At 39.2% G+C, this 1,013,321-nt stretch overlaps 1 protein-coding gene and 1 long non-coding RNA gene across 2 annotated transcripts; both read right to left on the bottom strand.

The window, feature by feature from the left end:
• Positions 1-49,609: 49,609 nt before the first annotated feature.
• Positions 49,610-692,942, bottom strand: DPYD (dihydropyrimidine dehydrogenase). The gene is made up of 23 exons (XM_063298272.1): positions 692,875-692,942; positions 659,549-659,659; positions 609,428-609,510; positions 540,876-540,963; positions 518,991-519,152; positions 503,631-503,827; positions 500,585-500,666; positions 494,220-494,307; positions 374,891-374,998; positions 369,059-369,228; positions 362,920-363,130; positions 347,432-347,616; positions 327,164-327,379; positions 274,128-274,292; positions 236,179-236,247; positions 230,342-230,425; positions 193,018-193,138; positions 190,233-190,352; positions 148,581-148,723; positions 126,605-126,784; positions 70,309-70,452; positions 56,757-56,897; positions 49,610-51,973 (listed from the first exon to the last, which is right to left on the bottom strand). Exons 1-23 carry the CDS (start codon positions 692,911-692,913, stop codon positions 51,782-51,784), a joined length of 3,099 nt encoding a protein of 1,032 aa, XP_063154342.1. The 5' UTR covers positions 692,914-692,942; the 3' UTR covers positions 49,610-51,781.
• A 97,231-nt stretch (positions 692,943-790,173) lies between these two features.
• LOC134494900 (uncharacterized) lies at positions 790,174-870,378 on the bottom strand. The gene is made up of 3 exons (XR_010067720.1): positions 870,274-870,378; positions 791,963-792,019; positions 790,174-790,419 (listed from the first exon to the last, which is right to left on the bottom strand). It is a non-coding gene; the product is annotated as an uncharacterized LOC134494900 (long non-coding RNA).
• Positions 870,379-1,013,321: the final 142,943 nt, after the last annotated feature.

The raw sequence follows: 1,013,321 nt of genomic DNA, 5'->3' as shown, positions 1-1,013,321 counted from the left end.
TTAAACTTTGTAGGAAAACACAATACCTCAGTTTAAAACACTACTTCAAAAACAGTAAAATCAATTCCAGTTCCCACAAGGAATCTGGGTGCAGCAGCAGGGCGTCTTCAAAGAAAGCCGGGGTATGCAAACAAATTGAAAAGAGGACGGTGTTAGGGAAAGGACGTCAGAAGCTTTGATTCATGCACAAAAGTCTGGTTAAACCGTGAGCTCTTCACTACACCTTCGCTTCCAATGTCTCTCACCAGCAGACAATTAAGTAGAGAGTAACTGAGTAGGGGATGCGGTGGCGCTGCAGGTTAAACCGCTGAGCTGCCGAGCTTGCCGATCGGAAGGTTGGCGGTTCGAATCTGCATGACGGGGTGAGCTCCCGTTGCTAGTCCCAGCTCCTGCCAACCTAGCAGCTCGAAAACATGCAAATGTGAGTAGATTAATAGGTACCACTTCGGCGGGCAGGTAACGGCGTTCCGTGTAGTCATGCCGGCCACATGACCATGGAAGTGTCTACGGACAAACGCCAGCTCTTCGGCTTTGAAATGGAGATGAGCACCGCCCCCTAGAGTCGGACACAACTGGACTTCATGTCAAGGGAAACCTTTACCTTTACCTTTTTAACTGAAAAGTAGTTGGACTTTTCTCCCCACAGAGGCTCAAATGGTGCCAGGCAAAGACACCATAAGATCTTGGATGAGTTTTTTGCATTCTGATTTGCTGTTGATGTTGATTTTGCTGCTATTTGTTTGGGGTTTTGATTCAATTTTTTAAATGCCTGTTTAGTTCTCTATATACTCTGATAAGTCTTCTAAAGACTGAAAATAGCTGTGTGTATGTGTAAAAGTGGTGGACTTTTTCTCAAAATACATGGAATATGGCAAAAGAGATCCTTGGAAATTTAGCTCACTTCAAACCCCCAGGGCTGAGAACAAGTTCTTAAGCTTAACAAAGTCAACAGTTACATAAAGTAGCAAGAAAGAATCAAGAAAATTGACCAGTGGAAAACATATGCTCGACAAACCACAGCCAATACGGGGAGTTGACCTGGTCTTACAGTTCACAGCAATCAATGTGAGTTTCATCAAAAGCATGGAATCAGCATTAAGGAACTCTGGATTCTTTTCAATAGCTCATTTGAGGCGCAAACTAAATGTGAGGTTAGTTATATGAATCTTATGAATACGGCTGCTTTAAAAAAGTGTAAATAGCAGTGGGTGGGGAATAAGACTGACCCCACTATGCTCACCTTGGCCTTGCTGAAAATTGCACCCCAAAGCTCCTATTGGAAGAGAAATCTCTCTTTGGCATTTCATCCCCTGGGGTGCTGTTCCTGCATGGACTGCCCTGGGATTGTTATCTACATTTGACATTCATGTCATATTAGATTTTTATATTCCAAGACAAAGAGATGTCTAACAGGAAAAAAGATGGTCCATTCATAAATTTTACCCAGGGTTACATGCTGATAAATTCAGGTACTGAAACAAATATAATATTGGCATTACTAGTGGTGTATTTTGGTGGCCAAGTTCAAACTAAAGTGATTTGAGGGTATGCAATAATTGAATGACATGCTGATACTCATTTCTGAAGAATAAAAGTCATAATTTGCTCATTCTTACCTAATAGAATTGAAAGTGTCTTTCCCAACTTTGTTTCATCAATAACTCATCTAAGCATTTTTCAACCATCTCTTAGTTTGCTGCTCACTCTGAGCCAAATGGTTATCTTCCTATTAAATAGACAATTTTGGGGAAGGAGGAAATTTTGGTCAAAAAGACATGGCGTGTGTTGATATATGGGTGTGTGCAAGTTTTCACACACCATACTGGATCAAGGAAAGTGAAGATTTCAAAGTAATGAACATTTTCTCACAATTAAAATAAAGCTGGATGGACTATTTTGCTGGAATCCTATATAGCACAGTTAAAGTAATCTACCTATGCCATTAAAACAAACAAACATTTTCTTCTCCAATTTTAAAAATCTGTATTAATTACAGTTCTATCATCCTCTCCTTTTCAATGTCTCTGGTATTATTCCCTTCCCCTTTTGGTCCACAACGAAGCCTTTCAAATGTATATAGAGAAAGAAAATTGTGTCATCTTTTGGAAACACCAGTTCCAATATTCTTGACTAGACAATTTACTGAATAACTCAGAAGAGGGCTGTTACTTCACATGCTTTTCTAAACTTGTGGAGATATGACATGGAAAGTAAGCACTCTCTTTCATGTCATTGTGGATGGATATCAACCCTAGAAATTCCTGCATTTCTAAGCAATGAGTTCAGCATTACTAATACAGATTAAAAATTCTATTTTGTTAAGGCTCTGTCAAATTTCTTGTCAATTCCTGGGCTCAAATCAAGCACCAGCATATACCACTGGAGGCCTGACACATTCCTTGGATTTGGAAGGATGCAGGGGGAGAAAGGCTCTTAAGCAAAAGTATGAAATTGGGGAGAAGAAGTAGAAGAAGTAGGATGTGAATTATACAAAATAAAGCAAACTGGCTTGACACAGTGGATTGATTTGTTTTTGGTCTTCAAGAGAACTTAAAATCGACGCAGTGAGTCAGCAGGAAAAATCCCTACATGAACTGGAAACCTGAGAATAGTTGGTGTGGTTGCACATTTAGAACTTGTGATAGAATCCTAGCATCCGAAGGGACCCTTTAAAATATCAACTCCAACCTTCTACTCAGTGTAAGAATCCAAATTAAAGCATCTCTGAAGCAGCTCTGTCCAACCATTTGTAACATTGCCACAGTTTATTAAGGACTTTACCCAATCAAAAAATGAGGTAGAGTTAGTTTGGCAAGACTTATTCTTGAAAAACCTATGCTATCTTTTGATAATGCTGATTTCTGAGATATCAAAATTCCCAGGCAATGATGTCCTAGACTGACTGGTTCTTCTTTCTCTGGATCTTCTTTTTCACCTTCTCAGAAATGGGAACAACATCTGCCCACCTCCAATCCTTTAATATATAAAGCTTCCACTTGCTGGATCATCAGCAAGTTCCTTCAATACTCCAGCATATAACTCTTCTGGTCCTGGAGATTTAAATTCACTCAAAATTACATAGATACTCCATAACCATAATTCTATCAGTTACAGACTTCATCCTGCTCTCCACAGTTCCCTGGTGGAACCCACAGTATATCCTGTTCTTGGAGAAGACAGAGGCAAACTAACAGTTGAATAGTTTCCTTGTTTGTTACTTGTCAGCATGTTGCCGTCTTCCCTGAGCTGTGGTGATGATTCTTTCCTCTTCCTTTTATTGCAAACATATTTGAAGAATCCCTTTTCACAGTTCTTAGAATCTTTTACTTACTTCAAAAAATGTAAAGCTCAGAACAAGCTGATTCTATCTCTATGATTCCAAGCTATCCTTATGCATTCTTCCTTGATAGCCTGTCTCTCTTGTCCAGCTTATGTGTGTCTACTACCACACATACCTCTGTAGCATTCAGATCTTCAACCAGTTTTTTTGGCCAGACACTTTGCTGCTTTTTCTGTCTTCCATGTTTTCCCTCATTGGAATGTCTTATATATTTATTTAAACATGTTATGCCACCCTACTTCAAGGCAGTTTACATGCAGCGCTCATTTCTGCTTTTAATATTTTCTTTTTTTAGGAACTCCATTCATCTTAAGTCATTTTTCCCATCAGGTTCTCCTTTTGTAGAATACTATTATTCTGAGTTTATTAAAATATGTTTTCTTGTCCAGGATAGATGTTTGACTACCTTCAGCTTTACTTCCTTACAGTCAAGCATTCCAGCACCACACAACCCCAATGTTCCTACTTCTGCTTCCTTGCTGGTCCTCTGATCCCACAGGGTCATTGGACAACTGACTGCAGAAATTCCATGGGCATAAAAGAAGGTATTCTCAACCCCACCTGCCCCCACTTCTGGTATGGACAGCACCTGTATTCTGCTTCATTGCCAAGGCAGTATAGGGATTGGAATTGCAGCCAGCACTTCTTTAATCTGGCACAGTTTTCTGCTGACTCCCACACTGGATAGCAGCATGTTACTCCTGCCATGGAGTGTTGCTATGTTATAACATGCCATGTTATACCTACTGGTTGATATTAAAGAAAGGATCATTGATCCCCTTGTGTCTTCTTTTACTATCTAAAGGGGAACATATGAATTTCATGGAAGGACTGTGCTTAGTAACATTTGTCTTCTAGAAGATGTTGGGGTAATCAAGTCAAAGGTGGATGGGCCACCTTTTGGTGTCTGAGGGCCATGCTTAATATATGACTTCTTGCATTTGGGGGGAGAATTTTTTTTTGAAAGTCACATTAAAGCTATTTTAGATCTTACACTTCCATTTTCATGAGTTTCCTGCCTAAAAATAGTAAAAAAAATCAGTCCTTCAGCTTTTAGCAATAATTGGCAGAGAAGACACGAGGATAATACAAAAGAGGAAGGGGCATGTATTGGGGGACAAAAATGCATTGCAATGTAGTAATGCAAACCATGTTGTATCAGACATTGGGATACAAGTACAAATGGCTGGGGTTTGAACTGCAACATCACAACATACTTTTCCTTATTTTCACATTATTACAGTTTATAATGGTTGCCAATGGGCAATGGGGCACCAAGGCTGCAAGTTACCTCCCGGCTTCTTGTCAATATTAAATGCATATAATAATTCTTCTGTTATACAGTATATAATAAACTACAACTGAACAGAGCTCTTCATGTTATCTCTTTGGGACAAATCACACATAAGAAAGCTTTGCAATAAGACTGCTGTGTGTTGAAAGAAGTGGTCCAGAGGAGCACTATTCATTGACAGGAAGGTGTTCAGACCTCATAAATATATACACACCTGCTAATTTTCCTATACTATAACAAATAGAATAATAATAAAATAAAGTAATAAATACTGTACAGCAAGCTTTCTGCATTCTACTTCTACACACTAGAGCCTGTAAGGATTCAGCATATGGTTGAAAGTTTGCCACAGGGTGAAATTGCTTTGTGGGGACTATAAAGCTAAGAAGTGGGAAGGGGTAGAAGGATGATTCATCTCCTCCTTCGGATTACTTGATGAGGTCACAGATGGATCCAAGGGGACTGGTAGAGAAAGTTGGAAGTGATTGTAACCATACCCAAGGGATATGCCTACTGAACACTTTGGTTGCATATTATTAATCACAGCTTTTCTCTCTGTTTGAAAGATCATTTCCCTTCTGAACTTTAAGGGACTATGCAGATAGGTTACTGACATAAATAACAACACATTTGTATGATTTTTTTTTAATCTGTGCAGTAAGGTAATTTTATGCACCTAGCTATTTTGAAGCATCAAGCTGTTGTTTGGGTCTAAATCAAGAAAGCTGCCCAAACCACAAACATATCCACCCTCAGCTTCATCAACCTTGACATTTCTGTAGAAGTAGAGATAGATTCACAAGACCTTTGTCAGCTGAAATTTCTGCAGCGTGCCAGCTCTCGTCACTCACAAGCAACGCCTGCCAATCAATAGTGAAACTTGCATGTGACCCTCGCATTGGGAAGTGCTCATGTGAATCCAGCCTTAGTAAAATAGCCTACATGTTGTCGGTTGCATTAATGCAATTGCTCGCTTGTCCAACATTTAATGTTCTGGCGATGTGTGAAGGACATCTCTCAGCAAATCAGAACTTAACTCCAGAGCATGTTGTGTCCATCCTGACCTTCCAGAACTTCTTCTGGTTTGTGTTTTTAACTTGGACAACTGCCCACATTATATTCACATTGCAGATATGAGAGTTAGCATGACAACGTAAGTTGTTCACAAAATATTGTGGCCTACTTAGATAGTAAAACAAAAAATAACATTAAACTCCGACATATATTTTACTATCTATTTTTTTCCCTCTTGTCACTCCCCTACTTAGTTTTCCTTTTGACCTGTGGAAGGGATCTAAAAATGTATTTTTAATTAAAACATCACCATTATGGTTTTCACAGTGCTAGCTCTCACCTATATTTAACATCATATATTTGGCTGCAGGTGCTAATAAGTAAAGATCATTTATAGCTGCCAGTGCATTTAGGAAAGTTACAGGAAAGCTTCTTTCACCTACTGTAAATGGCCATACACCCAGTAACTTGCATAATAATGGTAGCAGCACAGAACCAAACTTCTGGTCACTTCCCTCTAATTGTTATTAGTCCCCTTTTAATTCTAAAGAACTTCCTTAATCAATGGAATTCCTCTATGAAACCATCTTGAATTTCCAATATATTGTTTCAGAACATCACTGACCTGATTTTAGATGGAAGGAAATTCTGTTCTGGGGTCAAAGCATTTTTTCCTCTATGGCACTTTTTTTAGGCTCTAATTCTATGCCATGTGATTTACTTGGTGAGTCTTACAGAGAACAACATCTATTGTTTTCATAGGTGTTCCTGGATGCCTTTTAAGGAAATTATTCACAATATTAATAAGCCTGTTCCAAAGCTCATATTTTTGGTTTGATAGAAATATTATCTGCAAAAATATAGCATTATATGGACTGAAATTTAATGGGCTAAACTGAACAATTCTGCATTTCTAATTTGTTCCTGGACATGGTTGTATAGTTTTTTGGGGGCGGGGATGGAATTATAACACATGAATGACATGACTATATATTCATGGCATTTTTATGATGATGTCATCCCATATGTGCCATCATTTTGACATCATTATGATTTGTCACAGAAGCTGCTACAAAACTTTTGGAGCTTCCTAGTTTCCCTTATCTACAAATGTGTCATAATAAATAAATTATTTATTTTTATTTATTATTATTCAAATTCACATTTGAATAATAATTATGATGGGGGGATTATGGTAGAATACATTATGATGGGGGCGTTATGGTAGAATAGCTTACTTATTAAATAGTCTCTGTCTGGTTAACCATATGGTTAATATGATATTATGAACCACTGACTCCCTTATGGCAAATCCAAATCTAATATATGGATGGGCAGTATGGAATATATATATATGCAACCTTTGACAATTTGTCCACTCAACTCCCAAGATCTGGATGCACTTTTCTCCATTGTAGCTATAGTTGTGCATGGACAACGGATTGTTGGATCAGCTCAAAGACAGAAATGGTCCATAGTTCTGTTGTCAAAAGGGTCCAACCATGTGCTGCCAGGAATTGTGCAGGACATGTACTGCATTGGACAGCAATGTGTGTGTTGGGAGGGAGGTTGTTACTAAATGGAGACTTTTTTTTACATACAAAAGCTTTTTTTCCCCAGGTGATATTTTATTGGGTATCTGCTGATTTTTAATCTTTTATCTCTTTTTTTTTCAGTGTGCTGCTTTCGCTTTAAAATGTAAAATGTGTTTTTATATATTTTAATGTTTATATACTTCCTCTATAAGTTGCCTTGTACATTGTATGGAAAGGGATAAAAAAGCTATTAAACAAATGTAACCAGATTCTGCTGAAGCCAGTAGAGCAAGTCAGATTGTCAATAACTTAAGCCTCTTTCTTTCATCATGATACGCAGAGCAATTCAATGGATGTTTACTTAGAAGTAGATCCCACTGTGTTCATTAACACTCCTGAGCCATAGAGAAGTGTGCACAAGAGTGCAGCCTTAACTCTTAGTTGAAGCTAGAATGAAAGCCATGAGTTTCAATATGTTATTTTATTTAAAGGAATGGATGGTCAGCTTCCACAGAGCCATCCCTAAAAATCTTAACCATTAGCATAACTATTTTCTATATATATTTAAGAATAAATAACAACAAATGAATAAATAGGTGGAATATACAGTCTTTGGCTCTTAGGACTAGCACTCTCACACTAAAAATCTAGTAAGTGTCAATTTTATTTTGCAGTTTGCTCCTTGCAAGCCAATAATTCTTCCTTTGCTAATCTGCTGTAAAATGTGGGTCGGGCTATCTGTATTCACTTCTGGGATCCTGAAATCCTGATTTGTATCAAGGACTGGATCTGCTACAACCATCACACAATATAGTTTTGCTTTGCCATCTGTTCTGCAGCATAGCTAGGAATGTTTCTCTGCATCCTCTGCCTCAGGCCATTGGTACACCGCTGGCTTTGACTTAGAAACATAGGTGTCACCTACGGCCATTGATGGTGAAGGATGATCTTTCCATAGAGCAGGAATGGGCAAGAAGCAGCTACGTGCTTCCCAGCCCTATTTTTGTGGCCTCCAGGGCTTCCTAGAAACCCAGCAATGGCAAATGCACAATTTCAACTCGCCTCTGCCTCTGCCTTCCATCATCTCCATCTCCATCTCCATCTCTCTATTATCTCTCTGTCTCTATCTCTCCATCTCTATCTCTCCATCTATCTGATTTATATCCTACAATTTGTCCAGGATTCAAAATAGCATATACCTTTCCCCTAGCAATAACCTAGTGAATAGGTTGAACTGAGAGTGACTAGTCCAAAGTCACCTGATATCCTCTGTGGCTGAGGGTGGACCTGAACTTGGGTCTCCCCAGTGCCACTCCAACAGCTTAATCATTGGCATAACTATTTTTTCTAATGCCTCCTCATAAACTCCTAATTTTTTGTAATGCAAAAACCTTTGCCCCTCTTTCTATGATGATTGTATTATGTCACTGCTATAATTAGAAGCCTATGCCTACAGATACTATTCATCACTACCACAGAAGTCAGGAGCCAGACATTAAAGCTGGTTCCAACAAAGCTCTTGATTAGAGGAATAGCTGGTTTTTATTATGTGATGTCAGCAGACCAATCCAGTGCTTCTATTACATACAAGATTCCCAGATCTGTTGTCCTCCACCAGGTAATTTATTTATTTCCTTAGGCTTTTCAGCCATGTCATTCGCAAAGAACTCTAAGCCATATATACTCCATCACCACCATGATCATCATCATCATGATCATCATGATCATCATCTCCACCATGTTGAAGAATACCACTGCCTACGTAACAATCCCATAATGCAAATGGGAGAGACTACCTCTCATCTCATTACCCAAAGGTGTTTTGAAAGAGTCTGGTCTTGATGTTTTTAGGCTAGTGGTAATTGATAAAGTATCAAGGTCACTATTCTTAAGCTTGCAGACCTGAATTTGTATGAGTACAAGATCTTTGCTTCTTTTAGTTGGAGAACCAGAGAAAACTTGAATTCATGAAGTTGTTTATTAAAGACTTCACTTGAGAAAAAAAAAGCCTTTCTGATGTAATTTGCAGGAATGCCTCTCCTTGAGAGTATCTGCCTGTCTTACTAGGTTAGATAGGGTGGATGCACTCCAGGTCTCCTCCCTTAAATGTTGCCACCTGATGGCAACTTGGAAACATGCCTTCTTGGTGGCCGCCCCAGACCTTTGGAACAGCCTCCCACCTGAGATCCGAGGGATCCCTACCTTTTTAGCCTTCCAGAGGAGCATGAAGACCTGGCTCTTCCCCCAAGCACTGGGTTAGGATGGGGGTTGAGCTGCAAGGATGTTTGGTCTGGAACCTGGGGGAAAGGGTACCTTTGTTTTTAACCATGTTTTTAATGGACTGTTGTGAGCTACCTAGAGTCATTGTATGAGATAGGTGGTCATATAAGTCCTGTAATTAAAAATAAATAAATAGATGATGATGATTCCTGCAAAGACTTTTTAAAAATTAGTATTCATAATAGCCTATGTTTTGGTGGAAGTATCTCTGTTTAGAGGTCATTAAAAAAAAGGACCAGTTGGAGATCCTATCCTTTTTTGTCCCATTTTCACCACGTTGCCTTGTTCTCAAGATGTATATCTGGGTTAATTAAGCTAGTGGGAATATTTGGGGTTTTGAAAGCATTTTTGGACCCTTTCAAAAAGGTTGTGTGGTGGGCACAGCCAGTAGCAAACATTCTGCTTGCTCTTTTCCACCTTATACTGCTTTCCCTACAGCACCTTTGCTCCATCTTTTCAAGATAAGGCCCTTAACTGCAAACTATGTTTTCTAAGAATGCACCCTGGCCCTGCGTGGAACATAGATGCTTTCCTGAAAATCAGAGTGGGTTTAGAGGCATTTATAGCTGAAAAACATAAAAGAAAAATAACTTTAAAAAAAAGACATGTAAAGAAAAGAACCTGATGGTGCCGAAGGAATGATCCAGAGCACGTTGGCATTCACTGGCAGCAGCTGATACATGGATCTAGGGGGAAAAAATATCCCTAATTTGTATAAAGATTCCTGATATATATGGACATTTTTTCTCTGAAAAATGATAAAGCATATATTTTTATTTTAATAATTGCTGCCATTAATGTTCTGGAGCACAAGAGAGGCAAACTAACTGAAGCAATATGATATATCAGATCTCTTTCTGATAATGAAATAGAAAATGGAATATAAGCCTCACTTGACTTTCCTTAGGCGTGTCATCTATTTTTATTCCATGTGAGAAAAACTATCCACCTGTCCACCTTATCTGAAATAGCTGGTAGTGATAGAAGCCATTTTTAAACATTAGAGCTTCTCTCTCTTGCTTTCTCTCTCTCTCTCCCCCCCCCCCCCCTTCTTTTCTCCTCTTGAGTCTCAGGTGAAGTTTACAATTTGGGAAATAATGTGGGAGGTTTTCAACCTGGGCTTTCTGACAAGGGCAGAGGCGTATAGATTTATCCAGACCTTTGAAGCTGCCAATAAGAACATTTAGAGTTTATCACAGAAAACTCTTGTCTCATGAAAAGGATTAAATAAGGGCATAATGCTAGGAGCCAAAGTAGACTTTCCAATTCTGACAGGTCTTCTTATGTAATCTAACAGCACACTGGAGGTGTGCCAAAAAGGCCATTGCAGCTATTATAATGGGGACAAGGACAGGGGTGAGGGAGAGCAGGATAAAAGTTGGAACAGACATGAAGGAAGGCAGTGTGGGCTGATTGAGATGTTTAAGGAAAAGGCACATGCTTGTACAATTGTGCCTTGACTGGTAGTATAGAGCATTGTTTCTCAGCCTCAGCAAGTTCAAGATGTGTGGACTTCACCTCCCAGAATTCCCCAGCCAGCACTGGCTGGGGAATTCTGGGAGGTGAAGTCCACACATCTTAAAGCTGTTGAGGTTGAGAAAGACCGGTGTGGAGGATGGAAGAATTATGGAGAGTACGAATCTTTTATGATCTGTGGCAGAGCTACAGAACCTTTCAGTTATTGTACCAATTACCAGAGTTTCCACTGCCCTGCATGCTTAAGGAGGAGACCCCAGGGATCACCATGTAAGCCATTCTTAACAAAATAAGTACTTGTTTGGTGCTAGCATAGGTCTAAAGGGAAGAGCATCTGTCGCCCCAAGTCTGGTCTCTTTTTGCTTCCCACAAGGTCCAGGATTAAAAGTCTTCAAAGAATGGTTTCCCAAATGAGTTAGGATGTCAGAGAAGAATTAGATTGTTCATCTCCATATTTTGTTTGTTGTTTATTCGTTTAGTCGCTTCCGACTCTTCGTGACTTCATGGACCAGCCCACGCCAGAGCTTTCTGTCGGTCAACACCCCCAGCTCCCCCAGGGACGAGTCCGTCACCTCTAGAATATCATCCATCCATCTTGCCCTTGGTCGGCCCCTCTTCCTTTTGCCTTCCACTCTCCCCAGCATCAGCATCTTCTCCAGGGTGTCCTGTCTTCTCATTATGTGGCCAAAGTATTTCAGTTTTGCCTTTAATATCATTCCCTCAAGTGAGCAGTCTGGCTTTATTTCCTGGAGGATGGACTGGTTGGATCTTCTTGCAGTCCAAGGCACTCTCAGAATTTTCCTCCAACACCACAGTTCAAAAGCATCGATCTTCCTTCGCTCAGCCTTCCTTATGGTCCAGCTCTCGCAGCCATATGTTACTACAGGGAACACCATTGCTTTAACTATGCGGGCCTTTGTTGTCAGTGTGATGTCTCTGCTCTTAACTATTTTATCGAGATTTGTCATTGCTCTTCTTCCAAGGATTAAGCGTCTTCTGATTTCCTGACTGCAGTCAGCATCTGCAGTAATCTTTGCACTTAGGAATACAAAGTCTTTCACTGCTTCTACATTTTCTCCCTCTATTTGCCAGTTATCAATCAAGCTGGTTGCCATAATCTTGGTTTTTTTGAGGTTTAGCTGCAAAGCAGCTTTTGCACTTTCTTCTTTCACCTTCATCATAAGGCTCCTCAGTTCCTCTTCGCTTTCAGCCATCAAAGTGGTATCATCTGCATATCTGAGATTGTTAATGTTTCTCCCAGAGATTTTAACTCCAGCCTTGGATTCCTCAAGGCCAGCTTGTCGCATGATGTGTTCTGCATACAAGTTGAATAGGTAGGGTGAGAGTATACAGCCCTGCCGTACTCCTTTCCCAATCTTAAACCAGTCTGTTGTTCCGTGGTCTGTTCTTACTGTTGCTACTTGGTCGTTATACAGATTCTTCAGGAGGCATACAAGATGACTTGGTATCCCCATACCACTAAGAACTTGCCACAATTTGTTATGGTCCACACAGTCAAAGGCTTTAGAATAGTCAATAAAACAGAAATAGATGTTTTTCTGAAATTCCCTGGCTTTTTCCATTATCCAGCGGATATTGGCAATTTGGTCTCTAGTTCCTCTGCCTTTTCTAAAGCCAGCTTGTACATCTGGCAATTCTCGCTCCATGAACTGCTGAAGTCTACCTTGCAGGATCTTGAGCATTACCTTACTGGCATGTGAAATGAGTGCCACTGTTCGATAGTTTGAACATTCTTTAGTGTTTCCCTTTTTTGGTATGGGGATATAAGTTGATTTTTTCCAGTCTGATGGCCATTCTTGTGTTTTCCAAATTTGCTGGCATATAGCATGCATTACCTTGACAGCATCATCTTGCAAGATTTTGAACAGTTCAGCTGGGATGCCGTCGTCTCCTGTTGCCTTGTTATTAGCAATGCTTCTTAAGGCCCACTCAACCTCACTCTTCAGGATGTCTGGCTCTAGCTCACTGACCACACCATCAAAGCTATCCCCGATATTGTTATCCTTCCTATACAGGTCTTCTGTATATTCTTGCCACCTTTTCTTCATCTCTTCTTCTTCTGTTAGGTCCTTGCCATCTTTGTTTTTGATCATACCCATTTTTGCCTGGAATTTACCTCCAATGTTTCTAATTTTCTGGAAGAGGTCTCTTGTCCTTCCTATTCTATTGTCTTCTTCCACTTCCACGCATTGCTTGTTTAAAAATAATTCCTTATCTCTTCTGGCTAACCTCTGGAATTTTGCATTTAATTGGGCATATCTCCCCCTATCACTGTTGCCTTTTGCTTTCCTTCTTTCTTGGGCTACTTCTAGTGTCTCAGCAGACAGCCATTTTGCCTTCTTGGTTTTCTCTTTCTTTGGGATGTATTTTGTTGCCGCCTCCTGAACAATGCTGCCAACTTCTGTCCAGAGTTCTTCCGGGACCCTATCTACTAAGTCCAGTCCCTTAAATCTATTCTTCACCTCCACTGCATATTCCTTAGGAATATTAGTGAGCTCATATCTAGCTGATCTGTGGGTCTTCCCTAATCTCTTGAGTCTGATCCTAAATTGTGCAAGAAGAAGTTCGTGATCTGAACTACAGTCAGCTCCAGGCCTTGTTTTTACCGACTGTACAGATGTCCGCCACCTTTGGCTGCAAAGGATGTAATCAATCTGATTTCGGTGTTGTCCATCTGGTGAAGTCCATGTATAAAGCCGTCTCTTAGGTTGTTGGAAGAGAGTGTTTGTTATGCAGAGTGAATTGTCTTGGCAAAATTCTATCAGCCTGTGTCCTGCTTCGTTTTGTTCTCCCAGGCCATACTTACCTGTAATTCGAGGTGTCATTTGACTGCCCACCTTAGCATTCCAGTCTCCTGTGATGAAAATAACATCTCTTTTAGGCGTGTTGTCCAGTAGGTGCTGCAGATCCTCATAGAACTGCTCTACTTCAGCTTCTTCAGCATTTGTGGTTGGGGCGTATATTTGGATCACTGTGATGTTAGATGGCTTGCCCTGAATTCGAATTGAGATCATTCTGTCGTTTTTTGGGTTGTATCCAAGCACTGCTTTAGCCACTTTACTATTAATTATGAAGGCTACTCCATTTCTTCTGTGGTCCTCTTGTCCACAGTAGTAGATCTGGTGGTCATTTGATGTGAAGTGGCCCATTCCAGTCCATTTCAGTTCACTGACGCCCAGAATGTCTATCTTTAATCTTGACATCTCACCAATAACCACATCCAATTTGCCCTGGCTCATAGATCTTACATTCCAGGTTCCGATGGTGTGTTGATCCTTAGAACATCGGATTCGCCGTTCACCACCAGCACCGTCGGCCGCTAGCCGTCCTTTTGGCTTTGAGCTAGCTGCGTCAACACGTCTGGGGCTAGTTGAGCTCATCCTCTGTTCCTCCCCAGTAGCATTTTGACCATCTTCCGACCTGGGGGTCTCATCTTCCGATGGTATACCGACATATCTCTGGTTGTACTGATCCATTTAGTTTTCACGGCAAGAATACTGAGGTGGGTTGCCATTACCTTCCCCAGGGATCACATTTAGTCTGACCTCTCTGTCATGACCTTCCCGTCTTGGGTGGCCCTTCACGGTTTAGCTCATGGCATCATTGAGGTGCTCAAGCTCCAGCACCACGACAAGGTAACGATCCTTTGCTGAAGATCTCCATATTTATATCTCCATAATCAGTACTCATTGCATTTGCTTTGGGATAAATGACAATTGAACCCAGTGGCCAACATCCAGATATCATTTATTCCAGAGCATATCTTAGACCTGATAACCATAACACAATGCCTGGTAGGGTAATTTTGCCCTTCCCTAAAACTGCACAGAATTCTATTTTATATAGGGAAATGTTGACCTCAACAGGTCAGTGGTTCAAATGAACTGAGTATGTTGCTAGAATCTGGCACCTTCCAAATGGATTTCAGCTCATCTCAGCTAGCTAAAGACAAAGGATTGTCATAATTGTAGCCCCAAACAACTGGAAGATTATTAGCACCCCTGCCTTCGAGTATTCCCCTGAAGATTTTGTAGTATACATTGCAGAAATGAAGAGTACCTTGATGGAAAAGAATCCCAGAAGACAGAAAGCTTAAAAACAATGCAAGTACGTGTTACAAAATCAGTCTTTACATATGTGGTTGCACACAGGAATAAACTCTAGAAATTACATGCCATTTTTCAGGGATCTCAATATCAGTAATAAATTAGGTGTTGTTTGGCAAAAGCACTGTTACAGAGTGTAACTGAACAAGGCACCAAAAGGAGTGACTGATATCTTAAATCCCACCAGTTCTTATTATTAAATTAATATTATAATTACTGTGAATATTTTGTGATACTTTCTACTTCATGTGATAGTTTCTACTTCATCTTCTCTAACATAAAATAAGTGGGAAGAATTGTAGCATGCTCTTCAATCAATAAGAAACATAAGAAGTGGTTATTAAAGAGGAAACATGTTGTGAAGTTTTTCATAAGCTCTGCCAGAAAGACCAAATCTATATCTTAGGTAAGAATCAAAGATAATCCTGTGAGACTACATCATGTTCTATTTGTTGTAGGACTCAAGACAAAATCTTTGTTTGAATTGTGTTCTTCCCTGTACATGAAATAATTCAATTTAGTTTAGTTGAAATGCAAAATTGAGTCATACGGAAACCATGTTATTCTGAAGATCTGCTTTCCTCCTCATCTCTTTCCACCTCCCCAAGGTCAGGCAGAGCCCCATAATAAAAGAAAAGCTGGAGCTAGTCAGCACTGACAATTAGGAAATATTTTTGAAGGTCTCAGATTATTTTTCATACTAAACTTGTGTTAATAAAACGATATACTGCTGCATTTTTTCCCTGTATTTTCTTGGCCCTTGAAGAATATCACTATATCATTTTGCAAGATGCTTAAGCAAAGAAAGAGTCTGGAACAGCAGTCTGGAATAGGCAGACTGGAATATGCACCTGCTTTGTGAGATATGAGCTTCACACTAAGACATCCAACCCTGATGCTCATGAGCTATATTGGTTTGATTCACTTGAAAACATATTCAAAGAAACATAATGTACAACAGCAACTGTAGTCAGCAATCTGGTTGAGTCATCTTCAGACATAAAAGCATGGAAATGATTGTAACTAAAAAAAGAAATATAAAGAAGTTAACCAGTTCTTTCAGAGGACATTACTGAGTCACCCCATGTTATTTGTTTGTTTATTTACTATAGCTTGTACACTGCTCAGTTCCAAATGGCTTTGAGTGGCTTATATCAAGCAACAAAAACATTAAAATAAAACCTTAATAATCTAATAAACAACAAACTCCTGTAACTGTGTTACTCAAGAGAATTAGGTCAATCCTTGCTGTCCCAAATGTTTTCCTGAAGACCCATGTCTTCAAGGTTTTCCAGAAGCCCCAAAAGTAGGGAGCAGTCCAGATATCAGGGGTCAAGCTCTTCCACAGAAGGCAACCATCACTGAGAAAGCTTAACCATGAGATTCTTATAGATTTTAGGGTTTGAACAAAGGAAGTCATACGTTGGAAACTTCTGAAGGACTTCCAGTGAATGCCATGGTGAACTAGACATCCCTGCAGAAGTGAGATGGCACTCACAGTGGAGACTGGCATCTCGATGCTGGAACCTGGTCAGCAAAATCTCTCCAGAGAAAGGAAAGATCATGAGATTGCCTACATGCACTCCAGACAGCCACTCCTTGTGAGTAGACCACAGGAACTGAGGTTTTGTGGTCGGCTTATGAATCGAGCAGCTGAGAGTTGAGCAATGCCATCTAAGTTTACAGTCGTAATGCAGCCCTTTATAAACAAAAAGCTCAGCTGAACCTCATTGCTTTATCACCTTTGGAATTATTTTTTACTGCTTTGGAAATATTAAGACCCTTCAGAACAGCAAGTTTTTATTGAATTCACTGGGTGAGTCTCCTCCTTAGCAAAATAAGTTTTAAATATAATTTTAAGGACTTGGAAAAGTATTATTTTTTGGAATAAACAGCAAAAGGGTGTTTAGAGTGTTGATTCTGGGAAGTTATAAATGGACTAAGAGTCCAGATGGATTTGGAACGAACATTTGAAATTAATTATAAAAATCCTTCCCATGGGAAACAGTGGTTGTTTGGGCTTTTGGGGGGGAAAAATGATAGGATGGGACTTTGAAGTTTCGACACTAGAGGGAACTATAAGAAAATAAATATTACAATTAAAGACAAATAGTTAAATTCAACTTGCTAGCAAAGAATGTAGCAAAATACTTTAGCAGTGGATGTTTTGAAGGATATTTTTGAACAACAGATTCAGAAATTAATTTTAAGAATGTCTGATACCATAGATAGATGGTATGTTAATCCATCTATAGATGGATTAACGAGCTTATCAGATAAGACTGAAATTGATTTGAATGTGGATTTAAATATGATAAGTTACAAGAACGCTATGGAAAAGATGATATACTGGACATACAAATGAAATTGGTTGATGTCTTTGTCAGAGTGTGCTGGAAAGCGTTTGGCCCGAGAGATCAGAAAAATCACATACACCAGGCATTTCTATAAAAATAAATGTATTTACAGAAAGCACAAAAACATATTTTCAAGCTGTGCATTCACATGTGCTCAGAGAGGACTGGGAGGAGGCTGTGTGTAGAAAAGAAAAACAAAACTAGTAGCAAGCCCAGGCAAGCCGCCCTCCAGGCAAATCAGGAGCTTTACCTAATATGGTAATGCCTTTTCACACCCAAAACTAAGGATACTTAAGTTTGATCTTCTGACTCTGCCAGAGTGATTTGTTACCATAGTAACTTAATGGCTTGCTCCTTGCAAAAAACAAGGAAATGCCAACAGTCTTAACACTTACAGGGGACATAAAAGTATCAAACCAGAAGAGTGATTTGGATAACCTTTTCTTACTGGTTGTACAAAAGAGATCTATTAAAGTCTTGAAAGGTTCTCTGAGAAGGGACAAAATAATTGAAAAGAAATCGAGTTCTAAGACATTATTTGAAGGAATTAAAAAAAAAGATTGTTAAAAGTACAGGGAAGGAATATAGGGTTGGCTTATGTGATCAAGGTTAAAATAGGTATGTAGTTATTTCTGGTAACCCTTAATTTTTGCTGATAAGGAATGAATGACGAGGCTTTTGGGTTCTGTTTATAGTTAAGAAATGAGATAAGGGGATATGGGATGAAGAGAGTATTTGTTGTATTTTAAGAGATGGTGATAAATTACTAAAATTGTTTATACTTGTGATGAAGGGGGAAGTTGCTTCTTTAATACTTTTTTTTTCTTTTTAAATTTTTTCTTCTTTTTTCTTTTCTATACTTTTTTCTTTTTATTATATTTTTTGTAGCTTGTATTAGTTTTTATTTTTTTTCTCATTGTAATCTTAATAAAAATTATTACAAAAAAGTAAAAAGAAACTTCTGAAAAAGCAGGTAGTATATCCATGGTTGTTGGCTATGAATCTGGTCTTGGGTAGTAGATGAGAGAGGGAGCCTCAAGCTGGGAATTTGCTGCCCAAGCCATGGATTATCATGGCCAGCAGTTCCCTGAATTTCTAATTTTATCCCTCCTCTTCCACTTGCAATCTGAAAGATCATAATAAAAGGATAAAGCTCTATATAAGTTACCATATAAAGGCAAACCATTTACTAGCTACATCCATAGTAAACAACATTAAGTTCCACTGATTTTAGTGATAGTATTACTTGAATACCATCACTAAGTATCGACAATATTCATCCAGTTTGATCAGTTACTGGAGAGTTTTTGGACATATCAAACTACATTGAAAAATAACATTTTGAAATGAAGTGCACAGGTTTCATTTGCCTTAAGAAAGTTCCTGAAAATACCAATACTATGACAAAGTCTTAGCCTTCTTCAAAATGCTGAAAAACTTTGATAATATGGCTCTGTTGCATTTCTTAAAGAACATCTGTTCCTTCCAACAGTCACCAGTGATACAGACCTAGGAAGAAGAAAGTTTCCGCTTGATAGGGAGAAAGTCCTTTTATAGGAGCCTTTAAATCAGGCTTTGGAGAATTTGCCTAGGAATGCTTGGTTGTAACATGTAGCCTGGTTTTACATTTCAGGAGCTTGGAGTGGGTATTGGTTACATGAGAACTGGGACAGCACAGTAATTAATGATGAATCAGGAAGTATCTAGTTCATATTTTATCTTTACCTTTATCCTTGGCAGGTTACCAACAGAAAAGCCCCAGTACAATATATATTAAATTATAAGTCCTAAAAAAGTTAAAGCCATAAAATAGAAATCATAAGAACAGCTAACCGACCAAATATCAGAGAGAAAAGATGGAATCATTGATGTGTCAATAATTAAACAATTATCTTAAGCAATTTTCTGAAGCTAATAAGGTAACAGCTGATTGAAGTTCATGAGCAAAGAGTTCTATAATCCTGGTGCTTTGACAGAAAAATATCTGCAGGCCTTTATCCTCCTTACCTTACAGAAATTGGGAACTGCTTGCAGGTTCTCCTGGGAGCTGCACATTGAGTGAGTTGAAGTCGGATGGAGAAGGTGAATTCAGAGATACCTCAGAGCTAAGCCACATAGGTATTTAAATATCAAAACTAGTCCTTTGACTTGCACCTCAAAATTCAGAGGAAGTCAACGCAAACCCTGGAACACGGCTGTGACATGCTTGTGTTAGCCAGTACCTGCCAAAAGCCAAGCCACTGCATTCTGGACTAATTGTAGCTCCTGTGTAGTCCTCAGAGGCAGCCCCATGTAGCTTGCATTAGAGTAGTCTAGATGGGTGATGATAAGCACTTGAGTCACTGTTGCAAGATCCACCTGTTCCAGTTAATGCTACAACTGGGGCACTAGCTGAAGGCTGGCCAAAGCTCTCCCTGGCCACAGCTTCCATTTGCCCATCTAGCAGTAGCTGTGAGTACAGGAGGACCTCTAAATTATAAACCTGCTCCTTTACCATCCAATCAAGGGATACAGTTGGAGATGTCAGGAATCTGCAGTGGACAAGCAATAATTTCATTTTGCTATAATTCAACTTCAGACTCTTTTGTCTTATCCAGACCCTCATAGCTTGCAGACATTGAGTCAAGACTTTGGCAGCATCTCCTGCTGCAGACAAGCCATTTCGTCTCAGTCACAATGCCCAGTCTCCCAAATCTCACATGCAAGGTTCTTGGAAGGATTTCACAAACAAGGTTCTTGGAAGGATTTCAGCTGCTGTAGATCATGCATATTATTTTCTTCACAACCTGATAATGACATATATTGTAAGGGTAAAGAGAGCTGAAACAGGATTATGATCTCATCTTTGCCAAGAAGGTTCCCATAGAGAAGCTTGCTCTGACTGTCTTCTAGAGGTGTTAGACGAAAAGTATCATCAGTGCCAACCAGTAATTTTCAGGCTGATTGGCGACGATGGGAGCTGTGCCCAATGCATCTAGAGGGCACTAGGTTAGGAAAATCTATCAGAGAGGAATGCAATCTGCAGGCATGTACTGCATTTTCAGTATGAGTCTTTGTAACAGGCATATCTTCTCTAACACATGGGACTCAGCTGCCATAGAAATAAGAACTGGCTCTCCCTCACAAACTTAATGTATGGGCCTTCTTCATCATAACTCATCTGAGGACTGCAGTCCTTTCAGTTCTATGAAAAAATACTCCTAGCTATGAGCAGCTTATGTCCAGTGAGCGACTGCTGAGAATACATCATATTTAGCATAGATGTTTCATAAGACTTTTGACAAGTGTGTATTTCCACAAATAACACCCTGGTGTTTTAACAACTCTTAGAAGTGCCTATAGAAGCTTAATACGTGTCTTCAGTATCAGACTGCTGGGCATATATTTAACTGAAACTTATCTTAAGGCGCTACCCTTCTAATGATGAATTAGAAAGGAAAAGGTAAATAATACATTATTAGCCATTAATTTACGAAAAAGCATGTCCACTAAACAACATTTCTATAACAAGGTTAGCATCAGACAAAATGTAAATCACATCTTTATGATTACACTGGGATTGGAAGCAATTCTGACATTCTTACTGAATGAGGTGGTCAGTCATAATGATGAACTCCAACAAAAACTCTGACTAAACCGTCATCCGCTTTCCCTTGTGACAAAATGTGGACAGAAAGGTCTGCCTTATCCTGAGTCAGACTGTGAGTCAATCTTGCCTAGCTGCATTGGTCCTGTTTCTCTCAAGAACAAAGAATGTTTATTAAATACTCTTCCTTTCTCTTTAGAAAACCACCTTAAGCAATTTAAAAAATGCAATCATGAAAACAAGCCAAGGACAAATGAAAACTCTCCTCCAGCAGCAGGAATTGCACAAACAGCCACTGACTTATCTTTTCTGAAATGAAAGAAAAATTGCCACACCCACACACATATGTGTATTATCAGCACAAATCAGACGCCTGAGGGAGGAATAGAATATGGGACTCCCCACTCCTTGTCCAGCTCTTTAATCACTACACCACACTGGGTCTCTTACACACATGCACACAGGATCAGGTTTGTTTGTGTGTGTAAATCCTGCTGATGGGGAGCTTTTCATTTCTTATTGACATCACTTGGGTTCATTGTGCGTAAGGGCTGTACCCGTTCAGATTAGCGTATCTCTTCATTTATTTTATTTAAATATCTAGAGAGAGAGAGAGAGAGAGAGAAAGAGGAGATTTAGCTAATATCACCACAAAATGAAATCTAATAATAAAATAGCCATCAAAAACCAGTTCAATGGACTAACTGACCAAAGCTGGGAAAACAAAATTATTTTAGCCTTGCATCAAAATGATCGCTATCCTTTTTTATCACTTCCTTAATGAGGGAAGTGTTCCAGACAACCCCTCTTAAGATCCTCTTCCCCAGATCATACAGCAAAAAAAAAAAAAAAGGCTAGGGCAATGAGAGGTCTTCCTTCAGATATTTGTGCTTTAAAGCAGGTGTGTCCAACCTGTGGCCCACGGGTTGCATGTGACCCTGAACAGCTAGTAATGCAGGCCCCCCCCCCAAATTGTAAACTTTTAACATTATTTTGCAATTTTTTTCATGACTCAATCTCGCAGTGCTTGAGTGCAGACTGCGTAGGTAGAAACAATGCAACGCTGTGTAGGGGAGGAGGCACTGCAGTGCTGACACCGCAGCTGCCTGCTACACACATCAGCTTGTGGCGACTTGGCATTATATATAATATTTCAACCTACCTACACGTGTTCTGTGATGACAGGCATTTATTGTTATCATTATTAAGTAGACATGTAAGTTTCCTTATTTGATTATTAAACTTTGCTTTGTTTATTGGCCTACCTAACAATTTACGATGGGCTTGTTGTGTTATTTCTTTAAAAATATATTTATTCCTAAATAAATTTGTTCCAGAATGGCTTCAATGCCATTTCAACAGAAAACAGAACCCAAAAAAGAAAAGAAAAAAAGAAAAATCGCTGATAAAGGAAGAATATTCAATGAAAAATTGACAGTTGAGTACTTTTTTGTCGAGACAAATACTAAGGCACTATGCTTAATTTGTAGGGAAAATGTGTCAGTTTTCAAAGACTACAATTTGAAAAGGCATTATACGGAAAAACATGCTGCCAAATTCGATGCGTATCAAGGAATTTGTCATAAAGGCAAATTATCGAACTGAAAAAATTCTGTCGTCTCAACAATTTTTTTTTTTAAAAGTCACAACGCAAAAGGACTCCATTATAAAAGTTAGCTATTTGGTAGCAAATCTGATTGCAAAAAAATCAAAACCATTTACCGATGGTGAGTTTATTAAGCAATGTATGTAAAGCATGGCAGATATAATTTGTCCTGATAAAACAAGCGATTTTTCTAAAATCAGTTTGTCTCTTATAGCCAGGCAAATTGAAGAAATAGGAAAATCTATCAAAAGAGGTTTAAGGAGTAAAGCTGCTAATTTCAAATTTTATGCTTTGGCGATGGATGAAAGTACTGACGCTACAGGTACGGCAACTTGCCATTTTTATTAGCGGTATTGATAATGAATATAATGTCACTGAAGAAATGGCTTCCTTGGTGCCATTAAAAGACACAACTAAATCTCTTGATTTGTACAAAGCAGTAAAAATGACATTAAAGTGATTTTCTTCAACCACTGTCAACATATCTGGTATATCTACTGATGGCGCCCCGGTGAATATTGGTAAAAGTGAGGAACTTACAAAATTGATAGAAAACAGTGCAAATGCCGCCGGCAACTCACGTTTGATGAAGTATCACTGCATTCTACATCAAGAAAATTTATGTGTGGAAGCTTTAAAAATGGATAATGTCATGCAAATTGTCATCAAAGCAGTGAATTTCATGAGGGCCAACAGATTGAATCATCACCAATTCCAGGAATTCCTTAAAAGTATGGATGCTGATTATGGGGACACCATTTACTTTTCTGAAGTAGGGTGGCTAAGTCAGGGTAAAAGATTTTATGATTTGCAAATGAAATCAAGTCATTTATGGAATCAAAAAGAAAATTTGTGCCAGAACTTGAAGATGAAAAATGGCTCACAGATTTAGCATTTTTGCTGGATTTGACCGCTCATTTAAATGAGTTAAACATGCGTCTTCAAGGTGAAAACCAACTTATCACTGCAGTGTTTCAAACCATAACAGCATTTGAAATGAAACTTCAAGTATGGCAAGCTCAAGTTATGGAAAATAATTTTATACATTTTAATACGTTGGCTAAACACAGTCCTGTGAACAGCAAGAAATATACAGCCTTGCTTTTCTGTTTGATACAGGAGTTTGAGAACAGATTTCAAGATTTCTGGAAAAATCATCAATATTTTGGTATATTTTCGACTCCATCTTCAGTTGACATAACTAAATGACCTCCAAATTTTCAAATGGAATGCGCAGAGTTGCAATCAGACATTCAACTCAATGAAAAATTTGGTCATGTCTCTCTACTGGACTTTTATAAGACCTATCTTCCCAGAGAAAAATATCCCTCACTTCACAATCACACCTTATTCCTGACATCGCTTTTTGGCAGCACGTACATTTGTGAGCAACTATTTTCAAGGATGAAGCACACGAAGAGTAAAATTAGAATTAAAATTTCTGATGAGCACCTTGAGAACTCACTGAGAATTGCAACCACTTTCATTGAATCAGACATTGATGTATTAGTTTCACAAAAACAAGGTCAAATATCCCACTAGTTTTATGTTGCCCTCTTTTTTAATTTTATAATAAAAATACTAAAAATATAAATGAAGTTTTATTACTTATATACATTAACTATATTATATATTTTACATGTGGCCCAAGACCATTCCTCTTCACTCAGTGTGGCCCAGGGAAGCCAAAAGATTGGACACCCATGCTTTAAAGCATTAGAACCTGGTCAGAACTAAACAGGCCACTAGTAAAATCATAGGATTCCATTAGCTCTACCAGCTAAATGTTGCAGTATTTGGTGTTTCTAAGTTACCTACAGGAAGCACTGCACACAAAGCAAAGCCTGAGATGTTCAGAGCAAGACTTCCTCTCCTCCAGGAATGACCATAGCTGGTGAACGTGTTTAAGTCAGCAAAAGGCCTTCTGAGCCCCTGAGGTCATCTTGGGGCCACCTCATCACATGAAGAGGCCATATGATTCAGATGTTTCCATCATTACACCTTGAACATTATATTGGAATTAGGGAGTGTGTGCTGGAAAGAGCTGAGTGTTGCTTGGTTTTTACAGCAACCTAATCCTGATTTTTCACTTCAGCCTTCGGCTTGATGGTTGGCAGTACTGCCTTCAGATGCCATAATGACAGAAAGGAACCGTTCACCCTTAACTAATTAGCAGGGCAATTTTGGCATTCACTGTTCATATCACATCTAGTGTTCGTACACACCGTTAGGCACAGGAATCCAGCTGGCACTTCTGAAGTTTGAGAGCTGTTGAAGGAATGTATTTTTGTCTCTGAATATATCAGCCATAAAACTCTAGTCAAGTTTTCATCTCTTGAATGGAGGCATTCCCAAACCCAAAGGAAGATCTATTTTTGGCCCACATGTGCAAAAATGGAATTCGCCATGGAAATGTATGTAAGAGGACTGGCGTGGTGGTTACTCCTTTTTATTTTTGCATAAAGAAGACAATTAAATGGTCAAGTTTCATGCCTGCTAAATAAAACCCATGTAACAGAATGAATCACTACTGCGGAAAGGCAAATGAACAAACAGTGCTTGATTTAAATTTGTAGCTACACTGCTTTAAGTGCTGTAATGATGGAGAACTGTGCTATACAACTCATTAACCCATTTGTAAATAGAAGAGTCTTATTGGGCTTGTGTCTGGAATTGTAATGAAAAGCAGAGAAGTGCTCTCTGGTAAGAGGGACTTGGCAAATGCAATCCTTTATGGAAGCATGAGGGTATATTCTGAGTCCATAACCGAATGATTAAAGAACTATGGTGAACAGCTCTACAATATTAATGCATAAGTCTTGTTTCGCTGCTCAGAAAACTCCCTGCCTCCCATGCCTATTTGGTATGCTGCATGTTCATCTGCTTTTTTTGTCTATATCAGCTTTCTGCAATGTGATGCTTTCCAGGTACATTGGACCTCAACTCCCATAATACCCAGCCAGCATGGTTATAATGACTGCAAGGTAGTTCTGCATGCTGCTCTTTATTGTTCTCTGTTCCCTACTTTCCTAGCACTTTAAATGGCCCCCCTCAATAGCATGGTATTGTAACTTTATGTCTTCCCACCTCACCAATCAACAGTGTCCATTATAAAGGTTGTATAATGCTGCAGTTATTTATTGGACCCATGTCTCACTAAATTGGTTCACTTTACTGCTTGAAATGGGTCCAAATCCAAGCAGAATTTTAACCCAGCTTTTATATTTGCCCCAAATCCCAGTACAAAATTCTATCCATCATCTCATATAGTCCAGCATTTTGGCAGAATATCCCCATGAAATCTTGTCATCAAAAATATAGCATCCTTGAATCCTTGAATTTTTCAATAGGGATGTTGAATTCTGTAACCAATGAGACTCGGTAGTTAAGGGGTTGGACTGGGACCAAGGATTTCAGAGGACAAATCTCAACTTGACTATGGAATTGCCAGGGTGTCCTTGGGGTAGCCACACTCTCTCAGCAAAAGCCAACCCACAGATTGTTGTTGTGGGGATAAAATTAGAGAGCTGACATTAGTAGCCATGAGGAGGTCAAGGGTAGAAATGACAAATGTATGTTGAGATGTCACAGTACAAACCCTTTATTTATTTGCATGTGACCATTTGCCTTTTGAATCATGACATGTTTCATCATTTTGGCATCATCATGGTTAGGAAAGGTCATCTATGAGGGATGACCATAACTTTTCTGCCTTCACATTATTGTAATTAATTACTTTTTCTAAACAATTCTTTAAAGCTGTTACACATTAGCAGGTAGCACTGCCATTTAATGTAACAATGATTCCATCATTCTTCCTCCTAGCTATGAAACTGTTACATGGAGCTCAGTGCTGATGCCATTTTGCTGAATTTCTATCAAGGCCCACCCACTTGTAGGGAGCCCACTTTCATACACTGCTGCTTGTCATTGCCAATTCACCAGCCCCTGCTAAACACACAAGCAACTTTTTTCCACTCTCTTTGCATCTTCCTTCTGGACATACAGTATATATAGATTGGGCCTAGATGGACGAGGCAAGAGAATGGGAGGTGGAAACTGATTATTTGTAACCCTTCAGTGGGTTCTTCTTCCTTTTGCTAGGAAGGGAAAGACTATTTCAGCACTAGAGACCTCTCTCTTTGAATGCAGTATATACAACTATAAAAAAAATTATCTTCATTCCCTAGCAGTTGGAAAAGTTAAAAAATATAATTCATGCAATTGTTTAGGAAGGAGATACATTTTCTCTATGTTTTAAGAGTGTCATTGGTGAGTCTAAGCTTGAAGTTGAAATGTATAAAATGCTTACCTGTTCTTTGACATGAAACTCAGTAATGTATTGTTGTTGTTATGCCAGATCAATCCACTGCTGGTTGAAAATCTCTTAACTGATGGTTATGGACCATAGTCTACCACGCTGGTCCAATGTGGGTTGATAGATAGAAGTTTTTGGACTTTCAGTCAAGGGCTGAGAGAGAATGAGTGGCACAAAGTCACCCAGCTAAGCTTTCATGTCTAAGGGTAGTCTAGAACCTGGGTCTTCCTACAATTAGTCCAGTAGCTTAATCACAACACCACACTAGCTCCTGTGAATATACAGTGCATGGTGTTTTAGTGTTCTACCATTGTAAATTACCCAGAGTCTGACAAGTGGATAGCGTACAAATTATTGTAATAAATACATAAATAAATGCAATAAAATAAATATATGCTTAGCTGACCAGATAATTTTTACAGTGGAATCTGTTTTTTAAGTGTTAAGTTATGCAAGCTGATTATTATAGTGCAGCTTGGTATATAAAAATGCCACCCAGATCTGATGAGAAATGCTTGCTTTTCAAAAGATAGTACATCCCTAACAAAGCATTTTACATTTTTCTCCATTACCAGAAACTAAGATGTTTTACAGCTACAGCCAGATGTTCTAGCTTTCCAAAAATATAAATTCTATTATGAACAGGAAGAGTACATTTGTGAATTGACTTCTAGGTAATGCCACGTGAGACAATGAATATGTGCTGATGTTTCAGCCTCTACATGTATTTATTTTATTTTATTTATTATTCACGTGTGTATGCTGCCTGACTCCCAACATCTCTGAGTGGCTCCCAATTTTTCTTTCTCCTCCATGCTTAAGAGCTGAGTGAGTATAGGTATTCCTAACTGAGCTACTGCATATGCATATATGATTTTAATTGGGGCAATATAGATGAATTAAAGAAATTTGACTGTTGAATGTTTTCAGCTAGAAAGGAACTTTAGGAGCAGGGAACGTCTTAGCATTATACCCCAATTTTTTGCTGGCACTTCCAGATAAACACCACACTGTTCCAGCCGTCTGCATGAAAGCAACAAAATGTCTCTTTCACTGATTTCATTTTGCTTTGCAGTGTAATTAGGCAGCTACCTGATGAAGGGACATCAGGGCACCACATGGAGTGTTTAATAGCACTAACTTACGAGTTGCTGTAGCATTAAGCTGAGTTGTAATTGTCATACTTTACTTTTGGCAGTGCGATAACTCCCACCAGATTTCTAATTCCCAGAAGGTTTCTGATTGCCAAGGTAGGCCATCTGTAAACACTTACAGTTGGTTAAGTAACCAAATACAGTTTATCTTTATAGATTTGTGCATGGAGTGTGTGTGTCTGTGTGTCTGTGTGTGTGTGGAGGGGAGGGATGGAAAGAGACAGGAAGGACACAGTCCAGCCACAGTTTAAATGCTGAACAAAATCCGATTGGTTTCAATGAGAATAAATTAAACACATATTTAATCCTCCTATTGAATTCACTGTATGCAAGAGTGCAGGTATTTGCACTGTTACTCAGAAACAAATCCTACTGTACGGTATAAAATGACACTTGCTCTCAAACTCCCCAGTAAGCATCAGACAGGATTACAGTCTCAGCTCTAAATCCTAAGCAAAATTAGCAATAGTCTTCCTGAAGTTAGTCTGTGCCTCTTCCTTTCAGTCAAGGATATTGAGAGGGATTGGATCGCCATCTTATTGAAATTTGTTAACACTGTTTTTCTTAGTTAAATCCCAAACATTACAGTCCTAAAGAATATAAAATGAACTTGTTTTAGGACAAGGGTTTTTTTTAGTGCTGATAATTTTAACTGAGGTCTGTCTATCACAGTAGGCTCCTTCGGGACGAAGAATGGTATAAAACATAAAAGAAATCATCATCATTTTCAGTTGAGATATACTTCACAGAACCCCCTCCCTTTTAAATATTATGTGTCTCCATGGTGATGTCATCCTGAACTAAGCTATATATGTGGCAATATGACCATCTCTGCTTAGACATACCATGGCTGCCAATTTAAATAGGAGAGAATTCCCACACATAAGAGGAAGAACAGAGTTTGATATTATTCAGTTTGCCTGGGAATTCTGGAAGTTGCAGTCTATCACATATGGAGGATGTCAGGGTCACAATAACTGCTTATAGACGATCATACTACATAGTGTATGCTGATGGCAAACAAAAAGCACCTTGACAAGGAAAAAGAGATGCTTCTCCAATGATTATTTGATACATAAACACATACTAAACATTTATAGTAAAGGGACGACCATGCACACACACACAAAATTTAAGACAAATATATTCCAGAGAACCTTTGGTGCCTACTAGTCATTTTGTGAGTTTATTGGAGGAAAAAACATCAACAATCTGTGTTATGCTGATGACACAACCCTGATAGCTGAAGACCCAAAGGACCTGCAAGCTCTAGTAATAAAAGTCATGGAGCACAGTGAAAAAATGGGCTAAAATTAAAAGATCAAACTAATGACAACAGGTAGAACAACCAGCCTTAGAATGAAGATATTAAAGAGATGGATAGTTTCTGCCTTTTAGGATCAACCATCAACTGTAAAGGAACAGGCAGTTAAGAAATAAGCCATAGACTAGCACTTGGTAGAGCACCCATGAAGTGCCTTGGAAAAGATATTCAAATGCCATGATGTGTCTATACCTGCAAAGATCAGAATAGTGTAAGCCATGATATTCCCCGTGACACTCTATAGAAACAAAAGTTGTTATTTGAAGAAGAAGAATAGGAAGAGTATTGGCACTTTTGAACTTTGGCATTGGAGAAGACTCCTATGAATACTGTGGACAGCCAAGAAAACAAAGAAATGGATCACTGAATAAATCAACTCAGAGTTCTCACTCAAGGCACAAAGGCTCAAATTATCCTACTTTGGACATATTATGTGAAGACCCAGCTCTCTGGAGAAGGCTGTAATGCTGAGAAAGGTGGAAGGAAAGATGAGAAGAGGATGACCACCAGCAAGGTGGGTGGATTCAGTTGCAGTGGCAATGAATGCACCATGGGAAGACCTGAAAGACCAGGGTAGGGACAGATCACCATGGAGAAAATCTGTCTATATGGTTGCTAGGAGCTGACAAGGACTTGATGGCATGTAATCAATCAATCAACTGTCATGAATTCTGAGATTGGTTAAGATTATTTATGCATGATTATGGGGTTATGATTAACCAGTGACTCATTTATTGGAATTTCAATATGGAAGTTTATTCTTTGTTTATCATGAGCATTCTATTGTTTATATTCTATTGTGGTCATTTTATTATTTTACATGGTTTGTCATGGACATTTTAGCAGTTGATATTATGTAGGCAGCCATCAGCCTGTATGGAGTCAGCACCATCCAAAATACATACATACATACATACATACATACATACATCTTATTGCCAAATTGAAACTGAAATATTGAATACCTCATTGGAAAAAGGCAAAACATGTCCATCCACATTTTTTGTTTTGTTTTGTTTTTGCTCTTCTTTCTTTTTCTGCAAGCTTTTTTCTCAAATTTATACACAGTTTCTTAAAATGGTTTAAATGATTGTCAACACCTGTCCATGTGTAAAATCTTTTTTTTTTCCCCTAGAGCAGGTGTCAGATTGGGGGTCTTTGGGGAGTTGGCCAGAGGAGGACTGAATTTGTGAAAAGCTTTGTTTCATGGCTGGTGCTAGGAATAGCATATTGGCTTAGTACCATTGGTATTTGTATGCCAACGTTACAACCCAGGAGAGAACCGTAGGAAACAGATGCATCCAAATGTTCATAGGAAATGTGTAAATATTGAGCCAGCTCTGATATGAGCCAAGGAAAATCTTTCCATTGCACAACAAATAAGAAATAATGCCTATTTATTGTTAAAAACAAACACTGTGCTATTGTGTGGAAAAACATATAGCATTTTGGGGAATAGAATCAGCCCTAGACGTTTTGTTACTTGTAGCCTGGCAGTAAATTCACTCTTCTCGCATCTCTTGAAGTACTTAGTTTCCAAAGTCAGCCAAGTTATTTTGCATCTGAGACAGAAAATCCTCAAGAAAATTTCCCTCTCCCTACCAATAAACACTCAATAATAATCAACAAAATGACCCACCTTTTTCTGCATTTTCATGACAAAAACTGTTCCCTCAGGAAACCATCTTGTTCCATTCATAATAGGGCCAGCCCTGTTGATGATAGCGGCATCAATGGCACTGCTGTGGTGCTTTAGTCATTTGAGCAGTGTTTTCTGTCAATTTCAGAATTATTTTTTCGTAATTACAGAGAAGAATCAGTTGGGTGAAACATATTTTTCTTGTTCTTGGCCAAATGTGCCTAGTTTCTTTTTTCTTTTTTAATAAGAATTTCATTAAGTTTCAAGACAAAGATAAAAGCTACAAAAAAACAAACAACCACAAAAAAGAAAAAAGAACTAAAAAGATGTGAAAACACAAGAAAAAATTTTCAACATTACAGAAGAATGTGACTTCTGACTTTTAACAGCAAGGATATACAAAAATTTTCCATAATCAATCTCTTATTCTATATTAAACCAAAAGCACATTATAAAAATCATTAAGTACAGTTACTCCCTCCCCTTATATTAAAATAAAGGGAAAAAAATCATATAAACCTCCTAAACAACTATTCCCCCCCAAAAGATAACAGTTATTTAATTATTCCCTTCCTACTACTATTCTATACATTTCTGTCTACTATAATAAAAATCAAACTAAAAAGCACATAAATTGTCTGCCATTATACTTAATAGTACAATTTTAATAATCTTAATCTTAATAAACCCAAAACCATCCAAATAACCATTTTTACCCTAATAATTTTAATCCAAATCCTTAAAAACAAATAACATCAGCCAAACCCTAAAAGCGATCCAGATAATCATTCTTCAACCCTTATCCCACTTCAAAATAAGCCAGAGCATTTACATATCCCCACAATGTGCACAGCGCTTTTTTCTTTAAAAAAATCAAACAGCTCAGCTGCCCCCCTCAAAAACTCTGACTTCTCTTCAGGAGACCTCCTGTACACAATAACCCCTTCTTTTTCATGGCATTCCACCAGAGAGTCAACTTCTCTTATTGCTTGCAGATCTCTCTCTCCCTTAAATTTCTCCAACTCCATTATTCAATCTTCATCCAGCATCTCAATAGAAATCCTGATCTCACTCTCAGAAAAAACATTTCTATCACTGTTAAGTCCTCAGTTTCATCCACTACATCCCCAACCAGATGACACATTTTAGACGTCATATTTTCCATGATGTCCTGAATGTCTTGCATAAAAGATTGATAGGAGTCAGAAAGAATCTGTTTAAAATCTTCTGTGTCTCATGCAGTAGATTATGGTGTTGCCTAGGAGCTTAACCAGTGAAAGTCAAAGATATAGAAAAGTTAGGAAATGTATTTACACAAGCAAAAGTGAGATAAGCAGACTTTCCCAAGGGAAAGTAGAAGCAGAAAGCTGAAAGTTCAAATCAGCCAATTCAACACGTAGGTAAATGCTAATATCTTCAAATTTAGTACAAAAATAATAACAGGAAGACAATTATTTACTCTCAATCCTCCTTAATATTTGGAAGGAAAATGAAGTCCCAAACTTAAAAAAAAAATTTTTTTAAGTAATCCCAAAAATAACAATAAGCACCAAGAGAGCCAGCTTCTCCTCACTATAGAAAGCCTCTCTTAGGGTATGCATACTTAAATATATGTGTGTGTGTGTGTGTGTGTGTGTATGTATGTGTGTGTGTATACACACACACACACACAGACACTGTACATAAAAATTTGGTGATTTAGAAATGGGGTGGCCAGTCTTAATGTCCCTTTAAGGCTACAGCATGGCTTGGAAAATGGTGACCTCCCAGCCTTCCAGCTAGCTCTTACCAGTCGAAGGTGAAACACTGTTTGTGATCTTCTGGCTGCAAGCAGCCATCTGGAGGAGAGATGGGGTGATTCCAGGTGTTTTCCTTTATCCAGAGAACACTCCTGGGCTTCAGGAAAACCTGCCTGAGCCCCAAAAAATTGCCACATTGTCAGCTCCACCCACTAAGCCCGCGGGCACAGCTGTTCAGTCTGCCATGTCTCCACCGGAAGTCGCCAAATGTGCCTAGTTTCAATGCATTTCTGTTGAGAACCATCTGAGGGAATGCTGGAGGAAACAGCAGGGTTAAGCTCAGAAAATCATGGACATTAATTTACAGTGAAAATGATTAATACAGGTTTACATTCCTTGTTCTGAAAACAAGCATCCTAGGAATATGGGGCTAAAAACACTATTTGATATAAGAGACCTCATTTTTAATTTGGGGGGGTGGGATAGTGGGTACTGCACAGTATTATGCATGGCTTTTTATTATGACCACTGTGTGGAAAAATGATCTGTACGCCCCTCTTCAGATGATGGCTTTTGTTACTTTCATGGACTAACATGGGCTGAAAAATAGATTAGTCACCAATTCTGGGGGTTTTGTTGTTGTTGTTGTTGTTGTCATTGCCAATTAATATGTGCTTCCTTTAATTACCATTCTCAATTTAGGGTGCTGCATGGAAAAAAACAACAACTTTCAAATGTTGCTTTTTCTTCATAATTCTCTTTCCCTCCATAGTGTTTTTGAAAAATACTTATCTCAAGCAAATAATGATTGAAAAACTCTGCCTACCTCCCCTAATCTACATTTCACTGTATTTTTTTAAGTCAACATACAAGTATATCCACCTCATTGTTTGCTCAGCACTTTTTAAATGCATTAATATCTTGATTAATTAATAGAATAATAGCTTCTAGGGAGTTAGATTCACTGCTTTACAACCTGCTGAAATGGTACAGCCCACTTCCATTCCACCCATGAAGAATATTTTTTTTCTGACTGCATGACTTTACTGGATAGACTGATCTCCCCAATTTCTTGTTATCATGTGCTGATATAGGAACTTTGGCCTGAAAAGGAGAGAAGCTAAATGGTAGCAGCAAGTTATTTGCCCACACTTTTCGCTTTCTAAGTTAGCTTTCAAAAGGCAGTAGAGACCCTGTTGGTGGTAACAGAGCCATTGTTTCCACTGGAATACAATTTTGCCACTTACAATGTACACCAGGCACACTTAAGCCCCCCTCGCAAAAGATGAAAAAGATTAAGTCTCAGCAGATACCTCCACTGGGGGGGGGGGGTGCAATGTGTGTCATGATGTTATGACACAAACCACATGACACACATGTCCACTGTTGGAGTACAAAGGAGCAAGGTTTGACTTGTGGCATCACCATCAGCATGTCCCCCATTTTCCCATCATTATGGCAGGCCACCAAAGGCTGTGAACCTTGGCCAACAAATAAGCTGGAAGTGCTTGTATGCTCCACCATAAACATCTGCTATCACCCTCCTGAAAGTTCAGATGAGAACTTCTCAGATAAGAAGTTCAGTTGGTTGGTTCTGATGCACAAACAAGACGTAAAAGGTCTATGTCTACAATGGCTTTGCTAGATAAGGTCAGGATACTTGTGAATTTTCAGTTGTGCCTTTGGTTACATTTGCCATTTGTACTGAAATGACTGGCCATTTAACAACAACAGCAACAAAAAAACCCTACAAGAAGGAACAGCCATCTTTTTTTCCTATTACATTTAGATCCCAGATGAAAAATAGTTTAGAAAAATAAATAAGCATGCCCTTGCTTATTAGCCTCATCAATTAAACCTACCTTCACTGATCAAACTTGGCACCAACCAATTAATTGCCTAAAGCTTTATACCTGATTAAGGCCTCCAGGTGAAAAGGTTGAAGAGGAAGTGGAGCAGCAATGTGCCTAGGCTATATTAGAAAGCGCTTGCATTGAAGGAAAATGCTCCTCACATCTGGCAGTTCATGAATTGGTGAGGCAGAACTTACAACCATAGTCTAGAATTTCTGGCAGCTGCCATTACCTTTTCCTAAAACCCCTAGACATGAGACATCCTACTGCAATATCATGCAGTTCCTCAAAAGATAGAAAACTACTAGCAAGAGTAATCATAATACCCAAGTTAACATTTTACCTTTCTCTCCACATACTTTCAGTCTCCCCTCCTCCTATATATGTGCCTTTTCAAAGCACACACACATGTACAGAGGTTTGGGCACAAAAAATACAGGGGGCATTTCCGTACTTGGATTTCCCCTTACTGGCTTCATCTTTCCCCAAACTTTCCACTTTTGCCCACAAATGCCCTCAGAGGTTCCCCACTGAACTGGCTGAACTTTCTTTGCTGACCATTGGGAAGTGCAAAACAAAAACAAAACAGAAAAAACAAATACAGGCAGACTGCACTCCAGCCCCCTCCTTGAGCTTTACCTCACCAAGTTTGCTGCCCATGGAAAATGAAAAAGAAAGCAACTTTGGAGAAAGTAATAAAGATGGGTCCGCTGGGCCCTGCCACTCCAGAAGTGAAGTGCAATATTTTCTCTGGAGCAGGGATCCAGCCAGTTAATATACAGAATTTCCAAAGTATTCCCTGAGATAGTCTATTATGTGGACAGGTTCAACAATTGTATGGTTTTGGGGGAATGCAGCAAGCCCTGAGAAGCTGAACATGACTTCTTCTCTTCATGGTAACCAATCAGCCTTGCTGATAAAATGCATTTTTGACACATCTTGTGAATGTGGCATGGCTATTGCTTTCATGCTAGCATACATAGTTTGACAGCTTATCTCTAGACTTGGCAGGGGGAAAGAGAGGCTTGCAGCAGGTGGGGTGGGAGCCTAGTGTTCCAGATGCCTACATAGTCTGGAAAGGTGCACATTCACGCATATCATGAGTCAGGAGGGGACCAAAACCTCTTCATTTTTAAAGGCTGCCAAGGAAGATCACTGAATATTTCAGATTTTACAGTGCATGGCCACTGCTTTGCTGGCAAAAAAGTGCCACACACTGAGAGAGGCATGCCAAGTTGCACATTGCTACAAATCCAGCTTCCCCATGTAATGGAAAGCATTCATTTCTGATAACATATATGGATATTCTGTTACCCTTGGTTCTCTTTCAACATGTTGGGCAAAGAACCCCATAATTCCTAATCTGCAAGGTCACAACTGGAAGGGATCAGATTTGGGATGGTGGCTTTGGTGCTACCGTTAACCCTTATGTTTTGTCAACCTGGCCTTGCATTTTGAAATTGTATTTTAAAAAGGAGGAAGGTATCAGAATGGGACATCAACCATGAGGCAACTTTCACAATTCTATTAAAAAAAAAAGACTATCATATTAACATGAGGAACCGTGTAAATCCAAAAAGTGAGGCTTTCTTTTCAGCAAAAAGGTTTGGGATTGCACTATACATCTCTTACTCAAATTTCATTAACACAGATGTTCCTTTCCTTTGCATAAAGTCACACACTTAACCATCTGAAACTCACTTTGTAAGTCCTGGAAGCTGAAATGATTTTGATAGCCTTGGTAGTGCCCATAGAAAGAAATTAGTTCTCTTTAAAATCTGCATAGGATGAGGAAATTGCTATGATCGGCCCGTAACAATGAGAAGGGTATATTTGTTTATAGCCATTATTCTTTCTTTTCAATAAATGGGCAGGAGATACTCAACCTCCTGTTACAAACAGCTGATTTTTAATGCCATAATTTTCTAGGTGTAAGATTTAAAATCGATATTTCTGATAACCAGCAGAAAATGAGGGCCATGAATGCAGAACAGCTCCTCATGGGGTTTTGTGACTTAACAGCATGTATACTATCATAACCTACCTTCCCTTCATTATTGAAAGACAGCTCTGGAGCACCGAGGCATCAGGTATTCAAACATTTATGTAACATTGGAGATAAAATGTCACTTGCAATATAAACAGTTGACTTTCAGCCTACGCCATATATAAAACCTTGGGCGCAGAAGGAAGGAGTTAGCAAGGCCTGGAATTCCTGACAGCTTGGGGTAATGGTACTTTCTTTAGAGAGCTGCTTAATAGCTGTGAGCTGAGCAGGCGTTTACCTCATGCATTAAATTACTGGCGGCTGAGGCAATTAGAAAATCCAAACAATTACTAAGATATCACATGCCTGCAGTGTTATTGTAAACTGACAAAAGCTCTTCCTAAGTGCCATGTGCCCTGGATTTAAGGAAACGCTGCCCTCTTGTGCAGGAAAATAAAGCAACTGCGTCACTTAAAAAAAAAAGTCCATTTTCCACCAGCCAACTCAGCTCAGAGGTTCAACCCTTGGGAAGTCTTGTTTATAGTTCGAAGGGGTAACATCTTTTCCCTCCTTTTCCTGTGATCTAACTGAGATTTCTGAATGGACAAAACACTATTTAACTATGCAACAAGATCTAAGATGTATATATCTTATTTGCTATACTAGTTACATCCTAAAACATGGATCAAGATTCAAACATTGTCTGGATCCACATGTAGCACTAAACCATGATGTGATTGTTTTTGGCTTAGTGTGCTGGGTGAACTAAGCTGGGGTTTATTCAATTAACGATGAGTATGCAAACTACACTATAACATCAAGTATGAACCAGTCCTTACAGAAAAACCATTCCCCACTTCCGTTACTGAGATCATACTACAAACTATACTACTATACTATACACTACTATACACTGCACTACGCTACGCTACGCTTCACTACAGTACTATGCTATGCTATACTAGTAGTTCAAATGGGACTGGAGAAAGGCTGTAGCTCAGTAGTAGAACATCTGTCTTGGAAACAAAAAGTCCTAATTCAATCTTTAATATCTCTAAGGGACTTCCGGTGGGGACATGGCTGACTGAACAGCTGTGTCTGAGAGCTCCATGGACACATCTAACAGCAGCATTTTTTTTTCTGGAGCATGGGCAGGTTTCTTCCCAAAGCTCAGAGTGTTTTCACGGACAAAGAAAATGCTCAGAATCATCCCATCTGTCCTCTGGAATGGTGATTTGCAGCCTGAGAATTGCAAACAGTGTTTGTGCCAATTGGGTAAGAGTTGCCAGAAGGCTGGGACATCATTTCCAACCTGCACTGCAGCCTTAAGGGACACTAGTCGAGCCACCCCATTTCTAAATCACCCAATTTATATATATATTTAAGTTATGTACCCTAAGAGAGACTTTCTACAGCAAGGAGAAATAATCTCTCTTGGTGCTTGTCGTTATTTCTGGGATTAATTTTCAAAAATCTTTTAAAGCTTTGGCTTGTTTTCCCATTTGGATATTGAGGAGGATTGAGAATAAATAATTGTCTCCCTGTTATAATTTTTGTATTGAAGGATTTAACATTTTCCTACATGTTGAATCTGCTGTTTTGAATCTTCAGTTTTCTGTTTACTTTCTCTGAGAGCTGCTTGTTAGCATACTTTCTCCTGTGTCAACAACTTTCAGAGATCTTCTATTAACTCATTAACTCCTACACTCACTTGGTGCAAGTATCTAGGAGGCACCATAATCTACTGCCTGAAAGATGGAGGATTTCAAGGAGACTGTCTCAGAGTTCCATTGTGAGCTTCACTGTGAGTTTAAACAGATCTTTCATGATACCTGTCAAACTACTCTGCAAGATATTTGGGACATTGAAGAAAATATCAGCTTTAAAATGTTTCATCTGGCTGAGGAGCTTGTGGAAGAAGTTGATTCTAATGAAGGAGATGTTTCTACCAACAGTGAAATTGAAGCTCTTGTTGTGCCAGATGACCAGATTTTAGTAATGAAGGAGTTAAAGAACAGACTGAATTGCAAATAGTTGTTTTTTGGTGGAATGTTATGGGAAAGAAGAGGCTTTGTTCTGTGGGAGGTTTTTTTCTTTTACTGAGAAGTCTGAGTTTCCAAGGGGGGCAGTTGGGCTGTTTGATTTCTGTATGAAAAATGCCTTGTGTGTAATGTGGAGATATATAAATGTTTTGGTTTATTTTGAGGCGCGGTAGAGAAATAAGAATGTTTATTTGGATTGATATTAAGGCTTGTGTGATTTCATCTTTCTTTAATGATTTGGATTAAGATTTAATGGATTGTTCTTAAGGTTTCTTTGATTTTTAAGATTTATAAGATATAATAATATTTGATTTGTTTTAGATTTAATAGGGTTAAGATTGTTACAGTATTATTGATTATAAAAGTAAACAATTTAAATGTTTTTATAATTTGATTTTTATTATAGTGGACAGAAATATATAGAATACTGGTAGGAAGGAAAAAAATTAAATAAATGCTATTTTTGGGGGGGAAGGTTGATTTGAAGGTTTATATATTTATTTTTCTTTTAATATAAGGGGAAGGAGCAATTATGTTTAGTAAGTTTTATAATGTGCTAATGGAATGATTTATAGAAATAATGTGATCTTGGCTTGATATAAAATAAGGGATTGATTATGGAAATTGCTGCATATTCTTGTTGTTGAAAGTCGGAAGTCACCTCTTTATGTAATCTTCAAAATTCTTTTTTCTTGTGTTTTACACTTAGTTTTTTTTTCTTTTTGTAGTTTTTATCTTTGTTTCAAACTTAATAAAATTCTTATAAAAACAATCCTTAACTTCTGTAAATATATTTAGCAAAGACCCTGCCTGAAACTGGATAGCTATTGCCAATCCTTGATAAATCTGAACCAGCTTTCTGATCTGGTGTATAGCAGCTTTCTTTTGTGTCATAAATATGTGCTTTTCAGCAGTTGATCAAAATGGATTTAGGCTTGGATCCAGTTTTTAAACTGCTTGTTATGTTTTAATCCCACTAACTTGTCCTATTGAACAAATGTGATCATACCGAACTCAGCATTCCCTATATAGCTTGGTTGCTGGAACAATAGAGTTTATTATTTATTAGATTTGTATTCCACCTTTTCTCCAGCAGTGCAATGTGGCTTACACTGGGATTTCCCTTACTTTTATTCCCACAACTGCAACTTTGTGACCTAAGTTGTGCTGAGAGAGAGTGACTTTCCCAAAGTCACCCCATAAGTTTCATGGTTTGTAGGTGTACTTGAACCTAGGTCTCCCCAGCCTCAGCACAACACTTTCACAACTACACCACACTGTTTTTCTACTGTACTTGTAGTTTATGCATTTGCAAGGCAGACTAAATCATGGCTGAGTTTAGATTTATTCCAGAGAATTGTTTTACCATTCTATGCTAAGAAATACAGTATCTTAATTATTGTTGTTCAGCATGCTTTTCTTATACTATAACTCTTCAGCTGATGAACTATAGACAGGTAAGCACCAGGCAGTTACTAAAGCTGTGTTGTACTTGTGAAGCAGAGTAATACTCCCAGTAATACTCCCAGTAAGAGTTCAATGCCCTCACCAAACCATGTAACAAGCACAACTCATAGATGAATAACATAAATGAAAACCAGGACCACACTTGTGCAGCGAGAGGATGCAAAACAGATATCAATTCAACTTCTGAGTTTCTGTAGCTGTTGAAGTTGGTTGTTACTTATGCCTTCTTATCAGTCAGTCATGAAATGCCTTTTGCAAAGGTATTCTATGGTTAAACTATACTACTACTTATTTCCAAGAATACAAGTATTAAGCAATATATTATAGAGATGGGCAGCATCACCTATTAGCATCATGTATTACTGGACTAAGCCTCCCAGTATCATTGGCCATCAGACATTTTAGCTGGAATGTAACTTACAGACGCAAAAGAAATCTGCCATAGATCTCTGTGGGAGTGGGTCTGCAGGATTCCTCCCCAAATGAATTTAGCTGCAACACGAAGAACAATTCTTAACAGTATCTGTTAGCATCCATTTCCCCTAATCTAAATATGCAGAGAAACCTACATTAAAATGCACGCACTGGGGAAATTTATTTAACAACGATTGCCCTGAAAGGACAAAAGATACTGGAAGCACTTTGAAGGTCTGTAGCATGAAATACTTTGATTTGTGCAGTTCAGCTAATATTAGTATAATACGTGCTCTATGGCTCCCTTTTCCTCAAAAGCCACACAACAGCATTCTACTCCAACTGCAATTTCTGGCTGATTTTCAAAAAGTGAATAAGAGGTTAAGAGGAGATATTCTGTGACTAGATTATTCTCTGCAGCTCCTTCAAATACAAAAGTTGGGCAAACACAATCCTTGTCATGGGACAAAGCTGGGTTAAGAAAAATCTACTTACTCTATATAATCGCAGATAAGCCAACCCTCAAAATTTCAACCAAAATACCATGAAAAATGTGTCACCCAAAGATAAGCCAAACCTTGGATTTTTAACTGCAGCGACAGGTGGGAAACTGCAAACTGTTTTGTCATCATTTATAAAAACACAATTTTAAGGCTGTGATGGTCTTTAAAAGTCTGAGCTCTGACAAGCTGAATCCAATTTGGGGAGTATATTTTGGAACCCAAAATTCTTGGCTGGTCTGCGAGTATATACGGTATGGTAGGCTGAAGAAATGCTCTTTCAAAGAGGTGCTTTGAAGAAAAGAGGTGCATTTTTAGAAAAGACAAAAATCACTGTTCCTAAGTCAAAGTGGCCTCAGATAGGCTGAAGCAAGGCATACGCAAATTCAAATGGATTATGGTTTTGTTTTGTTTTGTTTTGTTCTGTTTTTTGCTTTAGAATGGCCAAAGTCTATTTATAGTCCCTACACCTGTCCAGAAATACAGGTACTTCAGGTGAATAGATACATTTGCCATCAGAAGAGTACCTAAGGCAGGGCTCATGCCAGGGACATATGGAGCACGAGGAAGCCTGCTTCCAGAAACTGAGGTTTCCTGCCCCTTGGTCCTCTACCTATTCCCCTGCCTACACATAAACTGGCCAGGCATTTTTGTAATGACCAGTCCGCTCAAGCATTCACTCAATGACAGTCTGAGACACTATCATGTAGATATTAAATGTGGTCCCAATACTTCTCCTCCAACCCATGATATATCAGAAACATTTTGTGGAATTACCCAATTCATTTTATGCTGGACTATATTTATTTTTCCTACAAAAGTTTCAAATTTAGAGCAGGAGTCTAAATTCACTGGGATAAAGAATACCTTTGTGGAGGCAAGGATGGAGAATCTGTGAAATATTATGCATAATAATAACATGGTATCAAAGGGAGCCATTGATTTCAAGGATTTGGATCTAGACTTATAAGAGTAAACTCACTGAAATCCATGGGACAAATTAGTCATTACTAACACGAGCTTCATTTACTCCAATGGATCTCTCTATGTAAGAATAAATCTGGATTCAATATACTTAAAACCGCTATCCCAGGGCTTCCCAAACTTTTTCCTACATTACCCAAAACCGCTCAACAAAAAGTCCTTTTTACCCAATGTAGGTAAAACACTTTAATGGGTTCATGTGTCATTACCTAAAGGAAAACCACTTTTACCCAAGTTTGGATAATTTACCCAGGTTTGGGAAGCACTGCTCTACCCTACAGACACTGCTAGATTTTCAAATTTCTCCCTCCCTCCCATGGAGGCTGGAATTACAAAAATTGGAATACTGGAAAACCTGAAACACTGTGGGAAAAAACTGGCATGTAACAGATGACCATAGTGTTAACCCCACTTGCTCTTTCACACTCCAATCTCGTTACCCCTCCTTGCTGGCGACTCTCAGTCTGCTGAAAGGGGTTTCTGGATATCTTCAAAATGGCAGCGAGTTCAATCAGATATTAGATTGACATTTAGGCGAGGAGTCTGACAATTTTATTTTACAGCTTATTCCTTGGTTTGAAGAACTATCATGAGAAGACAGCTCTCTGTGTGATGGCCTTCTGTTGAAAGAACTATCCACTCTTAAATATTAAATCCAATATTAAATCCAATCCAATCCAAAAAATAAAATCTTTAAAAATCTTAAGGAGAAGGACTGTGTACACTGAGTTGGCTTACAAGGTCCCTGTAGTCTCTTCTGTGATAAGATAATCCTGGGTATGTGTATGTATGCATATAGACTAACACAGGTCTGTTTGTGCAAGTCTGGATGCTCTTCTTTCTGACAATGCAGAAATGACCACCTTGTCCTGCACAAGGGTGCAAATTGGGTTCCAAAGACATGACACCATAGCAGCAGTGTCACAATAAATAATGTGGTTGTGGGGATAACTGAGAAGAAGGCCTGCTAACAGCATTTCCTCCCTCAAATGTGGAGCCCGTGCTGGCTTTGTGAACTTGGGCAGTTAGATAACACACTACCCATCCTCCTCCTCCTCCTTTCTTGCTTGCTTGCTTAATTAAAACCCAAAGCCGCTGCTGTCCTTGTCTCATTTCTAAGCTAACTGGCAACTCTCTGTCTCTCTGATACACACACAGAGAACACAGTTCATTTCCGTACATGCATTTCCTAACTATTTCTCTATCCATTGTTATCTGGAAAAGAAGTATTAACTAGGAACGCTTGTACTGGCGTTGAGACTATTTGAGAGCTTTTCCATTTGTGTATGTGCTTGGGTGTGTGTATGTTCCTTTATGAGGTTGTTAAATGACTGTATTCTCACTTCCAATGGTCACTGTTTCTGTAGTCTACTTGTTTTCTCATGGGGACACTTAGCAAAAGGCAGTCAGTGAAGGCAAGGGGAAGTGTAATGATAAAATGTACAGCTGTGCCCTCTCTCATTCTGTCTCTCCTTTTAAGCTTTTCGAGGCATTGAGATAATAACCTGGGTTTGGGATTAAAAGAAAAAGAAAAAAAAAGCCCTGAGAATTTGAGCTTGTCAAATATTCTGAAATCTAAGTAAGGTTTTCCATGAGGACAAAGAAGTTTACAGTGCAGTTTATTCTATTATGTTAATGGCATGGTTAATTCTATTGCCATAGCAACAAAGAACAGTCATGGTAAAAAGCAAAAGGTCTCCCCATAATGTCTGGTACAAGGTCTCTCTGTAAAGCTGATTTTAGTAGTTATAATGGAAGTGATCTGTGTTCTCGGTATCATCTTAAGCTTTCTTATCAACATCGCTTGCTTAGTCCGCTGAATATACCTGTAAGATAAAAGTGGTATATATATATTTGCACCTTTAATGCCTGGACAAAGGAGCTTTCCCATTGTCCGGTCTTCCCAGAGGATCTCACATGATAGGAACTGGACTTGGAAGGAGTAAAGCTGAAAATCAGACATTGCAAAGTTGGGACAGCTCTCAGCCGCTGACTCATATTAAGTGTCTCAAAAGAGAGAAGATAGATACAGATAGAGATTCAGTGTTTCTCAACCTTTGCAACTGTAAGATGTATGGACTTCAACTCCCAGAATTCCCCAGCCAGCTAATGCTGGCTAGGGAATTCTGGGAGTTGAAGTCCACACATCTTAAAGTTGCGAAGGTTGAGAAACACTAATATTAATTTACATACATACATACATACATACAATCAGCTCAGATTCATTTTGGTGTGGTTGGTGGTCTAGAAATCACTGCGTCATGGCTGCAGGTTTATTTGGCATGGGAATAATTGGAGGAAAGCAGGTCAGATGATATAAACTAGATTTTAAGATCAAAGTCTGACTTAGAACTATAGAAAAATGTAGGAGTATTTATAGTTTTATAGTTTTGGGCCTGGTGGTGGGAAACCTGTGGCCATTAATTTCGATAGCCATAGCCACCATAAGCCCTTGCATGGAATGCTGGGAAGAAGAATTCAGCAGCTCAGGGTGGGCTACAAGATCTGCTTCATTATCCATTTGGATTACATCCTTTTTCTTTCTTTTAAGCCAAGCTCAAATGCTGAATCAGGGAGTCTATGCAGGACATCTTCGAGATTGTTTTGTAAAAATGCTTTTTATATACCTCAGAATCTGTCAGTGATGCAATCTCTATAATATTGGTATTTTTATGTAACAGACAGTGGCACCGCAAACCTAGATATCACTTGTCAGAAGTAAGCCATATTTAATTTATTGGGACTTGAGTTTTCTGTATAATATTTGTGCTTAAGTGTATGGTCTGCATCATTTGTGTTGAGTTTGCAACAGTCAGATTTGGACTGCTTGGAATCAGCAGTATTGCAGTGCAACAGGACTTGACATTTTCAAGCATTTCAGCCATAGAAAACAAGGGGTACTTGCTTCCTTGTTTTTCAGCCCAGGTCACAAGAATAGGTGGAATAGTAGTGCATCCTGATTGCTATCAGCTATTCAACTTACAAAAATAATGGAATTATTTTTTCAAAAAAACTTTTGAAAATATTAAAAAATCTCCCTAGGAAACAAAAGTGGTTGCTATTCTGAGGATAAAATGGAGAGAACTCTCTATATAAGCTGCCTTGCACTCTTGGGGAAAAGGTAGGATAGAAATCTATCAAACAAACAAACAAAGAAATAAATATTTCCATTGCTTCCTGTGAGGTTTTTTTTTAAAAAAAAAGAACGTTCCCTTGGTGAATTTTATGTAAGATGAGTGGCAATCAGTGTGGATTATGAACCTACTTTTCAAGATTTGTTTTGTTTTTGAAACTTGCCTGCCTTTCCAAACACAAGCCCAGCAAAAAAGCACGCTTTTTGCATTTTGCAGCTGCAAAAACATACAAACGAAAAAATATTAGTATCACAGCATGAGCAGTTGATTGGTTGGTTATCATAGTCCTTGTTCTCTACAGCAGTACAGGAGTATCCAGGTTGACTCTTTAGTCCTGAGCCAAGATGCTTTGCACCAGTAGCATCCCTTTCCTAATCACTTCCCCTCCAATCTAAGCCATGCTATCCTAGCTAGATTGAAATAAATAATAACGAAACAACAACAATCACAAGCCACAGAAATCTAATTGCAGTGTTAGAAGAGGCTGGAATTCTCAAACCAACACCACATAAAAGGGCCAAGTTTTGCATACTTCCACTTAAGTATTTATTTTTAATGTAATATAAATAAACATGTGAATTGTATTTCTTATTCAAAGAAGCAAGAAGCACATCGTTCATATTTATTATTCAAAGACAGTATTTTTATAACTGATTCTTTAAAGATGGATGTGATATTATGGATTATTCCACTTACATGGGGTTTTTTATGAAGCCAAGTAAGTCTAAATGGGAGCTACTCTTCAGTTGCCAAAAAAAGTCAAATTCCCAATTTAAATTATTGAATTATACATATAAGTAGCCTCCTAGCCTAAAAGCATAACTTGATTGGTACAGAACACTTTGAGAAATTATAGAGTGGGTCCCCAATCCTTTATTATTAGGAAGTGCAAGCCGTTGGAATGTGGTATTGAAGATGATCCTATTTCTCAAACAAAAGTTGAGAACACATCACTGGTTTATTTATTTATTTATATTTCAAATTTCCATCACCGCCCATCTCCCCCAGAAAGGGGACTCTTTTAAAATAAGCCTTTTAAGGATGGGCTTTAAAAAACGCACACGAATTACTGGTAATTAAAGAGAGATTGCCAGATAAAGGTGAAAATGGGAAAAGAGGTGAAAAAAATGTCATATTTAGTTGTTTTTTTTAATTACTTGTGAAAACGAATACTGCTTGAAGGATGCAAAATCCCCATGAAGCCAGTTACCAGCAAGAATTTTGACAGGTAATAAGAGCATTTATAATTGCCAAAACATGGCATTCAGGTGAATTAATTCTATCAATTTTTATCAATTATTACCAATAACTCAACTAATACTAGAATTTGATTGAATCCAATTTAAGAATTTTATAATTTATATATCCTGGTAATTATTATCTGGTTTCTATGCTTTTGTCATTTTGATTTTCTGCTGGTTAGAAGTTGGCATTATTTCCAAGGAAACTTTGGTAGGTGAGAGAAATCTGCAATTTTCTAGCAATGTAACTCTAGTATTTTCTATATAGTACATATGAATAAGTAGAGTGGATGGTGCCTAGGAAGGCGCAGAAGTCCTATAGTGTTTAGGGCATTTTCAGATAGCTGTATGCCACTTACTGATGTTCTTATGACAACTTAGCAGACCCTTCTGTTAACTGGCCTATATTGCTTCACAGTGAACATTAACACCATTTTATATTTGGCTCTGCAGTTTAGCTCACTTAAAGAAAAGATCTGCATATCAACAAGCACAGAACTGCCATACAGTTTTATAGCTAAACCATAAGCATAGAAGATTTCGCCCAACCAACTTATGCAAATGTGACTCATGTGAATTTCATACTTCAAGTTTGGATAAGATAGATTATTTCTGCATTTATGCTGATTGACAAGGCTAATATTCCATTATTTATTTGCTGGTTTATTTTATTATATATATTTCACTCACCACCTAGAAAGAGAGAATAGAATATAAGTTCATAAACAATTCTTGCTTTTCCATGCTTACAATTTAAAAAGACAAGGCAGAAGGAAAAGGGCTGGACGGGGGAACAGAAAGCATCATATGGCTTATAGAAATTGCCAATCTTTGCTGGAAAAAATGCTCACAATGTGTCTTTTAAAAGTTTTAACTGTAAAATAAAGGTTATGTGTAAAAGTACATTGCCTGTCTGTTTTTGAAATGATATAAATGAAAAGAAAAAGGCAGAATTTTTTTTAGCCATCATCAAAACTTGAATAACTGATTTAACAATAGAAAATAAATTGTTTTTTTAGGATTTTGAGTTTTCTTTGGAGTCTACCAAATATTCAACCATTCCCTTCAGAAATCACAGCAAACTGAAATTTTGTACTCATTTATGTACAAGTAGGCACAATTGAATTCAATAGCACTTCATTCTGTTATAGGATCATATCATTGCGACTTAATAAAAAAGTGCTGAATTCTTAAGATTCATTCATAATTGGCAACGTTGGTAATTGTTGCATCATGCATCCTGTATTTTAAAAAAATACAGTGATCAAATCTAGAGGGTTTTTTTTAAAAGTTAAAGACTAAGTTCAGTTGTGAATTAAGAACTCTTCGCGTTCTGGCAAAGATGTTCATATGACAGAGCACTTTGGACAGAGCACAAAGATGTTCACATGACAGAGCAATTATAGCACTTTGGAACGAGATAATGACACACAGCAGGTAGCCTGTTTAATGGTGTCTCCTGAGGTCCTCAAGGAAGGCTGAAGTAGTGAAACAACTTTTTGATACAGTCTGGATATATAGCTACTGGTTGTGGTCATGATTGGCCTCTATTTTTGTTGAGGATATAAGAGAAAAAGAATGTACCTTATTATAAAACAACCTTATAATAATGTTTGTGGTTGAGGCTTTATTGCTTGTCCAGTAAATCCCTGAAAAAGATTTTTTAAAATGTACATACGTATCTTTTTAAAGTATTTACATTCAGCTGGAAAACATACACATACCCAGAACATCCCTATGGAAGCAATGGGATTTCAAGCCGAAAAATTTCATCTGAAATACAAGATGTGAATATGGAGCATGAGACTATGGCAGAACTCCCTTGCTGCTTTACAATAGAGATAGGTTCATTTCCATCATAGTCTGTGAAAATACTCAAAATTATTATAGAAAAAAAAAATAAAAGACTTTTCTAGATGAGTTATTCAAATGTGATGGGCAAAGACTGAATACAAAGAATAAAACCTTGCTGTTGGGTTTTAGACACTCTAGAAACTGCATGTTCCAATCTTCATAATTTGAGGGCCATGTAAATTACAGAACATATTTATATAAACAGTGGCAGTATGTCATCTAGAAGTGACCACTCTTGGACACAATATATATTTTTTGAGCAAAGAAGGGAAGGCAGTTTTCTTCATTAACAGTTTTGCTAGGGATAAAGGTGTTGCTAGCAGTAAGATAGCATGCAAGCTGAGCAGTGAAACCAGCCAAGTTATGAATCAAGTCAGTTTGGGAAAATACTATTTTTGCCTCCTTTAGTTTACTTACCAGATCAAAGATTATGCAGAGGTGATGTGAATTAAAAATCCCCCCTCTCTCACACACGCAAACATTGTTTTTAGGACTATTTCTTTTTAATAAGGAAATTATGCATAGTGTTATCACAGAAAACAAGAAGATACTTTTTATTGCATTATATATCTAGTCACAGTGATTTAATATTTAAATATTGAGGGAAATTTCCTTTTCTAGCAAGAAGTTACTTGAGGAGCGTATAACTAGTTGCCTGGCAGAGTGAATTAGTATGTCATTTGTTAAAACAGTAATGACATAGTCTTTGTTACTTCTTTGTAACATTTAGTGTTATGTGTCAGGATTTCATTTCTTAAGAAAAAATAACCGATAGCAAAAATATAAAAGAAGTTTCAAATTATTATGAACCAAGCTCTATAAACATGAGCAATTCAGAAACTTGATTTTTATTAACAACCAACAGTTCTTTGCAGCTCTCTGACATGCACAACCCCCACAAATAAATGTATAGCAACATTAGTTTTATTTGAGATAAATGAAGAACAATACATAGCATAGTGGCTTCATTTGGTATGGAGAGATGTGAATAACACTGCCATAAAACAGTCCAGGGACAATCCTGCTTTTTCTGCATAATAGTAAAGCTTTGAATTGGGTGTAGGTGCACAGCAAACCCTCTATCAAGTTTTTAAAAATCCGTAGAGCTCTTTCTGATAGTGGGTTAATGAAAAACGTTTTCTTTATTATTATTAACTTCATTCAATGCCACAAGCCCAGCTTCACCAATATAAAATGATTGGATTATATATGACTGTTTTGCTAGCAAGTGATCAAAAAGGAGAGACCTAATTCTGGAGAACTGGAAGCCTATAATATATAAAATGCAGATTGACTTGCTTTTTAAAAAAGCACACAAAATGCCAAGAAAAACACATTTTAAAATGTTGTATAATATTCTTTAATTTTGATTTATTTGTAACTATGTAAATATACAGAAATTTGAACACAAGCATTATTTAATATGCACAATCAAAGTTTTGCATTTTTAGTTGATGGCAGAGAGTACAGTGAAATGGATACAATGTTTGCTATTTTAAATATTGAACAACATATGGTTTTCTTGCAGCTTCTTTGGGATAAAATAGCTAGCAAAGTATTAGTACAAGAAAACACCCAACTGAGAATGAGAAATAAGTCGATGATAACACGCTGTTTCAGAATGGTGGAAAATCCTTATCTCAGTTTTATGGTAAACAAACATGTTCTATTTTTGAATATTTATTATACAAAATAACATTTTTGGAACATATGGCACTGATATGCTAACAATTATTTACCTCAGATTTTGCAATTTAAAATGATTGTGTACTTATAGTAGAATATGTAGCTGGTAATCTTTTCATGTAATCAGAAAGTTATTAAAGCACTGATATGGCTTTGAGTAAATATGGTTTCAGAACGTTTGCACATTTCTACTGTATTGCTTCTTGTGTGGGAATATACAGAATTTTATCCAACATCATATACATGATCTCTGACTTAGAAGATAGGATTTTTCGTTGCTTTCACACCCACTCCTGCTGTAGCAGAAGCACAGGAGGAGGAGGAGAAATCCCTTCTACTAGTGATTTCTGTTTAGTTGGTGGGTAGCCAGTATTTCATAACTTCTTTTGCGAACTGCACTGATATTTCTGCTACTGAGGCTTTGTGTATTTCCCACTAGTGGCTTCCCCTCAGATGAACTCCTATTTTGAGGGTTCACAATAACATGTCTGGTCATCCCTAAAAGGGTGAGGACAGCTTTTACCTTGTTTATACTAATCCAATCGGCTGCTTCTCTCTGTGTAGTAAGTCAAGAGAGTTTGCATGCCAGAATCATGGGGAGGAATGGATCTCATAGTAAGAAACAGTAATGGGTTCCTTTTAGAGGTCCTACCTTGTGCATCTATTAGACATCCTGCCTTGACAGAACTTCACCGTGTCTTTACTGGACCATCTTTCTCCAAAGATTTGTGGAGCTTCAGTTTAGGCCCAGTGGAGCTCAATCATGAAATGGACTTTGCAGTTGGGAAATATTCAGTAGATGCCATTTGTTGTCAGGTGCCATCTGTGGTGATCAGAAAGGCCATGTCTTCTGAGCCTCACTGGTCCGTCTAGGTTGATAGCACAACATTATTGTGTCCAGCACTGTGCGTATGAATTGCAGAAAACCTTGCTTAAGGAAACTTTGAAGCAATTACTTTTGGTCCTCTGCTAGTGCCTCAAGAATAACCTCATTCTGCCAACACACAGTGATGCAACAAAAATGTCCTATATTTACATTTGAAAGACTAGAGTTAATAGACAGGGACTGGAAGTTCATTAACAGAACAACAACAACAAAATTGTGCTACCAACTGAAAACATCCAGTCACAAAAGTGCACTGTATTTGCACATTCGATTTTTAATGCCTAGTCAGAGTAGCATTTAGGGAGAACTAGAATTTAGGGAGAACTACAGTAATAGAGCACCAGATGCTGCCACTATCAAAACTGATTAATTGTTCAGAAATAGCAGCTTAACCCTCTTTTTATATCTTTCTGTAAAAGTATACCCCCCATGATATACAATGCTTTGTTTGTGTGTTATATAGTTAATTACATCTTCTAAAACCCAGTTTTAAAAGGAAATGAAATGTGTAATTACCCAATGTTTCCATGGTAACAAAGTTTGTCCATGTGTTAGGGTTTACATGATTACAAAAAGTTCCCTGAATTTCATCTGTTGTCAGAGGGAAGAAAAATCACCCAAATCATCAGAACGTGTAAAAATTTGTGAAAGGGAGAGAGAGAGAAAAAAAAGTTATGCATCTTAGGAAAAGCAAAGCCAAGTTACATCGAGCAAACTAACTGTTATCTGTCTGAAGATCAGAAAGAGAAAGAGAGGGGAAATAAATTGGAAAATTCAGCCAGCTTTATATGGCCTCTCATTAGTGCATTAGGTTTCTCTCTCTCTCTCTCTCTCTCTACCTTTCCTTCTCTTTCCATCTTTGCTTCTGCTTGCTAAAATGTGCTGGACTGGCTGGTACTAATTAGAAAGCAAATCAATAGAATCAAGCAAATAGAAGTTTCCCTTTAACTGTTGGTCTGATCTCCACAGCACACGGGGATCACAGCTAAGGGCAGGCCTCTCTTTACTTCATAAGGGGTTGTCCTGGAAACCATTCGGATGCAGTCAATAATAGGGCAGATACTGAGACACAGAGCGCAGCCTGTACAACTGTCAGTAACAGTGGGCAGGTGGGTTTCTGGATCAAATTGTATAGCCTGGAAAGCAGAAATAAACAACATTGATGTCACTCACAGAAAAGGTCAAAAACCACCCCATTTTTAGCATCTGCATTTCCTGTAGTTGAGGTGCCGGGAGAAGTCTTTGTTCGGTACCGCATTGCAGCTACAGTAACAGTTTCAATGGCTAGGAAAATACATTTTCCAAAAAAGTATTTGAAATACTGGGGCAAACTGGGCTCCGGTAGAAATCTCTTTCCTCCCTTTGGTCCTCATTCTCTTTCTTATGTGCTCAGTGCATCCCAGTGCAGCTACGAACAAAATCAAGCCTCAGCACAAGCTGCACAACTTCCACAAAAATATGTGTCGCTTTGAAAAGTTACTCCTTCACAACATACTGATTTACTGGCATTATTATAGCACAAAAGTTTCACAGTGGTGTCCAGTTATGGTGGGGACAGTGGGAAAAATCATTCCTCCCCTTCCCTCATTACTGTTGCTGTTATTATTTTACATGCATGATAAATAAAGGCATCTACAAAATAAGTAAGTAAGAAGGGGATGAGTTTCATTGATGAGAGGGTTGAGCTATGCAAATCTTTTGAAAGAGTTGCTTCAGAATGTGTGCAATGCAGTGGGAAGGGGCTGTGCAAACACAGGGGTGGGCAGACAGCTGGGCATCTTGAAGAAGACACAGCTGCTTTAACAAGTGAAAAAAGTGTTCTGCATGTGCTGCTGCACATGCTGAAGAATCTCTTTCAAAGGGTTGGTGTAGACTATTATTTTTGTATGTGTCTTTGAGGAAGGGTTGACTCCTGGTGACTGCCTGGACTAGTCCTTGTATTTTTCTTGGCAAGATTTCGGAAGTGGCTTGCCATTGCCTCCTTCCCAGGGCTGAGAGAAAGCGACTGGCCCATGGTCACCCAGCTGGCTTTGTGCCTAAGGCAGGGCTAGAACTCACAGTCTCCCAGTTTCTAGCCTGGTGCCTTATCCACTACACCAAATTGACTCTCTGTGTAGCCTATTGTGAAAGGTGGAAAGGTCCCCTGTGCAAGCACTGAGTCATGTCTGACCCTTTGGGGGGATGCCGCTTTTGTGACGTTTTCGTGGCAGACTATAGTAGGGTGGTTTGCCATTGCCTTCCCCAGTTGTCACCTTCCCCAGCAAGCTGGGTACTCATTTTACCAACCTCAGAAAGATGGAAGGCTGAGACAACCTGAGCCGGCTACCCAAGAATCCAGCTTCTGCTGGGATCGAACTCGGGTCGTGGGGAGAGTTTTGGTTGCAATACTGCTGCCTACCATTCTGCTCCCTAAGGTTTGTAACTCTGCAAGCTGTAAACTGGAGCCAGTCTTACCACTGATGAATTTCTTACATAATGTACCTCTTTTCAAAGTACCTACTGAAACCCTTGAAAAATCTTTAATGTACACCTCAAGCCATGCCATGTCATTTTTTTGTGGCTCTGCTTCTGTAACTCCAGAGACAGCAGATGTTCAGACAGTTTACTTTTTAAAAGGTTTATTTACTTCATGTATTTGTGTAGGCCAAAGGGATGCACTTCCCAGATGCAGGAGTTTTTATTCTTCTTACAAGGGGTTGGAACTGCTCCAGGGGTCTAGCTGCCTAGTTTGCTCCAGTCAAAGGTGTGGTGCAAGTAGGGCATAGATCTTCCTTAAAGATGGAAACTATAATTTAAATGCTTCCTATGGTAGTTTCCTGCTAAACTAACCAGGCTGTCTGTTGCCTCATGGACCACAAACTGGCTCCAGAAAACTGCAGGTAAATCCAGAAACAGCACAAACAGTTTGAACATAAGGCTGGGTATTCAGGCGTATAACTTGTCTTTTTACCACGAGCACAAAAAATTAAGAAAATACAAAGCAACCTTCATGAACAGCCTTTGTAATGAAGAATCCTCAAGGCTCACCAGTTATTGGGTGAATGGTGTAGAGGGTGAATGGTGCTGTAGTTTCTACAGCAACTATAGTAGAAAGCACACTTAAAATGGACCAGTGAGTCTTCCATTGCAGCTAGTAGATTGAACACCCTTGTTAATCAACAAATTATTCTTTTCCAGCAATCCATGCTCAAAGCACAGGGCCTTGGCTGGAAAATGGTGCAACTAATGGCCACACTTTCATGATAGCACTATTCCACTGCTAAAAATAAAACACCATCAGAACATTATTCCTGTTGCAAGCAAACTAAATTATTTCAGCACTGTCACTATAACATATTATAGTACATTTTATTAGGCTATGACATCTTTGATAACAGCTCTCTATCAGACAAACTCAGTGCTGGTAGTTTTTTAATCTTTGATTCCTATAGGGTTGTTTGGTTTGTTTTTTTACCATGTGCATCAATTTTTTTTAGTTTCTGTTTATTTGCATAAACTTTTCTCTGCCAATATCTATGTGGACTTAGGCTGTTCTGCTCCAGTTCCCTGCTCTTCAATAACCTCTGCTAATCTAAAAATGAACTTTACTAAAAACTTGGTTGGTGCTTGGGGACATTGTGGAATATTTGCTTTGCAAAGGCATTGCAAAAATGATGCCACAGCTATCAGCTCTTGAGGTTGTGCCAGTGCAAACAGAATCATAAGAGGGAGGAAGGGAGGGAGGAAGACATCCTTGCTTCCTAGAGAAGTTTCAGGACAACTTCTGAAACTTGGGAGTTAACTCATATCCAAGTCAGAATTAAAACTTGTTTGCTGATAACAATGCTGAATTCTAGTAATATTTTTTTTACTTTAAAAATTATATGAATATCTAGTACACTTCTGCTAAATTAATCTTTTCTATCTAAAACAAGAAAAATGTCCTCTAAGTGTTTTGGACTTTTAGTGACACAATTCCTGGGTAACAGCTCTGGGACCCTCGCAGGTTGCAGTTCTACACCAGGTTGTCTGGACTACTAAGTGCAGGAAATAAAGATAAGATGCGATGAAGGGGAGGGGGGACGAGAGAACTTGTTCTGTGCCCATTAGTTTATTTTCACTAAACATTCTAGATTGAAATAGATTGCTACCCATCCAAATCTTCTTAATGTGATAATTTCTTAAAACACTGCCCCTCCCCCTTGTCAAAGCACGCAGCCCTTATCAGTCTGGCTCTAAACATGATACACTTTAATCGAGTTGAATAGATCAAGGAGAACAATTTGTTAAATGCCCAAAATGTGAATGTGGATCTTCTTTATTAATTTAGCTTCCCCTCCCCCACAGCCTTGCTTCTCTCAGCATCCTCTGTCTTGCTCCTTAGTATATTTGCTTAATTTGTAATGGATGCATGACTGTCTTGCAACAGTATAACCTATCTAAACCAATAGAGTGTGGATCCCAGAAGAAATCTGAAATATTTGTGAACCATTTTTCAACAATACCAAACCAACTCATATTTCATGTGTTTCCCAATGACAATTGGGAAACCTATTCTCTGGTGTTTCATCTCCATTGTTTTATTAAGAATCACTTTAAGCTTACAAAGTTATAGGGATCCAGTAACTCCTATTGAAATGAACAAAAATGGAGCATTATTGAATGCTGTGTTACCAGACTCAATTGTGTCCTCCAGAAATTTCTCAAACGGGCTAGATATATAACATAGTGTGTTTGCATCATTTTTGTTGTTGTGACATGTAAAGGAGGCAGAATATACTTTTGTGTGGGCAAAACAAGCCTTGGGTATTCACTATGTTCAACAACAGCACCATCAAATTATAAACAGTGCCATCTATTGGACAAACAGTGCCTTCTCTGTTGTGGTGTCTGCCCTTTGGAATGAGATCCCCCCTGAAATCCATGTGGTCTCCACCCTGTTGGCATTCTATAACATCTTGAAGACCTGGTTGTTCTCCCAGGCATTGGGTTGAGATGGATGGGATGCCTTGCTGAGTGGGTCATTGCTATTTTTGTTTTGCTTGTACATAGTGACCAGACCCCATCTTGTTTAACTCACTAAATAAAATTAACTCCTTGCATTATTTCATTAAATGAACTCTTTGCATTATTATGCTTCTAATTATTTTACCTCCACACCATATCATTTGGGCTTCCTGATAAGTCCAAGGGAAATTTTAGTTTCTACTGTGGGGTCTAATATTAAATTATAACTTTGAATCTAACATTGGATTCCATTATGTTAAGTTACTTTTTGTACATCTATATGTTTATGTGTCTATATGGGTCTCTATATTTGTATGCACACATATGTACATGTGTGTATGTGTAAATTATAATTAATATATTTTACATTAAACTGGAGTTATCCTATCATCAGCCAGGATTTTAAAGAGATTTCTTAGATTCCAATACCAGATCAATACTATTAAAAACAAGAAAATAATTTCCTGCTCTAATAGAGATTCTGATGTTGTCACTGAAACAATTAAATTTACTTGAGTTTTACTTATTTAAATACTCTCTAGTCCGCACCCACCAAAATAATTACTTTTTCTCCAACATGTTCTGAATGCATCTTGTCTTCAACAGCATTCTGCAGCATGTAATGCTGGGAGAAACATGGCAGCTTAGCAATAGATGATATGCAGAAAGAAAAATGAAGGGGGGAGGGAGAGGGAGACAAGAGCGTGCACTGTGTATCCCAAGTCTCTAAGAAACCCGCTTTATTGACAACCTCTGCAAATGGATCAGACATGGTTCATGCAGTCTATACCTGGGAGTGTGCCAATGTTAATTTCCAGTATCTTGTAAATCTACTTTTCCCACCTGCCCATCAAGAGACAGTGGAATCCTTCTGCCTCAGCAGCAGAAAGACAACTCACAGTGCCTTTTTGCTAATTACAGCTGTGTTCTTACCTGGTAGCCAGAATCATTACAGGTCATGTAGCATTTGCCACAGTTGATACACATTTCCTCATCAATCACAGCCACAACTTGTTCGGTATTACTGAGTTCTTCATATGTTCCAGTATACTGCAGTGCTTTTCCAATTACATCCTAGGGGGAGGGGAGAGGAGAGAGGGAAAGAAACAAAACGAAACAAAATGAAATGAAACAAAACAAAGAAAAGAAAAGAAAAGAAAAGAAAAGATGACTGAAACACTTAGGAAATATCCAAGGCTGTTTTATGGCCAAAGAGGAGCACTTGACAGCATGTTTCCATGGGATGTTGTTTGTCACCACTATGGCAATGCTGGGAATGATGGCACAAGTCAAAAGCATTTCATACCCAGGACACTGCAAAATGTGGCTAGCAGGTATTGATGTATAAGCAATTCAAATAATGGAGCTGCTAAAAACAAACAAACAAAAAACATAAAAACACCAACCAAACCACAAGAGAAAAAAGAATCAGATCTGTGTGCATAAATTAAGTTATTCTCAATGACCATTGTTCAGTGCAACAGGAAGAAAAATGGGGGCAAAAAAGAGATGTGTTATGACACACACACTCAGTTTGCCTATCCGTAGCTAGTGTTCATTAGCACACCTCTGAGAACTCATTATGAGACAAGGAAAAGGGTCCATTAAACAACAGGGAACAAAAATGCAACCATTGGAAAGAATATGCAAATGGATTGATAAACTAACACATATTATTGCAATCATCATTTGTTTTTAAATCAGTTGACCCAATTGTGCAGTTCCTGTTTCAAGAGGGTATCCTGCACTTTAGTGCTGGAAAAATTATTTATTGATTGTAGAATTGGTCCAAGAATCTGCTTAGAAGAAATGTTTTTTTTTTTTTGAAAGAGCTTATCCATTAGTTCTTAAAGGATAAATCTTTAAAAGATTGGGGTAATTAGTCAGTCACAAACTTGCTCAAGTGGAGTGGCATCTGCCTTATTTTTCACAGGTAATCAGACATAATGAGGCTCTGTTAGGGAAAGGGATGTAGCTCAGGGCTAAAGCACATGTTTTGTATGGAGAAGGTCTCAGGTTCAACATCATATAGGACTGGCACTGCCACTCTCTGAAACTGCAAAAAGCATTAGTTTCCTTTGAAAGAGCAAGTGGGGTTAACACTATGGTCATCTGTTACATGCCAGTTTTTTCCCACAGTGTTTCAGGTTTTCCAGTATTCCAATTTTTGTAATTCCAGCCTCCATGGGAGGGAGGGAGAAATTTGAAAATCTAGCAGTGTCTGTAGGGTAGAGCAGTGCTTCCCAAACCTGGGTAAATTATCCAAACTTGGGTAAAAGTGGTTTTCCTTTAGGTAATGACACATGAACCCATTAAAGTGTTTTACCTACATTGGGTAAAAAGGACTTTCTGTTGAGCGGTTTTGGGTAATGTAGGAAAAAGTTTGGGAAGCCCTGGGATAGTGGTTTTAAGTATATTGAATCCAGATTTACTCTTACATAGAGAGATCCATTGGAGTAAATGAAGCTCGTGTTAGTAATGACTAATTTGTCCCATGGATTTCAGTGAGTTTACTCTTATAAGTCTAGATCCAAATCCTTGAAATCAATGGCTCCCTTTGATACCATGTTATTATTATGCATAATATTTCACAGATTCTCCATCCTTGCCTCCACAAAGGTATTCTTTATCCCAGTGAATTTAGACTCCTGCTCTAAATTTGAAACTTTTGTAGGAAAAATAAATATAGTCCAGCATAAAATGAATTGGGTAATTCCACAAAATGTTTCTGATATATCATGGGTTGGAGGAGAAGTATTGGGACCACATTTAATATCTACATGATAGTGTCTCAGACAGAACAAGCCTTGCATCGAAGATATTTTAACATGCTAGTAGTTTTGTATTATTATCTTATGCATACTGCTCAGAAATAAACCCCCATAATTAAATGGGATAGAAACTCAGTTAGATGGGTATAGAACTGTAGCTTAAAGAAGCCATTAAACCTGACATTTCACAAAAGACCAATTTTGAGGATTCCAGGAAAGTTACTTTGGGACAATAAGGTGGCCCTGAATTGAATATTGGGGGGGGGGATAGATTCAAGCTTATAATGCACTGTTATGCTTTACCTTAGTATAAAAAGTCATAAGTAGCTTGAAATATTAACTAGGGTTGAGGGTTCTGTAAGGAGTATAATGTATTTGTGAGAGTACATGGAGACTACCAATACAATCTACAATGTCTGCAAATCCAGAGAACTTCTCTGCTGCATCCCAAACTGTTTATGAAAGTTCCTTGAAGAAATGCAGGGAACAGGGAGCACAAATCTTTGGGTTGCCTGTTTCCTCCACATTTCATCTGCTTTAGCACATCATACTGGATTTAGTTTATGTGAAAATAAAATAATGTTTCTCCAAAGTGTATGTGCTGAATGGAACTGGAATTTAAGTATAATAAAATGTCTTCCTACTATTCTACAAATAAATCTATTTATAGATCAACAAATAGTGCTCTTTAATATGTTGACGAGCATTCCACTTTATTTTTATGTGCTTTCAAGTCTGTTCTCAGGGGGAAAACAAAGTCAGACATTCTTAAATCTCATGGAAATCAGTGGTACCTAATATGCACTTAAATCCTTATGGATTTCATTAGAGGGAAGTCCACTTAAGACCTTTTTTCTGGACGTTGGCCATAAGGTACCATGACTCAGTTGTAATTAGTTCTATTTTTCAAAAAGAGGTAAAAAGATAACATTTGAGGAGCTGGGTCAGCAATTTTAATTTACTGTCCATTTCAGGGGTTGGCACCTAAGGTTTTTCAGAAGTTTTAGCCTGAAATCCGCACTATCCTTTGCCAGTATTATGCTGGATGGAATTGATGGGAACTGGGGTCCAAAACATCTGGTGAGGAGGCACCAGGCTATATTAATTTGTTGTGTAATTTGATCTGCTAGAGCAGTTACTGCCATTCACCATCACTGTTGAGCAAGAGGCAGATATATAGCTTTTGTTCCATGCATTATTTATTTCTACAATTTCTGCCACTTTATTTAATGCTTGCAGATCTACAGCTTTCTTTGGTTTTAAAAAAGGTTTGACGAGACTTTCTTTGTATGAAAAGTAGCAGGTAAACAAGTTATGTAGCTATAATAACAACAAAAGGAACAGAAAATGCTTTGTAGGTGCACCGTTTTATGGCCTTCTAATCCCCCTTAGAGTTTTCTCCTTGGATTAGTAAAGAAGCTCTAGGAATAATATAGTCTATGTATTGAGATTAATTTGCTGGATCTTTTTTGCTTTCTGTCTTTCTCTCTTCTAAAATCTCTCTTTTGGGGCTTCTCCTCAAAGGCAGATATTGTAAGATAGCATTGTGGAACTTTATATTTGCCTTATCTTGTTTTCCTCTGGATTACAGTGGTTGAATTTACAAGTGTAATGATATTTTTCCTAACTGCCAACTCACTATGAGGGTAATCCAGTTCTTCTGATAGTCAAGCTGTGTTCTTTCTGACTGGTGCATTAAGTTCAGTAATGAGAATTCCACCAGCCAAATCCTGCCCTTAATTAGACCTCTGTTATCCTGTTGCTTCCTAATTCTGCCCTTGGTGACATCTGTGTGGCTCATCTTTTGTCAGTAGGGCTACCAGGTGTGTGAACAAAACCAGAGGCAGTGGATAATTCTGATGGTAATGACCTAATTCCATAGTCAAAACAGTTTAGCTGCTGGGAAAACAGAAGCAGAACAGAAAATAGAACTTGAATAGATTCTTAATTTGTCAGTGCTCTACAGATTGGGGTGGTGGTGGTTAATTAGTAGATTCAAATCAGGGAACGGAATCATTCTACTTCAGCCATGGTTGTCATGTTCTGCTGGGCAGTGTCCAATTCTCAAGCTCAGGACAAAGTATATGTTAAGATAAACACAAGGCTGCTTCCAAAAAAGGGCAATTTTATACCAACTCTCCCATTTGAAGTGTACAATAAAACTGTACACTTCACAAAAAGTACACTGTACACAAAAACTGTACAATAAAACTTAATATCATGACATTACTCATTTTCCCCAATGGCATTCTACATTGGTGACTGATTATCAGGATAAGGAAGCACTTGTTAAATTGTACTACATCTTAGGAGAGAAGAATGAGGAAGGATATGACAACAGGCTGATATGATTGGTCTGAACTCAAATTTCTCATGTAAGCAGAATCTCAGAAAAAAAATCCAACTCTACCCACATTGTTAGAAAATTTCAAGTTCCCTCTTTGAAGCATACTCCATCATGGTGAACTGATGTAAATTTTAATTGGAACTGTGGATTCAACTCACATATTTTAAGACAATAAAGTGGGCTTTGCCTGTATTGTTTCCAAAGCCCAAGTTTTCTTATGTTAAGAGGAAGAGCTAAGAATATAGATTTAATTTGGACAAAGTGGTATAAATATCTTTGAAGAGAATGACCTGAGAAATTTCTGGCAAATTTTACTATCTATTTTCCTGAGTTGTTGTCAGATTCTGCCTCTCCAGAGAATATTGCCCTACAGCACACTGAACTCTTTTAAAAGTGAAAAGAAGAAAAAGAAATGATGCTGGTTCCATTGACTGAAAATAGGGGAGGATGAGGGGATTAATAATTTACGCTTATGTAGATTTATATCACATGCTAGTGGAAGATCTTGCCAATCTATGCCTTGCAGGTCACATAGAAAGTGTATTGTAAATTAACAGTGAACCAGATGTTTGGCTCGCAAGGTGTCTGTGTTGAAACAGGGAATGAAAAAAGAGATGTTCATGATGGTTAGAATAATATAGAAATGGGAGGAGGAGAGCTTACTGGATGAGTGATGACACTTGCTTTTGTTCTTTTAACTGCCACAGCTTAGAGTTGCAGCCAAATTAACTAGCAACATAATTTAGCATCATTTCAGGAATATTTTTGTGGGTAAAAGACCAGCCCTACTGGGATTTCTCCTTTTTTCCCCCCAACAATGCCTCTGGATTATCCTCCCCAAATATCTTTTTTGTTTCACCTCATAACTGAAGACATTAGTGAAAACAAAACAAGCCCCCAAAAGAAAATTTCTTTCTGAAAAAAATAAATAAAAACCTGGGCCCATAACCCAATGAAATGTACCAACAACTTGAGAAGGATGCTATGGGAGCAGAGAGAAGAATATGATTGTAAAGCATTTTAGAAATTAGAAGGGTTCCACAAGCAAAAAAGACTAAAAGAAATAGGTGAAGTAACCCCAAGATACTAACTTTTAAATGCAGAGCTAAAATTCAATTCCCAGACAAGACTTCCTCCCCCATTCCCCCATTATTCTGATGTGGTTTACTAGCAAGGTTATTGTCTTGTTTTGTGACAATGTCAAATACTGTGAACCCAGGAGACCAGAGCATAAATTAAGAGGAATCCTTTTATCCAAGGCTACAACAGAATACTTGTATTATATCTCCCCAAAGACATACTCAAAGGGAGCACACGTGTGCCTGAAAAGTCGTATTGTTCATTTTAAAATGAAAAGAGCTATTTTGGTGTGTAGCACAATATCTGGGAAAATGAAAGATTTGCAGATTAGATATGTCATGCAGTTATTAATCAACAGCAATACAGAAATGGGGGAAGGCAAATTAGAAAAAAAAGAGGGGAGGGGATAAATGCCTGACTGTAAGAAAGATGGATGGCACCTAAGTTACCAAAGAAGAGGAAAAAGGGGACCTGATTCTTCTGAAGAATAACATACTTTGTGAAGAAGCCATATAGAATCTGACACCTTTGAGAACATGGAGATACATTAATGTTGTACCATTTGCAAACAATAAAATAAAAAGTTCTTTTTTAATGCCCTTGTCTATCTGGGAAGCACCATGTTGGAAAGGATGATATAAAGAGAAAGAAGAAAAAACAAGTACAAAATATTCAAAAGCCATTTCATAGGAACAATGCAAAGCAATAAAACATCCATAAACAAATAAATAAAGGATACAAATAGTGATTAGAAAACCATAAAATAATATGGCAATTATTGCAAAAAATAAGCTATGAAAATTGCACTAAAACAAAAGCACAAGATCCAAAATTATTTTTCTTGCTTTCTCCCACTCTCCCAAATTCACCCCCACCCCCATCCCCATCCCTGTGGTAATGTAACTCAACTTAACTAAGAAGATCAGTATGGAAACCAGTCTTCCTTCTATGTATCAATTGCTGGATCAGGAATTTATATCCTAAATTCAACATGTATCCAAAATTGGATTCAACTGTATATGCAGTTTTATCCAATAGAATTGCTTTTAATACAGCATACATATGAGACCATGAAAATGCCAATCCTAAAGTGGTATCATCATTATCATCATCCTCAACCTCATCTAAATTTAATATAGTTGCCCACTCCAGTGGACACTGGGCAGCTGACAGAATATAATACTATATTAAAACAATTAAAAACATAAACAAAACCAAACAAGACAGCCAGGACTAAAAACTACCATTTAAACAAAGTATGACAAGGATCCCTCCCCCCTCAACACAGGCCTGGGATCAAAGCCAGGCTTTAAGGGGTTTTGGGAAGCCCAGGAGAAAAGGTACTGTCCGTATCTCTGGAGGGATGCTGTTCCAGAAGATGGGGCTAAGGCTGATTCTGAGAAGAATCAGGCATGAAGAGAGGTGGAAAGAGATAATGTGTGAGACAGAGAAAGACAGAGGGAGGTATAGAATAATTGAAATTATCCAGTGTGAGTATTTTTATGTCAGATGACAATTGTGAATGTCCTTTAGTCCAAAGGTAGACAAATATTAGCCTTGTGGGTCTACTTGGCTGTTTACTAGAAAACAAGATTTAGTAATGAAAGGCAGCAGCAAAATAGTGTGTACATGGAGGCAGTGAGACTGGAATCTATTATCTACAGCACCTATGAGCTACTGGAAATACATAAACCCTGTCTATCTTGATCTATCTTCCACCTGCTTCCTGCTCTAGTCAAATGAGGAAGAAAATGTGTGATGTAGCAAAAGGAATAACTTACTGAATGTTGTATCCCAGCAACCCTTTCCAAAATACTCTATTGCTTTATGCAAGCAAGTGCCTGACCGTATGTCTTGACATTTCCTTAGGGTGAAACTTTGCATTAGTTTCAGAGCCTGCAGACATACAGTACTTCCCATTCTGATAAGACTTACGTTTACTTCCTCCAATGTCAAGTTGACCAAAACTTTAAGTATTTCTGCTCTCATTTTCTTTTTGTGAGATCCTACTAAGGAATTTCTAAAATTTACCTCACACAGCAGCCACACACAATATTCAAGGTTCTTTATGTAGAACTAAATGTAACTTCATATGGTCAACTGTGAGCATCTTTCTTTTCATATCCTAAAATGAATTAAATTTGAACCAAGATAAAAAATAGGGTGCAGAGCTGAAAAGAAGCTGAGACTGAAGCAAGTGGCAGGAAGGGAGGGACCTAGATTAGTAGGGGCACATAATATTGTGCTTGCTAAAATGAACAGACCTGGGTCAAATGATTCAACCAGTGAACTGGTTATCTTGACAAAGAGGCTAGCAGAGGAAAAGAACCAAAGAACATTTTAGTGGATGGAATGACAACATCATTAAACTGGCAAAGCAAGTTACACTGATCCTCAAGAGGGTTAAATGAAGTTATAAGAGAAACAGCTTGGAAAACACAGAAAGGGGTGAAAAAAGGAAATGAGTAAGTAGTATGGGGAGACAGGGAGGAAAAACACAAATAGGAGCTTATGAAAATAAGAAAACAGAAGTACACTCCAGATGTCATGAGAAATCAGATAATAAGGTAATAATATGAAGCATGGTGACAAAGAACACTCCAGTGGAGAGTTTAATGTTGGCTAAGTGTTTATTGTACACCAGTCGGGAATACAGAAAAAAGTGAAAAAGCACTTGCTGCTGCTTAAGTAGAATGTTCCAATGTTTACCACCTTACAGCAACTCACTAGTAATTCTGAGATAAATATTCAAGAGGAATAAGAATATAAACAAAAACCTGAAATCATTCCATTACTTAGAACTATTTGGAGATGGCATAAAGAAAAAAAAAAGGTTTGGGTTGATCAATGGAAATATTACCTGCCTGAAACTCAAATTAATCTTGTTCATAGCTGAAAAGAATGCATATTTCTAAATACATTCCTATTTTTCAGTCTCACTGAATGCGTGGCCATGTCTGAAGGCAGGCCAGGATCAAGTTTGGACCCCCTTCAGTATGAGAACATTCCAAATCACAGTGATAATGGAACTGGCACATGAGAAATAGTCCCTCCCTCCCTCTATGTGCACACTTTGTAACATAAAAGAATTAGGTGGTGACAGAAAGGCCATGTGATCTTGGCAACTAGTTATACAGCAACTGCAGACTAGAGTCACTTTTTAGTCTAGTTTTTCTGTCTGCGAATGTGCACCATTATATATGAGAGAAACGTCTACTTTCCTGTCTACCAGCCATTTGGCAGAAGTAGAAATCCCCTCCCCTTCCCTCCTCCCCTTGGCAATCTCCCTTTGGCAAGATGCTTGCTCTTTAGTCCATTCCATAAGTCAATCTTAACAGTGAATCTGATCTTGATCCCTTTTAGTCACATTCAATCCTTCTATCAGTTTCATAATGCCAATAGAAAACTGTCCAGCTTGATTTTGCTTGCTTATCTAGGCAGGGTGTAACTTTCACTAGCCCCATTTCATATCTGAAGCTGATAATCCTGCACCTTTGAAATAGATTGTATTTGGCAGAACAACAGCCATGATGGCCCAAAAGACCAATATTAAAGGCAGCGGAGAAAAGTACAGATTATTTGGGGGAAAATAAAGTCATGAGGATAGTTTGGAATGTTTGCAATATGTTCCATGAGTGAGGCAATATACACACTGACAGAATGTAATAGCTGTATATGAATCAGCCGTATACATTTTCCATGTATTTGCCCAGAAAACAGAATTCAAAGTCAAACCAAATTCATTCCTAAAAAATACAGTATTTTCTCTAAAATGATGCTTTTTTCTAAACATGTACTCTATTCAATACACTTTTAAAAAGTATTTTCTTTCTTTTCTTTTTTCCTTTTAGATGAGACCTATGTTAGATCCATGGCCAGTTGACATGTATATTTTCAGGTTAGTTTGGGAGGCACTGGAATTTGTAAAACTTGACTTCTTCAAGCATGCCTAACAGAGATATGCCTAATAATAATAATAATAACAACAACAACAACAACAACAACTTCCTTTGCAGTCCATTATATTAGGAACAATTTTGTGCTAGTATTTCTAAGCAGAATCCTCCAGTATTATTCATCTAGATTCTTTGCAACTGATGGCAGCTTATTTAGTGTATTTACTGCATTTATAAATTGCTCCCCCACCTATCAGGTGCCCAGGGCTATGTACAATAAAAATAACAATTAAAGCTCACAATAAATCCAGGAAATAAGGGAGCCAAAATAATTTAACATGCCTTGAAAGCAACATTAAAATAAAAGAGTTTTGCTTATTCTTTAGTTCTAGTTACCACATTTGCAAAACAATATTGTAGAGGGAGTTTGGATTGGCTCCATTTTTATTCTGGAGGAGCACTATAATCAGGATGCTGTTAATGAAAAGGCCCTGTTTTGAATATCCACCAATCTAGCTCTCTAGCTGGTGGGGCACACATAGGAGTATGGGTCTCAGTGGGGGGGGGGGCGGAATACAGTGGGCATGTCTAAGATATGCATAAATAAGTTCTCTTTTTGGCTTCAAGGCCCAGTTCAAAGTATTTTTGATATTATTTATGGTACATCATGGTCTATAGCAGCCTTTCTCAACCTTCTGACCCTGGAGGAACCCTTGAAATATTTTTCAGACCTCAGGGAACCCCTGCACATTCAGGCTCAAATATAGGCCAGAAGTCACAAAATTATTCTATTTGTTTCATGTGTAGGCCTGTATATATGCATTTACAGTGTTCTTAAACTAAAAATAAAGAAAGAAACTTACCTCTTTAATGTGAAGTTGCCCAAATTTGAAATAATTTTTTAAATAGATCATCATCTCCCAGGGAAGCCCTACTGACCTCTTGTGGAACCCTAGGTTGAGAAACTCTGGTCTAGAGTTCTTAGAATGATTATGAAGGGAACAGAAAATAAAACAGCGGGTACAACAATGCCTTTACATAAATTCCCAGGTTTCTAATGATTCCAAGTATGGCATTATACATAAATATAAGGTGATACCACCTTTGGAGTACTTGTGTACTTCTGGTCACTACACTTGCAAAACAGTATTGAAGTAGGAGTTTGGATTGATTCTTTTTTTATCCTGAGCACTACAATCAGCACTTGTGTAATTTTGGTCATTGCATTTGCAAAACAATATTATAGAGCTGGAAGGGCAACCAAATGGGCTACAGAAACTACCATATGAGGAAATATTATAATATCTGGGACTTTTTAGTTTGAAATGAAGATGGGTAATAGATGAGTTCATATCAGTATATCAAAATTATACAAGTAGGGAAAATGTTGATAGAGAGAATCCATCTAGAGTGACAAGAAAAATGGAGTAAATGATTGCAAATTATACATGAATGGGGAAAAATTAGAGCAAGTAGATGACTTCATGTTTACAAAACATTTGTTGAGAAAAGCAAAAATAGCTGTGGAAAGAGTGTTGTCCTGCCCATTATGACATATGGAAGTGGAGTGTGTCAGGAAAAACATAAAAAAACAAGCTGAATATAGTAGAAATGGACTACTTAAGAAGTGAAAAACAAGAAGAAACAGGGTTTAGAATGACTGAATGTGAATTGAATACAAAAGTGAGTGATCAGTGTGAAAAAATACATTGAACTAGTTTGGTCATACAGAGAGAATGAATGAAAACTGCACTGTAAACAATTTTTTTAAAGGAAAAGTGCATTGTCTAAGGGGAAGGGGAAAGAGGAGAAACAGAACCAACAAGAAAAAATGTGGTTGGATGGAGTTGTTGGACTCTTCAAAAATGGAGAGTTGAGAAGTTTAAAGAAAAAAAGGCAACGTATGACTCAGTGTAGGGATGTGGTTAAAACAAGGACAGTTTTGGTGTTTTGCTTCTTATAGGATTAGTGCTTGTTGTCATTCACTAAAACTAAATATGTTGAAATTTGGGACTGATAAAAGGATGTACTTCTTTACACAATATACAGTTAAATTGTGGAATTGGCTACAATTAGTTGTGATGATAGTACCCAATTTAGATGGCTTAAAATCAGGACAGAAATTTGATGTAGTGGCTAAATGCACCAAGTTGGAAACCAGGAGACCATGAGTTAGAACATAAGTCCTGCCTTAATACAGCCACTCTGGTGTAGTGGTTAAGGCATTAGTCTAGAAACTGGGAGACTGTGAGTTCTAGTCCTGCTTTAGGCATGAAGCCAGCAGTGGATGGTCTTGGGCCAGTCACTCTCTTTCAGCCCAAGGAAGCAGACAATGGCAAACCACTTCCAAAATCTTGCCAAGAAAACTGCAGGGACTAGTTCAGGCAGTCGCCAAGAGTCAAGACTGACTTGAGGGCACAGAAATAAATAAAGCGCAACTAGGCACATTAGGGGAGAGATTTATGAATAGTTACTAGTATTGAGGGTTGTAGTCTCCTTCCTGAATGACAGTGGTATAGATTAAATTCCAGCTGCTGGGGACCCAAAGTGGAGAAGGACTATCATCCTTTTGTTCATATTTGTCAGCTTCTTGAATGTTTCTGGTTGACCACTGTATGATATAGAATGCTGGACTACGTAGGTTGTTGGCCTCATCCAACAGGACTCTTCTTACATATTTAAAAATGCTATTGCACAAGAGGTCCAAGTGGGGAATAAGGTTGGGATCACTTAACACAGAAGCATAGTTTTTAAAATAATTCTTCACATGGAACAACCTTAATGAATAGGTGTTAACAATAACTCCTCTGCCTGCCCCACCTCAATTTTTAAGTGGTGATGGTGATACAAGGCATATTTACTCAGAAGGATATTGAGCATTATAAAAGTCAGCGAGCTGTAGAAGTTAAGGTGTCCGATTAGGACTGGGAGAACTATGTTCACATTTACCTTTAGCCATGGAAATTTACTGGGTGACTTTGGGCCACTTTCTCTCAATCTAACTTATTTCACAGGAATTGTTGTGTGGATAAAATAAAATACATAAAATAGAGACAAGTGCAAATAAGCCACCTGGGGCTCCTGAAGGAAAGGGGGAATATAAATGTAACAGACAGATATGTTGTTGGAATGCTGGTGTTTTGAAGATATTTTCCTTGCTGTTTCATGAATTTGTTCTTTGATTTTGAGTTGGTTGTAATTTTATTGGGCTGATATTTGATTACAAATCAGCTCTTATCCTTTTAAAAGTGATTATTTCTATTTTTTTCTTTATTTGTAATCTGTCTCTGCCCAACCTTTCCCATTTAATCATTATTTCGGGTGGCTATCTCTGCTCTATTCAAATTCTGGTTTACATTTTCATCTAATTGTTCAGTTCTTTTTCTAGCAAAATGTCTACTATAAACCTAGTTGATTCTCTGTGTGTGTGTCTTCATCTGCTCTTTCACTTCTCCTCAACATCTTTTCTCAATTCTCAGTTTCATCTGCCATAGCAAAGTTAGCCCTCAATGAAACTGCAGGTGTTTTCTCCCTGATGATTTCATCAATATTTTTCCTGCAAGGAAAATAAAACTGTAAAACCCCTAAGGCGACAGTGTCTTTGAAAGCACCAAGCCCTCTCAAAATAAATAAAGAACAATATTTGTTTGGTGTTTTCATGTTCACTGAATGTTTTCATGTACACAAAGAAAAGGCATGAAGCTACAATGGTATCAGAAGACTATTGTTTGGAATAGCAATATTATGTAAATTACTAGCAGCTGAGAGAGGAAGTATCAAGATATACATCCAGACATTGGCCATATGTCGCTAACCTTTTACAACATTGTAAAGTGTGTAAGGGAAAAATGTCAAGGATCATACAATATGAAAAACCCAAGACTCACTTTCACTGGTCATCTTCTGTTCCATCTGAGGCCAACACGCAATGCCTGTATAAATTAATCTAGCTTCCTTGTAAATCACAAAACCACTCCATGGTGATATAGTCCATTTTAGAGTAGCTTGGTTTTGGGTATTTAACTCACGTCAGGTATAAATAGCCTAATACAAATACCAATTTCTAGTTATCTGAATAGTGGCCTAAACACAAAAACAATGAATTTTGGTAACTTGACAACACACACAATCTTTATTTTTCAAAATTCAAATGTAGACTAGGGTTCCACCTCCTAGGGAGCATCTGTTAGCTAAAAAATGTATGTTCTTCCTCATACTGAGGAAAGTTTGCTCAAAGCTTGTAGGGTCCCTTCTTTTTCTAATCCAATACATATCTATAAGGCTATTGATAAACTAGCCACACAACCACAGAACTGAAGTACAATCATCTATGCAAAAGTGTTGTTTTGAGGAGGCTGCTCTTCATTTATACAGAACTTTATTATTCTTACCTTCACTGCTGGGATGGGCTTCTTTGGAACAAAACATTTTCTCTCAAGCTGGGAAAGGAGGTTGCTCTGTCTCTTTAGTTTCAGCTTATTTTCAGCTATTATCTTCTTTCGTTGTTCAAGGTAGGGCCCAAAACTGGGAAGTTTCTAAAAGAAACAGGAGGTATGTAATCACTGCTATATTCATGGCATCATTTTACACACAGGGGTAAGGAACCTCTTCCCAGGTTTTTAGTTCTAATGTCAGGCATATTGTATTGATGATCTGAAAGCTAAACCAAACTCCTCTCCTCCTTGTGCTTCAGGATCTTCTTTTAAATTTATTTTTAAAGTGCCACATGTATATTTAACTAATTAACCAAACATTTACATTCATTTTTAAAGTATGTTCTGTTTTTAAAAAAAATTGTAAATGCTACATATGGAGCTGGGTTTGATGGAAAGGTGAGATGACCTTGTTACATCTCACAAAAGCCTAGCTGATTGCAGAGAGCTGTGCTATGAACACACAGGGCCAGTCTCCCCACTCCACAAATTTAGCACTTAGGATAAAGGACTGTGCACTGAACAAGGTATTATGAGCAAGTTTATGCAATACCAAGTTATATATTTTGCATGGACATTATGCATGCTTATTTTGCATGGACATTATGCATACTTAATATACTGTACATAGCCAAATCTTGTATTGCAATTCTTCCCTATTGTTGTCTGTCATTTTTATAGCTCTTAATTGACAAGCAGACATCCCTCATGGTCTTAAGCGGAGACCTCAGAAGTATTAGGATGTACTATTGCAACTACAAGTACTGTGGAAAATTATGTGGTCCACAGAAGATGAAATCCAGCTTGAGTGAGAAAAAGGAAAGACAAATCTTAGAAAGGAACATGAAAGGGACACTGCTTTTATCCATGACTAAACTGTTAAATGGGATGGTATTATGATGTATTGGTGCTTTGGGCTTGTTCCACTAAGGGAAAGGGAATCTTTTGAGCTGAAGAAATACCACCAACATTTGATGCTAGTTAGAATGAAGTCAGAAGAATGTATGGTTGCTAAATCTAAACACTGCAGAATAGAGAGTCAGATGTATTCATCTGGACCTTTCTAAAATAGCTTTTATTCTTAAATATCACAAGCTACAAAATGATGAGCTGGAGAACATTCTTTTATAGCTCATTATGATACCAACATCAACAACACAGCAAGTAAAGGATACTCTAGGTAATTATTTCCAAAACTACTATAATTTTAGGTGAATGACTGCAATTTAATTTTACTTGGTTTAAATTTTTCTCAGAGTGAAGCATTCAAGGCACCTAACAAAATATAAAAATAAAAACAGAATATAGAACATTCAAAATGCAGTAATGATAAATACTGAAATTGTGTAACAGATAAAAGCCTGCTGAAAGAGATGTTTTTTATAGATTCCCTAAATGCTGAAAGAGTGGGGCCAATCACAACTCCAAAGGGGATGAATTCCCAGGGAGTGCCCAGGAATAAAGGAAGAAAAAAACCTTCTCTCATGTGCCAGTAAGATGAGCCTCTGATAAAAGGGACACTTTCAAAAGGGTCTCTTCTGATCTTAACAACTGGACAGGTTCATAATGGGAAAAGCAGTACCTTAAATTGTCAGGTCTTAAGCCGCTTAGGATTTTTGATTCAATACCATCATCTTAAATTGTCCTTGGGAAGCAACTGGCAACCCGTGCAGATCTTTTAGCAGAGGCATCTTAAGATCCTATACCTTGCACTAATCAGCAGACTAGTAGCGTTTTAGACTAACTGCAACATCCAGACATTTTCCAAAGTTAGCCCCAGATGAAGCATGTTGCAGTAATAAAGTTGGGATGTAACCAAAGCTTGAATAATTATTGCTAACTTTGTCCAGGGATATGGCTGGTGTGCTGGACAGAACTGTGTTCCTAATGACAAGAGCCAATTGCAAATCCTGCAGTCAGCTGATGATCAAGGAGCTCTCCCAGACCATGAATATGATTTTCGAGAAAGAGTGAAACAGTGCTCAAAACAGGGTGAAACTGTACTCCAATCCAGTTTCTTACTTAGTAACAACATCTTAATCTTGTTTGGATTTCATTTCAGCATATTTTTCCTCATTTACATTATTATTGAACTTAGGCAATGTTCAGGTTGCCTCCTTGGAATTAGATGTCAAGAGAAAGCAGAGTTGAGTATCATCAGCATATTGATGCCACCCAACTCCAAAACCTCATATGACCTTCCCAGTCAATTTCTTATAAGTATTGACCAATATAGAGAATAACATGGAACTCTGTAAAACACCATAGGTCAAAGGCCTAGCTGTCAAACAGTATTTCCCCAGCACCATTTTGCTGACATAGTCTGGTGAGATTAGAACCACCGTAAAACTGTGATAAGGGGTAATCTTGCCAGGCAGTCCACTAAGATTCCATGGCTAATGGAGTTAAAAATGGTCAAAAGAAACAAAAACAGAAATGGAAACAGAAACGGAAATGGAAACGGAAACGGAAGCAAAAAAAAAACTAGGAGACCACACCCAACACCATTTTGTTGACATGGGATTAGGTTATCCATGAAGATGATCAAAATAGCTTCAGTGCTACATCTTGCCAAAAGATCAAATGAAATGGATGCATAACATCAATATAATTTAGATATGTGTGGATCTATAAGGCCATTTATTCCTCCTGTAGGGAAGTATTGATCATCAGCCTCAACCATATGGTTAATTCAATCAGTCAGGAGAACTGATAGATAAGTAAGCAGGTGGTAGCTTTCATCTGCCATATACTTGTCCACATATCTACAAGCACCCTCAATCCAAAATAACAGAAACAAGTACTTGCTAAGGCTGCATCCCTATGAGTTGCCTCAATGTATTCACAGCATGCTGCTATTTTGGCTCATTTCCTCCAAAATCATGGACAAGATCCCAGACAGAACAGAAGAATAACAGAACCTGCTTTGGGCAGATACAATGGAGATAGAGAAGTAAATAGTAGAAGTCCAGATAAGCCTTCGGATAGGATTCCCTCTATAGATCAGTAGAGTTGATCTATCACAAGAGCCCCTCCACTTTTGCTCCACCTGATAATCATCCTCTTCATACTTTGTAAACCAAGGAGATGATGTGACTTCCTGAGAAAGAAGATGCTTAGGATAAAATATCAACTCTCTGGGCCATCCATAGTCTACAGATTAGCCAGGGCAGCAACAGCATTACCAACAACTGAGAAGAACATTCCACAAATACTTTCAGGAAAACATCCAGATCCAGCAGATGCCTGAGTCAGAACATTTTAACCAGTGCTTTGGTTTATACTGGTCTCTGGTTTATAGTGGAAATCATGGCTCCTGTACTTTCATAATGCAAGTTTCACTTGAACAAAAACCAGTATATGCCCTGCTGCATGTGTCAGGCTAGATATCTTCTGGATTAAGTCCATGGTTATCATGAAGGACATGAGGTTCTGTCTAGCTGTTGATTGGGCAATCTCAGCATTGATACTGAAATCCCCAAGGATATGGAATACAGAGTAGTACATTGTCATGTTCAAGATCACCTTGGTTAGCTTAGGAAGAAAGGCTGTTAGGTAGCAGGGTAGATGGTACATAACAGTATACTTATATTGTTCTGGCTAACTAATGAAGGAACACATACTTAAAAGTGGCAAACTGCTGTATGGAGCCTCTGGTCAGCAAAATGGAATTTCTATAGAACATGGCTAATCCATCTTTCTGCTCTACAATACTAGCCTACTTACCACTGAGTTGCTTGATAGAAAAAGTAGGGAGAGATGAATTCCTCCCTCTTCTGTCAGCCAGGTCTCCATGTTACATATCAAATCAGCATTTTATTCTGGATTAAATCCTTGATAATGGATGTTTTACCAGAAACTGATCCGGCATTAAAGAGAGCCACCATCATTGTCACCTTGACATCCTTCATTATGTTGCAATCTGAAATATAGGCAAGCCAGCTGCTGGCCTGCTATCCTTTCCCTTTAATCACTAGGTTGTAGCTTCCCAGCCAGAGGCATCTGCAAGGTGGTTAAGTGACAGCTTTTCAAGGTAGACCATACTAGGAAACCAAATTTATGAATGCTAATGATACTTTTATTATAAAGTTACAGGAACAGAATCTTGCAAGTCTGAATGCCCCTCTCCCTCCCTTTATCTTTTATCTTTGTAAGAACTAGGGAGGGTCCTGTCTGAGATGCTTTCTCAAATTACTTTTCTGCTCTGGACTCAGCTTTCTTTTATCTGACCATTGTCTTGGGTGTGGCTCCTCCTCCTGTTCCTCAAGATTATTCCATCAATTGATGAAACATGAAGTGCAATATTGTGATACAATTTCCATCCTTTCCATACTTCCATGCAATGTTGTGACACAAATATGAAAGAATGGAGCATGACATCGTGACATCACAAGATACATTTTGTGATTAGGCATCCTTTTGGTTAGGAACCTATGCCTCCAGCAAATGAGCCCCACTGTTTACAACTTTAACATTCAGATACACTTCCCTGACCATTTCTGTATTCCTTTTTTTTTGGGTACCATACTTCATCATAATTCTGAGAAGTTCTTCAATCTGTTATCCTTCCCTATATTCCTCTGGAGATACACATTGCTACTTCACTGCTGTTAATGTCAAAATAAATGATATAAGCATTATGTTTTAATTACGGAAACGGGTGCTGAAGCCTACCATGAAAAGGGGCTAGGAGCAACTTTCTTGAGTAGTGACCAGCAAATTCCTTCTGGCTTCATTTCAAACTGGGATAATGAACTGAGTTATTTTCCAGAAAATGAAAGCAAAGCAAAAGAGGGCAATTTCCCAATCCCACTTCTAATCCTGTGTTTAATAACATCATTGGAAGAATGACAGAAACAGAATTCCTTCCCTATGGGTACCCTACACAGTGAGCTTCCAAACTATCTTAACAAACACTGCATCTCTCTTCATTTCCAATATAAAGCATGCTGAAAAAATGGACCTATATTTCCTAGAGAACCTATATTTGTGTAAAGGGAAACCTAAATAACTCAATTCTGGGATGATGACATAGCAGTGTTCCAAGTATATGAAAGAAGAGAACTTACTTCCCAAAACTACCACAGAAATCCAGTAAAGGAGTGAAGAAGAGAAATTTTCCTCCAGATTACATTTTATCGGAAAGGCACTATGTGGAACCTAGAGCATCAAGTACTGGAATACATTAGAGATTTGGCACATTTTTTTTAAATTACAAACTGAAGTATTACTGATATTTTGCATTATCCCTACTCATGGTGCAAGAATACTATAATATAGAATGCAATATTTGGGGTAGCAGCAGGAAACTGGAAAGTGTAATGGTGCAAAATCGATCCCCACAGAACAATATGTTTGTATACTATACACTGTAGAAGCGTAGGACTTCTGTATCACTGAAGTCCTACATTTCTAAAATCCTGGTGTATATAAATAAATTCTTGTACAATGAAAAATGGCATACGTTTATTTTCATATTAGCAGGAAAATGAATGCAATGAATAGACAAAGAACTTGGGGAAGCAAACCCATTTACTTAATATTTTGCTTTTACTTCCCCTTACAGCAAATTGATTTGCCACAAAACTTTATAAAGCACGCTCTCAGATTATTTTGACATGGCAGTTAGAGGGATATTGGATCTGTTAATATAATAGCAGTAAGTTCTAAGCAAACTCCAGAAAGTGCTAATTTTATTCATTTCACTGTTTGACCTCATTGAGCTTAATCTTTAGCCTGTGGGCTTGCTTTCACATAATGCAGTAACGGGGAAGAATGCTAAATTTCAAATGCTGCCAGCTAGAAACCTCAGTATGCTGGTTCCAATTTCTGAACATGCCAGTGCCCACAGATAATGACAATATGTCAGCTGGATAAAACCAGCTTCAACTCAGGAAGGTAATCATGATCTCTGACCTACCAAATGGTGCTATGAATCAAAACAAGTTGATAGTGTTGGCTTCTTCTTTGAAAATGGAACATGCTGTGGGACAACCCCACCTCCCTTTTCATTACCTGGAAACATTTAATCAAACTAAGCAAGCCAAGTTAAATAAGAACTTCATAGTCATTCAATGCAACACACTTTCAGGATAAAACTTGGTGTATCATATTAAATGTAGATTTCCTGCACTGACAGGAAGCCTATGTCTAATTCCTCTCCTCTCCTCTCGCCTAGCAGTTCACACTGAAATTTACATTTATCGTTTGTTATTAATGATTTTGTGACAATCCAAACAAGCTAGAACTGTATTTTGCCCACAGAACGGGAAGTAGAAGTGAATTTATGCAAAATAATTCACACATCAATGATTTTATTGAACTAGAATCAGGTGTTTTGAAACAAACTGCCTACTGCTACCTGAATTCCTACTTAGGTTTAAACACTTAAAATCTCATCAATCTCTTAAGAAAAAAGAAAAGAAAACAAAGATTACTTAAATGGCAAAATCTCAAAGAATGAAGAATTCTATAAAATGTCCAAGTATTAACTGTGCATCATGCACCAGACCACTATGTAATCTACGAGTCATGAATTAGATGAATGTTGACAAAAAAGAAGCTGTTTAGGAATTGCTTTTTCCAACAGCTGAAGATGATGATAGGCAAGCAGCCTCCTGTTATAGCTGAAAAATATTTGAATCAGAGAAGGCTTAACAAGAACCATTATTGTATCTAAGAACAGCTGAGCAGAATACCAGCTGGCCTTTGCCAGTGAGCTGGAACAATCTGGAACACCTACAGGCCCATGAGAGTGAAAGTATCAGACTTCCCAAAAATACTGAAAATAGGACAAATGGGAATGGAGTAGGGGTAAGACAAGCATCAGCTATAAAAATATCTCCAAAAATTCAGTGAGGCTGCTGGAATTCTACCATTATAAATCCTTGCTCCTTGAATTTCTCTTATCTAGTCACCTTGGCATTCTGGCTGTTTTATAGCTTACTGATTTATGCTGTGGCTCCAGTTTCTCTCACTTCATTCGTCTGATCTTCTAGCTTTGATCTTCAGACAGTTTACTGACCATTATATGCCTTTTCTGCCTTTGTTTGTATTACTTCAGCAGGCATTAAGTAAAATGCAAAGCAAAACAGGGGATAGCCTTACTTTTGAAATTCTATGATGGAATTTCTGTCACCTATTGCCATTCTTCCAAATATTTATTTTATTTTATTTTATTATTTATCAGATTTTTATCACTGCCCACCTCCCCTACCCGGGGGACCCTGGGTGGTTCACAATAAGAACAATTTAAAATTCAATAAAATAATAAATACTACCAATAATCAACAAATATAAATCCAAGCCACAGCAGATCTAATTCAACCCATAAGGGGATAAAACCAGTCCTGGCATAACTAGGGAACCAACCAGCCTCAAGAATGGCTCTTCCCTTCCCCACTCCAGGCAAGGCAGCAAAACCAGGCCTTCAGCTGTTTTCTGAAGTCTAGGAGGGAGGGGGACAACCTCACTTCCGGGGGAAGGATGTTCCAAACGGCAGGAGCTGTTGCAGAGAAGGCCCGCCTCCTGGACCCTGCCAGATGGAATTCTCTTGCAGACGGGGTTCGTAACATGCCCTCTCTGCATGATCGGGTGGGAAGGGTTGATGTAACAGGGGTGAGACGGTCCCTTAGGTAACCTGGTCCCATGCCATGTAGGGCTTTAAAGGTGATAACCAACACCTCAAATTGGCCCCAGAAGCAAACTGGCACCCAATGCAGCTTGCGGAGCAGAGGAGTTATAAGTGCTGATCTTGAAACACCTAAAATCGCCTGCACGGCTGCATTTTGGACCAGCTGTAGCTTCCTGATACTCTTCAAGGGTAGCCTCATGTAGAGTCCATTATAGTAGTCTATATGGAGATGACCAGGGCATGGTTATTGCCCTTAGACTTCAAAAAATTACTTTTGGATGTTTCATTATGCTGCATTCCTCAACAGCTGCAGCCTAAATAAATAGGATAAATATCTTCAAAGACCATTTGATGTACTGGCAGCTATCAAAACAATTCAATTATATCTTATTTTCAAAATGGATTAAGCATATTTTCAAGAAGGTACATGAAAAGCTAAGTGCCAGCCTGCTTGGAACTTTATTGAAAAAAGTGCTTGGACAGAGTGGTACCCTCAAAACCTCTTAATTATGCAATGTTATGTAATGTTGTAAAACATCAATTTAATATTTTTGTTGACAGACAAAATATAAGACATATGAAGCTGGGGCATGCTGATCACAGGAGCAGACAGTATGTAAAAAGAGTGCTTAGGATGTTTTAATGCTCATTTTGTTTTATAGCAAACAGTAGTGCAAAGTAGATGAATACTATTGTTCCCTTTTGCATATAGTGAAATTGAGGCTGTGAGACAGACAGTGGCTTGCATAAGGCCATCTAATGAGGACATGGCAGAAGCAAGATTCACATCGTGAATTCAGTGGTTCATAGTTCAGATTTGTTAACCAATATAGTATGTATGTGTAGCTATATATCTATGTTATTCATAATAGCTTTTGAGGAGAAGCTACCTGAGCAGAGAAAGGTCAAATTTCAACAGCAAGTATTGCATCCTTCAAAGGTCATTCTTAGGATGACCCAAGGCTGCTGCTTGAAAACAAGGCATTTCTAGAATTGGAAGCCTTTCCATTTATAACACTAACAGAAGACTTCATATCATGTGAAACTCCCCAACATCAAAAATGTGGTAGGCCTCTTTATCACTTTGGTTTAAGGACCATAGTATAACGTGATACACACTCTTTCTTTTAATCCAAAGGCAAATCTCTTGCACTAGGCTTCCAAAACAACCCTGTAACTGATGAACTGTGCAAATCTCCTGCAACCATCTGATTTTTGTTTCAGTATTTCTCAAGGGATTCATTCACTGATGAATTTGTTCTCACTGGATAAGCTAAATCCTATTCATTTAAAGATAGCTGTATCTATCAGTAGAGCTGTTTCTATCAAGATATAAAAAGCATTAGACTGTCAATAGAGAACTCACAACATAATGAATCAACAATGAAACATTAAGCCAGCAAAGCTTTAAGGTGAATAAGCCAGTTCTGGTTATAATTTATTCACAGATCAATCTAAATTCAACTGACCATATTATGAACTAGGGGCTGGTTACCTAATAGAGATAGTTGAGTGATACTTCCATTTTCAAATTACTGTAATTTCTTAAATGCCTGCCCTCTAAATTTTGCTGTATTAGAAGAAGAAGAAAATAATATGGACAGTACCATAGTCTGCTACTATTCTGATAAAAAATAAAGAACTAAAGAAACCTTGCTCTGAATACACAAATGCTAAATTTTATTAACATTATTATTAACATTTATCAATTATCTCCACTATGACAAATATATACACATAAATATATCTGTGCAGTAGCCTGCATAGATATATTTGTATATAAAAGTATGTGTGGAGAAATAAAGGGAAGGGAGAAATGCAATGTGTACTATATCAAGGGCTACTGCAGGTTCTAAAAGGAAGGAAAATAGTATTTTAGAAAGCAAGATCCAAAATCTCCATCTCAAATATATTCATGACACAATTCTAAGCAGAAGCATATATTAAAAATATTTGTAATGGTTTTCTTTTCTTTACCTCATAATAGTAACTTCAATGTTTTGAACACATGCCAGATAACCTTTTGAAAAAAGAATGCCATTGGCATCTTAAAACATTTGCCCTTTTTGTTGTTTTAAATAATAGCCATTCAGTGTGTAAAAACAGCTCTTCTGTCTGATCTTCTGAAATGTCACAGCTTAAAGAAACAGGTGTCCCCACAGTGCTTTCTTGTTTTGTTTTTTTTCTTTTTCTTTCAGGGAATATTGTTATAAAAATACTTTCCTGAGTATGAAAATTAAAGCCAAATCAAAACAAAAATCCCATGTTCTCTTCACTCAATCTTTTATTGATAACTTCTCTGTCTTTTCCCTGCTCTCTTCTATCCCTAATGGGAAAAACATTTTTTGACTTTTGCCTTCCAAACATATTTCATACCATGTGTATCCTGTTTGGGAATTAAAAAGAATTCCACTATGAATCTACCATGGTGAAAAGAACTTCACCAATTCATTTTACTCCCAGAGGATGAACATTAATCAGAATCAAGTTGTTGTTGTTTATTCGTTTAGTCGCTTCCGACTCTTCGTGACTTCATGGACCAGCCCACGCCAGAGCTTCCTGTCAGTCGTCGACACCCCCAGCTCCCCCAGGGACGAGTCCGTCACCTCTAGAATATCATCCACCCATCTTGCCTTTGGTCGGCCCCTCTTCCTTTTGCCTTCCACTCTCCCTAGCATCAGCATCTTCTCCAGGGTGTCCTGTCTTCTCATTATGTGGCCAAAGTATTTCAGTTTTGCCTTTAATATCATTCCCTCAAGTGAGCAGTCTGGCTTGATTTCCTGGAGGATGGACTGGTTTGATCTTCTTGCAGTCCAAGGCACTCTCAGAATTTTCCTCCAACACCACAGTTCAAAAGCATTGATCTTCCTTCTCTCAGCCTTCCTTATGGGCCAGCTCTCGCAGCCATATGTTACTACAGGGAACACCATTGCTTTAACTATGCGGGCCTTTGTTGTCAGTGTGATGTCTCTGCTCTTAACTATTTTATCGAGATTTGTCATTGCTCTTCTCCCAAGGATTAAGCGTCTTCTGATTTCCTGACTGCAGTCAGCATCTGCAGTAATCTTTGCACCTAGGAATACAAAGTCTTTCACTGCTTCTAAATTTTCTCCCTCTATTTGCCAGTTATCAATCAAGCTAGTTGCCATAATCTTGGTTTTTTTGAGGTTTAGCTGCAAGCCAGCTTTTGCACTTTCTTCTTTCACCTTCATCATAAGGCTCCTCAGTTCCTCTTCACTTTCAGCCATCAAAGTGGTATCATCTGCATATCTGAGATTGTTAATGTTTCTTCCAGAGATTTTAACTCCAGCCTTGGATTCCTCAAGCCCAGCTTGTCACATGATGTGTTCTGCATACAAGTTGAATAGGTAGGGTGAGAGTATACAGCCCTGCTGTACTCCTTTCCCAATCTTAAACCAGTCGGTTGTTCCATGGTCTGTTCTTACTGTTGCTACTTGGTCGTTATACAGATTCTTCAGGAGGCATACAAGATGACTTGGTGTCCCCATACCACTAAGAACTTGCCACAATTTGTTATGGTCCACACAGTCAAAGGCTTTAGAATAGTCAATAAAACAGAAATAGATGTTTTTCTGAAACTCCCTGGCTTTTTCCATTATCCAGCGGATATTGGCAATTTGGTCTCTACTTCCTCTGCCTTTTCTAAACCCAGCTTGTACATCTGCAATTCTCGCTCCATGAGCTGCTGAGGTCTACCTTGAAGGATCTTGAGCATTACCTTACTGGCATGTGAAATGAGTGTCACTGTTCGATAGTTTGAACATTCTTTAGTGTTTCCCTTTTTTGGTATGGGGATATAAGTTGATTTTTTCCAATCTGATGGCCATTCTTGTTTTTTCCAAATTTGCTGGCATATAGCATGCATTACCTTGACAGCATCATCTTGTAAGATTTTGAACAGTTCAGCTGGGATGCCATCATCTCCTGCTGCCTTCTTATTAGCAATGCTTCTTAAGGCCCACTCAACCTCACTCTTCAGGATGTCTGGCTCTAGCTCACCGACCACACCGTCAAAGCTATCCCCGATATTGTTATCCTTCCTATACAGGTCTTCTGTATATTCTTGCCACCTTTTCTTGATCTCTTCTTCTTCTGTTAGGTCCTTGCCATCTTTGTTTTTGATCATACCCATTTTGGCCTGGAATTTGCCTCCGATGTTTCTAATTTTCTGGAAGAGGTTTCTTGTCCTTCCTATTCTATTGTCTTCTTCTACTTCCGCGCATTGCTTGTTTAAAAATAATTCCTTATCTCTTCTGGCTAACCTCTGGAATTTTGCATTTAATTGGGCATATCTCCCCCTATCACTGTTGCCTTTTGCTTTCCTTCTTTCTTGGGCTACTTCTAGTGTCTCAGCAGACAGCCATTTTGCCTTCTTGGTTTTCTCTTTCTTTGGGATGTATTTTGTTGCCGCCTCCTGAACAATGCTGCCAACTTCTGTCCAGAGTTCTTCCAGGACCCTATCTACTAAGTCCAGTCCCTTAAATCGATTCTTCACCTCCACTGCATATTCCTTAGGAATATTAGTGAGCTCATATCTAGCTGATCTGTGGGTCTTCCCTAATCTTTTTAGTCTGATCCTAAATTGTGCAAGAAGAAGTTCGTGATCTGAACTACAGTCAGCTCCAGGTCTTGTTTTTACCGACTGTACAGATGTCCGCCACCTTTGGCTGCAAAGGATGTAGTCAATCTGATTTCGGTGTTGTCCATCTGGTGAAGTCCATGGATAAAGCCGTCTCTTAGGTTGTTGGAAGAGAGTGTTTGTTATGCAGAGTGAGTTGTCTTGGCAAAATTCTATCAGCCTATGTCCTGCTTCGTTTTGTTCTCCCAGGCCATACTTACCTGTAATTCCAGGTGTCATTTGACTGCCCACCTTAGCATTCCAGTCTCCTGTGATGAAAATAACATCTCTTTTAGGTGTGTTGTCCAGTAGGTGCTGCAGATCCTCATAGAACTGCTCTACTTCAGCTTCTTCCACATTTGTGGTTGGGGCGTATATTTGGATCACTGTGATGTTAGATGGCTTGCCCTGAATTCGAATTGAGATCATTCTGTCGTTTTTTGGATTGTATCCAAGCACTGCTTTAGCCACTTGACTATTAATTATGAAGGCTACTCCATTTCTTCTGTGGTCCTCTTGTCCACAGTAGTAGATCTGGTGGTCATTTGATGTGAAGTGGCCCATTCCAGTCCATTTCAGTTCACTGACGCCCAAAATGTCTATCTTTAATCTTGACATCTCACCAATAACCACATCCAATTTGCCCTGGCTCATAGATCTTACATTCCAGGTTCCAATGGTGTGTTGATCCTTAGAACATCAGATTCGCCGTTCACCACCAGCACCGTCGGCTGCTAGCCGTCCTTTCGGCTTTGAGCTAGCTGCGTCATCATGTCTGGGGCTAGTTGAACTCATCCTCTGTTCCTCCCCAGTAGCATTTTGACCATCTTCTGTGGAGAGCATTGTATGCTATGCTGTTGGTTGGCAAACCACGACAGCTGTGCGAGATGCTTATTTACATTGAACCTTCCTTGAACTTCCATAGTGGATAAGGTTCCAGCATGCATGGATGCTTCAAACCCAGTTCTAACAGCTCCTTTGTACATCGCTTCCTCTTGTGATTCTACAAGTGCCACAACAGGCTGAATTGAAGAAGCAGGCAGTGTCACTTGAGGACCCGGGGTTGTTAATTGGGGTCCCTGAGTTGGTTTTAAAAGATATGGCGGGGGGGCGCTTGGTGGCGGCAACAAAGAAGCGGTGGTATTAGCATTAAATGCCTGAGCATGATACTCAGTTGCCTCCTTAATCTTCTTCCACAATACTAACAGAGACATAAGAGCTCGAGCACCCTCATGCAATTTCTTCCCTATTCTTATCCAATCTTCAAGTTCTAATGATCCCTGTTCTGGATACCAGGGACATCTACTATATACAATTTTTAAAAGTCCCTCAATTGTCTTTAAGTCTGTATCATAAGGCTTTCCTGTTGCTTTAATAAACGTATTCCTTAGCAGACATTTCAGTTCTTTGGCATGAACTTTCTGCCCTACTGAAAGTTTACTCCCCATACTCACGAAAGGGAACTGAAGTCATCCTGCGATTCAGTTGAGGTGCACCGTAGCTATTCCAGCTGGTGAGTAAAGGGTTGCAAGGAATCACGTCGGGGGGGTAACCACTTGTAGTGGTCTCTCATGAAGGATACACAGGCTGCAAGTTTTCTTGGGATGAGAGCTTGTGGTCTCTCATGAAGAATGTAGGAAGAATGCACAGACACAACTTCCTCGGGATGAGAGCCCCGATTCAAGCCGTAAGCTCTCTTTTATTATTCCCCCAGCTAAGCAAGTACACTAAAACAGTAATTCACATAGCAGAAGGCTGATTGGTCTAAATAGCAATGCATACCTCATGTAACCCCCGATAGCCTCCTGGCACAGCTCAGGTTACAGCTCGTGTTGTGAGGAAAGTTTTTGCTACAACCTTATCCACTATGGAAGTTCAAGGAAGGTTCAATGTAAATAAGCATCTCGCACAGCTGTCGTGGTTTGCCAACCAACAGCATAGCATACAATGCTCTCCACAATCTTCCGACCTGGGGGTCTCATCTTCCGATGGTATACCGACATATCTCTGGTTGTACTGATCCATTTAGTTTTCATGGCAAGAATACTGGGATGGGTTGCCATTACCTTCCCCAGGGATCGCATTTAGTCTGACCTCTCTGTCATGACCTTCCCGTCTTGGGTGGCCCTTCACGGTTTAGCTCATGGCATCATTGAGGTGCTCAAGCTCCAGCACCACGACAAGGGAGTGATCCTTTGCTAGCTATTCAGCTCTCTGGTCATCCCAGAGATGCTAAGGAAGAAGCATTTCACCTGAAGTCAACACATGGGCTTTTAAAAGGTTAGAGTGACAAGAAGTACACCTCCACCCAAATAATCATTTATTACATTTTAGAAAGAAAGGGCAACAGCTTACTGCCTCCCTGATCCACATAGGGAAAATTTTTCTACATTTTTCTTAAAATAAATAATTTGTTTAAAAAAATCCAAATTTACCAGACAAAAATCTATTTGCAAAAAAAGAAAAGCAGAGCAGGCCTTATTCTGGTCCACTTATCTCTAATCCCATTTTATACCTCAGCTTTTAAAGTAACTATGAATAAAAATATGGTCATGATACAATATAGGCAATGTATTTATTAAGATACCATTTGACTAGTTCAAGGAACTGATCAATGTCACTGAATTTTGCGGATAGGAACATTCAAAGCAAAAATGGAAAGCCCTGCCCCAATGTAGTATCTGTAGGCATTTTGTCTGAACATCAGTGAAATTCCCCTAGAGGGTGTGCATGCATTATATTTTGCCTACAGAACATCTGTGGAAACTCAAAATAAAATAAAAACCAAAACCAAATCCCACACATCCTGAAATTTGGTAATATAATGAGATTTAATGGGAAGGATCTTGCATATACTCACTTTATAGGTGAACAAGAGGGAATGTGCTTTTCCTCCATCAATAAATTTTGTACATATTATTGATGTTCTTGCATCCATTCCTTGGTTGTTTTACTTGAATGGGAATCTCTAAATTTGGCTTCAAATGATAGTTTGAGTGAAAGTCAGTAGCAACTTTATTAACCACAACACCTGCCTCTTTTCCTTTGTTTTCTTATTAATAGCAATTCTCTTTTTTGTTGCTGAAGCTTTATGCGGTATTCTTGATCTAGATTGTCATTTTTGAAACATGAAAAATATGAGTGAATATTTTTTCTGGCAATACACTAGCATTTGGGGTTCTAAAGATGACTTGTTTGGTCGCCTGATTATGAAATATTTATCAAACACATGTATACCTCATACATACACATACAAGAACAGGAACTAAACACAGTTGTGTTCATTGAATACTTGATTAACAAGAGTGCCAAAGTGAATGATTCCTTCGTAAGATGACGTTGGGGAGTGCAAGCAATGTAAAGAGTTCTACTTCATGAACATCTGGCCACCTGTCATTTTTTAGACAATAACATTTTATATGAACAGAGAAGACTTGAATTTATCAGGAATTCCTTCAGTAAAGAATGTGCTTAATTTAGATTGCAAACCTGTGGAATGTACATGAAAGTAAGTCCCTACTGAATTCAATGGGATTTACTTCTGAGTAAACATGTCTGGGATTTTCAATGCACATTACCTTCTTTCCGTGATTTCCATATATTATCATATTCATGACACTATGAGATGAAAGGCATTCTACTTACTCTCTAACTGGAACATAAGAAACAAATTAAAACATTGGCAAGCACTTTGTCTTCAGTTTGTTGGGCATATATGAGAAAGAGCTTCCCGCACATTTATGTAAAAGAAATTCTGACAGTTTAGCAGACTAAGTTGTAGGAAAGATGACAGCAGCCTGTCTATTAATAAATACCTAACATACTAACAAATGCTACTACTTTCTGCTTTCTCTAAACCCACAATCTAGGAAAAAAAACATGCAATGCTGGCAAAGCTTGTATAAATAGCATCTAGGTTCTTAAGGTATTTTAACAAGTACTGCTTGCAATGCTTTTCTTATACAGTATTAAACAAAAGGAAAAAGCTGTATACAGATTTGACCTCATGGATTTGATTACATAAATGACCCATCTTTCACTTAGGTACTAAAGGTAGTACACATAAGAGTTCCCCTTCAGTTTATCCTCAGAACAACAACCCTGTTCGGTTGACAGATCCTTAATTGGCCCAGAGTCACCCACTGAGCCCCATTGTAAAATTGTGAATTCATGCTGGGCCTCCCTACTTCATCATCTTAACTATGTCCTTTAAAAGGCTACTTTCTATATGCTGTTTCATATCAGAAATGATTTATTCTGGACTTTACATTGGATTGTTTATTTATTTACTGATGCTTATATGATGCTCCCATAGAAATCTATTTTAAGGCACCCTTGATGCCTTTTCTTTTTAAAAAAATCACTGATCATTCCTGTTACTGAAAAGTAATTAATTACTTGAATTATAATTAATAGTGAATTGAAGGGTGTATGTATAAACAAGGGCTAGGTAGGGTTCCATTACAAGTTTATTTTATTTATTTATTTATTTATTAAATTTCTCTGCTGCCCATCTAATATACAATGACTCTGTGTGGCTTACAAAGAATAAAAGTAAACATAAAAGCATATAAACACAAATATAGATATCGAATATAAAATATAAAATTCAAATTCGGAAATAAGATCTTATCCTGGCACCCTCAAGGGGCCAACCTCCCCCATGAATAGCTGTCACCCCTCCCATCCCAGGCCAGGCGGCATAACCATGTTTTTGCTCCCTTTCAAAAGGCCGGGAGAGGGGAGGCCCGTCTTACCCCAGCGGGTAGCTTGTTCCAGAGGGCGGGTGCCACAGCAGAGAAGGCCCTCCTCCTGGATGCTGCCAACTGGCAATCCCTCATGGGCAGGGTCTGTAACATGCCCTCTCTGCCTGACCGGGTAGGACGGTCAATGTAGCGGGGGTGAGGCGGTTCCTCAGGTAACCTGGACCTTGTTTGTGAAGGCTCATGATTTTGTCACTGATTGATTTTCTCTTGACACATCCACTGGGCTGGTTTGTAGCAGCGCAACAACAGCAGCAAAATGCAGACTACCTTGTGAAAATGAGATTGATTTGGAAGATGTGTGATTCATTGCTAGGATGCCATGCCTCAACCTTGCTTCAGCCAGCAATTATGCTAGAAGTTGGAAGAGTGCTGTATTTAGAGAGGAAGATCCCTTAGGAGAATGAATGAGAAGACAAGCCTCCCTAGACAGAATAGCCATAGCAACAGGAAGGAGGCAGCAGTGAAAGGATGTCCTAGCATTGGGCTTTTCAAATTGTGTTCTCTGGAACCCTAATGGTTCACCGGAATGCAGCCAATTTTCTGCCACTAGAGCTTTGCCTCTTAGTTTGCATGTTCAGAGAATTTTTTAAAAAAAACTAACAGGTTCCATGGCCTGACAAAGTTTGAAAACCCCTGGTCTGGAATAAGCACACATAGTAGAAGGGATGAGGAAGGAGAGGAGTTGGAGGAAGGCAAGAAATACTCTTCTTCCATCCTGAGATCACACCTAACAGAGTCCATGAGATAGGTGAGACATAGCCTTAGAAGGGTAGAGGAAGGCCATAAAAGGCTGGCTGGTGGAGCTGTCATAGCCTCAGCTTAGTGACATACACCCTATTCTATCAGAAGTAGTTCTTTCACAGGAATGAGTGAAGGGAGATCCTGTTGCTATTAATGTTCAGTGTCCATGAGAGAATGATCACATTAGACTGTGTAATTAATGTTCTGGTTTTAGAACATTGCAGCCAGGTAGATTCCAGGAGCAATGAGATGGGGCAGGTTAAATTAGGTTAAGTATTTCTAATTTTTTCTTTAAGAGCATGTGTTGAGTTTAAGCTGCTGTTGTGTATTCTCATTCAGTTTAGAGCACAGAAGAAAACTTATTTCTTTGGTGTCCAACCACTTAGCTTTTGACCTTAATTTGAGATGTAAATACGCTGATCTTTCTCAGTTATCTACCCAGGGAGGTGGGTGGAGTTTTTGCTTTTTGCTTCTCTTGATTTGTGGCACAGAATGTGCACTCTAATTATGAAGATTATTCTGCATTTCTATTTTGCATGCTACTTAACAAAAATGTTGGAGAAAAGTAGCAAGTTAACCTACTGCAGCAAAAGCAGCAATAAATCTTGCAGCACTGTAAACATATTTACTAATCTTTATTCTCTGTTCTCTCAGTGTAGAGTTCAATCTGGGGCAACTCTACTCAGTGGTGGCCTCTGCCCAAGCTTTGGGCTCTGCTGTTCCTTTAAGCTACAGTCCAAAGCATCATAAATATGTTGATTTTAGACATTTCGTCTGGGCAAACTGGATTTCTCACCTAATATTTTAAAATTTTTATTTCTTCTCTTTCTTCCTTCTCCTGTCAGACTTTGCTGTGATTTGCCAAGCGTGGCAGCACAAACTAGCCTTTGCAGATCCTGTGCATCTCAGATTTTCAATATAGGCCCAAGACATTTTGCTGCCCAAAATGAAGGACAAGGTGATTGTCCAGATACAGAATCTGACAGGACAGCGTAAAACTAGGTACACAAAACCCAATCCCAGAAAGGAATGGGTTGATTGAAGTGTTTTCCACTTATTCAAGGCAGAACACATTTCTCTAACACATCCTGTCCCTCAGTCCTAGACTCTCTGCTGAGAGAGTCCATTTTCGATATACCATTTGGGCAGCCAGGAATAGAAAGCATTGTGTGAGACAAGGATTTTTTTTTAAAAAATGTGACCTTTTGGTACTTCCTAGTCTTCCAAAATGCCCCACTACTAAGAGGGGAGGGAGAGAAACTATTTGATTCTGTGATGGACTGGTCCAGCCTCCAGTAAGAGTGATCTCTGTGATCAGAATATCCTTTTTTGCCCAATCACAGCATCTAGGGGCAGGGAAGAAGGAATTTGAGAACCATTTGTTCACCTCATTATTTTCCATCTCCCATGTTAAGAAGTTGGAAGAAGATTTGTAGCTGTATTGTTTACCTCAGTGGCCTTATAGAAAATTTACCCTCTGCTATTTCTCTACACACTCTGACCCAGTGTTTTTCAAACTTGGCAACTTTAAAATGTGTGGACTTCAACTCCCAGAATTCCCCAGCCTGGTGGCTGGGGAATTCTGAGAGTTGAAGCCCACAGATCTTAAAGTTGCAAGTTTGAAAAACACTGCTTTAACCCCAGCAATTAGCTGCAATTTGTTGATGAAGAGACATTATTAGTCTATGTCAGTATCCCTTCCCTTTGCACAACTCACCTCCAAATATTTGCTTTAAATTTTGCCTCTAAAAGTTAAATGTTCACTGCAAATTTCATTACTTCCTGTCTGAGAAGACAGGTTATGAATACTTAAAAAAATAATTTTCAAGATAATTTCAGGGCTGTCTTTTCCCAACTATTATTCTATTTCTGAAGAAAAATATGTGGGGTTTTTTGTCTTGCTTGTTCTTTATTTTTTTTTCTTTTTCAGTATAATTCTTTATTAAGAATTTTGATTACAATAGTGAAAACCAATACAAACTGAACTTAGAGAAAGAATAGAGAATAGATAAAATAATAAAAAGTGCAGGAAAAAAAAAAGAAAAAGAAAAGAAAGTATATAATTAAAAAAAAGAAAATATATATATATATATATATATATATATATATATATATATATAAATAAAGAAGTGACTTCCAATCTTCATCACAAGTATAAACAAATTTACTAACTCTTCCCCCTATAAGGTTACAAACAGATATCTTTTCATCACATATCCCATCCCTATCTATAAGCAAATCCATAAAACATCAACTTTACAATCCTAGTGTCAGCAAAAAGTCCATAAAGGGTTGCCAGAACTTTGCAAAGAATGTTTTATTTTAACCGTCATCAAATAAACATACTTTATATTCCTTCCTTTTTACTTCTAACAGTCTTTAATTCAAACAAATATTGTCACAGGATTTGATTTCTGTTCAATTCTTCTTTATCTCATCACACAAATTTCTTCAAGGCTTTAACAAGCTTCTTTTGTAGATCCAGTAAGAAAACATTCTCCAGGTCATTGTGTTGGCCTGTCATTCGTAGTTCCACATTCAATACTTTCTCTGTCTTGTCAAATAAAATTTGTTCCACAACTGTTATTCCTTCATTAACATCTTTTGGACATTGTCAGTAATGATGTTTGTTTTGGATGGACTATGTTGATATTGTAGTTGCTAATTTCTGGCTCCATTCTTCAAAGATCTCCTTTCATGTTTCCAATATTATAAGGTTTTGTGTCATTTTATAAGTCCCAATATTAACTGACATCAAGAACAGGGTTGCATTTTTCCCCTTCTGCTTAGAATCTTTAGTTCCCTCTAGTGTCCAGTTTTTAAAATCATAAAGTAACTTATCTTTGTTATGACTTACAAAAGCCAGGATAGCCAAAACAAGTCTGTTTCCCACAAGAAACTATTTTTTATAGTTAATTCCAAAATCTTATAGTAAAAGTCAATATTCCCAATTTATCTGGATTCTTAATATGTTTATAACTTTCTTAGATCAAAATCTTATTTAGCTTTTTGCTGTTCATTTCAATTTTTTAAAGCTCTTAAGCCTGTAATTAATTTTTCTTTTGTTCAGAGTTGAAGATAAACTCACCCAATGACTTTTCAAACTTGATGCTCTGAAGTCTTTAACAGCTTTAAGATGGTTAATAGGCAATTTCTAAAAGTGATTAGAAAGTGAGGTTTGCAAACGTAAGTGTCCTTTAAAAGGCTCCACTGCGGTTGTGAGCAAGGTACCTTCATCTTCTGGCACTCAAACCCATAGAAAACCACTGTCCTGTGGTCTTCTCGTCAGGAGCAGCCATTGGAGCACATATGAGTGACCTCCTATCTTCTCCTTATCCAGAGAAGTTCCAAGGAACCAGTGAGTAGACTGGTTCCTTGGTCTTTGTCACGATCATTGGTTCTGCTTTTGCAGAGACATCTTCAGTTTGTCATACCTCCCCTGGAAGTCCTTTTATTTTTCTTCTTAATTCTGTATTATCATCATTATAATATATATTTTTAGTTTTAGCACATTTTTTCATTTTATAAAAATAATAAAGATAATTTAAAAGCCTCACACCAATTTCTATGAATGTTGGCCTATCTCTTCCACCTAAAATATTCTAAATTTCCGAAATATTTCATCACATTTTGATAAAAAGTGTGTGTGTGTACGTGTATATATGTATTTAGCCATGCTAGATAATAGAAAGGCACAAATCCAGAATTCAGCATGTAGTCCACTTCAGTACCCCAAGGTAACATAGGACAGATTGTGCTATATTTCAAGATACAAAAATCAGAAAGTTTTTATATAGCCCTGATTGAAATGTTCTTCAGCACTGGGAACAGGAGAGCACCCTTCAAAACACAGATGAAAACTGACCAGGGAGATTAGAGGTGACAGGGCACAGTACTTTAAATAGATTAGAGGCAATGCAAGGGGTTATTGCCCTCCATAACCAGCATCATCTCCTGACTCACTTTGCCTGAACTTTAGGCTTTAAAGGTACAAAGAATCAAACTTAGAGATAACTTGAACTCATTCATCTGTGGGCTTCCTTGGATACTGCCTTTCCAAGGAAGCCTTGAAGTTGTTCAAACTGCATCACTCACAGTGACTTTCTAGGTAATAGAGATAAATAAATCAAGAATGCCACTGTTTCCATTCTTTGTTTCCTAAAACCTGTACTAACCATTCAAAGGCCTTCTTTCCAGTTCTGTTGGCAGATTACTTTGGCAGAGAAAAGTCTGTTGCAGATGCAGTGCAAGTTAATTTATTGGAGGGTTTAGTATTCCTTTTGGTTCTGATCCCAAGTTATAAAGAAAATAATTTAGTTTCATAAGATGTCCTTCATGCTCAGTGCTCACCAAACCCCTTACATTACAGAAATGATTTAAATTCTTATAAAGAAAAAAAAAAAACAAGTACTGCTGGCCAACTTAAAAGATAGTGAAAACAATTAACTTTATCCAGCAATGTAAATTTCAGATGTTCTGAACAAAACACCAACATCTAAACATAAATTCAACTACACTTTCAGTTTTTATTGTGCCACGATTTAGCTTTTGCCAGTGAAATTAGACTTATTATGACACCAAACTCTGACTGCAAAAAGGTGCTTGGAACTAAATAGAGGAAGCTAACCTCCAGGCTTTCTGAGAAGAAGCAATTCAGAGTGGCTTTTGAATTATTTTAAATGTGAATATTTTTTTCCTGATGTATGATTATTTCCTGTTAATATATTTTTAGACTATTTTGATATTTTCAATTGTATACTGTCTTAGAACCCTTTGGAATGGTGAAATATTTGATAATTAAACATATTTAAACAGGACGTTTTGATTTTTAAAACCTTGGGGAACAGGATCTGGATGCTTTACAGAAGTCTATGGAAATACATTATGAAGGGAAATCTTATGAAGATCTACTCATTAATAAGTCTACTGTACTCAATGGACTGTATTCTCAAGTAAATGAGTGCAGGATTGTAGCCTGAGAAGTTCTCAAAATACAATATATTGCATTACTGAATGGTGTCTCCACTGATCTCATATTCTATAGATCACATACTCTGTAGTGCATTAGAAATACAGTTTTTCTTTGTTTTGTTTCTTTCTTTGCTTTCTTTCTAGAAAAACAAAGAAAAGCGTACTTCTAATGCACCTGCTACTAAGGTATGGACCTACCAAAATAAAAAGTTAGTAAACAAAAGCAAAATTTGCCATGTTAAAAACTTGTATTAAAATTACACAAAAGGAATAAAATCAATATATACCATTAATATGAAAATAATACTGTACAATTATAAAAACCTAACCTATCTACCATCTAATTTTATTAATAAGATTTACCGAATAATATTGAGATCTCTATCCAAAGCTCAGCAGATGGACTGCTCTTTTTTACATCTAGACGTTGGGTTTGTAGAATGCATTAAGTGTTGTTAAAATCTTGAAGTGTCTATAGATCTGAACACTTCAACTCAAATGCAATTTGAAAATGTAAAAAAAAAAACTAATAATCAGACACAAATTTTAAACTCATATCACTGTAAGAAAAGACCAGCATTATGACATTACAGATGTCTACTCTGATCTTTTCTTCAGACTATCTGCTGAGGTCTTCTCATACATTTATTTGGGGTGCTGTGATGTTAGACCAACTTTTGCAAATCTAGTAATCTTCAGATGTGCTGAATTAATTCCAAAATTACCTAATTAGCATTAGGGCACCAAACTGGGAAAGGTTATACTAGGTGTCATTCATAATGGTTCTTCACTTGTTTTGATCGTTACTTATTAGTACAGCTGAATTACAGTTCCTGGCCCTTGATAATTGCCTCTTTAAGAGAAAGAATTTGTGAATTCTTACACACTTTTTGAGCTAAATGCTTTGTAAATTTTACCGTACTATCAAAAAATACCAACTTGAATTTGGCACTGGTGATTTATCATCATTATGTGCTATTTACATATGTGCATACATTCTGCACAAGATCAGATTATATATGATTGTCACAACGCTAAGAAAAGAATTCTACACATTTCTGTTTTTCCCACACAGGATTCCTTTGTTTTTTAATGTTTCTGCTCTGCATATATTAGGCTTTGAATTGCATTATAAATAGCAAATCTCTCGGATAACTTCAGAAGTAAACTCCCCCTTCTCTTCTCCCTGTGTTTTACTAATAGATTACATAAATGCAAGCCATTGCTAATAATCCCTAAATAAACCTTCTTCTACTTCAGATTCACTGTAATCCATCTCTTATGTCAGATGAACTATGGTGCTTATCCTCCTTGCTGCAAAAGCTGTAATGCTTTTCCTTATTCATCTCTCATACACAGTAATCCTTTCACCTCAACTTTACAGATTTCTAATTTAAATGTAAAATATTCATGGCAGAGAAAGGAACCCTAAACAACAGCTCTTGTGGCTAATATGAAGGATTTTGACATTATCTTTACCTAATCTTTTTAATAAAATAAAAATAAAAAACCAACAGGCTACTTAGTGTTTTTAGTCAAGATAATTATCTGGATTCTCATGTAGAAATAACTTTAATAACACCTAGTTACTATCAGGAAGGTGTCTCTGCAAATTATTTTAAAGAAATCTTTATGTTTGTTGTTTTATTGTTACAACATCTTATGTTGCATTAAAAGCTTCCTTTCCATCAGGGTTTGTATTCCATTTTATTACTTTCACGTATGGAGTTTAGATTATGTAACAGCCTTGATCTGGGACTGCCTTTCAAGAGGGTTTCAAAAGGCAGGACATAGCCTATTCAGTGGAGTCAGCCTGATTATTGATCCTCCTCCTCCCCCTCCTCTTTTTTTTTTTTTAAAAAAAAGCTTAATTTTTGAGTTACTGTAAATGTGGCCCATCCCATTTTTGTAAAATTATTTTTCCCCAATTATAATTTTTTTTAATTTTTACAGACTTGCTATTTCAAGTTTGTAAATGGTAAACCATTTCTGGGCCAAAAAGCTACTAACAATGATTTTTAAATAAATGGATTTAGGCAGGGCAGGGGGTGACTTCAAGTCAGTATTGACCCCTGGGAACTGTTTGGACTAGTCCCTGCAGATCTCTTGGCAAGAGTTTTGGAAGTGGTTTGCCACTGCCAGCTTCTTCCTAGGGCTGAGAGCAAGTGGAACGCATGGTCTCCCGCTTTCTGGTCTGGTGTCTTTAACCACTGCACCGAACTGGTTCTCAAACTGAATTTAAGATTACCACAAAAAGGAAAGTAGAAAACTTATTGTCTATCCAAAACTATTATAATAAAGTACAGCTATTTTTTCATAATTAAGAATGTTTAAAAGGAAATAATTATTTGGTGTATAGTTTCTGAGGAAAGTGCAAACAGTTGGTGAAGTGAGTTTTAAAACAAGTTTCTACAAAAAGGTAGGAATGGGATGCTGGCCACAGTTACTGTGGCTCAACCTTCTACTCTCCAAATGTGTCTATAACATGGGAAAGAATAATTGTATTCATCATAGGCACACATTAAAATTTGGGGGAATCAACATCTTTAAAGAAATAACAAATGCTGAGAGAACATAAGGACGCAGGAAAAAATAAGACTGCTTCTTGAATGGGTAGGATGTGCTAGTTTGAAGCTGACAAAATAATTTTCTCTGGTGAATGCTATATATGTAGACATTTAGTTTCAAATCTTGGAATACAGCAGTTATTTTTAAAAGACATTATATTGTAAGCCCCTAGTCTGATTCACTAATTTTTTGCTGACCAAGTTTTCTAGGTTAGAAACCATATTGAATATAGTTACTTTCACTCCAAAATTAAAACTCAATTCCTTCTGTACCCCACTAGAGTTGTACGGAATTCAGAGTTAAGAAAAAGAAGAATTCAAAATAGATTTCAGCAGATTTAGTCATGACTTGTATTTAAGCACTCTGGTTCTAAAGAAAAAGTCTGTATAAAAGTATTTTAGATCAACATATTTGGGAATTTCAGGCTAAAACCACCTTGTAATGATAAATTCCAATTTATCATACCAAACAGTTAACTTAGGACAACTCTTTCACGTTTGTTCATAGCTTATGCTTGCTTTCATCAGATCTAGAACATCAAATGCTTTGAAAACTGGAAAAAATATCCCAACCCAATAAGATCTGATCTGTTCAATTAGAAATTATCATCTTTGCTGATATATCCCCATCCACCAGATTGTTTTTTAATAGTACAGAATAGAAGAGGGATCATCTGGTGTCCTACTTTCTACCTCTGTTCTGCCACTGTTCTGTACTGTACATAAAAGGGTTAAAGCTAGAATAACCAACAGCCTCTCCCTTTGGGACTGCCCTTGCTAACTACACACAGGATTGTTTCCAGGGGCTCGGGAAAGTTCTGCGCCTGTTGATAGGGATACATATTATAAAATTCTTGCCTGCTGTTCATGTCTCTTGCTCTCCCGGTTTTTGTCTGCCTTTTGCCTCATTTCTGTCAGTTAAACGTTTTTGATATTTGCTGATGTTTCAAAAATAAACATCAAGCTATATTTTTTCCTAGTTGAATTGAACTATATCCTCTGAGCTGGATATAGAGATGGACTAGGACTGTGCTAGGTGCAAACTAAACGGGACATTATCCACAGTAATTTTTCAACAATCTTTTTGGAGCCATGCAAGCATGTCACTTCAGTCATCACCAGCCCTTCTCTGAACAGAACTCTGCCCAATGTGTGATCTGCTTCTTTCCTTCTACTTTTTATAAGCTAGTGGAAACTGGTTCTCCCATCAAGCCAGGGAGGCTGGCTTGTTATAATTGCCTCTTGATTGGGAAAGATTGATTATGTGGAATCAAGCTGGTGCCAAGTCTTAGTGACCACATAGATAGATAGATTTTCTCCATGTGATACATAGATTTCTCCATGAGACCAGGAGAGAGGGACTCTATTGTTGTTAAGTCTGATGATTCCCAGTTCCATAGAAATATTTCTAATGATTGTTTTAATTGTTTGCATGACTTTATTCCCAATTATCTATTGGGGAGTTGTATGAGTCTCATAACTGGCAGATCAAGCAGCCTATAAGGCCCCCAAATAATAAAATAAAATAAAATATCTAGAGGAAAAATCATTTAAATAATATAATGTACATCATTACAGTATTATGAATTATTAAAAGATTATATAAACCCATGTCATGAATACAGTAATGATCCTGGTGCCTAAATAAGAGTAGATGTTCTCATAGGCAATATAGCAGTGTCAATACCTACCTTTTAACATGATACAGTGATGTCATATAATAAATAGTACAGAGAGTTTAAAGATATGTACTATAATATCAAATAACAAAATGCTTTCCTTATCTCATGATCACTACCTTTAACTATCTTGGTTTCCCATGGAGAGTTATTTTCTAGAAATGGAGTCACACTAGTTATATTTCCAAAATATGAATCAGATAAATAATGGCATTTTTACTTGTAAGTGATTTGTTTACTTACTTGGAGTAAATTGCTATTGAACTTAATTGGACTTGAGTAAACAGGTCTATGACTGGGCAGACAACTGCACATAATTAATTATTTTTAAAAAAAAATCTATCTAGATTTCATGCTAGAAAAAATGCATAGCTTACCTAGATTTGATCCAAAATATATTTATTTTCAATAACATTATGTACTGTAGAATGGCATAACAATTTTATATAGGATTGTTTTTGTACTTCACTATATTCAAAGTTTATAATCTAATTATACCTTTTAAACATAAATATTTTCCAGGTCAGAGGATATTTTACCAACAATTAACTTTTTATCCTTAAGAAATGTTGAACCCTTCTTAAGTTACCATTTTCTACTTTTGAAATTCAGAGGCCAAATTGGGTTCTGTACTACAAATGAGGCATTGTCAGTGCTTAGCAGAACAATTGTATGGCCTCCTAATTTTAGATATGTTTCTTGTTATGTGCACTAAAAAGACATTAACCTTCTTTTACCCAACATTATTGTCCTAACAGTGAGAATCACACTGAGACGAGGAGTAGTTCTCTAGTGTTTATTACTGCTACATAAACAGAATCCTAACAAACTGAATAAGCGTGGGAAAAACCCAGACATATAAACCCCAAAAGCTAAGGCGGGCCTGATCTGTGTCTCTTTGAATGGCTGCTTAATTCCTCAGTACTATGCATGCGTTTTCCACCCTGGATGGGAGCCCCTTCCTGCTCGCCATCATTACTCATGACAATTATCCTGTTCTTGTGTTCAGCTCACCATCCACTTCTCTTAGAGGCAATGCTGCTTAACTGACTATCTTTCATCTTCCAAATCTTCTTCTCTGTATATAATACATTTTACTTCTTGTCAAATTTCATTTAGCTACTATCTATCATACTCTCTGGACTATTCATATTGATTCAGCCCATCCTCTAAAGTACAGTTCCTCCTGGTTTAAAGTTATATCTGAATTTGGTGGATGGAAAACCAACTCCTTCACCCAATTCGTTTCAAAGGACATTGAATGATTCTGTAGTCCCACATACTGCTTGTGTTTAAATCTGATGTCCCTGTTTATTGATTCCTATCATTTGCATATGGATTACCAATGAGTTTATAAACTGATATTATTTTGTCTTTTTAAATTTTCCTATGAGGATACCAGAAACAGTCTAAGAGAGTTAGAAATATTATCTGACATGAGCAACTTATATTACATCAATATGTGTATATTTTTTCTAATGAATTATACCATGCATGGCTTGATATTGTTAATTATCAAATGCTACATCAAGGTATTAATGTAATACATTTTTTTAAATATTAAGAATATCATTCATTTTCAATTGTAGGCAAACATTTTAAGCCTAAGAGTACCAATCATAATTTGGTCTCCTATATTTGGAATTAAATACTCAGACAAATGAATCCAAGAAAAGTGCCTTTGAATTTAACTGCAAATTATTATACACTAGCCTACTTGTCAGTCTTTACCTGGAGAGAAAATGAGATTTTTGCAACAGCAGAAGCTCTGCTTAAAATGACCATCTCATCTTCATCTTGACTGCATTTAAATAGCTTCCAAATAATACATTTTTTCTTCAGATGAGTCATTATGGAGATCCTGCAGGGCTCGTGTATTCAGACACATGATGCTCCATTCAAAGCTTCATCTTGATCGAAAATGCAGAAAACTATATATATATATATATAACTGTGTGTGTGTGCGCACACACGTGCGCACATGCATGTGTACATGCCATTTTTTCTTAAGTTTTGAGAATGACTTATACATGCTTTTTTAAAGCTTTCCTTTTTATAAGCAAACATTCTTTAAGTTTTTGTCACTTTCTTGATTAGATTTCTTATTTTGAATCACTGTGCTGTAGTACTTTCTGTTTTGCACATGGAGTTTGCTTTCCCATGCCCTTTTAAAACAATGCTAGGCTTTCCAGCATTTTGATTCAATCGCTGAAAGATCCTTTGGAGTGCATGGGAGTGCAAATTTAGTCCCTGGTTGCAACACTTTAAAGCAGCTGCATCTTTTCCTGGAATTGTATGATTGTAATCCCTAAAAAAAAGCTAAGCACATTGTACATGTAAGTGCATGGTATGTTATTACAACTGAAGTGATAGGCATTTAGCTGAAAAAACAGGAACATTCTGTGGCACCTACAAAACATTTCCAGCCTTGCTTTCATAAAAGAATACAAATGGCAACTGATTTCTAAATAACAGGGGCTTGCTCTGCATCTTAAATCACCCTCACATTATGGCTGGTAAGCTCCTAAGGGAAGGAAAAAGAGAAGTCCACTATACCACTCGATGAAAAGCTCCATGGATTTTTCAGTGGTTACTAGTTTCTCTATGCTTCTAGTTTGCACCCTATAAGATCACTCCAGTTTATTTACTTACCATATTTATAAGCTGCCCCAATTAACTCGGACTTTGAGAGGCAAACAACACAACTGGTATATATAATTAAAACCATTTTAAAAATCCAAGCAAAGAAACCTAAAAGGTGGGCTCTGGTTTATCCCATTTCAAATAGATGGCCTTGAATGTGCTAGCTTTCAGTGAACCTCAAAAGCTAGCTTGTTTCATGGGCTACATCTTAGCAGTACAGCACAAACTCTGCATGTTGATGGTTTCTCCAAGTAATTCTCTAGGAGCCAATATACAAACAGTTTCCCTCACATATGAACAAATTCCACAATAAAGAGTCTAACGTAAGGAGAAATAATGGGCAAACAGCTTAAGCAGTAAGAGTTACATTTTAATCAGGGTTGGATCTGGCCCACAAGCTATCACCTGATCTCAAAATAAAACATATTCTTCCTTACATGAACTGGATCTACTGGATTTCATCTAATTCTAGTAGTCTAATTGGCTACTGTTCCTATTTCCTAACAGAAGGTGTAAAAAAAGACAAACAATAAATCTTTCATTATAAATGCATACTGGGCTGAGCTAAAAGGGAAATCAGCATTGCCATTTTAATTTACCATTTCACTGTGTATATTTATATGCAAGCCTTGTGCAATAAAGTTTTCTTCTGCATATTAACCAATTTCTGTCTAATGTTCTGAACAGAGATACTGCATTTTGAGTTTGCATTCTTTTCTACATCTGAACTCCTTTGACAGAGAAGCAGGTCTGGGCAAAACCAACTAAACACATTATAACTAGTTAATTTGAGAAATATCAATTCCATGACCATTGTGATGACAAGAACATTATTTAAAGAGTCCATCAAATAAAACATGAAGTTTTATTGCCTCCATAAAAGCTATTTTGGATTGAGTATATAAGAACCAGCATAAACACAAAGTCAAATATAGCTGCATAGCCAAACTCATTTTGGCTATGAGTCAAACTCATGCATTGTCTCTGCTAAAGGGTTCCTGAAGTAATTGTATAAACCATAAAACTACTGTTCAACCTATATGGTTGCAATTTTTAAACTGAGTTTTGGAAAAACCTTGAATTTCCTTGGATGCCTTTGAAGGATCCCTGAAGGAAGTTTCATCTGGCGTGGATCTCTCCAGGAGTGAATTTGCAATCTACGAAAATGATCTTCACACATGGCAATGAGAGAACATGAATAACGTCACTTTCTGTCAATCCAGCCTATCTCACAGAGCAGTTATTTATAGGGAAAAATGGCAGGAGTAATTTTAGTTAATTTTTATTTAAATTTTAGTTTTATTTAAATTTTAGTTTATTAAAATTTTAATTTTAATAGAAATTTAGTGAATGTTCAAATTTAATAAATAATAAACAACTAGTATACCACCTTAAGCTCTTGAACAAAAGACAAGGTAAAAACTGAATGAATAAAAAATATACTGAAATGTTTCAGTATTATTATCTTATTAGGTTACATTTGTTTTTATTCCACAAATTGAAATAAGTTATATTTTCTTTTTCTTGTAATTCTGCATATCTCTGCTAATGTATTTATTAATTAAATTTCTATGATGCTAGAGTCAAAAGTTTGTCAGTAGTATACAACATAATTCAACATAAAAGATTCATAGTAAGAATAATAAAACATTCAGCGGGGCAAAATACTGTGAGATTCCAGCCAGCCTCTGACTCAGAAAACAGAACTCTTTCTGAGTCAGAGGAGCAAATAGAATTTTACCAGGCTGAAACTGGGAAAGCGAAACCCAGAGATGAGTCAGCAGCACAGGAAGAGTCACAGGCCAATCTTCGGAGGAGGATTTGAATCCTTCAATCAGCATGTGCCAACAATGGGCAGAAAAGTGCGTGAAGGAGAAGGCAGCCCGATTGGCTGCAGAAGGGTCCAGGCACATGAAGGATTGGTATAAAAGGCAGACGCGTGAAGAGCAATGTGTGAAAGCTTCCACAGAAGAGTCCTTACCCATGTCGGAGACAGTGTCTGTTAGTGAAGAGAGATCAGCACCAGCGTTTTCCACCAAAAAGGACTTGAATCCTGCTTTTGCTGCCATCTAGGATCTTCTCCTTGCTGGACCCAGCAATCTCAGTCTTGCGTCCAGCCTCGGACCTCCGAAATTACCTTGTGCGCATTCCAGGCACGCTTCCAGTCTTGTTTCAAGGTTCCAGCTGTGTCCAGAGTCTTCAGTCCAGCCTTGTCATGCCTCAAGTCCGCAGCCTTGTCCCGAGTCTTCAGAGCAGGCTTGCAATGTTTCTACCTCGCAGCTTAGTTCCAGGTCTTCAGTACAGATTCGGGGTGCCTCTGATCTCCAGTCTCACCATGGATCTCCAGCCCAGTTTAGCCATACCTCGGGTGCTCAACATTGTTCTGGAGTTTTGCATCTATCTTGTTGTGAACCAGGTTTGCAACCTTGTCTAGATCCTGCCATGTCTCAAGTTTCTTGCCTAGTCCAGAACTTCCAGTCCAGCTGTGTCTTGCACCTAGTTTCCAACCTTGTCAGGAATCTTCAGCCGAGCCCAGCCTTACTCCGACTTCTTAGTCCAGAGTATTCAGCCTAGCCCAGTGCCTCCAGCCGAGTCTAACCTTGCTCCAAGTTCTCAGCCTTGCTCTGAGTTCCTAGTCCAGAGTATTCAGCCTAGCCCAGTGCCTCCAGCCGAGTCTAACCTTGCTCCAAGTTCTCAGCCTTGCTCTGAGTTCCTAGTCCAGAGTATTCAGCCTAGCCCAGTGCCTCCAGCCGAGTCTAACCTTGCTCCAAGTTCTCAGCCTTGCTCTGAGTTCCTAGTCCAGAGTATTCAGCCTAGCCCAGTGCCTCCAGCCGAGTCTAACCTTGCTCCAAGTTCTCAGCCTTGTTCCGAGTCTCCAGTTCCAAGTCTCCAGACCAGCCCAAGTCGAGTCCAGTCCAGTCCGGTCAATAGAACCAAGACATATCCAGAGGGTTCCGCCCAGCCTTGCCCAGCATTCTGGTGCCAGCCTAGTATGAGTGGTGTTCCAGTCTGATATCAGTTGATTACAGTTCCAGTAGCACCACATGCTCCAGCTTCTCTCAGACTTCCAGTCTCCATCAGAGAATCCTGCTCTGCCGCCTTGCTGCCATCTCCTCCTGCAATCTTGCCAGTTTCCTTGTTGCTGCCCAGTTGGTCCTGATTGAAACCGGTTCCTTCTTGTTTTAAGGACTTATTTACTGTAAATAGTTATTTAATAAAGAGTATTTTTGATATTTAATCTGCCTGGCCGTCTCTAAGGCTGATCAGGACGCATACAAACTGATTCATCTAAATATGTCATCCCATTAAATTAAATTAAAAAACCTTCTGGAACAGCTTCCAGATTCCAGTCAGTGTCAGGGCAAGTCTAACCTCTAAGGGCAGACTGTTCCACAATACAAAGGACATAACGGGACAACTCCACTTCCTGGTCTCACCCCCTTGATGGTGTCTCCCTGAAGTGAGGGACCACCAGCAATTTTCCTGGGTTGTTTATGTCATATGGGTAGATTCAGATTGGAAGAGGCAGTCTTGATGATAGCTATGGACCAAGTGTCATGACCTCGTTGCAAGGCACAAAGAGCCTCACAACGTAGATCATGATCATCAAGGAAAAGAGGAAGAAGATAATCAGAACAGGGATTAAAACAAGCACCCAAAGCACCCACACCCATGGACCCATATTGCAGCTGAAAAGAAGGACATCGGATGAACAGAGATAAGCCGCACCTGGTGCCCTGGAGGACACACCAGAATCGAGAAGACAAGAGAAGACACCGGGAAAACGCCAAGGCAGCAATCAAGGGTCCCATCAAGAAGGACTGGGACAATGGAGGGTGGAGGAGCCCGGGGTCATACAAGAGGGTATAAAATGGGCACCCCCACACCACATTCCCATTTTTCGTTCTGTCAGCCATCATTCCAATAAACCAGAAATCCTTAATACCCATTAAGTGAGTCTGTGTCTTATTGCGAAGCGAGACTGACCCTGACACCAAGCCATATAAGATTTTATAAGTGAAAACCAGCAATTAAAAATTACAACTTATTCACGTTCCATAGGATAGATGTAATGTGTTCCTAGCATCTACTGTAGTGCTAATTAATATGCATAGCTTCTGCATTTTATTCCAACTTCAGTTTTTAAGTAGTCTTTAAAAGCAGCCCTACACAGAGCACAATGCAGAACTCCATCCAGGTAATGATGAGAGCATAAGTCACCAATGCAAGACTCTGCTGCTCTAGCTAGGGCCACAACTGGCACATCAGCTAAAGCTGTGCAAAGGCCAGTCTGCCTATCCAGGTAGAGCTGTGAATCCAGGAGAACCCCAAATTATGGGCTTCCTCTGTCAGAGGCAGTGCTGGAGAAGACAGAGAGCCTCAATGAACAAACAGCAACTCCCTCTTGCTCGAATTCAGTTTCAGCAGTTCTTTCTTTTTCCCCAGACCCCATTACCCTCTAAACACCAGGACAAGCCTTCAACAGTATCATGGGCATGGCTCAGGATAGTCGTGTACAATTGGATATCATCAGCATGTGGATGATACCACTTCCTAAATGATGAATAATTGTCATGGTGGCTTCATGTACATACATCTCTGAGAGGGCAACATTGCCACCCTTGCCCAATCAAATTACTGCAATACATGCCATGTCTGCCCATTCATCCACTACAAGTCATGGTTGAGCAAGGTTTTATTATAAATGGACCAGGATCTCAATAAATTTAGATCAAGTTTGCCAACAACCTGGATATGAGACCAGGATTGGTACTACCAGGCAGGAAGCAGAGATTACCAGGAGACTGCCAGGAAGGGTCAGCCCTGGGTCCCCTCCCCTATATTTCCCTCACCTGCCGGATTAATCCACTCTTCCCTACCTATGGGGCACACCTATCTAGTCATGGATCTCTGATCAACAATTCACCTAACACCCATCCAAATAAAATGCATAATTTTTTTGAGGCCAGCAGTCTGGCAGTGTCATGAGGGCACTCCACTCTCTCAACCACTTTCTCCCACCAGTCACTACTAAGCTAATCCCTCCAACACTGCTAGGGGACCTCCACATCTCAATAGCACACTCCCAGTCTTGCCCCCAGATTAGAAGAGCTTTTTCTATACTTTAATTTCACATCGGCATTGTCTTCCATCGTATTGCCTTCTACCCAGATAAACCTCCCAGTCCCAGTGGAGTTGGTAAATTTCTGTTGAGACACAAGCTCCCTCCTGAGACTCACTGTGGTTGTAACCACAGACTTAACTGTAATGCCAAGTCAGGGATATGGCAGCCTCAGATTTTTGAATGACAGATCTCTCCTCATCTCATTACCCAGTTCTCACTGTTTACAGAATTCAGCATTCTCCACTGTGACTCCCTACACTGACCTGGATGAGAAGCAGCATGCTGGCAACCTTCATTCTTAGCTCCCTCACTCTGTCTAGCCCAGGGAACTATGTATCATTATCCCTGTCCCATTCTGGGCCTCTCTCTTCTAGTCAACTCATCTGACGGGATGATGAAAAGTTCTCATAATCTACCCTGCCATCCTACTTGTTGGGGCATTCATCGATCCAACCTCCAAGAACATTTTCAGCAAGTCCAGTTTCATTGCTGCTGCTGTTCTTAGCCATTCCTGTCAAGAATGAGATCAGCCGGTATCAATGGTGACTGCTGCATCATACACACTGCATTTTTCAGATGAAATTGTCACTGCTTTCAGTGTGTCAACTGTTTACACATTCATTGCATGGCCAATACCTCCATTCCACCGCAGCACAAGAGCAAAGCAACTCACTAGGAAACTTCCATAGTATCCAATGGGCCCAGAAGATCTCTAAACTTGGTAGTAACTCTAAAATAACCTCCAGACATAAATCGTTTTCTCTTTCAATTTCATTTTCTCCATGAAACATAGTGGCATTTTTACCACCTTCCCTTCCATTCTCTCCCTCCCTCCTAATATCCTGAGTCTATGCTGACAAACTTTCTCATTTATCCCTTTCCAATTATCATTCAAAAAAGGTAACAAAACCAACCCACAACTAACCAGACAACTAAAACAGTTACCTATTAGAGGCATCATCTTGAAAAACAATCACGTAATGAAGTAGAAGATAAGTTCTGGTTTTCTGGTACTATATTTTCTACATAAGAATGATTCAACAATTAGACTAATTGTTAGAGATGGCAAAGTGAACTCAAGCAGATGGTGTACCCACCATTATTTATTAGACAACAATAAATGAATGGATGTATAAATAAACAGCATAGGACTAAGCCATTCAGCAAATGTGCATATATTTTTACGTTTTAGTATTTGTATACTTTTATTTACAAAAAATAAGTCCAATAGACACTGATTTTAGAGTAAGTAATATGGAACTCAATGAGATGTACTTTTGAATATTCATAGGATGTGGCAGTATTTGGAATTAGTCCCTAAAATAAATCAACCAAAGTTTTCCACACAGATTAGTTAAACTAACCATCTAGATACAGCATATTCCTCTCCCTTACAGGGATGTAAAAAACCTCTGCCACAAATTACTTTGGAAGATGATTTGGGAGCTCAAGTTCTGTTGAGATCTAAATGCTTCCCAGAAGTGAAGTCTGGCTAGTAGTTGTTCTCACCTCAATAAAATATAATAAAATTTAAACATTTTATGGAGTATCTAGGGGATTCCACTTTTAAAAAAATATATGAAGTAGATGATGGAGTTCTTCTAGCTTTTTTTTTAAAGTATCCAGCACACTTAAAGCAATACAGCTTTGCATAATCACATAGTCAGTCCAGTGTATGTATGTAACAGTACGTAAGACCCAGTTAGGTTAACCTTGAAAAGAAGATTCACTGCTGCAGTGAAAGACATTTTGCACTGCTTTAGAAATAACAAAAGGTTTAAAAGATTTCAGTAAAGTGCAGTGGGGAATTTCCACCAGGAATGATTCATCACTAAGATCCAGGATCCCATTCAAAAAGAGATTATTCTTGACATGACTTTCCAGTCAACAAATTACAGGGCCTTTTGTCACAAAACAACTGCACAGCGAGGAATAATATAGGCAAAAACTTGTAGCATAATACCTTCTGTCTCTTCTCAATCACAGTGGGATTTAGGAAATCTATTGCAAGTTATTGTATGTTTAAACTCTCTTTAAAGAAAATGTTACCTTTAATGGTATGACATAAGGAATTGGGCTTTGAAAATTCCAGAGCAGTTGGATAAAGAACAACATATTTCAAAATAATTTGAAGCTCCTTGCAGAAATCAGCAAAGGTAATCACTTATACAGATACTAATTGCCTTTCACACTTCCTGATTAATCCTGGTAAAAATTTCCTCAGCAGGACTAGTGGAGAAATTTAACCTGATCTGAATTTTGCATTATTTTGATAAGATCAAGAGTAGATCCTAAATACAAATGCTAACCACACTGCAGTTTTTGAAGTAAAATAATTGCAAAAGGCTTGTGGATGGCACTATCTAAGAAATAATGTTGAATACTTCATTAGCAAATTGATATAGCCTTTTATATCTTCACGAATCATATTGAAATTACTCTGTTTAAGTTATTATCAGACTGATATAAAATAGACAAATTAACAGTTTCTACTCACTGAAAACCAAACTATCCTAATATCAAAATTTGTTGTAAAAATAAAGCACCAAAGCTGATCCAGCTTCATGTCAATGTCCGTATGCTGACCACTGTCAATCTCATACTTTACAAAATAATCCATCCTGGGATATGAAGAATAACTAATTTAGCAGCTCCCTTTCTCAGTTGCATGATTAAGGTGAGTGTTGTGATCCTATGTATAATTCTGAAGATGAAGCTTATGCACAAATTTAGTGAGGCTTAAATTGCCAAGCATGGGCAATTCTTTTAAATAATATCTGTCTGTCTGTCTATCTATCTGCCATGCCATGGTTGGTGTGTATTCATATATATATATATATATATGGACACACACAGACAAATACACACACACACTTACATACAGAAATCCGTGAAAGCAAAATTTTAAAGAAAGATGGGCTCATGTTCTATTATGGTTACAACCAATTGTTGCAATTGACACAGTATATTTTCTCATTTTCTCTTTTGAGGGTTTTTGTTTTGTTTTCTTTGTTTTTGTAGAGAACTAATATATGCATTCCTTTATATTATTTTCCTTTCTTTAAACATATGCCTTGGATCTATGGAATTTTTACCACACTTTTAGTCATCCCCCCATTAAAGAGAAATGTATCTGTTGTAAAATGCTTAATTATTATAATCAAAATAAACCCCAAGTACCTTACAATAACAGGAATTTTGATTCCTATGGTGTAGGCTTATCAAAAAAGAATTTTTTATTTGCTATGTAAATATTCCTTGAATAAATACCTCACACAATCTTCTTGTAAGCCCTTCCAAAGTAGTAGGGTACTACTACTTTGGAAGAGCTTACAATAAGTTATTCAAGGAATATTTACATATGAATAAAAATTCTTTTTCGATAAGAAAAAATGTTTAAGTACATAGTTCTTAACTTCGCTAAAATTAAATATACTTACTTACATTTCCTACTATTTAAGAAGTTCCCTGATAATAAGATATCAGTACTTTGTTTTCCTTCCTTGCCTGCATTCACCTTGCCTGCATTCATTTACTCACAAACAGGAGCATCTGTACAGTAATATTTCTGTGCTTCAAACTTTTTACTTTTACGATGCTCAAAGTTCTGTTTGAAAATGAGTAGCGCTGGGCTCTGCTCTCCACTCGAAGAATCAATTCATCTTCACAGCTTGGTGTTTTGCTTTCTTCAGCCGATAGCTCTAATCTTAACAGAAAGACCTGGGGATATCCCTGGGGCAGAGGAAGTGTTTTCCCCACATCTGGTGAGTCTTTTTCTCATGAAAAGTTTCCATTTTTATGGAAAGCACACTTTGTTTTATAAATTAGAGTGTATAACTTGACACTAACCAGTTTCTGAAGAATAATGTATTGTTCTTTTTAGCCAATGATTGTACAAATATTAGGAAGGTACAAAGCAAAATAGTCCTTTCTGCCTGAAAATATAAAATTGTTAGCTACACTGAAGTGGCTGGTAAACACACTTAGCATGTGTGGGATAGGCAAGGGCCACCACAGATAATACAAAGCAGGTGGGAATGTGTTACATATCACGATGTGTGGAGATTTTCTCTTTTCTCCTGGATTTTTGGGGTGATAATTGGGAAGTTTTTTGTTGCTTTCATCCCTGTGAAGACTTTTTTAGGGCTGACACTACCATTTTAATGTATTTCTCATCTCAAAATGGTATGGATTTGGACCAAATAATAGCTGGAGTGTGCAAAATGATAGATAGGGAGCACTGGGGCTCTACATTGCCTAGCCCTATTAATTCTGTAACGAGGAGGAGGAGATTGGGAAACAAAAGAACCACCACCAATTTCATGTATAACCTTATTTAATTACAAATAGTCCTCATTTAATGACCACTCATTTAGTGACCATTCAAAGTTACAATGGCGCTGAATGAGTGGTACTTATGACTGGTCCTCAAAGTTCTGACTGTCCCAGCACCCCCATCATCACGTGATCACAATCTGGCGCTTGGCAACCAGCTCACACTTATGACACGTGCAGTGTCCCACAGTCACATAATCACTGTTTGCGACCTTCCCTGCCAGCTTCCCACAAACAAAGCCAATGGGGAAGCTGGCAGGGAAGATCTCAAGTTGCCCTGACAAGTTGCTTGCACTCTCCCCACCAAGCAGCAGCCATCCCTGGCCCCGCTATGCTTGTGCCATACCGGCCACCTGTGCACCCAACCCCACCCGGCAGCAGCCACTTACCTGCCTGCCAGCCTGCTTGAGACCCCCTTTGGACTTGCTTAATGACCCATGATCCTTGCTTAATGATAGCAACAGGGAGTGCCGGGTTTTCAGTTGCTAAGTGATGCAGTCATATGAAATCACATCACATGACTTCATGCTTTACAACTCCGTCGCTTAGTGATGGAAATTCCAGTCTCAGCTGCTGACCAAGTAGAATAGCTATTCTAGGAGAAAAGGAGTTGTATCTAAGGAGAATCCTGTTTTCCCATCTCTCCCATAGCACCATTCAGGGAACGGCTAAGCAATGCCGAGCTGCAGTGAAGTGGACCTGAAAGGGCTCTTAATAGATGACAGCAAAAGGAATGTAAGGACCAAATGGTCTCAGGTGCGTTGATGGATAGTTAAAAAAAGAAAAAAGGAAACAATAAGGTGATACAAAAGTAGAGGGGATTAGTAATCAAGTCTTCTCTGAGGAATGCTGCCCTTGCAACACTATTGTAAGCAATTCAGACAAATAAGCCAATGTAGTACAGGCAGTCTTTGTTTAGCGACCACAATTGGGAACAGCAACTCAGTCGTTAAGTGAAGTGGCTGCTAAGTGAAACAGTGACCGTATGATCTTGCTTTGGCTTTCCTTTGCTTTACGGATCTGCAAAGGTAATAAATGTGAGGATTGGTTGCATAGTTACTCTTTCATCATCATCGTAACTGTGAACAGTCACTGTATGAGGCAGTCACTAAATGAGGACTACCTATATAGTGCTTAGAGTCTAGGATTAGGTTCAAGTTCCTTCTCAGCCATGAAATTTACTTACTGATATCAGATTATTCACTGTCTTTAATCTAAACTGAACAGAGCTATCGGGAGGAGAAAACAGGTGAGGGGATGCTGTCTGTGCTGCCTTGAGCAACTGGAGGAAAGGTAGGAAAAAATTGCAATGATAAATAAATGCATTTATCTGTGAGCGGGTTAAAAACTCTTGCAATAGAATGCTATTGCTCAATAAAAATTAATATTATGATTATATAAAACTGATGTTAAGCCTCTGTCATCTGTGAGTGTTCCAAAGCTCCCTAAACAAGGCCAAGAAAATATCAATGCATCCCAGGGATTCCTCCCCCATCACTTCCACCCCCATGGTCGTATACTTAAGCAGTCCATGAGGCCACAGTCACTTCCATAAGCTCGGAGGGAAAAATGGGGAGAAAAAGCTCCATACTGCTACCTCTGAACCCTCTGAGCAACTCAATAGTCAAGTACAGTAAATGCAAACATGAATATTTATGTCTGAAAGCTTCGTTGTTTTTCCGTTTGTTTTTCTTGCTACTTGGATCATTTCTCCAGACAAGATAAGATAAGGCAAGTTCAGGCTCTCTTTACTTCCTTATTCCACCTATTAATCTAGTTCTATAGGTCACAGATGAAGGAAAAAATATATATGCAGAGGGGAAATGCATGGTAGGAAGGGTGTTGGAACATACAGGTGTTATGTATGGCAAGGGGGTAAGAGTTGGTAGTTAATAGGAAAAGATGTCAAAAAATTGAAACATAATAATAGTGCAATTTATCCTTGCTAAACGTACAGCAGTGTGCTATAATTAAATATGAAAACCTAAATTTATCTCTGTGTTCGGCTGTCATTAATTTAACAGGGAATGCACATGTTGTAATCTAATGGCTGGTTCTTCCTGCTCCCCCCGCCCACCCCCATGCAGCATATTAAAATGTATATTAGCCTCAAGGTGCATAAACACAAAATAATAGGCCAAAGGTTTTGGCACGTGGAAGGGGAAAAATCCACGCTCAAAGGCCGTCAAGTAGCTGGTGATTCAGGGGAGCCACTCACTTAGCCTCATTAAGCCAAAGCTCTTTTTTGCTTGTCTTTTGTTCTGCATGACAGCAGCCTCTTTGTTGTATAATAATTCATTCCAAGTTCGTTCCAAGCTACCGAAACTGGTGAACTGTGGCCATTTTAATGAGAAGTATTGGTGGTATGCATAATCTGGAAGCCACGTGCACCAGGCAATCACAGAGCACTGCAGCCAGCAAAATGAGACACTGTTGAAATCACAAATTTGTCAAGTTGTTTTTGGACAGGGTATTATAATAAGCACTAAAATATGCATCCCATTACTTTGCATCTGCCAGTCAAAGATCACTGTAATGAATGCATGCTGCAGGGTATGACCAGGCCGTTGTTGTAAGTAAAACAAACTGGAGAGTACAAAAAGGAATTATGTATTTTTGGCAGCGCTTGACTTATTTTTAAATCCTATTGCATTGGGAGCTACATTTTTCTAGCACAGTAGTCCAATGTCAGCAGTGAGCTGACTACAACTGCCAGAGTTAAAGAGGTATCTGGAATAAATTATTTTTTAGATTCTTTTTATGGCTGTTTGCTAACTGAAAAAAGATTTCTCAAAATCAGTGCTTATATATGGTAGAAATCTTTAATTCATTGGAAAAAGTTTCCACAGAAAACCCCTAAAGGCTCCTAGATGGGACAATTCATGCAGACTTTCTGCATGAAGGTCCCACATACCAAGCAACATCAACACAAGCTTTAGGCTCATCATGAGCCAGAGTCTTCATATGATACCTACATCCTTATGAATTATTTCAGTTTATAAGGCTGTTCCAACTCCAGCCAAGTCTGGGCAGTATACAATTAAAAGCAAATGCAATACCTAATAAAGCAGCCAAAACAAACAAATAAACAAATAAAAAAGGAAACTTCACATAATGGGGGAAACACGTATCACAAGCAAAATAAATAATATACATCATATGAGCACACAACTGATGCATCCCAGAGCTTGGGAGAAAAGCCATTTTTTAAAAGATCATCTGAATGCTTGTGGTGTTGCGGAGAACCTGAGAGAGAATTCTTCCAAAGGGCAGATACTTCAAGAGAAGGCACACCTCCTATGTCCCTTCAGATGACATTTCTTAATGCCTACTCCGTCAGATCTTAGAGAGTGGGCAGAAATGATTGGAAAGAGGCAGTCCTCAGATAGCCAGGCCCTGTGCCATGAAGGACTCTACAGGTGATAGCCAGTACCTTAAATTGCATCTGGAAGTAACCAATGCAGTTCACTTGATAGAAGTGTTACATGGGCGTAATGAGATACATCCATAAGCGCTTGCACCACTGCATTCTGGACAAGCTGTAGCTTCCAAGTGGTCTTCAGGCAGAGCCCCACGGAGAACACATTTATTTATTTAATTTATATCACCGCCCATATCCCCAAATGGGGGACTCTGGGCGGTTTACAATAAAATAACACTAAAAACATAACCACCTAAAAATTACCATTAAAATATACATAAAAACAAATGTAAAATCCAAGTGGAGATGGAACACAATCACTAAGAGGTGCTATGGCACCAGCCATCCCCAGGTGGAGCTATCACTCTCCCCCTCCCAAGCAAGGCGGCAGAACCAGGTCTTCAGTTTCTTCCGGAAGTCCGAGAGCGAGGAAACCTGTCTCAACTTTGGGGGCAAGATGTTCCAAAGGGGGGGCGCCACTGCAGAGAAGGCTCGCCTCCTGGACCCCGCTAGATGAAATTCCTTTGCTGATGGGGTCCGTAGCATGCCCTCCCTGCCTGACCAGGTGGGACGGATCAATGTTATGGGGACGAGACGGTCCCTCAGGTACCCTGGTCCCATGCCATGTAGGGCTTTAAAGGTGATAACCAACACCTTGAATTGGACCTGGAAGCAAACTGGTACCCAATGTACTTGCGTAACAGTGGTGTCACATGGGCTGATTTTACAGCCCCGATAACTGTCCGCGCAGCTGCATTCTGGATCAGCTGAAGCTTCCGAATGCTTTTCAAGGGTATCCCCATGTAGAGCGCATTGCAGTAGTCTGTATGGGGGATGACAAGGGCATGAGTGACTGTTCGGAGGGCATCTCGGTCCAGGAATGGGCGTAGCTGGTGCACCACCCGAAGATGTGCAAAGGCCCTCCTGGTCACGACTGCTACCTGCTCTTCGAGCAGAAGTCGCGAGTCCAGGAGGACCCCCAGGTTCTGCACTGGCTCCGAATGGGGAAGTGCCACCCCATCCAGAACCAAAGAAGACAACTTCCTGGAACCCAACGGGCCATCAATCCACAGCCACTCTGTCTTACCAGGGTTCAGTTGAAGCCTGTTGTTGACTACATTGCCATAGTCCACATCTGAGGTGACCCAGGCTTGAGTGAAAAGGAATTCCTGGTTCAGGAAAGGACACAATTTGTGTACCAGATGAATTTGTGCAAAGACTCTTCTGGCCACAGCTGCCACCTGCTCTTTGAGCAGGAGCTGTGAGTAAAGGAGAAACCCCCAAATTCCATACCAGCTCTAAACAATGAGGTACAATCCTTTCAGAACCAAGGATGGAAAATCACCAGGACCAGAAGAACCACACACACACAGTTGCTAAATCTTGTCAGAGTTATTCTGAACCTGTTCCTCCCCATCTAGAACCAAATAGCTTCCAGGCACTGAGGCATAACCTCAGTAGCATCACTTGGTTGACCAAGGGTTGAGATCACAACTGAGTATACTGTTGGTACCTAACCCAATGCCTCACTGAAAGCTGCTGAGAGATCAAGAAGAACCAGGATGGTCGCACCAGAGATCATCAACAAGTGTGATAAGCATTGTTACCATTCTGGGCCCCAGCTTGAAATTTGACTGCAATGGCTCCAGATAATCTATTTCCTCCAGGGTGTTCTGCAGCTCTAGTCCAACCATATTCTCAACAACATTATGTAAATTCAATTAAAAGCCAACTCAAATCAAAGAAAGCACAGTATCTAATGCACTGCACTTGGACCTGGGAAACTCAGATTCAAGTCCTCACCTCACTACAAAGCTCCTTGAATGACTTTGGGCTAACCACCCTCTCTTTTGTAGGGATAAAATTAAGGGATACCTCCATGTAAAATTCCTTCAGCTCATAGAGAAAAGGTGAGATATTGAGGCATGCTTTTTGATATTGTTAACTTTTAAAAAAAGAAATCATGAATAGTTATAATTCTGAAAAGCAGAGTGGTTAAGAGGGGTAAAGAATTTCCTGCTGTTTTCTCATTGTGAGGTTGCAGATGGAGTTTGATAGAACTACACATCTGGAATATCAGAGCGAGAAAAACAGCTGCATGTTGGGCATGCTACTGAGAGGAAGCTAAAGTTCCTCCTATAGTTCTTCCACTCAAAAATCACACTCCCTTAACAATTCTTAGTTTTTTTTTAAAAAAGGATTTTCACTGAATATTACATTATGTCTTTCCCCTTAGAAAGTTTTTCATAGCATAACAAATGTATCTTGCTCAAAACTGATAAAATAAGGATTCTTCTTTTAATCATCAACAAAAGGGAATAATACTTTAGCACAACACAATGACAACATTCTCTTCAAGTAAAGAGATGTCTGAATTCTCTTAACAATGACTAGCTTTTTAATTCTAATACTTACATTTATTTAGAAGGCCAAATGTATTATTTTTAACAACAATTAATGCATAGGATATAAGATCTGAAGAAGTATACTGAACAGTGTTGGGATAAACTAGTTTTACCTATGTTTCCCTTTCTTTTCTTAATTCATGGTTTTCATTTTTTTGGGGGCTTCACTTGCTACCATGAAAGAGAATAGTTGGCTAAATATGCTAAGTATGTACATACATACGGGAGATGAAAAAGACTTCCTGAGTGGGAACAAATTAATTAAATAAATTAAATGTTGTTTATGTTCCTGCTTGTCTATGAGCTACCAAATTTATCTTATATATGGAACTACTTTAAAAGCTTATACATTAGAACATTTTGTTACTACCAGTAGATTCAAGTCAAAATAATTGCAGGAAGTATTTAAAGAAGAATCAAGTAAGCAATAAATGAAAAATTTGTCAAAGAAATAGATTAAGATTAGTCAATTATCAAATTTGCATGAGAAAAATGATGTTTTTGGGACATATTGAGAAAACACACATACATGCCTTTTATCAGGTTATTTCTAAAAAATCCTTGAAAAGTTTATTTGAGAGTAAAAATTGTATAGTCAGGGTTTGAATTCTGCTTCATAGTATCATTTAGGTTGTAAAGGCTAATTGCTTACCTTATTTGTCTTGCAAAATGAAACAAGATATCACTGATGTTTAATGTGCTATAGTTACTCTGAAGTTTTTTGTTTAATTTTTTCAGAAAAAAAGTGGGTTCCTGTCCCCTTGAAAATTCATAGTGAAAGCCCAGAGATAACATAATTTTATGTTCCTGCGTTCTCCTCCCTCAACCCAATTATTTTTCTAGATCAAATTACATAAACATCAAGAAAAAACAGGAGAACTAAAGCTATAAAGCTTCAGTGAGAAATACTTATTTTTAATAGGTTCGATCCTAAGTAAAAGTTAATTTGTGCTGGTGTTAGAGGGTTCAGGGGCCAACTTCATGATGTCCACTGTGCCTTCTGAAAACCTCCTCTCAGAAACAGCATGAGAGATTTCAGAGAGGCAAAGGCTGTCTTCCCACATTCTGTCCTCTAGAGCGGTGTTTCTCAACCTCAGTGTCAGGGTAGCCCTTACCTCAAGTAAGACACGGACTCACTTAGAGGGTCTAAGGATTTCCGAGTTTATTGAGGTAGAATGCATACGGAGAAAAAAGACGGGAATGGGGGTGTGGTGGCAGGGTGCCCCATTTATACTTTAGTGGCAGACCTTGCTCTCCTCCACCCCCCATTGTCCCAAAGCCGGGTCTGGATGGTGCTTAGCGCCGGTATCGCTCTCTGATGGGCTTTCCAGGCTATCTCCGATGTCTTCTCTTTGTTTCCTTGCCTCCGTCTGGTGCAGGTGCATCCCCCGGGGTAATGGGTGGGAGTTCCCTCGATCCGTTGATGGTTTCCATGTCCTGTTTGAGTTGCTCTTCTATTATGCGTTGATGGGTTTTGGATTATGTGTGCTTAAGGGATTATGTGTGTGGTTGATGGGACAATGGTTATCCCTTTCTCTTTCCTGATGTGCATGTTCCCCGTTGTGATGCACTTATGCCTTGCAACGGGGAACATGACACTCAGCAACTTTAAGATATGTGGACTCCAACTCCCAGAATTTCATACATCTTAAAGTTGCTGAGGTTGAGAAACACCGCTGTAGAAGGAAGCCTCCCCGATCCTAGCACTTTCCCTGGAGAGAAGGAACCTTATTTTTATGGACAGGCCAGTCTCGATCCAACCCAATATTTATATCTATCTGAGTTCATCCAAAAGGTTGGTTTATAAATAAAAAATAGAAATAACCAATAAATGTCTGATAAAAAGAAACAATATTCGTGATCAACTAAAACTAAGTGAGGATCACCTGCTAAAAATGTGGTTAAAAGCAATACATATCAGCAATTCAGAAGACGTATTAGGAGCAGGTTTTTCTTTTTAACCCTGTATGTGATGCTGGGTAATGGGAGAGAGGCTGCACATGAAAGTGGACACATACATATTCACATACACATGCATGTCACCTGACCCCTGCAGTGTAAGACAGTGTGCTTGGATATCCTAGTCACCCATAAAATCCAGAGTTTGTGTCCTTTTACAGTGTCCCATTTGGGTTCAACAAAAAATTGTAAATATAGAAAGCCTGTGCTGGATCTAGTCCAGCAATGGCGAACCTAGGACACACATGTGAAAGGAGACATGACATTTTGGATGACACACCAGTGTTCACCAACCCCCGACAACAACTATTCTCCCTGTTTGAGGTACTAAAGAAACGGAATGAACAAAAGGCACTGCAATTCCCTCCTGCCTATCTTCCCCCACCTCTGCCCTTTTGGCTGTCCTTGTAGAGTGGCAAGCAGCCCCAGAATCGCACGGCTCTAGGGCTGCTTGCCACACCCTGGGAAGCTGCAGCTGCCCCCACCCAGTCCTAGATGTAGTCACCCTCGCCACCCTGCACTCCTGCTGCCCTACCCTTCCCCGCCCCAACTGACCTTGCTGTCTTCTTGCTCCCTCTTGCGTGAAGCTAGTTCCTGCATAAGCTGCTTGCAAGCGGCTTCTCCAGCAACCAGCTTTGCGCGTGGGGGCAGTACTGCTACTACTACTAATAATTGCTATTGCTCCTTCGTGCAAAGCCAGTTCCTGGAGAAGCTGCTTGTAATCTGTGCGAAGGGGTGCAAAGGGGTATGCCTTGGCACGAAGGGGCGTGTTTGGGGGAGGTTACATGCCAGCAGAGTCAAGTTAGGCATTTTCTGAATTTTTGACACACTGAGCCCAAAAGGTTCGCCATCACTGATCTAGCCTAACATTAATATATAGCATTACCTCATACCAGAAGGAAAAAGGTCTTCCTTTCGGTCCCACCTCCATCAGACAGATTTTTCTCTTCTGACAAGCAGAAAAGATAGGCAAGAGATTCTTCCTTTTACTGAACTAGCACTTTATACAAAGTTAACTCATTCAACATGTGAACCAATGGAAGGACTTGAGAACATAAGAATGATACCTGATAACTATCAGGAGGCAAGCATATTAATTTAATATTAGAAATCAAAACTTTAAGCAAAAGATTCATATTTTAGCAGTGAGGTTTTCATAAAAACCTATTTGAGTCTTTTATTTAAGGGCAACACATATTTATCTGTACAAGGATTATTGTAAGAAAGCCACAATAGATAATTGAAGAATTCATTCTTGTGGAAAATTGACACTGCCGCTTTTGAAGAATTTTTTTTTTTAAATTCATATGGGCACCAAAAGCCCTCTTGTCCCTCCCTCACAATCTATGTGGAACACATGGATGGCTGTCTATGCAGTTTGCATGGTAGGCTGGCAAGAGAGAAGAAAGGTCAGTGCATGCTTACTATATTCCCATCCAGCCCTCCTGTTCTGTGCCTGTAAGTTCTTTATCAGTCAAAAAATTAATGTTCCTTTAAAAAAATAAAACAATTGAACGGCATTGGAAGAAGGAACTTTTGTAAGTCACAAACTCAACAAAGCAAATTGAGTAAGTAAAATATCGTAATTTCAATTTTAAATAAGAATTGCATCGTATGCTGTTATGGCTTGGAAGTCCCTGGATTTAGAAGGCAAAGAAAGGTCAGCAACCGTTCGTTCTCTCATTCCCCCTTCTTAAATGAGCATTATAAATCAGCAATTTATAATGTATTTCTCACTTGGACATATTTTTGACACTGACATTCAGGATCCTCCATAACCAAAATATCTAATCTATGTAATACGTAGCAGGTGGCTATCCGCAAACAGGAAATGAAAGAAAAAGTCACTATCAGATTTAAAAGGTACCACAAGCATTAAAAAAAGAATCAAACCCTTGCTGTTGTTTTTTTAAAAAAAACGTATTATAGCCCTTTAAAAGGGCTCTCAGAATCATGATGTTTTCTAAGTGGTTTTAAATCAGTAATTCCAGCCATTTGTAATCTTACCCTCGAATGTGAAATAAAGTTAGAAGTTCAAAAAAGATGAGTAAGATAATTATCTTTTATGATTAGGCATAACTACTCTGATACGTTTTTGCACCTCTGTAGGTTTGGAAGTTTTATCAATATACTTGTTCAGTCTTAAATACCACAGGCAATGAATAATGTGTTATATGAATATGGGAGGGAAACTGGCATAGCACCTTTAATATATTTACATTAGGTGGAGTGTGGCAAAGTAATCCAAATTCACTGGGTGCTCTCCAAAGTTTAGCAAATCATCAGTACTTAATTCTATAGTATACTTAAAGTCCATGGATTTCATTGATGGATTATATTTCAAAGTGTGATAAAACTTTCATTCACCCAATGTACAACTAATCCTAGAAGTATTTTTTAAAAAAACAATTAAGGAATTTAAAAAAGAGCAGCATGTAACAACTTCTTCAAACAGAACTTGACTTTTGACGACATCATAAATAAATCCATGTAGTTTTCTGGGAAACAGAAGTTATTTTTGTTCCCTTTTTTTAAAACATCCTAATCTACCCTACTGACTTGGGGTTTCCTGGTAGTTTCCAAGTACTAATTAGGTCCAGTGCTTCTTATTTTGAAATAAACCAGGTGCTGCCAACTGATGTGACCTATTAAGACCTTACTTTTGGATAAATATAGTTAAGTATGCACTGAAAGAGACAATCCATTGGTGGAATCACCGATCAAAAAGCATTCAAGTCAAGTCCATTAAAGTTCTGCACTAGCATGATCCGTTTTGAATTATGTTACCTCTTAGATGCTGTTTTTCATTTGCCAATTTTTAAGGTCATACTCAGGGGTGGGTTTTGCTACCTATCTGCTGAATCAGACTTGTTCCTACTGTGGAATGGACATGGAGCTGTGTCTGTTTTCACTCTGTTAAAGTAGTAATTTTCTTCTATTGCAAGTGTTCACAGCTTCAGTGGTTTAGATAAAGTTTGTGTGACATTCAAAATCCAATACTGATTAAGGTAAAATGATTTATTCCCAAAATAATACACAGTCATGGTTAGTTTGCAAGAGTTTCAAGGAGAGCTAGTTACAAGAGGCTAGAAAATGGAACAGATGTTCTTTCTAGGATGAGGGATAGCATATTTCTGAATTACCAGTTGCCAGGGGAAAATGGTTAAGGAAGGCTATTGCCTTCACTTCCAGTTTATGGGCTTCTCAATTGGGATTTGGCTAGCCACTATCAGAAATAGGATATTTGTTTAGATAGTTACTGGTATGATCCAGCATATATCACACTGAGCCATGGTTTGGTGACAAAGAAAGTATGACAAAGTAAGCCAGGACCAAACAAATCACAGTATGAACTGGAGTTATGTGTGAACTTAGTGAACAAATGGTGAGACAGGAAAAGAGAGAGGCACAGGGGGAAGAACGGACAACTCTCCCAATCCTATACAGTGGATGTTGCACTGACCTCAGTAGGGTGCAGAAGATCATTGTGTCCTCAATGGAGGGAGAGAGAGTAGCTTCTTGATGGAGGAAGGAATAAAAACATAGCAAATATGGTAAAAATAGAACAATACAGTATCTATGAACACACAACCAAAATGTTCTTTTCATGGATTCAGCCATCTCTGTTAAATACACGGTGTTTGCATTCACGTGCCTTTAAAACAAAATTGCAGTACTGACAAAGCCAGCTGAAGCAATCTCAATGACAAGATTTCTACCACAACCACCCACCACTTTCTTCATTCTTTTGTGACATCAATTTCAGGTTTAAGATTCTTTTGGCTTATTAATATTTCTTTTAAGTAGTTTTTCACACATTACCTTTGTAAAGAGTGAATTATTGATATACTGACAAGCTAAGAACACTATGAATTGCAGTGTCTCCTCCCAACTCATTCAGAATACTGTGAAAAATATTCTCTATCAATGGCTATTTTGCATATTATAAAAGAGGAAAGTCCTGAAGTTTCTTTGGATTAAATGAGTTGTACATTTCTATGAAGGAAAGTTAATGGGGTGGAGCAAGGGCCAAAGGAGTTTGGTACTAATCCAGGTTTAACTACATAATATTATTTGTTGAAAGAAAAACTGCTTAATTAAATGTAAAGAGTCAGGAATGTTGTATCCTCCAGGGCGTAGCGATAGGCTTGTCTTTGCAACCAAAAGGTAATGTTATAATTTTCAGAGCTTCACGAAGAACAAAGAACCTCTTCTAGCCTTTCCCTGAAAAGAACTTCAGTCTTCAGCAATGATAAGCAGAGATTTGGAGGTATCTGACATGCCAAATCCCATTCTTTTGTAAATCTTGGCTTTATACAACATTTTCAACCATGTTATATTAGATTTTTTGAAGGATAATCAATAGGCATGATGTATATCTGAAAACACCATTCAAAGTGAATCTCTTCCAGAAGCCAGAAACAAAAGCACAGTTTTTCTGCTTAAAATCTACTCTGAGCAGTGGGGGAGGCAAAAGCCGCTGGGGAGCAAATTAAAATCTGGGTCTGACCACGGCTCTCCTCACTGAAAGCAAAAGTCACCCTGAGCCTGCTGTAACTTATTCCAGCTGGCAAGAGTCCCTTAGGAGACCTACTGCAAATTGGGAATGTTTAAGGATGGCAGCTACGTGGAGAGAATTCTTACATATGGCTATGGAGAATTACTTTCTAGGTTCTTGGTTTCATTGGTAAGTGAACAGAAAAGAGGAGATAGGACTCAGTGTCTAAATCGTAAGGATATCCACCACTCTTAGTCTCTGGAGCCAATATGGTATTTCAAAGACATTAATAAGTTTAAGGATTCTGATAGAAAACAAGATCTACTTTATACAAAGTTAAATCCATGTCTGAACTGGAGATGGATGTCTAAATATAAGTTTGACCTCTGTTCTTCTGTCCTAGCATGGTTTTAAACAATGACTGGAAATGCCTCTTAAGTGTCAGGTTGTGGTCGATAGGTTCAATTCTCCACCAATACTGAAAATCCTGGTTTAGGGCAATCTATACAACCTAGAAGAATAAGGTGGCAGAATTTTTTTACTATAAACCACTTCACTCTGCATCATATCCTTGAATGTGTTAAAAAAGGAAAGAAAAGAAAATTGAAATCTCTGTAAGTAGAAACTTAAAGCCTCTGGGCAAGAGCCAGGTTAGTACTTCTCACTGATAGGCTGGTGAAGATAAGAGTATATACAGTGTTTCCAGGTCGGAGCTATATAGTCACTTCACCTCACAATTCTATGTATGTACGGAAGCATCAGAAAGGCCAAAAGCTCTGGATGCAGAAGGTGACTTTGTCCAACGTGAAACAGATGTGGTAGGACAGGATGGAATTTAATGAATGGCATGGAAATCTTCTGAGACTTTGACATCTCAAAAATAATAGATAATTTAAAAATATGTTTCTTCTACTCTTAATGACCAGATTCATGGACTATGATAGGTAATAAATGTTTGGTTTTGGCTTAGCATATTGTATAAACTCTACCACTGTAGTCTGTAAACCAGGATTTCGGTGAGGGGAAGGTTTACTGTGTTGTGTAAACCCAATCAATTGTGTATGAGCTGAGCTATGCTGCTTACCGTGATTTGCAATAGCAGAGGCAAAGATATTTTTCAATCCTGTTTTGTTAAATGGGTTTAAATAGATAAGAAAATGAATCTGATCCTTAATTTAACATTAAACGTTTTTCTATATACAGTTGAATGCTACTATATTCTTGTCAAATCCATTCCTGGTACTTGGAATCATGAAATACTAGGCAATTTCTGGAGAAAGTCAGAGATCTGAGCATGAAACACTTCTCACATGGTCAGAGCACTGTCAAAGTACTTCCAGGGAGGAGTGGCTGTTTTGACCTGGAAGCAGTGCTTTGAGTTCAGAATGTTTTGCACGCCATTACACTAGTAGATTAGCTTGACAAGATTGGCAACTGTCAAGTCAATTTCTTGTTTAAATATCTTTTCATCAAAGAGCAGTATTCCATCTCCTGAGCACCTTGGATTGATCTGAGGTTGGAGGAAAAAAAGTTTAAGAATTTTATCATGCATCTGAAGGTTTCCTTACAAAGCTCTCTACTGAAATGAACAAGAGAAAGTGTTGCATCCCCTGCCCCTATGTTTTAATGTGGGACTTCCTGAAATTGTTAATCTTCAGCCTTCATCTGATTCTTGTCTAATGAAAGCCTCTATCACCTATTGGAAAGCCCTGCAATTTTGAATGTCGTTTACAAAGAATACATTCAACACAACCTAAATTTTTTCACTCCCTTCCATGGTTAAGAAGGGAGAAACAACAACATTGTTCTTTCTTGTGAACTGGAATTTGCTATTCAAGAATCACCTTCTTCCAGAGGTGCTAATTTTTTCTAGGTTGAGGACCTTATCTGACCTTTGACTTATACTTAATTAAAATGATATATGATGAATGCAATAACTCCAATATGTATATAGTAATTCTCCCTTTTATCACACTAAAAGTCACAACTACTTTTATACTGAAAGTCCCAATAGAAAAGAATACTGAGAGTCTTCAGACAAGGCACTGGGAGCTTTAAAGCCACATCGTCTCAGGCTTTGTATCTCTGCTTTTCTGACTTCTGGTTTTGCTCTATAAAACCTTAAATGGCTTTGTATGTAGCTGTCTCCAGGATGGCTGAATCCAATTAGAATTGATCCAGCCAACAGAGTTGCCCCAGGAAAAATTCCTGGCAGTTGCACAGTTCAGGAAGGTGAGGGGGACAAACTTAGGTTGTCACTGAGGTTGAACATGTCAGCTGACTACTGGGTTGACTTGATTGAAATTGGCTATGTGTTTTTAATTGGTTTATTATGGCTACGTTTTCAATCACTTTAACATGGATGTGTTATTTCTATAGTTACCATAGATGTTTTAATTGCTGTTAACTGCTGGAAGCCTTAGAGGAATTATGGATTTATATATATGAAATGAATGAATGAATACATACATACATTGTTCCTCCCCGTTTCCCTTCTAAAATGCAGGCACTTTCCTCATGTTATTATTACCCAGGTTCTGGAATTTACTAGTGCAACTTGAGGCTGAGCTAAGAATGTGAACTTACAGTACCTCCCCGTAAAGGTACAGTGGCAGGAGGAGAAAACACCACAAATTTATCCCACCCTGGTACTAGGATAGAACCATGGCAACTTAAGGGACCCAAGTGTAAAACTGTGATGGCCAGACCATTCATCACTAGGGAGGAAAGGTTCATGACTTCCTAAACTCAGTACCTTCTCCCTGAATATTCCATGTTTCCTATTTTTTCCCTCCTGTTAGTCATTCTGAAATTCTTTAAATACCCCCTGCCAAGGGATTCCAAGGGAGATCTTGTTGACTTAAACTCATCTTGACTTACTCAATCTTTCACTTTCCTTTTTCATTAGACACTGCCTCACAACGCTTTACCCACAAGTCAAGAAAGTCACTTTTAAAAAAAAAATCTTGTGGGATTTACACTGATACTAAGTATTTCCTTAGCCCTTCCTGTCAGCCCCACCAGGAAGACCAGATCAGAAAATCAACTCCACAGAAAGGCAAAAGCTATTTTAATTGAGATTGGCTATCTTGCAAGTCTGATTGTGCTGTATCTTCCTCTCCTTCTTATAGTTTAGTGAATTCGGGAGGCATCTGCCTGAGCTACTTCTGAATATTATCTTGCTGTTCTGGGTTGAAAATGCTTTGTCCCTTTTGCCTAAGCAATGGAGCCTGCATATCTCCATCAAGGTCATCATCCTTATTCTCCATACCTCCCTATATTTTAAATACAACTTAGGGAGGGTATATTAGTTCTGTTGTATCTTACTGAGATTTTCAGTAATCACAGCTGAAATGGTATGGGATGGTATAATGCTTTATGTCCGTTCAGATACTTTTTGCGGCAATCGAAATCAGTTCTGTACACTTCCCTTTCAAGTCTGCAACAGTGGCTTCATCTTATCTCAAAGTCTTGGGAGGAAAGTTAAAAAAATAAGAGTTTGATTATTTTATATTGAACCAGACTAAACCTCAGCTAGATGTTTTTATTTTATTCTTTTTATTTTGTTAACAAATAAGAGTTCCTAATTAAGGCTGGAGGTAGTTACAATGCTGTGGACTTGCCTCTCTGCTGTTCACTGGCAAAAGTATATGTATTTAACCTGGAGGGACCATTTATGATCATAGAACAACACAGATAAAAATCTACCACTGACAATGTTTCTGTCAGGGGAAGCAAAATGTCCATTCTGGAACAGGCCTGTATTCCTCTATCCCCTGCCTCTACCCACTGTCAGGATTAGGCTGGTATAGCTATCCCCTTTCATCTCACCATAAACACAGGGACCATATTCAAAACATATTAGACCAGAGCTTTCCAAATTTTTCATGTTGGTGACACACTTTTTAGACATGCATCATTTCGTGACACAGTAATTCAGTTTTACTAGCAAACTGGAGGTTAAACTAACACCTTATAAGAGATACGGACACATACATAAATTAGTGGTTAGAAGCCAATCGGGCCTCCCATTGTTCAGCCCTCCTTCCTGCTCGTTGATCTCTCACACTGGTTGGTGGCAGTGACAGCAACTCATGCCCCTGGCCTATCAGCTGCTTTTCTTCTTCCCGCGCTAGGCTCTTCTCAATTTTCGCGCCTTCTCCATTGTTTCCCGCCAACTGATCTAACAGTCCTAACAGACCTTCTTCGTCTTCCTTCCACTCAGCCTCCATCCTAACACACTGCAGGTGTGGAAGTCACGCAGAATCAGCTGTTTTGACCCAATTATGCATACTGTGCATGTGCAGTACCTGTATGATCCCTCGACTGCACGACACACCTACACACTGCAGCTGACACACTAATGTATCGCAACACACAGTTTGGCAAGCTCTGTATTTCTGCATGCTGGCAATCATTTCACACAAACAATATTTCCTGCCCCTGTTCTAAAGGTCTGAATATTTACACAAATGAATAATTCACAATTAATTACTCAATTAAATTAAGAGTCTGTGCAAAATACTAGCAAAATCCATGATATCACAACAGTAAACAAATTTATTTTTCAGTAATCAGTAAGGCTGTAATGGGATTAGACAATCATGTTTCTCACATACCAGCACAAGAGATGTGTATAACTGACCCTTCAGCAGCAGCCTTTTTGCTACTACTGTCATTTTTTTAAAGTCTAAGTTGGCAATAGAGGAGATAAAGAATGTGACATGGCTAAAATTCTGAGCCTGACAATTGCATTTTCTTCCCCCAGAAAGACAAAAGAGATTTCTATACCATAATATAAAATAGTATAAAACATTTTGCAGCTAAATAATAAGAAACAAAGCAAGGTAACAAAGGCAACCATTTTCCTACCTTTCCAATCAGCTCAGCAATTTTGGGCACTGGTTTTCCTTTCTGATGCTGTATGGATGGTGGGCTCTGTCCTTCCCAGTCCTGAAGTTCCTCAAGGCTTTTCAGATAAAGCAGAGCCTTCAGCCCTGTGCAGTAATCTTCAATTACAGTATAGTCTTGATTCTGAATTGCACTGCACACCTATAATAAATAGAAATCCAATTTTATTATGGAAATATGTGCTTATTGATGTTATGGCCAGAAGGCTTGATACCTAACTATCATAGACAACAGCTACCCAGAATCTCTGACTTTATAAGACATCGACTGATTCTGGATTGGTTCACCTGCTAATCTATTATGCAAGTAACAAGTAGATTGAAAGAAATGAACAAACCATTCTGCATTCTCCCTCTCTCTTACTCTTCTTAACTTGTTAAGTATACCAGTCATTAACATTTCTTAGGTCCTGATCTGTCATTTCTGTTCTTTCAAATATTCTATATTTTTAATTATTGATGTATAGTACAGTAAAACTTATTTTGATACTCACAATTATTAGTAGGTTCCATTAAAGTTAATGAGGGTTTTATAAAAAAATTTAGAACCGGAGGATCAAATTACTTTTCTTGAGTAGAGCAACTGGAAAGCTATCACATGGCAGCAGAAGTCATTGCGTAATGGACAGATATATTATTTTTGGCTACCTTACTATCTGAATTGGGAATAAACTATTAGATACAATCCCTGTATCTAGGATATAAGATGGATGTTCGGCAAGAATGTAGTATATAGCTCTTGAGTTTTAGATGTAAAGCATATGTTCAGCATGCGAAGTCCCAGGCTCAGTCCCCAGTATGTCCAGATAGGGATGAAAAAACTGAAACGCTGGGAAGATGCTACTAAGTCAGCAATATAGGACTCTGACTCAGCCTAAGGCAGCCTCCTAATGTTCTTATGAGTGAACCGTATTACTAACAAAGAATTTTATTATTCCTAAATAAGCCGAGTACCCTTGCATGTGTCAAAAAATATCAAATGGTCAACTATCTCAAGGAGAAGAAAGATATTAAACATACATATGTGTGTGCGTGCACACACACACACACACACACACACACACACAGAGGCCATCTATAATTAACTCGTACAACTTTCAAGGCCACAGCTAATAACATCCTAGCTAACATTATCAAACTTTCATTTCTGGTATCAAGTGCTATATTACAAGTTTTTGTTCGGGAAGGGAGGAATATACAGTATGCTACCCTTTAAAATAATGTGCATACAGCTGTGCAGGAAGAAACAAGGAATAAGTACAAAATATGCACAAGAACATTTCTTATGCAGCCCAGTTACATTTACTTATAATCGGTTTCTCTGGAGGAACACTGAAAGCATTAATTAGGTCTGCTATGCTTTCCATAGATTTAAGCACGCTCTCTCTCTCTTTCTCTCTCTCTCCCCCCTCCCTCTTTCGATTCCTTCAGAACAATTATTGAGATTATCTTTATAATTTCCTCCACAGGTTATTTAACTGTAAAACTCAACCAATGGTTTATTTAAATTTCTTTGTTTGCTAAGGGCTTCTAATTTTTAAATGTATGAGGAACACTTTTCTTACTTCTTTGGAAAAAGCAAGGGAGCACTGACTATGCAGGTAAAAAGTATGATGTCCTGTACACTTCAAATAAGTCAGACTGCCCTGTTGAAACCTTGTTCTCTTTTGAGATATGTAAGAGCTCTGATTTCTAATTGTTATCATTTATTTATGAGATAAACTGAAATAACAGCATAATTACTCTGAATTAGGAAGCTATCTGGTCCAACTACTAGCTAGTAGATAGTAGTGATACCACCCTATAAAGATGAGATTCCTGTAACAACAAGTTATAGAATGCAGATAAGAAGCATGTTCGGATAACAAAACAGCTACTCACTCAAACATGTTTTGGTGGATCTGAAACAGCTACAATTTCTGTAAAATTAAGTCTGTTTGCCCTTCAAAACAATACGCAGTAGTGTTACGTGGGTTGTATTCTGATTTGAAAACAAGCATTAGGGTAAGTACCACTGAATGGCTTCGCTCTGAACTTACTGCCTTTTGAAATGCATCATTTAGGAGAGATTGATTGCTATATCTTACAAAAATAGTGGTTCTATTATGTTTTCTCATCCAAAGAATCTGTATTACTATTCCCAAAGTTGGAAGCAGGTAACCAATTCTATGTCTGGAAGGTTCATGTGCTATAAGAAGGCAGGAGAACCCAGCTTATGGTTTTCATGAGATACATGGTTTATTAGGTGGTTAGCAAATGTCACTATACCATTGACTGCTGGCTGTGGGGAATAATGCAAGTTGGTTCAACACATTTGAGGAGCATCAGTTTGGGGACAGCTGCTAGAGATTAACCCACTTACCTGTTAAAGCTGGACGTTCTCCTCCAATGAATTGCTCCCTTGGTGTAATGTTCAAAATAGTGATATTGTCAGTTTGTACACATTCTCCATACATTTGTTGTCAATTACTAGAAATACTTACATGGGCATTGTCCATAGTTTCCATTCTTTATACCATCTCTCTGGGACTTCAGGATAATAAGTAAATTGCAAAGGCAGACTATTCTGCTACATTAATTGTCGTACGCTGTATTCATACTACCAAAACTGAGTTATCTCCATGTACTGTATTTAAAAGTAATGTTAACAATCCAAGAACAGCAAAGTGAGTTTTGGAGACATTTCCAGGCAATGGAAACAGCAGCCTCTTTCATCTGTGCTGTAGCGATGGCAGCACATTCTTGAGAGATCACAAATGTTTCACTCTGCCATCATTTCTTCTACATCTTTGTTGAAGTGATAAAATTCCAGCATTTACAAGAATGCCATTTTGCTTTCTCCAAAAGATGGAGACTTAGTTCAGCTTTGGAACTGAACGGCAGAAGATTGCTACGTAAAAGAGCTTTCCAAATGCCACCCTATTAAGAAGTCATCCTTTGACCTTGCAATTTCATACTGATGGGATAAGCAATGAAAATTCTTCACTCAGTATCTTTGTATCTTTGAACGGTCCTAGAATAGACAAGCTATTTTGTATTTTTACCTTTAATCTGTTTGACTTTTCTTTGAAATGTAATGGTAAAGCACCAAAAGTATGCATGCACTATTTTTATCATGTATTGTGTAGGTACCAAATTGGTCACTGTTTTTATTTTATGTATTTTTTTTACTTTAAAAAGTTAAAACAATTTTCCTAGTTTTACAAAAGCATTAATGGAAGATCTATCTTGATTTTTTTAATTAAATAGAGACCATTTCCATAAGCTAAGGTAATATTTTGGGAAGTATAGAAAACTACATTAAAATATTTTAGGCGAGAGGCATTGATCCTCATTAGAGATAAGGTTCTTATTAAAGGAGAAAAGGGCCAACTAAAATCTGAAACTTGTTCTGAATATTATATATCATACTTTAGTCAAATGCAGCTAATAACTGTGAGGCTACAAATTCCAGTCCTACAACGATATTCAGAATCTTTTAAATGGGGTTATTAGTGAAAAAAGAAATATTTTGAAGTCCTGCACAGAACAACATTTTATAATGTTTTTTGCTCTTTGCTGACACAAAGCTTTCTTCAGATTTGAGGTTCATTTGCTGCATTTTAAACTATGCAAACTGCATTGCATAATTGCTGAATGGAAGATAACTGCACTCTAATATACAATTTAAGGGTTGTGAGTAAGCTCATACTGTTTTCAAATGCAGAAGTAATTATATAATTGAATGTTCTTAATGTTTTTTAACCATCTGATAATAGTGATGCCCTTACAATGCAGTTTAGGTCTGGTTATGATGTGGTAGAAGATCCCTGACCCTCAAATCCTGAACACTAAGAATCTAATGAATGTAAAATTTGCCCATAAGCTGGAAGATGATACATTTAGTACCACTAAATGTTTATATTATTATTAATAATAATTTCAAAGGAGTTAAATCCATAAATACAATCTTCTAAATCTACCTACCCACCCTAGATTTGGCATGTATTAGGTGCCGCAGAAATAAATGACAAAGCGGCCAAGATTAAATCCTCAATATACAAAGAAATCTACAGAGCTTTTATTGAAGTGGCACCTACCAACTTGTTTATGAAATTAATCACAATCTTTTATACCAGTATGAAGCGCAGCAGTGTGCTATATGAACACCTTCTCATATATCAGATTAACTGGGCTGTATGTTCCAGTTAATCCTCACTCAACCAGAGCTACAGAAAACAAGGCTTTCTTTAGCTCTGGTTCTTTGTTCCTGGCTCTCTGTGTGTTTTTTTTTTTAGTCGTGAACTCTAGCTTGCATCTTAATCTTACATATTATTTAGATGATGGTTTTGGCTTATGCCTTGGTTCTGATTAGGCTTACTTCCAGGACTTTAGTTCTTATCTTTCATTGTTGCCCAAGGTCCAGTCCCCAAAATAATATCCTTCAACCTTTATGTCCATTTGTTTGTATGTGTTTGGGCCACACTGTGAGATATTATTTACATATGTATGTTAATCCCTGATATTTCTCCCTGTACAGTCTTACTACGTGGCTGTAAGTTTAATATCCTAACAGGACTGATAAAGTGGAGTATATATTTTCTTTTAATAAACAAATAATAATGATAAAATCCCTACTATCCTCCACTGACCTTACATGATTTGGAAAGCCCACAGATATGACAGTAATTCACTCAAATTGTTGTTTGTTGATACAATGAGTTGAGAAATGTTTTAGATTGTCATATGCTTTGTCTATAATAGTAGAAACTAAGGTGGACATAGGTTATTTGCATATACTTTAGCATAAAGAGTGGAAATACTCCATATTAAGAAATCAGTGGTTAAGAATTTTAAAGTATATTGAATACTTGTGATCTTGAAATGAGATTAATACAACTTTTTTCATGTTTAATGCACCACTTAGATAATGTTTAGAAAGGGCTGGTTATCAGCTTCATAAAGTTGAAAGTGTAAAATGATTGAGGGAACACAGATATGTACAATATGGGCTTGTTCCAATTTTGTCTATTTTTTATTTAATATTAATAAGTTTCTTAATATGGTGTGAGGGTTCTTTACTTTGCAAGGACTGGACACACTACAGCATAGCTGAGCTATACACAATGCTTTATTATGACAAACACCTTCCACAACAGGCTATTGCTCTGGGTTAACTCCACTCTTTTTGAATTTGCAAGTTTCTGTTGCCATGTAAATATGTCTTTAATACTTAGTCCTTTATACTCAGTCTTTTAATACTCATTCCAGCAAAAATCTCAAAGTCTATAAAGTAGCATGCAACCTTTGACTTTCTCCAAAAGTTCTTGCGTTAGCTGGGATGAGGTGCTGTCTCAGTGTGGTTGTTCCTTTTCTAGTTGCTGCCAAGCTCCAAGCTCTGCTCTTAAGCAGTGTTGCTTTTGAGCACTCCAGCTGAGCTCCCAAGCTAAGCTCCAGGCCGGAATCCCACCAGGATATTCTGCTTGTGGTTCTGGCAGTTGACTGATAGTCCTCTTGCCTGCCTGTAATATCTGTCAATCTCCAGATGTCACCTCCGCTTCCCTGTCTGCTTACTGTTTTCTTATCTCTTCTACACACCCACGCACACTCTGTCTTAGCATTTGCTTTTGTAAGCTAAGGGCCTGGGTGGGTGAGGCTGCATGTCCTTGAAAATACCAGGGTGTGGCTCCATTAGCCAGGCAGCTGGAATGCCAGTGTGGATGCTTGTGAGTAAAGTTGTGAGTAAATGAATGAATGTCTGAGGGAAATAGGGTGGGAAGTGTTTCTGCCTGACTGCAGCTGCCTTTCCCAAGTGCCAACAGCAATCCCAACTTCATTCCTTCACATATGGGGTTGACAAGATGAATATAAAGACACTAAGCTGAGCTGCATATTAAAAATTTGGAATATATCAGTATATGAAGAACTTTGGATTTGTGGAACAAGAAGTGTAGGAAAGTGTTACAATGGAAAGACAATGTTATTTCAGATTTAGAAAGCTGGACTGATGGTACACGTTTGCTCTCCACTTATGAATTGGTTCTCTATGTAATAGAAAGACTACCCAATATTACTCTGCATGATGCATAATGCTGTCTTTACAAATTTAGGGGTTTTTTCTCTATGATAATGTTATATCCTTTCCCCTCTTTTATATTTTGGGTTTCTTTAATCTGAATTTTTGTCTCCTGTTCATTTTTTGTATATTAAAGCAAATAAAACCTGTGTTTTTTTAAAAAAAGCCCACAGTGACAACTCTGTATGAACTGAGATAGGAACACTCATTTTAAGACAATGAGTCAGACATCCTTGTTTTAACTACAAAACCCATTCATATTTCAACTGGGCTTTAAATGATGATTAAATACAGAACTGGTCTGAATAAATCTTGGCCATTGTTGGGTTCTACAGTAGTTTGGAAGACAAAATTAATCCCAATTCATGCACCACCAGTTTAGTTGTGGCATTCCTTCTTTCTTGCTCAAGGCATCATGAGACAAATTAAATACTATTAACTGCTCCACCAGTAATTTCCAAATTTTATTGCAAGAAACAATTAAAAGCTCCAGTAAGCCCAAAGTATGCACTCATAGGAGCAGTTTCCATTGGATGAGGAAGCTATATGATTCACTGCTCTGGCCTTTTCTCTTTCTAATCAGTCTCTGTTGGAGCTGGACAATTATCCCCTGCCTGTGCGTGAGAATCATTGAATGAAATTTGCTTTTGACACAGAGACATATCAAAATTATATGGCTGCAGAGAAGGCTGTTGATGACATCACTTGATTGATGCCCTGGCTTTCTTCTTCCTTACTGCCTTCAAATAAGGAAGTCCACCCAAATGTTAAAAAAAAAAAAAAATCAACGAATTAGCTCATGCTAATGATAATTTTACATATTTTTTAAAATAAACTGTTCTGTATCTTTGTCTGAAAACTGTTGCCAGTCACAATACACAGTAAGAACAAATAATCTGATAGAAAACAATTCCCTAAGTTATTTTCTAAGATATTGGAGTCCAACATATGCAGGGGCTACTGCCATTTTTTTTTTTTTGCCTTTCTATTATATATTTTTATTGTTCTTCTTATTTGTTGTTTCTGTTTTTTTACAATTAAGTTTGCTGCTTATGGTTGCCTCAGTGAGACGGGCAGCTATACAAATCAAAACAAATCAAATCATAAAAATACATAATATTGCCCGGGTTTGAGATTCCTGGAAGCGCCTGCTTTGCTTCTGTGGGAAACAGGACGTTGGTCGGATGGATGGCCTTTTGATCTGACCCAGCCAAACTCTTTTTATGTCTTTATATAAATGAAGCATGTTTCCCATTTCAGTTTGAAAACTGTCTCAATCCTATTAAGAGTCCAAATAAAAGTAATATATTTATCTAGCTTAATGTCAACTTGTGTATTGCTTATTCTACTCATGCTAACCTTGGTGTGAGCAGAAAAATGCACGTCTGCCACCTTCCTTTTAATCTGTGTTTCCTTTATGGCACTAAAACATGGTAAACTATCCCCTTTAAATTCTCATCTTCAAATTTTCCCACATTACTTTATGCATTGTGAAATTAAGCAATTGCATTTTTGGTAACCAGACAGTGTATGTTGTTGTTGTTTATTCGTTTAGTCGCTTCCGACTCTTCGTGACTTCATGGACCAGCCCACGCCAGAGCTTCCTGTCGGTCGTCAACACCCCCAGCTCCCCCAGGGACGAGTCCGTCACCTCTAGAATATCATCCATCCATCTTGCCCTTGGTCGGCCCCTCTTCCTTTTGCCTTCCACTCTCCCTAGCATCAGCATCTTCTCCAGGGTGTCCTGTCTTCTCATGATGTGGCCAAAGTATTTCAGTTTTGCCTTTAATATCATTCCCTCAAGTGAGCAGTCTGGCTTTATTTCCTGGAGGATGGACTGGTTGGATCTTCTTGCAGTCCAAGGCACTCTCAGAATTTTCCTCCAACACCACAGTTCAAAAGCATCGATCTTCCTTCGCTCAGCCTTCCTTGTGGTCCAGCTCTCGCAGCCATATGTTACTACAGGGAACACCATTGCTTTAACTATGCGGGCCTTTGTTGTCAGTGTGATGTCTCTGCTCTTAACTATTTTATCGAGATTTGTCATTGCTCTTCTTCCAAGGATTAAGCGTCTTCTGATTTCCTGACTGCAGTCAGCATCTGCAGTAATCTTTGCACCTAGGAATACAAAGTCTTTCACTGCTTCTACATTTTCTCCCTCTATTTGCCAGTTATCAATCAAGCTGGTTGCCATAATCTTGGTTTTTTTGATGTTTAGCTGCAAACCAGCTTTTGCACTTTCTTCTTTCACCTTCATCATAAGGCTCCTCAGTTCCTCTTCACTTTCAGCCATCAAAGTGGTATCATCTGCATATCTGAGATTGTTAATGTTTCTTCCAGAGATTTTAACTCCAGCCTTGGATTCCTCAAGACCAGCTTGTCGCATGATGTGTTCTGCATACAAGTTGAATAGGTAGGGTGAGAGTATACAGCCCTGCCGTACTCCTTTCCCAATCTTAAACCAGTCTGTTGTTCCGTGGTCTGTTCTTACTGTTGCTATTTGGTCGTTATACAGATTCTTCAGGAGGCATACAAGATGACTTGGTATCCCCATACCACTAAGAACTTGCCACAATTTGTTATGGTCCACACAGTCAAAGGCTTTAGAATAGTCAATAAAACAGAAATAGATGTTTTTCTGAAACTCCCTGGCTTTTTCCATTATCCAGCGGATATTGGCAATTTGGTCTCTAGTTCCTCTGCCTTTTCTAAACCCAGCTTGTACGTCTGGCAATTCTCGCTCCATGAACTGCTGAAGTCTACCTTGCAGGATCTTGAGCATTACCTTACTGGCATGTGAAATGAGTGCCACTGTTCGATAGTTTGAACATTCTTTAGTGTTTCCCTTTTTTGGTATGGGGATATAAGTTGATTTTTTCCAGTCTGATGGCCATTCTTGTGTTTTCCAAATTTGCTGGCATATAGCATGCATTACCTTGACAGCATCATCTTGCAAGATTTTGAACAGTTCAGCTGGGATGCCGTCGTCTCCTGTTGCCTTGTTATTAGCAATGCTTCTTAAGGCCCACTCAACCTCACTCTTCAGGATGTCTGGCTCTAGCTCACCGACCACACTGTCAAAGCTATCCCCGATATTGTTATCCTTCCTATACAGGTCTTCTGTATATTCTTGCCACCTTTTCTTGATCTCTTCTTCTTCTGTTAGGTCCTTGCCATCTTTGTTTTTGATCATACCCATTTTTGCCTGGAATTTACCTCCAATGTTTCTAATTTTCTGGAAGAGGTCTCTTGTCCTTCCTATTCTATTGTCTTCTTCCACTTCCGCGCATTGCTTGTTTAAAAATAATTCCTTATCTCTTCTGGCTAACCTCTGGAATTTTGCATTTAATTGGGCATATCTCCCCCTATCACTGTTGCCTTTTGCTTTCCTTCTTTCTTGGGCTACTTCTAGTGTCTCAGCAGACAGCCATTTTGCCTTCTTGGTTTTCTCTTTCTTTGGGATGTATTTTGTTGCCGCCTCCTGAACAATGCTGCCAACTTCTGTCCAGAGTTCTTCCGGGACCCTATCTACTAAGTCCAGTCCCTTAAATCTATTCTTCACCTCCACTGCATATTCCTTAGGAATATTAGTGAGCTCATATCTAGCTGATCTGTGGGTCTTCCCTAATCTCTTGAGTCTGATCCTAAATTGTGCAAGAAGAAGTTCGTGATCTGAACTACAGTCAGCTCCAGGCCTTGTTTTTACCGACTGTACAGATGTCCGCCACCTTTGGCTGCAAAGGATGTAATCAATCTGATTTCGGTGTTGTCCATCTGGTGAAGTCCATGTATAAAGCCGTCTCCTAGGTTGTTGGAAGAGAGTGTTTGTTATGCAGAATGAATTGTCTTGGCAAAATTCTATCAGCCTGTGTCCTGCTTCGTTTTGTTCTCCCAGGCCATACTTACCTGTAATTCCAGGTGTCATTTGACTGCCCACCTTAGCATTCCAGTCTCCTCTGATGAAAATAACATCTCTTTTAGGCGTGTTGTCCAGTAGGTGCTGCAGATCCTCATAGAACTGCTCTACTTCAGCTTCTTCAGCATTTGTGGTTGGGGCGTATATTTGGATCACTGTGATGTTAGATGGCTTGCCCTGAATTCGAATTGAGATCATTCTATCATTTTTTGGGTTGTATCCAAGCACTGCTTTAGCCACTTTACTATTAATTATGAAGGCTACTCCATTTCTTCTGTGGTCCTCTTGTCCGCAGTAGTAGATCTGGTGGTCATTTGATGTGAAGTGGCCCATTCCAGTCCATTTCAGTTCACTGACGCCCAGAATGTCTATCTTTAATCTTAACATCTCACCAATAACCACATCCAATTTGCCCTGGCTCATAGATCTTACATTCCAGGTTCCGATGGTGTGTTGATCCTTAGAACATCGGATTCGCCGTTCACCACCAGCACCGTCGGCCGCTAGCCGTCCTTTCGGCTTTGAGCTAGCTGCGTCATCACGTCTGGGGCTAGTTGAGCTCATCCTCTGTTCCTCCCCAGTAGCATTTTGACCATCTTCCGACCTGGGGGTCTCATCTTCCGATGGTATACCGACATATCTCTGGTTGTACTGATCCATTTAGTTTTCACGGCAAGAATACTGAGGTGGGTTGCCATTACCTTCCCCAGGGATCGCATTTAGTCTGACCTCTCTGTCATGACCTTCCCGTCTTGGGTGGCCCTTCACGGTTTAGCTCATGGCATCATTGAGGTGCTCAAGCTCCAGCACCACGACAAGGTAACGATCCTTTGCTGAAGAGACAGTGTATATGTATATTATAAATGTCTTTAAATTCTTTCTCTTGGGAAGAGGGAAACCACTCTGCATGGTAGATTAAAGAAAGCCAAGAACTGAACTTGTCTTTTTAAAAGCCAGCTAATCTCTTTTTAAAACTAGATTTAGTCATTTTTAAGTGGAATCATTGAAATAACTTAGACTGAAGAAAGTTTTCTTTCTTTTTTCAAATACAGAGCAGCCTTAAAATACAGAGCAGCATTGCAAGTGTAACTTTACCCCTGCAGCTCCTATGGAAGACTTTGTTTTCTGCTTCTGCTGAATGGAGAAAGATGCCAGGACTGAAAGATGGCTGTCAGGAGGCCCAGGCTACCTAGACATCAGCAGGTCTATACATCCGGAAACTGTCTTAAAACACCGAGACTGAAAACACTAAGGAGAAGGGTACGGAGGGAGCTAAAATGCAAGGAATTCTCTTTGTGGAGTACATTGTGGATGGACTTTTCTTGGCCTATAGAGATGGCACTTTGGACAGACAGAGATCTGTAATGAACAATACTATTAAAGCAAGAATCTTGAGGCCCATACCCCAGGGGCCATATTTTTGTAAGCAGCAAGTCTATCAAAACTAGCCAGCAAAACAATTTTTCTGTCTTGGGACCTCAATTTAGTCCTGGAGTGATTAACCTCTCATCCTTTTGAGCCTACTCCTTCAAAACTGCTATATTTTCTTTCTGTTAAAATTGCTTTTGGGCTCCATCAGCTTGGCTGTAAGAATTTGTGAACTCAATTTTGTGTCCATGAAAGAAACGTATTTGTGATCTATGAAAGAAGAAAACTTCTCTGACCCCTAAAGTCCTATAGGAATAAAGCAACACCCTCCCCCTTTCATACACACAAGACACTGTTCCTTCTGCTTGTCTTTTTGCCCAGATAATTTTCAAGTTTTTTAAGAACAAAATGGATGGTGTTAGAACACTACAGAAATCTCAGTTTCATATAAGCATATGAAGAAATGACTTCTGAAGAAATGCCTTCTTGGCAAGGTAGTCCAGGAGCTGTTGTTGGCTTGAAGGATTGTCTTGGAAAATGCATCAGTTTTCTAATTTTACAATATAACACTGATTTGTATAGCAGTACCTACAGAGCTAAGGATGAATCTATAAAATGTAGATGCTTTCTCCTACATAAGATTTTTTCCCTTCAGCTTCCTCAACTGCAAAGCCAGTGTTGAAAAATACATATTATTTAACATTGCCTTAGTAAAGGAATGGGATAAAACTGAGACTGAAATGAACATAAAGCAAGTATGTTTAACTCTCACATTGAAGTTTCCTATTGCTCCCTTCCTCCTCTCCTCCGTATGCCTGAAGTCTAGTCTAGTCTAGTCTAGTCTCCAAATCTATGGACAAGATCTGGGATTGTAAGGCTATTAATAATTCATTCCCCTGGCATACATAATAGCTCTCAGTAGAAGGACACTAGTAGATCCAACTTTACAGGTCTAACACTTTCAGCTTCACCATTATCAGTGGGAACTGCTTAAAAGCAGCAAGATTTATGATGAATTGTTCAACAAAGTTTTCATTCAGTGCTGATCAAAAATCCAGCATAGATGAAAGAATACATCATTAGAACCTCATTCATTTTGCAATATCCTGGCAAAAAGGTGAATATATTTTCTCCAATCGAACAAGTAAATATTCAAAGAATTCTAAGGCTAAAACAGACCAAATTCCATTTTCAAATGATATCTATCTGTCTGTCTGTCTGTCTATCACAGGATCTCTCTCCCTCTCTCACACACACACACAAAATGTGTGCACGAATGTGTGTTTATATGTGTGCGTGTGAGAGAGAAATCAAAAGTGACTCATTCTATTTCTTTTCTCGTTAGAGCTGCTAGAAATAATGCCTGCAGAATCCTTTTCAACAAAAGGTCATTTATGTCAATGGACAGCACATAGAGGATCAGATCACCTGCGGTAATTGCAAATTAATGCTCTACTGCTAATGCATTAACTACACACTATTGATCTACAATTGAATCATACAGGCTGCTCTGAAGTGATTTTACTTTAATATTTTTTGTGCTTTTATGGCATTTTTCATAATGCAATTTCTCTTTCAACTGGAGTTTTCTATAATTGTCTCCATTTTTAATTTCCCATAGTAAGATGACTTTTAAAAATGCATGTCTCTGCCTCAAAAGCCTTTTAAGAAAAAACATACACCAAAGGGAAAGGTGTAACTTGGTGGAGCACATGCATATGGGAAGAGGAGATACATGAAAAGAGATGAAAGTCTTATTTGTCAAACCAAAGATTTAAGAAAAAGAGCTCACTTAAAAGGAAAAAAGGTATGTTGAACTGGGGTGCAAAATTTTGTTAAGCATAAATAAATCTAAATATTAATCTCCTTTTTGTCACAGAAATACCACTAATTTGGAAATCTAAAGTATCTAAAGTCGTAGGAGTCTGACACTGCTACCCTTGTGTTTCTTTCATCTTTACACAGCAATGGTTTTAATTTTTCATAGCTTTAAGGCAAAACAAATATCCATCCCATTTAACTACTGTAAAAAAAACTGTGTAAGTTAAAAACTTTAAGGAAGAATCACAATATGTTTTGTCCATGTTTCATCCGCGATTTATTCCACCACATCAAAATATGTTCCGATTCACTGCTGGCTAATTTTAAATTAAGTGTTCTTTTGTTTGTCCAAGTGTCAACCGCCTGGTTATATCAGATAGAGGAAAAATACCACAATACTTTTTAGTAAGCAAACTCAAAAGAAAGCCACCAGTAAATAACAAAGTCAAAAGAATGTGATTAAACACTGTCAGAGAAAGTAAACTTGTTTCCTCAAAAAAAGAATCTAATTAATTATTTAGTACTTCTCTAAGCTCAAATCATACGATTTCTAGAGCACTTCCCAGAGGCTGTAGATTTGCTGGATCTCCATTTCCTACAGTGACATTCACTCTTGGAGAGGAAGATATGCCCTGGAAAAGTTCTTCTAGAAGTGATATTCTTTAAAGGAAGAAAAACATATCCAATCATCAAACAAACAACAACAAGGAGCTGCCATGCCTTAGAACCATTGAATCACAGAGCTAGAAGGGATCAGGGAAGCTATCTGGTTAAACCTCCTGTTCAGTGTAGGACTTTCTCTGGAGCTATCAGGATTAAACTTAGAATCTTCTGAAGGATGCCAGCTTTGCCAAATCCTGAATCTAATGTGGGAATCCTGAATCCTCTGAGGGCAAAATTCTGGGTCTACCTTCTTGTGGCCAGGAGAACCTTGCCAACACCAGAGGAAGGGTCCAAACCGGAAAATACTATACCAAAAATAGTAACAGCTATTTCAGCAGTGGGGCATAGGGATGTGCAAAATGTTTCAAATTGTTTCATGCCTGAAACACTCCATTTTGAGTTTGAAAAGTTTCAGGTTAACATGTTTTGTACATCCTTACAAGGCTGCATTTACACTGAGGTATTTTTCTAAATTGCTTGATGACTCGTTATAGCTGGCTGGCTGTAGTTTTGGAAGCTCTGGCCTTATAAACCATTGGACTAGTTAAGAATGAAGTTGGCAAGGACTTCCACGAACAGAACTGACAGTGGAGGCTTTTGGGGCAGGGGGGCTTGGGCAGGCTTTTTCCTGGAGCCCAGAGCTTTTCCATGAATAAAGAAAAAGCTCAGAATCATCCCATCTGCCCTCCAGCAACGTCATTTTGTAGCCAGAGAATCACAAATAGCATTCACGATGATCCGGTAAGAGATGACGGGAGGCAGGGACGTCACCATTTCCACGCCGCACTGTAGCCTTCAAGGGACATTAGGTCAAGCCACCCCATTTCTAAACTACCCAATTTATTTTTTTAAGTTTATGTACCCCAGGAGAGGCTTTCTACAGCAAGAAGAGGACTCTCTTGGCGCTTGTTATTTCTGATTAAATTTAAAAAAATCTTTTTGAGTTTTGGCTTGTTTTCCCATTTAAAGAATAAGGAGGACTGCGAGTGAATAATTGCCTCCCTGTATTATTTTTGTACTGAATTTAAAGGAACTAATATTTCCTGCACGTTGAATTTGCTGTTTTGAATCTCCAGCCTTCTGTTCACTTTCCTTGAGAGCTGCTTATTAGCACACTTTCCCTTGTTTCAATTTCATTTGGAAACGTCTTATTAACTCATTAACTCCTATCTGCGAGAGTCAAGTCTCTAGGGGGCGTCATAATCTACTGCCTGAAACATGGAGTTTATTTATTTATCAATCAAATTTTGCCACCGCCTATCTCCCCCAAGACAGGGACTCTGGGCGGTTTACAATAAAGCTAAAAAATTAAAATACAATAAATCCACATAAAATACATAAAATATAAACCTTTGTTAAACCTTAGTAACATTATTTCTATCAGATCAAACCATTTAATCATTAAAACCCAAAATCAAAACTTTCTTTTTTTTCTGACACAACCAAATAGTCTAAAAGTGGTTGCCAAATAGAAACAAATCCACACACAGTATTTTCTCTTATCAACGCTGTTAACAGTTCAAGGAGATTCTCTCAGAATTCCATTGTGAGCTTAAGCAGACCTACAAACAGATTTTGTCTGATTCCTGTCAAGCTATTCTGCAAGATATTCAGGACATTAAGGAAAATATTTGCTTTAAAATGTGTCGACTGGCTGAAGATGTTATGGAAGAAGTTCAAGATTCCAGCAAAGACAGAGATGTCTTTGACAGTGAGACTGAAGTTTTTATTGAAAGGCCAGATGAAGATTACACTTCGGTGAAGGGGTTGAAGGGACAGTCTGGGTTCCAGATTGTAAACTGAGTTGTTTTTCTGAGGGAATATTATGGGAAAGAAGAGGTTGTATTCTATGGGAGGTTTTCTGCTGAGAACTCTGAGTTTTTAAGGGGGGCAGTTGGGCTGCTTGATTTCTGTATGAAAAATGCCTTGTGTATAAAATGGAGATATATAAAATGTCTTGGTATATTTTGAAGTGGGGTAAAAAAAATTTGAGAATGTTTAATTGGATTGAAACTGAGGTTTTTATGATTTCATTTTTTTTTAATGATTTGGATTAAGAGTTTTTGGATTCTTTTTAAGGTCTATTTGATTCTTAAGATTTATAAGGTATCTATAAGGTATAATAATAAATGATTTTTTTTAGGTTTTATAGGTTTAAATTTGCTGTAGTATTATTAATTATAAAAGTAGGCAATTTATATGTTTTTAAGGTTTGTTTGATTTGTAAGATTTATAAAGTATCTATAAGGTATAATAATAATTGTTTGGTTTTTTAGGTTTAATAGGATTAATAGGGCTAAGATTGTAGTATTATTAATTATAAAAGTAGACAATTTATATGCTTTTATAATTTGATTTTTATTATAGTGGACAGAAGTATATAGAATAGTGGTAGGAAGGAAATAATTAAATAAATGTCTTTTGGGGGAGGGATTTAGAGATTTATATATTTCTTTTTTTTTTTCCTAAGGAGAAGGAGCAATTGCATTAGTGATTTGTATATGTGCTAATGAAAGGATTTATAGAAATAATGTGATCTTGGTTTGATACAGAGTAAGGGATTGATTATGGAAATTGCTGTATATTCTTGTTGTTGAAAGTTGGAAGTCACTTCTTTATGTAATCTTCAAAATTCTTTTTCTTATGTTTCACACTTTTCCCTTTTTTGCTTTTTTGTAGTTTTTATCTTTGTTCTCAAACTTAATAAAATTATTATAAAAATAAAAAGAATGAAGTTGGCAAGACAGGAAGCAGCAGTTCCTAGCCTCATGATAATTGTTGTGTGAACACATCCCAACTGCTTTCCATGGCCTTGAAGAAAGCAGGGAAATATCCACTAACTTGGAAAGGTAGGAGGAAAAAACTAGGATACACATACATACATACTTTGATTGCTCTGAACTGTAGCAGGCAGATCAGATGTATACGCCTTGATTTATAAATTATAACAGAGTAACTAATCTAGCTGAGTTATTATTCATGAACCTTCTTTCAAGGGGTCACTTCCTAAATAAAATCTGAGTGTCTGAATTCTCAGTAACTGTTGTTGTGGGGAAAACAGGAGGAGGAAGGAGTATTAGGTATGTTCACTGCCTTGAGTTGTTTATAACAATAATAAAGGCGGGATAGAAAACAAACAAACAAACAAACAAACAAGCGTTAGACCAACTGCACACTTCTCTTGTAGGAGCCAGAACAGTCTAATGTTTATCTGCAAGAAGGATAAAGATACAGCACAAAAATTCCAGTGACTACTCTACTTTCAAATGAGAAACCTATACATAGGCAATTTAAAGCAGCAACTTTCGTATTTGTTTTCTTGCACTTTTTTTGGTTATAGGAGAATAGGACTTTTTTTTTTTTTTGTGAAGGCAGAGCAAACAGCATTTCTTGATTGTTTTGGAAACAGCTACTAGATTTCCTCTCAATACGTGAATCAGCTTTCACAGTCGTATTACTCTATTGGTCTCTGAGTTCCCTTCATTTACTGAAGCTTTGATGTTCTGTCATACCCCTGGCACAGAAATCAGCATGGGAGGAAGAGAGGGATCAGGAAGAGGCACCTAACAGACTTCGTTCTGATGGAATGAGCCTCAGAGAAATCAAGCTGAATTATGCCCCACTGATTCTGATTTTGCATCTATATACTCAAGTTGCCTTTGAAATAAATTGTCTTTTCAAAGAAAAAATTCTTGCTCCCAAGTAGACAATCTTCTGCTATCAGAGTTGACCAGTGCCTAATATGTTTGGGTAGAGGCTGGCAACTTTCATTGTATAAAGAATCTTCCTATGAATAACCGAGCCTTGGAACAATTTTTGTGACAGCCTAACTTTGTGCACCTTGACTCCAATGAACAAAAGAGCCTAATCTTCTGTGCCTTCATTACTAGTGGCATCTTACTTTTGGGAAACCTTGACCCTTTGCTTGTTCATGCTTGGTCAACAGATGCTTAGCTGCCAGCATGAACTGTTACTTAGGATAGGACTGTAATAAAAACTATTGACCTCAGTAATTGACCTCTGCTAATATCAACCCCAGACTGTTAACAATTTTGCTACAACCTTGTGGGCCAGAAGACTCCTTACCCTACTTTTGTGAAATATATTCTCAGCTAACTCAGTGGTGGACTCTTTTAATGTGTGCTTGTGAGATACCCACATTCTGCATTCCTAAACAACTGCTTAACCATACATAAGATGCTCTCTTTGAGATGAGTCTACAGTACTCCTTCACTTGAGATTCTTCTCTCATTCCACGTACAATATTGCTCTGTTTGTTAAAAAGTAACCAGGATATAGCTAAAGTTAAGCACGTTTATACCTTGTTTGCTATAAGTGGGATAACTAATTATTTGCTTAACTTTCTGTTCTTGAAAACAATGGAACATAAAGATGCTCAAACTGGATTGATCTGTGTATTTGTCTGTATGCAGAAAATGGATATTCCTGCACAAATGGCATTGAAAGGAACAGGAGCTGTAAAAGAAATCCTTATATTAATTTTATTGGAGCTGTAATAAGAAGCCAGAAATGTGATCATCTTAAGAAAAACATTTCTGTTATTATACTCTACATAAAATTATCCTGCCTTGAAGTTTTTGGTAATAATTTTGCAAAAAGAAAATGGTTGATCTTCTCTCATGCACTAGAGTGATTTGGTCTTGCCTCACTAATTCCAATACTTGTGATTCTCCAAAGATATAAGAATGCCAATCCATTATATAGGTTCCTTTGGCTCTTGATTCTGTCACATTTTAAAAATGTATAATTATAAGCAAGTTTTGGATAAATTAATAATAAACCCGTTCACCCATCTAATCATTCTGCCAAGTTATACATTAATAAACTAATCAAGATATCAATTTTTGAAGTCAAATCAAAATCCTTAAGCAAGTTGGAAGGAACACTATAATACATTTCAGCTAATCTAACATTTTAATGGAAACCTTCAGAGGCCGTGTGACAACTTGTAGGAAGTTATATACTCCTTTGGTTGAGGTTCAGTTCTAATTAGTAGTCATAAATGAAACCAATGGAACATTCCCCTGCTGATCATACGTCTTTCTCCTTTTCTTTTCATATATAAATACTGCTCTAGATCAGGAGTACAAAATGGGGGGAGGGGAGAAGTTTTGTTTATAATACTTTCAGAACTGAAGTTTCTGACAACATTAGCAACTTTTATTTAAATGTAAGAATCTGTACCATAATGTAATTTTATCTGTGGCTAGAGAATTATATATTTAAAACATTAATTTAAAATTTGAATGGAAGCTATATATGTTTGGCTCAAGAACAGCCTTACCTTTTAATTTCAATCTGTTGTACCCTAAACAATGTCTGCAGCTGTCGAAACTGATGTTTTTACAGATGAACTTTCAGATGTTTGCCAAATGTTACGCAGTGTTGTTGTGAGAGTTTTCATGACATTTCCAAAATCTTGCAAGATTTGTGGAATTTTTTTCTTGTTGCCAGAAAAAAATGCCACCCCCTGATTTAAGGCAACTGATACAACTTTACATCTAGCCTTAAACAAACAGATTTCATCACTTTGTTTTCTGAGCTTTGAAAAGAAAAAGAAGTATTGTTAAAGCATTGGCAATCCCACGTCTTCATATTTGAATCTGTTTTTCTGCCATTCCTATATGACCCAAGTGTCTGTATTTCACTAATTGAAATAATGATTTAATTTCCTGGTGAAAGTTGCAAGAAGGAGGTGTTAAATGTTCCTTTCTGACCATTTCTCCTTCCAACTTTTTTTTTAAACCAGTGCCAATCATTAGCCTTTTAGGTATCAGACAAAATGTGTGTTGTGACATAAGATTTGTTTCGTCATTTGCCCCCCCCCCCATTTCTACCACATGATAGGCATCCTGCATTCCTTTAATATTAAAATTTGCTCAATACAACTGAATGGAAGCAGAGTGGTCTCCTCCAAGTCTGATATTCTGCCCCAGTCTTCAGCTCCCTATCTCAGCCTTAGGCTAGTTGTTCTCTCAAGTAATGAAATTATGGAGGATAAGAGTCTTTAATGAGACCACAACCTTCTGTTTTGCTGTAGTCTAGCCAGATGGCACCTTGTCCATAAACTCTAAGAATCATAGAATTTGAAAGGGGCTTCAAAAATTATATAGATCTATCCCCTGCTAATGCAGGGAATTTATTGTCCCTAAAGATTATCATTTAATCTGCTTTACCAACTTGAACATAGGAGATTTGACCTCCCCTCAAAATATACTGTTCTACTAGCTTCTACCACCAGGAAATTCTTTTTATTTTACAACTGTTTCCTTTTCCTTTCAATTTATGTTGTTGAGATCCTACTCACCGAGCCACAGAAAACAAGTTAGCTTCCTCATCTACATGATGGTCCTGCTAATATTTGAAGTTAAGTGTAAATTCTGTACATCAAAACAGTATCATTACTTCATTTAATCTAGAAATTATGCTTCTTTTTAGCATGTGATCTGGTAAAACCACCAGTTTCTTTTAATTTGTACTATTATCAAGTCATTCAGTGTGAGTTTGTACATCTGAGTTTTTTTTAAATTTAAATGTAGAACTTTATCTTTGTGGATATTAATTTTCTTAGTTTTGCCTTATCCCGCCTTCAAGCAAGCTCTGTTTTGTTTTTTAATTCTACAGTATTAGGTATCATACCATCTGTAGGGCTACCAAACATGGGCTGCAAAATCTGATGACTGATAGAAGGATTCTGGTAACATGTTTCCTGAGTAACACATTTTATTAAAAGGCATAAACTTTTGTGTTGGTTGGAGATTTGTTAGTTGGAAAAGGTGCTAGCAGATGCCTGACTTTTACCATCATAGACTACTCTAGCTCTCCTCCTACTGTGCTAGACAGAAGGTTAAGAGTTATTTTCCATATACCTCTTTGCTACAATCCAGTGGTCATCCAGATTTTTTCAGCCCAGATCAAGAAGCCCTATTATTTGCAGAGACAATTAACACCTTCTTTTTTATTGTCACCCAACTAATTTATGACAGTGTTAACCATTTTGGAAATTAGAACTCTATTAACACCCATTTGGGACTGGGACTGATGAAAAACAATTGATGAACACCCTTTTTATATGTTCCAAATCCATCTAACTGTAACATTGCTAGTCTATATTTTATCAGCTTTCCAAGAAGATTACCATGAAATAACTTGAAAGATAATTGTCTGAAATCAAAATAAAATAAGAACATTGTTGAATTAGACCCAAGGCCTATCAAGTTCAGCATGCCTATGGGAAGCCTCAGGCAGGATATGAATATAAGAGCAAGATTCCTATTATGTAGTCTTGCAACTGATATTAAGAGCAATACTATTTCTAATACTAGAGGTACTATATAGCTATAATTATTATTACCCATTGATAATTTTATTTTCAATAAATGTCTCTAATCTCCTTTTAAAGCTGTCCAAGGTTTGGCCAGACCATTACTAATTAAATGGGTTAATAACATAGTACTTTTTTATCTATCTTCATTCTCTTTTTATCATTATATACACTGTATAAACACAGATGCTATTATGAAAGAGAGGAAAACCTCAATTCACTTTTTCTACATCATCCATGATTTGAATAACCTCCCTCATAAACCTATTTACCTGTTTTTTAAACTGAAATAAGTTATACATTTTATAATTTCTGCATAGGATAATTGCCGTCGGCACATTATTTTTCTATTTTGATTGCCTTTTTCTGTGCTTTTTTCCAGTTCTATAACATCCTCGTCAGTGTGCAATAACCAAAATGTACATAATACTTCCTTTATAGAGCCACCAGATATTTACAAAAAGTCTTTATAATATTGGCATTGTGAGATTGTTTTAGGTTTCATGTTTGCAGTTATTAACTTATCCTAATTATGCTTTACAATTATTACATTTTAGGTAATTTGTTTCATATTTTATTCTTATCTATTGCTAGGCCAACTGTAGCAGAAAGATAGAATATAAATTAAATAGACAAAGGACAACAATGGCTCAGAAAAGGAGAAGAAATGAAGGAAAACAATGTGGTCCAGATTTAGGCATCTTTCTCATCTCACTTTAAAGCAAAATCTGTCATTGTTTTTTTTCTTTAAAAAAGGACAAAAATAATACCTGTAAAACAGTAGCACCACTATGAAGAAATTGCAATCCGCTTTCAGCTGAGTCAATGCCTCCTGTTGCTAAGATAGGAAAACCAGGAAGAGCCCCAGCAATTGCAGAAACTGCTCGAAGAACTATTGGTCCGATGGCATTTCCTGTATAAATAAAGAGAGTTCATTAGTGAAGGGCACTGAGACTCAGACAAGACTGTCTCTGTCTCTTGCTCTGCTCCTAGTCTACCAATCATGGTAGACTCTTTTTTAAACCTTGAACTGCTTATCTGTACAACTACTTTGCTGTCTTTCTTCAAGACTCTTCCTTAGTACAGCATCTCCTGGTCTCACCTCCAATTTTCAAACTCACTAATGCATGTTCGTATACAAACACACATGCATGCATGCCTTCATATTAAATTTACTATTCATGGTCAGAACATCATTTAACACAAAAAGTGAACCCAGGAGATGTCTACTCAATGCTAAACCAAGAGTGGGATCCTCCAGAAAATGCTAAACTACAATGTCTGTCATTCCTGGCTATGGGTTGTATCTGAAGGCCCATAGCATCTCTACCTCCAAGTTAAACCTTATCACAGAACAGTGATATGCCATGCTTACCTCTGAGTACAGTGCAGGGTAAAGTGATGGATCAGAACAAAAATTAAATCAGTTGATTTAATTAATATTACTCCCTGTGAATCTAATACTTCTTCCTTCTATCTCATTTAAAATAGTAATTCAGAAGCAACCCTTGGAGGAGCTTGGGAACCACATTCAAGGCTTGCAGTCCTGGAGCATTGGGGAAGTGGTGGGGGCAGGTCTAATATAAGTAAATGACTAAGTGGATATTTGAATGCAGGGTCCCTCAGCTTGTAACTCTAACTGCTACTTGGGTTATCCTTAACTGTACTGTACACCCAATAAAGATTAGTAAAATATAATAGTAACTGCCAAAATCATTAACTGCCTCTTAAGAACGTATCTATCAGATCAAGCTTTCCAAGCATGTAAATGTTGGGAAAGCAAAAGCAGTCAGCAAGTTTGACTTGGAGGATTCTTATTGTCCAAAAATAGTATTCTATACTTTGGTGGATATAACCTGATAGACACACACTATTTTTATCCCATAGGAAACCTCCACAACAGGTACATCCATGCACAACACGGCTCCTACTTGTGGGAGGCTCCTGTAGCACTTGAGTGTGTTGGTAGACTCTACCCCTAGAATGCATTTGCAAAAGCCTCACTGTTGCATTTTGGCATGATGAGTAAGCAAATGGCCACACTGAGATGCCTCAAGTATTTGGAGAATATTTCACTGTCTTTAAAAAACAAACAAACACAAAACAAAAATCTGTTTGCTGATAGGATTTCTCAAAAGAACACTGAAAAATCTGTTATGTTGTCATTTTTGAAAGATGTTTCTTCTGTGCTTATTGCCTCCAGGAAAATGTCACCTCCTTCTAACAACCCACCATTTGTACAGTCAACATTGGTCTTTACAAACAGGATGTCTGACAAGCCCATCCCATCAATGCAACTTGCTACTGAATCAGCATCCAAATACTCAGACAAGCTGTCTCTATTGACATCTGCTCCTGATTCAGCATATGAATTATCCTCTAGGGTTATGCCACCTTCAGCTGCTTCAGCACAGATTCCTTCTCATTATTCACCTACCTGGCATATCCCCCATTTCCAAGACTGAACTTGCACCCAATCAGCATCTGCTCCAGAACCAGTATTCAGGCTGTCTTATAGGGACACATGTCTTAAAGGGACAGAGAAACATGAGCTACAAAGAAAGCTGAGATGATTTGCTTTGCATAGGTAGGATTGTGCAGAGAAATTATACCTCTTAGACAATCAGAATCATTGCTGAAGCCAAAATGTGTAGGGGTGGGAGGAAGAGAAAGGATGAAGCCTAATTAGGCACTTAAGTCCAAACAGCAGGTGGAAAATTATCATCAGCATAAGGCTCTTAAGGAACAGTGACCAATGTTTGACCAAAACTGGGGATTTTTTTTTTAAAGTAACCTTAAAGAGCAAAAGTAAAGATCATAGCAAAACAGAAGATCAAACGAGGAAAAGAGAGAGGGCAAAGAATTCCCAACGGGCCTTAATGGATGGCTTGATATTTGCAGTCAGCTTAACAAAATCAATCTTAATGAGAAAAGGAAGAACACAAAGAGGCTTCCAGAATTCATACTGCTCTTTCGCACTGTAGAGGATGCCTTTTTTTTTTAGATTTTCTTGCAGCTACTGAAAAATGACTAAAATCATGGTATGTTAGTGCAAGATTCTTTTTTCTCCTCCCCTAATGTTGTACAAGAAGCAGTGTTTAAAAATGGAACCAGTAATAAGCAGTATATCAATAATTCAGTGACTACCTAATTGGATGTCAGGAGGACTACAGACTTGCTTGGGCATTACTTGTGTGAAAGAGCAATGATATTACAAAGAAGTACAGGACTGTATGTTTCATCCCCGTCCCACAGCCAAATTCATTATTCTACTCCCTCAAGGGTTCATAAAGAGCTTCTGCAACAGAAAGGCTTTCATATACATGGAGGTGCCCTGCATGATCTCCAAATGATAATTCAGAAGTGATCCTGAAACATATGAATGGATGGGAGGAACTGCCAGTTCTTGAAGCTTGAATGCATAGCCACCTGACCACTTTTATCTGCAACACTCTTGCGTCCAAATTACATCTGAACAGATTCTGTGTGGCTAATAGAATGGGCTTATAACATATGAGGGAATTAGGTTCAGCCCTGAAGTTTTTCTTGAGTCCTACAAATGGCTGAGCAGTTTGGAAATTAACAGGATATAGAAGAGACCTCCCATTTCTAAAAATAATTCAGAAGCATCCCATCTGTTTAAAAAGAAAACAAAATCAGTTGAATCCAATAGCTGCTTTGGGCCAGCCCTTTAAATGCAAATCGGCTCATTTAAATTGAATGCTTTGATGCTTCAGAGCAGAAATCATGGAGAAGGTCATTATCTTATGCATACACATTGACATCTGCATCGTAAGTATGAAACAACTGATTCTAAGTACGTACAAAGTTCTAGAACTTAAAATACTGTACAGCACAGCCGTGCTCTCCAGAAGCTAAGGGCCTCTTTACACCTAAAATTTTGGTAAAGAGGCTTTAAAATGCTAGCATTAACATGATCACTGTATGACATAATCTGATTTGCATGCTTTACTTCTGCTTGCTTTCTTTGATTAGTTTTTTTTGGGGGGGTGGGGTATGTGGCTAATGGCAGCACAATCCTATCCACACTTCCATAAAAGTAAATCCCACTGAAGCTCTTACTTTAAGCCTTATGTGCCCAGGACTGAGAGCTAACTATGATAAGCATAACAGAAGACAGTAGGTGAGATCATAACACAATCCATTCTCATCTTGGATATTCTAGTAATCCTCCTGTTGGGAAGAAACAGGGGAGGCTGCTGTCCTCCTGTCGTGTTTGTGGGCTCTTGTGACTGTCCCACTGGCCAGTAATGGGCTAGGACCCTGTTCTTCCATTTGAATCTCTTCAGATTTGTCGGCTCGCAAGTCCCACCAGACCCAGCCTCTTGATCAACAGCAGTAAGATCGTTATCCTGCACATCTCAAGGGACAAGACCTGGGGAAGGTTGGGCCACTAGTCTGGCAGAACTCTTCTTATGTTCTTAATCCAGAAAACAGAGCTGTTTCATCTCTTACACATCACTATTTCCCCAAATTCTGCTCTGTCTCATAATTTTTATACCCATTCACAGATAAGTGAAAATACTTCACTTCCCCTTTCTCTCATTATAATAAAATTCACAGGCATTAGTAATTTTGCCATTAATTTCCTGTTTCCAAAATGTGTAACATGACAGCATAACAACAGAGGAAATAATATATCCTGATTTCCAGAGCCTTAACATGCTTCTGCTTTATACTAAATGAAGCAGGAATAAAAAGCAACAGCAACAACAAAAGTAGCTCATTATTACTCATTTACAAAACACGACTGTCCCTGCCCAATGATAATGGGCTTCAAAGGTAGCTGTTAATTGAAATAAGGATGAACTCTACTGTCAATGAACCACCAACAGACCATTGACTCCATAGTTTCTGCTACATATATGATTCAGAAAGTGAGTAAATTAACTGGTGCCCGGAACAAGTGGTCAGAAGTTTCAAAGCAGATGTGGTTCGCTAGAGCAGATGCAATGTTGCTTAGTGGGTGAAGGCTGCGACATAAATTGGAACCTAGTATGATTATGGTGCCTTGAGCTTAATGTTCATTGCACCATGTCTGGATGATTGCTTTCATCCAAAGAATGACAAATTCTCTTATTCATAGCCCATATACACATCACCCCATTTCTTCTCCCTCTATATCATGCTCTTTTCACCATTAATTTTGGAATTTAAAACTCTGTTTGGTTCTTCTAACCTATCAAAAGAAACAAAACATATACTGGAAAAACAAAAACAATATATTTCCCGCAATATCTATTGTCTAGAGTTCCTGGCATAAAAATGAAATTGGATCATAATTCTCAGTAGCATACTGCACACCACATAGCAAAACTTAGCTTTAATTTATTTATGTTATAGTAATTACAGCATGGATCTTCTTTGCAAAATTAAATTTAAGATTCATTCAACATTATATTAAACATGAACTAAGAATAAACTAAGGAGGCTAACAGAATATTAAATATACAATTTATTTTTCATGAACTGTGTGTAATTTTGGTTACTGTGCTGTTATTAAAAGAAAAATGAGTAACAGTACTATAACTGAGTATAGGGTTTATTTGTGTAGTTAAAGTGTGTGTCTGTGCATGAATATGTGTGCAAGCACTGATGGAATAATTGCTAGTACATTATACTTGTGTTTTAACATGTGTGCCAGTTGCTTATTGTCTACAAGTTAATTATTGCCTTTGACATAATTCAAAGTACTGATTATATTATGCTGAGTTTCAATGTATGCAATGGTTCCTTATTTTTGAGACAAAATGTAAGGTATTGATTACATTTGAAACTAGCTCTAAACTGCTTAGTCTCTGTATAACCTCTGGATGATATGATAGCATTGTGAGCTGAACCTTGACGTAGCAAAGGAATGCTCATCACCTGACGTAATTTCTTGTCAAGCCCCACAGCTACAATTCTTGCTCAATTACAGGCTTCTTTACCTTATGGGGCTGTTTCATCTGGATTTTGCACAAGTACCTAATTTACTCCTATACTACAAAGTAGTTTCTATGATGGATCCAATTGCAATCTGCAGTATCATTCAAGAGCACCCACTTCATGATATCACATACGTGCCAAATTCAAACAGAAAGACATACAGAGGATAATTCATAATATGCCTTCCCTATTAGGGTTTCATCAGAATTCTAGCTTTTTAGGAAGGAACCTCAGTGCAAGTTGGTTGCAAGGGATTGAGTGCTACAGTCCTATTTTTTCAACAAAATATGTGGGTTTTTAAATCAGTACCTGTGTCAAGCAATTACAATGGGAAATGCCCTGGTTTAAAAGGTGCATATTTTCATATCGATCATTAAAAAGAAGACAAGAGGAGCTAGACCACAGTGATAGATACCATTTACCAGTTAGTGGAACTAATTTACAATTATGCATATTTGGGATCATACCCATCTTCCAGCAAGATATGCTGGGCACAGCATGCAGTTATTTTGTTTGTACTAATGTTAATTGCTTAATATAAGTAATAAAATATAATTTTTATTAAATAAATGAAAATATCAGCATTCAAAATGGGAATTAATCTGAAAACATTTGCCATTCACATATTGTAAAATGTAAATGTAAATACTAATTAAGGCAGACCTTTTAAGGATTAGGGCAAACAAGCAAATAAACCAAACTCAATAGAGACCATTTCCATAAACTTGCAGTATACAACATGACATTTGGGAAGTGCTCACACAGGCCAATGTAAATATTTTAAACAAGATATTTGCATTCACCGTCTTATTTGGGATAATAATTCAATATTGCTTTTGCTCCTTTCCACCTGTAGGTGGCCTTCAAAAGCTGCACTTATCACATAACTCATTAGCAAGGTTTTCAGTACTGTCATACCCAGATAATTAGCAATTTATTTAAATAACCAATTTCTGTGGAAATAATTGCTATGGAATGCCCTGAACCTTCTTTTTATAAACTATAATAAAAGTGTTAAGATAATCCCTGACATTTGCAAATGCCATTAGTTCACCTTTCCTTTTGATAGTGCTATGGCTTTATGTTTAAACAATTACCCGATAAAGCATCAGCTTAATGAAACAGTGCAGCAAGCATATCTTTCAAAATGGCCAATGAATGCATTTATATGCAGAAGAAAACCAGTATACAGAAATTTGTTATTGGGGAAAAGAAAAAAACCTGGAAAGAGAGACTACTACCATGTTATGAAATGAAATCTAATATTACAGCCTAAAAATTAATCTCTTATTTAAGAATAACTTTCAGAATACGGAATTCACTATAGAAGTTAACAAAATGGGTATTTTTAAGGTATTTTGGAGATTCCCTAAGAGTAGAGTTACTTCTTAGTTACTTTTGTCACTATTATTGCATTAGGTTTAGTTTAAGAATTGTGTTTTCCCTGAAAGGATTTTGAAAGTTATAATTTGATAAGATTGAGAAGTCTTTATAAGAAGTAAACCCACTTCTATAGAACAAAACTTATCTAATTCTTGGGCAAATGGAATTATGGTCAAATCAGTTTTAAGTGACATGTGAAGTTTGGAGTGAACAGGATCAACAATAGTTCATGAAAAATCTGAACTCAACTTTTCTTTAGGCATATCATATTTAAGGAGAACTGTTCTGAACCATCCATCACACATATGGCATTTGTTTTGTATTCTTCTTATCACATGACAGTCTTCTACTATTAGCATAATATTTTGTTGACTTCAACTTTGGGGCATATAAAATGACTTCAGGATGTCTATAACTGGATGGAAAATGGTCTATGCATAATGTTAGACCATGCTGTGGGGGTGAAATTTGCCAAGCAGCCATAACCAATCAGAAATATACTGTGTCAGAAACATGTTACAACAAGCGTCATCATATATCTTTCTATTTTCAATGGCTGGCTGACTCTTTTCCTCTTCACTGTAACTGGAAGCTCCAGCATGATGTACTTCTTTCAGCAATTAGGCCTGGGCAAAGAATTCAGTGGGGCACTTTGCAAAAGTGTATTTGTATAAACAAAATGCCCTCCTCCAAGTACTGAAGCCATCACATCTGCTGAAAGGCTTAGCACAGCTTACGAAGCTGAGATTTGTCCACATATGCAGGCATACCCGCTTTGCTTCTCCGGCAATCCAGGGAAAGCATAGTCTGTACATGCACACATAGGAGACAACCTGGAAAAGCCCTCAAAGCAACCACAGTGAATCTTCCAGGAGACATTCCTGCCACAGTGGTTTGGGGAGGAGCACTTCATTAACTGTTCTTCCAAATGGTCTGCACGGACGTATTAACAACAGTTTTAATAAATTTAACATGCCGTTCTCTATATTATTCTTTATTTTCTGTAGATGGTTTCAATATGTCAATAAACAATCTCTTATGGTTTGGATGATGGATCTTTTATTTATTTAGATTTATTTAGTTATTTATTTCAAAGACTGATAACCTATCCACTACCCAAAATATCTTTTTAGACTTTGAACCGAACTAGCTTATGATCCCTCAGCAAAGGATCGTTACCTTGTCGTGGTGCTGGAGCTTGAGCACCTCAGTGATGCCATGAGCTAAACCGTGAAGGGCCACCCAAGACGGGAAGGTCATGACAGAGAGGTCAGACTAAATGCGATCCCTGGGGAAGGTAATGCCAACCCACCCCAGTATTCTTGCCGTGAAAACTAAATGGATCAGTACAACCAGAGATAAGTTGGTATACCATCGGAAGATGAGACCCCCAGGTCGGAAGATGGTCAAAATGCTACTGGGGAGGAACAGAGGATGAGTTCAACTAGCCCCAGACGTGATGACGCAGCTAGCTCAAAGCCGAAAGGACGGCTAGCGGCCGATGGTGCTGGTGGTGAACGGCGAATCCGATGTTCTAAGGATCAACACACCATTGGAACCTGGAATGTAAGATCTATGAGCCAGGGCAAATTGGATGTGGTTATTGGTGAGATGTCAAGATTAAAGATAGACATTTTGGGCATCAGTGAACTGAAATGGACTGGAATGGGCCACTTCACATCAGATGACCACCAGATCTACTACTGTGGACAAGAGGACCACAGAAGAAATGGAGTAGCTTTCATAATTAATAGTCAAGTGGCTAAAGCAGTCCCTGGATACAATCCAAAAAATGATAGAATGATCTCAATTCGAATTCAGGGCAAGCCATCTAACATCACAGTGATCCAAATATACGCCCCAACCACAGATGCTGAAGAAGCTGAAGTAGAGCAGTTCTATGAGGATCTGCAGCACCTACTGGACAACACGCCTAAAAGAGATGTTATTTTCATCACAGGAGACTGGAATGCTAAGGTGGGCAGTCAATTGACACATGGAATTACAGGTAAGCATAGCCTGGGAGAACAAAACGAAGCAGGACATAGGCTGATAGAATTTTGCCAAGACAACTCACTCTGCATAACAAACACTCTCTTCCAACAACCTAAGAGATGGCTTTATACATGGACTTCACCAGATGGACAACACTGAAATCAGATTGACTACATCATTTGCAGCCAAAGGTGGCAGACATCTATACAGTAGGCAAAAACAAGACCTGGAGCTGACTGTAGTTCAGATCACGAACTTCTTCTTGCACAATTTAGGATCAGACTAAAGGGATTAGGGAAGACCCACAGATCAGCTAGATATGAGCTCACTAATATTCCTAAGGAATATGCAGTGGAGGTGAAGAATCGATTTAAGGGACTGGACTTAGTAGATAGGGTCCCGGAAGAACTATGGACAGAAGTTCGCAACATTGTTCAGGAGGCGGCAACAAAATACATCCCAAAGAAAGAGAAAACCAAGAAGGCAAAATGGCTGTCTGCTGAGACACTAGAAGTAGCCCAAGAAAGAAGGAAAGCAAAAGGCAACAGTGATAGGGGGAGATATGCCCAATTAAATGCAAAATTCCAGAGGTTAGCCAGAAGAGATAAGGAATTATTTTTAAACAAACAATGCATGGAAGTGGAAGAAGACAATAGATTAGGAAGGACAAGAGACCTCTTCCAGAAAATTAGAAACATCCAGGAAATAAAGCCAGACTGCTCACTTGAGGGAATGATATTAAAGGCAAAACTGAAATACTTTGGCCACATAATGAGAAGACAGGACACCCTGGAGAAGATGCTGATGCTAGGGAGAGCGGAGGGCAAAAGGAAGAGGGGCCGCAAGGGCAAGGTGGATGGATGATATTCTAGAGGTGACGGACTCGTCCCTGGGGGAGCTGGGGATGTTGACGACCGACAGGAAGCTCTGGCGTGGGCTGGTCCATGAAGTCACGAAGAGTCAGAAGCGACTAAACGAATAAACAACAAAGCTTATGATCAAATCTAATTAGTAGATACCTTATTAAGGATTGTTTCTCCAATGGAAAAATAAATAAATAAAAGGCCATAAAAACAGTAATAGTCTTCAACTGGGAATTGTCACCAATACAGAACTTTTTCAAAAAAAGAATTAGTATAGTTCAAAATCTGAAGGCTATAAAAGCCTGCCACAATTTATATGAACATACACACTGATATATAGTGAGACAACAAAATGCTTTGCATTTTTGGACTCCCTTCTGGGTCATGGCTATGGTGACTGTCATGATGAATTTCTGGGTTGGGGAACACATTGCCTTGGAGATGCCAGGATTACATTTGAGACCATTTATACACAGTACTTATGCTTTGTCAAGAAGCCACAACATTTCTCTATACTTCTTGTAACAGATGTTGGTCAGTCTCAAGAGTTTATTAAATATTACATGTAATTTCCTTGCTTCCTACTTTTCTTCCTTCCAGTAACTGCATTTGATGCACAAATATTCTGTGTTGTTTTGTTACAAAAGTTTTTTTGTTATGTGGAAATCTCTTTAAAAAGTAATTAGGATCTAGAATTAATAAGCTAGGTTACCAAGGTCACATTATTTCCTTTTTTAATTTTGTGGCACAAACATTCCTTTCTCTTAATTTCTTATATGGTTATTTTTAAACTGAATGACCATGAAATCTGAAAGACATATTCCAGCCCATTCGTGTACTGCATGTTCTACATTATATGGAGGATACATGAATAGAAATGTTTCTTTGTGTTCATCAGATATGTGTACAACATGCCTAGCTGATGTGTGAAAGCTGGGCTATCACACTGCTTAACATTCCTCATGGGAATGTTGGGAGAGTAATACAAAATGAATGTATATTAATTAAGACTGCCAACTGATAATATAATAATAAAAGATTTTAATTGATTGCCTTTTAACTAATTCATTGATTATACTGAGATAAATATGCATATAACCAGAACCTTAATTGGTGCCTTCTAGATATATTAAAAGAAGTATGCAATAATAATTTAATACAAAGTGCTACAATTCTTTGTTATAAACCTGCCTGCCTGCCTGCCTGCCCACCTTCCTTCCTTCCTTTTCATGTATTATCTGCAACTTCTAATATTAATATAATTAGAATCCAGGATTGTAACTGGAAGAAATGAAAACGAATATAGACATAAAACTTGTAAAATTTAGCATTTTTAAAAGTGGCAGTTTTAAAAAATACAATAGGCCTTGGTTATATTTACTTGATTATGCTTTCTCTGTGGAAACTCCCAATTTCAAGAACTGATATGGTAGAGGCTAACACTCAGCTATTTTTTAATTATTTATACAAATGTGTATTTTTATATACATATAAGCACACACACACACACCCCTACCTCTTGAACTGTACTGGGAAATATATTGTAGCAGAGATTTATTTCCATTTTCAGACACACACACACACATATATATATAAAGATTGACATATCTCTTTATAAAACTTGTTACTTCAATACTTGAATAGACAAATGGTAAAACAAATGGATCATCATATTACACAGTGTTAAAAAAAATTATTTAAACACGTGTGAGTCAGATATATTTATTTCCATTTCTCAAAACACACACAAACACAATAAAAACAGCCCTACTCATAGCAGATTTGACTGGATGGAACGAAAAATAGTTTTATGAATGCAGACTAAATACAAAAATAAATTATGCCTTACAAAGAGTAAATGGAACTAGGCTAGAAGCTTAAAGAAAGAATAAATGTCAAAGAAAAACATAGAATACAAGTCTTATGTTCCTTTTATTCTTCATTATTCTTCATTATTAAGTTGTCCTATATGTGACCCTGGTAGGACAAAGTATAAATGTCTTGTCTCACATTAGTCTGCTTTTACATCAAGAGGCCCTGCTCTGCATATTCCATCAACTGAGGTGAGACCAGGAAGACAGAACAACTGCTACAATAGCCATAAGAACAACAGTAGCAAAAATGGATTTAAATTGTTTCATGAGCTAGTAAAGAATGCTACAAAGCTGAGCTCCCTCCAAAATGTGTTTCTTCCAATGGGGAAACCATGCCACAGGATCTCTAACAAACAAACAAACAAACAAAAAAGGTTCATCTACACAGCCTGCTTACTATTGAGGACATGTCCTCACAAAAGAGGGTCCATCTCACTGGCCTGCTGCTGTGGCAGACTGAATATGGTCCAAATTGTTCTGGCATGAAAGTAGTGTTTTTCCTGAGAAACCAGATGATCTCCCATCTGGACAATCCATAGCACATGGAGGAGGGGGCTTGAAGTGACACAGTGGAGGGTGGCAATTTGCTCAGCTACAGTTGTGTGTTCACATGCCTTTTGTACAGGACTGTTTAGCTGGAACAGCAAACTGGAACCCCAGCTTCCACAGCCACTTACTTTTTTGTTTTGTTTTTCAAACAGGTAGCTCAACTAGTTGACCTAGAGAATTTGAAGCCCTGAAATCGCACAGTCTTTCCATGGCTAAAAATGTATAATTGAGAATTTAATGATAAGGACTTGTTCTGTAGTCTGCACAGTAGGAAATTCCATCTCCAGTGGCACCTGTCTTCTCACTTCATCCCCTTATGGGATAATCTTCCTGTGGATTTATGTCTTCCCAACCAAAGGACAGCATTCAACATTTTTTTGTCAATTGCTGTTGCTAATAAATAGGATATTATATTATCTGCTCTATTCAATATCACATAAATAAATCGGTAACAAATAAATAAAAATGCTATTACATCTCATTCAGAGAATCAGAGTAATCAGAGTAATCTTATTTCATTTTTTAATAGGTAACTTTTATTATAAATTGTAGGAATTCTACAGAGTATGTATTGGACACAGTATGTAAGGATTTAAGCAAAGCATTTGACAAAGTTCTCATGATATTCTGATTAGCAAGGTAGTGAAGTATGGTGGATTCCACAAAGAAACATAAAGAATAATAGGAGTACTAAGAATGGGGCATATCTTCAATCTGTGAGGATATTCATTAATTCAGAATCTTTGTACTGATGAGATCTGATGACACAGTATCTCCAAATCAGTCATAAGCATAGCTTGAACCACTGAAAATGTAAAAACATGGTATAATTTACAGTTACAGTATTTACAGATACATAATGGGCCAACTAAACAACCATTCCAAAACTTACCCCCCTCTGTTTGGACAAGGTCAGCCAAACAACAGTTTAAATGAAGATCTCAAAATAAGAACATGTGCTAAAAAGCTATCCTTAAGGTATAAAGGATTTTACACTGAGATGGGGAACATGTGAAGTTGCTGGACTACAATTCCCTATTGTTCCATTATTGCTAGCATGCTGTTTTCCAAGTTCAAAAAGACAGTGGTTGCAATGTGCTTTGATTGTCCTCTCCAAGGTTTGCACAAAGTTTCTACTTCCCACAAAAAAAAATATTTGGATCTAATATTGTAAATGCAGTCTTCATTACAAAGATACATTTAGCTAGCATTGCAGAAAGTGGGTGGTGAGACGTTTTTCTTATTTTATCGTACTACGATTTGACATCAGTCATAAAATGGGCTTCCTGGATTGATCTTCATCCAAGGAAGAAGAAAAGAAGGGCTGCATGAAGCACTAAGAAGGCCAGACTCTGAACAGCAAGTAGAACCTAGCTCTAGACCAATTCTGTACCCATAGATTTCAACCCCAAGACAGAGACCTACCCATCCAAGCTGCAACAAATGCCTCTTGAATAATCTGATCATTCTGTAAACCCTGCTGAGCAGGAAAGTACTTTTTTAAAGCACACTAATACTTAAGTAATATTAAAAACTCTCTGCTGAAAGATGTGGTAATGTCCACAAGATTAGATAATTTTAAAAGATCAATTGGATAATTTTCACATAGTACAGATTCTGGAACTTGTTTTCAGGCAGCCTAATTCTGAATACAAGTTCCTGAAGGACAATGGTAGAAAGGGGCAAATGTTTTCTTGATCTGCTGGAGGCTTCCTAAGAAACATCTTGCCAAGCCCCTATTGGTTGCTCACAACTGAGAAAGCTAGATTCTAAGTCTTGTTGGCCTGAATTCTTGCAAGGAAAAAGTGGTTAGGTAGAGAAACTGTAAACTGGGTATGTGTTCTTCAATCCCCATTAATCAGCAAGTATGTTAAGGCAAGGCTTTCTTGATGAGGCTGATACTCTTCATAACTGCTTTTTGATGCAGGAGAGATATCATTTGCCTGATAAAGAGGAAGAAATGTACATCTGTTCTGGTCCTGAAATATTTTCTAAATGGTCATTCCTGTTCCCAGGCTCAGAGAATTCATTTCCACATCAATTTATTCACTGAGGGGAGCCAAGTGAAAACTAGATAGACTGGGGGTGGGGGGAGATCCAGCAGGGAATGTGTTATACATTAATGTTCATTTTGAAGGAATATAACCCATCCTTTGCTTTTTTTTTTCTAGGCAGTGCACAAATGTAAATTTAAAACAGAACCAATCAAGCCAAAAAACAGCAACTACCAAAGGTATTAAACAATCCTCAGCAGACCAAAGCTTTGCATACCTCTAAACATGAGATGGGATGCAAAACATTTTGAATTTGAAAAAAACCACACTTGAGTCACTGAGTTTCTGAGATCAAAACACAGAATGTCTTCTGACCTTTCTGAAAGTGTCAGAAAGGAACCCATGTCAAGCTCAAAATCCCAGTTTCAAATTTACTTGTAGCCGTTTTTGGTTTAAAATTCTAGCAAGATTGGAAAAGCATCTTTCAAGCTTGAAATATTTTGTACACTGCTTGAAAAAGTAACTTCTTTCTTGGATACTAAAATATAATTGCCAAGCAACACATATAGTTCATTCACCCAGCCCAGTAAAAGATACTCCAATACCACATATATTCATTTCCAAAAACAGCTTCTCCATAGCATAAATTCCTTATATAGCCAAGTGCAAAATTATTTCCTATAGCAGCATAAAGATATTTTCTATTGATGCTACCTTTGACAGATAAAAATAACATATCATTATGCAGCTCAGTGGTCAGACAATGCGATGGAAGTTCTTTGGGGGTGGGGGTGGGGGTGGGTAAAGTGAATTGGTGGTGTTTTCACCCTCTTAACTCTCTCTGCGGTGATTAGTTCCAGAAAGATAAGGTGTCATCATTTCTATGGAGGAATTCTGGTTTACACAATTGGCTCTTAGGAACCGGCAACATATAATAAATGTTCTTTATTTGTAAACATCAATCAATTTCAAGAATGGTGCTTACTTGCAGAATGGTAATAATAGGAATCTTCAGCTAATAACTACGATGAACATTAAAAACACTGGATGACAGATGTGAAGTCTTCTTGTGTAACAAGCACACTTGCTTGTATTTATGGCTTTATAACGATTTCTAAATATTTCTTTCTTAATACCTGTACAGTCTGAAGCCATCTTTTTAAAAAAAATCACAGAAGCCATTGAAGCTTGTGTTGGAATACAGTTTCTTTTTCATTTGAATGTTTTTTAGATTGCAGGGATATTTTTGGTTTAATGAAACTTTCATTTAAAAGAAAATCATTGAGGAAAGCTGTCTAAAATAAATGAGATATAGAATATTTCATTTAAATATACAAATGTATAAATATCTTGGACTTCCAGTGGGGTCATGGCGGACTGAACAGCTGTGCCCGCAGGCTTCACTGGCACAACTGATAATGCAGCATTTTTGGGGGGCTCAGGCAGGTTTTCCTGAAGCCCAGAAGTGTTTTTCCAGGAAAGGAAAACACTTGGAATCACCCCATCTGTCCTCCGGACGGTGGTTTGCTGCCAGAAGATTGCAGAGTTCGCACTTGACTGGTAAGAGTAGCTGGGAGGCTGGGACCTCACCATTTTCCAAGCCATGCTGTAGTCTTAAAGGGGCATTAAGACTGGCCACCCCATTTCTAAATCTCTCTCTCTATATATATATATGTGTGTGTGTGTGTGTGTGTATGTGTGTGTGTGTACATGTACCCTAAGAGAGGCTTTCTACAGCAAGGAAAAGCAGGTTTTCTTTGTGCTTATCATTATTTTTTGGATTAATTTTTTTGGCTTGTTTTCCATCCAAATATTAAGAAGGATTGAAAGTAAATTATTATCTCCCTGTTATTATTTTTGTACTAAATTTGAAGATATTAGCATTTTCCTACACATTGAATCGGCTGTTTTGAACTTTCAGTTTTCTGCTTCTACTTTCCCTGGGGAACAGTCTGCTTATCACCTTCACTTGTGTAAACATATTCTGTAATGCCTTCATATCCTCGGTTTTCGCTGGTTAAACTCCTAGAGGATGCCATAATCTACTGCTTGAGGCATGGAGGATCTTAAACACACTTTCTCTGATTTCCAATGAGATTTCAGATTCTTTCTGAGTCTTACCAAATTTTTATGCAAGGCATTCAGGGCATTGTGGAAAATATGAGCTTTAAAATGTGTCACTTGGATGGGGATGTCGTGGATGGAATTGATGAATTTAACAGCGACAGAAATGTCTCTTCAGCTTCTGTTGAAATGCTGGATGAAGATTGGATAGTCGAGTTGAAGAAATTAAAGGGAGAGATCAAGTTGCAAGCCATAAGAGAAAGTCATCTTCTGATGGAATATGGGAAAGAAGGGGTTATTATGTTTGGAAGGTTTCCTGAAGAGAAGTCAGAGTTTTTGAGGGGGGGAGTTGGGCTGTTTGATTCTGTAAGAAAAACGCTCTGTGTGCATTGTGGGGACACGTAAATGCTTTGGTCTATTTTGAAGTGGGATAAGAGTTTAAGAATATCCAGATAGATTGCTTTTAGGGTCTGGCTGATATCATTTATCTTTAATGACTTGGATTAAGATTACTAATGTATTAAAAAATATTTGGCTTGGGGTTTAACATGATTAAGATTATTAAAATTGTTGTATTATTAAGTATAATGGTAGACAATTTATATGCTTTTTAGTTTAATCTTTATTATAGTAGACAGGATAGTATAGAATAGTAGTAGGAAGGAAATAATTAAATAAATGTTATCCTTGAGGGGGTAGTTGATTAGGAAAGGGGTGTGTACGTATTCCTTCTTTTTATTTTAATATAAGGGGATGGAGCAACTGTATTTAGTGATTTTTATAATGTGCCAATGGAATGATTTGTAGAAATAATGTGATTTTGGTTTAATATAAAGGATTGATTATGGAAAATTGTTGCTGTTAAAAGTCAGAAGTCAACTCTTTTTGTAACTCTAAAATTTTTTTTTTCTCTCTTGTGTTTTCACACGTTTTTAGTTTTTTTCTTTTTCTTTGTAGTTTTTTGTTTTTCTGTAGCTTTTATTTTTGTCTGAAACTTAATAAAATTGTTATAAAAATGTATAAACATTTCATTTACACACACACAGAGTGCAGACCTTGAGAATCATTAAAAGGTTATAGGTGGTGTGAAATGCAGCTGCCTGGTTGGTAATGGCAGCCATATATGTCCAGTAAATTAATAAATATCCAATACAGTCTGTACTGCTACCACCGTGAAAGCTGCTTCTGGATTTAATTCAAGGTGCTAGTTATCATTTATCAACTCTCTATGGCTTGGGACCTGGTTATTTCTGAGATTGCCTGCTCTGAAGGGAACCTGCTTATCTGGTACAAGCCAACCAAGAGGGCATGTTACAGATTTTAAGGGTTTTTCTGCCTCAGGAGCTTCTGTGGGAGGGGGTCTAGAAGCAAGTATTTCTTTGTTTTGACCCCCTCCCTTGGAATAGCTTCCCCCATCTCTGGAAGCAAAAATGGTCTTGTCCTTGTTGTCATTTCAGAAGGTGGTTAAAATCTGGCTGTTCTGCAGGGGCCTTCAAGAATGGAACATGACAGGTTGTATATAAATCATGCTTTGTTATGTGATTTACAGTATATTTACTGGACTGTTAGTCCCTTAGAGGTTGTGGATGGAAGTGACATGTAAAAATCAATCAATCAATCAATAAAGTTGCTGTTTTGTTATAGGATTCTGGAAATAGTGCCAGAAATCAGAGTGAAATAAGTTCAACTAAGTTCCATTGGGTTTGGCTTTACTCTCTTAGATGTAAGACTTCAGCACTGATTCTAAATTGAGTTACTGCTATACCTTGCACAGAGTCATTCATGCCTTAGTCGCCACCCATTTCGATTATTGTAAGGCATTCGACATGGGGTTGCCCTTGAAGACCATCTGGAAGCTGCAACAGGTTCAGAATGCAGCTGCATTCTGAGCAGTGTTGGGTACCCCATGGTTCACTCAAGTAACACCACTACTGTGTGAGCTGCACTGGTTCCCAGTTGCTTTCCGGGTGCAATTCAAGGTGGTGGTTTCCACTTTTAACCCTTAGATGGCACAGGGCCAGGTTACTTGCAGGACCACCTCTCCCTGAGGGTACCTGCCTGTCCTACTAGGTTAGAAAGGGTGAGTGCACTTCAGGTCTTCCCCCTTAAATGTTGCCACCCGATGGGACCTTGGAGACATGCCTTCTTGGTGACTGCACCAGACCTTTGGACAGCCTCCCACCTGAGATCCGAGGGATCCCTACCCTTTTAGCCTTCTAGAGGGCCATGAAGACCTGGCTGTTCCCCCAAGCACTGGGCTAGGATGGGGCTTGACCTGAGAGGCTATTTGGCTGGCACCTCAGGAGGGGGGAAGGGTAGCGGGGGTTTAGCTATGTTTTTATGGATTTCTTTGAGCTGCCTCGAATCAACATATGAGATAGGCAGCCATATATGTCCAGTAAATTAATAAATACAACTTTAATGCACATCTTGTTACTACTGTACAAGGTCCAGTTCACAGAATTGTTTCTAGCTGAGAGGAGAGAGCAAATCTGGCTGCATTCCAACCACTCACATATACATTCATCTCTATCTCTGCCTCTAGCACTGCCACACCTATACACGTCTATGTGATCCCATGCACCCTAAGGCAACCAATAGAAAATATAGTATGCTGACTACTCACTATTTTTTTTTAGATTACCACTAGGGTTGGACAAGGTTGTATCTTGTCCCCACTCCTCTTCCTTGTGGCCCTTGATTATGTCATGCAGCGAGCTGGAGCACGGACTGGAACAGGCATCCACTGGACTGACCAAAGTCACCTTGGTGACTTGGATTTCGCCGATGATATAGCCTTGCTTGAGGAAGATGAGTCAAAATTACAACATGCCACAACTGTCTTGGATGGCAAGGCAAACAAAGTCGGCCTCAGGATAAGCGCCGAGAAATTGAAGATTGTGCACGTGAGCTCCATGGCCCCAGTACGAAGAATTGTACTTGGACTGCAGCAGTTAGAGGAAGTAGAGAGGTTCACCTATCTAGGTAGTGTGATTGTCCGGAATGGTGATGCAGAGGCAGATGTTAAGTACCGCACTGGGAAGGCGATAGCCATTTTTCAGAGGATGAACAAGTTCTGGTCCTCGCCATCCATATTGCCAAAGGTTAAACTTCATCTGTTCACTTCTATTGTGATCCCGACAGCTACTTATGCCAGTGAGACTTGGAAGGCATCAGCAAGTATCAACAAGAGGCCTGACGTCTTCCAACAGAGGTGCCTCTGCCGAATCTTAAAGATCTGATATTTTGACCACATCACCAACGAGGACGTGCTCCGAAGGAGTGGCTCATGTAAACTTCATAACATTGTCACATGTAGAAGATTCCAACTGGCTGGTCACATCTTTCACGTGGAGAACAACTGGATGTCTAAAGTGGTAATGAGTTGGACCCTCCTGATGTTAAACAACGAGGATGCCCTCGAATAACATGGCAAAGAACACTGATACAAGACCTGAGAGCACTGAATATCGCATGGAAGGATGCCAAAGCACTCGCCCAAGACCGAAAGGGTTGGAGAACCCTTACTGCCCAATATGCCATGCAGCACTGATCCGGGACAAGAGAGAGACTATTCACAATACATAATTTACCAGAAGGGGAAGGATATACACACTTCCCCAAGACAGTTGATATAACAGGGAGGCTATAGGATCAGTTTTTAAAAAATAAACGTATCCTGGTAGGTTCTGGACAGAACAGTCCTGACAGAACTGCTGCATTAAAAAAAAAATCTAGAGTGCTAATGAAGTATTGTAGCCATTTTTCTTCAGAAGGAAGCAGTTACTAGCTGTTTGCCATTATCTACTTTAATTAGCACAATACACTTCCTCTTTATGCTGGCTTCAGCTTTTCCAGGCTGGCTAAGTTAAGCAGGATTAGCAAAAGTGTTTGATTTATTCAGAAGCAATGCAAAGGGAGGCAAGAAAATTCTAGTATGCTGTCCATCTGGTTGTATGTTATCAAAAAGGGCATCTGAGAAGATGAGGCTAATCCTCCATATTTGTACCCAGTGGATCCCTGGCCTGTATGATGGAGGAGGAGGAGGAGATGGAGGATATGAATGTGTGCCTATTCCTGCTTAATGGAGTAATGAACATTGAGCAAAACTGAGTTAAATTAAATATTCCATGCACCCACAAAGAACTTGTCTGTGTAACCTAAAAACATTTAGCATGAGACATTTCCATTACTTAGAAAGTAATATTGGAATCCATGGAATAATAATAATAATAATAATAATAATAATAATAATAATAATAATAAAATTACAGAATCTCATATGAAAAGAAAATCAGAAGAATCAATACTTCATGCAATGTATGTGCCTCCTTGTGTCCTCCTCACCGATATATAAAAAGTGTACATTTAAAATGACACTTCTCAACCACTTTGAACACTCAATATTTTGTTTCAATTCATATTCTGCTCCAGATTAATAACCCATTACTGAACATTTACAAATAGAGTTTTAATCTACTTGCAAACTTGGTTGACAAAATTTATATATTTCCTTCTTAACATATACTACACTTCATCATGGATGGAAAGAGCAGAGGATGACCAGCAGCAAGGTGGATGGATTCAGTTGCAGCGGCAACTGGAAGACCTGAAGAATCAGACTAGGGGCAGATCCTCTTGGAGAAAACCTATTTATGTAGCTGCTAAGAGTTGATACTGACCTGATGGCACATAATCAATCAACACTTTATGAACTAGTGCCTTTTGTCAGGAAACTGACCACAAATATATAAGCAAACATACATTTATTCTTAATATGTGGTATCAAAGAAAACCTTAAGAATATTTTAAGTATCTACTTTTTAGTGTTGGCAACTTTCTTAAGATACAAACAATTTTCTTCAGTTTCCTGATGCGGTTAATCTGCAGGCTTTAGCATATAAAGTACAATAATCTGCAAGCTACAGTGTAGAGTAATCCCAAATTCAACGGGACAGCATTAACTATAATACCAAGACAAATGGAGTAGAATAATAGTTTTCAGACTCAGGTTACTGTGTCAGTGTAGAACCTGAGCTGTATTAATTCTCCAAGCTTGATCCTGCTTGCTGGAGCATGCTTGTCAATATTTAGCACCTAGGGAGCACGTCATGAGACTTTACAAAAACTCACTTATAGACACAGCTCTGGAGTGGCTGGTGTGATCCTTTTTCTAACACTGAGATTAAATTGCTGAAGTTGTTTGATCTTGTAAAAATAGTGATATAGTTTTGTAGAAATGTGTGTTTTCCTTGCCTATACCATTTATTATCAAAAGGGGAGAAACAGTATTAAAGAGTTGAAAATGCTGCTCTTATTAAATACCAGATGCTTTGCACAAACTCTTTGTAATATTTATTTTCTGTCAAGCACTGAAATTCTTTATCTCCCCTTCCTCTTCTTTTTCCTCTGCTGTAAGATTAGAAATTGTGCTAAATTCAATCAGATGCTTTAGTGCTTACATAAAGCAATGGCAATGTAGACCATTCACTTGCTTTTTCAAATGTTTCCAAAACACAAACATCCTTCCTTCCCCATGTTGCTAAAACACGAGTCTATCTCAGTTGTCAATTGTCTTATTCAGCTTCTAAATATCAGTGGTTGTTTAAAGTAGATCTGTAATATTTGATCTATGCATGACTATACTGCAAGCATGAAAAACAGGGTTATGTTCCTGAGATTACTACTGCCTCCTGCAAGGCCCAGAAACGTACCCAGGGGACAGGAAAAAGGCAGACAGCAGTGATGCTCCAGTTGGGCATCTTTTCCTGCTGGAGATGGGAGAATGACATCTCTTCCAGAAAGGATAAACACTTAACTCAAGCCTTTGTAATCTTGCACAGATGTTCAGTTATACTTTATACAATTTTCATATCCTTATTGTTTTTGTAAGCTCCAATTCTATTTCACATCAGTAAAATCAGGTTAATAAGAGAACAATCATAACAATCTGTCAGTTATATCGCATTAGTTTATATTCTATCTTTATGAAATTAACTAACCAATCCTTTTGAAAACATCTAGATTAGAAGGTTTGATACTATGATTCTCAATATTTTATTCAACTTCTGCGTGCTTTTGAATATGTTCTACCTTCTGCCACTACAATCACTGTTTCTGTGGGGAAGCATCCTCAGACTCACATTAGTAGCCCTATTCTAATGGCAAGAATGGATATAAAATACAACATCTGCTGCTTTCCAGACATCAAGTATTTAGAATTATCATGAGACTGAATCAACATATCTTCCTGGACTCTTCCCCAAATTGGTTTGAAATGAGAGAACAGCCTAGATTTTAAGATTATACCCTTCAGAACATCCCAGCCTGTAAGAATATTCTATCTAACTAGGGAAAGATGTTTTTCCTTGGACGTTTTCAGAGGTATCCCATGTTACCTAAAGGAGTCCTGCCTCAAAGTTTTGGAATGACAGGTCAAGTAATTCAATGCATATGTGTCTACAGGTGTGCACAAAATGGATAATACTTTGCTTTGCTCAGTGCATGGAACCAACACATTGTAGCTCTGGGGTCCGACCACATCAGTTTCAGGTGAATTGTGGTATGCCTAAACTGAAACCTGGAACCTCTTGGTTGTTCCAGATTTCAACCAAGGCCAAATTTTAAATGGGTATTGTGTGGCAAGTAGGGCAAGATGGCTTCAAGTGACCTCTCTTTCCCATCCTCCTCCACATGGCTTATCTGCCAGCCCATAAAACTATCACATGCATTTTCCTTCCCTTCCTGTTTGCTGCTGCTGCCACTTTTAAATTCAAGTATGGTATAACCAAACAGCCCATGTACTCTCATCTCTTCCCCCATCATCCCAATGCCTTCGTTATTCTTCCCTGATCTCCCAACTGTTGCAATTTAATTTGATTCAATACCATGGTGTAAACCAACCAGCCCAACTGCTTTTCCCCCAATTGTCTCAATGACTTCATTCCCCTACTTTCTTTTTGCTGTGTGCTGCCAGTTCTCCACTGTCTCCTACTGAGGGACATCTTTGCCTAGATGAAACACAAACAGTCTGAACCTGGATGGAAAACATGTGCTTTGCCTGAATTTGGTTGTTCTGTGCAAGAAACAATCTATGTGCAGAATGTCTTGTACTACCCTAGTACTATAGTATAGCAAGTGATTTGGCCCATATGCTATTATCATGGGGAACTACTTGGTTATATCCACTGTTATGTGGTATGTGTACATATATCACATGGAATAGAATTTAGTCCTTTTGTGGTGCTACCTGCTTGGCTGGTATGTCCAAATCTTGATCTCCTACCTCTGTCCATTCAAATAATGGCACCCACAAATCATTCCTATTCTACATTCCAAAGATGAACACAATTTCTAGTGATCTATCTGACTGTTCAGTCCTCTCATTCATTTCCTGACTTGTCAACTGAGTGTTTATGCTCATTGACTGACCCTTTTACAGTTGTATAAAATGTTCACTCTGTAATAATGATCTCAAACACTCAGATGCATTTCATGGGAAAATCCATTGCAAAATGCTTCCCTAATCAGAGGCATCAATTCCCATGACACCAATACCATTAAATGAGTACACTATGACACTGTGCATGAAAGGGTCAAAAGCAAAATAAATAAATAAAATACAATTAAAATTGGAAGAGCTGTCTCCACAGCAACAGGAAATCACAGAAAATTGTGAATTAGTCATAGGGTTCTGTCAACTATTTATTGGTGAATTAGGCTCCTAGACTCTGGAGTCCTTCTTAAGGGACCAAATCTACTGTATATTAGAACACAACGTAACTCCAATATTATATTAATTGTCTTGATTTCCTATCCATTTCTGAGCCCTGCTGATTACAGCCTGGAAGACATTATGAAAACTGAGACATAGTCATATCTATGGTAGAGGCTATTTTTCATAACTTGCCAAAACCGAAGTTACATTTGGGAAGAAGGAAACCTGGAAATTCCTTCTTAGGAATTCTACGTAGCCTTCTATCAAACTATTAATACCATTTTTTCAGGCAGATCTCTGGCCTACCAAACCCTTACTTAACCCTATGTTCTCCAGATATCTTGAGACTAAAGCCCTCAAATTCTCCTCCGACTATAAATTTTGCAGCATGTGGCCTTGGCAGATTACCTGTTCTAATTTTTCTTTGGTTAGTGCTGCAAATAATGTGTGTTGCTATGTTATTGTTTTATTGTGCAATAAATGCAGTTATTCTACTGACTGCACATTTCCCCAAATTCTGCAATTAAAATTTCAGCCTAAAAACCTTTCCCAAATACATACAAATTCCATTCTTTACATTAACACGTGTAAACAATGTTTATCTTACATTCAAATGTGCATAGTCATATATGGCTTACTACAATAGTTGTATAAAATGCATATAATGCCTCAACAGATGAAAGCAGCAGAACATGGTGAACGAACAGAGGTAATCCTGATAATAGGCTAAAAATAATTTGATCTATTCGTGAAGGTAGCCAGCTTAACTAAAACCTGCACAGTGCACTTCCTTTCTTTCTTTTTAAAAAAGCTGTTCTTCAAGGACTCATGGCAGGAGCTGGTGATTTATGCATACTCCAAAGGCTTAGAACAAAACACTTTGACTGTTAGGCTGAAAGCAAAGCTGGACATTTCTGTCTGATACTTGGGAGATACAAGTCAACTCACAGATAAATTTTGTGAGGACTCTTATTCCAGTCATGCCTTCCTTTCCTAATTTTCCTTTTCACTGTTTTGTCTTCTTCGCATTTTCCTTGGGGAACAGCGTGATTGATAGCCTAATCCAATGACTGTATTACAGCTGCCTCAAGTTGGATTCTTTTCCTTATCATTAGCAGTTAGCCTATGGTTAAATTCACAGTGCACTGCTTGGTACAACCCCTGAGATTTAAGGTTCTGGCCTTTTAGGAAATATTTAACATAAAATTGAGATCTTGACATACTCAGAACTCAGTTCTCTGTAAGGATTCTTTAATTAGTCCGATGTACTGTGCCATTGCTCTGTGTAATACTGTACAACAGTGAGCTACATCCAAGACTTGGAAAGACGCGTGTCACTAAATTAGGCAGACCCTGGCAATATCTACACCCAAAGGCATATTTTCCCCATTTTTGAATACAGTATATTAATTTAAATATTTAAATTAACTTGTAAGCAATGTACACGAGGGAAAAATACTCTACTGGAAACAATGGAATTACTCTTGTGAAGTCAATCAAAGAGTAAGGGCACTAGTAAACAAAGACAAAGTTCATTTGAGCTCTGCATGCTTAAAAATGATGTGGAAGAGTTCCTTTGGATGATACATGCACACAATACTTCACTGCTATTCATTAATGTAGCTGGTCTTTCCCCCCCCCCCCCCCCAGGCTTTTGCATAAGGTTGAAAAAAGGTGCAGCTGCTTGACGAAGTCAACTTGTTACAGTTTCACATGACTCTTAAAGCAGCTACGGCTTCCCCCCCCCCCCCCCCCCCAAGCTGGCATGACAGCCTGAAAAAAAAAAAAAAGAGGCTGCTTTAGTGAATAGCAAAGACGTGCTGTGCTGGCACAAGCTTTGAAGCACTTCTCTTAAATTATCTTCACACAGCTATAGTATCCTGGATCATATATCAGATCAAGGATTAACCTGGTGTGTATGACAGAGACTTGCCAGATAAAAAAACAGCATTATATGGGCTCCGCTGCACACCTAGTAGTTGGAGAGGTAAAATTAAAGTCTCCTTAGGTTGGGATCAGCTCCTAACAACTTCATGGACACATCATTGTACTGCTTTTGGCAGTGTTACAGAAGGGGTTTGCCACTGCCTTTTCCAGGGTTTTTTTGTATATCTCAGTCTAGCCTACAGCCTTAGTATTTCCTGGAGGTCTCCCATCCAAGTCCTAATCAAGCTGAACTATGCTTAGCTTCCTAGTTCAGACAAGGACTCCATCTCCATTCTTAGACCTTTGGAACTTTGCTACTTGTTCTGAATAGTCAAAGACAGGGATGCTAGCGGTGCATCCCGGTGGAATCCCTGACTTAGACAATCTAAGAGATGGTGTTGTAGATGCCAAGGTGTTTGGTCTTGGAATACTTCAATATTCTCGTTGAGACTGCCTTAACAGGAGATGCTCAGGATTTCATTGCCTCCACAAATTTCACTCAGACCATTTTAAAGAGGTCTTAAAAAGGTCCATGGGGCAGATCATATCCTCCATCTGTTTTATCATGGAGGGGTGTGATCCTTAAGGTAGTTCCAAAAGTAGCACTCTTCCCATGGGCAGAATCACTGTTGGTAAAGGTTAGGCTATCATAACTAACTCTACTGTAGAAGGTATGGTCCTGCCCCTGAAAGCTGATGACCCCAGTTGAATTCCAGCAGTTCTGTGGGATACTTAAACCTGGCCTACTAAAGGCCTAAATAATGATGTGGGATAACAAAGTTTTCCAGATGCTTGATATGATCGTTGCTAAGATGGTACCACTTGTGATGGCTTCACTCTTTATTTCTTTGAGTATGATCAGCATATAGCACTAGGAAAACTCAACTTAAACCTTTAGGAACTGTTCTGGGAAAGATAATCCCACATGGTACCACCTAATTTCCCAATATATTTTAAAATCTATGCAAATATTAGCGGAAAGGATCATGTATTGACCATGTATTAGTAGTAGGAAAGGTAATTTATAAATTTGGAGCTTTCTGTCACTAGGATGCTAATGGCACAGAGTGGTTCTTCTCTTTTGCTATAAACTCAGGATTAGATATCTCAGGAGCATTTGCACTTCTCTGAGTGGTAAACGATCAGATGTGGGAACCAATCTGAATCTGTATAAAAATTGGTGCTAATTCCAGAGTCTGGATTTCAGAGATTGGGGATGGAGTTACATTTCCTGTACAGGACAAGCATGCAGCTTGGAAGTTGTCCTAGATGCTGGATAGCCACATTACATCAATAGCACATGTTCTGGTAATCTTAATGTTGGTTTATGCCATACGGCGACCTTTGAGAACAGTTTGAAAACCGCAACTGGCCAAAATTTGGCAACACAGGTACCGAATCTTCCAGGCGGTGCCAATCACCCTTTGTGGAAATCACTGCACTATTGCATATACTGCATTCGAAGCTCAATTCAATGTGCTTAATATGGTTTAGAAATAATTGTATGGTTTTAGCCCATATTACTTGAGGGACCACATGTCTATCTTGCTCTCTTAGATTTTCAATAGGGCCCTTTTGTAGGTCTTCCCAGAGAAGTGTTTATCAGCTTCTAATTCTGCCTTTTCTGTGGTGGACCTAAATTATGGAACTAAGGCTGGCTCCTTCCTTGATACTGTTTGAGGGTAGGCTCAAAATATTTCTTTTTACTCAGGTCTTTTAGAAAGTTTTTTAAAAGCATTTTTAGCTGGGTTTTAATAATAATAATAATTGCATATAAATGTGAGTTGCCTGGAGCCACTAACAAGAGTGTGCAGCATGTAATTTTTAGAAATAAAATGAAATGAAATGAAATGAAATATAAAATAAAATAAAATAAAATAAAATAAAATAAAATAAAATATTGATGGAAGTACAAAACCTTCAGAGAAGCTAGTTATTCATATGATGAAGCTAGTATATTGTAGTGGGTGTGAGGCAGAATATCCCCATCTCAAATCAAGCTTCAGCAAAGAATTCACTGGTGGTCTTAATCTCAGCTCTCCTTCTGCAAAATGGTGGTAAGACTATCAGCCTACCTTACAAGAATATTGTAAAAAAACAAACTCAGCAATTAATATAGTGCTGTGCTTGAATATCAGAACTGCACAGATTAGTAAATACTAGTAATACTTTTATGCAAAGCCCCAAATCACATTCTAATGTGTTAAATTGAAGTCTTGAAACAAGACAGGAAACAAGAAAACTACAGGAAAGGCTCCCTGAACTTCCCAACATTGGTAGGCAAACAAAATAAATGAATTAAACAACAGTTAATGGACGTATGACAAAGATTGCATGCATCACAGGAAGGAAAGATACTGTGGTGTGGTTACAGTATTTAGCCCCACCCATGTTATAAAAAAAATCTTTAAGGACTTATTTTATTTTAAAAAACCAAGAACGGAAGGATTGGTTCTGCAAACCTTTGCCCTAGTTCTCAGTCAGTCGATGAGCTGCAAGCTTCTATGAAAATAGCAGCTGAGTCCCAGATGAAAAATTATGCATCTCATAAACTGCTATTCTGCTGAAATGTCAAGCTATGGCAGGGCTGTACCTCAAACTCCAGCACTTGGCATTTTCTTTCTGTCTGCTTTGTTGCCATGAAGCAAACATGAACAGTGAGGATTAGTGTAGGGCAGGTAGCAGGCAAGCTCACTGTCAAAAATCTATTATTAAGGCTCTGGTCTCTTTTCGCCCAGACCAGTGCAGAGCAGGGTGGGGGTGGAATGGAAGGAATGAGCCAGCAGGCAGGACTACTGTAAGAGAATAAAGCAAATTCTTTGTAAGTCTGTGTACATAATGCATGTAAATGAGCCACTCTAATGAGTGAGCACCACTTAAGAGAAATAATAGCCCCAAATTAAAATCATATCAGATTTGTGTTGCAGCCCTGCTCTCTGAGTAGGCTTTTTGTGGCCCTGCGCTCTAAAATAGGCTTTCATGTGGTCTCTTCTATTCTCTCTGATTTTCTCTCCAGGTGCAATTTACCTCCCACTAAAATAAATTGTATGAGCCCCATTGATTTTAACAGAGCTGAATTGTACCCTCTGCTCTTACACGCATGCATATCACATACATTTCCTGTCTCACAATAGCTAAATTTCGATTCATGTCTAATGACTACAGCTGACATCCCATAATCAATAAACAACTTGTGAGTTGGAAAATGTAAGCTCCTTCTCCTCCCTCCCCTCTCACTGCACCCCACTAAGTCTTCACCAAGTGCTATATCAGAGGACCAAACAGCTGTGACTTATCAAATCCATTCAGTCAATTTCCAGGAGGTTGACATATATGTTACCTATTAATAAAAAGACCGTGAGGGTGTGTGTGGAGAATGTGTGTTTAGGTATATCTATGGGTATGGGTGTACATATATATCTAACAAATCACTTTTATGGCATACTTATCAAGATTTCCTGGAGACAGTTTAATTACATTATTTGAAAAAGAATTAAAGCAAAATGCGGTGTGTGTTTTTAAATGATTCATTTTCCATATGAAATCGTAACAGGGATGTTTCAGCTGCAATCTTTTATTTGAGATGATGGACAAAACAATTGTGTTTTATGTATCTTCTGTCACATCATTCAAACATGGAAATTGTTACTGAATTAGACAATTTCTTTTCCCTTTCAGCTTTACTTTATTTAAATAATTCCTTATAGAAAAATACTACAAACTGGACAGAATTAAGCATTTTTTAAATTCTACTGATTTCAATGTAAGGAAACTAAAGTACTTAACTGAAATCAGTGGTATTTAAATATTATTAAACTTGGGCTGAATTACTTTTTCATAGATACAAAGGGAAATGCATTGGAATTAAATGCATTGGAGAAAGTGTGGCTATCCCCATTCAGTTTCAGTCTGAACCTGGAGACCCATGGGGAACCTCTATATATCTAAAGCTCTGGGGCACTGTGATATCCGTACTCTTAGGATTTTTTTTTTTTATCCAGGTAACTGGTTGAGTGGGAAGGAGGGAGGCAAAGGCAAGAATATTAGTTGGACTTCAAGGACCTAAAGATGTCCCTTCAGTTCAGAATATGCTTAGGAATTAGGAAAGCAGGATAAGGCAGTAACAGCATCACATGGATAGTATGTCACCATTGTTATTATTTGTTCCATGTGACTATACAGTTTTGCTTTTTCTCTTTTTCCACAAAACTTGCTTATTTCGTATAAGATTTTTTTTTTTTTTTTTGCTTAGTACACAACCACTAAGTTCCTGAATGATTTCTCCAGATCCTCTTGATACTGTTCATACTTAAAGGATATGATTTTTTGTTGGATAAAATGAATGCCACCTCCCTCTACAGTTTTATCCACGTTTTGCCATCTGTATATGACATAGCTCAATTGCCCCAAAATAATAATTTGGACATTCTGATTCTTGTTGGCTTATGAACTTTGCCACTTGTTCTGAATTAGCTTCCCCACTCACAAGAAGGGATATCATAATTTACTACCTGCTAGAAATTTCATCAATTCTTCCTCCGATTCTCTCAAAAGAACATGAAAAAGGTTTAGAAACACAATCAAGTTTCAAAGCGCTGAAGTTTTTATGGATTTTGATGAAAATTAATTGATGAAAATCATCTAGTTTGGTAAAAAAATGTATTTCACTGAGCTTAAAACAAAATGTTTCAGTTATTTGTGTTTCTCCAATGCTAGAAAGCAGGACACACAAACATCTATTTTAATGGAATCAAATCAGACTATTTGTGAAACATCTGTTTTCAAGAAATTAAATTAGACTCTGTTTTGAGTATTTCAGAAGCTCTAGGTTGATCCTCTGAACTTAATCCTCCAGTCTGTGCACACACTGGTCCAAAGATTAAGTATGGAAAATATAGTCGTCTTCTCCCCATTAACTTAGCCGCTAGCATTATTCCTAAATAAGGAAATTTAGACTATATTCTAATCCATATTGATCTAGGAATAAATCTTATTTAACACAATGGGACTTACTTCAGAGCCAATTTTGTAGAATTATATTGTTAATCAGATGATTTTGTCAAATCACAAATTTGTGATAGAGAATCTGGACTGAAAGGGCCAATATATTGTAACACCTGATTTCCCCACTTGGGAAAGCAGAGTTGGTTGAACTCTCCATTCACACATTAAGTTCACTAGGTTTAGTCACTTCTTTTACCCAATCTTATTGACAAAGTTTGTGTGAAGGCAAAATTGAGGTGGTTCACATAAGATGCAGGACATACATAGAATTAACCCTTATTTTAAGGATTGCTTTTTCTGTTTGCAAATGTAAGATATTCTCCTATAGTGCAGTATATACATGGCCCAGACCAGTGCAGTAGGACTTCTTGGATCTACTTTAACAATTAACACCAAACATGACCCAGGGCATTAGAAGCACCTTTTATCATCTTAGGCTAATGTACCAGCTGCAGTGCTAACTTACAGGAGTGGCTGGCTGTTAGTTACACATTTTAAACTAAACCTTTGGTTTGTTTATTTATATATAAAATTTATGCTGACCTAAGCTGCGGTACTACTGAAAGGACTAGAGACAAAATGTACATGTAGCAAAGGCTGAAAAACAGGGAAAATATATTTTATTTCAAGTTAGATAGGGCAAAACAGTTCCTTTTGAAATGTTCTATCAGAACATTTTGAGTTGGCTATGTCCTAAGAGAACAAAACTCAGAATACCTTCAGTATGCTTTCTAGAATGGAACTGTAAGTGTACTGACCATAGGAAACAGTGAAAAGTCAGAACAAGCCCTTTGCTCACTTATTTTTCTCTCCAACCTATGCAGAATTTCTTAGGCGATGAATTAAAAACAATTGAAAAGATTTTAAATAACTGCATAACATGCAATGGATGCAAAGCTTTAGCCTGAGCAATTTTTGTAGCCTGCTTAACAGGCATAGTTTTCCACAGCAAAGAAAAACACATTTCCTGGATTGATGTGATTATTTCTACTAGGAGTAGCTGCAAAAAAAAAAAAGTGCTTAAGCTAGTGCATGAATAACAGCATCAACAGCACTAAAAACAATGTTCTATATTAACACTACCGCGTTTGCTAGTCAGCAGTGTTCAACAAATCAGCAAAAACAACAGTCTTTTCATTTTCACATACACCCTAGAAGCTCAACATCACAAAACCCAAGTTCATACCCATAGTGCATACTGCCCACACACTCAATTGCCACAAACAAAAACACAATTTTTACATTTATATCTTACAACCTGGGAACTTCAACTACATTAACACTTGCATAAAGCACACCGTGTGCACAAATGCATCTCTTTCCCTTTTCCCTTTGTGCAAAAGAAAGCAGAAAGCATAACATAATATGCCCATGGAAACCCACGAACACTATCTTCTCTATAGCAAAGAATTATTAGTAGGAAACCAGGTGGGAAGGCAGGCAGGCAGGCAACTGAAAGGTTTTTTATCAATGATCATCTTTTGAACAAGCCACACAATATTTTCTCTGCATGGAGATGCAGCAGCAGCATCCTGTCTAACCTGGGTGAACCAGGAACTGCGCCTCATCACCAGCAACATCTGTTCTAAGCATGTATTTAGATAATTGCTGCTTTGCCCTGAACTCTCCTCCATGATAGATTATTTAGTCATACCCAACAGCAAAAGAGAAGGAATCAGCCCCTCCTACTGTAATGGTGAGGTTTCAAACTTTTTGGAAATAACAGATAAATAACTGAATCACAGCTTTCAAAACAGCACATCAATTGCAGCAGTCAGAACAGCTGGAATACTTAAAACAGTGCTTCTCATAAACAAGACCAAACCAGCATGTTTCGTTTCAAGTCTGGAATAAAACCTATGGAGTTTGAGTGTTTTTTTCAAGTCTGGAACATTTTGCACAACTCCTCCTGGAAGGCATTATACAAATGCTTAAATATTTTTATTACTACTCATGAGAACAAAGCAGTTCCTCTGAAATTAAGTGATGCAAGTAAGGAGTATGATTAACCTTTAAAATATGACTCTTCCTTAGTTAACTGTATCATAAATTTCCGCAAAGAGTGAAAAACATAAATCCTTGATTAATAGGCTATTAAAAACCAAAGCAGATATTAATCCAACACAGGCTTTTAAGATATTGGGCAACCAAAATAGTTGAAAAACATGCCCACTAGTAGTTGAAAGTGTGACTAGAGATTAATGAATCCTAACTGACACACCACCTAGTAAAGCTCTGTTAAGGTGAGATGCGTTCTTACCTAACGATTTATGGTTTTTTTTCAGTGTTCTTATAGAAGAGTGTACAGATGCTATGGGAGGATATGAACATAATTTTCATGTTTCATTATACATGTACATTTTCTGACATTTAAAGTAATGGGTCTTTGAAAAAGTTGATTTAACATATAATTTCTATATTAGTTTTACACATCCTCTCAACTAAAGACAACTGCCTTTTTATTTTTATTATCTAGCGGTAAGATAGTCTCCAAACTCCATGACAGATTTTTCCCAAGACAAAAGAGTTGGTCTTCCTCTCTCTCTCTCATTATATGCAGACAATGTGATTTTAATATCTTATCCATTTATTGGATTAAATACACTGCTACCAAAGGCTCTTTTGTAAAATGATAGCTAATGGTTAAATATTCAAAAAAGTAAAAATTGGTGAATGATAATATTACTTTGTTTGTTTGAAATAATAATACAATGTAAAATAATGTCTGTCTGTCTGTGTATGTTTTAGTGCTGTACAAAATATTGCTGGGTGCTCCATTAACCAATGGAAGGTATTATCCTTCAGTTCCTATCATGCTGAAGATAATCAGTTTTATTTCATTATCCTGGGGTGAATGGAGGTGTTGAAGGTGAACCCTAGCAAGACAGAGCTGTTTGCATTAAATATCCTGATGCCATTCCAGCTTCTATATTGGCTCTGAATGGGGTCACAGGCTCCCTGAGGAGTGGGTCCAGAACTTGGGGGCCCTCCTGGATGCATGGCTCTGATTGACCAGCAGTGGCCCAAGAACATTTTTCCAGCTTTAGCTGGTGGCCAGCTGCAGTCCTTTTTGAAATGGGAAGCCTGATTTAACTCTAATTTAGACTTCTATAATACACAGTACTTGGAGCTGTTTTTGATTCAAAATGTGCTACTATAGCAGAATAACATAGGTTCTAAGGGCTCTGCTTTGTTGCCTATAGAAGGGCAGCCCCTGAGTTACAGATTTTTAGGAAGGTAGTCAAAGTACTTTTGTTCTGCTAAGCCTTGGGAATTAAGACTGTTGGGCTGCCTGGACTGGGTTCTGGATTTGTATGTGGTGTTATGTATATATTTATTTTGGGATGTTTAAATCAGGAATATGAATTTTATTGATTATTGGTTGTTTTCATTGTATTTTCATGGGTTTAAACCACCCAGTCTCTTGGGAAGACCGAGTATATAAATTGTTTTAACAACTAAAAACTGAAATAAATAATTCATGAATGGCTGTTAATTTTAACCACAGAAGAGTTACCAAACAAACAAAAGATACCCACCCAGAAGTCATTATCAATCTGTGAAAGACCATCAAACTAACTGGAAAAAAACCCAGAAATTTCTAATCTCTAGGTCTTACACATTAGGAACTTAGCTGTCAAAATTCTTAGCATGTGTGTATGTATGTGTTTGTCCACTCTGGATCAATGCACTTTTAAAATAACTTTTCATTAAATGTTTTTTTCAAACAGTCAATCCAGTCTTTATATGTGGGCACCCATGCATGTATATTCAGCCAACTTTTTCATGACCAGGACAGTTTTGCTCATGTAGGTTACATGAAGGAGGTATCATACTTGGTAGAACAGCAAACAAAATGACACTGCAGTACAAGTTGCTGACACAAAGTTAAAGTGAAGTTCTGTTTAGTTTTGACAACATATAAGCTTCATGGACACCTTCCCGAGATGAAATAAATAAAGCTCTTACCTCTGACAGAGCTTGAAATATAAATTGCTGGGAAACCAATGTAGGCTACCCTATCTGTGCTTCCAAATCGAAGTACATATGTCTAAGGAATAAGGATTTACAGTAGCTGGCACTAGTTCATGCTTTACATTTTTTATGCAAAAAGTCTGTATCACCTGAAATGGAAGAATGAAGTTGCTAGAATGTGGTCCCTACAGATCAGTTTATTTATTCGATGCATACCCCTACTCAGGCAAACACTTAAGGAGGTTAACAAATTACAAAAGAAACCAGAATCCAAAAAGGCAAAATGTGAATTAAAGCCCATGCTAAGCATTAATTAACAATTAAAAACCTGGCAAAAGAGATGCATTTTTACCGAATTGAAAATGCTGAGACCGTGGGGAACAAACACAACTCCAAACAGATTGCATTGTTTAAAATGAGTTATTCCATACACTGAAACATATATCCTTTTATGTTTAGCAGATCTTGCTTTCAATATACATACCAGCATGGACAATTCATAATGTCCATGTTTTATATTATGAACTAAAATAAACTTTATGTTAAATAATATGAATAAAGCTCCGATTTCTACCAAAGCTTTTAGAAGTAAAATAATCATCTTACTGTATATGTTTTGAGGAAGAAGATCTATGATCCTATTATAAAATATGACCTAAAGTCATAATATAGGATGAGTAAACCTGAATAAATATTTTAATTATTTACTGATATTACTTCGCTGTCATTGATTGTGGAATATAGGTTTTTCTATTAAACCCTCCCCCCCACTGTAATGCACACTATATTACTTTTACAAATCTATAATTTAGAAATAATCCTATTAGAATAATTTATTTCAGTAATACAAAAATAGCATAGTAAAACGCAAACAGTGGGCTCTCCACCTATTGAACAATTTGTAGTTACAATTGCATAGCATGGAAAGAACTGCAGTGAGACAGTTTGAGCAATAAATCCTTCTAAATGGAAATCTTCCAAAAAAAAAGTGGCTATGTTCTACTTGATATTCTTAGGGCAAAATGGGAGACAAATTTAATTGGTGCTTTTTAAAAAATCCATCCACATACACAACCATGTATGATAAAACACAGAGAGTCCTGAAATAATGTGCTTTGGTGACAGGGAATATTGAAGGAAGGGCTTGTGTATATGGCAGACCTGTCTTCTTTAAGGATTTACTTTGAAGTCATGAACAGAGTTCTGCCGTGTTTTGAAAATCATATAGCAATACCTTTAGTCCTCTAATAATCAGAAATAACTGGACAGATAAGTTATACCAGCTCTTTCAGAAAACTGATCTGCTGATCCAGAAACAGTGACACTTTTAAGAATCACTAGAAAAGTTGAGAGCCAATTTGGTGTAATGGTTAAGGCTTCAGGCTAGAAATTGGGACGTCGTGAGTCCTGCCTTAGGCACAAAGCCACCTGGGTGACCTTGGGCCAGTCACTCCCTGTCAGCCCTAGGAAGCAGGAAATCGCAAACCACTTCTGAAATCTTGCCAAGAAAACTGCTGGGACTTGTCCTGGTAGTCAGTAGGAGTCAACACTGACTCAAGGGCAACAACGAAAGATGTGTGTGTTCTGATGGATTGTGTGCTCAAGCTATGTAGTGTGAGTAGGTCATATCCTGAATACTGCTGATCTCAACTGTCTGTTCCAAGAGCTCCCAGTTCCCATTATGGTGGGCTGGATACTGCTATCTGTTGAGGAAGCAGAGACAAGTGAAGAGACTATATGAGGTATATAAAGCAGCCAGTTTTTACAGAATTAGCAAAGTGGATGAACTAACAAAAATTTGGTTGAGTTGTTCAAGGGAAATTCTTAACAATTCTTTCCATGAATGTGGACAATAGGAACTCAGGTAACCTGAAGCCCTGGAAAATGAAATATTTTGGTAATAGCTTAAGAAAGAGATAGTAAAGATGAATGGGCAGGATTTTGTGGAAGTGGCCTTTACTGCTTGTGATATATTTGTGTTCCTTCCATGCCTTTGCAGCAAATTCAAGCTTGTTGTGGTCCTTAAAGAAAAAGTCAAAACATAGAAGTGGCACATGGCCAAACTACAGCTGAAGATACACACATACATACCCCCCCCCCCCAAATCAAACAAAGGACAGGAACTGAAAGAGGGAACAAATATCCATATGAAATAGAGTAAAACAAAGGAGTAAGTTCAGACAAAAGGAATAACCAGAAGCAAGAGTTATAGAAGATAATCTGCACCTTTGGAACTTTGAAATCAACTTCCAGGCTGTCAAAGAAGAAACAGGCTTTGAGGAGATAGACTGACTGTGTTCTGCAAAAAGACTGAGAAGAGTCCTAGTATTATGAGACACTGACACAACATTCTGATTGGACTGATATACTCATGAAGTGCATGTTACCTGCTAGGAGGAAGGATGTGGCTGTATAACTTCTAAGTCTATGGACAATTATCACTTCATGCTAACTACTCTGAGAAGAAATTATATTGCAAAGAACAACTAAGAACATCACCATATGTTTTGAAGGTTAAGCAAGCAAATTCAGGATCTTGGGGAATCAGCTGACTCATCCATACTTTCCTATGGAAATATAGAAAAGAAAATAGAATATTGCTAGTGAATGACTGGCTAAGCAAATGGTGGTAAAAAATATGTTTAGTCCAATCATGGCAAGCTTGATCAGGAGAGCTTTAAAGTGAATGTTGTAGAGATTAGAGACAAAAAACCCTGAAGAAAGGACCACAGATAAAAAACTGTGCTGTGGAAAGAAGTGAGAATGTTGCTGTAATGGTATCTATTAAACATTCAATAAAAATTCAGGAAGAACATTGGCTTATAAAGTTCATGGTCTTTGTTGTCTATAGGTGAGCTTGAATTCTTGGTACAAGTCAAATACATTTGAATAGATGTAACAGAAGCCTAGAGTAATTGTCATGAGTACTGATGGCGAGCAGGAGGGGGCCTCTATCCAGGGGGGGAAAACACATGCGTAATACTGAGGAATTAAGCAGCCATTCAAAGAGACACAGATCAGACCCGCCTTGACTTTTGGGATTTATCTGTCTGGGTTTTTCCCACGCTTCTTCAGTTTGTTAGGATTCTGTCTTATGTAGCAGTAATAAACACTAGAGACCTACTCCTCGTCTCAGCGTGATTTCTGACTGTTAGGACAGTAATGACCTGATGGAATGTAACAACTCAAGTTAAAGTGTCCTTCCAGTCAATTTTTTGGTGACTTATAGACAAAATCAAGTATTTTTACTGGTAGCACTACAGAAGTATTTTGCCACTGGGAATTTTTTTGTAACTTCTAAGTCTAGTCTCCCATCCACATACTAACCATGCCCAACACTACTTAGCTTTTGATCTCAGACCAACATTGGCTGAGTCAATAGAGCAAATAAAGATACAAGCTGCTCAAAAGGAACAGGAGTATGTTGAAAATAACCACACTGCCTCTGATATCCAAGTTAATTAATCTGGCAATATCATAGGGGACATCGTGTTGAAATATGTGAGGAACAAATACAAACAATATTCTTATTTCTGTCTACTATCTTTCTCAAAGGAGAATATGCTGATCTTTGAAGTAGGAGTGATCATCTCAGCATCTCTTGGGAGATGAACTATGGGAAGCATGGTCTTTTCAGGAAATTCCTGATTTATTTTGCTGATAAAATAAATCAGAGCATGGAAGCACAAGACAATTAGCCATCCTTTACTTGTTGAGGTAGGTGGTAACAGGAGTATTGGGTGACCATGAGAGCTCATAATTTTAAGGAAAAGTGAAGCAGTGCACAGTCAAACATGTGATATGAACTTCAAAAGATGGATTTTAGCAATAAAAATCCAAATACATAAGCATGTTGAGAAAACCTAATGGGAAAAGGAGCCCAAAATGCATGAAAGTTCTCAAGAAAGGGGATATAAAAATAGAATTTCAAAAAAATTAAGTGAGGAAATTATATTAGGAAAACTAAAACTCAGATTGACTGGAGGCTGGTGAAAGATGTTAAGAAAAACTTGCTGATGGTTTGGCCCACTGCTCAAGCATTATGTTGCAAAATCCTGGAGAACGGGTAAATGTAAATGCAATGTTAGGACGCAGCAATACAAGTATCGTTTCTAAATCATGCTGTTTCACTTTATTCTGTGATGGTTAGACATTACTTTAAATTTTGAATCCAGTTTTAGGCACCACACTTTTAAGAAGGATTCAGACAAAGTAGATCAGAGAAGGCTAGTAAGGATGATCAGCAGAGACTAGAAATAAGTCTTATGAAAAGGTACTGGAGGAACTGGAAACATTTAGACTTGAGAAAGGTAGTCTGATAAGATAGCATTCTTGAAACACCTCAAAGCATGTTGCACTGGGGGAAATGCACTGCACAGGTCAGGCCATGGAATAAATGATATTACGAAGAAAACTCCTAACAGTAATAGCTGTTTGAACCAATTCAGAGCGCTAGTGGACTTTCCTCCATGGGCATATTTAAGCAGAGGTTGGAAGCCATATATTGTCAGTGCTTTAATTTGGATTTAATTTCCATGATTAACATAGGCTTAAGTTATCATTGCACTATGATCTACCATGCATTCAACAGATCAGGGAGGCTCACTGGATGTAGATGCACCTACAATATGATAGTATGAGTGGTAGGAACCAGAATTACAAAATGTTAACCAGATTTCCTTCAGACCAGAATATACATCTTACTACTTGGCTGATATTAGAGGTACAACTATGCTTGGGTCAAAGTTGTTTCTGGCTCTAATTTCTGAAAACATCAAGTTAACCTTTTGAGGAAAATATAAAAGAGCTCAGAGTAAAAGGCTGAATACTTATGTCCATATGTACTATTTGCAATACTCTAGTCAGATGTGACTGACCAAAGCATTGTTCCCTGAGAAAATCAACACCCATCCACATAAGTTGGCAGAATTATGGATGACCCATTCAGTCTTGCAGAGCTCATATTTGAAGTATTGCCAGCTACTGCAGGAAAATGAAAATGCCTAAAGAAGTTCAGTTTTTTGTGGCCCTTCTAGGTTTTGGTCTCTGTTTGGAAGCAGGAAGAAAGGGCTGAAATTCCTTTAAACCACTCAATTCTGTTTGTACAACATAAATGACAGGTTTATCCCAACCATCCAGGAGGCTGACACTAACATTGGAAAACAGGGACTTTATTTTGGGACTTTAACCTCCCCTTGACATCCTAGCCAACTCGTTACCAATTTAATAGAGCAACAACGTATGCCCTTCTGTTTGCAAAGGATGTAAAGTAGTATGGCTATGCTTGAAATTGTTTTACCATTATCCTAACTGTGCATGCTTTTAATGAAATGTTGGGAACTTCATTCATTTATTTAGTTTACTAAATCTACCAATTTTTAGAGCTGAATCGAAGCATTTATCTGGGAATCTATCTACCACTGAAACCAATGGGACTTCATAATGATTTGGCTAGATACTGGTGTTTTGTTAATTTTATCCTCCCAACCACCCTTCATTTGTTAATATTGTAAATGCTAAAACCTTAAACCTACATTGCAAAAATGCTATTATTCTGAAATTTGGAGGAGAAATTTCCCTTACTTCTCACATACTGGAACTTTTCAAATGGAAATCATATATATCGCCCCTGTAAATAAATGAAATGAATTTTCAAATATGAAAATAGAGCTTTACTATGGAAATGGGGACAGGCATGGAAAAGGGTAAAGGGTTCAGGTGCCACTATAATCAGTACTATAAACATGCTTTAAATTTGTGGCACAGAGGACGTGCTTTTCATAATACAGCAATTTTATAGTTTTATTGGACGGACAAGCGATAAAGAAATATTCAGAAATGGCAGTTTGAAATGAATGAAAGTAGGAAAAAAACACATGCCACCAAATCACGTTACTTATATAAAATACTACTGCAATAGTTCTTTTATTAATTTTTAATGCTCAGCACCCTTGGTGACCTCTTTTATTCTTTTGCTGTCAACATGGCAGCCTGGAAAAAATTGAAATGGGATAATAAAGCGTAGGAAGTACTTAAACCCCAAGAGTATGCAAGTGCATTCCCTTAGCCTTCCCTGTCAGTCTTTTTGTATCTCTGCCTGCCTAGCCCTCCCCCCCAACCCCATACCTGACACCCCACAGGGATGGAAGAGGAACTGGTTGAAGTAACCCAATGTCTTTCTTTATATTCTTTAAGTATTTATTTTAAATGCTTCTTTTAAAATAGGAAGAGTTTATCTGAATAATAGACCTGCAGGAAAGAAGGCTGTTTTCTTTGTCTGTCTAGCTTCTACCACATATATTTGGCCTGATTCAGCTGCATTTTGCTCAAACAGTGGGATACCATTATGCTATGAATATTTACCACTGTTTATATCTCCAAGGAGACTAATCTCCATACCACTACAGTCCAGAAGCAACCGGCATTGTCTCTGCAGGCCCAGGTTCATGGTGTCACAGCAGCTGAGGCCATGGGGTCAAACAGATTAATCCATCAGTGAAAATAAAGCTCTGCACTATTGTCCACCAACTTTTCCCCCCTCCCCCACCAGAGGACTTAAAATAACAACCTATGCAGGAATCCACTGTATGGAGCTGTTGGGTGTATGTATCACAAAGGGATGAAAATGAGGAAATATTAGATCACTGAAGTCTGGGGAATATAGCAGAGGAAACATGATTATGGAAATGTGTTAAGAAGGCAGATTACAGCAGGGAGGAGGATATGGAGTGCAGCACGTTAAAAATCCCACAAAACTACACGTTTGGGAATGTTTATATTTTTCTTCTTCCAATGCCCTTTGATTAGCCTCTGTATAACATGTGCCCTGACAACTGTGACAGAACGAAAAATCCCAGGAAAAATGTGGGTCATAAGAGAAAAGAGACTTCCCCTGTTCCTCAGGGGTGACCCTATCAGTACATTTTGTTGCAGTGTTTCACTATTAAGGAAAGGGCAGCCCATGAGTGTTCACAGTCAATCTGTTCCATCTGTCATGACTATTAGGAAACACTGACCAGCAAGAAACTTAAAAATACAACAGATACAATATTCTAGTCATATTAAAAGTATCTCTTGGTGGTTTCAGGCCGCAAAGAAGGCATTTTTAATAAGAAAGAGCAATACCTACCTGATACTCCACCATACGTGGTCTTTTTCCTGAGTCCTACAGAAGGCCAAGGCGTGCCATCTGCTTTCAGTCCCATCAACCCTGACACAGTGTTGGTGGCTGTAACACCATCTGCACCACCTACAACAAATTTAGAGATAGCTTTAATAAGCATGTTAATACAGCAAGTTACAGAAATTGTTTCATGGTAGTACTAATTAGATGATGAAGCTTTCTAGCTATTAAAAAAAGTGTCAAGTCCACAATTCATAGCGTTAATATAACATAACATTCACAGAGAAAATTTAAATAATGCAATGTAAATCCTGATGTACATTGTTCACAGGGCGTGGATTAGCTGAAGTGCATGTACAGTGTCATACTCACATGTCCTTATATGTAATGAATGAAATGGCCTAGAGAATGTTTATAGTTGACAAGGTGAAGACAGACAGAGAGATGCAACACTTTTTTCTTTCCTATGAATGACCCTAACGACTAAGTAAGGAAACTGTACTTCCCCTCCTCCCCCGATAGCTTCTAAGGATGATCACAGGCAAAATATTATCGTTAGCTGTTAAGATCACTAATTTAGTAATTTACATTAATGGTTGCTAATTTTTAAAAATGCCAAAGGCGTCATCTCTATTTTCAATCAACTCACTGCAGATTCTTTTTTTCTATAGACGTGTGAATACCAATGGCTTTATCAGGCCCTAATTGGGAGGGTGAAGAGCTGGCAATTTTTCTCCAGTCTTCTCCTGGAGAAAGCATTCTTTTGGTCCCTTTCAAGCAGTTAAGCCTAATGGCATCTTGGTGCAATGGGCAAGGCAGTCCTATTCTTATGCAGCCTATCCTAATGCCATAGTCTCTATTTCCCCTAACTAACCTTTTTCAGAGAGTACATTCCCTCTCAATACTTGCAGCTTGCTCTCCTGTCAGTCCACAGGCAGCTTAGGTTCTATCCCTAAGCTTTTTCCTTCTGTTCCTATTCTTTCCTCCTTCCTATCAACTCCCTTGTCAACTTTTTCCCCTCCCATCTAAATATAATGGCATCTAGCTTCAAGTCTACCCCCTCCTCACTGTGCCTTCGCTCTGCCCTATCCTCAGTTTTGCATCAATAATGACCTCCCACTAAAGCTTTTATGTTCTTTCCTTAATAATCAGGGTCACAGTGAGACTGATAGCAATTCAGTGAAACAGAAACAGTTCCTCAGAACTCTCATCAGGTTGATGGTGATAATAGGAACAGAGAATTTTAATAAGATTCACTTCTGGAATAACTATTAGTGAACACAGACTCCACTAACAGGGTTTTTCAATTTTTAGACAGCTCTTTAAGCTGGTGAATCCTATAGGGAAGTTTTACTTATGTCTACATATGTACTAAGTGATACATGAAACCTGAAATCACATATTTTTGGATAAAATCGAAAAGATAGAAAACTGACTGCATGTACAAAAGCCCCAATCAGATATTTTCATGAAGGTAAGAAATAGGGAAGTGTACTGGCCATGCTCCAAATTTACAGACTGCTTCCAGCTTTTTCAGGCTACAGAACCTGAGGGAGGGAGGGATCGAGGGAGGGAGGGATCTCAGAATCCCTGATGAAGAGGCAAAGAAAAAGTGGTAGAAAATTGGCAGCATTCAAGGGAGCTTTTTTAAAGAAAAAAAAAAACACACCTGAATCTCACACATAGCCCCATCAAGTTCTTATGGAACCTTAGAGTTCCATGGAATAGTTCGAAAAACAATTCAATATTGCCATTTTGTGGGATGGAGGAAGTGTGCCTTCTCTGTCATGGCCCCTGCCCTCTGGAACAGCATCCCCCCAAAGATACAGATGGCACCCATTCTCCTGGGGTCCCAAAAAGCCTTTAAGACCGGGTTCTCTTCCCAGGCCTGGGGTTAACTGTGGTTGTTATGTATTGGTGGGCCCCTGTTGTATTTTTGTACTGTTTATTGTTTTAGCTGTTTTAGTCCAGGATGCCTGTTTATGAGGGTTTAAACTGTTTTAATAATTTTTACTGCTTTTGGGGGCACTACTCCACCCTGAGTCTTCTGGAATAGATGGCCATACCAAATCAATTAAAGTGAAGTGAAGTGAAGTGAAGTGAAGTAAGCATATTGATATAAAAATACCTGTACTAAATAGAACAACAGCTGCATGATAAAGGGGGCAAATGATATAAAAACTGAGAACAGCTGGACACTTGCCGAGGCCCATGTCCCAGGTTAAAGACCACTATCAGGAGCCCCTGGAAATGTTTTCCTCATCCTCACTACCTCTCTCTGGGTTGCCTGCCCACATACTGTGGCCCCAAAAGAGAAAATTGCAAGCTTGGAAGTAGCAAGGAGGAACAAGGCAATCCAGACCACTTATTTGCTTGCCAATACTCTTTGGGACAAGTAATAGTAAGGAATAAAAGAAACACACCACATGGCAAATACAAAGGAGGTGACCCCCCGGAGAGGTTGGGGTCTGTATAGAAAGTGAGTGCACTGAGGACTTCTGGGGAACCTCCCCAAAAGCTTCCAAACCCTTTTCAACATTGAAAGGGGAAAAAAGCATAATTTGTAGATGACGGTCCAGGTAACATATGGCTCAGGTTGTAGTTTGACCCATGTTTTTCCACATTAATTTTCATGCTCAGAAAATGGGGAAAAAAGAAAAAGGAAAATTACTTTAATTTAATTTAAAACTTATTATGCTCCCTATTTCTTAGAATAGCATTTTACTTTTGAACCCATCAAGTTACAAATTAAAAAAAAACAGTGAAATGGGGATATATCTGAATTTGTTACCTTCTTGGGAAGCCCTTGCAATGTTCACAATGCTTGTGACATTTGAAGTCAGCTTGGCAAAGAAAGGAATCTGAACAGCTTGTCTCACCCAACGACAGATGTTGCGCACCAGTTCTGGATCCTGTTCAAATAGGTCAGATCAATACAGTGCATAATTAAAAGTAATGTGATCAAAACTTTCCAACAATCTGCTTTCCTGTAGTTTTCAGAAATTATATTTTAATACTCTGCTTTGCCTCATTAATTTAAGCTATGTCAATGTTCTAAGTAGTATGGAAAAACTATACTAAAATATAATAGATTTTTAAAGCATAGTACAACCGTAGAGGATGGCTATGTGATGTAGAATTAGATAGGCTCCAGTTTGGAATCTTAAAAGGATGTGAATCAGCAGAAGAAAACCATTCTAAGAGACTAGACTTTTCTTAGAAAAAGATATTTTAAAAATGTAATCCCCGCCCTAGGAGGGAACCATTGACCATTTTTTTAAATAAACAGGAACCATATGTGCTTTGAAATTGAAACTGCTTGCCATTTACAAACACATACCTTCACCTGTCAGCCTCTCCCAACCCTATTTTAGGGGAGGGGAGGGGAGGAGGGGGAGGAAGGAGAAAGCAGAAGCAAAACATGTATCACTTAAAAGAGACAAGAAAAATGCAGAAAGAACCCTGCCTCACCAGTAGCCATCTCTACAATCTAAAATAACTGTTCTGAACACACTGGGATCAACTATAAATGCCATGATTCCTGATGAAAATTGCCAAAATTCAGTACGTATAGGTCAGTGGATAGCATACCAATCATGAACGCACTGGAACACTTAGTACTTGGACCTGATCTTTGAAATAGATTTTATTTTGTCAAAACGTTGTAATAAGAACTTTGTTAATTCAATTAATGTTACTTAAGTTTTTGCTGCTTTACATAAAGAAATTACAATGAATTACATATATAATCTCTGAAGGTGGTACTACCTGGATAGCCTTTTTTGGTTGGGATGGTGAGCAGGTTGGATTTTGTTAATATTTGGACAGGACAGCTCCAGGACATACCAGGGTTGTAGGCTAATTTTGAGCAGTATTAAATTAATTTTCTTCCTTGCTATTTTTTTGGTAACATATATGTAATTTATAAATTAATCTAATGAGGGAATGCTATAGTATATTTTAATGCAGATTCTTTGTAGCAGAGAACTTGTTATCGGCTTGGCATCAGCACCTTGATCCCTGATCTCTCCTAGGGCCTTCGCACCAACAGTGATTAGCTATCAATTGCCATTTTAAATTTTCCCCAATGCTGTATTTTGTGACAGTGTAGAAATTAAGTCACAATGATGGGGATTCCACCAAAATGGACATGATCCATGAAGGGCATCTCGTCTGAGAGCCCCTCAATCCCTTAGCTAGTTTTGTTTATTACAGAACCTGTCTAGCATAAAAGAGTCAATTGTGTGATTAAAAAAAAACAAAAAACTGATCCAGGAATCACTGTATGGAAAATTCAAACATGCCTGTCCCTGATGTAAATCGGAAGTTCTGATATATACATTAGCCTTTTCCTAAATTAGCTGGCAGGGTGATATTTAACTACTCTTCCACCCACCTGTCCACCAAATAACCTCCCAGCAATTATTTGACAGGGTCAAAGCTTTTCTGAATACTCATATCCTTTGATGAAAAGTTCAGGATGACAAAAAGCTAAATGGGAAAAAAAGAGATCAACTTATACTCTTTAAAGACAGAAATAGAAATCTTGAAGCACTTCCTTCCTTCATGGGACAGCCTTCAGAGGATAATCAGCTGCCTGTTCAGTTGATAATGGCTCTGTATGGTAATGCTCTTTAATTACATCAATTTTATTATTTTTTATTTATTTTATAATTTGGTAATGAGGCTCTCTCTCTTACGGCAACTACTGATAAGCTATGTTTAAATCTTCAAAATCTATTTTATTACTAACATGATCTTAATAAGAAAGTTCTCAGAAACCCCAAAATAAAATAGAAATGTTTCCCCATTCAACTAAACATTCAGGCCCGGTTATAGGACGGAAATGGCATTGGTCGCACTTATGGATGATCTCTGGCGGGAGCGGGATGGAGGCAGTGCATCCATCCTCGCTCTCCTTGATCTCTCAGTGGCTTTCGATACCAACGACCATGGTATTCTTCTGGGATGACTCAGGGAGTTGGGGGTGGGCGGCGTAGTTCTGCGCTGGTTCACCTCCTTCCTCCAGGGCCGATCCCAGTCGGTGTTGATAGGGGAAGAGAGATCGGCCCCGTGGCCCCTTCTTTGTGGGGTGCCACAGGGATCAGTACTCTCCCCTCTCCTTTTTAACATCTACATGAAACCGCTGGGTGAGATCATCCGACACCATGGGATGAGGTATTATCAGTATGCTGATGATACTCAGTTGTATATCTCCATCCCGGGTGAAATAAGTGATGCCATGACCACCCTCTCCGAGTGTCTGTGGGCTGTGGGGGCCTGGATGGGGAACAACAAGCTTCAGCTGAACCCTGGTAAGACCGAGTGGCTGTGGGTTAATGGTTCTTCAGTATCTGGGACATTAACATCTCTGGTTCTGGATGGGGTTGCACTGCCCCAGACAGACCCGGTGCGTAACTTGGGGGCCCTCCTGGACTCACGGCTCCTGCTCGAAGAGCAGGTGGCAGCAGCAGCCAGGAGAGCCTTTGTGCAGCTATGTACTGTGCACCAGTTACACCCCTTCCTGGATCGGGAGGCTCTTCGAACAGTCACTCATGCCCTTGTTATCTCTCAGTTAAACTATTGCAATGCGCTCTACATGGGGCTACCCTTGAAAAGTATCTGGAAGCTTCAGCTGGTCCAGAATGCAGCTGCGCGAGCTGTTTTTGGTGCCCCCAGAAGGGCACATGTAACACCACTGCTGTGCGAGCTGCATTGGGTACCAGTTTGCTTCCAGGTCCAATTCAAGGTGTTGGTTATTACCGTTAAAGCCCTACATGGCATGGGACCAGGGTACCTGAGGGACCGCCTCTTCCCCATTACATCAACCCGTCCCAGCCGATCGTGCAGAGAGGGCATGCTACGGACCCTGTCTGTAAAAGAATTTCATCTGGCGGGGTCCAGGAAGCGGGCCTTCTCCGCAGTAGCTCCCGCCCTGTGGAACATGCTGCCCCCGGAGGTGAGATTGGCCCCATCACTCCTGGCCTTTGGGCGGAGTCTGAAGACCTGGTTCTGCCGCCTCGCTTGGGGTGGAGAGGGGAATAGAGTTACATGGGGATGGTTGTTATAGACCACTCCTCCCACACTTGGACTGTTTTAGATCTCTCATCGCTTAGATTTTTATTCTTTATTTCTATTTATAGTATTTTTATTGTATTTTATTATTCTGATGGTTTTAATCATTTGTTGTAAACCGCCCAGAGGCCTCCGACAGGAGGAGATGGGCAGGGATAAATTAGATAGATAGATAGATAGATAGATAGATAGATAGATAGATAGATAGATAGATAGATAGATAGATAGATAGATAAACAAAGCAACAGGAAGTAATGGCATTGTCAGATTTAACATACCTGGGGAAAGGATGGTTATGGAGTCCTTGGTGCTCTCTGAGCCCAGAGAACACCAAGGACTCCACAGTTCAACCATGAGCTACATATGTTCTCTTCTATAGGATGGTCTATGTTGGGATGTCCAAATTCTATGAAGCCCCCAACAAAGTTAATAAGTCCCAAACAAGTGCATCCTAAACATCTCCTTCTCCAGAATACAGGTTCTAGGCCTGAGGATTGGGCCACTAGTATGCAAACCTGCCAGTATACTTGTGAGAGAAATCTTAGATGTCTTTTCTACATGTGCTGTTGACTCCTACAGGTGCAAAACTATTTTGCTTTCATTGCTAGCCAACAATGCAGTAAGAAAAACAAGTTCTATTTTTCGGTCCTGCCTTACCACTACACTTTTTATTTTTCCCTCACACATGCACAGCCTAGTATGAAAAGGAAAAATTTATAGAAGAGATGGTAACTGTCCAATTCCCCATCCCTTGACACTTCTCTTTTTAGAAATTAAACACTGTCTCAAATTCCTTTTCAATTTTTCTACACAAGTAAAAACAGTATTGGCAAGTTTGGTTTCTGCAGGAGGAAAAAGTTTAAAAGGTACAAAAAGTGCATCTGCACCAGTAAAAATGTCAATTTTTATATTCTAATTTTTATATTTTATACATATTCTAATAGTTCTAATACGGTTGTGGAAATATTCAGACTGATCTGACTTTTCAGTTTGAATGGTCAAATGGAATCAATTTTCTGAATAAATTCAAATCATAAAATTGAAGCATATTATTTTCCAATTTATATTAGTTTTTGTCTGATTTACACAGGCCTAATTTGACACATTGACATATATTTGGTGTGAATGTGTACAGTTTCAGAAATTTTGAATTAAGATCACAGACACATGCGACAAAATTATATATTATAGAATTCTGAGTAAAAACCAAAATAATATTATTAGATATATTAAAGACAACTTCATGGATAAATGAAGTAGAATTGTGTGTGTGTGTGTGTGTGAGAGAGAGAGAGAGAGCGAGCGAGAGAGAGGGAGAGAGAGAGAGAGAGAGAATGTTGTTAGCAAAATCAGTCTTCTTTATCCAGTTTTGAAGAATGAAAATATAGAATGGACAAGATAATAAGCATTGGTCTAAAGGTGGAAAATAACTCAATAACAAGTTTTCTTCAAGAAACTAGACCATCAGTTTGGGCAGTGCTACAGGCCATGTCATTTGGCATTAAATTAATAATGATTGTTTTTATATATTTGGTTCATTTCATTGTTGTATACCGCCCAGAATCACTTTTTATGAGATGGGCAGCCAAATAAATTTGATAAATAAATGTGATAATTAATTAATTAATGTATAAAATTGTGATGAGGCATTTCCCCCCTTTAAACATGTTCTCTTTGTTTAACTTGTACAGGTAGTCCTTGGTTAATGACCACTCATTCAGCAACCATTCAAAGTTGTGACAGTGTTGAACAAGTGGTACCGTCAACTGTTCCTTGAAGTTCCGGCCGTTGCAGCACCCCCACAGTCACATGATCGGGACACTTGGCAACTGGTTCACACTTAATGACAGTTGCAGCGTCTTGCAGTCACGTAATCACCATTTGCAACCTTCCCTGCCAGCTTCCCACAAGCAAACTCAATGGGGAAGCTGGCAGGGAAGCTTGCAAGTCACTCCCACTGCTTTTTTTTCCCAAGGACCCCTGCTTGGGAGTCTTTGTAGAATGGGCCCTGCTTATTATGTCCCAAGTCAGCATTGACTCCTGGTGACTGCCAGGACAAGTCCTGCAGTTTTCTTCACAAGATTTTGAAAATGGTTTGCCATTGCCCTCTTCCTAGGGTGTGAGAGAGTGACTGGCCCAATGTCACCCAGCTGGCTTCTTGCCTAAGGTGGGATTAGAGCTCATGGTCTCCCAGTTTCTAGCCTGATGCCTCGACCACTACACCAGACTGGCTAACACCACAGAAAATGCCACATGAAGCAATTAGTGCTCCTTCCCAGTGGCCAATAATAGGCAGGAAGGCATTTAACTAATAGTCTGCCCCTATCTATGGCATGTGTGTGTAAAGCATCTGAGAGTTTGCAATCAGGATTGTCAGGTCACCACGGTGACATACCACCAAAACACCATTCTTCTACTCATTTTTTTTAAACAGCAGAAAGGAAGCCTGCAGCTACAGTGTCCTGATCTCTGCAGGGAGAGGGAAAAGTCCAGGAGCTGTGTGTCAGCTTTTCAAAGTAGGCAAGCTCAGGAAACGAACTCCACAAGAATGAGTGGAATCCTATTTTATTGATATAGGCTCAAGTAACAGAACCTTGAAGCCTGACATTTTCCTTCCCTCTTTCTTATATTCAGGACCATTAAGGCAGAGCTAGTCTGAGCCTCTTTCTAATGTTTTTCTTTCCTGTCCTGGAATTCAGTCATGTTTCTCTAACTGCCACTGCAGTTTCTCCAAGGTCATCTCTGTGGTTCTCTACACTGGGAGGCAGGATGACTGGGTGAAGCAAGGTGTCCCACTAATAGGAAATTGGTTCACCCTCAAACTTCAGAGTACTGTAGCACTGCCACTGGAAAAACGGATTCAGTGTGTTTCCTGGTTGAACCACTGCTGAATAGGAAATGTTGGCTCAGCTGATGAATAGATGGATATTATGTGATTGTGTAGGCAGAGAGTTGTTTAGAAGCATCACAAATACAGCATGAGAAAGTGTCCCAAGCAAGGTAGAGGATGGGAAGAGGTCTGTCTAGAAATATTTGTGCTATTCATCTCTTTCTTATCGTTCCTTATACCTTCCATGTCTTTACAGCTGCTAATTAAGTACCTTAAAAAGAAAAGATCCCTGCTTAAAAACCTTTAGCAACTTGGCACACCTCACTTGAATATGTTAGTGAACTCATTTCCTCTTTATCACACTTTTTCCCATTAAGATTTCAGTAGGAAGGAGGTTGTAGTGTCACTGAAGCAGGGCAGTGCACTAAATTCAGTAGTGGACTGAAGAACCCAAGATTAAATTTCTGATCTACCATGAAATTTTCAGGTTAACTCATCATATACTCTTTCTCTCCTCTGATTATGAGGACAAAATAAGACAGAATTCCTTGCAGGAACATTAGTGGGATAGTAACGTTACTGATGACAACAAAGACACAGCAACAGCAACAATAACAACAACTACACCACCATTTCTTTGAGATACAGAAGTATCAATGACCTTGAGTTTATCATCTGTATTATCAATTTAACATAAATCTTTATACATACAGTAATAATTTGCAGAAATAATCCACTTTCTGAATAAGGCAATGTGTGACACCCACTCAAAAACAGCATTGGCTAACCTTAGTGCTTAAGTTAACAATCTTTTATGCAGTGCTTTAGATCTGAGTCTTCTATTTAGCAAAACTTCAGTGTTTTTTATTCTGGCATTTTCAATGCTTTAATAATTAATCACAAACATTCAAAGACACATACTGTGTGCATCTACAGGGCATACGGTGTATTTACATGAATAATAAACCTCCAACAACTTAGGTCTGCAAATTTCCAGCTAATAAAAATGGAGATCTCTCTTGCACATGCAGCTTTCATGAAATATTCATTGCAGCTGCATTGGCGTTCTGAAAGCAGTTGCATCCTTGCGATTTTCATTGCTCACTTATGAATATCCGGACAGGGGCCACTTTAGAAAGGAAAGAACCTCTCTAACTATAAGCCATGCAGATGGTGTGACCGTTTGCTCATTTTAACTCAATTAGACATTTTAATAATAATGTGTGGCATATATGTATTATAAACAGCATGTGCTATGCAATATGAAAATATGATATTGCAACCCCACCACCCTTTTGAAATACATTATTGTGCATCTTCCATTCACAAGCACAGCCAAACTGATATAGGAACAAGTGGCTTTTCCCACAATTGTGGTGTGTTTAAACAAGTGGGAAATACCAACTTACAATGGGGGAATACTTTGCTCAAACATTTACCTCTAAAGTTACGGCTCCTACACACAAATTGATATAATGTTTGTACTACTATTAACTGTGCTACAGAGATAGAAAAAATAAAGTTGGAGAAGTTAGTGTTTGCCAAATAAAAAGGCACTACGGAAATAGCAGAGGACGGGTTGCTCTAAAATGGGAAAGTTCAAGAGTTGGGGTGAGCGGCAGGCCATGAGAGCAAATGTATAAATTGTATTATACATTATACAGGATTACTGAACTAGAGTAAGGCAACTAGAAAGATATAACTCTTGGATTAACCAAAAATATATATTAAAAGTGTTTAGGTTTTTAGAAGATTCAGTATGTTTCTTTTAGGTAACTGTAATAATGGTGCTGAACAGAAGGAACCAACTGAGTGATATAACTACGTATAACTGGATGATTGGTGCAACAGGTGCTCATAGGGATGATAGGGAGACCAATAATAGCAAAAAAAAAGCAGGGCGGCACACAACAGTTTGGTAGAAAAGCAGATTCGAAAGATAACTAAATATGGTTAAGAATTTGTGTAGTAATTTCCCAAAGTGCCTTACATTTTTCCTTCAACTCAAATACAGTATTGTTCTCAAAACAGGGACATCTGCAGGGGGGGATAAAAAGTAAAAAAGGCAGCTCCAACCATGATATCAAAGCCCTATCCTGTTTTTTCATATGTCACACACAGAATGCATGTAATGCATAGTGCCTCAGTTGTGAGGTTGGGGCCACCATGTTGACTTTTTTTAACCCTTCCAGCCTGCAGATATTCCTGCCTTAAAACTAGCAGCATGATGTGGTTTCTTAGCATACATTAAAATGATTAATAACAGAGCTGGCAAATACTTTATACTTCCTACAGAACCAAATTTTGAAGTTAGTGTATGCATCTTCAGGAGGTAAAGTTTTCTTTTGAAATATACAGGTCTACTGTACTATATGTCTCTAGGCTACCATGGCAACAAGGAGATTTTAAAAAGGTGCAGAAGATTCTGGCCTTGGAAATGGCTGGGTGGGTAGGATCATGAGGAGCATTCTTAGAATGAAGAATATTCAAGATCACCATTGAGCTAAAACCTGCAACATGCTGTGAGCTAAGGTAAGAAGCCAAAAACATAAACAAATGACATCAGTTATCTCAGAACTTTGTTATGTGCCATCAAGTCAAGCCTGATTCCTATTTACTGCATGGACAAAGACTCACCATTTTGACCAGTCTCTAGCAACAACATGCAGCTCTTCCAAGGACATATCAGTAATTTCTTTGATCCCATCCACCTCCTCATGACAGTTGAATATTCTTTTGCAGTAACAAAAGCAGTGCCTTCCTAACAAGGGGATCTCATAGTCTGGCACTCAAATCTTACAGCAATGTCCATACATGTGTCCTTGGGAACAATACTGAAGTGATTTGCCATTGCTTTCTACTGAGTTTGTTTTTGGAGTTCCTTCTCCTAGTTAAGCTGCCTTCTCTTATGTCTGCAGAGCTCCATCATGACTTGTCCCCATTGTGGATTATAATAATAATTATAATAATTATAATTATAATTATAACCATCCTACATGATGGTTGAAGAGATCATAGCCATCTGGATTTTATGAGCTGGGGTAGTTAAGAAATTGTTTTGGTTTTTAATGGGATTTTATTGGAATTTTACTGTGTTTTTATTTGAGTTTTTATTGTATATTATTCTGTGTTGTAAACCGCCCAGAGTCCCTCTGGTCAGAGGAGATGGGCAGTGACAAATTCGATAGATAGATAGATAGATAGATAGATAGATAGATAGATAGATAGATAGATAGATAGATAAAGCTTTGATCTAATGGATCTTCATTTGCTGGACTTTGGATGCAAGGCACAAAATTCAAGTCTGGAAATCCCTCTGAAATTGACAGTCTATTAAATCAGGATTGTACTGATGTTTTTAAGGAGCTGATTGGCCAGTAGGAAGGTCAGTGGCAGGAAGATCAAGAGTGACATTGGAGGCAGCAGCAATGGGAAGATCAGAAAGTCAAGAAGGAAAGGGACAGGTTGCATTCTTGTGGTCACTGAGCTCCTACTACAGGACTGAGTGGCATGAAAGAAGGTGGATTGGTGCCCTCAGCTGTGAGCTGCAAGAACGGTTGAAAAAAATATAATTCCCACACCACTAGGGGGTAGTACTGGGACAAGATGGTGGCTATATCAACAAACCAGCTTAAAAGAACCAAGGAAGCCCAGTGGATGCCTTTGCATGTGTGCAAAGTTATTTTTCAGTATTTCAAGTAAGTATCAGTTTGCAGACAAAAACATACAATGATGAATGCCCAGGTGGTTTTTCTTGGAGATAAGAAAGATGAACACTTTCTATCAAAACTGGACTGGCCAATTTACAGATATCCTGGCAATCAAGTATAGCATTGCTTTCAGATACAGCAAATTCTTGCACCAAGGTAGGTAACATCAGTGAAAAATATAAGACATAGTCACAAGTGAATAGACAGATGGCATTCCTGAGTTCTTTTGTAATGAATGGGAGTCTAGAAGATGCTTCACTATTAACACCAGTCTTTTAATCCACTTTACAGAAAATGTCAATGTAGTTATCCAAAATAAATAAGAAAGGGAAACATTTTCAGGCCTTGGGGATTGCCTAAAGTGGTTATTTGGAATCTGGCATGCATATTTATGTGCTCATCAACCTGCTGAAGTAAGAAAAGAGTGACATAATAGCAGGAAGGAAAATATTGCTCCACAGATATAATAAACTGTAATAACCTAGAAGACTGAAAAAAGATAACCTAGAAAACTGAGAAAGGAAATTGCTGCCACTTCTACTCAGGCTATTCACAACCAAAATATCAATAGAGAGTTCTTCTCATTCTTATTCAGTTCCTTAGCAAGTGTCATGTATTAGCCCTCATAACCGAGACAACAGAATATCATTAGTCTGCAAAAATGTCAGTGATGACAGAAAATGGATGAAAATTGATATTCCTTATCAAATGCTGATTTATCCTACTTCTCTAATGCACTGCCCATACTTAATGTAGCTGAAAGGAGATTACTATATATATATATACACATATACATATATATACACATACACACATACACACACTGTATGTATGTGTATGTGTGTGTATGAATGTTTATAATTTTATATATGCCTTTGTGTACTGTATGTATCATATAGAATGTCAGCTGAAAAAATTACCGGTGTAAAGATGTACATTCTCTGGGAAACACTGGTACACATTATGTGAAGATTTTTTAAATGTGTGAATTGGTCTTACATTTCCCAATAAAAGGAAATGCCACCTTTTCATAGCCATATAACATTCAAACTGAATTAATTAAGATCAAGAGACTAGCACCAAGTATTATATATCGAAAACAAATATGCCTTTTGTGCTTCAAAGTAACCCTTTTTGCTGACATTTATTATTTCATACGGTTTTCATTTCCATAGCCACTAGTATTTTGTCATTCATCCATTCATAAATTCATCCATTCATTTAGACTTATATCTTGTCTCTTGTCTTTCCTTCAGGTGCCAAAGGGAATATTTTCATTTTCCCTCACAACACCTGTGTAAAGTAGATTGGGCTCAGAGTGAATGACTAGCCTAACTTTATGTAGTAGACTTCCATGGCTGAGGATAGACGTGAACCTGGGTTTCCCCACTGCCAATCCAGCACCTTATCTATTACACCACATGGGTCACTATTGGTTTGAGGTTTATAACAACAACAACAACAACAATAACAATGATATACCAGGAATGGATGGAATCTTGGAACTGGAGGAAAACTGTTTTTTGGAATTCTTATGATCTGCATGATCAGCTCGTGGATCAAAATTGAGAGCTTATCATGAAGACACTTGTCTGGGTGAACACTACCTGAACTGTGTATAATGTGTGTCAATGTACCTCAGCAGTAGAGATGGAAAAACAAGAGCTCTTAAAAACTCTTATCAGAAGAACAATTGAAAGATAAACCTTAATCATCACAAGTTATCACCTGGATGCTTTTACAGTTCCTGTTTCACTTACTCACCCACCACTATTGTTATTGTTATTGTTAATAATAATAATAATAATAATAATAGACAGACCAATAGAAAATGAAGAAGCTAAAATGCTCTGGGACTTTAGCATTCAAGCAGACAAGCACCTGCCACATAACACCCCAGACTTAACAATTGTTGATAAGAAAGACAAAGAAGTCTGGATAGTGGACATTGCAATACTTGGAGACAGCAGAATAGAAGAGAGAGAATTGGAGAAAATCACAAAATACAAAGACCTGCAAATAGAAGTAGTACAACTGTGGCAAAAGAAAGCAAAGATAGTACCAATAGTAATAGGCACTTTGGGCGCAATTCCAAAACATCTGGAGCACCACTTAAATACCATTGGCATTGACAAAATTAACATCAGTCAATTGCAAAAGGCAGCTTTACTTGGAACAGCTTATATCCTGTGATGATACCTTTACTATTATTAATCAACAACATGTTCCTATCCCAGGTCCTTGGGAAGGACTCCATAGGTAGATAAAAATGCCAAATCCAGTCTAAACATCTGGCTGACTGTGCGACCAACCAAGATAGTAGTTCAGTTTATATCCTGCTGTACTATTCTGTAGTCCTTAGGACAGCTTCATATGATTTAAATTTGTGTGAAAGGTATCAGATTATACATTTTATAGCACCTAAACTAGGTTCTACAATGAAGGAGAATGCCAAAAAAGTCTCTTAAAAGTTTTTAAAACACTGCAGACTGAGCTGAAGAATCAGGAAGTAGGTGACTATCATGAAGAAGGAAGTATGTGAAGCCAGTAATGTATATTTTTTAACAAAAATGTTATTCAACTGGATAAAAGTGGGGCTGAAAGACACTGACTGCATATTCTGACTGTTCCATTTCTTTAAATAAAGAAATTAAAAACTACATGGAGGCATGGAGGTTGTCCCAAAGCTATATCTGATCCATCAATTTAGAGAATTGCTATGTGATTTACAGGATTTAAACACAGCATGGTTGCCTTGGATGAGGCTTCCCAGAGCTCATTTCACCTGTATAATAAACAATGCTTTGCTACCTTTGTCATTCACGGTTAAGTAGTTAATCAGCATCAATGTGGTTAAGGCTTATTTCAACTCTCCATAAACCAGGACTTGCAACTTCTTAAACCAGAGTGTGAAACTCCTTAAAATCCTGCATCAGATTAAAATAAACTGCCCTTGTGCTTGTAGAAGTATGGAAGCTATTTCCACTTGAAGAAGCCCCATGCTGCAATAACATACACATGAAAAGAATAGTTACATAAAATAGAGCATTCTTAGCAATAGCACCTGGATTACTTTACTTTCAGGGAGATCATTTACCTCAGTCACCACTGCAGTTCAGCTGATCACTTAAGGTCTTGCTGTTTTAGAACCCATTTTCTTCAGTAGAAGGAAATTGCTTTACTGTATCTCCTTTCGGAGCTTCTTGTTTGGCTGCTGGATGCTTTAATTGTACTGTTATGATTTTATGGATTTTGTTTCTATACCAAGAAGCAGATGTAACATTGGACTAGAACTGTGGAAATCAGGATTAAAATGTCATGAAATATACTTGGTTACTTTGGGCCAGTCTCTTAACCTAACCTATCTTAGAGGGTTACTGTGAGAATAAACATATAATTATGTATAAAATGTGTATAAAATATATATCCTTGCAGATATCGAGAACTGTGGATGTCTATCTTCCCCAAATGATCTGCACCTCACAGGAATGATATCAATTGGGTTGAAATTCACAGCTCTGCATAGGTTACAGATTTTCAAAAGATGCTGATCGAAGAGAATTTTACTGAATTACCTAAACTGGTTCATATTTTTGGTATAAACTTTGGGAAGCCAAGGTTTTATCATGCAAATCTAGCATTATGAAGCACTGAAGATAGGAATGTAGACCATAAAGACTATACATTGGGGCACTCAAATTAAATTAAAGAAGGAGTGCACGACTAGTAGTGTAATACAAGGCTGTCCTTTAACTAAAACTCCACTTTATGAGAGACTATTATGCTTTCTCTGCTGATAAAAAATGGTTTATGAGCTTTGTATGGAGATTTCTTTTAAATTGGTATGCAAACTTATTAACTGCAAGAACAGATGGACATCTACATTTGCAAAATCAACAAATGCAAGCCACCACCAAAATGGCTTTGCTTAATCTGGTTAACAAACTTCATTTGAGGTAATACAACAAACAAACAATATTATAATAATTATAGTATAATTTATGCTTTGCTATATTGAAAATGTTTCCTTACCTTTTTTAAACTAATAACTGTTTATTGTAGTCATAATTTAAAAACTGTTACATAGTTTTAATCCAGTGAAATGAGCATATGACCTCAAGGGCCAGGAGAGATTTATTATACCACAATCTGTTCAATTGGCTTCTATTACCTATGTATTATTTTTAGTATCCTATATCGAAATGTCTCTCACTTGTGGATACTTATATTTTGCTAATCAGCAACTGGCAGAAATAAAAAAGACTACAGAATTAGGCTGTATACAGCAAGAATCTGTTTTTCATTCTTTATTTCCCCTACTCCTTTCTGCAACCCTAATATTTACTGGCTGGCCAAATGTCACATATTAAATAATGCCCTATTCTGACACACAGAATATATACATGAAAATAGAATATATTATAAAAGATCTAGAAATGACCTGCTGAGAATCTCACCCCTTATAGAAGGCTTTCTTTGCCATAGATCAGGGTTTCCCAAACTGTGAGGTGTACCTCCCTTAGGGAGGTGCAGACAGAGTCCAGGGTAGATGTGAAGAATCTTTTAGTTACATTGTTATAATAAATGCACCTTTCCCAAAGTTCCATTACATTCTTTTCATCGTTCATTTGTACTCATTTTGGTCTTTGGATTTTTAGGGGAGGTATGTACATTAAGATTGCACTATAGGGAGGTATGATGGCAAAAAGTTTAGGAACCCCTGCCACAGACCTTATGCTTTGGAACATGCTTCTCCCATGTCTGTTTGGCTTGAATATATATATTATGGATGCTCATCTTGGGTATAAATAATATTGTTGCTTTTATTCTGGGGATTATTGTCTCACTCTGCTTTGGTGTGTGTGTTTTTTTTTTTGCTTCCCAGAGTTACAATTGATAGGGCAAATTTTTTTAAGTAAATATATAAATGCATTTAAACTACTTTTGTTCACCAATCTTTTCCTCTTTTAATCCAGTCCTCATCAGTGCAAGAAATATCCCACTTATTACCTAATTCTCCATAGCTTTTAGCAAGACTTCATTTAGACTTTTCACCCATTGTTATTCCTGAGCAACAAATGTCATGTTTATTTTAAAAATATTATTTATTTATTTGATTGATTGATTGATTGATTGATTCATATTACTGCCCCTCTCCCCCAATGGGGGACTCTGGGTGGTTTACAATAAAAAAAATATAGTAGAGAGGCAATATGATTTCATGATGTAGGTGAAATGATATTCCACTCAAAATACTGTCTAAAGTGATTGGCCAAGTATTATCTAATGGTCTCTATTGTGAGAATAAAGCTTCAGATAGTTCCACTCTTATGGCTTCCATTAACACACACTTATAGGGTGAATGGTTACATCTTTCCAACTTCCAAAAATAAAGAAATGCATCACTGAAATAAGAGTCTAAAAAAAATCTCAATTTGCACAAGTTAACCAAGTTCAAATGTTTATCGCTAACTCTTCAGGAAATAAGGCATCTATGTCAAATATAAACGCAAACTTATAAATAAAAAGACACTTCTACTCATGTGCAGGCATTGTACGTAAACAGAAAAATGCCTACAATTGAATTAAAGTACTTTCAGGCATTCAGATGCCTCCCCGACTTGTAGTTTAAATGATGCCCTAGCCTCCTCCATATTTGATACAAAATATATAAAATCTCCCTCATGCCTCACTCTTGTGTACCACTTAACCATTCATAGTTAATGAGAACAGAAAGAGCAGTTCCAATCAGCTCCTACTGTCTTGGGGGTTACGTAAACCTCCTTCTGCCAGTTTAGTAACATGCCTCTATGGTCACTGCCATTCACAGTAGGACTGAAATACAGCCATGCTACTATGCATATACTCAGTCAGGACTTACCTATCCAGTGTTGCTCCAAGGACATCTGTTTGCATTATTTACAAACAAATGGATTATGGGGGAGAATAGATAATAAGGAGTTAATTTATTTTATTTTGTGGAGGAGGTGAAAGGATTTATTGCATTACAGTCAGTGGAAGCTCAGGGCATGAAAACTTAGCAGAAGCTGTCTTGAAGGCATTGGTGAAAAGCATCTATTAGTTGACATTTTCTGTTAAAAGCAACAGATTCACGCAACGCAACGCAACGCAATGCAACGCAACGCAATGGCAGAACGGGGTTAGTTAAACTGGCCTCCAGACTACACCTCATTTAAATGGTTTTATGATATAAATAGGTAAGTTAGTAGGTCTTTTATCAACAGGAGAAGGTAGAACCTTAGAAAACTGCTTCTTAGGACTGAATCAATCAATCAATCAATCTTTGTTGCTAAATCAACAAAGGCTATTCCCAAATAGCTCATATATTTCTTGGCTACATGACACAAAGTCAGACAATGATCAAATGCTAGCCAACGCCTTCTGAATCCTACTTGTTCATGTCCCAATTCTCTTTAAGATTCAGTTCAAGAGATAAATGTTTGCATTAAGTAACTATCATAACTTTTACAATTTACTAATGGCAAACAAATAAGGTTAGAGTTGGAATGCTCTTTCCCATTTATTCACTTATTTGAGATTATAACATCTTCAAACCATGATGAAGTTGTCTAGTCTGTTTCTTTGTGTAAACAGGTTTCAATAAAAGTGACGATCAACAACTATTAGCCTTTAAAAATTCAGATATTACTGAATCTAATCTCAGAGCTATCTTAATATTTCATGGGAGATAAAGGATTTCATTTCCTCAAAATCTGGAGAATTAGTCAAAATAAAGTATTCACATGTTAATTTAGTGACAGACTAAATTCCATCTAAATAAACACTATTGTTAGTCTCAAACAAATGCCAATTGACATATGTGCTAAAGCAAGGTAGCATGTAGTTCTGGAAATGGTTTTGATCTCTTTAAAGATATCAGCAGCACATTTTGTAGTCAGTCGATTTTGGAGGTTAATTGTCTATTGAGAGCTTTAAAAAACATTTCTGTTTTACACTTTTGAAAACAGAACCTTATGAGATTCATTACACCTGTTCTGGAAAAATTAAACTGTTTTTAAAACCAAGTTATATATTCTATACTGATGATTCTGGAAAAGAAGTGTTGCTGGTATATGCCTAATCAGAAATGCACAATGCAATGTATTTAATAGTGGAGGGGGAAGCATACTGTTTGTGTGCAAGTGTTCCTGTGAGCAATAATCTGAGCAATGACTTGTGCGGCAGGTTTTATAACAGAAAGAAGATTTCCTTACAGGACATACATTATAGGGATGGATAAAGCTAAGCATCTAATTAGCTACATTTTATCAGAAGGAGAGTCCAAGAGCATGTGCTCTGTGCATGTGTGCCTGGGAAGAAAGGCAGAAGAAAGCGACCTTGGACTAGCAACCACTCAGACAAATTGAAGGTGATGATTGACAAAGATGTGGCAAAGAATGAGTCCGTAACTCTCTATCTACACCCTTGTAGTCAGTAGGTCATGAACTGCTGAAGAGTCACTACCACTGGATTTGCACTTCCAACATTTAAAATATACAGAAATCATAGTGTTCTAGATTTAACACCTAACATTTGAAAGATGGAATAACAGAATCTCATTCTTTTTACAGCTGGTCAAACTAAGAACCAAACATGAAATTATGAAAGCATTCTCAAACTTCTGGAAATAAAGAAAAAACATAAATAAATCTAACAGATCTCTGAAAGGCACAATGAACAAGAGATGAAATTGTAACTTCCCCCTTCGTTCTACTAGCAAATTTATGCCAAAGCAAGACAACTTTGAATTTAAAAGGGAGGATTCCCCAAAAGAGAAGATTAGTCAGAAAAAAAATTGTCCACCTCCATTAAGATAACAAATTGTGGCAAGTTCTTAGTGGTATGGGGATACCAAGTCATCTTGTCTGCCTCCTGAAGAATCTGTATAACGACCAAGTAGCAACAGTAAGAACAGACCACGGAACAACAGACTGGTTTAAGATTGGGAAAGGAGTACGGCAGGGCTGTATACTCTCACCCTACCTATTCAACTTGTATGCAGAACACATCATGCGACAAGCTGGCCTTGAGGAATCCAAGGCTGGAGTTAAAATCTCTGGAAGAAACATTAACAATCTCAGATATGCAGATGATACCACTTTGATGGCTGAAAGTGAAGAGGAACTGAGGAGCCTTATGATGAAGGTGAAAGAAGAAAGTGCAAAAGCTGGTTTGCAGCTAAACCTCAAAAAAACCAAGATTATGGCAACCAGCTTGATTGATAACTGGCAAATAGAGGGAGAAAATGTAGAAGCAGTGAAAGACTTTGTATTTCTAGGTGCGAAGATTACTGCAGATGCTGACTGCAGTCAGGAAATCAGAAGACGCTTAATCCTTGGGAGAAGAGCAATGACCAATCTCGATAAAATAGTTAAGAGCAGAGACATCACACTGACAACAAAGGCCCTCATAGTTAAAGCAATGGTGTTCCCCGTAGTAACATATGGCTGCGAGAGCTGGACCATAAGGAAGGCTGAGAGAAGGAAGATTGATGCTTTTGAACTGTGGTGTTGGAGGAAAATTCTGAGAGTGCCTTGGACTGCAAGAAGATCAAACCAGTCCATCCTCCAGGAAATAAAGCCAGACTGCTCACTTGAGGGAACGATATTAAAGGCAAAACTGAAATACTTTGGCCACATAATGAGAAGACAGGACACCCTGGAGAAGATGCTGATGCTAGGGAGAGTGGAGGGCAAAAGGAAGAGGGGCCGACCAAGGGCAAGATGGATGGATGATATTCTAGAGGTGACGGATTCGTCCCTGGGGGAGCTGGGGGTGTTGACGACCGACAGAAAGCTCTGGCGTGGGCTGGTCCATGAAGTCACGAAGAGTCGGAAACGACTAAATGAATAAACAACAACAAAACCTCCATTAAGACATTTTCAAGAAATCTAAAGGCATTTCCAGACAGTTGTCAGGGTAGCCTTACTCCCAATAAGACACGGACTCACTTAGAGGGTCTAAGGATTTCCGGTTTATTGAAAGCAGATTGCATACGTAGAAAAAAGACGGGAATGCGGGCGTGGTAGCGGGGTACCCCGTTTATACCCGTGTGGCGGACCTTGTCTTCCTCCACCCTCCATTGTCCCATAAGCTGGATCCGGATGGGTGATCTGAAGCGGTATGGGTCTTTCGATGGGCGATTTGGGTGATCTCCGCTGGTCTCCTTTGTCTTCTCATCCTTGTTCGGTGCAGGTGCGTCCCCCGGGGTAATGTGTGGAAGTTCCCCCGATCTGTTAATGGTTCTTAGGTCCAGGCAGAGGTGTGCTTCTATTGTCCTGGTGATTGTTTTAGGTGTTTGTGTGCTTAAAGGATAATGGTTATCCCTTCCTCCTTCCTGATAGGCATGTTCCCCGTTGTGATGCACATATGCCTTGCAACAGGGAACATGACAACAGTACAGAATCCTCTCTCTGTATCATAAGCTTTTAGTTTAAAATCCATAGTTTCTGTCTATGTTATAATGTTCCCCTTTTTCTGTGCATCAGTGTAAAGAAAGTAGGTGAAAGAACTGAATATTTGAAAGTGTCCAATCTTTCTTTCCTAGCTACACTATTCCTCCTCCTAATCTCCTGTTACAAAGTACAGTACAAACCACCTTTTGGAGCACCTTAACAGCTTAAGGTTTGGGGGAAAAAATCTGAGGAGACTTATCAACATAATTAATGTTTACATCCCATTGATTTTAATGAAGATGGGAAACTTTAAAAGCTTTAAAAGCAGCTAAATCAAAAGTGACCCACACACCAATTTATTTCACACCAACCTATTTCAATACAGCTGAGATTTTTTTCAAGGGGCAGAGTTGTTGTCTAAAGGAAAACAAGAGTGCGTGTGGCTATTTGTGTGCACATGGGCAGAGAAAATGGTTGGCATTTTTGCTACATTATGCTTCACTAGTGAAACAGTTTCCATAATCAACTCTAACTATTGTCCCTGCTGGATCCCATGGTGAAATGTTTGTTAATATGCTAACATGACATTACGCTTGCAATAGTCATTACACAGAGGGGATGTTAAAGGCATTAACATCTTTAGAGTCATAGAATCCAAGGCTTGGAAGAATCTTGGAGATCAACTAGTCTGACCTCCTATTGAGTACAGAAATCCGTTACTACAAGGATCCCCATCCAGCTCCCGTTTAAATATCTGCAGCCAAGGAGAGTCCACCATCTCCTGAGACAGTCTGTTTCATGATTAAAGAGCTCTTGCCATTAGAATTTCCCCCCCTGATATCTGTCTTAAATATGCTTGTAATTTAAACCCTTTGTTTCTTGTGCTGTCTTCTGGAATAACTCTGAAAATTTTGCTGAATTTTTTTTACATGACAGCCTTTCAGATGCTTGAAGACATCTATTCTGTCTCTTTATAATTTCTTCTTCTCCTGACCAATGCCTTCGATCAATGAAAGTTTTTCCCTTATCTTGGTTGCTCTCCTCTGGCATGTTCCAGTTGCTTTTAGTACCATTGCTCATAGTATCTTTGTGGACCATCTTCAAACATTGGGAGGGGGGACACTTTTTGTAGTGGTTGTCCTCCTTCCTAAGTGAGCAGTTCTAGTCAGAGGTGATGGTATGTAGCAATCAGGCCCTCTGGTACTCCACAGGGCTTGATCCTTCCTCTCCTGCAGTTTAACACCTACATGAAGCTGCCAGGAGAAGTCATCTGCTGCCATGACTGATTTGCAGGTAATATCAACCTATAGATTTCCACCATGGGCCAGGCAGGAGATGTGGTGGAGATCCTGACCTGAAGCCAGAGGCTGTTAGGGTCTAGATGAGAAAAAAAAAATAGGCCTAGACTGAATCTCAGCAAGACAGAGGGGCTGTGGATTCAAAGCTGAATTAGTTTGGAGATAATCCATATTTGACTCTGATGGGGTTATGTTCCTGTGGATGGAGCTGGCTCATAATACTGGAGTCCTCCTGGACTCACAGCTCCTTTCTGAACAGGAGGTGGAGGTTGTGGCTAGGAGGGCTTTTACACAATTGCATCTGGAGTGCCAGTTGTGACCATTTCTGGAATAGGAGGTTTTGCTTTTAGTCACTTATACCTTTGGATTACTGCAATCTGCATAGATCTGGCCTTGAACATCATTCAGAAGCTTCAGTTGGTTCAGCATCCAGTGGCCCAGCTAATTATGTGTACACTGAGATTTGCTTATATAACTTCATCACTATGAGAGATGCACTGCATGCCAGTTAGATTCTAAGTGCAATTCAAGGCCTATATAGTTCATGCCCTGCATACCTCTGAGATTGATTTCTCTAAATTGAATTTGCCTATCTGATCAGATCAGGGAGAGAGGGCAAGTTGAGGTCCCACTACTGACAGAAGGCTGCTTATAGGGACCTTCTAGTTGAGTCCTCTCACTGATCCCCCCTCCTCCTTTAGAACTGCATATCTGAGAATATCCAGACCACCTTTTCCCTATTATGTTTAAAGAGTTGTGAAAACATGGATCTTTAGGTGAAGATCATGCTACTCCCAGATGGTGGTGGATCAGGTTAGTTGGATTTTTTTGTAGTTTATAAATTTTATTGTATTAATTTTGATCATACCTGAGTCAGCATGTTGTAAGCTGCTCAGTCTTTGGAAATACAGCAGTATATAAAAATAAATAAATAAATAAATACCCCGCCCCCCCGGGAGGACTTACATTCCATCTTAAGTTTAAAACTGACTATCCAGCTTTGCAGGTCTGAGTAAAAATTAATTTTGTATTGCATTGGTTTTGCTAGCTATACTTTTTGAATTGGAAATGAATTCCTTTTGGCTACATAATTGTTCCCAGTTCTTAATGGGCTGGAATGTATGTTTTATTTTAAATACTGTTGTCATGCTAATTTCCAGATAAACTTTTCTGAGTGAATGACCTTTGAAAAAGGGGATTTGCCAAGTTCCTGAAGAAAAAGGGCGATCAATGGCTATTTGTCATACTATGCAGCATGGAACTTCTATAATCAGACATTGCATGCCTCTGAATGCCAAATGCTAAGAAACAAAAGTGAGGAAGTCCTCTTGCTCTCATGCCATGCTTGCAGGAGGACACTGGGAATAAAATATAATAGAACAAGGTAGACCGAGATCCAGAAAATCTGTGTTCTTAACAGTTCAATAATACCTGCATTGGAAACTACATAGAGTTTCCGTTAGTAGTGATAGTAATGATTTATACTTATACCCTACTTTCTTACTAAAAAAATAATCAAACTCTTGTGAAATAATGGATAAATATCGCAAGAACAATTCTTAGTATAATAATGATAGAACATTTACAGTCAATATTTTAAAGCAAAAGATTAAATCAACACCTTAATCAGTATAGGACCTTTCAGTGATGTTGGACCAGACATGGGATACAGGTACTCTGTCAGTCGCTTCCACTGTTCTGCAAGCAGTGCAGAAAAGCAAATGGGTTCATTTTCAATTATTGCAGATCAATGCCTTCTAAGTGCCTTTCCACTATCTGAATTTTACCACTTAGATTACTCTTTGTCTTGTTCATGATGATACACCGAGAACATAATCACTTCCTACTCCTCCTGTGGGATGTCCAAAATTACCTCCAGAAAATTGAATCTGTCTTAATCCTACCCAAAATTTCACAGTACCTAATTACAGAATTGCAATCAATCATTAAAGCAAAAGAGATGCCATTTGTGAATTTCACAGCTAATCTTATTTCAGACTCACATCCTAGCATAGGGCTTTTTAGTGTATGTGCTTGTCCCATTTCAAACTTAATTAAAGCAAACAATTTGCTTAAAGCCTGTCAAATTAAGGGGAAAAAATTTCCCTGGGTAGAAAAAGAAAGAACTCTTGGCTTAAGGTCTAGAGAATGTATTTCCTTAGAAAACCTGACAGTAAGAGCTCAGCCAACGTCGCCTGCCATTGACAGCTGTCAGAAGAGACAGACAAGAGGTGCTCCTAATGCCAGAACAATAATTTCCCTAGTTAAGTGTGCAGTCACACATCTGCCACTGGTAAGAGTCTACTTTTATTTTTTTTTATAACAACTTTATTAAATTTCAAAACAAAAAGATAAAATCTAACAGAAACTAATAAAGAAAGAGGAAGAGAACAGAAGTGCAAAAACAAAGAAAAAGAAGAGACTAGAAATAAAGGAATAACTCCCAACTTTTTTTACAACACATATAGGTAAAACTTATACTAAACTCTTAGTCTAAGGTTACAACATAACATCCATTTTTTCTACTGTCAACTAATATTAATCATCAAATCTGTATATCAGCAAGTCTACTTTTATGTTGGATATTTTCCTTCCTTCCACAACGAAGCCTCTTGCTTTTGATCAGCCATGCAGAATATGGTCAGCTATCAATAGAGTGCACACTAATCATGGCAGGTGTGCAGATTCCCTATATAAATGTGGTAAGATACCATCTCCAAGGTGTGACTGTGGGGCTGACAGGCAATCTGTTGAACACATGATACAAGAATTTAAGACTAGAGCCTGCGACGGGAACTTTGCTGATTTCCTGATGGCAACTGATGCTGCAAAAGATTTTATTTGTAATCTTAATGTTTGTTTTTAAGTTATAACTGCCCTATGGCCAATGTATATTTTCTATATACCTTTTTATATTCCCAATTTTTAAAAATATATTTGTAATATGTATGATGTGTGCCATACGACCCTCACTCCCTCCCGCCATCTATGCAAATATAGAAAAGGTCCTTTTCTTTCATGACAGTATTTGATGGACCAACAATCAGCTTTTAAATAACTTGCCAATCACTAAATTTGCGGTGGTAAATTTTAGTCACCTAGTTTGGTTTGGTTTCTGGGATCACCATCTGAAAAGAGAAAATGGGAACAGATATGCTTCTTTTTCTATCTTCTTTCTCTATACTCTGCAGAATTGTATAGATCTATGATACATTCTCAGTTTAAGGTGGGAACTATATTCATTGTAGTACTATTTCAAGATTCCTGCTTCAGGCACAGATATACAAACCAGCTAATGTGAGAAGTAACACATCCTTCTGTTAAAGATCTGCTCCCTATGGTCATCCTTTTTTTTTTTTTTTTTTGTGATAGGAAGAAATGGGATCCATTGCTCATGGCTCATCATGATAGCTCACCCTGTGGTTTGTCCAGCACATGAATTTCCCCATAAGCAAAGTCACATGCCTTACACTTACACATTTTCTAAAGCTGCCAGACCCTGCCATTGGAGATAGTTCTGGGAATCACTGAGATCATCCAATCTGGGGAAAACCAGCTTGGGAAAGGTTCTACTAAGGAAGAGGTCTACAATACCTGCAATATAGCACCTAGGTGTCCTTGGCATCTACAGCACATTGTGTCCATATTAACTCCAATTGTTGGGTGGAGATCTGTCTGTCTGTCTGTCTATCTACAGTATCTATCTATTATAGACTTACATACATACATACATATATATAGTAGTAACTAGTAATGGGGAGTTATGGGTTAAGTCCTCCCTTAAGCATAGAACCTTTAGCCAGTCATCCACTCTCACCCCTAGATTGGGAACTTGTATAAACACCTATCTACCAACCTGCTCTAGACCAGCATGTCAGATTACAATCCATAACCTTCAGTGAAGAGGCAGGCAGGGGGTTGATTTAGAATAACAGCAGCAGCAGCCGCCAAAACCTTGCACAATCACATAGGGTTTTAATATTCTTACCTAAAATAACAGATTTGGGTGAGGAGGGCCTGTATCAGCTTTCTTCATCCTAAATGCCCTCTAGAAGTAAGTTTCACTCCCCAGAACTTCTCAGGCAGCATGGGCTTTGCTGGAAGGCCCAGGTGGGGAGGACTGAGCTAAATTGCATGAGATCTCAAGGGTGAAATCCTGGGTATCTGGCATTCTTGTAAGATCTCAGCCATGAAAACAATAATAATTCTAAAAAAATTGCACCATTATGGTTTCTTTCATTAGTACATTTTGCCAAGGAAAAAGCACTAAAAAGAAATAACTTCCTTGCATCACTTATATTGTAATTTCAGATATTGATGTCCATTTGACTGTAAATTGTGCCAGAAAGATAAAAAGGCCACAGAAAAATGTGAGCTTGGTATCACCACATTAGCTCCCAAAATATTTGGTATAAGCACTTCTGACTGTTAGGAAAGTGGACCAGTAGTGTCCACACTTTCCCATGTTGCAATGACTGAGAGTTGGTGTGCCAGCTCCTCTTGGCTCAGTGGCCTTCCAGAGTTAGTGTGGAGCCTTTTTCTTAACCTGAATGGAGAATCAATAAAAATGAATGTCTTATTGCTTTCTGACAACCTATTACAGTTTAAAAGTACAAGCTCAATCCTCAGTGTGAAGTAGAAAGGCTTTTATTGCACTTAAGTAAAACTGTAAGCAGAGTGTCACGCCTCACGCAGGTGTTCTACAGATCACTCACTTCGAGTTCCACTCTGTGGTGCCTCATTGGAGACAAATTCCTCCCTTTTCCAGTCATATCAACTGCTCTGAGACAGAATCAAGTAACTCTGAATTAGGTAGGTCTGTGCTTTCTGTCATGGCTGAACTGAGATGTCAGAGCTCAAATCATTGCCTCAAAATAGTGACAACTGATTGAGAAAAATGCTGAGCACTGAACTGTGAACAAGTGGGTGTTCTCAAAGCTTTGGAGAGTTTTGCCTGCAACTGGGAGCTTTACAAACACTTTATAGCTAGGAAACCAGTTTAAAAACCTGTGCAGTAGCCAACTCAGTGAGATAACATGAGCAGATGTATTATAGTCTCTGGAGGTTTTTCTATGCTATTCAAACCTTCATCTGTATGGTGTTTGTTTCCATTGCCCTTTTATTATGCTATCTATTTTAAAATCTGCAATGAATTAGCATAGTGCTACCAGAGCTAGGCGGCAAGAATCTGGACAGCCACTAGATGACAACTTGACATTAAAACAAGCAGCAGTAAATGTTCTCCTATATTTAGATATTTTTATGTCTGGAGATACTTAGTTTGCTGATCAAACCTGATATAATACATTTCCAAAAAGAGAGGTGAGCATGTTTTATTAACTACTGAAGGAAGATTCTAGAAACCAATATCCTTAATATAAATAATACTGTTTAGTTTTAGATACAGTAACAACTCTGAAGAATACCTACAACTTGTGGCTTAAAATGCAGTTTTCATCCATATAAAGCATATGGGTCCTGGAATGTAATGTAATGATTTCTTTGTTAATACTATACAAAGCCAGAATTTTATTGCCAGATTTCAACATTTAACTTAACAGAAACTTCCTACAGTCTTAAAACTGTATCTGATATACAGTGGGGAACCCCAAAGATAGATCCAAGTAAAATTAATTTTCTAAGAGCTACATTAAAACTCATAATACAACATTATTTATCATATAGAAGCTGAATAAATATCTTGACCATAAAAACCATTTGAATGCAGTGACTTTACTGGATAGCTAAAATAAATAGCTAAAATAAAATAAATTGCTGTCACTGTGCTTATTACCTGGGTCAGTGGGATAGAGGAATAATGCATACAGAAATATGACTAATTGATTGATTGCTGGAATGAAACAGTCCCTACTTATATTCTCTACAACTAATTTATATTTGGCAAAGAATAGGGCATAGATTCAGTAATGTTTTGCCATCATTCAACCTAGGAGTGAAAGAACTCTTTACTGAAATGAAATGTATCTGGTCCAATGCCTACTACACCAATCTGTAAAGTTGTAACAAGACATAACATTAAGGCATGTAACATCCTAAAATTCTGCTCCAAGAAAGGCAACAGCTCCCAACGTCTTGGAGTAGACTTTGATGGGCAAAAATTTCCTTCTGGCTCAATCAATCAATGACTAATTCTTTTCTGCAATAATGTCTTAATTATTGGGGAGAAGGAGGTAAGTGCAGAAGATAGGTCTTCAATTTATCTGGAAGCTAGATAAATTAGACAGCTGATGGTCAACCAGTACCCACCTGAACCTCCAGGGTCTGGCCATACCACTGGAGAAGCAGCTAACTTTTCTCATCACTTCCCACCACTGTGGAACAAACAAGGCCTCTGAATGAGTCAAAGTCTCTTCCATGCTCAAGGGAACATTTTCTCTGAGATACCCAACCAAGGAAAGTGTGATATACATACATAATACTTTATAAGTATTTATATCTAAATATTTACTTTATTCCATCCAAAAATATTTGTTTTTCTGTACCTTTTAGGGGAAAAGATCTCCACTGATTTTATCATAATTGATCAAAAGGGCTTCATGCTCCATATGAAAACTTCTGCACATGGAGAAAGGAGTGAACTTATGAAACTCAGCAAATGGAAAACAAAGGCAGCAAAAGAGTTTTAAATCATTGGGTAGCTGCAAATATGGTGATAAATTCCTGCTTGTTAGATCAATCATTACTATACAATAAAAACTTAAGTTGTGATATAATTTGTTTGGATTTGGCTTTATACATTATGTGAAGTCAACTAATGTGATTTGTTATCCATGGTTTATGGCTTAGTGTGTTCTGTTAATCTAATTATGATTTCTTCAATAACCCATAATTAAGCAAGCCATGGTTCTGCAACATGTGTGAAATCAGTTCTAAATATCACATCCAGAAAAATCTGCCCCTCCGACTAGTATGCAAAATCTGTTACCAATGTCCTTGTCCCAAATTCAACAAAATAAAACACAAAACAGAAAAGTTTTGTACTGATTGGTGGGTACTCACTTTAAATACAAATTTTTGCTATGAGTTACCAATTGTTGACAGCAAACAGTCCCTTCGGCATGAACTAAACACTTTTATCTGGTATCCTTTGCTACTTCCTTTCCAAGATCATATGAAGATTTCCCCCCTTCCTCCTTTAAATGTAAAATTTGATTTAATTTTATGGTTTGGTCTTGTACTCTTTCTTTATCCAAACACTGTCTTCTCTGTTCACTGAAAGCATTTCCTGACATTATAAACTCCCTTTTTAAAGATAAAAAATAGGTTTCTGTAGCAAAGTATAAGTCAGGACATGCAAATAGTGATCTTAAAAATTGCGACAGAGCAGTTAAAACAAGAGCAACTGCCATTTACACTATTGATTTTGGAGTGACATTAAAGACCAAATTCAATCACTATTCTCCTTGGTTGTCAAAGGTTAATAATAGTTGAATTTTGAACCAAAAAGTCAGACAAGCATTGCCAGGTGAAAACAGCAAATTGTTTTCTTGTGAAGCAAAGTCAATATATAATTTTTATTTTTTCTTTCTTTCCTTTTTAGTGGCAGGTTTAAGAACAGGCCCACTGAAAAGGCAAGAGATGGGGAATTCCCAACAATACCTCCACACGTTTGGTAGACTAATGTGCAGTACAGTGTGAGGAATCTAGGATGTGGAGACAGGCACCAAAACGACACAGACCTATTTCATATAGCTGTGGGGTCCAGTGCAAAATTAATGCAAGTCCAGTTTCTGTCTCCATACTCATTGCCTTTTGAAGTTCACTGCATTACCCCTCATGTACAACTACTGCACCATAACTTACAAATGTATTAGGGATTCAAATGATTCTGATCTCAGTTAAGCCATTGATAAATGCAAAAGAATTAAGCAGTGTTAAAAGGCACCTTTAGGATGAAAGGCAATGATAACAATAAAAAGACAACTGAATTGCCCACTTCATATACAATAAAATATTTCATCCTGCCTTTGTCTATATGAGCAAAATAGTACTTCTCCTATCACTCTAGAAAAAGGTGCCATGCAGTATGATTAAACAATATTTCAGTTCTTTAGTTCATACAGAGGTTATATGCCAGAGGGCATAAAGGTTTGATTAGGTTTACGTCGGACATGAGAAATTTCAAAGAAAACCATACTCCTTCTCTAATATATGAGTGCAACACCTGCAAATGACTTTTTCCCTGTGACCAGGCATAGCAAGCTTTTAGTCCCTTCCCGATTACAAATAGGAAGAAAAGAGCAGGCACTGCAGGAAAACATCAATCTCTGAAATGATCAAGCGTTCTATTAAAAAGCTGAAAGATTATGCATTGGCTAGATCTTTCATTTCTATTTGGTTCTGAAGTAGTATAAATAGTTGCCAATATTTGACTATTTCCAGTAGATATGAAGATAAAATAGAAGATTTTAAAGCCATAAAACTGCTCTGTGTACTAATTTCAGTAGTCTAACCAAGTTCCTTGAATTTAATAATGGCTTTTCCTATGTCTAAAGAATTCATGAGAGGTACTACATTCCTTCAAAGAAAGGGGCACATTTAGACATGTGGTTGGCATCAGTCCATTACATATTAAAGTTCCTGAGTTTCCATTTTTATGTATGCATCTGTGTTAATATTCTGAGCAAGGCTGTACTTGGATTACAGAAATTTAGGTTCAAACCATTTAGAAATGGTTTTATATATACTGATTCAACTAGTTCAGTACTGTCTACACTGACTGGCAGACTCTTTCCAGGATTTCATATACCTGAAAAAATCTGATGATGGAACCTGGAATTTTTGTATGGAAAGCATATCTTGTATCAATGAACCACAGAGATCCTAACAGTTTCAAAGGAAACTGGGTGATCTTAAGCAGCCACTAATGCTTCTCTAATTGTTCACATGATAAAAGTGGATGGAGTCTGATGCACAATTTGCAGTATGATAGAAGACACACGAGATGGTTAGATAGCATCACCGATGCAATGGACATGAATTTGAGTAAACTCCAGGAGACATTGGAGGACAGGAAGGCCTGGCGCGCTATGGCCCATGGGGTCACAAAGGCTCAGGCATGACTTAACGACTGAACAACAACAACAAAGAAGACACTGATGTAAACAGTGAATATTGCAAGGCAGTAAAAGAATAGCAGCTTTTCTTGCATTCTAATGTGAGATTGTCAGAAAATCATTTTTATTGGATGATTTAAGAGTAAGAATTCAAAGAAACAAGAGTAAAAACGTAGGAATAAAATAGATTTGGAAAGAAGCCGGTATCAAAAGGAAGGCATGGGACTAAATAAATTATTGGTATATTCCAGTAACAGGACTACTTTTTTTTCCAACAGTAGGAGAGGAAATTAAAGAAAGCAACAGGGAAGAATGGAAAACAGATGCCCAGGAGGCAAAGGGAAAGAAAAGCAGTTAAGCTGCTAAATTCAATAAAACTGGAATAATGATCTAGTAAAATAACATAAACAACAAAAATATTAAAAAGAAATGGAAAAAAGGCTGAGAACTGATTCAAACAACCCCCTTTTTTGTACTTGTTTCAAACGGGTTTATTATTTTGTTAATCCAAATTGAATTAGCTTATGAATATGTGAATACTTACAGTTAATCTAAATCAGTCTATCAAAACATTTAATAGTTTGGCCATGTAGGTCACAACAGGACTGTGGGTTCAGGACAAAAAAAGAGCAAATAGTATATATGCACGTGCACGCACACACTTCAGAAGTTTATGTGAATTGGCTCAGGAGAATGAACTAATTGTACCATAAAGAAATAACTGATACCTATCTTAAAATCATTCCCCCCATCTTGAGAATAGTTTAAGTAAAATAAGATTTTAAAAGATAAAATTTTTTTTCTGTGGCTTTGTAATAAAATGCATAACTAATTCGAAGTAGGAAGGCACCAAATGTACGGGTGGAGCGGAGTTTGATGAGCAAAACATGTATTAAGGTAACAAAAGCTGTGTTCTTCTATACAAGAAAATGAATAGTAGTGAGTTCTTAAATGTCAGATGTCTTTTACCTAGAGATCTCTGAGTGTTGAATTGGAACTAATAAGTATTTCTTATTTTTAGCCTAAATGCTTCTCAGAAGTCAGTCATACTGAGTTCAGTGGTATCTATGTTTAAGTAAGCAGTCTGTAGATTTCAGTGTTTGAAAGTTCATCTCTTTTTCCATTTGTGGAGACAACACATAGTTGTATTTCTCTGGTAGTACCCTTTAACTTTTTGAGACTATTAGCATATTCATTTCCCCTTTATACTAAACATACCATGGGTATATCCTCAAGTTGATTCTAGTACTTACTTTTACGACCCAGTTATACCTGCCCATGCTTGAGGTCATTATTACATGATGACACTAAAAGCCAAGCTAGGCATGGTGTTAACTGTGCATTCGTATTATATAAACAACAACCATGCCACTTTCAGGACTGTGAAAACTGGGGGAAGGGAGTTTAATACTTTTTCTCCCAGGCAGCGTCCCAACAGAAATAGGCTCTCTGAAGCTCCTGTTTTAATTTTAAGAAAAATCTCAATTAGAACTGATGGAAATGTCCTTTGAAATGTAACTAGTAGTAATTAGGCATTTTTATTTTTATTATTAAGATGATACTGTAGAAATAAACTGCCTAAATGCCATGAGATAGCTTAAACTGTCCAGTGGTTGTTATTTACCTAAGAAATAAGTACTAGCTAAATATTTATTTGTTTGTTTGTTTATTCATTTATTTATTACATTTATATGGCTACCCATTTCTCAAAAAGTGACTCTGGGCAAGTGTACAATATATTTATGCAATGACTATAAATATAGTTTGACTTTAAGAAGCATACATAAATCTTTCTCTCATACTTGCCATGTTATGTTTGAATGCTGTAAATGCAGCAAACAATTTCAAATAACAGTTTAAAAGCAAAGCCCAGTGTGTCACCAATGGAGGATATGATTAAAAACAGTTTATGCATGACTTGAACCCCTTCTCCAACTAGGCACCAAAATCGTTATCCATAGCTCTTAATATACCCTTAAAAAGGGTTTTACCCTGCATAATTGCATTAATTCAGTTGGTGTTATGGGAAAACATACAGAATAGGGGAGATCGTTGCTCATTTCTCACCAGATATTCAAAGAATGTGAGGCAAGACGTTCAGCAAAAGATCAATTGTGGAGACAAAACAAGAAACAAATATAAAAACCCAACACGGTGACAGTTCCTTCAGTTACCTTAACACTGTATAGACAGAGATTGATGTCATGGTGGACAGCCCTACATGACAATGAAATTAATGCAACGAACAGTCACTATATGATCAGCAATGGAGTCAAGTTTATCTGCTTCACTCTGTGTGGATGTGTCTGTGTGTGTGTAATTTCTTTCATAGTTGCTTTTTCAATGATCACAGAGTTAAACCACCCATGTGTCATGAGTACTGATGGTGAGCAGGAGGGGACCCCCATCCAGGGGGGAAAACGCATGCGTATTACTGAGGAATTAAGCAGCCATTCAAAGAGACACAGATCAGACCCACCTTAACTTTTGGGGTTTATCTGTCTGGGTTTTCCCACGATTCTTCAGTTTGTTAGGATTTTCTGTCTTATGTAGCAGTAATAAACACTAGAGACCTACTCCCCCTCTCAGCGTGATTCCTGACTGTTAGGACACCATGCTTCTTTTTAATTTTCCTGATTTCCCCAAGTGAGGCACCAGTCTGGGGCCCATTAACAATACCTCTTGACACTTAAACTACACAGGTATGTAGCTTTGCCTTGTGGCTTATAAATTTAATCTGGTCAATTTTATTTTTAACCCTTGACCTTATCTAACAATAAATTCTTCAGTAGAACCATCAATCTTCAATCTTGCTAGACTGCAATTATAGTTAATTCCAACATAAAATACAGAGAAAATCTGGATTTCTCCCATCGAAGGAATATAATTTCACTGGAACAGCCAGCTATCTTTACTATTTTTGCAATAGCATGCATCTCAATCTCCATATTTGTCTTTATTCAATCTCGTACCTATTCCTAGATGTGCTACAAATAGCCCAATTAATATTAAGTGTTTTTAAAAAGCTATTGTGCATGGCTTCTTTCAAAGTGCAGATTCTGGGGGGATGAAGAATAAAAACAGCAACCAATTGGGATTAATTTTTTCATGCAAATTCTGTAGTAAAATCTGAAGTTCATTGTTGGCAGCAGACTGGCTTTCAAACTTCAGATTTAAAATAAACTGATAATGTTGCAATCTTTGGCAGAAATGGATACAGATGACAGATGGATGCATTGTGATACAGGATAGAATAGTTTTCCTCAGAGGATCTGTATTACAGGTCAGGTGTTCTTGAAATAAAGAGATAGATAGATAGATAGATAGATAGATAGATAGATAGATAGATAGATAGATAGATAGATAGATAGATATTCAAGTATTAACACCCCACCCACTCTTATCTTTCTTTTGCATAAACCATTTCCAACCTGCACCAGCAGGAATAATATATGCAAGCAGTGGAAGCTTCTTAGATATGCAGTCAGTAGGAACAACCTGGCTACAAGCATTTTTACATATCTTCCAGCAACAGGAGAATTAAAGAGCCAATTGCTCAATGATAGAGCCAAGGCTATCCTGTGGATTTATAAGACCCCTGGAAGAAACCACAAACCAATAATACACCAAAATTATTATTCCATAAACATACATATATAATGGTAGTAGGTTTTGCATTCCTCTCATATGGATTTTCTTTTAATATTTTACACATTTCTGTTATATGTTGAACAAATGATTTATACAGGTATTTCACTGGCCCAGAGTTCCATATTAGGGGAATTAATCTGGTGTTAACTCAGTTTTCATCAGAACACTTCTTGATTGTTTTTATTTGAATACCTAAACAGCACATCTCTTAGCTTACTGTACCTTAACATTTAAATTTCATACCCTTCCTACCCTCATACTTCTAATTCTCTCCCTTCATTTCTTTTCAACCATCTTTATTCCTAACCTTTCTACCAATACATTTTGAAGAGGGACAGAGAACACACAGCCAAATCAACTCCTAAATAATAAACAGATCTATAATAAATATAAAGGCATTTATTTATGTGGATAACACATATGTTTACATAAAGCCCAGATAGTGCAGTGATGCATATAATACAATTTAAGATAGGGATATGTGCTGAGTACGTGATTTGATTTGAACCTGATTAAGCACTTCAGAAAAAAGAGTGATTCAACTCCTACCGCACTGGGTTTGTGGCCCAAGTTTAAAGCTACTTTTGACTATCATGGGAAAATAATAGACCATTGCACTTTCTATTTTTTAACAGTAGGGGATTTGATTAGCAGGCACAACAGAATCTTCTGATGGGATGAAGCCTGCCCAAATTCATGGAAACAGATCCAGAGGTTTTGGAGCTAGATTATTTGGTTATTATAAAAAGGAAAGCGCCTATAGCTTTGTTGGTTTTGGAAATAATTAAATTACATTTACAGACACTGTAGCCTTTTCTGTGGCAATAAATCATACCAAATTTGAGACAAAAAGGTAAAGTGGTATTCATGCGAAGGAGAAAGAACAGTCATTATCCCCCCTTCCAGTATTTGTTGCCAATGTCTAAGAAACCTGCCAAATTACAGAAGGATAGGGGGAAATTTTTGGAGATAGGCTCCTTTAAATTCTGATTTTTAAATTAGGACAGTGCCTGTAATTTCTGATTTTAGCTGTAAGCAAGGGTTTCCCAAAGCACTGTAACTGGTGAGCTCCCTGTGATTAGATCTGTCAGTCAGTTGAATCTACTCTTCTCCCTCTTTCTATTCCCCAACCTGATATTGTATGGAGAAATGAAACCTGAATTCAGGATCCTTTGCAGATACAATTGTGCTTTCCAGAGCACCAACTCCATCTGTTCCCCAAGCCTTTGCAAGGGATGTTTAAAGGAAATTAGAGTATGTGTACATTCTTTATTTTTGCAGTTCTGTCCCAATATCCCTAGAATTTCTGTTATGAGGTTGTCTTTATTTTTGCACTTCTGTTCTGGCCTCCTCAACTTGCACAATATGTAACCCAACCTGGCTGGTCTAAACTTGCAAACAGACAGTGTTGTTTGGTGGTCCTGTCTTCTCCTACACATGAGTCAGAGTGGTTCACAAAGTAATAATAGCCCCTTAATCTCTGCTTTCTTCAGAATTGAGTGAAATAATTCACTACGGTGCCCGCACCCACCCATTCACCATGTTTTTATTTACATCCATTTGTCTTAAAGTTTCTAGCAGTTCCCAGAGGAAGGAAGGAAGGAAGGAAGGAAGGAAGGAAGGAAGGAAGATAAAAGTGTATGAACAACTCACATTGAATGTTTCTGTTTAAGGATACAACAGCAAAATGTTCTGCTTATTTATAGAATAATTTACTTTGTTATGAGAGCCACAGTGTTTCTCTCTTAACAATTGTTGATTATACATCCACTAATTATCCCCTTCCCTTCCCTTCTTTTTCTCTGTTCAGTTCTCTACTGTTTTTCTCTTCATGTGTCTCCCCTTGGTCTCTTAACCTCCTCCTGCCTTCCTTATGAGGAAGTGTCCTGTTCCCCATAAGGATGGGGAGGGAGTGGGGCTAGAGGGATGAACAAAGATCAAAATACCCCAAAACCAGGATAACTCCATGAATATAGGGCAAATACTTCAAGGAGAGGGTTAGAGAAAATGACTGCAGATGTTGTAACCCTTGGTTATACTGTAGATAGAATGAAATGCTGAAATGGAACATGGTGCAAAGAGACAGGGACTAACGAAGGCAAGAAATCCCTTTTATAGAAAAATGACCATCTCAATAGATGCAGAAATACAACTGAAGATTCCAGTGGAAGAACACTGTCAATTATAAATGGAAAAAGAAAGGCTTTTCATCATTTGGGAAAATGTCAAGGAACTCAGGAAGGTAGGTAGGTAGGTTATGCATGGAAATACACATAGGGAGGCAGTTTTTTTTAAAAAAAGGATGTCTCAATATGTACCTTTCTGCAGTACCTCAAAGTTCCAAATCAAAGGAATCTCCTGTAGGTTCCAGTTTGATTGTTTCATAGTGATCCCATACAGATGATTTAAGATTTGTGCAAATCCAGTGCACATCCCTAGTCTAACGTAAACCAAATCAGCCCAAGCTATTATTGTATGTTGTATTATTTTATTGCTTATTCATAAAAGTATTTTGCTTACTATGTGTCTATAAATATATCCCTGAATCTGTGCCAGCCTTGCCCAATATATTTTCCTGGCTGGATATTATGAGATGTGTAATACAACACATCTGGTAAGCACCAAGTTGGGAAAAGCTGATTTAGACAAAATCAGATAATTTGGTTGTGGAAGACAGCACAATCTAAAAAGAAAATAAGCATCTTTTGAAATGTAGAAAAATAATACACACACACATTCACATTATAGGTTGCATTCTGTATTAATCAGATCTATGAAATGCAACAAATTGTTGTTTTATACTGTATGGGGATTACAAGTTTAATTATTTTTAGTGAAATATGTAATCTGAGTCTACTGAAACATTTAAAGCAATACATGCTAAAATAAAATCAACTCTGGTGCAATGGTCTCTTTACATAAGAAAGTCATAATCAGTTGTTGCAGTGAAAGAGTGAGAGAGAGGTTTTATTATTTTTTTTACCCACCTTTACAGTTTGCCTCTTCCTTGTAAACAAATTCCGTGCCCTTAAAGATGGATATGGTTTCCTTATCTCTGTATTTACTTTATGCTATTAGGTCTTTAAATAAAGCATCCCTGTTTATTTACTTAAATATAAAGCAGGTGTTTTAAATTTGTTAAGCTTAGCAATTCAACCCTACCCTTGCTTGACTAGTGAAAATAACCTGTCACAGTATATCCCTAACTGTTCCATATGCTGATTTTATTTATTTATCATATTTTTATCAGGTTATATTCTATCTATCTATCTATCTATCTATCTATCTATCTATCTATCTATCTATCTATCATATTTTTATCAGGTTATATTCTATCTATCTATCTATCTATCTATCAATCATATTTTTATCAGGTTATATTTCAGAGATTTGGGGGAAGAGTTCCTTTTTTAAATAAAGTTGGGCACTGAAGGCAACTAAAAAGATTCTTTCCTCTGTTTCAGCTAATCGGGTTTCTGACACTCAGGTGTTTGGAGCAAGGCCTCCAATTATTATTCCATGGGAGAGAAATTTTTGTGCTTCTAGCTGGACAAATACGTGATTGCACTTAAGGAACAGAAAACTGCAATGACAAAACCAATGGCTTAGAGGTCACCAGTCCACTCTGTGTTCCCAAACAGATTCCCTATCACTCCTTAGCGTAGTTTCTACTAACCATAAAATGCCACCACTGTCGCTAACCTTCTGTAAAATGCCTATGAGCATAACACTCCTTGTACGGCATTTCCCCAGAGAGGCTGGTCAGCATTAAGAATGTATAAAGTACAATCCTGTCTGAGCATTTTGGCAACTATTTGTTATGATATTGCTTTCTGTCAAGTGCATAATGCAATTTTGTCTTCCATAAAAATAAACACTGTGTGTAATCTCAGACTCTTGTCATTTCCCACATTTTTGGCACTAAATATTTAAACAGGGGGAGGCCAGAGAATTCCAAGCTAGCAATCCACTCCCTGTGTTCTAGCCCTGAGCTAGAACTATCAATGAAACGGAGCTGTTCTGCTGCAGAGAAATGAAACAGACTTAAAAAACCCTACCTGTCCACAAGCCAGGCCCATGCCTCTTTCTCCCATACCATGCGGGCATGATAAATTTAACTCCAGGGCATCAGCTCCAGAAGCCTACATGACACACGGAAAAGAAAAAAAAAATCAAATATTAACTGCCAAATGCTGGACCACTTTAGTGCAGGTCATTTCCCAAATGACAACCTGATATGTAACTCACAGCGCATGCAATATTTCCTCCCCCTACATCAATATTTATTTTAGTTCATTACTAATTCAAAACAAAATATTTCAGAGCAAAGAAAAATCAAATAAAAACAAAGGGGACATTCGCAAGAAGGCATCATTTTATATTAACAGTGATAGTTAACTTTCCACTTTTCCTAAATTAATTCTGAATTAAATTAAAACAGTTCTGGAAATATTGTTGAATGAGTTGTCGAATAAGCCTGAACAATTCAGACAAAGGTTTAAAAAATGTGTTTGCATCAAACTATCAAAAGTAGCATTTTAAACTGTGGTCAAGATTAAAACATTCTCCCCAGTAGGTTGGTTTTCCGCACAGGAAGAATTGCTCACAATTGGTATTAGTAACAGTTTGCTGGTGGTGATCTATTCCCATTGTTGAATGTATTCATTTGATGACCTTTGTCTATAACACAGAAACAGTTTTAGAGAATATAATATTAATTAGATAGCTACATTAGAAGTCTGCAGGGAATGGAAATCTTGGAGGGCGTGCACAAATTTAGTACAGTGGTGTTATGCCTGGAACTGAACATTAAAAAACAAGGCGGCTTCCAATGGACAAGGCAGGCTCAGCTAACCTGAACTGTGAGGCAAAGCCTTTGCCAGACAAAGGTATTCCTACCTTAAGCCTGCTTGGCTTAACTGTAAGTTTTAGTAATTAGTTTTAGTCATTAGTCATTAGTTAAAATTTAGTAATTAGTAATTGGTTTTAGTAAGGTTTGGCATTTTTTATTCTGATGCCTTTTACATTTTTATTTTATTCTATTCTACTTATTAAAATAATTTTAATTTAATATTATATCTGTATTTTATGTATTATATCTGTTACATTTGTATTAATATTGTTAGACATGTTGAATTCCATCAAAAAGAAAGGTAGAATGTAACATTTAACAAATTAAGGTTTTGGTTTTTTTAATAAACTTCAATTGTATATTCTATCAAGAACCTTACGATGCAGGATAGGCTAACAGAACAATGAAATGTCTTATGGATGAAATACATCTTATGGAGATAAGACTATAAAGAGAAAGGAAGTTGGAAATTATGATTTCTGATTCACTTGTGCAGTATGCTGTTTCACTCTGTCTTCTTATCTTCTCCAATGAAGGAAGCAGCATCCATGCTTTCAGTTAAAAAACAGGCTAAAAGAGCAATAGAGGACAATGGGGTGAAACCAGGATCTGAGACATTATCTAGTTCAGTGTCCTGCTTTATACAGTGAACTGCCTCATTGTATAAAGAGTGATTCAGTCTGCAGAAGTCTAATTCCTGACCCATAAATAGAGTAACTGTTTTCTGCTTGCCTTTTGCAGAGACCCACTGTGGGTAGTGCTTAAGGGGCTGGACTAGGAGTGGGGAGACACAAGTTCTACTCCCACCTCAGCCATGAAAGCTCAGTAAGTGACTTGGGGTTGGGTTAATCATTCTTTCTCAACCCAATCTCCCTTGCAGGATTGTTGTGGGGGCAAAATAGGAAGAAGTGCTATGCATGCTACTTGAGCTCCTGTCTGGAATGTGGGCATTTAGGGCATATAAATATAATAACTAAATATGTAGTGTTGCTGTCAATGTGGGACATCCATCAGACCAAACCAAATTAGACCCTGGTTCTAATTAAATATGCACTGCTTATGTCAGTTTTGACTACTAACACCAAGTTCCATTTTCTTCTTATTCATTGATTGATTTGCTTTGCTCGTATGCCACCCATTCCCAAAGGCTCTGGGCACCTAACAATGTCAGCATATTAAATTATGACCCCCAAATCTCCAATACATATAAAAATAAAAAGAACAAAAGAGATAAAAATCAAGGACAGGTGGTATTTTTCACAGGCTTCACAGGTATGAGGAAAAATAATTAAGAAGTCAGTATGAATGCACAGCCTTTTGAGACTCCTGATTAAACTGAAAATCTGAGGAACAGTTTGGGAAGCAGTTCTTCCCAAACTAAATTCAAACAGACCACAATGAGAAAATGGGAAGGAGAGGAAGGGGAAAAAATAGCGAGAGAAAGAGAAGTTAACTAAACTTCTTCAGAGGTTTGCAAAGATTAGATTTCCCTTAGAGATATGATTAAGTTCAGGAAAAAGTTCTTATTTTATCTCAACAGATTTCCTATCATTATGAATTATAAAGGTTCTACCTATCATGATTAAATTAGTTTTGCCCTGAAGATCTTTATTCAATGGTCAGCAAGATAAATGTCTAGATTTCTAGAGAATTATGATGCAGACGTCAGGAAATGTGTACTTGAAATGAAATCCATTATATCCATGTGAAGAGACCATTAAAATAGGTTCAGGCTGGCCTGCAAAGCACTTCTGCTCAGGGGCTGATATCTGCAGAGGAAGGGGAAGGGCAGATGCCAAACACTGCCCTCCTCATCCCAATTAAGTAGCCTGAGGTCATTCACTGGAAGCTCTCAGTTCATCAAGCATGTTTTTAAAAAATGCTTTAAACCAGGGTTCCCCAAAGTGGTTAGTATTGACCCCCAAGGGTCGATGGGACTATCCATTATTGTTGTTGTTGCTGATGGTAGTGGTGGTATTCATAGTACTATGACCTCCCACCAGCACTTCCAAAGTTGCCTATTTGAATGGGAGCTTCTCTTCCCTGATTTATTATACTGTTGGTTTGAGATTGTTGGGGGACAGCATTTGCAGAAGATCTTTAGGCCCAGTAAGGGCTTCATCATTTACTTCCACACAGCTCTCCCATTCATGTTCTTATTAATAAAGAGGGAAGTTTCTATTAACAGCAACTTTGGGGGACAGAAACATAGTATTTGTGGGAAAGGTTAAACTCTCTTCCAAAGTTCCTAACCAATCTTATGTGGGAGTCTCGCCCTGACTATTTAAATGCTTTAAATTGTGCATTAAGTGCTTACAGCAAAGGTTACAGTTGGAGAGTAGAGAACTCCCAGATCCAATCCTGGGATTTTCCAATACAATGCAACTAAATAAATATTAACTAGCAAGCATCGTGACAGAGTTGTGCCTGAATCTTGGAAAGCTGATGCCAGAGGGACAAATATTTGACTAGGTATAAGACAGATTCCTATGCCTATATTGTTCCTATACCTAAACAACTAGAGGAGTCATGTCCTTTCCAGTCAAACTGTTACAGTCAACATACAGTAGGTGCATGCATCCTTGACAAGCATTGAGAAAAGGTTCTTTGAAATGAGACTACTCACAGAAGATGCAGCAACTTCCATAGAAGAGAATTCCTTCAGACTATTACATCTTTCTTACAGGCAGTGCCTCTATGTTTTTCTTGAGTACTTGGTGTATTTTCTGATGATGACTTAATTACTGAATTCAAGCCAAATGAAGAGAGGGAACAAGGAGTTTGGAGATGACCCACTAGTATTCCCCTGTGCAAATATCAGGAATGTATGTATCTGTATGTATGTATGTGTATATGTGTATATATGTCTGTGTGTGTGCGCGTGTGTTCTCCTACCGGTCCCACTTTTTATATTGAAGATTATGTGCCATCGTTGGTGTCAACTCTTAGTGACCATATAGATTTTATATTAACTGTTTTAATTATTATAATTGTATTGCTTTGTTTTAATAATATATGTCATTTGTATACTAATTAACAATGACTACATAAAAATATGTATTAAATATTTTAATTCTGCTAAATAACCAAATAATAAACAAATAACACATTAGCTTACCTAAAGCAACCTAGGGTATGGACCTTTGGATTGTCTGCAGGAGGTCTAGGCTTAGCAAAATCAATGGTATCAAAAGTGATTTAAGGGTCAAGTTTAAAAAAATAAAAGTAATTTGGCTGAACTCCACCCCCCACTTGCATGTTCATTTTGACTAAGCCAGAATGCTTGCTTGATTAAAAAAAATAACAACATTAGAACTTGACTTGCAATTTGTACTTCTGAGTAACAGGAATGATTTTTGCCTGCTGTGTAGTGGTGGTTCAAAAATTCCAAAGAGACCAATCATGAAAAATGCTATCCATAATTTTCCTAAAGGCTTCCCTGTCCTCTTGGACGTCTCAACCTAAGCATGTGCAGTTGTTATTTTTGTTCTCCACTTCTGTGACAAGTTGACCTTTTGTGTACACAGGCTGGCTTCCTGTGGAGACCAGACTACCTACCCTCTAGAGCTTACGTACCTGGAAGGTCACAATTATTTGGCAGTGAAATGTTTAACATTTTTAAAAAGGTTCTTTTTATAGGCCCATAACATAGGAGGCAATAGTGACAGTTTGTAAAACCGTGATGGTTTTCTTGCTTCTAGGATACTAGTTAGATTAGGAGGTCAAGACAGACAGAGCACAATTATATATTAAAGCAAAATCAAGTTTCAACTTCTAAAAGTACAAAGACCAAATACTACCCATTTGTTTCAGAAGAGAAAGTTGTACAGCTGCAATATATATGGAGTCTAAATACTAGTGTTTGTTCATACATGTATCTGCAATTATCACATTTTCATTACACAGTTGCGCGTGCCCTTCTGCCACGGAGACATTGTCTGTCTGTCTGTCTGTCTGTCTGCCTGTCTGTCTGTTCCTGGATGTCTTTCTCCTGAACATCATCACAACAGATTAGTTTTTCAGAAATTGGCAAGTTTGATTCCTCCCATCTGTCCCACCATAGTCATGGAGTGGCACATAATTGCTCAACAATTATGTATGTTATGCTGCATAATGGTATAAATAACATCTCTGGCAACTTTATATTTGGTGTAGCTCTTTTTCGATAGAAAACAAAAGAAAGATAACATTTGCTTACAGATTTATACATACATTTTAATTACTCCTTTCTAAAATGAATGAAAGCAAGATGTTAGACTATAACCCATGAAAACTGTTATCACTTGAATCTACATACTATGTTCAGGTACTTTTTGATCTTGGTTATGTGGGTACTGCAGTCTCCTTTATACTTGAAATACACAAAAATACTTTCTATCAGCCAGAATATTACTATCTTAAGTATATATTTTTCAACCTAAACAAATCTGCATTTTTAAAGGTTGCCTTTTAAAAAGGGGGCTACAAATTTCAAGTGTTTGACCAAGTTACTTTCATTTGTGCAAGATGGTATTTAAATTATAGAAAAACCAACAAAATGCTATTATGTACAGAGACTTTTATGGGTTTTTTTCCTCCCTTATTGTAAATCTGTATTAGAACCAGTACAGTATTAAACGAGCCTTTTATACTTTAAATATTCAAGAGTTTTATATTCAAAATTTCTTCCACTGCTGTCAAACTGGAGCGCCTGAAGGCAAGGTAAGATCAAGTTAGGTTCTCAAAGGTAGAATTAAATTTTATCAGGGCATCTGTTATAATATGCATGTTGCTTAAAATGCAAATAAAAAGCACAGAAATTCAAAGGCTACAGAATTTTCAGGTAGCATGCAAAGTCCAGGGGACCATTTCTATGGAATAGATTCATTTAATTTACATTTCTATCATTTTAATGAAAACACAGAACAAACAAGCAATCACTGATACATTTTAAACCCTCGTTTTTCATTTGAATTTCTTCTTTTACAGAATTTACAAAGTAAAGGGAAAAGAAAGAAAAGAGGAAAGAGGGAGAAAAGAGGAAGCATATTAGTAAGTTATTACCTCAGCCATTTTTGAAAGCTCAGTCCAATCGTTCTTATTATAGCTGCACATGATGCTGGCAATGACAATCTGAAAAGATAAGTATGGAATTCAGTTGTCTGGATAATAAACTAGAGTTAGGAAAATCTGTTTGAAAACCTTCTGTCTCTACTGTTTAACTACAATTGCATTTTTCTGGTGTGCATGTCTACTGAAGAACAAGTCCTATTAAATTCAATTGATCTTAGTCTCACGTAAATGTATAAAATGGATTACATCAAAGCTTTCTTAACATGTATCTCTAAAATAGTTTGAAGATAGTACATGGAAGTTACATGAGAAACAGGCAGTAACCTAGAAAGAGATAATATTTGAGTAATGAATGGACAATACACCCTTAAGCTGACTACAGGTATTTTGAAATCTGTATTAAAAGAAATGGACAGATTGAAAACTTTTAAATGTCTTTCAATCATACTGATTATAACTTCATTCCATTCATAGAAACCTTGTGGGTATCAGGTCCATCCCAGGTTGTGGATGTATGTAATAGTTATTAGATATAATGGATAGCTGTGATATAAGCTTGTCAAATAACAGCTGTGAACAAATATGAGCAGTCCTAGCAGAACGTAGTAACCCTAACATGGGAGAAATATATTGACAACAATATATCCAAAGACAGTGTGGTAACTTGATAGGTAATAAGATTAACCCTGATAGAAAGCAGCTGTTCTACCAACAGTAACTACAAGTGGAAGCATGTGGTCTAGAACAGCTGTAGCAAACATATATTGGCAATGGTATAGTACATCCATACAAAAAATAAACAGGAATGCAGAAGACAATGGAAAAGCACTGCACTGTAGTTTCCCAAGAAAATCACCAGTTGCTGAAAACAAATACCATTAACAACAGAAGAGCTAATCGAATTGATGGTCTTCAAACTCTGGAGGAGACGATTTTAAATGAATAAGAATATCCTGGTATTAGGGAAAGTCTCTGTGCAAGCCAGGGGTGAACAACTCTACCCTTGACCTTGCCAAAAGGCATCCTTTGTATCCACAGCTGTACACACTGAAATCTCCATATGATCTAGAAGTTTTGCATGTAAAAGCCTATGTGCAAAAGCTCCCTCCCTCTAGACAATGAACTATATGCCTCCAATAGTAAATACTTTGCATGTATGATTTATTTATTTTATTTTATTTGTCTAATTTTATTTATCTAATTCATCCCCGCCCATCTCCTCCCGTTGGAGGCCTCTGGGCGGTTTACAACAATCAATTAAAACCATCACAATAATACAAAAAGTAAAATACAGTAAAAAATACTATAAATAGAAATAAAAAATAAATATTTATTTGCAATAATTACTTGTAATCTTTATAGAGATCCCAATCAACTGAGTCTCTGGATACTTTACAAGAAAGAAAGAGAAGATAGGGTTACTCATCCCCCAGCTTCCATTATTTTACATGTTTCCATAATGCCTGATGGAGCCTAGTTGCATTTGTATAAAAAGACCTACATTCAAACTTAGGGCCAGGCAATTCAGGTATAAGTCTGGGGTGTTGGAGGATCTATCACTGATAGCCATTCAACTGTCCATTCAGCAACTCAATTTAATAATACATGAAGTTCATCTTGACTTTAAAACTTTCAGTATCTGGCCCACATATTGTGAATTTCTTCTAAAATTATCTGTAGGGTAACTTCTATCAGTGTACCGTAACAAACCAAGTTTGTGGGTGACTGATCAAATTTATAATTTTACATGTGGAGCTTGTGACAATAATGTTGCATTATATTGAAAATCTCCTGTTACACTAGTGAAACTGTTGGGTGGCAGAAAAGGGAGATGCCATCCTTAGAAAAACCTGGACAAGGATTTTGGCCAGAAATAAGATGAAAAAAGTATGCATGCTGGCATCAGTGCTTTGATACAGTGGAATGTTCAAATAAACAGGCTGTGAAAAATTTCCTTCGATTTTGGGGTGTTTTCATTAAAAAATTGTTTTAATTTATAAATTTATTATACTGACTTGCCAAGGCATCTTATTTTTTTTTCCTTGAGTCATCCTTTATTTTTAAAAAATAATGCTGATGTCACACTGTTCTCTGAAGACCACAATCAAAGTAAATGTTTCTTTTTTTCCTTAAAAAAATTCCTTGCATGGATATGTGGCATATTTGTTTTCTAAATGGTTTGATTCTGGACATTCCTACATACTGTATAACTGCCCATGTGTGAACACTGTAGCTGCAGATATACACTAAGATTATTCAGTGTTTATCTTTGGTTAACGTTTACTACAATACTCACTTTATTGAAAATTATTTTCTCTGCGTTGATTAAAGACTAATGCATCTGAAGGAATTAGATTTAATCTTCAAAGTAAAATGTGGGTCCCAGTTGCTTCTCCTGTAAGTATCTTAATTTCTATACTATTTGTTAATCTATTGTTTGAATTTATATTTCTTAGAAATATTACATTTGAGGGAATACATTTAAAAGTTGAGTTCATGTTGACTAGTCCTGTGTTCTAATCAACTGAAAATTCTATAATTAATAGAATTTCTATAAATTTCTATAAAGTTATTCTAATTTCATAAATTCTGTAAATTTATTCAATTCTATATTGCTCACTAAATGAAGGGTTTACTTGGAGACTCCACTTTGGTGCAAGTAATGTAGTTGATTGTGGCATAGCATTCTTACTTTAGAAACATGACTGAAGTGCAAGGATTCTTCTCAGCAGTTGGTATTTTTTCCCCTTCTACTCACATTCTCTTCTACCTATTGTGTTTTGCAACCTTCTCTCCTCTGAATATTCCAAGCAAATAACTAGAGGATAAGAGCCCCTGTTCAGAACCTTCTTTAAAAAAGTTTCATCTGCTTATTTTGTTTTGTGTTGTTGTTTTAGAAGGAGGCCTGCATCCACGTAGCTCCCAACTAACAACCTGAGATCCTAGCAGCACACTAAAAGCTTCTTGTCTCTTAACAGGAATTCTGTGGAGGCCCCAAGACTATCCACATTCCGTTTGCCAACATATAGAAAGACAGACAGACATGACAGGAATAAATCCTGCAGGCCTGCTGTGTATTCCTAAGATAAAATTGAATTCAGTTGAGCATAAGGTGTTGAAAAGGGCAAGACACTAAATATATCCTTCATCTTGGATGTTTTTGATGATGCATAAATGCTTATTCTCAACTGACAGATGTGTATGTCTTTAGAAATCTCCCTCACACAGTTCATTGTATCACAGAACTATGCAGTTACGCCATAGTAAAGCTAAACCTTCAGATGCTATAGGGCTTAGTTCTTTTTTGCAGTGAATTCTTCAAGTATCCAACCATTGCACCCCAGCATTTGTCTCAAATTGTGAAAGGTACAATAACTAATATATCTTTCACCTATTCCACTGTCTTTGTTGGAACAAATTGGGATTTCACTGAAATGTACTATTAACTATTATCTGACAGCAACAATAGCCCTTGTCTTTATAGCTTAATAATGGGTAGATGAATGAGGGTTAGACTGTGTTTTATCAAAATTATTTCAAAGATTTGATTTAAAACCTTCCCTGTGGGATAGTATTGATTGACAATTCTGTCCAAAAGCCTTTATTTTAAATGAAGGAATGCAAGAAGAAAAATGACTAATTGGATTACTGCCATATGTATGATTAGGAGTGGTTTAATCTTAACATAGCTTGACTGTAAATGTACTATTAGGCATTCTTTTTCATTTATTTTTAAAGAGATACTCAGAAGTATTTATGCCATTTAATGCCTCACGATTGCACTTAAACAGTTTTAGATCCAAATTAGTCAATATCAAAAGTCCGTTTGAGTAAAAACAAGTTGGATTAAATGGTTTGCAGGGACTGCATTATAATTATTGCAACATAAAACATTTTCAGATTCCCTTCCCTGCAATTATACTGGGTCAAAGTTAATGTGCTTTCTGAAGGTAGTTGAATCTCCCAAGGTCCTTCAGCTATCTTTTAAATATGTCAGTCTTCATGATCTCTTCACATTACCAACATATTAAGAATCAGTATTTTAAGAATCTGGCTACATTCTAAGACAGGAAACCCTACTCTGAAAATGTAACAGTGAATTATTAAAGTAGAGGAATATCTTAAAGTAGAGGAATATCTTAGACTCATTGTCTTTTGTTCTTTAAACTTCTCACTTCTGTCATCTTGAATATCTCATCAACTCCATTCATCCATGACTTTCCCACTCCTCTCCTTCATCTTGACCTGTGCAGTATTCTGTCATATATTTGTCTTGCAATTCAATCTTCATTCATTCTCTGTGATCAAACCATCTCAACATATTTCTTTTGTACTGACCACTCACTTTTCTATTCAGTCCACATTCATTCAGTACCCATTCAGTTTTGATCTTAATCTCTTTTTCTTTTACCATGCATACTTCTTAAGAACTCCATTCCCACTGCATTCAACTTCCTTTTATTTTTCTCCTGAGAAGCCACTTATAACTAAGTGGACAGAAGGACACTTATACACATTCATTTTCACCTCTATTGACAAATGTTCATTCCTCACAACAGACATTTCTACCTGAATTTGCACATTTTAACATTTCTCTATCCACATTCTGTCAGAAATGCAAATTCATCCACTTGCTCTTGTTTTTTACCACTTATGTATGACTTGCAATTATTTGCTCCATTTTTTCTGTCAAGGATTACTACCACGGTCTTTGATCGATTAATTTTCAGGTCTATAATGCTCATTGCATCACACAGTTACTGCAGAATATTTGGGTATTCAACGAACAACATGACATCATCTGCATACAAAAATACATATAAACACACCTCAAATATATAGCTTTATTCATACAAAACACACAAGCATTTCTTATAGAGTTATCCATAAATACCAAGACATCACACATCCCTGTCTTATTGCCTATTCAAGGTTTAACCATTGCTATGAATTCCATTTATTCTCAGACATGCTTTACTTCTATTATATATTGTTCTTACAGAATTCAGCAACCAACCTCCAATTCCACATGCATGCAAAACATCCATAATCCAAGCTTATTCACTTTATTATAATTTCTAAATCAATAAATGTACAATAAACTTTCTCATATTCTTGTATTTCTCATTGATCAGCTGAAGAAAACAAATTGATCTGTAGATCTGCACTGCACTTCCCAAATTTTGTTCATTTTCACCTCTCATTACCCTTTCAGTTAAAATACTGCCAAACATATTTCCCAGGCACATTGTTCCCTATATAGTTTTTACATTCACTACTTTCCCTTTATCTGAGGGAACAGATGCAGTTTTCACATAGACTTTTAAAAGGTTGCTTGCCTACTTCATAAGCAAAGCAAATCCATATGATAACACTTATCCACTTATACCATCTACACCTGCAGCTCTATAATTTTTCAACATTATCATAGCATTTACAACTTCCTTTTTTATCATTTTTCCCTTGGGCAACAACATTTATAGCATTTATTTCAGTTCTATTCTTTCATCACTGTCATTTCCCTACAAATCTCTAAAATATTCAGCATTCCTTTATTCCATTTCCATCCCAAACTAATTTCATGTTATTTTTATGTGCATTCACATTCTTCGAAATTTCTTTCTTTTCACCCACTTCTAAAACAACCTTGTATTTCCAGCAAAATTACCCCACATTTTCTCTGCCTTTTTAAGTCTTAACTGTTCCTTACTCTCTTTGACTACATTCTTTGTACCCATCTTTTTCTCTCTATACACATTATATGAACATTTTCTTCTCATCCTCATTTTTTGTAGCACTCATTCTTTTATATGCATGATTCCCTTCATCCTCCAACTCTTTCATTTTCCAGCAAGCATTCTTTTTTATACTTCCTAGTAGCTTAATTCCACATACTGATTATGACATTCTGTTCCAAGCAGCTTTCACATCATCTTTCTTTATGTCCACTTACGTCTTCAAATATGCTTTCTCTTTCTGTGGCCACTTTACCTTTTCATAAGATAGAAAAGGTCTAGGCAAGGTTAACAACCTTAGTTGTACCTGTGTCATATGTAGTATTCCCTGCTAATGATAAAGAAAATACCAGTCAGTTTGGGAACATTTTGGTGAGTATACAAGTACAACGTAAGCCCAGTTTCATCTCAAATAGGCTCACACTGTTCTGTGCAAACTAGGATCTCTAATCTAGAAACTAACTTGCAAGGCAGTACAGGTAGTCCTTGGTTTATGACCATTTGTTCAGTGACTGTTAAAAGTTATGATGGCATTAAACAAGGACTTATGATGGCTCTGCACAATTCCGGCCACCGCAGCATCCCTGCAGTCACATGATTGTGATTTCCAATGTTCCCTACCAGCTTCCCACAAGCAAAGGGTGGGGAAGCTGGCAAGAAGTCAGAAGTCATAATCATGTGAGGTCCTCATTTAACAACTTGCATGGTCCTCATTTCATGATGGCAACCAGGACTGCTGGAATTGCCATCGCTACATTCATGGTGAGAATTACATTAACTGTGCTGTAACAGTCTGTGGGTTCATTTCATTACCTTCAGTTCCTTAGTAAGCCAAGAGGCATTCCAGATTCCCCACAGCCAGAGAAGATGCTCAGGAATGAGTGTTTCAATGGCTCTTTAATTTTACCATTTCACAATGAGGTCAGAGCCTCAACAGATTTATTAGTCATATTGCCTGGAAAATATTCCACAGCGTTTTCCTTTCTGCAGAGGCAAGATTGTCCCTTCTCTCATAATGTTGTCAAAGTTGGTGAAGATGTGATTGTTTCAAAGAGCCCCAGAGAAGGGCGATATTATTCTTGTTAGAGTGTTTGTCTTAGGAATAGAGAGGTAATGGATTTATACTTGATTATAGTTTACTAATTACATTGTATTATTATTTTGAGTTCTGTTCTATGGTTGATATTTTCATGAAGCTGAAATGGCATAAAACTTATAGTAATAAAGAAACAAACAAAATCTCCTTGGGCAGACTGTATCAATGGCCTCTTTATTCTCAAAGGGGAGGTCAATGACAGCTAGTTCCAAGCTCTCCAGGAAGTGATCCATCCCAGACAAATGAATTGGCTCTATCCCTTACCAGCTCACTTTCAGTCCATCATATATTAAACACCAGACTGAGAATAGAGTATGCCATGGAATATATGATGGGACTACGTTGTTCTGACACAGGCCCATGTTTGTCATTCCTGCAGTAAAGTCCTGAGCTAGACCTGATGGACAGCCTCAACATGGACACTGAAGTCTCACAAAGCAACTATCCTGGTATTTTCCCAAATTATGTGAGAAGCTACTTCCATCAGCTCAGGCAAAGAGAATTTTGGGCAATGGGGTGGATGATACACCAAGTTCCCTGTTCCATCTTTGTAGCCCAACACCAGGAACACTTGCAGCCAGCTCCTGGATTAATTCGTTTCCTAGAGAGACTGACAGAATTCCAATAGGTGACTGCTACCTCTCCACATGGCCCTCTGAGCTGTGTTGGTGCAATCTTTAGCATCCAGCTGGTCAGTGGTAGGTCAGGTCTGCGTCCCTCTCCACCTTCTATAACCTGGTCTTAATGACAGAAACCATGGAAGTGTTATTATTCTCAGCTGACTAGCATCAATTAGCAATGCCATGAAGTGAGAAGTGTGGCCAGCAAGGTAACCTACCATTTGTTGATGGGCAGGGGCCAGGGCTGGGCAAAGTGGGAACAGGAAATCTTATCTTCTTAATTTTATGGCCCATTATATTTGCAAAGAAAAACTTAACACATTAACAGTCAGTATAGGTGAATTATCCCAAGTTTAACCTTATTTATGCCGGTGCTTCTATATGATCTGAAAAAAGAATTTTTTAACTGTAAAGCACACAAGATTCTTTACTGGCAGATATTGGTTTTAGGTGACAGGTTCTGTATTGTTTACTTTCTTTGATAATCATCGTTTAGAAAATAGATGTGAGCTTCTTTTACACTTGTATATGTGGAAAAGTTTATAAATTATAAGTTACTTTGGGGGTGCTTATTATAGGCATACAAATGCTATTTTGCTTAAAAATCATAAATATTTAAATTCAATCAACAGATTCTTTTAAATAAAAAAAAACACAGAGATACTGGAACTTCCCTTTCCCAATATTATTGTCCTACAGACCTTTAAAAATGTATTATGATTTTTTTTCTTGAAATTTTGATTTGTCACTGGATTGAAATAAAAATAAGCTTCTTATTAAAACGCTCTTGCAGCATCAAATCCCATGCAATAAGAGAGTTAACAGTTGTAAACCCTGTCATGCCTGTGAGAAGCAGAGGAATTATCTTGTTATCAATTTAATAATGGAGTATTGAAGTAAATGATGCCATCCACTGACACCAGTAACACTGTGTTCCCCTGGGAAATTCAAGTCTGTAGAAACTGTCAATCTAGATGGATATGGACATATGAAACAATGTACTTTCAGTCCATAAATCTATTCTTTCAATGCTGCCTTACTAAAAAAGATTCTGCATAGTGATAAAGACAAGTAATGTAGGATATCTTGACATTACTGACTTATAATCCTCTTCACTTTCAGATAGGACAATAACAAATTCAGAGCAAGGCCAGCACACAATTTAACCCTTTCTACAGCAGGGACAATAAGTAGTTTAACTCTTGCTAGCCTTATTTTCTTTATAACTTGCATTAAAACTTAACATTTCAAAAGGGAACCTGTACACGAGTAAATCTTTAATAATTGGATGATAAAATGATTGGCAGATACCCTTTGTGAGCAATTACTCATGTCTTTGTGCACAGGTATCTTCTTGTTGGGATTTTTTTTAAAAAAAATTACAAAGTAACCTGAGAAAGAAGCAAGAAAAAAATAGAAAAAGCAAGTTGTAAATAAAAATGTTTACAAGAACTTAAAATGACAAAAAAATCACACTGACATTGATATAAATTTACATATTAGAATATTTTGCATCAGTTTGAAAACTGGAATCAGTATTAAAATAAATCAATATTAGATTCAGATTACTGTACAGTAATTGACAACTAAAGCCAGTATAATTGAATTTATAAATTAGAAACCAAGAAAAAAATTACATTAAGTTCTATCTGGTCTTAAAAAAAATTAATGAATTCAGCTAATCAGAAAAAAGGAAAAGAGAAAAGAAGAACTTAAATGTCATTATTTACTTGTAAATAATGTAATGTAATATAATATGTAAATAATGTAATTATTTACTAAATAATTACATTATTTACATTATTACACTGATATGGCTTCCCAACTCAAACAATGTATCTCTGGGAAGGGTACAAAATAATTAAACAAAAATACAAAAGAAAATAACACATACCACTAAAGCAAGCTAAAAAAATTAAATGGCAATCAAGACTAAAATATAATCTATCTCACCAATTGGGAACTCTACTCATCCTGACCCAAGTGCCCAAGGGAAGAGTCATGTCTTAAGTGCCTTTTTAAAAACCTGAAGGGTTGAGGCCAAACAAATGTAACATTATATTAGAGGAAATCCAGACTTTGGATGTGGTACAAATGCACTTGTAAGATTAGAATCCAAAAATGATTTCTACTTGAGTTTTTTTAAATATGAAATTAGTTTTGATATTAATGCATACTTCCATAACTTAATTTGCCATTCATCTGCAGAAAGGATTATTCGTGCTTTTCAATAAGAAGTACTGTATAAACTATCCTAGATGCTGTTGCCATACTAGTTGAGTGTATTTTAGGAATATAAAGTTTACTAATGTTTAGTAAAAAGATAAGTCTAAAATGAAAAATCCACTTTTAAAATCTGTTTCATTCTATTATAAATTATTTTGCAGAATTGTTGGACCTTACAACATTGCCAACAAATGTAAAAGGAATGATTTAACCTGATTATTGTATTGCCCAAAATTTTTAGAAATTGAATTGTCAATTTTGGCAACCAGTACTGAAGGTATATACCATTGGTAGAACATCTTCTACAAGTCTTCTCTAAGTGTAATATTAACTGTAAATTATTTTTCTTCTATTGATGTTCCCATTGCTGCATATTGATTATTTTGTTCAAATTCTGCATCCATTTGATCATATAATCCTAAACTTGTTCACTTTCTGAAATCATACTTCACCAGCAACTTACAGATATATAAATGATAAAAATTTTGCATGGTAAGTTTCAAATTCAGTCAAATTTCTAAGGGTTCCAACTTGTTTTTGTCATTCCTTTAGGAGTGCTTATTTATAGATATTGTAGGGAGATGATTGAGAACGTTCTGAAGAGAGAATTTCAAAGGATGTCATCCTTGTTTTTTTTAATAATTAAGACTTGCAAACTGTATGAATTATTAACCCTCCACCGGTCAAATTTCCTTGTATGTTCTCCTCCATAGAGATTTTTATATTGAAGGAAGAAGTAAACAATCTGGACTAATTATTTTCTTATTTTTATCCCATACTTTTAGAATGCTATTTCTTATTGAATAATCCTTTATAGGTTGTATTTTTCTATTTGTATCAGGCCAAATATATTTGTGCAACCCATCTGGAAGTTCTGCTGCTTCCAAAGAGGCAATCCTAAAGCAATCCAACCATAAAGTGCTGTAATCCAATCATTACCCAAGCCAAGCAACTGACATGGTAGTAGAGTTTAAAATTTGGTACTGTAGGTATGCCTCGATCTTTCAACTAGTGCAAGATTTTGAGCTTTATCCTAGATCTTTTATTAGATCTTATAGAATTAGTTGATTGTTCCTGTCAGTTATTTAATGTTTTGTCTTCAACTCTCATTGGAATCATTTGAAACAAAAATATAAGCCTTCGTAAAATGTTCATTTTATCAGTACAAATCTTCCAAATTAGGATAGTTTCAACTTTCTCCATTTTAAAATATCTAGCATTATACTTTTTCAAGTCTGGAAATAATTATTAATTATTACTCTGGAATAAATCTTTATTATTTTTTGTTAAATAAGTTCCCAAATGCCTAAGCTTTTTGAAAGTAATGTTAAAACCTGTTATTTGTTGTAAGTAATGTTCTTCTCCTTCAAGTAAGTTCCATGCCATTATCTGAGCCTTGTTCCTATTAATCTGATATCCAATAATGCAGTGTACAACAATATATATTCCATTACCGTTTCTAAAGTGTTCTTTGGGTGGATGCCTGTATCATCTGCATATAATTTTAATTTATATTCTTGATTGGATTTTGAAATTCAATTTGCTTGTCATATCTTCTTTGCCAGTGGTTCAAATAAAGCAAAAGAGAGGAAACAAGTTTGTCTATAGCACATTATTATGATAAGAGTCCATTTACTATTATCCTGGCCAACTCTTCATGCCACAGTTCGTGAAGGGCCATTCCAAATTATCAAAAGCATTCTCATATAGGAAAACCATGGCTTCCTTCTTCCTTTTCCAGTTTATATTGTCAATAGCATTCAAAGTATATCTAATATTAACCACTACATATCTCTTTAGGATAAATACAGTCTGATCAGGATGTATCAATTCAGTTAACAGTCCATTTAGTCTTTTTGCAAGTATTGCCATGGGAAGCTTGTAGTCTAAATTAAATAATGAAATAGGACTATATGACTTTGGATGGATTGGGTTGTTACTTTCTTTATGAACCAGAGAATTTAAAGTGTATTTCCAAAAGGAAGGAAGTGCTTGATGTTGTTGAATCTTATTCGTTATCTGAATTAATGGTTCAATCCAAATTTCATGGAAAGTCTTATATATACTGGACAAAATCTGGCCCTGGAGTTGTATTCAATTTTATTTTTTGTACTGTTTCTTTTGTTCCTCTGCAGTAATTTACTGAGATACATTTATTTTGTTCTGTAAATTTTGTAAGCTATATTGTGGCTAGTCACTCTTTAATATGTTCCAAATTTAATATCTCTTGAGATGGGGGGTGGCTAAATTTGAGTAATAAATAAATAAATAAAATCCAGCTCTTTTGTCTTGATCCTTTTGTAAGTGATCAGCCAACAGTTTTATCTGATTTATTTACCTTTTCCAAAATATTTCTTTTTAGCAAAATTAATCTTCTAAGCATCATTTACTTTCATTAAATCCCATTGTCTACAAATGGTTTTCATTTTTTGTTATGTCTGAAAGAGGATTCTGCTTAAGTTTTTTTATTTTTTAGTTCTAATTGCTTTAGTTCATTTTTCAGTATGTTGGTTTGTTTGGATGTCCTCGTGCTAAAGACAGTAAATGCCACCACTTGTCATCTAGACCCATGTCCCTCCTGGCTGGTGAAAGTGGCCTGGGAGGTGACATGTGGTTGGGTCCAAGCGATGGTTTATACATCCTTGAGGGAGAGAGAGTTTCCAACTGCCTTTAAAGAGGCACTGGTAAACCCCTTCCTCAAGAACCCATCACTGGACCTTACCGTACTGGATAATTTTCATCCAGTTTCTCACCTCCCCTTTTTGGGGAAAGTGGTTAAGAAAGTGGTGGTGTTGCAGCTCCAGAGGGTTCTGGAGGAAACAGATTATGTAGACCCCTTTCAGCCAGGTTTCAGGCGCGGATATGGGACAGAAACGGCATTGGTTGCACATATGGATGATCTCTGGCGGGAGCGGGATGGTGGCAATGCATCCATCTTTGACCTTCTTGACCTCTCAGTGCCTTTTGATACCATCAACCATGGTATCCTTTTGGGACGGCTGAGGGAGTTGGGGGTGGGTGGCGTGGTTTTATGCTGGTTCACCACCTTCCTGCAGGGCTGGTCCCAATCGGTGGTGATAGGGAGCGAGAGATCCCACCCTCGACCCCTCCTTTGTGGTGTGCCGCAGAGTTTGGTTCTCTCTCTGCTCCTTTTTAACATCTACATGAAACTGCTGGGTAAGATCATTAGTCACCATGGAATGAAGTATCATCAATCCGCTGATGATACTCAACTGTACATCTCCATCCTGGGTGAGGTAAATGATGCTGTGACCACCCTTTCTTGGTGTCTGGGGGCTGTAGGGATCTGGATGGGGAACAACAGGCTTCAGCCGAACTCTGGTAAGATGGAGTGGCTGTTGGTTAATGGCTCTTCCGTACCCAGGACATTGTCATCTTTGATTCTGAATGGGGTTGCACTGCCCCAGACAGACCCGGTGTGTAACCTGGGGGTCCTGGATTCATGGCTCCTGCTTGAAGAGCAGGTGGCAGCCGTGGCCAGGAGGGCCTTTGCACAGCTTCGTGTTGTGTACCAGTTACGCCCTTTCCTGGATCGGGAAGCCCTTTGAATGGTCACTCATGCCCTTGTTATCTCCGATATAGACTATTGCAATGCACTCGACATGGGGCTACCCTTGAAGAGTATCTGGAAGCTACAGCCAGTCCAGAATGCAACCACACGAGCTGTTTTTGGCGCCCCTAGAAGGGCATGTATAACACCTCTACTACATGAGCTGCACTCGGTACAAGTTTGCTTCCAGGTCCAATTCAAGGTGTTGGTTATCACCTTTAAAGCCCTACATGGTATGGGGCCAGGCTACCTGAGGGACCACTTCTTCTCTGTTACATCAACTCATCCCACCTGATCATGCAGAGAGGGCATGTTGCAGACCCTGTTGGTAACAGAATTCTGTCTGGCCGGGTCCAGGAGGTGGGCCTTCTCTGCAGTAGCTCCCACCCTTTGAAACATCTTGCCCTGGAGGTGAGATTAGCTCCATCGCCCCTGGCCTTCCGGAGGAAACTGAAGACCTGGCTCTGCCACCTGGCTTGGGGCAGGGAGGGGAATAGTCATGCCTGGGGATGGCTAGTGCCCTAAAGTGCTTGTCTCACCCAAGGACTGAATTAGATCATTGCCATCTGGACTTTATTTTTCCCTATATTTATTTTTTTATATTGTAATTTATAGTATGTTTATTGTTTTATTGATTACTTTGTTGTAAACCACCCAGAGTCCCTTTGGTGGGAGGAGATGGGCAGTGACAAATTTGATAAATAAAATAAATAAATAAAAATAAACTGTCCTCTAATAAATGCTTTGTTTGAACCCCTTACTGTGAATAAAGAGCCATCAGGAGTTAAATATAGTTAGTACAGTATATTCCTTTTCTGAAGGGTATTTTTATTTCCATTCATCTTAAGGAGAAAGTTACGATATATGGTCTAGAATGTCTTTTAAGCTGCCAGAATTTCTTCTGGATGATCCAGATTTATCTAAAATTAAGGGGGAAAAAACTTTGCATCTCTCCAAAAAATCTCTTCCTGCAATTTCAAGGAGTGATTGGACATTTTTTTTCATAGAATTTGTTTTGTAATCATTTGGGGCATATACTGAAGCAACTATTGTTCTTTGTTCAGTCTGGAATCATAATATTACAATTTGGGGAGGGAGGAGAAGAATGACTTAGTCATTTTGTAGCACTTTCTACTGCTTGTCCAGATTGAGAGGTAACAGATCTTTATCACCACTGTTTGTTTTTAATAAAGCAAATATCCGTCCAGCAGGCAAATAACCCCAAAAAGCAACAGCTCTGAATACAAGCACATTGGCTCTTGTTTACAGTGGGATGAGAAAAGGCAAACAACAAAGGGTAAACAGAGATGTTTCACTTAAGTGCAAGAAATGAGGAAGCTAATAATCCCACAGTACTGTCGTTCTTCTTGTGCTATGTGTCTCAGGTATGCCAAACTAGAAGAAACTAAAGGATACCAACTGTAATTTTGCTGAATAAGATTAGGTAGAGCTGCCTCCCCGATCAATATTAATAGTTCAATGGAAAAAAAAACCCTGAAAGCAACTACTGTACATTATGCATATAGTTTAAATTAGTTGCTTTATTTTATTAAAAATATAAAATCTTATCTGCTTTCATTGGAATGAAAGGACCCAACAGTGGATTAAAATGTAACCTGACCAACTGGATCAACAGCCACAAAAAAACAGACACCTGCCTTAAGGTTTTTTCCTTCCTCTTTGTGCAAAAGCAAGAGAAAGAAAAATGGGTAATTAGACTCTCTGATAATACATTTAGGAATCAAGATGATTGGTGCATAATGTCCCATTTGTGACCACTGAATGCTACTTTTACACTAGTTTCCAACTTTAGATTTATCATGGGTTCTACAGTGAATGCCCTTCATTTTAAAAAATACATATACACTGAAACTGACATATCAGATCTGGTCCATCTCACTATGTTGTTCTGGATAGGCAGGAAGTGCCTACATATTACGGGATACAAATAAAGAAGGCAACACTGTTCTTACACATAATTGTTCCTATTCACACATATTAAAATACACTATAGATTAATACACACTTTCATAAATAAGGACTGTGCAGTGATTCAGATATAAAGGCAGTAAGATACTTCAGAGCATGCAGGGATGCAAACATAACAACTCCTTAAAGCAACTGAGTCTTTTCCTGGGATTATGTGACTGTCCTCTGCAGCTGCCGGATGATCCTAGGAAAAGATGTGTTTGGCTTACGGAGTTGCAGAGACTGTAATGACTGCCGCTCAATTTACCATTAAATCCCATTCATACATGCTAAGTAGTAATCTCTTTAATGATATTGAAATGTGCAGTACAGAGAAAAAGTTGCAAATAGGAGTTCCCGTGCTTTCCTCAAGTTAAACAGTCCAATGACTTCCAACGCCTCCCCCTTCTTCGGTATGCAGCCCACCTTTTCATGCCAGTCCATTCAGTTCTGTGCAGATGTCTCTGCCGGTTGACCTTGGCTGCCAGAGATAGTCCAAACAAGATGCTTTCACGCTCCTGGCTTGTCTCCTCCTCCCATTTCTACTGACTCACAAGTCTCAACCCAGGTTGACTCCATTCATGCATGCAAGTTGGATCAGTTGTTCTTGGAACTTTTGATCTGGGAGCATGACAGACAGGCATAATATGTATGAACTCCAGAGCCTTTCAGCATGAAACATTGCACAGCCCTAACACTGAACCTAATCTTAATGTATTACATAAAAAGTGTAGGATGATACTGAAGTGAATACCCAGAATTCTGTTCTTTAAATAAGGCAGGACCTCCCACCTGATTATCATCCTATTGATTGAAATACCTGACTGTAATTTCCCCTTCAAATGAACTGAGAATCCTAGAGGTTCACATACTTTTGCCACACAAAAGTATGTAGCTTTGGATCATTTTCCTCAATAAATAAATGAACAAGTATAATGGTTTTTATTCATTTGTTTAATTAGGTTCTCTTTATATACCTTTAGGACTTGTCTGGAGAACAGATTGTGTTTTAGGTTGTAGTTATGCAGAAATATTGAAGATTCAAAAGGGTTCACAAACTTTAAACACCACTGTATGTATGTATGTGTATATGTATTTATTTTTATTATTATTATTAAATTTAGCCACCACCCATTTCCCCACAAAGGGGAGATGTATGTACACACATATTTATATACACCCAAAGGGTGTGTGTGTGTATGTTTGTGTGCACACACACGCACATTCATTTCATGGAAAACTGTACATAAGTCTGTATATTATGGAAAGATGCATAGTAAAGGTAAAGGTTTCCCTTGACGTAAAGTCCAGTCGTGTCCGACTCTAGGGGGCGGTGCTCATCTCCGTTTCTAAGCCTTAGAGCCGGCGTTGTCCGTAGACACTTCCGGGTCATGTGGCCAGCATGACGACATGGAACGCCGTTACCTTCCCGCTGAAGCGGTGCCTATTGATCTACTCACATTTGCATGTTTTCGAACTGCTAGGTGAGCAGGAGCTGGGACTAGCAACGGGAGCTCACCCCGCCGCGCGGTTTCGAACCGCCGACCTTCCGATCGGCAGCTCAGCGGTTTAACCCGCAGCGCCAAAGAAACAGAAGTTTTCTGTAAAAAAATTCGTATTTGACAGAATGGACTTATTACTGAGTTCAAGCACAAGTGAAACAGACTCAATTGAGGTTCATTTTTACATCACAAACTGTATCCCTCCAGTCACCGCTAGCAATTCCTTTAAACAAACCAAAATCAATGCATTAGCCAAGGCAAGAAGCAAAGGAAGGAAGATGGAAACATAAATTCTGGAAATTTGTGCTTGGTTTGCTAAATGATGGTTTGACAACTCAAGAGTTTATACTCAAACTTGCACTTCCTTTTGCTATTTCAGATGAATGTCCTTTTGTGTCCAAATACTGCTAGATAAAAAAATGAAAGAGAAAAAGATATTGTAAGAGGCCAAAAGGAAAAAAAAAATGATAACATCGTGGATGGTAACTTTGAAACCATTTGCAGTTAACCATCATCACCCAATAAACTATAAGAAATTCAAATGGCTTCCTGCTAATAATTGCCAGCCCGATACCCTGTTTTCCAATTTTAGCAGGAGCAACAGCTTACTTTTTAAAGATATTGTCTTGGTATCATGGGAGCAGAAGAGGCCAAGGGACAATAAAAAAAGCTAATGGAAAGTGCTTATATCTAGTTTTACAAATTTCAAACACATAAACTATAACCTGCAGCAAAACCTTAACAACAGGGTGCTGACATCTCATTGATTCTTAACACCATGAGTTGAAAAACAAGATAGGGAAAGGGAAAAACAATCCCTTGGGTTTTACCCCTAGACCACAGAGTTTTCCAGCATTTTAATGTTAAAAAAAGACAGACCAAAATCCTGTTAAACACACAAACAGACAAACAAACCCAAAAAACTTTTACCATTTAAACTTCTGATTTCTATAAATCATCCCATTTCCAGTACTGTTATAGATTTGTAAGCAGCCCAGAAAGTTTCTAGGTAAATCTGGAGAATCCCAGGCATGTGTTCAGTGTAGCACTACATTGCTTGCTCCTAACACTTTACCATCCTCTAATCTTTCACCAGGAGACTGAAACAAAATTAATGGCATGGGAAATGGTATTGTCTCTGAAGGGAGCAAAGGGTATAAATATCAGAGACAAATGGGCAGTGCAGCATTTTTACAAGTGTTTCCACAAATCCCTCAACAGATAAATTTAGCCCTAGTCTGTTTGTTCAAACATCTGTGGATTTTTAAACCACATTTCAAAATCCAAGAAGTTGCCTAAATTCAAGTCCTTTTGTATCAGGTGGGAAATAACAACTACAGTATTCTTTAACTTCATTTTCTCCTGAGGCAGGACAACGGGCAGTTATTTTCTCACTTTGAGGCAACAAATGGAATAGACCAATGTAACCATATTTGCACAGGAGGTTTATATTCCCAGCATTTCTCTACTTGTTAGAATACCATTTTTTTTCTTCTTCTTCTTTTGGCCCAAACTGATAGGCCAAAACATCAGGGCTTTAGAACTCAACACTGATACCCCCTACTGCCATCACCAAAGGTTGTGCTTAAACTAAGTTCAACATCAGGAACTCCTGTAGTGTAAAGATACAACTCAGAATATATCAGGTCTATGTATCAGCACCTCTGAGCACAGTCGTTCCTCCTAAGGAACTTGATTTACATGGGAGAAAAACAATAAGGAAACTAACAAGTCTCTTGGAGTGCTGCCCAAGGCCAACACAGAGCTGGGGAATTCCCCTTTTTTATTCAATTCACACCCATTTCCAGTGAAGCTTTGGTGCTAAAGCTGGACATTCTTCTTCTCTTGCCCTCCATGGATTAACCTGAGGAAAGCCTTGGTAGTATCTGTCAGTCCATGAACATGAAGAACTGTACTGCATCAGAGAGTAGGCATTGTTATCTACTGTCATAAATAAGTAAACTGACTTTAGGAATGGAAAACACACACACACACACACACAACTGCCCTACGTATAGTAAACTGGCTTGGCCCAATCTGGCGATATCCAAAGGCCATGCTTACTGAAAATTCTGAAAATTTACAATCTAATGCATCTGAAAAGAGTCAGGCTGGGGAAGACTGGAATAAATTATATACAGAAGTGGTGTCCATGATGAAATAAACAGGATCTTACATTCAATAATTAGCAGCTAGGGAGCAAGCTAAATTCAAGCAATACTTGCCACAGAACTCAGACAGAACTCATTTTCATCAACACTACCTACTGGTACTATTTCTCTGTTTGTTCACCTACTTTATGTCCGCATTCCATACACTTTAGCTGAACTACCCCAGTGAGGGCTCATCCTCATCTCCTGCTAACTGCAGCTCGAACACCCCTCAGTAACCATTTTTGAATAATCTTGGACTCATTCCCAGCCTGCTGCTGAGACAGCCTAAATTGATATATCGAGTTGTTCCAGTTTTAAAGTTCTGCTTTCCCTCTTCTCCTGACCCTCAGTTTGCCATGCAAGCATTCTATGATGCTCCCTGATGATACTGTGGCTAGTACGGTCAGGGCTGGGATCTGCCTGGATTCTGTTGGACAATTGAGGCTGCTGTGGACATACAGTAGCCCCTCTCCTCTGGTCACTGAGCATGGCTGTCCATGGCTGTTTTGCTTTGGGCTGTTGGAGAGACCAAACACCTTAGTTCTGCGGAGGCATCTGTCTGCATAATGCCTGACCAGCACTTTCTGAAGCCCTGGTTGGGTGTTATCCATAATAGTGACTAGGGAAAGGAGGGTGGCCTGAATAAATAAAGCCAATAATAAACATGCTTCCCTTTTCCATGAATGCCAATTAATTCCAATTCAACAAGCTTCAAAGTCACTTGGACCACAGAATACAGTGATTTAAAAAAAAAAAAAAAACTTAGAAGACACCCGAAATGTCTCCCCTGTCCCCCATCCCCAGCATTACCTGTGTCTCTTTTTAGAATCACAGAAGGTGCCTTTCAAGGCAGCAATATGTGGAATTGGGTGGCACCTCATTCCACACTAGTGCTGCTTTGTATAACTACATAATAGTACTATTATGGTATTTTTCTGGATTAGACATATTTCAGAAAAATACCATAATAGTACTATTCAGGAATGGTGTTAAAATAGTTGGCTAACAGGAGCCCAATTATAAGCTGATATCTGGGCTCCCAAACTAACACTTGTGAAAAATCAAAATAAGTCCTGTCCCGCTGATCTCGTCATCTATCAAAACTTGCCTCCATCCCAGCCCCAGTAAAGGAGAACGATTGGTGCAGCTTTCCTCCATGTTTCATGGGAGGGGAAGTAAAGCCAGAGGAATTTACCTATCTGTCTTCTCACCCTGAGGATAACTCCAGCTGTTGTAAAGGCAAAAGAGGGCTCAATAATGAAGATACTGCAAAGGATTCTGGCATACCTTTCTGGTGCCTCGAGGTCAGCTAGAAAGCATTTCAACAGAATCATGAGGAAGATAGGCCTCTTATCAATCCTCCCGCCCCACTGCCTACTCTCTGAGATCTACTGCACTATGAAGGAATTGTGATCAAAAACATCCCAGGGAGTCAGAACACACTTCTCTTCCTTCATAGAAAATGAACAACCACCACTTGGATAGATTTCCCCACCTCATTTGCACTTGGTGGCTATTTTATGTCATAACATAACTACAGCCTATCAGCATCCAGGGTCCTCCATATGCCAAATAGATGTCTTTCTTTGTTTATCTCAACTTCTAAGCCCTGTCTCTATTATTTCAGGGTATCCCATATGCCATTATCTCATGAGCACTGGCAGCCTGAATGTTATCTATTGTCATATAGTTAACACATTAGTCCATCACAGATGTGTTTTAAAGTACATCATAAGCTACAAACTATAGCAGCTTTGGTTTTTGTCCTAAGAAGCTGGTGCTGTGATTTTAAAATTAAAATGGATAGTTACTAGATTAATAGGATCCTGCAACTCGTAGCCAAAATGGGCAAATGGGAGGAGCAGCACTTTTGGGAAGGTTTACATGAGACTGTAAAAAACAGTAGAGAATAAAGCTACAGAAAACAAGATCTGAGTGAATATAATTGTGTATGCTTTTTGTAGTTAGGGATGGCTTCAGTCCCAATAGGCTACCTTATGCCACAATAAGGTGGAATTGTTCTGAATCCCAGCTTATCAGGATCAAACAAGCATGCAGGTGCACCCTGCCTAAACCACGAGCATGCACCCAAAAATGCTGGCGTGTAATATGTAATTATTATTTGCTCATGTAGTGTCTACATTGCCACAACACACCTGTTCTTTATCCTTGAAGGTGTGCTTTGTTACTTAGTATCACATTTCATAACAAACACCATATACAACACACTGGGAGGAAAACAGTCTCATATTCTAAAATAGGGACATATGCAGTCCGACCATTCATTCATCTTGCCAGTATTGTCTATACTGTCTATACTGACTGGTAGCTGCTTTTAGAAGTTTGAGGTAGAGTTTTATCCAGTCCTACCAGGAGAGGCTCAATGGACTATAGTCCTTTCCTTCCTTTTTCAATGAGTAAATCTTGGATCAAGAAACTATGTGAATAAAATCATCAAGAATTGAAATCTAAATGTTAATAAAACAAAAAAAGCTCACAATATATAATCAAGGTGACTTAATCTCAGAGGAATATAATACCCACAACTTCATAAATAACGCCTTATTTTCCTTACACCTTGTTCAATTTGTAGGGAGGACTAGCCACTGAATTACTGTTTTGACTTCCCTTGTGCCTAGTCCATGAGATTCATCTGTAAAGAAAAACAGGGACAGATATGTTTTGGAGAAGCATGCCTTCTTTGTTCAATAAACAACCACTTGGGCTCAGTGGTTTGGCATCTGGCAAGTTGTAACACGCTCATTTATGTTATTTAAATTCTGCTTGAAAAATGGAATTGTGCAGATGGGCCTCAAAACTGGAGGAGTGAAAAAACGCCTTAATGCCAGTTCCAAAGCTTCACCAATTGCTCCTGGTTACAGCAGTGTAACTGTGATGCAATATTGTCCCCCAATCTGCTACTAGATTCTCAGGCCACTGCTTCTGTCCTTAATGTACTTACACACTACAGACAGATTTGTTGAGACGTAAAAAATATGAGCAGGCTGGCTTTATTTAATACTTCTGTCATTAAACAAAAGGCATTCCATGACAAGACCTGAGACACACGGAAATACTTGAAAAGTTAATAGTTTTAAGTATAAAACCGTAAGATGACCTTTTGCTATAAAACATAAACATCTAAAGCAATTTCTACTTCAGGAAATACTGTAAGTGAAAACGACCTGCCTCATACTGCAGTAAGGGTAATAGGGAAAGTTTTACCATTGTCCATAATCACTGATTTCTTGAGTATTAAAAAAGAATGTTTTGTTTTCCAACTGTATTTAACTTTACAAAAGCTGTTATGTGTGAATCCAAATGTGTGTGTGTGTCTGAGATGACTACGAACACTAAGTATAACATAAGTATTTGATTTAATTTAAGCAACAGCAGGTAAAAAATTAGAACTATGAACTTACTTCTAAAATGCTTAAAAGGTATACATTTGGTTTAAATTGAGCAAGTTCCAGAGCACCACTGGTTCTGCCATTTCTACTCTCTGTGGCTCTCTGGACTTAGCTTAAAGAAATCAGTATAATTTTAGCCATGTTACTATGTTATAGTCTCAGTCCAGAGCTAACAGAAGAGGGGACAGTCCATAGATAACCTGGATCCATTTTATGGGTCTGATTATCAATTCTATTATTTCACTAGAAGTCTAATAAAATAGCCTAGCATACTCAGACCCCTGCTGTACCAGAAACTCTAATGTTTGCTGATTGCATCAAACATTCTGGTGAACATGAAAAAAAAAATCATGGGATGTATAAGTTATTTTCTTGCCCTATTAATTAGAATAATAAATTTTTGCATGACATGTGAAGAAACCCAGAGATTTATATTTTTTTCAAATGAGACTTGTTATTCATTCTCCATGACTGGATATAACAATAAGCCAGAATTATACAGAAATCTGGTTTATGGGTCACAAGCTATGTGCTTGCGCATGTTACCTAAACGTTTGTGCTTGGCTCTTCCCAGCATGAAACTATTATGATTTTTCAGGTGGATTGAAAAGAAGAGAAATGAGAAAGATGGAATTCAAGAAGAGGCTACCTTCTATGGAAAAGTATTTTAGTTTCTGTTTTATCATGGCTAGTGGTCTTAATTTCATCCTCTGCACAGCAGAAGCTGCTAAATTAACCAAAACAAACAGATCTTCCTGTAATGCTGAAAGCTGACTCCTGGTTTATCGTTCCCTAATAAACTAGAAATGAAAAAGGAAGAGTTTACATTAAGGTTTCAGATATTCATTTGTTAGGTGAGTGACAAACCAGGGCTCTTCAACGGGTTATAACTGGAAGGTTTTGCTTCCTCATTAGTTTATGATTAGTTTAGGCATTCCTTCTTGGAGAGGAGCCAAATAGGGAAGACCAGGCAAGGCATACAGGAATGCAACCTGGGAACCATAAACCCAGGATTACTAGTAATTCTGGTAAGCCAGAGTTATCAGCAATCCTTTGTTGTTTATTGGTTTAGTCACTTCCGACTCTTCGTGACTTCATGGACCAGCCCACGCCTGAGCTTCCTGTTGGTCGTCAACACCCCCAGCTCCCCCAGGGACGAGTCCGTCACCTCTAGAATATCATCCATCCATCTTGCCCTTGGTCGGCCCCTCTTCCTTTTGCCTTCCACTCTCCCTAGCATCAGCATCTTCTCCAGGGTGTCCTGTCTTCTCATTATGTGGCCAAAGTATTTCAGTTTTGCCTTTAATATCATTCCCTCAAGTGAGCAGTCTGGCTTTATTTCCTGGAGGATGGACTGGTTGGATCTTCTTGCAGTCCAAGGCACTCTCAGAATTTTCCTCCAACACCACAATTCAAAAGCATCTATCTTCCTTCTCTCAGCCTTCCTTATGGTCCAGCTCTCGCAGCCATATGTTATTACGGGGAACACCATTGCTTTAACTATGCGGACCTTTGTTGTCAGTGTGATGTCTCTGCTCTTAACTATTTTATCGAGATTGGTCATTGCTCTTCTCCCAGGGATTAAGCGTCTTCTGATTTCCTGACTGCAGTCAGCATCTGCAGTAATCTTCGCACCTAGAAATACAAAGTCTTTCACTGCTTCTACATTTTCTCCCTCTATCTGCCAGTTATCAATCAAGCTGGTTGCCATAATCTTGGTGTTTTTGAGCTTTAGTTCCAGCCAGCTTTTGCACTTTCTTCTTTCACCTTCATCATAAGGCTCCTCAGTTCCTCTTCGCTTTCAGCCATCAAAGTGGTATCATCTGCATATCTGAGACTGTTAATGTTTCTTCCAGTGATTTTAACTCCAGCCTTGGATTCCTCAAGCCCAGCATGTCGCATGATGTGTTCTGTGTACAAGTTGAATAGGTAGGGTGAGAGTATACAGCCCTGCCATACTCCTTTCCCAATCTTAAACCAGTCCGTTGTTCCGTGGTCTGTTCTTACTGTTGCTACTTGGTCGTTATACAGAGTCTTCAGGAGGCAGACAAGATGACTTGGTATCCCCATACCACTAAGAACTTGCCACAATTTGTTATGGTCCACACATTCAAAGGCTTTAGAATAGTCAATAAAACAGAAATAGATGTTTTTCTGAAACTCCCTGGCTTTTTCCATTATCCAGAGGATATTGGCAATTTGGTCCCTAGTTCCTCTGCCTTTTCTAAACCCAGCTTGTACATCTGGCAATTCTCGCTCCATGAATTGCTGAAGTTTACCTTGCAGGATCTTGAGCATTACCTTACTGGAATGTGAAATGAGTGCCACTGTTCAATAGTATGGGGATAAGTTGATTTTTTCCAGTCTGATGGCCATTCTTGTGTTTTCCAAATTTGCTGGCATATAGCATGCATTACCTTGACAGCATCATCTTGCAAGATTTTGAACAGTTCAGCTGGGATGCCGTCGTCTCCTGCTGCCTTGTTATTAGCTATGCTTCTTAAGGCCCATTCAACCTCACTCTTCAGGATCTCTGGCTCTAGCTCACTGACCACACCGTCAAAGCTATCCCCGATATTGTTATCCTTCCTATATAGGTCTTCTGTATATTCTTGCCACCTTTTCTTGATCCCTTCTTCTTCTGTTAGGTCCTTGCCATCTTTGTTTTTGATCATACTCATTTTGGCCTGGAATTTACCTCCAATGTTTCTAATTTTCTGGAAGAGGTCTCTTGTCCTTCCTATTCTATTGTCTTCTTCCACTTCCACGCATTGCTTGTTTAAAAATAATTCCTTATCTCTTCTGGCTAACCTCTGGAATTTTGCATTTAATTGGGCATATCTCTCCCTATCACTGTTGCCTTTTGCTTTCCTTCTTTCTTGGGCTACGTCTAGTGTCTCAGCTGACAGCCATTTTGCCTTCTTGGTTTTCTTTTTCTTTGGGATGTATTTTGTTGCTGCCTCCTGAACAATGTTGCGAACTTCTGTCCAGAGTTCTTCCGGGACCCTATCTACTAAGTCCAGTCCCTTAAATCTACTCTTCACCTCCACTGCATATTCCTTAGGAATATTAGTGAGCTCATATCTAGCTGATCTGTGGGTCTTCCCTAATGTCATGCGCTGCCTACCTCCGAGTAATACACAGACGCTGATTCCGATGAAGCAGGCTCTGGTTTATTCGCAGTGTAGATACAGTGATAGAAAAAAGCTGAGAGTGACAGGAGCGCACTGGTGCGGGGTTTAAATACCCCGCGCCGGTCAGCGCCCCCTCACTCGCGGTTACGTCACCCCCCTTTGTCCAACACACTGTCTTGCTGGTAGGTGAGGGGTTGTGAGGCCCCGCTGGCGCTCCGGGATCGCCCATCATCGGTTTCCCTATTCCTCCGGTGATTGCTGTCAGCTGGGCGATCTCCGTTGCGCTAGCGCTAACAGCTTGGGTGTGCCTCGCGATCCGCTTAGCCATTGTCTCTTGTCCTTTAGTCTTTGTAAGTTGATGGCTACTTATCTTGAGCCCCTTCCTCTGTTTCCTTGTTATTGTCATGTGTGCCATTGCGCTGATGTCTTCAGCTCAACGGCACTCATGACATACTGCCCCCTGTCCGAATAGTGCCCCCCCCTGGTTTTCCGGTTTTTTACCAGGAGAGCTGTCAAAATGGTTTTTTTTTTTTTTTTTTTTGAATTTCCCGCCGGAGTGTTTTTGCCCCTCCCTTTGTTCCGCCCTCTACCACGTGTCCCTCTAGGGTGTGTTCTTAGTGCGCATGCCCCGGTCACACCCTGGGCGTGCGCATGGTCCGGCCATACCTTGTTTGTTTGGCTCAGTTCGACGAGGAGAGAGGCGTGGCTGGTCGGGTGCTTATCAGCTCCAGGTAGGGCCCTTATTTTTTGTTCTAAGTGCGTCGCCTTTGTTATGTGTGCTCCTGGGCGTTGCCCCCAGGATGCACTGTTGACTTGCTTGCCACTCCCCCGTGGGCCCGGGGCGGGGGGAGGGTGCTGGCGACCGCTTGTTACTGCCTCGTGGGCCCAGGGCGGGGGGGTGAGTCCCGGCGGGGGGAGGTCCACCCAAGTCGCGGGCTTGGGGGGGCCCTTTCCCTTGGGGCACGGTAGGCGGGGGGCCCACGGGGGAGGGGTTATGCCGGTGTCGGTTTGCTAGTCTTGTTTTAGGCTTGTCGGGGTACGCCCGGTGAAAAGCCCGGGTCAGGTCAGGCGCGTTAACGTTGTGCGCCGCCACCCATTCTGGGTGAGGGAAGTGTTTCCACCTGACCAAATAGTGTAAAGTTCCCCGTTGCCTGCGAGAGTCGAGTATGTCCCTTACGTCAAAGTGATGTTGCCCGTCGATCATCACCGGTGAGGGCAGTGGCGTGCTTGGGTGCCATCGAGAGGTGGTTGCCGGTTTCAGGAGGCTGGTGTGGAACACCGGGTGGAGTCTACGTAGGTTGTGTGGCAGGTCCAAGCGTATTGCCACCGGGTTCACTATCTGCGTGACTCGGAACGGCCCGATGTACTTAGGCCCCAGTTTTTTCGAGGGTTGGGGTGACTTTAGGAATTTGGTGGATAGGTAGACCATATCCCCCGCCTGGAACGTCGGCTGTTGGCGCCGGTGCTTGTCGGCCTGCTCTTTGTAGGCCGCCTGTGCATCCTTCAGCGCTGCCGTGATTATTGGCCACGATTCCGCAATCTTCCGTCCCCAGTCGCTAGCGTCCACCTGGGGTTCCGGGGGTTGTGGTAGCTCCGGTATGGGGACGAAGTCGCGCCCCGAGACTACCTCGAACGGAGTTTTCCCCGTGCTCGTGTGAACGGCGTTGTTGTATGCGACTTCGGCGAACGGGAGCAGTTCGGCCCAGTCGTCTTGATGATAGTTGGTGTATGAGCGTATGAATTGCTCTAGGGTGGCATTGAGGACCTCTGTGGCTCCGTCCGTCTGGGGGTGCCAGGCAGTGGATAGGGCCTGTTGGGTCCCCGTCAGCTTTAGGAAGGCCCGCCAGAATTTAGAAGTGAATTGTGTGCCCCTGTCGGTCACCACACGTGCGGGACATCCGTGTAACCTGTACACGTGGATGAGGAAGAATTTGGCTAGTTGTTGTGCGGACGGGACCGACGTGCAGGGGATGAAGTGGGCCTGTTTCGAGAAATAGTCCTTCACCACCCAAATGGCCGTTTTCTTCTGGCTGGGTGGGAGGTCCACTATAAAATCCATGGAGATTTCCTCCCATGGGCGGGAGGGTTCTGCCACCTGTTGTAAAAGCCCCGCGGGTTTGCCTGGTGCCCGTTTGGCTCTGGCGCACGTTGGGCAGGACGCTACGTAAGCTTTCACGTCCCGTCTTAGCGCGGGCCACCAGAATTGACGCCTTGTTAGGTGCAGGGTCTTAAGGAACCCAAAGTGTCCCGCTTGCTTGGCGTCGTGGGATCTATGCAAGATCGCTTGGCATTGCAAGTCCGGGACATAGATTCTGCCTTCCCCACATGCCAGGTCCTGTGCCATCGTTACCTTGTCGGGGTTTGCCAGGAACCAGGGGTCGGTTTTGAGGGCGGCGGCGAGGTCCGTGCGTATCCCCCCTGGTAGTTGCGGTTGGCGTCGTCTGGTCACAGGTTGTCCCGCCATCGGTTGCGCCGTAGAGTCGAGCTGCCTCCGGGCGCCGCTCCGGGTGGTCACGGCCATCCCCAGTTGAGAAGCGGATAGGACCGTCCCAATGGTGTCTGGGGTGGGCTCTTCGTCTTGGGGCAGTCGGGAAAGGGTGTCGGCCAGGAAGTTCTTTTTACCCGGCATGAACTTCAGCTGGAAGTTGAAGCGGCTGAAGAATTGGGCCCATCGGACCTGTTTTGGGCTGAGGCGTCTGGGCGTTCGGAGGGCCTCGAGGTTCCGGTGGTCGGTCCAGACCTCGAATGGTTGGGTGGCTCCCTCGAGTAGGTGTCTCCATGTTTCTAGCGCCGATTTTACCGCGAAGGCTTCTTTCTCCCAGACGTGCCATTGCCTTTCTGTCTCGGAGAATTTCCTCGACAGGTAGGCGCATGGTTTCAGGAGTCCTGTGGGGTCCTTTTGGAGTAGGATGGCCCCCAGGGAGAAGTCTGAGGCGTCGGCTTGGACCACGAATGGCCGTTCTGGGTGCGCGAGGATTGGCTCCGTGGTGAACAGCGCTTTCAACTTGTTGAATGCGGTCTGGCATGCGGGAGTCCAATTCAATACTGTGCCCGGGTTCTTGGCGCGTCGGGTGTCCCCCACCCCTTTGGTTTTGAGGAGGTCCGTTAGGGGGAGGGCTATCTCTGCGAACCCCCGGGCGAATGACCTGTAAAAATTCGCGAAGCCGAGGAAGCTCTGGAGTTGGCGTCTGTTGCAGGGGCGTTCCCAGTTCAGCACCGCCTCGACTTTTGCGGGGTCCATTTCTATGCCGTCTCCGGAAATTCGGTACCCCAGGTAGTCTAGGTGCGCTTTATGGAATTCGCACTTTGTGGGTTTGGCATAGAGCTGCGCCCTTCTGAGCTTATTGAGGACTTGCCTGACTAGGGTCACATGTTCCTCATGCGTTTTAGTGTAGATAAGGACGTCGTCTATGTAGACGAGGACCCCTTTGAACAGGTGTTCATGCAGGAGCTCATTGATGAGCTGCATAAACACCCCCGGGGCCCCCGCGAGTCCAAACGGCAGCACTTTGTACTGGAAGGCGCCTAGGGGGCAGTTGAACGCAGTCTTCCATTCGTCCCCCTCCCTGATTCGGATGCGGTAGTACGCCTCGCGCAGGTCCAGTTTGGAGAAGACCTTGCCCGTGGACAGGTGGGCGAGCATGTCTTTCACCAGTGGTAAGGGGTATTTGTTGGACAGGGAAGCCGCGTTTAGGCCCCGGTAGTCGGTGCAGAGCCGTAGGGTGCCGTCTTTCTTCTCCCGGAATAAGACGGGGGCTCCGACCGGTGAGCATGCTGGCTCTATGAATCCCCTCTCTAGGTTTTTATCGATGAACTCCCGGAGGGTTGCCATCTCCTTCGGGGTCATCGAGTAGATCTTCGGTCTAGGTAAGGGGACGTCGGGCAGCAGGTCGATCCGACAGTCCGTCTTGCGGTGGGGGGGTAGTTGGTCAGCTTCCGCCTCTCCGAAGACCTCGGAGAAGTCGGCATATTGTTCCGGTAGGTCTGCTGTGGTAGCTGCGTTGTCCTGTGTGGTCGCCTCTGCTCGTCCCACAGTGGGGTTGGTTTTGCCCGCTGGAACTGGTGCCCGATACTCGCCGTCGCCAAATGTGAAGGTGCGGGTCTCCCAGTCGATGCGCGGGTTGTTTGTCGCGAGCCATGGCATTCCCAGGACTGCAATGGGTCGTCCGATGTGGGTGACGACGAACGATGTGCGTTCGGTGTGAGTGCCCATTTGCAGGGTGACCGGCTTGGTTTGCATCGTGGCTGGTTTCCCTCCCGCTGTTGAGCCATCCAGCTGGTGGAATGCCAGCGGCGTGGGGAGGGGGGAGCAGCGGAGGTCGAGTTTGGCGACTAAGTCGGGGTGGATGAGGTTTTTTGAGCACCCCGAGTCCACTAGTGCCGCGGCCGTGGTGGCTCCGTTGCCGGCAGAGAGTTTGATTGCCGCCATTATAACGGAGCTTTCGCCGTTCCGTCGAGGTGGTCCGTGCTGCTGTCCCACCGCCTGCCTCGCAACGCGTTTCAGGGCAGGCGGGGAGTGTTTCCCGCCGGCTGGTCTGGGTCTACGGCGTCCTCTTCCCCCCAGTAGGCGTCCCAGCCTTCCTCTGGTGTCGCTGTGGCTCCGGTCATTCGGCGGTGAGGGGGCGGCGGCGGGTTAGGTGGTTTGGGGCTAGTTTTCGGGGCGGGTTTAGGCACACTGGTCGGCGGTCGGTTGGCGAAGCAATCTGCCGTCTTGTGCCCCAGTTTCCCGCATCTCCCGCAGGGCCCACGATTAAATTTCTTCCTTGGGTATGTGGGGCCGGCCGTCCCCATGTGTGGTGCGGGTACCTTTGTGCAGGTGTTGGTCGTGTCTTCCGTAGTTGTCATGAGGAAGGTGCGGTGCGCGTGTTCTGCTTTCCCCGCGAGGTGGATCCACCCGTGTAGAGTCTCTGGGTCGTCGCGGTAGAGGGCCCATTGAAGTATGTCGTGGTTGAGCCCCCTTTTGAACATTTCCAGCAGGGTGGTCTCGGACCAGTCGTTGACCTTCCCCGCGAGGGCTTTGAACTCGAGGGCGTAGTCCGGGACAGTGCGTGCGCCCTGTTTAAGTCTTTGGAGTGCGCTTTTCGCCCTCACTTTGGCTAGTGGGTCCTCAAAGTAGCTCTTCATCTCGTTGATGAAGGCGGGGAAGTTGGCGAGGGCGGGGGAGCGGGACTCGTACAGTTGGACGTACCAGTGCGCCGCCCGGTCTTGTAGTCTGATCACCACGGCTGCGATCTTGTCCGCTTCGGAGTCATAGGAGTGTCCGTGCCTCCCCATGAACTCCCTGGCGTTCGTGATGAAGAACGACAGTTTCGCGGGGTTCCCATCAAAGAAGATGGGGAAGTCCTTTGGGGCCCGGGCGTTTTGTGAGCCCCTTCCTCTCACTTCCCGGCCTGTGGCGTCATCCGCCTGGGCCGTTTGTTGACCTTCATCTGGCCCGTGGGAGTTCGGCGCTTCGCTCGAGGTGTGGACCTGTGCGGGGACGTCGTTGGGCGGCGCGGGGGGCATCAACGACTGAAGCATGGTCCGGAGTTCCTTCAGTTGGGTCTCCATGGCCGCGAGTCTAGCTTGTGCGTCCTCGTCCGCGATCCGTGCCGCCGCTGGGGCCGGTTCCGTCGGTGTGTCGGCGGGGGTGGGTCGCCGGTGGGGTTCAGGCCTTCCCGACCGTTGGTCCGCTTCCTCCGCCGTCGGCTGGGTTGCTTCTTCGTCCTCCCCCGTGCTTACCGCCGTTGGGCTGCCGCTCCACGCCCGTGGCTGGGGTGCGATGTGGGGCGCGGGGTTCTCCGCTGGTTTCGGGACGTATGTTGCTCCCTCCCGAGGCCGGGTTGCCTCCGTCGCCATCTCCCCTTGGGGTTGGAGCTGAGGCTCGGGTTGGGCCGGGTGGGCGTCCATGGCTCCGGGAGTCCGCGGTGCCTCTGGCTTCGATCGGTCCTCCTCTGCTTCTTGCCGTGCGGCTCGCCCCCCTTGTCCGCGTCGCGCCGGCCTCATCGTTCCTGGTCTTCTCGCCGTCTACTCCTCCCGCGGATCGTTGTCGTCCGGTGGGGCTCGGCGAGGCTGAGTTTATGACTCTCAGCTTTATGTCATGCGCTGCCTACCTCCGAGTAATACACAGATGCTGATTCCGATGAAGCAGGCTCTGGTTTATTCGCAGTGTAGATACAGTGATAGAAAAAAGCTGAGAGTGACAGGAGCGCGCCGGTGCGGGGTTTAAATACCCCGCGCTGGTCAGCGCCCCCTCACTCGCGGTTACGTCACCCCCCTTTGTCCAACACACTGTCTTGCCGGTAGGTGAGGGGTTGCGAGGCCCCGCTGGCGCTCCGGGATCGCCCATCATCGGTTTCCCTATTCCTCCGGTGATTGCTGTCAGCTGGGCGATCTCCGTTGCGCTAGCGCTAACAGCTTGGGTGTGCCTCGCGATCCGCTTAGCCATTGTCTCTTGTCCTTTAGTCTTTGTAAGTTGATGGCTACTTATCTTGAGCCCCTTCCTCTGTTTCCTTGTTATTGTCATGTGTGCCATTGCGCTGATGTCTTCAGCTCAACGGCACTCATGACACCTAATCTCTTTAGTTTGATTCTAAATTGTGCAATAAGAAGTTCGTGATCGGAACTACAGTCAGCTCCAGGTCTTGTTTTTACCGACTGCATAGATGTCCGCCACCTTTGGCTGCAAAGGATGTCGTCAATCTGATTTCGGTGTTGTCCATCTGGTTAAGTCCATGTATAAAGCCGTCTCTTAGGTTGTTGGAAGAGAGTGTTTGTTATGCAGATTTAGTTTTCTTGGCAAAATTCTATCAGCCTATGTCCTGTTTCGTTTTGTTTTCCCAGGCCATGCTTATCTGTAATTCCAGGTGTCAACTGACTGCCCACGTTAGCATTCCAGTCTCCCGTGATAAAAATAACATCTCTTTTAGGTGTGTTGTCCAGTAGGTGCTGCAGATCCTCATAGAACTGCTCTACTTCAGCTTCTTCAGCATCTGTGGCTGGGGCGTATATTTGGATCACTGTGATGTTAGATGGCTTGCCCTGAATTCGAATTGAGATCATTCTATCATTTTTTGGATTGTACCCTAGCACTGCTTTAGCCACTTGACTATTAATTATGAAGGCTATTCCATTTCTTCTGTGGTCCTCTTGTCCACAGTAGTAGATCTGGTGGTCATTTGATGTGAAGTGGCCCATTCCAGTCCATTTCAGTTCACCGATGCCCAAAATGTCTATCTTTAATCTTGACATCTCACCAATAACCACATCCAATTTGCCCTGGCTCATAGATCTTACATTCCAGGTTCCGATGGTGTGTTGATCCTTAGAACATCGGATTCGCCATTCACCACCAGCACCGTCGGCCGCTAGCCGTCCTTTCGGCTTTGAGCTAGCTGCGTCATCACGTCTGGGGCTAGTTGAACTCATCCTCTGTTCCTCCCCAGTAGCATTTTGACCATCTTCCGACCTGGGGGTCTCATCTTCCGATGGTATACCAACATATCTTTGGTTGTACTGATCCATTTAGTTTTCACGGCAAGAATACTGGGGTGGGTTGCCATTACCTTTCCCAGGGATCGCATTTAGTCTGACCTCTCTGTCATGACCTTCCCGTCTTGGGTGGCCCTTCACAGTTTAGCTCATGGCATCATTGAGGTGCTCAAGCTCCAGCACCACAACAAGGTAACGATCCTTTGCTGAAGATCAGCAATCCTAGCTAATCCTAAAACAGCCACAAAGAACTATTACATGGTTTTATGTTTTTCTCCCATCACTGTTAGGTGAACAAACACTTACTTTAGCACAAACAACACTTACAGGTTTTTCTCTTGTATTGTTTTTTTTTATTGCTAACTCTACAAGATGCTAATTCTTCACTGAAACTTTCTGTAAACATTCTGATACCTATTTTGGATTAATGACCAGCTAGGAAGATTTGATCACCTAAGGCACAACGATGAGCTGTTAACCTCAACATGTCTTTGATTCCTAGGAAATGTACCTAGGTTGTCATTGCTGTTTCAAAATGAAATAAAAAAGTGATGGAAGGAAACTTTTGCTGAAATGAGTAATTTTAATTCATTAAAATTTTATATTGCTTATATTTTAGGGCAATGAATGTTCCATTTCTTTTTTTTTTCTTTTAAAGAGCTGAAACTGCATACTCGTTTATTTAGGAGGAAGTCCCAAGAATGAAATGGACCATTTCAGAGCAAATGTGCATTAGATTGTGCTTTTAATGTTCAAAATTATCTCTTAGGCTATAATCCTATATCCATATAATTGAGGCTATATGGATTCCATTGAACTCAATTGGACTTACTTCAGAACAGCCATGAATGAGAAAACACTAAGCAGAATGGAAGTCTGTATGAAAGTTAAGCCAAAAAAAAAAATCTACCAAAATCAGTAGGATGGAAATGTATTCATGTTCTCAGGACACAGATGCACAAAAGACCACAGGCACATCTATCACTTTTACATAATAGGTAATGCAATCATGCATTACATTTCAGGAGAAAAAAATTGCTGAGCTGTAATGTAGTACACATTCTTTCTCACAAGCAGCTCTCCTTATGTTCCTTCATATAGGAATTTCAGCACAGGCATTAGCCTAATTGTTAAGACCTTGCGATGTGAGTACTAAAGCTATTTCTAGCCATTAAGGATTTGTTTTTCCCAATAATCAAGAGAAGCTCTCAATTCATTTTCCAGAAGAGGCCTGGCAGAGTGTTTCAGAAATGGCTTTAATTTTCTCCTTCTTTACACCTTGAGGCAATGTTTTCAAGATGTGCTTATAGTCCTCATAAAACTGTGAAATGTGTTCGCATCTAACAGGACCAATGTCTTGTGCTCTAAGTAAACAGTACTTTTCACTGAAGATACAAATCTCCAATATGCTTTACTATTCTTTTCATAAAAGCTCTTTGAACATAAAAATACCCAGAAAGATTTGGGTCCTGCAATTTGAGGTAAATCCATAGGAACTTTGTGGAATGGACCTCTTGAACCAACTCCCCCCCCCTTCTTTTTTTTTTCTCTCTCAAGACCTTGATGTACATATATATTTTCTAAGGAAAAAAGCTGTGGCACATTCTACTGTATGCATTTCTCTAGCAGTTTGTGCACTGTGAAAAAGAATGCTTCCCTTTCTGAGAGGTCAAAACATAATGCTTCAGATCTCTAACAAAGAAAATTGTCCAAATAAACAAACCACGGCCAAGTCATAAATTGGCTTGTTTACAGGTATAAACTGAACTTCAGAAAGACAGTTTGTAATGTTTCTAATTTATAAAAATATAATTTCAGGAATCCAAACATATGCCTGTTCATTTGCCATTTTATGACTGTGCACACTCTCACCTCAAATTGCAAAGTTCAGTTTTCATACATGTAATGTACAGTGTATGTTTAAAGATCTGCATAAAATATTTATCTTATTTAAATGTTTGTACTTCTAAATGCATTTCCCCCAAAATACTTATTTTAAATGCATGTTGGCATATTTTCTGAGGCAAGAACCAAATTATAAAAAATGAAAGACGAAAACTGAAAAATGATATTCTGATTTGTATTTTAGCTTTGGAGACTAACTATCATGCCAACCTTAAATATCTGTAGCTGTAACAAACATCAAATCTATACTTCTTTTTTAAAATGGTTCCTGTAGCGTAGGTCTGTTTATTTGCTTAGAACAAAATTAGCCATTATTCACAGTTGATAATTATATTTCCTGAAACAATAGTGAAACTATTTCTCACTTGCACCCACTCTCTGTGGACACCACTATCAACCAACTCAACTTTAATTGTCAGTCAAATATCGTTAATATATTTTACTCAGAGAACTGTTTGGCTAAGGAAATTCCTATTTCCAGGATAGTTTAAGTTATCCAATGTTCCATTACTTGATATATACTTTCAAGTACTGAATTAAAGTCACAAGGTGCTTATATACATCCATGGAAATCTGTCACTTTCAGTCATTCAATGCTACCATATTTACTTGAAAGCTAAATTAGGATAGGATGTTGAAAATACAAATCTGTAGTTCTTGCAATTTTATGTGAAAACAAATTAATAAATCTTTTAATGTGTAATTATCTCTTGGGTTTATCTGAAGAAATGTGACTCATACATTTTAGGCATGAGAAGTTCCTCCCTCCATTCCCTTTCCTTATTGTTTCTCTGGCTCATTCTGCCCTGAACTGAATTCTTCCTAAAGTCTTTCATTAAAGTAGAATGTTTCCCCCATGGAAAAAAAAACAAAAAAACAAGTATTTGGGATGAGCAAAACTAACAGTTTTCAATCTTCCACATTTGAATTTGTTTAATTTCAATGCTTTCATTCTGTGTAAGAAAAAAAAAATCTGCAAACTGGTAAATTATTTTTTTTTAAAAGGTTACTCATTCCTACCAGTCAAATTCAAGAAGTATTAGGATTCCCAACATGGAGACAACCTCATATTCCACCTGCCTCCCATATTTAGTAGCTGTCTCTTAAGAAAAATAATTCACAATCAGCATCACACATTACAAAGCCACTCAGCTAAACTGGCCAAAGTCCTGAACTAGAACAAATGTATCAGTTCAATTTTCTCTCATGTGGTGGCATCTGTAAGTTTTTGCTGTTTTTGTCAAGCTCTGCCCTTTTGTACACATGTGTGATCTTATGACACACCTATGAAAGGAAGTGGCTTGCACTGTGATGCCAGAACATGCCTTTTATCAGTCGGATCTCACATGCACCCACTCTTTATGGACAGCACTATCAACCAGCTCAACTTTTTCTCATTCTGTTAGGAACAAATTAATGAATACCTGGAAAAAATCCAACCAAATAAATTCACAATTCCAAATGACTATATGGGTCAAAATTCTTGTTAAATTGGTTTTGCCTATCTTATTATTTTTCCTTTTATTAACACACACACACACACACACACACAATCTCCATTATATAACGGAGACTTCAGTACTACGTAACTAGCTCAAGATCAAAATCTTCATTGTACAACAAATCCTTTGATGAAACCTGCAGCAGTTTCTTTTTTTTCTATAGTTATACACAGTTTTGTATGGCGTCAAATAATTTTATGCTTGCAAATATCCTAAATTGTAATTAATACTGATATTTCTCTTTTCTTTATTTCTAATAGTCTTAGTTATCTAAACAATAGAATGTCAATAATTTTAACTAATACTGTCCAAATATCATTGTACCAAAACGATATAATGCATTAAGATTTACAACAATATAATAAAAAGAAAAAAATATTTGCACTGCCTTTTACCCATTTATACATGAAGGTGATCTTTCACACTAGTAATCAGATGATTTTCCCCTTTTTGCAATATTTATCAATGCTTACCTGCATATCAATTCAACAGTGCAAAAAACAAAACAAACCATCCTGATGGAGCCATATATATAATTACATTAAAAATAATTTTTTTCAGTGCTTTATCCATGTATACCTAAATATTTACGTAGGAGAAGAAAAGAAAGAATCGGACATTTAAAACACAAAATGAAATAAATTCAGGACTCAGCCACCAAAGAAAATTCAGGACTCAGCCGCCACAGAAAATAAATTGATGAATTTTTGATCATTTATTGTTGTTCAGCTCAATTTCTGTCATGGTTCACTGAAACTGAAACATAATGTAGCTAAAATTTTAATACAAATCCCTTTGATTCCAAAGTTCAGCCAAAAGAACTGTCAACTGTCAACAACTGAAGTAACAAAGACTTTAATCCCTAGCATATTAATTTTTGGACTCAGTGTTTAAACTGCTTCCTTACAATGCAAAAACAATTATATATCAATTTTCTCCTTTTTAATATTTACAATAATGCAATAATTTACTTTACTGTAATCACTAGCTAATAATTCTCTTTTCAACCCAGTTTGCCTCTTGTTTCTGCCAAGAATGTCATTCTTCATTCATTATGTTCACTCAGTCAGGGTTTAAAAAGGACATTTTGTTTTTGTTGTTGAAAATAGCATACCATATCTGGTACTATGGACCTTCCCAAAGGAGGGCACCCAAAAAATGGGGATTTGGACAAAAACTATTTCTGCAAATCCTAATTGCCCACAGCATTTTATAACACAGAACAAAAAATCTACCCTATTTTAGAGACAAATTTATCTCTCTAATAATGAAAGTTTCAAGATGAATTCATGGCTAAACTGAAATACAGTACATATATAAGTATTTACCTCATGGTAAGCACTGCATCTGTGAAGAAAGGGTAGAGAATGGGGCAGTTTTGTGCTACTGTCAAAGTAATTTGAGTAGAGGCTTTGTTTCTTACAGTATATAAACATTTTCTTTATTCCCCCTTCATGTCTGGTCAAAATATTTGCAGGATTTTAAAAACAGAACATGCTGAAGGGCCTGTGTATCAGAAGAGCAAACAGAATGAATATATACTCTAAGGGCAGCAATTGTTCTTTCAACCGACTTCCAATTTTCTGAAAAATTTATTGATGTTCTCCACCTGACACGGGAACTTTCTTTGCAGTTCAATCTGACTTACTTTGTCTGGGAAGTCTGACTTCAGCTCAGTAATACTCCTGCACCAATAGGCTGCTGTTTTCTCACTGATGAGCTCAATGTTCAAGAAGGAACTTTGGCCCGGTCCATACATGGCACCTGTGGTGTTTCCACGTACTATTCTTGGAGAAACATTTGTTACAATGTCCTGTGAAAACAGTAAATAAAATAAATAAATAAAAATTAATAATTCAATCAAGCAAAGAAAAGGTTTTTCAACCTCTTATTTCTGAAATGCTGCCCTCTAGGGATGCATACAGGTAGTCCTCCCTTAACAATAATTCATTCAGCAACCAAAGTTACAATGCACCGAACGAATGGTGCTTATGCCCAGTCCTCAAAGTTATGGCAATGTTTCGCCTAAGGACCACATAACTTAGCAAAGGAAATTCTGGTCCCAATTAGGGTCATTAAGAAGGACTACCTGTAATCTATTGGCCATTTGGAACAGGCCACACCATCTTGTGGTTTATTTAAGTTTGTTTGTTTAGAACATTTATATTCTACTTGTCTTTTACAGTAGGGATGAAAAATATATGTGCCCCATATTGCCATCCCCCCCTTTTTTTTTGCTCCTTGAAGCCCATTCAAAGTCAGAAGTTGTTGTCTGGCGTATATTAATGGGCAAACCGGTTACCTTAAGCCTTCAACAGGCTTAAGACATCTCATTTACAAATATGTGAAACGCCTGTGCTTCAGTTTGGGAACTGAGGTCCAATTTGGAAAGCAGTCCTCAGTATGCCCTTAATATGCCAGTAGCAACCTCAAGCCAACAAAATTGCATAACTTCTGTAGCCCCAGAACTATTTTAGTGCCATTTTAATGCTTGGGGGGGGGGGGTTGTGTGGCACTTTTTTTTGCTTTTTGCAGATTCTAAAACACTTTATTTTATTATTTTCCTGGCCCTGCCCAAGCTTTCTGCTATCACCCACCTACTTTCTAGGGTGTCATGAGTGAGGATGGCAAGCAGGGGGCTCCCAGCCAGGCTGTAAAGCGCATGCGTAGTACTGAGGAATTAGGTATCCATTCTAAGAGACGCAGATCGGGCCCGCCTTAGTCTTTGGGGTTTATATGTCTGGGTTTTTCCCACGCTTCTTCAGTTTGTTAGGATTCTCTGTTATGTAGCAGTAAATAAACACTAGAGACCTACTCCTCGTCTCAGTGTGGTTCCTGGCTGTTAGGACATAGGGTGTGGTTAAAATCCTCCACCTGAAATATATTATTAGTCCAGTTATTAGTAATACTAATATCTCTCCCATTAATAGTATTGCACTATCAGTATGCATTGTGCTTTTCGAAGTATAAGAGGATAAGTCCCTGCTCTGAGAATCTTACAATAATATATTTGGCACAGAGGAGATAGCAGAAAAGGAAAGAGAACAGAGAAAGAATTGACTAAGATATAGGATGGCATAGATAAGAAGCAAACACACATGGATAGAAGATAATTTTGCCACCCTTGGCATGGCAAAATTATCTTCTATCCATGTGTGTTTGCTTCTTATCTGTGCCATCCTGTAACATATACAAGATAGACATCATCTGACTAAATATAGCATTGAAATGAAATTAATCTGTATTTACCCTGAAATATGAAAAACTCTTAGTCCTTTGCAATAGTAACAAATGCCCACCTGTTTCTCACTATGGGTCTGGGAAACTTCCCCACCCCAAATAAAAACAATAAAAGCCACAGATAATAAACCAAAACTACAATTACTGTAGAAGAAAAGGTAATTTCTCACACTATTTGTACTAATACATATGAATTTTAGGGAAAACCAATGATGCTCATTTATTTCTCCTATGCAAAGACTCAGAGGATAATTAGTAGGAACAATTTACTCTTGTTGAGCTTATGCCGTCTCTGAGAGTTATTGTATGGAAAACTTTCTGGACATCTTGGGGCAAGAAACATAGAATGTAAATGTAAATTAATACAACAGAATAATTATTTTCTAAATGGTTCCAGAGTATAACCCACAAAAATTACTTGTGTTTTCATTAATAGGGTAGAGTAGGAATGCTTCTGGAATACTGAAACTGAAGATGGTCCACTTTATTTTTTCATTTTATACTAATATTGCATAAATAATTGTTGTTATCAATTGGTTTTCAGGACATGGGAATAAAAAATGAAAATCAATTTAAATATGAACATTCAGATGATATTCTGAGCGAATCAATTTTTCCAAGGTATAAAGTTAGCTTTTAGGCAAGAATGGAGAACCTGAGGTCATCTAACTCAGAAATATTGCTATCTGATGCCTTCTGAATATTAAATGTCTGTCATTCCCAGGCATCATGGTTTATGGGAAAGGAGTGTGAGATCTGTAACATACAACATCCAAGGGTAAAAGGTTGCCTACTTATTCTATAAATATCATTGGACCACAACACCCACCAACACTTACACTAATTATCAGCAATAAACAACATTAGTGCTAAGAATAACAGAAATCCCCTAGCATAAAAGTGATTTGGTTTCTGCATTTTATAGTTGGTTCTTTTATTATTTTTATGAATGATAACTATGTCTGCATGTATAACTACTATTGTGTTTTACATTAATCAACAAGCACATACTAATGTGCTGAAATACCTATACCACCTCTTAGCAGAGATCAAGCTTTCAGGGAGGGAGAAGTGGTTTATTTCCTGCTCTTGGACTAGAACCCTGCTATAACAAAAGGAGTTCTTATTAGCTTACTATTGTCATAAGAAGGCTTAAGAAGGCTGTTCTAATATGCAATGATGTCATGAGGAAGTCTTTTTATTCTGTTATCTTGATTTTATTTTATATATTTTGTTTAGCTTTGTTTCATTTGATTCTCTTTTGTTTACTTCTTACGTGTTTAAATTTTAATTGGTGGGTCTATATAGTGGTTTTAAAGCTCTTACTGTATTTTAATCTGCTTTTATGTGTTGTTTTAGTTTGTTAATGGTTATTAACCATAAACAAACAAATACATTCAGGCAGAATTCTCTCAGTAGATAAATTCACATGTACAAGCGCAAACTTTCAATCTGATGGCAAACCATAATTCCTGTACCATTCAATAAATATAGTCTGGAATTAAGGAGCAGGGTTTGTAGACAATAGACATGTCTTTTAGGCAAAATTCAGTCCTTCTATTTCTTTAAACTGTATATTTTAGTGAATTTATCCTTAAACAGAAAGATATTCCATTTGCATTCAGATTAATTTATTCATGTTATTTATTGAACAATGAAAATGATGTATGATCAAATAATTTCATTCAAAAATAGGAAAGGTTCAAAGAATATTTCAGATTTAGACTTGTAAGTAATCATTAACATTATTTTGTTGTTTGGAAACATCACCTACACTGAAAATCTTTTATAGAATTATGCTAGTTTACAGATTTAAAATAAAAACAATTTTAGGTAAAGGCCATTTAGTTAAGGATTTCATAGAGGTATTCGGTTAAGTATCCCTACTTATAATCTTGTCACTTCTGGAGAGATAACATGAACCCCCATTAGTATATGGCAATTAAGATCAATTTACATATTTTAATTAAGATCCATCCCACATAAAACAATTAGGGTAATAGGCATACTAACTGATTTCATAACATTTGGACGTTTTTCCAACTAGATAGACAGGAAACGTTAATTAGCATTAATTAGTGCTGATCTGCATATGTTTGATAAGGCATACCCTCACTACAAATAATTATTTATTCCTGAATCTGCCAAGTGCTACCATAGCAGAAAATAAAGGAACTTCCTTTATATTGTATGTAAATGTCTGGTAATTTTTACTTGTTTTTCTGTTTGGACTATTTATTATAAAATAAATGAGTAGAAATGAATATACAAATATATACATTCACATATAGATAAAACATACTAATTAATGTGCAGCAGTTAATAGGCACTGCTGACATTTCCATAATAACTGTGAAAATGATGGTGTTTAGAACCTTTTCCATTAAATTTTGTCTTTATAGCCTGATACTGCAAGCCAGTATAATTTTCAGATAATGTTTTGGCACTCTTTAAAAATGAGGACACTGCAATATATTTAGAAGTGTACAGCATGTCACAGTAAGTGTCTTCCTCTAATAACAACAACAACAACAACAATAATAATAATAATCTGGCAGTTATACCATTCTTAGGTTGTAATCTCCATCTCCATATACAAGTATGTAAGCCCTATTGAATTAAGTAGATCTCCTATTTGTGGAAAAAGCCTTCTTCCAATTTAGATCCATGTGTGTATATGCATGTGTGCATGTATTTAAAACAAAGCTAATGAATTTCCTGTACTCCTGAAAATCTTCCCTAAGATTCCTTCCAAACCAAGGCTTCAAAACCCTTTCCGTTTAGCTCACAGGTGCCTTCACCGCAGGCATAGCAACCCTAAAATGAGGAGAATACACATAAGCCAATTAATGTTCCCCCTGGATAACCAATGAAAGAGCATTAAACAACAACAACAAACCCCCCCACCCAATTAGAACTCTTTCCTGCAGTATGTTCAATTTGCTTGGTGACTTGGTGTTGCTATGATAGGAAAAGCTACCGTGACACTACCCTGCACTTGCAAGTTAAAAGAACAATGATAGCATCTTGGCATAATGCTATCATTGTTTAACTTCTATGGGGAAAACAAAAAAGTCTGTAAGGTGGGAGTTTCACCAATATGAAAACAGCCCAACCTCAGTGTCAGCCCTTCAAGGTAGTCCAGACAAGAAGCACAAACCATGGGTACGAACACTACCTTTAAGTAAGGTTACAATAACAGAACCTTGCAAGTCTGAAAGCATTTACCCCCTCCCTTGCCTTTACTTTCCAAAAAACTAGGGAGTGTCCCTTCTGAGATGCTTCCCACACCCCTTTTCCCTCTGTGGGCTGAGATACCTTTTGCATGGCAGTTGTCTAGGCTGCAGTTCTTCTTCCTGTGTCCCAAGGTCATTCCCACATACCATTACATCCTGTGAAATTTCAACATCTCAGGAAAGCTGGACTTACAGCAATTTTGAACACCCCCATAACTGAGCCAGGAATAAAATGGTTCAGCTGCCAAGCAAAAGTGATACTGTGGGAGCACATAGGTACAATACCACCAATTTTGGGTAATACAAAGTATACATTCTGTATGGAGTTGCCTGACAGGCAACATTTTGGAGGATTTTAGTGTTGTTGCTAAATATAGCATGTGTAAAATATATACATGGCCATAACTTTGATTATTAGGCAGATTAGAAATACAATTTAAAAGTTATCAGAGACATTCTTGTTTTCAAAGTGTAAAAGATGCTACATTTTTGGTTGCATACATTAATGCATTCAGTTGATCTGTTTTACTAATAAAATAATAATCACAAAAATATTAATCTGCTTGTTATTTTTTAATAATGGACTACCGAGTACAGTCCCTTATTTACCCAAGGAAGTTTGCTACAGTTTATGAATGACATCATGGGGGGAAAGCAGACAGAAGACATTTTCAATAGATTTCAAAGGCAGTGATTAGTTTTAACCACTGATCTTTGTCCCCACCCCCCCATCCCCCAACGGGATGAAGAACTGGGATTTGAAGGATGATGTAGATAGTAAGGGAAATGACCTTGAAAGAAATATGCAAGAGCCATTAGATAAGCAAAGAAGGTTGAAATATTCTTTAAGTGGGGGCAAACAAGACCATATTTGGAAGCAATTTAGGCAGGCTCTTCCCTGATTTGCTGGGGTATAAGAAGGAGGGAAGAAAAGGATAAACAGCTTTAATTTGGTTATTACAGCCTATCTCAATAAAGTATGCAGTACAAAAAAGTAGAAGTAAGATAACTCTCTAATTCTAACTATATCTCAGAAACATACCATATCTGCAGATACTTTGAGCCTGTATAGTATGTTAACTTTCTATTTACTTTGTCCTCAGAAAAAAAGTTTTCAGCTGTTCAGATTTATTTTTTAATGATCTGAGAATGAAGATCTTTTCCACCATCATTATCTATTTTATATGTTTAAGTTTTAAGTCTTCTCATGCAAGATAGAAGCCCTGTCTTAAGTGCTGACTGAATATAGCCATTACAAATATAACTTAATGTAAGGACCTGAGCTTCAATACTGAGGCATCATAATGCTTTTCAATCTATGCCACTTTTCAAATAAAGGGATATGCCCAGGTCAGATATAATCTCATTTTAATCCTTCACATGCAGTGAAATACTAACTATTAATATGCTTTTTGGTACCTATGAGATTTCAAAATTAATACAATCAGGAAAACTGATCTGAAATTTCTCTTAATTTTTTCCCCCCATGAATCTCTTTATTTTCCTCCCTTGCAGAGAGCTTTCAATTTCTTTTGTTGTGTTCTTGAACTTACTTTTTGTGACAAGGTAGTAAGCGGGGGGTGGGTTTGCTGGTAATTGCAGATTTGTGTGTGGGGGTGTGCATGCACATTCAAGAGGATTCTTATATCTCTATCACTTATCAGCCTTTCTGCCTCTCCTTTCTTCCTTTTCTTAAAAAGCCCCATGAGTGAAAGTTCTTTCATAAGACCTTTCTTAGAATTTTAAGAGGCAAGGGGAATTGTAGATTGCTAAAGGCATAGGCATCCACAGTGAACCAAGATTACACTGAAATGATGGCCCGATATGATGCTGTCATGATATTAATCCTTCCCTTATTTGCTTATGTCCCAAGTATGTAAACTGTAGGTTTTTAGCCATGCATTACAACACACATTTCATCACTTTTCCCCCGTAGATGCCTGGAGTCAAAGGGGCACTTGTGTAATTAGACTGGTCACATGTGCATACTAGAATATTCCATTCTTTTGGAATATAAAGAATGGGGAGGGATTCTTTGCATAGAATAGTGTTGTGCTGAGATTTTTGGTAAAATTCTCATGAGCTGTGTATGAGGTTCTTGTATTTACCTTAGTTGCAAGTGGTCCTGCAACTGCCTTGAAAAAATTTTCAGGGTAAATTCAAAGCACTATATAACTGATTAGTTTAGACCAGTGTCTCTCAGCCTTGGGAACTTTAAGATGTCTGGACTTCAACTCCCAGAATTCTCCAGCCAGCACAGGTTGAGAGACCCTGGTTTAGATATCTGTCCTGTCCCCAGAAATTCACTGGTGAAGGAGAAAGACAAAAAAGAGAGGCGGAAATAAATGGGATGGGGTAGAAAAAGACAAAAGGGAGTCCACCACTGTCTTCAGTTTATCCTAGAGATGGGAGATCAATGATCCATGAGGTCTTATTAAATTCACATCCTCAAATAAGCCTCCACCAAGCCCCTTTCCCCATTGGAGACAATAGAAGCCACAAGGTCCTGTCAAATTTACAGTTTGATATAGATCTACTATGATTTTTGAGTCAGCTACGTTATGTTTGTATAACTATCACGTAATCCGTCCCACACCTAAATAGATTGCTAATGAGCATGTCATGGCCCGCATGACATAATTTCTGAAAAATAAAAACACATGTAACAATATAAATTACAGGCCCAAATTATTTAGAAAACATTTTGTTGTTCTTGTAATTCAGCCACTTGTCCTACAAAACGTGCTATAGCACTGAAGACTGGTTAATACACTAATTAATATACATACAGTATTTTATATGTATATTAATTACATACAGAATTTTTCCCCATAATTTATGTTACACTAGATAGGATAAAACACTTTAATAGTCATTTCACAAACACACCAAGTGGATTCCTCAAAGAACATATGCTTTTTAAAATCTTTCTGAGTTTCTAATCTGATTTTGCTGGTAAGATAATTAAATCGGTGGGAAAAAAATTCTGGCAAGATCGATTAAACCAGTGGAAAAATAATTTCAGTCTTTATCTACAGGTGGGGCCAGCAGTCCTAAAATTTTAAAATAGCCACAAAATGTTGGAATTAGTCTTCCACATAGTTTTCAGCCATGACGGGTTGAGAATTCCCATGAGATATTCTGTGGGTGAGGTTCTTAATAATGTGAAAATCAATGATTTTATTCTTAGGGCTTTTCAGCTCAGTTCTACCTTTATTAGAATGACTGAGGCAGGCTGAAAGTATCCATGAAAGGGACCAAATGTCTCACCAAAGCAGATGTCTAGGTCTAAAGCAAGCCCCAATCAAGGACACTTACTTACTATGCCTTATATTGAGAATGCATCCAACACTTTGGGTCAAACTATCTCTGACATCTTTTAAAACCATCAATAAAGTTCTTCAATTGGATAATAAATGCCAAACTAACAAAGTGAAAAACAAGGCTTTATCTCTATTCCCACTTTATGAGGCATATTTAAAAAGACATTCTTGTTCCACAACATGTTTAATAAGGTTGGGGGTGGGGGAGTATGTCATAGAAACACAAAAAAGAGATAACTGACCCAATCACAATCAACAGCTTAGATTAACCCTAAAACAGACCCAATATTACATATGATTAACTATTTCCATCCTGTCAGCTGCATTGCAGGAACCCCAAAATCTATTTAACCATCACATTTGGCCTATCTGGTCTTTCAAGAAAAAGAACTAGGGAGATAAAGCAGCTGAAAAAGCTCTGATGACTATTCTGAATTCCACATCTGGGCTCCTGGTAATCACATATCTCTAATACTCAGTGGCTATAAGTAAAACTAAAGCTAACATATACTCTCAGTCAGGCACTTTGCAGAGATATTTCCAGCAAGTACAGGTAGTCCTTGTTTAGCGACTGCCACAGACAGTGATCATTCACAGTTGACAGTGATGAGCAAGTAACTTTACAACCAATGCCCGCATTAACAACCTTTGCAGCATTTCTCTCAGTCATGTGTTTGACATTATAGTCAGTCAGTACATGGTGTCCTATGCCTGACCTATCCCCCCCTGCTTTGCAGAGTAGAGAGTGAAGTGGATTGCTTAAACATGCCATCTCTTCCTGAGCTGCTTTTCTCAGCAGTGCAGCAGGTCCCTAAAAAGTAGTTGGTACAAAAAGTACTAAGGGCAAGTTAACAAGCTCAACTTTGTGACCTTAATTAAGGCTTCCAGCTGCTGCCTGAAATTGACAAGACACTAATCAGTTTCACCCTAAAGGCTTTTGTTTACCTCCTAAGTAGCTCCTGGTGGGCACTAGCACATTCCTTTCAACGTGTATACCCCATCACATGCCTGCTTACTCTCTTGTAATCCCTCCCTCACCAATGAATGTAAATAGAAACAGTAATTCTCTTCTTCCTAATTATCCCAGCACCCAGGTGAGCAGGTAGTGGGGAAAAAGAGCTGCAAGATTTGCTGTTTTTATCCAGCTTCCTTGTGAGTTGAGTTCCAGAAACCTTCCTGGCCTTTTGGTCTCACCTGGCTATTTGGGGTTGTATCCTTCCGACACTGTAAAGCAAAGGAAAGCTGAAGTAAAATTATAAGCACAGTTGCAGTCACATGATTTTTACTTAGTGACTGCTTTGCTTAACAACCAATTGTGGTTGCTAAACAAGGCCTACCTGTACTTACAACCAATGTTCCCTCTAATTTCTGACATGCAGTATGTAGAAAAAAAATGTTTTATGTAGCTCTTTTCAAACTAAGTGCAAATTTGTATGCCACTATGCGAGTATATGAATAAATTGCAAAAGCATATAATAGCAACATGTTAAAATGTTTACATATTTCTTGGTTAAAATACAGAAACTATAATAGTATGTCACATACATCTTTCAAGTTATTTTTTACTCCTGGTGACTGCCCCTTGCAATTTTCTTGGCAGCAATTTTCAGAAATGGCTTGCCAGTTCCTTCTTCCTGAGAGAAGTGACTGGCCCAAGGTCACCCAGATAGATTTGTGCCTAAGGCAGGATTCCTTAGACTTACCCACTTAGACTTATTGGAGACTCACAATCTCCTGGTTTCTAGCCTGATGACTTAACCACTGACTGACTCTCCATCCATCCATCCGGATTATAATATACATTTGCTAGTCACTGATAACTTATAATTGTAATCAATATTTTGTAAGCATTTAAAACTGTTTCTTTTGGGGAAATTTGAGAAGGAAGGAAGGAAGGAAGGAAGGAAGGAAGGAAGGAAGGAAGGTTGGTTTAGACAGCCCCCCCTCTTTCATTCCCCCTCTTTTTTTTCCTTCTTCTCTGGATGTTTTCTGGACTTACTTAAACTTTAATTATTATTAACTTGAAAATTGAAATTTTTACAAAGTTAGCGATCATGGATCTTGTGTGGCTTAAAACTTAACAGATATTAATTTAACCTTTTGGGGAGGGAAGAGGGAGGTGCTCCTTTGTGCACAGGAGGCTCTGGGCTGGTGCCTGGCATGTCTCTAGCTGGCCCAGTCCAGAGCAGGTCAGCTGCAACTGCAAGGCCAGGAAAGGACCCCCTGCCTGCCTCCCCTAGGAACTCCTGCTCAGTCCATGCTGTGGCAGTGCCAAGCGGCCCTTGCTGCTTAAATTAAGCCGAGGTGGCAAGCTTATACCGTACTCCTCGCAAGACGTGAGCACAGTTTTATGGTGCTTAAATATATTATTATGATTTTGGGTAATTTAATTTTGCGTGTCCTTAACTTTTTATTGTGTACTTCAGCACATGCACACACCACAGGTGTGATCAGTAGCATGCATGTGCGCATACACAAACCTTAGAGGGAACATAGCTTACTACCACCACCATCTCTTTATTATGGCCTTTAGGCCAGAGAATGCTACAATAAAAATACATCAACCTGTAATTATTAATAAACTAAAAAGTAGACATAAAATACAATAAAATTACATCAAAATAAATTAATATACTAACAATAATACAGACAACAGTGGCAATCACCAACATTTGAACTAAACTTCAGTTGTAGGTAGGACTGATAGAACAAATGTGGCACAAAATCAGGCAATCTGGAAAGACATGTCAGAAATATATCAATCCCATTTTAAAGAACTACCCTGGTAGAGAGCACAATGCTTATCTGTCACTTCTTCTACTGGACCAGGACCCTGACACAGCTCACAACCAGTAATGAAATCAAATAGGAAATAACTCTCTGTGTGTCTCTCATGTTTATGCCCCAAATACATTTCCACATGTTCGCAAATTAAATAACAGTGCTCCAGGATTATTAATGAACATGACATACATGATGAGAGAAGACTCTGGTATCTGCTACTCAGATGTGTCTTGGATTATTTATGCGTTTTCTCTTCAAGCTCCTTTCTTCCTCTCATGAATTGTTTTATGCCGTCATGGGACATATTTTTTTATTTATTTAAATTTAGAGGCCACTTGACTTGAGACAACTCTGGGGGGCTTACAAATTAAGCAAAGACCAAGAAACCAAGCAAAAGGAACCATGCACGTTGGGTGGGTGGGAGGACACAACAGTACAGGACAGCCACCAGTGCTCAACATTCACTCTAGCCCCAGGATAGGAGAAGAGCTGAGTCTTCAAAGACTTTCAGAATTTCATCAGGATGGCAGCTGGAGCTATCTCTGGGGGATGGTGTGACCAATAAGGCCTATCTTGTGGTGGGGACAGTCTTTTCTTGTCTGCTTTTCTTCCTCATTAAAGACTTTGTGTTCTTGAAATGACTGTGAACGTGTTTTATTTCACATGGGCCATTTTGTCTGGATCGGCCAGAGAGTTGGGGAAAGGTGGAGAGGTAGTCAGAAGCTTTCCAGGGCTGCTCTCACCGTAAGCCTTCTGCTTCCTGGGACAGTATTGGGGGAGAGGGCAGGAGTAATGTTTGACAAGATCCGATGAGACAGATGCTGTGTGGCAGGGACGGGGGGAGGAGTTTGTGGAAGACAGGACAATAGTAATCTTTGTTAAGCTTTGTCACATTTTTGTTTCATTGAAGGTGAACTGTGATACACGAAGCATTTTATTTATTTATTTTATCAAATTTATACACCACCCATCTCACTATGCAAGTGCCCTATTTTCCATGCAGAAAGACATATAAAAGAAAAGGTATCAGGAAGCTGAACTAGACCAGCAGGCTGTTCCATTTGAGAAAACAGAGAATAGACAAAAAGTTCAGTAAGTCATGTGATTGTCAATGCTTTCACATGGAAGTGTTGCAGCTCAGGGGGTGGGGGGACATTAATGAGATGGTATTAAATTCTTAAATCAGAGTTTTTGTTAATTTTGGCATATAAAATAGTTGTGTATAGTGAACAGTGTGACCTTTGTACGTTTCCCTTTATTATAAATGATGTAAAAGTTTAAACAAAATGATCATACAACTTCTTTCCAGGAGTTAATTTATATGACCTTTCTGCATCCAGAGTACTTTGGTGCTTTAATGGTATGTTCGTTAAGTGAAGTAACTTTCAGATTGTAACTGTGGTTACTACTTATTAAATGTCAGTGCTGGAAGAAAGACAGTCACAATAGCCTCTTATGAACAATTCTTATGAACCATTCTGAGGGGGGTGAGAGACCCTCAATTCAGTAAAACATAATTGTAGTAAAGTTTGAACAAGGATTCAGTTGCATTATGCAAGAGAAGATTTCATGTTTCTAATGCGTTTAGTACACTACTACATTTTTGTTCTAAATGTGCAATCCACAAATCATATTTAAAATACTGCTATAGGTTGAAATGAGTTGGATCTAAACTAAATTCTTTATAATCTAGTTCTTGCTTGCATCAGTGGGGTTCTAAGTTAAATAAATCAAGACTAATTTTTTTACATTTATTACAATGAGAACTATGTGCAGCTAACTTAATTTTTATTTATCCCAGTGCCTTTTTGCTCAGGTAACACTGAAATGTGTGCTTGCTAACCGTATCCTAAAGCAGGAGTAGGCAGAATAAAGGACAGAATTTACTGATACATCTCTGGATGACAACCATCAGGTTGGCAAGAATTTCTGGCTCTCCCCTAAATTACTTAAATTACAATGAGGAAATGAAAGTTTAGGTAACCAGAAGTAGATTTGGAAGAAAGTATGTATGTCATAATGACTAATTTGATACAAAAAATTAAATGTTATACCAATGTCTGTAGAAACTCCAATGAGGATATGTTGGTCTATGTCCCCTCTAAATTTCTGACTTGGGTTTTGTTTTTGTTTTTGTTTTGAATCTATCTATAGTTCTGACATTTTTAGTCATCTCTTGATATAAAATAGTCTGCTCACTTAAAGTCTGTCTTGCTACTATAATTATTTCTAGACTATAGAGATAAACACTAGTAGCTGCTGTTTCAGAGAAAAATGCAGCATCCATATCCCTTACTCGCTGTCAAGAAGCTTGGTTAAGGATTTGCAGCATTAGAATGAATGTTCAACTTGCTAGAGGCATGCAATCCCACAACTATGTTTATATATTTAATGGTGGAGGCTACAGATCTAGAGAACGGGTACGAAACAGACTGGCAGCAGACATGCAACACTAAACATTTAAGAAAAGAAATAAGAAAAGGCCAAGCATATTATGTGAATAAAAAATGTAATAGAGTCAGGTAATCTTGTGAATTTCAAATCAATTTTTCCATTCCCTGAATATGACTTCTTTTATGCCCTTCCAGAGACAACAGCAGTTAAAGAAAGCACTTAATCAATATTTTAGTATCTTCCTAGGATTGCTCACATATTTTTGTGGGAGAAACTAAATCCACTATTCTGTGGGGAGCATTACAACTATTCATGATAATTTGCTCATTCCTTCAGTGGGCTTCCCTAGAGCTTGTGTCATAATTAAAAACAAAGTCCCAGTGTCTGAATAAAATAGTGTAAGGCTTTTATTCATTGCTGTTTTCATATTACAAAACAAACTTTAATGAAAATGTGGCTTCCCAGTTCAGCACATATTGGGGAGTTTTGATCTAACAGAACAAACTCTTACAAAACAGAAATAACAGCAAATTCTTGTTATCCTCATGAGTACATTAGGAACAGTACGGTAGCATGCAGATAGTAGAACCGGCACCATTTTGATGATAAGGTTAAGACGACTAACAATGATTAAAATACATGCCTGCGCTTTGGTAATCCCAAAGACAATACATGGGAAGGGCCCACAGGCTGTGATATTTCAGATGGAATGAAAACTCCTTTCATCTTATGTATACATGAGGCGAAATGAACAGCACTTTATAACGGAATATGTCTAGGGAATTCCAACCTTTGAAAATAATATAAAGTTGATATCTGTGACATTTATTTATTTGAAGTTGTAAACTATCCCAGTCCTGTAACATTGAAAAAGGAAACAATGACTTGAAGCAAACCATATATAGTGGATCTATTACAACCACATCAGATATGACATTTAAAAGGATATATAACATATTTTAAGACTACAGATGAACAAGTACATTTGGAACACATAGTATAATGGGGATGATACTGCGTACCACACAGATTATGCACTGAAGGGTAACAGCATACTTGAAGAGAACTAAAGTTCCAATGAACCAATTAAATAACCCTTTGAACTAAGTCAGATCACTGATCTTTTTGACACAATTCATTTTTCTCTGACCAGCATAGATTTTCTAAAGTCTCAAAGACAAGTTTTATTCTCCTCTACCTTGCTGAGGTAATTTTCTCTGTAGATTCCAGGGATTAAGCTCTACCTATAAAGAAATGCTCAATACATTTTCAGTAACCAAATAATATTCAACCAATCTAAACAACAGTCTTCAGCAAAGGATCATTACCTTGTCGTGGTGCTGGAGCTTGAGCATCTCAATGATGCCATGAGCTAAACCGTGAAGGGCCACCCAAGACGGGAAGGTCATGACAGAGAGGTCAGACTAAATGCGATCCCTGAGGAAGGTAATGGCAACCCACCTCAGTATTCTTGCCGTGAAAACTAAATGGATCAGTACAACCAGAGATATGTCGGTATACCATTGGAAGATGAGACCCCCAGGTCGGAAGATGGTCAAAATGCTACTGGGGAGGAACAGAGGATGAGCTCAACTAGCCCCAGACGTGATGACGCAGCTAGCTCAAAGCCGAAAGGACGGCTAGCGGCCGACGGTGCTGGTGGTGAACGGCGAATCCGATGTTCTAAGGATCAACACACCATTGGAACCTGGAATGTAAGATCTATGAGCCAGGGCAAATTGGATGTGGTTATTGGTGAGATGTCAAGATTAAAGATAGACATTCTGGGCGTCAGTGAACTGAAATGGACTGGAATGGGCCACTTCACATCAAATGACCACCAGATCTACTACTGTGAACAAGAGGACCACAGAAGAAATGGAGTAGCCTTCATAATTAATAGTAAAGTGGCTAAAGCAGTGCTTGGATACAACCCCAAAAATGAAAGAATGATCTCAATTCGAATTCAGGGCAAGCCATCTAACATCACAGTGATCCAAATATACGCCCCAACCACAAATGCTGAAGAAGCTGAAGTAGAGCAGTTCTATGAGGATCTGCAGCACCTACTGGACAACACGCCTAAAAGAGATGTTATTTTCATCACAGGAGACTGGAATGCTAAGGTGGGCAGTCAAATGACACCTGGAATTACAGGTAAGTATGGCCTGGGAGAACAAAACGAAGCAGGACACAGGCTGATAGAATTTTGCCAAGACAATTCACTCTGCATAACAAACACTCTCTTCCAACAACCTAAGAGACGGCTTTATACATGGACTTCACCAGATGGACAACACCGAAATCAGATTGATTACATCCTTTGCAGCCAAAGGTGGTGGACATCTGTACAGTCGGTAAAAACAAGGCCTGGAGCTGACTGTAGTTTAGATCACGAACTTCTTCTTGCACAATTTAGGATCAGGTTAAAGAGATTAGGGAAGACCCACAGATCAGCTAGATATGAGCTCACTAATATTCCTAAGGAATATGCAGTGGAGGTGAAGAATAGATTTAAGGGACTGGACTTAGTAGATAGGGTCCCGGAAGAACTCTGGACAGAAGTTGGCAGCATTGTTCAGGAGGCGGCAACAAAATACATCCCAAAGAAAGAGAAAACCAAGAAGGCAAAATGGCTGTCTGCTGAGACACTAGAAGTAGCCCAAGAAAGAAGGAAAGCAAAAGGCAACAGTGATAGGGGGAGATATGCCCAATTAAATGCAAAATTCCAGAGGTTAGCCAGAAGAGATAAGGAATTATTTTTAAACAAGCAATGCGCGGAAGTGGAAGAAGACAATAGAATAGGAAGGACAAGAGACCTCTTCCAGAAAATTAGAAACATTGGAGGTAAATTCCAGGCAAAAATGGGTATGATCAAAAACAAAGATGGCAAGGACCTAACAGAAGAAGAAGAGATCAAGAAAAGGTGGCAAGAATATACAGAAAACCTGTATAGGAAGGATAACAATATCGGGGATAGCTTTGACGGTGTGGTCGGTGAGCTAGAGCCAGACATCCTGAAGAGTGAGGTTGAGTGGGCCTTAAGAAGCATTGCTAATAACAAGGCAACAGGAGACGACGGCATCCCAGCTGAACTGTTCAAAATCTTGCAAGATGATGCTGTCAAGGTAATGCATGCTATATGCCAGCAAATTTGGAAAACACAAGAATGGCCATCAGACTGGAAAAAATCAACTTATATCCCCATACCAAAAAAGGGAAACACTAAAGAATGTTCAAACTATCGAACAGTGGCACTCATTTCACATGCCAGTAAGGTAATGCTCAAGATCCTGCAAGGTAGACTTCAGCAGTTCATGGAGCGAGAATTGCCAGATGTACAAGCTGGGTTTAGAAAAGGCAGAGGAACTAGAGACCAAATTGCCAATATCTGCTGGATAATGGAAAAAGCCAGGGAGTTTCAGAAAAAGATCTATTTCTGTTTTATTGACTATTCTAAAGCCTTTGACTGTGTGGACCATAACAAATTGTGGCAAGTTCTTAGCGGTATGGGGATACCAAGTCATCTTGTCTGCCTCCTGAAGAATCTGTATAACGACCAAGTAGCAACAGTAAGAACAGACCACGGAACAACAGACTGGTTTAAGATTGGGAAAGGAGTACGGCAGGGCTGTATACTCTCACCCTACCTATTCAACTTGTATGCAGAACACATCATGCGACAAGCTGGCCTTGAGGAATCCAAGGCTGGAGTTAAAATCTCTGGAAGAAACATTAACAATCTCAGATATGCAGATGATACCACTTTGATGGCTGAAAGTGAAGAGGAACTGAGGAGCCTTATGATGAAGGTGAAAGAAGAAAGTGCAAAAGCTGGTTTGCAGCTAAACCTCAAAAAAACCAAGATTATGGCAACCAGCTTGATTGATAACTGGCAAATAGAGGGAGAAAATGTAGAAGCAGTGAAAGACTTTGTATTCCTAGGTGCAAAGATTACTGCAGATGCTGACTGCAGTCAGGAAATCAGAAGACACTTAATCCTTGGGAGAAGAGCAATGACAAATCTCGATAAAATAGTTAAGAGCAGAGACATCACACTGACAACAAAGGCCCGCATAGTTAAAGCAATGGTGTTCCCTGTAGTAACATATGGCTGTGAGAGCTGGACCATAAGGAAGGCTGAGCGAAGGAAGATCGATGCTTTTGAACTGTGGTGTTGGAGGAAAATTCTGAGAGTGCCTTGGACTGCAAGAAGATCCAACCAGTCCATCCTCCAGGAAATAAAGCCAGACTGCTCACTTGAGGGAATGATATTAAAGGCAAAACTGAAATACTTTGGCCACATAATGAGAAGACAGGACACCCTGGAGAAGATGCTGATGCTAGGGAGAGTGGAAGGCAAAAGGAAGAGGGGTCGACCAAGGGCAAGATGGATGGATGATATTCTAGAGGTGACGGACTCGTCCCTGGGGGAGCTGGGGGTGTTGACGACCGACAGGAAGCTCTGGCGTGGGCTGGTCCATGAAGTCACGAAGAGTCGGAAGCGACTAAACGAATAAACAACAACAACAAACAACAGTGTCATCATCTGCTCTTTAGTAAGGGTGCATGGAACACTGAAAGGCAGGACACATAAACTGAACCCAGAACACTGAAATCTACCATTCCGTATAATAATGGTGTTATTGAGAGCTAATGGTTATACAGAAAGAATTACATTTTCCATAAAGGGGAAAATATTTTCATACTCAGATGCTCCCCACCTCCCAATGTAGAAGTAGTAAATGCTGGAGAAAACTCATAGAAAGGGGAATATCCTATCACGCTGAAATTATGCATGTGTGCTCCACATGACCCATTCAACCTGTCCTATTGCTTGATCAGGATTTATACAATAGCCACTGTTCAAAAAGCTTCTATGAAGGCTCTTGACCGTGTGTGGTGACAGGACTCAGATAGATGAATAATGGCAACATCAGAAAATTGGGCTGCGGAGAGAGGCAACAGGCATACTGAAGAAGAATAGCTGGGAAGAAGAATCAGGAACTGAGAAGGAAAGAAGGGGGACTATGAAGGCAGAAATTGCAACCAGCAAGAGAGGAAGTGAGAGGTGAAGAAAAGCTGGGATGCTAAAAGGCAGCGGAAAGATGGGAAACAGCAAGACAAACAACATGAGAAGACGGACAAATGGAAAATATTCAACAGGGAGGGAGGGAAGGGGAACCAGCAGAAGAATGACATGCGGGAGAAGAATGTGGAGGCAGGGGAGGGAGCGGGAGGGTTGAGGAGTTGCACAGAGCAAAAAGCCTGCTTTAATAATTCATGCAGCATTGCATACCATCCCCCCTTCCAACTAGCTTTTCTATGTTCAGTAATAGGGAAGCTTCTATCATTGATTATTTGCTGTTTTGTGGATCCAATACTGCCTATTATGTTGTATACCTGGAGATGCAGCATAGTGGGGGGTTTGGGGATGTGTTGTTTTGCCTCAGCAATTCCTACTCCCAAATAGCCACTTCTCAAAATGAACCAGGTTTGATTCCTCTGTAGTTGCACTACTGCACTACAGAAAAATGACAATCTGGTTGTCCATACGGCTCTCCCTTGAATAGATATCTATAGCTCAGGTCTGGGAATCTAATTTCTATAATTCGGGAGGGAGCACAATGCATCGTAGAGCACATTTCTCCATATAAAGCTTCCCCATTTTTTTAAACATTCCCCATTTAAAACAAATTTAAAAGAAAAACAGAAATCCCCTTCCCTGAAAGCATTTATTATTTTGAGAATCAAAGCTACCTTTTGTTTCTCCTACTCTTGGAGGAAAGTAGCAGATTCCAAGGGTGAGTGGGATTGAAAATGGAGGAAAGGATATCTTTAACTACTTTTAAAAAGAAAGATGATACATTATATTTACATGCATCTTTAGAAAACATCAAGTTTGGCCCTCAAGGTTTGGAAAGACCTCTTCCTGAGAACCTGCAGAGGTGCTACCAGGCAAAGTAGATAATACCAGTCTGGCTAAAACAGTCATATACAACTGATCTCAAAATAAAAGAGAATTAAAGAAAATAATTTTCCCTTTGACTATTCTGCTACATGAAGTTTTAAAGAAAAAACCTACTTATATATTTTTTTTATTCGAAGTCAGCCTCCTAGTAGCTTTAAAAAGCATTTAATTGAAAAGGTTTTTTTAAAGGATACAATAAAAATTAGAACCATATTCACTGTCTGACATTTTTATTCAGCAGCATTTTCTAGACCTCTAGAATGCTTCTTCACAATTACAAAAACATTATTTTAAGAAAGTATTTTGTCCTATAGCACTTAGCCTTGACAAACAATTACTGCCTATCACATTTAGCAGAATATAAAAAGTAATCTTTACAACAAGGTTAAAATCAGATTTCAAACAATAGGCGCTTGCAGAGCAATTCTAAACTCTATGCTATTTTGTGCCATTTCCACTGAAGGGGAACACAGGAGAAAGGCATGAGAGAGTGAAGAAAGTGAAGGCCATCTGAAACGCTTCCCGACAACATATTATACAAACATACAGTTTATCGTATTCATGACAAAACTCAAAGCTTCATAAAGAAGATTCAACCTTTATCAGTGAGTTGACAATGGACCCAAAGAGAGAGCAGATTCATATATAATTCTTTTTTTGTGTCTGGCCTTGCCAAATATAAGCCAATTAATATTTTCAGAAATTTGTTCTCAACTTCCCTGCAGACAGGGCTAGATCTTTCAGGGTCATGTTATAGTTAAATGTTAACAGAAAATTCTTCTTAGAAGATATTTGACTATGGTCTTTCTCCTTAATGTTTTACACTTACAGGTAGACCTCACTTAATGACTGCCCTGTTTAGCAACTGTAATTTTATGACCAGTCCTCACATTTATGACCATTACAGCATCCCAGAGGTCACACGATCACCATTTAGGTGCTCCGCAACCAGCAGCTGTTAGCTTCCCACAGTCACGCAATCACCATTTGCGTGCTTCATAGCCATCTTCCAACAAGCAGAATCAATGGAGAAGCCAGCAGTAAAATCGCAAGACATGGTCACATGATGTCTCCCTTAATGACCATGGGTGATTCACTTAACAACTGCAGTGGAGCTCACACTGTAAGTCCAGTGGGGTAGTGTGATGTTTCACTTAACAACCCTGTTGCTGGTCCCAATTGTGGTCATTAATCAAGGACTACCTGTATTGGGCTCTTCATTGTTAGAGGTTAGAGGTTCCACAGATTCCACGGAGAGGCATTTGTTGGGAATAACCTTTCTCTGGATGTATTGCATTGGACAGGGGCATTAGATACCCTCACTATCCAATTCCAGCATGAAACATAATGTTCCAACCAGAATGCTGTTTGCTTTATATAAACATATTAAAATTGTCCAGTCTGATAAAAGGAGAACGTATCATATCTATTCTGGTAAAAGGCTTCCTTGGAGGAAAAGACAAAGTAATGATAGATCTATAGGATATTCTAGATTCTCAGCTATCAGATGAAGTTTTGCAATTATGAGTGGTAGATAAAACATGGGTTTCATTTGTCCCATGAAGCAGAGTCACAGCCACAGATAATTTCAGCAATGAGAAACTGAAAGGTATTGCCTTAAGTTCAAGAGTATAAATCTTACATAGGCAGAATGATGGCAGAAAGGAAAGCAGTCTAGCAGGCTCTCAACTATTCTTCAACTACTATACATAACCTGTCTTCACTGTCACAGCTCCCCATTCCACCCCAAAACCTTTATTTATATGAAGGAATCTGTGCAAGTTTTGTCTTTATATTTTACCAATTTCCTCTCATGTTTTGCAACTTTTCTAAAGAAATTATGAAGACATAAACATTCTTACACTGACCTTGCATAAATACAGCTTGTAATTTTTCCACAGAAATTGGACTAATCGAACAATCTGGCAAACAAATGAGCTATTAATACAGAATTGGTATACCTGATTATGGTGGGTCATCTATGGCACAGTCAACCGTACCCAGGGATACCAGAGGTGGCCTTTCCCAACCTGTCATCTTCCAGTTCCCCAAATACCTGACCCAGAAGGGCCTCCTGCCAGCTAAATATTTTTAAAATCTCAGTTCCAGCACAACTGGAGGGTACTAGATTGGAAAAAGGTACCAGGGTCCACTGCAGTTTTATTCTTGTTACAGATTTTAAATATCATTAATCACAATTGGCCTTAAACAGTATTTTTCTCTTTTGTGCATATTTCCTACTTATTGCTTGAGTGTGGAAGGTAAATTTGACTATATAAGAGAACTGCTGCCAACTCTATTCACACCCAAACTTCTTTTCTTAGCTCTGCGTTTCTAACTTGTTTCAGAGAACATCAGCATTGCTAGAGAATGCTTGCTTGCTCTAATTTTTAGCAGTTCAGCTAGTGTTATTTATTTTCAGCAGCAAGAAGGCTGGCTGTTGCTTTAAGATGCCACTAGAATCTATAATGCAGATTAAAAAGAAAGAAAATAACTGAAAAATCATGGATAGAATACTGGTAGGTATAATGCTATATATAAAGCTGCATAAAGTTAAATACCCAGAAATTCAAAGAGGTAAGAAGGATTTGCAACATTTACAGTATAATCCTGGCAGGATGTCCATTTGTACAAAACAGGGTAGTAGTTAAAGGGAAATCATTATGACTCTGATTTACAGTAATTTACATTACACAGAAAAAAAAAAACATTTGAAATGTGGATATGACTCATTTGATAGGGGTTAAATCATTCTCACAGGAAGTTTAACGTGGGGAAAAGAAAAAGAGGAAAAAAGTATCTCCTTTTCCAAACATGAAAACCAGTAAAAAAGACTAATAAGAATGGCCTTTGTTTTAGTTTGCTGTTTAAACCAGGACAGATTGCAATAAGCCAATTATTATTAATAGTAACAAATGTCAGATGGAGAAAACATAGAACACTGAAAAACTACCTACAATATATTGACAGTATTATATATTCACATTAAAACTAGGTGCTATAAATATAATGACTGCTTTTGAAATCCTCTGACAACTCCTCAATCTTAATCATAAAAACTATAGCCTAGTTACCAATCACTAAAAATTGTTAGCGCAAATGTTCTCTTGGCATTAAAGGAAGAATCCTGTTAACCAATGTAACCCATGCTTGTTCAAATAATTTTAAAAGTAATAGAAGTTGTTCTGATTATGGCAAATATGAGAACTCCTTGCTCTCTATCAGGATTATTATCCTGGGACTGAAAGCAATGCCCAAGGTTGAAAATAGAGCATATATCATACATCTGGTTCTACATACATGTCAAAGCCTTGAGTTTTTCAAAGAGCAGCTCTACCTTTCAAATCATTTTGGTGAATTGCTTTTGAATCTGAGAACATTTCTAAAAATCGTTTGGAAAACTATGACTACTGACATGGGCCATGGGAGATATACGGTATGAGAGAAAAAATGTGAATGTGGGTAAGGACAATTGGAACAACTTCATCCTTACTAGCATTCATCTGGAGACTTGACCTATATCAAGGTAGTGTACCTCTGGAATAGAACTCAGTTTATGTAGGAATTCTACTTAGATGTTGGTCACCTTAGTCTGGCAGAACAGAGCTGGCCTGAACTAGTGGTAGAATCCCCTTGACTATTGCTGCTGAGTAATTTCAATATCCACTTTTGGTCTATTCCAGCTGACCTCAGAGTCAATATGTCATACTTTCAGTTTGTTTTTTTCACTACTGTATATATCAGGTTCAGTCTGACTTGGTTGTTGTTTCCAACCTTACATCAGTAATGGAGATATACAGGCTATACTTTTATGTCATTAAACTGAATCAGTTTCAACAGTTGGCTATTGAAGAAGCATAGCTAAAATTCAGCACTTGTCCTCTTGACCACTGTCCAACATAGCTTATAATTTGCTGTAAGATTCTTGATGGTAGTCTGGTAAATATTATTAATGCCTCTACTGTATAATGGAGAATGGTTGCTTTCTTGCTTAAAGGAGGCACTTATTAGACCATTGCTTAAGAAGCCCATTCTGGCTCTTTCAGACTTTGGCAACTACAGACTAGTTTTGAATCTTCTGTGGCTGGCAAGGCAGTTGAGAAGGTGGTGGCTTCTTGTCTTAAAGTAGTCAATTAAATGGATTGTCTAGACTCAGTTCAAACACGTTTCATATGGGTTATAGGACTGAAACTATCTTAGCCTAATAGATGAGCTGCACTTGAAGAGGGAAGGGGAAACATGACTCTAGGGAGTCTCCTAGCACTCTCTGTGGCTTTTCACACCATTGATCATGGCATTTTTCTGGACCACATGGAAGATCTGGAAATTGGGAATACTTCTGTATAGCGGCTCCATTGCTAGCTGTCAAGGCAGTTCCAAATGATATTACTTGGGGACTACACCTCCACAAAGTAGAATTGGTATCTGGAGCTCCAGTTTGTCCTCAATGCTTTTAATATATACATAAAATGTCTGGGAGAGAACATCAAGAGATCTGGAACAAAATATCATCAGTATACTGATGACATTCAAATCAATTTTTCCATGCTAGTGTCATCAGGCATGACTCCCTTGTATGGTTGCCTTAGAAACATAATGGGCTACATGACAGAAAATAAAATGGAACTGAAGTCAGATAAGATAGAATTCTTTGCGAAAGATCATCATTCTAAGTTTATAATAGATCTGCCTGCTCTGGGTGGAATCACACACTCCCAGAAAAAGTAGATATGCTGCATACCATGATTCTGGATCAGGACCTTTCTCAAGTTCCTCAGGTGATGGCCATGGCTAGAAGCACTTTTCATGATGTTTAACTAATATTCCAGCTGCATCCATTCATCAATAATAATAGTAATAGTAATAATCTCAAAACAGTGCACTACTAATAACCTCCAGGCTTGAGCTTTGAAATATACTTTATATAGAATTGACTATTATTTATTTAATACTTTGAATTTAGTCACTGCCCATCTCACTCAGAGAGCTTTTGTATTTGACTCAGAAGCTTCAATTAATACTAATTCTGTAATATAAATTTAATTTGAATTTTTAATACCTTAGTGATTTAGTAATTTGATTTTATGGTAATTTCATTTTATATTCTGTTGTTTTAATATGGTTGATTTTTGTATACCACTCAAAGATTGGATTCTGATTGCACCCTACTGATAATAATTTATTCTATTTGTATTAGTCAAATGATATTCATTGATTATGATGGATAATTATCTTCAACCCTAATATAATACTGGAATATAAGCAGAAATGATCACCCAAAATGACAAAGAACTCGACTTCTAAATTCTTCTAATTTAGCTTTTTAATTTCATTGTTAAACCAGTACCTGACAATAGAGACAGAATGAATGAGGATCAATAAGCTGAAGTCCAGTTCAGACAAGACAGCAATGCCGTGTGCTTCATCTGCTCAGATGAACACTGTTTGATTTCTTTTGGAGGTTTGTGTTCCCTTAAATGATCCTGTTCACAATTTAAAATTTAGAAGCCCTCAGATGCTTAGAGTACAGAAGCTTTCATCAAGGTAATACACCAGTTTTGCCTACGTCATGGTAATCTGTCATTAGAATTTTTGCAATATGTTGTAAACAGGGATGTCTTTGAAAAGACCAACACTGCAGTCTTTACTGCCTCCCAGACAATTTCAAAATCCCTAGCAAATAGTTGTTTTTGACTTTTAAAGCCTTTGAAAAATAGGGACGGGGACTTTATAAACCATTTCTTCCTACATGTACTGACCAGTGTCCTGATGTCACACTACCCAAGCCATTAATCTCAGCAAAACATCCTTTCATGTCCCCTTTATGAAAGGGTTTTTCACCAGTGGTCCCTTTGGTATGGATCTCCACAGAGAAGTCCACCTGCCACCTTCTATACGCTCTTTATAAAGTCAGAAGAGATTCTGTTAGGCATTCCAACCTGAGCTACATAAGTAACATAAAACCATTTGAACCTTATTAATTTTTCTCCCGCTGTGTGCTTTTACTCAATTTAACGTTGTAATGTGATTCTTCCCTTTCCAAATAGCTTTTTGATTCTACAATTGTGTGTTCTATGCTGCTTTTTATTCCTTATTATAATTTTAATTATTTTAAGATGTAATTGCTCTTATCTTGTAAATCATTCCAAATTTTTTCTATAAATTTTATAAATAAAACAAATACATTGGATGTTCATGGCCAGAAATATTAATATTTAATTTGAACTGTTTTTTTTGCTAAGGTTCCTGGCCTTTACATGATGGAAATTCACAGAAGACAAGTATATTATGACAGTACTGTATCATTGAATTAAGCACAGAGCACAGCACATACAAAATACGTTCAAAAATTATGGCTATAATGCTTGGTAATTAAACATCAAATTCACACTTATACACAATCAAAGAGGCAACTATATGCTTAAGGCAGAATTTACTCACACACTGGTAAAGCCCTTAAAAACAATGGACACCTGTTCAAGACTCATTTATAGCCTAATTAAATATTAACATGTCTTGATCCAATCTGTGGCATAATTTTAATTACTGTTGTCTCTTAGGATAGCCACATAATCAATGTATTTAGAGCTGCTCCTAGAGGCTATTTTGTAATTCAAATTGTGATCCATCATTACAATATTTTCCTCTGGACTGCCGTTAGAAAATCAGCCCCATTAACTCCCCTAAAAGGGGGGGGCAGTGTCTCTTTAAATAAAATGAAAACAAGATTTATTTATTTATTTTGTAACTTACCCAAAACCAATCCTAGAAATCAGTCTATTATTAGTTGTTTTTCTTAATACTGTTTGTATAGATTAATCTATGACATGCCCAACCTAGGATGAAATTATTTAATATAATGTACAAACAATATTAGTTTGATTATGTTGTTTTTAAAAAGAAACAGTCTTGATTTTCTGAAAAAAAGGACAGACCTCCTAGAAAGTAGGACTAAAGACTCAAATAAGCAAGTCTAGGTTAACTGGTACCCTAAACCCCAAGAGGATCAATATGTAGCAGCAGTATGTTTTCACACAAGCATCCATAGGTGAAAGAAAAATTGTATATTCAAATGAGTGCTGAGAGTTGATTCCTTTCCATGGTCCATCTGCTGAATCTGCATATTCAAATCCCCTATAGAAAAGCAATAATTATGCCTATCTGGGGTTGGGTTGGGGTTGGATGGGGAACTGAATTTAGACCCCCTATCATCTTTTCCTTTCCATCAAAAAGCCAAATTGTCTCCATAAAATGGGGCTGCCATTAGAATTCTGAATTTATACCACCAAACAAATTTCAATTTATACTTTCAAAATATAATGAACATTTAAAGGTTTCTTTGTTTCAACTGAATTATTTCAGATTCACTAAATAGCCTCTTTCATATATGTAAGACACATAATACAGAATGTACTTCAGAAATAAGTTCTTTAGGAACGAGCTTTTCAGAAATTAACATCTTTTGTTTTATTCCATAATATGCAATTTCACTTCATATTCCTGCATATGATTCCTGCAAAGATTCTGGCCTCTTCATTACTGTTAAGAGTAAGAGCTGAAATCTGCATGCTTTTCAGAGTGAAGTTAGTCAATACATTAAATACCTACATATATTTACTTGTTGTTGTTTATTTGTTTAGTCGCTTCCGACTCTTCGTGACTTCATGGACCAGCCCACGCCAGAACTTCCTGTCGGTCGTCAACACTCCCAGCTCCCCCAGGGATGAATCCATCACCTCTAGAATATCATCTATCCATCTTGCCGTTGGTCGGCCCCTCTTCCTTTTGCCTTCCACTCTCCCTAGCATCAGCATCTTCTCCAGGGTGTCCTGTCTTCTCATTATGTGGCCAAAGTATTTCAGTTTTGCCTTTAATATCATTCCCTCAAGTGAGCAGTCTGGCTTGATTTCCTGGAGGATGGACTGGTTTGATCTTCTTGAATTTTCCTCCAACACCACAGTTCAAAAGCATTGATCTTCCTTCTCTCAGCCTTCCTCATGGTCCAGCTCTCGCAGCCATATGTTATTACGGGGAACACCATTGCTTTAACTATGCGGACCTTTGTTGTCAGTGTGATGTCTCTGCTCTTAACTATTTTATCGAGATTTGTCATTGCTCTTCTCCCAAGGATTAAGTGTCTTCTGATTTCCTGACCGCAGTCAGCATCTGCAGTAATCTTTGCACCTAGAAATTCTCCCTCTATTTGCCAGTTATCAATCAAGCTGGTTGCCATAATCTTGGTTTTTTTGAGGTTTAGCTGCAAGCCAGCTTTTGCACTTTCTTCTTTCACCTTCATCATAAGGCTCCTCAGTTCCTCTTCGCTTTCAGCCATCAAAGTGGTATCATCTGCATATCTGAGATTGTTAATGTTTCTTCCAGCGATTTTAACTCCAGCCTTAGATTCCTCAAGCACAGCATGTCGCATGATGTGTTCTGCGTACAAGTTGAATAGGTAGGGTGAGAGTATACAGCCCTGCCATACTCCTTTCCCAATCTTAAACCAGTCCATTGTTCCGTGGTCTGTTCTTACTGTTGCTACTTGGTTATACAGATTCTTCAGGAGGCAGACAAGATGACTTGTTATCCCCATACCACTAAGAACTTGCCACAATTTGTTATGGTCCACACAGTCAAAGGCTTTAGAATAGTCAATAAAACAGAAATAGGTGTTTTTCTGAAACTCCCTGGCTTTTTCCATTATCCAGCGGATATTGGCAATTTGGTCCCTAGTTCCTCTGCCTTTTCTAAACCCAGCTTGTACATCTGGCAATTCTCGCTCCATGAATTGCTGAAGTCTACCTTGCCGGGACTTGAGCATTGCCTTACTGGCATGTGAAATGAGTGCCGCTGTTCGATAGTTTGAACATTCGTTAGTGTTTCCCTTTTTTGGTATGGGGATATAAGTTGATTTTTTCCAGTCTGATGGCCATTCTTGTGTTTTCCAAATTTCCTGGCATATAGCATGCATTACCTTGACAGCACCATCTTGCAAGATTCTGAACAGTTCAGCTGGGATGCCGTTGTCTCCTGCTGCCTTGTTATTAGCAACGCTTCTTAAGGCCCATTCAACCTCACTCTTCAGGATGTCTGGCTCTAGCTCACTGACCACACCGTCAAAGCTATCTCCGATATTGTTATCCTTCCTATACAGGTCTTCTGTATATTCTTGCCACCTTTTCTTGATCTCTTCTTCTTCTGTTAGGTCCTTGCCATCTTTGTTTTTGATCATACCCATTTTGGCCTGGAATTTACCTCCAATGTTCCTAATTTTCTGGAAGAGGTCTCTTGTCCTTCCTATTCTATTGTCTTCTTCCACTTCCGCGCATTGCTTGTTTAAAAATAATTCCTTATCTCTTCTGGCTAACCTCTGGAATTTTGCATTTAATTGGGCATATCTCCCCCTATCACTGTTGCCTTTTGCTTTCCTTCTTTCTTGGGCTACTTCTAGTGTCTCAGCAGACAGCCATTTTGCCTTCTTGGTTTTCTCTTTCTTTGGGATGTATTTTGTTGCCGCCTCCTGAACAATGCTGCCAACTTCTGTCCATAGTTCTTCCGGGACCCTATCTACTAAGTCCAGTCCCTTAAATCTATTCTTCACCTCCACTGCATATTCTTTAGGAATATTAGTGAGCTCATATCTAGCTGATCTGTGGGTCTTCCCTAATCTCTTTAGTCTGATCCTAAATTGTGCAAGAAGAAGTTCGTGATCTGAACTACAGTCAGCTCCAGGTCTTGTTTTTACCGACTGTATAGATGTCCGCCACCTTTGTAGTCAATCTGATTTCGGTGTTGTCCATCTGGTGAAGTCCACGTATAAAGCCGTCTCTTAGGTTGTTGGAAGAGAATGTTTGTTATGCAGAGTTGTCTTGGCAAAATTCTATCAGCCTATGTCCTGCTTCGTTTTGTTCTCCCAGGCCATGCTTACCTGTAATTCCAGGTGTCATTTGACTGCCCACCTTAGCATTCCAGTCTCTTGTGATGAAAATAACATTTCTTTTAGGCGTGTTGTCCAGTGGGTGCTGCATATCCTCATAGAACTGCTCTACTTCAGCTTCTTCAGCATCTGTGGTTGGGGCGTATATTTGGATCATTGTGATGTTAGATGGCTTGCCCTGAATTCGAATTGAGATCATTCTGTCATTTTTGGGATTGTATCCAAGCACTGCTTTAGCCACTTGACTATTAATTATGAAGGCTACTCCATTTCTTCTGTGGTCCTCTTGTTCACAGTAGTAGATCTGGTGGTCATTTGATGTGAAGTGGCCCATTCCAGTCCATTTCAGTTCACTGACGCCCAAAATGTCTATCTTTAATCTTGACATCTCACCAATAACCACATCCAGTTTGCCCTGGCTCATAGATCTTACATTCCAGGTTCCAATGGTGTGTTGATCCTTAGAACATCAGATTTGCCATTCATCACCAGCACCGTCGGCCGCTAGCCGTCCTTTCGGCTTTGAGCTAGCTGCGTCATCACGTCTGGGGCTAGTTGAACTCATCCTCTGTCCCTCCCCAGCAGCATTTTGACCATCTTCCGACCTGGGGGTCTCATCTTCCAATGGTATACCAACATATCTGTGGTTGTACTGATCCATTTAGTTTTCACGGCAAGAATACTGGGGTGGGTTGCCATTACCTTCCCCAGGGATCGCATTTAATCTGACCTCTCTGTCATGACCTTCCCGTCTTGGGTGGCCCTTCACAGTTTAGCTCATGGCATCATTGAGGTGCTCAAGCTCCAGCACCACGACAAGGTAACGATCCTTTGCTGAAGCATATATTTAATACATGTATTAAATATATGTATATATGTTGTTACTTAACTAGAGGTCCCAAGTTCCTAAAACGATCAAGACTGTGGAAAGGAGAAGGGTTAATAATCCTTTTACTCTACATCACATCTGAATGGGAAAAAATCCCAAATTGTAATTTACCCCACATTGAAAATTCAAAAGTAATGTACATTAAATGCATACATGGATTTAGCGCATAATCTAGTTTGCCTTTCATCAAGGCTTGAACCATCCTCTGAGCAGACTCATCATTACTGCATAAATCAAGGACTAACAAGTGCAGTCAAACAGAATAAGAAAAATAAGAAGAATCTTCCAACTTTTTTTTTTTTTTTAGAACTGAATTATCAGTGGTTTACCACATGGCAATACAAATAACCAATAATCTGCCATGGATAAATCTATCCATTTCTATTTTTATTAGCTTTGCATTTTTTCCAAGCTAAAATTCATTCTGTAAATTATATTAATTTACATCTTTTTAAAAAAAATATCAGCACGAAAAATTGTACTCCCTTCCAAGCCTATTTCTCCTAACACTAAATTTTGTATGCAAAATTGCTTAACGTACACATTCTTGATAGCAATTTCTCCTGTTCCAATTTTCTGTATGCTATTTTCACAAATATATGCAGTTTATGTGCATTCTCTTTAATATATGCATCATAAAATTGGAAGAATATGAAAATTGAAGGGTAATTGTGTTTTGGTTTGCATATACTTGGAAAATATAAATTAGATAAATTGGCATTAAAGTATAATCCAAGCAAATGTCTCCTGTCCCTAAGCTGAAATGCTGCAAAAGCAAATGATTAGTTTGAGGAAAATAACATGAATTGAATACTGGGCTTGATCCATCTGCTCACTATATGCATGTTTAGTTTCAGCATGGACTGTCACATAGTTCTAGTGAACTGAAGACAAGTTCCAGAGATTCCCAAGTTTTTTCCATCTTACCAGTAGTTCACATATATATCTTGTTCTCAACTGCTGAGAACACGATATATATGTGAACTAGTAGTAAGATCTTTGTGACTCTAATATACTGGTAGTTGCTTGGGGAAAAAAAAGCAAGTACTTTGTTGCATATATAAAATTCACCTAGAAGAAAGTTTATAGATTATATTGTATTTCAAAAGATTAATTTAGGATCAGGGCATTAGACAAATGACCCCCCTTCCCCGCATGGTTTTGCTACCTCTTTTTGATTGTATCTCTCTGTGTGTATCTGTATCTCTATCTCTCTATCTCTATGACTGTTTATGTATATGTGCATGTGTATGCATAACTGGGTAATTGTCAGCAGAGCACAGGAAATAAACCATGGAAATGTCAATGTACCTAATTCAATTGTTGATGCTAATCCAGCACTTCTAAAGTGTACAAGGGATTCAAACTATTTTAAGTCAATACTGCCTTTACTGGGATCTTTATTATAGATTTTGATTGTGACTTGAGGCCTTATCTACTTGAAAAATCCATGAAAATAAACCAAATGTTTTCCCTTAAGTACTGGTAGCAGTACTTAATATGACCATGGTCTCCTTTTCTCCACATATGCTTTGGTTTTGCACATATAGAAATCTAGGGTAAATGATTAAACCAAACACAAAAGTTGAGGGGGGAGGAAGTTTAAATGAAGGACAAGATATATATTCTTCAAATCAAAAACAAAATATTTGTATATATTTTAGAACTGTAATTAGGATTATATAGAATGAACGATAAGAACAGCAAAGATTTTTGTGGCATTTTAAAGATTAATTTTTTATTGCACCACATTTTGTAAGCAATGAAGTTTTGTTTTATTATACATTCACTAGTTGTTTGTATGTTGTTGTTTATTCGTTTAGTCGCTTCCTACTCTTCGTGACTTCATGGACCAGCCCACGCCAGAGCTTCCTGTCGGTCGTCAACACCCCCAGCCCCCCCAGGGACGAGTCCATCACCTCTAGAATGTCATCCATCCATAGTTGTTTGTATATTTATGTATTATTACAATTTACTCTATATAACAGCCTTTCTTCTCCTTAGAGCTACTCAGAGGATAGCTGTTGGGTGAAAGAAAACATTCTTACACTACAAGAAAAAGAGAAACCTTAATCCATTAGTTGAAATGATCCAAGGAAGTTTAGTTTATAATAAACTAATCAGGTTTTAAGGAGGCATACCCTTTTGATTGTTCTTGCTGCAACAGAGAAGCACAGCTATAATTCGATAAATTAATAAATTCTCAGAATGCTCTCTGCATATTATTTTTTGGTTTAACAAACAGGAAAACCTGAGACTGCAGTTGTGCCACAGTGCTGAGTTTACAACAACTTTGCATGCAAAAGGAGGATAATGAATTGGGGCACAATAGACATATACCCTAAAACTCTTTGGGAAGAAACACTGGTATACATTTTGTAAAGTGTGAGTGAATAAGCCCTAACTGAGTATCTACTAGTGGGGGAGGGAGATTGTTCATGACTAAGATTTCTGGGAAATTTCAATGAATGATGTGTAACACACAGGACATTCTACACCGCTTAATACTTTTACGTAATGAAATTCCTTCAAAAGCAACTTATTTCTTCTCATACTTCCATTTCATCCTTTTATGAGAAACGCGACTAGGCTCAATGCCAACTAGTCAAGAGATGCACCCTTGAGATTCATTCTTCAGTATGCTAGCCCTTTGAGAAAGGCAAAAGCTCTCATCAGCAGAATATCTGAACTGCCTCACCCAACTGTAGTTCCAGCAGGCCTTCTCCAAAGCCTGTTTCAATGCCTCACTTTCAGTACTCTTGGAGAACAAGTATAATAAAGTCCCCATGTGCATTTGGAGAAAATGTGCATTTGAAGAAATGTCACCAGAGTGTGGCTTTTTATGATATAAATTTTATTGAGATTTGCATTCTAGATTGCTTCTGCCTTTATCAAAGAAATAATCAGGCCAACAGACTGATTTTGTATAAAATATATCTTAGCCCACAGAAACCCTGAAATTACCTGTTTAACTGCAGAATTTGCTTTTTAGAAATTCAGGTGCACTGTATTAATATTTACCTTTACTAGGATAAGAAAGGTCTAGGCCTGATACTGGCAATATTGTCTTCTGTCTATTTGTAAGGATTATTTTACTGTTCCTTTATTATATTTTTTTGCTTGGTCTGATTTCTGGTCCCTGACCATAATAAAGTTTTGTTGATGTTCCTTAAGCTGAATAATTATAAAAAACAAGTATATCTTGTACCATTAAAAAAATTATGTTACAAAAAACATAAAATAAAATATATCTAGGCCTTTTAAAGGGAGAAGAGATACAACATTAAGACAAACATCAGCTATAGCTACTGGTCATTTAGGAGCATGTTTTGTGACAGAGACAACTGGTTTATTACCTTTGTGCTATGACATTTCTTCACATCTTTATGCACCACACATTCCAAACTCCAATTAACTTCCATATACATTTGAGCCATGAACTGATTGCAAGACTCACTGTGAAGCAATGCAATTTCTCTTTAAGTAGCTCCTGTTCTCAAGTAGATGCATGCTGAGAATAGCAAAGTACCTTCACACTGGATGTTCAGCCAACACTATGCTTCCTGTCACAATATTTCCTGTACAAATGGAATGATGGCTATGGCAAATATTCTAAGATTACCTGCTCTCATTTACCGGCTGCACAACAGCACAGCACAATTAGATTAGGAGCATATGCATTCCCATTAAAAAAAAATATTGTTATTTTAATTCTTAAGTCAACTCCAACCATATAGCTCCACTTTATTAGACTACCTCAAGGATTATTGTATTATTCATAAAAATAGCTCTTCAAGGTATGGAAAAATTAAGTTTGTTGAAGGATGGCCTTGGGTGATGCAAGATGTGGTGACAAAGGAAGCAGAAATGATTCTAGTGTTTTCTTCTTGCACTTAATTGACATTTACTGTATGTAGCACCATAAATGTTCAGAACAAAATATGGGAAGGACAGACCTCTGGTCTGAAGAACTGAAAATCTAAACATCTGTACATGGAAGGTGGAGGTGGGATGAAGAGGCTTAGAAGGTGACAGTGAGCCAAGCAAGGGACAAATCACTGCAGCAAGAGCTACCTGCAGCGACATGCTGAAAAAGATGAAACTGCATTATTTCAGTATCAGAACACTAGTTCACACAGTACAGTACTCTGTACTGCAGAAGTAGGAAACTGGTGCTTCTTCCCTGCAGGATTAAGTTGATGGGCTAGAGCCAAAGTCAAATCACTGGAGCCAAGCAATACCCCCCCTGCAAAAAAAACCAGTCACTACTCATAACCATCTCATTCACATCTATAAGATGGATTCATGCATCATGTTAGACATGGCAATATAATTTTCTTGAACAAGCTACAGGGCCTAGTTCCTATACTATGCTAAACCATAAAGCATGGTGTATAAACCACAATGGATGGATTCTTACTTCCCCTATCCATTCATACAGCCATGTAAATACAACATCATCATACAATAGCCAACAGAGACAGTCAGACATACTGTATCTATAACACACTAACATGCACATAGATACTGTGGTAAAGGGGAAGAAATTGCATGGGGGAGAGAGCTTTCTTTTTATTGCTGGGCCATATAGAGAGGTTTCACAGACCAAAAATAGCCTGTTGGCCCTCTTGTTGGCAGTAGCAAAATTTGAATAAATAAATAAATAAATATTTGGTCTACACGTATTTGCACTGACTTTCCAGGATTTCAGACAGGAGTCCTTTTCAGTCTTCTCTGGAAATGCCACAATGAACATGTGCTCTACAGCCCAGACATTTTAGAGGAAGAAACAACCACACATGGTTCCTCTCTAGTTGCTTGTTTTAAATGTTCATAATTCCCTCCTACAAGAACATAAGGACAGCCTGTTCAGTTGGTAGATGTCTGGAATTGGTATGAGAATACAATATGGGATAAAATTTCAAAGGCCAAAACAATGCTTTAATATCTTTAAAGGAAGATGTTAAGATTATCCAAGTCTATCCAAAACCTGCCAAGACCATGGAAGAAAGTACATCTTATGCATCCACTAAAATTTAATGAAGATAACTCAACTAGATAAAAAATAAACATGAAAGGAAATTGTGTCTATTGTATCATTTAAGCTTGATGGAAGAAACTGTGATCTCTCAAACGAATGAGTCCTGTCTTGGCCACAGTGCCTCAGCACATTGTATTTGAAACTCCATTGTTATGGTTCACATGTGAGCACAAAAAAAATATCAGAGAAGAAGAGGACAACCAGCAGCAAGGATGAACTCAGTCACAGTGATGAAGAATACACTATTGGAAGACCTGAAGGACCAGGTTCGGGACAGATCATCATGGAGAAAATCAGCGTGGTCACTAACGGTTGACAACAACTTGATGGCACATAATCAATCGTTTGCATACTAGGATTTTACTATGAAAGAGAGACTTCACCAAGCATATTCATGTGGTGGGAAATTGCCACTGAGCCATTGATTTAGCATATCAATACTTTACTAATAGGCTCCAGCAGGAGACTGGGACACTGCTACTTTGCCTCATTCCTATCCCAGCTGGGTTATTCTGACTGAGATCATCATAAACCAGAGCCCAGGAAAAGCCTGAAACAGCACAGCTCCCAACAATAACAGCTTCTGTTGTCTACCTGGGAGAAGGCAACTTCACACAAGTTAGAATTATGGGACTACCTCCCTTATAGGAACGTCAGGATATTTTGCATATAATCCAAATAGTTTGATCAGATTGGTTAAGAAAAAAATATTTTATCGGCTGTTCACTTGAATTTCATAGTTCAAAATAAATTGCTATGATGCAAATTCATATAAAATATCATGTTAAACTTGTGCTTATTGTAAAGGAAAGAATAAATTATACCAAGTAATCTAGGGAAAGGGACGCGGTGGCGCTGCGGGTTAAACCGCTGAGCTGCTGAGCTTGCTGATCGGAAGGTCGGCGGTTCGAATCCGCGTGACGGGGTGAGCTCCCGTTGCTAGTCCCAGCTCCTGCCAACCTAGCAGTTCGAAAACATGCAAATGTGAGTAGATTGATAGGTACTGCTTCGGTGGGCAGGTAATGGCATTCCGTTTAGTCATGCCGGCCACATGACCATGGAAGTGTCTACGGACAAATGCTGGCTCTTCGGCTTTGAAACGGAGATGAGCACCACCCCTAGAGTTGGACACGATTGGACTTAATGTCAAGGGAAACCTTTACCATTACCTATTCTAGGGAACACTTGGGAAGATCTTAAATAAATTCATATTCTCTGAAACACACAATCATTACAGTCCAAAATTACCTCTAAACTGTTTTCACCTTCTAAATTCATGAAGAAAACTTCAGTATTTTTAGAAAATCATCAATTTACAATGTACCCAGAAAAGATGAATGAAAATTCAGATGCACAAGGCAGATTAGTTTGATTTCAGTGTTCTCCCTTCCTTGGATCCTTACTCATCTGACTAAATAACTTACAAGATCTTTATAGTAAACATAAATACACAATGTGGGCAACACATTTTAATTAGTATTATTTATTAATAAGCTGCATTCCTTCTGGCATAATCTTCAATGTTAACATAATAATGCCTAGAACATAACAATACCTGGACCACAAAAGAGCACTTTACAGGCAAAAGCTAAGTTTTGCAACCTGAAAAAAGAAAGTCAACCAAGATATGTGGCATATCTTCTCCACTATTCAGTGCCTGGTTCTGACCTAAAAATCTCAAATGATGCCAAGTACATTTGTCCATGAATCAAACTAGAAATGTGGCACTTCTGTGCAAGCATCTGCACAAACGGTTAGCAAAGAGGTCATTCTCAATCTTATTTTAACCAAGGTTGTGAGACAGTGATTTGCCTAAGGCTAGCCAGTATCTTCAACCTAGCTTAAGTTCAACAGATGAGAAAAGATGTATTTAAAGAATACACTCAAAGCAGAGAAACAGTCAGCAATGGCTCAGTAATTATAAGGAGAAATAATCTCTTCTAGAATGATACTATGAACTGTTGATATTTTGATGAGTGACTTTCCTAAAAGAAGATCAAGTCAGAAACTGGCAAATAATGGATACCTTATATTAAATATATATGGATTTATAACTATATATGTATATTCCATGTTAGAAATATGTTTAAGATCAGAGGCGAAATATGTTTAAGATCAGAGGCGAAATATGTTTAAGATCAGAGGCGAAATATGTTTAAGATCAGAGGCTTATTTTTTAAAATAATATATTCTGTTTGTATCTTCCCAACTCTCTGCACCAAGATCAGAATTGTGCAACCCATGGTATTTCCTGTGATACTCTATGGAAGCTTAAGTTAGATTCTGAAGAAGCAGGATAGGAAGAGTATTAATGCTTTTGAACTTTGGTGTTGGAGAAGACTCCTGGGAATACCAAGGAAGGCCAAGAAAACAAGTAAATGGATCATAGAGCAAATCAATGCAGAGTTCTTATTCATGACCGTGCTCAAATTATCATGCTTTGGACACATTATGCAAAGACCTAGCTCTCTGGAGAAGGCTCTGATGCTGAGAAAGGTGGAAGGAAAGAGAAGAAGAGGACAACCAGCAGCAAGGATGAACTCAGTCACAGTGATGAAGAATACACTATTGGAAGACCTGAAGGACCAGGTTCGGGACAGATCATCATGGAGAAAATCAGCGTGGTCACTAACGGTTGACAACAACTTGATGGCACATAATCAATCGTTTGCATACTAGGATTTTACTATGAAAGAGAGACTTCACCAAGCATATTAGCTCAAAACTCAAGTGGCTGCTTCAGAGGCTTTCCCCAGGTATTCTTCTCTATGTGTGCATGCACACCTGCTTTGTTTTTCTGCTGGTCCCAGAGGAGAAATGTCTGCATACACATGCACATGTGCAAACCACAGGGGTCTTCCTTTCCTTTAACAAACTTTGCTTGTGCTAACAGTTTTATGAAGTACTTATTTTATATGCACAGAATTGTGCATTAAGAAAATGTATTTGTAAAAGCTTATTAGGAAATGCATTATTCTTAACATGCATTATAATAGGAAGAAATTGCTTGCTAAAAATGTAGATATACCACAGGAAATGTGCATTCATTAGAAATTTTTGTGCCAATTCTTTTTTCATTCTCTTTCCTGTTGGATTTATTCTTATACTTGTAGTAGAAATGAGTCCAAGCTTACTTAAAGTTTGAAAAGTGAGAAACTAAGAGAAAACAAAATTGATAGCCTTTATGTATCACTAGTCATGTTTGTAAATTTCATTCAGTGTGCCCTGAATCATATTCCTGAGAGTTCCACAAACTAATGTAAAAATCCTTAATTCAGTCAGGACAACAAACAATATAACAGACTTGTTTATTATTATTATTATTAAAATTTATATGCTGCCCAACTCCCATTGACTCTGGATGGTTAAAAATAAAAAGGTTAAAAGCAAGCAAAAAAACATGTTAGACATCATGCAAAACTTCATTTTGCAAGGTTCCATTTGGTAATTTGCATAATGTAAAATTATTATACTTTTAAAATCATATCGATACAAATGTATTCAGGAGGTAGTTGCAGTTTTTCAAAGAATATCCAAGTGGTTAAACAACGTGAAAATCACATCACAAGAAACGAAAACACAAGATATAAAAACAATAGGTAATCCAGGCATACATGCCATCATACTAAAAAGGAAAACAAACCCAATAGGCCACACCACAAACCACAAAAAAGAACCAACTGTTGATGCTTAATAAGACTGAAAGGCAGTTTTTCAACTGTGATAAAGCAGGCAGAATTTAAGAAGCCTCTGCTCGGAATAAGTCAGTCTTTACTTCCTATGCCTTTAAGCTAAATCAATAAACACAATAAAAGACAGTTCATAAAATTATTTAGCCAAATAATGGTGAGGCATTCCAAAAATCAAAGGTATAATAGCAAATTAAATAAAAATAGCAAAGCCACTGGAATCTTTGATATTTGGAACTCCAAAAGTAAATTACATGGATCTCCATCTGAGATAATACGTAGCACAGAATGTAGACATTTACCAGATTTTATCATCCCTAATATATTTACACAATTCTTGGCACAATGACATTATAAATACACATAATTGTAATTTTTTAAAAAATACATGCATTTTGAAAGAAAATTTATTATTTCTTTTTACATTTAAATTTATTTTTTTCCTATAGAGCATATTTTGAAACAAAATTTAAATTATTTAAGAATATAAAGAAAATCAAGATTAATGTAGAAATGGGATTGACTATAGGGTAGGGATTTACTGATTTATCTGTATCTCACACAATAAAGCCTGGTATTGAATTTAGGTACACCTGGAGTATAAACATGCTTTATTTGGTGTAAAAAATGCTAGAAAGGAGGGTTTCAGTCCACCTCTTTTGCTACAGTGGGGAACTTTAAATAACATAGAATATCAAAGTCACACTCTGTAAAGGACAAGTTATCCCAAACCAGATGCTTCTAGCACCTGCTTGCTTTCTCTAGAAAGTTAGTTTTAAAGATATTGGTCTTGTTGATATTCTATACTAGTATGATTTTAATAGTATTATCTTAATAGTATTATTTAATAGTATTATCTTAATAGTATTATCTTAATAGTATTACTATTAGTATTACTATTAATAATAGTAATAATAATAATAAAGAGCCAGTTTGGTGTAGTGCTTAAGGCAATAGGCTAGAAACTGGGAGACTGAGTTCTAGTCCTGTCTTAGGTACAAAATCAGCTGGGTGACCTGGGGCCAGTCACTCTCTTTTCCTTTTTTCTTTGTTTGTATTATCTATTATTCTATCTAAAACTTTTAATAAAATTATTGACAAAAAAATATACACAAGACAAGACTTATTTTAAAGATATCATTCTGTCATCTGCTGGCAGTGTGCTTTCTAGTCATGTTTTCTGCCAGTCTTTACCAGTTTGCCAATTATACAAGCTGCTTCCTAGACATCAGACAAAAATTCCACAAGACTGCTGTGCAAGCGCACCCTAATTAACCATCAGCTTAATTAGACAATTTACTGTGTAATTAGCAGGCAATTAGTCAACACCTCTCAGATCTTATTGACTGCTGTGACAGGCTTCTCTACTCTGTGCATTCTAACACACAACCACTACTACGTTTCTAGTACTCTCAAATCCCTGTACTACACAGTTCTGGGCAAAGAGCAACGTATGATATTATATAACAAATGGAGAAGGGGGAAGCCATGTGTGTGGTCTATCTGGAGATTGAACTTTTTGCCAGCCTAAACTGTTTGCTGCTGTTTTAGCAGCTGCTGGTGTGTGTGTGTGTGTGTGTGTGTGTGTGTATGTATGTGTGTGTGTGTATGTGTACGTGTGTATATATATATATATATATATATATATATATATATATATATATTCTTTTCTACTGAGTCAGTTTTATTTAAGGAGGCTTGCTCATAGTATTTTATAGTGAATCAGTCCATCAGTCTAACTTCATACAAATTACTAGAATTAGGCAACTGGTGCAAGTCCCACCCCCCTTGACCATGCTGGTTGGGTCTAACAGGCATAGTTTTCCAACATCTGAAGGGTACTTCTGTTTATATTAACTGGTAGAAAGTCTCTGGACTATCAGATAGGAATCTTACCTCACCCTATGGGAGATGCTAGAGAAGGGTTCCCCACTTTTTGGGCTAGTGGTACATTTGGAAGTTTGAGGACAAGTTATGGATGCTATCACAAGATGGCTATTTGCAGAGTGCTTGCCCAGTCACAAAATGGATTTAACAGTTTATCAGATTACTACTTGACATCTCTGCTCACCCATTTCTTTAGGATACTTCCTGGGACTATGATGACCGTTGTCCTTGAACTGGGCATCTGGATACACTTCAGCTGCCCATTATTTTTATTTCTTAGAAAGTTTATGAGACCCATTTGGTGTCCCAAAGAGCCTGGTAAGGGCCAAAACAAATCCTTGTAGGCACATTTAACTGTAATTTTTTAAAAACATGATTGGTATTTTACTATGTATGAAAACCAAGTTGCTAAATATATTTTTCCTCAAAATAGATATTACTTATAGATATTACTTAATGTATTTTATTTTAAGTTGTCCATTCTTAAACAGTTTGATGTTGAGTTTTTGAACTTAGAACCTTATTAGGATATTTGGGAAATTTTCTTTCTCACATTAATCCAAATGACAGTAATATTTATCTGTATTGGAGTTTATAAAGATTTATTTCTTTGAGCCATCTTAAATTTATTGTACTTCCTTAGATATTTTTGCCCATGAAATATCCCTCACCACATATTGTAAGCCTTTGGAATCTTCAGTATGGAAGGATTCTTTTTTATTAAAAAAATGGTATTTTTTCAAAATATTCTAACCATTGTCTGTTTTATAGAAAATCCTGTTTTTCTGAAATTGCTGCAATAAACACCAACTCATCCAAATGAACTGCAGCAGTTTGGGCTAAACTATTCAATGAAAATAACTTTTTATAAATAAACATTATTTAGCCACATAAGCTGTATAATAATGAAGCAGAAGTGTACTATCACTTCTGTAATACAAAAGAGCTGAAAGATATCCCTTTTTTGAGATATTAATCACACTCTGAGGAAATGGTAGGAGTCAGAAGTTTTGCTTCATCTTTACCAACAAGTAATATTCATATTTCCTTCCTGTCAATGCAAATATAGAGGTAAATTTTGCAAACAAAATCTTGATGGTTAACTGCATAAAGAAGATTCTAAGTCTGTGTACTCATACAATTTTAGTTAAATATAGAATGCTGAAAATATGGAAGATTCATAAGAAACAGTGCTTTGAATAGCAAATGCTAAGCAACTGTAAGAATATCTGCAGAGATGTTTTTAGACGCCTATGTTATTTTCGCACTTGAATAAAGATTTGCTAAATGTACAATATCCTAATGCAGTCTTCTCCAAACTGTTGCTTTCTAGTTGTGTTGGACTTCAACTCCCCTAAATCCTGAAGCTATGCTGGCTAGAGATTGTGGAAACTGAAATACAAGACCTCTAAAGAATGCAAGGGCAGGGAAAGCTGCCCTAAGACATCCATCTACCTATCCTGACATTACTTTGCATACATTCTATACTAATTTTTAAAATTTCTTCTGGTGGTCAGTGCCATTTCTATTTAATTGGGTAAGTTTAGCTGGTGGGGAAGATGAAGGCTAGAATCCAACAATAATCACAGAAATGTTTGACATAAACAAATACTGATTTTGATGAAATGCTGTTTTAAATAACAACAGTTACCTTAACTTAATGACCTTGTTTTTTAAAATTCACATATTGAGTAAGATTGTACAATAAAGGATGCTATGGAACCTCTCAAGCTTATTGGGTCTTCTAAAGCCATTTCCCACAATTAATTTGTCATGAAACTGACAGGTGCTTTGGGATTCATAATAAAGATTTTGTAGAACTTCACTATAGTGCCTATAGACTAATTAAAGCAATACAAAACAGCCTCTCTCTCTCACACACACACAAATTAATAAGTATTAATGGTAATTAACTCATTTTAAAAAAGGCAAGAGGGAAATAAATGTCATTTGGCTAATTTTTAAACCTGTTTTTTTGTGTACATAGCCCTTTCCAAATTAGAGTAAAGAAAGAAGAAAACTGTATAGTACTCATTCCTCAAGAAACTGGGAAATTTAGTGCAAACTATTCCTGTTTGTTTAGAAACAATTCGCACCGAATTCCATGAGATTGCTGTCTGAGTAGACATCTCTAGGAGTGGTATGATTTGTTCTCCAGCAAGTATGCCTGCAGAGCAACTTAGATTTCACTTAAAACAGGGGTTGCCAAATGGTAAGCAATTTAACTCTAAACTGATCAGCTTTATTTCTTTCATAAATAATTATATTTGCTTTCTCTTGTACTGGTCCTGTGAAATTTAAATACCCACAGTTTGACACATAAAAAATCAAAATTGATTGCAGAGGTTTGAAGGAACCATCAGGATTTGGAAATGGATGAAGTTACTGAAGAATAAATTGGTAAGATGTCTTGATACAATAATGCACAGAAATCACAATCAACAGAAGTAATTAGCATTTCCTGGAAAAAAAACTTGATGTACACTTTTCTTTAAGAAATATGAAGCAGGAAGAAACTGATCTCTTTACACCTTACGCATTTAGCAATTTTCAAATTTGCATCTCAAATTGAGGAGGACACTTCTGGAGGAAGAAATGGTGGACTGAAGGTGGCTCCTTGAAAAGAAGAGCCGATAACCATGGCAAAGAACAAACAGCCTGCAAGTAGACCAGCTCTTCAAACTTCTCCAGACAAGGAGAGGACTTGAGATTGCCCACAAGTGCTCCAGACAGCTGCTCCTCATGAAGAGACTGTTAATATGTTTTCTACTACAGATTAAGGTTACGATGGTAACTAATCATTTTGGCCGGGTGAAGAGGTTGAATTTAATTGTCCCCTTTTCAGTTGTTAATTTTTGCACCTGGGGAGAAGAACTTGCCTGGACTTGTTTTTAGTTTGTTTCCCTTCTGTGTAGGCTTGCAGAGAATATGCAGCTGAGAGAAATCTCTCCTCTCAGCAAACAGCCTTTAAATGTGTTTGTTTTCTGTAAATATAATTATTTTTATAGAAATGCCTGGTGTGTGACTTTTCTGATTTCTCCTGGGCCAAAGGCTTTCCTAGCAATCTGCTAACAGAGACCACAAAACAGTGGTCTCCAGCAGGTTTTGAGCTCTTGGAGACAAGGGAATATCCATCTTGCTCAAACCATGGTTGGTGCTTTTAAAAGGACACTAAGTTTGCATACTTCCTTGTCTAATGACATTCAGAAATTACATATTAACTACTTTTCAGCTATTAGAAACCTTTGGATCAACAAGTCTGAAAACACCTGGTGAGTCTGCCTTCCATACTTAATGAAATAAAATTTTAATTACAAGCTTAATAAGTTAAAAATAATTGAAATAAACAGCAAAAAGCTAAGTCTTTGATTTTAGAAAGTTATAAATGGATTAACATGTCCAAGAGATAAATTTGAAATAAGATTTTGGAATTAATTATAAAGAATCCTTCCCATGGGAAAATGCTTTTGTTTTTAATTTTTTTTAAAAAAACATAAGTTTTTAAAAATTGGACACTAGAGGGAACTAAAGATTACAATTAAAGGAGAAGACATAAATGGGACCTACACTCACAGAATGGAGCAAAATATTCTAATATTGGACATACTGAATTATATTTTTGAAAAATGGACTGAGAAATTAATATTAATAGTGTCCACAGAGGCATCTGCCTCTATGGGGAGACTGTGTGTAAAAGATGTTATGGAAGAGGAACAAGTTTCACTTGACAAGACAGAGACTGAGTTGAAAGGCTACAAATGACAGGCTACAAGAATGACATGGAAAAAGATGTTGCACTGGACCTATAAAAGAAATTGGCTAATGTTTTAATAACTAAAAGGCATATTACAAGCAATAAACCAAGATACATAATTTTCCTATATTGGGTTTACAAAAGAGGCTTGTTATAGTTTAGAAAAATCTCATGAGAAGGACAAAGAAAAAATGAAAAGAAATCAAGTTCTATGATACTATTTGAATGGACTAAAGATTAAGATTGTTAGAAGTAAAAGGAAGGAATAGAAAGTTGGTTTATTTGATCAAGGTTAACACAGCTATATTGTTATTTCTGACAACCCTTAATGGACTTTTGCTGACACCAGGACTGAAATGATGATGCTTTGTGGATTTTTTTTTATAGATAGGATATGGGAAGAAAAGATCATTTATTTTATTTTAAGAGTAGGTGATAAGTTACCAAAATTATACTTGTTGTGATGAAGGTTGGAAGTCACTTCTTTATATATTTCTTTACTATATTCTTTTCTTTCTTTTCTCTTTCTCTTTTTTCCTTTTCTGCACCTTCTACTCTTCCTCTATTCTTTTTTTAAGTTTGTACTAGTTTTTACTACTGTAATTATAATCTTTAATAAAATTACTATAAAAAATCAAATTGAGGAGAACAGTGGAATATTTATTTTTAAAACAACAAATAATTTAAGTCACCAGGAAACAACATGCTAAGGATACCCTACAAAATACACCCCCTCCCCATCTCTGCCTTCCCTTCTCCCACAAATGCAGCGGTATTACTATTTCTTTTTCTTTGATGACACTTAATGGAAAGGCAAATAGCTCTTTTTTCCACTTGACATTAACTATCTGATTATTTGTCTCTCCAAAGAAAAGCTATGTTGTTTTCATAGGAGCTACACAATAAAGCACAGGATATTTCTGTTTACTGAGATATCAACTGGCATTTCATTGTAAGTAAGTGGTCTGGCTACTGAAAACTAGACTTCTTTTTAGTATCTCAAATCTCTCTCTCCCTCTCTAACTACAACAATAATAAACCAATTCTAAATCTTGCTTCAGTTTATTTCTTAAAGAAAACAAAGGTTTTTTTAAAAAGATATTCTAAAAATAAATAAATAAATAAATAAATACATAATCAGTGCAATATTCAGCTGTCAGTCTAGAAAAATAACAAGGGAAACACTGTCAGTAGTGCGGGATAATAAAATTTCAAGCTGATGTTCAGGCTCAGGCTTTAATTCTCATGCAACTCCCACGGTAAGCATATACTTACTTTATCACATGCAAGCTAGGCAAATTGAACTTCATCATTACAACTGAATTGTAAATATTAATATTTCATATTCTAACAAAACTCAGAACAAACTTAGCATACTAAAGGCATCAAGAATTCTTCATTTTAATATTGTTTTAAATTCAGTTTTGGAGAGGTAGGGGACAGGCTGGCTTGAAATCTTAAACTGTATCAAGTATTTTGTAAATTACTGTGCTGGATAGCAGACAAAGAAAATGGGCTTTTTATTCTGTGAGTTCAGTTCAACAAAAGCACTGACATTACAGATGATAGTGCAAGCCATTGTGCTCCAGATCTTAGCATTTACAAAAGAGAGACATGTGTCACCCACATTAGTCCCTATGGAAACACTACTAGTTGTAACATGAATCTGAGTATATTATGGAGAAATGCTATTTCTTAGCATAATTAGTTTGTTCATACAGGCAATGGTTCTAATTGCAAGCAACCTTTACAGGTATGTCACACCTTTCTTCTTACAAGTTACTCTGCATAATGCTTGTTACACACACACAGTGTTTCTTCAGGCTGAATTGGGCCTTAATCGTTTTCTGAGATTGTTAGATAAAATATTGCACCAGGCAAAGGCTACATTTGGAGGCAACAATTTTCAGCAATTTAACTTTATTGGAATGAGTTTCAAACAATTACAAATGCTACTTGGTCTCCTGCCTTTCCCTCCTCCAGAACTGCTTAGATTAACTGTGGTTTGTCTTTACCTGAAACTAGAACCTTTACTATGATTAGCTGAAGCAAATCAGCTTCATAAATTTTAGCTTCAGGTTGGCTTGTTTTAACCTTGATCAAGGTTCAGACTGCATTGCTAATAGTAGTTAATTTAAAACAGAGTTTCTAGTTTTGAACTTTTCCTCCTAGCAACCCTAAAATGGAATACCCAAGTTTCAAAATCACTCTGGCTCATTTTTGTATAAATAAACTATAGTTTATTGTCATGTGAACCAGGCCAATATATGTGTGGGGGTGAGAGAGACTAAGAGAATGCTTGGAGATTTCAGCTGAAATTGTTCCACGTATTTATTTCAACTGGGGAGATTTAATAAAAGCAACTGCTTCTCTGAGTTATTAAAAGTGACAGCATCACAAATCAAAGCATGTCACCAATAGAGTGAAGACAGATTTCTCCGATTAATCAGAATTACATTTTTACCGATGAAAGAAACAGCTAAAATCAAAGAAAATATTTCTGGCATCGTCCCTATGCATTTAATCTTCCTACTCCGTTCAAACTATTATATAATGAAATAGTCATTGTTTATCTAAAATTAGAATGACATTTTTGCATTTCTTATTACTTTATCATATAGGAAAAAAAATAAAAACAAAAATAATTTTGCCCAATCTCTTATGGCTGCAATGTATAGTCTAATAATAATAATAAAAAAACCCAACTCTCTGTTGAATTGTGTGATTCGTGTCCATTAATTTGTTTATCAGACAAGACATTTTTTATAGTAATTCCTGGGACCGAAGTGCATTGTTTTCCAATATCAAACCCAGGAAATACAGGAAAATGTTCATTATATTTTTCACTACCAGGCAGAGGAAACCTACTTTCTCTTGGACATAGCTTTTATTCCCCTGACCACCAGGGGAATTAGGAGTAGAGAGAGCAAGCAAGGGAGTTCCTGTTTGTTCCTCTTTTTGTCTCTGTTCAGATTGGAATACTGATATTGCTAGTTATTCCCCTTCAGACTGCTTCCTATTAGAATGATGAATACCTCTTCCTTTTCTTTACCCATATAAAGGCAAAAAGCTCCAATATACAGGTTTTCCACTGCAGCACATACCTTCTTTAATAAACTTTACTTGTCCTTTTCAGCATCAAGCGTCTGTCCCTAGGTACTCTTAATGGGCTTGGTTCTACTAATATGTGTATCCCCTGCTAAATATACGCCATAGTAAATGGGTGGAGGATTCTAACCTGGGTTACCTCAACATTTTCCTTACACTTTCAAACATGGAATAAAGTATCTAAGCAATGCCAGATTCCTGTTCATTGGTAGAAGAGCAACATCTGCTGCTGTTTTTCACGCATAGTCGTTCCCCATCCCAACAAACCGTGAGAGAGTAAGAATCTATGCCAGCTTCAGAGCTGGGGTAGATTCTGGACTGGTTTGGAACCACAGGGGCTTAGAATCCAGCAGATCTATGTCTCTCTCAGCCTTCCTCCATGCTAATTCCACCATCTCTACTGTTTTTTGCCCTCCTGATATTGCAAAGAGCCTTTCTCAGATGAATGAAGGGCTAGGAGGGAGTTTCCAGGGATAGAATGGAAGCCTTTGAAGTCTTTCATTAATAGCTAGACCTTTGACCAGTGTTACAATCAGCAATTTGTGAAATAGCAGTATCTTTGCCTCTATTTGGTGACATCTGGCTTCCCTACAATGCTGGAGAAACCTGATTGAGGAGCCATACATTATCAGCACTTAATAGGAATAGTGGAGCACATTTTAAATCTAGTGGTGAATCTGCCCAAACGATTCAAAATCCAGAGGTGGGCAGTATCTTTACTAAAACCACATAATGTTGCAAAATGATGTCAAAGTTTCATATTTTTTCACTCATGCTAGCTGCTTCTGCTGCTGCTGTTATTATTATATCTTCCATCAGGTCTTCACATCTAGTTGTGAGCAGAGCTGCTGTTTTACTCTGCAAGAAATAGCTGACAATCACTTCTCCACATCCCCAGCGCTTCTCGTAAATGTATGTGAGGTGTTTATCTGAAATCATTGTTGACATTCACTTAGGTAGGTGCTCCTTTGCACTCAGACAAGCTTTGAAGGCTAAAGCAGAAAGTGAAGTCCAATACTAGATATTTTGGAGGGGAACATGCAAAATAGATCCAAAATTTGCTGGTTCTTAAACTAGCATTTTACTCTTCATTTGTTGTGTGTCTTTATCAGAAATAATTAAAGAGACAAGGAAATGTATTTATGGCTGCTGTCATTATTAAAAACTATAAATCCTTTTATAGACAAATGAGAAAATGAATGTAATGAATTTAAATGTATATATCTGTATTTAATTTAATCATGTTTGATTATTTTTCCCTAGAGCCTTGCCACCTTTTGAGGTGGTGCCCCTAATTCCTCAAATTCTAGAAGTGCCTAGGAGGCTACAACCAATGTCTATCCTCTGAAGATTCACAAAACTTGTTGTGGACTGCAAGCACTGGCATGTGTGTGCCAACCACCACCAAAATTTTGAATGGCAAACTTGCTTAAAAAGATGACACATTTAAAAAGTTGATTCTAGAAATGTTTCAGAAATATTAATTTAAGAAAAATAACATTTCATCTAGCAATGCAAAAAAAAAAGGAGGGGGTGCCTTTTTTCAAGTAATTCCTCAGATTCAGAATTAAATTAGGTGATTATTAAGACAAATTATATTAAATTCTCAGTATTTTCTCCCATTCATGTACAAATCAGATCCTTGCTATCAATATAGGCTTATTGATGATTAATCCTAAGGAAGAAAAGAAGGATAGGTGCAAAGGCATCTGGAGGGAAGGTGAAAGGGGGAAAATCATGAAAGCAGCATTGTACCATAAGCTCTGCCCATATTGTAACTTTGTGAGATTGCACACCTGTATGAAATGGGCAGAGCTTGCAGCATATTGCTGTTCTAGCATTTGTTGAAAGCATAAAATTGCCTGGATGGGTGATGGGAGTATAGGTCTGTAGCTTTCCCCCTTTCATATAATAATCTAGGCCCATGCCTCAGATCTTTTAGTCATCTATCTTTCTCCATGGAAATGTCTCCCACTATTCTTCCAGATTCCCAAGGATATATCCCTATGGGGTTGTTTGGAGCTTCTTTCTCAGTGCATATAGCAATTCAAGGGAAACGGATTTGTACTGGGACCATGAGGAGAAGGGACTCAAGGCCCCACTTCAGGGCTCACTATAGTCAAAGGAAACCATATTATATCCAAATTATTGGTCCATCTAGTTTAGTATTGTCTATATCATTGTTTCTCAACCTTGGCCATTTTAAGATGTGTGGACTTCAACTCCCCAGAATTCCCCAGCCAACATGCTGGCTGGGGAATTCTGGGAGTTGAAGTCCACACATCTTAAAATGACTAAGGTTGAGAAACACTGGTCTATATTAACTGGCTACAGTTCCCTAGAGTAATATCTTCCCTGTGACCTCTATTAATGATTTGGAAGCCATTATGATGTTGGAGGGTTGGCAACAGCAAGAAAATCACATATCACAGGCTCCTCCAATATACAGTGTCGACAGTCATCCCCTTTTAGGAATAGAGGTTAGGTTTAGGTTTCAGTGTATTCCTATGTCCTAAATGCAGCATTTTCTTTTTTTTCTAGAATAGTGGATGATAGTGGAATTTTTACAAATGACAGAACTGGGGAAAGAATTAGGATACCTTCTCCAGCATTCGGTAACCTTGCTCTAGGGCAGGGATCTTAAATTCAAACCATCACGACTGCCACATGAAGACTAGTTCTTTGCCCAAGGACCACAACACTAAAGCTTTTTTCATATATTGATACACAATTCTCTAGGGTAAAGTAAATGTAGAAGGACTGCTGCATATTTTTATGTATAATGTAATTTGCCTCTTAGAATATTCTGTTGAAGAGCAACAGAAGGCTGAGAATTTCATTTTTTTCACATATGACATTTCAAACAATTATACAATGGCAGGGAAAGTCTTATGCAGACATTCCCAACCTGGTGTTGAAGTCTATCTTGAGAATATCAGACTGGAGGAAACTGGTCATATGGCTGAAATCCAGGTTTTTGTTTCATGGAATAATACAAATGTTCTTTTTAAATCTAATAAACTAGGATAAGACAATAAACAATCATAGGTCTTGGGAGAGGCAGCACTGCAAATGTACATGTGATTTCTATGAATGGCAAAGGAGGATCCACATGATACAAGGCACTGCACTGGTGAAACAGTATCAGTGGAAACTAAAGAGAGCATAGTGGTAGAACAGAAGCAAACCTATTGGAAGATGGCTAATGGAACATGGATCAGCAGCTTTGCAAATATGATGAATAGCAGGAAACACAGTAGTTCTGGCTGCTCTTACAATGTCTTAATTAAAGAATTGACTGCTTCAGTGACACAGAAATAATTCTGGCTAGACTACAATTATAATACAACCTTCTGGGCAACCCCATGCTTGAAAAGTCAGGGCTGACCTAGCTGAACATTAAAAAATATTGTATGTAACAGGGAAGGGAACATCAAGAAAATGTATTTTGATTTCAAGCCATCTTGGCATTTTTTTCTGGCTTCATCTCAGTCCTGTGTGTAACATGGATGATCATTGTTTTGAGAGTATTCTAGACAAGAATATACAAGGGACATTAAGAAAACACAATATGATTGTGCTACAGAGCAATGAAATTATTTCAATCAGTTGTACAATAGCTCATGATCATGTTTACATGCCATGTTAAACCTTTTAGAGCAGAAGTGGGCTACCCATTGTCTTCCATATGTCTTCAACCGCAGTATAGCCAATGGCTATGGAAGTTATAGTACAAAACATCTGGAGGGCATCAGGCTACATCCTTGCAGCCACAATGGCTTATGACAAGGTACAAACTCTTCTCTCCCCCTTCCCCTCCAAAATACCTTCTTGAACTGCCATAGTGTCTCCAGAATGTGCAGTGCCAAGTTTGTTTTTTTGCATTTGGGTGAGTTTGGAGGGATTTTTAAGGGGAAAATAAATGATTTTAAAGCACCAATTTTACTTCTTAATAAACCCAACATCCAGAGTATCAGGCCTACTTTAGATCCCATTCCTACCCACTTTTAGAATATCGTTCTTTACTATAGCAAGTCCCAGTTTACACACTTTTGCTCTCTTGTCCTCCATCCATATTGACAGTAAGAGGATTTTTAAAGCAATTACTTTCATTTAAATTAACTATGGTTTATCATGATTAATTTTGTATTAATTTTATATTAATTGTGGATTGTTTTAAGCAAACCAACTTCACCTAGCCATTGATACAATAAACACATGCTTTCCAATATAACTTAAATGGAATACATGTAATACACATTGTCCAGTCATTCTGAGTGACTGGCCTATAAATGTGATCAATAGATAAGGCTTAAAGTCACAGTCAGTGGACATCCTTAATAAAATCCATCTGCTTTTACACTATTTTAATCATTTCTGTGGGTTGCTGGGTTATCATGCTAAAATTTGTTATTGAGAACTGGGTTCATCTTTGTCTAGAAAGGGGAAGGCTCCTGCAACCCAGAAGAGCTGACTGTTAGAGCATAGTTAGTGATTGGAAAAATCCAATCTAACCTATTTAAACATCTGAAGCATAGTTAAGAGAGAATCCCATGAAAATCTATACCATTATACCTGTGGCTGGCATCACAAATTCCAGGGATATCAAACAGATGAATTGGGAAAAGGGAAGGACATCTGAATTTAATTTCCTGACCTTTGACCAAAGGCTGATCTTAATCAACTTAAAAGATAGACATATATACACTACATTATACAGTGTCTTGTACATAGTAAATAGGAAGTTTGCCTACTGCAGGCCACAGGACCTAGATCTTGCATAATCTAAAAAAGTTAAGTATGATTGGATCTTGTTTGTAGTTGGATGGGAGACCACTGGCTATCTCTGTATTGTTGGCCAGAAAATGATATGGACATGTCTATGAAAGTAGACCTCATAATGAAGGAAACTTCAGCATTTTATTTTTAGGGAAGATTTTTGATTCCCAAAGAACATATAATTGCCAGTAGTGCCCAATGTAAATGACAGCTTGTTCTTGAATGTATGATCACTCATTCACAAATAACTAGCTTGAGAGTCGGTTGGGACCCTGCATCCCCTGCATGGGAATAATAAAGTTTTACATCATTCTCCTCTGATGCTCTCCTATCTAAAATGGGGAAAACAATTCAGTGGCTCTAACAGATTGGCACTAACTATTAAGTGTTCAACAGAGAAGTGCAAAAGCTGAAGTTCTTTTTGAGCCTATCTTGGAAAACTGTTATTCATGAATAAGAGAAATGCAAGCTGTACATTCTCAGAGGGGATAAAAAGGTATTCTGCACGTGTACAGAAGCATAATTATTTCATATTTCTGATATAACTCCTGCAAATTTGAAAATGGATCACTATTCTTATTTTCATATTAACTCTCTATTAAAAATAAATGGAAAGTTATTTTCAATGTGGACAAAAGACCACAAGATTCATTACCTTGTCCAGAGAAAAAGTTTTGGTGAGTGTAAATGCCCATCCTGCTTCAAAAGCTCTGCGGATCATTGATGAACTTGTAGTTGGAGTTGCACTGGCAAGGCCAAAAGGATTTGAAAACCTGAGACCAGCCATTTCTATGCTGATGTCTACCAAGTCCATCGGTGTATAGAAAAGAGGCAGCTGTGGTACAGCAGGTACTGAGGCACCATATAAAGACTGTAGGAATAAACAACAGAACAATTTAGCCACTTTATTCAAATCTACCCTTCCCCACATGAGTGTATATGAGGGGTTTACTTATTTAAGTTTACAACAACTCTACAGTAGGCTAAGAATCAGTCTTTGTCACTTCATGACTGATTTAATCAGAATCAAGAAAATCAGCCATGTGTTTATTCTTAAAAAATTGGCATCTCATTAATAAAATAAACCTCCCAAATAAATCCTTTTAAGTAGTTAATAAAGTGGCCTTGGCACATTGAATCTTTACTCTCAATGGGAGTATCAGGGTAACCCAATGACCAAGCCTGTTTGGCACTTTAAAATCTTGCCCAATATAAATGGAAAATTGGAGCTATAAAGCAGATTTTGCTATGGCACATATTTCCTGCCTTTAAGCTCTAGAAGGGAGACATTTTAAAACTATTTGGCAGCCCAATAGCCAGCCAGAATGCTGGCATGGAAGGGACTTGGAGATCATCAAGTTCATCTTAATTTATATAAGGAATGGTTTATGCTACTTCACTCTTTCACAAAACATTCCATTCCACTTTAATCAGGAAATAGTTTATTTTTCTCTTAAAGAACTGTATACTTGTTGTTTTTTTAAGAATAATATATTTTGCGTCATCTTTTACCTTTTAGAAAAAATAAGTGCACATAGAAATTTTAAAAATAGACAAACATTTCCAAGTATTCTGTAAAATACTTCAATGGAATTAAGCTTCTCCAGAGGCTCCTAAAATAAATAATCTCTAGGATGAAAGATTACAATGAAGGATCCAAATTTCTGGATTTTTACTTACATATAAAACCAGCAAAAACTGCAAAAGAAAAAAAAAACTGCACAAAGATATAAACCTAATATTTATGGGCAAAATTTTGCATCTAGTAATTTGTACAATTATTTCATAATGGTAAACAAAATGGTACCGCTAACTAACTAAAACACAAACCCAAGTATTTTTCTACTTGGTGGTTAATCTGTAATCCAATCTGGGGCTAATCAACCAAATCTCTATTGCTGCAGGAATGAAGTTTTTGCTCATGTGGTTAACCTCTATGAGATACATGTTTAGCCTGTGGTGCAGAAGAGCCATCATCACAATGTAATTTAAGGTTTATGCTTTCATATTGTAGTACTATTCCAAATTCTGCATTTTCTACTTTTATGATACGGAATTCATGGATAATTTGCAATTGCCTTTTCCAGTTGTGTTCTACTGTTGGTATCAACAGCAATCTGTCTATCACCCTGAAGAATAATTCCTAAAAAAAACCCTTCAAATATTATATTATACATATATAGAACTCCCATCCATCACACATTGTATTGGTATAACAGGGGTCAAATGACAGCATACATTAGGGCTTTTCCTCATAGCCACGTTAAAATGCAATCCACAGTTCCTGAGGTGGCACAAAAGTACGCTGGTATAAAACCTGTGGCCTTGACAGCCAAGCGCTATTCTGCTTCACTAATGAGGTGAGCAAGTGGTGCCGTCCCTAAAGATTTAATGTGGAATGAGTAAAGTGATTGATGGATTCCTCATCTTAGTTTTCTCTCCCACCAAATGTCACCAACCAGCAGGAAAACATCTACCAGTCTCTCAATAACTTGGAGTTGAGGTGGGCATACGTCTGAGGAGGCAAATCTTAACAGATTCCTCTGGTTTTGCACAAGAGTTCTGCATAGATGCGTTTAAAAGGAGGCTTTCAGACATTCGTTTGATTCTGTTATAGAACAGCGCTATTCTGGAGTAGTGTTAAACCTTTGTTTAAACGTAACCCCAAACTGGCTGACAGGATGATAATCTCCCTCTGTACTAAGCAAAAGTCACCTAGATCTGTCAGCTGGGAGCCACAACAGTCCAGAAGCCTAATGGGAGCATTAGCTGAACTTGGGAGGAGATGATTCTTTACCTACTAGGTTTCTGTTCCCACAGAGCAGATCTCTCAGATTCTCCCATAAAAGGACTAATGGAAGAATTTACTCACTCCCTATCAAATTAGCTTAGGCTCGATCCATGAGGTCTAAATCCAACACTTACCATATTAGGAGTATATAGTTTGTATAATAAAAGCATTCAGCTTCCTGGTCCATGGTTTGTGCCATACCCTAATTGTAACCTCGCCATAGGTAGTATCCACAGCCAAAATTGTGTTTGGAGAAGAGGGAAAATGCTACTTGAAAACTGGAACAGCTAAGTATGAATTTAAGCTGCCTCTTCTGAAGGAGGCAACATCAGGAAGACAAATTCTTTTTAAATGTTTAGTGGGCCATCTTCATGCCACAGTTAGAGGGACATGAACTTTTCATTTTTAGACAGATAGGATTCCTTCTGAAACATTCAGGCATATCCTGGTTCAACAAAGCAACAGTGAGATTCAGAAACTATAATTGATATATCACAACTTGCAATGAGCTAAACAGAGAAGAACAGTATTCCTCCATAGCTATAATTTCTTCTAGAGGTCCTTCTAGAGATAGTAGCTTTAGCTTAGCCATTTACGCTCAATCAAATCATCTCCTGCTTTTAAATATTCATTACTTACTAAACTTTGAAGCAAGATGTTAGTGACCTGAAAAGGAATGAAGGTCTGAACCACTTATTTTCATATTTCTTCCATATTTTTAATGAAAATAATATCAGTTGTAAACACTAATTAAAACAGAACAATAATAAAATAGTAAACATCTAAAAGCAAATCACAATATGCACTATAAAGCAGCAGCAGCATAGCAAGCCAAATCCTTTTAAAAACATTATTAAAATTCAGTGAAAGGACACTTTCATGGTTTGTTGAAAAATAAGCAGTGATGGTTCCCAGGGACCTATCCCAGGCTTCGATGCCACAGCCAAAGAAACTGTGACATCTAATAAAAACGATGAATATAAAAACGTAGCAGAAGTGACGTGGTGTGCTCTAGATGGTCTGTATGAGAGAGGGAGGAGTTACTGCCTTTTTAATGGGGAACACTACTCTCTGATCGCATAAGATCAGCAAATGAATACTGACAGTAGCAAGAAAGAGAATGAGTAACTGTTTCCATCTGATTAATTACTAGGAGTCTTGACTGGCAAATGAATAGCAGACAAAAATAACTGTAATGAGAGCCCACTGAAAGAGAAGGCTATACATTGAAACCTATGGTTCTCTGAGACCTAAAGTTTGTGCATCTTCTCTACTAGGTCAGTTTTCTGTATGCAGATTACAAAATTCAAGAAACTCAATTTATAACAGATTGCTGGAGAATAGAAAGTCGCAACACATGCCCCTCACTTTTTTTCATCATCTCACTTTCTCCATTATAGTGATAATTCTTTATCAGCTGAACACATTTACATTGCAACTGGCTTTGGGGAACTGCTTCCCCTTTTAGGTTCCCCATCTCCAACAGAAAAATTAATTGCTGCATTCTTGAAAATGGAGAGAATGGATTCCCTTGAACAGGGTTACTTGAGGGACCACCTTTCCACAATCACATCTTCCTATCCCATCAGATCTGACCGGAAGGGCATGCTGAGGGGCCTGTCCATGAAGGAATGTCATCTGACGGGACCCAGGAGGAGAGCCTTTTCTACAGCAGCACCAGCCGTCTGGAACGTTATCCCCCCTGAGGTGAGATTGGCCTCAACCTTGCTGGCTGCCTGAAGACATAGTTTTGCCAGGTGGCCTGGGGATCCGGTAATGTGGGATTGGAGCCTGCAAAGTGGCTATATTACAAGGGAAACTAAGTGTACTCTCCCACAGATTATGGGTTTTTAAATGGTTTTTATAGTTTTTAATGATTTTTGTTATGTTTTTTGTTATGTTTTGTATTGTTTTTGTTTTTAACTTTGTACACTGCTCAGTCACATATACGAGATGGGTGGCTATATAAATTTACCAAATAAATAATGAAATAAAGAAATAAATCTTTAATGCCTTCCTCTTATGTGTGAGTAATGCAATTTTGGTACATATACACAGAGGCTTACACTCTGAACATCAGAAATAAAAGGAATACCACTTTATAATTCTCACCTAAATGCCTGGCATATACAAATGCTGTATACTCTCACCCTACCTATTCAACTTGTACGCAGAACAAGTTGTACACAGCATGTCATGCAACATGCTGGGCTTGCGGAATCCAAGGCTGGAGTTAAAATCACTGGAAGAAACATTAACAATCTCAGATATGCAGATGATACCACTTTGATGGCTGAAAGCGAAGAGGAACTGAGGAGCCTTATGATGAAGGTGAAAGAAGGAAGTGCAAAAGCTGGCTTGCAGCTAAACCTCAAAAAAAAAACCAAGATTATGGCAACCAGCTTGATTGATAACTGGCAAACAGAGGGAGAAAATGTAGAAGCAGTGAAAGACTTTGTATTTCTAGGTGCGAAGATTACTGCAGATGCTGACTGCAGTCAGGAAATCAGAAGACGCTTAATCCTTGGGAGAAGAGCAATGACAAATCTCAATAAAATAGTCAAGAGCAGAGACCTCACACTGACAACAAAGGTCCGCATAGTTAAAGCAATGGTGTTCCCCGTAGTAACATACGGCTGCGAGAGCTGGACCATAAGGAAGGCTGAGAGAAGGAAGATTGATGCTTTTGAACTGTTGTGTTGGAGGAAAATTCTGAGAGTGCCTTGGACTGCAAGAAGATCAAACCAGGAAATAAAGCCAGACTGCTCACTTGAGGGAATGATATTAAAGGCAAAACTGAAATACTTTGGCCACGTAATGAGAAGGCAGGACACCCTGGAGAAGATGCTGATGCTAGGGAGAGTGGAGGGCAAAAGGAAGAGGGGCCGACCAAGGGCAAGATGGATAGCTGATATTCTAGAGGTGACGGATTTGTCCCTGGGGGAGCTGGGGTGTTGACGACTGACAGGAAGCTCTGGCGTGGGCTGGTCCATGAAGTCATGAAGAGTCGGAAGTGACTAAACGAATAAACAACAACAAAATGCCTGACAACACATTTGAGTGAACACATTCATACCTTATCTACACTTGCTCATTGTTATCTGAAACATCCTAAATGGTATGATGAGCAAATGCATTTACCTCCTACATCTTCTATAAATGACATGTTCCATCAATATCCCATTTTTCTGTACAAGCTTCCAGCACCCGTAACAATATTTCTCTGAACCTCTGCACCTAGCTAACTAACTTCTTTTTAAAAGTATCATCCCAAAATATTTGTTCTTCCTTCTTTGTACCTTCACAGCTTTCCTTATTCTATTATTTATTATTTAATTCTGTAATTGCATTATTTACAGTCAGTCACGGAGGCATATTGTATGAAAGTCCTATTCAAATTAAAATTGTATTACACTGCAATACATTATGCTGTGGCTCTGGATTCCCCAAATGACTGAAGAATATGTTCTAAGAGATGCACATATTCACCTTACAGAAGCAAAATAAACAAACTGGGGTGTCTAAGGGAAGTGAATTATTACTATTTCCTTTCTCCCCCTACAATAACTTATGTTCAAATTATCTCTGAAAAACTTGAAAGAGACAACTTCTGGCAAACCATACAAAAAAAGTTCACCTATTATTTGCCAAACAAGAAAAAGAAATGATATTATATGTAATTTAATACTAATAAACTGCCATTAAAGCTATGCTAAGATGCAGCTTGAATGGGAATTTCAGTGTCTGACCTATCAGTTACTTAAGTACTCAAGATCTATCTTAAAAGGGCAGAAATATCATACATTTTGCAGTTTCCTCATTATAGTCTTTAGATTTTATTTTATTCTATTTTATTTGCCAAATCAAATCTCGAAGTACTTCGGACTGGGTTCCCCCCAAATCTTACATCACAAACTCGAATTAAATCATGTCTTCTTTGAATATAAAACCTCCAATTCAAATTGAATCAGGACTGATTTGCATAAACCTAGTTGAAATGGGTTGGCCAAAAGCTTTTGCTACTTTGCAGACTGAAGAATATATAAGTACCAGTCTTCTTTGAATACGTTTTTATTTTACACAGAAGATAATTCAATACAGAGAAATATATACATGCATATGAAAAAGAAAAGCTGAGATGTTATCCCTACTCAAAATAAAATATAAATTACCACTCCATGATGACCTGCCTTTAAATTACAGCTGTCCCAAAATAATACCCTCAGTTCCAATAACTAAAATTGCAAGTGGCCCAAATACTGAAAAGCAATTGCCAAATTATAGTAATTGCCACCCCAGCAACCAGATTTACTGAAACCACACACCCAAATAAATGCCTTGTGGCTACCCATTCATCTAGCAGCTGGAAAGATGACACTTGACATTTGGAAACTTTCCTGTGAAGATTGCAGCAAGGCTTTTCCCATTAGCTTCATGGTGAGATGGTAAGGTCGAATAAGCTCCCTCAAAATCTGCAAAGGCCAACGGAAACACTCTAATATTAAGCATGCTTGATCTAAAATTCCAATTGACAAGCTATATGAGATTTCCTCCAATGCTTTTAGTATATTCCAGTTCCAGGGGAAATATGTGCTTTATTGTGCAGATCAAGATCCAACAAGGCATTTACCAAAAAAAAAAAAAAAAAAAAGCCACTTCAAATGAAAGGTCTGATTCATTCTTCACCCTGCACTGGCATTACCACGTGTTTACAATAGCAAACATTATAAAGTGTGAAGGGGATATGTCTAATAAATGTTCTGAAGGCTGATTATGCAATTTGATTGCTGGTGTAGCCCAGTCACATACTAGGATAAGAGAGTGCCTGAAACATTCAGCTTTTAAAGGAAGTGTTGGTTATATGCGTAATAAATGAAATTACTGAAAACATATTGTGGACATATGCTAGATGACAACAGCCAACTGTATCTCCATTGCATGTCCACACATGTCCTATTTGTGTGCTGCACACATTAAGATGTTCATTGGGGAAATATTTGTTTATTTGGCAAAAAAGCTTGCCAGATACTGTCTAAATCATCCTAGAGCTGCCTATTACAAAAGGATTTAAATAGTACTTTGTCTTTATTTGAATATCCCAAAGTACCTGTGGGCATCCCTTGAAATAGCAGGTGTATAAATGTTGAAAATGTTGTATATATGTGAGGTCTCTCCACCACATTCAGGACAATTTTGGCAGCTACTTATTTTATAAAACTCTGGTCTTAAATTTCTGATTTGAATCTATACATCTATTCAGTCAAGTGTGTTGTTCTAAATTAGAATTCCCTTTTTTAAAAAAATTGGCTCTTACTTTAACAGATAAAGTACACATGTATGTTCCTGATTAAGTTATTTTATTTGTTTTATCAGTTTCACAGTATTAATAGGAAGGATACCCCATACTTGAGTGGGGCACTATCAGAAACCTTTTCTCTTGTGGCTGTTAATATGTTTTCTACTACAGATTAAGGTTACTATGGTAACTAATCATTTTGGCCAGGTGAAGAGGTTGAATTTAGTTGTCCTCTTTTCGGATGTTAATTTTTGCACCTGGGGAGAAGAACTTGCCTGGACTTGTTTTAGTTTCAGTTTCCCTTCTGTGTAGGCATGTAGAGAGTTAAGCAGCTCTCACTGAGAGCCTGTAAATATGTTTGCTTTCTGTAAATAAAATTATTTTTATAGAAATGCCTGGTGTGTGACTTTTCTGATCTCTCCTGAGCCAAATGCTTTCTAGCACTCTGCCAACAGTGGCCACTGCTTACATGTTAACTTGTCGGGGCCGTTAGTGGAAAATGTTTAATGAATTACAGAATCAAAGATTTGGAAGGTGACATTTAAGACATTAAGTTCAACTCTACTCAACAGAGGAATCCAAATTAATGTGTCCCCAGTAATAGCTGTATATCCTCTGCTTGAAGAGGGTCACTAAAGGAGAGCCCACTATCGATGACTGGTTCCATGGGTTAACTATTCTTACTATTAGGGAGCTCACCCTATCCTTCAACTGGAATCTTGTTTCCAATAATTTAAGTTAAATTAAGTTATTTATGCCATACTCATGATGGTACCATTTTTTCTATGTGACATTCCTTCAAAGAGCAGAAGAATATAATCAAAATCATTTTAATCTTCTCAAGGTAAACATTCCCAATTTCCTTAATGTTTCTCTTCATATGACTTATTTTCAGGTCACCTTATCATATTGGTAACTTTCTCTGATTTTTTTCTCAAATGTTAATGCCCAGAACTTGTCAGGGCAGAGGGGAACTATTATTTCTCATGATCTAGAAATCATGGTTCTATTGATTCAGCCTAAAATTGTGCTTAATTTTATTGCAAACACATTGCTGACTCATATTCAGCTCATTGACCAGTTAAAGGAAGATATGATGGTTTAGGTTCTACTGTTAATCCTGGTAACTTCTCCACTGCTATTATTATGCTTTCAAAATGAATTGTAGAATAATACTTCAAGCTTTCAGCATTTGAAATCTGTGATATTTGCAATAATAAACCCTAGCTGCAATACTAACAGATCCCCCACCCCAAAAACTGTACTCTTATTTCAGTTGAGACTCATTTTAAAGATATTCATATCTACTGCCAGCTCACTTTCTATAATGTAAAACGATGGATTTTAATTATTGTTGTTGTTATTTGAAGCAAAGTCTAGCATGTATATAACAATGTTCTCATCTTAGAAGAAACCTACAGCATCTATTTTCTCCTTTTTTTAATCCATTTTCTTCTAAAGCTTCTGAATCAAAGTACTACAGATAGAGACTCTTACAAAGAATTCTAAACAAAAACAAAAAAACTTACAGAGACTGATAGCATATAGACAATCGATCTAATTCCACCTAAGTATTTTGCCTCAAAGCAGTTGGTACAATCCCCAATGAAAGGAGTACAGCTAGAGTCGGTGGAGAAATTTGAAGATCACAATCTAAATGCTGTAAATTACCCTATGAGCGATAAGCAAGGCTGCACCATCTTAAACATTTTAACCAAATAACAAATTACAGACTTCCTGGTATACAGTAACCAGTTTCTTCTTTAATACAATTGTTTAACTATGCATAAAAAGTTAAAACCTAACTATCTTTCTATGCCCAAAGATTCAATACAACTAGATTACAGTTTCATCAGAAATACATGCAAAACATACAGACTACTAATATTCAGGTGAAAATATTATACACAATAATTAAATTCAACTACGCATTTTGGAAAAGTATGCCCTCATTTTGGCTATTAGATGACATATTGGAGGCCACAAAAAACTGAACTGATGCCTGATATCACAGTTGTAGCAACACCCAACTGACTGTGGCTTATGTTGGGAAAGATAAGTAGGGTTAGACTTGGTTAGTACCAGAATGGGAGACTGCTAGAGAATACCAGGGTTGTAATCTTTATCTATCTATCTATCTATCTATCTATCTATCTATCTATCTATCTATCTATCTATCTATCTATCTATCTATCAAATCTAGTTACCACCCATCTCATTCAAAGAGTGACTCTTGATGAGAAGTTGAAAAAAAAATCCTAAAAGGAAACAATGGCAAACCAGTTCCATACTGTTTTCTTGGCAAACTACAAGGATACTTTGAGTTACTGAGAGCTCAGCCTAAAAGGAAAGTTTATCTACCCACAAGCTAATGGCAACAGCTATATATCTAGGAAATGCTATACATTTCCTTTATTAGCTTTTGGCTTGGCTTGCTATAATTTTCAGTTACAGCAGGTATAAAGTTCCTGAATATTTTAATTAATCTTAAAACCTCTTTTCCATTTTCCTTTTGTTTCTGTTTCCTGCTCATTTATGCCACTTGAATCATTTTGAACTCAGAGAATTGATATAACTTCATTATCCTTGTTTTCTTTTTACAAATGAAAATCATTCACCTACTCCTACAAACACCACAACTACCCTTTTCCATATCGCTCTGTCTTCAGTACGACTCCAACCTTCTCATCACATCATAAGCTCCTCCTATTGTTTTTCTCTCTTCTATTTGTGTTGTAGTGACACTTGATAATGAGAAGAAAGAGTCTGGCGCTATCTTAAAAATTATTTAAGGAACTGTATGGCTCTTATTTTTGCCACAACAATTTATTATCACACTCCTTAAAATAGTGAATCCCTGAATATATTACTATGCCATCTTTGCAAACTGGACACACACACACAAAATAAAACATATGTGTTGATACTGCTTCATCACAGCCCAAATAAATTATCCTGACTGACACAGAAATATGATTATCATGCTGTATCAAATAGTTCTGTAAAGGACCAATGATTTTTGTCATTATAATAATGATGATTTGGAAAGAAACAGACGTATCATTCTTTCCCATGAGGGCCAGATCTGAGATTAAAATGGAAGCAATATGGTAGCATGATCTAATGTCCAAAGAAAAGAAAATCACAAATCCCAATGAAAATACAGGGACTATAACCATATCAGCCCACTTATTACAATCTGGTGCTTCTAGATGTACAGGGACTGGTGTGGAATTCTGGAAGTTGTTGTCCAAGCACATCTAAGAGGCATCAGGGTGGAGATCAGTGAGCAACCCAATGGTTACTGTGACATCCTCCCCCCAAAAAACTTTAGGAAGATAAATAAGTGTTCTTGTAAATCACAGCATACATACAAATATAACTGCTAAAGCACTGCAGTAATTAGTGTCTTTTATACTCATATAAGATAAGCCCCATTCAGGCAATAGTAATAAGTGTAGCATTCACATGTGAGCAGCCTTTTCCACCTTTAAGTCATGCTATGTTAAATCCTGGGAGGCTGGCAAAGTCAGGAAACAAGAACCACTTGGATTTCTGGAAAAATATTTATTACTAGTAAGTTAATGTAACAGAATCTTGAAAGCCTCCCAAAGTAATTCTCCCCTACAATGTATACCTATACCTAATCTTGAAAATTAATAAAGCTTTATGAAAAAAAAAGATAAGACACTGTAATCTTTGTCACCCATGACCACCAGAAATGTCTTAAGTAAGAGATGCAATGTCTTAAAAACTCACCCATGTGGCAAAGTTTCTTGGACAGGAAGAGGAACAAATGGCCGTTGTGAGAAACTTGTCGTTCAATCACGCAAAATGGCAGCGTAGATGTTGGGAGGAAAAAGTGAGTTTCGAGCCCTGAAAGACTGCTTGTTCTATGAGTAGACCACAAACTGGTGAGCTTTTTTCAGAAACCGAGTTAGTAGTCTTGTGCATGCAAATAAATCAGGAATGAAATTTATGTAAATTTGGCAAATCCCCAAATTTATATTGGGCATCTTCAACATTTCTAGGTGCCTGCCATATAAGAATGGATTACACCTCTGCAAGATACAGTACACCTGTTCCCCTTTTCTAGAGATCTGATAACCTATGTAGTTATCGGTTATCAAGGCAGGAAGATCAAACACACATTTTTCCAACTTAGCAGACATCTTGTGTTGAGTAGGTGTTTGTGTAGGTGCTCTAACACATATCTGACCTGAGTAGAATGAAGAGAAGGATCTTCTGAAAAAAACTAACACTAGAAGGTACTCTACCACATATTTGTCCAAGGTATCTAAGGCCATCTCATTCACCAATCTGGAAAAGACCACAGGCAATTAATTAGACCAAAAGCACTACTGTGCATTCAAACTTGCCATAACAAGTTTCAAAGGCTGTTAAATTAAACATTCATGGTCTTCCTTCATCCAAATTAAATGGTAAGCTATTCTCAAGTTCAATTTGTGAAAATGCATGCCTTCTGAAGGTAATCCAACAGTCCTGAAATTAGAGACAGTAGATAATGATTTTTAATGGTTACAGAATTGAGAAGTCTATAGCCATGAACCCGTCTCAAAAAAGAATTATCTTTCATTTTATATATACACACACGCACACACACACACAGTATACAGCACAAACCTTTCTTCAGATTGTCATCTAGAAATTCCTTTAAAGTTGTTAACTCTTGAATAGACATCAGGTATTGCCATTTAGCTGGGATCTGGGCTCCAGGTAGCAAATTAATACTACAGTCATATGGCTGATGTGGAGACAAGGGGGCAGCTTCCACTTCCCCCAAAACATAGCAAAATCTGTATAGTTTTCTGGCAAAGGAGGAGGTTCAGACAGTGATACAGGTAGTCCTCAACTTACAAACATTTAACGATAGTCCACAGTTTCAACAGCCTCAGAATGTGTGGTTTATGGACCATAAAGCACTTCCAAGCATCGCAAAACATTGCACCACCACCCACCATGGTCACATGATCACAATTTGGGCACTTGGTGGTCACATGATCTTGTTTTGCGATGTCTTTTGCCATTTTCCATCAAAATATGCCCAATGGGGAGCTGGATTTGCTTAACAACCACTGTAAAAATCATCATAAAATCAGGTCTGGTCAGATGGTGACTTGACTTACAACCACGACGACTTAACATGTCCTGTTCAGACTATGAAGCAGCAAGACAGGGTTATTATCAAAAACACTCTTTATTAATGTAACTATTTACAGTAGTAAGTCTTCAGTGACCAAGAGGTAGGCTGGTTCTGATCAAGACCACCAGGGCAACAACGGGACAACCGGCAAGGTTTCAGGAGAAGGCTGTGACAAGGCAGCTAGGCAGGATTCACTGACTGTTGCTATGGAACTAGAAGTCACTAGGACACACAATGAAACTGCAGCTGGAAGTAAATGTCCGTGATCTGAAATGCCACCGAAACTAGGCTGGCACCTGGAAGTTAAGCGAGCCTGAACTGGAACCATGGGGCTAGGCTTGGCTCTGGAGGCTAGGTTGGGCTTGGCTGGATATTCTAGGCAAGGCTGAGAACTGGAAGCAAGGCTGGACTGAAGACTCGAGGCAAGGCTGCAGGCTTGAAGCAAGACTGGACTGGACTGGAGATCCTAGGCAAGGCTGGGAGCTTGAAGCACGACTGGACTGGACTGGAGATCCTAGGCAAGACTGGGAGCTTGGAGCAAGACTGGACTGGACTGGACTGGAGATCCTAGGCAAGGCTGGGACTTGGAAGCAGGACTGGACTGGACTGGACTGGAGATCCTGGGTGAGACTGAAGATCAGAAGCATGACAAAGCTGGACTGGAGATTCTGGACAAGGCTGGGACTTGGAAGCATGGCTGGAAGCACGCCTGGAACATGCAGAATGGTGACAGCGAGGTCCGAAGCTGGATGCGAGGCTGAGGTTGCTGGAATTGGCAAGAAGAAGATCCTCTGTGGCAGTGGGTGCAGGATACAGGTCTTGTTTGTTAGGAAATGTTGGCAGAGTGCTAGAAAGCATTTGGCCCAGGAGAGATCAGAAAAGTCACACACCAGGCATTTCTATAAAAATAATTTTATTTACAGAAAACAAACATATTTAAAGGCTGTTTGCTGAGAGGAGAGATTTTTCTCAGCTGCATATTCTCTGCAAGCCTACACAGAAGGGAAACTGAAACTAAAACAAGTCCAGGCAAGTTCTTCCCCTTAGGCAATGCAACCATTAACACGTGAAAAGGGGACAATTAAATTCAACCTCTTCACCAGGCCAAAATGATTAGTTACCATAGTAACCTTAATCTGTAGTAGAAAACAATATATTAACAGGAAACGCAAGTGCTGATTCCCCTCCCCCTACAGACGAGGTTTCCAACACAGGTAAGGACTCTTCTGCTGGGGCTGCAAGCTTGAAGGATTGGTTCTCTCCAGCAGCTTGCTCTTCGTGCATCTGCCTTTTATGCTGATCCCTTGCACGCCTATTCCCTTCTGCAGCCAATCGAGCTGCCTTCTTCTTTGCGCGCTTTTCTGTATGTCTTTCGTGCACGCTGATTGGAGGATTCAAATCCTCCTCCAAAGACTGGGCAATCAGCATCTGTGACTTTACCCGTGCTGCTGAGTCATTTCTGGGTTTTGCTTTCCCGGTTTCTGCCTGGTAAGTTTCTGTTTCCCCTTCTGACTCAGAAAGAGTTTCATTTTCTGAGTCAGAGGTTGGCTGAAACCTCACACAACAGTGGAAATTCTGGTCTCAGTTGTGGTTGTAAGTTGAGAACTACCTGTATGGGAAAGAAAGAAAAGAATCCAATGCCTGTAAATAGACAGGCATTACAATTGGTGCTGTTGACATGGCTAAGAGAGAAACCTTTGCTCCAAGTGAGTATCAGGATAATATGTTTATAGCTGTTCTAAATCCCAGTTGGGACTTGTAAGGAAGCATGTATGCAAGAATTCTTCATGGACATTTATTCTTAGCTGCAAAGGAGTTGTAGATTGCAGGACTTGAGAGGACTGCCATTGATTGTCTCCATTTGTATGGGCTTTTCCAGCAGTTATTTGTTCAAGCCCAACTGCAGCACAATTGCCACATTTATGAAATCAGCAGTCTCTGCAGAGTCAAAAAAAAAAAAAGATAGCTGGACTTCTGAGCCTGTGGAGGTGCAAAGACTAATGGGAATTATAAAATGCAATTGTCTGGTGTTCGATGTCAGAGCTCTCTTTAATTATCTGAGGCCCTCCTACTAAAGTCAAAGCTTTGGAGCAATTCAGGTATTAACTCATGAGGTGTCATAAATCTACACAGGAGCCACACTTTTTAGCCAATTCAAAGCAAGGAAGAATAGTGGGGCAAGCTGCTGCTAAATGATCAGTTCCACTGTCAGAATGGAGTCTGACTCTGAATTGGAGGAGGGGGAGTTGGAGTTGAATGTTGGTAATAATGATAAAGGTGGGAATTTTGAAATAGAGCATGATTCAGCAAGGTGGGAAAGTCCAGAACTGTGGATTGGTGAGAGCCAGGAGGCAGATTCGCCTCCGCCTATGAGTGCATGAGAAAGGCAAGCTGAAAAGTGCACCAAGCAGAACGAAGCCCAATTGGCCAGTGATGAGAAATGGCGAGAAGACAACAGAATAAAAGGGTGCCAGTGCCAGGAACGGGTTGCTGGAGACAACCATTCACTAGAAGCTCCGTTGAAGCCTGCATCTGTTGATCTCCAGTCCGATCCTGCACCTTTAACTGCCAAGTTAATGAACTCTGAGCTGGTCCGTACCTGTGAAGACTCAGAAGCTGCAACTGAGTCCTGCCTTCCAAAACCAGACCATATGATTAGCGCCGCTTAGCTGTGTTCTTCAGTCAAGCTTTGCCCTGCCTCTTCACTGCTTCCTTCAGCCAAGTCTTGTCCTGCCATTTCGCTGAGTTCTTCAGCCAAGCCTTGTCCTGCTGTTCCACTGCATTCTTCAGCCAAGTCCTGCTCTGCTGCTCCACTGCATTTTTCAGCCGTGCCTTGCCCTGCTACCTTGCTGCATTCCTCAGCCAAGTCTTGCCCTGCCACTTCGAGGTATTCTTCAGCCGAGCCTTGTCCTGTCACTTCATTGTGCTCTCCAGCCAAGTCTTGCCTGGCTGCCTTGCCTCGTTCCACAGCCGAGCCGAGCCTTGCCATCTCATCATGATCTCCAGCAGTGTCTTGCCTCATCAGCTTGCCACATTCTACAACTGAACCTAGCCTTGCCCAGTTACTGCATGCTACACCAGAACTTTATCCAACAAGGCTCCAGAGATCCACAGCCCAGATCTGTTCTACCTCCTTGTCGGGATGGGACTGAGAGACAACTAATACTGTTGCCACTTGAATTAAGTTCTAACTGGTGTAAACAATTGTGAATTTGTAAATAAAAAACACTATTCTACCTCCTCCTGGTCAATTCATACTCAGAACAGAACATCCACCACAGTAAAAACATAATCTGAGGTCTCAAACTTGTTGTTTATCTGCTCCAGACAGGGATCTTTTCATTGTCCCTATTTGCATGGCTGCGTACCATTGGAGTCTGAGGAGAAAACTGGGGAGGGAGAAAGGGTAAGGAAAGACTATGAAATCATCTCCCTCTCTTATTTTTTCCATGCCTTAAGTCCTCTAGCCTACCATCAATCACCACACAATGTTAAAATAACTCTTCCAAGGGCTCTGGTGTGCTTTGTCTAATTCATTCCTCAGTTTCTTGGAAAAGTCTCCTTGAAACTGGTCAATCAGAGCCACTGGTCAATCATTCCAGGTCACATTGCTGATATACAACCAAAAATCTGCTATATATTCCTGTGTTTGGCATTCTCCTTGCCACAATTTACAAGTCTCCCGATTAGCAGTTAATCACCTGTTGGGGTAAACAAATGCAACTTTGAACTTCTGCATAAAATCTTAATAGATTCTATTATTGCTTTCCATTCATAGAAACTGCCCATCTGCCTACTTTAAAAGGCTGAGAACGAATGCCACCTTGGTTCAATTTGTATGGAACTCTCCTAGCCTGCCCAACATATTTATTTATTTATTTCCCAAATTTATATAGCTACCCATCTCACATATTTGGGTGACTTATAAGCAATTAAAAGAAATATAAAAACTGCAAAAAAGAACAATGCAATGATTAAAAAACAAGGAAAAGAACAAGCCCAGTCTGAAATGATCAGGACAGCCACTGCACCAACTCTACCACATCACATGAACCTTATGTCTTACACGCATCACAAGTACGTTAAACTCGGATTGCCCTATCATGCCCACTATTTGACCACCCACTACAGACACACCTTACTGGCTTACTACCACAAGGTACTGGTAAGCAACTCTTTGGTTTTAATTTATTATTTTACTATACAAAAAAGAGAGAAAAAATGAAAAATAAAGAAATAAAGAACGAAAAATTAAAAGAGGGAAAAAAGGAAAAGAAAAGAATAAAAACACATTACACTGTATATTACATACGAAAAATAATTTAGCTGAATTTTATATACGTCATGAAACGTTGCTCAGTCAGTATAATATTAACTGGCCTTTCTATATTATCAATAAAAAGCTGGTTCATAAAGATAAAGTAAACATATACTATTTCAACAGTCCAAAATTTAAAATCTGATACTGCACTGTCTTATAAAACTAAAGAGTAATCTTTGTTGCTGCCCTCAATACTTGCTAAATCCATAATTCATTATATACTTCCAGGTTTTTGGCATCTAATTCAAGGGCACACATCTTTATATCATATTGATGTTTGTAGCATCATATTAACTACAATATGGATATTAAACAAAATAGTGTATATACAAGACCATATCTTATGAGCAAGTATCCCTTTATTAAGTTTATACTTCTAACATAGTGAAGTTGATAGCCAACTCTTCTAAACCATACTCTGAAGTTTCAAATAAACATGACAAAAATATTTTGTTAGATTAATCTCCTCTTAAGTTCATAGAAATAAGCTTAATATTCTTTAAAACCCTAAGCCATTTATTAATTAATATGGGATATTCCAACTTTTTATTATAGATTATTTGCAAATAATGAATAGCTACCTTAGTAATATTCCTGAATTATTTATTTTTTTAAAAAAGTACTATAGGCTTAGAATCATCCAAAACACATTTCAATATTGACAAAAATTTGAGAGCTGTAAACACTCCTAATATATCTGGACCAAATCATGAAATCCAAAGATGTTTTAATTGAATATTCTCCCATTTTGCAACTTTAAATAATCCAAATTTCTCTTGCAATAATTCAAATGACTTAAAAACTGGGTTGTTAATAAGCTGATCAAAAGAATTAATACTCTTATTTGGCCATGGTTTCAAAAAAAGTCATAAGCAAATTTTAAAACAAGGATTGTCCCAGAGTGTCTGTTTGTGATATCAAAGGGAAGAATGTATGAGCCTTTCAGAACCAGTCAGTGAAATCTGCTTGATTACATTCCTTTTTCAGCAAGGCTCTCTTGCCTAACTCATGTTGATCTCTTGTGTGACTGTCAGATGTATCTGACAAATAGACAGGTTTCTCTTTTCAGGTGCCTATGTTTTATATTTTATGGATTTTAGAAACTCCTGGTGTGATAACATCCCATACATAATAATTTCTGTTCCAGAAGATAATGCCAAGAATTTTTTTAAAACATATATGTATTTATTTATTTAGAGAGAGAGAGAGAGAGAGATTTCATGCTGTTCAGTGCTATTCTTCATTAATATATGTAAGTTGTCACCCCACCACCAATTACCTGCATAAGGTGTTGTAATGAATGGGCAAACCACCTTTCCCTCTTCACATTCAACCAGACAGCTGTCAAGACCCACAGAGGTGGGCAAGACCAAGGAAGCGAGAAACACACAGATTTCAGTAAGGTAGCTCTAATGCTCAATTAGAGTAAATACAGAATCTTGGACTTGATAATAGAAATGTCCCAGCCTTGTTACAGTATGTTAATTAAGGTGGAGCCTCTCTGAATATTTTGAGATGCTTTTTACAAGATTTCTACCCACATGGGATGAGTGGCTGTCAACTAACTTGGCCATTGCTATTACTTTCATTCCTCTCCCCACAATCTCTCATTCCACCAATACAGATATGACCGATGCCTAGGCAAACAGTTGGGAGAATCCATAATAACATCAAATGCAGTAACATATACTGAACATGACCCACATCATTTTCTTTTTGGCTAGAAAGAATGACAGCTTTGGTGTTTTTCGAATCCTGGCCCTCAGAAAGGGATGAAGAAAAGAGTTTCCCCTGAGCAAATCCAGGAGGAGATTTTTCAGGCCCTCCTCTTTTGTTTTTTGTTTTTTTTTAATTGTCTTGAGACAAAGGGAAGGGAGATAGCTGGGAGATATGAAAGGAGACAGATCACCTGGGAAAGGTTAAAAAAAAAAAGAACATCCAGGAGAGAAAGAAAGAGAGGGCGAGGAACAATATAAGCAAGAGGGATACTGGAAAGAGCTACATGGTTTTTGGTGAGCTATTTCGCAGGGGAACAAAAGAGATAAGCAAAACTCAAGTGGGAAGAACTGTGGTACAGTAGGAGTAGGGCTGACCTCTTCTGGTTCTAAAGATGAGGAAGGTTGTTGAAACTTATGCCAAAAATCTATACGGTTAGGGTAAGATAATCCAACAGGAGCCAAGATGTACTCCTAAAATTTGGATTGAAGATTGCAATCTGTGAGAATCAGGTATTAGTCAGGATTAGTTAGCTGAAAAAGTAAGCTGAGGAAAATCTCACCTCTTCTCTGAGAGAAGGTAAAAGTTATAGGCAAGCATTTGTAATCTGATTCTCTGTTTTAGATATGCTTGTCTACTGCATTGTCTCTGATATTCTGAATGAGTTTGCTAATTCTTTTTTAAAAGTTTGCCTCTGTTTCTTGTAACACATTTCACTGTCTTTTGTACTAATTCAAGTGTTGTAAATTTTGTATCATCTTACATTTTTTGAACCTTAGACCCTACCCATCTGGATTTGTGTCCAATCTCCTCATGCTATTTTATGGGAGACACGTGTCTGTGATGCTGATTGCATTTTTATCAGTGCTAAATGGCTTATTCTATCTAATTCAAATTGTTTGGGCATTTAGCTATGCAAGCTAAAAGAAAGCTTTCCTTTTTCTTATGATTAATAAAAATGATATTTAAATCATAAGATAGTTGCTTTTGTTTCCATCTTCTCAAAAGAAGATAGTGCCACTGGCCACACAGCTCAAAGCAATGAGGGCTGGAGGTGATGCTACAGAATTTAATTTTCCATCATTATTATTACTACTACCATCATTGTCATTAATGGGAAGGAGCCTAGTTAAAGTACTTCCTTGTTCCAGAAAGATGGGAGATGGAAGTGGAAAAGTACTACATAACCCATAAATAGAAACAGCATCATGCACCTTGGCAGTGGGACAGAAGGGGACATGAGCTAAAGTGCACACCCTACTGGTAATTTTTTACAGGCATATTATGTATTAAATGTATTCCCTTTGGATAGAAAAAATAAAACTGATAAGTAAAAGTAAATCTCATTGGTTAAGTGGAAAAACAAATTAAAGCAATTACCTCTACCACTTAAGCAGGCAGAAAGATACACAACCAATAAATATACTTTTAGCTTAGCAAAGCTTTAAGTTCTCATAGTTTTAAAATATCTAATCTTTCAAATAATAACTCTTCTGTTGACTTGTGCACTACTTGCAAATGATCTTGGAATCAATTATATTTTAGCAGTTCTTTAATTAAACACTCTACTGAGATTGAAAAATAGGAATCTGAATTAAATCGATAAAATCAGAGAAAACTCCACTCAACGCTCACCTGTATGTATTTGTGCATGAACCAGGAAGCTTGTTTTCCATCATTCACTGATTCTACTGTAGTGTTGGCCAGGCCACTGATGTCTCCACCTGCAAAAATCCCTGGTTCACTTGTCTGCATGGTTTCCCGATCAACTTCAGGGAGACCCCAACTGTTAAACTTGAGAGGATGCAGAGCTTCTTTTACTGTAATGAAAGGAAAGATGATGAGGAAGTTCAAAGAAACTTAAGCAAAACAATCCTTGAGTAGTGCATTTTATCAGGGACTGGCAGGCTTGCAGCATAATACCCAGGGTTTAAGTCTGAGAGCTAGTCTAGAAAGTTACTGTAGATTGCGTGACCACATGTCAGAGCTTTCACATAAGGGAACATATGTAATAACATTCATTCCCATTGTTCTCCTATAGCATGAAATGTATGGACTAACCTATTCTTTTATAATTCCTATGAAGAGGATCTCCTATCTATACCAATCAGAGACAAGGGTGTTCCTTTAGAGATACTGCTCAAGCTCAGAACTGGCTTCATAAGATGCACCTAACTACTGCCATCTGCTTCTCTTCCATCAAAGTCTACCTTTCAGAAGCTGGGCAATAAGAAGAGGTTTCTTGCAAATGTCTGTAATGTTGCAGTTGTGAATCACAGCATCCATGTATGATAGTTTAGGAAACTGAATTCTCTAGGGTATCTGAACCCTCAATATGGACATTACATGGCCTCAGAAAGCTATCTTTCCTGGATGCCAATACCCATTGTGGTGCCATTTCAATATTTAAGAATCTAGAGAAGACCGCAGAAAGGTTTCTAACAAAGCTTTCTCAGTGTTACAAACTCTTAGGTCAATGTTGAAGTAAGATAAGAGAATTATGGCAGGACTCCAGAAGTTTGAGGGAAGCTGTTTGTACCCGGTTGTGCATCTGATGGTTTCAGGGAAAAGAAAATGAGTTACTTTGACTTACTGTACTTCACATTCAGATCCTCTGAATCTGAAAACCCTCCATCGGGTTTGGATTAGGTGGTCTCATATACATATGGATAAAAGTGTAGATACAATATGGGGTGTGTTTGCTTTCAAAACATTAGCTATGCAAAAATAGTAATTGAATGCTAGCTCTCCTTCCTCTCACCTCCATTCCCAATTTCAGAAAGTCCACTAGAAAATGTGGGCAATGCACTGAGCGTGAGGGGAATGCTAATTTTTTTTTATTTTCTTCACCCAGTACTTGTGTGTTCCTGGTATAAGTTGTAGCAAAAAGGAAGTTGCCATAGCAATCAATCAAGCATTATTATGTAGGCTATGGCTTAGTTTTCATAAACAACAGATGAGGTGCTAAAAACTGTCTTTGGACTGTACCATATAAATCTGTAAGTAAAGGAATCACATGATAAAATGCTATTCTGGACATTTATCTTTTTTTAAGTACATGTATTAACTAGCAGCTGAGCCAAAAAAAAAAAAAAAGTAGGCCAAAGAATCTTTCTTCCTGAGGTGCTAGCTTTCTAAAAGAGTGATTGATTTATGCATGCATGCGTGCCTTTGAGTCAGTACTGACTCCTGGCAACTGCCTGGACAAGTCCCTGCAGTTTTCTTGGCAAGATTTCAGAAATGGTTTGCCATTGCCTTCTTCCTAGGACTGAGAGAGAATGACTGGCCAAAGGTCAACCAGCTGGCTTTGTGCCTAAAGTGGGACTAGAACTCACGGTCTCCTGGTTCCTAGCCTAGTGCCTTAACCACTACACCAAACTGGCTCTCATCTACCTACCTACCTACCTACCTGTCAATGACATGTATATAGCTACCCATCTCATGTAGTGACTCTGGGCAGTGTACATAAAATACAACCAAAATAAATTAGAAAGATAAAAAACAAAATGGCGAAAAAAACATGCAGAGTGCATTCCAGTTAACCATCATGTAACCATTTAGCATGCTCCACTCTGTCCATCGTTGGTCCTGGATGGGGTTGCACTGCCCCAGATGGACCCAATGTGCAATTTGAGGGTCCTTGTAGACTCACGGCTATTCTGATGGAGTGTTATGGAAAGGAAGGGGCTGACATCTATGGGGGGCTCTCTGCTGGGGAATTGGAGTATTTAAAGAGGGTGGAGTTGGACTGTAGGTGGCAGCTGTGGCTAGGAGGGCCTTAGCACACCTTTGGGTTATGTGCTAGTTGTGCCCATTCCTGGACCAAGAGGCTCTGCTCACAGTCACTCATGCCATCATGGCCTCCCGTCTGGATTACTACAATGCACTCTACATGGGGCTGCCCTTGAAGAGCATTCGGAAGCTTCAACTGGTGTAGAATGTGGCTGCACAGGTAGTAAATGGAGTCGGATATCCGACACATGTAACACCACTGCTACGGGGGCTGCATTGGTTGCCAGTATGCTTCCAGGTGCGATTCAAGGTGCTGGTTGTCACCTTTAAAGCTCTTCATGGCTTGGGACCAGTTTACCAAAGGGACCATCTTCTCCCAGTTATTTCTGCCTGTCAAATTCAATCTGATAGGTTGGGTATGCTGCGGGTCCCGTCAGCCAGGGAGTGTCGGTTGGCGAGGACTAGAAGGCGTGCCTTCTTGGCTGTAGCACTTGCCCTCAGGAACATTCTCTCTACAGAGATCAGGATGTCCCCTTCATAAGGCTGTGAAGACCTGGTTATGTGCCCGGGTCTGGGGCCCCAAGTGTGTGAATGGTCCCATTTCTTGCTTATATTAACATCCATGCATTGCTTACTTGGTGGCCATGTATATTTATTTTGTTTTAATTGTTTTATAGTTTTATTGTTGTTAAGTTGCTCAGAGTCACTTGCTCAGATGGGCGGCTATAGAAATCAAATAAATAAATAAGTAAATAAGGGATCTCCAAGCCAGTTGACAAAACCATGTTTTAAGGGACTTCCTGAAGGCCAACAAAAGATGCTTGTTTTTCCTTCATAGGAACTGAGATCAAAAATATGACAACCTGAACCATCCAATTTTTGTATTTTTAAGTTTATGTACCCTAAGACAGGCTTTTTATGGCAAGAAGAGGACTCTCTTGGCGCTTATCATTATTTCTGGGATTAATTTTTAAAAAAAATATTTTTAAGTTTTGGCTTGTTTCCATCCAAATATTGAGGATTAAAAGTAAGTGTTTGTCTCCTTGTTATTATTTCTGTACTGAATTTTAAGATTTTTTCTTTCCGACTCTTGTCAAGCTATTATGCAAGATGTCTGGGACACTGTAGAAAATATCGGCTTTGAAATGTGGCATCTGGCTGGGGATGTTGTGGAAGGAATTGAAGATCTTAACAATACAAATGTTTCTACTAACAGCAAGATCAAGGCTTTTGCTGAAATGCCGGATGACAGTTGGATGGTTGACCTGAAGAAATTAAAGGGACAGTTCAAATTGCAAACTATGAGTGGAATTGCTATTCTGATGGAGTGTTATGGAAAGGAAGGGGCTGACATCTATGGGGGGCTCTCTGCTGGGGAATTGGAGTATTTAAAGAGGGTGGAGTTGGACTGTTTGATTTTTTTATGAAAAATGCCCTGTGTGCATTGTGGAAATATGTGAATGCTTTGGTTTGTTTCAAAGTAGGGTAAGGGTCTGAGAATGTTTATTTGGATTGCTTTTAAGGCTTGTTTGATGTTATTCTTCTTTAATGATTTGGATTAAGAGTAATAAGGTAAATAAGAAATGTTTGGGTTTAGGTTTAATATGATTAAGATTGCAATAACTGTAGTATTACTAATTATAAGAGCAGAAAATTTATATGCTTTTTTAATTTGATCTTTATTATAGTAGAAAGAAATGTATAGAAGAGTGGTAGGAAGGAAGTAATTAAATAAGTGTTGGTATTGTGGGGGAGGTTGTTTAGGAGGTTTACATGAATTTTGTTTTCTTTTAATATAAGGGGAAGGAGCAATTGTATTTAGTGATTTTTATAATGTGCTAATGGAATGATTTATAGAAATAATGTGATTTTGGTTTAATATAAAGAAGGGATTGATTATGGGAAGTTGTTGTATATTCTTGCTGCAAAGAGTCGGAAGTCACCTCTATGTAATCTTTAACAAATCTTTTTTCATCTTGTGTTTTCTCACCTTTTTAGTTTTTCTTTTTCTTTTTGTAGTTTTTTGCTTTTTTGTAGTTTTTAACTTTGTTCCAAACTTAATATTCTTACTAAAAAATGGGGGGAAAAAATGAAATCCTAGATCAGATTTCTCTCTCTTTCTGTCTTGCTCTTTTTAAAAATTAGAACTATTTGAATAGTTTACAGGGCAAGTTGACCCCATCTCGTTCTTATTATAGCTTGGTGACAATGTATTGAATCAGCCTTATTTGTAAGTAATCTAATCAGATATCAGTTTCAAACCTCCTTCAGCCATGGTATTCCCTCAGTAGCTTGGATCAGCCATTCCCTCACCCTAATTACCTCACAGGAAAGCTCTGAGGATGGAAGGTAAGTGGGAGCCCTTGTATTTTGCCTTTCAAAACTAGCAAAAGAGTAGACAAACATAATAAATAATACATGGCTATAGTAAAAGAAATAAAGAAACAAGACATAAATATAAAGTGGTAGTTGACTGAATATTTTTCTCTTGCTGTTTTATGACAAAAATCATCTTGATTTCAAACTAAAGTCACCTCTGCCATAAAAGGCTATACATTAATAATCTGGGATTGGGTATGATTGGGTTTTAAGATAGTTCCTTTGTGCAACTCCCTAATATAGTACATTTTAAGGACAGGATTGTGTTACCATATCTTGAAGAAATTTTACCAGACATTACCATATCATGGTGCCCAGTTTTGTTTTGTTTGTTTCCAAAAGATCTCTCTCTCTCTCTCTCTCTCATATTCCTTGGGGACATACCACATACAGATGTAGATTGCTAAGGTCAATTAAACTGATGTAGCTGTGCTGTTATATATATGTAAAAGAGAAACCTGCTAGCATTCTTCTCAGTTGTCACAGAACAGTGTCAAATATGTGTTCCGTTTTTGCATAAAAGGAGCCCACATAGCTGGATTTTGTCTTGGGAAACCTTCCTTAAACTCAAAGCCCTAATTATGGAAAGGAACTAGATTTTTCTTACAAGATTAGCCATTCCTAATGGGCTAAATAATAGATAGATGAAAAGAAATGGAAGAGAGAGTAACAATAGGGGAAGCCCTTCTCCCCACAGTAATCCTACTACAAATAACTATTTCTCTTTTCCAGTTGGATCTAGGGATCTGTCCCTTGCTACTTGGTTTCAGTGGTAAAGAAAATAGGCAGGAATCCAGAGTGAGGACAAAAGCCATATAAAACCACAGGTTACCTATACGTGTATTAGTGATTTGTTAGTGATACCATGTGAAACAGTTTGGAGAATTTTAAGTAATGCTAATCTGCTAGCATATTGTTGAACCAGAAGTATTTTTTTTTCCTATGGTAATTCTGAAGTAGAAAAGAGTTTCACAAAGTTTTCTGTGAATTTTAAGCAGCTGGACCCAAGATGGTCAACCTTGTGACAAAGGAAGCAAAAAAAATTAATTTGGATGAGAGTATCAGTGAAACAAATATAGAAAATCTCCAAGGAAAAAGAAACATTGGGTCATAGGCCAATGAAATAAAAAGGATTCTGGGAAGATGAAGATGACAGCAAATTTGATAGAAAACAACCCACATTGCTTGCCCTAATTCTGACCCTGGTATCTACTAACATCCGATCAGAAGAACTCAGAGCCAAGAAAGACCATAAAATGAGGGTCATTAGAATCACAAATTCCTTGCTTGATTCTTAGATAGGCAGATCTGAAAAAAGAGACAGAAAAGTTTTCACAGACATAGCACAGTTATTCCAGATATTGGAAGTTTATTTTTCCAATGTAAATCTAATGTGAGAAAATACAGATTCATTCAAATGCATGACCCAAGAATATTTCATCATTTGTGGCAGAAGATTGTACTACCTGAGGTCATCTACCAATAAATACCTGACAAACATGAGATATGAACAATTAAGTATTAGATTAGGAAGAGCATAAAAGAGACTCCTGCTGAAGCCAGTGGAGCTATCCGAAATAGAAAGCTTAGTTCTTTCTTGTGTATGGTGCAGACAGACCTGTTAAGTAAATACTTTACCAACCTTCCTATGGAAATCAGCCAGCTATTGGGAGAAGGGAAGGCTGTGCTATGCAAACTAAATTTGCACACTTGTGAGGCAATTTTACCTGTTTTATAATAGAATTTTAGTAAAAAGAGAGAAATACACTTTTGCCTCAGAGAATGACCGAAGGATAAATTTGTTGTTTATTTGTTCAGTCGCTTCCGACTCTTCGTGACTTCATGGACCAGCCCACGCCAGAGCTTCCTGTCGGTCATCAACACCCCAGCTCCCACAGGGATGGGTCTATCACCTCTAGAATATCATCTATCCATCTTGCCCTTGGTTGGCCCCTCTTCCTTTTGCCTTCCACTCTCCCTAGCAGAAGGGTAAATACTTTGTGTTTAATGCCCCAAGACACTGGTCTTAATTTGATGGTATACTTAAAAAAACAACAACAACCCTCCCTTAAGCATGCATTTGTGATTAAGAGTTATGCTAATGTTATAACAAAAAACTGAAACAAATGGAAGGATTTTTATTACACAGCCATTGCCAAGAGCCATGCTTAAGATTTGGGTGGGACTTCCTCCTATATGGAGGCAGGACTCAGTTTGGGGTAGGAAGTTGGGAGGTTTTCTTTTTTTTTTCTTTAACTAAAATATACTGGTCTTTAGGTGTTACACTATAGTTTTGATGTGTTTCTCTTATCAGATTGGTGGAAACCATTTACTTTTAATTTGTTTAAATTAATTTGAGAACCTGGGGACTACATGTAGCTCTAGACCTGCTGGCTGTCTTCCCCAAGCTAAACAGTTGATCTTTCAGATACTACAGTGAAAATGCAAAAGAAAATACTAGATAAAGTAGAGCTCTGTTCAATGACTAAATACATTGGAAAAGGATGGTTGGGGTCAATGAAAAGGAGAAAAAAGAACAGGTTTGATATTAGATGTTCACATACTGTAGGCACTATCTCAAAATGCATTGGGAGAAAGTAATAATTAGGCTCTGTATCTCATTTTTGGTACAGTCAAAAAAACACCTCTACTATTATGACAAACTAATATAAATACCACACAGGGCTGTTAATACTGATAATGCCAAGCCCTTCCTCCCATTTTTTTAAAAAATTCCTGAATGTCAAGATAAGATACTGATGATTTAGACAATATACCAAGAAAGGAAATCATTCCACACTTGATTTTAAAACTGGAAATATTTTCATGATCATAAGTGATTAGTTTCCTTTAAAGTCCCAGGACTTGCAAAAAAGTAGACTAAAATAAAATAAAAACAACATAAGCATTTGGTTATCTCTACCAAAATTATTTGCAAGCTGCAAAGATTAGCTTTGCTTTCTCCTGAGTCTAGAACAGCTGATTTATTTCAATAGTCATAAGATAACCACTTGGTCTAACTGTAATAACGCCATCTTAATCCACAATGTAATCATGGATGAAAAGGGAGATGTGGCATACATCATAAAAACTTAGGTCGCAAGGTGTCCCTTATTGAGATATGCCAGCCTGGTTTGGGTTGCTGCATCAGCCTTAACAACTATTTAATGGGGGATGAGTGGCATTTCTGATGGCCACCAGATGTTCTGTTCTGCAGATTGGTGGATGGGAGTTCCTCTATGTGTCCAGGTGGACAAGCTAGGCCTACTGCTATTGTATCATCCTTCCAGCTGCACAGCAGCAATCCTGCTTGGAATCAGAGGCTGGTTGAACAGAATCTGAAGAACTGACTGGGATAACAGCTTATGTTGTTGTCCGGGAAAAATCTGAACCTCTTACTGCTGAGAAAGTAGACAGAGTACTGTGGTTAGGCCTCTACCCTACCTGGCTTGTTCAAACCACCAAAGAGGGGACAAGGAGCTGGAATTTGGCTGTGCAGAACAAAGAGGACATAATGGAAACCTGACGAGGGTTGTGGTGTGCTTCCTCCTTAAGAGGATACTTCAGCTCCAGCCATTCCGGATAATTACGGGCAAGTCTCCAACCTCCCCTTGTTAGGGAAGGTTGTAAAGAAGGCAGTGGGAAGGCAGCTACAAAGAACTTTGAAGGAAATGGATTATCTGAACCCTTTTCAGAGTTCATGACTCTGCATAGGACAGAAACTATTTTCATTGTCCTTGTCAGTGACCTACTGATCAGTGCCTACTGATCCTGCTAGATCTCTTGGTGGCTTTTAATATCATCAGCCACGATATCTTTCTGGACCATCTATAAGGGTTAGGAGTTGGAGGCACCATTCTGTAGTGGTTTTTCTCCTTCCAAGCAGGTGGTTCCAGTCAGTTTATGAGGAGGATGAGAAATAAGACACTTTGGTAATATGGGATGCCTTGGGGTTCAACCCTGTCTCCCATTTTATGTAACATTTACATAAGACCTCAGAAAAGTTTATTCAATGGTTTGGAGCATGGTAACATTAATAAGCAGATGATAACCAGTTACACATCACTGTTCCAAACTGAATGGAAGGTATGGTAGAAGTCTTGGCCCAGTGATTGGAAGCTGCAAAGATCTGGGTGGAAAAGAACAGGTTGAGACACATATAAACAAAATGGAGTGGCTGTTAATCCAGAAACCAACCAATGCTGAGATAATTCCAACAATAGCTTTGAATGGGGTTCTGCTCCCCCAGCAGAAGATGGGCCACAATCAGAGGCTCCTGCTAGTACAGGAAATTGTGGCTAGAAGGATGTTTGCTCAGCTTTGGCTGGTGTACTAATTACAGCTGTTCTTGGAACAGGAGATACCGGCAACATTCATGCTCTCATTACTTCTCAAATTACTATAATGCATTCACTTGGGACTGTCCCTGAAAAAACCTAGAAACTTCAGTTGGTGCACAATGCAACTACCCATGTGCTAGTGGGAACATCCTAATGTCGTCATGTAACACCAGTACTTCAGGAGCTACACTGGCTACCAGCTTGTTTCCAAAAGTCCTACATGACTTGGGGCCTGGATATCTGCAAGAATGCTTACTCTAAGTAGAATTTGCCCATCCAAGGTGTACCAGTAGACAAATTATATTAAGAGTCCCCAGTCTTGTCAGAGGCATCCAGTGGAATCAGATTGCCCAGAAGTAAGATCAGCACCCTCAACTGTTAATATTTAGAAGATTACCAAAAACCTGACTACCTAAGTGACAAATTGAGATTTAGAAACAGCAGATCAGTGTACCTATGATGTATATGGGCACTGTTGTTGTCACTGTCATTTTATTCTTATGTTTATTATTAATATTATATGTACTGAACACTTTATTGCATATTGCTTTTATAAACTGCTTAGATTTGTTTTGTTTTTTTAATTGAAGTGACATGAAAAGCACTTGTAATAAATAAATGAACTGTAAATAATTTTCTTCTATCTTGAATGGGTACTTCATTCTGGCCTGATGACTGTAGTTCAGAGTTGGAAGACAAGAGGAAATTTTAATCAATTACAATTTATTAACTATGTTTTTTTTTTAATTATGCCTTTTTCAAAGAAAATGACATACATGGGAGTTTTACTCCACCAATGCTATGGGAAAAACTTGGCTTTATGACTCCTGAAGAGAACTACACCAATGACATGACCGATGTATTACTTGGTTAAGTAGCCATAGCTGGAGTACAGAACATTTATCACTGAAATATGCAAATCTCTACTCAGCCAAAAGGCTTATTCAGTAGTGATCTTGGCCAAGTTATCATTTTTTTTTCCTCTCCAAATCTACTTCACAGGACCCTTAGTGCTCTTTGTCTTCCTCTAGGCTTTGAAAACTTGATACAGAATCTTGGGTTGGCATAATTGTATTTTCTCAAATTGGTGGGAGACCACTGAACTGCTCTGCCTAAGAAATAAATACTGTGAGTTCAAGGTAAACATAATTAGTTATTATTTCTGTCCGTGTCACAGACAGAGAAATGTCCTGGATCTTATGGAGCAAAAAGAGATTTTTTTAAAAATAAGCACAAAAATCTTTACATGCAATTAATGTACTGACAGTAGGATTGATAGGTAAGTACATGCATGGATTTTCTTTTAATATATCAATGGATATTGAACTGAATTATCAGGACTTTGGATCCAAACTTTTGTGCCTATGTGATTATTCCCATATATTACATTACATCTTCCATATTACCAGGGTATTCTGGAGGAAAGTCAGGAGAGATCTGGTGACTAACATCACATGCTATGAATTCTACTGAGATCCCAACAATTAATTTATGACAGGTTTCAAATATTCCATGGAGACAGTGGTACAGAATCTGCAGAGGTCATTCAGAATGGACAGCAGCATATAAATATTACCAAGTGATGTGACATCAAGACAGAAATCAAAATTGTTTTGTATACTACATTATAGTTCAAACTGCTATATTCATTGAGTAAACAAACACAAATGGAAACACATCAACCAATCATAGGCCACTTTGGGTGGGTGGGGGGAAAACTCCAGTAATATTAAGATATATTGGTAAGCCAGAAAATATTTTAATTATCAAAACAAATCAAATGGAAAATATTCCTCAAATAAAGCTTTAAAAGTGATACAGTGTGTGCTTGACTGCCACGACTAATTATGTATCCATGTAATGTGTGTTCAATTTGGGCTTATTTAAATAGCAGAAATGCTCATTAGCTGCAGTGTATCTGTGAAGCCTCAGTAAACAGTTTAATGGTATTTTATGTTTAACCAATTTCATAAGTTCCTGTAATTTTGGCGTTTGCAGCTCATTAATGTTATTTTTGATATGTATCTTATAGCCTGCTTTCCTTGAAAGCTGGCAGTATACTTCTGAGTATATTTAGAAAAAAACAGTGATTTTCAGCTTAAACCTTTGCTTGAGAGTGACAATGACGACAGTAACAAAAGCAATAGTAGGAATAGTATTAACAACAAGAATTCCACAAAATGAACCAGTTTGGTTCTTCTCCTTTAAAGACATAAAGAAAAAGGGGTTTGGGGGGGAGGGGAGTTAAGACTCTAAACTGTCCTGGTTTGCTTATTAGGGAATTACATCATGTGAAAAAGCATACTCAAGAGCCTTTCCTATAACATTTGATTTTTCTCAGCATCATTTTGGTGTATTATAGAGCAAGGACAAGTTGATCAAAACTGTCTCATCAAAAACTGTAATAAGAGTACTTTCCATTGTCTTACTGATGGAATACTTCGATGAGAAATTTCAGTACACTTATCATTCTTCCTACAAAATAATACATACATTTATCCTGAGAACAGCCACCCTTTGATTTCATTTTTACATGATAAACTATAGGACTGGTAACTCTGAAATGCTGTTGAGCTTTTTTGCTTTATGATATCTTAATTAGCAGAATAACATACTGTTTTTCTACTCGTATGACGTTGCAATCATCAGGGTCCATCTAATCTAAATAAAGTCCAGGTTATTTATATTGGTTTGCTTATTTAGGGATGGTTTGGCCCCTTACAAAAGACTAAGCACTTCTGTATCCTGAAATCAGTGTGGAAGGTATTTCTCTATTTGGTTCTTTATCATAAGTAAAGTGGAAATAAAATACATTATTCTGCCTCAGGTCTGGTACCAAACTTAAGATTTATCAATGGTTTCTTAGCACGAGCATATGTGATATCAACTCCTAGTGAAACCTGGCAAATAACGATAAGCAGGAACTCTGAGCATAGCTATTCACGAGGGAGAAAAAACTATTCTTCAACAGCTATTTGGGAAAGAAAAATAATTACAGAATGATCACATTGTGCTTCAAAGTAACAGTCTAACGTAATTCTCACCAATGTGATGCAGACTGAAAAAAATAGTCATTTTAAGTAAGTTTTTTTTTCCAGTTCCATCATCCTTTAAAGTAACTTCAGTGATAATTATGCACATTCTGTCATTTCTAATGGGAGTTTATCATAAAAGATATTACATGCAATGCACATTTTCCATATCAACCTGCTTCCTCTTCTTGTTATTTCAAAGGAAGCAAAGCAAAGCAACATTTAATAATTAGGATAATTTTGGTTTGGACTGAAATCCTAAATATACATATTAAACATATAACAATTATATGAACTTTAATAAAGGAAATAGGAACATCTGGACCATAGAAGTATTAAGTTAATAGTACATTTCTGTATGATCTGTATTCTCTGCCCCATTTCACTGCAACAGCAAAAGGGGAAAAAAGCTTCCATTGACTTCAACTTGGGTAATTTTTGCAGCACTGATTTTGTGTGTAATTACACATTATACACACTTGCTGGCAACTTTTGGTGAGTCTTTGGAGAGTGCCTGCAAGGCTTTCAGTCAATCTTAGAGACACCCTACAAGTTAATGTATATAATATTGAACTAAATAGATAGGCCAGTAGTTCAGGAGAGGAGAATTACTATACAGTATATGTTATATAAATAACAACTATTGCTAAAGCAATGAAGGGCATTTTAGTAGCAAATGCAGTCCCCATGGCAATCAGTAGAAAATTGAAATGCAGAGGAAAGAAGAAAATGAATTCTTACAATTCAGAAATATATATTGACCAAAGTGGTAGGCTATTTGTATTGTGAATATTATTTCATTTGTTTCATCTTTTTAAAGCTACTGTATATTATTCATTTTAAAGCTACTAATAAATACATATTTATCATTGACAATGACTATGTTTTCTGTTGTGACTGATTGGACCATTGTGAAAAGAAACCAAGTACAGTAACCAGGAAAATTAGATCATGTAACACAATTATGACAGGCAACTATTTCAGAATCACCAGTTCAAGAGGAGTGAGTCCTTGGGAGGGAAATCGTCTTTGGGATGTCCTGGGAAAAGGCTGTGATGTTCTACATCAAGTCAAAATATCTGTGGTTATTAAATACTATAGAAGAATCACAACACACCCTCTTTAAATTATTTATCTTGTATTAGCCTAATATTTAAACTTGGCTTAGAATTTGTCTCCCACCTTGGTTTACAGCCAGAAATATTATTTCTGAATGTTTCAGTCAAGAAAACTACATCTTTTATTGCCATAGCAAAGTACATCAGAATATCAAAGATCATTGTACCAAATGATATACTGGAAAACTGGCATATGGCAGAGAGCAGTATTTTCTGGTGGGCTGTGCACAGAGGCCCCCCATAAAGTCGTAATATTTCTCAGACCCAAATCTCTGCATTCCTCTCAACACTCTGAAATTGGTGGTGCTTGCTACCTTCCAGTCACATTTTTTCTATTGATTATGGTTAGCCACAGCATCAATTTGATCCTCTGCAACATCTCACAAACTTTTTTTTTAATGAAAGCTGAGATTTAATCATGCTGCTGGATCCAGCATTAGTTGCTGTGTTCACCCCAGGGCTACAATAAAAGAGGATAAACAGAGGAAGACTACTAAACTGATTGATATTGCATTACTGCTGGACGAGACTATAGATACTAGCAAAGTGATATGGTGAACTTTCTAAGGAGTAGTCAACCTTTTCAAATATGCTCTTATAAGATCTAATTAAACTTCAGCACTTAGAACTTCTATTAAGATTCAGATGTAGTTGCTCATATCTTTTCAGACATCAGCCACAAATAAATACATCAAATCCTCTCTGAAACAAAATGCTGGGGCATCTGGAAACAAAACTTAAGAAAAGAAAGGAAAGGAAAAAGAGCCATATTAAATCACTCCAAAGGTCCATCATGTTCAGCATTAGAATTGTGCATTCATTTCGTGATAAAAGAATAATAAAACCAAATGAGAAGCCCATTTGGTTTAATTTTCATTTATTCTGAAAAAACACAGGAAAAAATGATTGCAGATGAGAATACTGTTTAGGACTCCTAAAGCATTTCCACTTGTATGTGGTATTCAGGTTTATCCTCCTCTTTGTTGACAGACAGCATTTCTCTAGTTATTCCAAGCAGCTGCCATTGTATACACAGGTTAATAAGGCAGCAATCACAGGCTGCAGGGTTTTTTTTTTGTCCCTCCTTTTCTGGATTCAGCTTCTAGAATTAGAACATCTCTTGCAGGGGCCTTTGTGAACAGATACCATACCACTGTGATATTCAGAAAGACAGGGAGGCTACATGCGGCACTCCAGATGTGTTTGGAATGCAATTTATTTATTTATTATTCAAATTTATATCACCGCCCATCTCCCCCAATGGAGGACTCTGGGCAGTTTACAATTAAATGGTAATAAAAACATCCAAAACTAAGTTACAGTCTAAAAGTCATGAGCACTGATGGTGAGCAGGAGGGGGCCCCTATCCAGGGGGGAAAACGCATGCGTAGTACTGAGGAGTTGAGCAGTCATTCAAAGAGACACAGAACAGACCCGCCTTGACTTTTGGGGTTTATCTGTATGGGTTTTCTCAAGCTTCTTCAGTTTGTTAGGATTTTCTATCTAATGTAGCAGTAATAAAACACTAGAGACTTATTCCTCGTCTCAGCATGGTTCCTGACAGTTAGGACAAAAAATATGAATACGATAATAAATATAAAATCCAAGAGAAGATGGAATCCCGATCAATAAGGGGTGCTATGGCACCAACCACTCCCAGGTGGAGCTGGTACCCTCCCCATCCCAAGCAATTCCCATCATTCGTCATCACTAACTGTTCTGACCATGACCGATGGGAATTAGAAGTCAAATACATAGAAAGAACATTATCATATCATATATATCATATCATATCATATCATATCATATCATATCATATCATATATCATATCATATTTCCTATTCTTGATTAAAGAAGCTTATGACAGTTTGAGCCACTGCAAATCAAGTAGACACAGGCAGAGACAATACAGTATAATATAGTGCAATATAATGGCTGAGGTCTTGGTTTTCATTTAGCAATACTGATGTTCAAATCAGCCTTTGAGTAAAGAACTCACTGAGAGACTCTGGGACTGTTATCTCATAGGACTGTTGTTGTGTGGGTAAAATTAAAGGATAAATTATTCCACCTCAAGTTCCCAGAAAAAAGGCAGGATACAAATGTAATAAAAATAATAAGAATAAAAAAGCTGCTGGTATCTACCAAAAAGTTTTTTTCTACCCATCTAGGTTTGGAGCAAAGTTGGATGAGACAAGATGGATTTCTTGGTCTTCCATATAAGGTTGTTGATGGGGGTAACACAGCAAGTATGATATCCATGAATAAAGTAACTAAAGGGCTATGTATTTATTTTTAAACAGCTAATAGTCTTTCACATATGTTTTTCAGCTATTTGAAATGTGTTCATTTCAGATGTCACAACGTTTGGCCTTAATAAATGAAATACACGTCAGGGGACAATCCAGCTAATTAAATATCTTTTAAGCAATAAGGAAAGGTAGGCATAAGCTTAACTTTCCCTCTGGAATGTTAAGTGTTTGACTGTGGCTAGGTCATAACCCTTGTGACTGAGAAATACCTTTAGGATCATTTAGGGTTGAACCGAAGGCACTAATCACTATATCTGCTCTCAGACGGACAGTCTGCTCCCTGTCTTCATTCCAATTTCCATCCTCATCTTGTTCAGTCCGGAGAAATTCCATAGCAACAATCTTTCCTCCTTTTATTATAACCTTCCGGGGAGAAAGGAAAGGCAGAAATTCACACTTTTCTTCCCTTGCAAGCTCCATCTGGAGAAGAAAAATAAAATTATGTGTAGATTTACAGGGAAGTGTTTAATATATAACTGTTAGTTTTATAATTTTTCTATAGATTCCAGTACTTGGAAGTGACCAATGCAGTAATAATATTATATTTTGATTAAATGAAAACAGGATCAAATAATATGTGCCACCTAGTTTTCTGGAAGGATTGTTTTTATTTATCAACATCTGTTAAGAGACTTTTTTATTTTAAATCACAAACAAAAATTAATTTGATTTTATGAAAAATTATTACATTACTCTTCATTACTATAATAATGATTTCAGAGAAAACTATCCAATCTATGCTGTAAAAATCAAGTAGACATACATAAATTGCATTATGAGTTACTGTCATGAGTGCCGTTGAGCTGAAGTCATCAGCGCAATGGCACACATGACAATAGCAAGGAAATAGGTGAAGGGGCTCAAGATAAGTAGCCATCAACCCACAACGACTAACGGCCAACAAACAATAACTAAACGGATCACGGAGCACACCCAAGCCATCAGCGCCAATACAACGGAGATCGCCCAGCTGACAGCAATCACCAGAGGAATAGAAAACCTGATGATGGGCGATCCCGGAACCCCTCACCCACCGGCAGGGCAACGTATTGGACAAAGGGGGGTGACGTGACCGCGAGTGAGGGGGCGCTGACCGGCGCGGGGTATTTAAACCCCGCACTGGCGCGCTCCTGTCACTCTCAGCTTTTTTCTTCCGACGCTGTAACTGCGCTGTGAATAAATCAGAGCCTGATCCACGAACCAGTGTCTGAGTATTATTCAGAGGCAGGCAGCACATGACAGTTACTGGCTCAGGTGCCCAAATCTTAAAAAAAACTACAACAATTTCAGTGCCTGAATATGGGAAAGCCTATAATGAAAAATGGACATATTTTGTTCATTCATTTTCTCTCTGTATTTGAAAGATAACTTGTAACTACTTTTGCTAATTTGTATTCTTACAAAATATTCTATATTAATAAAGTTACATCCTCTATGACAAATAGTTATAATTCTACCCATTCCTATTTCAGATAGCCATAATTTCTTTGACTTTCCCTTAAAAAGTATATTTAAAGAAATTAAACGCAGGGTTTTTGTTTTGTTGTTGAGAATGGCAAATTGGCATGATCTATTTTCAACTCTTCTTTCTGCCAAATATCTATTGCTGTACTGTGAACTATTCCTCACTAATTAAGAGAAAAATGGGGAACTATTAAAGGCTTTTCTCAGCTAGAGGACAGTATCTTTACAGACCAACATGATATTTGAACATACCTGTAAGGAACTGAAGCTAAAGGGGGCCATTCCCAGCTGGTGGGGAATGGGGACTATTTCTTCAGAAAACCTTAAATAATGACTTCTCCCTTTAAAATGTATACATAGGTGTCATTAGAAGTCTTCAAACAGCGGCTGGATGGCCATCTGTCAGACATGTTCTAGTAGATCAGATGACCTCTAAGGTTCCTTGCAACTCTATGATTCTATTATTAGTAGTGATGTCATAAAAATAGTAGTGGTTACAAACATAAGCAGTGAAGCTTAACTTCTAATTTCCCACTTCTGTTGGATTTCTGGAGACCTTAGCTCAGCAACACTGCTGATAGATAGAAAGAAACATAAAGCTACACATAGAGCTACCCACAGAAGTAGAAATTAATATTCAAACTCTACATAGAACCACTCTTGCAAGGAAGGACAACAGCCGGGCAAACTTGATTAATTCCTTTGGGTAAGAGAGTACAGAGCTGTGATTGCCCTGAATTTCAGTATCCATTCTTTCTGTACAGCATCTCTGGAAGTACTTGACAGCTACCATTCCCCCCAAGGAAAGAAAACAATTGAGGGTTTGTTTTTTACTAAAAGGAAATCTTTAAGGAAGTATATTTATTTCTTGCCAGCTTAACAGCAATGCCTAATTTGGGGTAAAACAAGAGGATTTGTGATATATGAGGCCACAATTTGAAATAGCTCCAGAAGGATGACATCACATAAGATCAATTCCTAAACTTGGAAGGAGTAACATTCTAGTAGCTGCATTTCTTGAAATTGCTACAATGAGGTAATAACTGTAGGAGGGGGGAAAATCTGAAATAATTAAGGGTAATTCACACCTGATGGCACTATGTAGCCAACCTTGGCTGATCTCACAAAGGCTAGGCAAGGACAGATCTCTGGTTAGTACTTAAATGGGAGACCACCAGAGCTGTCAGGACTGTAAACTAGATTGATATGGGGGGAAAAAGGAACATAATTACCCCTGAGTTGAGATTGGCCCTGACCTTCCAGAAGAGCCTGAAGACATGGCTTTGTCATCTGACCTGGGGATCCAGTGAGGTTGATGGACAAACTGTTAGGAAAATGAATGGTACTGTCCTACTGATTATGTGTTTATGGTTTTTAATAGTTTTTTATTGTTTTGAATTATTTTTGTGGTTGTATTTTTCTGGTGTTCTTGTATTTGTAAGCTGCCCAAAGTCATGGTAGTGAGATGGGCGGCTTTATTTATTTATTTATGTAATAAATAAATAAATAGGAAGGGATAGACATAGAAATAGTGATTGGATCAGCCACTAAAGAAGCTTTCATGATTGCACTTGAACCTGATCCTCTCTAGTTTAACACTTTAACCACTGCACCACTATTCTCAACTGGCAGTGAGGTAAGATTTGAATACTAATCAATTGGCTTCATCAAGTGAAACATGGCGGGAACACAATCTTCACCTCCACTTAAGGAAGTAATATTATTTTGGCCAGCTGGGATTATAATTCTTAAATAGGGACAAGGAAACTGCTGTTAGCATTTTCCTACCCAGTTACTTCCAGCAGCTGCCTGGCCAGCTACTACTATTTCTCCACTCTTCGTATTAATGAAGAAGAAGGGGGAATAGCAAGGAGGATGACCCTTGCCAAGCAACACAGATAAGATAAAGAAACAAAGTCCCCCCTTCCCTCCATCTCTCTAAGCAACCAATTATTTTTCTTCCATAATGTTTTCTCATCTGGCTTGCTGTGAAAGGCTTGGCAACTGGGAAAGCATTTTGTTGCAAACATACAAGTTGCTAATTATTTCAGTGTTAACACAGTATAGAAAATTTTTCAGGAAAAAATGGGCATCTCACAAAAAGATGATGACAAATTGGGCATGGAACTTAAAATCTTTTAATAGAATAAAACATTATGGCTCATTGTGTTCTGTTTCTTTTCACTTATGATGTGGAAATTATAACTGTGCTAATAAAAAGGGTGATATATAATCACAATAGCAATTAGGATACTTAAAGGTGTCATGATCTAATGATTTTGTCCATGAGACACACAAAAGTTGTGTTCAGTCATATTCCATGTTTGGAATTTTTTGATTTTGCTGACTGAATTGTTTGTAGAGGACTAGGGTATTTGTTGTAATACATATTGGAAACTAAAGTTAGTTAATATTTTAGGGGGGAAAGCTTGTCATTTGTAAACAATATTTATTCTCCTGTGAGAGGAAAGTTATACAGACAAAGACCAGTGGGATGTAATTAGAGTGGTGCTGAATAAATTAATGTATTTATTATACTTGTTCCAAATAATCTTCCCCTAAATTTTAATACTATGACAAACACTTCAAAATATGAACTGTGTATCTTGAAATCTTTCTTTCTTTCTTTAAGTTACTTCTGTCTCCCTTGTGTATCCATTACTGAAGGGAGTGGGATATTTCCCCATATTTTCTAGCTGGGGCATATTCAGTGTCTCATTAATGTAAATTATGCAGTAATTCATGGTATGTAGCACATAAATTACAGCAAAGACACTCTATCACATTGCAATAATTAAAAATGAAACTAAAAAGCTTTCATAATAAAACAAATGATTATAAACTGCCAATCATCAGCTCTGTATATGCAGATATTTACTGGAACTGCGAATTTAATTCCAAATTAAGTTATAGTTTGAAATATTTGCATTTTACTCCTAAATTCAACATTTTAATTTCTAAAGATATTATTTCACACATACATCTATAATTTCTGGCTGTTCTTCAGATACACCTGGAAGTTGTACATTTTATTGCATCAGATACAGTATATATACATATACATATACCCCTCTCACCCCAATGGGTGGTATGAGTCTTCCTCAATCTCGGGTTCTCTACCAGAGGTCTGGGAGTTTGAGAGTTCTGCACAGTATCTTGGCTGTTCCTAGCACTGCATTCTTCTGGTCAGAGAGCTCTGAAGTTATTCCTGGGATCTGCTGAAGACACTACACCAGTTTAGGAGACACAGCCTTGAGTGCTCCTACACCACTGGGACTACTTTGGCCTTCACTTTCCACATCCTCTCTAGTTCCTCCTTCAGGCCTTTGTAGTTCTCCAGTTTCTCATACTCCTTCCTGATGTTGCTATCACTTGGCACCGCTACATCTATCACTACCGCTGTCTTCTGGTCCTTGTCTACTACTACAATGTCTGGTTAACTGTCCAGTACCTGACTGTCCATCTGGATCTGGAAGTCCCACAGAATCTTAGCCCTGTCATTCTCCACAACTTTCTGTGGAATCCCCCATCTGGACTTGGGAGGGTCTAGCCCATACACTGTGCAGATGTTCCTGTACAATGCCAGCTACATTACTTGTTTGTGCCATTTGGTCTATGCTGTTCCTGCCTGCATCTTACACCCTGCCACTTTGTGTTGGACTGTCTCTGAGGCCTCTCTGCACAGTCTGCACCTCGGGTCCTGTCTAGTGTGGTAGATCCCCACTTTTATGGATCTGGTGCTTACACTGTATATGTTTGAGCTGTATCAGTATCACCTATCTTCCTTTATAACCTTCTTCTACATTTTTTCCTAATGTATATTTTTATGCACTTCAGGAAGTTTCCAAAGCTAAGAAATTTTGGGGAAAAAAAAGCTGAATTACAAATGTGCTTAAGTCCACAGTTTAAATTATTGTAGTACTGTTCAGTTCAAAATCCTTCAAAATTCACACTGACAAAAAATTCTGAACAATCTTACCAGGATAGTCCATAAATTACAAGGTGAGAAAAGTATGATGATGGACTTGAATATTCAGCTCTACTCAATTTCAATATTTGTGTGTGTCTCTCTCTGTATGTATGTATACACACACAAATTTGTGGAGTCCTTGGTGCTCTCTGAGCCTTGTTGTTTTCTTGCAGACGTTTCATTCTTAGTGTGAACCACTGAAGATGTTGCCTAGTCTGGCAATGAAATGTCTGCAAGAAAACAACATGGCTCAGAGAGCACCAAGGACTCCACAGTTCAACCCTGAGCTACAAATATTCACTTCAATTGGTACATACATTTGTCAAATATGTTGTTTATTCTATATATTCATCATACACACACACACAATATATATACTCTCTCTGTGTGTGTGTATATATATATACTGTATATATAAATCTATGCTATGCTATACTATGCTATGCTATGCTATGCTATGCTATACTATATGACAAATGCTATAATTTATTTTGCTACTGACAGTGGAAGAATCAATACAACCAACACTTTCTGAACTTGGTTTTCCAGGGCTACATGTAAAAAAGGTGAAGTGAGATATTTTCCAGGGGTTTAAGACTGGATTGTTTCCAACCCTCTCAACTTCTTTTTATTTCTACCCAGTCACATAAAAGAACAATCAGGACAGAGAACAAACACTGATGGTGCTTCGCTTGTAGGCCAGCCCTCATTCTGCTGTGTGATATGGCCTTTCTTTGTCTGCAACAGCTGCTATTTGGTTTTTTGCTTTTTCTGTTCTATTTTTAAAACTGCAGAGATGTTGCACAAGATTGTGCAATATGTAGTTTGGCCTGAGCAAAATAATAATAAACAGCATTTTATACTTTAAAGTATTTTTATTAATATTTCCCTTACTCCAATTTTGTGAAATTTACCTCCTCGGGGACAGCCTGTATATTAGTAAATCCTTTTCTGAAGACCACAAGAACACGACGAGCTCCACAGCGCAAAGCTGATGTTGCACAATCAAAGGCAGTATCGCCTGCCCCAAGAATAATCGCTGTTCCCTGTATTGATGGCAATGAAGAGCGACAGCCGCATATTCCTGAATGATGAAAGGAAAACCCCATTTTCAAGGAGAAAAAACTATTTCTGCATGACAGCTCAAACGACACTTGTACTCGAAGCAGTGTAAAATTGCATCTTGCAGTTTCTAAGCATGGAGAGTCACTATCAAATTATTCTGCTTCATTGAGAGTTTTATTCCCACTTTTAAGATATGCTCATACATGTAATTTCATAGTCAGTACCTTTAGTAGCGTTGCCTTCCTGTCTTGGCAGGAAATAAAGTATAATGCACTTGAAAAAGAGAGAAGAAATTGGAGGGCCTGGTCAGATTGAATGCAACTGATTCAAGATCTTTAAAAAATTAAGTCTTTGATTCCTCTCTTGTCAGCATCAAAATTATTTGAAAAATGAAAAAGAAGGGGAAAAAATCCATTCATATTACAAGACGTGCTGTCTACCTTTTATCAACACTGAGTTTTACTCTAGATTTTATCTAAAAAAAGTCCCACAAGTATTTGTTTGTTTGTTTACATGTCAAATTTAGTCACTGCCCATCTCACTCAAAGAGCGACTCATGTTGTTTCAGCACCAATGTAGACCACATTTAAAAGGTACTTAGAGAAATTCAAGGAGGAAAAGGCTATTCAGTGTTCAGTATTCGTGATATCGCTTTCAGCCTCAAAATCATTTTGCAGGAATATTTAAAACTGTATGTCTATTCCTAGAATTAACGTTCCCCATTCCAGGGTCAGATTGTGCTGGAACACCATGTACCACTTCCTGTTCTGGAAGATAAACTTCTGGAAACAGAGGAATCACCCCAAAATGTTCGGATTAGTCAGTTCAAGGGAAATACCACATGGTTTAGCACACATTATGAAATCTCTTATAGTAATTGTTGGGGGTATACAGAATTAATCTATCTGTGGGCTTCTGAAAGACATCTGGTTGCTCACTGTGGAAACAGAATACTGGCTTACACAGACTTTTTCTTCTGATCACTGGATTCTTTTAACACACATCTGGGATTCCTTCCTTATACTTCAGTTTTATGATACATTTCACTCAACTACTTTATTCATGTTGATAGTGTTCTGAACAGAAGGTCAAAGAGATATAAACCCTTAAGTCCGTAAAAATGTGCTTCCATGTACAATCAAGATAAACCTTAGTCTAAATGTGCAGGGTCACAGCCTGAATTTTAGCCATTATATAGCAATCTATGAGTCTTGATGTTTACAACTGGATAGAAATTTAAGATTATTACGGTCTTTGGAATAATTCTGAATGTCTCCACATTCATTTCTCACTTCTGTTATTTTAAAAAAGAGTTATGTGGAGAAATATAAAAGTTTACATGGTACAGGTAAGCCGGTGTCTAGCACTGCACAGAAAATTAAGGAACACTGGAAAAAAAGTTAAAATCATTCCAATGTTGTTTTACTTTCTAAATGATTAAACAAATTACTGTAATTTTTGAAATGATACCATAAATAACATAAACCTATAATCTGAAGAGGCCTCTGATATTTTCCTTCAGAAGAGTATGTTTTTACCATATCATCAATGGTCTATAATTCTTCACTTCATGCTCTGCCAGTCGTGAATTTTCACAGCAAGAGTATAGAACCTCAAATACCATTTTTAAGAACAACAACAACAAAGAAACATTAAGCTGAGTCTATATAAAGCAAAAATAAAGTAAAATTTATTCACAAAAACATGTACAGAAAACATCCTCTAATACTCTCATTTTATAGCCACGTTTCTCTATATGGACAAAACGTGGGATTTTAGGGGGCTATGCCAAATATTTACTAACTTTAACTGGGAGGCACTTAAAACTTTTTCCTTTTTGAACAGGGGAAGTATTTCTAGAACCTCTCATGCTATGAGATCCTAGAGCCAATTAAAACAATATATACTATACATGTAATTACTCAGCATTTTGGAACTGGTGTAGTGAACCAGAATATATCTATGCTAGCATTCACTTTGGCTCATCACTGCAACCGGTATGGTAGAGATTTTCCATGTAGTCTATCCATGAACTATTTACATATGTGAAAGGTGAAAGGTATTACCATGTAAAATCACTACCAAATGGATGAAGCTTTTGGCAACTTCCATAAGGATGAATATAATGCTTAAATCAGATTTAATCCTTCTGGATTAACATGTATAAGATAGATGGCCATATAAGTTTTTAAAATAAATACATTAAAATATTTGTTTGAAAAGCTGGCAAAAATCTGTCTATGTACATCTATTTTAAGACCAGAGCTATAACAAACCTGGATTCATATACTGGTTCCAAGGAAATCTTAGAACATCCTGAATGGCCTTTATTTTTGATATATTAGTTCTATATGATAGTTACTAACATGTCTTCTTTAATCATATTGGTGTTTAAAATGGGAAATTTGTATGATACCTAATGGACATCTATCTTTCCTATGATTGTCCCTGTTGATACGTACTGGAGCCTTTTAGTATACTGAGCTTCTATAGGGTCATGAGAAAGCCTCTGCTGAGCTATGAAAGGTGAAAGGCTGTCTCTTGAATAGGCGCTGATTGTAAGAGATGTGTTAAGAGCTGATTGCCCATTGTGGGTGATGGGATGATTGCTTCTTGCTGAGTAAACAGAGACTGTAAGAGGAATATAAGGCAGCCTAGTCCCAGGCAACAAGCTCACTGAGTGAGTGGATACAAAAAGGTAACAGGAGTTTTAAGGAGAGTCCCTAACAAATGTTGTAAGTCAGGACTCAAGTATTTGGCTAATATGAGATCCTGAGGAAGGAAAAAGAAGACAAAAGTTTGCAAGTGTGACTTTCAATACTTCTGACATTGTCTTCCTGCCAGAAAACAAATGCATGTTTGTTTGTTGGAAATATAAGCTTTTAGTAATGCTTAAAGAGAAAGGGAAATGGACAGTGGAAGCAAACCTCCACAAGGAAGACATGAATAAAGAAACAAGCCTAAAGGGTGAGAGGAACAAACAGGAGCAGGAAAGAGAAAATATTGTGCATTGCTGGAACTGAGAAACAGTTTTCAGATTCTTGTAGATGAAAGAGTCTATGAGTGCTCAGTGGAATTGATACTGCAGAACCAGAACCAGAACCAGAATGGTGGATCCTGCCCAAAGGGCAGAAAGGATGCAGCTGTGCCTTTAAGAAGGCAAAGAAAAGAGTTGTGATATTTAGTGACTTGCTTTTATGAGGACCTGAAACAAAGATACGTCAGCTAGACAGTGGCTTGTAAAGCGTGTTTGTGTGTGTTTATTTGCTTTTCTTAAATAAATACATAAATACATAAATGTATGTGTGTCTGCTAAAAGCAAGGCCATGATAGAACATCTTCCAAAACTTAACAAATCCTCTGACAATTAGCTGCAAACCACAGCTACAACTATATCACAGCAGACTTTGAAAAATTGAAAGCTCAAGACCCTGGGAGCTCAGGAGGACTCACCCATCCTTGCAGTCCATGGAAGAGACCAGAGAGGGAAAGAAAATTGCAAGTAAAGACTGGCCACACAAATAGCGCAGATGGGAGGGATTCTGTTTCTGGAACTATGCCCTGAGATATCTAAATGATGGGACTGTTGGTATGAATTGAGAACAGGACACCCTGGAGAAGATGCTGATGCTAGGGAGAGTGGAAGGCAAAAGGAAGAGGGGCCGACCAAAGGCAAGATGGATGGATGATATTCTAGAGGTGATGGACTTGTCCCTGGGGGAGCTGGGGGTGTTGACGACCGACAGGAAGCTCTGGCGTGGGCTGGTCCATGAAGTCACGAAGAGTCGGAAGCGACTAAACAAATAAACAACAACAAAAAAATATGTTTTGGTTAGGAGGCTTTCGTCTGAATCCTGTAAGGGGTGGGAATGAAAACCCTTAAGTAACAATCTTAGATGAAGATTTGCACACTTTATAAATGGAGAATGTGCACCCTCTTATATCAAAGAAAAATCAGAATCAGAGGGTGGAAAAAGGCACAAGTACAATCCTTGGTAACAGGAAGAGGAGCTTAGAGATGAGTGGGAGTTCCCAAAGAAGGTACTAAAAGCACAATTGCAAATGATTCCAGTGAGGAGAAAAAAATGGAGGGCAGCAAAAAAATCAATGTAGCTCACAAAAAGCAGTGAGGAGAAAGTGGTGAACTGGTAATGAGTGGTGTGAGAAGACATTTGTCTTCTCTCAAAAGCAAAATGGACCAATTTATTCTACTACTGGTCCTCTTATTATTGCCATCCTTATTCAGAGGATGCTTCAGAATTTAAACTGGAAGTTTTCCAGTTTACTGTTTTGTGAGAGGTAGCAGAAGGTACTACTGTTAAGATCATTGGAACATAAGAATAGTCCTGTTAGATCACACCCATTTTAGCACTTTTTTTCTCACTGTGGCCAATTAGATTGCTCTGCAGTGTTAGCAAGCAGGAAACAGAGACCTACCTGTTTCCTACTGTTATTCCCCTGCAACTATTATTTGGAGACATGCTGCCCCCAACCCAGAGGGCCCACCTTCAAGGCTAAAAGACCCCAAGAGGCCTATTCCTCATGAATTTAAGCAATTCCATTTTAAAATAATCCCAACTATCAATATTCACCACATCTTCTAGTAAATACTTTCACAATTATGTGCTCTATGAAGTTTTGTGTTTTGACTGTTCTAGAACCCCTAATCAGTTTGATTGGATGATTCGTAGTTCTAGTCTATTTTAGAGATAGGGGGGGAAAAAAACCCAACCTTCTGTCTGTTTATTTTTCCCATGCCATGCATGATTTTATATGCTTCAGTCATGTTTCCTCGGTCATCCTTTTTCTAAACTAAAAAAATCCCAAATAATCTAACCTTTTCTCTGATCATTTTGGTTGTGTTTTTCTACTTTTTCCAATGCGATGACCAGAACTGTACACAGCATGCAGCTCTGTATAATGGGCATTAAAGCATTGGCACTTTTATGTTCAATGCTTTCCCAATGATCCCCAATGGTCTCTTGTTTTCTTTCACACATCTTTTTATTATTTGGCAGCCACTTTGGCTGTTCAAACTTCCCACTCTGAAAACGACCAATAAGAGGAATCCCTTCATGATGTCTTCCTCTTCTTCTTCCAGACTTAACTGAAGCATAAACAACCAGAGATGCTGCAGACTGGTGGAAAAAGAACTACAGGATGAAAGACAAGACATTCATTCTCACCCCTTGGCCACTTAACTGAGTAAGTGCAAGGAACCACATTGTATCTAAGAAAACATCATCAAAATTATTTTCTCCTCTGAAATACATTTCAATGACAAATTCTTTTTCATCAAATTGAATTGAAACTGATAAAAATATATGGTTCTTTTTTTCTGCACAGGAACTAACTGGGGATGATGTTAGTTAATAATCCAATACATTTGGCAAGCATGAAATTGGAGAAAGGTGTGCTATATGCTATTGAACTAGAATGAAGTCTGATTCTTTGCCTTGCTTATTTTGTATTTCTTTCAAATACTCATTCTTTTAATTGTTTTGGAATTAGAATGGATCTTAGTGCATTATGCAATGTGTCATATCAATAATATCACAAGATGACATATACATATTGCATAAAGTAAAGTAAAGTAAAGTAAAGTAAAGTAAAGTAAAGTAAAGTAAAGTAAAGTAAAGTAAAGTAAAGTAAAGTAAAGTAAAGTAAAGTAAAATGAATACCTGGTTTACTTGCCATAGACACCAGTGGCAGGAAATCTTTTGATGTATAAAATCCTTCTTCCATTCCCAGTCCCTGAAATACAGATTCTTTCTTTGGCTCTGGTAGACCTAAGACAGGAGGGAGATCAGTATTCAGTAAACATTCAATAATGAAATGAAAAAGAAAGAAAGGAAGAACAGGAAATATGTTTTCTATCTTAAATGAAAAGTGCATATGAATCTTCGAAAGTTTTATGTTTTGGCAACAAGTTCTCTCTCTCTCTGGTAATTTTTAGTGACTTTATGGCAGAGGCAGGATTTAAACTGTAAACTTCTAAATTTGTAGCCCAGTGAAATCTAGATAAATAAGTTTGCTCCTGAATTGATTTGTTTAAATGTCTGACAAAAAAGGTTCCAATTTACACATTTTTGTACACAAATAAGCAACTTTATACATGTTGGGATGATTTTCATTTTTAAAAGTTCCTTTCAGCTATAAAATATCACATACAAAAATATCACATTTAAAAAAAATTCTGTACATACACATCAGGAAATGAGTTGGATCTTCTGGTTGGTTTTCTTGCTTAGTCTAATAACTGTTGATATGTTACTACCTGAGAAGGATTTATATGACCCATTTGAACAGAAGTGTAAAAAAAAGATGACACATTAATCCCAATAGTGTCAAAACAGTGTCTTCTTGGTTTCTCAAGCCTCTTATACAACTTGCAGGACAATGTCAGATGCCATTTTATTTTGGCTAGAAGTCTCAATCAGCAGACAAGACAAGTAACAATGAAAGAACCTGGATTTTTTCCAATGGAAGACATGTGGCATCTCAAACAATTGGGATAAACACGTTGGGATGACTGCATAAAGATTTCAGGTTCACTGGCATTTATATGGTTAATGATTGTAAGGCTATTTTCTCTGAATTCTTTGTGAGGCAATTGACAAGATTGTAATTCAAGCGTCAATCAAAAGGGAAAAATGATGCTGTGGGCAGAATGTGCTAGCTGAGGTGTTTTGTACACAGCTCTAAGTGTAAATTCAGAGGAATGAAAACCTGAGCATATTTCATCCCATAGGAAGATGTCCAAGAAAATAAAGACTGAAGGGGCACTTGACTTAGAGTAAGCATAAAAGGCCAATGAAATGGGGCCTGGTGAAACCAAAATTGTGCCTCCAACCAGATAAGGAGGGAGAAGAGAATATAAAGAAAGAGCAGCAACTGAGGAGTTGTGGACCAAGAGATTTAGAACACAGAACATACAAGTTGGAAGCCATAAATAGACCAAGCACCCACCCCACCCCCCTGTCCTCGGGTCTGCCACCTCTGAGCTAGGCTGTGCAGGGGCTAGCAGAGAAAAGTAGTTGGGGATTGAAAATTCCCCCAACATCCATTTCTCTTGCAATCTCTCTCTCTCTCTCAAATTGGGACAGAAATCCAAGAAAATCAGGGTCTGCTTGCTTTCGGGCCCATCCAGCTATGTTCCAGGATGGGGCAATCGTTAGCAGGATGTGGTGGTCAATTTGCTGATTCTCTCAAAGTGCTGTCTCTGGATAATTGTTCAGGAGGAGCAACACTTGGGTTGAACAAATTGATGATTGGGGAGAAGATGGAGAGCAGAACTCCTGTTGCCAATTAGGGTGGATGGTGTCCTGAGTCTGGGGTAGTTTCATTGGAGATGTTTCAAGGATGGATCAGATAAGGACAGATGGGGAGTCAGAGTCAAAGGGTTGACCATGTTCAGGGCTCCTATGGAGAGAGTTCACTTGCAAGGAGGAATAGCAAGTTGTAGATTTTTAAGCCATTGGATGAATAGAATCAAGATCCATACTGGGGGGATGTCAGGGTAGCCTTACTCCCAATAAGACACGGACTCACTTAGAGGGTCTAAGGATTTCCTGTTTATTGGAAGCAGATTGCATACGGAGAAAAAGACGGGAATGCGGGCGTGGTAGCGGGGTACCCCGTTTATACCTGCGTGGCGGACCTTGTCCCCCTCCACCCTCCATTGTCCCATAAGCTGGATCCGGATGGGCGATCTGCAGCGATATGGGTTCATTGATGGGCGATTTAGGCGATCTCCGCTGGTCTCCTTTGTCTCTTCACTCTTGTCTGGTGCAGGTGCGTCCCCCGGGGTAATGGGTGGAAGTTCCCCCGATCTGTTAATGGGTCTTAGGTCCGGACAGAGGTGTGCCTCTATTGTGCTGGTGATTGTTTTAGGCGTTTGTGTGCTTAAAGTGTAATGGTTATCCCTTCCTCCTTCCTGATGGGCATGTTCCCCATTGTGATGCACATATGCCTTGCAATGGGGAACATGACATACTGCTCCCCCAAGAAAATCCTAAGGTGCCGGTTTGTCAGGGTAAGCTTCGTGGAAGCGTTGGACAAGCCGCTTTGCTGAAACGTTTTGCGCTTGGACCCACTCCGGTTGGGGAAAATGTCTCCATTTGACGAGGTACTGCAAGGTGCCCCTTAGCCTCCTGGAGTCTAGTACCTCCTTAATTTCAAAATGTTGTTGACCATCTATCATGATGGGTGGGGGCGGGGGGGTTTCGTTGTGCCATTTTGAAGGGGTGGCTGGTTTCAGTATGGCACAGTGGAACACTGGGTGTATGCGCCTCAAGTTGTGGGGTAGCTCCAACTTGAAAGTCACTGGGTTGATAATTTCTATGATTGGGAACGGTCCAATGAATTTGGGTGCCAGTTTCTTCGAGGGCTGTGGGGATTTGATGAACTTAGTGGAGAGGTAGACCCTATATCCCACTTTGAAGTTCGGCTGCGCCACCCTGTGGTTGTCCGCAAATCTTTTGTATGTGGTTTGAGCGTCTGAGAGAGCCAGCTGTATGACGGGCCAAACCGTGGCCAGTTGTGCTGCCCAGTCATCTGGGGAACAGGGCAGGGAGTCTGGCTGGGGCAGTTCCGGGATCGGGACAAAGTCTCTACCATAAACGACTTTGAATGGGGTGTGACCTGTGCTCTGGTGCACTGCATTGTTGTAGGTCACCTCAGCAAAGGGTAGCAGGTCTACCCAGTCGTCCTGTTGGTAGTTTATAAATGATCGTAGGAATTGCTCCAGGATGGAGTTAAGAATCTCTGTAGAGCCATCTGTGTGGGGGTGCCAAGTCGTGGACAGTTCCTGCTTGGTACCTATTAGTTTTAAAAATGCCTTCCAGAACCTGGATGTAAATTGTGTGCCCCTATCAGTCACCAAACGGGAGGGGGCGCTGTGGAGTTTATAGATGATTTAAAAAGAGGCGTGCCAGCTGTTGCGTGGAGGGGATGGACGCACAGGGTATAAAGTGCACCTGCTTGGAGAAATAGTCTTTTACCACCCAGACGACTGTTTTTCTTTGGCTGGGTGGTAGATCAACAATAAAGTCCATCGAGATTTCCTCCCAGGAGCGGGAGGGGCTTGCTACTGGCTGCAACAGTCCTTGGGGCTTCCCCACCTTTCGTTTTGACATGGCACATGTGGGGCAGGCAGCGACATACTCCTTAACGTCCTTCCTAAGAGTAGGCCACCAGAATTGTCGCCTGATTAAATGCAGCGTTTTAACAAACCCAAAGTGCCCCGCTGTCTTGTCATCCTGTGACCTGCTCAGAACTTCCGCTCGCAACTGTTCTGGCACATACAAATTATTCTGTTTCCAAGCTAGGCTGTCCTTAAGAGATACATTGTGTAGGTTATTTTGTAACCATGTATCTGTTTTGTGGCTTGAACAAGCTGTTGTTGCAAGTTCGGTGAAATTGACCTGCGTCTCCCTCCATCTGCGGGTGTTTGCGCTGGGGTCCGTTGGGTTCTTGTTTGGCTGCGCGTGAAGGCAGGGCAGCCCAGCTGTGTGTCGGTCCACACAGTACCCACAATGTCCGATGCCTGACTAGCGTCCTGAGGACGCCTGGAAAGGGCATCTGCTAGGAAGTTCTTCCTCCCCGGTATGAATTTTAATTTAAAGTCGAATCAGCTGAAGAATTGCGCCCAGCGTACTTGCTTGGGGCTGAGGCATTTTGGAGTGCTGAGAGCCTCTAGGTTTTTGTGGTCTGTCCACACTTCAAAGGGGCAGGAGGCCCCTTCCAGGAGGTGCCTCCATGTCTCCAGGGCTGCTTTGACTGCGAACGCCTCCTTTTCCCACATGTGCCATCTCCTTTCCATTTCTGAGAACTTGCAGGAGAGGTACGCGCAGGGCTTCAGCTGATTGTCAGAATCCTGCTGAAGCAGGAGTGCCCCAATGGAGAAGTCGGATGCGTCAACCTGTACCACGAAAAGCTTGGTTGGGTCGGGGTGTTGCAGCACTGGCTCTGCTGTAAAGAGGCTTTTGAGGTGATCAAAAGCTCTTTGACAGTCAGCAGTCCAGTTCAGGAGCGCTTCCGGGTTCCGTGACTTTCGTGTGTCTCCCAAGCCCTTTGTATGGAGTAGGTTAGTTAGAGGTAGCACAATCTCCGCCAGCCCCTGGATAAAACCCCTGTAGAAATTCGTGAAACCGAGGAAACTTTGAAGTTGCCTCCTTGTGCGTGGGCGCTCCCATGCCAGGATGGCTTGGACCTTGTTTGGGTCCACCTCGATACCCCTCGCCGAGATTCTGTAACCCAAGTAGTCAATTTGTGTTTGATGAAACTCGCACTTGGCGAATAGCTCTGCCTTGTGGAGTTTCCTGAGCACTTGCTTCACTAAGCGTTCGTGCTCTTCTTCCGTCTCTGAATATATTAAAACATCATCGAGATAGACAAGTACCCCTTTGAATAAGTGGTCGTGCAAGACCTCGTTGATTAACTGCATAAACACTCCTGGTGCCCCCGCTAACCCAAATGGTAAAACTTTATATTGAAACGACCCCAGCAGGCAGTTGAAAGCCATCTTCCATTCATCCCCCTCCCGTATTCGTATTAAGAAATAGGCTTCCCTCAGGTCCAGTTTTGAGAATATCTTGCCCTTTGCCAGGTGGGCAAGAATGTCCTTGATGAGGGTTAAGGGGTATTTATTTGAGATGGACGCGGCATTCAAACCGTGGTAGTCGGTACAGAGCCTCAGTGACCCGTCCTTTTTTTTCTGAAAGAGGACTGGGGCTCCAACTGGTGAGTTTGTGGGCTCAATAAAGCCCCACGCTAAATTTTTATCTACGAACTCCCTTAATGCTGCCAGCTCCTTCTGGGTCATCGCATAGATTTTGGGCTTTGGTAAGGGTGTGCTAGGGACCAGTTCTATAGTGCAGTCCATTTTTCTATGGGGTGGGAGTTTGTCAGCCTCCTTTTCGCCAAACACATCGGCAAACTCTGCATATCTGGCTGGCAGGCCCTCCAGGGTCGCTGCCTCCAGATGCATCGATGTAGTCGCCGCCCTCCCCATTGCAGCACGGGGAACCTGATCCCCTGTGGGTGCTTGATAGCGCCCATCCGAAAATGTGATTTCCCTGGTTGTCCAGTTTATTTGTGGGTTGTGTTGTACTAGCCACGGGATCCCTAGGATGATTAGGGGTTGGCCCACTGGTGCCACGACGAACGGCAGTCTTTCCTTATGGCTGCCGAGCTGCAGCACAACTTTGTCCGTGTATTGGGTGACCGGGCCCCCTCCCGCTGCTGATCCATCCCACTGTGTGAAAACAATGTGGTGCTGAAGTGGATAGCAGCGGAGGTTTAGTGTGGCCACCAGGTCCGGGTGCATAAGGCACTTGGAGCAGCCGGAGTCAATTAGCGCCCAAACTTCTGCCGTTTCTCCACTGTGGGTTAGGGTGACTTTCACGTATAGGGTGGGACAATTAGCACTCACCCCGAAATTGTCGTGCCTCTTGTTTTCTTCCACCTGTCTTCTGGTGCTCCTCAGGGCAGGTGGCTGGCGTTTCCCGCCGGTTCGTCTTTGTCGCTTTCCTCTTCTTTGGTGGAGTAGGGGAAGTCCTTTGCTGCAGTTTCACCCGTCACGGCTGGCATTTTCCTGGGTGCTGGGGTTGGCTTGGTTGGCGCCTTCCACGAGCTGTCTCTCGCCTTTGCTTTCGGGCAAGCCGCCGCCTTGTGGTCCTCCTTCCTGCACCGAAGGCACTGACCCTTGGCGAACCGTCAGTCTCTTTCTTCCTTCCAGGGCTGGGGTCTCGACCTCGCCGGTCCTGCTGCTGTTCGGGGTCCTCTCACCGCCTCTGCATGCTGCGCTTCCCTCTTTGCCTGGAGGAAAGTGTCCTGGGCGTCCTCTGCCTCTCCGGCCAGCACGATCCACTCCACCAGAGTGTCGGGGTTGCTCCTGCACAGTGCCCACCTGAGTACGTTCAGGTTTAGACCCTCCTTGAACCGCTCAATGAGGGTGGACTGCGACCAAACTTCGACCTTCCCGGCCAGGGCTTGGAACTCCATGGCATAATCTGCCACGGAGCGCTATCCTTGTTTGAGGGTTTTCAGGGCTCTTTTCGCCCTTTCCCTTTCCAGGGGATCCCTGAAGTGGTCTACTGCCCAGAGGAACTCGTTGCAGTTCTCGAGTTCTGGGGCAACTGCCTGGCATAACTGGACATACCAGTCAGCGGCCCGTCCTTTTAATTTGATTGCGATGGCATTTACTTTGCCCTTTTCCATTCGGAAGCAGGGACCCCATTCCTCCATATAGTTCCTCGCGTTTGTGAGGAAAAAGGAGAGTTTTGTGGGGTCCCCATCGAACTTAACCCCGAAGTCCTTTATCGCCGCTCTCAGTGAGCTCCAAGCCGCATCTGGGCATCGAGGTGTGCTTCGGGCGGTCGGGGCTCTTTGGTCTCGACGTGGGGATTCCCTCCGTCAGGCTTCGGGTGGCATTGGTACCATCTCCTGCCAGCTCCCACTTCGTTCCGGTCGTCTCGCCATCGGGGTGGGAGGGGGGGGAGTAGCCCATCTGGCGGGTTCCTGGAAGTGGACTCTTCCTGGCGCTGTGTCGTCCTCCGGACCTCTCCTCTGGCTCTCCGGCTGGTGCGTCTTCGAGGGGGGGGGGTAAGGGGCGTCGGGCTTCTGGTGCCTGGCCCCTCCGCGCCCTGGCTGTGGGATTCATATGCCTCTGCTAACCTCAGGAGCAGCTGCTGCATCGCCTCCAGCTTGTCCTCGACTGCGCTCAGCCTTGCCGCCGTTCTCGAGCCCTTCTTGGTGCGGTGGCCCTGCCGCTCTCCTTCGGTTCCCGACGCCGTGGATGATGGAATGTCCCGCGGGTCCCCCGAGGCTCTGGGCGATCTGGGCGAGGATTCCTCCATCTCGTCAATGGTGACCCACGTGCCTTGGGACTCCCGGGTGGCGTTTGCTGTTGCTTCTCCCTCCGAGCTCGATCCCGAGCTCTCCTGGGCCACGCGCCGTCGGGGCACCAGGCGTCTGCCATCCGCGGGGTTGTGGGTTCCATTGCCGTTCTCTGGGTAGCTGCCTCGTCGGGTAATGAATTCTTCCATCACTAGCTTGGTTCCCTCACAGGTTGGATCTGGACTGGTGCTAGTGGAAATTTTTTTTTTCGATTCCTGTCTTTATGTCAGGGTAGCCTTACTCCCAATAAGACACGGACTCACCTAGAGGGTCTAAGGATTTCCTGTTTATTGGAAGCAGATTGCATATGGAGAAAAAGACGGGAATGCCGGCGTGGTAGCGGGGTACCCCGTTTATACCCACGGGGTGGACCTTGTCCCCCTCCACCCTCCATTGTCCCATAAGCTGGATTCGGATGGGCGATCTGCAGCGATATGGGTTCGTCGATGGGCAATTTAGGCAATCTCCGCTGGTCTCCTTTGTCTCTTCACTCTTGTCCGGTGCAGGTGCGTCCCCTGGGGTAATGGGTGGAAGTTCCCCCGATCTGTTAATGGGTCTTAGGTCTGGACAGAGGTGTGCCTCTGTTGTGCTGGTGATTGTTTTAGGCGTTTGTGTGCTTAAAGTGTAATGGTTATCCCTTCCTCCTTCCTGATGGGCATGTTCCCCGTTGTGATGCACATATGCCTTGCAACGGGGAACATGACAGGGGAGCCACTGGGGATGGGGCTGTAGTTTGACTAGTCTGTTCTTTAGAGTCCAGTTGTATGGGATGATCACCTGTGGGCTGATCATCTGGGAGGTTATAGAAGGATTGTGTTTCATTGATCAACTTGGTGTTCCCTTCATTTCTCTGAATGAGTTTTGGGCTGGAGAGCCTTCTTTTTTTTTGTTTTTTGGGGTTGGTAAGCACTCAGAGAATGAACTTGTTGGCATTTCAACAGGAGGACAGCTGGAGGGCAATAAAATGTTGAAGGACTCAGTTGTAGCAGTCACTGACTGAAGCATTGATTTAACTGCCTCAAGTTTGCATATAATTGTTTGTTGTTCTTCTGTAGAAAGATTGCCAAACAACTGAGCTAGTTCTTCCTCATCTTCCATAGGGTAAACAGATGTCTTTATCTTCCCTTTAATTAAATTGAGGGTGTTATGCCTCCCGTGCTTATCTGGTCCTGACCTCGGAGTTGGTGGAGCACTCTGCTGTGTAGGTAGTTGCTGACTGAGATTATGAACTCTGGGGCTCATGCCATCCTTCCTGGCAGGCTTGGCTCTCCTCCCAGAATTTAGCAGAGGCTGTACACTGTTACTGTGAAGGACACATATGGGTGTGATTTGAAATCCCCTTACAAAAGTTTTAAGTTTAAAAATCATTGAAAGGAGTGCAAAATTCCTAAAAGTCAATACTATTCTTTCAAGTCATGACATCCTCCTCAGCAGTTCCATTCACAGGTCACCCAAACCTGGAACCAGGTTAATTCTTTCCTCAGTCTTTGCCTGAATGGGTTCCCTAGTGCGTATATCCGAATAGGTGGGAATTTCAATGCAAGAGCTGGTTATAATGATGAAGCTCTCTTTGAATGTTTCAATGCCTGTCCTCCTGAAGAATTTATTGAACCACCATTTATGACCAGATCCTTCAAACATACAAAATATAACCTAGCTGGCTTTAAGCTGCTACATTTCATCAGTAGGCTTAACCTACAAACGTTAAATGGCTCTGTCCAAAATGATTTCCCAGGGACAATATACATTTTGGTCAGTTCAAAAGTTATCCACCATAGATTGTTTAACAATTTCTAGAGACCTGGTCCTTTCCCTTAAACACTTTGGCATAGTCCCTAGGTCTGAAAGTGGCCACCTTACCCTAATTTTCACATGCAAATTTAGACAAGGCCTAATTAGGAACCTAGTTAAGGCCCATTTAAAATGCCTGATAGGAGGCAGCTCTTAAAGATCAAATGGAATGGCTCCCTTGAAAATAGGCCAATGGTTTCACTCAGAGGAAGGAAGTGCATACTTTTCAACCCTTTTTAACTTTGGGGCACCCTCAGACCCAGCTGTCCCACAAGATAGCAGAATACTTCATATATATCCCAATCTCATAGATAAGCTCCAACCTTTTGTAACAAAGGCGAATACCAACCCAATCAGGAGGGGATGGCATTCTAAGAGTTGGTTTGACAAATCTTGTATCACTGCCAAAGCTGCATTATTGGAAACTTTTGCTACCTTGCTGAAGGCCAATTCACCAGATTCCATCCAAATTTTACAGGAGCAGAAAAGACAATATAAGATTCTGCTCAGAAAGAAAAAAAACCCAAGATCAGAAGAAAAAATGGTCACAGCTAATCAAAGTTACAAAGTCCAAAAATTCTTCTCTATTCTGTCATACTATGATGAATTGTTCTCATAACAACATTACCCAGATGCATTGTAGCATCCCCTCAAGTAGCTGGGTATATCACTTCCAAGCCCTTTATCGAGATCAGTATGCTAAAACCTATGTGATGGATGTACCTTTATCCTCACTACCGCAGTGGCCTCCAGTCACATGCAAAGAAGTTAAAAATCTCATTAACGAGCTTAAGTGAGGTAAAGCCCCTAGGGTTGACCGTATCCCCCCCCGCCCGAGCTAATTAAATCCAATTCAAATTGGTGGGCCCCTGTATTGGCCTCCTTTTCATGCATTAACCACACAGCTAAGATTCCAGAGGACTGGGGGAAGCTATAATTGTTCCCTGTCCTAACTTAAGCAAAAAAACATGCTGAGACAACAAATTAGTCTCTAGTGTTTATTAACTGCTCTAGTAGACAAAAATCCTACCAAACTGAAGGAGCGTGGGAAAACCAGACAGATAAACCCCAAAACTCAAGGCGGGTCTGCTCTGAGCTTCTTTGAAGGACAGTTCAAAGCCTCTAAATTATGCATGCGTTTTCCCCCCTGGATAGGGCACCCTCCTGCTCACCATCCCTACTCATGACATTCCCTTATATAAAAAGGGTAATAGGAATGACCTGGCTAATTATGGGCCAATTAGTTTATTGAACTTCGTTAGCAGACTATATGCCAGGTACCTATTCACCAAATTCCAAACCTGGGTAATAGATGAGGAGATAATCACCCACAGCAAGCAGGGTTTCAACCAGGATGTGGTTATGCCAGCAGGCCGGGGGACCCCAGGGGATGGGTGAACTAGTGAGATGGCTTCCTTATTTTTAACATTCCTTCATTTTTTATTCTTTGTTTTAGTTTTTTTTTTTTAAAATAATGTAATTAAATAATAAAATTAATAATTAAAATAAATGATTTCAATGTATTTATTGATTGTTTTTAGCTCTTTGTATGCCACCTAGAGTTACTTGTTTGTGAGATGGGTGGCTATATAGATTTGAAAAATAAATAAATAAATAAACTTGGCCCGTGTACAAACCTAAGGGTGTATGAAACCATTCAATCAAATTTCCTTAGGACTGTAATTGTTAGGTACCCCAAAATGCATCCCTAATGCAGTCTTGAGGCTTGAAGCTCACTTGCCAAGTATTCTAATCTCAGGACTCAGAATCATGTTTGACCTTACAGGCCTGATGCCTCAACTGTCATCAGACAGCTCCCAATCTCATTGGCACCATATCTGTGTAGCACAACTTTGCAGTCTTGGCTTCTCTCCTCAATATTTAGGTCAATTAACCCTGGAGAAGGCCAAATTAATAGTAAAAGAAAGAATTAGGGACAATGATTGCCAAAATGATATCACCAGTGCTCCTGAATTCTATCACCAAATGTTAGATAGCCACAAGCCCTCTACTGCAGGGTATCTATACAATCTCTCCTTAAGCAAATACAGATGGGTCTTTTCCAGAGCCCACTTTGATGCCCCTCCCCCTCAGCACTGCTGGGGGGAGGATTTCATGGGACTCCTTATTTACAGAGACTTTACCCTTGTGGATCCAGGGAGGTAGAAACTCATGCCTATGTTCTCATACAGTGTCCTTTTTATTTTTTTTATAAAGCTTTATTAATTTTTTCAACATATACATAAAATACACACAAACTAAAAAGAATGAAATAAAGAATACTACAAGAAAAAAGAAAACTAAAAAAGTGCGAAAATACAGAAAAGACTAGTACATGGCGGCTTCTGACTTTCTACAACAAAGATATACATAACTCATTATCAATCTCTTACTCTAATTTAAACTAAGATAAACATTTCTATAAAGCATTTCCATCTCTATATGACATTCTCCTCTAAAACAAACTATCTCTCCCTCTTAAAAAATAAAAAATCTTTTCTAACATAACTATTCACTTAATAAGCAAATACTCAAATACTATCCTACTTCACTAAAATTTTGATCCTCTCTGCCTACTAAAATAACAAAAAATAAACAATCTACATTTGGTTAATGTCCTTTTACCCAAGGTCAAATCATTATCCCCAAAGCAAAAACATCAGTCTAAACGTTTAAGAGACCATCCTGATAAACACATTTGAACAATTATCCCACTTCAAAATAGACCAAGGCGTTTACATATCTCAGTATTACACACAAAGCTTTCCCCCTACAAGTCTCAGATTTGGCAGCCAGCCTTGATTCTTGATCCCGATTTTCCAGGAACACAGCCAACTGTATCTCTCCCTTTGCGTCCGAAATGCTTCCTACTTCAGAATCAAAGTTAGCTCTCCGCAGTCCGACTTTTCTCCCTTCATTTTTGACTTGGAAATGTTAATCCTCATTTTCTTCTTTAAAGAAGGAGCACTACTCTCAAAGTAGTTTTTGCTCAACACTATCAGACTCATGAGCAGGAATTCAAAGATATCTGATTTTTCAAGTTGTTGGTAGGCTTTAGACTCCACAAGTTCTAGGAGACGATCCAGGGCTTGGGTGACGTCAAGATACAGTTCTTTAAAGATCACTTTCATTTCTTCCACGTCTCGCCACAGTGTGTTATCAGGAGAAAAAAGATGTAAACAAGAGCCGTTCTCACAGGAAAGCAGAGGCAGATAGCTCAAAATTCAACTCCGCAGATTCAAGGAAGTAGATAAATCTTTTATAATCCTCAAAACATTAAGAAAATGGCAACGAAGCAGCAAAAATCTTTAAATACCAGTATTAGAGTTTAAATATTAAAAAAGCCAACTTTCCAAATCAATAAATTTCAAAAATAATGAAAATCACCAAGAGCTTCACATTTCTTTGTTGCAAAAGGCCTCTCTTCAGTGACAAATAAACAACAACAAAAAACCCTGGGTGTTTTAGAAATGGGGTGGCAAGATTTAGTGTCCGTTTTATGGCTTCAGTACAGCCCCGAACTTGATGACATCTGCGCGTCCCAGCATTCTCAATCATGGATTGATTGAAGGGACCCAGCCCATACCCAGAAAATGCTACGCTGTCGGCGCTGCTTAAAAAAGCAGTACTGTTCAGTCTCCCATTCCCCACAGGAAGCCAGTGTCCTTTTTATGATGTCCCAAAAGGTGCTTTGATCTCCCTAATCATCTCTAAATTTGGGGTTCATATTGATACATTTTATGTTTATTACATTTTAAGGGATGCTAACTCTACACTCACATACCAGGTGGCCAAATATCTTCATCAAGTCATACAATTGCACAAAACTTTTAATTAGATATATTGTCTTATTGTTTTCTTTTTTTCCCCTGATAATGAATTGCTGTATCAAACTATTTCTTTTCCTACTGTAAAGTCTGGTCAAAGACCATAATAAAGATATTTGATTTGATATAATAAAGGAAGATAGAAGCAACTTAGTGATCTAAGAGAAAAAGAGCTGAAATTACTATTGGAAGGGGCAATACAGAAACTTTGGGTAAGGCAGTTGGGACAAGTCAAGGCAGTCCCTGTGAAGGCTTGCATTGCAGTGATGAAGCAAACCCGTCCCCTAAGAGGCCTGTGAGAATCCTAGCTTTCATTGGTCAGAAAGTAGAGGTGCAGAAGAACATAGCTTTGGTTGGCTTTGGTGGAAAATTGCAGAATGAATTACAGTCATTGAGGCAGCCTTGGCTAGGGTTTTAAGAAGGGTGTAATGAATGCCTATTCTAAAACACTATCAGACTCATGAGCAGGAATTCAAAGATATCTGATTTATTAAAGAATAGTATGCAGGATCACAAAGAAAGCTGAGAATGATAAAAGCGCACCACATGCAAACTAAAAACCCTCGGTGCAAATGAGATCCCTCCCCCCGTAGAATCTTCCCAAGTTCACAATCCCAGGTGCTCCTAACGGCTTCTGATGGTCTGCCGGAAAAGTCCTTGAACAGAGAACATAACCCAAACACATTCCATTGTAATGACCATAGATACAGAGCTTGGTACAAAGTTCCACAGCAGCTCCCTCCCAAACAGAAACACGTTTCAGCGCCATGGCATGTGAAATGTTACGATGTACAGTGCACATTGAAACAGTGAACATGACAAAGGGGGTGATATAATTTGACAGAATTCTCAACTCCACATGCAATACCAGTATTCATAAAGAAGCAAGCCTATACAAGGACCTTCTGGTCTTACTTCATTCAGTTTATTGCTTTGTTTCCAGTGAAATTGTCTTTTTTTACTGATTCTTTTAATTTCGGTCCTTTATTATGCCATTCTTATTATTATAACCAATAATGTGTTAAGCAGGATTGAGTAAAGATAATTTTTGCCTCTTTCTTGAGGGAAAGATGCTGGCGGCAATACTTTTATAGTACTGTTAGGGAGAAAATTTGAAAAGTAGCCTAAAGCTACGTACTTACACTTACATTGATCATTTCAATATTCTCACAGGATAGAAGAGGTAAATATCAACGATACACAAAAACAAGCATTATTACTAATTTGTAATATTGACCATATTAGATGTTATACAACTAGAGATAACCACATTTCTTACAGGAATGATCAGGGATCATTTTTCACCCGCCTAACTTAAAGAAATAAACATATTTTGGAAATTCTAGCTGCAGAGACAACTCACTGCATTTTTGTTGCTGTTTTTTTCAGGCCAGTAAAGTTTCAGTGACCATTTCAGCACATAGGAATGAGGTGATCTAATACTAATTTAAAATATAAGATGGTTACAATGATAATTTGCACACTGCAAGCAAACTACTGCCACTGATCTAAAGCAGCAACACCAAAAGCAGCAACAGTAAAACCCTATCCTGTCAGACTTCCCTCCTCATAATGTTTTTCTTTAAATAATTTTATTAAGCATTACAGTTATACAGATAAAAACTAATGTAAACTACAAGAAAATAAAGGAATAAAAAGAAAAAATAGAATAATAGAAAAAGAAAAAATAGAAAAGAAAATAAGAATATAGGAAAGAGAAAGTAAAGAAATATATAAAGAAGTAACTTCCCCTTTCATCACAACAAGTATAAACAATTTTAACAACTTATCACCTTCTCTTAAAATACAATAAACAATCTCTTCATTCCATTTGTCATCTATCTATAAGCAAATCCTTAAAACCCCGTCATTCAGTCCTGGTCAGCAAAAGTCTATAAAGAGTTACCAGAAATAACAACATCTATTTTAACCTTGATCAAATAAATCAACTTTATATTCCCTCCCTTTACTTTTAACAATCTTTGTCTTTAATCCCTTCAAATAATTTTATTTATCACATTTCTTTACCGCCAATCTCGGCAAATGACTCTGGGCAGTTTACAAGCAAATTAAGAGAATAAAAAATATTGTTAAAACTGATTCATGATAAAATATAAATATACATAAATATAAAAATATGAAATAATATAAAATATAAAATCCAAGACGGTGAGGCAACAGATAAAATTTCCCAGGGCCGCATCAAGGTGCCAACCACCCCCATGATTGACTATCCCCCCCTCCTTCCCCAAGTGAGGTGGCACAGCCAAGTCTTGACTCCCTTTCAAAAGGCCAGGAGAGTGCAGGCCTGCCTCACCTCTGGGGTAACTTATTCCAGAGGGCAGGGGCCATGCAGAGAAGGCCTTCTTCCTGGACCCTGCCAATCTATAATCTCTCATGGACAGGGTCTCTAGCATGCCCTCCAAATAATGTGCTGACACTTGATTTCTTTTCCCTTTTTCTTTGTCCCTTCTCACCAAGCCTTTCAAAACTTTAACAGGTCTCCTTTGTAAATCCAATATAGGAAAATTATCCAAGTCGCTCTTCTGGTTTGTTATTTGAATGTCCCTTTTAATTATTAAAACATCATCCGGTTTCATTTGTATATCCTCAGTTCCTGCAGTCTACCTGCAAGGAACAGCTGTCCAAAGTACATATGGGTGATCTCATCATCTCTCCTTTCTCTGGAGCAGGGTTTCTCAACCAGGGTTCCATGAACTAGGGTTCTGTGGGACATCACAATTTATTTAAAAAAATATTTCAAATTTGGCCAACTTCATAAAAGTCTTTATTTTGAGTTTAAGAACTCTGTTAATGCATATATACAGGCCTACGCATGAAACGCTATAATAATTTTGTAACTTCTGGCCTATATTTGAGCCTGAACGTTCCCTGAGGCTTGAAAAATATTTCAAGGGTTCCTCCAAGGTCAAAAAGTTGAGAACGGCTGCTCTGGAGAGTTTTTGGCTGCCAGGGTCCATCCCCTGGCCACCGATCTCCACCATAATGCCATTCCCACTCCTTCAGAGACGTCTAGCTCACCATGTCCTCACAAGTCTGCCATGTCCTCATCAAAAGTCCTCTCCTCCTCCTAATCTGGACTGGAAACAGTTTATCTACAGGACAAGATTTCAAACCTCTGATTAGTATTTATTAGAAGAAAGATAACAGAATACAAGAATTCCTGTGAGTGCTGTACTTTTCAATGATAAATCTATACGCAGGCAATGTATGACAACACAACTTCTTTTCCTTCTCCTCCTTCTGCCTGTCCTTTTTGTGGAAGTTTTGCAGTCTGCATGTTTGGCCTGTTTTAGTAACTACTACTAGATTTCTAATCACTACGAGAAGTTATTTTTACATGTGCAGGTCCTAACACACATAGAGAGTACAGAGGCACCTAAGCCCAATTCACCCAAATATCTCTGTCTATGCTGGCTTGACCTGCTCTTCCTTCCACCTTTGCATGCTGATCCAGAAGGTATGAAGAAGGCTTCTAATTCAGAAATGTCTTTGTGATTGGGGACACAAAGTTATGAGGATTCCAAAGTATGCAGGTATCTGCTCATGAACTGAACAAGTATAGAGTATGTCACCTTGCTGTCCATGTCTCCTGCTGTCCCCATCCCAATCATGTTTCAGAAATTGGACAAATGCTTCTAACAGCTACAGTGTTTTCTACCCACAGCAGCCTACCCATGCCTTGGACAAGAAGAGTTTCTGCACATATGCACAGGATGTCCCCACATATGGAAACCAAGGCTTCATTACATCAAAAATTGCCTGTGCTCCCTCTTATCACCTTTGGTATTTCATAAAAGATTTTGTAGCACTTTTGTAGATCTACCCTAAAGGCAAGTGGGAATATGAAAATATTCACAATATGTTAAATTCAGCATTGATCTCTTTCCACACTCCCTCGCATAAGTAGCTTCTGTGGTAGCAAAGGGAGAAGGGTAATACGTCTGATTTGTTCCTGAATAAATGCTACAGATACTTTAGCTTCTGTCTGTGTTTGTGCATCTGCTTATGTATGTACAAAAGGTATATCTAAGTAAAGGCTTGTTAACACAGCATATTAGTAAGCCTAGGGAAAAGCAATTCTAGAGGGGAAGAAGGCTTATTAATAAATTAGGAAGAAGATAGAAATGATGGTTTTTAAATGGCAAAGCTATTAAGCAGTTGTTTTAAATCAGTTTTTAACAAGGAAAAATAAGCAGAAGTAACTATGTACAATTAAGAAAGTAATGGCCCAGATACTGAGTAGCAGTTAAGAGTTCTTCAGCAGAGCTTCTGGGAGGGGCTATATAGGTGGCTTGGACTTCATCATGCAGTTGACTGGAGAGTGGATTGCCCTTTCGCTCAATTCCAACAGTATCTATATTGGGTACCCAGCACCCACTGCCCAAGTTGATAAGGGTCCTTCTGACCCATATCAGACCCACAATCATGTTAATGGCACATTTAGCTCAAAAGCAATAGAAGACTCTGAAAGAGGTGGCTTAAAACTGGCCCCACAGACTTAATCTGAAGTGACTCTGACACTCACATAATAAGCTACAAAAATGAAGAACTTCACAATTAATGATCTGCTGCCTCATTAAGAGAAAAGAGAGGTGATATGTTAGTGGATTACTGTGTTTAAACTCGTATAAATGGGCAAATCAAATCAAATCTTTATTACAGTCATAGACCAGCGTAATTATGAATGGGCAGGTCAGAAGTATTCAGAATAAAACAGGGGATCAAGTCTGGAAATGTAAGTATTGTAATGGAATCATATTCAGTATAATAATTTGTATGAGAACTAGAATCAAATGAGAGTTTGAAAATAAATTCACCAAGGAGAAAAATGAAAAGCAGAGTACTGTACAGCTGTTTGAACCACTCTCCTCTCCCACAGTGAGGTTTGTTGTACTGCTTTTTTAGATTAATTTGAATAGTTCAAAGCTGGAAGCAAACGTGTCTGATCTGTAAAACTACTTCTGCGTTTGCCCCCTTTTTATGTCACATACAGGCACCCACATCAGTAGCAGTTTTACAATTATTTTTGAGTGATTTGTTGGTTCAGTATACTTTTTCTTAAAGGGTAGGGAATGAACAGATAAGCATCCACATGGTTTAAAAATACTGGTCAATAAATTAAACAGTAGTCAGCACAGCCTAAGCATTTTGTATGGAGCAAACTTGACAGCTAGCCAACATTCAATTCACTGGCAGGTTGGTCTATCTTTCAAATTGTAAATCTATAGAAAAGCTAGGCTTGTGTGTGTGTGTGTGTGTGTGTGTGTGAGAGAGAGAGAGAGAGAGAGAGAGAGAGAAAGAGATGGCGGATTTTAAAATGCATGGGGGAAGGTTATGAAAGAGGGACCTGATGCAGTTACTGTTTTAGACATTGCATCTACGTTTGTGAAATTACAGAGCCAATGAAATTGAAACCAAGGTTAAATTAGTTTGCCACAATTGAAAGTCAACTGTTTATGGATGCCTTTTCATTTCAGAAATAATTAAATAAAGTCATTGTTGTGTTCTTGTAATTAAAAACATCATATGGGTATTTTTTTTTTCTCTGTGAGCATTACGATATATATTTTTACACATCATCTTTCCAAACAGCACTTGATATGTTAAACAAATATTTACTTACAGGCAGATAGGGGAGTGGGATCAAGAAATGATAGGAACAAGAGAAAAATCTTTTGCTGACAAACCCCCAACCAGCAGAAACACACTTTCAGAGAGGGATGGGGGTGGATGAGGGAGAGATCAAATATTGATGTATCACCTAGAAGAGGAAGAATCTGGAATACAGAATTAAGAAGCATTCAAAGACAGAACCATCCATATTTTTTAAAAAAATCATGACTGAGAAATACAGAGCAAAATAGCATCTAAGGTAGATATACGGTTGGATGCATTGCTTAAAGAGATGTTAGAAAGCCTGACTTCTATTATTAGTAAAGAACAACCAACAAATCACAGGAATCCCAGACTAGGCAATATATATGTCACTCTCAAATTTAGCTGCTCTGGAGGATGGGGTCATCTCCAGTCTAGCTTTGAACTCTAGTCCTGAACTCTAAATGAGAAACTACAGAGTATCTGCTATAAATTTGCCATACTTTCTAATAATCCAGTAAGAAATGGCAGAAATAGAGCAGTGAAACATTTCTTCTTAATGTGCAAATTTGTGCTGTTATTCTTTCTCACACCCATAACATAAATTATGTTTTTCCCTCTGCTCTTTACTAAATATCTCAAGAATTCAGCAATATTTAATAAATAGAATATAAATGCATTTATCTTACTGAAGACTGATATATCACCAGGATCTCCCTATTTGCAGAGAAATTATCAGAGCTGAAAGATCAGTGTAAAATGTGGATTATGGAGGCCAAGCTGCAAGTAAGCAGAATACATTGGACTGTTGGACATGTTTGCGAATATTATCATATTAATAACACACCCCTATACTTTAATTTATGGTGGTACAGCAGTTAATATGATGGACTGGGAATGGGGAGACCCAGGTTCTAATCCATCCTCAGCCACAGAAACTTAATGGGTGACTTTGACCCAGTCACTCTCCTTAGCCCAATCCCACCTCCCAGGGTTGTTGTTGGGAAGAATATAGGAGGAGGGATCACTGGTATGCCACCTTGAGTTCGTGAAGAGACAGACATCTAATAAATATATATCTAATAAATGAATGGTTTGGCGATAACTAATTATCTTTCTTTTAACTTAAATGGTTAACAATATTAAACCTGTTTTATTTAGTTTTCAATTTTTTTCTACTCTTCAAAATACTAGGAAATGATGCAGATGTTTGTTAATTGTGGACCAAGAGACATCTATGGGAAGTAAAAAAACAACAACAAAAAAAGAAGTTTGGGAGTCACATATAGCCATATGGCTTCAAGTTGCTAACCTTTAGCTTATAGTATTGTGTTTTATCAAGAAAGAAAAGACCAGGTTAATTACCAGGAAAAGATGACACAAACATAATGAAGCAAATTAAATGAGTTAAATTTAGCATCTGTACATAAATGACAGGATAAGTGAAGAGTGGGCTCTTGTACATACATAATGCATTGCAGGATTTCAAGCTGTATTTTCAGAGTTTTTTTAAAATCATTTTGCACAATGCCTAGGTATTTTAAGATCATCCTCACTGTCATTATCAAATCCTGGAAATACAGGATGAAAGTTTAGACTAATTCATTCTTCATTTCTCTCTGCCCCCAAGCAAATTCTATTTTATCTGCAGAATAGATTTTTTAAAAAAAATTATACCATCGTACACTGAGCAGTTTCATTGGCTGTTTGGATTTTCATTTTAGGAATAACATGATCATTATTAACATTCCTTCAGCAAAGGATCGTTACCTTGTCGTGGTGCTGGAGCTTGAGCACTCAATGATGCCATGAGCTAAACCGTGAAGGGCCACCCAAGACGGGAAGGTCATGACAGAGAGGTCAGACTAAATGCGATCCCTGGGGAAGGTAATGGCAACCCACCCCAGTATTCTTGCCGTGAAAACTAAATGGATCAGTACAACCAGAGATATGTCGGTATACCATCGGAAGATTAGACCCCCCCAGGTCGGAAGATGGTCAAAATGCTACTGGGGAGGAACAGAGGATGAGTTCAACTAGCCCCAGACGTGATGACACAGCTAGCTCAAAGCCGAAAGGACGGCTAGCGGCCGACGGTGCTGGTGGTGAACGGCGAATCCGATGTTCTAAGGATCAACACACCATCGGAACCTGGAATGTAAGATCTATGAGCCAGGGCAAATTGGATGTGGTTATTGGTGAGATGTCAAGATTAAAGATAGACATTTTGGGCATCAGTGAACTGAAATGGACTGGAATGGGCCACTTCACATCAAATGACCACCAGATCTACTACTGTGGACAAGAGGACCACAGAAGAAATGGAATAGCCTTCATAATTAATAGTAAAGTGGCTAAAGCAGTGCTTGGATACAATCCAAAAAACGACAGAATGATCTCAATTCGAATTCAGGGCAAGCCATCAAACATCACAGTGATCCAAATATACGCCCCAACCACAAATGCTGAAGAAGCTGAAGTAGAGCAGTTCTATGAGGATCTGCAGCACCTACTGGACAAAACGCCTAAAAGAGATGTTATTTTCATCACAGGAGACTGGAATGCTAAGGTGGGCAGTCAAATGACACCTGGAATTACAGGTAAGTATGGCCTGGGAGAACAAAACGAAGCAGGGCATAGGCTGATAGAATTTTGCCAAGACAATTCACTCTGCATAACAAACACTCTTTTCCAACAACCTAAGAGACGGCTTTATACATGGACTTCACCAGATGGACAACACCGAAATCAGATTGATTACATCCTTTGCAGCCAAAGGTGGCAGACATCTGTACAGTCGGTAAAAACAAGACCTGGAGCTGACTGTAGTTCAGATCACGAACTTCTTCTTGCACAATTTAGGATCAGACTAAAGAGATTAGGGAAGACCCATAGATCAGCTAGATATGAGCTCACTAATATTCCGAAGGAATATGCAGTGGAGGTGAAGAATCGATTTAAGGGACTGGACTTAGTAGATAGGGTCCTGGAAGAACTCTGGACAGAAGTTGGCAGCATTGTTCAGGAGGCGGCAACAAAATACATCCCAAAGAAAGAGAAAACCAAGAAGGCAAAATGGCTGTCTGCTGAGACACTAGAAGTAGCCCAAGAAAGAAGGAAAGCAAAAGGCAACAGTGATAGGGGGAGATATGCCCAATTAAATGCAAAATTCCAGAGGTTAGCCAGAAGAGATAAGGAATTATTTTTAAACAAGCAATGCGCAGAAGTGGAAGAAGACAATAGAATAGGAAGGACAAGAGACCTCTTCCAGAAAATTAGAAACATCGGAGGTAAATTCCAGGCAAAAATGGGTATGATCAAAAACAAAGATGGCAAGGACCTAACAGAAGAAGAAGAGATCAAGAAAAGGTGGCAAGAATATACAGAAGACCTGTACAGGAAGGATAACAATATTGGGGATAGCTTTGATGGTGTGGTCAGTGAGCTAGAGCCAGACATCCTGAAGAGTGAGGTTGAGTGGGCCTTAAGAAGCATTGCTAATAACAAGGCAGCAGGAGACAACGGCATCCCAGCTGAACTGTTCAAAATCTTGCAAGATGATGCTGTCAAAGTAATGCATGCTATATGCCAGCAAATTTGGAAAACACAAGAATGGCCATCAGATTGGAAAAAATCAACTTATATCCCCATACCAAAAAAGAGAAACACTAACGAATGTTCAAACTATCGAACAGTGGCACTCATTTCACATGCCAGTAAGGTAATGCTCAAGATCCTGCAAGGTAGACTTCAGCAGTTCATGGAGCGAGAATTGCCAGATGTACAAGCTGGGTTTAGAAAAGGCAGAGGAACTAGAGACCAAATTGCCAATATCCGCTGGATAATGGAAAAAGCCTGGGAGTTTCAGAAAAACATCTATTTCTGTTTTATTGACTATTCTAAAGCCTTTGACTGTGTGGACCATAACAAATTGTGGCAAGTTCTTAGTGGTATGGGGATACCAAGTCATCTTGTATGCCTCCTGAAGAATCTGTATAACGACCAGGTAGCGACAGTAAGAACAGACCACGGAACAACGGACTGGTTTAAGATTGGGAAAGGAGTACGGCAGGGCTGTATACTCTCACCCTACCTATTCAACTTGTATGCAGAACACATCATGCGACATGCTGGGCTTGAGGAATCCAAGGCTGGAGTTAAAATCTCTGGAAGAAACATTAACAATCTCAGATATGCAGATGATACCACTTTGATGGCTGAAAGCGAAGAGGAACTGAGGAGCCTTATGATGAAGGTGAAAGAAGAAAGTGCAAAAGCTGGTTTGCAGCTAAACCTCAAAAAAACCAAGATTATGGCAACCAGCTTGATTGATAACTGGCAAATAGAGGGAGAAAATGTAGAAGCAGTGAAAAACTTTGTATTCCTAGGTGCGAAGATAACTGCAGATGCTGACTGCAGTCAGGAAATCAGAAGACGCTTAATCCTTGGGAGAAGAGCAATGACAAATCTCGATAAAATAGTTAAGAGCAGAGACATCACACTGACAACAAAGGCCCGCATAGTTAAAGCAATGGTGTTCCCCGTAGTAACATATGGCTGCGAGAGCTGGACCATAAGGAAGGCTGAGAGAAGGAAGATCGATGCTTTTGAACTGTGGTGTTGGAGGAAAATTCTGAGAGTGCCTTGGACTGCAAGAAGATCAAACCAGTCCATCCTCCAGGAAATAAAGCCAGACTGCTCACTTGAGGGAATGATATTAAAGGCCAAACTGAAATACTTTGGCCACATAATGAGAAGACAGGACAGCCTGGAGAAGATGTTGATGCTAGGGAGAGTGGAAGGCAAAAGGAAGAGGGGCCGACCAAGGGCAAGGTGGATGGATGATATTCTAGAGGTGACGGACTTGTCCCTGGGGGAGCTGGGGGTGTTGACGACTGACAGGAAGCTCTGGCGTGGGCCAGAGCCCATGAAGTCCCCATGAAGTCACGAAGAGTCGGAAGTAACTAAACGAATAAACAACAATATTAACATTCACAAGCTGGCAAGAAACAAAGAACACGATATATGCATCTCGAAAACAGGCATCAAAAATGTTCATAAAAACACACATTCAGATTGCCTAAGGATCAGATACATTCTGTTCAGGTAAAGCATTTGTTTTCTAGGGCACAGCTGCAGCGCCCATGGAAGTGTTTGCAAAGTACAGCCTGGCCCTCCACTGCTGGCAACACCCCTAGATCCACAGAGCCTGGCTCTTCCGGGATGTCACCAGCACAACTAAGAGAGAGGAAAGGCTACTCATCACTCCTTGCACTTCATATTGAGAACTGAACACAGATTTATCATCTGAACAGGGTTATAATGTTCTCGGAATCTCTTTTCCACAAGATTTTTAATGGTGCAATGATGCTCATAATGACTTTTAGGAATCTGCAACAGATTTGTCTGAATTCCACACAGGATCCGAAAGATGGCTGTGCCTCTCTGATTATAAACAGGATTCTTTTCAAAATAAGTTTGGCACTTTGGAGGGTTTCAAGCAGGCAGACCATCAACCTTAAAAAAATCACTAGTGTCCTTTTGTTTTTCCTTATCTTAAAAGAAATTTAATTTATATAAAATTTCTTTTAAGATATGGAGAAACAAAAGGACATTAGTGATTTTTTTTGAAGGCCAATGGTCTGCCTGCTTGAAACCCTCCAAACTTATTTTGAAAAGAATCCTATTTATAATCAGTTTACCATGGTTTTTCTGATAATCCTGCTCTATGCTGAATATTTCTTTAAGTGATTTATTTGTTATACTTATCCTGTCTTTTCTCCTGGAATATTTTAGCGTCACACATGAGGATCTCCTCTAGCTTCACTGTATCCTCATAGTAATCTTGTAAGCTAGTGCAGGCTACAAAGAATGAATGTAGTCACCCCACATGCACTAGGATCAAGTAAGGAGTTAAATCGATATTTCCTGGTGAAGTCCAATACTCTAACCACTATGCTATACCAGTTACAACTACTTGCAGATTTCACTTAGAAGACATAAAGCTTCTCATTCCTGAATCTTGCTCTACTTTGACCCAAGTCAGCTTAAGCTATTTTCAAATCCACAGATCACATTTCAAACCATAACCTGCAGTGGGTGTATAAAAACCTAATTCAAGTTAAAGAAAGGCTGGTTTAGTGTTCTGAAAGTATTTCCTTCCTTGGAAATTTTCCAAGAATTTTCCAACAATCTAAGTTCGAATTCCCCCATATACATTAAATAAACAAAGGATAAAACAACTAGGTGATTTGATATAACATTTATAATTTATAACATTAAGAGTTTGGCTTTCAGCAGTTTCAAATAAAACTGTAATTTAGCTCCAAATGATTCTAAAATAATAACTGTATTAAAACAGCCAACATATCAGATGTACATTCTTCACTGTGCTAGTGGGCTATTAACTGCCCTTACACCACCCCGCTAGAAAACAAATGGACTTGTAGATGAGAGAAAATGTGTGGACTTCAGAGGATGTTGTAGATGGTTTGCAATTTAAACATAAAATATTTATTCATGCTGGAAGACACAGCCTCATCCCACTCATTCATTAAATATATTTATTGAACAACAAATCTTTTTGATTGAATATGTTGTAAGGAAATGCCCTAGGACTCACAGTGTCACCACTCGGCAAGATACAGAGGGCTGATGTCATTGACAAAGAATGTGGGCCACTGGATGTGACAGGGAATGCCTGCAGGAGGTTCTTGGATGGGAAGTGCATGAAAAAGAATTACAGGTAAAGTTTGCTTTAAGTGCCTAAAATGAATATTTATGTGGTTCTTTTGCAAATGGGAATATTTCATAAGGGAGAAAGCACTGTATGTTATTGGGATTCTCTCATGAAAGGAAGCTTGCAACAGCAAAAACAAACAAAACAAAAACTACTAGCCTTTGGCTATTGAGACAAAAACAAAAAATGGCAATTAGAACAAAATGAAAACAGAAAACCAGTGACATTGCTAAGTAGATGCTTGGAGGGGAGTTACTAAGATTTGAATTTAGGAGATGAAGACAGTTGCAGAGCTCATTGGGATTAGCAGATTACCAATATTTCTTAAGGTCAGACTGAACGTAATTAGCGTATTTCTAAACCATTTTAAAGATCTGTATTTTAAAATGTCATCCCTTTTCCAGCATAGGGTTCCTATCCATACTGGCAGTTTGGTGACGTCCCATTGTGAAGTTCAGTAGAAGATGCTCCTTTTTTTAGTGTTTGGAGCTTTTTGTGGGTTTTGTTGTGTGGGTTTATTATATATGTTGATGGAGATAAGTGTTTTAATTACTTCTTTAATGTCTACGCTTTTGTATTTTCCTCCTCTCTTCTCTTTATTTCCTGCTGTTGAGATTAATGCCTCATCTCCACAGCAGGTGGCACTTTGAAATTTGTTTCTGTAGAAGCCTGGGCAGACTTATTTTGTAATATAATTGCTCCTCTTTATACTGTTTTAAAATTATACTTATTAGAGGGTTTTTTTCCACTTTAGGAAACAGTAGTTTTGCTTCATAGTAGTTCCATAATTAACTCTAGAAGTTCATAATAAGAAAAAAGATTGTGAGGAAATAAGTTGTTAGTTCATTTATTTATTTAAACAATTTCTATCCTATTCTTTAACAGAAAAAACTCCCAGATCAATAAAAACAAAACAGTCCTGTCTTAGGCTTGCAGTCTAAAAATATGTCACATACAAACACAAAGAAAACTATGAAGAGGGTAAAGGAAAGCAGGAAGTTATTGGTTATCTTATTATGACTCTAAAATGGAAGCCAATTCAAAGAGAACCTATAGAGCAAAGTTATGTTAGCATTTCCTTTGAGTCCAAAAGGTGACCACTCCAACATCACCAGGTGCATATTATAAAATGTCATTATTATAAGCATTATGAATGACGGTTCTAAGCAGAGCAAATCCAGAGAATACTGTTATGGCCCTATGCAAAATAATCAAAGGCTTTACAAGACAAGCGTCAACAATCCAACTTTATATTTACATGTTACTGTACTGTGTCTTTAAAGATCGCTTTTTCCTTCCTTCTACTCAAGAGAAAGGGTAAATCACAGGAAGGCACTGAAAGGCATTCAAACTAAAGTTCTGTTACTTGGGGCTGATATAGCCATATGTTTATTCACTTCTTTAGCATCCTAGAATAGGTGCAGTTTCTTAATCTTTGTTAAAATTCTCTGCCCATGCCACTGAATAACTTTAGTTGTTTTTTAACCAATTATTTATTGCACCCAGAGTTGATTGATGGAGACAGTATAAAACCCTTGCAAATAAATAAATAATATCCTGACTGAGTTTGAGATAGATCACTTATTAGTGAAGCTCCTCATCTGCAGAAGCAAGGGAGAGACCATTCTCTACATTTATTCCTTCTTCCTGCATCCCTCTGTTCCCCCTAGAATTACTGGATAGATCTGAATCCATTCTCCAATGAAAGGAGCTATTCCATCTAGGGAATAGTCCACTTGTACCCAGCTGAATGGCTCTTTTTCTTTTCTGCCACCTCATACAATATTGTTCAGAGTTTTAAAAATCCTTAATAAAAAATGTGTCCTTATCTTTCCACCTCACCTCTTAAAATGTTCCATCATCAATTAAAATTGGCATTCAATTTAAATAATTGATTGATCAGTAAAGATAGATGTTTAAAAAACTGATTATTTATCTGGCTGACAGCTTTAGAAAAAGAAAAGAAAACATCAAAAAGCAAGTTCTATATTAATGGTGCAGAGCAGCTTTATAAACAGGAGCAGGATAACAGTCTAAATTCTTCTTTACAGAACTTAACTGAAAAATCAAAATATAGATTTTGTTTCCAGCAAGTCATTTTAACTATGGAATTCTCTGTAGGGGAAAAAAGTTTGAATAGATATAACCAAAGAGTGATAATTATTCCAGAATAGAAGAAAATGCGAAAGTAGGATATTCAAGGAAGGGACTGGAATGCTGATCAATGTGCGCAGAAGGATAATTCTGAGATGTAAATCAAGAATTGATGAAGTGCACAAAAGCATGACCTGTGCAATCTGTTTTTGCTAACTAAAAATCAGCACGTGTTGACTTTTTCTGTAGATTGGCGAGTGTTGAAAAAGTATTGTATCTAAACTGTGGCAAACCAAAACAGGAATACACCAGACAATATATGCCATAGATTCTTAGGCCACTTTAGTTTTTGTTTTTGCTCAACCTGGAAGTCCATCAAGAAAAGGCCAAACAATATAGCTTGATATAGCATGATCCATATCCAACTTGTATAGCAACAACCCCAGTGTCATATCTGCATTCATGACACATTTATGTATATGTGAGTAAGCAGGACTATGGAGTACAGAAAGCATTATGTTTCATTTACTTTATTTGTTAGATTTGTGTTTTCTCTTTCTTCCAGGAGCTACAGATGGTGTAGTAGTCTTCTCCCTTTTTTCCAAACAAAAGCAACACTGAGAATAGGCTGGGCTGAGCTGAGAGAGGGAGAGACTGGCATCAAGTCCCCCATAACCTTACACTGTTTAAGGTAGACTTGAACCAGGGTTTCCCTGGACCTCAGGAACACTGGCTTTCATCATATTACATTGGGTCTCAATTTATCCTGTCCTCCAGCATCATAGTCTCAAGCAAATGGGTTTTCAAGGGATGCAAGTTGTCATTCTGTATGAATCTTCATATCAGTCTTTCAATGGACAAAATAGTCCTTCTTTAAGAGAATGCAAGCAGCAGTTGGCATTGTTAAGCAATAAACAAGTTCTGATCTATTTATCTATTATATTCTGTCATCTAAAGTGCAAGAGGGGAGTGCATGGAGTTATTTTATTTAATCTTTGCAGTATCTCTACAAGGGGAATTTGGCTGAGAGACTGACTTACACCATGACGCTACGTAAAATTTCACATTTGTTTTTTTAAAAAATAATAATAGAGAGTTACTCAAATCTTCAAAGGACTGTTTCATTTCTATGAAGGCTCAAGGAAAGGATCCTCTCCAAACAGCTCTACAAAACAATGTGGGCTGGCCATGTTGCTTTGCTCTGCTGTGCTTCACAGCCCCACCTCAGTGTCCTCCTATTTTGGCAAAAGCCAGAAGGGGCTTCTGCACAAGCTCAGGGCCTCTTCCCGATTTTGCAAGTGGCAGCAGACAGAACCAGGGAGGTTTCACAAGGTCTCTGTCTCAAGACAAGGTGAATCTACAAGACTTCACCCTATTTTATAATATATTGCCAACTCTTCCCAGTCACTGCTGCTGTGCCTACTTAACTAAATGACAAACAGGAATTCTGCCAATGCACAGAGGCCATGCCATGAACTCAAACACTGCTGAACCTACGTTCCATGGCTGTAACACAAGGGACAAAACAAGACAGTAGAAATACACCAGCATAATTACATGGTATGCTAGAAAGCTAAAGCAAACCTAAGAACTTAATGTACTTTCTTCAGCCTCTCGTTTTATCTGTGTTTTGTTCTGCCAGGGCTAAAGGGGCAGAAATTGTTAGCCATGAATCATGATTTGCTGGACTTAAGAGTCCTGCACATATTCACAGAGTAAGTGAAGGCCCAGCTGTTGTAAAAGGGGGAGACTAAAATGGAAGATTGAGCCAAACCTCCTTCTCTCCCTCCTTCTTTTTCTTGTCATTTAGCTACAAATCTGGGAAGGTCACAAGGGGAAATGAGGTTAGCAATCTCAGTCTGTGGCCACAGCCAACTTTATGGAGCATATGAAATTTCAGTGAAGGCGATGGCTTTTACTTAGAACCTTTTTCACACATAGGGGCTGAATTTTCACCAGCAGAGAACAAGTCACTTCACCTAATTGGCTGAAATGGTGAATGTTCAGTAGTAGCTCTTTGTTAGTACAGCAGGGTGCAGCATTTAAATTGACAAGTCACAACTATCAACTCTTTCCTGCTGCAATTTCCAAAAAACATTTTGTTTCTCTGTTGAACAATAATCAGCATCTCCAAGGGAAGGCACAAGGACCCTGGACTTGCCCCCAGAACAGCAGTATTGTCTGCCTGACATGGTACATATTAAGGAAACGTCAAGTGACTGTTATTCTTATTTTATATTTCAAGCCCTTTCTGATACGATGTTCAACCAAAAGAATGAAGAAACAATTATTACTGGCTGCCTTTAATTGTATTTTTCAGAGGACAAAATAGCTTCTGATTGACTAAGTTGAATTGAACATAGTTCCTTCTGAGCATTACGCAGAAAAAGGCTGTGCTTTCCACAGGAATGAACTGTAGACACATGGATCATGTTGAGGTAGGCTGGTATATGAATCTATGATATCACTTCTGATAGTTTAAACTAACACAGAATCACACTTGATGGAGATTAAATTGTGTTGTTGATGGACTGTGGTCATAGCAACAGACCACAGGCTTTGCATTTAACACGTCTGACAATTCCTTTCTTTTCTCTAGATCATCTGGGTAATTGTAGTCTCTCCATCTTTCCACAAAACTAAACCTCAGCCCTTGAATTTCTGTTTTCTGCCTTGCCTCCACCTCTGTCCAGAGTGTACCTTCTCTGTTGTAATTTCTACCCCACAATCTGTTCTGGCTTCATGTTTATATGCTTCTGTCTCAGAACTACTCCTCCACAGTCCCTGGCTGGAGGATCATGGTGTTTTTTCCTATTATAATGTTTCAGCTCATATACATTTTCCCTTTCTAAGTACTGGGGTACACTTTTCTTTCTGAGCCTTCCCATGCCAGCCTGTACACTGGGGTGCATCACCTACCATTACACAAAAATTGGTGAAATGTGAAGATAAAATGTCAACATCTGCAAATAATATAAGACATGGATAGGAAACAGAAAAGCAGGTGTTAGTTAAACTAAACTACTTAAACAGGATGCATATGTACTAAGGAAAGAAAAAGAAATGGAAATGGGTTCCAAATCTCTGTTTTCCTCTGTGTTCTGAGGAAATATCCTTTTCAGTATCAGTTTGAAAGCAACATGAGAGAAGATCCTACATTCTTCTCCAAAATCCCATCCTTCGCTCACCTGGACTCTTCCAGATACATTGGGAGTGCAAATTCCAATTTTTTCCCCCAGTAGTCCACACACTTCCAAAAAGCGTTAAATTATGGAAAGCTAGCTGCAGTCTTGTTTGTGGGTTTTCTGATAGTGTGCTGAGCAGGATCATCCCTACACACATTATTGTTCACACATTCTTAAAGCAAATTAGACCAGAGCTAATTATAAACTATTTGAAAATATTAGCTGTAATCCATCTCAAATCACAAGCTATTAATCATGTGTTCCACTCACCCAGAAAAATTCAAGCAAAAGCTTGAATCTAGCTACAGCATAAGAATCTAGCTGAGTGTCATAATAAGAATGGGAATATACATTCTTCCAATACGCACTTGCAGGAATCTACTTTTATGCATTAAAATTATGCATTGAGATTAGAAAGGAAGTCGGAACAACACAAAAGAAATATTACACCTCCAAAACTGCAGAGCCCATGTTCACCTTTTCAGAGTAAGTCCTACTGATCTCAGTAATTAATCTCATTTGTTTGTTTGTTTGTCTGCTAGTACCCTCTCAAAAGAACAAGCTGCATCTACATACCAGCCAAGTTCACCAACTTTACATCAAAGCACTTTGAGCTACAGTAGGTCCTAGGATCAGAATAAAACAAAATGTGACTTTTTACAAGATGAATAAGTGCAAAGGGTTGGGGTCTGTTTTTCTAAACAAAACTGTTTAAAATGATCAATTCCCCATATCATTATATAAGCTGGGAGGAAGATAAAATCAATGCAGAGTGGCACTGAGAGGCAAAGTGGATATTCATTCAATGCTAGCAATTCCTAATGAAATTATAAACGGCTAGGTTGCTTATATTATATATTCTGCTGTCCCTCACTGGTGTAAGTCAATGAGATCAATAGTGTCTTACCGAAGGACATCTCCAGATGCTTTCTCTGTAGGCATACAATATTGTCTTAATCTATTAAGTAATATTTATAATATATTCCATATTAAGACAAATTGAAACCCATTTTTACAATTGTTTGAAAATCAGCAAAAATGAATGATCAGTATTATTTCAGAAATGCTACTCTGAGTTACAGTTTGTCTGTTGCCATATATAGTATAAAGACAGATCTCTGTAAACTGGATCTAAGTAATAATTTAATATTAAGGTTCACCACTGTTTTTAAATCCAATTAACCTGTTACTAATTTGTTAATTGACACATATTTGTACAATGCCTTTTTGAGAGATACTGAGTAACATTCAGCAAGATAACATACAGTACAGCAAAATAAAAGCTACTATCTATTAGTCATAATCCTTCTCTGAAGTGTTTGCTAATTCAGTACTAAATTAGTGGAGTTTCCTATTCCTTTCAATAGTGCTTCCTCAGAAATATGGATTGTGTCCATTGCCCTTTTTGAAGATTCAAAACCTATTATCTAATTTCTCTATTTTTTCATTACATTCACAGAAAAGCTTAAAGAAATGAATTAGTCAATTTAAGCCTCACCAATTAATATGTACTGAAATAAGTAATCAACACAAATTTAATGTGCTGATTTTTTAAAAACATGGTTCTGACCTAACCATTTAGGTATAAATGCCATCCATGTATTCTTCTGCATTACAAGCAGATCATTATTTTAAATTAGGTATTCCAGTACTTGGCATTTCTTTATCATTCATAAACTCAGCATAAAGTAGAAATGTAAGGGAATTTTATTAATAATTCTGCTCAGGTTGACATTTCACCCTCAAGGTCTTTGCCAGGGGTGTGACATAGGCTAACACTAAATAAAAGTCCATTAATTCTCCATTTTTCCCAACTAAATTTTATCAAAATTGGGAAAAATATGTTGCTGAGAGTCATGCGCAAATAACAATATCTCATTAAAAAAAACACAAAGGCCAGAACTTATATAAAAGGAAGTTGCAATTAAAATCCTGCATCCTACTTACCAAAGAATTGTACTAAGGCTATTTACATTTTAACAATCAGTTTACTTTAGCAGTTCAGTAAATTGGGGCTGATGAGGGAGAGATAGACAGAAGAACAAATACACACATTCACACACATGAGAGCCAATGTAGTATAATGGTCAAGGTACTAACTAGGAGTGGGGAATCCTGGATTCTAGTTCTCCCTTGGCACCAACACTGGGTGGTGACTTTAAGCTACTCACTGTCTCTCAACCCTAGAGAGTTGTAAAAACACCTACCTACCAACCTGCAGAGAATTAGCAGGACAGTCCGTAGTCTTCATTGGGAAGGCCTTCATCCTGAGGTGGATTGATTCAGACTGATAATTACACACACACACACACACACACAGACAAACATAGAGAGGTAAACAGTTATAAAATGTTCTAGATTTTTTAAAATCAATAGGAAAAAGCTAGACTGTCATGCTGCTTTACTAGTGGGGACAGTACAAATATTTATTTCTGTATTTATTTATTTATTCTACAGATTTGCTCTGTTCAGTCAATTCATCTTAAAAGAATTATGGCCAACAAGTCTAATTTGCATTTTATGGTATTAAAGAATTATTTTGAATTACTGGGAAAGAAAGAAAAAGAGCAGTACCATAGTATAAATCCACTAATATCCAAAACCCAGATAAAACCTTTTTCATATACAAGGCTTTATTTTTTTCTAGAAGGGCCAGTTGCACTATTGAAGTAGGGGCAGATGCTAAAATTCTATGGATGACCGAAAACTCTTTATAGTGCTTTGAGGTGTTCTGCATTAAAAAGGAAAGAATAAAATAATTTTTCAATTGATGTTTTGAACATTGGGCACAATATTTCAGCCCATGTTATCTTTTTATTTACTGTTTCTCTGTTATATTGTCCTTAATTTTAATATGCATAGGATTTATTGTAATGTATAGTGAGTGTGGTCATTAGCTTGGTTGGCATTAAAAGGAGTTTATTTATTTATTTGGAGGATTTATATAGCCAATCTCATAAACATGTCTTCAAGCAGTATACATCAATACTCTCCCCAAAACAATATGCAAATAAAAACCATATAATATTAACAACAACAAAATGAATACATATTACCAGGGTTTAGGCGAAGAAACAATGCTGACCCAGGAATGAAGCTCTAGTCTTTATTGTTTCTACCATACAAACAGAATCTTGCCAAACTGAGCGAAACTAGCAGGCTCTAAGGGAAAAACTCCAGAAACTCTGAGGCGGGTCCTGCCTGACCTTCTTGGCTGGGGACCCAAGGTCTTCTACACTGTGAGTGCGTTTTTCCCCCTGGAAGGCACCCCTCCTTCCTCCGCTGTGATCTCTATAACATCACCTTCCCCCTCAGAAACACATTCCATCACACATATCAGCAATAAACAGTCAGGGCTCACCAACCATACACTCCATCTTCCAGAAGTTGAGCTCATCTTTTGTCCTGAGTCAATGTCCACAGGAAAAGCCAATTTTTAAAAAATTCCCCTGAAGGCTAAAAGGGTTGGTGCCATACAAATCTTTGGGGTCAGGCCTAGGCCGTATCAGATAACATTGCCTCATGGAGGGGAATTCATGATAGAGACATCTGTAAATAGTTATTCCTCAACAAGCAAAGTTCCCTGCAGAGGAGTCAAGGAGGACAAATGACAAAAACTTTGGATCCTCGAGATCCCTCTGTCACAAAGGTTATACTATATGGAATCTAGATGTTCTATGTCACTGAATAACTGTTTTTGGAAATTACAATAATTAGAGGGCTGTTAATATCTAACTCCAGTTGTGCACTTCGCTGGAGATGCAACCAGATATTTCAATATTTATTCAGTTATTTTATGCCCTGCCTTTATTCCAACAACTGATTTTAAACATCTTTTTGGTCAGATAAGAAGAGTTAAACTTCTATTATTTGATGTGGCTAAAAGCAATAAATAATTAAAATAACTAACTAAATAGCTCAATTGAATTATCTCTTGGTTATCCATTGAGTCATCTCTAAATCCAAGTGACTGAGTATGGGTCTGTATGTATAACAGAGAGACTATTCCTTACGAGCTTATAGAAGAGGATAATAGAAACAATGAAGAAAGAAAAATGAATGTCTTTAAATTACGTGCTGGAGAATATTGTTGAGAATACCTTGGATTGCAGGAAGAACTAATCATTCACCACTAGGCAAAGTAAAATGAGACTGCTCCCTGGAAGCACTAATAATAATGAACTTTAACTATTTTGGACACATAATGTGAAGGCAAGAGTCATTGGAGCAGAACTTGATGCTTGGAAAAAAATATGAAAAACGGCTGACAGAAAACAAGGTGACTAGATAATACCACTGATGACACAAGCAAGAGTAAATTAGCACACAAGCAGGATTGGCGTGCCCCGGGGGTTCCTTTGATTAAGCAATATCTATCAGTTCCCCAGAAGCATGCCTTCCCTGTGGCAGCGCCTGCCCTCGGAAATGAGGCTCCCCCTGAGATCTGGATGGCTCCCACTCTGCTCTTGTTTAGAAGAGCTCTGAAGACCTGGCTCTTCACCAAGGCTTTTAGAGAGGGAGAGGGAGACCCATTGCTTCATTCCATCTGGTCTGTTGTGCTTCCCATCTTTTATATTTACATTTTATATTTTATTGATTTTATTGTAATTTATTGTTTGTTGTTAGCTGCCTAGAGTCGTTGGGAATCGGGTGGCATTCAAGCTTAATAAATAACAACAACAACAATATACACAACAACATGAAATCACAGCTGCCAGTTCTTTAGATGGTGTTGTCTTTCATTTGCATCAAGTTCTTCCCAAGAACTTAGTTAGGACTGCATAATGTATTGGTGTAGTATATGTGCGGATCCAAGCAGTGTGGCCTTTTGTAACTGACAGATGGAAAGTTTGTCAATGCAAGGTTTTTTGATATGGCACTCAGTATGCTGATAACCACTGGGACCACCATGGCTGGTTTATGCCATAATCTTTCAACTTAGATTTTCAGATCTTGATACTTCGTGATCTTTTCCAATTCTTTATCTTCTATTCTACTATCCCCTGGTATTGCTACATCAATTATCCACACTTTCTTCTTTTCAACCACCAGTTACATCTGGTGTGTTATGCACCAAGACTTCATCAGTTTCTATTCAGAAATCCCACAATATTTTAACCTGCTCATTTTTGAGTACTTTTTCGACTATACGTTCCCACCAATTTTTCATTAGTGGCAGATGATATTTTTTACACATGTTCCAGTGAATTATTTTTGTGTCTGTGTTGTTGTTTATAACCAGTTTGTGTGATCTTCTTGCACAAGCTGAATATATTCATATTTATTTATTTAATATTTCAAATTTCTGTCACCATCCACCTCCCCCAAAGGGGGACTCTGGGCGGTTTACAACAAAATAAACAAATTAAAACCATAAAACATACAGTAAATTACAATACAAACCATCATTATAAATAGATAAATACAAGATCCTTGTGGCAAAAAGCTCTCATTCAATGGGGAGGGCACTACGGCGCCAGCCACCCCCAGGAAGAGCTATTGCCCTTCCCATCCCAAGCAAGCCGGCAGAACCAGGTTTTCAAATTCTTCTGGAAGGCTGGGAGAGAAGGTGGCTGCCTCACCTCCGGGGGCAAAATGTTCCAAAGGGTGGGCGCCACTGCAGAGAAGGCTCGTCTCCTGGACCCTGCTAGATGGAATTCCCTCACTGATGGGGTCCGTAGCATGCCCCCTCTGCATGACAGGGTAGGACAGCACGATGTAATGGGGATGAGACGGTCCCTCAGGTACCCTGGCCCCATGCCATGTAGGGTTTTAAAGGTGATAACCAACAACTTGAATTGGACCTGGAAGCAAACTGGCAGCCAGTGCAGCTCACACAGGAGTGGTGTCACATGTGCCGATCTTGAGGCACCAATAACTACCCACACAGCTGCATTCTGGACCAGTTGAAGCTTCTGGATACTCTTCAAGGATAGCCCCATGTAGAGCGCATTGCAATAGTCTATATGGAAGATGACCAGGGCATGAGTGACTGTTTGGAGGGCATCTTGCTCCAGGAAAGGGCATAGCTGGCACACAACACAAAGTTGTGCAAAGGCCCTTCTGGCCACAACTGCCACCTGCTCTTCAAGCAAGAGTCGCAAGTCCAGGAGGACCCCCAGGTTCTGCACTGGGTCTGAATGGGGCAGTGCAACCCCATCCAGAACTAAATATGACAACTTCCTGGGTACAGAGGAGCCATCAACCCACAACCACTCTGTCTTACCAGGGTTCAGCTGAAGCCTGTTGTTCCCCATTCAGGTCCCCACAGCCCCCAGGCACTGAGACAAGGCAGACACTGCATCACTTACCTCACCCGGGATGAAGATATATAACTGAGTATCATCAGCATACTGATGATACCTCATCCCATGGTAACAGATGATCTCACCTGGTGGTTTCATGTAGATGTTAAATAGAAGAGGAGAGAGAACCGAACCTTGCAGCACTCCACACAAGAGGGGTCGAGGGTTGGATCTCTCATCCCGTATCACCACTGATTTGGGACCGGCCCTGGAGGAAGGAGGTGAACCAGCGCAAAACCGCACCACCCATCACCAACTCCCTGAGCTGTCCCAAAAGGATACCATGGTCGATGGTACCAAAAGCTGCTGATAGGTCAAGAAGAACCAGGATGGATGTACTCCCCCCATCCTGCTCCCACCTGTCCTAATAGTCAGGAATCATGCTGAGACAAGGAATAAGTCTCTAGTGTTTATTACTGCTACATAAGACAGAAATCCTAACAAACTGAAGAAGCGTGGGAAAAACCCAGACAGATAAACCCCAAAAGTTAAGGCGGGTCTGATCTGTGTCTCTTTGAATGGCTGTTTAATTCCTCAGTACTACGCATGCATTTTCCCCCCTGGATAGAGGCCCCCTCCTGCTCGCCATCAGTACTCATGACATCACCAGAGATCATCCGTAAGCACGACCAATGTAGTCTCTGTCCCGTAGCCTGGCCTGAAACATGACTGGAAGGGGTCTAGACAATCCGTTTCATCCAGAATCCTCTGGACTTGTAACACCACCACTTTCTCAACCACCTTCCCCAAAAAAGGGAAGGTGGGAGACAGGATGAAAATTGTCCAACACAGTATGGCCCAGAGATGGTTTCTTGAGGAGGGGTTGTACCAGCGCTTCCTTGAAGGCAGCTGGAAACACCCCCTATCTCAAGGATGTATTAACCATCACCTGGATCCAACCACATGTCACCTCCCAGGCTGCTTTTACCAGCCAGGAAGGACATGGGTCTAGATGACACATGGTGGCACTCACAGTCCGGAGGATCCTGTCCACTTCCTCAGGCCCAACAGGATCAAACCAATCCCAGATAACATGGTAAGTACACTCCCTTGGTATCTCCTCAGACTGTGCCTCACGCTTAGAGTCCCAACTTGGAAAAAATCTGAGCGAGTTTATCCTGCAGATGCCCAGAAAACTCCTCTGCACAGCCCTGCAGGTGGGTAACTCAGTCCACCTTACCCAAAAGGGAACGAATGATCTTAAACAGGGCTGCCAGGTGGCATTCTGCAGATGCAATAAGAGTGGAGAAATATTGATGCTTCGCCACTCTTACTGCCACAGGGTAGGCCTTAAAAGCAGCTCTAGCTTGTGTTCGGTCAGATTTGGTCTTCGTCTTCCTCCAGTGGAACTCTAGACGTCTCTTAACCCTCTTCAGGACCCTCCACTCCTCCGTGAACCACAGGGAGTGTCAGGCTGAATGGGGCAAGAGAGGCCACACAGGACAATCCTGTGCAAGGCCCTGGCCACCTCCCTATTCCAGGTTGTGGCTAGCACCTCCGCTGGATTGTGCAGTAGATCCTCGGGTATAACCCCCAGCTCCCTCTGAAACCCTACCGGGTTCATCAGTTGCAGGGGCAGACCAATCAAATGGGTCCTGCCTCCCTGCAGAGTGGGGCAGCACAAGAGTATCTCAAGGCCACCAGGGTGTAGTCTGACCATGATAACAGGGACAAATCTAACTCTCCCCTCAGATCACATTGCCACTGCTCTTCATTGCACTACAAGCAGGGCAAAACACGGTATATAAACTGAGCAAGGCCCACTGCCTCTTTGCACTGAAGATGTTGCCTAGTCTGGCAATGAAATGTCTGCAAGAAAACAACAAGGCTCAGAGAGCACCAAGGACTCCACAGTTCAACCCCGAGCTACAAATATTTGCTTCAATTGGTAGCAGCAACACTCCCGTTTTCGGGAACCCAACTTGAAGAACAGGGTCTCACAGCTGGTCACTTGTGGAGCAGCACTCCTGAAGGCTAGTAGAGACTCTTGGATAACCACCGCCACCCCACCTCGCCTGCCCCGGTGTCTCGGCTGGTGCCACACCTGAAACCCGAGAGGGCTGAGAGAACTACCCCCCCCACTGGACCCAGCCAGGTCTCAGTAATACATGCCACGTCTGCCCCCTTCTCTGTGATCAAATCACTTATGAGGGAGGCCTTGTTGTTGACTGACCTGGCATTAAGCAGCAGCAGCCAGACACCAGGGCCCTCAAGGATCTGCTGTCCAGGACCTGGGTATGATCTACTGTTTCTTCTGCTTCTTTGCATAACCTGCACTTTGAATCATTTGATGATTTTTTAATTCTGGCCTTCGTTGCATTAGTTCAAATAGCTTGCTCTTCTGCAGCCAAAATCAAGCCTTCAGTTTCTTTTTTTAATGTTCCAGGTGTAAGCCTTTGCCAGGTTTTATCTTTATCTACTTCCCCCTCGATCTTTTGTAGAAATTGACCATGTAATTGTAATGATTGCCTATTCTAGAACACCATCAGACTCATGAGCAGGATCACAAAGATATCTGATTTATTAAAGAATAGTATGCAGGATCACAAAGAAAGCTGAGAATGAAAAAAGTGTGCCAAATGCAAACTAAAAGCCCTTGGTACAAATGAGATCCCTCCCCCCGTAGAATCTTCCCAAGCTCACAATCCCAGGTGCTCCTAACGGCTTCTGATGGTCCGCGGGAAAAGTCCTTGAGCAGAGCACATAACCCAAACACATTCCATTGAAATGAACATAGATACAGAGCTTGGCACAAGGTTTCACAGCAGCTCCCTCCCAAACAGAAATGTGCATCAGCGCCATGGCATGTGAAACATTACAATGTACAGTGCACACTGAAACAGTGAACGTGACATACTGCCCCCCAAAAGAAAGAAAACACTAAGCAGCAGACTTTAAAGGGTACACCAAGTGGAAATGGCGAATTAAATCAGGGGCATTAATGTGGCGAGCAGACACCCATTCAGAATGCGGAAAGTGTTTCCATCGGACCAGATACTGGAGGGTGCCGTGAAGCTTGCAAGAATCAACAACCTCCTTGACCTCAAAGTGCTGTTGGCCGTCAATCATGATCGAAGGAGGAGGTTGGGGATGCCAGCAGGAAGAGTGGTGGGCAGGCTTGAGCAGGCTGCAATGGAAAACAGGGTGCAAGCATTTCAAATTGTGAGGCAGGTCCAACTTAACAGTAACTGGATTGATAAGACCAACAATAGGGAAAGGACCAATGAACTTGGGAGCAAGTTTTTTAGAGGGTTGGGGCGACTTGATGAATTTGGTAGATAGATATACTTGATCCCCAATCTTGAAATCATGTTGCAAAGAACGTTTATCGGCTTGAAACTTGTAAGCAGCCTGGGCATCAGCCAAAGCCTGTTGAAGCACCGGCCAGGAATCAGCAAGCTTAACAGCCCAGTCAGAGGCAGAACAGGGCTGTGGCAGCTCAGGGATGGGAACAAAGTCGTGACCAGAAACCACATGAAAAGGGGTTTGCCCGGTACTTTGATGGACAGCATTGTTGTAAGCCACTTCAGCAAAAGGCAGCAACTCCACCCAATTGTCCTGATGGTAGTTAATGTATGCTCTAAGGAATTGTTCAAGGGCGGAGTTCAAAATCTCAGTAGATCCATCAGTCTCAGGATGGGACGACGTGGACAGCGCCTGTTTGGTGCCAATCAATTTTAAAAATGATTTCCAAAACTGGGAAGTAAACTGTGTCCCGCTGTCGCTGACCAAACGGGAGGGGCTACCGTGAAGACAGTAGATGTGGATGAAAAATAAGCGGGCCAATTGCAGGGCCGACGGGATGGACGCACATGGAATGAAATGGGCTTGTTTGGAGAAAAAATATTTTACAACCCAAATGACAGTTTTCTTCTGACTGGGAGGTAGATCCACAATAAAATCCATAGAAATCTCGTCCCAGGGACGGGATGGGCTGGCCACTGGCTGTAGAAGCCCCTGTGGTTTCCCTCCTTTTCGCTTTGACATGGCACAAACAGGACAGGAAGCAACATAGTCTTTTACATCACGCCTTAAGGTTGGCCACCAAAATTGACGGCAAACCAAATGCAAGGTTTTGACAAAACCAAAGTGTCCAGCAAGTTTATCATCATGGAAACGCTGCAAAACACCAGCTCTTAAAGTTTCAGGCACATAAGGACGGTGTTCCACCCATGCCAGAACCGTTTTCAAAAGAAACATTGTCTCTATTAGCTAGCAACCAAGTGTCCTTCTGTAACTGACAAGGAACTTGCACTTTCCGCTTCCCAGACTGGGCTGGGGGTGGGGATGCCTGCACACGGGTCTGGCTCCGGGTGACAGCAACTAAGCTCAGTTGTGGTTCAGTGAGAACAGTCCCAACCACATCTGCCATGTGGTCAAGGTCCTGAGGTAAACGTGACAAAGCATCGGCCAGAAAGTTTTTCTTTCCCAGAATAAATTTTAACTGGAAGTTAAAGTGACTGAAAAATTGAGCCCAGCGAATTTGTTTAGGACTGAGACGCCAGGGGGTGCAGAGGGCTTCCAAATTCCTGTGATCGGTCCAAACCTCGAAAGGGCATATAGCGCCTTCCAGGAGGTGACACCAGGCTTCCAAAGCGGCTTTTACAGCAAAAGCCTCCTTTTCCCAATCATGCCACCGGCGTTTAGTTTCAGAAAATTTTCTGGACAAATAAGCGCAGGGTTTTAAGTGATTTTCAGAATCTCTCTGTAACAATATAGCCCCAACTGAGGAGTCAGAAGCATCAACTTGGACCACAAAGGGGTGTTCAGGATTGGGGTGCTGTAGAATAGGCTCAGCAGTAAAGAGGGTTTTTAACTTCTCAAATGCTGCCTGGCATTCAGGCATCCAATTCAGCACTGCCCCAGGGTTTTTTACTTTGTGTGTCTCCCCCAAGCCCTTGGTACGGAGTAAATCAGTGCGGGGCAAAGCAATCTCAGCGAACCCCTGGATAAATTGGCGATAGTAATTACTGAATCCGAGGAAATTTTGCAATTGCCTCCGGGTGCGGGGACATTCCCAACTTAAAATCGCCTGAATTTTTTCAGGGTCCATTTCAATGCCCTTGTCAGACATCCTATAGCCTAGATAGTCAAGTTGGGTCTTGTGAAACTCACATTTGGAAAGCTTGGCATAAAGCTTGGCATCTCTAAGCTTGCTTAACACCTGTTTGAGGAGGTGTTCATGTTCCTCCTCAGTTTCAGTGTAAATGAGAACATCGTCTAAATAAACCAGGACTCCTTTAAACAAATGATCATGTAATACCTCCTTAATCAATTGCATGAAGACTCTGGGCGCCCCTGCCAACCCAAAAGGGAGGACTTTGTACTGAAATGAACCCAGTGGACAATTAAAAGCGGTTTTCCACTCATCTCCAGCTTGTATGCGGATGCGGAAATAGGCTTCACGAAGATCGAGCTTGGAGAAAATCTTGCCCTTAGACAAGTGAGCTAACATGTCCTTCATGAGTGGCAGAGGGTACTTGTTGGAAACTGAGACAGAATTTAACCCCCGATAGTCCATACAGAGTCGAAGCGTGCCATCTTTCTTTTCCCGGAATAGCACAGGGGCCCGAACTGGGGAATTTGCAGGTTCAATAAACCCCCTTGACAGATCTTTGTCAATAAAGTCCCATAATGCCTCAAGCTCCTTCTGAGTCATTGGATAAATTTTCGGCTTGGGCAATTGAGCGTTGAGAACCAACTCTATTGCACAGTCAGTTTTCCGATGGTGGGGTAGCTGATCTGCTTCCATTTCCCCAAAGACGTCTGCAAAGTCTTGGTATTGATCGGGCAAGTCTTCTAAATGTGCCAAACTAGGGTGCGGCGTGGCAATTGCAGCCCTTCCAACCCCTCTCTCTGCTGTATGGGCTTGGTAAAACCCATCCTTAAAAGTCAGAGTTCTGTGTTCCCAGTTTATATATGGGCTTCGATAGGTCAACCAGGGAATCCCCAGAATTACCAAGGGGTTGCCAACAGGTGCTACAACGAATTTCAAAGTCTCACGGTGGCTGCCCATTTGCATTGTGACAGTTCCAGTGAAACGGGTTGCTGCCCCCCCACCCCGCCATTGAACCATTCAACTGTGTGAAGATCAAAGGCTGCTGGAGGGGGAAGCTAGGCAGGTCCAAAGCAGCAACCAGAACAGGATGAATCAGACACCTTGAACACCCAGAGTCAACTAAAGCCCAGACCTCCATAGCCTTTGTGTGGGAGCCCAATTTCACTTCTACTACTAAAGTGGGACAGTCAGCACTCACCATAGCATCCTCACGCTCATCCTCGCCCACCTGTCCGCAGGCACTCTTCATGGCAGGTGGCTGGCATTTCCTGCCAGCTCCTTAGAGTCATCTTCAGCCTCTCCCAAGAAGTAGAATACTTCCTCAGCATCGGCTGCCCCCTTGGCTGCCGTCATCCGCCGCGAGGGGGGCGGTGATTTGGCCGGCAGCTTGCCTGCTCAATCTCCAGCCTTGGCTTTTGGGCAATCCGCTGCTCGATGCCCTTCCTTTCTGCATCGGAGACACTGACCCTTCACATAGTGTCGATCTCTCTCCTCTTCCCAGGCTCTATAGCCTGGCCAGGCAGCAGTTGTAGCCCTTCGGGGGGCCCTCATGCTGGCTGGCGGTTTTTCAGGTCGCCTGGTTTGCATGAAGGTATGCTGGGCGTGCTCAGCCTTGCCGGCCAGACAGATCCATTCATACAATGACTCTGGGTCGTCTCTACACAATGCCCATCGTAGGACGTCCCGGTTGAGTCCCTCTTTAAACCGTTCTATTAAGGTTGACTCAGACCAGTTGGGGATATTCCCTGCTAAAGCCTTAAACTTCAGGGCATAATCAGCTACAGACAGCTGGCCCTGGTTAAGATCCTTCAGCGCCTTCTTAGCTCTTGCCCTGGCCAGAGGATCCTCAAAATGCAGCTTTAACGCCCCCATAAAGTCCTCGAAATACTCAAGTTCAGAGGAGTCAGCCTCACTTAATTGAACAGAACAGTCAGCCACTTGACCCTTCAACTTGGTGGCAATGGCAGTTATTTTAGCCTCTTCGGAAGGAAAGTATGCTCCAGACTGCCTCATGTAACTTTTTGCATTGGTTAGAAAGAAAGATAACTTGGTTGGATCCCCATCAAACTTGACAGAAAAGTCTTTCACCCCCACTCCTGTTGGAGCAGAACCAGTGGCTGCTTGAGTGGTAGTTGTCGCTCTGCGGGGTGGAGATTCATCCTGGAGCCGTCTCCAGCCCCGCTCCGCCGGTGGTCCGGGCGGGAGGATGGGGGATGGTTGCATGAAGCTGGGACCTCCGACATGCCTCCCCTGCCCCCCCCCAATGATAGAAACAGGTTTCTTAACATGTAGTCCATCAATTCTATTTTGGCCTCCACCACTCTTAGCCTTTCAGAGGTTTGAGATTCCTCCCTCCCTTGCGTCTTAGGCTGTCTCTCCATTGACACCATGGTAAATTCTATTTCTGGGGTCAGCGGGAACCACTGCAATTCTCCCATTGCATCCCAGGTGATCAACTCTGTGGGCGATTTGCTGGGTGCCGGTTGCTTTGGTTCTCCCCCATCGTTAGATTCCTCCACCTCAGGGCTGGAACTCGAATCTGAAGGTTCGGTGGGGAGACTCAGTTCTCCGCTCCTGACCATTGACTCAGGCATCAAGCTAGCCGGATCCTCAAGTCCCCCGGTTGTGAGCTTGGACTCGGCCATCGTTAACTATTTTCTGTCATGTCCCCCGTTGCGATGTATACATACATCACAACGGGGAACATGCCTTCCCAGGGAAGGAGAGAAAGGAGGAAGGAATCAGTGATAATCTCACAAACACTTAAAGACAAATACAAATAAAGGACAAAGGAGCCATACCTTTGTCCTGACCTGAAAAGCCATCACCCTATCTCCCTGACATCTCTGCATTACCACGGGGGACACACCTGCTCCGGACACAGGAAGAGGACAGAGGCAATCAGCGCTAATCCCCCCCGATCGCCCATCGAGACTCCGGAATCGCACCCTGATCGCCCATCAAGACTCTGGATCAGGACTTTGGGACAATAGGGGGTGGGGAAGGATCAGGTCCACACCGCGGGTATTTACCGGATACCCCGCACGCCATGTGCTCATTCCTGTCTTTTTTCGTGTATGCATTCTATTCCCAATAAACCAGAAATCCTTAGCCCTAACTAGTGAGTCTGTGTTTCTTTGGGAATAAGGCAACCATCACATAAAGACGGGAATCAAAAAAAATTTTTCCGCTAGCACCATTCCAGATTTCATCTGTGAGGGATCAAAGCTGGTGATGGAAAGACTCAACCCACGAAGAGGTGGCTACCAGAGGACCGGCGACAGGACTCCCGACTCCACGGCACGGGTGATCGGCGAGAACCCTATTCCCAGACGGTACAAAGTCCAGGAGGGTTTGGGATCAAGCTCGGAGGAGGAGGAGGCCAGAAGAAGCAGGACACTTGAAGCCACCAGAGAGTCGCAGGGTGAGTGGGTCACCTTGGACGAAACACCGAGATCCCTGCCAGGGACGCTTGGGGCATCTAGGAAGCCACGGGACTTGCTGTCATCATCGATCACAGGAGCCAAGGGAAGGTGCCAGATCGGACGATCCAAGGAAAGCCCCCAGACAGCTGAGAGGCTGAGGATAATGGAGGCGAGGCTGGAGTCAGCTGTTCTTGAGATGATCGGTGGCGTGGGAATCCCGAGGAAGGGGTGAGCGGGAACCAGGCACCAGAAGGTCATCACCCCCCTCCCATCCCTGAGACGCGACAGCCGGGGCGAGGAAGGAGATGGCAGGAGGCTGAGGCAGCGCCGGGCAGAATTCACCTTGCGGAATCTGCCAGGAGGTCATCTTCCCCCCCCTCCCACCCTGGGGACGTGACCGCTGGGAAGAGGTTGGAGTCGGCACGAAACGGAGGCAACGCCGCCCGGAGTCCGGCTTGAGGAATCCCCACACCGAGACCGGAGAACCCCAGCAGCCCGAGGTATGCCCAGTCGACCAGAAGTGGTTTGGAGCCCACTGGGAGCAGGGATGAAAGACTTCGGGGTGAAATTCGACGGGGACCCAGCAACATTATCCTTCTTCCTGACAAACACAAGGAACTACATGGAAGAATTTGGGCCATATTTCCGCTCCGAAAAGAGCAAAATTAATGCCATTGCAAACAAACTTAAAAGAAGGGCGGCTGACTGGTATGTGCAGGTATGCCAGGCAGATGCCCCAGAGCTCGATAACTTCGATGAGTTCCTCTGGGCACTAGATCTGCAATTCAGAGACCCCTTGGAAAAGGAGAGAGCGAAGAGATCCCTAAGGGAAATCAGCCAAGGGCAACAATCCGTTGCAGATTATGCCATGGACTTTAAAGCACTGGCTGGAAAGGTGGTGGACTGGTCGCAGTCTACCCTAATTGAACGTTTCAAAGAGGGCCTGAACTTGAACATTCTGAGATGGGCATTATCCAGAGATGACCCGAACACTCTACATGAGTGGATACTGCTGGCCGGTAAGGCGGAAAATGCCCAGGAAACCTTCCTACAAGCCAAGAGGGCGGCGCAACAAGAGGCGACGGTAAAGGGACCCCAAACCGCTGCAGGACCAGTGAGGACAACTTCCCAACCCTGGAGAGACGAGAGAGAGAGACGCTTCGCCAGGGGGCAATGCCTTCGATGCAGGAAAGAGGACCACAAAGCAGCGGCATGCCCGAAAACAAAGGTAGCTGACAGACCAGGAAGAACGCCGGGCAAACCACCCGCAGCACCCAAAAAGATGCCAGTGGCCAGGGGAGAGATCGGAGCAAAAGAACTACCTTACTCCAGTGACGAGGAGGAGAACAACCAAGTAGAACCGGCGGGAAACACCAGCCACCTGCCCTAAGAAGCACCAGAGGGCAGGTGGAGGAGGAGAATGGGCGCAGCGACATCTGGGTGAGTGCCAACTGTCCCACCCTGTACGTAAAAGTTAAGCTAAAGTCCATTGAGAAGTCGATTGAAGTCTGGGCCCTAATAGACTCCGGCTGTTCTAGGTGCCTAATGCACCTGGACGTGGTTGCCACTTTAAATCTCCGCTGCTGTCCACTTCAGCACCACATAGTGTTCACACAATTGGATGGTTCGGCAGCGGGAGGGGGCCCGGTCACCCAATTCACCGAAGTGGCGCTGCAGTTAGGCAGTCACCGGGAGAGACTGAAATTTGTCGTAGCACCAGTGGGCCGACCTTTAATCATCTTGGGCATTCCGTGGCTGGTACGAAGGAACCCCTACATAAATTGGGAAACCAGGATGATCACGTTTACAGACGGCTTCTACCAAGCACCTACAGGGGACCGAATTCCCCGTGCTGCGGTGGGGAAGGCGGCGTCTACAACCTCACACCTGGCTGCAGCGGCCCTGGAAGGCTTGCCAGACAGGTACGCGGAGTTTGCAGATGTGTTCGGGGAGAAAGAAGCAGACAAACTCCCACCCCAAAGAAAGACTGACTGTGCGATAGAACTGGTCCCCAACACACCCTTGCCAAAGCCCAAAATTTACGCAATGACCCAGAAGGAACTAGCAGCATTGTGGGAGTTTGTGGACAAGAATTTAGCACGAGGCTTCATCGAGCCCGCAAACTCACCAGTTGGAGCCCGTGTTGTTCAGAGAAAAAAAGGATGGGACATTAAGACGCTGTACGGACTACCGCGAATTGAATGCGGCTTCCATATCCAACAAATATCCTTTGCCCATAATCAAAGACATATTAGCACATCTGGCAAAGGGGAAAATATTCTCTAAACTGGACTTGCGAGAAGCCTATTTTTGCATACGCATATGGGAGGGGGATGAGTGGAAGACGGCCTTCAATTGCCCACTGGGATCATTCCAATACAAAGTGTTACCGTTCAGTTTGGCAGGGGCACCGGGGGTATTTATGCAATTGATTAACGAGGTCTGGCACGAACACTTGTTCAAGGGGGGCCTTGTGTATTTAGACGATGTATTGATATATTCTGAGACTGAAGAGGAGCATGAATGCTTGGTTAAACAGGTGCTCAAGAAACTCCGCAAAGCCGAGCTATTCGCCAAGCTTTCTAAGTGCGAGTTTCATAAATCTCAGATAGATTATCTGGGCTATAGAATCTCTGAGAGGGGCATCGAAATGGACCCCGGGAAAGTCCAGGCCATCCTGGCATGGGAGCGCCCGCACACCAGGAGGCAACTACAAAGTTTTTTGGGATTTACTAATTTTTACAGGGGGTTCATCAAGGGACTAGCGGAAATCATTTTGCCCCTAACTAATTTACTCCGCACCAAGGGTTTGGGAGACACGCGCAAAGCACGAAACCCAGGAGCGCTACTTAACTGGACACCTGAATGCCAAAGGGCTTTTGATCACCTCAAAAGCCTGTTCACAGCCGAACCGGTGCTACAACACCCCGACCTCACCAAGCCCTTTGTAGTACAAGCGGATGCTTCTGATTTCTCAATTGGAGCGCTCCTGCTTCAGAGGAATTTAAATGATCAGCTGAAGACTTGCGCGTACCTCTCCCGCAAGTTCTCCGAAACAGAACGGAAATGGCATGTATGGGAGAAAGAGGCTTTTGCCGTCAAAGCTGCCTTGGAGGCATGGTGACCCCTCCTGGAAGGGGCCACTTGCCCCTTTGAGGTCTGGACAGACCACAAAAACCTGGAAGCGCTCGGTATCCCGAAACGCCTCAGCTCCAAGCAGGTTCGCTGGGCTCAGTTTTTCAGCCACTTTAATTTTAAGCTGAAGTTCATACCAGGAAGAAAGAACTTCTTAGCTGACGCTCTCTCTAGGCGGCCCCAGGATGCCAGTCAGGCATCTGACATTATAGGTACTGTGTGGTCTGACACACAGCTGGGTTGCCAAGCTGTCACGCGCAGCCAAAATGGAACGCGGCGGACTCCGGCACAACTGCCCACAAGGGGAGGGAGATGCAGGGCAATTTCATCGCAATTGCAACAGCAGTTCATACAAGCCTTAAAAACGGATACATGGTTGCAAAACAATAAAAACAATGTTTCTTTTGATAACGATTTGGCCTGGAAACAAAATAGCCTGTACGTGCCGGAGCAATTGCAAGCAGAGGTTCTGAGACGTTCTCACGATGAAAAAATGGCAGGGCACTTTGGCTTTGTGAAAACATTACATCATCAGTAAGGCGACAATTCTGGTGGCATACACTTAGGAGGGATGTAAAAGATTATGTTGCTGCTTGCCCTACATGTGCCATGGCCAGGCGAAAAGTGGGGAAGCCCCAGGGACTATTGCCGCAGGTGGCAAGTCCCTCCCATCCTTGGGAGGAAATCTCGATGGATTTCATAGTTGACTTGCCACCCAGCCAGTGGAAAACGGTCATCTGGGTGGTTAAAGACTACTTTTAGAAACAGGCACATTTTATCCCATGCGCCTCCATTCCCTCCGCTCAACAGCTGGCACACCTCTTTTTAAATCACATCTACAAATTACACGGTACCCCCTCCCGCTTGGTCACAGATAGGGGTACACAATTTATCTCACAATTCTGGAAAGCATTTTTGAAGTTGATTGGCACCAAGCAGGCATTGTCCACTGCTTGGCACCCCCACACGGATGGCTCTACAGAGATCGTTAACTCCACCCTGGAGCAATTTTTGTGTTCCTTCATAAGCTACCAGCAAGATGATTGGGTAGACTTACTCCCCTTTGCCGAGGTGGCATATAACAATGCAGTGCACCAGAGCACGGGCTACACCCCCTTCCGGGTAGTCTATGGTCGAGACTTCGTTCCGATCCCGGAGTTGCCACAGCCAACTGCCCTGCCTTGTTCCCCAGATGACTGGGCAGCTCAGCTAGCCAATGTTTGGCCAATCATTTAGCTGGCTCTCTGCTGAATGATTGGCCAAAGCAACCTACAAGCGTTATGCAGACAACCACAGGGCTGCGCAGCCAGACTTCGTTCATTAAGTCGCCGCAGCCCTCAAAGAAGTTAGCCCCCAAGTTCATTGGCCCTTTTCCAATAGTGGAAATAATCAACCCGGTAACTTTTAAGTTGGAATTGCCACACAACTTGAAACGCATACACCCGGTGTTCCATTGTGCCTTACTGAAACCGGCTACCTCCTCAAAGTGGCACAACGAAACCCCCCCCCCCGCCTCATCTCATCATGATCGATGGGCAACAGCACTTTGAAATAAAGGAGGTTCTAGATTCCCGAAGGCTACGGGGCACCCTCCAGTACCTGGTCCGCTGGAGATATTTCCCCCACGCTGAGTGGGTGCATGCCCGAGATGTCTCAGTGCAATGGCTTGTCAAACGCTTCCATGCAGCGTATCTGTCATGAGTAAGGATGGCGAGCAGGGGGCTCCCATCCAGACTATTAAGCGCATGCGTAGCACTGAGGAATTGGGCAGCCATTCAAAGAGACACAGATCGGGACTGCCTTAACCTTTGGGGTTTATATGTCTGGGTTTTTCCCATGCTTCTTCAGTTTGTTAGGATTCCTGTTATGTACAAGCAATAAAACATTAGAGACCAATTCCTTGTCTCAGCGTGGTTCCTGGCTGTTAGGACATCAATCCTAACAAACCCCTACTCCCATCGAAAGAGGGAGGAACAAGAAATTAAAGAGAGACATTTGGAAATCTCTTCAGAAAACCAAGAAGTGCGGCTCGCCATCCAACAATTGGCAGCAGCCCTGCAACAACACCACCAACAAGTAGATCTCCAGATCAACACATTACAAGCTGCCATGCTACAGCAGTTACAACAACCAGTTCCGATTAACCCACAACTGGCGCCAGCAGCAGCAGCAGCAGCACCTCCGCCAGTAGTCTTGAGATCCCAGGGCAGTCTACCAGAGAAGTTTGGAGGAGAAGCAGGTCAGTTGAGAACCTTTCTCACACAGTGCACTATGTTTTTCGACAGCAGACCGGCAGAGTTTCCCACAGACAGAACCAGAGTCACCTTCATCCTAAGCCTGCTAAAGGGACCAGCAGCCAAATGGGCTATTCCCATGGTGGAGAACAACAACCCGATTCTCAACGACTACCAGAACTTTTTGGCAGGGTTCCGAGCACACTTTGACGACCCGATCAGAGAGGTCACTGCCAGCCGGGAAATTCGGAAGCTCAAGCAAGGTAACAAGAGGGTGGGAATCTACATTGCTGAATTCAAGTTGTTCGCAGGAGATCTGGACTGGAATGAGAGTGCATTAAAAGACCAATTCAAACAGGGGCTGGATGAGGAAATTAAGAATGAATTAGTGCACCAGGGAACACCAGCTACCCTAGAAGCCTTATATCAGTTGTCGGTGGTCATAGATGCCAGGCTAGAAATGCTCAGACAGATGCAGCCGGGGAGAAACAGGGCCCTCAGAGCGTTTCCAGCTCTCTCCGTAGCATCCACTCACTCAGGACCAGAGGAGCCGATGCAGATTGGGGCAAGCAGGAGGCTGATTTCCGAGGCTGAGAGGCAGAGGAGAGAGAGAGCCCTTTGTTTCTACTGCGGAGCCCAGGGGCACATGGTGAGAGCTTGCCCAGCGAGAGGCCAAGCAACTTCAGTAAGACCCCCAGGGCAAGCAGCTGAAACAAGAGCCATCTCCGCCTCTGCTTCCAACCAGGGAAACTCCATCGGTCTCCCTCCACAGAGCTCAGCAGGGAGACCATCAATCAATTAAGGAGGGCTCATTCCGAGGATTCCAGGCAAGCCTTTTACTACTTACCCGTAATAATGCACGTCAGCCCAGAGAACCAGGTCAAGCTAGAGGCCATCGTGGATTCCGGAGCTTCAACCAATTTTATTGATGTGCAGACCGTACAAGACTTCAACATCCCGACCAGAGAATTGCCATGTCCCATAGAAGTGGAGACCATTGACGGCCAGCCCCTCAAGGCAGGGCCGATTAGAAGGCTCACAGAACCGGTGCAACTGACAACGGGAGACCACACTGAGTGGATCCAGCTTTATGTTACTGCATCGCTTAATGTGCCTGTAATCCTAGGCACACCTTGGCTGAGGATCCACAACCCATTGCTGAACTGGACTATGGGAGCAATCTCCTTCCCAGCTAAGGAATGCCAGCACCACAAGATTCAAGCCGCTCTACGCTCTCCAGCAACCAAAGCAGTCACGGAAGCAGGGGGGGGTCCAGTTGCCAGCCAAGTATTCAGATTTCGCAGACGTTTTCAGCGAACAAGAGGCCACAGCACTACCCCCCCATAGGGACTGTGATTGCACCATTGAGTTGATACCAGGAGCCAGAGTTCCAGCAAAGAAACAATATCCCATGTCTCCCAAGGAACTAGCCACCTAAAAGGATTACTTGGACTCTAATCTCCAAAAGGGGTTCATCCGACCATCTACTTCCCCAGCCTCTGCTCCTACCTTCTTCGTACTAAAGAAGCCTGACCCGTTGGCACCTGCAACCCAGGAGACACCCATGAGAGTGGTCCACGATTTCAGTTCCCTCAATAAAATAACAAAAAAAGAATCCTATCCTCTACCTTTAATCTCGGATCTGCTAGATCGCTTACAGAAGGCACGCATTTTTACCAGGTTGGATCTCAGGAGTGCGTACAATCTGATCCAGATGAAAGAGGGACACGAATATCTGACTGCCTTCGACACCAGGTTTGGTAAATTTGAGTACCTTGTTATGCCCTTTGGCTTGTCTAACGCAGGAGCCATATTTTCCAGATTTATGAATCAAGACTTCTCTGATTTACTAGATAAGTATCTGGTCATTTATCTAGATGACATATTAATTTTCTCTGAGGATGCTACAACTTATGTAACCCATGTACGTAATGTCTTGCAAAGACTGAGAGAGAACAGACTATTCGCCAAGCTAGAGAAGTGTGCCTTTGATTTAACTGAATTACATTTCCAGGGCTATAAAGTATCAACAGAAGGCATATCCATGGATCCTTCTAAGGTCCAGGCAATTCTCTCTTGGCCACCTCCCCGAAATGTTAAAGAGATACAAAGGATTTTAGGATTTTGCAATTTTTATAGGCGGTTTACAAAAAATTACAGTGATAAGGCTAGACCCCTCACACAGCTTTTGAAGGAAGGATCAAAATTCATTTGGGGGGAGAGACAGCAAGCAGCCTTCCAAGAATTTAAGCAACTCTTTGCATCCCAGCCGCTGTTAAGACACCCTGATCCCACGAAGCAATTCATAATGCATTCAGATGCTTCAGATATTGCCATTGGGGCAGTGTTATTGCAATATACAAACAAAACCGAGAGTACATTGCTTCCTTGTGCCTTTTTTTCACGCCTGCTCTCACCAGCAGAGAGAAACTATGATGTTTTTAACAAGGAGCTGCTGGCAATTAAAGCAGCATTCCAAGAGTGGAGGCACTGGCTGGAAGGTGCAGCCCTTCCTGTGAAAGTTTGTACCGATCACAAGAATTTACAGGTTCTACAAAACACCAGATCCCTCACCCCACGCCAAATCAGATGGAGCCAGTTTTTCTCCCATTTCAATTTTGTTATTTCTTATGTGCCCGGGGCGCAAAACTGCTTGGCAGACGCCCTGTCTCGATCCTTTCAGGCAACCCCCGCCACTCACCAGGAGGTACAGGCTACTATATCACAACCTCACAACTTTGATCAGTCTATGAGGGGGAGCCAAACAGAGATTTTAGCAGCAGGCAGACAAGCAGACGACCTATTTACAAGAGTCAGAGCTCAGCAGCAACAGGGCCAGGATGGATGACCTCCAGAGGGCCCCGCAAGACACTGCCTCACCATTCAATGTGGAAGCAGGAATCCTCTGGCATAGTGGGCGATTATATATTCCCCCTTCTTTGAGGGAAGAAGTACTGAGACTTTGCCATGACCACCAAACGGCAGGCCACGGAGGTGTTTTCAAAACTCTCCATAGAGCTCTGAGAGACTACTGGTGGCCTAAGGTGGCTGCAGACATAAAGGGTTACATTGCTTCTTGTCACACCTGCAGACAAGCCAAGCCTCTCCCAGGGAAGCCCACAGGACTCTTGCAACCCCTACCAACCCCCAGTAGGCCTTGGGATACAATCTCTGTGGATTTCATCACAGATTTACCCCCGGTCCAGGGGCTGACTTCCATACTAGTGGTGGTGGACCTTTTCACAAAGATGGCGCATTTTATTCCTTGCAAGGGCCTCCCATCTGTACCAGCCACAGCGCAGTTGTTCATGGACCACGTTTTTAGGTATAGAGGCATGGTGAATCACTTGGTGAGTGACAGAGGCCCACAATTCACTTCCAGGTTCTGGAGGGCCCTTTTCCAGTCATTAGGGGTCCAGACCCACCTGTCATCAGCGCATCATCCTGCCAGTAATGGGCAAGCCGAGAAAATTAACCAATGGTTACAGCAGTATCTCAGGTGTTACACCACTTATCAGCAAGACAATTGGCCAGCCCTGCTACCCATGGCAGAATTTACATATAATAATTCTGTACAGTCCTCTACCAAGATGTCCCCTTTCCAGGCACTCTACGGGGTTAACCCTCGGGTGTTGCCCACCTCCTCCCAGCAGGGAACTGTTCCAGCCGCGGCTGATTTTCTTAAAGAGCAACAAGTCGCACAGGAGTTGTTAAAGGAGCAGCTGAACAGGGCAAAGAGTGCTTACAAGAGGGCTGCAGATGCTCACAGACAAGAGGGGCCAGCGATTGAGGTAGGAAACAAAGTGTGGCTCTCTACCAAGTTTTTGAACTCTACCAGACCCTCCAAGAAATTGGACTCTATGTTTGTGGGCCCTTTCACTGTGGCGCAGCAGATAAATCCAGTGGCTTATCGTTTACAGCTCCCAGCATCCATGAAAGTCCACCCCGTGTTTCACAGAGCCTTGCTAGCCAAAGACCCTCCCCCAAGTACCTTATGATTGCAAATGCCCCCCCACCTCCAGTAATTGTGGAGGGGGAGGAAGAATACGAAGTTGAGGACATTCTGGACTCTAGGAGGAGGGGAAGGGGCATCCAATATTTCATACACTGGAAAGGGTACCCTGAGGAAGAGCACACGTGGGAGAATGCCAGAGATGTACATGCTCCAGCAGTGGTTCATCGTTTCCATCAGCTTTTTCCTCACAAACCCAAACCTCGCACTCTACCCGAGATTCCTCTTTTGGCTGAGCAGGCAGAAGAATTCCAAGCAGAAGAGTTCGTGAGTGTGCACCTCCCCCCCCCCCCCGCCTGAAGCCTTGACTCCAATTACAGAGGAGGGGGGGGAACCGCAGCCCTCCACCTCGGGCTTGCATTTCCCAGGGGGGAGGGGGGACGACTCTTCTAATTATCTAGATATTTTCCAGCAGCAGCCACCTGAGCCAGAAGCATTATCAGACCTGGAGAGCAGCCCTGATTCGTCCGTGGAGGAGTTTTCCTTTGAAGACTTTCCATCGTTGCCCAGTTCCCATGGGACCTTAGAAGCAGACAGCGAATCTTATCAAGACTCTGGAGGGGAGGGGGCTGAAATGGAATGTGAATCTGGAGGGGAGGGTGATGTCATGAGTAAGGATGGCGAGCAGGGGGCTCCCATCCAGACTGTTAAGCGCATGCGTAGCACTGAGGAATTGGGCAGCCATTCAAAGAGACACAGATCGGGACCGCCTTAACCTTTGGGGTTTGTATGTCTGGGTTTTCCCCACGCTTCTTCAGTTTGTTAGGATTCCTGTTATGTACAAGCAATAAAACATTAGAGACCAGTTCCTTGTCTCAGCGTGGTTCCTGGCTGTTAGGACAGTATCCTTCCAAACCGGCGCCTTGAAGTTTTTTTGGGGGAGGCAGTATGTCATGTCCCCCGTTGCGATGTATACATACATCACAACAGGGAACATGCCTTCCCGGGGAAGGAGAGGAAGGAGGAAGGAATCAGTGATAATCTCACAAACACTTAAAGACAAATACAAATAAAGGACAAAGGAGCCATACCTTTGTCCTGACCTGAAAAGCCATCACCCTATCTCCCTGACATCTCTGCATTACCACGGGGGACACACCTGCTCCGGACACAGGAAGAGGACAGAGGCAATCAGCGCTAATTCCCCCCGATCGCCCATCAAGACTCTGGAATCGCACCCTGATCGCCCATCAAGACTCCGGATCAGGACTTTGGGACAATAGGGGGTGGGGAAGGATCAGGTCCGCACCGCGGGTATTTACCGGATACCCCGCACACCATGTGCTCATTCCCGTCTTTTTTCATGTATGCATTCTATTCCCAATAAACCAGAAATCCTTAGCCCTAACTAGTGAGTCTGTGTTTCTTTGGGAATAAGGCAACCATCACATTTTCCCTCACAAGAAACTAATCTTGGTAGGAGCTAACAGTACAACTTTGGTGATTCTCAGCTTTATGTAATGATTGCCTATTCTAGAACACCATCAAACTCATGAGCAGGATCACAAAGATATCTGATTTATTAAAGAATAGTATGCAGGATCACAAAGAAAGCTGAGAATGAAAAAAGTGTGCCAAATGCAAACTAAAAACCCTTGGTACAAATGAGATCCCTCCCCCTGTAGAATCTTCCCAAGCTCACAATCCCAGGTGCTCCTAACGGCTTCTGATGGTCCGCGGGAAAAGTCCTTGAGCAGAGCACATAACCCAAACACATTCCATTGAAATGAACATAGATACAGAGCTTGGCACAAGGTTTCACAGCAGCTCCCTCCCAAACAGAAACACGCGTCAGCGCCATGGCATGTGAAACGTTACGATGTACAGTGCACATTGAAACAGTGAACATGACAGTAATGCTTTTCCTTGCCAGCATTCTGTTCGTGTTTTTATTACATTATTTAGATAGTCATGTTTTGTTGTGCATTCAGTAAGTTCCAATTTTTTACTTGCATCAATGCTTGTTCTTGGCTGACTGTCCTTTAAATAATCAGCCAATGCACGCTTTTCTTCTTCAATAATTTGTTTGATTTGAAGTAAACCTCTGCCTCCATTTCTGCAGGGCAGGTATAATCTATCAATATCACTATGGGGATGTAATGCGTAGTGAATAGCCATCAGTTTTCTTGTTTTTCAGTCCAAACTGTCCAATTCAACTTGTGTCCCGTTAATAATTCCAGCAGTGTATCGTATCACAAGTATGGCCTAGGTATTGATGGCTTTGATGGTGCTTCCACAGTTCAATTTTGTCTTTAGCAATTTTCTCACTCTTTGGATGTATTCTTTACTCATCACATTTTTAACTTGTCCATGCTTAATGTTATCCAACTATAAAATGCCAAGATACTTGTAGGCTTCATCCTGATGGCACCTGATGGTTTGGCCATTTGGCATTTCAATTCCATTACTGTTTGTGATTTTACCCCATTTATTGCTACTGTAGCATATTTCTCTAGGCCAAATTCCATTGCTATATTTGTGCTAGAAATTCTTACAGTGTTTGTCTATGATTGGATTTCAATTTCTGATTTTCCATAAAGCTTCAGATCATCCATATAAAGCAAAAGTGAGATCTTATTAGCAGTTTTTGCTAAGATTATTATTATTGCTATTTATTATTATCATTATTATTATCTCAAAGAAAGAAGCAGTTACTGACAGACGCTGGCAAAATGATATCCATCGGCATGATGACACAAACATCACTGAAACACTGAACAACAACAACAATAAAACCACCACTGAATTATACTACAATATGGCTGAGATGTCGTGCTAAACACCACCAATATAAAAAGCAGTTTGGCACATACTGTATCTTGATTGCTTGCTCACATTAACTAACATAAATTTTGGGGGCATTCAGATATGCCCTCTACCTCTTTTGGTTTTCAGGGTATGCTACAATTTCCTGTGTAGAAGCACTTAAATTCTCACAATGAGAGCCACACTTGTCAGCAGAACCTAATATTTGTAGCACCCTTTTCTTTATCTTTTCAAAAGGTTTACAACACTTAGATCACTGCAACTTTTCTTAATTGTTCAGTGTAGTTACATCTACTTGCATGAATGAAAAAAAGAGAAAAGGCTGTTCAATAATTTTTCCACATATTTTTCCATCTACATCACACCACTCAAATTGCTTTCAGTAAAACATCTCCAATGTACATTAAAAATGATGCTCTGTGAAAAGGATTTTAAGCAATGTTCATTTGTCTAGAAACATGGATGTGGGACAGAAAGCCCATCATCTCGTTTTGACAAAAAGGCAATAATTAAAGTCTTTTAACTTCCCTCCTCTTTCTACTGCACATTATTTGACCTATGATAAAACAGCCTATCAAATTTCCATTCATTATTTCTACCTGAAGGGCTTTGCCAACACACACATATATAAATCTCCATTTGTCAGCTTTAAACTATACCTGTCCCACCCGCTACGAGGGCTCATTGCTCTTGTCCCTTAAAAATTGCCAAATGCCGTCAAATGACATAACCTGCCTTCAGCCTCCAATGACCCCTGCAATCAATAATATTTGTAACCTGTAAGTGCAGAGTTAAGTAGAACAGAAGCCGTGTACTATCCTCGTTAACCACATTGAGCTGTGATACTGCAAACCTGCTCCCTTGTGCATCCTGTGATCAATTTTAATCTCTGGCCCAGGAATAAAAGGATGCAAGCTCCTGTTTCTGAATTCATCTCAAAAGGATGCTATAGATTTGTATGTCTGCAAAGGGAATGAACAATTTAATTCAACTGGGAGGTGAAGGAAAGAATGCATCTAAGCTATCATTCCTTCTCATTACTCTTGATAATATGTAAGCCTTCAATTGACAATATTAAATATGGAAAATACATAGCAGTACATTAAAAAGGGAGTCCCCGTTCTTTTTTGCGTGACAGCAGCTCATAATTTCTCATTATAGCAATTGTGATCAGTATAAACTCTCATCAAAGATGTATCATTTTCTTGCATCATGAACACAACATATTTATGTTTTATGATTTGTTATTTAATTGATTATTTTAAATCTACCATGGATGCTTTAGTAATTTATATCATGTAAACTTCTGAGAGTCATCAGATTGCAGCAGGATATAAATGTAATAAATAAGTAAGTAAGTAAAAACTGGCAGCTAACATGCAATGGAATGTGTGTCTTCTGAGAGCATTGTTGGGGATGGGAAGGAAGATCAATAAGCCAAAAGAGATTTTTTTATTATTATTCTGCGCTAAATATAATGTTATTTATAACCATCAGTTGCTATCTGATATCATTTCTGCACAGGAGGACTTTCTGTATCATATAGACACATAGACATATATACTGTAAATACACACTATTTCAAACACTACACACAAACAAATATATTCCACCAGGAATTGCAACCAAACACTGATATAAACCAAAGCATCTGACTGCAGCCCTTGAAAATGCAATGGATGAAGTAGTTATGAAAGAAATAGAAGAAGGGAGAAATATACCTGCAGTTTTCAGGATATGCTGGTTTTTTTTTTTAACATAATCGTTATTTCCAATCAGTATCCATCAGAAATATACTGGATGTTCACATGTATGGTAAGCCTTAAGACAATATAAGAACCAATAAGAAATGTCAAAAATGTTTGTGTCACCAACCTGTGTTCTGACATTTACACTTATGCCATGAAAAATGTCCTCTATCAATTACTGCAGGAAACAAGGATGACATTTGGACATTTGCTGAAAGAACCCAGTTGATTCTGGCATTTGCCGATAAATGTCAAAATTTTCTTACATTCTTAAATTTTCTGAAAGCTGAACATTCAGAAAAATTCTTACTGTTAAGTTCAGAAGTAACCATAAGCTACAATTCTGCCAGCATTTCATGATTTTAAATGAGATCTCATGAGACTTTAAGTTGTTATGTGAAATTGAGCAAGATTCTAACATTCTCATGCAATTTCTAACATTTATTATTTTGTTTTTTCTGTGGGCCTGGCAGATTCCCTTTGGGCTAGAGGCTCCTTTTTAAAACTTACTATTATTTCTAGGACACTGAAATTTGGTGGCTGCCAAGCAATACACAAAGAAGAGAAAAAGCTCCAGTACCATCACTATTAAATGGGATGTGTAGTTTTAGTTATAATATATAAATTATAAGTCTTAATACACATGCCTTGGCCAAGCTGAAAGTAATTATGCTTCCTTTTTTATATTTGTGATATCTCCTATAAAGAGAAAATACACCTACCAAATGAGCTTTTCAGTTCTGTATTCAGTTCCTGAGGATACATAAGTTGGCCTAAACAGATTCCACATGATAACAACCAACAAAAGGCATCAAATCAATAAATAGAAAATCAAGTTACATGCCCCCAATAGGTAGATCTTAACAAGGGCCTCTCTCTGAAATGCTTGTGCTTCACTATGGTGGCTGCTATTTCTTTCAGTCTTTTCACATCAGTTGGTCCAACATGCTTGCCATTAGCACTAATGCAAAATGAATGAGTATTTTATGCTAAGATCAGTTGGTCGGCACTCTTTCTCAGGAAAAGGGGTGAATATCACAATAAGCCTTAGCAATGTAAATTATTTCTCCCATGTGGCTGCAGAACTACACAAGTTATTCATTTAAAAATTATTAGCATATAAAAACATTATTATCTCTGCAGTTAATGTACACTTTGCTGACAACCTTTTGGACCATTACAATTAAGGAAGGCAGCATCCCCTTAATGAAGTTACAAAACATATTGTTTATTAAAGAGCAAATTATATCTTTAATTAACTTTAAATATTATAATCCAAAGAAAAATTCTCTCATAAAGTAAAAGACCTTTCAAGTGCTCAAGGCCAGAGCCAAGATTATAATTTGAGAAGACAATTTTGGTTTGTATTCATTTAAAAACAAATCCCTAAAAATGTTTTTATTTTTCCCCAGGAATTGCCATTTCTACTAACAGAGATTTTATTAATCCATGGAGGATAAACAAGATTTCATTGATGTCTGAAAAAAAATGGTCATACTGGAATAAGAAAAAAAATATTTTGTTATATGATATCCATTTTCCTTGGAGCTAAATGGAAATTAAACGAACTTATTAAATCCTTTTTGACACAGTTCAATACGTAGAAGTTAGAAACCCGTTCCCATTGAAGTCAGTAAAAACTTTCCCATGGACAACAATGAAATATGTTCAGTTAAAATTGCTCTTCATAAACGTAATAAAAACGTAATTTATTTTATTGTAAACCGCCCAGAGTCCCTCCTTGGGAGGGAGAAGGGCGGTGATAAAATCCGATAAATAAATAAAAATAATAAAGCATCCTAAACATAGTAGTTGAAATATCTGTTACTATTTCCATAAGATTAGGGAAACCCAATTTCAAATCTCTACTCAGCCATGAAGCTCCCTGGCTGATTTTGGACCAAACATAATCTTTCAGACTCTAATGTATCTTAAAGGTTTGTTGAAGGAAATAAAGAAGATGGGAAGAGGAAATCAAGCATTTTGCCTTGGGGAAAGATGGGATACAAATGCAATAAAGAAAGAAATAAAGATTGAGCAGTTACTTCCAATAAGCATTACACAGAAATAACCTCCATTGATCATACAGAAACAACAAACAGCTCATTAGAAATATCTGTTCCTGTCTGTCTCACAGAACATGTACTAAATGACTCTCAATGGCAGGCAGGAAGAGAAAAAGACCCATTTACAATGACAACTCCTGGAAAACACATATGGATCCCTCCCAATGGAACCTAGGTTAAAGAAGCAACTATTTACTTATATGGGAAAAATTAAACCAGTGCATCTAAAGCATTTCCTAGGGATGGGGCCAAACCTGTTTTGATCTCTAATAACTCTGAGGAAAGCAGATCTGTCACTCTTGAAGTCTTGATTAGTGGAGCCCATGTATTTTGCCAAATCAAACCAAAGGAGAGCTATTGAAGAACTGATGGAATATGATGGCAAAAGTCCTTTTCAAAAAAAGTGCATGGCAGCGAGATAGGAAGATGTGCTCTAGACCCACTTCATTTATCCAGACTACTCCATGCAGATACTGTATGAAGTGTGAAAAGAAAATAGATAAACACTATCAGCACAATGTTGCTTTAGTTTTATTTCATTTCACATATGGAAAGATCAGAGGTGAAGGAGGTTCCACATACACCTACTTCTCCGCCATGAATTCTTTTCCAAAGGACATACAGTATATGATTGATACAACTGTGTTCAACTGAATTTTTTTGTTTGATATTGCTAGAGGGTTTTTTCCCCTAAAAGACCCAATGTACTAGAGCAAGAAATTAGCTGGATCCATTTGTCTCTTAATGATAGTAGTAATGCAATTAAAAACAAAACAGACTTCTGAGTAGCAATAATAACTGAAGAAAGTGCACATGCCCCATATAGTGGAAAAAGAAAAGAGCACCTACGAAATGCTGTATGCAGTCAAAAATCAATAGTTTTCTTTTGACATCATAGGGAAAATTATTTCATGTCCATAAATGCAGTGCCTTGGTTCTGACCATATACTGTATGTTTGTGTGTACAAACACACAGACACATGCACACTTTTCCCTCCTGAGCAAAGCCCTTCTGCTAAAAAGCAAATCCTCATTTAAAAACCAAATAAGCTGCATGGTTTAATGAATATATAACATATATTTATATGTGTTTATTTATAAATGTTATATGGTTGGCTTCAAGGTGCAATTCAAGGTGCTGGTGATCACCTTTAAGGCCTTCTATGGCTCTGGAACTGGTTATCTGCATTCATCTGCCTGTCTAGCCAGGCCAAACAAGGTTGACACCCTCTATGTCCTGCAATCTGATGGGACCTCAGAAGTAGACATTTCAATAGCTGCCCCCTCATTTCCATCAGTTCCATCGCTGCTGGGCTTTAGGAAAGTTGCCAAAGCCTACCTCTTCCGTCCAGCACAAGAGGAGGAAATATTCTGATCGAAACCAAGGTTCAAAAGTGCACAGGTCTACAGTATTATTTTTTTATTTTGATTTGTCTTTTTAATGTACAGTATATTTGGGTTATTTTCCTTTTATCTCAGGGATGTTTTTACTTTATGATGAGATTGCTAGCAACTTGGACCCTTTGGGATTGGGTAGCATACAAATGAAGCAAATAAACGAACAAGGTATATTTAGATTATCTACAAATGACATTTGCCTAAAAGTTATAAAACTCAGGGAGAAAAAAGCAACTCCTACATGAATGTTTTAACCAACGTTATAATTTGAACATTAATTCCAACTTGAAACTTAAAAGTGAGGAATCTCTCACAGTTCAATGATTCTCAGGGAGCCTCCCAAAGAGTCACTTACCACAATCGCTCAAGAAGGCTAAGCTTTGCAAAAGAAGACTCGCCTACTCACTCTTTTTTTTTTTTAAATAAGCAAGGAAATAGCAAGGACTGAAGCCTCAAGAAATTAAAATTCAAAAAGTAGGCAGATCTGGATTAACCTTTGGCTAGAAAACTCATAATGGAACCCCTTCTATTAAGGAATGCAAAGAATGCCAAAAGCGAAGCAAGCAAGCAAGCAAGCAAAATACTGGCAGAAGATTTTAAGTGACTTCTCAGAATAAGTTTACAATTTGTTGCAATGCTGCTTCTCTGTGCTTGTCTGATATGATCTTTCATTCATCTCAATGGCATTTATAACACTTTTGCTACTAGAAACGCTCAGAAACTGTAACTTTCCCTATCGTATCTTAGAGGGGCAGCAACTGCCGTTCAGCCTGCCAGTTTTTGCTGGGAATGCTTCACTGTAAGATTTCTGAGCATTCTTTCCAATCCTGCTTTCCCTCACTCTCAATTTAGTCTAGTTTTCAGTTTAAAAAATGTTGCTTTCTTTGACTTTCCAGTTTCTCAGACTGCCCCTCCCCCCCATACCTTTCTCTTTCCCTGCAGTTACCTGGTTGCCTTTTGAGGATTAACTAAGAGAGACTCCAAGATGTCTTTTACCTTCATCCTGCCCCACCTCATTAGGACTGACCTTCAGCTGTACCAGCTTGAGACAGAACAAACAATTCAGCAGCCCAGGGCTCCACAGGGTGGCTGTGTATCATGTAGGCATTACAGGTTTATTTGAAAGCCAATGGTTGCCATTTATTTTTCTGTTCTGCCATCATCTCACAATTTCCATTTTTCCACTTCGCAAACCTATCTGAAACACAGAGGCTCCTACTTCCCCTTGAAACCTCCAGTCAAAGTGTTGAGGTGGGGGGCTTCAATGGAAATGTTTTCTGCACATGGGTGTTCAGGCACAGTGAAGGTGGCCTCCTCCCTGAAGTAGGTCCACTATGGCCCCTAAAGTGAGGTGTTGCTTTGCAAGGCCATATTTAAGACATATCAGTGCTTACACTGATATTAAGATGTATTTTGGACAAGTAAGTATTTTTCCAAGGTTCAGAAACTCATAAGTTGCTCATTCACAATAAAAACATATTTCCATATCTAAGTTGCTCATATTCCTAATATTTTAAACACTTGGAAAACCAAACATGGGCAACAGAACGATGTATTCCACCTCTTTTAATTTTACTAAGGAAAAAAGTGTGGAAAATACTTGGTGACTGTCAAGTCTGTAAGCAAATGCCAGATTAAATACTGACCTTTCAAATGTGTAAATTTACATATCAAATGCTGATTTATTTTAATGCCAACTGCTATAGCATGTTTTCTTTAAATTGTACAAGCCATTTGTGGAGGTTGACAGCTAAGGAGCAAAATCATCAAATAAATCAAATTTTAGTACAGTGGAATGAATAAATGCTCAAAGGCAAGAAATAAATGTATTTCTAAATGCAATCTTTATAAGATAAAAAGAGAGTACTGTTGGGGCTCCATAGACAGAGGTTGGGGACTATAGCTATTTACTTATTTATTCATTCAATTATATACACAAACAGCTTGGATCACTGTGTTCAAACCAAAATGCCTAAGAATACAGATGTTACCAAATTGGGAAGCACATGAATTAATTATGAAATAAGCTGTTTATATATCCTGCCAATTATTTAAATGTATAGATTAAGAAATCACAGAACTGAGAAATACAAAATTAAGTTTCACAAAGAGAATGAGAGGGAGGGAGGGATGGAGGGGCAGAAAGAGAGAAAGACATACTAGGGAAGAATTAAGAGTATGCAGTAAATTAAATGCTACTAAAATATGCCAATGAAGAAAATATATGAAAAAATATTTTCATGAATACTATACGTCAGTACACTCCAAATTTTTGGGATGTGGGAAACAGTATGAGGTCTTAGAAGACAGTCTCTAGATTAGAAATCCCAGCTTGCACAGAGTACATGAAAATGCTTAGGATTAATACTAACAATAATGATCATGATCATGATGATAATTTATTAAATTTATATGCTGCCCAACTCCCAGCGGCTCTTGGTGGTTTACAATTGTTAAAAACATTTAAGAACAGAAATCAATACAAACAAAAACAAACAAAAAACAGCACAAAACAGAACAATGATGGTGATGAAAACACACCCAGAGGGAAACAAAGAAAGAAAGAAAGGGAGTCAGTCATCCTCACCAAAGGCCTGGGGGAAGAGCCAGGTCTTTAAGGCTCTTCAGGATAGCAGGGAGCCATTCAAGAAACCTCATCCCAGAGAGCAGATGCTGCTACTGAGAAGGTGCACTTCTGGGGTCCTGACAGATGGTGTTATTTAACCCTGATAGATCAAGCCAGCTGGGCAGATACTATGGGAGACAGGCTGTCCCTCAAGTAACCAGGCCCTATGCCATGTAGGGCTTTATAGGTGGTGACCAGCACCCTGAATCACACTTGGAAGCAAACTGGCAACCAGTGCAGTTCGCAAAGCAGAGGTACTACATGGGCATACCGAGGTATGCCCATCACTGTCCACACCGCTACATTTGAAGCAGTTGAAGCTTCCAGGTGGTCTTCAAGGACAACCTACATAGAGTGCATTGCACTAGTCAAGCCATGAGGTAGCCAGGGCATAGAACTACTTGTGCTTGTGACATACTGACCAAAATGTGCCAAAACTGAGTACTTGTTCTTACTGTTAGCAGGAAATACTGCATTTGGCATGAGTGCAACTAAGTTTGGTAACCTCCTTTACACCTTCTCTCTATTTCTAGAAAACTTTATATAAAAGTCTCAATTAACCAAAGCCATCATGAAAAGTGAAGTCAATATCTATCAGCCCATTTAGTGACAAGGGTGGCATATGAAAGATTGTGACAGAAGTAAATGGTAAAAAAAAATCAATTAACAAAAATAGATGTACTATGTGTCTATGAAACTAAAAGAGGAAGGATATAACCAATAAGAATGAAGGTGGGTTGAGATCTTGTGGAATGGAGCTAATGCATTCATGCAGGGAAGTGAATTCGTTAAGAGGCTTAATTATGAAAGGCTAAAATATATGCCAAAAAGTATTAATTGGTATCATCTAGGTTGTTATAAGTGTGTATAAAATAGGAATCCACAGATTAGTGAGGGTTGCATGTTATATTCCAATGAACAGTGATGTTGATAATGGAAGAATCACAGATGAGTTATGGGCAAAATAATACAACATTCTGAATTACCAGAGGAAAACATTATTCTGCCAGGTGACATGAATCAATGGGTGGAAATGAGATGAGAGAATATAGGAAAACTATACAGGAAAACTGAGGGCTACTCAGACACCAAAGGATGAATATCTGCTTAGAAAAAATCTGTATGTTTTGAAAATATGGTTTAAGCATAAGTCTATTGATACAAACACATGGCAGAAGAATAAATACGTAATAATAAATAGAAGTCATGAAAAACTGAGAGAATACAAAAGTGAAATGAGATTCTCAATGTGGGACAAGCAGTTTTGTTAGTGTCAAGAGTGGACCTTGGGGGAAAATGGACATGGAGAAAATAAAAGTGAAGGAAATGAGAGTGGAAGTAGAATGAGTACAGGAGGAAAAAGTACGAATCCTGTATGAAAAACTATGAGAAGATAGATTAATCACCCAATAGAATGAATGGAAAGAGGACATAAAGAAATATAATGTGGAAGCTGCTTGGAATGAAATGATGTCACAAAGTGTCACAGAGGTATAAGGAGTTTCACTAATGTGAAATACGAAAAAAAAGTTTGATGGGATGATGAAGTAAGAGAAGCCAAGGATGAGAACAAATGCATATAAAAGAATGATTCCTACAAAAATTGAGGATGAGAATAATATATGCTGTGACTAAAGAGGCAGAATAGTTGCAAACAATGTAGTCAAAGGAATGGTTAACATAAAAAGAGGCAGACAAAATACAGGGCAATTTTGATGGAAATAAAAAAAAATGTTTTGGAAGTGGATGAAGAGGGTTAAAGATGGGGCCTCCAGCAGAGTTCATGCAATGAAAAATAAAAGTGATGAAATGATTTGGGATGAAACTGAAGTGAGGGAACGCTGGAAGGAGCATTTTAGAGATTTGTATGGGAATTATAGGGACGCGGTGGCGCTGCGGGTTAAACTGCTGAGCTTGCCGATCGGAAGGTCGGCGGTTCAAATCTGCATGATGGGGTGAGCTCCCGTTGCTAGTCCCAGCTCCTGCCAACCTAGCAGTTCAAAAACATGCAAATGTGAGTAGATTAATAGGTACCGCTTCAGCGGGCAGGTAACGTCGTTCCGTGTAGTCATGCCGGCCACATGACCACGGAAGTGTCTACGGACAAACGCCAGCTCTTCGGCTTTGAAACGGAGATGAGCACCGCCCCCTAGAGTCGGACACGACTGGACTTCATGTCAAGGGAAACCTTTACCTTTACCATGGGAATTATAGTGATATGTCAAAGAGTGGAATTGAAATTATAATGCTATTTATAATGCTGTAACTGTTAGTGTCTGAGAAAAAAAATGGTTGAAAAGGAAGTCATAAATGCTGTGAGAATGTTGAAAAATCATAGGGTGCAGATATAGATGGTATAATTAGAGAAATATTAAAATATAGATGTAGTTTGATTATGCAGTAGCTTGTGACTTATTTAATGTGTTTATGAAGACAGCGTAGATGCTTGATGACTGAAAAAATACTGTTATTTTTCTTCTATACAAAGGAAAACAGTGAATGCAAAAAATGACAGGAAGATTAGTTTGTTATGCATGCCTGGGTATTTAGTAAAATTCTAATTAAAAGGGTAGAAAAGATGAGCATGAGCAAAATTTGGGAAATTTAATGTAGATTTATACGAGGCAGGAGATGTGCAGAGAAGATTTTTGCTTTTCAGCAGATCACTAAGAAATGTATGGATTTGCAAAAGTTTATTTAATGTTTGGTGATTAACAAAAGTGGCTAATAGGCAAGAATTATGGGATGTTTTGTATCATTAGTTGCTGTTTACATCAACCAACTCTAATAGGTGTACAGGAGCCACAGCCAAAGCTAATGCCACAATAATAATACAATAACTAAAACAATATGTAATTACAGTGAAAACTTGCAGTTAATCACAGTGGGAGTTGAAGGTTGATTACTGAATGCAATAAGAGAGGTAAATGATAGAAACAGAGTATACGTGAGAATAAATGGAAAGCTTAGCAAATGGTTCAACCCTAAACAGAGGTAAGACAACAATACATGATGTCCCTTTGGATGTTTAATATATTTACGGATAAATGAATCAGGAATGCTTATGGTTATTAGGTCATGTTATAAGTGTACTTTTGTATGCAAACAATGCTGTGCTGTTGGCTGAGAAGCCAAACACTTTGAAGCAGATGTTAGGTTGTGTGAGGCAACAAGGAGCATGGATCAGAAAATTAAATGTCTCAATTATCAAGATAGTTGTGTTTGTGACTCATGTCTTTTATTTCCTGGGTTTGTAACTCATGTCTTTAATTTCCTGGGTTTCCTATAGTACTTCTGACTTCTACCATGCTGTATATAATGCAGCTTACCCTGAAAAACGGTAGCCTAATACATACATACATTTATGTAGGTAGTTTAACATTTGGGACACACATTCTTTTTCTACTCATGCTAATTCATATACAGGAGGAATTTCTAAGATTTCAGAAGGTGTACCAAGTTCCCATTGTCACGTGGGGTAATACAAGCATTTCATTAACAATAGCATTAAAACTGAAGTTTTATTGTTGGGTGTTTATATGACTCATTGAATCAGAGATTCAGCATTGTGACCATTTGGTATTAGTCAGTCAGACATTTGTTTCTGTGGTAGGTAGGTAGGTAGGTAGGTTCCTGTGTCCAACTCTTCCTTGTTACTAGAATTTACAAAGATTAACTTCTTCTAACATCCCTAAAAACAAGAGACTCTGGAGAACTGAAGTGCACAGTCATTCTCCCACGAATATATTTATTTTATAGCTGCATATCTGTTTCTTTCTTCTATAGAGATAATATCATTCATTTTATATAACTAATCTGCTGATAGTTCTTCATTACTTCTTCACATATTTTATATATTCAGTTTCCCCTGTTTTCTTTCCTCAACACTTTGAAACTAGCCAACTTTGATCTACATACCTAAAGGTCAAGTAGAAGCTTTACTGGAAAACAAAATCTTCCTGTCTTTGAACAGATTGTTTCTTCCACCAAACAACCATTAAGAGAGGCTGCCAAGCACCTTCCAAATTCACCACGATGCACAACTGTGCTTTCTACTGAGTTTTAAATCTTTGTCCTTCTTCAACCCGGCCTCCTTTTTGCTTTCTATTTCCCTTCTTAGTCTTCCTTCCATTAGGATCCCTGAAATTTTATACCAAATCTGACCAGTATTCCATCTAACTCAGCATTGCCTTTAGAAATAGGGAGAAAAAGTGGATAGGCAGTGTAGAGTCCATAATGGCAACAGTTCCTCCAGCCTCGCCACCACTCCCCATGTAATCCTACCTTGGTACTTTCTCCATGAAATGTGTGGTGTTTTCACTGAATGACGGCCTTTTACTTCCTGTTCATCAATATTACGTCTCTTATTTACAGTAGTTTCTATGCCTGGTAGATACACAGATAATTAACATGTCATTCTGTTACTTTTACTATGATTCTTTACCATTTATTTCCCTAACTTCCCTGTGAGTATTTCTGTAAGCTCTGGCACATTCAAGCATTCATACAATGACAGTCGTGAGGCCAAGCTCTTTCTACTGTTTTAATGAAGTGAAATGACCAGTACAAGAAGGAAGCTGTGAATGGAGAATTCCCATTCAAACCTACATTTACAACTACATTCACTTAATTACCCTTTACCCCTCTTCCCACTAGAGTATGTCACCCCCCTTCCCAATCCAGGTGCTTCTCTGATGTATCTTCCATCCATGGCCTTGGGGTACTAATGCCATAAATCCCTAGCCATAACAATGCAGTTCACACTCCAACCCGCACCCCCTCCCATCTGGCAACACAAAGTCTGTTACCACCAATAAGAAACTGGTGGAAGATGCTCCAATAAGGGGTTCTGTGAACCTTTTGATCGGAGGGTCTGACAATTTCCTTTATTATTGTAGAATCAGTCTGATGGGAGATGTTTATATGAACCAAAGATCATTTGGTTCTTTAGGAAATTGCTGGTTCATGTCAGTTAGTGGTGAAATTGGAGCCATGCAAATTGGGATAAGAGCAATGATATGGTCATTTTACGTGTTTGATGATGGCACAGAGGTAATGAATCCTTAATATAGTCACCACTCCTCTGAATTTCCAATGGGATATGATCTTTGTAAATGGAAAAGAGACTACAAATTCCAATTTCGCTTTTTAATATCTCAGCTTTCTAAGAATACTTATTTAAACAGATCAATGAAAGCACCCAGTACCATGCATTAACAAATATATCTGATAACTTTATATACTTAGATATCAGAGGTCATTGGTGCAAGACATCCCATGCAAATAACGTTCATTATTTTTTCATTGTAAGAAGTATGCCAAGCCAATTCCATAGATTTTTAAATTTATACAATGTAATGTACACATTATGAAACACGGAAACTTCCTGCTCCCTCAAAGCATTTCAAATCAAACCAAATCAGTTTATTCCAGCCATAAGGCCAGATACAGTAAAACATTCAATAGAACTGCTATATACATAGGTAAAGGTAAAGGTTTCCCTTGACGTAAAGTCCAGTCGTGTCCGACTCTAGGGGGCGGTGCTCATCTCCGTTTCTAAGCCTTGGAGCCGGCGTTGTCATAGACACTTCCGGGTCATGTGGCCAGCATGACTCACGGAACGCCGTTACCTTCCCGCCGAAGCGGTACCAATTAATCTACTCACATTTGCATGTTTTCGAACTGCTTGGTGTGCAGGAGCTGGGACTAGCAACGGGAGCTCACCCCGCCGCGCAGTTTCGAACCGCCGACCTTCCGATCGACATACATACATACATACCAGAAAAACAATGAGTATAATATGATCTAAAATAAATAAGTCTTTCTAAACATGGTTACAACATCTTGTTACATATTTTATATAATGATAGTAAACTCATTTTCAAAATGTGGGCCTTTATGAAGCCAAAATACTTTCTATAATAAGATAAATCCCATACAGAAGTATTCCCTAGTCTGGCACAGAAGGACAAGGTCTGTGATACTCCAAATGACATAAAGAAAATATAAAGATCTACCCATAGAGTATCTGAAGAGAGAAGTAGGGTCCTCCAAATCTATACCTACTTTTTGCTTAAAAAAACTATTATTTGGGAGAAGGGTGAGGGGGTTAAAACAGGCAAATTAGAGGTCACAGAATCCCCACCCCTTTTGTATTATTTTAACATCACATGAACATATAAAAGACCAGAGCTTTGGTCCCAGTGACATGACAACCATCTTCCATGGGCCATCCAGAACTGTTCTGGATTAAATGGACATGAAAGTCCATTCACAAGCATGACAAAATACAGTAGTACAGTTTTCCTCTATTTTTAAAAGTACATGTCTTTTTAAAAGTACCTTACCACAGTGGACTTCAGCAAAGGATCGTTACCTTGTCGTGGTGCTGGAGCTTGAGCACCTCAATGATGCCATGAGCTAAACCGTGAAGGGCCACCCAAGACGGGAAGGTCATGACAGAGAGGTCAGACTAAATGCGATCCCTGGGGAAGGTAATGGCAACCCACCTCAGTATTCTTGCCGTGAAAACTAAATGGATCAGTACAACCAAAGATATGTCGGTATACCATCGGAAGATGAGACCCCCAGGTCGGAAGATGGTCAAAATGCTACTGGGGAGGAACAGAGGATGAGCTCAACTAGCCCCAGACGTGATGACGCAGCTAGCTCAAAGCCGAAAGGACGGCTAGTGGCCGACGGTGCTGGTGGTGAACGGCGAATCCGATGTTCTAAGGATCAACACACCATCGGAACCTGGAATGTAAGATCTATGAGCCAGGGCAAATTGGATGTGGTTATTGGTGAGATGTCAAGATTAAAGATAGACATTCTGGGCGTCAGTGAACTGAAATGGACTGGAATGGGCCACTTCACATCAAATGACCACCAGATCTACTACTGCGGACAAGAGGACCACAGAAGAAATGGAGTAGCCTTCATAATTAATAGTAAAGTGGCTAAAGCAGTGCTTGGATACAACCCAAAAAATGATAGAATGATCTCAATTCGAATTCAGGGCAAGCCATCTAACATCACAGTGATCCAAATATACGCCCCAACCACAAATGCTGAAGAAGCTGAAGTAGAGCAGTTCTATGAGGATCTGCAGCACCTACTGCACAACACGCCTAAAAGAGATGTTATTTTCATCACAGGAGACTGGAATGCTAAGGTGGGCAGTCAAATGACACCTCGAATTACAGGTAAGTATGGCCTGGGAGAACAAAACGAAGCAGGACACAGGCTGATAGAATTTTGCCAAGACAATTCACTCTGCATAACAAACACTCTCTTCCAACAACCTAAGAGACGGCTTTATACATGGACTTCACCAGATGGACAACATCGAAATCAGATTGATTACATCCTTTGCAGCCAAAGGTGGCGGACATCTGTACAGTCGGTAAAAACAAGGCCTGGAGCTGACTGTAGTTCAGATCACGAACTTCTTCTTGCACAATTTAGGATCAGACTAAAGAGATTAGGGAAGACCCACAGATCAGCTAGATATGAGCTCACTAATATTCCTAAGGAATATGCAGTGGAGGTGAAGAATAGATTTAAGGGACTGGACTTAGTAGATAGGGTCCCGGAAGAACTATGGACAGAAGTTGGCAGCATTGTTCAGGAGGCGGCAACAAAATACATCCCAAAGAAAGAGAAAACCAAGAAGGCAAAATGGCTGTCTGCCAATACACTAGAAGTAGCCCAAGAAAGAAGGAAAGCAAAAGGCAACAGTGATAGGGGGAGATATGCCCAATTAAATGCAAAATTCCAGAGGTTAGCCAGAAGAGATAAGGAATTATTTTTAAACAAGCAATGTGTGGAAGTGGAAGAAGACAATAGAATAGGAAGGACAAGAGACCTCTTCCAGAAAATTAGAAACATTGGAGGTAAATTCCAGGCAAAAATGGGCATGATCAAAAACAAAGATGGCAAGGACCTAACAGAAGAAGAAGAGATCAAGAAAAGGTGGCAAGAATATACAGAAAACCTGTATAGGAAGGATAACAATATCGGGGATAGCTTTGACAGTGTGGTCGGTGAGCTAGAGCCAGACATCCTGAAGAGTGAGGTTGAGTGGGCCTTAAGAAGCATTGCTAATAACAAGGCAACAGGAGACGACGGCATCCCAGCTGAACTGTTCAAAATCTTGCAAGATGATGCTGTCAAGGTAATGCATGCTATATGCCAGCAAATCTGGAAAACACAAGAATGGCCATCAGACTGGAAAAAATCAACTTATATCCCCATACCAAAAAAGGGAAACACTAAAGAATGTTCAAACTATCGAACAGTGGCACTCATTTCACATGCCAGTAAGGTAATGCTCAAGATCCTGCAAGGTAGACTTCAGCAGTTCATGGAGCAAGAATTGCCAGATGTACAAGCTGGGTTTAGAAAAGGCAGAGGAACTAGAGACCAAATTGCCAATATCCGCTGGATAATGGAAAAAGTCAGGGAGTTTCAGAAAAACATCTATTTCTGTTTTATTGACTATTCTAAAGCCTTTGACTGTGTGGACCATAACAAATTGTGGCAAGTTCTTAGTGGTATGGGGATACCAAGTCATCTTGTCTGCCTCCTGAAGAATCTGTATAACGACCAAGTAGCAACAGTAAGAACAGACCACGGAACAACAGAATGGTTTAAGATTGGGAAAGGAGTACGGCAGGGCTGTATACTCTCACCCTACCTATTCAACTTGTATGCAGAACACATCATGCGACAAGCTGGCCTTGAGGAATCCAAGGCTGGAGTTAAAATCTCTGGAAGAAACATTAACAATCTCAGATATGCAGATGATACCACTTTGATGGCTGAAAGTGAAGAGGAACTGAGGAGCCTTATGATGAAGGTGAAAGAAGAAAGTGCAAAAGCTGGTTTGCAGCTAAACCTCAAAAAAACCAAGATTATGGCAACCAGCTTGATTGATAACTGGCAAATAGAGGGAGAAAATGTAGAAGCAGTGAAAGACTTTGTATTCCTAGGTGCGAAGATTACTGCAGATGCTGACTGCAGTCAGGAAATCAGAAGACGCTTAATCCTTGGAAGAAGAGCAATGACCAATCTTGATAAAATAGTTAAGAGCAGAGACATCACACTGACAACAAAGGCCCGCATAGTTAAAGCAATGGTGTTCCCTGTAGTAACATATGGCTGCGAGAGCTGGACCATAAGGAAGGCTGAGCGAAGGAAGATCGATGCTTTTGAACTGTGGTGTTGGAGGAAAATTCTGAGAGTGCCTTGGACTGCAAGAAGATCCAACCAGTCCATCCTCCAGGAAATAAAGCCAGACTGCTCACTTGAGGGAATGATATTAAAGGCAAAACTGAAATACTTTGGCCACATAATGAGAAGACAGGACACCCTGGAGAAGATGCTGATGCTAGGGAGAGTGGAAGGCAAAAGGAAGAGGGGCCGACCAAGGGCAAGATGGATGGATGATATTCTAGAGGTGACGGACTCGTCCCTGGGGGAGCTGGGGGTGTTGACGACCGACAGGAAGCTCTGGCGTGGGCTGGTCCATGAAGTCACGAAGAGTCGGAAGCGACTAAACGAATAAACAACAAACCACAGTGGAAGGATTCAATATGTAAAATAAGACAAGAAGCAATGATACTATTTTAATTAGGTATGAGATAAAACCATCTGAATTATTATTTAAAGTTGTGGACATTTAGAATAGTAAAATCAATGCTTAGTTTTATAAAATAAAAATAAAAAATACAAGTCAAGAGGACACAAGGAAAGACAAGAGCAAAATAAACATTTTTCTAGATATAGTCATGTATATACTTTTTTTGGTAAAGTTTTGTTTTGTTTTGTTTTATTTGTTTGTTTGTTTATTAATTATTCACATTTCTATTACTGCCCATCTCCACCAAAAGGGGGACTCTTTATAACATTTACATCAAATTTGTTATTTCAAATGAGAACAAAATGTATTTTTTAAAGAGACACAGGAGAAGAATTAGATGTCCTGTAAAATTGTAAAAATCAGGAAGTATTATAAGGTTTTTATTATTAATAATGGGAACGTAACTGCAGATGATTTTGACAATAACACTCAGAACCAGATTATACATAAATATAGCCATCAGATGGTGGTGTTAAGAAATTCAAGCCTGTTGCTGAAGTACAATCTAGGAATGAGCGCTTCACTCCAAGACTATGCATCTCTTCTACAGTAAGAATAACTAATATAACAGGGAGTGAAATGAAAAGAGCTGGCAATGCATTCCCCCCCCCAGCATATCAAGCAGGTTTTCATAAGGAAGCAGTGGTCATCAATCACTACCTCATTACCAACCTGTCATCTGGGCTTAGGCTAAATGTATTCTGGCTTTCTGCCATACTAAATGTTCAATGAAACATCCTTAAGGCTCTCTACAAGTTCAGCTGAAGCCGCACATGCTATACATCAAAGAGGAACATTAGCGTTATCATAGCTTAATAAATAGAGCCATTCCAGCAACGAAAGCCTCTGTTCTAGAGCTATCTTGCATTCCTAGTATTATGCAGCTTAAGTAGACAATCTTGCTGTCTTGCATGATGCTTACTTAATGATAAATGTTTGTAATGATAATTAGTCATACTAGACACAGGTACTTTCTTACCCTGTTGAAAAATATATATTGCCAAAGTATATTACAACGTAGGTGAATTACATTGTTTTAAAAATATGTTTTATTCTTGGATTGCCAAGAAGCCAAAAACAGAATTAGGGTGACTGAAGGAGATGTGATGAAATCTTTAAGTTGTTCTTGGTTTAGCATGTTGCAATGACAGTTCGTTTAATAACTATAGCCTATTTCACAAGCATGGTTTAGTGCAAAGTAAAAATGAAATATCCTTGAATTAACATACCAGTCTTGTTCAAGTGATAGGCTTGAATGGGGTATGAAAATGCATGCTTCCTTTTCCTTCACACCAAGACGTCGGATCTGGACAGAGTAGTACTTTTGGAAAGTTAGAAGGGATCCTTCTGTTCTTGTTTGTTCAAGCACAAATAGAACTCTGCACAATCAAGAATATTAGTGGCTTAACTCTATCGTAGTTCTGATACAACTGTTAACCAGATGTTAAATGCAACTGGATAAGGGAGGTGTAATGGCTGCGATGTAGGAATTGTACTGGGAAGACCCAGTTCTAGAGTATCCTCATGTAAATGCATTGGGTGACTTCAGGCCAATTATTCTTTCTCAACCCAAACTACCTCAAGGATTGCTGTGAGGAAAAATGGGAGGTGGCTATGCCTTGAACTCCTCAACAAAATAACTTAAATCGAATGAATATAATAGGCCATTGTTTTAAATATTAATTTTGAACACATGATGCTTAAGGTATGAAAGAAAGCTAGAGTAAAATGTCACTACTTTTGTTTGTACTGATTTCTTTGAATGGCAGGATAATACTCAAGAGAGTGGAAGAATTAAGTTAGCACTGAGACTCATTGGTTGCCATTTATTTGTTTGTTTATTAATTAAATTTGGCACCGCCCATCTACTCTGACCAGAGGGACTCTGGGCGGTTTACAATACAGAATATACAATAAAATTTGAATAAATATACGATAAAATTCTAATAAAATCCCATTAAAACTAAAACTAAAACAATTTCTTGACTACCCTAGCTCATAAAATCCAGATGGCTATGATCTCTTCAATCATTATGTAGGAGGGGCACTTTAAGGCACTAGCCAACCCCAAGTATGTTGATTCTCCTCCCTGTCCCAAGCCTGGTGGCAGAGCCAGGTCTTCAACTTCCTCCGGAAGGCTAGGAGCGATGGGGCTAATCTCACCTCCAGGGGCAAGATGTTCCAAAGGGCGGGTGCTACTGCCGAGAAGGCCCGCCTCCTGGACCCTGCCAGATGGAATTCTCTTATTGACGGGGTCCACAGCGTGCCCTCTCTGCATGAGCGGGTGGGACGGGCTGATGATACGGGGAAGAGGCGGTCCCTCAGGTAACCCAGTCCCATGCCATGTAGGGCTTTAAAGGTGATAATCAACACCTTGAATTGGACCCAGAAGCAAACTGGTATCCAATGCAGCTCATGTAGCAAATGTGTTATGTGCACCCTTCTAGGGGTGCCAAAAATAGCCCACACGGCCACATTCTGGACCAGCTGAAGCTTCCGGATACTCTTCAAGGGTAGCCCCATGTAGAGCGCATTGCAGTAGTCTATATGGGAGATAACAAGGGCATGAGTGACCATCCGAAGGGCTTCCTGGTCCAGGAAAGGCCGCAACTGGTGCACAACACGAAGCTGTGCAAAGGCCCTTCTGGCCACGGCTGCCACCTGCTCTTCCAGCAGGAGCCATGAGTCCATTACGCACCGGGTCTGTCTGGGGCAGTGCAACCCCATCCAGAACTAAAGATGACGAAGTCCTGGATACGGAGGAACCCTTAACCCACAGCCACTCCGTCTTATCAGGGTTCAGCCGAAGCCTGTTGTTCCCCATCCAGACCCCCACAGCCCCCAGGCACCAAGAGAGGGCAGTCACAGCATCACTTACCTCACTCGGGATGGAGATATACAATTGAGTATCATCGGCACACTATTACCTTCTGGGTGCAATTTAAACTGCTGGTGTTAACCTATAACTCTTTATGGATTAGTACCAGGTTATCTGCAAGACTCCATATCCTTACTGATATTGGCCCAAACATTATGTTCATGCTGGGAGAAGCAGCTGACTGTTCCCCATTTCTGGGACGTTAAGGGGCCAACATTTGGGATTCAGTGACAGCACCAGCTCTCTGGAATGGCCTCCTGTTTGAGGTTGGATCAGCTCCTACTCTGCCCATCTTTTAGAATAAACTGAAGCTCTTCCAGAGGGCATTCGGGTTGTAACACCTAGGGGATTGCTAGTGTTTTTTAGCTTGTTGATTGTCCTTTTATTTTTATGTTTTTGGTATTGTTTTTATTGTACTTGTAAGTCGCTGGAAGTTGGGTTAATTGCAGCAGGACAAAAATCTAATAAGAAAAATAAACAAACAATCTGCCTAATCAGCTTCTTTGTGCAGTTATCTTTTTCCGAACACTTATTAATGTATTGCGCTAGTGTCTGAATTTAACATCTCAATAAGATTGTGGTAGCCAAATTTGGATGGAAAAATGAGCACACACTTGATTTTAATCTTTCTGGCAGGCATTATGATTAATATGGTTTCTTATTACAAGCTTTTGGGATGGGCCAAGATACAAATCAAAGAAATGAATAATTACTATGAGAAGTTTTATATTATCCCATTTGAATATTCTATCCTATTTCAATAAAGTTAATATTGGCAGCATTATTTCATTTCACTTTAGATAGAAGCAATTACTTATACGGAAAAATCTCAGTGAATTTAATATTGATTATGCCAAAAAGACTTTCACAAAACCTATGAAGTTAAGAAAAGTAAAACATTTTAGATTTTTTTAGAAAAAGTATTCTGAGAAGAAACAGTTGAAGATTTGTGGGCTTGCATATAACCAGTTTTTTTTTAAAGCTTTAATCTATAATACTTAATTTAGATATCTTTAATTAGTTAAGGGTGATTTTGTGGGGGTGTTGGACATGAAGCTAGGGTGGATGTATGGTGGATGAGTTTAGTGTTTGTAGTTAGTTTTTGGATGTTGCAGATGGTGTGGAGAAGTTGGTTGCGGTCTCACCCAGAGCAGTTAGCTGCCAGGAGGACTTCTGGGTGTTGTCCAGGCCAACAGGATAAGCAGCAGTGTAGGAAAGAAGTTCTACTTGTGTTTGATTGGGCAGCAAAAAGCTGGTATAGCAGTTTGTGATGGATCCTAGCTGCAGTTTCATCACTGTGGCTGGCGCTTTCCTGCTGTGGAGACTCCGCAAACAGCAAGTGGCATTTGAGGAAGCTTCAGAGGACCATGGGTCAGATGATTTTGGCTCAGCTGTCTGGCAGTCTCAGGCAGGAGCTGGAAAGCACCATGGCTCAGCAGAGGAAATGGCTGGAGAGTGGAAGGTCTGTTTGTGAACTCCATCTTGAGGCCAGTGCCATGGACAAAGTGGAGGCTGGTTGACTTGGGCTGGCATATCAGAGCTGTGGCTATGGCATCCTGGCAGTGGAGATCCTCTGTGCAATGGAGGACTCAGGTGCTCAGGAAGATAGTGACAGCAAGAGTGGGAGTAGGTCAGTGGTCTTCCAAGGATGGGCTGCTCTCAAGGAAAGCATCCTTGGTGTTTAACAGTGTTGTTGTGTTCCAGCCACCTGTCCTCTACCCCAGAGCCTGGTCTCTAAAGCCTTGGAGGCCCTGGCCTCTGCTACTAAATGCCACGTTGGCCTGTAATAAAGCATGCTTCATCCATCAATTGTGAATAAAAGGGCTGACTTGGCATGCATCACTAAAACCTAGGCATGGGTAGGGGGGAGTTCCTCCTCAGAAATGTGACCTCTTGGGTTTTGGGTGTGGCCCCAGCTGTGACTCCAGGGCAGGGGTGAGGGTGTAGCTGTTGTTATTCAGGAATCTCTAGTGGCCTCTAGGAACACTGCTCCAGACATAGCTAGATGTGAAACCCTCTGTGAAATTGGATTGTAAGGATCAGTTGGGCTTGCTGTGGTGTGGAAGCAGTCCTGCCTGAGCTTCTTGACTTAATTTTTGATGCAATTCCCCAGATTGACTGTTCTGGGGGACTTCAACCTGCCTTCATCAGCCACAATCTGAGGTGGCAACTATCGACCTGATCCAATTTATTAGGGGCCCAACTCACAGTGGGGCCACATTATATCTGGCCTTTGTCTCAGGGTACTGGTGAAGTGATCTGAGGTTGGGGGATATTAACATCACTCCCTTGTCATGGGCAAATCACTCCCTCTTGGCCCTAGTTCTCTGTAGCTGCCTCCAACTGCAGGGAGGTTGGGCCTATTTGATCAGCCTACTCCAAGCCACTGATGGACCCAGTAGGGTTTCAGAGGGAGCCTGGGGTTATTCCCAAGGCTCTAGTGCATGGTTCAGCTGAGGCCTTAGTCAGGGCTTGGAATGAGCATGTGACAAAGTCCTTGGATCAGATTGTATTGTTGCTGACTCTCTGTGATGTGGATCCCATCAGGTCCCCTGGTTTACAGATGAGCTCTGGGAGATGAAACAAACCAAGAGATGCCTAGAGGGCCACTGGAGGAAAACAAAGGACAAAACTGACCGAAGCCAAGGCACAGGTAAGGCCCTTTATTAGGACTTACCTCATGGCAGTAATAGCAATGAAATGTGTTTACTTCTCTGCTCTTATTGCATCCTCAGATAAAGAGCCAGCAGCTCTGTTTCAGGTGATCAGTCCCCTTCTGGGTAAGGAGAGGCTAGGTGAGCCCTTGCAGGGCAGCTGGGAGGACTATTCTAGGCATCTGTAGGACAAATTTGCTCAGATTTGCTCTGAATTAGGCAGGTCCTGTGGAAATGACCAAGGCACATCTAGCCTTGATTATCTGGCTAAGGTGGCATGTACTGGAGACCAAGCTGTGATTAATTCCTCTTTGTGGGAAAGTGTGGTTCTTCCTGTCTTGAAGGACATGGTGGTATACTCTCTACTCAAGAGGGCATCCTTGAGCCCAATGGTATTGGGTAACTTTCATCTGGTCTCCAAACTTCCCCTTCCAGAGAAAAATGTTCTCCAGAAAGTGTGTGTGTGTGTGTATGTGTGTGTGTTTGTGTGTGTGTAATACTTTAATTATACACATAATGTGTATAAAATAGGTTGCCATATAACTTTTATAAATAGGAAATATCAAAGCCATAATGTGTAATTAAAATCTGAAAAGTAGATTAAGCAGATGTTGAGACATGCATGTTCAAAATTATTTCTAAAAAATTATACAGCAAATGAAATGACAGTTTGACTAAACATGTTGTGTTCACCTTCGAAATGTAACAATTTAGTTGCCTAGAGACTGGTGGCATTTTAGAGGACCATAAGTTTAATCCAAACTTTGACTGAAAAAAAAGATCAACTCCTACTGGAGTAAGGTGATTTTTCCTAGTTCTTCTTTCCCATTTTTGTGGGAATTATGTTGGGAGATAGACTTTCTTAAAGCAGGAATGTCAGTAACCAACAGTTGCTTAGATCCAAAGCTGAAAAGGGCAAGGTTAAATATTTGCTAGACTCTAAGAAAGGTAGAAAAATAAACTGGTATATGAAGGATCTTCACTTTGTGTTGACCGAGGTTTATCAATTGTTTAAGGTGGTTTCATCCTAGTATGCAATAATACTTAGCCATTCCATGATGAGTGTCTGGGTAGCTTCTGCTGAGTCCAAGCCAGGAAGTCTGACACAATCTCATCTCTTGAAAATCATTCTCAGTTGTCCAAGTTGAATCTAACCCTGTGCACTTGAGAACTCAAACATGTATGTAATTTTGTGCATACAGAGAAGGAAAACTAATCATCCTCCCCATACTCAAACACTTGATTATTTAATAGAATGTGCTTTTCCCCTACCCCTGCAATGTAAGCTATGTTCTGAATAAACTATTGCTACTAATGAATGTTTTAATTACTCAAGTGCAATGTATGGTTCTTTGTAACACAACAGGCTGTGATGGGGGAAGAATTAAAGTTTCCCCCAACCCACTTGCGATGCTTTAAATCCAGGCTGGATCATCATATACTTACTGTGAAGTGAAAAGAAACAATAACTGCAGGGTCACTGCATGATACATATTTTATATCTCATGTACTTTAAGAAATTGTTACCAGAACCTGCATTTGTGCAACAGTAAGAGCCATGTGATTTCTTATTGACTTAATATTCTTTATACCACTCTATAAATTATTCACTGGATATATTACAACTATGTTAAAGAACTGAGAGTTGGTTTGGTATAGTGGTTAAAGGCACAGGCTAGAAACAGGAGACCATAAGTTCTAGTCCTGCTTTAGGCATAAAGCCAGCTGGGTTACTCTGGATCATTCTCTCATACCCAGCCCCAGGAAGAATGCAATGGCAAAACACTTCCAAAAATTATGCCAAGAAAACTGCATGGACTTGCCCAGGCAGTCACTAGCAGTCAAAACTGGCTCAAAGGCACAAAACAAACAAGCCCCCCCAACAAAACTAAACTAAATAATAAAATAATAAAATGAAAAGCCAACTTCCCAATATAACATAGATGTTAAAATTTCAGAACTGGACTACAGCTGAAACTACATTAATGCTTTCTCTCAGATTTCTTATCTGAAGTCTGATCACCTTTAGCTTTCCGAACTCTGCATTAAGAGGTCTAAATAGCTAACAGCCCTACAAAAGAAAAAGTGGGGACCTCTGCACTGAAAGTGCATGAATGACACTTTCTACTAAAGTCACCCTCTATACATAGAAGATGAGGAGACAACAAAAATAGAGCATCTGTAAAGCTTACATGCATTTAGAATGACTACATAAAACTTTGTGACTCTAATTAATGGATATCTTTTCTGGGTTAGCTTCTGATTTAAAAATTCTTAAAGTCTCTATAAAATAAACATAAGGGCATTCAAGTGGGAACATCAGGTGAGGACATGGTGAGCTAGATGTCCCTGAAGGGGCAGGGATGGCATTATGATGAAAATTGGCAGCCAGGGACAGATGCTGGCTGGCGAAATCTCTCCAAAGCAAGGAGAGATTGTGAGATCACCCACATGTACTCCGGACAGCTGCTCCTTGCAAGTAGACTGCAGAAACTGAAGTTTTTGCAGTAAGCTGGTGAGTGGCGCAGCTGGGAGTCAAGAGATTCCATCTACACCCACAACCATAATGTAGCCTAAATGGGCACAAATCATAGCTGAGCCTCATTTCTTAATCACTTTTGGAATTACTTTGTTACTGCTTTTCAGGCAAAAGGGTGATTAGAGTGCTGTTTTGAAAAGTTATAAACAGACTTAGGGTCTAGATGGACTTGAAATGGGATTTTGAAATTAATTGAATGAATCCTTCCCATGGGAAAATGGCTCCTGTTTTGAATTCTGGAAAAAAAAATAGGATGGGACTTTGAAGGTTGGACACTAGAGGGAGCTAAAAGGAAGTAAAGATTACAATTAAAGGAGAAGAACACCTATTTCACTTGTTAACATAAAATGGAGCAAAATACCCTAACACTGAACGTACTGAAGGATATATGGGAATTATGGACTCAGAAATTAATTTTAAGAATGTCTGCCATCATCGATAGTGTTATGGAAGAGCAACAAGTTCTACTGGATAAGACCTAAATAGAACTGTACATGGATTTAAAAATGGGCAGGCTACAAGAATGATCTGGAATAAGATGAAATACTGGATATACAAATGAAATCGGCTGAGGTTTTAATAATTAAAAGGGACATACAAACAAACAACTAGGAGAGTGACTTCAGTAATTTCCCTATATTGGATTTACAAAGGAGACCTGTTAAAGTTTTGGGAGACTTGGCGAGAGGGGATAAAGAAAAAAAGAAAAGAAATCAAGTTCTAGGACATTATTTGAAGGGATTAAAGATCAAGATTGTTATAAGTAAAGGGAAGGAATATAAAGTTGGTCTACTTGATCAAGGTTAAAATAGTTTTTGTTATTTCTGGTAACTCATAATGGACTTTTGCACTAGGACTGAACGACGAGGTTTTAAGGATTTGCCTATAGATAAGAGATGAGATATGGGATGATGAGATTGTTTGTTGTATTTTAAGAAAAAGTGATAAGTTGTTAAAATTGTTTTTACTTGTTGAGACAAAGTGGGAAGTTTCTTCATATATATATATATATATATATATATATATATATAGAGAGAGAGAGAGAGAGAGAGAGAGAGAGAGAGAGCGCGCGCTATATTCTTAGTTTTTCTTTCTTTTCTTTTCTATTCTTTCTTTTCTATTCTTATTCTTTCTCTTCTTTCTTCTTCTTTTCTTTCTAGTCCTTTATTTTTTGTAGCTTGTATTAGCTTTTATCTGTACAATTTTAATACTTAATAAAATATTTTGAAAAAAAAATAAGGGCATTTAAGTAAGCAAAAGCTATGTCACGGTCTTCCTTTGGCCTCCTTACTGATGGATGGTGCAGAATCTATTTATTTTCTATATCATGAAGAGAAGCTGTGAAAATGCTCTGAACTTCAATCTTAAGGCAAGATAAAGTGCCTGAGTAGCATTATAGATTTCAAAGACCCTAAGCCAAGGCGCTTGCACAAAGACATCTGCTAATACCAGCTTGCCGAGATACTGAGTTGCCTGCTAAGTGATAACATTTAGTCCCTTCAGAATAGAGCAACAGATGTGTAAGGTTCTTCCCAGTTAGTTTTTGCTTCCAGCACCTTCAACGTGTTTCTTCAATTATACATTACAGGAGTGACTGCACAGCAGTATACCAATAAACTCTTAACTACCTAATTCTTCTCTTTCCAAAATTTACAAGGGTCAAGATATTGCTGAAATCCATAGGACATTAGTGTGCAGCTGTTCTTCCATATGTTCCTTAGGTTTACATCTGTTATAGAGATAACCCCAAAGCATGATAGTTGGCATGATGTGACACTATGTTTCTCCAAAGGATGGAAATCACTTCTTTATCACACCTAAGAGTTATTGTAGGATCGTAACTATGTACAGCATCTGTAATTTAAAACACATTTTTGTGTGTACACATTTTCTTAATTGTATTTTTCTTAAGTTCAAAAGGAGAAAATCACTTCTATGTCTGAAGTCAACCAATATTAAAAATCACTGAAACAAATGCTAAAATGTTTCCATTTAATATAGTAGCATTCTTCCTAGCACAGAGGGATTACACTGTCCAATATTTAAGTTTTGAATGAATGATTACAAACACACAACAAAGCCTCCTTAGCATCATGGTTGAAGCTACTTTCATGTGGCAAAGTCCACTGTTATATGAACTAGTTTGTGTGATTTTTCTCTATTCCCTGCCTTGAAAATTGTATGTGCCTCCAAAAGCTGTTCTCCTTCTTGCTCTTTATCCCCATTCTGTTGACAGCAGTTTCTTCAGAAAAATGCCATAATATAGAAAGGTAAGAAAGAAAGGAATAATATGTGATATTGTCTGCAAATCCCACAGGAGGAAACCTAAGGACTGGTGCAGTTTTGAGTAGTATGGCAAGAAACAGGTCCAATTTAATCCGGGGAAGGGAATTGTCATGAGTACAGATGGTGAACAGGAGGGGGCCCTATCCAGGGGGGAAAACGCATGTGTAGTTTAGAGGCTTTGAACTGTCCTTCAGAGAAACTCAGAGCAGACCCGCCTTGAGTTTTGGGGTTTATCTGTCTGGGTTTCCCACGCGCCTTCCGTTTGGTAGGACTTTGGTCTACTAGAGCAGTTAATAAACACTAGAGACCAATTCCTTGTCTCAGTGTGGTTTTTTTGCTTAAGTTAGGACAGGAATTGTGTGTAGGTGCAACCAGAAAGTTGATAGATATGGACAGGAAGCTGACAGCCCTTCTCCTCTATTGCTCACTAGCAACTGGTATTCAGGATATAATTTCCGCATTCCATATGTAACCCACCAAGAATTTGTCCAGATAGATGTTGTTGTTTATTCGTTTAGTCGCTTCCGACTCTTCATGACTTCATGGACCAGCCCACGCCTGAGCTTCCTGTCAGTCGTCAACACCCCCAGCTCCCCCAGGGACCAGTCCGTCACCTCTAGAATATCATCCATCCATCTTGCCCTTGGTCGGCCCCTCTTCCTTTTGCTCTCCACTCTCCCTAGAATCAGCATCTTCTCCAGGGTGTCCTGTCTTCTCATTATGTGGCCAAAGTATTTCAGTTTTGCCTTTAATATCATTCCCTCAAGTGAGCAGTCTGGCTTTATTTCCTGGAGGATGGACTGGTTGGATCTTCTTGCAGTCCAAGGCACTCTCAGAATTTTCCTCCAACACCACAGTTCAAAAGCATCGATCTTCCTTCGCTCAGCCTTCCTTATGGTCCAGCTCTTGCAGCCATATGTTACTACGGGGAACACCATTGCTTGAACTATGCGGACCTTTGTTGTCAGTGTGATGTCTCTGCTCTTAACTATTTTATCGAGATTTGTCATTGCTCTTCTTCCAAGGATTAAGCATCTTCTGATTTCCTGACTGCAGTCAGCATCTGCAGTAATCTTCGCACCTAGAAATACAAAGTCTTTCACTGCCTCTATGTTTTTTCCCTCTATTTGCCAGTTATCAATCAAGCTGGTTGCCATAATCTTGGTTTTTTTGAGGTTTAGCTGCAAACCAGCTTTTGCACTTTCTTCTTTCACCTTCATCATAAGGCTCCTCAGTTCCTCTTCGCTTTCAGCCATCAAAGTGGTATCATCTGCATATCTGAGATTGTTAATGTTTCTTCCAACGATTTTAACTCCAGCCTTGGATTCCTCAAGCCCAGCATGTCACATGATGTGTTCTGTGTACAAGTTGAATAGGTAGGGTGAGAGTATACAGCCCTGCCATACTCCTTTCCCAATCTTAAACCAGTCCGTTGTTCCGTGGTCTGTTCTTACTGTTGCTACTTGGTCGTTATACAGAGTCTTCAGGAGGCATACAAGATGACTTGGTATCCCCATACCACTAAGAACTTGCCACAATTTGTTATGGTCCACACAGTCAAAGGCTTTAGAATAGTCAATAAAACAGAAATAGATCTTTTTCTGAAACTCCCTGGCTTTTTCCATTATCCAGCGGATATTGGCAATTTGGTCTCTAGTTCCTCTGCCTTTTCTAAACCCAGCTTGTACATCTGGCAATTCCCGCTCCATGAGTCGCTGAAGTCTACCTTGCAGGACCTTGAGCATTACCTTACTGGCATGTGAAATGAGTGCCACTGTTTGATAATTTGAACATTCTTTAGTGTTTCCCTTTTTTGATATAGGGATATAAGTTGATTTTTTCCAGTCTGATGGCCATTCTTGTGTTTTCCAAATTTTCTGGCATATAGCATGCGTGACCTTGACAGCATCATCTTGCAAGATTTTGAACAGTTCAGCTGGGATGCCGTCGTCTCCTGCTGCCTTGTTATTAGCAATGCTTCTTAAGGCCCACTCAACCTCACTCTTCAGGATGTCTGGCTCTAGCTCACTGACCACACCATCAAAGCTATCCCCGATATTGTTATCCTTCCTATACAGGTCTTCTGTATATTCTTGCCACCTTTTCTTGATCTCTTCTTCTTCTGTTAGGTCCTTGCCATCTTTGTTTTTGATCATACCCATTTTGGCCTGGAATTTACCTCTGATGTTTCTAATTTTCTGGAAGAGGTCTCTTGTCCTTCCTATTCTATTGTCTTCTTCCACTTCCACGCATTGCTTGTTTAAAAATAATTCCTTATCTCTTCTGGCTAACCTCTGGAATTTTGCATTTAATTGGGCATATCTCCCCCTATCACTGTTGCCTTTTGCTTTCCTTCTTTCTTGGGCTACTTCTAGTGTATTGGCAGACAGCCATTTTGCCTTCTTGGTTTTCTCTTTCTTTGGGATGTATTTTGTTGCCGCCTCCTGAACAATGTTGCAAACTTCTGTCCATAGTTCTTCCGGGACCCTACCTACTAAGTCCAGTCCCTTAAATCGATTCTTCACCTCCACTGCATATTCCTTCGGAATATTAGTGAGCTCATATCTAGCTGATCTGTGGGTCTTCCGTAATCTCTTTAGTCTGATCCTAAATTGTGCAAGAAGAAATTTGTGATCTGAACTACAGTCAGCTCCAGGTCTTGTTTTTATCGACTGTATAGATATCTGCCACCTTTGGCTGCAAAGGATGTAGTCAATCTGATTTCGGTGTTGTCCATCTGGTGAAGTCCATGTATAAAGCCGTCTCTTAGGTTGTTGGAAGAGAGTTGTCATGAGTAAGGATGGCGAGCAGGGGGCTCCCATCCAGACTGTTAAGCGCATGCGTAGCACTGAGGAATTGGGCAGCCATTCAAAGAGACACAGATCGGGACCGCCTTAACCCTTTGGGGTTTATAAGTCTGGGTTTTTCCCACGGTTCTTCAGTTTGTTAGGATTCCTGTTATGTACAAGCAATAAAACATTAGAGACCAGTTCCTTGTCTCAGCGTGGTTCCTGGCTGTTAGGACATCAATCCTAACAAACTCCTACTCCCATCGAAAGAGGGAGGAACAAGAAATTAAGGAGAGACATTTGGAAATGTCTTCAGAAAACGAAGAAATGTGGCTCGCCATCCTTACTCATGACAAGAGTGTTTGTTATGCAGAGGGAGTTGTCTTGGCAAAATTCTATCAGCCTATGTCCTGCTTCGTTTTGTTCTCCCAGGCCATGCTTACCTGTAATTCCAGGTGTCAATTGACTGCCGACCTTAGCATTCCAGTCTCCCGTGATGAAAATAACATCTCTTTTAGGCGTGTTGTCCAGTAGGTGCTGCAGATCCTCATAGAACTGCTCTACTTCAGCTTCTTCAGCATCTGTGGTTGGGGCGTATATTTGGATCACTGTGATGTTAGATGGCTTGCCCTGAATTCGAATTGAGATCATTCTGTCATTTTTTGGATTGTATCCAAGCTCTGCTTTAGCCACTTGACTATTAATTATGAAGGCTACTCCATTTCTTCTGTGGTCCTCTTGTCCACAGTAGTAGATCTGGTGGTCATTTGATGTGAAGTGGCCCATTCCAGTCCATTTCAGTTCACCGACACCCAAAATGTCTATCTTTAATCTTGACATCTCACCAATAACCACATCCAATTTGCCCTGGCTCATAGATCTTACATTCCAGGTTCCAAAGGGGTGTTGATCCTTAGAACATCGGATTCGCCGTTCACCACCAGCACCGTCGGCCGCTAGCTGTCCTTTCGGCTTTGAGCTAGCGGCGTCACATGTCTGGGGCTAGTTGAACTCATCCTCTGTTCCTCCCCAGTAGCATTTTGACCATCTTCCGACCTGGGGGTCTCATCTTCCCATGGTATACCGACATATCTCTGGTTGTACTGATCCATTTAGTTTTCACAGCAAGAATACTGGGGTGGGTTGCCATTAGCCTCCCCAGGGATCGCATTTAGTCTGACCTCTCTGTCATGACCTTCCTGTCTTGGGTGGCCCTTCACGGTTTAGCTCATGGCATCATTGAGGTGCTCAAGCTCGAGCACCACGACAATTCTATCTAAAACGGTTGCCAATATCATGAGTGTCGGGATGGGGGAGAACAGAAAGGAAATCAACAACAGAACAAGTGTTGTGACATCATAACTCAAGCTCTGCCCATTTTATACAAATCTTGTGATCCCACGTTGATATATGTAAGGGACAGAGCTTGCGTTGTAATGCTCAATTTATCCCTCTTATAAAATCATCAGATTCTACTTATGCTTTTGGCCATTCCATTTGATGGCAGAAAATTCCAGTTTAGCTGTGATTCCATAAAGTATCGTGAAGACTCAATCAAAATCATTTATATTTGAAGAATATCTAGTATTTTAGTTGATTTCAAACTAAAGATTAACTGCAATTTTGGCCTGCTTCTTAATTTTTCAAAGAAAATATCTGCAAGGTACATATATTAACCTCCCAGTGTGGATGTCAATATTGGAAATTAAAATGAGGTGTTTCCAGTATCTGCCCCCATATTCTCAACAATATATTTAGGCAAAATATTGTGTATTCTTATTGTAGTTATTTACATGTATAATTTTATCAATCCCAGTTAAAATTTTCAGGTTATTGTATAAATCAAATGTGAGTAATCAATGAAGAATTTAGAAACCTTTCAGAACATATATCCCAAAATGCAATGTAATCTTTGGTGAAAACCATGCATACATTCATCTGGAGTTTAACCTGTATGTACGTTTTTGCATGTAGCTCTTAGAGATGCCTCTGTTTTATTTAGCATTGCTCCTCAAATAGGAAAGCCATGGGCTCACAATATAATCTTCCCCAGCTTCCCTACCTGATCATATTGCAAATCAAGTGTTCCTTGCCTTCTAACTTTTTACCTTTAATTTAAACTGAAATATATTTTGTAACTGTGTAGTTGGTATTCAGGCTAGTTGTCGAAAGCTGTTAGCACATGCTCAGAAGTTCATTATTTTAACCTCTTACTCTCTAATTAAACTGTCATTGATTAAGTTGACTTGAGATATTTAAATAGAAATGGATTTACAGGCTCTTCATTAATTCATCAATTTAGTAATGTCATGTATAGTTGGTATTCAGTCAAAGTACAGGGACGGGGCCAGTTGTCTCTATACTCCGAATGTTTCATTGCTGTTTGATTTATCTGGTGTGCATATAAAAGAAGGGTAAAATTTCATGGAGCATACTTAGCCACAAGTTTTAGTCTAGGAGGAATAATACCTTCCCCCCACTCCCTATACAAAACACCAAGCAAGCATATTTGGAATACATGCAACAAAACTGTACTCTATTTTTTAGCTTATTCAAGAAAGGTTCTCACAATTCATGACCCAGCCAAGATTTAAATAAGTTTGCACATCATTACTTCTATTTAGTTCTCAAGAAAGCAGTAAAATGAAAAGAATGATAAGTGATGAGGGAAAAAAATAAAGGAAAACAACAGCAGTGAGATTACTATGTGAAATTGTAATTACAGGACTGAAACAGAATTCACCCATATAGGGTATTCCTTAAATAATCCATCTGGAAAACAGAAGAGAACTTTGTAACTGACTTTGTAAGTCACACAGACTTGCCATTTTACCTCTTGAATCTTATATCATCCAAACACAGTACTACCAAAATGTGTTATGCAAGGAAGTAAGACAGCTTTTGAATTTCAGCCTGAGTAAAAAACAGAATCTCAGAGTCAGGAGCCACTCCCCTGCTCAATGCAGAAAGCTAAGTTAAAGCCTCCCTGATAGATATTAAAATATGTCAGCAGTAGGCTCCAGCTATTTTTTTTTTTCCTAATGATCTTCATAGTCCTAGCAGCCAATCCCACACAATTCTGCTGATAACAGATCATGGGATCAAGCCATATGGGTTTATAGTCATGTAGGTAAATTGAACTGTTTACTTATTTTGCTCACCACACAAACATTTTACCCACAAAGTACCAAGGCCACATGTTTCATTTTATATTCCATTTTCTGCTAATTAAATATATTGTACTAACTATTCTAAATACCTTTTCCCTTCCATTTTAATTCTAGGAAAATAATACTATGGCGCTATATGATAAAAATGCATACAAATATCTCTAATATTGAATTTAAAGAATGTCCTAAAGGGATTATCTAATCCCATAAATTGTTCAAGTGCAGCAGCCCATGCAGTATTGCATATGTAAATGTTATTGCCCTGAACATCAGATTGCTTCCAGGCTATATCCTGGAAGCTGAATATCAATTATGAAGCCCTTCCTCAAGTCCCTTTCCAAAATCATGTCTCTCATAGCAGATCATTAATGAAGAAAGGGGCAGGTTGCACAAAATGATCAGGCCTGCATAAATAGGGCTTTGAAGCTAAGCAGCATCAGGCCTGGTTAATACTTGGGTAAGAGACCATTGAGAAATCCCAGTCTAGCCTGGTAAGTAAAAATAGTAATAGCAATAATAATAATAATAATAATAATAATAATAATTTTTAAAAAAATTCTAGAAGGCAGGAACAGCAAGCCATTTCTATACTGTTGCCAAGAAACCTGCATGGACGCATCCATGAAGTCACCTGGAGTCAAGACTGACTCAAGCATACTCTATTTTATTTAGTAATAGAATTTAGCACTAGCAATATTTAAAAATGACTACTTTCCTTCTCCTGCTTGGCTTTAAGTAGATTAATTTACACACCCTTAATCTAAAAATGACATATTTCACTGTTGAAAGAAGATGCACTTTTACAGGAATCCAAGTTGAGCCTGAAATTTGATACCTACATGAAATCATTTCCCTGATCTACTGTACTGAGTGGAACAGTCTTCAATTACCTTTGTAGAAATGGAGAAAGGCATTCAGCCAAGATAGCAGATAGAAAATAAAGATGTTCATTACCAAAGAAGAAGGGTAGATAGAATGGAATTAGGCAACATCGGAGATTACATTTTAAATTATATTCATAATAAAGGTTATAATTTTGCAGAAGAGTGGAATTTATTGTAGGAATTGTAATGTTGTAGTATTCCTCGTGTTCACAAAGGTTGATAGCAGAGTTTACACTTACATTTCAAAATAAGAATTCTCTCACCGCCTCCACTCATCCCTCCCCCCACAAATATGTGTCATTTCAGTAGCTTTACACAATAAAAACATGAACATTTAAGGAAAGATACAGCACATTAAGTATAACCCCCATTTCTGTCTTGGATGATAGATGCAAGAATTCCAACTGAGTTGATTTTATGAACCAGTTAAATGATTTGTATTCAGAACCACATTAAAAATCCCCATGACAAAGTGTACTTTAACGAAAATACCCTGCTTGTGACACATCCTTTGCAAGTAATGTGTTTTCATTTTTCACATGTTGCATCTCATTTATTTTATTCAGGCACACATAGTTAAATCTGCAAGATACGGCAAGCTTCCAATACCCTTGAAATAATAAATCATTTCTTACAGATGTTTTCACCCACTGCAAAGCTGCCTCTCATTAATCAAACATTATCAGTTTCTATCAGTGCCCACTCCTAAACGAGGAAAGCACTTCATTCTCCGTTCTGACTTTTATTCACTGTCCAACCCCTGAGCTTTCTTTATTACTGGATACTCGTTTGCAAAATTCCTAATACACACTTTTAAACACAACACACAAACACACAATCCAGTTTTGTTTATGTGTGTGATTCATTTGTTTTCTAGTATGATTAGATTTACACACACAATCTCAGCCTGAGCTTCATCTAAATCACAGCAGAAATGCATTATGTGTATAGATTTAGTTACTCTTTAAATAGAAGGGGAATCCATAAGCAAAGCAATTCACAACTATAGTGTTTCTTTCGAATTGTTCAAATAGTTCTTGGAGCAGGACCCATACAAAATAAATCTATATTTCATTTTTGATAAATTATTAAAACTTCATTTCAGAAAATAGCACAGCATATACTGCAGACTGCTCTTCTCAAGATAGTATTTTTGAAAATGCAGAAATTAATTAAACAAGGGTCTATCAGATACAGCCTTTTTTCCCCCAGAATGGGAACAATCAGGATTACTAGATTATCAAAACCTGTCCCCTGAACTGGAAAGAGTTCTTCCACAGCTTTGATCTTCCCTCAAACCATTTCACAATCTTTTACATATTAAAAAAAAAAAAAAAAAAAACATGTATGTGGCTGTTTTGAAGAATTAAGTAATTAAAAAAACTCAGTTGTTTATATCTAACCGCAAGAAGTTTGCAGGCACACTGAGGACAAAATTGCTTATATTGCTCTGAGCTGAATGCTGGGTGGGCCATGTCATGAAATCACAGAGGTAATAACTTGCAACGTAATCTGGGACTCTTTCAAGTGGTTAGTGTCTTCTCTGGAATAAATTCAGCCACCTGTAAATTAGATCCATGTATCTTTTGACCAATATGTGTATGACATGGTAGAGATGTTATTGGAGGACGGGATGATGCCTCCGGCCTGAAGGAAGTGGTGGTACGCCCCACTTCAAAAAAAAAAAAAAATCACTCAATCCGGCTGCCCTATATAATTATTGAGAAGTCTATAGCATACCATTTTTAGGCAAGGTTGTTGAGTAGATGGTTGGGCTCCAATCACATCGTAGATGACCTGGATGGGGAGGGTGCATGTCTTCTTGTCCTGTTAGAACTCTCAATATATTTGACACCTTCAATCATGGTATCATTTTGAGCCACCATTAAAGGGCTCAGTCTCCACTCCTTCCTAAACAAATAATTTAAATGGTGGTGTTGGGGGAAGACAGGTTAAGCCTTTAGATATTCTGATATGGGATGCCCCAGGGCTTAGGCTTCTCATCAGTATCATTTAACACCTACATGAAACCTCTAGAGGAGGTCCTGCATTGGGTTATGATTAGATTTCATCAATATGCTGATGAACCCAGTACTATATCAATACCTCAAGGTGAGCAAGAGAGGCAGTCAGTACCTGGAAATTATAAGGGTCTGAATGGAGTGTAACAGATTCAGACTGAACTCCAGCAAGACAAATATTCCACAAATATTCCATCTATAGTTCTGGATGGAGTGGCATTTCCCCTGAAAGAGCAGGTATGTAATTTGGGGGTTCTCCTAGACTCACAGCTCCTGATAAAGCAGCAGGTGGAAGCCTTGACCATGAAAGCCTTTAGCCAACTTCAGCTGGTTTGCCAGTTGCCTCCTTTCCTGGACCAGGAGATGTTCAAGATAGTCACTTACATCCTTGTCATCTTTTGTTGGACTACTGTAATTCACTTAATGCCTGGTTGCCCTTAAAGACAACTTGGAAACTTCAGCTGGCATAGAACACAGTTGCTTGTTTGCTGATCAGCATTAACAGGTTCAGCAGAATAATACTATTTTCCAGAACTACACTGACTGCCAGTAGGCTTCTGGGCCCAACTCAAGGTATTGGTACTTTGACCCTTTACTATTTAGGCCTCTAGGACCGTAATCTCAAAGTACAATTTGCCCATCCTATACAGTTCAACTGAGGAAAGATACTGCAGGTACACACTCCTTGAAAGATCAAAATAGTTGGGGCTCAGAAGATGATTTACAACATTATTAAAATAGAAACAGGTGCAACGAGGATTCCAGATTATGACCTTTTATTCCTTTTGTTGAATCTGCAAAACTTCACACCCAGAACTCTTGTGTGGAGATTAAACAGTACTCTTTTTAACAAGTCTTATATGACAGGTAAGATAAAGGAAGCATTAATACTTTTATAAAGAAAATGCTGTCCCCAATTATATACCAACTCCTCTATGGGGCTCTGTATTTATTTGTTTGCTTGTTTCAATTTAGGCAGTACCCAACTCCAAATGACTCTGGGTAGCTCACAGTGTGTTACCATAAAAATCTTGTACAACTAAAACAAGATGGGATCTGGTCACTACATACAAAAATAACAAAAGCACACAGGGGCCATATCCATGTCAACATTAAATGTTTTCAGAGAGGTCTATTTATACAGTAGGCTGTACATACCAAAAAGCTAAAATATTGAATAAAACAAAATGTAAAAGATGTTACTGTTACTCTTCTACTTATAGTGTAACAGGAGCAAACAAAGATAAACAACAAGATACAACCCCTCCCCTCTTCCTATATGAATTTGGGAACAAAAATATAAAAATATTAATTAGAACCTTGTATTTTTAAAGGAAACCAGGAAGGTTTTCACTATGTAATAATTAAGACTAGGAATATTTCAACTCTTCAGCACAGTACTCTAGAATTTATTCTTTTTACTCCTAAATGAAAAGCTCTGCTAATCATAGAGAGTAATATATGTGTTACTAAAATTAAACTGAAAACTCTTTTTTACTTTCTTTAAGTTTCTCTGACCAGTTCAGTAACTAAATAAGAAATTCTTTATGTAATTAAAATCATAAGATTGGAAAAATCACCAGGTACAGTTATTAATTAACATTACAAACCATTTAAAGATGTATTAACATCTCATTTGAAACTGTTGTTTCACAATATTTGTGTTTGTGCGTGCGTGTGAATTTATTAAGGATTTTGATTACAATAGTAAAAACTAATACAAAAACTTTGTTTAAACGAAACTTAAAGAAAGTAAAAAAATAGAAAAAGTGCAAGAAAAAAGAAAAAAATATAAAGAAAAACAAATATATATATATAAAGAAGTGACTTCCAACCTTCATTACAACTAGTATAGACAAATTTAATAACTCTTCACCCCCTATAAGGTTACAGATATCTCTTCATCACATATCCCATCCCTTATCTATAAGCAATTCCATAAAACATCAACTTTTCAATCCTGGTGTCAGCAAAAGCCCATAAAGTGTTGCCAGAACTTTGTAAAAAAAAAAAAAAGTATTCTTTTCACCTTGATCAAATAAACCAACTTTATATTCTTTCCTTCTACTTCTAACAGTCTTAATGTTTAGTTCATTCAAATATTGTCATAGGATTTGATTTCTCTTCAATTCTTCTTTATCCTATCACACAAACTTCTTCAAAGGTTTAACAAGCCTCTTTTGTAGATCCAATAAGAAAACATTTTCCAGGTCATTCTCTTGATTTGTCATTTGTATTTCCCCTTTAATTTTTAAAATCTTTCAGGGAAGGCATGGTGAACTGAAGTTGGCTCCAGTGGAGCCGATGACCACAGCAAAGACCGAAGAACCTCTTGAGACAAGGAGAGGATGGGAGATTGCCCACATGTGCTCTGGATGGCTGCTCCTCACAAGGAGACTGCAGGATAGGAATCTTCCATGGATTTGAGCACTGGGAGACAAAGAAATTAGCTATCTTGCTCGCAAGCCTCACTTTCTACTCAATTTTGGAAATTTCCTATTAATCACCTTAAAGCTATTTGAGACCTTCAGAATAAGTTTGAAAAGTTGCCAGGTGAGTTTACTTCAACTCTGAACAAAGGAAAAATTAATTATAAGCTTAAGAATTTAAAGAATTTGAAATAAACAGCAAAAAGCTAAATAAGATTTTAATCTAAGAAAGTTATAAATGGATTAAGGGTCCAGATAAATTTGGAATATTGACTTTTACTATAAGATTTTGGAATTAACTATAAAAAATAAATAGCTTCTTGTGGGAACCAGAGTTATTTTGGCTGTCTTAGGTTCATTACAAAGATAAACAACTTTATGATTTTAGAAACTGGACACTAGAGGGTACTAAAGATTCTAAATAGAAGGGGAAAAAATACAAGCCTGCTTTTGGTGTCAGTTAACTGAGACTTACAAAATGACATAAAATGTCATAACACTGGAAATATTAAAGGAGATCTTTGAAGAACGGAGCCAGAAATTAGTAGTTACAATATCAACAGTGTCAGTAATGAAGTCTGGCTCTATGGATCAACTGTGTCCAAAAGATGTTAATGAGGGAATGACAGATGCGGAACAATTTTTTTCTGACAAGATAAAGTACCAAAAGTGGAACTATGTATGACAGGCCAAGAGAATGATTTGGAAAAAGATCTTTTATTGGATATGAAAAGGAAAAATTAAAGGGGTTCTAAGGCAAACCTATAGATAGATTGTGGTCCCTAAATTTGTGGGTGGTCAAGACTAATAACGCCATTACATCAAGGTTTTAAGATTTTTTAATCAGTTCTTGCTTGAAGAATCAGTTCTTTTATTTTTGTTGCATGCCAATTGACCAGTTAAATGTCATACTAAGTTGGGAGTTCATAGATTCAATCAGTCAAACTATTTTTATTGTATATTACCATTAACACAAGAAAAGTATCTGCAGAATTTCCAGTTCTTTTCCTAGATGTACCCAAAGCATTTGATAACTTAGAATGGTGTTATTTTTAAAGAAATGTGCAGGAATTGGTTTTATTTCAGTCTAGAACATTTCTTTAAAAAGTTGATGAACGCTACTAAGAATAATTATTTGAGGAGTACAAGTCAAGGATGCCCTTTCTCACTTCTCTTCTTTGCAAATTGCTAGTGAACTTCTAATACAGATGATCTGAAATCATCATACAGTACACTCATTATTTCTTCATGTCTCTTTTCTTATAGAAATATTTATTAACCATGGCAAACATTCTAGATTTTGTAATAGACTTAAATATAGATGTGAGAAAAGTAAATGGCAATTTGCAGTCTTAGTTTCCATATGGCTAGGGTTACCAGATACCTGGACAGGACACAGACAATCGGAAAGGAGGACAAATTTATTTTATTTATCATATTTTCATCACCGCCCATCTCCCTCATACAGGGGACAAATGGAGGTGGGCAACTAACTGTTTAATTTTCTTGGCATCCGTGACAAAAATTACAGCAAAAAACTGCAAAAAAAAATGTACGTAGGCCTACATGCATATGAAATTACTTTTTCCAGCATCAGAAAGACTAGTTTTTCAATCGCAATATTTTTACAACAAATATTTATTTTCATGAACATATGCTAGCAATAATATAGAATTGATGACAATTTTCAAATTTCAACATAGAAACATAGGATGAGTCAAGTGATCTACAGACCACAGTGTCCATAGATTTGAAGTGACTGGATTCAAGCCAATTGCTGGAATCAGGAAATAACTTAAATAATGAAAACCTAGACTGTTGAATCTGTCAACAGACAAGGGAAAGAAAGAAGCAGACAATTTACAAGTTGAGGTGACAATACACAAGAGTCTGAATAACTACTGTTGTAAAAACAGTCCAACATTAACAAAAAACAAGATATTCAAAAAGTCAGAAAATATTTGATTTTAAGGCTATGTCTGCCAGATGGAGGACATGAGGACCAAAAGGAGAACATGCCCTCCTTTTGCCAGATGTTTGGTAACCTTATATATAGCAGTATGTTATATATGCAGTATAATCAGAAAAAGCATCAAATTCAAGGATTGTGATAGAATTAACTTAGTAAACTTACCTTACTCATTTTTGCCACTACTTTAATACAAAAACATTCTCCCATTCACTTCCACTCTTAATATCTGATAAATATTATAGCACACTGCACTCTCATCCTTTTTCCATTTTTGGATCAACCTGCATCCACAGTAAAGAGTAACACTTGCAAGATCTAAACAGTATGACAAATGGAAATAGCTTTTCCTTATTTTAGATTTAATTCAAAGTAATACACCTTTTTCATTACATTATTCATACCAGACATGAAGATCTAAAATCACAGAATCATAGAGTTGGAAAAGATAATTTAGCTCAAATTCCTGTTCAATGAAAGATCCACTAGAGCATTTCTGGCAGGTAACATCCAGCCTGTGTTTGAAGATCTCTAGCAAAAAAGATGTCACACATCATGTCAGCAATCTGTTCTACTGACTAATAACTCATGCAGTCAGGAAATCCTACTCTGAGTTAGTTTCAGAAATATCAACTACAATTGTTAATTTCTCCCTCTATACCAATGACTGTATTTCAAAAGATTCTTCTCTTAAAGCTCTGAAATTTGCAGATGATACAACTGTTATTGGTCTCATTCGGAATGGGGATGAGTCAGCATATAGATGGGAGGTACAACAACTGGCCCTGTGGTGTAGTTATAACAACTTTAACTGAATACGCTCAAAACTGTAGAGATGGTTGTAGATTTTAGAAAGAATCCTTCTAACTCCCCTCTTCTTACTATATCCGATAGCCCAGTATTAGTAGTAGAGTCCTTTAAGTTTTGGGGCTCCATAATTTCTCAAGACCTGAAATGGACGCTTAACATCAGAACTATCATCAAAAAGGCGCAACAAAGGATGTTCTTCCTGCATCAACTTAGGAAGTATAATCCATCTCAGGAGCTTTTGGTACAGTTCTACAGAGGAATTATTGAATCTGTTATCTGTTCTTCTATAACTGTCTGGTTTGGTTCCGCAACCAAGGAGGACAAATATAGACTTCAACGGATAGTTAAGTCTGCAGAAAGAATTTTTGCAATCTGCCTGACTTCTATAGAAGACCTGTATATTGCAAGGGTCAAAAGGAGGGCGGAGAAGGTATCTGCAGGCCCTTCGCATCCTGGACATAAACTGTTTCAACTTCTACCATCAGGATGGCGCTACAGAGTACCGTATGTCAAAACATCTAGACATCGAAACAGTTTTTTCCCTTGTGCCATTGCTCTGTTGAACTCCTAATTAACGTAGCGTGATATAATGATTGACAATGTATGGTAAGACATGACTGCTAAGATGTGACCAGTAATGCTCTGTTAAATATGAACATATGTTAGACAACAGATGCAGTATACTGTCCCTTAATTCTCCCTTTAAATATGAGTGTGTGTTAGTTAATAGCTGTACTTTATTTCCTTCATTTTTTTTTCTTTCTTGATTGTATAGTTTTAATAAATAACATTATTACTTTACTATTGTTTATTTTTGATGTTATGTAAATATATTGAGAGCTCTTCCACCAAAGTCAAATTCCTTGTATGTCTAATCATACTTGGCCAATAAACTATTCTATTCTATTCTATTCTATTCTATTCTATTCTATTCTATTCTATTCTATTCTATTCTATTCTATTCTATTCTATTCTATTCCAGTTCAACTCCCAGAAACATTATTAAAACCAATTTAGATAGCATTTCATGCCCATCAAATTATACCAAATCCTGCCTTTTGTTCCATTTAAGTTGTATAGATATTGGGGGAGGGGGGTCTAGTACATTCCTGCACATATGACTTACATACCATATGTAAGGAACTTCTGGAATGAAGTTTCACAAAGTCAGCTGCTCAAAATGTTGAAAACTATGGAGTATGATTTGTTAACAGAAGTATTTAACGTACATAGTAAGAAGGATGAAAAGAGCAGAAAAGCTCCTATATGGGATGTTCTTTCTGCATATAAGTTTCATCAACTAAGAAAATATCCTTACCCAGAAAGACTAGGGTTGGTCAGGTGATACTTTTTAACCTATTTTAACAGCTTCAAAGTTAGTATTATTCAGTAATCTGAGCAATTTATTCTTTCCAAACGTAGCTTTTTCTTCTAGGTTATTTCTCACATTTGGTTTGGGAGAACTGACATCAATAGACTTTACAGGTAATCCTGACCTTTTGACTTAACTAATAGAAAAACACTTAGATGTGCATTTTATTAATACTATTTCTGAGAATAAGTTAAGGCAATTAGTAACTACTAATTCATTTTAAAGTCTGTGCATCCCTCTTTTTTCATGCAATAAGAATTCCATAATCAGAGAGGAGCAATTATGTTTTTATTGCATTGGAAATAAAATCAAATGCTTATTACTTAATTTACACCAAAAATAATCCTGCTTTTGACTTTGGCAACAAAATTATAAACAACATCATTAAGGACTAATCAACCGTATCTTTTTGACCATTAAATTGTAATCACTGAACTCTTGCCATTAAACTGTAATCAGAGAAGACCATTACTTAGAAAGATCTTTGAACAAGTACAGTACTAAAATGCTGAAACTTACTATTTTCTATAATGCCCCATGTTACAGTTCCTCCACCTCTGGCACAGACACATTCCCTAAAATCAATTTAAATTATAGAAAGGATGAGTATGTCAGGCAGTACCTAGGAAATTAGAATGCTAAATGTTCAATTGTTATCTATCAGTTCAATGCCACTCACTATATTACAGCGCACTGTGGAAATCAGCCCACAATAGCTAGTGTATTTCTTTTAACAGGAAGCACTGCCAAGGACAGACTCTGAAAATATTTCCTTTTGCAGTGCAAGCATAGATATTATTCTTATCTAATGCATAATTTTATTATTGGGCACACATTCTTTACATTGCATTTGCTACTTGATTTTTTAAAGCAAAACAGCTTCATGTGAAGTGTGTAGATATCACACACGTACCAAGTCACTGCAGGAAGAATGTTAAGCTCTCTAGAAATTATGGCATATATCACATGAGGTAGTTCAGGCATAGCTTACAACATCTTTCCTATTCAATTGCTGGACCAGAAAGTCAACTCTTCTATATTATGGGATGAATTTATAGCGTAGTAACATGGATCAATGTCAGGCACACAAAGAACTATTTATGGTAGATTTATCAAACATGGTACAAACACATAAAATGCATTCCTTATTATCATCAGAAAAAAAAAATCTTTATGTGGATATTATGCTTGCATCTACACATTCATCAAATAATTCATACAATAGATAATAGACTTTTTTTTTAAAATTAAGTTTTTACCATCACAATCCTGAATGTGATACATAACAAAAACATCCCATTGATAACACAGGAACATTATTTCATGGAATGTATTTAGGAAACACTCTTTTTTCTCTATGGCTTTTATTCCCACAAAATCCAAGAAATAAATCGCCTTGGCTAGGAGTCAAGAACTGCTATTATTTTCTTCAGTGGATCCTAAGATACGAAGGAAATAAAAGTACAAGCCATCTCCTAAAAGCCTCTATTTTTAACGTGTGAAAATATAGTCTAAGTAATATATTTGGAAATGCATATTGAAATTTTACTTATACCCTATAAAAATAGCATTTCATATTTCTCACCCTTCTCTTTCAAACAAGTAGGACATTTAAAAAATCTCTATGGTATTGATTTTTAAAAATATATATGTTATTCCATTAAACATAACAATTACAAAGTAGACAAACCACGCAAACTGCTATCTAATTTCAGTTAGAAAAATATCTTCCTCTGCATCTTTTAAATATTCTTTAAAAAAAATGAAGGACAAGTGTTAACTGTAAGGTTGTGCTAAAGACTGATCCACTGAGTTTTTAGAGCAAAGACAAGGTTTAGAAATAGAAAAAAAAATGGCAAAACATCTTAAATTGGAGGAAAAAAAGTTATTTTCTCTCTATGATTCAGTGCCATTTCTTTCTCCTCCTCCCACTTTCCTGTTCTTCACGGCTACAATGCTTCTTGATTTTATTTATTTATTTATTTATTTATTTATTAATCAATCAATCAATCAATCAATCAAATTTATGACCGCTCATCTCCCCCTGCATTTACCTGCAGTATCCCCTACCAATTGGGGATCATGAACTGCAATGAATGACTAAATACTCTACTGCCAATCAGATTTTGCAAATTTAGTTAACTGAGATTGAGGAAAACCTTCTGCCAATCGAGAACCATCTAGGAAACAGGATCACTTCATTTCACTTGATGGCTTTGAGGAGAAACACGGCCAATTAGAAAGAATAAAGAAAAAAAACCCACCAATTAAAAAGTAAACCTTTCCACAAGCATGAGAAAAATACTGAAAGAGAGGGATGCTGCTAAAATATTTCTGAAAAACAAGAAGCAGTTTTCACTCAGCTTTAATTAAGACACCCAAGAAAATAAAATAAAAAGAATAAATGGTTGACCACAAGTCATGGCAACAGGTTATGACTAGCTATGCTGAATAATGCAGTGATTACCCAATTGGTTTAAATAAAAGTTGGCATGTATTTGGCCCTTCCACAAAAGTATTATTATTATTATTCAAGAACTAGACAAGTAGATGAAGCTACAGAAAACAGTCTTCCTAGAGGAGTTCATAGACAACTCTTTGACAAATACTAAAAATATGCCTCATATGAGATCGTCTACTGTCTCAAAAGTGGCTGTGCCTCTTGCTGAGTGGGCAGCAAGAGGAATTTGGAAGCTAGAATGATTATATTTATAAGACACAAATTTATACTGGAAGGCTGCTTGGAACTTCATTCATTAACATGAAAAAGACCTGCCATTTTTTCCACCAGTAATTGGCACCAAACGTCAAGTGAGATTATGGTACATTTCCAATTTTTCCCCATATAGTTTCAAGATTCCAACAAGCCAAGCTCTCTAACTTGCCTCAGGGAGAGGTAAAATGAAGGAGAAATGAACAGGCATTTCTGGGTCCATTGTTTAAATTTTGTATTGTGTCATGGCTCATATGGAATAAGGTAGCACAGCATTTCAAGGAAGTGTCTAGGAGCATTAAACCTGTTCAAGGTCAAAGGCAGACAGGAGTTAGCTAAAATCAATGACATTGCATCAACCTCTATTTATCCCTGTCAAGGTAAGGCTGGGCCAGGAGCATGCACACTTTAATGTAGACCAGTAGAATGTATTCTGCAGCTAAAGGGCTTGAACTTACGGTCTTCAGATGGACGCACAAGTCTGAGATGGAGCAAGAACCAAGTGTAACGTGTTTCAATTGGATAGTTTAAAGTATGAGACCATGATGTCAGATTATAAGACAGGCATTCTTACAATATGGTCCTCACTGTAAATTTTTTTCAAGATGGAATGGCATGGCCTATCTTATTTCTAGAGTTGCACCAATGCATTAGCAACCTATTTCTTCTGATTTATAGATTTTGTTTAGATTGCATTGTGTCCATCTTCCAACACATTTTTTGCTTTATTTTCCTTACAGGGTACTCATGCACAATCAACTGAGATCCATTTCTGCACTGTGATGATGAATTACAAAATTACAAATTAATTACAAATTACACTAATTTTAGAAAATCTACACATTAAAACAGAAGAAAGGAAGACAGAAATGTTAGGCGGGCTGAATTAAGAGAACAGACTGCAGATTCAAATATGATGTTATACAAATTATTTAAGAACTTAACTGCCATAAAATTGAGAACATTCACATTATTCTAACAGGTAGTTCCTGTACTTGTCAAGTTCCGCTAACCTGTCCCTGAGCCAAAAGTACCTAAAGTCTGCTCTTAAGGGAAATTCTAGACAGAGAAGCTAAGCCATCTGTACTTTCAGAGGACTCCTAATACTATCACAAAGATTGATATGAAACTTTCTTACTGTAAGAGAAAACATAATAATGCCTCCTGAAAATATGTACAACATGCAAAACATTAGACCTAGGAAATCTGTTTCTTATACCTAATTCAATACTTCGCTTTCCTGTATTGGGCTATAAATACATAGGCATTCAAGAATGAATATGTTTCACAGATAAGAAATAAAATAGGGGACAGCTTACAATCACTTTTCAAATCTGCACCCTGTAAGATGCATTACCAGTCTCATCATTTATAGCCCTCACAACCATTGAGAGAAAGCATGAGATGATGCAACTTGTAGTCCCAACATACAGGACAGGCCTTACCTCTATTTTTATGAAATATTATGAAACATTCAAGGCTGGAAACAAATAAGATCCAGAGATAAAGCACTATTTTTAATTTTAATCAATGTTGTTTGTTTTGTTTTCTTTTGTTTTGCATTAACATTCAGAAGAATTGGTTTGCCAGAAAGAGGAGAACAAGATTAAAAAAAAACAAAAAACAACCCTAAGGGAAATTTCATACTGCCACTGCTTTTACTCCTAAACTCTGTGTCAGCTTAAAACTCATCCCACAAGTATCCTTGCTACTTTGGACATCACATGGGCTGATTGATCTGACCAAGAAGGGAACACAGAAATTATGCTCTAACAGCCTGCCCCAGCAACAAGATCCAAGATCTTCTTTGCCACATCCAAGTATCTTGTTTGGTACTTCTTTAAAAAAATAAATCGCAATGCTTGCTCTGAGGAAACGGTGCCAAGCTGACATCCTCTCTGATCAACTAAATTAATGTGAAGTACTAAGTTGAGTAGAATGGCTCATCCCTTATAGGGGAGGTGGTGTGATGGAATGTGTTTCTGAGGGGGAAGGTGATGTTATGGAGATCACAGCCGAGAAAGGAGGGGGTGCCTTCCAGGGGGAAAAACACACTCACAGTGTAGAAGACCTTGGGTGCCCGGCCAAGAAGGTCAGGCAGGACCTTCAGTTTCTGTAGTTTTTCCCTTAGAGCCTGCTAGTTTCGCTCAGTTTGGCAAGATTCTGTTCATATGGTAGAAACAATAAAGACTAGAGCTTCATTCCTGGCTCAGTGTAGTTTCTTCGCCTTAACCCTGACAGGTGGACAGTTCAGGACTCAAAAGACAGAGTTTCTGCTATTGGGAAACTAAGCCATTCCAGATTCTGCAATGCTGCATCACCAGAAAGCCTGCATGTCCTGCTGAACTATGCCTGATCCAGAAACACACTGGTTACATTGCTCAAGGGAAACAACACCCTGTGATAACAGAGGCACAGAGTTGGTGAATGCAAGGAGTAGTACAAAAGCCATGTGGGGAGGTGTCCCAAGTATGTGCCCAGGCCTCCATTCTAGGCCATTCTCATATTATTAGTCATTGACGTTTCTGTGAAAAAAAGAGAATGCAAATATATTTTGGGGATCTAGCCTTTAAAAAAAAAATTCTGCAGAAAATGTAACCATCAGAGACAGAGATTGTATAGATTGTGAAAAATGCTTTTAGCAATGTGGCTCTCCCACTCTCCTTCTGGGTGGTGAGAAACTCGGTAGGTAGTAGGTTTAAAATATAGTAGGGATGGAAGAAAGATGGAAAGCATGGCAATAATAAAACAACAACATTGCCTTAAGCAGTCATATATAATACTTTTTATTTTCCCAAAGACTTGTGCTGAACTTTGGTCAGAAAAGATATCTATGCACAGAAAACGCTCTCTAAATATAGTTCATTAATCAGAAACATGAGACACAATTTCTTTCTGTATCACAAGCAAAATGAACATCTGTTCATTTTTTGTCACATAGGTTCTCAATGCATGTGGGTGGGTGTGAACACAGTCCTTGATATGTAATATTCTTTCCATCTGCACACCAGGTGGCACTGCATAGTTAATCAGAAGATAATAATTGGCACAGGGTGATAATTTACGTTTTAGAGATAACAGAATAAATCAATCTTAGGACTTTTTAAAAAAGTGCACCAGTGCTCAGACTTCTAATTTCTCTTTTGTTGTGCAATTTAATAGTGATCAATGAGATTATTTGATGACACTATTGTTTCCAATACTATGTTAATTAGCACTGAACAATTACTCTGAGGACCCTTAGATGAATGATTTGATTTTGTTCTATCCGATATAAGGCTTTAACCTTCAGATATAGAAAATTATATAGTATTTAAGCAAAGGGGAAGGAAATCATTTGTTTTGTTTATTCATGAGAAATGCTTATGATAGCATAGGATTCAATGCCATACAAAATCTCTAAGCAGATACAAATGGAGTTACAGGTGCTATAGCAACAACATAACACATATAGAAAAAACAATGTTCTCAGACCCAGAAAACTCTCACAGCAAATTGCAAAAACTCAAGATAAAGTAAGCTTCAGAAACTGAGGAACAATTCTCAATAGCCCAGTATCCCTTTGTCCTAATTCAGACCTTTGCCCTTTTGTGACACTATAGAAATAAGGCTGATAGTAACTAAAATGTATTCAAATAGAATTGTTTTGGCTATGCTTGTTTTAAGAAAATGTAACCTCAGTTGCCACTGTACAGAGTCATATGTCTGGCTATACTGTTCCAAGAACTATCAGTTTTAACTGTAATTATCAGAGCTGGAAGCAAATGAATTAAAATTGCTCCTCCTTATGGTCACAATCTAGTGACAGTAGGAATTACTGAAAATAGCAACAACAACAACAGAAACAACAACAAAACAGGACTTCTTGAGCCTTGCCCTACAAATTTACCAATGCAATCATTCATCCAACTGCAAATAAATAAATATGGTTTCATAATAAACCAAATAAAAATGGTTTCATCTGATAATTTCCTGTTCAACACTTCCAACATTCAGCATGTCTTCTTCGAACCCGAAGGACTGCCATTCTCTTGCCCCATTGCTGATCCCTGAAGTATGCTATTAGCAGCAGCAGCAAAATATAGCAAAATTCTGTATAATAAGAATGTGAACTGATTTATGGACACAAATACATTTCATTCTCTTATTACATGAAATTTTGAGAGAAAGATGGTGCAGCAGAAATTTTCAAATTAGGAACTTCCTAGTCTTCTAGGAAGATTAGTCTTCCTAATCTGACTTCTATTGTGAATTCTGCTTAACGTTTGTTTCGAAGTACACCTTGCTATTCAGAAAAAAAAGTTTTCTCAGTTGAAGGTTCAATCACAACTATTTCTTTAGAACAATCCACAACACCCTTTGACATTTCAGAAATACCCCTCAAAAACACTGGAGGTTTCTGCTTTATATTCTTTAATTAGGCACTGAACTGTCTTTAAAAAATCCAGAAACAATGGGAACTGATACAGAATAACCCTTCATTGTAGAATTTTACATGGAATATGTACTGACAAACTGAAGAGGAAATTATTATTATAGATTCTTGGGGAGGGAGAAATTGATCTACTATGCATTTCTGCAAAATTTTATATTTTAGATGGACATCTTTTATTCAACCCCTACAGTATATGTATTAACCAATGGTGTTTACCATCACAGTCAAGGTCAAGGTGATCCTCTTTCTTCTTTTCTTTTTAATTTACTTTCAGAACTATTGTAATTAGAAATTCTGTAAATATTTATTTTAGCAGAGTACATATATCATAGTACTGTATGCAGATTATGCTCCATGTTTCATAGATCTATATAATTTTTACTTCATTCATAGAAGAGTTTGGTATCTTGTCTGGTTACTCCATAACTTGAGAGAAAAGTAGACAACGTCATCTGGTTTTAGAAAAAATTCTGACATATTTAGGGTTTGGGCTTTCAAGTTGTTAGCTGTGTTCTGATTCTTTTGTTTATCTTGGTATAAAAATTTCTACAAAATTCCTTCAAATAGTAAATTTCATGATCACCAATGTTGGTACAAATGAAACAGGATCTAGACAGGTGGTCTAGAATTCCTTTCAGCAAGATAAATGTGATTAACTTAACTCCAAAGTTCGTTTACATTGTATGTTTTTCTATTTTCATTCCATCACATTACTTTAAGCCAATTCATTTGCAACTAAACAATTTTTGTTGGTAGGAATCCTTTGAGATTCTCACTCCATAAATTACTGTTGCTTACTGGGAAAAGTTTATTTGATTTTCCATATTTTCTGTCCTATTGCTGGGTATTTATCTTAGCTTTGGTTATTGGAATTTTATTATAGAATAAGGAGTTTGACTCCTAGATCATGAGGTTGTGTTCGAATTATTTTGTTTATTTTACTATAACAATTTCTAGGTGCTTTTTCAAATGGTAAATTCTCTAATTTTGGCACAAATGAAATAAGATTTAGACAGATGGGTTCAGAATTCCTTTGAGTATATGTGGCGAGATAAATGTGATTAAGACAAATGTAACTCTGAGGTTGAATTGTATTCAAGAAGCCTTTCTATTTTTATTCCTTCAACTTATGTTAATTTATATGTACTAACCAATTTTTTTTGGCAGGGCCATCCTCTTCTCATTGCATAAATTATAACTGCCTGTGAGAAAAGATGGATTTAATTTTCCACAGTTTAAGATTTAACACTGGACTTTTATTTTAGCTTTACTTATAAATGGGAATAAAGAATTTCAAATGTAGCTTGTCATGCTTTCATACTGAGAGCTAATTTTGATATCACTATAAACTTGGCAAGTGGGACCTTTGTTTATTTAATCATTGAATTAAATACCTCCATGTGGTATTGGAAAATATTGGGTCACAAGTGGGGTTTTGATCTCTTTAGCCATGAAATCTTAAATTACAAGATAACTATTAGTTAAAAATGGCTGCTAAATAAGTTTTTGGGTAATCAGCTTAGTTATGCTGATATACTTTTCAAAAACTTTGTAGAGCTTAAAAAACTTGATTCGATTTAACTCAAAATCCGTATTTGATTATTTGGACATTTTAGACTTGACACTATTGGAGCTTCTTAAATACCATACTTGTTAAAATCTTCAAAACATTAACCAAGTTTCCTAAGGTGGCAACTTTTTTTTCAGAAGTTGAAGGAAGTAGAGAAAATCAATATTAATAGTGAAGGAAGTAGACAAAACCGATATTAATAATCAATAATCAATCAAATAAAAATAATCAAAATCAAAATCAAAATCAATAAAAGTTGAAGGAAGCAGAGAAAATCAGTATTAATAATGCACAATGAATAATGAATAGAATTCATTATCAGAATAATGAACCTTAATACCCTTAGAACAATGAACTTTACTGTCCTGAGCTAGATATCTAGAGCAAGTTATTTTTAAAACTAAGAAATCCTTTTTAAGTTAAAAACATAGTCAATAATACAGGAAATATTATTTTAGGTATATTGGGATTGGGATCATGCCAGAGGATATTCTACAGGTGTTCACTACAGTTGCCTCGACAAGAGAGAACTATTTCAGGAGTTTGGGTTTATTTTACTAAAGGTGTATTTTGAACTGAAATTCATAAAACTGTCAACATGACATCAGAACACTGTTAAATATATTCATGCTCTTCTTGACTGTAACTTCATTCCTTGGAATGTACCAAGGCATTTAGAATTGTGGACCTTTCATGCATTATACAACATTGGAAGGATAAATTTACATCTGACTGAAGCAGCGGATTGCTGCAGTGGAATGTCAACATTCGAATTAATCTCTTTTTCACAAAGAGACAAGGAAGAGAACTGATTAATTGATTAATCTTGTAATTTTTTCTGGAGTTCTTTGGTTCATAATTTCCAAGCTTTCCCCCTATTTTTTTATCACATTCATATTTTCACTATTATATGTCATTGTTTAATAAAGCACAAAAGCAATAAAAGAGAATATATGTGGTGTATGTCTTTATCCTTCTGAGATTAATTATAATTCAAATTGAATTAAAAGTTAATACACGCTAGGTTGTTTCAGTTAACAAGCATGAATCCATACTGTTCATAGAATTGTTGCAAAATTTTGAGTGATATAGAATTTGCAGTTTTTAAAGTTAGGCCAATATAACAAGGTACCCTTGCCCTCTAATCAATGCTAAATAAATTATATATATATATATATATATATATATATATGAGAGACAAGTATTCATTAAAGCAAATTTCACACAAATACATTATTTAAAGAACTATGATTGGTTTATGGAGTATATATTAAGTGCCATTCTTTGACAGGAAAATTTTCCACATGAACAGAAACAGTTATGGACAGCACTGCCTGGAAATCTTAAACACAAATCAGCAATTTGGACTAACAAATCCAAATCTGTGCACAATATATGCAAATGCTATATATTACAAATAGGAAGCAGGGAGAAACATCAAAAGGTAGATGATTGTTTGTATATGTTTATGTGTGCATATGAGAAAAGAGAGAGAGAATGAATGAATGAAGCTGTTTTTAATGGATTAGGTAAGAATTCCCTTTGTTGCAAAGATTCTCTGCCACTAGTATTACTGTTGCTAAAATGGAGCAGTAATTAGCCTGAAAAAATATATGATTTAATATGAATTTATCCCTTATTTCCCACTTAATATAAACTAAAAACACTTTCATAAACATTCATTTTTGTCTGAATTTTTCAATACAATTCACACCTAAATATTGGAAAATAAAATACAAAATGTATTTATTATAGAAAAATGGATGCATAGATGTATGCACAATTTTCATGAAGTTATTTTTTTAAAACTGTAGTCCATAACAAATTGATCTTAAGGATGAAAAATGAAACTAAGAAAATCAAATTTAGCAAATTGTCCATCTTTACTAAAAACTGGAAAATTCTAAGACCTCTTTCATTAGAACAACTTGACTAAATTAAGTATATTTAGCTGATAGAAATTATCAAAATAATTACTTGATGGAAGATTTAGGTTTCCTTGTATTTTTATAGATTATGGAAGCTATTATTGATATATTTAGAAACAACAACTTTTATCAATGGACATCTTTGTTAAGTAGGAAGGTAGAGAAATAGAACTTGATACTAATTACATTAGATTGCAGTCTTTTGTAAGCAGTGTAGTATAACAATACCAGAATACCCAGATTTTTGTTCCCCAAAGCAATAACCAATGATAGATAACAATAATATTTATATATGCAATTACATAAATTGGTTACAGCCTAATATCAGTGGTTTTCCTACAAGAAAGCTAGCTTGTATAAGAAAACAATCAATCAGGAAACAGAATTTAAATGTATGTTTAATAAGTTTCTGCCTCTATAGTTGTTACACATATCCCCCTCCTAAGTTTCTCACCATGGTGGTCCTTCAGCCCCCTGCGCAACTGATAGTGAGATGCCGGGATCTGCCTGATGTTGGACTCCTTCATACTGCATGAGGAAGGAAGCTGAGAGATAGATGAGGTAGATTCTCTACCAGCAGATCATAGGCCATCCCACCTAACAGCAGGAAGAGTAATCAAACCCCTTGGAAGTAGCTTTCATTGTTATTGTTACCACTATTCTCTGAATGACAGAAGAAATGGCAGCAGTGAGCATTTACAAAGAACCAGTGGGGCATCATCTGATCAGCAAGCAGGGAAGGGGGGATATCAGCACAATATCTGTCTAGAAGTGTCCACTGTGGCTAGGTCTTCTTGAATGTAGAAAGCTTTGAAAACCGAAATTTAGATTCATATCCTTTTTTAGAATAGGTCATGGAGTTAACCCACAGGCAATTTTTCTCCTTTTGTATAATTACAATAAATGATTTTTTTTAAAAAAAAATCAATACTAATAATTAAGAACCATATGAAATGCATTACTGTATTATTATTATTATTATTATTAGTCTCTCAATCATTTGTAAAGCTGGGCTCAGTGGATGTCTTTTAGAGAGAGCTAATAAACTATAGTAGCAAAGCTCAGAACTGACCTCATCAGTTTTTCCTCATATGCAAAATGATTTCTAGAACAAACATATCCCCCCAAAAATTAGTAACTGGGAAATGTCAAGGTCATGAATGGAAAAAAAAGGTATAACTTTGGTGTCAGGGCCATAAAAATCTGTGAGATGTTTAATTACCCAATTAAGAGGAAGAAAACTTTTTGTTGTTTGTTTGTAAAATTAGGAAATACTTTCTCTTTGGAATCTAGGAAATAACCCCTATTTATTTCAAGGCTGATACTTTCCAAAATCAATTGCTATGAAGTATAGACACACAGGGCTTCAGGCAACTGAGTTTTACCTCTTTGGTCTTTTTGTTTCTGAAGATGCAAAAGACTAATTCAATCAACATTCAATATTCATTAAATATAAAAAAGAAGAAAGCTGTAATTGAATGCACCAGAGTTTTGTCAAGAGTGATGTTCTTTTAACTGGGTTTTGCTGATCTTGGTAGCATTTATCATCAATGACTGTTGTATTTCTCTCCTATTTTTTTTCCAAATAAAACTCACATCTTAATGATTAATTTATAAACTTCATGGCATTTCTTCTAATAACTGAGCATTAAAATGATGGAATTCTAATGAGATAAACGTGGTTAATACCAAATGCCTACAACTGTTATTTTGAAACTCAACAGCTATCAGCCACAACTTTTTAGGTTCTATCACTTAAAAAACAACAACAAAAACAATTATCACACACGTTTTGAGGCTAATAAAGATTTTTAAAAATAGTTGTTTTTTTAAGCAGGTAAGACTTGTGTACTTAGTTTGGCCATCATGTGGTTACTGCTATAAATTGCCATCTGTAGTATACACAATATTGTATGTCAAGAAATACAAAACACTACAATAGGCAGAGAACAATTCCTATCAGACTTAAAAAACTATAATTTACACCTGAATTCCTCACCATTTTTGTTAAAGCTGTAATTTGAGACACTAGTGAAAGGGTTCTTAAGGTTAAGGAGGAGATAATACACAGCCACAAAAATGGAAGGCATTCCTTATCACAAATACCAAACTTAATATCAGAATCTGGTGCCAAGGATTTATGGTCAATGCTTGTAACTGGCTCTTCCATTCATTTACCAAGTGTTGGATACTGATGTCAGAACTCGTTTTTATACTTGTCCAAAACAGATTTCCAGCTTACTGCAGAAACATACCTTATTTATGTACTTACTATATTTTTACCCATTTTCAAAAAACGATTGTCTTCTTTATCCATTTATTTGTGTTATTTCACCACTGTTCAGTCTAAAAAGGCAAGATACATAATGGGCAAGAAACAGAGAAGAAAGAGAGGGAAGATGCCCAAATCCTCAAGGCCAGGAAAACATGTTGGGCAGTATTTATTTATTTATTATTCAAATTTAATTACCTGGAATTTACAGTATATGCACTTCAGCTGAGGATGAGACTCACTTCCTGAAACTCTTAAATAGCTATTTGTTTGTGTGTTTTTTCCCCTTTTGCCCAATGAATAGGGTTAGTGTGGTCTGGCAATCAGGAAGGGGGCCTTCAATTATTCAATTCCAGAGCAGCTGACATTGGGAACTATGTGGGAAGAGGAGCAAAGCAAGGTCTCTTCAGCCACTGTTTCTCTGGCTCAAGTAAGGGGTCCACCTTGCTGTAACTGTCTTCCTGGGAAGCTCCTGGCCAGTGAATGAGGTTAGAGCATGCTGCCTTTCAATTCTTGGTATAATTGTTCATATGCTGGCATGTCAATGTTAGTTACAGAAACATTTCATTTTCTGAAAGGTATAAAAGAATAAAAAATGAGTCCAGCTGTATGACTTCATATGGTATTCACACTGAATGAATCTCTACCCTGTGATTAAACATGAACTTTCAGTAATTCTTCATGCAATCCTACATGTGGGATCTATAGGGAATCAGAATGTTAATTTTGAAGTGATCAATGCAACAAAAGAAAGATCTCAAAGGTCCATCTTAGTCCCATATTCTGTTTCCAATCATTCCTAGCCGGTTGCTTCTTGCAGAGCCTGTCCTGTCAATAGGCACACTGTTAATATTTACTGAGCTGCCTCCAAGAGTCATCATGTTTTCAGCTGATTCCAATTATAATCCTTGATAGTTAATTTGTAGACTCTAACCTACATAGTTTAGACTGCAATGGTTCTTATAGTAAGCATTGCAATACTTGATGGGTTTGGGAGTTTTTAATGCCAGCAAGAAAGACTCACCCTGAGTTTTATAGATCTTGATTTGCACCTCTGCCTCAGTTCATAAAATATCTTAGCTTGGACCTGAGTTGACAACAATGCCTCCCTATGAAAGATAAACTGAAAGTCAGAGGTGGAGTTATGTCAATAAGCGACAATTACTTAGCTTCAAGGCCATGAAGAAGAACCCATTAGAATATGGAAAAGACAGGAAGAAGAAGCAACATGTCTGAACTGCCAAGGGTATAAATGGGAATGGTTCCCTCTTGCTGACAATCAGCTATTCAGTGACACTTCACCCTAGTTGCAATAAAGATTCTTATCTAGGGTACTGTGCAGTGCCCTGGGTCTGAGAGACTTCAGCAGAGATCAATCCTAGCAGCAAGCTCAGCCATGTAAAGTTGAGACACTGAGATTTACTGCGAGTCCCAGTCTGGGAAGCTTGGCACCACTCCTACTTTTTCTAGCATCTGATATTCAGAGACACCCTGCTTTTCATTATGGCATTTCTGTTTTCTTGTATCATAGTAGGGATTTTTAACTGCTATTGTTATGTCTTATGTAGGGATTTTAGCTGCTAAGTACTCTGGAACTTGTACATCCAATATTGAAATCAGAGTTAAGCAAAAAAACATCATTCATGCCATTTTCCAGAAAACCTGTACGGTTTTAACATGTTTGGGAAAATTCAAAATGGGCAAAGTTTTTCCTTACAGAACAAAAGTTACCTAGAAAGTAGGACAAATGCTTGCATGCACAAAATTCCATAATTTATATGCAACTTTATTCCTTGGTATGTTCCAGTGTAGAAGTATTGAGCCTGGAAATTGATTCTCTAATGAATTCTTGGAAAGTTGCTGTCAACCCAAGGCTCAGAAGATCAAAAGTCTGACTCAGTGTAAGGAAACTTCACAAGTGTAGTTCACCATAACTAGACCAGGTTTAGAAGAACAAGTAAAAAGAAAAGGAGCTTTTGATTTCCATGTTTCCCAGATAGTATTTTTCCCCTTGTTCTCCACCCCTAACGAACTTCCAAGTGTTACTTATTTGAATAATCTCAAAACATAAAAAACATGGTACGCAGTTTAGTCTAGCTCTCCCTTATTGATAGAATCAAGCTCTTTAAGTATTCCTACCTAATTTCTGGATTTTTTTTTCTTCCCCTAGCAAAGGGTGAAAAGAAGAATGAAAAAGGTACATGGTTTGTCAAATGGATTAAATCAAGAGGGATGGTAACCTGGCACATTGCCTCATGTACAATTATCAAGAAATATGACCCCATGGAAATTTGTACGCGTGGAAGGCCTCAAACAATGAATGGATTTAGGATTATATAAATCACAATAGTCTGTAGTATAATCACATGAGAGAACAAACCTGCAAAGCTTATTATACTGAATACCCAGATGGAGAACAACAGTTGTTGCTGTACTAAGAATTACCACTCTGGTAATCAATAACAGGAAAAAAAGAACAGTTGGGCAACTTGTTTCTTATTATGTTCACTTAGGCAACGTCTAGATCAATAAAGAGCATTAAGTCTCATACCTCTCTTGGCTGTGCATACTCAATTTACCCTGTGTATGCTGAGGAGGGATTTGGTGGTACATTCACATTCTTCAGCAGATAAACATGCATATCATTTGCAGAGTCACTGCTTAAATGCCAAGCAAATCTTTACATTCTTACAAAGATTGGAAGAAAAGTTTCACTAAAGTAGCATATACTTTTTAAATTATTTGACTGCAGATTTTTGTATAGTAAGCTAAATTTTATCTTTAAGAAAGGAGAAAACATAACTAGAGTGGTATAGGGTTATTAGGCAAGAGTATGTCCACCAAGATTTAAGCCAAAGGTAGTTTTAAAATGAAAAATGTTATTCCTCATTGAGACTAAGGGCACTTCAAGACCCTTCCTGCTAAATACCCGACCAATCATTTCACTGTGGTGAAGGCAACAACCAAACTAGATCAACTGTATATCAACTAGTTACCAATTAGATCTTCCTTCCTTCCTTCCTTCCTTCCTTCCTTCCTTCCTTCCTTCCTTCCTTCCTTCCTTCCTTCCTTCCTTCCTTCCTTCCTTCCTTCCTTCCTTCCTTCCTTCCTTCCTTCCTTCCTTCCTTCCTTCCTTCCTTCCTTCCTTCCTTCCTTCCTTCCTTCCAAAAGGTAAGTATGCAGTATCTTAGGTCAAGCATCCTTCCTATGCACTTTGGAGAGAGGTAACATATGAATTGAAGTGTATTTCCTAACATCACCTGAATAAAAATGTGATCTAAGAAGAGTTGAGATCCAAAGAGATTTTAACTCTTTTATCATGTGCATATATTCAGACTTTCTTCCATGAAAGGCAAATGGCTACTATGTTCCACACAAACTAAACATACAGTACACTGTGAGCCCCACAACAGGATGGCATAGCATAACATAGCATTAGATTTACTGCTGTCTTACACCAGCCTTTATATATAAAATTCTATCTACCTACCTACCTATCTGCCCTCCCCAATTCATTAAAATAACAACAAAAGGAAAAAAAAGTTAACATTCAAGATGAGAAGAATGCAGTTGTTTTTGACAGTATCTGTTGCCTCATAGCAGCCAGACAGAATTTGGCTACATGTAAGCAACAGTGCTCTTATAGTCTATCAGGAGAAAGAAGATATCATCTCTGCCTAGGTGTTATTTTATGAGGAACCTAATTAACTTATCATGTAAGTCTCTGTAGAAATTGCAGTACAATAGAACATGTTGCCCGTCCTCTGCAGTATGGGAGTCACATGGGCAGAGGGGTTCATAGAAAGGAATCTTTTGATATTTACCATCAATATCTGCTGAGGGTAGTGCATCAAACCTAGCTAGCACAAATGCTCTGCAATGTCTATAATTTGTTAAGGACTGGCAGGAATCAGATGACTTAATAATAAAGGCAAGACTTAAAGACTTAAGTTGCCTTGGTATCATGCTAATATCTTGATGCAATCCTATATCAAGAATCTTCTCCTTCAATATTCATTTTGCTTGACTATCCCATTTTCCATATTGCCTCACTAGAGAAGTTGTATACTGTTGGTATTTGGTTGTTTGCAAGCAGCAAGCCACTAAGTTACTATGGTAACAAATCACTTTGGCAGGGTGAACAGGTCAAACTTAAAGTATCCTCAGGTTTGGGTTTGAAAAGTATGACCATATAAGATAAAGCTGCTAATTGCCTGAAGGGGAACTTGCCTGGACTTGTTTAGTTTCCTTTTTGCTGCCTCTCCTTCCAGTCCTACTCAGACCACGTGTGCGTGTGTATGAGCTTGTAAAATATTAGCTTGTAAAGCTTTTGTGCCTATCCAGGATTTCTGGATATGGAAACCTGCTTATGTTTTATGTAAATACATTTATTTTTGTAGAAATGCCTTGTGTGTGTTTTTTCTGATCTCTCTGGCCAAACGCTTTCCAGCACTCTGCCACATATACTGCCAATATTTCTCTATCTTCCAGGTAGATTGGAAGTTATCCTTGTTAATCATGGAGATCATCCCCCCTACGATAAACATCAACCAACAACAGATTCAACACTTTTTAGAGAAGGGACTTTCTTCCTACTAGGACTATTTCCAAACAGAATAAATCCAAATAATGAATTAATTGGTAAATTAAACAACTGAAAATATTTGAGTGGAATAATATTGCTGGAGCAAAAAGTATTCACCAAGTTCAGATCATTCATGCACACAGCATACCAGGCATTACATTAGGATAGTTATTCCTCCTATATGAAAGATAACACTTCAAGATAATGCTAGTCATCTGTTTTTCTAAACTGCATGTATTAAAATAATATTTAAAAACAGGAATCAAACTAATTAATGGATTTAACATACCAAATATTTAATCCCCACTTTTCATTATCTCTGTGCTGCCAAAAAAAAAAAAAAAAACCTCTTAAAGAGCAGTTTTGTAGATATGCCTCTAAAATAAATTAGTGGACTACAAAGTAAACATAAATAATTATCTCCTGGAGTTACAGTTAATGCTGTGTATACAAAACAAAAATCCATCTGACCATACTATTTGGTAAAGGGCTAAAGAATACACAAACAAACAAACAAAGGTGGGGGGACTGTTTGAGATAATGCTGATTCTGCAATCTGGTGATATTAATTTAGCATAAATAAGTCCCCTAAGGAATTCTGTTACGTAATGATCATATTGAGATTTTGACTAAATCAGCACCATCTATTAAATAAAGCACTCCTTAGGAATGTGATAGTTGTACTAGAACACATTGATTCAGGTTTTATTAACTCTGTTCCTAATGTAACAGCATCTATTGCCAAAGTTAATGTTGTTTCATAACTTCATCATTCCAGAGAAACACATACTGAGAACCAGTTGGTTTGTGTAGTTAAGATGTTGGACTAGCATTGGAGAGACTTAGCTTCAACTCAATCTTCAGCCACGGAAATTCATTTGGTAACTTTCAGCCAGTCACTTTCTCTAAGGCCACCTTGAACTCTTGGAGTAATAGTGGAGTAATAACAATCTAACAAATAAATAAATATTTCATGTGGGAAAATTGGTCATTTCCAAATTAGATCACATTAAAAGTAGATAGGCAATGAAAAGAAAATCAAGTATATCACTTGCTAAAGGTCTCTTACCAAGACAGGATTCATGATATCATAGTTCCTGTAAAAGGAAGTAAAAAAGAATGAGGAATTCCTACCAATTCCAATGAAGATTGCTTTGTAATCATCATTCTTTAAAGCACTGAGGGTCAGTCCATCCACTGAAAGGCCTCTGCCACAGATGATCTGAAAGATAATATTGGGAAGCTCATCGTAAGTTTATCAGTCACTTTTAAGATCAAGTTGTTAAGAGGCATTGTGTTGGTCATTCAGTCAATTATTCAAGGACATAATGTGCCACTTTAGGCAAGAGAAACTTTAAAAAATGATCATAACCCTAGACTTGGATCTGTGCCAGAATGTCCAGAGAACATATTGTGAAAATTCCTTAAAGGATTTCAGTATCAGCCCATTTCTGAATGCAGCTGAAGTTCTGTAATTAACAGCAAAATCAGTGTGGCTTTAGTTTTACAGACATGGAGGAACACTTTTTCCTGGGTCAGCCTGTCATATATTGAGGTCATATTCAAAAGCAGTCTTCCAGATACCTCTGCAATCTCAGATAGGCTACCAGAGAGATAGAATCCACTTCATGAATGCCCTCCATAGAAATATTTTTTTTCAGCACCTGGAAAGTAAATCTCTTCTCTAAACCTCTTTTAAAAAAATGTTTGTATTGTAATGCCCTAAATGTGTATTTTATTTTGATTTTTTTGTAAATTTTGGAGATAAATATTTAAATTATAAATATTTATTATTTATTATAGATAAATATTTGATTTACTGTATGTCACACTTTACTGCTCTGACAAATACTTAAGGGAGAACACAAAACTTAAAAAAATAAAAGCAGTGCATAACATATTAAAAATGCACATTAAAATTAACACTAAAATAGATACTATAATCAATTAACAACCTTGAAAAGGAGATCCTTCTTTACAGATTTTCTAAATGTGGGGGGCATATGCAATTTCCAAGGAAGTACATTTCACACCCTGGGAGCAATACAGAAGAAGGCAGTGGGAGTTTCTTCAAAAGGGCCTCTCCTGAAGATTTTAATTGCCAGACAGGTTTGCAACAGGAGATGTAGTCCATTGGATAATCAAACCCTAACATTTAACGATTACAGCCAAGACATTAACTTGTTGCCTCAGAAGCAAATGCCAACCAATGCAGGCTATTTTGTACAGAGCATATTGCATGCTTCCTGTATCTCTCAACAGTTAACAGCCTAGCTGCCACATTTTGCACCAGCTGTAACTTCTGGATATTTTTCAAGGATAGCCCAAACATGGCAGGAGGTAACCAGATATGGGTAACTCTTGTCAAAGCCAACAGGAAGGGTCACGGCTGGTGCCCTAGGCATAAAGGAAAAGATCCTCCTTGCCACAGCTGCCACCTGCAAGTTCAGTACCAGCTGAGGGTCAAGGACATTCCATACTGCAAACCTGCCTTTCATTAAGTATAATCCCATACCAAACAGGTGAAATTTTAATCTACAAATCCATGTTCCTATTTACAATAGTGTTTTTGCTTTAGTACTCTACTCCAACCAAAAACCCAACCGAAATCCAGAAAAATCAGACATGTTTGCTGCTATAAGGCCACTATCTTCTCAAATACTACGTTTTACAGAAACGGAGTATTTGAGACAAATGGATTGTTTGTAATTGTATAAATAGGTCAGAACAAGTGACATTGTAGGAAGAGAGTCATGTTGGTCTATGCATATGACAAAGTGAGTTGCATTTCACAAAAGGTTATGCCTTTTAATAAAATTTGTTAGAAAAGGTACAACAGACTCCTTCTGATTTTTTGCCAAGAAAAGTGAGGGTTTCTTTTAAAAAAAAAAAGGCATTTTCAACAGTCTTTTTTAGGCAGGAGAACTCAACCATCCTGCAAGGTAATAATGATCAACTCCCTTGGCCATGGGTTTAGTTCTGTCCTACCCAATTATAGATGGAAAAGGTCCAGTAACGGTCAAATTATCTTTTTGAAAAACACATTGGAAGCATTGCTGAAAGAGGATGTGAAGTCCTAAGGTTTCAGAGAAGGCCATGACTTCTAAAGATTACTTGGTAGGTTCTCATACTTTTATCCAATCAATTTCAGAATATGGAGGATGTATGATATCTCAGAATCTACCCAGAATATAAAATTGCAGTTCCTATGTTATTTATAAGGCAGTAACTTTTATTAAGAAATAATAGTGGCTGAATCTAATAAATTACCTTTATAACTGATCATCAGTTTCAGCAGCAACCTTTTAACTTATGGCTCTATTTCCCTGACCCAGGGATGGGGAATGTATGCTCCTCCAGCCAGCATGATCTTTTTTTTAATAGTTATTTTATTAAAAATTACAATAAAAAAGATTAAAAACTAATACAAACTTAGAAAAAAGAAAAAATAGAAAGTGCAGAAAAGAAAAAATAGAAAGAAAAACAGAAAAGAAATAAAAAATAAGAATATAGTAAATAAAAAGAAAATAAGTATATAAAGAAATGACTTCCCTTCATCACAACAAGTATAAATAATTTTAGTAACTTAGCACCTTCTGTTAAAATAAAACAAATTATCTTCTCATATGCCATCTCTTATCTATAAACAAATACTTAAAGGCTCATCATTTCAGTCCTATCAGCAAAAGACCATTAAGGGTTACCAAAGATAATAGCATATCTATTTTAGCCTTGATCAACTAAACCAACTTTATAATCCTTCTTTTTACTTTTAACAATATTGATCTTTAGTCCCAGAACATGATTTCTTTTCATTTTTATTTTGTCCGTTCTCACAAAATTCTTCAAAGCTTAAACAAGCCTCTTTTGTAAACCCAACAGAGAAAAATTACTCAGGTCACTCTCTTGGTTTGTTATTTGTATATCCCTTTTAATTAGTAAGACATCAGCTGGCTTCTTTTGCACATCATTCTTGTAGCCTGTCATTTTTAAATCCACTTTCATATCAGTCTCAATCTTGTCAGATATGTCTTGTTCCTCTTCCATGCCATCTTTTAAACACAGTCTATCTATAGAGGCAGACACTCTTAAAATTAACTTCTGAGTCTACTATTCAAAAATATCCTTCAATATTTTTTTTATTTTTTATTTATTTTCTATCCCACCTTTATTATTTTTATATGTCCAATGTTAAAATATTTTGCTTCATGCTGTATTAGTGAATCAAATTCTTCTCCTTTAATTGTAATCTACTTCCTTCTGGTTCCCTTTAGTGTCCAATCTTCCAAGTCTCATCCTTTTATTTATTTATTTATTTATTTTAAGATAATTCAAAATAAAAGCATTTTTCCACAGGAAGGATTCTTACAATTAATTCCAAAATCTTATTTCAAATTCATCTGAACCCTTAGTCTGTTTGTAACTTTCCAAAATCCAAGTTCTAATCACCCTATTGTTGTTTATTCCAAAATAAATTCTTAAACTAGTATTTAAACCTTCTTTCACTAAGGATTGAAGAAAACTCATCCAGTGCTATAAAACTTGTTGATCCAAAGGTTCCTAATTGTCATGAGTAAGGATGGCGAGCAGGGGGCTCCCATCCAGACTGTCAAGTGCATGCGTAGCACTGATGAATTGTTCAGCCATTCAAAGAGACACAGATCGGGACCGCCTTAACCCTTGGGGGTTATATGTCTGGGTTTTCCCCATGCTTCTTCAGTTTGCTAGGATTCCTGTTAAGTACTAGCAATAAATATTAGAGACCAGTTCCTTGTCTCAGTGTGTTTCCTGGTTGTTAGGACACTAATAGCTGAAAAGCAGTTAACAAGCAATTTCCGAAAGTGGTTAGAAAAGAAAGTATGTGAACCCAGTGTCCTTTTTGAAGGCACCAACCGTGGTTTCATCAAGGTGGTTTTCCCTCATCTCCCAGAACTCTAAACCTGCTGGAGACTGCTGTCTTGCAGTCTCTTTGGGAAGAGGAGTGTCTGGAGCACTTGTGGGCAATCTCAAGTCCTCTCCTTTTCCAGAGAGGAATTACAAAGAGTCAGTCTACTTGCTGGCTCTTCGTTCCTCCACGGTCATCAGCTCTACTTTTAGTGGAGACTTCTTCAGTTTGCCATTTCTTCCCTGGAAGTCCCCCTCCAGCCATCATGATCAATGGGAACTGCAGTTCAACATACTGAAGGTCTCATTTAGATCACTCCTTGTAACTTCTCTTTTAACTGTTAATCTTAACAGACTCACCCCACTTATCTCTGAGACTCCACCCATGTTCTTCTGTTTTCAAGAGTTTATAAATTATTTTGCTACATACAGGGTATATTCCTTTTTTAAATAACCAAGTAAATTGCATCAACTCTCTTCTCCCTTCATTTTAGAGATAGCTCAAAACTTAAACTGAAGAAAAATTTAAAACTCTTTAGTCTTTATGTCTACAGTAATATGTAGGTGGCTATGGGACATATTCTAGTAATCAGAGCATGGGGGCCTTGTAACAGGTAGGCTGCAGCACTGTTGTGGGCTTTAGGATTGATCTGAAAACACATCTATGCTAACATCAGTTAGAACAAGTCAAACTGTGAATGATTTGAGATTTTGTTACAATGATATACAATGATGACCAAACAAAATGGTCTCAAGAGAGAATACAAATGTTCATATAAGATAAGGCTATCAGTGGCCTCAAGTCATTATGGCCATTTACTGTTTTCAAAGTCAGAGGAAGTATAGCACTGAATAATTAATTGCCGGGGAACAGAGGCATTTCCAGAGGCATTTAGATGACTACTGTGGAAAGCAGGAAGCAAGGATAGTTCGACTTAAGAGTTGGCATATCATAACTGAGCTGCAAAAATCTGAAAGATGGTAGCAAACAGTTAAGAGTTCTCTGCATCTCTTTGCTGACATCTAATGGCCTTCTGGATTTTTGCAGTCCAGTTATGGTAGGTCTACTTTGGACTGATCCAATAAGGTTTTTTTGTGGTCTTATGAAAAAGATGTGAGGTATCTAAATTTTGTTTTATTTAGTTTTCAGATGGTGGGCAGCAGCATATATGCACATACTACACTGAGAGAGCTGCCTGCAGTAGGAAGCTAAATTAAAAATAATTGATCACATGGAAACTAAGATGGTAAGCTTTTGGTGCTTAATTCTAAGTTGACTGTGTTTATAAAACAACTTTTCTTCCCTCTTCTTTTAAAGACCCATGTACTCATAATTACAAAATGATATAATAAACAACAGCTGCAGTCTTCCTCAGATACTCTGTAGTCAGAGTAAGGTAAAGGTAAAGGTTTCCCTTGACGTAAAGTCCAGTTGTGTCTAACTCTAGGGGGCGGTGCTCATCTCCGTTTCTAAGCCTTTAGAGCCAGCATTGTCCATAGGACACTTCCGGGTCATGTGGCCAGCATGACTCACGGAACGCCGTTACCTTCCCGCCGAAGCGGTACCTATTGATCTACTCACATTTGCATGTTTTCGAACTGCTAGGTGAGCAGGAGCTGGGACGAGCAACGGGAGCTCGCCCCGCCGCACGGTTTCGAACCGCCGACCTTCCGATCGACAGCTCAGCGGTTTAACCCGCAGCACCACCGCGTCCCTGGGGTAGTCAGAGTACAAAGTGTAAATCATCTTTTTTTTTATTATACAGTGCTGTGAGTTAAATTTATATGCAATGGAAAAACAAGGCTATATTATTATTTAGGTGTAGTCTTATAAATTTTAAAATCTCAAATTATTTCCAGAAAAGAATTATATACATAAATAACTACTCCCTGTGTGTAAGACAGTATTATATTGTTAACCTGCATGTACACAATTTTAAGCTTAAGAGCCAAAATAATTGTAAGTAAAATAATATCAACATATATGTTGCTTTTAATAATTTTATTATCCAGTTTGTACTGTCCTGTAATGGCAGATTATTATAATCAAAAGCTGTCTACAATCTAAAGTTTAAAAACTCCCATCACAAAACATACTACATTACTTCTTTTCAGGGAAGTTTAACTTTCACTAGTGCTAATTCCTTCCTTTAGCTCTTTGCGTTAACATGCAAAAGAACTCTGTGTGAGATTATATTTTATAAAAAAATGCAGTGTGGACAAAAAGTAATCATGGATTAATTTTTAACTAAAATTTAATTTGTGAGAGGAAAAGACAAGTGGAAAAAGCAGCAATGGCCACACATAATTAAAGAAATAAAATCCTTCCAATAGCTACATGGAACCCTAAAGCAATTTAGGTATTTGTTTCTTACAGACAATTAATCACATGCAGGCAAGCCAGATGAGCTATTGATTGCCCTTTTCCCAACTAGTGGCATTCAGACAGCAGACAGACAAATGCCCCAAGCGAGGGAAAGCATCTTCCCCCCTCAGCCTAGTGTAGCTTTTAATTGTTCTTTACTAAGGTGCATGACATTTTGCTGTTAATCCTGAGCAGTGCTCCAGCTTCTTTTTCTGTGAGCTGTACCAAGGCAGTTTATATTTTTCATTACCTTCACTCCGAGGTCCTTCATAAGCTTAGTTTCAAAATGCACTACATCATATGGTAGTCGGAACTGGGGGATTTCAGATGTGCTGGAGAGAACAAATAAAACAGAACCAATGAAATATTTCTCAGCTACTTCCCCAAAAGAGAGGGTTTCTTGGGAATAATACATGCTAAAAACAAATAAAAGAAGAAGAAACTTAAGATAAAGTCTCTAACAAACACAAAAAATATTACCAAGCCCACTTTTAAATTATGGAGCTTCTTGCTGAGAAAATATCTGTGTAGGTAGGGTTTTTGCTTGGTCAGAATTGTTAAGCAAATCAATCTGATACCTACTTCCTAAACTAAACTATAGATCAGAATACAGTTATCTATTGGATTTCATACTTGGATAAATTCTACAATGGCATTCTTGGCCCAAAATGTCTCAATGTGTGTCATGACTGACGCTAAAATATATTTCAAAATGTGAGATACCATGAAAATACAGATTTGGGGATAAAATATGTTCAAAATGTATTTCTGTAAGTTAAAATATATTTAAGTATGCACTAAATATCAATTATTTATTTCATTTTGGATTAAAGAAATCCAGAAATTAATTAGGATAGGGAATGGAATAGAGGTTGTTTTTGTTTTTGTTTTGTTTTTAGATTTTTTATGCCACCTTCATTATTTTTATAAATAACTCAAGACAGGTAACATACCTAATCATCCTTCCTCTTCCTTTTTTCCCCCCAACAACAACCCTGTGAGATGAGTTGGGCTGAGACAGAGTGATTGGCCCAAAGTTACCCAGTGGCTTTGATGCCTAAGACAGGACTAGAACTCCCAGTCTCCTGGTTTCTAGCTTGGTGCCTTAACCACTAGACCAAACTGGTTCTACATTTGCACATATGAAGATGACTGAAAGCTATCTACAAGAGATAGCCATATTAACTCTTACAGCAAGGATGGGAATATTTAGGCAAGCCCATGTGAAATATAGAAAGCATGTCACAAAATGGCTACACTATGTCTGTGGCCTTTCATTAAACACCTCTTTTCTGCTGAGGGATACATTTCCAAAGAACTCAGATGCAGCCTGTGTCGGCTTCAGAGACATTCTTGTAAATAAAAACTATGCTAGAAGCTGGGACTTTTCTTTTCCAGCATGCCAATTTCCATGTAATTCTTTTTCATGAAACATATATTTCAAACAAATCAAATTCAGATGAGAGAGGAAGGCAGGTGGGCAAAGAAGGTATCTGGCACTATATTGTCTGTCTCTGACCAATGTTGTGAATGTGAGACAAATATGTTAAAAGCTTTTAAAAATTGTTAAAAATGTAATAAAACAAACAAACAAAGGATTGCATATATAAGTTTAAGAGTACAAGACAAAAATCCTTTTTAATCTTGTCTACCCACTCGCATGTTAGAAAGAAATGACATAAAGGGGATTGGAATACTCTCTGCTGTCTGTCCAGCAGCAGGATAAATCTCCAAAAGCTGGACAAAATAGGACTCAAGTTGGTGTCTGGGGAGAAGCTGACAAAAGAAAAATTTAATTCAAAAATGGGTTGGACTTGGTTGGAACCTACAGAGTGTAGTTATAAAAAAATCCATAAACCGTGCTCTGTGTACCTTCCATGCCTTGTTCAAATACTCTAAAATAATTAAATGTAGTTGCAAGCATAAAGGAAAAAATAGTGCCATAGAATAATAACAGGCAACTAGAGTTTATTAAAATTATCTACTACTGTACATAGAACCTGGACAGAAAGCATAGTTTCTATTTTCCCTTGTCCAAACTATCTATTAACTGCTTAGTCCAATTTCCTACTCTTAAAATAAATATTTTGTAGCCAGCTGAAAACAGCTTCTTTAAGCAGATGACATGGAAGTTACAGGAACCTTGTTAAGAAGGCTGCTCAACATTGTCTCCCTCTTCCTAATAAGTTTCCACTTTTTTGCCTGCAAGTTTTATAAGATTTTACTTAATATTTTGAATTTGTAAATTATCCTGAAATCTACAGGTATATAGAATATTTTTTACAAATAGCAAGCAATAATTCTAACTCATAATAAATTTAAATGATCAAATATGTTATTTCCATATGCATCTGATCTGATCATAGCTTATGACATTACAAGAATATGCAAATCATATTAATTTAGTGCTTTTCAAACTATGGTCTTCTGACTGCCATGGGTGATCTACTATACCTTCCCCATATTGACTGTTGGTTATCAGGTCAGGCCAGAGACCAATCAGAACCTAAATTCCTGCCTCCTTGCATTCACTGCCAGGCAGCTGGTTCTCAAAAAAAGGATTAATGGCTGAAAATTGGTTTACTGAAACACTCATGATAATACCAGTAGCAACATGTCCCAAAGTTCAGAAAACTCGTAACAGGTTTCAAGTGCAATTCCCAACTGTGAGTCTACATGTACTGCTTTAAGGAAGACTCTGCTTTCACACAACCAACCCAAAGAGAAAAGTATGAATAGGAAATTAAATGAATTAAGTGGGGTTTTGTTGGGCTGGAGATCCACTCATCTGTCTTGGTATTCACAAATTTCTACCGGAGAACATTCTCCACCAGCAAGTTTGGGTTAAGAGTTATCATTATAATATAGGATACATAAAATAATTCACAAAAATAAATACTTTTGTAAATAATTTTGGAAAAATGTTTGTACAAAACTTGTTTTAAAAAGCCTTTAAAATTAAGAGATGGGAAGGCATACATAAATGAGACTATAATGAACTATAATAACCTTATTCACTGAAAAATGAGAACTCCCACACACTTAAAATTTGAGGATGGTGGTGGTTTACATATGGTGATCCCTACACTTTCGATATATTTATTTAGTGATTCATAGCTTCAGAGAGTATGAGAAACACTAAATTAATTTATACAACAAAAAGTTCATCAGTGTGACAGTATTATTTTAAAAACTGTTAGTCAAAAGACAAATGTTCTTTAAGGTTCCAAGTCATATAATAACATCTATATCATGTTTAGAATGCTTTATTTCAAGTTGTGAGGATGAAACATTACCTTAAACCACCAACGTAGTTTTCCTTTTCAAAAATGGTAATGTCTGAATAGCCCAGTCGAGCCAAAAACGTGGCACAACTTATACTTGCAGGTCCTGCTCCAAGAAGAGCAATCTTGGCAGAATAGGATTTAGGCAAATCTTCCAGTGGTGGCAAGGAGGGATCTCTAATTTGAGGAATGTTTATTGCTCTGAATACCTGAAAAGTGAGATACTTAAATGGTTAGTGAAAAGGGAAGAGCACTCATATCTCTTCAGCACATGTTTAATGGAATAAATCCACCAAATATCCCATCATATCTCAAGAAAGGTGACCATTAATATTTATCATCCAGTATAGGCTTATTGTCAAGCCACTATCATGAATTGAGGATAATAATTAATTTAGAAAACTTCTAGTAGCATATTAGTTAATTGTGATGTTCTTGAATCCTCATCACTGCTCATATCCCATTCTGTTATTTCAATGAAAGCAAGTTTTCCTGAAAGTAAATCACACCAATATTAAAAGATCTTCTAATCACTTACAGTTTCAGCCACTGGTTGGATGCTTTTTCTCACTGCTTTTAATTTCTTCTTGTTTTGTATTTTTATATTATTGTTTCATTTTATTATACTGTTTTAATGCTATTATAGTATTAATATACTGTTGCAGTATTGCTATATTGTTGTATTTTAACTCTTTTACTGCAAGAAGGAAATGTAAACCTCTCAGATTCCTGCGGGATAGTGCTTCCAATATGTTGATTATCTGCATCTCACACCAGCATTTGATACCAGTGATCATGATAAATTGCTGGAACTGTTAATAATTTGGGAATAGGAGGCACTATTCTGAAGTGGTTGCATTCCCATTTGCAAGACTGCCACCAGAAAGTGACAGTGGGGAATTTATTTATTTTCTGGGGCTTATAAATCTCTCTCTTTCATGCAGCATGAATCCTCACAAGAATAGCAGGCCAAGTCTGTCTATATGAACAACCAGCAAACCCTTGCACTGATGATGTTACTTAGCCAGGTAATGAAACATCTGCAAGAAAACAATCTAGCTCAGAGAGCACCAAGAATGGGACAGCAAAACCCTGAGCTATATATATTCTCTTCTATTGGATAATAAATTTGTTTATTGATGTATTAGTGTTATATCCTGTCTTTCCTTTAGGAACTCAAAGCAAACATTGAGCTCCCTCCTCCTATTTGTCTCCACAACAATAACCCTGTGAGGTAGGTAGGGTTGAAAGAAAGCAACTGGCCCAAAGTCACTCAATGAGTTTCTGTGGCTGATGGCACACTAGAACCTGGGTCTCCCACCTGAACTACAAGACTGAGGATATCAAATTCTGGTAATTTAGGCAATCTAGTAGCACTAACACTGATCCTTGATGGTTTTCCTTTGCTACCAGCAAAGTCCTGATAAACTCAGCAGTGCAGACTCAGTCAAATGTATGTAATGGGTCCCCCGCATTAAGGAGGTCCTTCTAGTGGGATCGAGAAGAAGGACCTTCTCCATGGTGGCTCCCTCCCAGTGGAACATCATCCCCACAGAGATAAGACTGGCCCCCACTTTAATACTCCTCTGAAAGGCCCTGAAGACATGGTTTTGCCAGTGGGCCTGGGGATCCCAGATTAATATGGAGCCCATCAAGTGGTCTGTCTGAAAGCATTGTTGTCACCGTGGATGGGGGGGTGTAATGGATTTGGGGTTTTATTTCTGTAAGCCGCCTGGAATCACCATTTATTTGGGCGGCCAAATAACTTTCTTTAATAAACAATAAATAAATAAAATGACCCACACAAAACGCTGCCTGAAATGGATTGATGAGATTATTTCCTCCAAATACGGAAGAAGTTGAAAGAACAGGTCATTCAATAATCTTAGACAAAAAAGGAAGAGTAGACACTGGATGAAAAAAAAAAGTAAACTGAAGCATCAAACAAAGGTTTTGGGGGGTTTTTTTGTTATTACGAGCATGAAGATAGGCAGCTTTATTTATTATTTATAAAACTTACATGTATATGGCTGCCTATTTTATACAGAATAATCCTAGGTGGCTCACAACAAAACAACAATAAATAATCGTATCACCCATACAAGGAGCATTACGTTTCAGAGAATCTGGAAAAATATATGTCAAAAGAGAACAATCAATCAGCCCAGAGCCTATTTAAGTACAGAAAAGAAGGCAAAAAGATGTATACAGAAAAGAAGTAAAAGGATTTGAAGGACACATGGCATACGAAGTTTCTGAAATTCTTTTAGCTCCTACTGCTTCAGTATCTGGAGAAAACTAAAAACTAGATGACAAACAACCCAGAGCAATAGATACTGTGCATGAGCCCTGGAAGCCTGCAGCACTTCAGTTTTAGGGAAAAAAAACACCTCACAAAGGCCTCAAATGGAGGAGAAGAAGAACTTTTGATAGGAATGCTGGCAGAGATGAAGATTAATAGGGACTAGAACAAAGCAAAAAAGCTGTCTATAAGGCTTGGCTTGAGCTAAGATTAAATTCATTAAGACCACCGTTTGCCTTATTCCAGCAATGTGGGAAGGGGGAGGGCAAAACAAAGATCAATTTCAAAAGTGGGTCCAATTGTACACAAACACATTACTTCCTTACACAGAAGAAAATACAGGTGCCTCCTACAGCTATTGCTGGCAAAGAGGTTGGAAAGTTCAGCATGTTTTGTTTCCCTAACTTGTTTTCTTTTTCTTTACGAAATTAGGAATTGGATGATAGGACTCATCCAAGGAAGGTCCTGCTCCCTCTCCAAATGTTATTGAGAACTCTGTCTCCCACTCTTTCTTGTATCACTTACAGACACAGCGAGCACCTTACTATTCTTTAACATCTTCTGTCACATAAATTTCTCCACAAATCTACTCATATACTGCGTTCTAGGAAGTGCTATCCACAAAAGCTAAATTTATCTGTAAGCTGCCCAGAGTTGTTCTGTACAAGATGGGCGGCAGAGAAATTTGATAGATAGATAGATAGATAGATAGATAGATAGATAGATAGATAGATAGATAGATAGATAGAAAGAAAGAAAGAAAGAAAGAAAGAAAGAAAGAAAGAAAGAAAGAAAGAAAGAAAAAGAATGTAAGGGTGGTTGTAAGCACTGGATTATTTGTATGCCCTTAAAACAAAGGGGTCAATTTAAATAATATAAAGCAAATGCAACAATAATGGTTTGGGTTTGTAGCACCTTGATGCTGAACATTTGCACTTATCTACCTGCAATGCCAGCATGATGTCTTGTTTTGTGCTGTGTTACTGGTACAGCTAGTCAATAAGTCTCCCACCCTATGCACTTAATCTGCTGGCACAGTATGTTTTCAATTGGGCTGTAAATCTTACGATGCACAAAAAGCAAGGACCACAAACCATTTGAACTGCCACACTGAAGACAAAGGGATTAACCCAGCTTAATTGGTTTATAACAATACAGTTAAGTACTTGGGCAGGTTTCCTACTGAATGCTTAGGAAAGGCTGCACATATATTTGAGGCTGTAGTTCAATGACTACTTTGAGCTACCAAGAGTACTACAAAATCCCTTAATTGCTTACAGAGGAATTCTCTATCACAACTTGGGTTGCTGTGTTAAGAAACAAAGAGCTGGACCTTAACAGAGAGAAGGAGAAAGTGTTGCAAAAAAATTTCCTAGAACAAGGTATGTATGTTACAGGCTAGCACCCTTTTAATTTAACACTTATACAGAACCCTTCTGCATTAACATGTGAGCCAAGAAACAATTGCACACTTAAAGGAACTTGAAGGATGCTCTGGAACATGTGGCCAGGCTCTTGCCACTGTATGTTCAAGCTATACTGGATACTTCCCTCTAGCTGTATAGAGCAGCAAAAGATTGATAGGAGTAGATGAACTATCTGTCAAGGAAAATTATCTACCATTACTGATGATAACCTTGATACATTTTCAAGAAGCCTTTATGTTGCCCAGAATGCAGTCTGAAAGCTATTACTGTAGCCCCAATCTTTTCGAACTACTCAAAAAATTCATACAATGGGAATTAGACCTGAATCCATGATAGGCAGATTATCTATTTAAAAAATATTTTTTCCTTCCATCCTATTATTAGAAGCAAGATCATCTAATGAAGCAGATTCACTGGGGCAAGATTCAAGATGAATGAAAGGAAATCATCTTCACAGGGTTCCGTTTTTTATTTACTTAGAAAGGTTTCTTTCTTACCTACATTCCACAGAGTTTTATCTGATAAAATATAACAATGGAGTTCACTAGTACAATATGATATATGGATGGCCTCCAATTTGACTATCTTCCAAAAGAGATTAGGTGCATTCATGAATGAAAACCAATGTACTGCCTCTAAAATACTTTGGGCTCAAACTTGGAAACCAAAGCTTTTTTCAGACACAGTTCACCATATTTTAGGCCACAGTATCATCCGTATTTTGTCTTCTGTCATATTCCTATCTTCTGTCATACATCTGTCAATAACTCTAATAGCTATAATAGAGTTCAGCATTTTAATTCTGAAAGATTTTGCCTTCCTGAGATACAAGTGGGATATTATAGAAATGTGCTTTGAATATTATAGATTATTGTTGCCTATAATTTTTACAATATTTAAAACAGTCATTAAGAATTCCACACACAAAATATGTAAATTTCACAACAGTTATGAGTGTGAGCAAGGTGTAAATAGTGCATAAATTTTAAGTTATCTATCTGTATGTGTATATATTTCAATTTTGTTGTTTATTTGTTTAGTCGCTTCTGACTCTTCGTGACTTCATGGACCAGCCCATGCCAGAGCTTCCTGTCAGTCGTCAACACCCCCAGCTCCCCCAGGGACGAGTCCATCACCTCTAGAATATCATCCATCCATCTTGCCCTTGGTCGGCCCCTCTTCCTTTTCCCCTCCACTCTCCCTAGCATCAGCATCTTCTCCAGGGTGTCCTGTCTTCTCATTATGTGGCCAAAGTATTTCAGTTTTGCCTTTAATATCATTCCCTCAAGTGAGCAGTCTGGCTTTATTTCCTGGAGGATGGACTGGTTTGATCTTCTTGCAGTCCAAGGCACTCTCAGAATTTTCCTCCCAACAACACGGTTCAAAAGCATCGATCTTCCTTCGCTCAGCCTTCCTTATGGTCCAGCTCTCACAGCCATATGTTACTACGGGGAACACCATTGCTTTAACTATGCGGACTTTTGTTGTCAGTGTGATGTCTCTGCTCTTAACTATTTTATCGAGATTTGTCATTGCTCTTCTCCCAAGGATTAAGCGTCTTCTGGTTTCCTGACCGCAGTCAGCATCTGTAGTAATCTTTGCACCTAGAAATACAAAGTCTTTCACTGCTTCTACATTTTCTCCCTCTATTTGCCAGTTATCAATCAGACTGGTTGCCATAATCTTGGTCTTTTTGAGGTTTAGCTGCAGGCCAGCTTTTGCACTTTCTTCTTTCACCTTCATCATAAGGCTCCTCAGTTCCTCTTCGCTTTCAGCCATCAAAGTGGTATCATCTACATATCTGACACTGTTAATGTTTCTTCCAGAAATTTTAACTCCAGCCTTGGATTCCTCAAGGCCAGCATGTCACATGATGTGTTCTGCATACAAGTTGAATAGGTAGGGTGAGAGTATACAGCCCTGCCGTACTCCTTTCCCAATCTTAAACCAGTCCGTTGTTCCGTGGTCTGTTCTTACTGTTGCTACTTGGTCGTTATACAGAGTCTTCAGGAGGCAGACAAGATGACTTGTTATCCCCATACCACTAAGAACTTGCCACAATTTGTTATGGTCCACACAGTCAAAGGCTTTAGAATAGTCAATAAAACAGAAATAGATATTTTTCTGAAACTCCCTGACTTTTTCCATTATCCAGCGGATATTGGCAATTTGGTCTCTAGTTCCTCTGCCTTTTCTAAACCCAGCTTGTACATCTGGCAATTCTCGCTCCATGAGTCGCTGAAGTCTACCTTGCAGGATCTTGAGCATTACCTTACTGGCATGTGAAATGAGTGCCACTGTTTGATAGTTTGAACATTCTTTAGTGTTTCCCTTTTTTGATATGGGGATATAAGTTGATTTTTTCCAGTCTGATGGCCATTCTTGTGTTTTCCAAATTTGCTGGCATATAGCATGCATTACCTTGACAGCATCATCTTGCAAGATTTTGAACAGTTCAGCTGGGATGCCGTCGTCTCCTGCTGCCTTGTTATTAGCAATGCTTCTTAAGGCCCACTCAACCTCACTCTTCAGGATGTCTGGCTCTAGCTCACTGACCACACCATCAAAGCTATCCCCGATATTGTTATCCTTCCTATACAGGTCTTCTGTATATTCTTGCCACCTTTTCTTGATCTCTTCTTCTTCTGTTAGGTCCTTGCCATCTTTGTTTTTGATCATGCCCATTTTGGCCTGGAATTTACCTCTGATGTTTCTAATTTTCTGGAAGAGGTCTCTTGTCCTTCCTATTCTATTGTCTTCTTCCACTTCCACGCATTGCTTGTTTAAAAATAATTCCTTATCTCTTCTGGCTAACCTCTGGAATTTTGCATTTAATTGGGCATATCTCCCCCTATCACTGTTGCCTTTTGCTTTCCTTCTTTCTTGGGCTACTTCTAGTGTATTGGCAGACAGCCATTTTGCCTTCTTGGTTTTCTCTTTCTTTGGGATGTATTTTGTTGCCGCCTCCTGAACAATGTTGCAAACTTCTGTCCATAGTTCTTCCGGGACCCTACCTACTAAGTCCAGTCCCTTAAATCGATTCTTCACCTCCACTGCATATTCCTTCGGAATATTAGTGAGCTCATATCTAGCTGATCTGTGGGTCTTCCGTAATCTCTTTAGTCTGATCCTAAATTGTGCAAGAAGAAGTTTGTGATCTGAACTACAGTCAGCTCCAGGTCTTGTTTTTATCGACTGTATAGATGTCTGCACCTTTGGCTGCAAAGGATGTAGTCAATCTGATTTCGGTGTTGTCCATCTGGTGAAGTCCATGTATAAAGCCGTCTCTTAGGTTGTTGGAAGAGAGTGGTTGTTATGCAGAGTGAGTTGTCTTGGCAAAATTCTATCAGCCTATGTCCTGCTTCGTTTTGTTCTCCCAGGCCATGCTTACCTGTAATTCCAGGTGTCATTGGACTGCCCACCTTACCATTCCAGTCTCCCGTGATGAAAATAACATCTCTTTTAGGCGTGTTGTCCAGTAGGTGCTGCAGATCCTCATAGAACTGCTCTACTTCAGCTTCTTCAGCATCTGTGGTTGGGGCGTATATTTGGATCACTGTGATGTTAGATGGCTTGCCCTGAATTCGAATTGAGATCATTCTATCGTTTTTTGGATTGTATCCAAGCTCTGCTTTAGCCACTTGACTATTAATTATGAAGGCTATTCCATTTCTTCTGTGGTCCTCTTGTCCACAGTAGTAGATCTGGTGGTCATTTGATGTGAAGTGGCCCATTCCAGTCCGTTTCAATTCACTGACACCCAAAATGTCTATCTTTAATCTTGACATCTCACCAATAACCACATCCAATTTGCCCTGGTTCATAGATCTTACATTCCAGGTTCCAATGGTGTGTTGATCCTTAGAACATCGGATTCACCGTTCACCACCAGCACCGTCGGCCGCTAGCTGTCCTTTCGGCTTTGAGCTAGCTGCGTCATCACGTCTGGGGCTAGTTGAACTCATCCTCTGTTCTTCCCCAGTAGGATTTTGACCATCTTCCGACCTGGGAGTCTCATCTTCCGATGGTATACCGACATATCTCTGGTTGTACTGATCCATTTAGTTTTCACGGCAAGAATACTGGGGTGGGTTGCCATTACCTTCCCCAGGGATCGCATTTAGTCTGACCTCTCTGTCATGACCTTCCTTTCTTGGGTGGCCCTTCACGGTTTAGCTCATGGCATCACTGAGGTGCTCAAGCTCCAGCACCACGACAAGGTAACGATCCTTTGCTTGAGATATATTTCAATACATTTTAAATTATGCAGAAGTACCACACTGCTCAACTGTATTAGAACCTTGATACCAATAAACCACTGAAAATAAACTTAAAATTCTGTTATGAAAATGATTCTGAACTATGCCTATTTTAATATCAATCATTGTGCCAGAGCACAGCATTTTAACAGATTTATAAATATTTTTCAAGAAGAATGGTACACATTTAGGAAAATCCTTAGGCATAATTCTTTTCTATTAATCACAACATTAGGACTAAAAGGAGACACAGATCAAGGCTTAACAGATATTACTTGCATTAACAGAAACACTGCATCCAGATCATTGGAATATTGTATCCAGTTCTGGGCATCACACTTCAAATGGGACAAAGAGAAGCTGAAGCAGAGTTTCAGAGGATAGCTATCAAAATGATACAGGGGTGGAAACCAAGCCATATGAGCTGAGTAGTGAACAGTTCTGAAGTTGCTTCTGGCAGCTCCTTCAGTACCATGGGTAGTAAGTCATCTGATCCTGAAAATTTGAATTCATTTAAAGAAGCAAAGTAGGTTCTTACTAGTTCTTAGTACACATTTATCAGTGTCCCCTACCTTCCCTTAATCATGACAGAAAGGAATGTTAAGCCTAGGATAGTGTTGGCCTCACTCTTGCTGGAAGTTTTCTAACATGGGTTTGATAGTACCTGTTGGAAATAGTTTAATGCTGAGCAAGGGATTCAACTAGATGACCTGTAAAGTCCCGTCCAGGTCATATACTATGCATTTTAAGATGATCCTATGATTTTACAAACAATAGTATTGCTCACACACTTGACAAGAGCTTAATCTTGTTTTTGAAAGTAAAAAAAATAAAATAAATAGAAAGCAAGCCACTCCAGAGATACATGGTGATAGTGGGGTTTCAATGGAAAGACAAAGCATTTAACAAATACAGATAGGGTTAATAAAGCATCAGATAACCAGTGCATTCTAAAAGAATTTTATTGAATTTAAAGCAAAGATAAAAACTACAGAAAAGAAAAAAACTACAAAAAGAAAAAAAGAAAAACTAAAAAAGTGAGAAACACAAGAAAATACAATTTTTGAAAATTACATAGAAAGGTGACTTACGACTTTCAACAGGATATACAGCGATTTCCATAATCAACCCCTTACTCTGTATCAAACCAAGATCACATTATTTCTATAAATCCTTCCATCAGCACATAAACAAATCACTAATGCAATTGCTCCTTCCCCTGATAACCAGTGTGTTCTAAAGATCTTGCAAGTTATTTCTTTCAACACTTCTCTGGAGAAGTACAAAGTTCAACTGCATTAAAGTTAAGTTACATGCAGAAGGATGAAATTAGAAAGATGGGAAAATGGGTAGCAAAAGAACTTATTTGTCCTTTGTAGCAGGAACAAAGCGTGCAAAAAAAAAAAAAATGAAGCCTCAACACTGAGATATATTAATTTGAAATGATGTTGAGCCTTTTCTGTAGTGGTCCTGCTCTCCAGAATGCTCCCTCATCCTTCTATGAGACAGCATTACCAAATCTTGCCTATCCAGATCTTGTGTGAATGTTAGGTTGAATGAAAGATTACATGGAATGAATACCCTAGGTAAATTAGAGCAAAAGTGGCAAGATTCCAATATTTGATATTTAAGACAGAGAGTAATCTTTCAGGCCTACTTAGCTACAGAGTTAAAACTGAATGCTTTAGCTGACATATGCTTAGTTTATTTTAAAAATATAATTGATTCATTTTGATAACCAGGAATTAGGGCAGAAGCACTTTGCAAAAACAATGCCGATAGTATAACCACTTAGTTCAATGGTATAGAATCTAAGGCCTCAGGGCCATGTGTGGCCCCTTTAACCTTGGGAGAGTTCCCAGAGACATCCAAAAGTTGTTGCCAAATTGTAGGTTTAAACTAATGGAAGGGGGAAATTATGAAATATATGACTGGATCATAATAATATTTATTATATGAAGTTTAGTTTTTCCCCTAGCTCCACCCTTTATTATTTGGAGTGTGGCCCCCAGTAAGCACTCAAAGACTTGAGAAGGGAAAACTCACATGCCCCAGGTTGTACCCTCCTATCAAGAACATTGTGAATGCAGCATATCCCCTTGGTGGGTTATTTGTGGTGAACCATCCAAAGAATCTAGTGAAGGAATACACATTTGATTCAACAAAATATGTAACACCAGTTGGAGAAATGTTTATTTATGAAAAGGCATGGAGATATTTATCAATCCTTTATGACTTATTAATCAGAAACAGATTTTATCAAGTGTTTATATATGATTTTGATTAAACCACAAACTCAAAGAATTTTATTTTTATTTATTTAATTAAATTTATATCACCGCCCATGTCCCACAACAGGGGACTCTGGGCAGTTTACAATAAATAATGAATGAGATTCAACAACATCAAGAAATTCCTGGTTATGGAATAAAGCTTCCATCTCTTTGATCCACAACCCTCCCAAAATCATACAGACTTATTTCCTAATTGAATATACACTACAGACTCTTTATGATAATACTTGCAAAGAAAATAAATGGTCTTTAAACTGAATTAGTACACACCGATCACACTGAATTTCTTTCAGGGAGATATATGAGGGACAACATCAGATTGAATGTTATTGATAAATTTAAAAACCCAAAGGTAACTATGATCTTTCTTGATATAGGAAAAGCTTTTGATAACTTAGAACATTCTTTCATGTACCAAATCTGAAATTTGGGTTTAACAGAAAGTCTTCATATTCTAGCTTTCAGTGATCTCTTCTATGAGAATAGACCTTCAGTTGCTTGGATAAAAAATTACTCTAAATCTTAATTTTATTTTAAGTTTTATACTGTGCTGATTACCACTGCTGATATTCATCTATTATTTGGATTTTAACAACGATCTGTAGTTTTGATAACACTATAACATTTTCTGTTATTTAAAAGTAATTAATGAAATATTGAAATGTTTTGTCTAATTCTGTTATTTGTATATTCCATTTATTTCCCTTATGCTTTTTTCTTTTTCTTTCTTCTTTTAATTTTTTTTCTTGAGGGGTATCTTTTTTATTTTCTTCTTCTTCCTCTTGTTTTCTATTTTTTTTTTTCCTTTTTTGGCCAGAGTCACTTGTAAAAGTGAGATGGGTGGCTATATAAATTAGATAAATAAAATAAAATAAAATAAAATAAAATAAAATAAAATAAAATAAAATAAAATAAAATAAAATAAAATAAAATAAAATAAAATAAAGACACCAAGGGACCATTCACACTTGAGCTGACCAGTCTGGCAAAAGCTCAGAGATGCATCCAAGTTTGGAGATCCTGAAAGCTATACAGTACTTGTCTGACTAAACTGTTGATTTAATGTCTGATTAAACTGATGAATCTCTTCTACCAGGCTAAGCTAAAGCTTAGATCTCTAATAATTAAAACTAGGCAGCTCTAAGTTCACCCAATCCTTGCTTAAAGTAACACTGGCAGATCTCTCCATCCATCCTATCTGCCTATGTTTTAGCTCATTTAGGTTGAGGAAATTTCTCACGTCATCAAATTGCTGCACAGTTCTGTTGTTTCCAAAATTTGAATCATGATTATAGAATATGCATATGCATATGCTTTCTAGCCACAATGATGGAAAATGATGAAATGTATGTCATAATATCACAATTCAAATCCCACATTTCTGTACTTCTGTACCCAGATGCAAGTACATAAGGAGTAGGACTGAATCAAGGCATCACATTGCACATTTTGTTACTTGACTCCCCTCCACACTTGGCCTCCCATAGACACCCAAGAGAGTTTGTATGAGTAAATGGATTGAATCTGTGTGCTTGGCAAATGTAGAAGTAAAAGAGCAACCTATCCTAAAGCAGAAAAGGTCAGGACTGGCATATTGAAAAATGAAAGCAGCATGCTATATGCATTCTGAATGTGTATCAGTACACCGCATATATGTCCTACTTGACAGGAAGCAGACAACAGTATAACAGCATTCAAGACAGTCTCTAGATTAGTGATCTTAGCTTGTATAGAATAGTGTGAACATGCTGGGGATAAATTAGGTTTTCATTGAACTTGTGGCAATACTGGACAATATATACCAAAACTGACTGGTACTGTTCTTTCTATTAGCAAGGAATGCTGCATGTGGCTCAGGTGCAGCTAAGGCTGGGAACTTTATCTATACTTTCTCTATCATACTATGAAAAAGTTATGTAAAAACCTTGACTAACCAGAGCTATGAGGGATGGCAAGGGTCAGTATCGATGGGCTCATCTGGTGATAATTGTGGCATATGAAAGATTGAATCATGGAATGTAAGGGTAATAAACAGTAAAGATTGTTAACTAAGAAATGAAATTAAAGAGTGAAAAATAGATATGTGTCTATGAAACTAAGAAAGGGGAAGGATGTAATGGATGTGAATGAAGGTGCTCTGATCTTGTGGAGTGGCATTGATGAATGCATGCAGAGAAAGTTTAATTACAAAAGAATGGACTGAAATATTCTTCAGAAGGTATTAAATAGTATCATCCACTTTGTTATGGATTGTATGAAAGCAGAAATATAGAGGCTGAGGATAGTTAGATGTTATGCTGTCATGTATGTGATAATGAAAGAACCAGATATGAGTTCTGGAAAAATCTGTGCAACATTTCAAGTGAAAGTTATCTAGCAGAAAATACTATTCTGCTAGGAGACTTGAATGGATGGGCTGGAATGAGATGAGAGTATAGCATTTTTTGTTTATTTATTCTGAATGACTGAGAGAATTAATGAAGGATACAAAGATGAGGAGGTATTCTGATTATGGGACAAGAGTGGATCTTGGAAAAATGGATATGGAGAAAAAGGAAAGAAGTGAAGAGAGAGAGGGGGGAAGGGAAAGGGAGAGGGAGAGGGAGAATGGCTGTAGGAAAAAAAAAACAGTACAAGTCCTGAATAAAAATGTATTAGAATTTAGATTAATTTCCCAACAGATTGAATTGAGAGAGATCGTAAGAAAATATGATATGGAAGTCACTTGGAACAAACTGAAAAAAATCATATCACAGTGTCATGCCACAGAAGCATGTGGAGTTATGCCAATGGGTCGTATGAAATAGGATGCTTGGTGAATGATGAAATAAAAACCTAAGGATTAGAAGAAATGCATATAAAAGAATGATTGCTACAAAAAGGCATTTATTTATTTAAAAGACTTGTATACCTGCCCATCTTAGAACTACAACTCTGGGCAGCTCACAACAATTATATAAAACCAAACATCATACAAAAGATAAAAGCAAAAAACAATGAAAATAAAAACAAAGAAGCCTGGCACCACAACCAAATTACCTTGACGCAGCCAAAAGCACTGTCTTCCAATTCCAACTTCACCCTATCCCAGCGCTTGGGGGAAGAGACAGCTTTTTACAGCATTCCAGAAGGGTAAAAGGGTAGGGGATGGATGGATGGATGGATGGATGGATGGATGGATGGATGGGAGTTTCAACAGTTGTGTTCAAAAGAATCGTTAACATTAAAAGTTGCAGATAAAAGGTAAAAAATTGTTTTGAAAGTGGGTGAAGAGGAGATACATGGAATTAAAAATAAAAATGATGAGAAGATTTGGGATGAAAGTAAAGTAGGATGCTGGAAGGAGTATTTAGAGATTTTTATAGGAATGATAGTGATGCCGGAGTACAATTGAAACAAATTCTTATGCCATGAACATGTATTTTTATATGCAGATGAGACCCTGTGAATGGCTGAGAACTTGAATGATTTCAGGGAATTATATGATGCAATGAGAGATATGGATCTGAAAATAATGTGTCAAAGACCAAAGTAGCTGTGTTTGATAGTGAAAATGGAGCGAGCAATTATAAGCGATACATGGCAAATAAGAAAGCATAAAGCTGAATTTGTGTACCTTTGTAAAATGTTTACTAAAGGTAGAAAAATAAAAAAAATGTGAAACCTGAAAATGCTGGTAGAAAGGGGTCAGATAGAATATGGACTGTTGCAAAGAAAGAATGTTATATCCTGTTAAAATAAGTGAAAATGGCTGTGCAAAGGAGTGTGCTTCTGTCTATTTTGTTACATGACAGCGAGAGTTAGTATGAAGCAACAAAAAAATAAGTTGAATGCAGTAAGAATTGGATACTTGAGAGAGGGTTAATAAAACAAGAAGAGATAGGGTTAAGAATGTTTGGATGGAGTTGAAGAAATCCTTTAAAAAAGGCAGAGAGGTGATAAGTTTAAAGAACAAAAGAAAATGTATGAAATGGCATATGGGCTTGGTTCATCTGATTCCATGCCTTTAATTCATTTAGTTACTATTGTTCATTCCTTTCTGTGCCTGAAAAAAGTTGCTTATTCCAAAAGTTAATAGTGGAATGGATTTCTGAGTAGCACACTATAATTAACAAGCTCAACACAAACTACCTTAGGTCCACCCTGTGCTAAGCAACATGCTATCGTACAAACTAAGTCTCTAAGAGCAAATTAACACTTACTGTGCTCCTTTGCTATCGCTATTCTAACACGCACAGCTATTCTGAGTTTTAGTAAGTGACCAAGGCTTGAACAAAGAGATAGATAGATAGATGTAACATGCTGTGATAATGAAGTAGGGCCAACTTCATTATCACAGCATGTTGTTTATGGTTTATTAAAAAAAATTCATAAAGCATGCAAGTTTTAACAAAAAAATTGAAACTCATAAAATTCAACATTATTTTAAATGAGAGTGGTGTGCTAAAATTCAGTCCTCATAATATTCTGAACACCCTTTCTTGCTATACCTAGTTTGCCCATATTCAGATCAATGCTGTAGCTCAAGTATAAATTTAGTGTTTGGTTTGGGGCTTTCAAGGTCATTTTCTAATGTCCCATTGCCTGACATTCAGGTGACTAAAGCACTGGACTTTTTAAGTTGTGACACCATCCTCCCTTTTTTGTTGATGTCTTGGCACCCTATTAAGTCCTTTCATTCTGGGGACATTTTTAATTCCCCTTGAATTATTATATTTTGAATCCAGGCTATGGTAGCTGAACTTTAATCTAACTGAAATAATAATGAAAATGATGAAATGAAAAAAATAATTGTCAGTGGTGTGAATCCAATATACATGTAACCTTATACTTGTAATCTATCCTGAAACTTATGTGTGGGGCTGAAAACCTGAATAAATGCTATTTTTATAAATTTTGTGCAGTGATTACTTTAGAACAGTAAACTAATTTCTTAATTGATAATAACTCTCTACTCTTGTGTTCTATACGAAGAAAAGAAATCTTATCACATCTGCTTTAATCAGGTTCCAAAAGAAAAGAATCACTGAAAAATCTCATGCATAGAGAAGAAGGGAAAAATTGAGCTGTCTAAATACATCTTTACTTACTTCTGTAGCAAATTGCTGCAGTCCACCAATATTAATTGGTCCTTCCTCAGTGGCATATAAATTGCATCCACCCACACAAAGATCAGAAGTTGGACATACCATCCCACATGACAGTCCAAGTGGATTGTCAGAAAAGATATTTTTGGCAGCTCCATAGTAATTCTGCAGAAACAGAAAAAACAATAGCAATCTCATATTAGAAGAAATATTGAATGTTAGAGAAGCTGCTTGCAGTATTTCATCTGTATTAACATGTGCTGTGTTAGACATAAAGATTTTTACAATACTGTATGATTTCACACAAAAAGTAGTCACACATTACCCATCCTTACAAATTTTAAATCCACTCTCAATCATGACATCTTATTTTAAAACTGAAATTTTCTTATTAGATGAGATGGATTTTAAGCTTCTGCCCCGTCTATCCATAGCAAAATTACCTCTGTGTAGAAATAATACTGAATTATTTTCTATAATGGTTGAAATAATACTGATTTTTTTCTATAAGTATATAACTATTACATACTTATAATACTGAATTATAAGTATCTATAATGGCACCCTACAATCATAAATCAATTAGATAGATAAAAATGCAAGATAATACAGCTTCACTCACAATTTTAATCTCATCCTAAAGATCTATCAAGACACTTACTCTCATTATTACTGATCACTTATCCATAAGCTTCACCACTGACCTTTGACAAAGTAGACTTATTAATATATAAAACAGACAGTGTTGGTACACTACCAAAGATTCAGCCAGACCAGCTGTCGGAGAGATCTAAGGGCAACTTCATGCTGGTTCACCTCACACCAAGCACCTCACCATCTAATAAGTGTTGCATTTTCTTTTGCATCAACAAAACAGCATTATTTTTCCCAACATGTTCTTTATAATATCTGGAAACATACAGTGAGGAAAATTTTCCCCTCAAATTTACAGCCTTAAATGGAAGACATAACAAATACTGCTGTTATTAGAACAGCCTTTTCCCACACAGTATTTGCCTAGTAGTGGGATGATATGAAATCTGAGAAAATACAGAAATAAACATCCAATAAATCTGGAAGGCACAAGTTGGGGAAGCATGAGGAGACCAGAATTAAGTTCCATTCATTCATCAAACTTTTTCCCTTCTTTGACTTTTCTTTTTCCATTCATGGCTTAACTTCATAGGAAAAGCAACCAAATACACTGGGCTGAATAGGATTTGGAAGAACTGCTAGATATAGAATAATTGAAAAAGTGTATCAGGAAAAGTATTTTGAAGGAGTTAAGAAAGCTACTTCAAAGGCTTAGCCTACCCAGGTATTTGCAGTCTCCATGCTGCATGGTTTAAGAACGCCTCTGACAATGGCCTAGTTTGGATGACTATTAGAGGCTACATACATTGTAGCATACAAAGCTCTGAACAAGCATGAAGGCCAAAGGCTTCCATTTCCTACTTGAGTCAACCATTTTCCTCACGATAAGTTGAATTATTTCGGTAGCTCTGATAAAATATCCTGCAAGTGTCTTGCTCTTTGGGCAGTCAAAACTTCAACAGCAAAATATTAAATAATAACAATTTCCTCTTACCGTTTCATTGCACCTCCAAACAATTGCTGAAGTATCTATTACACTTTGTTGAGTGGTAGCACTAGCCTTAGATCCTTTCTTCAGTTCTTCCCTCCTGTGTCAATTACAATGGGAAGATCCTGGCTTCAGTCAGAATTTTGATCAGATTGAAGCCAGAGGAATCTGGCTTAAAAATAATGAACCAACCAGGAAAATAAGCCAGGCTCAAAAATATGGGAAATGGTCTTGCTATCATAGAAACTACCAGATAAATTAGAAGTGGAAGCCTGCACGAAAACATTATCATATCACAAGATGACAAATCTTGTAATAAGGCAAGCTACATGCTGTATAACTGGCTCAATGAGTGATTGTCACATTTTGAGTTCAGGAAGAAATTAATATTCCAAATTTATGGAAGAAAATAACTGGTTATCTGTGAGTATTAGAAGCAGCTGTACTCACAGCTGGTCAGCTACTGGAGACAAAGAAAGAGCCAGAAATACACATGCAGTATTCTCCATTTTTATACTTCACTGATACATTCCATCCAATTGTCCAGTCTTTCTTACAACAAATAGAAAATTGGAATCAATTATTAAGCAGCTTTGACCAAATATTTTTTGAAAAAAATCAATTTTAAAATAAGTGAATCAATAAGTTGCTTTCAAAGCTTTGGGCACAATGATAAAAAACTAACAGATGGAGAGTGGGCTGGTCTTGTTCCATCATTCCTGCAAACTGCCTTACATTAACATTCTAGCTAATCTAGATGGTAACCAACAAGTTACATATTGTCATTTTAAAGGAAGTAATGCATGAAAATATAACTCAATTTATTTGTCAGAATGTTAGAGTCTTTTAGTACATGATGAAAGTTGAAATATCAAACCAGATGCCTTTTACTCTAAAGCTGAAATCTAAAAAGGTATTTACTTATAAATGCCAAATCAGCACATGCAAATGTGTAGCCATTTTAATGTATTGATAGAATGGATGTTCTGTGAATGTTCTCTGCAACCTATTCAACAGGTGCTTATTTTTCCCTGTTAAAAACAATTAATTATATCACAGTTAAAAGACAAATTTTCACGTACTAATTTACTTGGGTGGCAACTTCATTAGAATACTTCCATTATGTAAATTCAAATGTTGAATGTTTTTCTCTGTACTAGATTATTATTGTGATTAAATTTATGCCAAGATGCATCATTCATTGCATTTAAATCCATTATGTACAGTTTATATGGACTATGTAACCACTGGGAAGTATGCATCATGAGCTACCATTTTATTAAAGAATAATACAGCAAACAAATTAAAGTAGAATCCAGCAAGTGGATTCTGCACTGCATTGTGGCTGATATATTTTTAGCACTATTTTAAATTACTTCAGAGATCATGAAAACAATAAACAAATATTAATTAAAAGACAAAATCTGAATAATGGTATAAGAACCTGTTGTTTTCATGCTTGTGCACTAAAACTTCCTAGCTTTTTTTGCTAGCCTATCTGAAATGATGGCAGAGTAACTCTTTTACAACAACTGAAATGTAAATTCATTACAGTCATACCTTCCATGCACTTCCTCACTGTCTTATTTAAATACACACATAAATATACAAAGATGCATATAGAAAGAGAAAGAGAATGCCAGTGTGGTATAGTGTTAAGGTGTTTGCTTAAGAGTAGGGAGACCCAGATTCTAGTCCTCCCTTAGGCTCTAAAGTTGGCTGGGTGACTTTGGGCCACTCATTCTTTCTAAGCCCTCAACTGGGAAGTCGAAAAGCATCTATTTACCAACCTGTCCTACATCAGCATGGTAATTATAAGCCATAACTTAAACTGAAAAGGCCTTAATCCTGCAGTAGATTGAGTTGGGATAATAATAATAATAATAATAATAATAATAATAATAATAATAATAATAATTGAGAGCCAGTTTGGTGTAGTGGTGAAGGCATCAGGCTAGGAACCGGGAGACCGTGAGTTCTAGGCCCACCTTAGGCACAAAGCCAGCTGGGTGACCCTGGGCCAGTCACTCTTTGCTTATACCTCATGTTTGTCTGGAAATTTGCAGAGAAACATGAGAAGAGGTCCAATAGTTGGGCATTTCAAATGTTGGATTTATGCTTCAAAAATACTAAGTAAATCATCACAGCTGGCCGGTGGAAACAGCAGTAGTGGATTATTACAAAGAGCAGAAAACTACTTTGCAGATTAATACTTCTATGTATAAAAAAGACAGAATTATTTTTATTAAAATCCAAGCAACTATGAGCAAAACACTGACATCTAAGCATAGCACAAAATAACAGGAAGAACTATTGCTCTGATTAGATGAACTGTCCTGAATTCAGAAAGGAATTTTTGCTCTTGAACTAATTGTCATTAATTGTTCAAACCATAGGTCATAATAATATGGTAGTCCTTCAGGTTTGAAGAAGACACGCTGTTGTGCAGTTCATCTGTGGACACGGTTGTGCAATCCCAGTCTGGAAGCACAGAGTCTAGCATAATGGGAGCACCGGAAGTCCACTGTTGTAGTAACCGGGGGTGTTATTCTGTAACATCACTCACGGTTTTCTATCAGTTTTGGGCAGCACCTGTCTTCAAAGCTAGTGGAGGCTTCAAAGCACAGGGCTCGCCAGTGGGTTCTGTCAGCAGCCACAGCTTCTAGCTCCTTTAGCACAAATATACTACTTACAACTGTAATTCCACAAACTGTTGGCCCCAACCTGTCAACAAGAATGAGGAAATGAATTGTGTCTCTGTGGCAATATACTTTTCTTTTTCTTCTTGAACAAAAAGAAAGGATGTGAGTGTCAGCAATCACAAATATAAGGAATGTGCTATTTATAAAGCATAGGTCCATCTAAGCCAAGACTATTTACTCTACATAAAAGCAACTGCCAGTGAACTTAGGCAAAGGTCTTCCCCATATCAAAAAGTGATACTTGGAATTTGCTTCAACTTTAGCTGATTACTAAATTGAGGCTGCTGGATACATAAATGGCTTTCATTAGATATTTTAACAAACCAGGCCTGTTCCTTGTTAGAATCAACATCGTACCTCTAGGAAATATTCTAAAAGATAAATGTCTTTATTCTCATCTGCTCCTACTATTATTTAAAAATAAATTGGTAAATGGTGGGAGCTAAGCTCCCACTTAATTGAAAGAGACAGCATTACCAACTCAACTAATAGCATTTATCAAAAAAAACAGCCCAAGAATTATATTACAACACCAATAAATTCTGTATTCAGGACTGAAGAACATATAAATGTCTTTCTCGTAACACACTTATTCTAATAGATAATTAGCCAGTTTTCTGGGTCTGCACAATACCCTAAGCCAACTAGCCAAATGGATTGGTTTGCAAAACATGCTAAGAGACACACAAAAAAGGCTAACCAAGATTAACAGAAATCAATCTTAACATGCTATGTGAATATACCTGCTAGGTATTTACTGTTGAAGTATGTTATCTGTATTGGATGGGTGTGCTTGTGTACAGTAATGTGTAAGAACAACTCCATTTTATAGTACTGGAGATACTTTTTAAAATCAAGAAGCTACAAGACAACTTTGGTAACTACTGATTTAGATAACCTCTCTGTTTTCAACAGTTGTTGATCAGTGATGTGCACATCTAATTAGTTGTGCTGGAATTGAAAAATGTACTAAAGGACATCTGTATCCAAGTTATGATTCAATAAACGTATGCATTTGTTATACTGGACAACCTTGCCTTCAGTGGTGATTGTGTCCACAGGGGGACAAAGAGCCTGAGAAGGAAGAAAAATTCTATTTTTTTCCTTTAAAGAGGATGAACACAGCTGACCCCCTACATTTCTTTTCTTGAAATGTATAGGATCTCATGTATGGGGGAACAAAGAATGAACCCTTATTGCCCAGATCCTTCCTTTCTGAAATATATTCTGCTCTACCTGGTAGAGTTTAAAAAGAGTTTTCTGTCTAGATCAGTGTTTCTCAAACTTAGCAACGTTAAGATGTGTACACTTCAACTCCCAGAATTCTCCAGCAGGCATGCTGGGAGTTGAAGTCCATACATCTGAAAGTTGCTGAGGTTGAGAAACACTGGTCTATATTGTACAAGAGGGGGTAGAGATGCAACCAGCTTCCTACCCAGCCACTCTTTGCTTCCCTAATTTTAATTCCATTTGCTTTGTTTCCAGTTAAGGTAAAGGTAAAGGTTTCCCTTGACGTAAAGTCCAGTCGAGTCCGACTCTAGGGGGCGGTGCTCATCTCCGTTTCTAAGCCTTGGAGCCGGCGTTGTCATAGACACTTCCGGGTCATGTGGCCGGCATGACGACTCGGAACGCCGTTACCTTCCCGCCGAAGCGGTACCTATTGATCTACTCACATTTGCATGTTTTCGAACTGCTAGGTGGGCAGGAGCTGGGATTAACAACGGGAGCTCACCCCGCTGCGCGGTTTCGAACCGCCGACCTTCCGATCAACAGCTCAGCGGTTTAACCCGCAGCGCCACCGCGTTTCCAGTTAACTACTACATAATTCTGAACCTTTTGGAAGACATAGTCATGTGTATCAGGGATACAGTCAGATGGCTTAGCGCAGGCACCACAGCCCTTTCAAAATGGGCCAGGTTCTCCTAAGGAGATTTAACTGAAGTAGGCAGCAGGATTCCAAGCCTGCATCAGCAAGATAGGACTGACCATGAGTTATGATTATTCCAAGAAGTTCACTTTTTACCATTATTCATGAATGAAAACAGGCTTGGATATTAGAATGCTTTGTAAATGTTTTTAATTTAACAGATGCCTGTTCATGCTTTGTTTACAAAATGCCTTCTCTTGGGCAATTCCACAGCAAAACATGCACCAAAGCGGACAGGATGTTTCATGGTTCCCTTTATCAAAATGTCAATAAGTACTGCATTGGTAACCAAAAGAATAGAAGCCAGTCTTAAACAGACATCAATAATTGGTAGCAGACAGAGGCAGATCTCTGCATGTATCACTTGGAAGCATTACATAATATGCATGTAAATGAGAATGTTTTTACTTGGAAAAACCTATTAAAAGATGTTGGATCAATACTGTTAGACCAGAAGAAATTACATTTTCTATCAGAAAATGCTCCTACCATTTAGATTTTCCTCTGGTTCCAGCACACATTATGTATGCATCAAGCAGAGATTTTCTGATCCTATAGGTTTTTCAAATACATAATGCAATCTTCCCCAATTTAATGTGTTCTAGACTTCATCACTAAAGTTGTCTTCTACATAATTAGGATAGAAGGAATTCTTATCATTATCCATCAATAAGCCCAAAGCAGTCTTTCCATAAAAATAAATCCATCTAATTTAAATGAAACTTTCCTTCTAAGAAAGTATACATGAACACAGTAAGAGAAGGAGCTGGAAATGAATGTTATCAAAATAGTTCCCATTTCTACACTCCATTCTCACTTCTATTACTAACAAAGGAGCAGATTTTTATCCCATCCTCCCACACGCCTGCTAGTATTGGCTTAATCCAGGAAAGATTAAAGATTTTAATCCACAGAAGATTAAAGATTTAATCACAAAAAGCCCAAAATTATTGTCCTGGCAAAGGCTTCTGTTTAAGAAGGTGCAGACAATATTGAACTAAGTGCATTGAGCTGATATCAAGCAGCTTCCTATTTTGGAGCACACAGTTGCCGAGTTTTTTCCACCTTATCATTTTCAGACCTGGAAGGAGACTTTATTAAACCACATGGCTCATAAAACTATACAGTGAGTGAACAAATAGCACACTGACATCCACAGCTTGTTGCTATGGTCATTAACGAAGGAGGAACAATGTGTAATGTCCAAACCTAAGATTATGGTCTAGTCAATATTTAAAATTGATTTAAAATTCATATACAATCTTGGCTTGTTTCTAAACAATAAACTGTGATCCTAGATATAAACATCATGTTAAACTGTTTCTCTATTATTTACCATTTAAAGAGAGAGGCAAAACAGGAGTGAATGCTGCTGGCTTAAATTATAGTTTAATAAACTAGAATGTGTGGCTCATTGTTGTTTGCAAATATGGCTTAATGGAATATTCATAGACACAATATTCAAACACAAATCCTGCTGTATTCAGTGGAGCATTCTTCCAAGTTAGAAGGCAAGACTAACCTAGCACTGCAATGCCATATATGTTATTTATGAACAGGGATGAGTAAAACTGTCTGTCTTGGTTTCTACAACTTTCAAACTTCTAGAAGCACAAATGTGTTCTATTACAGTAATACATGTTTTTTTTAATTTCTGACAAATTATGCAAAATGTGTTGGAAGCAAAAAAAATGCATTTTACCAACATTTTCACTTAATATGCAGTATGTATTTTATATGTACTTGAATTATATATACAATTTCCTTAATTTATACTTTCCAATACAGTTTGATCATGCAACTAGACTGAATTAGATCAAACTGAAATAGTGCAAGCCAAATTAATTCTCCAGCTTTCCTACTCAAAACTTCCACTGAATTTAGCTAAACTCACTTCCAGATAACTAGGTATGGGATCACAGTGGGCAATGGCAGATCATTTAAGTACTGTTGACAAGAAAACTACATGGAAATCTGAAGGCTACAGCTAAACATAGGGCCCAGGACCTGACTAAGCAAAAGCACAGGGCTTAAGACCAGACTAATCTGCTACAATAATAATGTAGAGATGTGAATCATTTCAGCAGTTCTGAGTCCCTTATGACCTAAAGGTCTGAAAAAGATATATAGGATTTGAATTTGGGGACTGCCATTCACAGAAGTTGAATCCAATTTGCACTAGCCATTTTCTTCATGAAAAGCTTTCCTAGTATCTTATCAGAGCTCTACTTTACTCTTGAATCCCTGCCCTGCCAGCCTTCTAGTTCCATTATTGGTCTGGATGACGCCTGACAGGCTGAAATGCTTGGGCAGGTTTTGATGTCAGATAATGAGATCCTAGACCAGAAAGCACTCTTTTAGTGACCAGGGAAGAATGCTAAGTGTTCACAAGTAGATCTGGAGGAGATGACGTGGCCAGCCTAAGCTTCAAGGAAAACTGGACACTTATGAAAGAATTGTTTTACAAGAACACAACCAAGAAAAGGAGAGCCTGAACCAAGGAAAACCTGAAATTGTTAAAACAGAAATACAACATGCTAAACTGAATGTTTTAGGTATACAAGAACTTAGGTAAGGAATGAGCTACATTAAATTAGATAACTACATGATTGAAGACATGAGACTATGGAAAGGAATGGAATGGCCATGAGGACAAGGACATTACTCAAAAAGACATTGCTAAGTATGTGTTGCTATATCTCAAAAAATTACAGAATCATCTCTCTCTCTCTCTCTCTCTCTCTCTCTATCTATGGAAACCTATAGGGCCAACCAGCTTATATACCACAACTCTGGGTGGTTCTGACAGAGTCAGAAGGAAATCATGCTGCCTTATATCTTGCTGCCCTCAGAGTACACTCTTACTACACATGATGGATAGGCCTGTGCTGCACTCCTGTTCATCCAGCTTCAATGCACAACATCACAAAGGCTGTAATTGGTATTTCCCAAGGCTGAAATTCCAGTCCCACCATCTTTATCTTTCCTGTGAAAAGTCTCCTCCAACTGGCATGGTGTAGTGCTGGGGGGTTTACCAGAAGTTTGAACAGGGTTGTGTACCTCCTTTCCTTAAGTGCATGGTACACAAACTCTGTATGATTTTATAGTTTCGTAAAATGGTTCAGTATGTAGTGCAAAATTAAGCCAGTATTTATTTTACTCACTCAAGGGGTATACTTGGGTTATACTTTGTTTTTCCTTGTCCTTGGTGAGACACCTGTGTACAGTAGGATGATCTTTTTCATCATCAATCCAATTAATTTTGAGGAACAGAGACTCCTTAACATTGAGATGCTCCCATTGTCATTTGGTATAAACAAAGACTCCTTAGACTTGTTGGTCTCATCCTTGGGAGGACTCAACCTTGATCCTTGATGGTCTCACTATTGGCAGAAGGGCAAAGTATTCCAAGATAACATTGGCTTGTCCTCTTTGTTCTTGGTAAAATCCAGTGAGATGAGGCTAGGTGTCCTTAAATTAGGGTTCAGAGCCCATTTAAGCTAATCAACCCCATGGGATGGAAGTTCCAGGAGGGTGCTGAATTCCCATACAGGCAAACTATAAAAGAACACTTCCCCACCTTAAGCCAAGGACAGACTAGTCAATTTCAGGGCTTCACACTTTCTACATCAACCAGTTGACCAGTCAATTAATCCATTAAAAAAAATGGCTGTGGAAGCCAAGATTCCAAACTTTCTCACAGTTAGAAGAGGATTGAGGGGTGGGAGAACAAATCATGGACTAGATGGAAGGGGATGGTCCCACAGGAAGGCAGCAGGACCAATTGGAGCCACAGATTTGCCAACACAGAACGTGTCAGTTTAGGCTGCCTTTCTCCTGTGCATCAAAGCAGCCTAGATTGGCCTGCATGCAGTATCTAGAGAAAGCACTTCCAGAGCTGAGTACTTAAAGTGATCCTTGGCCTGTCCCCCAGTTGCAGGAAGACAGTGAGATAGGCAGAGGCATGCAGGCATATTCTCTGGAATCAGCTAATGAGCCATCATCACACCAGGGCAAGGAGGCTATGTGGATTTGCCTTAGCAGAGCACATTATGAACAGAAATAGAGAAAGTGGGAAAAAATTGGTTAATGGTAAATATTAAGATGAAAATAATGTGACCCACAAGGCTTAGTAAACTCACACTTGATGGCAAAGATGTGAAGGTGGCAGATAGTTTTGTTTTCTTGGTCTCAAGAATAGTTAAAGATGGACAGTGTGCTGGAGTAATAAAGAGATTCATCATAGTGAAGAAAGAATTACAAACTTAGACAAGATCATGAAGTATAAGGTTATTTCCATGACAACAAATATAAAACAGTTAAAGCTATGGTTTTTCCAGTGATAATGTAAATCTGTGAAAGCTGGATGCTGAGAAAGAATGAGAGACAAAGACAGATACCACTGAATTATGAAACTGCAGATTCTTGCCAGGAGTATAATGGACTGCAAAACACACATACATACACACACACACACACACACACACACACACCAATTAATCCTGCATAAAATAAAGACTAACTACTCCCTCGAGGCAATGACCAGGAAGCAGAAACTCACTTCAGCCATGAGTTACAAGTAGATTATAGACTGGAAGAAATGACCATGGCTGAGGGAAGTAAAGCAATGGATGGATGGATGGATGGATGGATGGATGGATGGATGGATGGAAAAAAACCTGCAAGATTATGGTTGGAACAGGTACAACTTACTGCTGGGGACAACTTGAGGTGACATGCATTTGTCCTTGAGGTCACCAGGAGACTTCATGAACCTAAATAATTAATTAATTAGTCAGATTTAGGAAGATGATATATGCTTTAAATTTGGAAGTTAAAAGATGCTGAGTTTTTAAACCTTATTTTAAATAGCATGCTGCTAGTAGCATGCTTCCTGACAATAGTGGAAGAAGTAGAACAAATGAATGGAGACTATGACAGGCTATCAATATGTATTTTATTTTAGCCATTGATCTTTACATCACATCATTTGACTTGCGTCATCAAAACAGTTCTATAGTTTCACACAGCTAATGAAAAAGAACCATATGCTGGTTCTTGTAATGTCATTTTAGTCTGTCATCTAGAATGCGAGATATTCTTTCATTGAAGCAGTGTCATAGAGACAGTCTATTCTACATAATTACACTATGGCAACTGAAACCAGCTGTCAGCCATCCTAGTACATTAAGTACTGATAGACATCTTAAGAAAAGTCAGTATTTCAAATACATTAACAACATCCTTACTTTTCTCTTGAATGCATTTGTACTTAGTGACCTGGAAAAAAATCAAGATGAGCAGGAAAAAAAAAACCCTCAATAAAACTCAACTTTTAAAAAAATCCCATGCCCCAGAAATCCTACTAGAAAGGTTAATTAAAATGCATATTTCTATGTAATTATAACTCAGTGCATAGTAGCTATAGTTTTTTTTTTTAAAAAAAATCAGTTCTTCATGCTAATGATTCCCTGTATCGTTTTGCCTCTGAACTCTGGCAGGTGATTTTTGGCAACAATTTTCAGTGGCATGTAGGTGACATCTATCCTGCCTCTAAAATTAAAGACATTTTCTTGAAGCCCCACTTATTAAAATTAAATGTAGCAGTTTTAAATGGCATGCATGAGCGCGCATGGCTTGTGCAAATGAGTACAGACTTTCACACACAGTCTCCAATTTGCATGCACAATTTGAGCTGTCATTTTGAGAACAGGCCCTCTTGTGTCTAACGTCTATGTTTCATTACATTTTAAATCTTAAATGATAGAATTAAACACAAAACAGAGGGAAAAGGAAGAGAGGAAGAGGCACAGTAATAAATAAAAAGAGACAAAGAGAGCATGAAAGAAAGAAACAGAATGAAAAGTTGGCAAAACCAGGAGCCAGAGATTGCAGTAGCATTATCCAACCTGATTCCCCAGACTTTTTTTGGACTACAAGTCCCACCTTCTTCAGCCAGACAGTTCAGTGGCTGTCGAGGTTACCGCTGATAGGAACTGAAATCTGATAGATTCTGAGATGGGAATCAGTTAAATAATACTAATGAATACGTGAAAGGAGACAAAGAATAGAGCCAGTGATGTCTAGTGGTTAAGGCAACAGGCTAGAAACCAGGAGACTGTGAGTTCTAGTCCCGCCTTAGGCATGAAAGCCGGCTGGGTGACCTTGGGCCAGTCCCTCTCTCTCAGCCCAACTCACCTCACAGGGTTGTTGTTGTGGGGAAAATAGGAAGAGGAAGGAGTATTAGGTATGTCTGCTGCTTTGAGTTATTTATAAAAATAATAAAGGCAGGATAGAAAATAAATAAAATAAATAAAAATTTGCAGGAAGTGAGAGAAAAAAGATAAAGAAAATGAAAACAATCCATCCATTCAAGAGTAATGGTCCATACATCAATCAAGAGCTATTAAAATGTGAAGATTGTCAAGTTTGACAGAAGTCTTTTCATGATAGATGTTAAGCAAAAAAGAAAAAAGAAAAATGGATGGGAGGAAAAGGAGCTATTGTCATGAGTACTGATGGTGAGCAGGAGGGGGCCCCTATCCAGGGGCAAAAACGCATGCGTAGTTTAGAGACTTTGAGCTGTCATTCAAAGAAACCCAGAACAGACCCGCCTTGACTTTGGGGGTTTATCTGTCTGGGTTTTCCCACACTTCTTCAGTTTGGTAGGATTTCCTGTCTACAATAGCAGTAATAAAACACTAGAGACTTTCTCCTCATCTCAGCATGGTTCTTGCTTAGTCAGGACATCTATGCATAGGGTTGAAAGAATAAAGTGTACAGTTTCCACCTGTCTTGAAATGATAAGCAGGATATATATATCAGACTTTAAGCCAAAATTACCATGTATTTACTATAGGTAAGGGGCAAATTAAACAATTTGTTGTTTATTCATTCAGTCGCTTCCGACTCTTCGTGACTTCATGGACCAGCCCATGCCAGAGCTTCCTGTCAGTCGTCAACACCCCCAGCTCCCCCAGGGACGAGTCCGTCACCTCTAGAATATCATCCATCCATCTTGCCCTTGGTCAGCTCCTCTTCCTTTTGCCCTCCATTCTCCCTAGCATCAGCACCTTCTCCAGGGTGTCCTGTCTTCTCATTATGTGGCCAAAGTATTTCAGTTTTGTCTTTAATATCACTCCCTCAAGTGAGCAGTCTGGCTTGATTTCCTGGAGGATGGACTGGTTTGATCTTCTTGCAGTCCAAGGCACTCTCAGAATTTTCCTCCAACACCACAGTTCAAAAGCATCGATCTTCCTTCTCTCAGCCTTCCTTATGGTCCAGCTCTCGCAGCCAGATGTTACTACGGGGAACACCATTGCTTTAACTATGCGGACCTTTGTTGTCAGTGTGATGTCTCTGCTCTTAACTATTTTATCGAGATTTGTCATTGCTCTTCTTTTCCATAAGGAACTATGACAACTTATTGTCCTCCTTCTGCTTAGTCCATCTTGTCTTCTTCCAACCGAATTCACGTTCAGAGTTTATCACATGCTTCTTTATAATGTTGAATTGAGGAATCCAAATCTGTTCAGTGTTAGCACAGAGTGCAAATTTTGTCAGTGTTGACTGCAGCAGCTTCACAGCAAAAGTCCAATGACCAATTATGAAAATTTCATTTCTCACAGATTTTTTACTTTAAATGTTAGTTACATAACATTTAGCTGAAGGACATAACAGGAATTTCACAAACAAAAGCGTGATTGTTCTTTCAAAGAGACACAATATATAAAGAGTGCATGATAAAATGGGCTAAGAATTTTGGTTATAATATACAGGTGGAGCAATGGGAAAGAATGTGGTTAAAAGGACTGAAGTTCACATTGTGTGATAATTGAAGAGAGAACTTTTATAAAATGAAGTACCGTTGGTATATTACACCAGAGAAATTATCTAGGATGTATAAAGTTACTTCTAGTCAATGTTGGAAATGTGAAAAATATGAAAGGACATTTTACCATGCATGCTGGACTTGTGAAAAACCAAAAAAATATTGGATACAAATACATAGGATGATACAAAGAATTTTAAAGATTAATATTCAGTTGAAACCAGAGCTTTTTTCATTGGGACTTATGGATACCCTATTAGAAAAGATTCATGGAGAACTGGTTTTGTACATGGAAACTGTCAGAGATTGCTGGAAAGCATTTGGCCCGAGAGATCAGAAAAATCACACACCAGGCATTTCTATAAAAATAAATTTATTTACAGAAAGCACAAAAACATATTTACAAGCTCATGCACTCACACGCAGAGCTGAGAGGACTGGGTGGAAGGCAATTTCCTTATATGGTCATTCTTTTCACACCCAAAACTAAGGATACTTAGGTTTGACCTGTTCACCCTGCCAGAGTGATTTGTTACCATAGTAACCTTAATGGCTTGATCCTTGCAAAAAACAAAGAAGTACCAACACTCCCGTTTGCTTTGCTAAGGAGTAAGACACAAACCAATTTTGTCAAATCTGTATGTGTTGGCGCAGCAAGTGGTTTAGTTAACATGTCAGCCATCATATCTTTTGATTCACAATATTTTAACATTATTTTCCCTTTGGCTATCATGTCTTTGATATAGTGATATCTGATATCTATAAGTTTTGTCCTATTCTTGCAAGCTTTAGATTTTGCCATTGCAATGCAAGCTTGATTATCCTCATAAACAGTTATAGGCTGATTCACTTCCATGCCTATGTCTTTTAACAACTGTTTAAACCATACAACCTCATTACAGGTTTATGCTAGAGAATAAAACTCTGCTTCTGCAGTGGAAAGAGCAACAAGTGTTTGCTTTCTAGAATGCCAGCCTAAGCTTGACAGAGCAAATTGAATTAAAATCCCAGAAGTGGATTTCCTCTCACTGACATCAGCTCCCCAGTCAGAATCGGCAAAAGCCTGTAATTTTTCTATTCCACAGGCATTTAGCTTCAGGCAATAATTCTCTGTTCCTTACAAATACCTTATTAACCTCTTCAATGCTGCTTTTCCAGTAATGTAGGCTTCTCTGTCTACTTAAAATAGCCACAGAATTTGAGATATCTGGGCGAGACTGATTTGCAATGTACAGTAAACTTCCAATTGCAGATCTATATTTCTCGGCCTCAGTTAATTGAGTTTCTCCTATTTCTTTCTGAAAATCTAGTATCATAGGAGTAGAGACTGATTTAGTCTTGCATGCTAAAATCCTCTAGGAGCTTTTGAATTTTATTACGTTGGCTGAACAGAAAGATATCATCCTTCTCCTTGTGTATTTCCAAGCCTAGGTAATTTGTTACTGTTCCAAGGCTTTTTACTGTGAAATGGCTTTTCGTGCAGGCTTCAAAATCAAGCCTTTGTTTTTCTGTTGATGTGAATAGCAGCAAATCATCAACATAAATGCACAGATACATACAGCCTTGTTTGTCTTTCTTCACATATACACATGGATCTGCTTTTCCTTTCTCAAAACCAAAATTCTGCAATTTTTCATCTAATTTTTGGTTCTAGGATCTAGCAGCTTGTTTTAACCCATAGATTGATTTCTGCAGTTCACAGACCAGATTCTCCTCTTTTTCATAGCCAGGGGGTTGCTGCATGTATAATTTGTGATCTAAATCACCATAGAGAAATGCAGTTTGAATGTCATAGTGATGAACTGACATTCTTTTGAGTGCAGCAATTTTTAACAGTAATCTAATTGATTCACCTTTAGTAACTGGTGCAAAAGTCTTATCAAAGTCTAAATCTTTCCTTTGAGTGAACCCTTTTGAAACTAACCTTGCTTTATATTTTTGGATTTTTCCATCAGCATCCTTTTTTCAGTTTGAAACCCACCTACAACCTAGACAGCATTCATTGGGAGGTAGGTTTACCAGTTTCCATGTTTTATTTTCTCTCAAGGATGCTAATTCCTGTTGCATGGCAGAATGCCAATTTTGTGCAATCTCAGCTGGTAAAGCATTCACTTGTTCTAAGGACTCAGGTTCAGTAAATATGTGAAAAGCCTTTACTGTTTCAGCCTGAAAATGTGACGGAGGAACGCCTTTATTACTCCTTTGAGATCTACGAGGTAATGCAGGGCTTCAATTTTGACTCCTATCACTTTCCTGAGAAGCATCTGTCTCATCAGACAGATCTTCAGTTTGCTTTCCCAGCTTAATGTCTTTTGCTTAGGCAAAAGATCACTATCAGCAAGTCCTTGCTGTTTTGTTGTGGTTAGATCAACTGTAGAGCTAGAATTTAATCTCCCCCAGTTTTGTTCAGCAAAAGAAGCACTTTTGCTAATTATCAATTTCTCTCCCATTATGAACCTGTAGCTCCTTTGGCTTTGTTCATAGCCAACAAAGATGGCTTTCTTTGTTGTGGGGCCTGCTTTCCTTCTCTGTTGTTTTGGAATATGAACCCAAGCAGTGCTACCAAACACTCTCAGATGGTTTACTTTGGTTTCACACCATAAAACAAATGAAATGGAGTGTCCTGAATCACAGAGTTATACAGTCTGTTTTGCACATAACAGGCAGTAGATATTGATTCTGCCCAATATTTAAAAGATAAATTCGAATCTTTAAGCATGCATTCCATTGCATTTTGCAAGGTTCTGCCCTTTCTTTCAGCAACACCATTTTGCTGAGGGGTGTAAGGGTTAGAAAGAATTTGTTCTATCCCCTTACCTGCTAAGAACCTTTTGAATTTGTGAGAAAGGTATTCTCCTCCTCTATCACATTGGAGTGCAGATACAGGCCTAGGGAATTTTCCATTTGCCCATGTCACAAAACTTTTAAATTTCTCAAATGCCTCATCTTTATGTTTTAAGATGTAGATAAATGTGTATCTTGAGGAATCATCAGTGATGATCATTGGATACCTTGCTTGTCCAAGACTTGGAGCAAAAGGACCAATAATGTCAGAGTGTAAAATTTCCAAAGGTCTAGTTGTAACTCTGTCACTGTGCTTACTCACAGGAGCTTTTAGTGTTTTGCATTCTTTGCAAACTACACAGTTTAAGTATTTATCACAGGGTTTTATCTTTAGGTCAGCACACAGCTGTGGCATTTGTGCTATATACTTGAAATTAGCATGATCAAATCTCCTGTGCATCAGGTGTACACATTGGTCATGATATGGAGTGTTGCCAACTGCAGCCTTGCAGCTTGGCTTCCTTGCATTTTGCACAATGTACAAGGAGTCTTTTAACATACCAGTAGCACATAATTTCCCATTTTTTCGTATCTCACAACCATTTTTCTTAAATGTTATGATATACCCTGTTGCAGCCAATTGTGCCACAGATAAAAGGTTTGATTGTAAATTTGGCACATACAACACACCTTTTACAGTTTCTCCTAAGCAGGATAAATACAAGTCACCTTATCCCATGATTTTGGTCACAGACCCATCAGCCAAAGATACACTTTGTCTTTCAGTTTTGGACAGTGACACAAAAGAGCTTTTACAATTACATAAATGACAATTGGCCCCAGAATCTAACACCCATACATCAGAATTACCCTTCTCAGCAACCTGTGCAATCTGGGTTGTCTGAAGAGCCTTCTTCTGTGTTGCCCTTGTGGTGTTCTTCTCTGTCTTTCTACTCTTGGGTCTCAAGGCACAGTCTTTCTGCAAATGTCCAGCTGAACCACAAGTGAAACATCGCTGGCTGGCTAGTGCTGTCGCCTCAGCTCCGTTTCCCTTCCTTTTCCTTGCTTTCTGGCGCTGTGCCTTTCCAGAAGAGAGGGGGGGATCTTTCCTCTCTCTTCTCTCATTCAGCGAGTAGGTGCTATGTAACATACGATGGGGTGAGGTCTGCTTCAGGCATAGCCTCCAGGGTACAAATCAGCATGTCCCACGTTTCATTCAATGAGGACAGCAGGATATAGGATTTTGTGAGAGGTGTAAATTCCATACCTCTCTCCTGCAACTCAACAAACAGCTGCTGAATATGATGCAGGTGCTCAGGAAAGCTATCTCCTTCTGCAAGGTAAGCTTTGTACAGCTTTTTTGTCAGGGTAACTTTACTCCCTGCTGTTTTATAACACTTTTATAAATCAATTTTGTGATTATGTTCACAATGCTAGCTTAGGGTTAGTTTTGATTATCATGATTATGTCACTGCAAAATCCAGAGGGAGCAGAATGGTCAAATTCACTATCTGGGAATTTGTAACAAGATTCTTTCATATCCCTACATTTGGAAAGACATAGTTAGGATTTCATATTGAGTTGGTTTGTTGCAAAGATTTCAGGTTGCATTGTGGTCTAATGGGGCAAGGAAGAGCACTGGCTAATTATCATGTATAATTGTACTGATATTATTATAAATTATTTTCGAAAGAATCACATCTAGCCTTTATTTTTTACTTTCAAACTGTGGAAGAATAATCAGGAAGGATGATGTATATGGAAATAAAGGCTTGTGGCAACCTGAAAAAGAAACAAAATTGACCACCCAATGGAAAATCCATTTCATACAAATAAAATGCCATGGATGGCGGCTTCTTTGTGCACTCAGATTCACTATTCACAAAATAGATAAAAACCTTGCAAAATAAGGAATCCAGCAAATTAAAGCAATATAAAAATAGGAAAGCTGGAGACTTTACTGTACCAGTGGCAAAAAAAGATCCTTCTTCTGATGTGATCTGCTTTTCAGGTGGAATCCAATATTGTTTTTCTTCTGGCAGAACTGTTTCTCAGTAGGAACTAGATTTCCCTTCCTCCCCTCACTGCAGCCCCTCATATACTCTCTGCAACCAATTTTGGGGAAATGCTGGACCTACAAAAGCCTACTTATTTATGCTGGATTCTACCTCTCTTCTTTCCTTTTTCCCCACCCCCCGATACATCAGAATTCAAATTTAGTTGGAAACCAAGACTACAGAGCATTCCTGCAACTGAATGGTAGATGAGGGTAACTATTATGAAAATGGGGCAAAAGAAGGGAGAAAATAGTAACAAATTTGGGGAATGTTGGCATTAAGCCAAAAGAAAATGGAATAACGTCCTTCCCCATCCCCCTGCCCTGAAGTACATGGCTTCCTATTCATTTCAGCAACTTAAGAACCAATGTCTTTTTTAAAAAAAACACATCAATGGCAACTGAATATCTGGCTTGATGCACCCTTAGATATTATGATATTGGCCTCTGGCATGTTAAGGGCAAGTCTTATTAATACAAATGAGAAATAAACAAAACAAAAAAAAACGGCATGCATTCTTTAATGTGTTTCTCCTTCTTTTACAACAGAGTAAATATTTGCTTTTTAACAGGATCTGTCTGGTGAAAGCATGAATAAATTATGATACCTTTAAGCTTCTCAGAAAAATCTTTTATACACATCTGATCTTTAGTAGTAAATTAACTGTATTGGGGCAAACTCTGTTGTCTTTCTTCTCTCTGTTGCCTGCCCACTGCCCCAAAGCACTATGCACAGGATGAGGCATCTAAAGGTAGGTTTCATCTGTTGAGAGACAGTTCACCCGTGTGAACTTGACTATGCAGACCCCCCTAGAAAGACACACCAATGGAGTCTTCACCCTTTAGGGAACAGATGTTTTAAAAGATGATTCTCTTATGAAAAGGAATGAAAGTAAGTTTTGGCCTGGACTCTACAGAATTGCACTAATTTACAACAGAGTGGCATCTTTTTCTCAAAGAGTTTCAAGGCATGAATCACTGAGCCTGGCAATTCAATTACCTTCTCCATTTAGAAAAGTATTCTCCCCTTTCTTGCCAAGTTGAAATCTACAGGAAATGTGGTATAGAAGAGACTACATTGTGCAAGCCCTGCAAATATCTGAAACGCCTCAGGCTTTAGAGAACAAGAATCCCTGACCTTTTATGATTGCTACAGTAGTTTTCCAGCAAAACACACTCCATACAATAAAGCTCTTAAATACCTGACAAAAGAATGCATTTGCTATATTCTGGCAAAAAAAAAAAGCCTGTTATAATGAAAGCTGCTTAAATGAATACCTGAGAGTTCTACTCCCTCTTATTTAGTGGGGGACCCTGTTTAGGAAGAAATGTTAAAGCAACTAACATGCAGTAGGAATCTGAGCATTGTACTTTCTCATCCCTCACTCTTCCCCCACATATATGTTTGTTTTTAAAAGCCACAGATATGTCTTAGCACATGGATAGCTAATGCATACAGGGGAAGCACAATCATACCTCCTGACCTATCCATGACACTGCTTTTCTCTAATCTCAATACACTGGTCCAAGCTCTGAAGTCTGCTACTCACATAGGAACCTTAATGTGTGTGGGAACAAGGCTGTTAGTTAATGCTTTCACGACATTATACATTATACAGTATATATTATTATACAGTGTAATAGCAACAGAAAATCTTGTGCCTCTGTAAGACTAACAGCCTTATTTCAGCAAAAGCTTGGGTGGGTCACATCCCACTGCACCAGATGCATTAAGTTCCAGGGTTAAAATGCACTATATACCAGGAGAGAAAACGAGGATTTTGGTTTCAAGCAGTTTAAAATTCTTAAAACTTTACCCATAGACCAATATTAAAATTTAAGGCACTTTCTTCATTTCCAATGTAAAGGCAATACATTATATAGTCTGATGTATTCTGCAGTCTTAAAATTGAGTCTCTGTAAATCCACAACAGAATTCCTTGCATATACAACTCTCTTGTATTATATAAATCATAGAGATACAGTATATACCCTCGGTCCCCACCCTTCCCTCAGTTGACTGAGATTTTAAAATTTCATATTTTTAGAAATAAATAACATTTTCAACCTCCCAAAGTAGGAGGAACTGATTTGGTATAATATTCTTGAATATACGATCTTTAAGGCACAAATGATTTTCCAGGTCTGAAAGATCTGTGACTGAATCCTCAGTTACCATTCTATGTTCTAAAAACAACCATGGAAAGACCTAATTTAGAACAGGACCATAGCACCGGCTGCACAGATGACATCTTCTCCTCATGATCCTACCAAGATCCAAGCTTTAGTCTTATTTACAGTATTATCTTTCCCCATCTACTCACTAAGGATAGAGAGTAAATCCAAAGATTGGAGAATGCTTTGCTCTGTCAAAAGAAATTAACCTTTGGATCCACTCAAACTGTGATGGCACCAACATGATGTCATGCATACAGTAATGTCATCATGCAAATGCTGCCATTATACACTTGCATCCCAACTTCTGATGAAAGTATTTAAGTCAAAAGATTCACATAATGATGTTGTCATTAATATTTTGTCATCTGCTGCTCTTGCCCACCCATAGATTTCCATAGTGCCAGGTGAATTCCAGTACGTACTGTGTAATGATTTAGATGCTGAAGTAGGGCTGTGGTGACACAGTTCTTGTCTACACTCATCTGTGGAAGTCTACCAATATAACTATAAGTCAGGCATTATCTCTGAGCCCAGCCTAGCACATAGGTTTCTATGTGAATAACACAGAGAATAACAATGGAAAAAAGGAATACAATACATGCCACTTTAAACTCTTGAAGTAAAGGTAATCAGAAATCCAACAAAAAGTCTGCTAAATTTTGTAATAGCTGCTCTAAACTTTATTTCATTAAACTACACACAAAGGTAAGTGCTGTAATTCAATCATACAAAATAATTGCAGCAACTGCAGCCTTTGCCCTTCCTTCCTTCCTTCCTTCCTTCCTTCCTTCCTTCCTTCCTTCCTTCCTTCTCCCTCTGCTTTTTTACCTTGTTTGAAATGCTTGTGATAAATGACTTGATGTCTAGATTAGTTGGGCAGCTCTTCTGACAGGGGGCATCTGCACACTTTAAGCACCTGGGGAAGAAAGTAAATGAGTTAGAGTGACTTAGAGCACAAAGCACTGCCAACAACATACAATTTTTTCCATGTACCTGACAGAAGCTAATCAATCTAAAAATTAATAATACTCTACTGTTCAGGCAGCAACTCAAAAAGGTTCCCATGGGTAGTGCCATTATCCCCATGTCACAGACAGGTAAACCAAGGCAGCTGGTCCCAGATCACTCAACTCTTGAAAGTGAAAAGCAAGCCACCCATAAAATATAATTCCCCAGTGCATGTATTGTTGTAATTTGTATTATGTGATGACATTCTTCTTTGAAGTCTTTATTTCAAACAGGCAAAAGCGACATGTAGCATTCACTGAGCCAGTAGATTTTAAGTTACTGCATTCCCTACCCAACTTCCAGAGTCCTAAGGATTCTTTCATTTTTGTATTTTTTTATCATCTAATATTAAACATTCTTTGGGCAGATTCCATCAAAAGAATAAAAGCACAATAAAACCCTAAGTAAAATGCCAACAGAGTAAGACGGAGCAAATCCAGTATTAACATAGAGAACCACATAGCCAAAACTTATATACTGATTTCAGAATTATTAATTCTATTCTGGACATTTCCAAGTGAAACTTTCACACATATTAGCATAGTGCCTGACAATAGTTTGAAAAACTGGTAAAGAGCAACAAAAATCAATATACTTATTGATATACTAATATACAAAGTATACACATACACTTTGTGTCTGGATGTAAGACTAATCCATGTTGTACTGCCATTTGAACAAGCTCTGTACTTACCGTGTTCCTCTTCTAAAGTGGCTGGTTTACTACCATGTCCAAATTATAGCTTGTTTAAATAAACCAACTTCAAGCTATGGTTTATGATCCTGATATGTTTGGCTAATGCATAATAATGTTAAATCTTACAATTAAAGGAGGTCATACTAGATTAACAGCAGTTAAAAACAAGGAACACATGGACACAAAAAGCTAAAGGCTAGAGATGGGCAACAGGCATCTTCAAATCTTACAGAAAAATCCCAAAACATGATACTAGTATCCTGGCTTGCGATAGACGCATCATTTTCATTTGCCCCAGTCTGTTCCATACCCAAAAGGTATATCTGAAACAATATAAAGCCTAGATGTAAAGATGATACTGACATGAGCAAGTTCTCTTAGACTGTCTTGAACAATCAGAAATGATAAATCTTCAAAAGGTTATGGAACAATGCAAACTTATTCCCATCCTATGAACTTAATCAAAACTCATAAGATTCCTTGCTCTTAATAAATCTCACTCTTAGCTAAGCATCCTTTGTTGTTGTTTTTTAATCTTTTTTTCCGCTTGCAAAGTGGCAGAGCATTAGAGTCAGACACAAATACATGAGGCAAATCAGTATCCTTTTCTACCAAACTTTAGCCACTGATCTGGAAAATGGGAACTATAGAACTGCTCTATTTTACTTGCTCCAAGAATTCCAGAGTTAATGTATCTTTGCTCTGGATACTTGACGTGCATTTTCTAAAACCTAAGAAATAGCATATTATTTTATAATGTATCATCTCATATTGATACCACACACTTAAGACATCATACTTAAGTGGTAGTAACTCTGCAATCTCCTACAGGCAGAGCATTTGTATGATTATCAAATAAGTCAGTGGTGAATATAAGGTAGTAAACTTACATTCCAGAAGAATATTTAATCTCTACTGTAATCTTTACTGGAGAAAGAGTAATGTTAAAAAGATATTCAAAACAGAACTGAGAAAACCTAGAGGTACCGCAATACTCAAAAGGAGAATATGGTTAAATATGAGAGTTTGATTAAAATATAGGTAAGTTCAACTTTAAAGATCAAATTTATGAGAAAACAATGTGTAAACTTCCTTTGCTCCTCTAACAAAGGAGGAGATGAATAAACTACAACTATTTCAAAGCAGACAGCTTGGAAGACATTACCAGACAAATCACCATTCAAAGCAAATGCCTGTTAGATTCAACCAGTAAAAGTAAAATAAAATGAGATCAAATAACGATTGACCAGGAAGCCATTTTAGCACTATGGCACGTGTATAATGGTGTCATTATGCATCTTTCACCAAACACTATATATCTCCATACTTTTTTTTATTATTATTATGGAGCTGGCTCACAAATAACAGCTGTTGAAAATGCCAAATGTTAATGAGGCAGGGCAATGCAAACTTGAATTTGTGACATTGGCTAGGGAGGGAGGGAGGGAGGGGGCTGGAAGCACTGCGAATATGCCAGTATAGACAGACTCTTATAACAACACCCTCTTCCAATTCTCAGAGCACTCTGCAGACTAAAGTGCATCAGTCTGCCATTAATCCCACTTATCACTCTGACAGCTCAGTAATTACACCACTGCTACAGCCCAGGTACTGCAGTTGTAATAAAATATCAACTGCTGTGCAGGATGCATGCTGGTGAGATGTTTTATTAAACTTGGGGGGGAGGGGGGTTGATCATCAAGTGACATTAGTGTTGACCTATTTTTTCTATTTGACAATAAATTATCCTTTGACCATGCCATAATAGATATTACAGAGTGCATTTACTGTTCCCAAACACCAAAAGGTACAGCATTACAAGGAATTGGGCCAATGGCATAAAATAAGACAGTAGAGAGGCATGTCAGAACATTATTATCTAAATGGTTATAAATGATTGATATAGTGAGAAATCACAGACATGGCTTTACACTTGGGGAGAATGCAACAACAGTTTCAAAAAACCACAACCTATGTAAATTGTCTCAGACATGCAATTTTTTTTCCTACAAAATATGTGCCATTTTGAAATTCATTCTTCTGGTGTCTTCTGCTACCTTTCAAATTGGGTACATTATTCATTCGAATTAAATAATACTGAAAAGGAATGAGGAAAAACATTTTGAAAGTCATAAATAAATAAAGCAACAAAACCCACACTTTTATTTCCACAGTATTTTGAGAGAAGAAGAACTCTATCCCCACTAGATCAAATAAGATGATGGTTAAATTAATTAGCTAAACATATTATTTATAAAACCAAAATTTTCACTTGAACAATATTTAGTGCGGGATACACTTATGAATATGTACATATTCATAAAATTAGTTCTGCATGGATGGCATCTCTTCCCTAATGGGCCAAGAAAGAACACCTATCCTGTTTTATAACAATGCAACAGGTGACTGAATCATATTTAATATCCTTAAAGAATCAATACTGAAGAAGCACATATGATTTTAATTTCAAATAAACCTCTTTACAGAAAGTTGTCTGTCTCTGAAAATATACTCAACCCACAGAGAAAGCGTCTACTTGGAGAGGGTGAGAAACAATGAAAAAAAAAAATCTACTAGTACCAAGAGGATATACACAAGTCTCCAGTTCTATGCATATCCTCTGTTTAAATTTCAGTATAATCGGTGAACATTAAATCACTGATCATAGAGGAGATCTATCTTCTGCTTCAATCATAAGACAATTAAAATACGAAAAAGAATACTGAATCAGAAAAAAGCAAGTAGTCTTTCTCTTTATTGTTATACCTGTGTTGATTGTTATATAGGTTGTTGCATACACCAATGATACCATGAAAAATATAAATACATTTTAAATTTAGATCCACCAGAAAAACAGGGCTTCATCCAGTGTTACCCAAAAACATTTCTGTTCATGCAACTAGTAATTTGCTGCTCTCTGATCTACACACACCAGTCTTCCAATGTAGATTTAAGGAAGACATAGGATCTAAAAGGGAAAAATAAATTGGCCTGCTGGTAAATACCATTTCATTAATGGATAGACACACTGGAACTAACCCAAAAGCAGCACACCTACAGCCTTAAAGCTGGAGTCCCCATCATTATTAAAAAGTTTGTCAAAATTTGCTTCCTGCTCCTATTAAAAAGAAAACAGGTAGTTTCTCAAGAAAATTACGTGAATTTGTTCCCTTTGCCATTAAATATGCCTACCCCTTTACAGAAGAAAATTATTTTCTCTAAAAGAGAATATCACTGCCCATCTCTCCTTTTCGGGAGAGATGGGCGGTGATAGAAATTCAATAAATAAACAAACAAACAAACAAACAACAGTTTAGAATATTCTTAAAACTGTGACAAAAAAATCCCAGAAACATCAGTCAGACGTGCCATTTCAACTAATGTCTGTCGATTTGGATATGACTTCGAGTTATCCAAGGATTTTTTTTAAAAAAAATAAAATTAACCAGAAGACTTTTCCCCCCATAAAACTAGCAAAATATTTCAAAGTAGGGTGGATAAGAAGTTGAATTAATATATACAGATAACATATAAATAAGGAAGAACAAAAGCTTTGGAATTATCAGTTGTTCAAACAGCAGTGGAACATCAGATTGACATGGGCATAGGTAAGTATCCCCACATGATGATGATTTGTATTTCTATTTATAATTATTTCTTAATCTGTATTTGTAGCTATAGATAAGACAGTGCAAATTTTAAATAAATCTATGTCCTCCAACAACACATTTCCTCGTCTTTGCTGACATTTAAGTGGTTTCTCTACCTCAAAGTATTTTCATTCTAGTCTCAGCATTTCTTTAGAATCTACCATCTAAAGACTTTTGCAGTTCTATGGGTCATTTGGGTTTGACCTTCGGAGAAATTAGAGTTTAAAGATGGCTTAAATTTGCCTCCTTCCATCAATAGTAGGATGGTCAAAGGCAAAGCTGCCAACTGATATCATGAGTAACAACTACAATTATAGCATAATATTCACACCCCTCTTTGTACACCAATGTAACTACTTTAGTAATTTGTATTAACTAAGGAGGCACAAAAGCCTGACTAAGAAGAACACAGCATAATAAAATAATAAAGCATGTATAAATTTGTAATCTCATATCCATATAACTGAACTGATTGTCTTCATTTGATACAGTTGGGAGATAACTAGGGGAAGCATATTACTTTTGTAAGAAGTGGAAGAAAGCAAAAACAAAATAAACGTTAGATTTCAACCCAATTGTCCAATTTATAAAAAGAAAAGCAGCAGCAGCTGAATCTTGAATTTTCATAGGAATCTCAGGTTGCCTTATACCAAATCAAACTATTTATCCATCTAACATGTTTTGATGTAATTTGATAGGGTGCAACCTTGCAGAATATCTGATAGAAATTACCACCACCCCCCACTATCACCCAGATTTTTGGGTAGAATAAGCCAAAGAGGCCTGGATTGATTGACTGATTGATTGATAGATTTGCTGGATTTATAAGGCCATTCAACTCAAACAATGTGACTATGGGTGGCATACAACATAAAAATAAACTGTACCCCCCCACACACACACAAAACAACCCTACATAATATTAAAACATTTAGAATATATAAATATGAAATACAAAATATAAAATGGTGACCAAACACAATAGTAATAGCAACCCAACGGGGATGCCATTCAACTGGACCCAAACACCTCAGGAAACAGCCAGGTCTGAAGGTTTTCCTAAATGCAAGCAGAGTTTGGTCTGTCATATATTGGGAGGATATCATTCTAGAGGACAGGGGCAGCCACCAAAAAGGCATGCTTCCTAGGTCCCATAAGATATAGTATGTTTCAACAATATAGATACAGTATATAATCTATAGAACTATTTAAGTGGAACATCACCAAGTCTACTTAATGCTAACCTAGGCATGAAAATCTTTCACATGGTATAAAATGTCATCAGTAGCATAAGAAACAAAGTTGCCAATAAGAGGCATAGGAAATGATTAGAAATTGAATAATGAGCTCAGTGTATTTTGAACAGCAGTCTTTTGTTCATCATTAGGTCTCTTGATAAGTCCTGCCCTCTGACAATATCTTTGAAATGTCATGACCTCCATGCATCCAATATAGAAGACCACTATGAGTTCAGCGGGGAAATTGTTCATGTGCGCATCTGAATTTGCTTTGGCTTCCACATGGCCCAGGAACTGTTGTTCTGAAAAACTGCTGCTCCCAAATAGGTTAGAAATCAATCTAAGCATACCATCTCTGCTTGAGTGGACACAAGGAGCATGTGGAATAAATGAAATACTTTCTGGGCCATTCAAATGCTGAAATTATATCTTTGACAGTCTCACCTTGGCTGCACTGTGCCCTGAAAGAAACCCTTGCTGTGACTATCTGGGTAACTTGACCTCTGTCAGAATTTTAACTTGTTGCCTCTGAATCATGCTTCAGATATTGAAACCCTTTGTCCCTTTGCCCTGAACACTGATCTGAAGAGCGACCCCTCTTTGCCTACTATCTCTGCTGCAAATGCTCAGAACTGTTTTTTAACCCAGGGTTGTCTGACTACTGTCTACATGTTGTGTCCCTATGTAAGTGATGGTAAAGGACAATATGGAAGCCAATGGACACATTATTATGCATGCAGAATTTTTTTTCTCCTGCAGATATCTATAATGAATGTTTGAATGTCTGCAAGAGTTGATGTGGTTTGAACAACAATCTATTTCTGAGCTGAACATTACCTAGATATTATTTGAGTTAATAATTCTCATCCTGTTTCATATGCAATTTGAGCTGAACTGAACTATATGAGGACAGACCAGCATTTATAACAAATATAAAAATATTTTATTTTTTTCCATAGGAAATTTGAGTGAAAAATAATTAATTAGTGTTAGTTGAACTATGTTATTCTCTCCTGCCTTCCAAACAAAATGTTCAGAATATGTATTTATACTGTCTTTCCCAAGTTATGTAAATAACTGCTCCAATCTTCAGTGTTAAAATGTTTTAAATATTGAAATGTAAAGTGTAATTTTATTTATTTGGTAATTATAAACTGCCCCAAGCATTCCGAGAACTGCCTTCTATTTTTTTTTTTAAAAATCACTCATTCATTTTTCCAAAACTAAAAGAAATAAATCCATGTTAGTGGGATTTCTCCCAGTAGTTGACTGGTTGGATCTCAACATGAGTTTTGGGGACTATGGAAGACTAGTAGCTATGTAAAAAAAAAAAAAGTCTCTTGTATTTCAGAAAATACTCTTCTGAAATTGCATTAAAATTCTGGAGTTCTGCATTACTATAAATTTACAAGCTTATAGTGTCGGAAGAAGTTTAAATGTGTTATTATTATAAGTTATTTATTTATTTTATTTATCAAATTTCATTGCCCATGTTCCCCAAAAGAGGGACCCTGGGCAGTTTAAAATAAAGCTAAAAAAAATTAAACTACAATAAAAACAAGATATATTACATAAAATATAAATATAAAGTATAAAATAGCATTCAAGATGGCAATTAAAAGTTTTGATTCAGATTCATAAATACATGGGAACCACTTTAAGGCACTAGCCACTCCCAGGACTGACTACCCCCCTTCCTGCCCCAAGTGAGATGGCACAGCCAGGTCTTTAACTTCTTCTGGAAGGCCAGGAGAGAGGGGGCTAGCCTCACCACTGGGGGAAGAGTGTTCCAAAGGGCAGGGGCCATGGCAGAGAAGGCCCACCTCCTGGATCCAACAATCAACACTGTCTCATGGACAGAGTCCATAACATGCCCTCTCTGCATGACTGGGTGGGACAGGTTGATGTAATGGGGATGAGACGGTCCCTTAGGTAACCTGGACCCATGCCATGCAGGGCTTTAAAGGTGATAACCAACACCTTGAATTGGACCTGGAAGCAAACTGGCACCCAATGCAGCTCCTGCAGCAAAGGTGTTATGTGCGCCATCCTTGGGGCACCCAAGACTGCCCACACAGCTGCATTCTGAACCAGCTGTAGCTTCCAGATACTCTTCAAGGGTAGCCCCATGTAGAGCACATTGCAGTAGTCTATATGGGAGATGACTAGGGCATGAATGACTGATTGGATGGCCTCTCAATCCAGGAAAGGGTGTAACTGGCGCACAACATGAAGTTCTTTTTAAGGTCTGAAATATATTCTCATAATGGGGCTTAGTATTCATTTTCTATTGCTATCAACACATTCAAGGATACATAAAACAGGTATGATGAAAATAGGTTTATATACAGTAGATACACTGATGACTGTCAGTGTAGCAACAAACTAAATGATATGCATCAGCCTAACCTACTTCCCACTGCATTATTATTATTCCTTCATCATTCTTAATCTATGGTAGCCTGAACCAGACCAGGACCACCATGCAAGATGACACACAATTCTCCCCAAGTCATTTTCGTAAATACACATACACTGAAAAAAAACTCTGTGCATGAGCATATTTATGAGATATTCTTTAAAAAAAATGAGCTCAGGATAAGTAGTTCTGATCCAGATTGGGACACTATTCCCTTACAATTATAAAGCAAGAAGTTACAGGATGATAAGCATTCTTATACTGCTTGCTTTGCTATTTACAACAACTTAGACTGAGGGGATGCATTTATGGAAGATAGGGCTAAAAACAGCTAATAGCTATAATGGTTATACTTCATCTTTAACGTAAGAGGCAATGTGTGTGTCAGTACCAGTTGCTGGGTAACAAAATGTCTTGCTTGTAGAATTCCCAATAAGCATTTGTTTGGCTAAGGTGTAACCAAGAATGCTGCTCTAGATTGGCATGGTCTGAGCCACCATGTGTCCTGACTAAGCAAGGACCACGCCAAGATGAGGAAGAAGTCTCTAGTGTTTTATTACTGCTATTGTAGACAGAAAATCCTACCAAGCCGAAGAAGTGTGGGAAAACCCAGACAGATAAACCCCCAAAGTCAAGGCGGGTCTGTTCTGGGTTTCTTTGAATGACAGCTCCAAGTCTCTAAACTACACATGTGTTTTCCCCCCTGGATAGGGGCCCCCTCCTGCTCACCATCAGTACTCATGACATCATGGCTCTATTCAGAAACAAAGGACAACATCCAGAATGACATAAGAGTTGAAATACATTCAAGGAAAACTCAACTACCATAATTATCCTATTGGAATTATATTCTTGCTTCAATCATTCTTTGAGGCTTCTTTGACTTGTCTTAAGCTTCCCCTCAGTCTGAATCAGCCCTAATCTCTATTTTTTTCCTCCTGTAGCAACTTCCTAACCCCATATTTTCCATGTTTTTCTCTTCTGAACATCCCAGTTCTGACAAGGCTGCTTCCCTGAGGCATTATTGCTCTCTATCCTCATTTTTTGTGTGTCAAAGCTAAAATCAATGAAGGTAAAGATAACTTGTTCCTAAGAAGATCACCTACAGCATAGCCATAAAAACAACGAACAAAGAAAGGGTTGTTTGATGGGGAGACATTTTCGAAGTTCTCAAAGGATTCAAAGCCTAAAGTACTGCTAAGGAGTAGTACCTGAGGAGATAACAGTCTTAGAAAACCCTTAGAAAAAAAGTTATATTCTAACCAATTCCATTAAGGGCACAGCTTTGTCAGTAAAATCTCACTCTGCATCTCAGTGGAATATTGTTATTTTTTTTCCCTCCCCTCCCTTCCCTGGGCTGGTAACAGGATAAGAAATATAATACTTCTTTCTTTCATAAGCATAGTTTCCAAAATACCTTTTGCACTGTTTGTGGACTACATTCATTTAACAATACGGTATTTGTGAAACATTTTGTTTTAGGATTTTTTATGTTCAAGTTTTATTGCTTTGTAAACACTGTAGGAGGAAAATCGAGTTAGTGTATGGTGGCAAAAAATCAGAAGGAGTCTGGCAGTCTGGTGGCACCTTTTCCAACTAACACATATTATTAAAAAAAATATAAGCCGTCATGAGCTGCAGCTCACTTCATCGTTTGTAAAGAGTGGCTAGACTGATGTAGGATTTAAATTGGGTGAGGCAGGGAGAAGGGAGGGGAAGACAGGTTGGTTATGCAGAGGCATCATTGTCCTGTTTTTGCTTGTGAGAATCTGCTTCAGGTTGGGCAGTTGCCTGTATGCAAGTATGGGCTTACCACGCAGGGTCTGCACTTTCTGAAGCATGGGTGCTGGGCCCATAATTGCTAATATGGGAACCAAACCCTGTAATAAACCCACATGTCTACTTTGCCCCCACATCTGCACTAACAACACAATCACAGCCCTCTAGTACACACCCAAGATCAGAGGTGGCTGTACATCATCTTCCTCTAATATGATATATGCCATCGTCTGCCAGCAATGCCCCTCTGGATTCTAAGTAGGTTAAATGGGGCAAACTTTGTGCAAAAGAATTAATGGACACAAATTTGACATCAGAACTCAAAAGAAGAATAAGTAGTATCAGAACATTTCAACCTCCCAGGCCATTCTATGGCAAACCTCAAAGTGACTGTTTTGGAAAAACAGGACTTTAAATCCACTTTTGAGTGAGAGGTCACTAAACTCACATACATCAAAAGCTTTTGGGCAATTTCAGAAGGTCTCCACAAAGACAATGAGTTTTTAACACATTACAATCGTTAATTGATGAAGTACTGGAAATCTGTCTCACATGTAACTTGTATCTGCATAACCAACCTACCATATCTTCCCTTCTTTCCCCCCATCACCTCACCACAAATTAAATCCTACAGGAGTCTAGCCACCCTATGCATCTAAGGAAGTTAAATGCAGTTCACAAAAGCTTATGCCTTTCAATAAAATACGTTAGTTGGAAAAGGTGCTACCAGATTCCTTCTGATTTGTTGCTTTGTATGTCACTCCTGGAAAAAGTATAGGAAAACAAAAGGGAGAATTCCTCAAAATTAAGGCATGTATCACATTAGTTGTAGACCATTTGTAAATGCCAGTGCATCTTACCAACTCATCAACTCAATGTTATTTTGTTTCAACTGCATCCTCCATTTCAGTACTGTGAAGGTATAGTATTTTCTTTTAGTGGTACTCTGAATTGCTAGAAGTACCTCTAATAGCAGAAAATGTGTTTTGGGCCATCACAAATCAGGTTTGCAAACAGGGACATGATATGACCAGTTATGGAAAATGAGCATGGTTAACGAAGTGACTGAGGGAACAGAAGCAATCAGTTCTGTTTTTAGCTTCTGGAAGATTTGAAAAGGTACCCCTCCACACATGTGAGCTGCGTTCACTACCAAACCTAGGGGATGTCCCACCCACCCCATAAATGTGAACTGTTTAAAGTGCCCTAGTAAGAAAATATTCACAGCGAGCTGAATTTACCCCAAGTGGCAACAGGGGGAGGAATCAGACAGATCAGTGGCCCAGTAAACCAAATTGTTTATATTCACTGACCATATCGCAAAGATAGTATAGCTAGCATGCTGACCTGATAGGAAGGGATAAAGAATAATAAGGTCAACCAGATCTAAAACATTCCAATGTCATGCTGTAATTTACTTTGTGTCTGCCTTTTCCTTTGCCTTGTCTTTGTAATACAGCAGGCCAAAGGTATATAAGCTGTGAATCTGCTTCTGCTCAAGGCTGCTCAGCAAATTGTCAATGGGTAATTATTTGTAATTATTTGCATGCTAAATGCATTTATGTTGAATCTTCAAAGTGATGTTGTTGCTTTAGGTGGACCTGGTTTTGGCCACAACGTTCCTGCACGACAGAGAGCAACTAGTTCCATCCCTGTGCACACTGGAGCAAAGAGAGACTAACACGGAGTGAGGCTATGGACCTTTCCCCATTGTTGGGTTAAATTGCTATCCATCCATTTTTGAGTTGGCAGAACTATACCGGCATGACATTTCCTGTCTCCATTTCTGATCCTTCTCCTGTTTCTAGCCTCTGTTCCCAGTCACTGCTGATCATCTGATTTCCCTCCAAGACAATTGGTGACAAAGCCTAAGAGATCTTGGACACCTTGAGGGTGCCCTTGGATGGTGATGGGATAATGGCAAAAATGCCACTTTAACTCCAGCATATCTAAGGAGGAGTTATGCTTCTTTTACACATAGGCTGGAATCAAAACAAAAGCAGCAGATGGAAGTAGTAAATCAGTGTCTTGACTGAGTAACTTTATATTACAGGACTTGAATGCTCATCTGTGTTAAAAAGCCAAGAATATCCTACCTTGCTAGCTCAAATCGAAGTCTGAAATGGCACAGTCCAGTTTACCATCCCTTCACAGATATTACCCCCGCCCCCTAATATCATGTCCTCGTATCTGAAATTCTCAGAATGGTAAAGGATGAACTTTCAGAAAGCCACAGCTGTATTACTTGAGTCAGGTAGAGATCTGAGTTCACAATATCTTTGGCCTAAGGATCATATAAGACTCAAATAAGACTGGCATTTCATGTATTGCAGTTGCAAAAATTCTTATTATGTTCTATAATAAAACTATCTGATCAGAAGGTAGATTCTTGAGTGCCAGTTTAATTGGTTCCAGTCTAGCTTGCCAAGAAGGAAATGCTGGGAATGGAACTTTTACATACATAAATAAATAAATACAACTGTATTTACTATTCTAACAGGTGTATTATTATTTTACATTAATTAGGTGTTCTTAATTCCCAGTGTTTTCATCATATGCCAATCTGGTAATAAGAATGCAAAAACTATATAGGAAAAAGGTCATTATACTTGAAGAACCACACTAGCATTTCAATCTGTATTGATGGTGTAGTGGAAAGAACAATGCCAATACCATCACTATGAGGCCGAAGCTCTGTGCAATTTTTTATTGCTGTATCATCAGAGTGGTGTGAGATGACACCACAGTGGGCTGACTTATTGTTGAGTATCTCACTAGACAAATAATCAATCTTCAATCCAGCCTTTTCTCGCCAGCTCTCACATTTCTTGATTCAACCCACAGGCAGCTGGAGGATTAGGCATTTATTAAAAGCTTAGATTCCCATCTTTTCACTAGAATGTATGTTCAGGGATTTTAATAAATACAAAATCATAATTATTTTAAAAACACATTATTTTAAAAATAATTATTTTATTTATTTATTTATTTATAAATTATTTATTTATAAAATATAATTATTTTAAAAACATGCATTAATTAGGACCACAACAGTAAGCAGTGAGGAAGCATTCCTCAAATTAAAGGCTAATTCAGCAAGCAACTAAGTTTAAAAGCCAAAAACTATGAAAATGAAAATATCCTGGATACAGCCTAAATATTATAGCACTAGGTAGATCCTAATTTGAATATGGGAGTGGGTGGCGTGGTTCTGCACTGGTTCACCTCCTTTCTCCAGCGCCGGTCCCAATTGGTGGTGATAGGGAGCAAGAGATCCGACCCTCGACCCTTCCGTTGTGGGGTGCCACAGGGTTCAGTACTCTCTCCTCTCCTTTTCAACATCTACATGAAACTGCTGGGTGAGATCATCTGTCACCACGGGATGAGGTATCATCAATATGTTGATGATACTCAACTGCACATCTCCACTCCATGTGAGGTAAGTGAGGCTGTGGCTGCCCTCTCTCGGTGCCTGGGGGTCTGGATGGGGAACAACAGGCTTCAGCTGAACCCTGGCAAGGCAGAGTGGCTGTTGGTTAATGGCTCTTCCGTATCCAGGACTTTGTCATCTTTGGTTCTGGATAGGGTTGCACTGCCCAGACAGACCTGGTGCATAATCTGGGGGTCCTCCTGGACTCACAGCTGCTACTCGAAGAGCAGGTGGCAGCCGTGGCCAGGAAGACCTTTGCGCAGCTTCATGTTCAGCACCAGTTATGCCCTTTCCTGGATCAGGAGGCCCTTCAAACAGTTACTCATGCCCTTTTTATTTCCCACATAGACTATTGCAATGCACTCTACATAGGGCTACCCTTGAAGAGTATCCAGAAGCTACAGCTGGTTCAGAATGCAGCTGCACGGGTTATCTTTGGTGCCCCTCTCCTATATAATATAACTCTCCTATTACGCAAACTGCATTGGGTACCGGTTTGCTTCCAGGTCCAATTCAAGGTGTTGGTTATCACCTTTAAAGCCCTACATGGCATGGGCCCAGGTTACCTGAGGGACCTCCTCTTCCCTTTTATATCAACCCATCCCACCGGATCATGCAGAGAGGGCATGTTGCGGACCACGTCAGTAAAAGAATTCCGTCTGGCGGGGTCCAGGAAGCGGGCCTTCTCTGAAGAAGCTCCCGCCTCTGCAGTAATACACTGCCCCCAGAGGTGAGGTTAGCTCCATCGCTCCTGACCTTCCGGAGGAACCTGAAGACTTGGCTCTGCCAACTTGCCTGGGGTGGAGAGGGGAGTAGCTCCACATGGGGATGGCTGGCACCTTAGAGTGCTCCTCACACGCATTAACTGAATTAGATCCTCCTGCCACTTGGATTTTATTCTCATTTTTATATTTATTTATTAATGGTAATTATATTTTTATATATTGTTTTTATATTTTATGCTTATTGTTTTAACTGACTACCTTATTGTAAACCACCCAGAGTCCCTCCCGTGGGAGGAGATGGGCGGTGACAAATCTGATAAATAAATAAATAAATAAATAAATTTCCACGTTTCCTCCCAGATTTCACTTTTAACCATGCAGATGACTTATCTACATTTTTCCTTTTCCTATCCAACTCCCTAAACCTGCTTCTTTTGACCTCTTGCCTGATGAAAAAGATTGGAATATCTTAAAAGCTTCCATATTTTTGATATTTGCCTTATGTAACAATATTGCTCTAAAATGGATTGGGGAATTTTTCTTACAGCCAAACACATCATACACCATAAGCCTTAAAAACAGCATGGTAATTAAAAACTCCATCTAAACTAAAATTACCTTTAGCAAATGATTAAAATTAATAAGCAGATTTATGAGACCTAAATCTAACAATGGCTAATAGGTAATCAGTGTAATAGGCAACCTGAAGTTCCAAAAGCTATCGTCAGGCCCAGCCCAAGAACAACAAAGAATCAGTCCATTCAAACTTCAGTTCTTTATTTGCTCACACCATACAGACAGAATCTTGCCAGGCTAAAGCTACTCTACCTAACCTAAGGGGAAATAATTTGGGAGAGCTCTAGGACAGAGTTATCCTGAACCTCTTCATTTTTCCACCATTGCCTCCCGAACTGTACCTCCTCCTATCTCCTCCACCTTCCTGGAATGTCCCCCCTCCTTCCTGAGAACCAGCAGCACTGCCGAAATCCACCACAGCTATACATTGCTGATACACCTGTACTTTATGCCCCAGATATATGACCTGAATAACAATGCATGAAGAAAAATGTATGATGTATGGGACTTTGATGACATAAGCCTGCCTATTGGATCAAATTAAATGTGATTATCCAAACAGAAATGCTAACAGCATACATATTATAATGGTTAGATAAGAAACCATGATGGTGAAAATGAACATGACCCCAGATGATACAATTATTTTATAAAATATGCAGGTTCTGAGAACACCAGTCAGTTCATCTGTGTAGAAATAGAATGTATAATTCACAGGCAATCCCACTGGGACAAAACCTGGAGCATCCAGGCGTACATCAGTAAAATGGCACTCAAAGATGGGCTGCTGAGACCTGAGACAGCAGCAGAGATGGGAGGAAGATCAAGCAGAGGAAATGCCATGGCAAGATAAGACCCTGCATGGGATGTACCACTGACAGATAGCTGAGGTGGCTGACATCAAGAAATCCTACCAGTGGTTGGAAAGGGCTGGACTAAAGGCAGCACTGAGGCACTGATCATAGCAGCCAAGAACAGGTCCCAAGAACCAAATCCATAGAAGCAGGGATCTACCACACTAGACAGGACCCAAGGTACAGACTGTGCAGAGAAGCCCCAGAGACAGTCCAACACATAGTGACACAGTGTAAGATGCAGGCAGGTGAACAGCACAACCAAGTAGCTAGCATTGTGTAACAGGAACATCTGCACAGTGTATGGGCTAGACCCTCCCAAGTCCAGATGGGAGACTCCACAGTTGTAGAGAATAATAGGGTTAAGATCCTGTGGGACTTCCAGATCCAGATGGATAGTCAGGTATTGGCCAATCAACCAGACACTGTGGTAGTAGACAAGCACCAAAAGACAGCAGCAGTGATGGACGTAGCAGTGCCAAGTGACAGCAACCTCAGGAAAAAGGAGTATGAGAAGCTGGAGAAGTACCAGGGCCTGAAAGAGGAACTAGAGAGGATATGGAAAGTGAAGGCCAAAGTGGTCCCAGTGGTGGTAGGAGCACTCCTAAGCTGGGAGAGTGGCTCCAACAGATCCCAGGAACCACATCAGAGCTCTCTCTCCAGAAGAGTGCAGTGCTAGGAACAGCTAAGATACTGTGCAGAACCCTCAAACTCCCAGGCCTCTGGTAGAGGACTTGAGGTTGAGGAAGTCCATAGGGGTGAGAAGGGATTTTTTACACACACACACTTTATTTTAAATCAGTATGCAAACCTGGTTCTATTTTTCAAAATTATATCCTATTATGAGCTTACAACAAAAAGTGAAGGATTGATGCAGCTATCTGGAATGTTTACATGTTTTACTGTCATGTATAATTTCTCAGTCTCAAGTAACATTAAACTTCTCAATTGGTTGAGAATGTTCCAGATGTGTTCCAGATGTGTTAGTTTTAACTCCTAGACTTTACAGTCAGCAAAGTATGTCATAAAATTCTCGTATCTTTGGATACCAACATATATAAGGGTGACCCCCACAGTTTCAGATTAAGGACAGACACTAGTTGTTGTCTGTCAGTTTCCCAAGACTAATAGGTTCCCAGATGAATTATATTAGATGTTAACTTTTTCACTAGAATGCCATTGTTACCCAGATAATTAGCTAAGGAAAACCTGACTTGGTTGGCAATTTTTTTTTCCAATCAGGATGCCTCCTAATACTTCTTGCCCAGAAATCCAGATGTGTGAATAGCAGAATTTTGAATTTTCAAAAAACTACTTATTAAAAAAAATGCAGTATTTCTCTTTTCTTTACTACATCAAATGTAGCAACCTAAAATAACAAAATACATACTGAAATACTTTATTATTCAAATAAGGCTAATTGTGGTATAGGCATGTGACTATATGGCTATCATATGCATTCCAAGCATACATTTAATATATATTAATCATAGGTGTATGTTGCTCCATAACAGAGAATATTTTATTTGACAAAGAACACCACTGATTTACAAACGTAAACACATCAGTGGCATTCTTTTCAAATACAGGGTATTGAATCAGAGAATTTAGAAAGGCAGGCTCCAAACTGGTGCGGGAGAGGGGGGGCAGGAGTATCATCTTTGTAATCAACACAGTGATCAATGACCATGATGAAAATGATGATCATGCAACAACGGACTTCCTGTAGTTGGAAAACACAAGCCAGACTATTAACGCTTTCTAAGGGCTACATATGACAATGAGTTGGTCACATATGATCTAGGAAAAGCTTTATCATTCTTCTGCTAGTGGAGTGTTCAATGCCAGGCCAGTAATATATCACTAGATCTCTTGACTCATGTAGCTATTAAATATATAGCATAATAATTACTGATTATAATTTGAAAGCTATTATGTTATCACTCAATCATTTACAGTAGCCAAATATGGTACTATATTCATACTAGGGATGGAATCAAGGCAGTAATGGATAATATGAAACCCCAGAACTACATGTGGCCCCATTTTGGGGCAATGGAACCCACTCTAACCACAACTGTTAAATGTGGCTAGCACTTTCCTTACATTTTAAGGCCAGAAACACACATATACACACATAAGCTTTGGTATAAACCTACAGTAGATGATGTTCAGCATAGTTAAAAAAAATTAAAAAGGAAATTCTCAACCTCCCTTCCATCCCAAAAACCAGGAAAAAATGCAGAATATATTGGCCTGCTCATGTTCATGATACAACCCTGCCTAATCTGCATAATTATCTAACCTACTGTGATTCTCCAAGGCTGGAGTTAAAATCTCTGGAAGAAACATTAACAATCTCAGATATGCAGATGATACCACTTTGATGGCTGAAAGTGAAGAGGAACTGAGGAGCCTTATGATGAAGGTGAAAGAAGAAAGTGCAAAAGCTGGTTTGCAGCTAAACCTCAAAAAAACCAAGATTATGGCAACCAGCTTGATTGATAACTGGCAAATAGAGGGAGAAAATGTAGAAGCAGTGAAAGACTTTGTATTCCTAGGTGCAAAGATTACTGCAGATGCTGACTGCAGTCAGGAAATCAGAAGATGCTTAATCCTTGGGAGAAGAGCAATGACAAATCTCGATAAAATAGTTAAGAGCAGAGACATCACACTGACAACAAAGGCCCGCATAGTTAAAGCAATGGTGTTCCCTGTAGTAACATATGGCTGCGAGAGCTGGACCATAAGGAAGGCTGAGCGAAGGAAGATCGATGCTTTTGAACTGTGGTGTTGGAGGAAAATTCTGAGAGTGCCTTGGACTGCAAGAAGATCAAACCAGTCCATCCTCCAGGAAATCAAGCCAGACTGCTCACTTGAGGGAATGATATTAAAGGCCAAACTGAAATACTTTGGCCACATAATGAGAAGACAGGACACCCTGGAGAAGATGCTGATGCTAGGGAGAGTGGAAGGCAAAAGGAAGAGGGGCCGACCAAGGGCAAGATGGATGGATGATATTCTAGAGGTGACGGACTCGTCCCTGGGGGAGCTGGGGGTGTTGACGACCGACAGGAAGCTCTGGCGTGGGCTGGTCCATGAAGTCACGAAGAGTCGGAAGCGACTAAACGAATAAACAACAACAACACTGTGATTCTAACCTCTCCAAACACATCAAAAGGTTTCTCAACTGTTGCTATATGATACTACCTGGGTTTATGAAACCCTGAGATTCTCAATCTGAGTCCTTATTTCTTCATTCAAATACACAGGGATTCATAATACATTATAGTTATATTTCTCAAGGCATAGTTTCCTTAATTAGAAACTCTTCAGATCTAATGTGATTGCAACTCTGAACAAATTTGGAAAGTGACAGATTGGGGAAGGCTGGTACTGAGAGAGAGCCTGCACATCCTTCAAAAATGATTTAGAAATGTGTTGACTCATTAGAGCAACCACAACTTTTTTGAGGCTTGTTCATAAACCTGACAAAAAGACAAGGCTGCTTTAAGGAAATACTATGTTTGCATACATTCTGTAGTATCTCTTCTGAATCATTTTTCAAAACAGGCCCATCCACACACACCCACACAATATGCTTATAGGTATAAATATGCACACCATACATATTAAATCCATTTCTAATATTTCTCATTATGTGCTCCTTTCAAATTCATTTTATTACATACATTTCACTAACCAAATCTAGCAGCCATAGTTCAAACCATAACAATCTTAAAGCTGTTTACATGGACATTCACCATGAAAATGGTCACCTCCCCCTAGGAGATGGCTGTTACATGATGTTCAATATCCTTGTAATCCTCTATACTGTAGACCATATACAGAATTGGTTGACAGAAGTGACAGTTTTCATTACAGCTTTCCTAGTACACAATAATTTTCATTCACCTGGCTTATTTTTCCAATAGCGTTATAAGACTTTTGACTTCTATCAAGGCATCATTCTGAGCCTTCTTAGGAGAGAAGGCATTATTTTTACATGCTGAGACCTATATTACATGCTGTGCAAATTATGTTTTCAGCTTTTGGATCACCCATTGTCTGGTTATCTTAATGCCAAAAAATTTTCTTATGGACTCAAGTTGGGGTGGGGATGGGAGAAGGTACCTCAAGTACCTGGATTACAGAAAGGCTGCAACCTTTATAACCAACTGTTAAAGACAGAGTTCTTTGCTATTCCCCAAGTAACAACTGTTTTCAGGCATTCCTATACTGAAAGTTATTTAAAACTTGTATTTAGTTTATTTACCACCATCAGGAGCTGCAATACCTACAAGAACAGAAATGTAAAATAGCATTAACATATGTTTTATTGTTTAAATATCCAGAGAAGACTAATTTCATTATGGCAGTGACATTCATTTTTCCTATCCATTCCTCCAGCCCAGACATCATGTTGCCATCAAAGACATCATGCATAGCAATTAGAATAATTCAGTACTTTCTGCAAGAGAGAAAGAGAAAAGAAACATTCCAAATATCTATGTCATCACTGTTTATAAAATAGGAGATTTTAATGTGTTTTGGGGTAGAATTGTTGTAATGCTTCATTGCCTATTTTAAGCAAATTTTATTAACATACATAAACAATTAATAAGAAATTTACAAATATTTTTGTTGGCATGAATCAATATATTAGATTGGCTGGTTTTATTTCTCCATTTTATTGTATTTTATCAGGATATTTTTATGTTGTCTTTTTATCTTTGGCTTTGTCTCATACTGACTTGGCATTTTTATCATATTGGCTTTATTGTGTTTTACATTTTTGTATTATAGTATTGTCTTTGTATAACACCTCAATAATTTATATTTTAGATGCTGATAAATGTAAATAATAAACACACGAATGAGTGAGTGAATGTAGAATTTTGAGTAATACAGAAATATATATAGTGCCTGGCAAATTCTCTAAAACTCTCATGCCTCAATATGGACGAAACAGAAATCCATTAGAATTACATTACCAGTTTTCCACAGCATTTCCCCACTATCTCTGGGATCAGGAAGAGTTAAAACACCAAGGCTTTTTAAATCACCAAGGCTTGTTATCACCAAAATATCACAATTAATCCAAAACCTTATAACAGCTCACAAATGAACCAACATTATTTTAAATCTCATTTTTCTATAGAGTTTTGTTCCAGTTCTTGGAAAGTGAGAGAAGGGTTGCAAAACAGACTATAACAGCAAGATAAATGAATAGATGTCTGCTTTATATTCAGGTGCAAGACACTCCATAGGGAAATCACCAATCCTTGCTGGAATCAAACAGATTTCTTTCAGCAATTGATTTGGCCATGGAGCAAATTGCCACAGGAAATCATATTAATCCCACAATCTGATCATATTCAAGGCCTACTACAAGACTGCCATGTCTGATTTCCTATCATAACTGAGTTGATACTTCAAAAATACATGAAGGAAAACTAGCAGAGGTGTGCCTGTGTTTTAAATCAGTCACTTTGGAGGCACCCTGAAGCTGCATTAAACACATACCATGAAAAAATTAAGCACTCATGATCTATGTAGAAGGCACAGGAAGCCCATAGCTTGGATCCTATTTCCCAAAATTAAACATCTTCCTTTAGTTTCAAAGAAATCTGCCTAACTCTGCACCATCATAAACTCAAGAAAAGCAATGCACGTTCCTTATTTTAGAGACCACCTGTTCTATACAATGAAATAGATGGCTATTGTTGCATGCCTCAGCTCTGTAGCCCTGGTTGGAGATACTTAAATGAAGGACAACTGAAATAATGTTGTTAGCGCTATAAGTTAACCTCATACAGCATACAAAGGAAATGCTTCCTTAGGAAAACATTCCTGAAGGAAACCATCTCCTTCTCAAATATTTAGTTTTCATTAAAGGGTGTTGAAGTTTTAAGGTTTCACCTTTCTCATTGTTGAATTTTGTAAAAAGTACTGAATCACTCTTCAGCTCCATCCCAGCTAAAGGTTTATTTCCTAATGCCAAAAAGAGGAAAAGATTAAGATAATCATTATTCCATAAATGCATCTAAAGACATAAAGGCTTGCAAAACTCACATTAGCAGCAATAGGGATCATCCCCCTCCTTTTTTGTTTGGCTTTACCAATGTTTCTACTCAAATGTAATTTGGTCACAACACAGCCATTAGTGGAATGATTAAATTTCAAGGGCTTGCCCCTTGTTCTGTAGAAAGAATAGCAAATAAATTCTGCTCCGTGAAGCTTTAGGAAAGAAGAGAACACAACAAATTTAAACTCCAGCTTCTGGACAAATCCCAAACTCACTCTTTATCACTGAACGTGTTCTTTTATCCTGTTTTCCTATACAGTATCTTCCTGGAATATCAAAATAATGTGCAATTGTAAAACATACCTAAAATTTATTGGAGCTTTAGAATTTCACCTTTTCACATTGTTTGTATCACTGGTTGCCTCATTTTTGTCATTACAATCATAGATATGTATCCATAGGTCCAAGCTCAAAGAGTGGAGTCTTTGGTGTTCTACGAGCTTGGTTGTACACCACAGTTCAACCCTATCTACAGATAATTCTCTTTGATTGGTACATGCTCAAACATCTTGGAATATTCCTACTTGCATGAAATTCAGCAGGAACCTGATTGCCCCACCAAAACTGTTCCATTAATTCTCCTTTGCATGTTGGGTGTTTCATTAAGTGTCAAGCATCTAAAATAGAAAATGCTGTGCATTTTAAACAATTCTCAAATATAGTGCAGAGAGAGAGAGGGAGAGGGAGAGAGAGAGAGAATGATTGCCACCCCCAGACAAATACAAACAACTTCCATAACTTATCACCTTCTCTGATATTTGAATAAAATAAATCTTCTTCCCATATCTCACCTCTTATCAATAGACAAATTATAAAATCTCGTCATTCAGTCTTAATCAGCAAAAGTCCATTAAGAGCTACCAGGACTAATAGCATACATACATACCTTAAGCAAATAAATCAGTTTTATATTCCTTTACTTTTAACATTGTAACTTATCACTTTCTCTAAAAATACAGCAAAAGAAATCTCTTCCCATTCTTATCTGTTATCTATAAACAAATTTTTAAAACCATGCCATTCGGTCCTAGTAAAAAAAACAGTCCGTTAAGAGCTACCAGAAACAACAATATATATATTTTACCTTGATCAAATAAATCCACTTTATATTCCTTTTGTTTACTTTCAAAAAGCTTGATCTTTAATCCCTTCAAATAATGTCCCATAAGTTGATTTCTTACATTTTCTGTCATGAGCACTGATGGTGAGCAGGAGGGAGCCCCTATCCAGGGGGGAAAACGCATGCGTAATACTGAGGAGTTGAGCAGTCATTCAAAGAGACACAGAACAGACCTGCCTTGACTTCTGGGGTTTATCTGTATGGGTTTTCTCACACTTCTTCAGTTTGTTAGGATTTTCTGACTAACGTAGCAGTAATAAAACACTAGAGACTTATTCCTCGTCTCAGCGTGGCTCCTGACTGTTAGGAAATTTTCTCTTTGTCTCCTCTCAGAAACTCCTTCACTAGTTTAACATGTCTCTTTTGTGAATGCAAGATAAGAAAGCTATTGAAGTCTTTATTATTTATTATTTGTATATCCCCTTTAATTATTAAGACATCAGCTGGTTTCATTTGTAAATCCAGTATGGCATCTTTTTCCATATCATTCTTGTAGTCTGGCATGTTTAAATGCACTTTCAGATCCACATTCAAATCAGCCTCAGTCTCTATTTTTTCCAGTACAATCGTTTCCTCTTCTGTAGCCTCTTTTAAATACATTTTTATAGTAGCAGAAATTACTTAAGAGTAATTTCTGAGTGCATTGTTCACAAATATCCTTGAATTCTTCCACAGTCAAGGCATATTGCTCCATTGTATTAATGGGTCTCTTCTTTAATTGTAATCTTTAGTTCTCTCTGGTTCCCTCTAGTCAACCTTCAAAGTCCCCTCTTTTCATTTGTTTTTCCCTAATCAACAACACTTTCCCAAGGGAGGATTTCTTACAGTTAGTTTCAAAATTGTCATATATATATATTTTTGTAAAATTTTAAACAACCCACTGGAAATATTCTTTCAAGTCTGTCTGGCCCATTAATCCATTTATAACTTTCCACGATCAATGTTCTAGTCACTCTTTTGCTGTTTATTCAAAAATATATATCTTTTTTCTCTTTAAAGTCCTTAAACTTGCATGAAACCTTTTCATCAGGGGTAGAAGGAAACTCACCTGGGGTAATGAAACTTGCCCCTCTGAAGGTTCTTAACATCCAAAAGACATTAACAAGCAATTTCCTAAGGTGGTTAAGAAAGGAAGTATGTGAACCCAGTGTCCATTTGAAGGGGCTGAACTGCAGCTTAGGCAAGATGACTTTTACCTGGCTCTCATAGCTCTAAAACCCGCTGGTCTGATGGTCTCCTTAGAGGGAGCCTCTGTAGGGGTTCATCCTGGCCCCCTCCTTGCTCCGGAGAGGAATTCTGAGGAGCTGATTCATTCACCAGCTCCTCTTTCTGCCCCGGCCACAGGTCTGCTCTCTACAGAGCAGTCTTCAGTCCACCACTGCTTCCTGTTTATTTTTTTACTTTTTCCCCCTTATTTTATATTACTTTTTATCTTTGTATTTATAAACTTTAATAAAAATTATTATAAAAAATAAAAAAAAATTCTCAAATACAAAAAAAGCAATGTCAGGATTTTTAGATTTTTTTTTTTAATATAGTAAATTTTATTAAGTTTCAAAAGAAGAATAAAAACTACAGAAAAACAAAAAACTACAAAGAAAACAAACTAAGAAGGTGTGGAAACACAAGAGAATTTTTTTTCAAATTTACAAAAAGATGTGGCTTCTGACTTTTAACAGCAAGGATATACAAAAATTTTCCATAATCAATCTCTTACTGTATATTAAACTTAAACACCACATTATTTCTATAAATCATTCCACTTCAACACATAATAAAAAATCACTAAGTACAGTTACTCCTCCCCCTTATATTAAAATAAAGGGGAAAAAAGTTCATATAAACCTCCTAAACATCTTTCTCCCCTCCAAAAGGTAACACATATTTAATTATTCCCTTCCTACCACTATTCTATCTTCAGCAAAGGATTGTTACCTTGTCGTGGTGCTGAAGCTTGAGCACCTCAGCGATGCCATGAGCTAAACCGTGAAGGGCCACCCAAGATGGGAAGATCATGACAGAGAGGTCAGACTAAATGCGATCCCTGGGGAAGGTAATGGCAACCCGCCCCAGTATTCTTGCCGTGAAAACTAAATGGATCAGTACAACCAGAGATATGTCGGTATACCATTGGAAGATGAGACCCCCAGGTCGGAAGATGGTCAAAATGCTACTGGGGAAGAACAGAGGATGAGTTCAACTAGCCCCAGACGTGATGACGCAGCTAGCTCAAAGCCGAAAGGACGGCTAGCGGCCGACGGTGCTGGTGGTGAACGGTGAATCCGATGTTCTAAGGATCAACACACCATTGGAACCTGGAATGTAAGATCTATGAGCCAGGGCAAATTGGATGTGGTTATTGGTGAGATGTCAAGATTAAAGATAGACATTTTGGGTGTCGGTGAACTGAAATGGACTGGAATGGGCCACTTCACATCAGATGACCACTAGATCTACTACTGTGGACAAGAGGACCACAGAAGAAATGGAGTAGCCTTCATAATTAATACTAAAGTGGCTAAAGCAGAGCTTGGATACAATCCAAAAAACGACAGAATGATCTCAATTCGAATTCAGGGCAAGCCATCAAACATCACAGTGATCCAAATATATGCCCCAACCACAGATGCTGAAGAAGCTGAAGTAGAGCAGTTCTATGAGGATCTGCAGCCTAAAAGAGATGTTATTTTCATCACGGGAGACTGGAATGGTAAGGTGGGCAGTCCAATGACACCTGGAATTACAGGTAAGCATGGCCTGGGAGAACAAAACGAAGCAGGACATAGGCTGATAGAATTTTGCCAAGACAACTCACTCTGCATAACAACCACTCTCTTCCAACAACCTAAGAGACGGCTTTATACATGGAGTTCACCAGATGGACAACACCGAAATCAGATTGACTACATCCTTTGCAGCCAAAGGTGGCGGACATCTATACAGTCGATAAAAACAAGACCTGGAGCTGACTGTAGTTCAGATCACGAACTTCTTCTTGCACAATTTAGGATCAGACTAAAGAGATTAGGGAAGACCCACAGATCAGCTAGATATGAGCTCACTAATATTCCTAAGGAATATGCAGTGGAGGTGAAGAATCGATTTAAGGGACTGGACTTAGTAGATAGGGTCCCGGAAGAACTATGGACAGAAGTCCACAACATTGTTCAGGAGGCGGCAACAAAATACATCCCAAAGAAAGAGAAAACCAAGAAGGCAAAATGGCTGTCTGCTGAGACACTAGAAGTAGCCCAAGAAAGAAGGAAAGCAAAAGGCAGCAGTGATAGGGGGAGATATGCCCAATTACATGCAAAATTCCAGAGGTTAGCCAGAAGAGATAAGGAATTATTTTTAAACAAGCAATGCGCGGAAGTGGAAGAAGACAATAGAATAGGAAGGACAAGAGACCTCTTCCAGAAAATTAGAAACATCAGAGGTAAATTCCAGGCCAAAATGGGCATGATCAAAAACAAAGATGGCAAGGACCTAACAGAAGAAGAAGAGATCAAGAAAAGGTGGCAAGAATTTACAGAAGACCTGTATAGGAAGGATAACAATATCGGGGATAGCTTTGACAGTGTGGTCGGTGAGCTAGAGCCAGACATCCTGAAGAGTAAGGTTGAATGGGCCTCAAGAAGCATTGCTAATAACAAGGCAGCAGGAGACGATGGCATCCCAGCTGAACTGTTCAAAATCTTGCAAGATGATGCTGTCAAGGTAATGCATGCTATATGCCAGCAAATTTGGAAAACACAAGAATGGCCATCAGATTGGAAAAAATCAACTTATATCCCCATATCAAAAAAGGGAAACACTAAAGAAGGTTCAAACTATCAAACAGTGGCACTCATTTCACATGCCAGTAAGGTAATGCTCAAGATCCTGCAAGGTAGACTTCAGCAATTCATGGAGCGAGAATTGCCGGATGTACAAGCTGGGTTTAGAAAAGGCAGAGGAACTAGGGACCAAATTGCCAATATCCGCTGGATAATGGAAAAAGCCAGGGAGTTTCAGAAAAACATCTATTTCTGTTTTATTGACTATTCTAAAGCCTTTGACTGTGTGGACCATAACAAATTGTGGCAAGTTCTTAGTGGTATGGGGATACCAAGTCATCTTGTCTGCCTCCTGAAGAATCTGTATTCTTACTGTACCAAGTAGCAACAGTAAGAACAGACCACGGACCAATGGACCACTATTCTATACATTTCTGTCTACTATAGTAAGAATTAAATCAAAAAGCATATAAGTTGTCTGCTGTTATACTTAATAATACAACAATTGTAATAATCTCAATCTTAATAAACCCAAAAAACAAAGACAATTCAAAACAATAATGCCATATTTTTAAAGTGCTAAAATGTTTTGTTGATTAAGTTTGATAGAGCAAACCAAAATTTCTATGGGGTTACAAAAACGGAGTCTGCAAAATGAAAATTGGCAGTCTGCATGTGGCTTGCAAACTGTTGATTACCCAACCCTCCTTTACCTAAGACACAATTTTCTTATTCCCATTCAAACCTGTAAAATGTATTTTGAACATTCATACCAGAACAGGAAATCAACTGCTGCCTCTCTCAGAAATGTTAATAAACAACAATTCATGATTATAGTGCTCAGATCCATTAGAACAATAGAGTCAGCTGTGAGAAATTCACATCAGAAGAAATGAATGTTACCAGCCCAAAGGTTGCCACCAATCTCCTAAATTATGACTATGCCAAAATTTTGAGTAATTTGACCTGATGCAAAGCTACACTGACCATATTTTTCAGGACAGTTTAACTATATACAACAGGCACAGTTATTTTTTTTTTAAGAAAACGTAATGTTTTTAGAGTTTGGTGCAACAGAATAATTCAATTGGAGCAGATACCAAAGCACAGAACATTTTGAAAGTAGATTACAGAACTTGTCATTCATCTGGAAAGGGAGAATGAGGTTTTTTTAATCACCTTTCTGGACTTTGGAAAGAAAAATGACTTTGTTACAGTATTATGGAAGCCAGAAAAAGAGATGCCATTTCTTTGTGCACTCTGATATTTATATTGACTTAAAGGGAGATTAGTTTAGCATTGTTGGGGGGGGGGGTTCTGAAAAGAAAATTATTCAAAAAGCAAAATTTGAAAAGCAAATACACACACACACACACATACACACACACATACACATACACATACATACATTCAATTTCCAATGCAATTGTATAAATAACAGAAAATAATCTTCAGGGGTCAGCATAGAGCATATCAGGAAAGCTGTGTGGAAACTCTTCTGAAAAACAGCTTTTTATTATCCAAAGATTTAATTTTAACACATAAATTCAACATGGCAAGACAACAACTAGTTTTCCCAAAGAATGCCTGTGATCTGAGGCATAAAGTCTCAAAGCATTGTGCTGTTGCCACCTGTGACCAATTAGTAACCAAATATTTAGTATGAGAAGCAATTCTCAGAGATTTTTGACACACTATGAAATCTGATGAACTATGAAGGCCCCCTATACAGAACCCTGAGGAATTCAGATATTTAATGCACTCATTATTGTTCAGGGAAGTGGGGGTGTGTGTGAATAAAGCAAGTTATTTAGCATGAGTGGCACTAGATTTTCCTGATCCCTGTATAAAAATTAAGGATGTTTATCCATACAAAGGCCACAGCTTTGACATCAGAGGCTGGGCAATCAATTTAGCCTCACACAGATCTGCCAAAGTAATTATTTCACAACTTGGCACATCATAGTTCAAATGCATCCAGTTTGTAATTCCTAGAAGTTCAACTAGTATTCTGGGAGCCTTGGTATCAACCCTAAGTTGGGGAATATAACCATAGCCAGTTATATTTCACTGACTCCAGTATTTTCTTTAAAATAGACCTGAGAATGTATGACTCATTCATCATTCAGGTCCCCTTCTGATTCAATCCTAATAAAGTAGTAGGCCTTCAGATCTAGGCTATCGTCTGAAAGATACATTACAGCAAATATATTGAAGCTAAATAATCCTGGTTATGGTCAGTACCTGGATGAAGACTAAATATATCTATGTTACTTTTATCCTGCATTTGTCCCAGAGCAGCTACCAAATTACACATAGAAACACAAACACAGAGACACAACGTACAACTATATCAGTCACTACATGTTATGCAAAAACGTGACAGGACTATCAGAAACATTACTATCAGGAAAAGCAGCAGAAAATCCAAACTAAACAAGAACAACACTGGGAAAAGTGTTCTCAGCTTGCTTCTGCCCAAAAAGGTGCTAAAAGAGTCTTCCACAGCCTGGTGCCTTTCATATATGTACATAATGCATGCTGGCTGGAATTTTAGGAGTTGTAGTCCTTACACATCTGGTACATGTCCTTAAGGCAAACTTCTGTGAGAGATATACATACCATCTTGAGCTCCATGAAAAGAGGACTGATAAACAAAATGAAGTAAAATAAAACACATGTGCAACTCAACTAATAAAGTTCTGTGAAGCTGGGGGGAAGAGGGAGAAGACAGCTGATGTAGTGCTTCCTTTGCAGCTAGAAATGAAATCCTGAAAAAAATTCTAAATAATAGCACTGCATGAGCTTCCAAATATTCCTGAAATATGTACTGTTTTCTGAAATGCTTTAATCATCTTCCAGTGGTTTATACAGTACAATTTTTGAGCCATTTTACACCTGATATATATGGTATTTATTGATACTGACTTCTGCATAACTTTTTTTAAAAAAAAATCAGTATTAAATTATCTTTTATCAGCTAGAAGTTTAATAAACTTTTCTGTCATCTAGTTCAAGAACCATATATAAATTATGAGTGTGAGAGAGACAGGGAGAGAATTTTAAAAAAGAAAAGAAAAGAAACTCAATTTGACAGGTAATCATGCTTTTACAACATCAATTTTTATGCTTTCAAAGTTGTGCACTCTGGTGAATGAACATTGTCTAGAAAACAACATAAATTCTATCAAGCTTAACATCTATTTTGTTCTGAAACAAACAAAAATACTCTTTGTACATCAATACACAAACATACTGATGCTGCAGGCTTCATCCCTTTTGAAGTGAAGTGTTGGGAGAAGTAGAACTATTAATATGAAAGTGAGGCTCATGTTATGACTTCCAGGTACAAAATTAGTACATGGTTAGCTACTTATATTTAATAATGATGAATTTCAAAATGAGGAGAATTTCAAAACTCTTATTATCTTATTTTGGTGCTCCGTCCTAGCTCAAGTTGATGGCGGGACATGAGCACATTTTGCCCAAATGCTGACAGTCATCACCATCTATTTTTTCCTTGTCTCAAATGATGCTACATAGAATGATAAACACATTTATCTAAACGCTGATAAAATCTCTATGAGACTTCATTTCAACACAGGAGGGTGAAGGAATGGAAGGCACAGGCCTGCCACATGTGTCCCCAGAGAATCAAAAATGACTCTTTTGGGTGTCATAAAGTTTCTTAGGAGTGATGATTTGGAAAATTCTCCTTGGAAAGACTTAACTGATGCTGCCCTATTGTGATAGGCACCAGGTAGAATATTATAAAAAATGTATTTGGGTTTTAAAACTTCAGTTCTATTGTACCATTTTAATGGCATCTTCTACTTCTTGTTTTTCAATGTACTTTTTCCAGATTTTTCTTTGTATTTTATCATTTGCTGTAAATCATTCTGGAAATAGTTATACTAAAGGATAACATAGATAGAACATGCAAATAAATTAGTGAAAAAGTGTCCCTTATATTTGTGCTCAGTTGCCTAGTAAAAGCTCTATAAAACACATATAGGGCCCCTTCTGAGATTCAAATAAAGCAATATCTTCAAATAGAATATATTTTGTTATTGGATTAAAAAATCACTTTCTATTTTTTTTAATGGCAAACATGCTTTATTTAAAAATTGCTTATGGGGTTTGATATTATTGAATAAAACAGATAATTTGGTTCTAATAATGAATACTTTTTTTCTTATTAATTGTTTTACATTTATATATAAATATACACACACAGTTTATATGGTTTCTTCGTCTTCCACAGCTACTGAGTAGAAGCCCATTATTTTAGTAAATACAACAGTCTGCTTTTAAATGACAGCTCTTTCACTTGGATTATTGGAGCATTTTGCTTTTAATGATTTTACTCCTCAACGTGATAGGCATTCCCATTATATTTACACATACCCTTTTCCACAGTTACTATGTTGTTTGTTACATCTATGATTATCTATACAGTTAATAGCAGAATCATTAAGCAGCTTTTTGTCCAAATAGGTGATCACAAGATTAGTACAGGATTTATTTTTATTTGCAAACAGGAGCAAAACAAAAAGGAATTAGAGATTATTAATCTTTTACAACTATAATATTGTCACTAAAATAGAGATGCTGTTAAAGGTGCTAGTGAAGTACAGGTAGTCTTCGACTTACAATCACAATTGGGACCAGAATTTCGATCACTAAGCGATGTGGTCGTAAAGTGAGATGTCACGTGATTGTATCACTTTGCACCAAAATCCTGGCAATTCCCCTTGTTGTCGTTAAGCAAATTTTACTGGTAGTTAGCCGAGGACCCACCTCAATCCAAGCCATTCCAGGCTTGGTCCCTCTCAGCTCCCAGCTTCACTAAGCTAAGGGACTGCCTCCAACTCCCCCCACCCCCCATCTCCCCCATCTCTGCCCTTTTGGATGCCCTGAACCCTGCCTTGTGGGGCAGCAAGCAGCCCCAGAACCGTGTGGCTCTGGGGCTGCTTGCCACACCCTGGGAGGCCCCAGCTGCCCCAGCCTAGTCCCACCCTGCACTCTGAGACCCCTGCTGCCCTCAGCTCTGCTGCCCCAGCTGACCTTGCCATCTTCTTGCTCCTGTTGCTGACAAGGCATGCCCAGCCTGGCTGCTGGGCCTGCTGGGCCAGGCTTTGGCTGTGGAAAAAAAAAAGCCAAAAGCAGCCCCAGAACCGCAGCACACCAAAACACCCCTTTGCAAAAAGCTCCTGGATCGCAGCGTGCCAAAAAGCCCTGCTCCACCCAGGAGCTCTTTGCAAAGGGACTGCTTTGGGCTTTTTTTCCTTTTCGCAGTATGAAGCCAGCCCCAGCCTGGCCCAGCAGCTAGGCCAGGCATACCTCATCAGCATTGGGAGCAAGAAGATAGAAAAGGAGAGATGGTCAGCAGAGGAGATGGTGTGGTTTCCAGCTTGGGGAACCTTTGAATGTGGGACTGCCCAGCACACTTGTGGGAGGCAGTGGACAATCAGAACCAGGCAGGTACTGCCAATCAGCTGGTTGGCAGACAGCACCATGAAGTGGGACACGTCTCTGTTAAACAGCTATGAGCACAGGCACAAGGACTGTAAGTGTGGCCATTTTTGTTTTCGATTCATGTCCCTCCTGGCTGGTCAGGGTCTCTTGGGAGGTAACATGCAATTGGTTCCATATAGTGGGGAAGGCATCCTTGGGAAAGAGAATGGTTCTATCACCTCTGAAGAAGGTGGTGGCCCAGCCCTTTTCCAAGAAACCATCATAGGATCGATGAGATTTCAAGAAGCACATTAGTGCAAATGAAGCATTTCACTTTGAACAACTGAAGAATTAAAATTTCTCGAAAGGCCAGCATGGATGTTTTAGAAACTGTCCATCATTGTTCTAAGATAATATTCCTGCTGGGTCTACCAGCAAAGTAAAGTGGCTATGCAAAAGCATTTAAGTGGCGACATATGAACCATGCAAACGTGGGTGTTCCAACTAATAATTTTTGCTGTGAAGCACTTCTTTCAAATGCTTTGCATCTTTCAGAATTTGGTAATAGCAGCAGACTGTCATTTACCATGTTTCAGATATGAAGGTAAAGAACTGGGGTGAATTTTCCTCGTGTCACTTACAGCACAATTCTCTGAAGGATTCAGAGTAGTTTGGCTTATTATCATGGAACAATGTACTGGATTGCAGCTTTAATGCACTGGATTGCAGCTTTATAGTGCAACATAGTCATTTCTACCATTAGGTAAATCCTCTTCAGTTTAAATCAGTATAAAACTGCAACCTTTAATTTTAAGGTGAGTTATCTTAAACTGTAGTCTCATTGGGCAGAGACATCTGTCTTGTGTGCTGCACTAGACAAAATTAAGTTCAGCAGGTCTGAATTGGTAGATGCACACCCAGCTGACTGGCAGACTAAAGAGATAATAATAATGGCAAGCCTCAGATCCTTCTTTGCTGAATATATTTCAATACTCAGACTTCATCCATGAAGATAAATTGTACCTTTATAGTAATCACAGAACAAGCATCTGCTTATTCTTATCTTCAGAATGGGTATTGCAGCCATCAAAGCCAATTGAGAACAATCATCTTCTACCCATCATACCTATTAAGAAATCTGTTCAGTTTTACACAAAAAATTAGGTAGAAAATTCTCCATTTCCTAAAAGGAGGAAAAAGACAATCTTCATGTCCAAAAAGTGTAAGCTTCCAAGAACATTTTGTTTTCATCCAAGTTACTTTTCAAAAATAATAATAATCACAATAATAATAATAATAATAATAATACTTTGTTCTCTTCTGATTTATTCGCAATGTTTTATACATGCACACACACATATGCTATACTATAATAGCTCGTTAAATTTTAGGCAGGGAAAAATATTGCATTTAACTAAAAGTAAAACTTGTTTTCTCTATCTATATATTATACCATATGTTTGTCTTTAGTATGTTTATATGGAGTTTGACAGCATTTGAAACTCTTAGTAAACTGACATTTCTGATTCACTTCATGGAGCTTATCCAATAGCTTTGTACAGTGCGGTCAGAGATTCCCACAACCTTCTTTATCAGCATTAGTGATGATGTTGCTTTGAAACTGATAACATGGAAACAGTCATAAAATAGATCACTAAATATCAGAAAAACAATGAAAACCATATAAAACCAAGAGTAATTCAGAATAATAAGCCTGTAAACAACTGGGAAGCTAGCTGCAAGAGCAATAAAACACATACAGGTAGCCTGTGCTCAACGACCAGTTGCTTAATGACCATTCAAAGCAACGACAGCCTTGGAAACGGCGCTTTACAGCCTATAAAGCACTTCCGGCTGTTGTGAAACGTTGTGCCTCCCCCCCGCCCCGTGATCATGTGACTGCATTTTGGGTGCTTGGCAACTGGCTTGCATTTATGACCGGTTACTGGGAACCCTGTGATCAAGTGATCGCCATTTGCAATCTTGTCTGCTGGCTTCCCCAGAAAGTCAATGGGGAAGCCAGCAGGGAAGGTTGCAAGCAGGGGAGGGGGCGGAGGGGAGGGGAAACTGTTTGTGAAGCCGCATGAACAAAGCTGAGATCCTGAAGATCTCTGCTTCATTCCTCCAGCCCCAACAAGGATGTCCCCTCTGTGCATGAAGGGGAGGGGAAATCCTTCGGCAAGCTGAAGGAACAAAGCAGAGATCTTCAGGATCTGAGCTTCAATCCTTCAGCCTGCTGAAGGATTTCCCTCCCCTCCTTCACAGAGGGAAGGGGAAACCCTTCGGCAGGCAGCTTTTTTGCTCCATCCGCTTTACGACCCGGGATATCACTTAACAACTGCAATCAGGAGTGCTGGGATTGTGATAGTTGAGTGAAGTAGTCATGTGGGTGTCTCACTTAATGACAAATTCACTCAACAACGATTCCAACCCCAATTGTGGTCATTAACCAAGGACTACCTGTATATCATTACTATTTTTCAATTGTTAACTGCCAGTGGTACAGTTAAATGCAGCTACAGTTAGTGGATACTACAGTTAAATGCAGAATACAGTAAGATTACCAAGGAAGCCAAAAAAGATTTTCACCATTAGATAATTCCCTATCTCTCTTCATCCAGCTGAAATGGATCATCTTTACTTTTAGAATATGTCCTTCCTTATCTTACTGCTCTCATGCCCAAATACATCTCTGCTTTTGAATTCTGCTTTATGAAATTGAGGACACTGGATTAAGTCTAGCATTTAACATTCTCCAGCTCATATTCTAACACTGATACTTGAATACAGATATTTTCCAGCTCAATCAACAAAAGCCTCTCACTGCCATCTAGACTTAGTGCTGTCTCTTTCTGTCACCAAATCAAAAGCCATCACTTCCATAAATGGAAAATAAAATCTTATAGACATACTAGTGCCGCAAACCAAAAATTCTTCCATGTTTTTTCATCCCTTCTCACTTAGTTTGATTAAAAAGAAAGCACTTTTGGTCTTCCTTTTTCTTTACAAAAGAAAAAACTTTGGTGAAATACTTTTGAGTGAAAGGTAGGATTCTTGTCCTTATCTTAGTTACAAGCAGGCATAGTGATGTCATAAGTGTCTTATCTTTTGCTGTACAAACATCTGCGCAGTCTGGCTGGATTCCTATGGAAAGACCTCTTGAGGAAACTCAACCAATGGGACTCTCAGCTCTGGAAGTCTGTGCAGCCATATGGCTGTAAAGGGATGGAGAGACATGTAACAAGAAAGGGTAACATTTCCATACCACTCATATCAGAAAAGCATACTCAAATACTGTATATCCCGAAAGGAATTGTACAGCACCCTGCTTTAAAGCCTGTGGAGAATGAGGTAATACTTGAATACAGATATAATGGTATGGCAAGTTTCCCTTCTGCAATGTAACAGATAATATACACTTGCCTTTCTAGGTGATTGCATCTTGTCTAGGCTTGGAAGCTAGGCAGGATCAGGCCTGATTTTTACTTGGAAGGGAGAATATGAAGGAATATTAGGCAGTTGGCTGAACTGGAAGGTCAAGCACATCCCTGAAGAAAGCAATAGAAAACAACAAGCCATATCTATGAATTCCCCAAGAGTCAAGTGCAAATTTGAATATAATTTATCTCTCATCTTCTTTTCTTCCCCCAATCCAGTCTGCCAAAATATAAAACCCAACCTGAAATACCTGAAATACAGTCCAATGTTTTGCATTATCCACTTAAATAAAATATGATTATTTGGAACTATGGGGCTGAGGCTTCTCAAAAAACATGGGAAAATATTCCCAAACAGCAAAAAATGTAAAACAGGAAAAGAAAACAAAAGAAAGAGAAAGTAAAGAGAGCTTTAGCAACATGGGAGAAGTTGAAAGGCAAGTGAATTGTAATATTCACATATCTTTTTAAAGCTGAAAAGGAGAAGGAAGTCGTATACAGAAAAGCAAAGCATCCGACTGGCAATATAGCAAGCCATTTGGGTTAATTACTGTTTTGTTGCAAGACTACCCAAATTTTAATCAACAGAACTCTACATTTACACAGATTGCAAAGAGAGGACATCTGCAGAAGTTAGTGCCATTTTTAACTCCTCGGGCATTGCAACACCTGGAAAAGCCACAGGGAAGAAATCATGGATTCTTTCTGAAATTACTGTGGCATCTGTCAGCTCAGAAGGAGGTATACGATACTTACACGGCAACAAGCATTATACTGTAATAAGCATCGTACATTGAACTTATCCCCTGTCTTCAAGCCTGTTCTACCAAAACACATGAGGAAATCCATGCAAAGAAACAAACAGCTTGCATTGGAATGCACAAGAGTTACCCTTGTGGTTCAGACAAAATTTGAGTCCAGTCCAGAATTCTTAACAGCGGCCATCTGAAAGTTCACAATCAATGCATGAATGAGCAACATAATTTCTGCCTGGTATGAAGGCATGCCTTAAAGTGGAAATAGAAGTTCCATTTTAGGCTATCAAGTTTTAAAGGTATCTAAACTGACAGCCACCCCTAAAGAGCTGAATGTTTCCATGGATGATTGTATTCTCACAAAAACATATTTTACCCCAGTCTCTGATACAACTCCGTGAAACCTAAGGAACTAACAAGTAACTTGCTCCAAACAAATGTACAAGCCTCAAATGGACAAGGATTCACTGCTCTCCTCCAAAGTTCTGCCAAACAATGTCTAGTGAAAGATGCCTCTGGTAGTTGATGCTATGGAAGATTCTGGTTTTCCTAAAACAGAGGGCAGGCTGCTCGTTTTTCAGATACATAGATATGACATGCATATCAATGAAAGCAATTCAAGAAGAATCTGTCCTGTCCCATTTTGTTACCTTAACAGATTTAGGGCGGTATTAGACTTTTAGAAAAGCCTCCACCAAATGTGTAATAGGGCGTGTATGTATGTGCAGTACATGTGTGTGTGTATTCATATTCTAATTCTAACATACAAGTCAAGAATAAAAAGCTTTTTTTTCTTTCTTTTTTAAAGGCATTTATTGCAAACTTTCCTGGACTTAGAGGCATTACGCACAGTCATTCAGGCCCTCATCACCTCACAACCAGACTCCTGCAAATAGGTCTACATAGGGCTGCCTTTAAATACCATTTGGAAGCTTAAAACAGTTCAGAATGCAGCAGCCGGGAAACGTTAGGCTTGAAATTTGACCACATAATGCTTCCACTCCAGAAGCTTTCCTGGCTGCCACTCAGCTTCCAGGTGCAATCCAAGCTGCTGTTGATCACCTTTACAGTCCTACGTGGCTCAAGGCCTGGCTATTTCCAAGGCTGCCTGCTCCAAAGTGAATCTGCCTGTTCTATAACCATAAGGCATTCCATGCACAGGGGGCCCAGAGCAGGGCCTTCTCAGTGATGGGGCCCTCCCATGGAACAGTTTGCCACCACATATAAGAACCACCTCCTCCCAACTAAGTTGCTGAAAAGAGGCAACATTTCAGTTCTTTAGCTCTTAGCTTGGAAGAGAGTATTTGGGGGATGCTAGGTTTTCCTTCATGAACTATGTCCACTGGTTGGTGCTATTGTAAGACATATTAACTGTGACTGTTTTGATATTTTTAAACTTTATTTCTGTTGTATGCCACTCAGAACTGTTTTAGAGTAAAGCAGCATAGCAATACTAATAAAGATACTGAGTGTCAAATAAGCATTTGGATTTACAATACAATCAGATTTCTCTGTCCAACCATGACCTCATCAAACTTAATTAAAATAAATTAAAATAACAACTGGTCTGATAATCTTATAATTCTAAGAAGAGTCCATTAGTTCTAAATGGTCTTATGCATCCAGCAATAAGATAGGAAACTGTTTGGGGCCCGAAGGCATATTCAAAATTTTAAGAACCTGTGACAATGAACTTTCAAAATACAATGCATGGCATGTACCCATCCTTAAGAAGGCAAATTGGTGAGTTGTTTCCTACTACTCCTTTTAGACTTACAAGATATGCCCTACCACCTGAATTTATTTTTGTCTTCTTTTTAACTTCACCCATCTTCCATTTATGTTTCTAAGAACATCTCTCTGACCTATAAGGAGCCCACAGGCATTCATGCAAACAAAGGAAATGCTGGAGGCAGGATGCCTTCTTTTTAACTGAAATATTTTTTTCAATGAAAAGTTGGATGGAATGTTTATGTGAACTCATTAATGACCACAGGAACCAAGTCACTGCCCTGATCAAATCATGTACCATATCCATGCCACTGTTTCATTTAACACATTTCATTTTGATATAAATTTAAATAATAAATAAATAAATAAATAAATAAATAAATAACACACAAGCGCTCACTGCTTTATCCATTCCATGTACTTCTTTGCTATTTTTATTTCCTACCAGAATTCTGTTCTCTAGGATTTTTTTTAATGTGGTTTCTCCTATAGAAGCTTCAGAAAGCTGCATTATTACAAGCTAAGTTTTCACCACACTTTTATCCCAAGTTTTATCCTCATGTTATTTTTTTTTCTTTTTGAGAGATATGCAGGGGTTACAATGACACCCTCTGGTGGTTAGAGCTGAGATGCTTGAAATGTTGACAACACACATTTTGAAAATAAATAAATAAAATTGAAGTATGATTCCTTTATTATTCACTGTCTTATTGGTTATAAACGAATATCGTAGTACTAAAAATAAATAACTCATACAGAATAGTATTTCATAATTAATTTGTAAAATAAATAGCACTGTATGATTAAAAAGTAAAGTTTCCCAATTAATCTTAGCTTTTGATGACTTCCTAGATGCATGCATGTAGCTTTCTTGGAAACAGTATGGAAATCATTGGCCACTGATTTCTTTTGATACAGTTTTTCAACCTCTTAGTCTAGCTTTCAGCCCCTCTATCTCTGGATGTTTTATCATCCAATTGCTAATCAAGTCCAATCCAACTCAGATTTTTTTACATAGCTGGGCACTGTGTGGTTAATGCTGCCTTAAAGTTTGAGGTTAGAGTTGTATTTTTTACTATTCAACTCAGAAAACAACACTGACAAATTGACTAGTTCAATCAATGGTCATTGAGAGCCGGTTTGGTCTAGTGGTTAAGGTGCTGGGCTAGAAACCAAGAGTCTGTGAGTTCCAGACCCGCCTTAAGCATGAAAGCTGGCTGGGTGATCTTGGGCCAGTCACTTTCTCTCAGCCCAGCTCAGTGCAATGTAGACTAGCCTCCTCGTAGTGCACCCCAGGCAACATGACTTGTCACACCTAAATAGTCTACACATATGGCTACTGGATCTCACAAGGATTTCCCAGCAAGAAAAAGCAGCATGAACACCGAACTGCTATGCCATACGATTAAAAAAAAAAATCAATGGTCATTCAGTAGCAACCATTTACATTAGATCAAACTTTGTACCCTTGGTGCTTGTTCCAAAAAATATGGGAGGTTAGTAGAAATTTATTCTATTTACGTTACAGACTGAGCACCAGCTTGTATTACTTATTTTATTAAAAGCTACTGTGATTCTTTTTCTAAAATAATGATTGTTACTAAAGTCCTTTCTACCACACTAATTTTCCTTGAGATTCACATAATCCATTACTGCCTCAATAATGCCTAAAAAAGTAACAGAATATAGAGGTGAACTATATTTTATTTCAGCTAACATTAAAATGCTTGGAAATAAACAACTTAAGTACAGTCCTGCTAGTATTACAATTTATTTAAAATACATCTCCATTGCAATTCTGACTATGGTTTCTTAGAGCAGTTGATGGAGGCTGTCTGTCTGGAACATGCAGATGGTGAACGCTGCTCTGGCTTTTACAATGTTAATGTTATTGGTCATAGTTGTGGAAAGTTATTCCAAGAACCAGGAAACCTAAAGAAAGAATTATTTAAAAAAACCACTATAGCTACCCATTTATATGATATGTCATCTTGGATGAGTATCAAGAAGATTAATAATCTTTAGATGAATCACCCACCAAACTTGCCTTTTCAGGAAATGAATAGTCCCTGCTTATTATTATTGACTCACTCATGTAAATTAATGTACCAGTCAAATCATTCCTTATTCAATTCTGGAATTAAAGAGCAGCAAATTCTGTGTAAGAACATCGCCCTGTTATTTCTAAATAAATTGTATAGCATTAAAATTATGCCAAAAATAAAATTGTATTTTGGTCTGGATAGGACAAGGCTAAGAATGGCGGTGGATCTTTTATATAAATAAGTCAAAAAAGAACAATCTTTTCCATATTTTTATTTATTTATTACACACACACCCATATAAGCAAGGATGGAAATATCCGAAAATCTATTTTTGTAATGTAAGAAATCTAGTATTAGAAAAAAAAAAGATGTGCTGGCTTTTCAAATATACACTCGGGTATATTGGTCAAAATGATTTAAAAGAAGTCAAATTTGAGAATGCTGCAGTCAATAAGGCATAAATTTAAATATATATTAAGAAGCATGACTCCTACTCGCTCTGCATTATAATAAGGACTAAAAAGCATTCATTTATATAAGTATATAAAATCAAAGCAAATAATGATTTGCTGGAAGTACGGGAAGATTTACATGTAGGTTAATTACAATTATGAGGGGGGGGAAATAAGGTAGCCCTCATTATTACAAAATCAGGCACATTAGAAACACTGGCCTGCAAGGACTGTACTAAAGTTAAAATTTTGAGTATATTTCCTATACAGAAAGACAGATCTAGGTATAAACTTAGCAAATACACTGGGAAGATGATTTTCAATGTAACTTAAAAGCTGCAAATTGAACTAGATATGGAATTTGATACCAAAAACAATACTGGATGAATGCTAAAAAGAAGCTTTCATAAACTGAAGTTAGGTGAGTTCACACTAAGAAGATTATTATATTTTCTTAGGGGTTAATGATAACTGCTGGAACTACAGATCTGTTCAGGCAAATACATGCTTATGTCCCAAATCACAGAACATTAGAAGCTGATCATGAGCTATATTAAAAAGAAAATTCATCATAGTCTATTGAACCTTTAACTATACCTTGTCGCAGAACATTCTTAATTTCATTATGAAACTCAGTAATATTTGAACACTTTCAATAATTATTTAAGCTGTAAATGAAACTGAAAATTACCCTTACAATATTGGTCCATACACTGATATATAGAAAAACAAACCATTTTTGCCACATTTTGGGAATGTCAACAACCAAGTTATAAATAGATAACATTTGTATAATATAATACAAACTAAACGTACACACGATTTGGATCGTTATAATGTAAAGGGGTGTGTGTGTGTGAGAGAGAAAGAGAGAATATGTGTGTATGTAAATTCATTATTGAGAATTTAAATACCATCTCTTTCAAATGATGAATGAGTTTATTACATTTTTTTTTATTTTGCTTCTATTCCATACTGGGAGGAAATTTTTATTATTTCCTTTTTTCATTTCTACTTGATTTTTTAAAAAGGGGGAGGGGGCTGAAAACGAATGCAGTAAAGCAGTGACAGATTTTACCTGGCTGCGTTGCTTATGAAGTCAGAAAGCTGTCTATGAAAGCTGTATAGCTCTACATTTGCATTCTTGTATGCTCCAAAACACCTTCTAATCTTCAACTCTGAAGCACCACACCTGTCTCAGATGAATGGGCCACTTAGTTTAGTACTGTTGAAGGAAGGAAAGGCAAACTAACAATCCTCTCTCCATAGAGGATGTTTCTGAAGACTCTACTAAAGCATCTATGTGCTAAATGTTTATTAGATGCCTGGAGCACAGAATACCTATGCAATGAACTCTTTATCATTTTATATTTAAAGCTTCAATAGTCTTAGTTTCATCTGTCTTGTGTGCCTCTTCATACACTTAAGTCACTAGAGTGCACCCTCCATGTGCACACCTATTGCACACTGTAATGCACAACATGGACAGAAAATAATCAGATGAGGACAATTAGTAGTATGTTCCTCTCCTCTCCTCTCCTCTCGAAGCATGGTACATAAATCTAGATTTAGCATTCCTTTGGAGGTTAAGCCTTGCTGTTTAACAAGCTGCCCCATCTTCACACATAATATCTCTACTACTTCGATTTGTACAAATAAAGGCAGGATACAAATAAATAAAATAAATATGAAATTGTCCCAAGAAAATTCAGTTTGCATATCTGAATTTTGCAATGCTGTTTTCCAAATAAAACAAAGCATACCAAAAAGTATGCATTGGGGAAAGTACACAGAAAATAGATCTACTGGTGAAAAAAAAATACAAAAATACATTATTTGGGGAAAGACTGTTTATAAAAAATGACTACACTCACTCCTTGTTTAGCAACTTCCTCAGTTAGCAGCCATTTGCAGATACAATGGCAATAAAAAATTCCTTTCTGACTGTGTGCATTTACAACTGAATTTTGTGCGCCTGACAACAACACACACTGGAGTAAGACTAACACTCTCATAGCTGTACAAGAAAACTATCCGCATGAGACAGCAGCAACCAGTGATCTTCACAGCATCTCTCTCTCTCTTTCTCTCTCTCTTAGTAAGTCACATGTTCACTTAGCAACCATTTCACTTAACAACCTGGTTGTTGGAACATACCTTGGTTACTAAATGAGGACCGGGTGTAGAAAAAATGCATATTAGGAAAAATCTGCATTATTTTTTGTAGGCATTAAAAACTGCAAACTGATTTGGAAATGGTATTAAACAAATGTTGGAAAAGTGAAAAATCTGAGAAAAACAATTTGAGAATCAACCAATCTTGTTAAACATACAGAGAGAGAAAGAGAGAGAGAGAGCTGCTGCTACTGCTTCATGGTTTCCTAATTATTCTTATTATTATTTAGATTATATGTTTATTGCCTATACGTTAGCTACCTTCAGAGCTCTGTACAGCTGTGTTGCATGGTCTAAATTTAAATTGTAAAGGGAGTAGTCCATTCATGTTATGCTGCTAGAATCATGTGGTAGTATTAGCAATTTTGGAATCCATCGCTAACTTTGTCCCAATATTTCTGTTAACTCTAAAACCTGGTGCAATCTCACCAATTGTTTATTATATGTATGGTTGCATACTGTTTCATATTCTACAATGAGTCTTTGATATTGATTGGACCCTTCAGGCTCACATTATAAATACATTATAAATGAATGAAACACAAAGGAAAGAACAAGAAAAATATATATTTGATGTATTAGCCATATATACTGTACATGCATTATGCAAGTGGACTAATATGTATGTGCACAAATATATAGACGAGTCTTATTTTACTTTACCTTATTTGAAATCAACATTTACACTTATTTCTAAAATTATTTTTAAAATCCCTTTTCTTTTGAAGTGGCTTTACATTGAAGTCCTATATGTTGTTGTTTATTCATTCAGTCGCTTCCGACTCTTCATGACTTCATGGACCAGCCCACGCCAGAGCTTCCTGTCGGTTGTCAACACCCCCAGCTCCCCCAGGGACAAGTCCGTCACCTCTAGAATATGAAGTCCTATATATGTTTACTGAATTTCTAGTGTTCAATGAGATTTACACCTAGGCAAGGGGAACTTAAAAGAAATAATCTTAAGAAAATTATAGTACCTAATTATAATCTTAAAGAAAAAGGAAAGAAAAAGACCCATGCTTCTAAAATCTCCATGTGTATGTGTATGTGTATGTGTGTGTGTGTGTATATGTGTGTGTGTGTGTGTGTGTGTGTATGTATGTATGTATATATATATATATATATATATATGGAGATTTTAGAAGCATGGGTCTTTTACTTTTCTTTCCTTTTTCTTTAAGATTATTATACGTGTGTGTGTGTGTACACACACACACACACACACATACAGTATATATACTCTGTGTATGTGTGTTTGTGTATGTGTATATATATTTATATATTTTTCCCCTCCATGAACAGATAGTGTTAAAAAACACTTTTAACTGAGGAAAAGGTCAAAATGGACATTTCCAAGGATACAGCTTAGATACTGTATGCAGCAGACATATCTATTTCTATTTAGTATGATATGAAGCACTTTTAGACATTGTTTGCTGTGTTGTGTGGTACATTATTCATTTTGAAGGGATGCTTAGAGTGGTATTTTACAAATGGAAGAAAATAACTACTTTCACATACATTTGTGATTCAAAGCCTTCATTTAAGCAATGACACCCATCCATCAACACTATCCCAATGCTGCATGTGTTTTTTTAAAAAAACTTATTTATTACTGCTCTTTATACAAAATGAGAAATCCTACATATGCAATGCAGTTACAGCACATCAGAAATTCACTAGCATTTTTAATACATTTCTACAGGAGCAACCAGAATGAGACAGATGACCTTTGCAGGGAGGCCAATGCAAACTAACTGCGATGACTGGGGCCAACTTTGTCTTTTAAATCTTAGGGCAACTTGTCTCAACAGAAGAAGAAAAAACTATTTAATATATTGCCTGCCATAAAAATTATGTGCCGAAAGAGTATATTCAAATTTTCATGCATTCGTCACAGATTTTTCTGTATTGATTCCTGAAACTAAGATAAAGGTATTCCCTTCTGTTCTGTTCTATTTGTCCTGGTGAAACAGTTAAACTAGCGCTGGTAAAAAGGGTCTTCGTCAAGCACTGGAATCTGACATAGTACCAGGCTGAATTAGAAAACCTCATGATTGCTTGTGAGTCTGGTTTAGAATGAAAAAATAGACAATACTGTAGAATATATTTTAGACCCCAGATGCTACACAGCATTTTCAGAAGTATGGATCCACACATGAACATATTAATACATAGTTGTACTTTATTACAGTCATTGGCCACCTCATACACATACTAAGTTATCACTTATTATACTATCAGTTATTATACTACGCTATTTTAATGACTCCCTGCCCCAGAGTAAATGGAAAAAGTATAAGAGTATAAATCTAATTGCACACTTGATTTTAAAGGTACCGTGCTAGTCACAAGTAAAACTGGGCCAATTTATCTTCCATTTTCCCAAACATACCCTTTTCCTGCAAAAACCAGAGAGAATTTTCTCCTGTTTTCTTGCAGAAGATGCTGGGGGAGGGCAACTGCTTACATTTTTTGGTCTTATGAAGACAGTGGAGTCATTTCTTTTTATCTTGCTTTGCAAAACTGGTGTCATAAATTCAGCAATTAGTTTTGTACACTGCCCATAATCCACTTGTGTTGGGCAGCAAAATAAATTTAAATAAATACATAAATAAATAAAAGTTATGAAGATAATCTCTCTGGATGAACACACAAAAACACACACAGACACACATCTCGTTGCCTGATAACCTGTCTTAATTGTAAATTAATTGTGGAACTGTAAAGTCCAAAAACTTAAAACAGTTGAGCAACCCTAGCTTCCAAAGGGAAGCTGTTTCACAAAGCTGTGAAATTGTCTTATAATGTGTTTTATATTGAAATTTTATTATATATTTATTGTTTTATATTGTAAACCACCCAGAGTTCCTCCACTCGGAGGAGATGGGCAGTGACAAATTTGATAGATAGATAGATAAAGACAGCTCCTGGCCTCATGCACACACATACTCACGCACCCTGCCTTTTTTTTTTTTCACGAATGTGGGGAACAATTAAAAGTTTTTCTCAGGATGCTCATGTCAGGCAGGTCAACTCTAGTGGGAGTTGACTCTAGTTCCAAAAATACTAAAAAAAACTATAGTCCTAAAAATACTTAGGCAGAAAAACATACAGAGCTTTATAAGTCAAAAGCAGCACCTTGCACTGCAGTTGAAAACTCACTGGCAGCCAATGCAGAGCCTGCAACACAGGTAGAGCTCTTGGCAAGCAGCGTAGGACAACAGTCTGTGGTTTCCAGCAACTTTTGAAAAACACTCTCGTGTTAAGCACAGTGCAGTAGCCCACAAGAGTAGTGATGAGGGCATGAGTTGCCGTGGCAAGATACCATGACTGGTGCACCTTGTGGTCTCTCTTTGCCATAGAGACAGACTCTGGGGCTTGTATTCCAGACATTTCTATCCCATTCCAAATCACCTTTTGGCTGTTTCTTGAGCTAAGAAACAGATCTCACAATTTGGAAAAGTGCAATGTCCTGATTCCTATTAGCATAAAAATTCACATTAGCATAAAATATTCAATATTCACATTAACATTAACATAAAAGGTCAGTTCATATCAAAACACCAAACTAAGTCTTTCAACTTTCTTAAAACCTGTGATATTCAGGCACTGAGAAATTATGACAGTCTTCATTTCCTTCTCCTCTTAAATACGTTTAGAAATCAGGCCAATTAAGAATATCAGAAGGCAGAATTAACTGAATGTGTGTTTGTTTTGTGTGTTGTGTGTTTTTCATTGTTTTCCCTTTCTGTTCCTAATTCATACCCATCCTGAATTCTTTATCTTTAAGCTCCTACTGGTAACCTATTGAGCCTCCCAAACTCTAGAACAGAATGAAGCAAGCAATAAAAATAGGTGATGTAAAGATAATCTGGAGACTAGTCTATATTACAAAGTACAATGGAAAAACAATTAAGGAATGAACTTATCCTTGGCTTTCTCTGAACTAAGATAGGGAATATATATCCTCAGATTTTTTAGATGAAAATCTATTGTCACCAGCCAGAATGGTCCATAATTGAAAATCAAGGGAGGGATTTTGTCTTTAAATCTTTGAGGAGTTCCTCTTAAAATAAAAACTTATAGAAAAGAAGATCTTGAACTTCTGAGACAGATGAAGATCTCTCTCCTGTTTCTCCACTACAGAGTACTAGTAAAGTTCATTTTCTAGAAAGGAATACCTAATTCCATAATTCCACAAAATGGCCAAGAGCACAGACGAATAAACCTCAGCCCATGGCCTTCAGTTGCACTTTTCTATTGAATGTGTTATTGCATACGTAATTCATCATGCTGTGTATCTCAACTCCATTAAAAATTAGCAAATTTCTAAACTTTGAACACTATAAAGATGTAGCTCCCCAGATCTCCAAAGGTCTGCAAGCCTGGAATTATTCAAAATAAAACAAGATAGACAGAAAGACTTCAATTTGTGCAATATTTGGATAGCCTAGTGATTAAAGTTTGTATTAAGCTTGCAAAAAAAAAAATTAAACTATTCAAGCATGGCAGCATCTTTTAATCTAACCTACCCCACTAGCATGTTGTGAGGATTAAATGAAGAAGGGTGAAACTACATGCATAGTCTTGAGTCCCTAGAGAAGAAGCAAGATAAAAATGTAATAAACAAATAAAAAACCCATGATTGCTTGTAAGATAATATCCAAACAGAATTTACATCTCTTCTAAGGGCCTTTTTCAACCCTCCATGCATATGTGTGTGAGAGAGTGAAAGACAGAGGGAGGGGGAGACAGCAATAAAACATACTTAGTCTGATCTGAATTGCTGTAGTGTTCTTGTTAAAAACCACCATCTGTCAGAGATTATCCTATTTTACACGGAGGAACATGCATTAATTATCAATTCTATTCCTTGCAGAAATGTACTCACACAAGATGAGGACCGTCCTTAGCGTGAAACAAGCATTAGTGGTCTTAGCAGGTATTCTCTGGATGGAACTTAGAATAGATCCCTGGAGTGCTGTCAGCACATGAGCTCTTTCAGGGTCAGCCCACCAGCCATGCGGCAGGAGCAATACATGGAAAGTGGCGTACAAGAAACACAATGCTGAATGCATTTGCCCCATTGTAAAGCAACTCCTTTGCCAACCAAGACAACTTCAAAAGTGCAACAGAGACCTGTCTGTAATGTAAAAGGCAGAGGGTAGGGGTGAAGAGAAGACAGTACATGCTAGAGACTCAATCTAGCAAACCACCTGAATACACAAATAATCCTGTTGATTTCAAAAGCATGTCTTCATCAATTAAACAAATACCTACTGTGATTTCAACTTTGCCTGATCTTTTTGTATCTGCAATCAATGGACTACTGATACTAACACGGCATTTACATGTAATCTGAGAAGAAACTATATTTTACCCTTTCATTTGTTCCTTCACTCTGTATTTCCATCTTTTTTTCATTTATTTCCAAGAAGAAAAGCACACAAACCTCTGAATTCAGTTTTACAGTGGCATCGTTTCTTTTGATGTCCACACAATGGGAAACTAAGGTTGTCTTAAATTGCAGTCCTGAAAATAAACCAGAATACCAGTTTTCCAGGTACTTTTTGGAAATCTATTATGTACTTGTTTAGCATGAAAATTCCACTGCAGTCCTTTTTGCTTTTTTTTTTTTTACTTTGTAAAGTGAGTTTGATAAAGGGTTTCAGATTGTGTTTGATTTTTTTTTCCCCCTGGAAACACAAATAGAATAATAAATGTGGGTTCCACATACAAATCTACATTTCCAGTTATGGATGACTGTATATTAATCTCTACATGTTTGTCATTAGGAATCACACAAGACGCTTTCTAATGATAGTACAATCCTTTCATGAGTGTCTGTTTTCCAAACCAGGAGCAGCTGTGGCCAAATTATAATTTTCTTCTAAAGAAATTATTATTATTATAAAATAGCAATATTTTTTTCTTATTTCCTTTCAGATGGCTTCTTATGGACATATTCATTTTATGCCCATTTTATCAATGAAGGATTTTCCTTCCACTTAAAACCAAGGTATTTTTGTAGACAATTAGGGGAAAAAGCAATTTCATAGTGGTAAATTAACCACTTCAGCTAATTGCTTCCCATCTGCAGTTTAACTACTTAATCCATTTGAATCCAGGACCTCAGGATGGCTGGGAGCAGAGCAAAGAGATTTGTGAATGGGTCTAGCTATATTTTGATAAAGTTCTGATGCAAGCAATACAACCAGACATTGTAAATGTATTTTTTTCCCCTGATGAAATTTTGCTGATATACTTTATAAGCCAATGGTATATGTTGTTGTTTATTCGTTCAGTCGCTTCCGACTCTTCGTGACTTCATGGACCAGCCCACGCCAGAGCTTCCTGTCGGTCCTCAACACCCCCAGCTCCCCCAGGGACGAGTCCGTCACCTCTAGAATATCATCCATCCACCTTGCCCTTGGTCGGCCCCTCTTCCTTTTGCCTTCCACTCTGCCTAGCATCAGCATCTTCTCCAGGGTGCCAATGGTATATAAGTTTATATATTATAAATGGTTCAATTCTCTGTAAGCAGACTGTGATCTCATAAAGTGCAGGTGTGAACTCCTTTGAATTTAGTGGGACTTTTGTAGGAGTAGGTTTGGAGAAAGGCAGGGTTTTGAACTGATGCCCTTACTTACTTCTGAGCATCTGTGTGTAGAGATTATAAAATGCCATAAGCCTATTATACCTGTATTGGAACAGCCTTGCATGGGCTTCCTATTAGCTTTCAGGTGCAATTCAAACTGCTGGCCATTCCCTATAAAGCCCTACATGGCTTGGTGCTGAGATATATGCAGGGCCAGCTCCTCTAGCTGGAACTGAACCACCCACGTTGTATGTCCCAAGATGTCAGGCAGCCTTGCTCCAATTAACACGCGGACTCACGAAAAGGGTTTAAGGATTTCCGGGTTTATTGAAACAGAATGCATGCGGAGAAAAAGACGGGAATGCGGGTGTGGTATCGGGGTCTCCCGTTTATACCCCGGTGGTGGACCTTGTCCCCCTCCATCCCCTATTGTCCCCCAATCCAGGTCCGGATGGGTGATTAGCGTTGGTATGGGTCCGACGATGGGCGATTCGGGCGATCTCCGACGTTCCCCTTTGTCTCCTTGTCTCCGTCCGCTGCAGGTGCGTCCCCCGGGGTAATGGGTGGGAGTTCTTCCGATCTGTTAATGGTTTCCAGATCCTGTCCTAGGTGTGGTTCATTTGTCCTGTTGATTTATTTATGGGTTTGGGTGCTTAAGGGATGATGTGTGTGTTTAAAGGATAATGGTTATCCCTTCCTCTTTCCTGATGTGCATGTTCCCCGTTGTGATGCACTTTTGCCTTGCAACGGGGAACATGACACAAGAGAAAATGCTGGAGATCCCCCATTTCCACAATGTACATGAAGAGGTGATTCACTTTTCAGTGGCAGCACTTATACTATGAAAAGGTTTCCCCTATGAAAGAAGGCTGGTCCCCAGTTTTGGCCTTCCAGAAACTTTTGAGTGAGTTATTAATAACTAATTGAGTTATTTCAGAGGACTTACAATGAGTGAGAAGACATTCAGGATTATTTCTTTTTGGTTTATGTTATGGTTTATCCGTTTCCTTTTAGTTCTACCATGGAAGCCTTAATATTGACTCTCTTTGTTATTGTTGCTGCTCTTAATTATGCAAGCTGCTGAAAGTCTGTGAGATTGCAGCAGGTATAAATCTGACTGATATTTATTTACTTACTTACTTACTTACTTATTTTCTATCTGGCCTTTATTATTTTTATAAATAACTCAAGGCGGCAAACATACCTAATACTCCTTCCTCCTCCTATTTTCCCACAACAACAACCCCATGAGGTGAGTTGGGCTGAGAGAGAGTGACTGACCCAAAGTCACCCAGCCGGCTTTCATGCCTGAGGCGGAACTAGAACTCACAGTCTCCTGGTTTCTAGCCCAGCACCTTAACCACTAGACTAAACTGCATAAACAAGATGTACAATGGGCAGTATATACAACTAAGCATACAAGGAAAAGCATACAATATGCTATTGATGCCTCTGCTTATTTTGGAAGTGCACTTTTCCCATTCTTTAAAATTTTGTCTACTTTAATTTTAGCCTCATCAAAATTGGAAAGTGGCCCAGAAAGCCTCTCCTAACTGGGCTGTAAAAATTCTGTTACTCTGATGTTAATATAATAATCTTATTATACAGATGTCTGGTTTAGTTGGACCTCCATGAAGATCCGATACCTGAGGGCAAGAGAGTTAGAAGATGTTCTAGAGGGAGAAGCAAAATACCAAGTTAATAATGCACAATAACCATGTCCTTATTTCTGATTCTGATATGTTGGCAGGGGAATTAAAGTTTCTCCCTGATGAATGGCCCATGCAAAAATGCAAGGAAAATGGTACATTTTACCAGAATGTGTAAGTCTAACACAACCTGATCCCAGCTGCAATCACATTTCCATGATATGAAAATTGGAAGCTAATTTCTTTATTGCATTATTGCATTTATATGGCATAGCTAAGGGATTTGACTTGGGCTGGGGAGACCCAGGTTCAAGTCTACTTTCAGTGACTTTGGGCTTTCTTTCTTTTACTTTCTTTCAGCCCAACCTACCTCACAGGGTTGTTGTGGGGGGGGGGGGATGAAGGAGGTATTGCCACACATGTTCCTTGAAAAATAAATTATCCCAATTTTTTCTTAAAGCTCAGTGTGGCATACGGAAAAATCTCCCTCTAGTTTTATCTTCACAACAATAGCTTTGTGAGGTAAATTAGATTGAAAGAATGTGATTGGTCCAAAGTAATCCACTAAGGTCCACAACCAACAAGGGACTTGAACCTAGGTGCCCTCAATTCAAGTCTAGCACCTTAACCAAGATATTAAGGTATATAAGTAGCAAAGATATGAAGCCAATCACTAGTTCTGGTAAAACAATAGTAGCAACATTCTAATGGTCAAGAATCTGCTATCCAATGCCTTTATATACAACTCATAGGATATTTGTTCAATTAAATTAAGGGCTGTAATTTGAATAAGTCATTGGCTTGTGTTCCCTTAAGTAACACATTCTCTGAAAATAAACCAGATCCAGAAAACTTTGTACATAGGCAAGATGAAAGGACAGCTGGTAGGAATGATATGCCCAAAATGCATGTGTCCAGATATCCAGTTTGATCTTACATGCACATACATGGGTCATGTTACATATGATTACCAGTACAAATCAGTGCACAAAATAAGAAACTTAAACTAATAGAAGCTAAAGGATGCCAACCAATTAATTTTTAATAAAAGTCTTACCATAACCACAGGTTCTCCGTTCCCATTTTAAGGTTTTAATGCTACTTTGAGAAAGCATTAAAGATTTAAGAAAGCAACTATAAACCTGGCTTTATTATATGTAAAGTAAAAAGGTACCGATATCAGAAACAACTTTGATAGGATAACTGCATATAACAATCAACATACTAAACTTTTTTACCTCCCAATACCAAAAAAGTATTATAGATAATTATATAACTATTATTAAATCTTCACTGAAGGAACTTAGAATTTAAGTTTCATCAGGGAGAAGAGAAATAGTGAAAAGAGAGAAGAAAAGAAAAGTGGGTGTGACATAAAGTATAATAAATATATAACTAAAAACTCATACCTAATAACAACAGTAATAATAGAAAATGCATTAATATTATGTTTTTAACTGTCATATAGATAACCATGATTTTACAGTCTTTGGAAAAGAAATTTTTACATCCAACATGGCAAACCAGTACAAGAATCCCTTTTAATAATGACTATTCACAACTGTCTTTTCTTTTGATATTTGAATATTTCTGGGGAAGGAGACACTGTAAGAATGTCTTTTGTTCTTGCCAGCATGCTATTGCTGGAAATAACCCAAAAACAGCAGTGGCTTGGTTTTCTGCTAATTTCAAGTTTCTAATTTGATGCTTTCAGATTCAAATATCATGAAGAACAGATTTTTGTTCTACACTTATTTCATTGCTACCCCATTTTATTTTAAAGTTTCAGTTACATTGTCAAGAAATGTGAAGTACTGTAAAAGAGAAAACAACAGAAAGAAAGAAGCAAACAAACAAAACAAAACAAATAAACAGATCCCAATACCTACAAGGATGGCATGCTTTTATTTGCGAAATTGCTTCAAAAGTCATAATTACACTGTAACTCCATGGGAACAATGGTAATTTCACAGCAGTTCATGTTGCTGTTATCACCCTACATCCTGATAACTATGAAATTAATTTGTGGCACTGCTGTATCTGTCAGCCATAAGCTGTTCCCTAGGTAACATTATGCTACCATAGAAAAGGAATTTTGTGCAGTATAATCAGCTGCAGCAGACCATGCATCACTGAAACTTTGTTATGCATGCACACATAACAATAATTTGAGAAAAGAGAGGATTAAGGTCTGGATTTTGTACTGCCCACTGTTTCACAGCCAAAAAGAAGGAGATGCTTATGACACCCTCTTCCCATGCCACAGATCACTGGGGGAGCTTGAACACACTGTTACGCAGTCCTAAAGGCTCTACTTTTACCATGGCATTCATTTTACCTGCAATTGACAGTCTGCCATTGATTTAAAAACCAACGGGGTGTTTGCTATATTAATTCAAGATATAGCACACCATGCAGTTGTTCCACAATTGACTATTTCTTTATTTGTTTCTTTGTTTCTTTCTTTGTTTAGTATCCCAGCTTTGCATCAAAAACAGCAACTGCAAAACCCTAACTAAGCAGCTTCAGGCAGACTGCGCACTGCTTTAGCATTCATGCTTACATATAGATATAAGAAATAATACATCAGTATCTTGCTATAACATTAAATCAGTTGTATCCAGTATTATTTTGCTGGGAAAAAAAGTCAAAAGATGGCATTATTCTACTTACAGTTGTGAAAGCACTAGCAAAACAATCCACACAATTAACATCTAGCTAAATGCAGCCACAATAAACAGTTCATTTAATGCAACAGGTTGCACGGGCAGAAACAAAATCTTGGATTCAGTCAAATTAATCTGTGCTTTGCAGGCCCTGGTTATACCAATTTTATAATACACTAAAATGAAGTAAATTGTTTTTATCACACTCCATGTAGACGCTCTTTGTTGATTTATGTTATCTGTGATATCGCCACCTATATGGCATAGATTCATGTGATGAAGGCCAACTGCATGAATGGAAACCTACACATATTTATAACTTGGCAACAAAAGGAAGAATCTTGAGACTATGATTTAGCAACAGCCCTGCTCCTCCCCCACCCCCCATTTCATCTTACCTGCAACACAAAACACTGGCTTATCTTATAGACCTACTGTAAGAATTATTCAGAAGCAATCCACCTTAGCTACAACCGCATTTGCTACAGCTTTTTAATGAGAAATGTTTGTCTGAAAGCACTCCTATATTTTTTAAAAAGAAATCTCCATAAATATTTAGAGGTAACATCTCAGGGGGAAAAAACAGTAGGGTTGAAACATTCAGGAAACAAGCTGTGTAGGTTTGTGTGTATATGCATGCATGTCTGCATGTGCAGGGTATTCTTGTAAATAGCAGAGCATTCAACAGTGCAATCTTCCACCTGCCAGATAAAACACGTGATCCTATTGAGCTACATTTTGTTGACTGGGACTACTCCTTTTTTGTCCCAAGAATGAAATAGGGGGTATGCCAAACTAGCTATGCTGGAACCCACCACATGGGTAGAACTGTTTTATCCCCATTGGGGGAGGACTGAGATAGGTTCTTTTTTAAACTTGGTCAAGCCTATTTTAGAACTTCTGTTATACTTCTATGTGATAGTTCTCAGCAACTGTGCCTCTGGAATTCAGCAGTATGGTGAAAGGAACTGACTCTCCAATCCAGCCAGTACTGTCAAGACCATTTTCTGGACTACTCAGTTTCAGTAGCTTCAGATTTCATATATGATTTCCCCCGCCCATCCAAAGCTCACCACACTATTTTGGTTTGTTTCATAGTCTATTACAAAACACAAGCTTGTCGATGTAAACATACTACTAGTCAGATCATGCTAGTGGTGGCATTTTATTCCTTTTTAATACAGAGCCTGATTTTCTTTAATCTTTACTATTCAGACTGCTAAAGCTACATCTGGGCAGCATCAGAAACTCGGATTACACTATATACTTTCCCTGTGCCAATGTGTTAGGAAGCAAGAGAAGCAACTGCCACGTTTGTTATCATAAAGATTCAGCGGCTTTGCTGGGGATTTTGCTGGTGAGTGAAAGCAACATCTCAATGTCAGTGGCAGCACAAGTCATCAAAGCAATCCAAATCTTGAACAGAACACTCTGATCCACTATATCCAGGAATGAACAAGTTTTGTCATTCTGTGGTTCTGATCTTTATCTCCGACTGATCTGCCTTTTGTGTTTGTTACCACAAGGCATTGCCCTAAGACCTCAACAATGTTCACATAATGCATTTTTTTTCTCAAAATCACAAACCAACCTGTTTGAGAGAGCTTTAGTATAATTTCACTTGCTAACCGCACACAAAAGGATATTTTTTTCATTAAAGAAGAAAAATGCAGCATACTAATATATAGTTCTCAAGGAAAAATGGAGAGATCCCATTCAACTGTATGATGGCATCTATGAACACTTCTAAAACTCTTTTCATTTTCTCATCACTCACAAGTACTCTTTTGACTATTTACGATTAAGGTTTATTTTTCCTAGATGAGCCCAGATACTTAAACTAATACAAGCTGGTGGTTCTGGAACATAAGGATAATGAATGAGTTGTCAGCATTATTATTATCTCTGAAGTATTCCTTCTCTAGCAACCTTCTCTCTAAAACCAGGGAAGAATTATGAGGAAGGCAGGCATTGTACTTAGGTTTTAAGCCATAGCTTATTGTTTTCAAAAGATCTTATATATGGATCCTATTGCCAATTCCTTTAAAAGAACCCCTAGTTAAAGCCATTGTTGAATAGACCATCTTTCAATCCCACACAAATAAGAATGAGCTAGTCTCCAATCTTTTTTTCTCTCTTTAAATTAAGTTCTTAAAATAAATGGACTGCCAGTCGGTATTTGTGACACTGCATTCTATCCCAGTAGCAACTTCCAGATTTATCTCCAGGAAAGCACAAATGCATGTATCATAGCCACAAGGGAAGAGCATTACTGACATACCAAACAATGTTAATATTCCTTACCAATTCCCTATGAATGAGCCTTCAATGGCTTATACAAAAAATTAACAAGGGTCAAGGGACTAAATAGCTGGTGTGGTGTAGACTACGGTGCTAGACTAAGACTAGGGAGAAGTATGTTCAAGTCCACCCACAGCAATGGAAACTCACTGTATGACTGCACTAATCACTTTCTCTCAGCTCAACTGAGCCCCCACAAGAAGTAAATGGAGGAGGGAGTATTATATATGCCACATGTAAATCCTAGAGAAAAGTATACATCTAATAAATAAGACTACTAGTACCTTGTCAGCCTTTAATCACCGAAATTGACCCCATAAGACTGGATAAGATACCTCATCTGGTTCAGTAGAAACAGCAGCATTCAAGTGACCATAAATTCATATAATTCTATTACCTAACTAACCTGTCATAGCTAGGCCTCTAAAGGTTTCATTCAGTGGGGCAGGCCACCCTGAAAAATGGCTCTGCTGGAGAACTAATTGGAGATGCAATGGAAGCACTAAAATACGCCATTCTTGATGCATGCACTGCCACAGAAAAGTTGCTTTCCCCTATTCAAGGTAGTCTAGCTAGGTTTCGATTTATGGACGTGGAATAAATGGGAAGCATACTCTAAATCAATGCAAGGCAAACAGTGTTTTCTCCTGTTACACATTATGAGACATCGCAGCTCCCATAAGATCTCTAGTACATATGAGATCAGAAATCTAAACAAGAGATGGACCAGTTTACTTCTCGTCCAGTCAGCCTATGTACCCTGGTAAATAATTAAAACTCTTATCTAGTTCTTTAGCAGAATCTGAATTAGTACGATATCAAATTTCACCCCTTTTCTTGTATGGATCCCTACCTAACAATTAAGCTTTCCTGACACAGAACAACCAAACTAAAAAGCCAATATAATGTAGTGGTTAGAATTTAACTGTCCCAAGGAAGATGTGAATTCAAATGTCTATGCAGCAATGAACTTTGGGTTAGTTTCTATCCTCCAGCCTAACTTGCCTCACAGGGTTATTTGTGAGGATAAAATGGGAAAGGGAAGAGCCATATATATCACTTGGAGCTCATTGAATGAAGAACTATATATAAATGAGATTAATCAATAAAGTCAGATCATGGCCTTCAGCTAGAACTCCATTTTTGAGCTTTGCAATTGATGCCATCAGACTGTTGCTCAGAGTTATAACCCTCACTCAGATGCCTGCTGAGTTTCCGAAGTTATGATCTCATCATATTCTTTATCCTTACAGTCGAGCATATTAGGCAGTCTAGATACCACCATAACAGAGGCAAGCAATTTAGATTTGTTGTTTGCTTGAAAATACCATTTTTCAATCAATAGTGTCTTGATATATTTTGAATTTTCCTACCAAATATATTCAAGCTTTACTGCCAAGAAGATTCTTTTAATCGCCTATTTTCCTTTCCAGCTATCCTCTTTTTATCCTTGATATAAGACAATTCCAACCAGCCTTATGCTAAGAGCATGAAATCACAAGATCATCACAGTAACTCAATGTTACAAAGAAGTGTCATTCCTGTTGTGCTGTCCAATTACAAAATAGTAAAGCAGGGATAGTGCACAGCAATGCTGTTTTTTTCTATTTGTTTCAGTAAGTTTAGCACAGCAGGAAATGTGGCATTCTCCCTAGATAATGTGTCAAAACCGCAGTTAGAATTTAAGTGCAAATGGAAGTTATCTTAAAGGCTTCATATGTAGGCTAATAACCTCAGTTGCTTAAATGAGATAATTATACCTTACATAATATATTTTACTTCAAGGATTTGGTATCTTCATTTTAATAAAATAATAATTTGCTCTGGAAAAGAAAAAGTGAAAATGGGACCACATATGTTAATACTGCTCTGTAACACTTAACAGGCCTCTACGTGCTCAGCATTATTTGCATACCAATAAAAATATGGTCTAGTTTGTCCTCCCTTTTCAATACATTTTAGTTAAGAACATGCCAGCTTCCAAGTTTGGTTGAAAGGACTGAATGGGCAGGGGATGAAAATCCGTAAGTGTATGTCACCACTTTCAGTATTTAGAAACAGTATGGTGACCCTTCCATGCCGAGGAAGATACAAAGCTCTAAACACTCATATTAAAACCATGAAATAAACCGAGCAAATGCTCTGCTAAGAACTTCCATACCATGCTTTCAAATAAATGACTGAAGTGACTCTCAGACACACACAGGTCAGTTTTATACAGAGTTAGGTTGTAAAAAAAATCAAATCAAACTCAGAATTTTGAATGATGAACTAAGCAGAGATACGGCAAGTTTAGGAAGCATTTTGCCTTCTCTTTAAAATACACATATTAAAGCAGCTAAGAACTATAAAATTCATCATTATTGAAAAGGCCTGGGATAGTTTGGACTCATCCTACCTGTATCTGATTGCCTGAGTTAATAGTTCCTTGATTAGGGTGTATTGTGCTGTTTGATGGTTCATCTGGTGTTAATCCTAGTGTTGATTTTTGCATATCTGGGTGTTGATTGCTGGCAAGGGAGTATACTGGTCTTTTGGCTTTTCTATTGTCTCTTTTGAATGGTATGTCAATGTTATTTACCTCTATGTGTCTGTTGATGGCTGCTTTGTCTGAGTGCCAGGCTTCCAGGAATTCTCTGGCGTTTTTGGATTTGGCTTGGTTTAGGAAGCTGTTTCCCAGTTGAAACTATGGTTGAGTCTGTCCAAGTGTTGTGAGAGTAAGGAGTTTTCATCATGTCTTCTGACTGCTAGTTGGTGTTCATGGATGCGCTCTGCTAGTCTTCTGCCTGTCTGTCCTACATAATGGCTGCTACAGTTCTTACACTGTATGTTGTAGATAACTCCTGTTTTTTTCTTCTTGGGCTACTGGGTCTTTTGGGTTACTTAGGATGCTTTGAAGAGTGTTACTTGGTTTATGTGCTACAGTGATGCCATGTGGTTGTAACAGTCTGTTGGTAGTTTCTAAGATGTTTCTGAGATGTTTCTGATGTATGGCAGTGTTACCCTTTTCATAGCTTCTGTTGGTTGGGTTGTAGTGGGTTGAGTGGTCAGGCACTTTTTGATAAAGTTGGGGGGTATCCATTTTGCTGGAAGATGCTGTATATGTGACATGTCTGCAACATGTCAGATCCCAGCATCGGTATGTTTTAGATGTTCTGTAAAAATGTAGTCACCACTCCCTCTAATAAATAAAGTCTCCCTTGAGTTGGTTTAACTTCTGGTGACTTCATTCATGTTGTTTTTTGGGGAACAGTGCAGAAGGAGTTTGCCATTTCCTTCTCCAGAGAGAAAGTTTATTTACTTCACTGTTTAAAACCTACAGTTCTGGGATATTTGTGGTCCAACCCTGCTTAGCATTTTTAGGATCAGGCAGGAAACAATTAGATTTTATAAAGCTATGCATTGAGCTCCCAATTTAATAAGAAGTATGGCAGAGAGAAGAAATTACCTTTTTCATCCAATATTTCTTCTTATGTGATCCTTAATTTGGAAAACCTAAATGTCCTCCTACATTTTTAGAATTACCATTTCATCCATTCAAATTTATTGTAACAGTGGTTACCTTTTGAAACAATATGAATCTACTATACGAGAAATTTCAGATTATTTTTCAAAATTTAAGATTAAGATGCATTATGCAGCTCCTCCTTACCCCTCAGAGACATAGTGACAAGTTGTCAGGAGCTGCTTAAAGTACCATCATGCTCAAAGATATTTTAGGAGAAATTAATAACATACGCTTGAATAACAAAGTTTAGTTTGAAGAAAATATTGTATACTTTTTTTTAAGGGATGGTTACGTAAGAGTTTGTATGGATAAATGTTCTACTTTTTAAAATGTGAATTTTTAAAATGATTTAAATTTCCCCACTGAGAAATACCACACAGCATGGGCATTATCCACTCATCCCATAATAGTTGTACCAAAACACACAGTATCAGTATTTTATCTATAAACTACTAAAACTCTCATTGTGTTTATTGATTTGCACCCTCAAATTATTTATTTATCAAATTTCTATAGCTACCCATCTCACAGAAAAATGACTCTGGGTGGCATACAACACTTAATTTAAAAAACCAATAAATATATTAAAAGCATTTATTATTAAAAACTATAAAAAACACAAAAACAGGAGAGGATTATCTTAACCGCAGGAAGGGAGCCATCACAAGATCCAGGCCTGAAGGCAAAGCCAGGTCTTGAAGGATCTGCAGAATGTTGAGAGGGATGGAGCTAACCTCACTTCTGGGGGAAGAAGTTAGCCCAAACGGTACATTATACCACAACAATTTTTGAATCAAGGTACCTAAAATCCACTAACTTAAAGAATGCATTAAAAATCCAGGACCCATTACTCCTGGGGAATTGAAATTTCCACAATGTTGTTTTATTCGCAAAATTGTGGCCACTGCAGCATTGCATGGTCATGTGATCGTGATTTCCGAGCTCCCTTCCAGCTTCCCACAAGCAAAGTCAGTGGGGAAGCCGGCAGGAAGTCAGAAGTTGCTCCCATTTTGCCTGCCTGTGGTTATTCTGTTTATCTGTTTCGGTAAGTAAATATTATTGAAGTTCATTTGCCACTACAATAATTTTTCTATTTATGACATGTACTCTTCTTAGATGATCATGGGATCATCCAGCATTGGGGTAAAAAAATAATGGTCAGCCTAAAATTTAATGTTCATTCTGGTCACGTCAGATTGCACTAACTTTCTCTCAAAGGATGACCCAACAGGTCACAGGGTTGTCTAGTATAACCTGCAACTGAGGAAACAGAATGTTTAGAATACTGCAGAATGCAATTCTAAAAAATGTAATAACTTTTAGAATATAGTAACATACAAATATAAATAACATATGTTTAGGCATAATTTAGGCATAAAAACACCACACACCCTTAACTTGTTTATTATTGAGCAATGTATATTATTTATTTTCCATATTTATAATAAATAATTTTAAAAAATTAATATACAGTAGCAAATTATTCCTATTTTTGTTAAGGAAAATTAGCAGGGTACAAATCAGCACCACAACTTGCAATTTAACTTCTTATCAGCCTTGATTAGTAGGATATAGACTTGTTTTCCAGGGAAAATTTTTTTTTAAATCAGGCAGGTAAAAATTAAAAGATTAATTTAAGATTAACTTTCAGCACCTGATTTTTCAAAAAATTAGTTTTAGCTAATCCTAACAAGAGAACCAGTTTGGTGTGGTAGTTAAGGCACCAGGCTAAAAACCAGGAGATCATGAGTTCTAGTTCTGCTTAGGCACAAAGCCAGCTGGCTGACCTTGGGCCAGTCACTCTCTCTCAGAAGAAGACAATGGCAATCCATTTCCAAAAATCTTGCCAAGAAAACTGTAGGGACTAGTCCAAACAGTTGCCAGGAGTCAAGACTGACTCTAAGGCATACACACACACACACACACACACACACACACAACCCCCGCCTAACAAATTAAATTGTTAATTCAATAAGGATTATTTAATACAGCAAATTTCTTATAAATAATCTGTTTGAAATTTTCTCCAATTGTCAGATACTAAGCAAGCAGAATTTTAATGGCATCTATTAATGTCAGTGAGCAACATCAAGTATCACACAACACAGCAGGACATAGTTTAAGTTCTTAAATCACAGAAAAGTATTGTAATCGATTTCTATAATTTAATAAATGTGGAAAACTAAAATATTATAATCATTTGTAGGGCACTATTCTTATACTGCAAAATAAAATTAAAATGATAGCACCAACCGTAAGCTCTACCAACACATGGTGGGTTCCACGTGCTAGCAGACATGTTACAGCTGAACACTGATCTCAGATCAGTCACTTTGGGGGACCACTAGAGATCTTCATAATGAAAACTACTGCCTAAATCTTAATGTAAAGTAAGTATCTTTTAATAACAAGGGCAGGAGATATGAGATATTCGTATCTGTTGAAACTGGTATTCAAGGAAGGCAGTGGTAAAGGAGGACTGCAACATTATAATGAGCTGATAATTGCAGCTGCATCATTTCTAGTGAACAACTTGATCCCAAAAGGGCTGAAGCTAGTTTTATGCCTGGTGAATGTCTAGACTACTCTTCTCCAACTCCACTCAGATTCTCATTCAGCTGAAAAATCTAGATCCTTAAAAGGAAACCTCCTGTTCTGAAGACAGCACTATCTGCTTCTCAGCTGATAGGGAACTAAGCATGGTCAGCTGCATAGAAAGTACTCAACAGGGCTCAGCAGAAGGCATCCAAGCATGTCAAATTTAAATAAAGGAGATTTATGATCAAATCCCAGATCATCCATGAAATCCACTGTATAATCCTAAGGAAGACATTACTCATTTCACTTGCATTACAATGTTGTTCTGAAAATGAGCTAACTCTTTCTCTGAACCTCATAGAAGAAAGATGTGTAATAAATAAACTGTGCCTCAGCAAACCCACCCACCCCAAATACACAAATTCAAAATCATACCAGATGATTTTCAAGAATGTTATAATCCTGTACAATGAAAATGTTTTTGGCATTCATCTCAATACACATGCAAATACATTTTAGAATGGAATCACTATTGGCTGGACCATAATTAAGAAACAACAGCAAATGCGTATTTGCAAGTTTGAAGACACATCCATGGATCAAGATGTATGGGATGCTAGCCCGTGCATGTCTCTTATCAATGATCAATGGAGTTAAGAAGGGATTTATAGTATAAGAACCACTATCTACAAACCACTTTCTGTGTCGAGTGCAGGCCTTTCCCAAATGAGCCCTTTTCTATGGAATGCTGCCTGAAGTCATAATAAAGTATTCATAAAGGATATGGTGGAAAATCTGGATTCACTCAGAGTTGGACTCCAAGACAGGTCCAGTTGAGGTGCCAAGGCAGTGTCTTGTAGGGTTATCTGGAGCAACTTTGATTCTGTGATACCCAAGGAAGTAGACAGGGTTCTCCAGCCTGTTCGCTGGGCAACCTGTCCGTTAGATCCAAGTCTATCCTGGATGGTTAAAGCCACCCACTATTTGACCTGTGGTTGGATCCATGCAGTAGTGTCAGCCTCTTTTACTCAGGAAGTTGTTCCCTTGGTCTTGAAGGAGGCTGTGGTGTGCCATTTCCTCAAGAGGTCATCGCTGGATCCAACGGTTTTAGACAACTGCCATTCAGTTACCAACCTCCCCATTTTAGGGAATGTGGTGGAGAAGCTGTTTGGGCTTCACCTCCAGAGGTCCCTGGAGGAAGCGTATTGTCTAGATTCACGTCGGTCAGGTTTCAGATTGGGGTTTAGTACAGAGACTGCATTGGTTGAGCTTATCAATGAGCCGTGACAGAACGAGGATGGGGGTGGGGTGCCCATCCTTGTGCTCCTTGATCTCTCTGCAGCTTTCCCTATTGTTGACCATATGGAACATACTTTGGCCTAGCTCCAAGACTTAGGTATGGGAAGCACCATTTTGTGGTGATTCTCTTTTCTCTGTGGCCAATTCTAATTGGTGTTGGCGGGTGGAGAGAGATTGTATCCATGGCCCCTCAATTGTGGATACTATGCCATCTTCTGTTTAACATCTACGTAAAACTGCTGGGTGAGATCATCTGTCAGTTTAGGGTCACATATCACCAGTACGCTGATAATATGTAGTTGTATATCTCAACCCAGGCCGACCAGGTGATATTGTTGAACTCCTAGCCCAGTGCTTGGAGGCTGTACAAATTTGGATCAGGAGGAACAGACACAGGCTTTATCCTGAAAAAACTGAGTGGCTATATCTGGAGATAGTCCTCTGTCAATTCTCAATGAAGTGGCACTGTGTTGTGCTCACATGACCCTGCTGCTCTGCAAGGTACACTGGTTACTGGTTGACTTCCAGGCGTAACTCAATGATCTGGTTATCATTTTGAAGCTCTTTATGGCATACAGCCTGGCTATCTGAGGGATCACTTTTACAGAAAATCCAAATACAACATTAATCCAGTGCAAAATAGTCCTTTCTATAATTTGCTAGTTTGTTTTTTACCCTGGTTTATAAAAATGCTTGAAAAATAAAATAAAACAATAAATAAAATAAAATAAAATAAAATAAAATAATGAATAAATAAAACAAATATAAATAAAATAAAATAAAACTCATTTGGAAAGATAGTTGGCCCAGTATGGAAAACCTGAAGCTTTATGTCTTCATTTTGGCATCCTTCAGATGTGGTGGACTATAACTAACTGGCTTTGGATAACAGAAACTGTACTCCAGAACTTCTGGAAAGCACCCTATTGGAAGAGACTCTTTAATAATTGTTTTTTTAAAAACTTTCCCCCTACAGCTTCTTTTCCTTTAATTGTTCCTAGTTCAGCACAACTGGAGCTTCAGGACTGAATTCTTCTATAACAGAAATAATCCATTTTATTATGTGGGGGAGGAGGAGATTTAAGTAATAGTTTTACCTAATCGTGTTTTTATTTTCTTTCTTTTAGAGTGAAATTGTGGTAGTTTTCTATTTAAAAAAAAGCAATTACCAATTAACTTCCTCTATATGCTACACAAAAATATTAAAGGTAATTCATCATACCCATGAACCAGGAAGCAAAAGGAATGGCAGAACCTGAAAGAAGGAAGCTAATAATTAATATTGCTGGGGATTTTTCATTAACAGAATTTACTCATGACAAATTTCTGTCAAAGGATTTAGACCTTGAGGAAAGGCACTCATGAATTATAAAGTGTTTATAAAGCACTGATAAAGCACTTATTTATAACTAAGTAAAAACACATTGTGTTATTTTCATTTCCACCAATGAACATACAAATCCTAGTATGGAAACAACCTTTAATGTGGTTTAGAGAAAGGACTTTAGGCCTTCAAAATAACTTATAATTTCAGGGAAATATGAAACAGGTAGAAAAGTCAAAAAGAAAAATGAACCACACAATCCTGAGCATGTTTGCTTGGATAATTACACATAGGACTGCAATCTAAAAAGAAAAAAAGAAAGGGCAAGTGAAGCATAGTAGCTTCATACTTCGTATGTTATGCAAGAAAAGAGTACAGCTTGCAAAGTAGATGATTTTCTAAGCAATCTGCAGGAAAAGTAAAATATATTTTATAGGTTCTTCCAGCATTTGTCCACCTCAAAATATATCTTCAATTTCATTACTAAATTCAGCAATATCAATGGTAATAATTACTATAATATTTTTAGAAAGCAAACCAGCTTGTTTTACTAGCAACACAAAGCAGCAATCCTGCAAAATATATAAAGCACTGTAGCAAAATACACAAATGCAGACATAACATGCAATTATATTTTATATCAGATATGTAGAAAAATGCCTCGATAAAATAAATTTTAAAATCCAGCATTAATATTATAGGAATTCAATTCCCACGTTTGCCGGGATCCCAGGGACTAGCCAGTTAGGCTTTCTTTTATTTGGAGCAATGCAATTGTTATATACATTGTCTGCAAGTTGAGACACACTTCAAATGGGCATTTCCACAGAATGCAATAGTTTATAACTGGCAGTTCTGACCATGTATAATATGTAACCTTAGGTCAGTTAAAATTAAAGAATTTTGGTTTATTTGAGACAAGTGATTGAAGGAATGTTCAGGGGAAATCATATCTCTCTACACTCCCATAATCCCCCTTCACTATAGTATTCTCTAAGGAGAAAAGCTTGCTCTCCAATTTATCTCTGTAGCTCACAAAGTAAATTAAAATTCCCAACTGAAAAAAAAAAACCCAAGAAATTACAGATGAAGTCTCAGACAATATAAAGTACAGCACCACCTAAGCCTATACAATCTTATAAGTCCATATAAAAGTTGGAAAAACAACTTGACATAAACATTCTTTCTCACCAGTGGATAAAGGAGACAATTTCTTCAAATATCCATCTTGCAATCAAGCTCAAAACAAGACTTTTATGGGTTTCTTGATTTATACTTTAAATATATTTAAGGCAGTGGTATTACTTTTTAAAGCCCTAGAGACAACCACCATTGTGGAATACATTGATACGATATTCCCTATGAATTATTCGTCAACTGAAAGCCACCTTGGTCTGTACCTGAAAGCTATACTGACTGTCTTGTGTATGTTTTAAACAGCAGATCAGAAAACAAAACACAGAAATATTCTTGCACGTGTATGCTACCACAATTAGCAACTTAAAGATTGTTTAAGTATAGTTCATACAAAACTGAAGATCTGCTAGTATTGAATAAGCATTTTAATGCTTTAGAACTTCTGTTGTCGGTACTACATCCTGTCATACTTTATAAATTCAGCATGTCAGTATATGAAGATGACTTGCTAGGGGTGTTGTGTATAACCGCTAGCGCCACCAGTTAGAGCTGGACAAGATTCTTGTATCTTACCACAATCTAAGCATTTTTTTAAAACGTTAAGCTCTATGTAAATAACATCGCAACAGATATTTCTCAGTTGAATCTGACTGAAAAATATAGGAGCAAAATAATGGAAAAGATTCACTTAGAAAGTGTATCAAACTTAAGACTTTGCCGCTTTTATCACATGTAGTTTTCATGGTTTTTCAGCAAACAAATGACTTTTGGACCAAAGGTGCTATGAAGAAAACGTGACATTTAAACTCTTCCCTTAAGCTGTTTAAAGCACAGGATCCTGTGTCTTTAAATACATTGTTGCAGAGACAATCAGAGCAATGAAAACCAACTCAGACCAAGATATTAATATTGCTTTCTATGTTCCACAGCAATTAAAAAACTTCTGGCTTTCCCGATAGAATAAAATTGGTAGTTTTCTGAATAATGTCTGTGCATCTACTTTTTTTCCCTTCCTTATTCCCCAGCCTTCCAAAAATGAATTGTCAGATTACAACCACAGTACGTATTGACTTGCTGTGGTTGGACATACATTTTGAAATGCATATTACACTCTTTTTGAGAGTAACCAATGCAGCTGTCAGAAATTTGCAGCCTCTCTTTTCATCCATTACAGATTACTTTGTACAAGACATTGATCATTCAGCCACTTGCTGTTTCTCTTTCCATGAGACAATAAATATAAAGAAAGTTCAAAAATAATTATCATATTCATGACAGAAATTAAACTTGGTTGTACTTTTAAGTCTGAATAAAAGGTTTTCTACTTTTGATTATTCAAGGAAGAAGATGAAATTATTTTCATTTGCTAAGCAGCTGTCAACTAGTGTTTCAACCATCTAGGTCTGAACTTAGTTTTTCTGTTAATATCAGTAAAGTAAAGATGGGTGCCCACAATCAAACATGTCTTATGTTCTAAGAGCTGTTTTTCTGATTGCCAGGTTCTGTTGTAATTTTCATACTCATTTGATGCTCAACAATGATTTACCATTACATCTTAAATTTGCAAATTAGCAAGCAAATACTTCTCAAACATAATTCAGGAATGTACAAACCAGCAAATAAAATTCTAAGAAATGCTAGGAAACAGGTTGGGAGGTCTCCAAATTAGGTTCCAAAGTTTTTTCCATAGCCAAACAGCTCAGTTCAGAATATATGGACCTGACCTTATTCATTTATTTAATTTTATTTAATGGTAAGTCTCTGCTTTTCTCCTAAGCCTACTGTATGTGTGGTTCTCATATAGTTTGCTGCATCAAGTATCTTGGAATGATACCCTGGGTTTGATATGACACCAGACGTTTTAATACTTGAGCAGAAAAAGACTTGAATGGCTTCCAAGACTTCAGAGGTGTCATATTTCAAAACTTCTCACAGATGCCTGTTCGAGGACAGACTATTCTCAAATCAGGCTTAAGAGAAGCAGTACTGCTTCTAAACATGATGCTATCCACTCCAATCATTCAAAGCAAACAAAAGCACCCTATTAGGAAGGAGGGAAAGCAGATATTTTAACACTGGAATGTTAAGAAAAACTTGATAATGGCAAGTACGGTATGACAGTGGAATGAGTTACAGAGGCAAGTGGAATTATTTTAAGATGAAGGTAGCTAATTCTATCCGAATAACACCAATTCAAAATGCTCTTATTATAGGTTGTTTTGTCCTAAGTTTGAAACAAAACAATTCTTCTGTTTTCTGTACATTCCTAAACTGGGAAATCAACACCATCCCTTGGATTACAAAATAGAAACAGTCCTGCAGTTGTAAACATTTGTACCAATCAATCTGCTGAACATCTCTGCATGACTGTAGCAAGATTGCAATATTACCGCTTACTTCTGAGCACGTGGGACTTGAGTGAATAAACAGAACTGTGTGAAGCAATGGGTTCATAAAAGTTGAAAACACCCTCCCCCCTTTTCAAGAAGGAGGTCATTCATTTTAACATACAGTGGTATAATCCCATTAAAGACTAATAGAAAAAGAAATTATACAGGCTGCTATATTGTGAGAATTAAATACAAATTAGGAGCAAATGCTGCCTAACTTAAAAAAAACCATTGTACAATTTCCTTAATACTTGCACAATTTAGATGAACAATTTTCATTCATTCACACAGTTTATTCTAAAAATAAAACAAGGCACCCCTTAAGCATTTTTCATAACAAATTAAACATTTACGTTTTTTAGTGTGTAGGAAGGCTTAGCATTCATGCAGCTTCAAAACCGAAGTACAGCCTCAAGGGAAGCCTCTCTGCTGACAAATTAATACCTTAGAGAATAGGCCTGAATGGTGGCAATGAACTCATTTGTTCCCACAGTAATGAAGAATGACTCTTTCTTTACCACATCTGTGACTGTTGCTATGGTGACCCAGACTTACCTCATTGCTTCTCGAAGGGCTCCACGCTCACCAAGAGTCGTATGCTTGATGTCATCAAAATTATTTTCCAGTTTCTCACAGTTCTGCAATAATAATAGTAATAATAATAACAACAATAAAGAAATATAATGAAAACAGAAGACTCCACATAATAAGCAGCAATTCCAAGTTGGGCAAATCCCACATTCTAGTGGACTAAATTGCCTGCATTCATTCTCAGTGCAAACATAGATGATTATATTGATTACATATTCACACAAATTACTCATTTTTGCTTTTAATTGCATAGCAGTAATTAAAAATGACACTGTGAACTCAGCAACAAAGTACAGGTGAAATTTGTATGGTTGCCATGGCAATCCTCTTATCAACATTGGGGGGGGGGGATAAAATTTTCTTCCTAACGTGTATGTGTGTGTTTTTCTATACGTAAAACAGTGAAAGGAGCACCATCAAACAGATCTACTAAGATTACATATATTTACTGTATGCACAAAAAATATACATATAATCAGCCATGCTTTAAAATTATAAGAACCTTTATACATGTAGATTAAGGAATCCAAACTCCAACAATTCTTACAGTATATATGAAAGCCCATTTGTTAAAGCAGTCACCAACTAACTGTGAAAAAGAAAGAAAACTTGTTTCAATAAATCTCACCACCATATATAGATAGATATAGATATAGATATAATGGCTGTATCCCTAAGAGCTCAAACTAGTCTTCCTTGTCTAGAACGTATGTGCTCAGAATATTTGCAATCTGGATCTTTATGGTAAACCCACAAAAAATTGCTGCATTTCCCCTGATTATTATATTTTATTATAGCTAGAGGCAGATGTTATAGTTAACGTTTCAAATACATTAAAGCCCCACAAAGTTTCCACAGGTATTATCTATAAATGGGCTAATATAAATGCTGATACTAATAAAGTATTTACTGGCCATGCCATATTTGCAAGAGTGATAGCAGCAATATCCAGATTATCTAATGGATTTGGAGTTATTGCCGTATCACAGCTAAAGACTTGTGGCGAGTTTGACATACCAACCATTCAACAGCCATACTTAGAATATTATGATCTGTTTAGTTATTCTCAGCAGCACAACTTTTGAGAAATCTCTGTGGTGGCTTATACAGCTGTTTTTCCAAACAACTGCAATTATTCAAAACCATAACAGTTACAGAACCACACCATGAAAGCACCTATTCTCATAGCCTCTTTCCCCCATCCCCAAACCAAAGTACAAGTATAACCCGGTCTTCTAGAAACAAGCAAAACAGCAGAAATTTAAGGAGCCAAATTTAAGATGATTTCTTTCCTCTCAATAACCTCCCTGGTGCTTTTTTTGAAAATAAATTCTGATAAATTCTCTTTTCACTGTGATTCCTGTTCTGATTTTTAATTTGGTATTCTGTAACTACATCGTCTTTATATTCTTGATGTTTTCCATTCTAACCAAGCACTTCTTAAGAAGGAGAAAAGGTGCATTTCAGGATTCCCTTTGATTGAGTTAGTTATGGACTCCAATTACCTACAAACATGATAAATTGTTAGTGGGGAAATGACCTGAGACTGTACACATTGTGTAGCATTCTCTAGTCCTGTTCGTTGGAATTTAACACTTTAATATGCCTTTGTTTTCAAAGAAACTTTGTTCACCCAGAACAGCTAGAAGATTTCCCCAGTCCCTTAAGAATCAGACTAATCTTTTTATTTCCTTTCTGGCCAGGAACTGGGCTGAGTGAGATCACATTCAGGAGAATCACCTTTTTACTTCCCCTGGAAATTTCATTGGGCACGGTATAGACCTCTCTCTCTCAATTAACCTGTAAAACAGGATAGAAAATTTGGCCTAATCCATAGACATGGAATCTGTATCTTCTGTGTAGTAACCAGGCCATTTTCTGAATAACCTTCAGCATGTATACCTGCACTATTAAATCACTACACAGAACAAGGAACACTACAAAAGTTACTTTCACAGACCGGTTTTAAATAATACTTCAATTAAATATTATTCAAAAAACAGAATAAATAATAATAGAACAAAACAAAGCCAAACTAACTCAGCCCACATTGAATTATGTCTCAAGTGCCCTCCAGAAGACCCCTGTTTTCAGCTGTTGCCAAAAGGCAATCAGGATGGGAGCCAACCAAATGTCTACTGGAAGGCTGTTCCAAAGGACTGGCTCTGCTACCAAAACACAACTCCACCAAGCTTCATCTCCTCTCACCTCTGGGAGCCATTAGGTTTTCCCAGGTAGGTCAAATTGGCTGGGCCATTTCAAAGGGAGAATGGGGTCCTGCAAATAATTTGGTGACAAGCTATGTAAGGTTTTACAGGTTAGAACCAGCACTTTAAATTGCATCCAGAAGAGTATTAATAATCACTATAGGGGCTGCAGCACTGGTGCAAAGTGCTCCCACTGGCAAACAAAGGTTGGCACACAGGCCACTGCAGTTCAAACCAACTGCAGCCTCTGAATGGTCTTCAAAGGGAATCCCATCTAAAGCATGATTTAGTAGGCTAAACAGGTGATGATGAGGGCATGAGTCACTGCAACAAGATCATCCCGCTCCACAACAGACACACCACAAAGCTGGGCAAAGTCCCTACTGTCTTTGGCCTCCACCCACTGTTCTGGCAAGAGCCACCAAGCACAAAAGGACCCCCAAGTCAGGGGTAGTTCTACCTCATGAAGAGACACCACTGAAACAGACAGAGAACTCCAATGGATAAAACAGTAACTCCATCTTTATAGGGTTTAGTTTAAGCCTGTTCTCTCCCATCAAGATCCTCATAGCCTCCAGGCACCAGGCACGACATCAGTGGCATCCCCAATCTGGTCTGGGTAGTGATATAAACTTGGGTATCATCATATTAATGATGGTGAATCTCAAACTGTCAAATGACCTCTTCCAGTGGCTTCATATATATACTGTACAGTAGGAGAGTGGAGAGGACCAACCCTGCAGCACCAACCAGGCAGCAGCAAATTGTCCAAACTGTCCTCCCCACCACCACTGACAGGAACCCTCTGCTCAGAAGGAAGCAGAACCATTCAACCCCTGTAGGTGGTCTAGAAGGATACTGTGGTTGATGATTATATCAAAGGCTTCTGAGAGATCTAAAGGAACAAGGGTGGGTGCACTACCCTTATCTAGATCCCTACGAAGGTCATCTACCACAGCAACCAAAATGGGAAGGTTGGAGACCAGGTAACAGTTGTCTAACACCTCTGGACCCAGGGAGGGCCTCTTAAGGAGGAGGCACCTTATAGCCTCCTTCAAGGCCAACAGCAGTCTTCCCTCTCACAATGAGGCATATCAATCTCCCAGGTAAAGTAAACTCCTCCAACTGCAGAGATAAGCCAGGAGGGACAGAGATCCAGTCTACAGGATAAGAAGTGTTATGTTACTTTCTGGATAGAAAAATGTTGTGCAAAACATGGAAAAGGAGTAAGATATGGTAAGCCAAAGGAATTAAAGGCATGAGATAAGAAAAAAGAAATACAGTTAACTAGTTTATACCAATACACCACTCAATGTCTTCATACCTTTCTGTCCTTGGAAACCATCCATAGATTGTTTCATTCCATAGACTGCTTAATTTTTGTTCTTTAAAGATCTCTCCATTCTCTTTTTCAGAGTCTTATCAGTTTCATCTAACCATTTCTTTCTTGATCTTACCCTTCTTCTTGTCCCATTCACTCTTCCTTTATATATTTAATTTGATCTTTATTCATTCTCACTAAATGACTACTATCGCTCAATGTGAACTTTTTCATATTGCTTACTCACTTTTTAATTTAGGAAACAGTTGTTTGGTAACCATACACTCTCATATTATTTTACGGCATTTACCATTTTTAAGTATCCTATTTCCACTGCATTTAACTTACTCTTATGTTTTTCCTAACCTATCCAACTCTGTTTCCTATAGAAATATGGGGAAAGCATACTCTTACAAACACTCATTTTCCTTTCTTTCAACAAGCCTTTACCCCTTGCAACAAACAACATATTACCCACTACTTTTCTATCAGCATTTGCATGACTTAAAATTTCTCCATCCACTTCCTCATCCCTACTTAACATTTTACCAAGATACACACATTCATTTGCTTGTTCTGTGTCCCAGATTCAGAGATGGTACAGATTCCAGGCAGGATGCACACATGTCAATTCCTGCTGGAAAGGGGTTTTATTACAAAAGTGTTTTGTTTTTATTACAAAAGAAAGAATACCTGCTGCTTTCTAATTTACAATCAGTGTCTCTAGTCTAGCTCTACTATTTTTACAGCCTTAATCTTCCAAACTGCTATATGTTCCTAATTTACTTCCATTCCAGAATCTATTTCGGTTTTACTATTCTTAACTACTTCCCATTCTTATGTCCTTACTTATTTTCTGTAACACTCTAATATTCTTAAATTTGTTACCTACAATCTCTACAAACCATTATATTTTAATTTTTAGCTGTGTCCTGGTCCCAGTTACAGATGCTGCCAACTTAACCTCTCTTGCCTGCCTTTACCACTGTCAGCTTTCTAACCTGGCTTCAACCACCCTGTACTGGCCCTTGTCACATCTGCCTCTGGCTCCTCTGATTCCAACTCTCTGGTGTTAGCTCTTCCAGCTTTAGCTTTCTAGCATGAGCTCTTCTCTTTGATTTGCTAGAGCTTGACCCTTTCTGATCCACTCTTACCTGGCATTTTAGAAGCCAGCTCATATATAACACATGTACATTCACATCCTCACATACATTCTTTATACATGCATACATTAAACAATTAAGGCAATGTCAGTGCTAAAGCTAGCATTTTATTTGCTCTCATGCATTCTTTACTTAGTTTTATACTGCTCTTATCACATTTAGCAACCAAACTTCACCTGCATAGTCACACAAACGATTCCATAATCCATGTTACTATATACTTTCTTTAAAACAACAAACTTGCAATAAACTTCCTTTTTCAGTCATACAGTTTTCAGTGACTTTGTAGTACGAAGATCTGTTTACATACTTCCTACCGGGCAAAAGATGTACTGTACTTCACAAATATGGTTAATTTTTCATTGTCACTCAGAATTCTCCCAAACATCTTCCCAGGTACTTAACAAATTAATCCCCATGTCATTTTTTTTCATTCACTTTTGCTATCTTTCCCTTTGTATAAGGGGACAATAATAACATCCTCCCAACTATCAGGCACAAACAGTCTTTACACACATTAGCAACACAACTACTCTAGATGCAAATCATATCCGTATTTTAAAATTTCTTCAGTTACACCTTCTACAATTGCAACCTTACAATTTTTCAACATTCTCACAGTATTTATGTCTTCCTTTTCAGCCTTATTTTTCTTAGACATTAGCATTTAGAACAATTGCTCCAATTCTGCTCTTTGCCATATCACTATGATTCCCATGCAAGTCTCTAAAATACACCTTTTAGGGTTCTCTGACTTTAGTTTCTTCCCAAATAATTTCATCACTTTAATTTTTAATTCCATACAAAAATGGATACTTATTTAGTAATCTTCAAGTACTTCCAAAACAATTTTCTATTTCCATCAAAATTGTTCTCCATTTCCTTTGCCTTTTTAAATCTTAAGTGTCCCTTCTCTCTTTGATTACATTCTCTTCAATTATCGTTTCCCCTATACAATAGGGAAAAGAAAGACATTTTACAATATCTTACTGTCACCCTCATTTTTTCCAGCAATCATTGTATACATATACGTATACATATAACTCAGTTATCATTCCCTGTAGTAGTGGCTTCACAGAGTTCTGGGGCACTTTGTAATATAATACTTTTCACTTTGTTCCAAGCAGCTTCGACATCCTCTTCCATTACATCCACTTTCTAGTACAAAAGTAATTTGTCTCATATTCAGACCCTCTCATCACCCTTGTATCCTTCATTAATTTTCTCAATACGTCATCATAAACAATCAAATCAGTCATGCCTTTTGATTCATATTCATTCCTTTGTCATGTATACACAAATACACTTATAGTAAAAGTCCATTTTCAGAACAAATATAACTTTTTCTAGGAAGATACCAAACGTTTAGCACTCTTATTCATTCTTGTGTTTCCAAATGGCCCAATCTCTCTTTCAGTGCTCACTCATTTCATTGTCACTTTATCACTTAGCAGAACGTTTTTTGCCCTTGGATTTCATTCATTTGATTAATCTGCACACATTTTTTCCAAAAACTCATCTTTGATACATCCATTATCCCCATTCAGTGGAATACAACATGGAACTATCACATTCAGCATGCTCTGCAACTGGAAAGGGCAATACTGGTCAGTTGTGACATATGCTGGCCAGTATGGACAAGGAAAACCAAACTCAGTGCTTCTCTGTGCATGTTCATGCTATTCTATGCATCCTCTGCTAGCAATTACAAGTAGAGGAAGTCAGACTTAGCTACGAGATCTTTACAGCAGCTATGAAACTCATCGTTGTGCAGTAAGGTGAAAGCTCGGAAAAAATGAACAAGCTTCCTTCAGAAGCAAAAGTTCCATGCAGACAAGATCTAGGTATCAGGGCTGATGCTTGTCATGTACTTTCCTGCCTCCTTTTTTTCAAGCAGCTTTACTGAAAATCCTTGTTCTACTTGCTTTATATTTCTGCCTGTGTGAGGACTGAGGATCATTTCCAGCTCAGGCTTAAACCAAATAACTCACCCTACTGTTATACTTCTGCAACAGGTAGCTGATTACCTGGCTGTTCCAGAACTGCAGGCTCATCCTCAAGAATGCCATTTTCTTAGCCACATCTGCAGATATCTGACAGCCTAATGACTCCTGAATTTCAAGGTCAGAACCTGGGAAGCTCTGCTTCTCCAATTCACTCTTACTTATCAAACAGGCTCAAAATATTAAGCAAGCTGGGATCCTTAATTTAAAAACTACCCCTGCATGCCAATATAGTGTTGCCTGAATTCCACCAGCTAGGACATATTAGTAGCGTACTGGTGAACTCGTGATGCACCAATAAATATTCCAAGATACAAAGTCAGACATGTAGAACAGTCAGTGTGTTACACCAGCAGTATTTTCAAAGCCAGCAGTCAAATTTAACTTTAAAAGCTAAATAGGCTTGGTTCTTTGCAGAGGACTTTTGTCTTTTGTTGGTTTGTTTTTTGTTAATCAAATATAGTCACTTCAGGCAGCTGAACTAGGGATCAAGAAAGGACAAAAGCCTTAATTTAATTTATTACTGTATTTTTACTATCAAGGAAAAAAAGAGGCACTTAACAGGGATTTTTACTTCAGCTGCCAAAAGAATTTAACCAGCTTTGGTTTGTTTGTTTATTAAACAGATTTATAAGGCCACCCAACTCACACACAGTGACTCTGGGTGGCTTACAGAATTAAAAACCATAAAAACACAATAGACACTCCCCCAACAGCAGCAAACACATTCATGTCAGCCACCTGATTGGCTCCGCAGCAGCTTGGGGTCCCCAGTCCCGCTACAGAACCACATCTTCAGGGCTTTCCGAAACAGGAGCAAGGGGCCAATCTTATATCTGGGGGAATGATGTTCCAAAGGGAGGGAGCCACTACGGAGAAGGCCTTTCTCCTTGATCCCACTAGATGTACGTACTTCCCTAACTGAAGGGACCCACAACATGCCCTGCCTCCCCACTCTGGTGGGCTGGGTGGATGTAACTGGGGAAAGGCGGTCCTGCAAATCACCTGGGACCAAGCCATGTAGAGCTTTAAAGGTGATAATCAGCACCTTGAATTGGACCCAGAAGCAAATTGGCAACCAATGCAGCCAGGCCTGCAACTAGGGTCTGTGTCACCTGGGGCAAACATGGATTCCACGCCCATATTGGTGCCCCCCCAGAGCTCAATTTGATGCCACCCAGCACTCATTTTGCCCCCCCCAGTGCGGCGCCTGGGGCACATGCCCGGCTTGCCCCATCCAGTTGTGGCCCTGAATGCAGCTCCTGCAAAAAAGGTGACACATGTGCAAGTCTAGGCCTGCACAAAACTATGCGGGCCACTACATTTTAAACCAACTGAAGCTTCTGGATACTTTTCAAGGGCATCCCCATGTAGAGCACATTACAATAGTCCAAATAGGAGGTGACTAGGGTATGGGTGACTGTAAGAAGGGCCTCTTGGTCCAGAAATGGGCATAACTGGGGCACAACACGTACTTGCACAAAGGCTCTCCTGGCCACAACTGCCACCTGCTCTTTGATCAGGAGTCGTGAGTCCAGGAGAACCCCCAGGTTACGCACATGGTCTGTCTGGGGCAGTGCAACCCCATCCAAGACCAAAGATGGTAATTCTCTGGAAACCAAAGAGCCCCAAACCCACCGCCATTCCATCTTGCCAGAGTTCAATTTCAACCTGTTGCTCCCCATCCAGACCTCAACAGCCTCCAGTCACCGGGAGAGGGCGGTCGCGGCATCGCTTAATTCACCATGGGCAGAGATGTACAACTGAGTATCATCAGCATACTGATGTTATCTCACCCCACGGTGACAGATGATCTCACCCAGCAGCTTCATGTAGATGTTAAACAGGAGCGGAGAGAGCACTGACCCCTGCAGCACCCCACAAAGCAGGGGCTAAGGGAGGACCTCTCACCCCCGATCAACACTGACTGGAAACAGCCCCGGAGGAAGGAGATAAACCAGGACAACACAGTTCCCCCGCACCCCCAACCCCTGAAGTTGCTCCAGAAGGATACCATGGTTGATGGTATCCAAAGCCGCAGAGAGGTCAAGTAGAGCCAGGATGGTCACACGCCCTCCATCCCACTCCTGCCAGAGATCATCGAAAAGTGCAACCAACGCTGTTTCTGTCCCATATCCAGGCCTGAATCCTGACTGAAAGGGGCCCAGATAATCCGTTTCATCCAGGATCCTCTGGAGCTGCAGCGTGACCACCTTCTCAACAACCTTCCCCAAAAAGGGGAGGTTGGAGACAGGGCAAAAACTGTCCATCAGGGTGGGATCCAGAAATGGCTTCTTAAGGAGGGGCCAAACCTCAGCCTCTTTAAAAGGCTAGGACAGAACCCCCTCCTCCAGAGATACATTAACCACCACCAGTACCGACCCACATGTCACCTCCCAGGAGGCTTTTACTAGCCAGGAGGGACATGGATCCAACACACAGGTGGCCAAACTCACAGTCCCTAGGATCCTGTCCACTTCCTCAGGAGCAACAGGATCAAAGTGTTCCCAGATTACTGAGCAAGAACCTACCCCAGGGATCTCCACTGGACCATTATCCATGCTGATATCCAGCTGGGAATAAATCTGAGTGATTTTATCTGTCAGAAAATCCGCAAATTCCTCAGTGCACACCTGCAGGTATACCCCCGAATCCTCCTTACCCAGAAGGAGATGAGTCACCTTAAAAAGAGCTGCCAGGTGATTATCTGCAGGTGAAATTCATGCCAAGAAGTATTGCCTCTTCGCCGCACAAATCGGCACGAGGTAGGCTTTAATAGCAACTATTACCCATGTTCAGTCAGATTCATTCTTTGTCTTCCACCACCAACTCTCTAGACATCTCTTGATCCATTTCATTCCTTCATACCATGGGGCCTGACTAGGTCCACGGGTTGGGAGAGGTCGCATGGGCGCAATCCTGTCTAGAGCCTCAGTCACCCCCCTATTCCTCAGCAGGACTATGCAGCAGATCCTCAGTTATACCCCATCACTCCCTCTGGAACCCAACAGGGTCCATTAGTCACCGGGAGTGGACCGCTCTAATAGGTCCTGCCTCCCTGTGGAGGGATGTGGCCCTAGAGAAGCTCATAGCCACCAGGGCATGATCTGACCATGATAGGGGGACCAAAGATAGGTCCACCAGTTCCAATCACATAAGCAATACTCCGACAAGAACACCAAAATCAGGAGTGTGGCCACTATTCCTAGTTGGGCCCTGGATGACTTGGAATAGGCCCATGGAAGTCATGGTTTCCATGAAGTCCCGAGCTACCTCCTATCCCACTCATAGGAAAGGCAGGTTGAAGTCTCTCAGAACCATAAGCCTGGGAAACTCCAACCAACTGCACCAACCCTGCAGTGAGGTCAAGGAACTTGGACAGGGAGGCTACTACACAGCAGGAGGGTGGTACAGCAGCAATCCCAACTGATCCCTAGAGCCTGACCTAAGAAAAAGGGTCTCATAACAGGGTACCTTGTGGAGCGGCACCCCTGGTAGCCACCAGAGATTCTCAGATGACAACAGCAACACCTCCTTCCCAGCCCTGCAGTCTAGGCTGGTGCCACACTCAGAAACTGGCTGGGCACATTTCAGAGAGAGGAACATCCCCCTCCAGCCCGAGCCATGTTTTGATGACACATGGCAGATGAGCCTTCTCTGCAATGATAAGATCAGCAATAAAAGAAGCTTTATTGCAGACTGATCTGGCATTCAGGAACAACAGCCTAAAACCTGGGCAATTTTAGATCTGCTGACCAGGCCATTGGGTTGAGCTCAGGGGGGCGGAATGCAAGATCGGTATGAGGCATCGAGGTTGCGTTCCCTGAAAACGACCCTCCCCCATCTCCACCATGTTTCCCTATACCCAACACCGCTGAGATCTGCTCCCCCATCCTATCCACCCCACAAGTCTCTATATCCTCTATCCTCGAACCTCCCCTCTTGATCTAAAGAGAATTCCCCTCCAAACAGCATACATACAATATTCACACAACCAAGGGGCCTAGTGAAAACCCAACAGGTGCTATATCCCCAACAACAAGCTCCCCCCTGCCTGGCCGCTCTCACTTACCCAGCAGGGAGCCACTCCACCAACCCCCCTGGCTCTCACCCAGAGGACAGGATCAACCACACACACTACAATCCACCACCCCACAGCCCCTGGATCATCCTTAGGAAGCTTCACAGGGCAAGATCACAATCTCTGCATACCCACACAGAGCAGTCCAGGAATAGCCTCCTAAAAAACGAAGTACAGAGCTTCTCATTAACAGTGTGGGGTGCCCATGCAGCCTCTTTAGCAACTCAGGAACAGATTGCATTTCACCAAATGCTGCTGCTGCTGCCGGCACCAGCCAATCACCATATAGCGCTTATTTGCAAAGTCACTGTTTTCATTGCCTCCAAGAGTCCGAGGCTTCTAACGTCTGGAGCAGAAAGTCCAGCCAGCAGTCTGCTCTCCTCCACAATGCCTCCAGCATCCGTGCAAGTAGCTCCAGCTGCCAACCTTGGCAGAGACCAGGAGGGATCATCTTCCCCGCCATCTCCGCTGCCATCACATGGCCCATGCCATCTTGCTGGAGCCACAGCTTCAGAAAGCCAGCTCTCAGAAACTGGCTGCTCTCAACTACACCAGAAGGAAGCCCATCCAACAGTAGGTCCCAGTGCAGCCCACAGGGGATCCAGGGGGTCAGGCAGAAACCAGTCCTCCAAACAGTCCCACACAGCCTCTGCTCACTGTGCTCTTTCCCCCTAAAACAGGTCCCCAACACCCAGGCCACAGACCAGTACCGGTCCGTGGCCTGTTAGGAAGTGGGCCGCACAGCAGGAGGTGAGCGTTGGACAAGTGAGCAAAGCTTCATCTGTATTTATAGCTGCTCCCCATCGCTTGGAGTATCACTTGAGCTCCGCCGCTTGAATCATCCTGAAACCATCCCCCCTGGTCTGTGGAAAAATAACCACCACCACTCCGGTCCATGGAAAAATCCCGAAACCATCCACCCCTCATCTGTGGAAAAGTCTCGAAACCATCCCCCCCGGTCCGTGGAAAAATCCCAAAACCACCACCCCCATCCGTGGAAAAATAACTATCCCTCCCCCTGGTCCGTGGAAAAATTGTCTTCCACGAAACCGGTCCCTGGTGCCAAAAAGGTTGGGGACCGCTGTTCTAAAATCACTTAATTATGCAAGTTTACTTAGATGAAACCAATCAATTTATTAGTTTTAAAGAACAGGATGTTCATAACTCCCCCAAATCCTGTTTAATTGGTTGACAGTACTAAAACATCTCCACAATCATTTAAAAAGCAATCAAGAAATATCCATGAGATGTCTCTCATTTCTGTTCTCTTATTTAGCTTTTATTATTCTTTATAATATTTAGACTTACGGTCCAATATGAGTGCTAAGTATGTCCTGTCAGGAAAAGCCTAGTGCTCATGTATTTACATAATGTCACCCTCTCTGCCAGTCCTGCATCCATTTCCTAATGAAGCCCTGTCTGTGGCTATTGTGAAATTATGACAGATAGCTCAGTTCTTTAAAAGACAAACATGAATGAAAAATAATTACCCAAGCTTCCTTATATCACTTTATTAAAAAGGCCTTATCAACTTGTCCAGCTAACGTCAAAATTAGCTTGTTATAATTTTTGAGATAATGCTACAGACATTTTAATACACACTATTAAACATCAGGCTACTCTACTGACACTGCTAAGACATAATTACCAAATCAGCAAAGAATATTTCAAGCCAGCCTATGTAAGCAGTTTTTTTTTCCTTTCATCTTTTTTGCAAGGAATTTAGAAGGCAATTTTTAAAAACTAAACTACACATTAATTCTGCCCCATGTTTAATCTGATATGTTTTATACTGTTCATTGATAATATAAAATTCATTCTTTGTAATGGGACTAGAAAAGAATACTCATCCTTCTGTACCCTTTGCAGATAGAACACAGGTCTGTTTCCATGGAACAATATTAAATTCCTTAAAGGGACACACAGGTATATAGGCATTGTATATACTGCAGAATTAATGAAGGTATGGATGGGTATATGCATTATTTCAAAATTACTGAAGGAAAAACTTCTCCAGGGAACATCACTCAACAGTGTTTTCAACTAAGAATAGCATACCATTTACATTCTAATGTAATGAGCAATAGCATCAAAGGCAAATATAAAGCCTTGGCCACAACTACATGCTCAATATGCATTTTTTTTGGCACACTAATGCAGAGAGTTGCAAAACATATTGATGGCATGGCAAGAGATGATGAGCAGTCAGCTACAGATGCTGACCTCTAGAGTCTCGATTATACATTCACTCCATTCCCCATTCCTCTCTGCTAGGAAGGCAGTTGCAAATCTGATAGCAGGCATAATTGTGCAAAGAATAAGTAACCTTTTGCTTCAAAGACCATTATACAAGCTTAAAAAATATATACATAGGAAAAGCCCATTTCACTCGATTGATGTCTTGTTCCACGTCTTATTTCTGATACCTTCTTTCTGGTATTTTATTTATACGTAGCTCTATCCAGGCAGAGTCTATGTGAGCAATGAGAATAAAGTGTATTATCTTACTCATCTAAAACTGGAGAATTCCAAAATGAATTGCCAATGTTAGGTGGAAGGTGGAAGGTGCCAGTGTTAGGCTGGCCCACAGCAGGGATGTAATGGTATGTGGGAATAACCTTGAGGGATAAGGGGGAAAGGGTTAGTCTGAATAGGGTTAAAATCTGGTTTAAATTCTGCCACTATTCCAGATTCTCATGTTTTATCTTTCCATCTAATTATATCTTAGGCTGTAAGTTCTACATACACTCAAAGTAATTTATTCCTGAGTAGACATATATGGAACTGTGCCACAGTAAATCCATTTATAAGGTAGGTCACTCATACATCCTGCTTTACATAGAACAGTCCTCAGTTTGAAGATCTACACTATTGGAGATAGAACTGGACATAAGCAATCTTTCAAAATTATCCACCAAATATGCCGATAGAAAAACGGTGTGACGGATTTTTTCAAATTGCTCCAGGGGAAAGAGAAATTCTCCAATAGTTTCTCAATGGTAGGACATCCCCATTCTTATCAGTGACGGTAGCATCACTATTGGGAAAAAAAAAAACCTAGCAAGAGGATTTACAGGGATGGAAGTATGGGAATCCAGGAGGTCTTGCAGATCATCGGAAAGACAACTGCATAATGAAAGCCAAGACATTCACACTCATACCAAATTATTGCCAAGAGCATCACATTCCCAAGGATCTCTCTCGGACTCTTTTCTCCTTTGAAATAATGTCTAAAGCAAACATTCTTTCACTACATTGATAAAGAACTGACAGACAAAGATGCAGGACAAATCTGCACAGCACAGATCTGAAGGGCTGTCTAACCGACATCCAGATTGTTGTTGTTTATTCGTTTAGTCGCTTCCGACTCTTTGTGACTTCATGGACCAGCCCACGCCAGAGCTTCCTGTCGGTCGTCAACACCCCCAGCTCCCCCAGGGACGAGTCCGTCACCTCTAGAATATCATCCATCCATCTTGCCCTTGGTCGGCCCCTCTTCCTTTTGCCTTCCACTCTCCCTAGCATCAGCATCTTCTCCAGGGTGTCCTGTCTTCTCATTATGTGGCCAAAGTATTTCAGTTTTGCCTTTAATATCATTCCCTCAAGTGAGCAGTCTGGCTTTATTTCCTGGAGGATGGACTGGTTGGATCTTCTTGCAGTCCAAGGCACTCTCAGAATTTTCCTCCAACACCACAGTTCAAAAGCATCGATCTTCCTTCGCTCAGCCTTCCTTATGGTCCAGCTCTCACAGCCATATGTTACTACAGGGAACACCATTGCTTTAACTATGCGGGCCTTTGTTGTCAGTGTGATGTCTCTGCTCTTAACTATTTTATCGAGATTTGTCATTGCTCTTCTCCCAAGGATTAAGCGTCTTCTGATTTCCTGACTGCAGTCAGCATCTGCAGTAATCTTTGCACCTAGGAATACAAAGTCTTTCACTGCTTCTACATTTTCTCCCTCTATTTGCCAGTTATCAATCAAGCTGGTTGCCATAATCTTGGTTTTTTTGAGGTTTAGCTGCAAGCCAGCTTTTGCACTTTCTTCTTTCACCTTCATCATAAGGCTCCTCAGTTCCTCTTCGCTTTCAGCCATCAAAGTGGTATCATCTGCATATCTGAGATTGTTAATGTTTCTTCCAGAGATTTTAACTCCAGCCTTGGATTCCTCAAGCCCAGCTTGTCGCATGATGTGTTCTGCATACAAGTTGAATAGGTAGGGTGAGAGTATACAGCCCTGCCGTACTCCTTTCCCAATCTTAAACCAGTCCGTTGTTCCGTGGTCTGTTCTTACTGTTGCTACTTGGTCGTTATACAGATTCTTCAGGAGGTAGACAAGATGACTTCGTATCCCCATACCACTAAGAACTTGCCACAATTTGTTATGGTCCACACAGTCAAAGGCTTTAGAATAGTCAATAAAACAGAAATAGATGTTTTTCTGAAACTCCCTGGCTTTTTCCATTATCCAGCGGATATTGGCAATTTGGTCCCTAGTTCCTCTGCCTTTTCTAAACCCAGCTTGTACATCTGGCAATTCTCGCTCCATGAATTGCTGAAGTCTACCTTGCAGAATCTTGAGCATTACCTTACTGGCATGTGAAATGAGTGCCACTGTTCGATAGTTTGAACATTCTTTAGTGTTTCCCTTTTTTGGTATGGGGATATAAGTTGATTTTTTCCAATCTGATGGCCATTCTTGTGTTTTCCAAATTTGCTGGCATATAGCATGCATTACCTTGACAGCATCATCTTGCAAGATTTTGAACAGTTCAGCTGGGATGCCGTCGTCTCCTGCTGCCTTGTTATTAGCAATGCTTCTTAAGGCCCACTCAACCTCACTCTTCAGGATGTCTGGATCTAGCTCACTGACCACACCGTCAAAGCTATCCCCGATATTGTTATCCTTCCTATACAGGTCTTCTGTATATTCTTGCCACCTTTTCTTGATCTCTTCTTCTTCTGTTAGGTCCTTGCCATCTTTGTTTTTGATCATACCCATTTTGGCCTGGAATTTACCTCCAATGTTTCTAATTTTCTGGAAGAGGTCTCTTGTCCTTCCTATTCTATTGTCATCTTCCACTTCCGCGCATTGCTTGTTTAAAAATAATTCCTTATCTCTTCTGGCTAACCTCTGGAATTTTGCATTTAATTGGGCATATCTCCCCCTATCACTGTTGCCTTTTGCTTTCCTTCTTTCTTGGGCTACTTCTAGTGTCTCAGCAGACAGCCATTTTGCCTTCTTGGTTTTCTCTTTCTTTGGGATGTATTTTGTTGCCGCCTCCTGACAATGCTGCCAACTTCTGTCCATAATTCTTCCGGGACCCTATCTACTAAGTCCAGTCCCTTAAATCGATTCCTCACCTCCACTGCATATTCCTTAGGAATATTAGTGAGCTCATATCTAGCTGATCTGTGGGTCTTCCGTAATCTCTTGAGTCTGATCCTAAATTGTGCAAGAAGAAGTTCGTGATCTGAACTACAGTCAGCTCCAGGCCTTGTTTTTACCGACTGTACAGATGTCCGCCACCTTTGGCTGCAAAGGATGTAATCAATCTGATTTCGGTGTTGTCCATCTGGTTAAGTCCATGTATAAAGCCGTCTCTTAGGTTGTTGGAAGAGAGTGTTTGTTATGCAGATTTAGTTTTCTTGGCAAAATTCTATCAGCCTATGTCCTGCTTCATTTTGTTCTCCCAGGCCATACTTACCTGTAATTCGAGGTGTCATTTGACTGCCCACCTTAGCATTCCAGTCTCCCGTGATGAAAATAACATCTCTTTTAGGCGTGTTGTCCAGTAGGTGCTGCAGATCCTCATAGAACTGCTCTACTTCAGCTTCTTCAGCATTTGTGGTTGGGGCGTATATTTGGATCACTTGAGATCATTCTGTCGTTTTTTGGGTTGTATCCAAGCACTGCTTTAGCCACTTTACTATTAATTATGAAGGCTACTCCATTTCTTCTGTGGTCCTCTTGTCCACAGTAGTAGATCTGGTGGTCATTTGATGTGAAGTGGCCCATTCCAGTCCATTTCAGTTCACTGACGCCCAGGATGTCTATCTTTAATCTTGACATCTCACCAATAACCACATCCAATTTGCCCTGGCTCATAGATCTTACATTCCAGGTTCCAATGGTGTGTTGATCCTTAGAACATCGGATTCGCCGTTCACCACCAGCACCGTCGGCCGCTAGCCGTCCTTTCGGCTTTGAGCTAGCTGCGTCATCACGTCTGGGGCTAGTTGAGCTCATCCTCTGTTCCTCCCCAGTAGCATTTTGACCATCTTCCGACCTGGGGGTCTCATCTTCCGATGGTATACCGACATATCTCTGGTTGTACTGATCCATTTAGTTTTCACGGCAAGAATACTGGGGTGGGTTGCCATTACCTTCCCCAGGGATCGCATTTAGTCTGACCTCTCTGTCATGACCTTCCCGTCTTGGGTGGCCCTTCACGGTTTAGCTCATGGCATCACTGAGGTGCTCAAGCTCCAGCACCACGACAAGGTAACGATCCTTTGCTGAAGGACATCCAGATTAAAGGAATCAAAAGAATGGCTAATCATTGGCAGACGGAGCAGGGACACAAGACCTGTGGACATAATCCCCACTGTAGTGAGGTGCACAAATTATATACAAAAATTGTTGTTGTTGTTAATTTCTTTTTGAGTGTTTCTTTCCTCTTTTTTTGGGTGGGGGTGGGGGTGGGGGTTAGTTTCTGGGCAAGTCCTAAATGGTTACTCCTTTTAGCATGTATGGACAATTTGAGGGAAATGCAATTGAATCTCTATGTATTGTATGTTGATTTAAATTGCAGTACAGTAAGTATACCTAAATTTTTATCTATAGTATTATATGCAGTTTTTACACAGATACATCCCCTTTTATTCTATTTTGGGTTGATGTCTACATGTCTATTCCATTGGACTGGCAAAAGAAAAAGCCAATTTCTCCATAGCCAGTTTTTATTTTGCTATAAATTTTGAAGACTACCACATAACAAACAAAATGAAATAAACAAGATGGCTTCCCATTCCTGGATAGATAGCCCCACAAGTGGCTTAACCACAAGTGGCTAAGAATGTTTTCAAATACAAATAGTTTAACAACATAATTTTAAAGTTATGGTGTGATTTAAAGTTCAGTATATGTTGCCCTAACATTCAGCTTTTTTGTACACTGATTATAGCCATTAAAATTGATAGATTTTTAATCAAAATAGTCACTGAAACATTACAGCTATGAATCAAATTAGACCAAATGGTAAATAGCTGACAGTACCTACACATGTGCATGCACACACAGACACATACTGCATCTTTATTATCCCCCCAGTCTCTGTTTCCACAGAACATCCTTCAGCCTCTTCCATCTAGAGAGGACATTCTAAAAGCTGCATTGTAATCATAATCAGAGAATGGAAAAGACTTTCATAGACTGCTAAATGTCACTCACATACATGTTCTTGTGAACTTTAATAGCAAGTTTTGACAATATGAGAAATAGGTCATATTTGCATTTCACATTCTGAAATTCTAAGTGTGCAGATTATGCCCAAATCTGAAATATTTTATTTGAATTGATAAAATGGAAGTAAATTTTAAAAATTAAAAAGCTATATTTCCTTCAAAACTTCAACATTTCCTAAATTATCCAAAATGTATATATCAATTTCATACCTTAGTTTAAAAACAGCTTCTTATCCTGGGTTGTCTGGAACTAATTAACCTCAATCCTGGGTTCAGATGCAATGGGAAGCTGGAATCTTCAAAGTGATAATCACCAATTGGCACCAATTTGCCAATTGACACTCTCTTTGGCTTGAAGCCTCCTATCCATGATTAATATTTTAAAATTTATTATAATAAAAATAAATAAATATATGGGAAGCTGGCATTCTAAAGCCCAAAATCCCCCTTCAGCATAATCTTTATTTCCAGTAATGTCTCTTGATTTCACAGCTGTGTCACAGGCATCCAAAGGAGATGCAACCCCTTCAGTGGGACCTGCAGGCTTCCCAGTATTCCACCATAAACTCTGCTCTTGTGTATGTGTATAACATAATGCACAAATAAAAGGAGCAGAGCTTGCATCACAACGGTGCAACACTTTTTGACATTTGCCTCCCCTTGACCCTCTCTAGCAGGCATCTCTGCATTCTCAAAAGGTGGGGAATGCAGCTATATGCATGAGCGTATTGTTTATACACATAAGTTAATACACCACGATTCATGGTCTCCCATTATATACAAATGCATGACTGGACAGAACTACATTTTCCATGCAAAACCTGGTACCCCTGGCTGATTCCGATTGTAGCTCATACGATCCTTCACAAACAATTGAGCTATTTGGAGCTGTGATGAGTTTACACCCTTGAAATTTCAGGAGAGACTATTCTCAACCTATGATAATGTGCCCATGTCTTGATACCACCATACAATGCATTTTACTGCCTTCCAATACAGGCAGTAAAGAAATATTTATGCTATTAATGTATAGCTTAAGTTATGGAGGAGGAGCAATATTCAGCTAAAGTCACACATTAATCATACCGAGTTTGGCTCTGTGATACTTTTATCCAAGAAGATAAAAAGAAATTAATTCCGAATTTTGAGCAGCAATTAAAATAGAAAATGAAAGCCCGAGCACTGAGGGTGGGCAGGCATTTCTGGTGGCTTTCTGCCAAGTTATTTCCTGTGGGTCTTGATAAGGTCTAAAAGTTTTTACTGTGATGGACTAATTATACTGTATTTGCATCTTATCTCTATTAACAGTTGTGTAATGCTGTATGATACCAAGCCAAACAACTCCAACAGGGTTACGATAGCAAATCAAATATAAAAAGACACAATTACAAAGTCAGAAATAAAAGGGTCTGCTAACATAGGACACCATACAAGAATTTGGTAATAAGAATTATACACATAAAACACTTTTATACAGTGTTAAATATATACAGATAATTTATTTTGGTATCCAAAAATACAGTGTTAAAAGCAGTATATACCACATCTCATTATTGTATAAAAATTGTACAAATAAAACAATATTAATTATATATCTCAACTGTGGAATGAGGAACTGGAATATCCAATTTTGGAGAATCTATGGATCCAATGGTATTAAGAAAGATGAAATATAATTTAAATGTGAAACTAATCCATCAGAAAACATTATTTCATGTTTTTTGGACTCCTCAAAGAAAAAAGGAATGGATATTGTATTTTTTTATGTAGCCATTTTAAGAAATTTTATATATATTTATTTTATAAATTTATTTATAAATATAAATTTTATATATATTTATATATAATAGAGCCAGTTTGATCTAGTGGTTAAGGTGCTGGGCTAGAAACCAGGGGAGTGAGAGTTTTAGTCCCACCTTAGGCATAAAAGCTAGGTGGGTGAACTTGGGCCAGTCCCTCTCTCTCAGCCCAACTCACCTTACAGGGTGGTTGTTGTGGGGAAAAGAGAAGGAGGAAAGAGTACTGGGTATGTCCGCTGCCTTGAGTTATTTATAAAAATAATAAAGGTGGGATAAAAATTAAATAAATAAAATAAATAAAATTTGAAAGTTCGTTAACTCATATGATCCGGTCTTGTCCAGTAATAGCCTCGTTTTGATTTCAAATCAATGTATGTATGTATGCATGTATGTTAATACAATCTGGTGAAGAAATATTATAGTTATGAATCTTGATGTGATATTAAACTATATCAACATCACTATAAAATAGAATTTATCATCTCGTGAAAAACTTCAGCTCTATTGAGCCTGGGGCATAGGAAAGAGAATAATTTTACATATTAGGAAAGAAACATACTCTCCATTTTAAGGAATGGATCCAGGATGCAAGTCTGTTACCTATTTCTGAAAAATCTCTGTGTTTTAAAAATGAGAAGATGATGCAATATGTTTCTAAATTTAATTATAAACTTGACTGAATAAATTTTATATCATTATCCATAAGTATTATATGTATCTTTTTCTATTAAGGGGGGTGTTGTTTTGTCATATTTGGTGTATTTTAACCTCTATTATATTTCGGTTCTCTTTCTTTATTATATATATTCCTTTAGTGTATAATCAATTATCTTCGTTGGTGCAGGGTTTTTTTGTTGTTGTTGTTGCTGTTGTTATATTTCACTATTTAAAAAGAAAGAAACTATAAATAAAATAAAAGAAGTAGCAAAAGAGAGTGACTTATTCTGTTTTCAAGTGTCCCTAATTAGCCACTGTTGCGGGAAGAATACCATATGGACTTTTGGTTTAATTCAGCTTAAGTGTTCTTCTATTATTATTCTATAATTCTCAAATCAGAAAATGATACTCTTTAGAGTTCATAAACAGTTCCACTTAGATTTTTTTTATTCGGGTACTAAAAATCATGAAGGGGATACTTCTGTAATCATTACTGGTAACAACAGTAGAATCCTTGGACTAAATTCTTCACTAATTCACAAGAGACACACAGAAGTCCCTGTGGACAATATTTACCTTCATGCATAGATGGATTGTTTTTTTCTCCAGAGCTAGCTAGCTATTTATTTATTTATTTATTTATTTATTATTTATTAATCAATCAATCAATCAATCAATCAATCAATCAAATATATTATCCACCAAATAGATAAAGCAGGTTTTGGTTTTGCACTTGAAGGTTGAGGGGAATTTGAAGGCTTCCAGGGTTGGTATGGTGAACTGAAGACGGCTCTGCAAAAATGAAGCCAATGACTGCTGCATAGATCAAGGAACCGGTGAGTAGAACAGTTCCTTGGAATCTCTCCGGATAAGAAGAGGACAGGAGATTGCCCACATGTGCTCTAGATGGCTACTCCTCATGAGGAGACTGCAGGACACCGGTTTTTCACGGGTTTGAGTGCCAGGTGACAACGGAATCAGCCATCTTCCTCTCAACCACAGCGGAAACTTTTAAAGGACACTAAGTTTGCAAACCTCACTTTCTAATCACTTTTGGAAATTGCCTATTAACTATTCTAAAGCTATCAGAGACCTTCTGAACAACAGTTTGAAAAGTCTTCATCAGGTGAGTTTATTTTCAATTCTGAACAAAAGAAAAATTAATTATAACCTTAAAGAATTTGAAATAAACAGCAAAAAGCTAAATGAGATTTTGATCTAAGCAAGTTATAAACGGATTAAGGGTCCAGATAAATTTGGAATATTGACTTTTACTATAAGATTTTGGAATTAACTATAAAAAATAAAATAGCTTCTTGTGGGAAATAGACTTATTTTGGTTATCCTGGCAATTGTAAGTCATAACAAAAGGTAAATGATGATTTTAGCAACTGCACACTAAAGGGGACTAAAGATTTTAAGCAGAAGAAAAAAAATACAAGCCTGATGTCAATTAATACTGGGACTTACAGAATGATACAAAACATTATAACATCAGAAATATTAAAGGAGATCTTTGAAGAGTGGAGCCAGAAGTTATTAACTACAGTATCAGTAATGATATCCACTTCTAAGGATAGACTATGTCTAAAAGATGTAATGAAGGAATTACAGATGTGTAACAAATTTTATCTGATAAGATAGAAAAAGTCCAGAATGTGTAACTACAAATGAAAGGCAAGAGGATGATTTGGAAAAGGACACTTTACTGGATGGATATACAAAAGAAACTGGCTGAAGTTTTAAAAAGTAAAAGGGAAATATAAATGATAAACCAAGAGAATGACCTGGAAAATGTTTTCTTATTGGTTCTACAAAAGAGGCTTGTTAAAGCCTTGAAGAAATCTGTGCAATGGGATAAAGAAAAATTGAAGGGAAATTAAATCCTGCAATAATATTTGATTGAATTAACAATTGTTAGAAGTAAAAGGGAGGAATATAAAGTAGGTTTATTTTATCAAGGTTAAAATAACACTTTTTTTTTTTGCAAAGTTCTGGCAATCCTTTATGGACTTTTTGCTGACACCAGAATTGAAAAGTTGATGTTTTATGGATTTGCTTATAGATAAGGGATGGAATATGAGATGAAGAATTATCTGTTTAACCTTATATGGGGGTGAAGAGTTATTAAATTTGTTAATACTTGTTGTAATGAAGGTTGGAAGTCACTTCTTTATATATTTCTTTTCTTTTTCTTTATTATATTCTCTTTTTTCTTTTTTCTTCTTTCTTTTTCTTTTTTCCTGCATTTTTTATTCTTTCTTTCCATTCTCTTCTCTTTTTCTAAGTTTAGTTTGTATTAGTTTTTACTACAGTAATGAAAATTCTTAATAAAATAATTGTTAAAAAAAAAGATGGAGAATTTGAAGAGGCAAATATGGCATAGACTTAAAGCATTTTCTCTCTTCTTGAAAACTTCTTAATCCTGCCCCCAAATCAGGCTGCTGTTTGAGTCCTAGTCCTGCTTACTTTTGGATGTGGTCCTTGACATATCATGTTATGCCTAGTGTAGTCTCTGAGACGATGGAAGTTATAGATCCTGAGCTAGCAACACTGGGCATTTGCTGAACTGAAAGCAGACAATTCAGGTAAGTGAGTATTGGGATTTTCTAAGAGGAGATCTGTTTAGAATTGTAAAAATAGTTAAATATCAATACAGATCTGTTTGTTTGTTTATTAAATTTATAGGCATCCAACTTCATCACAACCCTGGGTGGTGTGCAGCATGAAACAATTAAAACAAAATAACGCAAAAGATAAATCCACCCTGAAGTTAAGCATGACTTTTGGGGGTTTCATGGAAACATCCACAGTGTTTTACTTGGCAACAGTATAGAAGTGGTTTGCCACTGCCTTCTGTTCAGATTTGTTTTTTCCAATTTTCAGGTCTAGCTTACGGTCCTGGTATACCATGGCCATCATTCATCCAAGTAGTAACAAGGCCGAGTCACAAAAAGATCAGCCAGGTGCTACCATCCATTAAGAAAAAATGTTAAAGGTACAACTTATTAACAGAAAATAAAACTACAAATAGATTTTTATTTATTTATTTATTTATTAGATTTATATTACCGCCCCTCTCCCCCAATGGGGGACTCTGGGTGGTTTACAATAAAAAAGATAATAAAAACGTTATTAAAAGATTAATGATAGACTGACAGATAGATATATTAGATGCTGTATTTCCAATACATTGCAGGCTTGAAATAAAATTTTAAAAAACCTAAGCTGTAAGAGTATCTGGGAGAAAAAGAACAAATTAGGTTGACCCTCAAAGACAACAATGTTGATATCACACATGTTACTGGAGATGGTACTTTGTAAGTGAGGACCCACAATAGAGATGATTCTCTCCTTTAGAGCCACCCACTTTCATATGGTGCAAACTGAATGCCTGGTCAGATACATTCACAAGACATCTCTTTAATTTGAAGATTTTAAATCTGGGTACTGGTAGGAGTTGTGGGTGGGGAGATGGTTAAGCATAAAAACTAGTGTCTTAAATATGGCAAAAGTATCCATTTAAATTCTTAACCCAACCCCCCCAAAATAAGGTGAACATTTTAGTTTCACCCATTCCACTGACACTATGACATCTTCCAGCCTTAGAAATTATTAAAAAAAAAAAAAAAGTACACAACTTGGCCACAACAAAATCAGGTCCAAGTCTTTAGACAAGTCGCAACATTCTAAAGTGGCAGACACCCAGATTCATTTCTATGAATGGGGCAGCCAAAGAAATAGAAAAGATAAATAAATAGGAATTAACAACCTCACAACATGCCTAGGAATGTCAAAAGGGATCTAAATCAGAGGGTTTCACTTTTTTTCAGCTGCAGAAGCCATTAGCTAAAAAAAAAATCCTGGAACCTCTGATCAAGAACCCAAGCTGATAGAAAATTACTTCACGAAAATTGGCTGAACAAACTATTTTGGGGAGACTCTCACAGAACCCCAGGGTTCCCCCAAGCACTGCTTGAAAAACTGTGATCTAAATCTTCCGTTCGAATTTTCATTTTCCATCAAGCATATAACTTCAGGAAGAATGCAGTGAGGAAAGAAAGGAACAATCACCTAAACATCTGAATACTAGAGATCAATGGAAAGACAAATATCAGAGCCAAATCACTCTACACTCTTACATCAAGGGGGCAATTGAAAGACACTATAATGTGAAATGTTTGCTGTTTCATCATCATTATATATTATATTATATTATTTTATTTTATTTTATTATATTATATTATTGTATATTATATAATTATGTAACCTAATATATTAAAAATTATGGATATTTTTGGGGGGTTGGGACTACATAAATGTTGCATATAAAAACACATGCACATACACAAGGGAACCAATGTGGTGTGGGGATTAAGATGCTGGACTTGGAGTGGGCTAGTCCTTTCTTTGGCACAGAAACTGGCTGGGTGACTTTGGGCCTGGCACTCTGTCTCCTAATTCTAGATGGGGAAGTAGAAAAGTATCTATTTATCAACCTGCACTGGACTAGCATGGTAGATTATGATCTATAACTTTCAATGAAGAGGCTGTCATTCTGCAATGGATTAATTTGTGTTGATAACACTTATAAATTCACACACACACACACACACTACATTTTCAACCTCTAACTGCAGCAACAGACATGGCAGTGATGAGGTGACATCCTCAGAATAATTTTTTCCCTTCCCTCCCTCCCCCCCACCCATTTTGGAGTAGAGAGCACATTTCAAAGGAGAATATGTAAGTTAAGCCCTGCAGAGGCTTACCTCAAGAATTTTTTCTTTCTTTTTTAAGTCCAAAAGCGCATGCCACCAAATCTTTGGGCTTTGTTTTTAAATACAACATAATTAAGAAATCTACAAAATGGGGCTAGAAGGCCAAATGCAGGGCATGGACTGCAGGTTCTCACCCTTGAATAATCAGTATAGAACAAAATTCTTTCCTGATAATTTAAAGTCAATCAAATCATATATGTACAGTATATGTATATTTTATTTATTTATTTGAATTTATTAGCTGCCCAACTCCGATGGATCCTAGGTGGCATCAATGGACTCTAGTTATATATGGTTTCTTATTCCAACTTCAATGTTATACTAGGGTCAGAAACAGTTTTTTGAAAGTGAGCAATTTTGTGTGATGTTACCAGTGCAAACACATTTAAATTAAAATAAAAATGCTCATATTTTATGAAATCTCAAGCACGAACAAAGGATTTTTCAAGATTTAGCTTATTTGCAAGATTTCAACCATTTCTTAAAATTGGAGGGGGGGAATCAATTGGCACCATATACTGTCACCTGTAGTTTAGTGATTGTATCTCTATGGGTGAGGTAGGAGTAGGTATATTATAGTGATTGGCCTATATATTGATTATAGGAGTAGGTACCATAGCTCAATAATAACACATATTTTCACAGATCAGCAGCTGGGTACGTGTAGTCAAAAGCTGCAACATTCAGTTCTTGATTTCTCCATTTACAACCATCAAATAGTAGGTAATGAGGGCCTGGGTAGTCATAAGAAAATTACTGTTTCATGCTTGCCTGCTAGCAGATGATATTAGATGCTTAAGTTTCAAGAGGATGTGGGCTGAACAGGTGACTGGCAGCAGGTGGAAGGTCTGCTGTATGAGGTATTCAGAAACCACGGAACAACCTAGTTACGAGACCACCAGCTGACCTAGTTGTAACCTAAGGGCTAATTAGCATAGTAAAATGCACACCCCTAAGGTAGGGGTCCTAGAAAATATAGAACATTGGATATTATGTAAGGGATATTATGGGATAGTATGTAGTATGTAAGGTGACTGCGCAAGTGCTAAAAGAATCAGCTAATAAAGGAATTTTGTTGTCTTTATTTCCTTGCTAGAAAATGTATAAAAGGGAAGTCAGGTGTGTTGTTCAGGGCTCTTGAACTTATGTAGGAGATCTCTCTTGTTGCTGTGCGCTGTCCTAACAACCAGGAAACACACTGAGACAATGAACTGGTCTCTAATATTTATTGCTAGTACTTAACAGGAATCCTAACAAACTGAAGAAGCGTGGGAAAAACCCAGACATATAACCCCCAAGGGTTAAGGCGGTCCCGATCTGTGTCTCTTTGAATGGCTGAACAATTCCTCAGTGCTACGCATGCGCTTGACAGTCTGGATGGGAGCCCTCTGCTCGCCATCCTTACTCATGACATGCGCAGATATAAAATAGAACAAAGGACCTTCCCGCCTCAGTGTGGTTTATTGGGTGACAACTCATGCTGAGTCACAGGCCTTCTTGGCCAACAGTAATACAAAATGCTTTGGATTATTTGAAGCCCTAGACAGTTGTTACAGTTATGATATAAGAACTGGCACCCTTGGTCCCAATATTGATCCAACTTATGCACAATTGGAATATGCAGAATTCAGTTTTATTGAATCCAAGTGCACAGAACAAATGAAAGCTGCGATTAAAAGATTCCCACCTAAATTCACTCATTAAAACATTACAAAACCCCATGCCCCCCTTCCTGTCTCTTTCTCACACTGTTTCTAATGATCAGCCCTGCCAGCCATGGATGTCTCCGGCAGGATGACCTTGACTCCCTCCTTCCAGCCCAAACAGCAGCAATTCACTCTTTGCAATTTCCCCTCCCATCTTCCTGCTTGACATGCGTTGCCTCATCAATGCAGACGAACACAATCAGACAATTCAGCAATCATTTGATTGTGGAGTCTGACAAATAATAGGCAATAAAACCTGCTGAATTCACTAAATTGGCAGGTTCATTTATCAGCTAAGCCATAGCTTGTTTTAACCATGATTTGCTGAATAAATCATTATGGTCTGCCTTGCACATAACACTAAGCCATAAACCAAATGGCTGGGTCCCCACATAACACTAAGCTAAAACCAAAAATAAGGCTGAACCCAGTGCTTCCAATATTTTCTTTTATTCAGTCCACTACAATATTACTCAAATTTTGAGGACCACTGCATAAGACACAGGTTGATAAAGTGTTGCCTCTGAGCATCAAGGTACATATGAACCCCAAATGGTATCCACAGCTCCCCCAAGTTAAGAAATACTAATTCCTAATTGATTATTGAATAGCCAAAATTGCTTGAGATCACCAGACCCCCAATGTTTTGTTATATCCCACAGAAGTCTTGTAGAGTTTTGGGCACAAATACAGAGTCCTACCAGGTTTGTAAGATTTTGATTATTTTTAAATTACTGTTTTGGTATCTGTACCAACTACTACCTGCATTACTCTAGCAATCCACTAATGTTCCTTGGACCACAGATTTAGAACCACTGATTTAGTGCAATGTGTGGATCTGTTCAAAGTCACATCTAGTATAAGACAAGTTTCTTTTTTTTAAAGTCACTGTAAAGATACTAAGCTGCCATTTAATTTAGATTTCTTTAGTTCTAATTTTTAAAAGCAATTAGGACTCAAAATTTTAGCTGATATGACTTAATTTGAATTTCAAGAAGGCTCCATTTGTCTCAGCAACTCACCACCCAAGCTATCTTAAACTGTTGAAATTTAGAAGACACTTATGAAAAGGTAAATTTTACAAGTCACTCTCTAAAAAAATCTCATACTCCAAAGTACAATTATTGCCTTCTCAAGAAGATTTCCAATTCAACAAGAAGCACATTCTTTCCCCTCATTTATTGATCTGTTTATTGATATCTTAGCATTAGACATAATTCTGAAAAATACTTGGATTATTTAATCAGCAGAAAAACTTTAGAAACAACTGTCTTGTGTTTTGTAAACCCACAGCAAAATCATAACAGAAATTTAAACTGCAATATATTGCTGCAAGTATAATTATTAAGGGAAAACACAGCTGACATTTTCTGATTTATGCACACAATCAGAGATGGAGTCCAAGGACTGTGACATAATTATCTTCATGCTAACCATTTTTGTAAATCTCTCGACAGAATTTTAGCTAATTTTAAAATGCCTTCTGAAGATTAGCTCTTAAAATTGTTGGGGAAAATAACACAACTTATTAGCAAGGGTATAATTGTAAACCTTCCAAATACTCGTTGTGAATATCATTTAGACAGTAACTCCTGCTTCAGCAGCTGGTAGAAAAAACACCAGTTTATGGAATCTTGAAACAACAGAGTAGAATCTAATTAAATAGGATTACAAGCCAAAGAAAAAATATTTTAAAAAAAGCCAACAACCAGACTAATAGGCTATTGTTATGAATCTGAAAGCTCCTTCCAGCTTTTCCCCTTCATACATATCTACATAACCATAACAAGGGAAGTGTTAACTCCATGTAAAATGTAAAATCTGAACTTTCCGTGACTTCCTGTTCTATTCAGCATCCAAAAGGATTTCTTATAATGAAATTAAGATACAAACACTGCAGAGTAATAAAAAGACTCGGAACCAAACATCATTGCTGCTGCTTCAGCTTTGAGCCAATTCCTATAGCTTATCTGAGGTCCACTTCCAAGAATGTTTTTCCCCCATTGCTAGACAGGACAGCAGTTTTAAGACAAAAAGGAAAAGTAGCAGCTTTCACTCAACTGCAGTATCCAAGCAGCTCTGGTCTACCAGCCATATGTAGTAGCTCGCTACTACAACGGTGGGCCTTTGCAGCATCTGCCTTACATACAGCTCCCCAAAAGAGATATCTCCAGTAAATAGAAGTTTTAAATTTTTAAAGAAAATATTATCATCTGGTTCAACATCATTACATGGGTTACATAGAAAGAGATTATTTCAATTTACATTGTCAAATGTGCTGAGTTTTAGAGAGCTGTATGTGAGAACTGTGAGAAGAACAATTCTATTGTGTTAGATACACATGTTCATCCCAGGGCAGCAGCTAATTAAGCCTCCTCTTTCTCCCCCCCCCCATGAATACAGATGGGGGCTCTGGGGAGGGTGGTAAAAAAAAGTAAAGGTGGCATCTTCAGCCATGTGACCAAGCATCATTCCCTTTGAATTTGTCTTGAAGCATGTAAAAAAGGGGTGCAGCCTTAACTGTGTTGTTATGGCCAACATCTTGACTTTTTTTACCTCTCACAGGGACAGTCATGAATATACACAAATTGAGAATTAAGATCTTTCAGTCCCAATGTAATGTTGACCCAGATGGTGACGCTAACACCATTTCAACACCCTCTAGAAGTCAAATAGAGGCCACAACCACCAAAAACTAACCCACTCCAGCACTCTTCAAATGAAGCTGAATACCTGAAGACGTCATGATCATGTCCATGTAGTTTACTTGGCAATGATACAGCAGAGATATGCCATTGCCTTCTGCCAGAATTTTTTATTTTCCCAGCCTATGAAACAACCTTGGTATTTCCTGGTGGTCTCCCTTCCAAGAACTAACCAGATCCAACTCTGTGTAGCTTTTTGAGATCTGGAAAGGTTAGTTTGGTGCTGTCATGTAGCTGGGGCCCTCTAGCACCTAAGGCTTCGATAATACTATTTTCCTGTTGCTTGGGAATGCAAAAGCAGGTTATCAAACAATTGGAAAGTCCAAAATAGTGCTTTGTTGATCATGAACTATTTTATTTATTTATTTATCCATTCATTCATCGTATTTGCTGCCCATCTCAAGAAAAATGGACTATCTGGGTCTACATAAGGATTGTATGCAACAACAACTCCTTTTCTGCTCAGAGCAGTCCAGCTGCAGACTTCCTTCAACGAAATTAGACTTTCTTCTACAAGGGTATTTTTGACCCTTGTCCAATAGGTGTCAACTCACCAATCACAGCATGGAGCTAGTGTAAATAACCAAGACTAAGACAAGTCTGTGTAATTTTGCACATCACAGTTCAAATAAATAAACTTTTAATATGGAATGATGCTAGAGATTTTTGCGGAATAACACTTACCAAATTCCAACTCACTAGATTTAATAACTAGTTATGCTGCACTAGACAAACTTGTTCTTTATTTTTATATTCTCTTCCTACTTCATCTCACTGTTCCTTTCAAATGTGTCTGTTCTGTACAATGTAAGCTATTTTAATCTATACAAAGTAAAATAAATTATTTGTGGTGACAGGACAGCAATTGTAAAGAGTGAAGACAGAGCGATATGGGTCCTCCCACCCCTCTCTCCTAAAAGTACATGAATTTGTCCTAGCTTGAGACAGGATACATTAAGCTCTAGGCCTTCTACACTATTTATAATATATGAGTATGTCTTTATAACAATCTTTGCATTGCATTACATATTCATTTTTTAAGAACAGACTGCTGCTGGAGGTTTTGGAAAAGTCAGATGAATCTATCAATATGAAGTTTTTTAAAGACTACTCCCTGCAAAACCGTTATTTTTTTGGTAAGATATTTAACATATTTAACTACTATATTGGTAGAACAGGAAGTCCTCATTTAGTGATTGCCTCAGACAGGACCGTTCACAGCTACATAATTTTTATCAAAGAAATTTTTTACAAAGCTTATACAATATATATATATAGAAGAAATGTAGGAAAGGAAGGAAGATTTTAAAAGTGTTGAAAACAATAGAGAGCAAAGAAAAAGTGGGAAACAAACCTTGAAGAAGCGACTTCCAATCTTCCTTACAGCAGTTAGACATACTTGATAAAATTCCCCCCTTCAAAATTACATAACAAGGTTCCCTTCTTCCCACATATAGCCCTTTTTAATCAGTAAATCCAGAAATCACCAGTTCATTTTTTATTCATTTTTTAGCAAAAAGTCTATAAACAGTTTCCAGTCTTTTATAAAAGTAATTATTGTTCCTTCCCTAATCAAACAAGTCAGTTTAGCCATTTCTGCAAGTTCTGCCATCTTTATGGTCCACTCCTCCATTGTGGGTATTTCTCTATTTTTCCATCTTTGTGCGTATAATAATCTCGCTGCAGTTAGCATATATAAAACCAATTGTCCATGAGTCTTTTCTAATTGACTATCCATTAGTCCTAGTAAGAAAAATTCTAGTTTCATGTGAATATTAATTTTTAAAGTTCTCTGCATCATCATGTGTATTTGAATCCAATTTTATTTTTATTTTTTTTGCTTTTTCACAAGTCCACCATGGATGGTAAAACGTCCCTTCACGCTTTTCACATTTCCAACAACAATCAGAAATAATTTTATACATCTCAGATAATTTCTCTGGTGACATATACCAATGGTATATCTTTTTATAAAAATTATTATCTCTTAAGTTATAAGACAATGTGAATTTCAGTCCTTTTAACCACATTCTTTCCCATTACTCCATCTGTATATTACAACCAAAATTATTAGCCCGTTTTATCATGCACTCTTTAACTTGTTCTTCTTCCGTTTTGAATCTCAACAGAAGTTTCTACATTTTAACAATTACATGTTCACATTTATACATAATTCCATTTCAAATTCCATTAAATTTTGTTCCATACCTGGTAGCTTTTTATCCATATTAAATCACTTCCTTAACTGTGCATATGAAATCTATTGAAACGTAAATCCCTCTGCAGTTGTTCCCTCCATTTTCCTGTACTGGCAAATCTTGATATATTAACCATTTTCCTTGTCCACTGTTTTTTTTCTATAAAACACTTCTTGTGCTGAGGCCGATAAAGGTATTTTCAGGCACAGCCTAGGTTTATATCTGTTCCACGCTTTTAATATGGCATTCCTAACATAATGATTTTGAAGTCTACATTAACTTTAACTTTATCATACCATAAAAAACCATGCTACCCAAACCTTAGGTTGTGCTCTTCTAATTCTAACATTCTCTTATTTCTTAGCAACAGCCACTCTTTCACCTCAGTAACTGTTCGCAGTTACAACCATGATGAAAAAGTAATTTTGCAACCAATGTCGGCATTTACAACCTTCACATCTATTTCTCAGTCATGTGTTCACCATTACAGTCAGTTAGTACACATTGTCCTGTGCCTGATCCACGTTCTTCTCCCCCCCCCCCCCCCGACTGGCAGAGCACAGAGACTGTCTAAACAATTTATCTCCGGAGCTGCTTTTCTCTGCAGAGCAGTGCGTCCTAAAAAGTGCTAACCACAATTAACAAGCTCAGCTCTGTGACCTTAATTAGTTGATTAGATCCTCCAGCTCCCAACCGCTGCCTGACACTGACAAGACCCTATTCAATTTCACACTGAAGGCTTTTTTGCCTAAGCAGCTGGTGGCTCTAAAGTAGAAGCATGCTAAGTGAATATCCAGCACTAGCGCATTCCTTTCAATGTGTATTCCCCATTTGGTACCTACTCTCTCTCTTGTAATCCTTTCCTCTCCAATGAATGTAAATGCAAACATCAATTCCCTTCTTGCAAATTATCTCAGTACTGGGGTGAGCATTCCAAAAGGCGGGGGAGTGGAGGAAAAGGGCAATAAGATTTGAGTCAAGTTCCAGAAACCTTCTCCATCATTTGGACTCACCTGGATGTTTGGTTGTTTGACACTGTAAAGCAAAGGAAAGCTGATGTAAAATTGTAAGCACAGTTGCAGTCACATGATTTTTCACTTAGCGACTACTTCCCTTAATGATCAAGTTGCCGGTCTCAACTGTGATCAATACATGTATACCAAATTGTCATGCACACATTTTCAGGGTTGCTTTTTGAGGTGCTTAAAAGCATCTGATGAAAAAAATTATTCGTCTTTCATACTATTCTTTCTCACAGCAGCACCTAAATGTGGCTATCCAATGCAGGAGCTGGCAGAAAACCCCTATCATGCCTCTGTAGAGAGCCATGGAGAAACTATACAGAAATGGTTTCAAAAACAAAAGCATGTTTTAAGCCTGGGAAACAAAGAAAGCACAAGAAAAAATCTCAGAGTGGCTCCACCCTAATCCACTAGGGTAAAAGAGGGAGGGAAGGGAAACCACAGTCGGGCTTTCAAGATTCTGAGTTTTGTTTTTTTTTAATCCATTCAATCATGTCCGATTCTCAGAGACTGCCTGGACAAGTCCCTGCAGTTTTCTTGGCAAAGTATTCCAGAAGTGGTTTGCCATTGCCTCCTTCTTAGGGCTGAGAGAGTGACTGGCCCAAGGTCACCCAGCAGGCTTTGTACCTAAGATGGCACTAGAACTCCTGGTCCCCCAGTTTCTAGCCTGGTGCCTTAACCACTACACCAAACTGGCTCTCATATCAGTCAAACCAGTGGAGTCTTTTCCTGACCTGACCTACTTTGAAGGACTGACAGCCTCAGCAATAAAGGAGAATAGAAAGCATGGAGAGGAAGAGATGGGTGAGCAACACTTCCTTTGTTGGCAATAACTGGCAGTAGAAGACTGTGAGTCTCCTGCTGTTAGTTCCCCAACCACACAGAGTGATTGCTCCCTGGGGACAGGGAACTGGCACCCAGAAAGCCATTCTCCTTCTGTCACCATTTCTCCTACTATCCATGGCAACATTCCCAGGCTTTGATCCTCCTTCCGTCCAGTATCAGCTGCCAATAGAAAAAGCCAGCACCGATCCTCTCTATGAAGTGTAGTGGAGCAGGCTTGGGGGATAGGGTGGGTGCCTGCCCTGAAGGCTTTAGCTACTTTGAAGTGGCCCACATGACAGATTCTGGGTGCAGAGCTGTTCCACGCCAGTAACCTGCCACTTGGGCTATTGCTGAATACAGGTCTACCAATCTTCTGAAAATCCAAGGGTTAGGGTTAAGAGGAATGTTGAAGCTGTCTATCCATCTTCAGTGAAACTGATAAACCTCCATTTCAATACAGCCCAGCTGACAGATTGGTGGAGCACAGGCCTTCAGGTAAAATCTTCCAGACCACCAACCTGTCAGTTGGGCTTTTTTGGGGCAGAGGTTTGCCAGTCTTGCATTCCTGTCTTCCACAAATGGTTGTAGGATGGGGTGTGTCTTCACACCATAGCAGGCAAGATGTGTGCGTACACCCATAGTCTCCACCTTCTTATACAGGTAGTCCTCACTTATTGTCCATTCATTCAGCAACCATTCGAAGTTACGCCGGTGTTGAAAAACTGGTCCTTGAACTTACAACTGTTGCAGCGCCCCCACGGCAACGTGATAAAAATTTGAGCCAGCCCGCATTTACAACCACCCTCCCCTGCTGCCCCCCAACTGACCTTCATTGTCTTTGCCTGTCTCCCCTCTGCTGGGGTTACCATCCCAGCCACACATGGGGAGGTGCGGTGGCTCTAGGGCTTCTTGTTGCGTCATGGCTCTGGGTCCATAGGCTGGAATGCCAGCCCTCGTGCACCTTCCCCCACCTGCCAGCAGCCCCACCCAGCCCTGCTGCACCTCCAGCACACCCTCGCACACCATCCTCCAGCCCTGTCACACTTGAGCCACGCTTTACTGACCACCCACACACTCCTGCGTGCCCTCCCCCAGCCCTGCTGCATTCATGCTGTGCCTTGCTGGCCACCCACACACATCCTCCCCCAGCCCTTCTGGGCTCACACCACACCAAGCTGGCTACCCACACACCCTCCTCAGCCCCTCTGCACTTGCACCTCACCAGCCAGTTGCACACCCTCCCCCAGCTCCTGTGCACTTGTGCTGCATCTTGCCGGCCACCTGTGCACCCTCATGCACCCTCCCACTCAGCAGCAGCCACCCCCAGCCCCATCACACCTTGCCAGCCACCTGTGCACCCTCACACACCCTCCCACACCTGGCAGAAGCCACTTGCCTATCTGCCAGCCTGCTTGCAAGCCACCTGGGGCTTGCAACTTCTGACCAACTTTCCCACTAACTTGGTTGTTGAAAGCCAGCAGGAAGTTGCAAGGAGGTCCTCATTTAACAAACCGGGATCCTTGTTTAACAATGGCAATGGGGACTGCAGGGATTGCCATCGCTAACCAGTATGGTCATGTGACATTATGCTTTATGGCCACATCGCTTAGCAATGGAAATTCCTGTCCCAATTACCATTGTTAACTAAGGACCACCTGTATGTTTATCACTTCAATGTATATGTTGCTTTGGTGCCATTTTTTATTCACTACATAATCTCAGCCAATAAAGGACCATATGTATATAGGGATTTCATCATGCAAGATAGAAAAACAAATCTGGCAGGCAAAGCCATCAGATTGGCCTTACTCTGAGGGTGACTCTGAACATAGATGTTCCATTTAGCCTACTAATAGGCAAGGGATTGAGAAGAAATTAATATACTAGTTCAAGCCATCTAAAATACATATGACAACAGTGAATGAATCTAATAATTTCATGAACTTAATTCATTTGCATCATTAGACACTGGCAGAAGAAAGAAAGATGGATATACAGTATAGGTTGCTTCTACATAAAGTACACAATCAGCTTTAGCCTCAAACCAAAACTTTCAAAAACATGCTAATATCCCCAAAACAGTTAGATTCTTGGAGGGACAGGGAAGAATTCAAAGTAGAGACAACCTCACTGAAATGAGAATTATCCAGTTCAGCTAGAATTCAACTAATATTTGTGGCATCTCAATAATATACACATATCATATTTAATATCTGCATACTCACACGTATATACTCACCACATACCTCTAACCAAGGTGGTTTAGACAGAATCATGTCTCACTTATTTTTGAAATCCACCATTTTCCCCTCAACTTTGATAACCTCAACTGTGAAAGTTCTCCGGGATGAAATGTCAGATCTGATCTCTCCAGGAGTAGGAATAGAAAACTTTCAGAAAAGGAAAATGAGGAGAACAGAGCTGGCTGACAGAAATCTCAAAATCAAATTAGCTCATTTCTACATGGCAATAAAAAATATTGCTCTTCAGAAATATTTTGCTTTGGGGGTTTCATTGTACCTTTAGTGATGGCATGCTACAGTGACAATGCAGCATTCTCTTCTGGTAAAGCCTAGACTAACACTAGAAACATGTCTCTCTAGGTGTGTATTCTTGATTCCTCACCCCCACCAAAAAGATACCTCAGAATCTTCTCATTGATGAGACCAGTTTTGCCTTAGTTCCTCCTCTCCCTTTTACTCAATCCATGTTGTTTTCCTTCTAGATCAGGGTTTCTCAGCCAGGGTTCCATGGAACTCTAGGGTTCTGCAAGAGGTCACTAGGAGTTCTCTGGGAGATCATGATTAATTTTAAAAAATATTTCAAATTTGGGCAAATTCACATTAAGGAGTTAAGTTTGATTCTTTATTTTTAGTTTAAGAATAATGTTAATGCATATATACAGGCCTACACATGAAACAAATATTGTAATTTTGTAACTTCTGGCCTATATTTGAGCCTCAGTGTGCAGGGGTTCCCTGAGGCCTGAAAAAATATTTCAAGGGTTCCTCCAGGGTCAAAAGGTTGAGAAAGGCTGTTCTAGATTTTAAACCCTACATCCTTCTTTCAGCATCTGTGCTTTGGGTATGAGGAGCAGAGGAATTCTCCTATACCTTTCAGCCCTCAGTTTGTTATTGTGAAAGTTTATCATTTTGGCCAACTTTCTCTTTTCTCTCAGAAACTGGACTACAATCAGTTTAGTTCCCTGAGCAATAGAACATTCCCTCCTACCTTATCAACTCAGTTCAGCATGCCAGAAATACAATGCTAAGTAGATTGCCACAGGCCATCACTATATCAGAGTTATACGATTTATTTGGAGATTTTATTTATGGCACTTCAATGTTAGTGATACATACGTATTTTAATTACTGTGTTTGCCCAATGGCTAAGAGTCTGATTGTGGAAAATCTGTAATTCAGTTCTTGCCTCAGACAAAAATTTATTAGCAGGTCCTAGACAAGCCATGTTCTGTAAACCTCAACCACCTTTTGTGTAACATTAGCCTGCAAGCAGTACTAAAATAATATATGTTGAAATAGTATGAATGCATGAAACTCTATTAATTTTTAAGTAGGCTTTCTTGAGTTTAGTACAGAAAGAGAGAACATTTCCAGTAAAGATCCATAAGCAGAACTCTGATTCCATACAGCTTTCCTAATATTTCTGTCATGCTTATTCAGCTGCAGAAGACATTTCCAAAAGCTGTTCCACAAAGGTAAACATTTATGTTTAGATCAGTCCAGCAGCTTTCTCTTGCAGAATTCTGTCCTTTTGTCAATGGGCACATTTCAAATTACATATTCTCCACTTGTACTAATGCTAAATACAAAAAATCTTGCTTCTGTTCAAATTTTGTTGACAGCAGAGAGAAAAGAGGGAACAGGATGCGATCCAGCTGGGACCACTGCAACACATAATATTGATATAGTAAAGATGAGACAGACAAGGCTGAAAGGAGCCCTGGGACCAAGCTCAAAACGAAACAAATAAGAGTGTATGAAAGTCAGGAGTTTGACTTGAGGAAGCAAAAGAGTAAAACAACACCGAAGAGCCAAGGTAGCCTGGCACAGTGGGATTAATAAAGACAGAAAGGTAGAACGCTGGAAATTCTGTCAAATGGTCCATTTTTAGCATGTCTAGCCATATCATGGGGAACTCTGAGCACACAGAATCCTATTTACCTGTGCTATTCTTAATTCTGTACCATCATTCAGAAGAATTAGCATTTATTTTCTGCCACCTTAGAGCATCAGTGTGTTATTTATTTACTTACTATTTACAACATTCTTATGTGTGGATATTCTTTTTCTACTCTGCTGTGGACATCCTGGACTGGATGTGAAGACTCTGTGTGTCCAGCACTAACAAAAGGCCAGATCAAAAGCCATGATCCAGCAGCAATACCATTATTTTATTCTGTATTTCCTTGCCTATGCTCGCTCACACAACTAATCCCACAGCAGGCAATACGTACACATTCTACTTTCCAAAATATAAGGTATTATTTTTCTGCAGCCCCAAACCCTTCCAGAATATAATTAATTTCCTGCAGGTTCAAACTTGTCAATTTACCGCTCCATGCTCAAATCAGCTAATGAGTGTAGCCTTCACGGAGTAAACCAGATAGGAATCATGACCAGATTAACTAATTCCACTTTATTGTAAAGCTACATAGACAGAATCTTGCAAGTCTAAAAGTACTTTTCTCCCCCCATCTCTTTTCAGCCTGAGAAACTAGGGAGGGTCTCTTCTGAGCCTCTTGTGCAGCCCACTATCCAGCTGTGGGCTATGCTGTCTCTTATCTGACCATTCCTTTGGCAGCATCTCTTTTCCCAGTCTCCCAATGTCTTTCCCACATACCATTACATGAGAGAGATGTCCTTTGGAGAAGAATTCTTGTGTACAGTATATTAAGGCAGGAACTAAGTAGAGCTCTTTGCCCCCAAGCCAAACCTCTCAGACAAATCCTCCCATTTCAACCTTCCCCATCAGTTAAAGCTATATTTCAGGAAGGAGACTAGTTCTAGTCGTTAAGGCTGGCACATCCAAGACTTTTTCAGCAAGGAAGGGCAGCAGCAATGGTTCAGAAAACTCTTGGAAGTGAAGAAGTGATAGCAGTTTGTGTCCTTACTAACAGTGTCTTGCAGGTATGTAGTAAGAAACATAAAAAAATAACTTTAATTGAAATCATTTAATTGTCATTAATTACCTATCTCAGGAAGAACTCTTTCACTTGAAAGAACAGCTACAGCCAGACATCCCTGAATCCTGAGAGGATGAAGATTTCAGGAAGGGATCAGACAGGCTTGTGCAACAGATTGGTGAAAGATGCCCTTCTACAGGCATTAATTGTCAGAACAAAGTACACAGTTCTGTTCAATTCTTAGAACAGTATCTAACTTTTTCAAGTGGCACATTTCAAGTCTTCTGGAGGTTCCAAATTCAGTGACTGACCTGTTCCTTTGTGGCTTCTCACTGAACTTTTTCAAACTTTTTCCAGCAGACATGTCCTGCTGCTATTGGTTTATACTGCATGCAATTATATGGAAGTGGAGTGTTGAGAGGAAACCATCACTTAAGCATTTAAAGCACATGGCCAGATAATAAGGCGACTGCATGAAGATGCCTGCCTGCCATTCTCACAAATATTATTGCTTCTTTTTTATATAGAGAGTTCTTGCTATGGCAAAGTTGCAGGCAGGCAGCTTTGCCTGCAAAAGAAAACAAGCAAATGAAGTTCAAAGAAAACAGATAAACACAAAGATTTGCATGTCCTGTTAATCTTTTAAATACAAGTTAAATGTGTTTTCAGAATGTAATTAAAAATACAAAGTTTCTATACAGGTATGAGCTGGAGTGTGCACGCTCTATGCATGCTCGTGTCCTGCTGCTGATGAGCTTTCAGGATACTTTTAAAAATGAAAAGACTTCTGTTTTGGGTTGGGCTGATTTGTTAAGCTTTGTGCCTTGTTGATATTGAGCTTCCAAAATGTATTTAAAATTTAAAATTGCCAAGACTCTGTTGATTTGGTAGAACATTTGCTCAGTCTTTTATCTGTGGATGCTGATGAGTGTTAATTCTAAAAGGACATTCTGCTGAAGTGGCTGTGTATAAGCATGACTGCTATTGTATACTGCTATATCTGTCATGTTGAGCTTTCAGAATGATTTTATTTGCTGATTGTAGAGCCTAGAGCAGTCGCCATCTCTTTTGTTTTGTTTTGCTTGCTGATACTATTAATATTATTTATTCATGAAAGTGTTAAAAAGAAGTAGCCTTTAACTGCAATTAAAAAACATCAAATCTATTGCTTGAATCTGAGGTGACAGTCTTTGCAAAGTTCTGTTTTAATATTTTCTATTTTAAATTCTACATGCACAACCAAATTTCACCAACTGAGAGTCCACATGAAAAGTTATAAAATTTTGAACTTTTTTTTTAAACTGGAAAATAAAGTAGTAAGTAAAGGTAAAGGTTTCCCTTGACGTAAAGTCCAGTCGTGTCCGACTCTAGGGGGCGGTGCTCATCTCCGTTTCAAAGCCTTGGAGCCGGCGTTGTCCATAGGACACTTCCGGGTCATGTACTAGTACTCATTCATATCAGGCAGAAAATATTGTTTCTTCTTTCCTTCATCCTCAGATAAACCATCAACAGTTATAATTGCTTCAGTGCTGTTTCTTTCCTTTCCTATACTCCACAGCCCAAAATTTTCACAGCATTATATGCCAATATAGTTCCCTCAGATCCTTGAACTTCCATTTTCATAGTACTTCTCTAATCCACCTTTCCTTACTAGTCTCCTAAGTCAATGAGTAGTAGTATACTAATTCTACTAAAGATGTCATACACTAATCAAGTATTTTTTCTCTTTTGTACAGTAGCATATGCTGGTTAAAACTGCTTTAAGTCACAGATTCTCAAACTGTGGTCTGCAATCTCCCTGTCAGCTGGCCATTTCATCTCCCAAGTCGCCACATTCAGCACAGTAAAATCACCAGGCCATGACCTACTCACCACCTCAGTCCCCACCTTATCATGTTCATGGTATGATACCTCAAATAATTCAAATAGTAAATATATGCACATGCATGCACACTTCAGAGTACTAATTCTGTATTCAGCTGGAATGCAATACATAGCTCTGTGGCATCACATGTATATTCCCATGCATATTTACAAAGAAAGACCAAGGTATTACTACACTGTGGTTAATCTTCACTGTTTATAAAAGCAGCTTGTTTTATAAACTATGTCCAACCTTGGTTTGTTTCCGCTTACTACATTTATGTTTAGTCACATTTTGTCCCTGTTTGAGTGACTCTGCAATTTGTAGTTAATGTAATACAGAAGCAAATGCTCTTCAACATCCCATAGTTACACCAAAGCAGGGCTGGGAACAGGATATGAAAGAAGCTTGAGAGAGACTTGGCTCATTTTATTGACACTAAGTTACGATCCAAGCCAGTTCTCCAATTACTAAGACTTTTCCAAGACTCTGCAAGGTGTTATAACTTTTTTCTCTGATTTTTCCTTAAATCTCCTCTTGTAGACATTTTTTAGCTACCACCCAAATGGCAAGATGTTTTCAAAAATAGTAGTGCTATGTTGCCTAGCAACAGTATACATTATATTTCCTTATGCATAATCTGGACACCTTATGGTAAAGACACTTTTCAGAAGCTGTTATAAGAACAGTATGCAAAATTGTCCTCTGTATATTTACCTCTTCAGTGTAAAATGGTCCATGAAGTCAGAACTTATATAAACTCTGCAAAACAAGCATCAGAAGACAAGCTTCTCTATACTACTAAAACAGGCTAACATCACTTGGGAGCTACAGACTACTGCTCCTTTCCCTTCCATTCTTATGAAGCGGCTACAAAATTATAAAGTTCTGTTTATTTTGCAATTCACTTTTTTTAAAGACCCTCAAACATCACTGGATTCATCTAAATTGTTACAGTCAGTTGTGAATTCAAACCAGACGTATTAGTCATTCAAGCTTTAATCTGAGTAGAATCAATAAACCCTTTCAACTAGGCATACAACCAAGGAAAATACAAACAACTTGAAAAGTACAGCAGATAATCAAAAGAATATATTTTATTCTTTTGAGCCAATCCTCAGAGAGCCTAAGAATCTTGATTCCCATCAACTTCAGATACAGTATAAGTGAAAACTAACAGGTAACCTGAGCAAAATCCCCCATCAAAAAACATAAACCCTATTTGTTTAGAGAAATGGTTTCATTGGCAGCCTTTGAGAAACATTGTCAACTAAGCAGATTTAGCATCAGATTTCAACATATGATAGTCTAATCTCTGTTATCACACATTAATTTGTTTGAGGGTACACATTTATCCCCATAATGATCTTCTGGATCAATACTAAAAACCTATGAGATGGTCTAAAGCCAGAACGAGGGAACTTCATGTCCTTTAGCTATTTGGCCCAGAACTCTACAATTCCTTTCCAATGTCATGCAGGTTAAGCTGAAGGGAGCTGAAAGAAGGGAACCAAGGTACCCACCCTACATAATATCTGAAATACACTATTACAGATAATTATCCAGATTATACAGTCATGTCAAGTATATTTTTGTGCAGTTTCCACAAATGGCAAACATTTGTTCAGAATTTCAGAAAAATAATGTAAAAAATGTAGGATGAATCAGTTCGAAGAGTAAAGTGTCTAAGTACTTTCCTTTGATGACCCTTTTAATAAATTATACCAATTATTGGTTGAATACTTATGATTAAAAAGACCAAGAATTCATAGAATTAGCATTTTATCTATTTATCTGTAATTACTACTGGACTAAGGTAATGATTACAGAGAGATCTGTATAGAATTGCTATTGTACGTAATTTTTATACAAAACATTCAGTGCTGAAGAGTTCATACCTCCAAAAGTTATTGCACTGGATCCAAATATTCTACAGGGGTGACCTATGAGGAGCAATTGTCCCAGAAAGGAACAAATCCAAAATAAGGTTCTATGGTTATTTGAAATGATCAAATAGTTCAATATTTTTTCCAAGAGTTATTTCAGCTTTTGCCCCTACTTATTTACTGGGCTGAGACATGGGCAAAATGTCCTCAGTTTTCCCAGTCTTAAAAAGATCGTGCTCCAACATTTAATAAGCTATCATAATGGTTCTCTATAACATGCTGGAGTCAGTGATTCAAAGACTTTATGTACACACAATGAAGAACATCTGTCCATACAGTCACCATGAGTCAAACCTAACTCTATAACACCTAATTAACTAGAGAATTCAAGCATCAGATTCCCCATTTATACTTCCAACCAATCCATTTTCCTATCCCCAACCCCAAATCCAGAGAGCCGGTGACCCACAGAAGGAAACCATCCACTTACGCCTTATCCTAAAAAAGCATAAAAGATTTTAATAAAATGTACAGATGCCAGTGTATAGGTATGGATGCAAATTTTGAAAAAAAATGTAAGACTAGAACAAGATAACCTGCATGCTGCTCCATCAGCTTCCCACAAAACATCAGGTAACAGGGAAATTATTGTTCTCTAGATTATTCCTGAACAACTCCCACCATTTCTCACTATGAGCTTTTTCGCTAGGGATACTGGGAGTTGTAGTTCTGTAACACAGGTTTCCCCATTTCTGAAATGGAGAATGTCTTTGAATACAGGTCGATCTCTGTAAATTAGGACATACTGTGTTAGCCCTGCAAGGCAGTCCAGACAAGAAGCACAACCAGAAGGACTAACTCTATTTTACTTTTAAGGTTACATTAACAGAATCTTGCAAGACTGGAAGTATTTGTCCCCTTCTTTCCTTTTACTCTCCATAAAACTAGGGAAGGTCCCTTCTGAAATGTTTCCCCCACCATCCCCCCTTCTGTGGGCTGAAATATCTTTTACATGCCAGTTGTACGTGAATTGGAAGATACCACGTTGTCAACCCTTTGAGGTAGCAAAGTGAACAAACAGGAGCAGAAGGGGTTTCAGGAATGTTCTTTATTGTTATAGGTTGTGATAACAGAACCTTGAAAGTCAGTCCAAGATTCTCTCTACTATGTCTTATATCAAACAAGATTAAGACAAGGTTTTCCATGCGTTTTCTTCAGGACTGAATAATCTTTTCTGAAACACTTCAATATCTTGTTCATCCCTTTTCCATTCCCAGTGCCAGGTCTACATTCTATTCCACACATTTACCCAACCAAGGTAGACTTTACCTTCAAAAGAAGATAAATTAATTAAATGTAAGGGTGGACTGTACATGTAGAGGATGATCTTCCAACTGCTAAGGCAATGTGGCTTAAGTAACTTTGCCTGGCTACCAACCAAAAATTGTTCTCTCTCACAGGCCTGCCCAGACTACAATCAATCCTGCTTGAGGGCCTGGTGTTGCAAAGGCAAGTCACACCTCCTTGGGGAGGTGTAAAAGTGCAGATACTCTCTCTTGATGGCTGCTTAGCTTTGAGGGAAGCAGTTTCTATCAATATGAAACCACCTTTGCCAAGCAAAGCCCAACAGCCATGCTACTAGAAACAGGGCACACAGCATTCTTTGAGGATCTGTTCTGCCTTTTTTCTGGCCTTGCTTATTTAATCACTGTGATGTCCCTTTGTCCCCATGTGTAGAGTGATTGGTGGGGGAGCTTTTTAAAAAAAAAGGCCTCACAGTCATTTATGTTTCCTGAGCTGGAATAATTAATATGGGACTGTTAGCCTTTTGTAAAGCTCTGAAGATATGGCTGTTTCCCCAGGTACCTGGGCCAGGAAGTTAGTCAAGCTCTGGTGGTGCTGTGGTTTTTATGATTTGGAGAATCATGGGTTATATGTTATTGTCGTTTCAATCCTTATATACCACCCAAGATGGGCAGCCATACAAATCACTTAAGTAAGCAAGCAAGCAAGCAAGCAAGCAAGCAAGCAAGCAAGCATTCCATTTGCTCCTCATGATTGGATATAAGCTGAGACAAGCATCAGATGACATGAATGCATGCAGTCAGTATTTCCACAAAGGGCTGCCTTCAAATTACAAATCCCATACTTTTAAACATCCAGACTTTTTTTATTATTGATTTTCCTTCTTTCCTCTCCCTCCAGATTGTTCTGAGAAGAGCCCTGGAGAGTCTGAAGCTTGCATTTTTGTTGTTGTTGCTAATTTAATTGGTCCTAATAAAACAAGAATAGGCAGAATAGTGTCCTGGGCACCAATGTGCCCCCAAATATTTCTCTTGATGGCCAGCAAGTTCCGATGCCATCTTATTGTTATTTTTAACCAAATAATTAGGAAGCTGGTATGCTGTAGATCTAAGCACCAGCCTTGAACACCAAAGAGGTTAAAATTTGGTTGCGGGCTGGAACTCAAGCTCCCAACATTCCAGAGGGCTGCAGGTGATAATGATGTTACAGGAACGGAAAGGGTTATATTTTTCTAGCCTTTTTTTCTTTTGGTCTTTTGGAGGATTTATGGGTGGGATGAGAGCAGGAAGGCTCTGGTTGGCACCTGTCTAGTGTGGTAGACTCCTGCTTCTATAGATCTGGTGCTTGGTGCTAGTTCTTGTGCTGCTATAATTAATGCCTCAGTGCTGCTTTTAGTCCAGCCCTTTCCAACCACTGGTAGGATTTCCCAGTATCAGCCACCTCAGCTATCTGTTGATGGTACATCCTACGCAGGGTCTTGTCTTGCCAATGCACTTCCTCTGCTTGATCTTCCTCCCATGTGTACTGCTGCCTCAGCAGCTCATCTTGGGTGCCATGTTACTGATATACTCCTGGATGCTCCAGGTTTTGTCCAGGACAGTGGCTTTGACACCCACCAGTCCCCACCCGTCCTCTTTTCCGCTGGTGTACAGTCTCTGGGTGTTAGACTTAGGGTGAAAACCTCCATACATTGTGAAGAGCTTCCGGGTCTTCACATCAGCAGCCTCCATGTCCTTCTTTGACCAGTCCACTATACCGGTAGGGTACCTGATGACTGGCAGGGCATACATGTTGATGGTGTGGATCTTCTTCCCACTGAGCTGGCTTTTCAGGACCTATCTTATCCTTAGGTGCTATTTGGATGCTGCTGTCTTCCTTGCCTCCTCATCGTGTGAGATACCAAGGTACTTGTAACTGGTCTGTATGTCTGCTATGTGGCCCGCTGGTAGTTCCACTCCATCAGTCTTAACTACCTTCCCTCTCTTTACTACCATCCAGCCACACTTCTCCAGTCCGAATGACATCCCAATGTCCTCACTGTAGATCCATGTCAGGTGGATCAGTGAGTCGATGTCTCATTCACTCTTAGTATACAGCTTGATGTTATCCACATAGAGGAGGTGGCTGATGGTAGTTCCACTCTTGAACTTGTATCCATATCTGGTCCTTGTGATTATCTGGCAAAGGGGGTTCAAGCCTATGTAGAACAGCAGCAGGGACAGTGCACCACCTTGGTATATGCCACACTTGACCACTTGTGTGAGCTGTCTTAAGTTGACTTCCAGTGTTGTCTTCCACAGTCCCACTGAGTTCTTGAGGAAGATGCTTAATGTCCTGTTGACTTTGTATAGTGCCAGGCATTCACAGATCCATGTGTCCAAGTCATAGGCTTTACTGTAGTCAATCCAGGTTGTGCTCAGATTGGTCTGCCTAGATCTTGAGTCTCGGGCGACTGCTCTATTTATGAGCAACTGGTGTTTTGAGCCTCTGGTGTTGTTCCCAATGGCCTTCTGAGCTGTGCTCATGCATTGGCCCATATGATCCTGTAGCTTGGCAGCTTTTCAGGGAGAGATGGGTGGTGATAGAAATTGGAATAAGGAAGCAAGGAAGCAAGGAGAAGGAGAAGGAGAAGGAGAAGGAGAAGGAGAAGGAGAAGGAGAAGGAGAAGGAGAAGGAGAAGGAGAAGGAGAAGGAGAAGGAGAGAGAGAGCAAGCAAGACTGGGAGGACTTTTCATGTTGTGGGGAGGCAGGTTATTGGCCAGTAGTTAGTGCTGTTCCCTTGTGAGGGTCTTTCATGATTAGCACTGTCCTTCCTTGTGTTAGTCAGTCTGGGTGGGAGCCTGCTGCTAGAAGCTGGTTCATCAGTGCAGCTAGGCATTCTTGCACTGCTGTTAGTTTCTTTAGCCAGTAGGTGTGGATCACATCTGGGCCAGGTGCTGTCCAGCTCTTCATGTTCTTGACCCGCTATTGGATGTCTGCTACTGGGATGGTGACTGGTTCCTGTTCTGGGAGATTGCTGTGGTCTGCTCTCAGGTCCTGCAGCCCCTTTGCACTATGGCTATGTGTCTTCTCTTCTCCCATATGTTTGTCCAGTACTGTTCAGTTTCTGCTGGTGGTGGTTCTGTTGTTACTGTGTTGTTGCACAGCAGTTGGGAATACACCTTGGATGGTTCTTTGGAGAACAGGGCATTTATCTTCTTGGCCTCTGCTTTTCAAGTGTATCTCCTTTGCCAAGATGCTGTGAGCCTTTGTTTAGCAGTCTCTAGGGCTTCAGATGGAGTCAGGCCCTGACTCCATACCCTTCTGTAGTTCCACCAGCTGACTAACTTCTCTTCAAATAGCCTTGATCTTAGCCTCCAACCTCATTTTCTGGGGCAGGGGGTTATGTACTGCTGTTCTTCTAGATCATGTAGCCAAGCATCTCCAGGATTACAGCGGCTGTAGCATATACCAGTTCATTGGTTTGCGTTATGGTGGTAGAAGGATTGTCATGAGAGCTCTACTGGCATCTTTGAGGATACTATCTGATAGTACTTCTCCACTGAGCCTTGGTAATTGGTCTTGAGGGTTGACTGTAGCTAGTTCATTCATGATCTTATGCCTCGTATCAGCTGTTGCACTCTGTAATGGAGGTAGTGGTGGTGACGTTTCAGCTTCAGATGTTGGCTGAACATCCACTTGTTCTCCTGGGTCTTCTTGAGTCTGGGATGAAATGCGTAGTTGGTCAATCTTAAGTCATGAGAGCAGCTTCCTCTTCACTATGTTGAAGCATTGGGTGCTCTTGCAGCAATGTTGAAGCACTGGGTGCTGTTGCAGCATTGAAGCTGTTTCTCAGTTAGTGTGGATATAGGTCTTCTGTCCATCCATAGTTCCCCATACGTTTCATATATCACCTCTTATTAGGTCTACTGTTGTAGTAGCACCCCATCAATTCCAGGTTCTCTTGCCTCAACCATGTATGGTTTGTTCCAGTAGCCCACTTATTGTCAGATTGTCCTGGTTCTCCAACATCTGGCACAGACCTTATTAATCCAGGTGACATCCGAGGTGGCATGACTCTCTTATTTCGTGTCACTCTCATATCTGAGGTAGGCAGGTGATGCATTAGGGGGTCTTTGCCCAAGGAGACCTACTGGTAAGGTAGGTACCAGAAGGGATTCGAAACCCGGTCTCAAAGGGCAGCGCTCTAACCACTACGCTATCCAGTGCACTCCAAAAATATATATTTGCACTCCAAAACAAGTTCCATGCCAGTTTACAATATTAAGCATAAAACCTAAGTAATATCATACTTTACCAACATATCCGTTCACAGGAATTACTTTAAACCCTACAAAGTTCCCACTGGGATTATAAAATACATTTGGGGGATTAGTTTGCCTTCTGTTAAGGATGATTTGTGATTGGCCATGCACACTCTGGCAGACATATTGTAAACAGGCACCCACTACATGCTCTCAAAATTCCTAAATGTACCCCTAAGGTCAAGGCTACATTCCAGTATAATAAAAGTATCACCCAGTAGGGTTTTAGATAGATTTTGTTTTTGTTCTTAAATAGGGTTACTATATTCCAACTTAAAAAAATATTCTGCAAAGAAAATGTTTATGTAATATACTGCACAAAAATTATTTATTTATTTTTATGCCTCTATAGCAGTGAAACTGCAAATAGCTCATTAAATCATTCATAGCTTCTTTCGTCACTCCCAGCAGAGCTAACAAGCCTGAGGCATTATTTCAAAATCAACAATCTCTGCCACATTGTTTTATTCATTTTGTTAGATTTATATCCTACCTTTTCTCCAGGAGCTCAAGGCAGCTTACATGGGAATTTCCCTTCACTTTTATACCCAGAACAGCAATTCTGTTAAGTAGGTTTGGGATGAAAGAGAGTGATTCGCCCAAAACCACCCAGTGAGTTCCATGTCTTAAGATGAACTTGAGCCTGGGATTCCCTGGTCCTAGACCAACTTCTCAACCACTACACCACACGGCCTCTCATACCACACTTAAATCTGTCTTTATGATTTGAACTTACAGATCTCTGCCACTTACAGCAGTGTTTAAATTACCTCTGTCCAACATCTTTTTCAAGAGGGAGGGAGGGATTGTAAGAAGCATCCCTAAACCACTCAAACTCCCAGGCTGGTGTCTGATGTCTCATGAACCTCACTTTAGATGCCACTCCCTCTCTCCTTCAAGGGTGATACTCAGGGAAGCACCATCCTTTTTGCTCCAGACTGTTCCATGTTGCTCCCTGCCACTGCTCCATCCTAAAAGACCCAAGATTGGAAACACCAATCCTGAATATTTCAGAATAATTTTTCTTCCTGTCAGAGATGCAGCTAGGGCAAAAAGACATCATTTTCCAAGGAAATCCAGACATAAAAGCAAGTGAGAACCTGAGATTTATCCTATCCTTTCTCTGTATTTATTACAATTATTTATGGCCAGCCTTACAGGATAACAGAGTAATCAAAACAGTTGTCATAAAAATACAATAGATGCTGTTTTAAATCAAGCAGATAAACAAATGTCTAAAATGCTTCTCACAGGGCAGTTGGTGGTAATAACCCCGAGAGGCGAATAAAAAAAACCCTTTTTCTGTCTTCCAGAATCCTTCCCATAAGGTAGTTGGTGCAAATAACCTTGTAGGGTAGGAGAAAAGCCCAGATGTGCTGGTTGTCATGTTCCTTCTACCCTCTCTTGTATGTGGTTTGACATTTCCTAAATTCATCAAACCTTAGTTTGCCTGATCATTTGAGCCATTAAAAAGTAGGTTGAGAAAGCTCTCCAAAGCAAGATTGCAAACCACAGTTTGGAAGATAAGGAACATGATGCTTGCTTGCTGGTATACAATTATTCCAATCTACTGTACAATTAAGGATCTCAGCCTTCACCCAGATGCAACATTTTCCAAAGGAAACAATAATAGTTGTGATACTTACTGAACAGCTTTTATCTGCATTCCTTTTCCACTGCTTTTTCTCATGTTTCTTTGCTGCAGTTGAACTGAAAGATGCATGAGTTTGTATACGGGGGTTGAGAGCTAAAATATTCTGCAGATACAAAAAAAAAAGACATTTTCTTTTTTAAAAGTGAAAAGCACAGAAAGAAACAATTAAATATTTCTGCTTACAAAACTACAAAGCACCCAGCCTGTATTTGTTTAAAAAGAAGAATTGTAGTAATGTAAAGTAGATGTTTGAATCAATTATATTAACATGATTTGCTATTAAACTATTAAAGTTCCCTAGTGTTTCTTATATAAATGACGGTTCTATTAAGAGTAAAAATTAAGAATTATATTGGTTTGCCATAATAAAATTAGATCTCTGCAATTATTCTTTTCAAATTTCCTCTCATAATTTAAATTTCATATACATACAACATAAGAACTTTCTGTTGAATGAAATACTGTCTACTTTCAACATCAGTTTTATAGCACTGTTCTAAAGGTTCTATGTTGTACCTCTCTCATCAAGGCAAAGGACAAACAGCTCAGTTGAAAGCTATCAAATTGCTGTACAATGATTCCCATCTATTTAAAGAGCCTTTTCCAACCAGGAATAGAGAAGTATACTACTGGAAATACTTATTATATACTGAAGAACTCAACACCCTACTATAGGCTTACTCAGCATGATGCCCTGAAGGATGGGATCATGGCAGTTTTAGTCCAATACTTCTGAACATCAGGTTAGAAAAGAATGTTCCAATACCTTTGGAAGACTTATGTAGATTCATTGGTTGATTGATTAATTGACTGATTATTTGCCATCAAGTCAATGCCAACTCTTAGTGATCACATAGATTTTCTCCAGGAGGATCTGTTCCCAACCTGGTCCTTTAGATCTTCCAATGGTGTATATCCAGTGGTGTTAACTACATCTAGTTCTGACACTCACCCACAACCAAAGAAGCAGACCAGAGCTGGCCTGATGGGGGAAATCCAGCTTCACCTAACAAAATCCTGGGGAAGGGAACACAATATGAGGCTGATTTGATGCACCAATATTGGCTATGCAGGCCTTCTGAAAGCACTGCCACCACTCCTGTATACAGTGGAGGCCAGCACTCGTAGGCTCAGATCAAGAACAGCAAGGCCACTGGCATCATGATCTGAGGTAAGCCGGTACCAGAGTTCATCCTGTGTACCTCACTGGGAGACCCATGCAAGGTCTCGTTCTCTGGAGGAGATACTCAGTCTCACTACTGGTTATCAGTTTAAGAACTATTCACACAACCCTGAATGAATTGACTAAATAATACCTTTGGTTTTACAGACTGCTGTACTAGATCACAGGGAAGCTTCTCCATTCTAGAGTAAATGCACCTAAACCATCTCTCAGAAAAGAAATAACAAATTTGTATTTATAGGTAGCAAAAACATTCACTTTTATGCCTCACCATCCATTCTTTAATAAGTGCCCACAAGGGAAAAAGCTTTTTCACCAAATGAAGTTTTCAGAAATAGATATCCACATTTGTTCTTTGTCACTTAATTTTGCTGTATGTGTGAACTAAACTTTGACCATACATGCAGTAAAATGAGGCATCTATATGCACTCTAAAGTACTAGAAAAGACTGTATAACCACATGCAGCCTCCAAACACCTTTTTCTAGAACTAAACCCAGGAAATGTGGCCCAATTCATGTGCATATTAGTCCTGCCCCACTACATCCACAGCAGCCTGTATCTCAAAAAATTTAAATGGATCTTCCAGTCACCCAAACGGTTGCTCAGTCCTGCTCTAGAGTCTTGATATGATTCCCCCTCCCCATGGAAGAAAGTGTGATGACTGGAACACTCAACTTCCCATTAAATCCGACTCATAAGCAATTACTTAGAATTCTCTTTAATGGTATGTAGCATTCAGTACAAAGGGAAAAGCTGCGAATGGAAAAGCCCGTGCTTTTCCCCCATTAAACAACATCAGTGAATTCAAATCCCCCCCACTCCCCATCTCAGGTATGCACCCCTCCCTCTTAATGCCAGTTAGTGTAAGCATCTGCAGCTGTCTTCAACAGCTCCTTGCCAATGACCTTGGCATTACAAGATAGTCCAAACAAAATGATTTCACACTCCAATGATGTTCCCCCTGCCGTACTTTCGACTTGCAAGAAGAATACATGTGTTGACTGAAACATGGATGCGAATCCAATCAGTTGTTCTGAGAACATTTGATCTGGGATCATGACAGAAAGAATTTTAAAAATTCCCCATTGGGGAAAAAATAAAAAATAAATATCAGCTTCAAAGGGAAGGTTGTAAATCATCCCTACCTGCATGTGGAGATTAAATCAAAATCAGCCTCCAACACAAACAAGCACACAAACACACATGCACAGAATAGCGTCCACAAAAAGGGAAAGAGCACACTACATATTTAACATATGTAGCCCTTAGATCTCCATCCAAGTAAAACCTAGCACTCAGTTACCTGCAGCAGCCCCAAGCTACTTTGATGTGCATGAGGACCGACTACATTTTTAAATGCCAAAAAAATAACCCCCCAAAATTTGTACTACTCCCCCTTCTCATGAATCTTTATCTTTATTATGGATGTGAACTGCGAAACCCTTCAAACAAAGCATGTGTTCAAGTGGATTATCCTCTGAAGTTACGCTGCGTGTCATTTGCTCTTCTGCTCTAAGGTCATACACAGTTCCAAAACAAGCCCTAATGGTTATTGTTAATAGCTTGCATATATTTTGTATGAAAAAGATAACAATGTTTCAAGAGAATGTTTGCAATATGAACATAAATTCCAATTAAAAGGATGTTCAGACTTAAATCTTTAGGTCCATGAAACTTACATTTACTTTCAAGGCCACTTCAGTAATGTAATCTACTGTAACCTTTATTTTTATTTTCTAAAAGCCAAATGATCTTTAAAGCATTAAGATCAGATCTAGCTATTGTTACCATTTATGCCACCTTTCTATTATGTTTGACAAAAATTCAGCCTCTGTTACTCATGTTGTGGGTTTATGAAAGTGCTAAAGCTTTGGACTGACTCTTTATATTATAAAATATTTTGCATAGTTTTGTTCATTTATGTTACCCAGAATGATAGCTTTGTAGCTTAAAATTCCATAAAGTCATATGCAATCTTACAAAAATATCTACTCTGACATTGTGACACATTTAGTGTAAAGCAACACCAGATAAAACTTTATCAAACACAAAGAAGGGGGAGGAGGAAAGGAAAAGATTCCCTGACAGAACATTACAGCATTCCCCAGTCACTTTAAGCTCTAGACTCTGGAATAAGCAGTATCTCATACATCATAATTTTCTCATTCTGAGTCTTCAATTGCTCTAAGTATCATTCAAGGGAAAGAATGTGGTATTTTTTTCCAAACCCAATACCTGTAAAATGAAAGTCTGTTTAAGACTAAGGATATTGCCCATTTGCAACAGAGTTGGAATGACTTCAGAAAAAATGACAACGTGCAATTGTAGTAGGCAGTGGCTTGTAGAACAATGCTTCTTAAAAATGAGAATTTTCATTTTTCAAACCTACAGTGATTTCTGGTCCTTGTAGTTGCAAAGATAATGTTCGTAAGCATGTCAGTAATGCCTTGCAAAATCTCGTAAGCCAAGAAAATTGCTTCACCAAGCCTACCTATTTCTTTTCCAATTCCTAAAATAGCAAAACCTAAATTACATGTGTTTAGGTACCACAGAGTTGCATCTCTATTTCTTTCTCTTGTTCAAATACACTGGTCACATTTGCAAATGATGTCCTTCTACATAGGGCAACATTTAGAAGTTGCTTAGGGTGGGCGGCACTGGTTTAGGAGAATGACCTAGCAGGTGGGAAAGGAATCTGTATCCTTCACAACTAGAAGCTTAGTAAATAGAAAACAAATTATACCGGATTAGACTATTTGTCCACCTAATCTATTATCTTTTCCAAGGGTTGATAAGCTAGCACTCTCCAAATGATATGGATCTCGACTCCCATCAACCCCAATCAGCAGGTAAGAGAGGTTGCAGGTAAAAAGAAACATCCAGGGGAGGCAAAAGCTGATTACTTTTGGTCTACTCTGACCATCAGTGACCATCCAAGAACTCCAACAGAGTTCTTTCCTGCTGGAAGAACAGGAGATGACACCACATCTCAGTGTGAAATACTGCTGAGCTCATCATCTTGAACTGAGGCAGCAGATACCTCACATAAATAAATAAATCTTCATCATAAATTAGTGTGGGGGATAAGTTAATAAAGAAAAAAGCAATCTTACAAGATGTAAGATAAACATGACAAAACATGCAGCATATTTTATTTCAAGAAAGAGAAACTGCCTCCTAACAGGTACTGATTCACATGTTCACCACATCAAACAAACATGGCTTTTATACGTCTGTAAAAACACTCTAAGTGGTTTACTAAATCTGAAGATACAACATGCTTAAAACAAAACCTAAGGCCACTGAGCTTGATACACTGAAGTGACAGTATCTGACAGAGCATCTTAGCTCATTATAAATAATTGCTTTCATAAAGTGTATCTGAATTCTGAAACAGCACATTAAAAGCTGGGTGGAGGAGGAAGAGAACTATGAGGAAGAGCAATATTTTTTGTTAAGGAAATATTACTCACTCATCTGCTCCAGACAATAAGTCCATATTGTGCCTTCCAAAATGTCTTCATAAAATCAGTTTCCATGCATTGCCATTTATTCCCAGTATACTGCAGTACCTCCGCAAAGGATCGTTACCTTGTTGTGGTGCTGGAGCTTGAGCACCTCAATGATGCCATGAGCTAAACCGTGAAGGGCCACCCAAGACGGGAAGGTCATGACAGAGAGGTCAGACTAAATGCGATCCCTGGGGAAGGTAATGGCAACCCACCCCAGTATTCTTGCCGTGAAAACTAAATGGATCAGTACAACCAGAGATATGTCGGTATACCATCGGAAGATGAGACCCCCAGGTCGGAAGATGGTCAAAATGCTACTGGGGAGGAACAGAGGATGAGCTCAACTAGCCCCAGTTGTGATGACGCAGCTAGATCAAAGCCGAAAGGACGGTTAGCGGCCGACGGTGCTGGTGGTGAACGGCGAATCCGATGTTCTAAGGATCAACACACCATTGGAACCTGGAATGTAAGATCTATGAGCCAGGGCAAATTGGATGTAGTTATTGGTGAGATGTCAAGATTAAAGATAGACATTCTGGGCGTCAGTGAACTGAAATGGACTGGAATGGGCCACTTCACATCAAATGACCACCAGATCTACTACTGTGGACAAGAGGACCACAGAAGAAATGGAGTAGCCTTCATAATTAATAGTAAAGTGGCTAAAGCAGTGCTTGGATACAACCCCAAAAACGACAGAATGATCTCAATTCGAATTCAGGGCAAGCCATCTAACATCACAGTGATCCAAATATACGCCCCAACCACAAATGCTGAAGAAGCTGAAGTAGAGCAGTTCTATGAGGATCTGCAGCACCTACTGGACAACACGCCTAAAAGAGATGTTATTTTCATCACAGGAGACTGGAATGCTAAGGTGGGCAGTCAAATGACACCTCGAATTACAGGTAAGTATGGCCTGGGAGAACAAAACGAAGCAGGACATAGGCTGATAGAATTTTGCCAAGACAATTCACTCTGCATAACAAACACTCTCTTCCAACAACCTAAGAGACGGCTTTACACATGGACTTCACCAGATGGACAACACCGAAATCAGATTGATTACATCCTTTGCAGCCAAAGGTGGCGGACATCTGTACAGTCGGTAAAAACTAGGCCTGGAGCTGACTGTAGTTCAGACCATGAACTTCTTCTTGCACAATTTAGGATCAGACTAAAGAGATTAGGGAAGACCCACAGATCAGCTAGATATGAGCTCACTAATATTCCTCAGGAATATGCAGTGGAGGTGAAGAATAGATTTAAGGGACTGGACTTAGTAGATAGGGTCCCGGAAGAACTCTGGACAGAAGTTGGCAGCATTGTTCAGGAGGCGGCAACAAAATACATCCCAAAGAAAGAGAAAACCAAGAAGGCAAAATGGCTGTCTGCTGAGACACTAGAAGTAGCCCAAGAAAGAAGGAAAGCAAAAGGCAACAGCGATAGGGGGAGATATGCCCAATTAAATGCAAAATTCCAGAGGTTAGCCAGAAGAGATAAGGAATTATTTTTAAACAAGCAATGCGCGGAAGTGGAAGAAGACAATAGAATAGGAAGGACAAGAGACCTCTTCCAGAAAATTAGAAACATTGGAGGTAAATTCCAGGCAAAAATGGGTATGATCAAAAACAAAGATGGCAAGGACCTAACAGAAGAAGAAGAGATCAAGAAAAGGTGGCAAGAATATACAGAAGACCTGTATAGGAAGGATAACAATATCGGGGATAGCTTTGACGGTGTGGTCAGTGAGCTAGAGCCAGACATCCTGAAGAGTGAGGTTGAGTGGGCCTTAAGAAGCATTGCTAATAACAAGGCAGCAGGAGAAGACGGCATCCCAGCTGAACTGTTCAAAATCTTGCAAGATGATGCTGTCAAGGTAATGCATGCTATATGCCAGCAAATTTGGAAAACACAAGAATGGCCATCAGATTGGAAAAAATCAACTTATATCCCCATACCAAAAAAGGGAAACACTAAAGAATGTTCAAACTATCGAACAGTGGCACTCATTTCACATGCCAGTAAGGTAATGCTCAAGATCCTGCAAGGTAGACTTCAGCAGTTCATGGAGCGAGAATTGCCAGATGTACAGGCTGGGTTTAGAAAAGGCAGAGGAACTAGAGACCAAATTGCCAATATCCGCTGGATAATGGAAAAAGCCAGGGAGTTTCAGAAAAACATCTATTTCTGTTTTATTGACTATTCTAAAGCCTTTGACTGTGTGGACCATAACAAATTGTGGCAAGTTCTTAGTGGTATGGGGATACCAAGTCATCTTGTATGCCTCCTGAAGAATCTGTATAACGACCAAGTAGCAACAGTAAGAACAGACCACGGAACAACGGACTGGTTTAAGATTGGGAAAGGAGTACGGCAGGGCTGTATACTCTCACCCTACCTATTCAACTTGTATGCAGAACACATCATGCGACAAGCTGGTCTTGAGGAATCCAAGGCTGGAGTTAAAATCTCTGGAAGAAACATTAACAATCTCAGATATGCAGATGATACCACTTTGATGGCTGAAAGTGAAGAGGAACTGAGGAGCCTTATGATGAAGGTGAAAGAAGAAAGTGCAAAAGCTGGCTTGCAGCTAAACCTCAAAAAAACCAAGATTATGGCAACCAGCTTGATTGATAACTGGCAAATAGAGGGAGAAAATGTAGAAGCAGTGAAAGACTTTGTATTCCTAGGTGCAAAGATTACTGCAGATGCTGACTGCAGTCAGGAAATCAGAAGACGCTTAATCCTTGGGAGAAGAGCAATGACAAATCTCGATAAAATAGTTAAGAGCAGAGACATCACACTGACAACAAAGGCCCGCATAGTTAAAGCAATGGTGTTCCCTGTAGTAACATATGGCTGCGAGAGCTGGACCATAAGGAAGGCTGAGCGAAGGAAGATCGATGCTTTTGAACTGTGGTGTTGGAGGAAAATTCTGAGAGTGCCTTGGACTGCAAGAAGATCAAACCAGTCCATCCTCCAGGAAATAAAGCCAGACTGCTCACTTGAGGGAATGATATTAAAGGCAAAACTGAAATACTTTGGCCACATAATGAGAAGACAGGACACCCTGGAGAAGATGCTGATGCTAGGGAGAGTGGAAGGCAAAAGGAAGAGGGGCCGACCAAGGGCAAGATGGATGGATGATATTCTAGAGGTGACGGACTCGTCCCTGGGGGAGCTGGGGATGTTGACGACCGACAGGAAGCTCTGGCGTGGGCTGGTCCATGAAGTCACGAAGAGTCGGAAGCGACTAAACGAATAAACAACAACAACATACTGCAGTACACTAATACCATTCTAATTCATTCTCCTCAAAATATTTATTTTCAGTTAATTTCATGAAACACTTAGAATGCATCACAATGTTATGTTCGCTTGATAAAAAAAAAAAAGTCATTCATACTTTGAAATTCTAATGGCACCATTCTTCCTGGCCCAATCCAGCCTGATTATACAAGGAAATGATCAGATATGGCCAAAGTAGGGCAAAAATGAAGCCTATGACCCCAAGTTATTAAAACTCGGTCCAGTATTTGGCAGGAATCACTGGAATCTTGCCATGTTGTATTAGAAGTACAAAAGGAAGGAAGAGCATTTGCAAGTGAAGGGGGCAAACATAACTTTTTTTATGTTAAAATTCTTAGTCTCATGGCAGTATGGGTATTGTGTGTGTATCATACCAGTGAAACTCCTAGTTGTAGTCCAAACAAAAGAAAAGCAGACATTATTGATCTCATTGATCCTCAGGGATGGGGTGCCTGTTGGAGACATGTATGGACTAACTAAAGTTCAAGACATCACGCCCTTTTACAAAAATAAATCAAATGCAGAAACAGATCAGTACAAGGCTATTGCCCCATTTAGCCATTCCTTGCATTCAAACCTTTCCTCTTCAGACAATAAACAAAAAATGTAATTGAATTATACATGTACAAACTGAATACATGGATTTTTTTCAAGACTCTTTCTCAGTATTCCTGGCCTCATTTCGGGCAAGGCTTTTATCCCATCCTTTAATCACTTTGTTCTCTATTGCCACAGAATGTATTTTAAAATTACTGTGCCAGTGGTGGTGATCTTGCCTATTTATTTCAGCTTTTTTCTTTAAATACAGAATATTTCAAAAAAGGTAGGATCAATGAAATCAATAATGACTGCATTTCTTTTCTTTGGACTACAACTAGGAATTTCACTGGTATGATACCCACATGATACCCAGGGCCACAAATAGGGTCTGTGTCACCTGGGGCAAACATGGATTCCACGCCCATTTTGGCATCCCCCCACCGCTCATTTTGGCGCCCCCCCCCAGTGCAGCGCCCAGGGCATATGCCCCGCTTGCCCCCTGCCCAGTTGCAGCCCTGATGATACCCACACTGCCATGAGACTAAGAATTTTATCATAAAAAAAGTTATGTATATTTATTCAATCCCAAATAAAGTTCTGTGAACTTATATCAGTTACTGGAAAGTTAATAATCTACAGATTTCAGTCACAGAACAAGTAAACATTAAAGCTCAAGCTCAGCAATAAATATACTGAAAGGTTTGGTGGGTTTGGGGCTTTGGCGGTAGAGGGGTGCTCAATACTACAACTACCTAGTCCTAGAAGGTGATTTTTAAGAGTAATATACCAAACCATATCAACAGACACAACCACAAACTGTTTTGTTCATGGTTACCATTTAGAGGCTATTTTCTCTTGTTTTATTCCTGTGAATTCATTTCTCCCTTGCCTTAATACTGTTCTCCCACTCTCTCAATAGGCAGATATGGTTGAAGGTTAGACAAGAAATATATATGCCACTTGCTTTGAATAATTAAATTTTAATCTAAATAACAAATGAAAATGCTAGGACCTTGCAACTTTTCACTGGAAATAAAAATAAAACAATTTTAAAACCATACTTTTAATGCAAAGGATGAGCTTGTTTCGTTTTGCATCATTCCTAAAATATTTTAAGGAATGATGCATCTTTAAAGTTTTATTTTTTGAGACCACTGTTCACATTTTTCATTCCCCATTTATGTTGTGCTGATATTTGTTCTTTCTAGCAACAACTATACAAAATCCTGACTTCACTACCAGCTTGTTCAGGCAGAACAAGAACAAGTTCTGACAGCGATTGAGTTTGCACACCCAAAGTGGGACCCCTGACAGAACACATTCTGAGTTGTACTTGGACAAGCTAAATGCCATCTTCTCCAAGAAGAACAGGAGCAGGTTGCAATCCATGTTTTGGTTCAAGCCTTCAGGCGTGTGCATCTACACCCAGAGCCCTGTAACAAGCTGCTCCAGACTTTCCTCTCTACTTCATTTGGATGAGCTGACAGCCAGCTTCTCCAGACAGAGAGGGAATAAATTCTGGCAATAATCCAGCTGTCAATGTGCAAGCCATGAAATGTATACATTCAAAGCAGAGTCCAGTCAGACCTCACTCCATCTTTGCTTAGATAAGCCAGCTGTCCGCTTGACCAGGCAGGGTAGGAACAAGTTCTGGCGGCAATCCTGCTTTGCATACGTAAGACTCCCCCTCAAATTGTGATACCCTCCCCTCCTCTAATTAGCTTATGACCTTCTGGTGGCCACAAGCCACCATTTGAGAACCTATAATACATGTATTTGACGTTTGGGTGCCACATTTCTTAATTTAAAAAAAAATGTAATTCACACCACCTGAACTAGAACACTAATTATTCTTTAATTATCTCAGTTTTCTGAATCTTACAATGCAGACCTCAATCCAAACAATACACAAAACTGGGTAAGTCCTAAAAAATGCTCCCAAAATGTTCCAGTGTATGTATGTGTATATCTGTTTTACATCAATTTCTGAAACCTAACCTACAGATTTCCAAATCTTTTCCTCTCAGGGTATACATTTGGAAATTTGGGGGACTCAAAAAAAAAAAAAAAAAGGTCCACTGCACAACTTGGCATTCTGCATCTTCAGAATTTGACTTTATCCAATGATCTTATGGGAGGGATGACTCTTTAGGCACCACTACAGATAGTCCTCATTTAGCAACTGCCTTGTTTAGTGACCATTCACAGTTACAAGTCATGAAAAAGTAACATTATGACCAGTCCTCACAGGTACGACCTTTGCAAGTCTGTACAGCAAAGGAAAGCTGAAGTAGAATCATAAGTACAGTTGCTCTTTCACTTAGCAACTGCTTCAATTAGCGACCAAGTTGCCAGTCCCAGTTGTGGTTGATAAACAAGGATTACTTGTACTCTATAATTACGCTTACTTGGTATGTTGGACCTATCCTGTCTGGGAACTGCCCTCCTTTCAGATAACTGTTTACCTCATAAACTCCTATCCTATGAATATGTATAAGTACGAGAAGAATAGGGATCAATTATTCTCAGGATAGAAAATAAATGTTTCTCAATGGAAAAATGTAGTATGCTCCTAATTTTCATACAGAAACACTGCTATATAAATATAGAATTGGGAGACCTCAGAATTTTACCATACGATTCATTTCTCTTAGATTTTCTGATTATCGTAAGCATTTTTATAAATGAATTAAGGGGGGGGGGAACCACATAAATATGCCTACTCCATCCCTCTCCAATAATCTTGTAGAAATAAAGCCACCATGCTGGTTGGGATGTGTATGGGCTTTAGTCCAACACATTTGGAGGGCAACTGTTTAAGACTGTCACATTTAGAGATATCTATGAGAAAAAGTAATGTAAAAATACTAAGTAAATTACAACAAAAAGAATGGTTGAAGAAAAGGAACAAGAGTGGTCCAAATCAGCAGTAAGAAACTGAAGCTGTGGGCTTCCAGTAGGAATGGCGGCTTGAGCAGCGTCTCTTTGCAATTTCACTCTGCAAGTAAACCTGGCAGCACAGTGTTTTTAGGGCTCGGGCAGGACTCGCTGGAGCCCAGAAGCATTCCCTGGACAAAGGAGAATCCTAGGAATTACCTCATGTCCTCTGGACAGCTGGTTATAGCCAGAAGATTGTAAAGAGTTTATGAATCTAGCAGTGAATGATCAGCTGTCATCCTTTCCCAAGCCACACTGCAGTTGTTTAAATGGACTTTAAAACTAATCACACCATTTCTTAATATACCAATTTATTTGCCTTTTCTTTGCTTAAGAAAGGCTTTTTCCAACACAGATATGAGATTTCTCTTGGTTCAATTTTTTACTTTTAATACTTCTTTTTCTTTCAGGTCTGTGAGAAGGTAATTTTTAAGTTCTTTAGCATCAAGGTGTATGACACCTCAGAACACTCTGTGCAAAATGTCATAAGCAGTACAGATCAGCGATGAAGCATAGTGTCTGCCACTAGGGAACAAAAAGGCAGTTCCCTTGTTTCTCCAGTATTTGGGAATTACAGGATATTACTTTTATGAAATGTGGACTCAGTGTGTGTATGTGTGCGTGTGAGATGAAGAAAAAAAATTGCTTCTTGATGAAAAAGTATATAGAATAGTTTTATTAGTGTAAACCGTGAGTTACTATGAAAAAAATCATACTGGTTTGAGAAGTTTTGTTTAAACTGTGTATACTGTAATTATGAAAAATCATACTGGTTTAAGATGTTGTGTTTAAATATTCATACAAGATCTTCATGAAAGACCTCCAGCAGAAAAGGAATACTGATTAAATATATTTCATTAAAATGATGGTTGGCTTGCCTAAACTGAGACTTTTGGAACAGGTAAGATGGCAGCCCTTTGCTGAACCTTGTTGGTATTTCCTTGTTTTGCAAGGACCAAGCCATTAAGTTACCATGGTAACAAATCACTCTGGCAGGGTGAACAGGTCAAACTTAAGTATTCTCAGTTTTGGGTGTGAAAAGAATGACCATATAAGGTTAAGCTCCTGATTTGCCTAAAGGAAGCTTGCCTGGACTTGTTTGAGTTTCCTTTCCGTAGCCTCTCCTTCCAGTCCTCTCAGAGCACGTGTGAATGCATAAGCCTGTAAATATGTTTTTGTGCTTTCTGTAAATACATTTATTTTTATAGAAATGCCTGCTGTGTGTTTTTTCTGATCTCTTGGGCCAAATGCTTTCCAGCACACAACCTGGCCTATTTCAAAAAAGCTAATCAGGTTTGGATTCGGTTAGTACTTGGGGGAAAGGCTATGAAGAAATCCCAGGGATTCTGGGATAATCTGGGAAATTGAAAAAACATCAATGAAAAAGACAATACCAAACCCCTTCTGTATTGCTGCCAAGCAAACTGCATGTATCTATCCATATAGTCACAAAAAATTGAGTTCAATGAAGGAAGACTTTACCTTTTCTTAGCTTTTCAAAAATATTTTCATTTATACGGCCAAGATGATTTAAGTGATTAACTGACCTGAAGTCTATAAGGATGAAGTGTACTTCAAAATATTTTAAATAAATATCTTCCCTCAAACAAAATTGCAAGATGTGTTTCCAAGGCAGCATCCTGCAGATATTTTTAATTACAACAAAGACCTACAACAAATATCCTACATTTTTCATAGCCATTACATTAAATCCATTGATACATCTGGAAAAAAATAAAACCAAAAGAATTTCTAAGAGAGAGTTCAATGGCAAATTAAATTTACATAATGTATTTGATTACCAGTATTTATCATTCAGTGACAACTCTTTCACTATTCTTTTATTAATTCATTTTAGAATAAACAGAAAAGCCCCTACCCAGGTATTTTTAAAAGCATAAAACAGTATAGAAAACTATTTTTGCTTTTTCAAGAATTACAGACAGATTGTTTTATGCATCTTCCCATCCCTCACCCCCATTTTGAAAGAGGAGTGTGTACCAATTCAGTCAAAGGTTTCCATTTATTATATTGCTTCCAGTAATATTTAATATTTATATACAGTCCATCGTGCTTTCTGCATTAGCACAGAGGTACCAGGGCATTTTGTTGCTCACCTGCCATAATGACAGAGGGAAAGGAGTTGATTACATGAAACCCCCATATGCTTTAAAAGCAGATGTGAGGAGATTACAAGACTGCCAGCAGCAACAGAATGTGCAATCATACCCAAAAAAAAAAAAAAAGGCTAGGTACTGAACTATCCAGATAGCACTGTGCTATGCAAGGGAAAATCCTGGGTCAAGTTTAAGTCCTGTTACTGTAATTGCCAAAAATGTGATCAGCTGGTATATGGCCCTGATAACCTGTGTGGCCCCACTACCTCTTCACATGCACTTTTAATAGAAGGGAGTTATCTGAAGCATCCCTTCTACCAGAACCTTATAATAATGCCATTTGTTGTGGGCCTTTCACTAAAGTAAGGTTCTAGCTTGTTTGTAGGGTGAGGGTGGGGAGACTTCAGATTAATTTCTGAATGCACTGAAATCCCTGCATGCATTAAAAGTGCAGGTGAAAACATTTTAGTGCCTAGTATTTCTCCCTGGCTGTTTATATATGATTACTCAAGTCACCCGATGTATTTAGCAGAAATGGAGATGTAAGAAGGCAGCATTACTGGAAGTGACAGGAACAATTCATATATGTGGAAGTTTGGGAGGGGACAGAAAGAGGGGATGGGATAGAGGAGAATAAATGTTTACATTGTGTGGAATAGGTTTCTTCATTCTAGGTGCTCTCCAGATGTGTGGATTTCATTCATTCAGAGTATGAATGTTAGTCAGTGGCCATGCAGACTGGGAGCAGAAATGCACACATCTCAATACACCCAAAGTGGAGAAAGTTGGTATAAAGAAAAATGGATGAGACTTTCTTTCCCATCTCAAAATAGTAGATGTAATCATCCAATGAAGCTGAGCATGGGAGCTTCAGAACAGAGATTTTTCCACTGAATGCACAGTTAAACTATAAAATTCTCTACCAGAATTTGTAGCAATGTCCACCCACTTGGATAGCTTTAATTTTAATATATATATATATATATATATATATATATATATATATATATATATATGGAAGATGCAGCTATCAAAAGCTGCTAGTTCTCACAGCTATTAATTTGTTCTATTATCACACTTAGTATGCATCTGAATTCAAACTGAAAGGGAACATGGCAAGAGATTGCTATCATTCCCATATCCCACTGGTAGTCTTCCTATAAGCATTTTGAGGGTAATGAGTACTAATATTTAAATAAACTGGAATGATCCAGCACCTTTATATATTCTTAACCCATTTTCAACATGGGTTGAAGAACAGCAAAGAAAGTTATCACATGGCACAGGAACAGAAAACATGCAATTTGCTATATGCAGTGCACTCATTTTGTAACTGGTTTTCATAAAGATGAAATAATATTAGCAGGTTTGTATCGAGTACAAAAAGTAACAGAATGTTCAGAACTGTCTCTCAAAGTTTATCAACCCATGCAAGCTTTTTAAATCACTTTCTGTCCAGGAATCTGTCATGATTTATTATGTTCATGCCATCTTTCCTAGAACTACTCCAAAACGACTACCAGCATCAGTAATGAACCAGCATGCAGTATCAAGTAAAACAGGTTCAGTAATCAAAACAAAAAAACAAACAAAAAACTTAGCTTGCTTGCCAACACCTATCTGGTTTTCAGAACTATTCTCAAGAGTCACTGCTTAAAAATCAAGGTTGTATTGTCTTAGCTCTTCTTTATCTGACTGCACAGATTCTATGTACTCCCAGCTGCACCTGATTCTTGCAATAACTAACTCCAACAATTATTTTAATCACTTAAGATCAAATTCTTGTCATCCATAAATGGAATTCATCTGCTTCAACAGGTTCAGATTTACAGGTTTGTATTTCCAGTCAGAAACTGACAATCCAATCTCTATTTTATACTAAGATTTCTTCTGACAGCAGTATCATTCCTCAACATGCAGCATTCCAGATCAGAAAAGCAGGTATATTTTACAGTTGCATACCACCACAGGATCCTGACAGCATTTACAAGGACCCATAAAAATAGGAAAATCTGCAAGAACAATAGGGCCTCCCTACCAGCACTTTTTATTTCAAAATGTGGAACAAAACAGAATTATATATAAAACTTATCAAGCCACACACATACACAACTTCCTACAACTCAACTGAATACACAGAAATTCAACTTTTAGAAAGTGTCTAAAAATGGGTCAAGTTACAATCCCTCAGAATATTGTGCGAGAACACACATCTCTGGAGTTTAGATATGACAATGCAGAGGTGTGGTGGGAGAAAATGAGAGTTCAACATGCTTCTGCATTGCATCCAAGTCTACCAACATGTTCATTCACATACACTGTCAAACTGTTCTGGTAGGTTTTACAAAAGTGGCACACGGCAAAAAAGTCTAAAAACTGTGAGAGGATATAGACTGTGACAGTGCATTGGAACAAATACTTTTATTACTATTCATATTGCCTACCGCAAAAGAGAAATGAGACTGAATGTTCTTTGGACTCCAGCAGGCACGCCTGCAGCTAGAGAAAAAATTATACATGGCTTGTATTATCTAGACTAGGATCCATTTATTCTTACTCCCGATGCAGCAAATCTCACCATGCTGCCTTGGCAGTCCTCAGCTGATTGAAGCAGACTCCACTGTACCTCAAAACAACTGGCCAGTACAGACACAGCCTGAGGCACCTTCATGCATGCTGTTGTCCTCTGTCATCCCTCTCTTACTAACTGATAGCTGGAGTGCCTAAGGCAACCTCAGTTGTTCCTCTGAAGTCTACCTCTTCTTTGGGCCAGGCCCAGCGGGTTCTGGTCTTCCTTCAACAACTTTTTCATTTTAACATTAAGATTCATGACAAGATCATAACAATAATAAAATAAAAATGATGAAAAATAAAAATGATGAAAATGCAAAGCACTATTATAATTGCAGCCCTTCTTGTGAAAGAGAAGGTTTCACAAATGATGAGCTATTTGCCAATCAAGAAGGACATAAGGAGCCTGATAACAAATCTTATTAAAGGCATGAGATTTCATGAGGTTTTATTAAAAGGCATAAGCTCACAAAAGCTTGTCTTCTAATAAAATTTGTTAGTCGGCAAAGGTGCTACCAGACTCCTGGGTTTTTGTTTTTTTGCCACCATAAACTAACACAGCCCTCCTCCTACAAGGCCATCAAGAAAGCATTTCTGAACCATTGCAGCGCAAAAGCCCAGGTTTCTAATCACAGTGGACATGAAGGCAGGTGGATGCATCCTCAGTTTTGTGCAGAATTATTTCACCTGGCAGAGAGATCTATGGGAATTTACTTCCTGTTTTTAATCAAAAGCATGAAATTACAAGGCAGCAATGAACAATTCTATTTGCTTGGCATATGAGGGTTCTTTTTTATTCTCCCACACACACACCTCCTCACACTTTTTGCCAGATCAAATGCTTGCCAAAACCTGCAATGGGCTGAAGAAGAATGTGTAACATGGCTTAGTCCTATAATAAAAAGGTATTAAACTATATGCTAATAAAGGGGAGGGAGGTTGCTAGGCAACTCTGTGAAATGGGGGGAGACAGCTTTTGTTTTCAACTTGACTGCTGCTGAAGGGTTAAACAAACAAAGCCTGCTCATTTTCTCTTGAACAGTTTAACTGAAGACACTGAAATATTCTACGTGCAACATACGATGGTGAGGTCCCAAGTACATGGGTTAATTTACATAAAACACCACCCCGGGGTGATCAACAAACATGAAGCTATTTGAATGTCATGATAGTGTGTACAATACATTTGACTTGGAGCCTATTCAAACACTGCAACTTCGACAGAAAGACCACCAGAAAGGGATTGTGTGTATGTGCCAAAGCTACTCATAAAACAAGTCTAAGGTTTAAAATCTACTGCAACACTGATACCCCTAAATGGCTGTGCAAATAACTAACAGCCATGTATGTGATGGCATGGAGAATTAATAAGAGCTAAGCCAGAGTTTGGCTAAGACTCAATCAGATGCAGTACTGCTAGACCAAAGTATTTGTGGCAGTCTCCATGTGCAGAAAGCAGTCTGCCCCTGAAATAGTATTCTTTTGCTCTCTGTTCTTCCTGCAAATATACTTGATTGCCTTACGTCACAGGTAGGTACATGTCTGTCAGAGTCAAGCCCGCCTCTAACTCAGAAAGCGAAACTCCTTCTGAGTCAGAGGAGGAAATAGAAACTTACTGGGCTGAAACTGGGAAAACGAAACTCGAAGATGAGCCAGCAGCACGGGAAGAGGCGCTGATTGGCCAGGATGCGGGGGAGGATTCAAATCCTCCAATCAGCATGTGCCAACGGCGGACAGAAAAGCGTGTGAAAGAGAAGGCAGCCCAATTGGCTGCAGAAGGGTCCAGAAGCACGAAGGATTGGGATAAAAGGCAGATGCGCGAAGAGCGAGCTGCCGGAGACAACCAATCCCACAAGCCTGCAGCTTCAGCAGAAGAGTCCCTACCTGCATTGGAGGCAACATCTGTTGCTGAAGGGGAATCAGCATCTTTGCTCCACTCTGAAGAGGACTTGAATCCTGCCTCTGCTGCCATCGAGGATTCTGTATCTGCCGTGCCCAGCGATCTCAGCCTTGCATCCAGCCTTGAAACTCCGCAATCTTCCATGCAGCTTCTTTGTGCCTTTGATCCTCAGCTCCGCGGCCTGCCTTTGGTGCAGTCCAACCGTGCTTTGGGTGCTCAGTGTTGCTCAGGAGCTTCGCACCTGTCTTGTTGTGAACCTGTATCCCAGTTTAGTCTTGCTTCAAGTTTCCAGCCTAGTCCAAGGTTTCCAGCCGAGTCTAGCCTTGCTCAAGTTTCCAGTCTTGCTCCAAGTCTCCAGTCCAGAGAATCCAGCCCAGTCCAGGGCTTCTAGGCGAGTCTAGCCTTGCTCCAAGTCCCTAGCCTTGCTTCAAGTCTCCAGTCCAGAGAATCCAGCCCAGTCCAGGTTTTCCAGCCGAGTCTATCCTTGCTCTGAGTTCCAGTCTTGCTCCAAGTCTCCAACCTAGTCCAGAGTTTCTAGTCGGGTCCAGCCTCGTTTCCAGTTCGTAGTCTTGCTTCGAGACTCCAGTTACCAGCTTCCATTCTGGCGTGGGTCACCCACCCTACCCAGTGTTCCAGTGCCAGAGCAACTCAAGCACTTTTCCAGTTTGAGACCCGTGTCCTCAGCTACAGCAGCACCTTGCGTTCCAGTCTCTTCCAGCCTCCCAGTTTCCATTCAGAAGTTCTGTTCCACTGCCTTGTGTTGCCCCGTTGGGCTTGTTGAACCCAGCTCTTCGTACTTCAAGAATTTACTTATTGTAAATAGTTATTTAATAAAGAGTACTTTTGATATTACTCTGCCTGGTTGCATAGTCTGAACAGGACAATGTCTTTTCTTCAGATGTTTCTGGTGGTAAATGTGGGTATATGTATGTTTCACACAAAACAAAAGGTGATTATTACTGCAGGTACTCCCCACTTATTCACACATTCACAGGCGAGTAACAAAAGTAGGAGGTTTTGAATATAGAGTAATGAATGCATGATGGTAAATTGTAAGTTGTGCTGGCCCATGCTAAGTAATGTTCAATACAGTCCTATGCAGGAAAAAAAATCCTGTTGTATTTTTCCTACTAGTTCATATTCAATTTGGTGAAAGGGACTTTGCTTTCAAATTTTCTTTCAAGAGGAAAATGTTGATGAAATTATTACAGGTAGAATGTGATATGCCAACGCTTTTTTTATTATTTACAAGGTGATCAAGGAGTGGGAATGAACGTGAATATCCTTTATTGCACAACATCATTTTTATTTATATTTATTTATACTTCAAATTTCTTCACCACCTATCTCAAAGAGCGACTCTGCGCAGTTTACAATAAAACTAAAAATAAATACAGATTAAAATACAATAAAAACAGTATTTCTTAAATGTAAAATATAAAATCCAAGATGGAGATATTAAAAGTTCTTAATTTAAATTCATGTAATTCACGGGGGCCTCTTCAAGGCACTAACCACCCCCAAGATTGATTACCCCTCCTCCCGCCCCAAGCAAGATGGCAGAGCCAGGTGTTCACTCCTTTCCAGAAGGCCAGGAGAGCGGGGGCCTGCCTCACCTCTAGGGGAAGAGTGTTCCACAGGGCGGGAGCCACAGCAGAGAAGGCTCTCTTCCTGGGCCTCGCCATTCGACAATCTCTCATGGACGGGGTCCGTAACATGCCCCCACTGCCTGACCAGGTGGAAAGGGTCAATGTAATGGGAGTGAGATGGTCCCTCAGGTAACCTGGACTCATGACATATAGGGCTTTAAAGGTGATAACCAACACTTTGAATTGGACCCGGAAGAGACAATCCTCAGCTGTCTGTAGCAATCTCTCATTTCCTGGCCTTCAATGAAATCCCAAAGGGAAGCATCATGAGGAATCTTTTCCAAGGGAGTGTCTTCAGGTTGGGAAGAACAAGCAACTTGGAAGGTAACCAAGTGATGGAAAGATATTGAACAGAAAACAAGATCACAAGCAATACGCACATTTTGCTGCCCTGAACTACGAAGTAAACTTAGATGCACCACCAAGAGGTAACAAAATCACAATAAAAGTATTTAAAATTAACAAACATCTGCCCACATGGAAGGGAGAGTCCAGCTGGAGTGGGCTCCAAGCTAGTTGTGAACTACCTGCTTAGTTTTAGTCTTTCCATCTCTCCTTCCCTCTGAAATTCTTTCCACAGGCAGCTGGCAGAGATATGGACTTACCAGAGAACTGAAAAACTGTAACTGGAAAAAATCCTTACAAATCAGACCAAAGTTTCTTAAACTTCAGAAGACCATGGAACACCAAGCAATATACTTATTGATGACTACTGTATAGTCCTACAATTCTTCCAAAGCCACTCTTTGGAAAGCTTCCAATAAGAAGCAGGGAAGTAGGATTCAGGCTGGAGGCAGCAGCTAAAACCTTTTTCTCCAGTATGTGTGGGCTGGTCCTGAGAGCAGCAAGGGCAGCAGATTTCATGACTGGGGCTAGAACTTAGACACTCTCTTCAAAAGCCCTTGGAGAACTGAGACCAATAAGATAAGTTGGCAGAGAAATATAGGCAAAAGCATCAGGGGTATTTTATTTCTTTTCAGTGCCTTTATGCTCAGTTGTGTTATTCTATCTTTGCTCCCATTTCTTCTGTTCCATTCTGGCTGTTTGCAGCTATGATTGCTAACTTTTATATGTAGATCTAAGTCAAAAGATCAAACGTCAGTGATCTTCATCAAAGAGACAGCTAAAGTGGAGCACTGCCCCAAACAACTAAGCTTCAAATGTGGGCCTGCTTAAATCCACAGCCTCAGGTAGCTCAGGATTAACCTATGTGAGGATGTGGAAAACTGGCCAAGAATGAGTGAATGCCAAGCCTGAAGTGCACCACTTCAGGCTGCATGTTTGAGATGGGCACACCTGGTATCAGGCACAAGGCTGTGTGGCCTACCAAAGGTTGGTTGCAGGTACTGAGGTTGCAGGTACATCCTGCTTAGTCTGTCAGTGCTGGTCTTTACATCACTTGAACCAATAGAGCTGGGCTCTTGTACAATAAGATTGTGAAAATCTTTATCAAGATGACTCAACAAGGTCACCCTTGACCAAGAATCCCACATTTTGCACGCTTTTGCCTTAAGTGACAAATGATGGATAGATGACATTTCCATTGCAGCAAAGAGACCAGATGCATTGCTTTGAATTACTTTTCCAATGAACTCTGTGAGTCAAAGCAAGGTGCCATGATTTTCCACTCAAGGTGCTATAGCACTGATTGTGATGACACATGAAATCACCTTGCCAAAGATATGCACAGCACTATAAGCACAACAGTGACTTTGCGGTAGAATGGAGGAGTACTTATGGCTTGTTATTTATGAAAGACTATTGAATCACAGAATTTTTTAAAAATATTAGACTAATTTGGAAAAAGGAACTTGCAAGGGAATGTTTTCCTACTGCCATAAAAAAATTAGTTTGCACTGAGAATTCAATTTGCTCCATACAGATATAGATACACAGATATTCCAAGAACAAGATTAAGTAAATATCCTAAGTATGATTAGCTTTACTTCTTATTACAGGAAGTCAAATATTATTTAATAGGAATATTAGACCTGATCATTCTTAACACTCAAATACAGCAATTAACAGATACAATTTGTTTCAAAAGGAACAGAGGCATAGAAAAGGAGGAGATATTGCATTGTACATTAAAAAAAATTATTGACACAGAAATCCAAGCAAAGGAATTTGAAGGAACTGTTGAGAGCATCTAGATTAAAATAAGTGAATAAAAAGCAGAGCCACTGTCATAGACCAATATAAAAAAAATTGGCAGGGCAGAACCAAAAACAGCATTTATCATCCTTTTTTCCCTCTAAAAAAACCTCTCTTATTTTAAGCAATTAGCCCATCTCTAAATTGTTTATACATTTGTTGACATGGCAGAGCTAACTTAGGATAGTTATCACCTCGCAACTCACCCTTTGTCACACCATCTTTGACATTTTTTGGCATCAGAGTTTCAGATGCAGGAAACACTAGTTAATGGAGAGGGAATGAGGACTGGTTATTTTCTGGTGATTAATGGAGAAACTGAAGAAACCTGAAGGATGTTATAGCTTCTCAACATTGTCCAAATGTAATAGAATTTTGTCCTCAAGGAATTTGATTCATAGTAGTGGTGTGCATTAATGCTCACAGAATTTTTCCTCAGAATATATAAAAGTATAAAATCAGCTCTGGCCAGGGCCCAATGTGGATTATCAGGATATCCCACAACCTGCAGGACTTAAAGCTATGCCTCTCATCTTCTCATAGCTATACCCCAAGCCTCATCCCTCTCTTCATTTGTAGCAAGAACCAAGTTTGCAGGAACCCCAGCTAGAGCACCCACCAACACACTACTTCCTTGACTACCTCAAGCCTTCACCAGAAAGACACCACATGGGACCACCAAGACAAAGGGCCACCATGCAAGTGTTTCATCTGAAATATGTGAGAGTGGGGCTATACTTAAACTGGGAGCATCATTTAGGGGCAGAAGTCAAGTACATACAAAGGAAGCAGAAGAAGGAACCTGTTCCTCACTGTAGCATTAGATAGCCTGCAGATCTCTTCTAAAACATGACCAATAACGTAGGGATTATAAGGGTATTCTTTGTAGAAATAACTGCAGAGAAAACGTGATATGGCACATAGCTTTCTAACCAAATAATCCTTTTCCAAACTATTAATAATTTCTATGACAAGCATTCTTTAAAGTCAAATCATCACACTCCACTTCTTAGTAAGACATATGATTCCACAATCCATGATTAATTTACACATATTCATCTGTTCACTGTATTACAAACTAAAGACTCCTTTCAGCTGAAACCAAACTCACAAGCTCAAGCTGCAAAAATCAGAGGTTACAAAAGAGGTCATTTTTTTGTCATCTGTTGTGATTAAATCAAGGTTTGTTTAAATTAAAGGTAATTGTATAATCATAGCAATACCCTGTTTTTATATACTGCATTTTCCACAACCCACTGTGGTCCAAGTGGCTCACAGAAAACAGGTATACTAATCTAAATACATCAACTGTCCATGTAACTAACCACAACCACCATACAAAGCATACAAAGCCATTGTATAAAAATAATACATTATAATGCTATACTGGCAATCTAAGAGTTCATTTAACTGGCATGTTGGTATGCAAAAAACAGACTCAAATTACTAAGATCTAAAACCAGCATAGCATCAACTTTATAGTCACATTAAGCAATCCACTGAACAATTCAGTTTGAGACCTAACAATAAAGCTCCTATCTTAAGTCAGTAATAGGGACGCGGTGGCGCTGCGGGTTAAACCGCTGAGCTGTCGATCGGAAGGTCGGCGGTTCGAAACCGCGCGGCGGGGTGAGCTCCCGTTGCTCGTCCCAGCTCCTGCTCACCTAGCAGTTCGAAAACATGCAAATGTGAGTAGATCAATAGGTACCGCTTCGGCGGGAAGGTAACGGCGTTCCGAGTCGTCATGCTGGCCACATGACCCGGAAGTGTCTATGACAACGCCGGCTCCAAGGCTTAGAAACGGAGATGAGTACCGCCCCCTAGAGTCGGACACGACTGGACTTTACGTCAAGGGGAACCTTTACCTTTACCTAAGTCAGTAATAGAAAAAAAGATACATTTAACTACCTTCAGCTATGATTTCTGTGCCTTAGCAACCATAGACTTTTAGCTGCAGATTTCAACCATATTATATCTGTGCCCAAACACAGTCAAAACTTCATGGATGTGAACTCAGGTCTGAAAAGAGAAAGGTTTGATAGAGAAAAACTATCAATCACCATCACGATAGTACCACATCAAGGCCTGTACCAAGAATGGGCGCCTCATCTTCCTAACTATTTTCTTGAGTTAATCCATGGAACAGACACACAAGGGAAAGAAAACTTCTCAGGAGGATGTCTGCAATTATATTTTCAAACAGATACAAAAGAATAGCCCCCAAATTTGATGCCATTAGACCTAAGTGACCTCCACAGATTTTTAGAATAAAATACCTGCCCATCTATAAGGCTAGGAAATAAGTCAGAGTTCCTTCAATCAGCAACATTACAAACAAACAAGTCCTCACTCCTGGACTTCCAAAAAGAAAATTAAAAACCTGGTTTTGCCAGCAGGCCTGGAGTGGGAAGAGGAATGGCCACTCCTGGGGATGGATGGCGCCCTAGGATGATCCTGGAATAGCCCTTATACTCACAGCCTGAGAGAGAACTTTTAGCCATTTAGATTTATTATATTTTCATTTTATTGTAATTTGTATTTATAATCATCTTGAATTTTAACCTGTTTTTATTGTAAACCGCCCAGAGTCCCTCCTGGGGGTGGGGAGGGGAGATGGGTGGTGATAAAAATCGAATAAATAAGTAAAATAAATAAACTCCCATATGAAGACTCCTTGGATAGCAGCAGTCTCTTTCTCTCCACAGTCTCTCCTTGGCACAAGAGAAAGGCAATCCATCTCTGCAATTCAGTCATTTATGAAACAGCTTTTGTTTCTGTTTTTCACAATAAATCTTGGCAGTGCTTTTTATAGAGTGGCCTCTGTAGAGAAATTAGCCAAAAGGTAGTCATTTTGTTTTCCTGGAAGAGGTTGGTCTTGCCTTTCCATCCTGCCCTTGCCTCACCTTCTCTGCATGCTCTCTATCCTTATTGTAGTTGCTGTCCATCATGCTGCGAGACCATTATTCTTCAGAGACATTCTCCAGTTTTCAGACTCAGCATTATCAGAGCAACTTTGATAGTCATTTTATATGTAACAACAGCTTTTTTAAAAAATCAACTAGATTTAATTAATGCCTACTAATTGAGTAACAGTGATTATTTATTGAATATTACTGAGTTGGTTTCATGGTTGTGAAATGCTACAGTGTTTTCATGGATGCTTTTTAGTTCAGACAGTGTGAATATATTATTATTTATTGTTATGCCATACTGTGAATGCTTGATATGTTACCATGTAAGCAACCATGAGTCTGATTGGACTTGGCAGCATACTAATTTAATAAATAAATAATTAAAAGATTATCAGCAAACAATATTAAGGGGGGGAAATGCTGGAGTTGGCTTTCTTTTGCTACTCTGACCATCTCTTTTCCTTATCTTAGTCTGCCATGCAACAATCCTCTAAGAGAACTCTGGAATATTCACATTCATCAGACTTTGCCAATACCCTCCCACACTGAGTTTCATTTGAATTCAAATCCGTATTTCAAAACCCCAGCCACTACTTGTGGAACACATAGGCTAAAGAAACGGTTTGAGCCACAATATGCTGTAGTCGCCACAAGAATGCTATAAAAAGCTCATTCTTATACCTAAAATGATGTTTCCAGAGTTCTCCCATCACACTAAGCCAGAATGAGGCTTTTTCGCTCTTATACTTGATATTAAACCCTTGCAAGTTACATGGGTGATAAGATGCTGTAAGACAGGTAACTCCCATTTGAAAATGTAGGACCAATTTAATTTTTACTACACATGCTATTTGGATTCAGAAAAAAAAGAACAGAAGAAACCATCACAATTTTAGAATGGTACCACATTAGCCATCCAGGCATTATTATATAATCTGTTTATTTCACCCCCATTTATACCTTGCTTTACACCAAGTAGTTCAAGAAAATGAATAATAGTATTCAGGTTCCATTAAATAAAGATAAGAAGCAAGTCTTAGTCTTTTAAAACGCTGTAAGATAAAGAAAGCATCTGATGCTAGTCACTAAGCAAAGTCTTTTATCTGAAGCACAATAAGCTACATCAAGGATCTAGTGCTGATCAAAGTGCACATTTTTAAAAAGGTTGCTAGAAACAGACCCAGTGTTGTTAGCCAGGAAAGATTGCCTTACAGTGAATGAGAAGGCTCCCACAGGGTCAACCTGGATCAAGGACTTAATGAAAATATGTCACTATGGAGGACAGCAAACTATCTATGACAGGATAAAAATTACCAAAAAGTTGAAGCAATCTGGAGGATCTTTTCCAAACTACCTTGGGAATGACATATTGTCTATATATTCGGTTCAAGCCAGATGCACAGACATAAATAAAAAAAGCCAAGATGCAGCAAGAGATACAAGCTGACAACTGTAACAATCTCACTCATCATATTTTAACATCAAGCAATTAAGTCATAGACAAAAGGTATATGCACACTGAACTGTACAAAACGAAGTCAAGGTATGCAAGCTGAAACTTGCTGATTCTAAAACCTAATCAGAAATTTTGAAGAACACATTAAAGAAATCTGTTCAATAAACTATTATTCGTGATGAATATGTCAACCTCCAATGAAAGGCAGTTTAACTTCCATCATTTGAAACTTTCCATTCCTTTTCAGAGATCAAAACAGATTTGTATGGAAAAAGAATAAGCCAACAAGATAGTCAGTACAACACCTAGAGACAGACAGTAGCCAGGCAGATGAAGATTATAGATTTAAGGCTGAGGAAAGTTGGCAGAGATGGATGGGGAGCAGAAAAAACTGTAAGAAGAACTGTGATCAGTGCAAATTTCTGATAGAAATGTTTGTTGTTTTGCAGTCCTTGTTTTTTAAGAACGAGAAAAATCCCACAACCAATCCTTGCATGTTTTCTGTTTAAAAAGAGGGAAAGAGTGAAGCAGCTTTATTTTATTTACTTGTAAACCGCGCAGAGACACTAACACAGTGAGTTGGGCAACATATAAATTTGATCAATCAATCAATATTTATGGAATTCAAATTTATTTTTTTGAAAGGAAGGATGGAATGAGGGGAGAGGGAGAAGGAAAAGCAAGCTATATGGAACAAAACACGAATGGCTTTTATTAAAGCATGCTGAGATAAGAAAGTGGAGGTTTGTACTTTGATACTTAAATGACTAATTTGGGAACTACAGTATTACAAAATCTACAGCGGAATTCTATACATATCTATCCAAAGGCAAGTCTACAGAGATTCCCTCAGTGTTAATATGCCGAAGTTCTACAGATCAATCCACAGACACTCAGCATAATTTTTCTAGGGGAGTGGAGAAAATACACACACACACACACACACACAAACACAACTAGCATTAAAGTAGATTTAAAAATTTAAAGTAGATTTATCAAAGTAGATTTACTACTTTGGTAGAACTAAAAAGTCAGCATTGACACACTCTTTATGTTAGAAATTGATTTGATTGAGATTATAAGAAACATGTATACTAGGTTTTGTTTTTCCATGGCGTCTCAGAAGATAAACTTGATGTTCAGATAGAATTGTTCCACCAGTTGTTTAAGCCCTCAATGCATTCATTGCTCCCCTCGCCTCTTCCAGACCTTCATTAACTGCATTGCTGTTGCAATGAACCTAATAGATCCATCCTACTGGATTTCCCTTAAAAAAAAAAAGAGGCTTTTTCGCTCTTATACTTGATATTAAACCCCTTCAAGTTGCATGGGTGATAAGATGCTGTAAGACAGGTAACTCCCATTTGAAAATGTAGGACCAATTTAATTTTTACTGTACATGCTATTTGGATTCAGAAAAAAAAGAAAATAAGAAGAAACCATCACAATTTTATAATGGTATCACATTAGCCATCCAGGCATTATTATATAATCTGTTTATTTCACCCCCATTTATACCTTGCTTTACACCAAGTAGCCACCAGGATAAGACTGCAGGGTTGATGGTCCTGTATCCACCCACAAAATAGTAATAACCATTGAGCTATCTTACTGTGATATGCTGTAGTTCCCTCCACCTGGAATACATAGCTATAGAATGGTGCATTAAATCTATGATAAAAATGATTGGTAATTTTTAAAATGATTACAAACTCAGAAAAAGACAGATTTTGGAAGATAGGGGAAAAAAAGGTCTACTTCTATTAATGTTTAGATCTGGTTAGACAATTGTGAATATGCTTACTTGAATTTTAGATTTTTTTCTGTGGATAGTAACTACTTTTTCTTCAAGGAACCCAAACCAAGTATTTTAAAAGCTTTGCACAAATGTATCAATCACTGCTATTACTTTATATTCTTTGAAAAGGTGAGAGCAAGCTGATTTCTTCTAAAACAACTGAGAAAAATAGTGCCTGAATTTTGCCTCACATACTGATTTCCATGAAGGATATAGATCCTCCTTCCTTCCCTCTCCCTTTGTAATAGGAAAATAGAGATAATGGTCCATCTGCTGGGCAAGTGGTCTTACCTTTCTCCTGTTACAGGTCAGGAAAAATAACCCAGAATCTATTAAAAACTTCTTGTTTTAGGTATGGAGAATCCATGGAATGCTTGAATGGGATCAATTATAAATGCATCACAACAAACTAAAGCTCACAGGGATACACAAGACAATTAAAAAAAAAAGATTAGATATATGGGAAGAAACACAAGAAACACCACTCTGGGCATAATAATTAGCAGGAAAAAATCATTGAAATAAAATTTATTTCCAGGAAATGGTATTTAGAGATTGACCAGATGTGACGATGACAATTCTGGTTCTACCACCCTATCCTTATAGAGCAATGGGTTATGAAAGGCAATTTAAATTTCAGTATGGAATTGAAGCCAACATACCAACATACTGCTTTGCTTTAGATATATTAAAGAAATTTAAGCACAGCTAAATCTTAAAATTTTAAGAATTTTTTGGAATTTTAAAATACAGAGGCAGCAGCTTTTCACAAGAATGGCAAACTACAAGGCAGTCTTTTACAAAATCAGCTCAATACTCATATTCTATTTTTGTTTATTTTTCTACCTTGCAGAGTTATCTACCTGAATCTGCATGTATTATCTCTGGGAAACTCTAGAACTCTAATGAAGTACCAGATGAATTGAGAACAAATACTGACCTTATCTTTAGAAAGAAGAAAAAAAGATCCAGGGAACTACATACCAGTCAACCTGACACTGATACTTGAGGAGCTTCTATACCAGATCATAAAGAGATAAATCTATAAGTACATACAGAGGGTACTATACATACAATGTGGTAATTACCAGAAGTCAACATATATTTGAGATCAAGTCTTGAAAAACTGATGTTACCTCCTTTTTTAATTGGGTAACTTTCTTCATAGAGCCAGTCTGGCATAGTGGTTAAGGCACCAGGCTAGAAACCGGGAGACCGTGAGTTCTAGTCCCACCTTAGGCACAAAGCCAGCTGGGTGACCCTGGGCCAATCAATCTCTCTCAGCCGTAGGAAGGAGGCAGTGGCACTTCTGAAAAACCTTGCCAGGAAAACTGTAGGGACTTGTCCAGACAGATACCAGGAGTCAACACTGACTCGAAGGCACAGGAAAAAAAAAGTCCCTTTCTTTACAGACTGTGGAAATGCTAAAGATGTAATATACTGTATATTGATTTGCGAATAACATTTGATGAAATATCCTAAGACATTCTGATCAGCTAGCTAGTCAAATGTTGGATGGCATGACAATTAAGTGGATGCATAGCTAGCTCAAAAATTATGCTAAAATATTTTTCATCAATAGTTTCTGAAGTGTGGTATTGAGTCAGATGCTGCAAGCTTCAGCCCTGGGCCTCATATTCTTCAATTTTTTTAATTAATTATTTTGATGAAGAAATGCAAGAAATCAAATTTGCAGATTACACAAAATTGTGTGAGATAACTAATACACTAGACATAAAATTTAAAATAACCTTGATAGGCTAGACTGCTGGTAGCAGAATGAAATTAAACAGGGATAAATACAAAGTATTGATCTGAGGAAACAGAAATCAAATACAATTACATGATGAGGGATACCTGTCTTGGCAAATATGAGTCGGTACTGCAATATAATTGCAAAAAGTACAATTTTCTAATTTCCAAAACACACTAAGTAAGTTCCATTTTACTCTGTATTGGACAGATTCAGGCTTCAATGTAGTATTCAGTTCTGTACACAGCATTCCAAGAAGAATTTGAACAAACTGCAATAGGTTTAGAGAAGGGGAATGAAAATAATTGGGGGATTAGAAATTAAATTCTATGAAGAGAGATTGAAAGAACTGGGAATGTTTACCCTTGGAAAAAGAAGATGGGAAAGCACAGTAATCGTAAAATACTAGACAAGATTTTGACAGAAAAAGGTGAACCTGTTTTCTATCATTCTAGAATGCAGGACACAGAATAATATATCTAGGTTATGGGATGGCAGATTCCAGTTGAATTGCGAAGGAGCCAAACCCTTAACAATAACAGCAGTAGAGTAGTGGAACCAATTACCAAGAGAGATGGTGGGCTCTCCCTCACTGGATGTGTTTAAACAGAGGCTTAAATGCTTTAATTTGGATCCCTGCAGGGAGTTAACATAAATGGTCCCTTTTATGATTCTGTACAAACTTAAACCTATAATCAAAACTACAGTATGCAGACTTCTAGACTTTGAGATCAGGACTTCAGAACAACTATTTTTCTGGGATGTTCTAGTCCTATAAAATGCCTGACCAATTATGAAATGGTTCAACAAAACATCACTAAGGACACAGTATGCTAATAATTCATCTTGTACAAATCCAATGGGAGGTATGTAAAAGCAGAGCCACTGGAGTTTTCAACAGTGCTGAATGACAATCATATCACTGGAATGAATACAGCTATGGTTTTCTAATAAGGTTTTTTTCAAGAATAAATCTAAAATCAGTAGCTTTGATTTCATTTAAACTGCAATTCATAACACTGTTTTGCAATAGAAACATCACCAAATTTAGTATAATTCACTTCTATATGTTCCATGCTAATTGTTCACCTTTGTAAATACCAATTAACATTCATACTCATCACAGTTCTTCTCCCGGGCTTTAACACAACCCTCCAAGCCATTAGTGACTAAATGTGTTTTTAAAACCACATGCTCTATATCAAAGTCTTATAACCCTGCAAATGTCTGGGTGAGAAAGTTAGACAGTTCTTATTATCAAATGCACAAAGTTTGTAATAAGTTACCACTTCTTCCATAATGGATTTGTTAGCTTTTCATAGAAATTGTTGGATAATCCTGGAAAGAGAAAAGCTATGTTCCAAGATTTTAGATGGATTACATAAAAATAGCCAAGATAAATAAATCTGGATGACACAAATATATATAAAACCAGTTTTTATCATCTGACGACACTAGCTAAAATTAAACAAGTTTCATACATGTAGTATATGCAAGTCCAATCAAAGATTGAAATATCAGGTGATAGGTTATACTTTAAAGGTGACTCACTGAAATTGTAGCTATCATAAATCCCATTGCTTTCAATGAGCAAACACCAATGGTAACTAAGTTTGGATCCAACCTAAGGTGTTGTTGTTTTTTTCCCCAGAATTCAGACTTGTAATTCTAAAGTAGCCTAACCAACATCATTACATGTTCAAAGGGTAAAGTACAGAACTTTGTTCCTAAATGGGCGGGATATATACTTCCATTTCCATGAATTTAAGAACATGTGCCTGTTTGTACAATGCCACCTAGCTACTAAGGAAAATGAAAAAAGAAATGTTTATTTTACTGTACATTTTCTTCACTAAGAATTAAAATGGATCGTGTGTCTGCCTTTCATTTACTGGTATAATAGCAATAGCAAGCACAGATGTTGCCAAAATTTACCTTTGTCTCAGTAGAACAAAATAAGAAGAAGATACAGTAGTTTCATTTTGACAACACACCATCACTGCAGAGAAAAAAGAACGGACGGAAAAGCGCTCAAGAGGTGAATGCTTTTCTGGCAGTTGTGTTTTTATGTTTTATGTTTTTAATTTTTTTACAACTGTATGTATTTTTATTTATTTTAAAGTTGTAGGCCGCCCAGAGTCATGTATATAAGATGGGTGGCCATATAAATCAAATAAATAAATTTCTCTAGAGATGTGTTATTGGTTAGGAAGACATGAAAATAAATGATTACTTCATCCTCCACACTGTACTGAAATGCACACTAGTCTCAAGGAACTCCATTCCAACCTTCCCATTAACAATTTGGCTTTGATTTTAAGATGACAAGCCTTACAAACAGTATAGTAAGTGCATGATGGCTATTGCCTTGGAAGGATTACAAACCTATACCTCCACAGACACACTCACAGCAAGCATCTCTTACAATACTCCATCTATACCAAGATCCAGCCTCTAGACATGCTTCCTTAGATAGCATACAATAGGCACACTTGATGTTTGTTATAGCTTGCACGTGGGAAAAGAGAATTGAGGGAGACAGAAGAAGCAACTCAGACTAACCAATCCCATCCTCTCTGGTATTATTCCTTTGTAATAGCAGTATGCCATACCAAATAAAAGGAACTCTTGAGCTGCAGTTTCAGTTCCAAGGAATCTGAATTACTTAAAAACAGGGGAAGGCATATGACATCCTGAGGTAATTTATTATTTTTAACACCGAAAATGCTTCACAATCTTCCTTCTCCAGGGTATCCCTGTTATTAGGAAGACAGAAGCCTACTCAGGATGCCAGTTTTGAGGTGCAATCTTAGACACACTTAAGTGAGAGTGATCTTCATTGAACATAATGAGATTTAATTTCAAGTAAATATGCGTAGGATTGCACATCAGGGCTTTCTTCTTCTTTAAAGATTATTAGATTTTCACCACAGGGGGAGAGAAAGCACTTTTGGGATTTCCCTTAGAGGTGTTGAAAAGCCCTTTATCTTCACAACAAGGCTCTAATGGAGTTCTGAAATCACAAAATGCTAGGTTGTTCTGTTTTGTTTTTTCCCTCAAAGACACTCACATGAGGGCAGGGAACAGGAAGCAAACCGGTACCCTGTGTCCTGGAGTTTGCCGCGGTTGGGTAAAAAAAGGAAATCAAAGCATTTACCCATCAAGTAGAACTCTGTTATTTCCCTGTATTTTCTCTAAAGTTTAGTGTCACAGGCCAGAGTAGAAAACCAAATCTCCCAGTAGGGAAACCAACCCTCTTTTCTCAAATTCACAGCGACCTGCTATGGACTATCACCGGCCATCAATGCTGAGGAAAATATTGTTTGAACTTCCTGAGAGAGACACCTTTCGCATCGATAGCCAGTAGAGAGAGTTTAAATCCATCCCTGCCGCCCCCCGCTGGCGTCCCCCTCTTGCTTGCTTGAAAGTTTCTTCTCCCAAACTTCCCACCTAAGCTGCGGTCATTACGTTTCCTCTTTTGTCCCTTTCCCCGCCGGCCCGTTTGGGAAAGTAGGTACCTCAATATCCACAGGGTCTCGGCTAAGCAAGCGATTCATAGTCCCCCCCTTTTTTTTTGCCGCGTCAAGAAACTGACCGACGAAAACTAAACTACGTACTACCCAGTGCAACCACGCCCGCAAGGGCGGACAGTATTCATGTGTATTTGGGTGTGTGGGCATGCGCGCGTTGCTTCAACTTCCGCCTTGGGTTGGGGAAAGGGCAGCGCTTCGTTCAGTAGTCCTACCTTGCCACTTACATCAGCCGAGTTTTAATTTGATTCAAGGGTCACCTAGTCGGCAGCTCGGGAACTTTTTGGAATGCCAGGGATAAGTGAAGGTATAGCAAGCTTGCATCAGAGCACGTGGAAAACCCTCGTGCTGGCCACCGTTTCGTCGTGTAACCAGGCTGTGACCCCAGATTTCTTCTTCATTTGCATGTCCTTCGTCTTCTTAAATAAAGGAATAATCCATCTTTTAAGACAACGACAAACACATATAATCCATTATTATTATAAAATCATATGTAGGATCAGTGGAAACGGGAAAAAATAGACAAACCAAATTGATTAGGCACATTAAAAACAAGGAATGTAATAATCAAGTATTCCGCAGACGTCACTTTTCAAAGGGGGGAGGATTTGGCAACCGAATGGATTGCTAAGTAACGACAGCCGAGGCCATCCACGTCGGAGATTAGGCAAAAGCAGAGTTAGTCTAGATCCAAAGCAATCAACGCGGAGCCTCCCAGCATTGCTCAACAATTTCGGGTACCTGCTTTGCATATTGCTCTGTCTAATCGCTGCTCCATGACGGAGACAATTCTTAGCTGGTCAATGGCCAAAGGCTTTGCCTGTTGAATTTCTGTATGTCAGATGGTATTCTGCTCAGACCAGGGGAGAATACTGGCTGGGGAATTCCGGGAGTTGAAGTCCACACATCTTAAACTTGCTGAGGTTGAGAAACACTGCCTTAGACTGCAAAAGAGGGATCCCCAAAGGAGGGAAGGAGGACTGCTTGAGGCTGATCCCCAGCCCAGAGAAAAGGTTAGCTATGGGTGGCAAGGAGAAGCCCAGAGAAGCTTGCAGCAAAGTCTCTCACCCTGAGGAAAAAAAGAAACTCCAGGTGAGGAGAAAAGTTTCAGAGCAAGGTGTTCTGATGGGGGAAAGAAGCCAAATGCTTGGCTAGGTCATTCACCATGAACACAGCAAGCCATTTTCCTCACCTTGACAATGTCATTGATGGGGGAATAGTGAAACATCCAGTCCAAGTTAATGTTCTTGTTGTCCAAAATATCCTGGGGGAGGAAAAGGGGACTCAAATCCTGGCTTGGCTGACCTCCCCCCACCTGGCAGCCCGCTGCCATCTCCTTCCTGCAGCCTTGCAAAGGCATGGAAGTTGAGGGAGCTGTGCCCCTTTCCTTGGGACAGCTGTCCTCACCTGCAAACTCTCAGATGGTATTATTCATGATGCAAATGTTGGGTCAGTCAAACAGACTCCTATGAATCATGTTAGATGGTTGAACTGGATGTCCCACATCTGCAGGGGCAGAGATACCAGTATCCCCCAGCCATGTGAGCAAGTATGGACCAGCAGAGTAGGAGGGAGGGGAAGCCAAGTGGAGAAAGCACTATCTATGTACTTTGCCTCCTCTCTTCCAGTGCTCCCTACAGCAGGAGCTACTACCCCTGCATTAATTGTGGAGCACCCAGAGGTCCTTGCTTAATGGCCCCACCTTTCCCTGGAGGACAACAATTGAATTGAGGGAATGGAGAGGTGAAGCAGGCCTTTGCCTGGCCTCCAACTGGACCTAAGGGTTGGAGAAAGCTAAAGGAACTTCACCATAAAGAGTGTGTTGTCAAAAATCTGGTATTTGCCATGTGCCCTCATGAGGGAGTTGTAACTTCTCTCCTGAGACAAGAGCACACTCTCAGTGCTGCCTCCCCAGCCAACCCAAAAGCTTGAGCAAGAGGCCAAGGTACAAATGTCTGGCCAAGCCCAGGAATTCCAGCTGAGCCAAGCAAGCCCTGGACCAAACAATCAGTCCACCCTGATGAAGTTCTGGGAGCTATTAAAGACCTGGCATTGAAGATTGAGCCCCTGCTCGTTGGGCTTTCTTTGGTTATATAGTATATTGTTTCTGGGGCTATAGGTAATTCTTTGTTGTTTTGTTTTACTTTTAACTGTAAGCTGCCCAGAGTCATTTAGCATTTGAAGCAGACCTGCTTGTTCAGTCAGTATGATGGTGAAAGGTCCCCTGTGTAAGCACCGAGTCATGTCTGACCCTTGAGTGGGGGTGAATGCCACTTTTGCAATGTTTTCTTGGCAGACTATAGCGGGATGGTTTGCCATTGCCTTCCCCAGTCGTCACCTTCCCCAGCAAGCTGGGTACTCATTTATACTGTTCGATATATTTTGCAAGCCCAGAAAATGAGTTCACTCAGTAAATGATTGAGTGAGGCATGCGAATGCAGCCAGTGAGATCCCCAAGGAAGTCCTGAGGTTAACTCTATCTCTTCTTTCTCTGCACCTGTTGATTCCAGAGAAACTGCAAAGAAAGTGGGCAGGGGAGGGGAGGAGCCTAAAATAGGAGCTTTAATGTGGGAAGGGGCAGGATGTGTATGGAAAGATGGCAGCTAATTTCCTACCTGCACTCAGTATTATTTCCACAGACCAGTGAAGGAGGGATTATAGCTCCTTCCTTGGGGAAGGGCATTTTTAATTAGCCAAATCCATCTTTTGGAGAAGAGAACCTCACAGTTCTATCCCACCCCAGACAAGGCACTAAAGAGGCAAGACAGGGGGGCCCTGCCCTGGATGCAATCTATTTTAAAAAGGTAAAATAATCAGCAGCAGCAGCAGCCCCTGGCTGGAGGGGGCCTCCCCAGGCTGCCCCCACTCTTATGCTCCCAACTTCCTTTCCTACATTAAAACACCTTTGCAATGTCACTCAGCCCTTGCTGGACACCTGTCTTCCAGAGGGCTTCCAGGTAAAACACCTCTCCCTGACAGGGCCAATCTGCCTGGGCAAGTGGGGCTGTGTGATTCCTACCCCCAGGAAGGGGAGCCCTCAGAGGGAAGCTCATCCTCCCCAGCCTACCTACAAGAAGTAGCCAGAGAGGGTAGAAGTGGGCCTGGACTGAAGGCACCATTCCTAGGCACTCAGTGTTTGCTCTCATGCAGAGCACTGTGATAGGCACAATGAAGCTTATCTCAGGGGCAGCTCTGGGTGCCTATAAGGGAATGGCCATCTGGGTCAGCCAAAGGGGCCCATTTCCAGCAGCAGCAAGGACTATGCTGGGTGCATCTCCTCTTTAAAGCAGGAGAGCTGTTGTACCAATTTTATTGACGCAGTTGACATCACCAGGCAGGGGTTTGGGCAGACTGGGAGGAGGGGTGTGACCCCCACTCAGCCCCTCAGCCCACTGGCTGCCTGGACTGCCAGTGAATTCTTTGCAGAACTACAATCAGAGGCCATCCCAGCTGCTCTGGAAACGAAGCATCAGCCATCAGCGGTTAAAGAGTGACTGCAGGATCTAATGGGAGTTTCCCCAGCTGCATGGAAGAGGAAAGCTTCAACCTAGTCACTACTGTACATATATAAACATATCCTTCTTCCAGGGAGCAGGTGCATAGTGGAATCTGAGTTTCTGTCCCTGAGATTAAAGCCTACTTCCCAGCATCAAGCGTGGTTCTGGAGATTTTCCATCTTTAACTCTGCATGTCTTCCCCAGTTATAGCTGGTGTGCAGTTTGGGGGTCTTCTTAGACTCACAGCGCCTGCTCAAAGAGCAGGTGGCAGATGTGGTCAGGGGGGCCTCTGCACAGTTTGTCTTGTGCACCAATTGCACCCATTCCTGAACCAAGAGGTCTTGCTCATGGTTACTCATGCTTTAGTCACCTCCTACTTGGATTACTGTAATGCGCTCTTCATGGGGTTGCCTTTCAGTATTTAAAAGCTGCAACTAGTCGAGAATGCAGCAGTGCAGGCAGATTTTGGTGTGTCTCGATGTGTTCATATAACACTGTTGCTCCATGAGCTGCACTGGCTCCCAGTAGGTTTCTGAATCCAATGCAAGGTGCTGCTTACCACTTATAAAGCCCTCCATGGCATAGGACCAGGCTATTTGTGGGACTGTCTGTCCCCCATTGTTTCTGCCCACCCCACCAGATTTAGCAGCAAGGACATGCTCTAAGGCCAAACAATGCCATAGTGTTGGATTCTGGAGTTGTGCCACCTCCATTCATTGGAAAAGAAAAACAGGCGGACTTCCAGGTGAGGAATGGTGAGCTAGAACATCTCCAAATGAACAGAGACGACAACATGGCAACAACCGAGGGACCAGTAAAACCGAGGTCCCATGGAACCTCTCTGGATAAGGAGGGGACAAGATAAGGAGAGGACAGGAGATCATGAGGAAACCACAGGATAGCAGTTTCCCATTGGTTTGAGCACCGGAAGACAAAGGGAAACCATCATGCTCTCAACCACAGTGGAACCTTTTAAAGGACACTGGGTCTGCTAACCTCACTTTCTAATAACTTTCAGAAATTACCTATTCAAAAATTACTATCTTAAGGCTATTAGAGATCTTCAAAACAACAAGTCTGCAAAGCTAGCTGGTGAGTTTACCATCATTCCAAATGAAAGAAAAATTAACTATAAGCTTAAGAATTTTAAGAATTTGAAACAAATGGCAAAAAGCTAAATAAGACTTTAATCCAAGAAAGCTGTAAACAAATTGAGAGCCAGTTTGGTCTAGTGGTTAAGGCATCAGGCTAGAAACCAGGAGACTTTAAGTTCTAGTCCCGCCTTAGGCATGAAAGCCAGCTGGGTGACCTTGGGCCAGTCTCTCTCTCTCAGCCCAACTCACCTCACAGGGTGGTTGTGAGGAAAAGAGGAGGAGGAAAGAGTACTGGGTATGTTCACCACCTTAAGTTGTTTATAAAAATAATAAAGGTAGGATAAAAAAAATTAAGGGACCAGACAAACTTAGAATATTAGGACTATTGCTATAAGATTCTGGAAATCATTAGATAAATGAACAGCACCTTCATGGGAACTAAATTGTTTAGTTTACCTAAAGTCATAACAGAAATTTGAGATTTTATGATTTCAGAAATTAGACACTAGAGGGGACTAAAGATTCCAGGCATAAAAGGAAAAAGAGAGAGAGAGAGAGGCTTGCCTTTTGTCTTTGGTCAGCATTGAGACAAAATGACAGAAAATGGTATGGCATTTGAAATACTTCAGGAGATATTTGAAGAATGGGGACAGAAACGAGCAGCTGCAATGTCATCAATGATGTCTGCTTCTGTGGATAGTCTATGTCCAAAGGATGTTAGAGGAGAAATGACAGGTATGAAAGAGAATACATAAGAAGATCTACAGGAAAAAGCTGAAACAAACCTCACCTGCAAAGAAACATTAGAATGTAAAGAAGTTGTTAAAATACTGGAAAATTTAAAAAACTGTGGAAGATAAGACAGAGATGACAGTTAAAGTAGAAATACAAATGATAAGCCACAAGAATGACCTGGATGATTCCTCACTGGATTTACAAAAGAGTTTCCTAAGGCCTCAAAGAAGCATTTGAGATAGGAAAAAGAAAAACTGAAAAGAGATCAAATCCTACAACAACATCTGAATAAACTGAAGATCAAGATTGCTAGAAGCAAAAGGAAGGAGTACAGAGTTGGTTTGTTTGCCCAAGGATAAACTAAGATGTGTTTCTATAGAATTCTGGGAACCCTTGTGGACTTTTTGCTAACACCAGGACTGAAATGTTAATGATTTATGGATTTGCATATGGATAAGGGATGGGTTATGGGAAGAAGAGATATTTGCATGTAACCTTATAGCGGGTAAAGAATTACTAAGTTTACTTGTGATGAAGATCTGAAGTCACTTCTTTAAATACTTCTTTTTTCTTCTTTCTCCTTTTTTTCTTTTCTCCTGCACTTTCTATTCTCTCTTTCCTTATTTTATTTTCCTTTCTGAGTTTAGTTTGTATTGTATTATTGTTTTTTTAAAAAAAATCAATAAAATTATTTTTTAAAAAAAGGAAAAGAGAAACTACACTGCCCTCATTTCCATTATCCTAATAATGGAAAGGGATGCCATACATTGTCTTTCATTTCTCTTAATGATATTGCTGCCAAACCTCTACCACAAAATTCAGTTGGATTATTACAGCATTCACTATAGGTGGTTGTTTCTGAAGAGTCTTTGAAGGTGTTAGTTAATGTAGAACAGTGTTTCTCAACCACAGCAACTTTAAGATGTGTGGATTTCAACTCCCAGAATTCCCCAGCCAGCCATGAAAAACACTGATCTAGAATGTGGCTGCAACACTGTTGATTGAGGCTCACTCAGAGTTCATATTATGTTAACCTAACAACAATTGTACTGATTACAAAGGTGCTCTCAAATGTGGTTTTAAATACGCTGGGTAGACTGATGGTGTCTGTGACTGCTTGTTGAGGCATCCTGTCCTAACAGCCAGGAACCACGCTGAGACAAGGAACTGGTCTCTAATGTTTTATTGCTTGTACATAACAGGAATCCTAACAAACTGAAGAAGCGTGGGAAAAACCCAGACATACAAACCCCAAAGGTTAAGGCGGTCCCGATCTGTGTCTCTTTGAATGGCTGCCCAATTCCTCAGTGCTACGCATGCGCTTAACAGTCTGGATGGGAGCCCCCTGCTCGCCATCCTTACTCATGACACATCCCATGTTTTTAGTTTTTATTTTATGTTTTTTATGGTTTTGTGGTTTTATTGTTGTGAGCTGCCCAAAGTTGTGATTTGAGATGAGCGGCCATACAAATCTTTAAATACATACATACATACATGTGAAAAAGGTGAAAGGTCGCCTGTGCAAGCACCAAGTCATGCCTGACCCTTTGGGAGATGCCACTTTCGCGAATGTTTTCTTGGCAGACTATAGAGTGGGAAGGTTTGCCTTTGCCTACCCCAGTCGTTGCCTTCCCCAGTCGTCATCTTCCCCAGTGAGCTGGGTACTCATTTTACCGACCTCAGAAGGATGGAAGGCTGAGTCGGCCTGAGCCGGCTACCCGAGAATCCAGCTTCTGCTGGGATTGAACTCAGGTTGTGGGGAGAGTTTGGTTGCAATACTGCCACCTACCATTCTGCACCACATACATACATAAATAAATAGCTTGAGTCCAAGATACCTTAAGGACCATGCTTTTCCGTATCATCTTCCCTTCTCCCATAGACAGAAGGAGAGACTGTTTTATATGGCCTCTCTAAGATGTAAATATATGTAGGATGGCACGGAACAAAAAATACCTTTCCCATGTTGGAGACTTTATCTAGAAAATAGAGTGGCTTCCTCTTAGTCACAAATATTGGCTCTCTCTGAGTTATAATCAAGAAGAAACGGTGGAGGCCACCTTCATTTTGCTGAGACATCAAGTAAATTCTTTTCTCTCTACTGTTCTTTCAGCCCTAAAGGATGGGATGTGGCTCCCAAGTGAGTTGATCCCCTCACTTTTTTTTCTTTTATTAATTGAATACAAAGAGCCAGCAGAAAGATAAACAATACAGAATGTTATCAAGAAAGAAAATGAAACAAAACTAAATCAAAAATATTCAGGGCATTTATTCACAAATACATGTCCATAAATGTTATATGTAGGCATTAAATAAAGGGGGGGGGGAGCCATGGCTGATGTCTTCCCTTGCTGTTTCTCAATGATGTTTTATATTGGCAGCTTTATTATATACAGAGGTGTTTTATGTTAGATTATAGTAGCTGAGCCTGTCTTCTTGGTTAATTTAATGACATTGCAATGCTTAAGCATTCTTAAATGGTTGTGAGTTTGGAACATTTGAGTAGATTTGTTTTTAATGATTAAATAAATAAATACCCCAGGTCTTGGCCAGACACACCTCCAGAGGGTAAACCTTTAGGTGATGTTGAAATGAACTGAGGAACACAAAGCTGCAAGCTCTTAATGCAAAGTATGTTTCATTCATGGAAGGAAAATTCTCATCTGTCTGTCCTCAAACATGGCAACTTTGATAGGCAAACTATAAGCACCTCATATTACTAGCATCAAGATAAGACTTTTGACATGCCTTTATATGAATCTGACAATATAAAAGTTTTATGTCTCCACATCTCTGTGTCCTCCTTTTTGCTATAAATGGTATATATATTATCAAAGAGGCTTCTCTGTCATTCTGATGTGGTTCTCCTTGGCGTCCAACTTGCACACACCATCCCTTTTAAGAATCTATGATATTGTGAGAGCTGGCTGAGTGATAATCCCATCATTTTTGATGCACAATGCATTTTTGATGCATTTTTGTGCATCAAAAATGATGGCATTATCATTTTACAACAGCATGTAATGTTCGGGTCACAAATTTAATTTGACAGGCATTCTCCAATCATCCATTAAACGTGCTAGTATATGCAGTCATTCCCTATCTGATCATTTTGCACCTCAAATCAGAACTAAGACATTTTCATCATCATAATCTCTGCAAGCTTGCCTCTCCAACAACTTTGTCACAGATCAACAGGTGCTCTACCTCTGAAAGTTTCACCATCATGTGAGTGAATTTTTTCATACTGTCTGGGAATCTGTCCATTCATTCTCTATTTCACCCTTGCTGTCCATTAGCTTTAAAATTTTAGTAAGATCCTTTTCCAGGCCTTATGGAACGTTACATCTATTACTTTCATAATATCCTACTGATTCATTTTAATACCTTCAGAGAAATCAGAGTATCCTGTGCTCCACCTGGTGAAGAAAGTTAAGAGGATGGTAACTGATCCAGACTGCATTGGAAGATCTAGTAGAAGAGAATATCTGTAGCTTAGGGTTGCACTGTGGAGTCCTTGGTGGTCTCTGAGCTTGGTGGTTTGCTTGCAGACCTTTCATTATCTGACTAGATAATGTGAGCACTGATGATGTTACCTAGTCAGGTAATGAAACATCTGCAAGCAAACCACCAAGCTCAGAGAGGCCAAGGACTCCATTGGAAGATCTGCCTGTATCTAAGTAAGAATCTAAGATAGGTTTTTTACATTACTAAACCATTGTGTGCTTTCTAATGGTTTACTGTGAGAAACAAATAGTGATTAGGATTCCTGATGACAGGGAAATTCTAATTTCCTTATGACCTTCTTATTTATTGTGCAGACATCAAAGGGGCAATGAGCTCGTGAAGAAAACTTTGGCTGAGTTACCATGTGTATCCTTACGTGTGCTCACTCTGAATGGGTAGATGCCTGGATGAGAGGGGAAGGGAGAGAGACCATAGAGCAGAACACTTAATACCATACATTAAGAATATGTTCCTTTCTATCACCTGTGGTGGACTTGCAAGAAGGCTAAGAAATTTTGGGATATGGTGCATAAGGTTATTCAAGAAATTTTGAAAGTAAATGTAATAAAAAAACCAGAACTATACTTATTGGGATTAATGGAAGAGAACTTAGAAAAGAGCTGTGGAAAACTGTTACTATACTTGATTACTGCTGCAAGAATCCTATATGCCCAACGGTGGAAAGAGGAACAGATACTGACGATAGAAGAGTGGACTATTAAAATAATGGACTTAGCCCAAATGGCAAAGTTGACAGATTTGATGAAGGATAAAAGCTTGGCTGAATTTACGAAAATATGGGAACCATTCCTTGATTGCATTATTAATAAGGAAAAAAACAATGTTATGATTGTAGGTTTTACAGACTAAATGATTAATTAAATAGAAGTAGGGGTAGATAGTTAAAATAAAGATAAGAGGTTAGGACATTATAGTTAATAATATAGTCACATTTGTGATAGTCAGAAACCATATATTTTTTATTTCTTGGTTATGTATGTGTTATATGTTTGTAATTTTGTAAGTGTAATACATCTGTTTTTGTATTCTGTTTTTAATATAAGATGAAATAAATAAAGGTGTTGTTTTTTTTTAAAAAAAGAATATGTTCCTGTTAGATTCTTTGTATTCTGTGACCTTGGTTTTTTCTTGCAGATGTTTTCATTCCCCTTGGTGCTCTGGCACAAGGAAATGAGATTTGTTGGCTGCTTATATATAGCAGATTGTCTTACCAGCCTTGTGTGGGTTTGGGCAGGATGTATGGATCAGTGGTGGTTTCTTCTTTGATTACCTGCTATTGCCTGGTGTTTATTATGGTGATTCAGTGACAGCTCCTGCTTATCTGGTAAATAAGTGTGTAATAAGGAATGTTGACCTCTTCTTTGACCTTTGGTTATTTCTTTTTAATGCTTCATAAATGAAGTTTATTTCTTTATATTTGTTGATGCCTATGTCAGAGTGCCAAGTTTCTAGGAATTATTTTGCATTCTTAGACTTAGCTTGATCTGAGATGTCTGCAGCTTTCCAGCTGAAAGTGTAGTGGAGCTTGTCCACTACATTTGAAATTAATAAATTTTCACTATGTTGATGTTTGTGGATGTGTTCTGCTAATCCTGTTTGTCCTATATAGAGGTTTTTGTAATCCTTACATGGTATGTTGTAAATAACTGCTGTTTTATCAGACCCAGGAAATCAAGTCTGCAGGACTCTCCCTGAGGTTATTGGCCTGTCCTAGATAGATTGGATTGGGCAGGCACACTCCAGGTCTCTTCCCTGAAATATTGCCATCTAGTGGGACCTTGGAAGTGTGGTTTTTCCATGGCTGCCCCTACCTTATGGAACACCCTCCAACAGGCCCCCACCCTTTTAGTCTTCCAGAAGGCCATCAAGACCCATCTTTTTACCCAGGTGCTGTGGGAGACTGAGGGTGTCCTGAGTTGCTGGTTGGAGCATCCCAAGGGGATCCCTGAGGTGTTGGGTTTTGGTTGGGTTTTATCGGTTTTTGTTTTATGGTTTTTTATGGCTCAGGGTTTTTACTCTTGTTGTGAGGCTTCCAGACTTGTGTTTTAAGATGGGTGGCCATGCAAATCTTTTTAATTAATTAATTAAAATAAACTCCACTGGAAGGTTAAAACTACTTTTATTAAGATAATAAATAACTGAAGCCTGCAACTAACAGAATCCTGCAATTCTGACCATGCTGTACCTCCTCCCCCTTCTTATAGTTCAGTAAATTAGGGAGGCATCTGCCTGAGCCCCTTCCAAACAAACAAATCTTTATTATGGTGAAAGACCAGCATAAGGAGGATAGGGTACAGTCAGTTAAAAGCATAGAAAATACATTAAAATCTTATACATACATATGTACACAAACACACACACAGAAGTATAAAAGAAAAAGGAAAAAATCTAAAGGGAGGGGTAGGAGCATTAGGTGGGTGTAGGGGAGCATAAGGTTAGTACATCTGTAAATACAGTACTCTAGTGTGATGAAATAGCTGCTCATTCAATTTAGTTTATGGCATCGGTCATCATCTGGCAAATTTTAAGTGCTGCTGTGTAGAACCTGGCAACATTGTAGGTTGTAGCAGGACTGGTATCTGACAGCAGCAGGGTGGTGTAAAATTGTCCTGAGCGCCCTGGGGACCCTTCTGAATGTTCTCTCTCTAATATAGACTTCAGACATGTTTCACCTCTCAAGCTTGCATATCTCTGACATGGTCATCTTCCTTACTCTCTACAATCTTTCCTTTGACTTGGAGCCTGGCAGAAGATCTGCAGGCATAGATAGTGTCATGTTCACTGTTTCGATGTTCTGTTAACATCGTAACGTTTCACATGTCAAACCGTCGATCCGTGTCTTACATGCTTGAACGCGTCCTGGTATTTTCCATTATTGCTGTGCTCTTTATTTTGCTACTTTGGAATGTATGTTTGGGTTTGCAACTCTGTTCAAGGTTACTTTCCCAGGCACATGTAACAGTTGCTAGCACCTGGGTGGGGGTGGTTGCTAACGAGCACTCGGGGCGGGACTGGGTTGGAAGCAAGGCTTTTAAGTTTGTATTTGGTGCGCTTTTGCTCATTCTCAGCTTTCTCTGTATTTGCATACTATTCCTTTAATAAATCAGTGATCTTTAAGCCCTGGCTTGTGAGACTGAGTATTTGGGATTAGGCAACCATTACACATAGGTCTAGCCCTTGGGCATATAGCCTTTCCCTCTCTCCATTGCTTTCCCCCTCACTTTATTTTTTCTTTCCCACTGCTCCATTCCTTCTTTCACCCCAAGCCCTCATGTCAACCTTGCAAGGCAGTCCAGACAAGAAGCACACCCAGAGGTACTAGTTCTAACTTTATTGTAAGGTTACATCAACAGAATCTTGCAAGTCTGAAAGTACATCTCTCCCCCCCACCCCGCTTTACAATCCAAGACACTAGGGAGGGTCCCTTCTGAGACATTTGCCACACCCCCATTCCTTCTGCGAACTCAGCTTCTGCTTCTGACCATTGCCAGGTCTGCGGCTCTTCCGCCTGTCTCCCATCATTCCAACATACTATTACACCAGCAGAAGTTACCCAGGCTTCAGCCTAGTTACCTGTAGAAAAGCTTTCCTGCTGGGCCTTTGCATCACCTTTTCTTGCCTGCTGCTCCTCAATTCCTCTTTCAGCCTGGAGTCTGGCAGAAAGTCTGCAGGCCACTTCCTTCTCTCTCTTTCTCTCCTTCCTTAGCTTACCCCTTTGCAAAATTAGTGTGTCATCTTTGACAGTGAGCAGGAGACTGAGTCTTTTGTGCAGCCATCTGACAGCTGCTGGGCAGCTGCGCAAGTGTGAAGCTTAGAAGGAACATTGGTTGTATGTGAGGGAGTGCTGTTGCTTCCAGATGCTGTGTCAGTGTCTCTGCTATGAATCCTGCCTCTGTTATGAATCCTGAGATCCCATGGGTGTTCTCCTGATGTTTCTCTCTTTTTGGCATTGTTTAGCATTGTTTACACCTCCATATGTACATTTAAAAAGTTGTGCCATGAAATAATGGACTGTAAGAAGAAGCTGAGTATCCACAAAAGAAATACAAATGTTTTATATTGTGTAAATTTGATTGACTCACAGCAATTTGTCAAAGTCAATTGTTTGCTAATGTACTCTGCCCATTTTTTCCCCTTTGCTATAACCAGTTTAGTAGAATCAGATGGTAATGTATGTTTTTGTACCGTGTAGCTTTTCTTTCAAGAAATGTACTTTTTTCTTTCATTCCACTGTGGCCTTTGTAGAAAGTTCCACAGATCAATGTGGAGGGGGTGCACATCAATATTTTGAATTCTCTGAGATGGTTGGCCACAGTATTCTGCTTGATATCATATCTCGTTAGTCTTATTCACAGGGACACACAGACATCACTGTCATTTCGATTTTCAGCATAGGATGCACAATAATCAATTTTTAGGTGCACATTTTTTCTCACTATTCACCTTCAGAGTGCTGAAAAGTTTAAAGTGACTTCAATATTTTCGGAATTATTTCCTTAATTCTGAGAGGAATAGGAAGAATAGAGTATCATATAGAATTACTGAAAATAAATGGCTACTGATCCAGAGCATTATTAATATTTTCCATTAAGTCAAACAATAAAAGCTTCAAGACTTAAAGGAGATATAGCTTCATCCAGATTTGACAGATTCATGGAGGTTATTCTTATGTTGATGGCTGCTAATGGTGGTTTTCTTTCATTACCAGCACCAGAGGTTCACCATACCAGCTGCTGTTATGTAAGAGTAGTTTGTGAGCTTCCCGGAGGTGGGAAAAACTACAGAACTAGCTACATTGCTTTTTATGTCCTCATATGCTTGTGTCATTTCAGCTGGGCTCCCCCCTCCCCCCCCATTTTTAAGATTGCCACATTTCTGGCAACACAGCAATATATAATGCTAGGAGAGTTGTATCATTTGAAAGTTTGCCTAATATGCAGTTATGAAAAACACAGAACCATGTTGTTGTTTTTTAGGCACCTACTGAAACCTATTAAGTGATGCTATTCAAAAGCACAATCTGGTGGGTGGCTTTTAAATGTAATCATGGTTTCCTCTGTCATTAGATCAGCCAAGAAAGAGCTTTCTTGCTTTACAATTCTTTACCCAAAGGATAAAACTAGGCAACTACTTTGAAAAAGAGATAAGGGTCCAAAACATTCCAAAATTATGCTGAACTATTGCCAAGTCATTCCCCTCATTTTCTCTGAGCATCTCAGTCATCATCAATTGAGGTTTTCTTCTCAGTGCTTCAATATACTACCGACTATCTCTTTTTCACAATATGAGCATACATTTTGAAACTGCTTTTAATATATTTGTAAATTTAAGATGGTGCCTGTGGGGAGAGCCAGATCTTTAAGGGTCAGGACCATTTGGACTTCTGGGGACAGTTATAGCAATGGAGAAGGCATTGCTCAAGGGATGGGACCTGAAGTATGCCATCCCTGTCCGATTTTATGGAGTGAGGAGAAATTATTGGAGAAAGGTGATCCCACAAATATCCAGGCCCTATGACATGTAGGGCTTTATAGATGACAACCAGCACCTTGAATTACAACCAGAAGCTTATTGGTAACCAGTTTAGCTTATGGAACAGAAGGGTTCTATGGATGTCCCCGAAAGTAGCCATAACAGAAATGTTTATGAAAAGGGAATGCCTATAAAAGGTGAGGACCTCATGGTGGTGGTGGTGGTGGTGGGGAACTACACTAATTGGGCAGATCTACATCCTGATCCTAAATCATTTACAGTTTTGGTTAATATCAGATCCTCAGACCTGGCTCAGTAGTAAATTGACAACCAAGGCAGTTCTTCCAGCAATAGTATTACATGGCAGTTCTCACCATGGAACAACCGTACTGCTGCATTTTACATTAGCTAAAGCTTCTGAACTCTTAGGTTAGTTACTAAATCACAACCTGGCATCTTCTTCAGGCTAACTTTGGAAAGGGGTTTTCTCAGAATGAGCCACAGGCAGGTTTGTGCAAACGTTAGATATCTCCAAAGCCACCATCTACTCAGACACATCTGTATACACCAATCCATGCTAAAAAGTCATATAACCACAACAGAACAATGCCCTACCATCTTTCTTAAATAAAGATGTAAAAACATACATATATGGGAAATGCATAAACGCATAAAGGACTTTGTGTGGCACACTTGTGGCTCCCAAACCTCACTTTTTACAACCTATTTGTATCACTTTATACTCAAGATAACTATCAGTTATCATTACCAGACACTGTTGCTGAACCATCAGCTACTTATGATTCAGAAGTGTCAGGATATCTTTACTCAATGCCCATTTCCCCTGGAACTGATTTAAAACTAAAACTAAAAACATTATTAACTTACATGAGATCTTACAAGAGCTCATGAAGGAATCTCACAATATGTGTTTATTTCTGGCATTTTCTGAATTTGCATTAGATTTGGCAATCTTGTGACATTGCAGGTTTTTCCCCCCCTTAGTTTCATTGCACAAGAAAAGATTGCACGCCCTTGACCTAGAAAACCACAGAAGTACGTTTCTGTTGTTTAGCTTGTATTCTCTATAAAATTCAAGAACAGGCTGAATGATGTGACAGCTGGGAAAACAGATCTTCTCAAGGACATGAAGGAACCAATTTGGCACACAATTTGTTTATTCCCTATCCTACATTGATTGTTTTTAAATGTATAGAGAACTTAATTTAAAAGTTAGGAGTATGGTGGGTTTAAACAACCCCTAAATGAAATAACATTTTGTAAGATCTTTAGGATGACATATAGAGATGAGATTGCCTACAGAGATGGTACTCAATTCAATGCCAACCATTCTGCAACCAACACAGTCTCTTAAAACTGTTGCTCAGCTTGCTGCAACAGTTCAAACAACAGCAAATCCCTTATTAAAAGAATAGCTATCATAAAATCTCGTAACAGTGATTTCTGTCTATTAATTATATATTGAGGAACAAAGTAACTTAAGACTGTTTTATTTTAAAGTGACTACCAACCATATTAGACTATCCTGAGTGATTTCTCTTGATGAGCTAGTGGTAGCAAAAACAAGAAGAAAAAATTGAAGCATGGGAAAATAAATGTGTTCACGGAAGAAAATCCATATTCCCACTCTGGGGTAGTACATAGCCAATGCTACACATCTCTTGGAAAACATAGGTGTTTATATGCCAGTTTAAGTGATCTGTGAATCTAACTTATCAGACTTTTTGTTCATTTGTACTGCATTTGCTGCCTTTACCAAGGACAGGCTTGGCCTGCAGTTGATGTGATTGATGCCACTTTTTAAACGTACTAAACTCCATCTTGGGAGACAGGAAAGCCTGTCAACCAACCTCCAAGTCCATCTCTCTATATAATCAATGTGAATGTGCCACCTCATTGTTCTCCTTCCTCTATCTCATCCAATTTCCTTGCCAGTTAATTGGTGTGTTGCCTTGAGCCAAAAGCTCCTGGGAAGGGATTTTGTGTATTCCCTGACTTCTTTTCCTAACTGATTGTTTTTCAATTAAATTGTTAATAGTCATTATTACCTAGAGGAAGCATAGCCACCAAGCTCTAGTGTCACTAATGACTCAAAAACCCATGATTGGTCTATTGCACTGGGACATTTAAGCATAAAAGGAATGTGGATGTTTAAAATATAATCAGAGTAGTTTGTAAGAGAGATATAGCTGGATTTGCACATTGTGCTAAGTCATGGTTTAGTCTACATGATTTGTTTAATAGGCTGCCATTGTTCTGACAATATGCTAAGCTATTACAAACCATGAGACTTCACCTCATGTCTGCTGGAGGGTGGATGATTTTGTGAGATTGTTCTACGTGTGAAAATTATGTCACCCAATTCAATCTGGACTGCAAACTGTAACTACATTTTCTACCCATCAACAATTTTTAGTCAGCAATGTCAATACATTAAATAAGTATGAAAGGATGAGGCTAGTAATCTATTTCATTAATTCTTTAGTTTTGATATACAGTAAGTACACTTAACGCTTATCAAAATGCTTGTCTACCAATGTTTACCAATAGTTATTAAGATTTGCATTCACGCTTCATTAAAAAAACCTTCCTTGTCAAGGTATCTTTCGTCTTGTAAGCAGTGAGATCATGAGGTGGGTCAAAAACCTGTGGTAGGTTAGAACAGCTGTGAAATTGAAGCCCCACCCCTTTGTACATGTGTGAGGTATTGATGCACATACAAAAGGGATCAGGTTTCGGTCATGCAGTCACAACCACCATCGTGGTTTTGTTGACCCCACATTGCAGCCCATCCCTTCTTGAAACTGGTCATTTTTTCATGCACTCTCTTGTTTCAGAATTTCAGAGGACGCAGTCAATATTGGTTGAAAGAAATAAATTATCTCAGCAGTATTAGCTGTAGGCAAACTATCTTTGCTAACAAGTTAAGGATCATAGTAACTCTACAGAGTTTATTTTTATTTTAATGTCAAAAACCATTCAGAAGTGTTACCTATCAACTATAGTATAAGTTTCACTATCCATTCTATTGTTTTGTTCTGCTTTATAAAAATTCAGCCTATTTGAATGGGTTATTATTATTATTTGTTCAATTTGTATGGCCACCCATCTCATCTAAGCGACTCTGGGTGACTCACAACAGGTACAAACAATCCAATAAAAAGAAGTTAAAAACCAATATACAAACATATGAAAACTCCAATAGAAGAGAATATCTGTAGCTCAGGGTTGAACTGTGGAGTCCTTGGTGCTCTCTGAGCTTGGTTGTTTGCTTGCAGATGTTTCATTACCCAACTAGATAACATCATCAGTGCTAGCGAGTGTGGGATTTGCTCCCTGTTTATATACAGTAGCTTGCCCTGCCAGGGTTGGTGGGGGTGTGGTTTTATCCTTGGTAGTTCCTTGATTAGGGTATTGTTTTCTATCAAGCACTGATGGGGTTACCTAGCTGAGTAATGAAACGTCTGAAAGCAAACAACCAAGCTCAGAGAGCTCCAAGGACTCCACGTATAAAAACTGTCCATAAACAATTAAAAAAACCCCAGAAAATCATGATCACCAGCAGAATTCATTCTACATCAGCTCAACACAGCCATTGTAAGAGCTCCCCACCATTGCTAGATGTCCAGACACAGTGGCAGAACCATGCCTTCAGGGCCTTCCTAAAGGCCAGGAGTGTTGGGGCCAATCTAAGGTCCAGGGGGATTATGTTCCACAGGGTAGGTGTCATGGCAGAAAAGGCTCTCTTCCTGGGTCCTGCCAGATGACAGTCTTTCATAGAGAAGACCTGTAACATGCCTCTTCTGCTAGTCATAATGGGATGGATATGTAACCAGGGAGAGGCATTCCCTCAAATAAACTTTAAAAAAAATTAACAAATTCTAATTGCAATTCAAGCCTCTTTGAAGTCACTGGGGCAGTGTTTAAGACTAGTTTATTCCAGATTTCATGTTATTGAACATAAGATTCCCCTAAATGAACAGTGGTTAGATAAATATATAGGAGGGCAATTTGATTAAAATTAAAATTAAATCTAGAGAGTAGATAGAGATTCAATTGAATTTCCAAATAAAACTTTCAGAAATCAAGCTGACCGTTCTATAGCTTTTTGCACATGAAAAAAATACTTTTTCACTCAGTTGCTTTTAATTTTAGTTTTAAATATTTTTTATTTTGTCTGGTTTTTCTCTCTTTTTAATTTTGGAAACTTTCCTTTTCTCTTACCTGTTATTTTTTGTGTTTGGAAGTCTGCCAATGGATCCATAAATGTAATTTATTGCTAAATCTGATCACGCCCTAGTATCATTTTCAGTTACTACAAGAAAGAGTTATTCCATTTTTTCTAGATGATATTTTAATTTATTATTATTGTTATTGTTATATCCATTTTTAAATAAACCGATGCAACAATTTATCTTTTTCCTATGAATAGACATCTGGTGAAAGTATTGATTATTTGGGATACTTTAAAGATAAATGATAGATAGATAGATAGATAGACAGACAGACAGTCAGACAGACAGACAGACAGATTATTACTTCTGCTTCATAGAAAAGAAAAAAATAAAAAGTTAAAGAAGAAAATTTAGTAAATAAAGTTAAGGATATGATCTACCACTGTATACCATTATACAGTATAAAGTTTTTGTGAGTATTAAACAGAATGGAATTCCCTTTATGCCCTTGAAACAGAATATTCATTAAATCATATAAAGCAAAGATACTGGAAGTTAGATAAACACTTGCTACATTAGTAGCCTCTTGGCTGAAACAGTTGCAACAATATAATATTGTCTCTGCTATTAACGATGTCCAGGGTAAAATATATAATGACTGCGACACTTATTAATGGTTCTTTTTTATTCTTATTCTTCATTGTGTAATAATGAGTCAAATTTCATCAGGATAGAAAACAAATTAATAATAATAATAATAATCAAGGAAGGAATTACTCTATTTTTTATAATATAGCTCTTCCTAAGATTAGAGACAATCAGGCTACTTATTTAGCTGCACTTTTTTCTCTTCCCAAAATTAAAAATTTATGAAAACAGGGAAAGTTCCCAGTCTGGACAGTAATCCCATTGAGTGTTATGAGAAATATATTGAGTTCTTCATCCTATATTATTGGAAATCTGCAATGATTGCTTTTTAAATAAAGTTTTTCCAACTAACTTGATGAGGCTTATATAACTATAACTTTGAAGGCCTGTAGAGATCTTGCTAACTGCAATCTATTATTCAGTTTCCTTGATAAACATAGATGCAAAAATATTGGCAGTGACCTTGACATGTAGATTACAGAAAAAGTTATTTTTGATTTTCCATCCTGAAGAACCTGGATCTATAAAAGATCTACTAATATACTACTAATTAACATTCTGCATTTTCAGTTCAGAAAAATTGTAACCTGGTGGTAGTTTTGTTGGATGCAGAAAAAGCCCTTGATGTGTTGCAATGGAAATTTTGAAACCATTTTTATCCATTAATTCCTTTTTTAAAATTAATTGGATCACTAGTTGGTACTCTATTCTTTTTGTAGAGTTATTGCAAATGCAGTTACCCCTTCAAAATGTTTTGTGGAACTCATCACAGATGTTTTTAATCTCCTTTTTAATTTGGGGCTGCAATTATTCATCTGCTCTACTAGGTATATCAGTGACTGATGTTGAACAACTTAACTTTATTAATTTATTAACAGAGGCAGATAAAATGAACAATAACTTTTTATGTGCTGTTGTTATTTTATACTGTTAAAAATAACTATGTATTTTATATACCTATTTATTTATTTATTTTTCAATTAATTCAAATACATCCCCAATACTTCCTGTAGGTTTTAATGTTTCTATGGAAATTCGTTAAACAAAATGGGTTTACGTTGCTTGAATTATTTTAAATATCTGGGAATAATGATTCCAAAGGGATTTTCTTCATTTGTAGATGTAATATATCTCTCAGATAAAAATCGATATAAATACATAGTTAAAAATCACATTCACTTTATAATACAGATGTTGAAAAAAAAAGAATATTATTTCAAGAGTGGTGTATTTATTTAGAGGTATTCTTCAGCTAATATATTTATTTTAAGCAGAAATGTTCTATACAAAGGACAACCCACTATATTTTTTAAATCTAAATTTCAGCTGTCATATGATGATGAGCATTTTAATTTTCGTGATTTTCAGCTGTGTCATTTTGACTTATTTCTCTATAAAATGCAAGTGGCCAATTTAAAAAAAACACTATAGTACAGTGAAGTTATGATGTCAATCCTTTAAACATCATGGCAAGGTCTGGGCTTCATTTTTTAACAGTAGCTCTCTTGCATTTTCATCATTAAAAGATGAAAGAAACATTTGGAAGATGTGAGGAGGGAAGTTATTGCAATTTTATTTTATTTTATTTTACTGAAGTCATAAGCAATTAGACGTATTAATACATCTTATTGCCAACCAAATTTTTAAATCATTTAAATTATTGCCCTAAATTGAAGAATGGCAAAACATTAGATTAAACCTTATTTTGATTTCACAATTTGGTCCAGATGAATTAGCAGAGTCTAAAACAATATCAAGTATTATGGATTTAGGCATGGTGGGCAGCAAACAGAGATTATTTTTCAATGTTGGCAAGACAGTGCAGCCCCAGATTTATAATCCTGGATTGGTAGTCTGATCATAAACAGGAAGCAAACACATATCAAAAATGCAAGATTGTAAGTCTGGCGTCGCAATCTTTCCAGCCACACAGTGGAAGGAGTGATCAATATTATTTTCTGTGGTCAGGGTTTAATTATGTGTTTTAAAGTTGCACTGAATTATTTTTTTAATATGTAAAATATCTATGTTGTTTCTTCATTGTTTTTCTTTTAGTGTTCTTTATTGTTTTTCTTTTTCCCCCTTTTCTTTTTTCTTTTTATATATTAGCACAAAAAAGACTGATAAAAAAGCAATTGAAGTGTGATAATAAAAGGATTTTTCCAGACTGTACCAGCTTTCTGAGTTAGATTGATTTTGATTCACTGATCTGATTTCTGAATTCATGTTAATTCAGGTATTCAGATCAAATCAATAATTCAAACTATATTTGGTGTAATCCATAGGCTGGAAGATAGGTAGAACCTGCCCTTTGTTTTTCAGTTTCTACAGCTTGAAAATGGAGGTTACCACAAACAAAGATAAATAGAAATACACTAAAAGAATTTTTCATCTTTCAGTACAGATCTTAAGAGTAAGTTCCATTGCTACTCAGTCTGATCCTCCAAAATAAACACCAACCAGGTCTTTGTATTATTGAGAAATAAAAGGAATTCAGCAGAATTTATGAAAGAGTGCAAGAACACTGAGGAATAGGACAGTCTCATGTATTTTTTCCTGCTCCACTCCCAATGTCTGAGCGTTCTGTGTTAAGAAAATTTGCAGTACGTACAGACAGGGCAAAAGGCAATTCATAGTTTATGTTACATTCCAGAATTAGGAAAAGAAAAGCACAGGCAAATCTCTCTTTACATAGCTATACCCTCTTCCCGTACAGCATTTTAATACAGGTTTTGATACGTTTCCTGTACATAGGTAAGCTTAAAGTCAGTAGGACAATACAAACAAAGGACATTACAGAAACATGGGCAGAGGGAACATCCTGATGAGCTTTAGTGGTCAAAAGGTTGAACTGATTAAGAACAGTGCTAGATCCAATTATTTGCAGTACTTAGTGAAATTTAGGTACTTAACAAAAGTCTTGAGGAGTGTAAACAAGAATTTTAAACAATGTATGCTTGTGATCCAGTAAAGATCATTCTTGGTTCAGCTTCGTCTCAGAGACTTAATTTTTTCAGTGGTGGGGAAAAGATCCAGTTAATGCTCAGCATGCATTGGAAAAGCAGGGATAGAAATTCATGGGTAGAGGATCAAGAAGGAAGAAACTGTGGAGGCAGATTTTCATTTTCTAAAACCCAAGATGTCTGTGAGTAACACAAGGGGAACTGAGACAAAGCTTTACTTTTCAAAGCTACAATAGCATAAAATGTAGCAAAATGTAACAGAAGAAGGATAAAGAAATATAAAATTTCTATAACATCTGCCACATAAACACTTCCCTAACTCTTTAGGAATATTCCGGAAAATGGAATTCATCAGTGAAGGAAACTCTCTGTTATCTCCCCAGGGAGGCTTGAGAAAGTGAGAATTACTGGGAACAGTGGGTGCACCTGCACACATACATGCCGGGATGTGGGGCACAGTGTACCTTGACTCCACAAGGGAATCTCTAGCTCTTCCCTCTACAGCCCTCCTGCATCCACCCACAACTCCTGGGAGGGAGGCTGTCTGGGAAATTTATTTATTTATTTTATTTATCCAATTTGTCTCCGCCCATCTCCTCCCATTGGGGGACTCTGGGCGGTTTACAATAATCAATTAAAACAACAATAATACAATGAATAAAATATACAATATAAAATTACAGCAATAAATAATATAAATAAGAGTAAAAAATAAAAAGTCCAAGTGGCAAAAGAATCTAAAACAGTCCAAGTATGGGAGGAGTGGTCTATAGCAGGCAAATGGAGTAAAGCATCCACTTTACTCCAGAAGAAGTCCCTCTTTCCATTTTTTTGTTCAGCAGAATAGATGCACAGACACACACAGACACACATACATATACATCAAGTTTAAAAGACTAACCAACAGCTGAAAGCCAAAAGAGAAATTTCAGAGTTTATCTCAGAGGCTGTCCCTCCGGACAGGAATACAAACACAAACACAGAAGAACAAAATAAAGCCAAAGCAAAATATAGTAAAGCAAAGGTACCACAAAACAAAACTATGGTTCTATTTTGCATCTATCTTCCAGAAGTTCCTAAATTGCTCCGTATTTTCTGCATCTATAATTCCAAACTCCTGGGGCTTTAGGGCATATGTCTTGCAGTCAGCTGGGAAGAGCTTTTCCTTACCCCACAAAAAAAAAAGGAAAAAAAATGGAAGTGTTCTATTTTATTTTTCTCCAGCTTTGTGGTTTCTGAACACTATCTAGATGGTTAGATTTGATTAACAGGTCATGATTAAGTTTTCTTTTAACCCTTTTATATTTGAACTTCTGGGGATGGGATTTCTCTCCATCCACTGTGTGTGTACTTTCAAGTCAGTTTTTGACTCTTGGCAACTGGCTGGACTTAGGTCCCTGCAGTTTTCTTGGCAGGTTTTTCAGAAGTGGTTTGCCACTGCCTCCTTCCTAGGGCTAAGAGAGATTGATTGGCCCAGGGTCACCCAGCTGGCTTCGTGCCTAAGGCAGGACTAGAACTCCCGGTCTCCCGGTTTCTAGCCTGAAGCCTTAACCACTACACCAGACTGGCCCTCTCCATCCACTACAGTGTGACAAAGTTTATCAGGAAGTTTCTGCACTTTCTATTACTGTTTTATGTTATCATGCAAAGATGGTAGGGAGGCCAAAAATTCCAACTCCAGCCAGCAGCATCAGTTCCAAACCACAATGACCTCATCACACAAATTCTGTACGTGTTATGATGTCTAATGGCATTGACATGATGATGTTATTATGCACGAATCATCATTTCCCTCCTACCCGTAGATGCCTATGTCTGGTGTTTTCCTATATCCGTATACTCCATTGTAAGCCTTCTTTTACATAAATCAGTCATTATTATAGCTGTTGAAAAGTTGCCCATCTTTGCTTTAGGTGGCTGGTGCCAATCAGTATCAACCATAGAGGTCCTGTAGGAATAAGGTTTTCACCTGGTATAAGGCAAGCTTTGCTTTATATAGGACAGCTAACTTTCTTATGTTACTCTAGTAAGCAGAAGCATCGCTACATCCTTTGATGTGCTCTGATTCCCATTTCTATTTAGAGACTTGTAGCACCTTTTCTGACTAACAAATTTTATTAGAAGGCATAAGCCTTCATGAGTTGCAGATCACTTCATCAGATGCGTAGAGTGGCTAGACTGATGTAGGATTTAAACTGAGGTGAGGTGGGGGACAAAGGAGGGGAAGAAAGGTTGGTTATGCAAATATGAGACAGATTACCAATTTTTTATTAAAACTGTAATGAGTTAAAGTCCCAATGTGTTTGTTGAGATCTTTTGAAATTGCCTCTTAATGTATGCGAGTTCAACAATTTGTGACTCAATGGTGCCATTTTTCCAAAACAGTCACTTTGGAGGTTGGCCATAGAGTGTCCTGGAAAGTTGAAATGCTCTAATATTGCTTTATCCTTTTGAGTCCTGATATCAAATTTGTGTCCATTGATTCTTCTGCACAAAGTTTGTCCCGTTTGAACTACATAGAATCCAGAGAGGCATTGCTGGCAGATGAAGGCATACAGTATACCACATTAGAGGAAGACCATGTGAAGCTGCCTCTAATCTTGTCTGTGTACTAATTGAAGGCTGTGATGGTGCTGTTGGTGTGGATGTGGGGCAGAGTAAGTACCTGGGTTGGTTGCATGGTCTGGTTCCCATAAAAATTTATGCCTTTTAATAAAAATGTTTTCATTGGAAAAGGTGCTGCCATAAACTAACATGACTCTTCTTTTCGAAGTGAATATTTGTAGCTCAGGGCTGAACTGTGGAGTCCTCGGTGCCCTCTGAGCCTTGTTGTTTTCTTGCAGACGTTTCACTGCCAGACTAGGCAACATCTTCAGTGCAAAGAGGGAGTGGGCCTTGCTCTCAGTTTATATACCATGGCTTGCCCTGCTTCTTGAGCACCGAGAGCACCGAGGACTCCACATGACTCTTCTTATTTACATTGCTTGTCATTTTGGTATGCCCATTCATCTTAAGTCCATGGCAGATATGTCCTCCATTCCATAGTTACCCAATGCTTCCTTTGCATCATTCCTAATCTGCCAACAGCACTTTACATGTGGATGCTTCTTTAGAGTTTGATACAGGGCACTTTCTGGGGCTAATCTAGGCTCAATAGAACCTACCCCCTAAGGACTTCTTAGTAAGTAGGTAGCAATTGTGAAAGGAAACAGTGAGCTATTATCTTAAACCAGTTTAATAGCTGGAATACCTTGCCTAGGTTACTTAGAGTAAATGCTGATATACACTAAAATATTTCATAACTTTAATTTTTTTATAATTAGAAATGTGCCTATGGATTATGATTTTTAATTTTGGAATCAATCATATATTAATTTAGCAGTTATTTTTACTATCACTCAACTGTAAAATTTTATATTTTACTACTAGGGTAACATAATGAACCATTAATTTCAGATTTGAAAACCTATATTCCAATGAATTTGTAATTCTCTCATGCATATGGTTGAAAGGATTTTTTTTCCCAAAGCATGTCTAATACTGTAGAAGATCTGTCTTAGTGTTTGATGATAATTAGCTACAAAATTAGCCAGCTAGAAATGTTATTTATCAAAACACCACTGAGTCCTGGAAAGACTGAGAAACTCTCCAAAGGAGTGTTTGCAAACACGGTCAACTCAGTTGTATGAGGTTTGAATGACAAAGTATTGATTTAAAGTCTCTCTCAATTACATATCTCTCCCAGTTTGAAAAAGGTAAAACAAAGAAGCTTATGCTACTCAGGGGACATAAAACATGACACAAGCGGTTTCTTAATCTATTTTGCAGATTAAATGGCCCCAATCCAGCTCCATGCTCTCAAATGTGGCTTAGATGGAAGGCCTCCTGCAGACCCTGATATATAATGCCTTAAATACCAGGAAAGAAATATATTTTTATTTTATTTGTTTGTTTGTTTATCAAATTTCTATTACCACCCATCTCTTCCAAAAGGGGGAATCTGGGCGGTTTACAATAAAATCAAAATTAAAAACATATGAATTACAATATAACAAACCAATAAATAAAGATAAAATAGATATAAAATCCAAGAGGCGAAGATCTTATTTGTTGGGGAGAGATCTATGGTACTACCCACCCCCAAGAAGAACTGGTGCCCCTCCCACCCCAGGCGAGGCGGCAGAACCAGGTTTTCAAGTTCTTCCAGAAGGCCGGAAGCAAAGGGGCCTGCCTCACCACCGGGGGCAGAATGTTCCAGAGGGCGGGTGCCACTGCAGAAAAGGCCTGCCTCCTGGACCCCACCAGGTGGAATTCTCTTACCAGCGGGGTTCGCAGCATGCCCTTTCTGCATGACCAGGTGGGACAAATCAATGTTAAGAGGATGAGATGGTCTCTCAGGTAACCTGGTCCCATGCCAAGTAGGGCTTTAAAGGTCATAACCAACACCTTGAATTGGACCTGGAAGCAAACTGGCACCCAGTGCAGCTCACGCAGCAGTGGTGTCACATGTGCTGATCTTGGGGCACCAATAACTGTTCACGCAGCCACATTCTGGACCAGTTGAAGCTTCTGGATACTCTTCAAGGGTAGCCCCATGTAGAGTGCATTGCAATAGTCTATATGGGAGATGCCCAGGGCATGAGTGACTGTTCGAAGGGCCTCTTGATCCAGGAAAGGGCATACCTGGCACACAACACGGAGTTGTGCAAAGGCCTTTCTGGCCATGACTGCCACCTGCTCTTCGAGCAGGATTTGTGAGTCCAGAAGGACCCCCAAGTTATGCACCAGGTCTGAATGGGGCAGCGCAACCCCATCCAGAACTAAAGATAACATCCCAGATACAGAGGAGCTGTCAACCCATAGCCACTCCATCTTACCAGGGTTCAGCTGAAGCCTGTTGTTCCCCATCCAGACCCCACAGCCCCCAGGCACTGAGAGAGGGCAGCCACCGCATCACTTACCTCACCCAGGATGGAGATATATAACTGAGTCTCATCAGCATATTGCTGATACCTCATCCTGTGGTGATGGATGATCTCACCCAGTGGTTTCATGTAGATGTTAAATAGGAGAAGGGAGAGAACCGAACCCTGCGGGACCCCGCACAAGAGGGGTCGAGGGTCGAATCTCTCATCTCCTATCACCACTGATTTGGACCAGCCCTGGAGGAAGGAGGTGAACCTGCGTAAGACTACGCCACCCACCCCCAACTCCCTGAGCTGACCCCAAAGGATACCATGGTCGATGGTATTGAAAGCTGCTGAGACGTCAAGAAGAGCCAGGATGGATGCACTGCCCCCATCCCACTCCCACCAAAGATCATCCATAAGTGCAACCAAATTTATATAGGATATAAATGCCAGAAGTCAATTGTGTTTCCTCACCTACCACCTCTCAATGGTGAGGGAATTACTATCAGAAATTGCTACCGCTGAATTTTCTCCCCCTATCCCCTTCCCATCCTTCTTGTTGAAGGAGGAGACTCCTTTTCTTGGGAGAGCAAAATAGAAGGAATAACAGGGGCTAAATGAGTAACCTTGCAATATTCTCTTATCTTTTCTGTTTAGGCTGCTGTTCTCTACTTCCTATGGCCATGCCACTTCTTTCTCCTTTAAGGCTGGATGTGGGGAAATCCTGTACATAGGATTTTTGTAGGACTTTGGGGCAATTACTGTGCACTGAAAGCTCATGAATATTGCAGGTGGGCTAACAAGGATGGCAGGGGGCATGCATATGTAAACTTGAAGCTGGTCCTCAAGTCCTTCCAGCTTTTGTCTATCTCTAGTGGTCCTCCAGATATTACTTATATTATTGCTTCCGGTATTTTTCACCATTAGTCATGTTATATGAGTTACAGTTCTGCAAGATCCGTAGGGCCACAGGGTCCTAACCTTCATGATAATAAGCAAGCAGAATAGAAAGCTGCTTTCCATGTAGAAAGGGTAATATTCTTTCTGGATGGTAATTTAAAGCCAATACTGATTTGGGATGGAGTGAAAACTTATTCTAACAAGCACAGTAGATTTTGGATTTGTCTGAGCACAATGCAGATCAAGAAAGAGTTTTAATCATTATGGCCTATTTTAATTACTACTTGACACATTGTCTCCATTGTCCTTCTTTTAGTCCCTCTTCTGGATGAAATATTAAAGACAAGTCACAGCTGAAAATATGCACAGTCGACAAAGGAAATGGCTTTGAACTCTTTGCAGTGATTTATTGTCCACATTTCTTTATGAATATTTATTTGCCAAACGAAAGCAATTCATTGAAGAAAAACATGATGACTTGTTAACGTGGTATTTGCATACACTAATGGTTAAAAGGAACGACGGTAGGAATGTAATGCATTATAATATGCTAATACTAGTAGTCCCCCCACCCCTATTTACTGTAACTAATTCCAAATGTTAGAAAAGAAAGGCGCTAACAGTGACCCATCTAAGAACTTTGAGATGCAAGGTAAGCCATAAAAAAGATAGTGCTTCGTTCCCTTAATATTTGAGAGGAAAATAGCTTTCTAAAACCCTGTTTTACATGTTTGGTTCAGTCTTTGATAATTTCTTCCTATGCACTGAATTCCAAAAAGGTTTCAGCTGGGAGATTATATTTAGGTTTCTTTCCATTTCACTATACAGTACAGTATTCTTTTTGGTATCATACCCATCCTGCAGGAGAATTAAGTAATTGGTGCCCATATTACCTTCACCAACAACCCTGTGAGTAAGATGGGCTGCCTCTTCAATCAGTATGTGGGAAAGCTGACAATATGTAACATTGGAAGATAACCTCTTCCATTTCCACCAAAGTCACTTGAGAGACTCAAGGGTACTCAGCATCTTGCAAAGATGTGCCACAAGTCAGGACTCTGCTTTGTCTTGTTGATCAACAGAAAAATGAAATGCTTCAAAGGATCAGATCCATCACCCAACACATAAAATTTCCCTGTGATGGGATGCAGTATAAAAGCCATTTTCAAAACAACCAAAATGTAGCTTTAAAATGCCTTTGCAGTACCTTTGTACTATCACAAGTGTGAGCTGACATGTTGTTTAGTCATTACATGATTTCTCTGCTTTTTAATATATTTAAGCTCCTATATTTTCAGTTAATAAAAGGGTTACATTGGTAGCAAAATCCCTCTTTTGTATGGGACTTTCAGTTAAGGCAACCATTAGGTATACATAAAAGGCTGTGGGAAACTATGCAGATACTTAGGCATTGATATCATGGCAGCCTTGATGGGAGCTACAGTATGTCCTGCCTTCTGTCCCAGGTATAACTCTGGGCAAGGCAAGCCAGAAGTTCATTGTCATACCTGTGTTCTGAAGCTTTGCTATTTTTGGAACCAAGCAGAAAATCAAGTGCCTTTAACCATAATATCCATAGCATATCCTGCATCGAGGTAGGTTAAGTAACCTACCCATCCTTTGCTTGGTATCTCTGGTTATATTAATTCTACAAGACTCACAATTCCCAGCCAATGGAGGTAGCAATAGGGATTTTGCAGCTAAGGAGTGTTAGGCAAAAGCATGCATACACACATGCATGTACACAAAGAGAGAAAGATGGTTTAATTTCTTGCACATTTAAAAAGGATAAAAATTTGAATCAAGCAGAATTAAATGCAAGGGCTCAGACAAGTGTTAAGGGTTAGATGCAAGAAGGCTAGTTATACATGGATACTGAATCCTAAAGCCTCATGTGAACCCACAATGCACTCATTTTGGTATTAATAAGTATTTCCAGGTTTAACATAATCACTGGAGTCATATATTTATTTCTGACATTTCTATGTTTCTTCTCTTCAAATGGCTCTGAGTGGCATACTGTATAGCAGAAACAGAGATTGAAAACAGCAGACCAAACAGAAAACAGCGTAAACTATATTGATGCATCCAGCAGGTTTAGACGTCAAATTTAACATTCCCCAAATGCTCTCTCCCAAAGCCAGGTTTTTACCTCTGTGGAAGTTCATCAGGAAAGTTGTGATCTGTATATATTGGGGGTATATTGGGGGTCAATTATTTCACAGGAGATTATTATTAGGGTTAATTATTCCACAGGAAAGAGCAAGTCTGGTCTAGTGGTTAAGGTATCATGCTAGAGACTGGGAGACCAGGAGTTCTAGTCCCACCTTAGACCTGAAAGCCAGCTGGGTGACTTTGGGCCAGTCACTCTCTCTCAGTCCATGACATCAGGCTCGGTCGACAAGCCAGTTGGTCAGTTCCTGTGACAACCAATGGATCAACATTTGGTTGATCTGAAAAGCAGGCCCTGCACCTGCAGGAAAAATGCTAGGAAGAAAAAAAAATGTTCCACAGGAGGTGTGACACCACTGAAAAGACCCTGTAGAGACAGGATACTCAGCAGGGGGATAACCAAGCCCTGAGCATGCAGGACTTTGAAGGGGATAGCCAGCACCTTGAATTATATCCAGAAGCTCACTAAACTACATATCTTGCTCAGCTACAAACAAATAATGGTTAAAACAATCTATATTACAGCGTGATTTGTCACCCTAGATGTTCAACAATCCATGGTTCAGGAAATCGGTCCATGGTTAAAACAAGCCATTGCTTAATCCAGCTATGTATTTCATGAGACCTAAGGCTGTATATGCCCCTGAAAATCTCAGAACTCACACACACTGACACATATACAAACACTGCTTTAAGTTGCCACCCAATTATAATTTTTCTTGAGATAGAAGAGGGATATTACGTATCTCCTTTATCTTGTTCCATCTACTTTTTGGAGTAAACCTCAGCATGCCACTCAAGTGTCTCTTGACCTGAAAAAGAAAACTCTGCATCTCTGGCTTATTGCAAAGTATGACTCTAGCCATTATCTATCCAGGGTGTCCCTAAATGATAGGAACACAAAGTCCAGGTAGACACAGGTGGATATAACTGTGTCCTATTTCCCTGGGCCATAAGCCCCTGTGTAATTTACTCACAATATTTCTTCACTGTGATACTTTTCCAAGATCTGTAGTGAGCATTCTTCATGAGTTTCTCCACATCTTGAAGGAGAACAGATTTCCAGGCTATGCTGCAATACAGCTTGAGCAACAGGAGCCCTAATGAGGTTGGCAGGTCACCCATCCCTTCATTCAGTAGTTATGTGAGGTGCTTAGTAATGACTAGCCAGCACATTACTTTCTATTTTCAGTCAACTTCCGATCTTTTTCCAGAATCCCTTTGAAAATCTATTAATTCCATATTCAAAGTATACTCACCATGGGAGGCAATACTTTTGTGGTCTTTAAAATTTAAGGTGGAGGCTAATACTGCAAAGTGTGTGGCATCATATAGGACATGTGGGTGAGGATGAGTTCAGGAAAAAGCTTGGGTCATTTCCTTTGTCAGAGGGATTCCCTAGAGGCTGCTTATGGCCCTTGGACCAAAGGTTGTCCATCCCTGGGCTAACAAACAAATGCAGCCTGCAATATAAGGTCATCAATGTTAGTGACAACCCTAAATGTAAAACAAATTAAATCCAAATTGAGACACATGAAGTTTAGCCATTTCTATTTTAAAAAAGTATTTTTTGGCATTCACATCATTTTGAGATTATGCAATGGCACCTTTTACCTGAAAACATTGATTACGCCTGAAGTTTACCTTCTTAAAGAAATGTGCTTCATCATAGCTCCAACCCCACATTCTCTCTGAAAGTACAAGTTTCCAACCTGTGAATTGCTCATTTTACTTTTGCTTAGCTGTAAAATTAGACCTGTTTTGGAAGCTACAGTACCTTCTGATCTGGTTTTTTTTTTGGGGGGGGGGGTCAGTCTTAACTCCTGGCAACTGCCTGGACAAGTCCCTGAAGCTTACTTGAAAACATTTTCAGAAGTCCTAGAGCTAAGAGAGGATGACTGGCCCAAATCACCCAGCTGGCTTTGTGCCTAAGGCAGGACTAGAACTCATGGTCTCCCAGTTTCTAAACAGATGCCTTAACCACTATACCAATCTGGTTCTTTTTAATTTTATTTGTGCAAAACTTGAAAATCCTGTTCCCTTCCTAACTTTGTAGTGGCCCATTGAGGGTATTTGCTATTAAAAATGGGATAGTGCATACCTAAAACTCCATATTCCATATCTAAAACTCACAGACCAACATGTTATTTTCAGGTTGAATGCCATTTTGCCCATTCTCACTCAACCAGCTGGGATGAGACTCTCATTTGGTCTAGGGTTAGTCAAGGATTCTGTCATGTCTGTCACTTTTTTTTTTAATCTGTTCAATCGTGTCGGATTTTCGGGGACTGCCTGGACTAGTTCCTGCAGTTTTCTTGGCAAGGGTTTTCAGAAGTGGTTTGCCACTGCCTCCTTCCTAGGGCTGAGAAAGAGTGACTGGTCCAAGGTCACCCAGCTGGCTTTGTGCCTTAGGTGGGACTAGAACTCACAGTCTCCCAGTTTCTAGCCTGGAGCCTTAACCACTACACCAAACTGGCTCTCTGTCTGTCACTTAGACACATGCTAATTATTTTCTTGTAGATCCATAATAAGCTAGAATTATATGAAATATGCAGCTCAGTTCAAAGGCAGGCAGATTTGAAATACATGGAGCCAGATGATATCATAACCCAGATAAAAAAGTGACAGGATGACATCAGTGAAGGATAAAAAGCATAGAGGTGGGTACAGCCATACTAGCATGAGACTTATGAAGATATAGTAGGCCACAGGGCACAAAAGCTGACATGACCTGTGATAGTAAAGATAGTAAGTGTATGAATAAAGCAATGTTTTAATCAATGTATAACAGGGTGCATGAACTTCATGAGACAGTAGCATTGGAGCCAGGGAATGCAAGCTGAATGCATACCTCACTGTAAATGATGAGAGAATTTTCTACTTTGTACTTTGTGTAGCTCATAGACAATCATTTATATCATCGTCCTGATTCATTCACAATGTGCTTTTCCATCATCTTGGATGGTTGTTAAGTATAAGGCTAACAGAAAGTTGCCCACGTCATCAGATTAATGATGACCAAGTTGCCCAGGTATTATTCAGAATAATTCAAAAGCATGTCGTATATTGACAACCAGTGGTTGTTACTTGGCTGTTCTATTTGGAAACCAGTGGAGAAAGGCAGAAGGAAGGAGGCAAAGAAAAGTGCTCTGGAGCAGAAGGGCAAAGAAGCAATTAGGATGTGTGTGTCTTGTGTGATTTAGGAATTGCACAAAATGTCAACAGCATGCTTGCTTTTAACTTTTTGAAAAATGCTAATTCAGAACAATGTATTAATTTAATTCAACAAAAGTTCCTGTAAACAAATTTCAAGTTCTAAATGGACTTCTTTTTCATTAGTATGAAAATGGTAGTACGTGGGGAAGGAAGATAATAGTAGCATGTTAGAATGTGACGGCAGTGGGTGAATAACCAGAAGTCTGCCTCACCATCACCCTTTCCATCTGCTGATCCACATTGATCTGTGTATATTTGTGTAGTAGTTTGTAAAACATTCCTCCCATTAGGCTGCTATGGGGGCAATTGATTAAAAAAAAACAATTAACACATGTTCTGAGAAGCCTAAAATGCCTTCACTTCACCATGGGATCAGTTCAACATTGCAGGTGACATTCTTGCAGCCCTGTGAAGTGTGTTACCCCAAAGGATCCTAAAAGTGCTGCATTGAGGTGAATTCTGTGAGTGTAGAAGTCAGCAAATTTTATGCAAAGGCTTTTCCCCTAGTTAGTCAGCATTAGGGTGTGTAATAGATAGTACCTCTAATTGGGGAAAAATGCCCACAAACAACATTAACTTGTTAGAATGCATGCTCCATCTGTCTCTGAAGTGTGGGAGAGAAAATGCAAATGTGCTTTCTGAGGCTGGGGAAATATTCATAATTCTGGAAATGTACAGTGCATTAACACTGATTTGCATTCAGTGTGACACATATCCCAAGAATTGGAGAAGTTTTTTTAAAGAAAGTATTCACAGTATTGTCCAGATAAGTGCAGTTAGGGTTATGGTTACCAACTAAAAATAGATAGTTGATACTAAGATATTATTTCTGCTATTGCCACTTTGTATCCCCAACTAGTATAAACAGGGTCTGAACTTGTCCATGTAGATTCTCAACAGAGAGTGGGTTCTCTGGGAGACAGAGAGTAAATAAACCAAAAACTGGAACTGGAAATACTGTAAAATGATTTGCTTTTCTAAAAGATGCATATGTTTTGATTCTTGCATTGTTCTTGGAGTATATGTGAAGAAAAAGCACATTTTGCTGTATGCTATATTCAGCAACTGTAAGAATTTTAGCAAGTAGGTTTCTCTTTGTCAATGCCAAAAACTAAAGATGTCCACATCTGCGCAACTTGTCTTGTGATGGTTAGTTGCAGCACAAGCTTCTATATCCACTGCAAGACATTCAAGCTAGGTAGCTGATCTGATCTGCATTTTAGATGCCAGAAGGCATCTATCATTTGCCCGGGCTGGAACTGAAGAGCCTTAGGCCTGACTACAACTTAGTCCAATATTCTGGACTCATGAGACATTTGCTAAAAAAACTGACCACCACTGAAGTAAAGGGCATCTCAGTCTGTCTCCTTCATTTACACCTGTGTTTTGATTAGAATGCAAATGCAATGCATGACTACTCTCCAATGCCAAGCCAATTACAACTCACTGGGAATGAACCATATCTTGCTAAATACATAACAATCATCTGTTTGTTTCTTTTTTTTTTCAGGCAGAAAGAAAACTTTATGATCATCTGTTAGGTTGCCATATGTAACTGCTGGTTGCATGGGGGTTACATGCAGCTTGATAAATCCCAGGCTGGACAGATCTAAGATCAGAACATTATGGCTAATAGACAATGATGCATTTAATTCTTTGCAGCTTTGGTTTTTGTAGAGGCTGTGCCACTAATTTAACCTTTGATGCAGAGTTTTTTTTTTCCCCTTGGGTCATATTATCTGATGAGAGCAGTTTGGTCTAGTGGTTAAGGTACTGGGCTAGAAACCAGGAGACTGTGAGTTCTAGTCCCGCCTTAGGCATGAAAGCCGGCTGGGTGACCTTGGGCCAGTCCCTCTCTCTCAGTCCAACTCACCTCACAGGGTTGTTGTTGTGGGGAAAATAGGAGGAGGAAGGAGTACTAGGTATGTTCACCCCCTTGAGTTATTTATAAAAATAATAAAGGCTGGATAAAAATAAAATAAATAAATATGATAATAACAACAACAATAAGAATAACAAATTACATTTATATGCGGCCTGACTCCCAGCAACTCTGGGTGGTGATTTATGCTCTGGGTTCCTCAATTCATGCATCAATAAATGTTCTTTATAGAGGGAAGCACTGGCTGACAGACCAATTACAGATCCCCAGGCCTTTCAGTCTAGTCTTCCATCTTCCTCACCACCCTTCTCAGCTATGCCTATTCACCTTTCTGTCTTTTGCAGTGATCTTTTGATTGCTGCATTTTCCTCCATGAGATTTGAGAAAGAGAATGCCTCTTTCTCAGGATACAGAGAGGAAAAGACAGGGAGATATGACCATCATTCTGCATACCAAATTACTTGATTTTCTCTCTGCACCAACAAAGGGGTGCATAGTAGACTATTCTATGTAGCCTATTGTGTATGTGGTATATAAGCAGATGATACTGTGTACAATAAGGAAGAACAATTTGTGACTCCCAGTCATTATGAACTCAGAGGCTGGTGTCACATACCATGCCTTGTTTATCAGTGGTTTACAGAGCAAGTCACAATTAGCTGGATTCAAACACTACATTAATCAGTGAAGTAATGTTTACAAATCATAGTGGTTAGATTCACAAAATATGCTAGACTTAGTTGAAACCAAGTTGAAATGAGTCTAGAAAATAAATTTATTTGTTGAGTACCTAGAGTTCAGGAATTGCTTGCTTGAGAATTTTACCAAAGAAAGGAGAGTTCATACGGCTGCATGTTGATAATTGTTTGTCTAGGATGACCATATCACTAACCCTTTGCTGCCAGATAGTGGTCATCTGGATTTTTGCAGCCCATATACGTGATGCTATGTTATCTTTCAGCCTTACTGAGAAAGCAGATTCAAAAGAAGCAGTGATGACAGCATAAATTAAAAAGAAAGAGAGAGAGAGGCTTGTGGAATCCTAATGTCTGTTATTTCTATTACTTTGTTCAAAATTAATAAATAAATTCATTTTTACTGGAATTTTAAAATTACTCTTGTTTATGTCATGTTTGTAAGTTTGAACTACAACATCCTATTGATATTTGCATGGCTTCTGCAATAAGTGTTGTAAAGCTCACACATTTGTATCAATTTAAATGACAGCAGCTCCGAACTCTTATCAGATATGTATATAAAATCAAATCTATATTTGACAGTTTATTTCCTGCTTTCATTAAAATATTACATGAGATAAAGAAAAAAGTCAATACAATTCTAGTAGAAGTAGTTAAATTGGCATTACTATATAATCACACAAACACACAATAGTGAAATACTAATAGCTAAAGCACCAAAAGGAAAAAAAATAGAATTTAAATAAAATATATAAACTATGAGAGCCAGTCTGCTGTAGTGGTTAAAGCATTAGGCTAGAAACTGGGAGACTGTGAGTTCTAGTCCCGTCTTAGGCACAAAACCAGCTGGGTGACCTTGGACCAGTCACTCTCTCTCAGCCCTAGGAAGAAGGCAATGGCAAACCACTTCTGAAAAACCTTCCCAAGAAAACTGCAGGGACTTGTCCAGGCAGTCTCTGAGAATCGGACATGATTGGATGGAATATACACACACATACATACTGTACATATATGGAAAAGGGCCTATATACAGTACATTGGGATGATTAAAATAAATTAAATCTAGCAAAAATAAAGGAAAGGGAAGGGGAAAAATACCTATTAAACAACCATTTAGTATCAATATAGAATTAATTCAGTCTTTAAGCTTAACATTAAATCTAGACCATATGGAAACTTATTCCTTCATTTTCTCATTTATTGAATATAAAGACTTTTTGAAAATAGATAGCAGACTTATCTTTTAAGTCCTTAATAAAAAACTGCTAGTTAAAATCTGGTTAGACTTACCATAAGCCTTTTTTTCTTTTTCTTTTGGAAGACTGAACAGAAGTAGTAAGGCCAGCAGGGTAAAGTACAACAGGAATATGTGAATATTTCCTCCAGTCAGGAAATAATAATTTCCTGCTTCAGTGAAATCTTTTATAATTAAGCATCTGTTATCTGCATCTCTTAATAATCCAGATTAATAGTTTCTCTTCGGGAAGATTTACATCAAACTAAATAGTTATTTCCATTTTTCCAAACTCAGTATATTGTTTGTCCAGTAGTTCTTCGGGCATAAAGTTACACAATACTTTAGATGTAGGCTTTCAGAATCAATTGCTTACAATAAATAAGAAAACAAAGTACTTCTTCTCCCTCAATTTCTAAAGACAGTGCAAATGACAAACAATTTTCTGGCTTGTCACAAAAGTCTTTTGATTTATACTTATAGCTCCAGTGGATTAAGGGGACTCTTTAGGGTGGCCATTAAAATATCCTAAGAAAGAAGGACATGATGAAAGAAGGACAGTGATGAGGACTGTTTTTTTTTAAAAAAACCAATGAAATGCACCTCCAAGTTTTTTTAAGAAAAAGTTATAAAGAGTGAAGTTAGATGTGTATCCATTAAACCCATGCAGACTACTTTTGATATTTATGGTCTTTCCTGGTAGTATTAGCTTTCTGTTGTCTAGCAAATTTTGAAGAGCATCCTTTCTTTTGTTGGTAATGTCCACATAAGCCATCTAACCAGTGCCATTTCTAGCAAAAATTGCCACTGAATCTCTGGGGAAAGTGCTATAATGTACCTTTCACTTTATATTTTATCTTAATAAGCAGCACACTTTTCTCTGGCACACACAATTTTCAATATGCTTCTCTTTCTCTTTCTCTTTCTCTTTCTCTTTCTCTTTCTCTTTCTCTTTCCTTTCCTTTCCTGGCCTCTCCTCTTTCACAGGTACAAAGCTTTCTGTTTTCTCTGTATCTCTTTGCTGCCATCCAGTGGTCATACAGATTTTTGTAACCCAGATAAAGTTGCCCTGGTCTCCAAGTTATGTCCCATAAGTTGTCTGGAAAGGAGACATAAAACTGAAAAAAGTTAGTTTGCCAGAGGGACAAATCCATTCTATCCAACTGTTCACAAACTGCTTGATGATATGTTTGAAGAGTTTGCATGGCATATCTCTCATACTGACAGATGTGTAGTGTCCCAGGTCCTCCTTCTTCACCTTTTTGAATATGGAGATGACATTTACTCTCCTCCAGTCTTCCAGGATCTCACCCAGTCCTCCACAAGTTCTCAAAAATTACTGACAGCAGTTCTGCAATCACCTCTGCTAGCTTATTCAGTACCATGGGATGTGATCCATCTGGCCCTGGAGACTCGAATTCATTTAAATTAACTAACTTATCTCTTACCTTCTCTATACGAAGTGGTAGTTCCTTCCCACACTAGCGTAACAGTGATCGGCTACGGCTCAATTCCCCTCAGAGAGAAAATGGATGCAAAACAGGAGTTAAAGTGTTCTTCTTTCTCAGCATCAGTATCACCACTTCCCCTAACAATAGACCTATACTTGCTTGGCTTTCCCTTTAATTCCAACATAGCTAAATAATTTTTATTGTGGTTGTTACTTAAAGTATCTCTTGCAAGCTGGAGTTCATTCTGAATGTTAGTTTACCAGAGGGTGGAAGTGGATGCAGGACATTTTTTTAAAAAAAAATCCAGAATGTCTAGAGTATTTCCAGACATCAGCCATCCAGGACTCTTAAATCTGAGTGGCCAGTTGACTAGCTGTGGAAGATTTAGATAGTCTCCAAACATAGACAAGCTATTATCCTCGTCAGTAAGAATCAGGGGTAGGATTCAGAGGAAGAATGAGTTTTGGCTTCAGGCCATGTAGGTAGCAGATACCTTCACTGGGCCAAGGAATTCAGGCCCAATGGCCCAAAGCCCTGGGAGAAACAGAAATGAAACGTTTATTCATGTTTATTTAATTGTGAGGGATTCCTTGTTTCTTTTCAGTCCTGCTTGCTCAAGTTTTATATCTGTTCAAATGTACTGTCTCTCTCTTTGCCTGTTTGTTCCGTTTGAAGAAAAATGAGTGATAACTTTGGCCGATAGATGTCAATATTCTCTAAAATCCTTACTTTGTTTTCTTTATTAACCTAAACATTCTGTTTTTCTTGATTACTGTCTGTTACAATAGCAGAATCCTCAAGTTCTTGGTACTCTCTGAGCTTGTTGTTTGCTTGCTGAAGTTTCATTACCCAAATAGGCAGTCGTATCATCAGTGCGAGTGACTGTGGGGCTTGCTCCCTGTCTTGCAAGTTTGGTAGAGACGTGGTTTCCTCCTTGGTGGTTCCTTGATTAGAATACTGTTTTCTGCCTGGTTGAAACCACACCCCCACCAAAACTGGCAGGGCAAGCTACTATATATAAACAAGCAGCAAACCCCACACTCACTCGCACTGATGATGTTACCTAGTCGGGTAATGAAATGTCTGCAAGCAAACAACCAAGCTCAGAGAGCACCAAGGACTCCACAGTTCAACCCTGAGCTACAGATATTCTCTTCTATTGGAATAGCAGGATCCTTAAAAAAAAACAACCAACCAAAAACTGACTGGTTTATTCTGTTTCTTAAGAGCAGGTGTTCAGTGGCTTATCTAAATAAAAGTGATGCAATAACATTTATTAAATACAATTTGCAATACCAGAATTTTATTTTCTAGTAATATTGACTTTGTCAATGTGCTTAAATGACTGTTCTTGTGAGGTTTGAGCCTGCTTCTGACTCTTACAACGAAACTTATCTGGAGTCAGAAGGGGAAAACAAAACTTATCAGGAAGGATTTGAAAAAATAAAAACCAGAAGTGACTCAGCAGAGTGGGAGAAACTAGAGACACTGATTGGACAAACTCTGGAGGGAGATTTAAATCCTTCAATCAGTGTTCAAGAAAGATGAGCAGAGAAGTGCATGAATCAAAGGGCAGCCCGATTGGCTGCAGGTAAGAAAAGGTGCGGAAAGGATTGTGTTAAAAGGCAGACACGCCAAGAGTAAGCTTCCAGAGACAAGCAATCCTTCGAGCTCACAGCATCTGCAGAAGAGTCCTTGCACCAGTCGGAAGCCTTGCCTGTAGCCAGAGTGGAACCAGCACCAGTGTCTTCTGCCATCGTGGACCCGCCTCCTGCACAAGCTGCTGCAGCTGAGTCTCTCCTTGCCATTTCTGCTGAGCACAGCCTCGCATCTAGTTCCACGCCTCGCCTCGTCATTCCAGCATGATTCGGTCCTGCCTCCAGTCTCAGGTCTTGTCCTGACGTTCCTGCCAAGTCCAGCCTTGTCTCCAGATCTGAGTCTTGCCTAGACACTCCAGCCAAGTCCAGCCTTGTCTCCAGATCCAAGCCTTGCCTAGTCACTCCGGCCCAGACTCATCTAGCCTCTGTGTTCCAGCCGAGTCCAGCCTGCGTGCCCATTAGCAGACCCGTGCCTCAAGCCTCCTCTTTGCCATGCACACTAGCTGCACTGAGTCTTGCAGCTTTGATAAGAGAACTAGCTGAGTTCTGCCTCGCTCTTTTGCCCCAATCTGAACCTGCAGCATTGCCTGGTTGTTCTTTACTGCCTGGGTGGACTTGATTGAATTGCATTGCCTAATCTATTACAAGGACTTTTTGCTGTTGTAAATAATTATTATAAATAAAGATCTTAACAGTAATGCTGCCTGGCTGTCTCATAGTCTGAACAGGACAGTTCTGAATCAATGTGGGCAACCTCTAGACATTAGGCCAAATATGTGCCTCTGGGACCTCTTCAAGTGTTTAATGTTTGAATTCCTTCTTGTGATATCAGTGATAATATCTAGCCTTCTTGTCTTCTTATGACTTCTTTTCAATTGCCCCAAATTTCGAGAATCAGAGTCTTCTCCAATGTTTGTTATGTCTTCATTTTGTCCTAAAGTTTAATATTTAAATTTTAGCTTCATTATTAGTATTTCTGGTGAGCTTTCCAGTTCAACCTCATCCCACTTTCCAAGATGTTCTCAACTGTTTCTTCCAGCACCACTATTCAGAATTATCTTTTTTTCTTTGTTTAGCCTTTTTGATGGTCCAGCTTATACAGCCATGTATTACAAAACAGGAGATCATGACCTTACTTTTGTTGGCAGTGTGATATCTCTACCCTTTAATATTTTGCCTATATATGTCAATATATATGCCATCTTTCTCCCAAGAAGCAAATGTGTCTTATTTCATGGTTAAAATCGCCATCCTTATGGTTTTTTGAATCTAGGAAGATAAACCCTGTTATTACTTCCACTATTCTGTTACCTATTTGCATTGGGATAGCACTAGTATTGACATAATCTTAGTTTTGTCGTATTGAGGATAAGGCTGGCTTTTGCATTTTTGTCCTTCAACTTCAACAAGAGATTCCTTAAGTTTCCCTAACTTCCACCCATCTAAGTGGCATCATCAACATGATGTTAATATTTCTTTCAGCAATTTTAATTCCAGCTTCTGTTTCTTTGAGTCCATCATTTCTCATAATAAGTTGTGCCTATATGGTAATTAGGTAAAGTGATGGTATACAACCATGGTGCACCTCTTCCCAGTTCTGAGCACAGTTCATTGCTCTATATTCCATTCAAACCTTTACTTCCCAGCCAGCACAAAATTCTTCAATATGCAGACAAGGTGCTACATCTATGTTTTTAAGGGCTATTCCTAGTTTGTTGTGATCTATGCAGTCAAAAGCCTTAGTATAACCAATCAGTCAAAAATGAATTTATTTTTGGAATTCTCTTGTCTTTTCCATTATCCACCAGATGTTTGTAATGTGATCCTGGGTGCTCTGCCACTTCTGAAAACAGTTTGTACCTCTGGTAGTTCTAATTCCATTGGTGAAATCTGGGTTGCAAAATCTTGAGCATTAATTCACCAGCGTGTAAGATACAGTAAGTGCAATTGTTGAGTTATTTGAACATTCTTTAGTACTGACTTTTTTTGGTGTGGGAATAGTGTACAGATTGATCTTTCTCAGTCCTCTGGCCACTGCTGTATTTTCCATATCAATGTAAGAATCCTTATACTAAGTCTATACAGATTTTATACAGAAGATGGTCATGGGGGGAATTCTAAGAAAGGTGTCAGGGCTGTAGAATATTTGTGTTGGGGCTGGTAGACCTTTCCTTCTTGTGGTCTGTGGGGAACTTCTTGCTTGATCAATACTATTCTGTTGTACTCCCACAACATACGTTCGTGGCTTGTTCATGGCAGCAGCAGAAGTTGTAAAAAGCCTAGAGGCATGAATGAAGCTATGACTGTGACCCAGACAGAATCTGTTGCTAATGGGTGTATTGAGCAGGTCATAGACTATCTATACTGTTTGACTACATGGCAAAGCATCTGCTTGCTGCTAAGCTGATGTTGTATGAGCAATAAGTAAAAGTAGACAGGAATTTCATGGCAGGCCATGGCCATATCTTTACTTTTCTGCTCCCCAGTCATACTGATCAGTAGATATGGGGTGCTGGCTAGGTATCACTGGTAGATAGTGAGGATGATTTCCTACATTTTGGTTTACCAAACATGCGGAAGTGGTATTTTTATGCATCCAGAAGTGATAAAGAGAACAAAACTTAGGAATCAAATTAGGCTTGAATCAATATCACATCAGTTTCTACAGTGTGTGTGTCATTACTGAAGTTATATTTTTATTGAAATCTTTCATGAATGCACACATTTCCATGGGTGCTCTTATTTGAAGAAAATCATTCAGTTTGCCTCGTTAGCCTTCTAGCACTGTCTTTTCAGGTTAGGGATACAAAATAACTCTACCATGGATTTCTCTGGGAGAAATGTGGCATGTAGTTATGGCTGTGCAAATGTTCACAGAGGCATTTTGCTTCAACAAAGATTTAAGTAAAGCACTCCCCTGAAGCTGCTTTGCAAATCAGTACAGCTCCTTTACCCCTGCATTGTCTGAAGGTCTCATTCAGCAGTCCTAGTAGTGGGGAGAGGTGTCCATGTAAGGATTCTTCTGCACGAGTGCAGAAGCCTCTTCCAACTGTTTGGGTCTGGTGCTAAAAATGTCCGACAAGGTCTCTACCTACCATGCAGTTCCTTGACGAAGTAGATTGGGTTGTTTCTGTGGCTCAAAGCATCTCATGGAGGCAAAGCACAGTTCCATTGCACTCTCATAATGGAGGCAGCAAACAGTGTTTCCTAACACCAACATTTGCATACAAACAGATACACATATGTACAACTATTAGTGAGGGATCCCTCTGAAAAAGAACATATATTATTGAAAATTACACAGAAAGGAATAATTATTACTGGGGAGGGGACAAGCTTAAATCAATTACATTTACATCTTTAAAAAGTAGCTGTTTGGCTACTTCTGCCACCAGGTCTGCCCTAATCAGCCAGGATTGATGAAACCATCATGTTCTCAGCTGATATTTGCTGTTATCACCTTCTTTTCTCCCTTTAACCAGGATTGTTGGAACAAGGCCAAAAGATGGAAAATGTCTTCCCCTTTCCTTAAACGTATATTTGGTAGTCAGTTTGGAGAGGCTGACATATTCTGTGGCATATTACCAGATTACGACCCACCCCCAAGATACAAATTGGCACCAGAAGTATATGTTTAAAGTGGTATTTAGAATGTATTAAGTACACACAACAGGAAATAAAAACATGGATTGGTATTAGTCTTGAAGAAAAGTGCGAGGCTTCAAAAGGGGAAATGTCAATAAATGAACACTGGTAGGCCCATTTAAGATGGCAATTAGATCTTGGAGGAAAATTAAGTTTGAAAGAAACCAGGCAAAGCTTGAACACATACAAAATAAAATTAAACCATAAAATCACTCAAATGATACAAAAGAACCAAAGCTTCCAGCAACTCCTTACTTACTATTTAACTTCAAGGAGTGGATAACTGGAGGTAGAAGAAATTAATTTATAGGTCAGTTGTGCATGTAGGTGTTTGATCGAATGGGAATCTCTAGTGTTTGCATTGTTAAAATGTATGTAGCAAGCATTAAGGAAAATTTGGGAATTAAAAAAAAGATTTCTCAGAAATTTACATAAACAGTTGCATACATTTGGGACAGTTATTGCAACGAGTCTGTATATTAGGAATGTTTCATATTAAAAGTCTAGATTTAAATAATAAACCAGACCTAACAATATATTTACCAACAATAAGTATACACACACACACATATATACACACACACATGCACACACATACATGATGAACCAGAATAGTGCCTTAGTAACAAGGACAGTGAAATGGACGAGATTTATCTTGATCTTTGTTGTTGCTGTTTAGTCGTTTAGTTGCTTCCGACTCTTCATGACTTCATGGACCAGCCCACGCCAGAGCTTCCTGTCGGTCGTCAACACGCCCAGCTCCCCCAGGGACGAGTCCGTCACCTCTAGAATATCATCCATCCACCTTGCCCTTGGTCGGCCCCTCTTCCTTTTGCCCTCCACTCTCCCTAGCATCAGCATCTTCTCCAGGGTGTCCTGTCTTCTCATTATGTGGCCAAAGTATTTCAGTTTTGCCTTTAATATCATTCCCTCAAGTGAGCAGTCTGGCTTTATTTCCTGGAGGATGGACTGGTTTGATCTTCTTGCAGTCCAAGGCACTCTCAGAATTTTCCTCCAACACCACAGTTCAAAAGCATCTATCTTCCTTCTCTCAGCCTTCCTTATGGTCCAGCTCTCGCAGCCATATGTTACTACGGGGAACACCATTGCTTTAACTTATCTTGATCTACACATCTCTATTTTCACAGTTTCAATAGTTTTCTTCTATTAAGGAATCCTCAGCCCTCATAAAGATGGTCTTTAGATGTGACTTTAATAATAAACTTGACAACACTTTTCCTATATGATGAAACACATCTTTGATTGACTTGTTATGACTTACTGTATTTATTTTACTGCTCAGGGGAACCCTGAGGTATGCTGAAACATAAGCAAATCTTTAGAATGTGAAGAAATCTTTAGAACAACAATGGGGTGGAGGTGACCAGATAAAGCTGCATGGTGAAGACTAATAGAGCATATCTTTTGCATGCAGAAGATCTTAGGTTCAGCTCCCTGAATCTTCAAGTAATGCTGAAAAAAATCCTCCCTGAAATTTTGGACAGCTGAGGCAATGCTGAACTAGATGAACCAATGATCTGACTGAATAAGGCAGCTTCTTATATGTGTGTGTGTGTGTGTGTGTGTGTGTGTTTGTGTGTGTGTGTATGTGTGTGTATGTATGTATGTATATATACATACAGACATACAGGCATACATACATATATATTTAAACTCTGTTTGGGAGGGGAAAGAAAATGAAAATAGGAGAGGATCCAAAGGGAATATACTGGAAGAGTCATGGTTGGCTGGCTGAAAAGCTATGGAATGATTCTGTACTGCATCATGTCTCACCTATAATCTACTCTGCCACCGAAATGATGCCAATGTTATGGACCTAAGAAATCGTAGACAAAACAGTGCGTGGTGTGACAAGAGAATACATGCTGTGTAAGTTTAGAATATGATGAGACACAATTATTGATCAAAGACTGAACAAACATAAAAAATAGAGGGGGGGAAAGAAAGAGAGAGGGGGAAGAGTTTGAATATGTAATATGAAAATCCCTGATTGCTTTTATAATGCTATCAGAGCAGCTGTTGTTCCACAGTCCAAATTACATTAAATCCAGACTGTCGTTCTGCTTCTTTGTGTTGTATCTTTCTCTCCTCTTCTATTAAGAGGAGTTATTTATAGTGATGGCAGAATTTTTATTTCTCTGGGAACCCTGAGTTTCTCCACCAAAGACTCCAAAACCTAAATTCTAGGTTCATATACAGTACGATCTGTGTGTACACTGAATAGCAAGGATGTCTTCAGAATAAGATTTCCCTGGTTCTATTGTTTTATTGTTCTGTTGATTCTGCCTTGTGTTCATTTCTCTTAGTGCCAATTTCACTCAGAAAATGTCTAAAAACACTTGCACGCACAGATCTCGATGAGATTGTTTCACATGCATGTCTTCTGCAGACTGATACACTACCCTGAATGAATCTCACTAGCATAGAAAATTGACTTTTTTTAAAAAAGGATCTAATTAATGTGTGCAGTTGCACAGATGTAATACCATGTACCTGCACGAAAAGCAACTAGATCAGTTCGTGCATGCAACTACATAAAGATTCGTTTTTGTGAGATGTCATTGCATGTATATGTATTTGAGAGGCAAAGCACAATAAAAAACTGAGTCCTGTAGCACATGACACATCACAGTAAAATAATTTCTTTTTTGGGTAGCTCTGACTGACAAATGTAGTAGTTGAACTAGTTTAGATAATACCCACCCACCCATCCTCTGGTACAAGTTTTATTTGATTTAATGGAAACATTGAGCATCTAAAGCTGTGCAGTACAATCCTATGCAGTTACTTGGAAAGAAGTCCCACTCTATTCATTGGTTATTTCATTCAGAAAGGCTACATAGGCTTACAGCTTCTCTTGATTAACTGGGTGGACCAATTAATCATGTTACTGCTGAGGACTGAAATACAGGTTTATCTCTGTGTTTTGATATCATAGAAATACAAAAAACCACCCAGAGTCCCTCCTGTGAGGGGGGAGATGGGCGGTGATAAAAATCTAATAAATAAATAAACCCCGAGAAAGATGTTTTTATTAAAAAAGGAGGGAAAGCTTTATTCACTTCTAAGCTATCTCACATTTCCTTTGGCATCATAAAATAGGCACCTAAGTTGAAGTTTTAGCAATCAGTTCAAAGATGTGTATGCAATCATTTAAAATCAGGTATTAGTCAACAGCACTACTATGCTTCTTAAAGCAGAAGAGTTCTGGGGGAGCAAATTATGTTTATATTTCATTTGATAATTTGCATCATATTTATATAGAAACAACTTTGGAAGTATTTGTATATCTTCTCTTCCAATAACTATTCAGTTTAATTTCCTGTGGGAAAATTAAACCAAAACAAAAACATTCCTTTTGAGATAATGATCAGTTAATTGAGATGGCAATTCATAAATTCTTAAAAAATAAAAATATTTGTTTGCAAATAAATTGTAGGACACTGGAGTGGATGACAAACCTGGTGAAACTTCTTTTAATTGTTGACTTTTCAATCTATGTAGGGTGATGTAATGAAATCATGATGATGTAAAAGCGAGTTGATGTAATGGTTAAGCTGTATGAGGAACAGGGAGACCCAGGTCCTAGCCCAGGGTTTCTCGACCAGGGTTCCATGAGAGGTCACTGGGGGTTCCCTGGGAGATCACAATTTATTTAAAAAACTATTTCAAATTTGGGCAACTTTGCATTAAAGAGGTAAGTTTCATTCTTTATTTATACTTAAGAACACTGTTAATGCATATATGCAGGCCTACCCATGAAACAAATATAATAATTGTGTAACGTGTGGCCTCTATTTGAGCTTGAATGTGCAGGAGTTCCTTGAGGCCTGAAAAATATTTCAAGGGTTCCTCCAGGATCAAAAGGTTGGGAAAGTCTGTCCTAGTCCAACCTAAGCTGTAAAAGCTCACTGGGTGACTTTGGGCCAGCCACTCTTTTCAGCCCAACCTACCTCACAGAGTTGTTGTTATCAACCCTACCTCACAGAGTTGTTGTTATGGAGAAAAATAGGGGGGAATCACTGTTTACACCACTTTGAGCAGGATAGAAATCTAATAGATAAAGAAGTCACATCAGTGAGTCATCTCTAATCAAATATGTCCTTTGCCTGGACATATAAGGTGAGAGCAATATTCTACTGCATACCAAATGGAAATCAAGTGTAACTGAATGCATGTGGCGTTAATTCTAAGAAACTTTAAGTAAATTTGCATAGGCTGAAGACATAGGACTCATCTACATGCCTGCTTAAATTCAGCTCAAGGCTGGTTAGCTAACTATTCTTAAGGGACAATTCTGCATGATGCAGCCTCTTTCATTTGCCATCAATTGCCTGAGTCAGCTTTTTTTTCCTGAAGTTAAATTGGTATTTGTCATCTTCTCCCAGCAGAAGACTTGCTATTTTCACAATGTGCCATGCATTGGTTTAACTGAGCCAATAACACAACATGAGGAGTAGCTACCCAAGGTCTACTGGCTGCTTTGGGTTGGTGTGGGCATAGCACCTCCCTTCCCTCTCTACCTCACTGGCACAGCTGTTTCCATACTTCCACTGGGAAAAGATGGCAAACTCCTGCTTCAGCCAGCGTCATCCCCACACTTGCTGACACCAGGTAGGGCTGCTACCACATACTTACCTTATGGGGAGATCTATGTGGAAAGTCTGTCCTGCTTTACTGGGAATCCTCTCAGCCCTGATCTAGAGGGATGAGGTGATGGAGGGTTCAGCTTCCATTGTTCCATTTCAATGGATCAGGTGCTGCTGAAGATCTGTTGAAGGAAAAGGAGAGAGCCTCTCCTGCTTTACTGGGACCTCCCCCCCCCCAAGTTCTGACAGATGGCTAGGCCCATGGATCTAGTCATAGGTCAGAACGCATGTCCTCCCCCAGCTCCACCCAACATTAGGGAGAATAATTGGAGAGGGGGCATTTTTTCCACTGGCAGGGATATCCACCCTTTTTTGTGCTGTTAAGTTCCCTGCAGTAAACCATTCATCAGCCTCATTGCCAATGTGGGCTGCAGCCAGTTATTTAGACTAAACACATTTGTGCAGGTGTACTGGAGGACAGCATGTTAAACTAGCTATGTGGATGTGCCCGAAGTCAACATTTTCATACAAGGAATGTGTGGATAGTTTAAAAGAACAAGATTTATTTTCTTAGCATCTAAGCCAACAAGATACATGATACTCCATAATATATACTGTACATATATTGAATGTTTTCATTTCTTCATGTTTTAAGTACTGTCAGAAAGACTTGAACCTTAAGTATGTAATATCCAAGGTTTTATCAAGAGCACATGGTCCTTATAATAATACTTCATGTAATTGACTTGTATATGTTAAACGCACCTTCAATAGAGAATTAAAATTATAATGTAGAAATTTGAACTATTGATACAATTCCAGTTTTAGTTCCATGGAGAAATTGTAGATTGTATTGGAATGCTGGTGATATTACACAAAAGGTCCAGTGGAAGAAAAATCAGAGGAGTGCTGTAGACTGTGACATTGACTCAGAATATGTGACACTGACTCAGAAAATGTGACATCATAACATATAATTATCATATATTTTGCATATAAGACAGCATAGTACATCGTTGCCAGGCTGAAAAGACTCTCCTGGTTTCCAAGTTAGAACTTGACATGTGTGTCACATCATAATTCTTCTCTCTTTGTGCGAGAGCTGGGTCAGGATTGCACAAAGAAGATATTCTGCCTCACTTCCACCTCATAGTGCAAAGAAACCCTTGTTAAAGTTTAGATTATAGGGTCTGTTGGCAGCTTTCCTATAATATGTCTTTGATGGAAAGAGAAATTCTGTAATAAGCCCATGATGAAAAGCCCATCAAGTGAGTTGGTATCACATTGCCATGGCAACAATGTAGTGCTAATGAAATTGTAACTGGCAGTCATTTTATAAGGAGCATCTCAAAATGGGCTCTATAGAAGGATGATTTTGATTGGTCGCCAAATCTTTTAGACCTTGGATAGAACTTCATGAATACACTCATTGTAACCTACTGCACCAACTCCGTCCTTGAAATAGTATATTCTAGTTGAGTCTTAAAACAATAGCATTTCTGTCAATAGTTTGTGTCTCAAAGAGGAACTTATATAATGTACCTTCATTAGGATATGCATAATGCCACTTGTATCCATGCTTCATGCACCAGTGCATAGGTAATGGGATTATACATTATGTGCATAGTATTTCTATGTTATTCCAACCCTCCTTCTGGTATCTTTCATCCCTAAAAAGATCTCCTTGAAGTCTGGGAGAAGAGGTCCTCTTAAGTAACTTCCCATTATGTGTTGCTGCCAAAAGGAATAATCAGCCTCAACTCAGTGTTTGAGAAACAAACACTTTATAATCTGCAAGGAACTTCTCTGGAATCTTGCCATTAATAACAGCCACTATTATTATTTGTAATGATTTGCAATACGTTTATTTGGAAGTAGTGGGTCTCTGTGTTTGTGCATATGGAAATCAAAATTCACTTTGGAGAGGGAAAATGGATTAGAGTTCAGAGATAACAACTGGAAATAGCAATTAGAGGGACTGGATAATGCCATTTTTATTGAGCTGATGTGAAGTAGGAGTTCCACAACATTTTAAGACTGCAAATATTGTTTGTTCCTGTTTTGCACTTCTTTAATATCTGTAAACAAATCAGTATTGCAACAATACCAACCACTTTCAGTGCCCCTATTTGTAGCTACTCTATACTGTCTTGAACACCAGACTGGAAAACCAAGTTGTTTCAAGGGATGCCTGAGACATGGTTAGCCATGGGCCCTTCTGGGGTTTGGTAGCTGTGAGGTATGTTGTGAGTGTATGCTGAATAGTCTTATAACTGTACTATTCCAATATTTTACTGATGTTCAACATGTTTTCTGAGGAATATAGGGACTTTATTACACTTTCCATTGGTTTAAACATTCATTTTGTAAGATTAAATGATGTATTGATTTTTGACAGAATTTTGGGACCATTTAAATGAAGTTTACTGATGCACAGAGACTTCTTTTCAGAATATAGGTATTTCTTGGTTTCATTACAGTGATCTCAATTTTGTCTCCAAATGCATGAATGGAAACATATTTATTTTGCTCTGGAATAAACGTTTAAGCCCAAATCAGATTTCATTTCAATATATAAATGGCTGCCCAGAATGGAGGTCATGTTCTCTAAGACATTTTGAGCTCCTATCAGTTACTTCTGGGTCACATGCAATTGAACACCCAGGAAGCTGACTTCTATAACCAAGTGTTGCAGAAAAGTAAATAATCCAGAAACAAAGACAACTGCAAGTCCAGATCCATCAAGAAGCCCATCAAATATGGGTGTGGAACAGAGACCAGCAATAGGGATATGGGCAGGCAAACAGATATGTGGTGATAAGGGCAGCAAAGCGTCAGTACTTCTCCGCCCTTACTGTGTCTACATATTGCTATCCTGTGGCCCTGTTTCAGGTGACACATGCCCTCTTCAGTAGCGGGTGCTCACAGAACCGTTTGCAGGGGTGTGCGGAAGAATTTGTTCAACATCTATCAGACAAAGTTGCTTGAATTTGCTCAGTTTGTTGCAGGTATCATGCTCCCAGATCAAACGTTCCCAGAACATATGATCCGACTCGCATGCATGAATGGAATCAACACATGTTGAGGCTTGTGAGTCAGTAGAGGTGGGAGTGGGGACAAGCCAGGAGTGTGAAAGCCTCTTGTTTGGGCTATCTCTGGCATCCAAGGTCAACCGGCAGAGCCATTGGAGACATCTGCACAGGACTGAACGAACTGGCATGAGAAGGGCAGCTGCATACCGAAGAAGGGGGAGGGCGTTGAATTCATTGGATTGTTTAACTTGGGGAAAGCACAGGAACTTCTATTTGCAACTTTTCCCCTGTACTGCACACTACACTCCATTAAAGAGATTTCTGCTTAATTCTGTATGAATCAAATTTAATGGTAAGCTGAGTAGGCAGTAATCACAGCTGGTCTGGAAGAGATGCCTGGGGAGGAGTCTTGCCTGGTTATCTGGCATCAGTTTGAACCTGTTGGGTCTGAGGAAGCGGACAGGGTCCTTAGGACTGTGAGCTTAGCCACCTGCTCTTTAGATGCATGCCCATCTTGGCTTGTCAAGTGGTCTGGGGGCTGTCATGTGAGTGGGTTCTAGCAGTGGTGAACTCTTCCTTGAGTGAGGGGGTTGTTCCTTTACCTCTTAAGGAGGCCTTGGTTTGCCCTTTCCTCAAGAAGACATCTCTGGACCCCAGTATACTGGACAATTTTGGTGCAGTATCTAACCTCCCCTTTCTGGGGAAGGTGGTTGAGAAGGTGGTTGTGCAGCAGTTTCAGAGGATCTTGGATGAAGCAATTTATCTGGATCCCTTTCAGAGTCAGGATTCAGATGTGGGTATGGAATGGAAACAGCATTGGTTGCACTTTTGGATGATCTCTGGTGGGGGCAGGATGGGGGTTATGCATCCATCCTTGCCTTATTTGACGTCTCTGTGGCTTTTGATACCATTGACCATGGTATCCTTCTAGAATGGTTTAGGGGATTGTGGGTGGACAGCACTGTGTTCTGCTGGTTTACCTCCTTTCTCTGGGGTCGGTTCCAGTCAGTGGTGATTGGGGAGGAGACATCCCATCCCCAGCCCCAGTATGTGGGGTGTCGCAGGGTTCAGTGCTCTTTCCTCTCCTATTTGACATCTACATGAGGCTGCTGGGTGAGATCATCCATTGCCATGGGGTGAAGTGTCATCAGTATGCTGATGATACCCAATTATATATCTCTGACCCTGGTGAATTAAGCAATGCTATGGATGTCTGATCCTGGTGTCTGGAGGCTGTGAGAGTCTGGATGGGAAACAACAGGCTTCAGCTGAATCCTGGCAAGACTGAGTGGCTTTAGGTTTTGGGTCCTGCCGGTTCCAGGACTATGCCATCTTTGGTGCTAGATGGGGTTGTACAGCTCCTGACAAACCCAGTGCACAATCTGGGGGCGGTCCTCCTGGACTCACACTCCTGCTCAAAGAGCAGGTAGCAGTTGTGGCTAGGAGGGCCTTTACACAGCTTTGTGTTGTGTGCCAGTTGCTCCTGTTCCTGAATTGGGGGGCTCTGCTCACAGTCACTCATGCCCTAGTCACCTCCCAAATGGATTGCTGTAATGCGCTCTACATGAGGCTGCCCTTGAAAAGTATCTGGAAGCATCAGCTGGTGCAAAATGCAGCGGCATGGGCAGTTATGTGTACTTCTAGAACAGCTCATGTTACACCTCTGTTCTGCGAGCTGCATTGGTTGCCTATCTGCTTCTGGGTCCAATTCAAGGTGCTGCTTTTGACCTTTAAAGCCCTTCATGGCATGGGGCTTGGTTATTTGAGGGACTGCCTCTCCCTGATTATTTCTGCCCATCCCATAAGATCTGGCAAGAGAGACATGCTACAGGTCCCATCAGTCAGGGAATTACACTTGGCGGGCCTGAGGAGGTGGGCCTTCTCTGCCATGGTGCTCACCTTATGGAACATTCTCCCCCACCCCACCCAAAGTGAGGACATCTCCATCCCTACTTATTTTCTAGAAGTCCCTCAAGACCTGGCTATGTCTTCTGGCCTGGGGATCTCATGGGACTGGTGAAATCTGGAGGTAGCTCCCTGCTGATCTGTGTTTTATGCTTTTTTTTAAAAAAAATGTTTTTTAATTTGATTGCTTTTGACATTTTTTTTTGCTGTACAGTGCCCAGAGTCACTTCTTGTGAGACAGACAGCCATATAAATTTGATAAATAAATAAATAAATAAATAAATAAGAACAGCAGCATTGTCTGACCTTGCCACTGAGGCAGAATAGAAATTGGCAATGAGGGCAGCCCAATTTGCACCAACATATTTTTCTGCCAGCTCAAGGACTGGTGGATTGTATTTTAATGTGGCCATCTGGCTGTGCCCTCTAAAAGAAAGAAAGAAAAAACTATACTGAAATTTGAGAGAAGTTTACCTAACAAAACCTTTTCTTGCTCTCCTCCTTTTTGTGCCTCCCTGTGCCCTCTAAAAATCTGCTCTAGATGATCCTCAATTCTACAGAGAAGATACATGGGTGCAGGGGAAACCCACTCCCCTGGTGCATATCATTCACATTTGTTTACAAGACAGTTATTTCAGTATGCTTCACATTGATTCATGATCAAGCCTGACAAGTATGATGAATTTCCTGCTCCTATTAATGAAGGAAACCCTTCTGAAATCAGGTACAGATCACCATTTGTAATAATCACGTATGCAATTTGCACAACATTTCTCCTGCAAATGTGCTATTTGTGCAGGAAAGGTATCCCTTGGGCTCTTTTCTCAGCATTCTGTAATGTTTCTTTTGGTGGTTGACTGAACATGAATTAAACTGGCTGAATCCATAAGCTTCACTGCCTTTGTATTAAGAAATTCAATGTTTATGCAGCAAAAGTAAATAAAACCTGTTACATTTACTTGTTTTTATTTTTGTGAAAATCCAGTGATTTTGGCAAGGTAATCCTCTCTCAGTTATAGAGGTGGATTCAAATTTAGACACGCTTAAAATTAAAATCAAGGGGACCAAGATCCATTGTCTTGGGTTATGTGAATATTCCTAACTCTATCCAGTTGTCTGCTGATGTGGTGGATTTTGGCAGTGCTGCTGGTTCTCAAGAAGGAGGGGGCACATTCCAAGGAGGTGGAGATGATAAGCAGAGGCACAGTCTGGGAGGCAATGGTGGGAAAAGGAAGAGGTTCAGGATAGCCTCCCAGGTAGAGTAGCTTTAGTCTGGCAAGATTCTGTCTATACGGTGTGAGCAAATAAAGAACTGGACTTTGAATGGACTGATTCTTCATTGTTCTTGGGCTGGGCCTGACAGCTAGACCATTGTGCTCAGCATCTATGGTTTCATTCTGATCTCTTATCTAATTAGGAGCTTCTTCTACCTGCAGTTATTCTCTTGGATGATCTAACCAATCAGGGATCATGCAAATGCAATAACTCTACAGTGCATCTGATGGAACAAGTTCAGCAAATAAAGTCACAATTAATTAATCTGAACTATGCTAAGGAGTAGGACAAGGATGTATACCCTTCCCTTATTTATTCAACCTATTTGCTGAATATACAGTATATATTAAGGGAAATTGGATTGGAAGAAGATGAGCATGGTTTAAAATTGGAGGAAGAAACATCAGTAACCTGTGCTATGCTGATGAGACTACTCTAATAGCCAAAAATGCAAAGGATCTGCAAGCTCTAGTAGTAAAAGTCAAGAAGCACAGTGAAAAAATTGGACTAAAATTAAATATAATGACAACAGGTACAACAACCAGCCTTAGAATTGACAATGAAGATATTGAAGTGGTAGACAGCTTCTGCCTTTTAGGATCAAACATCAAGAGTAAAGGAACCAGCAGTCAAGAAATATGTCACAGACTAGTACTTCATAGAGCAGCCATGAAGGCGTGGGAAAAGATATTCAGATGTTGTGATGTGTCTAAACCTACAAAGATCAAAATAGTGCAACCAACAGTATTCCCTGTGATACTCAATGGAAGTAAAAGTTGGTCTTAGAGAAGCGGGATAGGAAGAGTATTGACAATTTTGAATGTTGGTGTTGGAGAAGACTCCTGAGAATACCATGGATGGCCAGGAAAACCAATAAATGGATCATTGGACAAATCAATGCAGAGTTCTCATTCATGACCAGGCTCAAATTGTCATACTTTGGACACATTATGCAAAGACCTAGCTCTCTGGAGAAGGCTCTAATGCTGAGAAAGGTGAAGGAAAGAGAAGAAGAGGACAGCTAGCAGCAAGGATGGACTTAGTTACAGTGATGATGGGTGCACCATTGGAAGACTTGGAGGACCAGGTAAGGGACAGATTGTCATGGAGAAAATCTGCCTATGTGATTGCTAAGAGTTGACACCCACTTGAAGGCATATAATCATTCAGTCAATCAAACAATCAGTCAATGCCACTGAAAGTAAATAAGAGAAGTTGGGAAATAAGGAAATACCCAAATGTTTGGCAGGTACACCAGGAAAGACATATCTAAAAGGCATATGTAGGTTTCAGTGCTAGAAAAAATAAAATGCAAACAGTTTAGATTCATTCAGCTTTCCAGACCAAAACAATTGACACAGCACACTGGAATTTTTATTCCTACAAAATAATGTACATGTTTTTCTTTAGTTTCCAGTGGAAAGTCTTCTTGAAAAAAAGTATGATTTTACCTTATGTATACAGAAAAGACACATACTCCTCAAAACTATCAACAAGAGGATGATCTTCTTGTACAAAATAGATTCTTGGAACAGTTTGCCTCCTGGGAAAGCCTACCAGTACTGTTAATAGTCTTGCCACTTCTCAGCTAACCATGACAGATTTACATTCTCTGACCCTCAAGCTGCTCTTCATTTGCATGCCTACTAGGCTGTAACCAATCTGTCTACAGTAATTAAAAATAATATAATAGGGGATGTGATATATTAATTAGAAATAATATTTCATCATTTTGTAGCACCTTCCACTTAAGCATTCATAGTGACAACAGGCCTGCTATAGATGTAAAATATAAATGCTGTTGGTGTGCCATTATCTGAGATATAACATTTAATAAGAAACTGTTGTCCCTTGAATAGATTATTAGCCTGCCTAACTATCTGCAGAATTGTAGCATCAGGGGTCACGAACTAGAGACAAACTATCAGTGGCCATGAACAAGAGATTCTGGCAGTGGAAGCGAGACACATTTCTCTTTCTTTCTGCCCCTGTGGCACTCTGCCAAAAGAGCCTGCTGTTTCATGCACTTCAGTGCCGTCATTGAAATATCCAGAATATTGCAGCTGCGAGTCCACCAAAGATGCAAAGAACCAACATCTGATCTTATAACAATGGTGATGGGGGATTGCCTCCTTCATTTGAGGTGATCTCTGTCTGCCTGCTAGCCTTAGCAGTGAGGAAGGCATCCAAGAAATGCATAATAATAACAATAATAATAATAATTTTATTTTATTTTAAAATTTTGTATTAAATGAATACCAAAAAGAAAAATAACACACCAAATTGTAAAAGAAGGTTAAAAAGCAAAAAAAGAAAGAAAAGCATACAGAAAATACATTTACAAATGTGCATACATCAATAAATGGAAGCATGGTTCATAACAGCCATCCATGGCTAATCTATCTTCTGCAGACCACTAAATAGTTGAAGTCATATGTTTGTCTTTTCCAATGATTTTTAGAGCAATAGTTGTGTCAAAATTTCCATCTTATGGAATGCTTATTGCATATGTACAACCTGAGGGCCTAGGGCCACATGTGGCCCCTGAAACGTTGAATGTGACTCCCAGGGTTCTCCAACAGTTGTTCACAAATTGTAATTCGTAATGACAGGAGGGTATTATTAAATACATGACTAAAAAGTGATCAGTAAGAAAAATTGAAACTAGGGTTCTTTTTTCCTGGTTCTGTTCACCCCTTTTGGTGGCCAAGTGTGGTCCTCAGTCCAGTAAAAGATGCACCCACCAGCTTTAAATGTCTTAACATCTGTATCTTAAAACTCTGCACATAGGCAGAGTATCTGTACATAACAGTGAACAGGGGTTAATGTACTATTTTACAGCTTTGCTATAACAACCAGAAGAGAGAGTTCTAGCAAGTGTGGCCTGTCATGGAGAATTTAGTGATAGCTGCATTTTCTAAAAGCCCTTCTTTAGAATAACAGAAAGCCTGAGAAACAATTGACTGGGAATTTTAGAATCCATGACACCTAGGAAATTCCACAACAGCCTCCTATTCTCCTAAATAAGAAAACAAATCTGACTCTACCCGATACAACTAAGTCCATTGCCATCTAGTGATTACCCTACATAACTACATATGGACATTATTCACACAATATGCAGTATAAAATATTGCGACAGGAAACGAGCTGCTATGAAGATACTTATGCACTGTTTTGTGTGTGTATGTGTGATATACAGTATATGTCTGTGTGATGTATATATATGGAGAGAGGGAGAGAGAGAGAGGGAGAGAGAATTTTTGCCTACAAAGGATGTTTCTAAGCAATTTCTACTTAGAGAATGCATTTTGTATATTCTTTTCACAATATTTGTATTTCTGTGTGCATTTTCCTCTAATAGACTCTGTGTGTGTGTGTGTGTGTGTGTGTGTATAATGCATTCAGACAAGCATGAATTTCAAAGGATAGCTTTGTTTCAGTTGTATATTGGTTTCCAATTGAATAGTAGGTAAAATGTCTGTTAAAATAACAATTGAACAAGCTTCTCCCCTGTCCCCAATCCCTGTTTGTCCCTCCTCTAGCAACTTTTACCATTTATATTCCAGCTGCAGATACATTTGTATTCCAGAAGCATCTTGTTATTGCTCTTATATTATCTGGCCAGCTTTCAGCCAAATCAGTGCTGCACTGAGACACCACTTTGGATATGTTTATGATGTTGGAACAATATTCCAAGACAATGCTGGTCTGTTGGCTATATTGTGTTCCATTCTGGCACATGTTTGTTGCTATATAATTCATAGGCTCAGACCTTCATTCTCTTTCTTGATATGTTATGTTGTTAAGAGTGTCTGAAAAGACACAGCCATTGTACGGCCACTGTAATGTTGAATCTCAGGCTTAACTCTATGGGAGGTCCTGACACAATAGAAAATGTTAATACAGTGCAGCAGTAAATACTACATCTGTTATTCTCCAATGAATGGTAAATCTGCTGTTAAGGAAAGCAGGGAGATTAGCAGGATATTTCTTTGTGGAGATCACTAGGTATGTACTATATAAGGGAACTTTTTGTCTCTCCAAATGGGATGTTTTTATGCATCAAAACATTGATTGTGGAAGTCTTAAATATATGCACTCAGTTCCTGCTGTTCTGTATTGCAATCCAGTCAATTTCCAAGGGTTTCAACAGTAGGATAATGGATCACCTATACAAATTATATCAGCATCTATATTCAAAAGGCAATAGCAGTTTGGCACAATTTTGCCATTGCTGGTGCCAAATTTCTACTGGTCTAAAAGGCTCTAAGCTCAGAAAGGAGACATTTTTTGTCTATCTGAATAATACAGTGATTTAAATCTCATAGGAAATTAATGTATTAATTCACCAAGACAACAAATGCAATAATGGTTTGAGGATTATGATAAATCCCACAAGCTCTACAAGTCCAGGAACATATTTTTCCATGCTAATAAACAGTATAATATATAGCAGAATTAACTAGAAAGCCAAAAAGGCATGGGGGGAAAGACTACTGGCATCTAGAACATCAAGGAGTAGAAATTTCTTCCTTGAAATTCCCAAATTCCTGGGGATTTAGAGAGCAGCTCCAGAGGAGTCACTAGTAGGATGGGTGTAGATAGAGTAGTTTAAGAGGCATTCAAGCCAGGATGACATAATTTGGTCAGGCAGCAGATTTTGGATGTCATAAAATGGCAGAAAATTGTTACCCATTCAGTTTATGAGTATCACATTTCCACTGGTAAAAAGGAGAAGATTGTGTGTGTGTGTGTCTGTGTGTTTTGTATGCTAGGAACCAGGGATGTTGAAGGAGCTGCACTTCAGCTTGATGAAGGGTCATGTGATTTGCCTCATTGAAGCACTTTGCACAGCCCTGTTACACAGTATGCTTTTTGATTGGTCTCAGGGAAGTTGGGCTGCGTTGGGGGTGGGGAATCCAAAAAGTTGAGGTGGTGGTGACAGGACAAGAATGGCAGAGATGGAAGGGAACATAAGAGAATATCTAGTCTAACCTCCTGCTCAGTGTAGTATTTGCTAGAGCACCTCTGAGAGATGACCATCCAATCCCTGTTTGAAAACGTCTAGTGAAGGAGAACTGATTACATTATGTGGCAGCTGTTCCACAGGCTGACAACTCATATGTCAGCCCCTCTAGGCAGACCAAACTAGGCAATCAACCCCACAGGAAGGCTAAAACTACATTTGTGGAGATTGGCTATAATAACAGAATCTTGCAAGTCTGATTGTGCTGTACCTCCTCCTCCTTCTTATACCCCAATGAATCAAAGAGGTGTCTGCTGAGCTGTTTCTGAATGTTATCTCATTCTGGACTGCTTCAGCCCCTTTTGCCTAGATAACAGTACCTGCATATCTCCATCAAGGTCATCTTCCATACTGTCTACATCATATAATCAGGAAGCAGTGGCATGCCATATGTGGGGAGATGGGAGCGCCCTCCCTGAGTGCAGACAATAAGGGGGTGCATTGTCTAGCAACTTGGGGTCACAAGGAGACTATTCAGAAGTGTAGAGTCAGGTTGCTGCTGCCAGCATGCTGATCAACTATTTGATAGTGGGTGGCATGGCATGGCCGCATTGGAGGAGGAGACTGGGAATGATCCTCTTTGGGCATCAAATATGCTAGATATGCCACTATCAAGAGGTCTAGCCTGAACCTCCTTCCTCATAGTTTTAGCCCACTGGAGATAAGCCAGGCAATAGAGAATAAAGTCAGATCCAGACTTACCTCAGAAATGACTGGCAACCATTTCTTGAGGGCCAAAACAATTGACTTCACCCCTTATCAATCCTCTACTCAACCTGAAAGCAACCTCCATGTTGCTTCTCTGTTCCATTTCAGAAGTACAATCTTTCCCCTATGTTGTCTCGAGGGTTCCTGTCCATTTGGGCCAGAGCACTTCAGTTTGCCACAGGCCAACCTCACCAGTTCATTAGCTACTTTGCACCCCAAGATGTTATCTGCCTTTCTGTCAGGCCCAGCCCAAGAACGACGACAAGTCAGCGTATTCCAAATTCCAGTTCTTTATTTGCTCTCACCGTACAGACAGAATCTTGCCAGACTAAAGCTACCCTAACTAACCTAAGGGAAAATAGCCAGGGAGAATCTAGGTTCGGGGCCACTGTGAACTTCACTTTCCCACCAATGCTGTCTGGACTGTGAGTCCTCTTATCTTCTTGGAATGCGCTCCCTCCTTCCTGTGAATCAGTGGCAGTGCTGAAATCCACCATATCTTCTAACAGCTGCATCAAACTGCTGGCTCATGCTTAACTTGCATTCAACAAGAACACCTAGATCCTTTTCACATGTGTTACTACAATCTTCTAGACGTGTGCCTTACCCAGATGCAGAACTTCTCTGTTAAATTCCAAACCATTCATCTTAGCCCACTATTCAAGCCTGTACAGTTCTTTGTGAATCTTTTGTCCATCTAGGTATTCGCTACCCCTCCCAATTCTGAGTCATCCGTTAATTGATCAGGGTCCTCTCAGCTTCCACATCCAAGATATTGATTAAATTGTTGAACAGCACAGAGCCCAGGACAGAGCCCTATGGCACACCAATTGATACTTTCTTCCAAATTGGAGCCATTAGTTAGCACTATTTCGGTGCAGTCATTCAGCCAATTGTGAATCCATCTAACAGTATAGGTAGTCCTCGCTTAATGACCACAATTGGGACTGGAATTTTGGTTGCTTAGTGAAGCACTCACTAAGCAAATCTAACCTGATTTTACAACCTTTTTTGCAGCAGTCGTTAAGCAAATCACTGCGGGCATTAAGTGAACCACTTGGTTGTTAGGCGAATCATGCAGTTCTCTATTGATTTGGCTTGCCAGAGCTGGCCAGGAAGGTTGAAAATTGCAGTCATGTGACCATGGAACACTGTGATGGTCATAAATGTGAACCAGCTATGAAGCATCCAAATCGTGATCACGTGACTGCAGGGATGCTGCAACAGTCATAAGTGTGAGGACTGGTTGTAAATCAGTTTTTTTAGCACTGTCATAAGTACAAACAGTCACGAAACGAATGGTTGTTAAGTGAGGACTACCTGTAGTATCATCTGGCCTGAATTTTATAAATTTATGAAGGAGGATGTCATGATGAATCTTGTAGAAGGCTGTGCTGAACTTCAGGTACATTGCATTCACAACATTAACATTAACTACTAATTCTACCAAAGAAGTAGATTAATAATAATAATTGTATTTTTATTACTAATTTGTTGCTTTAAATTAAAACCTAGAAAATTATTTTTTAAACTTTTTAAGCAGAAAAGAAACAAAGGAATATTAACTGAATTTGAATATACAACATAGATATATTAACACCTAAGAAGCTCTAACTCAAAGGGAATAGTGGAATGCCAAACACCCAACCATTTTACAATAAAAGTATAGATAAACTAAACTGTATACTAGCAATATACAATAAAACTAAATAAATCAAGTAAAATTAAACAATATACAATATAAAAGCCTTAGAGGCCTGTCACTGAGGCCAAGTCCCCAATAAGAAGAGGACCTATTCCTCAAAATCAATTAAAAATTAAACTTAGATGTAATGAGTAGAGAGTCATGCATCATCTAAAGATTTTAAATTAAAACCCATAAAATTTAAAGCAACAGAAACTGAAAAATGAGAAAATAAGAACAGTACAAAAAGCAATACAATCTATACAGAAAAAAAATCAGACTCATGGAAGAATTAAAACAAACACTTGTGCCAACTTCTAAGACAACTGAACAATATTAGAGTAGGATTAAGCAATTCTAATAAGATAGGCAATTTCAGACAAATGACATTGTTCTTCTCAAAGCTTAAGAGAAAACATAAAACCAGCTGAATCCTCTAAAAATAAGGAAGAAAAACATTTGAGATAACTAAATACAACACCATGTAATGGCCATATGGATATATGATACAGAAAAATAACCATAACCTGAACAACTGGAAAAGATTGTAGAAACAGCAGAAATCTTCATTGCTTTTTACTACGGCTCTTTTTCTACCTATGAACATTTTAAATAAAATGTCTACTTGGCTGTAGGCAAAATCACCTAGAGAAATACAATTGCTTTTACATACAGTTCAGATCCTTTTTTTAAATAAGAATTTTATTAGATTTAGAACAAAGATAAAAACTACAAAACAGCAAAAACTACAGAAAGAAAAAGGAAAAAACTAAAAGAATGTGAAAACACAAAAAGAGATTTTTTTTTTAAAAGATTACATAAAGAGGTGACTTCCGACTTTTAACAGCAAGAATATACAACAATTTTCCATAATCAATCCCTTACTCTATATTAAACCAAAATCACATTATTTCTATAAATCATTCTACTAGCACATTATAAAAATCACTAAATAGATTTGCTCCTTCCCTTTATATTAAAAGAAAAGAAAAAATACAAACCTCCTAATCAATTTCCCCCCTAAAATAACATTTATTTAATTATTTCCTTCCTACTACTTCTGTATACTTTTCTATCTGCTGTAATAGAGATCAAACTAAAAAGCATATAAATTGTCTGCCATTATAGTTAATAATGGAACAATTATAATAATCATATTAAGCCTAAAACCAACCATTTATTATTATATCTTATTAAACTTAATCCAAATCATTAAAGAGAACTGAAGTCAAACAAGCCTGAAAAACAATCCAGATAATTATTCTTAAACCCTTACCCCACTTCAAAACAGACCAGAGCATTTACATATCTCCACAATACACACAAAGCATTTTTCATAATGAAATCAGACAACCCAACTGCCCCCTTTAAAAACTCTGACTTCTCAGCAGAAAACCTCCCATAGATAACAACCCCTTCTTTTCCATAATGTTCCATCAAAAAGTCGATCTCACTCATGGCTTGCAATTTGTCCTGTTCCTTTAAATTCTTCAACTCAATTGCCTGATGGTTGTCTGGCAATTTAACAAAAGCCTCAATCTCACTGTTAGTAGAAACTTTTCCATTGTTGTTCAGTTCCTCGATTTCTTCCACATCCCCAGCCAGATGACACATTTTAGAACTGGTGTTCTCTACAATATCCCAAATATCTTGCATAATGACTTGACAAGAATTGAAAAGAATCTGTTTAAGCTCACAATGGAAATCTGAGAAAGTCTGTTTGAAATCCTCCATGTCCCACGCAGTAGATTATGGCACACTCTAGGTACTTAACTAGCGAAAGTAGGAGGTAATGGAAAGATGTTTACACAAGTGAAAATACAGTAACAGGCAGTTCCCCAGGGAAAATAGCAGCAGAAGGCTAAAAGTTCAGAGCAGCAGATTCAACATGTAGGAGAATAGTAAAATCTTCAAATTTAACACAAAAATAATAACAGGGAGATGCTTACATATTCTCAACCCTCCTTAATATTTGGATGGAAAGCAATATCCAAAACTTAAAAAGATTTTTTTTTTAAAAAAAATGAATCCCAAAAATAACAATAAGCACCAAGAGAGCTCGCTTCTGTTTGCTGTAAAAAATAGGGTACATAAACTTAAAAAAATAAATAAATTGGGTGATTTAGAGATGGGGTGGATGGTCTTAGTGTCCCTTTAAGGCTACAGCACAGCTTTGAAATGATGTGGACCCAGCCTCCCAGCGTCTCTTACCAGAGTAGTGCAAATGCTGTTTACAATCCTCTGGCTGCAAGTCACCATTCTGGAGGGCAAATAGAATGATTCTGAGCATTTTCTTTATCTGTGAAAATGCTCCAGGGCTTCAGGAAAGACCTGCCTGAGCCCCCCCTCCCAAAAAGTGCCACATTGTCAGTTCTGCCCATGGAGCCTGCGGACACAGCTGTTCAGTCCACCATGTTCCCACCGGAAGTCATACAATTCAGATCTTTAGTGATGACTTCAAAATGGAATTTGGAAAGGATATGTGTGCAACACTAGCCGTAATAAAGGAAAAAATGAGTACATAGTTGGAATTGAACTAAGGAATGCCACTAAAACCAAAGCACTGACAATGGAGAAAAGTGATAGCTATTTTGGTATTTTAGAAGCAAATAATATTTTGCATGCCCAAATGAAAAAATTAAAACAGTGCTAAATAGGTAAAACAAATTAGAAAAGTTTAAAATTGAAGCTGAATGGTGGTAAGAAAATCAAAGCCATTAATATTTGGGCTATCCCTGTAAAACACTACACAGCAGCTATTGCTAAATGGACACACGTGGAATTAGATAATTTAGATCACAAAACCTCAAAACATATGACAATACATCCCACACTACACTCATAATGATAACATTGATTGATTGTATTTATGAAAGAAAATTGGTGGTCATGGTCTGTTGCAAGCGAAACAGAAAGTAGAGGATGAAATCAGAGGTCCACATGATTATATAAAAGCAAACAAAGGGGATGTTAGTAATTGCCTGTAATGAAAACATTCTGAATGCGACAGAATCCAAGTCGTGTATAAAACTGAAGAATCACAAGGGAAATGAAAAACTGGAAAGAGAAACCTCTGCATGGTCAATACCTGAAAGAAAGTGAAGGCAAGGTCAAGAGTAACAAAACTTGGTAACAGTTTCAGATTGAATTCATCAAGAAGCACATTGTGATGACTGCCCTACTCAGCTTACCATTAAATTTGATTCATACAGAATTAAGCAGAAATCTCTTTAATGGAGTGTAGTATGCAGTACAGTGAAAAAGTTGCCAATAGAAGTTCCCACACTTTCTCCAAGTTAAACAGCCCAACGAACTCAACCCCTTCCCCCTTATTAGGTATGCAGCCCCCCCCCTTCTTATGCCAGTTCATTCAGTCCTGTGCAGATGTCTGCGACGGCTCTGCCGGTTGACCTTGGATGCCAGAGATAGCCCAAACAAGAGGCTTTCACACTCCTGGCTTGTCCCCCTCCCACTTCTACCGACTTGCAAGACTTGACACGTGTTAACTTCATTCATGCATGCAAGTCTGATCAGATGTTCTGGGAACATTTGATCTGGGAGCATGACACACATTTTATGAGATTTACAAATTCAGATGGACCAACATCTCAAACACAATACGCTGGACATTTCAATAGTTAAGAAAAGCAAGTTTGATTTATAGAACTGGCAATATCAAATAACACTAGCTGAAAAGCAACTGAAAAAAGTTGCAACGTATCAGGACTTCAAAGCTGAAATACAGAGATTATAGAATAAAGTGGCAAAAGTTTTGCCCCTAATTATTAGAGTAATAGGAGCTATAACAATGAAATAATCAAAACAGCTTACAAATTAGAATTATTTGACCTCATACCACTTAGTTTACTAAAACACAGCTTTGCTTGGAACACATATAATTATGATGGTATTTGGACAATTCACAGGCTTAGGGTTTCAACCTGAATTAAACTGAATTGAATTAGCAGCATTTGCTGAGCATTCTTCAGAACAGGCCATATAACAACAAATCACACTTAAAAACCAAACACAGAACAAAAATAAAGGAATATCAACTTAATTTGAATATACAAAGGAAATTCATTAATGTCTAGGAAGCTCTAATTCTAAGAGAATAGTGGAATACTAAACAGCTAACCATTTTACAATAAAAAATAATAAACTACCTCCTGAAAAAACTATTAATAATATATAACTAATTAAATCAAGTAAATAATATACAACATAAAAGCCTGAGAGGCCTGTCACTGAGGCCAATCCAGAAGCCACAAGTCCTTAATAAGAGGAGCACCCCTATTGCTAACAAAATCAATAAAAAAGTTTAAACTCAGATTTAAAGAAGAAAAAGTCATCTATCACTTAAAGAGGAAGGAGGAGCTGTTTCCAAAGATTCAGGACTAAATCCTGAAGAGCCCTCAACCTTGAAATTGTTGTTGGATATATAAGAAAATAGACTTGACCCTACAAATTACCAGCCTATCTGTTTACTCAATACATTAGGTAAACTATGTGCCAGATTTTTGTATACAAAATTACTGGAATGGACCCAAAGTGATAATGTTATTGCAGAAAAGCAGGAAGGCTTCTGAGGGGAATGCTCAACTTTGGACCATTGTCTGATCCTTCATCATCTGGCTGAAAAATACTCTACTCCCTCCTGAGACTTCCTATTTGTAACCTTTGTTGACTTTAAGTCAGCTTTTGACTTAATCCCAAGGGAAAGACTGTGGGATGCATTAAGGCAATCCAACATTGATGAAAAGTTGCTCTCTTATCAAGTCTCTCTTCTCTAATACCTCTCTGAGAGTTCCTTCTGGGACAATCTGAAGCTGTTCCAACACATAGAGGGGTTAGACAAGGCTGCCTACTTGCCTTACTTTCCAATATCTACACCAATCCAATAATACAGGCACTCACAGTCCCTGCTCATCCTCTTCCTGTTTCTAGCAGAATGAGTGATTCCAGAACTTCGATAGGCAGATGATGTAGTTGTTGTGTCCATTTCTCATGGAGGAATGAGAAGAACACTGGCATTTTTCTGTCTAGAAAAAAGGTTATTAATAAATTATCAGTAAACCAAAGTTAAAGTATTTGTTCGACACATCATAAAATCCATAAATAGCAAATTAATGGGACTCCAATTGAGCAGGTGCATGCCTATAATTACCTCGGAGTGCTATTCCATGCCTCTTATCATGGAATGCACAACTTTCCTACTGGGGTAGTGCAGGGAAGCTCCATAGCTATTCTGAGACTTTTTCATTAAAAGGAAGCTTATTATATCCATGCAGCCTGTAAGGTGCTCTTGGCCAAGCTTCTCTACGGTACTCAGATCTGCACTCTTACCAAGTTCGATATTCTTGAAGTTGTTCAAACTAAGTTTATTACAGCCATTCTTGCAGTCCAAAAATGTATTAAGAATGCCATTTTATGTTTTGGAGGTGGGTTTAGTTTCTGTGGAGGCTAAGAACTTGGTTTTTACTCAACTCTTGGTTAAAATTAATTTTCTTCCCTATAGGTCTGGTTCCTTTGATCTTTAAGGACTGCTTTAAATCAATGTGGCTTAAGAAAGCTATTGATAAATCCATGTATTGGGTTTCTCAATGGAGAGCCTCTGCTTCTTAGGCTTTGAAAATGCCAGATGCACTTTCAAGCAATGGATCTGGAGCATGGACCTCCAATCTAATTTAAGCCTAGTGTCTAGTCCTATAATTCAGGACATTCTTCCAAAAGGGTTTGTGCTAGCCTCTTGTTTATCATCTATTACAAAATGAAAATTTCATAGGGCTTTTACCTTAGCTAGGCTAGACGCACTGCCTTCATCAATCCTCTTTGGACGTTATAAGGATACTCCAGTGCACCAGCAACTATGCCCGTGTGGGGATGGCTCAATGGAGGCTTTGAGCCATATGCTCCTCTATTGATCGCTTTACAGGGACTCTGGGTTGACTCTCATTCACCCCATCCAGACAGAGAGCACAACTTTTATTTGTTGGTCCTCTTGTCTGATAAGAACCCAAGCATATCTTCCCAGGTTGGCCAGTTTTGTCCTCTATATTGCTATTCTTTCTACTTGCAGTTGAAGATTCTGATTAATTTACTTACTGGTATTCTATCTTATTTTATTATATTATGATTGCACTTTTATCCCATTACTTTTATATTCTACATTTCATTCTTATTTCTTACATATTTTATGCCTACATATACTTGTCAATTGATTTGTAATTTGTAAAAGTAATTTTTGAGAACTTGTGGAGGACTGGGGGAGGTCCTAGAAGACTCAGGGAGAGTAAATGTCATCTCCATATTCAAAAAGGTGAAGAAGGAAGAAATCATGGCAGACTAACTCTTGGTCTGTAACTTTATTACAGCTATATACACATGTTTACATGTATATTCATTTATTTTTTAGGTGTTATGTTGTTGTTTTCTAGTCTGCCATGATTTCTTTGTGACAAATCCATTCTATCCAACTGTTCACAAACTGCTTGATGATATGTTTGAAGAGTTTGCATGGCTGACAGATGTGTTGTGTCCCAGGTCCTCCTTCTTCACCTTTTTGAATATGGAGATGACATTTACTCTCCCCCAGTCTTCCAGGATCTCACCCAGTCCTCCACAAGTTCTCAAAAATTACTGACAGCAGTTCTGCAATCACCTCTGCTAGCTTATTCAGTACCATGGGATGTGATCCATCTGGCCCTGGAGACTCGAATTCATTTAAATTAACTAACTTATCTCTTACCTTCTCTATACGAAGTGGTAGCTCCTTCCCACACTAGCGTAACAGTGATCGGCTACGGCTCAATTCCCCTCAGAGAGACAATGGATGCAAAACAGGAGTTAAAGTGTTCTTCTTTCTCAGCATCACTATCACCACTTTCCCCTAACAACAGACCTATACTTGCTTGGCTTTCCCTTTAATTCCAACATAGCTAAATAATTTTTATTGTTGTTGTTACTTAAAGTATCTCTTGCAAGCCTGAGTTCATTCTGAATGTTAGCTTTTCTGAGATAGTTCCTAGAGTTTGTAGGTTGTACTTGTGTTTTTCTTTGGTTATGGTCCCCTCTTTCCATTCATATACATTTCTCTTTGGTATTTCTGCAAGTCTCCACTCTAGTGTCTTTAGAGTTATCCCATTTTCCCTTCTTGTGAAGCTTGTTTGTAATTGCATCTTCAGTATCTTATTTTGTAGAATTTCCCATCTTTCCTAGACACTTCCTTCTTAAGTATCTGAAGATACTGAATCTGACCTACCTTCTTTTGGAGTTTACCAGAATCCACTTTTCTGAGGTCCAGTATGCAAGTCCAACTTTTCTCAGTTTGTCCTCCTCTGGATATTATAAATTCAAGGGCAACATAATGTTAGCATTCCCAGCAGATGTCAGTACTACATGTCCCTTGGAAAGATTGGTCATGTGGTACAGAAAAATCTCATCTGTACTTTTTGTCTGCCCAGGCTGCCCTATAATAAACTCCCACAATGGTATTTTTGTTTCTTTCTCCCGGATACTTTCAAAAGGATTTCCATATTCTGATTCCTGAATTTCTGCACAAGTACATAAAGAAAAAAAACCCACCTTAAGGACATTTAAAAAAAGCCACCTTTCTATTGGGTCTGTTCCTCTTGAACAAATTCTAGCCTTTTGGTGCTATGTGCTAATCATGAGTATCATACCACCAAGTTTCAATGATGCCTACCACATCATATTTGTCTTTGCGAGTATGATTTGCTAGTGGTCCCTATTTATTATTGAGATTCTGTGCATTTATGCAGAAATATTTGAAGTTTTGAGTACCACCTACTGGCATCTCCATTGTAACGTTCTGTGAAACTCTGAGTCCCTATCCTGGCCTCCTGACTCTCCCTTTAAATTCTGCTTTCTTCATCCCAGTTCTTGAATATTTAGTTCTGGGCTTTCATCACCCTCCTCCTTTTGTATTAGTTTTATACCCTTCTGATGACCCTGGTGAGACACCTGCCAGACTCTTCTTTCCCAGTTTCTGTAAGATGTATCTTGTCTCTTCCCATGAAGGTAGAATCCAATCATTCTTGGCAATGCTACTTGCATAGCCAGATGTTGACTTCCTGTTATCTCTTCTTGCACCATGACTCCAAATGGAAGGATTGATGAAAAGACTACCTGTGCTCCCAGCCGTTCAATTTCCTGCCCAAGTTTTCACTGTCTCCAGATATTCTTTCAAGGTCTCTTCTGGTCCGCTCCAGTATCATAATTGTTAGATTTATATCCTTTCTTTCCTTCGGGAGTTCAAGGTGGCATACATAGCATTTTGTCCTCATTTTCCTGATAAGATAATCCTGTGAGGTAGGCTGGGCTGGAAGAGTGTGACTGGCCCGAAGTCACCCAATGAGATTCAGTGGCTGAGAGTGAACTTGAACCTGATTTCCAGGTTCATGGCACCATTCTTTATAAATAGTAAAGACTTATATTTAAGTTGAAATGTTGTTTTATCAACAACAATCTTGCTACCTTATTTAATATATTGAAATAGAAATTTTAGTTTACCTTTTTAGGTTGAAAAATGCTGTTTTTCTAAACATTGCATCACTGACTGAACTTATCTATATTCTCTGTGTGTTCCATAAGTCATGTTATTAAAATAAGTGACAAGAAAAATATTTGGTTGGGGCAGCAAAACCAAGAGGGATATTATAAAACTCCCTATAGAGCCATATTTCTCATTATTTCTTAAGGAATGCCCATAGCCTAACACAGCAGCAAAATGTCCTAGGCCAGCATTGTCTTAAGCCTCCCAGTGCCATGGGAACTGTACCACTCATAAATAGAAATAATCAACACTACTTACTGGAATTTATGATAAAAGTACATAGGGTTGAGGTATTTTGAAGCTATCCTTTGATGATTCAATATTAATCTGTACATAATTAAGGCAGTAAGGATTAAAGGAGGTGTGGGCATGTATGCCAGCTGCCCCCAATGCTGCTTTATATCTCCTTATATCTGTAGAGATGTTTAGGGGGGTTCTATTGGTTTTTCAGCTGAATGTACTTACAACCCCATCTACAGCCTGAAATCTTGGAAGACCACCTTAGATCAGCCATCACACACAAAGGGGAAAATTCACCTGCTTCTGTGTATAGAGATATTACTTTGTCTTGGTGCTACCTAGGGAGCCATTATTAAGCAAAAAAGCCACACTGCTGGAAGGAGATGGCATAACTTCCCCTCATGAATTCCTGCAGCTTTGCTCTACCTCTCACAGCTTTGACTGACTGAGGAGTACTGAGGCATATAGATGGAGACTATGCCACGACTTCTCCCCATGCTACCACTGCTTTTCCAAAAAACCGACACAGTGGACAAGAGATGTAGCATAGGCTTCTCCCATGGATGCTGTGTTTTTTCACTCTCTTAATCTGAATCTAGGCCACCACAGCCATAGATTTGCAAGGGTAGGTTTACATTATTCCACATCCAATACATCTTGCACATGATAGTAGTTAAATGATAGAAGCCCTTGTGAATAATTAATTTTTAATAATAAACCATTAATACATATAATCCATTCCAAGCTGATTCTCTGTGCTGTAAGCCGTGTCCCAAATGAGTTGTATCCCCTCCTCTACACACATGCTAATTTTCCACCATGCTCATGAACCTCACCACACTTGCACTGGAACAGATTGACTTGCTAATCACTCTCCTGGGTTTCATCCAACATGTTATTCTCATCTCCTTCCCTATCTCTTAAAAGTTCTCAAATATTCAATTCTACAACTCCACAAGACCAATAAGCCATTATCTGAGAGCGCTAATCGCAAAGGTTAAGATATTAATATTCTAACTTGAACTTTGAGGAGCAATGACATTCAGAGAAGGCTTTCCTCTGCATGGTTAATTTGGCAATTTTGCTCAAAGGCTGAGGACTGATCCCAGCAAATGGAATAGGCTTGGAAATACAGTTAACAAAACAGAAAGGAGACAGGACAGGATATAGAATTTCAAGCCATGGAAACAGACAGAGTTGACTACGCCTGAAACAGTTACTGAAGCTTAATTTGAATGTTTCCAGCTTCTTCCACTTTTCATCACAGAATGTTGCAAAGAAGTTAGGTAAAGGGCTTCAGGATTCTTTCTGTCCATCTGTCAGCAGGATAATTCTCTGAAAACTGAACAGAACAAGAACCAATTTGGTGCAATGGGAAAAGCTGCCAAAATTCAAAAATGGGTCCAATCTGGCCAAGGGCAGCAGAAAAAGAACTTCCCACAATGCATCCCTATGGGAAGGGGAATTGGCCAATAGCATGGAATGCTGTAATTTGATTCATTCTAAAGGCCCCTCCTTCCTGGTCATGTGATCTACAGCAGAGTATATGCAGCCCACCCTGCGCTTCTCAGTGTAAATATATACACAAAAACACAGAAACGCAACTTGAGAGAATAAAAACACACATATACACAAAAGCAGCACAAATGCAACCGTGCTGATTAGGTCTCACACATATTCATATGCAGCAAGTATGCACACACCCTTATTAATACCTGGGGTGAGTGCATATAAAATACACACAGATGCAACACATTTCTTCATTATACAGAAGAAAACACAAATGTTGCCTAAGATCACTATTAGTAAAGATGCGGGAAAGAATTTAAAAAGTCATGCTCTGCATCCTTTCCCACCTAGAACGTCTTCCTAGAACTTTTGGGGTTTTTCTTTATGTAATAAATTGTTCTGAGAATTCGAAAATGGCCGTATTACATTATGATCTCCGAATTGTGTAATATAACAATTATGATTTTATTGTACTAATATGGAATTTCAAATTTTGGGCTGGCTAATGTAACTGTATTGGCTTTTTAAATAGTGATTTGACAAGTGTGGCTTGAGAAGATTGATGCAGTTTTGCCTACCTTATAATTCAAAGTACATTTTTCCATGCAGAGTTTATTTTTCATGATGTAACTTATGCTCAGCTTACTTTAACTTATGTAAGCAATTTGTGAAACAAAGTACCACAAAGAAGTAACAGGTACTAGATTAGATTATTGTTGAAAAGAATTAAAGTCATGAATTTGTTCCAACAAAAACAGCTTAGAATCTTGTGTCAACTTAACAATTAAATGTAGCTATACATTCAAATACGTAGATCACTGTTAGAAGAAAAGACTGTAATTAATATTTTCCTTTCCCTCTCTTATAATAAAGTGCAGCAGACCTAATACAGTTTAAAAAAAAATGAATGAGTGTGTCAGTTCAAAACATCTGGCTTGACTATAATCTTCCAGGTACACTAAAACTTGAGTGAAATCTCCCAGTTACATTGAAATAACAAGCTTTTCTCCATAGTTTGCATTATCTATATGTGTGTATGTGTGTGTGTATTTGTGAGTACATATTATCAAAGTATCTGGTAGCAAACCATTCTCTGTAAAAGGGAGGAAAGAGCAATGTACAACTCTACCTTGTTGAAATGACAAGTTGGCAAGACACTCTGCACATTAAAAATGGTTGGTAACTGATTAATAATGCACAGTTTCAGTTGTGGCAATGGTGGTTCTGCCCCTTCCATCAGTTATTATTATATTTTTTAATTTCTAGGAGCTCAGTTTGAATCCTTCACTCAAATACATCCTTTTGTTTTTTTGGCAAGATGATTATCTTTCTAAGTGTTTCAGCAGATAACAACACAATGGAATTTTTGGTGTTGATTGATGTGTATTGATAGCATATAAGTTCCTCGGTGGTATTAAAAAGCAAGAATGTAGTGCTTAGCTTAGTGGGGCTCACAGTGACAGGAGGCATGTAATATTCTCTCCAGGATATGTAAGTACCCATCTCCTGGATAAATAATTTAAGAAATTGTGGAGAAATCATACCCATTATTAGGATCTGTGCTCAAGAAGTGCCATTTTCTCTGAATTGTATTTGTATTTTGATAGGTATTGATTTTATGAGTAGTAGCAATGAATAATACATTTCATCTCCCTTCATTGCTCATAACGATAAGTGGAGAGAAATAATGGACAATGGCTTTTTTTTTAATGGAAACTCTCCCTTTGAAGACCACAGTCTGTCTTCTTTTAAGTGAAGGGTGGGAAAGGAGAACCTTATAAGAAGGCTGGAAGATAACAGTTGTCTAGAGAAGGGAATGAATGTTTGAAGTTTAAGAAGCTGAAATCTTTGCTTTGCTTTGCTTTGCTATGGACAAGAAAGGTGACCCTGAGTGTGCAGTGTCTGCCATGGTTTTAGAGCCAGCTGTATCTGGAGGCAGAATGAAACAGTAGCCTCAGGCAACAAATCTGAAAGGGCAGCAAATCATTTGTTATTACTTTGTCATTACTATAGATTTACTGTCAGGGATGTGGAGAGGTACTTGTGGATTTTTTTTTCTGTCTCATATGCCCAAGTAATTTGGAACACTTTGCATAGTCTGCATCATGATCTGAAGGGGTAGTAAAGGCATGTCATTGGCAGCTGTTCCTCAGAGCACAAGGTATTTTGGTCTGATCTCAACATTTTTGCACCTGAATGAAAAAATCACTATGGTACCTCAGGTTTGTAGTTTCTTCATGAGGCTAATGAGATGGAGAGTGGTATCAGCAATGTGATGCTTCCTTTAGATGATGCTCTAGTTGCCTATTGTTCTGGAACACTGGAAGTTTCCACCTTATATAAGCAACTCCTGCTAATCATTAAAGTAAGTTTGAGGAAACAAGGGAAAAATGGATTGGTGGAGTTACAGAGTGATAATGTCAGACCCAGTTCATTCGAGCATTCACACAGTAACAGTCAGGAGACCAAGATCCTTTAACTGTTTAATGAAGCGAAATGAATAGGACAAAGATAAAGCCGCAAATGGAGAGTTCCCGCTCAAACCTACATTTAAAACTACATTCCCTTAACTTGTTCCCTTTCCCACAAAAGTATGTCACCCCCCTTCCCATCCAGGTGGTGTTTCTCGTGTATCTCTACCAATTGTCCTTGATGTCTGCCATCATAAATGTGTAGCCATAATAATACAATTCACACTCCAACTTCACACACCCTCCTACCCAGTGACAGAGAGTCTACACCATTGATAAGGAAATGATGGAAGATGCTCCGATAAGGGGTTCTGTGAACCTTTGATCGGAGGGATCTGACAGATAAATTTTCAGAGAATTTCTCAGAAATATGGGCAGAACATGACAACCTCTTGAAGCAAATGAGAGAACAAACATGCACAGGTTACATTTATTTCAATATGTAGTCCTGTGAGGTTTCAGCCGGCTTCTGACTCAGAAAGCGAAACTCATTCTGAGTCAGAAGGGGAAACAGAAACTTATCAGGCAGAAACCGGGAAAGCAAAACCCAGAAGTGACTCAGCAGCATGGGAGAAGTTACAGATGCTGATTGGCCAGTCTTCGGAGGATGATTTGAATCCACCAATCAGCATGTAGGAAAGACGTACAGAAAAATGTGCGGAGGAGAAGGCAGCCTGATTGGCTGCAGAAGAAAACAGGCGCATGAAGGATTGGCATAAAAGGCAGACACACGTAGAGCAAACTGCCGGAGACAACTGATCCTTAAAACTCACAGCCCTAGCAGAACAGTCCCTACCTGCATCGGAAACCATGTCTGTAGCTGGAGAGGAATCAGTGCCTGTGTTTCCTAGCGTTGAGGACCTGCCCGCTGTACAAATTGCCATAGAGGATCTTCTTCCTGCCGATTCTTGCAATCTAAGCCTCACATCCAGTTCTGCACCTCACCGCCACCATTCAGCACATTCCAAGCGCATTCCTAGCCTTATCTCTTGCTCTCAGCCTGGTCCAGGAGCTCCAGCCCAGTTTCATCATGCTTCAAGCTTCCAGTCCTGCCCAGAATCTTCAGTCCAGTTTCATCATGCTCCAAGTTTCCAGTCTTGCCCAGGATCTCCAGTCCAGTCTAGTTGTGCACTGAGTGTCCACCCTTGTCCAGGAACTTCCTCCCAGTCTTGTCATGCTCCGTGTTCTCAGCCATGCCCAGAATCTCCAGCCCAGTCTTGCTCCAAGCTCCCAGCCTTGCCTAGGATCTCCAGTCCAGTCCAGTCATGCTTCACGCCTGCAGCCTTGCCTCAAGTCTCCAGTCCCGTCCAGCCTTGTTTTAAGCCTGCAGTCTTGCCTTGAGTCTCCAGACCAGTCCAGCCTTGCTTCCAGTTCTCAGCCTTGCCTAGAATATCCAGTCAAGCCCAGCCTAGCCTCCAGAGCCAAGCCTTGTCCAGTGTTTCCAGTTCAGTCTCGCCTAGCCTCCACGTGCCAGCCCAGTTCGGACGGTGTTCCAGATTGCAGACTCTCGTCTTCAGTTCCAGCCTTGCCACATTTCCTAGAATTATCCAGTCCCACAGTTCCGGTTAGCGAATCCTGCCCTGCAGTTCTGCCACAGTGTGATCCTGCAACCTTGCCCAGTCTTCCATTGTTGCCTGGGTGGTCTTGATCGGGAACAGTCTTACTTCATCTATCACATGGAATATTTGTAAATAGTTGCCTTAATAAAGAGCTATTTTTGATAATATTCCTGTCTGGCCATCTCATAGTCTGAACAGGACAAGTCCTGACCTTCTAATGTAAAAGTAAGCAATCTGATGTCCTCCAGATGTTTTGAACTACAAATCCAGCAGTTCCTTGCTATTGGTCTTGCTGAACAGAAATTCTGGAAACTGAAACCCTAAATACCTGAAAGTTACCACATAACTTTCCTCACCTTACTGGTGAATATTTCTGACACTTTATAGAATTTTTCTGCAACTTGGCATCCTCCATATATGTTGAAACTACAACACTCAAAGTTCCCAGTACCCTCCCTCCCTTCCTCCCTCCCTTCCTCCTCAGTGAACAAGTCTTTTGTAAAAAGTGTCATATATATTCCTGGTGACTAATCAGAGTAGTTATTGATTTTGTTTTTTCACATGAGAACAAAGGTGCCTTGATTCAACAAGAATTCAACAAAATATTGAGCATGAACATAAGCATATTTGTATGATATTTTTGTGAACAGGAAATGGGATGGGACTAGAAAGCACTGCCAAGCTGAAGAGCAATTTGGAATTCAGAGAAATGTTGGCAAACACTGTGTTACAGCATTCAGCCAGTGTATACTGTAGCTTTTATGCAGCACACGAGATAGTGCGTTTTGAAGAAAGGTATATAAAGCTTTATCTACTCTCCTCCTTATATGTCATCTCTGATTAAAAGGGAAAATAGTTCCAGCATTATGTCATACCATAAATGAAAGTTAGAAAACCATTAGTTGGAAATCAAGGAGAGAGGGATCTCCTATGAGTACCACATATGTACAGATGCAAATGCTTACATACAGGCACACATAGAAACTCTGTTTTAAAATGAAATCAGGTCCCAGAGAATCCACTGAGTTAATTGACAATTAGTAGATAGTTTTGCATTATATTTGATTTGCATAATTTAGGAGTCACTCATTAGATCATCCTTTCTAACATGGTGCCTCCAAATGGGTGAGGCTGCAACTCCTACTTTTTAGTTGCTCTCTGGAGGTGGTGGAGATTGTAGTCCAAGAATGGTAAAAGTCAGTCAGCTGGGGAGGTTGTTTATTTTGCTATTTCATATGGAGGGGAAGTAAGGAGAGCATTTGTTGCCTCTTTAAAATACAAAGAATGTTAAGTATTTCTAGTTAGTTAAACTCTACTAGCCCATCCAGTTGCAGGGAAATCTTTTCTCTGTGGCTGGGTCACAGAATCAGAGCTTTGGATCCTGCAACAGACACTATACCCATGATGGAGGACAAATAATTCAGTATATTTTCTAGTCCTCTGGGTTTTTCTTTTCCTTTTTAAATGCTTCAGGCTAGGCTCATTTTCTGTGATGTGTTTTCCCTTTTTCTATTTTCTGTTTTGCATTTTACATTAAAAAATGGTCATAAGGCTAAATTTTTTTAAAAATCATTTCAGTACTTTTTAATGTCTTTTAATATTTGTGATGGATATTACTCTTCTTAAATGCTTTATGATGCAATTCTTGTGATTTTCTTGTTTTATTTCTGAATTGTTGTACACCACCATAAGAGCTTTCACAAAGCTGGCATAGCAGATTTCTAAATGACATGCTAAGGATACAGATGTCTGAAATAATCTAGCCCAATGTTAGACTGTCGTTTCCATCATTCTTCTCCATTGGCCATAGTTGCTATGGCTACTGGGGACTGGGGCTCACAAGTTCCATTTTGCGATTACAGTCTCCCTCTTCTGCAGCCTGCATAGGCAATCTTCATTGATAATGGGAACTTCAGTCCAAAAATATTTGGCACTAAATGTTAGGAAGAGGTGACTTGAGACACCATGCTCCCAGAAGAATATTTTTAGTGGTAATTCCCCCACTCTTGAATCCTCCTCCTCCTCTCTCCAGGAAGATTCTCTGGGCAACACACTTGGTGTCTTTTCAGAGTCAGATCCTTCTAGGTCTTGAATATTTAAATCAGGCTTCAAGTGCTTCTTTTAATTTGGAGACAAAGTTGTCCTCAATGCTATATGGTTCCAGGACATCTTCCTTTAATGTCAAGTGAAAGTACTCTAATGTTAGAATGAACTGTTGGCAGATGCTGGGAAAGCCTTTAGCCCAGGAGAGGTCAAAAAAGTCACACACCAAGCATTTCTATAAAAATAATTTATTTACAGAAAGCAAAAACAAAAGCAAAACATATTTAAAGGACTTCGCTCCCCCTTTGGAGCAAGCCTTTCTTGGCTACATTGCCGGCAGAGAAAAAAGGAAGTAAGAACAAGTCCGGGCAGGTTTCCTCCCCCAGGTGATTTGCATGAAGCACGTGAGAGAAGACAATCAATTGCAACCTTCTCACCCGGCCAAAATGATTAGGTACAATAGCAGCTTAATCTATTAGTAGGAAAACCTCAACATGAACCAACATATCCAACTGCTTTGCTAGCAGCAGCAGACGTTGCAGGATTGAGAAGTAGAGTAGTTTGGGACTCTCCAGCCATTTCCTGCGAACTGCTGGCTTGCCACCACCTTCTTGAAAGAAAAAGATGTTTTCTTCACATTGCAAGTAATGAAGGGAGGAAGTTTAGATCAACTCTGAAACTAAAAAATGAAGGCTAGCTTCTAAAACTTCATAACCGAACATATAAAAATGTAGTTTCTTTCCATTAATATTTTTATGGATACCCTTTTTTGGTAAAGCTGCACAATATTTTAATTTGTTGCATTTATGAATCTCCACTAATAGGTGTTTGATATACAAATTAAATAAATAAGCAAACAAATAACAAAGGTCAAATTATCATCAAAGCACAGGATAAAGTCAGTTAAGCTCCTGAAAATTAATAAAATGTAGATTGGCATTAACATAAGAGAGAGAAAAAAAGATTAAATACCATTAAAACTCCAGTTTGCTAGAAGAAACAGAACAGGAGAGATTTCTAATATCCTGAAATAAAAAGCAATTTGATAGATTCAAATACCAATAGTTCATTTTTGTGGTTTGAAATCCAGGGAGTACTAATTGGAAAAAACACTGGCTGGCTTACATATTCATTACTCCTTTAAACAAAATAGAAATATATTTTGGAGTGTTTTGTTTAAATCTGCCCCCAAATAACCAGACAATAAGATTTCATTCCCATAGGATCAAGAAAGAGAACAGCATTGCAATGATAAGTGGTTATACAATATACCAGAATGCTACACAAATTCCAAATATTTAAAATGTGTGTTGTTGATCAGTCTTCTCACTTCTGCCTTCACTTGTATAAATGTTTGATGGATTTTTGTTCAATAAGTACATGTACTTTTCCCCTTGAAGCACTGAATCAGTCTTCTTTTTTTTTCTGTCCAGTTATTTTCTAGTTGCATACCATAATTGGAAAATCTTGTTGAACTGCTGAAAAACAGGGGGAAAACTTAACTAATAAGGAAGGGATATATTTTACCATGAAATACATATTTACTTTATAGTATAATCAAGGTTCGTATTGTATTTGAATCCTGCATATTTCTGTGGTGCATGCCTGGGTTATTGACATACTGTTGGTTTTATACATCCCAAGATACATGAATTATTACTGCTGTTCACCATTTTATATTCTTCATTCCACAGCCTGTAGAAACATTTTACTATTAGCTCCTGGAGACTATAAGGGACCTCTGGCAATGCTAGTTATTGATCAGAAGGTGTTCAGTACTTGCCTGCTTGGAAATGCAAAGGTGTGCTAATTTGCTCAACAACATAAAACCCCAAAGATGCTTGGGATTTCTTGTCTTTTTAGCCCTGCCAGGTGGGAAGCCTGGCCAGACAAAATGTCCATGAAGCCACTCTGTCACATGTGAAATAAAACTGATGTCTGAATTCTGAGATGGATGTTGTATTATAGATGCAAAGTACACTGTACAGAAATGAAAGAAATGAAACAGGCTACACATTATTAACAAACACATTGCCCAAAGGAAAGTTATTAATGAGTGATACATTGAAAAGGGGGACGAAAGACTGAATGCTTAATCCGCTAAGCACTGCCGCCAGGCAATATTAATTTATTTTCCAAAAGTCATGTTAAAATGAATGGTGGAGGCCTGGTGGATTGGTCCCAAAGCAGTAACCATGTTGATTAATTCTTGTGATAATTCCATCCTCATCTTTAAAGAAAAAAAATGAAACATTAAACAACAACACATACAAAAAGAGAGGTTCTAAGAGCAGGAAAAAGCATGAAATAGATGCATTCTTTTATGAGCCAAGGAAATGAAAACTTGTTTAGTTCTTATTTGGATCACTTTGCCAAGAAAAAATAAGAGCACAGGGATTCTGTTTTTTAATGTATAAAGCTGGAAGCATTAAAATGATACCACTAATTAGCACTTAAGAGCTCTGGCATGAATGCATTTTCAGTTCACATAATGCTTAAAGGCCTCATCTAAAGACAACTGGAAATTTATTTATTATTATTAAACAGATTTATAAGGCTGCCCAACTCATGGTGACTTCAGGCGTGAGGAAAATCAATGGAAGAACTTCCTTTGGGACTTTTGATTTAGTTTTTCCAAGGAAAATTCCCTTGAGAATGGTTGCAGACGTAGCCCTTGCCTTGTAGAAACCATTCTTTGCTTCGTGTCATTCTCTCTTTGACTTCCAGTCCCCATTTAATCCCAGTTTGTTCTCTCCCACTCCTACTCCTATCTTTAGCAGTATGAATGGCAGCTTGTTTAATTTTCATACATGGATATGTGTTTGTGACACATCTTTATAACACAAGTGTGGCAGATTTGCACACCAAAGGAGATTTGCACGTATCTCTGAAAGCAGATGTGCATTGAGTTATTCATCTGATTCTCCCTGAGTGAAATGGTAGAATCTAACTGGACTTAGGATGTGGTTTCCTTGCCTAGGACCACTCATTCCGTATGATGAAAATTGACCAGAGGTGGCTTAGGAGATACAGCATGGGCAAGTGCCATATTTTAGTGGAGTACAGCCTTTATTGAAAGAGAAGTCAAGGAAAAGTCTTCCATTAGAAGGTGTCCTCCTTTTGCAGGGCTGGCCAGTTGAGGTCTGATTTGAAGAGAAAAAGTCTCATCAGAAAGGACAGCAATCAACTGAAAATCACCCACAATTGTTGAGGATCATACTGGTAGCAGATTGAGCAAGCCAAAAGATCATCTGGTCGCAAACTTACCCATTATGATAAAATGTACTGCTGTTTATATTATGGAATTATTTCCAAATGTGCACATAAACAGATCAGTGCACACAAGTGTATGCAAATCTATGTTGTCTTTCATCATCTCTTTTTATTGTAAACCGCCCAGAGTCCCTCCTTGGGAGGGAGATGGGTGGTGATAAAGTTTGATAAATAAATAAAATAAATAAACAAACAAACAAACAAATCTCTTTTGCTGATGTGTCCCCCCCCCCCTTTGGCAATCTTTCCCCTCAGGAGATGATTTATATAATAGCCACTGAGGAGATAAAGCATGTATACAAACAACATTTGCAGCCTCTGAGAAATCTAAGAGAATTTTCTTTTCCGTCTATACTATGCTAACTTCACCAGCACCTATTGATCCACCTGCCTGCTTTAGAGTCTTAACAACATCTCTTAATCAGCTGATGTAACGGCTACTGGTGTTTTCTATTATCCAAAATGAAATTGGGGTTGAGGGTGGGAGGGAATAGAAATATAAAGCATAGAGCCAAGAAGGAGTAGAGTGACAAAGTAATAATTTCCAGTTTGTCATTTCAGTAGCAGGCCTTTAACTCAGGGTAGAAGAGTCAGCTCATATATCTTTCTACCTGCTACTGGTCACCGTTCAAGAAAAGACGGTACTCAGAAAATGCTAAGAAATCTCACTGTAAATAAGATCCTTCAGAAGGTAAAATTTAAAGATATAAGAAGAGTCCTGGATCAGACCAAAGTCTCTCTGGGGCAGCGTCCTGTTTCTAAAATGATCTAGATGTTTGTTCCCTTGCTGTTGTTCCCCAACAATACACAATCTCTGGCTTGAGTTCTCAGTGCATTTATGTTCCATTTCCAGCACCCTCCTTGGGATGGACTTTTAGTACTGCATAAGAACATAAGAATAGTCTTCCTGGATCAGGCCAAGACCCATCTTAATCCAGCATTGTTCCTCACAGTGGCCAACCAGATGCTTCTAGGATGCTTACAAGCAGCAAATGGAGACATAACTCTCTGCTGCTCTTCTCCTAAACTATCTCCTTTAATAGAATTGTGTTAAAAGTCAACCAAGTGGTTTGAAGATGGAATGGATGGATTACACAATATGCTTAACAAATCAAATAAGGAACTCCCAGCTGAAGTTCCACGGCATGCTAAGTGTGGTTTCTTTTAAACTTGGTTCACTTTTGTGATTTTGCAAACCCAGCCCATTTGAATAATTTATGATTCAGTACACTATATAAACCCAGAAAATGGATTTTTTAGCAATTAGGTTAAAAGTTTTGAGCAAATCAGTAAGATGGATGGGGTGATTAAACCATAGTGAGGATGATAGTGGGAGAGTAAGGTTAAAAAGAGATGGTTTTTGTTTTGAGAGAGCCTGTCAGCACCTGATCATTTGAGCATTCACACAATCACAGTCAGGAGGCTGGGATTCCTTTAACTGTTTTAATGAAGTGTAATGAACAGTACAGAAGGCAAGCTGCAAATAAAGATTTCCCACTCAAACCTAACTTAAAAACTACATTCCCTTAGTTAGTCCCCTTTCCCATGAAACCAGGTCACCCCCCCTCCCATCCAGATGGTATTCCTGGCATATCTCAACCCCGTGTCCTTGATGTCCTCCATAGCCATAATAAACCACTTCACACTCCAACTTGACACCCGCTCCCATCTGGCAACACAGATTCCATTCCTTGGAGAAGGAAATGATGGTAGATGCTCCAATAAGGGTTTTTGTAAAACCTTTGATCGGGGGTATCTGACATACTGCCCACCCAAGAAAGACTAAAAAAACAATCTGATATCACATAAAATTAAGCAATGAGGTTATTAGGAGAGGGCTTAGAAGGATACTTTGCATGAAACTTTTTGGTTAAAATAGGAGCATTAACATGACATGCATTAACCCACTCAGGATCTGGAAAATGCTTCAATTGAATCAAGTACTGTAAAGATTTGTGAAAAAAATGAGAGTCCAGAATGTCTTTAACTTCAAAATGCTGATGGCCATTGATCATGATGGGTAGAGGGGTTGCTGCAGGCTGGTGCCACTTAGAATGTTCTGGTGCAGGTTTAAGCAAGCTGCAATGAAAAACAGGGTGAAGCCTTTTGAGGGTCGGGGGTAATTGTAATTGAACAATCACAAGATTAATAATTTTTGTGATGGGAAAAGGTCCAACAACCTTGGGGCAAGCTTCTTTGAAGGTTGTTGGGAGTGTAAAAATTTGGTAGATAAACAAGATTGCCCACTTTAAATTTCCACTCTGGGCGCCTGTGACGGTCAGCAAACTTTTTCTGAGTTTCATGGGTATGATCTAACACCTGGCGGATGACAGGCCAATTAGTGGCAATCTGTGCAGCCCAGTTGGCTACTGAGGAGTCAGGCAAGGATTGCAATTGAAGTTCAGGTATTGGAACAAAGTCCTGGCCATAAACAATATGAAAAGGGGAAAACTCAGTGCTTTGGTGAACTGCATTATTATAAGTAACCTCAGCGAAAGGAAGGAGGTCCACCCAATCGTCCTGTTGGAAGCTAATGTAGCAGTGTAAGAATTGCTCTAGAGTAGACTGAGCCCGTTCAGTTGCTCCGTCCATCTGCGGATGGCTCGATGAGCTGAGGGATTGCTGGACACCAATTAATTTCAAAAATGCCCACCAAAATTTGAAAGTAAATTGGATGCCTCTGTCAGAAATTACACCCGTGGGACACCCGTGAATTTTATAGATATGCGTGAGAAATAGCTTGGCTAATTGCTGAGCAGTTGGGATTTTAGCACAAGATATAAAATGAGCCTGCTTGGAAAACAAATCAATTACAGTCCAAATAACAGTCTTGCTTTTACTCTCAGGTAAATGCACAATAAAATCCATGGCGATTTCTTTCCATGGAGCCTTGGGGGAGGCTACGGGTTGTAAAAATCCTTGTGGTTTCCCACCCTTTCTCTTCACTTGGGCACAGACGTGGCATGAGGTGACGTAGGACTGTACATCAGCATGAAGGGAGAGCCACCAAAATTGGCGCCTCACCAAGTGGAGAGTTTTTGTGAAGGCAAAATGACCTGCAGATTTAATATCATAGGAACGGTGCAAAATTGTCTGGTGAAGAGACTCAGGCACGTAGATTTTGCTGTTGCAATTCCAGATGTTGTCAATTTCAGTTAATTGGGCTTTGCTACATTGTAGCCAGGGATCGTTAGGGAGCGCCTGAAGCAGTTCCTCTTTTAGGTCAGCCTGCACTTTCACCTTCCCAGCTACTGCTTGTTTGCGCATAACGCAAGCCATCCCAAGCTGCTTCTGAGAAAAAAATGTGTCTACAATTTGAGTTTGGGCAGTGTGATATTGCAGGAGACGAGAAAGTGCATCAGCAAGAAAATTCCTCTTGACAGGAAGGAAATTTAGGGTAAAATTAAAACGGCTAAAAAATTGAGCCCAATGAATTTGTTTGCCATTCAGTTTCCTGGGGGTTTGTAAAGCTTGGAGGTTTTTGTGATCAGTCCAAACCTCAAAGGGATAACAAGCACCCTCTAGCAAATGCCTCCAATGTGTGAGAGCAGTCTTTACAGCAAAAGCTTCTTTTTCCCAAATGGGCCAGTTGTGCTCAGAGTCTGAAAATTTGCGTGAGAGGTATGTGCAGGGGCAGGGGAAACCTGTTTCATCTTTTTGAACTAAAACTGCCCTGATAGCTGAGTCAGAAGCATCTGCTTGCACAATAAAGGGGTGAGTTGGGTCTGGGTGAGCCAGAATGGGTTCTCTAGTAAAAAGAAGCTTTAAACGGTCAAAAGTGGTTTGACAATCAGAAGTCCAGGCAAGTCTAGTCCCTGGGGAGGTGACTTTCTGGGTTTCCCCCCTCCCTCTAGTTTTCAGTAAGTCAGTTAGAGGCAAAGCAATTTGAGCGAATTGGGGGATAAATTTCTATAGAAATTTGCAAAGCCTAGAAAACTTTGAAGTTGCCTTCTGGTGCGAGGGGGTTCCCACCCCATGATGTCCTGTTCTTTGGCAGGATCCATTTTGACCCCCTTGGAGGAAATACGATAGCCCAAATCCAGCTGGGAATTGTGGAACTCACATTTAGAGAGCTTGGCAAACAGCTTAGCATCTCGTAGTTTATGCAAGACTTTCTTGACAAGCTGAACATGGTCTTTGAAGTTGTCAGAATAGATTAAAATGTCATCCAAATAAACCAGGATCCCCTTGTACAAATGTTCATGGAGGACAACATTGATATATTGCATAAACACTCCAGGGGCCCCCGCCAATCCAAATGGGAGGACTTTGCATTGATAGGAACCCAGAGGGCAGTTAAATGCTGTTTTCCATTCATCCCCCTCCCAAATTCGAATTCTAAAGTAGGCTTCTCTGAGGTCAAGTTTGGTGAATACTTTTCCCTTTGATAGGTGTGATAGCATGTCTTTCATTAAGGGGAGAGGTTATTGATTGTTTATTGAGATGGCATTTATTCCACGGTAATCTGTGCAGAGTCTCAGAGAGCCATCTTTTTTCGCCCAGAAGAGCACTGGGGCTGCCAAAGGTGAATTGACAGGCTCAATGAACCCCCTCTCTAAGTTTTTGTCAGTGAATTCCCTGAGAACCTGTTTCTCAGTTTCTGACATAGCATATATTTTTGGCTTGGGTAGTTTAGCCTTTGAATCAATTTCAATGGCACAGTCAGTTTTCCTGTGAGGAGGCAATTGGTCACACTCTTTCTCATTGAACACATCAAGAAAGTCTGTATACTCGGGTGGAATGTTGGGCTATGCCACAGGTTCTGCTGCAGGGGTGTGGGTGAAGAGGGTGCCGGCTACATTCCACCCAGGTTGTGGTACAGTAAAGAGGTTGCCAACCCCATTTTTAAACAGTAAAGTACCTGAGTCCCAGTTGATTTGCGGTTTTCTACTCTTTAGCCACGGGAGTCCCAGGATGATCGAATAGTTGGTGATAGGGACTACAATAAACTGCAAGGTTTCTTTATGCCCCCCCCCCAACCTCATGGCCAAAGTCTCAGTCCAGAATTCAACGGGACCCCCATGGGCAACTGAACCATCCATCTGGATGAAAATAATTTGATTTTTAAATCTTTTGGTTTTAAGGCTCAGTGTGTCAATTAGGATGGGGTGTATCAAGCATTTTGTGCACCCCAAGTCTAACATAGCTGTCAGATTGGCTTTGTGCTGGGTTCTTAAGTTTTTCAGTTCCACTTTCACCAGCAAGATGGGGCAATCATCACTCACCAAAGGGTCCTCTTTGTCTCTATCTCTGAAGTAGATATGTTGCTCCCTGGAGTTTCCACCTGCTCGTGGGTGCGATTTAGAACAGGTGAAATTCATTTCCCACCAGCTCCAGTTCCTCCTGTTCAGAGTCTTCACCAGAGTCAATCAGGGACTTCACCTGTGGATCCTTTCAGTCCAGCACTGTTGCAACGGCTGCCTTGCGTCTAGTTGGCAGGGTTTTAGCCAGTTTGGTTGCTCCTTTCGGTGCGTCGGAGTCCCCGCGTGGGCATTCTGCTGCTCTGTGGGTGTCCTTCCTGCATTTGAAACAGCTGCCTCTTTTCCCTGGGTGGTCTTTCTGGTCCTCCTTGTCATGGAAGGGTTTTTGCTGGGTGAAGGGAAATTGACCTGGGGCTATGGTATTCTTTCCCATCGTTTGTGCTCAGAGTTGCTGATGGAATTGGTATTGTGTGTTCTCCACCTCCCCTGCTAGGCAGATCCATCCTTTGAAAGTGTGGGGGTCTCTGCGGCAGAGTGCCCATCTCAGGATTTCTGGCTGCAAGCCCCCTTTGAAGTAATCAATCTTAGTGGTTTCTGACCAGTCCATAACTTTTCATGGCATATTCCGCCACAGTCCTTCCCCCTTGCCTAAGTTGCTGGATACCTGTCTTCACCCTCATCTTGTTGAGTGGGTCCTTGAACCAGTCTCTCAGTGCCCTCATGAAGTCACACAGGCTGTTCAGCTCCAGGGCATCATGCAGTTGCACAAACCACTCCACTGCAGGTCACCCGAGTCTGGCACCTACCTGGCTCACTTTCTTGTACTCAGTGGGAAAGCAAGACCCATATTCCTTCATGTATATGGACACGTTGGTCAAGAAGAACGCCAACTGTCGTGGGTCTCCACTGAACTTAACTTGTATGTCCTTCGGGGTCAGAGCTGGTGTCACCCCACTGGGCAGAGCTCTCCCCCAGTCGTCTTGGCTCTCTGGGTGTCCTCCACTCTGCCGGCACCTCACTGGGGATTCGAAATCCCGGGTTGGGGTTAGGGTACACCATCTTCCTCGTGAGTCTGGCGACACCACTCTGGATAGCTGAGTTGAGATTTCTGCCAAGGGATATGCCATGGTCTCCAGGGTTCTCGATACCTGCTGCAACACCACTTCCATAGCAGACATCCTCACCTCCAGGCTCCGCATTTCTTGTGGAGTTCCATTGGGGTCTGGTATGGTCCCATGTGACCCCGGACTCTGCACCCTTTCTTGTGCCTCCATGGGTGGAGGGGCTCTTCCCTCTTCCTCTCTGGCACTGGGCTGGGAAGGACCCATCTGTGGTTCTTCTATGATAACACTTGGCGTCTGAGGCTCTTTCACAAAATTGAGGGAATGGAGGGCACTTTCCAACTCTGTAGTGTTGAGCCAGGGTTCCATCTCGCACTCGCTGTCCCCGCTCCCCGAGCTCTCCTCCGTCTCAACTTTTTCTTCTTCCACTTTGGCATACAGCGCTGTCCTCTCCGATGACGGTAAAGGTGATGGCTGCTTAGCCCAGGATTTTCTGTGTTTAGGCATGGTTCATCAACTCTCAGCTGATTACTTGCTCAGGAAGAGTTTTCGAAAAGATGGATTTGCAGCTTAATATCAGCACCTGATCATTCGAGCATTCACACTATCACAGTCAGGAGGCTGGGATTCCTTTAACTGTTTTAATGAAGTGTAATGAATGGTACAGAAGGCAAGCTGTGAATAAAGATTTCCTGCTCAAACCTAACTTAAAAACTACATTCCCTTAGTTAGTCCCCTTTCCCATGAAATCATGTCACCCCCCCTCCCATCCAGATGGTATTCCTGGCATATCTCAACCCCGTGTCCTTGATGTCCTCCATAGCCATAATAAACCACTTCACACTCCAACTTCACACCCCTTCTCATCTGGCGACACAGATTCCATTCCTTGGAGAAGGAAATGATGGTAGATGCTCCAATAAGGGTTTTTGTAAAACCTTTGATCGGGGGGATCTGACAGAGCCCCTTTCTACTCTGACTATTCCCATTTTCTTTATCCTCTCAGAAGTGGTGGCCCACATTATACAAGACTCACATGTGACCCCCTGACCCCAAAATGCCTGTACAACCCTCCCCCATGACTAGAATTCTGGATTATGCTTCCTCTTATTGTCTACTGAGTGACATGGTCACTGTGCATTAGTTATCCCCAATGAAAGAAAACAAGTCATGGAAAAGAAGGGGTGGGGAAAAAATTCACAGTGAAGGCATGGAAGAGAAAGTGAGATTATTTGGGGGGTTAAGGCACCATTTTGTTTGGCATACCTGAAAATGACCAGCCATTGTTTCAAGTATCATCAACTGCAAGATGTCACTGCTAATATTTAGTCCTATGCATTGCAATATTTTTTTCAGATGTAGGATAAGTTTAATTCTGGAATACTCATGAAGACAGGCTAATATTTCGTAGATTTATAAATCCAGGCTCTTAACAGAGCTTTGTACCAGTTGAGGGCCATAGCCTAAGCTTTCAATCATTTAAGTAATGACCCATAGAGTAGTATTTGATTTCTGATTTCTATTGCTTTTATTATACATGCATTTTATCATTGCTATGAAGTTTATATTGGAATTTGCAAATAACTCAATACTGTTTGTATTACAGTATGCAAATAAGTATTGCAAAGCACTTATTTGCATACTTAGATCATATAGATTTATATTGATGAATCTGGAATAAATGGATTCATTCCAAAGCAGTTAGTATGTGTGTGATTTGCAATGATAATCTGTCAAGACGCACTGTTATTAAAATCAAAAGATTCTCTTAGCATGTATATATCAGAACACAGTTTGAGTTCTCTTGAACTTCTGAGAGCTTGTGCTAGAACACCTCACCTACCTATAGTTGGGCTGTAGCACAGAAGGGAAAGTAGCTGCTGTATTTGGGGGTACATACTCATTCCAGTCTTAAGCTATTATTCATAGCACACACCAATAGCCACAGGAAAGTATGTGATGTTAGATTGCACTCTTGTGAGCAAGGACTTAATTTATGTAACAGCAAATCATATACATTCTGAAGTACCTTTTCAAGGGAGCAAGGAATCATATAAATGTTTTTCTTCCTATCTGCAGTCTAAATCGACAAAGTTCAACAATGTATTGGGCAGGGATAAGTGAGGGAGATCCAGGTTTCAGTGCTTACTCACCTCTCGGGCTTGCTGGGTGACTTGGACTAGTCACTCTACCTCAGCCCAATGTTAGTGTTTTCAGTACACCATGAGATGTGACCTCTTTTTGCTGCTTTGAGCTCTTTAGATGAATGATGAGAGATAAATAAAAGAAAGAAATGAACCAACACATCTAGAAGACATTAGGTTGTGAAAGGGCATCTTCAGTGGAAACAACAGAGGGCAGATACAATTTTCTCATTGTATACTACTTACTATGTCCTGAATGGATTATGCTATCTTCCTTCCATTCCCAAACCATTGCAAATGAATGATGGGAAGGTCAAGAAGCAAGGAAACAACCAGTCAGGATGTGTGATGGCCAGAGTCCGGACTGAGCACCTTTGCTGACCCAATGCAATCTGGATTGGGATTTCTAAATTTGGTTTAAGAAACAGCTGGGTGAAGCATGGGAGATAACTACCTTAGGCTGCAGTGTGGAATTGCCCAGATAATAACTGGTAGAAGTTCCAATGCATTTACTTTACCTACCTGTGATACAACTATTGTGCCTTAATATTGAATACTCCAGTTTTTCTGTGGGATGATCCCTTTTTCAGACAGAACTGTATTATTATGGGTTATGGTCAGAGCAATGACAAGGTTCCAAGCATCAGATAGCAAATGAAATGGTAGAGAGGCCAATGGTATTGAAGCATAGAGATGAAGCTCAGTGACTTCTCCTAGTGACCAATCATCTTAACTGAGAAAGCACAATGGAATATGGCGCTACACAGTATATCAGGTATGGGACCAGCCTTATAGGATCATCAGGTTTCCTAAACCACAGTAATTCACAGCTATAGTTTTAATACACTAACAATAAAGTGCCACCAATTTCTTCTTTAACTAGAGATTCTAATGGTGCAAAGAATAAGGAATAGAGTTCTGGAATTCCCAGTTTGTGCTTGCCAATCCCTCTAGGGTTGGTCACACCTACTTCTCCAGTATTATGTGGGCCTCTTATATGCTTCGGTGTCTACACTGGAATTCTGAAAATTGCATGACTGAACTCCATTGAATTATATAACACCACCGCTCAAAGTACTGAGCCTGGTATGCTTCTATTTTATGCCTTGCAAAGCAAACCACAGTTTAAGAATCTAGTCTGCTAGTATCTCCCCTGGGGAATATAATGCAGCCTACAGTCATTTTGCTCCAAATCCTTGACCCTTTTAAAAAATCTTTCTTCACGAAGTTCAAATACCATGCTGTTTATGAAAAAATGTGGGCCAAAGAAGCAGATGAAAACAAGTTCTTAGAATATGAATCTATTACAGTGCCTGACTGCAACAGATATAGCTATTTATCTGCAGTGGTGCTGCTTAAGTTGTACTAGTTAGTGTTCATTCATGAAAAAGGAGGAAGAAAAAAGAAAAATGGATAAAATATAGTGTCTTTGGGAAGTAGTGTGGAGCACACTGTAAATGTGGAGAATGCAGGAATGCAGAACAGGCTGTGTTTGAAACAGCCTTCCTTTTATGATGAAGTGATCCAGGTACATTTAGTTGTACTTGTTGCATTGAAATCCATGGGAGAAGTAAGTTCTGACATCGTGATATCCCACACTTGTTACCATGCTCGTAGTCTCTGCCATCTCCTTCACATCACCAAACTAGTTTCTCTGGAATTCCATTTACTCCCATATTTCCCACCAACGCAATGCTTAGGAACCAGGAGAGGATCCTCCATTTCATTCAGCCCTCCCCCCACTTTTCTTAATGTCCTTGTTCACAAGGCACGCTGAAGCACCAACTAGACGATTACATTTCAGACCAATGTGTTGTGTGCTTCCACTCTTTGGGGTTAGTTTAATGTTGAAGCCCAGAAAATTGGGTTGGTTGAGTTAATTAATTTATTTTTTTTATCCCGCCTTTATTATTTTTAAAAGTAACTCAACTCACCAAACATACCTAACACTCCTTCCTCCTCCTAGTTTCCCCACAACAGCAGCCCTGTGAGAGCTGAGAGTGTGTGACTGGCCCAAGGCCACCCAGCTGGCTTTCATGCCTGAGGCAGGTTACAGTAGGGTTTGTGATCTGGCCTTGAAAAATAATCTTTATCCTTTTGGGTATTTTACCAGTCAGGATTCACCTGTGTGCTTTGGGTCTCTAGAATTCAATAGCTGCACATTCTCAAGAAGAACAGTGGAGTGTGCACTAGACTTCTACTTGTTACTTCCACTGTTTTTCTCTTCCTCTTTCAACATGAAAGTTATTGTGGGTTTTAAATTTGCCATTAAATTAGATTTATATAACTCAGCCATGCAGGCCAGCCTTCTTCTACAGAGCTGAGTAGAAGAGGACAACAATAAAAACATGTATGTAACGAGCACCATGAAATCTATAGATGCCTTTTATGTATTTGAAGGGCTTAGAATGATCTTTGCTCATTCGAAATACAGGCATAAACAAATTTTATCAGTCTGGTAAGATGGCTAAACATAAATCATAGATCACATTAAAGGGAACAGGGCCATTAAAACTCCAATTGTGTTGGCATATGAGCATATGATCGTGGATGATGTCATATTGTCAGATTAAGATGACTCCTGAAATCTTCAGGGAATCTGAATTATAGTCTGTGTGCTTCTAATACAGCAGCCTTTCCCAATCGGAACTCCCTCTAGATGAGTGGTCTAACTCCCAGAATTCCCCAAGGGAAGGCCATTGCTGAGAACTCTGGGAGCTGAAGTCTACACATCTGGAGGTGGTTCAGGTTGGGAAGGCTGTAATAGTGACTGTTGTGACAGGCTGAAGATGATGGATAGTAAACAAAAAATCTGGCAAATTATTGTGTCTGCTGTTGGTCAGGGCCAAATTTCTGAAGTAGGAGAATGATTATGTAGTTTCCAGCCAACTTCATTTTAATATGCGATATTTAATAAGGTAGTAGCTGTTAAAAATGCTTTACATTACAGGGGTATAGCCATTATCAAACCACAAGAATGGGGGAAAAAGAGGTAGCTTTTTGTTTTAAGTACCAAGACATCATCTGCCTGGACTGATTATTATCTCCACTAGTTTCACATAAATATCCAATATTGTCCATTTGGTCCACCATTTCAACAATAACATGTGAGTGTTATATTGATTCTGTACACAAAGCCAAGGTTGGCTCCACAGTTCGTTGAGTTGTATTTGAAAGACTTCTGCAACCAGCAAAGACAAGCTGCTTTTCTTACTTTATAAACTACTGTATATCCAGACAAGACAGAGGCAGTTTAAGAGAAAATTCTAACTCATGGACCTGTCTGTTCCATGTTCAGAACATTCATTTAAAAGGCCCCACATCCTGGGTCTGGCATACAGTAGTTAATGAGAGAGAGAGAGAGAACATGAGTCAGTTCTGTATCTATTGCATGGCTGCAGAACTCCTGTGTTGATGATATTTTGGAAGCAACAAAAAGTGTTTTGGTTGAGTTGAGCAAATCAGAGGATTTGAAATACAGGTACTCCTCATTTAGTGACCACAACTCAGTTGTTAAGTGAAGTGGTTGCTAAGTGAAATCGTAACTATGCTTATGATCTTACTTCAGCTTTCCGTTGCTTTACAGACCTGCAAAGGTTGTAAATGCAAGGATTGATGGCAAACCACTTTTTCATCACCATAGTAACTGCAAATGGCCACTAAATGAAGCAGTCACTAAACAAGGACTACTTGTATTGCTTTGGAACATTTTTAGCTGGATTGTTAATTGGCTATTTTATGCTTTTCTATACCTGCCCCCTGCTCTTCTGGAAAGAAAGATAAACCAGATAGGTGACTTGATGAACACACACACACATACACACACACACAAAGGTTTGTCACTTGAAATATTTATTTAGATTAGATAATGTGAGGTAGACAGATTCACTACTGCAGTCAATGTAAACAAATAACAAGAACATGAGAAATGCTGCTAGATCAGACCCAAGTCCTGTATGGCTGAACCTTCTGAACCAGATATCCTTGAGAATCTCATTGCTAATCCCCAATCATAGATATTCACAGCTCAGATCCTAAAGGTGTCACATATCTGATATATGATGAATAGCCATTTCTTCCATGAATTGTCTAATTCCCTTTTAAAGGAGTCCAGTCTGACCCTCACTGCTGATAGGACAGAACTTTACAGCTCAGCCATATGTTATTTAATCTGAATCTTCCACACCTCAGCTTCAATAGCTGGCACTGTATTATGAGAGGGAAGAAAGATTCCTCCTATCAATTTTCCCCCCACTGTGCATCTGGATTCTTGGTACCTTCGTCCCACCTGTCCTTCTGTTTAGTCTAAACTAATAATCCCCACATAATATGACCTTTCCTTTTATGAGAGCTGCCTCAATCCCTGAACATGTGACTTGGCCTCATCTACATCTGTTCTATTCTCCATTATTATTGTTGAGAGCTGGCGATCAGGCCACTGTTCAAATGTGGGATTCAGAATAGATTTGTATTGTGCTTGGCAAACTCTTCCCTTAGAATCAATCTTTTTCATCTTAGCTGTAGGCTGGTCACTAACGAAGCTATGCCACTACGACACTGAAATCCCTTTCCTGTTGATTACTCTATAGGTAAAATTAGTATGTTTTTGCACCAATATGTATCAACTTTGACCTTGGGTAAAGTACACGGCATGTGCCCTTGTGTTACTAATTTACCTAGTTTGGAGAGAACTCTTACTTGGAGCTTGTTAAACTTCTGTTTTTACCAAACTGCATAGTTTATTATCATCAGTGAATTTGTCCACTTCATAGTTTACACCGACAATAGTCCGTCTTTTGAAAACGTTAAAATTATTATATTTTTCATAATAGATACAAAGAATGTATAAACTGCAACAGAAAAGGGAAAAGCAGCATTATGTTCAACATACCAAATAATCTGAGGAGATAAAATTTCTTCACGTTGTTCAGGATAACTCATCCACAGCTGATACCCTTCCTTCTGCTATTCACTTAGCATTTTGGGAAGACCTCTATAAGCATCCTTGAATTTTGGCATTTTTTCTTTTCTTTTTTAAAAAAATCTGGAAATGAATCTTCTGTTCGTTTTCTTTCTATTTCAGAGATATTAAACAGTATTTCTTAAACAAATACAGGGTGTACCAAAAGTCAGGCCCCATAAACAATTTATTATATAAATGTTCAGAGTGGCTGCCGTTTTCTTCTAAACCTTTCCGTACTCATTTGGTGCATGATCTTTGAACATTCCTAAGTACAGTAACATTTTCTCTGGAAAACACACACACACACACAAACATATTGTGATTGGCCTATGGGACCTGCCTTTTGGTACAACTCGCACATAAAAAAGGGTCATGAAACCTAATATACACCTGGGTTTTCCCAACAGTAGACATTTCCTCTTTTTTTTTTGGTTAGGCTGTGTATTGTTTTTCAAAAGTGGGAACAGCTCAATCTCTAGCATGATGAAGGCTGTTAGGAAAAACAGTATGTTGTGAGTGGCAAAAGTTAAAGTTGTTGCTATGGTTGGTAACCCTGCAGGTCTGTAGGATTCTGACTCCTTTGAGAAAATGCAGCCCTCCAGACCTGACATCTTCTGTCAGTGTTGAGCAACCATGGATGTGATTATCAGCACCTTGATCCTCGCTTTCCACTTCAGAGGCTGAAAGCTATTACTACATTCTCAAGAGCTTTGAAGAGCTCCGCTGCTCTCCTGCTATGGGGATCTCTCTCTAACTGCCAGTCTGTGCCCTGTTGCTCTGAAGTAGGACACTCTGTACTAAGATTAAGGTAAACAAATTCTTTCCTTGGGCAATGTTGCTTGACGTGAGACCCTAATGGTGCCTTAGCACTATGTGTCTATTTCTTTCCTTGCCATCTCCCTGGGAAACATGTGGTCATCAGTAGATGCACTCTGTCGGAGAGCTTCTTTCGGAAATAACCAGACCGAAAACCAGTTCCAGTAAAAAGCTGTCTACTGGCATTTTTTTTCTCTATCCTCACATGAAACTTACTATATTCAGAATGAAAATCCATCTGATAGCTGTCCCCATCCTGGTGACCTCTGGAAGTGTTAGACCAGATTTTCCAATATTCTCAGATATTGCCTAGGATGGCTGAGAATTATGGGTTGAAATGCACTGCATCTGGAAGGCAATGGGTTAGGAAAAACTGCTAATTTCATTTCCAACTATATCATATGTACAAGATCACCCAATAGGTTGCCAAAGTTATGAGAATCCATGACTACAACAGGTGAGACCATGAATACGGTCTCCATGTTATCTGGGCCATGCTAAGTCATGGAGACATTCCAATTTCAAAATCAGGGTTGAAGGTAAATGGCCACACCCTATTTATGGGGAAGGCAGTTTAAGCATTTAATCATAAAAAGAAATTTATGTCAGTATAAGTATAGTTTTAGAGAAAAATAATGCAATCACAGCTGTTTTTCATGGACATCCATATGTCAGATGAGAAGCAATTTGAGAAGTTACATTTTTGCATCAGACAAGCAAAAGAAAAATAAAGCAGATTGGAAAAATTAGATTTGGTTGTCTGATTAACTGACTGATTGATTACTAGTGTCATATGTAAAATATTGTTACTTGATTGGAAGAACATTTCTAATAAATATAGAAATGGAGATAAACTTGGAAGAAAAAAATATTCCTTGTGAAATCACTGCAGGTACAGGACAATAAGTCAGGGGTGAAGGGAATGAAATGTCTCTGATGTAAGGGTGAGAAAAATCAGCACACAACATGTCTTAGTAGCTTCTAATTTTAATGCCTCTTTTAAATTGTGTCAGTTCTGAAGGCTGTGGAGTGAGCATGAGTGCCTGAAATACATATTATGAAAATTAAAACATTCCATATATCTCTTATGAACTTAAAACATTGGTGGTTACATTTCTTTATTAGTATTCATAAACTCAAGATGGATTCACTGTTATAACAAACACACTCAAAAGCCTACATGGAGATGCAACACTGGAACACTTGCTCTTTCCAGTTTATGAAAGTTAATTGTTAATTTGTATAATATAATAAATAAACAGCATTTTACCATTTTTGAACTTTTTTTTTCCAAAATATACTGACACCTCTTCATGGTCTCAAAAGCTTAACAAGAAGCAAAAGAGAAAAAGTTTTAAAAAGTATACTTTAAATGATACTGGTTTTTACTAATACATACATATGTACATATCTTACAGACTGAAATGCCATCAGAAACAAAACAAAATCTCACTGTAGTTTATGCAGCAACTGACAGAAATCATAAAAATAAATATCAAACGGCTTGCCATAACAACGTTTGGTACTTACTATATTTATAACTCGCACTTTTTCAGAGATGCTCAGGAAAGAATGCATTTTTATCTTCAAATAACCCTGTTAGGTAGAGACAGACAGTGACTGATCCAGGTTAGATTCATGAGTGCAAAAGCTTGCTCATCCTAGACCAGCACATAATCTACTACGCCACACTGGCTGCTATATGAATGTGCCTGATGTATTTCGCAAAATATTAAAATAAGGAGACAGAATACAGAGAAGTGGCAGGTTTTTCTTTTTCTTTTCTGTTTCACATCCTGGATCCATTTTCTCCCCCTGCTGTTCTCTACACCCAATTCTTTCATTTGTCATCATCTTTCCCTAGGCTTCCTATTATTTCTGCCTTAAATCAATTTGTGTTAAATAATCACCATTGTCCATGACACAGTCCACTTTATTTCTGTCTCTCTTCTGCTTATTCGGAAGCAGACTTTGTGGTGCCTTCCTTATAAATGAGGGATATTTAAAGAGCATTCCAAATCCTTTCAAAAATGAATGGTTCGATTCTGCAGCCCTATCATCTGACACCATCACCCCCAAGGATCAGTCATGATAAAGTATAACTTTGTACAGCAAATCTCAGGCTTCAGTTCCTGTAAGCCTAGGAGATTGCCATGCAAACCGATGTAGCTGAATGCTCTGTCTTAAGGGGCCACCCTGATATAATGCCATGGAATTAGCATAGCCAAGCTTGCTTTGCTGGCTGAAGATTTGAGTGCACATAGCCAACAAGAAGGGCATGTAAACAGATTTAGTAGAATAGCCTTTAGCCTTAAGGCACCACATTGTTTGCAGAGGCATGGAGGAGAGGAGAGGCAAGGAGGGGAAGGGAAGGGAAGGGAAAGGAAAGGAAAGGAAAGGAAAGGAAAGGAAAGGAAAGGAAAGGAAAGGAAAGGAAAGGAAAGGTGTTAAAAGATCATCATAAACCGGGCAATAGGAGTGTATCTGAATGAGGGATGTCATTTGAGCTGACCAAATGAGAGACAGAGATACGTACATCTGAACCACCAAGGAACCTCAGACAAGTAATTCTTTTGTGTGCAATTCATTGAAATGAGCAGTAGTGGTCCCTGGTAGTTCTCTTTTCTTGAGTAAGTTAGAAAATGGCTTTATATCAGTAATTATCCATTTATCCCAGAAGTGATGTCAGCTCTCCCTGAGAGGCAAAAACTCACAGGAGGTCTTATCACCTGTCACTTATTGGTTCCCACAGTGAAATGGGGTCCTATGCCCATGCACATGTCAGAATGGACATAGGTATTGCCCTAAGCATCATCAAACTACTCTGGACAGCTCCAGGTACAATCATAATATTTTGCCATCTAGAGACAATAAATATATTGGCTGATCCAAAATTAAGGTAATAGACTTTGAGGCTGTTCTTTGAACTTTCAGGATCCAAGTTCATAATTTACAGACTCCCCAAAATAGGCTTTGAGGGCTTCACCTTTTATTTTGACTATGTTTCTTCTTACAAAGTGGAGCTCAAGGCATCTAATGTCAGCCATTCTGGCTGGAGGGATGATGTCAGTTATTTGAATTGATTTGAGAATTGCTCTAATGGATGTAATAAGTCACAAATTGGGATTGGTATATTTACCAGGTCTTTCTCCCACTGTAGAGTTTGCACTGATGATCCTGAAGATGACAGAGGCATCTTGTTGGCAGTAAGAAGAGGCAAGATAAAAAGTCATGCAATACAATCTTACTTCGTTTGTTCACCCCAAATCTGGCATCCAGGTTGTAAATGCTAAATCAATAGGTTCTTTCAGATATCATCTAAAACCATTCTTTGCAACTCAAGATCGATTCATACTGATCTGTTTTTCTTCTTCTCTACTCTGTCTGTGCACTTGAAAAACAAACAAAATACTTCCTTCCCTTTTCTCCCCTTACCCTACCCTACCCCACCCCACCCCACCCCAAACCACACTCCATTATCTTATTGTATTTCAAATTTTGCTTGGTTTTTTGCTAGGTGGTGATGGATGACAGAGTATTCTGGGTTTCTCTGTTTGTACCTATATTTAGGGGTGGGGGTATGAAGGAAGTCTGAATAAGAACAGGGGGGAATATTTGTAAATGCTTGAGGAATATAACCCTGTACCTGGCAGCTTTTGTGCAGATGTATTGATCTCCATTGTATTTGGTATTCAGGCACTGGAATCAGAATGTGAGTTTGCTAAAAAGGGAGGGGAGAAATAAAATAAAAACAAGGGCATTTCACATTATTACATATCTCCCTCAGATGGTTCCATTTCTCCAGCTGCTGTTGGTCTGATAAATACATCATTTCACATGATAACAGAAAGCTTACATTTCTTAGCTTTCTGCTCTTGTATGTGCATGTGCGTGTGTGTTAGTGTGTGTGTAGCAGCAAAATTGACTTTTTTCAACCTATTTCAAAGTGGTTGCATTCTTTTTCTTTTTTGCATCTACTTGTATATAGCCCATTCATAAATACTGATTAAAAAAAAGTAAATGGAAGTACTATGTCTATGTAACATGTTGCTGAGGACCCAACATTTGAGAAATGTCAGATGTGAATGCTGACAATCCCAGAAACATTTATTCAGCCCCTAAACCCTTAGGTGTGTCTCTCCACTTCTCAGACTAACTACCTAAACACTGCCAGCCGTCTTTAGGGTTAGTGGCCCTGGCCAGTATCCCAAGAGTCTCGTGATAGATTGGATCCTTTTGGGCGGGGTGGCTTCCTGCTGGCCTCTGAGACATGATTTCCCTTTTGACATTAGAAATTCTGACATCAAAAAGCCATAAAGGAAGTAGGACTGGAGCTGCATAGTGGACAAGATGCCACATCTGCTACACCATAAATACTGCTAAAATTTTGACAAGCTGTTGATCGGCCTTCCTTTTATTTCCTTCATTGGGAAGTATCTATTCAGACAAAACAAGAAGTAGATGCAAATCTCTCTCTCTCCTCACATCTGTCTTGTACTTTTGTAACCAGCAGGACATGGGATTAATTCTAAATTTATAGGGAAATGGCTCTGCTCCAATCAGTGATCCAATGGAGAAAAACGTGACTTTGTTTCTTAGGACCAAGCCATGGTAAACTTGGGCTCATGGATTCTTTCTTCCTTCTTTTCCTCTTTGCATGGAACATTCTACATTTTCTTTAGAATGCAGATGCACATTACACCCAAATCTGGGAAACTCTGGTTTCAGCTATGTGTTAAGGCTGTTCAGTAATACAGTTTCAAAAGGGAAAATGCAAATGAGAGTGCATGTTGCAGTTATCTGCAGCTCCTTAAATCAAAGCTCAGGAAAAGATTCTGCTCCTTTAAGGAATTGCTGGCAGGTTCTCCAGTCACCTTTTCCACTTTGAATCAGGAAAGCAGGACAGCCCTGTAAAATTAATACAACCTAGAATCTGCACCATGGATGAACCTACTTAATGATGGCTAAAGCAAATCACAGTTACCCAAGTTCATGCATAACATGGGATTCTGCTTTGTTCACTGTCCTCCTCCCTTGAATTGAGATGGAAAGAGTAAATGTATGAACCAGAACTCTTAATAGCTTGTTTCTGATTTCCTAAAGCATAGTTTAAAATGATAATCTAATCTGGAATATTCTTAAACACAGACAACATTCTGGATTGTTAAGTGAACATCAGTAATCAATGATTTTCACATATTTCACAAACTGCAAGATTTTAATTAGCTTAATTAACCAACTAAAGCTTTGGGTATTAACCTGGGGGAATAAGTTTAATAAAGAAATAAATTTTACTGGTGAATATAGAGAATATTTTTGGTTCTGAAATATAATTATACTGAAATCAGAAAACTGAAGCTTTTCTTCTAGCAACATATGGTTTTTGTTATAGTATGTTTCTGATACTTCCTTCACTTTTGTCCAGAAAACACTTTAGATTTTAGTAATGTGTGCAATTCTATTTATATGTAAACCTCACTGATTTTCAAAGAACATACTGTATATCCAGTAATAATTATACCCAAACTAAATTTATTTGTTGAAATGAGATGAACCAATTACATTACTTAAATTCTTTGGCAGCCCTAACATCTCTCCTTATCAATATGCATGCAAACAAATATGCAAAGTTTCTAAAGCACTCTGTAAATTTATGTATCATGAGCAATTTAGTTTTGGTCCATATGTAGAAGGAAGGAAGGAAGGAAGGAAGGAAGGAAGGAAGGAAGGAAGGAAGGAAGGAAGGAAGGGACAGACTACTGACTTTTTTCATTTAATTTTCATTTCTATTTTTTTCTTTCCTTCCTGCCTTCCTGCCTCCCCCCTGCCCGGCCTCCCATTCCTTTCAACTACTGTTTCAGCACACAATATTGCAATTCATCAATCATGTGAGAAACAGTTATGTGAGTCAGAAGAAGTTGGAATGAAGCCTCAACATGTTTCATTTTTAATAATATCACAGAGATATTTTTGTATCCATTCATTTTAAAAACAATTTAAAAACTAGAGGAAGGGGTGTTAAATTGAATTATTTGGTTTCTTAAGGAAAGTTAAGAAAATGGATAGAATCATATATATTAATGCTCTTTTACTAATCATATATTCAGTGGTGCCATCAGAGTAGGAGTCTGTGGCAAAAGTCCAGGCTCCTACTCAGTGAAATGAGCTACCTTTAAGAGCACCCACCCCGCCACATACAAATCATTAAATCCTAGGTCTAATGTAGTGGCTGGCTGGGGAATCCTGGGAGTTGAAGTCCACACATCTTAAAGTTGCCAAGTTTGAGAAACCCTGGTCTGATGCAATAATAACTGTATTATTGCACAAATATCTCTATATTATTGGTCTCAGCCTGCCTAATCTATGGCCCATCAAGTGTCCTGTACATATATAACAAACCAAACATAGCCCAAAGACGTGATTCATCACACATCTGTATCAGCCCTTGTTTGATCAATCTGAAAAGCACACGACCTTATTAGCTTTAAAGTAGGCTTTACTGAGCATGCCAGTGCATTGCAAAAAGACTTTGCCCTGCAGCTTTCATTCTTTGATTGCCCTAATAGAATGAAATGGAGAACTTGGTGCTGTAGCAGGAAGGAGAAAAGTGAATGGTAGGTGATAGTAGGCAATGGATAACTGGTGCCTAGCTGGGAGCAGACCATTTAAAGTTCTGTCCTTTGACTTTTTCACCTGCGGATGAAACTTGAAGGACAAATTTGTGGCCCCTGCCCTGCAGAAAATCATTCCCCCCAAGGCGAGGTGGCTCCAACCCTGCTGGGCTTTCAGAAGGCCCTTAAAGCATGATTTTGCCAACTGGCCTGGGGATCCCATGCTACAGTGCCACCTGCTAGATGGTGATTTGGTATGCACTCTCATATGTTTTTTCACTATTTTGTTTTTATCTTTTTATTTTAGTTGTGTTTTAACGAGCTTTTTAAATGTATTTGGATTGTTTTATTATATATGCTGCCCAGAGTCACTACATGAGATGGGTGGCTATATATGTAATTAATTAATTAATTAATTTCCTCATGTTTTAGGGATTGTAATCAGCTGAATATATAAGAGACAATGGAACACAATGGTTAGACCACTGGACAAAGACAGGTCATAAATCTCATTCTGTAATATCTGACTTGCCATGATCTCTCAGTTCTGCCTGTCTCACAGAGTTGAGGTAAAGACAAAAATTGGAGGAAAAGGCACTACCCATACTTGGAGGAAAAGTGGGCTATAAATGCAATGTAAACATAAATTTCAGCAGATTAAGCCTGATTTTAAAACAACAGTATTGCTTCTCAGATAAGAGCAGTCCCAATTCAGGGCAGGCACAACATTCTTCTAATATACAGCCTGCTTAGCATGGCTTCCATAGCATCACAAAAAAGGTAAAATATGCATATTTGCATAAAATTTTCATATGCCAATATATACAAATTGTGCAGAAACTTTAATTCAAATAGATCCAATACCCCTCACTCTAGAACAGAAGGCTATGACCAGTCACATGTGTGCTAGGCAGGTGCTATAATAGCTGATGGGGAATTTCAAGTCTCTCTTCTTTCAACTCATAGCTGGACTTGGAATGGAAAGCCTTTCAAACCAAAGATGGTCTTCCATATAGTAGGACACACAAACACCCCACTGTTGGCTACTGTTTTGGTTAAGTGAAATCATCTTCACTCTTCTCCTACTTTGCTTACCTGGGGGAGTTCCAAACAACAAGTAGCAGTTTCTCCTCTATTTCAACCTACTCAACAGTGTTCAGATGCAGAGGAGTGGGTGGGGTGGCGATAGAGACAGAATGGGAATTGTGCATAGAAGGAAGAACGTTATTTTTCATCCCCAACTGCCCCAAAATTTTGAAAGAAAGCGGTACCCTCCTCAAGTTGTCCCTGGTGTTTAAAAAGAAAACTTTGACTTGCATCAATTAAGTTTCTTTTAAAAATCACATTCCTGCCCTCTTGGTAGGGGTGGGCAGAGAACTGTTATAGAACATTGGCTTGGAGGGAAGAATGGGATCCCCTTCTTCAACTGCCACAATCCTTGTCTAGAGCAGACCACCATGCACTGATAGAGGAAATAAAAGGAGGGAAATTACCAGAGGGAGGGACTGAGCAACAGCTGACACCACCAGGAAAGAAGAGAGCATAAGGTGCATTGAACAAGAGAACCGACACTCTCATTAGGATCGTACAGCACAATGAGTCCAAACCAATACGTGTCACAGCTTAGCACAATATTCAACCCAGCCTTTTCTTTAGAGGGTCCTTGACGTAAGAATAAGTGAAGAATGTTTTGATATGTGAAATGGGTTAAGCTTAAGGGGTAAATTTAAACTCATACAAAAAACAGCTTTTCTTTCATTCACATAATTTTACAAACCTCCTAATATGATTGATGGGCTTAGGAAGTACATGCCAGATACAACTTTTTAAAAGCAGTACACTGTAAATGTGTTTGCGGTTGTATGACTGCACATCTATAATACTGTTGCTCCTTGTTTTCTTGGCACATAAGTTAAAGGAGACTATCATTTTGAAATCATAAGGATGATTGAAAATCTCACCTTACACAAAATTGTTTGCCACCAGAGCTGCTTTGGAGTAAAATCTTTTAACTTATTACATGTTTTTAAAAAAACAAGTGTTATGCTAGGCCATTCAGTCACATTGTGATAGTAGAGATATCTAAGGAAATGCATTTCCATGGAATAGCAGACTTCACTTCCTTTGATCTCTGATTCTTCATATAATGTATAGCATTGTGTTTGTATTTTGAAAACTTAATTTAAATTTCATTTCATATGGTGCTCAGCTCCTTTGTGTTCTTTCAGTGCAATATGGAAGAGGGCACGTGAGCCATCCAAGGGAGACAGAGAACAAATATAAATTTGTTTTGGCTCATGAAGCAAGTTGGACCTCTTTTCCACACCCACATCAATCTTCATTCCCAGACAATTGTTGAAGGGAACTGGACTGAATGAGCAAAAATGGGTGAAGGAGGAAGTCATCTTTTGACAAGTGATTTGTGAGAATGAAGTAAAAGCAATTCTGACAGCTCTTTTCTTCTCCTTGTGGAATAATACTAAGATGTCCAGAGTGCTGGACTGGCTCTTCAGATTTAACTGGATGTATCAATAAAAACCAAACAACTCTAACTGTGGTCAGTTTCATAAAATGAAAGGGTTTGAACAAAGCTGCTTTGATCAGTAGCCATCTTTTACCTTGCTTTGCCTCTCCATCTTCTTGAAGCATCCCCCGTACTTTCAAGATCTTTTTTACCACAGGATGCTAAGGATGTTTATTTCAACACATTGTTTCAGGAGGGTCAAGTACAGGGGTAATACAATCCATTTAATTGAATGGGTTCAGAAACGTAGCATTTAGAAAGGTACATATTTCACTTGTGACCTGGGGACATATGTATTTTTGGGTTCCAGCAAACTGATTTGTTATCACCATTTGGGGGGAAAAAGGGGAGGAATAAAAGAAACATTAGTCTGGATTCGATGCTGTCAGGGCAATGTACTCTATTGATAATATTATGGAGGAAGCATAGCTGGAAGCATTTCCAATTCTTCAAGGCAAAACATTTTTTTTTTGCTAACCCTTCCCTAACTACTTAAGCCTTCTATCCCTTCCTGGAAAGAGATGGAAAGGGATCACTGAGCAAAGGGCCAGCCTCAAATCAACAGTTTCAAGTGTTGAGGCAAAATTCAGTATTTCATATTCGGAGATTTTTGATGCAGTGGTTCCTTCCCAGGGAAATAATCGACTCCACAGACCTTGTTCTCCTACCTCCAGAAAACCGCTTCATAAATGACATTATAAGTAAAATCAAATCAATACAAAAAATAGCAATAATAGATGGTGGTGTTGGTGGTTGTGATGATGATGATGATGATGATATAACTGAACAGTTGTGGAAGAACACCCAAGCACTGCATTTCTATCAGGATCTTCAGTTCTCTGTGTAGCCCATGGTAGCACTTTGATTTAGGCTCAGTGTGGAGTGTGAATTTAGCTATTGTATCTTATTAAACAGACTGTGCTTAAAGCAAATCATCACTCAGTGCAATGTCTGAATCCTACCCTATTACAGCCTCCCATATAGAGAGGAGGAGGAGGAGGTTGAGGCTCTTTGGGGAGATCATACCCACTGAGATGCATGAGTAATGGGCTCAACACCTCTGCTAGTCCTTATTCTCAAGCTTTCTCTCCCTTCAGGTTTCCTGATCAGCTAATAAATAATGAATAATGTGATGACATAACATTATATATGTATGTATGTATGTATGTTTGCATGGATATTCTCTGTCTCCTCTCTCTCTCTCTCTCACACACACACACACACTGCAGCCACTGGTTGAGAGGATCCAGCCTCCCCTCTCCAATAGCTTTGCCTTGCTGAGCCCCACTGCCTCACCCTACATTTGGGTTCACAGATCAGCCAGATAGCCTTGCCTCTTGCCACTTTGCTCCTCCCCAAAAGGGGCAATTCTGAAACAGGATGCTTAATTGATCCTTCCTTCGGTTCCCTCCCTGCTATACCAGGCTCAGCTATTCTTAAGGGAGAGGTGTTAAGGAAATCGGCTGGCAGACAGTTGTCCATAAAGCTGTGCTGAAGTGATGACAGCCCAGCTGTATGGATTTCCGATGCCTTGGCATGTTTGGAAAGGAGGCAAGCAGCATTCAGGGCAGTTTAGGTTGTTAATAAGGACCTGTTCACCCTTGCGTCTGGCCTGCAACAGCTTTGCCTTTCATTAGCAAGAGGATCAGGAGAAGTAAATAAACCGCAGGAAGGAACGGCCATAGGATGACTATTCCTTGCTAATACCACAACCGGGAGCCAATTCCAGTGTTAAGAGAAGGAACAGTTAACTGCACTGTTGTTTGGGGTGGGGGGCGGTCTGTATTCAACATAACCTTTTCATTTTGCCTTTGTTATGAACTAACTGCACCCCTTTCTAAAAAGCAGCAGTTTAGGAGGGATATTTCTACTGCATGTTATGTGTTGAGAAACAAGTTATGATACTTTCCCTTCTCCCAAATATTATGCTCAGTATTCCAGGCAGACTTCTTGACATGAGTTCAAAGAACGCTATTTAAGGAGACTAAAAGAATCAGCATCATCATGAGAATGAAAACCATCAGGAAGTGCTGCAAAACAAAAGCTCGGTATGCCATGAGATTGAAACACTTTTTTTCCCCTTGAAAAATGAAACTGGAAAGAGTCTTGCAATTACAGTATACCCTTCCTTATATTACTTACTATTTCCTCTTCCCTCGGAGGCTCAGAAAAGTTATTTCCCTGGTTTAGGTAAATCAGTTTCTGATTACACCTGAACCAGCAAGCTCTGGTTTGCATCTGGCCCTCAAAGCAGGATTGCAAAGCATTTTAGGGAGCCTCTTTCTAGCTGTGTTTGCAATAGTGTCAAAAACCATAGTTGGACTTTATGTTTGCATTGAGACAGTACTGAATGTGGGGGACCTAGAAAGAAGTGTAAGATGAGGACTAGTTTTGAAGCAAGAAACTTCAGGCACAATTCAGCTATGCTACATGATTTTAAATCCAAATAATTAAAATGGGACAGGTTGAAGTCTAACAGGCCCATATATTCTCACTGTTGCCTGGAATTCCAGTTATACTTAGCACAAGCTAGCAGTAATATATTAGCAGTATTGTTGGGGTATAATTTATGTCTCCACCCATGTAAGAGCCTTTTGTCAACCTTAGTTTTAGATTTTTTTCTTTTTAAAAAAGATGCTGCTACAGAGTCAATTTCCTAACAATACAATCCTTTCTATGATGGCACAGAAGTTTGATTTCAATGCAGCTTTCTTCCAGGTAAGTATACATAATAGGATTGAAATCTAAGAGGCTTTGTGGGTTACTCCCTTTCCCCCTACAGCTTGGGAATGGAAGCATACATTTAGCCCAAGCCTTTATTAAAAGTGCCAATCAGCATTCAGAAACATGTCCATCATCCTCCTACTAACTGCCACTCCATTCTTGAGTAACACCCACAGCATTCTTTGAATCTTTTATTTCAGTTTTATTTTACTTGAGAAGGAGTTGTTCATTCATTTGCACACAAATATGCATCTAGTCTTCTCCATGCCTGGAGCCCTAATGCTGCAACCCAGTTCAAGATATTATATATGGATTAGATATCAATGCAGAAAACATGGTGTGATTATTAAACAATGACAATTGCAAAAGGCCCCAATCCTGTGCTCGACCCTATTAGCTTCACCTAAGTCCCACTGAGTTCAATAGGACACACTGACTGGGTGCTTATCATATTTATTACACTCACAATAAAATGTCTTGGAATGGCTCTGCTAATAGTAAATGTTGAAAAAGAGTGATCTAAATGCTCCTTTGGGCAAAGAAATTTCCCTTTAGTAGTAGCTTACCAAAATGCACCAATGTCCTCATAACTGGGTAGGTTTTCTATAAAACAAGAGTGTGAACAAATGAAACTCATCAGTCCATCCAGACAGAGGACTTGGTTTTGAATTCCTGAAGTTCAGATGACCCCAAATCAGTGGGCCTTCTGTAAGGCCCTGAAAACCTGGTTTTTCCCCCAGGTGTTGAACCAGAGCATTGGACGAGCCTATCCAGAAAGACTTTGAATTGGAATATTGCTGTGGTTTGGCCTCAGTTATCATGTATTGTGGGTTTTGTGTGTGCATTTTTTTTTTATAAAGCTTTATTAATTTTTTCACCATATACATAAAATACAAACTAAAAAGAATGAAACAACGAATACTACAAGAAAAAAGAAAACTAAAAAAGTGCGAAAATACAGAAAAGACTAGTACATGGTGGCTTCCGACTTTCTACAACAAAGATATATATAACTCATTATCAATCTCTTACTCTAATTTAAACTAAGATAAACATTATTTCTATAAAGCATCTCTATATGACATTATCCTCTAACACAAACTCTCTCTCCCTCTTAAAAAAATAAAAAAATGTTTCTAATGTAATTATTCACCTAATAAGCAAATACTCAAATATTACCCTACTTCGCTAAAATTTTGCTTCTCTCTGCCTACTAAAATAACAAAAAATAAACTATCTACATTTGGTTAATGTCCTTTTACCCAAGGTCAAATCATTATCCCCAAAGCAAAAACATCAGTCTAAACGTTTAAGAGACCATCCTGATAAACACATGTAAACAATTGTCCCACTTCAAAATAGACCAAGGCGTTTACATATCTCAGTATTACACACAAAGCTTTCCCCCTACAAGTCTCAGATTTGGCAGCCAGCCTTGATTCTTGGTCCCGATTTTCCAGGAACACAGCCAACTGTATCTCTCCCTTTGCGCCCAAAATGCTTCCTACTTCAGAATCAAAGTTAGCTTTCCGCAGTCCGACTTTTCTCCCTTCATTTTTGACTTGGAAACGTTAATCCTCATTTTCTTCTTTAAAGAAGGAGCACTACTCTCAAAGTCGTTTTTCACTCTTGTCTTCTTTTTCAAATTGTTGGTAGGCTTTAGACTCCACAAGTTCTAGGAGATGATCCAGGGCTTGGGTGACGTCAAGATACAGTTCTTTAAAGATCACTTTCATTTCTTCCATGTCTCGCCACAGTGTGTTATCAGGAGAAAAAAGATGTAAACAAGAGCCGTTCTCACAGGAAAGCAGAGGCAGATAGCTCAAAATTCAACTCCACAGATTCAAGGAAGTAGATAAATCTTTTATAATCCTCAAGACATTAAGAAAATGGCAACAAAACAGCAAAAATCTTTAAATCCCAATATTAGAATTTAAATATTAAAAAAGCCAACTTTCTAAATTAAGAGTACCCCTTTTGGGGGGGAGACGGGTGGCGATAGAAATTTGAATAATAAATAAATTCCAAAAATAATGAAAATCACCAAGAGCTTCGCATTTCTTTGTTGCAAAGAGCCTCTCTTTGGTACAAATAAACAAACAAACAAACAAAAACCCTGGGTGTTTTAGAAATGGTGTGGCAAGATTTAGTGTCTGTTTTATGGCTTCAGTGGAGCCTTGAACTTGATGACATCCGTGCCTCCCAGCATTCTCAATCACGGATTGATCTCAGGGACTCCGTTCCGCAACCCCACTGGAAGAAAATGCTGTCCGGAGAACAAAAAGGATGATTTCCTGGATTCTCCTTACCTGGAGAATTCTTCAGGCTGCAGAGACCCAGCCCGCACCCAGAAAATGCTGCGCCGCCGGCGCTGCTTAATAAAGCAGTACCAGTCAGTCTGCCATTCCCCACAGGAAGCCGGTTTTGTTTGTTTGTTAATGGTTTCTCTGTTTTTAATCATGTGTAAGCTGCCCAGAATTGCTATTAATGAGTTGGGAGGCCATATAAATCATCCAGATAAATAAATAAACCAAACCAAAAACACATAACATTTTCTCCATATTTGCCATCCCCTATAAATAGTATGGGAGTCCTTCTCTTTTTTTTACCTGAACAACTGAGTTGAACCAGCTTTGGCTTTTCCCATACTTTGGGAGGGAAATGTATTTATTTGTCCAAGTTACAGCCAACTTTCCCTTCAGGAACTCAAGGCAGCATATGTAGCACCAGCTCCTCCAATTTGGCCCAGAGCAACCACCCTGCAAGGTAGGTTGGGCTTAGAGGTCACAATATTTTATCTGTCTGTCTGTCTGTCTATCTTTATCCTGCCTTTATGACCCAGAGTTATTCAAGTGAACTTCCATAGCTGGGAGTAGTTTTGAACCCAGGTCTCTATGGTCCCTGTACAACAACCACCTTCACTCCCACACTAGCTTATACAATGTCTGATACACTTCTAGCATCTCTAACACTTTTGACAACTGGGGTGTCCGCAAAGTGCAGTCAAAGAAGTCAGGACAGTGGCCACAATAGTACAATCAAAGCTCCACCTGTTCTTTACATGCACTGCCATCATCTTGACTTTTCACACCCTGCGGACTCTCCTGTAAAGAACCAAGTTAGCCCACATATTTGATAAGGGCTGCTACCTTTCTTATAGGAACAACAATTTCAACAGACTTCCCATTTAGACAGCATCTTTTTTTCCCTGATGTCTCCCCCTCCCCAAGCCCGCCAGCTGATTTTGCCGGCTGGAATAGGTCCTCCTGTCTGCTGCATAGTAAACCTAGATTGGCTAAAAGGTCAGAGGTCATCCCAGCATCTGCCACTTGTAAATAAGCAAGACTGAAATTAATCCTTTCCCTGTGGTTTCATCAGCTTTTACCAATTCTTTTTCCAGTGCATTTACCACTTTGTTGTCGTTTTTAAAACACAGGGTTTGGGTTTTGCATACTACTGAAGACAGCTTTCCTGTTTTAAAAATGTCTTTCAGTTTGCTATTTTCCATCCTTCCCTCTTGAATGCCACTATTTTCTAGCAGGGAGCTACCTAAACCCCAAGAGACATCCACGGTCCTTGATGAAGATGGAAAAAAAGCCTTTGTTCATCGCACACTTGATACAATTCCTATTTACAACTGGAAATCCTCCCAGTTGGATCCATCATCCATTTTAAAGAGTGCATCAGAAAACATACAGGATTAAGAAATCACAATTTCAGTCGGGGAGGGGGAGGAGGTGAGGAAAGCACATGAATTAACTATTTTGGCTTGTCATCGGTTCTTTTGTTTCTTTCTCACTGACTCTTTCTTTTGTGCCAATGTACTGGAGTTTTGCTTTTGGTTTAATGAAATAATTAGCTTCATTAGCTGCTGACCTGCCACATGTTTTTTTAAGGTCCCACCACTTACGAAACCAAAGAACTTCCTCTTAAAATCTTTACATGTCAGATCAATGGCCAATCTTTTCTTCTTGAGGGGAAAAAAAAACCTCAGTCCTTCATTCCTTTCACATCCGTTGGTAGCTGCAATATGGGAAGCTTAAATAGCATGATTTATGTTTGCAGCACAATTTGGAGGGCCACTTCATGTATTACATTTGATGACATGGAGAAGAGTAGTCACAGGAGTCACTGAGAAGCACCCCTTGGATCCAACTCCAAGTGAGGCTCGAAATAGATCTAATATAACCTTGTTTTCTTTATTGAGGAATGCAACTTCAAGAAATGTGTAGCAAAATGGCAAAGGGCCAGATTTAAAGAGTGCTGAATTGGTTTTTTACCCATCATTTCTCCATGTATGTTTACAAAGCAGAGAGTGAGTAATCTGGAATGGAGAAACTGCTGGGTTTATGTGTGATGCTAAGCCACAGCTGCTTTAAATTGTGGCTTGTTGCCCAAATCCTTGCAACAGATACCACTAAGCTATGAACATTGTTTTATAAGCCGTGATGGATGACTTAATGCATCCCAGCAAGCTACTGCTTCTTTTAACAATAGTTTGAGTTCACCCACAGCTGTTAGTTTGGATTCATATTTTATACTAAGCCATCATGGTTACAAACCACAGTGCCTAGGTTTACCTAACACGCTAAGCAAAAATCAAGCAAACTGCACTGGTTTAGTGTGATGTGTGAACCAAACCACTGTTCCTTTCAAGTCAAGCTCAGCTCATGGTCACTTCATGGCCATGCCCATACAATTTCCTTGGAAACATTATGGAAGTAGTTTCCCTTTACCCATTTCCAGGATGTTTTTTTCAATTTCCACATCCCAGCCAACAGCTCTGGGATTTTGCATGTACTAGCCTGCTTAAGTTAACCAGATCCTGTCCCCTATGGAGACTAGGCCATTGCACAGAGAGAAAAAACTTCAGAAACCACCTGTGGACTTCCCAGGTTGCTCCTCCACTCAGTTTTGCCACCTCCTGAAGATGCTTTTTGTAATGAGTGACAAATAAAAATGCACAGCAGCATGGTTCTGTATCCTGTGTTAGCCTTTCCTAATGGAAAAATGGCAATAATTATGTATCTCTTTTTTCCTCCTATGAAAATAAATTGGGGGTATCAATCTGATCATTGTGGAGAATATCTATCTATGTGGTTCCTAAGAGTTGACACTGACTTGATGGCACATAATCAATCAATCAATCAATCTGGGATTCCTGCGGCATGTGCTTACATCATCATTCCTAGATTACAAGATACCAGGAAGCAAAGCAACTGATGTTATTGCATTTTCACAATGAGTATATTTGTTAACTGGCAATGTTTCACTTGATGATGATGATGACGACAACAACAATAACAACTTGTAGGGTTTCACTGTCACATCTCTGAATCTATCTATGGGATCTACCTTCTTTTCCAAGCCATGTTTGTTGTCAGCACAGACAGGAGAATTTATTTGGGGAAATTGTGAATGGATGGAAAGTAAGTCAACAAGTTTGGTGAAATGGTAGTTGTATGGAGTTCTTGCCAAGGCTTTTGTACCAGAGAACAAATCTGGGGAGATAGAACTGTTCTGAATTACATTGTGACACAAGCACAATTTGCACCAACTGGCCACTGGCATATAATACAGGGGACAAATAAGGCAGCCAATAGAAGTGAGGTATTAAGTGATGGGGAAGGAGCAAGGTAGTTATCCCAAATGAAAGGAAGTTGGCCCTTGCTCATCTTCTCGGCTATAGCCCACCTTTCACACCCATCCCATGGTTGGGTGGAAAAGAGAAGCCTAGCCGTACTGGCATCTGCCCACTGCAGACAATTGCCCTGTGCTCAGAGAGCTTGGCTCATTGCTAAGGTCTCCCAAATGACTGAGGTGCCTGCCATTCCTCACATGTTCAGGAAGACATGGAAAGACATTGCCCAAGCAGAGCTATTAAGACTGCCCCGTCAAAGAAAACATTTATTGAATAACAGAAACAAATGAGGCAAATAAAACAGCAATGTGACCTGATATTGAGTGGGAAATCTTCAGTGACTTGGAACAATTAATGAAGAAATTTAAGAAGTACCAAAGATTTAAACACAAGGTAGTCTGACAGAGCACCCACAGGAAGCCAAAACATAACATTATAAATAAGCAGTATTGCTTTTTAAAGAAAAATTGGGATATCTCATGGACCCTCTTAAACACTGTCTCATGAATTGGCAAGAGGGCAGACAGAACATCACAACGCAAACCCCATCCCTTTTGTATGTGGGGCTACATTGCACATTGCACACCAATTTAAAGGAGATGTGGGTTGCATCACAGTATTCCATCTACCATCCTGCCACTGCCCAAAAATATAATTTAAAACAAGGGGCAGGAATCTCTGCCTTTCCAGATGTTACTGAACTACAACTCTCAGCAGCCTTCACTATTGGCCAGCTGGCTGGAGCTACTTTTTAGGTCCGTAAATTCCTTTTAATTGGGAGTAAACTTTCTAGAGGAAAGTACAGAGATCTCTTCCCCAAGTTACGAGGTGGTGCCTATATCTTGTCTTTCACTGAACAGTTGAAAACATCCTTATTATTATTATTATTATTATTATTATTATTATTATTATTATTGTTGTTGTTGTTGTTATTATATTTTTATGCCACCCGTCCCTCCCTCTCTCCCATATCCATGTACCTATGGTCAACTCAAGGCAGCAAACATACCTAATGCACCTACCTCCTATTTCCCCCACAACAACAACCCTGAGAGGTGAGTTGGACTGAGAGAGAGTGACTGGCCCAAAGTCACCCAGCTGGCTTCCATGCCTGAGGCAGGACTAAAACTCTCAGTCTCCTGGTTTCTAGGCCAGCGCCTTCACTACACCAAACTGGCTCTATTATCTTGTCCCACATTTCAATTACATCCAAAGGAAAAATGTCTGGAGGAAAGCAGAGTTGGGAATGCAGCTGGAAAAATGCAGAGTGAATAAAAAGATGTGTAATAGAAACAGTAGCCCTAATAGTACTCTTTGTCACATCATAATAAAGTAGACTCAAAACCACCATCCAAAGTAATACTAAAATATCCTGAGAATGAGCGAATAAAACAGAAGCCTCTCTGTTCAACTTGAAATTTGGAGTTAGGATAACATCATATATGAACAGGGTTACTCACCTATGATTTTTCCATATGGGGTGCAAACCTCATAGAGGAGGAACTGAGTTCTCTGCTGATCTCTGATGTGGTAACCAGATCCTTGCCATCGTGATAACTCCTAAATTATCCTTGTGTCAGGATGAAACCAGGGATGAAATTCTATTTCAAACAATGACTGTCACTAAAGAACCCATAGCCAATTGCTTTCTTGTGTTTCACAGTGGACTTACTCTCATTGGCTCATCCTGCTTTTCTGATTGGGCAGTCCTGCTAATGGCATGACAGCATAAAGGGATCCTAACACAGAAGAAGCTTCATGCCAGTGGGAGTTTGGAAGAAATCGGAAGTACTGTAGAGAAATACTAGCAATTGTCCATTTATTTATTTATTTATGGAAGAGGCAGGCCTGCAACTAGAGTCTGTGTCACCCGGGGCAAACATGGATTCCACAGCCCCCCCCCCCCCACTATGGGTTGGTGAGGGAGGTGTTAGCAAGTTTTATTATTCTATTATACATTAAATTAATAAAATATTCAGTACACAAATACTATTTTGTCATTTTGGTGCCCTCCCCAGTGCGGCACCCAGGGCACATGCCCAGCTTGCCCCCCCCCCCAGTTGCGGCCCTGGGAAGAGGGAGGGAGGGATACAAAACTGAAGGACTAGAATGAGCCACTTGTTCCTCCACTTATTGCCTGAAGGTTTTCTGTGGGAAGCTATTGGCCAGACAGCGCAAGCGTTGACTGGCTGTTGGCTCTTTGCACACTCTGTAGCCTTGCAGAAGTCCCTACTGCTAGAGCCTTGATGTCTGCAGTTGGAATGGCTGTGATAAATCCTGGCTACATTTTCAGGTGGAATGAGAAGTCCTGAGAGATGTTTTGTTTTGTTTTATTATTTTATTTTAGATAGCTGCCTATCTCAAACTCATGACTCTGGGCAACTAACAATACAATACTTAACAACAGAATAAAAACAATATAACAAGATTATAAATAGCAGCTTGGCAACGGCTTCAATAAAAACCATGGTCTGTAAGGCTACTGAGAATTTCTCTCCAATACAACTGCATCATTGTGTAAACCTCAGCCCTGTAATTTTTAAGATTATACCTATACAGGCACAATGGATTAGATCCATAAATAAGCCCCTGGTATTTTAGGGTCTTTTAGATATGTACATTTCTGAGCATATTTGTTTAGTCCCGAAGCATTCAGTTAGGCTTACTATCAATCGTGAGCAATCTTGTATGTCTTCCTTCCACTGTGTTCAACAGAGTTTTTGCTCCTGGGTAGGTGAGCATTTTACATTCATAAAATAAAAGCATTTCTTTTATTTACTTGTTCTATTTGGATTATAAATATGTGTCCTGAAGTACCTCTTTCTCTGCTCTTGCTTCTGTTGCCATTCACTAGGCAAGGCCTACATAACTTTCTACCAATTAAGTTGGTCCCTAAAACTGGGATGTCAAGTGCAGGTCAAAGGTCCTACACACACCCAAATTCAGCAGAACATGTGTCTTAAACCACTACCGCCCTCCACAGATCAGTAGATGTGCAACTGGTTGGTGGATGGAGAAAAAAAAGGCAAAGTCGAATGGTCACTCATGCCCTGGTTATCTCCCATATAGACTACTGCAATGCGCTCTACATGGGGCTACACTTGAAGAGAATCCGGAAGCTACAGCTGGTGCAAAATGCAGCCGTGTGGGCGATCTTAGGTATTCCAAGATCAGCACATGTCACCCCTTTGCTCCGCGAGCTGCATTGGTTGCCAGTATGGTTCCGGGTCCAATTCAAGGTGTTGGTTATTACCTTTAAAGCCCTACATGGCATGGGTCCAGGTTACCTACGGGACCGTCTCCTCCCCATCAAATCAACCCGTCCCACCCGGTCATGCAGAGAGGGCATGCTATGGACCCTGTCTGTAAGAGAACTCCATCTGGTGGGGTCCAGGAGGCGGGCCTTCTCTGCAACAGCTCCCGCCCTTTGGAACATCCTTCCCCCAGAAGTGAGGTTAGCCCCCTCCCTCCTGGACTTCAGAAAACAGCTGAACACCTGGTTTTGTCGCCTTGCCTGGAATAGGGAGGGGAAGAGCCATTCTTGGGGCTGGTTGGTTCCCTAGTTCTTCCGGGACCAGTTTTATTCCCTTATGGTTTGAATTAGATCCGCCGTGGCTTGGACTTTATTGCATTTTATACTGACTGATTATTGGTAGTATTTATGATTTTATAAACAACAACAACAGCCCCTGCCCTTTGGAATATCTTTCCCCCGGAAGTGAGTTTGGCTCCCTCCCTCCTGGACTTTAGGAAACAACTAAAGACCTGGTTCTGTCACCATGCCTGGGGCAGGAGGGAGAGTAGTCATTCTTGGGGATGGCTAGTCTCTTAGAAGGACCCTGCTCCACTTGTGAATCATAGAGAACTTTTAGCCATCGGGTTCTTCTTCTTCTTATTTATTTATTTATTTATTTATTTATTATTCAAATTTAATTACCGCCCATCTCCCCCAAGAGAGGGACTCTGGGCGGTTTACAATAACATCAAACTACAATCGTAAACGTTAAAATCTCATAAAACCAGACACATTACAATTATTATAAAATGCAATAAATAAATATAAAATTCAAGAGGGTATAAAATTCCAAGCTGGTGGGACGGACTCTAGGGTGCGAGCCACCCCCAAGAATGGTTGCCCACTTTCCTGCCCCAGGTGAGATGGCAGAACCAAGTCTTCAGGGCCTTCTGGAAAGTCAGGAGTGAAGGGGCCTGCCTCACCTCCGGGGGCAAGTTGTTCTAAAGGGCAGGGGCCACTGCAGAGAAGGCCCGTTTCCTGGATCCCGCCAGATGAAATTCTCTTATGGACGGGGTCCGTAACATGCCCTCTCTGGATTATCAGGTGGGGCGGGCCGATGTAATGGGGATGAGACGGTCCCTCAGGTAACCTGGCCCCATGCCATGTAGGGCTTTAAAGGTGATAACCAACACCTTGAATTGGACCCGGAAGCAAACTGGTACCCAGTGCAGTTCATGCAGCAAAGGTCTTATATGTGCCGACGTAGACATATATTTATATTATATATAAATATATTATATTTATTTTATTATATATTATAGCATTTTATAGTTTTATATTTCTCTTATTTATGTTTTATTGTAAACCGCCCAGAGTTCCTTTTGGGAGATGGGTAGTGATACATTTGATTAAATAAATAAATAAATAAAGTGTTTGCAGGGACAGAAAGAGACAGTGCTGAGAGACTGGATCTGAAGGGAAGAAACTGAGAATTGGCATGCTGAAGAGTGTGTGAACTCCCAGCAGCATCTTGGCTAGGGCTCCCTCAACTCTGGCAGCAGCACTGAAGTGGGATGCTTCCTACCAGTTGTTGCAACAGAGCAATGCCTGCTTTTGCTGTCAGAGGAGATTGTCAAGCATCTAGCTAGCTGCTGCCCAAGGCTGCGTTCAGTTTTGTAAATAGTGTATCCCAGTCTGCCTCAGTAAAATGAACCAGTAATATATTGGTGCATGTGTAGAAATATTTGTCACTGTTTATAATAAACTATCATACAGCTCATTACCCTAGTAGGGGTAGACTACAGCCAAGTGAACAGTGTGTGGTTCAGTCTGCTAGCCAACTTGTACTCAAGTTTGATAGGTATCTCACCATGGATTGACTCCATACTCCCTTCTTAGGCTTTGTATTTTTAAGATAGCCTTGGACTAGACAGCACTTATACAGAATTCTGTTGTTTCCAAACCAGGAAAGATGCCCAAATGATAGTCATTTGACAGCCCTATTTTATCCCATATGGTAATAGATGAAGTTTATGGAATGGAAGGGTTGGAAAACTAATGATAATGGAGGATAAAATCCATGTATCAAATGAATTCTACTGGTATGGTACACATTTCCCAGGAATCTCCTGGCATAAGTGAGAGGGAGGCTATATTAAATGATCTGTTAACACTGTTTGTGATCAAGGAAATTACAATTTTGGGTTGTTTATGTCTCTTCCACCTTGGCTTATGTGATCTGTACATGAGTTGCAGCACTGTTATAAAGGCTATGTAATTTGGGGGCCTCAAAGCCTTAAAAAACAACAACATAGTTTTAATGCCTGGATGGCAACTAGCAGTCCTTAAGTTGAATATGGCTGTTGAACTCCTTGCCTGCCTTTTTTTGGTCTCCAGTCACTGCCAAATGTACTACCTAATTCAGTGATACAATTACACCAGTTTTCCGCTGTTGTTAGGTGTAGAAAAGTTAAACCGTTGAAAACAAAAATAAAAAAACAAACCTCCCAGATACTTCCTACCCAGATGGGGAAAAATAGAAAACTGAAAGGTCATGCCAAGGCTCCCCCACTTTTCATTATTGCTCCATCCACTCCACATCATTGCTCTGACAGCCATCCCAAAAAATGGAGTGTAACCCCATGTCCCCAGCTCCCCAACACAGTTGTGTCAAACAATGGGAAAACTGGTTGCGAGAGTCCATGTATAGGGAAACAGATTGAACTGCAAATACTGATACTACACAAGCTTCATGTATGAATTGGTGAAGCAATCTGAGACACACAATGAGTAGGCAATAATGCTCCAAAGTTAAGGCTGAAAAGGGTGATAATAACACAATCAGATAATAAAGCAGCAGCTGCATTCAAAGCCCAGGATACATGAAAAGGTTTGGAAGATGGCATTTGTGGATGTGTCAAGTTCACAAATCGGTGCAGTGGAACAACCAGGAAGAGCTCTGAATCACAGCCAGAGAAATGAGGATTTACAGGACTGTGCATGATATGGGGGCAGCCTACTTTGCTTACCTGCTAACAGGTACAGGCAGAGGAAGGGTTGAAGATGGCTGTGTATAAGAAGAGAAGAGATATACTGGAGCATTGCCAAAGGTTCACCAAGTCCATTATTCTGGGAACCCCATTTGTAGACCACTACATACCAACCACTCAGACTAGGGAACACTGACATTTAATGTAACTGAAGCAAAATACTTACTTTATTTGCTTAGCAGCTTCACCTATGTCAACATAATGATGCAGTGAAGGGAAAGGTTCTATATTACATATTGGGGTGGATCCAGGCATTGAATTGGTTCCAGATTGAACAATCCTTAGAATAAAGTAACTAAAACGCTGGCTAAATTTGCACTGCAACTTAAGTGAGTTGCACTTAATTTCTATTGCAATCAATGGGATTTAAGTCAACATTCTTTTTGCCTCATTAATTTCAGTGGGAACCAAATGTAACTATCAGTAATTGGTTCCAATCCATTTTATTCATTCTCATATTCATTCTCATCTACCCTGCCTTGACTTCTATGGTAGAAGACAGATGAGATATAAATTATTGGGAAAAGATGGCTGGGTAGGATGAGGTGACTAAGAAGATGCCTGCTTGTATAAGATGAACAATGTAGGCAAACCTTCAAGGCCTATCTGTAATAGTTTCCATCTCTACTATACATTTTATATGTAGCTAATTATTCCACTTTGGTTTGGGTTGATGTTTGGGGAAATGCCTTGGACTTTGTAGATTAATGAGGGGTCCTTAATCAGAGTGTTAGAGCAGTGTTAAAGCCCCCTTTACTGAAAATGGGGTTCAGACGGAGAAGAAGGTTTATAAAAGGCCACAGAGTGATTTCATGGCTCAGATAATAATTAAGTCATCAATTTCCTAATTTTAAACAGAATTTGGGATAATATGTCATTCCTCCATTTATTCATTAATGAACAGAAGTTTGAAATACCTAGTTGACCTTCTTCTGGGGATTTTGGCAGTGCCAAAATCAGTCAATTGATCAATCAATCAATTGATCTCTCTCTATATATGATTTTTATAGTCCAATAATGTGACTAAATAAAGGATCAATAAATGAAATAGATAGACTTGGCTTAGACTAGAGTGGTGGACAATGCTGATTTTACCACTTAATTAGAACTACTGATAAGGTTGTAAACTACTGTTCCCATTTAAAGAGCTAGAAAGCCACCTAATTAAAGGAAAATAGAATCAAGCTCCTGCTTGGTTGTTTCTTTCATTCTTTGATTTCCTCTATGCTAACTGTTCACAACTAAGTGTAAAACCTGAAAGCTTCACCATGATGTAATTGGCTTTCCAGACCAAGGAAGGTCCATCAGTTACCTCAGCAGGCACGTCAGCAGATGATGCCACTGTAGTACTCTAAAAACAACAACTAACAACCAGACTTATTCTACCTTGTGTTCCACCTTCTAGCTCTAGTAGGAAGGATGAGTTTCTGGAATAACAACCGCTGCACCTCTGAATCCCTCTTGGTGTTTGCCAGTGCTTGTTTGAAGAATCTGCTGTGATAAATGATATTGTAAGCTTCCTTCTCACAAGAGGTACATGAGTATGGATCCCGAGGCACAAACACATCTATGTCTTGCTGGTTATGAGAGATATTTGTAACTGCTACTTAGCCTGTCATTGAATTAATTAATTTATTGAAAATGGAAAAAATTACAATTCTCAATTGTGTTCCAGGCACAACTAATAAAAGAACCCATCTTCTAATAAAATTTTGCCCAAACCATGCCTTCCCTCCAAACTTTCCAAAACAATTGTCAAGGAGATGCCACAAAGCATGGTCCTTTATCTGACATGCTGTCCCATCTATGCAGAGCTTGAAGGTAGAGAGCCATCAGAAAGGAGAACATAGACCTTGGCATTGCCCACCCAGAGCAGCAGCAGCAGCACCTAGCAGGGGTGCTTGCAGGGGGTGGTAAAAAAATCAAGATGGCAGACTCAACTCTGTAATTGAAGCCCCACCCATTTCTTATATGGGTCTCATGGGAATGTATGTAAAAAGGGGGCAGGATTTCAGCTGTGCAGTCCTGGCTGCCATCTTTTTTATTCTTCTCCCCCCCACCACAGACACCCTGCAGACAACAGATAAAACAGGCACACATACTACGTGGTGACCCTTTCCCCCACTATGGCAAGACATAGTATCTTACTATTTTAATTAGGACAATTATTTCAAAAGATCACAAAGATATTAATGACAATAATATCTGCAAATGTCTGCCTTTTTTCTAATGGAGCATCAACTAACAACAACAACAACAAAAAGAAAGAATCCTGAAATAAAATGCAAAATCAAACAACACAATAGGGAGGGCACATAGGAAATTGCTGCTTTTCTGCCCTTTGTCACAATTTTGAAGATAAAATTGCACTCAGTAGGACAGGGGGAAAAAATAAGATCACCTCTACAACTGATCTAACTACTGATTTTAGATCCTTAGCAATTGCTAGCCCAACCCTTCTAGCCTCTGTCTGCTCTTGATGTTGCCTGATCCTGAAACTGGTTAGCTTTAGAGCAATGCTTCTCAACCTTGGCAACTTAAAGACATATGGACTTCAAATCCCAAGCTTGAGAAACCCTGCTTTAGAGGCTGGTGAAGGCGGCAGGAGAAAAATTCTGACCCAAGAACTGCACTCCCGAGAACTATCAGACTGAAAATGTAAATGAAACCACCCAGCATCCCGCTTTTTGGGGGGAGATGGGCAGTGATAGAAATTTGAATTAATAAATAGATAGATAGATAGATAAATGAAAGAAAAATAAACACAGGGAGAGCAACTCTTGCTTGATTTACTGTAGTGAATGCTATGACCAGTGCTGCTGCTGCTGCTGCTGCTATTATTATTATTATTATCATTATTATACTTTTTCTTCTGCTGAGGTTGATTTCATTTGATCTGGGAGGAGTACTGTTTGTTTGTTTTTAATTGACTTTAATTATGTTGTATGCCGCCTTGGAAATCAACTGTGGAAAAATGAGTTTTCAGTAAGCAAGTAAGCAAGCAAGCAAACACGTATGATGCCGCTGCTGATTTCCAAAGAAAGGGTTGTGATTTATACACCCAGGCGTCTTCATAACTGATGTGATAAACATGCATTTTGTAATCAGGGATCTGAAGCTGAGTGCAAACCAGCTCTACAATGCCGCCTTTAGTGAGTCTGCCGCAGCAGACTGTCAAAATCCTATTATTTAGGTAAGTGTGGGCCCTGGCTGGAGTGATTCAGATCAGACGCTATTCTACCTGGAACAATCAAGACTCCTAGGAGCAAATTTTCCCTTTTAGTGCCTACTCTTTTTGCAAAGCTTCTGGGCCAAATGTCTCCTTTGCCAGAATATATGAATAAGTAGAGGGTTGCATTGTATGTGCAGAGACAGGAAAGACTGATCTTCCGCTCAGCTTTGAAGGGCTGGAACTTTGTGGTAAAACATCTGCTTTGCTTGTGGAAGGACCTAGGTTTAATTGGCATCTCCAGGTGGATCCGTGAAAGGAAAGCTAGAGGATCCGGGATGCAAAAATCTGAGCAACCATTAGATGGCAGCGAAGGTTGGGTGTTCTGAATCTCTTTCCTGCCATCTAGTGGATGCTAAGGTTTGTGCATCCCAGATCTGGTAGCCCTATGGGCAAATGTTTTTCAGAAACCCTGGAGAGCCTCTGCCAAAACTGACCAGCAAGCCCAACGGTCAAACCCAGGATATACAGTAGCTTCTTGTATTCAAAAAGAATGACGTGCAGAAGGGGTACAGCTGCAGCTGATCTGCCTGTGCCACAATACATCTGCACTGGGGGTGGGGGTAAGCTGAAAACAATGAGAAGATGGCTTGAAAGCTCTCTTGGCCCCCAACCCAATTTGCTATTACAGTACAGGACAATCTGTAAGGGAAAGACTAGCTCTCAAGGTTCTTTATTGCCTGAGCTTGGCATGTTCATAATGTCGACTACACCATGGCGGCTGCAATTTACTATTTAACTGGGAAACCATCCAGCCCAGGGATACCAGCTGGAGAGTAGCATTTATATCAATATTGGAAGCCAACGATATCCCTGGAGGAGCCCAGGGGCCCACCGTCAATTTCAGAGCAGACCGAGCTGTGCCAAGAATGAAAGAATTTTGCTGCAATTGTTAGGCTGGGGGCGGTGATTGCAACAGCAGTTCTGGTGGCAATCCAGACTCAGAAAGCTACCCTGATACAGCTCCAGAGCTGGGAGAATATCCCTAAAGTAGAAAAATGAGCCTGCTTGACTCAGAGTACAAAACCTAAAATGAACTATCATGATGCGATCCGGACAGGACTCCAAAGGGAAGGAGAAATATGTTCCAACAGCTGCCAAATTGTACAGGGCTGCTTTAACTCCCAAGGTGCAAATGGAGAAATAAGCTAATCCGGCCTTCATCTCTGTGCATGGATAACTAAGATGGCTTTGCTTCATTTCCCATTAAGAATGGAATCCCTTACCAGTCCCCATCAAGAGCCGTTCCACGACCCCTGGGTGGCTAGCTCAGCCAGACAGAAAGGGGAAGTGCTGCCTGGGGAAGCAGAGTTCAATGATACATTCTACTCAGTTGTAATCCCAAGGCACTCCAACAGGAAGAGGAGCTAATACCATGCACCTGGGGTGGACAAACTGAGTCACAGCCACCTGGGCCTCTCCCCCATCTCCAGCACCTTTTTTGAAGCCCCCAGATTGCACTGCCAGAAACCGGTAGCAAACTCCTAAACAACAGTAGCATGATTTTCCAAGAGGTTGGAGCAAGAGAACAAATCAAATAATCACTAAGGTTCTCATAAGCCCAATGCATCCATTTTAACTAAAAAAAAGGGGGGTGAGGGTGCTGAAAATCCCATCCTGCTCCATCCATTTAGGTTATCCTTAAATTCGTAACTCTTGGGGCATGTGGTTGCCTCCAAGCTGATTTAGAGGAGGAAGAAAGTGGCCTCCTTCTGCCCTAGTCAATTAATTAATAAAAGCTCTGATTTACACTGTACAAAATGAGAGTGGGTTTGAAGCAGAAAAGTCAATTCCAAAAATTCAAGCACAAAAGACATTTGTGAAATACTATGATCATCCACTACTAGTCATTTATCAGTAGGTGCATGTTACCAGAATCTCCATTTCCCATCTGCTGCAACATGGCATTGTTTTAATTTGCAGGTCCCTTTGAAAAAAAAATCCTAAAATCATTGAAAAGTGTACGTAGCAAATCTCAGTTAGGATGCATCGACCACAAATGTGTGATATTAGCATCCTGTTTGGGATCTGTTTTATGCTATTTATTAATGTACAATACAATAGTGAGGATGGAGATCTGTATGTTTTAGGAAAGCTGTGGTTATTATTTATTCCTATTCATTACTGATAGAGGACTGTCAATGTAGAAAGGAGTTTAAATAGGACAGGTGCCACTCTGCTCCAAAGCTGCTGCAGTCTAAAATTCAACAAAAGGAAATAGGAGGAGAAGCAAACTGGATGCAGGATTAAAAAGGGGAAGAATGTGTGATCAATGTAGTTGCATATTTGAACTTTGCAACAGGATTAGTTATGATAGAAACGGCAGCTAAGAGACTGGGTCAAAAACTGAAAGCAAAAAAATACCTGTGCTAGCTGTACTATTCTGCAACCCACTTTCCTGTTTGCTAAAACATCCTCTGACATATCCTCACCAAAATCTGCATGTCTATACATCAGCTGCTCACTTTCCCTATCACTTAGCTTGCAGCTACATGCAAGAATCACCTTGAGGGTATATGACCCCATTAGTATCCCAAATACTGAGTGAGTTCACAGGCCGCACTATGCCACAATTAGTCTGACCATGTTTTGCTAACTAGGCCAAAATTACTGAGATTCTCACATCATGCTAAGCCGTAGCTTATACTTCATAAACCTGTGGCTGGATTCATACAATATCCCAGACCAAAAAAATAATCAACCATATCATGGTGTGGCATGATGTGTAAAACCAGTCACTGAGTGTCTGAGTTTGTCATTTTGGAAACTATTTTATATATTTCTTTATTTGATATGCATCTCACCTCCGTTGAATGCTCGATCCTGATTGAAATAACTGGGTGGCATGGGGGAGTTTGTAAGCTCTACCTTTGAGCTAATGACTTAAGACCGAGAATTGTCAGTTTGCTAAGTCAATGTTGCAATTTATTTCATCTGCTTAATATCTTTTTTCCCTTAATACTCAGTTGGAAATTGGAGTGGATTTAGTCATTTACCTAGCCAGGAGCACGGTCTACTTAGATGCCATACCAATGGATATGAACATTACCACATTGTTAGGAGAATAAGCAGAGCTATGGGAAATGAATGGATCTTTCTCACTTGGTGATCTTCTGGCATGTTGGATGGCAATTTCCAGGATTCACAGCTAGTGTGGCTGACTGGTTAGGAATCTATTTAATTATTTGATTTGAAAACTGCCCAACTGCACAATGACTGTGGGTGACTCACACTTAAAACAGAAAACAATACAATACCAAGAACCTAAGCAAACAACCATCTAGAGCTCCACAAACACCCTGGCCCAAGGCCTGGGAAAACAGCCATGGTTTTAGAGACTTATGGAACATCATCAGGATGTTGCTACATGGACCTCGGGAGGAATAACATTCCAAAGGAACACTTTGTGAGTCCCAACAGATGGCACTGTTTAAATGAAGGGACATGCGTTCTGAAAGTTTGTAGCCCAATAACTCTAGAGGACACCAGGTTGAGAAGTTCCATAAGATAATCCATTTGCTACGGTTGTCATGCTCAGAAGGTAAAAATGATTCGCAATCACAGCCCTTCTTCAGAAACATACAACGAAGAATCTCTGGCAGATGGTCCTACCTTTGCAGAATCAGAAATGTTGATATCTGGTTGTTACTACCCACAACTCTTACCAGTCCCGATCAGCACTCTCGATGGCCAGGAATGATGAACTGCTTCATAGTAAAATAACCTTAAGGATGACTGCAGATGTAAAGGGTGGGTTTTGAGGATGGTTTTGAAGGAGGAATAACAGGAGATGAGGAGGCAGTTCCATACATCAGCAGCTGCAGTGGGAACAGGGCAACCTGTTTGAGGGAAAGGTCAACTGGGGTAGAGGAACTGGAGAAACAAAGATCAAGGTAGGGATGCTCGGGGCTAAAAAAGAGAACAAATAAGGAATGCCTGATAATAAGACAAGAAACCGACAGAACAGGAATTAAGAGGTAGCAAGATAGGGGCATCCACAGGAGGTTCAAAAAAGTGAAGATCAAAGCCCTGCCCTTTTTTAATGTGTGATGCACATTAGAAACCAGTGGGGTTTCAACCGTGTGGTTGAGCCCATCTCTTGACTTTTTTTACCCCCCCCCCCCTTGGATTGTTGGCATTTTTTTCCTGCTCTTGGCTACCATGGTAATTAAGTACTTCCTTAAGCATCGGCCCAGGTGAAGAGGTTGAATTTAATTGTCCTCAGTTTAGGTGTTAATAGTTGCATTGCCTGAGGGGAAGGCAGTTTGCAGGACTTTTGTTTAGTTTTTAGCCTTGCAGCCGAGTAAGCAGCTCCAGTCTTCTCTCTGAGCATGTGTGAATGCACAAGCCTGTAAATATGTTTTTGTGCTTTCTGTAAATAAATTTATTTTTATAGAAATGCCTGGTGTGTGATTTTTCTGATCTTTCTGGGCCAAATGCTTTCCAGCACTCTGTAACATGGATGCCTTGATAGGAATTTAAAGAGGAACATCTAAGAACCAAACAGAGTGACTTGGAGCTTTTATTCCAGATCTCTGTGAACTGAACACTGGCTCCAGATCTAGGGCTGCAACTTGGGGGGCCAAGTGGGGCTTGTGCCCTGGGCACTGTGCTGGGGGGGGGTGCCAAAATGACAAAACAGTATTTGTATACTGAATGTTTTATTAATTTAATGTATAATAGAATAATAAAACTTGCTAACACCAACCGATGGGGGGGGATGGGCAGGGAATCCCTGTTTCCCCGGGTGACACAGACCCCAGTTTCAGGCCTGTCCAGATCAGCAACTCTATTACTGAGAGTTTTCCTTTAGATCCTTGCCATATGTTATTTACCAAAAAGTAACTCCTCCCACTGCAGTGATGCTTGTCTGAAATACAGAAGCATAAATACCGTGGACTTGGCACCACAGCTGAAGCTTTTGTGTGTACTTCATTCCCCCCATGTGATTTTGATACAGAATATCTTCAGTGGCAGGATGGAAGAGGACAATAGGAAAGGGCAGATCAGCAGACATCTGGTTTATTTTACTGCCTGCATTAACAGGAGAGGATTCCAGTCCATTGAGCTTGTTTACTTTTTTTAAGGTTTGTTAACATCCACATCCACTTACAGTTTCGCTTCCTTGCAGTATTGCTGCATGATAGTTTTCACCGTATCTTCCAGAGAAACCACTGTTCCTCTACCACAAGTCTCCCTGATGTCATTCTTGCTTCAATTTACATTTCCCTAATAGAGGTAATTTTTGTATTTTGTACCCAAGTTTTTGAAATGCTACATTCTTTTTCAAATACATCTTTCCTCCATTATTTTTTTTTTCCAAGAGGGGAAGCAGCTGCAGGTTTTATTTCTGACCAAAGAAAAATAGGAACTAGTGGACTTCAGGCTGCAGCAAATTTCATAAATTTGCTTCTACACAGAAATCTATGACAGATTTCTTTTACATCTCCAGGGGACACTGACAAATAATAAGACTGCCTAAGCTTGCTCAGATATTTCCTTCCTTCCTTCCTTCCTTCCTTTCCTTCCTCATAAAAGTATTACGATGGATTTTTCCCCAGTCAGTACAGCAAAAGCGATGCATTCCAGAGAAAGCCCTAACAAAGGCAAATGCACAAACAGGGCCATGACAGCAAACTGACCCAAGCAGCTGATCCCTCAGTGTTCTGTGTGATTAATGGTCAGTGTCCAGAGCCTAATTGGTCTGCTTGCTTGTGTTCATGGAAATTAAATCCCTTGGCTATAATGCTGAGAATAAACCAAAAGGAAAACAACACTCGAACGGAGCCTAGGTCTGGATGTGGTAGGGCCCTCAGGGTTGGGCTGCAAAACTTGAGATGACCACAAGATGGGAGCAGAGACAGTTTAAAAAAACCACATTTTTTTCTTGCTACCAGATAGTGGTCACCTGGATTTTTACAGCCCAGATCCAGTACTTTTGGATGTTAGAAGTAGGTTCCTGTAATTGTGATGTTCTTCAGGTTTGCCAGCTTTTGTTACCTTGCAAACAGGTTTGATAGCAGAATAACAATGAACCAACCAGGCCACCAACAATGAAAAGAAGCAACCAGATTGTAGTATATCTAAGTGTGGTCACACCATGTGTTTGTATAAAGCCACTACAATACGACCAATTTTATTTCTAATTCCATTCCTAAAGAATTTTATTTTATTTTACAATACAGAATTTTAATTTAATTTAATTGCTAAGCTTATATGCTATCCAATAATGACCAAATTCATGAGAGTCATTGGCTCAGTTTTTTATATCATGGTCAGTTCAGGCTCCTTTAGCATACAGGTGGAGTTTGGGTTGCTATAATTCATGTTTCTCAACCCAGGAAACATCCAGATGCATGGACTTCAGCTCTCAAAATCCCCCAGTCAGCATGCTGATTGCCAAGAAGTCTGTCCACACACCTGGACATTGCCCAAGTTGAAACATATTGTTGCAAGTATCTTTATTTGCCCCAATGCCCATCACAATTTTTTCTCCTCTTGCTGCTGCAGCTGTTATACCAGGAACTCTTTATATATATATATATATATATTTTGCCTTTGAGTCAGTGTTGACTCCTGGCAAATTTTGGCAAGATTTTTCAGAAATGGTTTGCCATTGCCTTCTTCTTCCTAGGGCTGAGAGAGACGGACTGGCCCAAGGTCACTAGCTGGTTTCATGCCTAAGATGGGACTAGAACTCACAGTCTTCTGGTTTCTAGCCTGGTGCCTTCACCACTACACCAAACTGGCTCTCATAGAAATCTTACATGGCCAGGAACTCAAGCAGGCTAGTTTGTTCTACCTTCCCTCCATGCCCAAATTTTCAGTTTTGTCTTCCAACTCACCCTCTGTAATTCATAGCTCAAGATACTCGGTCCTCATCAAGCTATTTTCAGCTTTCTGTTTTCTGTTTTTTTTAAACTCCTTATATTATTATTTTGTCCTTTTATATATCTTGGGTTCATCAGAACAGGCTGCTATTCCCCGTTAATCTCTGAGGTCTCTTTCTGACTCCATTCCTGTGAGGATTCACAGTCTGACTTTTCAATTCAAGAGAGTAATTGAGCCATTCATTCCTGATGTCACCTTTATTATGGTTATTATTAAATGGACCCAAAGGGAGGACAGTGTGTCTTTTCCCTGCAAAAAGAACTCAGACTCTGGCCTTTTGGACATGTTGAACAGCACATTTATTTTAAAGGAACCTAATCAGTCCATCCTACAATATAAAAAGGGAGAGCCAAAATGAATTATTGGTGGATATGTTCCTTCCCTAGCCAGGATGCCACTATTCAGTAATTTAGGGAGTAAGCCATGCCTCCTACAAACCAGGGGTAAGAGAACTGTGGTCCTCCCATCTTGCTGATTGATTGATTGATTAACATTTGTATAGCCACCCACTTCAAATAGTGACTCTGGGCCATGTACACTATGAAACATAATACTCTGGGCAGTGTACTTAATAGAACAAAATACATAAAAACCATTAAAAACTTTAATTTAAATTAAAATAAAAACAAGGTAAAAAACAAGAAAAAAGACAGAATGGTGGCAAAGCATACAAAGAGTGCATCTGGTTAACTATCATACAGCAATCCAGCAGGCTCCATTCTATCATGGGATTCCCCAAGCTTGTTGGCAAAACCACATTTTGAGGGCCTTCAGAAGGCCAATGGGGTTGGGGCCAGCCTTACCTCAGGGGGAAGGATGAAACTCCCTAGCTGATGGGACCTGCAACATGACTCTCCTGCTGGACCTGATGGGATGGGTGGTTGTAATGACTAGTCCCAGCCGCTTTAGCCAGTGATTATGCAGCAACTTTAACCAGCATATCCAATAGTAAAAGATGCTGGCAGTTGTAGTTCACCAGCATTTGGGGACCACACATCACTTATATCTGATAAAAGCTTTTACAGCTAATATTAACATTCCATGGCTACCTGTTCAGTCATGTAGTACCTTCCAGGTGTTTTGGATTTTGACTTCCATCAACCCCAGCCCAGCTTGGTCAATGGTGAGGGGGTGTAGGAGTTGTAGCCTGTCTCTGTCTTTCTGGCACCAAATGTTTTATGCCCACGGATTGCTAATGGTGATACTTTCTAATTACCTTCTGAATTCTCCTTAATTCAGTATCTTCTAGAGAGACGGTATACAGATTCTCAGAATTCTATGTTAGAATGACTATTGGACATACTGGCTGAGAATCCTGGGAGATGTAATCCAACACCCTTGGAGGGCACCAAGCTGGCAAAAGTTATTCTAAGTTTATTCAAAAGAGACATGTTTTTTCCCCCCACGCACCAAACTGCAAGAGACAGGTTTAGATGGAGGTTTTTAAAATGCAGCAGAACCTAATTAATTCAAACAGCTTTGTGGGCTTTCAAAACATTCAAGCAATCAATGGTTCAGCTAAATGAGACTGTTATTTATATCATGTCACATTGACCTGAGGCTACAAGAGAAGAGGAACACACTTGATGAATTAAATATCTACAGGATTGTGGAGATGTTAACACTGGAGTAGGCCAAATGTCCATGGGGTAGTGAGAATGTTTCTTCTTTTTCCTGCAAGCATTCAACATAATTATAGAAAGAACTCATTTGCATGCAGAATGCAGTTACCTTCAAAGTCTGGGTAATGTCCTGTCAGTGAAAGTGGGGCTACCTTAAGTCATTCTCTTCCCTCCCCACTTTCACATCATATGTAAAAGCTATGAATTCCTCTCAGGTACCTGAATGTACCCTTAGAGTGTCTAAAAGAAGAAGGTCTTTGCAAGTATGCCTGAAGAGAGCTTATGCTTATGTAAGATCTGCTTGTATACAAGATCTGCTTGCATCTGTTTAATTTTATTTCTACATTACCTATCTATTGATCTGGTTGCTAAGAGTTGACACTGACTTGATGGCACATAATCAATCCATCAATGTATGTCTGTTGGCTTAAGGATGGCCAGCAGTAGCTATTTTCAGACAACTATCCCTCAAAGTGTGTCTGCTTGCCTGACCATGGGTCAAATTTATCAACTGGCAAGAGGAGTGAGTAGGCATTATCGTTTCCAGAATGCTTGAAGCTCTGCTACACTGGGCCATTTTGTGAGAACATCAAAATGGTGGGTATTTCAAAAGCACTTTATGGAAATCATGTGCAATATTCATGCATCTCTATTGCCATCCATTGAGCCATTAAAGTAAGGGGGCTCCATCTGGGGCAGCTAATAGGTGTGGAGTGCTTGGTGCTGTCTGAGCTTTGTTGCTTGCAGATGTTTCATTACCTGGCTAGGTACCATCATCAGTGCTTGATGGAAAACAATACCCTAATAAGGACTACCAAGGAGAAAACCACACCCCCACCAACACTGGCAGGGCAAGCTACCATATATAAACAGGGAGCAAATCCCGTACTCACTTGCACTGATGATGTTACTTAGTCAGGAAATGAAATGTCTGCAAGCAACAAATAAGCAAGCTCAGAGAGCACCAAGGATTCCACAGTTCAACCCTGAGCTACAGATATTCTCTTCTATTGGAGATAAAAGTTGGCATTTCCCCAAGGAATTCCATGCCTATGTGTGTTTTTTTCATAGGTTAGGATGAATCTTTGCAGAAAAAGTGGTTATTACAGTAGCTATTTGCCTCCCTAACATCTACCCTGATGTAACATCTATGAATTGTTAGATGAATGTTGAAGATCAAAAAAATAGAATGGCATTTAGCTGTAACAGGTAGCCATACTGAAACTACTTCATTGCAAACCATTAAAACATCAGTCCGCTGGCTGTAGTCTGCCAAATAACTTTCTCACACCTAGATTTGGTACAACTGACTCTACCGTGGAACAGTAATTGCTGCAGTACATATACCATCTTGCTACAGAAGATGGGGAAGCTATCTCATAGCCTTTGCTCCTCACACATTGGACTTGTCATTCCCTGTTGTTGTCAAGGTGTTCTTGAGATGATACCTTGATGGAGCCATATTTGATGTTGTCAGACTGATGCTTAGCTAATGCTACTAAGCTGATGATATGATCAGTAAGTCATCACTGTTTTTTAGAATTAGATCCTAGGTGTATGTGTTGGGGGATGACATTCCAACACAGGAGGAGGAAACATTTAAACCCTTTCCTTCACATACCTGTAGATGTTTTTTGTGCCACATTTAGGTTTTAATCTTCACCCTTTTTCATAATGGCTAGCTTTAGTGATTTTAGTTCCCATAAGCTAATAATAAACAGAAATGAACTGCAGTTTGGTATAGTAGTTAGGATGTTGTAGGAATAAAACTGGAGGAAAGAGTACTGGATAGACTGTCTTAGAAAGACATGTGATATAGATCAAACACACAGGAGAACTTTGTTTTTTCTCTTTTCTTTTAAATTGGAGGAACTATCTTGCCTATTTTATGTCACCCACCCTTTGTACCCAGAGTCTACTAGATGTGCCAACTGATTTATTTATTTATTTTACTGCTCACATTTATATGGCCACCCATCTCACAGAAGGTGACTCTGGGCGGCTGTATAAATGTGAGCAATAAACAAAATTTATTTATTTAGGCAGAATAAATCCAAGGTAAATAGGTCAATAATTGTCTCCACATGGAGGTTCCACCTAGCCATGGTGGCTTATATCCCCACTGGCATGTTGGCTTCAGAGAAATCATTGCATATTTTTGGAATGGCCATAATCACAGCAACTGAATTGCCTCCCAGAACCCTTGCTTTATGCACCTCCTTGATTTCCTCTGCATTCCTCCTTAAAGACCATTTTTAAAATTTCTATAAAGCCTTTATTCCCATTGTCTACTACTCCTGTCCTGTTGCACCTCACCCTGTAATGGTATCTAAATCCCTGCATTTGAAGCAACCCACATCTTCTCTTCCCTTTTCATCTCATCTCCACTTGCTTCTTTTTCCTCTCGTTTTCCCTGTGTAGAATTAGAAATTGTAAGCTACTTGGGGTGTGATTCATGCACCCTGGTAGCACAACATATGTGGTAATAAATAATGATAATAATTTTGTAGGAAAATAATAAGATCACAGTGGAGATACGACTGAAATTTCCTGTTGTTTTATATTCAACCCAAGGTAAATAAGGTTAGCACAGCCTTTCATCTTTAATGGCTCTGTTTGCTGCAGAACCAAAATTTCACTTTTAATAACATTCTTGGAAGCTGTATCCTGTTGAACTACATACCACGTAAGTATTAAGTATTTTTGGTTTGTTCTCCTTTGTTCTTCTGTAGTTTCCCTGATGTGTGTGTGAGTTTAATGGCAATAACTATTATTTTTCTTCTTTTTCTTTTGCTACTTTTTCAGCTCCTCTCATTTGCATCCATGACATACCTGTCTATCTGTATTTATTTATGAGTACATATCTGTGTATGTGTATGCCAATACATTTAATTTTTCCCTCTTTAGTTAGCCTTTTTAATGAAAAAGTGGGATATGACCCTTAATAATTATGAATTTAATTGATTTATAGTTAATCAATTGATTTGACAAGTTGCATCCTGTTTTTATGCCCAAACTGCCATGTGGCATTACACTGTCCTAAGCAGGTTTACTTGGAAAGAAAGCAATGTGTTTACTGGGAGCTTGCCCAGAATAAATGGGAACTGTAGCTCTATCATACATTAAATGTTATACTGATAATCTGATAATAAAGAGTGGCCCCTTGAAGAAGTGGGCATGTGTATTTGTGTTTGCATGTCTATACCCAAATGTATTATCATCCAAAGAGATAGAGGGGTGTGCAAAAATATTGAGCAGCATTCTTCCAGACACACTGTTTCATCTGATTGTTTGCAGGAGACAGCCTTTGCTTCTGCTTCACTTTGCAGCTATACGGCACAGTGGTCTGGGTATTTGTATCAGTCCCGGGCAGCTAGCTTCTTATAACTAAGTAAAACCAGACTTAACATAGCAAAACTAGGCCGTCAGTTATCCAATGATCCAGTAGCATATGTTGGCAAAACAAAACTAAGTTACATGCATTGCATTATCCCCAGTGAGTTTCTGCCCATCCCACTAAATTGCCCTCCAGGAAACAGTGTCACCTGGTGGGATCCTGGAAGCATGCCTTCTCTGTCATGACACCTGTTATGGAACAGCCTCCCTGCAGAGATATGGGTGGCCCAGTCCTGTTGGCATTCATGAAGCAGAGAAAACCTGGCTTTTCCCCCAGGAACTGGGGCTGGTGTGTTGATGAAGCTGGCATGGTCTGGTTGATGCAAGTTTTATCAGGGCCTCAATGTTGTTTTCACTGGTTTTTTGTTTTAATGATTTTGTGGTTTTAATTTTTGTTTGCCTAGAGTTCCTTCTGGTGGATGGGTGGCTATGCAAGTTTGTTTACTAAATAAATAAAATAAATACATTTTATTTATTTAGTAAACATAAATAAATAAATTTATGTTTTTTTCTTTCCTTTTCTCCCCTCTCAATGGGCAGGGTGGATTGGTAATTGCCAACAATGTAGACCACTAACCTGGCAAGCAGAGATTTTGACATTTTACTAACTGCAGTGTTTACAATTCATAACCTGGTTGCTGGCACCATTAAGCCAATTGTGTCCCCTTGAGGACACAAAAAAACACTTGCTGGCAAGAGTTTGCTTAGGTTCCAGGCTGGTTACATAAATTACTGTTGACTTAATTTTTATGCATCAGGCAGAAGCTTTTAACTGGCTGTAGCAGGAGATTAAAATCAGCCATTTGTAAATGTTGAAGACAGAACGTCTCTCCTATACAGTTGTGTTACCTAGAAGGAAATTTGGTTGAATGTTTTGATATGTTACCTTCCTTCCCCATATAATATTGAGTATGTGTGTATGAAATTCATAAAAACATCATTCCCTTCTAAAATAAATGGTACCTTTTGATAAAATGTTATCTTTATTGGTAATTTCTTGATGTAAAGGGTTCAATATTGTGGTTAAATATGTATCCAGAATAGATACCTTATAGAGGTACCAAATATTTTAGTTAAAATCCAGACTTAATACAAGTGTAGTAATCCTTTAATTAAATTAAACATCTGCAGGTACTAAGCCATGGCTAAAATGTACTTTGACTTGCAAGCCAACATCATCATGGATGACCAGGATTACGATGAAGCAGGCAAAATCTATGAGAAACAGCTTTACAAGTACCGGAGACAGGCAAAAGTGACAAGAACACAGGGATTACATGGTGTCATGAGTAAGGATGGCGAGCAGGGGGCTCCCATCCAGCCTGTCAAGCGCATGCATAGCACTGAGGAATTGGTCAGCCATTCAAAGAGACACAGATCGGGACCGCCTTAACCCTTGGGGGTTATATGTCTGGGTTTTCCCCACGCTTCTTCAGTTTGTTAGGATTCCTGTTAAGTACTAGCAATAAATATTAGAGACCAGTTCCTTGTCTCAGTGTGTTTCCTGGTTGTTAGGACACATGGCTTACATAATGAAGGATCATTCCAAACTTCTATAATAATGCTGTATACACATCTCTGAGTCTTCCTGACCCAGGTATCTGTACATCATGTAGCCCTTTCCTTTGATGTTCATACATTCAGCACCAAGTTCCATAGAGAGGGAGCCTTCATATGTTCTTGTTTGTGCAGAAGCTTGCACACAAAACTCCCATCCACCACTGTGCAGATGCCATGTCCTATGCATGGAAATCATTGGGAAGGGATACCTGGCAGGTGTGACATTGAGAGACAGCTGTCTGCTATGGCATTTGGACAAGTTCAGCCTCACCTAGAAAGAGCTTCTGCCTGTGTATCTCCTGTTTCCTCCAAATCTGATGTATTGGTGGAAGTGGAAGAATGCATGTGATCACAGAGATACATCAACCCAAAAGCGGAGGAAGCATTAACCAAAAAAGTAAAAGTGAATGCAGATCTGCACAGAAGAATGCCACCTTATGCACAACACGTGTAACTGCATCAGATGAAGACCTAATGGGAGCATTTAAACAACAGTTCAGTTTAGCTAGCTGTTGGGTTTTTTTTTCTATTTTTAAAAAAATATTTTTGTGGTTTAGGGTGTTGCATAAACTAGGGTTTTTAGTGATGTTTTTTTAGTATTGCACAAACCAATTACAATTGGTTAATTTAATAAACTTATTAAGTATATTGGGTGAACCAGGATTATATGTATAAGTACACATTTAGAAGCAATGGCTAAAATTTAAATAGAAATATGTCTGATCATGATGAGGAAGATTGGCTAGGTAACTGTGCCTGATTTGTCCTGGACTATTCACTGCTGATGGGCAACTTCAGGAATCCTGTTTTCTTTTTTAAAAAATGGCTCTTTATCTTTTAAAGTTTGTACTACTAGACAGTCTTTCAAACAGAATGCTGTTCTCCTACAGCTCTTCAAATTGAGGACTATCCTCTGAAGCATACGGCCAGGCTTCAATGTTTGAAAATGAAGAGGTTTCAGAAAGATCTTACCAAAGAATCAAAGAAGATTTGCTTAGATCTTACTTTTGGGAGCCACCTCCTACCTCCATATGCAAAACAAGTATTAACTGTATTCCTTTTCTCTAGGATGCCAGGATCTGTGATATCTGTAGCCAGTTCTTCTCAGCAATGGCAACATAGCCCTAGCTTAGGAGGCCATCAACTGGGGTGCAAAACTGAGAAAGTTATTCAGACCCTCAAAGGTCCTCTTAAAGGATACATAAGCAGTGCCCCTTTGTCAATCTAGAAAATGCATAAAGTGGCAACACTAGGCTATTTACAGGAAATTCTGTGAGCAATATCCTTTAAAAAAAATACCAGGATTAAAATGTAGGAGCTATTGGTGATTATAAAAACATGCTTCAGAGTAGGCAAACACTTTCACTGAACCACTCAATCATCAATTCATGAAGTATATATATAGCATCTATTGAGAGTAATGGAAATTTAGTTTCTTTCAGAAATTGCACAGAATGCCTTTTAATGGCTGCAGAGATATCCAAGCTATCTGAATTAGGCATATTTCCAAATGGCTTTTTTTTTTATTCCTTCCACCACTGCAGATTGGGAGAGGCCAGACTACTTCAGCTGTATTATTTGATGCTAATCTACTTTTTAAAATATAACACTGTTCAGAACTTAAGCTTTATTAAATTCAATGGAGTTTACTTCCATGTAGACATTTATACAATTGAGCCATGAGGAAGCACGTATGTGTTGGTCCCAACACACGAGATCATGCTAAAATGGATTGGGTATCTTGTGGTTCAGTGTGTTGTAAGATTCTAGCCATTGTCTTAGCATGTAATATGAATCAACTCATCATACTAAGACACATTATGGTTTGTTTGGGTATCATATGGCATATGAATGCAGCAACAGTACTTTGCTAGTCTGGGTTTGGGATTAGCAAATTGTAAGAAGCCAGCTATGAGATCTCTCATATTATTCCAATTAATCATCTAAGGAGGCACCTCCAGTATTAGGGTTCTTCTTCATGAACAGGTTAATATGCTATTCCTCAGGCCTTGAGCTACAGACAACCAAACAGGCATAAAATTTTCTGCTATCACAGGTGATCCCTATCCTAACACAGATGCTATGTTGGTGAATGATGCTGTCCATATTTATGGGGCACAAGATGTGTCAAGGACAGGGACTAAGTAGATTCCTTCTACATCCACTAATCATTCTTCTTTAACATCGGTTGGAGCTACTGCTGGAGAAGGAAGTGACTGTCAAGAGTTGCCTAGACTAGTGAATTAATGCTTTTATCAAGATTCATTTGCACCAAACCAAGTTTTTTTTTTGGTTTTTTTTTTACACTGGAGTGCTTAAGAATAGTTTTATTCTCAACAATCAGCTAATATCAGTTTATAGTTGGGCTGCCTTTGAACGCACCCACCCAAACCAGAACTAATTTTGGAGATGGCTTTTAACTCTAATCCTCAAGAGCATTAAACCCATGTTCTTGGGCTGAACAACAGCTGACAAGTACAAGGAGAGTTGCATTATGAAATATAGAAAATCAGGTGGCATAAAAAACACCAATAGATTGGCAAAGAATATGCAGCCCCTTCCACAGCTGGGACTGGCTTGAAATCCAGACAGGTAAAGGAGGAGAGGTTGGTTTTAAAGAATTGGACTATCCCACTGTCCAAACTGAAAGACAATGGTTGGGATATGCCTGTACCAGCTTAAAGTGACCAATAATGTGTCTGATTCTACTCTCCAAGTGTCACTTGTCTGTACAGTGTGCAAATGATCAGTTATTTGGCACCTACAGCAAAATTGCTATAGTTTATTGCCTTCCTAAAAGGGAAAACACACTGGAGCAATTAAGGATAATTTAAGTTATCTCACATATGGGTGTCAAAGGAGATAATATCAAAATCATGTGGATGTGGGAGGCAAAGGAGATTGCTGGGCCCTGTTTGTGGTATGGTTAGAGGCAAATAGTGGAAGGCCCTTAGATACAGCTACCATAATAATTGTATTCATCATTGAAGAGGCTGCCTGTACAAAAGCAGAAAAAGTATTAGCAAGAGTAGGTGTTCCTCAACATGGCCCTCTATTTTCAAGTACCTACATAAGTTTTCTCCACAAGCCCAGATGCCCAGGGGTGGGAGGACTGATTTTTATGGAGAACTGGAGCTGGGAATGGAAAGGATAAGTGGAACGTGTGACTGAAAATACCATCTCATATCTCTCTTTAGAAGGAAGTCTCATTGAATCAAATGCCACGTATTCCCATCAGACAAGTAAGCATGGGATAGTAACTATGCCTATTTAGGAAGAAGCCTCATTGAATCCAAGGTGACTGACTGAGATATATATGCATTGTCATCATCATTGTGTACGCTGTAACACTGGAATCTAAGGTTAAAATTTTATATCAAAAGACTTATTAGTAGGCAGTCTTGGACAAACCACTCACCATTTTTTCCCCATTCCATAATAAGGAGATGACAATAACATTGATCTATCTTACTGATTATATTAAAGAGTTCTGGGATAATGCATTAATGAATTACTAGGGATTACTGAGTTAATGCACTTTGAGTAGTTAGGAAAGACGGAACGTAAATGCTGTTATCATGCAGAAATTCTGCATGTTTGGCTGCAAGACATCACATGACAAAAGATCAAATGAGGCTGCTAAGTAATTTTTGTGACTGTCAGCACGACCCTAAACATAGTTATGCAGAAGCAATGCTCCCTGGTTTCAAAAGAAGTTACTCAAATGTAGCTTTGTACAGAATTCCAGCATGTCGGAATCAGCCCTCTACCATTCCAATATGAAGACCATAAAGAGCTACCAAAAATGTTTGACCTACATTGCTATTCTTAGGCATAGTATAGGGGTAGATATGCAGATGTTAATAACTATCATCATTGGCTGTGCTGGTTTATGAGAATCAGACGACAGATAGTAAGGACATCTGTCTAATGCATCGTAGGAATGGTTGTTCTATTATATTTACAATTTAGAAGCTGATGCTTGCTGTCACTCAGGGCATCTGGATGCTACAAAAAGATATGCCTATTCTTCAGGCATTATTATTATTTTTTAAATAGGTAGACAACTCAGATCTATAGCCACTGAAATGGTGAAAAGTTGGTTCACTTAAAATATGTTTCCATAAATCAGTGATGGCAACCAAAGTCATTTAATCTGACCTTTGACTTCTCTACCAATATTTTATTGTACTGGGACACAGTAATTCTTTCCCCGCCCAACATTTACTGACAGTTTCATTCACAAAGAAAATGACAGGTTTCCCAAACAAAGAAGAAAGATACTTCACACCTTGTCTTACATCCATCTTTGGGATTTGTATTGGAGTACAAATTTGTACTGTGAGGCCCTTGGGGCTTGGCGATGCCGATGTGAGGCCCTTGGGGCTTGGCGATGCTGATTCAGGCAATTCAGAATCTGATCACAACCATCGTGGTTACTTTGTGGAGCAAAATATGTTCCTGGTTTCTCAGGCACTATCTGGAGAATTAGTGCAGCCACTGAAACTACCAAAGGTGGACATTCCTTCTGTGAAGGATTTATGACCTATCATTTTTCAAGTGCAGGCATCCATCTCACAAAAGGAAATGTGTAGATTAAAGTTAGATGTTTCTATCTCATTTGCCCGGTAAGGAAGGAACACCAGTTCTGAGTACATAGGAGTATTTTCCAACTGCAGATGGTACTCAAACTCTGCAAATGCCTTTTAAGCTTCCAAACACAGATTGTGGTTATTCTATAAAATGTGTGTTTGATTTATGTATTGTTCCCAACAGTATTTTCTACAGAACTCTTTGCATTGTTCTCTTCAGTCAAAATTCCAACAACAAAGGGAAAATTTGCATGAGAACAAAACCTGCTTTCTAAACGTAGTGAAAATTCCTGTCCCATAAAGGAATTTTATCCCATTTTCCCTTTGTCTCTATACCTACTCTGAGATGACCACAGGAATCAAGACTAGTTCTTAAGAAAGCATGCAACCCACTGGTAATCCAGGTGCAAAAATGCTCATCACATGAATGTAGATAGGCACAGAATTCCATTTCTCAGGTAGTGCTTCTATGTCAATTTAACCCACTGGTGACAAATTACAAATAATAAGAAATGCATGTCAATAACTCAAACTGCACGGAAGCTCTGTTGACAGTAAATGGAAAAAGACTATGTTGGCCCTTGCCAAACATCAAGTATTATGCTTGATTATTCGCAGAGGTGCAGAAGATTCTAACATGAATATATCTCTGCATTGTCCCATTGCACTGATGGCTTCTAATTCTCCAATTCCAGAGGAAGCTGATAAATCAGAATTTAACAAGAACAAATATTATGAGCATCTGTTCTCCTATAACTTTCCATCTAATCTCTAATTTGAATCCACCTGAACTCCCTAATCTCAGGACTGCTTGGAATGGCACTTCACCTAAAGCCACTTGACCTAACCTGTATTCAGTCCCCAGCAACTTCTCCAACAAGAAGAAAGGATGGCGAATTGACTAACATTTATCATAGAGTTTCCTAGTTTGGTTTTAAGACAACAACTATGTTGTCTTCAGCTCAAATCTTCCTGAATGTAATAGATTTTATGTCTCATTTGTTTGTTTTCTGTTTTTATTTTTCCCCTTTATCAATATCTGACAACCACTAGCCAACACTTAGCCAAAAACAGTTAAGCAGGCTTGGGCCTTGTTAGCTTCTGGGTAGGAAACCACAACAGGGAATTCAAACCATCATCTCTGAACAAACCACATCCATACTACTGCCAAAGTAAAAAACAAGATAAAGTCATCAGGAGTCAAACCTTACCTTCTTAGCAATATCTTGTAGGGTGCAGTTTGTTCCTCATACTACATTTTCCAGAGCCAGATTGATATAGTGGTTAAGGCACCAAGCTAGAAACCAGGAGCCTGTGAGTTCTAGTCCCACCTTAGGCACGAAGCCAGCTGGGAGACCTTGGGCCAGTCCTTCCCGCTTAGCCCTAGGAAGAAGAAGGCAAGGGCAAACCACTTCTGAAAACAATTCCAAGAAAACTACAGGGACTTGTCCAGGCAGTTGCCAGGAGTCCAAACTGACTTGAAGGCACAAGAACAAAAATAATCACTGTTCATGCTTAAAGAAAACCGCATTCTTTTAAAGACAGACATTTATATCTCACCTTCTTTCACTGAGCATCAAGGATTGTACACAGGATAATGCCATTTTATTGTTACTGTGGTTTAGCCTAAGGCCACCTAGTGAACATCATGGCTAAACAAGAATTTAAAGCCAGGCTTTCATGTTCTAATCTTAAAGAGATGTGACAGTTTTGCTAGAATACCATATATAGCCTGAAGCCATATCATTTGGTTACAGGTAATATACAGTGAAATCAGAGGATGTAACAAGGAGCAATGAGGAGGGGGGAAATCACTACTGTTTGTCAGTTTGGAAAGGCTTTGTTTTGCTACTGGAATTTCACAAATCCATTTGTCTTTCTCATGAGAAATACTCACAAGGGTCGATTTGTAAGAAGCATCCATGCTATCAACACACCTCTAACCCAGTTCTTGCCACTGAGAATAATAATAAGAATAAAACAGACAGCAAGGTCTCACAATTTTAGATGGTTAATGGATAAAAAAAATATTAAGTTTTTAAACTCAGCAATGTGCTACATACATTGATGGATGGGGCTGTTTACAGTCTCCTCCTCCTCTTGATCTAGAGTTGTTGTTGGTATTATTACCTGTTTTCCTGATGCTGTTCTTAATTTGGCACAGACTGAATATCAGGGATTTAGATTTAAATGTGGAGATGCCCAGGGACACATCTGCCTCCTTTTCACCGAACAATGTCCAGGATCACAAACTTCCATGGAAGGCCTTTGTATTCAAGATCCTAGCCAGGCCTGATCTGTTCCACTGCTAATGCCATGAATTAATTAAGTAACCAATACATAAAAGCAGAAACGGAGGGGAGGAAGGACTTACATTTGCATCCAGCCCTTACTAGAGCTGTATTTTTAATTCTTTCCCTTTAATTCAGGGTAGGTGCAATATAAACAGTAAACACTTAGCTACTGATGGCTACTCTGTAATAGACCAAATAGAGATGTATAAGGCCCCTTCTGCACAGCCAATTTCCTACTTTCTTGCTGGCTAAATGCTTAATGCCAGGTTAGAGCAGAGCTTCTCTGCAAAAGCTTGTTGGCATCAACACCTGCTAATCTGAATCTTCCATTCTGATGCTCAGAGCAGCTGAAGATGCACATGGGATGCCATCTTGGCAACCAGTGGAACAGCGCATGGATTCTATCATTCCTTGCAGAATGAAGACCTGAGGCATCAAGAGTGCCTCTCCTATTTATCCCAATGGAGACAGGAAATATTCTTCCCTTTGTCTCCCCCATCCCATATTTCCTCCTCTCTGTCAAAGACAGAAGCCTTTGTACAATGGGACACCATATGTGCTCCAAATGCTCACATGAGGATATGCCAAATAGCTCTAGCCCACAAGCCACACCAATTCAGTCTTTATGGGTTCTCTTTGCCACCACCTCAGATACAAGAAATAGTGTATACGTGTCACCACTGTTTCCATTGCTACTGGAACTTCACAAACCCATTTGTCTTTCTCAGGAGAAATACTCACAAGGGTCGATTTGTTAGAAGCATCCATGCTATCAACACATCTACTGTATAACACAGTTCCTGCCACTGAGAATAGTAAGGAGAAGAATAAAACAGACAGCAAGTTCTCACAATTTTAGATGGTTCATAGATAAAAAAATTGTTAAGATTTTTAAACTCCGCCATGTGCTACATACATTGATGGATGGGGCTGTTTACAGCCTCCTACTCCTCTTGAGTAGGTAACCTTGGGCCAGTCCCTCTCAGAGTCAGAGGGATATACATATCCCTTGAATCAGTGTTGATTCCTGGTGACTGCCTGAACAAATATATGCATATTTTACTTTTATTCATGGAAATATTGTTGTGGATAAAAATATTGAATACAAATGCTTCAAATATTTGTATTCTTAAAAATCATGTATGTATTCATATCTCAAATCAGACATATTCTCAATTAAGTTTTTTTTTAATTGGCTCTTGTTTTTGTTTTTTTCAGTTCAGTATCTGCAGTTTTGCTTTCTGGATTTTTGTTTTTTTTTTGCATAAATAATACAATTGGAAAAAAAAAGTGAAACACTACATATTGCTATCTACTGGAGGTGGAGGTATAAAATGATGTAACCTCCAGATTAGTCAATTGGCCAGGTCAAGTCAAGCCAACTGACTCTTGGTGACTGAGTGGGCAAAGGCTCATGTGATCCAGGGGACAGGTTGGCTCTAGACCTCGAGGATCAGCCTCTATCTCAATTTTATCCCAGACTGTAAATGTGCTAATTTTGTCCCTTAGAACTTATGGAAGCCATTCATATCAGTGGTACTCTTCTTCAGCTTAACCTTACTCCTGTTTCTTAATCCTGCTACTTTAATCTTGGACAATATCTTTTTTCTTTACTATGACGTTTCTCTCTTGCCCTCCATTAAAAGAGCTAAGGGTTGTCTACATAGTGCTCTCCCTCCATGCAATTATTCTTGTAACAACAGCATATGGTAAGCTAAGGTGAGGGAGAATGAATGGCTGAATAAAGCTGAATGGGAATTTGAACTGAGTCTCTGTAGTCCTTATCTGAAGTGTTAAGACAGTTAGACACCTCCCAATTAGAAAAATAAACGAAAGGAGGGCAACCTGCAGCTCCAAGCTGTGTGATGCCCCCAAATTCATTTTATAGCCTCTAGAGCTTTCCAACTGAGCTGACAAATTTTAGAACTGTGATTACTGTGAACTGATACTGTAAGTAGAAAATGCAAAAAAGATACCATGTGGACTTTATCACATTTTAAAAAAAGAAAAGAATCCCCCCAAACTTGTCCCACAAAGAAACTGAACCCCCCCCCCATTCTTGGCTCTGCCCATATGGATAAAGTAGCCTCACCTCCTTTCTGTCATTGCTGACATCAGTCTTCCTAAGACGGTTAAGTGCTGCTTCTGGCTGCTGGAAAGTCACCTGCTTGTGAATTACTCCAGTATGAAATAACACTTTGGGACCCAGACAAGCCATCAGCCATGCATCAAGAGCTGCTCATTTATGCAAGGCTTAATTTAGGCAAAGGCCACTCCCTGCCTCACCCCCAGGAATGAAAATATCAGTTATGGTAGTTTTTCAAAGGAAAAACACTCTGGGAGAATGTTGCAAGTCTATGTAAGAGTGGAGGGACAGAAACCCTGTTATGCTGACGACCTTCCTTCCTCTCCCACATGTTCAGACTGAGAGATGCTAAGCCAGGTTTCTCCCAAATGGTATCACATTTAGCTTTATTCATCCAATTTTCAACCAGGTTAGAAACTATCAAGATGAGTTGCTGGAGTCTTCCAATTTACAAGGAGTATGCTTAAAGAAAACCAAACTCCCAACTAAAAAAGGAGACCTTTGAACAGATGGACAAGATGACAAGCTCCTATGGAGTGAGAATGCAGCCTGGGATTTAGTGGGAAGGAAGGAGGGAAGGAATTTTCTCTCAAGGAACCCGAATTCTACAGCCTGAACCTATAACTGCTTATTCACTTATCAACACAGCATGATTAATCTCCTATGCAGATATATTCCACTGATATTTCTGCCTGACATTGTACCGGATGTTTTTGCTGCTGGAAGCCTAAAGCTGTTGGCAACAGCTGCCCTAGTTAGGGACAACATCTGGCTACTTGAGTAATTATTTCCCAACCAGTCAGAGTCTAGAAATCCAGCAGATGACAGTTGGGGTGTCTGAGGACTGGGATGAGGAGAGACTTGGAAATTCCTTCCACCTCTTCCTCCTGTGGTTTTTGTAGCAAATGTCAGAAGCCTTGAGAAACATCACCGATATTCCCCATTCAGTGAGAGACTGAAACAGTGCCATTTTAAACGTTCTGTAAGACACTCAAGAACTTTTATCCATTGGTAGGTAAAAATATTTCAAACCAATAGTAAACATGGTACTGAATGAGAGAATGTGAATAATTTCTATCAAGAGAATAGAATTATCATAGAATAATTTCTATGCAGAGATGCAACAGGACACCACTAACTCAACCTTCCCTATTTGGCATCCCCAGGTGGGATGAACTAAAAGTTCTCAGAATTGAGCCAGCCATGCGAATGGCTGTGCACTTGTATGTAAGGCTGCACTAACCCAAACTAAAATTTATTGACTTTATTTTATACATGTATCTACATGACTTGGACCCTGTTACAAGCCACTTGCAAATCAGATAAAAAGCCTAACCACTTATTTTCATTTAGAAGTAACAAATAGGTTAGATGCAAAGCCTAAACATATAATTTCATTTTGCAACAAAGATTCATTTAATCATATTTCCTCCATCTCCTTTGCCACACTTGACAATGTAATGCTTTTTTAATATTTGGGAGCAAAGCTAACTAACAAAATTCAAGAGCAGATTTGCCATCTGTGACTTTCTCTTCTGCCAGACATACGCTCCAGCATGTGCCCTTCTCTTCTTCCTCTCCACAAGACTAGATCTTGAGAGCCAAATGGGCCAAACATCCCTTTAATATTCCTCAACATTTGAGATCTCTTTGAACATGGCCATTGATTTTCTTCCTCTTGGTGCATTAAAATGTTGTCTGCTGCCTATTCCTCTCTGCCTGTGTTTTCATGGTTGAACAGAAAAGGGCTCATACACTTTGCAGGCATCAGAAACTACATTGTATTTAACCAATTGCATTATATCAATTATTGCTTTTGAATGAGAGTTACGCTGAACACAACTTGATCTTAAAAGGGGAACAGCTGAGGAAGCCAAAGGATTTTGCTGAATGCTTACATTTCTTTAGATTAATAGCTATAAATATCTGAGCTTTTGTAGTATTTTCTATACTGAAATGATGCAAGTTCAGTAGGAAAGCTGCAAAAGAGCCACCAGTTTTGCTGGAGCTGCCATGACACCACAAATGACTTCCCGCATGGCTAATGGAAACAGATTTTGAAAAATGGCAAAGGCTTTAGAGGTAATAATTGGCTACAATCTGTCACTTGATCCCATCGTTTTTACGCTTGTTAACACTGAAGGGTTGCTAGTTAAGAAGGTTACTGACATTCATGTAATATATAAGTTTCATGCTATATGCTCATCTAGTTTATATATGAGCATGTTAAACACAAAGGAAGCAGCCTTCTACAGAAGAAAGCCATTGGTCTATCCATCTAACTCAGCCCTGTCTACGCTGATTGATAGTAGCTCTCCCAGCCCTATTTTAAAGCAGTAGGGTTGAATGTGCAACCTTTTGCACTCAAAGCATGTCCTCAAGCTCTGAGCCACAGCCCATTCCGAAACTTGGTATTGACAATCAATATTTTTACAAGGACCTAGACTGAATGTCAGCAGGTTGTCTTAGTCTATTGCAAAGAAAAAAGGGGAAAAACACCAAAAAGAAAACAAACTGAGAAGAATATTCCAGGTAACAACAACAAAGAGTCTTTAATTGATGTATTAGGTAAGAGTGATTCAGTGTTATACTGATTTTGAAATATAGCTTTGCCAGAAGCAGTGGGTTGCAAACAATGAGATCTGAGGGAATTGAGAAATTAATGAAATGATGAGGATTGTAGTTCTAGCCAATGGCATATATGGATTAGGGCTGGGCAATGTTTTGGAACCAATTCCTAAAAGGTGTTAAGGAGTAAACAGCAGAGCCAACATGGCACCTGTTTGGCTCACTTTAAGGCAGAGTTTTAAGATATGTATGTCATCAGCCATTAATTGTGTCAAAGACTTTGGGATAATTCAGTGCAGGAATTAATGGCTAAAGCCAAAGTATCATGTTCACCTGTAACCTCTGGAATTAACTACAAATATATTTTTCAACTCCCTAAATATTTGAGTAGCTTATATTTAAGTAAATACAGAATAGCCCTTTCAAAAGCCAGATTATATGTGTTACCATCAAATATGCTATCTGGTAGATTTCAAACAATTTCCGTCTCCAAGAGATTTTGTCCCTGTAATGGTACTGATCCTGAAACGGTGGATCATATTTTATTGTATTGTGAATTTTATAAGAGTCTTTGGCAGGAAGTTATCTGGCCTATTTTAAAATCCAAACCAGGAAGAGATTCTTCCGAGTATGGAAAAATTTTACTTGCAGATGGAAACCCTAAGGTTACAGTGGCAACAGCCAGATTTTTAACTATAGCTATAAAAACAAGATTTTTAGTAACAAATCAATGAGTTGGATTTTAAGTCTGTCATGTAATATTTATTAAATATTTTATTAAACTGTTTTATCTAATGTCAAGTTTAGATTATATTTGCAATTTGCTTTTGGGCATTTTGGCCATAAATAGAATTGAACTGAATTCTGGGAAATTCTGGGAGTTGAAGTCCACACATCTTAAAGTTGCCAAGGTTGAGAAATGTTGCTGTAGGGCAACAGAATCTTCAAAGCTGTCAGATTCTCTCTGTTCTATCTCATACTGAACAAAATCAAGGCAGGGTTCTTCTGAGTTTCTTTCTCACCCATTCCTTTATCTTGGGACTGAGTAATCATTTCTGAAAGTTTCCCCCCACCTCTTAACTTCGTCTCCATGCCCAAGAGCAGGTCTACCTTCCTTCACAGTTTGTTAAAGACATTAAACAATGTGATTTCAGCTATCCCAGGAAGGACAGTTATCGTTCAGGAAAAAACCAGAACCACTCATGAATGAGTCTAGGCATTCAGAGTAGCCTTCAGAGAAGCTGTTTTACCACTAAACTGGATCCCTTCCCATGAGATTGACAGCAGCAGCGAAGAGCATATTTGCTTCCACTGAAAATGTACACGACTATCTTGTTCCACCTGGAGAGACGAAAATGCCAAAATTAACAATGCCTATGGGATATTTATTTACTTATTTACAGCCTAAGACCCTCCTCCCAAAAAAGACATACAGCAGATACAGTAAATAAAAAGGTAAAATTACATGAAAATCTTGTAATGGTTAGTAGTGAGAAGGAGGTACCAGGCAGTTTCTGAAAGCTGTGGCTATTGATAGGAATTTTGCAACCTACAAAATGAAAATGGCCAGTGTCTTTTTAAGATGGTTCGGTTTTTGTCTGGTTTTCCTTTATTCCTACATTTGCTCCCTTAAGCCCTATTTAGCTTAGACAGCGAGCCCTTTTTAAATACCAATTGTTGCTAGGGGCCTAAAGTCCGTATAGAAATGCCATTCATTGTGCTAGTTTTCTGATTTTACCTTTCTTCTTCAAATAATAATATTGCAAGGTAAATTACAGATAAGGCAAAATGTTATTCTGACCCTGGGAGAGATTTTCTTTTCAAATATACCTGAAATGCTGGTGTTGTTTATCCTCTTTAACATCCTTCTGTAGAGTCACCCATGGTCTCAAGGTAGGGGAATGGTGGACACATTACAAGACCAGCTCTATCATTAGGCATGGGAAATTATAGACTTGGTTGGTGGTTCTACTATTTATTTATTTAATAAATTTATTCACCACCCATCTCTCTCCTATGGGGGACTACTATCATGAAAGGCAGCAAATATTTTTATTGCAATTTGCAGGGAGGGAGGTGAATGTGGTGCTCTCTGCCCCAGGGGCTAATATTACTTGAGCTACCTCAGATGCTAGGCCTCTGAGGTAATGGTGGCATCAGGAGTGGGTGGTTGGCTGACATGCCTCAAAATATCTTACACTGCTGAGAGAACATACACTCATATCTTACACTGAATGAAAACATACAATTAGAAGAGCCGCACATTACTCACATCAGGGAAGGGCGGTAGCTGTGCCATCTTCCTGGATATGCCAATTTTGAATGTGTAAAGTTTGATTCTTTTTTCCTCCATTATTTTTATGAAGTAACATTCAACTCCTCAATCTCCTACCTGCCTTTGGGATTTTTTCAAGTTCTCCAAGAGAATCAATATGTCTATCTGCTGATTGCCTAGTTTAGTTCTGAGTTCCCTCAGCAGAATTATGTGAACACAGATGGCTGCCTCCAATTTTAAATGGGAAAGAGTCCCTGGGTTTATCTCCAGTTAGTTATGGGTCATGCTTCTCTACTGTGTAGTTATGATAAACAGGGCCAGAAAAGAAGGATGCAATAATCCATGTGTTTCCTATGTACAGCAATAGTCTATACAGCTATTTCTAACTAACAGTAGGTGACCCCATGCTGCTCTCTCTAGATAATAATGTGTAATGGAGAAAAACATTTGTAAATGGAAATAGGTTAGAACATGGGGTCGCTGATGTTATTTTCAGATCTAGCTTGAACACAATGCCAATTTTGGAAAGAAAACTTACTGGGTAGCCAGTGTTGCACCTAGATCACATTTCCACATTTATATGGTTGGCATATGAATTACGAAAAGAAAAAGAAAAGAAAATTATATTGAAATTACAAAAGGAAGATACTGTATTAATGGATAATGCGGCGATACAAAAGGCATTTTATCAATATTATTCCAACTTGTAAAAAGGAAGTGACATCTCTCTGGAGAAAATAGATAAATATCTAAAGAAACAAAATTTACCAAGGATAACAGAGGAACAGAGACAGATTATGAATGGACCTATACCAATAAGGGAAGTTTCTGAAGCTATAAAAAAGATTAAACCAGGAAAGGTGCCTGGACCAGATGGATTATCAGGTTCTTATTATAAATGTTTTGAGGATGAACTTTTACAACCTTTACAAAACATGCTGAATTCTATCTTACAGGAAGGAAAGATGCCAGAGAGTTGGAAAGAGGCCAGTATAGCACTAATACCCAAAGAGGGACAAGATTTGACTTTAACTAGAAGCTATAGGCCAATGTCATTATTGAATGATGACTACAAGTTGTTTACAACGATTCTAGGTGATAGACTGAAAATATTTTTGCAAGAATTTATTTATGAGGATCAATGTGGCTTTCTACCACATGGGCACCTTTTAATGTATGAAACAGTTTTGATGGCTGAGTCAGTTTATGGGACATTCAGTCAAACTGATTCAAATCAGGTGCCTTGGATATGATTTGCAGAAATTTGCAAGTGATTTGGAAACGTTATGGGTTTTTTGGTCTTACAGAATAGTGTGATATTGATGTGAGTATCCAGCCAATGAATTTTGCCATCTTAACAAATTGGACCTATCTGGTGCTTTGCGGAACACTGTTCTGCTTTGGCGTCTCACTCTTCTTCTTGTATTTTCTTAAGGCAGGTTCATTGGAGGGAGAGAAAAAACAAGACTTAGACTTATTCATCACTTGAGTTGAACTGAGATACTATAGCCTACTGCATATACTATAAAGATGATTCCTTTACATCATAGGGTATTATTGTCATGATAGTAATCCAATGAATATGCTTTTCAGACTTCTTTTTTAAAATGCTTGCTTAAGCAACACAAAATAAGTTATTCCCAGAAGAGGCTAACCTCCTCAGTGACCTTTCCCAACAGGACTGTCAACCCTTATGTTTAGTACAAGCTTATTTTAAATACCGTTTGGAAAAAAAAATTAAGTCGGAGTAAGACATTTTCTGCATTGATTCTTCACAGATGCTTGGCTTTACAATTTGGAGGCTATGGTGAGGGTGGCTTTTCCCCTGCCCCCTCATTTCTGCTATCACTGCCTTAAAAGAGGTGAAGGGAAATATTTTAAAAAATGATTGTGGAAAAATCCTTGGATCTGGTTTAATGTCTCTAAAGCACTGTTTCTTAAACTGTTTTCTCTCAGGACCCTTTCTCACTTTTGAAAATTATGGAGGATCCCAAAAGAACTTTTGTTTGTATTTACTGACATTTACTATATTAAAAATTAAAACTGATGCATCCACTGCCGTTACCGCTTCTTATGAATGTTTCTTGGGGTTTTAATATTTTTCAACATAGGCTGGCAAATAATTTTGATTTGTGGACCCCTGAAAGGGTCTAAGGGGGACCCACAGGGGTCCTTGGACCACACTTTGAGAAACACTGCTCTAAAGGGTCTACCATTCCTCCTATCTTGATCCCAATATGCCAGGAGGAGGAGGAGGAGGTCATCATCAGGCATTTTCATGCTTCTCTATTATAGTCTATTTATTGAGGCTTTCATTCAGATCTTGAACTGATTTGAATCTAATCTTGTTGCCTTTCAATCTCACATTCAAATATACTTTGTCTTCAATTCAAATTGGAACTTGGCTGATTCACACACTCTAATACAAATGTTACTCCTCCAGAGAAATGATTGCTTATATTCTAGTTTTTGAAAGAAATAAAACTCCAGTTCTACAGAATAACAGATCAAAATAATTGCATTTTTTTCTCTGGACAGATAAATACATAACTTAGAGGGAGTCAGTGAGAGCAATTTGCTGGATTTCTAACCTGATAATGACTCCACCTGTTTAAAGTCCCTGGTTTCTTCTTTCTCAAGCACCTGGTTGACATACCCAAGTTCTAACTTCGTGGAACACCTTTTGTGCTATCAGAGCAGTAGCTTCAAATCTCCTTTCCTCATCTTACTTGACACTCAAGTAGTTGATAAGTGATAGAAATATTTTAGATAAGTTTTTTCTTATTTTTGTTAGATAACCTTCGGGACACTTCATGCTCTTGTCTACTTCGGTAGTCTTTGTATGATGCTTTACTCCAGCATGGTTCATGCATTGTGCTAAACTTTTGTTTTTAACCATGGTATATTAAAGAATCCAGTCTGATTCACAGATTGCACTAAGACACTAGCTTTGCTTCATAACCACAAGGCTGGCTTCAGACAATATGTGAATCCCAAATCAAACTACCTTATGGCTTAGCATAGTGAGTTACCCTATCAGTAAGAATCAACTGATAAATAAGCTATACTGAATTCAATAGGATTTATGCAGAGGTGAGCGTATGTAAGACTGCAGGCTTAAGTACAAGCACATAAAAAGCATGCTGGTTCAAGAACAAAGGAAAACCTCAGTCCACAGTTGCTTTCACTGCAAAACCCTCGAGAGTCTTTAAAGTGATGCCTGTTTCTTGGATTGAATAGGACAAGGACTGATTGTAGAGCCACAATACAAATGAATTGGCCCAAATCCAGAAGGATGACAGAGGTGCTAGCTGTGGCTTCCGTTCCTCCCTATTAGCTAGCATCACTGCTTTTGCTTCTTCCCAAAACAGAGGATGGAAGACATAGATTTCTATTAAATTTTCATATGCATATTTATGTGCATAGAGGTATACTTACAATAAGTACTACAAATTAAATACCAATACAGTACATCTTACCAATGTGAGGGAAGAATATGATCAAATAACCTATTAGCTCGCAGAGTCCTGCCAGGTGTAACTGTGGGAGGGCTACTTTTAGAATCCTGCCCTCCTTTCTCTTCAAATAGAGGTCATATGGCTATCTTACTACCTATCAGTTCTGTCTTGGAAAATACGGGATTCAAAAAGATTCCTTTGGAACTTCCTCCTGCCTTTCCTTTGCATCCTTTGACAACTAGTAGCTGCCTCCATTTTCCCAGGGCTTCAAACCAAGGGAGATTGAATGAAGCCGTGTCCACAGAATCTCGCTGATTTTGTCAGAATGACAAAGCAACACCATGGTGTAGCCCCTCAGGCAATGCCCTGTGGTTTTTGCTTTTGTATAATTTTACTGAAGATTTTTCAAATAATTCCCACTGGGAGCATGTGTGGGATGTTGTAATGCACATACATAAGAGAGTGGGGCTTGCATTGCAGCATGGATACTGCTTTCATCAGTCCGACTCCCCTTTGCCCCACCACAGAAGTTGCTGCCTGAAAGTGTTGGAAAGGTCAACCTGCCAAAGTAAGATGGCATTTATCCAATAATTCTTATATTTTTCTGCATGAAGAAATACTGCATTCCTTTTATTTCTAAATGACACAGTCTGTTTTCTTAACAGAAACTGATTTTTTTAAAAAAAAAGTTGGAATTGCATACCCAAGCCTTGGATTAATATCAATGTACCATTCATATTTGGGATGATTCCTCAAAAGATGATAAGCTATTCTCACTAGATCTAGACACCAGGAGAGAAGAGTATATTAAAAAAGAAAGTAAGTTTTAGAAATTGAAGTTTTGGAAAAAAGGGTTTTAGAAAGGGAAATAAGTATGGGTATAAATGGGGAAAAAATCTGCATGCCTGCCAAATGACACAGGACCAGTCCAAGACATTTTCCTATCTCTGGTGAAGGGCAAGACAGCACCATCCTTCCAAACTAACTAAGAATGCTGACTTAGAGTGGGAGTTGCAACTTACTACAAGACATGGTTTTGGAATACTTTGCACCTGAGGACAGCTACATAGTTAGCTTAGAGGGCAGGCGGTCTTCAACATATTGTTCTGTCCTCCAGGATCTTGCTGCTGCTCCCAACTTCACAGCATGTTCAGCCTGAGATGGACATCCCCAGTATCAAGTAACACAGTTCCTGGTGCCACAATAGAGATGATTCCTGTTCCTGGGTTGGAAATGATCTTGATGCCCACCTCACCTGTGTTATGCCAGAAGAGAACCATCATATAACACATGGGACTGCCTTTGAAGACCATCCAGGACTGCAACTAATACCAAATAGAATGGTCTACGTATTAACTGGTATAACACAGTCATACAAACCCAATATTGCAAGAGTTGCATTGATTGCTGGTTTGTTTCCATATGCAGTTCAACATGCTATTTTATTCTTGAGAATAACTTTTAAAGAATCTGCCTGGCCAAGATATGTGGGTGGAATGTGCTTGCTGAGAGTTTCCCCCATCACAAGGGGTGATGAGAGGGGAGTTGGAGGTCTGCAGCAGCTCTCTTCCCATGGAACACATTCCACCAAATAGCAGATTTGGACTCTTCTAATATTCTAATATTCAGGAAACTTTTGAAAAGATGGATTTTTAATGTGCCTGTCAGCCCCACTAGGAAATCAACTCCACAGGAAGGCTAAAACTATTTTTAATGAGGTTGGTTATCATAACTGATTCTTACAAGTCTCATTGTACTGTTCCTCTTCCTCCTCCTATATGTAATTCAGTGAATTAGGGAGGTGGCTGCCAGAGCTACTTCTGAATGTTTTCTCCCTCTTCTAGGCTTAAAAAAAGCTTCAGCCCCTTTTTCCTAGGTAACAGCGCCTGCATATTTCCATCAAACTTGTCTCCCTTACTCTCTACAGCAGGGTTTCTCAACCTTGGCAACTTTAAGATGTGTGGCCTTCAACTCCCAAGAATTCTCCAGCTAGCAAGCTGGCTGAGGAATTCAGGGAGTTGAAGGCCACCCAACCTCAAGTTGGCAAGGTTGAGAAACCCTGCTCTACAATGCCTTTAGAGACTGAGAGCCTAAGGCAAGAATGAGCGGTATATCTGACTTGAGGTGAATCTGGCTGCTTAGTTATGGCTCTGTGATTATACTGTTATTACAACTATGTCAAATTTATGTCAATGGTATTTATTATTGTTACTGATGCATCTGGTAATTTTTGACCTGCTGTAACATGTATTATGTATTGTATGTTATGCTGTAAGGTGCTTAAGGTCAGAAAACTAAAGTGGCATAGAAGCCATAAACCAACAAACAAGCAAACAAACAAAATTATATAGAGCCCTTTCATAATTTGCACAGCACCCTTCTTTGTTCTGTTTAATTTTCTTGCAAAAGCAAAACAAAACAAAAAAACAACATGTAAAACGGGCAGGACATTTTGAACACTGGGGCCTGTACACCAAAAACACTATGGAATGTGGCTGGCTATAGAGTTTCTAACATATCCCATGATTAGTTGGAAGACACTGTTTAATACTTGCTTATTGAAACAAATACTGCTGGATTAGGGACCAGTCAGTTTTCCACAGTCAGTGAGAGATAGTTCAGTGACAGTAAGGGACTATAATTATTTATGGAAGCTGGAGACAGATTTGACTGTGTTGGCTTATCCATGCAGATATTTCACTTGAAGCCCACATCATCCAAAGATTATTTGCGTGTATCCAGCAGAGATACATCTGATTCCTGATACACGTTTCAGTGTTGCCAGTTCATACATCCAGCTGTGAGTCACTGCACACTGAGAAATCATGTACTGTCTCCTGCATGTGTGAACCAGCTCATAGATCAACCTTGATTCAAAATATTTAAGCGACTATAATAAAAACCAGTACAAAAACCAGTACAAAAACTGATGTTATGTCATGATCAGCATCCATTTATCTCTTTTGTGGCGGTGTTCCGACAACAACCTTCTGACACATCCCAGATGGATTTTTTTTTTCTGACTATGATGCTGTTTCACAAATTGCACATCCAACCTCTATCAATAACTAACCATCTTCAGTTTGGGCTGTCCCATAAGCCTATGTGTGATATACTGTCTTCTCCCCTTTTTGCACTTCAGTAATATTATGTATTGCCTTGTGATGTGCTTCCTTTTCATTGCCTGTATTTTCAGCTGATTTCCAAAAATGCAATTTCCTAGAATATGATACACCTAGGGATAGCATATCTTTTCTACATCAGTGCATATTATATATGCATAGGTTAGCCTGCTGGGTCGTTCTGCATAAAAAAGATACCAGGAGTGGATGATTTCCAGCCCCTTCAAACTGTTTCCCATTTGGCAAGCTTAGAATGTCTGCCATTTGAGTCATTGCATCCAGTGCTATGAAGATGCCTTGTCAACTCTGAAATTCAGCAGTCATTATGTTCAGAAAGCCTAAATTCCTCACATGTTAGAAACATGACCAGCAAAATGCAATTGCTCCTTTGCATAAACTTTTAGTTTTCTTTCAAACAGTACTTTCTGGTGAAAGCATCTGCTAGAATTAATCAGAGAAGCATAATACATTAGCAGAATGGTGGAGCCCATTCTTCTAAGTCCATATTTAACTTGTGTCGCAAAGCAGTTTACAAAGGTTCTAAATGTAAATCAAGCTATCTCAGAATAAAATTTTAAAAAATCAATGTTGATTGATCGTGGCTTTCCTCCCTCTGATATAAATAAAGTGATTAAAATAATAAAAAAGAACTCCCTGACTACCCCTTATTCTTTAGAATAAGCACGGCCATGTGGACCCAATGCGGCATTGAAATCAAATTTATCAGGAGCCCAACATGTAATCAATACACAGTAAAAATATGCCTTCACAGATACATGCATTTTTAAAAATAGGCATGGGGTGGAAATTAGACTGTATTTCATATAAGTATGTTCCCCTATCATCTATATTTTAACTGATATCATTACTTGCTTTGGGCAGGAATACAAGCAAGCGAGTATGTTGTTCTGCACTCTGTCCCCAAGAATTGTATCTTCTTGGTATACATGCCATTCCTTAGTGATCTCTAATTCATTCCAGAGATCAAACCTCTAGATCTGATATTCTCAGCCCTTGAAGCAATCTTGAACAATAGAGAAATTTGCGACGTAAAATGTACATGTTTTATAACTTTATCAATGAAAACAGGTAGCTGTAATAAATAACACGGGGCCATGAGAACAGGACTTTGAGGCAGAAAAGCATGACTCCACTCAGCAAAAGGCAGAGTCATGTTTTTTTTTAAATATTCTGAAATAATATACATTATCATTTAACAGCACCTCCTTGACCATTAAATCTAGAGTTTAAAATGGATAAACGGCATAACTGAGAAAACATTCAGTCTCTGTGCAGATGAACTCCCACCTAAGGATTAAATTATGGTGATCAGAAATCAGTGCTCCCAATGAAAACGCACAGTGTGGGAGGCCTGCTTCATTTGTGGTTCAGTTGTGCACCTTTCCTATTTGGACTCCTTGCTCGTTAGCCATGAAAACTGGGTTGGGGGAGCATTAACAGCCTAGCCACCCTCTCCTACTGCAAGGGCCGAGAAGGTACAATGGAAAAAAACACAGATAACGAATAGTTTTTGTTTCTAAACAGGAAGAGTTGAAATACATGTGACCCCTGTTTTTTCCAACTGCAGTCTCAACCAGTCCATTTAGGATTTTGAATATATATATATATATACACACACACACACACACACTCACCCCCCCCCAAAGACAACAGTGTAGAAAGCTCAGCTAGGTCTGTTACCATGAAAGGGTACCATATCTGAGCTACCAAATGGCTGCTAATCAGAGATGGAAGCAAAGAGGTGAAAAACACTCTCTATGCTGCCACCTAGTGGGTGTGTAAAGTTGTGCAGCCTGGTTGCAGTAGTGCTAGCTAAAATATTTTTTCTTTCTTTTTCTTCTTCTTCAATGCAAGCATTTGAAAACCAGAGAAGAGGGAAATCTACACTCATTGAAAGCCACACTGCAACCTTGACTGAGGAACATTCAGCTAATTGGACAAGGATATTTTATAGTTGGGGCAGTTTCTCAAATTATATGAAAAGAAAATAAATACTTCTAATCTTTGCGTGTATCAAGGCGATACAGTGTCTCTGTGTTAGTGTGTGTGAAGTATAAGCAGCATTTCCTCCTCCCCACTTCTGGGCCATCATTTACTTCCATTGCTATGGACAAAACAGTAAGAAATGGCCAACACCTGAATAAAACAGCAGGTGCTAAACGGTATAATTTTAGATTTAAAGGCTGCTTGTTCCAAATAGCAACTGGGGAGATCATACTGCTGTTACTTGTGCTCAGTATAATTCTATGATCATTTATTTCCTTTTAAAATATAATTAGTCTGTATTACCACTTTAGACTCCAAAAGATGATGTATTTGTGGAACATTACCGAGTTGCACGGTGCTTATCCAGTGCCATTTAACTTGCTTTTTTATTCTACCCTCTTCTTTCTTAATGCAATACTGCATCAGTAACGCGTGTCTGAAATTTGAAATTTCCATCAAGGAATCTTCCCCTGCCCCCTCGATTGACAGGAAAGGAACAGAATACATTCTTAAAGTGGTATTCTTTTCTAGGAATAATAATATGACATGGGTCACACTCTTTCTCAGTGTTTAATGCAAATATTCACAGATGAGGCAATTCTATGCTTCCTCTTGACGGGCTATATCCAGTGGGTGTCTGTAATGACTGCCTATTCAAATCAATAACCAGACTCACATAGAGGTGTCTATGGACCATGACAGTGTCATTTCACCAACACACAGCTTCTGTCACTTGTGGAAACACAGATTCATCCCTTGTGAAGGTCTCCTGTCTAGGACCTTTATTCTGCTTGTGCATGTCACTAGGCCAGCTGCTCCATATGCCATTTCACAATTCAATACCGTACACTTGGGGGGGAGGGAGAGAGAAAGGTCATTGGTATTGGTTGTTCCATGTGTTCTGTGTGTGTTTACACAACTGCTAGCAAGATAGCCCAGACATTTCCCCCCCTTTTTCCACTAACGTTCATACAGCATTGTGGATTTTATGAATAGACTGTGGATTTAAACTTCATTATGTTCTATATATTATTTTCCTCAAACGTACAGCTCGGGAATCTTCCAGTCATCTTTCAAAGGGCAAATTTTAATTACTTTTTTTTAACTGACTTCTCTAGGGCTGATTGGATCTTCAGGTAAACAAAAAGCCTGTGCTTTTTTTTTCTCTTTTCCTATCTTAGTAAAAGGACAGCTATAAAATTATCCACCAAGATCATGAGTCAGCATCTTTAAAAAAAAATAAAAGGAAATTAATCTTTGGTATTTCAATACATATGTCAAAATCAACTATTCTGGAATGTACACTGCATTCTTTCTTTAGGTATAGAGAAATATGTAGCCATAAATTAATATGGGGAAAATAAAGATTTGCTGGCAATTAGCTCTGAAGGGGAAATGAGAAGTCAAAAGCGGAAATCGATTTTTACGGGAGGCCTCAAATGAGTTTACTACAAAACTATCTATCTATCTATCTATCTATCTATCTATCTATCTATCTATCTATCTATCTATCTATCTATGTCCAATATGGGTTTACTGTCTGTCTGTTTTATTCTCTTTCAGAACACAAATGCCAGAAATGGCATGGAATCATTCCGAGCTCATGAGAAGTTACTCTACAGGATAGAAATATTAAAGAATTAGAATCAGATCTCTGACTCTCCAGAATTTGGTCTCTAATTGTCAGGCCCAGCCCAAGAACAATGAAGAATCAGTCCAGCCAAACTTCAGTTCTTTATTTGCTCACACCGTATAGACAGAATCTTGCCAGACTACAGCTACTCTACCTAACCTAAGGGGAAATGACCTGGGAGAGCTCTAGAGAGGGGCTATTCTGAACTTCTTGGTTTTCCCACCATTGCCTCCTGGACTGTGTCTCCTCTTATCTCATCCTCCTTGGAATGTTCTCCCTCCTTCCTGAGAACCAGCAGAACTGCCCAAATCCACCACAGTAATCCTGTATAGGATTATTCTCTGTCATACATTTCTGAATGTTACAACTAGCCTTATTCTAACTACGTTTTCAAACTATGGGTGGGATAGGGTAGTACCGGGGGGGGGGGGGTTATCTGTTAGATTATACCCACATATTGTGAGTTAACAGCATTACTCTCCTTTGAATTTTAACTTCCCATCCTACATTTCCCATTCCCATCCTAAGCCAATTCTCTTGAGGAAAAGAAGCATCATAGGTGTAGCAGCAAAATGTATGATTAAGTCACAGATTAAAAATTTCATTTTAGGTATATTAGAACATGAGGCAGGAATCATAGTTTCACTGAGTGTGAACAGTCAATAGAGTCACTGGCTTACTCTACATTGCCCTTCCTCTGTTCCTTTTTCTAGCTCACTTCCTGTCCCCCTTCCATAGGCTACCAACTTATACTTTTGTGTACTCAGAATACAAAAAGCAGAATGAATTTGCTTAATAAAGGATGCTTTAAAAATAATGTGTACAAATACAGTATGTGTGCTTCCATACACATCCATATAATTTCTTCTGATTGGTTTCCTAATAACCCAATCCTTGATCCTCAAAGCAGTTTCCTTGCTCAGCTCTCACATGTCATGTCCTTTCCTCTCTTAATCTGATTTCCTATTCCAATATATATTTCTTTCTGATGTTTCCTTTTACTATCAGAAGTACAATAGTCCCTCATTCTCTTAATTGGCTCCACCACCTCTCTCATCAGTCCTAGCCCTCATGGCCAATCCAGATACTGCTGGTTGCCAACTCCAAGCATCTCCAATCAGCATGGCCAATGGTCAGTAATGCTGGTAAAGGTAGCCTAATATTTGACGGGAGGCCATAGATTATTTTTAGAATCTGTTCCCAATTGCAAGGAAAATTAGGTATGCTAATTTGGACATAACAATTGTGTGGATAGGATTGTAATACAGATTATAATATAGTTTAGTCAGCAGATGGCAATTGACTTCATCTTCTTTGGAACAATTCAGACCTTTCTTGTTACTGCTGAACTAAAAGTGTTGCTTGTCCCTTGAGTAGTCTATTCTCTAAACCTGGCATGGCATGGCAGCAGGTATCAAATTTCAACTCATAAACTCCTAACACAAGAAAGAATATATCACAATTCCCTGCACCCAAAACAATTTTTTTATCAATCTTTCATCTTTGATCAGGGAGACTATAAGCACAAATATTAGACTGGCCAAGTGTAACACTCATTTTATGCCCCACTATAAATGGAGAATATGTCAAAGAAACTCACAAGTCATTTGTTAGGGCCTTGAATGAACAGTCTGTATATTGTGAATTTATTGATTTTAATAGCTTAGAATAGCTGTAGCCAGCCTGGTACCCTCCAGATGTTTTGGGTTTTCACTCCCATCAGTTCTTCCCAACATGAAAAATGCCAAAGGACTGTGGGTGTTGCAGTTCAAAATATCTAGAGGACACCAGGGCATCTACCTCTCAGAGATAGATTGCTACTTAGAATTCTAGGCAAAGGCTTTTTGAAAGACTGCAGCAAATGGTTTTCATGAAATCAAAGTTCAGACTGGGGAGCAAAGGCAACCTAGAAGTGATTTGGAAGAGATAATCTCTACAGCTACATTACAAAACACTAAAACTGTGCTGGAATTGCCATTTTGAAACAAAGAGCGAATTCACTCCTCATGTCTCTGCAAAAGCAGCAAAAAATAAACCCCAGAAAATGAAGATCAGCTGTTATAAAAGCATTTTGCAGCAAAAGTAAAAATAATCATTTCTGAGGAAAAGTTCCTAACTTTCCAGGCGGATGTGCAGCTATAAGAGCAGGAAATGTTCAGTCATGGGACATTTTACTAGCATGTCTTAGATGATGAAAGAAATGGGCATCCAATTTTTGAGGCTCCGTAATGTGTGGAGACACTTATCATTCTTGGGGGTGGGGACATTTTGCGGAACATTAACTTCAAAATAAAATCAGATGTTGATCTTTGCTATTCCTGAGAAAAGGTACACACACAGAGAGAGACACAAAAAATCCCCCACCCAGTTCAATAATGTAGAAACTATTTGATATAGCTCAGAGGATATCATATCATCTTGGATACTAATCAGCCAACACAGGGATATTTGCTGTGTATGCAATATCTAATAACCTGGATAATCTGTTGTAGAGCTGACAGAATGGGTGATTGGAAACAACGAGCAACAGAAAAAGTGTCCTTATTCCACAAGGTAAAAATGGTGCCAGGAAAAAAAAATGAAGGAGCATAGCCTAATTAAGAAAATCACCAGGTTTTCCCATGGTTTCTACCAATCATTGTGAAGATTCAATCATCAAGAAAAATACAGCTGGGATGGAGTCTGACTCTCAACAGATTTTTAGAAGCTTAATGAAGCAGTAGTTTGAGAGCATATGTATTTCTTACCCTGAAAGATCTTCACATGAAACAGCAAGAGTTAAAAAAAAAGTATTGAAAGCCTTCTATTAAATCCTTTAGACTGGCCATACTGCTACATTAACTATATTTATTGCACCTCTTGGACCATTTTGTTTTCTGCATTGTCATTAATGTTCCAAAGAGTTTTCAAAAGAAAACTATGGAACTCCTCAGAAGATTAAAAGGAATTATTGTCTTCACTGAAGAACCACATCCTTGGCATATCAATGGCAGCTTATGATAAAATGCTCTTCACTGTCTAAAATAGGAAGCCTGAATCCAGACTCAAGCTAGACAAAGGGAAGTGTATAATCAGAGAACATGGGACAAAATATTGCCTAATGAAAGTAAATGCCATCAGAAAGCTGAAAGCAGTAACCAACACTATTCGGAATGGTGAACTAAGTGAATATTTATAATGCTTTCCAAAGAGCCTCATTTCACACTGACAAAGAATATGAACTCCAAAGACCGGCTTTATATTTTTGTGATGTCAAAGCCACAGGGCTTAATACCAATGCAAGCAATTATCGAAAGGTAGAATTATGCCAAAACTGTATCTCTCTCTTCATATATCATGGGTGCCCATAAAAGATTTACATGACCTATCATAGTAAGTTACCCTTTGGGAAAGAAAAATGGAAATATAGATTAAAAAGTAGCTGGCATCTAGACATGTAATCTCTTTTATAGATAGATACCTATGTGATTTACCTCCATTGAAGCTTCTCATGGACCACAAATCCTTGTGTTGAACCCCTAGCAACCACTTACAACGAAAAAGCAAGCTTCTCACAGAGTCTTTGTTAACCAGATTAAGGGAAGGGACAAAGGGAGTTAGGTTACAGAAATATTAGCAACTGGACAGGGTTACTTCAGAACCCAATTTATCTCTAAGTTAATTAAAGCAGAATTTTTTTGATCATCTGGAAACTGCCTATTGATGCACTGGGGAAGTGACTAGCCATTTTCATGATAAAGGGAAAATGTGCAGATAATCTGCTCTCGTAATATTTTGCAAATTCTCTTTCTCAGGCTTAGAGAAGCTCATAATATCTAGGTTACCTTAACAGAAGATTCAGAACAAGCATTATGTCACTGCCAGTGGCTTTTAATAAGACAGTCGAATAAACTGTAGGAAACAGGAGACAATCTGATATGAATACTCACAATTAAAGAAACTGTGGATACTCAAAAGATTGGGCATACTTTATAAGATCCAAATTGCTATTTGTGGAAATCCAGAACTTCACAAATTTATACACTAATTAGGATCAAGTTGGCCTAAAGATCTTAGCAATGCTGCAGATGCGATTTTAGGGTACTGACAGATATATGAGTGGAAGGTTTAATAACAAAGAGATTCATATTATTTTAGCACAATCTATTAGGAAAGTCATCCTAGACCTTATCTACAAATATATATGTGTGTGTGTGTGTGTGTGTGTGTGTGAGAAAGTTAGCCTCCCACCAGTCTATTATCCTTTATAAATATTGGACATCAACTCCCATCATTCCCAGCCAGCACAGACCATCAAGCTGTGGTAGTGCAATCTTACAAAATGTCACTTTGGGTTTTGTGACCACTATTCCAAATGCACTGAGCTATTACTGTTTCCTGATATCATCTGCTGCCATGTTACTACACAGCTGAATCCCTTAGTTTGTTTTGACATTCCAGATAAATATGTAATACCATTTACGGTAGAGAAATTGTTCTAGGCATTATACAAATGTTGTCACATTATTACTAAACTACACTCAAGAATATCTTGAGACAAAATGACCCACAGTTTGCTTTTTAATTTACAAATCAACATCATTGATAGTTTCTTGATACAACCCAAGTGGGGGGGGGGGGAACCACAACTACTTGGAAGACAATTCTGAGTACCCTTCTAGCACTATAGAAGATTTTCATCCCAAAGTTTTATGTACTGGAAAAACTGTACTTCATGATCGGATTATCAAACTAAGAAGGGTTAAAATTATATTTAGCCCCAAAGTTGATAGAGAAAAGGCATAGCATGCTCTCCTTACAGTAAAATGAAAGCAAAAGGACCATCCAGAATATATTCAGTGGGACCAAACATAGAATGCTTAATACCAATTGACAAATCTATACCTGAGAAGATATCATCAAAAACCAAGCTAGAACTGAAAAACCTGTTAGCCTATGGAGACCCTGATTTACAAAATTAACAACAGTTAAAACTGATCATCACTTTTCCAGACAAGTCAGTCAGAAGACTTCAAGGTTTAGAAATGAACAACAGAATACCTCAACTACCAAATGTTCCTCTATAGTGCTTTAACAGAGAGGGGAGAGGCATGGATATTGTCATTATATAAGGCAGACACTAGATGGCACTAGAGATTCTTGCTACAATTATTCAAAAGCCATAATGACATCTTGTTTCCTGACTCATGTTGTTTTCCAAGCATTCCATTAGCAGTCTCTAGAAGATTCTTAAAACTTGCCTTGTGATCAAAAGAAGCTACATGGTTATCAGTGACTCAGATGGCCAAATCAGTTTCTGAATATTAACTCTTAGATTACAAACATCAGTTATAGCCTCATAATTTATAAATAGAAGTAGTTTTCAGTTGCCTGATGCCAACAGAATTGTTTGGACGTTCCATTACAGAGGACCTATCTAATGTAACATGTTTAGCATCCATATACAAATATCATAATCATAACTGCAATTTTTAGCTGAAACTGAAAGTTGCTTCCCAGAAAATTTACTTAAGTTTTATTTCAAATGAGGCTTGAGATAAAACAGACTGAAGTATGATATTTTCTTTTTCAGGCTAATCTTCGACATATGGCATCCATCTGCAAGATTTTAAGTGGAATCCCTAATATACTTTCTAAAGGGATGATTAAGAAAAATCTACAAAATCTTAAAGATATACTTTATTTTTCCCCTTATAATAATTATTTAAAACACAGTGGCAACAGAGGACCCTACAGCACCAGTAATGATTGGAATTCTTCCGCGACTGAGACTTTGGTGTAATACACAGATACACTCAAGAAGAAACCATGCAGCCTCACTTTTGTCTAACGTACACAGATTAAGTTGCTCAAATCCCTCCTACACTTTTCCCTTAGCCTTTTTTGAAGTAAGTCCACCCTCAGTGACCACCTCCACTATTACATTGTCCTCTACTCAATCAAGTCTTCTACTGCATCAATATGGGTGATCAACTTTAAACATCGCCTAATGACAAAGCCATTTCATAGAATACACAAGAAGCAATTTTAGATTTACTGTTGAAAGATGCAGCTCATGTTGGCTCTCTAATAATTGGATGAAAGACATTCTAAAACATACTACCTACATTGGTAGTATTGGTCGCCTTCATCCTTTACATTTAAATTCTATGCGTACACATACCTTAAATATGTGAAAAGATTGCTCATTTATTAGAATGGCCCAAGGTGACACCAAAATAATCAGAAATTTGACCATATTAATGGGTTCTTATGAAGAAACACACAGAAAACAGACAGAAGTATTAGATTATAAATATGTAGGTAATAGAGGTAATATTTCTTAAGTATCAAATATATCCCTGCCCTTAATAACAATTCCTAATCATTCTAACACTTTGCTGTTTGGAATGCTATGCATCCACTTCTAACTCTTCAAGTTTCCTTTGAACAATTCTTATCCGAGTTCATTTTTGATAGAATTAGAGACTGATAGTTACATTAGAAAATAAATACTATTCAGCCTTCATGATATTTCTGCCTTCACAGTATATCTTTCAGTCCTATTGAATATATTAAGGTGAGATTGGCTGTAACAGACTAAATGTTCCCTTGAAAAAGAACAACATTTCACAATGAATTAGAAGAAAAGAGCACACCTGCCCTTGATTTTACAAAGTGCAACCCAATCCTTTGCACACTTACCCTAAAACAGAGCAAGGATAAATTTAGAGCAAGAATTTAATAGGATTTATTCTCAGGGAAATGTGCTTAGAATTGCAGTCAAAACGTTATGATTAGGTATCAGATGCTAGCAGTTAAAAACGCAAGTGTGAGTTTTATGGGCATTTGACATATAGGCCACTCTGTTTTTGTTTCTCTGCCATGTAATAAACAATGTAGGCATGGAAGGAGATAATGGCTGTCCCTTCTCCTTCCACCCCCACCTCCAAAGAAAAATTATTGACTCCTTGTCAGTATCTGGAACGGTTTATTACAGAAATGGGCTTCTATACAAAATCGGAATGTGAGCATTTGGTTCAAGCTAAATATCTCCCTTTTGCAATCAATTGGAAGGGCTATTGGATTGCCCCCCAAGGAAAATACTGCCTTTGCGCCAAGCTATATCACTGAGCTGCATATACCTGCTGGTGTTTATGACAAATTTACACTTGGAATGAGAGAGCCTATTGACTACGGATTATGGTCTGATCTTGCAGCCTTTGCGGAGGCCAGAGAGAACAGTGCCTAAATTGAGATTTAAAAACCATACTGAAACTGAAAAAGGTGGGAGCAACACGTTCTTAGGGATAAACCAATTGCCCAGTTTAGCCAGACATTGCTTTGTTGTTGATGGTGCTGGTAGCGTTATGATCCATGGAGTCAACCCTAAGTCTTGTGACTGGAGGAACAAGTCCATGCAGTTTTCTTGGCAAGTCCATAGGGCTAATTTATCATAAAACAGCGTGTTTAGGTTTTGCTGAAATGCAATTCAACTGTAAAATTACAAAAGGACAGATTCTGCCAGTATTTAACAATAGATGCTGCTCTTTTTTATTATGACAAGATCTTCTTTCTATACAGAAACACATTGCCTTATGGAAGTATTTCCCACATGTTTTAATATACAAATATGCACTCTAAGCAGAATTGCCGAGACTGAATTCAAAGATTAATAGGAATGCTTAGCCTTGAAGAAAGAATCATATATTGTATTTAGAGGGGCACACCCAGTACTCTATTAAGAAAAAGCTCCTAAGCACTGGCAAGATCTTATGAGTAAATAAACCACTAGCATTTATACCTTGTTTATACGTATTAGAGAAAAAAGACTACAGTTCTGCATAGGCAGGAGTAATCTTAAAAAATGTGCATCATAAATGGAACAACTCATGTGTAATAGAAAGGGTTGCATACATCCTTTTAATTGATATGTATATATCATAAAAGGCTGCTTATTTTGCCAAAAGTGAGATATAGAGCAATGCATTTTTATTCAGAGTAAAGCCGCACTAGGGTACCCACCCAATTCAGCATGGATAGGATTAAAACCTAACTACAGATATGCTGATCAAAGCATCCAAATAAACAGTATTTTGAAGGAGAAGACATGAGCCATAAACACAGTTCTTTTAAAAATTACTCTTCAATTTTAGAGCAATGCCTGTATTCTTTGGCGGGGGGAAATTGGGATTTTTATTCTTTATTTAATTAATATTTTAAAACTTTAGAAGTCTTCCTATTAATAAAATGATAATTATAAAATAATTTGCCACATTAAAAATGCAACGTCTTAATTTAGAGATGCTTAGATGGAAATTGTGTCCTTTAAAGGACTCAGAAGAAGGGAATGGGGCCACTTCCATTTTATTTTTCCATAAGATGAACAGATCTACATTATTTTTATTTGGAAACACCACCACCAAAACCCATCCTTTTTTTTTTCCTCTCCACCTTGAACAATTACAAAATTGAACCCAGAATCATGAATCACATATTTTATGAGATGAGTCATAACCTTGTCTTCTAATTATTCCTATTCAATAAATGATCTAAAATGGTTTTCCTGACTCATGAGCATTTTCTTCTGGGGAATTTCATGAGCAGATGAAATGAACTCAAGAGATCTAGATTCAAATTCTCACATACACATGAAACAAATGGATCAGCCACACCCTAACCTTTGAGCAGATATAGTATGATACTCTAGATAGATATTCCACTTACAGTATATTACCTTGTTCCTTTTGAAAGAAGCAGGGGTGGGGGTGGGGTAGAAATAACAATTATTAGGAGGTTGAGAATATAAATTGCTTTAGGCAATTGGATCATCAATATATTTCCCTACTCTAGAAAAGAATTTGTGCCTGTTTAGACTAGCATGGTGTTCTTAGTAGGACAAGGAATTTTACTGTATTTTGTGACAGCTATATAGGTTTCTTTAAAAATCTGTGGTCCGTAATATATTAGTTGGGATAATAACAGGTTACTTTCTATAGATGGATGCAGGTAGGGAGATGAAATGGCTAGGTTCACACAACATCCATAACAATTGGAGCCATGAAGATATTCCAGACTCCTTTTTTTAATGTTTGTCTTTCATTTCACTTAAAAAGCAAGGCATAGTGGTTAAGATGTTGGACTAGGAGTGGGGGAACCCAGGTTCAAGTCTACCCTCACTGATGGAAGCTCATTGGGTGACTTTGGATCACTCTTAGTCCAACCTTTCCCACAATGTTATCAATTTGGGAAAAGGAGGACTGAGCGCTATCAATGACACCTTGAACTACTTGAGAAAAGCAGGATATAAATCTAACAAGGAATACAATGACAGCAAAGTGTACCTCTAAGCCTTAAGTGAGAACCAGTTTGGTGTAATGGTTAAGGCACGGGGTTAGAAACTGGGAGACCAGGAGTTCTAGTCCCGCCTGAGTCACAAAGCCAGCTGGGTGACCTTGGGCCAGTCCCTCCCTCTCAGCCCTAGGAAGCAGGTAAGAGCAAACCACTTCTGAAAAACCTTGCCAAGAAAAATGCAGGGACCAGTCCAGGCAGTCTCCAAGAATTGGACATGATTGAACGGATAAAAAAAAAGCCTTAAGCAAAAACAAAGTAAAACTTGTTCTACTTAATCCCAGTGAAGGATAGTGCATCTATAATGTACCAATAGCAGATTTCATTTTGTTGTTGTTCCACAATAAATTAAATTTTAATTTCAATCATTAGATTGCTTGCATTTAAAGTAACATTGTTTTATTGTACTCTTTCACTGGATTCTTACTATCTACTCCAATAAGAAGCACATCACTAATCACTCTCTGATTTGGAACTTGGAAATGGATAAATATCAAACTGGTCTCAAACTCGGAGATCAAAGCAGTTCAGATCCTCACTTGCCTATCAGCAAGCAACTTTTTGTGTCTTTCCAATCTTCCTCACAGGGTTGTTGGGTAGAAACATGTAATCCCATAATGTCTTTTGTAAAGTCACAAATATTGTATACAGAAATAATCTGCACAAGGAACTTCTGGATTCCTGGCAGTTTTAGGATTCTCCAAGTTTAAAACTATATTTAGATGTCAGATCCCAGGAGAGACTAGACAATGCTAAGGACAGTTGTTATGCAACACCACTGCAAAAATACATGTAGCTATCTTTGCAACATGAAGCAGTTCTCAACACTTTACATTTCTGAGCAGGCCATTTATGTCTGCTCATATAAAGCAATACTCCAGAAGAGGAAAAGAGAAACCTATGGTCATCAAACTGCTAATTTGGACAATGATAAAGTGTTCAGAGACATTAAAAATGCATCAGACCCTATCATTATGGTACTGAAGCAGTTTTCAAAATTCCAATTGAGAACCAAACTAAACAAGGAAACCACAGCCAAAAAATGCAGGTTGGAAGCGATGTCCAACCTAACTTAAGACACCAATAGCCCAAACAATCCATAAAACCACAAGACTGACAACTACATAATAAAGCAAGGAATTCTAATCAGAGATTTCTGATGCATGCCACAGATTTGATCACATGGAAATTTGATTTAGATCTTTCAAAGCTGCCTCAGTATTCCTTCAATTTTGCATTTGTTGTGCAGGTCTAGAGTACTACTGTTGACTGAATGGCTTAGAGTGTAGTCCTACATGTAAGTCCCATTGCACTTCACAAGGCTTACTTTGGTAACTGGCTAGATATGTATAATATTGCATGGGATAATACTGGTTTGGATTAAAATTGGCAACATTAAGAATATGACATTCTTAAAATGCTATATATATATATATATATATATATATATATATATATATATATTCTTTTATTAAAGTTATTGAAGAAGGAACACTAAGATCACAGAAAAGGAAAAAGGAAACCATATTGCAGTCATAATGGAATACAAAACAGAAAGAGATGTTTCTCTTCAGAAACATAAAAAGATGTCTGCTTTGCTAGTTCACACTTTCTGATGGGCAAGAAAAAAGAGAGGGGGTGACTCTTTTTCAAGATCATCATTACTCTTTTCAAAGATATTTTAGAGAAGAGAAGGCTTTGAACTGACTACATAAATCTGGGCAACAATGAAAGGGAACAGAGCTAAAGGATCTCTTTGAAATTATGAAATGCAATCCAGGTAATTATTCAGATCCAGATATCTGGATCTGAAGAAAAGAAAAGAAGCTAATTTATTTAACCTAGTCCCTCTATGTAGGCTGCCACTACTGGGTTACTTCTCTTATGCCACCACTGACTTTCTTCTTCCTTGTGTATTTTAAAATGCTACATCATTCCCTCCATTCAGTGTTACAACAAATATGTATCAATGACATCCATATATTTAAAAAAAAATCCAGGCAAATCTGTTAGTAAAAATTAGACAATGAGGCATATGTTGTATTGTTAATGGAATAATAATAATAATTCCAAGCTAGTGACAGGGAGAAGGGAGAAGCGTCCATGGCAACTCTCCTCTATTTACAGTTCAACTGAGAGGCAAGGGTGTGGTCCATGTCTCTGCCCTCCTTCCTTACAGTATGGCTGTGTCACATAGCATGCTGTATCCAAACAAACCATCTTATGTCTTAACATGGTGGTCTGGTTCACACAACATGCAAAGGCAGTGGCTGAGTTTCCTACAACATCCTGAACCACAAACTACCGACTGAAGGTTAATCTAACACATGGTGAGAATCCAGCCTATATGTTCTACTGGCCTTTATTCTGGCTAGAATTCCAAGGGAAAAATAATTAGAATATTTACACATGGCTGGGAGCAGAAGCTCATCCAGTTTTTAAGCTAAGAGAATATAAATACTTGTGGCTGCAACTTAACAGAGCAGAACCTCCTGCTATTTCTTACATGGCTTTTGTAGGTATGTTTATCATGCCTTGAATGAACAGCATTCTAACTGTAACCAACCCTCAGTATATCTAATGGAATTTGCTTATGTTTATCCCTTGCTATTTTTAATCTTTTTCTGTTGTCAAGATTTAGCCGTTTCCCTAGTAGCAACTTATAGTGTATTCATAGCTTTCTGCAGGCATCACTGAAATGATATAAAGCCTGTTCTCATTACTGTTACTTTGGCAGAACGATGGTTGGATAACTACTGAAGACACAATAAGCCACTAGTGGGCAAATGACCCCAGAAGGGAAGCATCTTGCATTTAAGAATCTGATTTTTCTTTACCAGTGTCATGCACATAGACACATCATGAGTAGTAGTGTTACATAAATAAAAATATATATTTTTTATTTCTCTGTTAGCATTTCACAATCTGAGCATGATTTTATCTTTTTTATATTTGTTAGTCTCCTGATGGATCTCTGCAACTAAGGTAAGCTATAAATATTTTAAATCAACCATAAATACATGAACTGCTCAAAGTCCATTGTGTCCAGCATTCTTTCTCCACTGCAGAAATCCAGATGCCACTGAAAAATGTTACAAAGAAGATACAATGGCAATAGCATTCTCCTGATGTTCAGCACCATCTGTTAATCTGAGGTATGCTGGCATCTCGTATTTGTTTGTAAACCACTCAAGAACTTCTTTAGGACAGCTATTTAAAAACAGTAAAAGAAAGAAAGAAAGAAAAAATCTGGATGACTTCCATACTAACAGAGCCCTGTGATCATATTATTAATTATTTCCCTCTCTGCTCCTCACATTGTGGGTTTCTCGGCTGACAAAAGAAAGAAGTGGATGGCTGTTCTAAAGCCACCCAAAGTATTGTTGCTAAAAGGAGGCCATTTCTTTTCTTGAGGGTGGGACTAACCCACTCAGCCTAGGTAGCCAACTTTAAATGATTCAGAGGGTGGACAATTTTAGCTCCTTTACTGGATTTTCAATTGCATATTTGAGTACGTTACAACTCTATGGACTTGCAGGTTCAAAAGCATGTTATCCTTCAATTAAAAATAAAATCACAGGTGGGAAGGAGGATTTGAATGAGTTCACAAGAATTAAGAAAAGCCCCACCTCACCCATAACAAAGACGGGGAGGCAGCGTCCTTTAGCCATAGGAAGACTGCCAGGCTGGTTTGGAGGCCTACTGATCCCCAGCCACTCATTACTACAACCTTCCACCTTCCCAGCTCTATAAATTGGAGCAGTCAAATGCCCACTTTGGGTTTTCATTTGAATCATCCCTGACATTTCTCTAAGAATTTTCTGGATTAATTCTGACTTGCTTCTGAGTCCTTTCTTGTGTTCTTAGGGCACTTAATTGAATCTGATTCTGAGGATAGGAAATACACAGATACGAATGGGATGGGCAGGAAGGATTCCTAAAACAAAGCAAACCCTTCTGTTATCACAGCAGATGATGAACTCCAAGCGTTCAAGTTTCTTCCTTGGGCGCTACAACTTCTCAGGGGAAATTAAACAACCCAGGGGGTGGGGGTGAGGACTGTTTTATTAAGCTTAACCTGCTCCTAGTGATCAGTAGGGCTGGCTTAGATTATAGGAGCTGGGCTCCACTGGACAAAGATCAATGAGCCCACCATATTTCACCTACCATTTCACCAGCAAAGGAGGTTAGTGCTGGGTAAAAACGGCAGCTCTCTCTTCTATGTCCACAAGGGTCAGATTGACATAAATCAGACCTTTAGAGAAATGCCTTTTGTTTGGTTCATGATCAGTTTTGCCTACTTCATATCTGTCCCTTGACCTGTAAGCCACATTTGGTTAAATACTGTTATTGGGATAGTCAGTTGTGGCTTGCCCGTGGGTGTTCAAACCTTTTCTTCTCCCTGTATTCAGGAAGCAAACGTGCTCCATTCGCTGAAGCGTCCCGCTAAAGAAGGTGCTGCGCACCGCGAAACTTTAGGCCTCGACTTAACTTCCCAGCAGGCCCACGCAGTTCTCCGAACCCCTCGGCGGAACTGACGTGCGGCAGGTGCGTGCCTGTAAGATCGCAGTGGCAGTCCCAAGGCTCCCTAAACGACGTGGTCTGCCTTGTTTTGCCGGCCAGGGGCTGACTTGCCAAGGCTGCACCTCGGAATCGCAAGGGCAGAGGAGAGGCACGCACCTTTTGAAAGCGTGCGCAAACACGGGTGTATAGTCTATAAATTGCGAATTTGGGTTCGCGTAGACCAAGAGAAGGGAGAGGGCTCTCCTTTGAACTGGAAAAGAGCACGAAATTGGCGTGACAGTTTGGGAGAGCAGTCGACCATTCTCTTTCTCTCTCTTCTTAGAAAAAGTCAGCGAAGGAGTCTGAGGCGGGGGTGGGGGGTGGGGGAGGCAGGCTCGTCAGGCACACGTGCAATTCGAACAGGCGGAAAACGAGAGCGAGGGAGCCGGAGATGCCCGGGCCTAGATTTTAATCCATGGGAAAGACCTCCTTCAAGGCTAGTCAAAAGCTTTGTCATTGGAAGGGAAACGGCGGAAGATTCTTCCAACTTTCGTGCATTCTTTCTGTAATCTTTCTTTCCCCCCTCCTGTATTTCTCCTCCCCTATCTTTCTTCCTCCCGCTGAAGGCTGCGCTCCTCTTGGGTATAACGGATACGCAACTGGAGTTTATTCGGCCTTGCGATTTAAGAATGGTTATTGGCGGCAGGCGTGCCTTGCGGGACCTGTCTTAGGCGACTGCTTTTTCTTTTGCCAAGGAAAGGCTGGACATGAATGGAAACTCCTTCCTTTGCTACTTCAGTTTGGAATAAACCTCTCCCCACTATCTTACTCTTCCCTGCAAGCCCCTTACAAACGGGGGGGAGCGGCTTCCAACCGTGCCTCGCTGCACACGCCCTGCACTCAGAACGCGGGGAGGAGGGAGCCCGAGAGCCTTTGCCCCAATCACACGCGGCTTTGGGTCTTCCTCTCACGCGGGCATTTTCTGGGAGCAATCAAAGCAGCAGCAGCAGCAGCGCTGCGAAGAGGCTTCCACCAAGTTGCAGTCTCAACTTGCAAGTTAAAAGTGTCACAGAACGGCGAAAGATGCAAATGACTCCTCTCCTCCCCACTCAGAGAATGAAGCTGATACGTAAACCGCCACGCCAAAGAGCGACTGCCGGTCCTTCACTCAAGAGAGCTGGTTGCCTGTGGCTAAGCTACGGGCCTGCTTCCAGCGCAACCGCAGCCCCAGTTCTTCCCGGGACACCCAACTCAACAGGATTTGCTTCCCAAGAAATGTGCTTGGAATAGCAGCCCGGCTTCTGAAAAAGGCCTGTTGAATATACCTGGCTTTATTTCTCGGCAGACACACACAGGACAGGCATAAGGCTTCCTTTCAGGCCGATTGGGCTTGATCCCAAGTAAACGTATTTAGGGTCCCATTACTCAAACCCAATGGAAATGTATGGGAACAGCTGGTCAGATCTCCAGCTCCTTTGAAGGGAAGCAGGGAGAAGCCCCCAAGCACCAGGGCTAAACCAAATATAGACAAGCAGGTGACAAGGGATGCCAAAATCTGGAGAGGGTCGCCCAGTGCTCAAGTTATGCCTTGCTGTCAGCCAACACACCGCCTTTTCCCCAAGTCTTAGCCCAAAGCAAAATGCAGAGATAGAGCAAGAACAATCATAGTAAGTGGGGGCTGGTGACTAGGATGCAGGTAACCTAATGATTACAGTGGGACACTCAGCCCACTATCCTCGCTGAGATCTACTCCAATTTCCACCTTCGGTTTACATAGTCAGATCGCCACCTTTCACTCTGCCTTCCGTTTACTCAGACAAATTGCTGTGGCCCCCAGCTTCTACCCGCTCCGTCGCTTAACGCAGATTAGACTTCCCCCTTGGCAAACCGTGGAAGCATTCCGCTCTGATCGTACCCATTGATCTGGGGTTCGATGTAATCCGCATTAAGCGAGCAGGCGAGGCAAATGCAGGCGGCAGAACTTCGCAGGCATTCCCCCCTCCCTTCTCCGCAGTCTTGGAGTGGGAAGCTGCAATGAGACAACCCCGCCCCAGTTGAGGGGTGGCGGGCGGGCGGGCGGGCGGGCGGGCGGGCGGGGGGAGAGATCTTATACAGCCGGAGGTTGCGAGGTACCACAAAAAGAGAAGAAGAGGAGCAAAAGAAAAAGAAAAGAAGAGAAAACGGTGCGCTACCTTGGCAACTAGAGCCGTTTAAGGAGCCAATGGGGGGGGCGGTCGCTGCGCCCCCGCCTGCCGCGAGTACTCTCCTCGACTACGCGTATTCTTAAGCAATAACAACGTAATCCGTATTATCCACCCAAGAATACCCGTCACCGAAGAGAGTCAGAAAGCTGCTGCTGGTGGCGGCGGCGGAGGAGGAGGAAGAAGAGGCGGCGGCGGCGGCGGCGAAGAGGCGGCTGGAGCTGCACGCACCGCGGCAATAAATCCACAACTGTACGTCCCGTGGCCCGTAGGAAAGGAAGGAGGAAGAGGAGAATCCAACAGAGAAGCGCCGGCGAGCGGTGATCTCAAATCCATGCAAGGCTGCTGGGCTCCCACGGCCTGGCAAGGCAAAGGAGAAGAGGCAGCCGTCAAGGATCGGCGCGGGGCAGTCCCTGGGAGCGACCGGTGGGGCAGAGGCTGAGGCACAGAAGGCGTAGGCAGGCAAACGCTGCACGCAGTCCGCAAGCAGGCCACCAGATTCAGACCCCGGCAAGCGCGGGCGCTCGTCATACCACGGGCACATGCGAGCTCTTGGACCGTGGCAGCTGAAGTCACGCAAGACACGCGCGCGCGGATTGATAGGCGCCGCACCAAGCATGTCTCCACCAAAGCCACAGGCGTGCACCACTACTCCCGTCGGAGGACATCTAGGATGGAGCTGAGGAACGAGCTCGCAGCAGCGGTGTGTCATTCATTCACACTCACGCGCACACACTCACACCGCACGGGGTTAATAGGAACCCACGCAGACTGAATCTTTGCACAAAACACGTCAATGAACACGAGGAACACAGCATCTGCATGCAAATAACGGTCACTCATGCAGCCCTCTGCATACCTCCGAACCGCATCAGACCCATTCACTTCTCCAGCATACCTGGCCAACTCCCGACTTCTTCTCGCGGGTTTGCTTGCCACCCGTTTGCTCCCTCTTGGAGATTCTCCCCAGGCTACATTGAGCGGCTGTTAGCGGCAGCCAGCGCGATTTCTGTAGAAGAGAGGCACAGTTAAACACACAAATGTAACCCAGCTTGTTTGCTTAGGTGAGCTGGGGAGAAAGCGGAGAAGTGAAAATCTGATTAAGGAAACCAGGCACGCCTGGGAGAATTTCAGCGAGTCTCTTGGAGAGGTCCCGGCTCAGAGGAAAACAAATAACTCTCAGCTGTTGCCACTTACTGAAAAGCTCCCACGGAGCTGTGGGAGGAATAGCACTACCGCTTCTCTGCTCCAGGCCTTGCTCGCAGAAGCTAAGCCCCCGGGCAACAGCCCTTCCGAGCGAGAAGCATGCCTGCCTGAGCGTGGAAGGGCGCATTTTTTTCTTACCCACGTGTCCCTAAGAGCTCTTGATATCTCCGTAAGACAGCGCTTTTGAAATCGCCTGACAAACGAGTGATAGTACACTCGAGAGGTACTCCCCATGACTCCCCATCTGGCCAGCATGCCTTCAAAGAGAACCCTTAACCAAGCACCCCACCCCAAAATCTCTCTCTCTTTTTCTCGCTTTCTCATTCTCCATATTCTTAAGGATCCGCCCAGATTGCTTTTTTTAAAAGTTTTATTTTCTTGCAGTGCCTTCATTGCCAAACAATCAAGTCCCGGAGTGGTGGTCGTGGTGGAAGCCTTTGTTTGTAAAGCCATTGTGGTTGGTCCCAAAATGAGAATGTATTGTTCCATTTCCCCTAAAGGAGCAAAAAATCAGCCCCATCGAACCCTAACTTTGGGCTGTTTCTATTCCGCGATGGCTCTCAAATACAAGGAAGCACTGCTAAGAAACTGGGTGTGGGTCCTGCCCTCGTCCCCCCAGCAAGAGTCATTGCAAAGCCTCTGCCTAACCAACCAGCTTGGCAACGGACCAGCTTGTAGATCAGATTGCAAGGGACATTCACACAACATGTTTGCATTAATTCCTGCTAGATCCCTACCATTTGTACCTGCTTCTGCCTTACTGTCAATTCATTACAAGGAGCCAAACAAGAAGAGATGGTGTAAAATGTACGCTTCCACTGCCCAAATGATATTTAAAACACACTCACCCAAATCCAGAACCACACACATGTCACAGAAAATAACTTGCTCATTTTCCCTCACAATTTCCAGCCACATTTCTCACCCTCCTGAAGAAAGAAGTCTGTGCCTGCCTTACAAAAATGTCAGCTACGAGAAAAACCTCACCAGTTCATGCAGATCCTCTTTTCTCCGCTGTCTAGAACTGGAGGTTGACACGCTGTCCAGAGCTTAAATAGAGGAGGAAAAAGGATAGATGCGACCTGTCCCTTCGCCTCGCATCCACAAAAACAGCTTGAGAGAAGTCCACACTCCTCTAATTTGTGAACATAACTCATGTGTTTTCTCGCTTTCCCAAATTTGGAAAGCAACCCACCCGAAGATCCCTTCTTGGGGAAGAAAAAGAAAGAAGAAAAGAAAAGTGTAGAGGGAGCTAAATGGTAAGTGGAAACACCCAAACTTTTCCAAATAGGGTTATTGTCGTTCTGGTGCAAAAGAGAACACACACACAGACACTCACAGAAGCCCACATTCAGGACAGAGGAACTTTGCCAATTCTTCCCCAGGTTTCCAGATGAGCTCCCGCTATCCTCCCGTGCTCGTCAGGCGCCTTTTCCAAACTTGCATACCCAGCCGTGCCTGGTTTCCCGTTTCAGTGCAGCGACGACCAGGCATGGCCCTCCTGTTGGAGAGCACCTACCAAAATGGTCGCGCACAGTTCAGCACCGGGGCGAATGGACAGCGCTGTCCTTGGAGACTCCCTCTTTCCTGCCGCACTAGCGAGCGCTCTGGTGAGCCCCGAAGCCAACAAGCGCGGCAGCTCCTTCAGCAGGGCAGGATGACTTACGAGAACGCGCTATCCTATCAGACCGCTTGCCTCTGGGCGCATATTCAATTCAAACCTGCTTAAACTGTCGGCTTCTTCTCCACCCCACCCTACCCCACCCCACCCCTCAACTCTCACCCCAGACACACTCATGCACATATCACTCCACGCCACCCCACGGTAAGAACGAACCATCTCTGGCGCTTTTGTTGCTCCGTCTCTACCTTTTGCAGCTTTGTGATGCCCGGAGCGACGCTCAGCTTCAGCATTAACTACCTTTGTTCATCGAAAGCCATGTTGATTAGAATCTTCCTCCCTCCTACCGTAATAACTGGAGGGATTGAGCCCTTCGAAAGCTCTTGATTGTCATCGAAATGGGAAAGGAAAGCTTCCACTTAAAATGTCAAATGCGTCTCAGTGCCGATTTGGGGCGGCAGGGGTAGGAGGGAAAAAGCGTAAACCATTGTCAGCAATGAAGAATAAAGCTTTAGCACAGCATATGGGGTTGTCACTCAGAACAGAAAGACTAGGAACATAAGTCACCAAGACTATGGACTTATAGGAACTCTGGAGCACACAGGATAGGGTGGAAGTGCATGGAGGCAGTTAATCAAAAGAATATTTATCTTGCTTAAAGTGCTGCCTCCTTTTCAGGAGCCGAGTCACTCCTCGCCACTTCCTCCCCATGCAGCTCCCAGAAATCCACCTCTATCGAGGCGCTTACCCTTTAAGTCCCGGTTTCAAGCTGAACTCCAACTGTGTATAAAACCCAGGGAGGCATCTGATGACCTAGGGAAATAGGCTCTGGGCAGTGGAAAGCTGCTTTTCTTTTCTCTTCCCTCCTGGCGCCGGATTATAGTGTTAACAAGCCCTGGGAAAGAGACCTCAGCGCCTCTGGCTGGCTTTGTGTGCTCTGCTGCTTTCCCACCTCGGCGGATGCTGGTGCTCTCCAAGTCCCCGGTGATCGCCTTTCAGATGCTGCGGGTTTCCAGAGAAGAAGTGATGGTGGGGGTGGGAGGGAGAAGGGGGAGAGAAAGAAGAGGAGGGAGAGAGAGAGACGGGGTGGGGGGGACGAGAGGGGAAAAAAATAGCCTAATGCAATCAAATCGATCTGATCTACACCATCTGTCGCCTGCCACTACATACAAACGTTAAAATAAGGAAAAACGGGAGTCACTGACAGCTCAGGAAAGGTTGGTGTTGCCGAGTTCATTCTGAGCTGTGCTTAATTGGGAATGGCCAGCACATAGTTTCCAAACTGCTGCTGTTAAGCCATCAAGCACTAGATCCCAAACGTGCTAATGGTGGATTAATTGAGGAAGATATGACGTGTAAGCTCCATAAGGCACTCATTCACGACTTCCCATTGGGAAAGGGCCACTGCCGGGTGGTACGATATAAACGTGCAGTCCCAAAAACAAGCGAAGAAAAATGGCTCACTGTTCTCAGGCTCTCCCTCTGATAGCAAACATGTGCCAAGCAGAACCGTTTAACAGGACTGGGGTGTGTGCGTGTGTGTGCGCGAGTGTGAAATGTTTTTGACTATATACATACATACATACATACATACATAATCCCTCTCTCTCGCACACACACTCATACACCGTACATACCCGGTGTGTTCTCTGTAAATAAGCTTGTTTCAGATTCATGCTGTTTTTAAAATAATTAAGGTCCCTTCTGTTCATACCATCTTTTTTCTTTAAAAAAAGATCTCTATGCTATCTCATTTGTGAGCAAAGTACATGCAGATGATGTCTTTAACATCGTAGTGCCATTAATTTCATTGGGATTAATGTAAAGTCAGTTTTATGCCAACAGACTTTAGACTTTTAGACTTTTTTCTCTTTCTATCCCCCCAACAACCCCATGGGAATGATTTTTGAAAAGGACATTTCTGATCACTGAAATTTGGACAAAGATTGATTAAATATGAGTTTTCCACCCTCTTCTTGAGACAGAGACAGAAGAGGGAGGGGAAGAAACCGTTTGTCTGTGTGTGTGTGTGCGCGCGCGCGCGCGCGCGTGAGTGCATGTGTTTCAAGACTGCATTTACTCCATCTGCCAACAACACCCATACACGCGCGCGCGCGCACACACACACGCACACACACCTGAGTTTGCTTCCGGCTTTCAGTCCGCCCTGGGTGGATGTCTAAATGTATAAAAGATGCAGAAAAAAGTGAGAAGGAATAAGCAGTCTGCTGTTGTTTTCTTTCCTCCTCTCGAATAAACACATTATAAATGGGAAATAGGTTGTGTTTGCACAACCTAGTAATTCATTCATCCGAAGAGTGTTTTCATAAACATATGGCACAAATATATTTTCGTGTGAACGCATTTCTTCGCAGAGGACAACACAGGGAAGCGGAAAACGGTATGCAAATAACCAAGTCGCTGTCCGCAACCTTGGTGCTGAAAAGTAAAGATGAGCCCTTCTTAAAACAGAGACAATAGCCAGATGGGAAGTAAACTGCAAATTTATTACCAAGAACTGGAACATGGTCCGTGGTTTTCTTTTCCTTTCTCTTTGTTGGGGAGGGAAGGGGGAGTGTACTCTTCTTATACAAAGTCTACATGTTTCTCTTGTCAATTGCTGAAGCAATTAAAATTCTTGTCATTTTCTACTCGTCCCTATTTGATTTGCAGAGAATTAAAGGGGGGAGATCTAATTGATGAAGTTTAAATATTCCAGTAAACAATGAAGTCTTTAGGATAATTTTAGAGTTAACTGGACGTTTCTCCTGAAAGTTTAGGTTAATCTTTTTAGAACAAACCTTACAGTTATGAATTAGATTAGCCATTGAAAATGAAGCCTAAAGACAAACATCCCTCCACCCCAATCTTTTGTTTCAATATCCATTAATTAAGCACTGCCGCCTACCTACGCAGCAGTCCGGGGTCTGAGCCACGTGTCTGAGCCTAATCTCCCCAGCTGCATTTGTTATCATTCGTGTCCGACGATTGCCCTCTGCAGGTCAGCCTCTGAGTCCTCCCAGGCAAGGCTGCTGCAAAAGGTATGGCAAAGAGACTGATGGCAAGGTTTACTGGCAGACAGACAACTTTGCAAATGTTCTTGGAGCATGAACATGGGGAGTTCTAAATATTTATTTAGTAGGGAGTGTATGTGTGCTTTTGCTGGTGTGTGCCGTTCTTTGGTGTCTTCTGGAACATCTCCATTTCCTTGTTTTAAAGTTAGATTGCTTCTTTCATTTGCATTATTCAGGAAGTTATGTGTTAACAATATTCTGCACAATGCTGAGACATTCTTTGCACAGTACTCCTTTCCTTGAGATCAGTACGGAGAACAATGCTTAGCTTGCCCATCCCCCCCCAAGCCTCAAGTTTCTTCCTAGTCACAAGATGGGAAATTAACTCAGAGCTAAATCAAATTTAAGTTAAGGGGAGTTACTTGTCAGTCCTAGAGAAAGAGAATCTGTTGATCATCCAGAAAGGAGACTTAGATTAGACATTTCTTCTTTTGAGTTGCACAGGAAATATTGCTTACAATGGTTTATTAATTTTATTGCATGGTATCTCCCCGCCCCCCCCCCCCCCCTTTCATTTTCTTACCGACAACTACCAGGCTTTTTAGAATCACTCTATGCAGGCAGTGGAGATCCCAGCCTTGTTAGTAATTACAGGGAAAAGGAGTGGCATTTTTTCTAGATAAATTATCCCAGAGAAAAAACATCACAGTATCTGTGCATGTTTATAAAGCAGAACCTCTGAACTGGAAGGGATAAGCTGTAGAGGCACATCAATGCAGTATGAAGAAAAAACCCTCAACCCATGTTCATTGTTGCTTGATAAGGATTGTTTTATATTTCTGTAAGGAAGATAGTAACTTTTGATTCTCTGTCAGGTATGATTCCCACAGTGATAGTTGGCCACACTTCATACACCACAAGTGAAGAGTCAATCAATAATATGCAAAGTGCCCTGTTAGGCAATACTAAGACTGACTAATTATTAATCACTAGCATAAAGGTAATTGAAGAATCTTTGATTTGTCCTGTTTAAAAACATTAAAGGGGACAAAACAAGAGGAATGTTCATAGAAAGCTGATTTCCTTTATTGCAGTGTTACATATTTTGGATATATAGTTCAGGAATCAAACATTGCTTTTGAGCAAGGAAATAAGGAAGCCAATTGGAACAAGCCGGGATTCACACCCTATAAAAAGCTGTAAAACTTGAGGACTTTCTGCTGCCATGACTCTTTCAGAAGACAATTGCCAAATGGCCATCTTTTAGCCAGGATACTGAATCAGTAACTTCACCTGATCTTGCACTAGAGCTTCATGGAACAGGAGCAATGGCTTATGCTCTTCTGATGGTTTAATTACCCTGGCATGATGAAATAGAGTAAGTTCCTTCTGGTGACCATGTAGGGTTTTTATTTTATTTTATTATTTTGGACCTAGGCAAAAGTGGCTTACTGTTGTTGTTTTTTCCAGATTTTTAAAAATTCCCCACCTAGTCTACAGCCCTGGAATTTCCTGGTGGTCTCCTATCCAGGAATAACCATGTCAGAACAGGTACTGCCATCTGCTGATAGACAGGCAAATGATTCTTAATTGAAAGGATTGTGATTCCCACAAGAGAAAGAATGTGGAAAAAAAATTAGATGGATGGGTACCCACCTCAAGCCTGCCTGTCTGTCTTCTAGGGCCTTCCCCAGCTTCACATGAGGACTGATTTAGATTATTTTGTGATTACAGTATTCTCAAAAGAAGGAAAAAACCACAATCTGTGTGTGCTCAGGAACTTCCTTTTAATTTCAATATTCAGCCAGCTGCAGAAAGGAGCTTTCGTCTTGAAGCTGGGTTTAGCGAGTCGTCCTCCTAAGAAAAAATCAGAGCAAAGGCCGAAAAATTAATGTGTGTGGAGGGAAAGGCAGCAACCCAAGTCCAGATCCAAAGCCCAGCCCGCTGCTCTAGGCAAAGCCCACTATCCCCAAAGGAGAGGCCCTTCCCGCGAAGAGCCAAGCTCTGGGTGAGGGAGGGCGCATCTCATTGGCCGGCGACTCACGGAGCAGCGAGAGGGCAGACGCTGGGGGCCAGCGGCAGAGCTTCCAGAAGCGCATGGCTGGCGGTGCTGAGCGGGAGGGGGAGGGGCGGACCCTGCAAAGGAGAGGCGACGGTGTCGGGCGTGGTGGCGGGGCGAGAACCCCCCCCCTTCTCTCGCGAACACACATACACGCACAGACAGGTCGTCGTCTGACCATGACGAGGCATCCCTTGTTTTTAGGCCTTTTAAGGGCCTTTTAAGGTCCGGCACATTGTTTTTAAAGTCCCCCTCTGGGCCTGTTCCTTGTTGTCCAGTGGCTGCCTCTGCTTCCGGACCCCGCTCCTAAGTGAGAGAGGGATAACCCACCCGTCCCTCGTACTTTCTGTCCCTCCCGCTTCGAGCCACGCGCGCGCCGCCTCCACAGGCCGGTCAGAGGCGAGCAGAATTCAGCCGTGCGACGTCTGACATGTGGAAAGACCCTCGCACACAGACTATGGCTGCCTTTGCACCACGCGCTTAACCCGATTATTCACCCGCCTTCTGGGTTTGTTCCGGAAAATCTAAACCCAGCGTAAAACTAACTAAGCTTAGCTTGGTTCAGCGTGCTCAACTGATCTGGTTAAGTGTCTTATATGGATGCAGCCAAATCATCACATTCACTCCGCAGTGTATCTGGGAGAAGCCAGGATTTTCAGCTCCAGACAGGCTTAAGCCCTTTCCTTTCAGAAGTCTAGTGTTTGCGTCACAGGTTTGCAAGTGTTTTTGTGGTTGCTGAATGTTACTCCTGGAACTTACACAGCCTTTCCCAACCTTGTGCCCTGCAGATTTCCTGCACTAGTTTTTGAGAGGTTGGTAAAGACGAAGCTACATAAAAACTAGATACTACATAAAGAACATAATTTAACTTAAGGTGGGCGAATAAATAACTTGTGTGTGGTTATAATTTGAAGTGACACAACAGCTGAAGCCCCTTGGGAACGGCGCTTCGATGTGCGTTGGTGTATACTGCACATCCACTCGCCTGTTTGCTTCCCTCGCCTTTTTTCCCATTGCCAACAGACACCTGCTTATTCACACGTATATGTTAGGTGCGTGTTCACACCCTTTGACAGCTTTCCAAGCTGGCCCTCTCGAGCCGCGGTGCGATTAACCCAACACCTTTGCCGAGCACGTTGCTGGGGAAGGTGATCCGTCCGGTAGCCAACCGCTGCGGGGTTCATAGGAATGGGTAGGGGCAGCTGAACTCCTTGCGAAACGGAGCAAAGCTTCTAGCACAGGAAAACTCGTGGGGGAGCGGCGCCCTCACTTCTTTCCCTTGCGTGGGGAGGCGAGTACTTCCATTTGGCTTCCCACGCCTCGCTTCCAATTCCAGCGGCGCTCCCGCCCGGCCGGACTGGCGCCCACGCGGAACTTCGTTCGACAGGGCGAAGGGGCCCCCTGCTGGTCAGACGACGGCAAAGGCGCAGAGTCGCCGCGTCTTCCCAAAGCGCCAGGGAGGATCCAGTGAGTAATGGGAGAAGCTGGGATCCAGGGATCCACGGGCGTCTGCAGCTTCTGAAGTAGGTCTGGCTTAATAGACGCGCAGGTCTTGGGATGGGGATTGGCAGGAGATACGGAGCAAAGCAGAGGATGTTGTATTTCTGCATCTTCTCGTTTTCCATAATAAAATATTTCCTGTGCTGAATACTTTATTGTTATTATTGCAGAACTTTTGTTTTTATGTATATGTCTATGTAATTATGTATCCCTTTTCTGTGAATTCTTTAATTCTCCTCCTGGCTTTGAAAACTGCCCATACGTAGAATTTTTCAACAGGCTTGTAAATATTTATCTGTGATGAGACAGATGTTTACAGAAGAGCACTGTGGGGAGCTAGGGGGCAGCTGTGTGTCCTCCCAGATGCTAGATTACAATTCCCATCATCCCTCCTTACTGAACATGTTAGAGCAGATGAGAGTTGAGGTGCAACATCTTTGGGGAGCCAACCTGTTGTTTTTCCCTAGTAAACAGTTATGGTATATGGGTTCCATCTTTGATTTCAAACATACAGTATTTATTTTGAAGTAGTTGTGAAAAAATGCCTGGGGAAGGTAGAGTTGTCTCATATTCAGCCAAATATTGCTGAAAGCACCATTGGCATCAGACCTAAACTTACGGCTGAATAAATCCTACTGACGGAGTCAGTCTGGTATAATGGTTAAGGGCACCAGGCTAGAAACCAGGAAATCATAAGGTCTAGTCCTACTTTGGGCCCAAAGCCAGTTGAGTGACTTTGGGCCAGTCCCTCCCTCTCAGCCCTGGGAAGCAGGCAATGGCAAACCACCTCTGAAAAACCTTGCCAAGAAAACTTCAGGGACTTGTTCAGGTAGTTGCCCAGAGTCAACACTGATTCAAAGGCGTTAGACAACAACCAATGCCCTACTGAGCAGTGTGGGTCTTAATGCTGAATAAATGTGCCTACGTCCCAACAGATGGCAGTTCTTGGCCAATGCTGTCTGGGCTGAGAAGCTAGGCAGGTTCAAGCCTGGTTAGTACTTGGTTGGATGATCTGCTTGAAATGCTAGAACTGTCGGCTAGGCTAGATTCAGATGGTGAGAAAACATCCTGGAACAAGGCAGTGGAAAATCACTTCCATGTTGGTGCAGGTAAAACCATATTGGTTTACCCATGTAATCACCAGGAGGCAAGCTTGACATAAGGGACACTTTACCTTTCAAGCATGTATAGAACATATTTAAATTGCTTCTGAATGTCATTCTTGTGCCAGAAAAAATAAATACATATTTGTCCTTATATTATGCTTGCGTATGTATTTTTCCTGTAACATACTGTACTTAAGAGTGATTTATATTTACACCAGGAAAATCCTCCTCCTCCTCCCCCCTCCTCCTCTCTCTCTCTCACACACACACACAGACAAATTGAATGACCTATAGTAGTCACAGTCGCATATCACATCTACTATGTTCCTTAACTTCAGTATATGTAGTCAGATTTATGCATATTTCACCATTCTTGCTTTCTCTGGAGTCTGCACAACCTTCTGTTCCCTGAAGTAAAGGACAAGATAGCACTCTTTCCAGAAACTGCCACCCTGGCTGAGGGCACCAGGCCAATTTGCAGGTTGCAGGGTACGCTATGTGGTTCTCTCTTCTAACCGAGGGAAACAATGAGTTGGGTATGCAGAAGGAGTCAAAGGGAATTGATCCTGCTGTGGCCCTCAGTTGCTTGACTGCCTAATGATAGAGCTGGCCCTGTTTTGCCCTACTCAGGGTGCGATTATAAGCTTGTGGAGACTGCAATCTGACTTTTGGTTGTGTTTTCCAGGGCCTGTATTGTTAATGTGATGATGGGAGTGATGGTTCTTGAATGCTATTAAACACTCAACAAAGATCTGGAATTGGAGGGAAGGACTCCAGTCTATGAGCCCTAGTTACAGAATTCCATTCTGAGTCCTCTCTGCTTTTTGTTGAGCATCAGTCCAGCATTTTATCTGTCTTTCCAACTTTTTTACTCTACTGTCTATCTGATACAGTCTTTGAAAAATTCAAGATATTGATCAGGCATTTCTTTGAAGGATCCAGTAAGATTCATGTGAGCCCTTGTTTGTGCTGTGCCTTCCAGAAGGCTCAAAGGGCTACACTCTTTCAAAGGCTTTAGTAATAGAAGGGCTCCAGCTTTCAAAAACAAAGCAAAACAAAAACACATGGTTACTCATAATATACTCATCATAAGTAACTGGAATCAGGCTGATTAGCTAAAGTAGAATAGCCTGTTTCTCTTCCTGCAAAATCAGATGAGTGGTTTGCACTGATGGGATATGGCGGGATATCCAGAGGATATCCAAATCTGATCTGAGTTAAGGAAAAGAGTGATTTTATAAAATTGAGAGAAGAATTCTAGAGGTACAGTACTTTCCTGGGTGTAAATCCCATTTGATTGAGTAGATGTATCTTACTCCATGTGGGTGTTTAAGCTTTTGCTTTAAACAGAAATAAAAAAAAGCTGTGGTTTTAGTGTCATCATGGTATTTTCACCTTCTCTTCATACAGGAAAATAGAATGGCTGTGATATAAATGGGTTAGAATGTGAGGTTGGTGCAGTGACTTCTTACATTAAGATCTTACAACATGACATGTTCTGATGGCCTTAGTCCAGGTCTGAAGACTCTGTGGTCCTTCAGGTGCTGCTGAACTAAACCCCCAGAAGTCCAAGGCTGCCTTGTACAATGTGGAAGGATATTTGGGGTTGTGGTTAATCAACATCCCTAGAGCTACAAGTCCGCCATTGTAGTCTTCAGGAAACTATTATCTCTCAGTCTGAACTCCCTTATTGGATAATAGAATTACAGAAACAATGTTTGTGAACCACTCTGAACACTCTTAAAACATTAAAACATTTTGAACACCCTTAAAACATTTATTAGGAGAAGAAAGAGAAATAATATTGATCGTTAGAATGGTTAGATGCATTGGTGAAATTGAAGAGTGTCCATCTATAAGCAGGATAGATTTTCCCCTACCCTTCAATGCTAAAATCTCCCAGAAAGTTAACTATCCAGAACAGTTGAGAGGGATGCTGCATCTATGTCCACAGGGTATGAGGCAAATATGAAAGACAGAGCTTCTGTTGTGACTCCACAACACATTTTGTTATTTTAGCATCATCACGGTTAGAAACAGATGCCTATGCAGGTAGGAAGAGAGGAAGGTCCTGTTCAGAGCCAAAACCCATTTGCATATCACCCCACGCATTCCTCCCAATTCACAAGCTCTTGCACATATTTGTATTTGTGTTCATGCCTTATCGGCAGTGTTTGTACAACACAGCTGACCAAGTCTGCTGCTGTTTATGAGTAAACACTCATCTGCACAAACCAGTGGCAAAGATACAGATATTCTCCAGTCAAACAAGAAGCTGCCATCTTCATAGGAAACCTAATGATTGCCAAGGAGGCTGCAAGACTCTCTCTTCCTACCCTTTTTAAGGAAAAAAAACACAACTCAAAAAAGTAAAATTCTGTGGAGGCCTGACTGAGGTTGAAACTCCTGGAGGCATAGGTGGGACAGGCTTATCTGCCCTTTAATACCCCTGCTATGGCAATGAAGTGGAGTAAGAACTGAAATGATCTAGAAGAGAGTATTCTAGGCACTCATTCTGAAGTGCAGTGGAAAGAGAAGTGAATTCTCAGTTAGCAGCATGATATAAGGCTTGGAGGCTGAAAATGTGGTGCCAGAGAACTGAATTCTGTCTGCAGGCCATGGGTTGCCCTTCTTGCTTTGCCCCCAAAGTGGATTAAAACCTAACATCATAGATGGCTCTGTTCAGCTGTTCATGTGACACATTAACCTCCCCCTACACACACATTCCAATTAAGCTTATCATATAGGACTAAATGGCACCAAAAAATGTTGACTTCCAGATTTGATAAGTCTTTCTCTTGCCAGTGGCTATCAATGGATCATGTGCACAAAGGACAGGACTTTCAGACACACAGTCTCAGAGGCGTGATATGATTAAATATTTTTGAGCTTCAGGACACTGACCATATTCAATATGCCACCCTTTCATATAGATCAATGTTTTGAAGTAATCTTAGCTTAGATACTTCTGTTGCCTATTGGAGGGCTGACTGATGGAATTCTGCCCATGATGCAGTTCTCCAACTTCTTTACCATAACCTATCCCTACCAAAATGATTAGATTAACACAGATCTCTCCCTCTCCCTCCAATCCCTCCCTCCCTCCACTCACCTAAGCATGCGCTCGTATCTTAGCTCATACAATATTAGGACATTTTTTGCTTCTGCTTATTTTATCTGACGCCTGCCTCCCATTTTTAAAAAAATATTTTTTTCTTCTTTCTGTCCTTCCATTTATATCTGCCTTTCCACCAAAAATAGCATTCAAGGCAGTTAATAATAAAATGCAAATAAAATAACAAAGTCATAATTAAAACATTACAAACCACCAGTTCAAAACTCAAATAAAACCACATCAAAGAAATGACAGCACCCAGCAGATTAAGATCTTCAGCAAGATGCTAGTTTAAATGCCTAAAGTGTATTATAAAATAAAAATAGCAATCTTTGTTTTCTACCTTTGTTCTCCACTGGACATCTAGGGTAACTCTTTATTTGATCAATATTTCAATATTTGCCTCAATATTTGCCTGAGTAATGTTATGCATTACTACATATGATGAAAGGAAGCAAATTAGGAAAACTGATGGTTGAGACTATGGGCTTCAAAGAAGCTTATCATGGCCTCTAAAGAGCCCTAAATATTGAATATTAGAGATTGGCTTAAAATAGAAGAAGAGCTGCCATTTGTAGAAGAGCTGAGATCTTTGTTTGTTTTGTTCCTGTTCTAAGTAGGCAGAAGAGGTCATGTGAGCCCTCAAGCTTAAAGCAATCTTTTCTGAGCCAAAGACTGCCGTCTCTGCGTGGCTCATGTGTTGGAGTGAACATGCAAGTGGGGAGCAGGGCTAAAGCAGTTGGGGATGGAGCCACATGCTTGTGCTGATGATCTATGGGCTGCATCATAGCCGTGATGATGCCCTCAGCAGAAGGGGGAAAAACCTTTTGCTTTGGAGGCGTGTTCAGAGAATAAGAGTTATATCTTGTTGCCATAAACTCTATGGGGAGAAAGATGACAATGCAATTTGTGGAAAGGCTTTTCAAAGCTCCGCAGGATATAAATGGGGGCCGGTAACATCTTTCCTACTAAATGGGGGGCTGTTGGGAATGGCAGTCTCTCAGCTGAGAGCCTGGGTTTCCTAGGAAGTAACAAAGACCTCTGCCACAGGAGCTAGGCCATAACAAGCTAAATATCGCAACTCGGGCCAACTGTCAGAAGTGGATTCCCCGTGGCATTTGGAACAGTTCCACAAACACGTCTGGGATACTAAACTGAACCATAGCAGCGCTGTTGGATGCTGCAGACTGCCCTTTCCTGCTTGATTTGAGTGTCTGTTCTTGGCTTAGAAACCACTGATCTGGCCTCTTTGTAAGACTCAAATACTGTAACGTCCTTTAACAGCTCTGATGCCTTTATATCTTTCCGAGAAAGCTTGGTTGGTTCTGGTGCTACTACAGGGGTCTTCCTTATATTTGGAGGGGACAAAACATAAATGTTTTGAATAATAATTACATATTATACATTGCAAGTTAGATTGGTTCCCTTGCCCAAGATAAATAACTTGATGCTATGTATGTTTACTCAGAAATAGCCCCCTCAGTGTTTAAAGGGGCACATGGTTAATTTATAACATTAGAATCTGTTCAAACAGCAGCCATTTACTCTAGACTCATCTCATTAAGTGTATAGAGAGCAAAGTTTATAAAGTGATTTGGCTTGACTTGACTTGATCATAAATACTTAGGGTTGGACTGAGAGACAGTATCTGGCCCAAAGCCAACCAGCACGTAATTTTCCAAGATTAAAAATGGACTGGAACCCGGCCTGTCCGCATCTAGTCCAGCACCTTCACCACTACAGCACATTGATTGTACATTGTACTGGCAGAGTGGACAGTAGAACATGGATATGTTGCTCAAGAAAACAACTTTTAGGTAGTCTGGATGGATTAGAAAACATTTGCAAAGCCATATCTTCTATTTATTTAAACTAGACTTTGTATATATGTCAAGGGCTGCATTTCTAAAGTAGGCAGGGTTGGTATCTAAAATGGAACTGATCTGGGTGGTAGTAGTGGGAAAAGGTTGTAGAAGGGGCAAAATGGGTAACTGAACGGGATACTCATTTTCCCCTCAAAAGACCTCTCCCATCTCAAAAACACAGGAAAAGTTCACATTTTTCATAGCAGGTCTCCCAAAGCTTGTACTTTTGTATGTTTGGTACATAGTACAGTGGTTAAGGTATGGGGTCTGGACTGGGGATAGGGTAAAGGTAAAGGTTTCCCTTGACATTAAGTCCAGTCGTGTCCGACTCTAGGGGGCGGTGCTCATCTCTGTTTCAAAGCCGAAGAGCCGGCGTTTGTCCGTAGACACTTCCTCCGTGGTCATGTGGCCGGCATGACTACACGGAACGCCGTTACCTGCCCACCAAAGCGATACCTATTAATCTACTCACATTTGCATGTTTTTGAACTGCTAGGTTGGCAGGTACAAATCTCCATCTGACCATAGACAGATCGATGATGTGCCATCAGGTCGGTGTCGACTGTTAGCGACCGCATAGATAGATTTTGACCACAAAGTCACTGCATAAATCAAACAAGTCCATTAGAGTGTTATAGTAGATTTACTTTTGGTTATTGATTGTTTTAACTATGTTACTTATTGTTACTTTATTTATACTTGCAGATTTTATTGTTTTATATTTTGGGCTGCGCAGCATATGTTGATGTTTTATGTTATATTGTAGATGTTTTGAATGATATCGTTAGCTGCTATGAGTCTGTTTGGATTTAGCAGCATCCCAATCTAAATCCAACTCTCCTTCAGCCAACCAATGTGTTTCCCAGGACTGTTCCTGTGGGGATAAAATTAGACCCTTTTTAAATACATATTACTTCGAGCTCTCAGAGAAAAGAAATTATACCAAACAAAGCAAATGCAGCTCTGGCTTGAATCTCTTTGAAACCTGTGCCCTTTGTGATATAGGCATGTAGGACATCAGGGACAATGTTCTAGAACTGGATTGGAATAAGTAAGCTTTCATTTTGGCTACTGTTCTACAGCCTTCTGAGAAATATGGAAATAGATTGGTATGTTCTCAAAAAGGAGGGGAGGGGGGTTAGTGTGGGAGAGCATCCACACAATTTTGGACATTTAGCTGACATATGTCTCATTATCTTACAGCAGAAATATGACAATGAGTGGCAGGAGTCCACAGAGAGATTTAAAGCAATGATAAAGGCAATAGACTTTTCCACAAATGCCAGGTCTAGTTTTTAATAGCTACATTTTTTTACACGCATCCTAATAATTTGACATTTATAATTCACTATACAGTTGAATTCCTTATTGGGTTTTTTAATCTTTTTTTGCTGTCAGTGTCTTCATATTTGGAAATGGATGTCATTCCTAAATATTTCCTGTAACTGAAGTTTTAACCTTCTTTAAAAAAATCCACCTTTGATATATATTTACTTTTTCCTAGTTTCTCTGAACAAAACATTGAGGAAGCTTGAGTTGAATACATTTCCTAAATTAGCAGGTCTAGAAGTCAGTTTTTATAAATTGTCTGTTATGTTAATCAACACTGATAAAGAGTTACAAAAATGGCTTTGAGAATCTATTGGGCTTAATAATAGTCCAGGTGGATTTAGATATTTAGAAGTCATTACTACAAAGGACTGGCACCAATGAAAGAAACATAATTATGACCCTCTTCTGCAGATTATGGCAACATTTTTCTTTAGCATCGCTTGGTAGAATAGCTACAAATTAAAATGACTCTTCTTCCTAAATTCTATTTCTGTTTTAAATACTTTCAATTCCCTTGCCTATTGCTTGTTTTCATACATGGCTGATAATTGTTTCTTCATTTATATATACAAACATGTGTGTGTGCATGTGTGTGTGCACATGTATATAAATATACACACCCACTAGAATTAGTCAATTTATACAATGTAACCAAAGTATTATGGAGATTTAGATATACCAAATTTAAAGCATGGCTTTGATGCATTTCAGTTAAAATAACTCATGTCATTTGGAATTCCAAATGTTCACTGGATACAAAGGGAATTAGCAATGGATCCAAACTGCTTGAGCAATAGCATTCTACCCTGATAGTTATTTATTGACAATATTTGTAATCTGCTCCAATCATACAGATTCTCAGCAGTATACGAGGCATAAAAACCAAGCAACAATAACCCCCCTCCAAATGGATTTTATGGATCTTTTTAATGCAGTTAAAAGTATTAAATGTAAGTTAGTGTAACTGTGGTAAGTTGCTTGAAGTCATTTATGTGCCATACAAATAATTGTAAAAATAGGAAATAAATAATACCAAACAATTAAATATCTTCTGCCACACCCATCCCAAATCCAAGGTATACAGAGTAGGGAAATACCAGACATGCCTCTGGAGATGTACATTCCAGGCAATTACTAGTGTGAAGAGTTACTGTCAGCCCCCTGCTCACCCCATGACTCTCCCCATCTGCTGTGACCCTCAGGAGGGCTTCCATAGATGTTTGGACCTGTCAGCCCTTTGACGGAGTCCAGAAAAGAAGCACAAACCATGAGTGCTAACACTACCTTTATTGTAAGGTTACAATAACTGAATCTTGCAAGTCTGAAAGCATTTTTCCCCTCCTTGACTGTACTTTTACTTTCCAGAAAACTAAGGAGGGTCTCTTCTGAGATGCTTCCCACGTCTTCTCTCCTTCTGTGGGCTGAGATACCTTCTGCATGACAGTTGCCTAGTCTGCAGCTCTTCCTCCTGTCTGCCAGGGTTATTTGCATGTAGTATTACAGGACCAGAAAAACAGATTCTCACCTAGCAAGGAGTTCCTGATATACCCCAGTGGTATGCCATATAGGGTGATTACCAGCACTTTGAATTGATCCTAGAAGTCTCCTGCAACCCGTGCAGCAATCTCAAAATCAGTGTGATTATCCTGTAGCAGGTAGGTCCTATTAAGACTCTAGCCAACCCATTTTGTACCAGCAGCAGCCTGAGAGTTATCCTCAAAGGTGGTCCCACACTTGGTGATCACAACATGAGTTACTGTAATATCTATAATCACAAATCGAAATGTAAAACTTAGCTTTGAAAAGGTGAAATACACGTATTGCCCTTGATCCTTCCCTTTTCCCATTAAGTTTTAAACATATACTGTACATGGATAAATAGTTCAAGGAAAGCTATTTCTGCTGAATTTATCTTACGGAACAATTGGTGACAAGTACCAGCTTGCTTTCAAATGGGACAAGTGTAATCATTTAGTTGTTTTATTTCTCATGGGCCTATAACAAGACACCGTACAAAATAATAAAATTCAGCATCAAAAATTAATACCGTAATTCACTACAATCCCATTTGCAACCACAACTAGCTTTTGTAATCTGATGAGATCTTGTCAGACAAGAAAATCAAGAATATTTGAAGGATAATATATATCAGTGTTTTTCAAACTTGGCAACTTTAAGATGTGTGGACTTCAACTCCCAGAAAGTTGCCAACTTTAAAATACACTGGTATATATCCACATCATTTAAAATTAAAGGAACTTCTTAAGTATTATTTCAAACACAAAAACAATCTCTTGAAAGTTTTAGGAGAAGAGATTGTGATTTTAATTTGATGAGTCAGTTTGGAACTAATTATGGTGAAAAATCCTCTTAGAATTTACTCTGGTAAGTCATCAATAGAAGGAATTGCAAGTTCTTAATTTAATAAAATAAGTAACTATCTATTTGGGGGGTCCATTCTAAAAATCAATCTCAGAAGCTCAATTTATCAGCTGGCCTTTGGTTTTTCTTATCATTCAGGTTTCTACATGCCAGTTTCTTGTCAGTGTCATGTTTTCCTTGCACATTCACATGATACTTACAGCCAAAATTGGAAGGGACAGGAAACAAGTAACAATGAGTCACCAAGCAACTAAATGAAGTTTAGAGAGAAAAAGGGAAGGTCCAGGTACATATATAGTAGGACTGTTAGGGACTGAAGCTTGAACAACAACAAAAATGTCACCGTGTGTGAGTTGGGCAGCCTTACAATTTTGTTTAATAAAATAAAAGAAATAAAAATAGACTTTTTATTGTTTTTAAAAAAACAGCCTCTTTTAATCTGGAAACACTTTAGAATAACAGCCTGTAAAGTCAGGAAAAGAAACCTGAAAAAATAGGAACAGTAGCCAAATAAGACAGAAGTTTACTTTGCTACATGCATAGAAGAAATTGGTAGTGCTGTGCGCATGTGCACGCATACAATCTCGCAATCAGTAAAGTACTACTGAAGAAAATCTTACTGTCTTTATACTTTCAATTATCTGAGTCAATTACATTTAGAGCCATTTTTCTGTAAAATCATCATTATGTTTGGGATTAGCTGTACTTTTAACAGACATGAGATCTTATCCATGGTTCATATTTCCTTGGTCTTATCATCATATCTTTGGATAGTAAGAGAATGGTGTATTTTTTCATTCTGCTGTAATTTGAAATTTTGCTGCTAGTAAATGTAAGGCAATAACGCTCTTCTAAATCTGTGCAGTTAACTTCATTCTAAACGCTATCACTTCCCATCAAAATAAATATGAAAGAAATATAAATTGTTTCATTGTCCATTAATATCTAACAAAACCATTTTAGGATTAAAAGGCAATAAATACCTAAACATTTCTTAAAACATGCCTGTGTCCTTGCCTATTATCTTTGTCTCCTAGAAACCTATTCCAACCAACAATGAACTTTCAATCTTGTTTGGATGCATCTTTTCTAATAAGAATTGCCTGTCTCTAAATCAGGGCCTCACATATCCCCAAACTCCAGTATTGATCACAGCTGGGGGGAGGGTTTACCTGAGATCTCATTCCACCTTTGTGTCCAGAATCCTGCTGTTTGTAGTATTCTGGACTTTCCTTCTGTTGCCCATCTCTTTTTTTGTTGCCAAGCATTCCCTTGGTTGGGAATTCAAGAGAACATTATGGTGTTGACACAAAGGAGCACACCCAGATATCTGAAAGACCTGCTAGCGGTTCAGGTTCGGTGCATGTCACCTAATTATCAGGTCTGGACCATTGGCTACCACACCATTAAGAGCTTGTTCTCATTTGGCTCCAGTTCTCTGGAACAGACCCCTGCCAGCCTTCTGCTTGGGATTGGATCATTCAAAGGTGAAAAAGCACTAAAGATGCATCTTTTTTTACAAGCCCCACGAAGTTGATTTAAAATAAATAAACTCATATCTGTTCTTTTAAAAGTATAGAGGTAATGATTACATGTTAATGATTACATGTTAATTACTACTCCTTAGTGTATATTATTTTATTAATTCATGTGTTTGAGATGGGTGGCCATATAAACAGAATAAATAAATAAACATATTATCGTTTCAATTGTTCTTTTATTCTGTGTCTCTAAGGTAAAGGTTTCCCTTGACATTAAGTCCAGTCGTGTCCGACTCTAGGGGGCGGTGCTCATCTCCGTTTCAAAGCTGAAGAGCCGGCGTTTGTCCATAGACAGTTCCGGCATGTGGCCGGCATGACTACACGGAATGCCGTTACCTGCCTGCCGAAGCGGTACCTATTAATCTACTCACATTTGCATGTTTTCAAACTGCTAGGTTGGCAGGAGCTGGGACTAGCAACGGGAGCTCACCCCGTCACACAGATTCGAACCGCCAACTTTCCGATCGGCAAGCTCAGCAGCTCAGTGGTTTAACCCGCAGCGCCACCGCCTCCCTACATGTGTCTGTGTCTCTACTCCACTAAATATCAGTACTATACTACTGCTGCTGCTGCTGTTACAATTGCCAGAAATAGGTGTCATGCCATGTTATTTATTTATGTCTTAGGTTTATATCCCATATTTTATGCAGGAATTCAAGGTGGAATACCTCACTCTCTGTCCTCATTTTCCCCCCACAATCAAAGCCCTAGTAAATTGGGCTGAGAGAGAGTGACTGGCTCAAACTCATCCAGTGAGTTTCTATAGCAGAGGGTGGACTCGAACCTGGGCATTCCTAGTGCCAGTCCAAAAGCTCAGTCACTACACCATTCTTGTTTCTGTCATTTTGAGGTGAAAAACGTGCATGCACCCACATATGATATAATTAATCTAATTTATAAAGCAAAGAAAACATCCAAAATCTCCCACAAAAATCCAGGAACAAAAATTTGAATACGTAAAAATAAACTGTAACCTGTTTTGCATCATTTGCCCAATGCACTCTTCAGTCACCCACAAAAAGGAGCTAGGATTGCTGTATCAGGGCTGCAAAAATCCAGAGGAACACAAAATGGCAGCCAAGAGATGCCAAAAACTAACTGTTTGCAGCTGTCTGGTGGTCATCTGGATTTATGCAGTCCAGGTAAGGTAACCCTATTATCTGCAGTCCCTAGCAATCAATAGGTTGCTCACCTCTGTTGTAAGTGATATTTTACCAGATGTTGGGTACCATTTGAGAAACAAATTCCCTAATAGGGGTATGGATTAATTCAGTATTTTGTTTTACAATGCTGATTCCATTTGAACTTGGATATCCCTGTCCTAGGAAGATAGAGACTTTTGCTACACTGAAACATGTTTGGAAGGGGAAGGACTACAGCGACCATGACAACAGTAGAAAATGGGTGGAACCACATAACACCTCTGGACTGGAGCGAGGGCCACAACTAGGGTCTGTGTCACCCGGGGCAAACATGGAATCCGCGCTCATTTTGGCGCCCCCCCAGCACTCATTTTGGTGCCCCTCCAGTGCTCATTTTGGCTCCCCACCAGCACGGCACCCGGGGCACATGCCCCGGTTGCCCGCCCTAGTTGCGGCCCTGACTGGAACAGGATCTTCTGACTTTTGATGGCTTCTTTTCACTTAGACCTAATTTAAGACATTTTGACTTAATTAAACTTACATCACACTTTCAAAATAACAGAAGACCATGCCACCCACTTGTGGCACTACCCAAAAGATGCTGAAATGCTACAGGGCCCTGGACCTTAGGTTGCCCCCCACACACGCTTATTCCACCCATGGTAAGAGGACAACCATTCTGAGACAAGGAAAATTGAGCACCTGGGATACTGAGCTCTGAGCAAGAAAGGCTTCAGAACAGATAAATTAGAAGAAAAATAACGATTCTTCCTTGTTTCTGATTACAGATCCTTAAATGTCATAACTGCAAATATTGATAGCACCGTAGGGGCAACCTTTTCTCTCTGTTCCTCAGTTCCCTCCTAGTGCTGTGTGCAAGTGATGTCTTGAAATTCTCTGCCCTGTTTGTGGGCAGAGAAATAGGAGGGAAACAGTTTCTTTTAGTGGGACAGCAATAGTTTTGAGTTTGGGACTGTTCCCCAACAGTTTCTTGATAGTGGAATGCATCATTAGTATTGGCAGTAGCACACATTTTCACTTTTTCCTACACCTGCTAAACCCCACCCCACCATTGCACTGCAGTCTGGCTATGGTTCTGGATCCTTCAAAATATCCAGCTTTTCAAGAGCCACGATACTGGGAATTGAGGGGTCGCCATGTGAATGAAAAAAGGAAACAGTGGGGAATATTTGATGTAGCTTCTGAAAAGTCATCTTACTTTTCTGCAGGGGATTAGAAATAAGAAAATCTCAGAAATTCTAGAACCAACAAAAATGGTTGATAAAAAATTAGCTCAATCTAAAGGGGGGAAAAAGAATCCTTCTTTGGCCCCAGACAGTAGACCATGCTGACAGGGAATCCTGGGAGCTGTATTCTGAAGCAGTGGAAGCCATGGGAGAAGGGTCAAAAAAGGCAAGATGGTGAATTTGTCATGATGTACAGTATATGTGTGATGCTGATGCTTGTACACCAGGATTACATCATGACAAGCTCACCATCTTGCCTTTTTTGAACAACAACACACAGACCGCTCCCGGATGCAACTGTTCTCAAGATGCTTAGAGAGCACCAGCTGGAAGCAGGCTGTGACAGAATCTAGTAAAATCAGCTTAGTTCTTCAACTGACATGACTCAGAATTTTTCCTGGCAGGGGAAAAAAACTTTTGCCTTTCAGATATGTCCCTTAGGAAAATATTTACGAATAAGAGGTTGTGCCCCTTTGTCCCAAATCTTCAAAATGGACACCAAAAACCTTACTATTATACTAGGAAGTTAGGCCAAAATCTATATTTCTTCCCATATTCACAAAGATCTGTTTGATATCAGACCTATTTGTTTTAAAATAATAAAATATCCTTTGTGGGCTGGAAAATGGTGTGATATACTCGAAAATTGAATTCCACAGCATTCCTTCCTCACCAGGATGTCTAAGATGGTTTAAAAGTAATCTGGAGAATTTGTTATTCTATATCAAAATATCCGCCTCCCTCTAGCAGGAAAGTACATGGATCTAGTTAGAAAATGGGTTTCACCTTGTTGGAAATAAAAGCTCCTAATGGCTTTAATTTTCGATGATTGTGACAAGCTCCATTTGCTCCTATTGTGCAAATCTCAGTTTCCACAATGTCTTTCATAATTGCTTTTCATCCATTTTGGAAGTCGGGTGGACTCCCAAATATTTCCAAATGTTATTCATCCATTTGTATGGAAATTAGGACTGGCAGTGGTATTGTACCTGTCCAGAAAAAATAATGGGCATAATCACGGCTTTGACCAATTTACATTAAAGTGAGATATTTTGCCATAATTATATATTACTTCACACCCAAATGATAAGGAAGATTCAGATGAAGCATGTGTTTCGTTGCTGTAGTTGCCTGTGGGAAAACTGTGAGACAGATGAAGCGGAAAAATAGCTGCCAAGTGTAGGATCTAATTTTTCCTATGTCTCTAAGACTAATATCAGACATGGTGACTCACAGAGTGACATCCCCACAACAACAAATCTTTGCCCTGAAGAATTGACAGTATCAATGTTGATAGTGGGAGGTGTAGAAGGAAAGAAGAGATATATTATTTTAAAAAGTTTGCACAGAGCTGGGAGGGCTGCAGAAGAGGGTAGTAAAAATGAGTGGGGTGTGCACATGTCTATGTCGAACCAAGGGAAGAGAGTGCAACAATTTTGCTCATTTAACATGGAATGAAAGAGGGAGAGATGCAAAGAAGTGTCTATAATTAGGTGTGGTGTATATAGGAAGAGGAGCTTAAAGAGACCTTTTCTCCAATACTTGCAGTTCTAAAATGAGGGTCAGCCAAGGACACTGACGGGAGATTCAGGATCACTAAAATTTACTTCCTCAACAGGAGCATATGAAGAGTTGGATCAAAAAAGTCAAATGGAGGCTTTAATTGGGCAGTCATGGCCACCACCTTGTTTTTGACTCTCCCTGTGAATGCCCCTGCTCGTCAGAATGTGGTGATAGTCATCAATTTAGGTTTGAAACAGCATTAAATCATTTCTGGAAGACTAAGTTCTCAGTGGTGGTTAAGGTAACTATAAGTCACATCTAGGATCAAAACCAGAGTGCCTCGAAATGCAAGCTGCTGGGAAACCTCCAGGAGAAGAAAAAGGCATTGCTTAAGTGTCCTGCTTGTGAGCTTCCCAGAAACATATGTGGGTAACAGATCCAATTGGACTCTGTTGGTTTGATCCAGCAGGATTCTAATATTCTTGGGAAGAGGTACAGCTAGCATTAATACGTTGCATGTACCTTTGATAAGAGACAGCCTGTGGCTCATAAGAAAACATTATCCATTATTTGCAACTGAGGCTGGGAAAAAAATAGCACTTTTGAATAATACAAAAATGGTTAAGGATAGTTTTTGCATTAATTTATATTTACCCACAACAAAACGGCAGCCCCAAATGGCAATACTCCTTAGCCTGATATAGTTATCTCCAGGAGTGATTTATATCTTCTATTTTCTCCAAATCAGTGATGAGAATGCATTTGTAAGGATTAAACATAAAGAGACAACTATATCCCATTAAACATTTTCATCTGCTGCAGAACTGGGAAGCAGGATGATTTCCTTCATGTCACACTTCTGACAAACTTTATCCACATACAATCTCAAATCATTTCAATGTATTGCAAAGCACTGCCAACTAAATTACATGAATATGAAATGTTGCCTCCTCCTCCTCCTTGCCACAAGCTTGTAGTAGCTGGAAAAGAATAGATGTATTTCTGCTATGGTATAGCTGGGTGGGCAGGAAAGTTTCCATAGGAAATCACAAAGCACCTCTGCTGGAGCTGCAAAATTCTAGATGCCAATTAGATGCTGGCACCGCAGTAAAAAATATAACTGGACTTAGAATTTGGACATTGGATTGCTGTTAGAGGGCAAGATACCTTATACTATATTATACTTCCTTTATGGGAGGAAGCAAGACCGTCTGGCTGCGCTTGGAACATCTTGCTGATTCATAACTTTTGCATCCCTATCAAAAACAATTTTTAAGGACTCTGCTCTTCCTCCTCTTAACCCTATGCCCCCTTTCCAGGAAGTAAGATTCACTGGATTCAGCAGGACTTACTTTGGATTTGCCATGCATAAGACTGCACCGAAGGACACACAATCAGTTCCAAAACTTTCTGGATGTCTGTTCCATTTCTGGAACTTGATCCCCCTTGGACTTGCTTCCATCCAAGATTTCCGTTTCTCATTCTTTTAATAATGAGATGATCCCTCAGATTATTTCCCACCCTCACTACCCACTTTGGCTTCTATCTTCTTCCCAAAAGCTGCATTTAGGGAAGGCAGAGGTGTAATTCTCTTCCCTCCTCTTGTTTCTATTCCGAAGAAGCAGAATAGTTTTGCTCAACACCCCAGTTCTTTATTACCCTTCCCTAATTTGATGTCCTCCAGGTATTTGGACTTCAGACCTCATGATCTCCAACTACAAGGGATGTTTCCTTCCATCTTCTGTTTTCTTGCAGCAGCACCACCAGCACCACCAGCAGCAAGAGAATTGCTTTCTGTTTTTTAATCAGATTGCAAATGACCAATTTGTTTCTGTGACCTTCCCGGTGTGAAGTGAATCACTTTTGGCGAGTTTTGGCCCCTTGCCTCTTTGACAGGCAAGCAGTCAAAAAGCTTGAGTAGCAGCTATTACATCATAATATAAATGACTGAGACTTCATAGGGAAGCAGGTTGTCTTAATGTGCTATTAACTACAGTAGTTAATAATGTGAAATTTGGTTCTTGTTCCATCTTATCTGAAAATAGAGCAGGGACAGGAGCAGTATTTTTAAAACATGTCACCATTTTGCAAAAAGAAGCACAGGGACTGTTTCTGCATGGCTAAGACTGCTACAATCAAGGGTGCGCCTAGAGCACAATTTTTAGTTCAAACACGGATTTGGCAGCTTGGAAGATCGCCAGAGTTGCACAGGACTGATTCAGAGCTCCCTCCCCCAATTCAGTTTGAGGTCTGAATCAGCTTGCTTCTTCCATTTTCAGAACTGGCTGAAATTTTCGGAAAGGGCTTCCTTTAGGAGGGAATAGGCAAGGTGGTTCATAACCGAGCTGGGCTGACTGCTGTCTCCTAAACCAATTGACTGAGTAGGAAAATGTATGCTTTCAGTCCGCTCTGGAGTAAACATGCATGAAATCAGAGTACTGTATAGAGTTCAGAGCTCTGCACAGTTGCATGGAAGACACTGTGGCCTTTCCCTTTTCAGTCAATATTGCCTAGAAGGATTGAGTAATGTATCACCAGCCTTGGCCAGGACATCTTATCTCACTTTTGTTTTCTGACCATGGATTGTATGGCTTTGGCCCTGGGTTTTTGAAACATACTGTTTACAGTAAAACATACCATTTAGCAATAAAATCAATTTTTACTTCTTGTGGTTCTAATGAACAAAACACTGCATCAGTTACTGGAACTAGCAGTAAACCAGGGACTAGCAGTGCTGCGCTGTATTCCATTTCCATATATTGGATAGAAACAATCTGTACTATTACAGCAATCTGTTGATTTTTCCAAATTGGGTAACTGAGTCCTCTGCAAGACTTGGAGTATCTTTGGACTGATTTAGCACAGTTAAAAGTAATCTTGCTCAGAAATTAGGATCCAATTTGTGCCAAATAAAAGCAGTATTTCTTAACTGTACTTCTATAGTGTTCAGAAACTGAAGCAACTTGGGCATTTGACAAAACACATTTTAAAACATGAGATGGATAAATATAAAACAATAGAAAGTGAGTTGGGGCCAAAATATAGACTGGTTATAGAGTGAAGCTTTAACAAAATATGTACTGTACAATAGTTAATAAAAATGGGCCTTAAACAATGTGGATTACACAAAGGAAGACTGTAAATATACCTATCACATCTAATTAATCATTTAATTTGTTCTTAAACCAGAAAGAGAAAAATTGCGATAACATGGTGGAATATTTCTTGTGTACGGTAAAATTCTTATATTGTAAGAGTAGTACCTTACCAATCATATAGCCAAATCAATTAACATTTTATTCAAAAAAATTGAATGGAACTATTCACAATTACTTATGCATGGTCAAGTATATCTGGCAATGATGGGCATCACCTTGTCCAATTCTGAGGACTTCTTGCAAAAAAGTTGCCCTTGTGTGTTGATTGTGACTGTCTTGCTCTCATCTTAGATGAACTTAGTCAGCTTCTAGTTATCCCATTATACAACTAAGTCATTTTGACTGTATTGTATTGTGACATTTTTCCTGTAACTACATAGGCTTGGAATCACCTATTTAAACTAACTTAAAAAGAATTGCCTTCAACCTCAATTACATGTATTGCTAATATTGTCATTAATATAATAATGTAGCCAAATCTGACTGTCCATAGCATTATGAGAACATCCCAGTCAATAATTTATTTATTTATTTACTTATTTACTTATTTATCAAATTTGTCACCACCCATCTCCTCCAAGTGGAGGAACTCTGGGAGGTTTACAATATAAAACAATAAATATATAATAAAATTTCAATATAAAACACATTATAAAACCATTTCACAGAGCTACCAAATATAATAAAATCCAGATGGCTATGGTCTCATTCAGTCATTGTATAGGAGGGGCACTTCAAGGCACTAGCCAACCCCAAGTATGATGATTCTCCTCCCTGCCCCAAGCCTGGTGGCAGAGCCAGGTCTTCAACTTCCTCCAGAAGGCTAGGAGCGATGGGGCTAATCTCACCTCTGGGGGCAAGATGTTCCAAAGGGCGGGCGCTACTGCAGAGAAGGCCCGCCTCCTGGACCCCACCAGATGGAATTCTCTTATTGACGGGGTCTGCAGCGTGCCCTCTCTGCATTATCGGGTGGGACGGGCTGATAGATAATGTGAACTATTGGGTTTTTTTTTTTAAACTACTGCTTTTTGCTGTTTTGAGTAGTGTCTTTTAAATTTTTATTGTTTTTATATTTATTGTTATCAGAAATATATTTACTTTTATTGTTATTAATTGGAAGCCACTTAACGCTTTTTCTGAAGGACAGCACAGAAATAAACAGAAAAAGTTTTCCAGAGATCACCTTCAATGAATCCAAGCAAAAGTCAGAAGCAGTTATTTAGAAGCCACCATCACTTGGGAAATTTATTTTCACAAAAAATGTGTATATTATCCACTCAATAGGCTCTGGCACAGAAGGTGGTGGCATTGAAGAGGATGTAGTCAGGGAGGGGCATTTCTGTTCCACAAGGCTGTTCAAAGAATGTTCAAGTCACTCTGTAGACCAGATCTTCTGTTCTGGAAATAGGGTACCATATACATTCACTAGATACACAACCAAAATAGAGGTGTGCAATACATAAATTATGTATTGTGTAGTTGAACCTTTACTGTGTTTATCTGGGGAATTGGTTAAAGATATAGTTGCTCCCTTAAGGCTTCATGTACAACCTTTAGAAATAATCATTTAGTTTGAAATGTGAGAGTGGATGTCTATTCCTTGCTCTCCCTCACTAGAATCCTCAACAGGCAACCTATCTGCAAAATATCACTCCCAATATGGACAGTTGTATAAAAAATGATTAAAGAAAGTATAATATAAAAGGGGCTATACAAGTCACACATGCCTCCACCATTTGCATGGGAAGGCAGGAAATAAATTTAGAAAGAAATGTGCAAAGAAGCTGTTCCTAGAGCAAGAATAGATGGTATCCCATCTTCAAGTCCTATCAGTCCTATCATCCTAATCACAATGGGCAATGGCAATAGTGCAAGTTGTAGTCTAAAACCTCTGAAGGGGTAATAGATGGCCTTCTCTTGCTCTAGAATTTCCTTTAAACTTGTCTAGGTCAAAATGAACTGTCTTAGGCAGATAGTATAGTTATTTCATAGATTGGGATTAGTAGATGGAGGAGGAGGAGTTTCCACTGAGCAAAGCAGAATCAGGTAGAAGAATGTGTATGTATATATGTGAGACAGAATGAGACATACATGGAAACATAAAAAAAAACTAGGAAAATTATAGAAGGGTAATGTAGTTCTGAAAATAGAATAAGAATAGAATCAGTAAGAAGAAGAACAAGAATTAAAGTATCACCTGAGTGAAGTCAAACACCATTCTTTTACAACCAAGCAAAAAACAAAGGCATGATCAAGTTATGAGCTACTAGAAATTATATTGGAAGACATGATCATTGCTTTAAAAGCACTGCTTTGGACTGCTATTACTTTTATTGTTAACTTACCTGTTTTGCAGAGAGATCGGTATGTGAATTCCTGTGGTTCAAAGGATATGATGAAAAGTTGAGGAGAGTTTGAATGTTATCATAGCTCTGGCCTAGCTCATTCCCCCATAGTGTTCATTGGTGCATTCCAAGTCCTCTTCATATATGAGCAAAGGGAATGTGTGGTTTCTACTCAAGTTTGAAAAATTCCATCTGGGCTGAACAACCTTAAATAGTCGGGACCCTTTAAATGGTGTGTAGATTGGCAATTTGGAGAGCTGCTGCTGCTGCTGCTGCTCCTCCCGCCCCCCCCCCACCACAGCCACCGCCATAAATTCACTTGACTCAAACACTCTGGTTATATGACTGTTAAACCCCCTAGCTCTTGGTGTTCAAATGTTGAGCCATGCTGTTCTACACTGAATTGAGTGTTCCTGTTAGAATGTTCTCTTGCAGAATTTCTCCATCTTATGATTTTAAAGAGATATGCAGATTATGCAAATAGTATACAGCAAAATATTTAAATTATGTAAAGCCTGTCAGTTAATTTTGCCCTTTTAATATGGCCTGAGGATTTCTGTCTCTGCTTGTATCCATGCAACCATCTGGTAATTGCATTGCTACAAAGCATGATTTAAAGATGCACACACACACACACACACACACACACTTTTGTGTTTCTCAAAAGTATTTTTCACTTTCTTCTTTCTCATCCTCCCCCCTCTTCCTCCCCCCTTAAAAAAAAATCAAAAGCAAGAAGGTAGAAGGTGTTGATGGACAAGGAATTTAGACGGGGAAATACATACTGCGTCCCTGAATGCAGTTTTCATAACACAGCAGATTGTATGTGTCTACTCAAAAGTAAGTGCTACTGAATTTAAGGGCATTTACTTCCAGGTAAGTAAATTGGCATGATACAAAAAGAATAAAAATGTTCACACCAGATATTCTCTTCTTTAAAAATTATTAAAATTCATAGCTCAGAGGTGTGAATGCGTCTTTAAGAAAGGTACTTATGTTATCCCCAAAATAGAACCAGTACCATGTGATGATTTCTGTTGCTATGGTTACTACACATTTGTTATTTAATAGCAAAGAAAATAGATGCACAAAACATGCTAATTATAACTGGTACATTTTTTTTCCAAATGTTTTAGATGAATATGCATACATGTTTTATGCATAAGAGACAGGAATGTCCTTCTCCAAGAATGCTGGTGTGTGTGTGTGTGTACCTGCCTGGGAAATACTTATATGGCTATGTTAATAGAAAGAATAAAGATACTGCAAAATTCTGAAGAAGGGTATTTTTTAAAAATAAAAATACTGGAACACCAAGCAATGGTAGCATTGATATACTGAAGTCTTTTTATGGTAATTTCCTTTTACTTTTTGAAAAAGCTGAACGTTTATTATGTATATAAGACATATATCCTATACAGATTAGGTCCTGCTGGCTAAACGGGACTTCAGGGCCAAATGCTGCTGGGACTTTTCATAGGGAGAACAAGATGGCTGGTGATAATGCTTATGTTTGGTTTTTGAGGATGTGTGAACTGAATTCCTTGGGCATTTCCACACCTTCTGGGTTTCCATTTTCTCTCCATCACTCTAAACCTGACCACTGACCACCTTCGTTCCTGCTGATCTTGAAACATAGGGAACACATAAGCCAATCAGTGCCCACCCTCTAGTTGATCAATAGGAGCCTGTGAATAATGCTGTCCAGGTAGCCCACTCCCTGAGCAAGCACCGCCCAATCTCTGATAAAAAGGAAGAAGTTGCTAGAATACTCATCTATACTTGGTTTTAGTACATTTTGGAAAGAATTTCTTATCCTCTGAACAGAATTAGGAAATGGGGAAAAACACTAGCTTGGTACAAAAATTAAAAGGAATTAGGAAAAGCACAATCAAAAACCAAGGAGGGTAGAAGGGGAGAGGGAGGGAGGGAAAATATATGTTGGAATAAATATATGTAAAACAAAAATCTCGGTTTGTAAAAAAAGGAATTAAAACTTGATCGCACAGAGTAATGTTGATTTGGACTTTCCAAGGGATTAATAGAAGTCAATTCATACAAATTGAGCACGTTTCCTTCCACATGTGACAAATCCAAAGTTCTTCATACTTCGATAGATTCCAAAGTGTGGGAATATAATATAACATCACACTTACATCCTTATTAATTCATATTTCTTTTCTTAGCACAGCACTAATTACCATATGAATATTAGACCAAAACGGTGCCATTGTAGAACAATCCCAAAAGTTAGGAATCATTGTTCCCCACTCTGTCCCCATATATAGTATTTCCAACATGCAAAAGTGGCAACCCAATCCTTACTACATATCCTCTGTACATCATGTGTCCTATCAACATGAAAAATAATCCTTTGTAGAATTAAACACATTTTAACATCATAAAACATTAATTTCACATTCTTGAAAATTTGAGCTGATTGGTTTGTTAGAACAGCCTAGCCCAAGTCTTCATTCCAATTATCCATAGAACCTCCGACATTTTCCAATAATATTAATGATTTAGGATTTTCAGGCACTGCTAATGAATCAGATCCAAATTATAAAATTAAAAGTTGTTTTAACAAAAAAATTGCTGCCATTCAACTGTTTAGGCAATCCAAATTCTTTTGGCAAAACGTCAAATGTTTTAAAAGACTGATTAATGAACAACTGATCCAAAGTGTTGATGCCATTTTTTGCCCATGCAAAAATATACTTTAAAAAGCATAAAAAAGATTTACCAACAATTTTCAGTCTGGGATTGTTCCATTAAGTCATTTCTTATGGGAATTAGGACGGAATTTAAATTTCCTTCCCAACAGCTTATACTGGAGGAAAAACAACCACAGTCCTGCCAAGATATTGAGGGGGTTCAAATAACAGTCTAACTGTGCCCATAATATTTTGAGATAAATCACTTAATTTCCATGAAGGAATAGAAGCGAAATAGAAGCCCTATGGCATAGCTGGAAATTGGGAAAGTTAAAACCTGCATCCTCATATGAAATTGTAATGTAAATAAAAGGGTCTGACCATAAAACACTTTTTTTTAGTGCATGTTCCCTGCATGTGTGTGGTGGAATAGAAAGAAAGGAGATGCTGCTATTAGGGGGAGCTTCCCAGCTGCTGTGCTGTACTTCCAATTGTGAAGATGAAAAGTTAGCATGATGGCAAATTTTCAACCATGTGCGTTCTCCAAATACCTTAACTGCTTCAGTGGTTAAAGGGGAAAGAGAGAGGTAAATTCTGAACTCTAAATTCTAAGCAATACATAAAGAGAGGCTCCTTAAACAAGACGGTGAGCCTATTTCAGGCTGGGAAAAGAGAGAATAATGGCTGGCTCAGTCTCTGGAGTCAGTAATTAGGGTAAAACAAGCATTTCCACTAATGGGAATACAGACTGCCTGTAATACCAGCTTTTTGGGGATCTCAGATAAACTGTAATCCAAACAGAAGTAAATTGACTATCCCTACCAAAAGAGCTGATTTCTGAGATCAATGATCTGGAGCCAATTCTGAAGTTATGCCAAGCCCTCACATGGACGTTTTTTCCCCCTGCTGTTCAATCATGTCTAATTCTCAGCAACTGCCTGGACAAGTCCCTTTGGTTTTCTTGACAAGATTTCAGAAGTGATTTGTCATTGCCTCCTTCCTAGGGCTGAGAGAGAGTAACTACCCCAAAGTCACCCAGCCGGCTTTCATGCCTAAAGTGGGACTAGAACTCTCAGTCTCCTGGTTTCTAGCCTGTTGCCTTAACCACTAGACCGAACTGGCTCTCGTGTATTAGGGTACACATGGAATTACAACAACAACAACAACAACAACAACAACAACCCTTCCATGGATACCCCCTTGTTGTGGGGGAGGGGCTTGTGATGCTCTGATAAGGTTGAGAGCTATGCTGGCAGCAGTGTATTCTACCAGAAGGGTCACCCAAGCCAAATAGGTCTCAGCAGAAAAGCCAAACAAAGTGCACCCATCAACCCATTCACTATGGTGAGAAAACAGAAAAAGAATCCTATACCGGATCAGTGGTTGCCTGGGTCAACAAGGACTGCATCAGAAGTTACATGTTTATTTTATTTATTTATTTATTCCTGGGCATCTCTTGACAAGTGGGCAACGGGACTCAGGAGTTATGGGGGCAACCAGGGCTTAGCCCTGTAGGATTACTGGAAGAACATGGACCACAGACAAGACAAAAGTATACTGTGTTTGAAAACTGTGCCATTATGGCCTGCTATAATGAATTGGAACCAACGAAGCGGGGCTACTTGAAGCAAATGTTTGAACTGTGGGAAGGAATTTATCCAGACTCAAAAATCACTGAACAATGATTAGCAGATCAAAGGAGATTCATTATCAGAAATAAAATACTCAGGGATGCCGAACTGGAAGAAATTCAGAAAACTTGAGAAAATGGAAGACCCGAAAACAATAGTAGAATTGTAGAAGGAACTCGGATAACAATTGGAAAGTTAGAGGAAACAGCTGATATGAACTACAGAAATGATAACTTAGAAGAAGTCATAACAACAGAACCAGTACAGGTCTGACTCTCCAACAAGAAGAATTAAAAGAGAAAATTATGGCATATGCACAATTACCAGTAGGAAGACAAAGACTGCCAGCACTGAAAGCAGCGCCCAGAAAAGACCTGGTACCTATAATGAAGGATATGGATAAGGCGCCTGCAACAATTAAAATAACATCTATCAAACAGACCAATCCGCTTGCCTACAGTACAGCAATGGTGGTTACAGAAGAACTGGGTATCGAAATTAAAAAAAAAAAGAAAAGCAAAATCATATTCAATCCCAAAGTGGAAGGTCAGAATGGAGGCCAAGATAAAGAAATTAAGAGCAGATGTCAGTAATTTAAAGAACATGAAAGAGCAAAAATTGAAGGATGCAAGGATCAAGACAAGCCTAATTAAAAAAAAAAAATACTGGCTCAGCACCAGAAAAATTGAAGAAGCTTTGGAAATCATAAAGCAACAAATAACAGCAATAGCTGGGAAAATTTAACCTTGTGAGGCACAAATCATCCAATTTAAGCAAAATCAGCTATTCCAACCAGACCAGAGGTGATCATCCCAAAGTATAAATGGCAATAGAAATTCTAAAAATGGAAAACCAAAGAAAAATGAAACAATCCAGTTTCATCTTTAATTCAGTTAAACATCTGTGGGAAACTCAAAAAGATTATAATAAAAATGCTGGATGGATAAATCACTCGAACATCTGTAAAAATTATCATTTGCCACTAATGAAAAATTGGTGGGAACATACAGTTGAAAAAGTACTCGAAAATGAACAGGTTAAAATGTTGTGGGATTTCCGAACACAAACTGATAAAGTTTTGGTGCATAACAACCCGATTTAACTGTGGTTGAAAAGAAGAACTGTGGTTGAAAAGGATAAATGATGTGGCAATACCAGGGGATAGTAGAATAGACAAAGAATTGGAGAAGATCACAAAGTATCAAGATTTGAAAATCGAAGTTGAAAGGTTATGGCATAAACTGGCAGTGGTGGTCCCAATGTTTATCAGCACACTGGGTGCCTTGGATGGCACTTAGAAAATCTATGCATTGGCAAAATTTCCATCTGTCAATTACAAAAGGCCACACTGCTTGGATCCACACATATACTATGCCGATATACTGTATTACGACATCCTAGATTTGTCATGAGTACTGATGGCGAGCAGGAGGGGGCCTCTATCCAGGGGGGAAAACACATGGGTAGTACTGAGGAATTAAGCAGACATTCAAAGAGACACAGATCAGACCCACCTTAACTTTTGGGGTTTATCTGTCTGGGTTTTTCCCACGCTTCTTCAGTTTGTTAGGATTTTCTGTCTTATGTAGCAGTAATAAACACTAGAGACCTATTCCTCATCTCAGCGTGGTTCCTGACTGTTAGGACAAGATTCTTGGGAAGAACTTGATGCGAATGAAGGCCAACACCAGCTAAAGAACTGGCAGCTGTGATTTCACGTTGTTGTGAATAACAACAACAACAACAATAATAATGCAAAGTTCATCTCATACCCTTTCCTGCTCCCACAGAGATGAGTGACATTGATAACAGTGTGATTAAGATGGTTTGATGCAGCTAAAACTTAGCTAAACGTGGAATGGTCAGTGCATGGAACCCAATCCTTGTTGCCTTTAGCTTCTTCATGGTGGGACAGGCTGGTGATTAAGCAAGGGTTGAGCAGTCTAATGCCTGAGACAGTTTTCTGCCACACTGAGATGGGAACTGCATAAAAATTGTAGTGGGAGCTCTAAAATGAGTGTAACACTATTTTTTTTCAAATTTGGGAAATAAAAACTGAACTTCTCACCAAATCTGGTGGGAGGGGAACCTGTACACTTGGCACCATCACTTTGCACACTCCAGCCCTTGGCCCTCCCCCTCCCCCAAATGTCAACATGCCTCATCAGTCTCTAAAAAATGGCCATCGCTACTATGGATGAATAAAGCAGTGTTTTGTGGGGAAGGGGCTCCCCCCTTCAAAAGAGAGATTGGTCACTTAGTCTGACTTTCCAGTATTGTCTCCTGTTGATAACAAATGCTTTTCAGATCATAAAAATAAAGCCAAAAGGACAAATGTCATGCTGGGGATCTTTAAGAAAACTGAGGTGTCGATATTGTAATGCTTATACAAATCAATAGTGACATCACTGTTGGAATTCTGGTCATTTCAGAAATGATGCTGAAATATGCAACTCCTTGTGAAAGAAACTTAGAGCGTTAGCGATTCTATAGCTTCGGAAACTGGTGAGGGGAAGATCTGTTACAGCTGTCTAAAATTAGGTATTGTATGGAGAAAACAACTAAGGAAGATTTTTTTCCCCTCCCTCGTTAAAGACTAGAACTTCAGATCAATCATATACAGCATGGGTGATGTTGATAAAAAGGAAGGCCTTCTTAAAGTAGCCTGAAGTTAAATTATGGAATTTGCTAGCAAAAGATGTACTGACAGCTGCCACTTTGGAGAGCCTTAAAAGGAGATTCATTATAGGTAATCTGAGCATTAGGGACGCGGTGGCACTGTGGGTTAAACTGCTGAGCTGCTGAGCTTGCCGATCGGAAGGTCAGCGGTTCGAATCCGCGTGACAGGGTGAGCTCCTGTTGCTAGTCTCAGCTCCTGCCAACCTAGCAGTTCGAAAACATGCAAGTGGGAGTAGATTAATAGGTACCTCTTCGGCGGGCAGGTAACGGCATTCCGTTTAGTCATGCCGGCCACATGACCACAGAGGAAGTGTCTATGGACAAACACCGGCTCTTTGGCTTTGAAACGGAGATGAGCACCGCCCCCTAGAGTCGGACACGACTGGACTTAATGTCAAGGGAAACCTTTACCTTCACCTAATCTGAGCATTATAGAATCATAAAGTTGGAAGGGGCCATTCAGCAAAAGTCCAACTGCCTTCTCAGTGCAGGAATCAACTAAAACACCCATCCCTGACCAACAGCTGTCTAACATCCAAGGAAGGCATGGTGAAGGGAATACCACCACTCCCCGGGTAATTGATTTCGCTGTCAATTTGGTTTTAGAGTTTTTTTAACATTCAATTAGATCTACCTTCCTGTAACCTGAATCCATTATTTTATATACTGTGGACAGAACTGATCTTCTCCTTCTGGGAGACCAACTTTCAAGTATTTATAGGGTGCTGCCTTATCCCTCTCCATCTTCTTCTCTTCTTAAGGCTGCTTTCTTCTTTCTTCAATCTCTCCTCATGGAATTTAGTTTCTGGCCCCCTGATCATCCTCACTGTCCTTTCCTATTTCTATTTGTCTGAACCCTTCCTAAAGTGTGGTGAACCCCATACTCAAGTTGGGTGCTGTAGGACTATTGATTTCCATAACAAGGAAACAATATTTCTGTTGAGTCAGCCTAAAACTGCACTTTCTGTTTCTGTAGTGATATCACACTGCTGACTTGTAATTACCATTCCAAAATTGACAAGTACTATTATAAAACTAGGTATCACCCACTCTGTATCTATGCATCTGATTTCTGATTCTTAAGTGAAGAACTTTGCACTTCTTTCTTAAAATTCATGCTGTTACTTTCAACCCATTTCTCTCACTTGCCAAGATGACTAGTATGTATCTACATAAAATCTCTGGTATCAGAGACAATATTCCTATTAAAAACACATGCAAAAAAGTCAGGATAGTGGCCACAGCAGTGTGATTGCTCCCCCAGTTTTTTTATGGGTGTCATACATTTGTGATGCACATAAAAATAAGCAGAGCTTCAGTCACACTGTTGTGGCTGACATCTTGCCTTTTTTGACCATATCCTTGGACACCCCTAAGTGGGAGGATGGAACTGTAATCATTTCCTGCTTATAAACATCCCAAGGGTATCCAGTAGACCTAGACTAGGTAGACCTTTGCCCCAATTTGGCCCAATTCTTTTTATTTGCGAAATAGGCAAATAAATAGTTCACAAAGGGGGCAAAGGGAAGCAAATGATGAAATGAGTGTCATGCAATACGCTCTGCCCCTTTTAAACATGCATTGTAACACTGCATGTGCAAATGAAAGGGGTGGAGCTTGTAGCACCCTGTTTGTTTAATTATTTGACAAAATTGTCAGATTCTACAGAGTCTGAATAGGCTATCAAACACTTAAAATTCGTACTGGACATCCCATAATCCTTGACTGCAATATTGATCTGTAATGAGCTGTTGCTTAATCCATGACAGTAGTTGGTAGTTAAAAGATTTATCTGCCACTAAGTTCATTAGAGTCAAAAGACCCAAATGTAAAATACTGCAAAATATAAATATTACACAAGCCTAGTTAGCAATAACGATAAAATATTCAACAATGATACATTGCTAATAATGTATTAAGAAACATAATCATACTTTCCTAATTAATACATAAGTTGTATCTTTTGTTTAACAGGTCCTGCCAACAATCTGACTGTAGCAAGTGTCACCTTGGAATTTTTATTTATTCAGAATGAGATCTGCCTTGTATTGTTTATAATATGGGCCAGAATTAAATGATTTAGTACTGCACAGCATCTGAATGGTAAGTCATGAATCTGCTATTCTGAGTAAAATAGATTGCTTGCTTTTCCAGAAAAATTTGTGAATTGGAATTAAAGTCTCCTTAGAGATGTCTCACCAAGAGATTTGAACCATTATTGGTTCTGATTCGGGGGTATTTGGGGCATGTACTTTGGCCCTAAATTCTGTCCCTCAGCTGCTAGATCATGGCTCCATTCTGCCTGTAATGCAGCTCTGACAGGGCCAGGGGTATGGATGAACTTTTTGCCTTGAAATGGGGAATAGTTCTAGTCTGGAAACTTCACAGCTCTCACAGAATACATCTATGGATCAAGGCGAACTAGCTATGGTGCTGATGGTTCCCATACTTCATCGGTAGATCAAGACCAACTTAATATTTTATATGTCTTTGGATCCATCAATGCCCTATTCTGGTCACTATTTTGGTTCTTTATTGTGCAGTAAATTTTGAGTATTTTACATGAAAACTGGCAAAAGTGGTTGTTGCTAAGAGATCATCTAAAGTTAGTTTGTCCTCCAGGGTTTATCACCCCCTGCCACTTTTAAACCAGGAGAAATCAAGAAGGTTGCCAGAAGTTTCCTACCTGGAAAGTTCCTATGTAGAAATAAGAGGAATATATTCAGTGACTATACCCTCAAAAGGGACATTGCCTTTAAGTTCTCCTTGAGGCTCCAATCTAGTCTTCTCCCCAATGTGCATGTTTTCTATGAGCAGAGATCTTTTATGTGTGGGAAGAGCATTCAACCATGTGACTCTGAAATGGTTTAGTCCCAAGAGGGCTGTATTATATAATAGATCTCTGAATGTGTAATTTGGCTCCTATCGACTAAGCAGAGAAATACTGAGGCATGCCAGAGTGTCATTTTCTTAGGACTGTTCCATGTATTATGAGGGGATGTGAAATTCCTTCATAAAGACACCCTGACTCCAACATTGTAAAAATACGCTTGGGCAAATCCACATACATTTATTGCATCTGTGTGCTTTCAAATATACACACAGCTTTGAACGTAATTAGAATGGCCAGATTCTAAAACTTACAGTATGAAAAAGATGCCAACTTTGCAGGGATATTATTACCCCACAGTTGCCGCTATGGACATCAGTAGCAATTTTTTAGGGATGAAATGCCAGGCTGCAGCCTCTTAACATCTGGATTCTTGGTCTGTTCAGTCATTTTAAGCTCAACAAATTAGCTGTGTAGCACGCATCTGGTAAGAAATTGGTCAATTATTTAAGACTTAGATGAGCTGATGTGGGGAACAAATCTGTCTCACAGTTTTCAGACCTGTTATGCTTGGTGGGAGTGTGTACAATGCTATTCTCAATGGATGTGTGAATAGGGGAGCCACATTTCTGATTACTGCTTAGCTGAACTATTTGCATAGTTGCTTCTAGAAGTGTTCTGTGAGGGATGGGTTGTGGGATCAACACATTTTATAGCAATTTGCATGATGGTATCACATCAACCTAGAAACCCTAGTTCCAACATTTCTGCATTTGACATGGACACTAGGCACCTTCACATACACACCAAGTCACTTCTCATTCAGCTACACACTCTGGTGTTGTTTGCACTTCCTGACCACATGAATGAATGGTTGTTCTTGACATTACTGGTGACATTCTCTCAGAAGGATATTAAGCTGATCTGGCCAGAGAGTTATGGGATTCATAGACCTATGCATCCACAGCATGATTCATGGTCTCCCTGAAAAGAATGATGGGAGGCAACATCAGCAGAGAAGAAAGCAATAGCAGCAACAGCACATCTCCTGGTAGCTAAGTCCCTTAAACAAGTCTGGCTTGGACATTTTAGAAGGTTTCAGGGAATATCCCTAGTCTTGTTCTCAGCTATAGGATAAGAAACATTCCTTAGCTAATATGGCTAGCCTTTGCTAGACTAGAGCTCGATAGCAGCACTCAGCTTTAAACCCTTTCTATAGTTTCTTAGCTGCCAAGTTCAAGGCTTGATATCTCTAGGCATTTTGATATGATATATTCTGAAAAATAATCTGCCAGGCTTCATGCATTGAAACCAGTGATGCTGGAGAACTCTGTAGAACTTCAGTTAGGCTGTTTTAGAATAGATGGGCTAATGGTTTCAATACTTGGTTCCTGACATTTCTTGAAGAGAAGCCCAGTGGTGGATGTGCCCTGACAGTAAAAGTATCACTGTCAAAAGTGATCATGGGCACATACATAAGGTCTACAGTTCTTGTAATCCCAGTCACTTCATGAGCCAGACTATACCAGGCATTTGACTGGGGCCAGTGTCTTCCTCTTGGTACTGCTGCATCCAATGGTGAGGTCAAGGTCCCATCATACTGCATGAGCAGGAAGGTCTCTAAATAGAGCTGGCTTACCTGGCTTACTACATTCTGGTAGTGAATGAATGACTTGGCTAACTGAAGAGGTGTCCCTTTAAATTCCCATTAGAGCCTTTCAGAGCCCACAGTTACCTAACTGCACAAATGACTATAGAGGCATCAGATATAAGGGGAAGGGGAAATGACTAGTGGTTGCAGGATTATGACTGGCCTCTCTGAATCCTTGAGCTTTTGACAGGTACCCAGCCATGGCAACATCTACAGCCAGTTCTATTTATACACTTCTCAAGGGAGGCAAATATATCAATGTATTACTGTTCCAAAAATTGTAGTGAGGAATATGAACCCTTCTGTTCATTCCTTATTTCTTTCAATAGCTGTTTCCATCCAAAAAACATGGCACTCAGTTGCTGTATTTCAGATATTCCAGCATGTCAGTAACATTGACTGAAAAATTGTCTATGCGGCCTGCTGTTGGACTGATTGATATTGGGTATAACAACATCAAATGTTATGGCATCATAATTCTATCTGAAGCAAGAGGCAGTTTTGATCTTATACTATCAAGAGATTACAATATATCCATAGATAAATAATACCCGTCTCCAGCTATGAACCAGCTTTGATCTTAATTGCAATGCCCCAAATTTAAAGGGTATAACACTTTGAAAACAAAGACCACACATTGGTTACAATACATGCAGATGACAATGCATAACATATACTGTAGACTGGCAGTGGATGTGAATAGGTTGAGAATGCCTTCTAAAAAGGGCATATTTAATGGAAAATTATGAGCCAGGAGTAAGATTGGCTGTGTGGAGATATGACTGCAATTTCAGTGAAGGTGGGTTTCCAGGAAGAAAGCTTCACTTTCTGGAAAGTGTGAACTCTGAGATTTAAACCTAAGCTGGATCTGTGTTGTCTGTGAGGGTATGTGTGAACAAATACACAGGATATACTCTTGCTATTAGAGTACATGAGAAAATGGATCACCATTGCTTGGGTGAAACCAGTTAATAATTCCCTTGGTTTGTTTAAAATCATTGAATTGTAACCTGAAGATATCTTATAGGGTACCTAGTTCAATTTCTTGCTTAGACTTGAAGTTTCTGGAGATGTTCACCTTGACATCAACATGCCATTTTCTATTTGATTAACTATGTAGAGTAAGGGCTAATTGACTTAGACAAGTGGTCAGCATCTCAGTAGTGTGAAGCCTGGAAGTATTTCTTGAGTACAATGTAGGGAGAAAATGGTCCACAAATCTACAAGGACAGGGAACATGTTTCCACAGTGAATTCATCACTGAAATATTTATAAACCTACATATACCCTTATGTGCCTATATTGGCAAGATGTGGTATTTTTAACTTGATGATGAACAGAAGCATTTTTCAAAGAAAAACAAGACTTTATTGACAATTCAGTAGTAGGGTAGAAAAACTGCTCCCTGTTTAGCCAACAAACTTTTTCTTATCAATAAATTAGCTGTTCTACAAAACTGGATTGATTGGGATCATCATAATCCTTTGTTACTTTATATTGGCATTAAATGCTTGAGCAGATTGTCTATAACTAATTGCTAATATAGATTTCAACTGAGGAGTCAGTCCTTTTTGGCTCCATTGCCCAATCCTGTTTACGCTATGGCTAAGTATTGTTGAAAAGAGGAGGAAAAATACACATAGCAGTTCAAAAACAACATGCAAACTAACTGAAGCATCCTGTGCTGTGAGCATCTATGCCATAACAAGAATAGTAACCATCTGTAAAAAGTGTAGAGTAGCAGGTTAGGAGGGTCAATGGAAGTAACAAGCTCCTATCCGGAATAGTGATTCATAAACCTGGTACTGATTTTTATCATTCATTCCATTCTCTCTGTCTCTCTCTGTCTCTCTCACTCTCTCTGTCTCTGTCTCTCTGTCTCTCTGTCTCTCTGTCTCTCTCTCTCTCTGTCTGTGTGTGTGTGTGTGTGTGTTTGCATGCACAAATATACAGACATTTCTCCTTGGCTATCAGTTGCTAGGAAAAAGGCTGTTGAGTGATTTTCATATGGAGACTCTGCAAGACATTTAAAGTTGACTTTGGGAATGTATTATGGATCCTGTTTTATGACACAGTGTGGCTTAGATTAGAAAGGTAATTAGGATGGCTATCCCAAACCTGTCACCTCCATTTGAGATAGGCAGCAGCATCCAATTTATTTATTTATTTATTTATTATTTATTTATTTATATTTCAAATTTCCACTACTGCCCATCTCCGCCGAAAAGGGGACTCTGAGTGGTTTACAATCAAAATTAAAACACATAAATTACAATATAAATACTCTATAAAAATAAAATATAGAGTAAAAAATATAAAGTCCAGCAGCGTAGATTTTGTTTGTTGGGGAGAGATCTATAATAGCCACCTCCAAGATGAACTGGTGCCCCTCCCACCCCAAGTGAGGCGGCAGAACCAGGTTTTTAGGTTCTTCCAGAAGTCCAGGAGCGAATGGGCCTGTCTCAGCTCCGGGGGCAGAATGTTCTTATGATCTTCACTCCAGGATTACCCACATCATTAAGGCAGAAACACAGTTAGGAGGAGAACAAATGGCATCATAGAGGCAGTAGGTAAAGAAAAAAAACAATACTCCTTAGTCATGTGCACAATCCTGGCCAGCCAAAGATCCTATCTTGGATGATGCTGTATAACTAAAATGTGAGGACTTCACTGAGGACAATAGAATAAGATGGGAATATAAATGAACAGGCAGGCAGTCACTTCACTGGCATCACAATGGAATGCTTTAAACCACCCACCTTACCACCCAACCTAATTTCCAAAATGTTCTTCAAATGCTGTGTTCATTTGGTTCAGTCCTAGTTAATATTAAATTCTGTATGGTAGAGCCCATTCTCAGGGCAAGAAGGCAAACTTCTCAGTTATGCAATTCATTTGTCCTTATTCTTACAGGGGCATCACTTACAGTGGCACATTTCTGAATTTGTTTTAAACTGGTGCATAAATTCCCATTTTTTTTCCTTAGGCAAATATAGAGGCCCAATTAGTGGGAAGTTTCACAGAAAATATATATAGGTGTGTGTGTGTGTGTGTTTGTGTGTATGCCCTTTCTGTATACACTTTATAAACTTTTAATAAGGTGTCTGAATTTGGGCTCAATTGGATGTGTGTGTGTGTGTGTGTGTGTGTTGGCAGCTCCACTTTTCATGGCCATCTGTTATTGAGTTAAAAAGATCCTGGCCTTTCTATATGAAATGTGGAAAAAAAATGTAGTTTTTGGGTTCCAATTCCATATGCAGGTAATTGAATTTTTGGCCCACAGGCTATCGCTCTATGCACATTTAATTAGAGCTGGGACAACTACTCCAGTTGAGAAGTTCAAAAGATGACTATCTCCCCACTGCTTGAAAAACAAACACACAAAGAAAACTAAAAAAAATGGCACAGTAAAGTGGTGTTTCTCAAACTTGGCAACTTTAAGATGTGTGGACTTCAACTACCAGAATTCCCCCAGCCAGCTTGCTTGCTTGCTTGCTTGCTGGGGAATTCTGGGAGCTGAAGTCTACACATCTTAAAGTTGCCACATTTGAGAAAGACTGCAGTAAAGGGTCCAGTTTGAGTCACTTCAGAGATGTGAATTGTTCCTGAAAGAAAGCCACAATTATGTTACCCTGACTGACCCATTGTCAGTCATGAACTATCCCCTACATTTGCAGAATCAGTAATAAATAAATTGATAATAAATCAAGTTTATAAATTAATAATTTTTTGAGCATGCTCAAAACTTTGCTATTCTGTCAAACTCATCTTTTCTGCTACTTCTCCTAAGATTCTTGCAGGAAATGAGGGTTCTGAGTATTCCAAGGAAGACCCTCTGGTTTGCTCCCATGCTATCATTTGTGAATGTTTTGATCCACTAAATAAGATATCAGATAAAAGAGACAGAGACAGCACAAGACTGGAATCCTTAATGTCAACCTGATAAACGTATTTGCATAAGAGTAAGCTTTACTGGAGCCAATGGACCTACTGTTTCTGAGTTCACATGCAGGAGATTGCGCATCAGCTATGAAGGACCTCTGATGCTGCTGATACTTTTGTATCATGAACATCACTGTCCTTGGAGGGAAAAGCAATGAAAAATGACACTAATGTTCCCTTCTCTGGTCTGTTATATTATTGTATTTGTCTAATTTAGGAGTTAGGTGCACCCATCCCTTATTTTAGGTTCCTACCATCTTACAAATGGAGCTAAAAAAGAAAAAGGAAAAATTACATAGGGAATGGTAATCACATAATAATGAATCACTCCACAGATTTCTCCATGCAAATACTACACTAATCTCATGGAGAGAAAATATCAGGAACTTCTTTTTTATGAGTGTGTGTCTTTTCTAGGTGTAATTCAGAGCATAAAGTGCCAGGATATAAATAACTCCTCCAAGTCAAGGCCATTCCCATTCTATTGAGCTGAGCAGGTCAAAAGCCAATTTTTTAAAAAAGAAATCCATGGGAAGAGATAGAAAACTATACAAGATTGAATACATTTATTTCCCTAGCTAGGGGACTTTATGCTACACTTAGGCACAGCCACAGAAGTGAGTCGCTCTGTTGTTCTGTTAGCTGGCTCTTATCTATGTGTTCAGAAAGAGCCTGTCTGCACTCTTGAATGATGAGACAATTCTTAAGAAGCACAGATGGCTAAACACCTAATATTAATACTAAGCCAAACATGAGGAATCGTGCAGTCTAAAATCATGCAGGCTAACATTTAATTGTGGCTCCTTGGGGTTGTAAAGTTAGTAGATATACCCCTGAAATATTTCCTAGCATCCAGTTTGATCCCCCAGTTCTTTGCCATAGACAGCAAGCATCAAAAGCCTGCTGCTGAATTGGTTTCATTTGCTACTCATTTGCTACCACCTGACTAGAGATTTTTCTGGAAATGTCCCTGGGATTCAATAAGGTGCATCTGTATTCTTCTGAAACTTGAATTCTGTTTGAGATCTCAGCCTTCAGTTTCCCAAATACCTTAGATTAGATTGGAGCAAGGGTAGGTGACAGGATAGAGAGCCAGTTCGGTGTAATAGTTAAAGGGACAGGCCAAAAACCCAAGAGACCATGAGTTCTAGTCCTGCCTTAGGCTTGAAGCCATCTGGGTGACTTTGGGCCAGTCCCTCTCCCTCAGCCCTAGGAAGAAGGCAATGGCAAACTACTTCCAAAAATCTTGCCAAGAAAACTGCAGGGATTTGTCCACGTAGTTAAACACTCACACAAACACAAAAAAGAGATGACATGATATTTTGGACCTCAAATCTCATCAGCCCTAGCCAGCATGGTCAATAGCAAGAGATTACAGTGATTATACTGGGATAGATGTTCCTGGATAAAGTCCTCATCTTAGTCATGAAGTTCCTGATTTTGAAAATTGGATGATGGATGCATATGTTACCTTTGTCACCACATCACTGATGGAACTATTTAGAAACAGATACCTTTAGCTTCTCTTCAGCACTGCAGTCATAAATCCATTTGGAGAAAGTTGCACTGAAAAAAAGAAGAGAAATAAGAAAGAATTGTTAACCAAGCAAGCTCTTGTGTGTGACTCATAAATAAGCTCATTACTTCAATTACTGGAATGCTGATAGAGAATACAGATGCTAAACCTCAGCTAGCAGAAGCAAGGTTTTGGCTTCTGGGGCAAGATTAGACAAATCTCTGGAATAGCTAGGTTTTCCATTTTTTGTGCAGATATGCTGCAGACCTTGAGAAAACATCAAAGAAGAGTCAACTAAGGGTTAGACATTTGCAGATTTTGCCCTGTAAAGGAAGAACAGACAATTACTGGAAATGGATTGACTTTAATTATATGAGCTCAGTACATCCTAATAAGCCATTGCTCTCCCATTTCTAACAGCATTAAAACCACCCTGCAAATTTTCCTCTTGTTCCTCACCATGAACCACAACTGCAACTTGAGTAGGTTCAGGCAGTCAAGTTCTGTTAATGGTAGGAGTAGGGTTATTTCCCATCTGTTTCACCAAATGCTTGTATACCTGGCAGGGGTATCCTCAAAAAAACATGATAAAAAGAGATTTTAAAAAAGTAAAGATGGGGGCCAGAACTGCATGGCTAAAGCCCCACCCCTTTTTGTAAAAATGTAAAAATGGATGGGGATTTCATTGCATGGATGTGACCACCCCTCCCAGGTGTCCGTGTCCCTCGTCTGATCCATCCAGACAGCAAAGATAAAGGCTGTATGCAAATTTCCATGAAGTGGAAAAATGCAACATTTTTTTTCCTCTTTATTCACCCTTGAAATAATATGACTAGTATACAAAGAACCATTTACAGCCTTCTTATAAGCATTGGGGGTTTTTGGTCACTTCTTCCAACTACTGTATACCCATTTGCTCTTCCCTTAAAAAAATAAAAATAGACATGTCATTGGTCTCTCTTCAGAATACTATCCAGTGCAGTGCTGTAATGATTGCCCAGTCCAAATACTCAGACTCACAAGAGGTTGCTAAATGAAATCTGATTTATTAGGAAACTTGTGATAAGTACAGAGAAAGCTGAGAATGACAGAAAGCGCGCCAAATACAAACTAAAAACCCTTGCTGCAAACGTAACCCCTCCCCCCGACTGGCAGCATCAACACCACCCATCCCAGGTGCTGTTAACCGTCATCCCTTCTAGCCTGGGAAAGCAACCTTGAACACATGAGATAACCCAAATACATTCCAAGCTTGGAGCCAAGAGATAAGCATTCTATTAGCAAGAATTGTCCTCCCTTCAAAGATGAAACACGCATCAGCTTAATGACATGCGAACCGTTACGATGTACTAAGCACATTGAAACGGCGAACATGACAAGTGCAGATGAATGAAAAATAAACCAAAATAAACCTTTATCAATGACATAGATGCTGTTAGAAATGAATAGATAGATGATAGATGATAGATAGATAGATAGATAGATAGATAGATAGATAGAGATTAGTATTAGAATGGGAGAAAAAGATGGAGTGCTGAAAAGTTCTTGGTCTCTAGTACTTGGACACTGCCTTGTACAGCCATCCTGGCTGCTGAGTTTCTATGTTTCTACTGGTTGCCAGATGCCATCCTTTAATTATCTTGCAGTTGATCCAGTTATGGCCATTAAGTCAATTAACTTTGTTCACTTTGTGTTTTCCCATCCACTGTAGAAGCTCACATTCCATCCAGTCCTTACAATCTCCCACTGGATGTCATGAGTGCCGTTGAGCTGAAGTCATCAGCGCAATGGCACACATGACAATAGCAAGGAAACAGGAGAAGGGGCTCAAGATAAGTAGCCATCAACTCACAACGACTAACGGCCAACAAACAATAACTAAACGGATCACGGAGCACACCCGAGCCATCAGCGCCAATACAACGGGGATCGCCCAGCTGACAGCAATCACCGGATGAATAGAAAACCCGATGATGGGCGATCCCGGAATGCCAGCGGGGCCTCACAACCCCTCACCCACCGGCAGGGCAACGTATTGGACAAAGGGGGGTGACGTGACCGCGAGTGAGGGGGCGCTGACCGGCGCGGGGTATTTAAACCCCGCACCGGCGCGCTCCTGTCACTCTCAGCTTTTTTCTTCCGACGCTGTAACTGCGCTGTGAATAAACCAGAGCCTGATCCATCGAACGAGTGACTGAGTATTATTCAGAGGCAGGCAGCGCATGACATAAAGCTGAGAGTCATAAACTCAGCCTCGCCGAGCCCCACCGGACGACAACGAGCCGCGGGAGGAATAGACGGCGAGAAGACCAGCAAGATGAAGCCGGAGCGACGCGGGCAAGGAGGGCGAGCCGCGCGGCAAGAGACAGAGGAGGACCGACCAAGGCCAGAGGCACCGCGGACTCCCGGAGCCATGGACGCCCACCCCACCCGACCCGAGCCTCAGCTCCAACCCCAAGGGGAGATGGCGACGGAGGCAACCCGACCGCGGGAGGGAGCAGCATGCCTTCCGAAACCAGCGGAGGACCCCGCGCCCCACATCGCACCCCAGCAACGGGCGTGGAGCGACAGCCCAACGGCGGTCAACACGGAGGAGGACGATGGAGACACCCAGCAGACGGCGGAGGAAGCGGACCAGCGGCAGAGGGAGGATGAACCCCGCCGGCAACCCACCCCCGCTGACGCACCAACGGAACCGGCCCCAGCGGCGGCGCGGGCTGTGGACAAGGAGGCACGAGCTGAACTCGCGGCCATGCGGGCTCAACTGACGGAACTCCGGACCATGCTCCAGTCGCTTATGCCCCCCGCGCCACCCAACGACGTCCCCGCACAGGCCCACACCCCGAGCGAAGCACCGAACCCCCACGGGCCAGCGGAGGGTCAGCAGACGGCACAGGCGGACGACACCACAGACCGGGAAGCGAGAGGCAGGGCCGCGCAAAACGCCTGGGCCCCAAAGGACTTCCCCATCTTCTTCGATGGGAACCCCACGAAACTCTCGTTCTTCGTAACGAACGCCAGGGAGTTCATGGGGAGGCACGGACACTCCTACGACTCCGAGGCCGACAAGATCGCCGCCGTGGCGATCAAACTACAAGACAGGGTGGCGGACTGGTACGTCCAACTGTACGAGTCCAGCTCCCCCGCCCTCGCCACCTTCCCTGCCTTCATCAATGAGATGAAAAACTACTTCGAAGACCCCCTAGCCAAAGTAAGGGCGAAAAGCGCACTCCAAAGACTAAAACAGGGCACACGCACGGTCCCTGACTACGCCCTGGAGTTCAAAGCCCTTGCGGGGAAGGTCAGCGACTGGTCCGAGACCACCCTGCTGGAAATGTTCAAAAGGGGGCTCAATCGCGACGTTCTCCAATGGGCCCTCTACCGCGACGACCCAGAAACGCTACACGGGTGGATCCACCTCGCGGGGAAAGCCGAACACGTGCACCGCACCTTCCTCATGACAACCACGGAAGACACAAACTATGCCGGAAAAAAGGTACCCGCACCACACGTGGGGATGGCCGGCCCCATATACCCAAAAAAGAAATTCAATTGGGAGCCCTGCGGGAAGTGTGGCAAATTAGGGCACAAGACGGTGGATTGCTTCGCCAACTGACCGCCGACCAGTGCGCCTAAACCCACCCCGAAAATTAGCCCCAAACCACCCAACCTGGGGCCGCCCCCTCACCGCCGAATGACCGTGGCCACAGCGACACCAGAGGAAGGCTGGGACGCCTACTGGGGGGAAGAGGATAACGTAGACCCCGACCAGCCGGCGGGAAAAGCTCCCCGCCTGCCCTGAAACGCGTTGCGAGGCAGGCGGTGGGACAGCAGCGCGGACCACCTCGACGGAACGACGAAAGCCCCGTAATAATGGCGGCAATCAAACTCTCTGCCGGCAACGGAGCCACCACGGCCGCGGCACTAGTGGACTCGGGGTGCTCAAAAAACCTCATCCACCCCGACCTAGTCGCCAAACTCGACCTCCGCTGCTTCCCCCTCCCCACGCCGCTGGCATTCCACCAGCTGGACAGCTCCACAGCGGGAGGGAAACCAGCCACGCTGCAAACCGAGCCGGTCACCCTGCAAATGGGTACTCACACCGAACGCACATCGTTCGTCGTCACTCACATCGGACGGCCCATTGCAGTCCTGGGGATGCCATGGCTCGCGACAAACAACCCGCGCATCAACTGGGAGACCCGCACCTTCACATTCGGCGACGGCGAGTATCGAGCACCAGTTCCAGCGGGCAGAACCAACCCCACTGTAGGACGAGCGGAGGCGACTACACAAGACAATGCCGCTACCACAGCAGACCTACCGGAACAATACACCGACTTCTCCGAGGTCTTCGGAGAGGCAGAAGCTGACCAACTACCCCCCCACCACAAGACGGATTGCCGGATCGACCTACTGCCCGACGTCCCCTTACCTAGACCAAAGATCTACTCGATGACCCCGAAGGAGATGGCAACCCTCCGGGAGTTCATCGATAAAAACCTAGACAGGGGATTCATAGAGCCAGCATGCTCACCGGTCGGAGCCCCCGTCTTATTCCGGGAGAAGAAAGATGGCACCCTACGGCTCTGCACCGACTACCGGGGCCTAAACGCGGCTTCCCTGTCCAACAAATACCCCTTACCCCTGGTGAAGGACATGCTCGCCCACCTGTCCACGGGCAAAGTCTTTTCCAAACTGGACCTTCGCGAGGCGTACTATCGCATCCGAATCAGGGAGGGGGACGAATGGAAGACTGCGTTCAACTGCCCCCTAGGCGCCTTCCAGTACAAAGTACTGCCCTTCGGACTCGCGGGGGCCCCTGGGGTGTTCATGCAGCTCATCAATGAGGTACTGCATGAACATCTGTTCAAAGGGGTCCTGGTCTACATCGACGACGTCCTTATTTACACAAAAACACACGAGGAACATGTGACCCTAGTCAGGCAAGTCCTCGACAAGCTCAGAAGGGCGCAGCTCTATGCCAAGCCTACAAAGTGCGAGTTTCACAAAGCGCGCCTAGACTACCTGGGGTACCGAATCTCCGGGGACGGCATAGAAATGGACCCCGCAAAAGTCGAGGCGGTGCTAAACTGGGAGCGCCCCCGCAACAGACGCCAACTACAGAGCTTCCTCGGATTCGCGAATTTTTACAGGTCATTCGCCCGGGGGTTCGCAGAGATAGCCCTCCCCCTAACGGACCTCCTCAAAACCAAAGGGGTGGGGGACACCCGACGCGCCAAGAACCCGGGCACAGTGCTGAATTGGACTCCCGCGTGCCAGACCGCATTCAACAAGCTGAAAGCGCTGTTCACTACGGAGCCAATCCTCGCGCACCCGGACCCAGAACGGCCGTTCGTGGTCCAAGCCGACGCCTCAGACTTCTCCCTGGGGGCCATCCTGCTACAGAAAGACCCCACGGGACTCCTGAAACCATGCGCCTACCTGTCAAGGAAGTTCTCCGAGACAGAAAGGCGATGGCACGTCTGGGAGAAAGAAGCCTTCGCGGTAAAATCAGCGCTAGAGACATGGCGACACCTACTCGAGGGAGCCACCCAACCATTCGAGGTCTGGACCGACCACCGGAACCTCGAGGCCCTACGAACGCCCAGACGCCTTAGCCCAAAACAGGTCCGATGGGCCCAATTCTTCAGCCGCTTTAATTTCCAGCTGAAGTTCATGCCGGGCAAAAAGAACTTCCTGGCCGACGCCCTCTCCCGACTGCCCCAAGACGAAGAGCCCGCCCCAGACACCATTGGGACGGTCCTATCCGCCTCGCAACTGGGGATGGCCGTGACCACCCGAAGCGGTGCTCGGAGGCAGCTCGACTCTACGGCGCAGCCGACGGCGGGACAACCGGCGACCGGAAGAAGCCAACCGTAACTACCAGGGGGAATGCGCACGGACCTCGCCGCCGCCCTCAAAACCGACCCCTGGTTCCTGGCAAACCCCGACAAGGTAACGATGGCACAGGACCTAGCATGGGGGGAAGGCAGAATCTACGTCCCGGACTCGCAACGCCAGGCGATCTTGCATAGGTCACACGACGCCAAACAAGCGGGACACTTTGGGTTCCTCAAGACCCTACACCTAACACGGCGTCAATTCTGGTGGCCCGCGCTCAGGCGAGACGTAAAAGCATACGTAGCGTCCTGCCCAACGTGCGCTAGGGCCAAACGGGCACCAGGCAAACCCGCGGGGCTATTACAACGGGTGGCAGAACCCTCCCGCCCATGGGAGGAAATCTCTATGGATTTTATAGTGGACCTCCCACCCAGCCAGAAGAAAACGGCCATTTGGGTGGTGAAGGACTACTTCTCAAAGCAGGCCCACTTCATCCCCTGCACGTCGGTCCCATCCGCACAACAGCTAGCCAAACTCTTCCTCATCCACGTGTACAGGCTACACGGATGTCCCGCACGTGTGGTGACCGACAGGGGCACACAGTTCACCTCCAAATTCTGGCGGGCCTTCCTAAAGCTGACGGGGACCCAACAGGCCCTATCTACGGCCTGGCACCCCCAGACGGACGGAGCCACAGAGGTTCTTAATGCCACCTTAGAGCAATTCATACGCTCATATACTAACTATCACCAAGACGACTGGGCTGAACTGCTCCCGTTCGCCGAAGTCGCATACAACAACGCCGTCCACACGAGCACGGGGAAAACTCCGTTCGAAGTAGTCTCGGGGCGCGACTTCGTCCCCATACCGGAGCTACCTCAACCCCCGGAACCCCAGGTGGACGCTAGCGACTGGGGACGGAAGATCGCAGAATCATGGCCAATAATCACGGCGGCGCTGAAGGATGCACAGGCAGCCTACAAAGAGCAGGCCGACAAGCACCGGCGCCAACAACCGACGTTCCAAGCGGGGGATATGGCCTACCTATCAACCAAGTTCCTAAAGTCAACCCAACCCTCGAAAAAACTGGGGCCTAAGTACATCGGGCCGTTCCGAGTCACCCAAATAATGAACCCGGTAGCAATACGCTTGGACCTGCCACACAACCTACGGAGACTCCACCCGGTGTTCCACACCAGCCTCCTGAAACCGGCAACCACCTCTCGATGGCACCCAAGCACGCCACAGCCCTCACCGGTGATGATCGACGGGCAACACCACTTCGAGATAAGGGACATACTCGACTCCCGCAAGCAATGAGGAACTCTACACTATCTGGTCAGGTGGAAACACTTCCCCCACCCGGAATGGGTGGCGGCGCACAACGTTAACGCGCCTGACCTAACCAGAGCATTTCACCGGGCATACCCCGACAAGCCACAACCAAGGTCAGCAAGCCGTCCCCTGCAAACCCCCCCCGCAGGCCCCCCCACCTCCCGTGCCCCAAGGGAAAGGGCCCCCCCAAGCCCGCGACTTGGGTGGACCTCCCCCCCCCGGGACTCACTCCCCCCGCCCCGGGCCCACGAGGTGGTGATAAGCGTTCGCCAGCACCCTCCCCCCGCCCCCCGGCCGCGGGGGAGTGGCAAGCAAGTCAACAGGGCAACCTGGGGGCAACGCCCAGGAGATATAACAAAGGCGACGCACTTTAAATGAAAAAAAGAAGGGCCCTACCTGGAGCTGATAAGCACCCGACCAGCCACGCCTCTCTCCTCGCCGAACTGAGCCAAACAAACAGGGTGTGGCTGGAGCATGCGCACGCCAGGACGTGACCCGGGCATGCGCACCATGGACACACCCTGGGAAGGCACGTGGTAGAGGGAGGAGCAAAGGGAGGGGCGACAACTACTCCGGCGGGAATTTTGAAAAAAAAAAAAAAAAAAAAGTGCCGTTTTGACAGCTCCACCGAAAAAAAAAAAAAGAAAAAAAAGAAAACCGGGGGGGAGCACTATTCGGACAGGGGGCAGTATGTCATGAGTGCCGTTGAGCTGAAGTCATCAGCGCAATGGCACACATGACAATAGCAAGGAAACAGGAGAAGGGGCTCAAGATAAGTAGCCATCAACTCACAACGACTAACGGCCAACAAACAATAACTAAACGGATCACGGAGCACACCCGAGCCATCAGCGCCAATACAACGGGGATCGCCCAGCTGACAGCAATCACCGGATGAATAGAAAACCCGATGATGGGCGATCCCGGAACGCCAGCGGGGCCTCACAACCCCTCACCCACCGGCAGGGCAACGTATTGGACAAAGGGGGGTGACGTGACCGCGAGTGAGGGGGCGCTGACCGGCGCGGGGTATTTAAACCCCGCACCGGCGCGCTCCTGTCACTCTCAGCTTTTTTCTTCCGACGCTGTAACTGCGCTGTGAATAAACCAGAGCCTGATCCATCGAACCAGTGACTGAGTATTATTCAGAGGCAGGCAGCGCATGACACTGGACACCAGTTCAGTTTCTACCCAGCTGAGTAAGTGTCCTCCCCTATTATTTCAGAGGAATTTAAGACAGATCAGAGTGACTGGAAGGCTTGAAGACCCTTCATTATAGCAACTGCTTGGATTTGGGGGGAAATGTGTGCAATATGCATGCAATATGAAATTAAAATATATATGGGGGAAGTGGTAACACACTGATGCAATGCTCTTTTGCATTGTCTGGACAACTGGAGAGAGAACTGTTTGGTTCTTGATTGTCTGGATTTTTGCAGCCCAGATATGATCTACTTTTTTACTGAGTTATGCAAAAAGGGTTAATTAATACAGTTGCAGTTTAAAGGTTTATTCTGTACCTCTTCACTGGGGCCTGAAAAGCAAAAGTAATAAAGGAATTAAAATTTTGGAATGGAGATAATACACTAGCACCTTGTTACTTCCCAGATGCTGTTGCTCTTCTTTCCCAGCCCCACTTCCAGTGCTGTTGAGGAGAAAATTATTCCTAATTCTTTCCCCCAAGTGGAGGAAGAGTGGAAGAGGAGCAAAGGTGGGAAAGAAACACTGTAGATGAGAGAATGGCAATAACTTCACTGAGTAGTATTACCCAAAGGTTTAAGTACATTTTCTGGATTGCATTTTCTGTTCACTAGATCGTGAGTGAATGGGGTGGGGGGACCTTCCGTCTTCTGAGTGTTGATGGACTACAGCATCTATCACTCCTGACAACTGGCCATACTGGTGGAACCAATGTTTCCCCACCCTTGGTCCAACAGAAATGCTGTCTTTCCTGGCTTAATGCCCTCCAGATGTGTCATATTACCATTTCCAACTTTCCTAGCTTGTGTGGCCAACTGATATTTATCCTACATTAATGAGACTAGGAAAAAAAAGCCCATGTAAATTTGAAATGGAAGCCCCAGCTCCTCTGGTTCTTGCCTAGATGAGAAGGTGACTTTCTCCCACCCTCCCCCTCGCTGGTGGTCTGGCAGCTGCATTCTTGCTAATCTTAGCTGCTGGGCATGAGGGAACCTTGTGCTAATGTATGATAATAGTTCCCTCTTCCTGAAACCAGCTGTTTTGCTTTGTATGGGAAAGCTTTCCTCTCCCTCTTCCTCTCCCCCATCCCTCTAAAATCACCCCCCAGAAGCCTGTCAGATCAGTTTCATCTGCTGAATCCCATCCTTAAAGCAGAACTAAATTCTAAATGCAGCACTACAAGCCACAACATCTGTAGGATCAATATACACCAGAGACAGCAAAGACAGGGTTTTTTTACAGAGCATAAAATAAATGGCTTTCAGATAAGGATCTCTCTCTCTCTCTCTCTCTCTGCCCCACTTGTAGGCAGTCTAATGTCAGGGTGGAAAGCATCTTTTACAACCATCTTTGTGCTATCAGGTCAGTTAACATATGACACTAATAAGCCACTAGGCAGTTTACCCAAATGAAAATGTGTAAGAATCTGCAGTACTGGCAGGCATTTTAATTGTACAATGTTAGAAAACGTGGTTCCAGGAAGAACTTAAATACCTTGCTGTTGCTATATTACCATCAGTATGAGATTTGAAGGGCTGGGGACCAGCTCTCATTCAGACAAATAGCAGACAACTCACTTGTGCCCCCCTCCATGCATTATAAGGACTGACCTCAGACACATTTTTTAAAAAATTAAAAATAAATGATCAAGCTGAATGGAAATCCCAACTACTTTATACCAGGAGAGAAAGAGAAAGGGGTGGGGAGAGATTAATGAAAGGGTCATCATCCACACTTGTTGATTAAAATATAAATGCAATAAATATTCTCCAGTGTGTTAACTAACATATGTTAAGTTTCAGAAAACGGCAAATCAGGTTTCACTCCATATTTACATTTGCAATTTTTTAATGGTACTTTTTTCTTTTTTGTTCCTTCTTTTCCAAATCAGTTCTCATGTCCTGTGTAGAGTACTTTAATATTCTCCAAACAGCATGGAGAAATTAGGGAGACTGGATACTTTAACCCAGGGTTCCTCAATCTAGTCCTCCAGATGTTGAGGCTGCAGCTCCCAGAATCTGGAACCTGTGATTCCATTACATCTGGAGGAACCCATTCAGGGAAGGCTGGAGTTGAACACAAAGTTCTTCTAAATTTAGTGGTGCTTCTTTATAATCACACACTTATAAGACCACATTATGCGTTTATCTGTGGCAGGGAACTTTATGAGGGTTCTTTTCTCATACAGTCAAACCACCTTTGCCAAGTCTGAGGGGAAGACTTGAAATGTAGGCTGTATCTATGCAGTTTAGTCATTTAGAGATACTCCTTAGCCTGATTGTGGGTTGTCCTCATAGAAATGTGGCTACCACTTTGTGGGGAGAGTATTTAAAGGGCAGCTCCTCTCCTTTGGGTACCATATTGTCTTTCTAAGCAATGTTGCAGCATCTAGGGAGATACCAATGAAAGAGGGAAGTTCTGAAAGCTTTCTTGAGATATGGACCAGTGTAGAGCTACCGTGACATAACCATGGTCTGTCATCACATGACAGAATTATGACCTCACTTCCACTGTGATAATTAAGCAAACCACCCACGGTCATTAAGTGAGACATCATGTGACTGCAACTTGTGATTTTACTGCTGGCTTCTCCATTGACTCTGCTTGTTGGAAGCTGGCTGAGAAGTGTGCAAATGATGATCACGTGACCATAGAGATGCTGCAATAGTCATAAATGCAAGGACCGGTCATAAAGTTACTTGTTCAGAACCATTGTAACTTTGAATGGTCACTAAACAGGGCAGTTGTTAAACGAGGTCTACCTGTATGCAATATCTCTTAGGCTTTGTCTCCTTTTACTGTGGAAGGACTGTGCTTACTTAAAACAAGGGCAATAGATGCAGGATAGGGTTTGGCAATGGAGACAGCACATTTCATGCCAATCTCCCAAGAAATTCTAGTAGACAAGATTGAAGAATGTAGACTGGATTATATTACTACGAATTGGATGCAGAGCTGGTTGAACAATTAAACCCAACAAGTTTGTAGCAATAGCTCCAGGTCAGTCAGGAAGTGTCAAGTGGAACACAGCAGAAATCCATTCTAGGCCTTATAAAGCATTCTATTTATAAATGACTTGTACAATGTATTAGAAAATATGATTATCAACCACATTTTTGCCAGGTGAATGACAAGCTGGACCATCTCCAAAGGAGAGCAACCAAGACCTAGAGGAAAACTATTATGAGGAGTAGCTGGAAATGTTAGGCATGTTTATCATAAAGATGAGAAGACTGTATGGAGGAATAATCAAAGATGGATCAGATCTGTTTGCTGTTGTTCCAGGAGACTAGACAAAGGTTTTAAATTACAAGGGAGTAGATTTCAGCTGGGTGTCAGGAATAATTTCTTTATTAAGAGCTGTTCAACAATGGAACAGATTTCATCATGCGGTGGAGGAATCTTCAGGAAGTGTTTAAGCAGAGTCTGCATGGCCATCTGTGGGGATACTATAGGAGTAGATTCCTGCACTGGGCAGAAGGATGATTACATAATTTCCAAGGTTCCTTCCAACCCCTATATTCTATTATTATGTGATCCTTTTCTGCCGATACAAGTATTGGTGGAAAAGACCAGCTCAGCTCAACAGTGGGGGAATGGTCCTAAAAGCCATACTTGAGTTTTGAGTAGTAGTCTGGGGACATACTTAAAAGAAATCTATGGGGCCAGAAGAAAGAGATAGTGATAGGACAAAAACTAAATTTGATTGAATGTAAATCTAATTAAAACTACAATTAACTCAATTAAAATTAACATGTATCTAATCTCTGGCCCTTACTGGCTCATTATAAATTATAATTGGCAGCAATTTTTGGAGAGACTCTCCATACTTCACCCAAGGTTTTGGGGGTCTTCTTGTGGCCCTAGAGACTGATGTTGTACACTCCAAAGTAATTTATACATAACATAGAGGAAAAACATGTAGAATGTATTCATTTGATAGTTCTTGTGTTGTGATGGTGGATTTCTTATCTCATGTGTTCTCTCTCTCTCTCTCTCTGAACGTGTGTCTCTGTTGTGCTCTTTTCAGAAAACAATCAATAAGGAAAAAGTCATTTTTATGCCACTTCATATGCACTAGAGGGAGAGGATAAATAGTTTAAAATAAAGACATAAAACAAATGGTTTGTTGGTTTTATAGCTGTAACCTGCCCCTCAAAATGGTTAAAATGTTTTAAATGTTTTTAAAAGCCCTAGTTTATCCTAGGCAGGCAGGACTGAGTACTAAAGATCACATCCCCATCCACATACAATGGTACCTACAAATGGTACCTATAAAGGAACTATGCGGCCTATGTTCCTTTGGCTACACAGGAAAAAAAAAAGTATTGAAGTTGGATGTTTTCTTTTGGTTATCAAATATAGGCTATCACTGAACCTGTAGTAGCTCCCAATGACTTCACTTATATTTATTTATGTGTACAATATCTGACATGCAATGTGCAGTTATGTTTAACAAAACCCATAAATTAGGAATAGCTGGCAGAGTTCCACAGAACTCTCAGGGTGTCTCAGATACCAAGGTGAGTAAACATGTTTTTAGCATGCAGCTAAATAGGAAATGGTGATTGTAACATTTGCAGTAGAAAAAAGCAATATTTCCATCTGATTCTAACTTGTAGTGTCACCATCAAAAGCAGGAGAACACGTTTTTCTGATTGGGCCATTTTTTAATTTAACAATGACAATATGATTTATTTTCTATTGTCCAAGGGGGTGGAGATGATACCTAAAGGGAGAGCAGATGAATATGGAAGGGTTAATTCCCAAGGGGCCATTACGCCTTGTATTGATTCCCTGAGTAATGGATACATCAAGATATTTTCCTGATGGAGTCAATCAGCAATTTTGTTTAAATAAGTGGTACATTGCGTTATGGTCACAGCAATCAAGCATTTACTAGTTTTGAGATAAAAGAAACCAAACTCAATAGGGCAGAGTTTGGCAATACAGTGCCTAAGCTTGCATATTACTTACAATATCTTAGGTTACATCCACAAGAAGTCTGAAATAATATATTTTTTTAAAAAAAAGGATGGCTAACATTTTGTAAGGTTTTAAGTGAAAATGTCAGGATATCACAAGATACTGGGATCAAGTGGTAATGCCCCACTGTTATGCAAACTCATGTGATGGTGCTCAGCTTTGAAAAGGTTCTTGACTTCTGAAATAGTTTCTCACATACATATTAATGATTAACTATTACTCCAAGGTCACAACTGTGTCAAAGCTGTAACATACAGCAAATTCTTCTCTTTTCCTCTTATATAGGGATTCAAAGGCTTTTTGGGCAATGGAGATGAATATATGGTTGAATATTTGTTTCAACAAAAAGTTTGGATCTTATTGAAAAGAAATGATGCAATTTTTGAAAAAAAGGAAAGGCATCATCATAAAAAAAAGCCGATAATACTTCCACAAAATTTCTATATATTTGTATTTGCATATCAATATTTACATATCTCAAAAGGAATCAAAGAGAATTACTATGATCACTGAAATTCATTTCCTCTAACACCTTTCCTCACAGGTATCAGTCCAGCTTTGAAGGGACTTCTCTTCTTGGGCTGCAGATGGGCAAAGATCTCTGTTTTTGAAGTGGTTAGCTAAGCCAGAACCTTCTCCATTATGGGATCCTTGCTATGGAATGCCCTGTCTTGAAGAGTCATCTGAAATAGCCATCAATGGTATTTCACTAATTGCTCAGATGCATTTCTTCTCCCAAGCTGTTACAGGTAGTCCTTGTTTAGTGACTGCCTCATTTAGCAACTGTTTGCAGTTACAGTGGTAATTAAAAAGTAACTTTGTGACCAGTCCTTGCATTTATGACCTTCACAGGTCTGTAAAGCAAAAGAAAACTGAAGTAAGATCATAAGCACAGTTGTGGTTTCACTTAGCGACCACTTCACTTAACGACTGAATTGCCAGTCCCAATTGTGGTCGCTAAACAAGGACTTCTTGTACTTCTGCCAATCAATTGTTCAATTTTTGCTATCATGTTTTTTTTTTTCTAATTTTGTAAATCTAAACAGTGCTATACTTTATTTCAGCATAGTGTGGAAGTCTGAGCCACAGATTTACTGAGTCTAATTGCTGTTCTCTGTTAATTAGTAATTAAGATTCCTGTTCTTTCTTCTTCAGGTTCTGTATCTCTAAGCCAGATTCGGAGAGGTCATCAATGAGGATCATACCCATCCTATGGAAAGAAAGAATCAGTAACACAGATTGCTTATTTGCAGTGTTGAAACTGATTTCAAATGTAATCCCTTGGAAGATTCATCTTTTACTGTCTCAAGAGGCAAAATAATTCTAAATAAGCTTGGGAAGAGGGAGGGTGCCATGCAATTCATATTTCCTGTTCTCTTTAATTTTCCTTTTAAATATCTGAACCCACTAAGTACTTCAAAAACTAGCTCTTTAATTTTAAGTATGAGCCTATGTTCTACCTTAATCCAATTCAGTAAGATATTTCTACTTCCTTAGCCTTTTTTGGAAGTGTCAAGGGTGGAGATACAAAGTAGGTGGTAAAGGGTGAGTTACGATGGTTAGATTGCATATGGCACAGCAGATACACAAATGTGCCTCAAAAATTTAGCAAAAAGCAACAGCAGTGACTTCCTAGTTTGGCATACTGGAAAGCTGAAAAAAATATCTCAAAAGAAGGCAATGGGAAACCACTGCTATATTGTTGCCAAGAAAACTGCATGGGCATATCTAGGCAGTCACCAGGAAATCAACTTGATTCAAAGGAGCTGTTATGTTTTTAAAAACAGTGACTTATAAGTGAATGTCAGTTCAGTCTAAACCCTTTTTGGGATAATTGCCGTCCAGATAAGGAAAATGGGTTGGTTTATCCATGACAGTGCTCACACTCATAGAAAAGTCATCTGACTCCCACCACTCATCCTTTGAGTTCCACTGTTAACAAGGAAGGACAGGTTCTTTTAAGTGGTGGCTTAGAATTTTCTTCTGAAGAACTCTATCAAGGACCTTGAATGGTATTCAGAAACAAATCATCAACCAAAGTAGCTCCCACTACATAAGTGTTACAGATTTTTCCCATTGTCATGCAAGTAGCTGCATTCTTTACCAGTTGAGGCTTCCTGATTGTCTTCAAGGACAGTCCGATGTAGAGCAAATTACAGTAGTTCAGAAGTCAGGTGATGGGAACATGAGTGACTCTTAGGACTGAACCCTGACCGAAATGACTTGTGATAATTCACTTCTTCCAGAGCCCTTTGTAGCTTATGTCCCATCACCTTCTTGACAACCTTTCCCCAAATTGGAAATAAGGCTAGTCCAGGGGTAGAAGCAGTGTATATTTCGAGGATGGTGGCAACATCTCCTCCCATAAAAAGCCATTAACCATAGCCTGGACCAGACCCAGCCACCCATCCCTTCCACAGCAGCTTGTGCTAGCCAAGCAGGATAGAGATTAAGCCCACAGGTCAGGGGTGGGTTGTATTTTCAAGAATGAGTTTGATTTTCAAAAAAACAGAAGAGGACTTTTAAAAAAACACAGAGAATATGCCTCCAACATGTAAAAGCATCTAGCTTCAATCTTTAACATCATATAGTAGGAGAACTTTTGAAATCCTAACCAGAGTAGGGAACACTTATTTAGAGAAATATTTTTTCACTCTCCTGTGTGTTTGTAAGAAGAAAATCAGCTTAAACATTAGTTTTTTTGTAACCGTTCTAAAGATTGAGAGTGCCATTTAGTACAATTCAATGCTTTCTGCTTGTAGCACACTTGAAGGTGCTAATCAGGTCAACACAACTTATGAACTATTAAACTTAATGCACCTCCCAAGGCATGATGGTCTACCAAGAGTTTAATGACATGCTGATTTTGCTTCCTAAAGAGCAAAACAGAAGATCTACCAAGTCTTTAGGCAGGCTGCACTACAATAGGTGCATTTAGCACGGCACGGTTTCCTGCTGGCCCTCATTTTAGTGTTAACAGTGATGTGTGTGTGTGTGTGTGTTTGTGTCCTAGAAGTAGAATTCTACAGAAGTAACCTTGACCTAAGATTTCTTTTAGATACTTTGCTGTCTTTCTCAAATGGGCATTTGTAAAAAGAGATACAATGTATAAATATTTCCAAACATCAATTCAATTATTTGTGTCATAGCTTTGGAGGACATGGCTGTAGTGCCTGGATAATGAGATGAAGAAAGCATTTTAATTTTTTCCTCCTTCTGTTTTTCTCCTCATAGATATCTCAAGTTCAGTTTGAGAGAGATGGTTATCTTTTCCCCTTCAAAGTCCTTGTTTCCAAGTATTCAGAATATTCTCCTTATCTCAGTTCCATTAAAGTGCCTGTTTCATGGTATTGTTAGAAATGGCTCCCTTGGGCTAGCTGTGGGTGAGGCACCAGCTATGGCATCATCCTTTTCTAAGCAAAAGAATAATTTACTCTTGCCATCAACAAACTGTTTACAGAGTTCTTCTGTTATAGCTTCAAATTTAAACAGAACTGGCCTGTCCAGGTGTATGTTTGTGTTTTAAAATATACAATTAAGCTTGCTCCCAAACCTTCCTTCCTTTGTTCTTTCCACCATTTTTGTCCTGTTTTTTTCCTTTAAAACTACTCAAAACAACCAAATAGGTAAGTAAGCCACAATTAAAACTATAATCAACATTTAATTAGTTTAAAAATGGGTGCACCTTTTGATTGAATGCGTATACATTTTTTAAAAATCAAAATATTAGAAAAGTGAGAACCAGTTATAAAAGAAACCAAATGAAGCAATCCCAAGACAAGGGGGAAAAGGCCAAGTCTTCACCTTGTAACTGGAAAAAAATGTTGGAGCTAAATAGGGGCAATTTTACAAAATGGGAGCAACTATTAACGGTCTGCAGTCATATGAATATTATCCTGGCTTCAGAGGTGTGGGAATATAGAGAAAATTATCTTTAGCTGGGCAAATTCATGCAAATACAGGCACTTCTCAGATGCTTTGATCCCAAGCCATTGAGAGGTTTAAAGGTCAAGCCCAGCACCTTGAAACATACTCTGAAGTGAATTGGTAACCAAAACAACTGGATAAAAGCATTGGTGTACAGTCTGATCTTTCAGAGATAGGCAAAACACTAGCTCTGGGTTTTGTATCAACTACAGATTCTAAAGGGTCTTCGAAGGCAACCCCGCATGGAAAATGTTACAGTAACATTACTAAGTAGTGATAGGGGTATGAGTCTCTCTCATAAGGTCACCATGTTCCAGAAACAGCTACAGATGGTGCCACAGCAGTCATCTAAGCATCAAGCAACTAAGTTCAGTCAAGAAACATCCTCAGACTGTGTACCTACATACCGAGACAGAATGCAATTCCAGTGAGAGTTGATTAAGCAGCCAAATCTGCATCAACCTTACCTGTGACCAGAAATGCCTCTATATTGTCTGGATTTAATTTCATCTTACTAACTTTTATCTAGATGATTGCCACTTTCAGGAATCAGTTCACAGAAGTCAGTATGAGATACACTGATTTACATGACTGACTTTCTTGTCTCCTTCATCCATTCATTTGTTCACTCCTTCCTTTCTTGTGAAAGTACACTCCCACAAATAATTGTACAAGCAAGAGCAAGCAGAGATAAAAGATACACATTACATAATGGTCTTATTAGCAGCACCACTGACAAGCTGAGTAAGTTCAGCTGTCATGCTCAAACATTCATTACAATTTTGGTCGAGGGAACACTGAACAGAGAGGCATCATCGAACGCATCTCTGCAGATAGGGTAAGGCACTAGTCAACACAGAAGGTGCACTGCTGTTTTGTGACCATCACCAAACATGCACATCTTGTATGCACACAAGCTAAGTAATTTTTGTAATTGTCCAGGGCATAAACTCTTCATATTGCCACAAACTACTGATGTGTTAAACTGAACTTATGATGAAATCTTTGGACGTTCTTCAATGTAAATCATTTTCAGAAATTGAGAAAGAAATCTGGATTTGTTTTCTTATCCCTGACATGCTATTTCTCTTAAGTTGTTAGAATTCTTAATGTTAGTTAATATTCTTACTCTATGCTTCCATACCTCAGTCTCTGATTCGGTATATTAATACTCTATTTTTATTAATGCTTTATCTGTATTAATGCTTGAAAAGCAGGTGGCAACTGTAGTCAGGCAGGCCTTTGCATAGGTTCATCTTTGTGCCAGTTGTGGCCTTTTCTTGACCAAGAGGCATTTCAGATGGTCACTTATGCCCTGGTCACTTCATGACTGTACTACTGCAATATGCTGTACCTAGGGCTACCATCCAGAAGCTACAGCTTCAAGCTACAGCTTGAAGACCATCCAGAAGCTAGAACTGGTACAAAATGCAGTGGTGCAAACAAAAACAGGCACTTCATGGTATAACCATGTGTCACTGCTGCTACGTGAGCTGCACTGGTTGCCAGTCAGCTTCTGGGTGTTATTCAAAGTGCTGGTCACCACCTATAAAGCACTTCATTGCATAGGGACTGGTTACTGCTAGCATTTCACCATTCAAAAATTTTCCAGCCTTGGACACAGGTAAGATTCATGATAATTTAATGGCAGCAATAGCTAGTCCTCAGTTTGCAAGAAATGAGATCCCTCTGTGTGTGCAGGAATGGAAAGATGGGCCATTCCAGCACAAATGCTTGACTTGGGGGATTTGGGCCGTTGGTATATAGCAATAAACTTGCTGATAGCCTTAAGCAGTACTTCTAGAGGTATATTACAACCAGATTCAAGACTTGTGAACTACTTTCATCTATAACAATCTGCCTCATGGAACCTACTTTAACAGCTGGATTCTTAAAAATCTTATACAGCTGCCCTTTTCCTTTTCTCTTTATCTCCATTTCCATTTTCCCCCTCCTTTCTTCATGATCTCCACCTTCTTTTGCTCAGATGGTTGATGGTGCAATCACCTTAAGGAAGTTAAGGTTTCCAGCCTATCAGCTGAAGACCAAGCCTTGGGATTCTTTGTTGTTTCTGTGTAGAGATCCAGGTTATGCTGATATTATTGGTAGCCGTAAAGAAAAACTATAGTATCTCACATACATGACTAGCATATATAAGGTAATAAAGTGACAAAAATGTAATGTGCATTAGCATTATGGGATGCTCTCTCCTGGACCATTAGCACGTGCCTTGGGCCATTAAAATTGAAGGAATTCTGGACTGCAACATATTCTGTTATGAACATGTCAGTAAAGCACAGCTGTTGTGTGTTAATTCCAGGGTATGAGAAACTGCTCTGAAGTGAAGAGTGTAACTATCTCTTGATGTAGAGGCGGCTGCTTTGATGGTCTTGAGCTGGTCCGAGCAAAATGATTAAAGACTGCTGAGCCACGCATCTTTAATACAGTGATATCAGTGGTACATAGGGACGCGGTGGCACTGCGAGTTAAACCACTGAGCTGCTGAGCTTGCCGATCGGAAGGTCGGCAGTTCAAATCCGCGTGACGGGGTGAGCTCCCGTTGCTAGTCCCAGCTCCTGCCAACCTAGCAGTTCGAAAACATGCAAATGTGAGTAGATTAATAGGTACCGCTTCAGCGGGCAGGTAACGGCGTTCCGTGTAGTCATGCTGGCCACATGACCATGGAAGTGTCTACGGACAAACGCTGGCTCTTTGGCTTTGAAACGGAGATGAGCACTGCCCCCTAGAGTCGGACACAACTGGACTTAATGTCAAGGGAAACCTTTACCATTACTATCAGTGGTACAGCCAGGGAATTTTAGATCCTAAACTTAATGCTCAAAGCCCTATCCTGTTTAGTCACCACATGCCTTCCTAGAGAATAAGCATGATTTTCTTTTAGGGGAAAAAAGATATTTTCAAAAGAATAAGAATATTGGGGTTCTGCAAAGCTTCAATTTAGAGATTTCCTTTGAAGGGAATTCTCTCTGAAACCAATCCACCTTGTAAATCAGATCAATAATTTAGATCAAACTGCCAAGTCATATCAGATGCCTTTGAATTAACTGGATTGTATTTCAAATGGATCAGGAAAATCAGATCAAACCAACCTGATTCAAGTCAATTCTCTGAATCAATTTGAATCATCCATTCAGAATGTCTATCTCTCTGTTATTTTTATTCTATTCTGTCATTAATTCTTTAGCTGGGTATCTTCTCGTGCCCATAAAAAGTTTTTAAAACATAAATGGAAGGGGGAAAAAACCTAAGTTCTAGAAGGCCACAGCAGGCCAATATCAGCCCAGCTGTTGACACCAACTTGTCTCCTACTGCTCAATCTCCTGTCATAAAGAGTCCCCCTTTTTGGGGTAGATGGGCAGTAACAGAAATGTGAATAATAAATAAATAAATAATCTCAGGGGTCATTTGGAACCCACTTAGGTACTGGGACCTGGACTTCTACCCTGAAGTCTAGCAGCATTGTTGAATAATCATGCCATTTAGTACAAGGCAACCCATTAACATTATTTGCTGTCTTTCACCTTCGTATGTGACTTAGTAAGATGTCTACTGAATGAGGAGGATGAGTGTTATGAAGTGGCATCAGCTGAAGTGGAAGAGCATATTGGTGAATCATCACATACAATCTTCAAGGAAGTAGCTTTTGGTCATTTAAGTAGAAGGTTAAGGAAATGCAGGAAAAGGTTTTGTCTAGAGAGAGACATGTTACATGTCTTTGTCTGGTACCATCTCACTGCCAACAGAGCTAAGAAGAACATCAATCAATCAATCAATTAGTCAATTAATATGGCCACTCAACTTGCAAATTGCAATTCTGGGTAGCTAACATAGGATTAAAAACAGTACAAAAACAATATAGGAAACAAAAACGTAACACAATTGAAGGCAGCCCATAATAATTTTATGGCAGGTCATTTCAGATGGGCTCATTCACAACGGTGGCTCAGTGCTTGAGGGAAAAGTCTCATTAATGCATTGTGTGTTTGTTAGGAGCAGACTTTCAGAAAGCGAGAAAGTGGTGGGAAAAAACATGAGATCTCACATTTGGGAGCATGGTTTTATCTATGTTAATTTACCTCCCAGATATATACATTGAGAAAAATGTTTCACACAAGAATATTTTATGATTTGGGAAAGAAGCTAGTATTACCTCAGGTTATCTACCCATGACTATTGGTCAGACATGAGATGGGAAATATTAAGTAAAGAATTAGATTAGAAAAAAAATTAAAAAGAAGTTATGTGGAATCTATCTGAGCTGTCCAAAAAGAAAGTTCATTCCCTCTTGTTGCACCTCAGAGATATAGCCGGTAAACAGTTAATTTATGAGCCTTGCTATAAAAATATATTACAGTTTTGTGTAAGTGAATGCTCTGCTCTGCTAACCTACTTTTGTAATCTTTGCCTGTTTTAACCTGTAATAGACTTGTGCTTTAGGAAGAAGAGAAGTCTCTCCTTACCTCACAAAATCATTCAAATACTGTGTGTCTAAGACCACAGGGAACATGTTCTGGGGCATTTCATGTGCACTTCAACAACTCTAAATACGTTCCATCACTGGTAGGGTAATGGTTTTGCTAAAACAGAAATACATTATTATTATTACTATGGTTGGTTACACAGTCAGCCAGATGTTTAGACTGGATTTGGCATTTTTATCCACCTATTGAGTCCTTCCCAAAAACTTGGGATAGGCAGATGTTGTTGTTTGATGATATTAAACAATTGAAAAAATTAAAAAATTAAAGGGCCCTTTCCTGGACCAAGAGGCCCTTCAAACAGTCACTCACGCCCTGGTCATCTCCCATATAGACTAATGTAACACACTCTACATGGGGCTACCCTTGAAGAGCATCTGGAAGCATCAACTGGTCCAGAATGCAGCCACACGGGCAATCCTGGGTGTGCCAAGGTTTGCACATGTAACACCTTTGTTGCGTCAGCTGCAGTGGGTCCCAGTCTGCTTCTGGGTCCAATTCAAGGTGTTGGGTATTACCTTTAAAGCCCTACATGGCACAGGACCAGGTTATCTGAGGGACCGTCTCGTCCCAATTACATCGATCTGCCCCACCCAGTCATGCAGACAGGGCATGTTACGGACCCCATCCATAAAAGAATTCCATCTAGCGGGGTCTTGGAAGCAGGCCTTCTCTGCAGTAGCTCCTGCCCTTTGGAACATCCTTCCCCCAGAGGTGAGACAGGCCACCTCTCTCCTGGACTTTCAAAAAAGATTAAAGACCTGGTTTTGCCAGCAGCCTTGGAATAGAAAGGGGAATAGCCATACTTGGGGATGGCTAGCACCCTAGTGTGACATCTGATGGACCTACTACACCCACAGTCTGATAAAATCTCTCGCCCGTCTTGATTCCATTACATTCTTATTTTTATTGTATTTGTTGTATTTATAACTGTTTTGATTTTTAATTCTATTTTATTGTAAACCGCCCAGAGTCCCTCCTTGGGAGGGAGATAGGTGGTGATAAAATTTGATAAATAAATAAATAAACATTAAAGGTATCGTTGCAGGTTGTAAGCTGTTCCAAGAAAAGTTGCATTTTGCTGCTATTATTATTATTATTATTATTATTATTATTTTAATAGAGTCCAATAGCTCACAGTAATGGAGGAGCTGTACCAGTTGTGGCTCAACCCTGGCAGACTTATTTGTGGTAGTCTTTGCCTCATTTCTTAAGCTGAATTTCACTGGGGAGAACCTTCTGTTGAACACAGAATGGATGTATCTACTAACGGATGCTATCTTCTTTTCCTTCTCAAAGCAAATATTTGTAGCTCAAGGTTGAACTGTGGAGTCCTTGGTGCCCTCTGAGCCTTGTTGTTTTCTTGCAGACGTTTCATTGCCAGACTAGGCAACATCTTCAGTGCAAAGAGGGAGTGGGCCTTGCTCTCAGTTTATGTACTGTGGAGGTAAACTGAGAGCAAGGCCCACTCTCTCTTTGCACTGAAGATGTTGCCTAGTCTGGCAATGAAACGTCTGCAAGAAAACAACAAGGCTCTTTTCCTTCTCTCTGTCCATTTGACATGCTTTCTCCTTCTCCTTCTCTTTTTCTGTAACTAAAAATACCTCTGGGGCATGGGCATTCCAGGGTAGGGGAGGGTCTGGGATCAAGGGGAGGCAAATGCTGAAACAATTATGCCATCATACAAATGCTACAATTTATGTACTTGCACCAGAGTTTGTGTTGCAAGTACACATTCTCGATATTTACATGATGATGTCACAGTGGCACGTGTCATCATTTTGGCATCATCACAGTTTGCTGTGGATGCTGTTGCTTAGGGTCCTTTGTAGTAGGAGGCATTCTACATATGTAGACATCTGGAAGTATGCCAGTCTTCCAGTTGTTTTTTTAAATAAAGGGTGTTTTCTGCAAGTACCCCACTGCCCATGGCCATCCTGTTGTATACCCTAAGGATAGGACATGGGGGTTATTGATCTTGTTTCTCTCAACTTTTTCAGAGAAGACAGGGAAGGCAGCATTATGATTAGCAAGATGAAGCATCTCCAGTAATTGGTTGTGGCCCTTCTACCGCAGTAAATGTTTCAGTAAGTTTCCAACAGTGCCCATGACTTCAGGCAAGGAGAAAACCAGCTTCTACAAAATTTGAGTATCTCAGTAATGCCAAGTAGAGGAAAGTCAAGCAGAGTTGCTTCCAGTGGTTCATCAGCAGGGAAATTGAACTAGGAATGTGGGCGGGTAAATAACTATAGCACTGAAAATATACATATACATACACACACACACACACACACACACAGTATATATATATATTGGTCTGCTCCATCAGTTTAATCAGATCATCTCAAATTAAGTAATGTGTATTTGAATGCATGAAAGAATCATGGAAGAGCATGGATAATACTGCATGCTGTGTAAGAACTGAGCTTCAATGGGGCTTCTGATCCTGTCTTTGCTGGCATCCCTGGTGACCTCCTTTTCAAGGCTGGCTGGCCGCCAGAAGACCTCAGGCTGACAAATCTTGCAATCATTGTGATGGACAAGGAAGCAAATATTTGCAGGAGAATGGGATTGCTGTGACAAGATTGAAGTAGTCAAAACCAGAGAATTAGAGATTACAATAGCTGAGAAATGTTAGATAAGAGCCTGGCTAAGAACTCTGGCAGCTTGGACAGAGAGAAGAGCTTGGATCTTGTGGGATATTATGAGAAGGGAAAAGCAGTAGAGTTTGGTGGTTTATGATGAATGAAGTACAAACAGATTATATTTGAAGCCAGCAAGAGTTCAGGTAAGTAGAACAATTGCCAAAGCAATATAATTAGGAAACTGTTTCTTTCCCCTTCCTTCTTATAGGCATTTGATGTTCTATAATTTTTCTCATTTTCTTCATGGCAAATAAAATAAATATAACACTTGGGAATGGCCTATACAATCTCATATCCAAGAGATGTATCTGGACCAGAGCAGAAAATGGTGCAGTATACTCCCATATATGTCTACTCAGAAGTAAGCCCCATTATGTTTAATGGAGTTTATTTCCCAGCAAATAAAGAATTTTAATTTTAATCTGTTGGATTTTCCTCAGTTACTCTGTGGTTTAAAGATAGGATTGTTTATTTTAAATATTATGAAATTATATTTTGGCAGGACCTGAATGCAAAACAGGTAATACACACACACATGTATATATGTAGGTACATATATATATTGAGTTTACAAAAATGCCACACCTGTACATGCTGCTCAAAATTTAATCTTCTTAATCTTACATCATTCTATTTTGTTTACTGAAGGAAGGAGATTGATAGTGAGTAATCCCATGATGATATTGGAGAAACACAAAACGCTTCTGACAGTGTTTGAATGTTTGCCAAAATAGACACATGCAGACCATAGAGCCCCATGTTCCCAATGTTCTTCCAATCCATGGTAGGTCCACCACCCAAACCAGCTGCTGTGGCAGAAATGTATGTGCAAAATGTTAATTGCCTTCATCCTTCTTGGAGTCTTGTGGCCAACTGAATTTGACATCTAATGGAACCTTTCCTCACTTGCATCTAATTGTGGCACAAACTTGCCCCAACAACCCTTTTTTTTCTGCTGTGTCCTCCTTCATCTGACATCCACTCATTCTTTTATCTATAACTGGTGTTAGTTGGTTTTTCACCTTATCCCAACATACAGTAGTTTCACTGTGGATGCACTCCAGTGTGGCTCACCAACCTTTCTGTTGGTGGTACAGTCAGTTGACCCCTAGGGGTGGGACTGGCTCACCTGGTACAGGCATGTTCCCTCTCCTCTAATCCCTGGGTACTTCCAGAGTTATTCTGCTTTGGGCACTGTGAGAGTCCATTTTTTTCCCAAACCAGGTTCACCCCCTCACCTACCCTGTTTCCAAGTCAACCCCAGCTTGGGAGACCTGAACAGCAAGTAACCAACAAGGGACTGGGGAGATGCTGCCCAGGGAAGCAGGACATCTCTCTCAGCTACTTCACAGTTCAACTTCACACCTATCAGTTGTTGTTTGGGGTGCTTTGCAACACAGGTTTTGTTATATTCCCAGATAACACTAAACTTGTGTGCATGAGGAACGCAAGCATGATATCAGTGGATATCAGCTGATAGACTCTCTTTGAATACAGCCATGGTTGTGCAAAACCAGAGCAAGTTTTTAACAGAAGGTTAAACCACCAAATTTGGGGCAGTATAAGACTTTATTATGAATAGTGCTTTGCCACTAGCCTCCTTGAGAGCTATTTATATAACCTTCCCAATCAGTCAGCTGGGGAACTACTAGAGACAGCTGATGTGTAAGCACACATCAGCAGAAGGTGATCATACATTCACCTGCCATGAATGGGTGGGGGAAGACTGGCCCTTGAGCCCCTGATGTTGGACTGTGAGGCTTTCCTGTGCCTTGGCTCCATGCATTCCAGGATTTCAGGTCCTTAGAACCATGCACTGTCACCATGGGTCCAGCCCAGTGCCCCTCACTGACTCAAACTTTTGCAGTTAAAGACAGTGGACTAACAGTTGTATACTTCAAGTCTTTAGAGGATAGGCAGTTGGAGAAGCTTTGGCACTGGATAGAAGGGTTACCTTGCATGACTAACCCCTTTAAATAAGCTGTTGTGGGAGAGACTAAACCCATTTGTTAGAAGTCTCTCTCCCTTCAATCTCTTTTCTTCCAGATATTGTTTGGCTTTGGGATTCTTCTGGCAGGCAAGGGAAAGATTTCTCCCCACTACAGTAGAATCATGGGACAGGACCTGCAACTACACCTTATCCAAGGGAGAAGTAAGGAATTCAGTGTTCTTCATTTATTTAGTTTCTCAGGAATCACTCTCTCATTAGGCAGAGTGAGGCAGAACCCAGGAGGTAGCAACAAGGTTATAGACAGGACAGCTGGCCTATCCACGTGTAGTGGCAAAGCAGAAGACCATTGTATTTTGAGGAGTTTAAGTGACATATTTTGATTTTTTTCCTTCACATGAAGTCACTTTATTTTGTTTATTTTGAGTTATACTAATGTTTAGCTGGCTTGTTTTTTTATTTCTCTTTAAAATATGGGGGAGAAGAGAAAACCCCATAATTGCTTTTGTTAAGCACTAGCTTATCTGTATAGTTTCCCAGGCTCTTGGATAAAACAGGTGCTCCAGACCCTGGGAACTATCCAGTCAAGGTCAGATCCTGCAGCCTTGGTACCATGGAAACAGGATCACGAGGTTTGAGGATTGCCTTTTGAGTTTGGGAGCTTCTGCACAGACCTGCGTGCTGGGTGCTGTGAAAATTGAGCCATCCTGGGGTATTTGCTGTCTTTATTAAGGGGCTCCTGACAGCCTTTGGGAGATTGGGTATCAGCTTGCTTGGTATGTTACGATTATTCTTTCTTTATGTTGTGCTGTTTATGCTTCTGTTTAATCTGCCTAAACTATGTTTCTGTTTAAATCTGTTTGCTTAAGTTAATAATAAAGCTTAACATCTCTTTATTCACAGGTGTGCTTATTGTCTCTGGATCTAAAAGAACCAATGGTCTGGGCGCCTGATCGCTGCCTGGACACTTGGCAGAACACCACTTCAGTCCCAAAGTTACTCCTTTCAGATGTGATAAAAGATAATATTTTCAGTATCAGTGTTGAAGAAACATTATACTGCTTTTGTACTTGGAATGACCAGATGGAAGCTATAGTGAGGGATCTTCTGGTCCTTCAGCTATAGAAGAAAAATATGTTGAGCCAGTCCTAGTGCCTCTTTTTTTCCTTCTTTTCTGGCTTCTAGGATCCTAACGAAAGTTGCAAAGTTCAGGAGGTTCACATGATGATGAGTGATGGTCCTGTCAAACAATTAGTGTACAATTCAGAGCAAAATAATGCATAATAGCAATGAAAAATGTTCTATTTAGGCAGAATGTAGATTGATGCTACCCAAAGCTCTTTAGGGTGTGGAATAATGAAGGAAAATACTTGATGGATGCATTTCCTACTCTATTTACATAACGTGGATTCAATATACTTACAATATATTTGCATCAGAATCGTATCTATATATTCAGCCAATGGAAAAGAATAGCAAGGGTCTACCAACATGCTTATACATTAATAATATTACTTGGCAATCTGATGTTTCAAGACCCAGGGTGAATTACTTATTAAAAACCCATATACAGCTATCTGTCTTTATCTTTCTTTTCTATGTGGGTCATAATGGGTCTGATTGTTTTCAAAATTACATTTGAACAGGATATGACTGTTACATGAGAACTCTCCGACCAATATCATTTCCCTTGCTCATAAAATACATTACACTGCTGGGTGCGCTGAGCCAAATCGTTATAAAAAGGAAGCTTTAACCTAACCTTTGTGCTTCTCACCAGCCATTATACCAAACGAACACTTTAGAAAATGCTTTGATAAAAAGGGAAACGGACATGATTATGAATATTGATATTCAGGTTGCTTAATTTTTCAGTAGCCTCCCAGCAATTTATTTTTTGTTGTTGCTCCAAATGACTTGCCTTTTATTAGCAGCTAAAGTTTCTCCTTCCTCCTCTTCCTCATGGCATAAGCTGATTTCATCAAGTCAAATTTCACTAGGATTTAAAAAAAATGACATATAATAAAAATATACTGCAAAGCAAATTTTATTTCATTTAGAAATGGACATCTGCAGCACTTCATGGAAATATGGAAGAAATCCTTCTTTTTCAATCATTGCAGAACTATACACAGGGTGACTAGGACAGCGAAGGATCAGAAAACAAAGTTCTTTGAGGAATGGCTGAAAGAACTAGGAATATTCTTAGTCTAGATTCCAGTTAATATAATGAAAAACTTCTTAATTATAAGAGCTGTTGCACAAATGGTCAGTTCTACAATGGTCCCATGAGAAGATGGTGATGGTGATGATGATGATGATCCTTTGCTGGAAGCATTTGAGCAGGGGTTGGACAACCATCAGTCAAGGAAAAGTAGATCCATTCTGAACTGAGCAGCAGATTGGGCTAGATGACCTCAAAGTTATTTCCCCACATTTTCATGTCTTTTGATTATGTTCCATTTTTCCTTCCCCTAACTGCCATGGTGATGATGATAGATATTTCCTACTTTCTATCATCATGGAAGGTTTCTTGCCTTTCCCTGAGCTTGAACTACAGAATTGTTGAATCTTGAAGATTGTTTTGGAGGATCTTCTAAGTGCACATTTAGCTCATCTGGAATACTGGCCATGCAGCACCCAGCTTTTCCATGGAGTTCTATAGGCCCTAGTGCATCATCCATGTTAAGGAACTCCAGCTTTCCCCAGAAATCTGTCTGAAAATCATTGACCAGTATAAACCTTTAATAAGAATAAACCAGAGAAGGCTGTAACTTAGTTCTGAAATTATTCAATTATGAACTCATAAAAGGTGACATTATAAAACATCATTGTCATATTCCTTTTTCATTGTCATATTCCTTTTTCTATTAAGGAAATGAGAAATTTCTTTAATAAACTGATGAAGCAAAATTTCTAGAAATAAAAAAGTTGACTGGGAAAAAGATAATAGAGGAAAAATCAGGAAAGGCAAGAATCATGCATAGAATTCCAAATAAAATCAAAACAGTCTGTCTAGTTGAATTATACTGTAAAATTTGCTACTTTCTTGCATAAGATCTTGGGCTTCAGAATATATTCAAAGTGCATTGTGGAGAAATTGGAGAAAGATAATCTGGGCCACCTACTTGGATGTTGTTAGGAAGATCATCCTTGCTTATTTTTCTTTCTTTCTTCTCTCCTTCTCTTCTTGAGCACTATTTTCAATTTTATAGAATACAGCAGAAACTGAAAGCTAGCCTCTTCAGAGAGAAGGACTCTTGCTTGGTCTGATAAAGCAAAATACTCAAGCTCTAATGGGCCTGGTCAGCAAGTCAGAAATTATCTATTGAATCCATATTTCTAATAAGTTTTGGTTAAATGATGAAGGTTTTGAGTAGTTTTCACCAGTTATGTCATTATATATAAAGGATTATATGGAGCAGCTTTTGAGGGAGAAACAAAAGCTTAATTCTATCTATATAGACCTTTCATCTTGGGATTAATTTATCAAATGCTCTAGAGCAGCCTTTCTCAACCTTCTGACCCTGGAGGAACCCCTGAAATATTTTTCAGGCCTCAGAGAACCCCTGCACATTCAGGCTCAAATATAGGCCAGAAGTCACAAAATTCTTATATTTGTGTAGGCCTATATATATGCCTTAATGGTGTTCTTAAACTAAAAACAAAGAATGAAACTTACCTCTTTAATGTGAAGTTGCCTGAATTTGAAATAATTTTTTAAATAAATTATGATCTCCCAGGGAACCCCTAGTAACCTCTCATGGAACCCTAGGGCTTCATGGAACCCTGGCTGAGAAACCATGCCCTAGAGGAAACTACTGTGCCATGCCAAAAATTATAGGTTTGATACAGTCTAATAGGTAGAACATATTTTTGCATGAAAATGGTCCCAATTCCTGACATCTCAGTACTGTACAGCAGGGAAAAAGTGCTATCTGAAATTCTGGACAGGCCAAAATTGGCAATAGTTGATTAAGTGAACCAATGCTTTAACTTGTAGTTCTAAATCAGTCTGAACTGGGTTTTGATTGTTTCAAAAGTGTTCATCTCTCTATTTGTAAAATGAAGGATGCCAGGCAGCTGTGTTGAAGAAGCATGGCTGTGCAATTTTGTTCTTAAAGATTATCAAGATTGCCTCAAACTGCTTTACAAACTCTTGAACAAAAAGAATGGTTCTTAAAAGATGTTGATTCCTGAATTTTGTGGCTTTTCTTAGGGTACAGCTCCAGTTTGTGCTGCAGATCATCATGATAATCCCCTTCTTGACTGGCCCCAAGTCACCCATTGAGCTCCACAGTCAAATTGGAACCTGAACATTGATCTCCTTGTGTAGAGCTCCTTCACCATTGGATGTGTGATTTCAGTGGCACTGATTCTTTAGCACCTCACAACCTGTTGACAATAAGGGATAGAGAGAGAGAGTTCAGAATCTTCCCTCTTCAATCTTCCTTCTCTTTCACTATGCCTATTCTGTGTGAGATTGCACACAGAAACACATGTTTCCTTCCTGATTTTGTCTTTCCATTACACTTACTCTCTGACTGTCCACCTGGTAGGACGTTGCTAGCAAGAAGTTAGGCTTTGTCTATCCTCATGCCCCCCTCCATTATGTATTTCCTGTAATAAACCTACTTCTATTTAAATGTACAAAGAGTGCTTCACTAATCCTTGCTCAGGCTAGATTCCCACTTTCCAGGAACATACTCAAATTGCTTCCTCAATCACAACAATCTACTTGGCTCTCTAAACTGTACTATTTCACACAGTATAATCACTTTATTGCACATATGAAATTCCCTTATGTTCTCCCATGACTTTGACCATGCTGAGGGGTGATAGAAGCTTTGGTTCAACAAATCTGGAGTTTACCAAGTTCTGCATTGCAGAAAAGGTTTTTCTGGCTTTGTATCTTTGAAGTAGGATGACCTAATCAAAGTCGGTTGGTTCATTTTTTTGCCTTTAGAATAGTGAGTAGTGAATTACAAATGAAGGCTGATTCTTACCTTTCTCACATCACCATCTCTTTGTCCGATCCCATACAAATGCTGGCTTTGGTGCCTAAGCTCAAAAGGGCACATTTATTATTACAAACTGACAGAAGATCCAAAAGTTATTCTTCTCTTCCATCCACATTTGTAGTATAATGTGCTTCTCTTCTATTGAGGTCATCCCATGTTATCCTTGCAGCAGTCTGTGAAGTTAAATTAAGCTGGTAACTGAAAGTTTCCCACAAGATTCTCAGGCTGGATGAATTGTGATTTGAATTCAGGTTGCCTTGGGCTACGTCTAATATTCCATGCAATATATCTTAGGAAGGTGTAGTTCTCAATAGGTACGGCTAATTGTTGTGCATTATGTGACAGCATTACGCTAATCCCAACCTAAACACTGCTGAGCTGACCCGTGGCATTTCAGAAAACAAAATACAGAGGAAATGGTGTATTTTGTCCCATTTTTGTTATATAATTGCTGTCCTTGACATCTGCCAATCACTGTAGTTGGAAATATCAAAACAAGACTTTTCAGAATCAGATCAAATATTTGCAATGAACTTTGCATTCAACAAATGCCATCTATTCACAGAGTGAACCAAAATATTATCTTTCTCTTACCAACATGGACACTTAGCAGAGAGGCCTTTGTCGCTCTGTACCTCTGCTATTTGATTTGTGTGAATTCACGTCTCCTTATTCATCAGACATATGATGGAAGTTGATAGCAATTACATGTGGCCTTTGCCTTAGGATTCCGACTTGCTATCTGGTAAAGATGGAGGCTGTTCAACTCTCCTAATTAATTCAAAGGAATGCAAGACCGCAAGTCATGTTTAAAATAGAAGCTTTCTGTAATGTTGGGAGTGTACAGGAATTTCCAGAATCCTCCCCTCCTTCCCAAATCCCAAACTTCATTTCTTTTGGACTTCACAGTAATGGTATCATTTCCCTAGTCATGAACTGTGTGTTATATAACTCGTTTACATAACTCATAGTTGGTTTCCTGCATGCTGCAAAAGTGTTAACAAAGTGACTGCATCTATTTTTTGCTTTCATACAAATCCATTTCTTGACTCAAGCAGACACAGAAACAGCTGAAGTAGTCTAGTCGCATATCGTAGTAGGTATATTAAAGTCACGTTGACAGCTTGTTTTCTTGCTAACCTGTAGCAATTTTGGAGTGTTCAAGCTGAAAAACTTCCCACGTAGATATAAGATTTCTAGCAGAGAGAAGCTGTGAGGACAGCATTTCCTAAAATTTTGAGAAGGGCAGCACTCTTTCTCCCCCAAGAGAGCTTCCACAGTTGCTCATTTTAAAACTGTGAATGCAAAAGAATGTGCTCCTATGTTTTCGGTTTGCTATCAACTTGTTTCAGCTCCATTTTTAGGATTCTACCGCACACAAAACATACAGCTCCCCAAACCTACAATAACATTGCCCCACTAAAATTTCTGGTGGTATCATAAACTGGCTAGTGTTATTGTCTAGCCCATGTGGAAGCATGGTGGTGAGCTACTGTCACCCTCCCAGGTAAACCAGAGAGGAAACACAATCAGACAAGCTATTTCTACTTTAGTGTAAGGCTACATTAACAGAATCTTGTACATCTGAAAGTACAAATCTCCCGCTTTTCCTTTTTATCGCCTGCCAAGACAGGGCGGAGCCTAAGTTTTTTTCTCTGTCTGTTACTCAGCTGTAGGCTCCTCCCCCTTTAATCTGATTGTTCCCTAGGCAGCATCTCTTCCCCCACCCCCCAAGGTCATTCTCACACACCATTACAGGTACAGTGGTGTTTTCCCCTTCCAGATCTGTAAGTAGTTATTATTTTCTTAAGTAACCTGCTCTTAAATTAGTGAAACCAAGAAGCTGGACAGAAAACCTTATCAGTTTTGTGTCACCTTGCTGTAACACAATTATTTTGGGAAGTACATTTTTCTTATATGTAGCAGCACTGATAGAGACAGAGATACAGTAGAGATAGAGATAGAGATAGAGATAGAGATAGAGATAGAGATAGAGAGATACCCATATAAGAAAATTACTCAAATAATCCCCTCTTCTCTTTTGCTAAACTCCCTTGTTCTCCCTGATAATTTATTTGCAGCAATCATCAGTGTGGCCTGGATAATTCCCTTTCTGGCAATAAGCACTGCATGGTAAATGGAGTGATAATAGAAATTATTTCTTTTGAGAGAACAAGGGTTTTCTTGGTAAGTCCAATAAAGGCTGGGCAGATACTGTATTTCTATATTCAAGATTGGTGAGGTTGATCCTTCATCAACAGATAGTGGAGCAAGAGAAGGAGGCTACACACTCTTGGGAGCAATGGGCATACCTACAATTGATAGGTACCTTGAGAAGTAAGTGCAGGCTGCATGAAGTGGATATTTACTGTGACGGCATCTCAGGTTACACTAGGGATCCAGACTTTGCTATTACAGATCCCACTGATCAAGGTGGGAAGCATCTAGTCATTTCCAACATGCCCTTTGTTCTCCTACTATACTCACTGGGAATTCATGGAGACTCTGATGCTTTCACCAGGCAAGTAGACAAAAGGAACGGTGGCTCTCACATCTATGGAGTGAAGGGAGAAAACAGTGGAAGATCACACACTGGCCTTTCCCCACAAATTCTCTCTACCTATTCTTGAATCAACACAAAACAAAATTGGCATAAATGTTACTGTCCCCATTGCCAATCCCTGTGCGGTCTCTCTCACATATGGTCAGGGCACTGCCAAATGATGTGGTCCTAATTTGTGAGTGTGCCAACCATTATGTGCAATGTGATTTCAGTAGGATGCTAGCCACTGAGAACATCCCCCAATCAAGGCAAAGCAGCAGGAATGGAGTGGGTCTGACCTTAGGATTACACCTGGCCATCCCTGGACTGGGTTGTTTCCTCCTCCTCCTCTCATTCCTCATTTGGGCATTTCCCAAGTTAAAAGTGATAGGATATAAAGAAACATATGGGAGGATACCAGAGTAGAAATAGCCCCAGAGAGAAAGGAACCAGACCCTGCCAGTCTTGTACAATTAACCAGGTCCCCTAGAGCAGGAGAACTGAAAATGACTAGCTGCTGGGCAACCACTGTCTTAGTTCATAGGGAGAAAGCAAGGAGTAATTGAATCTGGCATATACAGAGAAGCTCGTAAATAAACAAAAAAGCCCAGTTCAACATCCCTCGTTATTCTTGGACACTGCAATGAGGAAGATGCAGGGCGGCTGCATCTAAAGGTAAAGATACATTTCCGAATATAATTAAAGTGCAATAGTGCAGAACGCCCCCTCTTCTTCCCCCAGCTAAAAAACGTGGAGCTCTGCTTCCCTCTCTTTATCTATGTGGGAAACTGGAGAGAAGCCGGCATTAAAACAGAGAGATGGGTAATGACGATTAGGGGAGGAATGCAGAAAATGAAGTGCTCATGGAAAGAGCAAAGGCTGGGACAGAAACGGCCAAGGTAGATGTTGTCTAGTGATCAGAGAGGAAGGGACATTCCTGTGCCTCCACTATTCCCATAACCCACTCACACGCACAAGTCCCTTGACCTTAATTTTGAAACCGTTAGCTATAATTTCAGATTTGACACACTTTGAAGCTATGGTGAGGTACCTTAAGGAGGGAAAATAACACTGCACAATGGATCCACCTAAGGACGACTTAAGGCTGTTTCACTCATGGGCTGGGGACAAGCTGAGGATAACCCTGTCAGTCAAGAGGGTAGATCGGTACTATCAACACAGGGTTAGCCTGTTTTAACCAACAGAGAAAGAAAAGAACATGAGTAATATTTCCAGAGTTAATTTAAAAAGTGCACATTTTTGTTAGTGGTTCAGGATGAAATCATGCACTGTCATCACAAGCAGAACTAGAGTTATTTCAGATTGTTTAAAAGCTTTCTGTTGTTGAAGTATTTTGAATTAAGCATGGAAGCCTGATTAATTCTACGTCTGAAAATGAAGGAACCTGCCTTCGTTTCTGAGTTACTAGAAGAAAGACATACCATAGGAAATTCCTCTACTTGGAATGGTAGAGCCCTTGGGAATCTGAACCAGCCGTAGTTGAGTTACTTTGCAGCTGGGCAGCCTTAGAAACCAAGCTAAGGAATACATGCATAAATACACAAACAAACAAAAAAGTATTTTGTATTTCATAGGTTTGACAGGTATGACTGGAATAGCTATAATCCTTACAGCTTTTATGCTGTTTTAGGTTGGTCTGTGAAAAAAAGATTTGATTGAACAATAATTTTGGAGTGTAAAATTATAAAAACAAGCAGCCTGAGAAGATTTTGACTTCCTATACATTTGCGTTACTACTTATTCTGAATATTCCTTCTGGTTAGAAAAACCCACAACTGGTCCAACATCCGTAACAGCATAATCTAGAGGCCAGCAGAGCGGCCACTCCATTAATGGTGTAGGAATAAGCCAAATCAATTTTCCTCCTGCTTTGTTGGCAACCCTAACTTTTCAGCAGAGTTTCTTTACACATTCATCCCTAGGTAACAGAATGAAGTGGGGTGGGGCGGTAATGTTTAATGTGCTGGAATAGGCTGCATTGTTTCAGGTCGCAGGTAGAGAAATACTGCTTTCAATATTGCCTGACATTTAAAAAGTATCCATCTAATATACAAAGAAATAAACCTTCCTGAGGTTTGAAAACTAGAATGGTGAGGAAGACACCATAAGAATCTCTCTCACTGATGAGGTTGGACTTCATTTTCAGGGAATTTCCTTCCACATGGAAGTATTCATTTCTCATATATCTCCCCTGCTAAATAGTACAATCTACCCCACAGCCTAAATTTTCCTTTCCATTGTGGGTACAAACCAGAGGTCAGTTGTCAGCCTTCAATGGCAATCAAAGACAGTCTCAACAGGCTGGAACCAATCTCCTCCTTTTCTTTCACTCTTCAGTTGTGTTATGGCCTGAACAGTCCTTTCCTCAGTAATATGAGCATTGCCCACACTTTGTTTTAAAGATTTATAATCATGGAGGCATTATCTATCCTTTCCAGAGATTGTTTCTGGATAACAAGAACAGTGGGTGGTGTCGCTGCTCCCAGGCAAAAAAGCCAGATAGGTAATGCAGTAAACATTTTCTCCGTTATAGGAATCAGCTTGGAATTCATAATAAAAGCTCTATAGTTAGCACAGTGGAGCAGTTCAAAATGGAACCTGGCAACCTTCGCTTCTCCAAATGTTCATATGTGTGCAGCCCAGAAAGTGGTAAAGTGAAGAAATCTTTTCATTTGAACTCTTTCCAATTGCATTCAGCAGGATACTGGGAGACCACTTTCATGTGTTAATTATTTCTGCCCTGATTGCTTGGCAACACATAGCACTGGAGAGACAGTATCACACTTCACTGTTTGTTAAAGCTTCCAGCTGAACTGCAGAAAGAAGCTGGAAGATAGATGCCTCACCTGGAGAAAAAGACCAGAGAAAGATGGGCAAAGAAAAAGCAGTTCTATTATGCTTAGGTCGTTTGCTTCTAAAACAAAAAACAAACACGCAACAGTGCCGCATTTTAAAACCTCTTTGGAATTAAATTTTCTCATCAACTCCATCTCCTGTGCTAAAAGCTTTAAAGGAGATTCTTTTTTTTTCTTCCTGCAATTAACTGAAGGAAGGACTCATACCATTCAAAGAAGATATCAATGCAAAGAGAACTTGTTTTCAACCCCATCAGATAAAAATAGCACAATAAGCAGAAATTCAACAGGTGTATTTTTTCCTCTCAGTGGGTCTCCCTGATGGCCAAAGAGGTTGTCTATTAATTGTCCAACTGCTACATGGCTATTAATAGCTGGTGGTTTTGTTAGGAAGAAAAAGGTGTCAGCCCGAAGCATCTGTTTTGAGACTGATCTTTAGACGCCGTAGAATCAACATGGCAAAAAAATCATAACAAAAAAATTGTGTTTGAGTGGACGAGACGGCACTCCAGAACAAGGCTGGAGGGATACCTGTAGCAGTAGCATTTATCTGCAAGGTGTTTCTCTAATGGAAGGGAGAGGTCACAGATACAATTCCACACTTACAACTTGAAGTAGGATTTGCTATTTCGTTGCTTCAGAACTCAGGATGAACAAATCTGCCAATTCTGTCTTCTGCTACAGTCAGGATGTTTACCTCTCAAATGCCTCTAATCCCATTTGAGAAGAAGTTTGTGGTTTTTCTTAAAAAAAAAAAGAACCAAAAGAAATTCTTCCATATGGCTATAAATTAAATCCAATAGATGGAACTATTTGTAGCATGGAGAACCACACAGTGCTATCCTTCATGTAACATCAATGTTAACAGCCTATTAGAGAAAATGAAATAAAGGGGCAAGTCTGATCCAGCACCAGCAAGTTCTTTGAATTTTCAAGGATTAAGCCCCAGACTTTGAAAAATATGTGCTTTGGTGAGCAAATTCATCTATTTCACTTTTTCCAGTGTTTGTCGTCTTTAAAACCTTATGATTGTGCCATCTTGTGCATAAAGAATTCCTGAATTTTGTTCTTATTTTAATGAGCTGTATGCATTTCTCACCATCTCTACTATGTTCTACTGCACTGGTAGTCAGGTCTGTAATAGTTCTTAAAGAAAAACCTCCATAGTTTTGTTTAGATGATTTCCTAAATCAGTAACTCAGAGACCATTGGAGTTGGGCAGCTTATGAATTCAGGTTATAGTCCCTATAACTTGGCTAGGTACTGTAGAGATGGTCTCAGGCCAAAAGACTCTTAAAAAATCATTTGTTTCTACCCTGATCTCCTGAGTTATTCCAGGTAGCATCCAACAGAATTTGTTGGAACCCTTCCAATTACTCTGTGAGTCCAATTGAATAGCAAACCAATGTGGTATAGCAGTTAAAATTCTGGATCAGGGCTGGGGAGCCTCACCTTCCTATTTCCACTTGGCCACAATGCTCATTGGGAGGTTTCAGAATGAGGCAAGGGAGAACCTTACACTCTGAACCAAGTGCACCACCTTGAGCTTTTGAAGGAAAAACTTAATACACGAATAAATAAAAAATGACAGATCCAAAGTTGTCACTGTTCAGGGTTGGACACAATTTTCTATAAAGCAGAGTCATCGTACTGCTGCCCTACCTATAAAAATAAGCTACCTTGAGTGCTGTTCTTTGGTGGAAAGGGTATAAATTTAATCAATCAAAGAAAAAAACAAAAAAACAATAGAATCCTTCAGGCTTCCCAACACTGTTCAAATAAATTGAGTGACTTAAAGAAAATACTTAAAACAACAAGAACATAAAAGCAGCAAATCAAAGCAATTGTGAGAAAGGGAAGCCTCTGTGCTTTGCATTGCTGTTCCCCTCTCAGTTCCTGATCTTCATAAGTTACATGTCAATGGTAGCAATGGCTCTTGATTTCAGATAAAAATAGAGTTGCAGTTTGGGGCTAATCCTGATCAGGATGTGCAGGAAAAGGAAGTGGGGGGAGTGAAGATTAGGGAGTACAGTTTAGAAGAGGCAACACAGCCCCAGATTTGAGAGCTGTAGGAAGGAAGTGGTTTAATGAAATGGCCACCTTAATTAACTTAATATTCGTCTGGCTGGGCATTTATTCTGATAATTTTCAGTATTATATTTTTACCCCTGATTAGCATTTATGATGCCTTTCTGAAATCCACATGGTTCTTGCTTCTTCGGTTTGCCAGCTATGTGGGATCTAACAGGATATTTGAGGTTCCAATTTGGAGACAAATTGCAACTAATCAGCTATGAGATGAACCAGCAATCATCAGTATTGATGTGGCAGGATTTTTCTGTGACATTTGACACCTGATCACAAAATGTTACTATCTTCTCTCAGTTCATTAGGCCCTGATGAAATGGCTTCTTGTTAGTTTCAGGCTATATTTCTCATTGTATTTTTTGGACATGCGGAAGAGTTTTTGCTGTCAGCCTTTCCTCAAGATTCTGTCCTAGGTTCCTTTTTCTTCACCTTGTATACTTTGTGGCTGTGTTTTTGGATTTCTTTCTTTTTTTTAGTTTAACTATCATATCTCTGCTCATGACATCCAGGTGTATTCTTAGGTTTTGTATGATGCAGTGTGGTCTTTGCTCTCCAACTCCCTCACTGGGATTTCCAACTTGATGTGTTCCCACCACCTTAAATTTGAACAAGCTCAAACTTACTGTCTTTCATCCTGATTGTCCTTTTTTCTTTTCCCCTCCTGTTTCTTTTATTCCTCAGGACTTTCTGGTGCCAGCAACTCCAACGGGGTATGATTTGGGAGTTCATATTGGTAAGACATTTTCTTTAAAGACTTTCATTCTTAAACCACAAGACTTGGTAACGTTTACCTCCTAAATATCCAGAGAATGCATCCATTTCTTCCTATTGAGATGGCCATGCAGTTTGTCCTGACTAAGCAAGAACCACGCCGAGACAAGGAAGAAGTCTCTATGCTTTATTATTGTTATAGTAGACAGAAAATCCTACCAAACTGAAGAAGCGTGGGAAAACCCAGACAGATAAACCCCAAAAGTCAAGGCGGGTCTGTTCTGTGTCTCTTTGAATGACAGCTCAAACTCTCTAAACTACGCATGCGTTTTTGCCCCTGGATAGTGGCCCCCTCCTGCTCACCATCAGTACTCATGACACAGTTACTGTATTTCATGCTTTGGTACTTTCTTGCTTGATTACTACAGTAGTTTGTAGTAAAGTCCATGTGAGCCTGGATCTTTCCCAATTCACCCTTGTTAGTTTTTTCCTCTATTTTTTACATTTGCTGGGCCTTCAGGAACTTTATCTAGCACTCAGCTAATGCTGACAGGGCCAGATCTACAGGCGTATCAGTTATTGGTTGTCCAAAAGTCGAGTTCCTGTGTCTTTGGCTGAATCATGAAATAAAGACTGCTTATTTCTCCCACATGTCATATTGGCTACCCCACATCTTAGAGCCTTTTCCCAACTAGCACCTACTCTTTGGGACTGACTGTCCCTCCGACTATGCTTGGAGCCCAATGTTCTGAGGTTTACAAAGGCCCCTAAAACACTTCCCTTCCCAGGACTTTATGAAGCCAGAAGAACTTTCAGTGGCTGTACTTGATGCTGGTTTAAATTATGGTTGTGCTTTAAACTGGTCTTACATTGTGATTACACTGTTGATACTGGTTTATTTCGTTTTGTGAGTTTGTAGTGATCTCAAAGGCAGTTTCTTGCATGGGGGGTGGGGGTGTCCATTACTGTTCCACTTTGACGTTCTCAGCATGTTGCCTGCCACATCCTGATGAAGGCTGAGGAGAGAACACCCTGTCCCAGAAAAAAAAAGTGGTTCTAAAAAACCAAACTTATCCAACAACTTAACACCTGTGTACTGCTATCGTCTACTTTGACTCTTACAATGTGAAGTGCAGCTATGTACAGGAGGACTGGATTACAGCCAACATGTTTGGAGATTTAAGAGTATATTGAAATGGCCAAGAAGCCCAAAGCTGCATCAATCAATGCAATGTGTTCTCGTAGGGGCAAAAAGTCATAGTGGAAGGCATACCTCCAAAAATAATATTCTCTAGACCTCCCCCCACCTCCCACTGCTTGTTACCTTGTTGTGATGCCCTGCCTGCTTGATCTTACCAATAAAATGATGATACCTTTCTGCTGAATTAGCTAGTTGCCTGAGAGGCAAGCTGCATAGAAACAGCCATGTAGTAAATATTCTTACCAATTATTTGTTTACCTCATGCCTTTTCTCAAGCTGCCGAAGATGTTCCTTTGTGAGGAGCATCCCTTTGTAGCAGTCCCCCAAATTCAAATCTGTTCACAAGGATGCCAACAAAGTTGTCTCTCTGGAGCTGCTGTTTGTATTTGAAGGGAAACAAATAGCATTTCAGAGCAGAACGTGGACAGAGAAAGGATTTATCTCCTTCCATGGTGAGTGAATCCGCTATTGACAAAGCAAAGCACCAGCATATTAAGTACATGCATTTGTCCCTCAAACTCACTTGATGCTGGAAAGAACCTGTGGATCTTGAAAACAGGAGGAAGGGACTGACACAGTCAGCATTTCCCAGTATCCACCCCCTTCCCCATCTACAGATTCCTGATACTGCAAAGAGAGGTCTTTGTATCAAACAACAGGCAGTCAAGGAGGACAGTAGAGTTATACTTGTGAGCTTTTTTTCATCTGTCAAATTAAGTTCCTTTCAAGGGCACTGTGGGGTGTTCAAAAAAGTCAAGATGGTGGCTGCAACGACATGATTGACAAACTACCCATCCTGAAGCCCCTCCTCTTTTAGTTCCGCCTCTTTTAGAGATGGGGCCTTGATTATGCAGTTACAGCCACTGTCTTGACTTTTTAAAAAATATATATTTTAGTAGAATTTTTGAATACAATAAAAGTTTCTAAAAAATTTAAAAAATAAAGAAAAAAGTGAAAAAGGAAAAAAGTGAAAAAGAAAGAAACTATAGAGTTATGACTTCTGCACTTCTCTGTATCAAGTAATTGCCATCCTACTCTTTCCCCCTCCTCTTTAACCTTTTTTAAATCCCCAAATCCATAAATCACCAGTTCAGTCTTTTCTTCTTTCAACAAAAAGTCCATGTAAGGCTTCCATACCCTCGTGTGGAAGTCCATGTAAAGCTTCCATACCCTCTTTTTTGATGCCCCTGTTTCCTTTTTGTGAAATTGACTTCCTTTAAAAGTAGGCCTCTGCACATAAAAAAAGCAAGCCCGCAGCCCTGATGATCCACTGAGGTGAATAAACCTCCCTTCAGTCTCAGCTTTTCCCCCTGATTGACCTTGCAGGGTTGTTGTAATGGCAGTCAAAGGTTTAGAACACAGAATATATCCTGTGTTTTGTTCATTTAGAGCTTTTAATTTTTAGGATTAGGACAATGGTGGGGAAGATCTGACCATGATCATGTTTTCAACTTGTGTGACTTCATCTGCTCCTCTCCTGATCCATCTGACTGAAGCTTGGGTTAATGCAAATTCAGTTTGAAATTAAATAGCTGCAATAACTGCAAAAAGCATTAGGCAAAGTCTTCTGTGCAGATTGTCATCTGTTGTTATGAAGTGTCTTGAAGTGTCTGTTAAATGGCCTTTTTGTCTGTTTTACCACCAAACAAAAATAATGCAAATAATGTAAATCAAGAGGCTGTATAGAAGCGAAGACACCCACACACTGCTGTTTCTCTGTAGCAAAAATACTTGGTAGCTGTTCAGGTACAGTTAGCTTCCCTCACCCTCACTTCTTCGTCTTCTCTTTTTAACCAAGTTCCTTCCAGCATTCTCTGTATTAGGATGTATATGGAGGAGATGTAGTGAAAAAATACATTTTTTAAAAAATCTCTATGCAATTTTGGGTGTTCATTAAATATCTGTAGGAGTTAATACAAAAGGAATACTCTTTTAATGAAGGCAGAAGTTAGGAATTTTTTTTTCTGATCTTGACATCACTCTAAGTAGCACACATCAGTGAACACATTTTAATACTATTCATTTTTACTGTTTAGAAAGCCAATAGTGACAACAACAATCTCTACCTAACTGTCACATATCATCTGTAATGACAGGGTAGCTTCTGTTCTAAATTCCCTTTCATAAAGGCCTTCATTTTAATATTCCGATTCTATGCATTTCACCTTAAAATAGTACACACTACAAGAATTCACTACCTAAAGCAAATGTGCCTGTACAATAGAATTCTGACTTGATTCCCTTGCATTTCTTAATGACACACATTTCCCTTTGATGGAGCTTGTCATTCTGTAATTTCCTCCCCAAGTAAAGGCAGATGTACCTGACTTTTTAGAAGAGAATATAAATATTAACAATCAAAAGCCAATTTGAAATGTTTGGGTGTCAGTCTATTGTTTGCTAAAGTGCCATGGACTGGTCTCCATTAGGACTTCTCAAAACATAAGGAGCAACAGTGACTTGTGTCTAATGTACAGTATGTCTTGGCAGACATGCTAGATGCATGGAATTAGCAACCCAAATGAGAGTAATATAACAACAAGCCTCTAAAATTCTGGTGATCTTTTCTGGAGGATTTTTAGGTGATGGAACAAACAGTTGTTCTTGTATATTCATGTATTTGCCTGATGGAGTCCAGATAATGCTTTGACTCAACTGTCTCTAAGCTAGTTGATCCCAGGTGTGATGGGCTGCATACAGGTGAAGGCTGCTTGGACTCATAAAGTAGGAATGGTTGAAATATAGCCATTGGTCATTGCAAAACAACAACATTGCAAAGCCAGATATATTTATTATATTATATTATAATATTATAATTATTTTAAAATTACAAGTGGACTGCTGGGACTGAGAAGTGAAGAATTGCTTAATGCCATCCAAATCCATGGGATTTCCAATTTATAGCCCATCATACTATATATGATCAGGGATCTTGAACTGGAATAAATGATGGAGTCTAAGCACATGCATGAGGGTGATGTTTGCAATGCAATGATTAGCCATTTTATTAATGCTGGTTCAAAAGTATTCCTTGTTGTTGTTTATTCGTTTAGTCGCTTCCGACTCTTCGTGACTTCATGGGCCAGCCCACGCCAGAGCTTCCTGTCGGTCGTCAACACCCTCAGCTCCCCCAGGGATGAGTCCGTCACCTCTAGAATATCATCCATCCATCTTGCCCTTGGTCGGCCCCTCTTCCTTTTGCCTTCCACTCTCCCTAGCATCAGCATCTTCTCCAGGGTGTCCTGTCTTCTCATTATGTGGCCAAAGTATTTCAGTTTTGCCTTTAATATCATTCCCTCAAGTGAGCAGTCTGGCTTTATTTCCTCGAGGATGGACTGGTTGGATCTTCTTGCAGTCCAAGGCACTCTCAGAATTTTCCTCCAACACCACAGTTCAAAAGCATCAATCTTCCTTCGCTCAGCCTTCCTTATGGTCCAGCTCTCGCAGCCATATGTTACTACAGGGAACACCATTGCTTTAACTATGCGGGCCTTTGTTGTCAGTGTGATGTCTCTGCTCTTAACTATTTTATCAAGATTTGTCATTGCTCTTCTTCCAAGGATTAAGCGTCTTCTGATTTCCTGACTGCAGTCAGCATCTGCAGTAATCTTTGCACCTAGGAATACAAAGTCTTTCACTGCTTCTACATTTTCTCCCTCTATTTGCCAGTTATCAATTAAGCTGGTTGCCATAATCTTGGTTTTTTTGAGGTTTAGCTGCAAGCCAGCTTTTGCACTTTCTTCTTTCACCTTCATCATAAGGCTCCTCAGTTCCTCTTCACTTTCAGCCATCAAAGTGGTATCATCTGCATATCTGAGATTGTTAATGTTTCTTCCAGAGATTTTAACTCCAGCCTTGGATTCCTCAAGGCCAGCTTGTCGCATGATGTGTTCTGCATACAAGTTGAATAGGTAGGGTGAGAGTATACAGCCCTGCCGTACTCCTTTCCCAATCTTAAACCAGTCTGTTGTTCCGTGGTCTGTTCTTACTGTTGCTACTTGGTCGTTATACAGATTCTTCAGGAGGCATACAAGATGACTTGGTATCCCCATACCACTAAGAACTTGCCACAATTTGTTATGGTCCACACAGTCAAAGGCTTTAGAATAGTCAATAAAACAGAAATAGATGTTTTTCTGAAACTCCCTGGCTTTTTCCATTATCCAGCGGATGTTGGCAATTTGGTCTCTAGTTCCTCTGCCTTTTCTAAACCCAGCTTGTACATCTGGCAATTCTCGCTCCATGAACTGCTGAAGTCTACCTTGCAGGATCTTGAGCATTACCTTACTGGCATGTGAAATGAGTGCCACTGTTCGATAGTTTGAACATTCTTTAGTGTTTCCCTTTTTTGGTATGGGGATATAAGTTGATTTTTTCCAGTCTGATGGCCATTCTTGTGTTTTCCAAATTTGCTGGCATATAGCATGCATTACCTTGACAGCATCATCTTGCAAGATTTTGAACAGTTCAGCTGGGATGCCGTCGTCTCCTGTTGCCTTGTTATTAGCAATGCTTCTTAAGGCCCACTCAACCTCACTCTTCAGGATGTCTGGCTCTAGCTCACCGACCACACTGTCAAAGCTATCCCCGATATTGTTATCCTTCCTATACAGGTCTTCTGTATATTCTTGCCACCTTTTCTTGATCTCTTCTTCTTCTGTTAGGTCCTTGCCATCTTTGTTTTTGATCATACCCATTTTGGCCTGGAATTTACCTCCAATGTTTCTAATTTTCTGGAAGAGGTCTCTTGTCCTTCCTATTCTATTGTCTTCTTCCACTTCCGCGCATTGCTTGTTTAAAAATAATTCCTTATCTCTTCTGGCTAACCTCTGGAATTTTGCATTTAATTGGGCATATCTCCCCCTATCACTGTTGCCTTTGGCTTTCCTTCTTTCTTGGGCTACTTCTAGTGTCTCAGCAGACAGCCATTTTGCCTTCTTGGTTTTCTCTTTCTTTGGGATGTATTTTGTTGCCGCCTCCTGAACAATGCTGCCAACTTCTGTCCAGAGTTCTTCCGGGACCCTATCTACTAAGTCCAGTCCCTTAAATCTATTCTTCACCTCCACTGCATATTCCTTAGGAATATTAGTGAGCTCATATCTAGCTGATCTGTGGGTCTTCCCTAATCTCTTTAGTCTGATCCTAAATTGTGCAAGAAGAGGTTCGTGATCTGAACTACAGTCAGCTCCAGGCCTTGTTTTTACCGACTGTACAGATGTCCGCCACCTTTGGCTGCAAAGGATGTAATCAATCTGATTTCGGTGTTGTCCATCTGGTGAAGTCCATGTATAAAGCCGTCTCTTAGGTTGTTGGAAGAGAGTGTTTGTTATGCAGAGTGAATTGTCTTGGCAAAATTCTATCAGCCTGTGTCCTGCTTCGTTTTGTTCTCCCAGGACATACTTACCTGTAATTCGAGGTGTCATTTGACTGCCCACCTTAGCATTCCAGTCTCCTGTGATGAAAATAACATCTCTTTTAGGCGTGTTGTCCAGTAGGTGCTGCAGATCCTCATAGAACTGCTCTACTTCAGCTTCTTCAGCATCTGTGGTTGGGGCATATATTTGGATCACTGTGATGTTAGATGGCTTGCCCTGAATTCGAATTGAGATCATTCTGTCGTTTTTTGGGTTGTATCCAAGCACTGCTTTAGCCACTTTATTATTAATTATGAAGGCTACTCCATTTCTTCTGTGGTCCTCTTGTCCGCAGTAGTAGATCTGGTGGTCATTTGATGTGAAGTGGCCCATTCCAGTCCATTTCAGTTCACTGACGCCCAGAATGTCTATCTTTAATCTTGACATCTCACCAATAACCACATCCAATTTGCCCTGGCTCATAGATCTTACATTCCAGGTTCCGATGGTGTGTTGATCCTTAGAACATCGGATTCGCCGTTCACCACCAGCACCGTCGGCCGCTAGCCGTCCTTTCGGCTTTGAGCTAGCTGCGTCATCACGTCTGGGGCTAGTTGAGCTCATCCTCTGTTCCTCCCCAGTAGCATTTTGACCATCTTCCGACCTGGGGGTCTCATCTTCCGATGGTATACCGACATATCTCTGGTTGTACTGATCCATTTAGTTTTCACGGCAAGAATACTGAGGTGGGTTGCCATTACCTTCCCCAGGGATCGCATTTAGTCTGACCTCTCTGTCATGACCTTCCCGTCTTGGGTGGCCCTTCACGGTTTAGCTCATGGCATCATTGAGGTGCTCAAGCTCCAGCACCACGACAAGGTAACGATCCTTGCTGAAGAAAGTATTCCTAGGATGTCAAATTTCCCTATAAGTGATCCTCTGGGGATACTAAGGGTCTGCCCCAGGCCTACATTCTTTTAAAGACTCCATAATATCCACTAGGAGCTTGGATTATTTGATTTGATTTATATATCAAAACTGGTTGAAAAGCAAGTAAAATCTTTCACAAAGTGAAACAGTTAAAATCTCTATCTCTCTTCCTCTACCTCTACCTCTATCTTGAGGTTATGCTCTTTCATAACCTCCAGCCAGGATGGCCATTGGTCAGGATGGTAGGAGCTGTATTTCAGTGACATCAAAATGGCAACAAGTTGAAGCCCTAAGGACACACATGCACACACACATGTATAAAACAGATTTAATTGGCTTAGAATCTATTGAAAACATACTTCTACAAAAAAGTATGCACCAGGAGATCTCTCACAAGTGTTTATGTATGTTTATGCAAGTGTTCATTTCTGCTTTTAGCAGTCTTCCTCAATCTATTACCATTCAGATGTTGTTGCTTGACTTCCTTGAACAGTGGCCCTGCTGATTGGAGATTATGATAGCTATAGTCTCTCTCTCTCTCTTATTATAATTTAAAGAATTAATTTTTAGTATAAATTTTATTAAAGATTTTTTAAAAAAGGAAGATAAAAACTAATGGATATAAAATAAGAAAAAGAAAAGAAAGAAAGAAAGAAAGAAAGAAAGAAAGAAAGAAAGAAAGAAAGAAAGAAAGAAATCAGAGAGAAAGCTGAAAGTGCAAGAAAAGGGGAAAAAAGTAAAAGAAAAATAGAAAAGAAAGAAAAAAGATACAAGGAAGTAGCTTCCGATCTTCTTTACCTCAGTTATAAGTACAATTATAACCTTTTACTCTGTGGTTACAACATAACTCTCTTCTTTGTATAATCTATCCTGTCTAATCATCAAAACCATAAATCATAAGTTCATTTTTTTCTGTTTCACGCAAAAAATCCATAAGAGGTTTCCAGTCAGCAGTAAATGTAGATATTGTCTTTTCTCTGATCAAAGAAGTCAATTTAGCCATCTCAGCAAGTTCCATTTGTGTGTGTGTGTGTGTGTGTGTGTGTGTGTGAGAGAGAGAGAGAGAGAGAGAGAGAGAGAGAGAAGCATCTACCAAGGTCCTTCTGTACTGAAAGGATTTGCTGGTGACATCACCATTGCCTGGGGGATGCCCGAGGGGGGAGGGCTCCTTTCATGTCCCTGTTATTTTCCCACCGAAGTGGTACATATTTATCTACTTTCATTTGCATGCTTTTGAACTGCTAGGTTAACAGGAGCTGGGACAAGTTCCATCATCTTCACCAACCATTCCTCCATTGTGGGTAATGCTGAAACCTTCCATCTTTGTGCATACAATAATCTCTCTGCAGTTATCATGTCCCAAAACAAAGTTCCATGACTTTTTTCCAATTGTTTTTCCATCAATCCCAAAAGAAAAGCCTTTAGTCTCAATTGTATACTAATCTTTAAAATCCTCTGACTCAGTGTACTGTATGTGTTTGAATCCAGAATTTTCTAGCTTTTTACACAACCATCAAACATAATAAAATGTTCTTGTTGTTTACATTTCCAGCATGAATTTGAAGTGCCTTTATACATTCTAGACAATTTCTTGGGTGACATATACCAACGGCATTATAATTTAAAGAAGTTAAATATCATCTATTTGACAAACTGATTTCAGGGGTGTTATACTTGGTCAACACTCCAGATATGCCCCACTTTCTCCAAGCAGAACAATAGTGAAAAAAACAATCATGTCCTGAGGATATTGTGAAAAGAATACAGAAGCATTCTAGTGTTAGTGAATGTCAGGGTTTTAATATCCTGGATAAAGCTAATATGCCCTGTAGGGGGAAAAATGTGTGCTGATGCTGGAGAAAAAACAATTTAAAAAAAGCATTTTAGTACTCAGACATTGGGAAAACTGTCCAAGAATATTTCATGTGCGAAAACAGAGCTCCAGCTATAGTGTTAAAAATAATGAAGTTTAGGGTGTTAAGTGCCACATGTGTTGCAGGATAAGTTAAAATGGCCCAAGGCCATTTTAATTTGATTTTTTACCCAGTTTTTCAGTTTTTTTAAAGGATTCACATGGTTTAAATGCCAACCAAGCTAAAGCTGTGAGCTGGGCTGATTGGTACCCTAGCAGGAACCCTAGAGGCTGAGAACTGACCTTCCCCTACCTCATCTCATGCACCTACACCTACACATTTGTCTTTAGAGAAACACAAACATCCTCTGTGTTGGAGCACTCAGTATTAAGGATATCCAACTGTATAGAAAAAGAACCTACATTCTGCAACAGGAATAATTTTTTCTCCTTGGTCTACTCAGATTCGGGCATACTTGGGTAGCTGCTAGACCCAGGTTTCCAAATAGGCTGCTGGTTCTGTGGCTGGCTTGTCTGCATTCCTTGTGGTGGGCTTCTTTGTGGTGGGCCCACGCTTGTACAACAGGAGCCACATCATTATTTTAAATTTCTCTTACTGCAATACCACAGGATGTTCTGGCATAATGACTGGACATTCAAGGGACTTTCAGGAGGCAGGACATGTCAGAGAAGAATGGGTGTCCCCACCTGTTTTTCTACTGCTCCACCCACTCATTGCTTCAGACCCACTTGCCATGTATCTTCAAACAGATTTCCCCAAAGGAGTGAGATCGTTGAGAGAAAAATGGTTGCCTGCCCGAGCTTTATGTAAACATTCAGATATTTATTTACATGGATTAAATGTTTGTTGGGAATGAAATGGTGACAGGGAATTAGCTAGGGCACTATAAATGACTGGAACCCATGCTGATACCTCCCTTTGTTAGTAGAAACCACCATACAGAATTTGCTTTCTTCCCTGTAGCCCAGATGTCCAAATGACATTTCTTTCTGAAACTTAGATTCTGAGAGTTAATTGGCAGTGGACACTCAGGTAACAGCATGGCCATGTAAAAAGTGCAGTGCCCTTTCATTTGTTTTCCCACTGAGTTGACCAGTAAAAAAAAAAAAACTGCACCCAAGCTATTCTCTTTCCTGGTGATATTGTTGTCTGTCTGAAGGGAGGAGGCATCTCCCAAAATGTGTTAATCAGCCTGTGCTTAGTCATTACAAGCACAAGCTTGACTTAATTTATTTGTCTTGCATAAATAACTTGTGAGCTGTCATTCCTTGACACCGCTGAGAATATTATGAAGCAAGCATTCAGAGGTATTTCCTGAACTGAAAGTTTACTTCCCTTGTCCCCAAATCCCCAGATCCTTTCAATGCATTAAGGGCAGAAGATCACCTCAAGCATGCACTCTTGGTACCGGAAATGTGATTCTCCCAGCCTTTCATTCTTCTCTAAGAAATCTGTAGGAAATAAGAGAAATGAGAGCTGGTTTACAGTACAAGATCTAAGAAGAGCCTTTCCCATTTTGCAGTTGGGTTGAGATTACAGTTCCCAGAATTCCCAGCCAGCATGTAGACACATTTATTTTCAGGGCATCAAGCTGGGAAAAGATGTCCTAAAACTTACAAATTGGAGGGTTATCCAAGAAACTGATTATTAGGAAATTCTGGCCATGTAAAAGGAATAACATTCTTATGCAATCGATAATTCTTTACAGAACTTTCTGCCACAAGATACATTGATGGCCATTATCTTAAATTTCCTCAGAGTGGATGTAAGGGACTACTGATATTGGGTCCATGTTATTTATTTATTTATTTATTTATTTATTTATCAGATTTGTCACCGCCCATCTCCTCCGACCGGAGGGACTCTGGGCGGTTTACAACACAGAATAAATATACAATAAAAACTCAAATAAAAACACAGTAAAATTCCAATAAAATCCCATTAAAAACCAAAACAATTTCTTAACTACCCCAGCTCATAAAATCCATATGGCTATGGTCTCTTCAACCATCATGTAGAAGGGGCACTTCAAGGCACCAGCCAACCCCAAGTATGTCGTTTCTCCTCCCTGCCCCAAGCCCGGTGGCAGAGCCAGGTCTTCAACTTCCTCCAGAAGGCTAAAAGAGATGGGGCTAATCTTACCTCCAGGGGCAAGATGTTCTAAAGGGCGGGTGCTACTGCCGAGAAGGCCCGCCTCCTGGACCCCGCCAGATGGAATTCTCTTATTGACGGGGTCCGCAGCATGCCCTCACTGCATGAGCGGGTGGGACGGGCTGATGATACAGGGAAGAGGCGGTCCCTCAGGTAACCCAGTCCCATGCCATGTAGGGCTTTAAAGGTGATAATCAACACCTTGAATTGGACCCAGAAGCAAACTGGTATCCAATGCAGCTCACGTAGCAAAGGTGTTATGTGCACCCTTCTAGGGGTGCCAAAAATAGCCCACGCAGCTGCATTCTGAACCAGCTGAAGCTTCCAGATACTCTTCAAGGGTAGTCCCATGTAGAGCTCATTGCAGTAGTCTATATGGGAGATAACAAGGGCATGAGTGACTGTCCAAAGGGCTTCCTGATCCAGGAAAGGGCGCAACTGGTGCACAACACGAAGCTGTGCAAAGGCCCTTCCGGCCACGGCTGCCACCTGCTCTTCCAGCAGGAGCCGTGAGTCCATTACGCACCAGGTCTGTCTGGGCAGTGCAACCTCATCCAGAACTAAAGATGACAAAGTCCTGGATACAGAGGAACCCTTAACCCACAGCCACTCCGTCTTATCAGGGTTCAGCCAAAGCCTGTTGTTCCCCATCCAGACCCCTACAGCCCCCAGGCACCAAGAGAGGGCAGTCACAGCATCACTTACCTCACCCGGGATGGAGATATACAATTGAGTATCATCGGCATACTGATGATACCTCATCCCGTGGTGACGGATGATCTCACCCAGTGGTTTCATGTAGATGTTAAATAGGAGAGGAGAGAGGACCGAGCCCTGCGGCACCCCACAAAGGAGAGGTCAAGGGTCGGATCTCTCCCCCCCTATCACCTCTATCAATTTGTAGATTTAGACACAGTGTGCATTTGAATATCAACTGATGGAAATAACATTAGAAGAGGGTAACTAATGTCACGTCCTGTGTAGATATGCCTGCTACCTTGGCCGCAGTGGAAATCAAGATACTATGTTGATCTGATCTAGCAGGGTCCTTCTTATGTTCCTTTGCCTTAGTGTCCTTGCACTTAAGTCTTACATTGCCACCAAATGTTGGTGGTCGCTAATCACTGGAGTGAGGCATATACCAAAAGAGGGTGTCTATTTCCAATATCTAAAAAAAGTCAGTTTAGATATCCAGGTAAAAGTTAAATTTCCATAAGAATCATCAGCCCTCATCTCAGGGTAAAGCTTATGCATCAACAATAATAATATTAATTTAAAAATATAAATAACAATATAGATAAGTTAGGGATTATTTATTTTATTTATTTATTTCTCAAATTTTTGCTACTGCCCATCTCCCCCTGAAGAGGGACTGTAAGCAGTTTATAATAAGTTAATCAATTAAGCATTAAAAACAGTAATCATTAGGGCAAGGATTTCTATGATATGTCATATTTTTTCTGGAAACTTTATTTGAATTTATAAGTAAGATAAAACATGTTTTAGAGTAATCTGGTGAGAATTAGATGCTTTTTATTTTGCCTGAAAAGTCATATTTTGACTTTTTAAAGGTGTTATATCATATTTCTGCTTAATTTTGTAGCAAACATCATATTTTGGTCATTGGCAACCCTCCTGATAAGCCAGCAAGTTTGAGCCAGCAAAGAAAGGGAGAATTTGCCTGTTTTTTTTTCTTTTTCTTATTCGCTCCCCAACTCAGGGAGGTGTGTCTGTGTGTGTGTGTATGAGAGAAAGAGAGAGGGAGGAACAAAGGCTTCTCACCTGACCAGGCCTGAAAAAAAGGTGAGAATTTGCCTGTTTTTTCTTTTTTTTATTTGCTCCCCAACTCAGGGCTGTGTGTGTGTCTGTGTGTGTGGAAGAGAGGGAAAGCAACCTTTTTAAACATGACTTCAGCAGGCAGAGGCTTCTCCCCTGACCAGGCCTGAAAAAAAGATGAGAATTTGCCAGTTTTTTTTTTCTTTTTCTCATTTGCTCCCCAACTCAGGTGTGTGTGTGTTCAAGGTGGTTGAGTCATGTGAGAGCTTCAAAAGTAGATGTTCAGTGAGTGTGAAATTACAGCATCTTGTTCAAGAATGTGGGGAGCAGATTTTCAGTAGCAATGGTGATATTTTGTTTTGTAAATTGTGTGAAGTTAAGATATTGGCACCGCAAAACACCGCAAAACACAAGAGTTGTTTAGCAAGATTTACCTTCACTGAGAACAAGCAACGTCTCCTTTTCAAGAGAGCTTCTTCTTCAACTGCAGGTTCATCAAATACCCAGTCAGAATTTTGTAAGGATCTCTGTACAATGATGGTTACTTCAAATATTCCCTTAAGGAAATTAGGTAGTGGTAGCCTCAGGCATTTTTTGGAGAAGTACACCAGTCACCCGATTCCAAATGAATCAACTGTAAGGAAAAATTACATCTCTGCCTGCTATGAAGATGTGTTAGAAGAGATAAGATCTGCTCTTGACAACAATAAGATATTTGTTTCAATAGATGAAACAAGTGATGTAAATAGAAGACATGTAGCCAGTGTTATTATTGGCACTCTGAAATGTGACAAGCCTGGTGAATGTCCTGTTTCACAGACTGACTCAGAATTTGAATACAATTTACATTTATTAAAATTCAAACAACAATAAATAGAAGCTCAATATTAAATAAATTGAAACATCAATTAATGATTAGGAAACTGAACATCTATATGGAAATTGGAATACAACAAAATTTGATTAATAAAACTAAGGTAATTAATTCTGAGGTAAATTGATTCTCAAAAGTCAATAGGAAGAAAAATAATTATTAGCAAACAGGAAATTTCATTTAAGGATCAAATCAACTGATGGTGCAGTGCTGAATTATCAATTGGATCAATTTAGTAGAAGTCATTAACTCAAGGCAATCACCGGCAGGTAGGAATGGATTGAACCACATTGAATCAGAGGCAGAGGAACATCTGGTTAACTGATTAGAAAACGGGATTGATCTGTGGTATGACAGGAAGAGTTGAAATGAATAACTATGAGGTAATGACAGTGGTCTTCAGCAAAGGATCATTACCTTCTCGTGGTGCTGGAGCTTGAGCACCTCAATGATGCCATGAGCTAAACCGTGAAGGGCCACCCAAGACGGGAAGGTCATGACAGAGAGGTCAGACTAAATGCGATCCCTGGGGAAGGTAATGGCAACCCACCTCAGTATTCTTGCCGTGAAAACTAAATGGATCAGTACAACCAGAGATATGTCGGTTCAACTTGTATGCAGAACACATCATGCGACAAGCTGGCCTTGAGGAATCCAAGGCTGGAGTTAAAATCTCTGGAAGAAACATTAACAATCTCAGATATGCAGATGATACCACTTTGATGGCTGAAAGTGAAGAGGAACTGAGGAGCCTTATGATGAAGGTGAAAGAAGAAAGTGCAAAAGCTGGTTTGCAGCTAAACCTCAAAAAAACCAAGATTATGGCAACCAGCTTGATTGATAACTGGCAAATAGAGGGAGAAAATGTAGAAGCAGTGAAAGACTTTGTATTCCTAGGTGCAAAGATTACTGCAGATGCTGACTGCAGTCAGGAAATCAAAAGACGCTTAATCCTGGGGAGAAGAGCAATGACAAATCTCGATAAAATAGTTAAGAGCAGAGACATCACACTGACAACAAAGGCCCGCATAGTTAAAGCAATGGTGTTCCCTGTAGTAACATATGGCTGCGAGAGCTGGACCATAAGGAAGGCTGAGCGAAGGAAGATCGATGCTTTTGAACTGTGGTGTTGGAGGAAAATTCTGAGAGTGCCTTGGACTGCAAGAAGATCCAACCAGTCCATCCTCCAGGAAATAAAGCCAGACTGCTCACTTGAGGGAATGATATTAAAGGCAAAACTGAAATACTTTGGCCACATAATGAGAAGACAGGACACCCTGGAGAAGATGCTGATGCTAGGGAGAGTGGAAGGCAAAAGGAAGAGGGGCCGACCAAGGGCAAGTTGGATGGATGATATTCTAGAGGTGACGGACTCGTCCCTGGGGGAGCTGGGGGTGTTGACGACCGACAGGAAGCTCTGGCGTGGGCTGGTCCATGAAGTCACGAAGAGTCGGAAGCGACTAAACAAATAAACAACAACAATGACAGTGGTGATTTTGAAGGAACTGGATAAGTATACAGAAGCTGAGGCAGAGATTTACTCCTAATTGTTTTGACTATGAAGTCAGATATGTCAGTGCTGAAATTACATCACAATTAAGGTTTTGAAGGCAGATGTATGGCCATGATGGCTGAGGTAATTTTTAAGGGATTGCCGAATTAAAGTCTGATGCCCTGGAAGAAGTGGGCGATTGGATGGTATCCATTAATGGTAGACTGGATTTACCAATATCAGTAGGATTTTCTGAGTCCAGAAACTGTTCAGGAAGTGCTGAGGTGAATTCACAAGGCTGCAGATAGGAACAGTTGTCTCCAGTGCCCTTTTGAATCTTCCTGCGGCTTTTATAGTCTGCAAGATCGCACCATTGCTGATTGTGAGCCAATCGGGCTTCTCATTGCTTGGCTCTCCTTAACAACTGCCTTTCTCGAGCGCAGATTGGCGGTGGCAAGCCTGATTCACTGCCTGTTCTCAGCTGTTCCGCTTCTTCCCATTCCAGGCTTTTCTTTGCTTGTAAGTCTTCCTCTGTTTTTTCTGCTTGGTTTAGTGGTTTCTGGGGGGCTTGGCTTTGCAGTTTTTCCAGGGCTTGGCTTAGTGGTTTTTCCAGGCTGCCCTCTTCACTCTCTGAATCAGTCTCAATCCTAACAGTGAAGTATTTCTTCTAACATGTGAAACTCTACAAAAAAGTAAACAATTCCACTATTGCTATGCTCTTTGACGATACCATGAAACTATTCTGCCCGGATGGTGTAAAAAGGGGAAATATCCTTCTCTTTGTAACAGATGCCACTCCATTCATGACTAAAGCAGCCAAGGGACTTAAACTTCTTTATCCAAAAGTGATCCATATCACATGCCTTGCACATGGTTTACACAGAGTGGCCAAAGAGATTCGAAGCAACTATCCTGATGTAGATAAGATAATTTCGAATGGGAAAAAATGTTCATTAAAGCTCCACTTCGAGTACAAAAGTTCAAAGAAATTGCTCATACTTTGGCTCTCCTTCTCCAACCTGTCATGACATGTTGGGGGACTTGGCTGGATGCGACTATGTATTATTTCACAACTTACGTTTCCTTGCAGTGGATAGTTAAAGAATTTGACGGTTGTGAACCTTCCTCCATCAAGATTGTGCAAGATTCCTTTTCTGAAGCCTTGGCTGGAAACTTATCATATATAGGATCTAACTTCAGTGGATTATCAAGAGCAATCACCCGCCTTGAAACTGTAGGAATGGAACTTAGTGATGCGCTGAACATTGTAAAACAAACAGAGAGTGATTTAAAGCAAGCAAAGGGGAAAGTGGCTGAAAAAATTAGTGATAAACTGCAAAGGCAACAAAATACATCCCAAAGAAAGAGAAAACCAAGAAGGCAAAATGGCTGTCTGCTGAGACACTAGAAGTAGCCCAAGAAAGAAGGAAAGCAAAAGGCAACAAGGATAGGGGGAGATATGCCCAATTAAATGCAAAATTCCAGAGGTTAGCCTGAAGAGATAAGGAATTATTTTTAAACAAGCAATGTGCAGAAGTGGAAGAAGACAATAGAATAGGAAGGACAAGAGACCTCTTCCAGAAAATTAGAAACATCGGAGGTAAATTCCAGGCAAAAATGGGTATGATCAAAAACAAAGATGGCAAGGACCTAACAGAAGAAGAAGAGATCAAGAAAAGGTGGCAAGAATATACAGAAGACCTGTATAGGAAGGATAACAATATTGGGGATAGCTTTGACGGTGTGGTCAGTGAGCTAGAGCCAGACATCCTGAAGAGTGAGGTTGAATGGGCCTTAAGAAGCATTGCTAATAACAAGGCAGCAGGAGACGACAGCATCCCAGCTGAACTGTTCAAAATCTTGCAAGATGATGCTGTCAAGGTCATGCATGCTATATGCCAGCAAATTTGGAAAACACAAGAATGGCCATCAGATTGGAAAAAAATCAACTTATATCCCCATACCAAAAAAGGGAAACACTAAAGAATGTTCAAACTATCAAACAGTGACACTCATTTCAAATGCCAGTAAGGTAATGCTCAAGATCCTGCAAGGTAGACTTCAGCAATTCATGGAGTGAGAATTGCCAGATGGACAAGCTGGGTTTAGAAAAGGCAGAGGAACTAGAGACTAAATTGCCAATATCTGCTGGATAATGGAAAAAGCCAGGGAGTTTCAGAAAAACATCTATTTCTGTTTTATTGACTATTCTAAAGCCTTTGACTGTGTGGACCAAAACAAATTGTGGCAAGTTCTTAGTGGTATGGGGATACCAAGTCATCTTGTATGCCTCCTGAAGACTCTGTATAACGACCAAGTAGCAACAGTAAGAACTGAGTACCACAGGGCTGTATACTCTCACCCTACCTATTCAACTTGTACGCAGAACACATCATGCGACGTGCTGGGCTTGAGGAATCCAAGGCTGGAGTTAAAATCGCTGGAAGAAACATTAACAATCTCAGATATGCAGATGATACCACTTTGATGGCTGAAAGTGAAGAGGAACTGAGGAGCCTTATGATGAAGGTGAAAGAAGAAAGTGCAAAAGCTGCTTGCAGCTAAACCAGAAAAAAACCAAGATTATGGCAACCAGCTTGATTGATAACTGGCAAATAGAGGGAGAAAATGTAGAAGCAGTGAAAGACTTTGTATTTCTAGGTGTGAAGATTACTGCAGATGCTGACTGCAGTCAGGAAATCAGAAGACGCTTAATCCTTGGGAGAAGAGCAATGACAAATCTCAATAAAATAGTTAAGAGCAGAGACATCACACTGACAACAAAGGTCCGCATAGTTAAAGCAAGGGGGTTCCTTGTAGTAACCTATGGCTGCAAGAGCTGGACCATAAGGCAGGCTGAGAGAAGGAAGATCGATACTTTTGAACTGTGGTGTTGGAGGAAAATTCTGAGAGTGCCTTGGACTGCAAGAAGATCAAACCAGTCCATCCTCCAGGAAATAAAGCCAGACTGCTCACTTGAGGGGATGATATTAAAGGCAAAACTGAAATACTTTGGCCACATAATGAGAAGACAGGACACCCTGGAGAAGATGCTGATGCTAGGGAGAGTGGAGGGCAAAAGGAAGAGGGGCCGACCAAGGGCAAGATGGATAGATGATATTCTAGAGGTGATGGATTCGTCCCTGGTGGTGCTGGGGGTGTTGTCGACCAACAGGAAGCTCTGGCGTGGGCTCATCCATGAAGTCACGAAGAGTCAGAAGCGACTAAACGAATAAACAACACAAACTGCAAAGAGTGCTGCAATCTAATCTGGGTTATTCAACACTTTGCAAAATAAGTAACGTTCTGAATGGACTCGAAGCAAAATTTGAAGACTTTGAGACAGAATTTTCTCAAGATGAGTTTGCTTTTTTCAAATTTGTTCCTATAACCTCTTGTGATGTTGAACAGAGTTTCTCCAGATACAAGAACATACTGGTGGACAACAGAAGGATTTTTGAGTTTGATAACCTCAAGATGCACGTGGTCATCCAATGCAGTTCTGCTGTTAATGAAAACTAATCCAGGGATGACCATTTTACTCTCAAAATGTTCATTTGATTCCTTCAATACTAGCACTTCTGCACTGGACGTGAAGAAGAATAAAGCTTTTAATGTGTGTGTGTGTGTATGTGTGTCTGTGTGTGTGTGTAAGCACAGATTTTTAAAAATTGGGTGCTAATTTCAGAAAAATTGTAAAGTCATATTTTTGCTTTAAAAGTCATATTTTTGTTTTAATTGGTCATATTTAAATGGTTTTAAGGTCATAAATGCTTGTATATTTCTAACATTTTAGGTCATAGAAATCCTTGCCCTAATAATCATAAATAAGACATAAAATACAATACAATACAACATAAAAATAAAAAATAAAAATCCAGATGGCTACAAAAGATTATACTGTTAGGTTTGTATTTATGTGTATGTACTCTATTCTTTTCTCCTCCCCCCCTTTTTTTGCTGCTTTTTACTTAATTAATAAAAATAAACATAGTTCAAAAAATTATTCCTAGAATGTTTCCTAGAATCATATAGCTGGAAGGGACCATCTAGGCCATCAAGTTCCTGTTCCATGATAGAATCCAAATTAAAAATTTCACCACAGATGGCAATTCAACCTCTAATGGAACAGATCAAACACAGAAGAGCCCATTACCTGAGTAACTTGTGCCACTGTCACACTGTTGGGATTTTTGCCCCCTAACATACAACTAGAATCTGTCTTCTTGTAACTTATCAATATTTCATAACCTGCCCTTTGGGAGAATAGAGAATATGTCTTGGCCTTCTTCTGGGTTATGTCCTTTCCAGCACTTGAAGAGTGTTATCCTAGCCTCCCTCCTCATTCTCCTTTTTTCAAGACTAAGTCTCCATGGGACTTAATTTCCTTAGTATCCTCATTGTCCTTCCAGTTTATCTGACTTCTTCTTAAAGAATGGAGCCCAGAACTGAACAGAGTCCCAAAAACTTACAGTCTGAAAATCTATAATTTTGGAACGCCTGCCTCAGTGCATATGTGCCGTTATAAACAACTTTGCAGTATTTTTTGTTTCCAGTTTTCTCATACAAAAAGAACTTCAGAGTTCAAACATGCCAAGTATTAACAGGCTTCATGCTTCTGATTTAAAGTTCCTCAGTCAGATTGATCAGAACAGATGCCACATTCTTTCCCCTGCATAAATAAGATTTAGTTTTACATTAGCCTCATCTTCTATGCTGTTTAACTGGCAGTTATGTTATTTCACTAGCTTAACATCTTGCTTCTTTGTTACTCATAACTACGCTTAGACTGTCTTGAAAGTAGTGAAATTAAATTATCAATCAAAATGATGAAATTTGAGAGGTATAATAGAAACTTGAATGCACATAAGAACTGACAGAAATCTGAGAATGTCCACTGCTGCTGTTTCTCTCCTGGATACTTTTAGATTTCCAACAGATTGTATCATTCAAGGATATGTTGAACCATGAATGAGTTGAGTGTTCTTTGTTGATATAGAGAGCTAGAGCAAATGGATGGAAATTATAGGAAAGTAGATTTCAACTAAACTTTGGAAAAGCTAGTATTTCTCCAGTGGAACAAAGTAACTCAGGAATGTTAGGTTCTCCTTCACTGAGGTTATTTAAGCAGAGCCTGGGGTACCTGCCAGAACAGTGGGGAAGGAAATCTCATTAGAAAAGGGAAGGAATAAAAATGGCCTCCTATCATCTTCCATTAGCAGAGCCTTCTGCCAAATCAAAAACTCACAAATGAAAAGAATTCTCCCATTGATGAAAAGGAAACATTGGATGCAGTGTCAATGGACTATTTTATCTTTGAAATAGCTGGATTGATTGGTCCTCTCAAATCTTTTGGAGAAACAGATGAGAACATGAATTATGTAAGCAGTGCAGGGCCACCCGATTGGCTTCATCATGATGCCTGTTTGCAGGCCACTATGCTCACATATGCTTTGACCTTTGCATGAGAAACTCAAAGATCATGTTGGTCCTAAAAAGACCCCTTGGTTCATGCACTCGATGTGATTTTCCCAATGAACACACAGAGCGGGAGAAATAACTGACTTGTTTATTGAAGATGTCATCATAAAGGAGGTCTCTCCATATGCAAGATGGAGACCTGAACAATTCCACAGTTTGATTTTTATAAGCAGTTCCAACCACACCCAATCCCAATCATCTAAATGTAGAAATCATTTCCTTTGAAACTTTTTACATATGCAGGCATAAATTTTGCTACGTAGACTTTCTTTGTGTCAAGCTCCCTAATTCAAAGATCACTGGACCACAAGTTCTTACAAGTGTTTGCACTTTCAGCCCTAGCTTGCGTTTACCAAGTATAAACACCTTACTTAAGGATTTTTATTTTCATACTTCTCTGTTCCTTGTCTATTTAAAACTCATCCTCTGTCTGGCACTCAGGACAATAGCACATATAATTTGTCAACTCCCCATGTCTGGTATTTTTCCATTCCTCATACTTCCCTATGTCCTGACCTTCCAATTTTCCAAAATTTTGCCTATCCTGACCCTAAATCAGCAAGGAGATTTTAACTGTGTTCAGCAATCAGGATTATGTAAGGCTCCTAGTGATGAGCTGGTTCCTAAATGTGTTCAGCCACACATTCTCAAATTGAATTCAGACTTTCCTGCTTAACATACAGAGATTGGGTGGAGGAGGTAGACATGTGCAGGCAGGTCAAGTTTCAGCTGAAATGTATGTCCCCATCCCCTTTATGCAAATGCTAAAGTTCTGTGTTTGACTCAATAGGACTATTGTATTTTTGCTAGCCAACCTTCTTTTAGAGAAGATTAGGTAAAGGTAAAGGTTTCCCTTGACATTAAGTCCAGTCGTGTCCAACTCTAGGGGGCGGTGCTCATCTCCGTTTCAAAGCCAAAGAGCTGGCGTTTGTCCGTAGACACTTCCGTGGACATGTGGCCAGCATGACTAAATGGAACACCGTTACCTGCCCGCCGAAGCGGTACCTATTAATCTACTCACATTTGCATGTTTTTGAACTGCTAGGTTGGCAGGAGCTGGGACTAGCAACTCACCCCGTCATGCAGACTCGAACCGCCGACCTTCCAATCGGCAAGCTCAGCAGCTCAGCGGTTTAACCCGCAGCGCCACTGTGTCCCTTATAGAGAAGATTAGGGGTGTCCAAAATATTTCATTTTGAGTATAAAATTCCAAATGTTCTGGCCTGAGTACAAAACTACTATCATGTGCACAATATGACGTTTCAAGTACTGAGAAATGTTTTGAGTTTGAAACAGAATTTCTGGTAGATATGTTACCAAACAAAGATAAAGTTCTAGATTCTATCCATGTTGAAGTCCTCCTGTTATGAAGTGATAGGTGATGGTAATAGAGCAACAGGTTGCTATTCTTGCTGTAGAGTCTGAGGCTATAAATGAAGGACCTGACTGGCACAGTCTTGCCAAAGATTTCAGTACAAGCTCACATCCTCCTCCTTTTCCACTGATGTAAGGGCCAAGCCACTGCAAGCAATGAGGCTGTCTGCTATATTCTGCTCCTTTTCTAAACTGATGGTCCCCAGATGTGCTGGGACCCCAATTTGCAGAACTTGCTAGCTGGGAGTTCTGGAGATGTATTCCCAGCCTAACTGCCAAAGCAAGAAAAGGGACTGGCTAAACAGGTGAGGATGAGGTTGTTCCCATTCTGTGCCAAGTGAAAATGGCCCTGCACTACATGGAGAGGTGGTTAGAGATACCACAGCCATCCGTGGTTCTCATGTTTGCTAATGTGTTCATGTGCACTGGCTCCATGGGGTTATTTGGTGGCCCAGTTAGACACAGTGTTCCTGGCAGATTAGATTGATATGCCCACTTTTCCTTGAGGAACTCTCAGAAAAGTAATGGCACACATGTGATTAACATTCATTTTTCCAGCTCAGATGTATGAATTCTTTTAATTATGGTGTTCATCGTTTAGTGGTTATCCTTTCAAGTGGGGTACTCAAGAAGTCCTATACAAGTGAAGCTTGATTTAAATATTCAAAGCCAAACAATTACACAATTGGAGGGAGGGTTTCCCCATCAGGTGCAAGGGGAGCCTTATCCCCACAGAGTGAGCTCCCCTCTGAGGTCACCCCCTCCCCTGTGCAGGCAGGGAAGTGGTAAAAGCAACAAGGGGAGGGCACAACTGTCTTTGCCTGACCAGAGCACTCAGTGTATTTACATCCCCAATGACCAGAAGTATTTCCAAAACATTTCCCACCCATTTTTAACCAATGGTATCAGTGTCAAAACAACCCCCAGGCCCCCAGGCCCCCAGGCCTCAGCCTATTTGTGTTCACTGACAGCCTACCAAAGAAAGCTCAGGCTGGTTTGTGGACATTCCCTGTCTGCGAGTCTTCTTGACAGAGGCAGCATCTCATGCCTTTTCCCCTCTGTATATGTGGGATATAAAGTACATTTTTCATGGTGCATTTGGAACTCTGTGGTAGATTGTTCACCTATTCGGAGTTACAGAGCATTGGTTCTGGTTCCTTGATTTGCTGAGCCTACCCCAGGTGGTCTGGAGATTAAGCACAAGCCATTTTTTCTTTTTATCATCTTCCCTGCAGTTAAGCTGTTCTGTAAAATGTTTGCCAGGCTGCACTGGTTTCTCTCTTGCTTTTTTAAAATGTTTGCTTGTACAAAAGTGGAGGAGATTTCAGGAACGATGCTTTGCCAATGTTTCACATTTGACATTTGTCCAGTCTCTTTGATTTGCAGCTGCTTCCTTGGCCCAAATTCCAGGTCGGGTCCGTCCCAAACCCAATCATTCTTCCTGTTTTCAATTACAAATAAGGGCCTAACAGATGTGCAACGTTACATGTGGGATAGAGAAAGCAGGGAGGGAGAACACTTGTAGCTTCTTGGTACAAGAATAGTCTAATAAAGTTCAGAGGTGAGATAAAAGGAAGGTCTTCAGACTGCGCATAGCTTCAGAATTAAGGAAATTACTGTTTGTAGCTACTAGTCATAATAGATACACCATCACCAGGGTTGAAGGCAATATACTTATAAACAGCCATGTCCACAGGCTCCTCCCCTTTTGGGCTTGCATGGATGTTGTGATGCACATGGAAGAGGGGCAGGGCTTGTATCACATTGCCCTGACAATATTTGTGACATTCAGACCCCCATAGGGTTGCTACTGCTTGTAAATACCAATGACTCAAGAATAATAAGCTGCAGCAGGCTATTGTACTTATGTCCTGCTATAGAAGTCCCATAGGTATATCTGTTATCCCTGGATTAAACAGAGCTTTCCTTTTATCAGAGCTCATCTTATCTGTACAATTCTAGGGTACAGTTTTTAACTTTGCATCAGTAATACAATCATAAAATAAGCAAAATCAACTCAGGTAATCTTAGTTACTGCAACAAAACCATGACACCAATAGCATCTTCCAGCCCTAGGGTGTAAGTTTTTCTATAAATCCTTGAAATGATCCTTGATTGACTTGGCTTTCCATATTACCATAGCTAATTAAATGAATGGCACTTTTACCTAGAGAAAGCAGACTTCAGTGTTGCATAAAAATGTGGAGATGTTCCGATTTGAAAAAAAGAAGAAAAGGAAGGAAGGAAGGAAGGAAGGAAGGAAGGAAGGAAGGAAGGAAGGAAGGAAGGAAGAAAGGAAGTCTCTGCCTAAGAAATTCTATGCCAGACATGGAGCAGTTTCATCACTTGTTGCCTTTCTTGGGGAGGTGTTTTTTGTTTTTGTTTTTTAAAAAGAATTCAACACATATGGCACTGAATAAGCTCTGTACTCTGTGGGAAAAAAGGAATTAATTGTGGGGGGATGGATTCCTGAATGCCTGTATTTCAAACCTGACCCAGGTAGGCAGTGGAAATTTGGAAAGAAGTATCATCTGGTGGACTATTGTGCAATCAGTTGTATACCCCATTCTTGTTTTCAGGTGTCCATGCACACATATGAAAAGATGTCCACCTGTTTCCTGGGATTCTATGCAATAGCCAAGATTCTATGAGCTGAACTAATCTTCCAGAGACACCAAGCTTGTTATTTGGCAAAGCTCGCTGCCAAATGGCATCCAAGTGAGCAGGGAGCTGAACTTTGGGGAAATAAGCAGAAGGCTTCTCGCTTTACTTTTTCCTTGTTGAACTTCTTGAGCAGCTGCAGTGTTCATTTTGACATGTCCCTGTGGCTCATTTGGGGGAAAAGTGTGTTTCTCCAAGGTTTGCATTTGGACTCTTCTTAGATCATCTTGTATGTCAAAGCTGGGGAGGATGCAGGCTGCATGTGAAATCGGTGTGACCATCATAGGTTTGCAAGCCCTGGGAAGCTGTGATCCAGTGCTGGTGCTCACTACCGGAGATTCCAAGGAGGCTGTGCATGTGTGTATCCAAATCTATCTATAGCCCCACAGTCCTACTTACATTATATTTATGATATGATGATATGATATATGATATATATAGACACACACATATACACAAATATTGCAGAGAAATCACAAGCATTCAAGTCAGCAAGCAGATTTTCTGGGCAGCAAGCTTGGCCCCAACTTTTTGATCTCTGAAAGAAAAACAGGGAGTATACTTAACAGTAATGCTTCAAGAATTCACTTTTTCCCCTGCAGGGGGTCCTATTGATTTTGATGAAATTCACTTTCAAGTAAGCGGGCTTAGAATTGTAGCTTTATTTACATTTCTAGTTTATTATTCAGTTAAAGCTCATCTATCAAAAAGGGCATTTTCATCAGATAACCCTAGAGATCTAACAATTGGGATAAAACAAGTTCCTTGTTGGGTGGGGAGAAGGTGTTTTCGTTCTCGCGCCAACCTGGTATCACCCATAGAGCAAGACAGGCTTATTTTTCATATTAGGCCACCTTTACTTACTTAAGGAGCTGCAGTTTTCAGAGATTCCCTACACTGTGACACAGTGGAACACTTGAGTACGCAGATATCATGGCATGGAACTATATCTTACCTGGATCCCCAAAGTGAAGTGGATTTATATTGTTCCATGTGTTTTAATTCTCTGGAAGCAAGTTTCTGTCCTGAAGATTTTTTTTTTAATTAGGCACCCTTGAAAATAGTGGCTAGATGTGGGGTAAGGCAAAACTAGGCAAGGTTCTGGTCTGACTCCCTGGAGAGCTATGGCTGCTAAGCTTAGGCAGTCTTGAACATAGTGGACCAATGATCTGCTTCAGTATAAATCTGCTTATGTGCCATGAGCTGTGTGTGGGTTCACCTGCATATACTGTATCCAAGTATGTGTATCACAGATACCAATGCACTTTTCTAAAATTGGCCAATATTTCTGGTTACACTGAGGTGGAAAGAGAAGCAATTACAAAAGGCCAGCCATGACAGAGAATGTTTTCCCATTGTACTCACTATAGTTAAACAAGTTGGAGCCAGACATTCTTGCCCACCTGCTGCAAATTTCCAGGAAATTCCCAACTAAGTTCTATCTTCTGTCCACCTCATTAAGGTTTTGCTATAAGCCTCCAGATGCCTTTTCTTTCAGAATTACAGAAAGTAGAAGCAGAACTAGGCATGTACCAGAACAGTCATTCTATGCTGGTTTCCTATTTCCCCAAATACAAAAGTACACTACCCTGGGAGATTTCATGTATATTCTTGCTAGGCAGCTCCACAAACCCAGGTGCTTTTTAATTGCTTTCTGACCAACTTCATGAGTGATTACAGAATCACAGGAGAGGACTTCAGAAGCTATTTTGTCCAATGTACAATTCAGTGCAAGACCCGCAATGCACATTGCAGCTACAGTAACCCCGGCAGATTGTCATCCAGCCAACTCTTCAAATAGGTCCAGCAAAGGGGAGCCCAGCTAAAGAATCTGTTCTGTTTTCAAACACCTAATACTCTTAGGGGATTTATTCTATTGTACTTAGCTGGAAACTCCTTCCATGCATTGATTATTTGCTTTCTATTTAGCAGCCTTTTAGCTATCTTAAGACTATTGTCTCATCTCCCCTTGATTTTTCTTGACCAGGTTATATACAGTATTCAAGCAGTTTCAAATATTCCTCAAACATTTTGGGGTCTTGATGTGTCATCATCCTGATCACTGCCAAAGTTTTTCTCCCTCAACGTTCCTTGTTCATGTATGTTAAACCATCATCTATCAGGAAGAATTGGCTTCCGGTTGCTGGTTCTACTCCAAATGCCTGGAGTGGTGATCATCTTTGGTCTACACAGGTTAACAGTATTATATTAGCAATCATTAATGTCTGTTATGTCCATGTAAAAAAACTACGTTTAAACTTTATTTGTGAAATGTAATAACCAGAAGAGAAATTATACAACAGCAATAATACAGTAAACTTATTTTAATACGTAAGTGTGATTAAAGTAAACTAAGACTAAAGAAAAAAAGGGATCCATATAATTTTAATATAGAACTAACTCAGTCTTTTAATATATTAAATTTAGATCACATAGAAATATATTGCTCTGGCTTTTCATTTTTACAATATAAAAATCTTTCTAAACCTGACAGGGGACACATCTCTTGAAACTACTCTGTAACATCAGGAGTATACATTTCTCTCCATTTACATTTGCCAAATCCCAAGCTCAGTTCTCAGCTTTTTGGCTAAGAGCAAGTGTGTTGGTGCTTATCAGCATCCATGTAGAAACTAAACTTCCATCAAATCAGGCTGGACTCCTGGGGACTTCCTAGACATATATGTCCATACAGTTATTGACAACATCATGGAAATGGTTTGCTCCTCTCTTTTTTTGGGATGCTTTTTTTTCAGCTTCCCAGTAACCTTGTGCGTGCACACACACCTTCAAGTCAGTTTTTGACTCCTGGCAACTGCCTGGACTAGTCCCTGCATTTTTCTTGGCAAGGTTTTTCAGAAGTGGTTTGCCATGGCCTCTTTCCCAGGGCTGAGAGAGAATGACCGGCCCAGGTCACCCAGCTGACTTCCTGCCTTACCCATGGTCTCCCAGTTTCTAGCTTGGTGCCTTAACCACTGCACCAAACTTTACAGCCCTCAAATAGCAGCACCTGGCTGACCTTATCTGGGTTTGGAGACTAAGCAGGCTCAGGTTGAATGAGAGAGTGTCCATGTAGCATCATGCAAATAAACAAGAAGGCAAAATGTAATTATCTTTGAGGGATGTTCTTTCCAAAACAGCATTTGAGTATGTGTGGATGGTGCCTTTCCCCACTCATATCTCCCCACCCATGCCTAAGCATGACACAAAGAGGACCTGGGCAACCTTTTGCGGGCTTGTTTGCTTGCTTGTACTGTGTCCCTGTGCTGTTGCCTGCATCTTCTCCCCAGCCCATGAGTGAGACAGGTTTAAATTGTGTTTAGCTGTACCAATGTTAATGTAATGTTTTTGTTCTTAAGTTGATAGTAGCTAGTGGCAGTTACATGATGTGCAAAATCAGATGCAATTTTCCACAATACTGTTAGTGCTAAGGTCCAGTCAGTACCTGAAGGCAGTGGGATCAACTTGATGCTTGCTGGCTATTTCAGCCTGATGCGGCATGCCTCATCTTCTCTGTACAGAGTTTCTGGGAATAGGGCATCATCATCATCATCATCATCATCATCATCATCATCATCATCATCATCCTAAAAGAGAGGAGTACAGCTTAGTGTACAAAACACAGTTCAGAAGCACAGGAGACTGCTTTTCCCACTTTGTGAAGTCACAGGGGCTTCCATCTGCCTTATGCATTGATCCTATGTTCTTACACCCAGGAGGGATGCAGGAAGGGCAGCAGAAGGAGTTTGCATTTTTGTAAAAGCTTCTTGCTTGCAAGGAACTGGCACTGCTGTGTAAAGTGCATTTGCATAGGTGCAGAGTTGTGCTAAGTGCTAAGTTGTGCTCTCTTGCTTTTCACCCTCTTTGTACATCCATGAGAATGGTGTATTTTATGCATATGAGTCTCAGCTCCCTTCATGACCCCATGCACTTCCCAGTATTTGGTCTCCAATAATCAAGAGAAAGGGCACAGAAACCTGCAGTTATTAGATCCTGCCCCCTTTGCGTTTCAGTGTTGTGACTGGTGGGTGTTTTACCACTGATAGCATTAGGAAGGCGTAAGGAAGCAAAGCTGAAGGAATCAATCAATGGCTTTGCTTAACACGCCTTGCAGGTGCATAATCAAGACGCCCCCATTCGCCAGAGGAACAGAGGGGAAGACACACAACTGAGGTAGGAGAGGGATCGGCCATCAGAGCAGCAAATTTCATGCCAGTATAATTTTCTGGATGGTTGAATAGCACTTCAGTTCAGCAGTGGGGGAGAGATGGAGTGACAGCTAAGAATTTTGAGCCATATCAACTCTAATTATGAATATAAAACTATAGTGAAGAATAGCTCACGATAGCTCATAAAACAATTCATTGACTTTCAGGAATTGTTTTAGGGTACTGAAAAGGCCCATAGTGGCATTGAATTTTCAACTGCAAATTAATGCATTAGTATAAGCTTTAAGGAACCATTGACTGAGCTTCTTAGTTGCCCTGCCCTGCTTAAAATATGCATATTACAGTACTGCTATAAGTCCAGTTCTGAATTTTGTTTTTATTTTTTTAAATCCATATTTCCATTCCTTTCATACTTATCAAATAGACATTTTTTCCACCTAATGAAAGTGGGTAAAGGAGAACATGGAGCAGCATCTGGCATGGTCCTTTTCACTAATTCACAAGTTTTTCATCCTGTGTGTGAATTGCAAGAAAATATGAGACATTATAAAGAATCCAGATTCTATGTTTAGAAGGGATGATGTGAGACTGTAAGGGGCACCAACATGTAAACATAGACATCCACAGCAAGCCACAGGCAAATGACGACACATGCACAGTGACACCAAGAAACAAGTCCTATCCTTATGTTCTTGCACTCCAATATTTCATGGAAGCACATAAATCTCAAGATTTGTGTTTTGATGTCATAACATATGTTCCTCATTTGCCCTCCTTGCCCACATCTACAGATACCTATGTATGAAATTTCCCTTGCCTGTTTTAAGCTAGTTCACTCTCTTTGAATTGGGTCTAGCTTAAACTGAGGTTTGCCTCCTGTCCATCTGCCTGATTTAGCACACCATATTGCTGCCTTTCTTATTTTAGAACGAATAACCAAAAGCATGTTGTGTGGAAGGAGGGAAGGTCAAGGTCAAACCTTAGCAGGAGAAACACTTCATATCCCTTCTTTGGCTGCAAATAAGGCTCATGGGATCATTCATCTGCTAGGAATTAGGGAGCTTGTTCCAAGAAGCTGCAAACCTCATGCTCCTCAGCAGGAAATAATATTGAGGCTCATGAGGCTCATCTTCATATCTCACTTATCACAACGTAAAAACACCTTACTAATTATTTTTGAGGCACCTGTCCTCTTGGTGTCACCTCCATCTCATCCCCAGCCCACTGCTGAGGCAGCTTAGAGACTCATCCAGTTTTCTACTGGATTGAAGTGGTGTTCTCTTTCTCCTCTTGACACAATGTTTGCCATCTAGACAATATAGAGGGACTTGATGACCAACCTTGGGATGACAACTGTCAGAGGCTGGGAATTACCCAGATCCTAAAGATGGGTGTGTTTGCTCTAAGAAGATGGCTTTCTAGCCATCAAGATGTTTTGATTCTCATTCTTAGGCTGGCCATTATGCACCAATCACTCATGTCCCTAAGTCAGTCTTCTTAGAGCAAACACACCCATCCAGAAGTACCCACCCACCCATAAATTGAGAGTCACCGAAAGGGTTTATTTTTTTGAGTGTGTGGAGAGAAGCTTAAAGGAGCTTGACATGGTGTTAGGCAAAGACAAAAATACTCAAAATCCATGACAGTAAAATGAAAGCAAGAGAGATAGCTGATAGCTGAAGTGAGCATCAATCAGGCAATTCACCCTCTGTTGCAATTCCCTGAGGACTGAAAACATAACATAGTATATGTGAATGCATGTTATTCTAAAGGCTGGCTCTCCCTTCTACTTTTTTTAATTCAAGGAAAAAGAACCAAGTTATATACTGGGAAAAGGAAACCAAAACTTTCCTACAGTATTCTTCTCTGGGGTGAGTCTTTTCCCCACCCTCTCTGTGCATGCACCCGCTGGAGAAATTTAGGTGTTGATGCCACTGATCTGTTGGCCTTTTGTCATGAGAATATCAATTTCTTGAGTTGCCATATTTTTCCAGGAGATCCATATAAATAAACAAATAAATAATAAAAACAAAGGCTTGATTTAAAAAAAACCTCAAAAACTCTGTCTTCATATGTGATTGCTGCAGGTCAGAAAGAGAGTGATAGACCAGTCAAAGGAATTGTTCCCTCCCTCCCTTCCTTCCTCCCTCCCTCCCTTCTTTTGATAGGAGTGATGATGTGAGAATATTGATGTCCAAGAATATGAAGAGGCCTGTCAAAAAAGCCCCGCTCCCCAAATATTCTAGATGACTGGTTGGTGGAATGCAAGAGAGATGTGGGATAAAGCAGCATAGATTGACTAGAGTCCTTGCCACAGTTAAGTCCACCTTGCCACAGTTAAAGGAGCTGTTGGTGCTTGGTGTCCTGCTGGGAGGTGATGTTGCAAGAGAGAGGAATAGATGGCAGGGAATCCACCAGTCACTGCCCTGAAGCTATCCCACATTACATTGTGTGAGGGCAGCAGCACTGCCCAGCCTCACTGCTGAGACATAGTAAAGGTGGACATAATGCAAATAATGAGACATAATCTCAAAGATGGGAAGAATGCACTTCAAAGCAGTTGTTTGGATGAGCCATGGAAGTGACAGTCCACTGCCAGTAGTTACCCTCTCTTAGCTTTTCCTAAATAAGTCATTTTTAAAAAATAATATGGAACTTGTGAGTTGGGATAGCTGATAAAGAAAGGATTACAGTAACCTACCAGTGGAACTCTGAGCGTTCAAAAAGCCCCAAGAGATTTTTTTTCCTCCTGATTATGCAACACGATCTTGGAAAACTCAATTGTTATTGATAGATGTAACACTGAGGTTGGTCCAGATAGCACAGTACCTTTTCTATATATTTATATGTTGATATCTGCTAAAATTAGCGTTAAGTCAATTTCCCCAATTTTCTAAGAATTTCAACTATCCCAGGAAAAAGATTCAAGCAAACTTTTCAAGATATCCTCTTAAGAAGCACCAATGAAATTGATAAAATGCAAACAGGGTCTAGAAATACATCAAACTTCACATTGTTAAATAAGATGGACTCTGAGAGATGTTGAATAGGAGTCTAGTGACCAGATATGGATTTATCAAGGATAATAATAAATAAATGATACAAAATAGTCAACAATCCAGGGAAAAAATATGCAAGCAAAGTGTAGGTGAGTATGGAGATAACCTTGAAGAAAGAATGTAGGAGTGGTTATGTAAACACCAGCTTAGCCAAGAGAAACAGGAAGGAGTAAGAAAGAAACTCAAGAGTGCCCTGCCTTGACTTCCTTTAATGTAAGAGGGGGCAGGGAGAATCTCTGTCAGGATTTCAGGATTTTGTTATTATAACCAACAACAATAAAGTTCCAATAATTCTTGTGGTGTCTGTTTCCTGATCTGGCTTACCTCAAAGGGCTGACATAAAGGAAAATTACAGGTCCATAATTTACTTGAGTTATAGAGTTGACTCTTTAAGATGATGATGATGATGATGATGATGAAGAAGATGATGATGATGATACAATAATAAGCTATTCTTGCAGGTGATACAATAACACTTACCAGATGAATGCTCCAGATAGGCTTATGCCACTGCCATCAGTCAGATGACACTGGTCTTTTACCAACAGTTTTAAGTACTAAGGCTATTCTTCTGCAGTCATTAGGAAGAATCATGCTCATCCGTAGGAGACCAATGCCATCTGAGTGATGCCAGTGTGCCAGGGGTGGTGGGAGGACCTGGGTCTATATGGAATACTCTCAATATAATGAGTTTGTTTTTTTAACTGGAGAATAGAGATACATTTGACTACATCGCTGAGAGTAAAAAATAAAGATTTCATCAGGATTGGGTATAGCCACAGAAAAATGCCAAATCAGAATTGATCCCATTTAAAACCTCAGTATTCATTTAAGAAATACATGGAGTCTGCAGCTCTTCTGCTTAAATGAAGAATAGTCATATTCTCCACTAATAAAAACTCTCTAGGAGATTTGCAATAAGATTAATATGCACAAAAACAAGACCACATAAACTCTGAACTAAAATAGAATTGGTAAGAGCAGAAAACCAGAGTAAAAGCAACAACAGCAAATAGTTGTATGTTCAGCCTGAAAACCCGAAGAAACACCAAATATCCAGAATATAGGTATGATATGGACTTTGGTGGGGAGGAAGTTCTACAGCAAGGTTCTCATCCTTTGTAGGAGCCGTCCGGCATTTAATTTAGCGGGGACCCCCAGAAATAGCGTTTATGGCTTAGAGAAATGTGCAAGGCAGGACATAAGTCACCACCCCTAAATACTTGGTCGGTCAAGACTACTGCTTAAATGTTTGCATCTCCTTTTACAATGAAATATAATAAATAATGATAATGAATATGCATATTCAGAAATCTGCATATGGATACAGACCATAGAATTGTCTGCCAGAGCTGCCCTCCATGGGAATTAACTTTCTCCAGAAATAAGATCAAGACCCTTGATATTAATATTTGGAAAATAAGTGAATGTTTGATTATTTAAGCAGGTATTCAAAGACTGAGAAGTAGATGATGTATGTACTGCAGATAATTACAGGCACTGTTAATGACAGTGTCATTATTATTATGAATTTGATTATTAATATATGTATTGAGTAGTTTTTATTGTATGCTGTTTTTGTATACTAAGAGTATTTTTTTTTCAAATTGAAGTGACACAAAACAGCTTGCAGATAGATAGATAGATAGATACATAAATAAATAAACACTGACATTCTTGTCCCTCGATTTGGGCAAAGTCTGCATGGATTATTATTTTTATTGATTGATTTATTGATTGATTTCACTTGCTTGCTACTGCAGAATAGTTCTCACCCTGTGCACCCAGCTGCTCATTGCCAATTTAAGAATTATTTCGATGAGAAACAGGAGATCAGAGATCATAACTTGTCTCATAGAAAATTTAATTTATTTGGGTTGATTTTCATGCTAACATGCAAACTACTTAGAATTTATCAAAGGAAGATTCAACCCCAGATGGATCCAATTATGCACTTGAATTTTTAAAAAGTCTTTGTGTATTCTGGTAATGGGTACAGCATATTGTCACAAGAGAAAGGAGAAAAGGGAGGGGGGAACCAATTTTGACGAGATTTATTTGACTTGAGCAAATTACTCCTTCTTTTGCCTTTAGCCTTTGGTTTTCCTACAGCTCCAAAAAAGTAATCAAACTGTTCATTAAATAATCACCATGAAATGATAACCTTTGGAATGCAGTATTTCTTCTAAGATCATTACCATAACAAAGTTCAACCCATTGTAATTTAAGTAAAATGGGATGTATTCTAATACTGATCTAAAACATAACCTATTCCAAAAAGTTTCACAAAAATCATTCAAGCTATAATAAATGTATTCATAATAGTTGAACTTTATTAATTATATGTGTTTAGGATTTATTTCACGGTAGACATGGCATATGGTAATACTGTTATTCAAAATCTATTGAAGAGTCTCATCATTGGTTTGCATACACATGCTTTTAATCTCCAGCTTCCCCCAACTAATTTTATTTTTAAAAAAATAAAAGCACTTATTCTGAATATATATTGGAGTATATTATTTGTATGGGATCCAGTATTTGATTTTTCAACTTGCTAATAAAATTATTCATGCACTAAAGTATTAGGTTCCTACCTTAGTATATGATAAGCTGTAATGGAAGCTACAATATGGTGTTTGAAAAGAAGAATGCTAGGTTGCAACCTGGAGATTGTGGAATGGCCCCGATTTAGTCTTACTTATAATAGGTCTACTGAAATCAATGAGATTGGTGTTATGACTAAGATTAGATCCAACCTCTTGTGTTTGCCTTATATGCATATAATAGAATATAATTCATATGATATACTGTATGACATAATTTATTCATACTATATTCATAAAGCAGATAATGAGGAAGTCATGGCTGTTCTTATTTCTTCTTCCTCAGTATTATGCTTCTGCCCTCTTGCAGTGGCTCATTTGGCAGTCACAATCTATGTGAATCCCCATATGTGTTTTCCAACCATAGCATCAGATGGAAATACACCCTTTCAATTTTATTCAAAAGTTGCAGAATTACATCCTACTGTAATTTGGCTGTAGGCTCTCAAATATGCAGATTCCAGTGATTTTTATTCCAACCATCTGCAATCACATTTATTTCCCCACCAACTTTCACACAATTTCAGCCATGGGTACTCAGTGAAAGCCCTTCAATGGCTAATGGTTGATTCACATGAAACATCTATTACAGTCTGACAATCTGACATGAACCTGACTTGCCTATTTCAGTGAATTATGATCAGCTGAACTTGTCCAATGGAATGACAGAGCACATGTCCAGATAATGAATCACCACTGCTCGGTGCCACTCATTTGCTTTTAAGACATATGAGCCATGATCTTGGCATGTATCACATTATACATGTGACTCCCACAGCTGCCCCATTTCACTGTATTAAATGGTTGTGTGAATCCACCTTAAATGGAATTTGTTAGACTTGAAGGTGTGAGACTGATTTTTACATTGGAACTTGAGAAGATGTCACATATTACATTTTTTTCTAGGTTGTTTCTTGTAGAGAAAAACTGATTTCCCTTTAATGTTAAAAGAATTTTGGGAACACAATAAGAGAAATGGCTACAGAACATACAAAAGAGTTGTAAGAAACTTGAAACAGCCCACAGGTCACTCTGCAGTTAGTGAGGCTAAGACATTTACCCTGTGCTTTTTAGGCTATTACCAGCTTTTAAGATGCTTGTCTTTTTAAATTTTCACTATCTGTGCTAAAAAAAGAAAAAGTTCTGCTGGAAGTATTCTGACTCAAACTTGTGCTTTATATTATTCTCTTATACTCAGAGTGAGTTCACCGATAGTTAAGCATATAGTAATTGCAGCTGTCACTTGATAGCTTGACTTCAATCGGTCATCACATGATGGGTCCTGGTAGGCTATTACCTCTTCCAGTCTTAGAAATTATCAAACAACAGTAGCTAAAGTGTAAAGTGATAATCTCAGTACAAGGCAGCTACCACCAATTGCAGAATGGTTTCCTCTTAAAATGAACTAAGACAGAGGGGTCTTTCAAGGGGATAAAGATGCTCTGTGATGTTCTACAAGATCGCCTGACATCTACTTAATCTGCGCAAAGTTAGACTTGAAGGTGTGAGACAGAGAAACCTAGTAGCTACACAACATATCGTCTGTTCTTTTATTTGTCCCGTATTTCTTCCTTTAGCCCAGCCTTCTCTAAACTGGCATTTAGGGCCAGGATATTTGCAGGACCACCTTTCCCCAGTTACATCTACCTGACCCACCAGAGCGGGGAGGCAGGGTATGTTGCGAGTCCCTTCAGTTAGAGAAGTACATCTAGTGGGGCCAAGGAAAAGGGCCTTCTCTGTGGTGGCTCCCTCCCTTTGGCCCCCTCCTTGCTCCTGTTCTGGAAGACCCTGAAGATGTGATTTTGTCAGTGGGCCTGGGGACCCCAAGCTGCTGCGGAGCCAATCAAGTGGCTGACATGAATGTGTTTGCTGCCGCTGGGGGGTGTCTATTGTGTTTTTATGGTTTTTAATTCTGTAAGCCACCCAGAGTCACTGTGTGTGAGTTGGGTGGCCTTATATATCTGTTAAATAAATAAATAAATTCTCCAAGTGCACTGGACTTCAGTTCCTATAATTCTGGGACAAAGGCCGGTATACCTGGACAGTCCCAGGTTACGGAAGGTTGCTTTAATTTATAGTGGTTGTTCCCAACATAGCACCAAGGTTGGGGCTTCAACTCAAAGAATTCCCACCCAGCTATTGGACATAGTGAAGGAGGGAGTAGAGCAATGGAAATCTCCCTGACAAGGTGAATTGTGTCACCACTGGAGCATGAACCCGTTTATGGAGGCAGAGAAGGTCTGCTTTGCATTGACATAAACCAAATATGCATACCTCATGCTGTAATTTGCACAAGAAGCCCAGCAAATGTCCTTGGTTTCACCCCAGTTGTGAAACTGCAACCTTCCAGAGATCTAATGGGGTGGGCAGCTTAGGCGACCTGCATCTTTATAATTTCAAGGCTTGAATGAAAAAATAAATCTTAGTTTGCTGATAAGTGTGATTCCCAGGCCTACCCATTCTTAATATCCTGCTACATATACCTTGTCAACTGGAAAAAATATTTTAAATATACTTCCATTTGCCCCTTTTTGAATAGTAAAATGTGTTTGAATAAGTTGGATGCATTTCAATCCCTTAAAGCAAAAGCCAAATATTGCCAGGTGATCATTTAAGTCGAGCAGTTTAGTTCAGTAGGAAAAAGAAAACCAAGCATCAAAACTGACTGCTGTGGAAGTAATGGACAATTGTGTGTGTGTCAGATTCCATCTCCAAAATTTTGGCAAGCCAGTTATACCCAGTATGCAAACATCCCACTTCACAAAATGACTGTGTCCTTAGAGCTGTTGGTGTAAAGTCATAGTCCCACCTTTTTTAGCATTTCAACTACACCTAAAATAGGCAGCATTTATCGCTATTCCATTCTAATCTGAAAGAATCTAATTAGGCACAACATTAGATACATAGCACTGTCTCAGTCTCCTTCTCCTTGACATAATACTTCTGATATACTCTCCCACTTAATGGTTTTGTCTGGTGAGTAGACTCCTGTGTTTTGTATAATCTCCATTCAAAACAGTAGATAAAACATGTAAATCCATTTACTATAACACAACAACAGAACCACACACACATACCCAAACCTTGGTAAGCTGTTATGTACAGCTTTATTTGTACTATAAATGTACACTTTGTTTTTCATTTGCTGCACCCAATCAGCCCATCTGCTTTTAAGGCTGAGGCTGAGGCACCATATTTTCTGAGGGCTCAAAAGGCTTGCTAGTACAGATAATTGAGAAAATGCAGTATTTCTTCAGACAGCATTGTGACCGGGTGCGTCATGTGTAGAAAGTGAGTGCCACTGATACTGATTATAGTGTGTGTGATTTATGATGTCTGATACAAATGTCTCCTCTTCCCCTACTTGTGCCAGTGGTGTTTTGTCATTTTTAAAAAAAGAAAGAAGGCATAGGATAAGGATGCAGAGGAACTCAGCAAAGTAATTGATACTTGATCAGTTGGTTCGTCTTTCTAACCTGGTCCCCATCTTTCAGGCTGCACTATCAGGTGCTGGGGCCTGAACCTCAGACCCTCTGCACTGGATCATTTGCCAGCCCTCTGAGTGATGACTCTCAATGCATAACTTGGTTATGAGAGATTGATCTGTTAAGCTGGCACAGATCTTGGAACAAAGCTGTGAAGCAAGGCAATGTCCCTTTTTTTTCCCCAAGGCAGAACCAGTGTTTGACAAAGAATAGAGGCCATGGACATCTGCAGGAAGTTGCAATGATGTTAAAATGACAGTATGTGTGCAGTGATGTTGTCATTTTCCCCTTGTCTCTTCCTGCAGATGTCCATGGCCTCTATTCTTTGTCAAAGTAGAGCAACATGTTCCACGAGGCACTCCACCACCTTGCAATGGAGCAACACTTCTCTACAAGGTGAAGCATTTGCTGAAGGGGATTGCAGGTGTCTGCAAGGACCTGTGTTCTATTTAGCAATCTATGTTGTTAGCCAGCCAAATACAAAGCATGATTTGGACATGAGATTGTGCATATTAACCCTAAAACAACTTCAAGGGTACAAAAAAAGAGAACTGAACATTTTAAACTCAGCTAAAAGGTTTGTGGGATTTCTTTTCTGCTCTTTTCCCAATTTTTGGAAAGGTTCACCATGAAGGCTGCAGAGCGCTGCCTTAGTTGAGAGATCTACAACAGTGGGACAGCTACAGAAATGGCCTTGTTTAGCCTGCTGATGTGGCCTGCTCTACAGAAATCATCAGAAATCAGATGGGATTGTTCAAATAGGAGACTCATCACTGAACTTCTTCTTGGGAATGGGATGGTTAATGAAATGAGGATTTTCCAAAATGGAAGCCTCTGTTTAAGTGGTTCACTTTCATGTTGAGTTTGGCCTACGATTCTTGCTGACTTCTGCTATTTGAGAATCTCTTCCTTGAGGAAAGTGCTGGCAACTGACATGGAAGATGAGAAAGCTGAGAAAGTTTCGGGGCTACTTGACTATTTAAGTTGAATAACAAATACAGCTCAATAAAATCAAGCACTACAACTGAGTTTAGGGCCCTGTAAGTGGTTGTTCCATTTCTGCTGGCTGGGTTATAGGGCTCATTATATATCTATCTACAACTCAACAGCAATCAAAACAGATACAAAAAAGACAGATAAAAAAAAGACTACAGAAAGCCTTGGGAGATCAGATCCCTAATATGAAGTAGAAATCATAAAAGTATTTCCCAAGAATCATTTGACTCTGGACATGTAAATTTTGTGAAGATAGAGATGGATTTTTATTGTTAAAGAACAGAGAAAGCTTTGATAATAACATTTTTTGTTCCTGTTACACTGAAACCCACTAAAGCAGAATAAAATTTAATTTTTTACCAATTCACTTGGGAGCAAAAAAAAAAAAAAAGGATAAAGACAAGGATAAAAGAGCTTTGATGCATAGAATAAGCCATGATTTAAATCAGATGATGGACTAATAGTTCAGCTCTTGAAAGAATATGCACACTAGGAGAGAAAATATTCAAAGGTGCAAAATGCAAACCTCCCAAAATCATAAGGCAGAATCCCAGAAATGTAGATCTTCAGTGATGTAAGGAAGTCTTGGAGTATAGTGAGCTTTCTCTGGATTCCCTCAGAACAGATCCAGTTTTTTAAAATTTATTTATTAATTTGTTTACACTGCTCAACTCCCAGGGACTCTGGGTGGTTTTTAATCAAGTTTGTATAAAAATGTATGGAAATGTTCAACCAGGGAATTTCCAACCTGGTCAAATTGGCCCTCCCTAATTAAGAAATCTGTTGAATAATAATAATAATAATACTTATTATTATTATTATTATTATTATTATTATTATTATTATTATTTAAATGCTACCTGACTCCCAGCAGCTCTGGGTGGTTTAATCTTTTGTAAGTTTTAAGGATAGCAGAATATGCCAAAACAAAAAAACTCATTTTCCTTCTTGCTTCATTATTTTCATGGCTGACATATACTCTGCAATGCCAGATATTGGATTAGCCTTCACTTTTGCATTCCCTATGTGTCTCAATCTCCTGGCCTAAAACTCCGCTGCTTATTTTTCTAAAAGTACCGTTTGCATTTTTGACCACTCATCCATTTTTAATATATTGATATATTAACACAATGCAACAATATCACCTGGGCCAATGTGCTTCTTCACACAAACCTCTGTCCCACCACCACACTACAATAACAAAATGGGGGTATTAATTTTAAACATAATTCAGAAGAACCTCAAGATGCCCACTAATAGGATTAGGGATCTACATCACTCTACTGTTCAGTTTGACAATGCAGTTTTCCAGTCTGGCATTTTCCCCTATACATACACACATTAAACATTCATTGGATGAACAGAAATAATTAGAATTATGCTTTCTTTCTCTTAATGGCTGAAAAATCTCTTCCAGCTTGGTTTAAACTTCTAAAAAATCCTGCTAAGCTTACAAAAGTGTTAGGCTTTTTGCAGGTAGGATTGATCATTCATGGCTGGTCATTCCATAAAGTCCTGGAGAAGAGACGCCTCTGTGAAGGAAGCCTAACATTGTTGTAGATGCATTCAGGTTTTAAAAACTAAACAAGAATGGCACAGAAAAAAAAAACCCTCTAGTCATCTTGCACCTTTTAAATAAGTAAGCACAACTTCAAATCATTTCAAGTGATAGGGGACAGGTGGGTGCCCCAATAGCATATTCGAAAGCTCATACAGCAGCTTTTTACAACAACTCATTCCATCATGCTGTGAACAGCATGCTTGTAGAGGGTATATGGAATGGCTCTGAAGGACTGGAGGAAGAGCCAAAACCACAGTGAAAATCAGATAAGCAGGGCTTGAGCCTGGGCCAATATAATAACTTGAGGAACCATCTCAGAAGAGCCCCTCCCTAGTTCACATGAAGATAAAGTGAGGGACGGGGAAGCACATTCAGACTTGCAAGCATCTGTTACCATGGCTGTTGCAATAAAAGTAGGCCTGAACTGTGATACATTAGTTTCTTAGTCTGGTCTACCTTGTAGGGCTGACAATACTTATATCTTTTGGGTAGTCATTTCTTAGTAGTGTCCAGAGAAAGCACAAATTCACTTCATTTCATATGGGTAACTATCCCACTAGGTTGACTGTAACATCCATGATACAAGTATTCTTTTTCCACAGAGGCATGTCTGGGCTTCAGGGGAACCAAGGATTTGTTAAGCTTGAAGCTTCCTTCTAGTCAGTTTACAAGCAGGCAGTTGATGAACAAGAAGGAACCATTCCTACTATTGGGGAACTAGACAAAGTGCCCAGAAAGTTCCAAGCCACAGAGGGATGCAGGTAAAATGTATCCGAAACTGGGCCACAGAACTGTGTATGGTAGGAAAGAGAAACACAAAATGTAATTTTTTTGCCACTGTCTAGTCGCCATCTAAGTTTTTGCAGCCCAGGTCTAGTTGCTCGATACAAGATAAGAGTATGTATATATAGCAAAACATAAAAGCTAAAAAAGTGGCATTAAAATAATCATGTTTTGAGACCCCTTCCAAACGGTAAGAAGGAGGGTGCTTGTTTAAAGTTCAATGGCATTTTTTCCCCATAATATGGGTCCCATCACAGAGAAAACCAACTTGGTTGCTATTTGTTTGTTTGTTGAATTGTTTCTGCTCAGCCCCCCAGATCTGGAGGGCATGCTCCAGGTCTCTTCCATCAAACAGTGCCATCTTGTTATACCCAGGAGTGATGCCTTATCTGTGGCAATGTCTGCCCTGTGGAACAGCATCCCTTCAGTGATCTAGATGGCACCAACCCTGTCAGCCTTTCTCAAGATCCTGTAGACTTGGCTGCTTCCCCCTGGGGCAGGAAGTTGGATGAGCTCTGCTGATGATGTGTTTTTTTGTTTTTTTTAAATAATGATTTGGGGTTCTTTGATATCATGGGTTCTATGTTACTGTTTCAATCTCTGTACACCACCCAGAGTTACAATTGTGAGATTGGTGTCCATATAAATTCTTTACGTAAATAATTAAAATGTATATTCTGGTACAATCTCATGACTTTTGGTGGTGGTAGTGGTATACAAAGAAATGAAAAGAAAAAAAAAACATCCACGATCAGATCAAAACACAAACAACATAAGGATAAAATTTTAAAAATAAATAAATTGACAACCACATACCATAACAATAAAAGATAAAAATATGGCATAGTAGGTAAAAATCATTAGAAGTCTCTCTGAGAAAGTTAGTTTTTAATAACCTTCTTAAAGCCATCGAGGAGATGGCTGGTCTGATCTGCACTGGGAGACTGTTCCACCACATCAGTGCTGCCAGTGAGAAGCAGTGCCCTTTAGCATCAGCTGCCCTCACCTCTGGGAAGCGTAAGACCACAAGGAGTACTCTCTTGATGCTCTGTTAGGTCAGGCTGATATAGGTTTAAATGGTTTTGCAGATATCCAGGTTTCAGGTAAAGAGAGCCAGTTTGGTCTAGTGGTTAAGGCACCAGGCTAGAAACTGGGAGATTATGAATTCTAGTCCTGCCTTAGGCACAAAGCCAGCTGGTTGTCCTCGAAAGTTTCCTGAGTATTCCAACAAAATATCATGGTGAACTCTACTGCACCACTGAGAGCTCCAGGAATATCAGTCTCCCTATGTCTTTCCCAGTATAGATCATCCATCAAGGCAATGAAGGCCATCCCCATGCTTAATTTAAACCCACTAAAAGAGATCAAGATAATACATTTCATCTAAGAGCTCCTGCAGCTGCAATGTCACCACCTTCTCTGTTAAGAATATTAGACACCAGCTGAGAGCTGTTAAAATTGCTGAGTCCAATGATGGTTTCCTAAGCAAGGCTTTCAGGTGGTATTCCACCTGCAAAAGAGAAGCATTAAAGATTAAAGAATGATGACTGGCAGGATGGAGTCCTTCTGGGCCCTTACCAACCATCCTGGGGAGGGATCTAACATGCAGCAGTGGTTTGAATAGATCCCAAAACCTTATCTGTTTCCTTAGGAGACAAACAATGAAGCCAATGAAGACTGACATTGTCAGACAGTGAAATAGACACATTGGTGTGGTGTTGCCTAAAGTGACATCAAACTTGGCATGCACCCAGGCAATCTCAAATGTGAAATATACATATGCTCCTCACAATGGAACTCAGATGGTATAGGAGAGGAGTCTCTCTTGCTCTATATACCAGAAAGTTCTAAAATGCTATCAGTTAATCCTCCCATTTTTACAGCCACAGAAGAACACTTCTGGCTCAGAATTACTCTCTTACTTCCATTGTGGTTCATAATAGGTGCCTGCTGCCTTTGATTTAAGGAGCTGAACTTATTCTCTGAATGTGAATACCTGTAAATCCCTAAGAGTTCCACTTTTTTGTTGCAAGTCCATTTTTTTTTCTTCCTAGCATTTTTCCCACAAGGCAGGGTCTGCTTTTTTTGGATCACCCAAATGTTGATCCGTTGGTTGCGACAGGAATTGACCGACTGGCTTGTTGCCTGAGCCTGATGTCATGAGCTAAGAGAGAGGGACTGGCCCAAGGTCACCCAGCTGGCTTTCATGCCTAAGGCAGGACTAGAACTCTCAGTCTCCTGGTTTCTAGCCTGGAGTCTCAACCAGTAGACCAAACTGGCTTTCTTGCAACTCCATTTGTTATAGGTAAAATGCAAACATGCTGTATAATAGGAATGGGCAATCTGCTGCCTTTGAGAGCTGATGGAGCCACATCTCCCAATGACTCCATTTGTTATAGGTAAAATGTATTTACCTCCATTTGTTATAGGTCTGGAAGGGCCATAGGTTTCCATCTATGCTGCCCTTTCTCTCAGCCAGAAATTATTTGAGCAGTGATATTATTCTTTTGAAATTTCTTGGAGCTGAACTATTTCAATTATTTCCCTGAGCACAGAACTGTATTTACTAATTTTTAAAATAATATAACCTACTATGGAATGAACTATTGCACCCTAAATATATTGTATCTTGCCTTCCTTCATTAGATACTGATATCCAGAAGTGTCACTTGTGGGTTAAAATGCAATCCAAGATGCAAGCGAAAGTGTTAAAAGTTTTTGACTGAAGTTTTCTACAGCTTTGGCGGTGTTCAAATGGGTACTTCTAATGCAGAATGTTTTCCAATTGACCTAATTAGCATCCATTTGCTGTGCAATGCCCTTGAACATTGAACCTGATGCACATTAACTCATAAACTTAGCAGCCTATAGTTATGACTCTGAATCTGGGTTTCCAATGCATTTTTCAAAAGATGAAAAGAGGATATTAACCATCTCCCAAACAAAGAAGAGACAGAATGGGAGGGAATGTATGCTGAGTGTCTTTGAAAGACTATGCATTGCAACCACAAAAGTTCCATCAAGACTAAAAACCATTTGGCCCTGGCATAATTTAATTCACCAAGAAATCAAGGAAAAGATCAACAAACCAATAAAAAATAAAAGCATCTTTTACTGTATTATGTTTTTCTGTTAGAAGAAAAAAATCGAAGTAAACAATTTATTAAAAATGGGTTTTATTCTTTGTGTTTTGTTCTAATTTTGGGCTATAGTCTGATTCTTATTGTTATGTATTATGTGTTCTCAAATACTAGACAGATGTTGCTTAAGATGGGCTGTATGCATGCTTAATAGGTCTTCTAAGATCTCCTTGAATTATTGTATTTCTAATGTACTATTTGGCTGTGTCCACACCTTGTACTGTGGTTGGTTGTAACTATGGTTTGTGATCAAACAACCAAAGTAGCTCTAGGTAACATGTGCTAAATTATGTTTACAAACCACAGTGGATACATTCCCACATTATATTCAGCCAACTAATCAAACCATATTATGGCTCAGCATTTTCAGAAAACCCAGCCTAGGTGAGCCTGCTCATAAAACAACAAAAAAACAAAAATCCCATCCAATCATAATGCAGTGACTAAAATTCTAGAAAAATCCAGATCAGAACACATGACCTCAGTCTTTCATCAGTTGGACTGATTGCCAGTTTTGTTCACCAGCTCAACTGAAGATGTTGGTGTTGATTTTAAATCCCTAACAGTTGGATTGCAGATATCTTTGAAGCTGTATTTTTCAATGTGAAACTGCCTAGGAATTTAGTTCTGCTATGAAAGATCTCCTTTTGTTGTTTATGAAATAGCAAACTAGCCTATGAAGAGGCCCATCTGACTGGATCCAAGTCCCTAACTGAGTTCTGGTTTAAATCTGAAGATCACAGTGATGCACGGTGATATTGAAGTATTGCATAGCCAATTTGATATGGTTGAGTGAGAAGCAATCAGAACAAGAAATGGAGATGTTACACTCACTTGAAATTAGTGCGAGAACTCAGATTATACATGTATCTGGGGAAGGAGAAGGCCACAGTTGTGGTTTGTTAACATAAGCAATTCTTCTTTGTCTTACTATAGCAGCAGCTCCCCTTTTGATACACTTGTATTTTATCTCCTGTAACCTCCTCTTCCATCGTTACTTGTTGTTGTTTATTCGTTTAGTCGCTTCCGACTCTTCGTGACCTCATGGACCAGCCCACGCCAGAGCTTCCTGTCGGTCGTCAACATCCCCAGCTCCCCCAGGGATGAGTCCATCACTGCTAGAATATCATCCATCCACCTTGCCCTTGGTCGGCCCCTCTTCCTTTTGCCCTCCACTCTCCCTAGCATCAGCATCTTCTCCAGGGTGTCCTGTCTTCTCATTATGTGGCCAAAGTATTTCAGTTTTGCCTTTAATATCATTCCCTCAAGTGAGCAGTCTGGCTTGATTTCCTGGAGGATGGACTGGCTGATTCTTCTTGCAGTCCAAGGCACTCTCAGAATTTTCCTCCAACACCACAGTTCAAAAGCATCGATCTTCCTTCTCTCAGCCTGCCTTATGGTCCAGCTCTTGCAGCCATATGTTACTATGGGGAACATCATTGCTTTAACTATGCGGACCTTTGTTGTCAGTGTGATGTCTCTGCTCTTAACTATTTTATCGAGATTTGTCATTGCTCTTCTCCCAAGGATTAAGTGTCTTCTGATTTCCTGACTGCAGTCAGCATCTGCAGTAATCTTCACACCTAGAAATACAAAGTCTTTCACTGCTTCTACATTTTCTCCCTCTATTTGCCAGTTATCAATCAAGCTGGTTGCCATAATCTTGGTTTTTTTGAGGTTTAGCTGCAAGCCAGCTTTTGCACTTTCTTCTTTCACCTTCATCATAAGGCTCCTCAGTTCCTCTTCACTTTCAGCCATCAAAGTGGTATCATCTGCATATCTGAGATTGTTAATGTTTCTTCCAGCGATTTTAACTCCAGCCTTGGATTCCTCAAGCCCAGCATGTCGCATGATGTGTTCTGCGTACAAGTTGAATAGGCAGGGTGAGAGTATACAGCCCTGCCGTACTCCTTTCCCAATGTTAAACCAGTCTGTTGTTCCGTGGTCTGTTCTTACTGTTGCTACTTGGTCGTTATACAGATTCTTCAGGAGGCAGACAAGATGACTTGGTATCCCCATACCGCTAAGAACTTGCCACAATTTGTTATGATCCACATAGTCAAAGGCTTTAGAATAGTCAATAAAACAGAAATAGATGTTTTTCTGAAACTCCCTGGCTTTTTCCATTATCCAGCAGATATTGGCAATTTGGTCCCTAGTTCCTCTGCCTTTTCTAAACCCAGCTTGCACATCTGGCAATTCTTGCTCCATGAATTGCTGAAGTCTACCTTGCAGGATCTTGAGCATTACCTTACTGGCATGTGAAATGAGTGCCACTGTTCGATAGTTTGAACATTCTTTAGTGTTTCCCTTTTTTGGTATGGGGATATAAGTTGATTTTTTCCAGTCTGATGGCCATTCTTGTGTTTTCCAAATTTGCTGGCATATAGCATGCATTACCTTGACAGCATTATCTTGCAAGATTTTGAACAGTTCAGCTGGGATGCCGTCATCTCCTGCTGCCTTGTTATTAGCAATGCTTCTTAAGGCCCATTCAACCTCATTCTTCAGGATGTCTGGCTCTAGCTCACTGACCACACCATCAAAGCTATCCCCGATATTGTTATCCTTCCTATACAGGTCTTCTGTATATTCTTGCCACCTTTTCTTGATCTCTTCTTCTTCTGTTAGGTCCTTGCCATCTTTGTTTTTGATCATACCCATTTTTGCCTGGAATTTACCTCCGATGTTTCTAATTTTCTGGAAGAGGTCTCTTGTCCTTCCTATTCTATTGTCTTCTTCCACTTCTGCGCATTGCTTGTTTAAAAATAATTCCTTATCTCTTCTGGCTAACCTCTGGAATTTTGCATTTAATTGGGCATATCTCCCCCTATCACTGTTGCCTTTTGCTTTCCTTCTTTCTTGGGCTACTTCTAGTGTATTGGCAGACAGCCATTTTGCCTTCTTGGTTTTCTCTTTCTTTGGGATGTATTTTGTTGCTGCCTCCTGAACAATGTTGCGAACTTCTGTCCATAGTTCTTCCGGGACCCTATCTACTAAGTCCAGTCCCTTAAATCTATTCTTCACCTCCACTGCATATTCCTTAGGAATATTAGTGAGCTCATATCTAGCTGATCTGTGGGTCTTCCCTAATCTCTTTAGTCTGATCCTAAATTGTGCAATAAGTAGTTCGTGATCGGAACTACAGTCAACTCCAGGTCTTGTTTTTACCGACTGTACAGATGTCTGCCACCTTTGGCTGCAAAGGATGTAGTCAATCTGATTTCGGTGTTGTCCATCTGGGGAAGTCCATGTATAAAGCCGTCTCTTAGTGTTTGTTATGCAGAGTGAGTTGTCTTGGCAAAATTCTATCAGCCTATGTCCTGCTTCGTTTTGTTCTCCCAGGCCATGCTTCGTTTTGTTCTCCCAGGCCATGTTCTCCCAGGCCTGTAATTCCAGGTGTCATCTGACTGCCCACCTTAGAATTCCAGTCTCCCGTGATGAAAATAACATCTCTTTTAGGCGTGTTGTCTAGTAGGTGCTGCAGACCCTCATAGAACTGCTCTACTTCAGCTTCTTCAGCATCTGTGGTTGGGGCGTATATTTGGATCACTGTGATGTTAGATGGCTTGCCCTGAATTCGAATTGAGATCATTCTGTCATTTTTTGGATTGTATCCAAGCACTGCTTTCGCCACTTTACTATTAATTATGAAGGCTACTCCATTTCTTCTGTGGTCCTCTTGTCCACAGTAGTAGATCTGGTGGTCATTTGATGTGAAGTGGCCCATTCCAGTCCATTTCAGTTCACTGACGCCCAAAATGTCTATCTTTAATCTTGACATCTCACCAATAACCACATCCAATTTGCCCTGGCTCATAGATCTTACATTCCAGGTTCCGATGGTGTGTTGATCCTTAGAACATCGGATTCACCATTCACCACCAGCACCATTGGCCGCTAGCCGTCCTTTCGGCTTTGAGCTAGCTGCGTCATCATGGCTGGGGCTAATTGAACTCATCCTCTGTTCCTCCCCAGTAGCATTTTGACCATCTTCCAACCTGGGGGTCTCATCTTCCGATGGTAAACCGACATATCTCTGGTTGTACTGATCCATTTAGTTTTCACGGCAAGAATACTGGGGTGGGTTGCCATTACCTTCCCCAGGGATTGCATTTAGTCTGACCTCTCTGTCATGACCTTCCCGTCTTGGGTGGCCCTTCACGGTTTAGCTCATGGCATCATTGAGGTGCTCAAGCTCCAGCACCACGACAAGGTAACGATCCTTTGCTGAAGCCATCGTCACTTGCCCAGTCCTAATCCCAACCTGGCCCTGCCCATTGGGAAAGCAGCACGTGATCCATTTTTGGAAACCTTTCACAAAGCTGAAAGTTGCTTAAGTCTTTTTGCAGCAGGCAAGTGTTCACAAAAAGTCCTTATAATTTTCTTACCACCTCAACCCTACTTTTGACAGACAAGCAAGTCTGACTAATAGAAGGCAGCTTCTTGTATTCAGCTCTTTAATCAATTAATATAAGACAGTCATTCATTCCCCCTCCACAGAAAATCTTATCAACATTATTAAAAGAATCAATGCATCCATTTCCTCCTCATCTCTCCAGAGTGTTTTAAAAATCCATTTTACAATAAGAATTATCTCTTGGCTTGACCTAGTATGTGCCTGGCTCAGGAAAACTCCAGATGCACATTGTTTACCCTCCCTAAGTTTTCTATCTTTCCTTCTCTCCATCAGGCATTGCTTTAGAAAGGAAGATTCCACTGTGCTTAGCACAAGCAGAGACTTCACTTAGCTTTATTTTCAGTAACAGACAAAGAAGTTCAAGGGAGTATATCACTACAAAAATAATACAATTTTTTAAAAAGTACCACAGGGTAGAGCTCTTTCCAGTTTGTACCTGGAAGAAAAAAAAATCCACTTACAGGGAGAATAAGGGAGGGACAATGGCATTTTTAAGAGAGAATGAGTACCCCATACAGTTCATTAATCTTGACAGCCAGTACATTCCAAGTGAGGGGGGAAATGGCATTTTGACAGGAGAAGATAAACGAAGGCAGGACCATAACGAAGGTGTCAAAACTGTAAGGAAGAAAGTTCAGGCTAGACATCAGGAGAAACTTTCTGACTGTGGAACAGGACACCACATGAATGAACTCTCTTTTGCCAAAATTCTTGAAAGAAAGGCTGGATGGCCATCTGTCAGAGATGCCCAAAGAGGTCCTGCACCAAGCTGGGATTAGACAAGAGTCTCTACTAAATTTTGACTTTTTTAGAAGGGCTTGATGGTTACAGCGTATGTTGGGTAGAGATTGGCAACAAAAGTCAGGGGTAGTATATGGTTGCAATGTGAATCCTTATTGGTTGGTTTCATATTGTGAAAAAAAGAACCCCCTTATTTTTCAGCCCCTCACAAACTTAAGAGGGTCTGAATACTTACTTGGAAGAGTCATTTTTTCCTTGCTGATTCTTCCGTCAAAATGCCATTTCCCCCTTCGCTGGCTGTCAAGCTATGCACTGTGTGGGGTACTCATTCTCTTTCTTCAGAATGGTATTGTCCCTCCCTTATTCACTTTTTTCTTGCCTATGTCCATATCTACAGCTCTCTCCTGATCGCTAGTGGCTGTCCTGAGGATATTTTTATTCATCGGAGAGGTACCTGGACCTGCTGACCACATAGCTGCAACTTCACAAGGAAGAACCTCATGGATCAGGCCTGGCTTCATCTACTCAGTAAGTCAATGGCTCCCCCTAGGCAGGAGGGCATATAAAGAACTTCCTTTTCCAACTGGACAGTGATATTTGTTTCACCTGCACTTTGGATTCCTGGCTTATTCTCCAAAGCTTATTTCACTTTTGCCTTCAATGACTGATTTTCAGGTGGCTACTTTTACTGCTACTGGTAGCCCATTCCTGAGATCGTTGGAGCTATTTCTATACATTAACGTGATGTCCAGATATACCATCCCAACTTTTACTGATACAGAGACATCTGGTCTTTTAAATGCTGCCATTTAATAATTGAATACCATTGCCCTATTATACCCCTCCCTCAATTCTGGATGGATGTTCTGAATGAGAGAACTATGGAAAAATGTATTACTCAAATTTCCTTTTAAAAATGGGAAATATCCTGATTTATACAATGGGCAGCCAGCTGCTTCTGTGAAGCTTACAAATCTATTTACTAACTGCAGTAATATTCTGAGGCTGACTGCCTCTAATCATGGAAGTTCCATTTAATTGTCATAGATCATCACTGCTGATAGACTTTCCTTATTCTTCCATAAATCAGTTTACTTCTAAACCTTTCCAAGTATATGCTTATTATCTGCTTCTATGATAAACTTTGACTCTCCCGGATGTATAGCTATCAATTTATTTAGAAAATGCCAAGATCCAGTGCAAGATCTAATACAGTACATTTTTCAGTATTTATCTTCTCTGTACAATTCATACTTTAATAAGTTATCATAGCTTCCCTCTCTCTTGAGTCATCATTTTTCTAAAATAAAACTTCCCAACATTTTAGTCATTATTTGAAGAAGAGGTGTTCAAATCCTCTGATAAAATTAGTTGCTCTCTTCTGCATCTTCTCCAGCTTTGGATGATTCTATAGTTAGGGCAACCAAACTTCACACTGTTCCATAAAGATTTACATAAAAGCATTGTTATACTGATCATTTTGTTCTCATTTTTTTATTTTCCTTGAGGTTTTCCCTCTCCATTCATGATCTTAGGATTCTTTCCCAAAGAATCAAAACAAATTCAGATTCAATCACCATGTAGGAAAGATTGGGGGTGGGGTGGGGGAACGTGGTGTTGCTCCACTGCTTTTACATGTATTTATTTTACATTTCATTTGCTATTTTGTTGTCAAATCAATCAATTTGCTGAGGATGCTTTCCAGTCTGTTGGAGTTTGCCTCATTTTGCATCATCTAAACCAATTGCATCACGTACAAATTGTCTGCCTCACTCCTGACTCTATGTCATAGTTAAATAAATTAAATAGCATTACTTCAAATACAAATATGTGCAAGTTAATGCTGTTCTTTTGAATTCCGTTTTTAAAAAGTCTTTCTTACAATTTTTCCCAGTTTCTAATTAGGATTCATAGTTTATTTATGTATTTATGTATTTCATTTATATACTGCCTGATCAATTATAAACTCACAGTAAACTGTGATACAGTAATTCAGAGAGTTTTAAAGATTAATATTCAATTGAAACCAGAACTTTTTCTCCAGGGACTGATGGATAGAAAAGAGCCATTGAACACTGTTTTTATATATGATAACTGCAGTGAGATTATTGTACGCACAAAGATGGAAAGAGTTGGGAATACCCACAATGGAGGAATGGTTGGTAAAGATGATGGAACTTGCTGAAATGGCTAAATTGACTTGTTTGATTAGAGAAAAGGCAGTATCTACATTCATTGGTGACTGGAAACCCCTAATAGACTTTTTGCATAAAAAAGAAAAAAACAAACTTGTGATATGGTTTTGATGATTATACAGGATAGACTATAGAAAGAAGAGATATGGGGATATGTAACTGCTCTGGTTTAATTTGAAGTGGCATAAGGGTTGAAGAATATTTATCTGGATTGCTTTTAGGGTTTGGCTGATTTCATTTATTGGTAAAGATTTGGATTAAGATTATTAAGGTATAATAAAAAATAATAAATGTCTGGTTTTGGGTTTAATATGATTAAGATTATTAAAACTGTTGCATTATCAAGTACAATGGCAGATAATTTATATGTTTTTTAGATTGATCTTTATTATAGTAGACAGGAATGTATAGGATAGTAGTAGGAAGGAAATAAATAAATGTTATCTTTGGGGGGAAGTTGATTAGGAAGGGTGTGTGTGTGTATGTAAATATAAATATTACATATAAATATAAATATATGTAAATATATACAGTATATATTTCTTTTAATATAAGGGGAGGGAGCAGCTATATTTAGTGATTTTTATAATGTGCCAATGGAATGATTTATAGAAATAATGTGATTTTGGTTTAATATAGAGTAAGGGATTGATTATGGAATATTGTTATATATCCTTGCTGTTAAAAGTCAGAAGTCACCTCTTTTTATAATTTTGAAAAAAATTATCTTGTGTTTCTACACTTTTTTAGTTTTTTCTTTTTTCTTTTGTAGTTTTTTCATTTTTCTGTAGCTTTTACCTTTGCTTGAAACTTAATAAAATTCTTATAAAAAATGAAAAAGAGAGTCGTGATATAACCTTAGAGAGAAAGGTTAAAATATAATTGTACTTATAACTGCTGTGAAGAAGATTGGAAGCCACTTCTTTTGTCTTTTTTTGGATATATCTTCTTTTTTCTTCTTTTCTTCTTTCATTTTTTCTTCTTTACCTTCCTCTTACTTTTTTTTTTTGCACTTCTAGCTTTTTCTTTTATTTCTCCCTTTCTCTTTCTCCTTTCTCTTTCTCCTTTAGTTTGTATTAGTTCTTATTATTGTTGTTAAAACTCTCGATAAAAATTATATACATACATACATACATACATACATACATATTTAAAAATACCATCACAGAATACAATACAAAACATCCACAGAATACAATTAACCATTTAAAATGTCCATGGTGAAAATGTAGAATAAAGGCATAAAAAAAGTCAGAGCAAATTAAGCAATATACAATAAAAATGACAGATGATGATGATGGCAACAACATGTTGTTGTTTATTCATTTAGTCGCTTCCGACTCTTCGTGACCTCATGGACTAGCCCACGCCAGAGCTTCCTGTCAGTCATCAACACCCCCAGCTCCCCCAGGGACGAGTCCGTCACCTCTAGAATATCATCCATCCACCTTGCCCTTGGCCGGCCCCTCTTCCTTTTGCCTTCCACTCTCCCTAGCATCATCTTCTTCTCCAGGGTGTCCTGTCTTCTCATTATGTGGCCAAAGTATTTCAGTTTTGCCTTTAATATCATTCCCTCAAGTGAGCAGTCTGGCTTTATTTCCTGGAGGATGGACTGGTTTGAACTTCTTGCAGTCCAAGGCACTCTCAGAATTTTCCTCCAACACCACAGTTCAAAAGCATCGATCTTCCTTCTCTCAGCCTTCCTTTGCTGAAGGGCAACAACATAATAATCCCCAAATGCTGTCTGGAAAAGCTCCATCTTGAGTATCTTCCAGAATATTGTTATAGATCAGGCTAGTCATAATTCTAAGGACAGACTCTATTCTACAGAGCTGGCGCTGCAACAGAAAAGAAGAATCTCCTGGCCTCACTTCCCCTTACTTCACAGAAGTGGGGTAGAACCCAGAGCTTCCGCCAGGATCACAGCTGAGACCATGACAAAATTTAAATACGGTATCAATGAGAAATGTTTCAAACAGTGTTTTGCAAAGGTTTTTTTTTCATTGCATGCTTGCTGACATTCCTAAGAATTTCAAATTATTGTTAAAGTGGGACAATTTCCTGGGTTCCTTTTGGATAGCTTTAAAAATGGTTTTAGGGCTGGTTATCTCCTACTACTCCTTTAAGGAAGCAAGTGGCAAGTTGCAACTTTTATTAGAACTGTGACTTCAGTTTGGAATTGGCTGTGTGCCATTAAGATTCTCTTAGTTTACCAATCTGTTTATTATACCTAGAATTTCATTTGTGATAACCTTCATGCTTGATTTAGCTCTTCAGATACTCCCCATGTGCCCAATACCTAGTATGGCCAACAATTCTCACCCTGAAATTAGGCTCACTCTTTCCCTGCTATCATTTAGGAAGTCCCTCAAGACCTGGTTATGTTGCCTGCCCTGGGGCGCTTTGGGAAATGGAGACATTCCTAGATGGCTCCAGTGTGATTAATATTCTTGCTTTCTCCATGTGGATTGTATGTTTTAAAAAAATTGCTAATAATTTTTATTTTAATAACTACTTTTTTTTCTTTTTGTAATGATTATTTTTCTATTTGCTATTTTATCTCATTGTGGTATGCCACCCAGAGTTGCTTTGTGTGAGATGGACAGCCATATAAATATGATTAATAAATAAATAAATAAATATTCTTGAAAGATTCATCAGCAACCTTCTTGTCTTCCTTCAATTCTTTAGTAATTTCAATAAGACCAATTCAGTAAGAGAAGTTCTTGAAGAGAAATCTCTCTCTCTCTCTTTCTCCCCCCTCTCCTCGTCATCTATTTGCCATCTAGCTAGCTATCACAATATCCAACTTCATGGTTTTTTTTGTAAATATCCTTGTTGGACTCATTACAGCAATTGACATATGGACTGTGTGTGTCAATGGGTGTGCTCTAAGAGTGGGTGGCTCTGATCCTTTCCAGTATTACCACACCCAGTTTTGATAAAGGAGCCACCTTCCTGGGTTGTACTGCTTCTTGAACTTCTTGGGAAGGGACTGTGATTCTGGAACCAAAGAAACCTTTTTGTCCCTGGGTTGGCACATCCAGTTTGTTAACCTCACACCTTGTGGTCAGAGCATTGTTTCATTTGAATAATCCCTTATGTTATTAATCTGCTGGGCTAGTGCACAATGTTCTTTGTTTGAATGATTGTACCTTGGATTCTGGGGATGACTAATGAGGACAAATTCTTTCTTCCCTGGCCTGAGGCTTGTAGAAAGTAGGACTGGGGTCAGATGACAAGAGTATGGCCTTTCCTGACATTGAGGTGGTAGACTAAAGTGCAGCATGCTGTCAGCTGGCAGTGTGACTTTGGAGTGGGTTTGGTGACAGGGGTTGTATGGTTACACTCACTGTACAAAATCCAATTCAAACTGAAAATATTGATACACCCCAAAAGATGGTGTTGTAATGACTGTGTATGTGGTGATTAGGGGAGGTAGGGAAGTTAGCGAGATGTTTAACCTGGTAGTCAGTTTCTTTCTGTACCATATTTTCCATAAATAGATTGTGCACAAAGCAGGTGTGTGAGCCTACATTCAGTCTGTCAGTGCTACTAGCCTTTACATATTATACCACCCCATCATTTTTTTTCTAGTACTAATAATGACAACCAGGGCTCTAAAGAAAACCTGAATTTGTTGTCTTATGCAATTTTTCCTTATATGGAATTTTGAATGCATCCCATCTATAAGCTATTTTTTATAAGTCTGTAAGAAAACAATTAATATTCCTTTTTGAATGCATCTTTTCCTAATATATGCTTTTTGTATAAAGTTTTGAGCAGAGAATAGCTGCTATGAGTAGCCACCACTCCACTTGTATATATTGTAATTGAGGCCATATTCCAGATTGTGCCATTTCACCCACATTGAAACCCACAGTCCTTTTCTTTTATGTCTCCACCTCAAAGCTGTTCATAGAAAACACATACAATAATAGCACAATAGCCATAATACATAAAAATTAATATCTGTCCCTACATTATGCTTTTATGTGTGTCTGGGCTCACAGGCTGACAGATCTCAATTCAATAAATCCTGGCTTTCAAGGCCAAGAACCAATACACTTTTCAGCTGGTTTCATTACCTTTTAATGCCTGTCTTTGATAACATTAATAATACCGTTACTGCCTACCACAATGATTTCCAACAAGCACTGCTTTGAATACTCTCAGCTCCTTCTCCCTTCTTTTCCATTCAAGATGGGTTTTTTGCTAATTTGGGCATCTTGTAATTTTTCCAAGACTAAGTCAGCTTGCGTCCTTGCCCAATGTTTAAGAAATTCATGTTTGCCAATAAAGAGTTTAATTTCCTTCTGTATTGATTCATTAGGTTTCTAAGTACTTTGATATTAAAGCTGAAATGCTTGAAACTTCCATCAGTGTCTGCATTGAAAGGGAATACTTGGTATGCATTCTAAGTCATTGTTTTCTGTACTTTGAAGCTAGTTCTATAGCATTTGGGTTAAGAACTTTGCATTTCACAGTGAGTATTCAAGAGACCTAACCCAAAAAAGTGTTAGTTTTTAAAGAGTTAATTTTGTTGGTTCTAAATTGAAGCCACTATATATGCTTAATTTAGGAATGTCTATTCACTCATGAATATAATTTTCAGCTAAAAGTTCATTTATACCTTTTATTAAAACTTGCAGATAGTTTGAAATAACATTACTTGTATTATACCACTAATATCTATGTCACAGAATTATGTACAGGATGTAGATGAGTGCCTATTCCAAAGGAACTTACATTCAGGAAGAGCAAAAGGAAGGATAAGAGAATAGAGGTGAATTTCACCCCAGTTTTGAGAATCTCTGTTGCAGTTGAGAATCAGGATTCAGGGCAGCCTTTACAGCCTGGTGTCCATAGTTTCAGGAACTGAACTCCAGCACAACCAATGGCCACTGGGATTGGGGAAGGCTAACTCAAAGAATTAGTAAAAGATAGAAGATTTAAAGGAAA

The sequence above is a fragment of the Candoia aspera genome, chromosome 3 (assembly GCF_035149785.1).
Source record: "Candoia aspera isolate rCanAsp1 chromosome 3, rCanAsp1.hap2, whole genome shotgun sequence".
NCBI classification, from domain to species: Eukaryota; Metazoa; Chordata; class Lepidosauria; order Squamata; family Boidae; genus Candoia; species Candoia aspera.
This window is presented reverse-complemented; position numbering and strand designations above follow the sequence as displayed.

Coding starts and splice junctions, on each gene's coding strand:
- DPYD (XM_063298272.1), bottom strand. CDS start 692,913: ATGAATCGCTTGCTTAGCCGAGACCCTGTGGATATTGAG. Junction 519,153..540,875: donor TCACAAGCATTTCAAACAAG/GTAAAAAAGCAG, acceptor CTGTTTCTGCAG/AATTACTATGGAGCTGCCAA. Junction 230,426..236,178: donor AGCTTTCAAAAATGGCTGAG/GTAATAACTTAC, acceptor TGTGTCATGTAG/GCTTCTGGAGCTGATGCCCT.